Source organism: Martes martes, assembly GCF_963455335.1.
Source record: "Martes martes genome assembly, chromosome: 3".
Taxonomy (NCBI): Eukaryota; Metazoa; Chordata; class Mammalia; order Carnivora; family Mustelidae; genus Martes; species Martes martes.
Genome location: NC_137890.1, coordinates 109,172,090 through 110,159,869, shown reverse-complemented (window position 1 = coordinate 110,159,869; position 987,780 = coordinate 109,172,090). Strand labels below are relative to the sequence as shown.

General features: G+C 36.7%; 2 protein-coding genes, 1 long non-coding RNA gene and 1 pseudogene across 4 annotated transcripts; 1 reads left to right on the top strand and 3 right to left on the bottom strand.

Moving 5' to 3' along the window:
• Positions 1-19,938: 19,938 nt before the first annotated feature.
• On the bottom strand, positions 19,939-621,201 carry ARHGAP15 (Rho GTPase activating protein 15). The gene is made up of 14 exons (XM_080798365.1): positions 621,088-621,201; positions 592,900-593,078; positions 544,164-544,232; positions 530,880-530,941; positions 519,424-519,511; positions 499,080-499,169; positions 324,302-324,400; positions 322,927-323,056; positions 272,759-272,881; positions 244,110-244,208; positions 214,438-214,515; positions 148,480-148,614; positions 80,661-80,766; positions 19,939-21,102 (listed from the first exon to the last, which is right to left on the bottom strand). The coding sequence occupies exons 2-14, from the start codon at positions 593,062-593,064 to the stop codon at positions 20,919-20,921; spliced, it is 1,428 nt and encodes a 475-aa protein (XP_080654491.1). The 5' UTR covers positions 593,065-593,078; positions 621,088-621,201; the 3' UTR covers positions 19,939-20,918.
• LOC308339674 (large ribosomal subunit protein uL23-like) lies at positions 332,402-332,860 on the bottom strand (annotated as a pseudogene). Its single transcript has one exon. The product of its transcript is annotated as a large ribosomal subunit protein uL23-like (transcript).
• A 60,902-nt stretch (positions 621,202-682,103) lies between the features above and the next one.
• Positions 682,104-792,331, bottom strand: KYNU (kynureninase). Its single transcript, XM_080799321.1, has 14 exons — positions 792,143-792,331; positions 785,393-785,575; positions 765,225-765,345; positions 755,291-755,373; positions 746,181-746,242; positions 744,335-744,406; positions 743,100-743,174; positions 740,661-740,807; positions 723,150-723,248; positions 722,095-722,168; positions 692,403-692,455; positions 690,240-690,325; positions 683,961-684,191; positions 682,104-682,572 (listed from the first exon to the last, which is right to left on the bottom strand). The coding sequence occupies exons 2-14, from the start codon at positions 785,559-785,561 to the stop codon at positions 682,435-682,437; spliced, it is 1,410 nt and encodes a 469-aa protein (XP_080655447.1). The 5' UTR covers positions 785,562-785,575; positions 792,143-792,331; the 3' UTR covers positions 682,104-682,434.
• A 91,647-nt stretch (positions 792,332-883,978) lies between these two features.
• Positions 883,979-892,092, top strand: LOC308339853. Its single transcript, XR_013966565.1, has 4 exons — positions 883,979-884,209; positions 889,172-889,196; positions 890,316-890,384; positions 891,895-892,092. It is a non-coding gene; the product is annotated as an uncharacterized lncRNA (long non-coding RNA).
• The last annotated feature ends 95,688 nt before the right edge of the window (positions 892,093-987,780 follow it).

Here is a 987,780-nt window from a genome sequence, read left to right as displayed (position 1 = left end):
TCCTCATAATCATTTTCTCGCCTGATTTAATCCATAGATTCATCTGTAACCTTCCTGTCAACAGCAACTGCATCACCGTCAAAGTCTTAATTTAGTCATTCTCTGCCCACCATTTCCTATGTTTCAGCTCATTTGATGAATTACATTTAATTCAATTTTTAATAACCCCAGTTCGTGGCTCAGTTGGTTAAATGTCTGCCTTGGGCTCAGGTCAAGATCCCAGGGGCCTGGAATTGAGCCTGATCGGGCTCCCTGCTCAGCAGGAGCCTGTTTCCTCCCTCTCCCTCTCCCATCCCCCTCTCTTGTGCTCTCTGGCTCTCTCTCTATCAGATAAATAAATAAAATCTTAAAAACAAACAAACTAACTAACAAAACACCTGTTAACTGACCAAATAAATCCTCCTTTTTCTTTACCTTTACCCAGCTTAGGAACCCATTAGATATAAAGATCCTCTCTCAACTGGATTGCTCTAGTCTTCCGCCATCATACTAGGATGTCAAAATCAACCCTGATGCAAACCAAAGGTTCATCTTCCCCAATCTTTGTTTATTCATTCATTCACTTACTTATTCATTTGTTCAGCCAACACATTTTTTATGGATTATCCACTCTGCTCAGGACCAGAGATAGAGTAGAATGAATGAAACAAAGCTCCTCGCCTTAATGAATCTTACACTCAACACTATTGAATTTCTGGAAAGACTCCTTTTAACATTCTTTTAAAAACATTTTCCTTCATTCTTTCCTTGCTTAAAATATACAACATGCTCTCCCTACCCCCTAACTTCTAGCTGATGACTCTGTCTAGTAGTCATTGAGATAAATGGAAACAATTAGAGATAAACTTCCTTATGTTCCCACCACTCAACGTACAAACCCAACTGTATGTACCCCTATCTGCCTTCCTTCTTGTGAAAATGGAGGAAAATAATATATAATACTTGTATATTTATACACATGCACACTTATATGTATGCACATACACACGTGTGTACACACACACGTACTTTCTCCTGCTGCTTAATTTCTGCAGTTATTCTCCCCCTTGCATCACCAATTTCTTTTGCACACTGAGAGCTCTAATGAGCACACAGTCCCTTCCAGTGCTTCACGAGTCTGCTGCTTTTCAAAGCAAAATTTCTCTAAAACTTACTTACTCTACACTTTATTTGTCCATATCTTCACTTCCTGCTCATTTTATGTGCACTTCGATCTGGATCTCATCTTCTCCACTCCATTAAAATTATCTTTGTCATGAAACACATCCTTCTTTAATTTCCTTGACCCAAGATTTCCCATGGGTTCTGCTTACTTTTTTGGGTTGCTCTTTCTCAATCTTTTTTTTCAATAACTCCTTCTCCCTTATTCCTTCTGAATATTGGAGTCTCGTAGGATCTGTCTGGACCATTTATCTTCACCAGTCTTCTCTTGCTAAGTGACCTCGTCTAGTTCCATGACTTTATGTAATAATTAAATAATAATATTTATATCCCCGATATTAACTTTCTTCCATGAGGTCCAAACACTTACTGACTACTCGAGATGTCCCCTTGGATATGTATTGGCATCTAGTCATCTCAAACTAAATGTATTTAAAACAGAAGTCTTGATTTTCCCTTAACTAAGCTATATTCTTTCCCAGTGTTCCTCATTTCAACAAATGGAACGGACATCCAGCATCTTAGCTCTAGGAGTCTTCTTTGATTACTCCCTCTTCTTCATCCTATAGACTCTATTCACCAATGTGTCTCTCTGATTAAGTCTCCAAAACATATTTCAAATCTCTTCATTTTTTCCCATCCCCACTACCACCATCGTTGTCCAAGCCACCATTATCTCTTGTGGCTACTGGTTGAGTCCTCTGATAGGTCTCACAGCTTCTATTGTTATGCATCCTAATCTATTCCCTGCCCAGAGGCTAAAAGCACCAGTTAAATCTCCAAATCAGGTCACACAGCTGACTTGATGAGAATGATCCTAGGCTATAGTATCACTTAGACTAAAACCTGCTTTATAATTCTCCACAAAAGTTCATTCTTCCTCTTTGGCATCATTACATAATACTTGCTCCTTGTTTCATTACATTTCCACGACATTGCTGTCTTTTCTGTGTCATAAACAGGGTGAGTGAGCCAGTCTCTGTTTTTTGTTGCCTTTGTGTGGAAATCACATGTCACGTGTTGCCTCCTTCTCATTTATTCCCAAGACTTCCTTTCAACTCTAACCACTCCTCAGAGGAGCCTTCTTTGACCACCCCATCTAATGTAGATCTCTCACGACCACTCCTCTTACCTTTACAATATCATTGTCTTCATTTTCTGAGAGGAGTTATCACAAGCTGAGATTATTTTGTTTATTTATTTGATTGTATGTTCTCCATCTCTTCCAGTAGACTATAAGCTACTTGGGGGTAGGGTCTCTTCAACATTTGATTCAATTTCTTCTGTATTCTCATTACCTAAAATTGTGCCTGTCCCACGCAAGGCTTGAAATAAGTATATGTTGAATGAGTTAATGAATTATAATTAGTAATGCCCCTGCAGTACTCACAGGTAAAATGAGACATGCCTACAAGAGAGCAGAGAACAGAAGTAATTCTGGAATGCTTATTGCATGTCCCGAGGAGCCTGATGAAAAGTATTGGGTTTAATTTTTCCTTCTTTAAACAGAATTCTCTTGGTTTTAAAAATTAATTACTTTATAGCATTTATTATGAGTGAACTATATCTATAAGTACCCAGTACGATATGCCCGGATCTTAAAAACAAAAGTGAAAAAGTAAGTTTTAGAATGATACATAGAATGTCTTTGTACAAAAAATGCAAAACTACTTAATGCATGTATTGTTTATGTATGCAACTTATGTGGTAAAAGTAGAAAATATTGGCTTTTTGGAAGGAGCCATGACATATTCATTATAATGGTTACTTCTGAGATGGGAAGAAAATGGAATTCAAGCAGGAACAAAGGAGACTTCAGTTTTATCTGCAAAGTTTCATTTCTTTTATTTAAAAAGTCTGAAGCAAGTTTGACAAAGTGCTAACATTCTGCAGTTGGGTTGGTTGAGGCATGTTTATTATATTTTTCTTTATAATTACTGTACTTTAAACACTCAAAAAAAAAAAAAAACTTCACTAAGGGCATTATATACCTGTGGTCTGAGGGGAACTTAAGGAATTGATTCATAAAATATAATGTCCTTATATTTAAATCAGGGGTTAACTAATTCAATTTGGCATCTATCTTTATGATTCTTGGGTGGGCTCCCTTCTGGCCGGCGTCTGTGTTTTTGGGTCAGACTGAAGTGGTGCAGAATGTGAAAATAGGAGCGAAAACATCTGTGCACTAACGCAAATATTTCTCCTCTGTTCCTCTAGGGTTGGGGTTTTTTCTCCCCCCCTGACAAAAGGGGGCTGGAGAACCAACAAATGTCATTTATTGAGGACATACTATGTATTAGGGACTCTCTGTGCACTACCTCATCAAGGTTCATAGCAACTCTTCAAAGTGGATATTATCATCCCCGCTGTATAGGCGAGAAAACTAGGACTTTGGGGTAACTCTCAGGCCCTACAACCAGCAGATGACAGAGGTTCAAGGCAAAGCTAAGTTTATTTGACCCAAAGCTTGTGGATTTTCTATTCTGCAACTTTGCCTATGGCTCTTTGACCTCCTAATGCCATTTTAACTTCTCGATTTTTTAGTTCAGACTTTGCTTTGGATTTAAAAGCTGCCTTTCTTTTATTATTATATTTGGGCAATGATCTGTACCTTTCATAAAAGACATATTCATTTTTTAAAAAGATTTTATTTATTTATTTGGCAGACAGAGATCCCAAGTAGGCAGAGCAGCAGGCAGAGAGAGAAGGGGAAGTAGGCTCCCTGCTGAGCAGAAAGCCCGATGCAGAGCTTGACCCCAGGACCCTGAGATCATGACCTGAGCCGAAGTCAGAGGCTTTAACCCGGTGAGCCACCCAGGTGCCCTTAAAAGACATATTCAGATTTAACTGAGTTTCAACTCTAAGAGACTGGTAGTCATATTACTTAGTATGGAGTAGCCCCACTACAAACTGGAATTTTAGAGATGAAAAATAAGGTAAAAATAGAGTCAAAATTTTATTTTATTTACACACACACACACACACACACACACACACTTACATATGTGTAGCTATGTGTGTGTGTGTGTGTGTGTGCATGTGTGTCTTAAAAGGGCTTGGCAAAAGGTTTCAAGTGGAAGTGGGGAAAATACGGAGTACAAATAAGTCATATTAAGAAAGTACTCACAAAATTTTAGATTTGAGCTAACCAAGGATGAGCTTTGTGAAGTAGTCAAGATTTATTTTTCTTGGGATCTCTTTCACTTTTCTCTCCCCCAATGTGCCTAGAGTAGTGTTTTTGCCATAAATTTGTTGAGTGAGTGGCACACATTTTGACCGCCATTCCCCAGGTGGAGCCCTGCCCCTCACCTCACTCGTCTGCCTAACACTGGGTGTTTTATACTGGTCTGGGGTCCCAGAGCCCTCCCTCCAGTACCCTCCTAGGTACCACTTCCAGGATCTCCCACTGCACCACCATTCCCTTAAAGATGAATCAGCTTTATTGCTTCCTGGTCAGAAAGACAATCTGGACCACTATGTTAATTAATGTAAAATGACCAATATACTAACTGTAACAAGTATTACATTTTTATTTCAATAGATCTTTCTTATTTACCCCCACATGATGACAGCTTGTGAATTTCAGGCATAGTACCATAAAAATAAGGAAAATATTTTAGGGGAAATGATCTTCTATGTGTCTCAAAGCAGATATGTTGCTGCCTTTTCTCTCTTTTTGTGTTACAATTCTGGTATTCAGACCATCAGGTTGGATACTATCAGGATACTAAGAAATGTGTCAAATTGCTTTTTCTGGAAGTATGTAGATAGTATTTTGTCTTTCAGCGCTGATTTGGAATAGATGTTTCTGTAATGAAGGCAGATAAGGAACATAATTTAGAGATAAATAAAAATAGGCAAGAAAGGATTTTTTAAGTGTAGTTATGATATTGAAATTATAGGAAACATTTTTTAAGTTGAGAAATGAAAACTATGAACATGAATCAATGGAAAACTAAAAATGTATATTAACATAGATAGATGCATGTTTCCTCTCATTTACTGCTGAGACATTATTTTGTTCAATTCATTGGAATGTCATCCTGCAGGCTTTAAAACATACATGTTGTGGCCAGCATGACAGAATGATAACCACAGCCACTCTAACACTATGGGCTTTTTCGAAACCTTCCTTGGGATTTTGAAGAATTTAAAAGATAACAAAAAGTCAATTTCATGGATATAAAGGGCAGTCTAGAAGTCAGTTCGTGCTCACCTGGGAGAATGGATTTACTAGAAGTTTTAAATAACTCTTCTAAGGAGAAAGGAGAGATTAGATCATATGATGGAAAATTTCTGATATTAAAGACGTCTCCTTTGTGATCTCTCTTTTTTATTTTTTCATTGATATATCTGAGGGTTACCTCATGGTGGAGATTGCAGGAATATTCTCAGGACCCAGATTTACTTAGAAAGGTAAATAAGGGTCCTTTCTATTGCTAAGTAAGTGAAAATGGGTGGAATGATTAGTGAAAAGTCACTTTTATCTGATAGAGTTTTATTTTACTTTTAGTTTAACTTCTAGATATTATGAATAGTATAATGGTAGTTTTTGATGTATGTTTTTTATTTTTTTATTTTAAATTTAGAGTTGAAATGAGATGATGTCTGGAATTCACTTCAAAATACTCAGGCAAAAAAAGTGGCAGATAGCTGAAATAAAATTAGAAAAATGTTGGTCCTTGTTAAAACTAGGCAGTGAATATTTGGAGCTTTATTATACTATTCCATTTACTTTTGAATATGTGTATAATTTGCCTTCTGGATTCCTTAGAATTCTTCTATAAGAGTATTTCTTCATCATCTATTCAGTTATGCTAAAATACTATTCATATAAGAGGGTTAGATTCATATATATTACATACATTTGAATATCTATGTATTAATATAAATGCTTACTTTCTTTTTTTATACATCAATTTTCAGAATCATTGTTCTCTAAGTGTGCTTTTTTTGGTAAGCAATGAGGTTTTGTTTCTTCTGTTAGTATTATTACCTAGATTTTAAAAGCTATACTTGAGGGTGCCTGGGGTAGCTCACTTGGTTGAGCATCTGAGTCTTGGTTTTGGCTCAGGTCATGATCCCAGGGTCATGGCATCTAGCCCAGCATTGGTCTCAGTACTCAGCAAGGTGTCTGCTTGTTCCTCTGGCTTCTCCTCTGCTCCTTCCTTGGCTAGCACACGTACTCTCTTTCTAAAATAAATAGATAAAAAATCTTTAAAAACTATATTTGATATCTCCCAATCTATTGCGATTGTTGTACATTTTGGTGCTTATGTTTATCCCATCGTAGACTCCCAGTGGAAGTCTCTTCTGGTTGGCTCCTATGTCTTTTTGAGAAGATCGCATTAGTAGTCTTTAAACTTTCTTGTCTTTCCGAACAATGCGCTTCTCCAGAGTTATCCTGTGCATTTCCTGTCCCAAGACTTCAAATCTGCCATCTCTCCAAGAGCTCAGGGTATTTTAATCTAAGCACAGAAGGTGTCTGCCGCTCTAACTACATGTAAGAACCTGGAGAAGTCAAGTTACGTTGTACTAATACTGTTTAGCAGAGATTCAATGGCAGGGTTTCTTTGAATGAGCTGCTGCCAGACATCATCATTATTCATTCTTGTGGTTGGGGATGTAGCCATTCCTCTCACAGACACCACTTCTTATTACAGCAAGCCCGTGCCATCCAGCTATCTCTTTTGAATGTGCTCAGGACTTATTTTGGCTTGTGAATATTTATCCTGGTGGGTTCTGCATGTTTTATGTTCTGTGGGCTCCATCTTTGCCCTTTGAATATTTCCAGTGCCTGGCCTTGCCCACAGAACGACTGGCTTCCAAATTAAGACTTGACTCACCCTCTTCCACTCAGTGACTAACTTAGAGTCAAAATCAACCATCAACATCATTATCTTCATCAAATTTGTCTTGTTAGCTTTTTCTTGGCATTCATAATCTCACTTAATCCTCACCACAGTCCTATGAAGTGGGCCTTACTGACTCATTTTACAGGTGAGCACACTGAGGCTTAGGGAGGTTGATTAACTCCCTTTAGGAGCTAAGTCCCACAGGGGACTCTCTGAGCCCAAACCTGGTGCCTCTAACAACTCTTTAATGCTTCCTCGATTGCTCAGAAATGCCAGATCTACAAAGAGATATAGGACATGGTTTTTCTTCTCAAGGAGTTTATAATTCTAACTGAGGAAGATAGGATATTCACAGGAAAAAACATAAAACAAAAAACAAAAACAGAAACAAACATTAAGAAGCATCTGAAAAGACACCTGTAATGTTTCCCTTCCAATTCACTCCCCAGTGCTGTCAGATGAATTTTACTAAAACGTTTTTGCTCTTATTACCTCCCTGCTTAAAACTTCAGAGGTTCCCCACTGCCCACAGGATAAAGTCCAACTTGCTTGCTTAGCATTTCAGGGCTTCCAAAATTTGGCCCTTACCTATTTTTTCATGTGTGAAATTCCACTGTGAAGTTGGCTAGTGAGCCAGGTGTCTAAGCCAAAGGACACGTCTGGTGGTCTATGCCTTGTGTCCTAGAAATGTTATCATATAAGGGCATCTAAGTTTTACTTAATTCCACTTTTTTAAAAAAATTTATTTTTATTAGAGAGACAGAGATCACAAGCAGGCAGAGAGGCAGGCAGAGAGAGGGGAAGGGAAGCAGGCTCCCTGCTGAGCAGAGAGCCCAATGCGGGGCTCGATCCCAGGACCCTGAGACCATGACCTGAGCTGAAGGCAGAGGCTTAGCCCACTGAGCCACCCAGGCACCCCATTAATTCCACTTTTCTAAAAGGAAATCCACAAAAGATGCAAAGTCAATTATCCCTGTGACCGCTCCTTCACTGGAATTCTCTGCTGTGGTCAAACAGGTCTTATTCCCCCGGTGGATCTTTCCCTAGGAAATATGGGATTTTGTTCATGTTACACTCTTGCCTAATGCCTTCCTTCTTCACGTACCTTTCCATCATGAGCCATGGCCGTCTTGGAGTCTCTCCTGATCTCTCTAGGCCCTTGTTTAACATGATGTCATTTGAAATTCCTCAGATCTTATTACTTATGTCAATGACCATATATAGTTTTGTGTGTATATAGATATATGTATATCTATATACACATATATATATAGTAATTGAGCCTTTTCTAATTAAGACAGTAACAAATGCTCAAAGCAAAAACTTGGGGATATGCCAGGCAAGAAAAATGTAAGAAAATTAATTACTGATAATCTCACGCCCAAGGAAGATCACTGCTGACATTCTGGTGTGTGTGTGTATACATATTGCAGTATATGTAACAACAATGCCTTTATACTGTACCTGTGATTTGATAACCCGTTTTTTCTCTTAACAAAATTTCTCTTGTCAATAGTATTCAGATACAATAAATTTTAAAGTTTTCATAATACCTCATGTATAAATATTCCCTTGCTTAATTATTTAATTTTTATTACTACATATTTGTATTGTTTTTCTATTACATGTTGAAATAAATACGTTTTAGACTTCTTATCTTTTTTAATATTAGGGAACTATGAGAATTTGTCTACAGGTGGACATACCTGGTTCAAAAATACCTCTTAGCTCTATTCCCTTGGGCAATGATAAAAACCCCTCGAAAGCTTACATTCCTCACCTTCGAAATATTCATTACATTGCAGCTATATCACAGTCTTGTTACAGGATAATTGGTGCATGTGGGTTATTTTGATTTTTTTTTTTTTTTTTTGCTTCATGTCTTTGCACCGATGGTTAGATGGTAAATCCCTTAAGAACAAGGCTTTGTCTCATGGGGCTTGTGTTTGTTGTCCTCATGTCTGTCTCACTGCATTATACATCACTGGTGGTTAATAGCTATTTGCTGATAATTCTGTCAACAATGCCTCAATATTCCCCGAATGCTCACTGTGTCAAAAGTTACCCTTAGCAATAGGCCCATGCAAATCCAAAACTTTTCTTGAGGTCTAAAGACTTTAAACTTCTCTCTCCTCATCCAAATGCTTATTTTTGGTGATAATGTTAATTTTCTAACATTCCAGTTTTCCCCTGTATTCTTTGCATACAGTCATTACCATTTTTGTGGACGGGTCTGGTTAGTTACAGACTGCGGCTAAGTAGAAGGCTTTGGGAAGATCAATGCTACCCTCATGTGATGGTATTTCCAGGGCACCAATGCGTGGCACTGCAAAACCCATCTTTGGCTGAGGAGCCAGTTCAAAAGCCAGCTTCACAGCGGAATTTCACACATGCAAATGAACCATTGTGATCCTGGTCATGAAAATTCATGGAATAGTGGCTAGTTCAGTGTGGATGACCTGTCAATTTGGCAGCCAATCATTTAGTTAAACATCCAAATTACTGGCCAGTTACTCAGTCTAAAGCTAGTCTTCCTGCTTGTTACTGAGTTCTATGTAATCCTATTAAAAGCAATGGCATTCCCTTTGATTTGTGGCAGCTAATGGCGTAGAAGTACCATGCAGGCACAGGACATGTGTCTGGCACAGTTTAAATGTGAGCATTGTGAGAGTAGACTGTTTATATTACTATTGGATTTATTCTTAAAATACTAAACATCCTTCATTGAATAACAGGCACAGTATCTTAATTTCATGGATGCCCCCTAATTACTGTTTTCATCAATTTTAAATGGGAGTTCCTCTAAGGATTAAATCATTTTTTTTTTGATGTGTACTAATTGATTTTGTTGGATCTATATTTCACTCCTCGGACCAGCTTGTCCTGTCGGGCAGTCAGACAGAAAGCCCTGAAGACTCCTCAGGGGCTAGTAGAGCCTGGGAATCAGTTGAAAGTGACCCACCTGAGGTTTGATTCAGACATGGGATAATAGTATTCATTGGCCAGGAAATTAATCTAGAGTAGTAGTTCCAAATTGCAGACCTCCTTGAGAATATAATGGACACTTGAGGCTTCAATTCCAGAAAAACGCACCCACAACCTATCATGAAAGCTCCAAGAATTCACCAATTGGCCACAGCCCAGGAGTCCAGGAATTCATAAATCTTAGGTCAAAATTCTTGCTCTGTGTTTGAGTGTGGGGATCAGAAAGAAAGAGAGACAAAGAAGCATGGAGATAGAAAAAAGGCAAAAACAAAGAGGTACGCACAGAGAGAAACACAGAGGCAGAGGGAGATTAAGAGATGGGAAGTAGATATAAGTCAGTATAACATAATTTTTCAATGCTGTGCTCAATTACATTCTAAAAAACATGTGATGTTCATAATCCTGGGTTCTTCTGATGAATAGAGTCTTTCCTGTGACAGACACAACATACACCACACCTGAGGATTTTCGATGACGCTGAGAAACTCTGCAGGGACAAAGATTTCATTTTAAAGTCAGATACGTAGACTGTTTGAAGACACTATTTTAGGTTAAAGGATCTCTTGGCTTGTAAATGAAAAAGCCTATTGTGTATACGGAACACCATTGATAGAATAATTATCCTAAAAATACTACCGACTTGGAAGCCTCATGTCTTCTACGTTTCAAAAAGATATTACATATGCCATCATATTTTATTTTCTCAATAGCCCTGTTTGTTAGGTTGGGGGGGAAATTGCTATACGTATTTGAAATTTAAAGAAATCGAAACAGATGTGTATAGAGATTTTCCTGGAATCACAGATACTAAAAAAAGTAAACTTGAGAAACCAGATTCCCAGGTCTGATTCTAGGTTGAATCCATTTATTTCTGTCAATCGTGACATCCATATAACCAGCACAAATCCTTTTGCTTCCTTAAATGAAGTATATGAAGTGGAAACAGTGCTCTTAAAATGGGACTAAATAATAGAATTGTAGAAATTTAGAATGTAGGTGATTCTATAGATGAATAATAATCTGAGCTACTCAGGGTAAGAGGGGAGAACTGACCCAGAGGCTTAAAGGACTGAAGGAGGTCCTTTATCTGGTCCGTGTGGTGGACCTGCAGGGGAGACACCTAGAGTGTGATACGATAAGGACTTGCCCCCAGCAACTTGTTTTTGTTTTTTGTTTTTTTGTTTTTTTAAACAAGGGAGAAGTGGGATTTAAAAGCATCTGTTCTATGTCTTACATCATTTAGGTAGAATGGTTTGGCACCAATTTTGAAAAATGGGGGCACCTGGGTGGCTAAGTCGGTTAAGTGTCCACCTATGGCTTGGGTCATGGTCCCAGGGTCCTGGGATCGAGCCCCACATCCAGCTCCCTGCTCAGTGGGGAGTCTGCTTCCCCTTCTTCTCCCTCTGCTTCTGCCCCTCTCCCCCTGCTCATGTTCTCTCTCTCTCTCTGTCTCAAATAAATAAAAAAATCTTAGAAAAAAAAGAAAAAGGAAGTCAAATACAGTTCTGTTCTCAGACTATGTTTGGAAAGTTTAAAATTTTGAGGTATTTTTCTCAGAAATAGTTTTTATAAGGTAATGTATAGTTCCATACATTCTCTTGGCCTAAGAAACTTCATATGACTATAAGGAAATAGGACAGATTAATTGTTCTGCCTCTCAGGCTATCATAGATTCTTACGTTAGAGTAGGTAATATATATATCAAAGATGGGTATATGCTATGTACGTACACATCTACAGACACCCACATTCATGTGTATATATATATTCATGCATATATATGCGTTTATAAAAATATTAGGTCTCAGGGTTATTTAAACACTCCTCATTTATAACTTGCTTTTTGGGAATTATTTAGTTATGCAAGATATCACCATATTCAGTATTTTTTTTTAATAATAAACATGTCTAGTCAAAGAAGGCATTAATGAAGCAATTCCCCAAATAAAACAGTCCATGATATCTGAGTTGCAGCAGAGAGAGAGTGTGGTCTTTGTAGTCTAATCAAGATCACAAGACTTGTTTTGAGCGTCTGTCATCTTTAATTTTACGGCACTTCATTTCAGAGTCGGACTGCCAGGGTCACATGCAATTAAAACACAGGCAAGATTTGTCTTGTGAAATCTTAACATAAAAAGTAATGTGTTACTCCATTTTAACTTTTCTACTGAACTCTGTGAACTCACTAATTACTTTTCCCCCCTCTTGTCACCTTTTTGATATGACATGTATTTTATAGAGAAGATAGAAGTTTGGAATTTTTTTCTTACATCATGCGTATGATTGAGGATAACAAAATTAAACCAAGAGAAAAAAGGAATCCATTTTTCAGAAATACATTTTTTCTTTTCTTTCTTCCTTCCTTCCTTTTTTTTTTTTTTTTTTTTTTTTAAGAAATATCTGAGTACTCCAGCTTCGATTACAAAGAACCTCATAGATCACGTTCTAGGACGTAACTGTTAATCTGCTTAACTAGGGCAGGTAGAAGTGGAATAACAGACCACGGATTTCACAGAGGCCAGGAGAGTGAACCGGAGTTTAGTCTCCGGGTGCTGGCGAAGGGGCTTTTATGTGATTGGCTGTGAAAAGCCTTAAAAGCCTGCCTCGGCGCAGAATGTGGAGTGTGAGGAGGGTTGTTCCATCTTCGTGATCAGTAAATTGCATAGACCCTTATTAACCTTATTGATAAGGAGCTTAGGGAAGTCCCGTTCGGGCCGCAATATATTCTTTTTGTTCTCCTGCCTCTGCTTGCAGTCCCAGGCGCTCTGTCTGGACAGCCTTCGGGGGGGACCTTAAAATTCAGCAGGTCAGTGGCTGTGCCTCAAGTGAGAGCAAAGGATGGGTATGCGGAGCCGGCGTGTGCTTGGGGTCTCGGGGCCTGTGTCGCTGGTGCTCAGGACACCTGGAGAATGTTTGAAAATTTTGTGCTTAAAGAATCTTTTATATTGCTCCTCTTTCAATGCAGCTGGGGTCTGTAGGGATCTGGGGATTATTTTTGATACCTGTCGAAAAGAGTTAGTCGACACTGATTTTCCATCCCTCACTACTAATTAACCTTATTGTATACAGGAAACAGTCTATTTAATACCTGCATTCTTTCTGTAATGCCAAGTAAAGTGAAATCCAGTGTGAAATCTAGTTAGCGTTTGCCTTTTTGAAGTCATTTTTAAGTTTCCAGTTTTAGTGACTGTGACCTCAGAGCTGATAGCTAGAAAAATGGGAGCCTGAACCAATTTTGGTTTCAATTGTGTTCTTCACTCCTTCCAACTTAAAAGCTGCCTTTCACCTGGACTTTTGTGGAGACCGAGGAGGGGGTCATCCTGAGCCGGACCGTGGTTCCCCGGAGCCTTCCCCGCTGGCCTCGGGCGGCAGTTGCAGGCTTCCCGTCAGAGCCATAGGCTGGTCTCTAGTCCATTAACTCTTGTCTCCTCAGCAGCTCAAACCCCCTATCCCCTTGCTTTCAATCGGGGAGGCTCAAATTTGACACATCCTGGCAAAATTGTGCGGCGGCAATGCAGAGAGATGCTGAAGGAGAGGAAAGAGTCTGAGCCCAGGGTTAAAATGCTGAAGGAAATCCCATTGGTGGAATGTTTGCAAGGGAAAAAAAAGGTAGGGTCTAGCAATAAAGAGCAGAAATTAAACTGTGTAAAATGTCACCAAATGATGTGGAAAAATCCACACGTCCTCAAGTATGCTTCACAATATGGACTTAGAACACATTTTGCTGGTGATGTGAGAATGGTTAGTGCAAGTCCTGCTCTTCAAATGTGAGTGTGTGTGTGTGTCTCAAGCAAACCTGTCAGCTTAAACGGTGCCAGAGGAAAGTGAGGAGTTTTCAGGCCAATGCTTTGTATTTGCCAGATTTCTTGGCTTTTGAGATTTTCATATATTGGTCAGAAATCCTATGCTCTGTAGAATTTATCTCCCACATAAACCTTACGTTCAGCAGTGCAGGGAAGGCGAGTGGGAGACGCTGCTGCGTGTCACAGATGTCTGGACTTTTCCAGAACTGAAGCCAGGTCGTCAGAATTTGCTGGTAGACTTGCAAGAGTTAGGTTCGTGAATCTCACCGTCTCTCTGTCATTGAGCTATGGGATAGAAGGATTTCTAGGAGACTTAGACTGCAAGAGAGTTTGTTGGAGGAATATCTGTTTGATGACCTTTTATCAGTGGGCATAAGAATCAGGGCGAACTCCGGTGATTTGAGACGACATTTAACTTGCTGTGACTAGTTGGTAGGCAACCTGATGGCGGATCACGTTTGTATTTAGTGTGGCTTATGGTGTGGCCGTTTACCTTGGTCCACTCATCCAACAAGTGTAGACTGAGCAGCCACAATGGGCTCGCGTCACCTCTCTCTCCCTCACTGCTTTCCTGGCGGTCTCTTGATTGAATGGGGGAATGTTCTCTAGAACCCAGATGATTGCTGAAGAACTTTGTGCACCCGGCATGCTTCATTTCAAGTATAAGATAACAACACTCAGCTGGATAAGTCTATAAGGGATGAGTGCGTGCTGTGCGTGCATGTGTGTGTGTGTGTGTTTCTTTTGCCAGGTCTCTCACCAAGACAGCCAGACATTTTCATTTTGACAACACTACTACACAAAATTATCATCTTTTTGTACAAGACGTTCTCTGTATTCTCATCATTTGGATGATTCAGGATCACTCTCCGGCAGCAAGAGGCGCAGTGTATCTTAATGGCTGCCCCCCTTTCAATTATAGTTAAGAAGAAGACTGTGGGGGTCTCATGTTTTTCATCTTGCACAGGACCTCTACGGGCCAGACTGAATTTCAATACAATATTAGGCAGCATGATATCATGGATGATAAAACAACATCGACAAATACAGTCCAACACGAGACAAAATGATGGAACATAGAGTAGAAGCCACCCAAAAAGGCACTTCTATTTTTTGTTTTATTTTTTTATTTTTTCAACAGGTAGGTACTTTTAAAGAGGTGGGCAAGGACACTTCCATTCTGTCCCCCCTATAATGTGGTAAAATGGTAAGCACAATGTCCATAAAGCATACAGGAAGAGGAAATGGTGCGTGAATATTAAAAGTGTATTAGCAATAACATGAATGAGATTTTGCCATGACAACAAAGGTGCTCTGTATTTCTTTGGGGAAATTCAGAATTATCTTACTTGTTCTTTGGTGAAAATTAGTATGAAAGTGAAACTCTCTTCAGGTGTTGTAACAAGAGAGTGACCAGGTACCCACATAAGGCATATAAATACTTCGGGTGTTTATGTGCTTATATTTCTTCAGCTCCTTTTCTTAACGGAGTGAGCATATGGTATAGTAGTAGAGGCAGAGGCCTCTGGAGCCATATTATTGAGATTCAGATACTAACCTGACACTTACTAACTGCATGAAGTTGGGTAACTTCATTATTTTCCCCCTCAATTTCCTCAAGTAGAAATCACGGATAATATTAATACCTCACTCCATAGAGCTGTGAAGATTAAATAAAACTAAATATGTTTGTATATATGTAAAGTGCAGTTCCTGGCACATAACAAACCTTCCATAAATGTTAGTTCATCAAACTAGTCTCCCCAGATCTAATTTCACTTTGTGGTCCCTGGGGGTGGCCAGTGGAGCAATATTGCTCCAAAAGAAAGGAGGGAGAAATCAGAGCCAGGTGAGAGAGAAATGACCTTCTGATCATTCAGGAACCATGCCAGAAGCAGAAAGTGGTAGTGTGTGTACTTTATGTGACTTGGGTATGACTTGGTCAAAATATCTTAGGGTAGTTACTGTCAAATGACAAATCATTGTCGGAATACCAGAATCGCCCCCTACTCTGTAATTCAGCCAGAAATGGGCCTGCTTTAGGAATTCTGGGTAAGAACAAATGGTGATTTGCCCTTAGCAGCCATAATTAGGGTGAAGCTCAGAAGTTCAGTAGGATGATGCTCCATAATATTGATTATCATATCTGCTGTCACTGTCTGAACTCAAGACCTGCATTAGTAGTACTATGAAACAAGCTTCAGGTCTCAAAATTGACTATAGACTTAATCTACTACCTCTGGGTATGGCATTCAAGGCTTTTTAGCGTCTGATCCCAACCTTCTCATTATCTTTACTTTTTTATTTTAAAAAAATCATTTATTTATTTGACAGGGAGGGAGAGAGAGAGAGAAAGCACACATGAACAGGAGGAGCAGCAGCGAGAGAGGGAGAAGCAGGCTCCCCGCTGAGCAGGGAGCCTGACACGGGGCTCAATCCCAGCACCCTGGGATCATGACCTGAGCCGATGGCAGACGTTTAACCAACTAAGCCACCCAGGTGCTCTCATCTTTAGAAGTTCACAAAGCTAACTGTTAGTCAATAAGCCGGAGATCTATCATCCACATCCATTAGAAACAACTTAGGTTTTCATGCTGTGTTACCTGTTTTCATCTCCATCACATAATCCCGTTAGACAGTCCTAAGAGGCCAGATACGGCAATTATTCTATTTTATAGGTTGGAAAACTGAGACCCAGAGAGAGTAAATAATTTGCCCAGGACCTAAAAAGCAAGTCCTCCTATGTCTGCTCATCTCATTCTATCTCTATTTTTTTCATTTTCTTCTCTTACATGTTGCTCTGGCTCACTCACATATCTCCACCATTTGCTTCATGCCCCACCTATTTTCTGGAAAGCAGACTTTGCAACATTGGAAGGCTTAATATGGAATTTACAAAAATGGAGAACCGTGGGGTACATCTGCTCAGATGTGTTTTATGAGGTGCCCTTGAAAATCAGGTTTCATGTAAGTTCCTGAATTTCTGGCTTGTCAGGAAAGATCTGAAGGTCTGGCAACGCCGCGCCCACATTCCCACATACTCGGTGTCGGCTTGAGTTGAGAAGCGGACCCTTTTGGCCAGGGTTTGAACTCGAGTTTTCCCCAGCTGCTACCACTTCATCATGCCTTAAGCCTGCTCTTCTTGACTCATTTGTATTACCCGCCGGGCCCTAGTAACATTTGAGATCGCAACCCTTGGTTTAAAGAAAGAGAAGAAAAAATGCACCTATTTCTAAAGATAAGATGAAACATCTTAATTGAAGAACTTGTATGTGATTATTATGTTTGAAGAAAGTCTTTGTTGTTTGGTATTAAGATTCGAGTTTCCCAAGGAGAGTGTTGATATTGTTTTGGTTTTATTTTTTATTTTTGACAACAGAACAATTTGACCCAGAACTCTTAGCGACAGTCCTTTTGGATGAAAATCTTTACAGGGCCTTTTAATTAGGAATTGACAGGGTGATTAACTTATAATTCACAAAAATAAATGTGGAAAAGAGAAGTACAGGTCAATTTCTAGCTGTGTTAAACTGTAAGGACAGCAGCATTGGCAAGTGATTGTTCCTTTTTAACAGCTTTTCTAATTTTTCTTAATTGGATCCTTTGTTTTCTAATTGGATAGGGAGAACCATCATATGGCTTTCAATTACTAGCTGTGGCGGGGTGATCCTGTCATGTGGCACACGCTAAGTCAAATCACACTCTCAACATATAGGGTGAAATAAATACCATCTCCACAAAGTTTTTGTATTAGTGTGAAAGAGGGGCAATAGCCCACATCCTGGGTAGGTAAATCCATGCTGGAACGGGAGGTACCCAACTAGCTGGCTCTTCCAGGGAGACTGTTTTGGACTTGTGTTTCCATTCTCTAGACCAAGTTATCAGCTATAATATATTAAAATATTTAGTCATCATAATATAGAAATGCTCCTGAGGGCACAAGATTATATTGCATGATGGAGCATGTTAAAAAGTGTACACCCACATACATACATTCATACAAACACATACAGTAGAAAATGCTAGTGTTCTCGAGGTATTTGGTTTCTTGTGTCCACTGGTGAATTCAGAGATTCTTTTTTTAAGAAATAAAGTTTTTCTCTCACTTTCTTATTTTACAACTCTCGCTAGATCTCTTCTGCCTACTGCATGCATATTTTATCATGTCCTATATCTAACCCCAATATCATTCTCGAACTCCATCCTCCAAAGTTGCTAGGCATGTTCTTCATCCTGTCTTCACAGAGCTTCTCTGTTTACTTTGGAGATGGTGGCTCTTTTGTGACTCTGTTCATGCCATCCCTGCTGCCCAGTATGTCTTCTACATTTTTCTTTCGTTGATCTTATTTGACTGGTTAAAATTAGATGAAAAAGGTTACCTTCCCAGTGAAACTTCACCTGACTCACCCCAGGCACAATTTGTTACTTGGTTCTCCGTCAACCACCGAAATTTGTTAATGTTTCTGCACTAGCTTCTGCTTGTTCATTCATTCAGAATGCTTTTTGAGCATCTCTTCAGTATAGGTACCTAACCATGGGGTGACATAGTTATTAAGGTTGCTGAGGTCCCTGATCTTCTATTAATCTTTAGATGATTTTCTCTCTTACTGGACTATGGAACTTACAGAGGGTGGGAATTTTTCTCATTTACATTATTATATAGACTTGCACCTTAAATAAGGTGATTAAGAAGTGTTCATTTTTTTTTTTAATGTCTTCCTGATGAAGAATACTTACCAGTTTTACAAAATCTAACCCCTTGATGGGTCAACCTAGTATATCTACATTCTTGGCTTTTAAATTTGGAATAGTTGCTATTACCATAATTACTGCCTTTGGAATGTTCTGGGATCTAATGATCTTTTGGTGTAACCCTTTTTATGCCTTTGGTGTGTGCAAGTCAGATCCTCTGATGGGCGTTTTGCCTCAGTACTGTGGAATGGTCTTGTCCCCGAGAGGAAACCTAGTCTCTGATTAAACGCCCTTAGCAGGCAAGGAAGGGACACAGCTGGGGTTTGAATCAGGCTAAATCCCATCAGATGGAAAATGAAGAAGCTGGTGCTTTTGAAGATTATAAATCTGGAAAGCAGCAGAGATGAGGGGCTATGAGTTCCTGCTCAAAGCAGGTAGTGCCACTTCTCTTTGGCTATTAGTGCTGCTTCTTTCTGGCTGGTGCTCCCAGAATAACTTTAAAGATGGCCACGGGAAGGGGTATGATTTAAACGTGGGGACCATTAAATCCACTCTCCCCCTTCCAAAAAGGGAGGTAATTAAAACCTTGGAGGAGATGTAATTCAGAATATGGAATGCCATGGAAATGAGGAGGACTTGAACTAGAATGCAAGAGACTCTTTTTTCCTGTCTCTATGTTTTTCCGAAATGCATCAGTACAACTTTACATATAAGAGCTCAAGGCTGGCAAGCCTATTAGCTCCTCGTTACCAGTGACTTTAGTTCATGGGGTTCCACCTCATGTGACGTGCCTTGGCTTTGTGGTACGTGTATCTGTCCCACTTGATGAAACCTCTCTTCGGCATTTATTGTGGTTGCTTCTCTGTTCTTGGCCAGGAGCCGACTTACTGGTGCCATTGCCAAGATGAAAACATTCACGATGGGCAAGGTAGCTTCTTTCTCAGGCAGCTCCATGGATGCCGGAGCTGCCAGCACATCTGGCTGTCTCCTGAACAGACTCTCTCCCTGTACCATGTATCCTGTCTATGTAGACAGCCTATGTCTCTGAGCTCATTATTGCTTGAAGCGTTTGCTTTTGAATCCGTGCTTCACACATTTTATTTACATGCTTTATTTTTCATTTTATGACCAAATCGATAACTAGACTTACTCTTTATTGCCTTGGATTAATTTTATTTATTCCTTTTGAATTTGATTAAAAAGCTGTCAAACAAAAGTCTACATTTTTATCAGCAAAATACTTTCACAAAATTGGGTATGAGATGTCTTCAGCTAGAACATACTTTTCAAAAATAAAACAATATTTGGTATATTCTAGACAGTTACCCTTTTGTTTATCCATGATAACTGAAACTAACCATCAAATGGATAAAGCAATCCAAGTCTAGTCAAGTAATCCTTAGGGCATATGAAAAAAAGAGGCTTTTAAAAAAGTTCTTTCTAGATGGATTTAATGTAATTCACTAATAAAGCATCCTCAGAAGCATAATAAAAATTCTACATAAAATGACATAGCCAGGGCAGAGGAAGATATACAGTTTGATGAAGATTCAAAATGGATGCTAACATTAAAAATGAGTGGTCATGCAATTCCTGTATAATATAAAGATCAAAACTCCAAGGCACTAATTTTGTTTCTAATTTATAAGACAGTATGTTTATGGTACTGCAAATAGTGTGTGTGTGTGTATGTGTGTGTGTGTGTATTTGTGTGCATGTGTGTGTGTGTGTTTGTATATATATAAAATCTTCAGTGGCAAATGTTTTGAACTGTCATTTTTCTTCAGAAAAATTGGCATTCAACATGTTGTATTTGTAAATTTCACCATATAACATTGAGGATCACTGGGCTATATTTTATATTTGCACATGCAAAATTCCTGAAAGATGAAATATGTCTATTTTAGTGGAGAACCTGATTTTTTTTGTTCTATTTAAAAATGATTAATTTCTGACTTCTTTCTCCTTTTGTTTCTACTCATGTGCAAGTAGGAGTATGGGAACAGGCCCGAGGCAGCCAGGGTAGGGAGCGGGCTCACCTATGTGCACACATACCCATACTGACAAAACCCACACTCACACAATTACACATCTAATGCCTGGAAGCAGTTTTAAAGCTGTTTTTTTGGATATGTGCTGTGCTCAGCACATTATTTTATAGTGTGGAGCATGCACAGTGAATGCCTGGAAGTGCTAGAAGGAACAGCAATGAAGGGGTTAATGTAGAACACATATAGGCAAATATTGTCAACTATTTTATTCAAATGTTTGGAACTTAAACACAAAATTATCATTAAGTTTTCACAAAATGAGGCATCTGTCGCTTGAAAGGAAAAAAATATTTCAGAAATATGTTTACAGAAATGTAAAAATATTAGGCATCAAGACAGATGTGAACATATTCAGTCACTTGTCTTGTCTGTCAGTCTTCCTCTGAGCCGAAGATCTTATTGTACTCAGTTAGCATGAGCTCAGCTATCTGGTTTTGATATACCATATGTATTGCCATGTTCCCCATTTCATCTTCAGCTCTCAGAAGGGTGGGTCCAAATACAATTCCTAGACTTTGAGTGGACATGAGGTTCTTGGAGGCTTTGGCCACAATCCTGGAGAGGGGGATGAAAAGAGAAGATTCTATGAGTCTGAAGTAAAATTGTGGCTAATTTTGATTGATAAAATTCTGTGTTCTTGAATTCTTTTTCTTTTTTCAATTTCAATTTCAAGAAAGGAAATAAGGGCAGTGATTGGCTTTGGCAAAACAGAGAATGCAACACAGGCAAAACATTTTTCTAATTCTTGAAAAACAGCAACTTAGCCATGACATTTTAAAATCTATTTATGCTTCATTGTATGAAAATAGAACCTATGACTTTGGGGAGAAGGATTCATTACCTTGTCCAACTTTTTATCCCCATAGTACCTGGACATTGGGAGTGCTCAATAAATATGGAATGAAAGAATAAATAAACAGCAAAAATTACTGTGGAGAGTTAACAAGATTCAGCCTTTGAAAATGTTTATAATAAATGGAAGAAATAGATGAGACATGCCTAGAATATATAAGAATCCAAACACAATAAATAGAATAATATATGCATAGTTAAGGAAAAAAGTTGACATAGGCCCCCAAAATTAATAAGTTTTCAGTGATTGGAATGAGAAAAGTGTTTCTGACCAATGCTAACTGTATGATGTTTTGTAGAGAGGGTAGATTCCGAGATATTTAGTTGTATGGCAAAATTCTAAGTGTCTCCCTTCATTTTGGACATCCCTTCTAGCTCACACCTCAATAAAATGTTGGAATCCCATAGAATTTGCACAGGAAAATGGTCCCATTGGAATCAAAGACATGTTTGCTTGTGTGAGGACTATATGGGGAGTTGGAATACCAATGAAACATTAGGATGTTTTATTAATGGTAATGCCTTGCCTGCTTCAGTACAGGACTCTTGAAAGGAAGGTAAAGTCCCATCCTAGATATTGAGACTTTTAAACAATGATGTTTATTCTTACCATTGAAGCCTACTTCATTTTATACTTCATTAGGAAGGCAAGGTTTTAGCGATATTAAGGAAATAGGGTTAGCATCTGGAAGAACAGGGTGCTAAGAATTCTAAATTCTGCATTCCACCAGACATCCTCACCCAAGGGAACTATGAGTGTAGAGAATAATAGTGAGGCAAAGGAAATTTATTGCAAGGCCATGGGGTCTCCATCTCAGAGCCTACTGTGGAACATTGGAAATCTGGACTTGAGAGGACCCTTTGTTTGATCCTCTAACAGAAAGGGCAGGAAGACGTGCTTTATTTCCATATCTTCATGAACCCAGATCTCTGAAGGACCACTTCTGAGACCAAGAAGCCATGCCTTCTCTCTCTTGAATGAGAATGAGAAGGACCAAAACCATTGGTTTATGACCCTCCACAGCACAAGTTCATGGCCAGCAAATGCCCTTGACATAATCACTAAAAAAAAAAAAAAAAAAAAATCAAGTGTTGTTCTAAGACATGGTATTATCTCATTTAATCCCCATAATAATCCCACAAGGTGGCTTTTGTTATTCAGCCCATTTTACAGGTGAGAAGCCTGAGGCCGAGAGAGGTGAAGTGCCTGCTGTCACACAGAGCTGAGGTATAAACCCACGGAGTCTGATTCCAGTGCCTTTGGAAACATCATTGCTGTGGTGTGTGTGTGTTAGGACTCCTATCCTTAATTGCCAGGCTGGTTTTTGATTCTGCCACCTTCCTTCAGATTATAAAATCCTTCTATAGAAGGCCTGAATTTGTATACCTTACTGCAGAATTGTGATTAACAGCCTGATTCTAATAGATTATTGTGTGCAAAATGACTTTCAAATTTAGACTGAATATTCAAGATATCCTGCCTCCATTTTTCACTTTTTTCTGCTTTATAAGGAGAGCATTTGTGCCTATGAGCGTGGTTGACTTGGCTACATTCTGAAGGGGTTTTCATATTTTAGAGTGTCAATGAGTTATCAGAGACTTTGAGCTTACAGTTTCCTTTGGAATATAAGAAACTCTGTCACTTTGCTACTGCATTTACCAAAAGCCTATAGAATGATTTAAACTTTCTCTTAACCTGGAGTGGGGACAAACTGAGTGAGTGAGCCTTTGCTTCACTTTACTACACCTGTTTACCCCAATTTAAGATCTCTCTTGGGCTTTTCCCAGAGTTTCTTATTATACAAGTCATTAGTAATATTTATTGTGAAAGTAAAACAGTTTTCTCCTTTGATTTTAAAATAAGACCTTTTTATGATACTCATTCATTGACTCCATCACAATTAAAAAAAAAAAAACTCAAAGGCAAATATGGAAAGAAAACGTAACTGATCAATAGAGTACTTATTAGGTAAAAGTTGCCTTAACAACTTTATCCAGAGCTAGCAAAGATCTAAGTTGGTAAGATTTTTGTAGCACAGTGCAGGGCTCAAAGGTAATAGGACATGGAGAAGGTAGAAACAGAAACAAGAAAGTATGAAAGAAGGAAGGTTAATCACTGATGTAAGGCATCTTGGCCAACAGGGTAGAGGAAGATTAGGACCAGAGTCCAGGGAGACTGAAAAGGGAAAGTGACAATGTGAAGATTAATTGAGGATTGAAGATGTATTTTCCTATTCAGTAACAGCTGTAATTTCAGTTAGTAGCAGGAACAGTGAAGTTTGGCATAGTTGGGAGACAGAATTGTATCAAACCCACACAGGTGAGGCTAAAAATCAAGAGAGACCCAAGAGCAGACTGCTGGAGAGAGCGCCCCGGGGGCTGTCAGGAGGGTACAAGGGTAGAAGCTGGGAGAGGTCTGCATGTGGAGGAGCTTGGGTGAGGGGAGGAGGCACTCAGCTTTCCAGGGCATCCCAGAAAGTTAGAGCATATAGGACATGGGCCACGAGGGAGGCAAAAGAAAGCTGAAGTGTGGTTACACTAGTTTTCAGTTTTTCCCCAGAGTTCTTCATATTTTTCCTGCTCAGCCAAAGGCCTGGTCTTTGAATCCACAGTAGGATCAAATCTAGAGGAGAACACCAAGACTGAGTTTAAATAGAATGGAGAGTAGGAGGCTGGAACTGCCTGTCAGAATCCACCTCAGGGAAAGAGTTCTCTATCTTAGCCAGTGGGTTATGCAAGAGGACTCTTGTAATGGATTGCTGCCAATGCATCAGTTTCCTAAATTTCCTGTGGACAAATGTTCATTTTGTGCTTTTATGCATGTGTGAATGTGGAGCATTCATTCCATCTCAAACCTGCATCCTTTCTGTCCATTTCTCTGCACATTTTCTACTTGATTTTAATAAAACCAGCTTTAACTTATGAGTGCTTTAAAATAATCTTGTTATCAGTTGATTTTACTAAACAACACATAGTTTTTTGTATTCTTGTTATATTTATATTACCGCAGGTTGAATTTTCTTAACAGCTTGGAATTTTTTCCTAATTTTGGGAAATCGAGTTACTTGCAACAACTTTCAGAAAAATCAAATGTAGTCAAGAAAGTAAGTTAATAAGACATATGGAAGTGTATTAAATAGAATACATGCTTTCTGATTTACTGTTAAAGAATGTGTGCTTGTGTGTGTGCATATATACATATATACACACACATATGTATATATATATACATATATATATTTCATTGGCAATTATTTTTCTGAATATCAACCAACCAGTAGTTGGTACATTGAAATATTGAACAACTTTTCAGTTAGAAAAGATGCTGAGAATGAAGACAAATTTGGGGTAGAAATCACCATCTACCAAATTATATGATTCATATAAATAAGCAAAAACATTCTTATATCAAGGTTTAAGTTAGGTTAGATTCCTTTCTAGTAGTGGCTAACGAAGAATTCCCCCAAACTGGCATTACAAACTTCCTTACTGAAATGTGAACTTACCTATTCTCTACTTCAATAAACTGTTAAATAGTTAAATGGTTGGTTTAGGACCGCATAGGGAATCAACCACAATTTCAAAATACAGTTAGAATACTGTCCTGAAAAATTATTTAAATCTCAGAGGTTTTTTTGTTTGGTTGGTTTGTTTTGTTTTTACTTCAAATCAAAGGGTATCAAAAATCCCACTCTCACTGTGGGGACCAGCTGGATATTGAAAGTGCCATTATTTCTAAAGATTTGAGCTAGTAAACACATGTAGAGGAGAAACATAGGCTAGTGAAGGAAAGAAAAGCCATGCACGGAAAAAAAAAAATCCAGTCTAGTACCAAAGATGGAAAACTCTCAAAAACAACTAAGTTATACTTCCAGTAGCTTAAAATGCAGTTGAGTTGTATTTTTGGAAGAGAGGATCTGACTCAGTAACCATGTAGATTTTCACTATGGATCTGACGATATCTTTCACTAAAGTGAATTCTGCAAAACCCCCTTTCTGTGATACGATTTGCAAAGATAGGCATTACAGAGTAAAATGAGTTTTGGAGAAAATTGTATGCCATTTTTTCTTCTTCTTGGAAATTCACAATACACAGTAGCATAATAAAGGCTCTGAAAAGTCCTGAAGAAAAAATATCCCTGCCCATCTTTGTTTGACTCATGTCTTTTCTAGCTGACTTGGATGTCATAGATTCTCTTTCCCAAGAAGCATGTGTTAGGAAATGCTGGTCTAGCTTGCTCTGCTAAAGGCCTACCATGTAAGTTTGAAAATGTGATGGATTTTACCCTCCCATGCCACCTGGCTTTGAAACTCTGTAGCAGCTAACTCAAAGAGGTCAGATTGTGGTCATTTCTGGAAAGTTCCATCCCTCTGGTAGGGCTTAGATTTCATTAGGCCTTAAACTCCATGACAGTGTTGTAAATTTTGAGCTACGATTTAACCTGTTTTCAGCAACGAAATGAAAGAAACTCCCCTCGTATGGCAAAACAAAGACCAAAAGGCAAAAGAACACATCTGAATAAGAAAGGTGAGAGCAAAGACATGGTTGAAAGATTAATGTACAGTGAATTGATGGATGGGTAAGGAGGTGAGAAAACATTCAGACCTTATAACAATATTTGGGAATTCCTCTGCATGGTTGTTTACTCACCATTAATTTATTCCTAGAAATCCTTACAGCAGAGATTCTAAGCAACATGAAGAGCTCAAAGTCTAGTGACTGAATGCTTGACTAAAAGGAAAAAGACCCCAAACTGCACTCTTTTGAAAATGGCTACTTATTAATACTGCTTAGTTTAAAATAGCCTGACAAAAATAATTATGATTTTTAAAATTTGTTCAAGAAATAGCACTTGATTTACATTCACTGTAAAAGCAATTCTAATACTGTTAAGTAAAATTCAAGTTTATAAAATCTCGAAATGGGTAAGAATTCATTTTCTGGCAAGAGCTGAAAAAGTGATATACAGTTTACAGCACAAAAAGGAGAGGAAATGCCAGAGCTACTTTTTTTTGGGTCCAAATGGAAAGAGCAATGATCCATCAATTTAAGATTATTTTAGAAATAATCTATGATCCAGTGCTACAGATGTTGGACCCCAGACAAAAAAATCCTTGCAGCCTTCTGCTGGTAAGTTTTTTCCAAAAGTGAGCTGAATTGCTAACCCGAAGAAATTTCTTAGTTGCTTTAAATCACAACCAAATGACTCAGACTGAAAGAGAACTTTACTATAAAGCTCAAAATTAATGCTGAATTAAGAAGACCAAAGCATTTAATAATAGTTCAGCCCCAAACAAATATACAGATGCAAATGTTCTCTTAATGTGGTGCTTTGCTGTTACCATAGTGATTTGCAAAGGAAGTTGAAAGCCACATCATTGCCTGCAGGACAACTCTCAAGTTATTGGAGGTGTATTAGAAGTGCTCCTTTCCCTATCTCTGGAATACTGTTATTTTCCAACAAACATAACTTTAGGTTGGTTTAACTTCAACGGGGAAATTGTGGTGGTCAATGTTTTCTTGCCATCAGCTCACACCTGTCTTACAGAATACAGCTTAGGCTCTGACGGCGAAATGTTACTTGTGACTTTGACCATTTAAGTGAAGAGAAGCTGTTAAAAATAGAATACATTTTCAATGTACCTGACTTATGATTCCTATGCGCTACAACTATTTTGAGGGGATCCTTGCTAACCATAGCTTGCCTACCCTCAATTTGCACGAAGTATGCTGCTGTTTACAATGATCTTTTTTTTTTTTTTCCTGCCCTTATATGACTGGGTACTAGGAAGGAATTCAGTCTTCTCCCTCACAATCATGGCTGTACGTTAGAAAAAAAATTTCAAATATTGCGAAAGCAGAAGAACTTCCACAAATGTTTTTGTATTTAACACTAATGTGTGTTGACATGGTAATTCACTGGTAATTCAGCCATTTTTAGTATGTTAAGTTACAAATCAATTGGTTTAAACTAATTATAAAATCTTCAATTTTGTATTTAAATATTATATTATTATTTTCCAAAGCAAGTTAACCACTACCTTCTAAATGGGAATCATGGCTATATTCTGACATTTTTGTTTTTAAATAAACTTTAAAACCATGTGCATGAAAAAACAAACAAACAATCAAAACCATGTGCATGTAATTCTTTCAAAGCACATTATGGAAAAGGAGATTTATATAGCAGTTCCATATTCATAGTTGATATGGCCTTACTCTTTGCAATTAGTAAATTTCTTTTTACACTGACTTCAGCACAGAAGATTGAAATATTTTCAATTAGTTACTTGTTTCATACTCATTGATTGGACATTATAGGGAGGTCTCAAAGTATCTCTTAGATACTTTTTTTCCCCCTAGATCTTCTAGATAAAGATCTAAATATCTTTAAAGCAATATTCTGATTATCTAACAAGATAGGGGGACTTGATAAAGTAAAAAAAGAAAAATGAATAGCCCATGGGCTTCAAAATGACTTATTTCTAGGGGAATATGTATTCTAGAAGGTAACAATGCCATAGATAAAATGAGATATTATAGACAAAGTCCTTGCATAATAGGTCATATCAAAAAGGAACACTAATGGTAATTATCATTTGTTAAATATCTGTCACATGCTCATCACTGTGCTGCAAATCTATCACAATTTTCAATGGCGGATTTAATTTACTTTTTTCTGATTACAAAGTAACATATTCTATTAGAATTTGAAAAGTTTAGAAAAGTATAAAAAAGAAAAAACCCACCAGAAACCACAAGCAATAACTCAATGTAACTATTATCCATTCATAAAAATCTATTGAGTGCCTACTAAGTATCAGACACTGTTTTGGATGTCAGGGATAGTGCAGTGAGTAAAATAGATAAAATCTTTGCCCATATGAAGCTTAATCCAGTGGGAGAACCAGACAACATAATACACCAATTAATATATGATGTGATTTTAGCCACTGAAGTATAAGAAAAACTGAGAAGTAGTTCTTCCACTGATCTCAGCAACATTTTAAAAAAATCCTAGCCACCCAGAACTCACGTCCAGAGGTTTTTGTTTACTTAGTATGGGTGAGGCCATCTGCTTGCAGATAATGTAGTGCTCCTATAATTCTAATGAGCAGAGATAGTGGGAAATGGGACATGTAGTAGACAGGGTACATAGGGAGCGCCCTTGAAAGAAGGAACATTTGAGCTGAGACCTGCTTAGTTGCACATACTAGGGAGGGAGAATCCCAGGTAGGGAATAGTAGGTACAAAGCCTCAGTGAGGTTGTGCTTGGTGGTTCTACAAATAGAGAAGGGGATAGTGTGGCTGAAGACTGGGGAGTGAGGCAAAGGAGGTAGGAGATGCTGGAGCCTCATGGGCCTTGGCAAAAGTTCAGAATCTAATTCCAAGAGTGTGGGAATCCATGCTTGTGTTTTGAGTAGGAGAGTCACACTGCCAACATTTGGGTGATAGGAAGTATAAATAATTTATCTTCATAGGTATTTGAGAAGATCCTTTTTATATAATTTGTACCCAGAATTTTTCACTTCGATCATGAGCAATTTTCATGTCTTACATATGTAATACATACTATTTCCTTGTTACCTTATATGGGACAGAATGGTTGTACCATAGACCCTATGATTCCTTGGTATAAGTGAAATGGATATATAAAAACATGGTTCCATGTATTCTTCCTCCACATTTTAGAGTATTTCTTTAGGTGGTGGTTCCCAACCAGGGGCAATTTTGACCCCTTGCCATTCTCACCCCCAACATTTGGCAATGTTCAAGACATTTTTGATTGTCATGACTGGGTGGGGAGTTGCTACTGGCATCTAGTGGGTAGAGGCAAAGAAAATTCCTAAACATTCTATAATGCACAGGATAACCCTTCATCACAAAAAATTTTCCAGCCCAAAGTGTCAATAGTCCTGCTGTTGAGAAACCTTGCCTTATAGTAAAATAGTGGAAATGTAACGACTAGATCAGTGGTTCTCAAACTTTACCATTCTTGAGATTAATTTGGAAGCCATGTTAAAACACAGATGGCTGAGCTCCACCTCCAGATTTCTGATTCACCAAGTGTGGGGAGGGACTTGGGAATCTGCATTCCTTACAAGTTCCCAGATGATGATACTGCTACACCAGGGACCACACTTTGAGGACTCACACTAGATCATTAAGTTACAGCTCTTCTTTTCTTAAAATATGATAACATGTGGGAGGGCCTACTAGTCCTGTTAACATCATCATCATCTGGTACTACTCCTTTTAAAATAGTTGCCAATTGATAGGCATTTTTCAATGGTCTGTCATTCTTTGAACTTAGGATTCTTTGAATTTAGGAAATGCCTGTGAAGTTAAAGAAAAAACAAATAGCCATGTGGTGGGTATTCTCTTCCACGAATAGCTCTTCATATCTCCTGTTCCTTTTCTTATTAAGAGCATGTAATTTCGTTTGTTAGCTTAATCCATTTTACTCATCTTGTTTGACAAAACTAATGCATAGTCTTTGGAAAAAAAAGTCCTAATCAGGAATCTCTAGAGTAAAAAAGTTTAAAAAACCCTCCTGTTTTCTAGTCAAACTCCTTATTGATGACAGTAATTAATAGATGGATGTTCTTTCTGGATGTTTTTCTTTCTTTCTCTCTTTCTATCTACCTATGCATGTGTATGTATGTATGTATGTATGTATCTATCATCATTTATCATCTTTATACATGTGTATTTTTCTTTTTAAAAAGAATAAAATAAAAAATACATAATATGCTACAATTTGCTTTTTCCCCCTTAACTATATATCATGGGCATCTTTCCAAGTCAGTATATATAAAAATACCTCATCCTTTTTTAAAAGTTGCTACATTTCATAGTATGGAAATACCTTAATTGATTTAACCATTCCCATGCTGGTTGGATTTTAGGTTGCTTCCAATTCTTTGCCATTAGAGACAATGCCACAGTGAACATCCTTGGGTATATAGATTTGTAAGTTTTTCATGTATTGAGAAGCTTGATATTTCATTATTTTTGTTGTACTCCTATTCTCCAATTCTTTTCTTCTTTAATTTTATTTATTTACATTTTTGTGTGTGTAATCCTAGTACTATTTCTTTTGGAATTTCTATCATTGTTTTTGTTATTATAAAATTCACTCATTTAAAGAGATTAGATAAATACATAAATGTTTTCTCCTAGTTCTTAAAATGATTTTATTTTCAACCTACTCTAATCCATCTTAAATATATTTTAGTGTGTGAAATGTGATGGTAATCTAAATTTATTTTTTTTGTAAAAGCTAGCTAATTTCCCCCAATAATATTTGGTTGCATAAACTGCCCATTCTCCATTGATTTTTGATGTCACATTTTGAGGGCATTCTCTTTAGTCACAGACACACATACCTGAAATATCCTACTTTGCTGATGATCTCTGTGTATATTCTGAATGAACACTTTGTTGCTTAAATCATTTTAACTTTATTATGTATTTGGGATATCCCGCCTATATTTTTTTTTTTCTTTTTCAGATGGGAAACAAAATTTTCAGATGAAAAGAGTAAGCCTGATAAAGATTGAATAATTTGATCAAAGCCATGTAGGAAATGGTAGAGCATAGATTAAGATGCAGATTTTTATTACTCTGGGCTATGGATAGTCTTTCCACAAATAATTGAGAGTCAAGAATTTTAAGTTTGAAATCAAGGGGTTTCTTAATGGTGAGGCCTGGGGCCTGGGGAAGACGGGGAGAGAAGTGAGTTAGAGTCAACAAGAAGTCTTGTGAGACATATTATGATTTTTTAAATCACCTAATTCATATCCAAGGATGTATTTATAGAGTTGAGAAGGGTGTTTTAGGTGGAAGAAAACCAAATTAATCTGTATTACTTTTTTCTCCAGATGCACACAGTATTTTAAACATTTGAAAACATTTGTTTCTCGTTGTGAATGGAAATACACTATTGGCAAAATAAGTTGAGAGTTTCAGGTATGCTTTTGCTTAGGTGCTTTTAAAGTGGTTTTACCTATTCATATTTGATCATGCCAGCAGTGAAAGAAGTCTTAATTTTTATGCCTCCCAAGCTCTGCTGATTTAGCAGTAGCTACTGATAATGGTAGCTGGGAAGACATTGATTTGGGGTGAAAGGCTAGCAAATGTATTATATATTGGGATTATCTTTAGAAAGGAAAACATGTAAGACCATCATTATTCTCTACCTGAATTTATCCATTAAGGCAGTTAAGGAAACTAGTATGTTGAAGAAATATTTTATTCAGAATATTGGGAGTTGTGCGTGGACCAGCATTAATCAGGCCAACCAGAATAAGGCATCTAATTATGAAATATTAGTGGGAAATACAGAACTTAAATATTTGCCTTGTGATGTTAGATACAACTAAAAGGAATGCTATCAATATGCAAAGTCAGAATTCACCAGGCTTTTAGTTTTCCTTTTCACATAGGTGAGGAGAACAGTTATTTTACTTCCCACTAAGGACATCTGTATCAAACCTTCAGTAGTTTTCTTGAAAATTGTCTCCTTGCTTCAAAGATCCCAGAATAGCTTGAAAGAGAATGAGTATCGGGTATCATCATTCAATCTTCCATGCTTAATTTTACTTTCTGAGAAGAAAATCAGTTTTAGATACTTTTCACAGAAACTTGACTTTAGGAGAGACACTGCATGACCAGAGAGCACCAAGGTGACCGTGCTTACCAGTGGTGAGTGCAGGCACTGCAAGTGTTTGATTTGGAAGAGAGAATAGTTAGTGTAGTCATGACTGAATGCAGAAAGCCATGATGTGGAAGAAAAAGTCGACTTTCCTTTTGGAAATCCTTTTGGAAATCTAGTTGCTGGAAATTAGCCCAGATACCAACTTCACCTTCACATGCATAATTCAAGTTGTGAAAACAGACCAGGCTGCTTCAAAAGACTCATACTTATTACAGAAAATTTAGGAAAATGAAGACAAGTTGAAATAGAAAATGAAAATCCCTCATATTTCCACCCCTTAGATATCACTGCAATTAATGTTTGGTTTTGATGTTTCTGTAAGTGTATCAAAAAAATACTTTGAGCATCTGTCAAGGTTATTAAATATTCTGGTCATAAAAAGGCCATGAGTCCCCCTCAGGAGGTGTGTAGTGACGGTCAAATTCTTCTATTGGATGGTAAATTGCATGACATCTAAAATGTGGGTTGGGCTACCAGATTAAAACGAAAGAATGGACATTTTGGGAAAGTCAAACTATCATTTGAGATGAGGTAGGATAATATATAATAACTGAGGTTTCTTCCCCAACCTTCCTTGTTCTTCTCACCTTTCTCCAAGATTCCCCAATGCTGCTGAGTAGCAGTATTTTGAGCTCAACGGAGGGATGATGCAGCGGAAAAGCAGAGAACATGCTTTGGAGTTTTCAGGAGAGGACATGTGAATTCCAAAGACTGGATCTTTGAGTTGTCCGCAAGGACTCAGTATTGCAGCCATGGCCTAACCAGTAGATTGGAAGACAGATGAAGAGCCAGACTACTCTGCTGCCAGACAAGAAAGAGAGATTCTCTGGACTGGAAGAAGGAGAGTTAGAAAGAAAAGAGCTGAGACTCTGGTGAGGTCTCACAGGAGTGGTCCAGTCCTGAGCTTTCCTACTCCATTCCCTGAAAATACAAGCTATTAGAAGGTTTGAGGATTTTGAGATCATATGGGCTCAGATTCTTCTTGGGGGAAAACCTAGGGATAAGAAGGATTCCAAAGTTCTTCATGTTCAGTATATAGAATGAAATTCTATTCAGAAATAGAATGAAATTCCTGCATGGCAGATCTATGTAAAGGTGACATAAGATATCCTCATAGAATTCTCCCTGAACAGTGACTGAAGCCAGACCTGGAACTGGAAGTTGGGGGATGATGACAGAAAACCAGAAGAGAATGAAAATCAGCATGGACAGATGACAAGAGCCAGACAACTTTCTACCATGCTTATCTGCTTTATTATTTTTTTCCAGTAGAATGTAAACATCTTAAGCACCAGGATTTCATCTCTTTTTGTTTAGTACTGTATCCCTAGAGACAGGATTAGTATTAGTATTTGGCTCATAGTACTAGGTGGCCACCAAGTATTTATTGAAATACTGTATAAATGGGTGCTCTACATGGCCCCAACAATGCTTAGGCTATACACAGACTGCCAGAACTAGAAATGACCCAGAAAAATGTCTAGAAGACACTCTGAGTTGACTTAATCATTTAGAGGAATGTGCCTTGAAAAGGAAATTAGTTTTGATTATGGCACAACAATTACATTTCCCGTACACCTGAGTTTCATACCTACTCTGTGATGATGAGAACATGAAGGCAGAAATGAAGAGAGCGAGTATTTCTGGGAGCTTGTAAGAGGCCTGTAATTATACGGTGTGCCTTTCTTTCTTATGTACTATTGACAGTGAGCTTCCAACATGTACCCAGTTTGAACAAAACTAGAGAAATGAACTTAGAATAGAATTTAATTTTTATCTGGTTTATATTATGGATGTTAAAGATAATGATACCATCTAAAATCTCACCACCAAATTCCATTTTAGGTAAAATGCTCAATGTATCTGCAGAAATACAAATGCCCTCAAAATGTATATAATGCTTGGCTCAATGACAGAAACTATTTATTTTGCTTTTACACACATAAATTTATAACCTGTACTGTGGTAGAGAAATAAAGTGTGCCAGTTTCTACATATGTCCTTGTACATATGGATGTCATACCAACTCATGATTTTACTGTTCAGCTCAACCATTTGTAATCATGTGTTATAATAAATTCTATGAGCAGGATGAAGCATGTCATTTTTCAGGGATCATGATGGAGCACTATACTGGGCTTTATAAAAGGATCTCCTAGTCTCCAGACCGTTTATGGACCATTCCTGTATTTACCAATTTGACAATGATGGTGGCTGCTTTGAACACAGAGATGGGCCACTCAGATTCCCTGCATGGCTATAGGAAATAAGGTTAGCAGATGGCCTCTATTGTCTTCTTCAAGATTTACTTCAACTGCAGTGAGCCACCTTGCCCAAGGGTACTGACTGACCCACTGAAGATATAAAGTGGCCAATTCCTGTCACTATGGGGCAACACTGATGGGATGCAGGGATTCCAGAGCTCCCAGTGGAGCTGGCTGAGTTTTTGTTGGGTACACATCTCCATTCAACTTCTTCCATTCAATCCTTTTCCCACTATCTCCCTTCCACAGAGGTCAATCCCTAGTAAATACCATGTGAAACTCATTTCAGGCTCTCCCTGTAGAGAATATAACCTGTGACTATTGGTTCCAAAAGTGGTCCAAGAAGCACAAGATATGGATTTGGAGCCGGGTCACTTGCTGCCTGGCTGGCAACGAAGAGTCTGTCAGTGGTGGCAGCCAAGTGCAGTTGGGTCTTGGCACAGGGCGGCAGTCCGACTGTTGAAACTCTCACTGGTAGTGAATTGAGCTGTTATATCCATGAAGGAGAGACTAGGAGTTGGTGTAATGTATTAAGCATTTAAAAAGAATGGTGGGAGTTAGTGGATAGTAACCGCAAGACCAATGTGATTGAAAGGCTATTGCTAAGCACCATTGATACTCTACAAAAATGTTGTTTGCAGTTATAGGGATTTTACCTTGTAAATCAGGGTTGCCTGTAGGAATATCCATTATAGAACTAAGCTTTTGGATAACTATGAGGATGATAAAACACTGAAATAATAGAGGCTAGATGATAGGACTTAATTGCTACAAGCCAGGTTGATGCAGTTACAATAATAAGCAGCACAGCCCAGGAGCAGTCAAGAGGACCTGATTCAGAGAACAGGGGATCCCCAAGAACAAAATTAATAGGCAGTGCCCAAGGATGTGATTCAGCTTGTGTCACCGTATTAGGATGATATATCTAGTCATTGTTTGGGTCACTGCTGCTCCTGAGCACTTGGGGCTTCTTGCCCAGGGATCAACAGGCCAGAAGAATGACCATCCAGGCAGGGTTCATTAACCCTGTTCAAGTGGAGCAGTTTGGGTTGCTGTAATATAATGTAATATGCTGTAATATAATGGGGACAGGGAGAAATACGTGTGACATTCAGATGATCTATATGGGGTCTCCAAGTTCTCCGTCACCCAGTTGTGAGAGAGATGGTTAATGGATAGGGCAGTGATCCTTGAAAAGACATGGTGATCAGAGCTTGGGCCCCTCAGGGATGAAGGCCTGACTTGTTGCAGCAAGTCAGCCACCATGACCGGCAGAGGTGATAACTAAGGTTGAGGAGAACTAGAAAGGACCATGGAGGATGGAGACAATGAGTGTCAGTCATGGGCTAGGACCCCGCTGCAGCTGCTAGGCCTTTGGTTCATCTTACTACAGTTTCTTCTTCAAACGTTTCATCAGGAAGGGAGGCCTACTGGAGTCCTGAGGAACTGCCCCCAAAACACACACAAAGAATGGATGTATACAGCACAAGGTGTGCACTATGGTGGACATAAGATGTGCTGCCCAGGTGTCTCCTCAAGGAAGGACTATTGCTCCAGCTGCAGGGTTTAGCAGTGAACTTCAGTGGTCTGGCCGGCAAAATGTGCATCAGATAAAGACAGCCTAACCCCAAGGGAGTCTCAGAGATAGCCCATAGCCAATGACTGATCACAGTGGGAGTAAATGGGCCAGGCCATTTTGGTCCATCTGGAGACAACTCTGATGGACCCTAGATGCTCCAGAACTCCTGTGGGTTGGCTGGACTTTGTTGGGCCACATCAGAGTTTGACTTCTCTTTCTTCTCCATCTAGTTCCACCTCTTCCATTGGTGTTCAAAGATAACTGTCATCATGTGAAATCCAACCTGTGATTGTAGTCATGAGCTCTGGGGGATCAGAGAAGTTCTAGTAAAAAGAGAACTGCTTCAGAAAAGGAGACCTAAAATCTAGTTCAGAGTCTAGCTCTGACCAGCTCTGCATTCATGAATCATTCGCTTCCACTCCAAATTCCTGTTTTATCATCAACAAAACTCGGATAAAATCCACAAACTTCTGGTTATAAAATAAATCATGGAGGGGCACCTGGGTGGCTCAGTTGGTTAAGCATCTGCCTTCAGCTCAGGTTGTGATCCCAGGGTCCTGGGATTGAGTTCCACATCAGACTTTCTGCTCAGTAGGGAGCCTGCTTCTCCCTCCCTCCCTCCCTCTCTCTCTCTCTCTGTCTCTCATGAATAAATAAATAAATAAATAAATCATGGAGATAAAAAGTATAGCATAGGGCATATAGTCAATAATACTGTAGTTAACATTGTAGGAGAAACAAACAAACCTGGGATAAAGTCATCACACCCCGCATATAGTACTTCATTTCTTCCAGAATGTTCTGGTCATTCTAGAGCAGAGATTCTCAAGCCTGGCTGCATGTTACTGTCATGTGTGAGGCATTCAAAACCATATCAATGTCCAGGACTCACCCACAGACAATCTGTTGCATTTGGCCCGTAGTGAGGTCTGGGTAGGGTAAAAACTGTGTGTGCGATTATTTGTGTTTGGGATGAGAACTCCTGCTCTAGGGAGAACCTGGAATCTCAGAATCTTCAGTACTTATTCTCCATGTATTGACGATATGGTCTTAGATAGTCCTAACTAGTTCTCAGAGCTTCAGATTTCACTAGAAAGTGAGGTTAATGGTAAAACTAACCTCTGGGGTTGTTTTAAAGATTAAGTGAAAAGTGCATGCAAAACTTTTCTCAAATTATAGAAATTTTTGTCATATGTGATAACATTCGCTTCTGTCAGTTGTTAGTTTACAAACAAGGAAAGGGAAATTAGGACTCATTGGCTTTCTACTTTGGCTAGAGCTTTTGAAAGAGCAAAGAAATTGCATAGAGATCCTGATTTCATTACCTGGACTGAGGCCTAGGTCTCTGAGTTTCTAAAAAGCATCGTAGGCAAATCTGGCTGCAGTGTGGCCCCTAAATTTGCCTGTGACGCTTTTTAGAAACTCAAACATTTTTAAGACTTTTGACTAAATGACCTGTCTAAAGTTCACACAGTCAATTAAGTAAGAAAGTCAAGACTCAAATCTAGACCTTTCTATGCCTCTCTTGAGTTTTCTCTGCTGAGATTTCATTCTTGCACATACATCTTATCATAATATTATGTTAGTCATAAGCTATAATAATAGAGATAAGAGAGATTTTGAATTTAAAACATTGTATAACTATAACACGTTGTGGTTATTAAATATTAAAATAATTACTCCTATTCCATTAGAACTAAACCATGTGATTTGTGTGCTTTTAGTGACTAAAAGGTGAAACCCTATAGGTAACGTAAGATATGTTTAAGATTATGTGAACGAAGCCTAAATTAAACAAAGTGACACCAAGGCTGGAAGAATGTAAGCAAGCATAAAATGAAACATTTCAGTGAATTCAAAGTAGAGTAATGTACTGCAACTGTCCTGTTCCCCTATCTTGAGCACATTGACTTAATTTGGCATCACAAGGGAAGAGAACGGCATAAAGACAGAGAAAAGATAAATAGAGAAATGAAGATCATTTTAGTGTGATCATGACCAAGCCATTCGTATTTCTCATATAGCCTGGAAACAATCTCATACTTATTGGAAGATGTGACCTTTAAATGTTCCTCACTTGCAAAAAGACAAATATTCTAGAAGCCGGGTGTTAGCTTATGGAGTCATCTGTCCTGCCTGCTCTTCGATTGGAGGCTACTGCAGGGAGAGTGCAAATTGTAGATGAGCAAATGTGTTACTTATTCTTTTCATTTGCAGACTTAGGGTAAGCTTCCGTTGACAGTTCCCTGATTTCTTTAACACAGCAAATCTTTAATCAGTCCAGAAATGTTAAAATGTGATTTTTTACAGTGAATTGACCTGAGTTGAGTACTTGAGTTGAAATGTGTATTTTTCCCCCTCGAAAGCTGACTTGTAGGGGAAAAAAAATCAGATATTCTATGATATACTTTGCCTTAGTGACAAGATGTTTTTGGGGAAATCATCCAAGCTTGAAATAAAATCTTTATTGAAAGTAATTCTACATTCATGCCAGTCAGATACATTGTAGGATTAGACCAGATATCCCAGGGGAAAACTACAGTATATGCACCAGGCAGAGTTGATTATTTGGGCCTCCTGTCAGTTCTTAACTTCCTGACAATGGCTGAAGCATTCACGGCCGCTACAACTCTGTTTTCGTCTTTATTTTGAGAGAAAGTTAATATGCTTTACCTTAACTACGCCAAATGTACTGGAAAATAACCCAGTAATAAGACACACCCCGCCTACCGAGTGATATCTGTATGCAGAAAGCATTTAGTTGTGCATTTTAAGGACACAAATATGAGCAGCAAATGACTGAAAGATATTGTGATTATTTTTTCTACTTGAACTTTTAAATTTTTCTGGCAAAGCCTCCAGTGTGCTGTCTTAAAATCAATGTGTATATATAACCATGGAGGCAAGTAAATGACTTTTATTGTAAATTACCTCCAAGGGGCAGGGCAGCCTTCATCGTCATCATCATCATCATCATCATCATTATCATCATTATTATTGTAATACTAATTAGGTTATCAACGTTATTTGATGTTAAAAAGAAAGACACAGGTGTGTCAGGGAACATTTGCTTCAACTTAGAGAATCAACAACAGCTTAGGATGTCACTTTTGGAAAAATCATGGAATTTGGCGGGGCATAAGTAACACTGTAACTAAAGAAGAGAGAAAGGCATACCTTCAAATTCAGACTTATATTCTGATTCATTGTGAAAACAACACATCATTGTAGTTCTAGAGGCAAGGAAAAGACATGACTCCCAATGGATGTCTGATAATAACCACATTCATTTAAAAATTCAGAACTTAATTTTATAATTCTCATTTTTGGATTATATATTCTAAAATTCATTGTTGTCACATCATCAAAGAATGGAGCAAGAAGATGAAGTGGCCCATGACTCAAGTTTAAGGACAGAAATGATAGTCTAGTATCATGTTCCCCAAAATTATAACCTACTCCCCTAGACAAAGAAGTCTCAATGTGAAAAGATTATGTGTTCTGAGAACCTTATTTCCTACCTGAGCAATGCATTGGTTAAAAAAAGTTAAGTTAAAAATTAAGTTTAAGAAACTTTGCTTTTAAATTTAAAAAGGTCATAAATGTTCTTCAGTGGGTGATCGCATAAACAAATGGTTGGACATACAATGGAATATTATTCAGTGATGAAAAGGAAAGAGCTATCAAACCATGAAAAGATGTGAAGGAATCTTAAAGGCATATTACTAAGTGAAAGAGGCCAGTCTGAAAAGGCTGCATACTGTATGGTTCCAAGTATCTGGCACTCTGGAAAAAGCAGAACTCTTGAGACAGTAAAACGTCAGTGGTTATCAGGAGTCAGCAGGGAGGGAGGGAGAAGTAGGCAGAGCACAAAGGATTTTTAGGGCCACGAAACTATTCTGTATGATACCACAGTAGTGGATACATGTCATTATCTATGTCAAAATCTATGTAATCTACAACAGTATGAATGAACTGAAGGTAAACCATCGACTTTGGTTAGTAATAATGCATTGATATTGGCTCACCAATTTCAACAAATGTAGCACAATAATGCAAGATGTTAATAACAGGGGGAACTGTGTGTGTTTGTGCAGGGGGAGGACATGGGACTCTTTATAGTTTCTGCTCAGTTTTCTGTAAACCTAAATCTGTTCTGAAAAATAAAATCTATTAATTAAAAACAAGTAAAAGAAGAAAAAAGGTAATGACAGCAGATTGTATACACTCAGGGTCCAGAGGTCAATTTTCCCGCTCATCTATCCTTATGGCCATACACATCTGAATTGTTTTGCACTCTGTGTCATTCACCATATCCAAAATCATATTTAAGCCTGTTTCTGCTAGGGAGCCTTTAAAAATTGTATTCTGATCACTTCCTTATTTGCTTTCTTGGCATTTAAACATTCTGTATTACATTGTTGTTGACGTGTTTTATTTTTATCTCTAAGTTATTGCATGCACATATGTTTTATCTCCCTCAATTAGATTGCAGAATTTTTGACCTTAGGTGGTATGTCACCTTCAGCTTTACTCCTATTTTCATTTGCAGTAGAAAGTTTAGGCATTCTATGCCTTTTTATGATTATAAATAGTTTTACTTTATAGGTGACCGAAAAGTTATGATTTTTCCTCATCTGGATGCCTTTTTGCTCTAGCAGAAAGGGTGCTAACTTGAACAAAAATTAGGAACTCCCCCATATCTTTCTATCTACAGTTGCAGCAAGGCTGTCCACAGTCCTCTTAGCCTCTCTGAAGTCCAAGAGGGAAAGCCAAGTTCATCAGCTACGATGTTAAGTCTCTTTCCATGTCACTGCTCCTTCCCTTTCTAATTTGTCCTGTCTTCTCTTTTTTCACTTTCTTCGGAACAAATTACAGAGAATGACCAGAGAATATAATCTGGAAATACAACAATCGAATATAACATGTAGATGAGGTTTTTTTGGAAAAGGAAATTCAGTAAGTGCAAAACATCATCCTCGAGTGCACCATTTTCAAAGGTTTTATGAGGTAGTGTGAAATTACTTTAGGTTAAGGTGTCAAAAATAGAATGCAGGAATTATGAAGTTTGTGTTGGAGAGTCTTGCTTCCTGACAGATAATGTCTACATCACCCAAGTGAGAAAGAATCCATTTCTCTGACCTATAGAATTGCGTAGCAATCCAAGAGGCCTACTCACCCAGATTACCACAGAAACCTGGAGGAACAGGTGACTCCATGAGGAAGGTTTCATCTCATTAGAGTTCAACAGTTTACCTGCTTGGATGGAAGATCAGATTGTACAAAGAAACAGAAAGCCTGCCTTTCTCCCCTGACTCTGCTTTTTACCATGTGCAGGGTTTGAGGGATTCACTAAGCTTTCCTGAGTGTCAGGATCCCCTTTTGTAAATGTAGACAGTTGGGCTGGATGATTTCTAATCGCCTGTTCTCTAAATCCTATTGTTGAACAATGCAACCTTAAGAGAAAAAAAAGTTTAAGCCCTTTTTTCTTCCGCAAACTTGAAATAATTTGTAAGGAAAGTTGACAGGCTTGGAAACACATGGCAAGCATAGTCATCAATTGCAAAATAAGGGAACCCTGAAATGTTAGGGGTTTGTAGTAATATTTTACATTATGTGTGTATACTTCCACGTGTATGTTTATGCATACTTTATATGTTATGTAAAGGGTGTGTATCTTTACAATAAGATATACATTTATTTATTAAAATAAAGAATGAAACAAAAAGACAGGCACTAGGGATTTTTAAGAAAACAGACATGAGCCTCCTGTTCTCTTGGAAGCATAAGGGTGTGTCTGTACTCTGCGTTTTTGTTTTCATAACACCTATGAAAGAATGGTGGCTATGGACCAAGAGACTCGCTCTGGCAGAGGAGGTACACAGGTTTGCTTTACCTGGCTGATGCTAGCTGTCTGCTCTGCAGGGAAGGACCTTGAAATTGAAGCTGCAGCGGGAAAGGCCGTGTGACCAACAACAATGCGTACATTGGAGTTGGATGGAGAGTGGTAGCACAAGTGCCAGGAATGTGCCATTCAGTGGAAAAGTCATTTCCAAAGGAAATCAGATACATCTATAGAAGTAATACCAGGTATCCCTGGATGAGAAGAAATCTGGGAACTTGAGAGGTAAACTGCCTCTGGGGAATTTGAACCAAGTTACCCTTAAGTGGGTATAGAGAAAAAAGAGAGAGAGAGAGAAAATTAGAGCTGTCTAGAGGGGTCAAAGTAGACAAATAGTGAATTTAGAAATATATTAGAATTAGTTTTCAAAGGCAACTATTTGAAGGAGACTTAAAGAAATATATAAAAGAGATAATGATTTGGTGATTCTCCAGATTAACACATGCATACCTGCTTCGTTTAAAAAACAATAACAACAACAAAAAAACAAAAAAGGTTGTACAATATTGATGATATGGATTTTTAAAACCCAGTTCCCAATGGGTTTTACATTGTACATTATGGATGTACATTACCCCTCCACACTACCCCCATGTTCTGTTGACCTTATAATCATCAAAAGATCAAGCCTTTCTGTGGTTGTATGCACATATTGAAGACAGAGTCATAGAAAGGAAAAAATATAGTCTCCCAATGGTTAAAAAAAATCTACTAATGTCAGTTCTTAAGTGCTAATTTTATTAAATAGTGATAATAGAAAGAGAGAAGATATACAAGGCTGCTGAATAGAAGGGTGAACGGATTCTATTTATTTTGTGTTTATACATTTCTACTCTTGCATGGCGCCTCCTTGAAATGCCTTATCTGGAAGGATTACTAATATGACAACACTCCTGATTTATAGAAGCCCAATTAGGTTAAACAGTTTGATTCATTTCAACTGGATAAAAAAATCTCTTGTGGAATCTGAATTCTTCCTTTGCCACGAACACAAACTCACACTCATTATTACTTATGGTGCTTTTCTTTATGGATGAAGGGCTTCCCAGCCAAGTAGCAGTAGTCACCAGCTGATGACCATAAGGAAAGGCAAACACTGTCAGTAGAATAACATCCTTAGCCAAGTGTTTATGTTGGATACATATACAATACATAACTGTTCTTAACTAATGATACAAAGCCGGCCTCCCCAAGTTTCTCCCTTTGTATTATTTCTTGCCACCCATGTGTCGAGCAAGATTTTCTCAGGACCTAAGCCCCACCCTTAAAGTGAGTTCTGCTTTTTTGCAAGCTGGATTTATTCCTTCTAGCTTCCAAGTGAATATCATGCATCAAATAACTGTGAGTTAGTTATAAATACAATTGTGGTGATGTGACTGTTAATGTCGTTTCCAGAGGTGGTTAATTTATGTTTGGAGTATCTTAAACAAAGAAATGATCTGGATAATTTGGTATTTTTAAATGTTGTCCTTTATAATCTTTTCTTTATATTTTCTTTCTAAACCTATTGATTTATTATATTCTCAATGAGGATTTTTTTTTTCTTTTCCCCTGTAGGCAAGGAAAACATCTACATCTTCCTACTAAGAACTTTATTTTCTTTCTTCTTCTTGCTCCAACTTTCCTTGTTTTAAATTTTCTCTAACCTACAACCTGGAATTTTCTCTTCAGTTGGCTAAAATAATGTTTTACTGGGATTCTTCTGAGCAGATATTCGTTTGATAGGTTCAGCACCAAGCTGCAGAATCTGCCAGATTTCTGGGACGGCAGAGGGAGGCCTTGGACAGTGGGGGTGAAGTGAAGGCAGCTAGATCAGACAGAAGAGGGTGCAGTCCACAGTGTGGGGGTTATAAGAAGAGAGTCAATACAGGGATCCCAAGAAGCTAGGCAGCACAAGTTGATAAGGTAGTTTTTAAAAATCCCCATGGCCAGGAGATGAGCACTATTTGTGGGAAGAAAACAGTGATTGTTCAAGTCAATATGCCACCTTACTTATTTTTCCCGACAGAAGTCTTTTTTAAATTTTTTATTTCTTTTATTTTTTAAAGATTTTATTTATTTATTTGACAGAGAGAGACACAGCGAGAGAGAGGACGCAAGCAGGGGGACTAGGAGAGGGAAAGCAGGCTTCCCGCTGAGCAGGGAGCCCGATGCAGGGCTCGATTCCAGGACCCTGGGATCATGATCTGAGCCAAAGGCAGACGCTTAATGACTGAGCCACCCAGGTGCCCCCTGACAGAAGTCTTTTGAGATAGGTGCTATTATTATACGCATTTTCAAAGATGGGAAACTTGAGGCAGGCTGTCTAGTGTCACCAAAAAATGGTTGTGCCAAGATTTAAACCCATGTCATTTGGGTGCAGAATCTAACCTGTTCTTTTATTGTTGTCCCTCTGTCCTTCTCATACCTCATTGGATTTTGTATTTGTTGTTCTCTTCCCTCAGTTCTAGGTCTCTTTACTGCCCAGTCAGATAGCCCTTGTCTCCATACCCAGAGCTCTGAGCCAGCCTGTCCGCCTCCTTCCCCTAGTCCCAGCTCACTTAACCCCAGCCTGGGTAAGAGCCCCAGGCCCCTTGCTTTCCTGGCAGGAGAATAAAGACAGCTGGCAGTGAGAAAAGTCTGTGAAGGAGAATATGAGCACAGTCGTGGTTATGGCTTTGCTGTCTGAGAACTCCCTCTGTCAGGGAACTGCGTTGGCTTCCCACACTTGCTACATGGACAGATGTTTTCAATTATTATCACTGACAAGCCTCCAGGCCAGGTTATTTTCTGATTGGCTGTTCCTGGACTCAGAGGGGAATAAAGGAAACTGAGGCTAGGACACAAAACACCTCAGTCATCACTTTAATCATGTTTCTCCAAAGAAACTGGTTGAGTTGGACAGTTCACCCAGAATTGGAATCCTTTTGTAAACACAGAGTCAATTTCCTTTTAAACCTTTCTTTCATTCTGGTTTCATTTTTTCTGCCCTTAGTTCTTCTGACATTATAAGAGAGTGAGACAGTTGTCATTTCTTTACCAATTCGTTCCTTTTGTTGTTCTTCCAGAGTTTTGGGTACATAACCAGAATATAGTGGGAGTTGTGATTCAGTGAAATTTAACTTGATACTGAGAGACTTGGCATTGTGAAGTCCTCTGCAGAAATGACCTAGGTCTGCATGGAAGCACTGATAATGTCCAGTGTTTCCATCTGTGGTGAGCTGGGGATGTCGCCCCCTAGATCAGAAGCTATTTCCCATGTAAGTTTTTGCACTAAACACAGGGCTTGCCTGAAGCTGTTTGACATACTCCTCCTGCATTACTGGGACTATTGTCTGCCATTCTAGCTAATAATTTTATCAGCCTTAATTATCCCGATTTCCTTTCTTACCATCTCTGGTGTGTCCTAGGAAGAGCCAATGACCAGCTGATCCCTAAGGAGATCTTTGAGAAGCCTTGGCATGGTCGATAATAGAAAAGAATGTAGACACGGTTCTCACAAGTCACCCCGACTGACATCCCTCCCCTACTTTCTCCTTCAGTGGGAACAATTACATTTGGTACTACTCGGTCTCCAACATCTCACTGTTTATTCCTCCCTTCCTGTTTCTAGAAATTAAAAGGGAAAATTAGACCGTCAGGTGGATTAAGGCTTTTTAAATTCGTTTTTATTCCCCATTCTTTTTGTCATTTATCTGGTTAGAAAAAAATGTATTCAAGATGCTCCAGTGTTTCTGCATATTAGTTTTATGTTCTTTTGATGTCCTGAAATTAGGTTTGTGTGTGGTCCATCTTGCTCAAGACTCCAAACTGCCTTGTCTCTGAGGCCACGTTAAAAACAATCCCAGCAGACATGCGAGTCGCTAAATGTATTTGGTAAAACAGACAAAATCCATAGACAATCCTGAAGGCCTGTGTCTCTATTTTAATTTCCAAAAAATGTCTCCTTGACTTTCAAACTCAACTTTTTTTTTAAGCCCAAAGGTAAAATATTATAAGATGTTAATTCATCCTTTTCAAAAAAGGCACATGAGGGTTAAAACATATGCTTTCTTCTTCACTCAGGAAAAAAAAAATCATTCCAACCTTTTGGGGGGATCACATATAGCTCTCAAACAGCTGAAGCTAAAAACATCAAAGTTGGCATGACTTCAGTTATCATGGAATCAGGAAGATCAAGCCAAGTTTTTGAAGAAAATGGTTGAGCATTTTAAAAATAAAAGAAGTTAAAATGCTCTCTCTGAGCATGCTCAGTGGGAGATTTTTAAATATTTTCTTTAGGTTGGCTTTATTTTGCTCATCACTTTGGAAACATTTCAACAGAAGCTATCTAATTAGTCTTCATTAATATTGTTCACTAATGCCCCAGCCAAGGCCCACGTGTCTGTCACCTGTTAAGGTGGCTTTTTCACCCTGTCTGCCAAGGGACCACTACTGCTCAGGGTGGGTGAGCTCCCTTGGTCTCTTACCTCTCGTTGTCATTGTTCGGTTCAGTGACTTGGGGTAGTCTCAGTGTGGGAGGGGGGATGAATGATTGGGTGCTCATGTCGTTTCACAGAAATTCAGTACATGGAATAGAGCTGCTAGAGCCTTGCCGGTTTTCTTTTCTTTTCTGGATCATCCACAGTTTCACTATATCTCCCCAAAATGGGTAGGATGGTTTTGGTCTTTGAAAAACAAGAGGCAGCTGTAAATCAACTCTCAAGCACACAAATATGGTCCTCACACTGTAAACTGAGTAGATCGGGTGCTCGAGGTCTCCCAAGAGGATTTCGTTCTCTTTTAGGCATGAAACAGCTCATGCTGTACCACTAACCATTTGGGACCCACATTTATTTCACAATAAGACAGTAAACTGTCCCCGCTTGACCTGGGACGAGGTGAATTGAGAGACCCGGAGAATCGTTGATCTGGTACTTGGCATCACTATCATCTGACACTGTCTCAAGATGTAAATTTCTCAAGTGGTATCAACAACCTGGTGAGAATATTGCTTCTTATGGAGCCCTTTTACTAGTTTCAACACTGCAATTTCAAGAATTTTCTTTACTGGAGTTCACAGTGAAATCCTCCAGTAGCGTTTTTCAATTGAGGAGATATCTTGCATGTATAATAGCCCAAGGGAATTGCCTCGCTGCTGAGATTACCTCTCTACCTGTCTCAATAGCATTGAATCTATAAATTGTCAAGAGGTAGATTCTGACGTGACTGTTGTTCAGAATAGGCAGTTAGACAGTGATAGCCGGAAGAGTCAGTACAATACAGGGGTAGCCCAATAGCCGGTTCCAGGTCACTTTAGTTATATGAATCCACACCTAAGTTAAAAAGATACAATTATGCTTATTTCTAAAAAATATAAATATAAATATATATATACACACACACACACACACACACACACACAATTATGCTTAACGTATGGATTCAAGTATACTAGGAAAAAATATTTTAATAGCTGGCAACGGAATTCCTCTTAAGGGAGAAAAAGCATCTCCCCCCACCCCCTTCTTCCTTAACAAAATGTTTTGCTGGACCATTTTGATTGTGGGAAGAAAATGTTAGAACACACACAGAAAAAGATAACCAAATTCTCTTTCTAAAATATGAAATGAACTTAGGAAGTTTGTATACAAAAAGAAAGAATGTGAAAGAAGAGCTTTGGGGCAGAGTGACATGGTGGGAACTGGGAGGCCCAATGGAAAAGACAACCCATGAAAATTTTTTAGCGGTGAGGATGGCCAAAGTGCATTTTAGTAATGGGGATGCCCATCATTTAAGTTTAAATTTTGGATCATCTGCTAGGCTCGGTGTGATGTAATCTTTCCATCCTCCATGAAACTTCAGCAAACGTCTACCCAGTGCTATATCCTGGAGTGAGCTTTTCTAAAGCAAAGCAAAGGAACTGTCAAGGTCAGGGACCACTGGCAAGTGGTGAGACGTGCGTCAGTGCTGGGTTCAGCTGAAGGAGGAAATCAAGCCAGAAACAACCAGATGAAAGGTAAATCCTTTCTGAAAATCTGAAAGACACTGGGTTTCTAGTTTTATAAGGTTTGGAGGTCTGAACACATTTTATTTTAAGTTTGATAGGAATGATGATTGAGACTGACAAAGGAGATTTCCTAAGGATTCACAGTACCGTTGCTCGCCTGCTTCAGCTGTACCTGTTTCTTCAGAAGAGCCTATGGATCCTGCCAGGAGTGACTAATTCCGGCAAGCAGCAGGACTGAGCTGTATGCACCCAGTTCTCCCAGATGACACTTCTGCCTGTGGTTTTGATTCTTGGTTCTGCCTTTCATTTCTCCTTGAGGATCAGAGCTCAGCTCTGAACCCCAGACAGATTGCTGGGGAGCTCAACTTTCTCACCTAATTTTTGCCAGCTTCTTTTTGCTAAGGCTGCCGTCTCTTTCTGCTCAGAGGGAGAATGGCTGTCTTTGTCTGTCCCCAAACACAGGTCACAGAGACTTCCAAGGTAGAGTTGACCTGCTGCAGGGCTCTCTTCATCCCATCATGTGGATCAGTCTTTTCAGCTTGGAAACTATTAGTGACTTTCTATTGCCCGTTAGGCAAAAATCCCAGTTCCTTACTAAGACATATTAGCTCTCTTAGAACCTGGTTCTACCCTCTTTTTCTAGTTCCCCTCACCCCCATTCAATGTTCTCCATGAGCACTCACCAGAATATTCCTTTTTCTCCCAGGAGGTAAACCTAGCCATATTTCCTTAAAGTTGCTTGAACCAGGGGTGGAGCCTTGAATGGGACCAAACAGAGTGTCTTCCTTGGCACCTAAAGTCAGTGTGAAGAAGGATGGTCCAGTCTGTGCAAATGGCTGTTAACGTTAAGTTCTTTGCAGGGCATATAATTTGGATTGTGTAACTATTTCAATTTGTGGACTAAGAAAAAGAGACTAAAAAGAATGCTTTGGGGGGCGCCTGGGTGGCTCAGTGGGTTAAAGCCTCTGCTTTCAGCTCAGGTCATGATCCCAGGGTCCTGGGATCGAGCCCCGCATCGGGCTCTCTGCTCAGCAGGGAGCCTGCTTCCTCCTCTCTCTCTGCCTGCCTCTGCCTACTTGTGATCTCTGTCAGATAAATAAATAAAATCTTTTAAAAAAATTAAAAAAAAATAAAAAGAATGCTTTGGCTCATAAATCTTTTTCTTACCAAAAGTAATTATCAAACTTTAAATTGTTCTTTACACCAAAATATTAAGTTTATAATGGCTACAGAAGACATATTTAACGTAAATGGTGAAATCAGGGTGTGTGGGTGGCTTGGTCAGTTAAGTGTAGGACTCTTGAGCACGCCCTGAGTCAGGCTGCCAGATAAGTGGGGTGTCTGCTTCTCTCCCTGTTCTTCTCCATCTGCCCCTCCTCCTGCTAGTGCGTGCTCTCTCTCACTCTAAATAAATAAAATCTTTAAAAAAAAATAGTGAAATCAGCCAATATTTATGATGTTCCAATAGAGGCCTAGAGGTTATACAAATTTAAAGAATCGATCTGGTTCAGGTCAACTTTAACCAACAAGCCATCTTATTTATTACCGGTCTCTGCTGGGTGGCCAGTGAGTACTTGAGAAAAATCCAAACTTCTAACATGCAGTTGAAGATGGGAATATGCTTTTATAGCTTAGGACTCTTTAATACCTCACGGTATTAAAGTGAAAGACATACGCCTTCTGGATTTGACCAATTCTACGTGATAGCTTATTTTCTACTCTGGTCATAAAATTTTAACTGTCTGAGTCACAGACTGAACTACTTTAAATTCTCTTCTCAGAAGATGTGCATAAGAACGTTGTTAGATTTCACCCTTTAATGACTCTTATCTAAAACTTAACAGAGTCATTAATCCCTCCAAACCCCCAAATTGAAAATATATATGCTGCTAATACTTTCCATTTTTGTGGCAGTCTGATTTTGAGGCTTGCAAGACATTAAACAAATAAGTTTCAAAAATCTTCATGAGGTCACCATGAAGAGTACAAAGAATGTCTCCTTAATTTTATGCATTTGGACAGGTGAGTGTGGAAAGCATATTCTGATCTTTCAGGTTCTACCCAACGGATAGTGTCATTTCAGTGTGTGAGACAAGTTTCTATCTTCTTGTTCTCAGAAATGAACATATAACCCATTATTTAAGACTAGAGTTAGAAATGGATTTAGGGCAGCACCAAGTATTCATCCTTCATGTTCCATCATTTTTTACTCACATGGCTTTATTTTGCTCAATACAAAGTTGTGGCTATGGAAGGACAAAACTGATTCCAGAAGGCATGTTTAAAATTCTGGTTATACAGTTTAAAGCCTATCAGCTACAGAAGACTTTAAAAATACAAGTAAATATGCCAAATATGCCAAGTTTTCAAGGACTAGGGCCATACAAGAAGATGAGGAGAAGCAAAAGACGGCTGAAATACCATAGACGTTCTCTTGGCTGACTTCTACTTAGCCAGCTCTCTATTTCCTCTGCAAAATATACTGACCAATGCCCACAGTACACTGGATCTTCGTGGCTAGTTAATGACTCAACTGTGCGCATCTGTTCCCACTAGAAGGAAGTCCCAGGAGAGAGTCTCAAACAAGTTTATGCCAGTTGTACTTATTATTATAATTATGTAATTTAATTAAATATTATGTAAACTGATGAAATATGAGAGCCAAAAGGAAGAGAGTTGCTTTGGGAAGCACTTTCTTTGAAGAGAGGATAAATCTGACTCTATCTAAAATTATGAAAGGTTTTTCTCCAAAGATGGGGGTAGGTCTGGGTGAACTCTTAAGGTTTTTCCCACATCTATCATCATAGATATTTCTTGGGTCTCTTTTTTAAGATTTTTATTTTTAAGTCATCTCTACACCCAAGGTGGGGCTTGAACTTACAATCTCGAGATCAAGAGTCCCATGCTCCACTGACTAAGCCAGCCAGGCACCCCTATTTCTTGGGTTTTAATATTTTGCTTTCTCTTAGATTTAGTCCCTTATTCTATTTCATATGATCATAGTTTCCACCTACAATTTCCTGAATACTTATTATATGCCAGGCACTGTGTAAACAAATCTGTTTTATCTACATTATCTTACTCGATATACATAGTAATAACTATTAATTATTGAACAATTACCTTATGTGCTTGGCCTTATGCTGAACAGATCATCTATATTGTCCATTTAATTCTTACAATACACCTATTTTTAGAGATGCACATTGAAGCACAGAATGAATGAGAATTCTGTCTACATTAACACAACTAATGAGAAAAAGACCTGGGATTGAAACTCAGCTCTATTTAACTCCAAAGCCTTCTGTCTTTGTACTATAGCACATTACTTCCACATACAGACTCCTTAAGGAGCTGTCTTAGTTATTTTCGTAGCCTCAGTGCCTATTTCAGTACCTGTCTCACCATACAGACTCATTAGTGTTACATGGATGAAGGAATGCATGGATGGATGGATATTATTTCGGTTCTGCTTGATGGACCTCGATGTCAGTTTTCTAGAAAATGGGAATAAGAGATAGGAAACCTTCCTTATTCATAGACACCAGTGCTCCTTAAGCCTTCATTTACTTCTATTGATTGAAGTATTATGATAAGAGATAGGGTGTGATGCTTTGAAGATAAGAGATTGTAGCTATAATTTATGGACACATGAATTTTCTTTTCTTTCTACTCATTATTTTTTCTTGCTTGTGGTAAGACCACTGTTGGGGCAAACTATCTCTACCCCATTCCCAATCTCTGTGTTTTGAGTGGAGCTGACCTTGTCCTTGGCTCCAGAAATGGGCTTGTATCCCATGTCTGACTCATGAGAGTCCTGCATTCCTCTGCCACAGTGAATGGATTAGGAACAAATATGGAATAAACAAGGGATCCAAGCCAGGCCAAGGAGAATTATTCCTGGGAATTTTCTATTCCCACAACAAAAGAGAAATTTACTTGCCCCTGAGGATGCTAAGATGGCACGATACAATCCTGCTGCTACCATCTTGCTGCCAGGAGGAAAGATTTTAAGTGAAAATGAGGCTAACCAAGAGATTATCAGTTTAGAGTTGGAAAGAGGCAGATTCCTGGCAATTTTGGGCACTTGGATCTAGTCATATCCAAAGTCACAGCTAATCATTGAACTTTCAGTTAAGTAACCCAATGAATTCTCTTTTTTGCCTGAGCAGTTTGAGTTAGACTTTTGTTGTTTGTACCACTCTAAGCATGTCTCAAGTATCTATAGAAATCTAAGAGATGTTTTCATAATGTACATAACTGGGATCAAATGGATTGATCCAGAAACCATGGCTTGTAAATATTCAGGGGAGAAAGAGAAATCACATCTAAAGGAAAGCAAAACTAAACAAAATTATGCATAAATCTGAATCTAATATTTGGCTTTAATATCTTTGCCCTAGCTAGTGTTTAAATTTTGGGGCTTAGTAACACATTTTGCTCTTTGATTTAAAAGAAGACTCACTAACCTGCTAAGTAAAATAGCTTGATTGAGAGAGAATGCCTAACATTTCAGGATCTGTATTTTTTAGGGCTATTCAGAGAAAGTCAGAATATTGAGGAGGAATACCCCCCACCATGTTTTAAAATTAATTCTTTAATTCAAGACTTCTTCAAGCAGTATTTGCTTCCTAGTCACTTGCAGAACACACACTCGTGTATACATATCCATGCAGAAACAGAAATCCATTCAGGTACAATCTAACTTGCCATCAAGAACTGCTAAAATAGGACCTTTATCATCAGCACAGCACATCCCAAAATGTCTTTGTAAAATAAATCAAATTATATGAGTTAATTGATTCCAGGCAACATCAGCAAGTGCAGGTGGAGACCGAATAACAGGATGTGTATTAATGAAGTACTATTCATCAAAATTGACAATACCAACTCCTACTTGTTGTATTTGAAAGCTACCTGCAGCAGTTATAGATATATTTGCTGAATTTTAAAACACAGTTTTGAAAAGGAAGACAAAGGATGTAGTCACACATGGGATTTTCAGCTGTGGATTTTGGACAACTGATATTTAAACACTGAAAAGATACTCCTAAGATGCAATTTGACAAGCAATGCCAAAGATGCCAGTGGTAATTAATTAGCACTTAATTGAGACCACAGAACAACAGGACATAGGAATTGGTACCCAGTGCCATTTCCCCCTCAGGCTCCCTCTCGTGAGGGTCAGGAGTGTGGCTGTATGCTCAAAGTCAGTAAGTAAATTGGGAGAACACATTGACACTGGACATTTCATGATGGATCTCCTTCACCCTCTTGCTGCTGCCCCTGGCTATCTGTGCCGAGAAAAGGACTGTGATTGTTTGAAGGGGAAGTTAGTGTTCACGCACATCTAAACCAAGGTGAGCACCCCCTCCCACATCTAGACTAGTTAGGTTGGACACTTCATTTAAGACAAAGCTTATGAATCAAATATTAGCATAAATGAGGGTAAGCCAAGATAAAAACAAGTTAAATTTAGAATAAAGATGTATTTGAGTTTGTAGGCTTTGTTAGGTTATATTTAGTTTTTTGGGTTTTTTTTTGTAAAAATAAACTTAGATCAGGCTATTTTTTTCTAAAGAAAAATAGATCATAGATACTATAATTACAGTTTGACTTCTGTGATGACTGTCACAGACTTTGAAGATTTCCCAAGATATAAAACCTCTATCTTCATAGATAGGACTCTTTAACAAAGAGGAGCAAAAATTCTTGCTTTGTAACTCTATAGACTGAGGAAATGAAAAAACGGAAATAAATTCTTCTAGTCTCCGTCCGAATAAATCTAAAGGTAGTTTCCGACTGAAAATTTATGGTAGCTTGTCTTACAACACATGAGTTGGAGACATAGGTTTGTTAAACTTGCCACACTGTTTAATGAAAAATAAAGTCGCGGCAGCTTTAATTTTTCTATTTTAGAATTGAAATCAGTAACTGGAGGTACAGCTCACTGATGTCCCTAGAAATTGAAATCTGGGTTCTTGAGGATCAAGCCCTCAGTCCCCACAGATTATATTACTTTAGAAGGGCCTTCATTCTCCAAAATGGACTCAGATAAAGTACAAATGTCGTATATACATCTGGAAAAAGACTTCAGAGATCTGCTTTATTTGGTCACACACATGCCTGCAGTTAAAACAAATCAGATACCCATCCTTTCAGCACTCTTAAAAGGGCTTGACTCTGATTCTTTGGAGGCCCCTGAGAATTTGTCGTAGACAATAATACCCACTGACAAAGCAGAGGGCAATGACAATTTGGTAAGAAATACTCTCTCCCTTTTCCCAACTGATTCCCTTTCCATGGCTGGTTCACTGAATTAAGTTGGTTCCAATGAAGTGAGAGTCACCTTAATGTCCCTGCTGCTTACCACAGCTGGAGAAATCTGAACAAGTCCTTTCTTTATCAAAACTGAAGTATTGGGGCACCTGGGTGCCTCAGTGGTTTAAAGCCTGTCTTTGGCTCAGGTCGTGATCCCAGGGTCCTGGGATCAAGCCCCACATCGGGCTCTCTGCTCAGCGGGGAGCCTGCTTCCCCCCCCCCCACACCCGCCCCCGCCTGCCTCTCTGCCTACTTGTGATCTCTGTCAAATAAATAAATAAATAAATAAATAAAATCTTTAAAAACAAAACAAAAAAAACTTGAAGTATTTGTGGGATATGAGTGGAGCCGACCAGTGGTTCCCAGCCTCTGTTACCATTATGAAATACAACTGAAGGTGGCCTTGGTCATGAAATGTGCTTCTCTTTATTGTCTTGATATTAATTCACCAAGAAACTTCAAGAAAACCATATCTTTCAGTCTTAATCAGCCCTCATCTCTGTGTTTGAAAATATCAGTTTGCAAATCTCATGGTGTTTGAAGAAAAACTCATTTTAAAACTCAGATATTTGTACAGTTTATTGGGATTTTTAAAAATTCTATGAAAATCCCGTATCTCTTTCATTGGCCTCTAAACTCTTCTGATTTTAATACTGACAGGTTGTAGCTTTAAGTACCCTCCTGGAACTCCACACGTTTCAGATCTTCCCTGAAATACAACTTCATAATTATAGTCTTATGCTTGGCTGAAATGATACATGAGGCATGAGCCACCACTTCTATCCTCTCGGTAAACATTTCTGAACTTGTTCTGTAAATCTGAGCACCAATTTTTATTTTCTTAATTAATTTTATTATGTATTAAACTGATTTATACTTCCACTGTAGCAAATAAAAGCATTTACTGTATATAAAACATGCATTCAATATAAAAAAGTTAAAATACATTTAAAATGAGTAAGAAAACAAGAGCAGAGGGAAAATAAGGGGTGAGGTTAGTAGAATATTTAAGATGCATGAGCTAAAGTTCCAAATGCTTGCCAAGTTTGACTGGAGCCTTGCTTCATTCCCTGTGAGTCATATCACTTCCAGGTAGACTACCAGTGATCAAGTTCACTGCTAACTTCTGAAAACATTTCTGTTTTTCCTGTACTTTCTATGTGACCACATTCGTTCAGAGGCGTCAAGATTCAGAATTTCTCATTATTTTCATTTTTGCAAGTCAGGCTGGTACAGGGAACAGATTCCATATTAATTCACTTACTCATTCATCTATTCATGAAATTCACAAATATTTAGTGACTTTGATGCGCAGGTTACTCAGACAGGAGGCAGTTTTGCGTAGAAGCTCGGCATAGGATCTTTAGATTCAGGCACACCCGCATTCTAATACTGACCCCACCACTTTTTAGTTGGCAGATCTAGGAAAAGAAGTGGTGCCTCTGGATGCTAGATTTTGGCTACATCAGTTGAGCATACTGCCTATTTTACAAGGTTCCTAAACTGAGATAATGTATTTTGAATATCCAGCAAAGTATGGGACGTGTGGTTAGTGCTCAATAAATTGTGTCTGTTCATGCTAGGCATCCTGGAGGAATTAAAAAAGCACAAGTATAGCCTTTGGCTTATTGCATTCACTATGCTGTATGTAAGTGTCCAATTCACCTGGATGTCTGTTCGTAAGGAAGGCTATGAGTTGAGAGTTGGGAAGACCTCTTCAGATAGGGCCGGAGCTCTGATCAAGCAAACCTTAAAAATCTGGGCATTGAGTCAGATTCTTTGAAGAAGTGGTATAATCTGGGATGGGCAGCCAGCATGGAGAGGAACCTGGATAGGAGCAGAAGAGTGTGGGCCAACTGTTCCAGATGGGGATGCAGGCAGTACAGTGACATTGATGAGAAAATTCACTCGTCTGGGGGAGTGACACATTCAAGCATGGAAGTAATGATTAGAATTCCAGGTAAAGTTAAGAAGGGAAGGAAGCACTGGCAGTTTTATTGAAAGGGGACCTTTATGAGAAATTATCCTCTTTAGGGGCACCCGAGTGGCTTAGTCGGTTCAGCGTCTGCCTTCGGCTCAGGTCATGATCTCAGGGTCCGGGGATCAAACCCCACATCAGGCTCCCTGCTCAGCAGAGAGTCTGCCTCTCTCTCTCTCTCTCTGACCCTCCTCCCTGCTTGTTCATTTAAAAAAAAAAAAAAAGATAAAGATATTATCCTCTTTGGAAACTGCAAATCTAAGAATCCTAACTGCATTTAACTACCCAGAATAGCTGGCCAGTTGGAGCTCAAGTGCCTTCAAGGTGGCTCATTTCCTTTTTTTTCCCCCATCACTAAAGTAAACCTGTGCTATAGGACCTGAGAACTGGCCAGATGACCTGGGACTTTCCCAGGTTTGCTCATCTTTGAAATGAGAGGACTGAACAGTTTCCCTTTGGGTGCTGACATCTCGAAGACCTATAAAGCATTTCCCTATTGAAAGTGAGAATAAAGGTTAGAAGCTCACTATTGCTGCTGTACCTCGACTTGCCTTTTGGATGTCTTTGGTTAGATGCCTGCACACTGAATCATGAAAGAAAGAAAGAAAGAAAGGAAGAAAGGAAGAAAGAAAGAAAAAGAAAGAAAGAAAGAGAAAAAGGGTCTTTCTTCTTTTTTTTTTTAAGGAGCAGCCTAGGTGTTGATTGGACTGAAATTCCACAGAACTAAAAACAAAACCAACTCCTTCCCCCACCCCCCAAAACAAAAACCTTCCATATGCTCACTGTGAGGCCACTTTACTACTTCCTGATTTTAAACTCAACAGTTACATTTTTAAAGAGACATTGCACAGTGGAATACAAACACGTGAAATCTAAGTATGAACTTGGTAATAGAGCAGCTTGAGCCACGCCACACACTTTGGATTTTTGGATGTTGTTTTAATTTAGGGTAGTCAGGCACTTTTGACTTTTGAACTCCGTTTCTGGCTGGGCTGCTGGTACTTGGTGGGTTTCCGACATGAGCCCAGCAGCTTCTCAGTGGCTCTAGCTCACTCATTTTCAGAAGGCATTCCGTTCTCCTCTGCTTTGCAGCATGCTTCCTCTAAGGGGCTCAGGATGTTTAAGCCTCAGCACAGCTGGATAGACAAGGATATACAGTCTTTCCGCATTACCAACTTGCACGTTTTCCTCTAACAGAGGAAACATCCTTTTGTGACTTATGGATGATTATTGTGTGTATCTAGGCCCAACTTAAGCTCCCAGCTCTGGGGATCACACAGTACTGGCCAGCGTGGTGACCAGCACTAACCCCAAAGACGTAATAAACATCCTCCTTATTTTGGCTGCATTATGGCACCTCCTATTTCCTGAATTTCTACTTTATTATTTCCTCCATCATGTTGCTAATGATGGTCCTAGGTTTCCAACAATATCCTTAAAGTAGGTTTCTATACCTGATAGTCTTTACTTCTCACAGAACACCCCAAGTAACCTAACTTTTCTCTACCGCCCTGACTCCCTTGCCTCCTCTGATCTACTGAGTCTAATGAATGATCTCTATTTCTACTTTCCAGTGAGCCCCCCATGGTCCTACCCCATGTCCACAACCCCTTCCAGTTTATGATTTCTGCCTCCCATCATCACAAAAATTCCTGAACTCGTACTTCACCACCCCCCACCCCAACCCCCCCCCCCCCACCAAAAAATACCTTCGTTGGCTAAATTCAAGACTAGGGCAAGCTAGATTTCAACATATATTTTCTACAAATGCATTTGGTCATTTTGATTTAAAGCAATTGAAATCATTATTTCATTAGATTTTTAATTTGCATCTGGACTATCTCTGCTTTGTTGCCATCTGTCTTAGTTTAGAACTTCATTGAGGGAGCAAGATGTGTCAAATGCACTTTCAGACAGCTTGGAAGAGTATTATGAGAACTTGCTTCCTCATCTCACAAATATTTATTGAGAACCCACTATGTGTCAGACTCTGGACCAGCTTCTAGCCTTATAGGAATGGACAACACATATTCACCACCTCACAAGTCACGTAAAGCACTAGAAGTCTTTCAGTAGAAGGCAGAAATATGCAACGATGATAAGTCAGAAAACAAAAATGAGGTGGATCAGGCAACAGTCCTATTAGAAAATGTGGGTGGCCAGTGAAAGTTTCTCCAGGGCTTTTCAGCTTGATGAAAGACTGTATTAAATTGAATGTCAAGCAGATTTGACCCAGGAAATAATGACCATTGAACAATATGCAGAGCATGATTGATTTCCACTTCCTGCACTGCTTAATAACCCCTTTAAAGTGTTACTGTAGTTGCCCTTGATGAGGGCAATTCATTTCCATTTTCTGAATTTTAGGTCTAAAGCCATGTATTTGCTATCTTGCTTTTTTCTTGGTTTTGTTGTTGGTTCGTCAGAACAACACTCTACAAAAGCTTTTTGCTAAATTTCTTCAGCTATTCAAGTAGCAGGGTAACTCAGACAAGTTTCTCTTCCCTTTTCTCAAGGTAAGCATGCACATACAGACATCCACCTTCAGATTTTTTACTGGCATATCAAGGAGGGGGCGGATTTGAGCGTCATTTAAGTCTGCGAAACTGAGACCGTAGCTCTGTGGCTTTGACTGTACTTCCCAGTGCTGAGTAGACTGCTGGGATTCCACAAATAAATAATAAAAATAATAATGATTTTTAAAGCATTTGGAAATGCTGAGTTGAAAGGTGTGGTGTAAGTGCACTGTTTTATTGTGAAAGTGGTATCTCTCGCATTATCTGCTCTTAATGGAGGGCGGCAGTAATGGAGAGTGAGGCACTTACGCCTCTAGACCAGGGGTCCCTGAAGGCGGGGTGGAGCTTGGGCCAGCCCTGTGGTAACACTTACTGTACTCAGTAACTGCTTCCTTCCAGTCTAGCAAGAAGGTATGAGAAGAGTCATGTTGCTGTTGTTCCCCTAAACCTTCTAAACTCATCTTTGTTTCTTATCGATGGAGAAAGTGACTGACAATCGTACTGGAAAAACACCACAGATTTAAAAATATGAACTTAACTTTCAGTTTTGGTCTCAAATAAATACACATTTGGCGTGGGGCATGTCAGCCTCATGGATATAAATATCCTTGGTCTCTGTCATGGGCTGTATTATGTACTGCCCAACTCCCAAATCCATTTGTTGAAGCCCTAACTCCCCGTACCTCAGAATGTGTCTATATTTGGTGATTAAGTTAAAATGAGGCCGTTAGGTGGGCTCTTAGCCAATACGATTGCTATCTTTACAAGAAGAAGAAATTGGGACCAAAACCACCAGGTGTGTGTACCCACAGAGGAAAAGACCATGCAAGGACACAGTGAGAAGATGGCCATCTGCAGACCAAGAAGGGAGGTCTCAGGAGAAGCCAATCCCTGACACTGCGGTCTTGGACTTTTAGCCTCCGGAAGTGTGAGAAAATAAATTTCTATTGTTTAAGTCACCCAGACTGTGGTATTTTGTTAGAGCAGCCGTAGCAAGCTAATAGAGTCTGGGATTATCCAGATTTAGGATTCACACCGAACCATGCAGTACACTATAGAAAAAAGATATTTTTCATACAGTGTAGTCTGAATGCTTTCCCATCCAAGTCCATAATGTTAATTATAAAATGAGCATAACCTGTATTAAATTATGAATATGTTAACATATTGAATGGGGACAAGAAAAATAAGCACCAGATTTAGGCTACATAGGCACTTGAAGGTAGAGTAAAAAAATCTGGTTTCCTTGACCACATTGTCATAATATGCATATATAACAGTTTATTGAATCCAGGCTGTGTAGACAACCAGAAGAACTCTGGCTCCATACTGTCACAATGCATGCCCACAACAAAGACTCAGGGAGAACAGCCCCTTTCATTCGATCTCTCTAAGTATAACCAACACGAGAGCCGAAAACCTTACCTCTGACTGAAGTATATCTATGTATCCATGCGTAAGTGATTAACTGGGCTCCCTGGGCTCTGCTGCTGAAAATATTAATATATTCAAATCTCATTCTAGCTACTGCAAAAAACAGGACATCAGATCAATGCATTAGTATCCTTCTTAGACCAAAAAAAAAAAAAATCTGGAATTATTTTTTAAAGTTTCTTGTTCTTTGGGCTTCTGCTGATATATAGGTGATACACGGCCTAATAAGGTAAAGTGGCTGGAGTGTAGGGTCGACAGCCATCAAACACTGTTTATTTGTACTTGAAATACAGCACTCTACCTGAAAAACTGTGTGTGGAGGATTGGTCCTAGTATCCAAAGGCAGAATTTTTTTTTTTTTTAATTTCACTTTCTAGACATTTTGCCCGATGGAATCGAAATGGACTGTACCCAAATGGCCTCTCCTTGAAAGTAATGTGGCTTCCAACATGTCAGTCTCCTCACGTGTATGGACAGTGCGTCCTGGACACAAATACAACCTTGAAGGAGTTGGGAGGCAAAATTTTGCTAAGAACTGGCACGTCAAGTGGGAACCCGGAGAAGTGAAGGCAGTGATGAGAGGGGTCTTCTTGTGACTTCTCCCTTTAGATGATGGCTCTGCATTTCCAGGTTTCCAAGTTAAGATTATATATATAGATATATATATGTATAAACACATATACATATGTGTGTGTGTGTGTGTGTGTGTGTGTGTATTAGTCTCTGTACCATCCGTCTTTGCCTCTTTGCTATTGGCTGCCCTGAAGGCCTTTTATCAATGACAACAAACCAAGTAGGTGGTCTTCCACCTCTTTCTAACTGTAGGAAAAAAAAAAAAAAGTGACATAATTTTTCACAGCCTGAAATAATTGTGGAAGTACAGATACTGGTTAGGATCACTATGAATTATTAGTGGAAAAGTGGGTCTCAGAAGTACGTTACATGTGAAATATTTTTCGTCACTTGAACATGTGCCGTCCAGAGCTGGCCCTGTTCTAGCCGTCACAGGGAACAAACATTTCACATTCACAGATGCTCCCAATTTGGTGCGGTTTGGAGTGTAATTTAGATCAAACGTCTCCATGTAAATGAGTCAGGGTTTCTTAATTAGGTGCCTCTAAAGCAAAACCTTGGACCACATCAGTAGGTGTGGGTGTGGTGCCCACAATACTGGAATCTTTCCTATAGACCAGGCTCTTAGTATCATTCAAATAGAGCTTTTTTTTTTTTTTCGGTTGTTTTTTTTTTTTTTTTTTTTTCAGGCAATAATAAATCTGCAGATGGCATAGACAGAAAGACGCTACTTCAGAAGAGCTGTCTAAAAACACTGCCTCTTTGGCAAATGCCTTAAAGTAGGTCATTCTGCTGTGATTTAGCTTTTTCTTTAGATTTGATTGCCAGCTTTTTGTTCCCATTACAAGTAGGGTGCATTCCAGTCCACAGACTTGTTCTTAATTTTTCCAACTGGTATTTGTTTACTAGGATTTGCAGATCTTCATACGAAAATGGCCAATATCCTGTCACAGTGCTAATCATGCACTTGACCACAAAACGAAATGGATCCGGGTGATAATCTGGCAATGCTGAAATATTAAATGCCTTAAACACCCAGTCTCCCCACAGCACAACTGCGTTGATTTATATGGGTAGGTTTGTTGAAATAATTGTCCCATCTTTTATACATGTGAGAAGAAGAGGTGACAGGATGTAAATGGAAAACTTTTACAAGCCATATAGTGGTTTGTATAGATATTCAGGTTATCTGCTTTTATACTTGTCATTGTTTGTGTTTTTTATAGGGGGGAAAAATCATTGGGTCCCATTTCCCTATCGAGGCTTTGGGATTTACATGCAGAATCCCCTGCAGCATTAATGAGTCACCTGCATAAATCCCCTGGCAATCGATGGGCACATAGACCTTGTTTTGTTATATTAATTATTCCTCACAGAACCTTGACACTGACATTAAATGAGGCCTTAAAAAATCTTGATGAAGGTCTTAAGGTATCTTTTACTGTTCAAATATTAGCATTGCAAAAACTATGTCTAAGGCATTATTCATTTTGTGCTACCGCGGGGAAGGAGGGATGGAAATAAGGGCACAGGGAGTAAACTTTCTGGTCTTAACTCTTCATCGCCTAGAGGCCGGTTTTCCTAGGACAGGGTTATCATCCTCAAAGTGTGATAATGGTGAAAATAAATGTTAAGATCATAAAAAAAAAAAAAAAAAAAGAAAACCACAACTACTGAGTATGTTGTTTTCTCCAGATTGGTTTTGAATATGGTGTCTCCTCCACAGGCCAAGTTTTGTCTTGGCATGTTGGTGTTTTCAGGTGAATTCCAAAACGTCAGTTAAAAAGGAACAACAAAGTGAGCTCTGGAGTAGAGAGGAGGATTATTGGCGAGGTATGTTGCAAGATGGCCTGGTAAGTGTGTACTTCAGAAACAGACTGGGGAAACGATTTTGTGTGCAATTTTCCTTCCTACCCAGTAAACTTCTTTTACTTAGAAAACCCAGGGAGTATAAGGTTCTGATTAAGCAAATGCTCTGGTGAAAAACACTTACATTATATCATCATCTGTAGATTAGCAGTAATCAAACAACACAATTAATATTAAAATTACAATGGACATCAGTTGCCACCCTTTGATGATTCACAAGGAACTTCTGCATCTTGAAGTTCTCATTAGGAACTTGAGTTATCTCTGTGCTGGAGTGTGGTTATTAGATAAATGGGTGGTTATGAGAGATTTCTGACTGGTGGAATGACAGCTAATTGAAATTTGTTTGGATCTTTTTGGAGTGGAAGTTATTTGTTGAGTTATAGTATTTGATGATAATCTCTGGGTTTTTATAATGTTGATTATTCTGAATTAGCTATTTACTTTCTACTTTGCTTCCCTTCGCTGGTTAGTGATTCTTATTGAGCTTGTCCCTAAAGTGGTGTTTAATACTGTCCTCTGTTTTTAGGCTCTAAACTCTTTTGGTGAGTGCATCACTTACACAACTTGAAATACTAACCCTGAAACTCCGATTTACAAATCTACATCTTCCTTAATATCATAATTTCACTTACCCACCTGCTAAAATGATTCGTTAAATACTTTCTGTTGCACTAGCCTGTGCTAGTTACACAGGGCACTATCAACTCCAAGAAGAAATGATTCCTGCTCTCAAGAAATTAAAGTTAACCTATGCTGAGGGAAAGATTAATTACAATTTTACAACTGGCTGGGTAGAGCTGTCAGTGGTTGCAGGAGGAGCTTAGAGCAGGATGCCTTCATCTCTTCGGTGCTCTATGGCTTATAATGGGTTTATTTATTTATTTAAAATTATTTAAATTTATTTATTTATTTAAATTATTTATTTAAATTCATTTAAATGGGTTTATTTATTTATTTATTAACTCTGAAGGAAGTTGTTTGAGGTGTAGGTATCATAACCTCCTTTAACACAGAAGAGAAAACAGATACTCCGAGGAGCTCTTATCCAAGTGACACTATTCAAGAATTATCTTCAGGACATAAACTTGGGTTTTCTGATTCTTAATCCAGTGATCTTTCCACTCTCTTGGATTTAGTGCAAGATCAAGCGTCTGGGCTGAATATTGTGTTTGGATTTCCAAACCTGTCAAACTCTAAAATAGTATATAGAACTGGCTTTCACTTTCTTTATCTCATTTGATCACACACACACACACACACACACACACACACACATCCTAAGTTAGGTAAAGTGAAGAATTATTCCCATGCTGAAAATGACCGAACAGTGGCTGAGAAATAAAGCGACAGGCCTAAAGTTGTCCCCAAGTTAGGGACTGGAATTCATTTTTTCAGATTCTCTCAAACCATCAGAGGTGAATGCCTGAAACACTTTCCACCCACAAATAGCCATTTCCAATTAGATTCATGACTGGATAATTTAAATAGTTTTCCATTTTTTCTAGGATGTGTTTTCAGCATACTGATTCTTTTAAGATTTTATTTTTTTAAAGTAATCTCTACACCCAGCGTGGGGCTCGAACTTACAACCCTGTGACTGAGAGTTGCACGCTCTACTGAGTCAGCCAGGCACCCCCTGATTCCTTTAACATAGATATCTGTCTGTTCATGCCGTGCCTGCTCCCAGCTTTACAACTGGTTGTCCCTTTCTTTTCATTTGGAGCAAAAGACCAATTTCTCACAAAGGCCTTGTCAACGATGTGACTCCCTCCTCCTCCTCTCCCCACCTCCTCCAGGCTCCTGCCACACTGGCCTTCTTGCTTTTCTGTAGCTGGAAGACACCAAGTATTAAGTGTCCTCTCTGCCTGAATGCTTTGACTTCAAATATCTACCTCAGTAACTCCCCATCTTCTCTTAAATCTCACCTTCTCTCCAACAGACCTTAATTATTTCTGCGGACCACCCTCACACCCCTCTTGATTCTCCTCCTCTGCCCCACTTTTTTGAACTCCCTAGCACCCACCACTTTCTAATATGTGTAGGGTTTCCTTGTTCATTATACATATCTGTTTTATTTGTTTATATTACATGTCTTACATAAACTCAATGGGAGCAAAACAATTTCTGTTAAGTTTACTAACGTATCGTTAGTTCGTAGAACAGTACCTGGCACCTACTTTGTGCTCCATCAAAGTTGACCAGTTTCTACCAGTGACATCGTCATTCTCTTTAGTCTACTAATTGGACACCCTGACATTGACTTCAGTTCTTTCTGGTCATTCAGCCATTACATCAAACCTCTCACCAAGTACTCTTGACTTCCATGAAAGTCTGTCTAGGCATTGCACTCTTCCCACAGAGTTCCCCAGACAACACGGGAATAATTGCTCTCTGGTCATGGCAAGATAACGGTTCCATTTAACTGGCTTTGCTCTAGCCCCCTTCTTTAGCCCTCCCACCACCAAATCCATTTTCATATGACTGTTCAATAACTTTGAGATACTGAGATACTGCTCAATTTAAGATACTTAAAAAACAGAAGTCCTTCACCAGGTCCTCAATAACATGTCTTGGTTCCCAGTGGAATCTGAGACATGAAATTCCAACTTTTCTGCACATGTACCCATAACCGGGCTCCTCCCTGCACTCAAGTCTCCTCCTCCTTTGCTCCCTGTCCCTGTTAGCACAGGCTGCTCACAGCCACATCCTGGCTTCCCGGAGCCTTTCTCAAGCTGATCCACGGTACAAGCCCGTGTTTCCAAAATTCTACCCGTGTATCAAACCCAACTCGACCTCCACCTTTCATTGAAGACTTCTCAACTTCTTTAGTCTATTTCTCTCTATACCTACTGTTTAACAGTTAATTATTCTCTACTTTCTCTTTTTAAGTGCTTTGTCGCCTGTTAGATTCGTAGCTCTGCAAAGGTAGAACTTGATACTTTTTATTTGATTCTTTTTTTTATCTTCCTTGCTCTCCCCAGTGTAGTATGGAACACAAAGTAGACACTCCATAGATCCTGTTGATTCCTTGATGGATGCTTATATTCTTCTCCTTCTTGAATAAGTACTTTATCATGCTGGCTTTAGACAGCTGAGCATTTGAAATGATATATTTTGAATGATATCTTAAATTTATATATCTTTGGCAAGTAATAGCACTTTTGAGGCTATACTGATGGGCCATATATTAGGATAAATGTATATTTAAACTCCAGCCTTATCTAGTTTATAGCATGTTACAGCGTGTCTAAACGTAGGAACCCATACTCCTTTTACCAGGGATTAATTGGGTCTTGCTTTTTAAGAGTGTGTGTGTGTGTGTGTTTCCATACATCTAAAGTGAATTCTATCATTAAGAAGTCACAAAGTATGTAGATATTAGTATAAGAAGCACTTAGGAAATAACTAGATAAAGAATATAATCATTAATCCAACTAACAATTAAATCTTTTATGGTACATGCAGGCTTTAGCATGAAAGCCTCTGTAGTATGCAACAATAAATTAAGTTTGCATAATATAAGCTTAAATGGCCCATTCTTTGATGTTTTTCAGCAACTCTGATTCTATTTTACAAAGCTTTGAAGCAAGATTATCACTCCTTTCACTGTCCATTGGTCCAGCTTTGAAGGTCTGCATTTTGCTCTCTTGTCTTCTCTTGATTCATCTTGAAAGACCGTTTCGGTTCTTGGGAGGTCATCACAGACCTCTGCTGGCTGGTGTGTCTCTGCTACAGTGCTAACCAGGCAGTGGAAAATCCCACCACTGTTCAGGGTAGGTGTCTCCTTCACAGAACGTATTCAGGGATCAAACACCGTGCCTCCTCCCACCCCTCAGGAAGAGAAGTCTTATGAGTACATTTTAGGACTGGATTGGATTATTTACTATTTTGGACTCTCATGTTTCTTTTCTTTAGTTCCTGGGACACATGAAAATGAACTTGATTATTCTGGGTGTTCAACTCATCTGAAAGTCCTCTTTCTCTTCGCCCAGCCCCCGCTCTTTGGTTTAGGGAGAGCTCTTCCCTGTAAGAACGGCCTTCTGAAAGTGTGGTTCTTAGATCAGCAGTACCTGAGGACTTATTCTCTATGCAGAACCGCAGGCCCCATCCCAGATCCCCTGAATCAGAATCTACACTTTTAACAAGATTGCGAGGTGACAGGATTTGTAAGCACATTCAAGTTTAAGAAATCCTAACCTAGAACTTTCTGGAATGCTTAGGCTGCAGTAGTGCTGGCTGAGGAGGCTAGGAGGCTGAGGAGACTTCGCAGCCTTTGCAGCTCCCACTGCCCACCATGTGACCCACTCAAATGTCCCCTCTTTTTTTGAAGCCCCTTCCACTCTAGTACCTGAAAGCCTGTTTTAGTCAGAGAAAGGTGAGTTAGTCACATGGTACAAGCGCACCTGTGCCCACAGAGGGCGCCCTTTCCCCCCCAGCCAATTAGTTGACACCATTAAGCACTTCTGATGGAATCTGGGTTGTGAGAGGTGAGGCCTTTTGGATGGACTGCAGGATAACGGCCCTTACCACTTGTGGTCATTAAAGTTCCCGTGGTGCTTTTTGTGAGAGAAGGGATTGTTAACCTCCGTGTCCTGGCTGACTTCCAATCTGTGTAATTGCATGCAGTCTACCTAAGTCCGCTCTGTAGTTTCAATTAGGTAAAGTATTGTTCACTTCTTGCACTAAACTGCTGTGTTGTGTGGCTACAGACTGCTAATTAGCTGGTGTTTTTCAGGTGGCTGCGTTCGTGATGAACAAAACGTCTCTGTAGCCATCTCCTCCCTCCCCTGCTATCTCCACCTCCCGGGGTCCCGCGCACAACCACATGCCTGTTTTCTTGGATATTACCATTTCTTGGATACAAGTGCTTTGGTATCCAAAATTCCTAGAATGTGGCAACGAACGTTTCTTTCGTTTCCCTATGTAGCCACTTGCTTCTAGGCCCACCTAACCTATTACAGGGTGTTGGTGGGGGGAAAGTCTCGCAGAGAATAGCAAGAATGTGATAAGGGGCAAGTAAAATAGGCCTTCCTCAGCCAAGATGAAGGATAAATTCCTGTCATTGCCAGGGAAGTATGAATTACTTTAAGAGCTTGACACTCTAGGAATTGGTTATTTTCAGGGTGATATGAATGGAGAGTGAGGCCAGAGAGAAGAGGGCACACATTTTATTTTTCCCTTCTTGCTAGTTAGAAAAATATAGTGGGACATGTGAACTACCCATAAAATGCCTCACTATCTCTGTGGGGGATCTCCAACTCTAAACAGGAAACGTGGCCCTGGGAAAATGAATGGAATCCCCTTCCAGTAACACAAAGTTCAGTACCAGGGAAACACTTATGACCCTGGAACGGCAGTTGGAAGTGAAAAAGAAATGGAATAAGATGGGTGAGCAGGGAGCCAAGAGGAAGAGTCGTGCTCTCATTGGAGAAGAGTTGCGTTTTTAACGGTGGAATTTTTCTGGGATGTGAAATGATTGCTAATAAAAGGGAGGGGGGTTCAAATGGGGGAAAATCAGATTCAGGTAAAAGATCACTTTGTCTATCTTTTCACTAGGTGAGAAACTTTGTTCTGATGTCCAAACATAGAGACATAAATTAATTAGATAAACATTCTTTTATAGCAGAGATCATTTCTTTTTTTCCTTTCATATCCCAAACATGATGGGAAATCAAGGAATTAATTGATGACTGAAATGAATGAAGGAGTGAAAAAACTGATGAAGGGAAAATTATTTATTAAGAGGTGTATGCTGACTGTCAGTTCATGGAGAGCACGAAAAAAGGTGTTATTAGTGCCGGAGTGCCAGCACCTGTGTCTTGCCTACTCCTTGCTATGGCTCTGTCCCTGAGTGTTCTACTTGTCTCTTTGCAAGTGAGAAATAAAAGAACAGAGGTTTCCTCAAACAGATGGGTAGACTAACAGAATCCCTATAAAGACAGGCTGGTTTGCCAATCTCGTGAGAAGAGGAGGGGCTGGAGCCACAAAGTTGGGCGTGAGAGTGAGGTGAGGGAAGTGAGCTTTGCGGGGGCAGGGAGGGAGACATCACAGCTAAATAACTTCACAGCTTCTAGCGGCTGATTGTCATCCTGATAAAGTTGTTTTCATTTCCAGTTCCACGTCTTTCACGATAGTTCCTCGATATGTAACTATTGTGTGTCCTGAATAAATGGGAGATGGATGTAGGCAACAAAGCCTGAGAGTGAAGAGAGTTCTCAGAGTGAGGGGAATGGGAGGAAGAATTTAAGGATGATGATGATATAAGGGAGGAAAGGCACGGGGGAAAAAGGGGAAAATGTTAGAGAAAATAGCCTGGTTAAAAAGAATGTGAATATGATACAAGAGAAGAAATTACTGGAAGTGAGACACAGTCATCTCTACACAAGGGGCAATATTTAGGATAAAGTTTCTAAGTTCTGCATGACTTTCAACCTCCTTTGTGAACACTAACAAATTCACCTGAGGAAAAAATTATAGTCCCAAAAATGTCATTGAGGCCGAGGTAAAACAGACTTAAAAATTCTAATCTTAAATTTGAGCTCTACTGTCATATCAGTGGTTTCAAAGGAGATTTTCCCAAAGTCCTGATCCAAACAGCCCCTAAATTCATTTCCTTGTTCCCCAAGCACTCTCATCTCAGTTAAGCCCATGATTTCAGGTGTGTACCTCTTCAAAGTCAAGGGTATGTCGAGTCTGCCACTGGCCAGAGACCAATTATTATTAATGGCTGAGATTTCCTCCTGTCCACTGCTAAGTCCCATCTTTTCTGAGCCTAGGCAATACAGTCCTGAGATCAGAAATCTCATATATAATCTGCACTTTCTTCTTGCATGAGGGGGGGGAAAAAAAAACCAACAACATGGAAATGTGCAGCTACCCTGTGTTAACTATTCCTGGATGTCACCCTGCAGCTCTAATTTCTGCTTTCTCCTCTGCATTCTGGGTACTGCTGCTGGACTTGTCAGCACCTTGTCACGGCTTCCTCGTGCGTGGGCTATCATCGGACTCTGTGTTCTTAACAGTTATCCATAAAAAAAAAAAAAAACCCACAGAATCCTTCGCAAGTTAAAAAAAAAACAACAAAAAAAATATAGGTAAAAAAAAAAATGAAGCTACTTTAAAAAATTTGGTATCCTGAAGCAGGTGCTATTTGTAATGCTGCCGTGTTGCCTCATGTTTTCCAGTCCTGCGATGCTCTTTTGTTCATGGTGTGACAAGGATGTGGGGAGCCAACATGATTTAACTAAATAATACACAAATGTCAAGAATACTTTCATGTCTTGTGTACAGACCAGAATAAATTACTCCAATGGAATGTTTTGCTTTTCTTTTCAGGGAATGACCCCACAGTTTACAAGGAGCTATGCTGACAAGAAACGGCTAAGAAATATTATTTAGAGTCACCTCTTTGAATGTAGTATTAAATGGCTAAGGATTTCACTCAGGTTCAAAAGACAGAGGCCTGCAAAGGAAGTTGACAGGCAGGCAGCAACGAGAAACGCGTCTTGTCCTAGAGTTCGTATGGGCAGTGGGGAGAAAAAAAACAAGTCCGGTAAGAAATGAAAATGAGGGAACTGGTTCTCAGAATTAAAGGTGAACTGAAAGGAATTGGCAGCTGCCTGGACATGCCAGCCAGAGAGGCCACGGTCTCTGATACACGTGACAGACCGAGAGACAACTGCAAAGCTCCCCAAACAACTTGCCTGAAGGGCTTGCCAGGAAGCCAGATGCTGCTTCTGGAAGAATATCTTCCGTGGCTGGGCATCTGGGTTCATTGCTTTCCATTTAAAGAGGAGAAAGAAGGTGGTAAAAGGCAGAACCATCATTGCCTTTTAAAAGAACGTGCTTTTTCTAAGGGTGCGCGTGCGCGCGCGCACACACACACACACACACAGCATTAATGAATGTGGATTTGGAAATTGTTTTTAAAAAGAACCCCAGAAATCAAGTTTCCCTGGTGCTTTTTGGGTGGAAAGCAATGTGTTACAGGGAGAGAGGGAGAGAGGGAGGAAGAGGGGAAGGGGGGAGGGAAAGAGACAGAACAGACAGCCAGAAAACCCCTTATATAAATATGTCAATTTACTAATTAGTTAGGTAATTTTATTTAAAGAGCTGGGATTATAGTTGGTGTTCAATTAAGAAAAGGGAATTCGAGGGATAGGCCTGTGCCTCTATCATAGCTGGCTGGTCTTTCTCACTCTTTGTTTTACCATTCCTTCCTCCCTGGAAACACATTCGAGTATTGGTATTGGCAAGAAAGCAGAGTGTGGTCTAGTGGACTGGAAATCAGGTGACTTGAGGTCTGGTTGCTTTTTTTTTTCCTCCCTTCCACTTTGAAGTTTGCCGTGTCTGCTCCGTTAAACAGGGGAATCAAAATTTTTATATACTTCATAGCAGAGGGCAAACTTTTGTAACCAAGATAATTTTTGTTCATTTGCTTCACCTAGTGCTCAATAATTCCAGGCGGTAGGAAGTCAATAGTGGATCTGGAACCAACGATGGATAGGGTGGTTGGATTGGTAGGAGATGGGAGTGATAAAGATGCTTTAGTTTTGTGGTGGGAACAATGATAGAAGATATGAAATGAAGAAGTTTTTCTATCCCAAGATCTGTTACAAATCCCAGACGATTAAGAAATCGGCAGCACTGGAAACTCACCCTAGACTGCAGCCAATTAACCTCACAGACTCCCACCCTGACGGGTGCTCACGCATTCCCTGACCAAGGCTCCCTCAGCAGGGGAACCCTCTTTGACCACTCATTCATTGTACTCAGGGTCTCTTAACATGCAATCTTAATATTAATATTGCTTCTCTTGCAGTTACAGCTGCTTTTCTCTTCATCATGATGAAAAGGCAAATACCAGGTGAGGAGAGAGACACTTGAGAGGAACAGCTTACGAACTGATACTATCAAAATGGAATATTCCCTGGTTCTAGTCTGCACTTTACCAAGGTGCCAAGGTTCCAGTTGATCTTAACTGGAACCATTAATGGCTATTTGATTATTATCTTCTCGTTCAGTGAAGTCATGTGATCCCATTTATTCAACAGAAATGACTGAGGATCTATAACGTGTGGGACTCTGTACTAAGCTCTGCGAATATAGCAGGAATCCAGGTGACACAAATTGCTGCCCTCCTGGAAACTAGGATCTAATGGCAGAGGGAACCTGTTCAGTTCTTTATAATGCCCATCTTTATCAGTATTTTTCAGGACTTGATTATGCTATAGGATAACATTTTTTCCCTGCTCGGTTATTATATTTACTCCCGTGATTTCTCAGGAACCAAAGGGTGAACGATAGAACTATAGCAGAAATTACCAGAAATTCTGCCTGATGTCCTATTACTATGAGAAGTTACCAGGTCCCCTGTGTAGAAGTAATAATGTCAGCCACAAAATATAATGCCTCTGTTCTTGCCAAATTTTCTATCACCATGTGTGCCATTTTCAGACTCTTACCCAGCGTCTTCCTCTGACCACTCATTCAATGTTAGACAACCCCAGGGGACTGTTCTCAGCTCTCTTCTGGCTTCACACTGTCCCTTGGGGTTATTCATGACCTTACCCCATTCTGCCTCTAAATTGATGACTCCCAAATTCATACCTAGATCCCAATCACCTTCCCTGCATTTCCAACAGATATTATTTATCCTCAAATGGAATTCGCTAATGAAGTATCAAGAATCCCACATCGCATCCCCAAACTTTCAACTTCTTTCATGCCTCTAATTTTATGCTTTTCCTCTACATGAGTTGAGGGTCTCACCACTCAGCTAGCCCCAAACCTGGAAATCCTCCTTCTTCCTAACCTCTTGCATACCCTCGGTGAGCATATCCTACTGATTTCACCCCCTCTGTGCCTCTTGCATCCATCCCAGGTCCTCGTTCCTCCCATCACCTCTTTAGTCAGGCTCTCTAGCTTGTGCCCTCACAACTGGTTTCACTATCTCTAGTGTTGCCCTCCAACAGGCTATCCTTCACCCTTCCAAAGACTGTGATCTTTATAAATAGAAATCGCATCATCTTATCTCCCTGCTTCTGACCCTTCCATGATTTACCTAATGTCTAAAGAATGAATTTCACATTTCTCAACAAAGCCTGTGAGAGGTCTTTCCCAGGCTAGCTCTAGCTCACTGTATTCTGGGCTTAAGTTCTGTTACTTCTTTTATGCTTGCTAATCCTCTAACCATACCGGAGGATTCACTCTTTCTTCACCACACCATAGTTCTCCTCCTCCACATGTCTTTGTACCTGGTCTCTGCTTATAGCCGACCTGCTGTCGCCAAACTGACATCTTTACAGAGAGCCTGTGCCATCTCCTCTGGGAGGCATTCTTTGGTTTCTCTAGGCTAAATTCCAGCTTCTGCTTGGGGCTCTCAAAATGTCTTGCAATTTTACACCGTATTTATTGCAATTGTTGACTAATTTATCTATGCCAGGAGACCACAGGAGAACTGAGGGTAGGAGTCCTCCTTATGCCTCTAACATTGAGTTGAGGGACAAACATTTTCTGTAAAGGGTCAGATAGTAAATATTTTTGGCCTTGTGCAACTTGTCACAACTATTTAACTCTTGCCATTATAGCATGAAAACAGCCATTGGCAATATACAAATATGTGTGTGTGTGTTTCAATAATACTTTTTTAAAAAGATTTTATTTGTTTATTTGACACAGAGAGAGAGATCACAAGTAGGCAGAGAGGCAAGCAGAGGGAAAGGGGGAAGCAGGCTACCTGCTGAGCAGAGAGCGCGATGCAGGGCTCGATCCCAGGACCCTGGGACCATGACCTGAGCTGAAGGCAGGGGCTTTAACCCACTGAGCCACCCAGGCACCCCAATAATACTTTTTTAAATAAAAACAGGCAGCAAGCTGTATGTAGCTCAAGAGCAGGCCATACTTGGCCAACCTATGACCCAGTCCAGTACCTGGAATGTAGTAGGAACTCATTTAAGACTTTCTAAAGGAATAAACAGATAGGATTTCACAGCTGACAAACATTTTCGTAAGTGTGAATTTATTCAACCTATTTCACACATGACCGAAAGGGAGGGTTAAAGACATTAAAAGGTTTTCTTAATGTTGTAGTTTCTAAGGGCTGAGGTTGGGACTTGAGCCTAAGTCTTTTGATTCCAGACCCCTGGTTCTTTCCATTAGGTAGAAGGCCAAGTTTCATAGTGGAGAAGGATGGGACAACTTTAAAAATGTACCTCTCATAAGGGAAATACCCCCATGGGATGGACCACCACTAACTGCAGAGAACACAGTGACAAATGAGCAGTAGTCATTTTAAGTTTTGTTTTGTTTCCTATTATTCAGTGGCTAATGTTACCATTCAAATGTTAAATTAAAAGATCTAAAGTAATAATTTCACTGCTGTCTTAAAAACCTTATCTCCCAAAGCCTTCCTCCAAAACAAGGATCCACCACTGGAAGGATCATTGAACCTTAGTCCCCAGCTCACAAACCTTATAAATCCTGTGCCAAGATGTCTCCTAAGTAGATGACATTTTAATGATTACTACAGGGAGTTGGGAACTATTGCTTCATCCTCACGATCAGAGTAATTAATTTTCTTAACTACCAGGCCAAATTCTGCCACGGGAGTCCAGTTGAGATATTTCAGGCCCATAGGAAGTACATTAGCTCTTCAAAGTGATTAGGGTGCCATTTCAAATACACAAGCAAAGGAGCTATTAGGCTTCTGGCTTATTTCAAACGACTTGCAGCCCTTGTCCCTCAGGGGGGAAAAAAAAACACGGAAAAGAAAAAAGAGAGAAAAGAGAAAATAACAATTTGTACAGGTTCCTCATTTTCCAGTAAAAATACCCATGGCCTGCAAGTCGTTGGCTATCAGGTATTATGGTTGGGTGAGCGACCAAAGTGTACAGAAAAAGGGTGGAGTGCCAGAAGACAGCACAGAAAAACATAGCCTGCTCCAAAGCACACCACAGCTGAGCACTCGGAGGCCTTGATGGGAGGCAGAGAGCTTCACCAGCCATTGCTCTTGAAGACCAGAGAGAAGGGTAAGAGCTCATGGGCTTTCAAGTTCATTCCTTAGCCATGTGTCATTCACACCCCTCCCACCCCCCATATCAAAAGTGCTCACTGTGCCATTTTAAAGTCAGGGTGGTTGAATTATTTCCTTACATTTCTAGGTCATCATCATTGGAGTTGCTTCTGACATGCTCTTGTAGAATATTTTATTTAACACCCATGAAGACCACAGAGAGGCTTTAAATATCAGTTTACTCTCACAAAATAGCCACAGCCCAACAGTTTTGCCTTTCAACAAGGCATTCAACTGGCGTGCTTCCATGAGATTTGTCTATTCAGCCATATCATTCCTTCACCTTGGAATTCTATGAACAGCTGGGCGATTTTCTTAGCGTCAATGCAACAGGGAAGATTTTTTAGCTTTCTTTTCAACCTATTTTACAAAGCACAAGCCTCCGATAAGAATATTTATTTGCGTCCCAAGTCTGCAGCAAATATATTCTTCCAAAGCTATTTTTGAAAATCAGTGAATGGCATTAGTCACTTCTAACAGCCACCCATTTCTAAGACATTCTGACTTTCTCTGAACAACGCATCCCTACGTGGGAATTGAATGTTCTTTCATGTGCTCCCTCACTCAAAAATGTGAGATTGTTTTGGCTTCCAAAACTCATGCCACAAAGTTAGTCCGGCTAATGAGTTCAATTTAGCTTGGTGGGAATACTTTTTGTATTTATTTCTAAATTTTCTGCTGTACGTTTCATGTATGATTTTTTTTATCCTGGAAATAAAAATGTGGGGAAAGACTGCAGCCAGAGCTAGAGCACCTTACTCATGGTAATGGCAACTGGAAGGCCAGCACTTCAGAAGACCAGTGCTACATATCAGGTAGATAGATAGTTGATAGGATTCTAGGAGTGTTTACACAGGCTGTTGGAGGTACAGGATGAGGCCCTCCATGCTTCAATGTGTCTCACTTCCCAGGCTCCCACGAAGCCAGTGTGCTGTGCTGTCTGGCAGGAAATTCTCACTGTGAGAATCATTTGATAAGCAAGACTACAAGGCAAGAGATCTGTCTTTTAGGAAACTGCTGTAACAGGGGAGGCTCTGGGCAAGAAGCAGAGTAGACCTGTGCCCTATCTCCAAACTTCTCACACCGGCCTGAGAGTTGAGGTAGAGCAGATGACCTTAGCGAGCTACCACTTCGATGGTAAAAGTAGTGTGAACTGCGAGCCTGGGTCAAGATGCAGATCAGGTTGCTGGAGAGTTGGTCTGGGCATTTCACAAGGGATTGGGCATGGTGTGGAATGTCATATGGTTGGTCAAACAGGTGAAATTAGCCTCACTGGAACTAGAGGAAACTGAGTGAGTCAGGCCTGTGCTGGGACTCAGGTTTCAGAAAAAGATTCTGTGATGAAATAAAAAATTTTCTGGAAGCCAGGAAATTTGTCAACCCAGCTTCTATAATCCTTCCTACATTTATTTTACTAAAAAATTATCTTTTATTTCTTTCCCTATGAAAATGATACATGCTGATGTGTAATGTTTCTTTAGAACGCAGTAAGTGATAGGTGAGACTCTTTTTAAACACTATTCATTTACTCCTCACCAGAGAAATGGGTTCTATTATGATCTCCATTTTACAGATGAGAAAATGAAAGCTTAGAGGTGATTTGTTTGAAGTCATACCTTCCATAAGTGGCGGAGCCAAGACTCACATTCAGGTCTGCCTCACTCCAAACTACCCTCTTTACCTGTTTTCTTAACCTCAATATTGCCTTCTATCCCATTATTAGGAGAGCAGAAGCAACACATGGGGAAAAGCTCTCATAACTTAATGACTCTAAGAAAGAAATATTAACATCTCAACAAAAAATTTTAGTCTTTTCCAGACGTACAAGTTTCCTACATATTGAGTTATACTCTTTTTGAGTACATAAAAATTGTATCCCTGACTTTAACTCATCTCCAAATAAAGGAAAAAAAAAACATTATCTATGAACTACATTTCACTAAGCTGATATGATGTATCATGGTCTATATAACCTTCCTTATCACTGGACACTTAGATTGTTTCCAAGATTTTACCAGTGCAAATAGAACTGTCATAAGTAACTTTACCTGCATAAACTGCCTCCACATTACTTAAGATGACTGGCTCAAAAGATAGGAAGATTTAAAAGGTTTTTATTCTTGAGATATATTGCATATATGGCTTTCCCATCATGCCGGTTGGTACATCCTAACTAGCAGCATATAAAGGGTTTAATTCAATATATATCCGACAGAATGGGCTTCATCCTATTTGATTAGTTTTCAATAACCTCATCTTCCTCTTCCTCTATATTTTCATAAGAAAGAAAAGAAGGGTTCACCCTTCTACACAGTATCTCTTTTTGCATCATCATCATCATCATCATTATTATTATTACTATTGTCAGAGGAACTATTCTCACAACCAACCAGCATTGAAACCTGAGACGTAACTCCATGGCTGATTGGATATGGGGATAAAGAAATGAGAGAGATAAACATTGCATGGGATTTTCCTCTGAAAATTCTCAAGATTTAGGCCATGTCTTTCCATTTGATGTTCATCACTCTAATACAACCACAACTCCCATGTGGCCTCCTGGGTTCTTTTCTCCTTCTATCTTGTTCACCCTAGACTCTGTTGTTGGACTACTTCCATAAACACTGAGCACATCATACATGTGTCCCAGAGATAAAGTTTCAGTGGTTCTCTATTGCTTGTGTAACTCCTTTGCCTGGCTTTTTATCTCCAACTACTGCCCATCAGCAACTAAACCTTATCTTTCTAGATCCTCCTTCCTCATTAACTTCATCTTCACTTTGCCTCTCTGCCTTTCCAAAGAAGCAGGCTAAAGGAAAATGCACTTGACACACATTTTATAGAGATAGAACTTGCCATTTATGTGATGATTCAGAAGGTACTACAGGACCTTACAGTACTTATCACTGTAATGTCAATTTGTGAAAGTGGCTATTAATAAAGGTTTCTGGTTGATGGCATTTTGAGATGATAGCTTATTCTGAATTTCTGGTCTCATGTTATCACAGCAGAAGCATAGAACTTGACCTTGAGTTTGATCAAGAATGAAGACGCTGGACTCAGACTATTCTGAGTTGGGCAGCCATTGTGTAATCTTATGCTTAATGGATTCACAGCCCTTTAAAATTTCTGGCTTTTGCTGACAGGATGGGCATCCACCCTGTAGTCCAATTGGGCTGTATTAAGCTTTCTCAGTTGGTAGTTGCTCTGCTTTCAAGGGAATGTTTAATTCAGTGCTGTGCAAAAATGGAGTTCTCTTCTGTTGGCTACAGAGTACGTAGGTCAAGTGGAATTTCTGGCACTTCATTACATTCCCTGACCCTCACTAAACAAACTTCAAAATATATATATTTGCAACAACTTGAAATAAACACTACATACAAGTGTTGATGGTACATTTTCTGAAGAACTACCAAATGCATCAGGACTAAGGAAAACATTCTAATGATTCTTTCAAACATGAATATTTTTAAATTCCTATTAAACAATCTTCTTATTTAGTCTTCTCAGGCTTTCATGACATGCCACAATTGGCTGTTTATCAAAAAACGTAGCAAAAAATGATTAACAAGATATAATCATGTGCACACACTCGTGCATAATTAAACCCAGTTTATAAATCAGTGCAGGGCGGAATATGGTCACACCACTCCAGAAAGGTTGGTGACTAGCAAAGAACACTTTTCTCCTCATTTACAATGAAATATCGTGTAATGTGAATGCTGTGAAGGTGGTATAATAATGCAATGGCGTAGCCTGAAGGTGGACGATTCTCATCCTGCCAAGGTTTTTAATTGGATGGATTTTCATCTGTGTGTTTTATATTTTTCGAAGGAGGATTTAGCTGACTCTAAGTTTCTTCATTTTTATAGCTGTTCGTTCAGTTGGGGGAAAGAACAGGAATAATTGAGACCGAGTAATGGATATTTCTCAAGATCTCCAAGACTAGGTACTACATAGCATTAAAGAGTATACTTTTCCATTTGTTTTATGACTTTGTCCAGTTAAAGTTACTAGCATAAGCACTCCAGTATTTATTTGTAATTTGAAACCCCTTTCATGATATGTCTGGGTCCTCAGGGAAAAGAATTTACATTTGAGGAAAGCTTACCTTGTGCCAGGCATTTTATATGCATTATCTCATTTAATTCTCATGACCACAACGTATGATCGATATTATTTAATCTGATTTTACGTTCTTGAGATCATAAAAGGAGTATAGAACAGGGATTTGACTCTAGAGCTCCCTCTTTGTTTCCTTAAAGCTCAATCAAGTTCCTTTCACTAAGCCACACTGGGTTTCCCATTATAGCCAGTGTGTGGAGGTGATAATAAGGGACATTCTAGCAATAAGGGATGGTCTGAACTTTGGCACACATTCTCCTCTGGGGGAAATAAGAAAGAAACTAATATGACGGATTAGATTAAAGCATGTTCCCTAATGCAGTGACTGATTAAGCGAATTATGGACTACCTACACTACGGAATGCCATGTCATCATTAGTGAGAATCACGTAAGTCTGTCTAATAAAATGGAAGACTGTCTACGAGTTGCAAAATATTGCAGAACAATCAGTGCAGTATGAAAAAGTTGAACGCAGTAACAGTCATATATATATATATATATATATATATATATGTTTATATGTGTATACTCATAGACACAAAAATGTTTGTTACTTCTCCTCAGAAGGCTAAGAGTAACCAGTAGGCAAATTTCTCTTTTTAATCTATAAACACCACTATTTCTTAAATTTTTCGTGTGTACAATTACATGTATTAAATTCACAGTTAAAAAATCACATAATGGATTATTTCAGTAATCTGTAGGAATGACTTAACCCAAGGAACGGGTGATCAAGGAGGTTAAGTCTCACAAAAGCAAAACTGTCCAGTCTATTTGATACTCTATCCGGCTTCAACATTACTATAAGTATATGGTGAAAGCTAAAACTTCATCGCTTGTATTGCACTCTGCCTTATCTAAAGAAGGTGTTAACAGAGAGCAAATTAGTAACATTCATTTCAAAATTAATGCATCCAAAATGGAACTTTCCAGTCTCCTCTTCCTATTCAACCCATCTGTGTTGTACTACCATTTTTCACTTGCCTAAGCCCAAACCCTAAGGGGCATGCTTGATTTCACCTTTCCTTTTCCAACTGCATTCTGACCAGCAGCAGATCCAACCTGACCTGTCACCAATTAATCTCTTTAAGGACTCCATATAAGCTATCATTGCCTCTCGTTTGGACCACCATGGTTGCCACCTTACAGGTATATCTCCCTGCTTCCATTTTGGAATCCATTCTCCACATGGCCGCCAGAGTGACCTTTTACACTCCCTCAATTTAGCACTATTTATGGTTTGTAATTGTACTCAGAAAACCATTGAAATCTCTCAGTGAGGCCCTCAAGAACCTATGTGATCCGACACCAGTCAGTCTAACAGCTATGACCTTAACTCCTACCCCCACCAACCCTAGTTCATTAAGCTTTAGCCATCCTGGCATGCTTTCTGTTTTTCAAATACATCAAGTTCTGTGGACCCCTGGGCCTTTACATGTCTTGTTTTTTTCTGCCTTCATACTCTTGTCTTAACTTTTTACATGAATAGCACCTTATCAATCAGAATCAAAGTTTTACAAATGAGCAAACTGAACTTCAGATAGTGTAAGTAACTTATTTGTGGTCATAGCACTTTGTACATGATGAAGCTATGTTTTTCTCTCATGTCGGAATTATTTCATGCTCTTCCCTTATGCTAGATAACACAGTAAAGATGGTCCACCCTAGGGCTCTGGGTGAGGTTATGACAATGAATCAACAAATATCTACTCTTTGAAAAGACCATAAAAAATAACTTATTTTAGAAGTTCCTTTTGTAGGTTCTTCTTCTTACCTCTAGTGCATTCTCCAGCTTCTGTAAGAATACTTAGATTGGCTAAGGGGAAAATTTGAGATAGATGCCTTTGGAAAATCTTGTCTCAGAGGTTTGAAATTAAATACTTGCTTATGTAAGAAATGAGAATAGGACCCGACCAGAAACCCTTATAACTTACTTTGTTAGATGTCCAAACAAGATTTTCATGGTGTCACGATTTGGTGGAGGGAGTTTTTGCACAAGAGTCTTTATAGTTTGAATTCTTGTGTTGTAGTCTTGTTTTTCTGAAAAAAAAAAAAAAGGAAAAGGAAAAGAATGAGATTTCATAACTGCATGAAGGAATTTTCTTAGGAGAAGTTTGGACAAAGACTTAGCAACTTAAAGTCCTAGTCAGCAGCCAAAGAGAATAGGTATATTCAACATCATTATCATGAAGTTTCTTTATTTGAACTCTGATGTAGATCATAGCTATACAAAGGAGCAACAGTGTGGCTTTGACATAATCTTGTTAAGATCAGGTATTGGATCAGTTTAATAAATGCTTTACTATTTTATTTTATTTTAAATATTTTATTTATTTATTTGACAGACAGAGATCACAAGTAGGCAGAGAGGCAGGCAGAGAGAGAGGAGAAAGCAGGCTCTCCAAGGAGCGGAGAGCCCAATGCGGGGCTCGATCCCAGGACCCTGGGATCATGACCTGAGCCGAAGGCAGAGGCCTTAACCCACTGAGCCACCCAGGCACCCCTATGCTTTACTATTTTAAAAGATGGGGTAAGGTGAAGAATGGCTTTCCAAAGATGTCCTTGCCCTAATCTCTGAAACCTGTGAATATGTTGTCTTCTATGGCCAAAGGGACTTTGCTGATGTGATTCAATTAGGGACTCTGAAATGGGGAGATTATTCTGGATTATCTGAGTGGCACCAGTATAATCACAAAGGTGGTTAAAAGAAAAGAGAGAAAGATGATGTGGCAATGCAAACACAAGGATAAATGGCTATGTGATGAAAGGCCAGGGGCTAAGGAGTGAAGACAGCTTCTAGTAACCAGAAGAGGCAAGGAAGGAGAACCCCCAGAAGGAACACAGGGCTACAAATACCTCAATTTCTTCCCAGTGAAGATGGTTTCAGACTTTAGACCTCAGGAATGTAAGATAAAAAGTTCATGTGGTCTGAAGCCACTGAGTTTGTGATAATTCGTTACAGCAGCAATAGGAAACAAACCGATGAGGACACATAGTGTGATTCAATTACCAATATTCTATTGTTCACTTGATTTTGTGGAAGGGGAAATAATCTTTGTTATTACTATGTGTTGTCTTTTCTCCCTAACACATTTTGTTTTGGCTACGAAATAAAAAAGCACACACACACACAAAAACTGAAAGCATAATAACTAGTCATATGCATTTAAAAAAATAGGAAGTTGTTTAAAACTACATACCACATAGATTGCTTTCCCTCATTTTGTTTCTTTTTTCCTTTATAGGCATGGATGGCATAGTAAGAATTGATTTATTTAGCACCTAGAGAATTCATCTCACCATAATTTTAACCGGGACTTAGAACTATAATTATTTAATGAACTTAAAGACTTTATATACATTGACTTATGTACATTTCCTTTCTAGATTCTATCTCTGATCTCTAGCACAGAGCTTGTAGTGATCCTTAAGAGGTCACTTTTGGAAAAGACAATGTACGGTGGTAATACGTAAGGTACACACCCACCCAATATTCATTCTCTTCTTCCTTAGCAAGACAATACTTTGTTGAGGGGATGGCAATGTACTTGCCTAAAAGAGGTCATTTCCCAGCCTCCTTGGCAGCTGGAGTGACCATGTGACCACGTCTGGCCAAAAGGCCTTTGGTCAAAGTGATAGAAGGAACTTCTGGTGAGACCCTGAGCAGGGAGCTGATTTAGTTTGTAGCCATTTTACTCTGCTCCCCAGAATGTAGATGGAATGGTGTGCCATCCTTCTGGATGTGTAGTGGAACATACAACTAAAAGGAACGTCCCTGAATCTGTGGGGCAGTCAGACCAGTCCTGCCGTCTCTGTCTCTGAGTTTCTTTAACATAAGAAAACCAGCCAGAGTGTACTGAAGATGTTGAAAACAAGTCTCTTATACTAAAGCCTAATTCCTAATACAACATACTCCCCAAAGCCCAATTCATTATCACCTGTTACTAGGTATATAAACTTTACATAGCGGGGAAGAAAAAGTTAGTTCAGAAACTGGCAGTTTTAAAATACACTGTTGCAAAAGAAACTTTTAATAAGGAATTATAGGAAAATATCTTGCAAAAGATGGTATTTGGCTAAAGTGGAGTGGGGGGCAATCTTCCTAGTAGAACTCTGCCTTGGAAACTTTTCTTCTTCCTCCCAAAACCACAAAGGCCTATAAATAATGCCTCCCACAGTCAGAGCTTTCAAAATTGCAGTTATTCTTAGAAGCGTTCCAACAAAATATGGATTGGACAACTGCAAATGAAAGTGATGGGGGGTGGGGAGGAGAGAGAAATTAAAAAAAAAAAAAAGAGGAAAAGAAAAGAAAGAGAAAGGGAAAGAAAAGCCAGTTGCAACATCATAGCAGACAACAGATAAAATCTTTCTGTCAAAAGGGTAGAAAGCCCCTTTGTAGCTTAATGATGGTTAAGACAATGTGATGCTTCATATGACCAGTTGGATATTATGGGATATAACCAACTCGGGAAAATAAGTAATAACAACCCAATAAAGATGAGAGTGAAATTGGTATAGGATGTCCGGGGCAAAGTTTCTTAGGGCTATTTGGATACTTTGTATCTAGTCATCTGAAGCTAATACCCACACCACTGATTCTATGTAAATATATATATATATATATATATATATGTGTGTGTGTGTGTGTGTGTGTGTGTGTATATGCACACAAACACAAATACATATACACACATTTAAGTATGCACAAGGTGGATACATTCTGCATAGTTTGGCTTGATGTTACTAGTATAATTTACCCCAGGAGCTGGTGAACCACTTGGTTCAAACAATAAAGATGATGTTGGGAGAGGAGAGGAAACCTTTCCAATTTCACTGAAATCTCTTGCCAAAGTAATGATCAGATCAATGTCAAAGCCTCCAAAAAAGGGATCAGTTGACACTGGAGATTACAGTGATAGCAGTCATAAATTAAGTTTGAAAAACGGTAAGTGGAGAGTGGTCTAAACGGTTACATCCAGCAAACCTCAGTTTTAGGGAACGTATGACTCCGGTTTAAGAAAGGTTGGAGGTTGCTTAATTGGAAATATTTGAATTTGCAAATATTTTGAGCAGGAATTAAAACTTTAATATAGTTTGTTTAACCATTAGGTAAGAGAACTACGAACTTCCCTAGACAGAGTCCCTTTGCTCTCTTCTGTGTTGCATTGCACTTAGGACATTCTATTTATACAACATTTCACATGGTATTTCTATGGCTTGAATGCCTGTCAAGTTCTCCCATTTAGCTGGGAGTTTTTCTAGAAAGCTAGACAGCTCTTATCTTGGCATATAGCGGGTTAAGTGAAAGAATAAGGAATTAGTGAGCAAATGAAAGAAATGAACATGGATTGGAATACACAGACCTCAGTTTGAATTTTGTAACAGCTTTTTATTAGCTGTGTGGTCTGGGACAAGTTCTCATTTTCTTTGAGTAATATCTCAAAGTCCCGTTTTATGGATTAAACAAGATAGTATGTAACGTACCTAGCACAATGAACAGTGAAAAGTAAATACTCTATAAATATTCATCCCTTTCTCACCCTCACCTTTTTTGAGGCCCATGCTGGGTCTGGTTCACCTTTTATTTTCAGCAATGAGCATTCTGTCTGGTTGCAGTGACCATTCCAAATGTAGATGCTGATCCTGGAACTGAGCTGGTGCCCATGGGTGACAATCCAATTGCTATGGTAGCCTGACACTTCACAACACACTCGATACTTTGTGATCACCAGAAGCTGATGATCTGATTGGTGAGCAGTTCAGTTACATTTAAGAATCCTTATAAAAGTCTATGGGGGTTCCCATATCCGCTTATAAGAAACATTCTACATGAAGGCTCTTCTATAAGAATATTTTTTTCCTCTTTCTCTAGTTTCACACATACTTGAGAAATTGCACAATTGAATAGTGGTACACACAAGTCTGTGGCTAAGTTATATTTCAATACTGAAGGGGGAACTGAACAATGGTTCAGAGAAAGCTCAAAGATTATTAAGGAAGAGAAATTAACTTTCCTTACAACATAATCAGAACAAAATCTTTGAAAAGGTTATAGGAAAGCAGTGGTTTCCCATTCAAATCGATACCACACCCATTTTTCCATAGCTTATGAAATCAGGAAATCAGCACAAACACTTCTAAGAGGAGGGACATCTAAAAATACAATTGGTTACATTAAAATCGAAATGACACCTTTTCAGATATGGTTTATTGATGTGTCATATAAGGAATTGGAATCTGCATACATAATACAGGACTGGTTAATGAGCTAAGATTCATATACAGCTTACTAAAGATGTGTCAACTGTCTTCAATTGATTCACTGAGCATCTGAAAGACAGCATTTTTCTATTAATATTTCTCCTTCAGCATATGGTTTCTCATTATTGTGAAGTACTGAGAGTTTTGAGAAGACTTTGAGATATCTCTGACTTTTTTGCATTATGACCTGAAGGAGGGGGAGAAATTTTTCCTCATGGAGAATTAGAGAATCTCTTAGGAAAATTGTGAGACAAAATCATTCTAATAATAAGGAACTCCATAATTCTTCTCCCTTTCTCTCACGTTCACTCCTAACCTCATTCCCTGATGACTTATTTTTGTATCTACTCAATGCTTTCTAATACCTCTGTTTTAGCCCTCAACCCATATCCCAACCACCTTGCCAGTCTCTAAACAGTGAATATAACTTCAGCTCTAACTGCACACAAAACTCTTCCACAGTGCTTTCTTTCTTTCTTTTCTTTTCTTTTTTTTTTTTTTTTTTTTGCCACCCATCATTGGGTGGCAAAGAATGTCTATGCAAAAATACATATAATGCAGATGCATATCATTAAAAGAGTAAATGATCTTCCTACTGCCCATCGCTCACCCACTTGGCCCCATGTTCTGAAACCACACCAAGCTCTGTTGTAAATGAGCTTCTTCATAAACAACTCCAGGCTCCTTAGAGAAGTTACAGCTCTTACATGGTGTGAAATAGCCTTTAATGATATGATAAGGATATGGCTTTATAGTTTTGCCCTGATTCATGGTTTTAAGGACACATTTTTTAAAAAAATATATAGTTTATGGTAGTTACATTTACATTTGTCTGCATGAAATGTTGCTACTAAAACAAGGACATTTACAACCAAATGCCTTTTCTGCAAAGAGATAAGATAAAGTTATACAATGATGGAAAGAGTTCGGTGCAGTACAGTGCACTCTGGACCTGGTGATCCCTGACACTTTTCTGGCCTTACCATCCATGCATTTATTATTCTTAACTTATTTATAACCACATGTTAAGTCATATTCCAAAATTAGTTCTTCTTTGTTATATAGGTTCACCCAGAGGAAGAAAAGACAAAATTCTCGCAGTAGCCAATATATTGGTAGCACTACTCATTCTATTTATCTGTAATTCTTAAAGGACACTATACCCCTTTGTTTTAAAAAGGTCAGCAATATCTCAACTCTTCTGCTTCTGAATGTTATTCTGGGATGTATAATGCATCCTGTATGGAAAAAATAGTAGTCACTTATACTTTAAGGCCATGTTTGGAAGAAAGCAATTGAGTATTTATATTTTTTTGTATCATGAAAATTTCAGAATTTAGGGAGAGACTGCCCTGGCTTATAGGATAAATGAGTATCTTCAGATAACACTTTATTTTTTAGTGTACTCTACAACTGAATACAAGCCTTTGAGGATATGCCTTTAATTATAAAACTTGAGTTAGGTGTTGAGGAATCATCCAAGTCATGACAACTGCTTGATACATTTTTTTTTTTTTTTAATAACTTACATTCACTTTAGGGACAGAACAACTGGGGGCAAATTCAGGACTCATAAATCCATGCAAATAGACATATACTTCAAACTCTTATTTTAAAATATGAGAAGTGATACACCATGAAGGAGTCTGAAAGAACTAGGTGAGAATTCTTGTTCTGCTATATGATTTGGGGCAACATGTGATATGTTGCTTGAATTCTTGATGCTCTCCATGCCTTAAACCCCCCAAAAGCCCATACCAGTTCAAACTGAGAACAGAGGTATGTAGCTTGCAGGGCAGGAAAGACATGGTAGGAATTGCATCTACTTGACTCAGGTAAGGCCTCTTTCTTTAGCACGAATCATCAGAGAATTCAGAATAAATCACCTCACTGGCACACTTGTATTCGGTTTCTACTTCTAGGAGATATTAATATTTTGTCTGATTTTTGAATAAAGAAGGCTTTTAGGAAGAACTCTAAAGGTGAAATAACTCTCCATAGTTAATAAATGTCAGTAATAAAAATATTATGACCAATTGATTGCCATAAGACCATGGATTCCCTAATCTGTGAGGAAAGCTTCAGCATAATGGCGTGCATCATTTCTGGAGGCCATTTCTGATCATTGTGCAGGGGTGGGGGGAGGCAGGCCATCCAGAGCATGCTGCTGGGAACAAGCCTAATCTTGTTAAGTGCAACCGTGATTTCTTTCCACCTCTACTCCTACTCTCTGGCAGTGAATAATTAGAAAATCAAAAGAAAAAATACTAGTTCTTAAATAATTTTTTAGAGTGTTGAGCACATACATGTATACATGGTTGAAGATAAAATATTAATTAAGAGCTGTCTGCAACCTGTGGCAGATACAAGGTTGATCCCTGACTTCTGTCATTTGGCAACCCATGGGGGCAGATACAACACAAAATATGTCATTAGAGATATTTAAATTTAAGACATATCATAATATAGGTATCAATGAAGTTTATATGTTTCTCCTGACTGAAGGGATCCTTTAAGTTGATTGTTAAACTCAAAATGCTTCTGACGTGTTAACCCATTAAACAAAAAAAAATTCACAATAATTGAGAAATGTACTTAATATTAAATCAACAAATGTAAAAATTTATTTAATCATTTTCTGAAGGCCTTAGAATTATTCTTCTTAACTTCTTTATATATTCTTAACATTCCCCCAATACATTTAGGAAAGTAATAAAATAAAAATCCCCTTTTCTTTTTCATGTAACTGTATCCATGCTATTCTAGGGACTTCAGGGGCATTGACCTTACACTGAGGGAGGAATATTCTGGAAAAAGTATTCAAGCTTTAAGAGTAACTTTTTTATAAAGGGCATGATTGCTTTGGTGCAACCCTTTTCGGGATGAGTTATTTCCTAAAATTCACCAACCTAATACTGTCTCTTACACCCCTCTTCCTCGGTTTAGCAGCACTGCCCCTCTTTGTCTGAATTGAAGACTAAAGCAGTGGCTGACACCCCAATAGCAATCTTTACGGGAAAAGCGTGATTGCATTGTCCTCTCAAGAATTTCTTGTTTCCAAAGTAATTTTGGAGGTGTCATGGTGGCCAAGTATATTTCGGTAACTTACAAATGATACTAATTCATCCTCAGGCAATAGTCTGTGTTGAGAAAACAAAGCTCACTAGTTTATTTCTTTGAAATTCAGCTCTCTTGTGAGAATTTTCTTTAAACTATACTTATTCAAGTATATTTGCTTTTACAAGCTTAAAAAAAAACAACAACCCAGGAATTACCTTTTTGAGTCATTTGATGTCTTTCTAATCATAAATCAATAATCCTTTTCAAGTATTCAAGCAGCTACTTATATGAAACATTATCTTTGTATTTTTTTCATGAGGGTAGAAATCCTACAAATACTTTTTTAGATTTGAAGTTTTTAATATGTGTCTACATCCTTCCTTTGGTAGATAAATTAAATTTAAGGGGATTTAAAAAAATCTCACTTAAAAACAACTAAGACCTGTCACACAATTAAGTCAAATATGAACTGTCTTTGAGGTTAAATATACATACGTACATACATACATACATACACACATATATATATATATATTTTTTAAAGCATATCCATAACTATTCATTTTGAGCAAAAGACCTCTGAAGAGGAGATAGTAGTTAGTATGGTGAACTGTTTTTTTCCAGCCAGTCCATTTGACATGGCCACACAGTGACAGTGAGAACCATGGAGAGTTAATAGCACAAGGATCCAAATCCTTTAAGAAATGGGGAATAAAATAATTTTATGATTCAGCTTTTTTTTTTTTTTTTTAATTGTGAGACTATTGTAAAAGAAGAAAAACAGGCAACATGTGGTAACTTTAGTCAGCATTTCTGAACTGGGAATGATAAACACCTCTGCCTGGCTCTGGCATTTATCAGGACTGAGATATTATTACCACATAGAGTCACAGCATGGTTACTGTTATCATCGGAAAAAAGAGCCAGCTAATCTTAATGGTTTGTAAAGCCGTTACCTGCACTGGTCTGACATTTATCATGATCATTTTACCACATGGGTCCTACATAGCAAAGGTCTTTTATCTGGAAGGGACATCACTATGAATTATTATTTGCAGCTAGGTAGAAAATTGTATGTTGTAGATACCTTTTTTCATTATAAATCACATAGTCACATTTCACCATTTCCCCCAGAAAGCTGCTGAGCCCAGGTTTTTTTTTTTTTTTTTTTTTTGCCACAGTTTGCTTTGCTCTCCATCTCTCTCTCTTTCTCTCTTTCTCTTTATAGTTTCTTGAAAATATTAACTATTTTTTCATTAATATCCTAAGGATAATAAATTATCCTTAATATAATTTTTGAAGAACTATATATATGGTAGGTGAACATATGGACCTACTTTCATTGTAGTTAGGAGACTCTCCTCCACATTCTGTAAAGGGACTGCACTGTACTTTAGAAATTGAAGTTGATAAACTATCTACTTTTGTTGTTGTTTTTTGTTGTTGTTTTAATTGCTTATTCTCTTTTCCAACTCGGTGGCCAGACATTGCTGTTTCTGATCTTGTCAATAGAATACTTACCAGTAGATCAGATAAAATTACTGATGCTTGATTTGAAATACTTAAAACATGTATGCCATTTCTTGCTTGAAATCCTCAGCTTGGAAATGTGCTCTGTGCTCTCATTGAGAGTAAAATATACTTTTATTTTGTTGGATGGTGAGTTTTTTCCAGACTTTATTTTAGTAAGTTACAATGGAGTAGAAGTTTCCTCCAACAAATTTGTTTAAAAAGGATCTTAGGTTCTATCCTTGTCTGTGTCCTAATGATACACATTAATGTATTATATAGAAGAAATAAGGATATTAAAAGGTGCAATGTTTTAGAAACATGGGACCAAGTCAGTAAAGTGAAATGCATTAATTTGACAATGGAAAATTACAATGAAAAGCCCAAGTTGTTTACCATGGGGAAGAAATGAACAAATCCTCTCTTTTAAAAAGATTGAGACAACTAATCTTCTGAAAGAGATATTTATATATTTTCTTCTTTCTCGAGTGTTCCATTAGGAATAAACAAGCCAGAAATTCTGCACTTTTATAATGAAGAGGGAGGAGAATTCCTTGCCATTTTTGCATTTAGGAAGAAATGTGCAAGAAGAATGTGACAATTTAAGCAAATCAAGATTGTTTCAAATGGATCACAAACGGGACTTTGTGGGATATTTTATACTAGCATGTGAAGCAAACAGTAAATTTGAAAGGAGGATTTTCTCAATGGTCTAGTTCTGATGTGTTTTCCCATTTCTTTGTGTGTTTAAAAGAGGTTTGGATGTGGTGTTTTAATATTGCTTCTACTCTTTTGCAAATGAGTTCTGGAGAAATATTCGCACATGAAGGAAAGCCGATGTGCTGCAATGCTGACAGCAGCTGGGGGGATATGAATGAAGAAATCAGATTCCCAAGGCTGGATGTAGCAAAAATAAACACCTACATGCCATTAAAAAAATTCCCATTTTACATGTTTGTGGGTGTCAGTAGCAGACCACTGTCCCTTTGATAAAAACAATATATTTTTTTCCCTCAAGTCAGTCCATTCATAAAGGGATGGGACAAAAACTAGAAACTGATGTGCTGTATTTTGCAGGGATGTGCATTCGTTTGCTGTCCTGGTTACATTTGGTTACACATTAGTTTTTATATTATTACACATTTCTTCCAAAGGAAACAGTTTCTGTTTCGGGGACCTGTGAGACATGCTTGCATAAATTTGGGTGCGGCTTGCGGGAGGGGGGAGGTTGGAGAAGGTCATTTGCGAGATTAACCTGTACTTTTACTGCTCAAAATGAGTTGCACGCACTTTGGTTCAATCATCTCAAATTTCCTTGTAAAGGGGTGGTCCCATATTCCAACACACCGCCCTCCCAATCAGATAAAAGGCTACACTGATTTCAAACAAACAAACAACAAACCAGCTTTTTATTCTTCTATTTCAGAATGACTCTTTTGTTCTAGTTTAACATTTTCCTGCCACTATTGCCCCCCAAATACTGTAACCTGGGAGCGTTCACAATAATTAGCCAGGGGCTTCGCTGCTTGGATTTTCTCCTTTTCTGGGGGACTGGGTGAATTGTTGAGTGCTAATGAAAGTCGGAGACTTCTAGCAGTGGTTCGAGCCAGGCACAGCGCAGGCAGACGCTTTAAGCTTCCCACTGTGCTGCAGAGCAAGCCTCCCGCTGTTATGTTTACCATAGTTTTAATGTCTGTGAAAAAAATTCCTGATGCAACCGAATTAGGTTATGCCCTCTTGTTTATCTAACCCTACCCACCCCCATTTTGGCAGATTCCCGTTGCCCCTGCCTATGACAGAAAGCTCCTTCTCAACATTGTGGCCATCTTACCACCTCAGTTCTTGCCATGAGAGCCCAGCTGCTTTGCAGCCATGTCTGGAGGACCATATGCGGTCTATCTAGAAGTTTCCAGAGACTTACACACACCTTACTCTACTTACACCACCTAATAATGGACATCCTCCTTTCTGCTGCGTTAGAATTTCACCAGAGGTAATGTTAAAGCACCAAAATTAATCACTGGTTTGGACAAAACAAGCTTCAAAATGTAAACGTACTTGGTGAACTGCACTGTGCCTTTAAAGAAATCTATTGAAAGACCTCAGACAATCACTGCAAACTAAATAATGTGCTCTAAGAGGAAACAACCAATCTGTGATTTGAGTTGATTCATTCTTTGTCCTTTTCTTAAAAATGGTGATCTCAAAGAAAATGACCATTCCATTATATTGCAAATTGATGAATTCGCCAAGTGTGATGTACAGTGAAGTTTTTTAATGAATATTCATACAACTCTTTCAATCCATTAACAGGACTTAAGACAATGAGGATGCAACTCATTCCCATTTAGATAGTGGAGGGAAAGTGGAATTAATAGCACAAACAGCACTCGGAAAGTTTAACTTTAATGTATCAAACTCCAGGTGCCAGAGTTTGAGGAAAATAACCAATAATAGCCATTTTTTACATATTTGATGGGACTGATTATGCAATGTGCAACTCTAAATGGCTTATAGCACATTGTAGCATGGTTCCATCCCATTGGCTACAGTAGGGTGCAGGCAGATGGATGACAGTGACAGGGAGAGAAGTGCTTTTGCTTAGCCGTGCGTTAAGATGCCATCCAGAAGCTCTGTGCACTGCAGACACTTCATTAGGATGCCAGGATAATGGTAAACTACCACTCAGAGTGACACCCCATTTCCTGCTTACTGAGCGCTCCAACCTCGGCAGATGTCAACAATCTCACAGTGCTACAGAGCAGACCTAACTTTCCAGCCACTTTGACTCCAATTTTTTCCTCCTAACAGTGCCATACATTATGTGCAATATGTAACGGCAAACACCTCACCAAAAACAAAATCTGCCCAGTTCGTTATGACTGGAGTGCTTAATTTTTCTTTTTCTTTAAAAAGACGAGGTACAGTGAAGTTGGGTAAGAGAATACGTCCACTCGCTAATCTAACCTCAAAATTTCTTGCTATGATTTCCATTTGCTAATCAGTTCAAAGTGTTAATTGTGTGGTGAACTCTGATTAATAGTAGTTAAACTCTGAACACAGGGGATATGACTGTTTCTTTTAATTAATGGCCGTTCCAAAGGTAAGAGAATGTGGAATTCTTTTGTTAGAGATTTTAGACTCTGTTTCCGTGTGGTTCATAGTCGTCTGCCAAGAAAAGGCTGACTTGAGCATCTGGATGGTATTTCCTCTGCAAATGTATAACTTGAGGCCATTCGCACACCACCTTACCAGAAATTCAAGCCAATAGAAACTTTTTTTCCTATGGTGTAAAGTCCAAAAACCTTTTTATAAAGAACTAAGGTGTAATTTAGATAATGGAAAAAAATTCCCCACATGGAAAAATAAGATTTTAAAATCTATCGTTATGATAAATGATTGATTTACATTTTGTGATTCTAACCATCTTCTTAGAAGTTCAAAGGGACTTGCAAATGGCAGGACTAAAAATAAATATCCTCCTTTCAGACCTGTTACCATTTCCAGGTAAAGACACAAATGTAAAGAAGAAGTCATAGCAGAGGTCACACTCCAAGGGAGAATTTGAATGCAAACTTTCAATGTGATGTCCTCTAAAAAGAGGTGATGCAAATCTTGACTTTTGGTTTTTTAAAGTGGGATCTGGTTGGCAACATCTAACCACCTCTTGAAACCTGTCGCAAGCTATGTTTGAATACAAAGAAAATGGACTAGAATTCTTAAAATAAACAGGAACTGATGATCAACATGGTGTCAAAGAATTAAGAATAATTTCCTTCGAGACAGATTAAATTTAATTGGAAAATGCCAGTCCTGGGACCACCTCTGCTATGGGGCTATTGAACCAGAGAGGTTAACTTTCTGGAGACAGATAGGAAAAAAAAAAAAAAATTCTTACCTCTCTTCAACAGTCTAATTTCAAAATCAGTTTCAGGGTCTATGCCAGCCTAGAGCACTGAGTAGCACTCTTTCTCTTTCTCTCTCTCTTTTTTTTTAGTAGACTCCATGCCCAGCATGGAGCTCAGTGTAGGGCTTGAACTCACGACCCTGAGATCAAGACCCGAGCTGAGATCAGAGGTGGACGTTCAACCAACTGAGCCACCCATATCCGCACCCCCCGCCCCCAGCACTCTTTTCTTCAAAGCTAAAGCTATTGAATAGTATGAATGTTTTCCTTCTTCCTTTCTCACCAGTCCATTTCCCTTCTAACTATAGATTAGGGCTTCTTTTTCCCCTGTAACAATTTGGAGATAGCAGCTTTCATAAGAGAACTGAGGAGCTTGAGAGTGGAAGGAAGAAAGGATGCTTTGATAATGGCATAGATCACGATAGAAACTGCTGTCCCATGTGTAAAACATAGGAGGGATGGAGACTGGCAAGAAAACCTGTTAGGAATCAATTCTTGGAATTCTGATGTTTTATTTATGTATTTCACCTTTTAGAGTGTAGTGAGTTAAGGAATATAGTAGGAGGAAATTCCATATCAGGATGGCAGGGCCATAAGATACTCAATATGCTAGGTAAGATTTAATAAAATAGCTCTGATTATCAATTTGTCCTCTGAGTATAGTTCCAAGACAAGGATTTGATTCAAACTGAAACAGGGTATAAAAGACAATACGCACAAGTGTTGGTTACATTTCCACCTTTTGAGATGAGTAAACACAACAAAATGTACAACCATGCGTGACCTTTAAAAACACTCATTTCAGATAAGCGAACAGTGCTCAGAAGTGCAGAACTTTCACAATGTCCATGAGGCAAATAGGAAACCATTTAACATCTTCAATAGAATTTGAAACATCAAGAATTCTAACGAAAAGAAGTAGCAAGCCATAGGGAGAGAATAGGGTAAGATGGAAAGGTACTAGGATAAGATCATAAGGAGATAGATAGTGAGGAAAGAGTGCTAAAACTAAAAATGCAAAAGAACTTTTTTTAAATTGCAGAAAAATTAGGTCAGTGATACAGATAACAAAAGAGGAACGCTTCCCTAGTATGTGGAAACATAAAAATGATAGGGAAAAGACATGTTGGAAGTCAGAGAATTGAGACATTATCTATGATCTATAAGTATACTTGAGGGAGAAACCAGAACATTTGAAAAACATACAATAATCAAAGAAAAAAATTAAACAAAATTCTGTGCTTAAAAAACCGATCTCAGTCTTTAAAATGATGGCCAGATTCTAAGAAAACATTACTGAGTATAGACACTATCTTGATGGATTTTGGCAAAACTTTGAAGTGATAAAAATCAAGCATAATCCTACAAATATTCGAACAAAAAGAAGACAAAATAAGTAAACACCCAGGCTTTCCCAAGACTTATTTCCTTAAATTCTAAAATAAAACAAAGCAGTATCTCTGTTTACAGGGGGGAAAATTGTGGTCCCAAACTGTGTGCACACTCATGTTATCTTTTGCATGTTAAAACAACAGAAAGACATTCTTGTCCATGCAGAGATTTATAATAGCACAGCTTTCTTGAAAAGTTTACTGGAAGGCTTATGTAAGCCTACTGAGTGATGAATCAAAATCTGTAACTCGAAAATAGAGACATTATAAACAAAACTAAGTATCTATTTGGTTTGGACCCAAAACTCAGAAGGCACCATTTGATGATTTCTCTTTGGCTTCTATTTCATTCTTAGACCAAGAGTGGTCTTCTCTTCACAGTTCAGGTGAAAGCTCTGGGGACATAAGATGACCATTTAAAACAGTGACTGGTGCTATTGAGTTCTGGCATTTGCTAGCAGACACCATTATTGGAACACTGCATTAGAGAGTTACTAAACAAGACTTCTCTTCCTCTCTTAAAAATCAAAGCTTCGGAGAACAGCAGAATATTTACTCCCATTGCTAAGATTCTTTGGTAAACATGCTTTGTATCTATAGTAATTGTGTTGAAAAAACTGAGTTTGGGGACAGTTAAAGTGATAGAGACTGAAAAAAAATCAGGTAATAATAGGAATTGTATACGAATTTTCCTGTGTTATGTATGTTTTAAGAATTAAGTAGGCTAGTGAAAAAAATGCCAAGCAAATAGGTCAAAAGGAAATACCCCAAAATATGGTGATGAAATTTAGAGTGATTTTAATTTTCTTCTTTTTACTTTTCTGTTCAAGTTAGCCTCAAAAATGCCAAGCAAACAGGTTAAAAGGAAATACCCCAAAATACGGTGATGAAATTTAGAGTGATTTTAATTTTCTTCTTTTTACTTTTCTGTTGAAGTTAGCCTCAAAAACACCAAGCAAACAGGTCAAAAGGAAATACCCCAAAATACGGTGTTGAAATTTGGAGTGATCTTAATTTTCTTCTTTTTACTTTTCTGTTCTAGTTAGCCTCAATAAATATTTATTATTGTTATAATCTGTTAGAAGAGACAATTTAAAATACATTTGTACAACTGCTTAAATACCATATAATTATATATATCTTTATATCTTAATTAAAAAGGCTAGTAGAAAATATACCAATATACTAACCATAAGTTCTCTTTGAATAATAGGAGTAAGGATGATTTCAATCCAATTTTAAAACGCATTTTCCAAATTTTCTATAATGAGTGTATGCTATCTTGATAATAGAAATGATTCTCTGTGTTTGGTACAGATGATAACCTTTAGTTGTTCTATGGCACGGGAAAATACACTGCTTTTGCAGATGAAACCATTTCTAAGAAAATAATGTACTAGACTTTCCTGTAGGTATTTCTGTTGCAGTTGATCTTTTTCTTTGTGACTATGTTCCAGGATCAAGAAAGCAAAGTCAGAGAGTGACGCTTCCTTCTTATGGATGAAAATACTGAGTATAGGGTGCTTGCAGTGAGAGGATGGAAGACAGAGTACCACAGTTCATAGTACTATGCACTGGCAACCTGAAGAAAGATGGTTGATGCTGCAGGGCCTTGTATATAAATATATTTTAGTTCCAAATCTTAATTTCTAATTCTTCCTCAATCCACTCATTCCTTAGAATATGATATTGCTTATTGGACTGACCCTCTGAAGAGTGGAAAATAAAACCAACCTATCAACATAGCACTAGTTCAAGGGTGAGAATTCCTAGTAATATTTCTAAGTGAAAAAATAAGCTGATACTCATCCTATGCTGAAGCACACATTTAATTCCCACACCCTACCCCTTCAAGCCATGCAATTTATCTTCTCTTTTGGAAACTGTATTCATTAAAGCGTTCTCTATTTGCAAAGTCAAAGAATGAGGTAGTATCCAGCTAATATATATCCTTAAACTTTTGCCCCAATTTTTCTGTATATATTAGGTTCCCAGTTAATATCTGTTATGTTTTGATTGAATTATCCAGATAATTGATTGATTCAGTTCTTTGATTCACCTTAGGTCCACAGTGAGAAATTATACTTTCTAGATAGCATCACTAGTTAGGGCCAAATTCTTAGAAGCAGAAACACAAGGAACCAAAAATTAAATATTCTGATTGTGAAAGTTGCTGGACAAACAAAAATTAAGTTTTTTGGTTAAAATTTTACTCAAAATCGGTGTTAGATTTGTAAGGACCACTAATTTGGAACGGTAGGAAGCCAGTGTATCTGTAATATTTAAGAGGGCCCCCTAATGGTCAATCTTAGAAACGTCTTCTGATTCCTTCCTGCCTTCTTGATGACTAGACATACATATGCATGTGTAATTGACCATGTGACTTAAAGTGAGTTGGGACCGGTGCAAAGTCAACTCCCATCTTTGATTGAAACCATTTCAAAGTAAAGTATTTTCAAAAGAAATCATTTAGTTTTAAAGGATACAGAAAGACCATCTCCAACAAGTAGCTAGAAATGTAAGAATATGGAGAATGTTTTAAACAAAATTCAGCTAATAAGTAAATTTACACAGGTTGCAATGGGATTCCTTAAAGAGGCTGGAAGTGATTGCTATAGTAGGAGACTAGCGTTTTGCAAAGGCCATTCCGTTCTCTCTAAAACCAATTTTTGGCTGGATTTTAAGAAAGAATAAAGTTATCTTCTCCTATAATCAAGCAGTGACCCTTTTCACTGGTAGACATATTCCAGGACTTTAGAAATAAAAAATAAAATAATAATAAAGGATGCAAATGATATTCTTTTCTAGCTAACGTAATTTTTTTTTTAAAAGTAAACATCAGCTCCTCAAGGGAGATTTCGATTTGAAGACTGTTTATTATATCATTTGAATAGGACTAGACCTGGCCTTTTGACTTTGAACCACTACCAAATTTCAGGCTGTGAGGAAATTGTTCTACATTTCCTGACAAATTGAGTTAAGCAGACATTAAGTGGGCTTTAAGAAAACAAATGGCCATCTTTATCACAGGTGGACACTGATGGCTTAATGGGGCCTGGGCTGATTGTATCACTTCTAATGGCTTGACGGGAAGCATTAGGGTTTTTGCATAAAGAACTGGCATTGCGAACCCTGCTAACACAGACCTGTCAAGCGCTCTGTATCCCTTTGTGCACGGAAGCAGATGTTTGTATGTATACTATGAACTGGCATTAGAGCAAGCGACAGATGCCTGTATGAATGCCAGGTTTGTGAATTTTTACAGCAGGAGCATGTTCTGAGGAAGTGCAGCCCTGCCCTCTATCATAGGTAATTCCCAGTGGAACTTGCTAAATCCCAGCTATGTTTTCATTATTTGGCTTTCCTAGCAACTGGATGAATGTGTCTATCCTGAAAATGCAAGATGAGAGCCCTACCAAATTCTTACAGATTTGCAAATAGCTTGTCTGCGTTTTGAACTTGGACTTTTCCAGGCAGCGCTTTGCACTGTAATCGCAACCAACTTACTCAAAGGAGCGGGTGGTATTAGAGCTCTCTAATTAAAACTTACTTCAGTGTTTATCTGTCAGTCCTCCCCTATGGTCTCCCTACATTCCCACCCCCACCCCCCAGGAAACGTGAATTCCGGTTGTAGGTTTTTCTTTCCTGCAACATACAGAACTTATACTCTGGTTGTCTGTCAACAATAGAAACAGGTAGCTTGCAGTCCATTAAACAAACACAGTGCCCCCCTCACTTTTATTTGACATTTTATTTGGCTGTGACAAATGAGCAGCAGTTGGATTATAACATAATTTGTCTTGTCTTTATTACCAGCACAAAGGACACCATTCATTAATTATTCTGCCATTGCAGCTTAACACTGACTGGAAAGGTCCCTCTTCGGACAGATGGCGGGGACGATGTTATTTATATCAATCAGCCAAAATCCTCAACAAGGATTACTGTTCCTGAGACTACAATGATTTATTTCTTTTTACCTCACCCTCCCTCAACCCCTTCCGCTTTCAGAGATTTCTCTATAAAAACGAAATTTGATGGGAATCTTAAAGCAAAGCCATATTTAACCTGTTAGCTTGCAAAACAACATGCATGCTACATCAGTTTAACTGCATGACATTAGCTGCATATTTTTTAAACTGCTCGGGATTTTTGATCTTCCATTCTAGAGCAAAAGATTAACCGAAGGTCTCAGGGTAGCAAGTTCAGCAGAAGTTTGCCTCTTCTGTGACATTGTATTGCTGTGGCCCATGGGACACTCCCCCCCACCACCCCCAAAGGATATCGTGCTGTCAAGATTTTTTTTTTTTTTTTTTTTTTGTCTCTGCTGAGATGAGATGATCCATCTTATTTCAGAGTCCAGAAGACTTTCTGCAAGATCAGCTAGGATGTTTGGACAAAATAAAAACGACAACTAGAGCCAAAAAAGCAGAAGCACCCTTACCTCCTGTCTAAACGGGAGTTAAGTTAAAAGAGTGATCTGTGATTTCTCCTGGATCCGCATCTCTATGCAGAACCATGAGGTGGTTATTGGGGTGGCTATGTTGGGTGATTTACCTTGCTTGTTTTGTGTTGTTAACAATTCTGTCCGGTACATGCTGATCGAGCACTAATAAAAGACTAGACCGAACCCAGATGTGACATTCTTCTACACATTTTTCGATAGTGCTTCTGAGATGTGGCCATTTCTCCAATTAAAATCTTTAGGAGAAGAGGATGTGCAGAGAAATACAGATTATTGGGGCTAAGGCACTGAAAGTTTTTTTTAAGTTTTCTGTCTGAATATAATAAAGAAAATAATGCAGAAAGTTTTTTGTCTTCAGAAATTATTGGTATAACCTTGCTATCCTGATTAGTTTGCAAATATTAAAAGTCCCATCAAGACAAATATCAGCAACATGCAAATACCCTTGCAGGTTGTGATTAAGATTTTAAATGTATCCTTTTGCTTTTAGTTAATGAAAAACAAAGTCTTGGAGGATCTAAGTTGTAATTTATTAAACATGAAAGGCTCCTTGATGAAATATAGAAATGAGATATATTTTGCATTTCAAAGATTTAAGCTGACAACTTACTTGCATGCAAATAAGAGCAAGATTTGTAAAAATATTTGAAAAGAAATTATTCCTGAATGTACTTATTACAATAATGTGGCATGTAGATAAGAGAAACACACAGCATTAAAAGACATTCATTTCTCCAAAGTCTTAAAATTAGCTTCTTTCTGCCATTGTGTATTAATGTTCTTCTTCAGGAATGCAGCATATTAAAGAACTGAACAGAATTAGTAATAAATTTGTTAATTACAAATTTAAGCAACACAACTGTGTTGTTTTCCCAATATGTTTTTTTTTCAAAAGCAGAATTGCTAATGCATTTTAATCATTTATGTATAAACATTTGAGGATAAAATATTCTGAAGTTTATCAATTTCAAGAGCTGTTTATTTGCTAGCAAAATAGGCCATGTTATACAACATATATCTTATCATTTTTGCTCATCAAATCCCCATTTGCTGAATGCAAATTTTCCTGGTCTAAGTGCTCTTGCACCTCAATTTAAATGAATAATAGGATCGACTCTATTAAAATCAGTTTAAGGTTGCCATGGGTGACATATCAGTAGGGTTAAAATGAGAAAAAAAGGTCACAGAACCAGTCCTTACAACCTGTTTTTTATCATAATGAAGCATATGTAAGACTCAACGAAGGCTTAAGTAACAATATGTCACTTAGGCAATACTTCAGTTTGTGGGTCTTCTTAAAAAATCTTTTTTTAACCACAATGTATTCCAAACAAAATAAACGTGAAATTATAGTGCCATCAATAACTCCGAGAATGTATTCAGTTGCATTGAAAATTAGAGAGTAAGCTCTTATGCTATTACACAAGACTGACAGATTGTGGATTTGTAAAAATAACAGAGAGCTCCTCAAAAAAAGGAGGAGTAGGTACTTTTGCTGCAGTAAACCTCTTGCTACAAGGATCCGGCTAGGTGTTCTAGTCAAATCAACAAAGCATACAGAAACTACCCTGGAACATCTCATTTAAGAAAAGATTTGTGTCCTCTGCCAACCAGATTTAAAAGATTATTCATGTAGTTACTAGTAGCTATTAAAACACCAGCACCAGGCATGGCCGATATCCTGGAGCAAACCTTTGGGTCCTAGTTTCAGGCTCTTGAAAACTGAACAAGCAAGACTTGGGGTTGCTGGAATATATATGTGATTGTGTATATATACGCATCTTCATGTTTTAAAAGTCAATCCTATTTATTAAAGTCACACTCTCAATGCTGATTTTATATTATTTATGATTCTCATTTGGATTTCACAGAATCACATTTTTGTTACAAGTGTTATATTTCCTATCTTTTTTTAACCTGCAACAGAAGAAAAAAAATCTTCTTATTTGCTAAGGTTACAGTGTTAGTTTAATTTTCATAGAAGCGGTGGAATATTTTGAAGTGAGTAACATTTACCAAGTCATTAGTTTTATGCAAACTAGGAAGGAAGATGAAAGAAAAAAAATTATCAATTATTTATAGATTGTTAAAATGTATCTTAGTGCACTGCTACTGTATAGAAATGACAATTAGCCAAACTTACCTTCTTTAATTAATAATGCATACATTATGCTCTTTGGGCAACTAATCACCAGCTCTACAAATTTGTTTGACACTGTTGAAGATACCTATCACATGGGTTAAAAAAAGAACAATGCTATGCCAGCTGCAGCCAACTTTCAGCCTTCTAGCAATGCTTGAAATGCAGTAGCAGTTTCAGGGAGCAAAATGGTGGTCTTTCAGCTGCATGATACTCCGAATATGGCACTGAGCTGCAGAAGGCTGCCTGCCATGCCTTTGCCACCAAAGAAGGCACCTTTTATCTCACATGGGTTACTGAGCGGTGAAAACCCTCAATCCCTATCTCCTGTGTTAATTTCCGTTCTCTCTTACAGTGAGAAATTACTGAAGGTAATAAATTTGTTCTGTTGCCTTAAAGCTGTATTTATCATATTTTCCAAACAAAAATAGGAACATAGTTGGATAAAACGATGGACTCTGTGAAAGCCGAACTGTTACAGGGAATCGGGAATGAACGATCACCATGCTTACTACAGAAAATTCCAATCAAACCCATGACTGCAGCATTTTTGTTGCTATGACTCTCTGAAAATTTATTTTTAATAAGACAGAACCATCTATTGGTAATATATTTAGACAGGAAGGAAAAGTAAAAAAAAAATAATAACAATAATTGCCTGGCTCTGCATCTCCCCATACTTTAAGGATGGCAAATCCAGTCTCCTCATTTTACCCATAATTCTGAGGGCCATGGCAGTCACGGTAAGGTGCACACAGTCCACTACATGGACACAAAGGTCTAAGCAATCTGTTTCTCAGAGATACAAAAGCATAGTATCATATCGAGCAGTACACTCAAGTGGTCAACAGGCTTCCTGACACTGGGACCAGGTAGACACTTGGCTGTCACCCAGAGTCATACACACCACATCGAGGTAGCAGCTTGTAGCATTTGGAAGGAGAAATGAGACGGGTGTGTCTCTCTCACATATGGTGTTTAACAGACTACACTTCCCATTTGCTCCTCCGAAAGGTGTGCATTTTCAAGGGATAATGCCAAGTGTTCTTTGTGCTATGGTGTCTTTGCATTGAAAGGTGATGTGTCTGACACATTTTGGCAGGCTCCCGTGAAGAGCTTAACATTTTTCCACTGACTTTTACTAAGATTTAAGAGAATAAGATTGTACTTTATCAAAGGTAATAATTTGACTTTGGGGATGACAGGGTCACAGTTCTGTAGTGAAGAGAGAACATGGATTTTTATTGATGATATTCCTCACTCTCCTGTAAAATTTGTTTTGTTGCTTTAAAAAAAAATTTAAATATATACTGACTAGTAGATCTGCCACCTAAACAGGTTTATCATTTTAAGTAGATTCTGAATTAGAGCTTTGAAATGTGGGTATAGTAAAACTAGAATGTGTCTTTCTTGTGAAATTCTCTCCTCTTTTTCAGCAGCTTTAAATGAAATGCAGAATAAGAGTCAGAATAAATGCAGGGGACTTCTCTCGGAAGCCTGAGAGGAGAACCAATTCTATATGTAAACTGAAGGAAATCTTCATTTCTATCATGAACATTGGGTATTTCCCCACCCACCATTTAGAAGGATTTCTGTTAGTCTTTTGTGAAAGATTGCTCTCATTTATTTAACTCATGCCACATGGCTTAGCTTTATAACCAGTATAGGATTTCTAGAGATTAAAAAAAATCCATTTTGTATCTATGGAAATACGAATCTGGAATTTAAGCCATAATTGCTGCAAGTTTTCCACATTATAGTATAAAATTGCTGGATTTATTAATGCTGGGCATACTTCAACCACTCCATGTTTTGCCCTGGTCAATGGTTACCTGTCAAAATGTGGAACAATTTTTTAAAAATATTCTGTGCCACAGAGAAAAATAATGTGTGGATTTTTCCTGTGTTTTTGTTTGTTATAAGCAAAGTATTTGCAATAATTTATGGAAAGTCTTGGAATTATAAATATTAAGGCATTGCCAAATGATTTAACTATCCCTCCATGGCAAATTGTCTTTAAACACTACCATTTTTTTCTTTCTTTTTTTTTTTTTATCATTTACTTGTGGACCAGCAACACTTGCAGGCTCTTGCCCCTGGCCTTCTGTGAGAATGTTAGTTAGCAATGCTCATAAAAACTCAATTCATCAATGTGAACATAATTTGCTATGAACAGAAAGCTCACAAAAGGGTGAATTTGTCAGATAGACAGGTGGCCTGAGATCTCTCCCTGATACTGAATGATATGAATAATAGATTCTGGTAAATGTATGCCAAGACTTGAGCTGTAAACACAGCTGCCTCCGTTCCCTTCCAGAAAAACAGCTTCGAGGACGAAAGCACAGGAACCACGGTTCCACCTGAGGACCTAAGCTCATACATACATACACACGCGTGCGCGCATGCACGTGCACACACACACACACACACACAAGTGCGTGCACGCGCACACGCACACACACATGCACACCTCATTCAAGAAATAAACAACCTCCATAAAAGAGGACAGAGTTAGAGGAATCTTCACATTTTTCCCTCTCTATGCAAAAGACAGTTTACAGCTCTCTTGCGCAGGGGAGACGAGATAGAGAAGAGAAAGGAGAGAAAGGATATAGATTTTCCTAACGGTTCTGGTTCCATATTATTCAAATGTCTTATTTTATAAAATACACAAATCAACAGAGCTAATAAACTTTGCAATATTATAACTCCTGTTTTATAATGAATAAAAATAAGAGAGCAGCTTGGCTCTATGCAGAAGCACTGTGCTTGAAATCATTCTAGTAATTCATGGCTATTTGTCTTATGGGTTATTAAGTATTTATTAAGGTTCAAATGTAATGTAGCCTTTTCTCCAATTTACCCTGAACTTTAAAAATCTATTTTGCAAATTGTTTTCCAGGTAATGCACATACCCACTTACGAGTTGAATCTCAGGATTTAGAAGATTCTGATTGAGTGCACCACTTATATTTTTTTTAGTCTTTATAGATACTGCTGCATACATGTTAACCTATTCTGATAACATTTATGCTTGATGGTCAACGGGCAAAGACATTGGATGAGGCTTCCTTCGTATAGTAAAGTAGTGTTTCTTGAAGTAGCATACAATATTACCAGTGGTCAAGTAGGAAATTTAATGGTTAGGTACTTATTTCAATGAGTATTAGGAAAGTATAACACTTAAAATGTATGCTTTAATGGACATTAATACTTAGGATAAAGCTAAATATACTTAAGTATAAAAGTCATGACTTTCAGAAAAAAATATTTAACATTGATATTACTGAAAATATTACCAATAAAATTAGCATATAGATCAATGGAGTTTGGGAAAACTGACAACCTCATTTTAATCACCAAAATCACATCAAAAATCTTATCAGACATAATTGGAATAGTAAAGCCACAGAACATAGAACTGTGACATTTTTAGAGTTGAGTATACCCTGGAAACCATTCTGTCCTATTCTCTAATTTTGTGGATGTAAAAGCGAGGTGTTACAGAGGGGTTAAGTGAATGATCAAGCCATCAAGTTAGGGACAAAAATACAATGAAGAACCAGGGCTCCTCACAGGCTAGTGGTCTCTGTAGTTAGGAAAAAAGGAACAAACAAATATTGGTGTCATTTCCATTCAGTCACACTTGATTTCTAAAAGGAATGCTGAATGTTCTCCTCTATAAAAGGTTCCTTTTTCTTTATTGACAAGAGAATCCCTAGAACTTCTTACTAGTATTTACTTTGGCTTTCCCAGCGTGCATACAGTAAACACGAGTTCAATTTGGTGATTGGATAGCAAGGCTCTCTAACTGGAGAGTCACAATAGAGGCAACCATATTCTTCCCCTTTTGAATTTTCATAGGAGTTAATATCTCCTTCTCTTTTTTCACACCACTTTCTACTTCTTATTGTACATCAATTATACATTGTCTTTTCTCTAACAGCGTGGTAGAATCCTGCATGAAGAAACTAAACCCTCTTTATTTTTGATTTTTTAAAAAATTTCTTATCTCAGTTTCTTCATATGGTAAGTCCTCAATAACTTTATTATATGACAGCACAGATGAATTCAATTCTTCGGATCCCTATTAATATTGCCTGATCTCTGACTCTCTTATCTACAAAGTTATTTCATCTAGACCAATCAAATTCAGTCCATCAAATACTTAAAATCTTTACCAAGCTCCTGATCTAAATTGAATACTGTTAGGTACTATAAGTGACAGAGATAATAAACAGTTTTTAGCATTAGAACATACCAGCTAGGAGGGGTGATATGACATGGACAAAATTAAAATGCAAAGCACGGTAACGAAGTAAAAATTTCTATGAGGATTTGAAGAAAAATTGAGGTATCTGAAGGAATCCAGAAAAGCTGTATGAAAGTAGAGCTGAGGGTTCCAATAATCAGGGAGTTTTGTTTCATTTCCTAGTCCACAGTCAAAAGATAAATAAAGCAATATATATTCTCTAGTTTAACTATTGATTCTGTTATCCAAACTCATGATTTAGTTACCAAGTACACCAACAACGTGTTCCAAATTTTATGTTCACAACACAGAAATCTCCAGGCAGGCTCATCAGGTTAAATTTTCTATTCCATTTCCTCGCTTTAAGAGTTTGCCTAACTAACTGGTAGACTGGGTCTCCACCACTTTCAGAGGCTCTGAGTTAAGTTTCGAGTCATTGGCACCATCAGGATTAATGAAACGCTGAAGGAGATAACTACTGGAAGCATGAAGAATCAAAACAGGGTAACAACAGTGAAACAAGCCATTAGTGAGCTTTCAATTACTTTCCTTTTTGATTTTAGTTTAAGTATAGCTGAGGTAAAATTCATACAGTTAAATGCACAAATCTTAAGTGTACAATTTGATTAACTTTGACAAATGTAAGCACTCGTGTAACCAACAACTCAGTTGAATTAGGACGATGTATGGCATATTTTCTCACCCACCAAAACTTCCATCAGACACCTTTTCTGTCTTCATCTCTCTCATATGCAACTATTATACTCATTATAATAGATTTTGTCATAATAGATTAATTTTGTTTTTTCTTGAGCTTCATGTAAATGCAATCATGTAGGTATATACTCTTTTGTGTCTAAATTCTTTTCCTCAGGAAAATTCTTAAGATTCATTTTATTGTGTGCATTCTTTGTTCTTTTTAAATGCCAAATAGTATTCCATTATGTGATCTGCTGACAAATTTTTCTTTTGATGAACATATGAGTCATTTTGAAGTTTTGGCTGTGATAAAAACAAAGCTTGTAAATTCTTATATAAGTTTTTGTTGTTGTTGATTAATTTTTTTATTACTATTGGGTATATAAGTAGGAGTACAATTTTTGGGTTACAGACAGGAGTATGTTCAATTTTTAAGAAGCAGCCTAACATTTTTCTAAAATTATTGTGTCATTTTATACTCTCCTCTGTAATGTATAGGAGTTCTAGTTACTATTTTCACCAATATGTGGGATTATTAGTCTTCTTAATTTTAGCCATTCTGATGAGTTAAAGTTGTATTCCATTGTGGCTTTAATTTGCATTCCCCACGTGCCCTGATGATTAATGTCAATAAACTTTTCATATTTTCATATGTTCATTGACCACTTGCATGTCTTCTTTTGTGATGGTCTGTTTAAATCTTCCGTTAAAACTTTTTATAGAGTTGTGTGTTGTCTTCTTGATTTGTAAGATGCTTTTATATCCTACATATACATAAGGCCTTTGTCAGATATATGTGTTATAAGCATTTTTGTTCCAATTTGTTGCTTGCTTTCTGTTTTCTTTTTTTTTAAATTTAAATTTTAATTTTTTTAAAAGATTTTATTTATTTATTTGATAGAGAGAGAAAGATCACAAGTAGGTAGAGAGGCGGGCAGAGAGAGAGAGGGGGAAGCAGGCTCCCCACTGAGCAGAGAGTCTGATGCGGGACTCGATCCCAGGACCCCGAGATCATGACCTTAGCCGAAGGCAGAGGCTTAACCCACTGAGCCACCCAGGCGCCCCTGCTTTCTGTTTTCTTAATGGTGACCTTTTGTGAAGTCCAATACACATTTTTCCTTTAAGGTTATTGCTCTATATGTCTTGTCTAAAAGATCTTTGCCTAGGGGTGCCTGACTGGGTCCGTGGGTTGAGCATGTGACTCTTGATCTTGGGGTAGTGAGTTCAAGCTCCATATTGGGCATAGAGATTATTAAAAAAAAAAAAAAATCTTTGCCTACTTCCCAGGTCTTGAATGTATTCTACAATATGCAATATGTAGCTATGTAGACTTGCATGTTACCTTTAAGCCTATGGTCAATCTTTAATTTTGTGTATGTAATGTAGGAATCAAAGTTTTTTTTTTTTTTTTTCTCTTTAATCAACTGCTCTAGTGCTTTTTTTTTTTTTTTTAAAGATTTTATTTATTTGACAGACAGATCACAAGTAGGCAGAGAGGCAGGCAGAGAGAGAAGGGAGGAAGCAGGCTCCCTGCTGAGCAGAGAGCCCGATGCGGGGCTCGATCCCAGGACACTGGGATCATGACCTGAGCCGAAGGCAGAGGCTTTAACCCACTGAGCCACCCAGGCGCCCCAGCTCTAGTGCTATTTATTGAAAAGTTGAAAAGACTTTTCTTTCCTTCTTTCCCATTGATTTTTTTCTTCTTTTCAAGATTGTTCTGACTGTTCTTTTTTTTTTTTAAAGATTTTATTTATTTGACAGACAGAGATCACAAGTAGGCAGAGAGGCAGCAGGGAGAGAGCGGGGAAGCAGGCTCCCTGCTGAGCAGAGAGCTTGATGCGGGGCTCGATCCCAGGACCCTGAGATCACGACCTGAGCCGAAGGCAGAGGCTTAACCCACTGAGCCACCCAGGTGCCCTGTTTTGACTGTTCTATGCTGTTTTCATTTTCATATTTATTTTAGATTCAACATATCAATGTCTATAAAAATGCTTGTTTGAAATTTGATTTTGTTGAATGTGTTGATCAATTTGAGTAGAGCTGACTTCTTACCAATATTAAATCTTCTAATCCATGAGCATGGAATATTCCACTATTTCGGTCTTTCAAATTTTCTCTCAGCATTGTTTAGGAGTTTCCAATGTAATTTTTAATTTAAATTCTTAAAATTTCAATTTTTAATTGTTTGAAGCTTGCTTGCATACAGATATACAGTAGTTTTTCTTTATTGATCTTGATCCTATGGCTTTTACAATTTTGCATATTATTTCCAGCAATGTCTTTTATAGATTCCTTAGAATTTTCTATGCAAGTAATAATTGTGATCTGTGAGTTATTTTTTCAACTTTTTAAATTCTTATTGTACTGGCTAGAAAATTTTGTAGAAATTTGAATAGAAATAGCAGGACACTGAATTGATTTTTTTCAGCAGTTTAAGGATGCCTTACCTTTGTTTTTAGTGAGAAGTCAGTCCCAACTCATGTAGTTTCCATATATGAATAAATTATATTTTGATTTCTCTGAAACATTTTTATTTCCATCTTTGGCTTTAAGTTCAAATTCATTGTTTAGGGTTTTTGTTTTTCTTCCATATATTATACACTTAGGATTTGCTGAAATTTCTGGATTTATAAGTTGAAGTTTTTCATTAAATATGGGAAATTTAGGTAATTTCCCCCAAATATATATGTAAAATAGGTATCTGTAATAGATAATATCATTATATGCTTTAAGTTCACTAATGCTTTTTAAGTACCTATCTATTGATAAGCCTATTCAGTAAATTTCACTCCAGAAATTGCACTTTTCAGTTCTTGAACTTCCAATAGGTTCTTTTCTTTTCTTCCCATCACTTTCTTCTTCTTTTCTTTTCTGCATTTCTATGCTGAGGTTTTCAATCTGTTTACCAGTAAGGCCATGTTTTCCTTAAGTCTTTGAATGTATTTGTAATAGTTTTTTTAAAAATTATTATGTGCTAATTTTACTGTCATGGTCATCTTAAGTATTGTTTCTATTGTCTGCTTTTTTCTTGATTGTGAGCTGTAACTTTTGCTTCTTTACATCTCTAGCAATCTTCATTGTATCATGGTGATGATATGTTGTTCAGACCTCTTACATTTTGTCAAATTGCATAGTTGTTTAGAGTGGGAGGGCTGGTTCATTAGCAGGTATTCCATTATGGAGAGAAGCAAACACTGTCTTCCTGATATATATATTTTAAACTCAAATTTTCAGGAGTCAAAGTTTAGGAATGCAAAGTAACTTCTTGATATGCTTGTATTCAAATTAGAGCTTAACCAACTCTAAATTATGTGTTTTACCATTGCCCTTGGATATTGATACTGTAGGCAAAGCAAATTAATGTAAATATTGGTTTAACTTATTCTCAGACTGGACCATTAAACGGTACCATGACAAGTGGAAGAATACCCAATCTCGTAGGAAAAGTATTCTGCCTTATTGGCTTAGCATTTCCATCATTTCCTGAATCAATGAGGCTAAGTTGAGGTTCTATACACTTTTTACAAAAATGAACCAGTTCAAAAGTAAATAAATAAATAAATAAATAAAACCAGTTTAACACAAGTGCACTTTTTGGCTAAATTTTAAAATCAACTAATAATACTGAATGTATTATTGTAATATCTGTAGATGGGTCTTCTAACACATGTATGTAGGGGATTTGCCTACATTTATATCCATTAATTGTGGTAGTTCTTTTTTTTTTTTTTTTTGAGGATTTTATTTATTTGACAGAGAGAGGTCACAAGTAGGCAGAGAGGCAGGCAGAGAGAGAGGGGGAAGCAGGCTCCCTGCCTAGCAGAGAGCCTGATGCGGGACTCGATCCCAGGACCCTGAGATCATGACCTGAGCCGAAGGCAGAGGCTTAACCCACTGAGCCACCCAGGCACCCCTTGTGGTAGTTCTTCTAAAATGAAAATCTACTAATCTGTCTCAAATAATGGTCTTCATCTCCCTTTATTCAGGCAAAATAATATTTTTATTAGAGCAGGAATGTCATGGCCTAGTTTATAATTATTGATATATTAATAAAAATTATTAATGAGCTTTTCATATCATGAAGTACAAACTATTTGTCTATGGTATACATAAAACCTTATATAAACTTATATCATGGAGACCTGAGTAGGTCAATAATGATAATTCTCTTATCTTTAGCTAATGGTATAAGAGGAGAATGTCATCAGTCTGAAATCACACCAAACAATTGATATTAATTTACCCTCATAAATATTCTATATTATATTTAAGCAAATACATAAAGAAAATCAAACCATTCCAAATAAAGTACTGGAAGGCAGTTGAATATCCTGAATTATTAACTCTTTAAAGATTACATAGAGACGAGAATAAATGACAGACAACCTGATTTTGTGGAACTACCCACAGCCAAACAAACTGAAGGCATGGCTATATAATAATAATAATGGCTGACTATCGATAATTACCGAAGCAAATTATTTGACTTTTTTTTTTTTTTTTGGCCATCATTGTTTTAATGGGACACCTATAAAATTGTCATTTCTTTAAGTATCCCCAAATTTTGCTAGGACCCCCCTCTAGCATAATCTTATTTAAGATGTCCATAAATATGAAGTTCCTAAGTCAAATCAATAACCTTTTACTTTTGTAATTAAGGCCAAAATTATCTCCTAAATCAGGAATGATGCATTATATCCAACTGCTCTGATATGTCAAAAAGAGCCATTACTAATGACACATTCCAAGGCGCTACTCCTTTCAGTAGCCACTCAAGTAGAAGTACTCAGAAAACCACACATGTGTATCTAGAAGCCAATCTCCCACTGATATAAAGAAACTAGTTAATAAAGCCTAACTTTTGAGCTACTGAACCAAAATAATAGTTTCACAAAAAGACCCCTCAAAACAAAACCTAAAGGTACTTCTTCATTGCATGTATGAACATTGTTCATAGCAATGTTCAATTATTGTTCAACCAATAACATAGACTATTTTATTTAGCTTTCTCATACATCATTTTCTCAGTAGGCATGCTATTGACACATTGTTCTCAAAGAAAATATAGTTGTAGAAGGAAGGTAGTGTAGTTAAAGCCAGAAGAACTAATGAGTATTCCTGAGAATTATTTTCTAGTAATTTCTGCCAAAGGTTTTTTTTTTTTGGCCTGCACCTGATGTTTTACCCCAATTAACCCATTCTGTTTAGTGAGTCAGGTCAATTTATCTGCTGATTAAATAGAGATAATATGTTCATCTTTAGAAACCTGCAATATGCAAAAACAATTATTTTTTAAAATATATAAATAGTTTCATATATCATATTCCGTTTCTTTAGATTTCATTGATAGGACAGGGTCAGTCCTACTGCCTGAAGGGGATATGATATTGGAATAAGAGACACTGAAGAGTTTGGTAGGTGTAACTGTGGCACAGAAAGAAATAACAATTATAAGGTGAACTTGATGTGATCACTACCAGCAGCCGAATGGTGTAAATACTAGGAAGCCCATAAAGGGTTCTGGTCTCCAGTGACCTGTTGGATCCCTTACTATGTGCAAGTTGTTGAAACTATGAAATTTGTGGTATGCTGTTGTATAGAATAGGCAGGAGCAGGTGGAAGCACCCTCATGTATATCCTTGATTTTGTGTGTCCTTTGTACTGCCTTTCTGCTGGTCTGGTAGGCAGTATGACACAGAAAGAGAAAACTCAAACTGATGTTGTATCGTCAGTCTTACTAATCTTCAAACCCAGATTTTGTCATCTGTACTGATTCAACTTCCAATAGAAGATATGATAGATATCACACAGAATATATGTTGATACCAAGAAGAAATGCAGTAGCACTAGAAATACAGAGAAAGAGGTGAGGTCTTTGCACTATGACAGAGAAGAAAAAATAGATGACATAAATAAAGGGAGCTAGAATGTGGTGGGGGGCAGAGGCAGCATTTGCTCTAAGAAGCTTAAGAAGTAACAAGGGCCTTTTTAGGTGGAGCCTAATTCCTAGAGTTTTTAAGTCTCTTCTGTCCATCATGGAACACTGCGACCAGTGGGCTCAGTTCCTCCCTGGTGTCCAAGGTCTGCTCTGATCTTAAGTGGCAGTGGTCACTGAAGACACTCTGGACTGCATGCCCAACATATACTACCTAAATGGCATGTCACCTTTGCTTCCTGTCTTAGTTGAAATTTAATTTCATGTGATACATTGGACTTCCACTTGGTTCTTTTTTTTTTTTTAATATTTTATTATTTACTTTGCAGAGAGAGAGAGAGAGAGAGAGCAAGCTGAGGGGGGGCAGCAGAGAGAGAGGGAGAAGAAGGCTCCCCATGGAGCCTGACATGGGGCTTGATCCCAGGATCCTAGGATCATGACCTGAGCCAAAGGCAGATGCTTAACCAACTGAGCCATCCAGGCACCCCAACTTGGTTCTTTTTTTAGCCTGAATCTAAGTGTTGGTGATGAGATCAGACATATCCTGAGTTCCTCTAGTCACTAGAGCCCTGTGGTCCTCTTCCTGTCAGTTGTTTGTGTGAATTATAAAATGTAACCTAATCTTAGATTTGCCCTTCTGGCTTCATGTGATCTATGTCTGCTGATGGAGACTTGAAGCCCCACTGTTAGGGCACAAGAGGTTAAATCTTTGGATCATGGAATCAGAGAGACTTGGATTTAAATCTTGGGTCTGTAAATTACTAGTGGTGTAAACTTGACAAGACATTGGACAAATTACATAAATTTTTGAAGTCTTAGTTTCCTTATTTTTAAAAGGGTGAATGATAGGTGCCTCATCATGCTGTTTAAGTTATATTGACTTTATAGAAAGCCTTTAGCACAGTTGTGATGCATAGCTAGTGTTCAACAAATCATGGTTGTGCACTCACTAACTTTCTGGATTTCCAAGTGGTACCTACACTGTGTCTGTCTTCAAAAGTTTGACCCATGACATGGTAAGTTTAGTTTGTTCATTCATTTATTCATTCGACCTCCTGTGTTTCAGACATTATTCTAGGCCTTAATTGTAAGTCTGGTTTCTCTCATTGGGCCCCATCCTGGTACATGTAACATATTTATGTCCAACTATGCTCAAGATGAGAGACATAGGAGAGGCAGTGTAGTTTAGTGGATAAATAATCTGACTTTGACACCACACGACCTAGGTTTGAATGCCAGTACCTCTACTGAGGAAACAAGAATAACTTTTCTGTACTTCAATTTTTTTTTAGTCTGTAAAATAGAGATAACAATAGCATCTATCTGTTAGGATTGTTATAAAGCTTAAACTGACACTTAATTACTTAGATTAGTACTCGGTACATAATAAATGCTCAGTAAATGTTAGCTATAATTAAAATTTTAAGGTTTAAACTCAGGGATCTGAGGCATGATAGAAATGTAAATTTTCAACTTAGCTACTGATTCCAATATCCAAAAACAATTAAAATTTTGATGTTTCATAGAGGAGAGAAGACTATATTGGAAATTATATTTTATTCCTATATGAATTTAATGATTCTCTTGAAGAAGAGAAGTTCCACAGGGAACCACGTTTTGTGTTATGAACTTGAATGATTCCATGGCCTTCATTGCCTGTATCCTTGACTTTAAGGAATTTTCTATGTGTTCAGCTTCAAATAGGAAGTTGGAATTGTTCATCAAAGAATTGGAATAAGGGTGACTTGAACCACAAGTACATCAGAACTCTGGGCTCCTCTAAGACAAAAATAACTGGCAGATCAACAGTAGGAAAAGGAACAGGGTGACTTATTCAGAGCTAGATGCCCATGTAGACTGCACAAAAAGGAAGAGTCAGAATACAGACTTGTCAAACAGCAGATTGCGTCTGCAAACAAAGGACATAGTTTAAGGGCATGGGGTTTTAGAAAGGAATGCTGGTCTCTCATTTGTCTTTTCAGCTGGATCTGCATACATGGGTAGTATCACCACAATCAACGATGTCATCTTTGAATAGGGAGAAATAGAGACTCACACAGAGTTTGCACCAGGGAGATCCTACACACAGATGAACAATTCATTAGTCATTCAGAACGCAAAGCTGTTGCCAAATTTTGCTCTGTATGCTAAACACAATACAATGATTGAAAATAAAAAGAAAATAGAATCAAGGCAGTGAGGAAATCATTTAGGAGGCGATGGGAATGTCACATCAACATATTGTCAAGATTCAGATGAATATCTCCATAGTATTTTCTATCCTGTGAGATTTGAAAGTTAGCCTGCATATAGTTTTAACAATAGTGTTAACTATTCTCCATTAGGGCATTACTCAATCTACAAAACACACCTTAAATCCTTCCTGCTTCTCTTCAACGTTTTGTTCCTATTTGAACTTTTATCATGATTTATTTCAAATTATGATAAATTGCATTTTCTTGAAGATTAAATCAACACGCCTCTGTTGCGCATGTCTTTCCAAAGTAGTTATTGTCAGTAATCATATTTTCAGAATAAAATACATAGTCCTTAAGTGGGGCATCTCTTTTTTTTGCACCCTTGTACCCCTTCTCATCTCCTCCTACTTCTCTGTCTATTCATAGCTGACATTGACTACACATTTGTTGTTTCATTAATTTGTGCAAGAACAATGCAGGATTTCAAGTATCTATCACTTAAGCAATGTGATATCCTATTTAACATATGTGGTAGGCAGAATAATTGACTCCCAAAATGCCTATGTTCTAATCCCAGGAACTCAAGTGGATATTATCTTCATAGCAAAAAAGGCTTTGCAGATATGATTAAATTAAGGATCTTGTGATAAGGAGATTATCCTGGATTATCTGGGTGGGGCTTTTCTAATCACAAGGTTCCTTGAATACAAAGATTTCCTGGTTGTGGTCAGAGGGAGATGGTGAGTATGGAGATATTCTGAGAGATATAGACACCACTGTTTTGCTGATTCTGAAGGTGGGCCATGAGCCGGAGAATGTAGGAGGCTTTTAGAAGCTGGAAAAGGCCTGAAAATGAATTCTTCCCTAGAGTCTTTAGAAAGGGACACAGACCTTTCAAAACCTTGATTTTAACCTACTAAAACCTTCGTCAGACTTCTAAGCAAGCTACAGACCTGTAAGATAATAAGTGATTAAGTTTGTGGTAATTTTTTACAGCAGCAATAGAAAATGAACACAATGTAGGATGAGGTAAAATTAAAACACATCCCTATGTTATTTACCGGTCATCACAAACTCTCCTTGTTGCTACTATTTCTAGATAATAGGTCAGGGATTAGGTTTCTCTCAAGGAAACATATATGGTAGGTTTCTATCATGTTCTATCTCTGACAATTTGGTGCTTTCTTTTGGAATTTAGCATTCTTTTACTAAAATAAAAATAATTCCAGTGGAGACATATCATGTGTACAATTCATTAGAATTCAAGCAGATCTCTCTCTAAATGAGTGATTTCCTGATATCTTCCCCTAATAATTCAGAAGCTATGCATTTTAGGATTAATTCTTGTTCTCATAATTTTTTATAAAGTCCTCCCTTTTTTTCACATATCAGTCCTTGGTTCTATTAAATCACTAATTATGCCTCAACTTCTCAGCGTAAAGATCTCTTTTTTGGTTCTCTACACACTGCCCAGAAATATGGAACTTTGAAATCTGGTTGAAAGTAATGTCAGCAAAATCATCTTTTTCATAAAGGCAATTGAATGTCCCATTGGCTCTCCTAGAATTCTTGAAGAATGAATTACCAGCTGGAAAGGCACTGAAGAATTGAAGAATTATGCTGAAAGCAGAAGAAGGAGGGAGAAAGTACAAGGTATAATTTTTAAGAACAGAATCAAGGACATTTTGAGTAACAGGTTTTACACAGAAGATAGTTTGAATGTAGTAGTGATCACTAAGGACCCCATCATTTCAGACTATGGAGTTTGTAATTATTCTTGGCACACAGCAGCAAAAAATTTGGTTTGACTCAGATCTGTGGTATTTTGGAACCATAGACACAGACCATGTTAGTCTCTGCTGGCTCTTTCTAATGGTCTTCCATAAGAGGAAGAATACCCAGTTACTCCTTCAATTTCTCTTGACAACTATTCTAAGATGAAGATAGCATCAGTTAAACAGAGCACCAGAGAAATGAGCAGAAGCTTGTTGCTAAGAGAATGAAATTTCCAGAATATGACCACCAAAAATCTCTGGAATTATTGAAACGTGATATAAATGACAAGAAACAAATAAATCAGAAGTGTTCTCAACTTTCAAAAGGGATTTATTACCAAGTAAGTCTGACTAGGACAGACAATTACTTTAGATCTCCCAGGGTTCCTAGGGGTGAAGATGCTGCTGAAGGATATCCTTCACCATAGCTTCTTCCGTTGTCAACCATGGAAGACAATGGGTGAGATTTTCCCAGAAAGTACAATCAGATGCTGCCAGACTGGTTGACTCAGAAAATCACTCCACAGCCAGGGCAAGGAACTCACACTCTTCTTCCTCAGGAGACCATCACGTATTCTATGGAGCAAGACCTGCCGTCTGCTTTCCATGGTTCACATTTACAAATAGAAATGTTAGTTGTAGCTAACCCTTCTTTCCCTACTCTTCAATAATAAGTGCTCCGGTGGCCGATAGCTGTCTGTTAGTTAGAGAAGTTACATTATACCTGAGAAAGATATTATACCTGGTGCCAGATATGGCTGGTTGCTATATGAAGTTCTAAAGATCAGTGAGTGGCTTCAAACAGATACAAAAGCTTCCAAGGTAACAGAAGTGTGGCATATGAGTGTTGAGATAATGAGTTGGACTGGAGATACCCATTGACTGCCTACCTTGAGTTGATCCTCCTCTCCTTCTTCTAAACTGAATTGTATTGTACAGGGATCTATTTATGGCTCACCATTAGCAGATCCCAGTCCTTGATCCGGGATTCAACTTTGCTTAATCCAATGCAATGTACTTTTCCTGGCTTTGTTAAGAAATAGGTGTGTGATATAATTCAAATAAATTAGGTGAAAGGAAACAGTTGTTCACATTTCTGGCAAATGTGTCCCTCTATTTCTCACCAGAGATAACAGGAAAGACATGGTTTGTGTTGCTACTGGTGGTAAAATGAGGGTACAATCCTGCACAACGAGGGCGATTAGCATTAGGATGAAACCAGCCCTGTGCATGGCAACACAGCTTCTGAACGAGCCTGAGTCTGTGATTCCATCTTTGAATCCCTGTATCAACAAATCCTTTAATTTGGCCGATCTCCAGTAACCCTTTCTAGTGACATGAGCCAGTAGATTTTCTCATTGCTTTGAGCTGATTTTCCATCTATTGCAGCCAATATAATTCAGCTGACATAGTATTTGATAGTAATATAGGGATATTTAAGTTACTATAATTTATAGTAGAGAATAATTAGAGAATAAAGGCTTCTGAGCCAAATATACCTGAATTTCCACCCTGCTTTGTCCATTACTCCAATACATGTCTTCTCTGAACTCCGGTCTTTATGCTGGTACTAATTAACCTACCTATAAGATAGTTAGAGAGTAAATGTGATAAACCACATCAAATTCCTGTCATAAAGTTGATGCTCAAAAATTACACCCATTGTTTTAGTGGTCAGAGGGGGGAAGAATTGTTTAAGATCCCCTGATGAGAATTTCTGTATAGGAAGATGACTCAAGAGGCAAAAGACACTCTAAAAAAGGTAATTCTGAGAAGACAATTGCAAATGATTCTGATGAGAAAGGAAAGAAATAGTTTGCTAAAGGAACGGATGTGACTGCCCAGGGATATGTTCTATGAACTAAGATATTTCCCCCAAAAATACATATTGAAAGAGAGAAGTAAAGTCTTACAACCAAGAATGGGTATGTAAAAGAGAAGCTCCAAACTAATAGAATGGACTCAGAAGAGTGGAGGCACTGAAAGAAAATCAACTTAAAAAAAGATTCATAATTATGTCCACTGTCACAATAAGAAGAAATCCATGAGGCACATGTAGAGACTCGATGATGTTGGAGATGACAAAGACGAAATAAGATTGCTAGAAAACTGAACTGAGCAGCAAACAATATAATATGCACAATGTAGATGGGATGACCAAAGAGCAAAATAATAGTCTACCCATTTTTAAGGTAAATATTAGTTATAGGAATTTTAAATTATACTTTGAAACATTGCAGGCCATGTTGACTTGATTGCTACCTCATGATGAAAACTATTATAAAATAAGATATCAGATAAATTAGATTCCCATCAACCTGAATTAGTGATAAATTTCAGAGAGAAGTCTTGGCAGTACTGAAGGATAACTGTTCTTTATCCTGAGGTATGTGTTAGCAACATACTATTTTTCTATATAAGCATGGTATTCATGTTTACTTCAGGACACAGAAACTGCTTTTAAACAAACTTTGATCAACTTTAAATTCTAAAAATGTTTATTAGTGATTATGTTCATAGCTAATAATCACCCCAACACACACACACACACACACACACACACACACACACACACCAGAAAATATGTCCTAAGTTCTTGTCTGTCAGAAGTAAAAATCTAACGGTGGCTTTGGTTATCAAGGTTAAGCTCAGGTCTGACCCAGTTAAATCTGTTAGAGAGGAGGAGAAGGAATCTGACTCCATAGGCCAGGGGAGAACACTACTTTCCCACCAAGGAGGTCTTAGAAAATAATTCACCTTCAGGTGAACTGCTTTTAGAAAGTACTTTTCAGTTACCTGCCCCCAGAGTGAAGTTCAAAAGAAAAGGGAGTAGAATGTTCTCAGTCAAGATCTCTGGGCTGTGGTGTTTTCTACCACTAGAGAGTAGCTTGATTCTGAACATTATCACCTTCAGGAATAGGAAACAGTCATTTCTTTACCCAGACAAGCTTTTAATCTTGGAACGAGAGGCCTAGAAAGCTATTCTCACAGAAGGTTTTTCTTGCTTTTAAAAACACAATCAAATTGGTTCCAGTGGAGTGGAATATAAGGAAGTGCACCTTTTCTACTTCTACACAAGTAATTGGACTAGCCTAATTAGATTGCCCAAGTGTTTAGATACCATGGTGATGGGCACTTTATAAATACTGTATGTAGCTAAACTGGGAGCATCTCTTGTGACAATAATAGCCATCCAGTTAGCTCTGATAGGTTAGCAAGATAAAAGCCAAATGCTTTTGCTATATTCCATAATATTTATTGATAGTTATTTATGTTGACACTTTCAGCCATTTGTGGTGTCTTTTTACCCTAGAGCTGTGGGTTTTGTGGTCAAAGATGACTTCTGCAGACAAAGACATCATCTTGTATACAAGGTAAGCATCACTGTGGATTCCAACACAATAACTAAGAAAACTATTATAACTTATAAACAACTGCCATCCAGAAATCAAGCTGCATTTAATCAGTTCAGAATTAGAACATGCTTAAACCAGATCTGCAGTGAGTGAAAAACCACATATTGCATAGAAGTTAATGGTCCTTCGTCCAAGAAGAAAACCAAATGATATTCTCCAGTTGTTAAAATAAATCCAGAAAATAGCCATACTGAATGCTGAGTTGCTTGGCTTTTCTTCTCAAACTTTTTCCTGCTTCACCTCAATGAGAATGACTACAGGGAAAGACAATGAAACTGCTGATTTATATGAGCAGGAAGAAATGGATTCATATTTTCAATCTATGTACATACTGCTTCCAAGTTGGATGGTAAGTTATGATTTTTTTAAAGGTTTGGAAAATCTTTCATACCACTAGGCAGTGATATAGCATTGTTGAGCAATGATATATAAAAGATCCTAAAATCAACTCTTTACTAGGGGGAAGAAAGGGAAATTAACACTTTACAATGCCAGGCGTCATTACAGAAGTACATAGCTAATGTTATCAATGCTTACAATAACATTTACAATAACCCTATTATCTGGGTAACATGCCCATTTTAAAGATGAGAACATTGACACACTGAGCGTTGGTTGCTTGCCACCCAGTGTCTCACAGTATGAGGCAAGACCCACATATGAACCCAAGGTGGCCTGATTACAATGCCCATCATCTTCCCATAACATCATATTTTATTTTTGTTTGTTTGTTTGTTTGTTTTTTTGTTTCATATTTTATTTTTTTCTTTAAAATGTTTGCCCTAGGGAAATATGTTACGACCTTAACCATGAATTTTTACAGAATTCTTATCCTAAATTTTTATTGTGGTTTTGTCCTGAGACTTAGTTAACGAATTAATGAGAACATCATTGGATAATATTAAAATATAGATGGAGATAACACAAGAAGGTGGGAAGAAACCAGACTTAGAATAAAAACGCCTGAGTTCAAATCTTGAGTTTGACAGTTTTAACTTGTGACATCAGAAATGTCATTTAAACTCTGAGTTTTAAGTTATTATTTTTTTTAGTCTTAAGTTATTTATCCAAAAAAAAAAAAGTGTGCTTATAAAACTCATTCCCAGAGTGGGAAGCAAAATGAAGAGAGAGAAAGAGAGAGAGGGAGAGAGAGGGAGAGAGAGAGAGAGAGAGAGAGAGAAATTTTAAAATGCTCTTGGGAAGTAGGTGATATATTTTGGAATAATTCGTGTTGAAAAGACATAACTTCAAAATATTTTATACTTAATGGGTGTTTCACTTATTGGGAAATTGTTGTATGAATCCATTGTACCTACTTAGGTTGAATCAGTGCTATATAGATAATGAAATCTATATGTATATATGCTTTTCTCACCTTGTTTTGAAGTTAGCCATGGCAACTTCATTGAAAATGGTTTCAAGGAAAAAAAAATTAAAGTGCTGATTTATATAGATAACAACTGGGCACCTGTCTTTTTGAAATATGTAAAGGTTTCTCTTACTCCATTATTTTTAAATTTACTTAATGGCACATATTTAACAAATTACACAACTTACTGAGAATCTGTTCTGCTTCCTTTTTTTCTCTCATTCTCTACATCTAATTTCCCCTCATTCTCTTCTGTAAGTATTCAAACAAATTTTACAAATTCTATTCCCCAAATATTTCATAAATAAACAATGGCTCCTTAACTGTCTCCGCAGTCCCAGTTTTGCTTTGTCTACTAATTTCCATGCCCTAAATATAATGTCACGCTGCAAATCTCAATATGCCATGCAGTTATATAAAATCTTCAGTGGATTTGGCATTCCCTAAGGATAAAAGCCAGATTCCATAGTAAATCATAGAAAAACTTTCTAAATATGGTAAGTAACTATGTTAATTCATTTATAATGAGTTCAGAAAGTAACTTTTTTGAGCAACTACTATGTTCCAGGTACTATGCTCTGCTCTAGTGCTATGGGAGTAAATAAAACAGATGTTAAACAACTACTTTCCCCAAACTATATACAGAAAATTCATATAAGTATTATAAATGAGGGAAAGGACTAGGGTTAGGGGATGCTAACCCAGTATGGGAGAATACTTATTACTACCTGAGAATGTCTTATTTCTTACCTCCTTTATTTCACATTTCTCAAAGTCTAATCAGTTTCCTAAATAGTTGTATTCTCTTTGAGGCATCCTTCCTTTGTCCCTTAGAATGATCTTGAAAAAATCATGGAAGACACTACCTACTAAAATTAGGAATGAGAGAGGTGACATCACTATAGATTCTACAGACCCTAGAAGAAGAATAAGAAAACATTATGGAAAAATTTATTCCAATATACTTAACAAATTAGAGGAAATAGAGAAATTCCTTGAAAGATAAAATGTACCAACACTCACTGAAGAAAAAATAGATAACCTGAATAGTTCCGTATCTAGCAAAGAAGTTGAATTTTTAGTCGAAACTTTCTTGCAAAATTGAAGATAAAGAACATGTCTCAATTCATTCCATTAGGGCCAGCATTATCCTGATTGTGAACAACAAAACCATACAAATATATCACAAGGAGAAAAAACTTAAGGGATGATATCCTTCATGAACATAGATGTAAAAATTTAAGCATAAGATTGGGAAATGAAAGACAGTAATATATAAAAAGGTACTAGATCCTGATCAAGTGGGATTTGATCCAGGAATACAGGTTTGGTTTAGTTTTTGAAAAATCTATCTATGTAATTAATTATACTAACAGACTGAAGAAGAAAAACTATATGATCATCTGAATAAGTTCAGAAAAACTTTTGGCAAAATTCAACATTTGCTCTAACAAAAAGTCTTGGAACTATGGATAGAAGAGAAGGAAAAACCTACAGTTGGCATCACACTGAATGGTGAAAGAGTAAATAATTTCTATCTAAAGAAAGCAAAGAGACAAAGATGTCTACACTCATTGTTTCTATTTAACATTGTACTAGAAGTTTTAGTCAGTGTAGAAATAAAATGCATCCAGTAAGAAATAGAAAAGTAATACTGTTTTAGTTCAAAGATGACATAATCATATATGTGGAAAATTCAATGATGTGCCAAAAAACCATCAGAACCAATAATTTAGTATTGCAATGTTCCAGAATATAAAAACAAAACACAGCATCAATTGTATTTTGATACAGAAGCAATGAACAATCAGAAATTGAAATAAGAAATACTATTTTTAATAGTAATGAAAGTATTAAATACTCAAGGATAAATCTGACAAGAGACGTATAAAATATGTATAATGAAAATTGTAAAACACTGCTAAGAGAAATTAAAGATTTTTTTTAAAGACTATTTATTTGAGGGGGAGTTGGAGAGGAAGAAGCAGACTCCTTGCTGAGCAGGGAGCCCAATGCGAGGCTCAGTCCCACCTGAGCGGAAGGTAGACGGTTAACCAACTCAGCCACCCAGGTGCCTTTAAAGAAGATTTAAATAAATGACGAGATATAATATGTTCATTGGTTAGAAGACTCCATATTGTTAAAATATCAGTTCTTCCCCAATTGATCTATAGGTTCAATTCAAAGTCAATCAAAATCTCAGCAGGCCTTTTTTTTTGGAGGGGGTATAAATTGACAAGAGGATTCTAAAATTCATGTGGAAATGCCAAGGACCTACAACAGGGGCCAGAAAACTATAACCTGCACTACACTTCCAGCCTGTTACTTGCTTTAGCAAATAAAATTTTTTTTTTAAGATTTTATTTACTTACTTGACAGACAGAGATCACAAGTAGGCAGAGAGGCAAGCAGAGAGAGAGGGGGAAGCAGGCTCCCCACTGAGCAGAGAGCCCAACTCAGGGTTTGATCCCAGGACCCTGAGATCATGACCCTAGCCAAAGGCAGAGGCTTAACCCACTTAGCCACCCAGGTGCCCTGTAAATAAAGTTTTATTGAAACACAGCCATGTCCATTTGTTTAAATATTGCCTACAAGTCGAACACTTACAAAAGAGACTCTATGGCCTGCCAACGTTAAACTGTTATTCTCTGTCACTTTAGAGAAAAAAAATATGTACTATCCCCTAAATTAGAATAGTAAAAACAAGTTTGAAAAGAACAAAGCTGAAAGACTAACATTACCTGATCTTAAGACTTATTATAAATTTATAATACTAAAGAAAGTGTGGTCCTGGCACAAAGTTAGATAAGTAGATCTATGAATCAAAGTGAATAGTTTCAAAATAAATCTATCGTTATATGAACAACAGACTATTGACAAAGGTGAAAAGGCAACTGTGTGGAAAGGATAGTTTCAACAAAGATTGTTGGAAAAATTGGATATCTGCATGCAAAAAGGAGTGGATTCATACCTCTCAACTTTACACGAAAATGAATTCAAAATGGATCATTGATCTAATGCAAAGTCTAAAAGCATAACCCTTCTGAAAGATAACATAGGAGAAAATCTTTGTGACATGAGGTAAGGCAAAGATTTCTTAGATATGACACCAAAAACATCCATAAAACAAAATTATAGATTGAATTTCATCAAAACTAAGAGGTTTTTCTTCTTCTTCTTCTTTTTTTTTGATATTCATTAAAGAATGAACCGAGAAGACACAAAGAAGGAGAAAATATTTCCAAAGCATATCTGAGAGAAGGCTCATATCCAAAATATATAAATAAGCCTTGAAATTCTTATCATAAAACAAACAACCCAATAAAAAATGAGAAAAAATTTGATAATAGTCTTCACGAAAGAAGATATAATGATGGCCAATAAGCACATAAAAATATGCCCAACATTATTGGCATGCAAAAAAGGGAAATGAAAATAAAAACCACAAGGACATACTTCTACAAACCTATTAGGATGGCCAAAATTAAAAAGACTGGCCTCCTCAAGTGTCGATAAGGATGTGGAAAAATTGCAACTCTCACCCAGTGCTGGTGAGAATGAAAAATGGTATAGCTACTCTGAAATGCAGTTTGGCAGTTAACTATAAAGTTAGAAAGATATACTTTAGAGGGGTACCTGGTTGTCTTAGTCAGTAGAGCATGGAAATCTTGATCTCAGGGTTGTGGGTTTGAGCCCCATGTTGGATATAGAGATTACTTAAAAATGAAACCTTAAAGAAAAAGATATACATCCACCATCTGAACTAGTCATTCTAGTCCTAGATATTTACACAAGAGAAATGAAAGCATATGTCCATACAAAGACTTATACACAGATGTTCATAGCAGCTTCATCTGTAATAACCAAAAACTGGACAATCCCAATATCCACCAACCATACAGTAGAATACTACTCAGCAGTAAGAAGGAATAAACCCTCAATATACACAACTTTGAAAAATTATCAAGCAATTATTTGCATGAAATTAACAGACCAAAAAAAAGTACCTACTGTATAATTATACTTATATAGTGCTCCAGAAAATGCAAATTAATCTATAATGATGGAAATTAATCAATAATGATGGAAAGCAAATAATTTGTTATGGAGGAGGGGCCCCCTGGGTAGAGGGAGGAAATTCTAAAGGGGTATGGGGAAATTTTGGGGGTGAAAGATAAGCTCATGATTTGGATTATGGTGATGATTTCACACTGTATACAGAGGTCAAATTTTGTCAAACTTATCAAGTTGTATACTAAATTTGTACACCAAATTATACCTTAGTACAGCTGGAAAAAATCCATATGAATTGTTCCAATACTGAGCACCTTTATTTTTCATTACTATAGCTTTAATCACAAACATACAACAATAGCAACCAAACTTAATAGTACCCTGGTCTTCCTCTTGGTAAAACCAGGAAACATATATGGCAGTGAATCCATTTCATTTGAATTTTTCTGTTGGTGACAAGACAGAAGTAATTGATAGCTTTGTGTATTAAAAATCTACTTAGAGCATTGAGACATGGGATTTCCCTCCAAGAGTTCTCCAGGCCACCATGGAAAGTATCTCTAGTCTAGCAGAAATGGACAACATATGGGAATGTGCTGATCTGGGGAAAAACAAACCATGAGATGAGTGCCATGTAAACATACTCTGGAGTTAATTTTGAAGATAATATTTTTAAGGGTTTTGGTAATAAAATAATAACTAATTAGAATTCAAAACTTACATTATAGAGAGGCTGATTAACTGCTAGCATATAGATATGACTGATTAAGGCAAGAATTTAATTTTGTCACCAGTTCTATAGAAATCCTCATCAACACCAAATCAATTGTATTGGCAATCAGGATTTGCTACATAAAAAGATCTTTAGTTTTATCTTCCTTGAAACAAGGCAAGGGTGCTTTCCTGTTTCCTTCGTTTGACAATGCTCTTGAGCTAGACAATGCTTATCAAGTAGAGTACATAAGACTATGAGAAAGTCAGACAAAAACCCTAACTTAATTCACCAAGGAATTCCAAACATCTGAGGAAGGTAATGTAAGGAATAGCACCACAAAACCATAGAACTTTAGAGCAGGAAGAGATGGTTAGAGATTACTTTGTTCAATAACCTCAAATATGAAATGAGAGGACAGATGACTTGTTTGATGTAGTGAAGCTAATTCGAGCCTAAACGAAGAGAACTTAAATTACTTATGAACCTGCTCTGTTCTTGTTATCCATAGTACCATTCAATGTAGGTGACAAAAAGGACCTCCTGAAATTTTATCGTGTAATTTTGGGGAAAAAAAAAAAAAAGTCTGTATAGAAACATCATTGATTCCCTAGCCTAACAGACCCATGATTAGGGAACATTTTCAGAGTTGCTCCAGATATAAATTAGTTTCTGGTTTTTTGGGGTTTTTTTCCCTGTAAGTTACTGATTGAGTATTTAGGTTACTGAATAAATTTAAAAGAAGAGGGAAAAAGCCCAAACAAGTGAAACTGGGAAGTAAGCAATAATTTACAACCATGGAAAATATTTATTATTCCTATCTTAAAAAATTGTTTTGATCAAAGTGATTATTCTCAATTTATTCTGGCAGTCCCTGAAGTATGATGTACTTTATAGGAGTGGGTATTTCACTGCTATGATTCATGGTAGTTTTCCAGTTCCTTCTATCTGTAAAATGGGTATAACCTTGAATTCTAGTGTCCCAAAGTGACCACTTCTTCGAATGCCCAATTTGGTATTTCAACAGTATTGGTATGCATGCAGGATTTTGTCATTTTCATTTCCTTGTATTAAAGGGCACATGTTTATTTGATACCTTCCTTATTCAATGACTGTGGAAAACAGACTACATCTGCCGGCAAGCAAACATTGTTTCTTCTCTCCAGATGTCTGCTTTTTCTCCCAGAAGTTGGAGAGCATCGGACAAGCAATAACAGATGATGAACACATGCATAACTACAAATGGGCAAGCTGATTGTTTTCAAAATTGGTATAAACATTTGCTCTTGGGTTGAGATTTAGCCCATAGCAAATCTTTACATTTGTGTTATAAACTCTCAACTAAAAAAAAAATGTTTATAATGGAAGTGCTGACAATGTGAAAATTCAGTCATGGTCAGGAAAGCAGTTTTGTTTAAAAATGCCATTTTGCACTTCCGTATTTACTTCCTAACCAGTGACTGAGATGTCAATTTCTTCAAAGTTTTCTTTTCCAGTCCAAAGGAGAATTTGACAACTGTTTTGAAATGAACAAGATATCTGAATTCTAGCTGTTTGCTTCTTCAGCAAATACCAGTTAGAATACAAAACCACATTGCTGGTTCCTTAACTGGTGATGGTGATGAGGATGATGATGATGATGATGGAGAAGAATGAGTGAATGAATGAATGAATGAATGAATGAAACAGAAGAGAATTCAGCTTGTTGTTCAAGAACAGTTTTGCTTTTATGCAATATTTGAAAAAGAAGTGACAGGATTTATTAGGAAACGCTTCGCACGTTCTTACCTTGACTGCACCAAAACATGGTGAGTATGCTGACTACTTTATAAAGCAAGGTCAGAGAAATCCCTTGACTTGCTTATAAGTCACTTGGTGTGGGACTAAACGTATGGTTTTGACTGTGGGGTTGGTATTGCAGTATCCCTCCTATGTCTCCTTATGTTCATACAGACATGCCCCTATCTTACATAACTGAATTGCAAAGACTGTGCTACTGTTCATTCCCATAAAGGCAAAAAGGCATAAAAGTAAAAATCAGAAATAAAGATAAAGAAAGGTGCTAACAACACATCTTTACAAGCAAGGGTTTTTCTTTAGACAACCATGAGTGGGTGAAAATCACGCTAATGTTGTATTTGATTATAACCCATGGTGGGAACATCTACTATAACTTTGGATACAAGGGAGTTATTTTCATCTGAAAATTTAAAGCTATTATTTTTGACGATCTGGATTCTTACCTAGATTCTCACTTACTTAAAGGGGATTTGAAGTATTTTTATAGTAAAGGGAAAAAGGAAAAAAAAGATATCCCAAAGACTTGGTTGATGTGAGTAAGCAAAGACTCCTCTTGCCCACATCACCAGGTGGATCTGAGCAAATCCAGTCCTATTCTCTTTGGTTCAGACATGAGAAGAAGAACAATGCTTCTTGTCTTTGACATAAAAACACCCAGAAAATTTCTCTTTAAAATGTTAGTCTTTTGCAGGCAGATAAAAATATGCCAAAGTCTGAGTTCCCCTCAGTGGGCTACTAATACTTCGAACTTGCCCAATACTGTACTTGAACAATTAGGGCAATAATATAAAATTTTAGCATTTGTGTTTTCCTGCATTCAAGCACACCTAGGATTCTCTGTTCACAAATAACTCAAATTAATGCATGAAAGGGTGTTGCAGCTCCGATGTGGAAACTGAGTAACAAGTCATCCAAACATTAGGGCAGAATGTGGATTTCGCCTTTGTATTTTATTTGTAAGCCTCAAATTGTGTAAATGTTCAACCTTGCCCAAGGTTAAGAAGACTCCCACTGAGCTTATTAGTATATGTGGGGAACGATCTGGGTGGTGGAGTACCAATCCTCCGAGTGGATTGATATTCTGAGGATTAATACTCAGCTCTCTTGGGCTGCTAGATTTCTGGAACTATTTTGAAAAGAGTGTTATACACCATCAGAATATAATGAAAAGGGCATGTCTGTGAAAATATGGAATCCATTCTCATTTTCCATATTAATGAGAAAAATTAATTTATTTGGGACACCGAGACACTCAAATGAAAGGCATACCTTGAAAAAAATGGCACAATATAAACCTGAGATGGCTAGTTAATATGGCTAGTTATTTTGAATTTTTACTGCAATTAAACATTACATAAAAATGCTGCATATTTTTAAACTGAGTTAAAAGAGCTCTGATGGACAGAATAAGAGCAGAATTTAAGATAACTTTTTTTTCCCCAAATGAGATCTTTTGGCTTGTCCTCTTACAATTATTACTTGGGGTATTGGAATGTATTCTTTGTTTATAACTCAATGATTCCCAAAAAGGCAGCACTATAGCACCACATAAAATAACTATAATAATTTGTTGTAATTGAAGAAAAATATGTTTGTACAGAAATCACCCAACAACCACAGTTTTGGTGAATTCTTTCCATAATCATTCGATCAGTACTGTAATGTGAACAGATTCAAAATATACTTTCTAATAAGTGCTTGGCTTTTTTTTTTTTTTCTTAACTACATGGTGATATCCTAATTAACCATGCTCAATTGATTGCTTTCAAAATAAGAACTAAGAGCTCTCATCTAGTCAAGTGGAAGCCAATTCAACTCTTTTACACTACGGCAACGATACATCTCACACATACCCACACCCGCACACCCACCACATGTAGTGTATTAGTAATACTATATTCAGAGACTGCCAGTGTGAGTCGGGGTTGTAGCTTGATAGTCACATCTCTATGGATTTTTGTGTGTCACTTTTCTTTTAATACTAAGAGGAGTAAGTATGAATGTTCCCTTTCCATCGGTGGCTTGAAATTGCTTTTGGAATTTTTTTGTGTGATCATTTGACAAACTCTCACATTCAGGAAATGTGCTGTTTCACTTGGAAAAAAGCAAGAGTAAGTGGGAGGAAACGAACTCAAACTGGGCAGAAGGAAACTGACCATTTCGCCTCTTACCCCAATTGCCTCTCCCTTGTTTCTTTTCAAGTCAGAATTAAACACATTGAATTTGGGTTGATGCAACACTTAATCATTTGATTATGAGAATGTAGTAAGTAGCCAGAGAAACTTTGTGCATGGAGTTATTCAGCAGAAGGTAGGATTTTCAGATCCTCGTTACTGGGCATCACACGAACCCCGCTTCTCCAGGCGTGTGGATAAATGATGGCAGACGATATGATGCATAACTTAACGCTATACACAGACCTGAAAAACTCTTTTCAGCGCAAATAAATCTTCGCCCAGGCATTACACAACAGGAGTTTAAAATGTTACATGTAAATCATCCAGACTTAAGCTTCCTAGGAAACACAAACCATTCTCTGAGGACATATGAGACCAGAACTTCAGAAGATGCTGTCTCACTGTGGGCTGGCAGAAAACAGCAGCTCACGGACCACCTGGTGAGCAGTAATCAACAGTGCAGTGGCCCACTTTATAAAGGCGTCAGACAGTCTGTAAGCAAAAAGGCAGAGCTTCCAACTGAGACAGGCCCTGCCACTAGAAGTGGCTTCTAGTAAGAAGGAAAAAAACAAAGAAAGCCAGCTTTAATATATGCAACAGGTCTTAGATCACAAACTATTTATTTCTTTAGCATTTCACCTCCTTTTATACGGAGAACTCTGCCAAGAGTGTCATCTTGAAGCCTCATGAGCAGTGGAGGAGAATACCTTCACCCTTCCATGGCCTTTTGCATCTTCGCCTCAGTCTTGTCCATGTAACGTCTCACCCCATGACCGTTTCACCCGCTAGAGAGTGACTTCCATGAAGGTGACTCCATGTCCCGTTCATCCTACTGCCTCTAACTTTCAACAGGAGAGCCTGCTCAAGAAATCTCCATACACATTTGGTGAGAAAGTCATTCTATTCCAGTTCTTTTCTTTGCAATCTGGACAGACCCCTTTGAAATGTGTTTTAGTTTGTGTTCTGATGTAACAAATGGGAATAGTACAGCCTTAAACATTTCACAAAACATTAGCAGAAGAGAATATATTTGAAAATACGCCGCAAATATTTAAAAAAAAAAAAACATGTTTGCAAGGTGGGGGTTTGGGTATTTCTTGCAATATAAGCTGAATTGTCTAAATGATATAATTATTATATGATATACAATGGTGTGGGTGGATTTGACTTATTCTGACAGAAAAAAGCCCTTTGGTCTTATGCTAAAAATCATCAGAATTAATCTTATTAATTTGTATAATTTATATAAAACATTTGGTGATAAAAATAAAAAAGCAATTACTTGAGGAAGTACTGAAAATATTTCAATTTCCCTATAATTCTGACATTTATATCATCAAAAGTACCTCAGTGAGGGCCATACCTGCTGTGATAAGTAGAGAGGCTAAACCACATTTTGTCAATAGGAGCAACTTGCACAAACCGGGTGCACAAATAGAAAATAATAATGTTGAAGAAAGTGTAATTAATTAATTCAAGCTTCCAGATAAGATCACGGGATCCTGCTGACCCCACATGTTAATCAGTTGATTGATTAATTGCTACAATCATAATAATTATATGGTACAAATCTAAGTACACTTAATGATAGTGTAGACTCAGAGTTACAAGTTCTTTTCAATCTGCATATCTTTTCTCTTTCTTGAATCAAGAGTTGGTTTCATTTACTTTAAAGATACCTTTGGCTTGTAGAACTAGAAAGCTTATATCCAATTTAGCCAGGGTTCAATTTTGCTGGTCTAATTAACTTTTTGTGTTGTTGTTGTTATTTCTGAATGGTCTGTTGAAAGCTTAAAACAATCTCATCTATGAATAGGAATTTTGTATGATACATATTCATCAAAACTTATTACTCTTATTCCAGTTTTCGTCTTTTTTTTCCCCCTATAGACACACAATCAATATATCTCGTGGTATCTTCGATTTCGTCAACATTTTCATTCTGGTCACTCTCAACTTCTGATCAGCTCTTCAGTGTTTCAGTGGCCATATTCAACTGAGTGATTCCGGAAGAATTTCTCCAAGCACAAAGGTACCTTGAACTTTCTTGATCCTATGTCCATAAGAACACTATCAGGAAGAAAAACCAGTTCATTGATGAGTTGTGTTTGGTCCAGTCTTCTGTTTTACACAAAACAACTCATCATCATAGCTTCTTTGTTTCTAGGTTTGAAACCTGCTATGATTCTGTATCCAAGTTGTCATCAAACCCTTGCAACTTTTATTCATTTATTTTTGGTAATCTTTCTTATATATGCCTTCCTTTCTCCTTCCTTCCTTCCTTCCTTCCTTCCTTCCTTCCTTCCTTTCTCTCTTTCTTTCTCTCTTTCCTTCTTTCTATTTCCTACAAAGTAGTTGGAGATTTTTCAGCTGGTGAGCAGCATCTAACTACCAGGTGGTTCTTAAACTTTTGCATGCATTCAAAGAAACTGGAAGGCTTATAAAAACAGATTTCTGGGTTTCTCCCTAGAAACTCTTTTTTAGAAAGTCTGGAATGGGACCTCAGAATTTTTATGTTTAGTAAGATCCCAAGTGAGTCTTATGCTTCTGGTTTGCAGACCATACTTTGAGTAGTACTTATTCTATCACTTTTTAGTTTTTTTTTTTTTTTCCTGAAAATCTTCTGAGACTCTTGCTCCAGAAAATACATAGGCAAAAATACACATAAATTTGGCCAATCCTTTGGGCAGTGGATCATGAGTCTCTTGCATATCCAAAGATCTCAATTTCAGAATTTTGATATAGTATCATTTAATCACTTTACAGAGAGAAAAAACTGTAGGACACTTGCCCAAGGTCACATTTGATTGGTAGCTGAGTGTAATACCAGGACAACACAACAGGGTTTTCTGCCTCCAATCTCTTCTCTTCAACACATCTTGCCAATTATTACCAAAAAAGTTTTCTCTAAAACATCATTGCAGTTTTTTACTACTTTCCTCAAAAATATTTAGAGGGGTTTTTATTGCTGTAGATTAAATGTTAAATCCTTCTGTAGTATTGAATTCTCCACAATTAGTTTGTTAATTTATTGGTCAAGTATGTACTGAGTAGTGTTTCTGAGGAATGTACTGTATTAGGCAGGAGGATGCAGGATGAAATACGACAGTTGCCAGCCACAGCCTTTATGGGATTTACAGTGCTGGCTTACCGTATGTCCTCCCCTTATCTTCTGCTGTGACCTCCGAAATCTTTACTGTATTCTACTCAGATTCTTCCCTCACTCCAAAACAGCACCCTCATATAAGGGCTAACACCATAGCTAACCTTCTTTCCCTGGCTGGCCCTTGGAACTCCATATACACTGAAGGAACCTTCAGTGAAAGCAGTCCAACCACTGCACTTTTAGCTCTCCCTTCTGTAGAGCAGTGGTTGTCTTCATCGCTCACTGTGCCACTAGCTCACATATGGTTGCATCTTCCTCTCCAGTTCAGGGAATTTACCTCTTTAGTGTCTCCCTCAAGGACTGTACACCTTGGCTTGGTGTAAAGTCAGCATACTACGAGAAGGAATGCTCGCTGTCCTCCCACTTGGCTTTATGGAGGAGAAAAGACCGACATCGGTGGTTCCCAAGTCTGACCACATATCAGAATCACCCTAGGATTGTGTTTCCGTAAAAATTTCTGAACTCCGTCCCAGGCACAGTGAATTAAAATCTGTGACTTGGTCTAGGAATGTGTTTCCATGAAAGAGATTTGGGTAGAAAACGCATTTAGGATCCCTAGACTAACTGATTCTGAGAATCCTTACAACAATGTCAGCTCACCTTCTTCTTACGCTTTTGTTTTATTTTGTTTCCTATTTTCTTTCTTTCTTTCTCTTTCTCTTTCTTTCTTCCTTTCTCTTTTTCTTTCTCTCTCTCTCTCTTCCTTCCTTCCTACCATTACAACTGTACTTATCCTCAGTGCAGAAACTTGAAGAGTAAAGCAAAAGAAGACTAAACCCAGTGGCTGTATAAGCATTCACAGATAATGTCTGTTAATATTTGGAAAGACTTTTAGTCTTTTGTGTACTTACAAATATTTACATACACATTTAAAAATAGGTCCGTACTGTACACACTTGTGTTCTATTTTAATACTTATTGGCATTTTACTTGGAGAAGTAATGTTTCCTACAACACAATTTAACAAATGTATAATATTTCATTATATGAATGTGCTAAAATTTAAACTTCCCTAAGTTGGGACATATGTTAGTTTTACATTTTTCACCATTATAAATAAGATTTTGGAAAGCAAGTTTGCACACAGTCTTGTACATATCTGTGAAAATTCCCTAAGGTAAATTTCTAGATGTGTGACAGCCAATACAAAGGTGTACACATTTTCAAGCCTTTTGATACGTACAGCTAAAATGTCCTCCAAGAATGCTGTGGGAGTTCAAATTCTAAGTAGCCAATAATTCTTGCCTCATCATGACCTTGAGCTGGCATTTCCTCTATAGCCAGGTGTCTTTCTATCAGCTGTTCTCTGGAGACATCGTCAGCTTACACCCCTAGAGCAGAGCTCCCTGCGTGGACACTGCAGCTCTTGTTAAGGTCATTAAATCCGTGTCTCTCTCTCTTGTAGGTTCATCAATGTTAGAGAGTGGAGAAGTAAACTTTGATGAGATGTAACACAGAAGCTAAAAACCTGAGGCAGGAGAACGCTATTTTCTTGCATGATACCTTATCCTGGCCATCTGTTTAACAAATATCTGGTTCCAAATAGTGCCAATTAAAACTGATGGCAAATCTTAATAACTTCTACTTGTGAAAATCAGCAAGACCAACATTGTGCTACACGTGTCATTATCTGATGGCAGTTGAGGTACTTCCAGATTTTCCGCGGATACACAGAGTGTCTCTCTCTCTGTGCCTCTCTGTCTTTACTATCTCAGCACTAGTGATCCAGAACACCCACAGCTAACCAAGTATGCAGAATGCAGTGCTGCTCAGCCTTGGGAAATCCCAGATCTGGGGCCAAATCGTTTATAAATATAGCAATGAACCCTCTTGTGTCAAAACTGAGCACTGTTTAACAGAGCACATAGGAATGGCCTTCAGGATACTTTGCAGCTGGAGTTAGTCCACTGCGAGAGAATGGAAACTTCATGATGCTAGCTCTAATACCAGATCCTGGAAAGGCAATCTACTTGAATCTGCAAAGTAAACTAAAGGGAATGGCTGCTCACACATGGTTCCGATGCCACCGACATAAGAAACACAGCAACGGGAGCAGAGAATTAGGAATTGGGTGGCAGATGGAAAGGTCTGCGGGAAGTGTCCACCCAGCTTTGTTTGGCCCATATTCTAAAACAACTAGAATAAACACTTAGTGTCATAATTTATACGCATATCAGTACCAATAAATCAGAATCATGCAAACAGTCATGTTTATTATATTCTTGTTGCTTAATATTCATGACAGTAATTTATTTTTATAGTACAGTTTCACTGTTCTCTCCACCAGTGCTCTGCATTTAAGTCTGGCAAGTTGACTGAGCAGGAGTTCAGGTAACCCTTTGAAGACTGCAAAAGTTCACTAGGCTGATCAAGATACTTTATTGCTCATTTAATTTTCCCCTTCTTGTCTCATAAACTTTTTAACCACCGAGATGAACTCTGTAAATTATATAGCAATAGTACTTCGACATAGAGAAAATAGGAAGACCAGAGTCGGCATATTCTTCTAAAGGGAGCTGTATGACAGGTTTAAAAGACAGATAAGAGTATCTGAAGAACTGTAAGAAGTTAATCCTTACATTTACTACCAGCAAAATGGGTTAAACTAAGCAGTTTCCACCTGTCTTACTCACCTACTCACCAATGACCCTTTCCACCCCTTATGTCAACAGTCCACTGCTGTTCATTACTGTAGGTTGTTAAAGATGGAATTACAGGAAACCACTGCCACAAAGCACCTTATGTTTTTATATTGGCCTGGAACTGGCCCTACAGATGTGATTAAGGTGTGGTCCCTACCTCAAAGATGCTTAGGTCGGACTACAGGATGGAAAACAATATTGTATTCTTCCGTACCTAGACATGAGACAGCTTTGCTCAGTTTCGCACTTAAAAATTCAACAGAGATAATTTACAATTACCAGAGAAATTTACAATTAACAGAGAAAAGAATGACTAACATACAAACCTGGAAAATCACTTCTATAAAAAAAAATCCCAATTAATGATGCTCCCATGATCTGTGTAGCTTTCTGTATGTTTTCTCCATTACAACAAAGAGGTTAAATATGTTTTAACAAGAGGAACATCATCGAGAATGAGCAGACACAGTGTCAACTTTTAGCTATAGTTGGGCTTTTTCTGTCATGAACATGATGGGTTGAAATAATGAATTTAGTTTAGAGACTCAAAAATGAAGACATTTCTAGCCCCTGACATGGGTGGCAAGGCCAAGCCATACAGTAGTCCTCCCTTCCAATTAAATAACACCTATGATGAAAGTTACGAAAAATCTTATGATGTTATTTCTTAATTCACTTGCTAGAAAAGGTAGTGAGGACATAGTGCCTTTTTTCTACACACACTTTAAACATTCCCTTCTCTATCTGTTAGGTGTGTTTGTATTGCCCTGGTGCGTAGTTTCATATTTAAAAGTTTTTCTACTGACCCAGGCCCAAGGAATGAGTACCTGAAATGTTGCTGTGGATACAGAAAGCAATACAAAATTCTGTCACTTTTGTTTTAAATCATATGGTCTAGACAAACTCCTTTTTTCAAACAAGTGATGAGGGGCTTATCTGTGTATTAACACAACTCCATTAATGTGCCACATTTGTGATTCAAATTAGTTCTAAAATTGTCCAAAAAACTGACGAATTCCTCTTCGTAAATTTGGAATGCCCCTCTCTACAATTCTTCCTCCTGGCACAGTATTTGCAGTTGTTCCCCAAACGCCATAAGTTATCTCTCAATTCTCCACTGTCTCAAATGGCCTTCCAGACTGCACCACATGCTCTTGAAATGTATTCGAGGGCCTGAATGTGCAGAGAAAGCTCAGATCTGCGAATGTCAGAATGCTGAGAGGAAGGTTGAATGATAACACTGGAACATTTCTCATTAAACACTTAGGTTTGGGTCCCAGTTGCATTGTTATGTGACTCAGGTGAGCTAAGTTCTGTGCATGGGCAAAAGGTAAGATGTAAAGCAAAACACCCCTGTGCTGGAATCGTGAGGAGAGGAGCACAGTGGTCCAGGGTCGCACTCGCAGTTCCGCCTGAGAGTTTAAGAACACACCAACTTCAGATGAGAGAGACGTGGGTAAAAGTGACACCTGGGACCTGAAATTTAATTTCAGATTCCAATAATATAATTAAATAACATTAATAAAGAGCTAATTAAATTTTGTGTTGCAGTAATAGAAAGCTATTGCCAGAATAAAGGAGGGACGTTTATCCTGCATTGATAAAGTTATACATTTAAAGCCCTCCACTGAAGTCTGATTTATGTAATGGATCGAATGCTTTTTGCCCCCCCCTCCTTTACCCCCCAAAATGAATCTGTTGAGGCCCTAACTCCCAATGTGATGGTCTTTGGAAGTCAGACCTTTAGGAGACAATTAGGTTGAGATGAGATTATGAGGGTGGGCCCCACAATGGAATTAGTGTCTTTGTAAGAAGTGGAAGAGCCCAGAGCTTGCTGCATCTCCACGGTGTGAGCACACAGTGGGAAGGCAGCTCTGTGCAGGCCACGAAGAAGGCTTCCACCAGAACCCGGGGCTGGTTCCCTGAGCTCAGACTTCAGCCTCCAGAACTGTGAGAAATCAACTTCTGTTAAGGCACTCAGTCTATAGTATTTTGTTAGGGTAGCCTAAGCCCAACAAGACAATTTCTAAACTTAAGAGGACCGCACTCAGTTGAGGGTGATCTGAGTGATGAAGGGTCTGGAAACATTAATTCATGAGAACTATTGAAAGAACAGAGAAAGGAAGGTGAACACTGAACAGGGGTTGTGGTTTACATTTTAGGCCTTCTCAAATATTAAGACACTTAGAGAAAGAGGCTGTTTGGATTCTGATACTGACCAATGTGAGTTTCTAAGTTCCAGTCTAGCTGCTCTGTTTTTCTTTGTGGAGGGCTTTGGATCCTCTGCTCAGCTAACACTGCTCCATATTCATTCAGGGATCCAGCTCTCAGAAGTATTAAGCATTACAAATTCAAACATAACAGACAAGGGCTCTGAGGTCTTCCTGAGTCTAGTATTTGCTCACGATCATTCCATTGTTTTTCCTAAAAACTTTTTTTAGGAAAACTTTGTGCTCTTTTTAGAAAGAGCACAAAGAAATAGAAATATTCCCCCAAATTCTGAATGAGGTAATAGTTCCTTCTTAATATCCAGTTAGACATTGAGAGAATAATACACAAAAGTGTCAAAGAACAGTTTTACCACTGTGGTTAGGTAGGGACTTGGGGTAGAGCTCCAAAAATCATTGATTTCATCTGTTGGTAAGACAAGTATTTACTCTCCACCAGCAGGACAGATGGCAATAATTAGGTCTGCCCATCATGGCAATAATTAGGTCTGCCCATCCCTTACTTGGCAGAGGAATGGACTTGAGATCTCAAAAAGTCAACTTTTCACTGGCTGGACACTCAAAGTGAGACGAAAAGAGAAAGGGTCCGAGAGCTGACTGGTTAAACAATAATTAGGAACTCAAGGCCTCAGGCATTTGGCCTTTTGGAATTTCCAATTTCATGCAATAATAAAGATGTTGCATGAAATAAAATGGGGATGGGGACTGCACATTTAAATGGAAGAGTGCAAGTCAACAAAAGGAGGAAACTCTCATAAGTATCCAATATAATTTTTTTTTACAGTTGACGGATTTTAAAAAATCTACTCTTGCCTTCATCTTCCAAGCATATTACTTTTACTTTTAAAACCAGCACAGCTGCTTGTTTTCCATCAAAGTGTACCTATTTTCCATGTGTCTGTTTCCCAATGTGTAGGTAGAAATCACGTTAAGTCAATTGTTAGGGGAAAATTCCATTCTCCAAATGACACGGCAGTTCTCAGTGAGGTGATTCTGTATTCTGCAGTTCCAACACAAGCAGAACTCCCCAGGCAGCTAGAGGACTCCAGCAGCCAACATGTCTATAGTTTAACTTCACGACAAGGCAGAGTGAGTCAAGTGAAAAAATGCTATCTCTCAAGGAGCCGGCCATAGTCCTAGAAGTTATTTGAAAACAATTATTTTATGGACGGAGAGGTGGAGAACTAAAGAACAGGGGCTTGAGCAAATAAGGGCATGTGACTGTGTGTGAACAAGTTATGAGAAAATAAGGTAAACTTCAGGTCATGTTCGACAGCAGGTTTTGAAAATAGCTCACAGGAGGTTAATATGAAAGTTCCCTTAAGAGAATTGTAATTAATAATAATAATAATAATGATAATAATGCTACCTTTTTAAAGTTAGAATATCATAAATTGTGAGAGCTGAAAAATAAAAATAGAGTATTTCAGGTTTGTACAATGAGTATGTGTATACGCATGCATATGGGGAAGGATGACTTCTTGTTTAATGTGGTTTAGTTGATGACTTTTTAAATGGATCATTGGGAGAAAGATGTACAGGGCTACAAATATTTGCACAAGCTGGTGTATAGATTCCCCCGCCATCCCCTAAACTCTTCACCTACCAATGAGTTTATAATTTTCATAGGCTGAAATGCAGGGTATACTACCAGGCAGCTCATTTCCCACCTGGGAGAAGGCTTTACTTTGTAGTTGTCTCTTCTGGTGCCACTGTGAATGTCACAGATTTACTAATACTTAATAGAACCAAGGCAGTGTCAGGTTGGAGAAGCAGCTTGGCCTCTGGGTTACGATTAGGATGTATGTCCTGTAAAAAAATGTGACAGACTTCGGACAAATCATGTGGGGTTGGAAGCAGGAATGGCTGGCAGAACAAATAACAAATGTCATGAGATACAGAAAGTAGAAGTCCCTGGACTGTGAAGCAAGACAATATCTTGTAATATTATCTTAAACATGTTTGGTAGCCTTTGGAATTCTGGAAACAAACATTAAAGCCGAATCACGATGGTCATATGTGTCATGTAAGAAGCTTTCCTGGAGGCATGGAAAGATGTGGGAATGGACAGAAAGGTCACTTGAGAGTGTGGTCTTAAGAATAGCCTGATTGTACTCTAATTTAATAAGACTAGTGAACGTTCACTGAATACCACATACCAGGAAATCTGTAAGTAAGTGCTTTGCCGCGGTGAGCATTCCATTAAATTCTTTCAGTCCCCACAAGGAGATACTATTTTTTTACATCCATTTTATAGATGTGGAAGTTGAGGTGTGGAGGTTAATAATTTGCTCAAGGTCTGACAGGTAGTAAATAGTGGGGTCAGTATTTGAATAATGTGTTGGTACATGGGAGTGTGTCATGCAAGTAAAAACTTGAGCTTAGCTGATGAGAGTACACCTCACTGAGAAGTGAGCAATCTGGGACGTGCCACTGGTAGAGGAATTGGGCAAAGACCCTTAATGCACTGGTGGTGTTCAAAGAAGAGCCAGGACACCGTTGGGCTTGAATGAGATGGACAAGGCAAGAACAGTAAATAATGAAGTCTAAGAACTTGTGAGGTGCCAGAGCACGTAGGGATTTGAAGATCTTGCAAAGAATGTGGCTCTTCTTCGAAATGAGATGGTCAACCAGTGGCATTATTTAGCGCCTATTACTAGAAAGATACTGTATCGGGTGAAAGAGAGAGAGAGAGAAATAAAAAAACTTACTGGGGAATTAGAGGCAGTCGTTCTCCTTCTGGAGCTGTGGCCAGAGTCAGAGTGGGTGGTGGGTGGGCAGGCAGTTTTTCCCAAGACCCCTCAGTGGTGATCACAACGTGGTGTCAACCCGAGAGTGTGAAATGAGGCAGGAGCCTCAGTGTAGAATAAAAGGCCACAAACTCTCCATTTCATTAACAGCTATTGATGCAGTGAACCTGGTAACAGGCAATGAAAACCAGTCACTTAAATCTACCATTAGAGGAATGGCTTAAGGTAACTGTTTTCCACTAAGATATTGAGGAGAAATTCTGCATTTTGGTATATATTTTTTAAAAGCATGTCTGTTCTGTTGGAGCGGAGATGCTTAGGGAGCTGACTCATGAAGGCTGGCTGGCTGCTTGCTCAGTTTGAGAAGTTTAATGCTTTGAAAGTGACCCCTTAAGGATATGGAAGAAAGGAGCGCAAGTAAAAGGGAAGTTTTAAGGAAAAGCAAAAAGGCAAGCACCACATTTTCTAATGGAGCTGATATCTTACCACTCAATTAATTTCAGAGTCAAGGCCCAATTTGAGTTCTGAATCACCTTCTAGTTTTACTTATAAAGGACTTTTCATTAAGCCAAATTAAGTAGATGGAGGTCCAGTTGTTTATTATCTAGCACTAAACCATTCCTACAAAAAGACACCTGTGCAAGCCATTTGGCTCTAGTCAACTATTTTTTTACAATTTAATTATGAATATAATTAGAATGAGTTAAGAGACAAGCTAGGCATCAGCCATAAAACTTCTAGTTTGCAAAAACACACACACATACACGCACACTGATTAAAAAGCAACCACAACAAAAACCCCCGCCAAGTCTGTGAGAGTGTTAGCTTGTAGTGGAAATGTTAGTGGAAGGGGAGTACTTGTAAAATCTACCTTTATTTTAATTTCAAATTTCCTTGAAATGGCGCTGCAGAGAATATTTTTATACTCCATTATTTTTACATCTCTGGTTTCTTTAGGGTGACCCTTTAAACCCTGCTTTTTATTTTCTACAGTTTTAAGGCAATTTGTCACTATCATGGGTTCAATGTTTAGCAACTGTTTATAGTCAAGTGCCTTGCAAGCTCTGTTTCGTTTCTCCCAAAGAGTGTCATCACGGAGTTGATGATGCATCAGAAATAGTTGGACCAAAGGGCAAGATAAAGTCAAGAGTAAAGAAAATATTTGCAAATATACTTGACTGTCTTCCTTCCCCAATTACTTATCGAAGGCATACTTTAAAGGTAAAATGGCCTGATGACCATAGAGGGGGAAGAAAAAAAACATTAGAACTTTTGGCAATAGATAGATACTTTTGGCCATAAGGCAATAGATGCTTTTGGCCATAAGGCAATGCCTTTAATTTAAGTCATTTTTATATGAGGCTATTGTGACTGGTAGAGACACAGGAATATGAGTTGTATTTAAGGACTCGCATAGGGTTTGCTCTACCTTTGGTGACTAACAGCCTGTGTTTTGATGGTGTTCAGTCTTGTCGACACCATTTCTCACAATTTGTTTTACTGCTTAGTTAATCAATGTTTACAAACACTGAGCATTAAAAAATACATTGTCTTTAAATGTGTGTGTGACAACAGCTTTTAAATGGAAGACTTGTATGGAACACCACCATTTGTTTCATTTTACCACTGGCTTGCCTAATCTCTAAGTGTTATACCTGTATGTATCTATATAAGTATATGCATATACATAAAATAAGTGTGATATATAAAATAACCATTTTATAAATGATAACATATAAATATAAATGCTATATATTAAAAATGAGTAATATATATTTATATATAAACAAAAAGTTTACTTCAGAAGACTGGAAAAGATGACAAAGGTATTGATATTGGAACCAGAAGGTCATTTTGATCAAATAATTAGCATCGGTTGCCATCCCATGATGGTAAATACAGAGAGCATTGCTCAGGGGTGGAAGGAAATGTCATTATTTTTGCATACGGGGCAACTTCAGAAACTAAATAAACCAACAAATGCAAACTCACATGTTCTAGTGAGAGTACCAAAGAGCTGAGGTGAAGGTGCCTAAAGTAAAATAATCAGAAAGTCCTTAAATAAATGAGCTTTGATTCAGTCTTGAGTCAAATCTCTAAGCCTATCCCTCATAAATGATAAATAACACATCTCATAAGTAAACACATGAAGTAATTTCTTTTTACCCCCTTCTCACCTACTAATCAAGCTACAGTTTCAAGGTCATCTTGACTCTTGTGATCATCTGGATTTGAAAGGAGGCAGATGGAAACTACCAGACTAAGAGCTTCTGAGGCATGGAAGTGGAGCTGCTGCCATACTTGTGTAAGCTAGGAGAGGGAAAAGTATGTAGTAGGCAGAGAAACGGCTCCACAAGGAGGTCCCCACCTTAATTCCTAGAGCCTATGCCCATGTTACCTTACAGAGCAAAAGAGGTCTTCCAGATGTGATGGAGATAAGGACCTTGTGGTGGGAGAATGATACTAAATTACTCAGGTGGGGCCACTGTAATCACAAGGGTCCTCAAAAGAAGAAGAGGGAGGCAGAAGAGAGTCAGAAGGAGACGTGGCTATGGAAGAGGTCAGAGTAATGTGATTTAATGTGACTGCTGCCTGTGTAGGTGGTGGCCGGGGACCAATAGCTAAGGCATTCAGGCAGCCTCTAGGTGTTGGAAAAGACAAGGAAATGGGATTCTCCCCTAGAGCCTCCAGAAAGGAAACTGGCCAACCTGCGGACACTGCATCTAGCCCAGTGAGACCAGTGTCAGACTTCCGTTGTACAGAACTATCACATAAAAAATTACTATTATTTTTAGGCCACCAAGTTTGAGATAATATGTTACAGTAGCAATAGAAAACTCATGCACATGTCCTCAGGAGAGCAGGAAGGACTCCCTGGCTGAGCACCCTGAAGCAGTCTTGGCTTGTTGCCTGTTGTAATTCAATACAAGTGAAAACTACAAAAAAGAACACTAATAAAAGGTGAGCTTGAAATAGTTACTCAACTGCTTTCGGCTGGGTCACGATCCTGGAGTCCAGGGATCCAGTCTCGTATTGGCTCCCCGCTCAGTGGGGAGTCTGCTTCTCCCTCTGCCCCTCCCCCCTCTCATGTTCTTTCTCTCATTCTCTCTCTTTCAAATAAATAAAATCTTAAAACAAAAAGAGATAGTTACTCATATGAAATAGGAAAATAACCTTGTGTAGAGCTAAATACATTTCAAAAGGAAGGGGTGAACAATTGGTCATAAAAATAATAGGGTAAAGAGTTTAAAATATTCAGAGAGAATAACATTAAAGCATGGATGTTTTTAATGTTGAGTAGTAAATATTGCAACATTGTCCATCCTTGGAAAGTTCTACTTTATTTCTAACTTAAAACTCCATTATCAAAATTTCTGATCATTTAATTTAATTCTAACCTTGGTTAAGAAAAAAGAAAGAAAAAACTGGTTGTGGATTTATATAGGACATATAGGTCCTCTATAGGAAGATATATTTGCCAACAATAACAACAGGTATTTGCCAACAGCTAGTTAGTTATCTTTCAAGCAAGATTTCTTCTTAATGGTCCCCCAAAGGCAATGTATGATGACGAAAAGTATTTGTGTTTTAGAGTCTGGAATTGAAAGCTAAATCTAATCTTTTGAGCCATGTGAACTTGGGGAATATTTTATAACTCACTTTATTCCTCTAAAGAATTTATTTCTTTCAAGTCATTTATTGAGTACCTAACATAGAATAAGGAAGATGTTATCCTAGTTAATTCTCGTAGTAACATGATGAACTAGAAATTATTTTCCACAGGATCTTTCCACTTCTCTAATAGCCCCTGCTTTGTTATTTTGAGGGTTAAGTGAGATAATTGTAAAAAAAAAAAAAATGACAACATTTTTTTCTCCTCTCTTTCCCTATCCAGGGGACTTGGTAGTAATGCAGACATTAAATCATAAAAGACACTACTCGTCTCTATTCTTTGGATATGTAGAGTTACCAGAATGAAAAAGATAGGAGTAGAGGTAAGCTTAGTACATTTCCTAGGATTTAGATATACTGGAAATGTCCAGACCCCCGGCAGGACTTTAGTCCCGAGATTGCATCACAGATCATAAAACTCTATGGTCGTGTTTTTGTCTGAGTTCACATTTACAGTACTAATACTGCTTTCAGCACAAGTCATTTCCAGGGAATTAAGTCCTTGCAGTCAGTGGGTTAAATCCCCACGAAATAACCTGCGGTGACCCAGTTGCATTGACCTCAAATATAGAATTTCAGATCAATAGCTGCAGGACTTGGATTCCGAAATATAAAACAATCTCTGGTGTTTTTGTTACCCCAATGAGTGTTATCAGAAAGGGGATCGCTATGGCAATTACAGGTTCTTACATATTAATGTTTGTGTTTGGTCCAAAAAGAAACTATTTAAAAAAGTAAATGCCTTCTGTTCTTTTTTCCCGGAATGTGTAATGATGACTTTCAAACGTATAACAAGAATTCACAGTAATTCCAATGGCACAAGTGGTCATTAATTGCTTGTACATGAAATAGCATTTCCTCCTCAGAGGGCAAAGCATTCCAGTTGGAAGTAAAATTCCTTTTGGTCTATTCACTTTTAAACTATGTCATGAAAGGATAACAGATCTCTCAATCTCTCCCAAATAAAAACGTTAAGCCTAGGATTGGGGGTAATGAAAGAGAAAAGGGAAATAATGTTATAGTGACATGAACCGTAACATTGACTGACATGGTGTTTTCCTAGTGTCTGACCAAAGAGCAGAAACCACTTCAAGTATTTACACAAACAGAGGGAATTAATTCGATGCAGGGAACTGGTTACCCATGTGACGAAGAAGCTGAGAGCCCAGTAAGGAAGATTGAAGTAATGGAGAAACCAGCCCCTGCCAGACGCTACTACCAGGCTGGATGGGCAAAGAGGGAAGGGTCCGTGTCACTAGATGGCAGCTGGAACCAGAGCAGGCCTCTCTAGTCAAAGCTGAAGCCACGGAAAAGATGGACCCTCAGGTAGAGAAACCACCTGAGGCAGGTGGGTGGACAAGGGAGAGGGGGTGGAGGATAAACTATCAAACCAGCTGGTCTTTTCCTTGGGTCTCCCTCTGCTTGTGCTGGCAGCGCCTCCACTGGCTGTGCCAGCCGGAAGCCAGCCCTCAAGAGCACCTGTGAAATGTAGCTGGCGAGGGCCCACCCTCCTACGTTACAGAGCACAGAGCAAGAGGCAGAGATCAGATGGCCACGAGGCCCAGAGCCAGCACGGATGGACATCTTCCCCATGAATTTCCTTCACCCGGCTGGTTCCTTTTCAAAAGAAGGCCAAGACCTCACAGGCAGGTCTACTGAGCTTCTCACTGTGTAGATTTTATAGAAGGCAGTGAGCTACGATAAAACCCATCACCCCTTTGGGACTGGATATAGATGTCTTCATAGTTTTTGAAAGATTTTTTACTCGATTGGTACACATTGGGATAGAAGTACTACTCTGGTGGAGTTTTATCATTGCCAAAAAGGAGGTGGCCGTTCTCCCATAGGTTAAGGATATTTAAATAGGAACTACCACTTAGACTTGAGACTGGTTGAGTTTAGAACACCAGAACTGACTTCAAGATTCTGCCAGAAACACATGGGTTGGTACACATAATCTCTGTCCAACATTGTAACATATTTCTCCATCATACAACCATGTTGGTTAGTACAGTAAGTAATAATAGTAAGTATATTTTGTATAGTAAGAAATAATAGGTACTGTTTTTAGTTAGGTAAAGCAAGGTTGTTAGGTTGATTCTCCTTGCCTTAAACAATGAAGGAAACCCTTTCTCCTTGTTTTTATATTACATTCTCAGACAAAGCTCGGCTAAAGAAACACTGTTAGCATCTGCAAGGTATCCTACAGTTTTAAAGGACTTTCTTAAGCACTATCTCTTTCGTTTTTGCCATAACCCATTTTATAGGCGTTGCCAAAAACTCTGGCAATAGCTATCCGTCACGATAGCATGCCGTCTCTTCCATTCTGCCTTGTTCCATTTGGACTGTGCTTGCGTTTCTGAAATTCTGCTAAGCAGGGGTTGAGTCTACGAGAGTGCAGAGATGGTCCTACTCTTCATAGAAATTCAAAGGACATGCCCTCACGGGGGTTCTGAGGTCCTGCTTCCCCTCTCTCCCAAGCTAAGGGAATGGCTTGCCTTGAATCTTTAGAATCAGGCAAACTAAAGGAAGCTTAAATGATGGGTTTCTGTATCACAGCCCTCAAATCAGCATGTGTACTGGTATGTTTACAAATAACATAATCCTCACCTAAAAGTCTGGAGGCCGTGATGTGAAATCTGTATGACTTCTTTAAATATACACAATCAGAAATAGGTACCCAAATGCAAGTTCCCTGACTTCCTACCAGAACACTGTGCTAACATCGCAAGTCATCTTTCATGCTCGCCTACCAGGGTCCAAGACACGACATTCGAATAAGCTGTTATGGAAATGCATGCTTATTTATTATTTTCTTCATTTCTCGTTTTAAAAAGTGAAGCCTGGGAACCATAAAATACTGTTCTCCTTGAGAAGCAGGAAACTCATGAAATAAAAAGTCATGACCAGGGTTAAGAGGTCCAGCCTCACCTCAAGACCTATCGTTAGAGCACCTGTTACTATATATTCAACAAGAACAATGATGACAACAACAAAATCCGACATTGTGAGCGGACAGCAAGACAAAGACCTTAGGGAAATAAATTCTGCTATATTCCTCTTGATATCATTTGGTGGTCAGAACTTTAAACAAGTATGAAGACTTGTGAAATGGGAAACAGAATAAAGGGCATATTAAGGGTCTGTTCTCCAACATGGGCCCCCCCAAACTCCCACTCCCACTAATGGGAACACTGCACACACAGCCACTCCGTATCAGACCTCCTAAGTAGAGCATTTTTTTTTTTCTTGGAGATTTTTCTCATTTGGACTTTAATTAAGCTCCTGCCAGGCTTGCAAGCTTTTTAATTTTACCTTTCTTTCTTCTTCCTTTCTTTTTCCTCCTTGAATCAGCCTGCTTGCCAGGAAACTTTTTCTAAGCTGTCACAATTATAGTAAGTGTACCCTAAGATACTAAATTTAGATGTACTAGTAGTAGCTTCTGGAAGCATCAATAGCAAAAGTTTCCTTGCATGTCGAAAGATTTTTATTCATTCATTCATTCATTCACTCATTCATTTACTGATTTTTACTTAAGTGTGTGTGTTCTGAATGCAAAAACAATAGAAAAGGAAGCTTCCTGGAGTGAGTGTACAATGACTACTGGTTAGTATGTGATATAATTCAACCTCCCACAAAGTCACCAGTTTAACCAAAGAAAGCTGCCATTATCTAATTGAATATGACACCGTTCATAAGCAAACTGTAGCTATTTACTAGTATTGGGGGGTGAAGGGTAAGGGAACCCTGAGAAGGTGATGCCCAAGCCGATGATTTAACACCTCTAATGAAACAAAATCAGAGTCACTTAAGTTCTTTTTCAAGACCTTTTTGTACTCAAACTCCTTGAAACTCCAAAGGTAAGCACTGAGTTGGCAAAGGCCATCCCTTTAAAACAGATTCCAGAAGCTAATTTCATTTGAGGAGGGTTCATTGAAAACTGACCACTCTTAATAGGTTACCCTATTCTTTTTTTAAACCAAAAACCAAAAAAACAAAATACGAAAAGCAAACAAACAAAACAAAACTCAGATAATATTGCAGGGCCAGAAATAAAAATAAGCCATCAAAAACACAAAACGAAAATGGACCATGGGGAGCATTGGGGGGGCATTATCATCTCCGCCATTGCTATTCTTGTCATTCTTTGTTTACTTAACAACTCCACGCCACCAGGTTACTCCACCAAGCACTCCTGTCTGTGAGGTTACTTACTGATCGCTTCCACAAACCGCTCAAAGAAGCTGTAAGGGAAGAGTGGCTCAGGCAGCTCCCGGAAAAACATCTTCAGTGCTCCGGTGACAACGTGGATGTCCTCCCACTGGCTGTCGTCCAAATTCAGCTTCTCTTCTGGGAAAACACGAGGAGAAATGGAACAACTGGTTTTAATGAAACAATTACAAGACACTAATTATTATGTTAATGTTTGCCTACTATCATCAGCAACCGTTAACAGCCTTCTGCACCTAGAGGTTTGGTGCTGTGCGTGTTTTTTTTTTTTTTTTCTTTTCCCTTTTTCCGTAGGAAGGGAACATTTTCAATGGAATACCATCTGTAGGAATGCAGCTAACAAAAAAACAAGAGACACAAAGAGACAGTGCCATTGACACAGTATGTCAGATACATTTATTCCCATAATGCATCAGTATGAAAATTAGCATCACAGCTCAACATGATTCAAAGCTATTTGGTTTTGAGGCCGAGGGGCTAAGAGTTGCCAATGATGGCCGGCTCAAGGGACCGGCCTAAAGGCCTTGCTGAGCCAACAGGAGACATATGCTAAACATGGCAATAGAAAATGAGTTATTGCTTTACATGTGTTAGCCTTGCTATGTACAAGGGAATAATGGGTAACACTTTTTTGCTTTTTTTGCTGAATATAAAGTCAGCAAGGAATAGAATACTGAGTGAGAAAGGATATTAATTCCTTCTTACTGCTTCAAAAATATCTTTTTTTTTTTTTTTTTTTTTTTTTAGTTTTCATCTCAGCGAGGAAAATGTGCCCAGCAACAATATTAGACAGACCCCTGTTGGCCTACGGAGGCTATGCAAAGCTGTCAAAAATGATAACACACTAAAGACAAACCACAAGTGCTTACCAACTCCGCCTAGAAACAACAGACATGTTTGCTTGGGAAGCTTGACTGAGTTGAGACATTTAAATATTAAAGAACATAAATGCCAAAATGAAATTTTTAGAAGACATAAGGAGACGCTGGACAATTATTTTCTTCTTGTTCGCCCTCAAAAGGAAAGTCTGGAATCCTTCTCCCCCAAAAAGTGGATGTCGCAGGGTCTGAAAGGGACAGCTTTACATACTGCTAAAAGGAAGCAAAGCAGAAAAGCATTGAGGCTGATCCATAGTATTTGTCTTTGTAAGCTTGCAACGTGAAAGAGATGTTGAATTCTGGGCTACAAAAAAAAAAAAAACCAAAAAACTAAAGCTAATCATTTTTAATAACCTGGGAGGGGGTGGTTAAGTGAAAAGCCTAGTATCCTGGCCAGAACTTAACAGGTATTCGGTCAACTGGAATTTTGTTTCTCTCTCGATGTCTTGGGTTCGCATTCGCATGCCCCCTTGGTGTCAGTTTTATGAAGCAGAGGAAAATCTGCACCAAAAATGTGAGAAAAGCTGAGAATTGTCACTGTGGGGAATCTCGGCATGGGCTGCTTTGCTAATAGTGTTCATGTCCTTTTAAAATCTTAGCCGAAATCTTTATCAGATCTCTTTTTCTAAATGGACTATTATCTCCAGGACTGGTGAGTGACTGTTCCTGTTCAATAAGATGTTTGCAAAGAGAAGGAAAGAAGGTGGATCTGTTTATTTCCAATGGGCTATTTTCTTCTTCCCTTTCAGTCTTCGTTCTTACCTCAGTCATAACACGATAATATGATCCACAACAAAATCAGTGGAGGAGACCTTCTTTCTGCCCTGCAATCATCTTTGATTGATTGTATTTCAACAATTAGTCTTTTATTTGGCTACGTACTATTGAAATAGGCCGACAGCAACTTAGCAGGCTAGCTTTAAACAGTCAACTGTTAACAATAGCATCAAAAAGGGAGACCTGATGGGGTTTACTGTCACTTTAAAGAACGGGGTTTTCACATTGTTGAAATCTGTCAGATATTTTGAAATGTCCCTCTCACTATGGTGCCACACCCCCTGCGTGCCCTTATAATAAAATTGGTTTTACTCCTGATTAAATCATTTTCTCCCTACCCACTACCATACTTCTCATAATGGACCTGTGCGCTCTACAGCTGGTGTTCTTCCCATGGTACCAATTCTTACTTTATCTTTTAAGCACTTTGCTGCTAAGATCTCATGCAGAGTGCTTATGTTTTGTTAAGAGCTTCATTCTTAGAGAAATAGCTTAACACATGTTCTAAAAATGTTGTACAACTTATTGCTTAAAACACATTTAGAAAATGTATAAGTACTGTAGCTTTGGCACTGAACTTTAAGTGAAAACCCAAACACACACACACACACACACACACACGTGCTCTCACACACACAACTATCTTAACCAAATATTTATCAGAAAAGTCCAAGACAAAATGCCATTCTGGTGCACAGGTTCAAGATTGCCAAAGGAAAGTGTTCAGTAGATAAAAAAAAAGAGAATGGTTTTATCTGGAGCAAGAAAACAACAAGAACAAACAACTGCTTGACCATTGATATTTGTCCTCTCTGAATAAACATCAGTTAATTCAAGTGATTGTAAAAATGGGATAGTTCAATATGCATAACAAAGAAAATCTGCCATCAATAAATACCATTTGATGATATCCACTTGAAATGACATATAATAATAATAATGACTTATGTTACTTAAACCAGCATTCCTACTACGTGGTCTTCATTTAAAAAAAACAAAGCAAAACAATGTGTAGCCCTCTACAAGTAGCTTAAACAAATAGTATGACAAGCAGTTGGAAAGAATCTTTTGAAATATAAAATCCAATTTTTATATTAAGTTTTTTCCTAACAAACCAAGTTTAAGATTACTTGTCAGCTGGAGGGCTTTAAGGAGTATTTTCCAAGGCCATTGTGACTTATCTAAACATGCAGTTATGTCCATATACAAAATGAACTGACCATAATTGTTTCTTGGTTTTAACAGGTATCATTATAAACACATTTGTATTATTTGATAGACACTTTCTAACGAATCTGTTAGCAGTGGTGATGTCTTGTGCTTTTCCCTTTTTTCAATAGCATAGGATTTCTCAACAGTAAAGCACTATTAACATTTGGAATTAGATAATCCTTTGTTGTGCTGTGCTGCGGGGCTGTGCTGTGTATACTGAGGTGTATGAGCATCGCTGGTCCTAACCCATTAGATGCCAGTGGCACTTCTCAGTGGTGATGATGAAACATCCCCAGATATTGTCAACCATCTCCCGGTGGCGCAAAGTTATCCCCAACTGAGAACCACTATAACGAGCTGTAAGAATCTATAGAAGTTACTCAAAGAATATTGATTTTTGAACATTACCTGAGGTAGGCGAAGAACTACAAAACTAGATAACACTCACACTGAGATTTCCTTACTATGAACTTAAGAATTGGTCATTATAATGGACAAAATCAAAACCTTTTACAGAATAAAGTCCATGTGACCACATTCCAGGGTGCTTTGCAACAAAAACAGTAACCAACCGTAATGCTTACTCAATACTCGGGACTATGCTATACACTTTAGATTCATTATCCAAAGTAATGGTCTCAAGAAGAGCGTGAGGACCATACTATTGCTATCATCATCTCCATTTTACAGACAGGGAAAATGGTGCATGGGAGGTTAAGTAGCTCTTCCATCGCTGAAGAGTGATGAATCCAGAGTAAGAAGCCAGCAAACTCACCCACCCCTCAAAAGCACTATGTTCAGACTTGATCTTGGCTGACAGAAGCTTAAAGGGAAGAGGCAAGTTAAGTGGTCATTGCAAGGGGTAGTGGACTGACTATTACTTCAAGATAGGACTTTTACATTTTATCCCTAAATGTCTACTTGAGGCTACGCTTTTATCTGTAAACCAACTCTGATCTTTTGTAATTACTCATTCACAGGAGGAAGAGATTCTACTATAAACAGATATAAAGCAAACTGGCAAGAAAAAGGAACTGCATTAGGAAGGGGGCAGGGCGCGGAGCAAGCTGCCATGTGAAGATGTGGTAAAGAGGACATATGATAGAGTAGGAAAGAGATTATACAAAACACCAGGCCTGGATTCACCACTAATTCACCATATATCTGTTTACTTTCTTGTGGAATGAAGACAGGCAGAAGGATAGTTTTTGAAAACATCTGGAAAGCACAAGGAAACAAACATAGCCAAGATTCTACTATGACAAGAAAGGTCAATAAAGGCCAAAAAGGCAAAAAAAACATCAGGGATTAAGGCAATCAGCATCAACCATCCTGTTGTTTTAGGGGATTTACCTCAGTGTGATGTAGAGTGTCACATGACATCCATAGAAATGTGACATGCTGGAGTCCGATACTGGGAAGAAGACAGACTGAATCATGATATCTCACAATCCTTACTCTGTTAAACATGCTGATTTCTCCTGGTCCTCTAATTAGGTTTTCTTAAATTCACTTTGGTCATGGCTTTTGGCTTAAAGCACTTAAACAGAACTGAAGATATGTCAAGCTCTAGAATCCAAACACTATGTGACTTTCATGAGATCGCCAAGACATATCTACATGTTGTACCTCAATAAGGCCATCTTGAAATGTCCTTTCTTGCAGGGTCTTTTGTGTATTTTATTTATTTTAAGCAAAAACATCGATATCAAGCTACTTATATTTGAAAGAAAAAATAGATAATAACTATTAGGGACAATCTTTCTTAAAATGGAGAATTGAAAGATGGACCTTTGATAGCGACAGCGGATCCTGGTAATTTCCTCTGGAAATGGGCATGTTTATTAGCTCAAACGCCACTTTCCTCATACATTGCTCTATAGATTCGTAGAACCAGAAGTTACAAAATCTGCTCTGATTTTAACTAAACTCACTGCGCTGATTGAAATGTGACCGCAGATAACTTGAACTATCCAGAAGCAAGTAGTGACGTCAGAGTAGAGAGGTACATCTTTGTGTATTGAAGAGCAAGTGCGTGTTTACCTGGTAGTTTTTTCCAGGCACTTTCAAAGCTTCTTTCCAACTTTCTTTTACTGTTGTAATAAAAAGGAGGAAAAGACACCTCAACTTTCCCCAGGATGTGGGGAGAAGAGCTCGGATTTCATTAATATAGTGACAAGAACCTATTACATTGTAAAACTCTCATAAAGGATGTGGTATCTGCTTCCAGGGCAGATGACCATTTGGAAACCTTATCTGAAAGTCCTGCTGGGTACATGAAAGCCAGAGCCCGCATGAAAGAGATGCCAGAGGGACTACTGATCTGAAAAATAATAATACATTGGGCCATAAAACCAAACTGGAAGATTAGTTATTAAAGCGGATAAGACAAACTGCTTATTGATAAGGCCATAGCTGATTTTTAGTTTAACACTTTTTTAAAAAAAAGATTTTGTTTATTTATTTGACAGAGAGAGATCACAAGTAGGCAGAGAGGCAGGCAGAGGGGTTGGGGGCGGGGAAGTAGGCTCCCTGCTGAACAAAGAGCCCGATGCGGGGCTCGATCCTAGGACCCTGAGATTATGACCTGAGCCAAAAGCAGAGGCTTAACCCACTGAGCCACCCAGGCACCCCTGATTTTTAGTTTAACACTTAAAGGAGTAGATCAAAAGGAAGTTGGTTGAATCATTTGACTAGCTCAACCTTTCCTGTTGTTTTGGCCCCTTAAAGTGACAGTTCAGTGTGATTTCCAGTATATTAGAGAGCTTCCAATTTCTCAAACCCAGTGATATAAACCTTGTGTCAAAGTAGCATCCTTCCATGCTGCACTCACTCCAGCCCCTTTCTAGAGCATCTTGGGGCTAACATGAAACTTTGATGAGGACATTATTTTAGAAAACGTGACAAAACGGCCAGTTAATTTGTTAGTTCACTTGATTTGTGTTACATAAACATGGATGGAATACAGACAACATACTGGGGCTGTATTTTGTGCTTTTCAAAGCCAAACTGTTGAGGTTATTTTATATTCCTCAAAGGAGAGGGTTCCACCAAGTGCTCAGAAATATTATTCAAGTAAATATAGACTAAGTTCTAGACATTTTACATCTTACATCTGTTCCCTAGAATGAGACCCTGTTGACTTTGCAGACAAGCAAGAACAAACTCCAAGAATAAACATATCACCCCCAATAACGTGCAGTGTGACCTTTATGGGCTGAATTGTGTCACCCTCAATTCATACGTTGAAGTCCTTACACCCAGTAACTTAGCATGTGACTGTATTTGGAGATGGGTGTTTTAAAGAGGTAATTAAGGTAAAATGAAATCATATTGGGTGGGCCTTAACCCCATGTGACTGACATCCTTGTTCAAAGAGAAAATTAGGATATGGACATGTACTGAAGGGAAGACTGTGTGAAGAAACAGGAAGAAGACGACGGCCCTCTACAAGCCAAGCAGGGAGGCCTCAAAGGAAAGCAACCCTGCCAACACCTTGATCCTGGACTTCTTGCCTTCCTAAATACAAGCAAATAAATTTCTGTTGTTTGATCCCACCCAAATCCCAGTCTGTGGAACTTCGTTATGGCAGCCCTCAAAAATGAATATAATGGCCAAAAGTTTACGTTGAGAAAGATATCTAAACATTTTCTTAACACATGAGGTATGCCACACTTAGGAAATATAATAGATGACAGAAAGCTATTTAGACTATTCCAGATGAATAAAACATCTAGATTCAGAGAACAGGTTTGAAGCTGGAATTAGTTGGATAATAGCTTGCTTACTTAGACTCAACCCAACAATTTCAAATGATTTGCTCTAAGAATATGCAGGATGCTCTCTATCTTGGCCTCTAGACAAAGAATAAAATTATGATTGCCATTTTCTTACTCATTCTTTTTTTCCAGCTACTACTTCTAAAGTGCACATATTTCATTGCTGTTATAACCTCAGACACAAAATACTAGGGAACATTTAAAATGTTCCCAGGAAACACTCAATGCAAGCTAAATCAAATATCTATGGCCATGGTATCTATCAAAGAAGGAGGAAAATGGTTTTAAAAATGAAGCTTTGTATTCCAAAACCAAAGAGATTTGGTCCTTACAATTTATCATAGTAACTTCCAGGAAGCTATGAACAGGCCTACATTTAAAAATGGGTACTTTACTGTGAGAGAACATGGTTGGATCTGGGAGGTTTTGCCACTTGACCTACCAAATATAGTTTTTGTGGCCATCGTAATAAGAAAGAAGGAGGAACAAAGGAAATAACCAGAAACTCTCTAAGATACTAAAACGAAGAACAACAAAAAACAAGACAAAAAAGAACAAACTTTCATTTCTTAATGGGATGTTTTAGCATGCCATGTTGCCTTGCTTTCTATGTATTTCGTGTAGTATACACTACTTCCTTTGCAAATCACTTAGAAAGCCCAAGGCATGTAAATAATGTCACAGGCTAATATAAAATATCTTTAGTTACTCACTTTGAAGGAAGCAGAATAGCCTTCTACTATATCCAGCCTAGTTACTGGGTCAGGAATGAGAATGTCTTATTTTTATTTTCCCTCAGATTTCATTTGAATGTAAATAATGACATAATAAATAGGTACAACTGAAACTTGTAAAGCAAGCACCACAGATGGAAAGTATAACAAATGTGTCATTGCTTTGTGCATCTTTAATTTATAATGGCATACCATAAAACATCGCCCCTTCATCATAACTCCATGTATAATGCCACCTTACAAAATGATGTTATTGACATTATGCTTCTCTCCAGGTTTTTAGATATTTTTCGTCTAGGGATCTGAGGTAAGGTAGCCCTGTTCGGAGTCTAACAACACCGTCACCACTCACAAAAATGAATTGACTTTATTTGTGAGGATCATACATTTGAAAAAAGGATAGATTTCATGGTACCAATATATATTTCTTTAATTCCTTTCATACTCAGAGCTTCCAACACTGCTCTTATTTCCATTCAGTCAAAGGCTTTTTGTGCTCTGCAGACACCATACACAATGGTTCATTTTATTTGACCGTCTTCACCAAACAGATTCTGAATTTGTTTGAATTCCATGGATGATTTCATACATTACATATTCCAAAGGGTAGAGAATCCGTAGGATTACATTTCAACAAAGTCATTTTTGAGTTTCCTTCGTTATTGGCTCTAAATTTCAACACCATTGCTATTTGTTCCCTCAAAGTTATATTACATTTGTAAATATCAAGCAGGAAGTCAGGTCAAAAGATATCTCATAAAGATATCTAGGAAATAAATACAATTCAGTCCTATAAATGCCTATCTACAGATAACATTTCTATTGTAGGTATATGCACGTGCATCCATGTTATTCAAAGTGCTGGCTTCCTCACTGTCCGATGAGAACTGTCAGCTCTCCCTCCTAATTTTGTGTGAATTAAGTGAAGTAATGGATGTAAAGATTTAGTATAGGCTTGTTATAATGTTATTAGAAAATTTATTTGGACATTATCTTCTTGGTCGGCCAGACTTCGGCAAATGTTCCTAGAATCTAATATAATTTCTAGCTTTTATTATTCCCTTTACTATATGGTTGGTGTTTGTGGGGTTAGAAATGGTATCATTTAGCAGGAAGGACTGGGCTCTTTCCTAGTTTAGAAGTCTCCCGTCTGGAAATATTTCATCAGGAAAATAGAAATAAAAGGTAAAAAATTGGTAGACTAAGATGGTGCTACTCTCATTCATCAAAACCATTTTATTCCTAGATATCAATTAAAGGTAACAAAAATGAAGAGAATGTTTTGGCAATCACTGAAGATCATTTTCCCCCTAAATTATCTTGATTAATTGATTCATGGGAGTAGTTAAATAAATTTTCTATTTCGTATCACAAGAGCTGCCAGAGTTCTTCAAAAGCACATGAAATCAGAATTGGGAGATCTGTAAGTTTTACATAGACATAAACATAGACAGAATAGCTAGATCTCCATGCATCAGTTTCTTTGTGAAACCATTCACTAACACGATCTTCTTAATTCTGTATCTGTGCAATATTTTCAGTCCAGAATAGTGATATAGATTTTTTCATCAATCTATTATCGATAACTGGTTATTTTGTTTTTGTGAATGAAAAACTTTAGAGATTTTTTTTTTCCACCTCAAAATAGAGTCTGCCTGTCTGACTCCTCCAAGGTCCTCCAGCTTTCAAAGATATGGACCATAAAATCACCCTTGCATCCCTTTCTTCCATAACTTTGGAGAATCATAATTCATACAAATAATTCACAATGTGGGCTGTTTTTACTACAAAGGAGCTATAAAAAGTAGTTGATAAAAATTGTCAAAACACTTGATAACATACTTGAAAACCTACACTATTTAACATGAAGAGTGTGGTGCTTATTGCAATTTAAAAATTTTTTCTATTTTATTTTGAAAAGGTAAATGTATTCACACAATTAAAGATTTAAAATACATACTGCAAAAGTCTCTTTCTAGGCTATCCCTAGCTAGCCAGTTCACCTTCCCTAGAGAAAACCCATATTATCAATTTCCTATGTATCCTCTTAAAGCCTTTCTGTATACTCAAGCAATATTACCCTCCACCACCACTTAAAACATAAACAGCTATATAATCTATGTACTGTTCTGCATCTTGATTCTCTTCCCTTGACAATATATCATAGAGATAATTCAAAATCAGGACATAAAGAGCTTCCTTGTTCTTTTTTAAAAGCTGTATATTTAATTTTATGGATGTACAGTAATTTACTTAATCAATTTTCAATTGTCGAATATTTTGCATAGTACTAGTGTAAGTTATCTTGTTCTTAGACCATTTATATCTAAGTATAAGTATGTACTATGCGAACAGAACAAATTCTTAGACCGGGAGTTTCTAGATCAAACATTGTGTGTATATCTAAAATATTGATAGACCTTGCCAAATTGCCCTCATAGCTAATGCACCAATTTATGTTACCATCACAATATTTGAAGACTATGATTCATTGGGAATATGTATTCATTATTGCCTGCCACTTTTCTCAGATGTCTGTAAATTGTGCCTTTAATAGTATAGCTGAAAAAAATACTAAATGAAGAATAAAATGAGGAGAAGCATAGAGACTTAGACTAAGATTACACATAAAAACCTTGGTTAATGAAGTGAAAAAGTTTGAATCTTTAAATGACAATAACTGGTAAACAACTGATGTTTAACAAACGTATAACAAAAATAACTACAAATAAGAAAATAAGCCCCAATAACAATAACTATCTTCTGTAAAATGAAATCAGAGAGGGAGACAAACCGTAAGACACTCTTAATCATAGGAAACAAACTGAAGTTTAGTGGAGGTGTGGGGAGCAGGAGGATGGGGTAACTGGGTGATGGACATTAAAGAGGGCCCATGATGTAGTGAGCACTGGGTATTACATAAGACTGATAAATTACTGAACTCTACCTCTGAAACTAATAATACACTCTATGTTAATTAATTGAATTTAAATTAAAAAATAGTAAAAAAAAAAAAAAACCAGTAACTGTTTTCTGATGAAATAAGATAAGAAGAAACAGAAACAAAAGTTAAATAAAAAAACGGGTGGGTATGCCAAAAATAAATGAATGAATTGAATTCTACCATTTATGTCAATTTCAGCAGTTAGTAGTATAGAGTTAAACAAATTAAGTATTGATCAAGTTAATTAACATATTCATTCATTAAAACAATTTATGAGACACCTACTAGATGTCAATGCTGTGTTAAGTGCAAGAATGTAAGAAGAAAGGCAATTCTAAGGACAGAATGAGGATTGCAAGATGTTTCATAAATGGTATAAAAAATCTCTTGAAGTCCTGACAATTCTCAAGTTCTCCTTAACATCATTGCTAAGATTGTGCTATTTTTAGGGAAGAAGCTACCCCTTATAACTTTCTCTTTGCTTCAATACAAAGAAATGCTCAATTAGTTGCTTAATAAGTACTTCTTTAATAAAGGTCGTGATGATGATGATGATGATGATAGCTATGTAACCCTCCCAAGCCTAAGGGTTTTCTGCAGTTCTTCTTGTCGAAAGATAGGAAGACATCATTTGCTATGATCTCAGGTGACCTGTTAGTACTGAGACATATTTCCAAGTAGCCCAGGAAGTTCTGGCCTATAGGAACTTCTCTTTTAGAAAAGAGAATAGAGATGCACTTGGGTTAACCTCACCATACACCTTCTCTCGTTAGACTGCACACAAAACTCAGTAGAGGAAGCTGGAGTGATGGACATAGGAAGACGGAGTCTTCTGCGATGAGGTACTCTGCCCTTTGCTTCTCTTCCAGTCTAACACTAAACAAATCTGGCACTAACTCTCGGGTCTCTGCCTCTGTTTCCTGATGTTACTTAAATACCTATACTGATAATCTTGACTATGGCCTACATTCGGCTTCATTTCAGATCCTGCTTCCTATGTTTCTAATCCTCCCTGATAAAAAAATGCTGTCCCTCCTGGACACACCCTAAATAATTTAACTCTACTGGCTTAACCCAAAAGTTTCTTTGGTATCCCTCCTCCAAACAAGTTTGTTCATATTAATCTTTGTATTCCTAGTGCTTAGCCTGATGTCTCATGCCTGGTGAGCTCCCTTTTACTATTTATGGATAAAATCGTCTGATTTTAACCTCCTTGGATAGTAGAGGTTATTTCATGGCATAGCAATAATGGTGATAACAGCAGGTCTGCATACACACACGTATGCAGCACAATTTTGTGTTCTCTTTGTTTGTTTTCCTCTTTCAAAACACTTAGTACTGAAGATATGAGTAGGTTGTTCAGTCACTCATTCATTCATTTATCAAATATTCATTGAACTCCCATTTTCTCCTGGACATGTTGTAGCTGCTGGGATGAAACAATACATAATGAAGACCTGGTTCCTAAGCTTGAAGATCTTGCAGTATGTAGGGGAAAAATTACAATAGAACATGGAAAATGTTACTATATAACTTAGTGTGGATGGCTATGGGAACATAGAAGATGTGTGTCTTGTGTCCTCTGGAAGGTGGTCAAAGGAGACTTCCCAGATGAGGCATCACATAACAATTACCTCAGTTTATGAGCAGCCGTGTGGACAATGGCGGGGTAGAGGATGAGGGAGAGGAGGGGAAGAGGGTTATAAAGAACAAGAGAAGTAACAGTCATGCCAAGGTCTGAGGAACACTCATTTGTGGAACTACAAGTTGCTGGAGGGCACGGATATATAGGTTCCTTGTCTCAGATTGCTGAGGATGGAAAGGAAGAAACAGGCCAGAGCAAGAGGACCTTACAATTGAAGTGGACTGGATGACAGCAGCAGGACAGTGACATTCTAGCGAGGTGCTCCGGCAGGAATGAGTGGAATGGATCAGAGTGAGTGAACGCATGAGAGGTGGTGTGTCCAAGAGGCACCGGAGCAAGGAGCTCAGTTAAGAGGCTCCGTTGTGTTAAAATACAGCATATTCATTGGGGAAGAATTATTTAAAAGGAAGTCAGGAAATAAGAGACCCTCAGGTGCATTGATGAAGCTGTTACATAGGTGAGAAAGAAGTCTAGAAAACTGATGGTTAGGCATTAAAGTTCACAGACCAATTATCATGTATCACATTTATCATAGGTTCAGGGAAGTCAAAATATTCTATTTTCCTAAAGTTTAGAAAGACCTGCTGGTAGTTGGAAATGAGAATCCGTTTGGATTATCTGACCAGAGATAAGACTTCAATGGTGTTTCAATATCATGCACTACTTTACTGACTCTACAAAAGGGAATTACAATTAATTGGATTATGCTGGTCTCCACACGCTGATTGTAAGAAAAGAAAGTATGAAAGTGTAACTATTGCTAACAGGTCATATCTATCATCAACCAGGGGATTTGCTTTTTTACTTACCAATAAGATTAATTTCTTCTTTACAATCTTTCAATTTGAAGTCATTTTAATTATAGAGTTTAGAAAATTCAAAGGAAAAAGCAAACCTACTTTCAATGTATTATTAATAATTGGCCTCATTTTTTTTTCATCTTTATGATGGGGGAAAAAGAAATGGATGGCTTGTTTATTGTTTTCTAGAAGATGTCACTTACCTAAGATCCCTTTTTAGACTTTTTCAATTTTGATTTAATTGAAAAGTATTTTATACTGCATTCCTGTAAAGTATTAAGCCCAAGGCTATGTTTCTGGGATACATAAAGAAGTGGTCTCTATTTTCAGGGAACTTAATGTCTAAAAAAGGACTTAGGTCTGTGAACCCCAAACATTATATGGCTAAGTGGAGTATTAGATTAAAGAGATAAACTACTAGGTAATATAATACAGTTGAGCACTTCCCTGGCCCTATTGTGAGTGCTTCACATGTATTAATTCATTTTATCCTCACACCAACATATGCTATAGGAACTATTATTAGTTCAGTTTTAGTGACTGGAAAGTGAAGGTCCAGAGATTAAACAACTTGGCCAAGTTCACTCACGTATTTAGCTAGAGTCCAGTCCATCTGACTCCAAGCCTGAAAACTTAGTCACTCTGTCATCACAGAATATGGGCTGGTTCATTCTGACTGAGGTGGCAGGGGGAATTTCTCCAAGGCTATGACAGCAAGGGAGTCATAGAATGTTGATGACCAAGGTGGGGGAAAAAGCATGTTGTAGGCAAGGGTTCTATAAGTGCGATCCCAGGACTAGCCATCTCAGTATCACATTGGACATTATTAGAAATGCAAATTATCACATTACACCCCAGAGTTACTGAATCAGAATTTCTGGGGTGCAGCTGGCCATCTGTGATTTAACAAGTCTTTCAGGTGATTCTGATGCATGCTAATGTCTCAGAGTCAATGTTCTAGCAAACAGAGACGATATGGATAAAAGTTTGATTATTGGCAAGCAGCCTCTTGATGGGTAGTGCAAGGGTGGGTTTTGAAATGTGAGAACTCAGCTTGGAAGTTGGTGGAATCCCTTAACTGCCAGGCTGAGTGATTAAATGTTTAAACGTTCTCCCCTAGACAGGAGAGAACCACCAAAATTTGAATGGAGAATCATTCAGAGGATAGTTTATGGAGATGAGTCTTTTGGGAATATAATGACGCATTTGAGAGGTGAGAAAGTAGGAAGATGCAAACTAGTTATGAAGCTATTGTAGTAGTCCAAGGCATCAGGAAGGCCAGAACTAAGTGGTGTTTGTAGAAATGAAAAAAGAGGCTATGTGAGACCTTGAAACTTAATAAAGTAGTGGCAAAAAAAGGAAAAGAGAATCAAGTACAACTCTTATTTCTAGCTAAAAGGATGTTGATGTGCTGATGCAGCTGTCTTATGTCAGACACCTGAGAAAGAGTAGCTAGGGTTTTTTTCATTCATTCAATTTGTTTTTGGCAATAAGATGCCAGGGAGTTTGGTTTGAGTATGCTCTTGACATTTTCATGTGACACTGTCCGGTAGACATTTGAATATTTGACTACGAGCTTAGTAAAGGGAGGTAAAAATTGGATAGGTCAATTTGAGAATTAACCAATAGAAGTAAAAGTTTAATAATAACAACAATGATGACAAAAGCCATGAACTTAGCACCTGTCATGTGCTAATCACTGTGACAGGCAGTTTGGTTTGCCTTGTTTTTTTAAGATTTTATTTATTTATTTGAGACAGAGACTGACAGGAGAGAGAATGAAGGGGGAGGGGGGAGCAGGGAGCCTGATGTGGGGAGAGGGGATCCTAAGACAGGGAGAAGGGAGCCTGAGCCGGGCTCAATGCTGGGACTCCAGGATCATGACCTGAGCTGAAGGCAGAGGCTCAGGGTACCTGAGACACCCAGGTGTCCCACAACAGGCAGTTTGAACACATGATCTTACCTTCCATAGCAACAAAGCAAAGAAGTATTATCCATACTTAACATGTAAAGATCTAAGGACCAGAGAATTTAAATAATTTGCTCTAGTTCACACAGGAAGTTAATGCCACAGCTGCTTCTAACACTGTTGCCTCAGTCACAAACTATTTTGCTAGACTACCTAAAATAATAAGGGAGGAAAATGGTCATATAGAAATAGAAAGAGCAAGAAGTGAAGAGCGCCATTCAAATTTATGTCCTGAAAGTGAGAATATAATTATTTTTACACAGGGTTATAAACAAACAGCTCGGGGCACCTGGGTGGCTCAGTGGGTTAAGGCCTCTGCCTTCAGCTCAGGTCATGATCTCAGGGTTCTGGGATCGAGCCCCGCATCGGGCTCTCTGCTCAGCAGGGAGCCTGCTTCCTCCTCTCTCTCTGCCTGCCTCTCTGCCTACTTGTGATCTCTGTCTGTCAAATAAATAAATAAAAATAAATAAATAAATAAATTTTAAACAAACAGCTCCACACTATGATGTGAAAGAAATATCCAACCAACAACATGGATTCCTGTGTTAATGGCTGATCCCCAGTTATCAGCATCTATACAAATCAGCACATTTGACAAGGCAAATTCTACTGCAGTTTTGTCTGTAGAGGAGTTGCAGTAGTTTTAAGTATACTGAATAAGTCATACTTTGTGATTCAGGTCACCTCTGCTGAAGAACACCTATTAATGCAAATCCAATGCTCTTTGATGTGTTACCGGTTAGTAACAAAGACTATGGCATAAACTTTATAGGGCAAAATCCATGTAAAGTTGAGAGGAATGAAACACATGGAATGATAGGTGTTTTCCACGTTCAGTAGTTGTATCTCTACAAACAACAAGTCAATAGTTTGTAATCAAATTGGAAACTTGTTTGGTCAAGTACAGATAAACTGTCAGATTTATAACTCTCCATCTTAGTCTAAAATATTTAGGAGAACAGTACTAAATGATGAATGTTGGTTAAAGACATAAGATGGTTTTAGGAACATTATCTTCTGAAAATCTAGGTTACATTTCCTTTAATGAACAGAGTTATTTTTAGTGATAAAACAGCCATACGTTAATTTGAATGTGTGATAAGGCGCTTGAATAAATTTCCACAATACATATAATTTGCAGATTGTATTTATATACTGAACACACCTTTGTCATGTATTTTAAAGACTACGATTTCTTGGGGCTCCTGGGTGGTTCAGTCAGTTAAACATTCAACTCTTGATTTAGGCTCAGGTCATGATCTCAGGGTCCTAAGATGGAGACCCTAGTTGGGCTCTTTGTTCAGTGGGGAGTCTGCTGGAGATTCTCTCCGTCTCTCTCTCCCCCTCCCCCTGCTTGCATGCCCTGTCTCTCTAAAATAAATTTTAAAAATCTTAAAAAAAAAAATACTAAGATTTCTTTTTCCATTCATTAAGGACTCTATAATAGAGCACTTAATCTTAACTTTTCACTTCACTAAGACCCCGATCATCTGTTTCCCTTAAACTGGTGTACTTGCTATTCTCAAGTAAGAATTGCACACTATAACCTCTCTACTTTGGTTCTTGCTCCTTCTTGACCAACTTTAAAACTTATTCTTTCCTCCTACCCCATCCTACCAATTCTTTAAAGCCCAAAGGAAGTCTTCACATCTCCAGAAATCTTGCCTAGAGCCATCCACTTTTCCTTGATCTCACTCTGCTTTGAAAAGCTGAGTATTTATTGCCTCTAACTCTAGTTTGGGGATTAAGCATTGACAATCACGGCATTCTTGCACTGTGTCCTCCTGCCCTCTGCTCTCTTGCAGATACCTCCTATTGGCCCAATCTAGTTGGAAGCCTTTTGGCAAGGGGACCTTGGCGATGAATGCACACAGGTCAGATCCTGGGTACTAAACAAGATAGTGAAGACTGGAGAACAGATGGGGGCTGAGGGAACGGAGGAGAAAATAACGAGCATATCAATCCAAGCTAATGGATCTGGCTAATGGTCCGTCACTTGAAACATGGAAGTCCTACTGCCCAGAGAAATATTTCAGAATCTCAAAATAGTATAACTTGGTTTTGTAGAAACTTTATGGGTGGGGACAAAATCTTTTGTGTAAGGACATCCCTAACATCCTTAATCCCATAAAGAAACACATGTACATGCACTTATTTCAATGTATAATTATTGACATAAACACAGCTGCTCTCTATGTTAAAGGAACATTAAGCTCACAAAAGCATGGAAATTCCTACTTAGAGTGCCTACTCCATCCTTAACATGCCTTGTTGTGCCCAGATGCTACATGTATTTTTGTACCATTTAAAAGGTTGATGTACAAAAGCAAAAAGGTGGTAGAAAAATTAACTGGAGAAAGAACCAAGCCATACAGAATTGTCCTATTCTTACATTTTATTATGCTCTAATCTCCATAATGCTTAGGCACAATAAAACAAATTAAGAATTAAAGAAGAGATAATTTGTGGATTTTTGGATTTGGGGGCAGGAAAGCTACACATGTGAAGATACACAAGACACGTAAAGCCAAAACAGAAGAATACTGAAATTGTGTAGTTTATGTTAAACTTAAAATAAATAGAGATTTACACTTCCCTTTAGATCCAGAAATACACGAAAAGTTGCAAGGCAGCCCACAACAAAGCAATTGACAAGAAAGATAGCATCTGCTTTTCTGTCTATTCAAGCTGAAGTTTTTTCATTCTAAATGCAAGCAATGCTTCCCAAGTTAACATAATTAACTCATGACAATCCTGAAACATCATAATATAAGATACAGATGGAAATTCAAAGCTTTAAAAATGTCAGCTAACTGCATCAGGATTATCCCTTTTTTTAAAGTGAACAAACCATAATGCTAATTAAAACAGGTGTTTTTATTTCAAACCCCTTTGCATGTTATGAAATTACAACCAGGGTTATTTATTTATTAGTCTGCTGTGAAACATACATCTTAGAAAAAGGGGATCTGTGAAAACAACAAAGTAAAAAGATAAAAAGGATGACACTCAGCATTGCTTTCTGACACAATAGAGGACCAGTCCTTCAATTAGTTAGTAATTTCTGTGTGACTACTTGACAGAATTTACTAATTGTTCATCTTCCACTAACTATTGCTTTACATAATTAATTATATTCAAATAAAAACAACAAAGACATGTGGGCCAGTTGCCCTTTTGAGAATTTTTTTTTTAAACAAACTGGTTCTGCTTACTGACAATATTTCCAGTATGAAAAGATATTAATCTCACAAGAGAAAACATTGAAGTCTTAGCACACTCTTTCACCTTGCTTACAGAACGCGAACCCAGCCCCCCCAAACCTCCACCACCAAGGACACGACAACAAAAAAAAAAACCCTAAAGCTACAGACTGCTTTGCACAAATTTATCCTTGAAGCAATTCCTAACAGCTGAAGTCCTTTGAGTTGGGATCTTTCATATTAATTTAGCATTGCATAAAATTCAGAGTAACCCGTCCAGAGGTCAAGCATCATTCATCATTAGTTGAAGTGACATTTTCAACCCTTCATACTGCAGCTGCTAAGTTGGGGGGAAAAGGTATTCTTTGGGAGGAAAAAAACAAGACACAGAACACAATCCTTGCTCTATCCACAGAAGAGAAAACAAGGTGCCTCTATGTCAGCATGATAATATGCTTAAATTTGGTGATGTCATTTTTCCCTAACCCCAGAGTCACTAAGCACATGGCAGCTGCATTCCTCCACTTAGGAGTTCTAGTGGAGATCAGTATTAACCATTTTAGATGTAAATGAAGTCCTTTAGTGGGGTGGAGAACATAGCTTTGTGAGTTGAAATGATGATTTATATCCGAATCCTATCTTGTTTTTGAGAGATTGCAACTTGTTAACAAGGCTGTCCTTGTTCCTGTGGTATCCTCTGTGCATAAAAAATTCTGGGAAGCTGAGTGTGATCACTTTTGAAATTGCAAAACAGCATTCCAGGGCTGTGCAGCGAAAGCACTGGCCAAATTAGGACCTATGAAGCTTTGTAGTTCACAGTGAAAGATCATTCTCTTTCTTTCTTCTGCGGAATGCCTTCCTTTTTCTGAAACATTAAGGTCCAGACAGGAAACGGGAGTAATTAAACCGAAAAAGCAATCAGAAAAAAATAGATAGCTGCTATTTAACTGACGTAATTCACAGGGCTTTTGATAACGCATACATGTTTGCAAAATTATGAGATATCTCGTGGTTCTAAAATATCAGAATATCTGCTCCAGGAAGCAAATTTTCTCTGGCAAATATTCCCAGTCCAAAGACAAGTATTATGAAAAATACCAATAAAAGAAGTAAAATCTGGAGGTTTCTGCTAAGGCTTTAGTGATTCTTTGACTCTGTCCCTCATGGTAGAATTTTGAAAACACAGTAGAATTAAAAAAAAAAAAAAGACAGTAAAATTTTGGTGTTAATTCTCTTCCCCAGTTAGAGCAGTGTGACTGAAAGATATCTGTAGTAATTGCTTATGATGGGTAAGAAAACCATTTTCCAAATGTCGCAAAAATCAAAACTAAAAATGACTGACATTTCAGTGGGGAGAAGAAAGTAATTGCAAGGAATCCTCCGCATTGATGGCTTATATTTGAATTATGTATGTAGTTATAATTCTGTTGCATTTTGTCAAAATTCGTATAATTTAGTATTTTCATCTGAAATAACTTTCCTACTATTATTTAACCTTCTCATCCGCTATGTTTGGCCAAGATCACACCTGTTCAAAAGAGACGAGTGGAGTAAATAATGGCGTATGAATGAGGCAGGTGAGATCATAGGTCCTTTGGATCCTTACACATGTGGTCAGAGCTGGCAGTGATCCAATTTTTAGACTTGACCCTGAGGGAAATGTACACCTTTTACTTACATCAAAACCATATGGGATTTCTGGCATTGAAAACTTCTTTACAAAGTAGGCTTTAAGTTTGGATATGGATGTCTAATACACAAGCTAAGCAAAAGTAGAGGCTGTCTCTACACAGTGGTTCAAGAACTTTGCAAATTCTAAATACCTTTCCCATTTCACTGTTAACTAATTACCTGATACAGGCTAATCTGAGTAGCACACGAAGATCGAATTGGGTGTTAAAGAGGTAATTATCTTGATAGTTTAAAGAAATTATTTTTACTAAGCCAACTGAAGCAAAATATAATAAGAATTGTGTTTATATTATGCATGACAGATAAAACACTCTCACAATCAGTATCTCATTTAATAATCACAACAATCTGGGAAAAAGTTATTAGCTGGCATTCCTTGCGTTTTAGAGGACAGTCAATGGAAGTTCAGTGAGATAATGACAGGATCCTTATAAATAGGGGCACCAGAATTTGAACCAAATCTGAGTCAAACACCCTTTTTCTTGTACCATTATAGCATCATTGCTGCTATTTAAATCAGCTTTCCATTTTAATTGTCACGCTGTATCTAGGTTGAATTATAAAGGAAGCATCCAGGGATAAAAATAGTAACATCATTCAAATTCAAAGCACAAGTATTTTGAAAGACACTGATGAATGGTTTTAAGGTAGGTCTCAGTAACCTCCCTGAAGTCCGTCAGTTTCAGCGTCCTTACGTTAAATGCCCTGAATCTGCCTCATAGCAGTAGGTGATGGCATAACTGTTATTTTGGGATCATTTATCATTTTCTTCCTCAGGAACAGCCCTATTTCCAACCCTCGATTCCAAACACCTTAACACTTCTTAGAGTGCCTGGTTTCTGTGCAGTCGGGGAAGTTTTATATTCTTCCCTCAGGACTACTTCTTTACCTGGATGTACAGCTGAAAATGCAAATTAGATGCCAGTCCTACTAGAAGAGAATGCCAAGTGGAAAATGCTTTTCATGGGAGAGCCCAGCTATGGAGCGAAGGTGGAAAGAGCAGCAAGGAGCCAGGTCAGTACTCCTACTCCAGATCATGGCTCTGTTTCTTAATCTCTTAGTTTCGGTTGCTGGGTTGTTATGAGCATTTATTAAAGAAAATGTATCCAGAAACCATCTACAAAACTGCAAAATATTATGCTCTCGAGGCATTATCATTGGTCCAAATTTTTCCTCACCAGAATAGAGATGCTCAAGAGGGTAGAACATTTAGGAGAAATTACAGAGGAAGAACTTCCAGGATGTTCCATGTATTTGAGAATTAAAGTCATCTGAATGTCACTACGCAGTTGCAGCAAATTCAATTATGTATCTTTTCATTTTCGTAGGAGCCTATAACCTTTATGTATTGAATGAATCGCATCGTGGTCTTCAAGATCATGTTCTGGAGCCTCGTCTGGATGGATTTGTTAGGGGCCATCTCAGCTGCTACCTGGATGCAATACTTTCTCTGAAAAGGCATTTTGTATAAATAAATTCATATTGTCAAAATGCTAATGATCCAAATTTTGAATTTTGTAACCCCATGATGTTTAACTGAGCTAGCACGGGAACTCGATAGAGATTGGAAAGCTGAGCAGAGAGCGCTGTCAATGATAGCTGTCACCACTCTCCTGCTTCAGATGTTTGAAGAACAGAGGAGATGCACAGTCGTAGCCACATCTGTCCACACAATTCCATCCCAATTTTCTTTCAAGTGTCCATGATGCAACCTTGGAATATTTCAATCCTACATTCCGAGCTGAATTTTCAGTTAAAGGAACAAAAATGAGGAACAACGAGGCTCAAAAGGGTTGGTCTTTCCAACTGCTGGAACACAACACTGCATTTGAAACTATCTGTGGCTGTCTTCAGCCTAACCTTGAACGTCAAATCTTATAAGCAATGTAACCACTGCTTTGAGAGATTATTTTGTAGTCTAATGGATCTCATTGTCAGGAAATGGGTTTTGATAATCAGCCAAAATCAAGCTTTCCAGAAACAAGTTTTATTTGCGCATTTCCCTCCTTTAATATTTATGGCTAATGTAGATATTTCATTTATGGGCTTCTTTTTCGAAACTTTAAATTGGTAGATGCGGAAGGGAAGAAGACAAGTTTATTCTTTTTCTTTCAGAATTTTTTCCTTCTTATCTGCAGCAAACTCAACTGCTAATACGGATGACTACTTTTCCGCTGAGAAATGATAAATCTTTACAAGGAGAAGCAGCACAGATAGGTGGGAATATTTGAACAGTACCTTTGCAAGAGCTGCTGCTGGAAGTTTACCAAACAAACTAAATCTGTAAGAAGGCTACTTCAACAGCTTTAAGATTCTTTGTATTGCCATCATTCATTGGTAACTGGGGAGTTTTTACAGCCTTTCAAATCCTAGAGTCCTTTCAATCATTAGATGCCTTAAAGGGACAGAAGGCCTTAAAATGTGCTCCCGATCTCCCTAGTTGAACAAGATACATAGACAGAGGGGGGAAAAGTCAAACAACAATACAAAAAGCATTAATGCAAAAAACAGTGGGGTCTCTCCCTAATTTGACTTTCTCTACAGGTGGCCTGCAGCTGCGTGCAAACAGGTTACCCCCATCGCCTTCCCATGAGCATGACAACAAAGTGCTATCTGTATTCACAAGAATACATTTAGTGGCAAAGACTGATTTAGGTCTAAAAATAAGAAGAAAGCATTTTCCCTGCATAGCCTGAGGTGACTCTGTGTACCAGCAGAAGACAGTAGCACTCTTGTCTCCCTGGCTGTGCCTGAACATAAAGGAATCAGAAACCTACTTCACATGACTCAAGGAGGCCCAAGGCCAGCAAGGAGTTGATTCATTCTATTTACATCCGTGTGAGTGCCACTGACTACATAAGGCAGCTGGGCAGGCACAATCAATAAGAAATATTCTGTTTTCAATTGACTTCAAGGTGAAAAAAATATTTTATATGTATATATATGTGTGTATATATATATATATATATATGAAATTGATATGCCTTTTTAAATAAGTATTCTGTCAAGCTAGCCAACATGATGCTGATAGGTGAAATTAGGGAATGCCTATTTGGTTTGGCTTAAAAATAATTGATCAGATCGCCTTTACTAATCTCATTTAAGAAGAGACATACACCCTGCCCACGTGGTTACTTGGCGGTAAAAACAAGTGGAAGGAAAACCAGAAGAATGCTTACATTGGATGGATAACCTTCCTAAATTTAATATATAATTTGTGTATTAGTATTTATTTATTTATTTATTGTTAAAAGATTTATATATTTATTTTAGGGAGAGAAATGAGAGAGAGCAGGAGTGAGGCAGAGGGAGAGAGAATCTCAAGCAGACTTTACACTGAGTGTGGAGCTGAGGCAGAGTTCCGTCTCACCACCCTGAGATGATGATCTGAGCTGAAATCAAGAGTGGGACGCTTAACCCATTGAGCCATCTTGGTGCCCCTAATTTGTGGTCTAATATTTAAGTAATATATTTTGAAATGACTTTCTGATAACTTCACTTCTTGTAATTAACATTTACATGTGAGAAAGTTCAGCTTCTTTCTGGGAAATTCCTTCCCTCTCTCCCTCCTTCCTTCCTTCCTGCCTTCCTTACATTTCCGCTCTTATCTCTAAAGCATGTATTCATATTTTTCTTTCATGGAATCCCTTTCCCATTCATCAGGCTGATTTAGGAGCAAATCAGTAAGGGGTGCTCTCCCTACACTCACTCACACTGACAAAAAATTAAAAAAAAAAAAAAATCTGCCCCTCCTGTCTTCATTGGAACACAGTTGTACTTCCATTCCCAGCCGGGCAGATCTGCCCTGAGATATGTTTAATCCCTACTGACCTAAGAAGTGTGAATCTCAACTCTCCTTCTAAGTATAGGTCTTATGAATAATATATTTGTTGAATCGTTATACTCTAGAACTGTCTTCTTTTTAAACTTTTTTATAGCGGCATTTTCCTATCCTGTTAGCAAACCATACAATGTTACTTTTGTAATGTGTACATGACAACCATTTGCAAAAACTTTTCTCTACTTTGGATATCCAGATGGTTCCAATTTCTCTCCTTATTTTTCTTTAAACCTCCACCTATATTGTTTTATGAAGATGTATTATTTTTGAATACCTCATAATAACATACTTTTGCTGATGCATGCCAAAAAAAAAAAGAGACTAGCTGATTTGCCTTTAGAATTCAATAAAGAGGAAGAGAAGAATGGATTTAATAATGATTAATGAATGCCTTACTGTTTTATGTTATATGAAAAGAAAAAAAGAAAACCTGAAAAATACATCTTGTAAAGGGGTAGGATAAAGTGGCCAGTAGTCAATGTTCATTGCTAAGTGAAGGCACGTAAATGAGACTGGAGTAAGATTAACAAATCATTCCCAGGAAAGTCACAAGCAATTGAGTGGATATACAAAAGAAAAAATTCCAAGCAAGCTATATACTACTTTTCTTATTTTAAGTGAGACACACTTAATAGAATGCTGCTTGAAATAAGGCTTTTAAGAATTAGGAGGGAAAACTTCAAATCCTAATCATAAAAAATTTTCAATACCAGAGGAAGTAAAAATATTCAATTATATTCTCATGATCGGGATATGAAAGACAAATGGTTTACTGAGGAAAATTGAGAGTCTCCAATACACTTTGACAGAATAATCACGGAGTGCAGCTTTTAAATGGTCAAGCTTGTAGAAAGTCTGCCTCCTCCCTCTTGTGTTTGCAACTAGTGGTACTTGCTTGATTTCTGACTGATGCAAATTTTTAAAGTGTGTGAATACTAATTGTATCAGAGAAAACAGCATTTAGTTTTTAAGTTTCTTCTATTGCCTTTGACTACTTATCATGTCTCCTCTTAACTTCCCCAGCAAGAAACCTTCCAAGATTAAGAAAAGTAAAGCTTTCGAAGAGACACTAGTACAGGCTGTCAACAAAACATTATAAACACATGAAATCAAAACATATATAGAGACCACCACATTGTAAAATAAATATTAAAGGTATAAGGAGAAATTGAATCGGGTTTGGAGAATAAGTCAAGTAAGTTGTTGAAGTTCCTCCAAACTCCAATTCTGTTACTCAAACCTGAGAATGCTAATCCAGAGATTTTCATGGCCACTAATATTCTCTAGCCAAACTTTCAGAACTACTGTGTACTAGTATTGGGATGGGCAAACCGTGGCCCATGGGCCAAATTTACCTTATGGCATAGGTCACTTACTTTAGAAATAGATCATGTTTTTAATATGACCTGTTTCAAGATATGCCATTCATATAGGTGATATTTCTTAAAATACTATTTTAGCTGCATTTCATTAATTCTCAAAATGTTAACACTTTGGAATAAAAAGGAATATAATATAAAAAAATAAATGTACACCTATACAGGTGAATCTTTTACCCAAGATCACTTGTCAATTTGCCAAGAGCATCAAAAATATTGCATTAGTTGGCACAATTTACCTAACTACTCACAAACACTTTAAAGGTACTTCTTCTAGCAGTTGGTTTAATCTACTAAAGTAGATTAAAGTAGGACTCTAAGCTCCTTCAAGACGGTGGGCAATTTCAGACAGTCGTTAAATGAGATGAGGTTTATGAGAGCAATGTAAAACAGTGAAAAACTGTGTAAAGTGGTAGTTGTGATTGTGATCCTAGTGGTAGGAGCTGGTGTTTAATAAATATTTTTTGGATAGATTAAATGTTGGCTCCATTCTAAACTATGATTTTTAAGAGTTTTAACTGCTAAAAAGAATATCATGCTGATAAAGTGTCTATTACGGATATGAAAGTCTACTGAGTAACATGGAATATGAATACTCTTCTGGTTATGCAATGCTTGGAATTCCAAGTAGGAGTTTTACTCATGGAAGAAATACAGTATGTGGCCCTGTGACTAAAAGATAATAGGAACTATTGAAGATGGAGATTTTTCCACTTGGTCCTGGGCACGGAATCAAAATCTAAGTTTAACTCGGTGATATTTAAAAATGCATAACATGCAAAAGTCTGCAATCATTCTGTTTCTCAGCTAGTGAAAATAGAAGTCTACAGCATAGTATGTGTCAATTTTGAAAATATAGCCAAATCAGGCCGACAAGAAAAATCTTAGTAAATAACTTTATCCATGTGTTTAGTACCATCCATGACTCTATGCCAAATTCACTTCAAGTTCCCTTCTTCAGCAACTTCTTTTATAACATGTGCCTGCAGCTATTAACTATCTGAAGTGTTGATGAGGATAGGGAAGAAATGACTTTTCATGGTTATGTTTTAGGGGGACATTTGGAATTCAACAGTATGTGAGAGGACCAGCATCAGCTTGAAATAATCTGCTAAGAAAAACACCTGAATTCTAAGCAAACAGTTTAGCCACTTAAAAATCATTGAGGCAGATACACATGATAGGAAATAGCAAAATTAAAAAAAAAAAATCAGAGAAAAATGACCCATGTCTACCAGAGGCAATAGAAAGAACCTAAAATAGGTTAGACTGAAAATATATCATGAATTCTGTATGAAAATATCAGATATTTGATTTTGGATAGAAAATATCTTCTGGTCTCTAAGGTATATTTTTCTGGTTAGGTAATGATGCCTTTTTTTCGTTTCTTTATCATTTATTGTTTCTGATTGACAATTTTTAAGTTGTATTTTTGCTACGACAAAGGTCATTTTTTGCCCTCTTAAACAGGAAATATTCAAGTGGCTCATGCTCAAATTTATTTTTGAAAGAAATGTGCATTAATAGGAACTTACAGGTGTGCACGTTTCTCAAAGTATGCTGTTCTCTGCTGATAGAAAAATTACATAGGCTATCATTATGAGCGGCAACACCACTATTCAAATATCCATGTTTATTAAATGGTTTGTTGCTGCTCTTCCAAGTGGAAGCATTCTGTGAAACACAAATACATATTTTTCTTAATAGCTAACATTTCTTCCAGAACACATTGCTTATGTTCCTGTTTGCTGTTGTTTTGTTTTAAAGGAAGTGCGTAGATCTCTTTCTCTTGAAGACTCTCAAGTTTGATTTTCAACAGCGAGAAATATACCCCTACTTGTCTTATATTTCTTAAGAGTCCCGTCTTCCACAGGCTGGTCGTACGCTTTCTATCCTCAACAAAAATACACTAAAACTTCTTTTCTTTTCTTTTCTTTTCTTTTTTTTTTTTAAAGATTTTATTTATTTGTCAGAGAGAGAGAGTACACACAAGCAGGCAGAGAGGCAGGCAGAGAGAGAGGAGGAAGCAGGCTCCCTGCTGAGCAGAGAGCCTGATGCAGGGCTCGATCCCAAGACCCCAGGATCATGACCTGAGCCGAAGGCAGCGGCTTAACCAACTGAGCCACCCAGGCGTCCCTAAAACTTCTTTTCAAAGGGTAGAATGTTCATTGCTGTGCAGAAGATGCAGAGAGTGATACAGGAGACCTACAGGATGTGGGCCAATCTGATTGGGTGGCTCATCCAACCCAGCTCCTACTCTCTTCCTCCTCTCCCCTCCCCCCAACTCCAGCCACCTTCCCCTAGTGGTGGCTGTGTAACAAAGCACAGTGGCCTAGAAATTTTAACATGTGTATTTCACTTACTACAATCAAATCTTTACATCCCTCCAGAGTTAATGAAGACCTTGAAAGTCTTTACCTTTGTGCACTCTGCTGCCCACTTTATATACTATTTTTTTTAAAGCTTTTATTTATTTATTTGACAGACAGAGATCATAAGTAGGCAGAGAGGCAGTCGGGGGGGGGGGGAAGCAGGCCCCCTGCGGAGCAGAAAGCCCGATGTGGGGCTTGATCCCAGGACCCTGGGACCATGACCTGAGCCGAAGGCAGAAGCTTTAACCCACTGAGCCACCCAGGTGCCCCTTATATACTATTTTTGATCAAGATTTTATCCCTACTTTGATTTTTGCTTTACACTCCACAAATTTCTCTTTGCTTTATACAGTTTCTTTAGATTTGCCCATGAGTTTAGATGTTCTTTGCTAAACCTTTCTTGCATTTCAGGTATTTGTTCTGGGATAACTTAACTTTTCTCCTTGATTACATCCTTATAATATCTTTTCTAGAGATTCTATTGATATTAAACTCTCATATTTGTTTGAGAATGGGAAGTATTTGTTTTGTTTTTGCCATAGATCTTTAAAAACAGATATGCACTGTTAGTTTGAATGTTATTTTCTCATGCATGTAAATGCTACTTACTTATCAAATGTCTTTCTCCATCTTTCTGTGTTAATTTTGTGCCATTTTTTAAACTGTATACGTTTTGATTTTAAAGTCTCTCTTTCTCTCAAATTACATTTGAGAAGGGAATGATAGATAGGAGGGAATTATTGGGCTGATTAAATGCTCCTTCTTGTCAACCTGGTGACTAATATTTTAAGGGATCACTATGCTGGGTGGTTCCCTCCTGTTGTCTTCTAGAAGGGCCACATCAGAGCACTTCCTTATAAACTGGATTAAAAGTAGACTTTCTACCTACGTCTGCACCTGTATTAAGATCTATAGGCTTATATGTGTTATATATAAAATATACACCATAAATTAGAATTTTAACATAATCTTAGAAAAGAATGACAATTTTATACTTGCATCTCTTTATTATCATATTTTTTATTTAAACAAATTAACAGTGATAATAAGATAAGAGAAGCCATGGATTCTGCCATGTTTTCTGAATTGTAAATTAATTCTCAAAAATTCTTTTCCATTTCATATATTTATGTTTTCAGTATGGTTTAAAGATGTGTATCACTGTAAGGAGAAGGTAGTGGCTGGAGCGAGGGGTGGGGAGAGGAAAAGAAAAGGAGAGGTCAGGTTAAATTAGTGAGAAATGAAATTATAGTCAACTTTGAGATCATTTCAAATAGCATCCTTATGTATTATTAAAGATAATAAATGGTTTTAGTAGAATTCCTTAGAGGATCTGAGTTAATGCTTAGTTATGAGGGTTTTATAGTTAGAATACCACTTTTGTGAAGACAAACAGATACCTCTAAAAATAATTAAGAATGCGTAAGAATGTTCCTAGAATTTTGGATGTATTTTCTCTGAAGACTTTTTGCATAACAAACAGGTAAACAACCCATTCTATTTCAAGTATCTATGAATCATTAATTAGTGCAACCTAAATTATTTGGAAGGAGGATACAGAATATTCTAAAGCACTGGCTTAATGATTCTAAATGAAAATAACAGTTTTGGGTAAGGGTTAATACAAACGCTAGTTTCTGTGTAAGTAATTTATTTTCAGAAGTAATCATTTTAGGCATTTGGGTACATTTAGAAATAGTGGGTTTTATTCAAATAATTATTGTGCCTCTCTTCCAAATGATCTGATTCCCTCAACCCCATTTCTCTGGGGTTGTTATGATGTGATTTGAAAGTTTTAGCATTCTTCAAACTGTAAAAAATTAAAACAACAACAACGACAAAAACCCTTGCTTGTTTCTAACTTCGGTAGAAAGTTCTGTTTCACACAGGAAATGACAATATAGATTGAAAAGGCTCTGCTCAGATATCGCAATCTACATGCTTCTCTTCATATTGACTCAAGTTAAAAATTTGATTTTAATGTGCGTTAGACCATAGCATTTTTCTTTAGCAAACCGTATTTCCATTCTAGGGACTGTGCTTTAATTCCTGGTACGACCTAGATGCCATATAATCCTGGAGAGTAGAGTCAATGCGACATCTTCCTTTGGCACACAGTAGGCTTAGGCAAAAATTGAGATTGTCTCTCTTATTAAAGAAAATCAGAATGTTACCTTCACCTTAAATATCTTTCTGTACATAAAAAATAATGCTTGAAATCCCCAAATTAAGATTCAATCTTTGTTTAAGAGAGAAAACTTGGTTAGAGTAGAAATTCCCCTGGAAAAGACAATGTTTTTAACGATTCTTTATATCTCAATATTTGTGAGCATCACATAGTTTCTTGAGAGTGGGTTTTAGTTAAAATTTTTTTAAGATTTTATTAATTTATTTGATAGAGAGAGATCACAAGCAGGCAGAGAGGCAGGCAGAGAGAGGGGGAAGCAGTTTTCCTGCTGAGCAGAGAGCCTGATGCAGATCTGGATTCCAGGACCCTGAGATCATGACCTGAGCCTAAGGCAGAGGCTTAACCCACTCAGCCTCCCGGGCTCCCCAAGGGTGGGTTTTAGGGGAAAAAAAAAAAAAGGACAAGAGTGTATGGGAAATACACATCTTAGAGGCTTAAGGAGAGGACATTGCCAAGGAAAGACTACTGGGCAAAATGTTGAAGCAAATTTCTCCTTCATCACTATCTTATCAAGGGCTGCTTCAATATTTGCACACATACTCATTCATTCTATTAGCTTTAATTTGGAATCTACTATGTTCCAGGCAGTTGTAGGCCTTCGGGTGTACAAATGAACACAGTACATTTTCTGGTTTTAGGAATCTTATTCTAGTGGAGGAGCTAGAAACCAACAACCAATAAATAGAGTGACAAATGTGTAAGAGACGACTGTAAGAGATTCCACTAGAGGATTATGTAAAATAGAGGGACTCCGTTTATCCATAAACTATTTTTGGAGTTGGAATCTTTATTCAGAAGAATATGAGAAGACACTTATTTAGTATAGTGTACATTGAATCCAGTCAACCATTGCTGGCCTGACATTACCAGCTCTAAGAATGCGTCACTACATTTCTTCTCTGAAGACCTGGTGCCAGCAAAGCTTCAAATATTTTAATATCTGGTCAACTCAGCTGCTCTGACAGCAATTGATTTGCTGAATGTCAAATCTGTTCACTCCGGAATTTAATGGGTTTTAATAAGGTTGGGGATGGGATAAATCTAAATAATGTTTGAATAAGTATTTACCAATTTAACTTTTTATATTTTGGTTGAATAGGAGGCATTTATATCTCTAAATACAGATTTACATCATGGGCATGAAGGCAGCACCACTATTCATTTTATGGATTATAATATATCTTGACACAATCCAGGGAATTTGAAGGTAGACTCGACACTCCATCATTTGCTTGCGCAGTTGTGTCTTTTCCTAAAACTGAACAACTTAAGCAGGGGGTGATTATAGATGTTAACTTTGACGCTGCTGCCATTTGTCCCCTTATGTCATAACCTTAACATTATTTAAGCATATTTATGGAAGGGTTTCCTGATTGTTCAAAGCACAACCTAGAAAGTGAAATGTACGGGCTCGTAACATTTGTTCCATCAGCAATCAACGCAACAGCTTTTCTTCAAGAGGTAAATATTACATGTCATGTTCTATAGGGGAAAAAAGTAAGAACTGCTATGATATGATTTTTTATATTTTTTCCCTATTTTTCCTTTGTTGTAGAGGTTACATCAGAAATGAAATAGGCTGTGAATTTCTCTTTGTCCTTCATCAATCAAAGCTGATCAATTATAAGACCAGCAAAACTGGATCACAACTCCAAGCTACATGGTCCTATTACACTCATATTATTACTAAAAGCCACATCTATATTCCAAACTGGGATACTATAACCCCTTTGTCATTTTCCAATAAAAAGACCATACCAAATAGGCCGAGCACACCGTAATTAGCAGCTGGCAGAGAAAGCTGTAAATCTGTATGAGTTCTGAACGATTTGCTTACATTGTTGCTTTGTTGACAAATGATGCTGTACATGTTAATGTTCCTGAAATGTCCCCATTGCACCTGACGTGCCAATAAATGCCAGCCAGCTGTATGAATTATGGAAATAAGATTTTTGTTTATGAAGGTATCCCAGACATTTATTTTACAGCATTCCTCTCGACAGATTTAATGTCTGGAGTTACATTGAGAAGATATTTGCTACCTGACATAATGGATAATGGAAACTTTAAAGGCTCTTTTTTCCTCCTTTTAATGATGAGATTAATATATCTGCACACACACACACATGCACACACACATACATATATATATATATATACATATATATATATCTTAACATTTACCTTCTGACTTCATAATTTCCTCTTAATTTTTAAACACCACACATTCTTGCTCAAGAGTTAAATAAGATACCGATTTCTAATTAAGACTATTAGGGGTGAAAATGTAGAATTATATACTAGTAATTTTAATTTCCACTCCAGTCATTCTTTTAGTGTGTACTTAAATAGCATAAAAATATTTTGTATGAATTATATTATTTTGCATTTGTTGATCTATTAACTTTATTGTTGGTCTAAGAGAGTTTTAGTTGTGGGTATTTTATACGTTCCAAGAGTTAGTACTCAAATAAATATCTTTATCTCAATATACCTTAAAATAATAAAGTCTGTAACTAGAATCCCACAAACTTTGCCTCATTGCCTGCTACACCTTTGAAACCCTTGGTTCAGATAAGAGATTTAATTAATACAGTATTATTAAAGAGCTCTCACATGAGATAAAAATTACCTGATCTTACAATAATCATAAAATAACCACTGGTTCTGAATCCTATAAACATAGCAATAAAATAAATTAAGCCATACTGATGTAAAAGCTTTTTGTTCTCACAACAGAATGAAATTTATAATTCCCAGATGTGAATGCCAATCTTCTCAAGTTTTAATCTTCAAAACATTTGTGTGATAGAAGCTCCCTATTGCCTTTGAATTATTTACTTTTCCATAGGTCATAGGAGCCTAGAAGTATGATTTCTGGGCTCTAGTTATAATTTTGTTTTCTGCTTCAATGCTGAGAAATGGATCGAAATAGGACCTAAAACAGCTGATCATATGTGACCAATAAGATATTGAATTTGATCGCTGAAATCCAAATAATTTGCCATATCACAAGGCTCGTGATTTAGGAAAGAGGCCAATGAGTAGAGGTGATTTGGCCTTCTCTGAGTGACTGGCTGCATGATTTTTTTTTTTTTTTTTAACCTGGGTTAAGTTGTTTGGTTGATTTTTACATATATATAGGCCAATGTACTTTTTCCACAGAAATGTTTGATATACTTTCCACATAGTCTTCAAGATCTTCCTGCTACCTAAAGTCTAGAGCCACAGTGGGAAAAGGAAAAAAAAAAAAGCCTCTTTATGGAACTTTGAACAATGGCGCCTTAAGGATGATTAACACATAAATAGGGAGGAAAGTCAAATCACCTTTGTGACCAAAGGCAATTCCCCTCAAATATTTCTTTCCCCACAAAAGAATCCAGATGGCAAAAATGATGCTTAAATAAATGCTGGCTATGGCTCAATTCTTCTGGTTCACATAGGCTACAATAGACACATTTGTATATTAACCATTTCACAGATTTTTGTGCAAAGAGTAAGCTACATGTCCATAGGCCTATTGTGTTCAAAGAGTTAAGTCTCCAATTCCTGGCACGGCTGCTCTAGTCTGTATTTGCTCAAAGGAGGATTAAGGGTAATGTGTGGCAGAGGAACAATGTAAGGAGACCTGGACTATATCTCTCTTCAATATACCTGCACAACGGGAAGCACGGGGCTCCAGACCCCACTCTCCGTGTTCTCTCTCACGTGCATGGAATTCATTGAAACTAATGGGAAGGAAATTATAGTCGTCTCGCAGGTCTCCTAACTACAGGTTTCTGTGTGGATAAATTTAACTTGTCAAGGTTTCTTACAGAATGACACAACGAAAGTCAAATAGTCAACTAAGAATAGCAGAAAAATCTAAAAGTATTCAATTCCCCCATTTCGGTTAAATAAAACCAGATACATCATAGGCAAAGATCAGAGTTTGACTGGAGATTTTCCAAAATGATACTATAATTTTTTACTAAGTTGTGAAGTTAAACACACACCAAGTAATAAATATCTGGAAAAATAAAGGTAGTTCACTTAATTATATCAGTCTAATTTTTAAAAAATGAATTATTTATTAAAAATTTTTTTTCATATATTATCCTAAGAAATACTAGGATTCACTTTAGGAAAAAAAAATTAGAAGAGGAAATTATTGAATAGTATTAGACTATCATTCAGAATGAGCATATCATTCTGGAAATATATAACAATAAATAACATTTGAAATGGACAGATGGACTGTGCTGCTTTATTTGGGCAAAGTGGTAAAAGGAAGTTTCTTCAAACACAAATCTTTTCCAAAATAGTTACAAGACATTTTATCCCAGTAATACTTGCAGAATAATAATAAAAATAATAATAACCATTTACCTCATTTGCCTTTTATATCAGAACTTCATGAAGTAGGAAATATTAACTTTTTGGTTTGGAGGAAGCGAGTCTTGACAAGTTTTCATCTATTCAAAGCTGTGCCACTTTTACACAGCAAGGCTCAAATTTATCCCAAGGCACTGTGATTCCAGAACCCACGTTTTAAAGCACACATTATTTTGTGCCTAGAACTTAAACGTGCTGATTGTCACAATCTAATTTTGGGAGTTATTGCATGTATTTTGGAAACTTTATTGAAAACTGGAAAGCAAAGTCAAGTGGACTAGGGAAGAGGATCCTCTGAATGGAATAGAAGTTGGTGGGAAAGACTTACAGCAAATATACTTAATAAATTAATTGTACACAGTGATGTGAATGTGGTGTACCAAAGGGTGACTTTTGGAAATTTTTTTAAAAAATATTTTTTTAATTTATTTGACTGAGAGAGATCACAAGTAGGCAGAGAGGCAGGCAGAGAGAGAGAGATAGAGAGAGAGGAGAAAGCAGGCTCCCCGCTGAGCAGAGAGCCTGACACGGGGCTCAATCCCAGGACCCTGAGATCATGACCTGAGCCGAAGGCAGAGGCTTAACCCACTGAGCCACCCAGGCGCCCCTGGAAATTTATAAGAACATTTTTTTTCCCAGTTCCTGAATATACACAATATCCCAACCCCAGATAAGCATCACTAGGAGGACAGAGCCCTGGACTGGATGCCTAATTTTTATGAACAAATAGCTCATCAGTAGAACATATATTAAAAAATGAAAACTTGTATTCCCCAGATGAGATTTTCATCTGTAGTAGGTACTATGTCAAGGGAGAGAAAAGACTTATGTATTATCTACCAAGAATTAATTTTTGGGGCGCCTGGGTGGCTCAGTGGGTTAAAGCCTCTGCCTTCGGCTCAGGTCATGATCTCAGGGTTCTGGGATCGAGCCCCACATCGGGCTCTCTGCTCAGCAGGGAGCCTGCTTCCCCCCCTCTCTCTGCCTGCCTCTCTGCCTACTTGTGATCTCTGTCAAATAAATAAAATCTTTAAAAAAAAAAAAAAAAAAAGAATTAATTTTTGAAAGAGCAACAACGATACTCACCAACTCGGGAAGGAAAAAATGCCCCCTCTCCCAGAATTTTAGTGTCTCTGATTTCACTAGCTCCCAAAGCCTTCTGGACAAATACTATATCTTATTCATCTATATATTTTGTTGCCTTATTCTTGGGACATAATGACACTTCAATTTATGTTTATTGAAAGGACAGTGACTGCAGATTCAAGAAACCCACCCTAGACTTACGGAGAGAAAACTGAAGACATAGTGACTGAGAGCACATTGACTTTAGATTCCATCAGTCCCAGGTTCGTTTCTGGCTCTGTCCCATATGAGCTGTGGCCCTTGCACAAATTAACCTCACTAAGCTTTAGCTCCCTCATCGGCACAACTGAGGTGATAATGTCCAACACTTTGTGTTCTGTGATTATTAGATAAAATAATATGTGTGAAGCATACCATGGCATGTGGTACATGATAAATGTTCAATAAATGTTAAAGTTATAGTGGTGGAGATAGTCACAAAACAAATATTGGGAATGACTCAAACTTGTCATCTTAGGATAGTAAGAGCAGTTGACTTTTGTAGGCAGTGGAGTGTACACAAAAGGGGTGGATTTCTTGGAGCAGAGATAAACTGCTCTATTATTCCAGTCATTAGTGACCACTTAGGTGGAGATATATTTGTAAGCAATGAAAATCACCCTTCTAATGATATGTTGAAAGACGGAAACTAAATGATAGAAATGTATGTTTGAGAATAATTTGAGTGCAAGTGACATTTGAACTGCAAGTTCTCTGAGGAAGGAATGGGTAGAGAAAATGGCCCAGAGGTGTACTTTTTCAAGTCTAGGTCAATAGGTGAAATGAAGAAAAACCAGCAAAAGGGACCCTTAAGTCCTTTTTAAAGTCTTGACTCAGTGTCTTTAATCAGAAAGTAAGTAGAAAAGGCCATAGAAGATGACAGATAGTTGGGAAGGACAAACATGAATGTAACTCAAAGAGCATAGAGAACTTATCCAAGCCAGGAAGCAGATGAATTAAATTCAGCAGGAAAGAGCAGGTTCTAGAATCATTTATTGCTCCACACAGTGTAGTTGGTTTGTGGGAGAATTTCTGATGGGGTGCCTAATCTAACTGGCTTGAAATCTATATCATTCTCTTCTGCCCATAAAAGCAAACTGAGGTGCAATGGAATGTGACTTTTTATGGAAATCTTGACTTTTCTCCAATTTATTTAGAAAAGGTAAACTATTTGAAAACATAAGTACTTAGAGCAATTGAGATGGCTGCTCTAGAATGTCATAAAAGGTGAACAGCCAAATGGAGAGGCTGGCCAGTGGGTACTATTGGTATCCCAGAGCATCTGCCCAAAGAGGACTTTAAAACATCACTTACAACATAATGAACAGGGAGAATTTATTTTACTAGAACTTGTCTTAGGAGAAGAATTACATATGGTTCTTTGATACACTATTTCAGAAGGAAGAGAGGATCTAAAATCATAAGTGGTAACGCTTAAGTAGAAACAAGATATCATTCAATAGTCTTCTAAGGAGGGTGAGTAGAGTTGAAGGAAAGACTTCTGGTTTGTTGAATGGGGTTTGCAAGTGGAAGTGCTAACAATAGTAGACTTCTTTTTTGCTCTTCCATTATTCGATACTTGAATTTGTCTCTAAAAATATGTTTAATAAATATTTATATCATTTTAATGAAGTGATAAATTGTTGGCTTGCGCTAGAGGTCAATAATAAGTCTGATCAGCATGCAAGGTTATTAGCCCACCAAGGGTGTCCATATGTCTCCATTCAGTTCTGATGGAGGGGCTCGCATTCCAGAAACTGTTATAAAAGGGAAGAAGAAAGAAAGGGAAGTTTTATCCTTCATTTTGGGAAGGATAAAGTCAACTAAAGCAAAAAGGAAATTGAAAAAGGGTCTTCCTCCACTTATGATGGGTTAACCCGTCTAATACATCTAACCCGCCAAACATCATAGCTTAGCCTAGCCTAACTTAAACATGCCCAGAACACTGGCACTAGCCTACACTTTGGCAAACTCAACTAACACAAAGCCTATGTTATCATAACGGGCTGGATATCTCCTGTAGTTTATTGAATACTGTGCTTAAAGTAAAAAACAGTCTTATTTTATGGGTACAGAATGGTTGTTAGTGTATTGGTTTTTTAACCTCATGATTGCAGAGCTGACTGGGAGTGGTGGTTCACTGCTGCTGCCCTACATCAAGAAAGAAAATACAGCACATTGCTAGTCATAGAAAAGAACAAAATTCAAAAATCAAAGTACAGTCTCTACTAAATGCATATTGCTTTTGCTCCATTGTAAAGTCAAAAATTTGTAAGTGGAACCATTGACTGTAAGTTGGGACCATCTGTAATATATTTGAGTTGTTTAAATTAATTCATTAGAAAGGAAAGTTTTTTTCAGGAGTATTGGAAGATCAAAACAAAATGACACAAACTTTAGAAGTCCAGAGGAGCTGGGTTCTAGACTATTTCCTTTAAAAAGCATCTGAATTGAGTGTCTTGAAAGCACACCAAAAACAATAAAGACTGAAAAATAGGGAGCTATAACACCACGAGAAGCAAAAACCCTCAGTGGTCAATAAAACAAAAATAGCCATAGCCTCAAACCATAAACAGTCATGTGTACTGTGAAATGCTGTGGCATCTGTACCAAAATGAGGAGAGAATCTGAGCCAATACAAACTTCAGACATGGAAGAGGAAAGAGATTTCCTTAAAAGGGTCATAGTCTTGACAGTGATATCTGATTATTTGATTAGAGTATCAGGCCATGAGAATGGGTGCATCCTGTGAGTAGGAAAATATACTAGTAATTTTATGCCACAGAAAGTCAAGGAAGGGGGCATAGAAGGCAAGACTGTTTTATTGTTTACTCCCCAGACATCTAGCTTGGGAAGGGCTTCAGACATGAAGCTACATGAAGAAAAGATAAGAGACAGAAACTGCTAGATTCCAATATACAGAGCTGTGTTGCTGATAGTGATATAGATGATAGATAGATAGATAGATAGATAAACAGATAGATGATAGATAGATGATAATGGTCCTATTCAAGGATTAGTTGTCAGGAAAAGATAAGTAGGGATTATAGAAGCACCATAAGATCATTGATTAGACGAGAATAAAAGGAAAGAAGAATATAAATCACAAGAAATCACAAGAGGAATTATTCAAGAATTCTGATAAATAGCTTCAAAATATTATTTACATATAATGTATCAGAAAGTGTTTTTAAAAAGTGCTATAAATATTCAAAGCAAGTTGATAGAGCTCCAGGAAATAAGTGCAATTCAAAAAACCCAACCAACATCAAAGTAGAAGAAAAAGAATATATATATATATACACACATATATATATGCATGTGTATGTACATATATATAATGATATTATACAAAATGAAAAAGAAAAGATTAAAGACATAAAATACACCAATGAATAATTTTATATATATGGATATAGGTGACTTTAGTACAGAAGACAAGACTCTTAACGAAGATTAAAAGCAAGTGGAACAGAAGCAAAAACCAGAGATGTAATAGAAAAAGTTTTTGGCAATAGAAAAGGATTTAAATTTGCTTACTGAAAGGATATACTTACTTCCAGGAAAAATTGGTAAAGAACAATTCTTCTAACATATCCTAATAGAGCTACTGAAGTTTAAGGATAAAGAAAAAGCCATCTAGTTTTTAAAGCAGCACAGGTAAATCATATTACAAGGAACATTCACAGTAGCAGTCAGCACCAGATGAAAAGGTGTGCAAAATTCAGAGATATTCATTCAGAAAAGTTAGGGAAACCTGCTCATGACCCTTTCTTGGAAATGGAACTAGAAGATCAAATATAATAAACAGAAAATAAACATGAATATGTTTTGAAATTTTGAACATTGAACATGGAGAAAACTTGGCAAAATGAGTAGGTATGAGCTTTTTCTCCTCAGCATAGAACAGAGTCTCAACAACATTGGGGATAATGATTACAAATATCAATCTCAAGGATCATAAAATCCTAAATAAACTGGAAGATCATCTTGAAAGGAAGAATACCTGCACTAATTTCCTCATAGGCAAAGAACAAGATATTTGGTCAAAAATGGAAATAATTTTACGGGTTTCAATTTCTCATGTTTTTCTTAAGGTTATTTTTTAAGAACTGATATTTTTTCAAGGCAAATAGATATTTATTTGAAGTTTAACCATTCTTTCAAGTTCATTTAAATTTCTCTTTCTTCTTAAAATTCAATTAAAACCAGACATAAAACATTTTATTGATGAATAACCACTATGGCAGAATCATATTTTTTATCTGTGTGTTACATCAATAAATTTGGAAAGGGTCATCTAGAATGAGATTTATTAAATATTAATGTATTTATTTATGTATATATGTAGGTGTGTACTTATGGAATGTCTAAGTGACAATTTTTTTTCTTTGTCCCTTTTTATTGCTTGAGTTTTTGTAACAGTTATTTATTATCTTAATATAAAAAATAATATTTAAAAATACTCTTTTTATAGCAACACAGCTGCATAAGATCAAGGATGGGGTGATTTTATCATTCAGTATCAGTCAATACACAATTATACAGAAAAGTCATGGAGCTAAGCAAATCTCTGCATTCTTTGAGTTTTAATAATCTATGGAATGAGGAACCTTCTGTAGGTTTTATCTTGCGTTTGTCTAAATTTAGAAAGAACATTTTATATCTCAGGCTGATTTCTTAACACCCAGTATATTTCTGATCCATCTCCCTGTGCCTTTATCAATACACTTAGAAAATGTAAAATTGTTTTCAAAGCAAAAAGTAAAATACAAGCACAAATATATTTGTAAGCTATTCCAAAGTCACATATAAACTTTTTGGGACTATTTAAAAGTACAGATTTCACCGTCCAGCGGTTCTGATCTGATCACGTTTCATTTTCAGAATTATTCAAGTACATAGATTTAAAATCTTGCAACTTAGAATAAAAAGATGTATGATTTAGATTATTTATGTGGATAAAGGTGATTTTGCTGAATTATAGCTTGGCTTTAATTGACTTTGGTGGATATGCGCTACGTGTTTATATGGTGGGAATATAACTCTCTATCCAGATTTTATTACAATAGTGTTGCTATTCTCTTCTAGAGTTTTAAGTTTACCAGGATGAGGCAAACAAATATGATTGTGAATATTTACCTAGCTGATATCCAGAAGACTTGGAATCTATTGCTAATTCTTGGGAATCAGTATTGCTGCCTTTCATGAATCCTCTCGGGAGAGATTTATTCAAATACTTTGGGACATATACTCTCATGACACTCCTCAAATATCTGACTTCAATAGAATACACATGGAGCAGTTCAAAAAATGGTAATCGTGGCTGTTGGGTGATATTTTTCCATACTGCATTTATTTAACCCATCAGTTAATGGAGAAATTTCAGTTTTTAAAACTTCAAGTGTACCCAGAAAAATCCCACTTCATGTAAGTAAAAACTAAAATGTAGTTGAAATTATGAAGTTAAAATAATGAAGAATGACAGGAGGAACTAGTTTCCTTAACCAATAAAATGCCTAAAATTAGTAACAGACATTTTAACTAAGTAAATAAAATTAGTATTTTGTAGTTCCCAGTTCAAAAAAAGAAAAAAAAAATAACCCCGGGCAACTCTTATTCATAAATAGTTCCAAATATAAGAATTATTAGTTTATCTTTGCTCATAAGAGGTCTTCCAGTCTCACCTTTAGCTTGGTCTCCATGTTTAAATAAACTCAAACAAAATCTTGGAAATATCCCCAACAGAACTTAACTCCCTACATTAATTTTCGATTGTCTAAAATTGAGAAATGCTGATTTAAACAGATTCTGTTAAGTAAATCCATGCCACCTCCCTTTCTGACCTTTTCTTTTCTTTCTTTCTTTTTTTTTTTTTTTGATGAATGCAAATACCATCCATCATGAGTAACTTGACTTTCTATAAAAGTAACAGTTCATAAAAATCTGTGAAACTACTACTGGGAACAAACAAATTAAACAAATGACAATCTAATATAATAAAACTGCTGTTGTCCTCCTCTCGTGGAAGAATTGCTTCTTCTATGGGACTAATACATCTTGCAGAAACAATTTTAAATAATATGTAACATATGGATTCAGCTTTTATTATTCTTCTAAAAGAAGACAATTATATTTATGTGATAAACTGTTTAGTGTTAGTAGCATGATGTTTACATTACTGGCCACTTAAATAATGTTTGACATGCTCCTATGCCAATCAGCAGCCTGCTTCTCTTGAAAGCCCTCTTACAACTGAAGTCCCGTCTCTTTATAATGGCACTCGCGTGCCCTTCAGCAACACCAGGAGCGCAGCAAGCTTCTACACAAGACCAGCGAAGAAACGATTCTCTTGCAGTAGATAGGACCAACACACACGCGTCTCCTCTCCCTTTCTACACATCTTCCGTCTGAATTCTCCCCTATCCCTGAAGAGAAAGTTGGGACTTGACCTCAATCAGCGTTTGGTGGAATAAAAGGGAAGCAGCTTTTGTGAAAGGAGTCACCGAATTGCTGTTACTTGTGGGAAGTTTCTGAAGTATTATCCTCACCTTACTCATTGGCAAGCTGGTAGGAGACCTACATTATATAAATTTAAAAAAAATAACTTTGGAGGAGAAGAGAGACACCTGTAGACATCTGCTGAGTTGCCTTCCACAGTGCAGCGAAAAATGCTTCGTAAAAGCAGAAAGAAGTTTGTCTCCACATCTTTCAGTCTGACTGCCCCCCTCACTGACATAGGCATTTCTGAAGGAGAGAAATGAATTTCCAAATTGTCACTTTGGCTCACTCATCGGCTGCTGCTGTGTGTTTAGATAACACTTGTTAAAGAGTGATGGGGTTTGTTCTGCTGCCTTGGGCTTCTTTAACGAATGTCTTACAGAATATTGGTGGGGGGAGTATTTACCAATGCCCCTCCTCACTGCCCTACTGAGTGAGTTGAATAATTCTAATAATCAAAGGCACAGAGTCTGCATCTAGTTTGGAAATGAAGCCATGGGTAATTTTCAAACGTGGTGCCCTCAATATTTGATGAACTGTCACAGAAAAAGAAATTACCACAATTCAAAAATCCCATCCACTAACATACAGAGATCAGCATCTGTGGATGATTTCTTCTAACCCACTACCCTCAAATTTCCTTCCCGCACCCCCCCAGTAAAAACACCCCTTTGCCTCATGCTTCCAATTTAGTGCAATCATGCCTCTTACTGGCCATTGCTTTACAGGACACCAGCTGTCAAACACATAGATGCAAGGTACAGAGGTTTGAAATATAAAGCCTTATAATGTAAAAGACATGCACATCTTCTATCAAGTCCAATATTAGACTCTAGTGGGCCTGCTCAGCACAGAGAAACAGGGGCTCTACTGTATCAGAAACACTTGAAATGAAGGACCGCTAAATGGCAGTTATCACTTTCCAGTCTTTAGAAATGTAACCTAACTTAACCTAAACTAACCTAACCTAGTCTAACCTAATCTAGTGTCACTCAGGCAAGAAATGGCCCTGCTCCATATCTTCCAACCCCCTTGCCATCAATGAAGGAATTGAGAAAGCAGCTCCAATCCTAACACTGTTTTAAGGAATCGTTTTTGAAGAGGAGAGTTGGGCTTTTCCAACGATTCTGAGAATGTGATCTTGGGGGAGATGCCTAGGGGCCAGAAGGTGCCATTTTCGAAGTTGGAACTGCTGATTTCATGCACAAACTGCATTTTTCCTCTTAGCAAGGACTCATGTAAGACCCAGTTAACCACATCACTTCCGCACTAGTGCTCACGTAAGGTAGCAGAGGCAAGGGGAAGACAGGATACTTGCCCATAGGAATTCCGGCTCTTCAAGGGAGAAGGTGGGGAGAGCCAAATAAATAAGTAGATGACTACACCATATGGAATGCTATGATAAAAGCATGGATAAAAGGGAGGAAGTCCCAAGGAGGGAGGTAGAGGTCACCTCTGTCTGAGGGATTTAAGAACAGCTTCAGAAAGATGATGACATTTTCAGAATGAGCAGCGATTTGCAGGTGTTTGTGGGGCTATGAGGTGAGAGTGTATTTCAGGATGGGACAAGAAGGTGTGCAGGGGAGCACAGCTATGCTCTAGCAAGCATAGGAAGGTTCTGGATTGACACCATGAACACAGCTCTTCGTGAAGTAAAGTTACAGACAATTTTACAGTACATGGCTTTTTACCCTTTACAGTACATTGAGATAGATGTGGCTTGGTTCCTGCATCTTTTGGCTTTTCATGTGGACTAAATCATGGATCAACTATGCTTGAAAACACAGGTTCTTTTTAAGCATATCTGGGTAAATATCTAGCACATAGTAGGCATTCAATAAACATTAGTTATCATTATCATCATCATTATAAGGCAACCATTATGTCATGATTACTTCTCTGGGCACATTGAGGGCAGAAACTGTAGAATAAATATGATAATATCCATGAGGATCTAGATGGTTTTGTTTGCGGAGACAAGGCATAAGCGACATATATTAGTTGGAATTATGTAGCAATGTATATGCAGTGATACAAGAAATTAAAAACTGCATCAAGGTATTTTAATGCATTAATTATTATAACACACATTAAAATGTAAAAGGAAGCATAAGGAAATAAACTGAATTCATTAAAGGAATTTGAAACTTGAGTTTTGAGAAATGGGCTAAGCCAGGGAATATCAGGAAAACAAAAGACCCAGAACGCGGAATCTGTTGGCACCAGCAAGTCATGGAGGTGGAAATAAACATACCATTTTCTGAGTGTAACAATAATATTCGCTCCCAAGAGCATGAGATTCATGTTGGCCGTAGGTTGAAAATAATTGGATGTGGTCAGCTTCTGGAGAAAGTGATGAACTCTGGAGAAATTTATCTGGTTTTGGTACTAACAGAAACAGGAAATCTTTAAATTGTCTTTTCATTTTCTATTTAATTGCAATGGCACAAATCTCTGAACGAATTGACATATTGAATATTCTGAATTGGGACAATTTCTCTTACCGATCTATCTTTGGCCCCCCAATTAAGTCACTACTAAATGAAAACGAAATAGAAAAAAATTGCAAGAGTTTCTCCTCTAATTTTAGAATATGCCAAAAATTAGTCTGTTGGCCCTATTTTCAGATCATTGAAAATTTAAGCAAGATCAGAAATAAAAAGCTTTTTGTGAACTCCCAATGTTCTTTCTTAATAAAACAAACAAATGTTTTTCCAGTGCTGATAATGGAGGGAGAAGTTCTGTGTGGGGACAGCTGGGCAAAGCTCAAAATCTTAATTTTTTCTCACTTAAACCTGCACTCCACCAAAACATTTATTAACGAGAGATCAAGCTTCATGCTCTATTTAAAAAGTTGCCTTCTAACACAGGCCTCTCTTGACAAAAAATCTGGCTGATTTTCTTCATGTGGGGGTATGTCCTTTGAACAGTCTTTCTGGAAATGGAGATGGATCTGTGTCACTTCATTTATTCTGTCTGGGTGAGTTTCCCTCATGATCATGAACATACATTTCTGAGAATGCTGATCTGAGTTAAGGGCATAGTCTAGAACCATGGAATACAGGGCATCAGACTGACCCACACAGAGACTTGAAGTCCTGTATCCTAACTCAACTAACTAAATACTATCTGAATTTTGTCAAGGAAAAAAATAATAATTGAAGATCAGATTCAAACAGATTCAGATTTGCTGAGACAGTTAGTGTTTATGGTCTGAGTCAGCTACAGGTAGGTCCTCTTCCAGCTAACTTGTGTTTGAATGAGTTTGCCATTCGATAACAAATATTAATTGCAACATTACACCCTCTGATTGAACCATCCCTGAGAAGTCCATGTACTTAGATGCCTCCTATCATATTTTAAATGCTCTCTTAAATATTCAAATTATATAATTATGCCTAATTATGCAATACATTGTATTTGAATACAAAATCATAATACAGTTTTGGCTTCATTGTCATCTTACAGCATTTGCCTTATTATGCTGTGGCATTTTGAGTATTTTTGATCAAACAGTATAAATGGAACAGGTTTTGCATACTGAGCATCTTAAAACCCACTTTAAAGAGATTTACTATCAATGCACATTTTCTGTTCGGCTGGAAAAAATAAGAACTTTGTAGTGTGTATTATGAAATGTTAAATATTAATACTATTTAAAGTTAATGGTATGCCAGGGAAAATGGCTAATAATACATTATACAATTAAATGCCTATCATATTAGCTCATCTATTAACAAAATAAAATAGATTTAAACAGAAGGGTTCCGATTTGTATTTTTTTAGCAAGCGTTGCCCATGTGTAAAAGCTAAATTATTTATTCAGTTTCTAAACTGCTGGATGCATCGGTTTGCAGTTATTTGCATTATATTTGAATGCTTTGTCATGTGTTCTTGATACAACAAAAACAGTTTTTTTCTTTTTGTATGGAGGCATTTTCTTCTGCACAGATGCCACTGACAATGACCAAAAAAAAAAAAAAAAAAAAAATTCAACCAAAAAATACCTTTCTCCGTGTCTGAGAATCACTGAAGTTTTCTGGGCACCCTGCAGGCAACAAAGATCTCAACACTACTGTATCAGAACCTTTGCTAAAGTGCATTTGTTATCACATCTTAAACTGGTTCCCAGGTACATAGTTCTACATCATTGTCCTGACCTTTCCAATATTTATCTTTGCCGGTCCAAGGTTAACTACCTTCTATTTCATAATCTATGTTGCAATTTTATACATCTTGGTCCATGGATGCTTGTATACCCTCATGTGCTTGGCTTTAAGGATAGTTTTTCTTTTCTTTTCTTTTCAGTGTCAGTAGCTTAAAATACCTTGAAAGCATGTGGGTTTTGCTTCTAAAACATTTCAAAGATTATATATTAATAGAATGCTGAGCACATGTGAGGGCCCATGCTTGTGCTTGAGCAAGCTAACCAACTTAATTGGGAAGCAATTACCCCCTTCCTGAACCTCTCAATGACAGCACACTTTGTGTACATCATCTCCCAAACCAATTATTGTTATGTTAAGAAAAGGCCCCCAAACCCTATGAAATGAATTTACTTAAAGAGTTTGAAGCATGTTTGGGGACTGTTTGAAAGTAAGATCATTGCTAGAGTAATGCCTGACATCTCTTCCACACATCAGTCTCCATGGCCTGGGACTCATTGTTCTAACTGTTAAAATTCATTTAATCCTTTGAGAGAACGTTTTATTTCCAGACACAGTGTGCTAAGTTCTCATAGGGGAGCATCTTCCTTCTCATCTCCGTCTATGTGCCCTGGGTGGGACTCTACCTACACCTCCAAGTATGAGCATCTGACTTTCCTCTCAGTCAATCAGCTCATTCTATTCCCTCAGCCAGAGTGGTTGAGTCAGGAATATTGGTAATGACTCAACTTCGGTCATTAGTAGTCAAGCCTGTCGGAAAAGAGATTCCTGATGAATTAGAAACAAGGACCATGCTGAGTCAGTGATGTTGCAGTCATTTTACAGGATGTGAAGACTAAGAATGAAGTTAACATGGAGGATGGCAGAACTGAGAGATCAAGAGAAGCTAGGTCCTTTTTTTTTTTTTTTTTTTTTTAGGATTTTATTTATTTATTTGACAGAGATCACAAGCAGGCAGAGAGGTAGGCAGAGAGAGAGAGAGGAGAGAGCAGGCTCCCCACTGAGCAGAAAGCCTACGGGGGGCTCGATCCCAGGACCATGGGGTCATGACCTGAGCCAAAGGCAGAGGCTTTAACCCACTGAGCCACCCAGGCGCCCCGAGAAGCTAGGTCCTAATGAGGTTGTCTAGATCCCAGAATTTAGAGAAGCTTAAATCTTGTTGCTTTCTGAATTTTCCAGGTAAAGGGGGAAAAAAAAATCTAAAGACAATTTGGATTGGCTTTCTGTCTCTTGAAATCAAGAGTCCTAACTGATTTACTTATACTTTTTATTTACTATTTTGTTTCCTGGATGGTGCTGAGCTTTCCAGTCACTGCATTTTCGTATATCGAAAGACCAAATATGTCAATTGATGAGAAAGTCAACCTTTCTTTATATTCTGTGATGAAGGGTATTTTAGGTGATATAAGGAATGGACTGATAATATATTAAAAGCCCAGAGACAACTCGAATACGGAGATCTGGTGAAGATGGTGTGTTTCCTCTATTTTTTTTTTTTTTCAAAAAAAAACTTTTTTTCAAAATTTATCTTAATAAAAATAAATCTTTTCAATCTGAGCCCAGACTAAATGAAAGTAAAGTGGGAAGACTGTGGTTAGACAAATCATTTTAGTTTTTCTCTATTTCAAGGGATTTGTTTTTCTCTCAGTGAGATAGTTCTATGCACAGCTAGACAATACCTTTATGGACAGAAAGATGGTGTTTATGGTTATTGACTGAAGTCATTATCTGGAATGGGACATTTTTTAGAGAAGTTTATTTTAGACTTCCTATCATTCCAATGGGAATCAACTCAATAATATATGATTCACATAGTTAACAAGAGTTAACAAAAATAGTCTAATCATACCTTACACCAAGGGAAGGATTTAACAAGTGGATAAACAGGGCTAGTCTTGGTAAAATTGTTAAGCAAAATAACGGCTTTTTAAAATCTAACTCATTATTAGAGTCCATGTTTTTTTTTTTTTTTCTCTTAAACTTCCTAAGATTTCTTCTGAGTTTATCTTTGTTTAGAATATACTCCTTTCCTCTTCTGACTCTTTCAAGATTCCCTGTGCTTTGATGCAGTCCCTTGGAGGTATGCTAGGTTGTATGTTCTTCTTCCCGATAAACAGATTTGTGTTCATGGTATTTTCTTAATGTGGAGACCTCATGTGATACATTCTTTTTTTTTTTTTTTAAGACTTTATTTATTCATTAGAGAGAGAGAGAGAGAGCAAGTAAACAAGGAGGGTGAATCTGAAGCAGACTCCACACTGAGCCCAGAGCCTCATGCCAGCTCGGCCCACTTCCGAGAGACCATGACCGGATCCGGAACCAAGAGCCGAAGTTTAACCGACTGAGCCACCCAGGCACCCGTGATACTTCCATTCTAATCGTCAAATTTTGTTAATCTAATACCAGAAGCAGAAAATATGTGGCACACATATTGAGGCTTTCTCTTTCCCCCCAAATAGTGCCTATGCCATACCTCATTAATGGATGACAGAACTTGCTCTCACTTCTTTAGGACAATGTTTTAGTATCCGCCTTAACATAACTATCTAACCAGCTACCAGCAATCAACCATATTTAGTGTAAGAGGTGAAATGACTTGCCTTTCCTGCCTTAGCCAGATAAATTGATTCCCTAATTGTGGCGTTTCAGGCGTAGTGGAGTGACGGTGGGAAATTATTTTGTATGTAAAGAATCTCCTTCATCAGCACATAAGCACCCACCCACACTGCCATCAAATCAGATTTGTCCGTGAGTATTTTAAACATAGTTAAATAAGAGATATAGATTCGGGTGTTACTGAGCAGTGCTTTTTATATTGTCATTTGAATATGGATGTACTCGGTGACCTAAGTGAGTTTATGTTCCACCTCCTCCAGTTTAGATTATTTATAAAATAATTCAGGGCACTTCTTTGTCAAAATAACACATTCCATCTAGAGAAGGCTAAATCAAGTACTCCAGTCCCTGCTTCCTTTTCCTTCCCCCTTACCCCCCAGAATAAGATTATTCATACAGAAAACAAAATACAGGCACTATTAGAACGGTATCATCTCTTATTTACTTCACAAAACAGAATACGATACGGGTTGCTGTGAAATACAAATGAACTGTAATCCTCATCAGGTTTGGAAATAATGGATTCAGGCTAACATTTCCAGAAGAAATATGAAGGCAGTATTCTAAATTTCCTATTCTTTCCCAAATGAGTTTGCACAAAATGTGTCGCTAAGAAGAGTAATGTGCCCATCACATAGTGAAATTTCCCACTTGCAAAATGAAAATGAAAAGTCTGCATTTTAGGATGGCGTATTTAAACACATGCACCATGCTGTTTGTACAGTGGGGACAAGAAAGCTCCCCCTACTGGAGCATAAAAAAGCCTCATCTCTTTCCTGCACCCCATGGCTCCGTCATATGCAGGAAGGCACGGAAACATATAGTCTTCCCATTATCCCGCACAGAATCCTGGTTCTCTCATCAAAACATTACATTTTCCTCATTTCAGTTAATTAAAGGTTAGCTGGACATTTCGTCACTGCACCAGTCTCAGCTCTGTCTAGTTGAAATGGGGCATGCAAAGGTCTTGGTCCCAAAGACACTTTCACCCAAAACAAACGGTTTTACAATCCATGCCTCTGAAGAAGAAATTTGAAAAAGAAGTAAAAATCATCTTTGAAGTGTGTATCTATGTGTGCCTGGGTCTGATTTTCACAACACAGAAGTACACAGACTGGAAAAGTGAAACATGCATGGAAGAATTTTAATATATCTATATCTATATCTGTATCTATACCTATATCCATCTCCACATCTATATGTATGTATATAAGTATGTATATACAGGAAGAGAGAGAACACAGGTACACCCAGGTACACACTCCAAGGGTTATTTTCATATGTTTTATATATATCTTATACCTTATACCTATGTAAATAGATATAAGTAAGTATAGGTAAGGAATAACAAAGTTGTCACGTGATTAGTGAGTTGTTATTAATGGTTGGATATTAGCATTTATTGGCAAATCTCTAGACATATGAAACTCAATATATATCTATTTTACTCTATAAGCATAAAAAGCTAATGTGAATGTGAGAGGTTTAGAGATTTAGAGGCATAGCCAAATTAAAGATAAAAATAATTTTCCCATGCCAATATACGAGGCGATGTGTTTAATCAAGAGGGCAAAGGGGTTTCCACTGAAAAAGATTCTCATGAAAATTTTCTTCAGAAGAATTTCTAGGCTTTCATAATTGAAGCATTTGCTGTCTATGGAAAAAAAATCTGCAGTTAACTAAAGTTAAAGATATTTCTCCCAATTCTAGAAGGATGGAGGCATGGAGGAGGGGGACATTAAGCATGTTCCATGTATCTTTTCAGGGTTTTAATGTTACTCATATGAGACACTCTGGGGACTCTCCACTCTCCTCACAATCAGGTGGGCAGCCTTTATCAGCAGAGAGATAACAGACAATTGGAACAATCCATGCCTTTGAAACAGGTTCAATTATAGTTCACAACCATTTTCAAGATGAGCTTCATATTTTCATTCTTTTTCTTTTTTGAACTAAAAACTGGGGAGGGCAGCCCCTTCAGATTCAACAAATAAATCATGTACATGAACACCGCCTTTCTAGTCTCCCTCTATGTGCAGGGCAAGGCAAATGTTCTGCTTCTAGTGCAACGTTAGACTCTCAGTAATAAAGAAGCTCTCTGGGTTTTGGAAGCCACTTCTCAGAAATCTGAGGCATGACACTCATACTGTTTTGAAAACCTTACCCTGACTGAATTTTTGAGCAGATGATTCCAAACTCTAAGGCGTTTATGAGCTGAGGGGCAAGTCTGTGTGCGTGCATGTGGAACTGCACAAGGAGAGATGGTGCATTGAGGATGTTCTTTGCCCCTGTTCCTTGTATCCTTTTATATGTTCGGGTGTAACCATTTTCAGAAAATGGTGTTTTGGTACAGCCAGATAGTCCAGAGACCATCCTGGGCCAGGACCTCCGTTATGCACATTTTTAAGAAAATACAGTCACAGATTGAGAATAATCCAGACTCCCCCCCCCTCCTCTCCATCTTGACTTTATAAGACATAATAGAAGAGATGCAACTTTTTCTAGAAGGGGACAAAATATAATTATGATCTGCAGTGAATGGGGGAAATATACAAATAAGATTTGTCACTTGTTTCCAACAACTAGAACTGGGTTACCTCTTATAAAGGGAGAGTGCACCTCTACACCCACTATACTAGGTATGTTGGAACCCATAAAATTTCCAATTACTGCTTCAGAATTTATTGTGCACATATGGAAAATAATACTTGTAAAACAGAAAGGGGTTTGTGCCTTGTGCTGTCAATACTGTGAAGGATGGGGTGATTATAAAGCAAATTAACAATACTTTTAAATGTGCATTCACTTATCTTTCCAATTAAATCCTTGTTAAACAACTGCACAGACAGTAATGGCGCTTCTGCAAAGCACTGATCAAGACAGTTTTATTGTAATTTTTACTCTGCGACAATTAATCAAGTAGGCATTTTCTTTATTATTAAATTATTTAGTTAATAAATATTCTCAATTGGCTAACATATTTGTAGTTTACACATTATTTTTGATTTTCCTACAGTAGAACATATTTGGGAATACTTCCATTTTCTAGCAAAGGGACCATTAAGGCATGTGATTTTATAAATTTCTTCTCTTTACAAGAATAACTGTGAACAAGAGAAGTCCTTGAAACTTTAAACCATCCAAAAACCCTATTTCAACCATTTTATTTTGTAAGGGATGCAAACACATTGCTTTTAGCAGATAAGAAATGAGAGATTTTGCTTTAAGGCGTCTTTCTGTTGGGATAAGCAGGAAAATTAGCATATTAAAAGTTCATTAATACCAGTTACAGACTTTTGAGTCATGAAGCTGCACTGTAGTTAGCATTTTCTGTTCATATCCTAGTAAAGTGAATCCTACCTGAATGTTATTCTTCTATAAACACACAAGGTGGTATAAAGAAACAGATAAATGTAACTAGAAGTATTTTTTTCCACATTTGAATTTCCATTTTTGTAATTTGGAGATCTGAATTTAATGTAGCCAGTATACTTCACTTTTAAAGTGTTTTGATGGTGCTTCAAACATTCTTTTGCGTTTTGTATCTTTTAAAAATTTTTAATTACGAGGAATTCCTAGGAAACCAGATCGGTAGTGAGAGCAATGATCTCAGACACCTGGCTTTAGGACTTAGGAGGGCTGCATTAATTCAGAAGTAAGAATAAACATAGAAAAGATACGACATTTTCTTGAGCCATAAAAAGAAAATTTCAGGCAAGGCTAGCTTTATTTTTTTAATTATTTTTTTATTTTTTTAAAGATTTTATCCATTTATTTGACAGAGAGATCACAAGTAGGCAGAGAGGCAGGCAGAGAGAGAGAGAGGAGGAAGCGGGCTCCCTGCCGAGCAGAGAGCCCCTTGTGGGACTCGATCCCAGGACCCTGAAATCATGACCAGAGGCTTAACCCACTGAGCCACCCAGGCGCCCCAAGGCTAGCTTTATAGTTAGACCAGCGGTGCGATTTGAGCTGGATCAACACTACTTTTTGAAATGCCTGATGTACAAACTTGATATCCTCACTATTGTTCTGATTATAGGAGGTCCCTTACCTTATGCTTCTTGGGACTAGCAGAGAGCCTGACCTAGAACCTTCAGATTAACAGACTTGTCACCTTGGGAGCAGACTCTTGGCAGATGGGGATGGTGAAGTTCAGTGGGGGGCAAGAGAAAAGGGAGAGAGAGGGAAGGAATGGAGGGGGCTTTGGGTAGGAGTATGGAGAAATTGGGCTTATTAAAACTCGACTTCTTGAAGGAGTCAGGCATAAGGGTAGGGTGACCAGAGAGGCTTCTGAAGTACACTTTGATTGAGGACTGGGTCCAGTTTCTAGTCAGTTAGATCTCTGGGGCTAAAACATGCAATGGTGATTCCAAGGCATGTGTTTCTCCTGACCAAAATAACAAGGCCCCTAAGGCCTTTAAGGCACTTGGCACATGATGGGCATGATGGGGAATTCAGAGGTAACTATGAGGTACATCTCACCCTCCAGCATTCACAGTTGGGAAAGGGAGAGAGATTTGATGCAAAATAAATGAAAACAAGTATTAACCACAGGCCTAAAATGCTAGGGGAAGGGAGTAGAAAAGAAACTAATTCCTACTGAGATTTATTCCAGAAATCATGAGATTTGTCTTAAGGAGGTGAGTTCATCAGTCAGCAAGTCCAGTGATGGTATGCCTCTTGCTCAGAAAGACAGATATGTTGCTCCTTCTGTTGGAACCAATCAAACAGTAATGTACATACATATTCCAGTCTCTTTCACTGATGGGACTGTGAATCCCAACAGACTTAAGAGGAAGAGCAGAGAAAAGTAAGTGAATCCTTGATGGCTGTCAGAACACAGAAGGAACAGATTAATAAGAAGGGACAGCAGGGTACTCACTGAGGAAAAATGTAGCAGGGAGTGAGGAGGCCACAAAAAGACAAACAATCTGGAGGAATGTAAAATATGAGATGATATGGTGTAACACAGAGAAAGACTGTTATTTAAGCAAAATGATTCCAGTGGGCCCCTTAGAATCTTCCAGACATTATCTTGAGTAGACTATAGGATATCCTGCTCACCCTGAGTGCCTCAAAGATGGAGACCAGACATTGGAAGACCATAGCGAGACTTTCATTCCAGTTCTCTCTGGAGTACCAAGAGACACATATTGCCTTCTTGAAGGTACGCTGGATAAACGAATGCAACTTGCATCAATTCAGTTAAACTCATAGGGACTTTAATTCATCTGTGCAATGGATAGACTTCTTCTAAAGATCTAGTGAATCAGCATTTAGAAGTGTTTTGGAGAACTTGACATACCAACATTCTCTTGGTATGGTCTAAGGAGTAAACTCCATTCTCTTAAAGAAGATTAACCTAATGCCTCAAACCAATTCTTCTTTCAAAAGATATACGTGCTAATTTGTAGAAAATTAAAGAATAGTTTGTAAAAAAGAAGACAATAAAAATCACCAACACTTCTTAACATTTTATGCCGGTCTTGCCATTGTTTCAGAAACAGAGTTCAGCAATACACAGTAAAATAGTCCTTTCGAGACTGATCTCTAGCATGTACAAAATGCCTCACGTTCATGAGGCTTGAGGAAATGACTCAACCCTGGATCTAATCAATAAATTAATTAAAATGTGTCAAGATTCTATTGGGTGCAAGATATTCTTTGAGGTGAAGTAGGACAGATAGACTTAAAAAAAAATAAGCTCTCTTCTTTAGCAGTGTCCAGTGTGTTGAGGAGATATGATATGTACATGATTTAATGATATATGACACACCTATACAATAATAATAATATTAATGAAAATAATTACATGTGTTAATTACATATTAATATATATTAATTATGTAGTAATAATAATAAGTAATTATGGTGTATTGAGTAGTTGAAAGTGCAAGCATAGGATTTAAAAGAATTCCTATGGGTAGGGCTAATCCAGGGAAAATGTGAGAGACATTTAAATAATCCAAGAAGGATATAAGATTAACCCTTCATCAAATATTCTTTCCTTTAAAAAACAATATACCTCATTTGGTTACAATAGATGTATCCATTAGGATGATTGTGAGGGACACATTTCAATAGAACTTCCATTTCTATATGGTGTATCATTTTCCAGTATAATGTATTTATTATCTCATGTTGACTGACTCATCTCAAGAGAATGGATAGTCTTCCTTTAAAGATAAGAAAATTACTCTGGGAAGGGTAAGTGACTTCTTGGGCACAGTATCACAGTTAGTAAGGGGTCTTATGGAAACTGACCTGGGGTTTCTAGTGTTCTCATTGCACTTTGTTAAAAAAAAAAAAAAAAAAAAAAGGTTCAAAAGGCATGTGGAAAATGAGACAAATTGGAATATGGAGTTTATCTCATAGAAATTCATTACCATTATTATATCTTAATTGAACTGTTGTAACAGCTTCCTAACTGTTCTGCTTCTACTCTTGCCCTGTAAAATTTATTCTTCTCATAGCAGCCAGAATGATTTTTTAAAAAAACAAAATCCACATAAATAATATCAGATCATTTCCTGATTAACTGCCCCTCCCACTCTGCAGTGCCTTAGAATGAAAGACAAAACTTCTTATCTTGATTTACAAGGGCCTCACTGGACAAGCTTTGCCCATCTCTCTGACCTGTGTTCTGATCTCATACAAGCCTGCATTCCCTGGGACTAGTTTCCCGCTGCCTGCTTTGCTCTCCCCCAACATCTCCGCATGCCTCTCTCCTTACTATCAGATCAGGTTTCCACTCAGATGGCTCCTCTTCAAAGAGACCTTCCCAGACCATCCAATCTAAGGACATTTCCTCTTATCCTCATCAGTTATTCTCTCTTACATCACTATCTTGATTCTGGACATGACTTGTAAGGATCTCATATATTTGCTTATTATCAATCTCTTGACACAAAAGAACACTCCACCACAGCCTGATTCCCCAAGGTTCTTCTCAGTACCTAGAAGAGAGTGCATAGGAAGTTTTTTTTTCTTTTCTTTTCTTGTTTTTTAAAGATTTTAAAGATTTTAAAGACACAGTGAGAGAGGGAACACAAGCAGGCGGAGTGAGAGAGGGAGAAGCATGCTTCCTGCTGAGCAGGAGCTCAATGTGGCGCTTGATCCCAGGACCCTGGGATTATGACCTGAGCCAAAGGCAGACACTTAACTGAGCCACTCAGGTGCCCTTCATAGGAAGTTTCAACAAATAATTGTGAATGACTAAATCCCCATTTGAAGTTTTCCTTAGGCAGATTAAAGCTGTATTTTATTCTTTAAGCCAGTTTTGCTCCTTTCGTGATTCTTCTCATACACTTTGCAGTTTGTATTATTTTATTTGAATCATGGCAAGTCTAGGACAGTCACTTGCAATCTGAGCCCACGGTGTCCTTTATCAGACTGCTACGGATTTGGCAGAGCCTTGGCAACAAGCAATGACACTGAGAGGGATCACACTGTAAATTCACATAAGCAGTTGACAGTCCTTAGTGTGATCTTTGTACCACCTGGGATTGGGAGTCATCCATTGCTCACTCAGACAGTCTTTCTTGGCCTAAAGGGCCAGGATTTTAGGGCTGACTCAGGTCTCTCAGCTTGACAACCGCCTCTTCTTTTTTCCACGCCTCTCCTATGTGGTCCATGCTGAACAGTCAGATTGTGACTTCAGGTGGAGGTGGATATGGGGACAAGTATATATGGCTCATTGGACTGGTTACACAGAGACTCTCAAATTCTGAAGATTTTCATCTAACCATCACTGACCATCTAACATTATTCATTAATCATTCACTTATTGAATTCATTCATATTCAGCAAATATTTATTTAAAGGGAATTATCTGCCAGGTACCCTAAGAGCTGGGTGACCAAAATAGGTAACATCTTGCTCACGTAGAGGAGGAAGGGCGGCACCGAAGCCACAGACAAAGAAACAAGGCAGTTCCAGAGAAGATGTGTTTGGAAGCAAAGAAGATACTGGGATGGCAAGTGACCGGATGGGAAGGATGGAGGCCTGTGTTCCAGATGTCTTAGTCTTGCTGAGAAGAAGACTTGGATGTTGGAAAGAAAGTCTTGTCAGGGTCTGAAGGAAGCATATTTTAGGTAGACAGGAGCAAGTCAAGGTCCTGGTAAAGAAACGAACTCGATGGGGATGAGTAAGGAAACCCGGGTGGATAGAAACTAATGAGATGAAAGAGAGGGGCATGGGATCAGAGAGCTGGGAAGAAGGAAGAATCTGTGAAGACTGAAGATACTAGTATCTTCTTGTCAATTTACGCCACATAGATCACCAGTCTTTTTGACTATTGGGTTGAAATAACTATGGAAATACAGGCTCTATGTCACTGAGAATGCCATGTGTTGTATTTGTTGCTGTGGTTCCAGCATCCTGCATGTTACCTGGCACATGGTAAAAACTTTGGAAGTGTCTGTCAATGAATGAATGATGGAAAAGCGAAAATCATATTTTATGGAGCTCACCTCCAATCCTGATGTTCTGGGACCCTCAGAAAGGAAGAAAGCTGACAAGGATACCTGCATTTCTTTCCAGTGGGCCCATGAATACGAGGGCATAAAAGAGAATGGGTTTTGTCTAAGTCATTCAGATTTTCACTTGAGCATTACTTCAGTCCCCCACATTTGTAAATTTTGGACACTTTATCTTGAGGGTTTGCGTAGAAACCTGAAAAAAATCCTTCATAGCCTTGCACCTGTTACTTTTCCTTTTTAGAAGCAGCTTTGAGGTGATGAGAATACTTATTTTTCCATAGCACACTTTTGTTAGAAAATGCTTCTAAACTACATGGAACACTTGGAAAAGAGGTGCTAGATAAATAAATGTGAGTCACAGAAGCCAAAATTACCAGCAACATGGACTTCCTGTGTGAAAACAAAAACAAAGCATTCTTTCAAAATTCAAAAATTCAGTATATGGGGTTAATAAGAGCAATAGTTTCATTGCTATTAACCAATACAGATTTTCTGTCTACCTGGTCATGTCCAACATTTTGGAGAGCTGAGATGGCAAGCTGAGTTATATCACTGCTCCCAATTTCACTTTCGACTTGTCTAATTGCTAATATCATACTTTGTGAAGGAATAGTGAGCCGTATGTCCTCAAACTTTGTCATATGAAGGCAGAAAATGGGGATACAGGGTTCTTCCCTCTTCATTTCTGTCCCTTGATTTTTTTATCCAATCTAAAATTACATGCTTGTTTATAAGTGTTTGGGAGAAAATATAATGTAAAATATAGCTTGAGTTTTCTTTACTGAGATACCCAAGAAGTAGAACATAACACAACGTATCAATGAATATTGACATGGGGTTGGTTTGTATTGAAAGTTCATCAATTTATTATGCAGGAACAAATCTTTATTCAGTCCATATACAGTATCAAGCACTTTGCTATATTGGGGATACAGTGATGAATCAAACTTCCTACTACTCCTGATGAAGTCACAGGCAGTTAGGAGTTACTTATTAAAAGGACCCTTTAAGGGGCACCTGGGTGGCTCAGTCATTGGGCATCTGCCTTCGGCTCAGGCCATGATCCCCATGTCCTGGGATCGAGCCCTGCATTGGGCTCCCTGCTTGGCGAGAAGCCTGCTTCTCACTCTCCCTCTTCCTCTCTCTCTACCCCTCCCCCTGCTTGGGTTCCCTCTCTAGCTGTGTCTCTCACTGTCAAATAAATAAAATCTTTTTTTTTTTCAAATAAATAAATAAAATCTTAAAAAAAAAAAGGATCTTTAAATGAAGTTTTCTCTTATAAAAGGGTCCCATGGACTGGATACCAAGAAAGTATAGTATTATAATAAGAATAAGTGGTTTGGATTCTTTGATGTTAAAAAGAAGAACATGTCTCCCTGCCCCTTCCCCCTTGGTCAATTGAATCAAGCACTCAGCAATATATTCTTTGGAGTAAGTTTAAAATGGATTCACTGTCTGGCTTCAAAACATGTTAATATTGTAGCCTTAAAAAAGTTACTTAATCTTTCTGAACCACGATTTTCTTGTATGAAAAATGTGGATCATAAAGTTTATCTACCTTGCAAACTTTTATGAGTGTGAAAGCAAAGTCTAATTTTCCATTCCTGCTATGCAGTAGATTCTCAATTAAATGCTAGCTAGCATCAGTATCAGCAACATTCTGTTACATTTTAAAATATTATTTGTTCCTTAGCTCTTTAAAGCAAATCTTTAGGTAAAACATCTTTTTTTAAAAATTTACTCTAGAATCTATATTGGAAAAAGATTGTGGTTACAAAAAAAAATCTATGATTTTCATCATACTATTAACATACATGTTATGTCCATGGCATTTTTTAGTTATACTCCAACTTATGACTCAGAGTTCATAAAAAATAGTGAGTATGATTATGTCAATCAATACTCACAGAGAAAACCTCTCATCACCAGAAATTGTATCAAAAAAAGGAGTTCATAGTCTATTTCTGCCTTACTCAAATACAAACCCTTGTATGTTTTATGGCTTGTAGGTCATGTGGGGGATCACAGGGCTCGTGATGTACTTGACTCACTTGGGGAGTTTTTCTTTTAAAATACATGCATATAGATCCAACACCAGACTTTCTGCATCTGAATTTTTATGACTGGCCTCCAACATCTTTATTTTTAAAAGCTCTCAACTTGATTCTTGGGGAAGATAGACTTTACCATGATCCCTAATTATCCCCTGCTCCTTGTGTTTATGCCTTGTATTATCCCCTCCCCTGGTGTATGATGGGTAGGAACTGTGACTTGATTCTAACCTTCAGAAGGCGCCAAAGGTAATGAGGTATACCCTTTATGGTTATCTTATATAGGATTCTAACTTCTGCTTTAGATATTAGTTTCTCTCCCTTGCTGTTTTGATGGAACAAGCTGCCTATGGAGAGGTCCACAGGCCAGTAATGTTGAGGTCTTGAGTCCAACAAACTACAAAGAACTAAATCCTAATAATCATGTGAGCAGACCTGTCTCCAACTGAGCCTCCTGATGAGGACTCACCCCTGGCCAACATCTTGATAGTAACTTTATGTGGAATCCAGCTAATCCATGCCCAGCTTCTGGCCCACAAAGACTGGGAGATAATAAATATGTGTTGCTCTAAATAGTTAAGCTGGAAGTAATATTATTATGCAGCAGTAGATAACTAACACAGTCCTGAAATGTAGTCAGTGCCCACACCAGTGACACCAAGTAGAGTTAAGAGCAGAGGTAAACTTGGTATGTTTCCCCACTAATTTTTAATTTTTATTACTTAATTCTGTTGGTGATGATGATGATTTATAATGATGATCAATTGTTATAAATATCCTTGGGGGTTTCCTTGGGGATTGGCAGTTGCATAACTAACTGATTTAATTTCTGGGCCCAATGGTCAAGTCTGCATGAAAAGCCATAAATGAATTAAGACTTGAAATTTCAGTAGATTTTACTTACCCTCTCCCGTGAACATGGATGGGGCTATTCTTTTGGAATTGGTGAATTCCCAAAAGCCTATTGATAAAATAAAACTAAATTTCTCCTTTATGTTCAGGAACCCCCAAAGCCTATGAATTTGACTAGTGAAACAAATCATTGAATAGCAGGGATTCTCCAAAGCTTCCCCATACATGATATTTCTTCTTAGAAAAGGAATCTCAATATCATCAAAGAAAACTCAATCACATAGAAGCCCCAAACCATACTTGATTATTAATATTTAGTATTATGATTATATTAAGAAAACTAAGTTGTATTGTTCTGATTTCATCTAACATCTTAAAGTTCATACTTTATCACTTGACTGATTCAGAGTTTTTAAAGTCCTCCCATTTTCTTTCTCATTCCCATTTTGGAAATAAAAATTCTGAGATTCAAAGGAGTTAAAATTGTTTCCATCGGACTAACACATAGGTCAGAAGCAGAATCAAGAGGCAGTTCCATTGACTCCCACCCAGTGCTCTCTCTTCACTGGATGGTCTCTGCCTCTGTTTTCACCACAGCGTTAGGTAGGCTCCTTATCGCTTGACATGTAACAAAGTATAGAGTATAACTCACCATAAATGTATGATATAATTTTGCTTTACAATAAGTAGCCAGAATTTGTGCATTTTAGATGCTAGAAGTATTCATAAAGTTGTTATTAGAATATTGTGTAAAAACTGGGGCTCCTGGCTGGCTCAGTCAGTAGAGCATGTGACTCTTGATCTAGGGGTCATGAGTTTGAGCCTCACACTGGGTATAGAAATTACTTAAAAATAAAATCTTTTAGAAAAGGAATATTGTGTAAAAACTAAAGACTATAAAAATGTGTATGAATGGGAAGAGCTTATTGTTTTGGCTTCCCTTCAGCATTATTTACAAATGACAGTACATTTTCTTAAGCAGCTAGAAAGCAATAGGAGCTTTGCCATCGATAGTCTTTGAGCTCCCTGACTCAATGTAGCTGAAAAATGAGGTCTACGGAAGTTTACAAAACCTTGAATGATGTTAGAGTCTGGCCCTTTTATGATCAAGTGATCTTTTCGGCTTTAATGGGAAAAATAAATCATTGTTAAAAGATTATCTTGTCACATGCAAACCAAAAAGGTGCAATATCAATGATGCGACTTACCAAAAAACCGCCCTGCGGGATGGGGTAAAGCAAATAACAGTTTGTTTTGTTGTTGCTGTGGTTGGCAGTCAGAGTGAAATAGGCTTAAGAAAATACCTTGTTTTAAAAATAATAAGAAGGCACTATAAATGCACTTAATAGAAAAGTGAATGGACTTGATACAAGGGCTATTTTATAAGAACAGAACTGCCAGTTGCTCACATTCTTTCTCTTTCCTCTTTTATTCAATTTTTGATGCTGCAAATAATATGAAAAGCATGGGGGTAGCTCTAAAGTTAATGCTTTGCTTGGCATTGTGGCACAAACCTATATAAAAGTAGTTTAGATATAGTTGGTAACATGAAATTGTTTCTCTAATAGTTTATTTTCAATGGAGCTTATTCTTAGCATGTTCAAAATAAGCAAATTCATCTCTTTAAGCCAATGTTTAATTTGGATTATTATGCCAATAAGATCTGGGTGAATAAAGATATGCAAAGTGCAAGACTGTAAATTAATGGGAAAAAAAAAAACCCTCTCCCATTTAAAACAACACACACGCAAAATCATATGCACACACACACATACACACGCCCACACACCCACATACCCAATTAAGATTCTTGGCCACGTAGATTATAGCATTTATATATTTTGTTCCTCCGGGTGTGAAAAAGTGAAGGAGGGTGTCCCTAAGATTCTTCCTTTAAATTTTTTTCCTATATATGGAAAATATGTCTAAAATCCTGGTGGGAAGTAACTTCCTCCAGTTCAGAGAAATGGTTAGAGGGAATATTTGTTACTGTGTACTAAGAAACACCAGTCTGGAAAATTCCCACTCAGTTCTTGCCTCAGTGCTTCATAGTTCTACCATTGGCTCACAGGCTTGGGAAGCTTCAAAGATATTTTCCAAAAAGGATGCCAGTCTTTCTTGTCCCTTTTTTAAAGGGTGAAAGAGAACATCTAAGCAGTACCAAAGAGAGTCTGAACTGAATTTGGAGTTTGGGCAACAAGCCTAGATAGGCAGCTGAAACCAGAACGTTGATGTCAGAAGGAGGGGAACTCAACCTAATGGGATTTCCAAGACCCACTGTCAAAAGTTCTCAAGACAGTTAGGCAGCATCTCACTGCTGAAGTCGGTCCTTTGCAGAAGCACCCCCAAGCAAGAAAACCATCAGTCACAGATCATTCCGAAGAATCAACACAGTGTCACAGGCTGTTGACAGGTTGACATCTAAGGTCATGGACCAGTTTTCTTTGGGGGTTGCCCTCATAGAGTGGAAAAGTTGCATCAGCAAAATGTCACTGAAAGCTGTCACCAAATGCAGTAAACAAGGGAGAGCACTGCTTATTCATGCACCGATGGCCCAGGAAATCAAGAGTTCTCAATGACTGCTAAAGGCTGCAACAGGATATTGTATGAAAGTAGTTTCTCGGTCCAAACACAGATACATAAAGCCCTGCAGAGAATGGCAATGCCAGACTTCTTCATAACTGGGATGTTTGGCATTTTCCTCCACATTTTTCTTTCTTGACATATTTTAGCGAAACTGCTATGGCAGTACCTGTCACTTACGAAGACTGGAAAGCACGTGTAGACATGGAGTGACTACCAAGTGTGTATAGCATGAAAGACATACTCACTTTTGTAAGAAGGTAGTCAACAATTAAGGAACGGGAAATGTCCAACGGCAGCAGTGGCTTTCAGCAAATGCTCTGAGTCAGAGGGATGATGATCTGGTCCTTTTTCATTTACTTGAAATATGACCTCAGGATATTATTTAACATCTCTGAGCCTCAGTTTCCTCACCTTTAAAATGGGAACAATGATAGTGCCTACTCTATGGGAAGGTAGAAAGCACTAAATTAAATGATATAAGTAAAGCACTTAGGTACAGTGCCTGGCATATAGTAAGTTATGAAAATATGTTAGCTACTTTTACAATAATAATAATAATTATTATTATCATCATTACTAGTTATAATTAGAATGTGCTTTTCAAAAGTGATCACTTTGAATTTAACTCGTATATCATCTGATCTGGAAGTATAATGAGGGTATCCAATTCCTACTGATTTAGTGAGTCAAACAGAAAACCAAAACAAATTGAATCATTCAACTGGTGTATTTAGAATTGCTGATGATTATAGCATTCAAGAAAGTTAGTGAAATACATAAATTGCAATTGAACTGTTCTTGAAAATCCCCCAAATCAGTTTTCATTTGTCTAGCCTAATGGTGGGTAGGACTTGTTCATTTTTAAAATGTATATTTAGAACACACTAAAAGGATACATTGTGGAATGTGAACATGGAGGAGACAAAAGGTGTTAATACAAAGGGAGTATGCCAAAATCATGTATGTTCCATCTTTGAAAACAAACAAACAAACAAAAGAATGTATTGCATTCACATATCGCTTTATGCTTTTCATGGAGTTATCTATCACTCACTGCCACCTTTTTTTCATTGCACACACACAGGCACATGCATGAAGGGGAGGCTACAATTTACATAGTCAGCCTCTTTGTACCCAGCACTGATTCTCTTCTAAGTCAGCTCTGTTGTTCAAGACCAGTGTGCAGATGGAGGGGAAGGTATGGTGTTAGCACCAAAAATTATGGGTCCACTCCAGAGATTTCATTCAAAGGATAATCTGATTAGCAAAATTTGAGACAGGCTGGTGTAGGCATTCTTTTATCATTTAATTCAAAAAACTCCACAACACAACTTGGACGAGATCACCAGTATCAAAGGTCCTAATGTAGCATAATTTGTGTTGAGCATGCTGCACTGTGACAGTGCTATAAACCAGGGAGACAGTTTACTGACAATTCTGTGCTACCAGATACCAACTCAGGCCTCTGTCCAGCTTTACATTGTCAACTCTCGTGGAAACATGAGCAGTTACACAGCCTCACAGGATGGGGAAGTCTGGATTGCAAAAGATGAGATGGACAGATTTCATATTTTCATTGCAGATTTTTTTTTTTTTTGCCTTTTCAAACTGCTGAGCATAATTTTTTTTTTTTTTTAAAGGCAGGAAATGCAACTAGTGTTTGTTTCTAGCATGGCTTCTGTTTTGAGATTTCTTCTTTGTAGAAGAAATGTGTTGCCCAGCTGTCTAGAATCCCAATCAGGATATGGCTTCAGTATGAAATATATTAAAAGAACGATTTTAGCTGGTTATAAGCAGGAACGAAAATGAGGCTGGGCCTATTTTATCCAATTTTTCCTCATAGAGGGAGCATTCTGGTTCAGTCCAATAGGGCCAATATGAATAAATGAGGTAAAGCTGAATTCTGGGGTGTTTTGTTTTGTTTTGTTGTTATTTTGTTTGTTTGTTTTTGTTCCTCTTTTTGCCTTGGAAGGAGAGTTAATTGTGAAACATAAAGGTTCATATTAGCGAGCAAACAGAGCTGAGGAGATTCTCAGTTATAAAGATTCTCAGAAATAAAAATCATGTGTCCACTGGCCAGAAGTATTGCAGTCAACATTTAAAAGAGTGGTTCAACTCAAATTAAACTGTTGGAGGATTTAATGCTTCTCAGTATTAATATTTCTCCTATTTGCAACACACACACATTATTCAACAAATATTAATTAAAACCTCCCTTTATGCACACCCTAGGGCTACTCTTGGTTAATGGGGGAGGTGACAAAGAAGATCCCAGTCCTACCTTTTATGATGTACAGAGATTGTTTTGCAGAGACAGCTATTTCAACCAGTATTCTAACCTTAACCAACTTAAGATGTTTTAGTCTGCTTCCAGAACATTTCTTATTTTTTGTTTTTATTTTTTTAAATTCTTCATTTTTTAAAGAGAAGTTTCAGGTTTACAGGAAAACTGAATGGAAAAGATAGAGTTCCCATACACGACCACTACCCCGTACCTCAACACACAATTCCCCTATTTTTAGCATTTTTTATTAGTGCAGTGCATTTGTTACAATTGATGAAGCAATATTGATACATTATCATTAACTAAAGCCTATAGTTTACATTAAGTTTCACTCTCAGTGTTGTATATTACAGAGATTTGACAAATGTATACTGACATTTATCCACCATTATAATATCAAACAGAATAGTTCCCCAGCCCTAAAAATCCCCTGTGCTCATTGTTTCATTCCCATCCCCCCCTCCCCCGGATCCTTTGCTACCACTGATCTTTTATTGTCTCCATAGTTTTCCCATTTCCAGATTGTCATAGAATTGGAATAATGCCGTACAAAACCTTTTCAAGCTGCCTTCTTTCACTTAGCAATATGCCTTTAAGGGTTCTCCAAGTCTTTTGGTGACTTGATAGCTCATTTCTTTTTATCACTGAATAATATTCCATTATATAGATATGCTACAGTTTGTTTACCCATTTACCTATTGATGGACATCTTTGTGACTTTCAAGGGTTATCAATTATGAATAAAGCTGCTGGAAAGATTGGTGCACAGGTTTTTGTGTGAACACAAGTTCTGAAATCATTTGGGTCAACATCAAGGAGCACAACTGCTGGATAGTATGGTATGAATATGTTTTCACCCGAACCTACCAAACTATCTTTCAAGGTTCCCATACCATTCTGTATTTCAGCCAGCAGTGAATGCAAATTCCTGTTGCTCCACACCGTTGTCAACATTTGGTGCTGCTGGTGGCTTAGCTTTGGGCTATCCTAACAGATGTTTAGTAGTATTGCATTATTGTTTTAATTTGTAATTCTTTGATGATATACGTATTTCCTAATTTTTAATTTTCTTACTCACCTATTACATATTTTTCTAACATCTATGATTTTGACCTTTATGCTTTCATCATTCATTTATTCAATTATTTATCCATATGCAATCAGTGTCTATTATATGCCAGGAACAGTTTTTCAAAGCTAGGCTATTTTTCTTTCTTTTACCCTCTTGTTAGTCTTTTTTTCATTTTCAGTGTGTCATATTCCACTAATTATTTATTTCACATAAACTCTTAGTTGGTTTTTCTCTCTGGTCTATTGATCTCCAAGTAAACTGGCTATCTCTTACTTCTCTGGTGATAATTGTTTCATTTCTTCAAATTTCTCTTGCTCCCTTCAAAACTTTCATCATTATAGATTCATAATACAAACAGCACAGAGTCTGAAATATTGTTAGAGATGAAACTACTGAAAAAAATGAAGAGAAGAAATCACTTACCTTGGTTGACAATAAATCTTAACTTCTGTATTGTTGCCAGATTGCCACTGACTCGGTATATTCCATCAACATCTAGACCTGAAAATAAAAGGGCATGTTTTATATTTGCTCATAAAAGAACTGAGACGGTAAAAGAAAAAAAAAATTAAATGTGGGAAGGAAGGTAATAGTAAATCAACACCAAATATCCCTTCCTCATAGAGAAGACAAATTTCTCTAAACCAAGCAATCTTCAATAGTTCAATTTCAACAAACTAATCATAAAATTCAGTCACAGTCAATCATCAACAAATTTGAATCCAGTTGAATCATAGAAGAGTAAGAGATAGCATTGGATTTCACACTATAGTTAAGATTCAGTCCCAAGGAAAACACAGGAATTAAACTGGTGGTAGGTGGGAGAAGAACCTTCAGATATATATGATTGCCCCTTCCTGGACAGAAAACAACCTAAGTGATTTGTAGAATCTTCCTTCCTTTCTTCCCTCCTTCCCTCCCCAACTTCCTTTCCTATTCTATTCTATTCTATTCTATTCTATTCTATTCTATTCTATTCTATTCCATTCTATTCTATTCCATTCTACTCTGTCCCATCCTGTGCCATCCCATCCCATTCAGTTCCATTCCCTTTTTCTTATAATCCTATAGCATAACATGCATTGGTCAAACTATTTCAAATTACAGAAGAAAATTCTATTCCAGTTGTATGTAACTAGTTTGATAATCTCTGGGATATTACAGGTAATGGGGGTACTCTATTATGGAGGAATAATAAAGGAAAAAACCTTTGACAAAATGCTGAAATTAGTTTCAGAGTATTTTAAAACTAGTCATCTATAATTCAGAATAACATATCCTGGCAGTGGATTTGGATACTCAACCATTTGTTTTCCACACATTTATTTATAGCATCTAGTTATTTCCATGACCAAATTATCGAAAAATGAGGAAACAGGAAAATAGAAAGAGAAACACTTACTGAAACACTGTTATTGTCCTTAAGGTATGTGGATAACATAATTTTAATGTCAAGAGTGTATGTTCCTTGATGTGTCCAGGCCCTCAGAGAGCCCAGGGATAAGGCTACCACCCAACTATCTCAGCTGTTTCTCTTGGGAAATGGCATAGAACCATGATTAAACATTGTAATCCTCAGTCATAAGTATCAAATAAGATGGTAGAAATTATTGCCATAATATAATGGAATAAGGGCTTTGTAAAGCTCTTTACTGACATGAAATGATCTCTTTTATAGTAGGAACATTTCTGCCATCATGCAAAATATATCATCAATAGTTTAGGGTAGAATAACATAACTTGCAACATTGGCACTGATGATATAAGTCAAAACAATTATTCACTGTTTTTAATACTTTTTTAAAGAACATTTTTCAGTTTATAGCAAAATTGAAGGGAAGGTACAGAGATTTCCCATATGCTTCCTGTCCCTCACAGATGCATAGCCTCCCCAATTATCAGCACCACCCACTAGAGTGATACATTTTTACAATTGAGGAGCCTACACTGATACATCATAATCAATGTTTATTGTTGCATTATGGTTCATCTTGGTGTTGTACATTCTATGGTTTTGGACAAATGCATAATGACATATATCCATCATTATAGAATGATACAAAGTATTTCCCCTCTGCTATAAATCTCTCTGCCCACTTGTTCATCTTCATGATTTTTACCCTTCCATGTGAAAAACTGTAGAGAAATTTGGAATAATATCAATAAAAGGGAAGAGTTGTTAGCAAATGTATTAATTGGTTTGAGTTTTGTAGTTCTAAAATAATCTAACAATAAACCACTCTCTCTGTCCCTTCATGAGAATTATGAATTTGTGAGGAATTAAGATGCAGTTGGACACCTATGAGTGTGTGTGAGTGTCTAAGACACTCACACACACTCATAGGTGTGTGTGAAAATCACATATATTATTTCTTCCTAATGCACAAAATAGCTCCATTAATCAAAAGTTACCCCAGTGTGTTTGCTTTTAAGTACAATGTGCACTTGACAACTGAGATATAACAATAATCCTAATTAAAATTTTTTAACATTTAACTTCTAGTTTTATTAGTTTTTAGTATTTTGGTCTTCAGTTTATACAAGTATACCCAGAACTTTATAATATATTACTCATTGCTTTCCTTGCTTTGTCATTAGCTAGTGTTTAGTAGGTAGATTTAACCTGTAAAATTTTAAATAATATGATATATTTTAAAAATATTAAAACTTTCAAGTAATTATGTCCCTTTCAAAGTACTCCCTCTTGGGGTTATATTTAATTTTTTTTTGAACATGTAGTTATTAGGGAAAATATTTTGGGGAATTCTTTAAAATTACCTTCAGTGGCTCCTTATTATCTGCACAAAAATTTTTTCTGGTGGCAAGTTTGGGGCCTTTGGTAATAGTTTTGGAATTGGAATTAGACAAAGGTCATTCAAAACCATAATTGGTGAATAATGTCATCCTGCTTGCCACCACAAACAGACAAAATTTCACCAACTGAAAGTGGTCTGGTATTTTCCCATGAGTTATCAGTTTCTTTGAAAGAATTTAAGAAAAAGAATATTTTAGTAAATAGAAACGTTGATGTACTAGGCAGACCAACATTCCCCAAGTGAGAAATCTTCATAAGCTTTTTATAGAATTGGTTAAAGTAGCCCAATTTAAAATAACGATTCAAGGTGGAATGTTGCTTATAATCTATTACAATACAAACAAGAAAATTTACTATATAATTCTTTTCAGGATCAATTTTCGTTTTGCTAATTAGTTGGACCCTTATCAGAGGTCAATAGTAAATGATGTTACTTGAATGTCGATGAATTTTTGTTGTAAATAAGGACCTTACTTAAGTTTTACTTTATTTGCACAGCTCTTTATTTAAGGTAGAAAATCAAGCACACTTCTATTTTGAACCTGGGACTCTTTTCTAATTATTTTATATGTTACTGTAAATGCATATGTTGTCTAGAGTTGTAAACTGAATTTTAATTACTGAAATTACCCAGGGTCCACAATTTTTTTCCTTTTCTAGAAATTTAAAGTTACAACATAAGAAGTACCCCCCCTCTTGGTGTTTCAGAAATTTCAGTAGAAGGTTTTTTTTTTTTTTCTTTCTTTCTTTCTTTTTTTTTTTTAAGTTGGGTAATCAAAAACATTTGAAAGAGCAGTATGGGTTGGATATATTACGCTTGAGCAATTGGAAAACACTATACTGTTTAAACAAAGCGGCCTCATCCTAAATTAATAACCCAATTTTCTTCTGGGATAAAAGGAGGGAGGGCTGGGGATGGAGACAGGGAGTGTAACTCAGACCAGTGCCACCACTGTGGTTATAGAACTAAGTCACAGCAGAGAAACTGCTTTGTGGCTTAAGATAGAAACCAGAAAGTAAGAGGGAGTAAAGAAAAACATATTAGATGCAATTTGAATCTAACTTGACACAACTTCCAAGCCCTTTAAATTCAGAGATATCAACACCATATATCTTGTGAAGGATAACCGTCCCTGGAATTAGTGGCTCCTGCTTCAAACGGCTCATGCTCCCCTGCTATCATACTTTTTAAATTACATAAATAGAGTGAAAATGACAAAGTACATATTAAAAAGGAGGGTATTACATTTTGCAAAATAATCTGGAACATATCAGGGAATCTTAGCAGTGATAAATTATATAGGTACAGTCTTGAAGTTGATTAGTTTTCCCCCGAATGCCTCACAGAGTGGCAAACCCAAAGTCCTAGGAATTATGACCCAAATTGCAGTGATTCACGTGCCATCCTCTCTTTGCTCCAAGAACTTTGAAAGTTATGCCAAGCCAAACCAATGTAAATTGGTGGATTTGGACATCCTTTTCATGACCACATTATCCTTGCTGGATTGGAAACTACTTATTTTGGAAATATAATTAGACCTCGTATGATTTTTAAATGTGCAATGTCTTCAAGGTACCCACGTTGTGCTTTGGTGAAGTTTGGAGAAAAATCACTTTGAAAGGTACTTTTTTTCAAGAAAATACCATGACTGGATGCTGACAAGAACTTTTCTTGTTATGCTAAAAATACTTTGGGAACATGGTGAAACTGTCATTTTCCTTTTTTTTTTTTCAATCAAACTGGCACTAATGGCAGTAATGAAATATTCTCTGAAGAAATCCATGTTCACTGAAAGGTCATTTATTTGTTCATCATCAGTTGACCTTCTTAAGTTTCAAAATAGTGTTTACCATTGACAGAAATCACTGGGTATTGCTATAGGAGACTTACAGAAGTCTCTCTCCCCTACTCTACCCATCCCCCCACCTTTTCTTCTGAAGAAGCTTAGAGTAGGATAGGCACACAATTAGGAGTTATTAGACCAAATGGTGGTCTAAACCCAGTGGAAAGAATGCAACTGTCGTGAGTAATTCCCACTATGAATCTTAGACACTTTCCAAAAAGAAATCTAAGAGACCAGCACTGTTTCCAGAGTTGACTGGCTTATCTGCCAAAATACAGGCAGTTTTTAACAATGCAGATGAGCCTGTTAAAAATAGTTGCAAACTGTGTATTAGGTAGCATTTTTGGTAGCCTGAATGATGGGCAAACCACGAAAATGGAGAATTTGAGCCTGGTTGAGAGGTGTGCCCCCAAAGCTTGCTTGTTTTTCTGAACATAACAAAATGCATCTGAACTCCTGGAGTCTGAATTGTGGGCTGGGAATTTTGTGCAAACAGCCCCTCTCCTGAGATTTATGGCACTTCCTAATTCCTGGGAGGCCAGAGCTACCGCAAGAAGAGTCATTCTCGCAATTCTTTGGTCTTCTGGCTTTCCCCTCTGGCAAAAACCGATGAGCATGGGAACACCCAGAATACACCCAAAGAGCTGCACATTTCTTTCTTGGTCTTTCTGAAGGTCCTACTCAACTTCAGAGCTGAACGTGAGAGGAAGTTAGTGCGCCTTTCCGACCTATTCCTCCGCCCCTAAGTTGTCTCCAACCTTCTATCGCCAACTTATTTGTTCTCACACTTTAAATTCAATGACTGAGAGAATACGATATAATCTGAAACTCTAAATTTAATTCCTGCTCTATCTATCTCCATGGCGGGTATTTATGCTGCATCTATTTGCTGGCTTTCTTTGACTATTAATAACTTCTTGTGAGATGTCCATCCTTCAAGAACGATTAACTTAGGAAATAGTTGATGCAATTCTGATTGTCAAACAATAATATTTTTCTACATGTTAACTTTATGATTTTATAATAGCCATTATGAATAGATTTTTTTTTTCACTATAGAGGCAAATATACTTCTTGGGCAAAATTGAAAATCAAAGCACGCAAAATATACAAAACTATTATATCTACCCATTCTGCTATCCAAAGATAGTCATTGCTAACAACTCAGTTTTAGTTCTTTTTGTCATTACTCCTTTTGTGTTAATGTGTCATATTTCTGTTTATTAATTTAACTTTGAATGGTATTTATTGACTCCCTATTATAAAAGACAATGAGTCTAGTGCATAGTTTTTATGTAATCTCTCTGTACTGGCCTATTTCTATTTCTTAGATCAAATTACCACTGTGCTATAGAAAAATAAGAAACTTAGTGCATTTCCTCTTCCTTCCCCTTCTCTCCCTCATGGTTCCAATTTTATCCTTTATGTTATTGCTTATATTCTCAGAGTTTAGATTATTTTATTTTATTATCTATATTTTGTGACTTACCTATAATTCGGTATTAACTACCACTAAAAAAAAAGAAGAAGAAGAAGAGGAAGAGTAATTGGGTTCAACACTAAAAATTTGCTTCACAAAGTAGCTCTCCTGAAAGGCCTGATATGTACTCTTCTTTTGCAAGTTCCTTCATTTCCTCAAATTAAGCACTGCCCAAAAGAACTTTCTGCGATAATGGAAATGTTCCATCTACCTGTTCTATCTACGTGTCCAAACCAGTTGCCACTGGCCACATTTGGCTGACTACTGAGTGCTTGAAATGTGCCTAGTACAATTGAATTTTTGTTTTACTTAATTTAAAATAATGTAACTTCGTGACTACCAAATTGGATACTGCAGCTTGAGGTCACAGGGAACTAACTATTCATGTTCCACTATTACTTTCTCTTGGATTTCATAAACTTGGAGATTCATAAACTTTTACTTTTCTAACTTCAAAAAAAATCTTTCATTATTTTCTAGTATCTCTGCTGTTATGTCTTTTATTAAATTGATCATTGATGCTTTGTAGGTCAATTGCTTTTTCTTTCAAGATTTTTTTTAAAATTTTTCTCTTTAAACTTGTACAAGTAAAATTTTACTCTGATGTGTCTATATGTAGGCCCTTTGAATCAGAAAAGTTTTTTATATTATTTTCTTGATTGATCCTTTACTCTATTGTCTCTTTTCCATCTAAAACTACTTTAAGATGGATGCTGTTCCAATATCAGATTGTCCTTAAGATTGAAAGAGCAAATTAATTACAATATATGGTGGGTTGTGGGTATTTTTTGTTTGCCCACATCTCTTTTTTTCCTCCAATTGGCTTCAATCTTACATGGGCAGACTGAATGAGGGTTTCCTGTAGAATGAAGGGGTGAGTAAAGTAGGTTAGTAGTTCTTCAGTTACCAAGGGAGGAAGGACATTATTTTGGATAAGGAATACTTGAACTGTTTTGTTCCTGGGCAAAGCTCTCTAACTCTGTGTCTATTATATAGAAAGGACTTGAGTTACCTTATTCTCCAAGGCCTTCTTTCTTTCTTATCTCTCCTCTGTCTTTGTAGAACTTATTCTCAGGCTCCAGCAGCTGCTGCAGGTGATTGCTTGGTACAGGATACAGGGAGAGGAGCCCAGGTCTCCCAGATATTAGGTCCGATGTTTACTGAATTATTTATTTATTATTTATTATCCTCTTGCCAATTTCTACTCTTTTTATTTAATTCCAAGTTTGGATATTCTCTGGAACATCCCTGGAAAGAATTGTGCCTAATTACTGTGTCTGGGAATGGTGTTTCTTCTGGTCTAATTTCTCCACTTGTTTGATCCCATCTGCTTTCTGTCTTCCTGGAATTTCTATTTCTGGTTGGCTGGTGGCACCTTTTCTGTTTTCAGCACCATTATTATTTTTTTTTTCTTTTTCAGCATATCTTTTCTATTATTTCATCAGGATTTTTTAAGGAAGAAGAATCAGACTTTTTTTTTTTTTTTTTTAGTATGCCAGCTTGAATAGGGCTTTGCATTGTTTTTCGTAAAGATAGACTTTTTAAAGCTGAACACAAAAGTTTCATTAGATTGTGAAGATAACTGCTGTACAATAATTTTCTCTGTTGGCATATGGGATATAAATGACCTGGGATTACATTATGAACATTTGAAATAGTCATGTGTCTCTAATTCTAATGTGGGGAAAACATATTACTAAAGGGCCCGGGATAAGTATACCCCTCATTTTCTTTTATTTCTCCAACTCCTGTCCTTTTTCATATTTATTCTATATCACTTATGATTTCTCACAGGTTCCCTTATTACTGTGATTTATTTTTTTCCTCTTCCATTTGTTTCATGAGCCCTTTCTTTTACATTTTCATCTCATTTTGATATTTTTTCCTACCCCCCTTGTATCTCTGCTATAAAATCTTATAGGGACAATTGTCACAGTAAGTTTTTCTTTTTAATCTGATAAAACACCTACTTTCAATTAGTTTAATTTTGATTATTGAAGTATAGTTGACATGTAATGTTGTATTAGTTTCAGGTACCCCACATAGTGATTTGACAATTCTATACATTATCTTTAGCTTTCCTTCACTATATTTATTTGACTGATTTGGGTAATAGTCTTTTTTCAATGACTTATGTCTGAATGAAATGAGTTTTTCATCTACCAGACATTTTGTAGTAGATTCATAGGGAAAAGAAGAATTTTAGTCCTCTAAAGATATGAAAGAGATACATATTTGTTGCTAAATTTTTTAAAGAAACGTTAGGGTGAAAAAAGAGTTCACTAAGAGAAGGGTGCTTTTTATTTCTGAGAAAACTGTTTATGACCTGTGATGCTGATAAATGTGACATTATTTTATATTGTTTATATAGCTAGTGTTTTAAATAAGGACCAAATTCCAGATTTAAATTAATGTCTTGAAGCTAAAAGAGCACAGAGTAAATAATATATGGTACTAAGGACAAAATGTTATCAAACATAGAATTTTGGAGTAGAAGGAGAGATGTTGGTTTTTCTTCAAGGACTATTCATTGAACAATTATGTAGTTAGGATCATTATCAAATACTACTCTCCCATGTCTCCCTCCTTTACTCCCCGCCAAACTCACATCTGTTTAAGGTGTTACACTAGGAAATAATATTGTTAAGGATCCTAGACAGAAATAGTTACATATGTATTTATCATTCATTCACTCATTCATTTATTCATATTTGCTATTTGCCTAGGCTTGACCTCTTAATCAGTTTTGTTCTATTTGAGCATCTGAGAAGATAAACTAAAATTGGGAGAGGAAAAGGACAAAATATCCTGTGTTAAGAGCATTACTTCTTGTGTTTCTTGGTGGTCCTGTATTGTATCATTTATATCTTGAAAAGATGTATGGCACTAGTATTTGTGGATGGGAGTGGCAGATGGCTGACTTTCTTAACTTTTAAGTATTCATCTTAGTATTTTCGAAGATTTTGCATATGTATGTATGTATTTAGAGAGCACAAGCAGGGTGAGGGGCACAGGGAGAGAGAGACTCTCAAGCCAACCTGGAGCTGAGCTCAAAGCCCCACCTCCCACAACCCGAGACCATGACCTGAGCAGAAACCAAGAGTCTGGCACTCAACCAACTGAGCCACCAAGGTGCCCCTACTATTATTAAATATTATTATTATTATTATTATTCTTGTATAGAGTTACACTGTTAGAAAAGAACTGGAAAACCCTTTATTGAATTAGTTTCCCATATCTCTAGTTCCCTTTAAGTCGGACATTGGACACTTTGAGTGGTATAGGAGAATCACAACAAATTCTTTAAATGTTACCAGAGACACAAAAGCCATCCTCCTTAATATGCAAATCTCCTCAATGTGTGCTGTCCTCTGAATTTTAGAATTTTCTTAGAATTTTCTCTTAGAATTTTCTCCTTATATTTCTCCTTAGTTCTTATCATATATTTCACTAACTGTTTCAGAATTGGAGATGCTTATCCATACCATCAGAGTCCAGAAAAGTGACAGCAGTTTATAAAAAGTCCTGTGAAAATTCACATCAGTACTGAGGGCTAGATCCTGGTTTCCATTTGCTGTAATTCTTTTTATGTATTAGGCTTATTTTTGCATATAACCTCCATACATTTCATTCAGCTCATATTCCATTTAGACATACCACTGAGCCAATTACCTCTAAAATTATGCTTTTAAATGTACAGACTACTAATTGATAGGCAAATAAGGATAAAAACAAAAGGAAAAGAAGTTACATCATGCCAGTGTGATATGGGTGAAAGTCATTTGTATACCCTCCTTAAAACCTGAGTAAAACGAAATGAGAGCCTAAGGATGGCATCCCATGTGTGGCTCCTCATGTCTTAACGATGATCCTTCCATATCTGTCTAAACCCAGCCAAGAATTTGAGACCTAACAATATGAAGACTGTAGGATGGTAGACACAAATATGGTTTATAGAATTATATCAATGTTAGACTCATTCTGTAAGTATCTCAAGGTAAGAAGGATCTCCAAGAGACCTTGAATTTGCCTGTGAATAGGAAACCCAATGTCCTTGATTTGACAGGACAAAAGGTAATGAACTGAAATGACTTCTGCAAAGTGGAAAGTTAAGTACCTGGAAATAGTTTTTGATAAATTCTCTTACATCTTTCTTTCTTTCTTTCTTTCTTTCTTTCTTTCTTTCTTTTCTTTACTTTCTCTCTCTCTCTTTTCTTAGTCTTACAGATAAATATTGGCCAATGATTCTGATTATGATTAAGTGAGAGCTCTCATCTTGAGGAAAAACTTCATGTATCTGGAAGATATTAAAGTGGAAGGTTGTGTTTGGTTCATTGCATCTCATACTCTGAGTTTCTTTTATGTTTGAGTTTCATTGTTATTGTTCTGCAATGATCGTGCTGATGTAAATAAATCATTTTTTGGTATTGTGACTTGTTCAGAGTGTTTCTTTAAAATAAATAGGAGTAATAAGAACAGACTAATTTGGTCAGCCATTATCATCTGGTAGTTTGCAAGCAAATGCTTTAGCCTAAGGTGAATTTCAAACAGCCATGGGTGACCACTGCTGTGGGATAGGTAGAGCAGGCTTAATGAAAGAAAGCCAGCTTCCTGAAGATGCTATTGCTAAGGAAAGCTTGGCGCTTAGGAAGGAAATGATCTGTAGAGCATGCCCATGCACGCTTTTTCTTTCAAAAATTTTAGCAACAAACTTTCCATAAGTTAATGGCATACACTAAAAAGCTTACCAACACAAACAAGAAGAAAACACTGAAAAATGGTTCCTTTGGTGATGAAGTCATAAGAGTTACATAAAATCTAGCCTTTAATCCTATTATACTTGAAATAGATAATTTAAAATTCATATATTTGCTCTCATTCTTTTCAATCCCCCCACCTCTATTTTTTTTTTAAACATCTAAACAAAGTGACCTCATTGTTTTCCATTGGACTTTTTTAAAACATTGGCTGGGATGATTGAGATTCAGGAATGTGGGAAAATGGATTCCCAAACCACGTCCCTCCCCTTTCATTCTGAACTGTAATTTTTGGCTTGGCTTGAATCACAGTCATCGCATTTCAGCCTGAATCTCTCTGTAAAGTGATCTTTCTTAAACATTTCTCTCACTCATCAAGGGATCAGAAACAAAGCTGTTCTAGTCTTTCAGCAAAACACTTACAAGCAGCTTTTACTGAGAAGTTGCAAGAGCTAAATTTCCTCTAAAATTGTTTGAAAAGCGAACATTTTCAGTGCCTCGTTGTCCTTTTTGTGAATCTTGTCATCTGTATGCCATGAGCTCCAGCAGCTATTTTAATCTGTTTTTGTTTGCAATCCATTTGGTGTCCACCCAAGGAAATGCAGGTGATTCTAATTAACTTACTGCTGAAGATGTAGGAAAAAAATGTCTCAATTGTGTCGCACAGAATTATACACTTAAAACCTTTCTTCTATTATTTATAACATATTATTAATGAAAATGATTGTATGAATATGTTTACCACCTAATTCATTGCTGTTCACTTTTTTAAATCAATGAGGCTTACGGCACAGAAAAAAGCCACACACATACACAAGTACACAGACACAATACAGACCCCAAGACTGCCTGCCAACTTTTATTTAACAAGAGTAGCAACTTAAAAATAACATTATTTTTACTTTGTGCAACATAGTTTAATATCTGAAATAACCCTGTTCCAATAAAAACCTATTGAAATACTCTCAGCCTAACTCTGCCCTGAAGGTAAAAGTGATTAATTGAAAGATTTTGGCAGATCTCTGCTCACCACCAGGGCAGTTTAATTTAGAACACATTCAACCATTTCTCAGTGTCTCTGTGTTGGTGGAGCATAACTTTTGATCTTCTTTGGGGAGGTGCCTCTAATTCAGACCCTTTAGCTAGCCACTTCCTGGAGGGTTTTGATGGTTTGCTTCTGCTAAGCATTCAGGTGAGAAAGAACCCTTCTGGTTGCTGCTTCTAAAGTGGGGTAGGGAAGCAGAATTCCAGACACAAAGGCAAAATATACTATAAACGTGTTTGAGTATATCTACTATCAAAGTCCTATTTAGATCACGGACAAACTTGTGAGAAATTCTGGTGCCATTAGACTCCTCTCTAGTTAAAGAAGATGCTCCTGGTCATAAGACTAAAAAGACTAAACTTCCTTTTCTCAGGAAATATAAATAAGATTATCATTTTCTTTTTGTTAGTACAGGAGAGAGTATCATGTGGGTATTGTTAATACTTCTGCTAAACAGAGAGATGCGGCTAGCACACAATCCTCCCTTTTTGGCCAATGGACCTGTGCTAAATTGTCGTTCAACAGAGGGAAAGCAAAATTCCAATATATTCTGGATAGAAAGACCTTGAGTTGGTGAACTCCAACTTTGCATACCACTTAACACATTGACTAAGCACTTATTATACTGCAAAAGTGTAGTAGGCACTGGAGTTACAGCAATGAACAGAGTACACGGTCCAGATATTACAGAGCTATAGCGCTAGTATTGTTCTGAGGCACTAACGGTGAATCCTGCACAGAGATTGATGAGTTAGTAACAATGGCACTTGCAATCTCTAATATTTTCACACGTGCAACACATCTGAGCAATACACTCAGGTTAGTATGTGCTCTATAGCCAACTTCAGAAGGAAACAACATTATGATATATATTCAGTTTTCACATTATATCCTCAGTTATGCAAAATGTTATATATAATATATATATTATGCAATCCACTATATATAGCTATATGGTATATGTATTATATATACATTATACATTACACTACTAATAGTAATTATCTGTGTATGGTGGGATTATAAAAATGATTCCGGTTTTATTTATTATTTTATATATTTCTGACTATTTTGTATGTGTGCATATGTATACATATATGCATATGAAGACTTTGTATTTATTATAAACAAAAACAATAATGATATTTATTTCATTACCAAAATATCATGCCATAGATTACATTTCTTTGTTACATTATGGGTTTATGTTCCTATAAGCTCATTTGAAAAAGACTGAGAGATAAAACTACTGAGTATCCTTGAATGTTCTATTGCGTATCTCTAACTTATCTGAAACATGCTTTAAGACCCATGATATCAGATTCCAAATCTTTATGAGACACAGTAGAAATCTCAAAATTTAAGTATTTTACAAACTATTCTATTATTAGACAAATCACACCCAGGCCTGAAAATATAAATACAAGGTTTCTGAGACGGAGCCAAAAAGACATAATCACTTCCCCTAATTAGAAGCTCTAACTATCGCTGGACAGTATGTAGCACTGTCATTCATGATTGTAGGTCTTGTACGAAAAGAAATGCAGAGATAAAGACCCAAAGCTAGCATCGGGCTTGGCTTTTTAGCTTCAACCATCACTCCGTAAGAAGTGAGGTAACGCAAGTCCTTTTGGTAGTACAGGAGAGACCTACCTCCTCAGCTTCATTCTTTACTACTTGAGGGCTGTTAACCATCGAGTAAAGCATTGCACATACTCCAGGTACTCAAAACATTACTTGTTGACTTAAAAAAAGACATTCCAATACCAATTGTTCCCTTACTTAAACTCATCTAGCACTGGTATAATACAAACCAGATTTCCTGCTTCTGGAGGATTTTGTCACGTAAGTCTACATAAAACGTCTTATTGAACTATTTCTGTGTGTGTATGCATATTTAGCATCTATCATTTCTTTCTGATCTGTTGTTATAGAAAGAAGGTATATTAAACTAAGATGTGCTACATATGTTCATGTTCATTAATATAATATTTATTGAATGTCTATCCCATAGATGTAATTTTCTAAATGGTAAGAAGCCAAGTTACAAATATATCTCATGTTTTCCATTGTATGAAATTTAAATAGTGTCTCAATTTCCCCATTTTCCCTAAGGGCTGGCAGATTTTGAATCTTAAGAATTTTAGAAAATCCATGATAATTCACTCTAGCTGACTCTTGAAGTGCTGCAGAAGTTAGAAATGAAAAATGTCAATTTGGAGACCTGGACTTTATACCCATCGGTCCCCAAGGTTAGTCTTAACATTAATTACAGAGGCTATACTTACAGTATCTTTTCAGAAGTTTGGGGATAAAAGCTCTGTCCTAAAGTGACAATTTTTATACAATTTTGCTTATGTCTAAAATTGTGCAATTAGAATTTTATTCCTTTGTCTTCAAATCCCTTGGAAGGATTTCACATCAAACCTCACTGATCACGTGCACTTTAGTGCAGATTTATCTATTCGGTGTTGTCCTGACAGCAGATTTCAGCTACAAGGACAGAAAGTACAACAAGACTTCACTTGTGTAGGGTATGGGACAGGCAAAGATAGAGGATAAGAGAGCAAGCGTGATACACAACAGGAAAGAAACAGAAAGGGGAAGTGGGTGTCCTCTATTAGTTTCAAGTTAATCCAAGGTAGTTGTCACTATCCAAATGCTTACTCGGCCTGGATTTTCTATTTTCAGATATACCAGGATACAGGGAAATGGTAAGAAATACCTTACTGTATTTAAAGATATCGGAGAGGAAAGTACATTTTTCAGCCTGTCTAAACACATTTTATCCTTAAACATAATTTACCCTTATCATCATAATTTTCTATCATGTGAAAAGTGTAATAAATTATCTTTCTTCAGAGACAACTTATACAATGATTTTTTTCACGTAAGTGAGTATATAATGCTCTAAACTGAGTTTCAGAGCTGAGCTTATATAAATCCATGGGGGGATTTGTTCTACAGATTGAAACTTTGTGAAGACATACATTGTTTGTCCTTGGAATCAAGAGATCTCTGCAAATCAGGCCTTTCTTCTTTCGGCACCATGCCTGCAGAAAACGGTCTTGGAGACTCCTCCCACCGTGCCGTTCTTCTGCACCTGCGCTGTGTGTGAAGCTGCCTGTTTTAAGACCACTGGCTCCATCGAAAACCTCTCAACCCTGCAGTGACCTTAAGTCTCCCCAAGTAACTCAGCCTAAGACTCATCAGCAGGAGACAAACTGCCCTGAATGATGGCGGCTTCATGAGGTCCCAGATTCCCAGTCTACTCTCAAGTTTTCAAACAAACCCTAACAAAGACTATTAGACCAGAAACAAATGCACTTCTATTAATTCATGGCCATAATATCAAAAGAAAATAATGACCTTATTTTGCCCAAATTTAGAACAAAGTATGCTATAAGCAAAACCCTTAGAGAGGAGGAAGATACTAAGCTTGGGAACATAGCATGCCTTAAACAGGTGTCAGTATAACTCCTTTTACCTTTCTTTGCCTTATCAAAAAGAACAAAGCAGAATAAAACCCTTCTTCCCTGGTGCTTGGAAAAGACTCTAGTAGGAGACAAAGACATTTAATGCTAAATCGTTGGTATCTCTTAAAACAACCGTACTCAAGGTAACACTTGAAAGAGTTTTAAGGATGTCTGAACTTCAGGTTAAGGTATAAATGGTATTCCTGAGGCAGGTTTGCCAGGAGGAGTGTGTTGGAGGTCAGACACAGTGCTCAAGGGGACATTACAGAGTAATGTAACAATCTAGCAAAGAAAAAGAAGGGAGCAAATGAGAACCCAAACTACATCCTGAGCTGTCCTGGAGTTGTCCTTGTTCCTACCCCTGTTTTTCCCGTGTGACAAATTTCACTCACAGCTTTGTCATTGTCTTTTTATGGTTTCGGGATTTCAGTCTCCTTCCAACTTTAACTCAACTTATCAACATTAGTTATAATATCCTGTTATAAATATGGAACTCAAATTCACTATTTGAAAATGTTTAACAAATAAAAACCATTTCCTCTGCCCACCATGCCGTCAAATGGGACAAAGACAATAAATGATTCAGGATTTTGAGTAGAAAGTTCTATTTTCATTCTTATATGGCATGAATGTTAGAAATAGTAAACAAGAGGAGACTTCAAACACCTTTAAAGGAAAGTTATTGTTCATAAAACGGCATTTCTTTGCAATCTCCAACAGTTTTAGTGCAACAGATATACTATTTTTTTCTTTGTTTTGGTAATACAATTTGTGGCAGCTAATTATAAAAATATGAAATTTTGAGAGTTCTTTTCAACTCTCTTTTATACAAAATATTACCCTACTGATTTATCTACAGGGTTAAATGCAATATTATTTTAAATATTAGAGTTTCCCATATTTCATTCTGTAAAGACACAGGAAAATATGGCCAAACTATATTATTTTGACTTATGATCCTTGTTTTGGATCTATGGTGATTGTTTTTTGCACACGGCACTCTAATTGCTTCTACCCGCTCCTTAGGAATCCAAAGTGTTTCTAGAACTATTTCCAGCTAGGAAGAATTGACTTTTAACATTAGTTTAATTTCTATCCTAATAAATTTCCCCCTTATGTATCTTTTCTAGTAGTTTACCCAGTTAAAATATATATTCTGATCTTACCCATAAAAAGCTTGTGAAAAAAAAAGCCTTTCTGGTGGGAAAAGAATTTGAAGGGAAAACATGTACATACATATATCAGACCAAGAATTAAAAGATGAACATTATATGTGAGGAAACATTATAAGAAGGTTTCACTATATTAGTTTTTCCAAGTCAGTGTTCCAAGCCAGTCTTGGATTATGTGTGAAAAGTAAGAACTCCATACTGTAACAGGTGCTGGCAGGAAACTCCCATTAAAGCTTATGAAAGTTATGCCTGTAAAGTCCTGGCATCTGAGAAAATTCTCGCATAAGAATGCATTATGCATCAGATTTTTCTCACTAGAAAAACAATATGAGGCTGTGACTACTTAACAGTATTCCCAGTCACTATTTTGTTACCGTCATCTCTTGGTGATAACATCTTTGGTGACCTTGTGCTATATGTAAAGTATATATCAGCCTTCATCTCAACACTTGAGAACGTGCATTGCCTTCTATACATACCAATAGAGATGTTGGTCTACCATCTGTCCATCCTAATCAGAGCATAAACCTGAAAGGGTTTTTTGTTGTTTTTTTTTTTCCTCTAGAGTCGAGTCAATAGATTTATACTAATTGATCCATATTTCAAAGATTGGCTTTTCATGTGCAACATGGCAAATACTTCTGAAATTTTACTGGAGTTTGGAATAGTCTATGGAATATCAGGTAGTAAGTAACATAGGTTTTAAGTGTATAGTATTGGCTCATGTTGGAAAGTACTAGCATTGCATGTGGCACATAGTGGGTGTTTACTAAATGTAATCTTTGTTTTCCTTATGTAAATCACCCATATCTGTATGGCCACATCTTCAAAGACTAATGGTGTAATTCTTTCAACATAAACTTGCTCACTTTAGTGTTGACAAGTAAAACCTCTTCCTGTGATGAAGCTCACCTTTCTAGCCTATAAGTTCTAGAGGTTAAAATATTTCTTTTACTGACATTTGTCTATTGAATACAATTGAATAAAAAATCTCTTTATTCTATAAGTCTAAGTTTTATAAGGAATCTGATTTAAACCCAATGGGTAATTTGGATCTGAACCATTTATCAAATTAAAAACTAAGATAAAAACTTAGACAGTGGTGAATGTTAGACAAAGACAAAGGAAAATGGTTGTGAGTCTGTATATATTCAGATATATGTATCCATATCTAGGTTTGTAGCTTCACTATGGATTAAATGTTACCAGCTTGCACTTGTATTTGTATAAATAGTTTTAAATATGCTTTTCATGTATCAATAAATATATTTTTAGTAAAAAGCCCTCAGTTAGGGTAATATAGTTACCTTTCAGAACACACACACACACACACACACACACACACACACACCCCAGCACCAACCCAGCAATCTGCCAAATGTGGTTGCTATGAAAAAGGTTTTGCTTTAGGGCAATAGTAAACTAGCTCACCACCCTGCTGCCCTGTCCACTCCTCACCACATGGTTCTTTGCTCTATCCTGAACTTCCCCTCCTACAGTGAGAGAACATTTCTTCGGACTGTTTTATTGCCAATATATTTTTACTTTGAATGATGAAATGAAACAGGGGACTGGTTTCATTAGAAAGAGAGGTAAACAGAGCATTAATTAAATTTGCTGATGATACTAAATTGGGAGGAACTGTGGACATCTGTGAAGACAAAAGAATCATACAAATGGACTTAAGGAGTTTAGAAATATGAGCAGGAAATAATAAAAAGAGATTCAGCCTTAAATAATGCAAGCTAATACATTTGGGAAAAGATAATCAGAAACATGGCTATTCAGTGGATGGTAGATGCCTGGAAAGTGGTGATGGTGAAAGAGACCTAGGGGGTGATAATGGGAAAAATTATACACAAACTTACAGGGAAGTAGGCATGATGCCCAGAGGGTTACATATAAAAGAACCTAATTTTCTGAACCAGAAAGACGATAGTCCTACTCTTATGATACTGTTAGATCTCAAAAGCATCAAACTTGGCTATAGTTAGTTGAATCCCTCATGGTTCAGGTTCACGAAATAATTTAACCCAAGTGTTGAGAGACTGGTTTTACCCTATGAAGGATAAGAAAGTCTGTTTTGTCTGAAACCTGTCCTGAACACCAGAGTCATTGTTCTATTTCTGTCTTATCTTATCCTATTGTAGACTATTACTAATATGGTGTGTCACATAGATATAGATATGGATATAGATATTGATATGAGTGTAGATACATATTGGCCATGCTGCAAACAATAAAAAAAATGCTTACTTTCACTTTTAAGGTAGTTTCTCTTCCTTCTGGATAATATGACTTAAAATTATGCTTCAAGTGTTATCTAATCACTATCTCCCCTATCAATTCAATGAATCTTCAGCCTACAGGATTTGATTCCCTAAGGATAGATACATGGATAGATACATGGATAGATGGATGAAAAGGAATTTTGGATAATATCCATCTATTCATCCATTTAATAATATATCGTGAATTGAGCCTGTACCATATGCCAGCTTTGGTATGCTAAGCACTGATAAGACAGAACTGAACCAGACACAATCCCTAGACTCTTGGACTCATACTTTAGATAGAGAAACAGGTAAAGACACCAGCCCTCACAGCCCCATGCAATAAGGGCTATACTGGGGAGAGCAAAGCTGTCACTGGAACACTCCAGAAAGAAATCCTAATAATGTTCAAGAGACCATAGAGGGGTGGTTGAGGATATAAATCAGAGAATATTCCTTGAAGAAGGGGACTCCTGTGCGATGTACAAGAGGATGAATGTGAATTTGGCAGATGGATGGGCAAAGAGATGGTTCTTAGACAGCCCATGGGAAAATACCAACCTTCGGAAAAACTTGATGGTTGATATTCCTGGAACATAGGAAGCAGCTTATGAGAATGTGAAGCTGGACAATAGACAGAGGTCATATGCTTATGGGGATAATTAGGATGGAATTTTGTTTATCCTGATGGAAAAAAGAAACCTTTGGAGAGATATTTGAAGACGGCATAACACGATTCTATTCGTGTTCAAGAGGTATAATGTTGTCATGATTGAAAAGGTGGCCTGGACAGAAAACAGAACAAAGACAATGATATTAATTAGGAGGTTTTTCTCAAAAGAGATTACAGGGTTCTAATCAAACCCATAGCATATGAAAGGAAGAATCAAATTCAAGAGATAGCAAGAAAGGAGATATTATTAGACTTGGAGAATAATGCTCTGTGTAAATAGGGAGAACAGGAGAAAATATCCAACATATTTCTTCTTAGAAGAACAGAGGGGGAAAAAAAAGAAAGAAAAGAATGGGAAAAACAGGCCATGATGCCATTGACTCAGTTAAGGAATAAAGAAGGACGAATAAGTTTGTCAGGGAAAGTCAGAAACGCAGTTTGAAGAAGTTGAGTTTGAGATGCTGGAGGAAAATTCAAGAAGGCCTGTTCTTAGATCTCATCTCTGAGAAAGACATAGCTTGAGAAGTCATTCTGAAATAGGAACTTTGAAGTCATTGAAGAAATCATTGAAGGTTTTGGTATCATTGACATTACACTGAAAGAATGGCTAGAGAAATCCTGGAGTCAGGAATTAAATCCAGAGGAAAACACACATTTCTTATGCTGTCAAACTCTGGGCTAAGCACATGGACTCTAATATTATGCCATGCAATTTCAAATACAGGCCAACTGCTGATCTTTAAGATGAAAGGAAAGAAACCTTACTACAGTGATTATAATACTGTCTTCTAGGTGTTCTACCGCCCTGTGGGGACACTAAAGAGTTAAGTTAGCCCAAACAGTAAAAATGCAAAACATAACAAGAAAACCATCACTTGAAAGACAAGAAAGATAACAGTCCTTTTCTAATGGCACTTACATATTTAAAGTCTTTAGAGGGCTTTTCATGATGTCAGCAGAGTTTAACTTTTCTGTCATAAAGTAAATTTGGAGAAAATGAAATCAATATCCAATAGCAAAATCATTTAGAATTTAGAGTACTGGTAGCCTGTCTTCATTAGTTTTCAACTGATAAGTCTGTGTAGTTGACTATAAATATATTTGTGTGTATATGTATATATATATATATATATACACATACATATATATATATATATATACATACATATATATGTATATATATCTTATTTCAAATTCTTTGACAGACTCTTTCAACTCAAGAGATTATCATCAGGATAAAACTTTCCTCAGGTTTATGTAAAAAATAAACACTGAACCAAGAAGGTGAGATGCTCACAGGAAGTAAACTAACACAGAACAGAGGCAGCACGTTAGTCCAAGTCGGAATTAGAGGAAAAGTTACGGTGCTCTACTTTCTGTGTGGTTTTGAGACCCACGCCTACTCCTGACTATTCTGAGGCATGTCACTTGTAAGTCATAGTTGCCATTCAATTACTTGATTAAAAACAGCAGGCTATTGGTGCCGAAACAATGTCTAATGGGATATGACTTCCTCTGACGAAACGAGTAGAGAATGCGTATTCTATTAGCTGCTGCATGGTGCACTTAAATGTAGTCCCCCAAAACTGATGAACATAAAATATTTAAGGAAACATACCTTCAAATGTTTGGTGTAGCTGGGTATAGATAGAAAAGAATATCGTTTAGAACAACATAATATACTATTATCAGAATGGTTTACATGTTTAGAAAACAGATTGGGAAACCATGCAAATCATACAGTTGCCTTCAATCAACTGTTGGTCATTGACTTCTCTCTCTTTTTTTTTTTAAGGTTCAACCATATGCAGCTGTAACAATGATGTGCAACTTTCCACAAAGACTTAGGCAATGTTGAAAGTAATTTATCTATTAATTCGTTTATTGAGAATCCATTATGTGCCTGGTACTGTGAAAAGTTAAAAATAAATCCACGCTCTCTATAGGAAGTAACACAGGATGGAGTGAGGGTAACGTTTTGAATAGTTTTCTTCTGTAAGCTGTGCTTTCACTCTAAAACTCAGGACATTCTTATTATTAAATTAAAAATTGTGTGATTTTACATTTTGGGTCTGCAATCTACTATAAGCTCAAGAACTCTTCTGGCAATATCATTTTAGAGCTATTTTTGTTTTGCAGTTTTTCCTCTCAAAGTGTCCTGCTCCTGATTTTTTTGTTGTTGTTGTTGCCTGCACTAAAAATAGAAAGTGGCTTGAAAATTACAAAATTCGGCAAAAAGGTGGAAAACTAACAAAGAAAAGATTACTTGAACCCAAGAAACACACATTTCGAATTCCACAGACTGTAAGATAACCTTTCACAGAATTTAGAAGAATCTGTAAGACCTGCATCTTTTCAGGGGGATGAGTAAATTACTCTAGAACATTCTACAGAGGATGCCATGTTCAATTGTATGGACCTACTCAACTACTTCTGGAATCTGTATGTCTTTTTTAATATATATGTAGATCAGATCTTTTTTAATATATATGTAGATTAGTGCTTAAGTTGGCACACTTCACTTGAAAGTGTGAAAATTCCTTGGAAAAAGAAATTCCTAGACATTTTAAAAGGGAACATTATTTATTAGGAAACTCACAAAAGAGTATAATATTTTGTTCTCCTTCAGAGCTTTCTGAATTAATTAAAAATTTCTTAATTATCACAAAATTTTAATCCCTAGAGAAATGTTTATAAAAATATAATGTATAGATTCTCATTCAACCGATAAACAACAGATTATTTCACAAAAAACAGTGACGCTCTGCAAGAGCTTGATAATTTTTTGATAATTTATTTTTTTAATCAGTTGGTTCACATTATGCAACAAGAATTTTTTTTTAAATTCTATTTAAAGACTACAGATCCATTTTTGAATCCCAGGGCAACAAATATTTGAAAAAATCTCTGTCTACCTTTTTTTTTTTTTTTTTGCGCCTTTTTATTGAAAACCTGAAAGCTTTCCAAATGCATGTGATTTTTTTTTTTTTCAAATTTTGTAAACATTTGCTTCCAGGCTAAAACATCCTGCCAACTTTCAGCCAAGATTATTTTTATGGTTGAACTATTAGCTTCTGAATATGGGGGCTTATAATAGAAAAACTCCCAGACCCAGAACACTCATCATATAAATGACACCACTATAGGATATTTTGGACTATTACATCTTGACATGAGGAGGTGTTGCATTATTTAAATCCTCCATTCACACAATAAGAGACTAATTTCCTAGGGCATTAATTTTGGCTCTGTTTCCCTCCAACTGACTCAAAGGGAAAGTATGGTAAGAACCTAAACTTTAACATGTGGGTGGAACGGGGGTGGAGGTTAGAAATTAGACTCAGGCTTTATCTGGGAAGAGATATTATTTATTTTCATGCATTCTGGAAGCAAAAGTGTGGGAATATCCACTGACTGATTTGACCAGAGCCACATTTCTGGATACGTTAGATAGCCTTGCTGGTTATTGAACTGCACATTTATTCCTCCATTAACTTCTGTTATGTTTAAGCTCTCTTTCTGATAATAAGACTGTTGTGTACTGCTCGATGTAGACAGAATCCACGAAATGTCACTAATATGTACAGTGAGTTGATTCCTAACCATGTGTATACACAGAATTTGTGAACATTCAGGGTAAGCTTGCCATTCACCGCCGGATCAAACTTAAAAGTGTTTTCTTGAGTGGGAACACCTTTCTCTGAAACAAAGAAGCAGGTCTCAGGTAACCATAGTTGACTTGGTAACTGGCTCCATCACCGTCTTCTCTTCCTGAAGGGACCTCACAAGAGTGCCCTTTTATGCACATTTGTTTTCTTAATTGCAAAATGCAGCTTTTTTCTCTCTCTCCACCTTGTCATCTCTGATTTCTTTCAGTTGTCTTTTCCCAGTGTCTCTTTTATACTCTTGCTGGCTGCTTCCTGTTTACTCTTTTTTGATTTTTGTCTTCCCCTCTAGCCCTGAATGTGGCTTTCTTACAAACACAGAGGCCCCAGCAAGATTACCCCAAAGAGCCAATTCCAACTTGGACCCAGCACAACACTATAGCTGTCAGGAAGGTGGCTGTCGCTGGGATTGCACCAAAACAAAACAAAACGAAACAAAACACAAAACACAAAACACAAAACACAAAAACATGAAACTGGACTTAATTTTAACTCAGAAAGAAAACCTAAGGAGAATTCGCTGCTAACTTGCACAGAGCTTCTTTGAGGATCGGTTCTTTAGTAATTGCCTAACTGTGGATGCCTAACTTTAGGCATGAAAAGCAAGCACTTAAAAAAAAAAAAAAAAAAAAAAAGCAACACATAGGTCAGTGCTCTCAGAAACATTTTTGTCCAGTCCACAAATATTCTCTGGGGAAAAAGAAAAAGTGCTTATCTTGAGTTCTTGATTTTTTTTTTTTTGAGCATGTAATTTTTATCAGTTTGTTTTGTTTTTGTTACTTTTTTTTCACTCACTGCTTATAAAACTAGCAAGCAGAAGTCTCTCTGGAACAAGATAGAATCATAAAAGTTTTCAAGAATCTCGTCACAAACTAAACAGTACAAATTGCACATTCCTCATGGAAGTATCAGCCTTTCGTGCGTGCCTGGATCCAACCATAATAGATTATCCCAAAGTGGGAAAGAATGAACAGCACAGAATTAGCAGAACTGGGAGCAAAGCTTGTCTAGTGAAGGCAATTTGATCTGTACCTTAGGGGTCTGGATTCTCAGGCACTGGGAAAAGACTTTGTAAAGTTTTATTTTTGCAAGTGAGCACTTGCTAGGATCTCAAGAGACAGACGGGTGCACTGAATCGAGAATCAGGGAAGTTATATTCACAAGTATAATGCTTGGTATGTCTTAGCATAATAGCTATGCTGTAATCATGTCTGTTATTTGTATAATAAATACATAGATGTGCATACCTTACCTAATATGCAAATCTCACATATATATAACATAAATATCCATGGATTTAGTTTATGTATTTAAAGATCCATGTATTTATGTATATTCGATGTTCTGAATTTTTGGGAGTCAGATAAGTGTATCCCTAGGTTAGTATATAACTATACCTTCGTATAATATTAACAATTATGTCTAAACATTCCCCCATTGGAGAAATAGATTTCATTTACAATGCCATGGGCCTGTTGACGTGACATTCTCTCAAACTTCATGTAATAGCAGAGGAATTACCAAAAAGAAATAGTTAAGGTATAATAATAATTTTAGCCATTCTTTTTCCAAGTTGCTATAATCTACCCAAAGATAACTAATTGTTCAAAGTAAACATTCCACTCCGACCACAAAAGGAATCCATTACACAAACATATAATTCACAGTCATTTTTAGTGGGTTGTAAACAGTTTGGAATGAGCATAAAATGGGACAAAAATCAAAGTGAGCATTTTGAAATGAAAAAGTGTTTGCTACAAAAGGTCAGTCCCTTTGCTTGGCAAACTATGTAGAAAAGCCTGGGAAAATGCTGATCACACAAGCAATGAGGGAATTTTAAAGCCAACAGCCTCCTTGTTTCTTTAAACAGACATCGGAACCTATAACTGGATCCTGTCAAACAAACGACAGCAAAAAAAATATAACAGCTGCTAAGAAGTCAAGTTGAGAGATAAAGTTTTCGAGGCTAAGGACCTTCTCAGAAGTAGACTAAAGGTCTTTCTTAAATCTTTAAAGCAAGGTTATGGATCCCAGGGTGGCTTTTGGGCACCAAGTCAAAAATGTAACTTTGTGTATCATTCTTGTCATAGTATTTTGAGTTCCAGAAAAAAGAAAGAGGACAAACTTGTTGATTAGCATCTGCCGAGAGTAGCTTATAGCTGGAACCATCAAATTTGCAAGACACGATACCATTTATTTTTAATTGTGGTTAAAAAATTCCCACATAATATAAAGTTTACCATCTTAGCCATTTTTAAATGTATAGTTCGGTAGTGTTAAGTACATTCACATCATTTGTGACCCATCTCCAGGTGTTATTTTAATGCTGGTAAATAGTCTGGGGGCATACTGACTAGGACTGAGGCGAGGCGCATGGAAGAAGAATGTGTTGTTAAACCGTATTCCAAAGGATGAATGCCTGTCCAAACGAAATTAACCTTTTTAAAGAGTCCTATTCCCTTATAGACAAACATATATTAGGTACATTAAAAAATATATTTAGAATAGAAATATGCTTATTCATTTAGTTAACTCCATTATATATGAAAAAAGTCTTTGGTAAAGTTTGGTATTGTTATGCGGGAAAGGACTGTCTTTCAGATATCTCAAATGAAACGACTCCTTATATTGCATTGGTATGCTATGTGAGGAAAATAACCTGGGAGATAAGGTAAAATTAAACTTCTGCTCTCAGCAGAAGGCTGAAGCCAGACAAATATGTGTTTATTATTCAGGGTTGATCATGCCATTTAAAATATATTTAATTGTATATTTAGTATTAAGTAATATTTCATAATATATTTAGTATATTGGATATATTTAAGGTACACTTGATGATTTGCTGTGATTATTACAGTCAAGCTAATTACCTATCATCTCTTCCCATATCTACTAATTTGTGTGTGTGTGTGTGTGTGTGTGTGATGAGAGCACCTGCAATCCATTGTCTTAGAATAACTATAGTCATCATGCCTGTATATTAGATATCTAGATTCATTCATCCTATATAACTGCAATTTTGTGCCCTTTCTCCTTTTCGCCCCACTCGCTATTATGAGATTGTTTAAGCAAACAAACTCCCTTTACCTTAAATAAAAGAATATTATAAGGCTTATTTTCTCTTCTAGTACCTGTTCTTTTCTTTCATAACACCCATCATCGTTTGGTACTCAGTGAGTTGTCCTTTTGCTTAATGTTTATTTCCTCTAGATTCTCAACTGGCAGTGTGGAAACTGACACATGGGTAGGCACGAGAGACCTACTTGTTGCTGGAATACAACAAACTCTTCGTACGTGTTACACTATTCACCCAGGATTTACTGAGTGCTTCCAGTATGCCAGGTACTGTGTGGGGCTCTTCCCCAGAGACGCATCTTCCCAGAGTAGTCAGTCAGTTACACGCTTTACATGAAGGGAACTACAGGTTAAGGTCTTAATACCAACTGCACCAAGGGTAGACTAAATTCATGAAGTCACATCTCTTAAGCCCTTGTCTTCTGAGCAATACAGCTCACCTTACTTTTAAGTAAGCAATTTCTATACACTTTGGGGTCATCCTACGCTACACAAAGTCTTCTACAAAGCAGTGAAAGGTGGACTTCTCTGCTTAGGTCTACATACTCCCAGTATGTCACAATGCCTCCTTCTGCATGCTTGCTGCGTCAGACCTCAAAGAAAAGTACTGGATGACCTCAGGCTTTGGGTCACTTTATCAGATGTATTGAGCATTAGCTGAACAATGACTCGATATTTGCACGGAAACTGCTTTGGAAGAAAAAACGTAAGCCGAGTTTTCCTTTGGCTGCTTACGCTACTCACCCTCTACAACTGTAAAGGCAACACGAGCGTGAACGAACCCCTTGGAAGAGCTTTAAAGACTAACACGCTCCTTTATAGTTTCCCTCCAAGCTCTGTGTATGTTCTCTAGGCTGAGCAGACAAGGTCAGAAACCACAGAAATAACTTTAATCTGGTTATAATAGTCGGTGAGGGGGAGAATGCTCTGGTGGTTTAAGGGAAGAAAGGAAACCAAATCAAGATAAGGAAACACACTAAACAAGTGATTCGCTAAATTGGTTTACATTCAGCTCACTAATAGATTTTCTTCTAGGCATGTCTGTGAGATGTAAAATTTAAAATGTGACTAATATCACTTTACTAGGGTTGATTAAAGAATGCAACTATGCCAAGCACTGGGTAGATTTTCCCTGGTAGACTATAGGAGCATGAACAATTTGGTCTGTCAATTGCAAGCAAGTAAGACAAATAACTGAATGAATGAATGAGTCAATCAATCAATCAATCAATGAATCTGTGACTCAATGGTGAAATCTGCCTTCCTGATACTGTTTCATTTAAAATTAAGCATGTGAGAAGCATTAAAAAAATACAGTTACAATTTACAGATGATTCTTTTGTAAAGGGGGGGAAATAATCTTAAGAGAAAAAGAGAGAAAGGAAACAAATCTTTTTATAACACCCGGTGTCCTGCTATAGTGAAGTTTTGAGGCCATTTCCCTAAGACTGTTGAGAGTAAACACACACTTTTCATTAAATGTGTCTTTCCTATAACTGGTCCATAAGCATTTCCCATGACTCTGCAGTTGAATATCTTGGCTGGAGGAGGATCTGGCCATTAGAAGGAGGGCTCTAGATATGCTGAGTCCCAGCCGTGCTGAGAGACTTGGCACCTTTATATGCTACTTCCTAATACCAACCCCGGCACAAAATGTCATCGGAAGCCTGCATAAACATTGGACTTAGATTCACATAAATTATTTCTGTCCTAAGGTGCTTTCTGCCAGAATTTAGTAAAAACAACACTTTGAGTAAACAGAATTGGTGTATAAATGTGAGAATATTAACCCAGCAAAATGATCATAGAAAAATATAATCAAAAGTACACATTTGTAAATCTTGCCATGATGGGAGAGGTTTATCTTGTGCCTCTGAGTTTTTATTGAATATTTCCATAGAGTTCCTTTAAGCTGACACTGCCAAAGTGCTTTGAATTATCAGTTGCTTTGTGGAATTGTAAAGTCTTTGAGTTTCATTAAAATGCTTAGGAGTTATTTTAATAATCATATGTGCGATTAGCGCCTGTTTAGTGCTGGATCTACAAATTCATTTTAAGAGTAAACATCGGGACAATGAAATATAATGCAGATATGATTGCTGCTGTCAGCAAAAACATTGTCTTATTTTATTAAAAATCGCCAACAAAATGCCATGAACAGAAGATACAGTTTCTATTTATAGGTATTTCCTACTCTACAGTATTATGGTATCTGCTCACCACTAGGCTGTGTCTAGCAGCGTTTTCATTTTGTCTCTGGTATGTACGTAAATAGAGAGGTACAGAGTCCTTTTATTATATGTGCACACATCTTATTATGTACAGCTCCCCCAAAGTCCTATTCGGATATTTGCTCTAATATAATAGTGCTCACACCGTCGGTGCTGAGTATTAGTAAGTGGGTGAAGATTTCCTGAAAATGATGATAATTCAGCTATTGGCAATAATAACATTATAACATTCTCAGTGATCCATTTTGGCTTTAAGTACTTATTAAATAATATTTATTCCTAAATTATGAATTTATAAAATTAAATGAGATTGCAACATGCAATAAAAACGCACTTCTCTCTAAACTCCAAATGACTCCATTCCTCACAGATAGCTCTCCTTGTGTTCATTCTGCTTTTACTGTTTTCTGCCCTCTGTGAGCTCTCGACTCCTCTCTGATGTGTTGATATGCTTTCCCCCAAAGCCACCTCTCTTTATCTACTTTCCCTACCCACTCGTCCCTTTCTTGTTATTCTCTCATTCCCTACTGATATGGGAATAATAGGATCCCAGGGCTGTCCTTACAGTATAATTAAAGTATGAATTTCCAGGAGTTGGAAATTGCAGGCCATTTTTATTATGCTTCTATAATAAAGCCAGGTAACATTGAGAGAATTAAAATGGCTTTTTCCTAGTAGATAACTTGGTAAAGACTTTTTTCCCCTTGGTTCTATTGTTTTAAGAGACTGGGAGCTGAAAATGGGAATAGATTCACCAGTTCTTTTTCTGAAAACACCTCTATCTTTTACATGATATATATCCCCCTAGATCCTGGGAATATGTTGTAAACTTGTAACAGATGGTGATGAAGCTTCACATTTTTATACAATACATTTTTCGAGATTCTGCATCTACTGTATGTATCTTCCAGGGAAAATGACCTTGAATGAATGAAATCATAGTCTGAAGGAAAAACACCCCACAGATAGACCAGCAAAGAAATGATGAGTCAATTGGGTTTTGTCTTGTTCCCTGTGGTAAGATGAAATAATTTCTCATGAAAAACAGAAAGCTGAAAAATAGGATTCAAAGGTCGTCTTAACACTGGAGGTGCATCTGTTAATTGTTCCAGGAGAACCAGTCAGCCATATTCTATACTGAACAGAAACACATGGAAGACGGGATATCACTGTTTGCAAGTAGGAATGCTATTTGCTTCACTTGGGTAATGTTGGGGGCTTACCAAAAATTGTTCTGGCACAACATCTACCAGCATGAATGTTAGGAGGGTTCTAACACTGTGAGTGCTGATATTTTATGAATGTTTTATCACTGGCTTGAAAACAAGAAGTTTGCAATTGAATCAACAGCATGTCAGACAGACAAAATATTAAAAAAAAAAAAAAAGAACATTAGTGGGAATTACTGATGTCCCTATTGTAAAAACAAACTGAAGTTAATAAGAAACTTGATCCTCTTAACCGATTAACAAAAGTCAAGTTTTAATTGCATGGCTTCCCAGACAAATCAAGTGGCACCATTAACTTGAGCATTGGTTGTTTAGAGGGTGCGCTAATGGGGGGAAGTTGCTGCATATTCAGTTACCCACCTCTTTTTTCAACAGCTTCAATGCATTGCTTTACAAACCGTGGAACTGTGGAATTTTCACGTTCACACACTGTGTGCAGATGAGAGCCAAAAATTTGATCTGCAAAAGAAACAAAGATGAGCTTCATTAAAATCCAAGATTGCGTTGTTCTTTAATTTGATTCTGTTTCCATATCCACTGTGTGCTGAAATCTGTGTCTTGCATAGGAATCGATTTTTTTGCTTTAATTCCAAAGGGTCTACTGCAGAAATACAAAGGCCATAACACCCTCCTTTATGGAACAGGACTCTGGGCCCAGAGAAAGAAAATGAACACTCTGCCATCGATTAGGCCGGGATGACAGAGTAAGTTATAGTCTCTCTGGGCATAACTTTGTTGTTTATAAAATAATGACAACAAATTAAGAAAACTTCTACAAAGTCATTAGTCTTAATGAATTGGTGTCTTGAGTGTCTTAGAAGAAACTTGTTAATGATCACCAAAATTATAATTTTATATTTACAAGATTTGTTCAGAGGGTCAATGATCTTTGAAGAGGCAAGTTCCAGGAGATCTACTTTGAAGTGGATTTCTTAACATCTCTCCTGCCTTGAATGCCCTTCCTCTTCCCTCATCTAACTATCCCCTTTCCTTTATAGCTCAGCTCTGACCACACTTTATCCACAAACTCTTTTCTTCCTCTCTCGGTTTTGTGTCTCCTTTAACATCGGTTCTTTGGAATACCAGTTCCTCAGGATGTTGATAGGCAATTTGGGGAAAAAAGGCCTGTGATCAAAATGGTTTAGCAATGTTGGGTTAAACAAAGTTAAACAGGTTTCTTTCATGTGTATTTTTACAGCCTGTGACAGGCCCATCTGCGCTGGGAATCTCCACAAAGGCCTGGAGGACGCACGATTTCCCAAACTTATTTGAGTAAGATCCTTTTATTTCAAAGGGCATCACTCCAGACTAATGCTTCCGAGAACACACTCTGAAATCCTAGCTTAGTCTTCTCATTTGAAACACGATTTATACTACCTTGCATTGTGTACTTACATCTATGATATATGGAATGTATTTTCTCAAAGCAGATTTGGAGCGTCTATGTGCTCTATGTGTTTGCAGAGTCACCAGTGCTTAACATAGACTCTGGCCCACAGGATTCAGATATTTTTTGTTGCAGTAAATTATACATAACATAAAATTCACCATTGTAACTGTTTTTACATGAACAGTTCAGTGGCATTAAGGACATATACATTCTTGTGTAATCATCACCACCATTTCCAGATTTTTTAAAAACAGCATAGATGTTTATTACTGGTGGTGAATCAAATACTTGGTAAGTTCAAGGGCTTCCTGTCTTGCTCAAAGTGAACTCCAGTTCCCTATTGCAACTTCCAAGGTAATACATGACCTGCCCTTCCACCCATTAATTGATTTCATTTGCTCCCTGTCTCTTCTCTCCCCCTCATCACTTGCCTGTAGCCACTCTGTCCACATTACTGAGTCTTGTCTACGCCAAGCACACTTCTGCCTCAGGGACTTTGCACTTATTATGCGCTCTGCATGAAACTTGCACTAGGTCTCTTTTGTAGCCTTTAGTACCTACTTCTTTTCTAAAAATGGCCCCACTGCAATAGGAACTCTCCATGATACTTCCCTGTTTTACTTTCCTTAGAGCACTTATCTCTGCCTAGTATATTGGATTGATGTGCTTACTGATTAGTTTTCCCCTGCTTAGAATGCAAAACCCAGGAGAATAAAGACTGCACCTATTTCCTTCCTTACTGGGTCCCTAGTAAGTAGACAATGTTTGACATATACTAAAAGTTCAATATCACTTACTAAATGATTGACTTCAAGACACTGTCTTAATCATCAGTGGAGGTCTTCAATACATTAAAAAATATGTGTAGTACAAGTGGGGAGAAAAATAAAATGCAGCATAACAGAATGGTAAGTGAAATATTACAAAGGGGTAGTCAAAATGGGATGTGGTGAGACTTGAAGGAAGTCATGTTTTTCATCCATTTCTTAGAAAAGGTGATGGCTTTGAATTAAGGACAACCTGGCAGGGAGGAAAGTAATTAAAGCTAAAGCATGAATATATTTCAATATGAAAATGTACATTTTCATCTAAGAGACAGAAAGATGATAAGCCCAAACATAATGGAAATAATCACGGGTATTTGGTTTGAATACTTGGTCAAGTAACAAAGATATGTTCAAAAAAAGTGAGCCACCACTATAGGAAAATAAAATGACATAAACTATTATTTAAGAAAAATAGCCCACAACTTCAGATGGAATAATTTAAATTGGCTAGAAATTATAGTCTGGAAGGATTGCTATAAAGTATAAAAACATCTAATGGAAATTATTATTCAAATCAATTTCACAAATATTTATTGAACATGTGGCAGGACATCAGACCAGCCTTTGGTGCCCACAGAAGACTTTCCAGAGAAGAAACAAATCCTCAAGGAAAAGTAAGACCAGTGAAGAGATAAAAGAGGTGACAAAAGGCCATTTAGGGAATATGGAAGGAAAGTATACAAACACATCAGTGATGGGGAGAATGGTGGGAAGAATGAGATGTGCTGAGGGAAGCATTCACTCTTTCTTATTTACAGAAATCTTGATGTATTAAGCTTTAAAAGAAGATGAAGATAGTGTTATAAGAGTTTTAAATATTTAGTTAGGTAGGTTAAATTATTTGAAAGTGTGCAGACACCAGTGATATCTTATACATACACTATTCCCCTCCTGACTTCTTGTTTTTAGAGTCCATTCAGAGCCTGAAAATATTCTCTATTGACTTCTGCCTTCCTTGCCACTCTGGGTAATTAGATAGCTCTAACCAGTCAGATGTAAGGAGAAATGACTTGGGAAGCTACAAGAGATTTCTTTCTCTCTCTCTCTCTTTTACCAGATAAAAGAAGAGGGGTGTATGAAGGAAGTCTTTCTTTTTTCTTCCTGCTTTGAACATCACTGTGAAATCACATGATGCTTGGGGCTACTGCAGCAATCTTATCACCATGAGACAACAAGGTTGCAGACAAAAGCAAACAGGATTTAAAAAGGTCACAAAAAACCTGAGACCTCAATGACCTTGTTGAAATTCTAAACTTAAAACAATTATTTTTCCAGATTCCTACTATGTGAGATAATATGTCCTTTTAAACTAGGTATTCTATCCCCTACAGCCAAAATGTTCATAACCAATTGTGACTGATTGTGGAGAAGATTGAACACAGGGAGATTGGTTAAGAAGCTAATGTGATCACCTTGGAAGGTGTTATGAAGACCAGAATCAGGATAGAGTTGTGGTAAATGTAATCATTTTTCACGATTCTTCCCTCCTCTGAAGTAGATTTGTACATTCACCCCTTTTGCCATGTGACTGTGTGGTAAAACTCATTACAGTGGGTAACACTTATTTTTCCCATTTCACTGATGTTGGGCTTGGCTATAGACTTGTTTTGGACAATGTAGTGTGAATAAAAATGACAATGTATCAGTTCCAGATGGAGGCCTTAAAATGCATTACAGATTTCTACCCACCTGACTGCTTTCTGCTATTGCCAAGATAAGAACTTCCCTGGATAGATGCTGCCCTTTCAGCCTGGGATCCAGAATAAATACACATGGCACAGATTGAGGCAAATGCTCAGTTAGGAGACAAGACTAGTCAGACCTTACACTTAGAAAAGAGCTGTCCACTAAAACCTGCCCCAGGCTACTTGATCCATAGACATATGAGAAATAAATGCTTTGTGCTGTGTGTCACTAAGATTTTGTATTTGTTTGTTATGCAGTAGTAGCTTACTGATAAAGACGTTAACAGGAGTCCAGGTTGTTGGTGAACTAAGCTATGCTATGAGAGTGAAAACAAAGAGAATTGACAGGACACAGAAACTGAAACTGGTGAGCAAAAAAGAAAAAAAAAAAGATGAAAACAATTCTAAATTTACTAGGAATGTGGAATCTTGCATCAGTTTAGATTGACCCCAAGGAGGAGTCCCAAAGGAAATTTCTCTCCCTTTAAAATGAACTCATTGTGCTTTACCTAATATGATGGCAGTTTTTACTCTGTATTCTTTCCAGATCCATTTAATTCTATCAAATTCAACTCAGTGCATATTTCTTGAGCATCTGTCATGTGCTGGATATTGTAAAGAATACAAATATTGATTCACTTATTCAGTAACTATTTATTACATGCCCACTGTAAGCCAGATACTGTTCTCCAGCCAGAAAATGCAATGATGCATGAAGCATGATCTCCTATAGTCTGGGGAGGTGTTGGATAACTCTCACAAACATTTATAATATAATGTGATTAGTGCTATCTCAAGGCTATGTAATAATAGCAGTTAAGCTTCATTGTACTCTTACACTAAGCCAGGCATGGTTCAAAGTATTTTTATTTATTCTAACTTATTAAATCTTTACACCAAGCCTCAACTCTTTGGTAGTAGATACTATTAACCTGATTTTATGAGCGAGGGAATGGACCCCAAAATATTGAATCCTATGTAAAGTTACAAAGTATTAGGCTTTAGGGAAAGAAAAAAGACAAGAAGCTGACCTGTGACAATGGAAAAAAGGGGTGATTTTGTAGGATTTGTTAACTGGATGCAGAAGATGAGTCAACCCACCAGGGAGGACTTCCTAGTTTCTAGCTTGAGTAAAAGAGACTGACATGCAGAAGGAACCCTCAAAGTTTGCAGAAGAATAAAGAGACAGGTTATCAGGAATGTGGATAAGCATTTCAGATGCAGGAGAAGGATGGTGGGAGATAAAGGTGAAAAGTTCTCATTGAATTTTGACAATTCAGAGGCCATTGGTGACCATGAGGAAAAAAGTGAAAAGACCAAATGGACTCCTGGGTTAAGAAGTTTAGTGCTGGGAATTCACTAATTATAAAGGAAGATGGGACTTGAGTCCCATCTTGAGCTGGGTGGATAGGAGTGAATGTCAACTGCCAGATGTTCCGCCATAATGCCCTGGAGGGAAACGAGGTGTGCTACTGGCTACTTTTTGGTTCTAAAGTGGGAGATGGGGGAGGTGTATCACTGCCACTTACTACGTGGTTCATCCAAGCACAGGCAATACCTCATTGAGAAACTCCCCTCATGATTGCCAAGTGACCTAGTGAGAAAAGAGCCTAGATATATGATCAACATCGTTAGACAAAAGGGAGATGTTTGCTTTGACTAGTTACCAGAAAAGCCAAAACTTGTCTTCTTAATTCTAGCCTCTCTTTAAACTGGCTATACTAACCCAAGAAAGTATGGCTCTGGAATTAAGAATTTAGTCTCTGTGGTGAAGCTGATTAAATGCAAGACTGTAACTCAAGCCAAGGCAATGAAATTCTCCCTCACAATGATTAGAAGTGGGATACTACAGACTGAGGTAGTTAGCGCCTTAAATAGTAAATAGTAAGACTTAAATAGCAAGACTGCCTAGATTTACACACTGGATGCTAGGGGCAGCCATATGGGGAGATGGCTGTGTGCAATGGGTGACTCGGTCCAGGAACTAATTTGCAGAGAGAGGTGAATGAAGCAGACACACCCTAGGTCCTCACTTTCTGATGCCTAACTCCAGAGATCATCTATCTCTTCCATGAGGTGTCATGACATATAGCTCCCATTTTATTTGAATTTTTGAGTGAACTTCTGTTTATCGCAACCAAATAAACTTGACCAGAGCATAAACAAAGTATTGGCCAGAAGGTTTCTATTGCTCACAATAGAAAGTGCCAGCCTTGGTTAAACAGTGAGATCCACTGTCACAGATGACACTGGTTGGGAAAAGTATTGTGGATGTCTATTGCTTTTACTGGCCCTGCAACTATCCTCCTATTCTCTGGTAAGATCACTCTGATTTTCCTTAGGGGATGATGCCTTTCTCGTGTTGGCTGCCAATTGGTTTGAGTGGTGCTTACTCCACCACCTCTAGCTCCAGGGATGAACATGAATTTCCTCATGTTCAGACACAAACACATGGCCCAAGTTGATCTGGTGGAGAAATCCTAAGGCTTTTCCTAGTGCTACTGGGAAAGAGAAGCTTTATTTCTAAAGGAGTTGACTAACTATTGGGATATGAGTCTGAGCTTCTAGAAGTTATGTTGCCACCTTCTGGGAAAACGTACTGGAGAATTAAGCCAGCAGAGTAGAAAACAAGCTGAGTGATGAAGGAAGTAAAGATTTCATAGCATTTGTGCCCCTAGATCCAATCATGCCTGAAGCTATCCTTGTCCCTTGGACTTTTCAATTAAGCAGTCCAATAAATTCCATTCTTACTTTTGCAGTTTGGATAAGTTTCTATCAATTACAGGGAAAGGAATCTTGACTACAACACTAGCCTTCAACATAAAATGATGGATCATGTAACTTGGAGGAGATGATGATGCACAAGAAATGACTTTGCAAAGTAAAAAGTGTTATCTAATGAAAATAAATCATAGAGATTTAGCTAAAATGTCAATGTCAAATTTCAGGGCTGTGGTGGAATTGTCACCCATCTTTAAATTAGATACAATCCAGGGTTTGATACGAAGGAGGACCATTAAACTGCAGGAATGTGTTTGAAGCACAGAACTTTCTATCTTAAAATAGTATAAGGAAAGGGGGAGGGAGAGAGAAAGTATTCTGTTTTCTTGGCAAGCATCAATGAACTAGCTTTGCCCCCTTAACTTCCATGCCTGTTGTCCTGGCACAACACGAAGGATTGTTTCTGCTTTCCCCTTCCTTATGCTATTCCAAAAAAATGGAGCAGCCCAGAACCCCGAGCTCCAGACTCCCTACCTATATTCCCATCTGTGGGCTCACTGGTAATCCTTTATTCCTCTCTTAACAACTTTTTGTATTTAGAAAACACCTCTTGCTCGAGGTGCCAATATTTTTGGAATGCTCCACAAATGCCTATGGCCTTGGCTAGTGTGATCATTATGTCTTCCTTCTCCTGCTTCAGCGTTTATACCAGGGGTGGCAGGCAACACATTGGTTGGAGAAAATCCATTTTCAGCAATTTTTCTTTGAAAGCATCTTTTGGTGAGAAAAACAAATAGACCTTCCACATGACTGCACTTATAAATCATGTTGTTTACATAATGAATTAGAGTTTAACTAGGAAATGGTGGTTTTTAATCTTTAAGCTCTCAAACTTTTGACCGATTTAGTTAGTTCATCAGCATAACCAGGTTAAGTCTCCCAGATTACAAATTAGCTTCATTCTCCCTCATCTCTGCTATATATTTTTTGACAAATTATGGAAAGAACACCCTGTAATGGGATCTTTGTCAGTTAGATTCCAAATGAATCAAAACTATGAGGAAAACTACTCAATAGAGGCAGTTAAATGTTCAAATAATGTGACGGTGTTATCATCATTTACCCAGGAAGACAGTCTCCACATGCTTTTCAAAATGATTATTCTGCTTTCGGGACACAGGACTGCTGTTGCAGCTAGTCCAGTAAATTTTAAAAAGGAAAACAAAGCACCTAGAACTGCACATACATGAGGAACATAGAGGGGAACAGGAAACAATAATAACAAATTGAGGGGCTTAGATCCACCCATCCTTTTGGTCACGAGGTATATTTTTTTAGGGGTTGGGCTGCAAAAAAACCAAACCAAAACAAAACAGAAAACACTCGGGGTTTGTTTATTTATTTATTATCTTTTTATTTATTTTTAGAGAGAGTGCACGTGTGTGCCTGTGCACGCATGCGAAGTGGGAGAGAAGGGGCAGCGAAAGAGGGGGAGAGAATTTCAGGGAGGCTCCACACCCAGTGTAGAGCTTGATAGGGTTCAACCTCACAACCCTGAGATCATGACCTGAGCCAAAATCAAGAGTCCAATGCTCAACTGACTGAGCCACCTAGGCACCCTGCTACCGGGGGCTATCTTACACAAAGAATTTATTCAAATATTAAGGAATGACAGTGAGTGGGAATTCCAAGAACTTACTAGGAACTCAAAGTAATTTATTAATTACTCGAGGCTGGAGAATCAGTCTTGGAGATGTTTCAAACCAAAGGTCCCAAGGAAATCCACGAAATACGCTGCTGGGTCCAGAGTGTTATAATTCTGATGGTTGGGTCAGGCTTCTATTTACATTACCACTCCACCACCAGCATTGTTCTGATGACTTATACTCTTCAGTTGCTCAAGATGGGATGCCAGTTAGTTGAAATTATGTTAAAAATGGGGTTGGGATAAGAAAAAACATAGCCCTGGTGGCTTCAATAGTAGGTAGCCTGTACTTGAAATATTTCTCCCTCCACAATGCTACACACATAAGCACATCCTCTCCCAATAAGTTGCTAGAGGGGAGGGTGAGTGGATACTGAAGGGCAAAAGTAATATTTCCAACATGGGTAATTTCAGCAATTTAACCAAAATTTAGCTTTGATTTTAAACTATAATTAACATTTGGTTTTCTTTTCGAGAGTAGGTTTCTAGACCAAAACTTTCAGATTACTTATCAAAGAATCCTGTTTCTACTTTTCTCTTTTATATTTTCTCCACTTCCATCCTTATTACTTTTTCTTCTTCCTTAAAATACTCACCATGTAAGGCCTCATCTATAAATTTACTCCAGCTTTACTGATAATTTTTGGAGAAATGGGTGATTTAAGTAAGTACTATAATTTACAGATGGCTTATCTCTTGAACTAAGATTCAGAAAAACATGTTTAATGCTAAAACACTACTGAATTTAATCTGTATTAAGTGCTTCATAAGGTACTGTGTTATTTTACAATGCCTTCGGGCTTTGATTAAAAGTATCAGTTACTGCTTTTTGATACACAGACACCAAAAAACTGGGCTGATTCTCTGCTAAATCTCTAATATACACTGTGAGTGAAGTAAATTTCTCTCACTGCCTGTTTACTTGTTTTTTTTTTTTTCCTCTTAAGAGTCAAATACAGGAAAAAAAAGCATAATTATTTTAACTTTTAAGTAGTTTGGAATCTAAATAAATAGAAATTCTAAATATATACACTTTTGTGTATAGTTTCCCCCCACATGTTTATTCATACTTGTGTAGCTCATTAACCTAATAGATTTTAAAGTCCCTGGTGGATAATGATAATGTCTGTTCTGGAAGGACTGGCCTGGAGGAGATTTTACCCAGACTATGGAGAAGATATCCCCAAACAAGGGTAGGCTGTAGTCTGCAGCTTCCAATCAAGGTTGGACAGCTGGATGCAGGAGTAGTGTCTTGACACAAGCCGCCCAAAGGTGAAATTCAGAGACAGGCCCACTGTCACCCAGACAGAATGAAGGAGTTCTTCCCCACCTTCTCCTATTTCCTTTTCTTTCTTCTTTTTTCAGGTTTCAAGCTGTCCCCACCTTTCAAGATTTTACCCTCAAACCCAAACAGTACTTCATAGAAGTACTGTTTGGCTCCTTTTTCTTTTTTTTAAAGTGGGCTCCACACCCAGCTCCACACCCAACCCAATGTTGGGCTCAAACTCACAAACCCGGGATCAAGACCTGAGCTGAAATTAAGAGTAGGGCGCTCAACTGACTGAGCCACCCAGGCATCTTTGGCCTCTTCTTTTAAGCTTTAAACTCTCATGGAAATAGATCTCAACTAAATTTTGGTCCAGTTAACACAATGGACATTTTGGGGAGTCCACTAGCCAGAAATAAATTCATATCTTAAACAAGGAGTTTATTACCTCAAATGAAAACACGGAGTATGAGATTTTTCAATATTTGTCTACTCTGGGCAGCAACTTTATCCTATGCTTCTCCATCCTTTTGTTTACCCAAAGCAACACAACACACAAATATACAAATATACACATGTGGAGGGCATACTGCCCTCCACATGCGTGTGCACAGAATCACAAACAACAATACAGAGAGTAGTCTGACCAAGTGAATATGTCATGAATTTTTGTATTCATTCATCTTTTGTATCCATCCCTGAGTATTTTTCAATTTCTGCCAGGGATGGAAAAATGAATAGAACACTCTCTGCCCTCATACAGCTCTTTCTGGCTTCATACCGCTTAGATATAAATGGGAAAACAAACTCATAAACTCATTTATATGTAATATATGTATGATAATGTTCGATATTGATAGGTGCTATGAGAAAAGAAAGCAAGATAGGGAGATGGAGAGCCAGAGGGAGGTATTATTAAGGAAGACATTTCTGAGGCTATGCCATTGAGTGAAGATCAAAAGAAGTGAAGGTGTGAATTATGCCTATACACGGGGAGAGTGTTCAATCAGAGGAGCAGCCAGTGCATAAGACTGGGGAGTAAGCATGGTGCAGTCGGGGAGCAGTAAGGAAGCCTGTGTGGCTGGAGTGAGAAGACAAACAGTAGATGAAACTGAAAAGGTAGTCTGGGGACCAAAGCAGGTAGAACCTTGTAGGTCACAGAAAGGTCATCAGATAGTATTTTAAGTATGATTTTATTCTAAGTAATTGGCAATTATTGACCATGGGAATGAAATAATGTGACTGATGTTTTTAAATGGTCCCTCTAATTGCTGTGTGGAGACTATATTTAAGAGGGTCAAGAAAAGACACAGAGAGGCCAGTTAGGGGGTTAGTGACATAGGCAAGGTAACAGTGCTTAGAAAAGGCTGGTAACAATGGGAGTGACTAAATGTGGTTGAATTTGGAATATATTTTAAGGTGGTTTTGCTGACGAGAGCGGGAGAGAGAATAGAACAGGGGGTGACTCCAGCTGGCAGTTGGCAGTGGTATTTCCTGAGGTGAACATGCCAGAGCCAGGGAATCAAGGATTGGATTGTTCTAGATAAATGTGAGATGTCAACCAAACATCCCAGGATATGACAAATACACATTTGAACATGCAAGTTTGGAGTCTTGAGAGTCTGGAGCATGAGGCTGAAGTTTTAAGTTTAGAAAGCCTATAGATAGAACTTGAGGCACTGGACTATAATATTTCAGCCCTGGAGTATTTGAATAATGCCCAGTAGTCTGAGAAGAATGAAAAAGGGAGAGAAGTCGAAGAACATAACATAGGGTAACCCAATGCTGTGAGGCTGGTGAGAGGGAACAGGCCCATCAGAGGAGTGTCCATTGACATAAGAGCTTCCAGAAGAAGGAAGATGAAATTGTTAATAAAGAGTAATTGTAAAACCACTGAAAGATTTTGTGTCCTGCTTCCTTTCCTTTCTACCTCTTCCCAGGCAACAACTTCTCAGGAAGTAAAATTGAGTAAAATGGTCTTTAGTCTATAAGATACAGCTCATGGTCCAGCTAGAAGATAGTACAATAATCAAATGATGAAATTATAATTCATATTTTTATATATATACACATATATATATTTATAATTATAAAGAGAAGAGAGGACTAACTCAGGACAAAGAAGACAGGGATGGCTTTAGGGAGTTGGTAACTTTAAGCTGGAAGCATGAAAATTAGTAAGTTTACTAGGTAGAGGAAGCTGGAAAAGACTGTTCAAGGGGAAGGAAACAATACACAGTGAACAAGATAAATGTAATTTTTTCCTTTTGTACTTCCTTATTTGTTACTTATTTGAAAGAGCACACATGAGAGAGCACAAGCAGAGGGAGAGGCAGAGGGAGAGGGAGAAGCAGGCTCCCCACTGACCAGGGAGCATGATGTGGGGCTGGATCCCAGGACTCTGGGAACATGACCTGAGCCAAAGGCAGATGCTTAACTGACTGAGCCACCCAGGAGCTACTCTTCCTCTTGTATTTGTACTCTTTCTTTCTTTCTTTCTTTCTTTCTTTCTTTCTTTCTTTCTTTCTTTCCATTCTATCACATTCTCTTCTGGTTGCCAAATGAATACATAAATGAAAGAATGAGTAAGAGAAAACAATGCATACAAAAATATGATTTCTATCTAAAGACTGTGCCATGATCATTTAAATTGGAGGAAAATTTCATTTTATTTATTTCATTTTAGTTTGCTTTAGTGTATTTTGGAATTATTAACATGGCTAACTTTTGTTTAGCAAAGACTGATTATTTACATTTTGAGTTGGTGATATTTTTTGTTTTTGGTTTGCCTATCTTCATTACATTGGAGTTACAGAGGGTACTAGCAAAAGAAGAAGGGGATAAAATTCAAAGACATCAAGTTTTGCCTCCTTATCCCATATTGATATACACTTTATATTCTTAAAATAGAAAACCATCCATAAAATTCAATTGCTCAATCACATAACTTACTGAAGTTAAAGCTTTTTATCAATTTGGTTGTCTACTTACTTGACTTAGTAGGAACTTTACTCATATCTTCCTCAACTTACCATGGAGTTATGTCACAATAAACCCAATGCAAGTTGAAAATTCTATGCAAAAATGCATTTAATACACCCAACCTATTGAGCATTGTAGCCTCGCCCAGTCTATATTAAACATGCTAAAATGCTTACATTAGCTCACAGTTGGGCAAAGTCACCTAACACAAAGCCTATGTCATAATAAAGTGCTGAAGAGCTCATGTAAAGTGATCATATACTATACTAAAACTGGAAAACCGAATGGCTATATGGGTACAGTATGGTCGTAAGTGCATGGGTTCTTTACCATCATGATCCCGTGGCTGACTGGGAACTGCGACTCGCTGTCACTGCCCAATATCAAGAGAGTATCATACCACATATCACTAGCCCAGGAAAAAAGTCAAAGTTCAAAATCTGAAGCACAGGTTCCATGGAAGTCATATCACTTTTACACCATCATAAAGTTGGAAAATATTCAGTTGAACTACCTAAGTCAGGGACCGTCTGTGCTGTGAAATCAGTACTTTTATTTATTTGAATGACAGGTCTAGGGAGAAAACCTGATCCATAAAATTTATCCAGATAATTGATTGAATTAATTTTAAATGATTTCATTTACCTTGTCAGCCCAATGAATATAGACTAAAGCTAGAAATACCACTCAGTGACTGATACAAGTTAAGAGATTCTTTTAGGGTAGAGAAGGTGTGGCCATTTTGACTCACTCTGATTAAAAGTAAAATCTAGGAAAAACACTATACTTTTCCTAATATCAGCATAGATTTGTTAGAATCCCAGGTGGTAAGACTTCAATTGATTTGCATGCATGCAGAGTTCAATAAGAAAGATTCAAATTTAGTTGGAGTAAAACTGCTTAATGATTCCAAATATTACTTGTAATATATTAATATAACGGGTTTGAATACCTATAATGGAGTCTCTTTCATTTGGGTCTTAAGGGTGTTCTCACAGCCACTAATGCTGAGTGCTAGGTACACGCTCAAGTACCTGAGAGGAAAGCACTTTAGGTTAAAAGCACTTTCTCTCCTCAGCCTCGGGTTAAAAGCTATTTCAGGATTCTGTTAAAGGCATTCTTTGGTCCTCAGCTTCAGCTTAAAAGCAGCTTTGATGAAAAGTGCTTTGAGGCAGGTAAAGGATTTTATAATAAACCATATTAGGAGCCAGGGAATTGTGTGGTTCTGTGGAAGTGTTGGCCAGCTCCGTGGAGGTGTGGTGCGAGCTCTGCGCAGGTCTGCCTGTTCCCCATGGGCGGCTCTGAACAATGTGGTCCTCTGGTTATTCTATGCAAAGAAATTGAAAAAACATTTCCAGGAATGTAATTGGAGAGAGGGGGTTATGAGCGTAAATTAGTAGGCCATGATGCACATGTTTCCAAAACATTTTGTCTCTTTTGGGCTTCCAGTCAAATATAGTGCGTTTCTCTTTTTTAGCCCTTACTTTATTTTTTTTTTTCAGCCTTCCCTTTAGAAAGTGACTGTGCAACAACACTTCTAGAACACCTTATCCTGGCCCGAAGCTGCCCACGGAACTGAATAAATAGATATCTCACTGTGAGATACACTTTGTGTACTGCGCATTTTCTGGATTCATTGCACACTCTTTATATTACTTTTCTGGCTAACCAGACCTCCCATTGTCGGGGAAGGAGTCCACGTAAGGGTGGGATGGAATAGCTCAGTTGGGTTTGCCTACTGAATTAGTGCAATGATGTTCACCACCCAGACATCGAAACTGAAGTGTTGGTATTAGTGGGCGAAAAAACAGTGACTTAAGAGGAATTTTGAGCTTGCGGGTGTCAAGGGAAATTCAAGAGAGATGTCAAAATTATGCATGTATCCCAGCTAAGTCCCAGGGAGTAGATCTGATTTCTTCTGAGGAAAAGTTCTCACATGGACTAGAAAGAAGCCATTTTCTCACTTTGTGAGATTTAGCCTAAGAGCTGTTGCTTCAGGTCCTAGAACACCAGGTGAAACGTGCCAGTGGCTGAGAAGAGCAGTCTTCCCGTTTGCTCTGGAGACAGAGTGAGTCTAAAAATGCTGTGGGAACCCGAGCTTCAGAGTACTGTTCGGCATGTGGAAGGGTTTGTAGATTTGGAAGCTCTTGGACAGCACCAAGGAGGGGAGGAAGTCATGTCTCAGAAGATACTGGCTGCATGGTTGTGGTGAGATGCCTGCCTTGGGCAGTTTGTAGGTAATGAGGTATCAAATGCAATACTTTCCAGGTGCTCCCAGAAATAGCCAGGGAGACTTTAGAGAAGGGTAAAGTCCGAGTTGCTATGGCTATACAACTGGGAGTCACAACTTAGGATATTTGTGCCTTAATAATCTGTGTTATTTCATTCATATCCACAGGCTGCTGGGGCATGGCCCACTGTGGTTAAATAGGAAATAAGTAAAATCAGATAAAAAGCACTAAGATATTTTTCATTGGTTTTCCAAAGTGGGGACAAGTTTGCAGGGTATGGAAGTGCTTCTTTTTTTTAATATATAGAATATTTGTAAGCAGTGCTAAAGTGTCTAACTTGTAAGAAAGGAATCTCATCTTACACATCTGGGTCCAGTATGCAGCCCATTGTTTTCTGCATGGGACGTCCCCAGTAAATGTTTGTCAAATAAGTAAAAATGAATAATGAGCACTAAATGAATAATAAAATTGCCTATAAAATCAAGTACAAACTTCTGAGCCTGGCACGGCTCAAAATACCTGCCACAGACACTTCTCATCCAAACCTTTACCTTGCAGACAAAGCATGGTTCCCATGTTTTCCTACGATTGCGCACCTTGAACGTCTCAACCAGCTCTCCACATGTCCAAAGGCTCAGAGTCAAGACTCAGTTTAAAGAACACAGAATAAAGGAAACATGAATCCTTCTTACACTTTTCCCACTTGTAATTTCCCCAAATTCATGACTTCAATGTCCCTAAAGCATTTGACATTTGATATATTATGTTGTATTTGTTGTAATTTTATCTCCCTTACTCATTTTGTAGGCAACTCTGCTTTATGCATTTTTGTATCCTCTTAGAACATAGTGATTTAAAGAATATATATGAGTAGGTGATAGAAATAACAATCAAAGCATAAAAAAAGTAAGCATAGTGGTCCTTCATCCTTATTACTGGAGAGTGCATGTCAAGCTATAAGCACAATGTGAGGCAGACAGAATGCTCAAAATGTTGGCTTTACTAACACAATGCCACAAAAATCTCACCCTAATTGATCTGTTTTGCAATTTTCAGAATACCTACTCTGCATTCAGGAGAAATGCTTGCAATATGCCATGCCATAGTGAGAGTAGAATTAGGAGTAGAGTATGAGAATCAAGAGTTATTATTTGCCATGCTAATTGCTCTTTGTGTAGTATCAACAATCATAAGAGGTATTATCTGGAAAGTGTTAGGACAGAAAATTTCATTACCTTGTCCAAACCCTCAAAGCAAGTAAGTAGCAGAGCCAAGACTAGACTTCAGATCTACTTCAAAATTCAGTGATCTTTATGGCTTAATGACTGCAATACATTGTTTTCCTGAGTAAAATAGAATGCATATAGCTCTTTCAAATGGCAAGGGAGAGCTTGTCACCACCACCTTATCACTTCACACCATATGTATCCAGATCCAACAAAAAAATGGTCTTTCATATATTTCGTTATTGCAAGCATTCTTTATGTATTTAAACATATATAAAACTAGGTACAGTTTTCTGTTCAGGTATCTCTTTTTCTCGAGAAAGAGCTGCATTTCTTGTTAGATATTCTAGGAGTCTAGGATTCTAGGCTGGTGATAATGGGGGCAACAGGCTGGGAACCTTCTGTAGCAGAGGTTGCTTAGACCACTTCTAGTCTCCAGATTGTGCCAAATCGATTAGCAGAGACTCCTTCTAGCAGATCTCAGATGAGTGTCTATGATCCAGCTCGGTATGTGAAACTGAAACACCACACACATAACCATGCCAGCCTCTCAGACTCTTGACTGAGAGAATTGCATCTGGAAGACAGAAGTTTCCTTTGGGCTTTTGGTAGTGTTCATACTATAATAACTAATTGTAGAAACAGATGGCTTTGGGTTATCACAGGAAAGTGCTTTCCACTAAAACTTTACTCAGAAGTATTTAATATCATCTCCAAAATTCCTCAAATGCAATGAGTGTCCCATATCCCCAACTTTCTTAAATGGACTGTTTATTCCTCACCTTCTGGTACTGGACCAAGATCCAGTACTTGTTTTCCCCACTACCCATCTCCTGCCCAACAGTCCCTTCTGAGGCCATGACTCCCTGGCCAGGGCTTCTGCTTCCCATTCTGTCTTATAGAATGAGACAGCCATATCTACTACCAACACAGTGCCTGGTACGGGGGACTGCACCATTACACTTGGGATACTTCTCTTCCTATACTGCACAGCCACCACGGGAATGCTTTCTCCATATTACCATGGCATCTTGAGTTGGGCATAACTTCACACACAGATATGACTGTCTCTCCTTGTGTGTGATCAGCATTGTATTTCTAACCAATATTACTTTTCTTCAAGATTATTCATTCATACTATAAATATGTGATCTTTCTGGTTAAAGGGCATGCACACAAGTGTGTTCATGAATAAAGGGAACTTATGCTAGAGAATCTGAGATATCTGACATCATCGGGAATTCTGTTTTTGATGAAGAGAGGGCCTAACCTTGTTTTATTCGCCCTAAAATGTTTGACTTCTTCAACTGGTAATTATGTAAACATATTTATAGCCCAAACAGGCTCTTATTTCCTCTTTTGACATATTAATTGTTTCTAAAAACATTAAGTGAGGTCCTGTCAAATTCTTTACATAATATTGAACATTCTCCTATGCTAATTAATTTTTTTAATGGAAAAATTGTCACATGCTCAAGGTCCCAGTGCATTCGAAATGTGGAATGACAAAAGATGTAAACACAGTATTCTACTGTTCGGGAAATGAATGTATGAGATGGGGCAAATAATGATGGAGTCTGGGAAGGTAATGGCTTTTCTGAAATTTAGATTATCTGGAAACTCAAGATATTAAGATATCCTTAAGATATTCTTTTCAGCCCATCTGCTTTCTTATTTCTCAGCCTCTAGTCGCATGATAGATTTCCTTCATTGTGAGGTTAACTGAGGCCAGTCCTCTTCCCCCTCCATCCTTTCTTTTCCTGCTATGAGTTTGAGTTCCAAGTTCAAAGGGACAAGTTAGGAGTGATATATTCAAGTTAATGACCTTCACATGTGTTTAACTTGGATGACATCTTCTCTAAAATCTCCCTCCTGTCTAATATGGGTAGATAAGAAAATCATTAAAAAATTGGAGCTCAACAACTGTTGAAAGAGAATGAAATTTCTCTCTTTTGCTCTTACATTTCTGAGGGAACTGGATCTTATGAAAATGTCAATCCTTGTAGCAGCCTCTTAGCTGGCTATCCATGCAAGTTATCCATCACAGCACAAAGCATAATTCAATGGCCATATGCATCTCAGAAAGACATCAAATTGGGTAATTTTAAGATTTAGTCCAGGTACACAGGTTATAATCTGGGGTGAAATTTGAGCAATAAATATATAACACACTTTCCTACAAATATTGGCCAAATATATATGACTTATTTAGTTTTTCAATCAGAGCATCCTTTATATTTTGATTGTCTTACATGTCTGAACATACACATTGCTGGTATTATTGTCAAGTAAATCTCCAATTCCACAAATTGTCATTAGCACTAGGTGTTAGTTACATGTCTGCCATATGCAATTTTTAAAAAATAAATATATGAAATAGGTACCCAATATGTGGCTTTATTTTTCTTCAACAAACCCTAACTTAACTTTATTGATTTGGATTGATGTTTTCTATCAAGTATAGAAATCACTTTTAATATTTATAATGGAATATCAAAGGTAAAATGCTAGAGATCATTGAAAATGGGATGGAGTTAGGTCCTAGTATTAAGTAGGAAGGACACTGAACTCTTGGGAAAAATACAAGTTGGAGAAGGCATGTATAAACAGATATTTCTTTCTTATAAACTTCTTTAAGTTTCTCTGAATTCTTTTCTTTGTTGGGATTTTTCCCTAAGCTACTATTAAATTGTGAAAGTGCATTTTCATAAAACCTCTTTATATAAGTGTTGCTGATCTGAGGAGGGGAGAAAAGTTTCCTCATTTCTCTTTTGTGTTCTTTTTTTCCGGTGTGAGAAGAAAGTGTTCAGATCATCTTTTTAAATAATGAAAACAATAATAACTGTTCCTGGGAGAATAAGAAAGCAAAGCAGAGGCTTTGTTTGACTTATCTGTGATAAGGCACTTTGGAGCTCCGGTTTGTGTGAGTTGAAGAAAGAGATGTACACAACACTCCAACCCTTCTATTATGACAGTTTATGCTTCCCATACAGCTTATTTAACTCCGATGCCTGGGAAATAGACACAATTACCACCTTATGGAATGCTACTTAACTTTAAATGTTCCCTCCAGAATAGAAACCCACGTCATCAAAATTTGTCTGTTTCTCAGGAATTATTTCTTCGGAAGGCTTCTGCATACGCCTGTGCAATTTTAAAATTTAACCCAAGGTTGCTTAGAAATAACTATGATATAAAAAGAAAGAAAAAATTCCCACACTAAGGGAGTTTGTTCACAAGAGTTCCTATGAAAGAGCTGTGTCCTATGCCCATGTACACTATAATCATTCACTCTTTCAGCTGTTATCAATTTAAAACCAATGAAACTCCCACACTGAGTCCATTTGAGCAGTCAATTTTAATATCTCGAGGCATCTGTAGTTATTCTGAATTGGCTGCAAAAGCAGAACTAACAAGTTAAGCTCTAACCATAAGTCGACATCAGGCTGGTAAACCATACATCAAACACAGACAGTTAGTCAATACTCCAGTATGAAAAACCAACTAGCATTTTAAAGAAGAGCAACATATTCATAATATGTTTGGCAGTCTGGTTTGCATTGCTTCCTTGATGGCTGTGCATTTAACTTTCCAGTCAACAGGGAGCTCCTCGCACTGGCAAAGCAACATGTTTGAGGGCAAACCAGTCAGTCTTCTGATTTGTGGGTAATATTTCTAAATGAGAAAAAAAGGGATGGAAGAATGTGCCTTTTGTGAATAAGAATCTAGAGCGTGTCTTAATAGTTGCTTTTTATAAGAAAACTCTTTCAACCATATGTTCTGGATCTTTGCACACAGTCCCTACTTCAAATATTATGTCATTGTCAGGCCATGTGTCTCAATTTTGTGTTTGGAAAATATGGTTGCTTGAAATACCTCTTTCTGTCCCAGGAGTGACTCCATGACAGGGCTGTTGCCTCCCATAGAGAGAAGAAGACAATGAAGAAGGAGGAGTATTCAAACATGATCAAGGCAGTCATCGCTTCAATCAAATCATTTCCAAATTTCTGGGGCTGGGGGCCTTGGGCGAGGGGGAGTGAAGGGTGTTTACGACATATAGCTGCCTATTCCCAGAACTCTTTTTATGTACTTTTATTTTATCTTCAAAAAGAAAGGACATATTAAAGGGAAATATCTAAGGAGGAACAATGCTACATAAAGCTTTTGTTTTCAGATCTGTTGCCCCAGAAAATGCTTTGATAAAACATACTAACAGCAATACAGTCAATTTCAAAGAAAAGTTGGGAGACATACCTCTCCATAGTGTAATTTGACTAACACTGACAGACCACCAATTACGATTATCCAAAATTCAGATATGGTCTCTTGTTCTTCCCACAAAGGAAAATAGAAAATGCTGGAATAGCACTTCTGCAACACCGAGTTAGTTTCCTGATGACTAAACTTTACAGGGAGAACAGTTACGCTCTATTGTTGCTAGTCAGGTAGGGTAACAACTCAAAAGGGATAGTTTCATATGGAACAAAATTTGCCACCACCACCCCAATAACGTGACACAGTTCTTTTTTTCTTCTTTCTCTTAGGAACTTGTGGACTCTTGTTGATTTATAATAGACATGAATTTGAGGGGAAAGATTTACAGGCCGAACTGTCAGTGATACTAAAGGAAATAAAAGAGCAGTATCTTAATCTTAGGATATGTCAAAATGAATTGTTGATATTAATATTTCCTGGGCTTGTAAGAGTTCACACATCTGCTGAATGTGGACCCCGATGAGGAGATACTGGTTGTGAGAGATCTGATAGATTCTATCCTTAGAGACACATTCAACAAGCTCATAGTGTGGACTCAAATCCCAATAGTACCATGAGTGAGAAAGGACTGGGACCTCTTTTCTCAAGCACCACGGAAAATTCAATTTATCTCACTGCCCGTGAAGCATTTATTCATACATTTGTTCAAAGTATTAGCGTTTAGGTCACGATGAAATTCTGGTTTCCTCTCCCTCAATTATCTACCTCAACACAAAATGAAATCACCAGCTAGTACTTTGTGTGAGCAGGAGAATTATAAAAACTACAAAGGAGAAAGTGAATAAGCAGCACTGGCTTTGGATATAGTTTGTAGGGCCTATGGAGGCCCTGCAAAGCTAACAGGAGCTAAGCTGAAGAATCTTCCACTTCCTGGGAAGCCGGGTTTAAGGAGTCATGAGGGAACTCTGGGGTATGAGAACACCTGCTGGAGAACAGCAGGATATCAATAATAAATGCTAACCTTTAAAAAGGGGGATTCTTGTGAACACTGATGCCCCACATCTCTATCTTCTCTCAGGTGGTTTCATGGAAGGAAGATTTAAGATGTGATTAGAGGACTGAAATGGTCACAGACCCCCTCTCCAGAGGGCAGCAGCCTCCTGACACAAGAAGGAAATAGCACATTAGCTTGACTTTTGGTCGTCTGCAATGACTTGAGGATATGCTTTCGAGAACATATAAACTTTGGCTGGTGCAATGTCAGGGATGGAAGGGGGAGATTTTGTATCTTTTTTTATAATCTGTACACACACACACACACACACACACACACACACTTTGAGTTAAAACACAGAGTATGCCCAAAACATGGTATAGATCCCCTTTCTTATGAGAGAAAAGCCATCTGTATTTACTGGTTCCTTGTTGGTCCTCATGCTCTATTTCTTTTTATTTTACGGAAACGTGTCAGTCCTCAAAATGGAAGGCTTAAAGACAATATTTCAAACTGGCACCAGGATTAGGCACCAACCTTATAAGGTATGCCAAAACTCTGGGCAATCTTTTAAGGATAGATAGTCCATAGAATAAATGAAACCAGTATCTACTGCCATAGCAAGAATTAATATGGGTTTTAGAGACCACTGGCTAAAAACAAAATGCCAAAATGCTGGTTTTGAATCAATTAGGTCATATTCATTTGATATTCCCAGCACTTAGCAGGGCTATTATTAGGCATCCAGTCAGTTTTAGGGCTGAAGCCTGATACTATCTGGCATTTTCTCTTACTTGAAAAAATGGGAAAGATTTTGAGGGCTTGACTCAAAGGGAAAGAAATGTAATTTAAAGAAAGGAAAAAGGAGAATCATTATTATCATTATTATTATTATCATTAGCATTATTATGATACACAAATACCCAAAATATAGTATATTATATCAGGAAATTGTTGATAAAACCATTTTTTGGTTATATGTAAGTTTTTCAGTTATATGTAAGTCATCATCTCAAATATTATATTCTAACTAATGCCTGTGTAAAAGGTCTCTCTCCATAAGAAAGGAAGTTCTTGAACCACAGACAAACCAACTTATTAGTTTGGCTCATTCTTTTTCCCCTTACCTAATTCACTCCCATTTCTGGACCTCATTTTTCTCTTGTTGCTCCAAAGTTATTCTGCTTTTAATATCTCATAAGACCTGGATCATTTCCTCCCTGAATAACGAGCTTTTAAAAGACATGGGCTTAACCTGCTACCCAGGTGCACTTTTTTCTCAACATTTGCCATCTCTCATGGTGACCTGTATTTTATTATTGAACAAAAGATAGCTATGTGGTACTCTATTACCAACACATTTGCTCCCAAGAGCCTTTAAATAACACAAACTGCCTGGGAACTGTAAATGCAAAGGAACCAGGAAGCTTGTAGGCCAAGATAAAGAAGCTTAAGGTTGGCTATTAATTTTGGTTAATATTAAATCATGACATAGCTCACATGTAAGGATCACGGTTCAATTATGAACCGTAAAGAAGTTTAAAGAAAAGAAGATTTACAAGATATTTTTAAGCACATTAGTGCATATTGTGGAAGTTGTGGGAATATTTCAGGCCCAAGCAATGATAGACCCATGCCCTAGTATATAAATTCAAACACAATTATTCTCAGACTAACACTGATAAAGTGGTAAAATTGGAACGTATCTCTACCCAAAGGCATATTGTAGTGTTGCTCATAAATGTTTTGCTTAAATTAACAATGTGGCAGGTAGCTTACTCTGTCACACATTGGTTCTGACAAATCATTTTAAAAATACTTTTCTCTGAACTCAATGATTTTGCCATTCATAAAGATGACTGTTGAAAGTTTAGGGTTGATAACTTGTATCTGCAATTTGAATGGCAAATCTTTCTTTACTTCTCAATATAATTGACATATTTTATAAAAGTACTATAATTTCAAAGACATTATTTTCTCATGTAATGGAAACCTTAAACAATTAGTTGTGTCTGTGTGGGTAATTACTTAAACGTTCCAGCAATTAGATGACACTGTGTAAGTGGGTGTAGCTAGAAAAGAAAATTAGCTCATGCCCATTTATGTATAAAGAGTACCATGATGAAAATTACCAAAAAGATAAATATGAGCCAACCGTAAATTATCTATGCACTTGCCTTGAAGTAAGCAAGTTACTACTGCCTTTCCTTGACACTTGCCAGGATTGATTTCTCAAATTTTAAAGGAATACTTGAGAAAATGGTTTCCCAGGGCCATCTTGATCATAATTTGCTCCATTAACCCAAGTAAAAAAGGAAAGAAGAGGGAAAAAAGGGAAGAAACGGAAGGTGAAAAGAAAAAAAAGATGGAAGGAAGAAAATTGCCAAATAATTAAGATAAGCTGGGCACTGTGTAAAATTCTTCCATATTTCATCTTATTTAAATTTTACGATGTAAATTTTGTAGATGAAAAAGTCAGTGACCCAATATTAAGTTATAGAGCTGGTAAAAGGCAGAATCCAGCTTTAAACGTAACTTAGGAAAATTCTAAAGCTGCTATACTTTCAAACAAACTCAATCAGAAGCAAGGAGTCACAGACTAGAATACATAGACTGTTTCACTGAGAAGATTGACGTCCCTGATGACATAAAGGCCCAGACGCAAGGAAAAAATGAAACTCTGGGGGGAAAATAACCTGTATGAGACAGTCACCATTAAAAAAAATGGATCAAACTAAAAAATAGCTTGATTTAAGGAAGTGATGAAGCATAAGCTTTAAAAAACAAGAATATTATAAAGAGAGAGAGAGAGAAACAAACCTAGAAATAGATTCTTACCCATAGAGAACAAACTGATGGTTATCAGAGGAGTGGGGCTGGAGGGACGGGTGAAATAGGCAATGGAGATTAAGGAGGGCACTTGTGATAAGGACCGGGTGACGTATGGAGGGGCTGAATTTCTATATTGTACATGTGAAACTAATATAACACTGCATGTTAACTAATTGGAATTAAAATAAAAACTTAAAAAAATAAGAACATTATAATTTGTGTGGCCCATTAAGTCATAACATTGAACCCATGGATATGTCAGTCCAAATCTGGCACATGTCTTGGTCAGCGGGTCCATAATATTTACATGATCAATATAAAGTAAATTCGGTGCCTGTTTTTCTTCATGTTTAGATCCAGAATGTGGGGGGGAAGTGGGGGGGCATGACTGTGAGGGTGAAGCAGCATAAATATGCCAATGCAACTTTCAAATGTAAAAGAAAAGAGAGTCTTTTTCATCACAATCAAGGGGGATTTCTCTTTATAGATCACAGAGGTCATGATATTATAAGAACAGAGAATGAAGTCTGGTACTTGGAGCTGTAGTAAGCAACCTTATATGATTGTAATTGTACAAATGCTGTTTTTTTTATTTTTAACTTTCAGGATCAATCTATAAATGAGTCATAATTATAGAAATCTGTGAAATAATGAGTTCTTATAATGGAGAAATAAGAATTACAATAATAGCAAAGACAGAGGAGATGAGAAGGAAAACACACTAAACTTCCTGTCTTTCTTGTCTCGTCAATGGAGACCCTAAGTTTTTAGTTTTCCATGGTTACCAGAACAATAAGTACAGATTTAAGTATATTGGATATTCCAGAAAAAGCCACTGAAAAGAGCAAGATCTGGTCTACTTGACTGTGAGTATTTGGGGAGGAATAGGGCCAGGTAGATGAGGTCTGGTTTAACCGAGCCGAATTCATGTCTATTGTAAAAGAAATCTGAGATAACATCTAAGCTTGATAAGTCAAGACATTATGATTTTAAAGATAAGGTATATATTGACAAAAACCAACTGACCTCTACCCCAAATAACAGTAACAGAAGTTATGGAGTCAACCACCAGAACTACAAATAGAAATAGTGCCAAGTGGTGCCCCATAAGGAGCACCAACTGGGATGAGGCAGGAAAGCCCTGCTTTTCATCATAAAACCTGCAGCCATACTACTGAATCTTTACAGAGGTTGTTTGCTTCATAATATAGTGATTACAAAATAAAGCAATAAAGCATTACTTTCAATTTCTACTAATACCACCATTATGGTTTTATCCACATAAAGGAAGACGAAAGAAACTACCATCTAAACACAGTCCTCTCTAATTCTATCATTTTGACATAAGGAAATACTAGTTGCTCCAAAAACAAACAAACAAACAATTATTATCCTTTTTAGAAATTGCATTGCCGAGTGTTTTCTATTCTTGGATGTCAATGCTGCTATTCGGAAGATTATATAAGGTAGTTTGGCTGACACTTTATAAAGAGCTATTACTTCAGTTCCAAAACCAAGCAGAATATATGTTCAAACAAACTTACCACCCTAAAATGTACCTTCTTGCCTATCATTTACATATTCAACTGATTCGAGTTTTATTTCTGATGAGATGCTCAATGCAATAAACTCACATTTAAAAGGTACTTTCCACTCCCTTGGCAAATGTGAAATTTCTCCACTGGAGAAATGGAAGGCTTTTCGGAAGCCACCACTGCCACGGTGCAATGAAGGCTACACCCACCCGAGCTATTAATATTTCTTTCCATTGAGGGATCATCCATAATTATTGGCTTTCCCTTTTTGACATTATAATGTATCCTTCTCATTAGTCATATTAAAGAAAGTAGAAAATGCAGCCCCATCAAGGGACTGTTTCCAGATCTAGATCCCACCCAATGAAATCACATATTGGCCAGGTCTCCATGAATGCAAAACATAGATAATAGAAGGAAGAGTTTGTGTCTGAGTTCAGACTGTGTGATGTCGGGACAACTCTCTCTTCACATAAAGTGCTTTGTGGACATTGTTCTGCTGGCATTATGAAGCCAAGAAGGCACAACCCTTCCTGCTCCATTGTGGTTGCTCAATACAGGTTGGCTGAATTCAAAGCTCAGGCCTCTCAACCTGTTGGTAACATTACATCAAGAAGTAAGAAACCCTTTGAAAGGTGGGGACAGTCCTGCAGAGGCCCTCCCAGGTGTCAGGAAGCACACTTTTAAGACCCAAACTGTCACCATAGCTTTCTGAAACCTTGTTGTGAAGGACTTCATTCCAGATCTAACAGATAAGAGAGCTGAAAGAATTTGATACATATTCTCATGAGCAGGTACACTGAGGACAATTTTAAAGGCTGTTACCTCTCTGAGTAAGTCTTCTCCTTGAAAGAATGAAGGCATTTTACTTGGAGAGACCATTTAACCATTAATCATTCATTGACTTTTTATAATTTTTTATAACTGATCAAAAACACTGATTTCATTGCTTTTTCTAAGTCTTTGTGTTAAATACGCTATGACAAAAAGACTTAAAGTACTAAATTTGACTGGGCCTGTATTTTTAAAAATTGGTTTAATGCTTTTTACTCAGTGAAGAGAAAAAAATGTCAGTAAACGCTTTTAAAAAATTCGCAGTTAAAACTGAAACAAGCTCAAGAAGTGATTATATTTGCATAACTTGATCTGTATTTGGAAGAAAATTCCATTGAAGACAACAATGGAAGCTTATCAAATCAGAATTTCACATAGATTTTCCATAGCCCTACTAATGAATACTGACTCATTGGTCAGCTATGGTGGAAATTTAATGGAGCTCTAAGATAGGAAATGTACACATCGGAGAGTGTTCAGTGGTTCCATGACGTCAGTATGAAAACTACATGTGGCCTCCAGTCCCTCTCAGACCAGTGCTTCAGCACTGCTGTGGTGAATTCTTCTGCATTTTGACTGGGCCCAGACCCTGCTACTGAATTCAAAACCTTTTCATTTTGCTACATTCATGAAAAATGTGGACTTTATGTCAACTTGCGATTGTTTGGGCTACTAATTTGGTTTTCTGTTTTTGTTTTTTTTTTCCTAAGTGGCAGATAACTTGCAACAGAATCCTCTCAAAGGAAATGATAACTGATGGGGTGCATTCTCAGACAGAACTGAAGATACTGGTATCTTATTATATGAAGTTGGATCTCTAGAGGATCCAAGACTGTCGGTGACCCTGAAAAGGACATCTTTGGAGTAAAAGTCTGATTCAAAGCTGGTTGCTTGTTTTACCCCCAAATGCTTCCATTCTAAGAATTTTCCACCCTATTAGTGATATGTATGTTCATGCTTCATAAAATTTCTCTTTCCACAATTGGTTCAAAATGCCAGCTGATTCTTGTGATAAGTTCCCCTGTTTAAAAATGGACTGAGGGCGCCTGGGTGGCTCAGTTGGTTAAGCAACTGCCTTCAGCTCAGGTCATGGTCCCAGAGTCCTGGGATCGAGTCCCACATTGGGCTCCCAGCTCCATGGGGAGTCTGCTTCTCCCTCTGACCTCCCCTCTCGTGCTCCCTCTCACTCTGTCTGTCTCTCTCTCAAAATAAATAAATAAAAATCTTTAAAAATTAAAAAAATAAATAAAAATGGACTGAAATGGATAGGGGAGACAGTTATTATAACCTTTCTAAATAATTCTCATGCTACGTATTGCTGAAAATATTAAGATCTGTTTTGCCCTGTTCCTGAGACATGATCGGGTATTGAATCACCTTGTGACACCCATAAGGATCAATCTTTAAATTTTGTTCTCAGAATTTATTTTAGAAGGGTATTTTAGCTCATTTTCAAATTTCTTCTTGTATTCAATTTTCATATTTATTCTTATACTCAATTTTCAAAATATATCCATCAGTTAGAAAATTTAAAAAACAAGGAAAATAATGGGCTCAATGCATATGGTTTCTTGTTAGGAAAATAATACATTTTACCTTTATAATTTTTAAGTGATTTCCAGTTATAGAAATCTACTTTATCACTGGTTCTATGTATTCATTCATTCTTTCTCATCTCCTTGGCACCATAAGAGTAACAATAGTAGTAGCTAATAATAATAGCATTAAGAGCAGAGAACATTTATTGAATACTTATGTTCCAGAAACTCTATTAAATGCTTTACATGGATTAACTAGTATATTTCTCTCAATGGCCCTCTCAGTGGTGGGTATAAGTATCCCCATTTAGCAGATGAGATATCTGATCTTCAGAGAGATCATAACTTGTTCAATGTCAATGTGAATGGTTGGTAGCACCAAGGTCTGAGTTCTGATTAGGCTAGTGTCAGAGTCTGTTTTTCTATTGTGGTGGCTAGGGTAGTCTAGAATATTTTGTTCTTTACATCAGATACATTTGCAAAATACCTACTTATTTCCATTTAGATTGAGCTTTTAGTTCCCCAGCTCCCAAATCCATACATTTTCATGACTCAAGGTTGTCTTAGACCTTCTTCTTAGCACTCACTTCAGACTGTGAGTAGGGTGATCACGTAACTTTTTATCCAAATCAGGACACATCTGAGAGTGAAAAGGGCTGCTGTTATTAAGCATGCTGGGACAATAGATGTGCACCTGGATTGTCCAGGCACATGGTAACATGCGTTCATTCTAATGGGCCATTAGGATACCTTCTTCTGCCTCTTGGTGCAGAGCCCAGCTCCACTGAAAGCAAAACTGAGGTATTATTTTTCAATGACACTGTGCTGCAACCTTTACTTTCTCAGGATTAGTTTTCCAGACAACAGTTTTGTTTTGTTTTGTTTTTCCTTTGCTGTGGAGCAGAACATTCAATAAACAACCTAAAAAGAATAAAATATCCTAATATTTCTTTAGAGCTGAATAGCTATGGACACAGAGGCATATTCATTTATCACTGTTACAGTAAAAGTATAAAATGTCCTATACCTTTAATAAGTCCCTTTTCTTGCAGAGTTTTCAGCGAAGGTCTTCGGGTGATAAACTTCTTTAATCTGCTTTTAACTCGGTTTTTGTCGCTTGTATCAGAAGCACTATGATGCAGTCTGAACACTGGAGATTAAAAAAAAAAAAAGATTTTGGTAAATTTCTCCTTTATTATTATTACTTTATTCAAATATGAATAGAAAGCAGTAGTTATGGAACTACTGGAATTAACAGCTCAAGCCCTTCTGTTTAGACACAGCATATGAGTAAAAATTTGCCTGTATGAAGTTATTAGCTCTATTGCCACATGAATGTGCAATGAGAATGTGGTTAGTTCCATCCATTCACAATTTATTTTCACTTTCACTTGCTCACATTTAACATGATAATCTTTATCTGCGTAATTCCACTTATCTGCGTCTATATACAGAATAAGGGCCAAAGAAAATTCATCAAAATTAAAGGAAAAAACTCTTAGAATTATTCATTTCAGTTAATTATGATTCTATACAGCCTGTAGGTAATTCAGGCATTTTCAAACATCCTACAAGCCCAAATAATTTTGTCAATCTTCTTTTTTATGTTAAGGTGATTTCTTTTTCTGAAGTAGATATTTCTTATTTTTTTTTTAAATTGATGTGAAATCACCATCAGTTCTAGGTAAAATTCTGAAACAAATTTGCCTCAGATTTTTTCCATGTCTTCTTTGGTCCCCCACTCTCAGCTTTCTATCCTAAGCTCTATCTTCAAAGATAGGTGTATGTCAAATTCATATATTAACTGAATGTTTACTGATCATCAGGCTCCATGCTAAAGACTGTGAATTTCAGGATGAACATAACACTTAAGGTCTGGACCTTCATAAGTACAGAGTCTAAATACATTCAAAGTATCTTATTATTCATGATTGATAAGAATTCATTGTCTCTGTAAGAGAATAGATCTTGACTGGACCCTTCCCTGTCTTAACCCAATTGTTGACATACTGGGAGGATTGGGGGCACTTCCTTAGGTTCTTAGAGGCTCTTTTCCTCTCAAATCATATTTTAGAATAAATCAATTATTCAGTTAGGTTAATAATAGTGCATGTAAATTTTATTGAGACCCTACTACATGCTTGATACTTTCCTAAGCATTTAACATGATTTAACTTAATTCTACTGCAGTGTAAGCTCCCTGTGGGCAGGGATTTTTGTAAACTTTTGAGAGTACCAAGCCCTAACCACTAGACCACCAGGGATTTGTAAACTTTTGTAAATGTTCACTAATGTGTCTCCAATACCTCAAACACTGTTTAGCATGCAAATGTAAATGTTCACTCAATATTTGTTGAATCAATTCTCACAATGATACTTTGAAGTATGTAAAATAATTCTACCCATTTTAGAGATGAAGAAGCTGAGACAAAGAGTTTAAGTAACTTGTCCATGGTCAAGTTTGAATATGGTAACAGTCTAATAAGATTTTTATCTGGTATTGGGGCGCCTAGGTGGCTCAGTGGTTTAAGCCTCTGCCTTCGGCTCAGGTCATAATCTCAGGGTCCTGGGATCGAGCCCTGCATCGGGCTCTCTGCTCAGCAGGAGCCTGCTTCCCTCTCTCTCTGTCTGCCTCTCTGCCTAGCTCTGATTTCTCTCTGTCAAATAAATAAAATTTTAAAAAAAACACAAAAAACCAAGATTTTTATCTGGTATTCTAATTTATTGGAGTATTGGTGAAAGAATGAAAAGCGAAAAAAAAAATCAGAAGTTCCGTTACTCATTTAAAGTAGAATGGTTTCAATCAACTGTTTTTTAAAAATAGCTATGGGGTATGAAACATTTGCTAGGTTATCATTGTATGATAGCTAGACATGAGCCATCCTAACCGCTCCTGAGGATCTCAGAAGAAAAAAAGAGAAAGACAGGAGAGAGGTGCAACTGAAAGAAAATAAATTGCCTGAATTAGAGGACTTGAAGTCAAATGTTCCTTGTGGGGTCTCCAAGGAACCCACAGAAATGCTTATAGGAGAACGTTTGCTATAAAAGTCTACCTGGCCCAGATTGTGAGAAACCTTCTTCTGTCCCCAGCTCTGACCACAAAGTAATTGCAAACATGTTAGCAAGATGGGGATTTGGGGTAAAGTGAAAAGCAAAGGACAGAAGAGGAAAACATCTTGCCCTCCTCCCAGCTAGGTGAAGAGTGGAGTTTTATTTTAGTTTAATTTATTTATTTGAGAGAGAGAGAGACAGAGACAGTGAGAGAGAGAGAGAGAGCATGAGTGGGGAGGAGAGGATGAAGCAGGCTCCCCGCTGAGCAGGAGCTCAATGTTGGGCTCTAAACCACGATGCTGGGCTCATGACCTGAGCTGAAGGCAGACACTTAACTGACTGAGCCACGTAGGTACCTTGGAGTTAGTTTTAAATTAAGTTCTGAATTTTGTTTGTCACAAGGGATTAGACACTATTAAATACTGAATCGAGACAATACTTGCCAGTTAACTGGACCATAATATTTTCTATTACCTTAAAGTGGGGTTCTAAATCCTGGTACTATTGACATTTTAAGCCAGGCAATTCTTGTACAGGACAAGTAAGATGTTGAGAAGCTTTCAGGCTTCTGCTCACAATAGGCCAGTAGGACCCCCTCCTCATTGTGACAATCAAAAATGTCTCTAGACATTGCCAAATGTCTTCTTGGGGGGTGGGGGGGAAACTGCTCCCTGTTGAAAATACTGCCTTAAATTGAAGGGAAAAGTTACAGGATCTGTTTAAGTTCTCATTTACTGGTTGTGGAAGGTCTACTCATACACTGAGAAAATGTAAAGAAACAGTAAAAAGCAAAAAAAAAAAAAAAAAAGGAAAGAAAAGTATTATTTTAATAATATGTCTCTTTACAAATGGTGTATGTATATGTATATATATAGTGGGTGTATATAGTAAATAGTAAATAGTAAATATATTTATACTGCATTTATATATATAAAACATGCATATCTGATTGATGATCTATCTGATATTTATCTGCTATAATATATATATAGTATAAACAGTACAAAGTATATATAGTATGTGAGTATATATAGTATATAGTAAATAACATACAGACAGTATATATATTTACATGTTATATTTATATATTATATATAACATATATATCTGACCTATCATCTACCTCTATGTCTAACTGCTATCTATTTATTAAAGGAATTGGTTGTAAAAGTACAACCACTATCATGGGAGGAGGGTCAATGGGTCTGTCACTTGAAGAGGCTGGGAGCCACTGCTGTAGACCAGAGATTGCCAATTGTTGCTCCTGGCATACCAGTTCCATAGGATTAGAGTTACCGATGCCTTCCGCACTCAGGGTAATTGAGTAGAAACAACGCAGCCTGAGCCCCAGGGGCAGCTGTGGTTGGCTATGAGCAGTCCTACTCATTCAGTCTGGGGGGCTGTACAAATATTTTCCATGTGTATCTGAAGTTAAAATGAAGCGGCACTGGGGGCGCCTGGGTGGCTCAGTGGGTTAAAGCCTCTGCCTTCGGCTCAGGTCATGTTCTCAGGGTCCTGGGATCGAGCCCCACATCGGGCTCTCTGCTTTGCAGGGAGCCTGCTTCCCCCTCTCTCTCTGCCTGCCTCTCTGCCTACTTGTGATCTCTCTCTCTGTCAAATAAATAAATAAAATCTTAAAAAAAAAAAAATGAAGCAACACTGCTTTAGACCTGTGCTGTCCAACATGGTAGCCACCAGTCACCTGCAGCCCTTGGGTACTTGAAATGCAAGCTGTGCTACAGATTGAAATAATAATGTTTTGGATATTGTTGGTAAATAAATATATTATTAAAATTAATATATTATTGGAACATATTTCTTTTTTCTTTTTAAAATGTGGCTACCGGAAGATTTTTAAATGACACATGTGGCTCACATTATATTTCTGGACAGTGATATTAGATGATGAAAAAATAAACACAAATTGACTACCTAGTATATACATGGCAGTGCTGGATTCAATTGTTGTGGATAAAAATGTATATGGTCTATGTAATTATAATACAGCACGGTGTGAAGTACAAGACTTGGGAATCTTAGAAAAGGAACTGACTTCAGGTCATTTTGGAAAAACAGCAAGTGCCATTAGAACCCGTGCAAGCAACAAACGCTTTTATAGGACCATGAATATCAGGCATTAACTGATTCAAAACTGTATGATTGAAAGAGTCATTCTAAGCATCTTAATATACTGCACATATACTATGAATATGCTATCATATCCTATCAATTTTTATCTGAGTCTAGTCACTACAGTGACCACTAGTCTTACATCATTTGTTTCAAACGATAGCTCTATCAAAGCCCCATGGTCTGGGTTCTAGAATTGGAGACTGAAGAAACAAACACTTAACATCCTTCAGAAAAAAAAAAAAAAAAAATCTTTCTCAGGGTAATTTTGGCCTTAAGTCTCCTTTTGAAATAATATGGCCCAATCAATCTAAATTTTCACAGATTACCAATAGTAATATTTTCTATTTCTAGTCTCACCTCAAAATCTTGTCACTTTCCATGACAGAATGCCGAGAAATACAGAATCAAAGGAGGCATTTTTTACTGCCTTTTTAGAACTAGTTAAAATGATGTGATTAGAAAGTACATAGAGTATAAATGCAAGATTATGAAAATAATTATATAGTGAGTTATATTTTTCAGAATCCCTTAGGTACTCTGGTGATAGTATTCTTAATTTTATATATATATACATATGTATATATATATATATACACACACACATACACACAAATATATATTTTTATATAATGTATAATTTAAATATATAAAGTATAAAAGTATTTAAAATATAAAAATATATATTATATATAAACATAAAATGTATTTTTATATTTTTTATTTTGTATGTTTTGTATATTATTATATATTTATATAACTTACATATATAAAAATACATATTCAAACATATATGAATAAATGTATATTAAAGATATAGAAACATTTAATGGAAATATTTACATAATTGAATAAATATATATTTATATTATATGTTTATATATTTTATATATTTACCTTTATAATGTTCTATATAAAATATCTATAAGACACTTACAAAATCGATACAAAATATTTTATATATAAAATATAAAACTATACTGTTTTCAATACCACCATCTAGCTCTACATGTGAGACATATGTAAGGTACATTGTTTTTTCAAAGAACATGAACAAATATTTTTAAATGCTTTGTCTTGTTTCCTTCTCACAAACACTGAGAAAGTAGCAGGGTCTTGGGTGTGATCACACTGTTTTTAACATGGCCCAACTCTCCAAAGTTGCCTGTACTGATGACTTTCCTGGAGACAGACTAGAGTGTCCACTTCTATTTCCTGATGCTATAAATAATCATCCTCAGATGACAAGTCAAATTACAAGACCTTTGCCATCATTCATTCCACTCATTTTGTTCTGAGAAGAGTAATGCAGAAGTTAAAGGCAATAGATGACTATAATATATAGCATACTTTTTATTAAGCAAGTAACTTGAAAGCGCTATAAATACAAACTAAAAATGTAAAAAGCACATGTTTATAAAGTAAAGTCCATCATGGGGTCCCAGTAAACAGCAGTAAAAGTCTTTGAATATTGTGGTTTACAAATCTGATTTTAACAGCCAAACTTATAAAACAGTTTACGCTTTTCTGTTGTCAAGGGAGAAAAACTTGCCAAATTGTTCATTTTAAGTAAATACAACATCACCAATTAAGGAAGGCAAAATTTAAACACATGCCTATGATAATCAGGACATAGTTTGCTTCTGATTTCACTACTGATTTTAACAGAACAGTGTTCCTTCCATTTTCCCACAGCACCCAAGTGACCCCACACATACTTTTAGAAACTTGTAATCACACAGTGCAAATAAAAGGACACTTTACTGGAAAATACACAGTGTGGTACAATAATCCATCATTTATGAAAAATAGAATTCAGCCTTTTCTTTTTCCTCAGAGATTCAACTACTTTTTGAGGGTGAAGTTTACTGTAATTTAAAGATTTATGTTAAGCCAATGAGCAGTTTTTTCCCATTCCCATTTATACTTTTTATTCAAAAATGAAAAGAGACAAAAGCAATACAGGTTTAAATGCTAAAGCATTTAATCTGATTTACAGAGGAATCACTCTTAATTCTACATATTTTTATCTCCACAAAAAGTTAACCTGAATTGGATTAGTTTTCCAGGTATTCTAGAATTTACTTTTATTTCTTTTATGCTTTCCTCTCTTTTTCCCATTGATGGGTGATCTTTTCTTTCAAGCCCAAACAGAATATTTTTGAAAGCCCAAGAATTTTCAATAAAAATACACAATTTAAGTCTCAACACGCAGGCCAAAGGCATTAGCTTTGAGTACCATTCTTAACCCATTGAGAGATTTAATTGTTTTCCTTAAAGTTGCTCGCACCAAAGAATAGTTAGAATTGAGGGCTTTTTGGGGTTTGTTTTGTTTTGTTTTGTTTTGAGTGCAGTAGACACACAATTTTACATTTGTTTCAGGTATGTAACATAGTGATTCAACTTCTCTATATGTTATGCTATGCTCACCCCAAGGATTGAGGACTTTTTAAGATGATCTTCAATAAATAATGTGTATGAGAATAGGCATTAGCACAACACAAGTTTTACACTTGAAACAGCCACTGTGGCATTAAAACCGGCTCTAGGATGGGAAAACTTATTGTAATGAGTCTCCTTTGTATATTTATTTTTCAACTTTAGTAATGGGAGGGGGAATGAACACACTTTGGACGATGAACATTCACTACCATTCTATTAAGGGATGAGAACCACAAAAGAAAACCCTCAAATTTTTCCAGAATCCAGCAGTTTGGATAATATGATCCAGAATTGTGCATCTGCCAGAATTTTTCTTGCTGGGGACCTTGTTTTGAAATATCCCGTTTTCCTGCCAAACTGCTGTTTTCGTGGTATTCCCATGTTACACTTACATGCTGTTACTATTTTTTTTTTTTTTTAATTTGGAAATACTGGAGAGCTAACGTTTCAGAAATGTTGCTAAAGGAAATGCTATTACAAACAACTTTCGAGGCTACTTGTCACTTTTTTGGTGAGGTTTTATGTAGGGATCGACATTGGGTGTAGATAGAGAGTTGTGTTAGCCACAGAGAGCTCCAGATACTGCGAGTATAGGAGGATGTTCAGGGCAAAACTGGCAGCAGTTATAATTATCTTACCACACCGAAGTGTCCAGGGAGGGAGATCAAGAAAGAAATGACAAAATAAGGTCATATCAGGCTCTTAATCCCAACAGATTCCAAAACACTTCTCAAACCATCACATGGATTACATAACAAAGTTCTGAATTGTCTCCACTCGTATTTTCCAATTATGACCTTCGTGTACCAGAAATTGCCCTTGTTGTACCACTTTCTAAATTATAGAAACAAGAACGCTTTACCCAAAATTGATTGAAAAGAGAAATCAGGTTTTTAAAATCTCTTTTCAGCCTTCCTTCTAATTCCTTTACAGGGCATACAGGCTTGTGCTAATCCAGAAGGCTGTAATATATACTGCTTTGCCCTCTCCAGCATGTGGTTGGGAGCTTGCAAAACTTTGCACGTAACTCCCTGTGTCAGAGTGGACAGAGAGGGTGAGTTTGGGCTTAATAGACTGTTGGTCATTTAATATCTCTTTCACATGCTCGATGTAAATAGAAGTCATAATTTCAACCCCCAACTTGTAGCCTGAGAAACTAAATTATTGAAATTTAAGTGACTTACTTGAAACACAAATCACTATTAAATCTGGAAATAATTGGAAGAGGGAATGCAGAGCATTTTAACAGCAGCGCTTTGTTTTAACCACTTAATTCCCAAGTAGATATTGTAGGAATACAAAATAAGTGATCAGTTCGAAATAGAAGGGTAGGTGGATGCTATCTAACCAAGGATTCTTATTTATGTCATCTACCCATTTAAAGAGAAGTGAGAATTCATACAGTGAAAAACGTTGACTTTTAGACTAAATGATCTAGTTGAAGTGGTCAAATATAACTCTATTTTTCCATTTCCAGTGTCAATAAAGAGCTGACAGTTTATTGTCATGTCCCTGTCATTCAACCATATGTAAATTCCATGACTGTTTTTCTCAGTAATAAATGTATCCGTGTGTTCTGCTTTTAAGGCATTCATCTGTCTATGATATAAATCTTCATTGTCTTTCATGTATAAGCCTAATATTTTTATTTTGCTGATAACACACCTGCGGTGTGTCTAGGTTGATTTTGTATTCCTATAGTGTGAGTCAGGGCATTTTGTTTAAACTCTTTATAGCATTTAGTATAGCTTTGAATTACGTAACTTTCTTGATGATGACGATGATGCTAACTTCAATTCTGTAGTGCAAATATTGAGTAATATTACCACAGATGTAATTTGCCCTCAATTTTAAGTCTATCTGGTTTCTTTTTGTGAACAAGAATTGAAAAGATATTTGCTTTAAAGGTTATGAAAATACTACATAGTCCGGGAAAAAAGGAAAGAAGAAAGAGAAAATAGACCTAAATAGCAAAAACCTATAGTGTTTATAAGGACAAATGATGATAATTTTTTTCCTGAAATGGAATCAGATGTAGTATAAGATGTAAAGATTAAGATCATGAAGATATCTTCTATTGACTAGATATTTTCTCTTGTTTTCTTATGAGTCGATACAGTGTCAGTAAAACTTTCTCACTTATTCAAAACTTTGATAAATTCGTAAAGTAAGTGGTTACTGAGCTCACGCAGTAGCTGATTTTGAAAGTGAAATGACTAGAAAAAGAAAAAACAGTGACATAGGGCATTAATCCAGACAAAGGGCACCATGTAGTAGAAATATGTTTTCCATGAGAAAAGATTGTGTATTAAATACAGGAATGGGTTCTTTCCTGGTGACGGAAAATAGGCCACAGCCAAATCAAATGAGAAGAGCCCTACAGTTGAATGCAAATATCAGAGACAAAAAAACAAAACAAAACAAAAACAAAAACAATAGAGTTTGTAGGCATGACAATTCCATCCTAGAGGTAACAGCATGGCAAGATTCTAGGAAATTAACACTTAGAATTCTGTGGGGAAAAAAGCCAAGTTGGAGAGTGAAATTATATTCATATTTAAGAGTATTGGGCAATTTCAATGCTGATTTTACATACTGACTCAGATACTAGACCATGCTTAGCAGTATTTGAATTGGGTGGGTGGTATTTAAATCTTCCTTCCAGATAGACAGAAATAGAGAGAGCTACCACTACATATTGTGCATGTGTATTTGTTTGTACCTTTGTGAAAATGTATTCTCAGAGGGTATAGAGGAGAGTAACATATGACAGCTTTGAAGCTTTCTCTCTGATCTCTAAACTCCTGGCCCTATGTGTGATCAAGAATATGCAACAATCTATCCTGAATTTTTCAAACATAAACATTTGAGCTAGGACATAAAAAAATATATTTCACACATAGGTAGTTCGAGAAAAATTTTAAGATAAATCATCAGTATTTGAGAGAAAGTGGTGGTATTTATGTAGATTGTAGGAAAAGTTAAATTTGTATATATATAAGATATATATAATTTATAACTTTTATATATGACATATAAATAAATATATATTTACCTTTTCTTAAATCTAAATGTTGTAATATGGATAGTTTTACTCCTTTCAAAGCAGACTCAATTTCCAATTTAAATAGCCAATCTGATCATCCTAATACCACATGTGTTATTAATAATGACTGATGTTCTTAGACTACAGGCAACGTGACAAAAAAAAAGGTACCAAGTATGTTACATCTCATTTAATCCTCATAACCTTTCAGCATCATGGGTTCTCTTATTGTTGTCCATTCTACAGATCAGGCATCTGAGGTTCAGAGAGGTTGAGTCATGTAGCAAATAAGTGGCAGAGTCAAAATCAAACGCAGGGCTGCCTGAGTTCGAGCCCATGGGAACTCCTAACCTACCCCATTGGCTGCCTCTCCATCTGTTTGGCAATGCTGTCAAAGTCCTAAGGACATAGAAAAATGGCAATAGCCTCCCACTATAGTCAAGTACTTTAAATACTTCCAGCCGAAGGTCTTAAATTATCTGCTGTACTTAAACTGCTGGCTGAAATTATTCTAGGTGGTGTGCCTCACTATAGACCTAAAAGGGAAAATGAGTTGACTTCGGTGAGATTAGTGAATCACAGGACAGCAACAGAGTTGATGGCTGAATACTCTGTCGATTGCCAGTCAGAGCAGCTGAAGATGGCATCTGGGTTGCGCAGAGCCGTAACCACCGTGAACACAAATTGAGCTCTTCTGCTATTGGGCTGTAGGAAAATATGAGAATCACTTTCCATGCTCCAGGTGGCTGTGTATAGCAAGACAAGAATAAATAGAGAAGTAGAGATGCAGGGTGGGGATTGGGACTCCCTCTAAAGCAAATAGACTAGGGACCTAGCCAGGTCTCTTAATTTTTCAGTCCTTGACTCCTGTCATCACATAATCATTTTCAAAGACAGACAGACCTATACCTAGCCCACATTAGTATGAGCACATGCATTCTCATCTATAAACTCTTTAGCACGTCTCTCAGCCAAGTCAGGAAATTTCATTCTTTTCTCCGTATAACCACAGAGTCCGCTAGTTTTATTCCTGGTAGCTTCATAGGAGTAAAGCTTCAGGATCAGTATTTAGGGAGAAAGCAGATATGAGCCACTAATCTATGAACCTCCTTCCAACAGCTACTGCTGCTTCTTCCAAAAACAAACAGTAACCAAAAAAACATATATTCCTTTCTCTCTCATTCATTTCTTCTCTCTCTTTTGAATACTACAGTTTTTAGATATCCAATCTGAATCTCAACTCTTGTCTCCTAACAGAGGTCAGATCTTATTCAAGCAATGTAAGTTCTTTGTGTCCTATTTTCTCATCTGGTAAGTGGGGCTGATAATATCTACACCTTGTGCAAATTAAACGCCCCCATTATTTGCAAAACACCCAGCACAATATCTAGTGTATAATAAACATTCAATAACACTAACAATTATGAATAATGAGGTTATGAGAGATGTTTTCTATTATAGTCATGATTGTAATAATCAATAAGTGGACAGAAGAGGTGGTATGAAAAATACCCTCCTCATCCTCCATCCCAGTGTTTCTTATTTTTTCAACATGTACTGGGCATTTACTCTGTATCTGGTATTATTAGACTATAACCTTAGCTGTTGCATAAAGTAAATATATATTAATTTACAAAACATTAAATACATGTTAATATAGATACAATTTTCACTGCTATTTGACTCTCGGTTTTTAAAAAAAAAAGTACTTGTATTCAACCCCAAGAGTTTATCTGTGATTAATTTCTGCCAGGTAGAGTATATTTCAAGACTTTGAACATGTGTTGAAATCATTGGGTTTTGAAGAACCATCCATTAAAGACTTTCTGAACTGTGACAATGGATATTGACAGTGCTTGTCAGACTAAACCACTATTGATTGGCTCACATCATGTGTATAGCAAAACCAATTTCTTTCAAGTGCTTCTTCCTAACTGAAATACATTATTGAGCCTTCCTTTCTGTTTATTATAACACCCCAGCTCATCATATGTAACACATCCAGCAAAAAGGTTTCTCAATGAAGGAAGCAGCAAACTATAACACAGAGAGAAGTGAAGGCACTTAGCAAGCCAGATAGTCTTGTACTGTAAGAGGCTGTTCCTTTGGAAAATATCGATCCCTTGCAGAGTCTTGTTTTTATTTTACAATTTTCTTGAATATGGAAAGATCATGGACTAACAGAGCTTTGCTATTGTTTAATGATCCTGTGACTTTCATGGTTTCTACCCCTGAATGAAACTATTTTAAGTATTGTGCGTATGTTTAAGTTGTGGGAAAGAAAGTGCTGATGTTGGGTCACTGCTGCCCTGCCCACAAACACACACAACACTACACACACACATACATACACACACATACACCACCCCCCCAGGGATGTGACTTTTTCCAAACCTTAGAATGTTTTCTACAGTGAGCGATTTGGGCTAACTTTGGTCATATGCTATGTATTGTACAGTTTTATTATTAATTTGAATTTGCATTGTTCCATTCCTCCCAAGAGGGCACATTTCTTACTGAAATTATGCTTTTACATAACAAAGAGCAGTTCTCATAATACCCCAAGAGTGGGAAGAATTCCAGATTTATTTTTTTATTTGAAAATATTATTATTAAACAAAACCTAAATGACATACCTTCCACAAGTACTGACTGATCATATCTCGTGTTTTCTGCAGTGTCCTAGGAGCATTCCTGGGCCCAAAGAAACTTCAGTCCTAGTTTTTACTCCTTAAGAAGCTCATAGTTTACTGTATATAAATGCCTGGGGAAAGCAGGGTAATCCTAAATTCTTAGCATAATTCTCAGGGTATTCCTAAAATTGCCACCCCTCTGAAAAATGATCCTTCCAGCTCACATGAGTCACTCTGATGATAAAATGGGGGAGATTTTGGTTAACTCCACAAATGCTGAATTCAGTGTGGGATGGTGCTGCCAGTTTTTCCGTTTTTCCTAAGTGTGCCTGGAAATTATTATGATTATGATTATTATTATTTTTCTTTTGCTTAGAAGGGTGGTAAATGCTACATGAGGAAAATATGTCATTCTTCAAAGCCCCTTATTAAGCAACAGAGTTCCAAGTTTACTTGAAAATTCTAGATTAGGGTTTTTCCCAAGATAAGGATCCCTTTGAGTCCTGCCTCCTGCCCCACGCTATGGCCCAGGAGAATGGTTGCAGTCAGCACCCTGGGCCATGCCCTTCTTCTGGCTTTGCCCCTTGCCCATGGCCTTCTCGCTCCCACATTCCGCTGCTCTGAGACAGGCTCCTGGCCTCGGGTCCACTCTCTTGGCATTCTTCGCAGGGGTCACAATGTCCTGAAGAACAGTGAGTTGTCAGAGTGGCAGCCTCCCATGCTTTTTGTGAGCGAAAGATCAGGAAATGTCAGGACAGTCAGTGAGCCCCTCACAAAACAGTTTTCGTGGGACAGAACCTTCTATTAGGGGAATCATTTTGACATCAGCTTCTAGCTATTTGCGCCGTTCTGCATGCGAACCGCTGAGACCCTCCCCCACGAGAAGTGCCCTGGAAATGCACGGGGTATGCTGAGCAGATCTGAGGACACAGTATGTAGTCTACGGCTAAGTGTTCGGGGATAGTGGAGCAGTTTGTCCTCACAAATGCTGACAGACAGCTGCAGTTTGCAGCTGGCAGTGAGTTTATGCTCGCTAAACAAAGATCTAGCTGGAGCCCGGTGAGTACTTGGCTCTGTGGCAATAATCATAATTCATAACATACATTTCTAAAGAAGGGGAAAAAACAGGAAAAGACCCATAAAGGCGCATATCACCCTGACACTTGATGCGGTCAGGATTCGGGCGGCGTTATTTGTTGCCCGTTTTGAATCTCGCTGGGTCCTGTGTTGCGACGGTGGTCACTGCATGTGTGTCAAATGACACTGCTGTCTGCTTTCCAGCCACAGCTTCAGATGAACTCATCTTTCCGTTCAAAAATAGTGAAGGGAGATTTACTTTCTGTCAAGAACCACTTATTATCTCAAATCTTTATTTTTCTAAATGAGTTCGCTGTAATCAAATTGCCAAGCTTTTTCTTGCTTTTTGACCATCAGATAAGCCCATTCTTGGGCACAGTTCGTGTTGGAGTTCCAGAAACATGAAATATTAACTCCGGAGTGAACTAGAGAGAACACAGAGTCGATGCTCCTGACTTCTGTGATGAGGAAAAAGACACCCAAATTGTTTAAGCCACTTGCCTAAGGCCACATAGTAAGGAGCAGAAAGGTACAGATTCGATTCAAGTTTCTCAGCCACCATTTCTGGGTTTTTGTCAGCATATCCTTATGTCTCTCTAATCCCAGATTTATTTTGACTAGAAACACTGTCCCTACATCTACAAGATTGCTCCCGAGGAGCCAATATTGTTGCTGTAGGCGCCCACTACTGGCCTGGTTCTTCCAGTGACCAGGAATTTTCTCTTTGAATCTAAGTGAAATCATGTAATTGTTTTATTCTACATATTAAGAATTAGAGAGTTTTGAAGAGAATATGGAAATATATTTACATGTATATGCATAATTATGCTTAATAATAGGAAAAATACATGCCCCAAAGGAGAATTTACAGTAGCCTTTCTTTTGACATGTAGCAATGCTAAGTGTTTTGCTATTATCCTTTTCTTTAACTTTTGGTAACCTGAAATCTGTAATAGATTAATATTATTTGGGGTTTTAAGCCTTCCCTTTCCCTAAGGGGAGAAGATCCTGTTGCCAATTGCCAGGACACTCCTTCTGACACAGATGTCACTGAGGAGAGTGCTTTGCTGGATATCCTCCCCATGTGTTACGGCCTAAATTAGGAGGGGATAGAGAGGATTGAACTATGGATGGCAAAATGCATTTCACACAGTTCCAACTCCTCTGAAATTCGAACTTTTGGACTATTGAACAGGCCCAGATCTTGGTTTTCTTCAAGCATGTTTACTCTTGACAAAGTAGAACTTCTGGTCTTGGAGAAAAATGTCTTTGGGCTTTTAAGGTCTCCGAAAGCTTCTTGAGACACTAAGTACCTCTTACAAAAAATAACACTGTGATGATTTAAGACCGGAGGAACTGGAAATGAGTGGATTAAATGACCTTTAAAATACACATAGGTTTAAAACTGAAAGGAAAATGCACTTAGCAAAAAAGCATTTGGGATTTATTTCTAAAATCTGGTTGGAAACATTAAGCAAACTCAAAATGAGGCGACGCACACACATCCTCATTTTGACTTAAAGATCTACTTTAAATAACACAACAGATGTAGTCATCAGCATCTATTCCAACAGGGACACTATGGATGGTGTGAAAGGCATAGTAAGACTTGAGTAATAATAAGAACTACTGTCATTGTTATCCCTTAATCCTTCAAACTGTCAAAGCAGAACCAAGAGTAAAGGAGAAATATTCTAGCAGGATCTGACTCCCTCCCTGTTTTGTCAAACAGTTCAATTAGGAAATTTCCACCAGGAAATATTCCCTTAAATTAGTCATCAGAAAGCAAGTGTAGCTATTTTCATTCAATAGCATGAGAGAAAAAGAAAAAAGAAAAAAACACCTGTGGACTTTAGTCTGAAAACATTCCCGACAACACAAACAGGTGCTGGGTTATGTAATGGCTAAGAAAGCCGGGGTGGGGAGGGCGGGGGGGGGGTGGTTGGAACAGAGCCCTTGCTAAGGAAAACTGAACTTAATTGCTCCATTGTGAGGGAATGGCCAACGGAGAATTATGTGCTCTGGGTCACAAAGCGTTTTCGCAAAATATTTATTTTGCCAATATGTGGCTACATGAAATAAACTGCCATTGGGATACATACTGAAGTCAAGAATGAGGGTGGGGTGAGGCAGATCTCCATGGTATAGTTTGGAATTTAATGGTTCTCCCTATACTCTCATTGAGCCTGACACATAGTCGGAGGTCAGTTAAAAAAAAAAAAAAGTTTAATAATTGCATGGTGTCTGAGCAAAACGCATGGTAGAAAGCACACAGGCTTTTGTATGAGATCTTATCTTGAGTTCACAGACCCACCATTCAGAAAGTGTGACTTCATGGCCCTGAATTCCAATTTCCTCATCTGTATGATAGGGATATAAATATTTCAATTGCAATGTTGTAAGGATTAAACATTATGATGAAAAAGACCACGATGCTTTGTATGCATACAGGTAGGTTGTCATCTTTGTCCTTTTTCTCCCTTTCTTCCTCATCTTCATCATCCTTAACATCATTAATGGAAGTTACGGGTTGCACTGGACTCCATTAAGCTGAGTTAAATGGGCTTTGGGAGCTAACAATTAAAAATCACAATGCCTGTCTGTCTAAACAGAAAGAAGATATGGAAACTTGAAGAAATTTGGAGTATGTATATAAAAGTTATGTTAAGCCTATATTAACATTAGCTATCAATAAAGAGCTATGTCCATATGACATAGGAAGAGCCCTAGAAATTGTTGAGACACTTTTCACTTTTTCTTACACATTTGCACATTGCATACCAAATTCTCTAACTGCATGAGTATTTATTAATAGCAATTTTGTTGGAAATAAATGTGCCACAAATATAAATCCTTGCAGGTGAAGGTATGTTGTGGGTTACTACTACTACTTTTGCTAATAATAATAACTTTAAAAAAAGGTAATAAAAGTCTCTTATTTTGTACCTTACTTTAAGATTGAAATCTTGTGTCTAAACAAATAGAAATGGCAGGAGGTCTGCTTTGATAAATATGGCAACAGCATTACCTTATATCGTGGTAATTGTTATCAGAATCATGTCAGAAGTACATCCCATGCCAGGCAGCCTCAGGGCACACAAATGTGTCCTTTAATAATCACAGCTAAAACATCTTTTCTATATTAAAAAAAAATTAAAGACCCTTAACACTCGATTAATTGCTGATTGAATGTCAGTTCTGGAGAAAAATCTAAAGACCTGAGGAGCTGAATTATGAGTATGGGAATGGGCCAGGGGTGACGGAATAGGTTAGTAGGTAGAAGACCCTTTGCTTTGCTGCTGCAGTTCACAGGGCCATATCCACTACCTTCAAGCAAGATTAGCTCTGACCAGTAGAGCAAAAGAAAACTCAGAGTGTCTTCTTGATAAGCGTCCATACCATACCATGAGATGAAGACGATTGATCATATTTATTGTCGCTAGAAGTTGTATTTCAAATACACTGGCCTCACTTCTTCTTGAGCACATCCTAACTCAGGGCCTTTGCATATGCTGATGTGTGCATTCTTTAGATATCTACATATTCCTCCCTTCCTTAGGTCTTCTCCCAAATGTCACAGCTTCTCCCTCTCTATGCAAAATCATAAGCCTTCCCCACTTAGGTGTTCCCTCTCTCTCTCTCTTTTTTTAAAGTATCACTATCTCACCAATACATCTTTTACTTCTTTTTTGAAATCTCTCTTCCCCCCACTAGACTGTTAACACCATAAGAGCAGGATTTTTTCCTGTATCGTATTTACTTTTCAGAGATTCTAATCCCAGTATCTTGAACAGTGCTGGGTAAATGATAACTGCTCGGCATACATTTATTGAATGAATTCAAGAATACTCTGAAGTCCTTTTTTAGAAAAATAAAATCTCTAATTCCTTTCTTAGAACATTTTTAATGTGTAGATAAAACCCATGTTCCAGGAAAGTAAACTTTCACCTAATATTTTATAAAGAAGGAAAATTATAATTGTTATTATCATTGAAAGACTCCCTGAATCTACATCCACAACAGATCTGAGAAGAGAAACAGACCCTGGCTCCAGGTCCTTTTCTTTAAACCGTGAACATCTAGAAAAAGTTGTGGTATTCTTTCCTTATTTACCTATCTACAGACATGAGTATGAAATCACTCATATCCTTCCTATCTTATTTAAATAAGAAAAAGAGAACTAATATATAAAACCCATTGAGTATTTTTAAGAATACTTATAAATCCAAGGATATACTAAAATTATTCTAGAAGGTATTTATCAAGAGGAAGGTAAATGAGAGATGAAGGAAAAAAAATTGTAAAGGTGGAAAACTTGCATGGTGAAAAATAGTAAGGATGACAAGGATGATGAGGGTGATGAACGCAACTCTCAGTATCAATTTAAGAGAGAGAGAAAAAAAATTGATTGAGGAACAGGTGCTGAGGTTCCTGGGAAGGCTGATTCTAGCCTAGCATGGGGCTGAGATCGCAGACCCCTAAACCAGTACCATCCACATATGTAATTATAAATATTCTATAGCCATATCAAAAAAGAACCAGCAGGCATTAATTTTAATATTTTATTTAATCCAGTCTATCCAAAGTATTATCATTTCTCCATGCAATCGCTATAAAAATTATTAATGAGATATTTTAAATTCTTTTTCTTGTGCTAAGTCTTTGAAATCTGGTGTGTATGTCACACCTATAGCCAGTGCATCTCAATTCTGACTACCATTCTTAGAATGCTCAATCACCCCAGGTGGCTAGGGACGAGCACACTGGGCAGTGCAGTTCTAGAGGAAGCCTCTGGGTGTCATGTCTGAGCATAGGCATGTGTCTGTGTAGAGATGACTCCCTGGAGCCCAGGGGTGGGGCATCGCTGTCCTTGGTCTGGTGACCAGACTCAGAGAGAGCCTTATCTCAACAGTGGGCAAGGATGTGTCAGAAGAGAAAGCTTTCAACTGCAAAGCCATGTGCCGTGACAGATATCAGAGCCACCAAAATCAGAGACTTTTCTCTGATGTGAGTTGTATTTCCAATTCTTTCTCCACCTGGCTCTCTGTTAGCATCTCAGTAGGACTGTTTGTATGGGGATCCAGAGTGATTCATGACAGAAAATAATTAGGAAGAAAGCACAATGACTTTCACTGTATCGCAAGTTGCTAGAATGGGTCAAATGAGTTACACCGTATTCTTCCTTCTGCAATAATTAGACTTCTGAATTTTAGTATGCCTATTGTCAAGTGCTGCTCTGTTGTAGTATGCCCCCTATGAAACATGCTGGTCATCTCCCCAACTGGTTTTATACCCAAACACTAAAATAGATCTGAAAGGAATGGATGGTTTAAATATAGGTTTTCAGGGGCTAGGTGTTTTAAGTTTACAACCTGTGCTTCCTGTGATCAGGAGAGTTATAATAATTTCAAACTGGCAATGCTTATTGACCTTCTTATTAAGCAGAAGTAGCAGAAGTATATTTTTGAAAACTCATGACAAAGTACAAAATTTAAATTCTCACAAAGGGTCAGTTTCAGATGATGCATTTTAAAATAGGAAAGACTGGGTAGGCACTGTCTGGTTTACAGTGTATTCCTCAAACCATGGTTTTGGTCAGGGGAAAAAAGTTAGAGACACACACATTCAGACATATTATATACTTGACTACAGAATAAATTGGTTTTGTTCAATCTGAGGTTTGGTTTTGCTCTTAATTGCCATATATTTAGCTGACTTGACTGTACAATGATTTGAATAGACTACTGATTTTACTTGTATGCCATTTCCCAGTATGGGAATCAATTCACATAGTCTCAGCCAAAAATTATTCAAACTCAGAAGTGTATACTTTTACATCAAACACACACACTTTTACATCAAACACACACACACACACACACACACACATACAAACACACCACTCAGAAAGGAACCCATAGAATTCTATGGGCCAGGTGAGCTATATTGTGCCACAAACCCTAGCATTTAATAATAGGACAACCAATCCATCAGGACATTGAATAATTGAATACAAGCAAAGGGAATTCTGAGAAAGCAGACTGACTAATTGAATAATAATAGTATCTATTTCTAATAGGTTTATGAAACTCCAGAACCAGTTATCAAAACCAAAGCCATATTCACCTTGATTTTCAGCTGAAGCTTTCAGGACCAACTTTATTTTTCCTCCAAATGATTTTGTTCTTATTGAAAATAGTCATCAGATATCATTTTAAAATGTTCATCTTTAAAAGTCCCTAAAGAAAAGTTGAATATCAACAGAATTCTGCTTTAATTTCAAGAGCAAGATCATGTCTTAAATATGATAAGTCGGATGAAAATGTTGCTAGGAAAAAAAAGAAAAGTGGCTCCCATTCCCCTTGAAATTTTTAGTGTGCATATAAGTTCTTAAAATATAAACTATATAGCAATTGACACTGTGAAGCAATACATAATCAAACAAGACACTGTGAGGCAGATTGCAAACTTCCCTTGATCATGTTTCCCAGTTTTAAGAAAGCAAAGGTCTAATAAACATGAACTTGAACTACAATGAACATACTCAAATCATCCTTAAAAAATAGGTATTTACAACAACAAAGTAGTACTGTAATGGCAAAGATAGATGAACTAAGCTTAGATCTGTGTAATATAAAAAAGGAAACTGATTATATACTACAAATAATTTTGCTGTAATATGACAGCCTAATGACTTAAGTGCCCAATATCGTCATTATGGTTCTGAACCCCTTGTGCATTAGCAATAAAGACTCAATATAACTACTGGATAATTCATAGTTTTCCATGAAAATCTTGTTCTTCTTTTAAAAGAGTTGCATCTATAAGATCTGTAAACCTAAATGGAAAAAGTTAATAACTTGAATTGTGTATTATGTCTGTGATGTGATCTAAAGGTGTTCTCACCAAGTTTCTAACCAGTCTTTTTGGTGGAGGGAAACAACAGTTTTGGACATTTGGGTTTATTATAAGGCTTTACAATCAAGTAAGAAATGCCCATTTTGTTGTACTTATACATTAATTTATGGTGTATATAAATCCCTAAAGATTGTGTAGTCCAAAGCTAACTACTGCTACCTATGTGATCAATGCATTTTAATTTCATGGGAAAGAACAAATAACTGAAAGTCTATTTTACGTATTTAAAATGTTCTTCTTTACTGAATATTTGCCAGGCACATAGCTATTAGTTTGACCTTTTTGCCAGGCAAGGCAAATGAATGGTACAGAAGAGCTATCAAACAAAAGACTGCAGAAGAAATCATGGAACTGAACACTATGACGAGGCATTATTTCAAGTTTTCAGATCCATTTCCTTGGATCCCCAAGTCTTTATGTTTGCTAGAAATCTCTCCTCTCTCGTATTATAATACGAAGGAAAGCGGTGCTTAAAAGTGTAGCAAACGTAGGTGTTTTCAGGCCACGGAGACATGTATCACGAAGCTATTTTTCTAAGAGATGCTGAGAAACATGAGAAATTAAAGATGTTATTATCTTGTATTTGCTTCTTTTAACGTTTGTAAGGGAGCAGCTGTGCCCAATTCTTAGTGTAAAAGGAAAACCATATCAATTTTACTCATTTTTGCGTTTGGAATGACATGTGATGAGAAGTACTTTTGCCGTTACCGAACCGGGAGATGTGACAATAATTGTAATGGGTGTTGTTTCATCTACCTGCTAAACTGGTCCTCCTTGCTCAAAATATGGTGTTGTGGGGTGGCATCAACCATCTGGCATCACAGAATGAGAGTTTTACAAAGAAACTTCTTGGATGTCTAAAAATGACGTGAGGATAGACAAGCCCCTCAAGGGTGTCTGCACAGATGCAAATCACTTACATTTGCAAATGTGTGCACAAAAGAGAGGATGGAATTACTGAGCAAATGGCTCCCCTCAATTACCTGCTTTGTGCCTGAATATGCTTGATTTATGAGGATAGGACTAGGAGTCAGGAACTTGAAGAAGGAAACCAGAAGACAAAACCCATCACTTAAAATACTCCTTTCCACTAATACTCAAAACACAATGCATGAACCCTTGGACAAATATATATGCTGGATTTATACAACTAACTCTTTTCCCTCATAAGCTGAAATTGAAAAAAAAAATATTCAATTCAAGCTGTCTTTTCCATGAGTCTTGAGAAACTGCATTGTTTTGAAAAAAAAAATTGGCTCAATTTTCACAATTTAAAAAAAATGGATATGTAAAGAATAAGATTGTGCCCATAAAAGCCAATTGTTTCCAAACTGCACTGTATTGTTTGGCCCAAATAATTTGTCCTCCTATAGGCAAGTAGGGAACCATGACAGACTGAAAACACAATAGCCAATCAAAATAAAAGTTCTTCTCTGAAGTCACTTTATCATCCTGGGGATATTTGCTAGGACCCCAAACAACTCCACACCTGCCCTGCCCCAGCCAGCGTAACGAATGCAAACTACAGAGACAGTGACACAACAGAAACCATTTTTGGAATGAGGAGAAATAAAGAAAGAATTCCGTTTCTATGTGTGTCACCGCTGTTGGAGAATCTGGTTTGTTGACCTACAAACATGGCTGTCTGTTAAACAGAGTCCTCGAGAGAGACACAAGGCATCCAAGGCACGTGAAGGCTTTTCTGTCCTCTTTTGTGGAAGGAACTAGAGAGTAGATGTGAGTTTGGGCTTCTGAAAAGTGTCATACCTAACCACAAATGGAGATGGTGAAACTAATTAAAAATATCACTGTTGCTAATATAACAAAAGGTGGCCCTTAGTTAATTTTTATGTGCTGAGATGTCAAAGTAGTGATGAAAAGAAAAACATATTTATACTTTTTCTCACTTGCTTAGTGTCTAAAAGGTAATTATATTTTCAAACATTTTATGCTTTTATTATATGTAATATATCAGCATAGCATTCTGCTTAAAAAAAGTGTAAATGAGGATTTTAAAATACTGTGTCAGTCACACCCTAAAAACGCAGATTATCAACACAATGAGGAAGGACTCAGTGACTAGATTTCCTATACATTTAATAGCCCATATTCATCAGATCTGGAAGTAAAGATTATAGCAATTACCTATGATTCTAGGACTGTAGACTTCTTATTACCAAGACATGTGCTTTTCTCTGAGCTGGTCACCTTAGTATAAATAATGTGGGATTTTGGCCCAGCCCTGGAAATGAGAGCCAGCTGCAGAAACTAGTTTAAGACTGACCTTCGCACCCACTGTTCCTCCTTTCCTCCTTCTTCCCCCTCTCTTGTTTCCTGTGCTCATCTTGGATCTTTTGGCTAGTGCTTGTTAAAATGTATTTAAAAATGTTTATGGAAAGCCACAGAAGAAGAAAAATAGGAAGAGCGTTAAGGAGGAAAGAAATAGGGAAGAGAGAAAAATTACAGCAGTGTGTTAAAGAAGGGGCCAGCAGAAACATTTTGAGGGAACAATGGGAGAAAAGCTGTCCATCTCAAAATTTTGAAGGTAAAACATGTCCATTAACCTAAGGAACTATTTAAAAGAAAGGTTTTTAGAAAGTTGAAAAAAATAAAATTTGTTATAATAAATACTTGATTGTGGAAAGGATATCACTGCTTTAGAAGGGTGAAAAGGATTTTCTTACAAGGTAAAGGAAAATTATCCAATAAAAGATTTGAAGTTGATGTGGAAATCTAATCAATGGGATTTTGACATGATGAGTACCTATGGTAAAGGGAAAAAATTAGAAACTAAGACACATTGTGAGGGTGCAGCCCAGAATAGAAATCTCAAGAATTGCCATAGTTCTCCAGAAGAAACTTCTTGAGATGTTTTGACAATTAACAAGAAGCAATACCAGCCTTGATTATTTCATTTCCACTGTAACAGAAATTGTCTTGCTGAGAAATTGTCCTAGAAATTTGTTATTTACATTTAGAAATATAAATAACTTGTCTGGCAAGACCAAGCATAGCTTTCTAAACTTACATGAATATACAGAGAATTATTAAGGTAGTTATTTATTTTTGCTTTTTATGTTTGCCATAATGTTTGCTATATTAATAAAAATTCATTTTAGGTTATGCTAGTGTATGTCCTCAATCACTAATGCAATTTGTTCTGTTTACTCAAATTTAGAACTCCATTTTCTATAAAATTATTATAATTGCAGCTTTTTCTTTTTTTTACGATTTTATTTATTGTTGAGAGAGAGACAGAGAGCACACATACAAGCAACAGGGGCTGTGGAGGGAGAGGGAGAATCAGGCTCCCTGCTGAGCAGGGATCCTGACTCCAAAGTCAAGCCCAGGACCCTGAGATCATGACCTGAGCTGAAGGCAGACACTTAACCCACTGAGCCACCCAGGTGCCCCAATTTCAGCTTATTCTTTATTTCTATCAAATATACATCTAACTTAGTAGGTCACCATTAAGATAAATATAATTAAAGAAATTAACACTGACCTTGTTTTTCCTAACCTCAATTTAATAAATCTAAAGAGGTCATTTAACTTAGTCTTCTAGGAAAATAGCCTTTATTTCCAAGATCTAGAAGAAGTTCCAGCTAGTCTGGCCTTGGCTGTCATCAGTCTCACCCAATCAAAGCTAAATAAGTGGTTTTGATTAAAATGTAATTAAATTTATAGGCATTCCAAGAATTAGAAGTCACTTTATAAACTTGTTTTTTTGGAAAAAGGGTGAGACATACAGATGAAAGTAGAATTTCGCTGTTGAATGGAGATGTCTTGATGAACAGGACAGAGAAGTGTGTAAGTTTCTGCCAGGTCTCCCCATCACAGAATGAACTGCAGAGGAGGGGAGCTAATTCTAATTTTGCCCAACCACTTGACAGCTGTGTGACGTTGGGGAAATGTATGTGCCTGTGATGGCTTTTTAATGTGCCAGACTCACGAGGTTGAACTACAGACCCTAGTCATTCAATCACACACTAATCTAGGTGCTGCCATGAAGGGATTTGGCAGAGGAAATTAAAGTCTCTAATCAGTAGACTTTAAGTTAATCGGAAGTGAGCTCTTTAAAAGAGGGTTTTTGCCTTCCTTGAGGTCAGAGACTCCAAAGAGCCCCTGCCTGAAGATTTCCCGACTGATTTCCCCAGACTGCTTGCCCAATGGACTTCAAACTTGCTAAGCCAGCCCCCACAATTGCTCCTTGTTATCGCTCTCTCTAGCTATCTTTTTGGGCATCTGTCCATTCTCCTACTAATAGTGGTTCTGCTTCTTTGATTGAACCCTAACTTATACAGTACCTTTTTGGTCTAACTTTTGCCTCTTGTAAAAGTAGAAAGTTGGTTAGGTATAATCTCAGTTACTTTGCCACCTTCAGTGCATGGTACTGTGATTTGGGGCCTGCATTCTCTTACATGTGGGACATTTTTAAAGAAGGTAAGCTGATCTCTTTTGTTCACAATTATATCTCAGGTGCATAGAACAATATCTAACATATTGCATGAATGGATGGATGGATGGCTTGGACTCTGTTCTCCGTAAGTGTGTACTGGGAATGTGAAGTGTGTCAAACTTTCAATGAAGCTTTGTGTTTTTCTATCTTTGTCTTTGTGGGAGAATTAACAATCAGGAACTATCTTTTTTCTGCAGGCTTTTAAGCTCTTTAAGTGTTTTTTCAAAGTTAAAAACTTTAAGCTGTCATTTTTATAAAGAAAAACTTCCACCCCAAAACAAAATAATAATAATAATAATAACAACAGTAATGATAATAATAGTAATAGTAATAATAAAAACCCAAGCAAGCAACAAAAATCCCTGGCAGAATGGAGATGATGAGTCAGTCCCAGTCTATGTTTACACTTGACCACAACCATCTCTACATTTCATGTGCACCTGTGCATAGTCCATTTTTAATGGTGAACTTCCAGTCCTGTTGGAGCCGGTATCAATGCCCGTTTGTTCAATGTAGTAGGCTGACACCCCAAAGGGCAATTACATTTACAGGCGATTGCAGAAGCAGAATTAATTAGCATCTTTTTTATATATATTTCATTTTTCTCTATAGAAAAAGATACTCTAGGTCATGCTGAAGAAGAGGTGAGTAATAGTTCATTTTTTTTTTGTCAATTTAAAATTTTCCTGGAGAATTTCTTACATTTGTAGATAGATTCCATTACTTTAGTTTGCTTCCTCTTAATGATGGTGGAAAGAACACATTTCTCTAATGGTAACAAAAATAAATTCATGTTAGCTCTTATGCCTTCAGCCCAAATGAAGAAATGATACATATCTGTGTTCCCCTGGGGTTTCCTCTAAATTCAGGGAAATGAAGAGCTCACACTAAAATTCACTGACATACAGGTGTGCCAAAGTGAAAGGTGCTCTTACAGTACAAGCCAACTTTGAAGAAGACTCTCGAGGATTTTCATGGGAAGGTCTGCTTTGGCCTTCTAGGCTCACTGAGGTATTTTGAAATCTGAAGAAAGGGCTAATGTCTTCCTTCCAATGAAAGGGAAATTTTGCTGGCAAAAGGGGCCTCTCTCCCGGGGCTGCTGTTAGGTGTTTTATCTATGCTTTCTGTGTCTGTTCCTCTTGTCAAAGGTGGCAGACATCCTCCGTGAGCTGCCAGCCCTCCTGCCCCTGCAGTCTAGGGCCCTTGCCCTGAATGATGGCACAATGCAGAGAATCAACTGGAGCCATCTGCTCTGGATTCCTCTCCTAAGTGTCCTCTAAAATGGCAATATGTCAGCTTTCTCCTCATTCTCTCATGTCAGTCTTATCAATGAGAGGAGGAATCACCCGTATATGTTACTTAGAAAGGATCAAAGCTTGGGTAAAATCTTCCTAGAAAACTGTATCACTTCTTGGATTAAATACAACTGAGAGAAAAAAAAAAAAAGATAGTAAAGAGAATAACAATCCTGATGCAATTACCATATCAAAACAATAGATCACAGTTTTTGCTTCATATCTAAGGTCTGGTTAGTATACCATAAAGTTTATAATTCAACAGTGTTCAACTACTTTGTCTTCTAACCCTTTACATTCTGACTCTCTGATGAGAAATTATGTTTTCAGTGTCTAGATTTATATTTTTTCAGATATGCATCATTCGTGCTTTCATGCATGGAAAGGATAAAGGAAAATGAATAAAACTAGTAGCGTGTATTGTAGTCATTATGTGTATACATATATATACACACACATATGTATACATAATACATATGTATATATGTGATTCGTATATATAGTAGTCACATGTCTGAGCAGGTGAAATTTGAGGAAGAAAATTGAGGTGAACAGACCCAAGAGTTTCTAATCTGAGCAGAGAAGAGCCAAATGCTCATAAGCACGGTATAGCAAGCACTTTGTAATGTGCAATAAATAATGTGCAATAAATAATGTGCACCTTTTGGGGCACCTGGGTGGCTCAGTCAGTTAAGCATCTACCTTTGGCTCGGGTCATGATCTCAGGGTGCTGGGATCGAGCCCCACATCGGGCTCCCAGCTTAGCAGGGAGTCTGTATCTGCCTCTTCCCCTGCATGTGCTCTCTATCTCTCTGTATCTCTCAAATAAATAAATAAATTTTAAAAAATAATGTAAGCCTTCTGCAATAATGCCCTATTTTTAAAATTTCCTGAATTTAGAAACAAACATCTACTTATTGTGAAAAATTTAGAAGATACAAAAAGAACAGAATAAAACAATAAAATAAACCAAAGGTAATTTTATTACTTAGAGTTAACCACTGTTGCTGTTGCTATTTCTGTATATTTTTCTTTTATCTCATATATTCATTCACATATTTAACAGACATTTATGAGCCCTAACTTTGCACAGGGATATATCTCTGAACAAACAGATCAGGTCCTGCTTTCATACTTATCATTTAACGAGTTTTGGAGCCTGTTTTTCTTCCCCACACTTCACATTACGCCATGCATAATCATTGTGTGATTACATTTTTTAAAAGATTTTATTTATTTATTTATTTGATGACAGAGAGAGAGAGAGAGAAGGAACAAGCAGGGGGAGCAGCAGAGGGAGAGGGAGAAGCAGGCCTCCTGCTGAGTAAAGAGACTGACTTGGGACTCGATCCCAGGACCCCGGGATCATGACCTAAGCCGAAGGCAGATGCTTAACCAACTGAGACACCCAGGCGCCCCCGTGATTATTTTTTGAAGGCAGAAATGTTCATGGCTACATAATACACCATCACATGAAGCACCAGGCAGGACTTATTTAACAGGTGCCCACTGCTTGCAGGTGGATCATTGCAAATTTTTTCACTGTGCTCAATAGCACTTTAATTCAGACTTTTAGATTGTTGTTATTATTTCCTTTGAACAGACTTCCAGAACTGAAATGTAGTTTGAAGAGCACAAATTTTTAAGGCTGTTAGTACTCATTTCCAAATTGCTTCACAGAAAGCTTTTATATACAATAAAGATAGAATAGTTATATATAAACCTGCACACACATGCATATGCTTTTGTATCTGCATATTTCTGATGCAAGGAAGTATAATATTTGATGACAAGATACATGAAAAAAATGTAATGTTTTCTTCTTTTTAATTTTGTTTTTGTTTTTAAATGATAGATTTGAAATACTATGACTTATTCCATCTTTACAATTCAAGATGTTACAGGGCAGAATGCAGAAACAAGGCAAGTAAAGCATTCCCATTTAACTAGATGCATCATTTTGGCATTGTAATCTTATGCAAATGCCTTCACCCTTTGACTTGGATTGGATGCTGGCTAAAGCAAATCTTTGCAACTTGGGTCTTCTTCTATGGCTACTCAAGTCATCCTACTTCACTCCATTGTAGCTCTGAGACAGCGTTCACCATGACCTTCTTGATGTCTTCAAGTCTTACTCTGAGATCCCTTGTTAAGTCAGGAGACAGACTATTAAAAGTTGTCTGCCCTAAGCTAACCCAAGCTACCAGCAATCTTCAGAACTATTAAGTTAGTATATAAAAATATAAAACTGTGTCTCTGCACATTGAAATGATGTTGCTAGAATGGTTTACAGAGCATTAGTTCCTTGAGGCTAAGGAAGTTCTAGCCAATTGCTTCCATTAAGAAAAAAAAAAAAATAGTACGATACACTAACAAGATGAGAGGTGAGGTGGCCATAACCATCTTTTACCATTTTTTTAATTATTGACATATATTGGGGCTCCTGGGTGGCTCAGATGGTTGGGCGTCTGCCTTCCACTCAGGTCATGATCCTGGAGTCCTGGGATTGAGTTCCTCTTTGTGCTCCCTGCTCAGCAGGAAGTCTGCTTCCCCCTCTGCCCCTCACCCACTCATACTCTCTCTCTCTCTCTCTCGCTGTCTCTTGCTCTCTCTCACTCTCTCTCAAATAAATAAGTAAAATCTTAAAAAAAAAATATTTACATATATTATCTTAAACTGATCACAGACCAAGTATTACAACCGTCATTCTAAAAATTGTTCTGTGTTGTATTTAGTTGCTGTGAGATTCTAAAGCAACTGAGACTTGACTTCATAGCAATGAGTAATGGTTCATCCACAATGGAGAGGAAAACATTAGGAAGGAGGAAATAAATTTCCTTTCTCTTAAACTATTTATCAAACTGATATCTCTTAATGCTCTTACTTGACAAAATCCAGAGTTCTTAACAGATAGGAGGAGTCCATTTTCAACTGTTAAGGGCATGAAGAACTTTCAGACTATTTACTTTTTTTTTTTTTTTTAAGATTTTTTATTTATTTGTCACAGAGAGAGAGAGAGAGAGAGCAACCGAGCCAAGCAGAAGTGGCAGGCAGAGGAAGAAGCAGGCTTCCTGCTGAACAAGGAGTCAGATGTGGGACTGATCCCAGGACCCTGGGATCATGACCTGAGCTAAAGGCAGATGCTTAACTGAGTGAGCCACCCAGGTGTCCCTAGACCATTCTTTCTTATGGCCTATCATCACCAGTCTTTCAATAGGAATATCCTTCTCCTTTATTGTTTTCTGAACACACTGTTGGTAATGCTTGAAAAGTTTGTGTGCAGATCTCCAGAGCAGAGGCCCTTGAGAAACTTAGTAGAAAATCAGCACTGAAACTCTGGTCATGTTTGGTCCTTTCTGTGCAGACTCCTAGTGTTCGTGGTCGCTGTGCAGCAGTGGTGGCAACATACACTCTATTTCTTTAATTTTCAGCTCCTTGATTATCGGTGCATTTTAAGATTTTTTTCTTTGATTATTTGTGTGCTTTGTAATGGCATGAAAATTACCTATTCTTTAGGAAATTGTTATCCCTAATTGATATCACTAATCAGTAAGCTTGGGCAGATTTAAAATCAGAGGCAGAATTTGAAAGACAGTATTTAGATATTCCACTTTGTCCTTAGTTACTTTGGTTAATTTTTCCAAAATAACCTATTAGTTTCTCATCTATCAGAATAAAATTTTGTATACTATGTCTTAAAATTTACTTTCTTTTGTATCTGCTTCACATTTTAAATTTTAGTTAATTGTGCTTTATGTTCTTTTCAATTAGATTTTTCAGTTTTTATTTCATTCTTAATAAACTATTTTCCAAAGAACTACCTTTTAGTTCAATAATGATTTATTTTTTTTGTTTCCTAGTTGATTGTTTTTTCTCAATTTTATCACTTCTGTTTTCAGATTTCTTTTGTTATATTTAGTTATTTAAAAAGATGTTTGTTGAGTTTAATACAAACTCATTTTTATTTTCTTTTTAATATTAAAAATATATAATACTATGCATTTGCCTCTGAATATATCTTTGGTTGCATACTATTGAATTTAATATTTACTGGACTCTTCCTTAGGATAAAAGCAATTGAAGGAAATGTTATTTTAATTAACAGTAACTTGGGCATTTAAAAAAAAATCTTGTTATGAATTTCAATTTTTATTACATTTTATTATATCTTATCCGGATCACATTTCTTTATAATTTCTGCATTTGGGATTTTTCAAAAATGTCTGCAGTTTTAGTATGTGATTGATAATAATAAATACTATGTGAGATAACTGAAAACAATGTGCACTGTCTGTAGTTAGGGTACAAAGCTTGACATATACCTATGAGTCAATAATACAAATATGTAAAATATGTTTTTTACCTCCACCATAACTTAAGAATATCTCTTTAAGGTTAAATTTCATGTTCTAATACTAAATATTTGTACATATGTAGACTTTTGAAGAGGAACGGCTAAATGAAAGTAGTAACTTATTTAGGAAATTAAAAGAGTTTTAGAAAATATAATTAGAAAATAACAAAACTTCAGAATAAGTTCATAAAATAATATCACTAATTTTAAAAATCATACTACATTTTAAGATTTTGTTTTTACTTTTTATCTCACCATCTGTTAAATCAATAAATGTTAGAGTTTAATTTTTATTATTATATATTACTTTCTAAATCAACTTCCCTTGACACTTGTGCTTTTCCATCTGTCAATATGGCCCTTGAAATTTATTTTTGTATACTATATATACACACATACATGCATTTATATCTGTATAAAGATCTTTTTATCTTTCAAAACACATGTACAAAAATCATGTAACAATATAATTATTTATACATATTAACAAGTAAAACTTAAAGAAAGGCAAGAGAAACTAAAAACAAAATTGTACAAAGCTAAAAGATGCAACATGTGTTTTGTGTTAGGTTGCTTAAGTTATATTCTGGACTCCAAAACTAAAATATTTGTTTCCTCCTCTGTGAATGAATATAAAATTGTTCTTAATATATAAGGTATTTGAAAGATGAGAAATAAGAAAATACATGCTGTATGCTTAGAATAGCACATGACACATCTGCCATTTATACATTTTTTAATTAATATTGATGTTAATATGTGAAGATCAATTAAAAAATTTTCCCCTGTAGGAAGAGAATGCTTTAGCTTTTTGGAAGTGAATTTAGTCATATTACTTTATATCTTTGTTTACTTTATATCATTACTTAATGTATTTAATTTTAATGCATAAAACAATGGAAAATTCAAAATTATTATTTCATTTGTAATTATTCTCAATTTTTCTACAATCCCCAATTATTTTGTCACTCTGTGGTTTATATTTTTACCATTTTGTTTTTAAATTTATGTAAGTCATATGGACTGTTAAGTTTATTTGGCCTAATGGAAATCTCTAATATTAATAACTAACATTTCAAGACTACTCTATTCTAGACACCGTTCTAAACACTTTAAGGGAATAAGTGATTTTAGTCCTTACTGACAATCTATAAGAACATGCTACTCAAGGCACACAGATGGTACTGGCGGAGCCATGACTTACACCAAGACCATTTGGTTATAGCATCAACACTTTTCCTTACTATACTGCTGCTGGACAACCAGGTGAGCTACCCCAATCTGGTTGTGCAGGTGGATCTTGCTACCTAACAGTTTGAACTCTAGGTAATTTTTTAAAAATTTTATTTAATTAATTTATTTGACAGAGAGAGAGATCACAAGTAGGCAGAGAGGCAGGCAGAGAGAGGAAGGGAAGCAGGCTCCCCGCTGAGCAGAGAGCCCGATGTGGGGCTCGATCCCAGGACCCTGGGACCATGACCTGAGCTGAAGGCAGAGACTTTAACCCACTGAGCCACCCAGGCGCCCCTGAACTCTAGGTAATTTAACACCGTTTTTATTAATGGAAAGTAACAGATCCTTAGTCTTAGAATCAGCTAGGAAATGATTCCATCCTCTATAACACTGAGGATAAAAAATACAACAGAACTCAAGCTTGCAGCATTTTCATGTATTAAATCCCCTTAACTCCTGGTGGACCATGGTCTATGGTACTACTTAACCTACATAGATGAGAGTTTATCCTTAATGCGAATATAAAATTTCTGATAAATTCAGTGAGATATAAACTTCAGCAAAGTACTTTGCCAGAAGTATATTTAACTGGTCACTATTGTATTCATTTTGTTGATAAAATCAAGCAGGTATATTTTAAGAACATTTCATGTGGAAATTCATCTTTGAACTAAATCATCTTGGTAGAGAATAGGAAATATCTACTTAAAATGTGACCATAAACACTCTTTGTCAATGCAGAATTGATAACATCTGGAACCTATTTAACTTCCATGCTTCAAACAATGCACACAAAAGACAACTTCTCAATAAATTCCTATGATGTGAATGTGTGAACTGAATGGTTCTCCTACTAATCTAGCTTTTTAGATTTTATGTCATCTTTGCTTAGACCGCAAATAAAGATCCTAGCTTTTTAGAGATTATTTTGTCTTGCCTCTGTCCAGAGATATAGATCATCCTGATCTGTGTTAATCCATCTATATTATGAACATATTATAATACAGAGAAATTACTAATCCCTCTATATTAAGAACATAACACAAACATTGGGAAGAGTATGGTTCTAGGCAACTTATTTCTTCATTGACTTCTGAGTTGACTGGCTAATCCATTTGCCTGGGCCTGGTTCCCATTCTTTTATTCTCATGCTATCTAAGTCCTTTTCTTTTTTTGGGTTCAGTGGAAGAAAAGTAGAGCTTAAGAGTAGATGAGGAGCTTCACTCCACTGTTAGGATCTCCAAACAAACAATCCAATATAGAGTGTTTGCTGATCAGGCTGTTTTCCTAGCTGAATGAAGCACAATTTCTGGTTGTTTTAAGTATTAGATTCTGATTTTACCCCAGTACTCTTCCAAATGTATTTAAAAGATAAAAGTATCTGCATATGGTTGATTCATCCCTGATTTACAACAAACTTGACCCAATAGTGAAAAAATAGTGGAGGACTGAGTAGAAAAAAGAACTCTAACTAATTCCCAACTTTCTTGACAAGCCCTTAAAATAGCAGTTGTCTTTAGTATTTGAGCCTGAAGTCTAGGTATCAATTACTAACAAATAAGAGGCCTCAGGGCTTCTCAATGACAGTGATTACAAAGGAAGGCTTCTGGAACGTTCTTTCCACCCAACTTTGAAAGGATCAATTTGTTCCTTTTTTGTTTATTCCCTGTCAAAATGCTGATAAGTAATTTCTTTTCAGTTAAATTCCTGCAACTTCATTGAACTTTATAATTCCATATTCTAGTGCCAACATTGAACCCTCTCAATATGACTATCCAAGTTATGTAATTATACCAGTTAGCTGAGTTTTCTGCTGTCTTCTCACACTGAAGCATGTGTTCTATCAGATTTGGCATGAGGAGTCTGTCTCTAGAAACAAAGAAATTGACCCCATCTTCATTATTTCTTTTATGATTGGATAAATTTGTTTTCACTGAGTAACCCAATATGATATATTTGTGTCAATTGTGAATCAAGACTTTTATAAATGGAAACAAAAGAAGACAAACATCTGACTCAGTTCAGGAAGATTATAGTCTTCTGTAAGTCATTCAATACACTATTCGTTCCCCCAGAAATACAAGGGAATTTTTAAAAGTATGTTCATCTTTAAAGATTTCAATCATTTATCTCTAAAGTATCTTTTCTTAACCAAATTAGGAGGACCCTTCAAAATATGATGGCAGAAAACAAAATACTTGTACTAAAATTATTATTAACATTTATTGAGTACTTACATTATGCTAAGCACTGCTATAAATTTCATAATCTAATCTTACAGTTCCAAACAACTCAGTGAGATAGGTACTACTATTACTGATGTTTTCAAGATTATAAAACAGAATATAAGTGAGGTTAAGTCACATGTTCAAAGTTTATAGAACTAGTAGGTAGCAGAAACTTCAGCCTCACTCTAGAACCCAGAGTCTCGTGAAACAACGGTTATGACTCCAAGCGGTAGAGTCAAAGTGCTTGGTTTTGAATTCTAATTCTGTCAGTTCTTAGCTGTGTAATCTTGACCACTTTGATCAGCCTTCAGTGCCTCATTCACCCAACAGATGAAATGAGGGTGATCATAACACCTCTGTACCTGATAAGGTTATTGACAGGATTAAGGAAGGGAAGACATGTACATTCCTCAGAACACAGCCTACAGCCTGTTAAGTACTCCAAGACACTACCTATTTCTCTACCATGCTTCTGTAGCATGGGAGATGCAAGAGCTTTGTTCTTACAATATTGTTCATAAATTTCATCCCCGTGTAATGGTCCTTGGGTGAGAATCAAATCAATTTATCTTCATGCCAAATATTTTTATAATGGGAAAGCTTAGGTTTATTTTCAGTTTTACTATGTCATCCGAGTATTTTCTTATAATAATCACTAGTTAGGAATTAAGTTATAGAAAGGAATGATACCAGATTAGGAATCCACAGAACCTTTGTGAGAGGACTAATTGCATCTCCTTTTTGACTTTCCCTCCCACTCTCCCATGATCAAATAAGCCCTGCCACCTGAGGTTGCTAGGGTATTGAGAAAGCCCTCCAAAGGGGCCACAGTTGGGGACTTTTCCTAGAAGAGTGCACCTCAGCACACAGAGTGTTGCACATGCATCTTTTGCATACTTATCCTTAAACTGTTTATCTGGCGCATCGACAGGCAGCTGGTGGAACAAATAGGAAATCCTAGGAATCACATTCATTTTTAAAGTGTTAATGCACCCAATCCAAGAGACAGTAATGTGCTTCCATCCGTTAAGATCCCCTTTAATGTTTCGGATTGGAGGGCCATAATCTAAATGAAATGCATTATCCAACCTGGAAGGTATTCCACATCCTAAATATTTAATTGATTTCTCCATCAGGGGAAGATGAGCCTACACAATAAGCAGATCCTGTCTATATCTAAGTGTCCGATTAATAGTGCCTCTAATTTAGGGTAATTTAGGAGTTTACAACTTATAAAATGGCTATTTCTTCCACATTCCTCCCCAAGTACCAGGAGGATTGTGTCTGGATTAATTGCAAACAGCAGACAATCCTCTGTGTATAATGAAAACTCAGAGTCAGCATCATCCAGCCATGCACCTATAATTTGAGATCTCCTCTGAATATTTTTCACAAGGGGCTTCACATCCAAAGTAAATTGAAGTGGCAAAGGAGGAAAGTTCTAATTGTTGCATCTCCCTATTAAAAAAGTTTAACAAGTCAAGTTTATTCCTGCTGATTTTTACTTAGTTGGGTCTTAGCTAACTGAGTGAGGAAGATAAATCAAGCCACTTGCAGATTTTCCTAATGGTGCAAAGTTTGGCACCCTGAGGACTGTGGAAATGTCTATTACTACACTTGTAAAGAAGAGAAGTGGAACAAGACTGTGGGTGGCTGGATCCATATGAGTGATTTATTACTCCCGAATCTACTTAGTCATTTCCGGATAAGCACTTAAGTGCCAAAGTTTATGGTCATTTTCAGTTTAAGAAAAGAACAGGGCACATCTTAACATACAAAACAGACACACTATTTGGAGAAATCAGTATTTTTTTCTGAGTTTACTAGCAAACTGTAAAACTGGAGTTTATACACGGAAAGGTGTCATTGAACTCTAAATATGTTTACTTCTGATTTTATGAGGTCCTTTCAATTCTACTTACTTTTAGGGGAAAAATGATTGTTCTGTTAAATTTTATTTTGGGATTTGAGGTCTGAAACAAGATAAATTAAGAATCTAGTGGCATATCAGGCATATCATTTTTTAATGTTAAATTTTCCTTTGCCGTGGCTGTTTTTCTCTGTATTCTTGAAGAGCCACTTTGTGGATAGCTTAATTTTCGTTCAAATACAAATTAAATCAATTTTCTGGGGAAAAATAATCAGCATAGCTCCTGTTCTCCACAACAAAGAAAATACATTTGTAGACATATTCTGGAAATTTAAATCCCTCAATGCTCTTTTGAGCAAGTCCAAGGAGATTTGAAGACTGACATTTTGTACTTTGCTATTCCCGTGAGGCACATGTATGATCATCTTTACTGAGGTTTGTTCCCATCCCTGCTGAATTAATATGCATTTTCGTTAACTAATCTTGAAACAACAGGAATAAAGTTTATCCAGGTCTTTTATACCTCAGAGAACAAAACAAATACTACAAATCTTTAGAGAGAAAGGATATACAAAAGGGCTTGAGGTGAATATTTCAAAGCAAATACTCTTTAAATGATGTGCAAATTATTTCAGCTCTTGAGCATGATTTATGAAAGGGGATTAGCCCACTGAAATAAGAACCAAGTTTAAACTGTTGGGTTTCAAAGTCAAAGATGAGAAGTGGTTACAAGAAAAGAAAAGAGAAAGGCAGTAATAATTTAGAGGAGGGATTTGTTTTAGTTTTTCTCCTTAACTGACTCACCTTAAATTGTCACCAATTGTTGTTCTTAACTGCAGTAGAAAATATTGCATTTTTCCATAAAGTTAAGAGTGTAATAGTTAAGAAATGATACTAGAATTTCTATTTCAGCAGGAAGGTCTCTTCTAGCTGTGTAAAAAGTATAATCATAAACTGTGTCAAACAAAACTATTCAATCTGGAAAGGATAGCTCCTAAGAGCCTTGAGTCAGAGAACATTTTTTTTTCAGTTCTCAAGTCACATCTATAATAACACAACATAATAATTTCTGGTATTCTGATATGCTCTTTAAGTAACAGTTAAAAGCTTCTTCTAAGACTTATGAAAATGATTGCTTTTATGTAATTGTAAAGATTATTAAGTGAGCTCACTTCTTATGATTCTATAATGACCCGCTGTTCTGGAAGGTAAAGGAAATTTTAACGATCCCACTCATAGGTGATTAATATCTAACACTTCTTGACTAAAATTCTGGATTCTGTTCAATAAAAATGAGTTAAGCAAAAATTCTATGGGTTCTCCGCCAACCACTTCTGTGGAATCAGTTATGCCTAATTTAAAAAATAAGGCATGGAACCTCAGTAACAGACCCAGGTACTGACTAAGAAAAAAAAAAAAAAAAAAGATTAATCATTCTTATGTAAGATGTCCCAGAGTCATAAAGCTAAATAAGTGAAGTGAATCCAGGCAGGATTAAGATTTTGAGGAAAGTCTTCTCGATCTGTTTCATTGCCATCCAACACATTTTTAAGACTGGACTTTTCGTGGCAAATTTCTGAGGAAGGTTCTCACTTGGAAAAGGATTATCATTTGCCCATTTTGATTTTCATTTCCTAGAACAGATAAAGGCAGACCCAAGAAAACGAGGCTTTTGTTTCAAAAGACAGTCACTGTGAGCTCTTCTTGGTGAGTAAAGTCTTATACTATGAGAAGGACTAATCAGACTTTGTTTTGAATTTGTCCTTTATTTTTTGATAACTCAATGGTGAGCCTACTTTGGCTTTTGTTTTGCAACTCTTCGTACCAACTTCACTAAATTGCAGGCAGGTAGGCCTTGACTGTTTTGTCAGGCACAACAGATAAGCTTACCCTAGGAGTAAAACAGCTAAACCCTGGCTCATGCAGGATTACGACAAGTAACGCAAAAGACCAATGGGTAAAAATTAACTCAACTACCCAAGAACAACATAAAAATAAAAGGCATTTAAGCAATAAAATACTATTATTCTTGCATTTAGAAAAGTAATCAATAAACAAATCAATAAATAAATAAAGGAAGGAAGGCTATATATGAGATTGTATGTTTCCCCAAAAAGAGAGAAAGTCAAATGGAAAATAAAGGGTAAATAGCATTTCCGATGGACTTCGTCCATGAGTATGTCTAGGGAATTCATGGCTGACATCCAGGGGATTGTTTGGAGCTTGGCTTTCTTGGCTGTTTGTTTCAGTGAGGGTAGTTTATTCTTGGCTTAATTTTTGTTATTGTTGTTTTTGCTTGGCCACAGCCGTTCCCTTAGTTCATGACTTAGGTGTGGCACAGACAAAAGTTACAAGGAAAGTGTTTAATTATTGGTTCTCTCTCAGTCTGCAGTCACCATTTGAAAGCGATTGATGAGATTAAATAGTCACCACCTAAAATCATTGTCATGGCATGGCCACTATGATCATAACCATATGCAGAGTTATTTTACACAGAGATAGACTAGCTAGCTCTTCTATATGAGTAAGCCTTGTCCAAGTTTCAAAGGCCACTCTCTGGCCCTGAACTTGCAAAACGTACTTAGAGTGCTTCTCTATGTGCATGCGAATCAGCTGTTTAAATGCAGATTCTATTCAGTAGATGTCAGGTGGGGCATAAGATACTGTATTTCCTAATAAACTCCCTGATGATGTTGTTGCTGCTGCTAGTCCATGGACCTAAGTATCCCCATCTAGTAGGATTCTGAAAGAATGAAACTGGGGGCAAATTCTGCCGAACTCCTAGGCATCCTGATGTTTACCCCAAACCACAGATGCAGTGAGTGTTTGGACTCTGCCAATAATTCTCCCACTACGTGTCAAGAAAACCTATCAATATCCCTGCAGAAAGTCCTGGATCTTTCCCCTTCTCTATTCTCATTGCCTAGTTTTAGCTTGCATTATGTGACTTGGCCCACTGTAAGTTCCTAATTTATCTTCTTATCTCTTATCTTTCACTCTTCTTTGGTGCTACTTTTCTCTTTGCCATTCTCCACATTTCCACCAAAGTGATCACTTTGCATACCAGATCTGTTAATATCGCCTGCCTTCTGAAAAGTCTGTTGCTAGGCTCCTATTACTTACAGGATAAAATCCAAATTCCCTAGCACTTCATGCATGACCCCCTGCCAATGTTCCCTGTTCATTTCCAACCTGATCTCCAGTTGTTGCTCTAATGTTTTGTGCACTCCAGTCTCACTGATCTACTGCTGTTCTCCAACATGTTTTGATCTGTAGTTCTTTCTTTCCTGTCTAATATGTATGCATTTTATTTATTCTCTGCCATTTCTTTCTTCTCATTCTGAAAAACAAACTCCCAGAGTTTCACAGCAGTATTAAATTCCAGGTACCTTTTATTTCCCTTTATTGGCTGCCTTGTTTCCCTGGTTCTCTTCTCCCAGCCCTCCCCCATCTCCTCCTACCTGTGTTTCCAGGGATCAATTTCCAAAAATATTACATACACTCACATCCTTGTCTCAGGAACTGCTTCTTGAGGAACCAAAACTAAAACACCTATCAACAGGTCAGTGCCTCAGAGGATGCAGAGAGGGGAATCCTCTCACACTGTTGGTGGGAATTCAAGCTGGTGCAGCCACTCAGGAAAACAATATCGAGGTTTGTCAAAAAGTTGAAAATAGGAGCTACCCTATGACCCAGCAATTTCACTACTAGGTATTTACTTCAAGGATAAGAATGTAGTGATCCGAAGGGACACATGCACCTGAATGTTCATAGCAGCAATGCCCACAATAGCCAAACTGTGGAAGGAGCCCAGATGTCCATCAACAGATGAACAGATAAAGAAGATGTGGGATATATATACAATGGTATATTACTCTGCCATCAAAAAAGTGGAATCCTGCCATTTGCAATGATATGGATAGAACTAGAGGGTATTAGGCTAAGTGAAATATATCAATCAGAGAAAGATAATTATCATATGATTTCACTCATAGGTGGAATATAAGAAGAAAAACAGGGGATCATGGTGCAGGGAAAGAAAAATAAAATAAGATAAAAACAGAGAAGGAGGCAAACCATAAGAGACTCTTAACTATAGGAAACAAACTGAGGGTTGCTGGAGGGGAGAGGGAGTGTGGGGATTGGGTAACTGGGGGATGGGCATTAAGGATGGCAAAGGATGTAATGAGCACTGGGTATTATGTAAGATTGAGGAATCACTGAACTTACCTCTGAAATTAATAATATACTATATGTTAATTAATTGGATTTAAATCTTAGAAAAGAAATATAACTGCCAAGGGGCCTGGGCTGGTGAGGAAGAGGTCAGTGCCTCGCATGTCAAATTTTCTCTTTATTCCTCAGACATTAAATTTGCAATTGGTTTCTTCTCTTCATCTCATTCACTCAGTCATTTGTTCACTCATTCACTGAGACATTTAAAATATGGAACACCACTGTGTTTCAGACTCTGGTCTAAGTAATGGGGATGAGGAGTCATCATTATATGGAGGCGTATACCCTCAGGCACTTGTGGTCTCATAGGATAGAAAGATCCTGGCTTCAGCAAAAGACTGAAACCTTGCTCAGATAGAACTGCCTCTACTAGGTATCAAATTCCCTTAATTCAGATAGAGCAGACGTGGTGGGCATCTAGGCATGCTTGCCAGTTTTCTGATGGTGTATGTTTTAGTGAGACCAGACTTACAGCATCTTCCAGTTTGTTCCCTGTAAGTGACTCTATCTATATTCATGTGGTTTTGATATTCTTACTCTAGTAAAAATGCCACCTCTTTATCACCAGATGTGTTACGATGTTTGGCTCGATTCTAATATACATGTATACATGTATATATACACACACATATATATGTATGTATACATATAATACTAAAAGTAAACGAAATCTTTAATTGCTTTTAAGTGATCCATAAATCTCTGTCAAAGTTCTATTATTGCATCATTTTGCCATTTTATACAAGAATGGAAAAGGCAACTGACACTTGGTGAAGCTTAATCTCTAGAGAATGCCATAACATCAGGCTCACACATTCAGGAATGGCAAAACGGAATGTTTATTAGTCATAACACTTAAGGAATCCCTTAAGGAAACTAAAATAAAAGTATTATGATGCCATGAGTCAACAGAATGATGAAGATATTTAAAAATTGGGCCCTTGGTAAATTATGCATTTGTTTAATCTGAGTTTGCTGACTATTTAAATCAGTGGCAAAGCACATTCTTGCCGTATTTCTAAAAGAGAAGAATTGAGGGATTTATAGTACACAAACAAAAGCCATGATAATTTTGCTCAGAGTACACTCATTTGGAATCTAATATTTATATTACAACATAGATCAACAAAGTTTGGGATATATTCTAGATTTAGTATATACATTATCATTAGGTCTAATATATTTATTAGATCATATACAAATCATATACATATTTATATATTTATTTTATATTTATGTAAAAAGTATCCATTGTATTTATCTAGAAAGTCCTTTATGAGAAACTTAAGAAACTTGTCCAAGTCTTACCAAGTCTTTACCAAGAGGTAAGAATTATACTTAAATTTTGGGACTCTTAGACCCAAATTTCTAATACAATAACCATACAACCTTTGGAAAAGGTTACATATAATATTTTTATAAGCTTCTGTTTTTAGTCAGATTTTTATAAATAAACTGACCTTAAAGAAAATTTTTCTCGAGTCTCCTAAAATTTTCAAAAAAACAAAAATTTTCCAAACTACTCTTTTTTATTTTATTACTCCTTTTTTCTGATACCCTTAAGAGTTACTCCTTTTTTCTTGCATCCAATAGGGTCTTGCAAATTCTGTCAGAGTCCATAGAAGAGCCTAAAGAGTAAGAATGAACCAGAGTTTTCTCTTAAATAAAGTAGGGGCTAGAATACATAAGAGAAAGATGTTGAGAGGACAGTGACTTTAAGCAAAGGGATTAGGATTTCTCCTTTCCCCTCCTGCAAGGTCTTAGTCATTTTTATCCTCACCACAGAATAAAGCACTTATTTGTAGATGAGTTTGTTAGGCACAGTACATGTGACCTGCAGAAAACATATCATTGCTTTGAGATTTTAAAGTTCTAAGAGAAAACTGAAAGAGACATATAAATAGTGGCCTTAAAATGTCAAACCATTACAAGTAGTCAGGACAAGGAACCGTTTATTATTGTTCCTAAATAAGTTTCAGAAATTTCATCATGATTTTTAGCACGGAACAAGTAGTATGTTCATGTTGGTCATGTGAATATCCTCATTCATTTACTAACTAACTTAACACTATACATTTTTGAACAATCTCAAATATCATCAAGCCACTCTGCTAGTAGCAGATATAAAGGTAAATAAGACAGAATCCTTTCTAGAGTCTGGCAGTCTAGTGGGTAGACAAACAGACATTTGACACTGGCTTATTGTAACACACTTTGGTAATTACAATGATAATGATATGGACTGAACATTATAAGAAAACCAAGGAAGATCACCTAACTTATCACAGAAATTTTGGCAAGTTTTCAAGGGAATGTATGGCCTGAGCTGAGTCTTGAAGAATGTTAATTTAGGAAAGGAAGGCCTTGACTTCAAGGTAAGAGTCAGCAAAGACCAGTGTATGTCAGGGATTATAAGCACCATTTCTCTGGAATATAAATCATGGGCCAGAGGGTAGTGGGAAAAAACTGAAGAAGGGGACGCAGGTCATGAAGAGGTTTCTATTGAGGAACTTTGACTTGAATCCTTTCAATGCAGTAATTTGATTAGAAATTGCTCTTAACCTTTGACTTCAATTTTGGAGGACATCATCTCTAATGGCAAAATCCCAGTCCTTACATTTTCTATTTGGCCATAGTATCTCCCATTTGGCCTCTACTTTTTTAGGTCAATTAATTTTGTATACAAAAAGGATATATTGGGGCTCCTGGGTGGCTCAGTGGGTTAAAGCCTCTGCCTTCAGCTCAGGTCATGATCCCAGGGTCCTGGGATCGAGCCCCGCATCGGGCTCTCTGCTCAGCGGGGAGCCTGCTTCCCTTCCTCTCTCTCTGCCTGCCTCTCTGCCTACTTGTGATCTCTGTCTGTCAAATAAATGAATAAAATCTTTAAAAAAAAAAGGATATATTTATTTATATTAGGGAAATTGAGTAGCAAGAGTATGTGGCTTCAGGTCCTATTTAAATAATCAAGGAAAGATGAATTGACAGACTGATTTACCTTCCCCCAAGTCACCCCTGAGACATTTCTTGAAGGAAGCTAAGAGTCCTATTGTTACAGATCAAACTTTATTTAATTTGGATAGACACAGATGGTATTTTTGGATACATCTCACACTTTGGGTGAAAGCAACACCTGATTTTCCTTGCATGTATGTGGATTTTATGATGAGTAGTAAGAAACAAACTTATTTTCCAAGAAAATTTCAGATTATATAATTTTTCCCCCTAACCATGCCATTAGATCTATTTGGGACATCAAAATAAATGCATTAAAAAGCAAATTACTTTCCTTTAGGATTTTGAAGAAAATTAACATTGCTCCTATACTCCAGAAATAAAAAGGAGCAGACCCAATAAATTCTGTATACAAAAAGAGGCGACCATATGTGTTCAAAGAATGTTTTTTTTTTTTTTCCCCTGCACAGGGATTCATTATAAGAACACCTTAAATATCATGTTTAGCTAAGATAGTTTAAACTTGATATGACAGTAGTGAACAAATATACTTTAAAACTTTACAAGGAAATGTTAATATATACCCATTCTAGAGTCATAGAATAAATGGAGAGAAACTTTCAAAGGAGATCAAAGAGCACTTTTTATATTGTTTACAATCACAGTAGTGTATTAATGCTAAGGAAATATTGCTCAAGAATTAGACCAAAGAGCCCTTTTGATTTGGCCTATTATTGAAAGAAAGATGCCATCTGACCTAATGAAATCAGAAATTGATTAAATGCAGTTTATCTAAGGGGAAAAACGGTCATGGAGTTACTGCAAGGGTCAGGAAGAGATGGGGTGATCTAGTGCTTGAGTGCTGATAGGGTTAGATAGACTCTCAGAGTAGCTGATGTTACAAGATACATGACAACGGACACCCACAGTTCAGAGGGCAAGATCAACCCCTTAGATGGGAAAGAGGAGATTAATCAGAATATTCTTTGCTCAGCTTATAACTAGGTCCTCTTATCAAATGATTCATGGAGAAGTGAATGTTTTGAAGAAACTGTAATCTATGGGTCCCAGGAAAGCTGGGAATGCTGCTAAGTACCTTTGGAACACATGTCAGAAAATTTCTGTAGTCACACAATGCCTCAGTGAGACCCTGTAACCTTCATGAATAAAACCAGTTTGACAAAGTAATTTGGTTGCCTGATTGTCAAGTGTGAGTCTAATCTTTACTGCTTTTTTTCCCCCCGTAATGTTTAAATCCTCCTGTTTTAGCAACATAAATTTTCATTTAAATTTTTTCATTTTTCTTTAGTTACAGAAATATTCTGAAATAAAGAATTCCCTTGACCTGTGGAAAACAATCAAGAAAAGAACTGACATTCACCGTTCCTTTGATATTGTCAGTCTTATGACTATAGGAAAACAAAATAATTTTTGTTTTCACACTTTTCTTCAATAGTTTATTTTTCTCACATACATACTGACTGAAACTGGTGCCAAGATAGTAATATTGTTTTTAGGGGGAAAAATCAAGAATCAGATGATTGACCATCCTACCCAAATGGAAAACCTTTGTCCCTTTGACAACACAATAACCCATAATACTCTACATAAATATTATGACTTTTTTGTTGTTCCCAGGTAGGAGATTTTCTGTTTCTTCAGGGTTAGATACAATTTATTTGTGCAATTTTAAAGTCATTTTCATTTTCTTGGCAGATGGCTTATTTATCTTATTATTTTCATGCATTGGCAAGATTAGGCTGTTTCATACAAAATTCTTAAGAAGAATAAGAAACTTTAAAATATGTCTTTATATGGGTCTCCAGAACAGACATCACAATATGAGTTTCAAACAATTGCTAGTTACATATGCATCCAAGAAACTAGTATGACTTTTCCATTTTGGATAATAATAAACATCTTACAAATTTCTTTAATTACACTGCTATCAGAAAGGCCACAATAGTCACACACACACACACACACACACACACACACACTATATATATATATATATATATAGAGAGAGAGAGAGAGAGAGAGAGACACTTTTGGAGAAAAATTGGAAAATAAAGAGTTATTAGTGTTTTTTTAATTATCAAAGGAGGTCTTAATGTAATTCATAATCAGAAAATTTGATCCTTAGAAATTTTCAAGCCAGAATTAGAAAATACCTATATTCTCTTATCAAATTATAACCATGAGTAATACTTTGTGTGTACTCATTTTTAATTGTGAAACTCTTAATATATACAGAAAACAAGAGCATCATGATAACTCCTGTAGATACCACCTAGATTCGTCAAATATTAACATTTAGGACAATACCAGACTTAATCTGTCATTACACACATTACAAAGAGCATCTGCTCTTGCCAAGAACTCACTTCCTTGCCTGTGTTAAAAAATCTTTCTTCCCTTCATTCTCCCTTTTCCCCAGTATTTTATTCTGGCTTGGAGGCTCTGCATTCCCTCCTTGACACCACTGAGGATTTTCAGGGTCCAGGAGCCTCTTAGCCAAAGTCATTCTGTTCATTCTAATTGCTTTGGTGGGGTAGGTACAGGAGCAGGGGAGGAGGAAAAGGGAAACCAGATGGAAAGCAATGCTACTGGAAAGTCTTAGCTCTTAGGGCCAGAGGTGCAACAAACTCAGAACAAGCTGTTCCCTAAAAACAACATTCTAAGTGATTGCATAAGGTTCAAGCGTGCTTTTGTGGCTGGTACGTGGTTTCCTTATGAAAGTGTGCTGAGATCTAAGCAACCAGTTTACAATTGGATTTTGAGGACACAGTCTACTTACGTTGTGGATGACCAGTGTTGTAATTATTTAGATTAGTACAAAAAATAAGTGCCTCTCTATCAGACTTGTTTTCACTTGGCATGATCATGATCACTTCGCAGGCAAATTTTTAAACAAAGATATTATTAAGGGTTCACAGATATTTTCATTTTCTACATTGTATGAATATCTCACCCCATTTTTTTCATTCCTGTCTTTATCCCTGTAGCTCTGTACGTACACTCCTACTACATACATCACTAAGGGGAAATGAAATTGGGAAACGTGACCTAAATACTGTAAGGATTGCACCCAGAATACATTTGTTGTTTATGAAAAGTTCATTGAAAGACAGCTAGAAGAAAACTCATTTTCTTTCAGTTGTCTTACTGTTTGATCTTATTCTTTTTTATTTTATTCTTGGTCATTTGTCATTTTGGGGTGCTTATTTACAATTCTAAAAGTATCAGTCTCATATAAAAGTTACCCAAGGTCTCCATGCATGGGTTTCACAGTTTAGCACCTGATCAGCGCACAGTATACCACTTCTGAAGCATAACCCAAATACGAAAATATTTTTTTAAAAATGGAAAGTGCAAATGAGTGAAGTCACAAATTTTAGTTGTGTACCTTCAGGTATACCCGCTAATTAAAAAGAATGAATACATGAATGAATGAATAAACTAGAGCTGTGCCTAAAGGGATAGTGAAATGGTTAGATGCGGAATCCATTCCATCAACTGGAACTTCATGACCAGCTCTTCTGGGCATAAAAGAACCATGAGTATCTCTTGGCTCCCTTCTATTATTTCCTGGTGTGCTGCTCCCAAGAATGCCCTGGCTGCCATTTTCACCTGGGGACTCGCCAGGACAAAGACCAGCTGCTCTTATTTAGATTTTCGTAGCCATGACTCCCAAACCCAATTCTGGTTCTTTCCCCTTATTCTCTCTGTACTTGGGGAAAGGGTGTCAAGTACATGTGTCCGGCTCCATTCTTCCATTAGACATGACCCTAGGCTCATGCCCTGTTTTGGTACCTTCTGCTCAGGGACAGAGAGGATAATAATAAGAGCTCCTACTCATTGAGTGCCTGCTGGGAGCTAAGTATTTACATGTCTAATTTCAAATTCTCATGCTATCCTGCAAGGACATTATTAGACCCATTTTTACAGATCTACAAAGTAAAGTTCAGAAAAGTTAAGAAAACTCTCCAAGATTATTTGATACAGGATTTATATTTGGGCCTTTCCTCTTTGCCATCCGTGGAAGATACTTCTCTTTCCTTGGAAAAATATGCTAGCATTTTCTTTGATTGACTCTCCACTTTCCATTAACAATCCTCCCTGGAGAGCTGCTCTCCCACTCTCATCCCATGCTGGTGTCCTGAATTTCCCACAGTGATTTGGCCCTTACATTGAATTTTCTGGCTTCTTGTCTGTTAGACTCAGCTGATATCTTAAAATATCTGATTAGTCCTTAATAATGTTGGCAGATTAGAATCATATTTTAAAAAGGAAAGTATATTTAAGCACTTAACTTTCACAATTCACTCATTGAGAGTACATATTTTTTCCCATGTTACCCAGAGAAACTGGACAATGAAATGACCACCTGTTAGCTGCTAATGATGTTCACATGCCTTTAAAAAAAGTAATTCTGGCTTTATTTGTCTACAATCTTGGCGACAAAACTTATGGGAACATCAAGGGCACAGGAAGCCAAAGGCAGCAAACTGACAATAAAGTTTGTGCTTAGACTACTAATAAGGGAGGAGATACTGTGAATCTCTAATTCCACATAATTGTTTAATCTCAAGAGGGTAACATAAAACTGAATGCATGTTTTAAGAATCTAAGTTTGGGTGTTCAAATCTAGGACTGAGATCAGAGGGGGTTTCACACAGTATACTTCCTACTTGAAAAAATATTTTAAAAAGCATCAAATATAAAATATGCCAATCATTATTTCAAATGCATAGTCTAACTTGACATTGTGTGGGTGTGTCAATCATGACTTTCAAATGAAAAGCAACACATAAATATTGAACAAACTTAATTTAAAGTGATAGAGGGATATTAACAGTATCCTACATTGCAAAAAAATTACAAAGACTTAAAAAGGGATTACAACTATAAATACCCATCAAAATATAGAAATGAAGCATTTTCTAAAATTAGGGCTAACATTAAAGACTAAATGACCTCTTTATTTTAATAGTGACACCAAACTCCAGAGAAATTTGGTTTTAGTTCTTTTGCTAATATGTTTTGGGTCCCTATTTAAGTTCACTGATTTCTATGCAAGTCATTTTTAATGTAGCATTTCCATCCAAGTCCAAAGTTGATATAAATTAAGTTTACCTTTTATTTGTTCACTTCACTGTAGTGTAATGATTAAAAGCATAGGCTCTAATCTCAAATTGCACGGGTTTGAAACTTGTCTCTGTAACTTGTCTTTGTACAAATGGCCTTAATCTCCATGCCTCAGTTTTCTCATCTATAAAATAGGTTTAGTAGTAGTACCTGATTCGTTGGGTTAGTGGGAGGATTAGGTAAGTCAACACAAATGAGAACTTAGAATAATTCCTGGTGAAAAGAAAGTGTTCAATGGTTGCTGGCTATCATTATTTTTAAACTGCCAAGGAAAAGGTGAATACGAGGTCCCTAGAGAATTAGCTACATTTTAAAATGAATAGATAAATCATATGCCTCTTCCCTTGTCTCTAGGCAGGTTTGAATTTAAGTCCCAAATACACAAATAATTGTCTTTCCCAATCAAAAATAAATTCTAAAGAGGAGTAGCTGGTATTCTATCTGTAGGAACTTTTCCCCCCCTGTATCATCCTAAAACATTTCAAGTGACTATCCCTGAACACAGAATCCATTTGCTTCAACGTTTCTCAAACACTTTTACAAATCTTTATTTTCTCCTAAGCTTCAGTCCAGACGCATGTCAAGGTATCCTCCAAACCTCGACTAATCATTGCCTCATATATCCCATCACATACACACGACAAAATGGTCATATAATTAACATTAACATACTCACTTACATAACATTAACATACTCACAATTGAATTCTAATTCTAAAATCTTACCGTAAATTTGATTCCATATTATGTAAAGGGGAACGATGACCAGGAATTAAAGGGAAATATTCAAATGAGATAACTCCAAACTGTACCACCTTATGGAAAAATCTTTTTAAATGGCACTGCTAACTCTCCGCAAATAACTTAATTTACAAAACACCATACAGATTAAGACATTAACATGGATCATTTTAAACTCCAACCTAACACAACTGGCTAGCTAAATATGTTTCTAGCAGTTGTTGAAATTATGGTATGAGTTTTTGAATAATGACTTCATTTTGAAAGGGTGCTTCTACTCAGAGTTGTCATGCTATTTCTAGATTTTTAATATCCCAATAATTTATCTCTGTAAGATATATTATATATAAATAGCTTCTCTCTTCCTTGTCATATGCATGAGAGAGTGCACCTATGTTTATATATACATACATATATATGTGTGTTCCCTAATGCATACAAACTCATGCATATATACACACATAGTCATTTAGCACATGTACTCATGTATACATGTAGATATTCTGTTAGAAGCCCTTCTCTACTTATAGAGTTCTCTTTAATTCAAAAAACTAGAATGTAACTACACTGATCTTAGATCAGAGGGAGATGGCAGAAAAAATAGGGATTCAGAAGGCTGAGCGTAGGTGATCCAGGAAAGGTACTATAAATTTTGAGACTTTGGGAAGTTAGTTTTCTTTGATTTCAGAGACTCCCACTTTGATTTCAGAGATACCTTTCAGAAGGCCGAAACCCCCCAAACCGACTGTGAGATGTGTGACACGTTTTCATAATCTCCTTTTGTTGAGGAGGAAGCAGGCTGGGCAAGGTTGAGAGTTACACTCAAGATCACTATATGGTGAGATTGGTGCTTCTTACTCTAAACTCACTTCTTTCAGGATATTACAACTTGATGTGAGCTTGGAGAACATATAATTCGTAACCCACACATCTAAATCTTTCTGGTGGTCTGAAAGTGTGGAAAGTTGCATAGCCTCTTGGTTTAAGTTGTGCCAAACCGTGGCGGTCACTCATACATCTTTTAATGTATGGAAATCAAATAGTCAGCATACCAAGGTTTGGAGACGCTTGACATTTCCCACTTTCAATATCAATCACCAATCTGAACGCCATGGCTATTACTCAGAGATTCAGAGGTTTTCCGTAAGCAGAGACCATGACCTTGGAACAATTATTTTTCAAAAGGCCTTACCAACAATGACGCGAGCAAAGCACCCAGACTGCCCTCCAGTGTATGAATCCATGGCTAGGAAATGGCTACGAATCTTCCATGAGTAGTATGAGTTTGGCTCAAATCTTAATTTCCATGCATTTATATTTCATAAGCATTGCATTTAGACAAAGTTAAAATCAGCAAGTAAAAAAAAAAAAAAACTTACTTAAAGATTTTCTGTGCTCTGGTTTCTGTTCTTTTATATCATTATCGTAGTGACTTAGTAATTCAGTACTGGAAGATCTCTGGATTTTGAATAATTCCAGGTTTCTTGATGAGCCACTTGGATCCTTTGGCTGGAAATAACAAACAATTAGACTGAATAATTTTATAGGGAAGAAAGGATTCACGAAATAGCTTAGTGATCTATTTTGATGTTAATTTTAAAGGGAAGACTAACTAAGATAATTATTTTAGGACAGGTCCTCTTTGCTAAGCTCAATATTCAAATTTAATAATAGCTCTATGTATAAAAAACTTACTAAATGCTTTGCATTACCCCAAGCACTCCACTTGTATTAACTCAATTAATCATCACAGTAATCCTGTGAGGTAGATATCATCATTACCCCTGCTTTCCAGACAAGGAAACTGAAGCCAAAAGAGATAAGTAATTTGCCTAAGGCCACACAACTAGTAAGGAAGGAACCAGGATTCAAATTCAGACAGTTTGAGTCCAGAGTCCACTCTTAATGACAATAACAAACTCTGTGTGTGGGTGGGTAGATACGGGGTAAGCGCTCAAGCAAGCCTGGATAAGGGGACTATACAGTTGAAGGAGAAAAGTCAATTTGTTATTTTTTAAACTTTTAGTCCCAAAATGTTATAAAGGAAGACTGCAATTAAATAGAAATAAAATCACACAGAAAATGCAGTATTTTCGTATTGTATACATTATTAAAAGCAACTGAGAATAGTTATTTTTTCCTCAAGATTTTGCAAATATTAGTAATCCAAAAATTAAATGCTTGGTCTAGAATCAGTAAATAATGGTAGTTTTAAATAATTTGATTCTTTAAAAATATACTCCGAATGTATGGATTTTGGGTAATTTCTTGAAGTTTTAGATTCATAATTTTCATGGGAAGAACAATCTAACTTCACTGGAAGAACAGTGAAAATCAGTATAAAGGATTATTATTTACTGGTATTATAACAGTAAGTATGGGCTCAAATACTCTGATATTTATTTTCAAGAATATGTATTACAGACAACATAAACTGAAAATGTGAAAATTCAGTAGTCGTTAAGTGCTTGTGTGCTTTTTACAGCTTCTTGTAAATGAATGTCCATGTTATTTCGGGGAGGGGGAAATGAATGCACTGTATTTTTCATTTGAAAGAGAGAAATCAAATGACATTTAGCTCTAGGAATTACATCTGTTGAAACGGGTTTTTAGTGGACTTTATTTAAACTTAAAATTACTTAACATCTCTCGATCTATAGGATCCATTTAAATATGTGTGTTATATGCCTAAGCAACACAATTTAAGTGACAACATTTTAATTAATAAAGGTAACAGCCAAAACAAATACATACCAATCTGTCAATTGCATTTTTGATAGCGTGGAACCAATCCAATATGATGAAGTCAATATCTGACTGCAGAAGGAACTCATTTCCTGATACTGTTGTGATCTGAAAAAAAATTGACAGGTAAGCAAACCATATAAAATATAAGTCTTACATTAAAAAAAGGAGATATATATACATATATATCATATATGCATATGGTATATACATATATATGTGTATATATGTGTGTGTGTGTATTTGCATATATATAGTTTAAAAAACAAGACTTCAGTACAACAAAATATTTTCTTATATTCCAGTAATTGTCTTTCTGGGAACTGGAATACCAGGATCATTTTGAACTGCTCTCTATAAACTGTTTTTTCATGTCATAACAAATACATTATTGTTTTAATAATAGAACGATTAACTCAGAGTAGGACTCAAGCTGAATTGCTCCAACTCAAGGAGAAGCGAGTCAGGAAGTTCAGAACGATGCAGACAGTACCCACTTAAGTCAGAACCTCAGAAAAATGCACCCGGGTGTGTCAGAATTCATTCTGCACTTTTGGCTCTTTCCTGTTTGTCTTTTTCAAATCTAATAGTATCTCTATATTTGATTTCCTTTTATGGAGGGCTGTAAAACAGATTATTTACCAAAGAGACTAATGCAGACTTTTCCAAAAAGGTCATTCAAATGAATAACATTTGGCTATTTCTACTTTCCTATCATAAAGACCTATAGGAAAGTAATAAAGGACTAATTTCCCCACAAACGGAGCGTATTAGAATAAAACTTTATTTACATATTTGAACCTCTCACAGAGAGTATTTATCGAGTGAACATCCCCGTTCCAGACTCTCAGAGCTATTAAGTAGTTGGCAATATTTAACATGTAACTATACGTTTTTCATTATGGTGAATCTTTTCCTCTCCAGAATTGTAAGAGAAGAATGTGACCCTATAGAAACAGAGCGGTGCTCTTGATTTCACACATAAAAGGCTACTTAGAGACGAATTTGACTAGAGTGGGTGTGGACACGCTTTCTGTATTAGGCCATCCATCTGAACTTTGAAGATTCTCCCTTTGTATTGACTTTTTGTTTCAACAGGAAGATGAACATTGCGCGACTACTGTCTAAATCAAGCAAGGCTTCAAAGCTTTAGAAGACTGCCATTTCAAAATACTCAATCAGGGGCTAGTCACCTCTTCTCAGCCTTCCTTGCTCTAAATCGGAGGTGAACACTGAAATGTGCCCACAGGTTCAGAAAATCACAAGTCACTCTTCAGCATGTCTCTATAATTCTATCATTAAAGCGAGGATTATTATCCAAAATAGCTCAATCTGAAGGGTTCAGTGATTCTTATGGCAAAATTTAATGACAATGATCCTGGAGTTTTAAGGAAATTTTCTATTACATCCATACTTATATATTCACTCTTCATTTATTTTGAGAAAAAAATGATTCAGAGATACAACATCACTCCATCCTGTGACGCAACCATTGTTGAGTGAGATGTGTTCTCACGTCTTACAACTGTAAGAAGGGGAACTAAGTATATGCAATTATGAGAAGTGAAAGATTAGAAACTAAGAAGAATTTAATTATCCACATTATAATTTGACAGACTATGAGGGCCAATATCTCGTTCTTTTTTTTTTTTTCTTTAAGTAAAATTGCATGTAAGATTTGGGATGGCTCAAATAGCCTCCAAATAGTCCTCTGTCTTATTTATCTATTAAAAGACAGTTAAGCTGATGTTTGCCTAATTATCTGAACACCCTAGCAATGTTCTTTACTTACGTAAAGTTCCAAATATTTACTTTATAAAGTGTTGCCACAGAAATAGTAATCTAGAAATGTAAGGTCACTTGTAACTAACCCAAGAAAACCGGTAATGTCCCTGACCTCTACCTTCCTCCTAATCTAAATTTAAATATTTTGATTATGAATGTATTATATAACATCACAATTTGATAACATACACAAAGAAACACGAATTAGTCCAAACACAATGTACAATCTATTTTTCTGCCATTATAAATAAACCATTATTAAAATTATAAAAAACATTTCAAAGTACAAGCAACAAACATAATTAGATTTACTATATGCTGAGGGTTTAGGAAAGAGCTCACAGTTCAGTTTTCAATCTAGTAAATTCAAACAGTGATAAAATGTAAGTACTTCAGCCGTACATTCGCATTTTTGGTGCATGCTATGCAAGGAAAGGGAATCTTTTACAGCCAACACAACCAAAAACAAAACACATTTTAAAAGTTTCTTTATCCAGATATATTACTGCATTAATCGTACATAATCAGTGATCTATGAATTCATTTGAGGATGCAGGATCAGGGAGCTGTATGAATGCAATTCATTCAAAATATACTATCAGAAAGATACAGTTCACAGTCTCTCCTCTGTCTTCCCACTAATCTTTCCAGTTACTAGGCAGTCTGGAGAAGTCTGCTACTGCTCTCTACAGTTTAAATGCATCCACTTCTTAATTACAGTCAGTAATTGACTTTGTTCTGCTCTATCCCAGACGTTCACAGGAAAGCAGTTTCAAAGTCTTTGACTGCTCAAGTCCATTTAATTCAGGTTTCCATCCACATTTTACATTACCTCCTTAAGATTTTCTGATAAATGGTTTGCTGAATCATATTTGCAGTTTGAACAATCGAATTTTCAACACTCTTGGGGAAAAAAGACATCAGTAAAGACTGTTAGCTTTGACTAAACCTTTTGATTGAACAATTCCTGATGACAATCTAAAGTGATGTAAAACTAATAACAGGCATAAAACATCTGATATTAAGCCATGCTAATGTATTCTTGCAATATCATGTTTTGCTTAAGTGAGAAAAACTGGCTGGCGCGAGGTGGTTGAAGAAGGAACTTAGAGAAAGCACAACGGGTTTAGGCAAGAGTGGCTGGTCTCCATTTTGCTTTGAAGCCTACTTTAGACAAACATCTCTTGAAATCTGTCCTTGCCACCAACTCCTATTTTGAAGGGATATATCCTGGCACCAAAGCAGTCTTAGTGAAATGTGCTGGTGTTGTCAATAATGTCAATAATAGATATCTTTAATTACCTGTCTGGGGAAATTTTCCTCAAACTTTTCACACTCAATCAGGATGTGTCTGAATTCTTGCTGGTGTCACGTGGATGTCTAGGAAATCATATGAATGTACCCACTGAGCAAGATGAAGAATATTGGTATTATTTCAACAATAGTTTTCCTCTAGGCTAGGAACCTAGGGTCTGTGTCCATGTTGCGGTTCTTCTGAAGATGGAAGCAGGTTATCTCCCAGCTCCAAACTCCACCAATAAGCGGTGAGGAGAGAAGAAATGTGTTGCTCAGGCTTTAATTAACACAGGGAATATTGTTAGGCTAATTTAGACAACTTTGAAGAGTTCTCATGAGCGATGTCTATGTTTATTTAAGTATTGCCCTTTTCAGTATCATCAATTAAGCATTGCCCTTGTCTATATACAGTCTGGCATTTAGTCTTTCCATTGGTCATTTTTAATTTAAATGAAAAATAATATGTAGAATGGCATTAAACTATTAAAAATTTCTGTAATTTAGTTTACCAGAATAGAAACAAAAACTTTATAGAATTTCACATTTTTTCCTAATTATAAGAATAATTGTATCGTTTATGAAGAATTTGGAAAAAATAAAGATAGCAAAAAAGTAGATTAAAACTATTCATGACTCCACAAAGTAAACACTAGGGACATTTTAATTTAATTATTGCCAATCTTTATAAATAAAAACCAAATGTATATGACAATGATACGTGCACAACTTTATGCTATGGATAGATACCTTATCAGTTAAACATATTTGATGGCTTAGTATTATTGCTATTTCCATTCCAGTTGACCTCAAATGCATGTTGAGACTATCAAAGGTGCAAGAAATAATGAGTGATATGTGTTCTCCTCTTTGAGAGCAGCACTTTTCCTATCACAGAATAATTTCTGCAAATAATTCTTTGTTCAGGAGACTGAGCAGGGTGTCTTTGACCAAATATCCCTCTAGTCATCAAGGATTGATTAAGCATCCATTAAGTGTGAAGCACATTGCTAGAAACTAAGGATACACCCTCCCCAACACTCAAGAGCTCACAATCTGTTTGCGTTGATAGGACATACGCATATAAAGATAAATAACAATAGAAAATGGCTTATACCAAGTCCCAATGTGAATGTCACAGACAATGCTCACGTCAAGATTTCAGAGGATGGAGTAATTACTGCAGACACATTTACACCATGGAATTATACATAAACTGTTGGTCATGATACGTTATTCTTTAAAGGTTGATTGTATCAGAACTTTAGTATATTAAGGATGTGAATACTACCACTTGGTATGCAAAGTGATATCAGCTTTAATGATCTCAAAGCACATAATAAACATTCTTCAAATGCAGCTTCCCTCCACTATCATAAAGTAATTTTGCAAATGAAGAAAATGAAGCAAATGAGGAAAATGAGAATGCCATTCTATCAAATTGGCATCATTTTAAATGATAGAATTAAGAGATTACAAAGATCTTGATTTCTAGTTCACTAGTCCTCAGCAAACAATCTTACAGTCAAGGACTCTATGCATATGGGAAAAGGACTACGGTGAGTTGGTTTCAGTTGTGAAATCTGGAATGGAATGCAGATCTTAGAAAAAAGTCATTTGTTTCTTTACTGTTATGTAAAAGATAGCCCAATTTTAAAGGATCACCCAATAACCTTATTCAATTGTTTTCTTCTTCCATGCCTCCTGAAAAATAACCACTATCCTACTATGAAAAAAATATATCTAAAACAGGATTAGGGCATCCAAAAAAATCCCTTCAAATCTTAGAAAGGACTAAAACAATCCTATGTTTAATCTAAATATCATTCATATTTTGCTTATGATCAATCTTTGATTATGAACCAAATGAGAATTTATTCCATCTTAATGAAGCTGAAACTATATGTAGGAAATATGTAATAAAATATGCCAAATATTCAAACACTCCTAAAAAATGTTGAATGATATGGCTACAGTGATTCTACAAATAAGTGGATTACCCATTTAGGAGGAATGGAATTTAATTACTATTGTATTTGGAGACACTTTGGACTTCATGATGAAGTCATTATATTTGAATTAAATTAAGTAGCTATAAAAATTTATGTCAAAATATACTAAATTCATTTGAAGTGAATATAAATTATTTTTGAAGTTAATTTTGGCTCTATCTTTATTGAATTCTAACAGCATAAAATATAGGTATATATTTTGGCTGCATAATAGTGAGAGCTCAAGACCTAAAGCTGAAGAAATAATGCTTAAATGAAAACCCTCAGATTCACATTTTTTTCATCTTGCATCACACTCCACAAATATCCATTTGATATAGCTGATCAAATAAAGGTTGTCATGGTTATACTAATAGTTATATTACTTGGTCTCAAAGGTGTTTATGACCACCAAAGAAATTACATTATCAAGCTGCATGTCTATCTCAAATTACAGTCTGGTTTGAGTAACTCCTAACATTTTCCTTAACATGTTGAGCAAAGCTAACACGAAACTATGGGTAAAATATCAGTTAGAAGTAAAAGGTCTTCAATTTGTCTTCCCAAAAATGTTTCTTGTTAAAACATTTTGTGAGAAAGTATCTGCCTTGTGTTCCCAATGTTGCTAGATGTTAAGTAAATATATGCTGATTATAAAGGGGAAAAAGTTGCTTTGGCAACTCTCTTATTAAAATGCATTTGTAACCCCCATCTGTCATGAAAGTTTTGAAAAGTTTGTTTACTTTGGACAGCAGCCTTATCCAGGGTTACCCTAGCAAACAATGATAGCCGTCTTCAGAAGTTGTGTGAAGAACAAGCCACTAGGGATCCATTTTTGTTTTAATTGGCACACACAAACACTTTTCTGGTCTGTCAGGAAGATCAAGCTAATATGCATGGAGGGTGTTATATTCTTAGCTTTGGGGAGCAGTAAAGCTCCCTTTATTTAAGTAATTTAAATGATAGACTGCAAAAACTTTGCAAGTCAGAAAAATGTTTTATACTTTCTTAGGGAATATTTGTTTTAAGCAACGGAAAATGTTCTACATATCTAAAGATGTTGAACCTTATGTTATAATTACCCATTCTTTCTTCTGACTCCATGAAATATTCTTAAATCCACATGCTACTAAATCAGGCTAGCCACCAATGGATCCTGAATTTCCACAACTCCCCCTGTGTTAACAAATGTGTGTTCATTAGTTTCCAGATGTTTATTGGATATGTTTTCAATGTATTTGGGGTTGATTGATTTGCATGTACATTTATTGAAACCCTCAGTGGTATCATCATATCGAAAGAACCTGCCCACGTAAGCAATTTCTTATTTAATGGAAAGTAAACAAATGTTGGGCTACATACACAACAAATCTCAAGGGCATTCCAAAATCTAAGGTTTAAGGCCAATCTTTCAAGAAACAGTGCTTTTTAATTGAAATTGAGTTGTACCTTTGACACCCAAATAATTTGGTTCACGCAGATTTGTTCTGCATAATAAAACTGGCCCATAGCGAATAGTCACGTCTATATCACTTGTTCACTTTACCTTTCTATTTGTAAACGAAATACCCAAACCCCAAATTTATTTCAATCAAACAAACATTAGACAAAAACTCATGTGCATTCTTTTATCAGTAGGAAAATATTTTAAGTACTGAGAAACAGTCTTCTCAATATTCATGAAAGAATACTACCTAAGTAATTAGTAGAGAGTTTAGCAGTTTCCACAGTTTTGCAGTCAGCTACACCAAAACTTTTGCCTGTGGTGCTCATATGAAACACGACAGAAAAAGTGACTAATCGAAGCAGTTGGTGTATAAAGATACCAGCTTAGAGTTCTATTGCTGTTAACATTAATTTCTAAATTTGGGAGGAGTAGCTGCCTCCAGATAAGGTAATCATCCTAGGACTCATGTTTGCTGGTACCCAACACTCAATCAGCCACTGCCAATCACAGATCAGTGTTTAATCTGAGCTATGTTCACTGTGCAAAATTACACATTTAGTCCCATGGCATTTGGAAATCTGCAGCTCCCACTCTTTTCAAATTGGAATGATTTTCATTATGTCTGTTATTTATGTAATGCCTAATTTAAAAAAATTAACAACTCAAAAAGTGTAAATTTACAATCTCCGTTTCCCCAAAGTATACTAAATTATCATCTATCCTTCAATATTTTTTGACTCATGGATTAACATTGTATATGTGCTTATATTATAATGAAAATGTGTCATGAAAAATTTTTATGCATATAAATATCTGTACTACCATAATCTCCCACTTGGATTTAATAACAATATCTTTTGATTTCTCCCCCATCTCATCCATACTTTCTCTTCCAGCCCATATTTCATATTGCAGCCATTGTGATCTCTCTGAAATTTGGATCTAATCATCCTATTCCTCTGCTTGGTTACATTCTGAAACTCCCCACAGATGTTACATTGCCATGCAAGCTTTAATTCAGCTTACCAGACCCTGTGTTCTCTGCCACCTACCCACAGTGCAGCCCCCTGTTCTGTATTTCCTTTTGCGTCTCTATGATTCAGCCATATTTAATTTTTTCGTTACCAAGCTCTCCCATACTCATTTTCATTTCTGCCCTTAGAGTAGCTTTCCATTGCCCAGAACACTCTGATTCCTCTATCATATCATTCAGATCAATTTAGATGTCACCTTTTCAGAAAAGGTTCCCTGAAATAGATACACCTCCTAAGAGCTCCCATGATATATTGATCCTACTTTATTATAAGAAATATTGGTCTGCGTTACAATTATCTATTGATTTCTCTGTCCCCCCTACTACACTGTATTCACTCTGAAGCCAAGGGTAATTGTCTACCTACTGTGTGGCTGCATAACGCACACCTAAGAGGCATTAAGTAAATAATACATAGACAAGTACCATCTGCCTTCTACATTTCAGTGAATACATTATATGATAATGTTTGATATACCACAGTATATTTAACTCATCCTCCATTGTAAAAAAATTATGGTAAATAAATTTGGATTTAGATTTAGCAAGCTGGACTCAGTTTAGATGATCCCAATTTTGTTGGCAATATCCAAAGCATCATAGTCAGGGGCTGGGCAAACACAGGCATTTTTCTCTCCATCAGGCCTGATCAAGGTGTTACCCCTGGGCATGTCAGTGGCCTTCTTTACAACTGTTTGATCTGGTGCCTGTTGGCTTTGACATCCACAATGAACACAAGTGAGTTGCTGTCTTTTATTTTCTTCATGGCTGACTTGGTAGTAGGGAGAATTTGATGATGACATACTGGTCAAGTTTGTTTTCCCTAGGGGTTCTCTTCCAAGGATATTTGGGCTGCCTTTGAAGATGCAGTGTCTTGGACTCCTGGAAGTAGGTGACATGCAGATCTTTCTTTTGTGACTGGGGATGTCATTAAGTACCCTCTTCTAGACCTTCAAAGCCTTTGCTTTGGCTTTCGCCTTGGGAGGGGCAGGGGTTTCCTTCTTCACCTTCAGTGCCATCTTCATGAAAGGCATCCATTGTAATAACATTTTGAAGGTTGTAAGACCGTTGTGTTCTTTTAGGCAATGCAAGTAGTTTGTTTTGACATCTACTAATATCATGTTTCTCAGAGTAGAGTAAGCAATCCATTATGAAGATTGATAACCACAGTCTGAGGCTATATTTTCCCATCACTCAACAAGTCCCAGACTTTAGACAATAGCATTAAATTTGGAGGAGTCAGGAAGCACAAAGAGTGGGTCTATATTTCCATACATTTCTCTAGAATAGAATATTCTTGATTATATTACAAAGCCACCATGTGTTCTGCAAGGATAATCTACTACATCAACCAAGCATCTCACCCTATGTATGGACCTTTCTAACTAAGAGTTGATAATGTGGGAAACCAGATGTAAGTTTAAGATTTTTAAGAGTTAATACTTAGGTTAATGGGTCAAGTCTTTAGAGAACCTCAGTGATGCAAAGGTGCTCGTTGCTTGTCAATCAACAATGCAGCCATGAATTTCACTAAAACACTATTAACATTAATAAACAAGCAAACTGTGGGAGGACAAGTGGCACTAGTTATGTTACCAAGAATTTTATTTAAAAATATTAGCTAATTAAAGATACAGTGACTTACGCAGAAACGGGTATTGTCACCACAAGTTTATTACTTACACATTTCCCATTAATAAGTGCTGAGATTGCACAACAAGAATAAAAGATGTTGCAGTATGTAGCTCTATGCTATTGTAACATATTTGGCCATGATTATGAGTGTTTATAAAACATTCAAGAATTGTTCCATGTCTACTTACATTAATGAGAACACCTGTTAACTTTAGTGCTGTACAGACTTATTTGCATTAGATTCAGGTTTTTGCATACTGTACATCACTTTTTGAAACAATTAGATGCTTATAGAGAAATATAGCTGAGTGAAAAACAGCAGCTTGAATGCCTTCCGGCTCAAGACAATTCAACTCCAGGTTTCAGTGAAAAACAAAAATCTGCTGAATTACAATACTGACAGTTAGAAGTGAATGTAGGTGTATTTTATATACTTTTTTACATTCGGAGAACAGAAGATACATATTAAAACCTGCACTTTATTCCTCAAGAAAAATTAAGACAATTTCCAGACAAGGGTGCCAACCAGTAACAAACGACAATGTCACCACAAAGTGGATTCTTACCCAAGTAAGAAGAAAGAAGTCCACTTACAAAGTGGACTTCTTACCCACGAAAGATCTCTTTATCAGTCTCAGAAAGCTATATGATTTCCACAGGTGAAAATCTGCAGACCACTGCTCACCTGATATTGTTTACAATCATTGGCCACAGGGCCTTTTCCATGTGAGGACCGCACTGAAAGATGTGAAGGAGCTGAGGACACTCCCCCCCAAACCTCCACCGAGTCTGTCATTTCTGAGCTCCCAGTCACAGCATAACCCAAATGTACCCACTTAGAAAAGTACGATAATTTCCTTACATAAGCCAGTGAGTCTGCCTTATTCATTACTCAGAAAAAAAACCATCGTAACTTTTGTAGGTCTCACTCTATTGACACATCTGTCTGCCACTCCCCATAGGATATTAAAGCTTCTGCGATTTAAATATTTTCAGTTATTGAAAAGGGAGCACTCACACAAATCTGTGGATTCACAGCCTCTATTATCATCATTATATTTAAGAGGTGCAATATTTACATCAAAATGACTCAGTTGGTGATATATTCTAAAGATAAATGTGTATTTATGATCTGAAGAAGTGTGATTTATAACTACTTTGTCAGACATAAACAGAGTGCCTCTGTGCTGTTCTAGTAAATGCAGATTAGCCAGGGCACAAATGAACTCTTTTCATAGGATTAATTCTACCTTGACTTGGGAACTGAGGGAACTGAGAATTCCCCTTGGAGAATGCGCAGATCACAACAAGAATGGTATCTATTTCCTTCTGTACTGTCTCACTATATAGTCTGGGAAGAATAATTAATATTAGGTGAGGATTTGGGGATCATCTAGTGAATATTTTTAAAGATTTGCTTCTTTAGAGAGAAAGAGCAGCAGGGAGAGGCAGAGGGAGAGGGAGACTTAAGCAGACTCTGCACTGAGCATGGAGCCCCACACGGGGCTCAGTCTCATGATCCTGAGAGCATGACCTGAGCTTAAACCAAGAGTTGGGATGCTTAACCAACTGTGCCACCCAGGAGACCCTCAATTGGTGAATTTTTGTTGTCTGGATTCCAAATCTATGTAATTCAAGAATTTAATACTATAGTAAAACCTTACTTTTAGATCTCGAAAATTTTTTGAAATTATTTTTAACCAAGTACTTGACGATCTAGATTTTGCCCTCCATAAAATAGCATCGTTATTCATGAAGGATGATACATTAAGCAGATGTATAATTAGGAACTTCATAAATGAGAAGAAATTTCTCTTTTTTCATGAATTCTAGTTTTAAGTAAATTGAAAATTTTGAGATTTTTTTTTCTGAAAATATGCAGAAGTGATCATTCTGCCTATTGGAGAAATCCTTCACTGTTTATTCAAAAGGGTTATCTTTAAACAAACATGAAAAAAAATCTAGCATTTTAAAAACTACAGTTTAGTGACATATTATACATAATACAATGGTATATAAAATATAATTTGATGGTACTTAAAAAATACTTGTGATTATATGGTAGAAAAAAGAAAACACTTGTGATTATATGATAGACAATGACCTCTGACAGGTGAGCAAAGGACCGATATTTAAAGATACAAATGTAGTGATCTGAAGGGGCATGTGCACCCAAATGTTTACAGCAGCAATGTCCACAATAGGCAAACTATGGAAAGAGACTTGATGTACATCAACAGATGAAGGGATAAAGAAGATGTGGTGTGTGTATATGCATATACATTAACACATATATATTATATACATATATATACACATATAAACATATATATACATTTACACACACACACACACACACACACACACACACACACGCACACAATGGAATACTATGCAGCCATCAAAAATGAAATCTTACCATTTGCAATGATGTGGATAGAACTAGAAGGTATTATGCTAAGCAAAACAAGTTGATCAGAGAAAGAGAATTATCATATGATCTCACTGATATGAGGAGTTTGAGAGGCAGGGTGGGGAGTTATGGGGGAAAGGAGGGAAAATGAAACAAGATGGGCCTGGGGAGGGAGACAAACCATAAGAGACTCTTAATCTCAGGCAACAAACCGAGGGTTCCTGGAGATGGAGGTGGCAGAGATGGGGTATGGGTAATGGACACTGGGGAGGGTATGTGTTATGGTGATTGCTGTGAATTGTGTAAGACTGATGATTCACACACCTGTACCCTTGAAACAAATAATACATTATATGTTAATAAATAACAACAACAATAATAATAATGGAGACATTTGACATTTGCAATGACATACACATTATTCCATACTAAATATGTGCAACAACACTTAATACACTTAATCCTCCCACCCAGTCAAAGTAATATTTGTGTTAAAAATAGAACCCCTTAAAAATGTTGGACTTAAAAAAATATTGGTTGTATTTTTAGTGACTACATAAGGTGATTACATAATTTATTGCCTTAACTGTGACAATTTTGAAAGCAAAAGAGGTATTACTAATAGTTACACTAGGACAGTAAGTCTACTTGGGACCAATAGGGATACATTGGGACATATACAATATGGGATACATTGGGACACTATTTATCATACACAACAGTGGGGAGCAATTCAATAGCCATTGATATTATTATAGGGACCTAGTGAACTCCTACTAATGTCAAATTCTAGGAACTGTGAAGTATTCCAAAGTAAATTAGCTCTTTTGCTAACTCTTTGCTCTTAAGAAGCTTATAATCTAGTGTGACAAGTAACACCAACATGGGAAAACAATGAGAAACAATAATTATGATTCAACATGGAGCCTATGTACTCATTTTTAAGGAACAAACCACTGTTTCTCTATTAAACTAGAGTCCTCAAGGAAGGAGGTTGGAGAAGGTTTTTACAAGGACAAATGAGACTTAGTAGAAGAAAAGGAAGGGAGAGTGAAGGTGACAAGAGCAGTTTGTGCAGTTAGTGAGAGGCAGGAAAGAAGATAGTATCTCTAGAGGACGTTCAGGAGCTGTCCCTAAGTCCTCTTTGTAGATTCTTTTCCCTTTGCTCATCCTTAAATGGAGGAGCCCATCAGCATTCTTGATTTTTCTTACTTTGGGACACATTCCTGAGTGACATTACCAACTCCATTTTGCTTTAATCTGAGTAATAAACTGATAAAGCCTTAATTGATATCTCTAGTTCAGACATCTTTACTTACATAGTATCTATTTGGTATCTATTTCAGTGTAATCCACCATTATCCCTCGTCTGATCTCTCTACTGCTAGTTTGTGTTTTTACAAACCATTCTCCACATCCTCTTATTAGTGAATTCTTGATTTCCTCCTTGGAGAACTTTATAAGTAGATCCTCATATTCACTGGGACCTAAAGAATCAGACCCTACGAGTAGGGCCCCAGAATCTGTTTACAGAGCTCCACATGCAATTTGAAAGTTACTAGCTATTCTATACTTTGAGTAGATGATCTCCAAACCCATACCTGTCACATGTCATTTAAAAGTAACTGACTGAATTCCTGTTATCCTAAAGATAAACTTAAGTTCTTTAATATGGACCACCAAGTACTTGACTTTTCTCTCTCTCTCCAACCTTTTCTTTTCAAGTCCTCTACTTACTAACTACATAACTTTGAGCAAGTTATCTAGAATCATTGTGTCTCAGTATCATCACCTATAACCTGATGGAAATAATACCCCATAGGACCATTGTGAAGGCCATATGAGATATAATTTAGGAAAAGAATTTAGCACAGTACCGGGTACATAGTTAGTAACTTAAAATACTATGGTTATTGTTATTTGATTCTTTGGGTTCCTTGGATTTTTACAAACTTACTCTCTTCCTTCAGGAAACTAGCCAAATATTACCTACTCAGGAAAGGCTTTTCTAACCTCAGGATGTCAAAAAGAGTATCCCTCTGGTCATCCATACCTACTCCATCATGGCGTTTATCCCACTATTGAACTTATCAAATTTCTTGTCTGATATTTGCTACACTTTAAACTCCCTGATGACGAAGACAACGTGACCCCAGAAATTAGGGGTTCAACTGGAAGACCACAGGCCCTCAAGAAAGTGGTATAGAATGAATGGAAGCTCAGTTGACATAGGTTAATACTGCAGAGTTGTAGTATTCAGATAATAGAAGACCTTTAAATTTAGAAACCATGTTTGGTTTGTTCTGTTAAGCAAGAGGAGAGCAATGCTAGATCCCTGAGCAGATTTATCCATAGAGCCGGGCATCGGGTTAGAGGAGCAGAGACATTTGCTTAAAGCTGGAACTGTACTGCAACTTCCCTAATTGTCTGCATGAATCTGTCTCCCCAGGCTGTTCCCGGGCAACTCTTCTGAAAAGATGATACACCACTTCTGTCTGATGTAGAGTGCCTCTTCCATGGCCTCCTGGGTTTTCTGATTCTCAGCCTTTTTGCCCTTCTTTTTACACAGTTCAAGCCCCTTGTTTCCCTGCCTTCGATTTTAGATGCTACCTTCTGACACGTCCAGTATTTGGATTCAGATCTTTATCTCACCTCATGGTGGCTTGCCACAGATCTCAAGTCCTGATAAGTAAGAATACAGCCAGTTCTCCTTCGCTGAAGCTCAGTTCTGTAAGTGTATCCTTATCCTGTTTCTTGGCTTCTGATTTCCTAGTCTGGTGGCTTTCATAGTACACCAGACCCTCTCAGCTGGCAGGAGTCCTTTTGCCAGTATCCCTTTCAGGAACTGAGGCTCTGCTGAGCATCTCTCTGATTCTCTCTCCCTGCCCCCCTTCTTTAACTCCACCTTCCATCTGCCTCATCCACCTAAATTACTAGACACGTAACCAAACAATAATCCATACTTGCATTCAAGGCAGATGGTCATATGAGTATCTGAAAATGAGCCATCTCAGTGTATTCATTGATTATCAAATTGGCCTGTGAAATATTCTTGTTATTTCAGGTTGGAACTCTCACTCTTAACTCTAACAGCCTGGGCTGTATTCTGTCGTCTTGGTTTTTGTTTCTGTATTCTGTCCAGCAGACACACTTCCTTCCAATATTAGCAGTTTGACTTTTCCCTAGTACCTGTCTCAACTACAGTTTTTTGTCTGCTTCATCAACATGATTCTATTGCCATTAACTGGATTTTTCCTAAACCCAAGAAATAATCCTAATCCTTGAATAAATGATGTCTAAAGATCATCAATACAGGGAGTTGCTCCCCTAATTTTTGAGGCTCACTATGAATCATTGTGTGGTTTATTAGTCTCTAGGAACATGAGGAGCAGGGCATTAAACAGAATATTTTCCCATCATTACAACCAGTATCTGCCTTGTAATTTGTTACTCTTAGTGAATGGTTCATGGCATTGGATTTATATTTTCCTGAATTTTACCCATAAAGTTTTCTAAAAATGTTTGATTTAATTAGATTAAGTTTATATGTAGCTTGTGAATTTACCTGAAAACAGATGAGAGAGACATTAAGGGAACAGCTTATTTCAAAGTTAAAGAAGACACTGCCCTGGAGATAAAGTATCATGACGGCTTTCAAACTTTCTTGGCCAAGATCCTTGGTAAGAAATATATTTTACATTGCCAATTCATACCTCTTCCTTGACTCTCTCTCCCTCTCCTCCTCAGACATACTCAATTCTATCTATCTACCTATATCTATCCATCCATTCATCTATTATTCTATATATAATATTTAATACATATGCTATGAGTCTGTGTGTTTGTGTGCACACATGTATATATCTGTATATATCATATACTGGAATAAAACTTATGAAATAATGCTTCCCCTTACAATAGGTATATGAGATACTATATGCATTTCTATTCTAGTCCATTCTTCCTTTAACTGATTTCTAAAAAAAAAAAAAACAAAAAAAAACAACACTGGTCCCAACTCATTAAATTGATTTCTTCACCCACCAAAGGGTCTTAAATGCAATTTGAAAAACACTGGCCTACGGATCATGAAAGATGAAATAATCTTCAAGCTCTGCTCTTCAACTTTCTCCCTTCCACCCCTCTTTCTTTCTCTCTCTCTCCTGGTTTATAAGATGCTCCAAAATATCTCCATGTATAATTTAACAGTTGACTATTTAAACCTGTGGAAAGACTCCAGAATATCTGTCATGTTTTCAGCAATTAGGCCTGAGTGATCAGTAACCCTGTATAGGGGATTCTGTTCTGATAAGTCTTTTCCTGCCTTTTCAAAGTAGAATTAGAATATGGTTCTTTGGAATTTGGCTTAGACCCTGGCTTTTCTAAATATACCTTAAAGCAAGAGATTCTTTATAAAAGAAGAAACAAAAGTTGGGGGTAATGTGCTGTTTGGAATACATTTGAGATACCTCACCATGATCCGAAGAGAGAAAAACCAAATAAGTTAAAAGCCTGGCAAACTATCACAGGCAGAGAGGGCAGCTATTTGTTTTTAAGTCCCATGTATTGAAACAATGAGAACGCTCCACGCTTCATCCTGCAAGACCATGATACAAAGTCTGGGAGTAGTTATTAGCATGTGTCTGTGTGATGGGAGAGGGAAAGCTAAACATTTTAATAGTGTTGTGGCCTCTTCTTCTCAAGTTCCCATTAATGCAAATACAGCACATGTGGTTTAATTCCCAGGAGCCTTGTAGGACACAAATCACAGATGTGGAATAAACATTATCAGAGAATATGACTCCATGGTCTTCTCCTTGCCTTCAACAGATGCCCTCAGACTCCCATGATGTCAGACAGATACCTGATATGCTAACTTGAAGAAAATCACAGAAAGTGAGGGTTCTCAAAGGGCTCATGATGGCAAGATTTGAAGGTAGACTCCAAAGACTTCTTGGTAAATTATGGCCAAGGCTTGGACTACATCGAGGCTTTCAGAGAACACTCACTGCTGTGATAACAAAATATACCAAAATTTACTTATCCTTTATGCATCAAAATTACCAGAGATGTATGATGCTGCGTATGGAATATAGTGTTCTTATAATGTAACCCAGACAATATGATGGCAGAAGGCTGACAAAATGGAGCTGGTATAGTTCAGATATTCAATAAAATTTCCCCCAGCTATCCTGAATCTTCTATGTCATCTTCCACAAGACTACAGCTCGTGGTGACTGCTGCTCTGAGATCACACTCTTTTGCTTTTCTGTTTTCCATCCTCTCCCCATGACATTCTTTTCCAAAATTCTCAGGCTTAACAATGGAGTAAATTGAGTCTCTGCAATATAATTCATTATCATGACTATATTCTAAAAATGCCACTACATTTGAAAAACTTGGATAATTTCCTTATATACTGATGAACTGCATTACCCATAGGTGAGACTTCAGCATCTGTATGCTGACCTGACCTTAAAACTTATATTGACAATGTTGTCAATTGTCATGTAGTGCAATTCTAGGAGCATTAAGAAGGCTCTTTTGATGACAAACTAATTCCCTAGATCTGCTGTATCAGGACTGGAAATAGAATGATCAGGTTAGTCCTTTAGATGAAGCCTTTTAAACAGTTAAATGGAGGGATAATCTTTTTGTATCGTTATTTGTTCAGATATTGGTATAATATGTACATTGGAAAATGTATTACAATAAATTATATCTAATAAATACAGTTTATGAAAATGTTAAAAATAAGTAAAATTAGAAATATGAAAAATGAAAATTAAAACCTGCCTCTAATCACATTACTCAAGACAACCTTTTAATATTTAATGTACTTCTTTCTAGATTTTTGAATGTGGATGATACATACATTTTATATTAGCCATATATAGGTCAAATTAAATATACAATATTGTATTTTGTTTTTATTCTTAAATAACATTTTTAAAAATGTATTATTTATTTTTCTTAGAAGAGAGCCTTAGAGAGAATTACTACATCATAAATATACTTTTAGAAGGCTACTTAAATGCATTCCTAATTTCTTTTTAAAGACTGTTCTCAGTTGTGCTACCTCACAAAAATTTAGGAATGAGAGCATTTCAAATCATATTTTATCCTAAGTAATATAGTATTGTATGTATAATTAGCATTTTTTTCTTAGAATTCGATGGTATTCTTTTACATTTTTCAATTGTAGGATTTTAAAAATTTATTTAAAGAGTACTAAGTTTATTAAAACTTAGTCATAATTGCTACGAATATTGTCCCCAATTTATTTTGAAAGTCACTTCTAATGAAATTATTTCTATGTAAAGTGTTATTTTTAATTTTTACATTGTAAAATTTGGAATTGTTCTTTTGTGATTTTTCCAATTAATGTTTTATTTTTTTTAATGTTTTAATTCTTAGAAATTCCTAACCATCCAGATATCAGATCTCGACTTATATTTTTGCACTATTGTTATGATTTTTTAAACATTTGTATACTTAATTCTTCTTAAATATGTTTAGTTTTATGAGTACATAAGCATCTGCTATTCTAAAATTTTTTCCAAATAATATATTATAATGCACCATTCATTAATTAATTTTTTCTCTTCCTGTAGTTTTGTGATTCTCCTGTTATCATATAGATGCCATGGTCTTTTTGTGGGCTCTCTGTGTGTGATTTCTCCTTGACTTATATTATTTCAGCTTTTAATTATTCTTATTTTAGATTTTCCACTGTGCATGTTTCCACTGTTACTCCTTTTATGATTTTTTAAAACTCTTTCTAACACCAAAACTTATTTTTTTAAGATTTTATTTATTTAACAGAGAGAGTGAGGGAGAGAGAGAGTGCACAAGCAAGGGGGATGTTCAGAGGAGGAGGAAGAAGCAGATTCCCCACTGAGCAGGGAGCCCAGTATCCCAAGACCCCAGGATAATGACCTGAGCCCCAGGCAGACCATTAACCAACTGAGCCACCGAGGTGCCCAACTCTAAACCTTTTAAATAAACTTTAATTTTTTTTTCTCTTTCCCACAATATCCCATTGGGATTTTAATAGTATTGTACATTAATTTGGAAAAGATGCAAAATTTGCAAAGAGCAAGACTTTCTTTTCAGAAACCAAGAATGTCTCCCTATTTTAAGGTTTTGCATATATCTCTCAGTACATTTTTATAGTTTTACTCATATAGACACATGTAGTCTTAGGTATTAAAAACAAAATTTTGATAGGAGAATGGAGAGAAACTTGAGGTAATATGTATTTTAGAGAAAAAGGAAAACTATAACTCCAAAGAGAGAAAATGCTCAGAACAAGTAGATGGAGAACATTTTTTTGTGCTGCAGCATTTTAGCATGAGGCCAACAGTCTCTCTGCTGATGACCCCAGGGAGCCCCAGGCCACTCATTCCCCTGTTCTATTCATTGTCTGGCCCATGGTAAGCATTCCCCATAGACCACAGTCCATGTAAATAACTCTAAACTAACTAGTGGAATAATCTAATCCAGAACCATATTCATTTTCTGATAATAAATAATAAGATTATTAATAAACAAAATGTACCATTTCTACAGATCCGAGTTTCTTGTTCTCTGGTTCTTTTTCCCGAGTTTCTTGTTCTTTTTTTTTTTTTTTTAATTTTATTTATTTGTTTGACAGAGATCACAAGTAGGCAGAGAGGCAGAGAGAGAAGGAAGCAGGCTCCCCACTGAGCAGAGAGCCCGACGCGGGGCTCGATCCCAGGAGCCCGAGATCATGACCTGAGCCGAAGGCAGAGGCTTTAACCCACTGAGCCACCTAGGTGCCCCCCCCGGTTCCTTGTTCTTAATCAGGGTAGATAAAAATAAAACCCCTCCCCATCAGCAGCTGCAAAACATTCTTCTAATTTTGGACTAAAGTCTCTACCTCTCTCCAAAAATCTATTTCCTAAGATACTGTAAACTCTTCATACACAACCTCTTTAATAGTCATGTAGTATTTCATCATTTGGATGTATCTTATCCCATTTTCAAATTCTGGGAGTATGGTTCTAATTTCTTTTGTATCTTGATACTATCTGACAAAATAGGAGACTATGACTTCGAGTACAACTCCAGAATATAAAAGAGACAGTAGAGCTTGAGCAAATATAGCTCAAGTTCAAACACATGGGCCCTATAGATAACACTTTGTGCCCTGCCTCTCACAAACTCATGTGCTATCCAAAAAAAGAAAAAAGGACCTCAGAGTACAAGCAAATGGTAGAAATCACAAATTTGGGCAGTGGTGGCAGCTTGATGCCACACAGAGAACAAAAGGAAGCAAAATAAATGGACAACAATAACAAAAACAGGCAGGTTTAACAGAACAAGAGAGGACAGAGAACAGCAGGGCACAGACCAGACCAACTACAACAGAGACTAAGCCATGACTCTCCCCAGAATGTAAACTCTGTTACAGGCAGCGATTTTTGCTTCTGTATTCACCACAGGGTCCCCAGGACTTTGAATAAAGTTTGGCACAGAGTGAGCACTTAATAAGTATTTATTAAATTAATATATGAAAGACAAGGAAAGCAGAAACGATTTTCTCATTTGTCATGAGGCTAAGTAAGTGTCTCACGTCACTTAGCATCTTGCAAAAGATGAGGTGGCAGAGCAGATTCTTGAAGAGGTTACGGGAAGGAAGATGGAGATAAATGATAGGCAGGTGTAAGTACTTCCGTTTTCGTTGTTTCCTTTCACTCCCCCTTGAAGAAATGGGGGATCCGGAGCAAAATGAATTAAGTTATTGAGTATAATAGATGTTCTTTTTAAAGTTCTTTGCTTTATAGGAAGTGATGTGGACCCCCCTTGTAATTATCTCCCTTATACCTGCTACCTCAGTAGCTGTAGGCAATTAACCGTCTCTCATAAATAATCTCTTTTCCTGGCTTTTTCCAAATTCCATAAATCCTTCTCAGTCTTCTTTGCTATACCCCTAAACAATATTTTCTTAACTTAAAGTTTTATTTTATTGTAGTGTAACTACCGATATTTGTTTAAATTGCTCACATAAATCCAGTCCTTCCAAAAAGGAAACGTGAAGTGCTTCTAGCGATGGAGCCACAGCTGGCATGCCCCACCCAAAGACCTTCCACTGGAGTTTACAGAAAGTCTAAATGTCGTTAAACCACAAACTGGCAATTCTTATTCTCCTGGCCATAAGAGATTTTCAAAAATCAGTTTGGTTTTTAAAAACCCATTAAATGTCGATCACGGCTAGGAAGACCAGTGAGCTGATTTCTGAAAACTAAGTTAGGCTATTACTGGACATAATTTATCCACAACGATTACTGCCATCAGGAAGGGCTTGGGGTAGGGGCTCTTCATGAGTAATGTAAGTGCCACTTGCGCAAGAACAACTGTGTGTCCTCAAGGCAGTAGTGGGCTTGAGACTTCCTCACTGCTTCCTCCTTCCCCATGGTACTCAGAGACCCAAGAGATTGAGAGGAATATGCTTCCTTTGGGTCCAAATTCTTCTTTCATTCTAACCATTTACCAGTTGCCATCGCTGATATATATATTTTTTAACACGGTACCAGCAGATAAATAGTGATTCCCACAGTAGCAAACCATTCTTTCTAACCTTTGCTTAGTTTCCCCAGAACACCATTCCCTATATACCTCAATTTGTTTACTACCTACCTGTAGGTGTTTAATTTATTTGCTCTCTATTACAAAAACCAATGCTACAACGAACCCTTTGGACACATACCTATTTACACAACTGTAAGTGTGTATGATAGATTCTTCAAACTAGAAGAGCAGAATCAAAGATTATAGACAATGAATTTTTAATAAATTCTGCCAGATTCTACTCCAAAACTGCAATTATACTAATAATGGTCTTTCAAAACTGGACATTATGGATCTTCCAAATATTTATTGACCTGATGAGTGAAAATGGTGTCCCACTGAAGGCTGCAATTCTATGCCTCTTAGTGTTGGTAAACATTTTTTCCCATAAGCCTATTAACAATTTTAATTAATTTCTATTTTACAATTTCTTTCAATTTTTTCCCTCAGGTTGGCATGTTTCTTGTCATTTTTCTTCTTCTCTTAATCATTTGGAGGTGTTCTGTCTGTATCTGTCCTTGCAAATAAATTGTTTTCACCTGTCACTTTTCCTTTCCTTTCTTCATAGTGTCTTTAATCATATAGAGGATTTTAATTTTATATGTTCCTATATGTCAGGGGTTTTTTGGTCTTCTAAAAGTTTTTATTTCTATTGCCAGTATACTTTTGTTTTAAGCAGGTATTGAATTTTATTGCATTTTTTTTAACATTGAATAAGATAGCATTTGGTTTTTCTGTTTTAATGAATTATAGTAAGAAAGAACAAAAATAGATTTTTTTTTCATGTTGGAGATATTTAACTTTTGGGATTAGCATTTCATTTGGTTAATAAGATTTGATTGCTAATATTATATTTAGAAATTTTACCATCTTATTCATCATTATGATTTGCTTGTAGTTAGTTTTCTTTTTGGAGCTATCCCTGTTTGATTTTGTTTTTAGGTTATGCCAACCTCATAAAGTAAATTAGGAAGCTTTCCATATTTCTATGAGAAAGTATTTATGTAATATGACGATCACTTGGTATTTGAGTTTGGTGAAATGTATCTATCAAAAGTGTTTGTTCCTGATGTTTTTCCAGGTATAGATATTTTATTCCTTTAAAAAATTCTTCTATGATAAATTTCTATTCAGTGTTTCTATTTCTTGAATAAAATTTATAGATTCAAATTTGACTTAAAAATAATCCATTTTGAGGGTATGTGCCATGGTGAGGGCTGTGAAGTGTGTAAACCTGGTGATTCACAGACCTGTACCCCTGGGGCTAATAATACATTATATGTTAGTAAAAAATTAAAAAAAATTTAAAAAAATAAAAAAATAATCCATTTCATCTAGGTTTTCTGATTTACTTAACCAACTTTTATGCAAATTTATTTAAAAATAATTTCTTTTTGGGACGCCTGGGTGGCTCAGTTGGTTAAGCAGCTGCCTTCGGCTCAGGTCATGATCCCAGCATCCTGGGATCGAGTCCCACATCAGGCTCCTTGCTTGGCGGGGAGCCTGCTTCTCCCTCTGCCTCTGCCTGTGCTCGCTCTCTCTCTCTCCCCCTCTCTCTCTGAAAAATAAATAAATAAAATCTAAAAAAAAAAAAAAAAAATGTAAAAATAATTTCTTTTTTATAGTCATTTTCTTATTTCTAACACAATGTCTTTTCTCTCTCCTTGGTTATAATTGCCATTTTTACAAATTTATTGTTGTTTCTTTTAGAGAGAACAGCTTTTAATTTTATTGATAAAATCTGCTTCATTTGTGATTAGCTCCATCATTATTTTTTACTTTTATCTTTATAAGGTTCTCAATTACATTTTATTTGGGGTTATTTTGATTTTTTATGACAAATCTTTTATATCTTTGTTAAATTATTTATTTATATTTTTATTTCTAAATAAATGCATGAAGTTGATAAATATTTCTTTAAAAACTACTTGTATTCCACCATTATTTTTGTCATTAAACAAAAGTTTCAAGCAATGGTTGACTGGTTTCAGATCAAACTCTACCAGAGAAACACACACACACACACACTCACAACATTCATGTAACACTTCTCTTTGAAGAAACTGAACAGACAATAAGGCACAGAAAATTTATAAACCAAGATTATAAAAAAAAAAAATGGAAGCCCAGAGAGGTGTGCTTAGAATTTGGTCTCTTTCCTTCAGATATCCTTCAAGTAAAAGCTATGGATGGTATGCTGAGAAGTTCATCAGAGTTGGTAGTGATCTCACAGGGCTTGAGGAACTAAACTGGAGTTTAGGATCTCTTGGTGGAGAGGCTCTGTGTATTTCATTTGGAACCCCGAAGCACTGTGCCCAAGCACATTCAATGAGTCAGAATACTCCCGCCCTTACAAAAGCAGAAGCCCAGTACTGAATTAGCTTTACCTCTACTTGGATAAGGATGATCTGCAACTAGTCTAAAGCACCTGCCATAAATAAAAACTGAATCCCTTCTGAAAGAAAATATTATCCAGATTCTTAAATTATCTCTCTAACTTTTCATACACAATGTTCCACACTTGATTAAAAAGGTAGGTTTGCAATAGGTAAACGATTGACAACAAATAGAAAAAAAAATGAGAAAAATAGATTTATAATCAATCTAGATATTCCAGTTGTAAAACATCATATAATATATTCCAAAAAAATGAGACTGAGTTTTGGCAGAGAATTGGAAATAATTGACTGAATGAAATGAATTTTAGAACTGGCAATATAATAACTAAAATTAAGAGATTTCCAGCAGATTCAATATATAGAGAAAAATAGGGGTGCCTGGGTGGCTCAGTAGGTTAAAGCCTCTGCTTCGGCTCAGGTCATGATCCCAGGGTTCTGGGATCGAGCCCCGCATCGGGCTCTCTGCTCATCAGGGAGCCTGCTCCCCCCTCTCTCTCTGCCTGCCTGTGATCTCTGTCTGTCACATAAATAAATAAAATCTTAAAAAAAAATAGAGAGAGAAAAATGAAATGAAATTAGGTCGCAATAAAATATGCAGACTGAAACACAAAAAATGAAAGACTAGAAAATAGTGAGGAGATCATAAGATACAAGAAAAAGTCCATGATGTGGGGAGGGTATGTGCTATGGTGAGTGCTGTGAATTGTGTAAGATTGATGATTCACAGACCTGTACCCCTGAAACAAATAATACATTATTTGTTAATAAATAAATAAATAAGAAAAGAAGAGGAAGAAAAAAAAAGAAATGGTCTGTGAGATAGATAATAGGAGTCCCAGCAAAAGAGGAGAGAGAGAGAATGGGGAAAAACTATATTTAAAGATAGACAGAATTTTCCCAAACTGCTTAAACACATCAAGCCACAGATTCAAGAATCACTGTAAATCCAGAGCAGGATAATTACAAAGAAAGCCATCCACAGTATATCACAATCAAAAGCTGAAACCTAAAGAGCAAGAAAAAAATATCTTAGAAGCAACCAGGAAAAAAAAAAAAGTAGTATTAAGTGGCAATAATGAATTACCAGTTAATACTAGTAGGAAAATTTAATTCTTATTAGAATAATAAGAGAAAAACACATAAACAAGTTATAGCCAATGTGATAACTGTACTAAAGAGACAATGTCCATATATAGTAATCTGAAGTCTGGGGGTTTTGTTTTGTTTTGGTGAACAAGAAATTGACTAATTTATCATCTTCATAGAGCTGGTTAATGATTACCCTAAATACTTGTATTTGGACAAACATTTTCTGTTAAGTTTACTAAACACGGAACTAAAGGCTCTGGTTCTTAAAATATAAATCATGCCATGGTCTTTGAAATATATAATTTTTAAAGTTCTATAAATATATATATATATTTATATATAGATATATATAAATATAAATATAAAGGCTATAAATATAGCCTTTCCTACTATATTCACATTTTCATTATCACCATGATTGAAGATAACATGATCATATAAATCATTGTCATCAACAGAATCTAATCCTAACTTTAATTAACCCTTACTTCCTTCAGATTTTATTCAAATGTCACCTTTTCTAAGGCCTTCTCTGGCCACCCTAATGAAATTTCTAATTTCTGTTCTTGGCTTTAATTTTCTGACTGTCATAGCAACGTCATTATATTTGGCTTTATCTTATTGTTTGGCCTATTTCAGCCTCACCAAACTAGAATGTAAACCCCATGAGGGTGGACTTCTTTTCTGTTGATTATTTGCTGCATCTCGGCAGCCACCCTAATACTTGGCACATAGATGTACACCACGGCTTGGCATAAAGAAGATGTTCAATTATTTGTTGAATGAATAATCACACATTTCACTTGTTTTCCTCCCTCCAGATTGGGATGTTAGTATTCTACCAAGAATACTAGAAAATGCTGACATAGAAGAGGATGTATTGTAGTAGACGACCACATAGACTATGTCAATTAATGAATACATTTTTACATTAGTCCCAAAGATCAATTTTTGGCTATGGGCATATTTCCACATCAGTGGCTGATGAAATACCAGGTGTAGCCTCAGACTTACCAAAATACATAATAAAGTAGATTTTTCGTGTTACAAAGAACATTCCATTTTATAAGAGAATTCACCATGAGTTTAAGTGGTAAATTTTTATAATATATTTAAATTAGAATTTTATCAATGTCCGGGATTTATATATTATTTTCTAAAATAATGCATGTGAATACTAGTTTCAGAACGACTTTGAGTTGGGTTTTAAAAAATTATGATCTCAATTTCACTTACATTAAAAAATAAATATATAATAGGGGATATATAGGTGAATAATCATAATTCTTGTCTTCAAGGAGCTTATCTTATGATATAGAAATGATCTTAAAGCATGTAACATTTATGTGAAGCTCAACAAGTTTGATTAAATAAGTGGGTAAGCCCAGTTAAAGGACCATTGGAGATATTCCCTTATGAAATTAACGCTTCTAATATGACTGTGTCTCCACTTCTGTTTCTGACATAAATTAATAAGATTCTATTTGGCTAAAAAAAAAGATTCTCTCATTAGTGTCCCATCAAAAATAGCACCATTTGCCTCATTAAATTTAATGAGGTGGTTGTTGTTGTTGTTGTTTTTCCATTGGTAGGTGTGGGTGTGTGATATATGTGTCAATGTGTTAGACTTGTATCTTTGAAGAACATGCTTTACATAGACTAGCTATTCTCTGAACTAATGTTGCTTTACAGTAAGCTATTTCTAGAAGGTGGTGGCACCTTAATGGGTTTGGTAATACATCTTTCACTTTCATTCTGAAAAAAATGAAAAGTGTCAGAGACCAGTACCTTTTATATCAAATCCTCATAATTAAACAATGTTATTATCAGGATATTTTATATTATATGTAATACATGTAAGATACATACCTCAAACAAAGATTTAAAGGAAACAAATATATCCTCCTCTTCTATCAATAGTCCCAACTAAACAAAAAATCTCAAAATAATAAGAGGGTTGATTCAAGCCAGCAATATTCCTCACCAAATAGCAAGAATTTTTTTTCTTTTGAAAGGCTAATATATCATGTCATTATTATAGTGATCAAGTCTTCTGTTTTCAACTTATAAAAGTCAATATGATTGTTTTATACTTACATATAAACTAATCAAATGCTGCAAATACCGTCTGTATTTAAAGAGATCACTTCTTGTCTTTTTTTGTCATCTACAAAGTAGAGACTCTTAAACACACACATAATGTTGATGTGTTTAAAAAACATATGCAGTGTCTATGGAGTTTCTAATTCATTTGAACTTATCTTTGGCAAAAATGATTTGAAGATTAATTAGCATAATTAAGGGAAAAAAGAGATCGGAGAAATTAGGTGCTAGACAATCCTTAATCCAATCTCAGTTCTTAGATGGGATTAAACAATTTCTAAGAAGTAATAATATGGTCTCAAAAATAACTGCAAACTTAGATACCTGTAGCCTAAAGCTGGAAGAAACTTTAATAGTCTTCCCAGAGTTCTCAATAAAGAAGGAATAGAAGGAAAATCCAGAAATAGGAAAGTGCAGGAATTCAGTATGTGGATTGAAAATGAGGGAAGGAAGTAGGAGGGAGAAAAAGAAAGAGAGAGAGAGAGGGAGATTAAGATTGTCGAAGAAGGAATTTGCAGCTTCAGATTAAATACTTTGTTGTTTTGTTTTGTTTTGTTTTAATTTTTTTTTTTTTTTTTTTTGACAGAGATCACAAGTAGGCAGAGAGAGAGGAAGGGAAGCAGGCTCCCCACTGAGCAGAGAGCCCGATGCGGGGCTCAATCCCAGGACCCTGGAATCATGACCTGAGCCGAAAGCAGAGGCTTTAACCCACTGAGCCACCCAGGTGCCCCAATACTTTGGGTTTTAATACAGCCAATTCTATACTGAGGAGATTAATAAGCAGAGAGCATGGCATATGGGACTGTGCACAGACACTGCAACCCTTGTTCTCATTCCCTCAAAGAAATTGGGGGGATAAACAGATGAAAAATAAATAGAAGTCAGATTTGAAAATCCCACATCAGAAGAAAAATTCTTCCAGGGAACAGGAGAAAATGTCATCCATAAAAAGCTACACTCCCAGGGAAAAATATAGGAACTTGGACCTATTGGAACAAGGACATAAAAAGAAGCATAGATGATCAAAGAAAAATTGATTTAGAAAAAGCATAAAATGAGAATTTTCAAAGCTCAGAACAAGAATTGAGTGCTAAAATGGAAATTACTGGAGAAATTAAACCACAATAAATTCACAAGGAGTGGAATAGGTATAATGATATGTTGAAGAAAACATAAAAAAATGAGATCAGTTATTGGATGTAATATTGGAAAGATTTAATAAAGATGGTATATAGAACACAACCATTAATTCTACTTTCCTTCCATATTCCCCTCAAAGCAATAAAAGCCAATATCTATACGAAGACTATTCAAGTTACTTTGTATTCTAGTAGGAGGAGGGGAAGCATGCTGATCAGTATTTTGATGCCTTTGTATGTGAACATAAACTTGACTGGGTACTTGTGTAAAACTTTCATTTTTATCAAAGCCACAATGTTTCGTCCAATATTTTCTGAATATGAAAGTTGATATGAAGTCTGAAGCTAGCCTGTTTTTTGCTCTAACAAGTGACTTCATGTTTCGGAAGATCTACAGTACTTTTTTCTTTATCCATAAAGTCTGGTAATTCAGCAAAGGTATCTCTTAGTATTTAAATTCTATAACAAAATTTCTTGGGTGACTCATTCTATCTACTTGTAATTCAGGTTTCTCCCTATTTCAGTGTAATTTTCATCTGTCACATCTTTGGATATTTCTGTTCTTTTCCTGAAATTTCCTTTTTTCGAGTGCACCAGTAATGAGTACATAACATTTTCTATGTTGTTTTCTCATATCTATTGTCTTCTATAAGTAGAAATAAATGTGCCTCAGTTAATAAATTTTCTTATTAGTTAGTATTTGGTCATACCCTCCAAGGTTTGTAATCTAATGCTCATTTTTAAAGTTCATAATTCCAGTTTTATGTCTCTTTTAACCCAAATATTTTCAGAAAAGTGTGTTCTGTTTGTTCAGATGTTATTAATTTCAAGTCAAGAGATGCTTTTCAGCTATTTTGTTTGCTATTAATTTCTAATTATAGGACTTAATGGTTTAGAAACATGGCTTTTACATTTTAAAAGTAAATCTACCATATGGTCCAGGAATTCTACTTCTGGGTATATTTATGAAGGAAATAAAATCACTATCTTGAACTATTTGCACTCCCATGTTATCGCAACATTACTCACAATATGCAAAATATGGAACAAATTAAGTATCCATCAGTGGATAAATGGATAAAGAAAATGAGGTACATATTTACAATGGAATATTGTTCAGCCATAAAAAAGAAGGAAATCCTGCCATTTGTGACAACATGTATGAAACTTGAGGACATTATGCTAAGTGAAATAAATAAAATAGAGTTCCAAACAACCAATCTAAGCAGTTCAAAAATAAATTTTCAAGTGAGAAAGGTGTATGAAATAAGATACCTATCTTAATTAAGCTAAACAGTCTGAAAATTAGAATGACAGAAAAACATGAATATTGTAAACATGAAAATATAAAAATGTAAAATCTATAGATAATTTATGACCAAGTGGGAGGAAATGAAATCTTTCTCATTTTACATAAAAGGGAATTCAATTCTGCTTAAGTAAATAAAGCAAGTATTAATTTCATAGGGATAATTGCAAGCATAATGCATTCTCATAACAGTGGAAATAGAAAACACACAATGATAAAATACGATGAAGACCACAACGGAAAACAAACAGAAGCCAAAAGAACTTGCTAATACTTACTCATTTATTTTTCTATAAGGAAGTCTATCTTATATCATCAAATTTATTAAATGCACTTCCTAAAATACATTCTCTCATCACAAATTGGTATAAAATTCGTTGAAAGGATTTGTTTCTATTTCAAATTATTTGCCTAGAGATATTTTCTTTTTCTAAAATTTACCTTAACTTCCTAGAAATTATCTTCATACTTTTGAGTCATTATAAAGAGAAAAACCTATCTACAAATTGTGTTGAAATGGAAGTTATACATTTTGATACCATGAGTTTCATCTCAGGTGACCTTTAGGAAATTCCATATAGTGTATCCCAACAGACTATCTCTTGAGAAGTTAAGAGAACTTAAAGAGCTAATAACTTAAGATGTAAGAACAACAGGCATAAGTTTTTATCACTAAGTAATAATAAATTTCATTCATTTCAAGAGCGTAACTAAGGGTCTCCTTATTTACTTTTTCTTATTTTGCAAGCTTAATTCAATTCACCAGTTCTCATTAACTCTGTTGCCCAGTGAGGTATCCATCTTTCTTCAGTGGCTTTGTGCCAGATCTTCTCTTAGAACTATCCCTCACTTGTACCCACAAGGTAGGAACTCCAATAATGAATAAATCAATCATCACTTCATTGTTTATATTGTATTTAAGCTGAACAAAGTTTAAATGAAATATTATTAAGCTATTACAAATCTAGTGGAACTACATATGAAGTATTAGACATTTACTTGAAAATTACAAGTAAACCATGCTTTAGGAGATAAACATGATCCTAAAAATAATATATATTTTTCTATTAGATTAACTTAAGTGACATCCATCAAAATTTTTAGTCTATAATTTGATTTCTATAGCTGTCCCTCAACAGATCCATTCATATTCTAAATGTATCTCAGGGCTTCTATCAAATTTTATTTCTTCAATAAAAATTTCTTCCTTAAAATGTTTTTTCTGGATTTTCATAATTCTTCCAGTGCTACCATCATCTACTTCATCAATTTGTGTTTTTAATCATTTTTATTTTCTCCATCTCCTTTTTCCCCAATACATGATCATTTACAATGTTTCCTTCATCCCTGAATGTTCAGAAACATCAGTATAATCCATATTCTATTTACTTATGCCAAGCTTTGCCACTACGTTGACTCTGGAACCCACTTCCTTTCAATCCCTCTCTCTTAAGAATTTATTTATTTATTTGAGAGAGAGAGAGAGTGTCTGCATGTGCGCATCAGTAGGGGTGGGGGTGGGCAGAGACAGAAGCAGACTCCCCAATGAGCAGGGAGCCTGACTCCTGACATGGGCTTGATCTCAGGACCCTGGGACCATGACCTGAGCTGAAGGCAGATGCTTAACTATCTGATCCACCCAGGGGTCCCTCAATATATCTTTAATATCATGGATGCACCATGGTTCTTACCTTTTAAAAAATAACATTATAAGTATTCTTTAATTAAATTGGAGAAATTTCAATATTCTTTCACTTACAGAAATTTTGAGTAATAGGGCTCCTTTGTCTTTTTCTTAAAAAAAAAAAAAAAAAAAAACAAAAACCCAAAACGGGGGCACCTGGGTGGCTCAGTGGTTTGGGCCTCTGCCTTTGGCTCAGGTCATGGTCTTGGGAATCTGGGATAGGGTCCCACATCGGGCTTTCTGCTCAGCGGGGAGCCTGCTTCCCCCCACCCTCTGCCTGCCTCTCTGCCTACTTGTGATCTCTGTCTGTCAAATAAATAAATAAAATCTTAAAAGAAATTAAAAAAAAAAAAAACAGAACCAAAACCAAAACAAACCTTCATATCCCAGTATCACACACATGATCCTCACTGTGCTGTTCCCAAGTGGATATCTTATATATATAATTGTTATATAATACCTCTGGTGAAAAGTTTAAATCTCATTTATATCAGCTTTATATACTTACAGAAGAAATAAAATAATAACAACAATAAAAATAAATGAAAGATTTTATAATACAATTTGTTTTATAAAACTTGACAAAAATGGCACCTGAAGTTCCTCCCTCTCCCTTTCTCTCTCCCTTGCCCTCCCCTGGCCCCAATCCATGCATAGTCTACCTACCTCCTCTCCTTTCCCTGTTCTCTCTCTCTCCCTTGCTGTCTCTCCTTCTCCCTCTTACCACCTCCTTCCTCATCCCCTTCCCTCTTCCTCGGATATCTCCTGAACCTCAAGCTTTCCTTCTCTGGTCTGTGGTGGTATCTCACTCATATATTTCTTTCATTTCTGAGCATAACACCACTGTTATCATGGATTATGAAATTTCAGAAACAATTGAAGCGATTTGTTATATTTTATCTTAGGTATTTTTCTTCTTGTTTCTTCTTTGCTTCCTAGCAACAACATTTTTTTTTTTCTGAAAGCTGTACTATTTTGCATTTTTTTGCAAGCCTCACAATACTTAAGACTATCTCAGGGCTAATGATTAATAAGTTAAAATTGAGTTGACAGAGTTTGAAAATTACAAGAAATATATTAAGTCCCATGAAAGTGAGGCATGTGAACTAGAAGTGGTCAACAGTAAATAATCTTCAGGACTTTAAGGAAGATTGACACTGGCAAGTGGAATGTGGAGAGGAAGTAGTGTGTCCAGGTCTCCAAAGTGACACCAGACTAGAAATCAAACACTCTCTTTAGTTTCAAGACTAAGGAATGAAAATGTTCATCCTATCATAATTTTGATGAAAGACATGGTTTGAAAAGGATAAAAACTTATTTATTTACTTCCTTTAGAATACACCATGTTTATTTCAGTTACCAAACTTTCTTCATTTTAGCCAACACAATTTTAAATTAATTTATGGTCTGATATTCTTTTGTTCCCACATCTCTATACTTAAATAGCTTAGTATCTTACTAATTAATTTTGTTTAGGTTCTGCTTAAGACTCTTTTTATATTCTTGAAAACCTAGCTTAATATTTTTAATTATGCTAACAAAGCTGGGTAAGTTTAGGATGCATTATTCTATATGAAAATAATACCCATTGAGGCTGTTCTCCAGAAGTGTCTCTTAGCCAGGTAGAGTGCTAAAAGATAGATGGGAGCATTCTCTTCATTGAGGTCCCAAAGTGGACTTCAATTAAGAAAAATAATCAACTGATGTTTCTCTATCAGATACCAGAAAGCTTTGTGCAATGTTTCTAGACTTTTTCCTTCAATCAGCCCAACATGAGATTGTGTCACAAGCTGTGATTTTGTAAATCTTTTTTTAGTACCTATTGGGGCATCCTGTGAATTGTGGTCCCTTCATGTCTGCATCCTGGGGTAAATGCATACCGACCAAAAAGGATTGGACAATTTCACATCTCAAAATATCCCCACCGACCCCCCCTTCCAAGTCAGAAAATAAAATTAGCTCTGAGTTTTTATCCTGGGAAACCACATATTTTGGAAACATCAGAATTTTCAAATTCTCAAGACGGGTAAATCTTTTGTTTTCCCTGTCATTAATAAGCCATTTCCTTTTGTGAACTCCAAAAGCTAAAATCCTCACCAGCACCTTAGCTGTTTTCTATTTTTCCAGCTTTAGTTTGATCTGTAATAAAACAACAAAATCTCTCTCTCTGTTTCCCTTTCTCTCTCTTTAAGCCTAGATGGCCTGGCTAATAAGTCAGTCCTTTTGTTGGGGCCTATTAAACTTATCCTGTGTTTGGTTTTTTTTTTTTTTTTTTAATGTCATTGTAATAATATTATATGGCAGGCAAAAATATAATGATAAATGATAATTTGCCAAAAAGATTAAAAAAACACTGAGGTGTTACCTATCAAAAGTTCTCCTTCTGTCTGTGATGCAGCACAGATTGTGATCGTGACAGTAAATCTGGTGCTATTGTTAATGCCATGGCACTTGGGTTTTTGGCTTGCTTTAGTCCAATCTGTGACATGCTTGTGAATATCTTTCTTCTGTTCTGTCTGTATGGCATATGGATTTCTGGGATACAACGTCAGACCTATCCACATAACAAGTGTTCAGAGCACCTTATCATTTTAAAAAGCCAATTACTCAAAAAGACAAATGTGAAATGTTTCACATTTAATGATGAGCAAATCTGCAAAACAAATGCAATTTTGCTCCTTCTAAAAAGTTTAGTTTAACTGTAAATATTGCAATGGAGTCTTGCATGACACACACCACCGATAGAGAAAAGCTCATTTCATACATATTGTATATCATCACTGTCAATTACATCTGCACAGTATTTAAAATGAGGGTGGTATAAGTAATTAGAAATAAAGCAAATAGAATATTCTAAACTACACGGCTCTGAAATCACTGTAAAAATGTCACTGCTAACGTTGAACACTCTAAAAAAATATTTTGAAAGTCTCACCCAAAAAACTGAAAACTGCATATGTCTACAGAGGTAAAGGTCATTCATGAAACACTCAACAACAAAAAATACCAATTCATTTTTTAGAAATATTTGTCAATATGTAAAGAATGTTTTGTACATAAGTTCTCAGTTACTGTTGAATCAGTGGCTGTATGTAATATTCCCACATGGAATGATGTCCTTTCGAATACTTTAAAACAAAGGTTTAGTGAAAGATTTTATGGGGACATCTTGAGTGCTGAGATTTTATGCATGGGAAGTACAACTAACAAAATACAATAACATTGGTTTTGTAATTGATTTATATATTTAAACTTTTATATCCACTTATGATGGAGACAATAGGTATTTTAGAACTATAATCCCTACCCCTATCTATTTACTCCATCTAAGCAAACCAAAGACAAGACCAAAACCAAAAAACAAACAAACAAAAAAAAACCTTTCTCTTCAGCATCTCCCATTTAGGTTCTATAGATACAGTTGTCACATTTAAATGTCTTTACTATTTGTTTTTTCTTTTCTTTTCTTTCTTTCTTTTCTTTTTCTTTCTTTCTTTCTTCTTCTTTTTTTTTTTTTTTTTGTCTACACGTTCGTTAAACCTTCCTTTGAACTGTGAACACTGGTTACAGAATATTATATGACATGAGAAATGGAATGCACCTGGCACTGGTAATTTTAGAAGAAACTAATCTCGATATTTATAACATCATTTAGCAAGCGGAACAGTTTTACCAGGCTTGGAATGTGGAGAAATGAAAAGTTCACTTAGTTCTTGGACTTTCATTTTACATTGGAATTGAAATGTAGTCAAAGATCAGAAAGTCTCCAATCAGCTGTTGCAAAGCCCACATAGAAAAGTCTACTTGACTCCTCTGGTAGTTAATGATGGAGACTAGAAAACATCCCACAAGTCTGTCTTTTTGATTTCATGTCAACTATTTATTATCCAGGATAGAACCAAAGTAAAAAGAGCTGAACAATCGGTCCATCCATTAAAAATGGAGAGACAACAAGTATAGTCAATCACAATATTTTTCAAGGTATTTACTGAAAACAAGGGATTCACTTGGTACTAATTATTCTTGTCTTGGGAGTTCATTCCAGCTGCATGAATGTTTATCTTAGTTTGAAGTGAATTGATATAATGATGTACATGGCACTTGAATATTTTAATGTGATAGCAAATTTTCACCAGGTGGTCTCAGGGTATTTAATTGACATTGAAAACATAAGAATATGGGCTGTCTCAAAACTTTGCTGGAAAGATACAGGGTCTAGATAAACAAGTAAACAACTAATCATTCCTTTCTGCCTTTCTAAAGTAGATAGATTTTATCCTACTTACAAATAGAATAATGTGAGGTCCAAACTCCTAGAAAACCACCACCTTAATTTCCCATCCTTCTCTTTCAACCAGTTGACTGCTTTCTTCCCTTTGACTGAGCCTTAAACTCCTTAAACTGTGATGAAAGATGCAACCCATCCAAATTTCCATAGTCATGTTTAATTTCTAACACTTGGGACTTTAAACGTGTAACACTAAAATCTTTACACAACATTTATGTTAATGACTTGCATAGAAGCATTTACAGAGAAAAATAATAACGCTAATGGAGGTTTGTCAAGAAGAAACTGACTAACAGAACCTCCGAGGGGTATGACCTAGAGCAGAACCTGCGCCTCAGTTGACCTGAGGGTCTTCGGAACAAATCTTACTTGCCTGGAGTCAAGCTGCAACAGGTATTTGTTGACTAATCTGGTGCTTATTTCTATCATTCAGACAGGTGATAATCAAATCTCAAAATCACATTTTGAAACCGGAAGGGAACTCACAGAGCCTCTCTTCAAGGAGGTCTTTGTTTGACAGAAGAAAAGATTTAGATGCAGAAAGATTAAGGGGCTTTCCAGGGGGCACATTCCTAGAAAAACCCCAGGCAGACCTGGAGTCAGATGGTCTGGATTGGAGTCCTGGCTGCCTAACTTACTCTGTGAGTTACTTTAGGAAGGCTCTTAACTTTTTTAAGAGGCAATTTTCCCAGCTGTAAAAATCTGTGACACCTATTTCACAGAGATATTATAAATGAGATAATACATGGGAAAGCCCTGTAAACTATATTCCACAAATACATATAGGCCCTTTCCTCAACTCACCGGCAACTTAATTCCTAGTGCATTTATTGTTATCCACCTATCTGTCTGTCTGTCTATCTATCACGTATTTTCTGCCTTGTTTATCTTACAAGATATCAACCATTAAACAGCAAAGGAAACATTAGGGGATAAAATTCCAGCTTTTATAGATAGAAGCAAAGCTGCCAAGAAGGGCATTTTCTTGAGCCTCAATGTTCTTTGAGACTATCTGAAATGGTTTCCTCACAGCTTGTACCCACGTTCTTCCAAAAAATTTTTCTAAAAGGAAGAAAAATGTAGTAATGGAATAAGGAATAATTATGACCACTGCAAGCCTCCATAGTCAGTCTCCTCATAACATTAGTATGTGAAATGCTATCTGGGCAGTACCTGAGTCCATAAAGTGTCAGGTGGCCATTTGGCAAGAGAAAAAGGAAGGAATCAGATCAACATTTTATAAGTGGTTTGCATTTTTTTTTGCACCTGTTATTCTACCATTTCTTTCAGTTATATTTCAAAACACTGCAGTTGGGATCTCCTTGCCAACCTGAGATGTGGCATAAGCCTGGATAACAGAACAAAATGTGAGAAGGTCCTTCTGTCTTTAACGCCTGTTCACCAGTGAATCAGCCTCCAATTAATCTGTTTCTTCAGTAGGAGTTTAATAAAAGTCAAGCGCACACATGTTCAGACTTGTTTAGTATTGAAGCTGTGTTAACGTTATCTGTCTAGCCAGGTCAAAAAATCCTGTGTAATTAGATGCCAGAAACCATTTCAAAAAATTTAAGGATTTTTCTATTTATTACAAGCAATTGATTATCTGGATAGGGAAGTTTAAATTGAAAATGGAAGTGCAATGAGAGGGATGCTTCTCATTAAACATCACGAGGGGAAAGAAGTTTGTCTCCTGACCAAACTGCACATAAAACTCAATATATTAGGTTTGCTATTTTCTATTTGTTTATGAACCAGAAAATTCAGGATCATTCGGCAACTCTTATTTCCATTCCACTGTGTGGGTGATGATCGGAGTAGGTCATTTACATTCAATCATATACAGCATTATGCTTGGAGGAAGCTCTTAACCCAATCATCTATGCCTATGAACTGAGTGTGCTTCACTGTTTTCTGGAGAAAATCAACAATGCTGCACATGGAAATACAGGTCAGATGCATTTACGACAAGCCGAGTTAGCAACTACAAAAGCTCAGAGCTGAGAGCTTCCCAAACCCCAGCTAGGCAGCTCACTTTAAGCAATGGTAGGGACAATAAAACCCTGGAAAAGTCCATTCTCTTACAGTGTTTTGTTGAATGATATTTAATCCACACATGAGGATACATTAACTTTGCACGAGTCACAAAACAGTGTCACCCTAACCAGCACCTCTTGAGTCTACTGTGACGTCTAACAGTTCAGGCTGAGGAATACGAAATCTGATTCTTGCTCTTATGTCTACAGTGTGGAAAGATGAAATAAAGATGACTCATACATATGGGACTTTCCATACAACCCAAAACTTTTTAAAGGCAGGTTATTTAAGAAAGCACTGTTTAAGGCAGAAAGCAGACATTTCATGGAGTTAATGAGCATGGACTACAATCAACTTCCATCTAACAATTCAGAAAAATAATTTGTCACTATCCTTTTTTTTTGAGAACTTTTATAATCAATTCACTGAAGATATGAATCTGTCTGTACACATTCCAAATAATTACAAAGGAATTAATATTCCAAATGAAGATGAAACTTTGGGTGGTAGACCTCTTTGTTAGGAAAATTTCAAAATTAGTGGAAATTTACGACATCTAGCACCCTACCACGTCTAATGCATTGCAGAGTCCAGTTTTGCTTAAAGTGTTAGGATTTGCAGTGTTTTAAATTTTGTCACATCTTCTTACCCATGAAAAACAAATTAAACAGAAAATAGACTGCAAGTAAAAAGTCTGAGGGTCCTATTGTATTTTTTCTTTATTTTTAGTCAATAGTCAACAAAGTTCTAAGTTCCCAATATCTTTAAGATGTTAGTTACTTTCATAGAAGTATCCCTAATACATCAATTTTATTTTCCATTGAGGATGTGTGGAATTTAGTAGTTTTTAATAGCAATTAAAAGATCATATTAAAATAAGTACTGTTCCCACATTCATCATACAAACACTACAGCCAAAAACATATTTATCATTCTTATTTATCAGTGTTGTCCATATTTACCTTTGTCATCACTCTTATTTATCATTATTGTCCACATAAATCAGAAATGTCCACATCTGCTTCATTCACTGAGGTGAATGTCTAGGGTTTTATGTCATCTGACCCCCAGTCATACTGTCCTGCCAAAAAGTCTGTATCTACCTTCTTCCATGTATAGGTTATACTTGAGCTCAAAAAAAAAAAGTAGTCTGTTGGCCTTCTACTCTTTGCAGTTCTGGAAAGTTAGAAAGTTTCACGGAGGACCAGAACTCTATCTTCAAGGAAATGTCAAAGAAATCCCAGTGAGTCTCCCACCTCCTCCACTGTCTCTAATTTTGGGTGTGTCAGGATGTCTTACTACATCTTGTCATTTCTATTGTTAAATATGAAAAATTGTGAGATAATTCATATAAATATCCTTTACAAATTTCAAAGAACTTGCATCCATGAAAGAAATTATTATAATCACGATTGTTAATGCAGTTCAGGCGACTCCTAGGATATTGGATGTTAGGATCGTCATCTTCTGACTAAATATGCCATAATCACTTGGGTTTTGATGCACATTTAGCAGAGCAAAAAATACCCCAATAGATGGGTTGTGCTCAAGATTATTTTTATTTCCTGAGGAAAAAGTTCATGAAATCACTCAGGAAGCTACTAGTGATGCCAGCTTTGATTTTTTTAAAAAATGATTTTAATCACTTTTTATTTAGAATCTTTACATGGAGCATACTCTAAAAGCAATTGGCTCCTTTCAATTGGATCAGACCCTTTACAGGGCCTGTCATAACACAATTAAATTATATGTTACTCTAGTCACTAGGGACCACTTCAGTGGGGGACTTACTGCTTATGAAAGCCCATAACAGGTGATTCTGTATTCCTGATTCAAGCTGCCCATTCATTAACATTCCTTGATGTATTATTGAAAATGCATGGGTGCCTGGGTGGCTCAGTCATTTGCCTTCGGCTCAGGTTATGATCCCCGGGGTCCTGGGATCGAGCACAGCTTTGGACTCCGTGCTCAGCAGGAAGCCTGCTTCTCTCTCTGCCTCTGCCCCTGCTTGTGTTCTGTCTCTCTCTGTCAAATAAATAAAGTCTTTATTTAAAAAAAAAAAATGCACTCATGGCCCAGAGAACATCCTATGATTTGATGCATGACCTTCTGGTGATATCTCTTATAGTGTCTTTAGTCTGTTAAAATAGAAGAATGTGGGGCACCTGGGTGGCTCAATGGGTTAAAGCCTCTGCCTCTGGCTCAGGTCATGATCTCAGGGTCCTGGGATCAAGCCCCGTATCAGGCTCTCTGCTCAGCAGGGAGCCTGCTCCCCCCTCTCTCTCTGCCTGCTGCTCTGCCTACTTGTGATCTCTCTGTCAAGTAAAAAAATAAAATAAAATCTTTTTAAAAAAAGAAGAAGAATTTTCTGAAAGCATAGAGCTAATGGTAATATAAAGTTGAAGTTTTTTTTTTTTCATTGCCCTCGAACATAGCTGAGCAAAATAGACTCAGAAAATTGGAAACTAAATGTGCACCATTATTTCACCTCCTTTTTGATGACACCCTTAGTGAAGCTTCTTTGATTTATGATGAAATTTTAGAGAAGTAAAATTTACTCAGAAGCTGACAATGTCCATGGTGGAGTGATAAACACCAATAGTTCTAGCATTATCAGTTAATACAATATGAAGGGAGTGCTTGTGTCCCCTGGCACTTGTGCATTCTGATTCAGATTTTGATTAGCACTCACCCTCATCCTCACCCCACTAGGTGACTTGCTCTGCAGTGTGAATTCCCCTTGTTTCTGCTTGCTAAAACTATCAATGGCATCTCACTGCCATTAGGTAAAAATGAAACATGTTTAATGCAGCTGACAAGCACCTGAATTATCTGATTTCTGCCTACCTCAGAGCTTTATGTCTTACCATGCTTGATCCTCATTTCATTCTTTCCAGATCTTTTTGCTTCCTCAGACATGTTACACTCTCTCCTGACACAAGAATTTTGAACAAGATGCTCCTTGTGTATATCATTCCCTTAGCCTCTCTCTTTACTTGTGTATATCTACTCATTCTCCTGTTGCAAACTGAAAGATCTCTCCTTTAAGAGAGGCTTCCTTGATCCTCCACACTAGATAACGCTAAAGACAATCATTATGGGTGCCTGGGTGGCTCGGTCAGTTAACCCTATGACTCTTGATTTCGGCTCAGGTCATGACCTCAGAGTCTTGAGATCAGGCTCTGCGCTGGTCGTGGAGTCTGCTTAATATCCTTTCACTCCCTTTCCCTCTGCCCCTACCCTTCTTCTTCTCCAAAATAAATAAAAGATGAAGACAACCTTTAACCCTAAGTATGTCTTTTGCTTTTTATATAAGAAGGAGATCTTCTGGAGATAACCACTGGTGTGTTCCCATTGTACTTTTTACTTTTCCTGAACAGCACTCTGTGTTCTCTTAAGCGTCTGCCTTTCCATTTAAACCATATGTATCATGAGGGCAGGGACTATGTTTTGTTTATGGATGAATTCTTAGTTCTAGGTCAGTGTTGGTACGAGAAGAAATCAAAATTTATTGACCAGCAGAGTGATCCATCCCTCTTTCACCTCCTTGCCTGTTGAATACCTACACAGATCTTCAAGATCAAATGTCATGTCTACATTGTCCTCTCCCCCATAATCAGATTTAATCCTTCTTTAATATTCTTGCATAGTAATAGCTGCTTTTCAATACATTTCAAGATCCATTAATGTTAGCAATTATGCATCTAAAAATTATTACATTCTTCACATTGTATACTCTGGGTGTTTTGAGTTTATCTTATTCATATTTGCTTTTGTTGCTAAACTGCAGGAATTAGTAGGGGACCCAGACAGACCGCGTCTTTGAGGCGTGGCGTAACAATCTCTTTCTCTTGTTCTCAATCCCTCTCTGACTTCTTCCCTCTATCCTCCCTGAAAATTTTTGAACATGTTCACACTTAGTTTTTCTTGAAGATATGATATAAGATGGAGTCTTGGAATCTCTTATCTTCTCCTTTTCAAAATTTGTGGCAAGGAGAAACTTCTAACCAGTAAGCTGCCTCATTTCTCTCTGAAAATACATTTTACCACGTGATCTGGGACTTCCTAGTCTCTCAGTATAATAATAACAATTTCAAGATGTGAAATAAAATTCATATTAATGTGTATTGGATGATTCTTTATACTTTGGAGGTCCTTAAATAAGATTAAAAAAAAAAAGAGATGCCTGCTCCTGAGACATGGCTGCCATGACCTGGGAGTCCCTTTCCATATTTCCGTTTCTACTCTTTTGAGTAGATAGAAGACAGTGCATCTGAAGTTGGTGACTTGCAGAAGATATAAGGCAGCTGTGATGTTTAGTAGGGGTCCCTCAGAAGCCATGTTTACACTGTATATTTCACAAGTATTCTGGCCACAGTCTTCACTACTTTTCCAGGGCTCACAACTGTAGGTGTAGGATTTGTATTTTATAGTCTTAATTTTTTTCTCCAACTTGCCAACAAGGAAGAGAATGACTTGTATTCTACTTTTGGCTGTCACCTAGGACATCTCCGCAAGCTTCATAGGCTAGTATATTTATGGCTACTTTCATCTAGAAGAGTCTGTAAGTTTATATGGAATGATAATGAGGTTGTAGCTTGAAGTTGTAGGGAAGTTGTTAAGTGTTTGTCACATTGGATGAGCAAAGAAGTCCATTTGAAAAGCTCTAATTAAGTTGTCATAGTATGTACTGTGTGCTTACTTAGTGTGATCACTGCATATATGCATCAACAATTAATAACCTTGTTTTAGCAAAGGGTGAAGATTTTAGAAGAACATGTGTTAATTTTTGCTGTGTCCTAAACCACAGAAGCAGGTTTGACGTGACACTGGTGGGTCTCACCCTCTGGCACATAAGAATGCCGATGCCAGCAAAGGTTACTGAAAAACAATGTTCGCTCCATGGACACATTCAGCGGATTGTTCTTCCTCCAGTCAGACTGGCTTTACGGTAATAGCAATTTGAAGTGTTTCTTTCTGTTTCAATTACATTCCAACCGGGAAGACAGTCCTGTGAAAGACACCTCCCTTAATGGCTTCCCCCAAATTTCACTTTGCATTTCTTAAGTACCAATTAAGTAATAACATAAGATTTCTTGTAAATTATCTGGAGAGTTTTCTCAAAAGATAAATTATGGATAGATTGCATTCTTCTTAGTAATATTAATAATGATGCCTGCCTAGAGGATGAATCACAATTGGTGATATAAGTCCTAGCTCTTAGTGCATATAATGCAATACTGAAAATGTTAGTACCCGGACTATAACATTTGAAAATAATCGAAATCTTATAATCTAGGCAAAGCAGAAGAGAGACTAACTTTGGCTGTCTAGGTCTTTTGGGCTGTCTAGGCGTCACTTTTTTAAATTTTTTTTAAATTTCAGAAATCCAAAACTGAAAACAGGAACAGAGACCTTTAGAATGAAACATATATTAAATAATCTTTTTGGAAGTAAGTATATAAATGTTATAATTTATTTGGTAGAAAAGGGAGAAAAAAGCTAAGATGTGTCTGAAAAAAATCCTTTTTTTCATATTCATCTCAAATTTATATATATTTAACACATTCCCTATATTTTTAAGTTTGACTATGAGATTTTAAGCACATTTATCTGTCAAGATTTCTATCTTGGGACATGCATCTTCAATGAGTTAGCTTCAGAATATGACATTTTTCTCACTGAATACTGACAATTCTCAAATGATGACTTTTGTTGAAAACTAGACTAGTCACTCAGAGGTCAAAATCACATCAAGGAGCCACACATGCTGTACGGAAATTGTCCTATACCTCCAAAAGCCAAAACAACAAGAAACTCTCAGCAGGTTCATTAGTTTTCTATTTATGCTTCTTTAAAACCTCATCCATCTCTATTCCACTTGCTGATTTCATAGCATTACCTCAAGCTGCTGAAACAACCACATTCATCCAAAACTATCCAAAATAAATTTCATTTGTCTTCTGTAAGTAGAGTATATGTGCAAGTGTGACCCTGAACAAAAGGGTATATATTGAAGGGATACACTCATTATTTAAACTTGCCCTTCTGAGTGAAAGTTCACATGATATGGGTGGGACGTACCACTCAATAGAGTGTTTAATGTTGTAAACCTACCAATAATACACTGATTGACAAAGTATACAATAATTCTTCCAGAAAACACAATTGCAATATATATTTCTGAAAATAAAAAAGGTTGAAGATGTGGACCAGCTGGCAAAAGACTTGACAGGATAATATTCCAGTTTTTAAGTTTCCATATTTATATTCTATATTTTTTAATTTTTCTTTGGAATTATTGGAAAACAAAAGCTTCATCTCAGAGAATAAAAACAGTAGTATTTGGAAAAATACAATAGCAACTATTAGTGATTTCCCCATATGTTGTCACGAGAGCTACATAACGTAATGGATAGAAGTTACTTTGGAAACTGACCACTGAGAGCCTGATAAGTTTCTATGGGCCCCTGTTACCTAATTTATTCCTGTCACCTTTCTTCAAAGCCAGTGGACCTCTATTTTTCCCCCAGGAATCTCTTGGATAGCCTGTGTGTTAGTTTCTAATAATACATTCTTGTTTGTGACCTGAAGTACCGCAAGAATAACCTTTCCCAGGTTCCAATGACAACATGATAAATGTCTTGAATCTTTAGTAATTATTTTTGAAATGTGAATTAAGGCAATGTTTGCTCATGATTTCCCTTAAAAAAGAAAAAGAAAATATACAATTTCAGTTTACTGTTGTGCTGGAAAACCCTTGGGTCTTTTTTGGCTGCTTCAAATCTTCTTTCTCGGCGAGAGGGGTCTCCTATCCTTAAAGTGATGGTGGGCAGGAAATTCTGTAACCTCTGACAACCTTTTGGTCAAGAGTGGATCAGGGCCATGGGGTTGTGCTCACAAGGTGGCAAGAATGGGGATTAGTTGTAGTGTACCATTTGCTTTTGTAACTTTATAATTAGGAGTCAATTGAGTTAAGTGCTTGCTTAATAATTGGCCTCCAGACCGAAGGCAGGTTTCCCAAAACCAAGAAAATAAAAATCTGTATTGTATAGCATAGCATGTTTTAGAACAGGGTAGAAATCAGATCTCGCCTCACATAATGGCATTACTGTTTCTCTGTGGTGGCGTCTAACAAAGGTATCACACGGGCATGAACCAATGAAAGTAACATATTTCACTACAGTTAATTATCCTGATTTATCCCAAGAAACTAGGTTTTATTCTGTAATCTGTGAGGAAATCTGCTGTTCTAGCCCTAAATCCTTTCTTCAGCCAGGTGATTATCAAGTACATTTTTGTACAGGAGGGAATTAATGCCACATACGGCCTAAGCAGCTTTGACGGCAAAAAGGCCCGGACCTGTAATAACTTTTGTGCAGGGTATTGATTCCGAGAGCGTGAGGGAGCCCACAGTCCCAGGGGCTTCTGGGGGCTTTCTATGCCCTGCTTTACCTTTTGTGTTCTACCACACTTCTACCTCCACTGTGAACCCTCGCATTAACTCTCCACAGGGGACCCCAGGTAACTCTGTACTGGTGTTACCACAGGCTGAGTAAAACCGTAGGTAAAAAGCCGGTCCCACAATGAAATCTGATTTTCAAGCCAGCAACAATCAATACGGCTTTAAAATTTGATAACACGGAACTTTGGCAGAAAATAATCGAGGTTTGCTGTAAAAGGCTGAGGCACATTTTCTCCTGACTCCATGGTTTGTTCCTTCCCTGTAGGTTACTTCAGTAGGCATATTTAGTGTGCTTGTGTATGTATGCCCGGTGCCTGTGTGTGAGTGTGTGTCTGTGAGCATGTATTTGTGTGTTTGTGTGTGTGTGTGTGTGTGTTTCCAAGGCTGTACTTACAAATATCTATCTGAGGGTGAATCAGAAAGCTTTTGTTGGAACCAGTGAGCATACTAGGCTGAGGGCTGGGGGTAAAGAGGGAGAAGTGAAGGGAGGGGGAAGTAGAGAGGGGGGCACAGCATATCCTGCTCCATGAATTTATTCAAAAGCATTTCAATCTGCGTGCACATCTTCATCACTTCAGCGATAATTAAATCTCAGCATCACAGGTGATGTCCTCACACAGTCTCTTTCCCGGGTTCCCACTGGGCCAATGAAGCAGGCCTCCCTGTGAGGCCTGTTAGCACAGATCAGGTGGTAATGTGGAGGGACAGATGAGCTTTAGCTGACAGATGGCAAGATGACCTGGAAAACCTGCCCCCTTTTCTAGGATCAGGCAGCAGCTGACAGGTATTATTTCATAAAATAACGTCTAAAAGGAATCGCCAGGGTCTTCGCATTAATCTGAGGCTGCAACCAGCCATGTAACGTTTATGTCAGAACAAATCTGTCTCTATGCAGGAGAGGGAAAGTGGTTTTTGATGAAGTTGTTCATAAATTTTAATATAATATGCCTGATGGTGTCAGATATAGTCTCATATCTCTTTTATATTTAAAGGCTCTAGTGAAACATAGAAATATTCAATCTTCAACAAGCTACTTTTAAATAACTAAAAAGTTAACCAAGGATACCTTACTGCCTCTCTCTCCCTCTCTCTCTCTCTTTTTTTTTTTTTTTATATTTTCAATAAAGAACTGGTTCATCTGAGCTCCCTGTTTTTAAATGAAAATGATTTCAATGCCATGAAAAGCTCTTTGCCTGGGGTACCAAACAAAAGGAGTAAGGCTGTTGCAAAGTTGCTTTTATAGAAAACTTGCTTTCTGGAAAGGAGGAAACTTGCCCAAACCCACAAGTAAACAACAACGGCAGGAAGCCCCTGTCTTCTACATACATAAATAATATTTCACAACTTCTGGTGGAAAAAAATATCAACTACTAACTGGTTGGCAGAAATAACCCTTTCATTAAATGAGTTCTCCAGGCACCTGACATTTGAAAGTTTCAACCCAAATGAATATGCAGGGAATTCAACCACCTGGATGGGGTTTCGCTTTTTCTGCCCCATGTGTTATTCCCCCCAAAATGATGCAGTAAGCCGATGACTCAATTTGCATCTACTTACTAAATAGCAAACTTACCTAATTTTGCTCTACACACACACAGAGTCCAATATTTCAACATCAAACTTCTCAATCTGCCAGGGAAAAATGTTGACATCTTTCTATTTGATTGTTACGAAACAAGGAGAACCACTTATAGTGATTGTGTTAAAGGAGAGAACTTTTCCTCTTCTAGACCTTTTGTGGTATGAGATTGCTTCTCCAAGTACCTCTAAGGATAAGCATAAAGTGAATTCATGAACAGAACAGACGCACAAGTAACCTGGAGAGGTGTGTATTACAGAGATGGGACCATCTCCGCACACCTCATAATCACATTTTCACCTGCCCATCTGGTGCAGACCTGGGCTTATTAGTAAATGCACGAGATACAGAATCGTGCCATTTTTATGTTTCGAAAACATATACTGAACACAATTTGCAAAAACAAGTGATGCCTTTAAAAATAAAAGCAGGAAAATACGAATTTCAACATGTTCCTTTTAAAAACTGAAATGAGTGAGGCATATGGGAAAATGCTTCAATCTACTTAGATACTTGTAAAGGACTACCTAGACTGAACCTCTCTCTAAACTACTAGTTTACCAAATATAAAAAAATAATAATAATAATTTAATTTAAAAAGGTGAATTCTCCATTTGGCATGCCATAAAATAGAGGTTTAAAAGTATTCATGCAGATGTCTTTAGTTCATTATAACATGATCAAATTAAACCTTTAAAAAATTCCAAATGAATTTTATGAAAAATTTGATTGTTCTTAATCTACATTTAACATAGAATTAAATTACAAATTAACAAAATAAGTATCAAATTTAGATCTAATCATCATTTAAAAATACTCTTATCTGTAGCAATTAGGACTGATACTTAATTCTAAAAGTTGTGAGGAATTATTATACAATTATACATACATATCGCCTACATAAATTAAATTTCAAAAAACACATATTTCATATAGAGTCAAAGCTTTTCCTTGTCTAAGTATCAAAATTTGCTCTATTTCTTCCATAAACCTCTTTGTAAAACATTTAGAATTTCTATTTTTCATTTCTTTGGAGTAGAGTGCAAATTCTATGATACACACAAAATAAACGAAGTGCAAAATCCTCCTGTTTTTTGGGGTTTCTTTAAGATTTTCTTTTTCAACTTGTTACTGTTGTCTTGCCCATACCTAATTTGGAGTAATTTCTTTCAGCAACTCATTTATCAAGTCTTTCCAAAGCATTCACCTTTGGTGTTCATACAAACAATAGCTTCCTTTCTTTGAACATTCTTATGTCATCAGTTCATGTAATATTGAATTAAATCATATATTTCTATTGAATTAAATCATGTATTTCTATACATAAAAATGATATAACTAGTTTGGGGGGAAAAATGAAAACGTTCCTTTATAACAACTCCACTCAACTGTGAGGCACAAAATAATCCAGACATACCAGAAAGTGGAATATTAGCTGTGAGTATTTAGCTTAGTGTTGACTACAGTACATTTTAGAAAGAAAAGGGTAAGCTAATCTTTGAAGCATCTAAGTGAGGCTGTTGAAGAGATTTTCTGAATATCTATTTATTATTGTGTACGTGTGTGTGTGTGTGTTTATCCCTGTTCTTAGAAAAATCCGTGGCTGTTTTCTTGTCTATTCAATAACATCCCACCTGACAATGTGTATATTCTCACACCCCGTGATAAGGGTAGAGGCAAAAGAATTGGATGACAGTTAAGAATTCAACATTTTTTCTCTCACTTTTATAATAAGTATTACTAGGGTGTTTTTAATTTTTCCTACTTTGGAAACATTTAATATTGTGCTCTATTCTTTTTTATTAATGGCCTAGTGTTGTGCCTGCTTCACACCTGGTCATTAGTGAGGCACTAGCTATACGAGCTTAGGCTCATATGTGTTAGTTTTTTTCATCTAAAATGTGTGATAGTTTTTTCATCTAAAATATCAATGATAACAAAACATCAACTTATTTTATGAATTCTGTGAATTAATAAATGCAAAAAGCATGGATGTGGCCCATAGTGGGTGTTCAGTAATTGGCATTCATATTATCAATATTCTTGAAATTGAGTCACTATTCTTTTTAAGTATAAAGTCATCAAAGATAAGATCTGATGACAAATGTTAAGGAAATTCCTGAATTGAGACTCTTACATCCTGTTTAATTCTTTAAAAACCTTTGCTACCTGTTAGCAGTTGTTAGGAACATTTAAGTAAAAATTATGTTCACTCAAAATTCATGTGTTCCTAAATTACCTTAATTAAGTCAGTGAAATTCCTCTATTGCAAAAAGACATGTGTAATTCTTACGTTGTTTCTTTTGCAACTCATCTTTTCCTATTGATTAATGTTTTATAATTATTTCTGATTAAATATTATATTATATGGCAAGGTAGTGAGATTGTTATGTATGGACTTGTGTTCTGGAATAGATAAGCTCTGTGCAAAATTATAAGATGACTTGGCCATTTAGAACAGAGATAAATGTATGCACAAGATGTCTTTCCATAATATTTTTGTTTGTTTGTTTCCTGATGACCCTTTTTGGGCATATGGGGAGAGAAAAACAGTACAAAGGATCAACCCCAGTCTATTCCTTCTACGTATTTCGCTTTTTTGTTACCTGAAGAAAAGTCTATTTTTTTATAAGAGAACTTCTTGAACATGGGTCATCAGTAGGCATTGATTTTTTTTTCTTCCTTCTAATCCAAGACAATTGTGCTTTTTTTTTTCCTATAGGTTTTACAAAAAGTTCATTCCTCAACTGCAGAACAAACTCTAAGTTAAAAAAAAAACAAAAAAAACTTTTTGACATACTGCATGTTCTTCTGGGTCAGAGTGAATACACAGCACATTCAGCCATATCTATTTAGATTTTTAACAATTCTCTTCCTTGGAAAAACCCATGGCCATTTTTGGTCTACTTAATAATATCCCACTCTGTGTTGGTGGCTGAGCGGTTTCGGCTTGTAATACACCTCAAGAGGAATTCATCTGCATTTCCTCTCCTCATCGATAATGTGAATTACATCATGTATGTTGTAAGGAAACCATTCATTTTTTATGCTTGGCCATAAACTAGACCATGACAGTGATTAGAGTTGAATATGAACATTAAGAAGTCCCAAGAAACAATAGAGAGGAAGTATTTATTTATGTAGTTCAGAGCATTAACACTATGTTCCACTGTCAAAGAAGGCCGCTGGTGCTTAAGCTTCTATCTCCTCTGGACTCTGGACTCTTACCATTAATACAAACACTGATTGGAGAAAACCTAAAAAGGCTATATCAGTGTGTGCCTAAAGACATCTTCTAAACCAAAATTACTTTTGCTTGATTAATCAATCTATTTTATCTGCTGCAAATTAAGTGGCTTAGGTTTAGGAGAAATACAGGGCACTTCAAAACTATTCTGTGAGTTTGGTGTCTGAGAGTCAGAAAGTTATCTTGCAGGCTTGATAATGGTTACACTGAGTGTCCCATGATTTGAGAAAGGGAACTATTACTGTAATTCCACCTCCTTTAGAACAGAAAAAACACGGAGACACATCTTGAATACATTCAGGTAATTTTAGTAATCAGTGTGCATTTTGGTGAAATGCCTTCCAGTAGGAGTGTCCAAAAAATTAAAAAAAAAAAAAAAGCCATTTCAATGTCCATAGAAAAACTCTCAGCACATATGCCTTCACTTATAAGTTTAGCTATTATTTGGATAAAATAAAGTGAATTTTAACTTCAGTACTCTAAAAGTTGAGTGGCCTTAGCTCAACCGTGCTGAGTTACAGTTAGGTGACAGCAAACATTTTGGTTGACTCTTTTTTTTTTTTTTTTTTTAGCTGTATCTTCTCCACCAATCTATTTATCTTCTCTTCATAGATTGTGCATAAAACCTGATGCCCTCAATCATTGTGAATAACTGCATATGTCAATCTGAAATAGCCTTGGATCGGGGCAGAACTCCTCTTCTCTGTGTGGTTAGAAAACACATGCTGGACCTCTGTGAGCTCTCTTCCCTCACTGTGGTTTATATAAAAACCTCAGATTGGGAGATTTCTGAAGCAGCCATCAATTTTACATAGTGAATAATAAGAAGATTCTCTCCAGGTAAAATAAAATGGTAGACTAGAGCTTCTACCAAATGCCTTACAATATTGGCATTTGTAGAATGAAATAAAAAATCTCTTTTTCTATAAAGCCACATCTTCTTATTCAATTTGTCTATGGAATGGACATTAGGGTAAAAGTTTTCTTCTCTGAAGTGTTTTGAAGCTCTGTTCTTTTCTTTCTTTCTTTCCTTCTTTCTTTCTTTCTTTCCTTCTTCTTCTTCTTCTTCTTTTTTTTTTTCTTTTTTAATAATGGGATAAAGTACATCCAGATAGGTTAGGTTTAATTCTGTTTGGAGGCAACTGAGTGAAGGAGCAGTAGACCTTTCAAGGGACTTTCATGCCTTCCATTATGCTTACTTACAAATAAATCCAGATGATAGCGTACAACAGAAGTATGCTTCAAATACGGGTGATTCCTGAATGACGCCAGGAAAAGAGGCAGCTATTTTGGAATACCCAAACTCTTTTTCGAATTTTACTTATGCAGGTGGGTTATATTCCCCTACTATGTAGTTAGCAGCATTTTTTTTTTTTAAACTCTAAAACACATAGGCCTTTTTGCCTGAGTTAAATTTGTTTCCTTAGCTGGTAAAGCTTTTCCTTTCCATATGGTCAGGATAGCTAATTTAGTTTGTCTCTGAGGTGGCCAACATTATAGTGTGGTATCATAGAATATAAAAATAAAAGAAGGTATGAAAACCTTATTCTAAAAATGAAATAAAAACAGATGGGACATACGTTTCTAACGTATTTAATTTGCATCGTCTTTTTCTCCTTTTAAAGTTCTTGTGGACCAATCTTGCAAAAAGGCAAAACAAACCCTAAACACTCCAGTTCCATGCCAGCAAGCTGCCAGGCTGATCTTTTTATCTCCATCAACTCCATGAAAAATCAACGAAGAGAAAAAAAAAATCAAAACCTGTGTGTTTAAATGTCCTGAAATTTTTAAAATAAAATTCTAAAATAAAATTCGTAGACTATTTTTCACTTACATACTGTGCAACTATTTCCAAGTGGAAGCATAGTCATCTGCAAGGTTGAATTACCTCAGGGATCCTAATGATGACCTTTCTCTTACCACACGGGGACAGCAAGAACCTTCCTGGGTGACCCCAGAAGAGCACGCAGGTGGCCGTGAGTTTCAGTTTCCTCTCCATACTTTTCCTTTCTTTAAAGCTGCTATAAAGACTTCATCATTCACTCCAAGACACAGTCTCATACATCCTGCCCCTAGAATCCCGATTTCATCAGATTTGCCCACTGTAACTTGTTTAGTAACTCAGTGTGCAATATACCTTGTGGTCTTGTAGCAGCTACCATATGCAAATAAGACTAGGTCTGTGTGATGTCAAAGCAAATGAATTGGTAGGCAAAATAATTTAGACACATAATTGCTGGTTTTGTCTGAACAACTGGCTTAACTGTTTTTTTGTTTTTTGTTTTTTTTCCTACAGTTTCCTGAATCAACTTTTTTCCTCCCCTTTAAATCAAATCAACACACTGGAGAATTGCTTTAGAACTGCAAGGATTTGGCTCAATATAGAATACGTGGCAAATTATTTTGTATACTTTTCAAGTTTGGTATAATTCCTTTTTAAAGAGCACTTCTGTGAGAGATGGTTTGGATCTGCCATAGGGTTATAGTTGCACTATTAGAATAGAAGATTTTCAAATATAATTCTTTTCTGACAATAAAACATTTTAATTTTATTACTGACCTCAAGGATACTTTTTCTGCTGAAGGCTATCCATAGTTTTTAATTAAAGATGCATTCAAATAAAAATATTGCCAGATTACTGCTGTGTAAATGAGCCAAAATACCTGCTTGAGTAAAACATTTTATTTTCTTCAATTTTCCATAAGAAAATTTTTAAAAAGTTAATAGAGGTGGCAATGACAATCATAAATTATTTGTCATCAGAAGAAAACTTTGAGGACTTCTTAGGCAAATATTCTAATAGTTCTGGCTCAAAAAGCCTTTATCTATTTTAAATGTGTTCTTTTTTCTCTCCCTAGCATCATTCAAAAATGTTTAAAAAAAAAAAAACTTTATTGATTACTGGAACAAGGAAGTAAATTGTGGGCTGATAAGCTTCTTTGGTATCATCTGCAGCCTTGATACAAATGCAGGTAATACTTGAAGGAAGGAAAATTAAACCATGGCTGGAGTTACCCTCACTTGGTGATATTTTCTCACAATGCTGGATAGCTTAGTTTTTCTTTTCTCACTTTAGGATGTTTACCAAACAAATTTTATATAGTACATTAGAAAAATACTTATACTGGTTATAATCAGAACTGAAGACTTAAGCAAATGCTTTTTGGTCAGCATCTTGCGTCTGACTCCGTCTTTTCTATAGAAACCCTCAAACCGAGAGAGAGTAAGTGAGCAGCCACAGACAAGACAGCAGCCATGAGTAGTACTTGAAGCTCCCTGGACTCCTCCCAATTTCTGAAAGATGTCAATATTTCCTTTGCAAACGAGCATGAGGAGAATTCTGTTCTTAGTTGGTGTTACGAATTGAATGAGTTGCCCCTCCCCAGACATGTTGAAATAGCAATCCCTAGTACCTCAGAATATGACGTTATTTGGGAGAAGAATCTTTATAAAGGTAATCGAGTTAAAAGGAGGTTGTTAGGGCAGGTCCTGATCCACTATGACTGATATCCTTATCAAAAGTGGAAATTTGGACACAGAAACAGACACAAAGAGAAAACACTATGTGGGACCCACAGGGAGAGGGTCACGTGACAATGAAGGCAGAGGTTTGAGATACAGAGCTGGGAGTCAAGGGATGTCAGACTGTTAGCAATCCACTAGAAACCAGAAGAGGCAAAGAAGGATTCCTTCAGGTTTCAAAGGGACCATGGCCACAGTGACCCCTTGTTTTCTAACCTCTAGCCTCCAGAACTGTGCTTCATTAAGTTGCTGTTGTTTTAAGGCACCAGTTTGTGCTACTTTGTTTCAGCAGCCCTGGGAAACTAATACAGATGGTGAAACTAGTGCCCCTGGGGATAATCTCTCAGAGGAGAGGAGAGGAGAAGGAGAAGGGGAGGAGAGGAGAGGAGGGGAGGGGAGGGGAGGGGAGGGGAGGGGAGGGGAGGGGGAGGGGAAAGAGTTCTAAAGAAGTGAAGCATCCAAATGCAAATGGTCAGGAGTACTTTCAAAAAAAGTAAGGAAAAGATACCAAGAAAGGTACCAAAAAGGATGGATTGCTTATTTTGCTAAATTGAAAATCACCTCTCATTTGTATCTCTTCCTTTTAATGTTTTTTGTTTTTGTTTTTGTTTTTTTTAACCTAACCATCCAAACTTTTCAAAACAGGGCATGCACAATGAGAAAAGAATTAATTGTTAGGAAACACTGGCCCAGCTAAACCTGGTGAAGGGTGGGGTGACTGTGATATCATCCAATTTCAGGGAAAATTGTGGAAGAAAGCTAAAGGATGGTCAGAGTCTATGGTGAGCGGGTGTCTGTAAATCACTGTGTAAACACCCAGGAACCGCTCCCCCAAAGTCAAGAACCAGTCAAGCAGTACCAGCTGTAAAAATGGAAGTGTGCAGGAAGTGGAGGATTCCTCTAACAGCTGTTGGGGCCATTAAAAATGAAAAGTAAATCCAAACTGGCAATATAAGAGATTTATTTTTCTACATTAACCCTGACAGCAACTGCCAATTTTTTTTTCAGTCTTTTGCCACACAAGTACCTTTCAAGGGGCGTAAGAATCAGCGCCAACTGCAAAAGCAGCAATAGGTGGAAAAATTGGGATTAAGACAATTTAATATTGATGGCAAGCATCCAATAAGATGAGGGTAAAGAAAGGAACATGAGAAGTCAAAGCTGGCGGGAATGCATCAACTTTCCCCAGGAAAATAGAATCATCTGGGGAGACTGAAGTGTACCTTAAAATCACAGGAGAGCCAAACAATTCTCTATAAGTAATATCATACTTTGCAAAATAAGGAGCTTAAATGAAGATCTCACTATATTATGAAGTAGAATTTAAGTAAATGCAAACTACCACAAGTTTTGTTTTGTTTTCCCAAACTATAAGGACCAAGATGTCAGATCTTTTCATGCTCTAAACACAGAAGATATGGGGAAATACAGCTTCCCTTAATTTATGTCAAGGGCTATCCATTTGCTAGGCAAATTGTTAAGAGAGGCTGACTTTTTAACCATTCAGAGCTATACTTCTATTATAAATTGAATAATGTGTTAAATCTTCCATTCTATCTCCCCTTCTTTCCTTCATTATTTCCCAATTCTGTTTGTTAGCCCTGGTATAAAGTTTTCATCCCAGGATCATGAACCCACGCGTTTGTCTCTTTGTAAGTTAGAGTCTTAGAATTTAGAGATGGAAGGAATCCTGGAGATCATTTACTTTAATGACTTAATTTTATTTATACACAAAGAAGCAGTGAAACAATTTAACTAGAGAAAAGATAGAATTATGTGTATGAGCTTTGGCCATCAACAGCCTTGGATCAAATCTGCCTTTGCTACTTGCTCAATTATGTCTATCACATTTCTCATCACATCAATTTAATATATCATCCAAACAAGGACACTCTTGAGGGTAAAAAGAGGATGCAAATAAGTATACTGAGACAATGGGGATAAAGCGAGGCCATCCCTGAAAACTAGACTTACAGTCACCTGTATTGTCAAGATGCTATGGACATCACAGAGTAGGTGTGAAGATCAAATGAAACACTGTATGTAAATCACCCAGGCAGCAAATCAAGGTAGCTATTAAACAGTTGGCCCATGGTCAGTCTATATGTTTGTAACAAAGCCAGAAAAGGAAAACACAAAGTAACATTCTTTCCACTATACTACATTGTTACTTTAAACAGAGCAGATTAAGCAGGAGACTAATAAGAAGCAGAGTACTAACATATCATTATAATATATTAGTACTCCTTATTAATCGACTTAATCTGTTTTGCTTACACAATCACATGCATATTCAATTCTCCAATTACATTAGATCTGCTCAAAGGCCGTAATCAGAGGTCTGTGTATTTATCTTCATTCTTTCCTCTACCGTTTTGTTTTGCTTTGTTTTGTTTTTTCGCAAAGTACCTAGTATAAATTTGTGCATAAAGCAGGTCCTTACAAAAATGGGCAATTTTGTTCTTCTCGCTTTATTCCACTGCATATTTTTGAGGACTGCAAATGAGCACCCAGTTCTTGGCACCATGAATATCAGTTTAGTGGATGTGGACTAAGAACCTCTTTAAAGTGTACCTACCTATATTGACTTCCTTCACCTCTTTGAAAAACACAGAGCCATTCTGTTTCCCTACTCAAGCATTTTGAAGCGCACGTCTCTTCTCTAAGGAGGAAAATCTTGTCATTTGGACTCCTTGATCTTCAATTTAACTTTTATAAGAATTTTTGGTCATTCACTCCTCTCTAGAGTTGACAATATGTCTTTGCAGAAGACAAAACAAGGAAGAAAATAAGAAATTCAGATTTTTTTTTTTTTCAGGAAGCTAAAAAGAGAATTTTGTAAACCAGGCCACAGTGAAGCTGACTATACAATGGCTGGCAATGGCCTTGTTAATGATCAGTGTGAATCATTTCACTGTGGCTTCAACTGCAGCCTTGATCAGTACCAACAGGCAAAATGTGCGTTTAGAGGAGGATTTACTTATGGTGTGGTGCACACACTGAGTTCTCAATCCTCACTCTTACGTGTACTTTTGTTATGTGTATCAGAGACTTGTAGGCACATAGACAATCAATCTTCTCTGCTTTTAATCTGCATCTATTTGGAAATCAAAATTTCCAAAACAAGCCATCGAGGTTGCTATAACTTGGGAATTTTTGATATCTCCATTCTATTAAAAAACAAAACCAGATATCAACCAAGTCATGGTTCCAAGGTTCATTATGTATACCATCATATAGTGTGCCTATTCTCTTCAATATTTTAAATTATCCAACTTACAAACTGTAACATTTATCATTTATCTGCTCTATTTCTCCTGTGCAGTCAAATTTCAATACTTCCGAGATCGATTATCTTGTTTGTGAATATAATTCCAGTCCTTGACTTCATTCCCTCAAGCAACCTGACTCTAGGGCATTTCTTTCTCTTGAATCTCTGCTGGAGGGCAGCAGTGGAGGGAGAAGAAGATAAAACGCATCAATCAATGTTTCTACTTTTAGCAGAACTGGTAAAGGATGGTGTATAAGAAGATGTTGAAAAAACTAGCTAAAATGATACTTTTGAGTGATTTGAGGTTTTCATTGATTTTGAATATATCTTTTTCTCTAAGGCACTACAGATGACTATGGCTTTTTTATAAACTACCCCTGTTATCAGAGAGAGAAGTCAGAACAGAAAGGAAAATGAGTTTGATACACTGCATTACCATTTTGGATAGATAACTGGGAATTGACCTCAATATGCCACGAGGTAACATGGATACATAACATTAGCCTTAATACCAAACCAGATTTATAGAAAAGTATCTTTATTTCTTAAAGTTTTAGGAGTACTTTAATATCTGTTTAATAAACTGCTTAATATCTCGAGACTCAAGAGTGGCTTTGAACTTCCAATCACCCACAAATTATTTCTAAAAGATCTTAGAAATTGGGCTTTATGATCTCATTTTCGCATTAGTCACTATTATCAGATCACCTGCTTTGTTGAACTAAAACGTATCTCCTGAAGACACACATCCAAACCCACGGTTCAGGGGAATCTTCAACATTCTGATAAATCTTAGTACATAATGCTTGTTTGTTTTCCTTTCTGTATTTATCTCCAAGGCTATTTCTAAAGCTATAGTTATCTAGTCATTGGATATTATGATATAATGAGTATATTAAATTATTATTGTTTAACTGGAGATAATACTTTGGTATGTTTGTTGTGAAAGGAAAAGTTACCAGAAAGATTTAAAGTAGATATATAAAAGGCAATTTTTAAGGATTATTCCAGGAATTAGCCTTTGAGAAATGCACTGAGAAGACTGAAGTATGAAAGTACTAAAGTCATGATTGGAAGAGTTATGAAGCAAAGTCATAAGTGTGTATGTATTTACATATATATACATATGTGTTCTAACATATATTTATGTGTATACATATATGCCATTAATACCTTCCTAATTTATTGCTTTAAAATTAATGTAAAACCCCAACTCAAACCTCTTTGACATTCTAGTTGTAATATTAATTATCATAAAACTGTATAGCCATTAAATCATTTTTCAAAAAATATTTATTGATTTGGAAATTTCATACTCCAAATTTAGTGAAAGAAATCAGAAAAAATTATCTATAGGATCTTAATTTATAAGATAAAAATAGGTACCTAAAGAAAAAGGTAGAAAGGAAAAACACAACTTATTATGTAATATATTTAATAATGGATGCTTTGAAAACAGTTATTTGTACTTTTTTCCTCTGGTTTTTCCAAAGTAATCATGTGTTACAAAATAATATCTTTCTTAATCACAAAGAAAAATTACTGAAACTGTGTTAGCAATTTTTTGTTCTTGAAGTTTCTAGAGTTATTTTTTAAAGTATGTTAATTGGAACAAGAAACTAGAATAAATGATCACTAACATTTCTTCCTATATTAAATTCTGCTGTACTGTATACAACTTCATTAGTTAAATATTGGCTATACATTAAAAAAGTATTTATTCTTTATAGGATTACAATTTTATCCAAATGTTTTAAGACACAGTTTATTAAAATTATCCTCTCTTTGAAAATTTTATTAGATGTCAGGGAAAGTAGTCCATATATGCCATTTGTAAATGAAATCCAAAACTTGTACTTCCCCCATAAGAGAGCAGAATCTCATGTTAATGCCAAGCAAATGGGCTGGTATTCTTCAGTTTATGGCTTCCAGAGGAAAATATTTCAAAGGGATTATAGGAAAATATTTACCATTACCAACAATACAAAACACAGTATTCAGGGGTTGGCAATCTGACCTTAATGCATGTATGTGTAATCTAAAAAGCAAAGAAATAATGCTTTTCAAGAGTGGGAAAGTATGTTTTATTAAATTAGATTTTCAACATTTCAAAATATTCACCTAAGACTAAGATCGGTTACACCTTTTTTTATAAGCTCAAAAAAATACATAAAAAAGTGAGAGAGTTGTAGTGAGAAGAAAATTGGGAATAATTAAAATACTAAATTAAATTATTAAAATATTATCATAATGTTAATAGATTTCCTGTGGTATATCTTTTAAAAATAATCTAATTAAGATCAGATTTTCTAATGCTTAATATTAGCCTCCATGGTATATGTTCACTCCTGAATTTTTTTCTGTGTGTTCTAAGTCTTAACACATATATACTTGAAATTAATGAAAATAAATGCCCTTAGCCCATGGTCTAGAAAACCCCACTCACAGTCAAGGATTGTGATTTTAAGAACCTCATACATGCCAGACACAACAGGCCTCAATGAGTGAATTCCATTCAATGACGATTGATAGACTTGAACATTGTTCAGGAGGTACCATCAGGGACAAGCCACAAGCCATCCAAATGGCATAAAACCCAAATTTACAAATTTATATAGACTGCTCTGGGAATGAGGAATTTTGGTTAATTGATTTTCCTGATTAGCTTAAAGTGAATGAAAAGCTTTTTACTCTTCTGTCCCTGAACTTAAACTTATCTTCAAAATGCTTTAGTCCAACTCTCCAGTTTTAGCATTCTAAAGGGTTCATATTGGAATGGATCTACAATATGAAAAGTCATGCAGTACCTAGCAATCACGAATTTAAAGATCCGTTTCGATTGTACCCAATGGAAAATGTGGACGTTGCATATATCAGAAAGGAAAATGGGCGAATATGCACTTTAGGTCCTACCGAATGTGCGTTTGTTCTTTCTTTGCATAATAGACTTAAAACTGTGAACTTGTTCTGTTGTTATTTGCCAAGAGGTTTTCTTCAAAGCAGGGTTTGTGCTTTTCCAAAGAACTCCCAGCTCCAAGCACTCATCAACAAGAAAAATAAAATCCATTTAATCAATGTTTGGAGAAGTTGGGTTCTTAGTCGGCGTTTCACTGTTCTTGGCTTCCAGAATGAACTCTTTAGAGCCAGAGTGCTGATAGAAGTTTTCAGTAGGAACACTTAACCATGGCAGTGTTATCAGTGAGTTTGCTGTCTTTACCCAAAGTCTGCGCAATTTCCATTCTTTCCTAAAGAAACAGCATCTTCAACTTTCACAGGGCAGTCTAAAGTTTCATTTCTAAATCACTGGAGCTCCAGCGAGGTCATGTCTTTATGCATGTCACCACTGGATACTCTGGCACTGTTGTTCTAACACTGAGTGAGCTGCACAGTTTCCCCTCAGCATTCCACATGTGCAAGAGAGTATATTTTTCTTAGTTCCTAAGTGCTTGGCAGAACTCTGATTCCCAAGGTATTTGGGCTATGTTGTTCTGAATTTTCATCACCAATCAGATTACTTACTTTCAGACCATAAAAAGTCACAAAAAAGAATTTGGAAAACTCGTATTTAATAGGGCTCTAGGGAGGAATGACAGGATGAGAAGTGAAGAGAAGAGGAGAGGCCAATGACATTTCCAAACACCACTAGGTAGAGAGTTTTAATTCTAGCATAATGCTAATAATACAATTAATAGTAGTACACACATTTTAGTGTAACGATGCTGAACATTAGCCTTAAAGTTAAATAAGCATCTGGCTTTTAGAAAATATAAATTTTGTCATTTTATCAGTACTTGCCAGAAAATAATTTAGAATACATTGTAAGGTTTACATCTATGTGTATAAAACACATCTAGCCACGTTTCCTTTCTGTCTAACTTGTGGCTGTTCATTGCTTTATTTTACAAATTTGAATCCCTGGATGACTCCTCCTTGTAGTCAAGTTGTGATGGCCTTCATCTGTTGATCTTTGCTCCCTTTTAGTCATTAATTCTTTTGGTAAATATTCCTTAACAGTGTTAAATTCTGAGATTATGCAAATGGAGAAGGTATTGTACCTGTCCTAGAGAAGTCATTAATCTGGTGGGGGAGAACAGCTCTTTCAATAGGTAGCTACTCTGGCCACATGGTGGATTGATTCTCTCATGTGTAAGAGTTACTGTTCCAGTCCCAAACAGGATCATCTCCATAGAGGATCAGTCAGGGTTCATTGGGGGACGAGGGGTTGTTATGGAGAAAGGAATGGGATGGGAGGTTGGCGAGAGCAGGCATCTACTAATGGCGGCACTACGTAACATGTCACATTCCAATAACAACATCCCATAATCCACCTATAATATTTTTATAACCCATTTTTTAAAAGTAAGAAATGAGCAATATGTTCCCTTTTAGGAAATATGTTCTTTCTTACCCACTGGCTTTTATTTCACCCATTATAATGGATTTCAACAACTTAATTTGCAGTGCCCTTTGCCAACTGTTTGAGAAGTAACACAATTATAAACCCAGCTATATGTGATTAACAGGATAATTTTACCTCATAGATAGACAACATTTGGGATTTATTGTTATGGGACTATTTTTAAGAGCTAACCATGATTCTAATAACAGTTTAACCTCAGTAAAATAGTTCTGCAGCTTTGCTAGGTCTAAAGAATGTTTCATCTATTTGGGATTTCTTGTTCATGAATAAGTCAATTATTATTATGTTTTACTCTTTCATCAGGAGACATAGAACTTTATTAATGATAAAGTAAGCATGGTAAATCACTTTTTTAAAAGGAGAAAATATCTCAAACTAGGTGCTATGTATCATTTTTACTCCTTCTTCAATGCCAAACTCCAGTTGATGTGTTCATCATAGACTTTTCCTAGACTACCATCAAGAATGATTGATCTTTCCCCTTGTCATCTCATGTCACTCTATACATTTCTGTTATATTTTTATGAGAGGCAGCAAATAGGATGGTTAAGTGCATGAATTCTTGAAACACACTACCTGGTTTTGAATCCTGGTTCTGCCACTTTAGTATTTGTGTTCTTTCAAGCAAATTTTATCATCATTCTGTCCCAATTTCCTCATCTATAAAATAGGAGAATAGCAATACCTGACTAACAAGGTCTTGAAGATTAGATGAATAAGCATATAAAAGAAGTTATAAAGTTATCTGGCATATAAATAGTCCTGGGGAAGTATGTGCTACTTCTCTCTCTCTATCTCTCTCTCTTTATATCTATATATATGTCTATATATATATATAGATATATTTTTAATACAGTTGTTTGTTCAAGTGTGTAGCTCTCTCAGTAGGGTATGCTTTATTTAATACCAAGAGTACGTCATTTGTTTTTGTATACTAAACCTTTCAAACTCTCTTAAAAATGGTAGCCGTTTAATAAGTACCAACTGATATAATGTTGGGATTGAAGACTCTAAGGAAGCCCATGAATGAGCTTCAGGGATTCCACAACTTTAAATTCTTTTTTTTTTTTTTTTAAGATTTTAAAAATTTATTTGATAAAGAGAGAGAGATCATAAATAGAGAGAGAGGCAGGGAAAGAAGCAGTGCCCTGCTGAACAGAGAGCCCGATGCGGGCCTTGATCCCAGGACCCTGAGATCATGATCTGAGCTGAAGGGAGAGGGTTAACCCACTGAGCCACCCAGGTGCCCCAACAACTTGAAATTCTTTATGTGCATTTTTTTTTCTGAGACAAATATTCATACTCTTCATCAAATTCTTAATTAAACTATGTACAAAAGTTCTAAGAAAAGAATCTTCTAAACCATAACAACAATTAAAAAATTTCTGAGTGGGACGCCTGGGTGGCTCAGTTGGTTAGGTCGCTGCCTTTGGCTCAGGTCATGATCCCGGGGTCCTGGGACTGAGTCCCGCATCGGGCTCCTTGCTCAGCGGGGAGCCTGCTTCTCTTGCTGCCTCTGCCTGCCACTCTGCCTACTTGTGTGTACTCTCTCTCTGACAAATAAATAAATAAAATCTTTAAAAAAAAAATTCTGAGTCCATTTGGAATGTGTAATTTAAAAATTATATAAGAATTTACCAAAAACCCAAAGTAATGTGGTGTCTTCACTATTTCCTTTGTTCATCTTAATTTATCCATAAGCAATTTTTGAAATTCAAGTTTAATACACACACAAATACATATACCTGAATTAACTAAAAGCTGGGATGATATTGGTGAAACAATATTTAGTCCTTATTCTTGAAAGACTAATGGTATTTTTGTGAAAGTCAAAGGAATAAAATTAACTGTTTGGGCTAAGAAATAAACCATTAAGTCACTTCTGGATACATTCCTGGTAATAGGATGCACAAATTGAAAGCTTTCATTGAAAACTTCAGCTCTGGCAGTACACAGATAAATGATTGCTTTAGAGTAGCTCACCAGAAATATCGTAAAATAGTTGACCGAGTGTACCATTTGTTAAAATGCCATGTTTCAATCAAAGACAAATTTCTCAAAACAAGGATTTGAAGCCCTATCTTTCATAAATCTATTAGTCAAATTCCAACATTCACATTGAGCCTGCACTGTTCCTTGTACTGATTTTTAAGCTAGCTTTGGGAGAAAAAAAGAAAAAAAAAGAAAAATGGAATGTTGGGTTTAGTGCCTAAACTGCTACTAAACGAAACTAAATCTGTATTTATCTATGCTGAATGTATTTATTTCTTTTTAAAATTTTTATGTATTTATTTGAGAGAGCGAGAGAGCACAAGTAAGGAGAGCAGCAGAGAGAAAGGGAGAACCAGGCTCCCCAGTGAGCAGGGAGCCCAATGCAGGACTCAATCCCAGGATCCTGAGAGCAGTACCTGAGCTGAAGGCAGATGCTTAACCAACGGAGCCACCCAGGCACCCCTGAATGTACTAATTTCTATTGTATCCATGTGAGTGTTGTGGCGAGAGGGATTGGGAGGATATGCCAGCTTAGAATCTCATATAGAAACTCCAGAGATCACTGAATAATATACAAAACTCTTTCTTCACTGTTAGAGAAGAGATTCTCACCAAGTAATCCTCATTTGTTGTATGTCTTTCAGAAATTTACTTAATCAATGATTTTGTATTACTTTCTACATGTAATAACATTCTTTGTCCAAAGCAGACTAAAATAGGTTTCTATAGTACCAAAACACCACTACCACAAACAACAAACAACAAATAAATGAAAACATCTTCCTCCTCCTACCAATAACCGACTCTCCCAAATTAAGCAAAAGATATTATGCAAATATCCTGATAGTCACTTTGAGCCAAGATATTCAAAGGAGAAAAGAAGTAGCGATTAAGGAAACAAGGCCTCTTGTCTTGCATAATTGTTTGAAACATGGAAAAGCTAAAGATTGTACTTTTCTCATGGGTTTATAGGATGCCATAAAGGAGAAAAGAATAAATGAAAGAAAATGCAGCACTTGCTTCAAATATCACACAATGTCACTGGGGAGAGGAATGTGAAGTTGCTGTGGGTATGTACAAACCATGGACATGAGTAGAACATACCTACCTTCTTCATTCAAGAGATGCTTGTTAAGAGTTCAGAATTCCAGTTACATATTATAATTAATAGATCAATTAATTTTAGAAGTGATTCAAAAGATTTTTATCTTTCAATTGTGTAATTTTTTTCATAAATACCTGTATGCCACAGTAAATTTCTTATAGCATTTCATAAGTCATCACAACTAAATCAAATAATTTAAAAAACTATGTGTGTGTGTCTGTAATATAACCATTATGGCTTATGATAAAACAGGCTTATTGAAGTGAGCTGAATAAACAACAAAAAAAAAAAAACAATAAATAAATATATAAGAATCAGGGGTGCCTGGGTGGCTCAGTGGGTTAAGCCTCTGCCTTCAGCTCAGGTCATGATCTCAGGGTCCTGGGATCGAGCCCCGCATGGAGCTCTCTGCTCAGCAGGAAGCCTGCTTCCCCCTCTCTCTCTGCCTGCCCCTCTGCCTACTTATGATCTCTGTCTGTCAAATAAATAAATAAAATATTTTAAATATATATATATATATCAGAATCATATTTAATTAATGACCTTTAATTTTTTGTTGCGATATTAAAGAGGAAAACATGGGCTGAACACATTTCAGGACATCGATGTCTTTGCACAAGTCTTGTTTGTTGTTCAAGGCTCGTGTTATTATCCCTTGGGGTTCATATGGTTCATTTTTTGGTGCATAAAATAATGTAGCTCTTCTGCACCAAATAGGAATTCTTTTGTTTAACACCTATTCCCTATTTGCCTATTGCCTATTACTGCCCCCAAAATAAGAGTGCTACTGTGAGGGGCGCCTGAGTGGTTCACTGGGGTAAGTGTCTGACTCTTGGTTTTGGCTCCAGTCCTGAGATGGAGTCCACTTAGGACTCTATGTTCAGTGCAGAGTCAGCTTGAGATTCTCTCCCTCTTCCTTCCCCTGTGCCCCTCCCCTTGCTCAAGCTTGCTCTCTCTCTCTCTCTCTCTCTCTTTCTCTCTTAAAAAAAAAAAAAAGAGTGCTGCTACTTTCACATTATGACAGCATAGCCTAGTAGAACTGAGCATGAGCTTTAGAAGACTGATATGGATTCCAATCCAGGATTTACATTTGCAATCAGAGAAGTACCGGGCAAACTATATAACCTCTCTGACTTTTAATTTCTGGGAAATAAAGGAATAAAAAGTTACAACAACAATGGCAATAATAATAATAATAATAATAAGCCTTCTTTCTCCAAAAGGTTGTTGAATTTCATAAAATGGTCTTTGCAAAGAACCTTGTACAGTATTTTGTCCCCATGACTGTCTCAATATAGTATCACAATCATCATTTTGCTGGTAATAAACACAGCATGAATAAATAGTATATTATATTGATGGAACAAATACCTGCATTATTTACTGCAAATTCAACCAGCAATTACGCTAGAATTTCTACAAGTTTGAAGGAGAAATTTTTTGTTAAAGATTTTATTTATTTATTTGACAGACAGAGATCACAAGTAGGCAGAGAGGCAGGCGGAGAGAGGGGGGAGGGAAGCTGGCTCCCCGCTGAGCAGAGAGCCTGATGCGGGGCTCGATCCCAGGCCCCTGGGATCATGACCTGAGTTGAAGGCAGAGGCTTTAACCCACTGAGCCACCCAGGCGCCCCTTGAAGGAGAAATTTAACCAAGCTGAAGTCTCTTTAAAATAAAAATCTGTATATTCCATGACTATCTTCTTAAAATAATTATTTTTAATAAATTTAAAGATTTTTAAAAATTCATACTTGTAATTAAAGGCATTAAAATCCACCTTTAAGCTCAAAGGTTTGTCTGCTTTTGGTTCTTCTAAGAAAAAGTAGAGAATAAATTTTACATAATTTGCCATTTTAAGGAAATTGGCATAATATTTATGATATTTACAATCTTTCCCTGATGTGGTCTATAGTTCACAGAACCACAATTTAAAATAAAGAAGAGATAAAATATGATCAGTGAATACTATTTGAAGAACATAAGTATCACTGAATTAGATTATGGAAATGAGCTGAACAATATACTATGAACATAGTTATAAGATGCTTTCTAACATAGTATGCAAATGTGGAAATTGCATTTGATTTAGAACCAAATTCTGCCATTTTTAGAATTTACTACCATCAGTGTTCATTTTGCATGAATGTCTGTGCAATATTTTTTATTGTTTTTTTTGGGCTCCCTTGCTGCATGTTAGAAAGACTGGTTGTGTCACTATTCATTTATGCAATAAAGAAAGTATTAATCCAATATTTAGTTACTTTTATTTCTCCCATTGACTATATGTTTAAGTCAATCAACTTTTAATCATAATTAACTACCATCATAAGGTAGTTGTGAAGGAAATAGTCAATGGATACTGGACCATCTATCTGGATAAAATTGGACTTAATAGACAACCACTTTCAAGCTTTTATTCTTCTAATTTAAATTAAATAGGTCGTCCTGAATTCCACTGAAAAATGCTGTCTCCCTTACTTTCTGTTGTGCTTATGTCCAAGCATTCCCAAATTCTCTTGATTGAACCCTTAAATGACTCAGATGTTTTCTGATTATTCCTTCAGTTTCTGCCTCAGTTTGGGCCTACATTGTCTCTCAATGGTATTATTACTTTTTTACCACCCAAAGTTGCCATGGTACTTCCAAGCCCACAGTTTCTTCATCTGTACTCAAAAATCAAATCTGATTATGCCACTTCCCTGCTTATAATCTCCAATGACTCCCACGGAACCAAGGGATAATCTAAATTTCTTCATAAAACATACACTTATTTGTTTATTTCATTTCTTGCCACTCTTCCTGTTGAAGCTTATCTTTGAATTATAGCATAGTTTTATATCTCCAAAGAGTCCCTTCCCTTCATCTCCAGGTGGCAATGTGTGTATGATTCTTTAACACTCAGCTGAAATGTCATTTATTCTAGGAAGTCTTCTAAGATACTCTTCATATCTCTTTACTTCCATCTCATGCTAGTATAATTCTACTTAAACATACAATAGTTATCACATTGCACTGCAATATGGTACATTTTTATTTGCCTCATTAAGTTTCATGCTTTTCAAGGACTTCTCTAAAGAAAGTATATCTGGCTTTAAATGTTACTTAATATGCACATAAAAGCATAGAAAAGTATGAAGATTATATATATGTTGTATATAAAAAATATATGAGATGTATAAAAGATATACATATATAGGTACAAAAGATAGAGACATATAAAAGCTATGTATATGTATACATATTTCTTTTCAATTAAATACCTCAAAAGGTTATCACTTGATCATCCATTAAATACCTCAAAAGGCCTAAACATATCTCTCCTGAAATAAGTTATATGTTTAACATTTTGTTCATTCACTTTCCAATAAAATCTCCTTTCCTGACTTCTCTGGCCCATAAATTAGAATATCTATAGTCCTTTTAATTTTCAAAATTGTCTTCTAATTATTTATTTAGGTAAACCCTATAATATGGCTGTAAAGAAGGTGGCTGACAAATTGCAGTACAGCAAGTCTAAATCTATTTTTAGATGATCCAAAGTAATGCTGTTTGTGACAAACATACAGTGGTTTATTTTATACACCCTCCTAATAATACATGAAGCATGAATTACAGATATGAAGGCATATTAAAAAAGCAACAAAAATAATACACCAACACATATGAGAAAAGTGAAGTGAAATGGAGGTTGCAAAAAGAAATATATAAAGAAAAGACGCAGAGAGCAAATGGAAAGTCCTGAAAGATAAATTAACGTATGCCCAAAGGCAATGAATGCCACTTAGTAATAAATATACTGGAAATAAAAATGGAGCCAATTAGTATGAACAAGAAAATACAAAAATAATCAAGAATAAGGAATAGCAATATACAGGGTAAGTTGCATGAGATTCAAAACAGGATGGAGAAGATTATAAAATGAAGTGAAAGGGGTACAAAATGATAAGAAAGGAAAGGTGGCAAATGAAAGGAAAATTGGAACCAGGATAAAGATAAATAAAATGACATTTCTCAACAGTAGGAAAGGCAAGAGGTCAGACCCTTGAAAAGATGGAAGAGATAATTTATTGACAGCAAAGGTAGAGGAGCTGATAAAGCAAAATTAATTCTTTTTCTGCCTCAGTGTCCACAAACAGTGGAGAGGCTCACATGGCAAACACAGGCATACATTTCCCAAGAGATAGAAAAGAAATGCTGAAGGAAATTAAGATTGCTATGGAATGTCTAATCAACTGAAGTGTATTTCTTTTTCTATCATGTTTCATTTTATTTAAAAACAAAAGGTAAAACTAAACAATTTACTACCGCACATCGGCTACAATAAGCATTTTCAGCGCTGATGGATAGAGCCCCAAACCTGCCAGTTACATGACGAACATAAACGATATTTTGCAAAATATCTTTAAGAAAAATGCTGTGAACACCAGGACAGCAGAGTACAGTTAAAAGAAGTTGCTGAAGACAAAGAAATATCTAAGTCATGCTTTATATATTTTATTTTAAAATTCAGGAGGAATAAATAATTACATAACTGGTATTTTTTTTTAATTGGTTTCCTTTTCTTCAGATTTTAAATTTTGGTTTAAAGCTTATTTGAATTCAATTTCCAAACAACTATTTGAAGAATTAAGCTAAAAAAAAAGCAGACTAGATAATTCAATTCTTCAAAGAAAATGCACACACAAAAAATGACAACATGATTCTCAAATGCATAATTTTGGGGTATTTTAAGTTTATGATCAACCCTACCTACAACTCTGATCTTAACGTAAAAGGTTATTTTTCTTATGAGGCCTTTATCAAATAAGCACACTATTGTTATTATGGATTTGTGATCTTTATTTCTATTACATAGAAACTCAACTGCGATCTAAATTTTTTCACATATATATTCTTAAGTAGTTATAAAAAAACAATAGATTTTACATAGTTCGAAAACTATAAACATGTTAACTAGAAACTAAGAAAGCTCACATACTTATTACTGTCCTATCTAGTTGATGACAACAAAGTATTTATTTTGTTAGGCAGTTCTATACACACTTCTGTAGATTTTCCACAACGTAGATTATTTTTCAGTAGTTTTACATAAAAAAGAACTATTTAAAAAACTGATTCAACATGTATATACACAAGATTTATTGCTTGAAAAAATACCATATTAGATGCTGTAAGGATATAAAATTTGAATGGGAACTTGACGCATAAGGGAGAAAACATTTATCTGTGCAGCTATAATCAAGATAGAGACTGAAAACCACCATGAAAGAGGTTCAGATAAAATGCCAAAGGAATTTGAAAAACGGAGAGATTTATGACAATAAACCTTCCATTCAACTGGTCTTTTAAATTTTTTAGAATAAAGTGAGTCTGTATATTGAAGGATGGGTTAGACAGATGGAAATGAGGAATAAGGAACTTTCCAGAAGAAAAATCAAGAAGTCAAAACAAGGAGGTGATAAGGGAGCTAACATCTATTGTTTACAGCATGTCACAATGTTTTATACACCGCCCGCCCCTGATCCTTAGGTGATTTCTCCATTAAAGCCAAAACATAGTTGTGATTGTGACTTCACAGAGTAAGTTCTTTATAAAGTATGTAGGATTCTTCTTATTTTATAAGACAATTTAAAGTTAGAGATGTTTTAAAGTAGTGCCTGAGATCCTTGAAGTCCTAATTGAGGAGCCAAGATTTAATCTGAGGAAATTCTAGCTTTATAATTCGGGCTTTATCAATTTCTTCCTGGAGAATTCGTTAACAAACACATAAAAGATAAGGGTTAGAGTCAGGATGAATATGAAGGTTGGGTGCAGATCATGACAGAGAATCCCTACGTGCTTAAAAATGCACAATTGTGGCAATCTCCAGATGAGGTTATTAGCATTTTCCACACAGAAACTACCCACCAAAGAGAAAGACAAAGAAATCTGAATCAAAAATCTAGAGATTTTAATCTGGAAACTTCCAATCTGTCAAATTTCTCCAAGACTAACAGAACCATGGGACAAATACTTGGGATTCCTTTGGAAAGCATTTGCTGAGCACTCACTCTATCCTAATAGGGGCTCTGGCTGGCATCTTACTGACTTTATCCCTTAGGGGTGGGGTGGAACAAAAGCCAAAGGTGGAAACAGAAGCAGCCACAGATGAGACAAAATATAAGAGTTACGTGTCATAGGGTTTTAACGAAAATTAGATGATCAGTTGTCTTTCATATTACAGACAACTTGAGAACAACATTGCTTCTCCTTATTCTGACATGCCACATCCTCTGTGATAGAAGGGCGAGAGACTCCCACCATTAATTCCAACTCCCTTTCTTGCCCTCTGTGCCTCACTGGAATGAAACTAGTTATTTAAACTGGGTCACATATCTCATGATCTGTTACTCATACCTTGCTTACATTTTTCTTTCTGCTTGAAATGCTTTTTGTTTCCCTTCTTTCCTTCCTTCCTTCCTTCCTTCCTTCCTTCCTTCCTTCCTTCCTTCCTTCTTTTTCTTTCTTTCTTCTCCTCCTTCCTCTCTCCCTTCCTTGCTTCCTGTCTTCCCTCCTTCTCCCTCTTTCTCCTTCTTCTTCTCCTTCTTACTCCCTCCCTCTCCTCTTCTTCCTCCTTCTTTTTCCTCTTCTTTTCCTTTCTTCCTTCACTGTTTGAACATGTTAACTCTCTACACATACTTCTTGATATTGTATTTCATGACCCCTACTAGGCATTCATTGGATCATAATTTCTTCCTCATCTGAAGTTTCAGCATTTATTTGGTACTTATAATATGTGCATATAATTGCAACAGACATATGACAAACATTATGCTCATGTTTTATGTCTTTTATTAGACTTCAAATTTTTCAGAAAATAGTATTTCTTGAATAAATAAATGGTGTGTTGGAGGATTTCCCCTTCAAATGATCTCTAAACCATTTCTATGAGAAGACAAAATAATTTCCAAGTAAATGTTCAAGGAAGGAAAAAAAAAGAAATTTCTTTAATAACAGACAAGTCCCATTTCGTGATGAAGCTGGCATTTTGGTGAGTTTGAAGAAGACAGACAAAAGATATTGATTAACAAACAAACAAATAGAAATATATGATGGTAAGTATTATTCAGACTATTAAAATAATGCAATATAATAGCAAAGGACTAAGTGGTGACTTTTAGAAAGAGCAAGCCTTGGCAAAGAGATAAAATTTGAATGGCAGAAAGAAGGAAACTATACAAAGATCAAGAACAAGAATGTTCTACTCAGAGGAAACAGTAGGGTCACAACCCGTAGGAAAAAACTGAGTTATTATGTCCAAGAAAATGAAAGAACAGTGTGGCTGGAGCAAAGTGAGAAGAGAGAGATTGGGGTGAGATGGGACAGGATATTTCTAAGAAGCTGAATTATGCAGGATGTACTAAAATAGGAATTAGATATTAATGTTTTATTCTAGATATAATGAAAATTATTGTAAAGCTTTGACTAGATAAGTAGCATGATTTCATTTACATATTCAAAAGATCACTCTGGCTTCTGTTGAAGAATGGATGACAAGAGGGTTAGAACAGAAATATGGTGACCAACTAGAAGATTATTACAGTATTACAGGCAATGATGATGGCAGCTTGGATCCAGAATGTTTCAATGGAGATAGAAAAGGATAAATGCATTCAGGCTGTTTTGATGTAGGTCCAAGAGGTCACACTGGTGATTTAATTGGGTTGGGTTTCTATAGGAGTCCAGAATGAATCCTAGACTTTACATTGAACAACCAAGTGGTTGGAGTGGTATGTTTATCATGATGGGAAATACCAAGAGAGAAATAGATTTGAGTGGAAAGGAAAACATGTATTCCCATTTAGTATTGTTGCTTTAGGATATGTACAAACTATTCAAATGGAGACATCAAAGAGGCAGTTTAATATATTGGTCTGAAGATCTATGATCAACACCAGATGTAGAGATTGGAGTGTAGGCAGCATGTAGATAATAATTTCAAGCCACAGCACTGAATAAGATCAATTAGGCAACTGTAGACATTCAGGAGATAAAGGGGTTGAAGACCGAGCCCTGGGTAACTCTACAAGTAGGAGGTGGAGAGGAAGAGGCAGAAACCAAAGAGATGGAAGGAACATCCCTGAGAACCTGATGCCAAAGAAACCAACAGAAGAAGACATTTCAGGAACGGAGAGGTCAACTGTGTCTTTTGCCTTTTGCCACATAGTAGCCTGGGCCTTGGAGGTACAAAGAGGAATGTAATCTAATCCCTGAACTTAAAGTTTGTATTTAAATTAGGGAGACAGAGAAACAGACAATTTTGTTCTGATGCATAATTGTGACGGCTGAAGGTATTATGGAAGCATATTAGAAGAACATGCCCACCAAGAATTTGGAGAGTAATTAGGAATGGCCATTTGCAGAATGTATCATCTAAATGGAATATAGGAAAGAGTTTGATAAGAGAAAGATTAGAAGATGTGGCTATGTAGAAGGACATTCCTGGTAAACAGAATAGTTTTGAAAAACCAAAAAAGGAGAAAGTGCAAAGTTTGGTAAAACTTTCAGTGCAAAGGTATGCTTTTAGGATGGCTAGAACTTAGCTGCAGCATAGGATACACAAATAGAGATATAGATACAGAGAGAGATGATAGATATATAGATAGATGATAGACAAAAGATAGATAGATAGATAGATAGATAGATGGATAGATAATATGGATAGATAAGCAGGGGCCAAATCATGGAGAGCTTTGAAAGTTACAGTGACGAATTGGAACATCTTTCTAAAAGCTATGGGGATTCATGGAGAATTTACGAAAAGTAGATAAGGAGGAACACAATTTGCATTTTAGGATAATCTGACACGCAGCCAGCCCCAAAAGTATGGCTTAAAGAGTCAAGAAGGCTGATACAATTATTATTTAAGAACTTGTGTAGAAATTCAATCAAGAAATGATGAGTACCTGAACTAAGGAAAAGGAAGTAGATAGTTAAGTCCATGTATTTTGTAACAGATCATAAATAGTAAAGATATCCACTACTTATAATTAAAATAATGGGTAAGTTTGAGCCAGTAAATGGAGCCCCTTAATTTGGAACTTGGTCAGCAAAAACTGGTAAATAATTCCTGACAGATGGTAACACAGAATCTTCCATGACCATTAACATCAAGATCTCTGCTTTATGCTTTATCCAAGAGACACAACTTCTGACAACGTAGTCATTATAATTCTATAATAGGTCATTTGCCATAAAAGTACTATTCCCTTTTAAGGAAATATAGAAATCTCTCTTAGTTGATAATGTTTGTGATAATGTTGATGGATAATATAATAATTATTTGGAGGCTTTATATACCATATAAGAATTGTCATATGCCTCTTTTCAGCTTAATAGGTGACATATGAAAATGCTAACTAGAGATCAGAAGCCACCTCGAAGGATGTTAATAAATTGGCTTTTTAATTCAATCTGCAGTACATTTTTTGCTTGTGCTCACTTCTGCTTCTCACTTTCTCCCTAGTGTCTATAGATATAGCTCTTCTCTTTGCTCAATTCCAAGACCTTAGATTCCCCCCACTCCCTGGCGTGGAACTCATACATGGTACAGAGCAACACAAAATTTTGCTTGGAGGCTTATATTTGAAACATTTCCCATTGTTAATGTCTCAATTTAATTTGGCCAAAATATGCTTCAAATTGCATATCAAAAATTATGTGATAGAAGAGTTAAAACATAAAACATTAGGAACCCTTGTAAATGTTCCTCTTGTTAACTAGTGTCAAATATTGCCTAAATTATTTACTTGATAATTAATTACGTATGGCCCAGAGACATCACCTGTATTGCGCTACTCATTGGCACTCCGCTCTGTTATTTACCTCTTCAGATTGTCTCTCCAGCTTCACATAGTCACAGAATGTTTTGTAGATGATCGTATACTAGTCATCATTAGGAAAATACTCTAATTACATGGACAAGGAAATTGAGGTCCAGAGCTGCATATAGTCAGCAAGTGGCAGAGAAGGAATATAAACCTAGGTTTCCTGTTATCAAGTCCAATGTCTTTGTTTAAAACTCTTTAAAAAAAAAAAAAAGATTTTATTTATTTGTTTGAGAGAGAGAGACAGACAGAGATAGTGAACACAACCCAGGAGGAAAGGGACAAGCAGGCGGGGGCTCAATCCCAGGACCCTGGGATCATGAACTGAGCCGAAGGCAGATGCTTAACCCACTGAGCCACTCAGGCACCTCTGTTGGAAACTCTTGAAGGGAAGAACCATGTTTCATACTTCTTTGTTGTCTTCAGCTCTTAGTAAAACATCTTCCATCTCTTGTTTCTTTGTTGGTTTTTAAATTGTTGGTGCCCACAATGGTCTAGATTAATGTTTTGATATTAAGAGAAATGTGAAATTTACATCATTAAAAGCAAATTTTAAAGTTTTGTTACTTTCTGTTCATATCTGAAAACAGAAATCACATTGACTCAGTCACCTTCTCTCAAAAAAGAAAAAAATAAATAGATGTAAATATCACAAGACCTGTCTTTATCTTAGGTTTAGGGGTGAACTACTTTATGATGCCATTTTACAGGAAAATTTTCCTATTAAAATCATGAAATATTTGTTTGCTGTGAATATCATTATATACTTTAGAGTTTATTTTTTCAACATAGACTAAGATAAAATAAAAGTTTAAAAAGTCAATTATTATATGATAGCAACTATATATAATATTTATAAAATGTATTAATAGTGAAGGTTTTTGCTTTTACGTATCCTTTTGTAAATACTGGCCTAAACATATTGCATATCAAGACACATTTCTTAAATTCTAAGGTGAGGTGAAAAAAGATGTTTCTATATTTTTTAAAGTGTATCCCTTCATATCAGTTTTTGAAGAACATAGTATTACCAGAAAAGGACATATTGCGTGACAGAGGGCACTGGCCAGAAATGAATTCCAAAGAGATTCATGAAGAGAAGAAATTAAGATGTTTCCTAGGTATAAAGAAAGATATTAATACTTTTCAAAAAAAGGGGAGCAAAAGAGAAAAATGAAAATATTCATTCCAAAGTAGAGTGAGTGTTCAAGTTATTCCTACACATGCACACAGTGTTGGTGGCCCTCAACCAACTTGGGGAACGTAGGTGGTACAATGGGCAAATGACGGGCTCTATGACATTCGTTCTTGCTAACGAACTTCAATGCAAGTACACCTAAGAATGATTTGCAAGGAAAGGGTGCTGCCGAAGAGAATGAGGACCATGAAAATTCAGTGGAGACAACTAAGGAATTCCACTACGCCCACTAAGTAGACTGAAACATGTTTTTAAAAAATATTTGTGGTATAGCACAAGCCACAATCAAAAGATTTTGCTCATTCTTATATCAGATTATGATGTAGATTGTACATATTTAAGTAAATCTCACCCGGGTGGAGTACGTTGATATCTTATATATGTTTTGTTTTACATGAATTGCTCCATGATTTCAATTTACTAGATATGTATGCATTTTATCAGTTTTTTTTTTTTTACATTAAACAGATGGCAGTTACTATCCCTTTTATTATAAATGATTAGAATTTGGCTACCCACTCAATATTTTTATTTTGTCTTTCTGAGTCATAATGTCTGTGTTGATGATGAACCCCACTCACACATATAAAAACATACATATACATGCATAAGTATTATATATAGAGAAAATTAACTCTAATCATTTAATATTCTGCAAGAATAACTTATAGAGGAGCATATGTTAATATGCTTAATAAGACTTTGCAGAGCTATATATTTCCTTATAGAGGGAAAATATTTCATACATCCTATAAATACGCTGCATGTATGAAATATTTTCCTTCTATAAGGTCCAGGTTTGTAAGGGGGGGTAAAAAAGCCTTTTCCTATAAAACAAATGCTTCCTCTTTCTGTTTTTTTACTTTATATAGTCCCCTTCAATCACAAAAATATAATTCATTTTAAATGTATTTTTGCATAATGTCATATTAAATGTGGCTTTTCATTATTGGTTTTGATGATTTTTGAAGATTTTTGTATTTAGATGGCATACACATTTTCAATCATGTCTTAATTACTTTTAAAAATGCTGCACTGGCTTAGGGACAAGACAGATAACTTGTTAAGCATTTGAAATTTCTGAGCTGTTTTCTCAGTTCTGGCAGTCACTACCCAAGTCCAGATTGTAACCTCCTTTCTGCCTCCAAAGCCTGCCTTGGCTCCGTGTCCAGTGAGGGATTATGGATTTAGCAAGGAAGGTAAGTGTGACTACAAGCATTGGCTCACCATCTGCTCCCCAGCAGAGCATGGGCCAACCTGCATCGCCTGCGGCAAGACCAGGGCACTGTTCTCCAGCCAGCCCCTTTCCAACCTGGCTCAAGACACACATCACATTCAGTCAGATGATTAGGTCTAAGTAGTCCATATGTAACAGAATATTTTTCCTAAATACCAAAATGAAAACAAAATGAATGCCATTTTTTCATTCTCCTTACTCGATACATCAAGTTTTACACAAATAAATACTCTCTTAAGGTTTATGCAAATTCTAGAAAAATAAAACTATGCATTATTTAGCAGTTCTCCTATTTCAAGATCTAACAGACTTTATTCACAGCATGTTTTTCCCTAGTTTATGCTGGCCTTCTTTTCTGATTCGACTTTTTAATTCATCTTTTTAAATTATTCCTTTTTAAATCATTATCTTATGTGTCTTCATAGATTTTCATGTATTAATCTATTATTAATTTTTACTATACTCAACTTAATCTTAAATTGTTTAAAGCTCTTTTAAGAGTAAACACTCGCCTATGTTTTAAAGAGAGCTTGTACTTTAACATTTTGCACATTTGATCCAGTTACCTCACTCAAACTTAAGTGTCAAATAAATTATAATTTTATTATGGGCATTTTGGGCATAGAATAAGCAAGCATTGAACAGGAAAGTTAACCTTTGGGTTCAAGAATCAAGATTATTTTTCAGTTCTCAAGAACTGAGAGATTTCTAGGCACCTACATTAACACATTTTCTTTCTTTCTTGAATTTATCAATGATATGCTATTACACATTTTTGTATTTGTTTCAGGTCAAGTGCTTTAAAAAAAAAAAGATTTCCATAAATAGCAGAAAAACACGCAATTAGAAAGTAGCTTTCTGCTTCCTTTAGCCCTGTTGCTGATTTGAGCACACACAGTGAACATGAAAATAAGCTGAACAAACATCTCACCCTTTTTACTTAAACTGTTGTCTGCCTGACTGCTGAATGCACACACAGAAAACAATCTAAAATTGTATAACCCATAATACAGTATATTAAATTACAACATTGGTCAGTAATGGAAACTTATTCCCAGATATGAATTATTTACAGCCCATTTAAGTAATCCATATTCAGGTGTGGCAATGAAAAAAAGTGCAACATAAATCTTTAATGCTGACCGGTTGAGAGAGCAGAGCTGAGGATTACAGACATTTTAAAGAAAAAAACTAAACGAATTGATAGAGCCTGTTCAGTGGCTTACTGCACCAGCGTGCTAATAAATTGACGGATGGCATGTCAGGGGTAGGAGTTGAAATCCCAGCATTTCTAACTAAGGCGGGATCTAATATCAGACTACCAAAATAAGGAGTTTCTGAACCTGGTTGTCACAGGAAACAGCCTGTGCATCTTTTTGTGTATGCAAGTGTTCAAAATATCATATTTTAACGGGAAAATCCATGAAGGATTTCTTTTTTTAATTAACTCAGTAACTGCATTAGTAATTTCAGCAAGCCACATAGATTGTGTTGTAAAACAGAGAGGGTATATTAAAGGTAAGCTTTTCTTTTTTTTTTTTTCATGGAGTTGGGGCCAATGCCTTATTTTGGGGAATAAACTTAACAAAGAAATCCCTTTAATCCTATTTTACATTTCCATAGTATATAGAATGGAATTCATCAACCAACTTAAAGGGGGAAAAGAAGCAAACAACTTCTGGAGTGTTTCGCACCATTTTTTATACAAATTGTGCAAGTTGTTAGCTACTTCAGACTGAAGTACAAAAGATCATGGGCTGAGGGAGCCTTTCACAGTGCCATTTCTTTTGTTTCCTGGAGCAGTACCTATATTAATTCATCTTACAAAGATCATTGCTCAAGAACTAAATTTTGCATATATTAGAAAGCAGAATTAGCATTGCACTGTGTACAACATTCCATGCTAACTTCTCTCCAAGCAACCATTAAAGGTCATGTTTTGACGACTGAATGGCATGTCGGCACCTTGGTCCCCTGGAGAGGCATTCCCCAGGTACATGCAAAAGGTTATTAAATTACCTTCCAAGCAACACTATCTCTTCGGATGAAAATAATTACAGGCTTTTAGAGGCATCAGAATGCTTTCTTTCTTTCTTTCTTTCTTTTTTTTTTTTTTAAATAAGATGAAGATGCAGTACCTAATGACCATTTTTGTGTGTGACTCATATAGCCTGTCAGCGGTGACAGGACAAATGAGCGTAATGGCATAGCTTAAAGGGGAAAGGTTCATTTTAAATAGTGACAAATAATATTTAAATGGCATTGTTGGAGACCCATCATGCTTGTAAAATGTAGTTTGTATCTCTTCTTCATCCTTTAATTTCATCACTGTCAAATGGCATTAGCTGTTAACATCCAACATCAGGTGCAGATATAATTTTTAACTGTTAAATGTGCCCATAACCAAACATTATGTATCTTGATTTTTCCTTTTTTTTTTTTTTCCTGTAGTTGGGTAACTCACTCCATAATTCAAAAAAAATGTATCTAAGGGATTTGATTTTTTTAAAGATGACTTTACTAGACGGGTGAAAAATCATAGTTTTAAAATATAATTCCTTGAATGTTACTTCTTATTGTCAAGCTTCGAAAATGGAAATGATTTTAGGTTTAATGCAATTAGCAGATTGGGAGAGTATCATGAGCAAGATCACCAGATGCAGCAATTTGGTCAAAATAGTCACAGGCAAACCAATATAATGACACATATATTACGTATTCTTGGAGTAAGCTGAAGTATAAAATGGATTGTCTTTTAAAGCAGATAGATCACTTCAAAGCATGTAGAGAGGATGGAGTACATCCTTGCAGAGTGAGATTTTTCTCTTCTATATCTAGCTATGGAACTTGAACAAAGTTAACCAAAAGTCAATCCTATCTTTTAAATTTTCTTGAGATAATATGTGCCATAACGAAAATAAGTAACCGCTGGGATATCCTGTGCACAAAATTACAGTTCTAACTTTAAACTTTCATATAAAGCCTTCTAATTCTTAAATATTTTTACACAGCTTCATCACATTTATTGCTACTTTATTTTCAGATCACTTAAGCCAAAACTGGAGACAGTTTAGGTACCTTTGAGTTGTTAAAAGTTATAGCCAATTTTCTGAAAAATTATACCAGCTAAAAACACAACATTAAATATTTACCCTGTTGGATGTTAAAAAACGCTTACAATGAAAAATGTTCACATATTGACTATTCAAAATGGCCTTCACTTTGAAATTGTGAAATGGAAGGGATTGCAGATGTACAAGAATAAATATAAAAACAAATGAGTTGACTTGAAGTGTTGCCGGCTTTCATAAACATGCTACTGCAATAACATGTGACATTAATATTTAATTACAAAAGCACTGCTGCAAAATCTTTGAAATTAATGTTTTGCAAAATTAACATTCAGTGCACAGAAGCAAAGTCGTTCCAGGCGCGACTGTGATTAACAATGCCATTCACTTTACATATTATATTAATATATTATTCAAGCTACGAATTAACACCTCCTAATTTAAATAAGGTGCTACATATCATGATGAGCTAAAATGCTTTTCTTAAAATGGCCCGTCTGATTTTAAGCAATCTGTGTTTATCATTTAATATTTTGTTATTGAATACTGTTCTCCGTAAAACTCCTTCTACTTTAATTTCAAGCAGAGGAGACCTCATTAAACGGATGCCTTCCGTTTCTAGGATTGTTAAGCCATTTGAACCATATTTTGTTTGTTAGCTAAGCCAGCAGTGCTGAAATACTACTGTGTGTACGAGTGTGTTCTTAGGCAGCCATACTTTTCTTTCAAGGTTCTAAGGGATCCTTTCGAGCAATGTGCTTCTTTGCTTTCAACGAGACACTTGTTTGCACAAATAGCGCCACTATCATTGTGTCACAGATTTCTACGTTTTCACTCCCACTGAGGTAAGCGGAGCTCTTTGGGAGGAGGAGCTGCAGTTTCAAAACTCTGCCTCCTATGCTGAACCTCAGAGCTCACCAGTTTCCAATGAAAGTGTGAAGATGCCTGGAGATGATAGGAATTTCTCGTTTTAATCTATGAATGGAGGGTAATTGTCATTCCCTTTAGGAATTCATTTATCGGAAAGTACTTCAGAGAACCATTTAGGTTTTACTGAAGTCGGTCCCTACAAAGGGTTCTTATTTTAAGAACAATCATCCTAAAGCACATAGAATCATATTCTATGTGGAAAGCATCACTCTAGGGCCTTAAGTGCCTCCTCCATCATTACAACTGTGGGGCACCAGACTTCTAGGGACTTGGTTATTGTCATTCTTGAACTGAAAAACAACTACTGACATTCTAAGAAAATATTTTGCAATAAGAACCGATTACTAAGACACCTCAGAATAAGTTCAGTGTATCTAAAACAGTTTCTGAGTTACATGTCCTTAGTTTTTCAATCTATCAACACATATAATGAAACCAGGCTGTACCCATTTCATAATTTTAAATCCCTGGAATGGAAAGAAGCTTTTCATTGTTGGTTTTAAGTTGAAGACTCATAGGCAGTATTTCTAGATTTCTCTGCCACGTCATGATTCCTACTCAGGTTCTTCATTTCTATAACCGGATTTGAGATTCTCAAAAAATAGAAAAGTCTGTAGGAATGCAAAACTACCTTCATACCAAATACTGTGCAGTCTAAATATAGATGCAGAAACTAGTATGAGGCTAACCTATTAATCAACAGGGCTGATTAATACACTAGTGTACTTTCCTAGTTTGCTGAAAGAGCAGTGAAACTCTGTGGTTCAACCAGTTTCTCTTGAAGGCCTGGCCTCATCTTGCCCTTACCTTAATGCCAGTCATTTCTTGCTCAGGCACCTGCTAATTTCCTAAAAGGCACTGGCATATCTCTTCCTTTTCTGAAAAGAATGTTTCCTTAAATTATTTTATAGAGTTTTGTTCTGTTTCAATGTTTTGTGTCAGTTCAATAGTATGAGAAATCCTAAACTTGAAAATTTAGAGTATTTATTAAAGTAAAATTTGAACAAAATGGTCCTGATGTTAATAACGATGTCGTGGAAATTTCAAAGATTGTTTGTCCACTCCTTCAGAAGGATTTATATTCAACTGGGTAATGTATTTTAGGTATTCAATTGGCAGATTCAGAGAATGTGGAAGAAATTAGAAATTTTAAGATGACTCAGATTACTTACATGTAAGTAATCTGCCGATCCCGTTCATGAAACAAAAGAACAAAAAACAGAAAAAAAAGGGTTTTGAGTGAATTGGGTTCTGCAGAATATAATCTAAAGGGGAAAAGGATTCCATAATTATATAAATTTTTAAAAACGGAATTAGGCAAGAAAATGTTTTTATGCAGAACTTCTTACATTCTTTTTCAATGTTAATTTGTATTGTGACTCTCTATGAGGGTAATAATGCACACAAACTTCCTCAAATTTATTTGGCAATGGATAATTCTTCCATAAAGCATCATGGAGACAATGAGACATCTTTTAGGAAATACTACTCTAAAAAATAATGCTAATCATGAATGATTGAAATTAAACCCCAAATATTTAGGTGTTTTGAAGAGAACCACTTTTTGAAGATTATTATTGTATTTTAATGACTCTAGAAGGTAGGAAAAGGCAAATCTACTAAAGGTCTACTAAACCCTAAAAACGTAATTTTCTAGTAGTAACTTCTTGACGATGTTTATTCATTTATTTAGATGATGACAGTGTGTAAAGAAAGCTCCTTGAATAGATGTTTCCCAAACCATAAACTTCTTTGGAAAATATACCATAAAAGCCTGAAAATCATTAAATATGTTAAGATATTCTGGGCAATGGGGAAAACAAACCTTTAAAATCCTGTAAATACAATATGAATCAAAACCACAAAGTATTGTTATGATGATGGTTGGAAGGTAGGGACATTCCAAGTGAAGCTTTGTCTTAATTCTTGATGAATGATGTCAGTTTCTAACAATGTTGTCCAAGGTAATATGTTCTAAGAGATCCATAATTTGTGAATAAATCCATGTTATAACTGATGACCTGGTCCTATAAACACTTCTCTGATGGTTCATATATTTGGCTATTTTATAGGCAAAAATGTCATCATGAGATCCTATACCTCCAGGAATATCATATTCCTAATTCCATGCCACATTACAGCAAAATTCCAGGGCACCAAAGTAGTTCATTTTCTAAATGCCAATTAGCAATTAGTTCAATCTTATTGATGTAGACACAAGATTGAAAAATGGAGAATCTTCTGACATTAATCCTCCCACCACAAGTCTGCTGCTTAATTGCAAGCTGAAGTAATTACAAGGGCCCAAATTCGGGCCACCATCACAGTCAGCATGGACCCCCTCCCCCCAAGTTAAAAAACCCTTTCTTATAGAAGAAATGGACCTTAGTAACTGGTGCTTCTGACCACCTGGGGCAAGTTCTGTTCATCATAGCAAACGTACTTTGTCTAGTTAAGACTTTTGTTTATTGAAGGCAGAATTTACTTAGTGTTCTATCTAGAAATTCAGTAGTCTTACTTTCTACTTCTCTCTTCTTCCTCCTCTTCACTCTCCCTCCTTGTAGGTGAAAATCAGCTCTGAGGTAGCGGTTATTTGCTGGACAATTCCCTGATGATATTAAAGCACCCAATAAAAGGATATGACTTAGCAGAAACCTGTATGACAATGATCCTTCAAAGTAGTTTTCTTACTTGATGATTACTCGTGGCCATTTTAGACTAAGGCACCAACACAAAACTTTGGGAAATGGAACAATAGCCCTCTCATATGCTAAATAACAAGTAGAAATTCCTATTAATGCACGTACTTTTTGCAACTTTTATTGGCAAAAACAGCCTCTGCATACTTTATCCATTCTTAAACAGTTAACTATAATGGCTATGGCATGTCTACTGACCTGGATGTCTCCAAATTTCCTCTCACAGAGCCCCTGATGACATTGTGGGCACAACATAAACCACATACTTTCACATAGGCTTCAAATATATACTATCACATAATGGATATATTACTAAAGCTCAGGAAAATACACAAGGAGAGCAGTGACAGTTGACTAAATGTTTTATATTTTCTATTTGCTCCTTGAGGCCCATCACAAAACAAGTAATTTCATAAATTAGAAAAGTAAGTAGTAAAATAAAATATTGAATGAATTAGCATCTCCTAAGTGATTCTAACTTGTCTTTAATATAAAACTAGTTATGACCCATTTTTGAAGATACTAGCCTTACTTTTAAAAGGCAAACATTTTTCTTATGTTCGTTAGAGTGTAAAGTTCTACATGAAACGTCCTAACTATCACAGACTTTGAAACTCGGGCAAGTGCTAAAAGTCCCTGGTGTTTCAGCTGAGAATATGCATTAGGAGACACAGGCTGCCATATCAGTGAGTCAAAGATCTGTTGTATAGAAACATGCTAAAAATTAAGCTAATTATAACCACAAAAAAGCAGATTTCTTTTAAGTGGCTTTCACTTTTTGAGGGGGGAGGTAAATATTCTGACAATAAATGAATCTGTATTGTTTGTGTTGGCAAAGTATATTTTTGTGTGCCTCCTTTTTTGTACATCCCCCCTTGCAGGGGCATAAACAAAAAATTAAGAAAATAATAAAAAAAAACTAACCTAACTAATGACAAAATTATTATTGCTATCATCACAAGGAGGTATTCTGTAATGTGTTTATTTTAATGTGTTTTTTCAAAATGGCTTATTATATTTTAGTCTAACAATATTAACTACCACTAAAGTTTCAATTGAAATTGGACTCATACTACTCCTCTATAGATCTTAATATTTTATTAATCTGTGGAGATATCCTTCCAAGAAGCAAGAGAATAAGATGGCATAAATATATTACAACAGAAAAATTGAGGCCCAGAAGGGTAATGGATTTGCTCAAACATACAGGGTGATTTGCTAAGCCAAGGCTAGACTTCACACCACTTGATTCCAGATTCATTCACTGCTTTCCACTTGAACTCTGGAATTTACTGTGGGACAAGGAAAAACAACAATCCCTCCACATAGGGAAATCATGTCATCAAACCAGTACACATGGTGTTTATTATGCATCAAGAGATTTCCATAGAAGTCTAGTTCTCTAGATAAATAAAAACACTTCAGAAAAAAGGGGGATAGAATGCACCAATTGGCTGCAGAAGAGATATTTTTACAAAGTGGCCGTCACCCAATTTCAACACAAGAAACATTTTGGAAAATTACAAGCTGGATGACTACATCATTTACCATCTCTAAGAATGAAGAGAAATTAATGCATACTATTAATATATACCATTAAGAGACACACATTCATCCTAAGGAACTGGTCAGAATTACTGCTACTGAAGAGAAGACAGGAAATGAAGACTTCTTGGAGATAGTGGTAGACTTCCACGCCTCTTAAATAGACTTTGATGAATTGATCTTGTTTCAACAATAGTTGATGCTTTCAGCAGTTCCTTTTATCCTCTCACTGAGATCGATCTAAATTTCTGAGGAGTTCAGAATGAACACTTTTATTGGCTAGCTTTCCTAAATGTTGACTGGATGAACAAATAAAAAGGCAATCCTCAAGTTTCTTCTGAACAACTTCTAGCGGTGTCAAGCAAATCAAAATACAATGCCATAATGGTGGGAGCGTCCTACTAACTGCTTTTATAGAGATTTCTCCCTATAAAAGATACTTCACACGTGTTGTTCAGAATATGTTGAGAGTTATTTCATTCCTTCCAGTACCCAGATTTCTCTTACAGGCAAAGTTCTTTATAGTTTTACTACCTGGAGCCACGATTTTAGAAAAGTTATCTTCTAAGTGTTCCAATTTAAGAAGTTAGAGATTTTTTAAAAATATCCATGTAAACATCATAGTTAAGAAGTACTTTATATGGAACTGAATATTCTCTGATTTAATTTACTTTTCCCATTTCCTTATTTGGAAGACGATAGTAAATCTCCATACAAAAAGAATCTGGAATTTCTAGAATTTTCTGGAAGATCACAACTGAAAAGACAGGTAGTAGAAGGCATGGGAAAAGCTACCTTCTCTCAGATTGCATTGTGATTATTTAAAATCGCAAGTAACTCAGCTTATCCTCAAGTATAAGATGAAAAGGAGAAAGTTACATATGTAAACACGTACCTCGAGTACATTGTTCACACCTCCGGACCGAAACAAACACACATGGACATCCTTGTCAGTTCTAGCAATATGAATGATTTCATAAGCATTAATTGAGATGAGAATGACACTTCAAAAATCACTCTAACCTCTAATTATGGTTATAATGAAGCACCAGTTTAACACTATTCTTTTCTTCATTAAAAATTCAAAATAACAATTTTTCTGATCTTGAAAATAGATGAGTGCAATTTTTCAGTATTGAAAATTCTTGAAAGAGTTAAAATGTCATAAAAAATGACAAAGACACTTTCAAAAAATAATGTGGCTATCACAGTAGAACAGCATTTCGTAGAACTAGTGCACATTTGATGACTGTCAGAATTTACATAAGTTACTCTGCATGAATTAACTATGAGATATAAAATTCAACTGTGGCTTAAACACACACACACACAGACAGCAATTGTGACATTTTTAGGCACTGTGAAGATAACATCCAGGTAATGCCTAAATCATCCACATAGATAGGAACAAAATGGCTATGGCATATGACTTTAGAGTCCCAACGTGTTGTATGGGAAAGAAAAGGGGTTGTGTCAGGAGAAAGAGCTGAAACAAAATGGGTCCTTATCCAACAGTTTGCTTAGGTCTTTCTCATTGAAACAGATACTTGTCAATTTGGTGTCCGCCATAGCCATTTTAAAGAATTAGGGTCAGATTGGGCTCACACAAGAAAACCCGCAGGTATCAGAATCTCTTGAAATTATTAACGATTAGGAAAATCTAATCCTAATATTTAACATCTGTCCTATGAAATTTACCATTTATCTTCTGATCAAAATTTCGAATGGTGCCAAAAAGAAGAAGAAGAAGAAGAAGAAGAAGAAGAAGAAGAAGAAGAAGAAGAAGAAGAAGAAGAAGAAGAAGAAGAAGTCAAAAGGACTTGGTGGGGGTAGCTTTGTTTCTCTCCCAGAGCCTAAAAGTTATACTCAACTGCAGCACAAAGAGTAAAGAGGTTGTTATTCATATTAACTACATTTACATTCCTAACGTAACATCCAGAGAGCTAATAGTGGGGTTATTAACATAACAAACGTAAATGTTCTATATAAATAATACTGTTTCAGGCCAGCAACCGCTCATCTGACAGCATTTAGGCACAGGCTCAACATCTGTTTATGAACACTTTGCCTAATGATATCATCAGATATCATTAAGTGCGGCAGAATACAGCATAGAGGCAGGTGCAGCTGCCTTCACAACCCATCACAGAGAAAGAAAAGAGCTGCATTCCCCATCCGAAAACCCATCATTAGGACAATTTTCTTCGACAAACCAGCCCTGTGATTTCAATCTGTATATCACCTGTAATTGTAGTTTTTAGCAAGAAGCTGATTCTATACATTTAGCGACGAATCACGTTGATGGCCTGAATACTGGAAACACATTTGTGGTACCAGCTGCGGCAGCTTTTTTTAGAGCCTGTGTTAACAAAATACTGCTAACAAGGCAATGCTTGGAGTGCAGCTTTGTTTCTCTTTCTTGTTCATAGTGTTTAGATGTGCATAATTATGGAAATTAGCAATTGATTGCTTCTCAATAATAATTGATTACTGGTCACTGAACTCTTCTGTCGCACTTTACCGAAGGTGAGGACATGAGATAAGTGAATTCTTACCAGTTCCAACCATATATAAAGAAAGAGACCAGAAAGAACTCTCCATTTGTACATCAGTTTCCATGATAAACAGACCAAAGGGATAATAGAATATCCCAGAATCTAGTTTGCCCTGAAGCAAATTGTAGAGATCATAGCAAGCCTGCAGAATTCTCCCTGTGGACCATGTAAGAAACATACATCATTTTTATATATGTCAGTTGGTCTTTGATTTGAAAATATTTCTACCCATTTAATTTATCTCTTTCAGTCAGTTTTCTTAAATTGTACAATTTAAGGGTTATATCAAAAAAATGAATACCAATTTTCAACACCTCTCAAATTGAAACAAACTGACAAAATAATGTGAAGTCTCTTTTGCAAAGAGGTACAAATTCAGAAGCCTATCGTCTCAGACAGATAGCAAGCACTTCAAAATGACTCTCCTCTTTTTGATCTGCTGTATATCCATCAACATTTTGGTCTGTGCAGACTGACTTGTTTCGGTATAGCATAATGTAGGGAATGTTGCTGGATGCGGCAGCTAACATTTAAAGGAGAATGCAGTTATTTTTGGCTTAATCACTACTGTCAATTGGGACACAACATACCTAATTCAAATTTATCGCAGTACATGGAAGTCTCACAGACAATAAAGAATCCGTGGTGTTTGTTAAATGGGAAACACCGTGACTCATGGTGTTTCGAAGATGGGAAAAGCAGTAGGGAAAAAAAAATTAACTCTTTATTTTAGAAGAGTAATGAGCTTCCAAGTGTTAAATGATGTCCTCCCTGGTGTGTTTGTGAGAGAATACGTGTGTGTGTGAGTGTGTGCGTGTGTATGTTAATTTTTTACAGGACATGGCTCTATCGTGGCAGTCAACTTTACAACCCAATTCACAAAAAAAATGCAGCTTGGTTAAAGTTAGTATGCTCAATTTCAATAATGTTTTTATCCCCAAATGGGTAGCAGATTGTACAATCATGACTCAAAAAAATATGCAGAAGTTATAAGAATTAGGAAACAGTTTGAGAATAAAACTGAATTCCTCCTCTCTGCCCACAGAAGGCTTTCTCATATAATGAACAGGTGCAATTTCCAGAGATCTCTGTTAACTGAGATGGCAGAAGCCACTGTTTGTTGCTTTCCCCAGCAGCAACACAGGATAATATGATGATAAAGCTGTGATCAGAAACCAAAAAGCCACATCACATATATGTATAGTTCTACTCTTTCAGTACATCTCTCAAACACAAATTTATATTCTTACCCTCCTAGCTCTTTCTTAAATTGACATTTATGCACTGAATAACATCATTATGAATTTTTGCACTACTTTGTACCCAAAACCTGCAAAAAAAAAAAAAAAAAAAGATTTCAGGCAATGTGTGTGAGTCCATGTGCTTACGCCATTATGTTAGTGCCAAAAGGCGTTAAAAAAAATACAGACAGATTCCCTGTAATATATCTCTGGGTTTATTATCAGCATGACATTTTAATGTGTGTTATTAAAATTATATTTTAGGGGTTGGGGTGGGGTTCAGGTGGAAGAGTACTTTGGAATATTATAAAAAGTTGCACATAAAAATGATTTCGGTAACCTAGCGATGTCCTTGACACACTTTGGCACTCCAGAGTGTATCTGCTTAAAGAGACATATGGCTAGAATGGCAGAAGTCAGAATTTGAAGGGTATTAGTAAAACCATGTGGGGGAAGCTTGAACTGGCTTAGGCTAATTGTAGCTCTTCTCTGATTTCACATGCTCAAAACCCGTAAGATAATTTTAACTATTGAAAGTGTAATCTACATTTTTTGAGGTAGTTTTAAATGCCATTAACAGGAAATCAGATTGAAAGCAAATGTACTTGCTAATAAAGGCAGGTAACTTTCAGATGCTAACAGTGTAGGCTAAAAAATAAAAAAATAAACAGTATATGATCAACCCAAACCACTGAGCCGCAGGTGTGGTTTGTTGCTGTTGAACTGCATACTGTTGAAGGGAGAGAAACCTTCTGAGAAAATCAAGGATCAAATGGGAGTCTTGTCTTCTCAGCAAGGTTGTCCTGACCACGTAATAGCCTGGCAGCCTTCCTCGTTAGTTTTATTTTCATCAGAGCCCAGAAATTTCTTGTAGTTTACTTGTTTATTTGTTCATTGTATTTCTCCCTTCTCACTGAAGAGTGAGCTGTCTTACTGACTGTGTCTCACTGACTGGGGGGTCTTACTGATCTTCTTCACTCCTATCAGCCTGAAGCCTACTGCGTAAGATACATAAATGTGACATAAACAATGCCCTTCACGGGCCATGGTCTGTGTGACATTCTCAGTGTTTCCTTGGAATGGCAGGATTTACCAGCCCTGTATAAATTTCTAAACACTTTATGTCAAGTTTTCTACAAAATACTATTTTGTTCATGACAAATGAAAACTTTCACATGGTGTTCATGCTGGTTTATATAATCCAGCCAGAGAAATTTTATTTAATTAAGGAAAATTAGTTTAGCACTTCCTTAATATTTGCTGTACAACTTCACTGCCTAAATTTTTTCTTGAATAACTAATTTCATAATTAAAGTCTCAGGTCAAAAAATTGTTTTCGTATTAAGCGAATCCATATAACCTAAAAAATATTTGTAACATTTAGAGACAAATAGCAATTGTGAGATTACCTGTAATTTTTGTTCTTGGTAAAGATATTAACCATATCAGGCTTTGAAAGAAGAAGTGCCAAATTATCTATACTACTTCTTTACTTGGGGTTAAAGATGCAAACTTCTTCCCAAGAACCATCTGAGAAAATTATTTTTCATTTCAGATCTAATTCCCATAGTACTAGGACAGGTGAGAGAATGAGAAGTGTGTTGTTGGAAGGGATTTGGAACGAGTAATCATTCTGAATGCGTGCATATGAGAGATTCCTCAAAGCCTGCCTGGCAATCTGTTTTTTTATATAAGTTTGTTTTCATCTGTGGTGGGGAGCACTGATATTTAAATTTGCATTAACTACTTTCTATAATGAATAAGAAGTACATAGCTAAACTTGATTTGTAGCAAATCAATCTTGGCAGGCAGCAAAAAGTCAAAAAGTTGTTTTTGTTTTTAAAGTAGAAAGCTTCTGTTTGAGACAGTTAATGATTTTCAGAGAAGAGAGATTATTAACAGGAATAACCAAGAGTAGTGTAAAGATAGGAAAAGTTGAGGAGACAATGAGGGGCTTAGGGAAATTTCCCCCTTTTTAATGTTCTGAAAAATCAGGTGTAATCCTGTCCTCCTCATTAGAACTGCTCCATCATTCAGAGTTATTTACTTTCCCATTCTGTCAATATTTATAGTAAAGCTTGAAGAATCACCAAATTGAAAGATCTAAAGTAGTGTTGAGAAATCATTCATTAACTCAACAAATATTGAGTACCGATCCATTCTCCACGCTGCCAACAGAGTGATCTTTCAAGGGCAAATCTGATCTTTCCCTGCAGAAAATCCTTCAAAGATTATTCATTGCCTTAAAAATGAAATTCCAACTCCTGGCCATAACATGAAAGAATCTCAATAGTCCAGTCTCTAACTGTTTTCTAATCTTCTTTCAACCTTCCTCTCTCACCCTTCCTGACCACTCCACTCTTGGCTGAATACCCCTCAATGCCCATTGATTCTATTCTCTATCCCAGAATTGACATCTCCACATTCCGCAGTAAGTACTGTTCCTTCCTGCGTTAGCTTCTCTTCACATTGCTTTGTCTGCAAGGTGAACTCCTACCCATCCATCAAAATCCAGATCACATATAATTTCCCTATATAAATTTTAGCCAAAGCTAGGTTCCACTTGTGTTTCCATATCATTGTAAAAGTATACCATACTGCCAATCAATCTGTTTTCATTTACTCAGCAACTACCTATCAAGCTTCCATTATGTGCTGTGTGATGGGGACCTATCACTAAAGAAAATAGGTAAGATTTTCTAATCTCTTGAAACTTACCTTCAAGTTATAAACACAGAAAATAAATAAGACAAATAATTTATATAGTATATATCTTCATAGTATATATTATATAATATATTACATAATTTTTTGGTTAAATAGTGCTAAGTTCTTTTTTTCTTTTTAAGATTTTACTTATTTATTTGACACAGAGAGAGCCCAAGGAGGCAGAGAGGCAGGCAGAGAGAGAGGAGGGGGAAGCAGGCTCCGTGCTGAGCAGAGAGCCCGATGTGGGGCTGGATCCCAGGACCCTGGGATCATGACCTGAGCCGAGGGCAGAGGCTTAACCCACTGAGCCACCCAGGAACCCCATTAATAGTGCTAAGTTCTAACAGTAAAGATCGAAGCAAAGAAGATGTGTGGTATTGGAGGGGCGATTAATGTTGTTGATATTGTAGCCAGGGAAGGGATCACCAAATGAGAGATTTTGAGTCAAGATATGTACAAATCACATGTTCACAGTGTGTCCCCAGTAGTTTTCAATCTTATTCTTCTGAGGCTTTCTCACCTTTGTTTGCCTCATCCAGAACCCAGCATGGTTTCAGGCACATAGAAATAAGTGAATAGATGAAGTCTGGAATTTAGGAAGAAATAATTCTATGCAAACTTAAAGGTTGTCAGAGCAATGGGTGGAAGCCTATGATTTATTTCTGCCTCTTAGAACTTTAGTGCTAGACACAGACCCTGTGAGGCTTATAGCCTTTAAAATGCAATTACTTATACAATAACACTGAAGAATCATCTCGTGTCTGGAAGAATACCCTCTAAGTAGGCAAATTACTCTATCGCCATAGAAGGGAGAATGATCATGGCATATTCACATTAAAAATCCCTTTATTAAGGCTTTATTAATAGCATAAAAAATAAATCATCTTTCCAGTTCCAGGCACTTCTTTCTCCTATGAAATATTATACTGCTAAATGAGGATTATTTCCTTCCAAAGACTTTCCTGTCCTGTATTTCTTGACATACAAACTTCCCTTACAAGCAAACTATTTTTTTCCCACAAAACACTAGTAATGCCCATCATTTCCATGAAAAGCCCAGGAGCATCTGTTGATACTTGGGATATAGCTTTCAATTTTCACAGATCTCCAAATCATCATAATTGTCTATACTGTCGTTATGTACAATGGGTAAGATTCTGTTCTTAAATGAACATAGAGCTCACAATGCATCCTGTTGGAGCTGGGAAATATAAATTCAGAACTGTCCCCAATTCTGTCATAACACATGTGCATTGTGAAGGATTTGGGACAGGCCAAATAGAAAATTGGATTTATATTTACTTTTAATGATGAAAACTATTTTTTAAAGTTCAAAATAATGTAATTTTCAAGTTGCCAAACTGAAACAATTTACATTTTAAGACACTTATAAAGTAGATTGGTGAGAATTAAGGATAACCAGGATTTTGTTAAATTCTAAATTTTCCATAATTTTAATAACGTTTCTTATTACTCTGGTCATGGCAATTTGGAGCCATTGAATTCATTAAATAAGCAGAAGGGAGAACCAATAATTAATATGCCTTTGATTGGAAATTGAGGAGAGATATTCTATGCATTATTTAGCAATAGTGCAGAGTATAAGTGAGACATTATAGCTTATGTGCAAGGGGAAAATAGAATGATGTTGGCAAGGTAGCATTTGATGGAGAGGGATTCCTGGTTCCATTCCTTTCAAATGCACTCAATGCTTCAGACTAAGAATAACCACAACCAAGAAGGAAAAGAAAAGGCCATGAGGGATCAGAGGGTGAAGCGAAAGAGATTGATCATATATAATATCAAAGTAATTTCCCAAAAAATGTGTTAGTGTATTTGATGGAATTATTGATCATGGGGGGAGCTTCATGTATTGGCTACTGTTGCCAGAGACATATTAAGTCTGTTAGTTTTATCTGTAAAATTGTCATGATATAGATGGGCTTAAAAAAAAAAAATTTGTAAAGGGGCGCCTGGGTGGCTCAGTGGGTTAAAGCCTCTGCCTTCAGCTCAGGTCATGATCCCAGGGTCCTGGGATCGAGCCCCACATTGGGCTCTCTGCTCAGCAGGGAACTTGCTTCCCTTCCTCTCTCTCTGCCTGCCTCTCTGCCTACTTGTGATCTCTGTTTGTCAAATAAATAAATAAAATCTTAAAAAAAATATTTGTATGATGGTAGAAAATAATATACAAGATCCCCATTCAAATTCAGTAATGTCTTTTAAAAATGATTCTTCAGACATTTGATGGTTGGTTGCTATGTAGGCCTTTTTCTAAGATAATAAAAATGGAAAAAAAAATGTGACTTAGCTCCTCCTTTCAATAAAATCCCTAAAGAAGGGAAGCTAGAAAGGTAAATAAATACAAAAAAATGACAAAATTATAGAAACACAAAGGCAGTGTCAGTAGGTTCCTATGTCCGCAAACAAGAGAGGACGGCCCTATATTTAAAGGAAAACTATTGGTCAATGGTCAAAATTAAGTTTAAAGCAAGAACAGATGTCCCCCAAAGAGTGAAAGCATAAAACTACGTAAATTGACAAAGTTCAAAAATGTCAGTATTCTGGTTTCTTACTAGATCCATGTCTACATTTTTTATATTTATCATTTTTATTTTAACTTTTCTTTTTAGCATTGACAAGCCAAATGTCAGAAAGATAGGAAAGGAAAAATATTTTTTCAATGGTTCTCTTCTTCATTAAGCTCCCTCCTTCACCACACTGGCCACTAGAACCACATGCTTATGGTATTAATAGAGTAACAAAAACTTCCCACCAGCACTGTTTGCCTGCAGGAAAATGAGAGTATACATGCAAAGCACCCCTGTGCTTCATGCCACCATGGAGTGAATTCTCCAACTTAGAAGTTGCCAGATATAAGGTTAATAAATGATCACTTTGAACAATGCTGCTGTGTGCTGGTCCACCTCAGCATTCTCCTGGCCCTGTGGAAGAGTACAGATTTCTTTAAAAATTTTAAAAAAGAAAAAAAAAATCCCCTGGTAAAAATGGAGGGAGGGGAAGGATAATGTAATCTACAAGAGACAGTGTATACTAGGAAGACAGAAGTACCTCAAAAATCTCTTTCCACCATCAAACGTAATAACACCCATATCATAGGAGGAAAAAAAATCTCTTTCCAACTTTCTTCCACTACCTCACAGGGTGGGGTGTCCTCAAAATCACCCTACTCTCTCCAACAGAACCACTCCAAACCCTGATTTGAAACTCAGCACTTGTATATCTTCTTTCCTTTAGCTTCTCCCCCTCTTGCCTTGCTGGTTTATTCTTGGTCACTTTCATAAGTGGTTTCCAATCTGTCTTCATGTCTCTGTGGTTCTGCAGCTTGATCCCTATTTCAAGCAGAAAAACAAAAGTGTGGAAAGCCTACCCTTGCAGGTTTCTGCCCCAGGAACAAAAGACTTACTTCTTCAGAGGCAAGAAACAGAAGACCCATATTTTTCATCTCTGTCATATTTGGATTGTTTCCATAGTTAAGAAGAGTGAGTTTTAAACATGCTGATCGTAGTTTTCAAAGAGAAGGAAAGAACACAAGCATTGGGTTAGGTGACTCTGAGGCATTTAGAAATCAAGAACGGAAAAATGACTCATCTGAAAGAGGATCCCTGTTGATTCATGGACCATGTGAAAGCTGTGTGTGAGATGCCCAAAATACTCTACACAGAGAGTTTCACATGTTGAGACACAAGATAGCTTAAATAATCCAAATGCAAATTACAGTCAGGATGCTGAATACAATTGCTGGCTACATTTTAAAGTATATTATGGTATTTTATGTGAACACACATAACAGCATAGCTTGGGAATCTTAGCAACAGATCCTCAGTAGGTCAGGCCATGGACACCAAAGGAAAACAAGATGGAATCCAAGATCATTCGAACAGAAAGGTCTAGGTCTGGGTTTCACAAATGCTGACATGACAGAGATTTGAGACCTGCCTTTGTTTGGTGACCTTATTGTCTAATGGAATAATTCCAGACTTCTTTCTAGACATTCAAGATTCTCTGGAATATAACCCAATCTGGGCATAGCCAGGTACTTCTGACACCTTGTAGGTTTGCTTGATGTCAATGATAAGCAGTATCATTTATTCTTTCTGTAGTTCATCTTGCTATCTCTTTATATCTCTTTGCTTAGCTCCTGTATGTATCAAAATTTTCTTAACCCAACCATTAATTTATGAATAGTATCTGGCCTAGTACATCATCTAGTCCTTCCCTTTAGAAATGAAGGGCCAGAAGTAAAGATACTTGATCAAGGACACCCACCTGGGAAAGCTGGGCCTCTACCAGAGGTCACTAATCTCCCTATGCAACATTCCCTTTCCACAGCCACAGTGGAATAACAACGACCCCTTTCCTAGTCTTCATGTAAATATTACAAGTTAGCTTGACATTTAAGGAGCATAGCCAATAGACTCCAGTCTGACTATAATGAGCATTCAGTGAAAAAATGAATAGTTATCCCTGATAGGAGGCACATTACCTCATATCCGTTGTTTATTTCAGCCTCGGGTTTTGTTTTCTATTATCTAGCATGGTATGGTGGAAAGAAAACAGACTTGGAAACCCAGTGAACCCAGGGTTTTCATAACAACACAGTGAGGGAAGTCCTGTTATGCTAATTTTATAGGTAAATTGAGATTAAGGAAGTTCGACTAGCTTATAGTCCCTCAGCGAGTGAGTAACTGAAGCAGAATTTGAACCAGATATCTCGACTCCCTGGCATTTGTGCACTTTCTTTTCCTTGATAGAATGCTGAGTCAAAAGTCACACCCTAGTGTGAGGTTTCCCTTTTATTTATTTGTCACAAAAAGGCCAACTGGGTCAGCAAGAAGGTACTTAAATGGAACACATAAGACCATTACTCCAAAACTCTCTTTACTCCTATTAGCTAACAATTTGTCAATGTTAATTTTACAAAGCCTTCTTTGATCTCCTACTGCCTGCCAAGTAGCCACATGTAGGGACCAGATTCTACTGGTTGGGGAGATTCTGGATGCTTCTGACTCACAGTATTTCAATGTCAAATAGGCTGACATTAACCATTTCTAATCGCTGTGATCTTTTTTTTTTTTTAAGATTTTATTTATTTATTTGACAGACAGAGATCACAAGTAGGCAGAGAGGCAGGCAGAGAGAGAAGGAAGCAGGCTCCCTGCTGAGCAGAGAGCCTGATGCGGGGCTGGATCCCAGGACCCTGGGATCATGACCTGAGCCGAAGGCAGACGCTTAATGCACTGAGCCACCCAGGTGCCCCTCGCTGTGATCTTTTATTTTTCTCTCTGTCAGCCATCTTCCTAAGAATACAGAAGGCCACTGAATCCCACCCAAAGTAACCCTGAGTTGATAATACCAGTCCTTTTCTTCTCCCCACAGGTTAGAAGTTTATTGAGTACCATGAAACGTACAACTCTACATTTATTTTTATAGGCAGAATGCTGTTGTAATTAATCAATGGGATCTACAGGATTTGGGGGTTCAAACTACTCAGTGACTCACTACCTGGTACGACCTTGGATAAGTCATCTCTTCTACAGCCTCTTTTCTGTCTGTAAATAAGAGTAAAAATACTACTTTATGGAAGTGATTGTGAAGATAACATGACGGTAAATGCTCAGATTTATTGTTCACTATACATTGAGCACTCAAGCCTTGGTTATTATTTTTATTAGACACATAGAGGAACACTCGCAAGCTACAAGTGAAGGAAAGTGATGCCTTCGAAAATTTACATTTTAAGATGATTTTAAGATGTCTAACAATATTATAGCAAGAAGAAAACCCCTGGGATTTTAAAGTCAGAGAATTACTAAATAATTTCCAGCTGAGCAATTAATTTAACACTGTGTTTTTCTCTTCAAGTTAATTATCATAGGTCAATGGCATTCAACCTTCCAGTGTTTTGGTAGAATTTTGCTATCATATAAGCAGCACACCTTCCATTTTTTTTTTTAATATATATACTATTTGATATTTTGCCAGTCATTTTGTTGACCTGGAGTTATTTTGAAAATAAATCCTGTGATCCTGAAATATGAAAATCTAAAAGAAAACTCCATAAGGGGTGATTTACATTAGGTTAAATTCCTAAAAATCCCTGAATCTTAGATCAATGGCAGACAGAAAACTGTGTAGGCAAAAATCTATGAAACCCTAATGTAACTCACACTTTGACATATTCACCACAAGTAGCCTATAGAAACAACGCCACTTGTCACCTCAAAAAACAAGCCTTCATGGGCTGCATTGCCTTCAATCATTTCATGGCTTCCCATTGGTCTTCGGACGAATATTAACTCTTCAACTCAGCCTATAAGACTCTCTAAAATCGTGGTCTTCCCTCTCACCTCCCTCACTTCACATGCTACCACCTGCCTCCCCACTCCCTACCCTCCACCAGCTAGACCAGCCAGTAGACAGGTCTCTAGATATATCCCGCTCACTGTCTCCATAGAACTTCTGCACATACTCTTCCATCAGCCTGGCATTTCCCTCCTTCACCATGTAACTCCACCTTCTGCCCATCTCACATGAATGAGCCTGTCCATAGGAAGCCTCCTCTGGCCAGACTCACCAGATCAACCACCTGCATAGTTGTGCATGGCACCTTGGAGGTCTCTCTGATAACTTTATGGAGTGGTAGCTTCATACTGACTTAGGGAATGATTTGCTTGTCTTCCTTCTAACCTATAAACTACTTGGGCATAGGGATGTTGTCTGTGTTCACCACTGTTTCCCCCTGTGTCTAGCCAGGGCCTGGCAAGTAGTATGCTCTCAGTAAATATTATTGAATGATGAAAGAAAACCAAGAATTTAAAGAATTTTTTAAAGTAAAAAACCTTCTTTAAATACAAAATAAGTCAGTTAGCATGTTTGGTTCATGGGTGATTTTTCAATACTTAGAAGAGTGGTTTTCAATCTCTGTCTCACTGTGTTCCCAGGATTTTCTCTAAATTCCTGAGGGTTGAGTTGGTTTGTTTCCTGGGGCTTCTTATACCAATATCTCCACCAATCAAATGAAGTCATTTCCTCTTCACTGTGTTTTCTTTATTGCAGAAACCATAAGCAAAGGATTCAGAGGTTATGAATTATTTGAAAGTCAGTGATAGAGAATACAACCACATAATAACTAATTATTTTGTTTTTGTTTCTTAAAGATTTTAGAGAGAGAGCACGTGTGAGGGTGGAGTAGAAGGAGAGAGAGAGAGAGAGAATCTCCAGCAGACTCCTTGCTAAATACAGAGCCTGATGTGGGGCTGAATTCCACGATACTGAGACCATAACTTGAGCTAAACTCAAGAGTGAGGCACTTAACAGACTGAGACACCCAGGCGCCCTAATTATTTTGTTTTTAAATCCCGTAACAAGGGGAAATTGTCCTCGGTAAACTTTGTTAGCTGATATGATTTTTCACGTCTTTGAACTCTATTCCCAATGGGTAGCTGGAAAAAACAGGTATCCTCTATTGCTGGCTGTCTCTCCATCGTCTATCTCACCTCTCATATATGTAGGTCCTTTAGTGGTTCTTCCAGTGCCCAAAGGAAAGCGTCCAAGCCCACGGCATAACATTTAAAAGCTCTGCCGTTGTTTTCACTTGCCATTCCTGCTTCCTTCACCCCATGAGCTTTATATTTGGATCATGAACCACACCATGATTTTTTCCATGCCTGTGTACTTGCCATCCTATCTTCTTGAAATATATTTTCTCTGCCTAAATAATTCCTTCAATTCCTTCTTGAACCAGCTCAAATGTTACTATCTGCTTTTCCCAGTCTGAATAATTTACCCAACCCCTACCACACGCACCCATCGGACTCGATGGTTTCCAGTGCACCATAAGCCTTAACATACTGAATGATTCTTGTTTATTATTTTTTTGTGTGTCTGTCTTCCCTGCCTATGTATCTCCTTACATACAGATCCTGCATTTTTCAGTTTTGTGTCCCCAGGTCCTAGGTAACTTCTTGGCATAATAAATGTACATGAAACGAATAGAAGAAAAGTTCAAATCACTTTAAATGGTTCCTTGGCATTTAAACATTTAATATTTATGCTTTCAACTCATTGTGAGTTTCTCTAAAGTGTATGCTGTAGAGAAATTTGCTGAATCCTGAAAAAAATTATGCATGCAGGAAGACAACTGCCCAAATAAATGGTTTTAGCTGGTTAACGAGGTTAGTCAACCGCTCTGACTCAGCATCTAACAGTTTTGTCATTTTCATTTTAAATAGTATTTTATTACAACAGTTTTCAAGAGTATTTTAAATTCTTGTGAAATATACTGGGAATTCTATAAACTTTTTTAAGTTAGCAAGCCAAAGAACTAAGGAAAGTGATTTTCTCATCCTACAGCTAATCCGGGTTGGTGCTGGTATAGGTCAAGATCAGTATCTCTCAAAGTATGTTCCAAGACTCACTAGTCCCTTGAGATTTTGAACAAAAATGTTCATGACGAGATATGTTTGGGAACACAGCATTCCTGGCCCTGCATGGAGGTTTGTAGGGTACAACAGCATCTTAAGGTCCAGGAGAATTTCTTTAGTGAAAACGTCTATTTATCTTTATTTAGTTCAACATTTCAAACTCGTTTGATTGTGGAGCTCTATGAACATTATAAGAATTCGTGGTGGAAAAGCCAATCTGGATCATAAAATTCGCAACGCAATGCTTGCCTTTTAATTACAGTGGTGTGTGTACATACAAAGTAGAGGTCTGAAGCAATTATTTGGGATATCATTTTTACCTTGAAGAGTCTCCATAACTGAGAACACATTATTTTATATGCTTTTTTGCTTACTTTTTGTCTGAAATACAAAACTGCTTAATTGTCTCCTTCTCCATGATAGTTAATTAGGCATAAAACGAATTAATAACCTCTTTGAGATAGATGTTAATGGGGAAAAAAATCACATTATTTTTGACGTCACAGTTTCTTTTCTACACAATGATGAAATTTCAGCAATCTTTTCACTATAGCCATGCTACAGTAGCAGGTTACAGTATCTAATGCTGTAAAAGTTAGTTTAAAACTTAACCACCTAACGCTTTCCAGTCTTTAAGTTGACTGTGCATGTGTGCACACACACACAATCAAGAAGGCCGAAATGAAAATTTGTATTAGCTTGTAGGACAAATGCACGTTTTGGTCAAATGGACACAGACATGTATGCAGTGGTTGGCACCTAACAACCGATCCCTCTGTGAATCCTACGAGATTCAAATTAGAAAAAGAAGAAAAGTATAATAACTATTGTTTTTGGAAACTCAAGAAAATTTTTTTGTTGTTCTGAAAGGATTGATGTTTCTTATTTGCAATGCAAAATAAATTAGAGACAGACCAAAAAAAAAAAAAAAACAAGTCTTATTTTTACAAACCTAAGAAAAATTATAGAGATCTGTGGTTGTCAATTTACCAACAGATCTAAGTACATTTTCTAGATGAATCCAGCTCCTTCCCTTTCGGCGTAGTCCAGATACCACAAACATCCAGCAGAAGCTACAATGGGGCTACTGCTTGATAAGTAGCAAAAGATGCAAGTATCTGAACACTTAGGCTGTCACCTTAAAACAAACTGTCACCCATTTTTCTTCACACATTTGGAACCCAACCTATCAACCTTAACAAGTGTTGTTATCAAAAAAATTTTGGTGCCTTTGTTCTTTCCCTTTTGCAAGTAAATTACACTTTTAGGATTTATTAAGACAAGAAACAATTTTTGAATAGCAGGTCAAAACTCTCTACGGAAAAATTCTCATTACTTTCTAGCCTGGAGCAGTGTTTACCACCCAATGTATCCATCTTTTTCCTGTTTCTTCTATATCTATATTTCCCGAATCTTGTTTCTGTGCCTAATGCTATCACATTGCAGCAGTTTGTTCAAAGCAATACTCTTATTTTTGCTCTTAGCCGGTGCTATACAAACCCTGATCAATTATTGAAGTAGAAGCCCTGAAGTAACACAACCATTACTGCAGCAGGCGGATAAAAATGGAACACTTTCAGCTCCAGTATATTTACTTTTGAGTTTCAGCAAACAAACCAACAAGTTAAACTACCTTGTCTGTCACTTTGTTCGATGTATTAATATTTCTTGCTTCCTTCAAAGTCTTTTTTCTTCACAAGGCAAGTCTCTGAAAACTCCAGTTTCTTTTTGGAATTGTGATAACCTTAACATTCATGCAAAAGAGCCCAAAACTGGTTTAAATGAGTTAACATAGACATATCATGCCAAGAGCCGCTTGGTATTTTCTAAAGTTCGCCAATGTGTCGTCTTCATATGGTAATAACATTGCAAAGAGTCCATGATGATATTTAAAACAACAAACAGTATCACTGAAGAAAGTATTCATTAAAGCTTTGCAGAGGAGTCAAATTAGAGGTGGAGAAAATTTCTCATGAAGAGCAACCGCTAATCACACTTGGACTTTTTATCGTCTCTCTTCTGCTTACTTCATTATTCACAAAGGATTGCCCAAGATGTTGTAATTTTATTTTTTAAACCGATCCCTTATTTAATTATACAGAATATATCTGATCAGGTTGCCAGTGAAGGCTACAAGTATTCATCTTCTGATAATGCTAACTTGCATCTGCCGCCACAATATAATGGCATACTTTTTTTTTCTTTTTTTCATTTTAAATGTCTGTTCTGGGTTTTAAGGACTAAATGATAGTGAAGACAACTGGAAATGTTCCAAGGTTTTTATATGTACTGTGCAGTCGAAACCAAAATTAGTAGTTATACTCCAGAACTAATAATATTTGACATTTATTCTTATCATTGCCTGAAGTTTGTGGGGAGAATTCCAGCAAGTTTGTGGAAAGTAGCTAAGGACAATGTGAGAAATTGTTTTAAGGTGTTATGTATCCGCTCCACACTCTTGGCCCTTCTTTTCCAGCCAAACAAGTAAAAGCAATCTGCATAGCCTCTAAGAGCCAAAGGTGAGCACTTGCCTGAATTCACAAGTATGTCATCAAAGCCACTTGAAGCACTTTGATATTTGAATAGAAAAAGCAATGAATATAAAGGCCATGTACATTCGGGAGCTTTCATCATTTTGGATAGTTTATCTCAATGTCTTGTTATGAGGTGATGTTCATCTTTTCCCCATATACTCTTCATTTATGAATAGGCCTATTAGATGCAAGATAAAACACAAAATACCTCAACTGAAATATACAAGAGATATGGATCTTATCAAACTGTTTTTAAATATGAGAACATTTGTACCTCTAGCATTATGAAAGCTAGTAATATCTCGCCATCAAGACAACCAGATGAAGACTTTTTTTTTTCTTTATTCCAGGCTGCTGTTAGTGGGTAGGCAACAATGTCACATTATTATTAGTTCCTTTTACTTATTTAAAAGAGAAGAAATAATACATTTGTATGCCTAGTTCCTGGAACATCCATTTCTTTGTTTGAATTGACACTGTGATCTCAGCATGATATAAATCAGTAAGGAGGGGGTATAGTTTTATTTATAAACCAGGTTGACTGAAAGAGAGATGGGTCATTTATTGACACAAACATCTGCATTATTATACTTGGGGCTTCATGACAGACAGCTCATGAAAGGTAGCTTGTATGACAAGAAACATAATTTGAGAAAAGTGAAGAAAGGACCCTCTAGAAATGTATGCTTCGTGAAACTGTTCTTTATTTAACGTGGCTCTGGATCGCGGAAACAGACTGACTAAATTTATGAGGTGTGAGGCTATGTCTAATAATGATTAACATCAGAATCACAATTTAAACCTAAGGTCAGACTCAAAAAATGGAATTAACTCTTACTCTACTGCCAAAATATCCAGTTGTCTCCCTTCTTACACCAAGAGACTATCTTAGCCTTTCTACAGCGGCTACAACACTCCAGACTCTTTGCTCATGTAATTCTTAAGGGTATTTTTTGTTGTTATTGTTTTAGTATAAGTAATATTCCTCTCAGAAAGTTTAGCTTGATGACTGAGGATAGACATTGTTCAATAAACTTTGCTTCGATCTGACAGTTAAAAATTTCACTATTTACTTATTTGTTCATAATTTCATCTTTGAAGGAAAATCAAAAGCATTTTATTGAGTGATTACTATTCATTATGTGCTCTGCTGGATTTTGACAAAACAAAAATGCACAAGACACTGTTCCTATTCTGAGGAGTTGATAGGCTAGAAGTCAAGACAGACAAATTAAAGTACAAGCGTAGAAACAAATAGGTCCATGGTCCCCTAGTGGTGTAAGGAAGGTATGACTTTTTACAAAATGGAAGGGTTGGGAAGAGGAACAACAGGGAAGGTTTCACTAAGGGATCTTAAAGTCAGTCAGTGTACAACAGCCAATAATAGGGCATAATGAAAAATATATTGCTAAAATATAGATCCCATGGAGAAATATATGTTTAGTTGCTCCATATTAAATCATGTAGAAGACAGACAACTCTGCCTTGTGAACGGGTTTGTAGTTGGCAAAGCTCTTTCATATATATATATGATCCTCCTAGCAATCTCTACTGTAGTCATAATTTTCTTATGAAGCTGAAGTAAATGAATACATGAGCAGCTCAAAGATCCAACTCTAATTAAGGGCAGGATGAGTACATCAACTGACCTCTCACACCGAAGAAATGATATTCTTTAGGGAGAAAGTGACATTAGTTTAGTAGTAGTTACTTGAACAGCCTCAATAAGGAAAACTAAAAAGGGGATGTATATAATGTAGGCTACTTATGTTTAATGTGCAAATAAATGCTTTCCCTGTGGACATCCAAACTGATCTGGGGACATCGACACTTACCAGACATATGACTTTAGAAGTGGAAAATTACAACTCATCTTGTGTGTATTTATTGCCTACAGGAGTTTTCCAATATATCACTGATGGAGAAATAAAACCTTGAGGACAAATTGGATTAGAAAAAAATCATAATTCCATTTGGGTAATAGGTAGAAATTGCATAAACAGTGTAGTAATATCGTGCATATGCTACTACAAAACTCTGAAGGCATGATTCACTAGTTTTCTTTGTCCTTACATAATGTCCCCAAAAGCCTACAAAATATACTTTATTCAAATATAAAGTGACAGGGGCTTAGGAATCACAATGGTTAATTATGAAATACTTACACACTGAACACATTTCTGACTATGGATATGTCATATATTTGTCTCATACATTTATACTTGAGAATTTTATTTCTATGATGCAAATTTATTTTACATATTAAATTTTGATGGAGGAAATGGTAGCATAGTAGAAAGACATATTTAGAAAAATCCTCAAGCAGGGGCATTGAAATATTAACATGACACTACATTATTTATACTTTATAGATCTTGTAGGCCAGTTTTTACTTAAATTCTTCTCTTTTGCTTTCAACAAATAGACACTAAACTTTTAAGTTTAATGTCAACTTTCTTTCCCCCTCCCCGAAAATATTCTTAATTACCAGGCAATTTCCTTTAAAATATGTTTTCTCATAACCTTTTTAGAGTGGTTCCAAGACTATAGTGAAGATCGTGCAATTAAAACTCTAAAATAAAGATGTTGATGCTAAACTAGGCATGTCTTGTGTGTGTGTGCATGTACATAAATAATTTATGTATAAGACATATAATATATGGATATACATGTATATATATAATTTCATAAAAATTAACAAGTTTTGTAGTGTATTAGACATGACATTACGTATTGGTTTTCTATGACAGTGTGACAAATTGTCCCAACTTAGCAGTTCAAAACGAAATACTTTTTTTTTTTTAATTCACCATTTCCGTGGGTCAGAGCTCAGGCACAGGTCGGTTGAGTTCTCTATTCAGGATTGCACAGGTCATATCAAGGTGTCAGGTGGGATTGCTATCCTTTCTGAGGCTCAGAGATTCTTTTTCCAGTTTACGTGGTTGTTAGCAGAATTCACTTCCTTATGGTTACAGAACTCAGGCCCCTAGTTCCTAGAGACCACTCCTCTCCATACACAATTCATAACATAGCATAGCTGCCTGTTTCAACAAGGCCAGTAGATTTTCACTCACATCTAGAATCTCTTTTAAAGGGCTCACCTGTTTAAATGAGGCCCACCCACAATAATCTCCTTCTTGATTAAAGTCAATTGTTTTGAGATCTTAAGTATATGTGCAAAATCTGTTCATTATTGCCGTAAAACATAACGAAATCAAGGGAGTGACACCATCATCTTTGCCATATAATGTAACCTAGTCATGGTTGTAGGACCAGGGGGCAGAGATCATGGGAGCCCTCTTGAGAATTCATCTACCACACCTTATCAATCATATTAGAGTTATTACTGAAACCTTGGTGAGGGCAATGTTGTGTCATTCAGAAATCAAGGGCAATTTTAGAGTGAGCAAGTGTACAAAACACACATATAATTTGCTTTTACTTAAATATCATAGGGGAGAGAAGTCAGAAATGTATACACTCATAAATAATATTGGAAAACAATCTATAATTACATGTCAAATTGAGTGCCATGTACAATAACTCGGAAAACTTATCATTTGAAATGGCTTTAATTATTGGAGAGGCCCCATTAAAGAAGAGATTTAGCTTGGACCCTAAAAGATACAAAGGTTTGGCTGAGTTTACACGGACTAGAGCTTCAGCTTATAAAGCTATTCAGTATTCTTAGTAGCACACTGTAGAGCCAACCAGACAAGTTCAAATTCTAGCTCTATCATTAAGTAGCTGTGTGACTTCGGGTAAGGTATTTGAAGTCTCTGAACCTTCATTTCCTCACTTATAAAAATGGTAAAAACCCTTACTTCATTGATGTTAATCGAAAAATAGGAAACCAAATATTTGGATTGCTTATGCACAGGATAATAATAAGAATATAGTAACAAAAATCTTAAATTAAAAAAGGACCTTGAAAGCCATAAAATGCCATAAAAACGTAGATTGTGCAAATCCTAATTTCCCCAGTGATATTCTCTTCTTGGTTAAATATCTCTAATTTATTGCCTTATTGTATTCGATGTGATAAATGTGTAAGTGACTTTAAGACTGTCTTGAAGAAGGAAGTTTAAAAATAAGCAGACAAATAAATAAAATTAACTGAGAATCTTTATAACTTAATATCAAAAAAGTTAAAAAAAAGTGGACATTTCAGAGAACACGAAGGCCAGTGTGGGTGATATTTAGGAAAAGAATTTGTTTTATTCTCTTTTTTCTTTCTCATCATTCTCATTAGTGATTGTTTCTGGTGTTTAATAACTAGTAAATGTAATAAATTTTCATTGAATAAGTGCATTACATGTGGAAACCAGTGATTTAAACCTTAAAAGCGCAGCCAACATAAAAGAATTATATTATGAATATGTCCCTCAATGAATCACAGATATACCTCCCACTGAATTAAAGCTCAAAGTGTTTTTTTTCCCCTCATGTAAGTATTAAATAGTTCAAGTCCCCAAATAAAAGATTTAATATATCTAAGTGATTAACTTGGTTTATAGGCATCCAAAGTTTGAATTCATATTTTATATACTTGGCAAAGAAGAGCAACCAAAATGAAAACTAGATTTCATTCTTGAATTTAAAGCATATCTTCCACTTGATAATCATTATAAGTAAGGTGACAAGGGAGGACTCTGGGAATATTTATTGAATTGTGAAAGAAGAAACCTGACAAACAATATACTTAATCATTTTCCATTTATCATCATCACCCTGTGACAGAATATAAAAACAATTGTACTAAAATGAGGTGTTCTGTTGAGGATGGGGCTCTAGAGTATTAAAAAAAAAGATTTATATTTGAGTAAATAAAATTCTGCTAGAACCAGAATTGAAGAGTATTTGAAGAAAACACTGTGAACTATGGTAACTGATTACTCTTCATTTATAATGTCTGTTTCAAACTGTTTCGAACATACGGTCCAAGAAATTTTGAGTCAAGACAATACACAGCTAGGGAGAAATGCTAACTTTTAACTTAACCACATGTGAAATGAATTTTCAAAGTGTCTAGATAAACTGGAACTTGTATATATTTAGCTGGCTTTCTTCTTTGATAGTTATATCTCTGAACCATGTGAAAAGATGAGATTCATAAGAAATAATAAAACCTCGAGATTGACTAGTAAGTGTTCTCCAGCCACGACTTCTGACCTATTGTGCACATGCTGGAGAATGAATCTAATTTTGAATATTCATTATAATCTTGCTTTTTAAAAAAAAATACATTTTAATGTCACATAGAAACAAAAGCTGTTCACGGGCCACAGCCTAGTCACTTAGGTTTACCACAGAGTGATGAAAATTCATCAAAATGTCAAGAGATCTGTATTTACCAAGTTTGATGAAGAAAATCTGACAAATACTATTTAAGATAAGTGGCACTTTTTCCTAATTGTTTTCATATGGATGAAAGAAAATCAAGTGCCCTGTTACTTCGATGAAATGCTAAATTGCTTAAAAATTCATATTTACACAATGGACGGGCATACAAACTGAAAGTAAGATTATGGCTTCAAAACGAATGTACATATTTTCCCCAGCTAAGCTTGTACAATACTGGGGGGAAAAAAAAGTATCAGTGAATGTTTAAACCTGAACTAACAGATTCAGCTTTACCCTCCCTCGTTGCCTCACTAAAAGGCAGCACAAATAACTACTAGGTTACAAAGTAATAAGTATTTCTGCCATGCAGAATCTTAGACTTTGTTTGCTGTTGGAGGTCCATCAAAAGCAAACATAAATCATTTTAGCAGGTATTTTACCTCAGGAATTAAATATGTAAACACTGAAAGAAAGCCATAGACTATTTTCTGGGTGCACACAGATTGGGTTATAACTCCAAGGAAGAAAAAAATATGGTGGGAAAACACACTACCAGACAAACAAATACTAACCTTAGTGCTTGTTATAACCAAGGAAAGAAATGATCGTGTGCTAACCTGTGTTTTCCTGGAAGCTTTATGTGAGAGTGTGTTTTCTATGTGTGCACAGTACATTAATAATGCAATTTAAAATCAAAGTACTATAGTCTGAAATAATAAGTGATAGAGCTGAGATTTGAACCCCAGATATCTTTAAGGACGTAGCACATGGTTTTGGCCTCTCTTCCATGCTTAAATCTCTTCGTATAGTTTTTCCAAAGGAAAATATATATTTTCCAAAGGAAAATATAAAGCATTTTCAGGAAGTCTTAAAGATTTGAAATTTATTGATATACGGCCCATTGTCTGCATGTCTAGATTTTTTTTATTAGAAAATAAAACAGAAAATCATTTCTAAGACTCATTTCCAATCTTGAGATAAATTTCCTCACACGGGTGGACATTTCATTCCTGTCTAAGATGTTTGCTATTTTGCATGCTGAGCAAGAGTGATCATCAAATGCAAGTCAATTCCTATATTCATAGACTCTCTCTCAGCCATCTCAGGGCAATGTACATATCTAGCTTCATCAAATGTTAAAGATTTCGGAAGAAAGCTATTTTTATGACCCCATTCATTACCCAATTCCACTGTTTTTGGCAAGCATTCCATCATCTCAAAACAAAAATAATTCTCATATGTACCATAAACTTAGCTTATTTACATTCTCTGAACTAAAACACTTTATGGAGTGCAAGGAGGTACATTTAAAATTACACTGGAAAAACAGTCATCAAGCAGACGAATCCCAGGCAAACCAGGAAGTACAGTCAGGGGAGGGGCAAATTATTTCCAAAGTTAGCTGATATTCATTAATCTAAGATAGACAACAAACTGGCTAATAACTAGAGGTGTGAACATCAAAAGATAGGGAATTATTTTCATATTGTTGTGTACAGAAATGGGTTACTTATAATAACATGAAACCTCCACCTTAGTCATTTTTCCAGTTATCAGAACAAACATTTCACAAATGAATTCGTCCTCCTCAATGCCAATGTCATATACAAGCGTCAGGAAGCATAGGCAAAAAGTAAACAAACCATTCAGTGACAGCAATAATTAGTCTAGGTTTTGGGTCATTCTGTCCATAGTAATGCTGACCTTTAGTTTTTTCCATTAAGCAACTTTTTAAAATGGAAAGTTGCAAAACTTCTTTGATCCTCAAAATTCTAACTAAATGAAATCATTTAATTTTGTAATTATTTACTATTATTTACTAGGAATAATATTCTTAATCTATTACCGTATTATTGTGTTGTATTCCTATATTTAGTAGGAAGTCCATAATTGCATTTTCAGATTAAGTAATTGCTATTCTATCATTTCTGTACTATTCATTTTACAAGTTACCTAATGTGGGCTATAGAAAGTTACAGAGCGTATAACTTAGTCTTTGATTCATTAAACTTTCAGAGTTATGAATAAAAATAATACCTTAGGTAGAAAGTTTATTAGCTTCTCTCTGCTAATAAAGCAATCCCTTTTCACTTAAACAATGGATTTTTTTTGGCTGAAGAAACATAGCGTCTCCTAAGTGCTTCAGCCAGTTTGACAGAAACAAACTGCATGAGAGACCAGCCACCAAGAAAACCCAACCTTGGTACAGATCTGGAAGCCAAGAGGAGGGTGGGCATGGCACACAGGGGTTGAGCAGCCTGTCTGGAAACTTGCCCAGTGACATAGAAAGAAAGAGCAGTGCGCATGTGTAGGAGAGAAAATTTTTAGAAGAGTTTGGGGAAAATGAAAATGAGCTTATAAACACTAGCAAGAAAGAAAACAATGTCTTAGATGGAGTGATTGTAATTAAGCTTTTATCTACACTTAGAAGCCATCACTAAATTCCCTGTGACTCTAATGAGAAGACAACTATAGAGGATGTGTCTCTATGTCCAGTCTGTACTTCTTCCTTTGGGGAAACCCTCTTTCCCCCTCTCAGTTCATGGCGTCTGTCCTCTTGTCCATATGTGGGTCCCAACTCCAGGTCAGGAGAAAATGTATTTCTCTGCCCAGGTTTGTTGGTTCAGGGAAGGGCATGTGACCACAGCCAAGACAACGAGAAGCCCCCTGAAGACTTTTTGCCAGAAAGTTCGGGAAATAGGAAATCTCTCCTCAGCTGATTGCCTGAATGCTGAAGCACACATCCGTGTGAACACTCTATGAGAGAAAATCTGTTGAGAAATAATTCTAATGGACAACAAAAGAGGAGAGAGACAGATCAGTTCATTCCCTTTTTGTTCACACAAGTCTGAGTTGAGCTTTTATTACTTGCATCCTAAAGAGCTCTATACTTCCCACGAATTAATGTTGGAGAGAGACACTTAACCTGAATATGTGCTCATACACTCTGTACACACTTGAGCATTCTGGTCTGGGTGCTCCAAGGCCTTTTTCCTCTTATACAACATCTTCCTGCTGAGACCTTACCCTTCTCCACGAAAAAGGTCATGGGCTTCTAGAGCCAGGAATTCAGGGAGCCAGGGCTCTCCATTGTTCAGGGCTGTGGCTGTGCCTTCGACCTGCAGGGAGTGGGGGCTAATGGGCCCCATGCAAAGGTCCGTGCGGGGGAGACGGTCTGCACTGTGCACAAGCAAGCTAGTCTCACCAAGTACATCTGTTACTTGTCTGGAGTCTTGCTTCCTCTGCAGTATTATGACCTTCGAAAATTCCCTTTTGTTTAATGCTGTGCCCCATTCACCTTAGAAGCTTTAAACCCAACCCCCAGGAGCCTCACCCCGCTCCTTCCCCTTAAGAGATGGCCACTGTCAGATACAAAAGGATGTGAGGCTCCCCCTTTCTCAGCTCAGAGAATGTCCCCAGGCTTCCCTGCCTATTCTCACCTTGAACTTTGTTCTTGATCTTTTCTTCCAGAATAGCCTCTTGTTGATTAATCCCTGAATTCTGCTCAGCCTAGTCAAGATCCTAGGATCTGCCTTTCTTGTTTCTCAGGGATTACCCTCTAAGCTTGAAGCAAAGTGACTTCCAGGGTGTCTTTGCGACAGATCTCTGAGCCCTGCCCCAGTGCTGTGCTAGTCGCTGTCCATCTCTGGCGGAAAGTCCTGATGTGCAGCCTTCACTAATATCCAGAGCATGCACACTCCCACTGCAGGCCACTGTAAGCTAACATGGTGACATCAGGGGGTGTGGAGCTGGGGAGATGCTCCTGGTTGGCAATGTCCCCAGATCAAACCCACCATCATTGTGGTTCCTCCTTTATCGGGTAGAAGGTAGTATATGAGAAGAGGGAATTGCTATGGTTAAGGAATCCTAACCAGATTATTTATTTTATATTAGAAATTTCTAAGTTTTGGTTATCGCCTACACAGTTTTTTTGTTGTTTTTTTTTAAGATTTTATTTACTTATTTATTTACTTATTTGACAGACAGAGATCACAAGTAGGCAGAGAGAGAGAGAGGAGGAAGCTGGCTCCCCGCTGAGTAGAGAACACGATGTGGGGCTCGATCCCAGGACCCTGGGATCACGACCTGAGCCGAAGGCAGAGGCTTTAACCCACTGAGCCACCCAGGCGCCTACACAGTTTTAATCATCCTCCATTGGGTCCATCTTTCTCTGTACCTACCGAGAAGGGGATAATGATGAAACAGAAGAGAGATTTCATATTTGGTGCTGTAAAAATAAGTATGGTAATAATAACATTTATTACAATACATCTCTGAAAAAAATGGTAGATAAGTAAAAACGTTTATTTTCTATTGATGAAAAATAACAGGTTTTAGTCTATTAAAGGTGGCAGTTGAGCACCATTTGTGTTCCTACTGGACTCAGTGTCATCTATGTAGACTGCTTCTGTCATAGCCTTTTCCTCCTCTGGAAATGCTTGATTCCCAGTCAATTATATATTTAGCTACCCACCTGTTATTTATTATTTTTGTTTGTTTTGTTTACCGACAACCATAAGTGCATAGAACACGTAAAAGGCCCTATAAAGATGAGTTTTCTAACCCAATTAGGAATACAATAACTTGGGCACAGACAAATTGTGCAAAGAGATGGGAATATGTTTATAGAGCAGACTGGAAAAGAATTTCATTAAGTAGGAAAGAAGCACAGATAGCAGAGAGTAAGTGGTTTAGGGTGCATAGAATGTGGGATCAAGAATTTATGTTTTTACAAACATATTTTTAAATTACAAATTAATAGCTTTGGATAAAATAAACGTGGGACCCAATAAAGAAAAACTACTCCATTTGGTAAGAAGGGAGCAAAAGGGATTAAAAAGCACATAGAGAAATCAATACAAAAACATCAAAAAACATATCATAGCAAATAAATTGTGTGCCAGGAAATAAGACACTGAAGACATTATATGAAGTTGAATATTGTGAGGAAAAGAAAATAACTATACAAATACGTAGGAAGGGAAATTTGTGGATTAGAGAGACTAAGATAAAAATGTCCAGCTTACAGTTAAGTTTTAACACTAGGAGATATTTGTATAAAGACATTGACATCTGGGCATTTGCAAGTTTGTTGGTCAATGGTTTAAAAGTTTAATGCTAGGGTGCCTGGGTGGCTCAGTCGGTTAAGCATCCACCTTCAATTCAGGTCGTGATCTCAGGGTCCTAGGATCCAGTCCAGGGCAGGGCTCTGGGCTCAGAGGAGAGCTGGCTTCTCCCTCTGCCCCTTCCCCTCCTTGCTCTGTCTCTTGCTCTGTCTCTCATATAAATAAATAAATAAAATCTTTAAATAAATAAATAACTGTTCAGTGCATAATGCAAATTCAACAATGTTCATTTATTTGATAAGCAATTCTGAGAATTAACATTGTCAAGATACCATACAAGTTGTTGGCGGGGAAGAGGACAAGTGTTTATTAAGGTCCTCCTCCAACACGAAGACCAAGCCTTAATTTATATTTCGCCACTTAATAATCCTCACAATCTTTCAGGTTGATTTTAATATGCTCATTTTTGGTTAAGAAACCTGTTGTTAGAAAGAGGAAACAATGAAGAATGTATGTGGGATTTCCCATCCAGCAAACAAATAAAGGCACTTGGCAACATAGGAAAAACTCTTGTATTTTGTGTTGACTATTTGAAAAAAAAAAAAAAAAGAAAAGAAAAAAAGGCCCTTTATCTTGGGGGGGAGGGTTGAGATCACGGCTTCTTCTAAGAGGATAAGAACGAACTCCTATTTTTTGGTTTCTAATTGCCAGAACTACCACTGTAGAATGCAGCCTGCTGATTTGCGTTTTAAATCACCAGAAAATGATAATATCCTTATCTCAGGAAGAATTGTTTTCTACAGAGCTTAGATTAGTGCCCTTGGAGCTCTGATTGGGGGAAAGATTTGTGATATGTTTACGTGTGGTAATAGTGATAAAGATGGTGATGGTAGCAATTACTCCTACAGTATTTCTCGCTGTTACTGTTACGTGCTCTTCATCATTTAATGTATCATTGACTCATTTTAATACCTATTGTTCCCAAAGCCACTCCTTCAGCTAGGCTACCTGCCATGGACGACTTGGAATTTCCCAGCCAGCTGTCTGGCCCTGCAGCCTCTTCCGGAGCCAGTGCATCCTCCAAACGGTCTGCACGAATCCTCCCAAACCACTACTCTGAACACATGACTCTATTCTCAAAAAAGAAAAGAAAAGAAGTCCAGAGAATAAAGTACAAGTTCCTTGGTTTAGGTGGTGAAGTCACCATCAAGCGCTCACTGGTTATCTTTCTAACCATGGGTTCCACACGTACTTCTACAGTTTGATGAATAATGCTTCATCTATCTCAACTCTAAAGCTTGCCATTTATGCTTCTGAAAATGCCATTACCATAGGACCTATGTATCAAAATTATCTTTCTTCTACTTCCTGCCACTGAACTCATCTTTTAGCTCCTGAAGAATTTATTTTGTGTATGATATGCCTCCCTATTTCTATTCATTTATTTATTACTCAACTGTACTCTACGTCTCCAGAAGGTGTATCCTGCTTTATATATCATTCTTTACAGTGTACCCCAGTGACATATATTAGGTGTTCAATAGTTCTGATAATGATATAACGGCACAACTTTGAACATCTTAGAATACTAATTTCATTCAACTTTTACTCAAGAACTATTTCTTCTGCCTCTGTTATTTATGTGGCATATGTCTAATCACTGGTGGATGAGAAACATGGAAGTCCCTGCCTCCTGGATTTTATATTCCACTGTGAACATAGATAATTAAGTAGTTAATAATATTATATAATGCACTTACAGAGAGTGATAACAACCATGGAGAAAAGTGCAAGATACACATGGAGAGAGAAGGGGGTGGGTGGATGAGAAGTCTACTTTAAATGAAGTATTCAAGAAATTTTTTTAAGTTATTACCATTTGAACAGACACCATACGTACATATGCTGTAATTACAAAAGATAAATTTGGGAGGGGAAAAATGATCCAAAGGTCTCTAAAAAGTCACTGAGTTGGTGGGGTGCCTGGCTGGCTCAAATGGTATGGCAGGCAACTCTGGATTTCAGGGTCGTGAGTTTGAGCTCCACGATGGGGGCAGAGTTACTTTTAAAAATTAAAAATACTTGTTTTTAAAAAAGGTAAGAAGTCATGGAGTTTAACAACTTATGGGAACAAAAACTATAATAGGAGCAAATATGGAAGGAGGAAACCAATTAGAAAGTGATTTATTATAATCTAGGCTAAAAATAATGGTGGGATTCTGGCTATCTATTGAGGGTTGATGGTAGTATTATGTTACCCTTACAGTGAGTTTGCATATTTGGAAACAAATTGATCAGAAAATCTCATGTTATGGGCCATAATTACCAACCAGACTTAGGACTTGGACTCACATGAAAATTCAAATTAAAATCTCTGAAAACTATTAGATTTATTCTTTTTTTTTTTTTTTTCTTCCCAGCTGTAACTGTTTAGATTCTGCTGGACACAGTTAAATTCTGGTCATTTTGTATTGCTTGTATGTGTTCAAGTGTGGGATTGGGCACATAAAGTAGTGCTGAGGAAGTTCTCAAACTTTATTGTGCTTTCAAATTGCCTGAGAAGTTGTCAGAATGCAGCTCTGATTCAGTAGGTCTGGGGTGGCCTGGAATTCTGCGTTTCTAACAAATTCTGGGAGATGCTGATGATGCTGTCTGAAGACCACATTTAGTAGATGACTGCTTGATTGACTAAACTGGGAGGACAGACTTACCAGTTATAATTTTCCTTAAGTAATTATCCTATTTGGAGCAATTTGAATTGAAAATTTTTGATGTATACAAGTAGATATTTAATAGATAATTATTTCTGAGGGAGATTAAAGTGATTCAGGTATATATAACATGATTCAGATTGTCTCCTTTGTTAAAATTGTTGGAAAGAGTAGATTTAGTGGTGTTTTCAATAGTATGATTATTTCTATAATGGTTATTAGTATTTTTCTGTGACTGTCATTTTTAGCTAGGAGAAACCACAGGATGATAGTATTGTTGCTGTCCTTGTTCTTGTATCCTATACAGAAGCACCTGGGGAGCTTTTATAATATACAAACAGCTGCGTCCCACCCCTTGGCAAAACCGTAGGATTCTGGTTATCTGGGTTTCAAACATACTACCCTAGAAATTCTCATGTTTGGCTGTGTTAGAGAGTCATATATATATATATATAAATATAATAATAAAAATAAAATAAATAAATATAATAATAATAAAATAAATAAATAAATAAATAATATAAATGAATAAATAAATAAAATAAATAAATAAATAAAATAAAAATAAAATAAAATCTTAAATATATATACATGTGTATATATATACGTGTGTATATATATACACACGTATATATATATTTAAGATTTTATTTTATTTTTATTTATTATTTATATATTATTATATATATTAATATATATAATATATATTATTTATATACACGTATATATATATACACATATATATATATATTTAAGATTTTATTTTATTTATTTATTTTATTTGGCAGAGAGAGATCACAAGTAGGCAGAGAGGCAGGCAGAGAGAGAGGAGGAAGCAGGCTCCCTGCTGAGCAGAGAGCCCGATGCGGGGGCTCGATCCCAGGACCCTGAGATCATGACCTGAGCTGAAGGTGTGGCTTAACCCACTGAGCCACCCAGGTGCCCTGAGTCACATGTATATTTAAGTAAGGAAGACAAAGAATGTCTCCCGATTAGGGACAACTGACTCTCTTCAAGCATGCATGACTCTTTTTTCACCTCCCCCGCCATCCTTCAGGAACTCTCCGCCTCCGCTCAGGGGAATGCTCTTTTCTTCTTCTTCACATTACTGACTCCCAGAGGCCTCTTCTTGAGCCTTCCCTGTCTATCCTATCTAAAGTGGTCACCTGAGAGAATCTTACGTCATCATGCAGGTTTTTTTGTTGGTGTTTTTTTTATCTTTACAGCAATACTCAAATAAGGCGATTATCTTCATCACTATGTTCATTTATGTATTCTTTGCGCCTCCCCCTTTGGAAAGTAAACCCCATGTGGCCAGCCACTATTAATTGTTCCTCATCATCACAGCCTCATGTTTAACTCAGTGCCTGATATTTCATAAAGTTTTGCTAGATGAAGTCACTGAAATCTTTAGTTTTCCTCGTCTGGGTTACCAGCGTTTGTGTTTCTATGTGTGTGTTCTTTTTTCTCCTCGTTTTCACTGTCGTATCATTACCTGCCAGGTTTCACTTCCTTCCATCCATCCATCCATCCATCCATTGACCCATCCCTGCAATCATTTAACTTTGAGTTATTAAACTTCCACTGTGTACCATGTGTACCCATGACTGAAAAGACTAGAAAATTGATGATAAATAAGTCAGATACGGTCTTTGGCCTAGGAATATTGCAATCCTGTCATGGATAATAATTAAGGCAGAGCGGCAGGCAGAGGGAGAGGGAGAAGCAGACTCCCTGCTGAGCAGGGAGCCCGATGTGGGACTCGATCCCAGGACCCTGGGATCATGACCTGAGCCTAAGGCAGATGCTTAACCGACTGAGTCACCCAGGTGCCCCAGAACTGAATTTTCTAAATGAAGTTTACTTAATTTTTTTAAAAATATGTTTTATAAATAAGAGAGCAATATAGCACTTTAAGTTTTATATATATATATATATGTAAGCATTTAAAAATATGTATAAAGATATAAGTGGTGATTATTAATTAATGTCATCTGCTAGTTACATAAAACAAATATTTCCTTTTTAAATAAGTCTGATATGTTGAACATTTATTTGCTTAGAAAGTGACTAAGTAAAATATAATTGTTGCTACAGTAACTCTTTATAACAGATTAAAGAGTCACTGCCTGTTCAATCCTCTTTAAAGGACTGAACAGGGGCGCCTGGGTGGCTCAGTGGGTTAAAATCTCTGCCTTCAGCTCAGGTCATGATCTCAGGGTCCTGGGATCGAGACCCACATTGGGCTCTCTGCTTGGCGGGGAGCCTGCTTCCCCCTCTCACTCTGCCTGCCTCTCTGCCTACTTGTGATCTCTATCTGTCAAATAAATAAAAAAAAATCTTAAAAAAACATATTTTAAAGGACTGAACAGGCTCCCTAAAACGTGTGTGTACATGTGCGGGTGTGTACATAGGGTGTGTACATGTATACTTAGACACAAATAAAATACATGCATTGGCATTTTTCCATGGGAAAGTGATATAACTTCTTTAGACATTATACATAAGGAGTATATTAAAGTAGGACAGATCAGAGATAGTAGTTTTTCTAATTAATTAACTGATTTGTTAAAGTGTTTGACTGAGGACAGGTGAGTTGAAGTCCGTCATAATGTCATTCATCATCTTGAACAATTTCCATAAGAATTTCACATTGAGTATAAATCCCAAATAGTCTTGTCCGAGGTCATTTTCCTTTAACTGTTAAATCTTGCATAGTTTGCGTTATAATCTAAACCTAATTCATTCAAGTTGTTTTAGAGGTAGCAAGTGTATATCTAAAACTGTTTTCAGGAAAACTTGAGAGATTTCTGAACAAATTCTCTAGAGTCTTTTTTTACTCTCTTAAAGACCAGGAAGTTTAGTGTATTCCTGAGGCATCCTATTAACTGAAAATAAAAGTTGATTTCACTCCAGTTCTATACGAGTCACTCTTTTCCAAACTTTGAGCCCTGAGCAAATCCTGTAGGATAATGTGCTTTTGAACTTCACCAAGAACTTGAGTGGTGACGGAGGCCTTTCAACTTCACAGCTACGTCATAGCCATTTGCAGCGAAATAACTGTCTAGTTCTGATAAGAGTTAATTGTAAAGGTGAGTTATTTGGAAACTCTTTTCTAGCTTTAAATGTCATCTAGCATTTTTGGATGAGAAATGCAATTTTTTAATTAAAAATAAAATAAAATTCACGTATGTTAAAGTATTATAAAAGATTGGTTTCCTCCTTAGCAGAATGTAGGCTCTGGCAGAAATATGGTTTCAGGTGTGGGTGTAGGAGGGGAACCAAACTTGGATGAAACAGGATTTTATCTTCCTGGGGTGGGCTGCCAGTTAAATTTCTGCAAATAGCAATGTCATAAAGCATGGTTTTAGAGAAAGACCATGTGCTTTCTAGAGCAGCAATTGAGAGAAAAACAACAAAATTACAAGGAGGCTAAATGTGAAAAACAAGCTTTCTCCTCATCCACCTGAAGTCTTGCAAAATAAAAATGTATTTTAAAAAAATGTTCTTTGTACAGTAACTTTTCAAAAGCAGACTACAACAGCATGAATGTTAAAACTTCCAAGAGAGCCTGCTCGATGAACTCTATTATCTGGGTTCTAAGACATAAAGGTTAATTAAAGAAACGACAAGTTCTCTGCTTCCCTAACGTGGCTAAGGAAGACACATTAGCAAAGCCACACACAAAGCTGAACAGCAATTAGAGAGAATCAAAAAACAGACACACAAAATGGAACCTTTGGCAAACCTAAAGATAGACTCTACCTCAGCATCTGTCGTTATGTTACAAACATCGAAAAACCTTACGTTTCTGATTTTTGCTTCTTATTCCACCAACCTGCCCTCCCACACATATGCAGTCTTTGCCTCCACATTCCCCTGGAGCAGGTTTTGTGGGAAAATTGAAGTGAAAAAGTCACTGCAAAAGGAAATCATCAAAGGTGACAGAGGGAAATAGCCCTGTTGGAATAAGAAAGAACAATGTGGGGAGACTGAGAAAATCAGGATTTAGTGGAAAAGAGTAGTTTGTTTAGAGTTTGAAATATAAGAAGCAGGGGTGGGGGTAGGGCATTTGAGTTCTATATCCATAAACTTCCTGGCATTATGACATGGCTTTTCTTTTAGCAAACCACTCAGTGATCCTCTTGGTGCCTCACGTGAGTCGGTCACACTTCAAACTCCGCAGTTCAGCGAACTTCCTATTTATTTATTGTCTGCCTTCCATACGATGCCACCCAGGCTAAGTTTTTCTTTTTTTCCTCTTTCATCCTGTCAGTATTTTTTTTAACTCTCCTGAGTCATTTTTAACATACAGTTAGGAATTTTTCCAGCCACTTGAAAATTCTATACTCTTTTCCTGCCATTTAAAATACAGTAATACAGTAAATCACTGCAACTGGGAAGAAATTCTGACTTGATCAGTGCAACCATGGTGTAAAGTGTGATAGACAGAATTCAAAAACTAAGAGGACAGTCTCTAGTTTTCATATCTCATTCTTTACTTAAAGATAAGTTGTAGATTAACTGTCTTTAAATTAAGACATCTGAAATACATTTGTATATGTTTGGTATTACTAATTTTTTAACTATGACAATTTCACACAGAAACCCTTTTGTTGGAAACTGAATTTCTCGTGTAATAATTAGCTGTGGAATATTACCCCAAACAGGTGTCTGTAGCCTGTCAAAGTCAGAACAGGTGATTTAGAATTAGCGTATTAAAAGAACTGTGAATTAGCGAAGCAAAAACGTGTTAATTTCTTGTTCCATCTGTTAATATGAATTCACTGCCAAATATTTTACTTTGTAGAACTGTGCTGGGATTGGCAAGAACATACACTATAAAAAAAGTTTAAAGGCCTGAATGTTTAAAAATCATGACATACGTTACTGCAAAAATAACTTCTACATTTTGAGCATGCTTTTTTTCTTTTTTATCTTTGAAAAAAATAACTGCAGAGATTGCCATATAATATAGAAAGTTAACTAAAGAAAACATACGATCAAATGTTAGACCTTTAAAACAAAAATTGGAAGAAAATGTTATTCAAGAATGTTTGGTTATAAATGAAGACTAATTCTTCAGTGCTACTTCTCGGATGTATCTGAGAACTACTCTGAATTACTGGAAGATAGAAATATCTGCTGCTACCATGCAGCTTATATCCAATAATATCCTCTTATACAGAGATGCCATTCTAGAAAGAGAGATCATTTTTTTTCCTACCCAAATACTCTAATCTTTAAAAGATTATGGTGCAATTTAGGTCACTAAACCACAGTCTCTGTATAATACCTAAACCCATTGTTCATTAGCTTAGTTTTGCTTCTTCAACCAAATTTTCCCTGCATGGATAAAATCTGAATACATTATACCCTTAACTCCTCATGCATGTATGTAATTGTGTATGCCCGTGGTGGTGGTAGAGGGTGGAGTGTAGGAAAAGAGGAAAGACCCGTAGTAAAATGAAAAGAGATTTTTTACGTGTATCCCCATTCCGACACATAAAGGACTGGATCTGTAACTGGACACATTTTCATTCTGAAAACCTTGAGAGAATCTAGAGCTAATGAACTATTGAACCAGCTTACCATCTTTGTATTTCTTTTCTTTGTAGGCAGATCCATGGGAAAAGAAAGGAATTTGAAGTGAATTGAAATTTGTGAGCTTAGACATATGCTAAGAGTACAGTTAACTTGAGTTACTTTTTCCATGCTGCTGAATTGGGTCCTGAATGAGGCAGTTTTGTGACTTAAACAGATTTCACTAATTTTCCTTCCTTGCACATTTAAAAAACAAACCACACTCTCCCATATTGCTGTTTGGGTTTTAACGGAGCTAAGGCATGCACACCCAATTACTATAAGCACTTTAACTAAGGCTTAAAGATATGCAGCATGTTCTTAACTGCAAATGATATGATAGGTAGTGTCTTTCCTCTCTAGTTTTATGTCACATCCAAGAGATTAATCCTCTCATGAATCATCCATAATGACTAGAATAATTTGGGGGAACTGAATGAAATTTTTCAAATTATTTATATCATGAACTCACAAGAATATGAATGGTGGGTTATGCAAATACAAACCATGCTTACAAAAGCGAAATACAAAAAAGGGAGGGATGAAGGTTAAGTTTATATTTCTAAACCTGGACCTCTTTATATTGATACACCATGGCCTTGTTGCTTCATTGCTGAGCGATCTCTGTTACAGGTTATGAAACACATAAGGGAAACATTGTTTCTAACATTCGAATGAAAGAATAGTGATCTTTTGGATCGCTTAGAGCAAAATTACCAAATTCTTTAAAGAGGTGAGATGAGATTCCCTTATTCTATAAGGTTCATGATAATATTTTAAGAAAAAAAAATCCTTAAAAATACCCAGAGATTTTTTTTCTCCTGTATGAAACAAATAGACTGAGCGCAAGTTTTAGAATTCTTTCTTAACATGATCTCAGACAAAAGACAATACTCTATTTCCCATCATATTTAAGAAATATGGTGTTATTGTATAGGAATCGTTGATGAAATATTTCCAAAATTCTATATCATCAGCCTAAAAATTCATATAAAACTATGCAATACATAAAACATTTTATGGAGTTTTAAATTATACAGCACATTAAAGTTTTAGTTGACTTATCTGAAGACATTTTTGGTATGTAAATAAAAATGCAAGGAGAAGAACCTGTCAGAAAGTAAATAAAGTATGTAAATTAAATAAAAGGTAAGGCAGCTACACTTTTTATATAAATAACTGTGTTAACGGAGCTTTATGCATATTACAATATATTCAGATGCATAGCTTTTGCAAAAATAAATTCATTGCTCCTCTCCAAAGAATGGATTAAAACAATTTATTTTATAAAATTTGGATAGATAGGATAAGAAATGTAATAGCCATCCATGGAAAATAAATATAAAAATTATTCAAGCTCCATCTACTTTATGTTAGTAATGAGATGCACTTCATTCAAATTCCTTTCAATTGAAACAGTGCTGAGGAAGCAAAAACATGATTCTGTAGGAAATGATTTCTAATCTTCATGATAACATACCGATATAATACAATTATTTACAATTGACTAAGAGTTAATTTCAATAGTATAACATCTTTCTTGCAAAAATGTCAGCTTTTATTGATGAAACAAACTAAGAATAAAACATTTTTACTTGTAGTATTACAGTGTTGTTTTTCATTCTGTTAACCAAAACAACACAGTAATACTGTAAACAAAAAAAAAAAAAATCAGACTGCTTGTGTTTGCATGATTTTATCAAAAACTATAAGCAATGGAATGAAGTACATTAGCTGTAATTCCAGAAAACACTTGATTCTTTCAGACTCCAGTCAAGCTATACTCAAAATAAAAAGTGACCATTGGGCTAATTCTGTTAATTATCTTGTATGTCATGGGAGAACATAAAATTAATAATTGAAAATGATTGATCTCATATATTTAAGGTACAATAAAAGTAAATATGCAATAAAAGCTATCTATCTTCATACACACACACGTACACACATACACACACACATAAAACCAGTTCGTATACACCAATTTTTCTCAAATGGGGTCTAAACATTTCCAGACATTTTTAGTTGTCACAACTCTAGGAACAGTGCTACTGGTATCCAGTGGGTAGAAACCTGGGATGTTCCTAAATAGTCTACAATGCAGAGAAACAAAGAATCATCCATTCCAAAATACCATTGGACCTAGACTGAGAGACCCTGATGCATACCTATAGTTTCTGTTACCTGCCCTCTTTTCATTGAGAAATGCAAGGTATTTACACCAACCAACCCTTTTTAGCCACCAGACTGGTTAAATCAGACCACTCTCCTCATAGAGGAACAGGATTTGTTTTTAATCCTTATTTATGGAATGCGTACTCTGTGCCGGCTTTTCTTGCGGTCATACTTCCAGAACAAGTTGGCACTTGCCTAGTCCAATTTCTTCACTTAAAAATTGGAAAATAATTGTCCTGGTAGGTAAAGTGACTTGCCTGCATTTACCTTGACATGGCTGGGTTTGAGCTGAGTTTTCCTGACCCTGAGATCCATGGCAAATCTTTTGTACACTGAAATCTCTGCTCTCTGTTGAGTTGGGAATGGTCTCCATACATTTGTATTAAATGAATCCATTGATTTGCATTATGTATGTATTTTCCCATATATTAGCTAAAATTTCAACTTGCTTTGACTGCTTTGAATAGGATATTTCCAGTTAAATTTTAAGAAATGGAGGTAGGGCATGAAAGAAAAATGTTGATTTTACAGGAATATTTTTATTAGGTCACATTAACTGATCAAATCTTCCTTGAATTATATTTTAACATTACACTTTTTTTTTACTAAGGAAAATTATATTAACTACAAAAATGAAAATTTCCTTGGCAATGCTCTAACATACATAAAGAATAGTAGGAGATAATATTTTTCAGAATTAAAGTCAAGAAAAACTTTTCTTTCCTTAAAAGGAATTACTTTCCTACTAATTTGTTCTGGTTACCAGGAAAGTCAGAGCAAAATATACATTTCAGTAGTAGTAAAAATACTAGTTTCTAATGGTTAGTGTCTGTTTTTCTTATCCTTTCCATTGCTCTGATTTGCTATCTTTTAAAAAAAATACACATATATTTTGATGTATGAGTAAATAATTTAATTAAGTAGATACTGTCTCTATTTTCCTAGAAAGCCTACTGAGTATTGTCTTGGAACAATAATATTATAAGTGGTCTTAAAACTGAATAATTAGCATGCATCTCTTCTCCCATGATTTGCTCAATGATTTTGCCACTATTTCATTCCCTAGAATTTCATGATAGGTTAGCAGATAGGTTATCATATTCGTACTTAAAAGCACCTAGCATGTCAATGGCAGTATAAAGACTTGCAATTGTAATACTGACCCTAGCTCTTCTATGTGCTGGGCACTATGTTGTGTAGTGTGGGGGTGTGTGTGTGTGTGCGTGCACGCACGTGTGTGTGTGTGTTCTTTTTCTTATCATTAAGTCAATCCTGCAAACTGGATAAAATTATCTTCTTTTCACTGAAGAACTGGAAGCCTATAGAGTTGGTAACTTGCCTATGAACCAGTGAGCTAGTGGCAGACCTAGAATCCCACTCTAAATCTTGTCTGACTCTAAAACTCCTGCTTTTTTCACTTGTACTGGTAGTCTACTTAACACATGGGAAAAAAAAGAAAAATTTTAAGAGTATGACTCAATTCTAAGATAGAAGTTCAGGTATGATTTAATTCAATTTCTGGTATGGCTATTTTTATTGAATCTGTTGGGTAATAATTTATTTCATCCCTATTCTGGTTCTTTCTCAACTTTTCCCCACCCCACAGCTATGTCATAGATCTAACAACATAGTATATCATAGTATATCAACTGAAGGATCAGCACTTTGGTGGGATATTGGCAAAAGGGGTGGGGAAAGTGAGAGGAAAAAGACCATCCAAGGGTTACTCACACTAAGGAAAATAAATCCTTGTTCCTCCTAAAGAGGTGTTGGAATTAGAGAGAAGCCTGAGGTCAGAACCTGGAGTCCATTTACCCGGGCATACTTCTGATTGTCTCTAGATCAGTCACAACATACCAGTAAGGACTAATATATTTGAGTATTTTGTAGGTGCTAGACACTGTGCAAAGTGATTTACACATATTTTAATTCCTGATCCACATAACCACCCTGAGTTGTATGTTCACGTATTACTGTCAGTCCTATTTATCAGATGACATAATTGATGACACATAATGTGCCCATCATCAAATAGCCAATTTTGGCAGAGTCAAAATTGTTACACAGCTCTAACCCACTCTAAACCTCATGATCTGAACCCTTTGCTGTATTCCTCTTCTATATATATATGCACCTGATCCTATTTCTACCAATCTGAGTACTATAGTGATGACTAATCTCTTTAATACCTACCTATAAATCTTAGAAAGATTTTCTAGGTCTTTCTTACATTTTTGGTCAGTATAGTAAGGCATTTCTTACCTTAATATAGCATTTTTGTTTCAATAAAAGTAGCATGTCCCGATGTAAGAAATTCACAGTATGCCCAATAATGTTACTGAGATTGTTCCAATAGTTTTTAATGTAGAGATGGGGAACAGGTGTTTGCAAAAGTATTTAAAAAAAAAAAAAACTTAGTTAAAAATTCAATCTAGATGTATTCCACAAACTGTTTTTATAATGAAATAAATTATTTATAAGATACACAATACACTTATTTAGAAAATATCTTAAAGCATATAGTATCAACTAGATTTATTTGACTGGCATACTTTTGGCACTAAGTGATATTTATATATTTTAAATTACCCTTAATTTGTTTATAACAGTTGCTCAAATTCCATTTGTATAGAAGGACCATTTTTTCCCTAAAGCACTGATATTCTACCACTTGCTTCATATTAAAGATGTGTTTTCTCCCAAGAGCCCATTGACAATTAAAATATTATAAAAAGAAGGCTGGTTGCATCTCAAATCTGATACGTCTAAACAATTTGGGCTTTAAATTTTCATCATTATTATGCCCAACTTTGATTTTTGAGGTACTAAGTTTTTAAAGGTGTGGAAGGGCCAAGATTTGGCCATCTGTGACCCACAAAAATAACAATTTCATATTGTTCAAATAAGACTTAAATAATGATTCTGAAGTACCCATAAAACTCAATGAGCATTGCCTTAAGACTAACCATAATTTTAGTCTAATCTGCTTTATAAAGTTAAATGGATAAGCTAGAAAGAAGAAAGTGATCCTAGCATCTTATGAATGTGCATACTTACCTTGTAATTTCATACTTATTTACAAAGGAGCAGTTTTATTATATTTATCCTCAAGGATATAACCCATTATCTTTATCCTTACTGATTATGAAGTAAGGGTTAGATTATAAAACCACAAGAGTTTATTTGTGGTCAAGCTCATGATTTATTCAGCTGAATATTTTCTCTTTGATAAAAGGGTCATTTTTGTGAAAGGGCAGGACTAGTCTTCTTAGTTCAAATGAAAGGAATAGATACACATGTATAATAAAAAGGACTGGTATTTCACTACCTGAGAGAATTTAGTCATCTGCAAACTAGAGAATGCCTGATCTCCTTCTTCCAAGCAATTTTTGTCATAAAATCATAAAATAGAATTCTTTCCCACCTTCCATATTATCTGTGCCACTAAGTTAAATAAGTATTTTCACCAGAAATGCAGATTTTCAGCCCAGAATTTCACACCACATTGGACTGAAATTTTCAAAAAGAATATAAAGTGTCAGAATTATTTTTAGTCAGAGCAAGAAGTATTATTTATACCTTGCTATAGTTTTTTTTTATGTGAAAACTTAACAAAAAAATTTAACTTGGGGGGAAAAAATAAAATCTGAAAGTCAGTTTCATTAAAGGTCCTCTTTAATCATGTCTTGTTGGGACAAGTGTGGTAGTGCTGAACAATGACGTGGTGATACTTTAAGTATAGAATCACATAGAAGAAATGAGAAAGAGACTATGGCCATGGAATACCAGGAATGCTCTCAAAAGGGACCTGATGCTTATTATCTCAGGTGATCATTTCAACATGCCTATGTAGGAAAGGTTATTAGGTCTATTGGGCAGATGAAGAAACTGAGGATAGCAAAAGTAAAATGCATTCACGGTCATGCTCATAGTAAATAACTGAGTCTAGAATTAAGCACAATAGTATTTCAGAAACTGAGTTCTTGAGTTTTCAAACATCATCACTTTGGTCAACATTTGATTGGGTTAACCAAGTGGGATCATATTCACCATTTTAAAACCTTTAAAGAGCAGTCTATCTATCTAATCTATTGATCTATCTCCATTTGTGTGTGTGTGTGTGTGTGTATCCAAGTACATATACATAACCCATAATTCACTATAACATCATCTTAAGTCATATACAGTAGTTTGTTTATTTTTTTAATTTCACCATCTGAGTTACCTAATCATGAAAAACACTTGTATTTTTTACAAGTGTTTTACATCTTCATCCAAGGCCCATTAGCGTTTATTTTATTTATCTTATTTTAAAGATTTTATTTATTTATTTGACAGAGAGAGAGACAGCAAGAGGGAACGCAAGCAAGGGGAGTGGGAGAGGGACAATTCTAAGAAATTAAGTTTCTCAACTCAAGACAAAATGGGGACAGAAAATGTCACAGAATGACATTATAAAAAAGTGCCAGAATAGGACGAATTAGGAGGTGAAACTCTACAAAAATCTGAGAAAAATTTAACCTAGGATTCAATAATCTCCCACATTTTAATAAGCATCAAGAGCCATTCTACAATAACATGTAACTAATAGTATACTTGTATAATAAAAGGTCATCAAGAAAGCATTATGACAAATTATGTACATAAAAGCCATAGGAAAGTGTGATAAAAACTTAGCGTATTTCCATTCAAAAATGTTGGCTACTATAATCTTAGTTGCTGGGAAAATATAACTACATAAACAAATTTTTTGTAGTGTTGAGATTTTACTCTCCCTATCTCTGTGTCTTTCTCTCCATAGATTTGCATAAAGCATTTTGCATGCTGACTTTAATTAGTGCAATGTGTATTTTTCCCAATATTTCTTTTAATGGGTGCATTAATGAAATAAATATGTATTATTTCTAAATTATTTTTTAGATCTTGAGCTAGAACTTCAGAAAACTCAGTACTTACTTCTCATTATACCAAACTCAGTCTCAGCTCCTCTCTTTCTTGTTCTTGATTTAAAAAACAATGGAAGGAGGACTCAGGCTAGAAGTGTGAATGAACAGTAGCAGAATGGCAGAGGTAAGACAATAAGGACTTTAGAATCTATGAGAAGTATATTCAAAAACTTTCTTGCCACACACTAATTGTGTGACTCAGAGAAATTTACTTAACTTCGGTGACATTCAATCACCACCTCTGTAAAATAGCGACTAAAGTTCTCTGGAGGAAGTTTTGCCTGTTTAAATAAGATAATGAATGCAAAACAACTAGCACAGTATCTTACACTATTTATTTTTAAATTATTTTGACAACTTAAATTACTATATAGTTATGTTGATACTTACTTCCGAGTATTGAGATCTATATACTCTATTGCCAAATATGTGATGAGATTAAGGTCATGTATGTGGATTTTACTAATATATTCTCTGATTAAATCTTTACCTAAAAGTTGGATGAGACTGACTTATTAATAAGAACACTCAGTGTAGATTTGCTGAAGTGAGATTCAAATCAGTTTAATGATTAGTTTAAGTTTGAAAAGCACCAATATGTTTTGGAAAATAATTATTAGAAAATTTCTTTATGGCACTAATTTTCCATTCACATGAATGAGACTTAGGGAAGCTGCCATAATCATTTTATAATGATATAAGTGGAAATTCTCAGAGATGACGTTATAATGATAAGGTACAACAAAGTACTGTCAATACCATGGTGTGTTAAGAGGATAATGAAGAGTTTCAGTATTTGAAGATGCTAACTAGGAATTACAAGGATTTGAGGTAGAATCCTAACATTACCTTTATTTTTTAAGTTTTTTTAAATTAACATATAACATATTTGTTTCAAGGGTACAGGTCTGCGATTCATCAGTCTTGTATAATACCCAGTGCTCATTACAACAGGTAACATTACGTTTTTACTAATTCTTCCATATGGAAACACATAGGTGAGACTGAAGTACCAACATCGGTAGAGTAATACACATGTGGATGAGATATCAGAGGACAGGATGTGACCTAGAGCCAGAAGTGATCGAGAAGTGAAAAATAAATTGATAACTAGATATGTGCCAGGGAATATAGGAAACTCCCACTAAAGAGGATGATACTTGTTAGCCCAGTGCAATGTAATTTAGGAATTAAAATGGTAAATCTACAAAATGATATAAGAATGTAGGGGGGCGCCTGGGTGGCTCAGTGAGTTAAAGCCTCTGCCTTCGGCTCAGGTCATGGTCCCAGGGTCCTGGGATCGAGCCCCGCATCGGGCTCTCTGCTCAGCAGGGAGCCTGCTTCCCCCTCTCTCTCTGCCTGCCTCTCTCCTTACTTGTGATCTCTATCTGTCAAATAAATAAATTAAAAAAAAAAAAAAAAAGAATGTAGGAAAATGGCCAAAGCAAAAGGTCCAAACAAGGTGCTCTGTATTTGAGACTATGCAAAATCTACCTAAATCTAGGGCTCCCGGGGCACCTGGGTGGCTCAGTGGATTAAGCCTCTGCCTTCAGCTCAGGTCATGATGCCAGGGTCCTGGGATTGAGCCCCGCATCTGGCTCTCTGCTCAGCGGGGGGTCTGCTTCCTCCTCTTTGTCTGCCTCTCTGCCTACTTGTGACCTCTGTCTGTCAAATAAATAAATAAAATCTTTAAAAAAAAAAAAAATCTAGGGCTCCCGTGAGGAAGAATAAAAATTCCTGCGCCATTACTAGTTGTGTGACCTAGAATAATTATGTAACTTTTCTATGCCTCAATTTTCTCATTTGTTAAGGGGAGATCACAAAATGAGATAGCCTAGTAGATAGCCTAGTAATTGGCACCTGACACATTCCTGTGGATTTTTGTTTGTTTGTTATTTTTGCTTAACTGCATATAAATGAAATACTAAGACTCTGTGCTGGCTGTTCAGCCTAGCCTAGGATGAAGAACTTTATTTCAGCAATTGTAGTTTCCCTTAGTTGCCATGGTTTAGGAGATATGCAAACAGCTACACAGAGAATTTTCTTTTTCTTTCCTATAGTGCCTGTAAGTAAGACGGATGATATCTTTTCTCATGATGCTTCATGCACTCATCATAATAAGCCTGGAATAGAAGGATGTAACTGGAAAAGAGAGACAAGTCAACAGTGTTGCCTGAAAATGTTCTGAGTTGCTGCTGAAGACACAAATAACTCTTTCACACAGAGAGGTCAAAGAGGAATGATATAGAAATCATGCGAGGGAACTGAAGAAAGATCAGGATGACAGTATCACGAAAGCCACCAAGCAGAGTTATCAGGACAATATCTGCACTGTCGGCTGCTAAGGAAGGTGAAGACTTAGAGTCAACTACTGAATACGGTAGACTCAGTATGACTGTTCAGGTTCAAGGCCCTATCGATGGGATGTGATCATTAGCCAGTATGATCAATCATTTCCCAATTTTGTAATCTGTCCACTTAGTGCTAAAACTACCCTGGTTATCAATATAACTGATTTTATGAGGGTTTAAGTCCCCTCACTTGCCATGACTTACCTGTCAGACCTCCTGTTACAATAATAATGATAATAATTTTAATTTCAATTTAAACAGATGTGTCTGCTCACTCTTAGAAAAGGTTTCCCCAAAAGAAACAAGGGTATGTTTTTCTTTCTTTTTCACTTTGGACACTAGCTTTTCTAGTTATAATATAGTTCCTGCAATAGAAGAAACACGTACAAGCATATACACTAAAACAAAAGGCACATTCTGGGAAAATCAGAGCAAGAGAGGATCCCTACACCTCATAGGCCAAAAGGTTCTGAGGTTTAGACTGGATTTTCACTGAAGCCTAACTCTGGATCCAGAGACTTCTAGGAAACTATCTGACCAGATTGCTCCTACTTACGGAGATACTCTCCTGGTAAAAGTGCACAGAAGCAGTTTGGATTCTATTGTGCATTGGAAAGCTACTTCTAAATAATCATTCACCTTCCACATCACCCAGCAATATGCTTATGAAAGCTGTTTTCTTTCTTGTAACTACAGGTGTCAGATGCATCAAAAAAGCAGAAGTGCCCTTTCAGCTCTCCCCGGTGCCATTCCTTGTCAATGTCATGCTGCCTACAGCAGCAGCATAATAACTGAAGACAGCAGTGATGTCACTGGAAGTGCTCTGTGATTGACAAAGAAGAATGGGAATAGTCAGGGGTGGTTCCTCAGAGAATTCAGAACTCACTCGATGTCATCCAGGGGCTCATCCCCTGATTGGAAAGAGCGGTGAAGTGTTCTCTGTATGAAAAGGTGAAGATGAAAAGTGATGTAGGTACAGAAGAATGGTCAGTTACTCCAAAGTTACTTAGAAGCAGGACAGGCTGAACACTGAGAACTTGGTAAGGTTCTCTGTAACAAGCTCGGGGCCCCAGAAATGTAATGACGGTAAAGCACATTCCTTAACTCTCACACTTGTTGAAATGAGTAGAAGGTGGCATTTGTTTGGAAATCCCTCTCCAGTCTTTGTTCCCAGAACCCAGTATTCATTTTCCTGTGCCTACATACGTAGCTCTTCAGATAAACATTACTACTGCAACAAATCGTAGAGTGCCAGGCCTCACCAGATGGTTACATTGAATTAAAAATATATGCAAAAATAAGTTCTAAAGTGAAAATGGATAAAGATATAACTCTCACTAATTCCCAAAATTGCCTTCTATTACAGCCATGCTGCTACAAATACTGTCTTTATCCGCCCGGATCTTTGTTCCTATCATCTTTCTCCTTTGAAACCTTCTGTACTTCCTCTCTATTCATAAAAGGACCAGCTAAAGTCTCACATCCTTCATGAACAAGCTCTTGACAATCCATATGTAATAGTCCCACCCTTCCTGGAAATCTTACTGCCTGCCTTTTATTTGTCCTTTAATCATGACTGTCTTAGGCAATCGGTTTTAGAAATCTCTTTTCCTCTCAACAGAATCTAAATTCCTCTAGATTAGAGGTCAACTAAAAATTTTGCCCTCTGCCGAGCCCTCAGGATATGGACAAGGTAAGAAGAAGAAGAGTCTGCAGACTGGGATGAATCGCACACGATTATAAACTGTGTAGCCTAAGCCAAGTCTAATTAGAGAACGTTTCTTTCAGGAAGAAACAGTTCCTCCCAATTTTCTTCTTTCTTTTCAAATGACATTTTTCTTTCCTTCATGAGAGATATGATAGTCTCATGGAATTAGACCGCCTAGATTTAAATCCAGTTCCAGTTGATGGCTTTGGGGAATTTATTCACGCCCCCATACCTCAGTTTCCCCAACTGTAAAATGAACTTAATAAAAATAGTTGCCTTTCACATCACCCTGAGTATTAATTAAACTAACACCTATAAAGTGCTTAGGGCTATTATTTTGTTAGGATTACATTTCTTCTTATTAGCTTAGTATTCAATTATATTCCCCTCTGGTTTCTTTCTAAGTACAGCACAGTCCAACCAGCTGGAGACAAGTGACCCTAGGGTGCAGACCTTTAAGCTGGATGTTGGGGTGGGAGGAGAGAAGGCACTGACTCCTCAGTTACTGATTAGTGCACCAGCCCAGGATTCTTTGGGATAATCACTGATATTTCTGGACTGCCTAGGGCAGATGATGCTGACCACACCAAGTATGTGTGGTCTCCCTTCCACAGTACACATTTATGGCTGGGAAGTGGCTTCCCCCAGAGACCATATTCGCCAGACCTTTCCCTTTTGTTTTGAAACGGTGAGCCACGTTCTGGGCAATGAAACACAAGTAGAAGTGCTGTGTGTCCCTTCCAGTCCAAGTATGCCCCTCCTCTTCTTCATTCTCCTTTCCCTGGCTTGATGCAAATGCACACAGTGACCTCAGAAGCCACAAGTTCAAGACACTTGGTTCATCTGGTGGGAATTCTTTAGGAGTCCCTGATGTTCTGCCTGCAGGAAAGCAGGCTGCGATCACCAATGCCCATGCTAGACTTTACAAGAGTGAGCAGTAAAGTTCTATTCTGTTTGATCCATTATCTATTTTGGGGTTTCTTTGTTCCAGTAGCTAATGTTATCCCAACTAACCTGTTGCCCATCAATAAACTGGAGAGAAGTATACCCATCTTACCAAAAATTAATTATTAACTCATAAAGTATCAGAATTTCAGAAAGCACCAAGTAAATACAAGTGGTAATATCTTCCTACCTACTTGGTACGTACATTCTAAGAAAATTCTGTTAAACTTGCATCATAGCTCAGCAGGGCTTCCATAAACTTAAATGTTCTGGGTTCCAAAGTAAGTGATTTGCCGCAGACTGTCTTAGGTTCTTGAAAGGTGCTTACTAAGATTCAGGTTTAAGGGAAAGGAAGGCTTAGGGGGAGATGATGATTTTTCACCATGACAAACACCAAAGGAGTTTTAAGTAAAGAGATGAGCAAGGCTAGTTTACCATTGAGTTAAGTTCCCAGGGCTTTACTGAAATTTTGTCAAATGCACTTAAATGGTTTTAAAGTAAAGTGCTCCAAGTAAATATCCTTGATTTTTCTGTTGTCTCTTCTTTTTAAGTACACAATTTTTCAACTAAATAGGCCAAAAAAAAAAAAAAAAAGAAAGAAAGAAAGAAAGAGAAAGAAAAGACAAGAAAGAAAAGAAAGAAAGATAGATCTTTTCCTAGATAGATTTTCTTCTGTGTGTTTGGTATCTACCATCAAATAATACCTAAATTCAGGTGTGAATATGGACAGTCCATCACCACATTATCATTTTAACACATAGTATTTACAACACATATATCACGTTCCCTCCCAGAACACCCAGTTCAGCAGACCCATATCTGAGGCACTGTCATTCCCTGCCTTTCATCAGGTACTTCTGGGATTATGCATCATTCACAAAGCCTGCCATCTTTGATGCTCTGAGGTGGTTTAAAACTCTGAAATCAGCATTAATCTAACCTCTGACAAAATGAATATAAATCACACTTTTGTTGGTGGTAGATTTGTTTGAGGGTAACCATCAAGCAACCCCCCAACCCGTGCCACCAGAGCATCTACGGGTCCTAAGACAAGAATATAAATGGAGATATGCATGCTCTATGTGTAAATATTTTACAGTAGCATAACCAGCTAGGAAACTTCATAAAATCCTTTCCAAACTGTTTCATTTGTTGTGAGGACTACATAACTTCATACACACTGAATTTGGAGCCATATTTGGCACATAATGAGGACCCAATAAACGTTAGTTGTTAGTACTGTTTTGTTGCTGCTACTGATGATGATGATGACTTCCTCTCCTTGAGAGCATTACTTGATGAATAAATGACTCAGTGATTGATTATTGGGCCACAAGTCTTCTCTGAACCCCAGGTGCCCTCTTGATTAATGAAACAATGTCCGAGAGGATGGCATCAATATCACCAGATCCAAATGCATACCAAAGTGACTAGAACAAACAAAGGACTTGAGGCACTGGAGCATCCACAGGCATTAATTTTGTAATGACTTTAAAAATGAGAATTCTAAGATAATTTATTTAAATTTTACATTTATATTTATATAAGATAAGCTAAAGGAAATCTAAATGCTAAAAGAAAGGTTTGAATAAAAATACCAATTAAAATCACTAATTCTGCTACCATTGGATTAATACTTTGGCTTAGTAACGTTATCACTTAAAACTAATGGGGTCAATATCTATTTGTTGAAACAATCAACAATAGCTCCTAAATTATAGTTGTGTTTCCTAGCACTGCTAAAATTAATGGTCTTGTAAAATTCCTATTATAAGAATATATATTTCAAATACTGAAAACTCTGCCATAAATTATTTTACATAAATAATTATTTTAAAAAATCAATAAGACTACTTTAAAGTTTTGGAACTAAAAAAAGATTTTTTAAAAAACTTGTGTTAGGAGTAGTTTAAGAAAAAGTTATGCTTCTTTCTATTGTAATAATTTTTAAAAGGACTGCCTTTTCTATTAAATTTTTTAATTCAATTTTACAGGCTGTTACTCTATAAATAGAACTATCCATTTTAAATGGACAAGGTGAAGTATATAAATGACATTATTAGCATTGCTACTAACAAGTTTTGAACTATGCATATTTACACATAAATAAAACAAAAACCAAAGAGGATACCAATCTATGAATAGGAGGGGTGGCATCCCTATTATTTCCTTAGTTTAAGGTGTAAATGGATCAAAATAATTGAGTAGTATTGGCATCTTCCTGCATTATATATTGAAAAATGCACTGATGAGTAGTTAATTTAACTTAAAAAAAAACAGCAATCATACTTACACAGAAACCATAGATTTATCTTAACTCTGTCCTTTTACAATATTCTAACGTATGGGCTAGAAGCTAATGTTTCCTCAAATGTCCGATGAAATTGGTAAATCATTGCAAAGCCCAAGCAACTGTGTTTCAAAAGTAAGAACAGGATGTGCTTGTAGGACAGAAAAGCCAACTGTTATTTACACTTACTATTATTAATCTGGGGACACTTGGTTATAGTTGTTCATTAACACCACTGAGAAATGGACATTTCTTTGAGAAGTAGTTACACCTTTCCAAAAGTGTTTTGAAACTTCCCAGCTTCTAAAATATTTTTATCCCAAAATTTTAAAACCTGGTCTATTTACCTAAATGAATTTCTAGTTAACTTTGTCCAGTATCCAAATACAAGTCCTAAAGATATTGGATCCTTTACCAAGAAATTACTTTTTAATGATAATCTCAGCCCCAGCCTTGAGGACGGGGAAGTGGGCTTTGGTGCCATATCCAAGCAGGGAATGATAAAATGGGTAGATACACAGGGCAAAGGTTCAAACTAAATCAATTTGAATTCAGATCAATCCATCCTAATTAAAACTTTGAACTTACTGCCCATTAGCTGAGTGCTAACCTGCACCAGATCTCAACAAAAGAAGGTCTTATCCAGATCACCTGCCATCTTCCAGAGCACTCCCCCTGGTTTGCTATTGTGATTCTCTGAGGGAACCCACCAGATAATAAAGCACTGGATTTCTTTAGAATTAGGGAAAACACCATTACATGGTGTCACGGTTACTTTTATGTGTCAGTTTGACTGGCCACAGGGTGCTCTGATTAAACGTTGTTTCTGGGTGTGTCTGTGAAGGTCTTTCCAGATGAGATCAGCATTCGAATTGATAGACTCAGTAGATTGTCTTCAATGTGAGCGGGTATCATCTAATTCTTGAAGGGTATTTATAGAACAAAAAATGAAGGAAGGAGAAATTTGTCCCTTTTTTCCTGCCTCATTGATTTGACCTTATCTCATCCTCTGCCCTAGGACTGGAATTACACCAGCAGTTCCTCCTGACTTCTCAGGCTTTTAGACTAGGGTTGAATTATACCTTTAGTTTTCCTGGGTTTCACACTTTCAGGTGGCAAATCATAGGATCTTTTAGCCTTCATAATCATGTAAGCAATGCCTCATCATAAATCCCTATCTATCTATTTATCTATGTATTTCCTACTGGTTCTCTGGAGAACTCTGATTTACATATATATCATCCAAACAATTCTTTGAAAACAATCATTTGATTTTGAACTGCCATGCAAAAAATGCTTTGCTTTTCTGTCATAGCACTTAAAAAAATAAAACAAAACACATAGGGTTGCATGCCTATGTGTGTGTGTGCCTGTGTGTGTGTGTGTCTGCTGCGTCCATACAGATTTAAATATCTTAAGGACAGTGTGTCTTCACATCCATTATTGTCCCCGTATCTCCCAAAAATATTTAATCTGATACTTTACAAATTGTAAATCCTTAGCATATTTTTGAAAGAATTGAATTCAGTTAACCAATGGAATTGATATATTTTGGTATAAACTATCAAACCAAGTCAAAATCACTCAGGCTTTCTCTTTGCTCTTGTTGGTAATTCTCTACTTCTTCTGCCTAGACTTTGGGTGTTGCCTTGTGATCTGCCCAATGTTGCTTTCAGGCCACAGGACAGTATTACTTTTCCCCAGACTGATAATCTCATTAGCAAGTTTAGAATACCCTGTTGCTTTCTTCTCTCTGTCATTCAAGGCCTCCCAGAAATCTTTCATATTCTTCGATGATTTCTGCAGCTAACTGAAGTTATTCTTCTCTACCTGGTTACCTGCCACCGTCCTAGCCACCTTAATTACCTCTACAATAACCCGTGCATCTCCTTACTTCTAAATCCCTTTTCTTTCTTTAGTTTTACCCACTGGAGCCAGCTATTGCTAAAACTATTTATTTCTTAGATTTACCAGAATAGTTCACCCTCCACATTCTCAAAAAAGTCAAAGACTTTCTACATGTGTATCCATAATTCAAGCTGCCTCTTTTAATTAGTAAAGAGGTCACACACTGAAACTATATGGGGCAAAACACAAATCTCAGGTATATTTTATTTGATCCACATAATATTGTGCAAAATTTTAAAAATTATTTCCTAATGTTTCAAATCAAGAGAGTTCATGTAAAAATCCAGATTTTGGCTACTGAAAAACCAGAAGACTTGGCAATTCTGCTCCATTTTCCTGCATGTATCAATGATTTCAAAAGCAGCGGGCTTTTTTTTTTCCCCCCCAGATGGAACGATCAAACTCCAGTTTTGAAATTTCCCTATTTTCCTCAACACTTAAAACACATCATTCTATTTCTTTACTTTGCCATCTATTAGCATTTTAGTCTGTGTGGTTCCTACCTGAATATTTTCTGAGCGTACATCTCACCATGTAACTTTCATTTCTCAATGCTTAGGTCTTCTTTTTTATTAAATCTCAACCAAAACTCATTCTCACCGACCACTTTCTCGAAACCTTCTCCCTGACATGAATAGTTGATGGGAAACATCATGGGATTGTGATGCCTGAGCCCACTGGATAGATTGCTATCTTCCTTGAGTTTGGCTGTCACTTAATACTGATCACTTTGCACTCGGACAATTTCACAAATTATTCAAGTTAGTTGTAAACTTCTGTAAAATCAGACCCAAATTGTTTACTGTAATTATTTATTATTCATGGCTAAAATACTGAAAATGACAAGAGAATCTAATATACCTCCGTTCATGGAGGTATTCATTCAAAGCTTAACATGGGTGATTTTTTTTAAGAAATCACCTGGTCTAGGGTGTATGAAAGCCACTACATAAGAATTAAAAGGACAAGTAATAAGAATAAGGCATCACACTTTTGTTAAGAGGGGCTCGGCTTTCAGGTACATTTACTTGCCCTTTATGCAAATATCTCAGAACAAATGAGAACCTACAGAGGTTGAGTGTTGTAATTCCTGGGCACATCTGGGTGGGTTAAGAGGAAAGCAGCTTTGAATCTCTGCAATCTATGTCCTTCTTCCCGACCAGGGTTTTCAGCCCTGTAAACTGCTATCGTGTGTACTGCCTTCCACGAAGATTTAAAATTCATCAAACAGACAAAGTGTATATTTAATACTCACATGAGGGAATACAGAATGCCTTTCAATACATCAAACTCCTAAACCTTTTACATCCTTCATTTTTAAGCTACATGGATTTTGATTTGTACAATTTTAAAAATATTCTGAAGCCTAGTCAATCTAACAGTAAAAAGCACTGTTGCACAGTAAGAAATCAAGAAATACAATTCAGCAAACCTGGTATAGTTGGTCCCCAGGGAAGCTTTTTTCCAATTCGGTTTGTCATAGCCCAGATCCATCATGTCATGCTAGCCTAACTTACTACTACTGTCTTTCATTTTTTCCCCCTTTTTTGGCACACTCCAACTATTTTCTGTTAAACTAGTGCTGTCACAAGAAAACATATAAAAATGCTCTTTTGCAAACACTCTGTTTGGTTCTCTCCTGAACTCTCCGGAGCTACGGATCTCTCTCACTGTCTTCATCAGGGGTGAATGTTGACAGATCAGTGAACCTTACTGGTAGTCGTGACAGGCTTGATGCTGTTTTGTGCAAGGTAGAGGGGGGGAAAAAAACAAGATTAAAAAAAAAAAAAAAGGTTTCTGTGCCTTGCATCTAGGTCTGATTCAACAACAAAGGCTTATGTTCAGAGATGATTAGCTTAAAGACATTTCAGAGATTTCTGATTGTGGCAGCAGTTGGATTTCTTGCTGCTAGGTGAAATATGTACCGCCTTGAGAACAAAGGCGGCAGGCAACCTCTTCTGCTGAGACGGCACCTTTAATAATCCCATGTATTTATCAGCATTTGTGTCAAGATCTTAGGGATTTTGCCCTTCAGGTGAGGCTAAGAGTAGATGAAATGGTTAGGGTCTTAAACAGTCCTCTAAGATACCTGCAGAGAATTAAAAAAAAAAAAAAGTCCCAGGTATCCAGGAGGACGAGAAGAAAATATTCTTGTGGATGAAAATATACACAGTACAGAAAAATACCCCCAAGGTTTCTTTTTTCTTTTCTTTTTTTTTTTTTTTTTACCAGACTTTGTTTTAAAGTCTGTTTTGCCTGATGTAAGTACTGTTACTTCAGCTTTTTTTTCACATCGACTTGCAGGCTAAATGTTTCTTACTTTCTCTCTGCAGGTGTCTTTAGGTCTGCAGTGAGTCTCTTATAGGAAGAGTATAGATGGGTCTTGTTTTTTTTCTCCACTCTGTCACCCTATGTCTTTTGATGGGAGCCTTTAGCCTTTACTTTACATTCAAAGTAACTACTGATTGATATGTATTTTTTTTATTTTTTTATTTTAATAAACATATAATGTATTTTTATCCCCAGGGGTACAGGTCTGTGAATCGCCAGGTTTACACATTTTACAGCACTGATAGATATGTATTAAGTGACATTTTGTTACTTGTTTTGCGGCTGTTTTTGTAGTTCTTCTCTGATCCTTTCTTCTCTTGCTCTCTTTCGTGGTTTGCTGGTTTTCTTTTGTGATATATTTGGGTCTCTTACTCCTTATTTTTTGTGTATCTCTGACTGTTTTTCCATTTCTGGCTACCTTTCAATTTATATTTAACGTCCTCTGCATACAGCAGTCTATATTAGGCTGACCGTCACTTATTTTTGAACTCATTCTTTACTCCTCTCCCTTGCACATTTCAGATAGTTGGTATCATTTTTTATATCCTTTTATTTTGTGCATATCTTATTTTTCTTACTCTTGCGTATGGTTATGGTTTTGGTTTTCCACTCACAGAGTCTCCCTTAACACACTTCTTGTGGGGCCTCCAAGGTTTCTAAAGGGAAGAGTGAATAGCCTTTAGGTTATTCGTAAAGCCCATGGTAAGCTATTGCTTTTAAAAATTGCACAGTCTATATGTTGGCTAATTGAATTTGAATAATAAAAAACATATAAAATCATATAGCACTATTTTTTTCAAGTTTGAATCAGGTAAATCTAAAGAAGCATACCTTTTAAAAAAGTTTAAACTGAAAAAAAGGAGAAAAAATATTTTTTCCAAATAAAATGAACAAGCTCTGTATGTGCTGTTGCCATGGATTTTTCCTGAACAACCATTCTGCATATTGTATACGTGACTCCAAAGGAAACATGGTTGGCCTGCTGGGGGAGGTGTAGGATGAACACAAGACTGAACTGGACAGGCACACATGTGAGTGGTGCCCTCCCTGGGACCTCTGGCTTCGTGAGACCCTTTCTGTCACCATCCCAGGCAGATTCATGTACTATTGAGTCATGTGGCACTTTTTCCCACGTGGGCATGCACTGGGGTGGTTCATTGTGCTTCTCATCAGTGCAAAGTGTACTCACACAGTGTGTACAAGGACTATGAATGAATTCTAGAACCACCAGGGAATGCCAGGGACTTGAGAAGATAATCTTTCAAATAATGACTCTGATACGGTCTTCCCAAATTTGAAAGATCAGAAAGTCAGTTTGCAGAAATGGACACTAAGCATCCTTCTCTAGGCACGAGAGACAGCCTCCAAAACTAAGGTTTAGCCTCCCCTCGAGAGACACACAGAACAGAAGTCTCAGAGAATTCTTTAAACTTGATCAGAATTGCATGAAAGCCCCATGCTCTTGTCCTCTTTGTTTGGGGAGGGAGCTTTTAAGGACACATCTGGGATATCAGTTCTTCTCAGAGTGGCAAGCTGCTGTCCTAAACTACGATTTCAAGTCTACAATGAAATCAAGCCAAGACAAGATGGATCCGGAGAAAGGAAGAAAGTACTTGTCATAAGTCCAGATAACTAGATTAAGACTGACCTTTTCCAATATCTTTTAGGGTAGATTTTTCATTGAAATCAAAAGCAGATTTCCCTCCTAACAACTAGCAATCTTTCTGCCAGAGAAAATAAAAGGAAGCAGTAAATTTACTTCTATACGAATTCATTACATGTACACATATCTATGTGTGTACTCATATGCATACACATACGGATATAAACAGAATTTCACATTCTAGTTAAGCTATGCTCAGACAATGCGGGTAATACAACAAGGGTCAAATTAAAAAGAGAAACGCAAAAATTTGAAATGATCACGTTTACATTGCCCTCATCTATTATGTGTGTAAAGCAGATGGCAGAAGTAGAGATCTGAGCAAGGGTTGGTAGAGCTGATCGTGATCTCTTGGGGGAAAAAAGCTCTGGGTTGGGATTCAGAAAACCAGGGCTTAAGGCTTTAATTCTACCATTTTTTCCCCTACATGTGTGGTGATAAAGATGGTTATTCGTATCTATGAGACTCTTATCTCATCATTAAAAGTATAATAACACCACTTCCGTTGAAGGCTACTGTGCAGGTTAAATGTGGTACTGCACGTGGAAACACTGTTAACTCATATACACTTGGCAAATGTAAATGAGGAAGATTAAATCACAACACTGAGATTTTGTTCAAAAAAGTTATGGGATATTTGGAGAAGACATTTTTTTCTTTCACAATTTTGTGCATCATGAATTTTCATTTTAAATTTCAGGGGATTTTTAAGTTTTTGCTAAAGTCAACATTTAAAAATATTGTATGGATGCAAAATTATTTTATCTACACTTCAAGGGTATATATAATGGTTTGATGTTTCAGTTTTCATGTATAACTTAAGCCTTGTTCAAACACACTAAAGATAGAGTTTTATTAGGACTGGCGAGGATGATACCAACATATATTCATGGACTTATTCCATCTGTATGGAATATGTAGATCTTACTCTAAATATAGTCTTTCAGTGTTCTGAAATGCTTGTGCTTTGGAAATATGAAGTACAATAAACTGATACTATATTAACTTGGAAATTTAGTTTCTTGACTTAAAAAAATGTGCATCTTCTCACAAAATAATAGGTATTTTCTAATTTAAAAATTAATGCATACAAATCAATGACAACTCTGAAAAGCCCCTATACCATAGTATTTCACACAATGTATTTTCCACTTTTACCCTTAAGATGTTTCTAATCAAATCAATTTGCCACCTAATCTAGGTAAATAACAAAATATTATTTCTAAAGGACACACACAAAATGTAATTGGTATTATTTATTCAGCCACTCAGCTGATTTACAGTTATTATGGATTTTGCATTGGTAGGTTGAGTGTTTCTCTACATAATCTTAACCATGTCTTTGTATGCTTATGCTTTTCATTTCCTTTATGTTTAAAATATACTCTTTGCAGTATATTTTAAAAATATTGAATTAATTAAGCTTTCACAGTTATTTAATTTCCTCAGTCAGTATTGACCTTACAAGTAAAAACCCTCAAGTGTAGAAGTATTGAATCAAATTTTTAATTTTTTGTAAGTAACCACTGGATGAATTGATACATGTTTAATTTCATCTACACACATCTTTTTTTTATGTCTTAAGAGATCTTGTTATAGATTGCTTTATGTCATCAATATAGTGTATATTTTTTAATCAATCTCCAAAAGTCTAACATGAGAAGTCTGTAGAAATTTGTTTCCAAAAGTTGATTACAATAGCTCTGTTAAGATCAAATGTACATTATTTCTAAAAAAAAATTAAAAGAACAAAAGACTTAGAGACATGTGGACTTCATATTCACCGAAATCTACCAGTCTTTGGTTGGAAATTTGTCAACCCTAGAAGAAACTTGAAGGAAAAAGAAATATAATCTGCACCTTATTTTTGAAGAATCAGGATCACCTTTTGTAGTTCCTGGCTACTTGTATCATATGCTCAGTGGTTTAGAATGTGTGATTTTTAATTTCAGGTTTATGGGTTTCAGTTCAATGTCTATTATATCGCTGGCTAAATTAGTTTAGCTCATTTTTCTAGGGCATTGTACCACATGGCCCAAGGTCCTCTCACAGTTTCCTTTCACTTATATTTTTTTCCAGTTGCCTTCTAGCTCCATGTCTGTGTAATAGTCACAAACTGACAGCCCTTGAGATAGACATGCTCACGTACGAACTTCCTGTGGCTTCTACAGGGTTAAACTTTGTTTAACAGTTAACAGCATCTAAACATATCTGAAAGATTTCCTTGCAAAATCAAGACATGTTTTCCTTTGAAAAAGCAGGATCTGGAAAAGCTGGGCCTGACTTTCTATATGGTGACCATTAGGTGGCACCGAGTAGTAACAAGGGGCAAAGTCTCTCAGGACAAGGAGCTGGGGGTGAAGGGGGAGGGTGGCGCTACTCTAATCCCAAATTAACTCCTGGCTCTGGAATGTTTCTGAGTTGTTGCCATCCTTGTGCCCTGGTCGGAGATTCCAAGTATGAGTGATTGTAAACATGTCTCATCTCTTGAAAATTATAAAGGAATCTGGAGAAGGACATGGTTTGGGGTGAAACAGAGGATTCAGCATGTTTGTTTGGAAGAAGGTGTGAATCAAAGTAGAACTGTTCGGTGAACACTTGGAAATAAATGACTAGTGCTGCCACGAGAGGAAAGGATTGGTGATAGAGATTCTGGACTCATTCAAGTAAAAGCAGAGCTGAAGCTATGAAAATGGGTGAGTTTTCCGAAGGAGAAATTAGATAACCAGAAGAATGAGAGAGCAATAGCTGAACATGGGAAAATATTCACAATTATGAGGCAGAGAAAAAGGACTGAGAGAGGGAGATGGAAAGTTTGAAAAGAGTGAGTGATAACGTCTACCTTACTATTGGCTCAAATTTATTTGTGTATTTTATTGTGGGAGAGAGAGGTGTGTGTAAAATGAAAGGTAAGTTATGAAAAGTTTCATATAATTGCAAGTAGAAACAAAATGTTTGGATGTCTTGGAGTAACAAGAGCACAAAGCCCAGTCGGGTGCTTTGCCTAAATCCTCATTTGCAACAAAGACAATTAAGTGTCGGACACAATAGGGAGAAAACCAAAAACATTTTTGAGTCTGTAAGTACACACAATGAGATATCACTAGAATAAAAACACGCATTTTGCCTCTTTTGGGTAGACTTTTTTTTTTTTTTAATATCTAAACTGAATGTTCTGCCTTTCTTTAAATTTTTGACTGCAGATCGATCACCTTTGTTTTAAATATAGCACTTTATAAGTGATGGTGAGGGAGTTTCTTATTTGTCCCTTAAATTTTTTACTTTCTCATCTTGGCAGTTTCAGACAAGTGTACATCGAGGAAAGCGGTGAGAACAGAACAGTGTGAAATTATTGATCTCTTGCCTTGTGAAGTTTCACAAGTCCTTGCAAAAATTTACAAGCTTGCTTCAGGGCAAAATTTGATCATTTTGGACAGGGATTGAATATTTTGCCTTGAAAAATGTTAGCAAAAAATCTCCTGGGGGTGAAATCACAAATTGTCAAATCATTTGGGCCTAGAAAGTCATCAACTTTATGTGGTGAGTGGCAATTTATACTCTGTGCTTAGCTTTCATGGAAAACAATGACAAATTTAGAATCAATACTCCAAAATGATCTGCTCCCAACAAGAACTGATTGTTTTCACTGGATGGTATCGAAGGTTTGGCTACAGTGTAATACCAGGGGAGATCAGCAAGCGGCAGCACTGAATCATATGTCAAGCCAAGGAGGCAGAGGAACCAGGAAAAAGCCAAACTTCGAACTAGTGGTGGGGGGGGGGGGGCAAGGCTTTAAAGACTGATGTGAATCCAAATTTTGGTTCTGCTATTTATTAGGTATACGAAATCCGGCAGGTTATTAAACCTCTCTGAATCCTAGCTTTCTCATATTTAAAGTAAGGGGATTAGTATTTACCTGACAATGATGCAGGGCAATGACAGGCAGATACCTGCCTTGTGAATGGTATTCCTATTGTTATTTTATCATGATCAAAATCATTACTATTAAAGAAATAGGGGTTCTTCTACTGGAGGACAGGTTGAAAGTCTACCAACTTTTTGTCGGAAAATCAAAATTTACATATACCATAAATACTATGATTCATGAATTCAAAAATTTACTTAGGAGTACGAGAGGACTAGGAACACAATTTTAAAGAGAGAACTCTAAGAGTGGTTGCTAAAACTAAGAACTACTAAAAGAAAGAAGTCTTTCATGCAGTAGAGTGTAACCTCACAGGGTTGCATCTATCATAATTTCATTTAGTCTGAGAGTAAGGGAGTTACATACGCTTATGAATACTGGATCCATAGACAACTTTAAAAATATTTTTGGCTAGGTAACACTTGCACATAGTTCATCTATCAGAAAGCATTAAAAAAAGAATAAAGTAAGAAGGTTTTCTCTTTTATCTCGATATGGGGATTTAAAAAAATAGAAACTAGAAAATTTGAAGTCCATCACTAATGGCTAGCGAGAATCGTGGTGTTTGAAGCACAAGGTATGTTTAATAAAGTACATTTGTCCAGGGGTGTCTGATGGCCATTTTGTCATCTAATGAAATCATCCTTAAAAGCTGATCACTTTGAATCTGCAGCTTCAGTAGAGTGTTCAGAAAAGTGGGTCCGCAGGCCTGTTTCCTGTGGGCCCACATTTCATTTGGAAGAGCCATGATTCTGAGAGCTCTCTTTTCTTTCAAGTTCACTGCCATTTAGCTCCTGTTTCCACATAAGCAGTCTCAATGTCTCACAAGACATGTCTCTCTTTTTAAGCAAATACTGTTAATTGCAAAGAAATCCTAACAGTAGATGAAATATTGACCCACTACTAGGTTATAGACTAATATTCTTGATCTTGTCTTGCTGTTGGGACTTCCCATAGAAGAGACTTAATCTCAGATCTCAGCACTAGATCTCTTTATATTAGCATAGCTTAATGATATCTTGTGATTATTATTCTTCCTATATGTATTTTATGTATGAATAACCGAAACTAGAACTTGGTATTTTCTACATTTAAAATTCTCTTCCTTATATGTCTAGCTGAGTGGTCAACATGAAGAACTCTAGATATGGAGTGCCCTAGTTCTAAGCCTGGCCTTTCTCCCTTATTAATTCTATGATCTTAGGCAAGTGACCTGAACTCTCTGAGTCTTCTTTTTCTTGATCTATGAAATGGGCACAATCATTGTATCAGAGATGTTCCAAGGGTTAAATCAACTGACATAAGTAAAGCCCTTAGAGTTTGGTGTATGGTAAGTACAATATAAATTAACTCTACTACCTTTTTATTGCAAATATATCTACTAATGTTCTTTCTTCCAACAATAACAACAACAACAACAAAAGAGAGTTTCTTTTTATACTTGCATCTCCTTATATCAAAGACTACAAGTGTGGATACCTTCTTACATATTGTCCAATATTCATGTTTTCATGAAGCAGGAGATAGATATGAAGGACATATTTGATCTTCAATGCCTTCTCAAAACTGCTCAGTAAATCCTTGATCAAATCCTTAAAACTTAGCATTTTAGGTTAGTTTTGGCATCCCTCTCAGTAGTGACCGCTTCCAAAGAAGTCATTACAGACCCACAGTGCTTTTGGGGTAAATGAATCAGGCACCACCAGAGCCCATCACTGTAGCACTATAGGGAGAGGCATTTCCGCCTTCTGCCGCGCCAGCTCCATCTCCACACACTCTCATTTGTAGCTTTACCAAGGGTGGAGGAGTCTCTGATCAGGAGGGTCAGAGTCTAATACATGACTTAGGTTAAAGGGTGGTGTCACCAGTTCTTAAAAGCACTCCTTTCCATCCTCTCTTGTCTCGCCTCTTCGTCCTTCTCCAGTGTCTCCATGTGATTACAGGACCTGGACACAACCTGAGCCTTGATTTCCTTTTCTACTCCCTGCGGCCGGCAAGGAGGAGCAGCTTGGGCTCCCGCTCCTGGCAGTGTGCTCCCTCCGTCCTCCCTTGCTTCCCCTCCGGAGCCGCGCGCTTCATGGAGGCCGGCCGCTTAAGCGAGTGTGTTACTAGCTGCTGAGTAAAACCTGAGGCCTGTTTCTCTCTTTTCCCTTTAGAACTAGAAGTATGAGGAAAATAAGAAATGTTAAGTGTTTTCAAAGAGCCGATACATTTGAAAAACAGATCCAGATAAAATTCCGTAGGTAACCCTTTGCTCGGAAAGGAATCTTCTCCTGAGCTGTGAAGGATCGCAGACTGAACTTATTTCTAGGCAGAGGGAATGGTCCAAGGCTGTCGAAAGCTGATCTAGAGCGGACAGTGAAGTCCCCAGCGACAGCCACTTCCCAAGCTCTGTAGTAGACTCCTGGACTCATTTGCTTCCCACCCTTCTGTGGGAAAGTAGGTCAGCTCCATCTCTAATGAGCTTCTGTGCCCCTGACAGGATGCGGATTTGTCAACAGCGAGCCACAGTCGCAGTCATTAAAACACACAAGGACTTGCTAACTGAATTTTGTTCGAGTTAACAAAGGTGTTCAATGTCCAATAAAACAATGTAAAGGTCAAGCATAGCTAAACCTCTGTAAAAAGGAGTGGAAGAGAAACAAAGTGGGGAAATGCTCAGTGCATAACTAAAAAGTGAGGATTCTAGAAGAAAATGAGAGAGAGGGTTGTGTGACCTAAATAGGAAAACTTATTGCTTAAAAAAGATATTTAAATGTAAACTATTTCACAAGGTTTATATGAGAATGAATAAAGATTATGCTCTCAATTTGTCTTCTTTCTGATCTGACTTGGCCCATTTCTATTGTAAATGGGTGGGAGAGAGTTCTCTCCTCTCGCACAAAGCTGAACAACCTCTGGACAATTTGCTGTATTCCAAACAGGGCTCAGATGGGATTCACATACCCTGGGTTTGAGAACCCGTTCTAAACTGAGGAGTGAAGACACTTCTAGCCATAGAAGCTCCCAGGGAAGGAAAAATTCAGCAAGAATTGCCGGTGTTAGCAAGCGCTTCGTGGGAGAAATCAGGATTGAGTGTGACCTCAAAAACTGGCCCAGGTCACAGTCTTGAATGCAGCCCTGGGCTTGTTTTTGCACACGTGACCGGATTCTGGCATATAGACCAGTTTGCAAGGCAATGCTCTGAAATATTCAAAGAAACTCCAAAATCACAGGCTGTTCCCGTCATCGAAGGCAATACTTGACAATCTTTTCTTTAAGTGCAACTACTTGAGAACGAGAAGGGTCTCACATGATGAATTAAAATCCACCAAATTGGCACTTCAGCTGAATGAATAAGAGGAAAAAATTCTAAAAGTATGGACTGTCCATAAAAGAGACACTGCTTCATTCTTCCCTAGAAATAATAACATCTTTTACATATGCCACTTCTCTCTGAGGAGCTTTAAATACTTTATCTAATTAATCCTCCCAGCTTCCCAGAGAGGTAGATAGGGGGCAGGTATTATTATCTGAATTCAGCGGTTGTAGAAATTAAAGTGTCCTGATTAAGTGAGTTAGGTAGGAGGCGGCGTTTGCACTTAAATAAGTGGACTCTAAATTCTCTGCTATTTGAGTAAAAAGAGCACCTACAATGTATATTAAATCTGCCTTCTTTTAATCCATCCTACATGTAGTCTGGCCAAAAAGTCTTTAGTAGCTCTAGGTACAAAGAACAAAATATCTCAAAATGTGATTGTGAATTTAGCAGTGGTTTCTGGGCCAAGAGGCTAGAGGTTATTTTTATTAAACTATAAGAAAGAAGATTTCTTGTATTTTTAAATTGCTGTCATTGTCAATTTAGTATTTTTAAGCAGTTGAATGTGTGTTGTGAGTATCAGAATAGAAATATCTGAGGGACTATGGAACTTTCCAGTAGTGAAAGGAAGGAAATCTGCATTTGGGCCAGGTACGAAACACATAGGAGAAGAGATGATGCCAAGGATAGAGCCTAAAAGGGGACTAATTTAATAGGTAGTCTGTTCCCTACTCAAAAGTCACTTTCTTCTTTTTTGGTTGGTGGAACACCAGTTATGGCGGCTGCCAGTCCTCCTCCCTGGCTGTCTTAACACACCATTTCTCTCTCTCGTCACAGTGCAGGAGTGGGCATATAACTGGTTCTGTCCATGACACACACAGAGGTCATGGGGGAAAGGCTGCTTTGATCTTCAAGAGGTATAAGAAGTCGCCTAATCTGCTTAACCTCACCAGGTCTTCATGGGCATGAGTCAGGTAAGTTCACAAAGCGGATGTCAGGACAAGGAGAGGGAATGACTGCTCTCAATGACTGTGCCCTCACTAACTTACTGAATTAACCACTCCTGGAACTGTTGGATTTTGGTACTTACTTTCTGCACGAGTTACAATTTCTACATCATTTACCATAGGAATGTGGGGGTTTCTATACAGCCGAGATATCACTAATACAAACTAGAACACGTTGTTTTCAGAGTGATTTCTCTGTCATTACTCCCGATGCAGTCTCCGAGCTGCTGCTATCCCCAGTGTGGAAATACTGAGACAGCCAGCACGAGGTTTGAGAGATGCCAGAAATGCATAGAGTGTCCACATAAGTTTCCTCATGGAGTAGAAAAACATTCTACCTACTGTTCCCAAAATAAACCACATGGAGCACACTGGGCAGGAAAAGGGCCTACAGAAGCTGGCGAGAATGGAATGGAAAGACCTGGACGCAGAGGCAGAGAGTTTGAAGATATCATGGACCTAGAGAATAATCCAAAGATTATCTAGTTGATGAAAACGAGGGCTGTGTCCATAATGCACCGTGTAGGTCTGGTATGGCCAATTTCAAAGTTTACCTATAAGCAGATAAATTTAATAAACAAGACAGGATAGTATTATCTAGATATTTTCTTATTGTCTCACTGCTTCAAAGTTCCCTGAGACAGGGGCCTGAAGATGGCTAATAGCTTAAGGTTCAAAAATTCCACCTGTGCAAATACTCAGCCCATGCATGCAGCAGGAGCATACATAATTCTCAGATGAGAAAGGTACATTCTGAGTCCTGGTGTGAATTCCTGAATGTATCCACCTCATACTTACTTTTCAACAAGTCAACAAGCCATGTTTGCCAGTTACACTAAACAAATATGCAACAAATGATACATAATAAAACTGCTCATTTTTTCTTACTGAGGAGTATACAACAGATGAAAAATAAACTAGTTCATTTCTTGTTATTTGAAAAGCCAATGGTAAGAATGAATTCATTTCTACCCTTAGGTTCCCTGGGCATACTAGAAGGGAAAAAGGAAAGAAAGTTCAAAAGCGTCTAAGGCAGTATTTCAATAAACCCCAGGATCAAAACCCAAGCCACAATAATAACACACACAACACAAACAAACAAACTACAAAGAGCTTAAGAAACATGAAGCATCCAAGCAAGGAGACGAATGATAAGATGGTTTGGCTTAGCCTCCAGTGATGGAATTTCTAGCCACTCTCCCAGTGTTTGCTCATTTCCAATGTGCGCCTAATGCGGAGCCAGTGTTTCAGTGAGACATAAAATCATACTAAACAAAGAATAAACATGATTTTGGAGCATCCCTAGGCATGACACCATGTCAGATGCTGAAAGAAATTGGAAAGAAGAAAAAAAGAGAGGAAGGAAGGAAGGGAGGGAGGAAGTAGAGAAAGAGAGAAAGAGAGAGAGGAGAAAAGGAAGGGAAGGAAGGAAGAGGAGAGAGAGAGGAAGGAAGGAAGGAAGGAAGGAAGGAAGGAAGGAAAGAAAGAAGGCAGAAAGAATAGTAGTACCTGTGGTCGGTGCTTTCTAAAGGTGTAAAGTGTAATTAGAGAGAGGATGCATCGGCCTGTGGGGAAACGCATAAAAATGCCAGGTGGTAAGCAAAAAGTGTCTAACGAACAGGATTAACGATACTAATAATGTGAAAAGACAGCAAAGCTGGCATTCCAGAGGCAGGATTAAACAAGTGTTAATGGTATGGGCCCAAGAGGCAACCTGTGGGCTCAAACCTCAGCTTTGCCACAAGAGTTGCATAAAGTTGGACAAGTTTAACTAACACCGGTAAATTCCCTTTCTGCTTTTTAACCAGAAAACAGACCAACCTACAGACTTGGCGGCTTGGCTGTGAGGAGTAGAGATGATACGTGTGAAGTACTCAACAGTGTGGAGCCCTCAAGATAGTGTTTAGTAAAGGGTAATGAGATTAGGAATGGTGGGCAGAAAAAATGGTCTTCATTAAGAAGAGCTAATGCTTACTGAATGCTTTTGGCGTGGGATCCTACTGCCTAAGTTATCTCATTTAATTTCCACATCAACCCCTATAAGGCCATATGCAGGACCAAAGTCTAGAGGTGGGCAATGTCCACTCTGGCTCCAAGAATTCATTGTAAAGGACGCATAGGAGTTGAACCGGAAGACAGTCAATGTGTGATGGCAAGCTGGGCGGGGACCTGGTTCAACACTGGGAAATCAAACAAACAAGCAGTGGGGTAAGAGGGTTTTACCAGTGGTTTTAAAGAAGTCATGCATTATCACCAAACATACGCTGCAGCAAACGGTTAGATAAGAGGATGCTGAGTTCAAGCACCTGTGTCATAAGAAGTAGACCTGAAAGCTGCCTCACACAGGGCATCTCTCAGGCCGCTAACCTGAAGAGCTAGAAGCTTAGGGAAGATCTGCTCACTGGATCTTCTGAAGTAAGCAAGCAAATTAATAAATGGGCCTGTTTTCACATATACAAACTTAATGGAGCAGGGAGATGAATTCTGCTCATCAAATAATTATTTTGTTAATATGTCAATTTGAACAGTTTCTAAATTACCGTTTTCAAATTAATCGTCTAACCGCATCTCACCAAGGCCAAGGTCAACAACATGTGACGTAGAGGTCAGCACAACATGATATTGCATTCCCTTGCCCGTTGTGTCAATAGTTCAGGGAGGCATTGTCAGCCTGGGGGGCCCTGGGATCTCCTCCCCTTCCTCCAGCAGTTCAAGGCAGGAACTCCTATCTGCCGAAGGTTTGACAGCAGCCGCCTGAAGAAGTCCCATATTTCTTCTAAGTAGCCGCCCCCCCACCAGAAATTCAGCCTTTTCAGTGTGTGGGTGGTTTCTGCTTTTGTTTGTGGGTGGTTCTTTCATTGTGCAAAAGGGTTTCTTCAGTGTTTTCTTCTTGATTCAGGAATTACCAAGAGTGGTGGCCTGTTTCATTGTGACATTTTTCAGTTATACATTGTTACATTCCCAAAGCCAGTTAGGCAAGGTGTCCTGGGGAAATCAAAATTTATTATTGCCATTATGAAAGTCTGAAATTAAGACCACCTTGCAAAACAACTGAATTATAAATGTGGTATGTCGTCTTGTTACCCAATCAATTGGCCAGTAACACGAGGCGGTTATTAGATTGTGCCGTGCGAGGGTAACTTCCTCCTCCTAATGTGATGGAATTAATTCATACAACCTGATAACAAGGCCATTACAATGCGAACAATGGTTTGAAAGTGGCTTGCGTGGAACAGCCAGACACCATTGAACATTTCAGATCAAAGGTCTATTGAACAGAAAGAACAAATAGAATCAATTTCTTGAACTGTTTCTGCATTTCCAAACTTGCAACATTATACCACAGAATGTGACTTAATGAAGGACAGATGAGAAGACCAGAGAAAACTAGTTCTAATGCAACAATGAAAATTAATGTAGTACTTCGGATTTTTTTTTTCCCCTATGAAAACAAACTTGTTATTAAAGACAGCTTTGTATGGCTAAAATTCTGGACTTTGAAGCCAGCCAGGGCTTAGATAACTCATTTAGTTACAGATAACAAGGAGTAGAGAGATGCATTTGCCACTTTTCACCAAGGCTGCAAAGTTGCATGGTATAGAATTTATTTGTTTATAAACAGCAGAGTACTTAACGAAGTAAAGCGTTCATCTAACTGACATAGATAACAAAAGATGCATAGAACATTTTACATAAAATCTGAGATTAAAAGTTAAACAGTGATCATGATAAAATGCATAGTGACTATGTTGAAAAAACTACTTTTCTAAAAAGGTCATTTATACTAAAGGTTCTTCCTTAATAAAAATGTAATCTGAGAGTTGCTAGAATTCCAGAAAAAAAGTACAAAATATATTTATTCATTGAAAAAATTTAAACTCCTACAATGAGCCAGACTTTGTCCTAGGTTCTTTGGAATTACCAGGAAATAAGTTAGCAATAAATAGAGAGGAAATTATTAAGTGGATAAAATTTTATAGGAATAAAATATGGAAATGGGATGTTTAGAAATGATCAGCACTTAATAATAGATGAATGAATTAAATGTATTAAATTGAATTAAAACGAATTAAAAAGTAGTTTTAAAAATAACTAAGATGAGAAGAGAAAATTTATAAAGCTAAAGATTATACAAATAAAATATTAACCAGCATTTTGAAATATTTAATCTTTTTTTTTAAGATTTTACTTATTTATTCAACAGACAGAGATCACAAGTAGGCAGAGAGGCAGGCAGAGAGAGAGGGGGAAGCAGGCTCCCCGCCAAGCAGAGAGCCCGATGCAGGGCCCAATCCCAGGACCCTGAGACCATGACCCAAGCCAAAGGCAGAGGCCCAACCCACTGAGCCACCCAGGCACCCCGAAATATTTAATCATTTAAAAAAGTCATGTAATTTGCTGCCTTAGGACATGCATCATGAATTTTTATTTGTAATAATCTCACCTAATTAATAAGTAGCTCTTTTATACATTTATTATTAAGACTCAGTTATGGCAAAACTTTTATACTGTAAAATAAAGCAGTTATTAGCAATTACTACCAAATACAACCATCAAATAATCCAGAAATATGTATTAGGTTCTGTTTAGAATTTGTTGCCTTATTTTCATCTTTTTGGTTCATCATTTATTTTACAAAAGTATCCCAACCTAATTACTTTCATTATTGCAAGTCAATAACTTAAAGACAAAAGAATCAGTGTAGCAATATTTTAAGTGGAGATATTTAAAAATAACACTGGCTCTACAAATAGAGTGATCTTGTAGACAAAACAGAATAATTTCTTTAACCAAATCTATAAGTTAAAAAAGTCATTGAAAAAAAAAAGAAAAAAAAAGTCATTGAAACACACAAGAACAATGAAATGATACACAGCACAAAATCTAGACAAAGTACTTCAACACATGAAATAAAAACAATTGACATTATCTTTCCATTGTCAACTTTAAAAATCACAATGTGCAAAACAAAAAGAAATTACTTTAGATATGGCTAAGTTTAAATTTTTAAAAAAGTAGCCTATTAAAAGCCAGAATCAGGACTGCTCATGCATTTAAATATTAACACTTTTATATTTTATTTAAGTATATATTACAGAATATATTATAAAATTTATAAGTATTATAAAATATATATTTATATAAATATATTAATATTAGTACTTATCTTTAATTACTACTTTTCTACTGAAACACTCGTAAAAATACAAAAAAGAGCAAGTCTTGTAGTACTGGAAATTGAGGATGTTAGTCTGTCAGAGATTGGTAATAATTCTCTTTAAATACTTTACAGTTCATCTGGATTGAGATTAAATACTTTACAGTTCATCTGGATTGAGATTAGCGGTGAATTCTGAATCCAGAATGCTGGATCTTTTAAGCAGAATAATATAGAAAAGGAAAGGGTGGACATTAAGAAAATCCCTGCTGACTCTTCCCTAATATGGTTTGGCCTGCACTATTCCCTGTAAAGTCTTGTGATCGTCAGACCTGTGTCTCCTGAAAGGGAGCTGTTTCCTGGGGCCACGAGAACTATTCACATCCTTCTCCCACCCATCTCCTCCTTCCTGCCACCGTCAGTTTTGAGGGAGCCAAAAGATCTAGCACAAGATTTCACTAGAAGAGCAAAATCAACAATGACAGCAAATTAAAAGGAACTCACGAAATGGTTTATTGTTTTAGAGGATTAAAGATTTATGCCCACATTCGGGGAAAAAAGAACCAACAACTTTTTCTGAAATTCTTACAAATAAATCCATCTCCTTATAATTAGCAGAACATAGACAAGGATAACTGACATTGATTTCCCTTCAACTGAGAGGTGGGAGAGAGTGAATGTGTCAGCACTCAAGCAGAACTGAAGGTGTAAAAAACTATAAGAATAAGATATAAAAACCTGAGTCTTGTCAAGAGAGTCTGCAAGCTGGAAGAAGGGAACAAGGCTTAAAGAATACGGGGGACGATATCTGTGGAAAAAAAGTATTCTGAAAATGCAACCTGTAAGTATGTACCCTGGGTTACCTTTTTAGTAAGAAAAAAGTTGGAATTTATATGGCTGGAAATGGGAGATAAAGGGCTGCTTACACAGGGATGTGCAGATGGCTGCCAGAAGACAGAAAACACGGCAGCGAGACCCTAAGCAAGACACCAAAATTAAAATCTTCACTAGATGCAGGAAAGATCAGAACTTATATGCAACAAGTTCTATCAACAATGGAGAGAAACACCCTGTGATCTGGAATACAGAGAAATGAGACAAAGAGAGAAATTTTGACATAAAAATGATACATATGAAAAATAGATAGGAAGGGGCGATTTCACGGAAAGGATATACTGAAGATGAAAAAATACAACTTGATGGGATCATCAGTCACATGAAATTAATAAAAAGTGAGCTTTTGAGCTCAAACTCTTTTTGAATGTGCATTAAAATATTCTGAATGTGACTAGCAAAGTAGTGCAAAAATCAGTAAGTTTTTTTAAATTTCTAGAATAAAGATATGAACAGGGAGGTAAAATGGGTTATTTATAAAGAACAAAATCAGATTGTTTTATACTATACTAAAACCTGAAGACAATAGAGCAATACTGAGATAATTTTGAAAAAATAAAGCTAACAAAGAGATTTGCTCTTCCAGTAACTGTAATAAATTACGTGGTTACAATAATGAAAGCAGTAATATTGGGTGCAATGTCAAAGAAATTGAATTAGTATCTGAAATACACTTATTAATAAAAGAAGATAATGTATGATAAAAGATAAGCATCATAAAACCATAGAGAATGATGCATTAGTCACAAAAGTACATTATTGCTTGTTTGACTAGTTGGGTCACTCCATACCAAAATAAATTATGAATGAATTAAATAGCACCAATGGATCAAAATGTTAAATGTCTAAAAATATTGAAATCTTTTCAAAAATAGGCAATACAGGGCGCCTGGGTGGCTCAGTGGGTTAAAGCCTCTGCCTTCGGCTCAGGTCATGATCCCAGGGTCCTGGGATCGAGCCCCGCATCAGGCTCTCTGCTCAGCGGGGAGACTGCTTCCTCCTCTGCCTGTCTCTCTGTCTACTTGTGATCACTGTCTGTCAAATAAATAAATAAAAATCTTTACCAAAAAAAAAAAAAAAAGGCAATACAGATAAAAAGGAACTGATCTCAAGGTAGGTAAGGATTTTACTTTAAAACGTAAATGCAAAGGAAATCATATCCAAAGCAAAACAGAAATGTCTACACAACGTTGAAATCTGAGTTGGTCCTAATTTAGTCTTTAAATGCCATTTTTTTCCTACTTCACTCTTAAGGTAAATATTTGTTCTCTTCTTGGTATCTTCTACATTACTCGATGATAACATATCCATATTTTACTTTAATTAACTTGGTTGTCAAATGTACATTCGCATAGATTCAACAACCATCTCACTCATCTAATAATATGAAAACCAAGCTTGCCATTCTATTGCTAATTTAGAGGTCACTTATTTAATCACATTTTTGAATCTAGATTGTGAGATATAGAATATATGCACACACATATAACAAATACTATATATAGATTCACGCATACATATCTGCACTAAGAGTTTTTACCTGATTGGCATTACATTTGTTTGAAAGAAAAAAATTACTGGTTTGTACAAGATGCAAAAAAATCTTTTACTCCTTCTGTTCCAATTCACAGCCTTATACAAAACTATTTGCCATTCTTTTCTAACATAGGACTCATTTTGTTTTTTCACATTCTTGGGAATTCCAATCAGTTTAATTGTTTGACAGAATTTTCCTGCCTTTCCTCTGAAGGTGTAGATTTTTCAAGTGCCAGCAACACATACTAGAATATTTCCCAGGAGTGGCAGCTAATTGCAACTTGGTTTACTGGGACTTTTGTTTGAGGGCCTTTTTGTTTGTGTTTTATACCACTACACTCTACATTAGAAAAATAGGACTTAAAACTGATGCTTTCAAAGAAAAAAAAAACCCACTACACTCTGTAAAATTACTTTGCCTTGATGGCTACATACATAGAGTTGAATTGCAATCATTTTTCACTGACATTAGTTGGTACTTTTGCTAAAATTAAAGTAGTTTTTACTTGTTGTAACAATTCTAGAGCATTAAAAAATGAGGTTTATGCCTCATTCTAAAAATATAGATGGCTTTTTTTCCCAAGGAAAATGTGTTCTTTTTGCTATTGAACCATTTATATTGACGGCCCTCATCTCTTTTTCCATCTCATCTAATATTATCTCTTTACTATATACCCCAAAAGGATATCACTCATACAGCTGGAGAGGAAAACAATCATAATTTCCCATGCTAAATACGTATATTCCAGAAAACAATTGGTTTTTCAACAAAACCACTCTAAGGTATGTTTTCTCAGCAGATCATTTCCTGACAGTATAATAATATTGGGCACGACATGTACGCAACTTTATACCTTAACAGATGGTATCGAAATTTCTATAACTAGCACACACACTTATTTGATGATGTAAAACATATATTCATTGACCGTTGTAAAAAGGAATCACCTATTACCAGTCAGTTACTAAACGCAAGCATTTTCCTACCCTTACTTCAGTTTTGTCATCCTCTGAAAGCATTTCACTCTGAAAGTTGACCTTAAGTTCTCATAGCTCCTGTATCTGACTTGGGCTTAAATAATTCTGGATGGAAATTTTCTAAGTTCTCAACATTTCTGAACTAATTTTAAAAACATAAGAGTAGGGGGGCGCCTGGGTGGCTCAGTGGGTTAAAGCCTCTGCCTTCGGCTCCGGTCATGATCCCAGGGTCCTGGGATCAAGCCCCGCATGGGCTCTCTGCTCAGCGGGGAGCCTGCTTCCTCCTCTCTCTCTGCCTGCCTCTGCCTACTTGTGATCTCCATCTGTCAAATAAATAAATAAATCTTTAAAAAAACAAAACAAAACATAAGAGTAGGTATGCAGCTTGACATAAGTTTTGAAAAACTTGAATTCCAGTTTCACACTCAACAGTGTTTATTAAAGGAGCTGAATGGTTCTTTTAAATGAATCATTATGTTACCATCAATTACACGTACACAATAAATTATGTTAAATGTGCTTTTATCTCTGGAATGGCTTGATGAAATTTTGTTTCATTTAAATAACAACAACAACCCTTTATTCAGACTGAGCAGGTGGTATCAGGTGATTCGTGGAGGGATCTAGTTGTGCTAGGGTCTAGTACTGGTTAACTGTGTATATCACAACTCTCTCAGCGGGTAGGGGGCGGTTCTACATCTGTGCTTTGTTGACTCTGGACTCCTTTAGTCGCACGAAATGAAGACAGTCCTGACATATGTTAGGTAGGAGATTTAAAGGCCAGCATGTGGTTGGCCATACCTATTTCAGAGAGAGGCTATTCCCTCAACATGGAACTTGGAGTGAGGACAGTGTAGACCCCAACAGCAGAACTTTGTTCCTAAAGAGTAACTTACCCTATCTTGGCTAATAAAGGAAACATCAGTTTAATTATGGTAAATCAAAACGAGGATGATATTTTGTCCTTTGTATCCTTCCATTAAAATTTTCTTCATTAAATTATTATATCCCTTTTGTTCGAGAAATAAGAGTGAATACTGAGCAAAGTTTATGAAAAAAAAATGAAAGATAAGGATTTTGTCCATAAAGTGGAAACCCTATGTTAAATAATACAAATAGTCCCTCTAATATCTCTCCACCTCTGATAGAAATCATAGAAAATGATTACATTCTCAGAAATATTTCCCCTTTAATAAGTAAATTTAACAAATCCTATGGTAAGTGAACAAAGTAAGTAATAAACATGAATTAGCAATCACAGATCTATAACATTTCCAAATCGTATCTTTTGTAAAATGATCTAATTCCTTAAAATGGCAACTGCTGACCACATTCAGTATGCCCTATTTTGTGTTCCAGAAAAGTTAGTAGAATTCATCAATAGCAAGTAAGTATAATCCAAGTATTAGTTCCTTTCTTAGATCTTGTGTTTGAAAATATCTCAGCTACTTTCTCCAATCAAAGACATTTTCATGATTTGATTTGTATTACACTGGAAAAAATAATTTTGCTTGGCTTTAGAAGATAAAGTAACATGTGTTATCAAATGGCATTTTATATGGGGTGGGAAATTGATTTAAAATAAACTGTGAAAAAAATAAAATAAAATAAAATAAACTGTGAAACAAGGGACATAATAGGAATAAATGGGAAATAGTTGAGTGTTACTCAATTTCTTAAAAATAAATTAGACATATTTGAAAACTGACTTTTTCCAAGATTCTGGAGTTCTACTCAATACTGTGAAAAAGTAATAACTGAACACACAACTTCTAAAATAACTATGATAAAAGTATCATTTAAAACCTAGGCCTTGATGTAATTGAATAATTTTATCTCTGGTTTTTCATCAGTTTCTCTTCCTGAATTTAACCTAACACAGATTTAGAAATAATAATCCTTATTGAAATTTTAAAATTTAATTTAATTAAATAATTCAAATAAAATTTTAATCTAAGACATAGTAGTCATAGTATCATGCAGCTTTAATATGAATATACTATGCTTGTCTTTGGGTTTAATTATTTAAAAAAAAAACAAACAAACAAACTCCGGAAAGAAATGAATGAATTAAACATATTAAACATTTTTGAAATAAACACATTTTGGGAAGAAATAAAGAAACTAAAAATCATATTGATGAAGGCAGTTAAGGGAAATGCATGTTTACCATACACAGATAAATATCTTCTGAAAAGCCTCAGGAATAATAACAGCACTTTCTATGTGGACGTTTTTCAAGATTAAAGAAATTGTTAGAATCTTTAATTCTAAAATCCAAAGCGATGTGGTCTTTATGTTTTTCTTCACTAATGGTTTTTAACATGGAGGGTCATTTTCCACCTTTAGGAACATATAAAAAATTGTCATGTGCAATGAAAATATGACAAGAATCATTTTCTTAGGTCATTTGTAAGCTTTTCCATCAGCAGCACAGAAATCAAATTTCTTTTCTTTCTCCCAGAAAGTCTTGAGGTGCCAAAACTTTTTGGCTATATTTAGATTTCCCAACTGTAGCTCTATCTGCTTTTAGGTCTTAGAGCTCAGTTTTTAGGTTAGAACTTTTACAGTTCCTGGCCTAACAGTGACCTGTGACAACCCTGGATCCTGTTGGTCCAGACTATTTTAAAAACTAGTATAGACATAAAAACCCTCTGATTTTTTAAGAAGCCAAGAAAGATACTGTCTTGAAGACGCTGAACATGCTGTTCCATGAGCATTTGCTGTCATTTTTTCCCTTGTAACTTTTCAAGCCAAATTATGTTGCCTCCACCTAATGTTGCAAAAACTTTGGGTGAAAGCCCAAAGTGATTCTAAGACTCTGGTATGGTTCTGTGTAACCTGGCATCTTTCCTGGAAGTTAACTTTGTTAGGCATCTATTTCTATAAACAAACTATGTAATAGAAAAGACACATGACCAGATGAAATGCCACTACCTACATTGGCTCCACAAGCCTGTAAGGAGCCAGTGCTTGGTCATTAATCATTAGACACTGACACTGTGAACTGTGGTCCCATAACCTTTAAAAGGCCTTTTATACAGAGTTGAAATTGGCTTTCAACTGTGTCATCATTTTTCATGAAAATCAAGCTATTTAATTTTATTGGTAGACATATTACTTGTATTGATCAGCTATTGCTCTGTAACAAAGTAGGCCAAAATTTAATGGCTTAAACCAAGTATTTATTTTTTTACAGTCAGGAATCTGGGTCACACTTGGATATTCTCATATAACAATGCAACCACAAGTCCTCAATCTACAGTACCAGGCCATAAGCATATTTCTGGATGCCTTTTGTACACCAGGGTGGTTACCCATAACTTAGCAGTACCTGTGGCAAGTCCAGACTATGGGGGAACTCTTCTTGACTTGGGTCCTTATGACAGAAAATTTAGTGAAGAATTAGAGTATCACGTGCTATGGAGTTTGTGGCAAGGCCAAATATGTGTTTGTGGCAGGGTCAAATATGGGCTCCTGGGTTCTGAAGGCTGTACCTCCTCTAGTAAATAAATCATCACCTTTGTTAAGTCACTCCTGGACTATTATTGGGTTGGAATAGAGACTGAGCCCTTTATCATAGTATATCAAGTTACTATGTAACTTTAGCTTCCCATGATGAGTTGGGGAAGGCCAAATCCACAGAAATGTAGTTTTGGGCAGCAACCCATGGATGGAAATGCTGTATTCAGAATTTGGTCCAAGCAGGTCCAGGATGCCTACGTAAGTTTCATGAACATATGGCCGAAACTTCTATTTTATCTATCACTGTTTTACCAGAGCCTCCCGCTAAGACTCCACCTCTGGCTTCTTGGGGTTTTTCAAAGCCGGCTGATAAAAGATAAAAAACTGAAGCCTGATTCATGGGTGGCTCCAACATGCTGGAGGACATTAAAAAATGGACCGGAGGTACACCAAAGGCCTACTCTGGGGTCACCATGGAAGACAGTGGTGAAGAGAAATCCCCAGGAAGAAATAGAAGCAATAAACTTGAGTTGTAGAGAGGAGGGTAGCCTAAGGTAAGGATATAGACTGGTTTCTAGAAAGTGGAGAATGTTTTTGCTGGTCAGTCAGAGGCCTAGAACGAGATGGTCTGGAAGACTAGAGACAACCAAGTCTGGCAAACATCAGTAGACTCATGGGAGTGAGCACAGAGCACGCAGATCTTTGTGTTTCATCTTTAATGTCTTAATGTCTACCGGAGTGAGCCAGTGTACCGGGTGATTTAATCAAAGTTTCTTTCAACCTCTGTCTTTAGCAACTCAGAACTTGTGAAATGGGCTCATGATGAATGGAGTGGCCATGGTGGCAGAGATGGAGACTGTGCACTCATCCATACAGAATGCCAACCTTTCCCCAATACCGATGTAATTCCCACCACTTCTGCCTGCTCAGTCTTCTAGCAGCAGAGGCAGGCACTGAGCCCTTCAAGAAGACCAGCCAGGTGTGCCTAATAGCAAATTGACTACAACATACCTTTCCCACCCTTGGGAAACAGGGATTCATTCTCACTGGAATCGGCATCAGCTCTGCATATGGGTTTGCCTTGTCTGTCTATGATGCCTCTTCCTGCCCCAATAGTCTATAATTTTAAGAATGCCCAACTTTACAACAGATGATTATTCACAAAATTGTCTCAAACCAAGAAAGTGAAGCAAGTACAATGCTGGACACATGATCCTGGGATCCACTGGTCTTAGTAAATAACCCATTAGCAGACATAATCAACCTAATAAAATAATGACTCCAATTAAGATAGTAGCTTGGGGAAAGGACTATTTGATTGGGGTGCCATATTCCAAGCACAGTATAGATAGTGATATATATCTATCAGTATCTATATCACAGATATAGATACTGATAAATATCTGAAACATGTCCCAGTGTCCCCAGTAGCCAGACTACATGGATCTAAGGACCAAGAGGTAGAAGTAGGTGTTGCTCCTGCTAGTAACCCATTGGCAGCATCTACACTTCTAGGTTCTTCAACTTTGGATGAATTAAAAATTCTTGTTTGTGGGATGGGAGATAGATTTATTTCTACCAGGGATTAGTTATGGTATCACTGAACTTAAAGCTATAGCCACTGGTTGGTAACTATGGATACTAAAGATGTTCACCAGCAGGCAAAACAAATAGCTACTCTACTCAGGGATAATTGGCCCTAATTATAATGAGGAGGTCAGGCAACTTCTGCACAATGGGACCAGGAGAAATGATTGAGGAACTCAGGAGATTCACTGTTTTGTATCTAGGTGCTTCCAGGCATAGTGAAAGCATTGAACTTTCTAGTTCAGTGAACAGAGTCTGGCAATGTCAAAAAATTAAGAATTCAGGGCTGTCAGGTATGAAGGTCTGATTTAACTCATGAGGCAAACACAACTAACAGATCTGACTGATACTGAGAAAAATCTAGAATGAGTTGATGATGAACATCAAATATGGTCTCAGACACAGTTGCAGTAGAAGAATGTAGTTTTTCCACTAAAACTTTTTTTTTTTTTTTAATCAGCTTTCTTGTAGAAAATGGAACCCAGCCACCATCTTGAAGACTCTACTCTTGCCTTTACTGTGACACCACCTAGGCTTCAAATCCCTTTGTATTAACTACATCTTGCCTCAAGCATTGCTACTTATCTGCCACTTTCCCCCATGAATATTCAGAGTCAGAGGAGTAGAGCACATGAAGGAGTCTTCTCGGAATACCCATACATGTGCAACCTAAAAATCAAGAAGATTTATCCCATCCCAGAGGCAACCATCACCAAAGCGGTAAGAAGATGATGGACAAATGCTTGGTCCTGTCAATCCTTGGGTGGAAAATTCCGACAGGCATCCTAGCTACTCTGTGAGCAACTCAGTAATGGCCCTGCATTGTCTTTTCTTCTTTCTCCATTTCACCCTTGCCAGTCCCAAATTCCTGCTTTCTGGGATTACCTCCTAAATAAACTAGTTGCAACACGATTCCTAGTCTCCAACTTTGCTATGACAGGGAACCCAGCCTAGTCAGAGGTCATATATGGCAAAACTATTTGCCTAAAAAGAATTCAAAACTAGCTTCCTCTGAAAGGAAAAGGATCACCCCTCCATTGAGATACAGATGTCGCTGTCATAAAATCTAGCATAAACAAATACACCATCAAATGCCCTGCCATAAAATGTAACATCTAGCAATTACATACTAAAGGATTTAAGGTGACATCATTCATTATAGTATATGAATGATCCTCCTGACTAAATGGGAATTTAGCTATAAAAGGTGCCAAAAAAGCAAATTTTATTGGAACAAATATTAACAACTTACGACTGCAACCTGGGGCATCCTGATCAAAGCTACTATCTCTATTATGGAGCCATTAGAAACCACCATAGGGATGTATCCAAGTCGATTAGAAGAACAATTTACTAGAAATTTTATTCTTATAGATGAAAGGGACAGGGGCACCATCATTATGGATTTTACTTTCTTTGTAAGGTGTACTGTTGGTGCTGCTTTTTTATACCCTCTTCCTAAATAGAGACAGAGTAAGGGTAAGGAATTGAGCAATCTTCCCAGGAAAGATGAGCAATGTTCTTCCATGAGTCAAATGAAATGTGAGGAAGGAAACATTTTAAGTGGCAAAAGAAGCTAGTAACAAGGGTAATACCAAGTATGCATTCACAGTGAAAATCTTAACAGAGAAACTTAAAATAAAACCCACAGTCTAACGTTTAAAAATAGGCACTTAGCAAGTTTTCTTGCAGAGGGTAATAGTCATTTAATATTATAATTCTCTAAATTTAGTGCAATAGCTCTTTGTTATCTGACTTTCCTGAATCATAAGGGGATTAATGATATAGGCAAATATCCACTAGAAACTGAATATTAACTATATTAACTATTAGATATCATCCCTGAGTATCTGGGATTAAACTTCAACTCTCCTCTTGGGGCAATTTTAACTCATTATCTCCTATACTCTTCAGAGACCTGTGATCTGTACATATATCCACTTTAAGGATGAGAATTTTCACTATGTATAAGGAGACATCCTACAGTTATTAGAAACTTAAAATATATACTAAAAATACAAAGGTAAACTTATTGCTTCTAATTAAGAATGTGTTAACGCACCGTGCTCCAGAAACAGCAGAATTTCTTAAATTACATTTTAACTCCTTTGTTTCTGGTAAAACATGCACTTTAGCTGAAAAATATTTGCCATTTAATTTGTAAATCCATGAAGAAAGACAAATTCATAAGTCTCTAAAGTCATTAAAAATTAATCAGGTTTCTTTAATATAGCAGTTGGATGACTGGGAAGAAATCTGGAGTTCTGTGAAGTCCTATACATTTTTCTCTTTCGACATTGTAAATTATGTTATTTCCGAAGTCAAACTCAGTGAGTGGTCACAAAAAAATTCATGCTGGGATCCTGATAAGGAATTTATAGCATCTCATATACATTCTTACCTAAGCAATACAATGTATCTTTAGATTCAGTAAATATTCCTAATATTTGACTATATATTTATTTGCTAACAGACATGAGTGTCTATAAAATTAATCAGTCAATAACAGCCAAGGGTATATTCCTTAGATAAGCCGTATATTAATATACTTTATGTTCAGGACAAAAGATACACAAGTGAGCCATTGCCTTCCCTGAATCCTTCGTTCTATGACAGAGAGAGAGGACTGTCATCAGATGATTGATATTTAGGGCCAGGGGACTTCACGTCTATATTTTACCACATAAAGCCCTCCTTCGAATACCTCGCCAGAGCGCCCAGCCAAAATCAAACCAGTGAAGTCAGTGCTGAAACATGAACTCGCCACCAGATGGCAGCAATGCTTTTATGAATAATGCAGCATTCTGTGCAGTCCATCTAAGATTTCCTATGTTAATAATAGAACAATCCTTACTTTAGTAAAAGGACAGATTTGTTCATAATGAAGTCAGCCATTTTTTTCATGTCACTGATTATATTTTGTGGGGTCTATTTGCCTTCTAGTATTTGGGTCCCCCAAAATATTTATTTTCTTACACATTAAACATCAAAGTGCTGTTGAATTTCATTTTGATATTGTGGTAGAAAATGCCTGTGGCTTGAAACAAATATTTTCCTTTCTGATGGACAAATAACATCTGTGGTTGTAAATGTTCCAGTGTAGCTGTCAAAAGAGAAGGGTTTCACATAATTTCCTGCCACCCTCATTGGTACATCCTACACATCAAAAGAGTATGTTCGTAACCTCCCTTTCTACGAATTGATTTCAAATCTACCACAGATCTCAAATATCAGAAGCTTGTCTTCTACTTGACGATGGGTGTTTGAATTTTGAAAAATGAAGGTTTGCTTAAATTCAAGTTAAAAAAAGAAACACAAAAACTATCCAGTATAATGCCCCCGCCCCCGCCCCCAATCAGTGCTTCTTTCCCTTTTGGAGCCATTTGCAGCAAATTTGTTGATTTTGCCACTAAAGTTTTTGGTTTGCACATGTTCACCAAGGAAGTCAGGCTGGTAGAATTTCCCCAATGTTGGAAATAAAATGTTAGGCAAATTGGTGGGACTAAAGCCAAGAATCTAATAGTGCTCTTCTAAAACAGAAATCCATCTAAACCCTTGATGTGAATGTTCCTTTCTTGGTCTTTATCTGATCTGTTAATCTGAAAACAGTTCAAAGGGCTCCCTTCCTGATTTCTCCCCACCATCAGGCATTTTGTTTCATTGTTTCACTTAGGTCATCTCTCAACATCCTGTTTTGTTAAGATAAAATTTAGAGCAGCCTCCTCTCTCCTTCAAATACCAAGAATCTTTCACTCTTCTGCAGTGTTTTATATTTTTTGCTTTTGAATATTTATTTTCTACTAAATTTTTAGTAACACATTTAACTCATATATTGAGAGATTCTATGCATAGATTCTACAAGTGGCCTCTCCAATTCTGTGTGAGTGCTGGCATTTTTCTTTCATCTTAAACTTAGTGGGTTCCCCCCCCACCCCTTCATGTTCATTTCAAACCTTTGTTTATGGATGCTTGCTTTGTTATTTTCTTATACTCCTTTAAACATTGCTCTGAGGTTGGAGAGTTGTGCTCAACACTGCCCAAATTTTTCTCCTGCTCAGTGGCTTGTGGCATATAAACACTGTGAATATATATGTATTTTTTCTCTTGTCTTCAGATCCAGCCTCATTACCTTATGTTTCTAAAAACTGAACGGCATTGGCTATTTATCTGCCAGTGATCCTAGGCTATCCAAAAGCACTCAATTTTATTTTACCCTGTGTCATCCTTATGGACAAGCTGTAAAATGTGATACCATTTACTGGCCCCATCTATTATGTACCAGCTTTGGGGATTAAATTGTTCCTTCTTCTGGAAGAAGCCTGTTCGCTATTTAAAAAAAAAAAAAAAATCATACTCGGCATGAAATAAACATGGCTGCTCTCTTTTAAAAATATAAAATAAGAGTTTTGAAACATGCATGAAAAGGGGATCCAGTGGCTTGAATGTTGTCTTGCCAGTATCAATGTAATATTTTCTGCACTTTACAAGATGAAAGTCACAAATGGAGAAACCATTACACTTGGTGATTCTAATTTCTCTTGAAATTCCCAGCTGGCTATGTTTGCTTTTGCTCAGGTGAGCATGCATGGCCTGAAGTCCCAGGTTTGATCCTGTGTAGCTCATTTAACCACACTCTGCTTCTGTGGACATGAAGAACTACACTGTCAGCCCACACATGGCTAGTGGTACCTGTGTGGTGGTGCCCATCACACAGGTACTACGGACACCTCAAGGAACAGAGTATGTTCTGTGAAAGGAGGGGGTTTACATCATGTCAATCAATGAAGAACAGCATGTTGCATTAAGCCTTGTGTCAAATCAAAATCCGAAATTTATTCCAAAAGAACAGCTCTTATCTTTGAGCAGACAGACAGAACCAGCAATTCCGGGAGACAATGTGAAGTGAGCTAACCAGTGATCTAACCTCATTAGGTCACATGCATCCATTCTTCCACTAAAATGTTAGCAGGATAAGAAACCAAATTAACATTTTCTTTTTTTTCCTCTAAGTTTTTATTTATTTTGTTTTGGAGTCTTAAAATCTTGGTTCCCTTGGCTGATTCGTACTAAAACTTCCTACCATGGCTATTGTTAAGCTTTACTGCCATCCTGTTGCATTCAGCTTTGATACTAGTTAAAAAGGAAAAGAATGCAACAAGATCGCATCTTGTCCTTCAGTAGCGGGTGGAGTAAAAGAGCTATGCAAATGGGTAAATACCCTCATAGACTCCTAAGCTTCCTGGGATCATCAGGAAACACACGTTTGTTACTGTTGCCTTTAATAACATACTCAGTTTCTCCGTATCTTATTTGGATACTTGAGATTGTATTTTTTTTCAGAGAGCTTTATTCCTCAAAAACTGAACCTTCGAAAGGACACTGGTCCTCAAGTCACCTGGTCTGAACAAATAGGCATGTTCCTTCCTTGAAGGATGTACTCTCCATCCATCAACCTGATTCTGTTTTTCCTTGCATCAGTCAGGCTCACGAGTTCCTTAGGTCTCACCTTGGATTCTCACAGACAATTTTATTTCCTGCCCCCAGGCTCTTTCCTTTCCTGTGAATGTTAGACACCCCTGACATTAATATTCCTAAATCAAAGTCTCAATTATAAAATTATATCACTCCATTCATCAAAATTCTTCTCTGCAATCCCACTGGCAAAAGTGAAGGCAAAATCATAAAGATAATCATATATCTTTCCTTCAATAAGAAAATCATTATTGTCCCGATATCTCAGTGGGGGAATAAAGAGAGTTACCACTATCTCGCTTTCATTTTTGAGCAGAGTTGCTGCACTTGTCTCTAGGTCCCCTTTTGCAAGTTGCCATCAATAACTTGGTAGAGACTTTCAGGGCAAAATACTTAAAGTATTTACTGGCATAAGACATTAATTAATTGACTTCTATTGATTAGATATTACATTAATTACACTATTTATAAGAATAGAATATTCAAAAATCATTTCTGTAAGGTTTGAGGACACATATTCTTAGTTACAAAATAAATAAAAAGATTTTCACTCAGTGTATTAAATACTAGTCTATTGGTTAAATTCACAAGGCAGTACAAAGAAGAGAAGAGGAGCGGAAACCCTGAATTGTGTCTTACACATATCAATCTCTCCTGTCCAGATCCCCCCAAAATCTGCATCTGGAATTTCCCTCAAAGCTTTGTGAGAGGACAGGGTTAATAGATGAATAATAATACCTGGTTGCATTTATATTAAAATCGACCTTTTGGAGTTGCCTTCAAACACAGATTGCCTTAACATTAACACAGATGGGAGACAGGTGAGGGAACTGTTATCTCTTACTTCCTTGTTGTGAAAAACTCTAAGTTGGAGGAAGGGACCCTGCCCTGGGTTTTACATACAGTTAAAACTGACATAGCCAAACTGGAAGCCGTGTCCCCAGACTTGTGTGCTCTCCCCACTGCACCTTCTTAATAATAGATGAATACCTAATAGGTAGATAAAATGATTGGGGACAAGCTAGGAAGGAAAACAAAAACAAAACCAAAAAAGACTGTATTAGACATTAATGCTGCTCTTACTCTGGTTTATTTTTAATGCCATGCCTTTTAAGACACTGTGAGTAATTCTCTAAAGTGAAACCAGCTTTACTCGAAATCTAATGCATATATGAATGTGGAAGAATCATCCTTTTGCATTTAGTCTAACTACAAGCATTGAAAAATGAAAGAGAAAATTGGTAAAAGCTCAGATTTATTTTAAACCACCACTTTTAACAGAAGGAAATGGATAAAAGCAAAATACCAGTAGTTTTCCTCTTGGCTTAAAATGATATTTTCCAAGATGTTATTAAATTATCTTCGCATTAATAAACTTAAGGAGTACTTAAACATTTCAAGCTAAGACATACTCAGATCAGGAAGAGCAATCAAATTATGTTTAAATGTAAAGCATATCCATGGAAAATACTACATGAATATGTTTAATATACATTATAGCCAGAAGACCCCAACCAAAGTCAGAAAAGTAATACAAGTAATGATAAATCTACTCTGAGATTTGCTTTACTTTTAGGGACAGAACCTGTTCCCCTGAGATATATTTACATACTAAAAAGGGAATCTCAAATCCAGGAAATTCAGCCATGATTTTTGTCGAGGTTATAAATTGGTGCCAGGGAAAGAAAACAGACTTTCATCTAGTTGAGTCATTTAACTGCCTTTTTTCTGCCTTTCAAGCAGGCAATTGATATAGTTCTGACCAGCCATAATTCATTAATAGTAGAATTATCTTATTTAAAGCACATAATCTACAAATGAGTCTGCTGCATGCCCATGGGTAAAATTTTAAGTTTTATTTGAAAGGAAACTCAGGAAAACTGAGGCCTAGTCACTGTCTCACTGTGAGAAACAGTAAATCTTTAGGGTATAAATGACTTCACTATCTTAAATAATCATCTCCCATCATATAGGTTGCAATGAAAAGGACCAAGGAAACAGATAGTATGTTTCTTATTCTTTACCCCTGTTTATGAAAGGGAATAGAGTGGACATTCTGGAAATCATCTTGGAGGACAGAGCCTATATTGTGAACACAATATCCTAAGGTTCTCTGACAGTGAACTCTTTTTTCAGCTGACAGAATGCCAGCCTAGCCTTAGCAATAACCACTGAACGAGTTGAAAGGAGTCCAGTCCTTCGGTGCAATGACTACGGAGCAGTATGCCACATAGTCTCTTCCTTTGTGTTCTCTCTGAGGAGACAAAACTCATTTACAGAGTAAAGAACATGTATGCACTAAGCTAAACGGCCTGGGATGCCTTACAGTGCTTGGGACCGTCCTCTATTTAAAAGGGGGTAGCTCCTTGGAGGTGGCCAATGTTTTTGACATGGAGCATCTATGGATTTGGTCTTCATGTCATGAACTCCCTTCCCCTGACTTTGAAAAATATTTAACTTGGAGAGAGCCTTTTTTTTTGAAGGAAGGAAGGAAACCTGAGTGAAAATGTTGGAGTGCCTGGGTGGCTCAGGGGGTTAAGCCTCTGCCTTCCACTCAGGTCATGATCTCAGGGTCCTCGGATCGAACCCCACATCAGGCTCCCTGCTCAGCGGGGAGCCTGCTTCCCCCTCTTTCTCTGTCTGCCTCTCTGCCTACTCGTGATCTCTCTCTCTCTGTCAAATAAATTAAAAAAAAAATCTTTAAAAAAAAGAAAAGAAAAGAAAATGTTCCTTACACTTTGAAACAGGAAGATATTAATGGTTAGAAAAATTTACTTATTGTTTTAAATCCCCTTGCAGCCATTTGCTCAGTTGAACTCCCCCCTGAGCCGCTTTATAAATGCGGCCATATCCGCGAGGAAGGAGAAGGTGACGGGGCACCACATGTGTCACAGACGCCGCCCGACAATACTGCCATCCTGTAACACGGTTTTATTTAGTTATTACAACTATCTCTCTGTAAATGACATTTAGGATTATTTAAGATTATGTTGTAATCCTTTTAATCCTCAGTGCTTTAAATTTCAGGCTAAACACCAAAGAGCAAACTAGCACTTAGCAGGAATGTTTAAAACATGTGATTTGAACATAAATCTTTTTATTCACTCTTTCCCTGATGAAGACCTCGCGCTGCTCTCAAGTTAACTAAGAAAACTGGTACCACAGTTCATTACAAATCACGTGGTTGCTAAATGCTTTCTCAAGCTACATCAAACTTGTGATGGTCCTTGACAATTATGCTAAACGCAGAATTAAACGAAGGTTAGCAGCAATGAACATTTACTGATATAATTTAGAATTTGCGTGACCTTTTTACAAGTACAAAATGTCTCTCTGGGTTTGTGTGTATGCGTATGGAAATGGTCATTCTCTTTCCTAAGGCGAGCTGTTATACACCGGTATATACATGGACACACATACATTATATCACAGTCATACCTTTGAAACACATGTTAGGACTTGTCTATACATGCTTTATTATAGAAGCTGCTAATGACTTTTAAATATATATGTATTTTTAATATAATAATAATAATTTAATAATAAATGATATACATATATATCATTTATTATTAAGAAGTACCAATTAGGCCAAAGAGTTTTCTGTTATAAAACAAGCAGATGTTCTTGAATTCAGTCAGCAAGAATCATTCTGACTTACTGAGAGTTGCTGAATACCAAACCTTAAAACTGAATTAATACTGCCACTGTTATGTTACCATGGACCAATCAAGTAAGATTGAACCTACATCAAGGGTTTAGTAAAGCCTTCGACTATGAAGGATATTTGGGTTTTAATACAAAAAGAAAATGAACAACTCAAATGTCCCAATGGCATATACAAATGAACGAGACAAATGAAATCTTTCCATTGTGTGTGTGTGTGTCACAGATGTGTGCTTCCGAGTCTTCCAGGCACATAATTTTTTATTTGTTTTCCTATTCGTGTTAAGTTCGACTTCTCTACAGATGTTGTAATTAGGTGGCTTATAATTGCTAGTCCATCAACTTTTTAAAGACAGATTTCAAATTTTAAATTATTTCTAATTTTGCTCTTCTTTGATTTTTCTTGAACCAAAAATCTCAATAGTCATTTGCTATCTGTAATCTATAATTCATAGGCTGAGATTGAACACCAAGCCTAATTCAAACTTGGAATTTTAAAGCTATTTCTGATGTAGCACATGGTCTTTTTCAGTCAGGAAGAAACACTTCATTATTCTGCAGGTAATGAAACCCTTGTACACACACACTCAAACACCCAACAATGCCTTAATGCCATGTTTTTGAGATATAATCATGTTTATTCTGATCATTTGAGAGTTAGACCAGCTAATGTATCTAATCAAATATTGATGCAAGTCATCTAGATTTAGCTCTCTGGCAAATCCTTTCCTATGCTTTTTCGTTAACAGAACTATAAAAGCTATTTATATTGTTCCTCACAAAGGGTTTACCCTCGTAGTCTGTATCTATGGATACGTATTAGTAAATTTTACCCCAGCTCATGTGTTTGGGTAATAAAAAGATGTCAGCATGACAAGAAAACCATGATTCACTCCAAAAAGAACGAAGCAGGAAATAAAATCGGAATCTTTCTTTGGCTTTGTTATTCACATTGTCCTTATAATCACCTCTTTCCTGTTTCTCTACACTACAAAGGGACAAGACAAAAAGAGTTGAGGGGGATGTAAGAACACTAAGGTCCCATATACTGCTTTGGTACCTTACAAACAAAAGTAGCTAGCAGAACTACTCCAAAAAGCTACCAAAAGTGAGAATAGTTGGTTTCTTTTTGTTTTGTTTTAATATCTTGGGAAGTAGCTACTGTTTCATATTCAGAAATATGAAAAACAAGGAAAAATTATATCAGGAGGCAGTCATATAAGGAAAGGTCAATCTCATATTATTAATATATATTTTCATACATATCATCAATAAAAGTGGCTTAAATATATATCTGTGTAAATTATGTTCAAAGCCTTGTAAAATTAGGCATAAGCATTCTTCTTCCATATCTGCAGTTCTATATACATTGTATATATTCGACGGTCATCCTCATTTTTTATCTAACTTAACTTTTCAAAAGATCAACAGAGGAACTGAAAAAGGCTACCTTAGACCGACTCCAAAAGTTTCTATTGTCCAAGAATTATGTCAATGTCAAATTTTAACTTCTTTATTTTATGACATGGGGACAAGGATACTAAACTCATAATACATAATACAACACCACCACTTAACTCACCTAACCTAGTTCAGAACTATTCATACTGATCATCTAGGTTATCATAAAAGCTAGGAATATGACCTCTAATTTTTTTTTTTACTTATCACAGAATAACAAAAAGAATAAGAAATTGGGAGTCAGGCTGTATCACTCACTGGTTTACAATTCCTCTCTTCAAAACAAAATTTATTTTTCTTTTCTCGATTCTGTAAATTCAGATTCTAATCACTTTAGGCTGCTTTTAGTCCTTTGATTTCTAGGCAAGCATGTTTAGTTTTCTTTCTTTCTTTTTTTTCTTATATTTTTCTCTCTTTTGGTAAAGAGAAATAAATCTCCAGCACATAAAAAATGAATGCCTGAATAAAATAAGAATAGAACCAGAAAAGTAATTTATTCTAGAAATGTTAACGTGGGTCCACTTTATTTGGTAGACCTGGGTTAACATCGGAGAAATGCAGAACTTGGAAACCAGTTTTTTTCTCTACAGTGAGAGTTCAGATAGGAAATGTCACCTACCTACACTTCTGTAAGACCCAATATATTAATTTCACTGATGAATTTAAGAATGGAATTGACCTTTCTTCATGAGCAAAAATGGTCTTAGGCGGCATTTAATATAGTAATTATAATAATAATGTTCCTGGCTACTAAATGATATAAATTCTAAAATATACCTAGAAAATTACTGGTTACTTTGGAAATATAAAAGTACGTTAAATCTCACATAAAGAGAGAAAAAGATAAACCTCCATAATTTAAAGTTATTAATTGCCAAAGGGATCTTAGTAACATCATATATGAAATATTCAGTTTTCTCATTTCCTTTCTTTCAAGGATCTCATCTGGTTCTTTTCATTCAATGTAACATGATTGAAATTATTAATCATAGTTATTTTTTCCCAAAAATTAAATTATGCAATACAAAAATATCCAATTTCTATAGCTGTTCAGCTCTTTCCATCCCCTAAGTTACATAGGTAAATGTAATGTATGACTAGGGGTAGGAATGGAAATGGATGCAAAAAGTTTATATCTGAAAGTTCTACAATAAATCCATATAAGTCAAACACCCTAGGTCTGAACCCCAGCTATCAAATACAATGCAACATTCAATGACTTTCACTGTAGAATTAATCAAGATACAACATATATTTTCTATTTAGATAGCAATCAGTAACCAAGGAAAAGCCACAAAACAAACTAAAATTCAACAAAGAGGTGAAATCAGTTTTTCACAGTGACCTTCAAACAACTAGTTCATGCACATGAAACCATCACAACAAGGAAGTATATGTTGAGAGCTCAGATTTAGAAGTAATAGGAATAAATTTAATGTATGTAACATTCTTACCTGAAAGACATTCTTTCTGCTTGACTTTTCCTTGGCCCATTCAATGTGTGCTCCACACAAATCCACACTTTCTGGTTTTTGCCCAGTTTTCTGTAAACAAAATTGAAATAAGAATAAAAAGTATACATCATTGGTGATGCCTGTCAGGAAAAGTAAAAGTTTATTGAGTTAGCAGCTATACATACTTATAATATAAAACCTTTCTTTTTCTTTCTTTCTTTTTTTTTTTTTTTCAATTTCAAAGAGATATCTGCACCCTTGTGATCACTGTGGCATTGTTTACAACAGTCAAGACACATGGCAACAACCTAAGTGTTGACAGAGGAATGGATAAAGAAAATGACATGTAGATACAAACATAGATACAGATATAAATATCGATCCACATGGAAAAATTATTCAGCCATTAAAAAGAAGGAAATCCTGCTATCCGTGACAATATGGATGAAGTTTAAGGGTGTTAATGCTAAGGGAAGTCGGTCAGACAGAAAAAGACAAATACTGCATGATCTTACTTATATGTGAAATCTAAAAAAGTCAAACTCCTAGAAACAGAGATTGGTTACCAAGGGCTGGGGACATAAGGAGATGTTGGTTAAAGGTACAAACTTTTAGGGTGCGACTGGCTGGCTCAGTCTGTTAAGCATCCGACTCTTGGTTTCGGCTAAGGTCATGATCACGTGGTTGTGGAATGGAGCCCCACCTTGGACTCCGCACTCAGCATGGAGTCTGCTTGAGATTCTTTCTCTCCCTCTGTCTCTGCCCTTCCTCCCACTCATGCTATCTCTTTCTCAAAATAAATAAGATCTTTTTAAAAAAAGAGGTACAAACATTTAGTTTGAAAATGAGTACATTCTCAAGGTCAATTGCACAGCATGGTAACTATGGTTAACACTGCACTGTATCATTGAAAGTTGCTAGAGGAGTAGATTTTAAACATTCTCATCACACACACATACACACACACACACACACACACACACACAAATGCACACAAAGGTAACTATGTGATGTAGTAGATGTATAAACAAATATTAACATGGTAATCATTTTACAATACATACATACGTCAAGTCATCACTCAGTACACCTTAAACTTCTATAATGTTCTCATTTATATCTCCATAAACCTGAAAACAAGCTGCCAAATTTAATAAATATTTATTAGATGCCAACTGTGTACCATTTAGAAGTTCCTTTTTCAAACATCAAAAACTACACATGTATGTATATATTTTTATTCAATACATTTAATTTAGACCAAATGGATTATAGCATGTGCTTCCTTTTGCATGGCAAAATGTGGATATTACCTAAAGCTTCAGTATTTCCTAATAATTAATTAATGGGGGTATTATCTATATTTGTTTCTTCATATTTTATTTTATTTTTTAAAAGATTTTTATTTATTTATTTGAGAGAGAGAAAGCATAAGCAGGGAGAGGGAAAAGCAAGCTACCTGACAAAACTTGGATCCCAGGACCCTGGGATCATGACCTGAGCCAAAGGCAGATGCTTAACCGACTGAGCCACCCAGGCAGCCCGCTTCTTCATTTTAATTTGATTCAAATGTATCATATTTATATAAATTTAAATTTGAAGAACTCAATACATTAAACAAAAGCTCACTAGTTTGAGAAATTTCTTTATTTTCAAAGAAAGTAATGCCATGTTTCAAAGACTCCAACTATTTTCAGATGTTCTGAGCAACTCTCATTTTCTCTATAAATTCAGTATTTTTCTCAAACAATTTTCCATTGAACAATTTAAAATTTTAGTGTAAGAAGCTTGTAATATTTTAGATAATATTTTAACAGTAAACTTTAAAACATGAAATTATGGGGTCTCCTTGTGTTAAAAAACAAATAAATAAAACAATAAATTATGGAAGAACAGCAGAGATGATATAAGAAATCTGTTCACAATTGTTGACTCATAGCCAGTATAGCCAATTCAATCAGTTTAATAGAAATAGACTTTTTTTTTTTTCCCTGAAAGGCCAGAAATATGGTGGGTTTACAGTAAATTGTGAGGTTTGTTTTTTTGTTTTTTTGATTTTGTTTTTTGGGTTTTTTGTTTTGTTTTGTTTTGTTTTGTTTTTTGGCAACTCAATAAAATTTTCTTAAGAGGGGAAATATTGTAGAAGCCAAGCATAACTTCCTTTCAGGATAAATTCAGCTGGCAGGACAGTCATGGATAGCATATCTTTTCTCTGTTACCTGGTAGTAATCTCATGAGAAGCCAATCAAGACGAGAATGCCTCTTCCAGATGCTTCAGTCAGTGAAATATTTTTAAATATTTTTACAGTTTTACCCATTCTCTGCCCCCCAGGTGATGATCACTATCGTGGAAGATCTCAAAGCATGGTAATGATGTTCATTGTTGAATGATTTATGATGTAGAAAAATTAAAACAACCTGCTTCTTCTACAGTTAATTAGATTACAGGATACTCATAATAACAGAAATAATCATTAAGAGTATGTAACAAAAGAGATTATTTTCCCCGTATAATGCAGTCAGGGAAAAAAGACGGAATTATTTTCTAGAACAAGCACTTTTAATGTGCCAAGCATTTTTCTGTTTACAACTAGCAACTCACTTAATTCTTTTAACACTGTATGAGGTAAATACTATTATTATCACCATGTTATAGGTAATAATGTGCTAGAGTAATTAGGCATACTTTCCCCAGGTAACACAGGTAGAAAAGGAGGAGCCCGGATTAAATGAGGGCAGTGTCACTCCAAGGTCTGCTCCTAACCACTATGCAGTCCTTGAGAATTTAATATCCACTGTGATCACATTCATGTTAAAACATGTAACATTTTGGGAAAAGATATGATTTTCTTATTAGACATATTGGTCTTGTTTTTGTCCTTCTCTGTTAAACTCGATCTTCCCATTGGGCCTTTACACCACCTGTTTACCTGGAAAACCTCCCAGTCTTCACATGGTTGACTCCTTCTTATCCATCAGGTCCCAGATAAATGTCACCTTGTCAGAGGTCTTCTCTGACTGTCTTATATAAAAGAAAGCTGTCTTCTAGCTTACTCTTTCTCTATTTCACTACTTGTTTTAATTTCAACACAGCCTTCTTCCTAACTGAAATTAACATTTATATTTTTATATGCTGTCTGTTTTTCTCCCACTAAAATTAAGCTCCCTGAGCTGGGGCCTGGTTTGCCTTTTCCTCCACTATTTTTCCCAATGTATGGAACAGTGCCTGGCACAGAGTTGTTGTTCAATGAATATTTGCTGAATTCATAAATGAAGGAAAAATACCAAAATGCAACTAGCTTTTGTGCTTTGGAAGGAAGGTTTGGGCATCTAAAAATTCCCCACGTTGTAACAATTAAGATTTATATTTGGTTTAATTCTTAAGCAGTCTTTGCTTCAATATGGAAAAATGAAGAACAGTTTAATGGACTCATATGGATTGAACCCAGTATTTCACACAATCATTCAATAGACATTAACTGCACAATTACTATATGTCAATGTGTTAGCCACTGTGCTGGGCACTGGGACTCCAGAGGTAAGGAAGATACTCACTCTTCCTTTCAGAATCCTATACCAGCTTCAGACTCTATGTAATTTTCAGTAGACTTTTTCTTTATGGGGAAAAAGCAATCTAAGCTTTTCCAGAGTTCTCACCATCCGGCTCTGCCACACTCTTCTCATCAGCGTCGTACACTAAATCCCATGGCTTTGGTTCTGGCTTGGATTTATCTCAATCTGAACTCTACCCATCATTCAGTCACTTCCCATGATCCTGACCTTGACTCTGTACTCTTCATAAACCCACTGCTTCCCCTCCACTCCATTTCATTAATCTTCATTCTCCTCATCTAACAAATCCCATGTTCTGTGTTTTTATCACTCCCACCCTGTTATGTTTGCTTTTGAAGTGATTGGAATCACCAGGCCTTATATGCACCCCTCCAGGCCCTTACTGGTTTCACTTCCTTCCATAAACACGCCTATGTCCCCAACTCACCAACTACTTCAATGCTCCCCCATTTCTCACTCTTTGGCTCTCCCCCATGCAACGATCCACTCTACTCTTTCATCCACTTTTCCTTCTTCTATCATTTTCATCATATCCCCTAATTCTGGAGAAGTAACTTTTGACTACTCAGAGAAGTAACATTACAAATATGGCCACTTTCTTCTGCTGAGTTTTTAACTCTACTTAGGAAAAAAACAATGAAACGAAACAAACAAACAAATAAAAACATGGTAAAAACACTTAACATATCCATGAAATCATTGCCAGCACCAATGTCATCAACACTTAGCAAACTTTTTTGTGTGTTCCTAGTCACTTTCTGTTCTTCCTCACAACACCTCTCTTGCAAGCTTCACCCCATTCTAGCAGCCCATCAAATGGCATGCTCCTAATTTGCAGAGATCGTACAACCCTTGAGCTAGAACATTCACCATTCTTCCCAATTTCAGAGTCCCTGTCATCAAAATGAACAAATATACAAACACAAACTTTAATAAATCCCTCTCTGTCATGCTTTCTGAAGCTTTGTATCAATTTCTCATTTACTCCTTATAATAGTCTTGAGCAGTTGTTACCATCGCCTTCAACTTACAATGTGGAGAAACTCAAGCAGGGGGTGGTTAAGTGGTTACATACGTGGTTACATAAGCTCATGCACTTAATGCATGCCTGAGCAGAGATAGGAATTCACTGTCCTCCAACTCCAAGTCCCAAGTTCTTGATCATAACCTAATACATGACTCCTCTCCTCTCCATACCCAGCCTTTCCTCCTACTAGGTCACATGATGAGAATTAACATTTTCTATCCCTTCCTTGTAAGTGTCGTAATGTCCCATATTCTGTTCTGGCTCCTGGAAGTTTGGATCTGAGTCTGTGATTCGGGTCCACCTGTCTAATGAACTCCCATGCCTGGCATGACAGTGGTGTCTATGAACATCAAAATCTCCTGGCCCATTGTTGCCAGTGCATGGTCCCCTCCCAAAGCATGTCCTTTTCTGCCTCAGAGGAAGAGATGTTCCTCCTTCAGCCCATGGCTTTTCCACTCAGTTCTTAATTCTATCCAATCCTGTTCCTCATTTTCTGAGCTGTCCCTTTTCTCCTACATTTTCAACCTCCCTCTCCCAAACAGATTATATCCTTTAACCCACAGCCATGCTCAAGTCACTCTTGTTCAAAAAATATATATAAATATATGCAAGCATCAACCCTACAACCTTGCTTGTTCTCAATCTCGCCAATTTCTTTTCCATGATTGCCAGGATTCTTGAGTTCTCTGCAGTCACATCCTCTGGTTGCTCATGTTTTATTCTCTTTTCAACCCACTGCAGGCTTTTACTCCCTTTCTTAACTAATCTAAAAAATGTTTTAACCATGAAGGTCAACAAAAACAATCTGATGCCTTCTCTCCCATCATCCTTCTACTTGAAGTCCGGACTATTAGATTCTGCTCCTTTTCCTTAAAACTCTCTATCCCTCAGCTATGGAGACATTTTCTCTCTAAATTTTTATTTCACCTTTTATACTCTCCCTTCTCTGTTTCTTTCACTGACTTCTCTTCCTCTTCCCACTTTTTAGGTGTTGGTAATTGCTGGTTTACTCTTCTAGGTCATTATTTCTTATAGTTTATTGCTTCTAATGGGTTTGGTCTTGCTTCTGGTCTGATCCATCACTTGGGACATGTTGACCCTCAATTTCTCCTCTGGCCTCCAGCTCCTGCGAATGAGCCAAACTGTGTTTTCTAACTAACCACCATTAGGATGTAGCGCAGACACCTCAGTGAAATCACTGTCTTCTTAGACTTGCCCCCTTTTTTCTATTGCTTGTCTTGCTTAATCATCCCTTTCTCCACTTCATCTTCTCCACTTTCTTAATTCTTCTCTTTCCTTTACTGTTTACAAGAGAACAAGCAATGCGGAGCCTGAATCCCAGAACGAGCTCCATTTTCTTCATCTCATGACTGCAGCCTCGTTTAAGCTCTTCTTTTCTCTCATCTGGATTCTCTCACTGTTCCCTCTGGGACCACACAAAACAATTTCATTTTATTCTCTACATTTTGACTTTTTTCTCTAAAACACAAATCTTACCATATTTCTCATGGAAAACTTATTACCGACAGGATAATGCACAAAGCTCTCAGTAAGCTATACAGGCTCTTTTACATCACTCCCCAACCAGCCTTCTGAGTTCCCTCCATCCCCCATTCTTCTACAACCAACCATGCTAAATTCATGGCAGTTCCCATATGCACCATGCTCTCCCAATTCTATACATTGGATGCACCCTTTTAATCTGGAACACATTTATTTTTCTTTGACCCACTCCAGCTCATTTTGATGATATAATTCCAAAATAATCTCCATGAGGTGTTCCTTTAGTCTCTCCTTCCTACCATCTCCCCTATTCTAAAATCCATTTTGTTACAATTCTTTTTGTTATCCAATAGAGAAATACAGTGGAAAACTTCCAGATTCCTTATAAAATAAATAAAACATCTCAGGATAATAGTTCACAAAATGAGGTAATTTTAAAAAATGTAATTTAATAGTTTATAAAATTAAAACACAATATCCCCATTCATATTGATCTTTAATAGGAAATGACCTTAAGTCACAATCAGAGCAAATGATTGAATTTGGGATCAGAAGTATACCAGAAAAAAATTAAAGTGATTTGAGTAAAATTCAAGTAAATAAATATATAGCTTCAAGAAGAGAAAACTAAGGTATATTAATAGAGGACTATGTAAAAATGATCCTGCTCAGTAGTTCATTGTTACAAAGCTAAAGCAGAGAAATCTAGGCTTGAAGAACAATGCCAAGGACTCAGACTTATTAGAAGGAAAAATTTTCAGAATTTAAACATTGTTAAACATTGGAACAAGTTTTTCAGAAAAGTTGTTGAATTTATTTGGAAGACAGTCAAGATTTTATTCAAGAAGGCTGAAATTAAAGAATCCTTTAATAGAAAACATATTTCTGATTCTACAGCTATAAAACACAAGAGAAAGTCTGCTAATGAACTACATGATGCCAATGGATCATATTGTACATCATTATAAAAATATACTTTTTAAAAATTGACTAAATTTGGATTTAAATCTAAGAGTGTACTTATCATATCTCTTCCGGGGTAAACTTAAAATATAAATGACTGGCTTGAAAATACTTAAATAGAATTATTTAAAAGTTACTGCTTCTGGACAATAAAATATAAAAACCTGTTTGTTGGGGGCAATGTAAAGCCATTAAAAATTGATCCTGAGTCTTGTCCACTTCTGATTTTTATTATTCTTTTAGTTTATCTTTACTATTCTCCAATAATATTTGACAGGGCATCCTTTCTGTATTTTTCCAGAGAAAAATTAGATTAAAACTTAGAGTAAAACTTTAGATTAAACTTTAGGATTATGTTTTTCATTTTTTATGGGAAATTTGGGACTCTTTAACACACATTAAGAAAATAAGAAAGGCCAGATTCTCTTTTGCTTAATGGTATTTTCCATGAGGAAGATTGGACATATGTGTAGGTAACAAATCGCTGGACCACTCAGTATCTTACCCTTATCATTAGATGGGGTTACAAAAAAACAAAACAAAACAAGTCTCAGATTTGATGAAACAGGTTATTAGCTACCATTTTTTATTTTGGATTAATTGCTATTCCAGAATATAGACTCACATTGTCCTTATCAGTTTGAAACATAAAACACAAAATTTGTTTAGGGGAATTAACTTCTGTCACATAACTGGTTTTGATTTTGGAAAATCATTCATGGAGGAGGATAAAACTCACTTATAAATTCTCATTTGGGCAAAATGATTTAGGAAAGAGTGCTGAATGGATACCTGATCTTATTAATGTCTAAAGTATGGCCGCTGTCAACACAGAAGACGATACTTGGATTGTAAGATGTGGGTTTTATGTATATGAATATAAATGATGTTAATAATAACTGAAAGTGTTTCTACAGTGAAATTTCTCAGTATATACAAGACCAAATCAAACCGAGATTTTCAGAAAAGCAAACCTTTGTTGGAGATTTTGGGCACTAGAATGTTGTATGCTTGGTTTTTTTGTTTGTTTTTTGAGGAAAAAGTATCTTCTCCCTTTCAAGAAATGAACAGATATATTGCATTTCATTCTGAATCCAAATCTTGCCAGAATAAATACAATAGTTTCTATTTAGTCTACTTTTGTTGTATGCTGATACTGTCTCCATTTGCATTACATAAAAAGCTATTTAATTTTGCAAGGTGACTAGCTTGGACACATTTTCGGTGCCTCAGGTGTTCCCTCAGTCCTTACCTAGACTCTCATCCTGTCAGTCTACCACAGCTGTCCCTGCACATAACCAACCGGCTTGAACCCATTTGGTCCCACTTCTTGAGGATGGTCCGTCACCTTTCTGGAATTCGAGGCCCTCCCTCCTGGCTGCCAGAGTGCAGACGGGCTTTTGGGTCCTCATCTATTTCCAGATTTGTATAAATTACCAGTTTACAGGGTATAGAATCTGGCTTTCTGAGCAGCCATCCAAGAGTGTGCCCAGGATTCATCTGATATAGGCAGTGAAGACTCTGGGCAGTGAACCGTAGCCAAAAAGAAGCAAGAAATGAGAAGAAACATTACTCTCCTCCATCCCCCCTTCTCTCCCACAGACTGCCTCATGCTTTCTTCAAACAGCCTACCTGCAGCTTCCTTCTTTTTTTTTTTTTTTTTTTTTTTAAGATTTTATTTATTTGACAGACCACAAGTAGGCAGAGAGAGAGAGAGAGAGAGAGAGGGGAGGAAGCAGGCTCCCTGCTGAGCAGAGAGCCCAATGTGGGGCTTGATCCCAGGATCCTGAGATCATGACCTGAGCTGAAGGCAGAGGCTTTAATCCACTGAGCCACCCAGGTGCCCCCTGCAGCTTCCTTCTAAGTCAAGTGTTGCAGCGGCCCAGTGATTCTCTGTGTCTCTTTGAGGTTCACTGGAGAGTAGCAGCCTGCTTCATGACACAGCTCTCCACTATTCCCCCATCATTTCCTGCCTCACTTCCGTGTGCCTCACTCTCTAAATCATGCATTCATGCCTTCAAAAAAAAAGGGATGGGCACTAGATTCGGGCCTTGTTCTCTAGAGAACCCGGGCTGAGATCACTGATCCTTGTGGCAGAGATGAGTAGTGCTACACCACCATGTGTGTTGTCAAAGGGAAGCAGCTCACTAGCCAGGGACTCCATCTTTTCCCAGTCCCCCTTGCAACAACACGTGGCCATATTACCGCTGTCATCACTGGACTGAGAGCAAAAACAATGTGAGTCACTTCCGGGTTTACGGCTTTAAGGAGCATGCAGACCTTCTCATGTTCCCTCTACCTTTCTCTCGTCTGCCACTGGGAGTCTGTGGACCCAAAAGATGAGAAAAAGCACCACATAGCAGAAAACTGACCAGGAATACCTGTTTTGGACAGTGGTATGAGTAAGAAATGAGGTTCTGCAGAAATTTTTGATTGTATTTGGACAGCAGGAAGTGTTCCCCTACCTGAAGTCTTCATGTTAAGAAAAATGAAGACAGGGATTTTAAGTACACTGCCATTAGGTGGCAATTTGAACATCTGAATCCAATTCTATTGGGTTCCAATGACTTTTCTCTTAGCCACTATACTCTATTGCTCCATGTAGTAATAAAAACAATAATAACAAATGTAATTGGTATTTATCATTGCTATGTACCAGGCATGCTGTATCAGTATTCTCACATAATCTCACAATAACTGTCTGAGGTAAGTATTCCTATTAAACTCACACTGCAGTTGAAATATCCAAGGACTATAGGAACAAATAAAATGTGAACCTGTTAGGGTGCTTGGGTGGCTCAGTTAGTTAAGCATCTGCCTTCAGCTCAGGTCATGATCCCAGGACCCTGGGATCAAGCCCAGCATCTAACCCAACATCAGGCTCTCTGCTCAGCAGGGAGTCAGCTTCTCCCTCTCCCCTTCCCTTTGTTTGGGCTCTCTCTCTCTCTCTCTCAAATAAATAAATAAATGAAATCTTAAAATAAAATAAAATAAAATAAAATAAAATGGGAACCTGGGATTCTCAACCCGGGTGATCTGATTTATTCTACCTGATATGGTATACTGCTTCCCAGAGCATTTTACCTCAGTAGTGAACTGTTAAGAAAGACCGAATACATACATTCAGTTAATCTCAAAATGCACTGTGGAGTAAAAGTCCATTTTATCTTGGAGAAATGCAAACTCTAAATCAGATACATTACATTGACCAAAATGATAAACCACAGAGAGTCAAACTTCATAATTAAAATAGTTTTCTGAGAGAGCCTAAGGTGAGGTTTATTGGACAGTAAGCTATTATCCATTTATAAAGCATCCTATCAATTTCATAGATTTTTGTGGTTATTAAAAATTATGTAAGATACAGAATTTATTGTGGTTAATGGCTAAATCTTGAGAGAATTATAACCAGAGTACATGGCTTCATTTATAGTAATATTGATCACTTGATTTCATTTTTTTCCTTACAATGTTTATGCTAATAAAACACTAGAATTCAATTTCTTTTCTTTCTTTCTTTCTTCCCATCTCTACGCATCATCCTCCAGGTTTTGGACTATTATTTTTTTCTAATTTTTAAAGGTCCGATGAGGCCATATGACAGTACAGCCTGTGGCAATGCTAGAAACTGTCCCGATGTTAACCACGCTGACTTTGCCAGAGCACTATCATTAGGAGAATTAAAAGATTAAGCAGAAATTTAAGATGCCTTCATTAGGCTAAGTTTGGTAGATCTATTGTTTGCCCCTCCAATGTTTATGGTCTTTTTGAGCAGGGATCCAAATAAAGGCTCAATACTCACTTTACAAAGATAAAATAATTCCATATTCATTTTGCACAGAATACTCAATAATTCATGAATAGCTTTCTGATTGAAACTATTTTCATCTTTTTGCTAAATCACATCATTTTACTCCTATAACTAAGTTCATTTTGTTATTAAAGCCATACTACAGTAAATGAACATTAGATGTATTACATTATTTAATTAATGCTTGTGTTCATTATTTGCATTAGAAGTAAACAATATTAAAAAAGTAAACAAACTATTTTAATGAGGCCTTTTATATTACTCTTTTTTTGCTTTCAAGATTATGGCTGAATGAGTGGTTTGAAAAGGTTAATAGTTTATTAAATGCCTTGGAAAAGTTTTATCAAAAGAAAAATATGCCAGTGTTGTCCTCTGAATAAAAATTATCAGTACAATGTGAAGAGAAAACAATAAAAGTAGCCCTCTCCCCCCAAAAAAGAGTTACACAAGCAATGAGTATCTAGGGTCCATACTGAACATACTGGTTTCAGAACCATACAATTTGAGGGAGAAATATTGCCTAAAATGTTTATAATGCTTTTGAATTTATGTCAGACTAAGTTTATGTTAACTAGGATTCATGAGCATTGTGGGATAAATATAACAGAAATAGCTAACTGATGAGAGCAAGTTCCACTAGCTCTGAATTTTGATGGATGTGGAGACAAGAGAAATTTCTTAAACCACAAATAAACTTTCCATAGTGTGTTTATTTTAGTAGGCATGACACCTAACATATATTCTGGAATCACATGAAAAAAAGTCCAGGTTTGCTACTGGCTCTCACTGATGTGCTACTAGGCTCATGTTCTCTCAGATGAATTCGTTGCTTTCTTTGCACTAGGATGTCTTCAGAGAGAACCATATTGTGAATGGTCAAGGACATATGAGAATATTAAAGTATTTTCTGAGTGAGAAGATGACCTGTGATTCACTAAGTGCATTGGGCCATACTGATGACAACTTAGCAGTTTTGCCATTTTTTTTTGTCAATAGGAGCACAGGCCTCATGGCTCTCTTTTGTTTCACCAGACTTGTAGAAAATGTCTCTCAGACAATTTAAGAAACCCTTTCTTCTTTGTGTTAAAAGTAGAAAAAATATATATGTATCTTAATTCCTCAAAACAGTCTATGAAAACTCTGAATCTGCCCTAATTCAAGGATAGTTGGTATTGCTTGCAGAGGGCTCCAGAGTGTTTACAGAAAGCAATTATGTCTGCTCATAATCCTGTTCAAGCTCTTTCCTAAGGTGATTTCACATGGACTTTCCACCCAAACTGGAGTGTTTGCTTCCCTCATCTTATCTTGAGGTACATTCATCTACCAGTGAAAGGTTGCCTCAAAATACGTTGAGGAACAGCAAAGCAACTCATAGAAGAGATGCAAAATATTTTGGATGAAGGACATCTACCCTAGGCCTTAGGGAACTTCCAAGAATCATTTTCAAGACCAATGATTAGCACATAGTTCATGGGACAAGGCAAGATTTCAATACATACCTGTATAATAAATAAAAGATTTAATTTCCTACATTTTATCATTGGTTACTACCTTATTTCTACACAAAATGTCCTTTTCACCCCATTTCTGCCTCAAAATCCTATTCATCCTTCAAAAACATGCTCAACTGTCACTTCCTTGACATATATTTAGAATCTTTTCCAATTGGAAGCAATCTCTCTTTTCTGAGTTACTATAGAACTAACTCAAGCCTCTGTTCATGCCATTTTGGAGCAACTATCAATGTCTACTTTTTCACCACAATTACTGGATTATGGGCATACTTTTTGTTTCTAGACCCTCAAAGGAAAGATCTGAGCCTGATTCATTTTTGTATGTTTCATAACACCTAGCCTAGTGGCTTAAACATCAAGGACGCTCAGTGATTTTGCAGAATGAACAAGTAGAGAGACATATAGGTTGAGCATCACTTGGAAAAAGAGTTTCCCTGGGGAAGGATTAATTGTGGCTAGATCCATGGTTCCACACCATGTATATAATCACTTTAGTCAAGTATTGTTATAATAAGCCTACTTTTGATTCTGTCTCCTCTATCAGAAGACAAGCACCTTGAGAGCAGGGATTATAAATTATTCATCTGATATCTCTAGGGTTTAAAAACACATTGTGTGATACCTGTTAGGAATTGTTTATTATTTATAGAATAAATAAATGAATGAGTGCTCTAAGTTACAAAGCTTCTCTCCCATAAGGCAATCAATCATTTTTTAAACCAAGAATGCATATTTGTCACATCCCACGGCTAGAGTCAGGTTACAGTCCATATCAAGCAGAAGCTCTAAAATCACAGCACAGCAGGTACCGAGGTGGCAGATCGTACTGGAAAGTGCTGGAGCTGATTGAAATACTTCAGTGACACTAAAATAGACAAGTGTACCTGAGACGGCATGGGGTGTGAGTCCAGGCCTGTGAGTTTGGAGAAACCAAACTCTTATTTCTTTGGGACTTCTTTAAACAGATAAAGCAAATATGATGTAGCTGCCTTTGGAGGCAAAACTTGTTTCTCTTGGGCTAAATGAGATGAAGCCATGATCCTAGAAGAATCAACTTCCTCTCTTGCCTTTTTGCATGGTAGGCCTAGTCCTTTGAAGACATGTAACACCTGGGTCATACTCCTGTTCAGTACGTATTTATTAAAAAGAACAGCTACGATAGATTATTCTAGGGTGAAGATATCTGGAAAATACTGGCATGCCTTCTTAAAGATTTGCCCCTGGTAGCAAATCCCAGTCCTTGGTACACATCTCAAGCTTTTTTTTTTTTTTTTTTTTTTTTTTAATCTTATCTTCCAACCAAACTAAAAAAAAAAATCTCATTTCTCTTTTTAGCACACAGACCTTGCCCATTCTCAGTTTCATGTCATCGTTCATATTTTTTAATTCACTGGAATTCCCTGCCCATAAATCTCCACATATTGAAATTATAACCATCCTTCAAGGCCCAATTCAAATCTTTCACAGATGTGAGCTCTCCCTCCTTTAAATCTCAGAAAAACTCTTTTATGTTTCTTATTTCATCTCACCCTATTTTTTGGCAAAGATGCTATAAAGCAAAGACTATATCTTGATTATATCTCTATGCCTTATATGTAGCCCTAATGAGCAAGCTGTTCATTGTAGGATTTCAATACATATTCTTATGAAGTCTTTTCCTACCAAGGCTTATATAAATAGCACAAACTTGATTAACCAAATGCATATTTAAATGAAAGTGAGGTAGATTGTAAATGAGAAACTATGCTATTTAGATCAACTCTTCACTGAAAATAATGAAAAATGCTGGAAAAAATATTTCTTTTTAAAATTACCTTAAAAATATTGAAAGCCTATGAGATAGTGGGACCTGCTAAGGTAAATATTTTTGGGAAATGGGAATCTGAACTCAGAGAGGAAAGCTAAATATCAAATCAACATAACTGCTCTTTGCCTGAGGACATTTGTTTATACTATACAATTGAATTTTGGTCAATTGACTTCACAGAATAATGGAAAGGGGGCTGCCTGAGGTCTTATGAAAGAATAAAGGAGAACCAATATTAAACTCTTTCTCTTTCTATAAGTCATGGGATTATAAAGAAAACTGCCTTTGTAGATGAGCAATGTGAGAGATGAGAAAAAAATAAAAAGGAAGACTGGGGAATAATTCTGTCTCTGAAAAGTTGTATATGTTCCTATTATGTATACACAATTTGAGAGTTTTAAACTGGTAACTTAGATGAGCTAATCAATTACCAGGAGTGTGACCCTCTGAGAAAAATGCAAAATATTCTGGAGTAGGGCATATTTATTCCAGGCCTAAATGATTAGCACACAGTCAAAAATAACCAGACACACAAGGAAACAAAGCAACAGAGTGAGAAGCAACAGAAACAGACTGATGCAGACTTCAGATGCTATGTCACAAGACACAGAATATAAAACAACCACAGGCTTCTAATTTTAACAAAATAAAAGGGAATCTGGAAAATGTCTGCAGAAGACAACTATCACAAATGACACTATAAATTAAAAAAAAAAACTTTTAGAAATGAAAATCACAATAATTGAAATAAAGATGTTTATCACAAAGGGAGATTGAATTAAAGAATTACAAGATAAATCAAGAGAAATGGTTTGGAATGCAGTTCAGAAAGACAAAAAAACAAAAAAGATTTTAAAAGAATAAAATGTAGAGAATAGACTAAGAAGACAATGTGGGTTTAGCTAAAGAATTGGAAAAAAAAATAAGAGAAACTATAAAAGAAGATTCATTCGAAAAAGTATTAGCAAAATAAGTTAATAATAAGATAATTTTCTAAAATATATTAGTGACAGTTATAAACTATTTCAAGGCAACGATCCAGGCAGGAAGAATAAAACTGTGGGAAAACAAAGGTAATTATAAATATATTATGAGCATCCAGATAACAGTGATTGAACTAAGGTAAATTCTTGATCACAACAATAGATGACAGGAAACAGTGGAAAAACATTTTTGATGTGCTGAAAGAAAGTAACTGCCAACTAAAAATTCTGTATCCTGAAAGAATATATATATTTCCAGAATGAGGGAGAAATAGAGATATTTGAAACAAGTAAACACTGAGATAGGTTGTTACAGGAATTTCTTAGAATATACTTCAAACAAAAGAAAAAGGCCTTAGTAGAAAATGAAGAAAGATGTAAATAGCAAAGAACATGGCAAATATTAAATCAACACTGACTCTATTTCAAACAAAAAATACTGTTTGGTGATGTTAAAAAAAAAAAAAAGAAAGAATTACAATATCAGACAACAATAGCATCTATGCTGAGAAGAGGATACACGGATTAAAAATATTCTAAGGTAATCTTTTGGAAGAGGGTAAAGCATTTGATTAGCTTTAGGCTTTGGTAAGTATCGGTGTTGTAATGGTAAGCAAGCCAGTAACAAAATAGAAACAAATGACATCACTTAAACCAGTGTAAAAAAAAACATGGAAGAAAAAAATGAAAAGAAAAAGCATAACATATTTAAAGAAAGAGGCAAGAAATAAAAGAAGCATACACTGTGTTTCCATTTATATGAATTCAAACCAGAAGAAGTAAACTACATTTCTTAAAGGCTACAGACACAGGTGGGAAAATAATGAGCATTATAAAATAATGACTAAAATGCCTGAACTATGTGTCAAGGGAAGAAGCTGGATGATAAAGGGACAAATGGCAGGGAGTGAGATTTCTAGAAGGCTGACAGAGTCTTGATTTAGGGGGTGGTTGTGTAGGAGTTTGACTAATGACTTTTAAAATATACATATTTATTATACATTTTACTAAAAATGGTTTCAGCATTTTTTCCAATATTCAAATATTTAAAGTCAGTTACAAATCAGTATAGGGTTAAAAAAAAAAAAAGTGAGGAAATGAGCATCATTCTTTCTTTCCTAATCCAGGAAACCCTGGACACCAGTGGTTTTCAAACGCTCCTTCACACAGGAGGACCAGCCAGTCTTAACCAAACTTTCTCTGGTCCAAGTTGAAGTGAACAAAACAGAGACAACATATATAGACAAAGAAAGGGGGTAGTTTTCCATTTTGGTAAAGACTAATGCATTGCATTATGAGGTTTTATCGTATCTAGATTTGGGGTTGGGATATTCTATGATGCCCTTTCTGCTAGAAAGGGACAGGTAGTAAGCGGGAGGTTACCCTTGAATGTCCTACTGTAAGGGCCTATTAGCCAGAGAGGCCCCACCCGGGTTGAACAGCCATTTTATTGTTTATGCAGTAAAACTTAAATTGCCCCTGCTCCCCCCCCCACCCCCCAGGGGAACTTACTTAAAAGCAAGTCCGGGAAACCAGTCCCAGGTAACAAAGCCCAAATACAAGGGTGGGTCAGGTCAGGTGGAGATAACAGCCCGAAATCAGGGATGAGTCGGGTCAGGTGGAGACATCCAATCAGTAGAGCGTGCATACTGTCTCCCTAGCTACCAAGGAGTGTGGGCCCCGCCTTTTGGGCACCTTTTGGGCGCCAATTCTGACCAAGGTGATAGGCTAGTTCAAATAGCTACTATGGGGTAAATTGTAGTTCAATTGGCCACCCGTGTGGGACCTAGCATGACTGTGCAGCTTTCTCTGTGTGTTACAATCTCGTTGGCCACCTGTGTGTGGCCAGGCCCAACCACATGGCCTTTGCTCTATAAAAGTTAGCCTGTGAGGGAGGGAGGCGTCGCCTCTTTGCAAGAGACATCCCTGGCCGGTCAGTTTGATTCTCGATGCTTGGCGCGAAATAAAGCTTTGCTTGACCTTCGCTTTGTATCAGTCTCGTTCCTTTGACCATGGACCCAACACTACTAAAAACAAACAAACAAAACAGAATGAGTCAGCCCTCTTTTTCCTTGAATAGGTCACTGAGGACCCAAAGCCTATGAATCTCTCATTTACACACGCCAGTGAAATGATTCTGTGTCTAGTTCCGGGAGGGGGCTGCTTTTGATAGAAATCTGACTTGGGTGCACACCGAAAGAATTTCAGTGAGAAAGAAAGAGTCAGACATGGAATGTGGGATCAGGCACATCTTGTGACGTGCTGTGTTAAATGCGGAAGTCACAGAGTAGCAGCCAGTGGAAGAAGCTGAGGGCCCCAGGAAAGCATCTGTGGTCATGCAAGAGATACCATCTAGAGTTCCAGATGGAGGTGATGGCTTCACATTCAGAACTATTCAGTGCTTAGACCCAACACTTATGCTGCCTATGGATACATAGTTCTCTTTTTGGAGATCATATATGCTGGTATTCCTTGAATCAATGTGTTTTTCTCTTCTACACGTGTCTGCATCAGTTCAAGGACAAAATTAATATGCTGTAAAAATATGTTATAATTCTCTCATGCCCTGTATTAGATATTATAGGATATATTTATTTATTTGATAGAGTATTCAGACCATATTAATTTAACACTACTACTTATTTCTTCTTTTATTAACTAATTTCATTCTCTATTGATTCTCTTGGCAGATATCAGTATCCCCATTTTACAGATGAGGATTCTGAAGCTCAAAGAAGTTGAATAACTTTGTGGGGTCCTAAGCAGCAAAACTGGAAGGAAGTCCCCTGTGGTTGAACTTCAAAGCCCTGCTCCTAGCTACTTTGCTGCTTTGTCTTACCACTGCATTAACATCCAAAGATCATTCCTATAAAGATTAAAATGCCATTTACTCTTTAAACCACATTCTGTACTACTCAGTTTCTACTGACCCCTTGGAGGAAAGGACAGACTTCTTCCCAGAAGCACAATGAACAATACCAAGACATGTGTAAGGGGGTGCAAGGGAAATTCAGAAACTTGAGCATAAATCTCTTTCAAAATAAAACCACAGCATCTTTAATCAAGGCCTGGCAATCATGGTATCGTTTCTCTGAGACTGGAATTGGTAAATGTGGGCTATCCCACTAGGCCTTTAATACTTGGTTAGAAATGTATCCAAGAAGTTGACTAGCACGACAATTCATGCAGTACAAACACGAATCTGTAATTCTCTTCCCCATTACCACAAAACACAGTTAGTTCCTGCCCTGAATTCACTTTGAAGATGAGTGCCTGGGAGAAACCATAAGAGCATTGAAAACGGGGCCAGAAGTAATAAATAGGGACTGCCAAAAAACATTAACGAATTTCTTCTAAAAGTAAAATCTATTGTCAATTTACAACTCTGAAGGTTGAACTGGGGAAGGCAATTAGTGGGCTGACTTGAAAGGTTTGCCTATGATCTAGAAAAGAGCTTTCTTTCACCTGTATAAAGTTAAACAGCTGATAATTATATCTCCTGGTCCTGGGACGAGGAGATTAAAATAATAAAATAAAAATAAAGCAAATGCTTTAATTTGGAATCTAATCTCTCCCATTCTCCCAGAACATTCACATAAATGCTGCCCCAGTGGAATTCTTCTCACCCAGCAGGAGGAAGATCATCTTCTCAGCAGCCAAACTGGCCAGGCAAGTGACTTTTCCTCCCTTTTCTGACTCCCCTTTTAGAACTCATTCAAAGGGAAGACAAAGGACCCCTGAGTGGATGGGAGTTGTTTTGTGCCTGGCCCTTAGGGGTACTTTATTGTTCTTAAAAAGATTTTCCCAACCTTACTGTAGCCCCCAAATAAAAACAAAACAAAAAGCTAGAACAAATTTCTGAGACAGTTTAAATTAAAAATACAAAGGATTGAGATGTATTTTTAATTTATTTATAATTAGTTTACAGATTGGACCGCACCGAGACTCCAAAATCAGCAAGCCACTTGGGGATAAAGACTATTGCAATTATCAGGAACAAGCCAAATGCTACCTTTTGTTCTTCTATTTAAAAACAAACAAACAAACATCTCCTAGCAAACGATTTTCTATTTCCTATTTAAAGAGGATTACATAGCAAACAGGACTAGTGGCTGGAAAGCAAAGAACTTTCCGTCGTTTTATTACCTGCCAAATACAAATTAGTTCATTGTGGTTAACTCCTGCCAGGCGACCCCTCTCCCTGCCGCCCATCAGGCCTATGAGGTATGGCAGGTTGGTTCCTGCCGGCATCCTTCCTAATCAGGAGGCTGTCAGACATGCTGCCTGCCCACTGTCTCCTTCATGGCGTGGCAGCTCTGGGGCCTGGGCAGCAAGGTTTTGAGCTTGAGGTGCCCCAGTAACAAGCTCGGAATTGCTCTTACGTTCTGTCACTGTCAAATCTCTGTGTGCTGATGTGAGGCCCTCCTCCAGGTACGATAGAGAAACCCTACAAATTTCACTTTACGTAATAACTACAGGATACAGAAATTGTATTAGCTCCATTAGACGGAGTCAGAAATATTCAGAAAGGTTAGCTGGTTATAGTGAATGTCGCAGTTAGACTAAGATAAAAAATCACTTGGTTAACCTAGAGTGTTTCCTCATTGGTAACACCCTATATTAAGGTGCCATTTATAAACAGTTTATTATTATTTATTAATGTATGAAGCACTTTATAGCATGCTAGATAACAACTTAAATTCATGTATTAAAGATGCACGTACATGGTTTAATAGGATTTACGTCTTATAATATTCTTTAAAACAGCTTCCCATAGTCTCATCCGTTAAGCATTTATTACTAATGCATTTTATAACATACTTTATAATACATTATTTGAGCAAGTAGCTGCATTTAGCGATCATTTCATAAATAAGAATAAAGCATTTATAAATGGCACCTTAATTTAAAGTGTTACCTTCACATTACTAGATAGCTGCTCACCATTCATCTCATTCTGTGATTATTCTCCAAATGCACCACTTAATAAAACAGACACTAAGTTCTATTTTCCCTTCATCTGATTAAAAGTTTATTGAGTCATTTCCTCCATCTGCTTTCAGTCGTTGGTAGCTTGGAGGCTTTAGTGTGATTTCTGATGAAACCAAACTTTTAATTCAATAATAGTTCTGTGAAGATAAGAGTAGAAACAGAACTACCTACCATGTTAGACAGAGCCTGCTGCTTAGATTCTTTGTAAAATTCAAGTTTCCGGCTAGAAAGAACAATCCAGGAAGTAGACCAGTTTTTCCTTAGGAAAAGAAAAAAGAAAAAAACAAAAACAAAAAGTGTTATCGCTTGAAGAAATCATTCATAGATACTGTATCAGCAACATTTGGAATGAGTAGAGACTGTATTTTTAACTAGTCTTCATTAAAGTCTTTTCTTTATTAAAATCTATAGGTGGTATGGAATTTGGGTAATGATAAAGACTTTCTGTAATTTTTAAAAATCATGGCATTTATAGTAAACATTTCTCATTTGGAGATCCTCACAAAATCTTTTTCAAGTTCTAAAACTCCAATTTTTGTGTATCCATGTCCCTGACTTCAGAGTCTGTTTCCACGGAACGTCAAAAATAGCAAAGTAAAAACAGAAATCAGAATCCCTCCCTTCATTGTTACTTCTTTTCATTGTTCCAGTATATTTCAGAATCTGAAAAAAAAAAATATATATATATATATATATTTTTTTTTTTTTAGAGAAAGAGCAAAGGGAGAGGGAGAGAGAATTGTGAGCAGGCTGCATGGCCAGTGAGGAGCCCTACTTGGGGCTGGATCTTAGGACCCTGAGATCACGACCTGAGCCGAAATCAAACTTGGCACTTAAACAACTGAGCCACCTAGGCAGCCCCCTAATATATTTTTTTAATGTTGAACCTCACTAGAAATCAAAGAAATGCAAATAAAAACAGTGAAATTATTTTTCCCTCTTTGCCAATGTAATTGGCAGGAATTAGCAGAAATAATACCAAGGGTTACTGAAAGGGTGTAGAAATGGATTCTCCCGTACAATTTTGGTGGGAGAGTACACGAACACATCTTTCTGAAGTGAATTTGGCAATATGCTTCAAAAAAAAAAAATCTTTTAAAATGTGCTTGTCTTTTGACTAAACAAGTCCATTCCTATGAATTTAAGTTTATCCTAAAGTAGTCATCTCACAAGTTGTTAAGGCTGTGGGCACAAGAATGAAGTGCACCATTATTTCTTAATTGTGCACCTAAAATATATCTAAATATATCTAAAAAAAAAATCCTCAAAATGACAAAAAGCATTTCAGGCTTACAGAGGTACTCCTGAGTGCCTAGCACAGAGGAGTCACTACATACATATTCACTGAGTCAATGTTTGAACTCTAGGCATGGGGAAAAAGAGCTGGGTGTAACAACAGTTAAATCAGGTGATAAAAAAATCACAGCTTTTGATTTTCCTTTCTATTTCTTGGTGTTTATCAAGTTTCCTGCATTGAACAAGTATTACTTAAGCAATTTTTTTAAGATTTTTTTTTTTTTTTAAATTTGACAGACAAAGATCACAAATAGGCAGAGAGGCAGGCAGAGAGAGAGGAAGAAGCAGGCTCACTGCTGAGCAGAGAGCCCAATGCGGGGCTCGATCCCAGGACCCGAGATCATGACCTGAGCCGAAGGCAGAGGCTTTAACCCACTGAGCCACCCAGGCGCCCCTACTTAAGCAATTATACGTGTATATTTGTGTTGTAAAGGATGCCTGTTTGTGGGGGCACCGGGGTGGCTCAGTAATTAAGCATCTGTTTTTGGCTCAGGTCATGATCCCAGGTCCTGGGATCCAGTCCCACATCAGTCTCCCTGCTCAGCGGGAAGTCCACTTCTTCCTCTACCACTCCTTCTGTTTGTCTTCCCTCTCTCACTGTCCCTCTCTGTCAAATAAATAAAAAAATAAATCTTAAAAAAAAAAACAGAATGCCCTTTTGTAAGTCGCAAAACATTAAAGAGATTAATATACTCAAGTTTCTATCCATTATATCATACTGCTGCAGTGGGCTTTGGTTTAACAGTCCAAAATAACTGAATTCATCTTATAAAAGTGGTAGAAAAAGAAGTTTACAGAAAGACTTTATTCAGGTCACTAAAAACTTACACAAAAATATGTTTAAAATGACCATTGAAGATCTCTGTGTAGTTATTTCCACTTGCTTCTTAGAATCTTGGGGTTTGGTTGAAAGGACAGTTTTGATTCAGTAAAGTTAATATTTACAACAAGATTAGATTGCTCTTACATGCCCAAAGCTTTCTTAACCATGCACCACTGTGTTAAAAAAAACCCAACATGATAAACAGAAACAAAACAAACAATATGTATATTCCAACATACAAATATGAACATTATGTTCTTGGGCCCAATTGTCTTCTAATGAGGAGTCATTTTTTCTATCAAACAATGAAAAAGGTGGAAAAACAACAACACAGAAAGCCACATAGACCTTTCCCCTCTTTTCCCCTAGAGCCCACTTCTCCTTTTAGGCACCAGGAGCAGCAAAATGAATCAGAACAACCAGAGCCTTGTCTCTATGCAGGTCATAATATTAGCTGACACCAAATAGAGAAAAGAAAAACATTGGGAGGACTGCTGGTCTACCCTGGGCAGTGTTTATCTCCACCCCTTGTTTTGACAGTATGTGATCAGGGAATATGGAACACCCTCGGACTGATGGAACCCATATTTAACCTGCCTGTTATATTTCCCACTATATTTTTCATCTCCTGGCAGGGAGATACTATACCTTATTTGCTTCTAGTCTATAGCAAGCCCTGGATAAATGGCTCTGATTTGAATCTGTTTCAGATGTTGATCGTTTACAGAACGCATTGGCATTACTCTTCCCTTCCCTAAACTTGGAAATGGAACTGGTTAGAAATGAAGTTGCATGAAATTCAATTATCTCATGGTTCTTTGTTAGAACTTTGAACTGCTATGAAATGTTCCCTCATAGGTGAATGTGATGAACAAGTCAAAGAGGGGAAGAACTGCAGGTCTCAGAACCTTAGTAACATGAATCGCTCTGACACTCTACATGCAGTGCTATTTCATTTTGAATTTATAAATGACAATGTCTCTATGGTGTTAGGATAAAAGTGAAGATTTTCCAACTTGCTTAAAACAATTTTATTTCAAAAGGAAGAAATACTGCTATCAACTTTTTAGATGTCCTAATTTCATTTCAGTTCTTTCCATTCTTTTCAAAAATAAAAATTAACATAAATTATTTTGAGTACCTGCTAAAGTTTGATTGCCTAGTAGAAGTTTAGGTCCAGGGTGCCTGGTGGCTCAGTCGGTTAAGTGGCTGCCTTCTGCCCAGGTCATGATCCCAGGGTCCTGGGATCAAGCCCTGCATCAGGCTCCCTGCTCAGCGGGGATTCTGCCCCTCTTTCTCTCCCTGTGCTTCTTCCCCCACCGCTCCCCCGCTCATGTGCTTGCTCTCTCTCTCTCTCTCATTTTCTCTCTAATAAATAAATAAATAAATAAATAGTTTATTTTAAATTTTATTTATATTTATTTTGTTCTTTTATATTTATTATGTATTATATATTTATATGTATTTAATAAATATATATTTATTATTTTAATATTTTTATATTTATTTAGAAAATAAATTATTATTTTCTTTAAAGAAGGAGAACTTTAGGTCCACAAAAAAGATAATGAAGATACCAATATGTCCATTTACTAACACGGAAAATGAGGTTCCCAGAGTTAGGTAACTTACTTCAGGCCAGTCAGATTTAGAATCAAACCCAGTTTCTCTAACTCTGAAGCCTATAATCTGGTCACTAATTTATGCTGTCTTTTTTTAAGAATTAAGCATTACTATCTTGGTTCAGGAGATTGTCAATGTCAGATTTCACCACGGTTTTGGTTGAAATGCTCACATTATAAAAGCCAGTGTGTATAGTCTGTGACAAGGTAGAAGCCATGTAGGTTTCCATATAAACTACTTTACCTGATGTTAATTGGAAGGACAGAGCAAAGGCTCACCACTTCCAAACTCTCCACTTCCCTTAGAAGTTGCACTGATTTAAAGGAATCACGCAAAGCACCATTCAACTCCTCAGAAGAAGCTGGAAGTGGGGGGTGCTCCTAATGATGGTATGTCTCTTTTCTGTTGGGGAATTATTCTGGTCTGTGACGAGCAGACTCATCTGCAGTCAGTGAAGATCATACAACCAGGAAGGGAGTCAAAAGCTTATCATCTAAGAGTGGCTGAGAATTCACTACTGGGAACAACTTTTAACCTATGACTTAAGTTAGAACCTGACTCTGTGAATGATGTACTCTGGGCATTGGACCACTTGGCATCACAATATCTGTCTTGTTCATTCCGCATCCGCTGGGTTTGGCTTGTGCTGCCTGTAATTCTCAAGATATCAGTGGAAAAGCTTGGTCACCTTGTTACCGTAACTCAGGAGCCTCTTGGATGACATTGTCAGCTCTGGAGAGAGCTGTGAAAAGGGTCAATTGGCAAGGTTTTGCCCTGACTCAAACCTTTAACACTTTCTCTCTGCACCTGAATCCTTATAGGTGACTGCTGTCCGGTATATTGAGAGACAACTCAGGAAGTGAGTTACTCCTGCAAACTTTAAGGGCTTAGCCAGAACAGGTGGGTCTCAGAGTTTCTGAAGAGACTTCTAAAATAGACCTTTCAAGGACAAAACAGTTTTTAGAATGGAGAGAAAGTCCTACTGCCCTATCTCCTTCAAAGATACGGACATCATCGCAAACCTCTTTGAGCTTTTCCACTTCTGAGGATAGTGTCTGAAGTAGGTGCTCATTAAAGGTTTTTGAGCAAAAGAAGATATGGACTCTCGAATTTCATGTCACATCTCTAGATTTTTCCTGCTCTGTGTTTGCTACTCACTAACAAGCACTATAAAAGCACAAATCTCCTGTATTTCTCTTCTCTGTTCCTTAGTTCTCTAGGGTTTTGATATGTCATTGCTAGCATTAAAAAAACCCCACAACTATCTACTGCTTCTGGTTTAGTGTATTTTCTTCTATTTATAATTCTACCGGCAAACCTGAACTTTCTGCTGAGGTCTTTCTGACCTCTCAGATGTGTATCAGTGAGAGGAGCTATTGTGCACGCCTTGGTCCCCACTCCACGCTGGCGATTACACCTGGTATTTTGGACTTGTCAAGTAATTGAAATGCAAAGTCAGTCACCAGTAGCTATTGAACATACCACAGAACAATCAAAATTCCAAGGACTGAATATATAAAATCAAATAAGAAGACCTCACTGAATTTCCCTTTAACCCATGGGGACACAGGCAAGAAGCATGGAAGCACATGACACTGGGAGGTGGGTTTGAGACCTCATATTACAGACAAGCAAACTGAAGCTTAGTGAGTCTACATCCTACCCAAGGACATAGAACTCACAAATATGGGAGTCAAGCCAAGTCTCCCAGACCCTGAAGACCACATTCACACCTGTGTATCCACTGTCTTCAGAGCAGGGGTCATGCAGCTCTCCCTGAGTCATTTTGGGCATGTCTATGCAGAGCCTCATCATAGGCTCTGAGAAAGGAAGATAAAGAACTTTTGTCAAACAACCCCTTAAATGTCTTTCTTCTTGGAGCTGGGCCACTTCTTAGCCTGGCTTGGAATGTTGCAGGCCCAGCCCTACCTTCCCACGATGGCTAGCAGGTGAATTTATCCATTGGTGGGAGCCAATGAATAAATGTTTCACCAACTCATCGTCAAAACTGCATGGACATTTTTTTTTTTCTATTTTTCCACACAGAGGGAAAAACACAAACTATTGGATAGATTGAGGGCTAAGGAAGACACATAGATCAGGAAATATTCAACCTCAGTAAGTCAGAGGTGTTAGGAATAGGTAGACAGTCTCCCCACAAATTGATAGGTAACAGGTGAGGGATTGATATTGATACTAGTGATTGAATGCAGGGAACAGATTTCCACTCAAGAAATGCAAGTATTTATCTTATTTTTCTTTTGACAAAAAACAAAAACAAGTCACACTGAAGGTGGGAAAAGGTGCTTACTGCAATTGGAGGGGGAAGAACTAAATTTGAATGACAACTATTTGTATGTATGCAATTGGTGGGACATTGTATCCAAGTGAGACACTTCACAAAACTTTCCTAAAACAAATCCTCAGTTGTGGAGGCGGGAGGTGGGAGCTGGGGAAATCCCCCCAAACCCAAAAAAACACAGCCATCAGCCAGGCAGAAAACTCTTTGCATTCTATAAAATGGACACCGGGTGGCAGCACATAATAACAGCAACTTTGTAACTGCTTCTCTGAAGACCGCTTGATGGAAAACAGTTCTTAAAATATTCGTTACCATTATAAGCATTTGTTAGCTTGAGTTCAGGTTTCACACATTCACTTGTTTTATATCCTACACCCACCTCTCCTATGCTTCCTTTAGGTAATGACGGGTGGCCAACCAAAAGTCAGAGGAAACTACAGATGAGACAACTTCATAAATTTCAGACTGTCTTGGGCCACCAGCCTTTGTTATCGGACTTGATCACACTGGACTTGACATGATTCCCACAGCGGTGGGAGTGAAAGTGATTTACTCTAGTAAATCCTGACTGATTGTGCATAAAATCCCTTGGTCACTGTTAAGTGTTCTGACTCATTCTCAAACTGGTGGGTTAGGAAATTATTTCTTCTCTCTCATACTCCAAGTCTCTTGTAAATTACCACTGCTAAAAGTGGGCCGAAGAGACCCTGAGGTATAAATATACACATCTCTGTCAGTATTGCAAGAAATGTAAAATCTTGGTACATCCGAACAGCTATTAGATGTTGGGAATTATAACAGAGCATATGTTGGAAATCCTAAGACTAAAGCAAACTTCTACAACAGAGCTTCTGTATTCTGTACTATCCAAATCTTCCCTCCAGTCCTCACTACCGAGCAAAAAAGGAGAGAAAGATAATTCAGCCTGGGAGAATTTACTGGGTTCCTGAGCAGAAAGTGCTAAAGAAAAAAATAAGTTCACATTAGCAGGGTACTTTGGCATCATGTTCTAACGGAAGTCTCTTCTGAGAAACAGCTGTTCAAAAAAGAAAGGGAGGAAGGAAGGAAGGTAGGACGGATGAAATTCAGAAAAGAAAAACACGAGTCTCATTCTTCAGGCTCTGGGGTGAGAATGGGCGCTAGTAGACATAAACACTCTACCACCCTCACTCCTTTTCTTCCCGTACTCCTTTTCTGCTCATCTTTTCACCCCCAAGTACTTTCCATGCCCCCCAAGAGTAGAGCAGAGGGATAGCTAGATATGATCAGATGTACATAGCCACCAATGGGATGATGAAGGGACAGGCATGAAGTGAAAGTGACAGGCGTGGATGGAGACATAGTGTCCACGCCATCAGGTGCCTTTTGTAAATGAAAGTACTGAAAATAGCTTCTCACTGGGGTCTAACAGAGCTTCGGAGGGGCCTGGGCTACCCCCTTTTGGAGATGAAAGTCCCCAAATGAAGGAATTCCTAAACTAAAACATAGAAAAGTAAAACATATTTTCAATGTTAATAATTAAAAAAATTAAAAGTGAGTGCTGAATGTATTCAACTTCCAATCTCGTCTGCGTATCACGTGGTAATTTACAGAACACCATGTCAAGACAAGGCTAAACTTATGGCCCTTTATGTAAGACATGGCACATGAGTTCTCCTTCCTTTTACCCACTCTTGTTCATATTCAGAGAGAGAGGTCCAACTTTTCTTAGAGAGAAGGAAAAATATATAAATGAGGAAGGCTGAACAAAAAGGAAAAGGGGGGGAAGGAAGGAAGGAAAATAAAAACACAGTGCATGGTGGGGATAAGCTTTCATGGATTTTTGAATAGAAAACTTTATAGAGGGTAATAAAATAATGTTTTCTAAGTGATAATTAAGCCCTTGGTACTGTAAATGGTATGAAATAACAGGGCAGTTTTTGTGTCCCGGCCCTAAGAATCTTCTAGCAAGAGAGGAAAAACTAACCTACTGCCAACAGAGGACCGGGCTAAAATCGCGTACTAACTATACATACAATAAAGTTTGGGAGAAAAGAGGTTAATACCAGTGATCAATTTTCTTCATTTGTAAAATTGAAAGTGAAATAATAATACAGCCTACCTTAGAGTATCATTTCAGTATTACCGGTGGAGCATTTCACTAAGTACTTGACAGAATAAGCATTTAGTAATAGTGCTTATTAACTCATTAAAATGTATAACAGATATATAAAGTACCTTGATAAGTGGGCAAACAGCAATCAAAAGACATTTATATTAGAAATGCAAACTATTGCAACTATGGTATACTATTTAATACTTACTAAATTTTCTAGGGAATAAAAACGACACAATTTTTCAAGGTTATGATTAAACTGACCCTTTTGTTACTAGCTACAAAAGCATACCAACTCTTTGGACAAGCAATATGGCAATACATAACATTTAAAAATGCTTATGTGATTTAATCAAGTATTCCAGGCTCAGCATTTATCTTCAAAAAATAAAAGAAACATTGACAAACAATAGGAGTTTTGCTGCTATTATAACTATTTTAGTATAAATATATTTAGTATAAGACTGGAATCAACTTAAAATTCAAACAAAAGAGGAGTGTAGCAATGGTTTGGTATATTAGTGTCATCAAGCCGGTGGGATATTACATGTTATTAAACATGGCGACTATAGCTACAGCATTAAGTGTTTATTAAAAAAAAAACCAAAACAATAAAGAGTAAAATTACAGAACAATATGGACCAAAGTTAAAGGTTTTTGGTCACTGAGGACTTTCATCAGCAAGGTAAATAGACAATGAGATACTTGGAAAAGATATTTACAAAGTCCAAAGTTAACGAGGTATTACGACCTCTATGACATTAGGAGTTCTTTCAAAAATAAAGATTAATAGAAGATTAATAGAAGATTAATAGAAAATGGTCGAAGTTGACACCTAGGCAATTCTCAGAATGCAAAACCTGACCAACTCTAAGTGGCTGAAGTCATGCTCAGCTGAAATGCCAATGAGAGGAATAAAAATAAATGCAACCATCGACTTGCAAAACTGAGAGTTCTGTAATGCCATGTGACGAGATGGTGGTAGGACAAGCTCCCTTCTGCTTTGCAGGAGTGCGAACTCGTGTGCTCATTCAGGAGGAAGTTTGGCTGCAGGACTCAGTGGATTTATAAATGTGTATCTTACCACCAAGCAATTCTTCACTCCTGGATATACGTCCCAGAGACAACACCTAATGGCTGTGTAAGGAGAGATATATGTGTGGCTTATCGCAATGTTGTTTGGGGAAACGGAAGGAGTTAGGGACAAATAGGGGTCCACTGCTCAGAGATTAGGTAAAATTTGGTATATGTACCCAATGGCAAAATGGGCCCAGTTGGAGGAAGTGAACTCATTTTAAATATATAGATATTGACCCATGTCCAAACACTAACACTAAATAAAAGTAATAAGAAACAGAGTGAAGTTTATAACACAAAAAGGCATCTGGAATTTAGGACACATTCACATACTCAACAACTACACACTATTTGCTAGAATGCCACAGGTATAACCGCATCAGCATATGGAGAGTGAATTTGATGAACGTAACAGTCTACATACAGGGCACTAAAGTGAGGACTGGAGACTGTGGATAAAATAAAACCAGTTAAGGGTCTCACCCAGAATGATGATAATACAAAGCCACACACTGAACAGTAAAATCAACCCAATTCTGTGCCTGATGTTAAAAAAAAAAAAAAGTAAAATGTATATAGCTTTAAATGAAAAAATCTGAAAGAATGCATAATTATATGCAAACTGATTGAAATAATAATGAAATGCAGTACAAACTAATGTTTACATGAATTTAAACTCGAGCACAAAAATGATTTGCAAACTGATTAAAGTTACAACAAATGAAAAAAATACAAAATGGTATACACACTGGTTGAAACTGCCTAAAAATGTGTTCATGTGAGTTGGTTGGGGAAAGAGCCTTGTTCCGCTCTTCTGCTTTTTCTTGACACCACCCTCTAGGAAAAGATTTTATAAGGATGGTTTCTGGGCAAAACAGCTATGAAACCATTTTGGTGGGGCATCATCTTTATTTTCTGGAATTCCTTTCAGTATCTCCTCCTCTTCGACGCATGAGGCTTGAAGCTAACACCACAGCTCTCACCTCCTCTCTCCTACCAAGCCCCAGTGAAAGCTGAAGTGGTAACTTAAACAAGTCCTTGGGTCCTTTCCTGTCCCTCTTTAGACTTTATAAGAATGTAACTTGTAAGGTAAGAGGGGGGGTCTTCTCCTCTTGGGAAAAGTCATTGCTGCATCTTCAGTACTACTCCCTTGAATTGGTATAATTGAGAATGAGGTCCAAGGGAAAGGGGGACACTAGACTGGCTTAGCCAAAGTCAAAAAATCATCCTGTCGCCATTTCAGAGTCTGACTCCTTAAACCAGATTAACCACTGGTGTGGGGACCAGTCCCGTCTCTCCTGGACCCTTCCAGGGAGTGTGGCTGCAGAGTAACTATACAGAACCAGTGTAGAAGAGGGTTCAAGGCCCTGTTTATTATCCCAGAATAAAACCCAATATAAGCCAAAAATAGAACTTGTTCTTTAAAATTGAAATAGCTCAGGAGAATTATGGATGATTGTTTTCTCCAGTTTTACCTCCTTTAAATAAAAATATACATACTCCATTATAGACAGCAAACAAAAGCATACTTTATGGTCTATTGTTGGCCAGAGTGCCATTCCAGTAATGAATTACATTATACAATTAACAAGTGTCCCATTGTGTAGCTAATTAGTACTTTCATCCTTTATGGTTTTAACTGTTAATAATACAGTCGTAAGTAAATGCCTTGTCTCCCGATTTGAGCACCTTCTACATATCTTTGTAGCTTACATATCACCTAGCACAAAGCTAAGTACATAATAGTATGTATTTGAGAAATAGGAAACATTCTAAAATGGAAATGATTGTTTCTAAATAACCCATCCATAGAAAATGTCTAGCATCTTTCTCTACCTTTCTACCAACCTCAATTTTTCCTTTGAGGTTTTTCCCTGGTGCTGATGCACAGGAATTCTTATTTTCTTTTTCTAATTTCTCTTACCAACTCTGTGTCAATTTCACTTCCAAATGTGGCAATATTCAACTTTTTACCTGACAGATGATTTGTTTCCTTTGATTTTTCTCAAATGCTTTTTATCTGAGCAGGAAATGTATTTCAAATCCCCCAATCTTCAAAAATTATGCTCCCAGTGTATTGTAGGGAGATTTTTATATATTGCAAAATGATTAATCTGTTAATCTTAAAAATCAAGACCCATTATCTTATCTATTGGCATGCTTTTTAAGATTTCAGGTTCCAGGAGGACAAGAAGCACCTCATTTAATATTATGTGCAACAATATAGAATGTAGTGCTTTATTGGAAAACTGTAATTATATTAAAAATAATGTTGAGCATAGTAATAACAGAGGGAAATATACTAGTCATGTACCATAGGGCCTTCCTTTCTAAACAACAGCAGTGACACAAGTGGAGGAGTTGGAGAAACTATCATAGTTATGTAAAAGTGAATGGAAGAACTTGATTACCTTAGTTTCTTTCCACCATCTGCAATTTTAGCTTTCTGCAGATAACCTTCTTTTTCAACCATCTGCAAAAAGAATGCATACATTAAAATGGTGACAAACCCTTACGCATTATTATTTTGAATGAACCTATGCTTTCCAACAGTCATTGCAGTGGTGGAAGTTTCCAGTCATAGAAGCTCATTAATAATGCATATATAGCTTATGGGAAGTGCCTGCAAGATCAAAGTATTACAAGCCGTTAAATATCCAAAAGAAAGATTACAAAGAGTAATGTGAATGATTTGTTAGATGGTGATACACCTTTACTCACTTTTCCTCCTGGGCATTGAAGTCACTTGTGTACAAAACTGATTAAAAATGGCAAAACAAAAACAGATTTAATGTCTTCCTTAAGTTTACTGATCATCTTCAGAAAAGTTCTTTGTCCCTTCTAATCCTCACCACCTCATGCATCTGCTGAGGCCAGGAAGTGGAAAGAATTCATTAGAACCAAGTATCTGAGCCAGTTGAACCATGAAAGGGCATTTAAAACAGCGGCATTTCATGCATTTTGTTCAGTCACCAAGAACACTGTAGCAGCACTGTTCCATTATCCTCTTCCATAATGCGGGTTTGCTTTCTTTCCTCTTTGTATTTATTGGCTTTCGTTGCTAATACAGCCACAAGTTTCTTAAAGGAGATTCAACAATTTGTGATAACTTCACAGAGGTTTTTGTGGAGTTCTCAGCTAAATAAATGTACAATGCGAATTGTGATGAGTTGACTCCCAGCGAAGTCTTTGGTAGGTGTTTTCATTTCTGAGCACCCTATTGCCACTTTCCCGTCTTTCCCACATACCTGTCTCTCCAGTCCTTACCCTGTGTTCTATCTTTTCACTATAGATGAATTGCCCTCAATCTTCCACCTTACATTAACTGCTAAAAGCTTTTAGGAGTCACCTGCTTAAGGTCAAAGGACCACATTCCCTCAATTCTACCCTGTATGTTTCCCTCCAACTAATACTCCACTCCACCAGGTCTCCATCCCAGAACTCCTAAATACATTAAACCTACTTTAAAATTTAATTTGTCTGTCTATTGTTAGAGGGTCCTTCCAAGATTCCTCTGTAATCTCTTCTAGGTGCTCCTGTCCCAAATCCCCATTTTCATTCTGCCATTATCACTATCATAGCACTTACTCGGTCGTATCATAATTGTCCATTTAAAGTAGTGCCCCCTTATCTGCAGAGGATACCAAGACCCCAAGACCCCCAGTGGATGCCCAAAACCTTGGATAGTACCGAACCATATATATATACACTATGTTCTTTCCTACATATACATACCTGAGATAAAGTTTGATTTATAAATTAGACATAGTAAGAGATTAAAAACAGTAGCTAATAATAAACTGAAGTAATTATTATAACAATATAGGTGAATGTGGTCTCTATCTCTCAAAATATCCTGTTGCAGTATACTCACTCTTCTTCTTGCGAAGATGTGAGATGATAAAAGGCCTACATGAGGAGATGAAGTGAGGTGAATGATGTAGACATTGTGACATAGCGTTAAGCTACTATTGACCTTCCAATGACATGTTGGAAGGAGGATCGTCTGCTTCCGGAATGCTGTGGACCATAGGTAACTGAAATCGTGGAAAGTGAAATCGTAGATGAGGGGACTACTGTATGTGGCCGTACCTGCACCTGTACCGTGATTGTACCTTTTACACCCTGATTCCCAGCACCTTCAGTACTTGCTGACACCAATAAACACAATTATAAATATTGTTTAAACAAATTAGTAGATGCATGAGTGACCATTTTAAAGTTTTTAAAGATCTTTATAGAAAATGGAAAAAGCCAAAAAGCCCATCTGTCTATGAAAAGTGAAGGGAAGAGATGGTTGAGGATGAATGATTTTCCCAAACCACTAAAATTCCAACAGTTAATGAATTGGCTATTTACAAGACTCTGACGTGGGTGAGATCTTTTCTGGCTTGTTCATTGTTACATTCCTAATACATAGCACAGTATTTGCCTTTTAAAATATACTTAATGAGGGGCACCTGGGTGGCTCAGTGGGTTAAGCCTCTGCTTTCGGCTCAGGTCATGATCCCAGAGTCCTGGGATCGAGCCCCATATCTGGCTCTTTGCTCAGCGGGGAGCCTGCTTCCCTTCCTCTCTCTGCCCATCTCTCTGCCTGCTTGTGATCTCTGTCAAATAAATAAATAAAAATCTTTAAAAAAATATACTTAATGAACACATTTTTAATAAATAATGATGATATTAATAATGATCCCTAGCAAAGTTTTTCACATATCTACATTTCTAGAAAATTCTATTCCAGCATATTATCTACAGTCTAAAAGAGTCTACAGAGGTCTTTTGTATAATTTTTAGAATCATGATGTTCAATGATATATTTTTGTACTTGGATGCATCTATTTGTTTTTCCTTTTATTCTATGTATGTCGTCTTTTTTTTTTTTTCAGTGCCAAAAATTTTGTTTGTCTACCCCCTAAAACCTCTATAATAAGTTCAGTGTTTAACTATGGGCATCACTGGTTTCTACAAATGTTTGGAAGAAAGATGTTTTCAGTAGCAATTAGCATCACAGAGATGGTCCCTTTCTTTAGTAATGTATATTGAGAAATTTTGTTGTGTAACCATAGATGAAATTTATTGCTTTATTAAAGCATTCTCCTGATGACAATAAAATAGTTACCAAAAGTCTGAATTTTCTACTAAAAAGCTACAAACTTCTCAACCCATCATAAAAATCGATGCATAGTTCTCAACCAAGAGTATTGCCTTCTTCCCCCCAAAAAACTCACTAAAAGACCACTGGGTGGACATGTAGTGCGCAGAATGTATTACTGATGGACATTTCTTTAAAAAGGGAAGAGAAATGCAAAAGCAAAAAACTAATACTCTTTCAGGGAGAGACCAATACAAGCAAGCTTGAGATACATAAAAATTCTCTCTCCTCGAATCTATAAGAAATGTTTCTTCAGACGTGCTTGGACCTTTTCAGGATATTGAGATTAAGGCCAGGGACTGGATTTCTCATGTTAAGATGCTATTGTCATAGACAATAGAATCAGCATAGTTGTGTCTGCTCATTGTGACATCATTGTCATCAAACAGGTTGAGCCAGTTCCCATGGTCTTGGGTCAATCCATTAAAGTTCCAGCCACGGACACAGAGAGGCCCCAGAAAAAGGAAAGAGGAAGAGGTGAATAGCAAGTTAGTTTTCTTCTCCTGTGTCATCTTCCAAAGTCCAAGCTGCCTCTCGGGTCATTAGAAGTAGTGAACAGTCCTCCGATTGTGCACCCTTACTACACTTACAACTACCATGCATGTGTTTACATATCTACATCTACTGACAATGTAGCTATATACATGTACAATCACCACGTGTGTGTTCCCATTTCTGGGATCAGGTGTTCATTTCTCTATTGCCTCTTCTATACTTCATGTATCCTCATTCACTCTTTCAATGTATTTTCATTTAGTAACATCCCCTGCCCCTTAAATACCAGCTGTTCTGCTCACAATGGAACTGCAAAGATTAATAGGACTTTTTTAATCTTCTGGGGGCTTATATGCTTGTGAGTGTACATGCAAAATACTTGTGTTCTTCTCTTTTGAGGACTGTATACCTCTAGTCATCTCAGTGACTCAGACCAGCTTCTGCCCTGGAAAAGAAAATTCTAACCAGTCTCCCTACACTGAAAGCACAGCATTATTTTAAGTCCCCTGCTGGCAAGCAACAGTTCCATGAGGTAGATTTAATTACTTTATTATTTCTTGTCATAATGCTTTGAAATAACTCCCCATGTTTCAGACACTAGAAATCAGTTATTCTGGAAGGCTCATAAGAGCTGAAATAAGTATTAAAACAAGCAGAAGATTGCTATGTATTTTGTTTGTAGATTTATATATGGCTCTATATTAATTATTCTAATTATTTATTCCTTCTCTATGTTAATCCCATCGTTTGAAGGGATGATAATCTTTAAATTACAGTTGAGTATGCTGGTCATCTAAGGCTCAGATAGTCTTATCTCTAGTAATTTAGAAAATTATGTGTAGCTTTATGTCTAACTTTAGGATACTGTATGCCAAGTTCCAGGCCAACTTAAAGTTCTTTAAAGTACAGGAACTCCCTGAACTTTGTATACTTAAGAAATGTCAACCAATCTTTAGATGCTGAATCTGGCTTCTTGAGCTATTTGTCCAATGTCCCTTAGAAGCCCTATTAAATGTTAAGTGGCAGGGAAGATCAGCAATTTGTCCAGATTGGATGCCAGCCAGTCTGCTAACATTGAAGAAGTACTCAGCAGACACAACTGTGCTGAGATATAGATGAGAAGAATGAATGGCAGTGGGATACCCAGATAGTACCTGTTTATCAACCTAAGTTGGAGGCTATAGACAAGGCGGGAGTGCACAAGACAACCTTTGATTAATGGTAACAATTGTGGAAGAAAGACCAGCCTGTAACCGTAAGTACAGACACCGCAATTTATTATGTGAAGACTTCATGTTGTTCTCAGATAAAAGAAGTGGAATCAAAAAGAACAAGCTTTCATCTACACCAATCCACCACAAGAATTCTGTTAAAATGTATCTTTATGAATAGAAATGAACTGAATTGAAGACTTCCCCCAGATTTTGATGAGAAGGGATTGACCTTTTTTTTTTTTTTTTTCTGAGAAGGGATTGACTTTCAACACCAGAATCACAAAGCCCTATGCTTCACAATACTTTTCTGTTGATATATTTAAAGTTATTGTTCTTTTACTCTTTGTTCTGATTCTGTGTTCATGGGCAACCCTCTGACTCCTAATTCAGCTTCTGAGGTCCTTTGATGTACAACATGGGTGACTTAAGTAGTTAGTGTTAGTATATCTCTCATTATAAATTTATAAATCAGAGTTATTGTTTATATATCAGCCTCTTATAAATTCAGTTACTATGAGATAGTTCCAAGAGATCCTGACCATTGAGAAATGAAATCTTTCTAGATCCACAAAGCTGAGGCAGATGCCATCCCTGAACTGAAGTGAGCTTTTTAACGTAGCTCCCCTGTGAAACTTTCTGTATGACTGACTGCCCTTCCTCTCTGAGTACTCTGCATCATCTCTCTATAAGCACAACCCTGAGGCTATCATTTTCAAACAGATGTAGCACTTAATTATTTTCCTATTTATTTTTTTAAAAGATTTTATTTATTTATTTGACAGACAGAGATCACAAGTAGGCAGAGAGGCAGGCAGAGAGAGGGGGGAAGCAGGCTCCCCACTGAGCAGAGAGCCCCATGTGGGACTCGATCCCAGGACCCTGGAATCATGACCTGAGCTGAAGGCAGAGGCTTTAACCCGCTGAGCCACCCAGGCGCCCCAATTTACCTATTTAATAGTAAGGTACCTGCTATATTTTTTTCCTGAACTTTTTACAGATCACAGTACTTTGTTGACAATCTTGCTTGTTTGGATGATTTCTACTAAAAAACACACGTCTGGTTATATCATTTTACCCCCAGATGCTGCTTCTCTTTTTTCTTCAATCTCTTTTTTATTTTCTGCTATTCACAGAAATAGATATTTCTTCTTCTATTGGTTTTATTTTTTAATTTTTTTATCTTTTTAAATTACATTTATTTAAAGTGTACATGATGTTTTGATATACATAGTAAAATGATTATTACTCCAGTCAAGTTAATTAACATATCCATCTCCTCACATAGTTACTTTTTCAAATATTTCTTGTGGTGAGAGCACCTGAGATCTATTCCCTTAGCAAATTTCTAGGATACGCTGTAATATTAGTAACTATAATCACCACGCTGTATATATCCATCCTGAATATCTCCATTGGCTTTCCTTCTTGTGACATTGTCTTCAGTTGGACCACTCTCTTCTGTGGGATTCATTGCCTACATTTTTCTTCTCAGTCTCCAGTGATTTCTATACTGGCTGTAACTTTATTGCAACAACAGATCTACTGACCATGTTTATGGACTTGCAGTGGACACAATTCATTAAGAAGGGAAACGAAAGCAGAGGAGGCAAAATCACCTTAAAAATCCAGCTTATCTGTACATTGTATATAAAGCACAAATTTAAAAATAATTAGATGCTTAATTTTAGAGCTACTTTTCATATAGCTCAAGAATGAAATATGGTGTTTGGCCTAACATAAGTACACAATTTACTGTGTATGTACTTTTCAAGAGTGGTAAACCAAAATTCAAGTTGGATACAGTGCCTACATGAAAAGGAGAGCAGAAGAAAAGTGAAGGAAAATGATTGTCGTACACGAGCGGTGTCTGGAAAAAACAGCTAAGCATTCTCAGAGAGGCTGGTCTTGATTTCAGGTCTCAGAGTTAGGCATGGTTTGCCCATTGCAACTTATTTACGCCCATTAGTATATATGTTGTGCAAGGCTTGCATGGACATCCTGCCCTTCCCGCTTTCTTGGAGAATGAGAGAACATGTTGGGCTTTGGGGTTCTGCTGAATGTCTTGAACCGTTTTTCAAATGCTGGGTTTGGCAAAGCACATGTTATGTGTTGCCAAGTGCTTTTCCCCATCATTTTAAACCCCTGTGTATTTCAAGGGAAATTTTACCCACATGTCTCTGATTTATTTACCCCTAACTCATCAAAATGTCATCTTGAAAAAGCTGCTATTGGATGTTTAAGAACTCCCGTGGCTTTTTCCCTGAGCCTTTCATCTTGTAACCAGTGTGTTTCATTTGGCCTCCACCAAACAAGTCCAGGTTCTGTTTGGGAAACTGGCTGATGAGGGGGCTTTCCTGTGTCTCAAGAGTTTTCTTCAGCCTCCTGGAGGCTTTTCTCGTATCCCACCTCTTGTTGCTCATCCTCAGTTTCTTTCTTTTTCCCTAAGTTATATTTCTTTGTATCTTTGATTTAAATATGTTGCTCTGTCTTTGCCTGTCGTTGGAATTCAGAAAGGAATGGCCTTCCCAGTTCCTGTCTGGGCAATTTATTAGTGTAATTCAATTGTTTCGTTATAACCTAATTTTGTTCTAGGCAGTAAGGAAGAAAGCATTGCTCAATGTTAATAGCCTTTGTTGTTGTTGGTGTGTGTGTGTTCTTTTTCTCTACTTTAGACTTAAATGAAATTCAAATGTGGATGGGAGATGTTACTGTAACCTGTTTCTGTCTTTTAATGGCTTGTAATCTCCTTACCATCACCTCAAGACCCTTCATCATCTGAGCACTGCCTCCCTCTCCCTGCACCCCCAACCCATTTCCCTTGTTCACTACATTCAAGTCTAGTATGGCAGTCTTGTAGTTTTTTGTTGTTTGTTTGTTTGTTTTTAAAGATTTTATTTATTTATTTGAGGGAGAGAGCACAGACGGAGAGTGAGAAGGAGAAGCAGGCTCCCCGCTGAGCAGTGAGCCAGACACAGACTGATCCCAGATGCCTGGGATCATGACCTGAGCTGAAGGCAGATGCTCAACTGACTGAGCCACCCAGGTGACCCGGGAAGTCTTGTAGTTTTTTAAAAAATGGACTAATTTTGTTCTGACCTCCAGGTCTTTACATTTGCTGTTCCTCCTATTCACAACCTCTTCAAGTTCTTTGCTTGACAAACTGTGTGTCCTGCGATCTCAATTTAAATGCCCCTTTCAAAGAGTGCTTTTAAGACTCCTTAATCCAGGCTAGGTTAGCCCTTCCTTCATGGGAACTTATTTTTCTGCTGCCACAGCATGTTTTGTAATTTGCATTTAAAGAATGATGCCTTCCTTTACTTGTTTAATACTACTCTTCATTCCTAGGTTGAAGGAATGAAAGCTCCTCAAGAAAGGGACATGACTATCTAGTATGTCATTGCGTACCACAAACTTAGCATAGCGCCTAGCACAAGGATGGCCTCAGTAAATACAGAAATTAATAAAGACACTTCTGTTGGATGAAAGGAAGGGCACAGGAAACAACAACCAGGAGATGGTTTCTATTAGAGTTATTAAATTATATAACTTATTATTAACACACTACCAACTTGAAGGTCTGGGAGGATGTTATTTCAGAAAACCTAATTTTATCTTACTAAAGTCAAATATTGAAAGTCTGAAGAGCTTTTGGAAATTTTTTTTTTTTTTTTACTATTTAAGGAAAGCACAGCCTGATCAATAGAATTATTTCCCCCAAGTGGCTGTCCTTTGTTTTAAAATAAGAAAACACTGTATGCTTACAATGTCTTTCATCCTCAAAGCCCTCACAAGTATTAATTAATCCACAAAATGATATCTGGCTCCAAAAGGTAGAATCTGAGACTTAAGGTTTATCTGCAAAAGCCTGCTTTGCCCCCAAGCCATGGCAACTTCCTGAGCTCTGTCCTACAAATCCTCCTAGCTCAGGAGGCAGCAGATGATTCTCTAAAACCTGCCACAGGCTTTTGACTCCTGCAGGGTTATCCATAGACTGTCTCATACTCTTTTGATAAAAATAAAGATGATAAAAATTTAGCATGTTATAAACACAGTTATTTTTGTGGAGCATTTCTTTCAGGGAAAAAGGGAAAGTGCCCTGAAAATAATTAGGTATCATGAACAGTTACAACATGAAATACACAAGATTGGGAAACAAACGCATGTTAGTATACTTGACGTTTTTTGTGTAAAACCTTTGCTGCACTACAGCACTTGTTAAGCACCCATACGGATTCTCAGAAAATAATTTAGATCTCTTGCATTGATAGCATATGGATTTGTATACCATGTGGCATGAATGACGTCACCTGTCAGTGAACTGGGTGGTCTCTGCCATGAGATTTTAGACTCCAGCTAGAAATGTGTTTTTGCCAGTATTCAAAACAAATGCATTATGCTTCTTTTTAACCATGTTGATCATAATCTACTTCATTAAAGGGAGCATTGAGAGGTGAAGGCTGGCTACCGGAGAGTGATAGCATCTATTGGCGCACCGACCGTGGCAGATTCCACTTTTGTAAAGTGAATCATTTTTTCTCCAAGGGGTTAGATCTAATGAGATACTTTTGCCAGTTATGCTTAAAGCCAAGGCTTCTCATAATTTCTAGAAAATGTTCAGGGGAGCTCTGAAATAAAGGAAATGAGATTTATATAGCAAAAAGGGTCGGATATAAATAAGCTAAAAAATCCATATGGTAAAAATAATGAGTAATAACTCCAACTTAAAGAATTTTATTATTTTCTAAAATGTTTTAATGTATACTAGTGCATCTATAGTAGTTCATCCTGGTTGGTACTGTTAAGGGAAACTATTGTGAGATCCTCTGGCTGACTCCAGAAGCAACAGTGGGAAGGAAGGGGAGTAGTAGAGATGAAAATAAGGAACATACCAGAGTTGTGGGAACAAATATGTGCATCTAGGTAAAACTAATATAAGGTTAGATTAGTCAGACACAAAGAAAACTTCATGGGTTTTGGAAAAGAATTCAAGTCTTGGTGTGAATGGTAATGGATAACAAAAAGTTAATCGGGGGGGGGGGGTGCCTAGGTAGCTCAGTTGGTTAAGCAACTGACTCTTGATTCAGGCTCAGGTCATTATCTCAATGTCATGAGATCAAGCCACGTGTCAGGCTCTGAGCTGGGCATGGAACTTGCTTGTAATCTTTCTCTCCCCCTGCCCTTCCCCACCCAGCCCAGCAGGTTTCAGAGAATTTTTCTCATAGAGAACCTCTACAAATACCAGGCATATATTCATTAACATCTGAAACAACCATATGATTTTAATACACCTTTCATATCTTATTATTATATCAGCTGACAAACATGTCTTTTCTGAGCAAGTCCTATTGTCGAAAGCAATGTAAGGAGAAGTATGGTGTAATAAAGGAAATACAAGTCATGACCCTCTAACTTCTAAGCATTTACAGGGTAACCATGGAACAAGTATATTACCCATAAACTGAGGGTGAAAAATACAAAAGAGTGCCGAGATAAAGTAACTAATGGCCACAGAAAATCCAAGCACTCTGAGGGTAAGAGCCACATCTTAATCATTTACCATTCCTAGCTTGAGGGTGTGTATTTGGGAGTACATAATAAATAGGTAAATCAGGGACCATGAGAGACGTCTAGAGACTTGATGTCACAGAGAATAAGAGGCTACTGAGTGCTTTGACAAGGAAAAATGAAGTAATGAAGGTACAGTTTCCAGAAGACCAGTGTGGAATTGCTGAGCAGCATCAGTGGGAGGAGCCCAGTGGAGTCCAGGGACAGGTTGGGGGCTGCTGTCAGAAGCATTTGAAGGCCTGGACAAGGATGTCCACTTAACCACAAAGAAAAACATGGGCACCACACCCATAGCAGACAAACTTCTTTGGAAAATGGTGACTTGCTTGATGGGCCATAGGTAAAATAGAGGATCCAAGAAAACGTATTCTAAGCCTGGATACATGCTTGTTACAAAGAGAGGCTTGATGGAAAGGGAAACCAGTTTGGGAACAAGAGGATGATGGGTTCAATCTGGGAGAATTCACTTCTGCAATGACGAGGAGACACAGAAGAAAAAATGACTGACTAGCACTTCAAGAGATAGGATGAGATAATGCAGAGAAAGTGCACAAGTATAGATCTGTGTACTACAAATTTGCAAGTAAGAACAAAAGCCATTACCTGTTCCATTTGTACACTAATTTAACATACAGTTACTGAGTTCTTACCATGTTCTAACAAGTGTTATAGTCGTGGGAATGGACTTATGAATGTAGGAGATGGTACCCCTGTTCTCACAGAACATTCTAATGAAATAACAAACTAAAAGAAATTGTATTATGCCCAATGGTTGTGAGTTCCATGGGGAAACTTGATTTGGGGTATGAGAAAAGCAGTCTCCATGGAAATGGTGGGTTTCCTTGTTGGTTTATTTGTTTTTAGGGAAATTAGAAAAGACCTATCTTAAAAGGTGATATTTGAACAGAGGGTCAAAGTGAGTGAAGGAATGAGTCTTACAAGTTTCTGGGCACAAAATGAATTATTTTGTACCAGACAGAGGAAAGAGCAGGTGTAATGGCCCTGTAAGAGAAGTAAGGAGGTCAGCTTGGCTGGAGCAGAATGAACCAGGAGGAGAAGGGAAAGGTGAGGCCAGGGAGATAGCTGACACCTGTAAGGATCTGGTGAGGTGAGCCCTGCATGCGTGGATGTGGGACTCAGTCCCAGGACCCTGGGATCATGACCAGAGCTGAAGGCGGATGCTTAACTGACTGAGCCACCCAGGCATCCCAAGATGACTTTAAGAGTTTTGACTGAAGAACCCGGAAGAATGGAATTAGCATCTAGTGAAATGAAGAAAATTGAAAGAAGCAAGTTTGGGAGGAAATCATGATCAGTTTGGGATATGTTAAGTTTGAGATGAATGTTGCACATAGAAGTGAATATGCCAAAAACATACAACAACAGCTTTTAGAGCAGTGGTCCATGCTGGAGAAGTGGTTAGTGTAACACAATACATAAAACCAGAGCACTGAATGATGCTGTGTAGGGAATAAATATAAAGAGAAGTTAAGTTGAGTTACAAAATGAAGATGAACCAGCAAGGGTAATGAAAAACAGGGTGGCTATTTAATTCATTGGAAATCCATGAGAAAGTGGTTTACTCATGGTAGTCATATGAGGAAAATATTTCAAAGAGAGTTATCAATTGGGTTAAATTCTGAGGTCTAATGAGAAAACTGAGACTTTACCAATGGATTTAGCAGTATGGAAGCAACTGATGATCTTGATAGCCGATTAGTGATTGAGATAAAAACCTAAATGGGGGCGCCTGGGTGGCTCAGTGGTTTAAGCCTCTGCCTTCGGCTCAGGTCATGATCCCAGGGTCCTGGGATCGAGCCCCGCATCGGGCTCTCTGCTGGGCAGGGAACCTGCTTCCTCCTCTCTCTCTCTGCCTGCCTCTCTGCCTACTTGTGATCTCTGTCTGTCAAATAAATAAATAAAATCTTTAAAAAACAAAAACAAAAACAAAAACCTAAATGAAGTTGGTTCAAGAAATAAAGGAGGGGGGAAATTGACAACAATAAAAGCAGACAATCTTTGTAAAGAATTTTTATTCTAAAACAAAGAAAGTAATGGAACAATGCCTAGAGTGGAGATGGGGGATCTAGAACATGCAAAATGAAAGAAATCAAGAGAACTGAACTAGAAAAATAAGTATTTTTGTTGTTGAGCATGAGAAAGCCCAAAGATAATAGGGATGGAATAGTAGGGGAAAGAGAGGAGTAAAGTCATCTCAGTGCAGTATCCTATAAGCCAATGGAGCTGGAAGCATGTTGGTCAATGTGAATCCAGCAGGAAGAATAAGCATGGAGAAAAGGGGTGTTTATCAAAAAGGAGTCATTAATAGAAAGAAGTGTCAGAACATATCAGGAATCTTGGGCTTATATGTTTTTAGGATATCTCTAACGCTTCATTCACATTATTTACAATGTTTCAGGCATCTTTCTGGTCACTAAGATACAACAATAAGCAAAAATGGAAACAAAAAATCCCTGCTTTAGTGGGCTTAGAATCTACTGGTAAGGGATTGAACTTTTTCTTTTTTTTTTTTTTTTCAAGATTTATTCACTTATTTTAGAAAGAGAGAGAGAGCATGAGTGGGGGGGAGGGCAGAGGGAGAGGGAGAGAGAAACTCAAGCAGATTCACACTAAATGTGAAACCTAACACAGGGCTGGATCCCATGACCCTGAGATCATGACCCAAGCTGAAACCACAAGTTGGAGCCACCAAGGCACCCCAGGATCAAATTTTTTCTTAAAAAAATTTGTTAAAATTTGCAGTAGGCCCCAAATAATCTCTGCTTCCTATTTGTCACAGCCTTGTGCAGTTCCTTCTACTTGAGTATGGACTAGATTTAGTGACTTGATTCTGATCAAGAAGATGTGGAAAATTTGACGGGCTATCACTACCATGATTAGGTTACAAAAGATTTTGCCTTTAGTTTACATGCTTTGAAGAAGCAAGCTGCCATACTGGTGAAGCTAACGTGGCACAGTACTGAGAGAAGCCTCTGGACCACATTCCTGAAGCAACTGAACCCTCCAACAACCAGTAAAGCAGATCCTTCCCCAGTCAAACCTTCTGATGCAACCCCAATTCTGGCTTAAAGTTTGACTGCAATCTTTTGAGGGACTCTGAATTAGAGGACTCAGCTGAACCATGCCTAGATTCCTGATCCAAACAAACATGAGATAGTATTGTGTGTTGTTTTAAGTTGTTGAATTTGGGGATAATTTATTCTGTTGCAATAGATAAATAACACAGTATTGCAGGGAAATAAACTTACCAGTTGTTCCAATGGAGGAATGACATCTTTCAAGGCATGCTGTGAGTGATTCCTTCTGTGCCGGGATATCTGCAAAAATATTGGCATTAGATATTATTATATTATTTTTCTCCAAAAAAAAGCTATAAATGATTTTAAAGAGCATATTTTAATAAGAGTACACAGGTAAATAACCATATTAAGATTCATTCAAAAAATCAAAGTAGGTATAAAACAGAAAGTAAATGTCTTAGACATTAACTAACTTGAATAAAATGTGTACTCAAAGATTGCTGGCTGCAACAATATCTTCTATTCCATGTACTCTTCTTCCCATGTAACCTTAACACTCCTCTTATCAAGTGGTGGGGTTTATATTCTTTCATTTCAAACCTGGGCAGAGCTTTATGCCTGTTTCAGTCAAAAAGTATGATAGATGTGACACTCCATGACATAATATTAGAGCATAAAAATGTCATGTACTTCATCCCTGTTTTCTTAGAACCCTCACATTTGGAAAATATTCACCATGTTGGGATAAAGCCCAAATCATCTCACACAGAGAGATCACAGAGAGAGACCTCATAGGTTTTCTGGCTAAGAGACTAACTGAGGTTCTAACAGACAGCTAGTATCAACTGCCAATTGTACAAGTATAGATATTTTCTGATGGTTCCCTCTGCCGGCCATTGAGTCATCCCCAAGCTTCCAGTCCCAGTAGAAGCCTCAAACACTGTCTAGTAGAGACAAGCTGTTCCTGCTAAGTCCTATTTGAATTTTTGACTAGATTCTGTAAAACATAAACAAAAAATCATTGTTTTATACCTCTACATTTCAGGATGATTTGCTATGGAACAGAATATTTAATGTTGAAACACCTTGTGTTTATGATATGATGTGAGCTCAGCTTTTTCAGAGTCAATACTCTATGTTTCATGTCCTCTTCCACAAATATATTTACATACACAATAATCAATGGATTAGTGTTTTGGGAACAAAATTTTTAAAATGCCTATTATTGTCTCTGCCAAAGAAGCATCATAAGCTGATTCTATAATAAAACGAAAAGAGAAAAAGAAGGAATTTATAATGAAATATTGTATTGTTTGATAATTTAAAACAGAAGCTCTAATTAATAATAGTATTTTACTAAACAGGAATTTTCCAGTATTTTACACGAAGGGGGAAGAGGGTAAGGTGGAAGACATAGGAGGTAAGAAAAGAAAGAATGAGAGAGAAAGAAAGACTGTAGGTTGAGTGTGAGGTACTAAAGAATAAAGCAGGTCTGAAAACTGTCTAGAAAAGAACTTTGGATGCCCTTGACTCTGGTTACTGACACATGTAACTGACTGAAGGGATTAAATCAAATCCTTTTCAGGTTTTGAGAGAATTGTATTACCAAAGAAATGAGAAGCCTGGCCTCAAAAACCTGTGACTCTATACAACCCTTGAACCCCATATTTGCTTCACAAAACCGCATTGTGAAGGCAGTACAACCTCCAAGGGAGCCATTCTCTTCCAAGTTCACTTTCAATGTGGCCAGTGGGGGATGACGGGGAAGGAAGAGCCTCAAGAAAGGAGAGCCAGAAACCTTGGAGAACAATGGGCATGGGGAATTATCCTGGAAAAGAGAACCAGGAGAGCCAGGAATTGACTCTGCTGCGAGGGCAGAGGTCTCACAGGGCCTGCCCGGCAAGGCTTAATAATCATTTGGGTCAAGTGACGGTTGGTTCTATTTATTTCCTTTACAAATGACAGAGTGTTTGCAGTTATCAAGTTCTCTTTCTACCCTTGTCTATTGGATGTGATGGGAAAAACAGAAGAGAGAACTTGTTTTTCAAGTTCTAAACCTCTAACCCCCTGGAGAGAAATCGGTGTGGTGGAGAAAGTTATTTCTCTCCTGTTATTCTGCTATTGGAGTTTGATGTAGTAACTGCCTGGGACTTTGGGTCATCTTCTTTGGGAAGGCAGATAGATGTATGTCTAAATGTTGGAAGACAGGTGCAAACTGATCTATGGCGAAGGGATCGGGGGGACTGTGGCAGACCCTGATGCCTGGTCACCAAAATGTTGTCCTTTCTCCAGGGCATATACCTAGACTGCATTTCTCAGCCTGCCTTGCCTTTAGGAGTGGCCACATGGCTAGTTCAGACCGATGGGATACGAGCAGAATCAAGGAGAAGCTTTCCCCATTCAAAGCTATTAACCAGTTAGTGTTTCCCCTCTGCGTTCCCTCCTTCCTCGAGTACTGGCTAGGAGTGCACACCGAAAAAGGCCCTGCAGGAGGCTGGAGATGTGAGATGAAAGAAGACTCGGAATCACCATGTGCAGAAAAGCCAAACATAGGCCAGGAAAACGCATTTTGTTTTATTCAGTAAACTTTTTATTTTGGAATAATCTTATACTTAGAGAAAAGTTGTAGCAAGCACAGAGTTCCTACAGAAAATTTCCTTCTGACTGTTTTGTAATAAGAAATAAATTTCTATTTCTTGGAGCCATTGTGTATTTTAGAGAGTTTTATAGCTGCTAGCATTACCCTAAATAAAACAACCATAGTTGATCTTAATTCATGTTGAAATGAAGGCATATATATGTGTGTGTGTGTGTGTGTGTGTGTATTTTTATATATATATATTCACATATATATACTGGGTATTTAAACCTTTTAAGGAACTAGGGATTTATTTTGCACTGCTAGACATATGAAACTTACTTCTCTTAACTATTAGTTATTAAAATAGGCTTTACTATCTTCACTGAAAATTTAATATATATGTCTTACATTCAATTTACAAGAGTAGAAGAATTCTGGGATTTTTTTTTCTTGTTCCATTTCTTTGAAACTTGTTGGATTTTAAGTCTCGGGTTAAAAATCACTCTCCCAGCATATAAAATGCTTCAGGCTTTAAATGTTAGAGAAAGTAGTATCAAGTAATGTCTCCACAGCATTGATGAATAAGCACCTGGGCATTCACTTGTGTCCATCTTACCATCCCTTCTATGGCCAAACCATGCCTTCCTTTGTCTTATCATTACTAGATTTTGATGGGTATATTGGCCCTCTAGCCTTTAAATAGTCTCTTCTTGTCAGTATAGAAAGTTTTCCTATTAAGCAATGTTTTAAAATGCATTAGGTATGTATTACCAGAGGCACAACAGATGATTTTAACTTATAAATGTTTTCATTATCATTTACACAATCTAAAGGTTTAGCAGAAAAACTTAAAACACAAAGCCATTTGTTAGTGGTATGAATACATTCTCCATTAAAATAGAGTATAAATAATGTAAATAAGTAAGTATTACGTAGTGTGCAAGATGAGGGAAAAAGCCCACAAACATAGTAAGTGAATGACTGAAATTTGGGAAATAAATTTTTTAAAGATTTATTTATTTATTATTTATTTTAGAGAGAGAGAAGGAGAGCTCGTGCACGTATAGCTGTAGAGGGGAGGGGTGGAGGGGCAGAGGAAGAGAAAGTCTCAAGCAAGCTCCACACTAGAGCTGAGCCTGACTGGGGGTGTGGGGAGCTCCAGCTCACTACCCTGAGATCACTATCCAAGCCATAACCAAGAATTGGACATCCAACCGACTGCACTACTGAGGCAGCCCGGGGAAACAAATTTCAATGAGAAGAAATCAGAACAGAAATGACCAGTTACTGAGCACATGTTTATTTCACCCTTAAAGGGAACTATTGGGTCCATGGTATAAATAAAAATTTAAATTGAGAAATGGCACAGTGTTACTGTCTGTTAACATGTACTCAGTGCTTATTATTTGCCAGGCACTGTTCTAAGTATTTTGCATATATTAACATACTTAATTCTCACTACTTTTTCATAAATGTAGAAACACAGACACAGACAGTTTAAGTAACTTTGAAGATCCAGAGCCAGTAAAAGGCATGGGTGATTTTTTTTTTTTTAAAGATTTATCTACTTATTTATTTGACAGAGAGAGATCACAAGTAGGCAGAGAGGCAGGCAGAGAGAGAGGGGGAAGCAGGCTTCCAGCTGAGCAGAGAGCCCAATGCGGGGCTTGACCCTGAGATCATGACCTGAGCCGAAGGCAGAGGCTTTAACCCACTGAGCCACCCAGGAGCCCCAGCATGGGTGATATTTAATCAGAATCTAAGCCTTCAACTATTGTACTTTATTGTTTCACCAGCAATATAATGTATATGCACAATGGCAGTCATTACATTCTTGGGGAACTCAAAAGTCGAGATTATCTGCATTCATAAGGGGTTACTTCTAAGAAAGAAATTTGAGTCAAACTTATAAATTTGTACACATTTACATAGGAAACTAGAAATCAGGTTTCAAATCTGTTATGAATTATCTTAATTTTCCTTTAGGGAAAGTAATATTGCTGATTATTCCTAAATCAATAAGCTAGCCAATCTATCATGTTCAACCAGGTTATGGAGATGCAGGAAAAAAGAGAACTTTCATCACCTGTCTTTGCTTTAATGCTCTTCTCAGTTAAGCATTAGGCACAGAAATGTGTTATCATCCCAAATCAGATTACTCTGAGACTTATGATTTAGGAAATTCTGAATCCAAATTTGCTTAGTTGTGTTACATGGATATCAAGAAAATTTAAGATATATCAAGAGAGCTGTCTTTATGTGATTTACTTAATTGAAATAATAATTATAAAGAACACTTGAGGTCAATCAAAACTTCCTGAGGTAAGTTTGAAGGGAACAGAGGCTCTCCTAAGCCATATGTAGTATAAAATAACAGAAAATCTTACAGTATTTGTACATGCTTCTCTATCAATAGTTTATTAGTAGTATCTGAAAATTTTGCAGATTATTACAGGACACTTTCTTGAGAAACATTTCCGCTTAAGACATCAGATGTCTTTATGAACCATTTATTTAGCCAGTAAACATTGCATGTTGAGTACAGTTATATGCCAGTAATTTCTAATAGTAGATGTTAAAAATATACATGTTTGTTGTATTTGTTCATCTTACTAAATATCTCTAATACTAGTATTGCAAGAAGAGTACTTCATTTCTGGACAGTCCTAATTTTTCCTCAATGTATCTGATATTAAAAACCTATGCTTTACTCTACAAATTGCTTCTGGGTAAGTTTCAGAATGCTAGCAATCGTGGGCTCCATTGTTCAGTCTCAGGTCCTTTTCACTTTTCCAGCAATTCTTAACTAATCACTGAATTTGGAAAACTTGAATAGCAATAATAATATTAGCAATAGCTTGATACAGCATTATTTTGATACATTATTTTCTCTGTGAGTTACAGAATCATTTCTTCTGAGGAAGGTTAAAAACGTTTTTTACGACGTATGTTCGCTTTCTCTTTTGCTTCCAAATATTCTGAAATAGAATACACATCCTTCTTCTAAACATAAGTGGACATGTATGTATATCTACCACCTATTTATTTAAGTGTCCCACAGCCTGATTTTTTTGCTAGTTTGTACACTCTTAAATTATGATATTTTGGTTTCAATATGATTTTATAGTTCTCATTTGAGAATTTTATGAACTGGTAATTTTTAATTTACTTCCAGTATTTTGTAAAAAGAGACCTTAGCCATTTAAAGTGTATCTGGCCTATTTATTAAGAATGTTACTTCACAGTTTCTTTTGAGGGGGATATGGTTATGTCTTTACTGTTTTCTTATCACAGTGTTCTGTACCTTAAGAGATTTGAGCTTTAACAATAAATACGTGAGTTGTTGTTCTCTTCCTTCGAAGAGAAGGAAAAGTCAGCCCTCATCTTTTTGCAATGATGTCATCTTCCTCTTGATTTATTATGTTCAGTAAATGGGAATGATTTGTAGATATCATTGGGAAAAAAATAAACTTGAAATACAAATGACTTCTGCTTGGATTTTTTGGGAAATCAGTATCAGATGAATGTATCATTGAACTACTTTTAGATCAGATCTATGTGTTTCTCCTTCTTTGTTTCCACCTACCACTCTCTCCACTCCTCTGTCCCTTCTCAGGTATGTTAGCTTTATAATTGTGCAAAGCAAAGTTGGAAGCATGAAGTACTGAGAATGTGCAATGCATATTTTCCTTTAAATTCCTTTTTGTTCTTATTATACATCATAATTAAGTTTTCCAGATATATTTTCCTCCAAAAAGAAAAAAAACTAAAAAGTCATTTTTTTGAAGTGTTTTCATTTTTTTCCTCCATTTCTTTTTCATTTTAATCTATTTAAAGAACATGAAACTGATGGGTGGGACTAGTGCTTGGTACGAAGTAAAAATAACAGAATTTGGGCATATTATTTTCCTGGTATAGGAAGGTCTACTATGAAAGTTATACATAAACATGAAACATTCCACATAGCTCTGATTTTAAATAGATTACCATTTTTGATGAAAGTTTATATCTTGTGGCTTAGAGTCGAAATAAAAATCACTTGAATAAAAGCATTAGTTAGCTCCAGCATTTTCACAGACATGTACATTTTCTGAGGCATACCTCCCATTAGCAACCTCCCTGGATACTTGGATAAAAAGCAGAAATAAATCTGTAGTTAAGTTTAGTTTTTATGTTCATGGTATCTCAAAAGCTTCCCCCCCTCACTGGGGGGTGTACCCAATTTTTATGTTCAAATCTTCATTTGTTTTGCCAAATTTGTTTTCTTAAAGCTATGACAACCAGAAATTAAGAAAAGTTGGTGAAACTTTGATTTTTTTATTTTTGGGGGGAATGTGGAAACATGGCCAATATTTCTTGTACTCACAACAGTTTGGTTGTTTAGATATAATAAGCATCGACCTAAAAGATGGCTGTGTTTTTTAAATCATGTGTATGTGGTAGGTAACTGCTTTTGTTGGGAAAAAAAGAAAGTTAGTATGTGAGGATATTATTTCACCATGCATTTAATCTTCTATTTTTATCTATCTGTGGACACATGTCAGTTCACACATGTAAAATCATAATTATTCATCCACTAACTATGTATTTTTCATAAACCTCCATAGAAGGTAATGACATTCACCACAGAGAAACCAAATTCTTCTTTTTTGCTCCTTATTGAGGTACCACAGGTATACTGATTCACTGTTAAGATCACCTTCCCCCTCTGCCTATGATATCATTCAGTTACCATAGTGGACATCAATAAGCAAATGCCCCCTTTTTTTCTTTGTTTGGCTCTTCCATAAGCCTTTTTGGCTATAAATAGTCAGAAATCTGACACTCTGCTTTATCTCTATCATCTCCTGCAGAAAATTAAAGGGAAGGATTCAAAAACCTTCTGGAGGACATATTAATGTTTTTCAGCATTTTTTTTTTTTTAATTTGTTGAATAGTCCTTGGTCAACATCTGGGTCCTCAGTGATGCTCACCAGACTTCAATCCTGAGCTAAGTCTAGTTGAGTTAAATTCAGCTTTAACCACATTTTCTTATCTCCCAGATAGCCAAAGAGAAGCAATTGCTGGAATGGTTTAACTTCTTAATATTCCTCCCTGGCTTTATTTAGTCCCAAACACATGTGTTCCTCCAAGAAGAAAACCAAACTGCCTCACACCTTCTTGCTTAAATAAAAATTAGTTATATACCATGCACATGGCCTCATTTATTGCTACATACTGTTTCCTTTAGTTCTTTCATTTCTTTTTTCATGCTTTCGGTAGAATGTTCCTCTCCAAGAATTTTCTCAGTTGAGAAGTGTCATTCATACAGTCCTTAGACGCACTACTATTTTAGCCTTTTTGAACATGCTCTTGAGATAAAAACTACCAGAACCAAGAAACACAGCCATACCTGCATAACATAATTTTCTACATTTTTCCAGGCAAAGTACTTTTATATATTGTCTTAGTTTATAGTTTACTTTTTTTCTCTGCATGTTCCTTCGTATTTAGACATGAATTTCCAAATTGATATAATGAGAAACTGTGCGCTAAAATAGACACATAAACATTTTATTCTACTCAAAATACTATTATTGGTATTAAATCTAAAGCATTATATACTTTGTTAGAGCCATAGCTAAAGTTACTATTGCCAGCAAATAATACACCTTGCTTACTACCTCCTTTACCCTCTGTAACAGTTACTACTCTGTTGATTAAAAAAAAAAAAAAAAGAGGAATAGAACACTTGGGCCAAACTGACATTTTCTCCACAACTGCAAGTCACATGTAATCTTTTAAATAAAAAGATTCGAGACAGCAGAAAACAATACCAAGAAAACTATCTCATAAACACCTCAAAACAAAGCAAACTAGTAAATGAACAATTATTGAGGCCCCCGAATGGTCAAAACAGTCCATCTATTTTAGTCAGATTAAACAAATCATGGTCAAATCACCATTTGACTATGATGGGCAGAAGCAACCTATATCTAGTTTTACAATGTTTAACTGTCTAAAAACTAAACAAATTAGAATCAGGTTTTATTTTCAGTCTCAAATATAAGTCTTTCATTGCCCCGACATGCTTAAGTTGAAATACCGAGTTTACTTTTTACTTTTTCAGGTATATGTTCAATCACTGAAGAAGAAATTCTGTCATTTGGAAAGTAATCCACCATATGTCATGTTTAATCCATGATATGTAAAGTTTGACAAAGATATTTACCCACGGTTTGATTTCTATAGTCTGCTGACACGTTTCCTCAGACATCATTATTTCTTAGTGCTAAGCTGGACATGCACTAACTCACTGAAAATGCTCTGCCTGTGTGGAAAGGTCACTTCTACAAGCATTGTGGGAGGCAAGGCTTTTAATGACTATGCCACTCTTTCAAGATTTAACAGATTTTTGGTCAAATATCTAAAATATGCACATGAAGGCGCTTGCCGGCTTTAGTCCATATCTAATAATTGTATCTTTCCAGTTTCCTTTCTTTATGTATTCTTTGAGGTTTTCAGAGACCCCAAACTCACCTTCTGCTGCCGAAAAAAGCAGATTTAGTTCTGAAGGTTAATCCAACTCAGCAGGATTGAAGGATGGCACTTTTCCTTGGTCGTAAGTATGTTGGCTCAGGCCAGACAGCTGTTAGGACATTCTCCTCTGGGAATCGTGCCCTCAACACCCACCGTTGATGCACATACATGGTCTACTGGCTGCCGACTTCCGTGCCCATCTGCTCAGATGGCATGATGCCCACTCACAAGTTGGCTGGATCCTTGCCCTTAGTGTGTAGATGCCAGGCAATGATGGGTTTAGATGGGCAGCCTGCATAATACTACAAGTGACAATTTTTTTCTTTCTCCCTCTACCATATCTGTCCGCGGTGCCTTCTCTGAAAGTGAAACTCACGTTTCTCCACCTTTGCTTTTACCTGTGGACACCCATGGCCTTCCGCAGGTAGGGGTCCAAACGGACCCGACCTGCCACCCACTGTAAGATGAAAGAGAGGAGAGAATCCACAGAGCCCCACATGACAAGTTCTAACACTGAAATGGGTTGGATTGTGAAAATTCCGACCACCTGGAGTCTGTCAGAAGAAATTTAGCATGGGTGTAAGTACAGCAGACCCCTCTCTCGCAGATAGCAATGGCACCAGGAAATAGTTTAAGTTAGAGCCCCTCTTGCCTGTCACAGCCCCAGCACAGATCACTTGCCTCGCGCCTCGCGTTGAAAGGCACATACAATAGTAAATGAAATAAATCAGGCAAAAAGAACAAGCCTAACGGGAACACGATTTATATGCTCAGTGGGGGCAACGGGGCAAGCTATGATATTCAGACCTCAAAAATAACCCTGACTGGAGGTCCTAATGGAAAGAGAAAGAAACAAAAATAGCATCTCTCTTTCCGATCTACAGCAAACCCGTAGAGAGGAATAGATTGGCATAGGAGGTTGTGACTTTAATGATCCAAAGCATATGAATGCTTGTTAGCAGACAGCAGACAGACATAAGTAAGAACAACAGTCATGGCTGCATCTGCATATTCTGGCCTCTGGCGCTCAAACCAATCAGGCAGCATTGGAGAGCAGCGCCCGAAGGTATGTTAAAGCCGAGCTTTCCTTGTGTGTTTATTTAAGGGTGATTGAATTCAGGGTGTTGTCAGTCTGCCTTGGAGAATGGTTATCCAATGTGTAGGCATGATCTTTCTCCCTGAATATGCTCTGTTGACTGAGTTAGTTATGTGTGACTACTTGCCCTGTCCTAGTCTTTATGCAGTGCCAAAATCCTCCAGTCCAAGTTCCAAAGGAACAGGGCCTAAAAACTTTTGGCTCCAGAATCAAATTAGGCTTCTCTGCTTCCCAAGCCAGAAATGCATAAATACCCAATGGCCAAAACCAAAGAATTTGACATTGTGGAATGAATAGAGCTGTCATATACCACTAAAGTGTGGAAATATCTACTGTTTGAAGTCAAGACTGGTTCAACATCTTCAGTAATCAGAACAGACTTCTTTGGACACCTTCATGGGTTAGTCTGGCTTTTGAGTGAGAATGTTTCTGGCAAGCTACTCATTCCAGATATCAGAAATGCAAGAACATACGGTTTATAAGAGAAAATCTGCCATTTTTTGGTATCAAAAAAATTCTCAAAGGCAGCACATTTTCATAAAAGACAAATCCCTCATCCTGTTTTCCTGATTGACCTTCAAGTTAGCACCACTTGTTTAGATGTAGATACTTTAAAAAGAACTAATCAAAGAAGAGGTAAGTTGGTATACTTTGAAAAAAAAAAATGTTTACGTGAAACTCAATTTGGAATTATCTGGGGGAAATTTCTCGTGAAAATAGACAAAGAATAGGTATAATCATCCAAGACTCCTCAATCTGATTACTATGCTATAACTGTCAGAGTTCCCAGAGCAAATCATTTTCCTCATGATTTATCACGCCTTGAGGGTGTAACAGTAAGAATTACATACTACTAACTTATTGAAAATGAAGAAAAGCAGATGTCCTGTCTATGGAATCTTGAGGGTAAGGATCATGTTTTACTCAACTTTAAATTCACCGAATTTAGCATAGTATGGAATACATATTACGGGATCGCCCATTTCACACTTCATATTGCCTCTCTTTATACATGTGACCTATTATTTCATTCCATTCACCCAAAACTTCAATAGCCTATAATGTCTTGTTTTAAAGTTATCTTGTTGGAAACATATTCATCATTCTTTTCAAAAGTCAGTGGTCCTTTCCAGATAAGCTCTTATAATATCTCATAGGGGATTTGTCATCTTTCCTTACTGAAATCAGGTCAAATTTTCAAAATGATCCCCTCATTAGACTAAAATTGAAATAACTGATACTGGATAATAGTTGGATAATAGTTTCCTGATCTATGTAGTATATATGATGCTTGAGGATTAGTTTCCTCTTCTACAGGGAGAAACTGAGAAGTTGCATAGCTATAAGTAGGTGTAGATATAGGTAGATGGATATAGTTTTGCTTTTAAAGAGGATCACATAATTATGTAGATATATATTATGTAGATTATTATTCTGAACGTTTCTATGTTCTGTTATCACTTACCTTCTGGGTAAATTACTTTATTTCCTGGTGCCTCTATTCCCTCAACTGCAAAATATTGCATAGCATAGTACTTATTCCGTATAGGATTACATTAGAAATTTTAAAAAATGAATACATATACAGTTTCAACCCTGTGGTAAGTCCTCATCATTATAATCTCCTCTATACCAATTGTATCATTCCTTTCCTAGTAGTCCTTCTGGTAAATGGATCATATTAAGCTAATGTACTAATAACATTTTCAATGATTCTAGAAACTCTTCCAAAACAACTTATTTCTTGGGGTGTCTGGGTGGCACAGTCAGTTAAGCATCTGGTTCTTGGTTTCAGCTCAGATCGTGATCTCAGGACTGTGAAATTGAGCCCCAAGTTAGGCTCAGTGCTCAGCATGGAGTCTATTGTGGATTCCCTCTCTCTCTGCCTCTCCCACTCGTGTGCTCTCTCTCTCTCTAGAATAAATAAATCCTTCCCAAAAAAGTGATTTGTTTCTCTACTTTAAGAAATTCCATCCATTTCCTTCTAGGATACATTGAAAGCATTTTGTTAGAAAAACCTTTAAATGCTCACAGAGATGGGGCCATACTGGGCATACACACCAGGAGGTGACAGCCTTGGTGTCATTTTAGAATTCTTACTGCAATCCCACCTCTGGCCCTCAACAAATCATGTCCCACAAGCAAAATGTATCATCTCTTCCCATGATTCCAAAGAGTCTCACTCCATCACAGCATCTCAAAGTCCAAAGTCTCATCATCTAAATGTAAATTCCGATCTCCCATTGCTCAAAGACCAAAAATCAAGTCACCTAAATCCAGTTTTGAAGGAAGTTGAACTTGACTGAGATCAACCATTAAGAAAGAAGGCAGGAACCAAATAATTTGGTTCTACAGCTAGTGGTCTTTATTTTATTTTGTTTAAAGATTTTACTTACTTATTTGAGAGAGAGTGTGTGAGAGAGAGGACGAGCAGGAGGAGGCTGAAAGGGAGAAGGAGAAGCAGCTTCCCAGCTGAACAGGAAGCCCAAGTGGAGCTCATCCCAGGACCCTGGGATCATGACCTGAGCTGAAGGCAGACACTTCACTGACTGAGCCACCCAGGCTCCCCTATAGCTAGTGATGTTTAACAAGTACTGTGCAGTATCCATGCTATGAAGTAGTTATGATTATTGCCTTCGTTGCATAGATCATAAATCCAAGGAGAGTGAGAAAAGACTGTAAATTAGTAAGAATGAGAAGCTGTTGCTTAACCCAGATTCATCTCATTCAAAAACTCATGCATTCTGACTCCCAAGTTTTTAAATGCTGAAGCTACTGGACCTTGATATAGATGCTCAACAAATGCTTGTTTTTGCACTATTTTCAGATTAAAATATGCAGTAATATTTACCACATTTTCCCTCAATTATTTTATACCTAAGTTCCTATTTTCTATATTCATCATATTTCAGATAAGGAATCTTTATAATCCTCTTAAACATTATCTGAGAAGAAATAATGATAGCCATGTTTGGGATATGAGGAAGATGAGTAGACTAAAGGTGTATCCACTTTACTACTATATCCATTTAAAAATAGTACTACAGATTTGTATTTGGTGAATCCTAGAACTGGGAAATGACTATCTGTTCTAGGTGCCATACCATACGATACGGTATCATACCATACCATACCATAAAGATTCCAGGATGGATTTCTAGTTGAAAGTGATGGATTGACCACACACATTAATCTCCCCTGTTCACTAAAATCAGAGTAAAAGAAAAAAAAATGTATTTATAACAAATGAGAGAGTGAGCAAAAGTGGGTGATAGATCTCAAAAAGTTTTGGGGAGATAAAATGTATATGAAAATGTAATTACTTTGTATAATGAAAGAAGATTCAGCCTCAGTGTTTCCAGACATGGAAGATCGGTAGTAATGACAAAATGTTCATAGCCATCACTTGGAAGCATCCATGAAAGACAAAGTCAAGATTGTCTATAACAGTCATCATCCACAAAAGCTGGGCTCCCAGGCTCACTCACTTATTGCATATAGCCAGATGACTGTTCCCAGATCTGCATAACAGAGACATTAAACAAGACACCTTCAAGAGTCTTGACTCAGGGCCACCTGGCATCACAGAGGGCAGACAGGACTGTGGGACTATGAACCAGGGGATTAAATTTACCTACTAAGCAGTGGGACACTTTCCCTCTATTCTCAACCATTCTCCCAGAAATCCCAGAAACAAAAATGTATCCCTTCATCTAGAAGACTTGAGGAGTTTTCTCTTAAAGAGAAAATGGCTTCAAAGTTCCCCAGATACTGAAATTTGGATATCCTCAATGAAAAACCTCTTTGTGGGGCACCAGGGTGGCTCAATTAGTTGAGCATCTGCTTTCAGCTCAGGTTATGATCTTGTGATCTCAAGATGGAGACCCACATTGAGATCCCTGCCCAGTGGGGAGTCTGTTTCTCCCTCTCCCTCGGCGCCTACCCCCTTCTTGTGCTATCTCTCTCTCACCTGCTCTCTAAAATAAGTAAGTAAAATCTTAAAAAAAAAAAAAAGAAACAAAAACAAAAAGCCTCTTTTGCATGTTCTATGCATTCTACAGAGAAGCTCGTCAGTCAACAAGCCCAGCACTTCAACTCCAAACATACAGACAGCATTTTTTCTATTTTTTATTTTTCACTTTTTATTTTTTTATTATGTTCAGTTAGTCACTATATAGTGCATCATTAGTTTTTAATGTAGTGTTCAATGATTCATTAGTTACATGTAATACCCAACGCACATCGTAATACCCACCATTTGCATTGACATGAATGGAATTACGGGGGATTATGGGAAGTGAAGTAAGTCAAACAGAGAAAGACAGTTATCATATGGTTTCACTCATATGTGGAACATAATCATTAGCACAGAGGTTCATAAGGGAAGGGAGGGAAATCTGAAGGGGAAGAAATCAGAGAGGGAGACGAACCATGAGAGACTATGGACCCTGGGAAAAAAAATGAGGGTTTCAAAGGAGAATGAGGTGGGGGGAGGTGGTAGCAGGGTGATGGGTATTAAGGAGGGCACGTGTTGTGATGTACTGACAGCAATTTTAAAATACGAATATGTAGGCATGGGTCACAAGAAATTGATTATTATTTGATTATTATCATATATAACATAATATTTATATACTATACTTAAAAATAATAATTATATCATATATAGTGTATTATATAATACTATATGATAGTATTATATAATACTACATATATAGTATAGTATTATAGTATTACAGTATTATATAATACTATATAATACACTATATATTATATTTTATAATTGGTAGATTATATACTTCTTTATTGAGCACTATGTATATAAAATGCACTGTTCTAACTGCTGAATAAAATAACCTCTGCTTTAAAATCATTGAGGAAAGTCCCAAGATGGAAAAGGAATATCAAAATGAGCAAATATAAAATGGAACTCAAAATAGGCAGAAATAATACCAAGGAAAGAAAGGAAAAAAATGCTTAAAAATGTTATTGATAATAATAGCAAGAAATAAGAAAACATATAAGATTCATAAAAACAGGATGAATAATAAAGAAAGGCATTGGAAAATTAAAAACATAAATAAATATATTTAATTAACACAGTTTTGGAGAATAAGAATAATAAATGTGTCAGGGAACAGAAAAAACAGAGAGATGAATTATAAAAAAGAAGAAATAAAATAATTTAGGATGTTCAGCATCTACCTTATAGAAAAGTTTAAAAAAAAATGAAATACATCATAAAAACTTTTAAAACAAAGTACAACAGAATGTCCCAGAATTTTATGACATAGCCTTCTGATTGAAAGAGCCTACCAAGTGTCCAGTGTAATAAATTAAGTATGTCACACAATTATAAAGAAGTAAGAAGAGAGAGAGAAAGATCAGGGATCACATACAAACAAATGGGAATCAGAATGGTGTTGGACTTTTCAAAAACTGACCAGAGGCTAGATGAATGCTTTCAAAGTTTAAGGAGAAAATATTATCAACTCAGAATCATGTAGCCTGTTAAACTTCCAATCAAAAGTCAGAATTTAATAAGAACATCTCCAGATATAGGAAAACTCAAAGCATTTGTTTCCACTACATTCTTTTTGGGAAACTACTGAGGAAAATACTTTAGCAACATGATGGATTTGACCAAGGGAAAAAGTGATTGGAAATAAGACGTACAGACATAGGAACATCGCAAGGAGAAGCCACATGTTCACAGATGTGTATCAGGGAAGCAGAGTCTTCAGTCCAAGTTGAAGGAAGAAGACGGATACCAATAGGAAGAAGACTTTTAAAAAAAGAAAAAGGGGAAATATATTATTTCATGTTTCAGTGTTTGAGAAAAAGATTGGTAAGAGTCTGACAGATTGCTGACTTCTTTGGGAAAATTAGCTATAGATATGATGAAATGTGAACGAATTAAATTAAGGCAATCATTGACTCCACAAAAGAAAGTTGAATCCAGAGGAATGATAGTTATATAATAATTCTTGGCTCAACAACAAATACTTAGAAAAACACAACAATGGCAGCTAGTAATTGAAACAAAAAAATGTGATATAACTATAATTGAAAAAATTGAGGGAAGGGAAGATGTGGCATATAAGAAAGTTTAGATTAAACTATAACAGAAAATCAATATACAATACCTACAATAGATAAACCAGGAAAAATCAGTATATACACAGTACTGCAAAGTATGAAAGTTAATGTAAAAAAGAAAAAATAACCATTAAAAAAACTAAAACTGCTGAAGGTTTGTTGCCTCTAGGAAGTGGGATTAATGAGGAAAAGAGAAGCCAGAGGAATGCTAAATTTAGTCAAAACTTTGGTAGACTAATGTCTTAAGTTCATGTATAACTTTGATAAGGAATAACAGCCAATTACAAGCTAAGTGTGATGTATCATTTAAAAAAAAAAATTCTTCAAATAGTTTTTCGAGAGAGAGAGAAGGCAATTACACCTAATTGGATAAATGCCCAACTAGGGCCCTCAGCAATCAATGTACACCACAAAAAAATGTCCCACTGGGCTACCAGATCCCAAATACAAGTTAAATATGAAAAGAATTGTAAATATGATTCAGCATAAAATAATTGTTACAAAAAGAACAATGGTAACAACCAGCAGATTCAAGCCCTGCATTCACCATTAATCTGTGTGATTTAGGGCAAGTTATTTAACCTTTCTATATCTCAGTTTCCTAATCTACAAAATACAGCATATCTTATACCTCATAGCGTTAGGGGATGATTCAATGGGTTAATACTGCAAACATGTTTATAAGAGCACCTGGTACATAGTAAATGCTCAATGAATGTTAGCTACTATTATTGTTGTCAAAAGAACTCCTGAATTTTGAACCCAAACATAAGTCTTCTGAAAATAGAGGTGTCACCCTTTGAGCTCTCTAGGGTTTCCACCTGACAACTCATTCTCTAATGCACCCACTAAGGGCACAGGAACAGTCAGGGCCAAAGGAGGAGGCAAGGAGAAGTGGGGACCCTAGCCCCTCTCCTCCCTCTGGCCCGGCTTCCTTTTGTCCTGTGAAGGCATTTTACCCACACCAATGTGCCTTGCCAAACCAACAGCCAAAGAATAAGATGCTTTAGGTTTGCATTTAGCACCATATTAGAAACATCCGTGCTATTATTTAACATGACATTTGTCTTTCTGAACATTAAGTGGAAAGGGCTGGGAAATAATCTCTTGGTCATTATTAGTGGGTGAGGTGCAACTAGTTCCCTGATTCTTTGCCATCCACAGAAAGCTTTTCATATTTGTGCCCTTTACAGAAATCTGCAAAGAAAAAGAGAAAGCCCCGTCACTCCTCACCTACTCAAAACCTTTTCATTTCCAAATCAAGGGAAGCTGCCAAAATTGTATTAATTTTTAAAAAATAACTCGCTCGGTAATGCTCCCCTTGGATGAATAAAGAGGGAGTCTAATTCCGAGCCCATTTTTTATCCTCCATTGTGTACACACCACAATGTACGAGTTAGCTCATTAGTGCTCTCGGCAAGGGCCATCATTTTTAAATGATCAAAGTGTTTGTTTGGGGAGAAATCAGTCACATAGAGTAATGGTTCCCAAACTGTGATCCTGAGCATTTAGGGGAGAGTCCTCTGTGGTTCATTTAGGAGATATTTTAAGGGAAATGTGAAGGCTAATAAAATATAGGACCAAGTGGGAATAGTTTAAAGATAAAGGGACATAGAATGGTCATTATATTGATTTGGGGACAGGGATCTGAAATCAGTGGCAGTTCAAAAATGAGAAATAAGAAATGTAAATCATTGTATATAAAACAGATGCAAAATAATCTTAGGAATTGATGCTTTGGGTCACATGCTAAAAGGAAATTTTTATAATAGAGACAAATTTTGTAATATAACTCTTAAAATGAAACCTATATATGGCTCAACTTTAAAACAGAATGCTTTAACTTAATAATATTTCAAATAAAATTTCTCATAAAGCAAAAGGCAAATTCTTGCTCCTTATAAGTAGGGATGATTTAAATAGAGATTGCTAAGTTTTAATCATTAAATAAAGAAAATATGTTTTTGTTCATATTTCATATTCTCAAGTTTCCCTGGTAATTTGTGGCTTTACCACTGATTTGATTTTCCTCATCTAGCCACAGTGAAAGACACACCCAAATCAAGCAGCAATAAAAAAGGAAAAGTTGAGTTATTTTTGAAATTTTGACCACAAGTCCTACAGAAACTTTAATGGCAGATTTCCTGAAGGAATGTAAAAAGTATTTATTAAATATCCTTTACAGGAGTTTGGTTGAAGTTTGCTAGACCTGTTGCAGGAACCTATGGGATGTTAATTTGGGGGTCCCTGTTGAAAGAAAAAAAGGAATAAGATGGGGATTTGGAAGGTTCTTGGTGAAGCAAATGAATTTGGGGTTGGAAAAAATTTTTAAATATATATTTCATACCTTTCTTATAAATTTGGAATAGAATACTTTTTTTTAATGTTATGAAACATCACTTAAAATTTCTGCTTCATGATTTGTAAAGTCCTTATGAAACTGATAAAGGCTAAACAGATTTCCTACAACAGCAATTAATAATGGGGATTTATAGTGAGTGCATGGGGAAGAAGGCAAAACTCATCATAACCACAAAAGAAGGATATCTCTAGAGAAAGAATCTCAACTCTTTCTGGGACTCCAAACATACCTGTAGAAAACACACTGTCAGGGACAACTGCTAATTTGCTGTGATTTATAGGCCTCTGGCTGTACTCCTAGGAAATATTATATAATCTTAAAGAAGAGCATATTTTGAAAACACCTTCCATGTAATTATGACCTTGATCAAAAATCAAAGAAAGAACCAAAAGCTTAAAGCAAGGAAAAAATCCAAAAGAAAGTTCAAAGTATATGAGTTTCAATCTGCATTTGTAGTTCAAAGTAATGGAGCAAAGAAAGCTTCACTAAGGATAAAGTAAATTAAAAAGAGAAGAAATGTATTTTTATTTTAAGGTAGAGACTACACGTAGTTCAGGCTAATAACCCCAAAGAATAGCATAGTACTTGGTATCTGGCCGGTATGGGATAGATTTTTTAAAATTGAATATTAAAATATCAATAGAAATATTTCATTCTATTTCTCAAAATGATTTCATATATATTATCCCATTTCATAAAAGCAGCAGTATTGTACAATGTGAAAGAAATTGTTACATCCATTTGAAACATAAGGAAATTGAGCTACAGTTCAGATGAGCATTTTTGGGGTAATTTCTATAGCAAAACATTGTGTTGAGTCCTGCAGAGGCCAGGTAGAAATACTATTATAATAAATATATCTCTTTTTTACTTACATTCAAAATGTCATGTGATCCACAAAATCAGCCTCTTGAAGAGGTATCATTGATTACTAAACTGAGGTGCAAAGATATTAAGTAACTCCCTATTAGCCAGCTGGTCATCTGATCCTCTACCGAATCACACAATGCTTCTTTGAGGCCACACAGAGCAGAATCTTCTGCTCTCTTTCCATTGGACTATTCCATCCCAAAATGTCAGGGTGGCGTATAGATTTGCATATAGCTCAAGAAAATAGTCCAGCCTGGGACGTCTGGGTGGCTCAGTCGGTTGAGCGGCTGCCTTTGGCTCAGGTCATGATCCCCTGGGATCGAGTCCCACATTGGGTTACCTGCTCGGTGGGGAGTCTGCTTCTCCCTCTCCCTGTGCCTGCCACTCTGCCTATTTGTGCTTTCTCTCTGTCAAATAAATAAATAAACTCTTAAAAAAAAAGAAAAAGAAAAAAAAAATAGTCCCCCTTTATTCAGGTCAAAACCGTCAGCAGAATTCCTAAGTAAGCAACACAGCTAAGTAAGTTTGCCCAGTTTGCTCTCCCTTCACCGGCCACGCAGCGCTGTCCAATACTTTGAGGTCATATTTATACAGATAGACTTTCAGTTGATGCTAAAGGCACTTGTCCTTCAGACTTTCTCCTCACCAAAAATCTTGCCTCCTCTTTAGTGTACGCAACCCTTCAGCCTGTCGAATGCTATTCTTTGCAACTCAGCTCACAGGGTATCCTTCAAAATACAAGCGAGCGGAGCGGAGCAACAAGCGACATCAACGGCCATGTCATTTTGGGTTACGTGTTTCTGTCCTCTCTTCATGAAACTGCGCTGCCGGAACGCTGACCTCCCCAGCTGCCATCAAGTGCCATGGGCTACTAGTCAAAGAAAAAGCGAGAGCGCTGAAGAGCAAAGGCAGTCACGGCAGAGAAGCTCCTGCCTGGCCTGATCTTACATTCCTGTCTTTTCCCCTGCCATGCCAGCTTGATGATGTACAAAGACTACCTTTTTATGGGATTCCAACTGTAAACTTCAATTTAAGGACAGTGTCTCTTTCTTTTAGTAAATTTTGCTTCAAGGAAACAAACGTACACCATGACAGCATTTTATCTTCAGCTTTAAAAAAAAAAAAAAAAAAAAGGTGGGGGATACAATCTAAAACAGAAATCTACAGACCGTTTAAGAGTGCCCTTTTCTCATACTCAGACCGGAACTGTGTGACCCTTTTAGTAGCTTTATGCTTATTTCCCCTTCATGTGTTCCTGTTTCCTATCTGATCCCTTTTAGACACTTAATATACTTGATTATTTTTTCAAAGATATGTTTATTATCAGTACAAAGAAAAACAGTAGTCTTTGCTGGTGCCCAGCAAAGTCATTTCCATTTTCCTCATTGATCACTGCTGCCTTTACAAAGAGGAAACATGGCTTAAGCCAAAAGAGAAGAACTTAAGTCTCTGTAATTCTAATAACATGGACCCCTTCAAGCTGATAATAATTAATCATTGGTTATGAATAAATAATTCATTCATTATGAAGAAATCACAGTATCTGACAATACCCAACAACTCTGCTGACTTTTTCTTATCTTTGCTTATCTTAGATTCTGAAGACCAGCTCTTCTAACAGCTCTAGAGCCAGTCCTCACAGGAGTTAAGTAGATGTCAGCCCCACTGTCTTGAGAGGGTTACTATTCAGTAAGCCTCTCAAGACCCAGAGTTGCTGAGCAACCACCCTAAGTCTCTGTTCTAATGTTAGGCCTAAATCTGAGGAACTCTTGTGGCCCTTCCCTATGCTCTTTCCCTGCCTTTAGTATTGATTTAATCTTTAAGATGGATCCCTCATCCTTGACAGCTAGTCCTTGGAACCCTGCTTCTCCCCTCTAAGGGAGAGTGCCTTCTCTGAACCCCAAACGGTTTCTGAAGGGCTGCCTGTCCTAAGATCTTGTTCATTCTCTTTCCTGAGACTACATCAGCATCCCTGTTACCTAGTGGAGGCCCTGCTACATATGCACAGATCTCTTAGCACAGAACAGCTTCTCATCCCAATCCTGTGTGACCTTGTTTCTGCCAAGTGTTTGAACCAACTGGTAAACATGATTGCTTAAAATGTCTTTGAGTTTCTTTTACTCTTAAACATTTGTCTTTCCAGAACCAGTCCCTGAAAATGTATTAATTTTCAGCCCTGCAGAAATTGAACTTTTCTGGTGAACAGCAGCAACAGAGAAAATAAGCCCCTACAAAGTTTATAAAGCCATGTGGAAAACAACATTTTCAATCTGCAATAACTTGATATTTTCTTCTCTCTCCCCCAACCTCTCTCTCAGTCTCTGTCTTCCTCTGCCTCTGTCCATCTGTCTCTTTCTCTCTCACACACATTCCACTCAGGGAAAGGTTTTTCAGAGAAAGTATTTAAAAAGTATAGAATTTCTTGTACCAAAACCAATAAGATACCTAGGAATAAACCTAACCAAAGAGGTAAAAGATCTGTACTATGAAAACTATAGAACATTTATAAAAGAAATTGAAGATGGCACAAAGAAATGGAAAAATATTCCATGCTCACGGATTGAAAGAACAAACATTGTTAAAGTGTCTATACTACCCAAAGAAATCTACCCATTTAAAGCAATGGCTATCAAAATACCACCAATTTTCATAGAGCTAGAGCAAATAATCCTAAAATTTGTAAGGAACCACAAAAGATCCTGAATAGCCAAAGCAATTCTGGAAAAGAAAAGAAAAGAAAAGCTGAAGGCATCAAAATTTGTAATTTGAAGCTATATTACGAAGCTATATTCATTAAGACAGTATGGTACTGGCACAAAAATGAGCACATAGATTAATGGAACAGATTAGAAAAACCAGAAAGACCTGTAACTATATAGTCAACTCATCTTTGACAAACCAGGAAAGAATTTTCAATAGGAAAAAAACAGTCTCTTCAACAAATGGTTTTGGGAACCCAGCAACATGTAGAATGAAACTAGACACTTTTTTTATATCATACACAAAAATAAATTCAAAACTGATGAAACACCTAAATATGAAACAGGAAACCATCAAAATCCTAGAGAACACAGGCAGTAAACTCTTTCAACTCTTTCTTCCTAGATGAGTTGCCAGAGGCAAGGGAAACAAAAGCAAAAATGAACTACTGGGACTTAATTAAGATAAAAAGCTTCTGCACAGTGAAGGAAACAGTCAACAAAACTAAAAGGCAGCTTAAAGATTGAGGGAAGATACTAGGAACTGACATATCTAATGAAGGGTTAGCATCCAAAATCTATAAAGAACTTGTCAAACTCAACACTCAAAAAACAAATAATCCAGTTAAGAAATGAACAGAAGATGAATAGACATTTTTCCAAAGAAGACATCCAGATGGTTAATAGGCACATGAAAATGTGCTCAACAACATTTATCATCAGGGAAATACAAATCAAACCCACAATGAGCTATCTATTACCTCATACCTGACAGAATGGCTAAAATTAACAACACAGAACACAACAGATTTTGGCAAGGATGGGGAGAAAGGAGAACTCTCTTCCACTGTTGGTGGGAATGCAAACTGGTGCAGCCATTCTGGAAAACAGTATGGAGGTTCCTCAAAAAGTTAAAAATAGAAATGCCCTATGACCCAGCAATTGCACTACTAGGTATTTACCCAAAGGATAGAAAAATATAGATTTGAAGGGTACATGCACCCCCAATGTTCATAGTAGCATTATCAACAATAGCTAAACTATGGAAAGAGCCCAAATGTCCATGGACTGATAAATGGATAAAGAAGAGATGGTATATATGTATACTACCTCTTCTTTATCCATTTATCAGTCCATGGACATTTGGGCTCTTTTAGCTATATGTATATATAATGGAATATTACTTAGCCATCAAAAAGAATGAAATCTTGTCATTTGTGAGGGAATGGATGGAGCTAGGGTGTATTATGCTAAGCAAAATAAGTCAGAGAAAGACAAATACCATAGGATTGAACTCATATGTAGAATTTAAGAAACAAAACAGATGAACATATGGAAAGGAGTGGGGGGAAGAGAAAGAGGGAAGCAAACCATGAGACTCTTAACTATAGAAAACAAACTGATGTAGGGAGGTGGGTGGGAAGTGGGCTAAATGGGTGATGGATGTTAAGGAGGGCGCTTATTATGATGAGCACTGGGTGTCATATGTAAGTAATGACTCACTAAATTCTATTCCTGAAACCAATATTACACTATATGTTAACTAACTAGAATTTAAATAAAAAATTGGAAATAAAAAGTATAGATTTTCTATGACATACGTTTACATTTTCTATTTTTTTTTTTAAGATTTGTTTATTTACTTGAGGGAGGGGCAGAGGAAGAGGGAGAGAGAAAATCCTCAAGCAGACTCTGCAGTGAGTGGGGAGCCCAACATGGAGCTCTATCTCATGACCCTGAGATCATGACCTGAGCCAAACCATGAGTCTGATGCTCAACTGACTGAACCACTCAGACACTCCAACCTTCCTAGCTTCTTAATGCAAGCTGACATTGCATGCTGTTGTGTTACTGGTTTCATAGGATGAATTTCAAAACGGAGGCTGGGCCATAAAAATGACTCTTAGCTTTTATGGTTGTTGTGGTTGTTGTTGCTAGTTTAGCTTAAGCCTGTAAGCTTTGGCACCTGGTGAATAGTAGAAGTCAGATTTTGATTCATAAGACAGCAATTGAGTTCAAGAATCTGAATTTTTTTAAAATTCCCCCAAGTGATAAGGCAAATTTTGTAATCACTGCACTGGGAATGGTGATGATTTCCTTGGGTGCCCTACATAATGATATGCAACCTAGCATAAGGAATCAGAAGACATTTCTCCTTCCACATAAGAGGAAGACCTAAGACTCTACTTCAAGGATTTTGGTATCAGCCTCTGGACACTCCAATGTCATTGTCAAAATAAACAAGTAAATAAATTGGTGGTCTCAGATTAGGATTGAAAAGCAATGTTGAGTAATACCACAGATGGAAAACATATTCCAGAATGAAAGAACAAAGGCCCCAAAACCCTTGTTTTTAGTCCTGAATAACTGTTCGGGTTTCCCTTGCTTGTAAAAAAGAGATAACGATAAAAGCATATGAAGACAATACTGGAAATATCAAGAAAGGCAACTGGTAATGCCCCATCAAATTAAAGGGACTACTCCACCTACTGGTGAGATCAAACTAAAGCTGATGAATCCAATGCCCCATCTAATTAAGGGGACTACTCCACCTACTGGTGAGATCAAACTAAAGCTGATGAATCCATTGCATACTTCTAGTTGACTGTAAATGAGGATAAATCTCAAATAGATTAAAAAACAGGAAAAACTCCTGGCTGACAGCATCACTCACACAATGGCATGTGCATCCTCATTCAAGGCCCACATCAATTGCTCTGTAACCTTAGGTTAGTTACCATGCTACTAAAATCCAGCATTAAGGCCCACAAATTAAGTGAGACCATGTATATAAAACACTGATGTCTAGCTCAGTGGATATAATCTTTGTTTCTTCTTCCCTACTCTTCAAAAGAAATCCTTCTTTGGGCAATGGAGAAAATCACAGCAACCTTGCCTAGTATCCAGCATCAGTAGATTCATGCCCATGGGAGAAAGAGAAGATAATCATGAGAAATCCTAAGACAGTGTAGGGTACCAACTAAGAACACAACATGAATAAACCAAATACTTAGTAATGTAAATAATATGAATTTATGAAAATAACTTTTTTTGAAATAAGAAAAATGTATTGATATGAGAGACATCATGTTATATTTTTGCAAATGTCTTTAATGTCTGGCTTAATAGATGATAGCATGAATCTCACATCTGCTTCTTCACTTAATCTATTGTGATGTCACATGTCCCATAGGCTCTGGAAGACTTCATTGTATATTTATGTAAGAATAAGAGTTTAAAAAGCAAATAATATTTTAGAATTATTGTGGAAATGGATTTGACTTCTGATGCCCCTGAAAGGCAAGGAACCCCCAAGGATGCCTAGATCAACTTTTGAGAACCATTGATGGAGAACTTTGCCTGTTGGATCTATATGCATAAGTATATGAATGAATGAACAAATGAACATACTATAGAAAGTAAAAAGTAGAAAATACAAAAGCCCCTTTCTTTTATCAAATTTTGTAGTGAATATTCTTTATGTTCTGTGTCCTGAAGGCAATCCCTCTTTGATGACAGTAGGGACAGCCATTCCTAATCCAGTGAAATGATATTGGTGGGTACTGTCCAAAACACAACCTGGCCTTTTAAGTCCTTATCTGCCACCCAACCACTCTAAGCATATGAACTGTCAACTCTTACCCTTTTTTGAGAAAGACTGTGTGTTCTGGAGGAAAAAGAAATCCGTAATTAGGCAGAGGCAGGGCACAGAGCATTTCTAAATGTCAATTATATGTCCAATTTTATTTTCCCAGGTGTCCATAAGATCTCCTGTTCCATATGTTCTTCTTCTTTTTTTTTTTTTTAAGATTTTATTTATTTGACAGACAGAGATCACAAGCAGGCAGAGAGGCAGGCAAGAGGGGGAAGCATGCTCCCTGCCAAGCAGAGAGCCCGATGGGGGGCTTGATCCCGGCACCCTGGGATCATAACCTGAGCCGAAGGCAGAGGCCTTAACCCACTGAGCCACCCAGGTGCCCCCATATGTTCTTCTTAAACAGGACACTGGCACTCCTGTTATTAAGAATCTATATTCTCTTGGGGTGGCCGGGTGGCTCAGTTGGTTATGCTCTTGATTTTAGCTCAGGTCATGATCTCAAGGTCATGAGATCAAGCTCCAAGTCGGGCTTTGTGCTGGGCATGGAGCCTGCTTAAGATTCTCTCTCTCCTCTGTCTGGCCGTGCCCACTTGTATGTGTTCTTGCACGCTCTCTTTCTCTCAGTCTCTCTCAAATAAAAAAAAGAAGAGGAAGAAGAAAGAAAGCAGTAGAAGAATCTATATTTCCTTCTCTTGAATTTAGCAAGCCTCTAACTACCACAGAAGTGACAGTATATAACTCCCAAAACTAGTACATAAAAGATCATACAAATTCCATCTAGTCCTCTTGAAATATTAGCTCTTTGAACCCAGTTACTATGCCATGAAGACACTGAATGAGGTCATAGAAGGCCCACGTGGAAGGAATAGAGTCCCCCACCCTTACCTCTCAGCTCCAGTTGGGCTTCCAGTAAATACAACATTGGCTTCCCAGTTATGTGAGTAAGCCAGTTTGGAAGTAAATCCTCCAGGTCTGAGTGAGGTTGCCCCAGCCAATGAGATGAACCTTCCCTACCGAGTCCTGCCCAAATTGAAGAGTTGTGAGTTAAATTAACATTTGGGGATGGTCTATTATGCAACCATAGATAACTAACATATGCTATGGGAGCCAATTCTCTTCTTCTTTTCTAGTTAAATTAGTTAATATTGGGTTTCTACATTTGCAACTAAAAGAGACCTGACCAGTATAAGATGATTTTTTTTTTTTAAGATTTCATTTACTTATTTGACAGATGGAGATCACAGAGAGGCAGGCAGAAAGAGAGGAGGAAGCAGGCTCCCTGCTGAGCAGAGAGCCCGATGCGGGGCTCGATCCCAGGACCCTGGGATCATGACCTGAGCAGAGGGCAGAGGCTTTAACCCACTGAGCCACCCAGGTGCCCCTATAAGATGATTTTTATGTAGATTTTCCTATTGTTAGTTAGTTGTCACTATTTAATATTAAGTGAGAGAGAAGACAGGAGAAAGGAGATTTCCTTTGCTATCATCTAATAATTTTAACCAGCTGCCCAAAGCCCAGACTTGTTTTGGATAGATAATGATTAATTTATTAATAGCTTATGTCCTGCATACGAGTATCAGTTCCACCCTATCTTTGAATAATAAGAACAAATTTTCTAAATTAACAAACAATAGATCTATTTTTTTAAAGATTTTGTTTATTTATTTGAAAGAGAGTATGAGTGGGGGTGTGGTGTGGGGAGGGACAGAGGGAGATAGAGAAGAGAAAGAAAAGCAGACTCCCTGCTCAGCAGGGAGCCAGAATGGGGCTGTATCCCAGGACCCTGAGAGTATAGATGTATATTCTTATTGAGTAATTTCCTTAATTGCTTCTGAAAACTACAACCAAAACTTTAAGGGGAAAACCATTTTTTTGTTGTATAGGTGAATAATAGAATAGTTTCCTTCATCATTGCCCACTTAACATTTTCCATCAATATAAAACAGTCTTTGTGAATCCTTCAACTGTGACAAAATCATCCTGAAGTATTTTGCTTAAGGGAATGAGGTCATCTCTCTTTCTCACATGATCAGTTGGTGATGTGGGAGAACATTTCAAGATATAGGAACCCAACTGTGTTCAAGCTTAACAGTGCAGTGATTGCCTTGAAACTTCCCAACATTAAAAAAAAAGTTTTCTTTAGGTGGTTATATATGTTTTATTTTTAATGTACCATAAAACATTAATTTTTAAGTTATTATATATTATAGTATTCAATTTTATCATTATTATACAAATAGTTGTCTATTCTGATTCTTTGATTTGAATTTGGCTTTTTCTTTTTCCTTTGAAACTACATCTGGCATTAGGTCAGGTTTTCAAGAGGATCATCATTTATAGCCCTAAAGATACTAGAGGTTTACAGTAGTTAGTCTCCCTGAAAATATCTCACTAATTTCTAAGTTCAAGGAAGAAGCCTTAAAAGAGTTGTAGTGGCTCATGAAGTTGACTTTAAAGTGCATTAGCCACCCCAAGATCTGTAGTTGAAAATAACGTTGGTGGGGATAATTTTTCTTCCCTCCGTCTATGCAGAAGTCTGCTTGCTATCCTTGGAGACATCAGCATTTCCATTTTTCAGGCATTTGTCTCCTAAGGGGAGAAACACCAATGGAAGCAGATCATTATCACAAGGATCTCTGCCAACCACAGGCCTTAAAAGGCTATCTGGTCATTTTCCGTCCCAGCCTTCTTTTCTTCCAGTCTTTCCTCCCTGCATATCTGCCAGTTACTTTCGCCAATTGTTTCCTGTCCCAAAACCTACCTTTTGATCTGTGATGGGCCTTAACTTACTACTGGTTAATACTTTTCAAATTAGTCTTCTGTGGATATTTTAATAGCATTGAGCACTGGTAATACTTGTGCTCTTCCTTATTTCTTCCATTCAGGTCAGTCTAGAGGTTTCCCAAGGCTCTTAGTTCTTTGGTTTAGGAGCCCTTGAGATGCATTAAAGAGCTAATGACCCATGAACATTCAGTCTTGATGTTTTTTAACCCTCTCTGGTTTTCTTTCCATATATGTTTAAGTCTACCATTACAGAGTGTCCATTTTCAAATTATGCATCTGCAGGTTCCCAGGGAAAATTAAGAGTCTACAATATGAAGTTGATTTAAAACTTGGATATGAAAAGTCTCCATAGTGTTGTTACTTTTTTAGCAGTCAAGTGAATAACACTAATATGTCTAATTAATACCTAAAGAGATTTTTTCCCATCTGATCAATTACAAAAATATCATTAATATTTTTTCAGGATACATTGTGTTTATATAGGGGATTCATTATAGAATCATTATTCTACTTTTTCCAGGGGGAGATGTGAATATGAAAGAACCATCAAGTAGTTCCTCTGTCCCTCCAGACATGGGGGAGCCTACAATGATTAATGTGTACCAATTCTTTTAACAGATAAATCAAATAGGCACTCTAAAGTGCTTCCTACTTTCTCTCATTTCAACTGAATTTATAACACTTCAGTTCCTATAGAAAGATTTAAAAATAGTTAAAAATCAGAATATTTAAAAGAACCCATAGGCAAACAGTCTTTGTGTGACCTAGAAAACAAATAGAGTGTGTAGGACAAAAATTACTTGACAAAAACAAACAAACAAAAAGATAATTTCTGTAAAAAAAAAAAAAAGTCTCTTTAAATCATTTTGTTTGTTTGTTTGTTTTTTTTAAAAAAAGCTTTGTTAGTGTTTGCCAATTATGGATGGAAAAGATGTTGAATATAGCACTTTCAAAAATGATGATCAAAGTCTTTTCATTCAGCTTTTTGTGACTATTAAAGCTGCTCATTTGGTGGAGACAATCATTAGTGCCTTAATGTGAAACAAAAGCTTCAGGACAAGAACTTCTGGTTGAAGATCAATATGAAAGATATCATTTCAGTTACAGCCTTAATAATTGTAACCGTGGGGAGTCTGGCAGAGTTGGTTTTATGAATTAATATAATATAGAATCCACCAGGTACAAATAGAGAGTACAAATAAAGGAGAGTTGCTGGTAGTGACTACACTGGGAATATTTGGATGAGAGGGAATTGTTTGATAAATGCGAGTTGACTCAAAGTGGGCTCTGGGACAGCTAGCACAAACACATCTTCCAAGGAGAGAATGCATATCTTGAGGGCCAAGTTGAGAAAGGCATTCAACCGAGGAGAATAAAACTGGAAAAGACCTCTTGAAAAACGATTAATTTTACACATTCCATTATCTTATAATGTTCCTTGTGGGATTTTTTTTGTTTCTTTAAGTGGGTAAAATCAAACATATGGCTGACATTTTCACGTGATTTGCTGTTGAGGTACAGTAATACACTTGGACAGAAGTTACAAACAACTTAGTTCAGAGACTGTTACCAACCTACCAAAGAAATAATATGCCATTAACCTTTTCTGATTAATAGAGCTTATCATTTTATCCTGGGGCAAACTGTAAATGAAAAATAAAGTTCAAAAATATATCTACTCAATTTACTCAAGACAAAATTAAAGTATTTTTTTCAGTTTTGTGGATTATCTTTATTATCTGTGTGTAGCTTGTTTCTTCATCTTTACCTTGATGTTTGCCCTTTGATTCTATCTTTGAACATTTATTTTGCATGTTGAAGCCAGTTATCATTTTCCAGACATTTTTACTTTTTCTTATTCCTTGTGATGTTGCAATGAGAGATTGCTTCTCTTGAACTAGAGTCTGATACCTTTTCTGGGAGTTAAAAGTGCAAAATAAATTTTGAGTTTTCTTCTACCAAGAGCAGAAAAATAACATTTAAAACGTGTAAAGATCTCGAATAATTGCTTAGATTTTATTCAAATGTATAAGGATAAACATTACTTATATATGGATGTATATTCATATATGACTATAAATTGCTACACATGAAACAAACAATGTGCCTGTTACTATTATATCTTTAGGTCATAATACCAAAATTTAGATCTACTCACTAGTTTCACCTAATTTCTAATTCCTATGAAATATTTCTGCCTTCAAAGAAACTGAATCTCTAAGCACTTAAGTAAAATATGTGTATTTATTTAGTTTTCTCAGGCATCACTTTTTTCTTAAAATCCATGGACAACCCTTGGTTCATACTCCCCTTTTTAGTCACTCCTTAAATTTCTTTGCAGACTTAAACTGCAGATTTGGGCCTCCTTTTATGCCTACCATTTGTCCTAATTGGATCTCAGCTATTTCTGTAGCATTAAATGTCATCTGTTTATTGTTGGCATCAAAATTCTATCTCCAAGGAATACCTATTTCTTAAGCTCCAAACTCATATAATTCATTATGCCCTTGATGCTTTGACTTTGATATGTCACTGAAATCTCAAACTTGCCACAATCAAATCTAATTATTTGACTAAATCTAATCACTTTGTCAAATCCATATCCTTCTTGGTTCTTCCCACCTCAGTGATTGGCACTATCCTCAATCCATTTTCTCCATCTAGAAGAAAATCTTCTTCTACCCAGAAGCCTTTCTACTTCCTTGCCACCCACAATCAACCCATCTGCAAGGTTTTTCAGTTCTATGCTCAAAATATTCTTTAACTTGTTTTCTTCCATATATCTTTATTCAATCAATCTAGCACAAGCTACCATGATCTATTGGGTCAAGAATAGTTTGGACTCCTTAATAGTATTCACCCTTTTCCCCCCCTTCTTTTCCTAACTTATTCTCCACCAAGCAGAGAGACTCATCTGCTCAGAAGATTCAGTGGCCTACACTTGTGCATCAAGTAGTAAAATCTAAACTCCTCAACGTACAATTGAGGAATGTCCCCATGCCCGCTTCACTCTTAATCCACTCTACCATTTAACTCTGATCTTTTACTAGCCTCATCTCTATCTGATATTATTGTGTTTATAGCAGTGAACTCTTTTGATTAAATATTACTTTTCCTATTCTTCTTTGAAGCAAATGTTTTGAAAAACGAGATAGAAGCAGAAATCACTGAATTGACTTTCCAGGAAAGCTATTTAAAAGAGGGTAGTTTCAGCTGGCACAGGACTTTTGCCTTTTGCTTGTCTTTCCTGCCTGGAATCCATGCAGTTGAAATGCTAAAGGTAAAGCAGCCATCTGCTGGCCGTAAGAAGATCAGCAACAGGAAATAACCCACATTGTAAATACAGTGAGGGAAAGGGAAAAGAAGCCCGTGTCTTTGATATCTTGATGAGTAAGCACTACAACTGTTGGGAGGTTACTACCTCTGGATTATTGTTACACAAAAAATTAAGACTGTTATTTATGTATGCATTTACTTACTGATATGTCCACTTTTTTGTTACCTCAGGCCAAATGAATTCTCCATTGGTTACAAAAGCTCATGTGACCATTTCTAAACTGAATTCATTATCCAGAGGGGTGGCTGAATTCCCTTCCAGGAGTTAGGTTCGGCTTGAGGGCAGTTTGTTTGATAGCCGCCATTCTCCATCAAATTATTTTAGTCAACAAACTGTTTAGTTTTGCTAGATACAGGTAGGATCATCTCCAGCTTTCCCTGTCTTATTTATCCTCTGGGACAATGGACTGATTATATTTATGTATATAAAATTAGGTCCCGACACTGCCCTTTTACTAGTGCTCCTGGTGTAACTCCAGCTCTGTCTTCAGCAACATGCTTGTTACTATAGTTCCCAGGACGCCTTATCCCATTGCCTGTCCCCTACTATCATTACTAGGGAGTTTTCTGGGAGTTTTAGTTTCTGTGTGGCTATAATATGATGAGAATGGATAAAGGGCAACAGAATTCTGTTTCAGAAAACAATGGCTGTGCAATAGAGGGATTCTTGCCTGATTTTTGGTTGGCACACGAGCCATCTCTGAATTAAAAGACAGGCAGTTGAAGACATGAGCCTCTTTTATCCTTAATGGATACAGTGGTGACTTTATTGTTCATGAAACAAAGTGTAGATGGACTAATGGGGTTTCCTTCCCTCAGTTCAATCCCTTCATTCTTATAATTATGATATCCCTAGCTTCTAATTTTTTCTTACTCTTGTATTTTTGCCCCTCCTGTGTCTTTAGAGATGCTTTGCTCAGAAAGTACAAGAGAAGGCATTATATGCTATTAGTCACATAATATTTTAAACTTTTAAAAGTTTAAATAACTTTTAAAGTATATATATGTATATGTATACATCTCTATGTATATGTACATATATGTATGTGTGTGTATATATATAACTTTTCAGCCAGATTCTGTCGAGGTTAGACATAATGTCTATAATGTCTGCCTTTAAGGAGTTTTCACTTTAATAGGAGATATGCAATGTTAAAATACAAAAAGTTGAACAACAATAGTAAAGGTTAATAAGTTTTCAAAATAAATTATAAAGAAATATACTAAAGCCGTGCATAATGAATAATTACATAATTAATCAAATGGATAATTGCTATATGAGTTCAGATGAGGGAAAGGTCAGCCAGATAAAAATACTGGGTAGGAGATTGAGTTTTAATTGGTTCTTTAAAGTTCAATTGAATTTATTTGGCATAAAAGAGAATACGCATCTGATTCCTACTTGGTCTCTGGGCCAGATTGAACATAACAGAATCTCAGTATTGGACCTACAAGATAGGGTTTCAGGGTTAAGATCTATACAGGCTGTTGCTCAGAACAGCCAAAGGTTGCACTTTGGTATCAGGCATTCTTGGAATCACATCTCTGTTTCATTTGTTGGTATGAAGGTTTAATATGATCTTCACCGTTATAGCGCTTAGCCCCGTGTCAAGTACGTAGTAGATGCTCCCAAATGGCAAGCATCGGTATTATTGGAAGGTAAAAGCTAACTAGAGTCATAGCTGAGGATGGAACCTCACAGGCATTACCAGATATCAGAGAAGATTTGTCTCAGAATCAGGAGCTTAAATAAGTCAATAGGTTGAGTAGGAAGAGCTCTAGTGGTTCGAATCAAAATGGTTCAGAATAAGGTGACTCTTGAGAGCCTGTTTACTGAAAGGTGATGACCCAAAGGCAGAGGGGCACAGAGCAGCCCAAAGCTACAAAGCCAGACCTGCCCATAGGACTTCATACAAATGAGAAGCTTAATTCTAACTAATTTTCTATAGGCTTTGAACAATTCCTAGGTGCCCGGGTATCAGACCTAGCATTTTATATATGTTGTTTTCTTTAATCTTTGTTTTTCTATAGGTAACTGATGTCTTTATTAATTTAAACGTATGTGTAAGAGTGCCCAAAAAGAAATTTGCCCAAAGTAACATAGTAAATAAGAGGCAGAGCCAGGATTGTCCTCGAGGCCTGCCCAGATCTGCTTCATGTTCATAATCAGATTCCTATTCGCTCCCACGGAGTGGCAAAACACTCCGAAGTTAACCGTCATGTAGATTTCCTTGACAGCATGATTCATGCCTGGCTTACGTTACCTAAAAATAATTCTAATCCTGGCTAGAGTCAAATATCACTGGTCAAAATACTGAACATGTAAAACTCATAACTAACAAATAGGGGCATTACAACCTCTTCATGACACTAGCCACTGACTGTTCTGATTAAACCTGGAGGTGCCACTCCAGGGACGGAGGCTTGCCACATCTCCCCATGACTGAGTCTTTGATTTGTCATTGGAAATATGTGTGCCCCAGGGGCACTAATTAGTGTCTGTGGGAATCAGCAAAGGATAAAGTTTTCTGAAATTTCACTTATGTGGATAAGCACCTGAACATATGAAAGAACCATTGCTTCCTATTTCAAAACCTATTCCCACCTTGAAGAGGCAACATGGAAAGTCATACTCAAAGGAGGCATGAATTTTACAGTTATCTAAATGACAACTCAGCTTCTTTTTATCCTTCATGGGCAAGGGAGGAAGGCTGGAATACATGGGCTCCAGCTGTAATTGCTAACTCACATGTCAGATAGGTGACATGGCCCAGTGGAGGGATTCTAGTCCAACTGCTCTGAACTAGAGGGCACTTGTCCCATCCAGATGGGTCAACAGCTACTCACTTCTAGCCGTTCCTGCCTGCTCATTGGGAGGCCAGCCTGGTAAAGCCAGACTTTCTGATTTCTTTTGAGAGAATGTCACATATATAAATTCTTATGTGAAAGCTCACAATGTTAAAATGTCAGCTCAGTTAAAGGGAAGGAAGGTGAATGCAGCATGTGGGCCAAGTAAAACAGGTCTTTAGGTTGAATTAAGCATACAAGACGCAAATCCAGAGATCTCTGGGAGCACTTTGATGTTTGTTTCAAAGATAATTTTCCTTCCTCGTGTGAACCTAATCTCTCTCCATAAGGGCACACAGCTTCTGAGCTGGTAAAGCACATGCTTCAGAAAAAGAATGTTTGGTTATAGGGAGCAGAGTTGAGACAGTGGAATTCATTTTTATGTATGTTTCAGTTCTTATGGGATGTTACAGATCCACTGAAAAAGAAATATAAATTCTAACAAAGTTTAAAAGTCTTCAAATTAAGTTTAATTAGTAGGAATGTAAAGTAAACGGTAAGTAATAAGATGACTAGCTAAATCTAAGTTGATTTAAATTTTGTATAATACTGTGGACTGTTAAATAGCATCATTTCTCACTTTTAAGGTCCTGGTACGATTCTTTTTTATAAGATTTAGAAGCGCACTGCTTCACTTAAATACAAAGTAGCTTCTCATCAAGTTTTCAGAACAATTTAACAAAACCCACAAAAGTTAAATCATAGATAACCCAGAATAAACAGAATATTTATAACTTGGTGACAAGAGAACGCCATTTCCATAGATAATCACAGTTATTTTTTAGTGTTGTATAAAAGGCAGCAAGATGTTTGTTAATTTATAATAATGTAAGAGTCTAAAATTGAAATTAAACCCAAATGAGAAAATCTGAATAAGAAAATTCATATTTAGCTATATAACAGAATGTTTTTACACTGTCAGTGAAATGTGGTAGGGACTACATTTCCAAATGTATGACTAACAATTGTCATCTTCTGAATTTCCAAATTTATAACTAACAATTGTCATCTTCTGACTTGCCTCAGTATGCTCTCACTCTTGAATAGGCCAATCAATGAAATAACTTTAACGTTACAAACTGAAATGCCAAGCAGGTATTCAAGGCCAAACAGGTAACATAAATTAATGAAGACACAACTCCAACTACAGGATTTTAAGGTCAAACTTTTAAAAACATCATCCCAGCCAAACAAAATAAACTGCTTGTGGACAAAACTGGGTCAGCTGCTTGTCTGTAACCCCTGCATTCGACTCATCCTTAGTACAGTACGTCAATAGTGTATACGAAGTCAATATTGTCCTTAAACAGGTCCTTGAAGCACAGGCAGAAGGAAGCTTTCAGAGTTCAAGTCGGTGAACATGGAAAGCATGGATCTTCCAAGACTGACTTCAGTTAAGCAGGAGCTGGGGAACTCAGATTTAGAAAGGACAGCCTGGGCAGAGAGAAGCTTATATTCACAGTCAAAAGGTACAAAAGAATTCTCTTCGATGCATCCAGAGCTTAATCCCTGCTTCCTTGTCCCTTCTCTTAGCAAGATCGCTACCTAGTTAAGCACACGTATGAGAAATAAGGAAATGTGAGGTCTGGATAGAGCCTATTCTGTGGATGAGTAAATAATCAGAAAGATCTAAGAATCACCTTGCCTTAGGGGGACCTAAGTCTTTAAACTGGTTAACTGATTATTTCATTTCACTACCTGGATATTACTGTATTTTCCCCTAATATGTCTATTTGAAGAAATGACTCTTCAAAGGATGTTTTTCTTTCTTTCTTTCTTTTTTTTTCCTAAGCAAAGTAAGCCTGAAAATAATTCATATTTCAACGGAGCCTATGTTCTCCAGTCTTTGTTTCATGGTCTGTGTTATCAACCTTTGTTCTAGTACAAGTACACAGTAGTGTCATGTCTGGCAATGTGTTTTAAGAGCTATAATGGAATGTTCCCCTTAGACAGAAACAGTGCTAATGATGGACTGCTTACGCAGCTTTGTAAATTAGATCATCCCTTCCAACCCCACAAAATTCCACAAATCATAGCTACTTGGAGGACAATGTTCAGCAAGAGCCCCACAGCAAAGGTCACAATAAATTTTTTTTGAAAGTCAAGAACTTGGTGAACATTTTGAAAGCTCTATGAAAGTCTAAATTGGGTCTGTGTTCGATTTTCATGTTGAATGCATAAAGAGCCATAGATGTTAAGTAAACATACTAACATTTTAATTTTTATTCACAAAGATTATTTTGACTCCAATAAAAAAGCGTATCATTAAAGTTCATTAAGAAATGAAAGGGGGAATAAGAACAAAGGATGAATGAAAGAGATCTTCTTTTTTAACCAGATAAAAATACTTGCATCTTGACTTGTTACCAAAGAAAGTACTTTAACAACTTTTGTATGTCACAGTAGTTAAGACACAACAAATTGGTCAAATTATGCAAAATAGAGAGGTGCCTGGGTGGCTCAGTTGGTTAAGCATCAGGTCATGATCAAGTCAGAAGGGGAGCTCCCTGATCACCTGGGAGCCTGCTTCTCCCTCTCCCTCTTCCCTTAACCCCTGTTTGTTCTCTCTCTCTCTCTCTCTCTCTCAAAAAATAAATAAATAAAAATCTTAAAACACACACACACACACACACACATAAAGTATGCAAAACAGAGTGTAAAGTAGGTTAGAATTAGGTAGGAGTCCCACAAACCCAAAATTTTAAAAAAGGTAACTCATTTGAGATTTATAATCCACAGGAATATATCTACCAAAAGTGACAGTAAAGGTCTCTTAGATCACAGGCCCAGTTTTAAATACTGTAGACAATCTTTGTGAGAAGATGTAAGACACATGACACTAATACTAGTGTTGAGGGTGAGGAGGTGTGGGGACAAAGTGAGCAAGTGAGTGGACTGAGCTGAGGCTACTACCCAGGATAAGGACACTACCTCATTTCAATGTATCCTCCAAGGGACACCTGGGTGGCTCAGTCCTTAAGCGTCTGCCTTTGGCTCAGGTCATGATCCCACCATCCTGGGATCAAGTCGGGTTCCCTGCTCAGTAGGAAGCTTGCTTCTCCCTCTTCCACTCCCCCTGCCTGTATTCCTTCTCTCACTATTTCTCTCTAAGAAATAAATAAAATCTTTGAAAAAAAAAAAAAAGTATCCTCCAAGACTCTCTGTTTTGTACCCTCAGTGGGCAAAGCAGTCTCTGACATACAGTAGGTACCAATAAATATCTATTGAATAAATGAAATAAGGGACTACTGAATGAATGAATGAATGAATGAACGTTGTTCACCGGCTTGCCCCCTTTCCATGGGAATTTTGAAGGCAAGGTTGGGATGATGACAACTCTGTGAGCAGGAAATTATTAATTCAGGAACCTTATGACACACCATTCGAGTAACAACCCCAGGATTTTTGTTATATGAGATAGAGGACACTGGGGTAAAAATGACCATTCTAATATTCCCTTAAATATGGGCTTTATTGCCCAAAATGTGTTGTAAATGAGAATTACAAGGATGTCACATTAATAATCTGTGTGAAAGTAAAAGCTAATTCATTAGTGTTTTCAAGACAAGAAAGAAAATGTCTTCTTTCTTTCTTTTTCTTTTTCTTTTTTAAACTATGATATTAAAAGCAGGGAGGTTAAGGATAGCACATCCAGGAATGTAAACTTCTTTCCTGTCTATTTGATCATGTGTTATTGGCATTAACACTGTCAATAATTCATGGTAAAACAGGAAGTTGCCATGAAAGGTTACCCATTGTCAGGCTATGATCAATAGGGAAGACCACAGCGGGTGATGTATTATCAAGTATCAGCCAATTCACTTTATCCCAGATTTTAAAAACGGGACTAGTTGCACTCAGTTTGTCTAACCTGAGCTAAGCTTATTTGTTCATTATCTTTTCATTGCTGGTTATAGACTATGCCTTGAATGCATTTTATTTAAGTACAGAATATCATTCCAGCTATTTAATTCCTGCAATCTGGCTCTGGGGCTCCAGAATTCGTCCCCAGATTTTGATGATGGTGTTTATATCTGAGCAAACAAAACTGTCACTTTGTTTTCCTATCTTCCTATATTGGGTCACTTTGTGCTACATGATATGATCTATGACAATTCAATGCAAGGAGACACATGTCCCTTCTCATTGGAAATACTGAAACTACAGTTTCCTTTTAGCCCGTGGGAAAGAAAACAAGTCAGGTGACCGAAAGTCACGGAGGAAAGTTAGTGTCATCACTATTCCTCTTCTACCACAGAAATAATATGTGATCGTGAGGCAAGAATAGCACTGATTTCTTCATGAAGGAATAGAAAGACAACGGTACTTTGGTTGTTTCCGTTTTGGCTCTTATAAAAGGGCACTGACATAAAAATAAGGCCATCACTTCTGAACGCTTTCAAACACATTCTCAATCTAATACCATCTTGGAATCTTGGAGGCAGTGTTCAGTTATTGAAATCACTTCCTAAGGGATAAATAAAAATGAAACATTAGTAGCCATTTGGCTTCTTGTTTGATTTAGGAAGTAAAACCACCTGATTTATTTCCTTTTGATTTTCACAGTCAGACCTTTAGAATATTTTGATACTTAAACACTTGAATTTGGTTTTGCTTCATTTTATTTTTTTAAATTTCACCCAAACACTGGTATATGAAATAACTCAAACATAATTGGGGTGACAAGGTTAGCCAGTGTAATTCTTCTTATCAAAGGCATTTGCATGTGGAAAATGTACCATATCATGGTAACTACAGTGGCCACCAGAAACAACATGCTGGTGCTGCTCGAGGAAGAAAAAATGTGGAATGCAGCAATAATAATAACAATAATGATAATAATAGGAAGAGGAAAACAATAAAATAACTCTGATTTTCCTCTGTTGTTTTTTTTTTCTCACCTTTCCCCAAAGATTCTATTCTTGTTTTTTGAGTACACGATTTCTCTTTTGCTTTTGCACATCCTTAAACCGGTTTGACAAATGATAACCATACATTCTATCACAACTCAAACCCCAATATCTTCCCCCAATAAACTTATTGCCTGTGCATTGGAAGTGAATGGGAATCATAAAAATCCATCACCTCAAAGGAGAAGCATATGAGATTGTATGTAAAGAAGATGGCATCATTCCTAGAAAAGCGCCACATCACTGTACATTTGCTAATTACTTGCAACAAGCATTAATGTAAAAAATAATGCATTTTCCTTATATGGTATTGTTTGGAGATGGTTCTGCTTATCAGTTTTTAATATGCTCTTTGAAAACTGACACGTACTTTACCCACATCTCTTTAGTAACACAGGGATTCAAAGGCTGGATAAAATACTTTCATGCCTCTCAACACAAACCTGAGAGGGTAATTAAACAGATGGTAACAATAAACCGAATCTGAACACATCAGGGAGGGGAGTCCCTTATTAGAAGCCTTACACAGTGAAGGGAGGGGGACACGCCACTCTGGGGGAAGCGCCTTAGCAGCCAACACCTTTATGTCTGCCCTGACCTCAGAGGAAGAAGTTTATCAACCATCTAGGGGTGGGTGTCCTATCACCTGAGAGAGGGCACCCAAGAGGTCTTTTGTCTGCTCTGAGGGGCAGGAATGCAAAGGACTCTAAAGGAATGCAATGGTCCTCAGGACTGCCTTCAAAGATGTGGTTTTAGACACAGCAAGCATTACTGTAAATCCACCATACGTCCCCCCTTACACACACACACACACACACACACACACAAACACACGCAGACACATGCACATCAAAATCTTCTAAGTTGGAGGACTTATGCTTGAAACACAAACCCATTTTCTTCTACAGGAGGCCCAAAATGAGATATTACAGACTTCTGTGATGACCCAGGTACTCTGAATATTTTCATCCTCACTCTTAGCAGCAGAATGTGTTCCAACTTATTCTATCCTTGAAACATAATGGAATTCTACTTATTTCTCAGATCTTCATATTGTCCGTTCGTCCTGAGTTAAATTTACAAAAGAGGGGTCTTGAAGCGGTTTGATATTTCAGCTTGTAAATGTATGCATGTGGTTATTTTTCCTAGAATATAAAAATAAGCTTAAATATATAAATATTTTATACATCTCTCTGTATATCTACATCTATAGCTATAGAGATATAGAGATATGCATATATATACTATATACGTATATATGTATAATAGATGTATATGTGTGTGAGCTTAAATATATAAATATTTTATACATCTCTCTGTATATCTACATCTATAGCTATAGAGATATAGAGATATGCATATATACTATATATGTATATATGTATAATAGATGTATATGTGTGTGAGCTTAAATATATAAATATTTTATGCATCTTTCTCTGTATATCTACATCTACATCTATATCTATATATCTGTAGAGATAGAGAGATGTGTCTATGTATTATACACATATATATGTATAAAAGACTTATATGTGTGTGCCTGTGCACACAGAGAGAAAGTATCCACTATATGCAAGAATGGATCTTGTTGCTGTGGAGGTTTACAATGTTATTGTGCGATCACACAGGCAAAGATGCTATTTTGCCATTACATAAGGCATTTACAACCTAGGAGATAATCAAATCAGTGTTTGTTCTTCTTCTGTTTCTCAACCTGCTTCAGTTCTCTGCTGCAGTTGGCAAGTGCTTTGGGTGCCATTTATGAGAAACATTCAGCATCAATACAACAATGATTTAGCTCAACTAGGGGCTCGCAAGCAAAGGACAGTGTTCAACATACGGTGTTTTTGATTAACCAAGGTTATAATAATGATCTATTAAAGGACATCTTTGAAAACCAAGACAAATATTAAAAGGGGAAAATTATAAAGTGTAGACAAATGTAAATCACGGGACAAGCATCGTTTTGCAGCTTGCACATTACCTCTTTGTAAGCGCATATCGGAACTCTGTCTGATGTTAGCCTTGGGATTTTGATACTTAGTAAGTATAAGAACTGTTCCCATCTTCTGATACAGTTATACCTAAAATGACACCTATCCACTTAGGACTTTGCCCCCAAAATCTCCTAATAATATTGACTATGGTTCCAAAGTTATGTCACGAGGGAAGAGTATAATATGAATTAAGTAAGAGGTGCTGCAAATAATTTAGCGGAATAGCGTAGTTGCTGCCACACAGAGTATTAGGTAACCTTTTTTTAATTAGAATGTACACTTTTAGATTACTGATTATGAACATCAGGGGACCCGAGATTTTGATTCATCAGTAATTCTCCTTTATGTCTACACTAAGATGTAAAAATGAGACCTCTGGCTCTAACGTGGTATTTCAGAGCCTTTCCATGCTGCTACAGAAGCTGTTTTACCTGTAATCTCTAGTACTGCTCTGCCCCCTTGTGCTGCGACAGTGAACTCAACAGAGGAAGAGTTTGCCTTCATCTTTGTACATGAACTATAGAAAAACCCCACTGTCACTTCTCACTTTTCTGGCAAGTTCAAGGTCAGTGTCTAGCTATTTTCAGCTCATCTCTTCTTGATCCATGCAGAGAAATGACAAGGTAACGTGATTCGGGGTCAGCTGTATTACAGGAACCGTTACATAAACGGAGAAAGTGAAAATCAATCCTAGCTGACAGTGACTTCGGGATAATCAACGCTCACTGGATGCCTCTGTCAGCTCGCCTGCATCAAACACCGTGTGACTTCTGTCAGATCATTTTAATAAAACTATATTCTCACTTTCAGCAACCTAAGTAAATATTTCACTTGAGCTGAATTTTTTAGACTATGTCAGCCTTCTGGATTTGTAAATCGTGCCAATAATTCCTTGAAAAATTTCACGGGCAATACCTATTATCCTGAGGTCTGTTACCAACCTGAGAGGGAAGGTACTTCTGCAAAATAAGCCCTCCTTTTTGAGTGATCTGTGAGAGCTTTCCTGCAGACTGTTGCATCTGCTGCATTAAACTCCACACCTTTGCCCAAGTCACCCTCAGCCCCAACTCCTCTCTCCTCCTTGGGAGCACTACCCCTGAATCCATCATTTCTCAGTGAGAGACCAGGTTTCTTTTTCCTCCTTAGACGTTCGTCACTGCTTTCCTTTTATCTCTGCATTTTCTGCGGGGACATTTCCCTTAATACAGAATTGGAGGCGCAGCATTTAACAAGATGTTCCGAGTTCGTGGCATTCCTGCTGACAGCACCTGATATGACCGTTCAGGGAAGGAGCTGCTTTGTCCCACCCACCTTGTGCTCCCTTGAAACTGTGAGGCACCGCAGTCCTCCACTGAAGTACAATTTACCATAATATTAGTTGTCAGTAAATTCAAAGACGGAACTCCTAAAGCTATAAAATGGATTAGAAGCAATTTAAAAAAGAATTAACAAACTAGAGTAAGAGTATACTGTCAACAAACAAATGCTCCATCATAGGACTGTAATTTGGAATTTTAATTACCCCTCTGCTTCTGTAACAAAACAATGTCTGAACTGGCAGCGATTTGAATCTCTCACAGGTCATTGAGCATTCTAGTTAATTACTCTATGAATAGCCTGTTTTTCTCCCCTCTGGAAACACGTTTCTAATGGCAGTCAAGGTCTGACAAATGTGTCATCTACATAATTAGCTAGGAAGCAACACAAAACATTAAACATGCTTTGTGCCGACAACTATCAAAACATTTCATTTGTTGTCAATTATTCATTACTTTGTAGGTTCTGAAGGGGTTGTTATTATGGAAATAAGTCCAGATGCTAACAAGGTTAGAGTTTTGGATTCAAATTAGTAATCAGAGGACTAACTTTTAAAAAAATGTATCTCATGTACATTCAGCGCCATGTTCAATCAGTAGGAGATTATAAACAAATTTAGCTATGCTCAAGTTAAAATGAAAACGACGCAGCCACGAACGTGAATTCAAGAGCCTCCGCTCATTCTCTGAAGCGCAGACTCGCCCCTGTCGTTGCAAACTTTCCGAGCCTTTGGCAAGTCCAGTGTGTGCTGGTAAATGACAGGTGAACATTGCACTGCATGAGCTGACATGCGAAAGCAAGGACAAGGCAGGAAATCCCAACCCCCCACCCCCACCCACGAGCGCAGATCACGTAAAAGTCAAAATTCTAGCTAATAAACTTTTGAGTCTGTCACCAGCACACTGGTCACCTCAGGTAACCCTTGGATTTCATGAGTATTTTTTTTTCTATTTCTGAAATCCGGTTTTTTCTATTACTGCTTTAGTATTGTATATAAAGACAAGTATTGTCTTGAAAGCAGCGCTCCTGATGTATATAGAGGATATAAAAAGATTTCTCAACAAAATTGACCTCTCAGTGGCAAAGAAAATTGCAGTGGAAGACGCATTATTGCGTAGTCATATCTGAGGTTTGGATCTACGGAGAGGCTCACTCCACTGTCCTCTAACTTTCCCTTATAAACCAAAATGGCTTACAAATGTCATCCACAATAGTCCAATAAAGATTAGGAACAAAACACTGTCCTTACACTGATGAGATAAGAAAGATTTAACTGCAGAATGCAGTGTACAAGAACAGTTCATAAGGCTTGTTCTCGAATGAGAAAAATAGAATTCAAATTATATTTGTGTGTGGCTAGAATTTAATTGAGATGATCAGTTTATTTTCTACATAATGTTTGATCAGATGCCTGTACTACAGAGCTAGATAAAAAGAAAAGGGGGAAAAAAAACAAAAGCATTCTATCAGGAGAAATCAAGAAGACCCGTTATCTACAGAGTGTGCAAAATATGTCAGGAAATAATTCTACCCTGAGTGCTGAGAATGCTCAGTTAATAAAAAAAGATCAGCCACTCGCTAAGAGAAAATAATTGTCTGTATCTATATTTTTCAAAGCAAAAAGGCATCCACATCTTACACTAAATAGGACACATTAAAATAAGCTTTAATAATCTTTATGCAGAAGGAAACTAATCCATTTTCAGATCATACGATCCACAGCAATAAAAGGAAATCATCAAACTAAAAACAATTTTAGAAATGGCTGCAGACTCTCATTTAATTAACATGCAACAGATCATATATTTATGAGGAAGTCAAAATATTTAGGAAGCCTATAATCCTGTAAGCCTTAATGTGGTATAAAAACAACAAATAAATGCAAAGTGTTACTGTTATACATGCCTGCCTGATCAATGGTTTTCACATATTGATCTATAAATGGAGTTGACAGTCTGTGTTGGCTGCACATTTTCCAAGCAGCGCTATTTTTGCAGAAAACCAATACGGGCAATTACCTTTGTTTGAGATGCCAAGTCTTATCAATTCAATGTGATTTAGTGTCATTTTAATTAAATATCAGGATCCACTTCAGGACCATTTATACAAACAAAGCCTCAAACCTAACTATAAGCGTGATTTGAAGTAAACATGGACAAGTCCTACAGTCTCATAATATTTCTCAAAAACTCTGCTAAACAGAAGGCTTATATTTTTAGTAGCAATTTTTATGTCTGCCTTTTTGGCTAGCCACAACTTTGGCAAGTATCCTATAATCACAGAAGTAAGAAACAAAAGAAAATTGTTTCCTCTTTTTCTTTATAATATATTAAAAAAGAAAAATGAACATGCGCAGTCTGTTAATGGAAGCAGAAGGAGTCGTGTACGTTAGCATTTAGGAATGGCTCAACCTAAGTCCTTATCCTAACAGTAATAAGAAGATATTCCCCTGTCCACGAGGGCCATGAATAAAGGATTGCACTTCTGTGGAGTTTACAAGAAGGAAGTGGTGAATATTCATACATGTGGCTGCTTAAGACACCAGCATTAAATGCCGAAACTGCTCCTGTCTGCAAATCCTATGTCTGCAATTTTCCTGATTTGGGCTATTTAAACTCTTCATTAATATCTATTCTAAACTGTCTAGTAGGCTGGAGCTTCCCTCTTATAAATAGCATCAAAGCCACATTAAACCTTCCCCAGTAGCTATTTGCTGGATTGTACATTAGCCTTTCAGCCCTTAAAGAGGCACACTTGACTTGCCCCCCATTTACGCTCCCGAAGCCGTCTGCTTCTATGTTTCGCACATTCGGGCAAATAAGCAGTCCACCTTTAAGAGGTCTCACTCCGGTGCTCAGGTTGAGACAACAAATCACTGAGACCAAAGAGCGTTCCTTCCCTACCAAGCGGAGGTCTCCAGATCTCTCTTACAGAGAGGCAATTTGGCTAACCGCTTCCTTCCGTGCCCAAGCTTCCCACCTCTCCAACATTGGCCAGGTAGCAAAGTGGCCTTATTAACTACATAAACATGATCATTGGGTGTTTAAAGAAAACGGCGCATACTGCCAGGGAAATACTAATGGAGAATTAATACCTGCTTTACTGAAATGCTTCCATGCAGCCCTTGGGTAATGAAAACTTCAAAGTAATAAGTAAATTCACCTGCGTTTGCATAGCACAGGGTCGAATAAATGTTTCTCCTGGCAGTTCAGACTGCTCCTCTGTTTAAGATACCAAGAACATAGGTTCTTCTGACATATCCAGGAAAGTTTTATATGGTGTTCCAAGTTCACAGTCCTGTTAGCAGTATTTTTAATTGAACGCAATAATAAGGAGGATTTTATGCATTAATGACAAAATCATACAATTGATTAGACCCGAGAACCTTTTATCATTTTCTGTAACAAGTTAAATTGTTGCAAATACAGTATCAGATTCTTACGTTATATACTCCAATAAGTCCATATTAGATTTGCATAACAGTTATGCCAGGGGACACGTAGTATATATGTGCCATGTATATGAAATATAACGCAAAACAGATATACATATATATATATGTATATGTCTTGAAGTAGTCCTAATTTCAGATTAATTTCAGATTAAATGTAAGTGTACAGATTAAATGTAAGTGTCTCTGTTACAACAAGCCATGCCACGTGTGATAGGTGCACACATTTTAGAATACACCTCCTCCTGCCTCTCCTAAGTTCAAGATCTCCCCCCTTGACCTCACCCCAACCTCCAACTTCTGAAAAATCAAGTTCTTAGTTTAGCTTGAGCAGATATCTTTAACAGGCTTGTTTGAATAAATATGCCAAAATACTTTACATTCTGTCAGTATCTAGTCAGAAAATTGTGCATGGAAAAAAGAGATGAAAAGAACCGAGACAGAAAGAAAATTAGTGCTGTGGCAGGCTTTCAGTACAGTAGCTCTGAGCCAAGTTTTCTCGGTGAAATGACATATCCTCACTAAAATACCCCTTTTATATAATTATGCACTGAGTACACATAACCAAAAGTAACTTTTATTTTTGTTCCTTATCGAGGAATACATATTGCCCAGGCTAAGAATGCGGAAACAAAAGCTGGGATAATTATAGCTAATTTAACTTTGGAAAACTCTTCTCTAGCAGTCCAGCATATAACCCCCCAAACTAAAGTTATGTAACAAGGTAATATCAACAATGAGAAACTGCATGATAAAATCCTGCCCAAAAGTGAAAAATGCTAATTTTGTCTCATTTAGCAGCTGGATACAGAAATGCTCATTAGTTTTAAGAGGGTTAATCCTTTTAACTTTTGCATATTGATATGCCAATTATGCCTAATTGTACAAGAGGCATCAGTCAAGGTAATAGTGCATAAACACATGAAAGTTATTAAGTACATCCCAACATGTAATAAAGTAGGTGTTAATTGGTAGCTGAGTTCTGCGGGCTATTGAGGTGGATAATTCATTGAGAGATGGATCACTTGTAATTTCTCTCCATAATTCCTTTTGCAGTCTCATGCTGTGATGTTTTCATGCTTGTCAAAAACAACTGCGGCATAGTGCCTTTTGTTAAACACAGCCAATAAAATATGTTAGGCATCATTAAATATACTTAACTTTTAAACTTTTTCAAAGGTACAGTTCTTACTGATAATACATTACAGAGATTCCAATAATTTACTCTAACCACCGTCTCAAGTTCATAGTTGAGGAACATTTTAGCTGGTTTAAAGGCAGAGTCAGGCAGGCAGTGCTGTGCCTCCCAGCAGACAATACTTTTAAACGGGAGAATAAAGAAAGAAAAACACATCTCTCTCGGGACCTTATCTCAGGATGGAGCTCCCACCCCTGACCTATAATCACTGGCTTCCTTGTGCTGAATTTGTCTATAATACCTGAAGAAAGCATGCTTAAAACTATGTATTTCTCAAGCTCTTGAGATGGTGGTGGGTTAATTTCACACTTGAAATTCGAGTGAAAACAGGGAATAAATATAATCGGTGACATGCAACTCAGCAAGTTTATCTCATTTAATAACTCAGTTAGGGAGCTGAATATTTCATAGGCCCCTACGATATTAACAGAACACTCAATTAATAGCTCACATGGTTCTGTGGAGTGACTGGGACTCACAGTCTGTCCCCAGCTAACCTATTTCCCGCTCTCGCTCTCACTGCGAGAAACAAAATAGATCTGGGGTCCAAAAGAGTGGCTAACATTGCATAAATAATTTTGTAACATCCTATGGCCTCAGCTGCAAGTTACCACCATTATGGAAGAAAATTAACCAGAGGAGACTCATCGTAATCAGTGTGTTTAGTGGCTCAGGATGCGTGCAGGGGCAGGGACACAATTGGCAGTAGAGTTCATCTCTAACTATTTTATTTCAAATCTTCCTAATGACACATTATCGAGACAAAATGGCTTCCTCTCCAAACCTTCCATCGCCACACCATTTAAGCTCATTCCAAATCAAATCGTAATTCCAATATTATATATTGTTGGGAGATTTTAAGAAAGAGATTTTCACATTTTTTTTTTGAAGATTCCACCCCCCCCCCTCATTTCATTCTTAGCTAATTTTAGCCTCTGGCTTTTCAAAGTGATGTACTGTATTTGGAAGTACAAACGCCACATGCTAGCATAACCTCATTATTTTTATAACACTGAAGCATGATAGTGGAGGCCCTTAAAATGAGTCAAAGGTGCTCTTCAGTCTAGCTCCAAATCCACTTTATCACTCTGGATTAAGCCCAGCTCCTCTCTTGCAACTGGGGATATTATTATGACTATAAGTAGGCAAGATAAAATGCATTACAAAAACAGTTTTCTCATGCACATTAGGAAAACAAATAAAACAAAGCTAATTAGTTTTTTGTTGTTGTTTGTTTTTTACTTTTTTAACAAAAGTCTGTATCACAGAACATGGGGGCTTGGGGTATTGGACTTACGGGTTCAATGACCTTCCCAGCATCGGTGAGGATCATGGATTTACTTTGGCTCAGCCTGTCGTGGTGGCTGTTGGCATTTTTGATTCTCATTTGCACAGCTCCGGTGCCTTGACGGGTGGAATTCAGTGTTTCCACAGAGGTATCAGAATTCATAGATTTCTGCATATTATAGCGTTATCCTGGTAAAATATGAAAGCATTGTGTTATTCTAAATATATTTTTTCCAAGAAAAACTTGGTGGGGTGCAGTTTCCTGTTCATCACTAAGGTACAGAAATGAAACAAACCATCTCCACCTCTCTGAATAGTGCAGAAGGTAATTACTCTGTAGTTGTTTTTATCAACTGGAGCCTCTGTATGTGGACACTACTATACCTGCCAGAGGACTTCCAAGTTCATAGCCAGCACAGCCACACTTGTGTGGTTCCCAATTCCATTAGGGGATTTCTAATGGCAACACGATATTCTTCCTTATGTAGAAATGCCAATTAACTATCTTCAGGGTACATGCTGTTTGCATTCACAACGTTACCGAACTTTTACCCACCCCATCCCACCTCACCCCTATACGCTACCCCCCCTTCATCTTTTTTTAGTGACCAAAAACCTACATGGACGAGATTGTATTTAAGTGAGAAGAATTGGCTTTAGGGCACACTAAGCTGGTCCCACTGACCATGAAATATGTTGGCTTGGCCTTCTTTGCATGGTGTTCAGTCCTAGCCCTGACCCTCACTCACAATACCCAAGAAGGGCAATTAAAGGTCCTTTGTCTGCTGCCATCAGCCAACTAAACTAGTTTCAGTAGCTTTGATGGACATAATGTTGATGAAGACTATGAAAAAAGAGAAAATCAAAACCATCTATTTATTGATGTTTCCTTTAAGTCTGATTTAGGCAGGAAAATTCAGGGCAGGCACATGCTAAAGGAATAGCAGTGAGGAAACAATAATTTGGAAAAGCAAATGAAGAGAACTAAACCGTGGCAACATCCATGGGTGGACTGGGAGGGCTTTGGTTGCTTCCCCAAATCCATAATCCTTTTTAATGGCCCCTCTCCACAAGCCCCTCTGAGGAGCATATCATGTCATTTAAAAGAGAACATGTGCAATGCAAATACAACTTCTAAGCTTCTAGAAACAGACCCCCTTCTGGCGTGTCTCACCTATAGACATTACAGAGCTGGTCTGGGCACATGTGTCCACACTAGAAAAAAATTGTCATCAATCACAAGCCAAGATAATCCAAGGGAAGGATTGTATTCTAGGGAGCTAACTGTATTGGTACCCCTATAGCTGTTGGACAGACAATGGGGTTAGCTAGCATCTTGGTAATGTTCAAGCTCAGGGAACTCTAAGAAGGTCAGAAAAGAATGAAAACATTTTAATAGGAGACAAAGTGTTACTTCATAATTGATACCAGTAAGGCAATGGAGTGATAATTTAGCAAAGAAGTTAATATTTGTTGAGCATTTACTATTGACCAGGCAATACAGTCAGTGATTCAATTCTTGCGAAACTCCCATAAGATAGGCATTCAACTCATACCTTTCTAGAAAAGAAAAATAAAGTTCAGAGAGACTAATAGTTTTCCCAAGAATAATGGACAGAAGAAGAGGAGGACCTGTATTTTGTTCCAAAAAAAGACCCATCCTGGTAAACAGATACGTTCTAGTTAATCTATACTATGAAATATTCCTCAGCAATAAAAAGAATAGACTATTGATGGTTGCAACCACAGGGATGAATTGCAAATTCCTGAATAAAAGAGGCCAGGCCAAAAGAAAGTACCTATGGAGTGCTTATGATTTCATTTATATAATATTCTAGGAAATGCAAGCCAGTATTTAATTATAGAAAGCTGATCTGTGATTGCCTAAAGATAGCATGAAGGGAAAAATGGATTATGGTAAATACGAGGAAACTTTTAGGTGATGGTTATGTTTGTTAGCTTGACTGTGGTGATGGTTTAACAATTGTATGCATGTATTTAAAAATGATCAAATTCTATAAGTACTTGTGCTATTGTACTTCAGTTATATCTCATAAAGACATTTATGGGAAAGTTGTTTTAAAAATTCCTTAGCTAAATTAATTAAATTGACTTAAGTTTCTTAATTCTTTATTTTGTTCATACTTCCATTTTTATGCTTCTGTATGAGTGATATATTATAAAAACTCATGTAGTTGAGAATAAAAGAGCTATTTCAATAAGACTGGAAATAAAAATTTGAAGTAATAAAAAAAGAAAATCTCATCTCCACTATTCCATAGGAATATAATAACAGTTGCTTTGATAAGAAGGATTTTAAAATGAATAAAATTTGGCTACTAATATAGACATAGGGAATCTTACCTCTACTTCTAACTTGAATAAGATGTAGAGTATTATACAGATAACTGTTAAAAAAAAAAAGTAAATGCATTTTCCATATATCTGAGTATAGGCCAATAAGCTTTTGGTTTTATTCTGTATATTATTATTATTATTATTATTATTATTATTAAAGCTATTAATTTTCATAGCCAATCAGAAAGTAAACACAATAACAAAGTGAATCTATGAATCTTTGATATTTTTGAGGATGCTACTATTAAAATCATGAGTTTTTCAGAATAAATTATACTAAAATCTGTATGGAACCACAAAATACCCTGAATAGCCAAACCAATCTTGAGAGAGAAAAACAAAGCTGGAGGTATTACAATTCCAGATTTCAAAATGTACTACAAAGCTGTAGTAATCAAAACACTATGTTACTGGGAAAAAATAGGCACATAGGTCAGTAGAACAGGATAGAAAGCCCAGAAATAAGGCTGTGATTATATGGTCAACTAATCTATGACAAAGGAAGCAAGAATAGACAATGGGAAAAGGACGGTTTCTTCAATAAAAGGTGCCGGGAAAACTGAACAGCTCCATATAAAAGAATAAAACTGTCCCACTTTCTAACACCATACACAAAAATAAACTGAAAATGGGTTAAAGACATAAATGTGAGACCTGAAGCCATAAAAATCCTAGAAGGGTACACAAGTAGTAATTTTTCTGATACTGACTGTAGCAACATTTTTCTAGATATTTTTCTTCAGGAAAGGGAAACAAAAGCAAAAATAAACTATTGGGACTGCATCAAAATCAAAAGCTTCTGCACAACAAAAGAAACCATCAACAAAACTAGAAGGCAACCTATGGAATGGGAGAATAATATTTGCCAGTGACATACTTGATAAAGGGTTAGTATCCAAAATTTATAAAGAACACATACAACTTAACACCAAAAAAAAAAAAATACAAACAATCCAATTCAAAAATAGGCACAGGACCTGAATGAACATTTCTCCAAATAAGACATACAGATGGCCAACAGACCATGAGCATGAAAACAAGCTCAACATCGCTAATCAGGGAAATGAAAATCCAAACCACAATGAGATATAACCTCACACCTGTGAGAATGGCTAAAGTCAATAACACAAGAAGTAGTAAGGGTTGGTGAGTATACAGACAAAAAGGAACCCTCATACACTGTTGGTGGATACTGGTACAGTTACTGTGAAAACAGTATGGGATTTCCTCAAAAAAATTAAAAATAGAAACACTATATGATCCGATAATTATACTACTGGGTATTTATCCAAAGAAAGCAAAAACACTAAATCAGAAAGATATATGTAACCTTATGTTTATTGCAGCATTATTTATAATAGCCAAGATACAGAAGCAACCTAAATGTCCATTGATAGATAAGAAAAATGTGGTGTGTATATATATATATATATATATATATATATATATATATATGCAATGGAATACTATGCAGCCAAAAAAGACTGAGATCATTACATTTGCAACAACGTGGATGCATCTAGAGGGTATTATGCTAAGTGGAATAAGTCAGATTGAGAAAGACAAATACCATATGTTTTTACTCATACATGAAGTCTAAAAAAAGCTAAACACAAGAAAATGGATAAATAACAACAAAAAGCAAAATAAGACCTATAAATAGATAGAACAAATTGATGGTTAACAGAGGGAATGCGGGTGGGGAGATGGGCAAAATGGGCGAAGGGGAGTAGAAGGTACAGGCTTCCAGTTATGGAATGAGTAAGTCATGGAATAAAAGGCACGAGAAAATGAATATAGCCAATAATATTGTAATAAAGTTGTTTGGTGACAGATGGTAGTTATACTTGTCATGATCACAGTATAATGTAGAATCTTGTCAAATCACTATGGTGTACACCTGAAACTAACATAACATTTTGTGTAAACTATACTTGAAATTTAAATTTTTAAAAAGTTAAAAATTGGGCACATGGGTGGCTCAGTTGGTTAGGCAACTGCCTTCAGCTCAGGTCATGATTCTAGAGTCCCAGGATCGAGTCCCACATCAGGCTTTCTGCTCAGCAGGGAGCCTGCTTCCCCCTCTCTCTCTTCCTGCCTCTCCACCTACTTGTGATCTCTCAGGGTCAATTAAATAAATAAAATCTTAAAAAAAAAGAAAAGAAATATCTGGGTTCTCTTCTGAGTGCATATAAGCCTTGATCTTTCAAACTCAAAAGATGGTGTGTTTGTTATGTTGGTAAGGGAAATCACTTAGGCTAAAGCCACTATCTTCTGACCAAGAGCATGAAGCCACTGTATTTACATAGCCTGGCCACATGCCATTTATAGAACATGTTGCTTCCTCAGAGTTTGCACAAATTTCAAAGTCAAATCAACATTTGCATTCTTGTAATGATTTCACAATCAACTCGTTATTTGCCTAGTGATGAGTTACTGTCAAAAGGCCGGATTACTTAGAACACCTCTCATCTGGCTTCCCCACCTATTTTGTTGGGGATAGGCTGAAGAAAAAACTTCCAGAATCTTCCTTTTACAGACATTTTTGTTAGGCTGACTTCTCCCCTACTATAATATTAAGGTGATTTCTCTCCCCATGCTTTCTCTCCTCTCACCATTACTTCCTTTCCCCATCTTCACATTTTGTTGATACCTCAAAGACACTCTAGTTTTTCTCTTTATTCAATTTCCCTTGTATTTTGTGTTCTATGATGGCATTCACTCAATACTATTTCATAATTGTTCTTGTATTTCCTAAAATTGGTAGTTTCTAACTTCGCAGAGCACTATGACACAAAATCTCTGAGAAGAATAGATATGACACAAAACCTCCTCTTAAAGATTTTCACCAGCAGAAAATAAATGATCCATTCAACATTTATGGAGAGTCTCCTAAGTGGCATATACTATATCAGAGGCTGGTGATTTTCTTTTTTTTTTTTTTTCTTTCTTTCTTTTTTATTTTTTTAAATCAGGTGCCTTACAGGTTGGTGAGGATGGTGGAGAAACAAATCAATAATTAAAGGAGAATAGAGTTGTGTCCAGGTGGGGAGAGGAGCAATGGCATCAAACTCGGGTGGAAGTGGGAGGTGGAGAGAAAGTCTGCAAAGTTGGGGCTGATGCTAAGTCAGGACAGGCGAGGCATTTCAAAGGGCTCAGCAATGCAAAAGTATGCAAAGAACTGTGAGATGACAATGTGGATAGTGAAATGTACCATCAAGGAAAAACATAGCACCAAGAAAGCTCAAGGAAAAGAGAAATGATGGCTTTCGTGAAGAAAACAGCATTTAACCTCAGTGTGAGTGAGTCTGTCCTCTTGCGAGCCTCTTGAGGGGGGTGAAGGACTGACTGAGAGCCCCTTCCTTCTAACCCAGCCAGGACTGTAAGGGGCTGGTATTCTAGATGCTCTGAGGGAGCGATGAAGGAAGAGGGGTTTCCTTGGCATAATACACAAAGGTGTCATATTGATAAAATGAGCATAAGACAGAGGGGTGCAGGACCTGCGGGTGGCCCCTGCCCGCAAAACCCAGGGATGTGCAAGAGGAAGGAGAGAAGACAGAGGAGGAAGGAAATCTAAGGGGCTGAAATGACAGCTGTACTAATGGCTGTGGAACTTTTAACTGTTGCAGTTGAGGGTTTGGAGATGATTTCTTTCCATCTGTCCTGCTAGGAGCCTCATACAAGGTGGAGAAGGCCATTCTAGGCAAAATTTTTTGAATTGCATTTGGATTCCACTTATAACCCTATCTCTTCACCCTCTTTCAACTTCTCATTTTCTCCTTGCCGGTATCCCACTACTCTGTTGTTCCTCTAGCAGACACTCTATGATCCTTCTCATTTTGGGCTGCCAAAGCCCCCCACTGCAGCACCTACTCAGGTCCCATCTCATCCAAAGAGTCAGCACTTCTGAAATTCCACCATCCATTCTTCCTTACGTCTGTCCTTTAAACATCTGTCCTCTCGGTGAATCACTAAGATGTAGATGGGAGGGAAATACTTAAACTAATTCCCATAAGGGCATCAATGATTGGTCAGACTTCCCCTTAACTCTCAGGGGAGCATTTACCTGCATCTCAGAATCTCTGGAAACTCTTCTGACTATATGGGAGAAATATCTTGCAACAGAAGAGCCACGGTCAGTCTACTCCATGTCTGATCTTAAGTGAATTCCAAGGGAAGCAGCATTTGTGATCAGGGACAGGACACTGGCATTACATTCTAGTAAAGGGTGTTTCCTGGAGTTGTGCCATGTGAGGGCCCTGCCATGGTGGTCTTGTTTCTGAGTGTTTATGGAAGAAGGTCCTAGGGGAACAAACTCCATTATGAAGGCTGCCCAACCTAGAGGCAAACCCTCACATCCCAGGGAGCAGCATGACTTGGCTCCCAGCATCAGGGAGTGGATGTGCTTGCAGGAACGTATGCATCAGTTTCACAAGGCGCTAGTCAGAAAGGCAGGGAAGACCTGCAATTTGTGAGTTTTTCTGTGTTATTATTCCAGGAACATTCACGGGCCTTTGGAATCATTCTGTTGTTCCATCCTGGTTTTCTTCCCTCATTGACCCTCAACTTTCTCTATTTCAAAGAGCAAATTGTAAAATCAATAATATTTGTCTCTGCTTACTTATATCCCACTTAGTGACATCAAACATTTTGCTAACTACAAGTTATATTAAGTTTCATGTGATCTAGATGCTTATTCAGTATTCCCCTTGTTCTTCCTATAACATATCATCTACTCATTATGATTATCATAATCATCATTATTATCAAAATTTATTAGAGAAAACAGTGTTGCCTGATGCATTTACATTCTTGCGGGAGGCACAGAGAGCCGTGGTGAATGACTAATGAAAATATTGAAGAATTAGTCCGTTTTGCCTGTGTCTAAAATATCCATTGATTTCACAAAACTCTCCAAATAAATATCCCTGAGTGAGAAATTAAAATGTAAATCACTTAGGACTGGCTTCACAATTTCTCTAGACTTCCTGATTTTATTTGTACCAAGCGAAGAGCGAAAGGAGCTTGTGATATTGCACTAGTTCCACTTTCAATACTGCTTTAAAAACAGGAAACTGTGATGAGAATGCAGTTTGCAAGAGCCACGCAAAGCGGCTCCGTTCAGCAAACAAGGTTCCGTGGTATCTGGGTCTGATTCTCCCACTCCCACTGCCGAAACCCAGAGAGGAGCGGATGTGATAACTCGTCTAATCGTAAATTTCATAGCTGCTCTGTCAATTATTTGTTGCACTCTGTTAATTACACCAAGGCTCAGCAGCTTGCCCTTTTGAGTTAGAAAGTGTACTTTTGACATCTCTTTCCCATCAGTAGCATTAAAAATAAAAGTGCATGAAGAATTATTTGGGCGAGGAGAAACTGAAAAGGCACGATGATACCCTCTCCGTGCTGCAGAGCAGAGCAAAGCGAAGCTCGGCCAGGCCGAGTGTCCTCCCCACCGCGCCACAGCCCGGTCAAAGCAGCTCCAGGACAGAACCCACGTCCCGCGTCACCAAATGTCCTTGTTTTAGTCATAGGCCCCCCGAGCCAACTGGAAACCATGTATGGAAATAGAAGATAGCAAGAATTCTGAAGGAAATCTGACAGAGATCGGGGATATCATATGATCATCATAGAGCTATATTCGGTATATGTCATGTACATCTTTCAATTTAACTGTTTGGAAATCTTCCTGTGCTTCCTCACAAAACGATAGAGACTTAGCAAATGTTTACTGAATATATAAATGGAATACAAATATAGGAAATCCCTAACGCCAGTGTACATAGCCTAGCAAAACCAGTTGGAAAATGTCTTTGATCAAGTCCATTTCTGATTCAAAAAAATATATCTAGGGGCGCCTGGGTGGCTCAGTGGTTTAAGCCGCTGCCTTCGGCTCAGGTCATGATCTCAGGGTCCTGGGATCGAGTCCCACATCGGGCTCTCTGCTTGGCAGGGAGCCTGCTTCCCTCTCTCACTCTCTCTGCCTACCTCTCTGCCTACTTGTGATCTCTCTCTCTCTGTCAAATAAAATAAAAAAAAAAAAAATCAAAAAAATATATCTATAACTCACTCTGGCCAGCGTTTCTAAGATCCAATGAACTCTGGTTATTGCATGATAAGTTGGGGCAGGAAAAAAAAAAAAGCAATGTTTTACAGGCCTTCTGAGGCCCATCCCTGGAGAATAATAGGAATTTTTAAAAATATAAAGAATACCTTATTTTCATTTCAGAATAAGCCTTTTTTTTCTTTCTTATAAATTAAATGAGTACGTTTAATGACCATCTTAAAATTTAACGGGGTTATTCGTTCTGACAATAGAGAATGTCTTCTTTGACTTTCAAATTCCTTTAGATGCTTCATATTATTTTTCCAAATAGAAGGACTCTCTTGCCTGATGTGGATCACCACTGAAGATGTTGTGAGAACTGTCACAGAAGTAAGCTCTGAGTGTGTCCCCAGGGAATTCCCATCCAATGAGTGGTAGCCTCAATTTTCACCACGTGGCAAGTGAGCTATCTGGTCACCCCAACCACCAAGAGCTATGGTGCCCTCAACACACAGGAGCCCTCTGTGGCAGCATGACTCCATTCCTTTCCCAGAATGTGTGGGAAGTGCTATTTCTCCAGGTCTGTTAAGGAGTTCAAGGAAACTCCACAGACAAATATTACTTCTGTGAGAAATTCATTTCTATCCCCTGGAAGGATTTTATGTTGATCTGTGGTAGAGCACGGTCTGTTTGTTCCCCTGTGGAAATGACTTGTGGCCGTGGTAGCTCCAGTAATGTGTGGCACAACCTTTGTGCTACACTTTCCTGACAGGTCAGTAATTAACTTGCATCGCAATTGTTTGTCGTCTCCACCACAGCAGCCATTTACTAAAATAACATTTTAATTTCAGTTTCCTTCCAGTTCACTTTCTTTTTCTTTTTTCCCTGTGGCTTCTACATCTCTATTAAGTCTAATTTCCCCAGACCACTTCCATACGCGGAGAGAGTGCAATAAAACTCAGTTTCAAAAATGTCAAATATAATGAGAAAAGAACATCATAGTAAAGGAATTTGACCATAGCCACCCCATTGGGTAACATTGTCTTTGACTGGGCAGGTGTTATATATAGGAAATGTGGTAATAAGGCTTTGCGTTTATTTAACTTAACTTAATCAGGGAATCAGAGTGATATTCTGCATTTACTGACAAAATCTGGCAAGTCAGCTGCATGGATAAACTGTAATACAGTTATTGTCATTACCCGTGGGCATTCAAATGGTGAATATGACAAGTAAAATACATTTTTTTAAAAGTAGAATAAGTCCCAGACAAAATTGTGTGACAGGCAACTTTGATCTTTTTTTAGATCATGGTATCTTGTTGCCATCTCTCATCCCCTGGGGACCTTAGCCTTCTAGTCTCCGTCTTATTGGAAGCAAAGCAACCGATTTACATTTCAAGTATTTATTGAGCCTTTACCTGAAAAATAGACTTATTAGGTCCCTCATTTTCTACAACAATTATTGAAAACCCCAGGCACAGACATAAGCACATTTGCCTACTGTGGATTCTGGTTAAGAGTGCGATGGAAGATGGGACTGAGGAAAATCTTAAGGCGAAGGTCACATTTGACCTTGACGTTGTGTAAAAATAAGATCCAAAAGGCAGAGAAAGGATATCAAGGGCAACACAGGCTGAGATCACCAGATTTAAGGAAAACAGGAGTGAATATCCACAACAAATAGTGGCAGATGGGAAGCAGGAAAGTGAGGGAAAGATAGTTGTTAGATGAGGAGAATCTTGCCATTTCTAGTAAAGAATCTGGCTGTTGTCTTATAGAGCCCAGGGAACCTCTGATGATTCGTTTCAGGCAAAATGCCCCTCAAAGGATTTGGTGAAGAGACACCCAGAGAATTGGATCCCTAGCCACTGCAGAACGGTAGCATTCTCATGGGATGCTTCTTAATGAACTTCAAATCAGAATAAATAGCATAGCATCTATTTGTAAACACTGATCTTATGATAAGAGCACCGGAGAAGTGATCTGGGAAAAAAATACTCCAGAACTTCAGGAACCACCTTTTGAACCTCCAGGTGCATGTTTAATGCTTCCAGTCACCAATTAAATGAAGAGAGAGAGGTGGAAACTTCATAGGAAGGACACAATGAAGCCTTTAAGGAAGAGCTAGCTATCAAAGGGTACAATTCTATTACTGAGGACAAAGAAGAAAAATGAAGTGAAGATTAGTAGAACTGCTTCTGAATTTCCCTCCAGTGATCAGGTAAGTAGTACAAAATTGAAAAGCAAATAGGAATAAAATGCCTGTGCTATTGTAATTATGTTTAGGCAGCATAAGAAATTTTATGAAATGGCAATCTCCTGATACACAGGAGAACCACAAGGGGCATAAGTAATGCAATCCTCCCTCTGTTTCCTCTGTCAGTTTTGACCTAATCTAGCAAGAAATGCTGAGCCATTTTCCGCCTCTTGCGTACAAGTATCAATTAAGGGAAAACAGGGTGACTATCTTAGGGCACTGGATGATGAAATGTCACTTAAGGAGAAAACATTGGCTGTAGAACAAGTTGCTCAGCAGTCACAGTATGAGGAAACACTGACAAAACAAGCAGTCTCAGAAACTTTCTGGGACAGGGCCGGTTCTCTGATCTTTGTTGGGGGAGTACCAAGGGCAAAAAGTACATTTCAACCTGTGATTGCTCGTTTCCTGGGATGTCATGTTTCATAGCATTTGCTTCCTAAAGGATGTGACTCAGTTGCAAAGCCCTTTCATCAAGCTGATTAAATCTAATCACGCACTGATTGTAATACACCGGGATCCCTCTAGCTCTATCTTGGCCAGCCCAGGTTAAAATATGGAGAAGCTGTATATTGCATAATTAGAGTTTGACAGTAATTAACAGGAGTCAGTAATTGACAGTAGTCAAATATGGCTGACATTTGTTTTATTTAGCAAATTTGTTATTGTATCCGATTAGTCTTTCCCTAATGCTCCTGTCTTCAAAGTCTGAATTGATTGGATTGGATTTCAGTGCCAAGAGGACACGTCTGAAAATGGGACAGTAATGTCATTGTCCACTGTTGTGACAATGACACCATTAAAATAAAATATTTCAGTAAATTTCCTTTAATGCATTTAAAAAATTAGTTTCTCGCTCAGTAATGTATGCATAAAATACATTTTAAATAGTTTGTGTGTGTGCGTATGCCTATGCTTTTGTACAAAGCACAACGAATTGTCACAAACTGAACACACTCGTGTAACCACACCCAAACTGAGAAACTCGACAGTGTTAGCATTCCAGACACCCCTGAAGCCCCCTTCCAGTCACACTCTCCACCCACACCACTAAAAATAATCATTATTCTGTCTTCTTAGTTTTTCCTATTTTTAAAATTAATCTAAATGGAAAACCTAGAGTATGTATTTTTTATTAATGAGTTTATTTCACTCAAACATTTATTTGTGTGGCTGATTGCTATGTAATATGCTTCTGTGAAGTGCTTATAAAAAACTTTTGTTAGTTCTTCTTTTAGGTTCTTTGTCCTTTCTGATTTGTGAAAGTTATTTTTATATTCTGGATACAAGCCATTTTTAAATACATATGTCACAATAATGATCTTTTCTCACTTGTGGGTTACCTTTTACTCTCTTAATAGAACATTTTCATCAATAGACATTCTTAATTTTAATATTGTCCAATTTATCATTTATTTCCTTTTAAGATTAGTGATTTTCTTTTGTCCTCTTAAGAAATCCTTGCCTGATCCAAGACCACAAAGACTATTCCTGTATTTTCCTCTAAAAAGATTTGTTTCAACTTTTATTTTTAGAAACGTGATTCTTGTGGAAATAATTCCTGTGTTTGCTGTAAGATAGGGTATCTTTCTATAGCGATAATTCATAAATATTTCATATGCATATATGAAATATATATAGATATATGTATTTCCTCTAATTGGAAAGAGCAGCCATCTCTCATGGTTTATTGAAGTGAGAAAGGACCAAGATCTGGCTCTTCATCAGAAGTAAACAGATACTGGAGAGCTCTCCTATCCACAAACATTGACAAGAGATGCAGTTGTGTCCGATAATCACATATATCAAGAAACACTGGCAATTGGGGTTCAAGCTGAATAGAAAGATCTACCCGACAGGTAAGAAAAAACCACCACTGGTTATCTGAGAAGGGCAGTACTCAGAAGTTCAGATTTGCAGACTGTTATCAACTAGGAGGTTTGTTATTAAGTGTCAGAGGGCCGTTACTGGATATTTGGTCAGACCTGTCTCAATTATCCAGAAGGAAGACTGGCAGTAGAGATATTCTTTTATATAAAGGAAAAACCCTACCAAGAGGATGAGGCCATGAATGACCGGGTTACCAGCAGAAGAAGCTGTGGTTGAAGACGAAACAAATGTCTAATGAGGAAGGGCATGACTTGCTGAAGGACTGGGACTGGTAAACAAGGGGAGACACACCCCACGTAGGCATCGCAAGTGCAGACCAATGCCATGATCGCTTGTTATAAATTTAACATTGAACTCACCAAACTCCTTTCCACTGGAATTAGCTAAAGACTACCTGCATTAAGCTAAGATTTCTCCCAGGAGTTAGGGTCAGAAATAACTTCAGTCGAAAAGGAACAAATTGCTTTCTAGATAGGAGTAAGAAAGCTATGGATCCGCCATTCTCAAGCGTCAATATGAGAAGCTTCATAAACACACAGATTTTACTGCACATTCCAAAGACTCCCGTCCAGCAACACCAAAGAGGAGTCTGAGAAACTACATGTTTGCCCTTCACCCCAGTGACTGAGATGCACGCTGAACTTTGCTGACAAACAAGTCTCTAGAATTACATAAAGCTCTTCTTTTTTTTTATTTTATATCTGCTTTGTTCTAAAATTATGACTAATTACTACAGTATCTTCTTATTTTTAAACCCCATTGCTACTCAGGTCATATTTGCAAATATTGTTGTTCTGACTAAGTTTTCTGGAAATGCATTTCACTTTGGAATTTGTTGATGGTTGGGGAAGGGATATTGATCATAGTTGGGAAAAGTGAGAAGAGAAGTGACTACGTGGCTAGGTAGGTAGATACTGAAAAATGAATTCTTTTATATAAAGGAAAAACCCAATAGGATCATACTACAAGTAATCTGGGTCTATTGTGAGTGTTTCATCATGAGTGCTTTTTTTTTTAATGTTTATATCATGAACTTGATAAGTGTGAATAAAACAACATCAGTTTAAACCTTTGGAAAACATTTCTCTTGCTTGTAAAACCTCAAAGGATGTTTGGTGTGAGAACAAACAAATTCCACAAAATTTTGTTGTTTTCATTCAAACTTAATCTGAAATCTTTGGGCAGTGAGGCTTCCTCTCATGAAGCCAAGAATATCAAAATGGCAAAAAATATTTACTAGTTCACAGTATTTAAATTGAAAGTTTTTGATTGAGCTTTTAAATTCTTGCCTTTGAACATCCTTTAATATGCCAAGTGTATTTATTTTGCAAAATGTATCTTTTCCTTTCTAGGCTGAAAAAACTCTTTTGATGCCTTAATTTCTTGAAGCACTTCAGGTGCATTATCAGGAATCTCCACCCAGGAGTTATTAGGGGCTGAAGCTCCGATTTAAACAAAGGGTGCTTCTCTTTCCTCAAAGTGGAATTCAAGGACCTCACCCCAGGAGGGAAAAGGGAGAGGGGATGGTTAGATACATTATCTATCCAGCTAGGTTCCAGTTAAGTGAGTGTTATTATAATTTGAGGTAGTATAACCAAATATCTATCTTAATTTAGGCTCCTCACAAAGCAAAATACAGAATCTGGGCTTGGCTGCATTGAAGTCAAAAGGAAATGCATAAAAAATCTGGAATTTTAAAATGGCTATCAAGATCACCTATTTTATTTAAAAATCATTCAACAGTAATTTTTATTTTCCTTCTGTCCTCCCTTTATTTGCTTACATTCTTTGTCTTATCTACTTCTGAGGCTTAGTGATGCCGATCTATTCACAACTTGTATGATGAAATGGGTTACACAGTCACACCCATCCCACATTTCCTCATCTAGCACTCTGTGGATTTCACATGTGCATGTGTGTGCATGTGAGTGTGTACATGTGTTTAAACTGTTGTTTAGATTATCTTCACTACCTAAGATATATACATCTCTTCGATCTCCCCTACAACAATGCACCCGTGCAAGTGTCCATATTCTGGTCCATATCTTATATCACATGACTTTGAAAATACCAGGCAAATTAAGGATGACTCTACCTGCTATTACTTAGAAAAGTTAACTTTTGGAGCCATCTTGTAATGATTAAAAAATGCTTTGAGGAGGGGCGCCTGGGTGGCTCAGTGGGTTAAAGCCTCTGCCTTCGGCTCAGGTCATGATCCAGGGTCCTGGGATTGAGACCTGCATTGGGCTCTCTGCTCAGCAGGGAGCCTGTTTCCCCCTCTCTTTCTGCCTGCCTCTCTGCCTACTTGTGATTTGCGTCTGTCAAATAAATAAATAAAATCTTTTTTAAAAAAATGCCTTGAGGAACATTAGCAATAGAACAACATCGGTTCTTTCAAGTTAGGAAAAGGAACCTACTCATGGAAGTTAGACAAATGAAACAAGAGCCTCAATGAAAAGTCTATACAAAAATGGAATTTTTTTGGTAGAATAATCAAATGTGTTGGTGAGTCTCTGAGCCTTTACTAAGATTTATCCTGTATACGGAAGTTATCCGGAGGAGTCTAGTTCTTTCTAATCATGACACTCTGCTCCTGCTTTCTTAGGAGTAGCTATAAATTCAAGAAGAGGTGGAAAACTGGCAGACTGCCAACCAAATTCAACCCACAGACATATGTTGTTGGGCCTGAACAATGTTTTAGAATGTTTTGAATCAGTTTCCAATAGAAAAATGAGGATTTGTATTTTAAAAAAAGAGAAACATGTGCAGATCTGTGTGTCTTCCCTTGAAAAATCAGAAGACGTAGAAAAATGGTCAAGGATGTATGGTAACAGTCATCTGGCTGTGGGGGGAGGGGCAGCTTCTACATCCTGTAAACAGGGCAAGTTCTCTCGGATACAGCAGTTTCTGCTGCAGGTTAAATCAGTATAATTTTCTATATCTCATTTTTCCACCCATGCTGGTGGGATTAGAAATGGGGGATAAAACCAAGAGACTGTACCTGTACCACTGGTTTAGAAAGAGGTTCCTCAGAGACTAGTATTATTTCTTCTATTTGTATAACTTTTTCAGCATGATCTCATATTACCAGGAGTCGGGTACTCTGCTGTGCTCTTTGCTACTGCCAAGCAAGTTGCCCTTTTCTCCCCTCCCTGTTCTCACCTCCTTTATTGTTCCTACTACATTTTAGCAGATAATTATATCCTGACTTCTATTGTGTTCTGTTCTCTATTTGAGTTATGTGTTTCTTCTGACCAAACTGGCTGTGAGTTCTTTAAAATCACTGTATTTGTCAGCATGGCTCTGTACTGTATAGAGAGCATTACAGGCACCTGGTGTCTGCCTGAAACCCCCCAGTACCATGAACATTTCCAACAAGTTCAGGTTGGCTACCATGTTAGAATGGTTGTGATTTCCAGTCCCAAGTGTCACTGGATTCTTTTTTTTCTTTCCTACTTCTCCACATCAAAATATGCCACACGGACCTAGGATACAGTGCACCACAGTCAGGGGAAGTCAGAACAATTACTGCATGTCGCCCCCCACCTTCCCTGCCTCAAATCATCCTCTCCACCCACCTGCCATGCTGACCAGTCTATAGTCCTCCTTTCAAGCTGATTTCTCACTCTGGAAACTATGGCCCACTTACTAATCCCCCTTCTTAAAGCTAGACTTCTACCCTAAAGCCTTCTGGTCTATAGGATATAGAGTCAGTTCTCCAAGGACAACACCATTGTCACTGAGCATTTGGTCTGTCACTTCCCACTGCCACACTGCTCTCATTATAATCCAATATGCTGACACCGACTGCTTTCAGAATTAAGACTGAGATCTATGAAGTCATTCAACCTCCACACATCGTATCCCGAGCAGGATTCCCCAAGGAAAAAAACAAAACACTTCTAACTCTTCTCTAACTGAGTCAGCAAACTAGACTCTGGACCTTCCAAATTTCTTTCTTATTTTTCCTTTTTTTTTTCAGAATCACTTTACTAGGATCCCAGGATATCTGCCTCATGAACCATTTATGTCACCACCTTGCCACTCTAGGAAAAATCTTATATAAACTGAAAATGCATGAGGAGAATTCTACTTTTTGTCTCTCTCCTTATCTGTAGTTTTTCTTTGCTTCACTTTAATTTCAAGTCCAAGAGTCAATGGTTCTCTACCACTTTTGAAATTGCGCTGTGTGGGGACACCTGGGTGGCTCAGTTGGTTAAGCAGCTGCCTTTGGCTCAGGTTATGATCCCAGGACACTGGGAGAGAGTCTGCTTCTCTCTCTGCCTGCTGTTCCCTCTGCTTGTGCTCCCTGTCTCTCTCTCTGACAAATAAGTAAGTACAATCTTTAAAAAATAAAAAATAAAATAAATAAACTGCTCTGTGTGGACAACCCTCTCAGGTCCCCTCTCTTCAGGAGCTTGGTACTACTGCCCAATAAACTTTGCTTTGATGCCTGAATAAATAATAAATAAATAAATAAATAAATAGCCTGTGTGATGGATTAATTCTTCAAAACTAAAGGGTATCTTCAGTGGGGACACATCTTGAACTGTTTGAAGGAAAATTTCCATATCAACCAAAAATTGGTAAATAAACAAGAGAAGAGACTTCTTTCTCCTCCTCCACATGGCCATACTATATTCTCCCACGCAGCTGTATTGAGGAAATGAAACTAATCGCAAGAAATTGCTCTTGATGGGTTTCATAATGTTATCATAATACTTAGAATTGAAATAAACCAGAATTATCCTGCCATGATTTTTATATCATAATGAAGGAAAAATATGATCATCATTTGATTCTAGGCAACCTGATAAAACAGTTACTATTATACAGCTACTATTCACACTACATTTAACCTTTTTTAAAGCAATGATTTTCTGCTACAAACTAGGCAAAGTTCTTTACACGTGTTATTTTCTTTTTTATCTTGTGAGGAAACTCCCTATTTTATAGATGAGGGAACTCAGTCTTCAAGAGATTAAGTAACTCACACAAAATACCATGGATTGTATCTAGCAAGTGGTGGAGCCCAGAGATCTCAGACAGGCATCAAATGCCAGGTTGTGGGACCACTCATTCTCTTCTCTCCATCCAATCAATTGACCAGATTCTGTTCCAGAACCTTTTTTTTTTTTTTTTTTTTTTTATCCCTTACAGTGATAATAAGGTATTTAGAGCACAGGCTCAGAAACCAGAAAACACTTAGGAAAAATATGTTCTTGACATGTCCTGAAACAATTCAATTTTTCTATATTTCATTGTCTTCTTCTATTAAATCTATGAAAATCTCCTGCTTTTCTTACTAGCTTGCTGAGTGATCACATAAAATAATGTATATAAAACCACTTTTAAAACTCTAAATAGAATATAAATGTATTAATTAACTTGAACCCAACCATCACCCTGAAGACATAAAGTGAATCTGAAAGAGGCAAAGTAAAGGAGTAAGAGACACAGGAGTATGAAAGCAAGTAAGACCCCTTTGGCTGTAGTCTAGACAAGACTTAATGGATGACCAAGTTAATAACTGTGACAATAAGTGAAATGGAGAGAAGGAAATGGATGCCCCTAAAACATGGCAACTGATTGGATGTGTATGGAACAAGCAGCGTACAGGGGTCCACAGAGATTCCAAGCTTACTTGTTTAGGTAATTTCAGGAATAGGGACATCTTAACTCAAGTTAGCAGGAGAAAGAGAAGGATTCTGTAGGGAGATTAGGGGCTAACTTGCTGCATATCCAGTTTGCACTGCTGTTGGGATTCCATGGAATGGCATCAAGGGACAACTAAAAATGAGGAACAGCATTGGGAGAAAGGCCAAGGGCAAAGATAGAACTTGAAGGACTATCTTTGAGGAATTTTATTTGTATATTTATTTACTCATTCATTCAATTTCAAGCCAGGTAATGGGAAAATATTTAAATGTTCTGGCAACCACATTACAGGAGAAAAATGAAGTGGATGAAATTAACTTTAATAATATATTTTATTTAATTCAATATTTTAAAATTTTATAACTTCAACATATAATCAATGTAAAAATGTTACCATTCTTTTTATTTGTACTGAGTTTTCAAAATATGGTTGTTTTACACTCACTTTAGACAAGGCACATTTCAAATACTGAATATCTATTTGTAGCTAGTTGCTTTCATAATCAGCTACCAGATCTAAGAAAGTATTCGGGGGATTTGCAGGCTGAGGAGAGACATAGGTCTACAGTAAAAAGAAAAGAGAAATAGAAAAGGCACCTGCAATGTGACAGAAGCAGAGGCAAAAAATGTTTTCTTCCTCACATGTTGTATAACATCTTTACAGAAGGCAATATACGCAGCAAACAAGAAACAGGTTTTCCACAGATGGTATCGTTTTAGACAGAAAACAAAGCAGGATCATTTTAGACCCTTTCAGACCTTAGGGCCTCAGGAATGAAGTCCAGCATTTCTTAACTGCTGACACTTAATTGGCTTAGAAGTTGTTAGCATGGCAGAGTGAAAATAACATGGATTTTGTCTACTTGTGGATTTAACCCAAATATGCCTCTAAATCATGACATACTCTACCACACTGCCTTGTAAATTTGGGCACTTAGCCACTTACCTTTAACTGCCTTATCTTTAAAATGGACGTACTAACTTCTTTACATGATTTTTGTGGCTATCAGATACTATTAGGTAGGCAAAACACCTAATATATAACATACTATCGTAATCATAGCTATGGTGATCATTGTTTACAATGTCACTCTAATGTATATTGATGAATGTCTCACGCTACTGTAAGCATCTTGAGAATGAGAAAATATTGTCTATATTTTGTAACACCATAGTACCTAACACAGTGTTGGAGACACCACTGGGGTAATCAACACTCATTTTTCTCCTGTATTCCACTTAAGACAGCCATCCATGCATGAATAGGTAACATTATATGGAAACTCAGATTACTTGATTTTCTACTGCCTTTAGCAGAAAGATGAATTGCTCAGGGGCACCTGGGTGGCTCAGATGGTTAAGTATCTGCCTTCAGCTCAGGTCATGATCTCCAGGTCCTGGGATCCAGCCCCACAGAGCGGGGTGGGGTGGGTGAGGGGAGGGGGGTGTAGGGGGTCCCAGCTCAACAGGGAGACTGTTTCTCCCTTTCTCTCTGCCTTTCCCCCTCGTTGTGTGTGATGTTTCTCTTTCTCTCTCTAATGAATAAATAAAACCTTAAAAAAAAAAAGAGTTCCATTGCTCTGACTGTAGCCCTTACATTATAATATAAAACTAATGCAGAAAGATAAATTAGCAGACACAAAATTTCCCCTTGACTCAGCACCCAATTTCCTGAGTATTCAACCTTTCAGAGCTCTTTTAAGTAGATATCTCATTTGAGTCTAAGTTCAACATTATACCAGTAGAGACTAGAACAAAAAGTTCTCTCTGTGTTTAAGAAATTAATTTACAGTAAACATAAAATTAATGGTTTTAGTGAAATAGTTTAAAATTTAAATGCTTGAAGATGATTGGTGTTTTCCATCAGTTTATGGCAGTATGTTTTCAGACGGTGGGTCATTTCTTCTGCGTTTCAGAAAGGCACTATAGCATATAATGAATTCAGTCTTCCAATCCAACCTTTCATCACTGCAAGGTTACTCAAAACATACCCATCATTTGTCATTTGTTTGAATTAGCTTCTCTTTCTAGCTTCTCTTTTCCTAAATTTATACTATTTTTTTTCAGACCCAGAAGAAGTCACAAATCTCCAGAAAGCCTTTTTGACTCTACAGTCCAGAGTCAACTTTTATATCATTTATTTTTTCACTAATCAAATATTCATTGAGTGTTTATCATCTGCCTACCATGTTCTACTTTCTAGATGTTCAATGGCAAATAAACAGACAAGGTCAATATGCTCATAGACGATTCAGTTTAAGTTGAAAATAGCCACCAAGCAAGTAGACAAAAAATAATAATAATAATTCCCTATATCCAAAATGCTATTTAGAAAAATGAAAGCAAAGTAATGAGAAAGAGAGAGCCTTGCAAGTCATTAAAGGAGATTGAATTAATTTGAAATAAAATAGAAAGTCATTTAGATTTTTTTTTTTTTTTTAACTGGGAAAGTTATAGGATTTAAGTCTTAAGAAGGTCACTCTGGCTACTTCTTAGGAAATAAGTATGGTATGAAATGTAGAAGCAAGAAGATGAGTCAAGAAGATTCTGTAGTGTCAGTGGTAGAAGTGGTAAAAGGTAACTGGATTTGGGATAATTCAGTTTATATTTTACCCCTTGCTTAATGTCTGATTCATTCCTCCTAAGAGGAAAGCTGTTAAAGAAAAGCCCAAGATATACAATCAACATTTATAAATACAAAAATATATGAATAAAGTAAACCAGTTCACATAAGTAATAAAAAATTATTTTTAAGTAAAAATAAAAAATAAATAATATATAAAATGTAACATAGAAATGATTATTGTATTGATTAAATGTCTTTTTTTCCTGTATTATTTCCTCTGGCAATATTTTCAATGTTTGTGAGACTTACAGTATTCTTGCCCATGGAGTGTACTTAATAGTCAATGATACCACAGAAAAACATCTCTAGGGTTGGAAAAAAAACAAAACAAAACAAAACAAACAAACAAACAAAAACCCTGAGTGGAAGGTTCTGGAATGTTCTAGAAGTTGCCACCTCTCCAACATTCTTGAGGGCATTGAAACGTGTGCAAACCAAAATTATTCCATGTTTTATATGATTTCTCTCTCACTTAAAAGTAGAAAGTGAATTGATGAGTATAGTTTTATCTAAAATTGTGATGTTACTACATGCCACAGATTGTATTCATTTAACAGTTTTTTTTTTTTAGGAAAAATCATTATACCAACTAACAAACAAATATTTGACAAAAAATAACGAACCTTGAGTCTGAAAAAAATATGTAACTTTTCAAAAGCCGCTGTTGAGAAAAGTTAAGTAAACAGGATAATGGGATCTAAATAAAAATTTTATAGGCTCTGCTTATTGCTGATGAATTGAATGTGGTCTGGAGTAGGAAATGTGTGGGTAAGAGTATAACTGAAAGTAATTCACAGATAGATGAATGGTGGTGCCATTAACTGAGATGGATGAAAATAGGGAAGAAGCGAGTTGGGTTGGGGGCAAGCAGGCAATAAGTAAGAGATTAGTTTTGAACATAATCATTTTGCTATCTCAATGAGACATTCAAGTGACATTCAAGTGAAGATGATGAGTAGGTAGTTGTGTTTATAGTTATAATGCTAAGAAAAAGTTCTGATCTCGAGATATAACTAGAATACAGATCATATTTAAACTCATGGCATGGTAAGACATTTGCCTGGGAATAAACTTAGAAGACAAGAGCCAAGGCTAAAAAGATAGAAATCTGAAGACTGAGTGCAAGGCATTCCAATATTTAGAGTTGAATGATGAGGAAGATTTATCAAAGGAGACAGAGAAAGAGCATCCAGTTAGTTTGGTGAAAAACTGAAAGAACGAAATATCCGGGAGTCAAATGAAGGGAGAGGTTCAAGAGGGCAGGAATGTTCAATTGCAGCTCACATAGTAGATAATATAAAGACATGTAAATGACCATTGGATTTTGCAAAATGAGTCTGAGACTCTGAGAATAAAATGTCCTGTGATATTTCCATAGCACTGCATTTATACATATAGATTTATGCTTAAATTCTTGTGTTTGTGCACTAAATTACCTAAAAAGTTTTCATTGGCTAGATAGCACATTGATTCTTTGTGTCCCCAATAATTTCTAGCACAACACAGTGTACTTAGAGTTCAAAATTATTTACGGAATTGAATTGAATTGGGCTGATGCCCACCAAAAGAAAAAATCAATTTTAAACCCGCAATAGTAGTATGTGTAATTGACAAGGTCCATTTTAAAAATAAGATTTTCTGCTTATTCTTTGGCTCATCAGATGAGCTTTCCTACAATGTTAGAGGAGACTGGAACCATGAAGTGTATATTTCCTCACTTTGCCTCCTCAATGCCTCTTTCTATCCCATCATCCACATACACACTCATTAAAGTGCTCTCCTTTCAGGTTCAGGTTAACTTATCTGGTAACTTATCTACTTGAACTCATGATGACAGGCAACTGTCTTTAGTCTCTGAGACCTCGTCAGCTTTCTGGATATATTGCCTTTGTTTCCTTCATTTCCATTCCTTTTCTCTTCTCCTTCACTTCAACATTCATGTTTCATCCCTTTTCTAACTACTACCTATTTCAAGACTTAAAAAAAGAGTATTTTACATAGGCTATCCCCAATTTCTTACTTCTCTGACATCTCCCTCTAAGGTTTGAACTTCATTAATGCTTTTGGTCCTTAATTTAAAAACTGAGAAAGGATACATTATCTTATTAAGAAAAGTAAGTAGGGGCACTTGGGTGGCTGGGTTGGGCAAGTGTCCAACCCTTGGTTTCAGCTCAGGTCATGATCGCAGGGTCCTGAGATCGAGTCGAGCCCCAAGCCAAACATAGAGCTTGCTTGTCCCTCTCCCTCTACTCCTCCCTCTCATTCTCTTTCTCTCTCTCTCTCATAAATAAATAAAATCTTCTAAAAAAAGAAGAAAAGCAAGCATATCTTTAATCTTTTAAAAGTAAGCTCAATCTCAATCATAATGACAGAAATACCAATAAAATTACATTGAGATACAATTTCTACCCATTAGCAAAACCTGAAAAGTTTGGCAACACAATCCATTGGAAAAGTTACAGAGCTTCTACCAGCATTCTAGATTATAAACCAAGAGACAAATTATTTTGTCTCTTGGCTTATAAGTAAATAGTATCTCTGGAAGTTCATCCCAAGGATATATTTGAAAACACACACAATTTCATTAACACATTCATTACATTAGGAAAAATTGAAGACACCCATGACTCTTTTAATAAAATCTGATACATCCACGCAGTGGAATACTAAGAGAGAGAAAAAATTGAACAGTTTCTCATTTTTACTATGGAAATATCTCTAAGATATTATTAAAAGGAAAAAAAAGCAAAGTGGAGAGGTGTGTATAATATGCTACCTTTAATATAATAAAGGAGGATATATGCACTTACATTATATATAAGTATATGCAACTGTGAAAGATTAAAGAAAAACTATGAAAAGTGGTTCCCTACTGGATTAAAGGGGGTGGATAGAGGTACATAGAAATGGGAATGGAAGAAAGATTATTTTCTATAATTTTTATATTTAGGTTTTGATTTTGAACCTCTTGCCGCATCACCTATTCTTAAATTCAAAACAAAACAAAGAACAAAAATATGTCCATAAAATTAAAGAAAAATCATTATAACCACAGCCTGTCTAAGGACCTCAAGGCACCTGGGGAGGGGAACCAGCGCTTGACCATACAGGAATATCTACCTTCTCTGACTGCAACCATTTCTGCAAACTGCCCTGAGGAGTATGCCGCCAGCAGGGAGATCTATGCAAGAAGCAAATAAATGCGGATGCTGGCTAGCCCATCATCCAAATGAGGACTTCCAATTACGTAGTTCCCCTGCTTAACACTACTATTGTTACTTACAACCTTTCATCATAATCTGCTCAGCAGGTCTACTCTCTTAGGATTTCAAACGGTCTTTCTGGCCTTATCTCCTACTACTGTATTTGTAGCTACCAAAACTAGTCAACTCATTTTTCCTTGGAAATTCTCTGACTTTTGTATCTGGACGTATCCCCTTTCTGTTCCCTGGAATGTTTCTCAAATCCCAAATCCTAGCTGTCTCTGAAAACTACTACAAATCTTTCCTCCCAAACTGTCCTGATTTCTCTGATAGGATATAATCAAGTGATATAACACCTGGAAATTCTCTAATTTATTGCCTGGCACATAACTGGAATACAAATGTTTCATGAGTTTCTGAATCCTCATATGGTATTGGACAAATTTCACTTGTATTATAATAATTATTAATGTAACAATCATAATAGATTATGAACTCCTAGAAGAAAAATGTTGAGACAGGTGTTCATCTATGAGGTAGCTCTTGAAAAATACTTTAAAATTCAGTTTAATTAAAACACTTGCTTCATTCAAACCTACCTTTAAACTGATACTGTATTTCTGTCTGATTATAAAGTTCAGAGAATTTGAATACGCACTGTTTTTAAGTGTGACTATATGAAGCTGCGTAGTAGAGTTCTGTGGCTTTTACCTATAAGAAATAAAGCCACTTTTCTTCTGGGGAAAGCATTTAAGTTTCTGTGTGGAGGCACCTCCGTTCAGCAAAAAGTACATGTGTTGCAGGCTTAGGAGGCCCCTCCATGCTAGAGAAGACCTGTGACCCAATCCAGTCACTCATGGTGCTAGTGTCTTAGGGTCAATGATGAGCTCTACCATGGTCATGTGACAAAATTCTGTCCAATCAGATCTCAATCTGAGACATTCACAGTGGTGATAGGGGAAAGCCAAATTTCTGCAACACATCTGAAAGGGTCAAATGTACCCTTTCAGATGTAAATGTAATGTAATGTAATGTAATGTAATGTAATGTAATGTAAATGTAAACCTAACACTTTCTAGTCAATTCTGTGAACTTCTGTCAGAGAGGGCTTATAGCACATTGGAAAAAGAAAAAGAAAAAGAAAAAAGATCTGAGTAATGAAGAAAATACAACCCAATCAACAATCCTGTGTGAGCTCCTAGATTCTACCATGCCTGAATTTGCTTTCCTTGGGTTTTAAAGTTATACAAATTAATGACTATCTCTATTGCCTAAACTAATTTCAACTCATTTTCCATCATTTGAAAAAAAAAAAAAGGCATTTTGCCAACTCTAAACTGAAATTTAGAATACTTGTAAATATATTTTAAAGTCTAGCTCTATAACATGTATTATTGTTCAGTGCAAAAAAAATATGCTTCTGGTACCCAAAGATTTAAATTCAGAATATTAAATTATTTTTAAAATGCATATATATTAACCAATGGATTATTTAAGTATTTTCTAAGTGTATGTGAATATGAAAATAGTGTTAAGGCATAGTGCAATTAATTTTCATCCTCTACAAGAATGGTGTATATTTTATTCAGGAATATCTTAGAGAAATGAATACATCTCTATGGACCCTTCATATAAGACACACTGTGTTTAAATACCATAGCAGGACCAATGGTTAACAAAACACTCTTCCTGCCCCCAAATATCCCCCACCCTCCATCTATTTGCCATGGTATCATTCTCTTCACCTGAATGAAGTCTTCAACATGTAGCTGTCCCTTTGGATCTGTCTCCTGAATGACCTTATTAAAATTATACCAGGGAGGGGAGGCCTGGCTAAGAAGTAAAAAGAAACAAAGCTCTGTAGCTTTCTCCTGTGAGCATGGATTATTTTTATCAGATGCTCTAAGTGCTGGGAAATAGGATGAGTAAATTTTAAGGACAACTGAAGTGGATGGAAGGAGCCAAGTGGGGTCTGTCCTTCTAGGTACCAAGGCTGTGAGATTCTAAATTAGGGACAGAGCAGGCCGTTCCAAATCAAAGCATTCAAAAAGAATAAAGGAGGACTATCAATGAAAAAAATTCTCCTTTCTGAATTTTGCTGAATGCTGGCCCCAAGTGGAAAAGCATGATATACTTTTCATAAATCAGTTTTGAAATTACTTTCCAAATAAGATTCTCTGCATTGTTTCATTTCACCAAAATTTGTTTATTTATTCACCTAAAATGTGTAAAGGTATAGTAACCTATAGTAATACCTCATTTGTACTTGACTCTCTTTAGGATTCAGTCTGTATGTTCAAATGATAATGCATTACTTGTTTTTACAAACAATTCTGAGAGTATCTCAGTTTATATGTCCATCAGTGCTAATTGTTGCTCTTTATAAATCCATATTGAGCTACGTAATTCATTCTTAGTTTTACACATACTTCATAAGATATTTATATTTTAATTTGACAGTTTCTTCAAGAAACAATCATTTAACAAGGAATTTGGCTTTTAAAAATATGAAATGGTTTAAAAAACTGCAGTGGACATTTTTTCAGTGCCAAATGTTTATGTGGATAGTCACTCTTGGTAATGCATAAGGACTACATATGTTTATTCATGTGATGTTCTTTTATAATAAAATGAAAGTAATAACATATCAACCAAAACTATCTGAATTATACAGCTTCTGTAGATGCAGAGGTTCAGAATCACAATATTGAAGACAGATTTAAATAATGCTTTCCATTGTGTGGAAATGTAACCAATTGAAAAACTAATCAGAATATCAGAGCAAATACATATTACCAGGGTCTCCCTACCCTCTAACAATAAAACACGTATTGAACACCAAGTCCTAATCTCTATTTGTGTGTGTGTGTGTGAGCCTTTTAATAGTCAACAAGTAGCTAGCCTCAGTATTGACAACTGAAGAGGTCTTAAAATAGAGTGTACTAGTATACCGAATAATTTCCTACTAAATTGACCATATCAAAAAACATTTATATGTGTCTTTCAATAAAAGATAATACAAGAAAAGAATTGTTGTCACTTATCAACCCTGTAACCATTTTTTAATAACACAAAAAATCGGTGTTGTGGAGCCATCATTCCCCCATTCAACAGCACAATAAAAATAATACTAGGGAAGAGTGGATCATATCTGGAGTTCTTATTAAAATTCTTTCAAAAATATACATTCAGATTTATTTTAAGTATTTGTCTCTGAGATTAGTAGTGCTTTATATTTTTTGTTCATATGTTATGGAACACAAAGACATTTTGTAAAAGCAAGAAGTCAATATAAAAGAAAAGTTCTCATTGCTTTGTGGTTAACTAATCTTTTTCATTTCTAAGGTTATTATTTTGGAAAATCTCAAAGAAGGAAAATTATATAATTATATAAATACCAAAAATATAGCTTTAATTTGCCCCGTCTCCCAAAAGTAACCTTTGATAAAATCAGCTATGTCTTTTTAATTTAATAGAGAGTTTTGCTTATGAAATAGAAACTTTGCCCCCCTTCACCCTATATTTCAAATACAATTTAAGAAAAAAATTAAAATATTCAAGTGTCATAACAGAGAGCTTTCTTTTGCATTTTAAAACTTTCCTCCCTTTTAATAGCTCTTTAATAAACTACACATTTACTAAACTACACTTTTTCAAGGGTTTCTAATGTTAACATAATACAACACTTTATAGTAGCTCTTACACATTGCAATTCAGGTATTGTTTCTTATTATTACAAAGTGCCTTTTTATCTTTCATTATCTGAATTCTGAATAGTACACATTTTTGTAAAAAGGTGCCACTTAAATGACAGTTTGTAAAACTACCAGTTAGAGATGCAAAGTCCCATATTTTCTCTAGTAGTTATTTTTGAAAGTACTTTCAAACTCAAACTATGCCTCAGTCTGTCTTTAACATTTTAGTATAAAATCTTAGCAAAGATCCTAGTGTAATATCTGTTAAAGGACTTTTGAATTTGACAGTTGCAAATATGAAAAGAATAATGTTTCTACACCGAAGGAAACAAAGAGATGTTTTAATCACAGGTGAAACTACATTTCTGTAGAAATATTTGTATGTTCACACAAAAGCGTAGGACACCGCCAAACATTTCCAAGTTTAAATTTTCTATTCAATATAAGGTTAAAATTTACTTACCTTTTCTCGGTGTTCACTTGTTATTGAAACTGCCATCAACTTCCAACTGTTAATGACTCTTTCAACAAAAACGGAAAACAGTAAAGTCAAGTCACATGTCGTAAGAGTAGGCCTACATTGGATGCTGCTTAATTTCAGTACTGGAGGGAAAAAAAAACCCAGGGGGTGGGGGTGAGCACAAAAACTTTAAAATAAAACCACTTCCTGCGTAGATACGGTTAACCACACACATCACATCATTACTCGATTTGAAGAAATTGCCTTGTATAGTCAAGAATATTGTTATTTTTCAATGTGCTTTTCAATTTTCAAACATTACTACATTTATATAGGTTTCATCAATTCTGGTTTAATGGGGGGAAATGCGTGGTTAAAAATATAGCAGGGGGAGGAGCAGGCGGGGAAGCACTCAGGGAACTTCCTCTTTCTCTGCCTTCTAGCAAGAACTCAAAACCTAAGTCTCTAAGGTCCTCTGTCGGTGTGGGCATGCCCACATACCATTGGGAAGCTCTGCTTACTGACTTGAGAAGCCAAGAAGCCACTTGCAATTCAGAGCTGACACTTCTGTCTCGCTCGTGGATGGACCGGCTAAGAGGTGCTCCACTTCCTGAGTCTAAGGTCTTGGGAAGGTTGCTAATGAACTTGAGAGCTGGCAGCAGCCCAGGGCCCTGATGCCACCTGGAGGAAAGCAGGGTGCTTATATAGCCCATGTTCTGACCCTTACTCTGGTGGTGGCTTTCACACTGGGGTGGCAGTTTCCTAAGCAGTCCTGAATCAGCTGACCAGATTTGCTCTAGCCGAATGATTTTTTCTGTGGCCTGATTTCAGAAGAAAAATAAAATAAAGGATGCAAAGGGTAACATTATTTGGCAAGCTGCTATGTGCTCATCTGGTTCAGACTTTAACTAGTCCAGGACATATTTTGGGTGGGGGGGAGCTCTCAAAAACAACAATGGCTTGTGCATTTTTATTGAACCATGGAGTTCAAGAAATAAGCTCCTGGATGTCCAGGCTTGGCTGGTTTTGTGAGATTTGCAGGAGTTTCACAAAAGGAAAAGCTCCCCTTCCAAATATATGAGAAAGTTAAATCACAATCTCTTGTCATACAAACCAATTAGACTAGAAAACTGTATAATAGCTCTCAGTGGTGTGGAATGTTTGGCACATATAAAGACAATCATTAAAATTTTTTTTTTTTTTAGTTTATATAGCCCAAGTGAAAGATGACATGTCCCTTGCAAGTTAATCTACTTTCTCCAGGACTTTCCTTTTCAAAATTATTTTTCAGATTGACCCAAGATCTATTGATTATCATTCTGGGATGCACCTTTTTAAGTGTGTAGAGCCCTGAAGGTTTGTACTCAGTACTGTCCTTAATACTGAGGAAAAACTGGAAAGAACATGATATTGAAAGTGAGGAAATCAAAATTCGGGCCTCAGTTCTGACACTCTATTTATTTAACCTTGGCCAAGCCACTTACGTTCAGATTCAGGTTATTTTTGATATAACGGAACACACAAATGAAAACCATCTATCTGCCAGAATAAAAGCGTTGGTCCCCAAAATTAGGGGCTTCCCAGTGAAATCTGAAACTGGCTTTCGTACACACAGAGGCCAAGGAGAGACCAAAGAGGCAACCCCTCCAGATTGGAAGGTTGGAGGTTTAATAAGCCAGGAAACTCACATACAAGGCTGGTCTTGGGCCATCACAGGACAAGTAGATCTCTGCACCAAAATCTCAAGTTTATGTAGAGGCCTTACCTGGGTTCCTCTCATAAACCCTCCGGATTGTCTCATCAATGCATTGCTCTCTCAAAACTGTATCCTTGGGACGCCTGGGTGGCTTAGTGGGTTGAGGCCTCTGCCTTCGGCTCAGGTCGTGATCCCAGGGTTCTGGGATCGAGTCCCACATTGGGGTCTCTGCTCGGTGGTGAGCCTGCTTCCCCCTCTCTCTCTCTGCCTGCCTCTCTGCCTCCTTGTGATCTCTGTCTGTCAAATAAATAAATAAAATCTTAAAACAAAACAAAACTGTATCCTTGAAGAGGCTCCCACTGTGCGAACTATGGGAACTGTGGGCAGCATGTACATTTCGAGGACAGAGGAGGGGATGAGGAGCCTCTGATTGCCTAGGTGTGGCTCATGGGTCAACTTGTGGTCAAGTCCTCTCGATGACCTCCTCTGACATTCTTTTTCTCTGCACTGGCTCTTAAAATCTTTTATGTCCCTCCCTTTTATAATGAGTGCTGAGTGGTCAACAAAAAGTTTTACTAGCTGGGAGCTGGCTAATCGGGTGTCTGGCTGGCTGCATAGGAAGCAGATACCACAGCAACAATAGAGAAACATACAAGAGAAGACATAGGTTAAGATAATGATTTTTAAAATATGTAACTTTTAATTTTTTTTTTTTTTTTAATTGAGAGCCCCATGCTTTAAAACCACTGATTTCAGTTCCTAGGCTGGGGTTCAGATCACTCAGAATGTTCTCTCATGTGTTTTTTTTTTTTTTCAGATTTTATTTATTTATTCGACAGACAGAGACACAGCGAGGGTGGGGACACAAACAGGGGGAACATGAGAGGGAGAAGCAAGCTTCCCGCCGAGCACAGAGCCTGAGGCGGAGCTCGATCCCAGGACCCTGGGATCATGACTTGAGCCAAACGGAGACACTTAACGACTGAGCCACCCAGGCACCCCAGTTCTCTGGTAGTTTTATGTAATTTAATAAAGAAGATACATCAGCAGACTCAACAGGTATGAACATATGCTTTGGAGAATGGCACAAGGGCCTCCTCTTGAGGCAATAGTGATGCTCTAGGTCATCTGATTTGGGAGGAGAACTTTTCTCCCTGGAGACATTTCAGGGTTCAGTAGAGACAGGTTCTGCTGGCTGTCATTTAAGACTTGCTGGGCAGATTTAGTAGGGGCTTCTATGTGTCCTACAATGTCCTGCAGACCCATGGAGGGGGCAAAGGCTGTGGCCAAGGGATTGATTCAATGGAAAACAAAATGTGCCTTGAGGGGAAGATTGGCCATTTTTGTTACCATGGGGTGCATTCTCCCCTGTATCCAGGAAAACCCCAGAGGGTAGTGGCCCAACCACTAGATGGAAGCCACGGCCAGAGGTTTGTGCCACATCACCACTGGGTCTTATTCAGGGCTACCCAATAAATACCTGAGAGGCCATGCCAGTCAGTGCCAAACCAGTCACACTATTCTTTGATATGATGGAATGACTCGAGTTTCTGTGATACAGATTCTTTATCTCTCATGTGTTGGGGTTGTTCTGTTTAGCGTGATTTTTCTGTACCCAGCTTAGGAGTTCCTTGGTGCTCAAATGTCCATAACCCAGGATGAGACACACAGACCCATCCCAATCTGGACACAGTCACCCATGACTCTATCAGTGGTGTTTTCAGGGTCCTTTTGGTCAGCAGTGTGATGGGTTGCCTGCATAGTTTGATTAACCAGAAAAGAATATCCATGCCTACCATTATCGATAGTTTGTGCCACAGGCAAGGTTTTTGGATCAGTATTGTTAAGATCACATAACTTAAGAGCACTATGGGATGCCTGGGTGGCTCAGTCTGTTAAGCGTCTGCCTTCACTTAGGTCATGATCCCAGGGTCCTGGGATCAAGTCACGAATCAGGATCCTTGCTCAGCAGGGAGCCTGCTTCTCCCTCTCCCTCTGCCACTCCCCCTGCTTGTGCCCTCTCTCTCTCTGACAAATAAATAAATAAAATCTTTAAAAACAAACAAACAAAAGACACAAAACAACAACAAAAAAAGAACACTAGTCTTAGCTTGTTCTCCCTTAATGTATTGCTTTAAGGCTTTTCAGGCGTCTCCCTGGAGCAGCGATATCTACCACGGCAATCCTGACAAGCTAGAACAGAGGCAGCTGCCCACGTGCCCAACAGCTGGGTTGATTCCTTTGGCAGGTAGATGAGTGGGCCCACTATACAAAGGCATTTCTATCAGGTGTCCATATCAAGATTAGACACTGTACAAACAGGAGAAGTTTAAGGTTGAAAAAGACATATTTGGTAAGAATTTGTATGGGAAGGGCTTCCCCTCCTATACGAACTATACTTGTGGCCTGATCCTTAGCTGTTAATGTGGCTGCAGCTTTAGAAATATGACCTAATTGTACATATCACACATGTTGGTCTGGGCATGCAGCATGGTCAGGTATAAGGAGGTGGACTGGAGGCAGGATGTGCAAGACCACGACTCCCACCTTCTCCCCTCTTTTAATGGTGCATATTCCAATCCAAGTATAATGCATTTTTGTAGGTCTGACTTATAGCAGGATGATAGGATCCTAGTGGAGACTAAGTAGTTACCCTTCACCTAGGAATATGAAGTAACTCACCTATCCCAGTAGGATGTTCTATTGTACATTTCCAGAAGTAATGCCTTTTCCAGGTGTGATGGGTCCTCGTGTTCTTAGCAACATAACACACTGATAATATGGTGAGAGTCAGGGCAATAGCTGTCTCCTGTGACTTCCATACCAATGACATTCAGTGTCTCAACAGGGGTCCCTAGTCCGGCATTTGGGCAACAGAATTTACTCGTTAATCATTTAAATGTATTAAAGCCTGGGACAATATTTTAGGCCATTTGGCTGAGGCAGTTTACTTGTTAGTAATTTAATCTGTTGCTTTAATATTCCGTTTTTCCTTTCTATCAATCCTGATGCTTGCTGGTTATAGAGGATGAAACTTCCATTCAATGTCATGGTCCTTTGCCCCATCGTACATATCATGACTATTAACATGTGACCTCTGATTGTTGTTTAGTTGACGAGGGTCTCCATACATAGTACCCAGCTTCTCTGATCCCCTAATAGTGGAAGCACAGTTTACGCAAAAACAGGAAAGCTTGGGTTAGTCCAGACTCGTAACCATATAAACTAAGGCATAATTAGAACGCTCACTAAAAGGGCAGAGATGGGGCCCCTGGGTGGCGCAGTGGATTAAAGCCTCTGCCTTTGGCTCAGGTCGTGATTCCAGGGTCCTGGTATCAAGACCCGCATCGGGCTCTCTGCTCAGCAGGGAGCCTGCTTCCCCCCTCTCTCTGCCTGCCTCTCTGCCTACTTGTGATCTCTGTCTGTCAAATAAATAAAATAAATAAAATGTTTAAAAAGGCAGAGACCAATATTACTGACTTGCCCGTTGGGAATTCTGGCCTATGGTCCCTGACTCCTTTGGAACATTCTTCAGCACAGTTTAGATCACACAGTGCATGCTGTCAGTGTATTCTAAGGGCAATCGGGTATCCTTGGCAATAGTCATCCCACCTAGGTGCTGCAGTGCCTGTCTTTCTTGCATCCAATCTATTTTATCTACTGAAGAGTTCATTGTTAGGGCTTGTGCCTGAGCTAGGGCCTCAGCTTCCTCATTGCCACAAGGTGTTGGTGCCTTATGATCCCAGATGTGGAAGACAGCAGGGGATCCCTCAGCCCCTTGCAGGTGAACTCAAATGCCTTTCCATATATCTTGACCCCACAGGGTTTAACCATGATCACCTATTCCTTGGCTTTCCACTGTTCAAGTCATGGGGTTAATCTCTTTAGAACAGCCCAAATGCCAGTGCAAAGGATTAACAACCAGGGTTCATAAAGAGAATGCCAAGCAAACCATCTGTTTAGTCCCCTGTTTCCAGGCATCTGTATACCAGGCATCAGTGGGAATTTCCCCTGCTCCCTCTCTGCAGGCCTCAGGACCTGGCATAGGAATAGGGTGGGGGCATTTAAAGAATCTGCATATTCTACAGGACCTAGTAGCACTCACATTTTTAGAGACAGTGGGCTGGTGGACAGGACACTCCTCTGCCACAAATAGGTTTGCCACTCAGTCAACTGGGGGAGTTGAGCCCTGGTAGATCTGGATTGATTGAACATATTCTCAACCCACACTTGGTAGGAAGGGAAGTTGTTAGCATAATATATTGTTCCTTCATGAGAGGCTCTACCTGGAGGAGCACTGTGTACACTGTTAGGACCTATAGTTCTATAGGTTCTATTGTTCTATTGTTCTATAGGTCTATAGGTCTATAGGTCTATAGTTCTATAACTTATAGTTCTATAGGTTCTATTGTTCTATAGGTCTATAGTTCTATAGTTCTATAGGTTCTATATAAGGGATCTTTCTGATCCCTTCCAGATCTGGGATAAAAACCCTAGAGGCACTGTCTCCTTCTGTCGTCTCTGCCAGAATGCCCAACCCATACCTTCCAGAGTCACGGATACATCTAATTTAAATGGTAGCCCTGGGCAGAGCTTTACTCCACTTCTCTAGTATTTTTTGGTCTTAGCAAAGGCAACTTGCTGCTCTGATTCCTAGTCCCACATGTTTCCTTTCTTTACCAGGTGGTGTAAGGAACAGAGGCACTGTGCCAGGCAAGGTACAAAAGTCCTCCAAATTCCCAAAATCCCTACAAGATTTGTATCTCTTTTACGCTCCTAGGGGTTGGATAAGTCTGCATCTTATCATAGCTTCTAGGACAATTCACATCTTACCCAACAATATGATTCCCCAAAACTTTGTGGTGGTGCCTGTGCCTTGAATTTTCTGTTGGTTCAGTACCTATCTTGTCCCTTGCAGATGTTCCAACAAAATCTACAAAGTACCCTGTAGGAGAGACAAGTCTTCACATGTTAATGTTATATTATCAATGTAATGGACCCATTTCACTGAGGTAGGGAAGGAAAATAGAAAGGTCTATTACCATCAGCTGACAATCTGTTGGCTATGCATGTAGCCTTGGGGAAGCACTTGAAAGGTTCTTTGGTGCCCATGTGAGGGCAAATTAATCTTGCGACTCAGCAGCCAGGAATGTACTGGAAAAAGAATTTGCTAAGCCTAGCACAGCATGAAACACTTCTAGGACCATGAACAAGGTATCCTGGGTGGTAGCAACGGTGGGTACAGTGGAATGGATTGGGGAGGGGGGGGTTAGAATTACCTTGTTTAATTCTCAGTAGTCAACCATCATCTGCCATGATGCTATCCATCTGGCATTTTTAACAGCCACACTGGGCTGTTGAAGGCATTATGGGTAGGGCATACAATACCCACTCAGTGCATGCATTCTTAGATAGTTTCTTATTTTCTTATGCCTCCTCTCCCAACGTACTGAGGCAATTTATATTGTTTGACAGTTACCATTCTTCACAGGGGTGATAGATTTTCTCATTCCCAGTTGGCATGTCCCTTCAATCCTGGTTTGATTACTCTAACCTAAAGGCAGAATTCACTAATAGAATTTGCAGGGTTTAAGCTTGTAGGAGATCAGTGCCCAACATGTTCTCTGTATTGAAGAGATAAAAGCTCCACATTCTCATGGGGGAGAATGCCTAATTTGTAATGTCAAAAGGATCTTCATCTTCTGTAACTGTTAATAGTTACAGGGGGGCAGAAAACTTAGCGGGTTACCATGTGTTAGAGTACATTTGGCTCCAGTATCCGCCACAACCATCACCCCTTATTTATTTTGAGGGATCAATGAATAATGAGATCAACATGAGGCTTCCCTTCACCTCCAGTAGCCTTTATCTGGAGGCAATCTTGGCCTGCCTCCCATACCTGGAGCATGGGGACACCCATCCTGAACAGGGATGTACCCCTAAGGCCTCTATTGGAGCAAACAGGACATCAGGAATGGTAGGGACAGATGGGGCAGGTCTGAACTGTTGTTTAGGTTTTCCGGCTTTCCACTGGCTGACCAACACAGTGTTAGATTGGCAGTCTATCATTTGAGGAAGGGTTCCAGAAGCCAGAAGATCAAACCACATTTGTTTCTGGGTTACTTTTATTTGGACCCCTTACAGCTGATTGGGACAACTTTTTGGCTTTCTGAGCTCCCTGTTGTCTTAGGTCTTTCCCATAGCCTGTACCAATTCTTGGAATTTGTTAAGTTGCCTCTGGATCAGCAATGGATTGCCCAACATTGTAAATGTTTTCTCTTGTGCTAGGCTATCATGGTATGGGACCATGGATATCCACTCATATCATGGTATGGGACATTGATATCCATGGTCCCATACCAGGTGCTGGGGCAGACTAGAGTATCTCAGCTTTTGTTCCCACAGTGAATGTGGTCTGATCAGGGCCTTAGACACGGGCATAGATGGCCTGTCTAATTTCCAACTCCCTGAGAATTTTTTGTACCTTCTTTATAGGTTTCCAGGATCCCATGTGCCCAGGGGATGTTCTCTCATTGGGCCCAGCCTCCCTTCAGACTAGAATAATCCAATCTATAAGTGAATAACTTCAATCTTCCTAGCACCTTGCAGGTGCCAGATGACAGCATGCATGGTGATGTTGTTCATTCTGTTTGCCCTCTGCCCTGTCCAGGAAATTCCATGGCACCCTGTATCCCTTAGTAGCACTGTGCCTGGACACTTTCCCTGACGTTTTGTTGGAACTTGGCAGCTATATCAGTAAGATCAGTGGACATGTATTCTCTCATCAGGAATATTTCCTAAATTGGAGGCTACCCCACTAGCTGGGATGGCTGTTGCTGTGCCTTTGTTTTCCTTTGTATTAGGGGTCAGAGGGCAAGGGGTATTTCCTCTGTTTCATTGTCAATCACAACATCCTCCTCTTCAATCTTTTCATTTTTCCCAAGGATTCCACCCCTTAGCATCCCAATCAGGCTTTGTCACAAGTGTTTGGACTTTAACAATGGCAGCTTATGCCCTCCTAGCTTTGCAAAGATGGCATGCTGAGGTCTCCAGATGATTGTCCTACTCTCCCACCTTGTCTGCCAGCCCCAGAGCCAGAACAGCGGACAACCACACAACCTTCTCTAACCTCAGCTCTTCTTCCAGCTCTCTAACTTGGGCTTCAGCCTCTAGCTGGGCATCAGCAGCCAGCCAAGTTACCCACAGTACAGGCCAGACTGCTATGGCAGCCATGCATTTCCTTCTTTGCCACAATGCATTATGTGCAATTCCCCCAACAAACACATTAAAATGGCTGGCACTCTAGGGGGTATCCCTGGCTGGCAATCCACAGGCATCTGATGGCCAGATCAGGATGGCCTCTTTCTCTCTGGATGCCTCTTTCTCCCTGGATGCCTCTTTTCCATCTCCTTGTTGGCCCAACAACATTGGTTTTAAACTGGGGAGTTCCCGGGTAAAATCTGAATCTGGTCCCAGTGAGTAGAGGGTGGGGAGAGGTGGAAGAAAGAAGCAGGGCCCTCCAGGTGGTAGGTGGCAGGTTTAATAAGCAAGGGAACTTAGATATAAGGCTTACCAAGGGAGGCCAAAAAAAGATGAGTGGATCTCCACACGGTCTCACCAGAATCCTAGGAGTTTATATACAGGCCTTCACTGAGTTTAGTTACATATACTGTCCAGATGGTCTCAATAACACCTTACTCTCTCAAACAGCATCCTTAAAAATGTCTCTCATTGCAGGAACGGTGAATAAAGTGCACATTCCAAGGACAAGGGAAGGAGCAAGGAGCCTCCCATTGCTCAGGTTCAAAGTGGGAGTCAACCAGGGGCCACATCTTCTTGATGACCTCCTTCAACAAGAATAGGTGCATGGATTTTAAATATTTCATAAATGATGAAGACACGCAGACAAGTACATAAGAATGACCTGGGAAATGCTGATGCCTCCTAAGAAGCATCAGAAAAATTTAGCACCATCCTATGTGGTTTAAGCTTTTGTAAATCCATGTCAGTCTCAGAAACCTAGAAAAGTAAAATTACTTGGGCTTTTCCTTTTATATAGGCAATAATATCAGATATTTGAATAGGAAAAAATATGAAATATCATATTGCCCTTATGGGGAATAAGTAAATAAAAATACCTACATGAAGTTATACATTTTTGATATTTATTTTTGATTAGGAACAAGTAGACATTAAACAGAAACAAAAACACCTTTTTGTATAAAATGGGAGTGAGCAACTTAGGCAGTGATACACTTCAGTTTGGTCTCTAGAAGGAGACAAACTTATTTAATTATGACTGTGACTTAGGTTCTAGTTTAAGGCTTTGACACTTGCGGCTTAAAGTGTTCACTCTTTCTAATCTAATATTTTTTTAAATTAATTTATTTATTTTAATAAACATATAATGTATTTTTAGCCCCAGGGGTACAGGTCTGTGAATCACCAGGTTTATACATCTCACAGCACTCATCATAGCACATACCCTCCCCAATGTCCATTTCCCCACCACCCTCTCCCGTCCCCCCTCCCCCCAGCGACCCTCAGTCTGTTTTTTGAGATAGAGTCTTTTTTATGGTTTGTCTCCCTCCCAATCCCATCTTCTTTCATTTTTTCTTTTCCTACCCCCCCAACCCCCCCATTGCATCTCCTCTTTCTCATATTCTAATCTAGTATTTTTGACAGCTTCCTATACAAATTGTATCAAGAACTTTCCTTTTCTTTTTTCCTCACAACTTTATGAACTGAGCAATATTATTATGCTGTTTTTTTAAATGAGCAAACTGTTGGGGTGCCTGGGTGGCTCAGTTGATTAAGCATCTGCCTTTGGCTCAGGTCATGATCCCAGGATCCTGAGATCAGGCCCCAGATAGGGCTCCCTGTTCATCAAGGAATCTGCTTCTCAGCTTGTGCCAACTTGTGCCAGCTTGTGTTCCCTGTCACTAGCTCTGTCTCTCTCTCTCTCAAATAAATAAATCAACGAACGAATGAATTATTATAAATCAATAAATAAATAAAAATGAGGAAACTGGGTTAAATTTTTGCCCCAATTAGTAAGAAGTTGAGCCAGGATTCAAACCCAGAATCTTCAACTCCATACCCCTTTTTCTAAATTACTAGCTATCTCTTAACTAATTGCTATGCAGCACAACTCAAACTGAATAATAGTAAGGAAAAGTTTCACACCTGCTATTTCTTTTAGCTTCTAAACTAACAGAAATAATAGACTTAGAAGGTTAGTCTTTCTTGTGAATCATACTAAAATCAGATTTCTCTCAAAAGTTCTTTGAACTTCAAATTTTTATTGAAAAAAACTAAAAGAATGGTAGGATAAAATGGAAATACATTATGTTCATAGATAAGAATACGAGTAGTATAAATGTATCAATCTGTCCAATTCAATCAACAAATATATTCAATAAAACCCCAATTATAATTGCAGCTAATTTTTTAAAGAACACGACAAGGCTTTTCCAGAATTTTCGTAAGAAAAAAATGTCTAAAAATATCTAAGTTCATTTTGAAACAGAAGAGCAAAGACTGATGATTTCCCCTGTCAGATATTGTACCATAGGTTTAAAAAAACATAGGATTATTAAAAAATCACAGGATTATTAAAAACCATAGGGTTTTAAAAAACCATACAATTATTAAAACCATAGTATTAAAAAACATTTTGGTGCTAGCCCAGGAGCAACTCAGAAAAAGATTGAATTTATTTGAGAACTTGATATGTAACAAAGATAACATCAAAGGTAAACATGAAGGAACAGATCAATTAGTAGATAGTGTTGACAAGAGATAATCACTAAAGGAAAATAGAGCTGGGCACTTACATTAGATCACATCCAAAGGTAGGTCCAGCCACATTAAAATCTATATTTGAATGCTGATATAGTAAAATGAAGGAAAATAATTTTTGCAATAAAGGAATTTTCTTTTTCTTTTTCTTTTAAGTTTATTTATTTATTTATTTATTTGTTTACATAATCTCTGTACCCAATGTAGGGGCTCAAACTCATGACCCCGAGGTCAAGGGTTGTATGATTTTCTGACTGAGACAGCCAAGTGCCCTTAAAGGAACTTTCTTAAGTAGCATCCCTAAATTAAAAAAAGAAAAGGAAAAAGGAGGGAAAATATATGGATTTGACTATACAATAATAAAGAATTTCTTTTAATCATGAAATAGCATTGACAAATTTATAGAAAAATAACAGACTAGTAGAAAATACCTAGCTTGACAAAAGATTTGTGCAAACCAATAGGAAAACAATAGAAAACATAACTGGAAATAAGAAAACAATTTAAATAAATAATTCATGAAAATATCTGACCAGTATGTAAGAGATCCACATAGTGTGACTTCTTGAGGGAGAGATGGAATCAGAGTTCTTGTCCTTTCCTTTTTAGATAGGAAAATAGTAGAGTGTGTGTATGCCATTCGGGGATCCTAAAGAATCTTATAGGAGGAAAAACTGGTGATGCCAAATAGAAAAATAAGTACTGTAGGAGGCTGTCCTCAAGCGAAGGAGCAGAAATCGGTTCAAGCAGTGGTACTGGCCTCCGCCTTAGAAGGACACATGGGCAATTCATTCATTGTAACGGGAATAAAGCCAGAGCACATGGGCAAGGTGCAAATACACAGGTAGGTACAGTACCTGGTGTTGGTGGAAACTCTCTTCTGATTGCAATAATGTTGTCAGTAAAGTAGGAAGAAAGGAATGATGACTAGAATGAGCAGATATGGGGCAAAGAGAGGTTTTAGGAGAGAGATTCTGGGTTGGAGAATAGATGTACAGCTCCATACCCTGTGTTTTTCCAGAAACATCAGAACCATCTGTTCCAAATTATACCCTGGAACTTGGACTAGGAGCATTTCAGAGACATTCATAAAGGCCTGAGCTGCTCCCCTGAGGACCACTGGGAAAAACGGGGAATCCTGTATAGTTTCAAGGGTTAAAAGTTGTGTGTATACTTTGGGGACAAAGTGTGATGGAAATTTAATTTCTCACCAGAGAAAGTGGTTGAGGACAAGACCAGATTTAGATTACTTATGAGAAATGAAAGAAATATGACATTTCTTTCAACCAAGTGTTACATGATTATAGAAAAAAAAAATAAGTGTACTCATTCTCCCAGTTACTCATCTGCTCAACAAATATATACAGAGCAATTACTAAATTCATGGCACCAAGCTCCAGGGACATAATTTCTCAGAGATTTTTTTTTTTAATTTCTTTTCAGCATAACAGAATTCATTGTTTATGCACCACACCCAGTGCTCCACGCAATACGTGCCCTCCATAATACCCACCACCTGGCTCCCCCAACCTCCCACCCCCCCCGCTCCTTCAAAACCCTCAGAATGTTTTTGAGAGTCCATAGTCTCTCATGGTTCATCTCCCCTTCCAGTTTCCCTCAACTCCCTTCTCCTCTCCATCTCTCTATGTCCTCCATGTTATTTGTTATGCTCCACAAATAAGTGAAACCATATGATAATTGACTCTCTGTTTGACTTATTTCACTCAGCATAATGTCTTCCAGTCCCGTCCATGTTGATACAAAAGTTGGGTATTCATCCTTTCTGATGGAGGCATAATGCTCCATAGTGTATATGGACCACATCTTCCTTATCCATTTGTCCGTTGAAGGGCATCTTGGTTCTTTCCACAGTTTGGCGACCGTGGCCATTGCTGCTATAAACATTGGGGTACAGATGTCCCTTCTTTTCACTACATCTGTATCTTTGGGGTAAATACCCAGTAGTACAATTGCAGTGTCAAAGGGAAGCTCTATTTTTAATTTCTTAAGGATTTCTCAGAGATTTTCAATGTCATTCAGTGGTGTGAGATAGACAATAAACAAATAAGGATACGAAACACATTAATAAATAATATATCCAAGAGTAAGAGCTATAGAAAAAGTAAAGCAAAATCAGCAAATAGTTAAGTATATACAACTCCTTAAAAAAATAATCTAAGATATGTGTTAGATATGCAATGCCTTGAGGGGGAAGAGAAGATGGATGAGAAGATTTGTTTTGTTTTGTTTTGCAGATGGGAGAATAATAGCTTGATTCTATGCTGATTGGGGTAATTCAATAAAAAGGGAAAATTTATTGTTACAAAAGGGATGCTGGCTGAAGCAACGACCTTGAGTAGGTAAAAGAAAAGGTTTGGGCTTGGCATCAAGTCATAAATAATTCACAGAAACAGGAGAAAAAGGCGGGCAACCAGATGAATCTGGATGGGAATGGGGTTCCCAGTACTGACATTCCCGACATGATGACTTTTGATGCAAAACATTAAAAAGGTCAAAGAGGGAGCTGGAGATATATATAGAGAGATATATCTTTATCTCTCTATATATCTGAACAGTGGTCCAGGCAGAAGAAAGAGGAAACACAAAATTAGAGCATGCTTGGCAACTTGAATAATAACAAAAAGACACGTGTGCCTAGAAAGCAGACAGTGGGGGTGAGATTATGCAGGGCACTGGATGCCAAGTAAGAACAATAGTTTTTATGCATTGTGCACGTAAGTGTGCTAGGTGGCAAGAATTTAGAGACAAGTCTTTAGAGACAAGTCTTCACCTCCCTCTGTCTCCTTTACCTCTGTCAAGGCACTGTCCTCACATCTTGGTTTATTCTTTCCATCTTATACATTTTGATATTGTAGCAGGGATAAAGCTGTCTTTGTTTTACTGACTTAAGCAGCCACAAGGAGAAGTTTTAAGGCTCCTTTCTCACAAGTGTACTTCAGGACCCCCAGTGTTCTGGGTATCTGCACCTCGCCAGGTCCCAGGAGAACAGACCTTACCCCCCAGCCTCTATTTTGGGAGCTCCTGAGTATATCACTCTAATGAAAGAAGGTGAAAAGGAAACAAGTAACTGACAAAGCATTACCGTTCATACTAGAGGAGTATGTGCAAGCTGTACTGGAAAGACTTCTTGTTCTAATAATACTTCCTACTGAGCTGATAGCACTCCATCGTATCACTGCAAACATTTGGAAATGCAAGAAAAACTATGAATTAAAAATATTAAATATGTAACTAAGCATCCCAGAAAAGAAAGTGAACACATGGAAAGACAGGACTAAAAAGGAAATCCGAAGCTAAAGGAGAAAAACTGCAGGCTGCTGCTAAGGCAGACTGGGGAGACATGTAGTCTTTGGGGTCAGAGATTTTCCTGCTCATTGAGCAAATGAAGAGACATTACTGGGCTGGTCCAAAGCTGGGATGTAGAACTGATTCTTGCTTAAAGATAAAACCCAAGAATGGCTATGACCACCACAGAAGAGACATTAAAGTAGATAAAAACAAGAAAGTTGGGCAACACTAGGGCTCTATGTGGGGAAAGAAAGAGTCTTTTGTGAGAAATGGAAAATTAATTCATGTCGAAGATCCAGACGCATAATATCTTCTCCAATACTGAAAACTCTAAGTCTATAAATCCATGTAAATCTGCTTTTAGACCAGTGAAACCGGGTGGCCTTTGGAAAAAGCAAACGCAAAACTGCTGTGTAGCAACTACTTTCTCAATCCACAGAGCATGGGAGTCCAGCCCCATCCACACATTTTCATTCCCTGTCTAAGGTACTTTCACAATGAGCATGACACTGCAGATGAAGACAGATCGACTTTTTTTTTTTTTAAGATTTTATTTATTTATTTGACAAAAAGAGACAAGAGAGGGAACATAAACAGGGGGAATAGGAGAGGGAGAATCGGGCTTCCCATTGAGCAGGGAGCCCAATATAGGGCTCAATCCCAGGACCCTGGGATCATGACCTGAGCCAAAGGCAGATGCTTAACAACTGAGCCACCCAGGAGCTCCAGAAGGATTAACTTTTAGGCAGAAGTTAGCATTAAAAAAAAAAAAAAAAGACGAATAGAAATTCTTCAGAATTTAAATTTATAGGATATCTGAAAATAATCTACAAAATGAGGATATTTAAGTTGAATACAAAGATTAGAACTAAAACAGATTCCAAATCTTGCCATTTGCAATGACGTGGATGGAACGAGAGGGTTTTATGCTGAGCGAAATAAGTCAATCAGAGAAAGACAAATATCATATGATATCCCTGATATGAGGAATCTGAGAGGCAGCATGGGGGGTTTGTGGGGTAGGGAAGGAAAAAATGAAACAAGATGGGATTGGGAGGGAGACAAACCATAAGAAACTCTTAATCTCACAAAACATACTGAGGGTTGCTGCGGGGAGGAAGGGTATGGAGACGGTGGTTGGGTTATGGACATTGGGGAGGGTATGTGATATAGTGAATGCTGTGAAGTGTGTAAGCCTGATGATTCACAGACCTGTACCCTTGGGGCAAATAATACATTGTATGTTAATAAAAATAATTAATTAAAAAAAGAAATAAAACATTCCATCAGAAACACCAGAGCTCCATAAAAATGGCATATTTTTATAGGAATCAAATACAAAATTTTAAAAATACATATTAAGGACTCACGTTCTTGATTACCAGAGATTTTTCTAACAGTAGGTAGATGACCCTCTTCCCACAGGTATACCTATATTGGGCCATGAATTTGAATATAATTCCTACACTACAATGCTTTCTAGCTGAAATATTCTGCCATTACATGGTTTTTCTTGATAACATCTAAGCACATCATTATAAATCAAAGGTTGTTCATTCACATGATTCTTTTTCACATGTAACTATCAGCGATTAGTTTTGATCAACCATTGGATATTCTTGAGTTCTTAATAAAAAATACAACCTAAAAAATAATTTACTTCAAGTAAATTTTTCATTCTTGAAATACTTTAGAAAGATCATTTGCATCATCATGGATAGTATACGCTTTATTTTTCTAGCTAAAAAATAACCAGAACTTTGAATTAGTGGGGCTATAATTTTTATTGTTCTTCTTTGCTTTATTTCCTTTCTGTGGAAATGAATTAGAAACCAAAGATTACTTTTTTATACTTCTGAAAAGAATTTTGTCTTATAAAATATATCAGAAGTATTTCACATCATTAAAAATGAAATAACCTGAAAATGTATGCCTACTTTCTAATGAGTAGATGACAAATACTGAAATTTTAATAGCATTGTAAGTGGCAAGGTTTTCTTCAAATTTCTAAAAGTAAAGCACATGTAAAATGTCTAACAAATTACACAATTTATGCCAATTGTGTTGTAATAAATGCCAATTATTCTGAACTCTTCACCAAAAAAATGTGGTTTTCCATTACTTCCTCTCAAGCAAAATTTGGTACTAAGACAAAAAAAATAGTAAGATTAAAAATTCAAAGGAAATATTAAAATCAATGATGGGTGAAGAAAGAAGATAGAATTAAAGAAAACTCCTAGGAGATGGCAAAAGTGCTGGAAAAAAAAAAAAAAAAGCAAAATATCAAAGAATGAATAAGGGACAGAGTAAGGTTAGAATGCATCTTTAAGGAAGGAGTTCCAGAGTCTAGAGAGCAAAATGGAGTCTCTCATGTCAAGCAAGAGCCAGTGTCCAGCAATGATGCAAGCAATTAAGTTTTGCAGCTAATAGATAACGCCCAGACCAATGTCAACTGACTCCCCAGAACTGATAATGAGCAGAACCAGAGGAGGTCTGCAGAGCCCCCAAACTGATGAAATCCCTTTAAAATGATTTTGGCAACAAGCCGTCTGACTCTTCAGATAAGATCTATGTCTGACCACGTAATAAAGGCACCGCAATTGCCGCCAAGGCTCTGTCTAATGGATTTCTGAACAGAATCGAGACCCTTCACTGGCTGAACTCCAGAAGCAGTGAGTGCCAAGAGCTGACCCCAACCAGACCAATGCCTTACCCCAACTGCACGCCCGAGTCTGGCTTCGCGTTTCGATCGTTCACTCCCTGCGCCCTTCTGTTGTCTTGTTCGCTGTGTGGCCTGGCTTGGGTCCTGCTTTGTGTGCTGTGGAAAAAGCCAAGTTTAACCCCATGGTAAATTGTCTTTGAGTTTAGATCCTGAACTTGCTTTATAGTTGTGATTTAACTTTGCTTGATGTTTTAAATAAAATTGGCATTGTGGAAAGACACACAACTTTTGTGTGCCCCTTCATGGAGTGCTTCTGACACAGAGGAAGGGGATAGAGAAGTTGAGGGAGAGTATCATATAAAGAGATGAAGCCTAAGAATTTCCTTAACTTGATAAAAGATTTGAAGATGTGATGGAAATACATAGAAAAGAAGATGGTGAACTGGGGTGAAAGGCAGATTCAGGAATGACTTCCATAAACGCAGACTTTTCTGAGCGGAGTTTTATAGAAACGAGTCGGTGAGTTAATCAGTACAACCTTGTGTGCACATGCACAAAGGTATTGACTGATGAAGGCGTGCCCTCTAGTCTGGTAAATACGGTAACTAAACAATCCCGTATTCACCAATAGAAAAGGACTGTATTCTCTCTGGTTAGCTGGCAGCTGTCTTATCAGCACATACACTTTATTTGGCCAACTGCATATTAAACTATGGCCTTCCTATTTTCCAAAGACCCATATTACAGATGGAAAGTATAAGTAATTGATGATACAGTCCAACAAGTGATGAGCTGGGGGAGACTCCGATAAGCTTGCAAAAGCCACATGTGCACATACTATCTCGACCCTACTTCAGTGACATTGCGTTGGTAGCTTCAAGTAGGCTGTGATGGAACTACGTACACCACAAAACCCGGAAAATGCTACGGGCTTGGGGCTTTGGTTTTCAGAGTTGGTTATTAAATAATTTATCACCTATCACTGAAACTACTCTCTGCCGGCGGAATGAAGTAATATACCTTGAAGTGACAATACAAAGTTTAAACTTAAAAAATTATTTCCCTAACTAACAATGAAATTAAAGAAAATAAACACAAGTTACATAACCTATCAGGAATAGAGTTTGGGTTTTTATTTCAAGATTTTAGATTACAATTAATCCCTACTGTGATTCATGCTGAAACATAATAGAAGCATTTCCATCTTGTTAGGTTCTATACTGTTGTGGAGTCTGTGAAAGGACATGATAATGAGGCTGAAGAGCCTTGTTTTTGTTCACCAGAAGAAATGAAAATGATTAGGACATGGAGAAAATTATAAATAGCTCAAAACTGCTAGACTTGGCAAACACCACAATGATATATTTTCCTCTAAAACAGTGACAAGAAGAAGAAACAAAAGTAATTAATTGAAATAATTTAAAATCTCTCTTAAAACACATATGATGAACATGCCTGATAGTTTTCCCAAAAACCTATGTCTTTACAAGTTTTCATGGGATTTATAAACGTGTGTGTCTTATAAACTGGCCAAGATACTTCTGTTTACTTCGTTCAAGAATAACTCAGCTGAGCAGAGTTTAAAAAGATCATGTGGAAGAATGATTTGTGCCAGTAATATTTCGGGCTAAAGAAAAGGCCTGTTATGAGCTAGTGGCAAAACGGTGCAGGAATGCCAGCTGAAATTGCTATCCTTTCTGCATCTTCTATGGGTCCCCTGTTTCTGGCCTTCTTTGAGCCAGCGGCATCAACAGCTTTGTTCTCGAGTAGCTTCTCAAGGATTTTGTATAACAAACAGCCGTGGAAGATGTAGTGTCATTCCCTGGAGCAGAGAGAAGTTTGTTCATTGCTCAGGATAATCAAGATTTGTCTCCCTTTGGGGCAAAGTTTGGTTGAGCAGGTTTGCCCTTAGACATAATTGGGGTTTGCTAATTTCAAGGTCTCTCTGCTCTGATGCACAAACCCACTGTGTGCACTTTCTCCACCTGAGCCCATCTCCTCTACATTGCTGCAATGGGACCTGAGGACCAAGGGAAACTGATATGGGCATGAAGCCCATGCTACCTGTGATGTCCTTTGTCTCTGGCCCAGGAATCTTCCGTCTTCTGCCACCATTTATGAAACGGCAGCACACTAAGTTGTAAGTAGTACAAAATCTCAGACTCCACAGTTGTTGACATGTCCAGTCCTTCCAGTTTTGACTCCTCTTACTGGCATTGTTTATTGTTTCAGTCACTCATCACTTTATCCTTTCCTCCTTCTTTCTACTCTACATGACCTTATTTCTCATTGTTCTTTATTTCCTTGACCTGACCTCATCCTCAGCATATAAACACAACAACTAGTACAGAACTTAGCACATGATATATATGCACTCAGTGAACCAGTGCATTTAAAACTTTCCATCTCTAAAGAGCGTTTCTCTCTTGGTTTATCATTGACAATTTGAATTAGATGTGCATAATGTTAGTTAATTCAGTTTTGAGTTTTAATTGTTAATTTCCTTTTAAATTGTAGGATATTGAATCACTGTAGCAATTTTATGAACTATATTTTATTTTTTTAAGAGTTTGCTGCACCATTTCCTTCTTTCTAGGGGGATTTTTTTTCTCTGTCTCTTCCTTTTGATGTACAGGGCCATTTAAGTCCTCCATGAATTTCTGGAAAACTAAAACCCCAAATCTAAGCCTGTTGAACCTCTTGTCACACAAGTATTTGAAAGAATGATACTTAAGGGAAATAGAAAATGACACTTTTTCCCTCATCTTTTGAAGACGAAATGATCCAGCCCCCCCCTTCAATTCTACCAAAAGAGATCCCCAGCTCATTTTCCTTAGCAAGAGCTTTAAAGTGTAAAAAACTCATCAAACATCTTTTCCTCTGAGACAATGTCATCTGAGTTCAAAGGATGTACACAGCTCTGCAAAACTGCTGTCTTGTTTCAGTGATAAGGCCTTGGCTTTCATTTTATGTTTGATTCCAAGAAAATCAAATCTGTTTTTATGTACACTATGACTATAACTAAATCAGGAAATTAGGAGAAATAATCTATTTCTGCAGACAGCTGGGGGGAAAAGTTTCCAGTTAAGAAAAAAGTCCTATAATGATTCTTCAGCTAGGTTACATTTTCACTCTCAAGATAATGTTCAGTTATTAAAACTGAAAACATATATTTATCCTTACACACAATGGACAAAACTTATACTGTTGCTTTGGAGGGAAAAAATACTCTCTACTTCCAATGGTTAGCTCTTTGGAAAACCTTTACTGGCTAACTAGAAGTTTGAGGGCAGTGCTTGTTTGTTCGCTGGTTTTTCCCCAAATCTAGTCACAACTTCTCTACCATAATGATTAGGAATATGGGTGTGTATGTGTGTAAAAATTTCGGTGTCCATCCAATGACCTACTGAATGAGTGTTTCTGGGTATGGAACACAGAAAGTATTTACTTTTAAATGCAATTTGATCTCAGCATATCGTGACCCATTCAACATTGTAATAATATAATGCTTGAGTTAAAATCTATTAATTTTCTTACATACTCAAAATTAATCTGCAGAGATTATGAAGTAAACTATATCTCAAAAATACTTGGAAGATGAAGAATTATTAACTGCTTCACTCAAATTTGGTTATCAACATTCAACTATGAAAATGGAGCAGATTACTTCTTCCAAAGAGAAGATGTAGTTGCATATACTTTTTCTCTTCAAGTTCATATATATTTTGGGTAAACTAAAAATATTAGAATAATTAAAAATTTAAAAGTAAAACAATTCACCAAAATGATATATTAGGAGTAACTTTATTTTAGATGAAAGATTGTGTTCATTTTTAACCCCAACTATCATATTATACAAATATTTAGAAAAATTCACTCTGTATATATCCTGATTAATTATAAGTAGATAATTTCAGAATGAATGAGATGGATTCCTTGATGTCTCAGGAAAATTTTCCCACTCCTTTCAGAGAACTTTACTAAAACTCTTTTAGTATCTGATGGAGCATGACCAGGCAGAGAGCAAAGTGAAGAAAATGTTGAAAAATAACTTGATTACTTCTCTTACTCTAATGCCTTTCGATCTCATTTATAGATTCATATAAATTTTGTGAACATTCTAATAAATAAATTGATGCTAGCAATACTCAAAAAGTCAATTTAACTCTGAACAATATTTAAAAACTTAAGAATCTACCAGTGTTAATTAATGAGTTCTTCTAATGTTATATCATTCTTATATTTTAGTTCATAGTAAGGAGAGCATTACCAGCAAATTGTAAGTTACAGATGAACAATTTTCATATATCTTATTGGCCACTACTGACCAAAAGAAAAAGGTTTATAAATGTGATCTTTTCACCGGGCACATTGTCAGCAAAAAAGAAAATTGGTATTTTGTTACTTTGGAAAAAGGGGGAAATGGCCATTAGATAAACCATTGTTTCTTATCTCTAAAATCAGAGTCTAAGATCTTGTAAAATAATTAATACAATTATTTTTATTTTATACTGTACAGATCACAAAATCTAGTAAGACACAAAAATCTAGCATGATACTACAGCTTCAGCTATAAACAATGAAGCAAATCTTACATAATTAATGAAAAATAGTACTGTGTGTCTAGAATTTATATGTGTGTGTGTGTGTGTGTAGACACATAAATATACGAGCATGTATCAAGAAATCCAAGGAAGTAACATATTAATGTGAGTGATCTACGGGTAAGTCCCCAACTAGGCCAGGGTTTAGTTTGAGATCATGTTATCCTAAATGCTCACTTTTATTATTAAATTGAAGGGGAGCCATCAAAGGTTTGTTATACCACTTTTGTTAACAAATATCATTCTGGTGAATGGATTGCTGCTACTTTTATTATTCCATTTAATTCAGGAAAATACTCCTTGAGATATTGGCTTGTGCAGGTCAATGTCAGAGAGTGAGGAAATGCTACTAATATGGGGAGACACAACTGAATTCTCTAGTCTGTAGAATTACATATGGGCATCCTTCGTCATCGGTAGACATCTGTCCAAACTCAAACTTGTCAAGTTGCTTCCACCACTTGGGTTAAACTTTCCTATTTGGCTTTACTGATTAACTGGTATCTCCATCTTTTTTCCTTCTTGTTATATTTATTTGTACAGTAAAATACCTCTGAGTGAAGATAAATGGGATCCAAACAAAAATAAATCACACAAAACCTAGGACCCAATTATTATGAGGTGAATGAAATGACAGGGACTATCCTGTCAATCCAGCCAGCTAGAAGTTCTGAGACCCATTTACCTACAGAATCCAAATCAGTGTCATGTTCATCTGTGATCTGGTGTCACCTCATGGCACTTGTTCACTTTAGCTTACGTATAGATGGGGACTATTCTGGGTTCTGCCGCAGCCTGGGATTTCCTCAATAGAAGTAATAAATTCAGAAATCTCAGTTACATGGTTTTTATGGTTAGTTAGCTAGGCTGGGTTAGTTCCATCAGCCAAATCTGATGAGATTTGGGCAGAAAATTACTGTAAATGGAGAACACACCCCATCTCCTGAGTCAGTGTTGCCTCTGCTTGCCGTCTGCCCCCCCTCCCCAAAGATGAAAGCTTCCTAATGAAAGGTTGAATGGTGGAGGACCAATATCATTCTTTTTATATCTGATTCTGATTTATTGCAACATTTTACTATATTTAAAATATATTTTTCTGGGGTGCCTCGGTGGCTCAGCTGGTTAAGCTTCTGCCTTCCAGTCAGGTCATGATCCCAGGTTCCTAGGATGGAGCCTCATGGCATCGGGCTTTCTGCTAAGTTGGAAGTCTGCTTCTCCCTCTCCCTTTGCTCCCATCACCCCCCGCCCCCCCCACACTTATGTTCTTTCTCGTTCTCTCACCCTCTCTCGAATACATAAATACAATCTTTTAAAAAAACATTTCTTATTTTCCGGTGTACAGCTTGTTTGAGATTATGTTTCAGGTAATTTACTTCTTAAGTTGTCCCAGAGACAATGAAGAGATAATCAAAATATTTAAACAAGGATATTCAAAATATTTAAATAGTGGTAAGTCAGGGTGCCTAGATGGCTCAGTCGTTAAGCATCTGCCTTCAGCTCAGGTCATGATCCCAGGATCCTGGAATCGAGCCCCACATCAGGCTCCCTGCTCAGCGGGAAAGTGCTTCTCCCTCTCCCACGCCCCCTGCTTGTGTTCCCTCTCTCACTGTGTCTCTGTCAAATAAAATCTTTAAATAAATAAATAGTGGTAAGTCATACATATTGACCAGATGACTATTGGCATTAATAGATAGTCCTCATAAGAAGCAGATCTAGACTTGTACTTAAACTGGCTGGGTGTCAGCCGTGCTCAAAGGCAATGCTTTAGATGCAAACTTACAGATCAACACAGGGTCAACACCTTATTCTTCAAGCTCTCTTCTGGAATTTCAATGTCCCTGAGTTAAGGAAACTCTGATCTGAATGGTCCCAGGGTATTAGCAGCTATAGTCATGATCAAAAATTATTACTGGGGGGGCGCCTGGGTGGCTCAATGGGTTAAGCCTCTGCCTTTGGCTCAGGTCATGATCTCAGGGTCCTGGGATCGAGCCCCGCATCGAGCTCTCTGCTCAGCGGGAGGCCTGCTTCCTCCTCTCTCTCTGCCTGCCTCTCTGCCTACTCTCTCTCTGTCAAATAAAGTAAAAAAAAAAAAAAAAAAAAAAATTATTACTGGGAAATTTCAAATTTTATGAAGAATTACAGGAAATCAAAAGACTTTTGGGCTTATTTTCCTTTGTTTTATGTTTTTATATATAATTTAATTAACTTGTATTACAAAACTAGTGTGGTCTCTCCTTTTCTTTTCACTAGAATTCCAACTATATTGTAAACTAAGCAGGCTTTAGCTGACCCATCTGACAAGTTTCAAACAACCACATTACAAATAGATCTTTAAGAGAAAAGTTGGTGACCTCATTTATTTTAAGAGTAAGGAGGTCCTTTCAACCCTACTGAAGAATTAGTATCTTTGACCATTCACATATTAATATGAATGACCTTAGGGTGCTTCTTCTTTAAATACAATTGAGACTAACGAAGCCCCTGCCTTGAAGAGACCCACACTTTAGAGGGCCGTACTCTGGTTCTCTTCCAGCAGTCCTCCTCTCCATGAGTGAGGGGTCCACAGACTAGATTCCCATACCCAGATGGAGTCCTATCGCCAGACATCTAGACATCTACAGAGACTGAAGATTTGGGAACTTTCTGCCCAAAGAGCATTTAGCCTTCTTCTAGGCCCTACTTTCGTCTTTCCAAAAGTTGGCCATACTGCCAGGCCTCAGGCTTGACTAAGGAAAAGCCATTTGGGAGAAAGGTTGGATGAAGCTAGACAAGCATCCCAGTGAAGTCCCTCCAGCTGAGGGAGGAAGCCTAGAGTAGGAAGAGAGAGCTTGGTTCAAACTGAAGACCAAGGTCAGGGGGTTGGCGTGCACTCTCATTGCAGAGTGGAGTCCAAGGGGCACAAAAATTCAAGCCTTGAATCTAGTTTTCCAGGTCATTCTAAAGGAATGCGCATCAAGGTAGGAAGATAGAACTTGGTATTATTTAATAGTTTATTAATAATTTGTTTCATAAGTTTCAAGTATTAAGTATTAAGTTGTATATATATACACATACAGGTCCCTATTTGTACCCCCGCTCTGGGGTCTGCAAACTTTAGGGACAGATCTAAGAGGGAATAAGGAAAAGGAGTATTCTTCTGGTGCTGAGCACAGAGGTCAAGGAGGTATTTCAGTGGAAGGACTGGAAACATAAAGGCCTGTGCCCCACAGCTGACAGACAGAGGAGAGTGTCTAGAACCTACGAATTTGGTTCAAAACGTGATATGAACATACCACAGGGATAGTTTTCTTTGTAACGGTTTCCTAGATCTGTGATACCAGATATCACCTTGTGCATTTGGGCACAGAAAGGCAACTCCTTTGATGTGTTTTCATACGGTTCTTCATCGTCTTCTTTCTTGCCATCTTAGCCCCACTCAATTGGGGGCAACATCTACTCCTATGTATGCATCAAGGTAGGAATCTTCCTGATCTGCTTTTTTAAAGAAAGAACCTCAAGAAGGAGAAGTTGGAAAATGGATATTTGAATTACAATAAACTGAGACACATTAATTGATTACAATTAATCAGTCAATTTGACGAAGCTTGACCAAATTCAATTCAAAAGATAAAATGCATCAAACAAAGCTCTCCTTAATTCAGACAGAAATCTAAAACTGTTAAAGGGAATCAGATAGGAACAGATGAAATAAAACCACAATATTTTCTTTTCTTTTTTTTTTTTTTAAAGATTTTGTTTATTTATTTGACAGACAGAGATGACAAGTAGGCAGAGAGGCAGGCAGAGAGAGAGGGGGAAGCAGGCTCCCTGCTGAGCAGAGAGCCCGATGTGGGGCTCAATCCCAGGATCCTGGGATCATGATCTGAGCCGAAGGCAGAGGCTTTAACCCATTGAGCTACCCAGGTGCCCCAAAACAACAATATTTTCTAAAAATAGCTACTAATCAATTAAGTTTATGTGCATATAGGTTATGTCATTGTATGTTATAAAACTCTTTTTTTCTTAATTGTAAATTCATTCCCAAGATCCAAAAGACATTGGTGATTTCCTCAATAGCCTACAACATAAGAAGACATTGACTGGGTGCACACACTGAGCAGTCAAGTCAATCTCACCTTCCTTTAGAGCCCAGATGACATAGGACGTCTGAGTAGTTAAAAAGCGTCAGGAAGGAAACAAACAAGGCTTTAGAGTTTAAACAGATTCCACTAGTGTTGAAAATATCAGGTGTTTTTTTTCCTGACTCCGGCGCTTCATTCATAGTGTGCTAGGATCCTTTCAAGAAGAAATATCTAATGATGTTCTTCCTATTGGCCTAGAAACTGATATCTGGGGGTTTTCTGACTGCACCAAATTTAGTGTTAGTACAGAACATAATTTTTTTAAAAGGTTTTATTTATTTATTTGAGAGAGAGACACACACAGCAAGAGAGGGAACACAAGAAGGGGGAGTGGGAGAGGGAGAAACAGACTTCCTGACTTAGGGAGCCAGATGTGGGGCGTGATCCCAGGCCCCTGGGATCACGACCTGAGCCAAAGATAGATGCTTTACTACTGAGCCACCCAGGCACCTCCAAAATATAACTTTTATAATATATAATTAATTTTTTTTCATATCATTCCATTCTTAAAAAAAGGTATTGACTTACTAGGAATGTCAACTTGCTTTGGTAACTGGCTAAAGAAAATCCCCATTAAAAAGAGGTCTTTCTGCAATTTCAAATGGGAGCTGTTGTCATGTTCATTTTACTCATTATAATCCTTTATAAATATTTCCTATTATGTGTGTTATTTTGTGTGCTCTGAATTATGCTAGTGTTTTGTGTTTTCATTTATTCCGTTTACTTTGCATCTCATCCCACTGTGTATTGAGGTCTTGAAAAACTTTTGATGCCACATTGGTAGAAATGTAGTGTCTTCGTCAAGAAATGAAAGTGTTGTATGTATAAATCAGCCACTGCAAAATATATTAGCCATGTTTAATGAAATTTTAAATGCGAGATCTGTTTTGTACTTTTAGCCTCTGCATATTGTTTGATTCATTACTTAAAACTGAATACAAAGACAAAAAGAATTTCGAAATGCATACCTCGGAGTATTTAACAAGTACTCAGCTCTTGATGTAAATGTCAGAGAAAAAAGAATAAGATCTGATGAAATCTCTATTGGTGAAATACGGAATTGTTGCTGAATAGAATTATAAATGCCACTGAGATAATGTTTCATCCTGAAGCAAAGTAATTGTGATGCCATCTACTTGCTATGTGAATTTTGGCTCAATAGTTATAAAATACTGCTCTAGAAGTAATTTAGGAAGGTGGGACCACAATGTAACTGTCCAGTTCACTCTCATGTCACAATGTCTTAGGTTAGAAATTGTCCAGGAAATAATACGTTTTAGCCATTGCAGTCTTTTTTTTTCTCCTAGCAAATTATAGCACCATAAGTTTTCATTTTCTCCAATGTCTTTTCTGCTATAATAATGGCTTGAGGATTTAAATCCTGTGCTGTTATTGTGACTTCAAAGTCTTAAAACTGCAATTGAATGAGGCAGTTCATCTGTCATTATTCAAATATGAAGCAATTATGATGAAATAAAGATAAAATTCCATTGAGAAATACTCCAATCAATTTTCACTTATATTTAACTAGAAACATAAAACGATGCTTAGAAGAGTAAGTTTAGGTAATAAAATCAAAGAATAAAAAAGCATGAATTACTGATCTATAACTGAGTCATTTGTGGAGGTTTCAGAGAGTGTAAATAAAATGTGTCACCAATATTGAGTGAAAGTTTGGGGCATGATAGAAACAAAAACAAACAAAAGCAAAAAACAAACAAAACAAAACAAAAAACCCACCTAATACTTACCTGGCCAAAACAGTGTCTAGACCTGTGTTAGCCACCAGAATTCTTGAAGAATACTTATGTCTTTAATAATTTTATCCAATCTAGACAATATAAAATTCAATGAATTTATGCAACTTTCTGTTGTTTAAGATGTTAAATGCAGTGAAAGACATGTGCCACAATATCAAACAAATGAACTTTTTATTTTTTTTTAACTTTTTATTCTGATTGAGCATTTTATATTCCTTCACTTGTCCCAGCTTTACTGTTTGAGGACTCTGTTATCTTATCTTTAAGATTCTCTATTTTTTTATCTAAATTTGAGTGCCCCACTTGTTTAGTCAAATTACTCCATCCAATTGAATGCTCAGCTACATTCTAAAAAGAGCTAGAAGTAAAATATACAGCATTATGTCACACAAGTATTGTATAAATGTTTTTCATTAACTGTTCTTCCATTAATTTAGTACACATTTACTACAAACATTTCTCCATTACGTTCTCATGCTGTTCAAACTCCTACAAGCATAATATTCTACTTTTAGTTAGCATGATTTATTTTCTTGTTTTTTGCCTTTCATGTGTAATTTCTAAAATAGAAAAGACCTAGTAAAAATCTGTGTGTCAGTTACCTGACATTTCCTACATTAAATCAATAATAAATATGATGAATAAGTTTAATATTTCAGGTAAACAAGCATTCTATGATTGCCTACTCTATTCCAGATCTCTGTCCCATACTTAGTACATGAGGACAAATACAATGGGGGTAAAAACCAAGAAGTACAAAGCTTCCATGGACATGGGGAAAAAAAGAGTACGTAGTTTGACTATGAGAATATTTAGATAGCTCATGTAAGCCTGCTATAGGAGGTAAGGACGACACCCATTAGCAAGGGTTTTGTTGGTAAGACTTAACTGAGACTTGAGGGAGGAGTGGAATGTTGCTGGAGACCAGGCATGAGAAATGTTTTCTCAACAGAAAATAGCAAATATCACAAAGCACGAGAAAACTTGGCTAATTCTGGCCAAAGAGCAGTTTGGAGGAAAAGGTGAATGTGAAATACGATGCTTAAAAGGTTATCAGAGCCACATATGTATTCTGTCCCCAGATTCCTAGAAATAGTGACAACATAAAAAAGGGATTCAACCAGAACATATTTTCCCATTAAAAGATATTTTTGGCTGTAACATAGAGAACTCAAAGTGTAAGTTATGATCCCAAACAGAGAAATATGTAAAGGTCCATTTTCATTAATCCAAGGCAAAAGAAAGAAAGAAAGAAAGAAAGGAAAAGAAATACTGACTGAACTATGATTCTGACAGTGGAAATGGGGGGGAAAAAAAAAGAAAGAACAAATTCTAGGAGTGGTAGGAAGTAATGTAAATAAAATTTGGTGATTGATTTTATGTGGGAGCTTCAGGGAAGGGGACAGTCAACACATGACCATCTGGCTTGGGCAAACGTATGGCTGGAAGGTCATCGAGATGGAGGTTCACAGAGCGTGCAGGAGAAAAAGCAGGAACAAGGTTTATATGGGGCAGTGGGGGAAACAGTGAGTTTAATGTCAACCATATTGTGAATGAGATATTAGCAAAGTTCCACCGTAGACTTGTTTTAAAAGAATGGAGAAGTATCACAGGACAGCTCTGAGGACCCTCTGTGTGATTAAAAAGCCCTTAGGTGCTTAGAGGGTGAGGCGTGCCTAAAAGGAGGGGCAGGAGGCCATTGAAATCAATTTGGTCTATTTTTCATTCCTTCCAATGACTGGCCAGGTCTGAAAAGTATTACATTTAAATCGATTTTGTTAAAGAATACAGGAACCTGGTTAAAAGGGTTCTACTAAGAATGTTCAGCATTGTGGTAGCAAATACCTTCAACAAGAAACAGCTTTCAGTACTCACTTCATGAACAAAAGAAATGTTCTTTCCCTTTATAGCTGAAATCAGACACAGTAGGCCCCCAAATCTGGGCCTGACGCTTACTTGATTTTTATCCTTTGACAAGTTTCTTAACTTCTTTAGTGTCTCTATAGCAATGATAATAGCAATAATACAACTGATCGTGGCGGGTTGTTGAATGAAAGAAGTATGTGTAAATGCCAAATGTAGAACTGAACTAAAAAAAAAAAAAAAAAAATCTTTAAAGGGTTCACTCCCCACTACCCCAGTAAAATGTCTCCTCTGGGTTCAGTACTAAATAATATAAATCAGTGTTCCTTTGTTGTTGTTTGAACTATTTGCCCAAGTCATTCATCGCTGCTTTTATAACACTTACCAGGCATATGGTGTCATGCTCCACCAAGGAATTGAAACAATGTAAAACATACTCCCTGTCTTGGAACAGCTTAATATACACTTGGTAATATAAGCTCAGCAAAGATGAAACAGTCCAACAGCAATAAAAGGGCTTTTGTGGCAGTAAAAGGAAAAGGATGGTGTAAGAAAGAGTGGACCCCCTTTGCAAGGAGATTCTAGATGGTCTAGTTTACACCGATCATCCTTTCCTGGTTGCCTAGGGCACTTACCAAGCTCTGAAGCCAGTGCTCATATAGAAGAGAGGTTAAAAGAGCTGCCCTTGGAGGCTGTCATATCTGGCTTTAAATTCTGCTCCACCTGTATTAGCAACGTAACTGCGGCCATAACCAGATGTTAGAACTTAGGCTCCCAAAGCCCTGGTTCCGAAGCAGATATTAGTATTACCAAACACGTAGCATTGTTTAGAGGTTTCAGTGGGTTAATATAAAGATCCTATTGTGGTATCTGAACTGCAGTGAGAACACAGTAAAGGCTAGTTAGTGGTTGTGGTGAACAAACAAACAAACAAACAAAATAGCACCACTAATTCTATTACAAAGAAATTTCCAAATACCCAATTTAGTATTCAAACGAATCTGTGCGTTGGACATTATTATTCTTATTGATCCAGAAAAACTACAGGGACCTCATGAAAACTGTTTTATTTATTTATTTATTTTTTCCTTTTGCTGCTTCTATTCTTGCTAGGACCTATACCTCACCTTACACACACCTCATAGAACAGATAATGTATATCCTTCCTGTAAAGGTGAAGGACTTGATGATTTCTTGGAGTCTTCTAGCACCACAGATAACATCTGAGGCGTGAGTGATGGGGCGGGGCTGAGTTGCCGTGAATGGTTTCCAAGACCACCAGTTCTTCAAGACCTCAGGCTCCAGGGCGTAAGTGACTCTTGGAGAAACCTAAACACTTGTCTTTGTTCCTGGATGCACTGACCACGGTTCTCAGTAAAAACCTCAGACCCCGGGGCACCTGGGTGGCTCAGTGGGTTAAAGCCTCTGCCTTCTGCTCAGGTCATGATCCCAGGGTCCTGGGATCGAGCCCCGCGTCAGGCTCTCTGCTCAGCAGGGAGCTTGCTTCCTCCTCTCTCTCTCTCTCTCTCTCTCTCTCTCTCTCTCTCTGCCTGCCTCTCTGCCTACCTGTGATCTCTGTCAAATAAATAAAGTCTTAAAAAAAAAAAAAAAAAAACCTCAGACCCCAGGCTAAGATGAGGCTCACTCTTCCTTCCTTTCCAAGTCTCCCAGACACTGTATCTGCACTCTCTCGATGTCTTAATAAACGTTTGATTTCTATCCTGCACAAAGCCAAGGACCCTCTTAGCTGATCCTGTGGGACCCTCCTTTGGTTCCTTGGACTCAGCCAGCCTGCATTATTGCCTTATGAGGAAAATAAGGCTTGATGGCACTGTTTTCAGAGATGAGAGGCAAAAAGTTCAAGAGCTGAGGAGAAAAGATAGTCATAGATGACCTTGGAATTTATGACTGAATAATAATAATACATGATGATATCATTTTCATATCTGCTAAATTATATGATACTAAGATAATGTGAAAATCCTTTCAGCTCATGGATATTCAGACATAGAATGGAGACACCAATTACCATAGAAAGAAATGCAAAATCTAATTGAGTTTAATTCCTCAGTGAGGATTACAGATTTTTGTTTCAAAATTAGATAATTATATGACTCAAATCTAAGTCCACCCATTCTAAGTTAGGAAGGCTCTTTGGATTCTACATATACACTTGGGAAGTCATTCAGAATCCCAGATAAGAATCCATTGCTACCTTATCAATATATTCTGGTCTCCAAGAACCAGAAAAACGAAAGGCAATTCCAAAAATTTCGTGGGAAGATAATCCCCCAAGCTGTGCTGAGTGTCATAATTGTTTCATTATGTGTAGCTTTTTTTTTTTTTTTAGAACGAGAGTGTGAGCACAGTGCAGGGGTGGCAGAGGGAAAGGGAGAGAATCTTAAGCAGGCTCCATGCTCAGTACAGAGCCCTGAGCAGGAGCGGGATCTCCGGACCCTGAGATGATCGCCTGAATAGAAACCAAGAGTCAGAGGCTTACCCCACTGAGCCACCCAGGCACCACTAACATTTCTTTTTTTTAAAAACCTGCTTTAGATTTTTAAAAACCTGATCTAGATTTAGAATTAAGTATTAAAATATTTAAGAGAATCACATCTATGATATTAATATTTTGTTATCATTGTTAAGCCAACTATTCATACTTGGTATTTTAAGTATCTGAAATGTTCTGAAGAATTTAGCATATTAGAATAATAATAACTTAATATAATGATGATAATAGCATATTAGAATAATTTAGTATATTAGAATAATAGGTGAGGTTTGTAGCTCCAGTTTAAAACTTGCTATCATGAAATCTATTCCAACTTGGAATCTTAACTTGCGATCTCAGTAAGTTTATATACTGTATTAGAACATCTACAGGCATAGGTTTATTCTACTTTTAAATTTAATTTACTAAATTTTTTAATAATTATGTAAGTACTTAAAAATTTTTCAGACAATATAAATATTTAATAAGTAAAATCAAGTGTTAAATTCCCAACTGTAGTTTAAAATGTTAGAATATTGTGCTTATAAATGAGACCAAATACCAATAATATACTTCATATTTGAAAAAGACTTTTGTCTTAAAAATTTAGTTATATGCACTGATCAAATTTTATTTCCAAATTGCTATAAGTCCTAAATTGGACAATTTTGAATTTTCTCTCTCTCTCTTTCTCTCTCTCTCTCTCTCTCTCTCTCTCTCTCACACACACACACACACACACACACAAACACACACACACAAAGTGGTAAGATACTCTTTTAGACTCTAAGCAAAGAAGAAAGATAAAAGATGTCTGGTGAAAGATCGTTGAACTCTTAGCTATCATTCAGCTGAATGGGATGACAACTGGTTTCCCAGAAGAGGTCTTAATACCATTAAAAGTTTATCTGAAAATTGCTTAAGCAGTTTATCAGGAATGCTAATTTCTTCCCAGAAGGCTGTTGTGAATTAAAAGGTCTGTCCTAGACCAGGTTAGGGACAATTTTTTTCTTTATAAATCTTTTAAATTATTAAACTTACTAAATTTTGTGTACTTATATATAAAAATTTTTTTGTGTGTGAGCTGACTCTAGTAGTTACGAAAGAACTGCATTTTTTCCTTTTCCTTTTCTTTCAACAAAAGCAATTCAGACCAGACTTCTAGTTACTCCTAAAACTACCTTTAAGGACATTGCCCACCCCAAAATGACACACAATTTTCAAGCAAGATGAGCTATTTGCACAGATTTCTGAATATGTGTGTGTGTGTGCACAATATATATTTGTACATAGGTATACTCTCTACCCAGGCTCATTAGATTTAAGAAACCATTCAGCAAAAGGGGGGAGGGGGTCAGTGTGATTACTGACAGGTGGTAGAGATGGAAGCAAAGTGTTTCAGGGTGAAAGGGAGCAGGAACTCCACAGGGCAGCAAAGTAGAAGTAGGAGGAGAGAAAGGGCAATGGTCAGAAACCACATGGGATAGGCAATTTAACTGATGAGAGAACAAAGGTAAAAGAAACACAGATAAAACTAAATTTCCTTACAGTTTGCAGCCCATTGATAAATACCTGAGAAAGACAAAATATGACGTTCCTCAAGAACTCACAACTGCCTGAATGTTCACGGCTTCTCTCGAGGTAAAAAGCAACCTTAGCTTAACAATAGTCAAACTTCCAGGATCCTATAAGTCTTGCTTAACATATGAAAATCCTTTTGGAAATTTCTTTTATCTCTACTCTTCCCAGTTTAAAAGTATATAATCAATTGCTCCTCACAATCCCAGTGCAGCTCTTTCTGCCCACAGGTCCTGTCACTGTACTTTAATAAAAACACATTTTTTTGCACTGAAAATATCTAAAGGATTCTTTCTTGACCTTTTGCCCCAGGCCCACATCACATAATGACTCTTAAAGCTGCCCGTGCCCTAATCCCTAGAAACCATAAATATATGTTACCTTACATGGCACAAACGGACTTTGCAGGTATGATGGAGTTCAAGGACCTGGAGATGGGGAAATTATCCTGGATTATCCAGGTGCACCCAATTACGTGGCTCTTTAAAACCTGTGACGCTTTCCTGGCTATGGTCAGAGATCTGGAGCCACCAATGATCAGAGAGAGATGTGATGTTTCTGGCTTTGAAGATGGAAGCAGGCTCCATGAGCCAGGAACGCAGCCAGCCTCCACAAAGCGGAAGAGGCAAGAAAATAGATTCTCCAGAAATGAATGCAACCTTACCAACATTCTGATACCAGCCCAGGGAGACTTGTGTGGGCCTTCTAACCTACATACTGTAAGATAGTAAGTGAGTGTTGTTTTAAGCCACTACATTTGTAGTCATTTGTTACCGCAGGAATAGAAAACTAATACACCAACCTAGGGATGAACTTGAAGAAAACTAAGGCTCACTGAGGAGGTGGTGAATCACAGTGATAGAAACCCATAGCAATTTGGAGGAAGGACCACAGTTTGGGGAAGGACCTGCAGTCAGTTCTCATCTAAGCGACATCCCAGAGATTGGAGAATGGTGGTTGATAATTTTTTCCCCTTGGCTGGCTGCTTATTAAAGATCTGAGAAGACTCTTTCATGTTTCTGCTGCTGGCAGATCCTTAAAATATGTGACAAGCACCTGATTCTCCACTTAGTGGAAAAGGTTGTGTCTGGATACAACAGGCAAGCAGGCAGCCAAAGATGCTGAATAAGGTACACAAGCAAAATGAGGCCTTGGAACCCAGTGAACCCAGGCTAGCCTTGCTCTTGAAGGATGACTTGGTATTTCAAGGGCAGGAAAGGACTTTTTTTTTTTTTTAATATATATTTTTTAAATTTTATTTATTTATTTGACAGTCAGAGATCACAAGTAGGCAGAGAGACAGGCAGAGAGAGAGGGGGAAGCAGGTTCTCCACGGAGCAGAGAGCCTGATGCGGGGCTCGATCCCAGGACCCTGGGATCATGACCGGAGCCGAAGGCAGAGGCTTTAACCCACTGAGCCACCCAGGCACCCCAGGAAATGACTTTTAAAAATTTTATTTTCAGTATTATTAATTAGCAAAATCTAAAAAGCACGTAGCTATGGAGGAGGAAGCAATATTCCAGTTAAAGAAGATAAACTACTCCTGTGAGCATATCAGGTAGAGGGGCTAAGGGAAAAGGCACGTTCTTTGGATTTTTAATATTAATTACATTAATTGATAATCTATTATTATCAACATGGTGAGATTGCTTCCTTTCCCCTAACTCCCCGCTCCTAAGTTAGCTTCAAAACTTGCTGTGCTAGCAAAAAAACAAAAACAAAAAAAAAACAAAGCTATCCAACTGAGGGAACATTGACTTAGAGAATCAAGGGTCAAGGGCATCCTGTTACTCACTATCTCCCCCTGCCACAGGTTGCAGAAAGTTGGGACTAGGTTAATATCCACTATCTTGGATGGCCGAATGTTCGAATTATTGTTTCCTTCTTTTCAAAGTTAGCATGCGAGCACTGGAAGAAGGTATGAAGAGAACACAGCCAGCGCTCCACAAGTGGGACCGCCTCTTCCTAGCTGAGATGGATTTCGTGCAAAAGGTTGCTCGCATACTTCCTGCAAATCAATGACTAGATCCTGGTTGCAATTCTATGTTTCCCATATTTAAACAAGCGTGTAGTGACTGAAGCCAGAGAATCCTCTGAAGTACTCTTCTGTGTTCTCACAGGAGACAACCAGGTTTATGACGCTGCCGCAGCAGCTAACAGAATCATCCGCAAACCCCACTGAAAGGGATTGTTAGCATTTGAGAATTGTGGAATCCTCAGGGTAACACGGTGGAGGGGAGAGAGGGGGAAGAAATGGGCAGAGAGTGGGAACTTAAGGGCTCTCGAGCTCGACTGTGTTGGTTCTGAGTTTCTATATCTGTCAGTTGTGGGGCTGTAAGATGTAAGGGCTCCAGTAACCCCAAACCAACCACAAATCTACAAGCCCTCTCCTTTTTTAATAAGTCCATTGTGAGTAGCTTTTCCTCTATTATTAGAAAACAGGATGCTTTGGTTGATCTCCAGATAAAGCACCTAGACTGTATTTGGGGGGGGAAATGTTATTAAGAAAATAATCTTATCTTTAAACACTGGAAACCCATGCACCATGGTACATGCTTGTGTCCTGAGGGGCATCTGAGAAATGAGTCGGAATTTGTATCAACCTTGTCATGCTCACCTGGGTCCTCGACTCATTCAGTGGAATGGATTGCTGCATAGGTCACCCACACAATTTAGGCTAGCCTTTATTTTTAATCTTTTTTGACTGGGCACGTTTAGTTGAGTTTTTGAAAGTGAAAGCTGTTGTCTGCAGCATGCCACCGCACTTGGATGATGCCATTTCCTTCTCAATTCACTTACTCCTCTCCTTAAAGACAACCCATGAAGTTGGGACATCTGAGGATTTCTCTCTTTCTTTCTTTCTTTTTTTTTTTTTAAGATTTATTTATTTATTTGAGAAAGAGAGTGCAGGGGGAGGGGCAGGGAGAGAGGAGGAGAGAGAATCCTCAAGTGACTCCCCACTCAGGGCAGAGCCCAATGCAGGCTCAAAGTGGGGCTCAGTCCCAGTCCCAGGACCCTGAGACCATGACCTGAGCAGAAATCAAGAGTCAGATGCTTAACCAAATGAGCCACCAGGTGCCCCAGGACTTCGGTGTATTTCTAACAACTAAAAAGAAGACAAAGTCTTTTTTTTTTTCTTTTTTAAAGATTTTATTTATTTATTTGACAGAGAGAGAAAGAGAGAGAGATCACAAGTAGGCAGAGAGGCAAGCAGAGAGAGAGGGGGAAGCAGGCTCCCCGCTGAGCAGAGAGCCTGATGTGGGGCTCAATCTCAGAACCTTAAGATCATGACCTGAGCTGAAGGCAGAGGCTTAACCCACTGAGCCAACCAGGCACCCAAAAAGGAGAAAAAGTCTTCACTAATCCTCTTAGTTGGGATTACATCCCTCCTTTCTCTTTATGTGCATAAAATGTAGTAAATATGCCTGTATTTAGTTCGTTCTTAAGTAGATTTAATGATACTGATGTATATTTCTGGTTCTTGGGTTTTGGGGGGGGGGCAGGAGTGATGTTTTTTCTATTTTAATATCAATTAAAGTGTTGGATATAGTGCATTTTAGGACTTAAAATTTTTTTAAATTCTGAATTAGAATTTTAATGATGGCTTAATTAAACCATTCCCTAAGAGTTGTGCATTTGAGTTGATTCCAGTTTTTTACCTTTATAAATAATATTTGGAAAAGCCTTATGAAAATGTCTGCATTCAACTGTTGTCCCCATTTTACAGATGGGGTAATTAAGGTGCAGAGACTGAGTAACTTGACCATGGTCATACGCTTGTAAGTGATAGAACTGAAAAATTAAACCCAGCAGACTAACTCCTGAAATGACATGTTTAACTCTGTATCACAGTGGCTCACACCCCTTTATTTGAAAGTTTTGGGTCCACAGTGATTTAGAATTTAGAATTTTTCTGGGTTTACAAATACATGCATCATATAATAAATATTTAATAGTCCCAGTGGGGTCTAGGATAGCACCACTAAGTGCATTAACATAACTCTAGCAAAATATGTGAATAATCACACTAAATATAATATATAAAAGCAATAAATAGCCTTATGTAAGTTTGCATCAAATGAGTTTGAACCAGATCAGGTTTTGCCATCAAATGAGTTAAAAATGCCTTTGGGGGTACCTGGGTGACTCAGTCCCCTAAGAGTCTGCCTTCTGCTCAGGTCATGATCCCAGTGTCCTGGGATTGAGTCCTGCCTCATTGGGCTCCCTGCTCAGTGGGGAGCCTCCTCCCTCGGCCTCTGCCCCTGCTTGTCCTCACTTGCTCTCTCTCTGTCCAATAAATAAAGAAAATCTTAAAAAAAGAAAGAAAGAAAGAAAAAAAGAAAAGAAAGAAAAAAAGGGGGGGAAGAATACCTTTAATTATCAAATTAGACTACCCTCCCATCCTTACCCCCAGCTTCTTCTTTGAGCTTCAGAGACCGAGATAAATTAAGAGTAGGGAGTGACGATTTTATACTTTTGCATAATTGAGTACTAATGTTTAAATTCTTACTCTCTTACTCTACCCCCAAATTGTAAGTTATGTGGCAAATTAAGGCTTTTGATCTCTTCTCCGTGCAGTCCATGACAATGGGATTGTCCCAATTATACTGATTATGCTTTGCTGTTTAACAGATCACCCTCAAATTTAGAAACATCAATACGCCCATGAATTTTGGGTCCAGAATTTGGTTAGGGCGTGGCTTAGTGACTCTTCTACTTTGTGTGACATCGACTGAGGATATTCAGTTGTATTCAGCTGGCAAATGAACTGGTCTAGAGTAGCTAAGATTTCTTCACTCACATATCTGCATTTTGGAAGAGATCACTAGATGATTGGGTTCAGTGGCTTCTGCTGAGAGGAGTGCCTGAGTGCTGTCTAGAGCACGACACTGTGAAGTTAGTGGGCCTCATGGCAGTCAGCTTCCCCTTGAGAGAATGTTCCAAGAGATGAGTATAAATAGCAAGGCTTCTACAACAGTTACAAAAGGCACCCACCCTATTGGTCAAGCAAATCACTAAAGTCAGCTCAGATTCAAGAAGAGAATTAGATTCCACTTCTTGGTTGGAATAGCAGCCAAGAACTCTTAGCCACCCTTAATCTAGTATAGTTGTTTAAGAAAAAGAAAAGGAAAAATAGATGATCATTTTTTAGCAGTTAGTTATTAAACCTTAATGTTTCCATTTTTACTTTATTCTTTATTACTGGGGTTGAACATTACATTAAATATTTATTGATCATTGTAATAGTGGCTGTGTGTGTATTGTCTATTCATGTTCTTTGCTTTTTTCCCTTACTGATTTATAAGGGGTCAACATAGTTTTGATATCTTTAGGAATCTTTTATGCTTATATATTGCATATAGCTAGGGATGCACTAAAAGGAACTCAGACTAAATCATTTTCAGAGAAATTTAAAGTTATGGAATAGATTTGATCTTATTTAATCTCCAACTATGTGGGAAATTATTTGAAGCTTAGTGATATAAACACAAATAAAAGACATGAGACACACAGTAGACACATACACAGAGTTATAAGACTATATGATTAAGTGATTAGAGAAGAGAAAATTTCTATTTCTTGAAGACCATATGCTAGATCTCTTTCATATGCTATATTAATCCACTTACTCAAAATAATTTAAAGATAGAAGAAAAGTAGGAGATGTTGGGAGGGAAGTGTTACCATTTGTGGGTTGTCTGTGGAGCCAGCCCTTTGACAATTGGCTTGTGGGTGGTAGAGTATTTGATCTTCACAGCAACCCTACAGAGTAGAAACTAGATGATTTACTCTTCTGACCTACAATGTTATAAATTAGAAGGTCACAATGTTATAAATGATAAAATTAAAGAAGAAATTCACATTTAGTATCCTTTCGCCTTCCCTACAATGCCTCCCTGATATTCTCCCTGCAAAACCATCCTGCCACTAATTGATCTCTATTTTGAAATCTCATTTAAGTTACTATAGAGGATATTTAAAAGATACTTCTTAGTACCACGCTAATATCTATTCTCACTCACGGACATATGATAAACATGTAGCAGTAGATACCTAAGAAAATGATGAAGAGTTTCAAAAATTTGGTTTGTAGGTATCATAAAAAATAATGTCATTAATACAAAAATAAAAAAAAAAAAGGAAGTAAGAAAGGATAAAAAGGTAGGGCAAGCATTTTAACAAGAGATAAAATTTTCTAGTGAAAATGCTTTCTGTAATAATCCAATACATTTCTCTCACTGCCACACACTTACTAAATAATATGTAAAATACTGACACCTAATGTTAACTTTTTGTATTATAATTTCAGAAAATTTTTCAGTATCCTAAAATAAAATTTAGGAAGTTGCTGAAGAATTAAGGTTAAACAACAACAAAAAAATCATATAGTTTATGGAAATAAAGTTATTTGATAGTGTGGTGTATTAACAGGATATTATTCCTGAAAATTAAAGGTAGAAAAAGCAGCTTGTTTACATCTAGGATTTAGAATAAAAGCGAGGACATGTAATTGAATCGAAGATTAGTGGCAGGAGTATATTACTGATGACACTTCACTTTAATGTGAACTACACTTTAATGCAGGGGTCAGTAAAACTGTTTCAGTAAAGGACTAGAGAGTACACATTTTAGACTCTGAGGATGGTAAGGTCTTTGTCACAGCCACGCAGCTCTGAAAACACTCATAGATACCATATGAACAAGTGAGCATGGCTAAGTCCTCCCTCCCCTCCAAAAAAATTTGGCAATGAAATTTGATTTTCATGTAATTATCAAATATCATGAAATATTATTTTTTAACCATTTGAAAATATAAAAGCCATTGCTAGTTTGTTGGATAAACAAAAAGAGATGCTGGACCGGTTTTGGCCCACAGGCCATCATTTGCTGACCTTGTTGTAATGACTTTTAGTTGAACGGTCAACGTAGGACAAAATGGAGAACAATGTCCCTTCGGGAAGAGAACTGATTAAATGAAAGGAACATTCAAAGACTGAACAGCTATTTCAGTTCATGTGATTACCACTAACTTCAGACCGACGTTGCCCAGCCCGCTATTTTATATTAACTGAACTAGCTACAGGAGCACCAAAACTAGTTTTAAGAAAACACTTGCAAATTAATGTATTCTTTTGTTTCATTGAGCTTTATATTTCTCAAACTGAAAAGGACCTTAAGAAACTTAGGAAAACTTTTTGAACTTTTAAGTAGAAAATCTTGCCTATTAATATGTTTCTCAAAAACTTTTAAAGCTTATTTCCACATGGAGCCCTTTAACTCCCCACCGACCCTTCCCTTCCTTTAGAATACTCTTTCCCAGACCCTCTGTTTCCTATTTCTTATCCTCCAGGTCTCATTTAACCATCGCCTCCTCCGTGGGTCTTTCCTTGACCTTCCTATCAGTAAAAGTGTCCCTTGACAGTCTCCCTTTATGCACTCTGTTCTTCTTCTCTATAGCCCTTACCAAAACTCATTTAATATAGGCAATGCGTTCCCATTATGCCTATCTCCCCCTGGACTCGGAGCTCCGTTGAGCTGGGATGAAGGCATCTTTTTTTGCTTTTCATTCTATTTTTCAGCCAGCAGAGGGCAGTGTTTCTAGCCCGGGGGTGGGGGCGGGTGGGGGGGTCAGTTAGTGTTTCTGAAGAATTGAGTATGTAAATCCCATGAAATCAGATTAGCTTTGGTGGAAATGCAGTGATGTGGGTCCTGCACCACCTTCTGCTCTGGTGTTGTCCTTCCCTCAGTGCTTTTAAGGAAACTGTAGAACTACATTTTAGGATGAGAAAACTAAACTCTGACCAATCAATATCTATCATGTAGTTACTTAAATATCCTTAAAAATTATGTTTGTTGCCTCTGCCTTCCACTCAGGTCACGATCCCAGCGTCCTGGGATCGAGCCCCACATCGGGCTCTCTACTAGGCAGGGAGTCTGCTTCCCTTCCTCTCTCTCTGCCTGCTTGTGATCTCTCTCTCTCTGTCAAATAAATAAATAAAATCATTAAAAAAATATATATGGTTTTTTTTTTTTCCTTTTTGGGAGGTAGAGTCTGGAATACTTAGTATAATTAAGACTATAATAAGTACATAAAGATGACAGTTGACAAAGAATAAATAACAGGGAAGTAGCAAGATGATTTTTTTTAATTTTTTAAAATTTTTTTAATATTTTTATTTTAATAAACATATAATGTATTTTTATCCCCAGGGGTACAGGTCTGTGAATCGTCAGGTTTACACATTTCGCAGCAGTCATCATAGCCCATACCCTCCCCAATGGCAAGATGATTTTTTTTAAAGACTTATTTATTTACTTATTATTTGTCTGAGAGAGAGAGCGAGAGAGAGCCAGTGCAATAGCAAAGGGGAGAGACAGAGGGAGAAGCAGGCCTCCTACTGAGCAAGGAGCCCAATGCAGGACTCGATTCCAGGACCCTGGGATCATGACCTGAGGCAGAGGTAGATGCCCAACTGACTGAGCCACTCAGGCACCTGCAAGATAACTTTAAGACAGAAAAGCAACTACTGGATATCACCGACCTGTGATGTTAGGTCTCATGCTAGAATCCCAGAGCTCATAAAATACTTCTTTGTTTATTTTCCTGAGAAGTGAATGGAGTAAGTAGTAATTTATCTTAATTCATATTTGAGAAAATGCATGTACAAAGTTAGTATTTTATGAGTTTACCACACACGTTGTGAAAGGTGAATAATTAAAATAAACCAAAGTATCCGTGTGCTCTGAGAAAAGGAAAGATTATACACTTGTTAAATATGTGAACTCCAGAGCCAGACTGACAGTTTTGGATTCTGACTCTTCTACTTTCTAGCTTTTTGATCTTGGAAATATTACTTAATCTCTTCCGCTTTATGTATAATATGAACACAGTGAAGTATTTATCTCACAGGATTGTAATAGAGGTTAAATGAAAAGTGTTTAGACAACTGTCTGGCACACATTAAGCAAACAATTAAGTAAAGTCATTATGGAGCTAGTATTTATCATTATACCTGTTAAACAAAACAATGGTACTTACTAGAGAAACGCTTGAAATTTTTAACCTCTAAGAACTCAATTGAAATAATTAAAAAAGGAACAAAAGCAACTCTTGGTTGCAACAAGAGTTTGTTTTCATTCATGCAATTTTAATTGTTTCAAAATGTTCTCCACATCTCAGAGTTCCATCATCAGTCCTAAATATCATCCATTCATTCATTTAATATGCTAAGCACTGTGTTAAACTTTTTAGGATATGAAGATGAATCAGCCATGATTCAATAGTCACAGGATTCAAATTACAATAGAGTGTAATAAAAGCATTAATAAAGGTATAGCCAAGGGCATAAACCAAGTGCATTTCCTTGTGGGCAAAGGAAATTAATATTAATTAACATCATATTAATATTATATATTTTATATATTATATTATTTATTGTATTTTATATATTATACATTAATTAATATAAATTAATGAAAGTATAAACAAGTGCATAAACCAAGTGCATTTCTTTGCAGACAAAGAAAAATTTCTACTGAGCTGTGAAAGTTAGTTGAAGTTAAGTAAAAGAGGTTTGCTTGGGTGGTTCAGTGGGTTAAGCGTCTGACTTTAGCTCAGGTCATGATCTTGGCTCCTGGATGGAGCCACTTCTGGTCTCCCTGCTCAGCAGGGAGCCTGCTTGTCCCTCTTCCTCTGCCCCTCCCACTCTCCCTGATTGTGCTCTCTCTCTCTCTCTCTGTGTCAAATAAATAAATAAAATCTTTAAAAGAAAAAAAGAGAGAGAGAGAGAGAAAACGATGGAGGCAATCACTGGTCCATAACAATTCTCAGTTGGCATAGGCCACCAGTCCTCTATCAGGGCTCAGTTCTATTCCTTCAGGTGGTCCTCTCTAGTTCTTGGCTTCACTTTCTGTTCTCTTGATTCCACATTCTGAGTCTTAACTTCTTTTCCACAAGAAACAGACCCTGTTTGAAGCTTAGTAGCTTTCTCAACCTGCATCCTGCTTTCATAAGTTATCTATGGCTGTGTTTCAAATTACCTAAAAAATTAGTGGCTTGAAACTAAACATTTATCATCGTATAATTTCTGTGGCTCAGAAAATCAGTAACAGCTTAGCCGGATGCTCCAAACCAGGATTGCTCACACCACAGCAATCAATGTGTTTGCTGAGGCTGCAGTCATCTTAAGGTTTGGTCAGGGGGATCCTCTTCCAACCTCACTAAAGGGTTGTTGGCAGGATTCAGTGCACATGAGAGAGCACAAGCTGGGGGCAGGCAGCAGGCAGAAGGAGAAGCAGACTCCCTGTTGAGCAGGGAGCTCCATATAGGACTTGATCCCAAGACCCTGGGATCATGACCTGAGCCAAAGGCAGATGTTTAACCAACTGAACTACCTAAGCATCCAAAACTATTTTCATTTTGAACTGTCTTTGTTTTGCTTTCTTTAAGTCTGACTGATTTTTTTTTTAGAAAGTGTAGGGTTTTTTGTTTTTGTTTTTGTTTTTTTTTGGTATCAAATTGTAATCCAGTCCAGTAAATAGAATCATATAATCCACTCCATTAGCTAAAACACCCAGAGAGGCTACATTCCATATTTGGCTAAGAGTTAGAATGCTGTCAAAAACACTGTTAAGATCATAGAAGTGATTTTGTCTTGCTGAGAGGTCTGGAAAATCTCAGTAAAAGGTTTTACAGCTGTACCTGTCATCTATTTTGAGTCTCAGATTATGTTTAATAGAAGGATTTGATATTTACCACTAGGTTTGAGAATCTTTTTCAAGATGGAGAAGTCTGTAATTGAGAAACAATTTTATTTCCCAACCCTGGAAGTCTTGGAAGTGTTGGGTTGAACAGTAGTTCTTTCTGTAGTTCATGTCTCTAGATCTGATTCTTTATCATATGAGAAAACAACAACAACAAAAAAATTAAAACTGTCAACACTTTTAACATTCTGTCTGGAAACTTTAGCTAAATATACCGATGAATTAGATATTTTTTCTACCTTTCATGTTACCTCACAGCAACTAGTTTACCAAATATGGTACCTCTAACTAAAATGGGTCAGCTTTTTTCAAGCCTCCAATGTCAATGTATTCACTATACTTCCAACTTCCATTAAGAGTCTTTTTCTTTTTTAAGAAAAAAATTTAAAATTTATTTGAGAGAGAGACAGATAGTGACAGAGATAGCGAGAGAGAGAGCACAAGCGGGGAGGAGAGAGAGAAGCAGGCTCCCGCTGACCAGGGAGCCTGACGTAGGCCTTGATCCCAGGACGCTGGGATCATGATCTGAACTGAAGGCAGATGCGCAGCTGACTGAGCCACCCAAGCACTGCTTCCATTAAGAGTTTTAAAACCCTCTAGCTCTGATTACTTCCTGATCCTACCTAAAGCCAATACCAGATGTTTTAAGTTTTTGTTATATTAGCATCTCACTTCTAGGTAATAATTTTTGTTTGAATAATCTATAACTGGGTAACTACCTACTTCAGAATTAGTGGTTTAAAACAATAACAGTTTATTACATTTCAAAACTCTGTGAGTTGTCTAGGTGATTCTTCTGCTTAATATGATATGAGTTGAAGTATTGGGACAAGATAAAAATCCAAAATGGTCTTGCTTATGTGGCTGGTAATTGGTGCTGGCTACATGCTAGAGCTCAGTTTACGAGGTTGGCTAGCACCTCAGTTCACATCCATGTAGAACTCTCCATTGGATTGCTTGGGTTTCTACAGAATCTGGTAGCTGGCTTCAAAGAGAAACATCCAAAGTGGCAGAAATGGAAGCTGAAGAACTCTTAAAATGAAACTTTGGAGGTTACATGTCACTTCTACTACATTCTATTGCTCAAAGCCAGTTATAGCACAAAGCCATTTTTCTGTGTGGGAAGAGAGGTCACAGGATCCCAAACACCAGGTGGCTTGGTTCATTAAGGACCATCTTTGGAATCCAGCTCACACAGAAACGTATTGCCCATAAGTGTGAAGTATGAATGTAAAGATGTAAAGCAGTGAGAATAAGAGTCTAGGATCCTACCCCAGGCAGGGTAGTTTACTGCCCAAACTAAACCATTCATAAGGGGGTGGAGAGAACACAGACAGGGCCATTAGGAGTGTTATCAGTTGACTGAGAAATTAAAGGAGTTGGGAGAATCCTATGAGAAATTTTAAGTTTTTGCTAGAGTCATTTTAATACAGTGACCTCATTTAACAAATAGGAGGTGAAATGGCTTAACTGGATATTTAAACCAATGTAGACTTCCCTCTTGATGTTCTGAATGCTCTCACTCTTTATTGTTTAAAGGTTCCCTTTTCTGTGAATCATCATCTGCCCCACCAGCACTAATAAGACTTGGTAGTAAAGGCATATTGAGCTACAACTTACCGTGCAGTGTAGAAGAATGTTAACCATGATCTCCCACTGCAGTGAACTCATTCTCCTCAGCATCTGAACAACTAGAATCTGCTATTCCCAACTTTATAGACAATGTATCATTATTTAATTCCACAGAGGTCTCAGAAATCTACAATTCTCCGTTACAACTAAATCAAGAATTCAAAATGTCCTTCTATCATTGCAGAAGAAACTTTAACTTGAGGAGGCTAAAAAACTTGTTTCAACAGAACTTACTCACAAGGACACGTCGTACATATATTCTTGTCTACCTGGAGCCCGGAGGAGGGAAACCCAAGTCTTGACATTGAGAAAACTGAGACAGACAAATAGATGGTTTTTGCTTCAACCATGAGTCAGAAATCTACTGATCGTCCCCCAAGAATTAGGCCAAGAATTCTCTTTCCTGGCAAAGTTATGACCAGGTAATTTTTGGCCAGTACCAGAGCAGAGATTTATGCCCTGAAGAATGTATGTATATTCTGACTAAACAGAATCCTCATTAAACCTACCAGAGAGTTTTAAATAGTGCCTAATACCATTTATGTGTGTGGAGACTACAATAGATCATCGACGATACTTGGATGGGCAACTGCATGTGGAGACCCCCCAACCCAAAACGCGGTTTTCCCAATTCACATGTGTTGCCTACAATTCCAAACATGGCTCAGTTTACTCCCTTATTGCTATCCAACTCCCAACAAACTCTAGAGCTACAGAAGCTTTAATTCTAACAGTGAGATCCACATCCTCAGTTTCATTACTCTCATTACTCACCCCTGTCCCCTTTTAGATTCTTCCAGAACAGAACCACATGATCATTCTAAGAAGTGGTGTGTTGGTAAATGTTCAAGAGGCAGCAATCAGAGTATACTTCCAGAATGAATGTTAGTGTATTATTTATTTACAACAATGTATAAGCAGCAGGTGGGAAAAACAAAGAATTAACTCATTCCTCAATGATGTAGGACATTTTGCTAAAACAACATAGTTTCTGAACACTGAAAGCACATTCCTCAGTTTTTTTCTTATCCACATTGTAGAAGCTACAGATATAATATACTTACAAGTTATATCTATGTTATCATTATTTTCTCAGGTCTAGAAAAAAGTACAATAAAATCAAAACCTGATTTGCAGTGTTTGCCAATTCCCCTAGTGTAAATACTGCCACCATAGCTGACTTCAACCTACCAAGTAATGTTTATGCATGAAGAATTGGAAAGAGACATCTATGCCATTATATAATTTTTCTACTATTCAGATACAATAGATATAAATAAACTCAAAAATATAGAATTAGGGACGCCTGGGTGGCTCAGTTGGTTAAGCAGCTGCCTTCGGCTCAGGTCATGATCCCAGCGTCCTGGGATCGAGTCCCACATCGGGCTCCTTGCTTGTCAGGGAGCCTGCTTCTCCCTCTGCCTCTGCCTGTGCTCGCTCACTCTCCCTCTCTCTCTCTGACAAATAAATAAATAAAATCTTAAAAAAAAAAAAAAAAAAAAAAAAATATAGAATTAGTAAAATGACTAGGAAGTAATGTTTTGAATATTTATTACCACATTTCTAAACAAGCCTTTGATTTTGGAATAAATATAGATGCACAAGAAGTTGTCAAGAGGCAACAGGGAGGCCTGGTGCATGTTTCACCTACCTTTTTCCAATGTTGACTTGTTGCATAATTATAGTACAATAATAAACTAGGAAATTGACACTGACATAATCCATAAAGCTTATTCACATTTCACCAGTTACTAATATACATTCTCCACTGTGTGTATGTGTGTGTAGATCTATGCAATTTTATCACACCTGCAGCATCATGTAACCATCACAAAATCAGGACATAGGACTCCTCTATCACCACAAGACTACCTCATATCAACCCTTTCTAACAACTTCTCTCTTGATTCTTAATCCTTAACCTCTGGCATCTACTAATCTGTTCTCTATATCTATAGATTTGGTATTTCAAGAATGTTAAGAATGTTATATAAGTTGAAATCACAGTAGGTAACTTTTTGAGACTTTTTTTTACTCAACATAATTAATGCCCTTATGCTCTGCCCAAGTTGCTGCAAGTATCAATGGTTTGTTTTTTTGTTATTTTTAAATTTTATTTTACTTTGAATATTTTATTTATTTATTTGTGTGTGTGTGTGTGTGAGAGAGAGAGAGAGGGAGCATGAGAGGAGAGGGGTCAGTGGGAGGAACAGACTCCCTGCTGAGCAGGGAGCCCGATGCAGGACTCGATCCCAGGACTCTAGGATCATGACCTGAGCCAAAGGCAGTCGCCCAACCAACCAAGCCACCCAGGTGCCCCATTTTTTTTATATTTAAGAGTAGTATTGCATGGTATGAATGAAGCACAGTTTGCTTCACCACTCATCTGTTTAAAGACATTTGGGTGTTTACAGTTTTTATCTATTATGAATAAAGTTGTTATGAATATCTGTATATATGTTTTTGCATTAAAATTTTTTGCATTAAAATTTGCATTAAAATCCAATTCTCTGTCATACATTCCCCAAAGTACCATTACTGGGTTGTTGTAAGCACATTTTTAGTTTTAGAAGAAACTGCTAAACTATTTCGCAGAGTGCATATACCATTTTATGTTATAACCAGCACTGTATAGGTGATTCGGTTTCTCTGCATCCTTACCAGAATTTGGTATTATCACTATTTTTTTTTAACTTTTGCCATTCTGTACACATTTTTACATTAACATAGGCTAACCAGCTTAGGCCTTCAATATATAGTGAATTTTTAAAAGTACTTACTGTATGCAGGATTCAATATTAAAAAAATGATTCTCTATTAAATTCCTAAAAATTGTAAATAAAGTGAATTAAATTTTCTTTATGGCAAATGTTTCAAAGGGAATGCAGTAGACCTTCCATTCTTCCTTCCTTTCTTACAGTATTATTTCCAACTTTCTTCATTTTCTCTCGTGTAAAGAAAGTATGAATATGATTTTAAAATCTTTCTTAAGCTGTACATAACAAATAGCTAACTACAATATGAGTCAGATGAACAGAAGTCTATGAAGGTAATTTTTTCATTATCATATAGTTTTCCTATATCCCAACTTAGTACTTACTAGAAATGTCTTGAAATGCTGTCATGTCTGGTGGCAATGACTGAATTAAGCTTTGTCCTTTGGATAACTTATTCTCTTTTTCAGTCATCACACACACATATCCACAAACTTACTGACTTCACTTTTTTTTTCATAAAATTCAAAATTTCCAGGGTACACCTAGATTTGCAGAGATAAATAGGTCTCAGTGTGATTCTTCCTTGAGTTTCTGATATTCAGAGGAAAAAACCCTTCTATGTCTGCACTAGATGCATGATGTTGTACACTGTCATCCGAGAGCTCTCTTCTTTTCCAGATTATGTACTGAAATACATCAAGGGAAGAGCCGGTTTCTATTTATATGACACCATTCTTCCTCGACTTGCTCAAGCCTGGATTACAGTATGTTGTCTAGCTTCTCCAGAAATCTTCCTTTTTCATTTACAATAATAAAAATTCAATTTTTTGTCCACATGTTTAAAATGTTTTAAAGCTGCCATTCACTAACAGCCTTAGTTTAGTTACACACAAACTGTTTGAATGCCATCAGAACTTCTTAAGCTACAGCTTTCTCCCTAATTATGAGCCATACATTATTGTCTATATCATCTGTCAAATAAACAGCCTTTGTGCTTGCCAAAAGAATATCTGGAGGTGCTCTTATTTATATTGTATGTTGAAAATATAAACAAAAACACAAGCATGGTTTACTGCATGTTACAATTAATAAACCACCACAACCCAAACATTACCTGCTTTTTCTCCATGTGACAGCATCTCTTTAAGCACAGTTGATTTTTCAGAAAAATTTGTATCCTTAACCTCTGCTAGTGAGAAATAAAAATACTGTATGTTAAACAGTTAGGGATTTATGTTAAAATATTTTGAGAATTTAGTATTTTCTTAATTTTTTTGGCTTTTTTTTTTTTTTTTTTTTTACTTTGACAGAGAGAGAGATCACAAGTAGGCAGAGAGGCAGACAGAGAGAGAGAGAGGCAGAAGCAAGCAGAGAGACAGATGCAGGACTCAATCCCAGGACCCCAAGATTATGACCCCAGCTGAAGGCAGAGGTTTAACCCACTGAGCCACCCAGGTGCCCCTTTGTTTGCTTTTTCAAAAAAAAACTATTTATTTAGTTGAGAGAGAGAGAACACACAGGTGGGAGGGAGAGGTTGGGGGAGAGAGACAGAATTCCAAGTAGACTCTCCACCAAGCTCAGAGCTGGATGTGGGGCTGGATCTCATGACTCTAATATCATGACCTGAGCCGATATCAGGAGTCGGAACGCTTAACCTACTGAGTCACCCAGATGCCCCTAGGATTTTCTTAAAAATAAGTTGAAACATAAAGGGCATGGCTGCTACCATATGAGCATATTGAAAGCTGGTATAGGACTAACTAAGCAGAACGGAAGAAATATTAGCCTAAGTATTAACTAGGCTTCAGACAAACAATTTTCAGTTTGAAATCGATTTTACTGTCTTCATTTGTTTCAGTGAATGAGATTCTGATTTTCTAAAAGTCTATTTTTAATTCCTATCCTAGGCGATATGTTTATATTCTGATAATTACAATGGACACAAATTAATCTTTCATAATTAAGTATAATTAGTGAAATACTCTTGTCTTTGTATTCAATAATAAGAAACACACTGTAGTAGGTAAAGACAGCTTTTTTTTCATTAATCTTTGGTTTTTAACACAATGATTCTTTCCTGATTACTTTCTATGTATTGCACAATGTCTTATGCTTTCTTTTTAATTTTTTATTAAAGTAATTCATGTAAATAACTGACAGTTGCTTAGTACTGCCTGTCCTAGTAATGTGTGCCCCATATTATTTAAATGATGTCATGTATTTAACCAGTTAATCTGCAGGACAACTCTATGAAGTAGTACTATTATTATCTGATTTTACAAACAGAAATGAAAGCATTGAGCATTGAAGTCACCAGATTACACGAATGGTAGGTATAGAACCAATATTTGACCCTGGTAGTTTGGTTTCAGAGTCAGTGAACTTCATTCTTACAGTGTACTTCTTTGCATATTTTGACATTTATGCCCAAAATAGTAGCCTCCTGACCCAACCACACCTCCCTTTAATTCCTGCTAACCTAGACTTGATGGCTTTTGACTACTTTGGCTGTTTCTACTTCTATTTAGCTCCATATTTTTAAATAATATGAATTTATTGCCTTTCTGTATCTTCTGTATTTTCAACATTATTTTTTTCTTACTCCAGAAATTGAGGATTTAGTTATTATAGATCTCCTTCTCTCCATGCCTACAACCTCATAGACACAAATATATTTTCTCCTCACTCACCCTCTAAATATGGTACAATCATGATTTAGGTTACAGCAATATTGTTTGCATGTTTACAATTGCATAAATATTATTTACAGCTGGTATTGTGAATATATGACAGAATAGGAACATATGTTAAAAAATACTGAGAAAGTAACATTTTTGTAATATGAAATTTAGACATAGAGGATATATCTTTTAACTATTCAGTTTACTCTGATAATGTTTCTTTTATTGTACAATCATTTTTTTACAGTTAGTAATGCCTTCTTTTAAATTTGCTCAATATTGTCACCGTACTAACTTGAATCTTCAAATTAGTTCTAATAAAATTTAAAACTCTTCTCAGAAGAGTGAACTACAACAAACATTAGGTATTTCATCAGTTTGTGGTGGCAAAGGGAGAGAGAGAGAATGAGAGAGAGAGAGACCCATCCTTCCCCTGGGGCTCTCTGAGCATTTGCTCTAGTCCCATATAGTTCCTCTCTATGGCTGATGAACTATTGTTGTCCTGGGACTTCTCTTCATGATCATTTTGGGAATCTTGCCATTTTTTGTGTTTTTTTTTTTCTTTTCTCCTTTTTATGACTCAGCCTTTCTCAGTAAATACTGAGAAATAATATATGGAAAGAAAACATCCCAAGACCTTGTCTACCTGAAAATATCTTTACTCTACCTTCACATTTATTGATAATATGGTATCATTATAGTTGATATTTGGGCTTGGAAATTGAAAATAATTTGTCTTCTGAATCTTAAAAACATTCTTCATTATTCTCTTTCACATTTGGTGATTAGAGTCCCTATATTATTGTGATTGTTGATATTTCTAACATAATTTAATTTTCTCTGTAAAGTTTTAGAATATTCTTTTTATCCCTAATGTCTTACTTTTTTCTTGTGATGCAATTTATATTAAAAAATACATTTATTATGCTTAATACTCAATGAGTCTGTTTATTCTGAAGGTATATCTTTGTTTGGGGTGAGTTCTTGAAGAGTTTCTTTTTTTTCCACACAATTTCCTCCTTTCTATTTCATCTGTTCTCTCATTTTTAACTACTCTTAAACAAGCATTGACCTCTTGTATTAATTATGTAATTGTATAGATTGTTTGTTCTGCTTTTGAGATAATTCCTCAATTTTATATTCCAGAATTTCCTTTGAATTTTTAATTTCTGATTTATTTTTAATTTTCAAGAGCTTTTCCCTGCTCCCTGTTTTCTCTACGTGTATAGCTCACTTGTTCCATAGTTTTTTTCTTTTCTCTTGGAAGGTATTAATTATAACTTTCCCCACTTTTTCCTCTTTCTTTTCTTTTTCCATTGTATTATTTGTTTTCTGTTTGTTCTTTTGGATTCTATCCTGCATTTTAAATGTTATTGTCGAATGTGTGGTGATACTTTGTGTTCATTCATTTTTAAAACTGGAACTCTAAAAACCAGGTGCAAGCATTTTGTGCAGGGGCAGAACTTTTTGATTGGTGGGCAGCATTGTACCACAATGAGACCCAATACAAGGATTTGTAGCTCTTATCGATTGGACTGGATAGTTTTCCCAGAGGTGTCTATTATAATCATCTCCCTCAGGCGGGCTAGAAGAATGGTGGGTATGATCCTGGGTGCATGCATAATTTCTTGGGAGCCAAGTGGGGGAAGTAAATTGGGACTTTTCCCACTTAAAATACAAAATCTTGCTGAATCACTCCATTTTCAGACAAATGGTTCATCCATCTCTTCAGCTGTCCTCATGTCCCTAAGCCCAGAACTATAGTAGTTCATCCTCTCTAGAAGTAAACTCTCGCCTTTGTGGGTGTGGGAAAGATGCAATATTCTGATTGCACAGGTTGGACGAAAGGATCTGGGGTCCAACAGCGAATTTTACAGACTTTCAACCACCTGTTTCCCATCCCACATGCACCTGGCCTTCAGAAATAACTGTTACCTCCAATTAGTATCCATTTCAATGGTTCTTTGACCTGAGTCAGATCGCTACTCTTTCCTATCCTTCTCTGTCACACAAGGAATTATGTTTTAGGTTCCTGCTGCCAGTCTCCTCTACCTTCCAGCTTTGAAAGTGTGTTGACACTGGTCCCTTATCAGTTGGAGGGTCTTTCTATGCTTATGCCACTTATATTCATTTACTATTATTTTCGTGAGATAGGTATGTAGTATTACCCAGAAATAGAGATTAGTACACTTAGTTTTGTTCCCTTATATGATTGTAACTTACACAACTTTTCCAAAGGAAGTACTTGAAAACAGTTTTCTTGTCTTATTTTACAGTTTTACATTTTATCTTTAAAGAACTTGAGATTTTCTAATAAATAATCACACGTGTACTAGCAGAAGTACCAAAACTGATCACATGTGTCAGCTTTGACTGAACTGAAATCCATTTGAAAAAATATCCTTTAAACTTTAACATGCTTTTCTTCAAATCTAAGTATTGTTGAGAGAAGGAAATATAAGAAAAAGATAACAAATATATATAGTGTATAAAAATATATGTAGCAAGTTTGTTATGAAATAAGTTAATATGGCCATCAATACAACCAAGTAACAGTTATAAAATAGCAATATTATTTAGAATTCAGTGAAAAAATGTGACATTTGGAGTCAGTTACCAATTTCAAACAGTCTGGTTCTGTTGTTGCCTCCTAAAAAAAGACTGTCTGTGATTCTCTCTTTCTGTTCTTTTTTTTCCTCTTAATTGCCATTTTTTCCTAGACCAGCTGTAGCATCTATGTCCTGACTTTGATCCAACTACTTACTTTAACCCATAGAGAAAATGTCTCCCATAGACTCTGCATATATCACTGCAATGTCTCCATTCTTGACAAGCTTGCTGTTTTAACACAATAGAATGCAAGGAGAACTGCATAAAGTGAAACTCTCACAAACGGGGAAAGAGAAAATTAAGACCTCTGTTTAGTAAATATTGGCACAAAAATGCAGTACTTTTCACCTAAAATACTATTGTGAATATATGTGATTGAGATTTCAACAGAGACCCAGGAATTCTTTGTTAGTTGATTTGTCTTTGTGAGAAGTCATGCTTTAGAGTATTATTATTTATGATAATGGAAATCATTCTCAAGTTTGTTTCTGGGTAGGGCACTGGAAGAGGGCTTTTGAGTCGCTTAGAGACAAAGGAAGATGCAGTGTGATAATAACAGTGGTGGCCTCAAGGTAAAAATGGGTATCATATTTGACTTGTTATAACTGTACACTTCTCATTAATTACCTGCTTATAAGAGCCAAAATCTATGTTCAACACAGTGGTAAGTACCAAGTGACATACCAAAATAAAATAAAATAAAACAAGACACAAAATATTAACCAAGTTTTATTAAGATAGGGAGAAAAGATATATACAAATATAATGTAAGATATGTTCCTTTCAAAATCCATCATAAGAAAATTACAGATAAATTTTTTTGACATGTGGAGACAGAAGGGATTGTTTCCATCCTAGAATATGGGTGGAAAACATTATATACATGATTTTGTTAAAATCATGACTTTTGAGGAAGGTGTCTTGGATTCTTATCTAAGCCATCAAAATTTATTCTTTATTTTTCAAGTATTAACAAAAGTAGAGAGAATCTTGAAATACTTCAGAATTATCAAGATTTTGTCATACTTTTTCTTTTTCCTTCCTTCCCAACCATTTTTTCTTCCTGTGGTGAGAAGGGTAACGGCCCCCAAGGAGGTCCATGTCTTAATAACCAGAAGATGTGAATATTTTTCATTATATATCAGAGGAGAATCATGACTGTAGGTGAAATTAAGATCAATCTATTGGCTTTCACAGAGATAAACCTGGATTATCCAGTTGGGCCCAATGTAATAACAAAAGCTCTTGAAAGTGGAAGAGGGAGGCTATTAGACTATGAAAAAAGAAGTGTCAGAGAGATACAACATTGCTGGCTTTGAAGATGGAGATCAGAACCAAGAAATATTGGCAACTTCTAGAAGCTGAAAAAGGCAAGGAAATGGGAATTTCCCCTAATGTCTCCAGAAAGGAATCCTGCCAAAACCTTGAGTTTGATCTAGTGAGACATATGCTGACACTGTAACCTGCAGAACTGTAAGATAATGTGGGTGGATTAAGTGTGTGGTAACTTATTTGTTAGCATTCTTATTGGGGGGAGGGGAGGCAGAGGAATTTCAAAGCCAACTCCAGACTTTGTATCATTTCATTCCCATGTGCTGGGTGTATCTATTTAAAAATATTCATATCTTCTTATATCCTAAGTAGCTGTCATAGCTAACAAGTTGAATAAAATTCTTCCCTGTTAGTGTGTCCTCAATTCTCTCAGCAATGCATTTTTATTGGTACTATACTAGTGCTATCACTATACACACAAGAACTATCACACTGCCTTTAAATGTTTATTTTATTTTATTTTATTTTTATTTTTATTTTATTTTATTTGAGAAGGAGTGAGAGAGAGGGCATGAGAAGGGAGGGGGGTCAGAGGGAGCAACAAATTTCCTGATGAGCAGGGAGCCCAATGCAGAACTCGATCCTGGGGTCATGACCTGAGCCAAAGGTAGACTTTCAGCCTACTGAGCCACCCAGGTCGCCTCACATTACCTTTGAAACACAGTAATTGGACTTACTACTCCTAGTGAGATGGTCTTTGAATCAAGATCCAAAGAAAATCCACAAATTGCGTTTACTAATGTCTCTTTGGTTTCACTACATGAGAACAGTCCATTCTCCTTCACCTCTTCCATATTTATGCCATTGACTTGTTAAGGAAACCCAGTGAGCTGCCATGTAGCATCCCCCACATTTGCTTCTTTGTGGGGCCATTTAATTTCTCTATGCCCCATAGTTTTTTTACACTGGAAAATAGCCCTAAGAGTTTGACTGGATCCAATTTCATCAATTCCCGAGACTACTGTGCAAGTGATGCTGCCTCCTTCATGTTGCACCACATCAAGGACATAGTTACTCTCTAATTTTAAATACAATTTCTCTTAAAATTTATATTTCCTAACTCTGCCAACTGAAAATCCTGGAAACTATGATTAACTCGATTATAATGAGCACTCTTACTGTTTAGATTATGGTTTCTAAATATCATTTTCTTCCAAAAGCAACACATATTCTTAGAGAAATAAGTGAAGTCAGGTTTGAGATAGGAAATATACGAGGTGAGCATACATCTTCTCACATCAAAAGCAATAAATATAAAAAAAATTAAGGTAATATCAAAAGGACTCAGGAGCTGAAATTAGAAGAATCAGAAATTAGAAAACTGGAGCATTGATAAAAATAATTGGAATAAACTAAAACACATCATAAATGTTTAAATGCATTAGTCCATAATACTCCTCTTTATAAATGTCTTGCTGAGATTAAAATATATCACTAGGGGGCAGAAAATGAATTTTAGCTTTTAAGAACACATAATATAAATGCTAATGACCCACACAAGCATCAAACCCATCATCTCAGTTATAGGATGCCTTAATTCAGTGATGTTCAATGTTGTGCTTTACAATATGATGCTTTCAGGGTGTTTGCAGTTTTCTTAAGGTGATGCAAAAACCCATTTACTTAAAAATCAGTGCTCTAACAATTTCAGTTTACAGAACAAAAGCAGAACACAATTTGAATGTGAACTCACACAGTTTTGACCTCAAGGAGAAAGTTAGCTAGCAGAAAATATCTGTAGAAAAAGTTTCTTTAATTGGAAATTTAGTTATTGCCCCCACACCCAGCCTTTCCCCCAGTCAGTTTTGTATGGTAAGTATACTTCAGTGTTACACAGACAGCTCTATGTATTACAATAGCTCCCAAGGGCATCACTCTAAAAGAATTGCATTTATATAAATGTGCATGAACTATTAAAAAGGCACAATTCATTTTCTACTAGGAAAATAGGAAGTGCCTAATATTTGTTTCTAGTCATAAAACATGACAGTTTAACATATTTGGGGGGTTAGATACTGGAAAACAAAAGTAAAAATCAATGGCCAGAAAAAGCCTTTTAAAATGAGATGGCATGAAAGTAAGAAATTCTAAGGACCCCAAAATAAAATAAAAGCAGGAACCTGGGAAGTAAAAATATGGTTTTCATCTTAAGAGTTTCTGCCATATCCTGGAGTCATTGAGCTTCAGTGCTGGTAACTAAATGAGACATTGAACAAGCTCAGGACCAGCCAACTAAGTAAACTGATCCAAGAGTCCTACATAATGTTGGCAACCAAAGACTATGTAAAAGAACAGCAAGAAAAATTAGTATCTTCAGAGAATTTGCAACTCTAAATTGGCCCTTGTAAGGATTAACACATCCAGTCTCATACTATCCATGTGATCTGAAAACACTGAAAACAAAAATTTTAGGGGTGCCTGGGTGACACAGTTAAGCATCCGACTTGTTTTTGGCTCAGATTGTGACCTTAGGGTCATGAGATGGAGCCCCACATCAGCTCTGCCCCCAGCAGGGAGTCAGCTAAAGTTTCTCCCTCCCTCGCTCACCCCCTCCCCCCTCCAATAAATAATCTTAAAAAAATTTAAGTGTTTTTGTGTTAGAAATGACCCTGAGTGACTTGCAGAAGCAAAAATGAGTATCTTTAGAAAGACATACTTTAACCCAGTTCTCAAAGAATTCCAAGGAGTTGGGGGGGCCCGGTCAATAAAATGAGTGGTTTAAAGTTAGCCAAAAAAAAAGAAAGAAAAAAGAAAAAAGAAAAGTTAACAAGTAGAATACACACAAGAAAATAAGCATTATTTGTGAAAACCAACAGAAACAACTGAAATTTACCGTATGCTAGATATAGAATATAAAAGGCTTATGGTTATTAACACTAGATGAAAGAAATTCTCAGATTGGCTTTCCTAGAAATAGAGCTTAGGCTGGGATTTGTATTAATATAGTTTTCTTTAAAAAGATTTGAGAGTGAGTGGAAGGAGGGGCAGAGAGGGAATTTCCAAGCAGACTCTCCAGTGAGCACGGAACCACACATGGGGCTCAATCCCAGACCTGCGAGATCGTGACCTAAGTGGAAACCAAGAGTCTGACACTTAACCGACGGAGCCACCAAGGCGCCCCTGGATTATTATGTTTTATTGAAGGGGAGCTCATCAGGAAAAACTTCAGACAAGTTCCCAGACAACATGGGAAAAAAAAAGAGCAAGGGTAAAACTCAGGTAAAATTCTAGTGTTGGCTCAATCCACAGATTAAGGGCGGTTTCTGAAGCATAAACCGCAGTGCACGTATATGTCTTCATTATGTTCCTCCTACTTCTGTGGAAGTTATACATTCATTCTGTTATTTCAGTAATCACCCTATTTTAGCCGGCATACATGACAAAAGCGATCAGCAGCTACTATTGGCAAGGATCAAGAGAACTCTCATTTCCTACTGGTTAGAATGGAAACCGGTCCAACCTCTTGGGAAACGAGTTTAATGTTGCACTGTGAAGTTGAACATGTGTGTGTCCTATGACCTGACATTTTCAGAGTTATATATCCTAGGCAAACATTTGAACCTGTGTACCAAGAATGTTAAAAGCAGCATTGTTGCAATGTTAAAAATATTTGGAACAACTAAATGTTCATTAGTAGTGGAAAAATGAGTAACTCCAAAAATAAATACTAAATTAGTAACTCCAATTATATACCAGAACACTGAGCAGCAATGAAAATGGGTACAAAGCTGTATGTAACAAATGGGTAAATCTCAAAAACTTGGTTTTGAGTAAAAGAAGCAGAATATATACAATTATATTTACACAAAGTTCACACACAAACAGTATTGGCTAATGTATTTTTATGGGTACATACATAGATATAAACCTTCAATGAAAGTAAGGGAATGATTAACACAAAATATTATTTGATGGTTATCTCTGGATTTGGGGAGGAAAGGGAATATAAGCAGGGAAAAAGGGCATTTCTAATACTCTGCTTCCTAGCCTGTGTGATGAGGACATAGTACTGATTATTCTTTGAATAATTTGTATACATAATTTGATGTGATTTTAATGTGATTAGCAAGAATTTTTTTTTTTAATTTTTTGCACGGTATTTAAGAACTTGAAACTTACAATCACCTTCATACACCCATACTTGGCCATCTAAGTAATACCCTTGAGATTTTTCTCTTAGAGTATCATCTGTTTTTCTTTCATAAAACCTATAGTTTGTAATCATATATTTACTTGGGTGTTTGTATGTTTTATTACCTCTTTCTCCCACTAAGCTGCATGTTTCCTGAGAACAGAAACCATGTCTGTTTTGCTTACTCCTGTGAGATTCAAAACGATTTCTTCTCTGTAAAGTTGTGCAGGGTCAAATAAGAGAACATATGAATAGATCAGCACTATACATGGTACATGGTGAGTACTCAATACATTTATCACCATAGGTGCTGATATCACTGCCAGTTCTGCATCTTTTTATTTAACTCTAGTGGTTGTCTAAGTTAATTTCATTCAAATTTGTTCATCAGGGATACTAATTATGTTGTAGTCATTCCTTCTTCCTGCCCAGGTATATGAATGTAGACTACTTTGCCAATTCATGAATAGTAGCTGTAGCAACAACAGCTGAGAACCAGGAAAGACCTATAGGGTTGAGTGTGACTGTAGTTTTCCTAGTGGAAAGAATGGCCTATAGATTCGGGTCAGAGGCTGAGAGATGAAGCACTCATTTGCTAATTCTAATTCTCAGTCGCAAGTATCTCAGGATGACTTGTTTCACGATTGCAGAGACAGGTACCATGGACAGACTTCTATCAGTACAAGTCCCCATTAAAAAAATAAGGAATTACGGTACTATCAAATAAAGGGACAACTTTGTAAAATGGATTAGGACCCAAGAGTTAGCTGGGAAATAAATGTAATAAGTCTCAACCAACACTTGCTGTAATAAGATAAAATGAATAATAAATAATAGTAGAGCATAGACCAATAATTTATGACACTTCTGCTTTTTCTATAGATGCCTCTTTTTAAAAATCATCTATTCACTGTGAGAAGCATGCTAATGCCAGGGATGGTAACATGACAGAATGGTCAGTGGCAAATGTAAGAATTGTTGACTAAAAACTGAAAAATAAATTCTTTCACAGATGTTAAAATATGATACAATTTGTATATTAAAATCAATAAATAAGGTATAAACACATATAAATACTAGTCTCTGATATTAAATATATTTCTTAGTGTGGGCTGTGGCCAAAATATTTGAAAGCTACTGTCTTAGAAAATATATTTTTTCTTCCTTAGAGTTGGATGGAATATTGCAAAATCATGTATGTATCAGACTGTGAAATTATAGTGACTATAAGAAACTCTTTGGTAAATTAAAACTAAAGTTGACACAAAAGAACTGCACATATATTATGAAGTTGTCAAATTATAAATTAAATCAACATAAAACATTCACTGACCACAAAATATGACAGCTAAGATTGTGTACGTAATACTTAGACCAGTAAAACTTTGATCCACCAAGCATGAAGAAATTGGACAGACATGTGGATTCCTCAGAATCACAGCCTCTTGGAAAAAATATATGAGATTTTTCTGTAAAGTATATAATTCATTGCCAAGTATGTGTAATTAGTTTTGGAAAACTTCTAATCATTAAAATTGGAAAATCATAATAAAATAACCATAGAAACTTTCAGTAACACTTGCTGAAGTTGTTCTAGAAAATGCTGCTATTTTTGATTTCTGCAGAGTCAAGTGCAGAAGCGAGTAGACTGATAAACTTATGAACATCATGAAAAGAGTTGTAGAGAGGAACTGGAGCCACTCGGATGCCATTTGGTTCTCGCTTGTCACACTGTGGGGGGGGGGTAGGAAATAAAGTCACAATAATGTTATCATTACTCACATGATGAAAAATTTACATGCAAGATAAACTTACATAAAGCAATCATGCTGATTTCCCTAAAACTTAATATATAAACTTTTTTTTTTTTTTACTTGTAGTAAAGCATGTTTCTGTGTTATTGGAAACTCTCCTCTTAATAATAGCTAAAATATGAATATCATGTGTATCCAAAAGTTTTCCTGAAATCTACTCAGCAATCATCTTGAAGTGTTCAGTAAGTCATGGATATAATTTACTGGTGGGGAGACTCTGGAGAGACTAGAACCCTTGGGCGAATTTAAATGAAGGAGAACTTCCCGGGATGTGGAGAGTTTTAGTCAATGGTCTTTACATTGGATCCTTTAATCTCTTATCACATGGGTAAGGAGTTGGCGCTATCTCTGAAACGTCACAAAGTGGACCCAAATAATTTGGTCTAAACTGAAGATCGCTATGACTCATCTTCAAAAAATACCCACTGTGAGTTAGTACACTCAATATTCGGTTTATGTGCTCTGGACCATTTAATTCTCACAAATACTTTTGGAGGCATTTTTGCCCCCAAAATGCAGATGCGAAAACTCAAACCAGTAGAGGTGAATTAACTTTCCTGGAGCACACAGCTTACAAATGGTAAAACTTGACTTGGAACACCGAGATACGGATCCGTGCCTCTGGAATCTGAGATACCCTCTCTTGAGGAGTGCCAGGACCACAGGAGCGGAGCAATTCCTAAACTACGCTGTCCCTGGAGATAGATACATGACCACCATTTCTCCTGAAATGACCCTACTAATGCTTATTTTCTTCAAGAGACTAAACAGATCATTAAGGACCTCAGGGTATTAAAAAAAAATTATTTCCTACAATGTTAACACCCCTGAGATGGGTCTGCAGTTCTTTTTTGACTAAAATACAAGGTTGAAATGACTCGGCTCAAACAAACAGCTAAATAAGACTGACTTCTTTTCTTCCTCCCCACTATGTTATGTTATTTAATTCTGCGTAATCAATAAACATACATATCTGGGCTTTCACTGGTAAAAACTAGTGAAAACATGTCCTAATTGATTATAATGAAACATTTTTTTTCGGCTCAAACTGTAATGAAAAGAATGAATAAATTATAGAAGACGGGTTCCTATATTCAAAATTTGTGGTTTCTTCCCTTTTATCAGAAATGACAGAGCTCTACGCCTTCAATTAGCACAGTGATGAATATTTAGTTGGCAATCTATCCTCATTGACTGACCGATGTGAAATAACATGCAACAGTAAATTAACCAAAGAACCCAAATTTTATCCCCAACATGCAACCCAGAGAGAAAACCGGGTAGCAAAGCAAGAGATATACTTACAACCACTCCTCGTTTTTCTAGTTCTTGGAAAACACATTTTATTGGAACAGAAAACGTTAGTGTAAGCTGACATCCGCGATCCTCTATGCCGGCTGGAGTAATTATGTCCACAAATGGTTTCTTGGTATCTGCTTTATCTTTGTTATAATAATGCTTGATCAAGTATTCCAGATAACCAGTGAGCAAAATAGATTTTCTCCTCAATGCTTTCATAGTTGCTTGCTTAAAGATCTACAGAATAAGAAGTGATCTGATTAACAGTGTCTTGTTGACGTACAACGAAGCAAAAATTAACTGAGAACCATGTTAAAAAAGGAAATGCCCACTTTCGACCTTTCCAAAAACATCCCATTTTAGATAATCCTTCGTAAAAACATGTCCTCTTTTAAATGCTTGGCCACTGAAAGCCGAATACAAAGTTGCTGTGACAGGAAAAACCAGACAAATGTCATTTAAACAATACTTGCAAAAGAAGAAGAAGAAAAATAAGTTAGGATAACATTCTTTTAGAGTTATTTTAAATCAACTTAGTATAATTAATGTAAGTAAAACATAACTTAACAAATGCATTTAAAGATCATGAAATTCAAACCTTTTCCTCACAACCATTTTACTTAATCACAATCAAGAAGACTTTTTTTTCTATTCTGATAGTTTTTTGATCCACACAGTATAATAAGGGCTAAACACGCTTGTACATACGAAAGGCAGTGTGACCTAGATTACTTTTAATTGTTCTACCAATTCCTGAATCTCCCCAGCTAACAGTAAGGAAATAAGCAGTTAAATAATAAAACAAGTATTGTCAGACAGGGAAGCAAGTAATGTTAGATAATATATATGTTAGTACTGAGGCTGTTAGGCTCACGTTTCTGTGTGTGTGTTTCTGTCTCTCTTCCCTCCCTCCCTCTCACTCTTTCCTTTTATCTTTCCTTCTTCTTTCATCACTTTTCCCCCTGCTAAACTCCAGCACTGGTGTGAACACACTGCCATTTGCTGCCTGAGGTGTCTTATATTAAGATGAGTGACAAGTGCACACAGTAACTGTTGTTGGAACATTAGAGGTCAAAACAGACATGCTCTTCTAGCTTATCTCTTAAGGTCAAGCAGAGTTTAAAAATATATCCTACATATAAGAACTGAATGAACTTCAAACAGCGTGATGCACTGGCATGTCACTTAATATCCCTTTTCTGTATCATGTTATGTCACAGAGCAAAGACAGGGTCGTTCAGTGACATCTAGACTTTATGAAGCTTGGGAAAATAGTTATTTCTGTATATGCATGGGGCATGTGTGAGCAGGCATTCTAATAGAACTCAAACCATCTGGGCAAAGATTTCCTTGATCTATATCGCACGGAAGCTGCAGATTTGGCTGAGGGAGACAAAGGGATTTGTATCGAAGGTAACAGTATCCAAGGAAGATGGGAGAAACAGGACAGAATGGCATCGGTCTCTGTCCTCAACCACACATCACAGACTGTGGAAGCAGGTTGAGTTGTGTAGATCTCAGAAGGTATCTGGGATGGGCAGTACAAGGAGGTAACCCGAGTCACTCAGGTAGCCCGAGCTACACGGCATCTGACAGGAGCCATCTCTTCACTGGCTGCTGTAAAACAAAATGTGAGTGGATCTGGCACAAGGCGGACTCAAGGGAACACAGCCAACTTTTGGATCAAGAGAGCCTGATTCAAGAATCAATTCTCACAGAGGGCAGGAGCAGGGAGAATCAAAGGATGACCCACCAGTGGGTTTGTTGGCAGGATAGGAATAAAAGAATAGGAGAGGAATTTTTCCAAGCTTCTGTTTGGAGATTAATAGTAATTCAAGGAACATTTGATTTATAAATAATTCTGAAAAATTTTCTGGTTCTGCTATAAGCCCCGTAAGATACAGGTAGGAGCAATGTGTGAAGTACTATTTTTAATGATATTTCATTTGTATTCTTAGGTTAGTAAGACTTTGGGGAATATTACTTAAGTTTATAGGTTTTTTTAAAGGAGATTTTGTTCTTGCAGATTTCTCTGATAGCTAGAAACCCATTTTTTTTATGACAAGTAGTCCCAAATTTAACATACCATTACTCTTTGATAATAAAATAACTTTTAAATATGAAACCATTTTCCATCATTAAACCACAGTAAGGGCAGCTGCATTGTGAGGCACTCTTAAAATCCTGCAGAGGGTGTAAAGGTCTGTTCTGAGAACTCACATAAAAATATTAAAAGGGGGTGGTGGTGGCTGGGTGGCTCAGTTGGTTAAGCACCTGCCTTTAACTTGGGTCATGATCCTGGAATCCACTCCCATATCCAGCTCCCTGCTCAGCGGGGAGTCTGTTTCTCCCTCTGCCCCTCCCAACTCTCCTAGGCACGCGTGCGCTCTCTCTCTCATTCTCTCTTTCAAATAAATAAATTAAATATTTTTAAAAAATATTAAGAGGGGATAACAGGAGTTAACTGAAGAATACAATAAATTTCTTTTTCATGTCTCATTATTTCTATGCTTTCTGTACTGAGAAAGAATTTTTTTTTAATTAGAAAAACTGAAAAGTGTAGTTTGAAAATATTCAGCTTATAACAACTTTTGGCAGAGTTTCAACTACATGGGTTATTTTTCTTACTAAGAAAAATGAATACAAAGCTAAAAAAGTTAGAGAAGTTTAAATGGGAAAAAATAAGTATAGTATGATGTTTTCTACTGTCACATTTTTTTCTCTTAAATTCTTAAAATTGGCCGCCTAATCACTTTCTGAGGAATCACACAGTACGCTTCTTCTTACTTGCTGTATATTTTAATTGAATGCTCCAATTTTGTACTTTGAAGCTATTTATTTCATTATAAATTCATATACTGAAAGAGTCTAAAAATCGTCTACCTATCACTGAATACGAGTATGGCCCTTCAAAATACAACAGATATATTTTTTATTCCAAGTTAGCAGTTGGAAGACCGAGATTTCTGAAGTAATTTTCTATAAATATCTTCATTTTAAAAATGAGACAAATGAACTCAAGAGTACATGTAGTCAAGTGACACTTGTCACCTAAGGTCACACTTAGTGTCCCAATGAAGGCTACAGTATGCCACCTGGTTCCTACCCTAGATTCCCTTGATCCACATTTTTATTATATATCAAATTTGTACCATATTTGTACCATACATATTTCTATTTGTACTATATAAATATGTGGTATAGGGGCGGCTGGGTGGCTCAGTGGGTTAAAGCCTCTGCCTTTGGCTCAGGTCATGATCCCAGGGTCCGGGGATCGAACCCCGCATCGGGCTCTCTGCTCAGCAGGGAGCCTGCTTCCTCCTCTCTCTCTGCCTGCCTCTGCCTACTTGTGATATCTGTGTATCAAATAAATAAATAAAATCTTTAAAGAAAAAAAATGTGGTATAAATAGCCAATAATATAAGGAAAAAGACAGCTTGAAAATGATTATAAGGTGCTATTTTTCATACTATCATTCAACTGAATGCACAAGTAATTATAAACAAAATAGTATTAATATTTTAAAAGATCATATTGTCAAACTGGTATCAATCATATCCATGTGCACTGATTCTTAGGTTTAGAATCTCTCCTCCAGTTGATTTCTGACTATGCTGAATATTTTTTGAAAGACAAGTAGCTACAACAAGGAAAGGCACTTTGATTCATGCATCTATTTCTCATTTATTTGAATTTTAATTACCTGTCTCTTATAATGCTATAATGTAAACAAGGGCAGGAACAACATAATGGCAGCCCTCATGCTTACTCATGTGGCATCTAGGGAGTAGAACGTTTTAGTGCTTAAGTAAAGAAAGTAAAGAGATGCATTGTTTTGTCATTTCAGAATTTTGCAATTTATAATGGGGAGGAAGAATTTCAAAAAACACTTTTTTCAACACAATGCTGTATTAGTTAAAAATAATTTTGGTTAGAATGGAGCCCAGTAGCAAATAAGTAAGGTATTTCTAAGAGGCTCAAGAGAAATACTTCAGTGATAAGATGCTCCAGAGAAGTACAATTCCACTTCTTGTTGGGTTTAGAGTGTTTTTGCTAAGTTTAAGTGTTAAAGAAAGAAAATAAATCAATCTTCAGCTTCCATCTGGAAACAAAAACTTTGTCCAGGTGACTGTAATACAGTGTGATGTGGCGGTAAACATTTCTGTGCTTTTTATCATTCAAGCCTAGCCTGGAGAACCAGTGGTAGAAAAACTGAAAATGTGACGTCTTTTTCATGGCAGAAGGGGTAAATACTTGAAACCAGTCCATTGCAGAAACATAACTAAAGTTGGAGTGTCTAAAATTTCTAGATCTGGCTGAGAACTCATTTGCAAAGTAAGGAAAATCAGACCAAATAACTTTAAGTACTAGTACTTCCTAAGGTACACCTTGGTGCTTTTCATACTGAAACTTATTTTCTTCCTGATACAAACTTGCAAAGTGAGCAAAATTTCATTTCATTTTAAAACATTTAACAGAAGTGTTGCTCTGAATAGATACTATAAAAACAATTCAAATATCATTATCTGACTTGCTAAGCAGATTCCCTCACTGCTCCCCCCCAAAAAATTAAAAAAATTAAAAAAATTTTTTTCACTGGCTGAGAAAATCTTGTTACTGGGTCTATTTTCAATTAAAAAAAAAAAAACAAAACAACAGCCAAAAAAGCATAAACAACACAAGCTCCATCTAGTGGTCACACTGAGAAGGTGCTTTTTAAACTGGGATGAAGTGAAATGAGTTAATTACCACTGTGTAGTGGTGAGGTTGTATTTAAAAAAAAAAAAAAAAACCAAACAAAAAAACAAAAAAACTTGACACTGCCACCCAGTGGCCAAAATGAGAAACTGCTTTGCGTGGTCACAAAATCCTAGAATTCAGGTTTAGAAAAGATCTTCGAAGTCTATCCAGTCATTCATTCCGAAATACTCCACAACAGGATTTCCTAAAATATCACAAACTAGATGATTTTAAAACACTTTAAATTTAAAAAGTCAAATTCTCTTTTGAATAGCCATATATTTAAAATCTGTTAGAAATGCATATTTACAAAAAACCCCTACATATCTACCTAAAATATATTTTACTCTATGTATGTATATAAAAATATATTTACTTAACATATGTATTAATATTAATTATATTGCATATAATTATTTAATATGTATTTACTTAAATAAATTAGTCTCATACTGAAATTAATTAATATACAAATAACTAAGTTACATAGATACACGTATGAATATTAATATAAACATAAATGGACAGGTAGAGTAGGTAAGTATCTATCCATATAAATAGGTAGAAAGGTAGATAAGCACATCTAGCAAACCAAGTTGATTCCTTGGATATTATTGATTAGGATAAAACTAATTTTAACTATAAGTATGAATTTACTAAAAAATCTATACTGAGGCAGTAATAGTAGAGATTATATAAGAATATAATGCCACAGACACTCCAGTTTTAAAAAAAATCAACTTAACCTCATGAGACAACCTTACTCAATCTTTGGCTTACTTTGGAAGGTTTCTATTTTTTTCCTTAAGTATATAGTTTTGTGACATGGCACTTTGTGACATGGCACTTTGTGACATGACACTTTTCACTGACTCCCAGAACCAGCAGAGTCCCCAGTAATCACAACAATGTCCGGCACATAATACTTTAATAGATAAACACTGAATAAGTAAATTAATGAAGAATTAAATATTGCATGGTTATTTTGTAATAGAGAGACCATGAGAAGATTGAACAATTTATTTAAGTTCATACAAATTCTAAGTGGAACTAAAAATATGTATTCCCTGGCTCAGTTCCAAAACATTTATCAAGTGCCAACATTTACTATGTGCCAAGCACAGTGCTGAGGCTGGGGATAGAAATAAAATATTGCAATTAACCCACATTCACTGTCCTGAAGGACAACACTGGCCTTTGATCACTGTTTATACACAGTGCACATTAATTTTGCTGTTTAGCAGAGACGGTCCTATGACAGGTCACAGTCAAGTAAAGACATTGGTAAAGATGTGCAAAGTTGAAGGGGTGCCTGGGTGGCTCAGTGGGTTAAGGCCTCTGCCTTCGGCTCGGGTCATGATCCCAGGGTCTTGGGATCGAGCCCCGAATTGGGAGCTGTGCTCAGCAGGGAACCTGATTCCTCCTCTCTCTCTCTGCCTGCCTCTCTGCCTACTTGTGATCTCTCTCTCTGTCAAATAAATAAATAAGTAAATAAATCTTAAAAAAAAAAATAAGATGTGCGAAGTTTAAGCGTAGATCACTTACCTCTAAACTAGCATGTAAAGAGCAGACCAACAAAATGGGAGGGTTTGAAATTCGAAATCCACTGACCCCAGGGATTAACTGTAGTTCTGAAAAATGAACATCATGTCATTTTTTTATAGAATGTATCTTTAAAAATGTCCTCTGTGGGTTTTTTTTTTTTTAATGACACTGAGGTAGTAGAGAGAAAGAGTAATATTTAAAACTTTTTATTACTAAGCTTTTTGAGGTATTTAAAAGAAACTCCATGGACCTAAAATAGTGGCATACTTCTCCTTCACCTGCAATGTCTGTCTTCCCTGTTCCCATTTTCGTAGCAGCCTACCAAATCCTAGAGCTCTTAGACCATAAAAATGATCTTTTGTATTCTGAACCACATCCTCTGTCCACTTCCAAATCAGCATTCCTTATTCTGCCCATGCTTTGCTTTTTCTACTAGAAAACCATGTCAGTGAGAGAAAAACATCAAGATTTTAATGGTTTGTAATCGTAATGCCATCCAAAGGCAGATATATGAATGAAATGACCTAGGAAGGTGAATTTTAGCACTAAGATTATTAGGTCATCTTCTACTAGGGGAGGACAAAGGCTTTTAAAAAAATGATTTAAGGGGCGCCCGGGTGGCTCAATGGGTTAAGCCTCTGCCTTCGGCTCCAGTCGGGGTCTCAGGGTCCTGGGATTGAGCCCCATGTCGGGCTCTCTGCCGGGCAGGGAGCCTGCTTCCCCCTCTCTCTCTGCCTGCTGCTCTGCCTACTTGTGATCTCTCTCTCTGTCAAATAAATAAATAAAATCTTTTTAAAAAATGATTTAAGTATGATATATTTAAAAGGTAAATTAATAACAGATATTATCCTAATTAGAATCAATTAGATTGGATAGTAGCCAATCAAATGCAGTAGAGTTAAGATTGCTAGTTGGAGAATGAATTAAAGCTAAGACTGACTTAAAGAGCATTAGAACGTATTCTAGGTCTTTAGAGACGCATCTAATCCAGGGCTAAATAAACTATGTCCTGGGGACCAAATCTGGCCCTCGACTTGTTTTTCAAATAAAGTTTCATTGGAACATAGCCACATTCACTCATTTATATCTATGACCATGTTAGAAGCACAATGGCAGAACTGAGTATTTGCCAGAGAGACAGCATAGCTACAAAAGGTTAAAAGATCTCATCTTTGGCCCTTCAGAGAGAGACTTTGCCCACTCCTGATACAGTCCAATTCTCTCATTTACAGATAAGAAAACCCATCACAAAAGATTTAAGTAACTGGCATAACCACAGAGCTAATTATTCCAGCAGCCAGGATAAAATACAGGTTTCTTGACTTGAATGAAAGAGCCCGACTTAATCATTTGTATCTTGATTTTTGCAAATGTGAATTTATTTAAAATAGTTAATTCAGGTTGGTAGCAGTCTGAAGGGTCAAATTGAACTGAAACTCTCAAAACATTTAGGAAGCTTTCTGTCTCCGACATGACTGAAGAATAGAATCAGTCACTCAGGAAAAAGTAGGGCAGCGTGGCAGCACGCCGCACATGGTGTACTTTTATTTCTACCTGCTGGGGTTCAACTGCTATTGTTTGGTGTGTGGCAAAAGCCACAAAAGGAAAAACTGACAAAAGAGAGCTAAAAACGAACATTTATTCGATAGCACTATTATGTACGTGCTACTTGGTTTACAACTTTGAACCTGTCTCACTCTCCCATCAGACCCCGACAGACACAGATTTTATTATTCACATTAGATACGCGAGAAGGAAAACAAAAAACCAAAGATGATGTAATTTGTGCAGCATCACAAAACGATTAAGCAGCAAAGTGGGATTCACACCTGTCTCTCCGGGTCTGATTACAAGCAAAACATTCCTTTCTGTCTTCACTGCTTGATGTTTTGGGTCCTCAGGATTGATGAGATCTCAGTCCTGCACATTACATTTCCCTTCCACTTATCTCCCTACAAAGGGATAGACTCAAATTCATGCTAAAATCTACAAACACTTAGTCTTACACTCTGGAAATGTCATTTCTTATTTTAAGAATTCTCAGTGGCATTTTCAAAGTGCACTCTCCATGAGGCATGTACATTACATATCATATGAAGACAGATGAAAATTGAAATAAAGGTAAAATGAAATGACTTGGGAAGTGAAACTGAATACACTTACTGTTATCCATCTTAAATCGGGTGCTGAGTTCATGGCCAAACCATCCCACTAACCTAAAACATAAATAACAACATCAGATATTTTGATCTACAAAAATAACTGCAATTAACACAGGAATCTGGGGCCTGCATACCAAAACCATTTGTGATGCGAGTCATCAAATATTTAAGCATATACATGTTAGATGATATCATAAGGCAATTAATATTTATAACCTTATCAAGAATGAGGATAAAAATCAATTTTATTCTTATTACTAGTTATATTATTTTTGTGATGTTAAATCATCTGAAAATCTGTACTTAAGGATCTTTTTATTATTTAAAATGAACAAAATGTTGACCTTTTATTTCGATTTTAAAACGAATATGTAAGGTAAAAAAAAAAAGCAATTAGTGCAATAATATATTTTTCACAATAGGCTCCTTAATGAGAAATGGTGTTAGAATAACCTATATAAGTGTGCAAAAATTTTTGAATAACTTTCTAAGGAAATTGATTCATGTCATATTTTAGTGAGATTAATAAATAAATAGCATGAAGTCATATAAATGTGTGTGTGTGTGCATATTAGAGGAAAAGAATTATAACTTAAAGAAAAATATAAAATTTGAGAAATAGTAACTCAATATTTCTGGTACTATGTTCTGTCTAAAGAAATTTTTGGCTTTAATGTTGCCAAAATAAAAAATTCAAAGGCACTTTGTTAGAATTGGGCAAAATATTTTTCAGTTTATGTAGAATATATGAGTGAAAATAATAAATTTTGAAACAGAAGACTCTAATGGTGAGTGTGTTGTATCTAATACTATTAGCATGCTCTAAGAGTAATGAAATTAATGTGTACAGGACCAGTGAATGAAGCATCAAGGAGGCCAGTGGAACATGACAGAAAATATAAAAACAAGGGTGCCTGGGTGGCTCGGTCAGTTAAGACTCCTGGCTGAGGTCATGATTTGGGGATTATGAGATTAAGCCCTTGGTTGGGTTTTACTCTTAGTGCAGAGTCGGCTTGAGCTTCTCTGCCTCTCCCGCTGTCTCTGCCCCTCTCCCTGCTCGTATGTGCTCTCTCATGCTCTCCAATAAATATATAAAATCTTTTTTAAAAAATGAAAAAATATAAGAGCAGTTCTCAGATCCTGTAACAATTTAGTAAGTTATGACTGTCACATTGCAAAAAATGCAAGGGTAAAGAAAAGATATTCACATGTTTATATGGTTTTGAAAAGAAAAATTTCTGACTATAAAATCAAAAGGAAATACAGAGGCAAATATCGATAGACCTAAATATTTAAAATACTATGTTGAAAAGACAGACACAAAAAACAAACCAATGATGGGGAGAAGATTGCTACTTGGCACCTCTGAGTTTTCACCCAGTTTTTCATCAGAGAAGGGGCAATGCCTCTGAAGCTACCCAGCCATTATAAAAGGAGAAATGTAAATATCCCACAAATTCAGAAAAAAAAGGCTCAATCTTAGTAATAATTTTTAAAATGTGAAGTATCATAAAAATGAGACCAAAAAAAAAAATGAGACCATACTTCATGTATCAAATTGGCAAAATCATTAAAAAAAAATGAGGCCTATTTTCATCAAAGATTCAAAGAAAAAGAAATGAGACCTTTGTCTTTTTTTTTTCTTTTTTTGAGATTTTATTTATTTATTTGTCAGGGAGAGAGGGCATAAGCAAGGGGGAGGGAGAAACAGACTCCCTGCTAAACAGGGAGCCAGACATGCGATTCAATCCCAGGACCTTGGGATCATGACCTGAGCTGAAGGCAGAGGCTTCACCGACTGAGCCACTCAAGAGTCTCATGAGTACTTTGTCTAATCATGAGAATAATAAGTAAAAAAACCTATCAAGAGTACAGTTTGAGAATTTGTATGAAAAATATGTGTAATTTCCTGTCCCAGGACTTTTACTCTTTCCAATTTATTCAAAAGACTATTTGGATTACAGTATTCAGAGTACCTTAAGATTTATGTACTAGGACACGAGTACAATACTATTTACAACGTCAATAGCTGATAAAATGAATTATACTACTTTCATACAATGGAATACTACTGAAGCCATTATAAAAATCCTATTTAAAAGAATATATATTCAAAAAGGATAAAATGGAGATCACAATATTTAGAATATTATTCCAATTTTAGAATAAAAATATGAAAAAGCCAATAAAACATAACGCATTTATATTTAACTCTGGTCAAAATGTTAAAATCTTTTATTTGTTTTATTCTTATCTATATCAGAATTTTCTAGAGAGCATGTATTGTTGTTGCATCAGAAAAAAATCTATAATTAAAATTTTATAACCCATATTCATTAGTTCAAACTTTAATTCTAAAAATTAGCTTATTTTGTACACTCTGAATATATATATATACATACATATATATTTCTATATATACATATACACATACATATATTTTTCTATATATATAAATTTTATATCTAGAATTAGTTAGCAAAAGTTGATTATAGATAACTAATGCTTTTACCCTTTAAAGTATCACATGGTTTCCCTTTTCTTGAAGGGAAAGATTCATAGCCTATTAGTCCAAGCATAACTTCCAAACCTTAGTTTTAGTGTTTCTTTTCTCATTTCAAGTGATTCATTCTCAAAACCTATCAAACACCCCTCCCCACCTGCCCCAAGACCACAGTTTCTCTGGCTGAAATGCTTACATGGGTAGAAACTGTGTAGGAGCAATGGAAGAAAAGAATCAGGGCAGAGTAGCGGAAGTCCAAGTGATGTAACACTTGAGGAGGTTCCAGGAAATTTCCAGGAAGTTCCTCTACTTTCTGAAGAGAAGGCCAAATTTTCTTATTTTAATTTCAAAAGCTACCCCCTTGATAAAATCCTAAGTAAAATACAGGGGTGAGCAGGATCATTTTCAGAATGGACGCTCCATTAAAAAAGAAAAGACATTTTTATATCAAGAAACAAGAGGAGCCCTAACAGTTGGAAGTAATCAGAGAATGAGATAGCTGAAAGGCTACCCTGTCCCTTTCCCCTTCCAGTTCAGGTGTCTCCCCAGATTGCTGATCCAAGAAAATTCAACTCATTCAGTGAAGACCCCTGAAAGAGAGAACTGGGTACTGCAGTCACAAAGATTTACAAGAAAAATGTAAAAGTAGAGAAATCTACACACACACACACACACACACACACACACACACACACACAAACATTCACCAGGAAAAGGTTGCCAGAAAGCTGATGGAACATAAAAAGCAAGGAGTTAGGTAAATTAAGCAACAGAAACTTAATGAAGTAACATTTCATACAACGCAAAACTACCCAGTAGAAATGCAGGAATAGGACTGATACAGCTTGACAGCAGGAGGGGTGAACACAAGCTTGCAGAAATCAAGAAAAAATCAGGAAAGAAAAATAAAACACATAAAAGAAATAAAGAGTTTGGGAAGAATGCAAGGAAGTTAGGAAACTAGAAAAGACACCAGGGTCAGAGGACAGCTAGGAGAAAAAATAAACCAAGGGAAAAAAAAAAAAAAAGAAGAAAGAAAAAAGATTTAAAAGAGTCAAGAGAGAATGTTATAATAGGCAAAGATGTTGTGTCATAACCAAAATGAATTTCCAAAGACAAGCAAAAAAATAAAAAAACACAAAAAACTTTTTAAAAAGTTGTAATTCAATACGACTGAATAAAAAATGACTTGAATCAGGTATATTGAAAAAAATGCAACACTGAGTGAATTGGGGAGGATTAATCAAGAGTGGTTTTATTTATTTTATTTAAAGTTTGTTAAGGTTATTGGATTTTAAACATGAAGGAAAAAAATGGGATTCCAGGCAAAAATGGTGAGGACAGAATAAAGGAAAAAAAAAATTAGATTTGTCTCAAATTTATCAAATGCAACCATTCAATGAAGAGGATAATGTAAAAATATCTATATAAAATCCCCCACCATAGAAAATAACACAATGCATGAATATTATGTGTGGATAAGCCAAATTGTATAAAGATTACTGGTGTTGATCAAGCAAGAGATCAGCTAGTATTTTACCATGAATTCTTTTCTTCTCTGTTTTGATTTTTTGTTTCAAATTTTTATTTCAATTCCAGTAAGTTAACATATAATGTGATACGGGTTTCAGGAGTAGAATTTAGTGGTTCATCACATATATGTAACACCCAGTGTTCATTATAACAAGGGCACTCCTTAATGCCCATCACCCCTTAATGCCTACTACCCTCAATTTGTTCTCTATTGCTGAGTCTTTTACGGTTGCTTCCCTCTTTTTTTTCCTTCCCATATGTTCATCTGCTTTGTTTCTTAAATTCCACATATGAGTGAAATCATATGGCATTTGTCTTTCTCAGACTGACATATTTTGTTTAGTATAATACACTCTAGTTCCATCTACGTTGTTGCAAATGGTTAAGAGTTGATTCTTTTTGATGGCTGAGTAATATTCCATACATTCATATACATACACAGACACACACCACATCTTTATCCACTCATCACTCAACAGACATCTGGGCTCCTCCCATAGTTTGGCTATTGTTAATAATGCTGCTATAAACATCGGAGGGCATGTGCCTCTTTGATCCCATGAATTCTTCATAAAAACCTACATGAGGGTAAAGTTAAGTCAGCCAAGAGATGTCTGAGGACATTATGACAAAAGGTATGTGGTGACTATCAAATGCATTTAATTATAGGACTAGGATTAAAGAAATGTAGAAATGAAGGTGACAAAACATAATGAAAGAGAATGTTGTATGACAATGTGAAAGCGGGTAACTGGCGAGATGGGGGTAATAAAGTAATTTCATTGATCATCTATACTTAAACTTGATAAATCAAATAACAGAAGTATAATCAGATCTAAGAATATCACTAAATATCAAGAAAGTCAAAACAGACTAAGCCATGGGCTGACAGGAATTTGGGCAGAAAGAAAGGACACCTGCTAAATCTTTTATTGCTTGTGGAAGGGAACTAATAGAAGAAAACAGGAAAATTACAATTTTTTTTTTTAAAGATTTTATTTATTTATTTGACAGACAGATCACAAGCAGACAGAGAGGCAGGCAGAGAGAGAAGGGAGGAAGCAGGCTCCCCGCTGAGCAGAGAGCCCGATGCGGGGCTCGATCCCAGGACGCCGGGATCACGACCTGAGCCGAAGGCAGCGGCTTTAACCCACTGAGCCACCCAGGCGCCCCGAAAATTACAATTTTTAACTAAAATATGAACACTGGGGAGGGTATGCACTATGGTGAGTGCTGTGACTTGTAAGACTGATGAATCACAGACCAGCACTCTTGAAACAAATAATACACTGTATGTTAATTAATTTAAAAGATCTCTAAAAATATAAAATATCAGAACTATTTGCTGAAAAGCAATGAACAAAAAAGCAAAACATATCTCGTGTTCCAAGACTAAGAAGATCTAAAAACAGAAAAAATGACACTGAATGGCACTGAATTAAGACCAGACACAGCCATCAAACAATAAATCAAAGAGAATCTGTTTAAATGAGTGATTCAGAAAAAAAAAAAAAAAAAAACACTAAAAGTGTGAGCACAGATGTAAGTGGCAAATGCAAAAATAAAGCATGGGTGGATGCAATCTTTGCATCAGACAAGATGAAATTCAGACCAAAAAGAATTAAATGGTTTGAAGGGTGTTTTATAATGCTGATGAATATAATCACAATAAGACAAAACAATTATGAATTTCTATTTAAAAGATAAATCAAGTAAACAAAATGTCAAGTAAGAGGTAAACCTAATGTTGAATGCTTATCCCTGAAATAAAGATTGTAGCTTTCTGAAAAGTGCTCATAAAATACTGACTAAAATTAACTACAAAATAATGTAATATTTCCAAAGTGGATATATTGCTGGCTATGTCTTCTGATTACAATCCAATAAAATTAGCAATTGTTAAGAAACCATTAAAAAAAAAAAAGCCAAGAAGACTCAATTACTTGGTAAGTTAAAAATTACTCAATTACTTGGGAAGTCATCTCAAATTATTTTTATGATCAAACTGAAATGGTAGAATTTCTTTAAAAATAATGAAAACACTATAGATCAGTATCTTTGGGTATTGCTAGAATAGTGCATAGAGAAAAATTCACAGCTTTAGATGTCAGATCAATAGAAAACAGTTTTTAAATGAAAACAAATAAATCAATAATAAGACTAAAAAGTCACATAGAAGAAGATAAACTGAAATAAAGCTATAATACACAATGAATAAAGATAAAAGCTGGAATTATTGGTTAGAAAACATAAAGTAAGTTACAATGATATATAAATAAAAAATCCGTTTTTGTGAGAGTGAAAGATATCAATGAATTGAGAAAACACAAGACAAGTGTAGCTATAAAAAATAAAACATTACGGGGAGGAATAAACACAAAATAGGGAAAAGAAAGAGCATCAAAATAGACTGCTAAAATCAGCTTGATTTTATTTCATCTTTTTTTTTTTAAGATTTATTTATTTATTTGATGGAAAGTGAGACAGGGAGGGCAACAGAGAGCGAGCATGAGCAGGGGAAGAGCAGAGGGAGGAGGCTCCCCGCTGAGCAAGAGCCCAAACATGCTCTTGATCCAAGAACACCAGGATCATGACCTGAGTGGAAGGTAGATGCTTAACTGACCAAACCATCCAGGCACCCATAAAGTCAGTGTTAAGCCTAAAATTAAAATGGATAATTTTCTAGGTGAATTTATTTATCCCAACTAATTCCAGCAAAGAAAAAAATATCAAAGCCTGTAGGTTTTAATAAAAGAAATAAAGAAACCTCTCAAATACCTAAAATTCCTAAAAGAAGGTGATCACACAGGGAAATTCTGCCACTTTTCAGAGTAAATAATTCCAAGGTTATTTAAACTACTTCAGAGCATAAAAAACAGAACAAATAGCAAAAAAGAAAGAAAGAAAGAAAGAAGGAAAGAAAGAAGGAAAGAAAGAAGGAAAGAAAAAAAGGAAGGAAGGAAGGAAGGAAGGAAGGAAGGAAGGAAGAAAGAAGTATAGGAAAAAGTCACACTTTTTTGGGAACAAACATAACATTAATATCAAACCACGTCAGAACTGCATACATTAAAAAAAAAGCACAAGCCAATCTGACTTAAGAATATTAATACAAAAATCATAAACAGATTCAAACACATTAAAATAATGTGTTATGAAGAGTGCAGTTTATTTAAGAAATGCAAAAACAGTTTTATATTAGCAAATTTATTAATATACAATTTATTATATTAATAAAGCTAAAAAGACAATCATAGGATCATCTCTATAGACCCTAAAAGATATTTTCAAAATTCTGCAACTGCTGTTAATTAAAAGAAAATTAAAATGAAACAAAATAGTAGTAAGACAACATTTATTGCAATGAAATATATTTTTGTCAGCCTAAAAGTCAAATAACACTTAATGGAGAGCACTAAACATGCTTTCAATTAATACAAAGATTTTGCTGGGACGCCTGGGTGGCGTCTGGCCTTCAGCTCAGGTCATGATCTCAAGGTTCTGGGATCTGCATTGGGTTCCCCGCTCAGTGGGGAGTCTGTTTCTCCCTCTCCCTCTGATCTTCCCTCCCTTTTCTGTCAAATAAATAAATAAAATTTTTACAGTAAAAAATCCTCCTCTTTCTCTCAAATAAATAAAATCTTTACAATAAAAATTACTAAGACTTTGTAGTTATAAAAACTGGAAATGAGTAAGTAAAGTATGACTACTTTCAAATTATAGGATTTTGTACCAGTATAAACAAAAATATTATTTAGTATGATAGTTTGGCACAAAATTAATATGAGAAATAAATATCCAAAATTTAAAATGGCAACAAATGAATACAGTACCAAGAAATGTTCCAGACCTACACAAGGTAAAGTTTAAAACACTCTTGAATCTGAACAAGAAAGATTTGAATAATATTCCACAAAAAGAAAAAAAAAATTAATGCTCCTCAAGTTAATGTGCAGATTTAGATGATCCCAGCAAAAAACACAAAAGATTTTATTTTATTTTTTAACTGGATACTAGATAAGCCAATGGTAATGCTATATGGAAAAAAAAAGCATAGTAAGAAAATCAATGAAGTCGAATATTTCTATAAAATATTACTACATTACAAAACTTCAGAATAAAAACAACATGGTACTGTGTTAACAAATCAATTAATATACAATTTGCTACATTTAAAAAGCTAAAGAGAAAGTCATAGGATTATATCCATAGACTAATGAATCATAAGAGAAAATTCTATCAAACAACAATCTGTTTAAAAAAAAATCATTTGTGGGGCGCCTGGGTGGCTCAGTGGGTTAAAGCCTCTGCCTTCGGCTCGGGTCGTGATCCCGGGGTCCTGGGATCGAGCCCCGCATCGGGCTCTCTGCTCAGCAGGGAGCCTGCTTCCCCCCCTCTCTGCCTGCCTCTCTGCCTACTTGTGATATCTCTCTCTCTCTGTCAAATAAATAAATAAAATCTTTAAAAAAAAAATCATTTGTAACTCATGTCACAAGGTTAGTTGATCCTCTTAGTATAAAAATATGTAGAGACCAATAATATAAAAAATAACCCAAGAAAAACGACGAGAAGATCTGAATTGATCACATAGAAAAGGAAAATGCCTCTTAAATGTTAAAAATACCTCTCCATTTACTAAAGATAAGAAAAATACAAATTAAAACTACACTGAGATACCACTGTTCGCCTCTTAGATAGACTAAAATTTAAAACAGATTATACATTCTCCTGGTATTAACATGGGTGATGGGTAACTCATGTATTATTGTAGGGTGTAAACTGATGCACCCCCCCCCGGAGAATGAATGAATAACAGCCATAGAAGTTACAAATACATATACCCTCCAACCTAACAAATTCACTTCTGGGAATTTATTCACCAGAACTTGTACAGGTATGAGGTGAATAATGCAATAGTCACAGCATCCTTTTTAGCAACAGCTGAAGATTGAAAAGAACCTAAAATTCCTTCAATATTAGGTTGGTTTCATAAATCATGGTAAATCTATGTAATAAAATGTCATGTAATTGTTAAATTAAAAGTGAACAAGGAAGACTTCCATGTCCTGAAACGGGAACGATTATAAGCGACATGAAACAAACAGAAGGTGTAGAATAGAATCTAGAGTCTCTTCTGTGTGTACTGAATACTTGCTGATTTTTATTTTTCTCCCCCAACTAGAACGTAAGCTGATCAGATCAGGGACTTGCCTCTCACTACTTGTAGATGAGTGTATGGAAGGAGGGTGATGTGATGTGTGATTAAGCAGTCAGTAAGTGAAGCACTGATTAAGGCAGCTGAACCAGCGTGGTGACGGTCAGGGAGACTTTGCAGAGGAAGCTGAGTAGAAGAAAGAATATTTTGGCAAAAGAGGAAGGACTCTTCCAGATGGTCAAAGTAGCATGTGCAAGACCAGAGCTATGAGAGGACAAGGTTCTTTGGGAGTCGAGTGACTTTCCAAAGGCAGACTACTCCACGTTATACAATAGACAATTATCCCCACCATTTGAGATGTAACCATAATGTACTGAAGAGGTATTATCTGAAATTTATTCAACATTTTAAAAACTTGCTTTTCTTTCCACTTTCAAAATCCCTCATTTAAAAACAGGAACCAAACTGTAAAAGGATCATTATCTGAAGTTATTATTTCTAGTGGTTAGAATACAAGGCAGAACTTTCTCAAATCTAATGTAAATATTAGCTCACACAACAACAGTTTGAACTCCACTCACAGGATAAACTGAGAGAAAATAAATTTTATGATACAATTGTTTATATGAAATTCTGAAGTTTATCGTAATGGATATTTACTTCGAGAAGCATTAAGCATTGATTTAAAAGACTTTTATAACAAAATACCTGAGATTTTTCTCAGAATGATTATGAAATCTATACACACTGAGAAAAGCCTCAACTTACGTTGTACAGTAGAAGAAAATAATAACTTAATAATCCTATTAAATATAAGGAGGTTATTTCTCTAAATGATGTATTCACATACTGAAAGATGTATCAATGACACAACAGAATTTTAATTATGGCTGCAGCTGAGATTTTGCCTCAGTTGTGAAAAACATATTTCAACTGAAATAATCATTAACTGTGATATTTCACATGATGGTAATGAACTTCATATTATACCGGCATAGATGCCCGCTTTTATTTTTAAAAGCCTCAGGACAAGCTTTATTTTTATTTTTATTTTTATTTTTTAATTTTTTTTTCAAGCTTTATTTTTAAAAGTTCACTTGCCAGGAGCACCTGGCTGGCTCAGTCGGTTGAGGGGCTGACTTTCGATTTTGGCTCAGGTCATGATCTCAGTCAGGGTCATGGGATCAAGGTGCAAGGCAGGCTCCCCGCTTGAGATTCTCCTCCTCCCTCACCTGCTGCCCCTCCTGACCTCTGTGCTGGCCTGTGCTCTCTGTGTCTCAAATAAATAAATAAATCTTTTTAAAAAATTCACTTGCAAAATATTTCAATACAGTAAGTTTTGAGAGCACAGTATATTCCACAACAGGTTGGCATTTAGACTTACAGCTGAATGACAGATTTTGTTTGAATGGTCTAAAGAGAAGAAGTAAAGGGGACAGGATATATTTCACAATGCAGAAAATAAGAAAGGCAATGCCTCAGTTTTCACAAGACCATTTATGTGGCATTACACTAAATTCAATTCAAGCCACTGAGTTTAGTTCAGAGTCCACTGATGAATTTCTCATTGTCTGAAGTTGACATTCTTTCTAAACGACACTATTCACTATTACTAAAATCTGAATTTCCAATTTTATATGATCTATTCCAGTACATCCCAAAATGTCTTTTTTTGAAGGGACATATTTTAAATGGTCTCATTTATGTGCTCAAAAATCTATGATTATATTTCAGTGATCCTACATACTGCCAATTTTTATCTCATAAACAAAACAAAATAAAGAAAACGGTGGGGGGAACCTCCTTAGGAAGTAAGAAGGAATATTCTACACGTATGTAAATGAACAAATACCTAAACTTACATTTAATATGTCACTGTGCCTCGGGGAACATGAGAAAGTTTAAGAGTGTCAAGAGGATAGTGTTCTTTAGTCACTGGTCACAAAATCTCTAGCATCGGAAAACTGGTCAGATTTTCAGCTGCACACACTGACGCTGTGAATCATCATCTCATACCAATTCATTCTGTCCGGCTCACTGAGTCCGGCATGATGTCCCCAATAGGTGGTGTGTCCTCCACCCCTAGCACACACAGACTATGTGGGCTCATTTCCTCCCACCTCCACTGTCCACTCTTATTTTTTCTTTTTGTACTATGCCGTTCAATCTTAAATGAATTGATTTTTTTTTAAAGATTATTTATTTACTTGTTCCCTCTCTCACTGTGTCTCTGTCACATAAATAAGATCTTCTAAAAAATTAAAATAGTTATTTACCCACCAAAATTTATGACCTGATAATACTTACATATGTAACTTTAAAGAATTATCAAATTTCTGATGTTAACTATAATCAATAATAAAATTAAAAGTATACTTACCAAAGTTCTGAAATTTTTTGTTTTCAGATTTATTTATTTGAGAGAGTGAGCAAGTGAGAGAGAGCATGAGTAGGTGGGGAGGGGCAGTGGGAGAGGGAGAAGCAAGCTCTCTGCTGAGCAGAGATCCAGATATGGGGCTCAATCCCAGGACCCTGAGATCATGGCTTGAGCCGAAGGCAGACACTTAACCGACTGAGCTACCCAGGTGCCCCCTGAAATGTTTTTAGTTAAATATCAGAATCAGAACCTATCTTAATTCGAGCACATGATTGAGCTATATTAGTGAGTTAAATAGACCGGGAAAGCAAAACCACTATATAAAGCAGTTGTTTATGTGAGGTCCTTATGTTTTCTGTGATGTGTATTTATTGAAAGCCCATTCTTTTAGCAGTATAGAATTGTCGTAGGTACTGAGGGGACTCACTCTCACTGAGGCTCAGATTATATTTGCAGAAAAAGCAGGAATTAGGGAAGAAGTTCTAGTCTGAATGAGTTAGAACCATTTACCATCCTTTAGAACAGAGGCACTATTTCATTTTTTTTTTTTTTTACCATTTGAAAGGTAAGAAAAATGCCAGTTTGTTAGAGAATGATTTCTTCTGTAGTTACGTATCAAAAAATAACATATTGCACAAAATTCTTTCTATGGAAACATTCAGAATTTACCTCTTTGCGTTTTCGTTTTTAAAAATCTGAAGGCAAATATAGTGTCTATGAGACAGGTCATGAAAGTTAAGGGCAACATGTCTTTTTTCCAGTCCTTTTCAATGGGATCAAAATAAAAATTGGAAGAACTTTTCAATATGTTTTTCCTATTTAGGAACTTTTTTTTCATTCTTGTGGTTTGCTAAAGGACTAGGTATTGTCATTTCTGTTTGTGGAGTGATATTAAAAATTCAAGAGCATGAGTTATGATGGTTGTTGGGAGTATCTGAAAGCAACATCAAAGACCCAGTGTGCGAACATGGTATCACAGGAAGAATGATAGGTTGTGCTTGCAAGTACTGTTGACATGTTCATAACCTAAATGTGAAAGAAACAAGTGACAAGGGAAAAATGTGTTCTTCTTAGGGGAAAAAAAAAAAAAAACAACAAAACTGATTCCGTAACTGAGGTCAGGGCATCATGTTTGACACTCTATTTACTGAATCTATAAAAAGCATTTTAACTTTATATCCGAAAGAGTTCAAAAAGGATATTATGATTGTTTCTAAGTGGTCTGTCTCATTACTTAATGATGATATACTTCTTTTGCATTTGCTTACTGAAGAAATTATATTTTGCTATGTAAGGGCTTAGTATAAAGGGAACCAGCCTCTAGACCCCATTGGAGATTCTAACTGTTCCCCATTCATCACCCTTGGCCCTGGCACCCACATCACTCCTGAGTGGAAGTTATATAAGCCCACACTACCTTTCAGAGTGGTGTAGCTCACCAAATTATTGGTTTTTATGCCAACAGGAAATCTTATTCAAAAGACATGGTTTAGCCGAGTTTTGCACAACAAACTTTTAACAAAAAAGGACCAAACCAAGACATGTTGGCTGGGAAATGGGCATGACAGTTTCATGTCATTTCACTTAATCTTTGCAATAACACTCTGAGGTAGGTATTATTTCCACACTTCCTTTTGAGAAAAGGAAGGCTTACAGAGGTTGAGTGATTACCCAAAGGAACATAACTAAGTAAGCCCATATCCTGCTCAGTATATATAAGCAGGAACCCTGACCCAAAGCAAGAACCTGTGGTTGAGATGGCATCAGCAGAGGGAAGTTGAAGAACAGGGTTCAGAGTATCTTAACAAGCCAATAGGCAAGTAGAAGCTGAGACACCCAGAGCAGGAGCTAAAATAGACCTGGGTAATGTCAACGGTTTAATGAAGTTAGAGTAAAGTTGACACTTACTTTTGTGAGTTTACTTCTACATTTCTGCTCCTAATTAAATTACTTTTCTTTTTTGAAGCTTATTAGAATCAACCAATGTATCTATCTATCTATCTATCTATCTTTAAATCTTTTCAGCATTCCTCCGGCCCCATCCACCCACCCAACACCCACAGGAGCCCCCCTCCAGGGAGGAGGGACAGCAAGTTTTTCTATATTTCATTTATTAATTCTTCACATGTAGTTAATGAGACACTTTGCTAGAAGGTACAGACAAGAGACAGTACAGTGAGCTAGAACAGAAATGGTCCTTGTCCATAGAGTTTAAAATCTACTGGGCCTGGCTGGGGGTGGGAACTAATTAAGTAGGTATTAATTCAACAAAAGGGTGGGTGGGTTCCCCCCATCCCTGCCTCCTGGTGTTCATGCCTTGTATCACCCCTTCCCTTGTAGCTGTGGGTGGACCTGTGAGTCTTCATAGAGAAGCAAGCATCCAGGGGACATACTGAGATGGGACAAATTGACAGAAGGAAAATGGACTGGAACCTAGATGTCTAATATAACCAACAGCTGAAGAAGACAGAGTTGCCAACATATTCCATTAGGAGTGAGATATTGAGTGGACTGAAACCCTGAAAGAAATGAAACCGTAGGCTCGGGAAGGTAAGTTCAGTTTCATCAACTTGAATTTTGAAGTTATTAAATGAAGGAAAGGAGAGTAAGAGAAGCAAAAGAAAAGAAAGTAACAGCTCTTCATAGAGGCTCTTCATAATTCCCCAACAATTAGTAGTAAATGGGATCAAAGTACACCAGAATAGGGAGATAATAATGTAACTTTCTACATAACACGACACTACAGTCTGATTATGGATGTGACAGTTATGTCAATAACTTCAGTGATCCAAGCCGTTACTTGAAGAAAATATTCATCAAAACAATTCCACAAATTGTAAATACAAACTCTCTTAGTTTTATGCCATGTAGCCATAAAAAAATGGCAGGTAGAGACATTCCACGTAGTATGTGCATTAAAGTCCTGAGGCCATTAGTTGTGAACTGTTTCAAACCATCACTGATTTTTCATATGCTGCTTTTCTTCCTTAGCATCTTTATTCTGATACAAAGTATTAATAATTACCATGTTCTTTTAATAATGGGGGTATCTATTTTTAATCTTAATTAAATTCTAAATGTTAGTTCTTGGGAAAATGATTGCAACTGTCTAAAATTAATTGCTGTACACTTTCACTTGATAAAAAGAAATTTAATCCTTCAAATGGGATATTACAATAAAAGAATGACATCTTTCTTATTAAAACTTATTTTTACCCATAACCCCTTGTGAAGTAAGAAAGTATTGAGATTTCTTCTTTAATGTCTGACATTTTTCAGGTTATTCAATATTTTCATGAAAAACAACATCAGTGATATGGTTGTTTTTTTTTTTTTTTAAGATTTTATTTATTTTTTCGACAAAGAGAGATCACAGGTAGGCAGAGAGGCAGACAGAGAGAGAGAGGAGGAAGCAGGCTCCCCGCCAAGGAGAGAGCCCAGATGCGGGGCTTGATCCTAGGACCTTGGGATCATGACCTGAGCCAAAGGCAGAGGCTTTAACCCTCTGAGCCACCCAGGGGTCCCAACATCAATGATATGTTTTTAATAGAAGAGCCTATGCTACTGTAACTCTTACCCTACTAACTAGATTAAACTTTTGAAAAAAATTGTTAATTTAAATAAAATGATAGAATTCTATTTACCAAAATAATATGTATGAGATAAAGTCTTTCCCCCATATTATCTTCCATTTGAACAATGTGAGCAATGTGAATCCAGGTGACTGACTCCTCAACTAGTCTTGTAAAAATGGTCCAACAAGGGGCACCTGGGTGGCTCAGTCAGTTAAGGATCTACCTTCAGCTCAGGTCATGATCCCAGGGTCCTGGGATGGAGCCCCATGTTGGGACTCTCTGGTCAGCAGGGAGCCTGCTACCCCCTCTCCCTCTTCTGTTCTCCCTGCTTGCTGCTCTCTCTCTTTCTGTCAAATAAATAAATAAATAAATAAAATCTAAAAATAATAATAATAATAATAAAAAGTAAACACTTACAAATGGTCCAACAAGTTTAACTTAGGGATGCATGTGTTTCTCCTGATTCAAGTTCCTATAATTGTTTAATATTGTTTGTAATTGTTTAATACTTTTTTTTAAAAGATTTTATTTATTTATTTGACAGAGATCACAAGTAGCCAGAGAGGGAGGCAGAGAGATAGAGGGAGAAGCAGGCTCCCCACCTAGCAGAGAGCCCAATGCAGGGCTCCATTCCAGGACCCCAGGACCACGACCTGAGCCAAAGGCGGAGGCCCAATGCACTGAGCCACCCAGGCGCCCCAATTGTTTACTACTTTTGAAAGCAACAGAAACAAATGTTAACTGAGCTTTCATTACGAGCCACTGCTCTAAGCAATTGCTTGATTTTTATAAAATAATCTTATGATTTAGATACTATCATTATCCTCACTATACAGATGAGGATACTGAGGTTTCAAGACTCTTGATAAATAGTCTAAAATAACACAAGTGTTAGTTGTTGAAACATAAATGTACATTTAGACCCTTATGATCAAGAATATTCACAAGCAAATGCAAAAATCACCTGGGAGATATATATATATATATATATATATCTTATATATATATAATTAATTATATATATAAATATATATATAATTATATATATAATTAATTATATATATATAAGATATATATATATATATATTTTAAAAAGATTTTATCTATGTGACAGAGATCACAAGCAGGCAGAGAGGCAGGCAGAGAGTGAGAGAGGAAGGGAATCAGGCTCCCCGCCGAGCAGAGAGCCCGACGCGGGGCTCGATCCCAGGACCCTGAGATCATGACCTGAGCCAAAGGCAGAGGCCTTAACCCACTGAGCCACCCAGGCGCCCCTGGGGTATATTTTTTTTAATCAATCAGAGATTCTATAAAAGCAGTTATCCCCCAGATTACTTAAAAAATGCACTTAGGTTTCTGAGTTGTCAGAAATACACAATATTTTTCTTGAAAACTTTTCTACATATTTTTTTTTTACTTTCTCTTTTTTAATAATCTCTGTAATCAATTCCTCTTCTTCAAAGAGCACTGACTGAGGCATCTAATTTAGTAAACTTGGAAAAGCATATTGTTCGTATATCGCACCTTGAATTCTTTATAGACGGAATGGGGATTGTTTATAGTCAAATAAAGAAATGGTGATTTAAAAAAATTCATTCAAGCACAAAATACATCACGAAAAATCTAAGGGAAAGTTAAATTCATTTTAAGACCCCACCATATGGAGCATAGGAAAGACAAAATAAAATACAAAAGGAATGTAATCTAAATGAAATATTGGCATGAATTCTATAAAGCAAATATTCCAAAGCTAATGAAGTAAAATTAAAAACCATTAAATTAGTTTATAAGTAGCTATTATCATGTCAAGCTCATAAATCATTTCTACAAACTGAAATATGAACAATAACAATTAAGATGCAATCTCATTGCACTTGGACTAGAAATTTTAATCTTTTGCCACCAAAAACTAAAAATCAAGCAGGGAGTTCATTTACTTAGAATACATTAACAGAATTCTAAGAGAAGGTTTTGGAAGAGGTCTGATAAATAATAAAAAATAAAGGTTTTAATATGCTTTGTGTTCTTTGAACATCATAAATTTCCTAAAAGGAGTTTCAAATAGGTATTATCAAATGGAAAGCATCGCTTATTATAAAAACATCTTTGAGGCATGATATTCAAATTCAGTAAGAGCAGACCACCAGGGATCCACTGAATATGATTTTGGATGCTAAGAGTTATGAAATGAAATACCCAACTCTCCTTGATCTCCTTAGCAAGACTTTAATGGCAGAATCTCCAGTATGAATCCCTGAATATTTCATGCACTGAATTAATTTAACTTATTCCACAAACCCCTTACCTCTCCTTATCCTGTATCTCACCAAAACAACTTTTCCCACTCTCCTTAATCTACGTTAAAAATGCAGTTCATCACTAGAGCAATTCAGCAAATGAGAAAATTGCATCACAATCTGTTCTAAATAGTACATTTCCACAAAAGACGGCTTACATAATGTCCTTTAATTTGACAATTGATTACCATACATTTAATAATTTTAGTCTGTGTTTAAGAATATAAACCTGACTGAAGTTTTTTTTTTCCTCTTCTTTTTCCTCTTTCTCATCCTCTTCCCCTCCCCCTCCCCCTCCTTCTTCGTTCAGTCCCTTTCTCTTCCATCCCTATCCTTCCTCTTTCTTTCTCTCAGTCAAAGTCATAACTAAAAACTAAATACAATAGTCTTACTGCTTTCATGGCCTCAAAACACGTTTTGAATCAAATTGTTAGAGCATGGCTAAAAAAACATGGAATATTTGGGGTACAGCATAATTGTTTATTCTTAGAAATCTGTAACAGCAACTGGGGATAAATTTGAACGCCTGTCGTCTCATATCGTAATGCCCTGTATAACCTAAGCTCAAGTAAAAGTATATCACCTAAGATCCTCATCAAATAATGATGTTTTGCAGAATCAAAAAGTTCTGCAAAAGTTGTTTTATTCAGAAGTAATGAGAAATTTATTCATTCAAATAGCTTTTATATATTCTTAATTTTCATAATAAAATTTTGGCAGCTGAACTTTAAAAAATATGCATATAGTAGTCCTTTATACTTGAGAAAAGGAAAGAGATGAGGTTATAGTCAAGTTTGTTACAAATCTGTCTGGACTTACCTCTGCTTTACTGCATCCACCTACCACAAAAGGGTGGATGAGGATAAAGGTCACTGAAGTCATCAATATAGTTGACGACACACATATTTCCATCAAACTGGTTTCAGTTTCTAACTTATCCCTAGAGGCAGTCCACCGTATTCTGATGCTTCATTTTTATTGTCTGACAATCAGAGTTTAAAAGCCAGAAGAAATCTTAGCAGATGCCCCATGCCTAATTATTTTTCCCCACAAGGAGAGCTGAAGAGACCTGAATTTGTCAACTTGTCCCATGTGAACAGCCAACGGCTTCCGTCTGTCTTTAAGATAAGAATTGAAATTCCTTATTTGGAACGCAAGGAACTCCATCTTCTGGTCTCCGACTGGGATCCAGGTAAAACCACCCTGCCTTGAACACTCTACCACTGCCTGTTCCCCTCCAGTCTCAGTAAGACTTGGGAGAATTTCTGCAGTCAGCTCAAGTATCCCCTCCTCAACAAAGGTTTCTCCAATCTCTCCTTCCTTTTGCTGGTCACATAGAAAGGACAGTAGGAGCTCATTCATATCTGTATACCCTTTGAACTGGGTACTGTTTTGCCTACAGTAGATCTCAAGAAATGCTTTTTTAGCTGATAAACGAAATAACTACATGACATTTAATTAATGATTTAGCATCCTTCTGCCCAAACATCCAATTAATCCTTCCCCTCTAACCACAAACTTTTTCTATGTCCTGTTGACTCAACTTTCTAATAACTTTTGACTCTATCCTGCTTTTTTCATCCCATTAGCCATGACCATATTTTAGGTAGAGAGCAGCTCACTTCTGTATGACTGCAGACATCCTTTAACTGACATATATGTTTCTGTTCTTGACCTCTTTCAGAGTGCTGCCATCTTTTATAATAGATCCTTAATCCGTACAACTTCTCATCACCTCCTCTGCTACTCTCCTGCTTTGAACTGTGATCCCCTGCCTGCTTTCTGTAATGGCTCCCCAGCTGGTCTTCCAAAGTCTACCCTTACTGTGTGTCCTATAGCCTATTCCCAACAAAGCCACCAGAGGGATCATTTTGCAAGTTGCTGTGTCAAGTCCTATTTCTGGCCAAATGGGAATGGAGCCCGTGTCTTCATATAACCTTGTTTAAGGGCCTACATTTTCTGGACCCCTCTATCTCTCTAATTTCATTTACTAATCTCCAGTTGGCTCAGTCTATTGCAGCCATGCTAGCCACTTTGCTATTCCTCAAATATTCAAGACACATTCATGTCTGAGAGCTTTTACGCTTAGATACTCCCTCTGCCTGGAACTGTCTTCACCAGATAGCTGCTTGACCCAAACCCCACCTCCTTCACCTCTTTATCCAGATTTTATTTTCCCAGTGTGGGCTTTCTTGAACGCCTTTTAAATACGCCATGTTGCCAAGGACTCCACGGATAGTGTTCTCATATCTTCTTTTCCCTCCTGTTTTTCCACGTGTCTAAAGGACTTACCAACTTCAAACACATTAAATAATTTTCCCCTTATTATAGGTATGGTTTGTCTTCTCTTGATGGAATATATATGAGGACAAGCATCTTTGTTTTGTTTGCCCATATATCCCACTTTAAAAATTGCCTGGAATATGTATAAATATATGATGCTCAATAAATATTTATTTAATGACTGTGAAGTTACTACAGGGGCGTTATACAATTGTAAGTCAAAATTCTTCCACAATATTCACTGAAAATACTAACTTCTTTTTATGAACAATCATAGATTTGGGAGGGGGGCGCTCTTCATTTTGGTTGTTCCAAGCTCTATTCACCTAGTATCAGCCGAAGTTGTTTCTCCCAGCCCCCACTGACAGTATCTTCTAGCTAATCAAAGCACCTTAGATGACCAAACACAAACGAGGAAGGGTTTGAATGTACTGAAACTCTGCCTTCAGGGTGGATCCATTGGGTAGGATTTAGGCCTGGTTGCCAGGTACCCAATCTCCCAATCACATTCCCAGGCCGCTCCTCACATCAGCACATTAACACTGCAGAACCACACTGCAGAGTGAGAAGAAAGGCTTGGACACAGAAGCTACAACTGCTGTAGTTCAAGGAGATACTGGAATCCAGACATAACAGTAATTCAGGTACATATAAGGAAGGTGGAGCTGGTGCATAAGAATAAGGATAAGAGAAAGCAGTAGAGTAAGAGATTTAAAACAAAACAAAACAAAAAACAACTGAGAAAAAAAGCAAGAAGGGTGTAATTCCAGGCAGTGGGTGACCAACACATTCGGAGGAAAAGTAAAAGCATAGCTAAGTGACAGAAGAAGATTCGAAGGTGTTAGTGACAAACAAAAATCTCAAAAACTGACAAAATAGGTTGCTTAGCTCGTAAATTGTACATTCATCCCTTGATGCCAGCAATTAGTTGCCAAGAATGACTATTAAAAGGCTCGACATGTCCACAATATTAGGTAAAATATTACCAACTCACTCTAGGTTAGTAGAAAAGATCTTTATCAAATCTTATTTTCTAAAAAAACATTCATCTGTTCACAATTGCTCTGCACTTTCTAAGTTTACTGATTTAATGCTGCTCTGGAAAATAGTATGAGAAGGTATCACGAAACTCAATTTCTTTTCCTCCTCTCATTTGCTCGCTCATCTGTAAATACTGTTTGGAGTGCTTCACTTGGTTCTGTTACATATTCATTACATCTTCAAATCTAACTCAACAGGAGGTTTGTTCCAGTATGTCCAGAGATCTAAGAGTATGACAAGTGTAGTTATAAAATAAAAAAGCACTTCCTGATATCATGAGTTTTGGTTAATGAAAATTATTTCCTAAAGTTTTGGAATAACATGGTATCCTTAAAAGAGCTAAGTCAATTATGTTCCTGGTAGGAAAGCTTTATTAAGAAATAAATCCTTTGAAAATTTTCTGTATGTACTTTCTGGAAATATATTATTATCTTGAAAGACTGGTTTATAATCCTTGGAGGTAATATTGATGTTAGAAGCACAAAAACAGAGAGATGTCTGAATTTAGGACTTCTGAAAGGACCAGTTGCAATGTTGATTAAAATACTCATGAAGGATTTTTTAAATTGTCTGTAGCTAGTTTTCCTGGATATATTTGGTCTTTGTAGAAGCATATGGAAATGCATATTTAATTTGACAGTATTTTGAAAATCATGCCCCCTTCAGAATAACTTGTGAAGTAGAAATGCTTCCATATGCTAGAAGATGGTTTGTCTATTATGCTAAGAGTAAAGAAAGACATATATATATTCAACAACAAAATTTTAAAAAGTATTTTTTGGGGCACTGCAGATTAAGAAAGTAAAGAAAGATCATAAGGACAATGTCAGTCTATCACTTCTTGGCCTTTTGGCTAAGATCAAGTGTAGGACAATGTTACTCTAATCAAAAATTTTAAAATTAATTTATAATCAATTTTTAAGCTCTCACATTGAACACATCAAGATGAATTCTCACAAGGATCACAGGGTCCTTAAAAAAAATAAATAAGGTCATTTTCTGCATAAGTTTCCATGGCTTGTACCAAACTTGTACCAAATCTTCTGAGATCTTGACCAAAGCTGATTGGAGCAGAGATGAGAGCAAGGCATACTCTCTAGACATGGACAGATCATGACAAAGAGAGAGACCTCAACTCTAGAGAAAATGATCATTTCTTCCCAATCAAATCTTCTCCTTTGGCATCGAGAAAACACAAGTAAACAAAGAAAAAAAGAAAACCCATCACATGAGCTCAGACCTTTGTTTGGAACAATATATGACAAGAGTTCTTGTCATCTGTGAAGTTACCAGCCGTCTTGGAAGTACCTGGACCCAATGGGTCTGTGTGTAACGACCAAGTTCCCCGCACTGCCCCGCACAGCAGGTTATCACTGTAGCATGGCTCTTTTGGCAAATCTTCAAGAGCAAGAGAGCTACATGTATGTTTCTCAATTAAGAACAGATAAAAGTTTAGCAACAGTTCTTCATAGTTAATATTAAACAACAACAAAAAACCCTGCAGATTCCAAAGTTCACTTCAGGGGCAAAACTTGCAGTGATTAAAACAAGAGCTGAAGCTCTTTGACAAGTTTTAGTTTTGGTGTCTGAAAGGTTCATTGACCTCATATATCTTCAGAGACACTAGACTGCAATTTTAGAAGAGAAAATAAATTTTAAGATTTCAAAGGGCTCCAATTTCCCCAAATTAATGATTATGTTATCATTATCTGAGAAGAATGATTTGCAAGGAACAATGGCTTTAATGTATCTTTTTATACAGATAATTACTATTTTGGCTTTCCTTTAGAACCAGGATTACTTTATCCCCTGAGCTGAAAAAAATGAGATTATTTACTGAACTTATTTCTAATCATGATCACACCTCACAATATAAATGTTATTTTTATGATCACAGCTTAAATTCACAACACAGAAAAACCACCTAGATAATTTTGCATAGTATAAATTGTCAAGCCCAGAAGATGAGGGATCCTTTTAGAGTTACTAATCTAAAATGGTTTCTGAATGAAGATACGTGTAGGTTGTATGTCATGATTCCATAGATGAGTTTTCCTCAATCAATGTATCATCTCTTGGACTCCTCACAGTGAGGATTTGGGGACTAGGACTTAGTATAACCTAATCCATGAGCGTGTCTTTGAAATTAGGTATGAGCATGAAACAAGCTCGATTTCCCCACTGTTTATAATTTCTAAAATACTGTAGAACAGGAATATAGAGCAATTTTATGATAATAAGCAAACTTTTAAATGTTAAGCCAATGACTCAGATTCCATAAAAATTCTAGTAAAAAGTATAAGGAGGAAATGATCACCTGATATATCCCTTTAAGAAATGTCATTTAAGTAATTGTTCTTTATATTTTCTTAAATATGAAACTAACCAAGTGAAGTCTTTCTCATAGGCAACAATTTCAGCTTTCAAAGTAACAGAGAGTAAATTTATTTGCTTAGTTAACACAGCATTCCATTTAGCAGAGGATTTGTAACTAAATTTCCCCCCACCTTACTCAAGCTTTTCCAAAGCACTTGAGTTAGACATTAATCCCTCCACTGCTCCTATGCAATGTCTGATAAGTCTCCCAGCAATTTTTTTTAAAATTTTTAAAACCATTTCTTTTTTTTTTTTTAAGATTTTATTTATTTATTTGACAGCTAGAGATCACAAGTAGGCAGAGAGGCAGGCAGAGAGAGAGAGGAGGTAGCAGGCTCCCCGCTGAGCAGCAGAGAGCCCGATGTGGGGCTCCATCCCAGGACTCCGGGATCATGACCTGAGCCGAAGGCAGAGGCTTCAGCCCACTGAGCCACCCAGGCGCCCCAGCAATTTTTTTTTTTTAAAGATTTTAATTTATTTGACAGAGAGATAGGGAGAGCAGAAACACAGGCAGGGGGAGAGGGAGAGGAAGAAGCAGGTCTCCCCCCAAGCAGGGAGCCCGACGAGGGGCTTGATCCCACATGACCTGAGCCGCAGGCAGACGCCTGACTGAGTCACCCAGGTGCCCCTCACTTAGCAATTAAGAAGCTGCCTATGGCACATATTCTAACCTTATGTTACCTGTCATTTAAATCATTCATTCAGTTACTAAAATAATTTCTCCAAGTGGATTATAAATTAAAATCATAGCAATATCTTATATTTACTTCCACCTGTGAAAGCTACTTGCACAAAAATATGTGTTGGTTACATCTGTTCATGTCTTCTTAATTGACTCAGGATCATTCTCTTTACATGACAAAGAAACGAGTACCTTAGAAAGGACACTTGTGTTGGAGTAAGATAAAATGGAAGTTTTACCATGTTTAATCCCTGCAATTAGAGAGATATATGGGTATACTGGAACTCTTCATTATTTGATGACCAATGGGAAAAGGCCATTTAAAATAAAATTCACTTTAAGCCAATAACCGTATTTTATAGTAATCAATGGGAAAAATTAAATTTGATTGAGACACTCTCAAAAAATAAGTTTAAAATTATATAAAAATTAGGGGCCCCTGGGTGACTCAGTCAGTTGAACAACAGCCTTCGGCTCCAGTTATGATCCTGGGATTGAGCGCTGCGTCGGGCTCCCTGCTCAGCAGAGCCTGCTTCTCCCTCTCCCCCGCTCATGCTCTCACTCTTGCTCATTGTCTCTCTTTTAAATAAATAAATAAATACTTTAAAAAATTGTATAAAAACTAACTTATAATTTGATAAACTCAAAGTATAATGTGCTAATTGTTAGGAAGAAAAAATAATAAAAGTGTTCATTTTTGGTGTATTTTTAAAAAATATTGAGATAGAAAAATACAAACTTTCATATTACATCTAACTTTTTTGGCATGACCACAGAAATGATCACTTCTATAAAAATTTTTGAAGCATTCAGCATTTCCTTTTAATCCCTGATATTCAAGTCATTTGCTTTTGAAGTACCGTGTCTAATTTCCTCTACTTCATCTGTTACTGGTTCTAACTCTGACAGATTCTCACTGTCCATAGTTTTTTGATTCAGCAGTTCTTCAGTATCACTTGCACCAGGAAATTTTGAATCTCTTGAAACATTTTACTTTACAGTCCATTTTCATTATGTTTTCATTGTGTTATCTGATATTTATAACATTCTATAATCAGCAAAAGACCAAAACTTTTTACAATAATTCATAGATATAGATGAAGGGAAAATTTCCTATTATGAAAATCTTTGCTTTCCGACATTACCATGTATCTTTGGGAACTGGTTTAATGCTTTGATAATCAGAGAATCTTGTAATCTGAAATCAGATTAAAGTAAGAGCTAAAAAGCAAGCAAGTGGCAAAGCTGTGTCTTCTACAAATGCCTACTGTTGAAATCGTGTGTGGATGAGGTATTTCTGGGCTCGGGGACCAAGGGTTGAGGCATTGAGAGAATCAGTGAAAAAGTGAAAGAGCAAACTTTGTAAAATATAGTAGAGTCATCACATAAATTGGAGCAGAAGCAGAAGAAAATGGCACAATGGAAGCTTAGGGCTGTGGGAGGGAAACATCAATGACAAAGGAGATGGCCAAGGATACCTAACATGGCTGAGAAGTCAAAAAGTCGTGGCTAAGAAGTGATCCATGTTAGTACTAAAAACTGAATGTAAGGAACAGACTAAATGGGTAGAACAGATACCCTGGAAGGCGGAGGTCAAATCTGAACTAGAGATTCTGTCAAAACGCTGAGAAATCTATAGATATTGGCCTATCACATTTTACAGGATCTGGAGACATGAATTTACATACTTTGCTGGTGTCACCTACACTTTCTTATTCTCTAGGCTTTAACAAGGAGACCTTATGCAGGTACTAGACAAGGATGTGATAAGTAGTTAATTCCAAAAGGATCACTAAGAAACCAAAACAAGGTTTAAATCATAGGTTAAGTTTTGGATGATGGCATTCTTCAACACTGCCTGGAAAAGTATGTAGAATCAATGTATCAAGTCAGCATTCCCCAGAACAAATGTGCATTAGATGGTCTCCCCTTGTAACATTAATCGTCCAGTTGGGCCAAGCATGGCATATTTCTTCATGCCTCTTTTTATCCTTTCTTAGACGTTCCTGAATATTGTTTGGCATGTCTTCTTCTTCTTCTTTTTTTTAAGTTGCCAAATAAAAATAGTAATAACTTACATCTCTGACTTCTAAAATTTGCCTTAACTATGCACTGAGGTTGTCCAGCCTCTTTGGCTAGTTCTTTTTAACATTCAAATGACTTTTTAAAATAAAGGAGATGACTCAAGCCCTTAATAAAGCCTTAAAAATGACATCTCTATTTATAGGCCTCAATCAAACACCTCTAGCTGACTATGGAAATGTACTGGCGTGATTTAAAATTCTAGCATTTTCATCAAAATTATCAGTATGCTCCATTCTTGGTCACTTAAAAAGGGCAAAAAAAAAAAAAATCCCAGGGGAAACGGACATTTCAAGGGATCTATACATTGGAGTATTTGAAGGTTTGTTATGCCAGCATGGAAAGTGAAGAACAGCCATTGCCTAGTACGCATGGTTTGAATGGATGGGGTAAAAAATAAGCGACAGAAGGAATCTTAGTAGCGCATATGATCCACTCCTGCTCTTATTCTAGTTTCTCAAAAGAAAAAAAAGATGTGTTATGTGTGGTGGGGGGTATTGAACTGCAGTCTATGGACTCTTACAGAACAATCACTTTATGAGATTCAGATATTTTTGAACCCCACAAAATCAAAAAGTATTGATCTAAAGTATACCAGGAAAGTCAACATTTATGAAGTAAAAAAGGAAATCAAAGTATTTAAGTCCTTTTTTTTAGTGACACATTTCTGGTCCTCAAATGCCTACAATTAAAAATATCTCCCTTTATATCTCAGAATGATTATTATTAATTTTATAGACCGAGTTGCAGTCAGCCCTGAAGGGGGAAAAAAAAAAGTAGCATTTACTCACAACCCGTTCTAATTTAGAGTAATTCTTAGCTACAGACAATGTTTAGAATATGACACTGGAATGAGAAAAGGTAGTGATAAACTAGGACAAGGTCAAATGCTAGTTGAGAAAAACAGCTTGAGTTATGATGCTTAATGCAGTGGATTGACTATGGACTGTACTCTTTCTCTTTATTGGCAAAAGGTTCTTGGAAAAAGTCTTAGGTCATCCTTTTGAACAATGGCCAAAATGCCTATTTAAACAAAAAAAAAAAAAAAAGAAGAAGAAGAAGAAGTAGTGAAATTCTTGGTACAGATGTAATTTACCAGTTGCTAATAGAAACATAAGAAATACTTCAAAGTTATACACTGAATACTAAACTTTAGAATGCAGGGCTACATATCCTGGGATCCACTCTCTACACCTGGTGGGTCAGTCGCTTCCATAATGCCCTTCTTCACCACCCTTGATGAACATTTTTGCATTCTGTTTAATCACAAACTTAGACTGCCCCCAATCTTAACTTTGACCTTCATCCTGGTTTCATTTATTTATTGAAGGCTTTGACTACACAATATTGCACTATGAATATGTAGTCAAATAACATAAAAAACCTAATTTAAATATATAAAATTAAAACTTCTTGAGAAAGAATAAACGACTGGATAATGAAATGTCATTTGTATACTATTTATTTGCAATAACATGCTTAGCCACTAGATGTCACCCTTTAAAAAAGCAACAGCGTTTACTCCACAAAGTTTGTTACATTAATAGCAGTTACATCCCACTATTGGGTAGAAGTTGGCTCCACTGGAATTAATTACTTGGGCATGATAGAAAAAGAAGCTTTAACAACAAACACACACCACCAGCTGGGGTTTTCTGTAGAGAGGGCTTCATGAGTCAAGCCTGATTTGAGTCTTGTCAGTCTCCAAAGCCAGAGAGTTAAAATGCGACAACAGATAATAACATATAATTCTCAAAAAATTTAAAAGCAAGGCTCTTGTACAAAGAGCTCATTCAACTTATTAATGAATGAGGAACCAAGAAGATGGTAAGCCCTGTACAAGAGAGAATTTCTGGAATGGAGACTTACACAATCAGTTTCTCAAAGGTCTGCTGAAATGAACTTGGTTATGGATGTAAAACTGTTTAATGTCTTCAAAGTCACAAACCATAACCTCTGAGGTTGTGTTTTCTACTTAAGAGAAATGATCTCTACTATGTCTACTAGTCCAAAGTCTACTAGTTAACATCCAGTGAAGCAACAAACAATTTAGCTTCCATGAAGGACCACAAATAATGCTTAAACCACTGTGCTTAGCACTTTACATGTGCATTATCCTGTTTTAGTCTCAGAATCATTGCCTATGAGGTAGATGTTGGTATGACCTGTATATAAAGGCTACAACACCGAGAGATCAAGGAACATTCTTCAGGGTATAGACGAGCGAGTGATCAAGGAGTAATATGAAGTTGTTCCGTCTATATAGTCTTTCTCCTGGGACCAAAGATTTAACACATACAGTGTTCTAGAGGATGTCGGGATTCTGCCCACTACAACCCCTCCCCCTCTCCTGTTCCTCATCCACGAAGGGTAAATAGTGATAAAAGAACTCTCAAATGCAACAGACATTATCTCTAAGATTGGAATTTAACTGCTGATCCTTACATTCTTGAGAATTTATGTAGATTATGTACATATCCCCCAACTACTCCACCAGCTTGTCTTTGGGTTGATGTAATATGTCAGATCCTTTATTCCAACTTAAACAAGAGGAGAGTGGGAAATGTGAGTAGTGAGGCTTATCCAAAGGAAGAAATATCCTATATACTGTCTACATGGCAAACAATTATGCTAGGTAAAACACCATCAGCAGGGGTTGCTAAAAATGAGAAAGAGACCTTTTAAGATAGGCATGGCACTCCTATAACACAGTAATGCTTTATGCTCTTTTCAGAGAATTTGGGACATGGGGAGAAATGTAATGTACTGACAGTGTATTTGTGGAAGATGTCTTCCTGCCAAAATACCTGTCTAAAGAAAATGCTCTATTTAATTTTAAAACTTTTTAAAATCTTGAAGAAATTTTCAACATGATTAAATGATCTGTAGCAAATTATCTTAAATTTCTTGGATTTATATGTGTAAAACCTCAGAAATGTGAGGTGCTAGAAGTTTTATTACTAATTCAGCTTCAATTCTTGTCAAGATTATACCACTCAGCCAGTGGCTGAAAAGATTCAGAAAACTAATCAAACATTATTATATTACCTATTATGAGTCTAGACAGTCTTCATCACACACACTCTGACACAACAACTATGAAAGGAGCTTTTTGCAGAATATTATTTCTGTATCTCCATACCGGATAAAAACAAACGTACAAGTTCCCCAGTCAAATAAAAATGTATGTCTGTGTTAATAGATCACATTTGCATTTATACTTGCTCTAAAAAAATGAAAAAGTTATATAAAGTAGAAAAGTATTGCTTTTCATACAGTCAGCCTGTGTTGTTCGGTGTTCAGCTTCTTCAGTTTTCATGGATTATAAAATCTTTTAGGACAGAAGATAATCCTTACAAGGCTATCGTATAATGTTTCTAGCTTTAAAGGTAGATGTAATTTTAATAATAACATACCACATTTAAGGCTCGATTAGGCATAGCTCTGGTTGCCTTTGATTTATTCATCAATGTGAGGAATCTGAAATTTTCTGAAGTCTAATTTTTGAACAAAAATAAGTCGTCTCTTTGCATTAAACCATCTGCTCCACATGATTACAGTGACTCATTTTTAGCATTGAAGCTTCCCTTTTTGTGATTAAATTTCTGTTCAACCAACTGGACTCTTTGAAAAGCATTTATTTCTGATAAAGTGCATCATTGTTACTAGAGTAATAATTATAATCAATCCAGATTCTTACTGGATACCACCTTAATGAACTCATATAAATTTAGCATATTATTAATGCAAATTAATTTATTCATCACCGAAGAATGTAAAGATGGTACTCACGCAGGTTTAACTGTATGGGCATGCTTTTCATGGACAAAGGCACCAGCAAGACCTCCTGCTCCTGAGTTTAAATACTGGATTGAAAAGAAATTAAATTGTATGACAGAAATAAATAATGAAATCATTTGATTTTTTTTGTTACGAAACCAACTTTTGACCAGCTCAAAATGTATGATTATTTGAGCTTTTATAAAAAAACAGAATTTTGCATCACCTTATTCAAAGAAAAAAAAATAAACATAGCATTATCAATTGAGAATAAATACCTATTACTTACCTGGCCAAATTTTGCCAATTAATAGATACAGTTCCAATGAAGTCTATCTAATTAAATTTGTTTATTCATTTCAATTATTTTGTCACAAAATATTTAAATAATAGAAAAGCATATTTTAAAAACACTAAGTTAAAATAAAATTGGTTTCAGGGGCACCCAGGTGGCTCAGTCATTAAGTGTCTGCCTTTGGCTCAGGCCATGATCCCAAGGTCCTGGGATGGAGCCCCACATCCTGCTTCCTGTTTGGTGGGAAGCTTGCTTCTTCCTCTCCCACTCCCCCTACTTGTGTTCCCTCTTCACTGTCTCTCTCTGTCAAATAAGTAAATAAAATCTTAAAAAATAAAAAAATAAAAAAATGAAATTGGCTTCATTTCCATGATTCCTGTCAATTGTCTTCAGATGTCAGTAACAAGTTGATTCCATAGTAATTATCTTTACATAGTAGAAATTTCACAACATTATTAACAAAAAACTAAGAACCTAATCAATTTGAATTAAGTTCTAAATGTGGAGTTCCCCCCACCCTATCTCCTGACTTCTATAGCAACCAGGTAATTGAAAGAATAAGTCCTCTACAGTGGATGAAAATACCTGATTTTAATTAATTATTATACTACTGTATCATATGACTTTGTAATGAACTAAAATTAGAAAAAGCAGTAATGAAAGCAATGGAGGAAGTAACTCAAATGGTTAAAACTGGCCACTGAGCCAGTATTTCATTTAGATCAATGTCAATGTGTGATAAAAGGATGTAAATATATTAAGTAATTTGTACCTTGTAGGAGCACCAGCAGGCAAAATCAACTCCCCAGTCATGTAAGTGGAGTTCAACATTTCCAACTGCATGTGCTAGATCAAAGCCAACGAAACACCCCTGGGGAAGGACATAAGAACAAGTTTTAAATCTGCTTAATGATTAGAAATAGTAAGAATAAATATCTCTAAGAAAATCTGACAAACGATTGTACTATAACTATAGTTTATTCTTTGGTGCAGTGGTTCACAATGTCTGAACCACAAAACACTGGGCATTTCCAAGATCCTTTTAGGTCGAAATAGTTTTCGTAATATGAAGACACTTTCCACCTTCATCACTGTGTTGACATTTGCACTGATAATGCAAAAGCAGTTATGGGAAAACTGCTGGCAGGTTAGTACAAATCAAGGCAGCAGCATCAAATTACACTAGCAGTTACTGCAGGTCAAGACCATTTAGTTGCAGGGGGAAATAAGACAGTTTCACTTAAAGATCTCCTTGAAAGGCTGTAAAAATGATTAATTTGTTTTAGATCTCAATGCCTTAATTCTCGTATGTTTAAGGTTTAATATGGGAGTATGCATAAAACATTTGACCACATTCTGAAGTAAGACAGTTGCCTCAAAATAATGTACTCATGCAATTATTTGAGTTGCAAGCTGAACTAGCCACTTTTACTTCACAGAGAATGATTTTTTGCATCAAAAAACAACTGAAAGACAAACAACAGTAACTCACACTTGGCTGTTTGACAGACATTCTTCTGAAAATGAATGAAATGAGTCCGTCAATTCAAGGAAAACAACTCAGTCTTTGTTGCCAATGGAAAAAAAAAGTAGTTTCCAAGAGAAATTAGGTTTTTGAAAATTTGTATCCACTTTTATGAGGATGACCATTTCCCAATATTTAAAGATATTTCTGATGAGTTTAGTAGTAATACATAATTTTTAAAACAATATATAATGAACTATGTAGATATTTGGAAAAAATGAGCTAATGTTTTTTCAAATAACCAATGTTTGATGTTACATATCACACATGGATAGAAGATCTATTCAGAGTGCAAAACTAACCAATGGATTTTAATGTAACAAAGTACAGAAAGCTCAGTAATTTGGTTTCACATTGCCTATCACTTGTCAAATTCTGGTACAGTATCAAACAATATTCATGATAAACAGTGAAGCCAATAGAATACTTCCGCTTTTTCTGACTATCGGCATGAGGACTAATTTTCTTCATGCTTCATGAAGAAAAAAAAAGGAGGAAGAGATTGAATACAGAAGCAGATAAAGAAAGCCAGCTGTCTTCTATTAAGCCAAACAATAAAGAGATTTCCCAAATATACAACTTTCTTTTTGTTTTAGAAAATATGGCTTTGTTTCCCTAACAGCATATTATTTAATATGTAATGTGCTTGTAATTGTTGCTCTAAATAAATGAATAAACATATTTACCTACAAATATAGTAAATATATATAAACACAGTATCAAAACCTCTTTGAGGTCCTCAGCGATTTTTAAGTGTGTAGAAAGGTTTTTGTTACTAAAAAGTTTGAGAATCATCTCTGCTTTAGTGTAGCCTACTTACCTGATGAATAGTAGTTTTCGGTTATCACTAAGCCCACATCATGCTCACATTTAATTAATTCAAGTATATACAAACTAGGGTAAATTGCCCTAATGGTTCCCATTCTTGTATCCTAGTTCTTTTGCCATGTAATTTTTCAGTTCTTCCCACTGTGGACAAGATACAGTTCTCTGCCCTTGGGATTAGCCAGGTGATGTATTGTGACCAATGGAATGTTAGCCCATCTAATACAAGCAGAGATTCCGAGGGACTTGAGTGATTAGATAAGGCTCCATCTCTCCTGCCCTCTGCCATCTCCGTAACAAGCACAGGCTTAGCCAACCTTTTGGCTCAGATGGAAGATGAAAGAAAAGGGGATCAAAGTCACCCACACCTGAGCTCAGCTTGGATCAGCTAGTCTCCCCGCCTCCCCTAGTTGGCCAGAGATGCATGACTGAGTTCAGTCAAGAGCGGCAGATCTCTGCGACTAAGTATTGCCTAGATGAGATGACACAAAGATGACCAAATAAAAATGCTGTTGATGACTCTACACTGTGTTCTCCCTACATACTGACTTGAGACACTAACAGGTTCTTACTGACTCTTAGTTCTTCACTTGTTTACATGATCCAAATGTTTTGTGTATCTGCCTAGTAGAATTCAATTTTAGAAACTAAGCCTCTGTCTCCATTAAGTTCCCAGAAGGACAACCTGAAGCAATAGATTTTATTACCCAAATTGTACCAAGTAGTAACTTTTCACTTAAGTGGCTTACCATTAAAACCTCTAACTTTCTGTGAACCAAAATGTTAAAAGTTTTACTTAGAAATATAGTGACTTATTCCATATTAAGACAATTTTGTACTTAAACATGAATTTTTTAAAAAATCCCTGATCAATAAATGGGGTGATAGTTCACCCTGCAAAAATGTTTTACCTGTGAGCTTTTCTATTTTTAGCTTACTAAGTGCATATACAGTTACATTTTCAAAACTTTACATTTCCTCCAAGTTTGAAGAAACATGCATATTGATTGAAATTGTTGAAGTAAATAATTGCAGAGGGACCAATTTTAGATTGTTCTAATACCTCTTAAGAATAACTAACCTCAAACTGCTATTACAGGTACTTTCCGTGCATAGAGGGATGCAAACTATGACCTGTTTTTAATGAATGAAGTTGTATTTGAACAAAACTAGTTTCATTTGTTTAAATATCATCTATGACAACTTTTGAGTAATTTGTTTCAACAGAGACCATAATGGGTCACAAAATTAAAAATATTTACTATCTTGCTCATTACAGAAAAGATTTGATGATCCTTAAACTACAACATTAGTCTCATAAAGAAAACACAGTATACTGAAGAGTCAATTAAAAACCTTACTCCTTATGATGTGGACAGAGCTAGTTATCTCATAGAAGAAAGAGTTCTTACCAGTACAAGAATCTGATTTTGTGGGGTTTTTTGGGGGTGGGGGGTGGGGAATGAATTCATACTTCGTTTCTCACAGAAAAAAATGAGCAATACAGGTCATAAAAATAAAACAGATGCTCTGTGCTAACGTAAGTTTTGAGAGTGACAGGAAAGAATCTATCAAGATTTAGAGATCAAGATCTGGGTTTGCAAACTAATGTTTGGGTTCAATAAACACACACAGAGATTTGTTTCTATTTTCACATACATTTTAATATTGAAATTCAACTTAGAAGAAAATAGATTTCCAAATTAAAATCTTTTTTTCTTGCCATCATTACTAATAAAGGCAATGACGTTTGTTTTTTCCATTTTTCCCATTTTTATCTGTTCTTAAAACTCAACTTAGAAAACTTAAGGAATAGAAAAGGAAGCATTTTTATTTTGTTATCCATTACTTGTAAAGAATGGCGCAATGAAGAAGCCATTTAACTTCAACCTACCATATCTCATTATCACAAGTCCTGTAGTCACATCAGTGGTACCCCATTAAAAAAAAACACTGGGAGCTCTTACTGTATGTTTTAATGTATGTACAATTCTTTCCCCATGGATGGCAGAAACATAAATTATTAAAATGTAACTGTTTTGAGGAAAGGACCAGAAGATACAAACTTGAATGAGACCACCATGAAGTGATTTTACGAAAGTTTCACTAGATGGCAGCATCTTAAAAATAACGGAAACACAAACACTTCTCCAAAACCTCTCTGCAGCCATCCAGTTAATATTTTCATTATTTTACCTCTTTAAGAGTAGGTAGAAAAACAATATGAATAGGCGGAAACAGAAACTCCACGTCTGAGTGCCTACTTTATGCAATTTTTAAAATAAAAATCAAATATTTTTCAGTAAACTTGTATTAAAATCATCCACAAGAGCTCACAATCATACTGACACAACCAAGTACAAGCACAGCAGTGGTCGGCCACCACGTTGCCTCACTTTGTAGTCAATCTCCAGACCACTGCGGTAATCTAACCATTATGAACACTTCCAGCCTGCCTCCCTCCAATGAACTTGCTAATTCGCACTTTTGACTAAGACTCCTTACGTCCCTTCAAAGAACCCCATTAGCTTCAGAATGTAACGCACTTTCCTTAGTACCTGGTCCTTTACAGTTTTCTTGTCTCAGGTGCCCCTTACCTACCTCCCTTTATTTGCAAAAACCTTTCTCTGTCTGAGGGTATTCTTTCCCTCCTCACTTTGTATGGGTATCTCAGGTTTTGATTATAAGATAACTTCTAGGGGCACTTGGGTGGCTCAATCCTTAAGCCTCTGCCTGCAGCTCAGGTCATGATCCCAGAGTCCTGTCCTGGAATTGAGCCACATCCACTCCCTGCTGGGAGGGAAGCCTGCTTCTCCCTCTCCTACTCCCCCTGCTTGTGTTCCCTCTCTCACTGTCTCTCTCTCTGTCAAATAAATAAAATCTTTTAAAAAAATAAAAATAAGAAATTAAAAAAAGATAACTTCTATGAAAGATTCCTTTGTCAAACTCTCCCTTCTATCTTATCAATAGCTGTTTGCATAGATCTCTTGTAGCAATTTTCCAATCTTATTGTCTTCTACTTTTACATGATATTGACTTAAATAATTGCTGAATATAAATAAGTAAATGAATTTAAAAAGGTCATATAATTGTCAATAAATATTCTCTAAACTGATGATTAATTTTAAAGATTATCATTTGAAGCCCTTTCTTCCTGTTGCAATTTTATGGTATAAGCAATTTATTCAGACTTGGCATCTTTTATTTATTTATTTATTTATTTGACAGATAGAGAGATCACAAGTAGGCAGAGAGGCAGGCAGGGAGAGAGAGAGGAGGAAGCAGGCTCCCTGCTGAGCAGAGATCCCGATGCGGGGCTTGATCCCGATGCGGGGCTTGATCCCAGGACCCTGAGATCACGACCTGAGCCGAAGGCAGAGGCTTAACATACTGAGCCACCCAGGCACTCCTGGTCTTGGCATCTTTTAAAACGAAGTTTCCTGGACAGTTAACAGTAGTCAAAAATATGTTCAAAAGCCCTCTCGATAAAACAAGGAATATCATGTGTTTTTTCCCTTGCCATCTTCTCTAGCATAATACGAACATTTTTCTAACCACTGGAATAACACACACAGCCTGTGCATATTATTCTTCTATTTTAATAGATTTTTATTATATCTATTTATTATTAAATCTTAATAGATTTTTATTATATTCTATTTTAATAGATTTTTATTATATATATTTATAATATTTCTTAATAGATTTTTATTATATTCTATTTTAATAGATTTTTATTATATATATTTACAATATTTATTATATTATATTATATTATATTATATTTATTATATTATTATTATATTATATTATGGATTTCCATGTGAAGGGGTAGCTTACTGTCTCTCAACTTTGATTCATTATTTATTAAAATGAAACATGGAATAATACACATTAATTTTTTTACTGATAACTATTCATGCAGACTGACTTTAGACTGACATTATTAGTTTGTTCTTCACCAAAAAAAAAAAAAAATCCCATAAATTATGAAGACCATCAATAAGTAGAAGACTTGGTGTGAAAAGGTTAATTATATAAGATAAGGTATTTGTGGGTGTACACAGAGCTGACAGTTAGCAGCTATCATTGGTGTGCTCATATAATTGCTAGGTAATAAAATACTAAAGGTGAGCAAAGAACATTTGTCCTGAGCCACTTGATTAATCACCCATGGTTGTAGGTCCCATGACCTCTGGGAGATGCCTGCAGGAGATGCTTGCCAGCTAGCCTGTGGCCATTCATACATACCAGCCTCTGCATGTTCCCTATAGAGTGCATATCCAAACACCAGTGGATGCCCTTGGCAGTGGCACTGGCATCATGATGGGTAAACTGCAGATGCCTGTGAGTTCCTTTGAGGCTAGTAATGTATACTAGTAATGAGAATGTGACCTTCCCATGGCTGTTTGTAGGAACTACAGCTTTCACACCATATCAGTCGGTCTTTAAATATTGTGAGTATATAAAATCCATAGGAAACAAAGAACTACAGTGCTGTATCTGGACAATGTTACCTTAAAATGAAAAACTGATGGGAAACTTTAAGGCAAGTGAAAAAAGAAAAAGTTATAGGAGCATGTGTGTGAGTGAGTGAATGTGTATGTGTGTTTGTGTGTGTTGGTCAACCCTATAGAGATGGTAGGAACAAACAGTGGATTAACAGTAATAGGTGAGCCAGTTAGCTCTGATCTTGGCATTCCCCAAAGAAGTTCAAAATTAGGGAGGAAGGTGGGAACAAAGAGGAAGATGAAAGCTGGTAGGTTTTCTTGACATAGTCTTGAAGCACTGAAATTTTCCAAAATTCATAGAAGTGCTGTGATTCAAAAGCACACATAGATGCTAAGTTAAAATCATCATCATTATCATCATAATACTCAGTAAAGATCTCTGTAAGAGGTGCCTCACTATCTCTGTAAATATTTCAGAGTGAATTTTTATTCTGAAAGTCTTTCATCCAGCCTAAATTTATTAGGCTCTTCAAATATCCTTCTCATTTCTTTTCATACGAAAGGGTTCAGAACATATGTCCCCAAATTGTGCCACACTGGCATGTGGATTATTTTGAGCCAAAGGCAAGCAAACTCTGCAGGCTTAAATTTTTACCCCTCTCTTCACCACCTAGGAGAATCTAAATTGGGGGTCTTTCTCAGAATAGGAGTTATTACCAGAGATAAATCTTACCTGAATGACCCATCAGTATGTCAGCGCAAACATTTAAACATCATCAAACATATGTTCACATTGCACTGTGAATTGCCTACTCCCCTTTGAAGCTCCAGGCCTCTATCCAGTTCCTTAGTTATGGATGGCATATATACCTCACTTTACTTTTCTCTTTGAACCTCTCATGCATGTAAGGTTCCCATATGTACAAAATCAAATCTGATTTTCTGTTAGCCTGTCTCACGTCAATTTTATTGTTAGACCAGCGAAAAGAATCTTTTGAGGGTAGAGGAAATTTCCCTCCCCAAAGTACCAATTATTACTCACATTTGTGTAGAGCACTATTGTAGACACTTAAGATTCATCCTTTTAGCTAGACTTTCTTGAAGTGGATATTGATGCAACTGACAAATCTGGAGATGAGAAATAGGCGGTAGGGAACATTGAAGCACTTTGTTAATGAAATTTAAGAATAATGTGTTAGTTAAGAAGATAGAAGACAGAGCCAACAGCTATGTGGAGAGAAAGAGTAAAGGATTTAGGACAGAGAAAAGGCAAAAAGATCTTGAGACTCTAAAGTGTTGTGTAATTTGCAGGTGAAAATGTCTTACTATAACAAAGAGTGCGCTTTCAAGAGTGAATTTCGGCTATTTCTTATACTGGAAGAAAACCAGCAATTGTCATCTCTATTTATTGTCACAAATAAGTATAAAACTGAAGCGAAAAAACAAAACAAATTGAGTAGTACTGTTCTCTTCTGGAGTCTTTCTCCAGCTGGCAAGGACCTCACACAAAATAGTTTGTTTGACTTATTTCAGATACTCAAGATGGGAAAAATAGCTCAAGGTAATTTTTCAAGCTTAATGTAGTTCATTTAATATTTAATGATTTAATGGAGCAGTCTGCATGTCCTAAGTGTGTCAAAGAATAGAAATGGAATTTTTAAAAGAACTCAAAATTTACAAAACATGTTTTGATTTTTTAGAACACCTATCCATTATAAATAACTCTTACAAATTTTCTGATTCTATTTAAATGGGGATACAGTTATGCTTTTTATGTAGTATGCGATCCATAAAATTCACCTGATCAATTCTTGTTGACGTGCATGAATTATTCATTCACTGACCAAACAGGTGCATATTTAAAGGTAAGTGATTATATGCAAAGCACTAGCATGTGTCTGTGAAGTTTATAGGGTCCACTCTCAAAAAGTCATTGAGCACTCTGCTGATGTAAGCTTCAGAAATAATTATAAGATAGTCCAAAAGCTGGCTGATAATACATTTTCCTTCATGTTACAAAAATACAACAAAAAGACAGATTTCGCCTGACACAGAGGAGCAAGAAAATCTTGATGATGAAGATCAAGGGCCACACACTCATTTCTCCATAGGAGTTAGTCGAGACGTACGTGAGATGGGCCATAAGAAGTACTCCATTTTATCCTTTCTTGTAATATAAGCATCAATATGTATGCCAGCTGTCACTGCTTCGGCTCCAGGTACAGGCAGGAGTTGTGTGAAGAACTCAAATCCCATTACATGGGAAGCACCATCAGCCAACCTTGCCACTCATTCTACAGGAATGATGACCCGGTATTGTCAACCTTCTAATTTTTTAGAAGATACCTGAAACTAGGAATTTTTAAGTAAAACCTTTTTTATTTTTCATTGTTGGCATGTGATAATTTTATCTTAAATATACCATGTTTGCGTTTAGAAAGACGGCTAGACAAAGTAAATCTCTAGGACAGGCTGTAACCTGTGAAGTGCGCAGTGGTTAGGCTGGAGGAACAGAATCTTCCCATGTGGGGATTCTAAGAGGAGGGGAGGTTAAGAACAAAGGCCATGAAGACAGGAAGTATGCCATCTGGGTAGGAAACAGGAAACATTTGGTTTTGCTGAAACGAGTTATGTGAAGTAGAGCAAAAGCGAAAATACTGATAATTTAGGTATATGCAAAATCATAAAGGCTCAAGTGATTTGGATTTTATTTCACAAATGATAGAAGAACAGTGGTCATCATGTGGGACAACCATGAGGCAGGGCATCTAATAGGAGATACACAGATCTAATCACAGCATTACCAGATACAGGCAGTTGACTTTTTGAATGTGTGACATTTAATCAACATTTACTTATCTTTTTATCTACCTCTCTTGTTAAAGTGAATTTAAAGCAGCTCTTTAATTTAACCATCATAAGGTAATACCTATACTGAGAGCCCCATTTAGATGTAAAATGAAAGCACAATTTTTCATATGTTCTAGTCATTACTGTGTCAATTTCCATGGCAAATTTCTCAACTAGATTTACTCATATATTTAAATTTACATACATACTTGATAATATTGCAAAGGAGTCTATAGGATAATTGCTGAAGACATCATTCTTAAATTTCTTCTCTTGAAGCTTATTTTTATACACAGTGTGACAGTCACCTTATTTGTTCACCACCTTACTTAAGATAATTTGCTAAGAAAATCAGCATTTTTCTCTTGACCTCAACTAAGTTTGATATTCCTAATCTTGTTTGAACAAATAATTTAACTGATTAAAGAAGAGGATCATGAAAGAGGACATTAAGAGAAATCTTTCACATTTTATTTGGGATTTTTTTTTCTTTTTCTGCTTCAGGATATTTTGAAATTCTACTTTCATTGCCATGAGGCACGAAACTGACTTTCCATTTCTTACGGTAGTTAGTGAATACATTAGAACTAGTCTATATATTTCATGTTGGAACACTTCCATTTTTTCAGTTAACAAAGACTTCCATTACCCTTCCTTTGACTAATCAAGTGGTATGAAAAATGGGATACTGGAGAAAGTAGCCTGGGTCGTAGAGGACTGAAATATTCTATAAAATGCATATCACCTACAGGATAAGAAAAAAAAAACCAAAAACCTAAGTGCAGTATTTCATTTGGGGGCTGTAGGTTTGAATGAAACTAGATCTGGAAAAATAGTTACATACTGTGGCCCTGATGAGAGTGGTTAGTGAAGCAACAATCATGACTGGCCATGGCGAGGCTTGCTTTTGCCAGGTCAGTGATTCTAAAGTAACATGAGTCCAAAAATTCCTCTTTTATTAAGAATTCATCAGTCTTTCTCACACAGTCTATCTAATGAAAATCTTGAATTAAATAAAATATCTGATGAAAATTTCTTAAAAACAGCTCAAAAGTTTTAGATTCTTGGGTACTGATCCTTACCAACGTACTTTGACTTATTGATTCCAGGATCCAACCTGGAGGAATTTAAGACTGCAGATAGAGTTTACTGTATGTTTTTTAACAGAATAACCCTTCATTATCCTCAAAGTAAAGGATGTTTAGTTGATGGGGCGTTTCGCCTAAATTCTAGGTCATTTTCTTTCCTTTTTCTCTATCTCTGTGTCTGTATCTACACCCATCGCCTCTCTATTACCCTTGGATTCTATGAACAGCTAAATCTGGGTGAAACCGCAGGAGCTCAATGTAGATGCTTAATTTCTGATGTTTATATAAAACCTGTCTTGATGGAGATAATAAAGTTAAATAAAAATGACTTCCATGAGAGTGCAGAAAAAATAGTTCATGTGGTATGAGATAAATCTGTTATCTGGTACCCCATGCGGAACTGTATCATGAGAGAGATTTTTCAAATTCTTGCACAGCAACGGCAACTGCCTCTTAACTTCTGCCCATTTTTATCCCATTCTTGTCGGCAGAAAATTTCTTTTAAAAATAAAAACAAAATGCAGTTTCTTTACTATCTCAAAGCTTTCAGTGGCTCTCTGTGGGTCTTTAGGGAAAAGCTCAAGACTAAGTAAGCTTAGGAAGCCCTTCTTACCTTTGTCTGCCTTAGAGATTCCTTTCTTGTCATACCTTTCCTAAAGTTATACATTCTTTCTACAATCAAATCATACTAAAATATTTGCTTTCTTGTAATCCAATCAATTTTTTAAAGCTGTCTAGAATGGCCCTACCACACAGCTAGGCACCTGGAGGAGATTTTACCTGTTTAACTCCTACCCATAATTCTAGAATTGGCTCAAGTCTCTTCTTCTCTAAAAAGGTCACTTTGACATTCCAGGCTAAACTAGGTGTTCTTATTTGGACCTCCATTGTTTTAATGTACTAAAATATTTACTGATAAAAAGAATGAAAGAAAGATCCAAATGCATGTCTCATTCTACTATAAAAAGTATGGAGACAAAGATTCTTTTTATGCACTGATGAGAAGATCCTATTGGGTGAAATGGCAGTGACTTTAATAGAATAACTGTACTCATTACAATTTCTAGTATATATTTCTTAATATTGAAAATTCTCATATCAACCTTTTGGAAAACATTAATTTTTACACATTAAAAATTCATACAATATGCCAATTTATACTATAGTTACATACAAACATATTTGGTACTAATTTTTCCCAGCTGATCCATTGCTCAAGTCCCATGCAAGTGTTCTTCGTTGTTGTTTTTTAATATTTTTTAAAGAGAGAGAGCATATGAGTGGTGGGGACAGGCAAAGGGAAAGGGGGAAGTAGGCTCCCTGCTGAGGAAGAAGGGAGCCTGATGCAGGGCTCCATCCCAGGACTCTGGGATTATGTCCTGAGCCAAAGGCAGACGTTTAACTGACTGAGCCACCCAGGAACTCCTTGTATTGTTGATATTATTCTATTGTTATCGTCCTTTACAGAGCTGACTCCCAATATCCAATACTAGAAACATCTCAGCCAAACTTTCTGTAGACTTTTGATGCTTGATCAATCATTTATTTGTCCTCTCCAGGTGTCTCCAAATTATTTTTAACAAGAATTTAGTCCTTCCCTAAAGATAAATGGGTGGTTTGGTGAGGTGACCATTTACATGTAAAGTGTTGTTGAGATACTTCAGATTTTACTAAATGATGTTAAACTACAATGTCTTTTTTTATAATGTGTTTTTACTTATATTCCTTCTTTTGTCTTACATAGTCTGCCTTTTTATTCAAATTGTTGGGGCTATAATTGTGATTATTATTTATTTATTTATTTATTTTTTTGTGATTATTATTTATTAATAATTTAGGCAGTTTATGGTTGGGTCTAAGAGATGCTTGTACTAATAGTGAAGAATGACACAAGGTAGAAGCTAATAAAACAAAACACAAGTTTGCAAAATTCAGTCTTTTATATCATTTGCATTTTAATGTTCAGTAGGCTACAAGACAACTAACATGCCAGCATGCATATAGGTACAGTAAAATGATGTAAAAAATGTTTAAGGGGGTCACTGATTAAATCAATATTTATTTGTCACTCACTGTCTGCCAGCCCCAGCAAGTTCCAGTGAGTTGTAAACCATTTTATATGGCATTGAAGAAGGAATGTAGAGTATAACCAGTTGGCACTGCATTCTTTTATCAAAATTTTTATTAGTCCATTACCCAACCTTTTAAAAGTTCAATCTAACTCTTGAGTTTTAGCCATGCTATTCAGATTATCATTTTTTTAAAAATATATTTTAGTATGGAAGTATCCAGTGAGAGTGTTTAGTTTATAATTCTGTATGTTTCACTTTCTGCCTAAGGATCAATTACTTCTTTTTCTGGTAGATTGGATATTCCAATATGTCTTTTTCTCATATATTGGTTAAGTGCTAACATTTACTGTTACTTACAATGCACTAAATACTAAATGTTTTAGGAATAGTATCTTGTTTAATTCTCCTAGAAAACAAGTACCCTTACCTTCCCCAGTTATTGGTGGAGAAATAAAGTCATATCAGTAAGTGAATTAAGCCAAAGTATGCTAGAAACTAAGGAAAGGGACATGGACTCAAGACCAGGTCTGACTCGGTCTCCACTATCTAAACTTTTTATTAAGGCAAATGCTACACTACACCTCAAAGTAAGTATCCTGCTCTATCAGCAAGACAAAACATCTGAGTTCCAGGTGCAGCAAAACTAGTAGCTATTATTCTTGAGTACACAAATATACTTCATTTCACAGAAATGTCCATGTGTTAGTCAAAGGAATATGAGTGAAAATAAATTTTTCCATGGTTAAGTCAATGCCTTTAAGAAGTTAGCATGCCCCTTCACATCCTTTTACCCCATTGTTTTGGCTGAATCAGACAAAGGATCCAGGGTATGAAAGCCACAGGACACAATCCTGAGTGATTGAAAACCTGGTATCATTTCATGGGAGAAAGCTGATTCCTGGCTGCTGCATGAACAATAAATAAACGTCTATCACAATGAAAGCATTTATAGCTTTACTTGTTAGTTACCAAGACCTAATCTACCTAATAACACCAAGAGTTTCCACTGAAAACAATTTCTTTTTTTTTTAAATAATTTCTATTTGTTACCTACTTCTTATCTTAATCCAAGCTGAGACATTATAATTTATGGGGAGTCTATTCATTTCTCCAGATGACCCAGAGATTTTCCTATTATTCTCTCCCTTTATATTTCCTTATGCTGTCTAATCAATTTCCTGTGACTCATTTTCAAATGTTTTGTGAAATGAGGTGGAAAATAAAATATAAAGCAAGAAAGAAATAAAGGAGGAAGGGAAAAAAAAGGAGAAAAAGTTAGGAAGGGATGGAAGAGGAAAGAGGCAGCAAGTTAAAAACAATGATGTCCCTTTGGGGGTGAAAATGGGAAATGTAATAAATACTGTGGGTTGGTTAAACAAACCCTTCTTCTTAGCCTGTCTCTACTATAATACCATAAAGGTTAAGAATTTCTTTACTCATGCTCTTTTGAAGCTACCACTTCAGAAGGCAATGAATCATAAGCAGGAATCTGCTAGCTTTTTCTGGGAATAATTTTGCACTTTGGATGAAAGGGACAGATGAAGCTGCACTGCTACTTCTCTCTCCTTCCTTCTGTCTTAAATAGAATCATGATATCTGGATTTGGGACAACTGTCTTGTGACCACGATGTGAGAAGCCTGAGAAAAAAACAAGAGAACCCAAGAGATGCCACTCAGACATTACTCAACTGCTCATTGCATCCCAGCAACCTCCTAACTCAAATCTTTCATGGCGAGTAAAAGAAATCCCCAACTTTTGCCCAATTTCTCACTGGGATTTTGTTTTTAAAGCTTAGAAACGTCATTAATTAATTCAGGAACATTAAAGAAAAGACAAACCCTGAGAAGGTGGAATTAAAAAGTGACTGGTTGAGAAGGCAAAGAGGAGGAAAATGTCAGAATTGAGTCTAAAGGTCCAGAAGGGTGGTGGCATGAAACATTAGGGTCATTTTAGGGGAAACAAAACTAGAGCTTACTGATTTCAGAGTGGATGTAGGATTTCCAGGTAGACTAGGGAGATGAGCACAAATAATCATTTTCGAGTGTGGGAGTACCCTGTAGCTTTCACTTGGCAACAAGAGTGGAATCTTAGAAGTGGTTAAAATCTCTAGGGATAATAATTCAAAGGACAATGAGGAGCAACTATAGTAAGTGTGTGTAGAAAAGAAGAAATGATTAGTAGGAACAACTAATAGAATGAAAACTTTAGAAATAGGGAAGTGAGACAGATTTCCGAAATAGAGGTTGGTCAATAATATAAAATAAAGTAAATGGCTTCAAAGACAAAAAATGAAAATGTATCTTCAAACTGACATCTCTTTTCATATGCTGGCCTTCCCTTATAACTTGACACTATGTTTAATTTTCCTTGGCCTGCCCTACTTGCTACCATCTCAGGCCTTCTCATTTAAGAAAAGCCTCAGCATCTGAAATTCATATATGAATCAAAACTGTTCTTTCAATTAATTAATTTTTCTTTTTAAATGATTACTGGAAATCTTGTATTTTTTTCTATGCTTCAAAATCCACTTCTATACCATCTATAGCCAAGTAATGACAGAAAACCGAATGCAAATTGGGCAAGACATTTGAACAAGTATTTCTTAAAAGAAGACACTCAGAAGGCAAAAAACACATTTGAAAAATCCCAACCTCATCAATAGTCAGGGGTAGTGCAAATTAAAACTACAATGCATTACGATTACAAACTAATCAGATTGACTATCGGTGAAGATGTGGAGCGACAGATGCTCCCATACATGCTGATGGGAGTATATACCAAATTGGTATAACCCTTTGGAAAGTCAGTACTATTGATTAGGATTAGACATATTATACCTATTTCCAAGACTTCCAATCCTAAGTATGTATGTAACAGAAACTGGTGTGAATGTTTACCTAATGTCTGAGAATATTCAGAGTCGTGCTTACTACAGTAGCCCTCAAATGGAAATAAACGCCAAATACCTATCCTGATCATAATGGAAAACAAAAATGAATTGTGATCGATTTCATACACTGAAACAATACACTGAAATGAAAAAAAAATGAAACTACTGCTACCAAAAACCCCCACAAAACTACTGCTACATACTACATGAAAGAATCTCAGAAACGTAATAATGAGCCAGTAAGACAGACACAAAGATACATATTAACACATTTATAGATGGACAAAGCTAATATATATGGCTAGAGGAAGGAGTGGTACCTTTGGAGGGGAGGTAACAGTATTTTAGAGAAGGCACAATTGAGGATTCTGAGCAGCATAAATGTTCTAGAAGTTTCTTAATATGGGTGATGGCTATAAGGGTTCAAAATAATTCATCAAGCCACTTATTTATGATTTGTACTCCTTTTGGTATAATACGTACATTTCTTTAGTTAATATATTTTTTCAAAATTCCTGTCCCCACTTCCCTTTTACATGATTATGAAATAAACAACTATTCTTGTTGACTTTCCTTGCTCCTTCTCAGTATCATTTTGGTTCCTGCCATACTTCATTTCCAGAAACTTTTTTTATTATCTTATTTAGCAATTTCTAACAGTGATTTTTAATGCCTTTTTTTCCCTAGAATTTACTGTTTTTTGATTGACACCTTTAATTTTTCTTTCTCTAGCTTTATCTGCACAGACCACCCAAGAGAGCTATGTAAGTCTACAGTTTAAAATCACTTCTCTCAACCTTCCGTTGGGAATGGGAGAAACTGTCTAGCCAGAGTATAAATGAGCATTAGAATAATTTTGATAATGGTTAAATTGAAGTCTACTCAATCCCAATTTCACTCCCATAGTATCCATCACTTCTGTGCAGTTACACTGAGATGGAACCGCTCATTCTTACCTTCATCTGACTGAAGGCTTAATCAGAGTATCACATGGTAGGCATTTATTATACTTTTTAAGTAAAAGCAAGCCTGAAAAATGCTGAAAGAATGTTTTAGCAAAGTACTTAGGAATGAGAATTACATACAGCACCTAGGTAAACAAATTTATTTTGCTTTTCAACTGGCAATAAAATGTCTATCTGAGCCACTTTCCATAGCTTCATATTTGTTGCGGACAGTGCAAGGTGCAAAGGAGCCTTCATGGAACAGCAGAATGTGTGCAACACAGCACATATTTTACAGTCTTCCTTCTCAGCACTGAATTCATGAAGTGGGTCCAGCTATCCCAAATTAACACTCGTGAGAAGAGGCTTAGAAAAGTCAAGTAACTTGCCCGAGATCATATAACAATTCAATGACCTAGCCAAGATTTAGACCTCAAACCGTGATTCCAAAACCCGTGGTCTGTCTTCTATCTTCCTGTCTCATTTCAATGAAGGTTAATGAGACATGCATGTATACTAAGGGGATCAGGGACTGCTGATTACTTGCATAACATTTTAAAATATAATTTTTTATTGACCTCCCTTTATTTTGGTGTTTAACATTTAATGCCCAAATTAAGAAGACATTATCTTTATATCTTTTGTAATGCACCACTTTCACACTTATCCATCAAACCAGTTAGAAGTCATGGCTGGAAATTCCTAGAGACTGCTGATAACGGTGCTAAATTTCTCTTCATTAGTTCTATTCATTAGCTTCAATAACTGAATATATTAACGAGACCTCACACATATATTAATCCCGTAACTTATTAATGTTCAGAACAAAATTCCATTGTCACCTTTTTAAATGCAAAATTTCATTGTTGAATCAAACAGAACTGATATTTAAGGATTTTAAATACAAATTATAGCTGCCGAATATTATTCCTCTAATTTCTTTTTTTTAGGCAAACAAAAACTAAAAGTACTTTTTTTTTTTTTACAAACATACATAAAGAGACACAATTTCAAAATAGTAAACGATGTTATGTGTGACTTGGAAAAATGTAGGAAGAAACTCTCATTATTGGCAGGATCATAATTTCTCAAGAGTCTTAAGAACAAAGTGGCCTTTTAAAAGTACACTGTGTCAAATGCGATCTATTGTTAACTTTTATTCTGCATCTCCCTTTCTTCAAGCACCTAAGTTTAAGTGAGAACTGAACTACATTTCGAATGAGTACGACAAAGTCCCAGAGTTATGCTTCTAAAAGTCCTGGCATATGCAGTTATTATCCGAAGTATTCTGTCTCATGCCTGCTGAAGGACTAACTCAGTACCAATGACATCACCTTGTAGGAAGCTCACCTGTCTTGCTGATTAGAGGCAAACTTTGGGACAGCAGATGGTAATGAAGAAGTGAGACAACAGAAGTGACCAAAAAGAGGTTTAAATAAATAGAGATCCCTAAAGCAAAAGAGTACGGATTTTTTTTTTTTTTTAATGCAAGGCTTCCTTTAAAAAAAAAAAAAAAAACTCTTTAAATAACTCTACACAGACACACACACAAAGGTTATTTCACTAGAAGCGCAGTAAGACTACTCCTCAGTAGAGTGATGTTGGGGCAAGGTGAGATGGGGAAATGGTGTGCATACCTTTGCTTGTCCGGCTTTTGTGATGGCAGGTATATTAAAGAGCTGTCCAGTGTAAAAATGCAGCCCACTGAACAGGATCACTGCAATCGAGTCTCCTTCCTTCTCAATTACTTCAAGAATATCCTCTGTTCTCAGTGTTTCTTCCCCCTAAAGTTGAGTCAGGCACAAGTTACACCCAATCCACAATAACAAATTTGTCACGTCATATTTCCCAATCTAAAATTCACCTTGAGTTCTTGCTCACATAAGAACAATCAAAGAAAAGGGTTTTTTTCCAATTAATGGTCTTCAAAAGTCTGGCGAGAGAGCAGCATTTCAGCATGCCTTTTGTTATTATAAGAAATGATAACAAAATAGTAAAAAAAAATACTGTCTTTGCAAAACCCTACTTGCTTTATTCTTTAGTTTTTCAATTAATCTTTACTCTTTGCATGCCTACAAATTGTTTTCTCCTTATTCCCATCCAATAAAATACCAGGAAGTATGAGAAGCCCCTGAAATATTAAATGGTAAAATTTTCTTGGAAATTATTACTCCATCACATTATGTTTTCCAGGATAAAAAAACACATACCTTTCACCTGAGTATAACCTAACCAAGAGTAAACTCTCCTCCACACCGATCTAAAAATCAAGCTCCAAAAATGAAGGGAAATATCAGTAAAACTCAGTATTATCATGGTTAATTTTTCCACTTCTCCCCAGCTAAGACTAAATGATTGGTTACTCAGTGGAAATTCTGAGTGAATTTAAACTTGGTCTTGCAAACAACTAGAGCAAAAAGAAATCAGCTAGACACAAAGTTTCTCCTTGTATCTTAATCATCCTTATCCATTTACAAAGTTTTTATAAATTTTCTCCAGTGCTAAATCTGACATAATTTTTGAGGTCAAAGCATCACTTACTCCATTAATATTTGGAGGAAGCTCATTAAAGTATTCATAAATTTTCCTTCAGTTATTTTTAATTTTTGGCAATTCTATTTATCAAGTACGGTATCTCATGTTAGGCACATATTTATCACAAATATAGCACGTACTTTAGTTTCTACTAGAAGTCTGGAACTTATTTACAAAATTGAAATCTATAAAAATAGTACCGATACTGTAATCTTTAAATTACTAGCTGATACGTATTTTATATGTAAAGAGAAGGATCTCAGTAATTCTAAGACAAATTCCAAGTAAAAATGGTAACATGGCAATCCAAAACTCTTTTTTTTCCTTAAAAGAAATCTAAAATGGTTTGTCCACCATAATTTCAAAGAGCAGAAGATGAAGTACTATATATACTAATTACTTATTTAAAGAATCAGTATAAAGCAAAAAAGAAATGTACAGCTTAATGGTAGAATATGGTTCTCTCTGATGCTGACCTGCTCTAATCTAGTAATGCTAAAGAATGGTCTCAAGATTTATGATTAAATCATGAGGTTCCATAACACTTACCTCTTTCAACATTAGAACTTCTGATAAATTAGTGGCTATCTTCATTTTTGCTAGAAATTATCAATTTATATATGACACATGAAATAGATACCCTGTCACAGGCATGAGAACTTTCTATCCCATTAATTGACTGCATGTTGGCAAATAGAACTAAATGGAGTAGATTTTAATTTCTCAAAGTATTCCGGGTTGAAAGAAATAATTGTTCAAACATTGGCTTAACAGCCTGGGAGCATCATTCGTGAAGCCTACAATTTATTCTGTGTGGATCTCTTGGTGCCAAATTACACAAGCTGCAGGGTTGGTATGTCAAAGTCTGTACAACTTGGCCTTACATCTCTATTAATGGAAAGTGCACAGTTATTTTAGATCTTGAACATATGTCAACCCTGATTAGGTGCTTCCTTTGTTACCTGTTTAAATATGAAGGAATTCCAGAGAGATAAGGTAACTTTCTTGAAGTCCCTTACCCAGTTAGTTGCTGAGCCTGGGATTTCTGTGGGGTCTAATAGCCAGGCCAGAAAGCCCAAGCTCTTTCTGCTACACTGCACCTCTTTCTATACCCCCACCCCATCCAAGCACAAAGGAAAATATTTGATACTTAGATTAAAAAGAGATATAAAATATAGGCATCATTCAATTTCAACAAATATCATTTTAAAGGTATCCAAAGGCAATGGTATTTGAAATTGAACATGATATATGCAATTTGCCATCCCTTTCCATCCCACTAAAGAATATGGCAAACTCCAGTGGTATTCACAGGAAAATAGTTTGCTTATGACTACCCCTCGAAAAATGAAAATACATATACTTCCAAGTTAATTCTCCATTTTAAGCAAAATGAGCTAGCAGTAATAGAAGTATACGTCTTTTATACGTTCTTGAAAGTTCCATTAAAGTAATGGGGATAATAAACTTCTGAGGAAAATGAAGAAAAAAATCAATACTAATAGAAACAGAATGAATATTTATTTCTCTTTCTCATATACCTCTCTTGGCTTTATAATCCTCATACTTTTCTCAATGTTAAGTCCACGAAGTTGAAGCTGTGACTCAATAGCATACTGGAAAAGAAGAATGATTTATTAAATCAAGTCCAATGCACAGAAGTACATTGAAATAACTCTGAAAGAGATAATAAAATAACAATAAAAGCATATTATTGTATTAAATCTAAGGTCAAGGTTAAAAGTGACTGAAAAGAATACACCAGAAAAGAACTGCTTAATTTAATTTATATGCAGGAATCAGAACATTCCTTGAAACACTATATCTTAGAAATGGATGGAAGCACAGGGGCCATCTAGGCTTTAGGGAGTTCTAAGAGATTTGTAGAAGATATTAAATCTCCTAATTTAAGTAAAAACTGGAGTTTACAAAATAACCAGAGTGAGTAGTGTGGACTTGTTACATTTGAACTAGCTTATAGGAAGGGCTTACCCCAAAAAGAGGAAGCTAGTGAAAGGAAAGAACATCAGAAAGTTCCCTTCACTAACAGTACAAGATATGAACGGGAACATGAAATTTAGGGACCCTGAATTCTTTCTCAACATCAGGGTTTTGATGCTTTTCAGTAAAGTAATGGCTATTGATTTGGACACAATTAAATGATGTAGATTTTAACGGTTAACAGTGATAATACAAAGACAGAAATCAAATTTCTCTCTAACACTAAAAGTGAAATATGCAATTTTATCCATGTCTATGTCTGGAATGATCAAGTTTCTTAAAGAAGCAAGACAATGAATCGCAAGAAATATTTTTAATCCTTAATCAATGTTTTTTTTTTCGATAATAAAGCACCAATAATTATGCTAGCATGCTATGGACAAATTAAAGTTTTATTCTTATTCTGTATAGCTAAAGGGTTAAGCACTAGGGTATGTATTGATTTGATTTCATAAAGTAAAACAGCAACAAGAATTAATAAAACATTTATAACTGCACTTGATTTAAACCAGCGGCCCGCTCAATGTTTTTAAAAAGACTAATAAATCAATGCTCCCATTCAATCCTTTCCTCCCCTAACACATGTTTTACTTGGACAAAAAAAATAAAGCTACAATCTATATTTTAAAAACACCTAATCAAAAGCATTTGACAGATCTTTTTATTGTAAGGTTACTTGGAAAAAGACTAGAGAATAAACTGTTCAACACAGGCAAATGGTGTGCTCCTCTAGGAAGAATAGAAAGAATATAAATATAATTGGAAGAATCCTTACATGATCTGAAGGGAAGGCTTTGGCTTCCAGAAGAATTTTATGCCGTTTTGGTGTAGGCTTAAAAAAGGATAACTGCAACGAAATGGATTTATTGAGAAAACCATTAATGTACAATTTACATATTTGTTCAGTTTATACCATACTTTCATTTTATAATCCTGGCATTTTAAAAGCCTGACTCAACGACACATCTAGATGTCTGTCAAGGGTTCCTTTCCCAAATAGCTTTATTTCTAGTGAATTATGAAATAAAAGAAGGTCCTGGCTCATTATATTTATCAATAGAAAAGCAAATTTCGGAGACTACATGAGATAAAAACAAATTCTTAAACTTTACTTAAATTTTAATTGAAAAATTATCTTTCCAATGCCTTTAATGGTAATTTCTCTATTGTAAGACTGAATACCATGTTCTATATAAATTTTATTTTATTTATGGTGATTTATCTTATGCTACCGATTTGGTTTCTGGTACATAATATTTCCACTGCCTTATTACTTTATGGGATTTTATTTTAGGTCTAACTGTAAGGGCCTCAGCCCTAACATGAAACATTTGACATTTCTAGAGGCACCAGGGAGAAATAGCTCATTTGTTCAAGGGAGCCCTTCCTTTTCCCCCACAGTTCCTAGAGAATAAACACTGTCTGCCAACAGTAACAATGAAATGATCGCTACTGTTGACTTAGTGCTGATCACTGGCCAACGTGCTGGAGCAATTTTCACATATTACCACATTTCACCCTTTTATATAGGTAGCAGGTAGGTATTTTTTTTTTTTTTAAGATTTTATTTATTCATTTGACAGAGAGAGAGATCACAAGTAGGCAGGCAGAGAGAGGGGGAAGCAGGATCCCTGCTGAGCAGATAGCCTGATGTGGGGCTCGAACCCAGGACTCTGAGATCAGGACTTGAGCTGAAGGCAGAGGATTAACCTACTGAGCCACCCAGGGGCACCTCAGGTAGGTATTTTTGTCTTCATTTTCATAACGGAGAAAATGAAGACGTAGAAATCACCAAAACTGTGTCCAAAGTCAGATGTGAAGTAACTTAGCTAGGAATCAAACCGCGAGGTGTCTGAACTTAAAACTATGCTATTTACCATCATGTTTAAAATACTGTGTGAACGTGTTCCTTTAGGGATATTTAACAATCATTTCTTCATTTTTATTAAAATAAAATATTAATATATTCATTGTGTGCTTTGGTCACATAGACATGTTTCCAAAAACTCACTTAAAAATGAAATAAAATTTTTTCAAAGCCTCAAGCGGTTACTATAGACACCATATTCCAAATCAAGTATATATTTGACATTTTAAGGTATACATATTTATTAAGTACTTAGGAAGTAGGAAGCACTTGAAATACAGTAACTCTTTTAAGGTATTAGATCCCTTTTCTCCAATTTCATTCTATTTTCTAAATCTTTTTTAACCTATTCCCCCCAAATTTGTCTATAAAAATATAACTGATCCAGAATCCAACCCTGCTGAAGTCCAGCATACTGGCAAACTATCTTTCCGAAAAGCTCAGTGTCTGCTGGCATTTGTACATCATTTTGTGTGCTGGCAAGCAGTTTTGCTTTTAACCCACTGTGACTTTTATTCCTTGTATTCCGAGATAAGAACTGTTCATTATTCTAACTCTCTTTGCAAGAGTCAACTCTCCCATGATTATGAAGAAGCCCTTCCATCATAGTCCAGCATTTCCTGGTAAAAATGAAAATAACCTCACAACTTATTTTTAAATAAGTAAACCACCAGATGCTCATGAATTAAAGATAGAAAAATGTCAGATTCTACAAATGAGTGTATACTAAACATTGGTGGGAAAGGATACTTACCAGTAGAAGATGTAAATTAACAGTCAAACCATTCATTAGGGCAATTTCGTTCTCATTGGCTCCTGCGAAGTAAACACATCATAATTTAGATTTTTCTATTAGTGCTGAAGTTCCTTGGAAAAACAAAGTAGTGAGGCTTCACTCCTTCATCCTTAATGCTTTTAGAGATAAGGACATATTTGAAGTGTCATACAAAGAAATGGAAGTTTTCTCACTTGACTCATTTTATCAAACGATATCTGGACTCAGATGCACACAGCTAGCTAAAATCATATTTTCTTTTTGATATAGTAAATAATAGCAACAAAATAATGACGCATTTGCTTTTTCCTGTAAAATAAAAATGATTTATCCTATTATCAGGTAGTTTGCCAAATTCCCATAGAGTACATTTTTGTGGTAAATGTATCTCAAAAGAAAGCAGGGCCAATCCCATTTTTAAAGCTAGTTGTTTCTAATATTCAATTAAAACGCACCTTTAATAAGAGAGCTAGTTTGCCAAACATACTTCACTGTTATTACAGTGAGATATATAATCGTTTGTAAGACAAAAGAGCTAGAAAGCAAAACACAAAGACCTAAATAGCTCTGGGATTTATTCATACACACTGAGATGCAAGATAATTAATACAGATAGGTATTATCTGATGGGGAACACATACAAAATTAAGATATCCACTACACAATCGTAATCTGATCTAATTCTTAGTACTGAGGGCTTGCATACTAGAAATAGACCCAAAGACAAAGCATACACTGGATACTTAAGAACTCAGAGTTTAATAACAATAATACTTTCATGTTTTTAGTTCTTACAATGTCTCGTAAAAGCATTTAGACCTGTATAATAGGAAAATCTCTTCAACTATCACTGAGAAAAATGGGTTTTGTGCCATTGTTTGTAAAACTGTGTGAGGTGTTAGGGAAAATGTGTAATACAAGTCCTATATTTCATATCCAAAGAGATAATTCTCTTAAGAGTTCTATTTTAGGGGCGCCTGGGTGGCTCAGTGGGTTAAGCCTCTGCCTTCTGCTCAGGTCATGATCCCAGAGTCCTGGGATGGAGCCCCACATCGGGCTCTCTGCTCAGCAGGTAGCCTGCTTCCTCCTCTCTCTCTGCCTACTTGTGATCTCTGTCAAATAAATAAACAAAATTAAAAAAAAAAAAGAGTTCTATTTTAGAGGAAGAGACAGGAAGTAAAATGATTAATCTAATATACAGGTAGATTTCAGGGTAAGTCCACTTGAGGGCAGGCCACTGCAGATAAGTGTATAATTTAGGAATTTCTATTTCAACATAGCCATCTAGTCGAGAAAATCTTCGGGCTGCATTTAACAGATGGATTTCTCCATTTGATGTGCAATATTGGTAAACAATCAGTTAGAGGCTGTATCTCTGGTCCTTGCAAGGTGAACAGTGTCTGAAGTCAAGGCACAGTGAGACCAAGCTTGTTCTACATTCCTAGCACTAAATAAACTTTGTCCTAGACATACAAGAGATAGGAATATGATAACCTTATGTTGCATACGGTGGCATATGTCTTCTCCTACAATATGAAAATCTTTTGGAAACATGTAGAAGAAATGCTGCCAGCTTTACTATATTTATTTCTTTGCACTATGGTATGAATTTATCCTGTTATCTCTAAAACGAAGCATTATCTAAGGTATCTAATCTAATATCATTCTTAAATCCGTTAGCTCTCCACATGCGTCTTTTCTGAGAACCACTTATTCCAAAAAATATTTTGGCAGAGAAAGTGAAAGGAGAAAAGGAAGGAAAACCAACTTTATAAAGAGAGCAGAATTCATAGAAAGAGAAGCACTTGAAGGAACGTAATGAGAAGAAAGAAGAATTCATACGTGAGTTACTCCAAAATGAAAACAAAGAACTCAGAGAGGTAGGAAGGGAAGGAAACTTTGTAATGAAGGCTAGACATCCTGTTTTTTGCTTTACAACTGCAATCTGACTCAAATAATTGCACATTCCTTGAAAATTTTAGTCCTCCAAACGATACACTGTTCATTTTGGATCAAAGAATGTAATGAACCAGATGTGGTAGGCTCAATTAATGGAGATATACACTTGACCCTGTGCTACCTACTCCCTCACTTTCAGTGGCATACTAACACTCAGATCAATTCTTTGTAAATAATCCCTCACTGACTTGAATAATTTGTCTGCCACCATGCACAAAAATGATCTCATCTTAGAACACTCCAAATTCAACCAAGCACTTCACGAAATGCTCGCCTCACTTGCAACTGAACTTTGTGAAGGAGACGGTCAGTCTATTTAATGTGTGTGCATATGTACACAGGTCTATCTGAGGACGATGCAAATATTAAAGTTTCAGAACATTAACGCAAATGTTTATTTCAAATATAACCTACAGACACTAAAGAATCAAGGGTTCCTAACACCAAAATACCACCCATCAAACTGATTTTTAGTATATTTTTAAAGGCAAATTTTTCTATTTGACCTATCTCTTTTTGTACAAATTGCATTTCTGAAACCAAGAGCTGTTCTTGTAAGAGATTTCAGTATCGTCAGCATCCCATAAGAAAATAAAAAAGAAATTAAGCAAACAAATTCTTCCAAGTTACTTTCCTTTGTTCTTTTTCTTTTACTTTTTCCTAAGAGGTGTTTTTTTTTGTTTTTTTTGTTTTTTGTTTTTTTTTTTTTTAATTACTGTTGAAACATTGAGAACTATAAGCATTGCAGGGCAAAAATTTTTAAAAACTTCCTGAAAGCTTATCAGGATTTGAAGAGTCTTTACTTTAGAAGATCATCTACAATTCACTGCAGTAAATGTCAAGATTTGAATCACTTCATCTAAGATGGGTATGAGCCAGGGTTCTCATCTGTAGAGTGCCTTCCTGCTTGTTTATTTATTGAACAGAATTTTTTGCTTTACCAGAAGGTGTGACTTAGTTAAATACAAGCAGGGCCTTCTTACCTCAATACCTGGCATGTGGATGTTTATTGAGTCATTACTATGTGCCAAGACTTCTAAATACGTTACTTGTATTTTTTTCACATCTTCTTCACAGCCACACAATAACTTATCTACTTTAATTGTCCATATTTATCACCTCAAGTCTCATAGATAGGAAGTAAGACAAAAGCTTGACTCTCTCTTAGGGAAAAAAAAAAAAGATTAAAACCTTTGTTCCAGATTATACTGGGAACTGTTGTCTACATTATCCACTCCCTGTAAATCAAATATAGGAGGCCCATGTTCATTACCAATATTCCTCTGAATCTAATTTTAATTTAATTTCAAAAATTTTGCCAAGAGATGACAGGGCCCCAAGCTGCTTAGTGTTCAGTAAGGGGATTCATGATGATCTCCGAACCACCATCCATGTTCTGTCTAACTGATTAAGCAGATGCAAACGTTATTGTGGATTTGCTTATAAGGTTTGTAATCAGGCTAAATCTGAGAACTTTCCACTCTTTCAAGTTGTAAATTCCTGTGGCCTCCAGAGGTGGCTAGTGCATGAAGTTTTGTTAACTGGAGACAGCTTCTAGGGATTATTGCTTCTCGGAGGGTCAACCCCAAGTTTCATAAAGCAAATTTATGACCACATTACAACATTTTTATAAGCTGAAATGCATGTATCTAGCCCTTTATGATTTTTATGTACCCAGGGAGAAGTAGGCTTAATAATAATACTAATAACATTCTTCAGCAATTCTATTTCTAGCATCTTGATAATATGACATTAATTATAAGGGAAACTTATTCCATGTTTTGCAGAATTGTTGGCGCTATATAAAATGTTTTATTAACAGTTTTCTTTCTCATCTGAAATTGAAATTATTTTCTACATCTATGAAAAAATACAATTGCTCATTGTCTCCTCCTCCTCTCTATCCAGTCTATCAATTTGTACACACAGTAATTTTTATTATCCTCCTGTTACTTGTTTTTGGGAAATTTTATGGTGAAATAAAGACTGTGGCTTTGAGAACCTGGAAGAGTCGATCATCGCCCCAAATGTACAAAGTGTCTGTTTGCTCATGACACATCTGTGTAGCTTGCAGGTAGCAAAAATAAATTTGACTTCTGCTGGTTTTTACAGTACTTGCCACACAATTATTTTAATTACTTCATGATTTATGCAGCCTCCACTTCCAAGCAGGATTTGAGGTTATTTGGGTTACAAACTGAGGAAGAATGATGAAAAAAAGCAAAAGAGTACAAGGTATGCAGATGAGAAACAGAAACTTTGCTACATTTAATTCAATCAAATTTTCTCAAAATTTCCTAGTGATCCAGGCAAAAAGGGAAACTGGTGGGATCTGCAACAAATAAGATAATCTAAACACAAATATATTTAAAAACACTTTCTAAAAAATAATCTATTCCTAATAAAACAAATAGGGTGAACTTCTCATTTTTCATCTTAAGAATCATTTCTTGGGTGCCTGGGTGGCTCAGTTGGTTAAGCGACTGCCTTCAGCTCAGGTCATGATCCTGGAGTCCCGGGCTCGAGTCCCACATCAGGCTCCCTGCTCGGCAAGGAGTCTGCTTCTCCCTCTGACCCTCCCTCTTCTCATGCTCTCTCTCTCTCAAACAAATAAATAAAATCTTAAAAAAAAAAAAAAAGAAGAAAGAAAGAATCATTTCTCTAATATACACAATTTACAAAGTAAAGAAACTTGAGAGATAATAGTTACTAAGTACCAAGTTTTTAAAATATTGTTTCTAATACACTTTGTAGAGGGTCAATTCACATTCCTTTGTTCAACAAAAAAATAATAGAAATATTTCTTCTGATAAAACGTGAATTGGAAAGAACAAAACAGACATTTAATAAACTCAGAATTAAACTAAAAATTACCTTTGTTCACTGACAACATTTCAAATAAAATATTGTAATATGTATGTCATAAATGACTTGAGACTTTGGAAAGACTACCTTAAATAACTTATATGTTATATATGCTTATTGTTACTTATGATACATAATAATTATGATATATGTAATAAATAAAATACATATTGTTTCTTGAGCTTCATTTCTATGAAAGTGACTGTGTTTATTTCAATAAGGAATTGTTATCTTTTGTAGCTCGTATCATTAGGGTCAAATGTCTGTAATTTAATTAATACAACATTCAGGACAAAACCATAAAAAATAAAGTTTGTCCCATATGTATGATAATTTTGTATGGTATTTCAAAGACATGGAAAAGTCCCCAAAGCTAGAGTTAATAAATATATATTTTTAATAAGTTGAATCCTTTTATTTTTCTGAATAAATTTGACTAGTGGGTTTTTTTCCCCCATCTTTCTTAGTAATTATAATGAGAGATGCCTCATTTGAAATTTCAGTGATGTATTTGCTGGGCAAATAAAATACTTGCATATTTAATAAGTTTCACTAGAGCTATAAAGTTTTAAATGGTCAAAGGAAATCTTTTTGTAGGGTTTACTAGCTTCATAAATAAATCTCACCTTCCCACTTCCCTGGCCTGTATATAAACATCCTTAACTCCCTTTTTAGAGGATGATAAATATTAAGCATAAAATAACAGGATTAGAATGCAGTTTATGTTATGAAAGCAAACCTAGTAAGGAAAAAAACAAAACAAAACAAAACCCACAGCTAAACTGAACATATATGCTCAGGTCAAATTAATCCAGGTTTGTTTCGGGTCTTTTACATGTTAGACATTTGAATGCATATAATTAGCTTCTAGAAAATGAACACAAATGGAAGCATTACTCAACAACTATTTAACAACACACCCTTAAATACAATCCAGGATTACTTAGGTGGTAGTTTGCTCCAACAGAATATACACAATCCTCTAGTGTATATAATATAATATAATATAATATAATATAATATAATATAATACTAACACCCGATCAAGTGCTGTTCCCAAGAACCTGACTAGCCTGGTAGGAGATGCCAGGTTCTCACCTTCACTTGCCTAACTGACCTCCACTCTGGCCTTGGGTCCCAGCCTTAGGCATTCAGAGCTGTGCAGATTCACCCTGGGGCTCCTTGAGAGGGTCTGGCTTCAGGCTCTGTGCACACAGCCTGGCTTCATGTGCTGCCCTGAAAAGACTGTGCTTCCAGGCTTCCAACTGCTCTTTTCCTTATCAATGGCAGCATTTCTGGTAGAAATTTCTATTGATTTTTTTTAAATTAATTAATTAATTTTTTTTTTAGTGTTGCTGTATGTTTTTTACTCTAATGTTTTTCTATCATCTCCATGTGTTTGGAATAGAAGTGATCACTTTGGTTTGTACTTAAATCTGTTATTTTAAACTAGGAGTCAATATTCTGATCCTATAATATAACCACATAAAACAGAAATGTATATAGCGTAATGGTTACTCAGTATAGCTATTAGGAAACAGAACTTACTTTTTCTTACAACACTTCTATTTTCTTTTTCAACTTCTTGACCGGGTAATATATTCTTATGGTTCATAAACTAAAAATGGATTTTCCTTAGAAGTCTGGTAATTTGGGCTGTATCACACACGAGTGCGTTTTTCCACTGTGATTGTGGTGGGGTTTGTTGTGAGGGGACCCCACTGAGCCATTGTACGGGGAAAACTTTAGAATGTTTAGGTTGGGGCCCCTGGGTGGCTCAGTGGGTTAAAGCCTCTGCCTTTGGCTCAGGTCCTGATCCCAGGGTCCTGGGATCGAGCCCCGCATGGGGCTCTCTGCTCAGTAGGGAGACTGTTTCCCTTCCTCCCTCTCTCTGCCTGCCTCTCTGCCTACTTCTCTCTGTCTGTCAAATCAATAAATAAAATCTTAAAAAAAAAAAAAATCTTTAGGTTGTCCAAACGTCACAGAGAAACTGTTCCAGTTTCCTGCATAGATACTGGATACACAATTAGAACAGAAGTGGATAAACATTTATTTTAATTCTTTTGTTTTCACCAAGGAATATGTTATAGACTAAACTGTGTCCTGCTGAAATTCGTATGTTCAAATCCCAACCCCCGATGCGACTGTATTTGGAGACAGGCCCTAGAGGAGGCAATAAGGGTTAAATGAAGTTTTAAGGGTGAGAGGTCTTAATCCAACAGGACTGGTGTCTTTGTAAGAAGAGAGACACCACAGTTCTCTTTGTCTCTGAGTGTGAACGGAGGAAAGGCCAGGTGAAGACACAGAAAGCAACCATGTACAACCCAGGAACAGTGTCCAACCACTAAACAACCCCTGGATCTCTGACTTCTGGCCTCCATCCAGAACTGTGAACAAACGTCTGTTGTGGAAACCACCCAGTCTGTAGTATTTGGTTATGACAGCCTGAGCAGACTAATATGGTACACATATCCTCCCTTGGGAGTCTTCATCTCCCTTCTCCAGGGACTCACCCAGTCATCTCGGGAGAAGGATTCACCTGGCAGCATAAAACAGGCAAAGGGAGCTGGCATTCTAACTGAATTTTAAACAGACTTTCAACACATCTCTCTTTTTTATTCCTATTTTACTCCCACTTCTAGAGACGCTTATTGTAATTTCCAGACTTTTGAAGGTTCTGCGGTGTAAAGTGGGTGGCTTTCTGTTTTCTTTCCATTGGGAGATAAAGATTTGGTTTACTTTTTTTTTTCCCCCCGCAAAAGCAGTTACCACTTATCCACTTGTTATCAAACTCCCAAATGCTCCCATCATCTACTTTGCTCTATTTGTTCTTTGGGATTTATGCTTTTTATTTTTAAATATTTTTTTTAAATTCCAGTAAGAGTTGTTTAGTGAGAGTTCAGGGGAAAAAAAATATAGAGTACTTAAATGCTTATGTTCAGTCCCTCCACCATTCCCTCTTTTGAAGCACTAATGCCAATGATTTTTTTTTAATTTCTCTGTATTATATGATTATATGTATATATTAATTTTACATTTTGGGGGCTATCTTCCTGTATGGGAGTCCCATGAGGATATCTCATGGGATAAAGACGATGAGGCTTCTTACTATTTTATCTACTCACCATTTTATCCTCAGGGCCTACACCACAAGTCCTGACACACAGCAGAAGTTCAAAAGTCATTTCTGAATAAACAAGGTATTTCTCAGGTTTTCATGGTTTGTCAATTACTGTAATTCTTTCTGGATGTAAGTCCTACTGTCCCCACTCTAATTCCACTTTCTCCCAGCTCACGTTGATTATTGTCTTCTGACCAAGATGCAATTGGGATGAAGCAATAAAGGAGTGAGGTTTGAAAAAGCATTATGAAAGTTGGGATTTCCCAAAGTCCTCTAAACAGACCCCACTCCAACTGCTGAAATATCGTTAATTTTTTTCAATACCCTGAATATCATGTAAGATTTCAAGCAAACCTCAATATTCAACCCAATTAAGTTACTTTTTTTTAATGTTAACACGTTTACCATCTAAAACTATCTTAAGTACTACCTAGAGTATATATAACTCACTTTAGAAAACACATTACAAACCAAAGAATATCAAAAACCATATTATTTCCAACAATTCTCAGCTTAATTTTAGAATTAGTCACTGTGGATTAAATTGAAATGAGCCAAAACCTGATTGGTGTTTTAGGATTTTAGCACGTAAAGGTTAGTGTTTATCATATAATGAAATGTTATAAAATTCATTTAAGTTGATTTTTAAGAAAACAGTTTGGGGTGCCTGGGTGGCTCAGTGGGTTAGGCCTCTGCCTTCGGCTTGGGTCATGATCTCAGGGTCCTGGGATCAGCCTTCGTGGGGCTCTCTGCTCAGTGGGGAGCCTGCTTCCCAACCACTCTCTGCCTGCCTCTCTGCCTACTTGTGATCTCTGTCAAATATATAAATAAAAAATCCTAAAAAAAAATCAGTTTATTTATAAATAAATACAATACATGTGCTCTTTATTGGGGAGTACATATTAGTTTTAAAATATGCAAGAAAACATAATTAAATATTTTATTTTTGTGCCAAATAACCCAGTTATGTTCCCTATAGCCTTCAAGTCTCAATTAACAGTATGTTCATTCTTTCTTTACTGTTACAGGTAAAAATAGAAAACCAGGATATTCTTCAATAAGATTTTTGACTTTATAATCCAGGTTTATATCTAAATGATAATGCTTTTATGATTCCTTTGGGAAAAAACCTTTTTGTACTTACCTACAATGTCATTCATAAGGCCTACAATAGTCTCATCTCCTGTAATCCAAGGACGTTTTCCTAGGTCATGACCATAAGCTCCCCTGAAATTGAAAAGGGGCATAAACTCTATTAGGTTTGTTTGTATGTGTGTGTGTATGTGTGCGTGTGTGTGTGTGTGTGTGTGTGTGTGTGTGTAATTTTTCATACATCAGCATCAGCAACTAGACATTTCTAAATGAGTCTTTGTAATGTTTTAGTAATTACATAAAATCATGCTTCTTTAGAACCAAAAGTAATACTTAAGGATTCTACCTTTTTAACTTGTCATTGCTTAATTTCTCTAATTTTCTTTTTGTTGGAGGGTAACAGAGACTGCCTACTTCTTTATTTTTCTTTTTCTCTATTTTAGAACCTAAGATGTTATTTTTTTTTCTTTATTTTGAAAATTAAGACTCTTGGAACATTATACTTGCATACCTGTAGCACACAGTAGTATCTATAGTAAAATATGGCTACTATTCTTTGAGGCTAGAAATTAAAATGCTTATAAATTCAGTTTTTAAATATAGTTATAATCTGTACACCAAATCAAAGTGTATAAAATGTGACTGTATTTGTGATGACATTTTAAGTAGACAAACTTGGCAATAATCAAAGTCAACATTACATCTTTACCTATTTTCTGGCAATTTCATCTACAATATTCTAGCTCAATATTATTATTCTAGTAAGTATCCCGGCAGGCATAAATGGCAAAACACAGAATAGGTAAGAGAACTTCCATTCTCAATAAGTTTTCATTAAATGAGGAAGGAAATACATTTGAAATATAGAAGAAGAAACTGAAACAAAGAATCAAGGTGGGAGGGACTAAATGTGCGGGGGCACACTTGTGGCAGGAAGCCCAGAATTAATTCTTAATTCCCTAGGAATTAAAAAACTCCCTAAAGTTGGAGAAAGGAATGAGCCTGTATTTTCTGCATAGTGCAAACTGTGCTTTAATCTATACTCTGAAATTCAGTAAGCTGGCAGGAGTGAGTGGTAAACTTGCTCTCAGAGGTGAAGGGTAGCAGAATGTCACCCCAAAATATGTCACTGTGGTAGACTGATTATCTTGAGTTATAGGCACTTGAAAAACAGCAAGTGCAGTGAGAGGGTCTCTCTGAACTCCCCTAACTGCTTGAAGAGAGATTTTTCAAAAGGAACTCAGTAGCCATAAAATCACCTCCCCAGGAGTTTCATCAACCAGGGAAGATTGAGTCTTGTCATAGGAGAAGAGACCAGAAGTCAACACCACGCTCAGACTGGCTTTGTCACAACCTATCCTATCTTTTATCTATTCTTCTAAGGGCTCTGTCACCTTTCCTAAAAATCACATGTTTTCCCCTAAGTGGCCTACATCCACTTCTCCTTTCCTTATTCAGATAGGATTTAAGCCTGAATTCTAAGTCATCACTGGGGGGGAGGGTGGGGGTCCTTTCTCCCCCATGTTTTGTCTCCCATGTTGTAAGGGCCTATTCAGCCAGAGAGGCCCCACCCCAGTTGAACTGCCATTTTGTTGTTTATTCAGTAAAACTTAAATTGACCTTGCCCCCTGCAGGGGAACTTACTTAAAAGCAAGTCCAGGAAACCAGTCCCAGGTAATGGCCCAAATACAAGGGTGGGTCAGGTCAGGCAGAGACATTCAATCAGTGGGGGCGCATACTGTCTCCTAGCTACCAACGTGGTGGGCTGGGTTGCATAGCTACTATGGGGTGAATTGTAATTCAATTAGCCACCTGTGTGTGGCCAGGCCCACATGGCCTTTGCTGTATAAAAGTTAGTCTGGAAAGCAGGGAGGGGCGCGCTCTCTGTAAGAGATTCTTGATGCTTGGCGCGAAATAAAGCTTTGCTTGACCTTCGCTTTGTATCAGTCTCGCTCCTTTAATCACAGACCCATTATTGGGGGACCCAACAATGTGTACAAGAGCTATGCATCCTAATAACTTGTGCGGTTTTTTTCCCTCCTGCTAAGCTGTCTTTTATTACAAGGGTCTCAGCTAAGAACTCAGAAGGGTCTGGTCTGGGGAAAATAATTTTCTCTCCCCAAGAGAGTAGTGGGGTAATAAGACGACTGGAGCTCTGTTTTTACCCTTTGTTGATTTTCATGATGTGAATATCCCCTGTGGTCCATTTCCTGGCATTAACTAAAATCCTCAATATTTAATGACTGGCTTTCATTGCTGGTGTGAGCCAATTCCAGGTCACCACTGGTTATGAGACTACATGTATTATAAGCTGATAAAGCTGGTGAAAGTAAAGGGGTGGCAATATGTACCTGAAAGGATGAATGTGAAAAATAAGTAAGATTACATGTAAAAGAGATCGGCCCATAGCACCCCTTTCTGACTCTGCCCTATTGTAAATCTACAGCATGGGCATGTGGGGTACAATGCAATTTTTAAACTAATATTTTGATTACCATATAAACTGAGATGAAGGAAAAGGACTCTCTCTGTGAATAAGCAGAGACTATAAGAACTAAGGAGGAAGAGAAGGGCAATTGCCAGTGATTATTATTCATATTACTATTGGATAGCCTGCAGCTTGCCTCTTTCTTGACTTCCAATATAAATGCTAAAGACAAAAATCATTATCATTAAATGGTAGTTAAAGGCAGATACTTGGACCCTTTTTTATTTTAATCACACAGAGCTCCTGGCCTTGCTGATAGCACAATACATCTTATTACATTTAGGTAGTAAAATTCTATGTTCTGCCTCAGAGAATTTATGTCTCAGACTAGCAGGCCACCTACTTCTCACTCTGGTAGACACCATGGTAATAATCTTTAAGAGTATGTGTCTTCCTGCAATTCTGGCATCGCCCCCCACCTTTAAAATATCACACACACACACACAGTCTGCTTCTTTCCTTTTTGTCAGTCTACTAAGCCTAGGGTAGTGAAATGTATTTAGGAAGTTAGGAAGTTGTTACCCCAATAAACTCCAACTAAAGTGGCCTGTCTTTATAAGGCCTTGATGTAGATTACAGTGCAGTTTTAAACATAGGTATCAGAGTTAAGAAAGATGACATTGCTCTCATTCACAACTGCCCAATATACTTGCAACGTAGTTGCAAACTTCTTTTCCAGTGCTGCAAAGGAAAAGAGCCTGGCAGGCAGTTCCCTCATGGCTGTGGCATTAATCATTCCCCCAAGTGGGGTGTTCTCTGAGATATCTAGGGAGTGCTATCTGCTCACGAAATTAGATTTCAGGATGTAAAATCAAATTAGGAAGTTAATAGAGGATCCTCTTTGAAAGAGGACTCTGCTTTAACCATCCTACAAAATAAGTAGTAGCCAGGCTTTTAAAAGCTTCTTCCTCCCTGCTCCCCCCACCCCATAAGGAAACAAATAAGACATCACACAATCCTTAAGACCACCACTTTTTTTTTTTTTTTAAATCTGTGACCCAATTGGTGATTAGCCACCTACATTTTCCTACATCTCTAGATGCAGGAAAATCTTTGTTTAACATGTCATACTTTCTTATTCATACCGAAGGGCGGTGCAGCAAAATTTGCCTCTTTAGCATAAAGATTATCTTGAGCTGAAGGCATCTGAAAAACAGTGCATGTAGGGATAACCTTCCTCAGAACTTCCCCATCTGCCTAAAGACAGGTCCTCCATATAAGGGCCTGCTTAGCCAGAGGGAGCCATTTTGTTGTTTATGCAGTGAACTTAGATTGACACTGCCCCCTCCCACCCCCCCCAGGAACTTACTTAGAAACAAGTCTGGGAAACCAGTAGAATGTGACTGACCAGTCCCTGATAATGGAGCCCATATACCAGGACGTGTCAGGTCAGGGGGAGGTAACAGAGCCCAGAATACAGGGATGAGTCAAGCTGGGTGGAGACATCCAATCAGGAAAGCACCTCCCTAACCACCCAAGAATGTGGGCCCTGCCTATTGGGCACCAATTCTGACCAGAGTGATAGGCTAGTTCAAATAGCTACTACGGGGTGAATTGTAATTCAGTTGGTCACCTGTGTGTGGCCAGGCTTGACCACATGGCCTTTGCTCTATAAAAGTTAGTCTGTGAGGCAGGGAGGGGTCGCCTCTTTGCAAGAGACAGCCCTGGCCGGTCAGTTTGATTCTCGATGCTTGGCGCGAAATAAAGCTTTGCTTGACCTTCGCTTTGTATCAGTCTCGCTGATGGACCCAACACTCCAAAAGAACTCAACTACCATCAATCCCTCCCTCAGCAATTTTGTCAACCACAAAAGATTGACTCCGGTCCTCGGAGAGGAGCCCAGAGTCGAGACCACACCCAGAAGATTTTGTCACAAACCATCACATCTCCTATCTATTCTTCTAAGTGCCTTTCATCCTTTCTAAAAATCATTTATTCTCTTCTTAAAGTGGCCTATATCCTCCTCCCCTACCCCTATCAAGATGACATGTAAGTTTTCAAATCTCATGGATTTCTTTTTTTTGGTAATCACTCCCCCCCAACCCAGGAAGCCCTCATGCTCATATTAATAATTAATAAGTAGTAATTATTAATTCCTGTTAATCTATGTCTTGTCAGTTTATTTTATAGGTCAGTTGTTGAATTGGGGCGGTAGAGGGAGCATTTTTTCTCCCCAGAATACACTTTTTTTTTTAAAGGAAAACATGAACTGAATGAGACTGCAGTGTCTCAAGAGCATGCCTGACCACACACAAACTGCCGTCCAAGTCAGTCACTGCCCTCTAACCACGCAGTTAGTTCCTAATATGTAATTCAGTGGGCTGTTTTCTTATTAAGTAAGCCTACCTAAAGTCACGCAGGGCTTAGAAGCATCCCTATAAAGACACAACTGGGTCAAGTTTTTGCTCCTATGAAAAGAAAGAAAACCATTTATCAAATAGATAAGACAACGCAGAAGACCTAAAATATTGTGGTTGTATCTTAGGGACATAATATACATTTCTCAACTTAACAATGTGCTCTTCAGAATGGATGTATCTTCCTCTTCTAGCCCATCTTTCCCACTGTGATTATTAGTCCATGTTATTTTTCTTTAAATAATATGGGCCACTAATAAATCCTTAATATATAAATATGTAGTATTAAATGTTCTAAAAAAATTCTGGCAAACTCACAGACCCCTATTAATGCTATTTCTTACCGTTATAAACTCATTTGGCTGGTAATTAACTATTATATATCAAATGAGTCAAATCACCATGAAATTTTTCTATTTCAGAATGTCAAAAATATCGAAATATTATTATTGCACAAATTTAATTCTTCCAAGTGAAGTAATCTACTTAAGAAATCATACAGTTGCAAGATAACAATAATAAGCATTTGAAAACTCATAGAAGTGCTTTATTTTCATTGCTTTGTCTTAAATAAATTAAAAAGTTTTAGAAGAAATCATTAAGCGCCCAAAATATTTCTAAGTATGCCTCTGTTCTTGACTTTCCTCTTGCATAAGTAATCAAAGTTGGTAGCTGTATGAATTATAAAATCAGGCTACCCTATGGTCAGTGACAGTTTATTTTGTAGATAAGTAGGTAGTATGGCTGTGATAGGACATAAAAGATAGAGACAAGGACATTAACAGCCATGAGCCAAGTGGTATTTCTTACCTTATACGGCTTCGATGGCCAGTCAGACTTGTTATCAATATCCCAGAAAAATATCTCACTTAGCCAAAGGACCCTCTGATTTTTATGTTACGGTCAAGATTATAAATTTCTAGTTTTTTTTTTTTTTTCCTGTTAAGCAACTAATTTCAGTTTGCATTAGTGTATTTAGTAACTGTGTAGCTCTCTTTGACTCAGTCCTTCTCGAAATCTTCCACTGGTCAAGAAGAGAGAAAGGCACTGGCCTGATTTGGTTATCAACTAAGAGGTATGGCAGACATGGGGCTGGAGAAGGTGAAGAGGACAGGTAATCAGGAAAACTCACCACAATAATGGGAGGCTGGATCTAGAGGCAAACCAAACATGTGTGAGGATATTTAGCACAAAAACAAAATCAATATTCAGAAAGGGAAGTCAAGGGACCAACAGCCCTTCCACAGTGGCAAGATTATTACTTTAAACTAAAAGCATGTGAGCGGCCAGCGGCCTAAGAAAGAAACACTCCTCAACTTAAGGAGACTCTTCTGAAAATACAGCTACCATTAGCCCACTCACAGATGGAAAGTGACTCAACACCAGGAGGTGCAAATTCAGATGCCACCCATCTTCTCCCTCTCGGGGAGCTTCCAGCCAGGAAAGAGACGCCCATTATTATCAGAATGAAAAGACCCGATAGAACTTTCTATACTTCCTACTGAAGCCCTAAAACTGCCTCCTTTGGTTAAACTGGTATATAAACCTTTTCTTTAGTGATTGAGTGAATCATTTTTTTGTAGAGTACTTTCGCATGCCCCTGAAAGAAACTTGGGTTAGCTATCTCTTATCGACGAATCCACAGGCCCTCAATGAATAGGATGTAAACTGATAGAGGAAGTTTTCCTCCCAACAGAACCTTAGCTGGAAAAGGCCAAAGAAAAATTTTAAGTTAACTATTTAGGACCAAAGAAATAATGAACAAACACTTTTGAGATAAAAAATGGACAGTGAGATAGAACAACATGATTTTGACCTTGCCCCTCAACCACCACTGACATCAACAGGGAGACAGGGGGTGTGACACTGACTGGGCCCACCACCACTGAAAGCAAGAAGACTAAATAAAACTAAGCAAAGACAAAATAAAACTAACTAGAAGCTCCCTGATCTTTTTCTCAGAGTCTTTTCAATGTAGTTTACACTGCCTGAAGCATTAATATGTACCTCTTTACTGAATCATCTGTCTAATGAAAAATCAGTAGAAGGTATTAAGATTCTCTAATTTTCTATTGTCACAAGGTAAAATATAAAATTGGAAGTTAACAACAATAGAAGGGTGTTATGACAGAGAGGCACTTTCCTGGAATATAACTTTAAAGTCTCGAAAATAATCAACCAGTCTAATAAAGCAGGGTAATCACAAAGAGATGAATAAGATAGCAGGGCAGCATCTTTTTTAAATGCCTAAAGGATAAAAATGCACAGCCTTGCTGAATGAATATCCAAAAGGCAAGGACACACTCTAAAGTTCAAATTCAATCTAATTCTCTGCTCTCTTTTATATTAAGGCCAAAAATGAATATTAACCATTTTTATTAAGTATGACCCTCATTTTTTAAATACTAAAACCTGCTAGTGCAAAATGCTTCCAAATGTGGTGATATTTATTTTTCAATTTATGCATACAAGTTATGCAGATACAGTTATAACAGGCTTAATAAATTATATAAACCTCTATGATTTTTGCATTGAGGTACAAATTTATATTCTTAACCACTGAAATTAAGAACTTTGCAGTGTAATCTAATGCCTGTGGTAGTGATCATTAGCACAGTCAGTGTAAAATAAACTTTAAAAAGAGGTACTGTTCCCAATATGAAAGACCAGAGGCATGAAAACTGAAGAAAGAAGACATTTGGAGTTTGAATAAGAGCCAAATGTCTTGGTCAGAGTTCTTATCTAACTTAGTTTCATTTTCCTGCATTCATTTTTTTCTGACCTTTGGGTTTGGCTTCCTCCTTGTGTCTATTTTCAGATTTTAATATTCAAGATATATTTTTAAACTATTTCTACTCATTTTAGTATTTTTCCTTTTTTTAAAAATTCAAGCAAAATGAACATACAGAGTTCACCTGTTTCAGGTATACAGTATAGTGATGCAACAGTTCTATGCATTACTCCATACTCATCATGTAGTGTACTCTTAATCCCCTCCACCTTTTTTGCCCATCCCCTACCACCTCCCCTCTGGTAGCCATCAGTGTGTTGTTCTCTTTAGTCGAGACTTTTTTTTTTTTTTGCCTCCTTTTTTTCTCTTTGTCCGTTTGTTTTGTTTCTTAAGTTCCAGAAATGAGTGGAATCATGGTATTTGTCTTCCTCTGACTGACTTATTTTACTTAGCATTACGCTATCTAGATCCATCCATGTTGCTGCAGATGGCAAGATTTCATTCCTTTTTATGGCTGAGTAATACATGTGCATATATATATATATATATATATATATATATACACCCCACATCTTCTCTATTGATCTGTTGATGGACACGTGGGTTGCTTCTGTATCTTGGCTATTGTACAAAATGCTGCAATAAACACAGGCGTGCATACACCTTTTTGAATTAGTGCTTTTGTTTTGTTTGGGCAAGTATCCAAGAGTGGAACTGCTAGATCACATGGTAGTTCTATTTTTAAATTTTTGAGGATTGTACATACTGTTTTCCACAGAGGCTGCATCAGTTTGCATTCCCACCATCAGTTACACAGTGGTCCTTTCTCTCCACATTCTTGCCAACACTTGTTATTTCTTGCATTTTTTATTTTAGCCACTCTGATAGGTATGAGGTAATCTCTCACTGTGGTTTTGATGTGCATTTCCTTGATGATTAGGGATGTTGAGCACGTTTTCATGTGTCTTATTTTTAATATTTTAAATTAAAATAATTAATTTTTAATAGTTAAAAGTTTTTCTTAAATATTTCTAGTTCCAGCTTTATTAGTAACTACTGAGGAAGGATAAAAGCACATAAAATTAAGTTATTTTCCTAAAGGGATTTATAATATGGTTGAGAATATGAAGCTAATGAAAACAGATACCTCTAAACTGCCTATCCCCCAGCAGTGACTATTAATACAATGGGCAGCTGGGGAGAGACCATCAGCAGGGTTGAAAAGGTTGGGATTAGGGACGGTCTGCAGGCATACAGAGAAGCAGGGAATGTGGGGCATTTCTTAGGTGGAACAGTAAAGGTGAACAGAAGTGATGGAAGAAAAAAAGGATTTAAGATTTCAGATTCTTGCGTGGTTGGAGCAAACCTGTTTAGCTAAGCCCAAATAGAGCATCTTCTCAATAAACACATTCAGTTTGGGGAGGGCAGGTGGTACCTTCTGCTCCACTAACCTTTTTCTCCCCCTCAACTATTTTAATTTTCTTATTTATAAAAATTGGTGTCATGAAGTTTGGCAAGAACAACTCATGAAAACATTGAATTAAATTCTAAATCTTAACTCCTTTATTAGCCACTAAAAAGAATAAAATGATTATGTATGATTTAAATGTATCAACTTGGGGGAGGGACCTATTTTTTCTAATACTTTGAAAGTTTTACTCTTGAATCTGTCACTAACTTATGTCATCAATAAAATGGGAACACACTGAACGACATGACTCCTAAGGTTCCTCTATGTCCTAAACTTCTAGGAGCCTACTGTACTCCTTCCCAAATAACAGATAACCTAGTGTGATTTTTAAAGTTATTAATGATTTGAAGGGATACATGCAAACTGTTTATAGCAGCATTTATCAACAGTAACCAATTAGGGAAAGAGCCCAAATGTCCATCGACTGATGAATGGATAAGGAAGATGTGATGTGTATGTGTGTATGTGTGTGTGTGTGTGTGTGTGTATTACGCAATGGAATATTACCCAGCCATCAAAAGGAATGAAATCTTGCCTTTTGAAATGATGTGGTTGGAACTAAAGAGTATTATGCTAAGTGAAATAATCACTCAGAGAAATACCATATAATTTCATTCATATGTGGAATTTAAGAAACAAAACAAATGGACATTGGAGGAAAAAAAGAGAAGCAAACCAAGAAACAGACTCTTAACTACAGAGAACAAACTGAGGGTTGTTGGAGGGGAAGTGGGTGGGGGATGGGGTAACATTGTGATGGGGATTAGGGAGGGCAATTTTTGTGATGAGCACTGGGTGCTGATGAACCACTAAATTCTACTCCAGAAACCAATATTGCACAGCATGTTAAAAAACTGGAATTAAAATAAAAATTTGGAGGAAAAAAAAATAAAGTTCTTGTAGGAGATGTCAAATGATAGATTTTGAAATAATACTTACATTTTGGCCCACTTATCTAGTTCTTCTTCCAGATATGTTTTAACCATTTTTGGTTGAAGGCCAAGAGAATTTCCCAAGAAATAGATGGCGTTTTCATCTTTATTCACTAAAGATAAATCAACTGAAACAGAAAGAAATGAAAAAAGTGTTTATTCAATTAATTAACCTCTTTCATTTGGCATTGCTAATCCAGTACAACTAATTAATATAACTAACACCAATATGGATAATAAATAACTTATAATTCCTCCCAAGGATAACATCAAGATTTCAGAAAAATAATCTTTCACACTTGTATTTAAAAATTTTTATTTACAGAGACTTTTGTTGAGATCTCTTACTTATTGTGTGCCGACAAGAAATCTAAATTAGCAACTATTCCTAATCACAAACAAACGAAGGTAACAGAAAAAAGTCAGAAATGGAATTTTTATAGGAAGTTTATCATCAGCCCGTCTAGTCATACCAGAAGGTTACCAGAGTCCAGGCACATTCTAAACCTCTGTAATAAATGGTGTTGTAGATAAGGCAAATAAAAAATATCTAAGTGAGTATTTACATATCTGAAGTAGATATATTGGATTTTTTTCACTCTATATCTCTATACACATAATACTAATACACATACACAGGTAGATTGTTCTCTGTATCTATGTCTTATTCTAATAAATCAGAATTTTGGTGATTTGTCTATCTTACAACTCTCTGTTGACAACAACAAATGCAGTTTTATTAGCAAATCAATCCATGTTTGAAGATGAAACATGTTCCGTGCATGTCAGCCCCATCAATGACCCAGCATGAGGAGCCAATCACCCAGATTCTGCTCCCATTTTCTTGTCTTGTTCCTTCACTGCTGACAGCTTTTACAGACAAATACATAGTGGGATGCTTGTATTTAGAAAGACATTTTTAAAGTATGTTCAGTATGAAAGAAAAGCAGAATTGTAAACTAAATTATCTTGTCCCTTGCCAGACAAAGTATGGCTCCCCATCTCCTTTCACTACATTTCTCTAACTTGGTTAAGTTGTTTGTTTAAAAAGTCTCAAAGCCCATCAAATGGTATTATGTGAGAATTCAATTGGCATTATGTAATGTGACAGAACAGAGTAACCAGAAAATGTATTTTATAAACTCCACAAGAATAAAGAGAGAGCTTACCACTCTCCACCTTAGTCCCACTGGATCTGTGTAACATGAAAGATAAGCAGCCCTGGCTTGTCTCATGCCAGAAAAATGGTTAAGTTAAGTTATTAAAAGCTGTTCTTGTCAGTGTTGGGGGTGCAGGGCTGCACACACTAAACCAAAATATAGCACCTTGACCTACTGAGTATTAAGCTGAGGGAATTTGAGAAACTGCATGTGTAAGAAAGACTTTCCCACCATTCCCCAGGAAGCAGGTCATAAAACCCTCATGTGAGAGGTGCCCTCCCTACACGTCTCCATCTCCAAGACACTGAGAGGAAGGCAAGAAAATAGGCCTTAACTGTTTCCCCCAGTTTACCACACTCAGTTCATATCCTTTGTTATCTTGTCACATTTTTCCCATTAACGTCAACTCTTCATCAAACCTAGCATTAAAAATTCAGGTGTAATTGCTTGTTTGGGTCTTCATTTCCTTTTGAAGTCTCCCCTCTCATGTAAAACTCGTATTTTAAAATAAAAATTATATGCTTTTATCTTGTTAATTTGTCTTTTGTTACAGGCTTTGGCCTAGCACTTAGAAAGGTAGAGACAAAGTCTTCCTTCCTTCCCTAGAGCGGAGTAGCCTGTTAACAGAAAACAAGGAAGAGGCCTCCAAGGGTTGAAGGAAAAGCACGTGAACCAAGTTAATGCAACTGCTTTCCATAGGACTGAGAGACTCAAAGAATATATCCTCTCCAGCTGGCTCCACTGAAGATCCCAGGCCTGCCAAAAGTGGCTTTGCAGGTGTGTTTGGGGACGAGGTAAGGTAAGAGACTGGTGGGAAGGAGAGGCGGCTGCCGGGGAAGCCACCTGCCCTCTAATGGCCATAGAGGCTCGGGAAAGGGGGACCAAAAGAGTTCATCTTTACCTCACAAACCTCGTCCTTGGATACCAACACACCCCCAAATATTTGCAGACCCCTAGGAAGAGAGAAGGGAAATCCCTAAATAAAGGGATGAAAATTTTCCATCCGATCTGGTAGGTGTCTAATTTGATTCCATTTTTTAAAAATGCAAAACTATACCATTTGTATACCTCCAGTGTGGGGCTGCAAATTATACTCGTTATTGTATATTTTAACTGATGTCACATGACTCAGATTTGAACTAAGTTATTTAAGTAAGTATAGTAACCCAGACCATTAGGAGGATATTAATGTCTTTTTAACTGTACAAATAAAAGATCCTCCTTCTCCTAGTGATCCCTCCTTCCTCCTAACTCTAAGAAACATTGGGAACTAGTTTATTTTACTGTTGGATTCTGTAGAATAAATTACGAATTCACCTGCCCTTCAAACAAGTTTTACTTAAGACACATTCACCTACCTGTGTGCTATCTCCTATAGGTCCTACACTTGTAGGTAGCACCTCTCTCTCTCTCTCTCTCTCTCTCTCTTAGAACTGCAGTAATGGTTGTTTTCTTGGGAGAAAAGGGAGCCAACTCCCCACTGAGCAGGGATCCTAATGCCAGGCTCAGTCCCAGGACCCTGGGATCTTGATCTAAGCAGAAGGCAGACCCTTAACTGACTGAGCCACCTAGGCGCCCCAGAACATTCTGTCTTTTGACAACTTCTTTAAAGCATGTTGAGGATTTGATGTTCTGCCAAAATATGTATTTTAGTAATGATGGCATTCATAGTTCTCTTAAGTAGGAGTTGCCAATTTGCACATAATCTTTTGAAATTTCTCAATATTCCTTTTGGTTTTCTCTCTTACTTCAATGGCCTTTTCACAAAGGACTTTAGGAGCTTACTGTACTCTCTCCCTTTTCAAAATAAACTTCTGTTTTATTAACACATGTCATTTTGGTGGGTCCCAAATTCTGGTTAAGTCATAATGCCTCAGGACTATAACTCCCCACCCACCAAATTCTCCTCTTTTAGTGTCTCTGTTTCTTTTTTTCAGGAAGATCTTTCTCCCATTAGAGTCGGCTGCATCCTGTTTTAGGGATGAAAATGTAGAAGTGTCTCAGTGCCTTCCTCTTGTTCCACACTGTCCTAGTCTACTACTCTGAGAATCAAACACTGAGAGGTGTCATGACTGATGTCCCCTGTGATTTTTGTGTCCAGACCAGATCATTTGCTACGTATGCTCATTTTGTCCCCTTGTAGGCAGTATCCCTAAGCAGTGACCTTTTCTAGTCAGGACAAGGCAAGCTTTTTCTGTAATGAGCCAGAAAGTAAATACTCGTGGGCCATACAATCTGTTCCAATGACCCATTCCTGTCACTAAAACATAAAAATATATACACAAATAAATGTGACTGTCCTCTCACAGAACGTTATTACAAAAAATGTTTTCTGATCATGGTTTTAATGGTCATTCTCCAAATTCTAGTACAGATTGGGCATGTTGAAAGAGTGTGTGATGAATTTCCGTTACAGTCAAGTCTCCATCTTCTGTAAATACTCTTTGAGCCAGAAATATCTGCTTCCTGTTGAGACACAGAAACTGAAGGGACCCACAGAAAAAGCCATTTTTTTTTCCCTTTTGCTCCAGCTTGTTATTGCTAGGACCTGCACCCCCATCCCACTCTACACATGCCTTGTAACGCAAATAGCACAGGTCCTCCTTAAAGGACAAAGACATAATGCTAACTTTGGAGTCTTCAAGCACAGTGGTTAACATTAATGTTCTCCAAGACCATGGACTCCAAACACCTTGACACCAAGGACCCTGGCTTCAGGGAATGAGTGCCTTATGAAAAGGACACCTGGACCCTGTCTGTCCTTTTTCTATTTTCTTGGATGCTTAAGTTCACATGCACCAGACCACAATACCCAATAAAAATCCCACACTCAAAGCAAAAACAAGACTCATGCTCTTTTCCTTCCTGAGTCTCCGGGATGCGCTGTCCACATTTCTCTCATTTATTACGTATCTTCAGTAAACTCTTTTACTTCCTGCTAGCTCATGTTTGATTTCCATCCTACATGAAGTCAAGACCCTCTTGGCTAGTCCCTTTCTTGGGGTCCTCCAACAGACCTGCATGGATCACTGTTATAAATCCTTTGTATCAGTTTCCTAGGGCTTCTGTAACAAAATCCCAGAAACTGAATGGTTAAACAATAGAAATGTATTATCTCCATAGTGCTGGAAACTAGAATTCCAAATTTAGGTGTTGGCAATTTGCCCATCTGAAGGCTATGAGGGGTGGGTCCTAGGTTTCTCAACATGACATGTCAATGCCTCCATTCATGTTCACACGTGTTCTCCACACATGATGTCTATATACTTTTCTGTCTGTCTCTTTAGTTCTCTATCTTATATAGTTCACATCCTATTAGGGCTCACCCTAATGACCTCAGTTAACCTTGAGTAAGGGACAGGTGGGGTTAGGTAGGGAGAAACAGATAGGGGGCTATGGGTCAGGCTCACAGAAATCCCAAAAATGTGAAGGTGGGGGAAACCAGAAATAGGGGAACAAACTGGTCCTAGGCCTGTGAGGTTTGTTTTTTTTTTATGATAATCACCTGTGACCAACAAAGAATAACCAGATTCTCTAGGAGGTAAGCCATAGAAGGCATTACCACTAGTCTTTGTTCAATGGTGATATCAAAAGATTATGTTAAAAGGATTCTATTTATTTATTTGACAGAGAGAGACACAGCAGAGATGGAACACAAGCAGGGGGTGTGGGGGAGGGAGAAGGGACTCAATCCCTGGACCCCAGGATCATAACCTGAGCCAAAGGTAGACACCCAATGGCTGAGCCATCCAGGTGCCCCACCTTAAAAGGATTTAAGTTCACTGGTTAGCTTTCTATAAAAGACTGACCCTAAAGGCCCTCAAGGCAACCCTGCTGGGATCCCTCTCACTCTTGAGAGCTTTTTCTGTATCTTTACTCAATAAGCTTCTATGGCTTTACCCAGCTTTACCCACTCTCCTTTGTCTGCAAGATTCATTCTTGGAGTCCGTCGGACCAGAACCTAGCTCTCCCACTTCCCACTTCAAAAGACTCCATTCTCCAAATTAGGTCACATTCTGTGGTACTAAGTGTTAGAACGTCAACATATTCTCTTTTAGGAGACACAGTTCAACTCACGACATCCTCCTTAAAGGTACATCTGGTTAAAACAGGCCTCACTTACCTCAGTCAGGCATTAAGTCAACAGTTGATGGCCATTTGTCTGAGAGTCTCCTTTTTTCTTAAAGGTTGCTGTTCTAGAGCTCATGATTCTGGAAATCACTTGATTGCTTCTGAGTAACATTTTACAGCAGCAAAAGTGTCCATCACTCTAGACCTTATGTTCTTACTCTTTTAGAGTAAGATGAACCCAGGAACAGTTTCATTTTTGCTTCTTAAATATAAATCAAAATTTCAACATCACTTCAGATTTAAAGTTTCTCCTATCCTCAGCTCAGGGCTGATCTAATTTAAAAAGTTTGAAACAAAGGAATATGTCTATTGTAGTTTTTTTTTTTTTTTTTTTTCCCTTGTTCCTGACTGTTATTACCTTTAATCCCTCCAGTGGAGTGAGGAAAAAAAAAATAGACTCAGGAAAACATTAATCTGGCTTTGGTGCCGTTATATTATTAGTAGCTCTTTCCCTTAGAACATACTTTTTGTGGGTCCTTTACAAATTCTTTCTCACTGGAGTCCTGTGCACTCTAGCTATTAACTTTGATCCTACCCGCTACCACTACCTCCCACCTCTTGACGTCATGTGTCAAGATTCTTTCTGCTGATGTTACCATAAATCTTTTCCCAGGTAGGGTCTTCTTGTAGTGATTTAAATTCTGCTACTTTTCAGTGGGGCTCACTTAACTGAAAAGAAATATACCCCCTTAATATAGTAATTGATGGTATGCTCATGAAGCTCCTTTAAATTTTGAGTTTTAACTATTCTAAAGTCTTCAGTAAAGTTGCCTTCCACAAATAAATATACTTTCCATGTTGGGAGCATCCAATTAATGCTATCAAATTTGGCCAAATATTAATCCAAGTGCAACTACATTGTTGGATCCCAGTACCAGCTGTTTTCTTTTAAAGAGATAAGCTCTTATTTATTTTAAAATTATGCATATGTGGGTATAATACTTTTTAAACTAGTTATGATAATCTACTCATGAAATGATAGTTTAAAACATAGATATATAAAAATAGAAACTCATGATCTTTTATGTACTAGTTTATCATAACAGGAGCTTTGTAAAAATAGAGTGCCTAGGCTTGACTCAGAGACTCCAATTTCACTGGTCTGGTCTGGGGCCAAGATAGATCCTTTTAAAATCTTTCCAAATAATTCCGTATATTGCCACATTTCAGAAGACCTGGCACAAGCCCCCTTCTTAAAAACAAACCAAAACCAAAACTGAGATTTCTCAAGTTTAACTGAATTACTGAAGGTCACAGAAAATACCTTTCTTTTAACTTAATATAGCAACTGGTTATTATAATTTACAATTTAATTATACCATTTAAGGTATTTTAAGACTCAGGAATAAAACACATGTGAAATCATTCAAAAGCTAGGTTAGCAGAGTAATTTAAAGTAATTCTATTTTTTTCCTTATTATATATAAAGAGAAAAAATCTAGAAGTAATCCTCTAGTTTGACTGAAATACAAAGCTAAATCCCAAGGATTTTAAAAATGACTTATTTATGTAAAGAGTATTTTCTAAAATCAACTATTTGTTTTTTATTTTTCTTTATTTTTTTAGAGATTTTTATTTTGAGAGAGAGGAGAAGGGGAGGGACCCAGACTCAGAGGAAGAGCAGGCGAAGCAGGCTCTCTGTTGAGCAAGGAGCCCATTTTGGGACTCGATCTCAGGACTCTGAGATCACAATCTGAGCCAAAAGCAGACACTTGATTGACTGAGCCACCCAAGTGCCCCTCTTTTAGAAGATTTATTTGAGAGAAAGAGCACTGATGCACAAGCAGGGAAGAGAGGCAGAGGGAGACAGACTAGCAGACTCTCCACCTAGTGGGGAACCCCACCTGGGGCTGGATCCCAGGACCCTGAGATCATGATTTGAGCCAAAGGCAGATGCCTGATAAACTGAACCAACCAGGCACCCCTCTAAAATAAACATTTTGTGAGAAGGACGTCAAGTGTTAATGGTTTTGCTTATAAGGTAGCAGTGTATATCTTTCTCATGTATGCCAAGGGGGTACTATGTGCACATAAACCAACATTAAATGGGAGTGTCAATATGTGAAACAAATCTAAATATTTCCTTTCAGGGGGCACCTACGTGGCCCAGTTGGTTAAGTGTCTGCCTTTGGCTCAGGTCCTGGGACCCAGCCCCATATCTGGCTCCCTGCTCAGTGGGGAGTCTGTTTCTTTATTCCTCCCCATGCTTGTACTCTCTCTCCTTCACTCTCAAATAGATAAGTAAAATATTTACAAATAAATACATAAGTAAGGATTTCCTTTCAGCATTGCAAATTCCTTTAGTTCATTCTATATAATTTTTGTTATCAGATTATTAGATATTTATTCATTAGAATAAGATAAGTTTGCTAACATATTCACCTTTAACTTAAAAAATAAATTTCCTTTTTATTTAAATATATTACTTTTAATTGATGTTTTTCTTTTAAACAAGAAAATTCCATATCCTGCCTGTTTCACTTCAGAAGTGGCTAAAATTTTAACATACTATTACTGTCCATTTGATAAATCTGAGCTAAGTTTTTTGTTTATTATTTTAAAAAAGAAATTTTGTTCTCAAATTTAAATCAAAGAAGAAAGGAAAAATTTTTTTTTTTTTTTTTTTTTTTTTTTTAGAGATTTTTTATTTATTTGACAGAGCAAGATCACAAGTAGGCAGAGAGGCAGGCAGAGAGAGAGGAGGGAAGCAGGCTCCCTGCTGAGCAGAGAGGCCGATGTGGGGCTCGATCCCGGGACTCTGAGATCATGACCTGAGCCAAAGGCAGAGGCTTAACCCACTGAGCCACCCAGGCGCCCCGAAAGGAAAAATTTTAAGTAGATCCTCCTTGAAGATATACAATGTTTTCACAGATTGGTGAACATGAAATTGTTGATGATTGTATTATAATCAGTAATGGAAAGCATAGAAACTCAAGCTGTGTTTGTTTATGTTTTGATTATTTGGAACTCTGGTAATGCCAAGAAGATTTTAAGCAGATAATATGAATTTATTGGTTAAAAACTGTCTAACTGTAAAGTTGTCTCAATCTAAATACTTGTGGTACTATTATGGTGGCTTTTGGTTGTTGTTATTCTTGTTGGCAATATTGAACTGAATCTTGGCAATTTGGAATACTGGTTAACTGGGATTGATGCTTAAGTCTATAAATCTCTGAGACGATAGTCCTCTGAGGAACTAGGTCAAAATTTTATAAATAAACAAATAATCTCTAGGGGCACCTAGGTGGTTTCAGTGGGTCTTGATTTTGACTCAGGGTCTTGGGATCAAGCCCTGCATTGGTTTCTGTGCTTGGCATGGAGTCTGCCTGAGATTCTCTCCCTCTGCCCTTTCCTCCAATCATGCACATGCTCCCTCTTAGTCTCTTTCTCTCAAATAAAGAAATAAATCTTTAAAAAATAAACAAACATAATCTCCAGATACAAACCAATGGGAGCCAAGGCTTAATCACTTTTATTATATGACACATAGAGTACTGCATTTCAAAATTCCCAAGGACCAGTTCTGGTTCTGGTCATCAGAATGAAAAGCTAGTTTGCTAACATAATCTTTAAAAAAAAAAAGAAAGAAAAGTTTTAAAATAAATGTTCTTTCTTTTAAGTATAGTTTAAATGTTTTTTTCTTGAACCACAGAAAAGCAGTTATTGCCTTCTACACTACTTAGAGAAATCTAAGAACCAGTTTGTCTTGGAGTACATTCTGACACACTGAACATAACTAAAACGAACTGAGTAGCATTTTAGAATTTGAGGAGTTTGAAAAATAAATGATTGTAAGTATACCAGGCAGAAGAAAACGAGCATTTGAAAAACCACCGAACTGGCATTGAGTTTCTTGTATTTTCCTTCTACTTCTGAGGAAGCTCTCAGGGCTTGTTTTCAAAGAGGGCCAGAAACTCCAAACCATGGAGTGAGTGTGAGCTCTAAAAACTCTAAGGGAAGCCCACTATCCCTATTTCTGGTCAGAGTTGTAGAGAGAATCACTAAGGAGCTGAGAGAAAGAGTGTGGGAGAGAAATCTTGTTGGTGTTTCCTTTACTCTTTCATTTTTCTGTTCTCATTCATGGTCACCATTAGTCGACCCTGTGACAGTGGTGGCAGTTATAGTGACAGTGGCTGCACAGGCACCCAAATCATGGAGATTGGAAACCCTTTTCTCTAGCCAGAGGAGGAATGGTTCTAAGAATGTTGGATTAACTCTAGTTGTTTGGTTCTCTCTGTCCTCTTGCTTCTGGGCACCAGAGGCAAGCATAGTCATAGGAAGTACACTAAAAAAAAAAAAAAAAAAAAAAAAAAAAAAGTAAGTGAAAGTCTCAGTTTTCTAGCCAGAGGAAAATGAAGATGGGTCCCTAGGAGCAGGAAATTGTTAGGTCTACTGAGAGCTTAAGAAAATGATCATATAAAGTTGTATATGAACTTCTGAGCTTACCCCTGCCTGAATGGATCTAACTCTGAACAATATTATTAACAAAATTGTCAGAACTGACCCTAGATCTTAAATTGGTGATTGTCATACACCCAGGACAGATCCAAGTAACATTGGAACCACCATCCACAGAAGGGGGATAGGAACTTGCAAACACCTTATCTGGGTAGATTGCTTGCTAAAGCAAACCAAAGGAAACAAGAAATATCAACATTCATGATTCTATTTAAAAAGACAAAGACTTATAAGGTAATATAAAAATGTCTAGAATCTAAATTTATTCAACATAAGAACCAGAACAATCTCAACCTATCTTAATAGAAAAGAAAATCAATGGACATCAACCCCAAAACAACAGAGATATTAGAATTATTGAAGACTATAAGGTAGCTATTGTAATTATAATCCAAGATGTAAGGAAAGATACTTTGAAGTGAATATAAACTATTTAAAACAAACAAACAAACAAACTGAAAGATAGTTTCAGCAGAGAGGTAAAGTATTTTAAAAAGAAATAAACTGGAACTTCAGAACTACAAAATACAATAAATGAAGATGAGGAATTCCAAAGGAAAGACACCTGAGCAAATGGCAATGACAAAGGAAAGAGTCAATGAACTTATAGGCAGGTCAATAGAAATTACCCAATTTATACATCAGGGAAAAAAAAAGAAATTTAAGAAAATGAACACTGTCTCAAGGATATTTAAGCCAATACCCAAGGATATATTTGTATTATTAAGACATTGTAAGGAACGGGAGAAAGAATGAGATGCAAAAAAAAGTTTTAGGAAATAATGATTGAAAACGCCTTAAACTGGTCAAAAATGAAAACGTATACACTTAAAAATCTCAGTGAACTCCAAATAAATGCATGCCCAGACACATTATAATCAAATTGCTGAGAATTAAAGACTAAGAAAAAGTCTTTAAAGAAGCCAAAGAAAAATAGCCCTTTGGTTATTGGGGACCAATAATTCTAATGACTAGGAGTTTCTCATCAAATACCATGGAGGACATAAATAAATAAAATCTTCAAAAATCAAAAACAAACAAACACTATGAAGGACAAAAACCAATGGAACAAAATGTTTAAGTGACTGAAAGGGAGGCATCTGGGTGGCTCAGTCAGTCAAGTGTTGGGACTCTTGATTTTGGCTCAGATCGTAATCTCAGGGTTGTTAGATCAAGCCCTGTGTTGGGCTCTGGACTGAGCATGGAATCTTAAGATTCCCTTCCCCTCTGTACCACACCCTCTTCCTACCTCCATGCTCTAGCTTTCTCTCTAAAAGAAAAAAAAAAAAAAAAAAGAAAAGAAAAGAAATAGTAAAGGAAGCTCTTTAGGACGAAAGGAGATAATACTGGAGAGAAATCTGGACTTTAGGAATGAAGGAAGAATAACAGATATATAGTAAATATCTAGGTAAATGTAAAAGACTATTTTTTCTTCTTTAATATCTTAAAATATACATTAATATACAGTTTTAAATTTTGAAAAGAATACAATGATAACATTATCTGATTAGGTTTTTAGTGTGTGGAGATGTAATATATATGACGACTATGAAGTTAAAAAAATGATGGTAAAGAGAACTATATGATTAGACACTGGTAAGTTTTTTACATCCTCTTTTACATGATAAAATATTTCTAAATCAACTAAAAAGTTTTTAATATACATTTAGTATATACTAATTATGATTAACATAACATACATATCATGTAAACTTTATATTATGTGTATTTTAATCTCTAGAGCAATCATTAATGCAAACAAAAATTACACAAAGAAATTATAATCCAAAATTCATTATATAACTTAATGTGATATCCAAAAAAATCATATGATCAAAGCAAAAGCAAGAAAGGCAGGAAGAAAAAAATGAGAAAGTGATGAACAGAAAACAAATAATAAAATGGTAGATCTAAATTTAAACTTACACTAAAACATAAAGAGTCTGAAACACACCATTTAAAATTTATTGCCAGAATGAACTAAGAAAAGAGACCTTACTATATTCTGCCTATAGTCTATTTTTCAATTGTAATGATATAGATAGGTTAAAAATTAAAAGGTGTAAAAAGATATGCCAAGAAAACACTGATGAAAATGAACCTAGATCAGTGTATTTATAACAGATAAAGTAGACTGCAGAGAAAACAAATTACCAGGGATAAAGTAAAACATTACATAATGAAAATGTATCAGTTCAACAAGAAGATATAACAGTCTCAAATGTGAATGCATTGAACAAGGGAGTTATTTCTCCCAGTTAATGGTTTATTCAATGAATAATGATTTCAGGTTTATTCAGTGAGTACTTAAAATATTTCTTGAATCTCTTTTTTCACTTCCAAAGCATTTACTTGGATTTTTACAGTTCCTTTTGGATTTCTGCAAAAATATTTTCATCATTTCCTTAATTCTATTTGTGCTCTCTTCAATATGATTGTACTTTGTTGATGAAGTGTATTACTAATATTAATATACAATTTCATGGCTCCAAGCTGAAGTATTTTCATAGCTATGTATAAACGCAGAAATTTCAAAAATTACATCAGCGGGGGAAAAAATAAACCATGTGCATGTGCACGCACGTGCATACACACACACACACACACACACACACACACACAACTTTCTAATTCTTCAGCGACTATACTTTTGTTTGCTGTGTCTTTGCAAATGCTGTTCTCTCTGCGGGATAAGACCTCACTGGCCACCTCTACCCTAGGGTCTGCCTAGATGGCTTCCACTCACACACACAGAAATACTACAGTCCCTGCTTTCAGGGAGCAAATAGTCTAATACAAAAGGAAAGACAATATGACAAGTCCATGAAATTGCAGAATACAAGTGCAATGAGAAGTTCAGTGTATCAACAAAATTAAACTTTTAACTGAGAAATGCCCTTATTTGTTGTCCTTATAGAAATAAAATATATGTCGGGGTGCCTGGGTAGCTCAGTGGGCTAAAGCCTCTGCTTTCAGCTCAGGTCATGATCCCAGGGTCCTGGGATCGAGCCCGCGTCGGGCTCTCTGCTCAGCCGGGAGGCTGCTTCCCTTCCTCTCTCTCTCTGCCTGCCTCTCTGCCTGCTTGTGATCTCTGTCTGTCAAGTAAATAAATAAACTCTTAAAAAAAAAAGAAATAAAATATATGTCATTATTAAAGTCACATAGTCATAAATATACATCTTCTTAAAACTGGATAAAGCCTTTACTTAACATGCTAGCTTCCATTAAATAAAGGATTCCAGTTTATGCTGAAAAGCATACTCTTTCACATTTTGTTCACTGATACCTCATACTTGTCACTAACTCCTAAGCCTAACAATAGGTGAACTGAAGAGGCTCTATTATTTTACACAGAACCCCTGGAGACAAACTCCAGCATGGCAGTTTTCTATGTCAATTTTGTCTAACAGGATAATATCACAGAGTCACAGTAATAGTAGATCTTATTTGGATAGCATTCAATTTAACTTATTAAAGTTGGCTGACAATTTACTCATCTTTCCCAGGTATGTGATAAAACGGAAAGGGAATATTTGAGTATGAAAAGAACAGTGATGAGAATACTGTTGAATTAACTTTCTAGGCCCAAGATGGAGCTGCTTCTGCCTAGTCTGGCACATCAGCAAACTGAAACTTAGGTAACTTTCCTGCTCCTGTTATGTTCTGCATGACCAGAAAAGCAGAAGGTACTGTCAGCCAACAGTTGAATGCCAAGCCAATGGTGAACTCTATACTTATTTCCTTATTCCTTCTTCCCTCAAGCAAGTCTGAGTATGGCCATGGCCAATTAGATTATTTTCTACTTCTTCCTTCTTTGTTCTTTACTTTTTGTCCTATAAAAGCTTATTCCCTCCCACCCCATTTTGCAGTTCCTTGGACCCTAGGGAACAGAAATTGCCAGCTTTATGAAGTGATAAAGTTTGTATCATCTAAATTGTTTTCTTTAACCATTTAAAAAAAAAAAAAAACTTCTTGTGTAAAGACATTCTCAAGTACAATTTACTTGTAAGGACGTTCTCTGATTTAATGATCTTCTATATAAAACAAAGCAAGTTTGGTAGATGACCGGCCACTTGGGTATGGGGGTGGAAAAGGGGAGTAAAGAATTGAGTTTGTGATGATGGTCATCAAACTACACACACTTATAGAATTGTGCACTTAAAATGATAAATGATGTAAGTCAGAAAAAGACATACTGTATGGTATCACTTATATATGGATGTAAGGGCCTACTTAGCCAGAGCGACTCCATCTCGGTTAAACAGCCATTTTGTTGTTTGTGCAGTAAAACTTAAACTGACCCTGCCCCTCCCGCCCCGAAGAATTTACTTAAAAGCAAGTCTGTGAAACCGGTAAAATATGGTCGACCAGTCCTTGATAACAGAGCCCAAATACAAGGACAGGTCAGGTCAGATGGAGATAACAGAGCCCAGAATGCAAGGACGAGTCAAGCCAGGTGGAGACATCCAATCAGTAAAGCACACATACTATCTTCCTAACCACCAAAGAATGTAAACCCCACCTTTTGGGCACCAAACTTGGGTGCCAATTCTGACCAGAGTGATAGGCTAGTTCAAACAGCTACTGTAGGGTAAATTGTAATTCAATTGGCCACCCGAGTGTGACCTAACATGACTATGCAACTTTCTCTGTGTGTTACAATCTCATTGGCCACCTATATGTGGCCAGGCTCAACCACATGGCCTTTGCTCTATAAAAGCTAGTCTGTGAGGCTGGGGGTCTTCTCTCTCTCCGTAAGAGACAGCCCCAACCGGTCAGTTTGATTCTCAATACTGGCGTGAAATAAAGCTTTGCTTGACTTTCACTTTGTATCAATCTCACTCCTTTGATAATGGACCCCATCAGTGGAATCAAATAAATGATGAATGATTGAATGACTGACTAACTGGCTAAATGAATGAATGAACACATAAACTGAACTCAGAGACAGAGAACAGATTAGTGTTGGTTGCCACAGGTGCGGAGTGAGAGGTAGGCAAAAGAGGTCAAAGTAGTCAAAAGTTACAAACTCTCAGTTTTAAGATAAATAATCCTGGAGTTATTTTGTAGAGCATAAAACAAAATGGCTTCTATGGTATGGTAAATCACAACTCGGTAATTTTTTTTTTTTAAATTAAGCTCTATGCCCAGTGTGAGGCTAGAGCTCGTGATCCCAAGATCAAGAGTCACTTATTCTACGACTGAGCAAATGGCCAAGGAGTTTACTAAAACAAATTTCAAACACTGATCCAAGATATGCAAATTCAAACAAGGAAAGAAAAACTTTTGATTATCAAATGAGTAAAGATGTCAGTGAGACACTTTTTTATTTCTGGGAGAAATATAAATATAAATGGAAGGCAATTTGGACTTTGATAGGTAGGTCATAAAGAAGGCAGACGATCATAGGGGAAGAGGGGAAAAAAGTGAAACAAGATGAAACCAGAGAGAGAGACAAACCATAGGAGACTCTTACTCTTAGGAAACAAACTGAGGGTTGCTGGAGTGGGGTAGGGGGGTGAGGGGATGGGGTAACTGGGTGATGGACATTGGGGAGGGTACATGTTATAATGAGCACTGGGTATAAGACTGATGAATCACAGACCTGTGCCCCTGAAACAAATAATGCATTATATGTTAATTAATTGAATTTGAATTAAAAATAATAGAAAAATAAAATAAAAACCAAACAACAACAACAAACTTCACCTTGTATCTCTGCCAAACCAGTATAACTTATGGAACTATCCAATATTCTCTCAGAGATTTAGAAACAAAGATATTCCAAACAGGAATAATTTCAAGGAATTTAAACAAGTCCTTTCCAATATTTATGTCTTGCATGTTCCTTCCTTTCTTCCTTCCTTTTTCTCTGTGCATGCAAGTATGCGTGTGTGCGTGTGTTTGTTATTTTGGGGGTATGGTCTTTAGAATAATGTTGAATATATAAGTGCAATACCAGGGTGCCTGGGTGGCTCAGTTGGTTGAGCACCTGCCTTCAGCTCAGGTCATGATCCTGGGGTCCCAGGATCCAGTCCCGCGTCAGGCTCTTTGCTCAGAGAAGAGTCTGCTTCTCTCTCTGACCCTTCCCCTCCTCATGCTCTCTCTCTCTCTCTCTCTCTCTCATAAATAAAATCTTTAAAAAATAAGTGCAATACCAGCTGAGTAAAAATAATTTTGACCCTTTTCTCTAGCAATATCTCAAAAACTATCTAAGAGTTGGGGGGGAACTTATTTTGATAAAACTTTCTCTTAGAAACCCTGAGCAAACATTGTATTTATTGGCAGAATACCAGAAAAACCCCAGGTTGTACCTACGGCCTTTCCTTGGAATTTTTTAAGCCTATACTGGGAGTCATGATCCTTTCATTTGTTCAAAATTGTTTATTTATGCTCTTTGTTTTTCATTATTCAGAGTTACTAAAGAACATCTTGTTCACAGTGTTATGCAAATTAATTTGAGAGGCAGTATCATTTTTAGATGTTCTTGGAAGGTTTTATTAAGAAGGGAAGTACTAGTGTTTTGATGGATTCTTTGGGACCAGAGGAAGTTTGCACACCATCTGCCTCTGAGTCTGGTGAGCTTTGTTCCCTGGGCTCATCTTCGCTTCCCCGATCTCGAGGCTCACTTCCTTACGTCCTTCTTGTTTCTGCTCAGGTGTCATCTCATCAAGGTTTCCTGATGAACACTATTTGCACCCAGGCAGTCCTCAGGACACTAAAGAGCACCACCTGGAGTAGGGTATTTTTTACACTGTTTCAAGTTTATTTATTTTCTGTCTCCTTATACTAGAATACAAACTCAGGGATGTGACAACTTTGCTCTTTAGTTCACTGACAAACTGTTCTGAGAATAGCGTCTTGAACAGAGTAAGTGCTTAATAAATACATGTTGAAAGAATGAACACTTGGCAAGTAACAAGCACCTAGAGGGAGTATAGTGGGCATAAGAATTAATGGATTCATCTCTCTGTGGTACCATCCGAAGCGATCTAGAACAGATGAGTGGGGTCCCCTCAGAGTCTATGATTTAGTAATTCTGGTTTGGGACCCAAAAACCTGCACATTCTAGTAAATTCCCTGGTGATCCTCTTTGGGCTGGTCAGGAACCCACAGACTTTGACAAAAACAAATTTAGAAGGACTTTGGGGGTTAATGAAGTCAAATTTTTATATCATTCAAAACTATTTTTTGAACAAATTATTTAGATTCTTTATTGAATCAATTCATTTTCGTTCTCTTTACATTTCTTTAGGAATCAGGAATTTATCCTGGATGGTAATTTTTATGCTATTTCCTATTGAATATCTAGTTAAAACAAATGTTATAACCATAATCAGGATTCTAGAATCAACTCAGTCTAATGTAGTGATTATATATATATAATACATATAATGCTATCTTTACCTGGGTTCTGATTAAATTATCTCAAAGGTTAGTAGAAGAGTCCTATATTGAGCCAGTATTAAAAATCTCTATTGGTGGGGCACCTGGGTGGCTCGTGGGGTTAAGAAACTGCCTTCGGCTCGAGTCATGATCTCAGGGTCCTGGGATCAAGCCCCATGTCGGGCTCTCTGCTTGGCAGAGAGCCTACTTCCCCCTCTGTCTCTGCCTGCCTTTCTGCCTACTTGTGATCTCTCTCTGTCAAATAAATAAATAAAATCCTAAAAAGAAGAAAGAAAAAAAAATCTCTTTTGGGGATGCCTGGCTGGCTCAGCTGGTTGAGTGTCTGCCCTCGGCTCAGGTCATCATCTCGGAGTCCTGGGATCAAGTCCCACATCAGGCTCCTTGCTCAGCAGGGAGCCTGCTTCTCCCTCTGCCTGCCTCTCTCCCTGCTTGTGCTCTCTCTCTCTGACAAGTAAATAAATAAAATCTTTAAAATCAATCAATCAATCAGTCAGTCAATCTCTGTATTGAAGTTAAAAGTCCATTACATTAAAGGGGCAAGGAAACTAACATTATGGACCTATCTTAGGCTCACTTAACATAATCTCATTTTCATGCTGGGAAAGTCCCTACACATTTTGGAGCAGCTTTTGTCTTTTCCACATGGAGGAACACTGGCTGAGAGGCTACTTGCTTCTTTTTTCTTTTTTTTTTTTTTTATGTTTTATTTCTTTTCAGCGTAACAGTATTCATTGTTTTTTCACCACACCCAGGGCTCCATGCAATCCGTGCCCACCACCTGGTTCCCCCAACCTCCCACCCCCCGCCCCTTCAAAACCCTCAGGTTGTTTTTCAGAGTCCATAGGCTACTTGCTTCTTAAACTCGCCCAGTTAGTTAAAAGTTAGAGCAGGCAGTCACAGCAATCTCAGACCACCGTGCCCCTCCCAGGACAAAGTTTTGTTCATTGGGTTTTGAACCCACCGTGCTGGAAGAGATGGATAGAAAGCAAAGTTCCAAGGCACAAGAGGACTGTGGAAAGGTAACTAATACATATTTTGTTGCAACAAAACTGACTCAGCATGAGGTTGAAGTCATGTTAGTCAAGGAGTCTTAGGTTCAGTAACAGAGTTAAGTGATACATTCAAACAGGGTTTTAATTTTTCATGTACCCCTTCATTTCAATACTTGAAATTCAGGGCTGAGCTCTACCTCAAATCTGATGTCATAATATAGAAGAAAGTCACCTTAAGAGAAGACAGACAGACAAGACAACTGGAAATTCCTAATGCATCACTTCTCATGTGCAGGAAGTAGTCCTTGCTCATAAATGTGTATCTAGATGTGGCCATTATTTAGCTTCTTCTTCCAAGAGAGCCCAAGATACAGCCACCCTAGACCACTGGCCACATTCTCTCCATACCCCCCAAATGCTGCTGTCATGTTTTTTCTTTTCTCTGTGATACCAACATCTGTCCTCATGGGATAGGTTTTGTTAGTAGTTTTGTTTGCTTACTTTGCTATGTCTGCTTTTCCTATCACTCATTAAAAGGAATAAAACAATTCTTTCTAAATCTTGAGGAAATTAAAACTTTCAATAAATGTCATAAAGTTCTAGAACCCTAATTCTTGATTTATAGTTCTTGGTGCCTGTTGAGAAGCCACCTAAAGTTTTGTGGCCCTTTAGGCTTCTGCCATGTCTTCCATGTAGGAACCCATCAAATCTCCCAAGCAGCACATGGGCTGGAGGGCACATCAGGGCAGGGTCACCAGAGCAGACTTGTCTCAGGTGGGGCATGGGGATTTCTGGGGACTTCCCCTGTGTGCCATACATCACCAGGCAAACTTCTCTCACATCACTGAAAGAATATCCCTAGATTTACCTTTCTCATTTTTCACACACAAAATTCTTTTTAATCCCTTAAGATTTAAAACCAAGTTCCCTTTCATTCCAGATTCTAGAAAGACCTCGATTTTTTTTCTGTGATGTCAGTTCCCTTCACTCACCCCATTTTATTAGGTCCTAGAACTGTCATTATATCAGTGTCTACCTCAATTAATATTAAGCAACTTTAAACTGGATACAGAGCTTTCTCTTATTTTATCCTTCCATAATTTCACAGGGCGCCTTCCTGGGTTACATAATAACATACATGCCAAACAGGACAACTATGTGACCCAATCTCATTCTAAAATCATATTAGCTGATGCTTTTGGATTATGAGTATCCAAAATTATATCTGCCTCATTTAACCTAAAGAAAACTGAAAGTTAAACTGGATTATAAAGTATCTGAAAATAATTTTGGTGGATGAATTCTATTCAACCTGGTAGTCTTTTCTACTGATGTAAAATGGAGCAAAGTCAGATATTTAGAAAAGCTGCTTTTTTATATTTGTGCTATTTTTTAAAATAGGACATCCCCCAAACTAAGAACAGAGTCAGCTTACTGTATTATTTAAAAGAAAAAAAATGCAGTATTGCATTTCTTAGTAATTGATTGTTTCTTTTCTTTTTCTTTCTTTTTTTGGGGGGGAGGGGACAAGTCATATACATGCCATCTTTATAGCATGCGAAGATGGTTATTCACATAACATCTTCTTAATATACTCAAATTCCAAAATAATATTTCCTCTAAGACAAATATCGTATTATCATAAACTAGGCACCACAAAATAAGAGATATTCTAATACTGTATTGAAAGGAAATTGTTTTGAGCTCTAAGTGCTTAGAGAACAAGTAAATGAGTCTGCCTATAATTTTCAATCAGTCACTCTATTGTTCACAGAAGTAGATGACAGTATAAAAACCCTGTAAGTATTTTATTCAGAAGAAGAAAAGGAACATAAAGAATCTGAGGCTTAGGTAGGCTGACAGGTTGATTTAGTAGCACCAGGAACTTGCTGTTTTTCAGACATAATTACAATAGCTCTATTATGTAACAGAACAATGATTTCAAGGATTTATGATAAACACACGCAATAGCAAAAATAAATTAATAAATTAATTAAGAAAAATAAAATCCCTTTCAGTGTTCTTACCTGCAGGTAGATCCTGCATTTTGGGGATATGAAAATGCTCCTTGAAGTGCCTCAGCTTATCTTCCTCATCAAGGTGGAGGGCGACCCTCTCATCTGTCGGGTGACATCCAAGTTCAGATGCAATACGTTGCACTGTGTCAGTTGGTAACTCAAGAGATGAAGGCTCCATTACAAGTTGTTTCTCTAAAAATGAAAATAAACAATTAAAAATAATTTAGCCACCATCATTTTTTTTCTGTAGAAAATTAGCCAAACCTTTTGTCTTAAATAAGATTCTCATCTTCCCAACCTCAGAAATAATATAATTAATCAAACAGCATTAAACCTCATGCTTGAGTTTTTCTCATGTACGAAATAAAGAAAATGATAGTAACTTGGGGATGTTGAAAGACATTTAGGTAATAGTGCTGAGGACAGAGTAAGGGCTTAATAAATGTTAGCTCTTTCCATTCTTATTTCCTGGAAAAGGGCCCAAATTAGTGACTTTCAAACATATATAAGTTCATCACCTTTTCCTCTAAATGTCTTACTGGGGATAATAGTAAAGATGCTTTTGTAAAAGTGTAGAGAAACAGTACCCCACCTAGCTTATCCTTCTTCCTATCCCACTTTTGTTATTTTACTCCCAGTGGTTCTTGGATCACTGTTTTAAAATTAGGTACACAGGGATGCCTGGGTGGCTCAGTCGGTTAAGTCACTGCCTTCAGCTCAGGTCATGATCCCAGGGTCCTGGAATCGAGTCCCGCATCGGGCTCCTTGCTCGGCGGGGAGCCTGCTTCTCTCTCTGCCTCTGCCTACCACTCTGCCTGCTTGTGCTCTCTCTCTCTCTGATAAATAAATAAAATCTTTAAAAAAAAATAATAAAATTGGGTACACATATACAACAGAACCATAACAAATTCTTTATTGTGAATGAAAACAATATTGATAAAAAAGGTAACTTTACCTTAAATAATGTTAATACTTTTTGCTATATGAGGAGCAAAGAGCTTTTCCGGCTACCGATAAAGAGAAACTTCTCTTTCAAAAACTATATATTCCAGGAGCACCTGGGTGGCTCAGTTGGTTGGGTCTCTGACTTCGGCTCAAGTCATGATCCCATGGTCCTGGGATCGAGCCTCCCAGCAGGCTCCCTGCTCAGTGGAATCTGCTTCTCTTCCTTCTCTGCTCCTACTCCCTGCCTTGTGCATACCCTCTCTCACTCACTGTTTCAAATAAATACATAAAATCTTTAAAAAAATCTATGTATTTTCCATCTTAGAACAAAGCAGGACCCTGTGACATTTTCTGAAAACTACATTTTGCTCTGTTTAATCATTTAAAATTTCTCACAATTTTGGAAAGAAAGGTTAATTTTCTGGAGGGGAAAAAGTAACAATAGAAAATTAACTACATATTCTTAAACTTTATCCAAACTTTCTTTATACTGATTTATTTATATTTCCCAAAATTTTAGTTTTTTTGAAATTGAGCAAGAACAGTATCAAGAGGAAAAAATTTCTCAGGTAGCGTGATTTACAAATTTATACTTTTGTGGCTCTACTCATGCATTCCTCCATTCATTTCTCTTTCTACAAGCACTTGTGGAACACCAACCACATCTCTAAGCACTGATGAAACAGCACTGTGAAAGATGGTACATAAGTAATCCATTTGTAGAGCTTACTTTTTAGTGAAAAATGAAAATTTATAATTAAATAATGTAATTTCAGAGAGTTTCAAGAGCTATGAATTAAAAAAGCAAAGTCATGGGATGGAGAGTCACTAGAGTATGGAATGATTTCCTTAGAGAGAGGGTGAAGTGCATCTCTCTGAGGCAGGGATCTACATGCGTATCTGATTCATGTTATGGAATTGAACATGTGAAGACCAGGAACTGAAGATGACAGAAAGTACAAAGATCCTGTGGTGGGGATAGGCTGGCCTGTTCAGTTAATGCAGTATGGAAATTAGGGGAGAAGGAGACACTATAAGGTAAAAAAAGGCAGGGCCAGAAGTTAATTATGAAGAACTCTGAAGCCAGTAAGGGGTTTGGATATTTTTCTAAGTTTAATAGGAAACTGTTGGAGAGTCCTGAGTAGAAAAGTGACAGGGCATAATTCTGCACGAAATAAAAATCACTTTTTCTGCTTTCTGATGAGTCGGAAGGAGTTGGAAAAGAGAGGCAGATTCAGGCTATTTTAGTATTTTGGGGGAAAATGATGGTGGATTAAATGTGATGAGGAGAAAAGCAGAGAAGTGTGGGGATCCATTACATATTTTAGAGAAAAGGCAGATAGATTTTTCCCTAGTGAGGATCTCAGCGAACATGTTAAAAGTGGTGCAGTAAGAAACACCTAGGAAAGAAAAATTCTGAGGAGGGAAATCCAAGTTCTATTTAGGACATACGAAGTCTGAGGTAAAAATAACAAACTGGCTACTGGACCTTTGGGTCTGTAGCTCAGAAGAAAATTAGATCACAAGATATAAGCTTGATTATTTTTCAACTCACAGACTATACTTAAAGCTTAGAAATCCTAAGAACTACCTAAAACTAACAGAGATGAGCCTCTTAAATCTCAAATCAATCATCTGTCTTCTACTCACCATCTTCTTCTCTCCTACCCCAACCAACACACCCAGTGTTAGGCAATGAAGTGTTGCATGTCTGAATGTTGTACCATGCCGGGAAAACAAGCACACTTCCTACTCTACAAGCTGGAATTCTTCTGCTTGTTTATTTGACATGTTCCTTTCTCAATTGCCAGGGATCTCCCCTCATAAGCTTGCTGTTCTATGTATTCTCAAACAGGATACTGAGTTTGATTTGAGCTTGTTTTTAGCTTTGATAATGGCTTCTGATTGCTCCAATCCATGCTTTTGTGCAAAAGTTAATTATTTCAATATTGGTGTCGACAGTTCTTTCAATATCTGACCATACTTACTTATTAGTCTTTTTCACAAAATTTATCTCTGCGGTTTTTTCCCCCAGGTCATTCCCTTTGCCTAAAATGTTCGACTCCCCTTTCTACATACTCACATCCCTAGTCACCTTCAAAGTTCAAACACTATTTTTTCCCCTCCCACGAGGCCTGTCATGTTGTCTCAACTCAAAGTAGTTTTTCCTCCCCTGGATACCTGTAACACTTAAGAGCACACCTTAATTCATAAGTAATGTATCCTGTCAGATACTGTATTTACTTAGATGCCTCTACGGTTGGGAAAGCTGAAATATGTTTCATACCTACAATCTGATTCTGCATAGGTTCCCACCTCTTGCCTTCTGATGAAATAACCTGCTTTCTGAATAGAGATGACACTGTCTCCACCACTTGGCATTATCAATTTCCTGGTCACAACTGACTAGACCCTTTCTAGACACTTGACTCACTGGAAACAATGCATTGTTTTGTCAATGGTCTGTGATGCTTTAGCCAAACAGTCATGATGGTGTTTAGCTGAGCATCTAATAAATTCTTTCAGGAACCTGAGCCAGGAGATAGTTAGTTATTCAGTTGGAAACAGGAGCAACAATTTTTTAAAACTGTAGAAAGCAGTGTAAGACAGTTGGGTCTAGAAGGAGTATTGTCATGAGTGACTCATTTTTTAAAAGTCAAACAGAATCACTGACTGTTAAAATATGAAGTGATTTCAGAAGCAATTATGAATTGAATTAGTTATGCAACGGCAGGGAATGGGACAGCTCTATCTCCTGAAAGGCGAAGGACAAACCAGTCTGGAGAGTCACTGAATCCTTCCACACAACAAACTATGTGTAAGGCCTGGAAGGTCACCTAGAGAATTGGCTGTCCTGAGTATCCCATGAGCTGTTTTCTGCCTATCAAGTGTGTTTTTACTATAAACACATTATTCACAGTGGCTTGATGGAGCTGCTGATCTACCCTACCGGAACTACATATGTTCTCCCTGGAGGCCTAAATGCTGTTTAATTCCATCCCTGAGCAGTGGCCTTTAGGTAGAGTGTTCTCTTAAAACAGCAATTTAATAAGAATGCACAAAATAGCTTGAATTATTTCACATGATTAATGACTATTCATAAAGGGATGCCCTTCTTACTCCAACCATATGAAATTAATTAGAGAAACATTTTCAGTGACACTAAGAATCAAGAGATCTTGCCTTATATTTAGGAATTTTATTGAGGAGTCAGAACTTTGAGGATTCACTGGGCTTGACTGTAAATTCTGAACAGGTTACCTAAGTATACAGGTTAATTTGCTACCATCATATTCCCAGTAAAATCCAACTTTCTTTGTTTAAAAAAGATATTCGGGGGCACCTGGGTGGCTCAGCTGGTTAAGCAACTGCCTTCTGCTCAGGTCAGGATCCCAGAATCCTAGGATCCAGTCCTGTGTCTGGCTCTCCACTCAGCGGGGAGTTGGCTTCCTCCTCTGACTCTTCCCCGTCTCCTGCTTATACTCTCTCTCTCTCAAATAAATAAAATCTTTAAAATAAATAAAATAAAATAAAATAAAGATACTCATATTAATCATTAGTATTTTTATATCTGTTTCTTATTTAATCCTCCTAACAATCTTGAGGGATCAGAGTAATTTTCTTCTACTTCCAGACTAACCTCTGGACTCAACAGATTAGAAACAAAAACGTTAAGAGAAGGATAATAGAGTCCACCGTTTGGGACAGCACATCACTTGAGGAACGGGGTCAAGCCAGGCTTGTCTTTGGCATGGCACATGAGTAGAATGCACAGAACAGAACTCCTCCCCGTCCTGTTTTATTTTTCCTTTGATCTTACTTTAGGATTTTTTTAAAAATATTTCTTTGGCTCATTCTCTTTTTTCGCTAACCTCATTCATTTTTTGTCAGCCTTGTACTCCATCTGCAAAATACAGCAGGCAATGAATCTAACTACTGTTTCAATCTTTCCAATCTAGTCCCAGCCAGGCAGAGGTTAAAGAGGCTGGCCTCACTTCTGGGCCTCTTACAGCCCAGATGTCACAACCTCACCGGCACAGATACTGAAATACGTGCTGAGGAAACAGGCTTTCGGAGAGAACACCCATGGTTTCACCTGCCAAAATACACTGCCAATGCCAGAAATGAAGGCAATCCTCAGTGACCACAATACCGGATTGCCCTCACTCCAAGGAAGTAATTTATTAACTCAGAATCATTTGGGGCTTCATTCTGCACTCACCCTCCCAGCCAAGGCAATTAATGCTTCACAAGTCAAACTTTTATGCCTCCTGTAGGTTTACCATTTGCAAATAAATGGACACGATCTTGCTCTGAAATAAGAAAAATCAATCCAAGTTTAAAAAAAACTCCAAAATTTATATTCCACATGTTTAATTTTGGTTTTATTAAGAAGGTGCCTGGTTGGCTCAGTGGGTTAGGGCCTCTGTCTTTAGCTCAGGTCATGTTCCCAGGGTCCTGGGATCTAGCCCTGCATCGGGCTCTCTGCTCAGCAGGGAGCCTGCTTCCCACTCTCTCTGTCTGCCTATTTTGTGATCTCTGTCAAATAAATAAAATCTTAAAAAAAAAAAGAGTACATTTATTAAGAAGGTGGGCATATACACACATTTGTTTTTAAGCAAGTCCTCTAAGTTTTCTGTGCTGCAATGTTACGTAAAACTAATTTAAGTTCTACTTCCTTCAGATGTTCGTGATTAAGATCAAATGAAATGAATTAGGTAGATTCCTTTATAAAGAGATGAAAGATATGCCCATACTGTCTTTCAAATGTTAGACCTTGTGATGGAAATTGCCATTTTACCTTCAATTTAGCTTTTTAAATTTTGTAAGTTGTGTTGTCAATGTTATTAGGCAGTATGACATTAAAGCTAAAACTTTTATAAAAAATTGGTTTTCATGGAATCATGGAATTGAGGATCTTCTAGTCACCTCTGCGTCTAAGGTTAAATAGTTAAATAAATGACCATGACTACGCAGGGGTTAATCTTTACACAGTTTCAGGTTTAGTGCCAAAATGAGCAAATTACACACGAGTTCAAAGTTTAGAACCTGGCAAAGCAAATTAGAAAGAAAAGTGCAAAGCTTTTCAGTGAGAAAGAAAGAAAATGCTATTTAAATACACATGCACAGAGCAGTACTCTTTAAATGTATCATTGTTCACTGTCGACACTGCATATGTCATGTTCAGCATCACATTAATAAGATCAACGCATTTGCTATAATGTTACTACCTAAAAAACACCCCACCCTCCTCAAAACAAAAGCAGGAAAGAAAAAGAACTTTTTTTAGCTATGTAATAAAAGTGTTATCAACTCTCCTTTCTTAGGCAAATATTTCATAAAATGAAAGGGGAAGAAACCTTGTTCATGAAATAGACATTTTTCACTTCTCCAAATAAGTACTGAATATGACTCAGAGCACCATAAGACAAATGGGATTTCCAGAAAACATAGGACCTAATACGTATTAAAAGACCTGAATTATCTAATCTTACCATTTAAACTCAACTACAGAATTAACTTCAATTAATCAAATGTAATCACCTTTTACTAAATGAATTGCACAGTACTACTGACGGCAATACACTGGTGAAGATCTCTATTTCACCCAACATTTTAAAGTGTGGGAGTTTGTGCATTAGAGGATTGTGCCATTTCTATAAAGATAATTTGGAGAAATAAAAAAAGAAGAAATTGGCAAAAGAAACCTCTAAAACATTGTAACAAAGGTTCTAGCTGAGAGAATTTTCTTTTGGAAAAATCAGTGACTATATATCTACGTCCAGAGTGTATTATCAGCGTCTCTGTGCTTACCAGCTAGGATTCCGACGATGGGGTCCACAGTTCCCAGTCTCCTATTAAAAAGAAGAAGAAGAAGGAAAAAAAAAAATCTCTCAAGTTTTCCTGGAAAACTTGCAGGTCAGAACTCAGGGTGAGAAATTCAGGGGACTTCTGCTGAGATTCTACCCTGTGGTCAATTTTTGAGCTAACTTTAGCTCCTCCCCTCTTTCTAAACTGATAGTGAACTCCAATCACTGCCAAACACACAGCAAAATGCTCCTCTTACTCTTTCAAACAGGTGGTGCTTCTTTACCGTGCGGTACCCTAAGCAGCTCTGCCCTTCAGACTCTGCCTTCCAACACTTGGAACTTTGGGAACGAGAGCAATATCCTATGAAGATCCCACCAACTACATACAGTATCCTTGTTTGTGTGTGAGCTGAACCAATGAGTTTGCCCAACAGCTTAGTTTCTGAAATTTGCATTTCTTCTTGCTTTGGGCTCTGGAATGCTCTAAGGAATACAGAGAAGTTCTTTCACAATTCCAGGAATAAGGTAAACTTGGATTTTGAGGCTAAGCCATGTGGTCACATGCATTGTGAGTTTCTAGTCTATAGGCAGTTAGACATTTAACAGATGAACATTTTAGTCAGCAGTTTTCATATAGGTTCTCAATTCTAGAATATACTTTATTGCTCAACAGGTACATTTTAAAAACTTCTAGATTATCAATCTAGTCATTTAATAAGACAATCAAGGAAGAAAGAGTTTGAAGATAAAGTGGAAATAGCCTGGAAAACTTTATAAATGTAAATTATCCCCTTAAGCCTTCCTGTCTATTGTTCCACCTCTGTTATCTCTTTATGCTTATCCCTGAGCTTAGGTCTTTGGGTAAATACCCTTTTAGGTATAAAATCAAAGAGAAAAGAGTTTCAGAGATCTAAAGATAGAGACTGGTTTGCAAAAACATGGATGGATCTAGAAAATATAATGCAAAGTAAAATGACCAGTCAGAGAAAGACAAATACTCATATGTGCAATTTAAGAAACAAATAAGGGTGCCTAGGTGGCTCGGTCAGTTAAGCTTCCGACTCTTGGTTTTGGCTTTGGTCATGATCCCAGGGGCATGAGATGGAGCCCTGTGTTGGGCTCTGCATTGGGCAGATTCTCTCCTTCTCTCTGCTTCTGAACCCCCCAACCTCACCTCCCCATCAAATGCACACTATCTCTAAAAAAAAAAAAAAAAAAAGGAAGAAAAAAAAGAGACAAACCAAAAACACATTTTTTTAAAAAGTAGACTCCACACCCAGTATGGAGCTCAGCACAGGACTTGAACTCTAAACCCTGAGATCAAGACCTGAGCTGAGATCAAGAGTTGGATGCTTAATGACTGAGCCACCCAGGCACCCCCAAAGCACTCTTAACTGTAGAGAACAAACTGATGGTTAGTGGGTGGGTGGGGGGCATGGATGGAATAAGTGCAGGGGATTAAAAGAGCTCACTTATCATGATGAGCAGAATTGCTGAATCACTCTATTGTACACCTGAAACCAAGATAACACTATATGTTCACTCTACTGAGATTAAAATCTTTAAAAATGAAAAAAAAAAATAAAAAGATATATACTGGGCCTGAATAATTGAATCCCTTTGGTATGCATGCCTATGCCTTTTTGAGCATCCAGAACATACTAAGTAAAGCATTATTTGATTGAATCATCTCTACCATGTGTCCACTGTATAACTCAGTATAATTTACCTACCCTCTTTGAAGCTCAGTATCCCATCTATCAAACGGACCTGAAATTGCCTTTCTAACAAAATTACTAAAATATAAAGCAAAGCATTTTAGAAAGCTAGAGTAACAAGACACATATGTTAGTAAATGACACATTCTTTTTTTCTCCTTACATTAATCAGACAAAAAGTATTACCCTCCAGTCTCCAAAAGAGGGGGATAAAACACATGAAATTAATTTAATACAAGTAATTGCACAAAGAAAAGAAAATATATTTCATTTCCTCAATCCTACTTTTATAGTAATCCTACAAACTGAGTAGTGTATCCTTATTTTATTAAGGAATAAGGATAATTATATAAGGATTTTATTAAGGATATTAACTTTGAATCTGGTCTGGGTGTCTCAAAATTTCCACTTTTTTTTTTCCTGTTTTATTTCTTGGGCTTAAGAACTTTTGGAAGATTTGACCAATTCCAATATCCAGGAAGTGAGCCTGGCCTGGAGTATGTGTTGTTTTTGGTGAAGAATCAACTACTGACTGTGGATACAGAGATAGAAATAGAGCTACAGACTGACCTATCAAGGTCTTATTTTCATATTGCTTTTTCTAAAATCTTCTGATGGTAGTGTTAGAAACCATTCCATCTGAATATTAATCAGCCCGATGATAAGATCCCCTAACTTTCCCCATAAGGGGAAAGTGATCATGTCTGAAACAATCCTTTCTTTTCTTTTGCTGGAAACTTTCTAGCCCCTCTCTCCTTCCTATAAAAACTCCATTTTGTATAACCCCTAAAGATCCCCCCTACTTGCAAGATGAGATGCTGCCCAATTCATGAGTCCTTTAATAAATCTAATCAGATCTTCAAACTTCCTCTGTTGAATTTTGCTTCTTTAACACCACTGTTAAGGAACTTGCTTAGAGCTCTAAGCTACTTTCTTGTCACTTGTGTTTTGTCAATCTCTTTTTTAATTTGTTACCTTCTGCTAAAAACCAAAATTCAACTAAGTAAATTTTAAAGATCTTACCGGCTTTATTCAACAGTTCATGAATCAGGCTGCACCCAACCTAGCAGAAAGAAAGGAGCTCCCAGGAGCTGTACAAAATGACAGATGCATAGGAAGAAAGAAGCTGGAACAAAGATGTTACACTAGATTAAAAAGGCGTATTAGTTATGACAGGGTCACTTTCCCTTAGGGCATGGCTTGGGTTTTCAGGTGGATTATTTAATTACTGCTGATCAGATAATTCCTGATTGAATGGTTTAAGATTCCATTTGGGATGGGGGGGAGCCAAAACTATAATTAAATCTCCATTTGGTTTGGGGTTAGTGTAAGTGACTACATTATGGATCTAGTCTCTTGTTTTTAACACTTCATTCATTTAAAAAAAAAAAAAGGTATTAAGCATATTCTTTGCAACAGGCACAAAGCTAAATGCCAGAAATATCCTGCCCTAAAAATATAAAGGAATTGTGAAATAGCAAACTATGGAAGGAGTGATGAAAACAAGGTTCACTGAAGGGCCAGACATAGAGGGAAAAGAAAATAGATTGAGCTTCCATTTCTTCTTTTTTGGAAAGAAGAAGAAATATGTTGTTGCCAGGAAAAACGGTTGTATTAATTCGGTTGTCTTATTAATTTCCATATATATCCTCTTGCCTACAGCACAGTAAATATCTAGAAGGTAGAGGCTTTGATTTTACCCTCCTTAGCACCTTTTCCATAAAATACAGCTAAATAAATATCTGTTTAATTAGTTACTTTTTTTCAAAAATGTTTCAGTTTCTCCGCCAAAATTGATGATTAGGGATATGAGGAAAATTCTTTTCTTCCTACAGGTTAGTAAAGGACAAGTAGGGCTAGGTAGGGAGAAACAGATAGGGGGCTCCATGACCAGGCTCACAAAAATCCCCAAAATGTGGAAATGTAAGGAAACCAGAGATAAGGGAACAAACCAGACCACCTTGCCCTCAGCATGTGTGTGTGTGTGGGTGAGGGGGTGAGGGGGTGAGGGGAGTGTCTTTTTTACGATAATGACCTGTGCCTAAAAATGATGTCAGCCATTAAGGATGTAATCACCAGTCTTTACTCAAACCAAGATATCACAAGAATGATAAGGCCACAAGCTCCCTGGTCAGTTCTAAATGAAAGACTGTCCCTGGAGGCCCATGTTGGCCACCTTGTCAGGAACCCCTCACTCCTGAGAGCTTTTTGTTTGTATCCTTGCTTAATAAACTTCTGTGGCTTTATTCACTCTCCTTTGTCTGCAGGATTCATCCTTGGACTCCGTGAGGCAAGAACCTAGCTCTCCCACTTCGGGGGTAATCCTTAAATTTTCCTTATTTTTCAGGGCTTATTTACTATAGCTAAACCAGTGCCAGGCAAATAGTGGACTTCTACAGGGGTTTACTGTATTATTTACCAAATTAAAGTCAGTGCGGCAAATTGTTTCTGTAAGAATCCTAGGCTACACATCCAACTATGACACTCTAATGCTAAGTGTTCCATGAGTAGAAATGGGTGATGAGACTGAACACAGAGCTGCTTGGTGGCCAATCCAGGTCCTATTATTAGTAAGTGTTCTGAGAAATGAAAGAAGACCTCAACCTCATGGACCACATTGGGAAAAAACTGATAAAAGCCTGCAATCACAAATTTAGGCGTTGAAGGATAGCAGAATGCACTCCTCCAAAATGTGACCACAGGAATTCAGAACTTGCCACCACAACATATGTCACTGTGGTATATTGGTTATCTTGAGCTCTAGGAACTTAAACAGGATCTCTCCGAACTCCCCTATCTGCCTGAGGACAGATCCTTCAAAAAGGATTCAGTTATCAGTCCCTTCACTGGGACTTTCCTCAACCCTGGAAGATGGGCTCTTGTCTCAGGGAGGGGACTAGAAGTCCACACCACACCCAGACCAACTTGGTCACTATCGTATCTCTTACCTACACTTCTAAGGGCCCATTCATCTTTCCTGATAGACCTTCACTCCCCTTTAAGAGGCCTACATCTCTTTTCCCCTTTTCCTTTTAAGATGGTATTTAAGTCTGAATCCAAGCCATCTATGGGAGTTACTCACTTTTCCCTGGGTACCTCCCAAGTACACCTGAGGTATTCATGTTAATAAACTTGTTTTTCTCTTGTTAATCTGTCTTTTATTATAGGGGTCCCAAAGATGAACCCAGAAGGATAGAGGAAGAATTATTTTTTCCTTCTCTTTAGGATACAGAAACTCTCTAACTAATCTATCTTGTAAGTTAAATAACAATGTTTTAGGACCTCAATCATCACGTCTGCAGAGGGAGATATAATGAGTCGTTATTGGGACTCTCCTTTCCTGGATGTTTTAAGTGTAACAAAATACCCTGAGAGGAACATGTTAGCTTCCTTCTGTCTTATCCCTTCGGCCTCTCTTCTTCCCCCACCCCACCACCCTGCCCACCGAAACATCCTTTGCCCTTCCTCGTGGGGGTAACCAATATAACATAACATAATCTTTTTTAAAACCCCTGTCAGGATGTTCTTACCAAGTAATTTCTTTTCTTTTTTTTTTTTTTTTTTTTGGATTTATTTGACAGAGAGAGATCACAAGTAGGCAGAGAGGCAGGCAGAGAGAGAGGAAGGGAAGCAGGCTCCCCGCTGAGCAGAGAGCCCCATGCGGGGCTCGATCCCAGGACCCTGGGACCATGACCTGAGCAGAAGGCAAAGGCTTTAACCCACTGAGCCACCCAGGTGCCCTTCTGATCAAGTAATTTCTATTCTGAAGCCAAGGAAGGCAGAATCCCATTTATAGGGGAGAGAAAAATATAAAGAACAGAACGCACACACTGAAGACTCTCCTCCGCTCTTCTCTCTCCCTCTCCTTCCCTCCCTTTACCTCTCCTTCTCTCCCCCCTTCCTTCTGCCTTCATTTGCCTTCCCTCCCCCGTCTTATTCCCTCCCCCTTTCTCTCCTGTTACAGGATTTCTTTTCCTTTGTGATTCTTGGTCAGGCCACTTCCAAGAATGAAGAGGTGGGCCAGACAGAGTGAGGGGAGCCAAGGGAGGTTTACTGAGTGAGAGTAAAGCAAAGTTTAGAGTACAAAGCTCCCAAACAGGGAGGGGATCTGAGAGGGTTGATGATTTGGTATTTAGATCTAGGGGTTTTTATGGGTTTGTTGGCGGGCTGTTTTTATTTATTTATTATTATTTTTAAAGATTTTATTTATTTATTTATTTGACAGAGAGAGACACACAGCCAGGGAGGAAACACAAGCAGGCAAAATGGGAGAGGGAGAAGCAGGCTTCCTGGTGGAGCAAGGGAGCCAACGAAGCGCTCAACTTGAGCATAAGGCAGACAGGCTGTTTTTAATCTGATTATGCCTCCATCCAATGCCCTGTCATCCAACCAGGTTTTTGACACATGGGAAAGGATGGAGGCTCCTTCCAGGGTGATGTAAAATCCCTTTAACAGTGGTTTTCTCTTGGGGTGGGGGTGGGGGTGGGGGGCAGTCCCAGACTACCTTTCTTCCAAAATATCCTTCCGCACTCTTCTTCCCCCAGCCCCTCCCCCTTGCCTTCTCATTGTCTCCTTCTTCCCTCTCCTCCCTACTTCGCCTACCCCTCCTCTCTTTTCTTCTCCCCCTCCCCCACCCCAACTTCCATAGCAAAGAAAGCAAAACAAATTAATGTGCGAATAAATCACGAAGCTATATACAAATAATCTATTTTCTCCTTCCTGTGAGGTATATATTCTATTAGAAAAATTTCCCAGTAAGGGGCAGGGACTTTCCCAACCTCTATACATAGTATTATAAGCAAATGCCATTTTGCCAGTTGGTGATTAAAATACATTTAGAAACGAAAATTCCTGTAACCTATTTACTTTTTCCTACATCCAATTTCATTGTTAAATTCACAGAGGTATTTAAGGCAATCTATATGTTATCTCCCGGCAAGGGAATTTTAATAGTTTCTATTAATACGTGTTTGCATGTCAATTTGCCCAGATGTCTGATTATTTACATGAAGAACTGTAATTAACAAATAATTTAGTTTTTTCTCTGTATTTAAATAAGAAGCAAATTATAAGTATCAGAGCTAGGTATAGACAGTTTTCACACAATCCAGGCTCGCTGGTGGGTTATTTGATACTTTATGCAGCTAATTAATTAGATCTACTTGGTTTGATTATGTATGATATATAAAATATGTTAAATTTTTGAAGATTTAATAAATCTTTGAAGATTTATCAATTTACCATATCTTATTGATTTGATATTTAAAATTTTTATTTTGAAATAATTTTACTCCTGTAGAAAAGTTGCAAAAATACTACAAAGAATTTTGTATATCCTTTACCAAGTTTCACCAATTTCACATTTTGACACATTTGGTTTTTCTTTCTCATGAATATACCCATACACTCCCAATACACATAATGCGTGTCTTTTCTTGAAACATTTAAGACTACATTGAAATATCATATCCCCTTATCCCTAAAACTTCCTAAGTGTGACTTTCAAAGAACAAGGATATTCATTTACATAACCTCACTATAGTTATCAATACCAGGATATTCAACATTAATATCATACTATTATCTAGTAAACAAATCTTATTCAATTTTTTTTTCCACTTGGGCATAAGAATGTCCCTTGTAACTGTCTCTTGAAGTGCAGCATCAAATCCAAGATTATGCAGTGAATTTAACTGCCTTGTCTCTCTTAAACAGTTTTGTGTTTTTCTGTTTTTTTGTTTTTTTTTTTTTTTGGCCTGTCCTTATATCATTTTTCTTTTTCATTTTTTTGGTGTTTGTTTGTATGTGACAAAAACACATAACATAAACTTTATCATCCTAACCTATTTTAAATGCACAGTTCAGTAATGTTAAGTATATCATGTTGTTGTTGAACCATTCTCCAAAACTTCTTCATCTTATAATCTTTAAACTGTATACTAATTGAACAACTCCCCTTTCCACCTCCCCACAAGCACCTGACCATCACCGTTCTACTTCCTGTTATGATTTTGACTATTTCAGATACCTCATATGAGTGGAATCATACAGTATTCTTTTTTGACTGGCTTATTTTATGTACCATAATGTCCTAAAGGTTCATCTATGCTGTAACATGTGATAGGATTTCCTTTTTTTTGTATGGCTGAATAATATTCTATTGTATGTCTACATTATATTTTGTTTATCCACTCATCTACTGATGGATATTGGGTTGTTTCCACCTTTAACTATTGTGAATATGCTATTATAAACGTGGAGTGTGAATATTTCTTCAACACTCTGCTTTTAGTTCTTTTGGATATATACCCACAAATGGGATTGTTGGATCATGCAGTAGTTCTATTTCTAATTTCTTGGGGAACCTCCATTTTTATGAGTATTTCTCTAATGATTAGTGATGTTGAGCATCTTTCCATAGGCTTGTTGATTGTCTTTGTCATATAAAATACTAATACTTTTGAAGTGCAGAAAATAGTTATGCTATAGAAAATTCCTCAATTTAAGATTATCTGCTGTTTCCACATGATTTGACCTAGGTTCTGAATTTTTGGCAAGAATGCTTCATTAGTGACATTAAGACCTTTTCAGGAATCTCATTAGGAAGCACACAAGGTTAGTTTTTCCCATCATTGGGATAATCTAGTTGCTCAAATTGTCCCTCATTAGCCAGTGGGAGCTCCTTCAACGTGGTTCTTATGTCCTTCTGACATGTCCCCATCATTTTGTTTTTGAGCACTTGCTTACTTTGTAGCATAAGATGTTCCAGGCTAATCTTGGATTTTTCCAGCATCAGCCCTGCAATCAGCCATTCCTCCAAGGGGCTTGGGTTCTTTTTATAGAGGAAAATCAAGAAAACAAATCTTGTCTCTAGATAAGCTTATTGCGACCAGGTATCAATGCCTCCAGGCACACAGTACTGAAAAAGTTACTTTCTAACTTTTCCCCATTCAGGGTGGTTTTATTACATCTATAAAATACAGTTCAATTTATTGTTTTGGTTTGTTTTAAATTTTAGGATTTGGGATGCCTGGGTGGCTCAGTGGGTTAAGCCCCTGCCTTCAGCTTGGGTCACAATCCCAGGGTCCTGGAATGGATCCCTGCATCAGGCTCTCTGCTCAGTGGGGGTCCTGCTTCCCCCTCTCTCTCTCTGCCTGTCTCTCTGCCTACTTGTGATCTCTCTCTCTGTCAAATAAAAGAATAAAATATTTAAAATAAATAAATAAATAAATTGTAGGATTTGCCCAATCCTTACTGTTTTAACTTTCTTTTTTAATGCTTAAAATATTATTTTAACATTTTAATATTTAAATTTAATTTAATAATTAAAATGAAAATACTATTTTAATATCTAAATATGTGAATATGTATGTAAGTAATATAATGTATAATGTAATTTATACATATATAAATATGTATATATAATAAATAAATATGTGTATGTGTTTATGTATACAAGTATATGTATCTTCAACACAAGAGAATGCTTACCTTATTCCTTAAATATGAAGTGATCTATCCAGTTTTTCAAAGGACAAACACCTGAAGTGTTTCAGCTGGACACTACCGTTTCCTCTGAATGAGGCAAAAAAAGTCGAAGTGGTGACCAGAAAATGATTTCATATCTTTAGGGGATTGAGGCAAATTTTTGCCCTCTCAATACTCTGAGCACAGAGGCAAAAGGTCAAACAAATGCTACAAATTTACTCTTAAACAGCTCATTCTGTAAAGTTAGTGTAGCTAAATTGGGATGGAGCAGTTAGAAAGCAAAATTTGTATACCATTTTAAAATGGTAACTATGTTAAGATTCTCGCTGGTGGATATCAGCCCTTTATCTGTAACGTCATTTGTGAATATCTTCTCCCATTCCGTGGGTTGCCTCTTTGTTTTGTAGACTATTTCCTTTGCTGTACAGAAGCTTTTGATCTTGATGAAGTCCCAAAAGTTCATTTTCCCTTTTGTTCCCTTTGCCTTTGGAGACATACCTTGAAAGAAGTTGCTGTGGCCGATGTCGAAGAGGTTACTGTTTATGTTCTCCTCTAGGATTTTGATAGATTCCTGCCTCGCTTTGAGGTCTTTTATCCATTTCGAGTTTATCTTTGTGTATGATGTAAGAGAATGGTCTAGTAAAGAACTCCTTAAACTCAACACATACAAAACAGATAATCACGTCAAAAAATGGGCTGAAGACAGGAACAGACACTTCTCCAATGAAGACACACAAATGGCTAACAGACACATGAAAAAATGTTCATCATCATTAGCAGTCAGGGAGATTCAGATCAAAACCACATTGAGATACCACCTTACACCAGTTAGAATGGCCAAAATTAACAAGACAGTAAACAAGAAGTGTTGGAGAGGATGTGGAGAAAGGGAACTCTCTCACACTGTTGGTGGGAATGGAAGTTGGTGCTGCCACTTTGGAAAACAGTGTGGAAATTCCTTAAGAAATTAAAAATAGAGCTTCCCTATGACCCAGCAATTGCACTACTGGGTATTTACCCCAAAGATACAGAAGTAGTGAAAAGAAGGGCCATCTATACCCCAATGTTCATAGCAGCAATGGCCACAGTCACCAAACTGTAGAAAGAGCCAAGATGCCCTTCAATAGATGAATGGATAAAGAAGATATGGTCCATATATACAATGGAGTATTATGCCCCAATCAGAAAGGATGAATAGCCAAATTTTATATCAACATGGATGGGACTGGAATAGATTATGCTGAGTGAAATAAGTCAAGCGAAGAGAGTCAAGTATCATATGGTTTCACTTACTTGTGGAACATGAGGAATAACACGGAGGACATTAGGAGATGAACAGGAGAACTGAGTTGGGGGAAATTGGTGGGGGAGACAAACCATGAGAGACTGTGGACTCTGAGAAACAAACTGAGGGTTTCAGAAGGGAGGGGGGTGGGGGTTGGGTGAGCCTGGTGGTGGGCATTATGGAGGGCACGTATTGCATGGAGCACTGGGTGTGGTGCATAAACAATGAATTTTGGAACACTGAAAAGGAATATAATAAAATAAAATGGAAAAAAAAAGAAAGGAAAAGAAAAAAAAAAGATTCTTGCCAGTGGAAAGTATTGGGCAAGTAGAAAAAAAATGGCAAGAGGGACAAAGAAGCCTGGTGATTATGTCTGTTATTGTCCTTCATTGTAGGCCTTTTTCTACCTAAAATGCCAGCCCAAATTCTTGTGTCCATGTTACACTTGGTGGAAATAAAATACTAGATTTGGTGCTTAGCACAGCGTGATTTGATTGGGTAAAGAGACAGTCTCTAGTGGAATGAGATAGTCTATAAAATCAAATAAATTTGTAGAAGTAAGAACTTAGGAAAGAGGTGATAAGTATATTCTTCTTAGCCCACCACACACACACTTAATCTTGGAGCAAGGGAAGGCCTCCTCAGGTTTCATTGACATTTAAAGGAACATGGTAAATCATTTGGCATCTGGGTGGCTTTTCAGGAAGTTTAGATTTTATCTCAGGCTGTACACTTGAACCTCACTGCTTTTGGTTCTTAGAGAATTTAACTCTTAGAGAACTCCAATTTGACTTTCTGCTTTCATGTGAATTGGGGGAGGAGGAAGTTAAAAAAGCAGAAGCATGAATTTTACTTTATATATATTCTACTTCAAATCAAATGTGATTCTGCTTTGAGAAATCATAGAAGAAATATTCAGGTCTCAGTTGTTGAAAAAATATGCAGAATGGTGCTACTCTTTGCTTTGGGTACTAGGGAGAATAAAATCAACGTTTTGCTCTACCTTTATGTCCTTGTGGGACCTTTGGTTTGCATCGTGTTCTAACTTCCTTCTGTATTTACTGTGCAATAATTTATTCATTGCATTGATCAGTTTACTTATTTATTTTTTAATCTTGTATGGTCTATTATATTATATTTTATTTTTTTTAAAGATTATTTATTTTTTTTATTTGACAGGGAGAGAAATCACAAGTAGGCAGAGAGGCAGGCAGATAGAAAGGGAGACGCAGTCTCCCTGCTGAGCAGAGAGCCCGATGTGGGGCTCGATCCCAGGACCCTGGGATCATGACCTGAGCCGAAGGCAGAGGCTTAACCCACTGAGCCACCCAGGTGCCCCTGGTCTATTATATTTTAACACATACTATAAATTTCTCAACACCGGTTAAATGGTAATAATAAATAAATAAACAAATAAATAGATAGATAATTGTGATTCTTGCTCCCATACAAATTCCTCCTCTCTCACTTTGGCTACCCCTTGATAGCTATTCCATAATCTACTTACTCCGGACCTGTTGCCTTGACACAGTATTCTCTAGAATATTTGTTTAAAATATTCTCCTTTATGATGCCTCATTTTAAGAAGAATTTGAAAAGCATTTGAAAATGTCAGATCTTCATAGCCTTCTCTGTGTTGATTAGAGCACCCCAAGCTATTCTACATGACAAGAGGGTTTCTTGGTCTAGATATTGTGGGATCCAAATCAACCAGGGAGTAGTTTGTAGAGTAGCTACATCTCTTACACAATTTACATAGGACCTACCTCCATTAAGAAAGTTTATATTTTGTTTGACTTATAACTTTCAATTAGCTGACACAGAACAAACATAATTCCTTGTCATTATTATTAATTACTAATTCGCCCCCTATAAGACCTCTGTATCTTTACTGTGGTTGCAAGAATGAACTTTTGGACTCACTGCCTAACACAGGATGAATGCAATAGTAGGTTAATGTTTTACTAACACCATAGGTAGCTAAGTAGGAGAACCTAAAATTTAAATAAAAAGACACTAATACAGAGCAAAAATCATCAGCAGGAAGAAATATGAAGGAGGAATTATTTCCTAATTTTCTTTTACCTGTGTGACTATGAAAATGACAGAATCATCATCCTATTGGTGCTTTACAGAAAGCATTAAGCCCTCACTTTGACCAACTACTCTCTATTCATTCCTTCCATCCCATTTCCACCATCACTGCCTGTCATGACTTACAAAGGGCTCTTTATGACTTGGCCTGACTTGGGGTTCTAGTTTTGGCCCCTTTTCCCAAGGCACATTAATGGCCAGCCATGCTAAACTTACTATGAAAATTTGACTGCCCCAACTCTCTCATCCACCTCTGTTTTTCCCCTTATACAGTTACTTCCTTCTGTTTGAAATGTTCTTTTCTCTCTTGATTGTACTTTCCCAAAAACTGCCTCAAGCTTTTCTCTTAAACTCTGTGGCCTTCATTTATACTCCAGTCAGATTTTACTGTCTATTTCATAATGATTCCCATGATATTTTAACTGACTGATTATGTTCCGAGAGAATTAAAGCCTTTGTCGCTCAGAAGCCTAACAGGTACCCAAGATCTAGGGGATTTATCTACCCAGTGTGGTCCAATTCTTTTAGTAGTTGTTGAAGCAATAAATCAGCATGGCTTAGAGTGTAGGTCCAAGAGACAAAGGTTTTTTTGTGTTGTGAGATGATTTAGCTAGATCTTCTTGTGTGTAAAGTCAATTGCTGTTGCACTTCCCTCTATACCACTGACTGTGACTTCTTATGACAATGGCTGATCTATGTACTCTCTCTTCCTGTCTTACGTTTCTTTCCAATACTTAGAGTGGAATGGAGTTTAGAGATTGCTCCTCAGTCTATCAGGTTGTCCAGAATTACTGCTCCGGATAAGATATTCTTTATTGTTTCCCATAGAACTATGACGCCTGCCTTGGGAGAACTCCATCTAGGGCTAACATGAGATATATGAGTGTACTTACTGCACCCAGACTTCTAAGGTCTGCAATGTTACTGTATTCAACAGCTATTCTTCATAATCTCTGGTTTAGAATTATAGCTATTACCTGTTTTTTTAAAGAAAGTTTTCATCTCTATTTTCTAAGAAGTGTTCTCTTGACTTTAAAAAGAAGAGCAGAATAATAATGCCTTTTTTTTTTTTTTTTGAGAGAGAGAAAGAGAGAGTGAGTGTGTGCACACACATGCATGCAGGAGGAAGGGGCAGGAAAGGGAGAGAGAGTCTTCCGCAAGGTCCACAAGTAGTATGGAGTCCTACATGGGACTTGATTCCCCTAATTCTGAGATCATGACCTGAGCCGAAATCACGAGTCCAGCACTTAACTGACTGAGCCACCCAGGCACGCCTAGTAATGCCATTAATGTGTCTCATTAACTGCAAGCTATCCTTAAGTCTCACTTCCACTTCTACTCATTCCTGAGTCTTGTCTTGGGCAAAGCTCTAATGATCTGCCAATTAGGAAAATCCAAACTGCCTTCTCTGCTGACAGCCTCTACATTGACTGCTCTTGTTCCTAGCATTTCTTTTACACTGCAAATCTCTGTTTAAGCTCTGTCCTCATTCTCCTTTACCTCTTCTCTTCCCGTCTCATAGCCTTTCCTTTTGTTACTCCTCCAAATATATCTCTTCACTCATGGTTTATGAGATGTGACTAGTGCGTCTATTACTACTGCTTCTTGCATTCTACATCTTGATTATGATACAATCACAGCACAATACAATAAAAGGTACACTTCCTATTACATTTCTGAGACTTGAACATATTGGCATATGGGTTACAGAATGGCGTGTTATCTGGTAAGAGCTTCTTTTTTTTTTTTTTTTAAAGATTTTATTTATTTATTTGACACAGAGAGAGAGAAAGATCACAAGTAGGAAGAGAGGCTGGCAGAGAGAGGAGGAAGCAGGCTCCCCGCTGAGCAGAGAGCCCGATGTGGGGCTGGATCCCAGGACCCTGGGACCATGACCTGAGCTGAAGGCAGAGGCTTTAACCTGCTGAGCCACCCAGGCGCCCCTGGTAAGAGCTTCTTAATAATCCAAATGCCATAAAAGTACAGCTATATTGCTCATTGAATTACGTAAGAGGGTCAGCTCAGTTTGGAAAGCTTGAACATATGCATAGTCCCTAAGTCTATAACACTCTGTAATTTACTTGATTAAGTAATTGAAATTTACTGATTAATATAATAAAAGTCAATAGCTGGCCTGAAAGTTTTCAAAAAAAGTAGTTATTTCATATATACATGTGATCTAGCAGATCTCCAGAGAACGTGATTATAATTAGATTAATCAAAGTATTCTGAAAGTACATCCTGTGGAATTAGGAAGAGGTAATGATAATTTTGCTTAGGAAAGTCAAAGAAGATTCCAGAGAAAAGTCTATATGCACATGAAGCCACATCCTTTCTCCCTTGCCTGTGGCTGTCTCTGCTAATGGAATTCACATTTTACTGTTTTCCTCTGTGCCTAGATGTCATCTTTCATCTGCTTAACAGAGTACTCCAGTAGCTAATTTGAAGGGATGAACTATTTTTATCAATCTAGGCTAAACATACACAATTTAGGACAGCATGCATCTTATACAGATCTGATTTAGATACGTGAGTATAAAATGCTCCCCAGACCTCCTTGCTGGTAAGGAATCTGGCCAAGAACAGAGGTATTGATCGAAAGAGCCAAGAAAAGACATAAGGGTGGGAATTTATCAAATACTAGCAGTTTACTTTATTATCATTTCCTGAGAACTTCTGAAATATTTTCAATGTTTGGAGAATTTGTTTAGTAACTAAAAGGAAACGTTTCTACTGAGAGAAAACTTTATGCACATATAAGAACATTCCAATTGACCCATTGTTTTCCTTATCTCTGTTTGCCAGTATCTGTAATACAAATTTTAGAAAACACATTTTGCCTCATGACTTTATGAATGATTCTATTTCCTATCAAGACATTCTGGTGTATTTTATTCTTTCCCTTTTAGGTTTCTTCTTTTTCATAAAGAGATCAGATACAACTTAGACTTTATATTACATGATATCTTTTTCAAAATATTTTTACATGTTGGATGATAAACCCACACTAGGGGCAAGAGTAATGGTGATGAAAGTGTTGCAGTTTTGAAAATACAAATATATGGATCCAATGGATAAAACTGTGCCCAAATGAAGAGATGTGGGTCTCTCTGGCATCAGCAGGTCAGGTGCTTACTGTGGAAAGGCAGGTCAGCTTGAAGGGCAGAGTCCACTGCTCACACAGGCTGGAGTGCCCAGCTAATGTGAGTTCAAGTGCAGAGTAATAGCTTCTGATTTCCCAGCTGCATCTCCTCCATCTGTCACTATAGTCTACATTCTAAACTTCCTGTGCCTAGCTTGAGACTTTGGTCCTGGATTAAATATGATACAGAAGAAATCATTCAATTTATAGATTAAAATTAAATTTAAAACTAAGTTTATATGTTTATCTAGGTACAACAAAAGTATTAGCTTAATTTGAAAAAAACTTAATAGATAACCAGTATGCATTGAATTCTTGCCAAATGTAAATGCTGTACTAGTGTTTTACATGTATTTTCTCATTGAAACTTTAGAGGAAAAAAAGGAGCTAGAGGTACTATTACTATTTCTACTTTCTGAAAGAGGGAATTGAAATAAAAGTATAATAGATTCAGCTAACAGAAAAGTAACAAACTAGATAAAGATTAATATCAAGGATATTTAAGGAATTCCTCAAGAAAAAAGAGGGGTGCCTGGGTGGCTCAGTGGGTTAAGCCACTGCCTTTGGCTCAGGTCATGATCCCGGAGTCCTGGGATCGAATTTCGCATTGGGCTCTCAGCTCCGCGAGGAGTCTGATCTCCCTCTGACCTTCTCCCCTCTCATACTCTCACTCACTCTCTCTCTCTCAAAAAAAAAATCTTAAAAAAAAAAAAGACAGAAAACGCAATTTTTAAAAATGGGCAAGGGATTAAAATATATAAATTCACAAAGAGAGAACCTGAAAAGTACATATATTTTCAAAGAGTACATATCTCTTTTTGTGTTTATATATAAATAAAAAGTATATTTATATATCTTATAAATATATATTTTATATATAATAGATTATATACATTTATATGATATATTAGTATATCATATATGATTTTTATATATTTATATTATAAGTATATTATATATAAATATAAAAGTATATTTTTATAAATATAAAATTTTTATATATAACACTTTCAGATTCAGAGAAGTGCACACTGAAGTCATGCTAATATACATTTATATATCAATCATACTGATAGAAATTAAAAATTTCAGATGACATCCACAGTTGGAGGGAATGAGGAAAAGTAGAAAGTCCTTGACATTTTGGTTTAGTAAAGCCAATAAAGAGAACGTCCTGTAATTTATTGAAATTAAACAGAAATTCACTCTGTGAATTATCAATTCCACTCCTGGGTATAGATCTGTATTGTTTTTCCCAGTTCAGATATTTGATCTAACTCACCAGACCCAAAATATATACCCACTTAAGGTTTTTATTTAGCAAATGCAAGCAAACATCAGAGATCTCAGAGATACCCACAGTATGAACTCCTGTGGGCCTAATCTCTGTGCTCTGGTAGTGGATTGATTCTCTGACTTGAGCTGCCAAGACCTGCATGAAGGATTTATCTTTGGGAGAGCTCCCTCCGAAAGCTTTCAGTGGTTTGGTAAGTAGTCAAGTCAGGTTTATCCAAATGCTTAGGCCAGTGGCAAACTATCAGTAAAGAAGCTAACCTTGCATGTTGTCAGGGGAGTTTCAAACCCTAAACAAAAGATTAGAGATTCCACTGCCCTTACCTTGGCTAAGTCAAAAACGAGACATCCAAGCATCCCCAGGGGTAAAGATATATCTCTCCCCATCCAGCTGAAAATTAGGTCTATTTCCTGCAGAAATGCTCCTACACTGATAGAAAGAAAGATGTGCCAATGTCCATCTGTGGCATGCTTTGGAGGGCAAGGATTTAGAAATGCTGTCAAGGAAAAGAAATTAAAGAAAATGTGTGATACACGTATGATGGAATAAACTAACAGTAGAAAGAATAAGATTTGCCTACATCAACATAGATAGATATCAAAAATGAAATGTTCAGTAAAAGCCAGAATCCTAAAATTTCCCTGATATGTATTACATAACAAGATGTATTGCCTAATGCAGTTTATGAGCATAAAACACACCAAAATAGGCTATATATTATTCAAAAATCCAAAGTAATGTAAATAAGTAACAGATAGTGGTTTGGGAAGAATGTAAATTATGAACAAAAGAATAGATGCTTATAGTGGAATGGAATTGGGATTAGGCCTTTCAAAGGGAATAAAATAAAGTGTGTGTATGTATAAAAGAGAAGATTTCCATGTAATATAGGCCCCCAATTAATAATAGAGAATATACTAAAAGAGAAAACAAAATAATCATGGCTGGTGTAATAAGAAATGAAAAATATTTCTGCAGATAGGAAAAAGATAAAACAAAAAAAGAGGGGGCATCTAAGTGGCTCAGTCAGTTATATGTTCCACCCTTGATTTCAGCTTAGGTCACGATCTCAGGGCCCTGAGATCAAGCCCTGAGTCAGGTTCTGCTCTGAGTGTGGGTCCTGCTTGAGATTCTCTCTCTCAACCGCTGCCTCTCCCTATGCTTACGCTCTCACTCTCTCTCCTTCTCTCTCATAAATAAATAAACAAACAAATAAATAAATAAATATCAGGAAGATGGAAAGAAAGAAGGAAGGAAGAGAGGGAGGAGGGAGGGAGGAGGGAAGGAGCGAGGGAGGAAGGAAGAAAGGAACAAAGGAACAAAGAAACAGTGAGTAGTGCTGAAGTTATGGACATACAAGACTCCGGACCTGGGTGAAGCAAAGAGATGGACAAGTTCGGCTCCTGTAGAGACAGAAGTGCCCCTTACAAGCTAGATTAACAGAACTAAGATTGCTGCTTTGGGAAATGGAGGCGGTGGTTGCAAATAATTTGTTCTTTCTGCTGGAAACTTGTTATTTTTTTATTTTTTAAATTTCAGAATACAGAAGTTCTGCCAAAGCATCCAGGATGGATGTGTGTGTGTGTGTGTGTGTGTGTGTGTGTGTGTATGTGTACATATTGCATAAGTGTGGGAAATTGTCTGCCATTTCAGTAGTTACAGTCTCTCCCCAACCTCTTTCATTTTCTTTTTCTTTAACTTCTATATTTCACATGGCAGACTTCCTGGATACACATTACAAGCCCCTTGTCAATTTCTGTGCATTTTTACCATTTTAAGATTATGGGACACCAGCCTAGTTTTAATAATCACCATGTACTTCTTCAGTTCTTCTGATTTTTAAATTAGAGAATTATATATTTTAGAAACTGAAAGCCTTATTGTTAAAGAATTGAATTCATCTCCAGTTCCCTTTTTGTTTCTATAACAGTCGTCATTGGTTTCCTCCAGATTCAATTTCAAAGCTAAATTCAAATTCAAGTCCAAATTTAAATTCACTAAAAGAACTTACCTATTTGGTGTTTTTTCATCGCTCTTCTGGTGTCTAGGTGCTGAATTCCCTTGAGCATTTGTCTACTCCTAGCTTTGCCTTTATAATTCAGATCACGTTATCGTGGTAACTTGAGGAATGTAAGTGGCAGGAAGTGCTTCGATGCCCACAACTGGGCATTGGTGACGGGGGAGCTGGCAGTGTCTGCCCTTTGCTGAAGTTCCATCAAGATGCCTTCAACTTCATAGTCTCTGTCATTGAAAAATTTGCTCTTCTCCAACATGCAGATTAGAGAGTGTCTAATTCCAACATTCCAACATTTCTCCCAAGACCAGGGAACTCTGAGGACCAGACACTTGTTCAGATACCAGCCTTCTCAGCAGGCCATGCGTTGATTCTCCAGGATCTTCGGTATTGATTTCTCATCCCAGAACTCTCCACACTTGGTCCAGAGACATCTGTCCAGCTAAGAGAAGGTAAACTTTCTGTGTGCATTTTCTTTTCTTTCTTTTTTTCCCCCCAGATTCCAGTTTGGGGTTGGGTTTGGAGAGCAGGGGTTCTGCTTTTCTGTCCTCATGTGGGGAAACTTCAGCATGAGTTACTGTTTTGCTTCAACTACTTCCTAGTTTTCTGTGTTTCAGAACTGCTTATCTGTGGAAAAGATGCATTCCGTTGGGCTCACCCATGTGGTAAGCTTATCAGGACAGGGCCTGCCTCAGAAGGTCTCTAGGCCTATGATTTTATTAGAAGAGTAGATGTGATGCATTACAGAGGGAAAGGAGCCCATGCCACCACACTTCAAACCAGCTTTGCATAGTATTAGAGCAGCAATTCAGAACCCAGAGTTTAGATAGTACTATGCATAATTATGCTTACCTTCATTGCCTCCCTACCCAGCAGTCTGAGACCTTAGCAGTCTACTCAGCAGTGTTTCATTCAGGAGCAATATTTGAGGATATAACTGAAATTAAGAAGGTAGGATGGTAGAAACATGCATTCTGTAATCACTATTTTCAGACTCTCTTTTGAGTTATCACATTTTTACTTGATTTTTGTGGAGTTCAAGCTCTTTTACAACAATACTAATACATGGTGTTTCTGTTTTTTGTAGTTATGCTGCCCTGATGAATTCAACTATTTTTTTGCTCATCATGGCATAAAGAGACAATTCTGGTATCTCCATTTCCAGATGTATCGTTCTTTTTTCTCCCAAGTCCCTTAGGTTCATTACAAAGGAGGTATTGAAAATATAACCAGTGAAAAAGTACACCATCATGCTTCATTTATCTTCTTCAGAAATAGTTTCAGAAAAAGAACGCATACCATTCTACAGCACGTCTCTGTAATTACAGATGCTCACTGTGATCCCAAATTATGCTTTAACTTCAAACTGAGATTGAAGTCAACTTGTTCTTATACAGTTGGGCTTCCTCTTTATTACAAAGTTGTTCATGTAAATGTTCATGTAAATGTTTCTGTTATATTGGCCAGTAGTTTCAAAGAAGGCCTCTTCAGCATTTATTATATATAATGTCCACACTATTCTTAATGATGATAATTGTAAGTAGTCCTATAGAAAAGTCTTGATTACTACATCACAACTTGAAATTGTTCAGATATGTGCTCTATATAGTAAAGCCTTTTCAGGAGTATTTTATCTTCTAAAATTCATTATTTAAAGATTATTTGTCTTGAGAACTCATCTTGAATTCTTTGCTCCATTTCCAATTTTGCTTTTTCCTGTACTACTCAAAACATACTTAAACACATCTACAGATAAAATTATAGTAACCCTGCATAAAATTGTATAAAGAAAGAAATCACATATAGACACAGAAAAAGTCCAGCTATAGTTTATATAAATCTGTTCCTTAAAAGTCAGATTTGTTGCAAACATTGTGGAACATTTCATGGGCTCTCATTAGAGGTGGAAAATGAGTTTCACAACTCAGGAAAATAAAGCACAAATAAATAATCCTTTGGCATCAGTATTCAATATAGTATTTTCTCTTTAAAGAAAACAATTTACATTTAAAATACATAAGCATCAGATGCACATGCAGAGACATAACTGCACCTGCTTTGTACCCTGAAGAAATGGACTGCATTGTCTTCTAATCTGTATTACAATCTATTATCTAGCTCCTGCATGAAAACTATTTGAGCAGTGTTGTTTTAAAAATTTAACTACTGTAATAGAGCTCAAGCAAATGATAGATCTTCAACTCAATATTCAGAGTATGGCTCTCTACCAGTGATAGAAATTGATCATTCTAAATCTCCAAAGTCAGAACATATTCAGGAGATAAAAGCCTTAATTTAGCTTTTAAAGAGACATATTTTATTCTGACCAGACAATAATTCTCTGGCATTCTTTGGACACCTATTATGTGCAGAATGTCAACAGACCATCCATAAGAAACATGATGTTAAAGCTGTCTTAATTGCTGAAATTTTTTTCAACACATTTCATTCTTTGTCCCTTGAATTGTTGCCCTAATGCTGAGTAAATCATGGCATTTCCAATGGCTGAACAGATGGTCTTCTGTTACTTCAGGCTCTATCTTGGTGATAGCTTCTCTGAAGTGAAATCTCCTCACTATTTCCAGAATATGCCACCTTTTCTGTCTTCAGCTTCTCTGATACTTTGGTTCCTGCTTCATACAATACCTTTCATGTTTGTTCCAGAAATCTTGCTACAGAAGTCCTACCAAAAAAAATTTTCCTTAAACATGTCAGGCCTAATGATTCCACAAGACCTTCATATTTAACTCTTTTTAATGTCACCATTTGCTCTTAAAAATTAAGAATTTAATAAACTGGGAATTTTGGAATATTGAGATAAATATTTAGAAATACTAGAATAAATATTTAATCTCCAAGTCAGGAGATCTAAGGCAAGGCCTATGTCATCCCCTGCTTTTATGACCAGCATGGACTGTAGTAGGAGCACCATGCATCAATGTTGACTGATTAATTGACTCTTTCTTCTATTTGTCATGCTATCTGTCATTCCTATTTCACTCCCTGCACAGGGGTTCACTACGTTTGTTGCTGCTATCCATCTTTAGAGCTATACCGTATGCGGAGGTTGGATGCACAAAGGATTTTTTCAGCATTGTATAGCTAGCACTCAAGGCTCTTATACTGAATATTATGTCTAGGCATGGAATGAAATTACATAGCCATAAAGATTTGTTGAGGGATCCACAGGATTTTGGAATTAAATGACTCAGGGAAGGAAAAATATCTTCCTCTACCCGTCTTGGGTTTTCCTACTGATGGCTCATAAATTAGACTGGCCAAAGACAGATTAATAAGAGGAGAAAAAAACAGAAGTCTATTAAAAGGTTCAGAAGTCCATGTGGCATTTGAAAGTACCCAGAGATGAGTAACTCAAAGATTTGGTTAGAATTGGGCTTGTGTAATATCTTAACAAAGAAATAATAAATTTTTAGAAAAGTGACAGGACAAGAGAAAAGAACCTTAAGTCTCAAGGGGCAGCCAATTGTGGAAAGGCAAATATATGGGAAAATAATGACAGATCAAAACTAGTTAGTAAAGCTTGTTCTGTGGATTCCTTGGGTGCTGGACAGGCTGATAGAGTTGAAACTTATCTCCACTAGGGGTATCTGGTTGGCACAGTTGGTTCAGTATCCAACTCCTGGTTTTGGTTCAGGGTCTTGATCTCAGGGTCATGATCTTAGGGTCAAGAGATCAAGCCACACATCAAGCTCTGTGCTCAGCATGGAGTCTGCTTATGATTCTCTCCCCCTCTCCTCCTGCCCCTCCTGCTCAGGCTTTACCTCCATCTCTAAAATAAAGAAATCTTTAAAGTTGTCTCCACTGATTAACTTTTGTCCTTTCTGGTAGAGAGGAGAGGAGGAAGAGCTTATAAATTTAAGTCCCGCTTTTAGAGAAATGCCTGCTTGGTGGAGGGGTTGACTTTTCTTGCATATGCTTCTTCTCAGTTGTCTTCAGCTCAAAATAATCCTTATGCCAAAGTGGCATATTTTGCTTTGGCATATTCTGCCTTCCTACGCTGATTAAGAACTATGCCTGGAGCATCTACCTATAAGACACAGTTTAAAGTATCCAAGTTTCTAACATTGAGATAATTCAAAGGTAAGAAATTAAAAAATCAACATAGGGGCACCTGGGTGGCTCAGTAGTTAAGCATCTGCCTTTAGCTCAGTCATGATGTAAGGGTCATGGGATTGAGTCCCACATCGGGCTCCATGCTCAGCGGGGACTCTTCTTCTCCCTCTCCCTCTGCCTCTCCCCCCAGCTTGTGCTCTCTCTCTGTCAGATAAATAAATAACAAAATCTCTTAAAAAATAAATAAAATTAAAAATAAATACATAAATCAACCTAGATAAGTGGCATATAGGCTTTTATTTTTTTCTGCTTAGATTGACTCTATTCACAAAATCATCCAAGAGAAGTTTAAAAAAACCATTTCTCGCATTTCAGAAGACTGCTGCCCTACAGAAAGATCATACACACTGGAATATTCAAGTTGGAAAAAGAAGAGCTAAGATTTCAGAAGCGGTTGGAGGGAATTAACAAGAAAATGTTAAGAACTATTTGAGTTATAACAAGAATCTTGAGTCAAGAGGGAGATGCACAGGCAACACATCCAATCAGACCATCAGAAAAAATATGGCCAATGAATTCCATTTGTTCTTTACTAATAAAAAAAAAAGTGTGGGTGTTGTAGTTTGTGGTTTATAAATATTTAGAGTAATATACGTAGCTGTCTTAGCAGATATGGTTTCATGTATTTTCTACATTTTCTTTATACAATATTTTAAAAACACTTCAGGATTTTGCTGTCTATAGAATGTCCTGATTCTGTCTGGACACTGATCTTCTATTAGGTTCATATTCTGGTAAACAAAGCAGGAAAAAAAACACGAAAGCCACAGACTATACAGAACGCTCTCTTCAAGATAATTAGCTTTTCCTCAGTATGCTACAAGTGCTACTGTGCTGAGATGACAAATGTGATATGAAAGTAAACCGAGGTGTGCCTGGGCGGCTCAGTCATTAGGCGTCTGCCTTTGGCTGAGGTCATGACCCCGGGGGCCCGGAATCTAGCCCTGCACTGGACTCCCTGCTCGGTGGGAAGCCTGCTTCTCCTTCTCCCACTCCCCCTGCTTGTGTTCCCTCTCTCGCTGTGTCTCTCTCTTCCAAATAATAAATAAAATCTTTTAAGAAAGAAAGAAAGAAAGAAAGAGAGAGAGAGGAAACCCAAATTATGGTATCCAATAACTTCAGTGACGTCTACAGTCTTAAAACCATCTCCTATTAGTTAACAACTGAACTATCTCTTTCAATCAGATTTACCTTTTAACTGTGCGAAATATCCCTCCTCTCTTCTTACACGTGCAACGCCCTCCCCAAACAGACACAGATGCCATGCTGTCATGCTCTTTCTGTGCTATCTGTTTCTGTTCTCCTTGGGTGACTTCTTTCTTCTCAGGCCATCCATATCCTGACCATCCTTTGGAAGTTGTGTGTGACACCCACTTGACAATACTGATGCCTCTTTTCTCTAATTCTCTTTATTGTTGTCAGTCAATTACATCAAACACAGTCAAGCAGATGAATATAGGACACACTCAGTCAACTTTATGATGATTTATTTCTCTGCAGATGGCATCGTAAAAGTAAGAGTCCATGCATATGAGTCAAAAGTATGATACTTGCTACACTGAGTCAGTTGGGTTCTGCCCCTATCAGAATCCTGTCATTTAGCAGGACACCAAAGAGACTCATGGTTGTACTTGATGATGACCTCAGATGTCAAAAGAAAAAAAAAGCTCCGAAACCATTAGCATTTCCCTTGAAAACCTATATGGAGTTGTTGTTAGTGCATTTTTAAGAAATTTATGATGCTATTTGTTTCAAACTTGTATAATCGTTTGAATTATGAGAAGGGCAAATACGTGGGAAATCATGAAATGGGGAAACCTCTTCATAGGTATCCTCCTTCATTCTCTGTCTCCTGCTTCAATTTATACTGTGTTCCCACACTCTTGCCTTTCCAATTATGTATGAAACCTAAATAGTTTACACACATGTTCACACACACACACACACACACTACTCATAGCCAGGAAGAAAATTTCAATGTGCTCAAGTCGTATTGTGTTTCTACAGGTATGTACACTATACGGGAAAAGGCAAACACCAACATCTTTGCTGAAATTGGCAAATAGTGTTACCAAATCTAGTCTCCATTTTTAAGTCAATGGCAAAATGAGGGGGAAAAGATCAGAACTAAATATACATAGAAAGTTTTTCATTATTTTCTTCCATGTTTGGTCAAACATGGCTTTTCCATGATTATGCCAAGCCAACAAATTCTCCCAGATCCACTGATGACTTAAAATACACACACACACGCACACACACACATATAAATAGTGATCCATGACAGGTAAATAGTGAGTGTTTTTATAAATCATAGATATCTCAGAATAGATTTATAAATTTTACTTTTTTAACACAAGCTTAGAAATTCTACCTGAAGCAAACTTACGTATTACAAAATATTTTAAATTTAATCCAGTGGGGTACGGGTAGGTGGAGGAAGCATTTATAACAGGTATTTGCATTTTTTATTAACATATAATGTATTATTTGTTTCAGGAGCACAGGTCTGTGAATCATCAGTCTTACGTAATTCACAGCACTCATCATAGCACACATCCTCCTCAGAGTCCATAACCCAGCCACCCTATCCCTTGCCCCACAGCCCCCAGCAACCCTGTTTTTTTTTTTCCCCTGAGATTAAGAGTCTCTTATGGTTTGTCTCCCTCCCAATTCCATCTTGTTTTATCCCCCCCACCCCCCATGACCCCCCTTCCTGCCTCTCAAATTCCTCATATCAGGGAGATCATATGATAATTGTCTTCCTCTGATTGACTTATTTCGCTTAACATAATACCTTCTAGTTCCATCCATGTCATTGCAAATGGCAAGATTTTGGGTCTTTTGATGGCTGCATAGTATTCCTGTGTGTGTGTGTGTGTGTGTGTGTGTGTGTGTGTACCTATATATACCTGCTATAAACATTCAGATACACATGCCCCTGATCACTACATTTGTATCTTTAGGGTAAATACCCAGTAGTGCAATTGCTGGGTTGTAGGGTAGCTCTATTTTCAACTTTCTGAGGAAACACTATACTGCTTTCCAGAGTGGCTACACCAGCTTGCATTCTCACCACAGTATAGGAGGGTTCCCTTTTCTCCACATCCTCGCCGACATCTGTTGTTTCCTAATTGTTAATTTTAGCCTTTCTGACTGGTGTGAGGTGGTATCTCACTGTGGTTTTGATTTGTATTTCCCTGATGTCGAGTGATGTTGAGCACTGTTTCATCTGTCTGTTGGCCATTTGGGTGTCTTTGAAGAAACGTTGGTTCATGCCTTCTGCCCATTTCTTGATTGGATTATTTGTTCTTTGGGTGTTGAGTTTGGTAAGTTCTTTATGAATTTTTGATAGAAGTCCTTTACTGATAAGTCATTTGCAAATATCTTCTCCCATTCTGTCAGTTGTCTTTTGATTTTGTTGACTGTTTCCATTGCTGGGCCAAAGCTCTTGATCTTGATGAAGCCCCGATAGTTTATTTTTGCCCTTGCTTCCCTTGCCTTTGGTGATGTTTCTAGGAAGAATTTGCTGTGGCTGAGTTAAGGTGGTTGCTGCCTGTGTTCTTATCAAGGATTTTGATGAATTCTTGTCTCACATTGAGGTCTTTGATCCATTTTGAGTCTATTTTTGTGTGTGATATAAGGAAATGGTCGTTTCATTTTTCTGCATGTGGCTATCCAATTTTCCCAACACCATTTGTTGAAAAGACTGTCTTTTTCCCATTTTTACATTCTTTCCTGCTTTGTCAAAGATTAGTTTACCATAGAGTTGAGGGTCCATTTTTGGGCTCTCTATTTTGCACCATTGATATATATGTCTGTTTTTGTGCCAGGACCATATTGTCCTGATGATTACAGCTTTTTAATAAAGCTTGAAGTCTAAAACTGTGATGCCACCAACTTTGATTTTCTTTTCAACATTCCTCTGGCTATTTGGGGTCTTTTCTGGTTCCATGTACATATTAGGATTATTTGTTCCACTTTGAAAAAAAAATTGATGGTATTTTGATAAGGACTGCATTAAATGTGTAGATTGCTTTGGGTAGCACAGACATTTTCACAATATTTGTTCTTCCAATCCATGAGCATGGAACATTTTTCCATTTCTTTGTGCCTTCCTCAGTTTCTTTCATGAGTAGTTCATAGTTTTCTGAATAAAAATTCTTTGCCTCTTTGTTTAGGTTTATTCCTAGGTATCTTATGGTTTTGGGTGTAACTGTAAGTAGGATCAAGTTCTTAATTTCTCTTCCTTCTGTCTTGCTGTTGGTGTATAGAAATGCAACTGATATCTATGCATTGATTTTATATCCTGACGCTTGACTGAATTCCTGTATGAGTTCTAGCAGTTTTGGAGTGGAGTCTTTTGCATTTTCCACATAAAGTATTGTATCATCTGCAAAGAGTGAGAGTTTGACTTCTTTGCTGATTCAGATGCCTTCTGTTTCTTTTTGTTGTCTGATTGCTGAGGCTAGGACTTCTAGTACTATGTTGAATAGCAGTGGTGATAGTGGTTATCCCTGCCATGTTCCTGACCTTAGGGGAAAAACTCTCAGTTTTTCCCCATTGAAAATGATATTCACTGTGGGTTTTTCATAGATGACCTTGATAATATTGAGGTATGTACCCTCTATCCCTACACTGTGAAGAGTTTTGATCTAGAAAGGATGCTGTACTTTGCCAAATGCTTTTTCAGCGTCTATTAAGGGTATCATATGGTTTTTGTTCTTTCTTTTATTAACGCATTGCATCACATTGACTGATTTGCAGATGTTGAACCAACCTTGCAGCCCAGGAATAAATCCCACTTGTTTGTGGTGAATAATCCTTTTAATGTACTATTGGATCCTACTGGCTAGTTTTTTGGTGGGATTTTTTGCGTCTGTGTTCATCAAGGATATTGGTCTGTAATTCTCCTTTTTGATGGGGTCTTTGTTGGGTTTGGGGATCAAGGTGATGCTGGCCTCATAAAATGAGTTTGGAAGTTTTCCTTCCATTTCTATCTTTTGGAACAGTTTCAGGAGAATAGGTATTATTTCTTCCTTAAATGTTTGTTAGAGAATTCTGCTGGGAAGCCATCTGGCCCTGGGCTCTTGTTTGTAGGGAGATTTTTGATGACTGCTTCAATCTCCTTCCTGGTTATGGGTCTGTTCAGGTTTTCTATTCCTTCCTGGTTCAGTTGTGGTAGTTTATAGATCCTAGGAATGCATTCATTTGTTCCAGACTATCAAATTTGCTGGCATATAGTTGTTCATAATATGTTCTTATAATTGTTTGTATTTCTTTGGTATGGTTGTGATCTCTCCTCTTTCATTCATGATTTTATTTATTTGGGTCCTTTCTCTTTTCTTTTTGATAAGTCTGGCCAGGGGTTTATCAATCTATTAATTGTTTCAAAGGGTCAGCCCCTAGTTTCATTGATTTTTTTTTTTTTTTTTACTGTTCTTTTGATTTCTATCTCATTGATTTCTGCTCTGATCTTTATTATTTCTTCTCCTGCTGGGTTTAGGTTTTCTTTGATGTTCTTCCTCCAGCTCCTTTAGGTGTAGGGTTAGGTTGTGTATGTGAGACCTTTCTTGTTTCTTGAGAAAGGCTTGTATTGCTATATGCTTTCCTCTCAGGACCGCCTTTTTTGTGTCCCAAAATTTTTGAACACTTGTGTTTTCGTTTTCATTTGTGTCCATGAATTTTTTTAAATTCTTATTTAATTTCCTGGTTGACCCATTCACCATTTAGCAGAATGCTCTTTGACCTCCATGTATTTGAGTTCTTTCCAACTTTCTTCTTGTAATTGAGTTCTAACTCCAGAGCCTTGTGGTCTGAAAATATGCAGGGAATGATCCCTTTTGGTACTGGTTAAGACCTGATTTGTAACCCAAGATGTGATCTATTCCAGAGAATGTTCCATCTGCACTAGAGAAGAGTGTGTATTCTGTTGCTTTGTGTTGGAATGTTCTGCATATATCTGTGATGTCCATCTGGTCCAGTGTGTCATTTGAAGACTTTATTTCCTTGTTGATCTTTTGCTTAGATGATCTGTCCACTTCAGTGAGGGCGGTGTTAAAGTCCCCTACTATTATTGTATTATTGTCTATGTGTTTCTTTGATTTTGTAATTAAGTGGTTTATATAGTTGGCTGCTCCCATGTTAGGGGCATAGATATTTAAAATTGTTAGATCTTCTTGTTGGACAGACCCTTTGGGTATGATATAGTGTCCTTCTTCATCTCTTATTAGTCTTTGGCTTAAAATCTAATTGATATGATATGAGAGTTGCCATCCCAGCTTTCTTTTGATGTCCATTAGCATGGTAAATTGTTTTCCACCCCCTCACTTTAATTCTGGAAGTATCCTTGGGTCCAAAATGAGTTTCTTATAGACAGCATATTGATGGGTATTTTTTTTTTTTTTACCCATTCTGATACCTTGTGTCTTTTGATTGGGGCATTTAGCCCATTTACATTCAGGGTAACTGTTGAAAAAATGACTTTAGTGCCATTGTATTGCCTGTAAGGTGACTGTTACTGTATATTGTCTCTGTTCCTTTCTGGTCTACTACTTTTAGGCTCTCTCATTGCTTAGAGGTCCCCTTTCAATATTTCCTATAGGGCTGGTTTGGTGTTTGCAAATTCTTTTAATTTTTGTTTGTCCTGGAAGATTTTTATCTCTCCTTCTATTTTCAATGGCAGCTTAGCAGGATGTAGTATTCTTACCTGCATATTTTTCTCACTTAGTGCTCTGGATATATCAGGCCAGTTCTTTCTGTCCTGCCAGGTCTCTGTGGATAAGTCTGCTGCCAGTCTGATATTTCTACCATGTATGTTACAGACTTCTTGTCCCAAGCTGCTTTCAGGATTTTCTCTTTGTAACTGAGACTTGTAAGTTTTACTATTAGATGACAGGGTGTGGACCTATTTTTATTGATTTTGAGGGGGTGTTCTCTGTGCCTCCTGGATTTTGATGCTTGTTCCTTTTGCCATATCTACTATAATTCACTCCAATATACCTTCTGCCCCTCTCTCTCTTTCTTATTCTTCTGGAATCCCAATTATTCTAATATTTTTTTGTCTTATGGTATCACGTATCTTTTGAATTCTCCCCTCGTGGTCCAGTAGTTGTTTGTCTCTCTTTTGCTCAGCTTTTTTATTCTCCCTCATTTGGTCTTCTATATCACTAATTCTCTCTTCTGCCTCATTTACCCTAGCAGTAAGAGTCTTCATTTTTTGTTGCACCTCATTAATAGCTTTTTTGATTTAAACTTGGTTAGATTTTAGTTCTTTTATTTCTCTATAAAGGGATTTTATTTCTCCAGAAAAGGATTCTCTTGTGTCTTCTATGCTTTTTTTTGAGCCCAGTGAGTACCTTGATAATCATCATTCTGAACTCCAGTTCTGACATATTACTTGTGTCCATATCGATTAGGTCCCTAGCCATCAGTACTGCCTCTTCTCCTTTTTTGTTTTGTCATAAGTTTTTCTGCTTTGTCATTTTATCCAGATAAGAAAAGATGAATGAGAGAACAAAATATTAAAAGGGTAGCAACAACCCCAGACAGATATACACTAACCAAATCAGCAGAGACCCATAACTGTGGGCAGAAGAAAGGAGAAAAAAAAGAAAAAAAGAATATATTAATATATTTGACTGGTCAATAGAGCAGAATGACACATTTGATTTTTTGGTGTATTATGGTCTGTTAGAAGAAACTACCTTCCAAAATTTTAAAGAAAGAAAAACTTATATATATATATATATATATATATATATACAACAAAAAAAAGGTAAACATGATGAAGAGATGGAATATGACCATAAAGATGAAAATTTAAAAAGATTCTAAAAAAGGAATTGATAAATATTTGGTTTAAAAAAAAAAAAAAAAGAGGAAAACTGTGATCAGGCTGGAGACCAGAACAAAGCCATGTGCTAGATTTAGGGTATATTTTGATGTATTAGAAGAAACTGTATCCCAAAAGTTTAAAGAAAGAAAAACATATAAATATCCAAAAAATAAGGTTAAATACAATGAAGGGATAGAATATGACTATAACAATGAAAATTTAAAAAGGTTTTTTAAAAAGGTATTGATAAGATAAAATAGTTAAAAATTGTTAAAGTGAGAAAGAGGAAAAATTTTAAAAAAACAGAATAAGAAAAAATAAAATAAAAAAATTTGTTTGAAAGACTAAAAGAATCATGGGGAAAAAGCCATGAATTCCATGTGTTGCATTACCTTAGCTCTGGAGTTCTGCATTCTCATTAATTAATGAACTCGGTCTTGGCTGGATGTTCTTGCTGATCTTCTGGGGGAGGGGCATGTTGTCATGATTCTTAAATGTCATTGCCTGAGGTCGAATTGCATTGCCCTTTCCAGGGCCTGGCTAAACAATCTGCTCATGTTTGTTCTTGTGGTAGCTTTTGTTCCCTGAATGCTTTCTGTACAGCTTTGGATGATGGGAATGATGTTGGCGGCCTCCCAATCTCTGGCTCTGTGGGAGCTCAGAGGTCAGGGTCCCACTCCTCAGTGCACCCTCAGAGAAAAGCAGTCAATCACTCCCACTTCCCTGGTGTCCAGCTGCACTCCAAGCTCACCAAGCCTGTGACAGAGCATTTCTGTCTCTGGCACATGGCTCCATTTGGGATCTCCAAAGCCAGCAGATTCCTGCAGTGCACTCCCATGCCTCTCCTTCCAGAGTAGGAAGGAGGGGTTTTCTCTGGATCTGCCACTTGTGGGGTCTGTGCTGGAAGAGCAGTGGCCCAACTGTGCCTCGGATCATGGTTTAAGGTAACCCTGAGGTGAGAGCCTACTCCTCGGCTCCATGTCTACAGCTGGCTTCTCCACTGCAATGCCTGGGAGCTCTGCCACACTCAGACACCCCTGGTCTTTTTGTGGCCCCATAGGTCCTGAGACCACACTGTCCCCATGAGGGCTCCACCCCCCACTTAGCCTTTGGTGATGTCCCTAAGTGGAGCAGACTTCTAAGAGTTCTGATTTTTGTGCTCTGCTGCTCTACCACTTGCCAGGAGCTGGCTCTACTCCCTGTGGTCTCTCTTCCTGTATATTGCCTCAGATTCACCTCTCTGCAAGTCCTACTTTCCAGAAAGTGGTTGCTTTTCTGTTCCTAGAATTGATGTTATTCTTTTCTTCTATCTCCTGTTGAGTTTGTAGGTGTTCAGAATGGTTTGATAACTATCTAGCTGAATTCCTGGGACCTGATGATATTTAGGTCTCCTACTCCTCTACCATCTTGCTCCAGGTATGTGTATTTCAATCATTGATTTAAGTACTCAGGAAATTCTCTGAATAAGAGTGGAGTAGGCTTTCACTGCATAAGGACATTTTTTTTTTTTTCTAATTTAAGAAAGACAAAAACAGGTAAGCCAATTTATAAAAGTTCAGGTTGACTTTAGTAGAAATGCTGGTGTCATTTTAAAGAAAAAAAATAGATTATCCACAAAATCAAACTTAGCATTAAACAGACTGAAAATATTAAAGAGATGAATGAGTGTAAATATAAAGAATAGCATAGCAAAATTCTGTAGATCTCATCAAGTAGAAAAATCAGTCCAGTCAGAAACTAACTGCATTAAATTAGACAAGCATATGTAGAAATGCATTCAAAAACTATAAAGTTTACAATAGAAAAATATAAGGGTCAATAGCAAAGTGCATAAATGCTAAATTAATATTTAATTAACCACAAGGGTCAGCAAGATTTGTATATCTTATATCAGGGAGAAAGGTGCAGCAAATTTTTCATATAATTATATTTATTCAATTAGATGTTCTGAAATTATGTCCTATTCATCAAAATGTTGGTGCTAATGGATAATTGCAATTTAAATGACCTTTACAGGAAAAATAGGTTTTTTTTTTAATTTTTTTTTAAGGTTTTATTTATTCATTTAACAGAAGGGCAAGTACAAGCAGGGAGAGCAGCAGGCAGAGTGGAAGGGAGAAGCAAGCTCTCTGCTGAGCCAGGAGCCAGATGTGGGACTCGATCCCAGGACCCCAGGATCATGACCTGAGTTGAAGGCAGCCACTTAACGAACTGAGCCACCCAGGCGTTCCTACAGGAAATATAGTTTTAAATGGAAACTTGGTGTTACTCTGAAATTTTCTCATGAAATTTTAATCAATCAAAATATGGGAGAAAAACTACCTAGAACATTGTTTCAGTGTTCCACTTTATTGGTTTGTGTAGATCTGAGCTAAAGGTACCCATAACACATGAATGATTGTCATGGAACCTGTCAGGAAGCTCAAATGCGATAGTGGTAGTAAATCCACATTAAACACTACAAAATTTGGTTGCATACCAATCAGCTTCACATAGACTTAGAGTTGATCCTGCATTTAAAGAGGTGACTAAAAATACATTAACAATATATTGCACTTAAGTATGTTTGAATCACAAGTTTTATTACCCTCTTTGTGAGCTGGCTACTAGGAACTCAGGGACCCCAATTCCAGCCCTCAGGATAACTAATGATGGCAGTTTTCTTATATCTACTTGCTGAAGCTGTCTCACTAAGATAAATGACTTAGCCAATTGCAGATAAAAATGTTTTCCATCAGAAATAGGCTGTGACACTACAATGGAAAACAAGCTCAACCTGACTTTATGAATGGTAAAAATTTCCTTGCCAGAATGTGCAACGGTAGATGATATTGTTAATATTGATTTCTATCCATTCAAGGGTAACCATGTCAACAAGATCAATTCTTTTAGTCACATCTGTTGTTGTAGGATAAAAAATATCTACTAACTGCCAAAACTGAATTTAATACCACATCGTGGTTTAAATTTTAACTTTAGCCCATCAGATTTTAGTTTTTTAGGGAGAGTAAGAAGTGAAATATTGATGATTTTTACCCATTGCAATCTGCCAGGGTTAATGTGCAATTTCACCAAAAAGGATTGAAGTAAACCAAGATTTAGGATTATTTCCATAGAAAGTGATATCTTTGGACTGGAGTAACTGTCGTTAATTTTTTTCCTCTACACCCTAGAGAATTTAGGTTAGTTGTGAAGAAATGAACACATTTTAGACAAAAATTAATAATAGTATTAAAAAATTGTACTTGCAATGCTCATGAATAAAATTTTGACTTTTAAAGCATGAAAAGCAAGACATATATATAGATTATAATGGTAATTCAACACACTATCTTTTTATTACTATTTCTCACTGAAAAATTTAATAGGGAAAAGAAAAGTACTCATGACAAAAATATTTTTCTCACTAGTGCAAGTCTTCTATTCACAGCAAGGATATTTTTAAAAGCATAAAGTGAATCAAATTATGAATCAAATTGTGTTACTTAGAAACATGAAAACTTCTAGTGAAGTACAGGTCAACAAGAAAGAAACGTGAAACTCTTCCCATGGTAAACGCAGCAGTACATGGTTTAGTCTTAAATTGTCTGTCTGTCTTTCTTTCTTTTTTCCTCCCTTTTTAAGAGATTATTTTATTTTCTCTCTCTCTCTCTCTCTCTGACAAATAAATAAAACCTTAAAAAAAAAAAATGGATGCCTGGGTGGTTCAATCAGTTAAACATCTGCTTTCAGCTTAGGTCATGATCCCAGAGTCCTGGGATCCAGTCCCACATTAGTCTCCTTGCTCAGCGGGAAGTCTGCTTCCCCCTCTGCCTGCTTCTCCCCCTGCTTGTGTGTTCCTTCTCTCTCTCTCTCTGACAAATAAATAAACAAAATCTTAAAAAAAAAAAAAACTTAAAAAAAAAGATTTTACTTATTTATTTATTTGTTTGACAGAGAGAGAGAGAGAGCGAGTGAGTGAGCACAAGCAGGTGGAGAGGTAGGCAGAGGGACAGGGAGAAGCAGGCTCCCCCCTGAGCAGACTATTCCAATGTGGGACTCAATTTCAGGACCCTGGCATCATGACCTGAGCCAAAGGAAGACACTTACCAAACTGAGCCACCCAAGCGACTTCAGATACCTTTCTGACTTCAACTCACATCACAGTTCTCTCTTCTCTGTGATTTCCTCCATGTCTTGGCCTTCATTCCATTCTGCAAACCTGCTCAGTTTGCTCATCTTGTCTTTCATACTTGTTTTCTCTCTTCCTGAAAAACTTTTCTTTCTAGTCTTCTCAGAGTGTGTGCAATCTCTCCATTCTGGCCTCCATTCAGAAGTTATCTCCCTGTTTGCCTTGACCAAAAAAGCAAGGTCCTCATGCTTGCAACATCCTAAATTTTCATTGCATTAGCATGTTCTGAAATGATTCAGTTTGTGTATTTGTTTACAAGTATTACAATTAGGTCAGTAATATTGTCTTTCTTTTTCAAAGCCAGATGCATAGTATATAATAAGTATATGTTGAGTTGATGGATGAATGTTGACTCATATCAGAATATTTTTAAAATACCTACATTTGGTCATATAAATTATTCCTCCAGTGTGTTTTTTTTCACATTATTTTCTCATACTCTAATAAAAATATAATTAATCAATCAAAACTACTTATGTGTAGAAATTGCACGAGACTTCTCTAGGAGAAAGAAGGAGAAGGAAGATTAAATAGGTCTTCTTAAGAGTGCTTTAGGAAACACAAATACAAGTTATTTTTAGAATTCATCCAATATTATTCATGTTGAAGTGATCAAATTTTTTATCTGTTCATTTGCTCACTCCTTTACTTACATATTCCTTGATTTAATAAATAATTAGTGTGTTCCTGCTATGTGTAAGATACTATTTATAGTGCTTGAGATTCTTCAGACAAGAAAACTCTGGTCTTGTAGAACTTAACGGTTTGGTGGGAATGAATAATAAACCTGGTAAATAAAAGACACAGGAATTCAGAAGGAAAGTAAAACTCTGGAAAAATACAGTAGGTAGGGGATGAATGAGGCCAGTGAGCTACTCTTGTTATTTATTGCTATTGTATCAGCACAGTACCATGATGTATGCTTTGCTAATGTTCGGAATCCATATTATTTTCAAAAGATTCATCCCATACACACATGCCAAATTTGCCATTTTCATTACCCATTTAATTATTTTTATTACTGCCACTTTAGTTTTGTGGTAGTGAAATTATTTGGTTTTTGACTAGCATTTTCTTTCTTTCTTTTTTTTTTTTTAAGGTTTTATTTATTTATTTGTCAGAGAGAGTGAGCGAGCACAGGCAGACAGAATGGCAGGCAGAGGCAGAGGGAGAAGCAGCCTCCCTGCCGAGCAAGGAGCCTGATATGGGACTCAATCCCAGGACGCTGGGATTGTGACCTCAGCCGAAGGCAGCCTCTTAACCAACTGAGCCACCCAGGCGTCCCCTTGACTAGCATTTTCGACACTTATCCAGCTTCTGCACTTTTCAGACATAATGAGATCCTCAAAAACAAGATCGTACCCAGAAAATATACCATTGCTGGACAAACTGCACAATGACAAAAAGATACCTACCACACCATCAATAATGTCACAATTCTGTTGTTGTTCTGTGCTGTTCCCTGTTACTTTTATAAAACTTAGAGCAAATCATAATAATATCCCGTTTTTACTATTTTTTCCCTAACAGCATATTTTTAGCTTCAGAAGACAAGCTCAGTTTTTAAAACAATTTTTGCTTATTTGTTTTTGTGTACCAATGCCCTTGGGCAATTAAAGCAATTTTTGGAAAAAAAAATTAATGAATGCATCTGCAAAAGTTTGTGATGTGCCATAATGTAGCCAACCATTGCTCTACGGAAGAACTAAATTGTCCGTTAACCCAAATGCGGATGATTTAGATAAAGAAAGTAAATATTCATCTTTGCAATATCAGACTGTGTTCATTTGATTTAGGGAGAACTTTATATGTGTGCTGACTTTGTTGCTGTTTTTTGACTGGATGAGAAGGCAGAAGGAGACAGACGGTAGAAATGTTTCTTTTCTTTAGAATACTTAGAATGGATTAAACTACATTAAACTGTATTGTTAGATTGCAGAGATCAGAGATTTTATTGAAAATGACTCAGAGGAAAATGCAGATTCTGGGACAAAATAAGAAAATGGGAATGAAGAGACAAGCTTTTGGTGGGAGAACTTTTCTCTCTGGACCTCATAAAAATTTAACTGAGAAGAGAATGTTCCACAACTTTTCTGATCATGAGAGGCAAACTGACCTTGCTACTTGCAAGCAAATTGTCAGTTAGAATACTACACTGTTAGGGGATCCTTGAGGGTAATCCTGGGCTAGTGAACTCTGAAATAAACCACATGGATCAGCAGTTGTAATTAGCTGCTGATTGTATCCCCCTTTGTTAACTATGAATTTTCAGTTAATTTTTTTTAAAATTGTGATTCAGTCATAACCCTGTAGAAAGAAATTTAGGGTAGAACCTATTTAACTCTTGTACCAAAATGGTAACATGGAATTCTGTGCCTTCCTCACTCCCACATGCTTTCAAATTTATTGCTGCAGTGGGCCAAAGGATATGGGGGCCTGGAGAGGGACCAGGAAGGTGAGGCTGCCATGCAGGTTGGTGTCCAATACTGCTGTTTACAACAGTGGCAGCTATAGCAAGAGACAGAAGAGTAAATTAATGTCTATTGAGTGCTTACTCTGCTCTAATATAATGTACCAATTCATTTAATTATCCCAATAATATGAGGTAGTACTATTCTTAACATGCCAGTCATGAATGGAGAGGGACTATGGCTGAGTCATCATAATGTTGATATTAATAGCTAATACACATTTACATGGATTCTCATTAGTTGATCATGACCATCATACTCTCTATTGGTGAGGGTTCTTTGGGAGAGCTTAGAGGCAAGGGTAGACCAGAACAGAAAATCATGGAAAGAGCTTCTATTAATCACTAAGACTTGGATTATCTATGTGGATTAGAACATCAGTTTTCCAAAAGGTTAAGAAGTCCAAAGGACTGTGTCTTAGTTGTTAAATACCCTGTACCCCTATTCTCCTTTGTGAACTGCTTGGAAGAATAATTATTAACACATGACTGATAACTATTAAGTTATTGTGAAATTATTTCCCCAGCATAAATTATCTCTTAGCTCACAGGGCCTTCCCGAGAAGTATGTACCTTGCTGCAATTCACCCTGAGTCTAAGAATGGCCCATTTTTAGCCGTTACCACATAGCAAAACCAAAAATAAATTACTGAGGACACTTGAGCCTCAGGAGTTCCTCTCTATCCTCTCTCCTTTCTTAAATTGATTTAAGAGAGAAAGAGAGAGAGAGACTATTTCACTTTTATATTGAAACTCTAGTGTTAAAACTGGGCTACGTAAATCTATTTTCTATAGAGTATTTGTAGATAAAAGAGGAAGAATGAAAGAGAATGATAGTGACAAAAAGGGTTCACTATCTGGAACCATGACTGCAGAGGCTAGATAACTGAGCTAGGATACAATGTAGTTGGAGGGATGATTCTGACTGACTTTACTATTGACTTCAGTTGTTACTGTCCAACGGATTTGGCAGTGATCTCTACTGATTATTAAGGTGGCTTCGTATACAGAGTCGACTAAGCTTTAGTGATGTTTTGGTATACATCCATAAATCCATCTATTTATTTTCATTCTTTTGGTATTTCATTAGGGAAAAAATGTGTTTATTTTCTGCATGTGATTAACTGCCTTAACCCCTTCATAAGCAATTTCAAAATAAAAGTATTTATTTCTGAAAGGTATAAATATCACCCTGTAGGCACTAAAATGGGAATCTCAAGGGATCTTCTAAGGTTATTGGGGTAAAGACCTAATGGAGCAGATAATTCATAAACAAACCAGGATAAAATATGAAGTGCAAAGCTCAAGTTGATATATCTATTGTGAAGCATTTTCTTTGGAACTTAATTCTCCAAACATAAAATATTATAGAGATTTTTAAGGACAGATGATATATATACATTAAGAATGTGAAGTATTATCTAATTATTTAGGTTTTGATCTTGATAGCTTTTTTTCATTGAGTTGTTAAGGGCTCTGCTTTATTTTATTTTATTCTAATTAATTAATTTATTTATTTATTTATTTTTTAGTGCTCTCCTTTTTTCTCTCAGATATCTTAGGCTAGTGCACCAACAGTCAAACCTATTCAAGGTCCTACTCTACTCCCCTAGAGATCCTGGCATCATGTCTACAAGCATAACATATGGTGGACTTAAATATATTTCATCTGCTATTCCTTATTTCTTTTGTTAGCATATGCTATGCTTACGGTATTTCTATGTGGGAAATAGATAACCTAAACAGCTGGGCAGCACTAAGAGCTGTGGATACAGAACTGAATACTTAGTTGATACCTTCCGTCATGAACACAAGTTTCTTACCTGGACATGGAATTTAAAAAAGAGAAGAAAGCAAAAAGTTTTTTTTAAAAAACAGGGGGGTGAGGGGAATGCACACTATGCACAAAGGAGCTAAAAATATGTTTTATTTTTTCCAGTCAATATTTTCACAAATAATTCCACCTATGATAATTGTCATGTACATAAGAAGTCTACTTGCTTCCAGGGGAATAGTTCTTCAAAGCTCTCTCATTAGGAGTCCTGAGTACTGGAGGGGAGAATCTCCACTGTGCTGACATTTGCCCTGTCTCTTGTTCTGGCCCCAAGGAGAAAGGCCATCATTCTTTAGGCTTCTTTACAGAACCTGGGAAATTCCAGACCTTGCAAATTTCCTTATCCTCAGAATTCTTAATTTTCCTGTAATGGTTAAATGCACATTACCTCTTTTGATTTTATTACAAGCTCTTTGAGACTCACTGTATCTTCTACTTTGTTGTATATACTATAAAACAATTGAGATTTTTTACAACTAGCAAATGAACATGTATTAACTGTTGATTCAAACTCATGTCTCATAAACTTGTAAAAGGGAGTTTTCTATTTGTGTAATTTTATTTGTACAACTTGAACAAATAATTCACACTTTAAATGGTTTCAAATGTGTTTTTCAATCAATCAATGAATATTTACTGAAAGGTTTGTATGTACTCGGTAAGGCACTGGATGAATGATAATAGGGTTGAGCAAATCCTTGGAATCTAGTTTTATCCCATAGAAAACATTTCTCCCTATATTTATTCCAATCTTGAGATGACTCTCCTTTTTGTGTCAAATGTGACATTTTTGTAATGTGTTTTCAGATAATCTTTTAATATTGTAACACTTTTTTTTAGAGATTTTATTTATTTATGTGACAGAGGGACACGAAGCAAGAGAGGAAACACAAGCATGAGCAGTGGGAGTGGGAGAAGCAGGCTTCCCGCTGAGCAGGGAGCCCAATGCGGGGCTCAGTCCCAAGACCCTAGGATCATGACCTGAGCAGAAGGCAGACTCTTAACAACTGAGCCACCCAGGCGCCCCAATACTGTACCACTTTTTAAAAATGAGGTAAAATAATAAAAAAATTTTGAAAACAAGAATAATAAATGGTGCTTTGTCTTACAATATTGTAAAATATGTTTGTAAAGTTGAGATGTTATATACTACATTTAACTATTTAATTTGGTTACCAAGTGAATATCGAGTGAAATTTAGTGACTAATACAATATGTAATTTAATGAATAGTCAGTAAGAAGTACTATTGTAAACATTAATGGGTATATCAATTAATCAGGGCAAAATGCCTGGATCCAGGTGTTTGCATGCATGTGGGTATGTGCATGTGGGATAATTCACATATATTCATATATTCATACATGTATAACTTGGGTATTTCATAAAATTGACCTCTTAAACATATAGAGAAAGAAGATTACTTATCATATACAGCAATGGCTTGCCTCTATTTAGGAAATCATAAATTCCCTTTTCACCACATAAATCAAAATAAATTCTAGATGTAGTTAATATACATTTCAATGAAATTTTAAGATGATTTTAAAAATTGAATGCATCTTAGGGTAGGGAAATACTTTCCAAGTAATCAAGGGGGGGGGCCTAAAGAAAAAAGACAGATTTATCACATAAAATTGAAAGTATTAATATGGAAAAGTTAAAATAAAAGTCAAGAACTTTTGGGGTAGCTGGGTGGCTCAGTGGGTTAAAGCCTTTGCCTTCGGCTCAGGTCATGATCCCAGTGTCCTGGGATCGAGCCCCACATTAGGCTCTCTGCTCAGCATGGAGCCTGCTTCCTCCTCTCTCTCTCTGCCTGCCTCTCTGCCTACTTGTGATCTCTCGCTGTTAAATAAATAAAATCTTTAAAAAAAAAAAAAGTCAAGAACTTTTAAAACTCATACCACACATGTAAGGAAGATCTAGTAATCTTACTGTAAAATGAGTATGTAAAGTATTTTGGAGATCCATTACACTTGAGAACAAATGCACCACCAAATATTATTTGCTTCATTTGCATAGAAGGAGATGAAAACACACAAAGCAAACTTAGTCTAAATATTGATAAAAATAAAGTAACTTCGGGGCACTTGAGTGGCTCAGTGGGTTAAAGCCTCTGCCTTCGGCTCAGGTCATGATCCCAGGGTCCTGGGATCGAGCCCCGCATCAGGCTCTCTGCTCTGCAGGGAGCCTGCTTCCTCCTTTCTCTCTGCCTTTCTCTCTGCCTACTTGTGATCTCTGTCTGTCAAATAAATAAATAAATAAAAATCTTAAAAAAAAAAAAAATAAAGTAACTTCATGTTTGTGAATCATTTATTTTAGACTATCAAAACTTGCTAAATACATAAAAAGCAATTTGAATTTAGTAAAAAAATTACATCTGTATAAATAGAAGAGTGGTTGAGAATACGCACAAAGATAGTTCACAAATGTTGAACTGTAATTAATAAATATAGTAAAAGAAGTTCAATTTATCTTGTAATCAAAATGAGGTATCATATTTCCACCAAATTGACAAAAATATTGAAAACCAACAATATCCTGTTTGGAAAGGATGTGACAAAACATTGGCACTCTTGTGTGAGACTGTATTTGATTATTTTTAAATTAACTCCATCTTAGAGTATTTGACAACAATGACATAAAACCTTAAAAATGTACATATTTTTCAAATCAGAAATTTCACTTTCTGAGTATGAAGTCGTCAAAATATAATCAAAGAAATGCACAAAACACCTCTCCCAGGTGCTCAAGAACACCTTAGTCATAGCCATATTTTAGAAACAACTTTTGGGGCACCTGGGTGGCTCCTTCAGTTAACTGACTGGATCCTTCCCCAGCAGAGAGTCTGATTCTCTCTCTCTCTCTCTCCTCTGCTCCTCCCCACTGCTCATTCTCTCTCTCTCTTTCTCTCAAATAAATAAAATCTTAAAAAAAAAAAAAAAAGAAACAACCTTTAATGTCTTCCATATGGGATGTTTAAATGTACTAACCATATGTACTAACCAAATGTACTAACCACTAACCATAACAGTATTGGTGCATATGTGCTGATTTGGAAACTGGTTTACAACAACTATTAAGTGAAAAGCAAAACAAAATTTGGTTAAGAATGGTTTCAGGTTCTAATAAATGCTCATTTGGAGCACTGGTTCTAGGGTGAAAGCAGATCTCTTTAGTAGATCTCATGGAACACCGTAGAATGTGGCCCAAATCCAGCGTTTTCTTTGTTTATCTTCTTCTCGTGGGCTGGAATATTCTCATTAGGTCCTGGTGTAGGTGACTTCGCAGATGTTGTAATTGTATTCTCCCCTTCCCTGCATAGCTAAATCCTACTTATTTTTTCCTTTACTTTCCCTGATTCTTTTTATATGATTTTGCTCTGTGATTTATCACGATACCAACTGAGAGGGAAAAGTGAAAAAACAGTGTATAGAAACAAGGAATAACCAGAGAGGACAGAATTACACAATAAAATCAGGGAGGAGTTTTCTGAGAAGGTTACAGTTAGCTCAACCACAGGGATGAGAAGAAATCAACCAGTAAGAGTCAGAGAACAGTGTTTCAGCCAGAGGTGAGAGGGTAGCAAACATAAAGGGCCCAGGCACCAAGGGTCTTGTACTGTTTATAGTGTCTGGGGGACATGTGGTCATGTAGCCCTAGAAATGACACAACAGTGACTCTAGGTGAACTAGGGGAGATAAGCAAGGGTCAGATTATGCAGCCCTTTTAGATCAAGAGTAGGTATCTGAATTTGTTCAAAGTATAGTGGGAAGCCATTACCGGATTTTTTGGTGGGTGGGGTGTTGACTTGATTTGATTTATGTTTTTAGAGATTGCTCCAGTAAACTTAGTTCTAGCTATGAAGTCTTTGAAAACACTATGACAAACTATGCAAAGCAGAGAGGGGCAGCTGGGTGGCTCAGTGGGTTAAAGCCTCTGCCTTCAGCTCAGGTCATGATCTCAGGATCCTGGGATCAAGCCCTGCATTGGGCTCTCTGCTCAGCGGGGAGTCTGCTTCCTCTTCTCTCTCTCTCTGCCTGCCTCTCTGCCTACTTTTGATCTCTGTCAAATAAATAAATAAAATCTTAAAAAAATTAAAAAATTTAAAAAAAGAAAGCACTGGAGAACAAGTAAGGTTGGGTTGTAAGGCTCCCATCCTTACGACAAGGGAAGCAAACATGGTGTGACTAGAGTATGTGGGGTGTTTTCTTCAAACGTTATTTTCCATTTTCAGCTCATGGGAATGAGCAGCAGAAATTGGCCAATTTTTTTTGTTGTTTTTTGTTTTTTGTCTTTTTTTAGTTTTTAAAGATTTTATTTGTTTATTTGACAGAGAGAGAGATCACAAGTAGACGGAGCAGCAGGGAGAGAGAAGGGGGAAGCAGGCTCCCTGCTGAGCAGAGAACCTGGTGCAGGGCTCCATCCCAGGACATTGAGACCATGACCCGAGCCAAAGGCAGAGGCTTAACCCACTGAGCCACCCAGGTGCCCCGAAAATGACCAATTTTACAGAGATGAGTTTGGTCCTAAGAAAATGGATGAGACATAAGGCAGAAAACTCCTGGAGGAAGGCGAATTCATAAAAGTGAGTACATAAAGCTGCACGAAAATTTCTCAAGCATTTGGCTGACCCCCAAGGTATGCCCGTGTAGAGCAACTTGGAAGACTGGCTACAAGACCGGTGGAAGACTGGCTACAAGCCAAACGGGTTGGCAGGGATTTCCAGGTACATTGACATTTAGATTCTCCCAAGATGGAGGGGCCTCGTTAAACTCCAGGCACTTCCAGCTGAGACCCCAGAAGGGCGATGCCTAGCATAAGACTCTGTGGCAGAAGCATAGCCAGAGGACTGTGGTCTGGGAGTAGGGACAAATTGAAATATCCTCTTAGAAATAGATTTCATGAAGGATAGAGACTCAGAACCTTTAGGAAGGAGGAAGTTGGATTAGATAAATTGATGGGATTGACTGAGTAAAACCTCAAATTTGATTTCCCTAATAGGAACATTCAAGTTTCATAAAGAAAAATAAAGATGTATTTCTTTTTCATAAAGAAAAATAAAGACGTATTTCTTTTTCAAAAAGAAAAATAAATATTGTTTATTTTTCATGAAGAAAAATAAACAATATTCTTGGCTATCTCTGAAGTGTATACTCTGATCTTAGCTTGGAATGAAACCTTGGAAGGATTTTCTTGCAGAACTAGTATATTGTCCCTGGTGAATTTACTCAATACTATTCTGGATTTGAGGTGTGTATTAGTCAGTGTTAGCTAGAGAAACAGAAACAATAGAATGTGTGTATACAGAGGAGGTTTATTATAAAGAATCAGCTCATGTGATTATGGGAGCTGGCAAGTCCAAAATTGCAGTATAGACCAGGAGGCCGGATTCCCAGAAGAGGTTATGGTACAGATGAAGTCCAAGGGTATTCAGCTGAAGAATTCCCTCTTGCTGGGGAGGCCAGTCGTTTTGTTCTCTTCAGGCCTTCGCTTGACTGAATGAGGCCTAACCACATTATGGAGAGCAATGTGCTTTACTGGAAGTTCACCTATTTAAACGTAAATCTCATCCCAAAATACCCTCCATGTTGACGTAAAGCTAATGATCACAAGGTATAATGTGAACAAAATGCAAAGATGTTAAGTGTTTAATGCAACGAGTTTTGACAAGTACATGCTCTTAGGTGATCGGATTACAACTGGTAATATTTCCATCACCATAGAATGTTTTTTCCTGCACCCTTCATTTAATCTCTCCCCATGCCAGCCAATCTCAATTTGATTTCTAGTCATCAATTTTTTCAGGTCTATGGCTCTGTATAAATAGAACTTTAAATAACTGGTTTTTTTTTTGTTTGTTTGTTTTTCTTTTTGCTTATCATGGTTTCTTTGAGACTCCTTCTCACTCTTATGTACCTCGATTGTGTTTTTATTTTTATTTCTGACCAGTGTTCCCTATGTAAATATCCACAGTTTATCCATTCGCCTTGTAGTTTGTTTCCAATTTTTAGTATTATAAATAAAACTGTATAAGCATTCTTGTACAAGTATTTTGGGGACCGTAGGTTTTGATTTCTCCTGGGAAAATATTTAGGAGTGGATTTGCTGAATCACAGGGTAGATATATTTAAGCTTCATAGTGAAATGCCAAATAGTTTTCCAAGCGATGGTACCAGTTCCCTTTCTCCAGGAATACATGGAAGTTCCAGTGGTTGTGCCTGCCGATATGTAGTATTCTCATTCCTTTTAATTTCAGTCATTCTAGTGAAGTGACTTCTTGATGTGGCTTTACTTGCATTTCCACGATGAGTAATAACGTGGAACACCTATTACGTGTTTATTGATCAGCTGCATATTCTTTGGGGAAGTGTCTGGTAGTCTTTTGCCCATTTTTTGTGTGCTTGTCTTTATATTATTGAGCTTTAGAGATTTTTAAAATATGTATTCTAGAAACAAATTCTTTATCACATTTACGTATTGCAAACATAAGTATCCAAGTCTGTGTTTTACTTTTTCATTTTTTAATGATTTCTTTTGATGAGCATGTTCTCTTTTCTCACGGTGGGTCTTACTTACCTTTTCTGTTACTGTTGGTCCTCTTTATGCTCTGTGTTCTGTAGAAGTATTTGTTTACCCTCTACCACAAAGATGTTCTTCTCTTTTATTCCACAAGTGTTACATCTTTAGCTTTTATATTCCATCTATCACTCACCTTGCACTATTTTCTTCATAGCTTTATTGAAGCATAATTGAGATACATTAAACTGCACATATTGTGTAAGAAGCCACAAATGGCATCTCAAGGGAGTCTCAGTCTAATGGAAATTCTATTATTCCGTTTTCTCAGAGTTCTAAGTATACATTTTCAACCTGCCATGCATTTTTTAATTCCACTAGTTTGATGTATACTTTCAAGTCCTTAAGCACTATTTTATTTGGTCTTTTATCCCCAGCCTTTGAGTGAGGCAAAGTGGTTTCATCCCATTCTACCTGTTAAGCCACAGATAAGTTAGGGCCAAGGTTGCTATGAGGGCCACGTTGCTTTTCAAAGATTCTATTTCTTTTTCTTTATAATTCTGGTTTTAAAATATATCTATATCTATCTACCTAAAACATAAAATTAATCCTTGTGACCGTTGGTAAGTGTATAGTTCATTGCCATTAAATATATTCACATTGTTGTACAATCACTACTACCCATCTCCAGCATTTTTCATCAACCCAAAATGAAACTCTGTACCCATTAAACAATAACTCATCATTCCTTTCTCCCTGGTAACTACTCTCCTACTTTCTGTTTCTATGAATTTCTCAATTGAATAATTTTTTATGTATCATGTGAGATAGAAGGGAAGGCTCAATTTTTCCCCCATATGAATACTTACTTATTTGAGCTCCTCCCACCTTGCCAGTTTTTACTAAAAAGTGCCCATTGGGATTTTGGTTGCTATAGCATTGACTCTGTAGGCTAGTTTGAGGTTAATTGAAAAGCATTGAGACATGATCTATAAACGGGGCAAATCTGTTATCTAGTTCTTCTCTAATTTTTCTCTGTAGGTTTTTGCATTTTTCTATGCAGGCAATAGCACTATGCACTTCTCTCATTAAATTAATTCTTTATTTTTGTTCTCTGACAATATTCTATATGGTATTTTTTAAATTTCATTTTTGGTTGCTTATTTCCAGGCAACTTTAAATCTTCAAATAAGCCTCCTTTAAGTACAAGGTAAAGCATAGTTGAGGATATTGGGAAACCATATCTTATATACATGTCTAGCACTTGAAAATCATTTTCTGGCCTATTTGGAGTAGTTATAATATGTTATTGTTGTTGTTTTTAATGTGGAAAGAGAGAATGCAGAAATTAGATGGTATTTCTAGAGTAATGTGTTACCTAGAAACAGGGCCAAAAAGAATCCGGAGTTGCTGCCACCCTGTCCTGGGTTCTCATGGGTGACAGTTATGAAAATGTCACTTTAAGTAATACCAATAAAACTGGCAACAGAGACGTGGTATTTATTTGCAGATGGAAAGGACTGAAGTCTTTTCAATTATACTTATAAAGAGGTACAATACTTCCTATTAAAAATATTCATAATACTTAAAGGTCGTTCTGACAGAAGGTTCTTGGTTAAACACAGAAATGCATTCCCAGGCCCATTATCACCAGAGGCTCTATCATCAGTGGTTTTTTGTTCGAGAGAACACTTTGAAACCTCTTTTACAAGGATTGTAAAAAAAAAAAAAATATGGGATTGGTTAATTGTGTGCTACTTGACCTTATTCATGTTGCTATTTCTAAAATTCTTGGTGAAAAAATAATTTAAGTACCTTAAATGATTTATCAACATCTCTTGTTTATTAAATGAATCACAATATTTTATAATTTATAGTTAATGATGTATAACCCTAAAGAAATTTTGCTTTCTGCTGTCTCCATAAACCTTCCATAGGCGCTAGATCTTTAATCCCAGATTTTGGCCAGTTCTAATGTGTTCCTGTACAATGGAAATAGTTTTATAGCCTCTTTGAATTAAAAAAAAAATCTCAAATATGAAAATAGTCCAATTCTATTTAAGAATGAAAACTAATTTTAATTTCACATAAAATCTTTACTCACCATCCCAGCTGTGATCTATTTTGGCAAGACATGAGGAGGGAAGGCATGGCTAGCTTCCCCATCTGGCCTTCCACATCCCTTCTTGCTGGGCTGGCTGAAAGTAGTTTCTGGTTCTAGAGGTAGGATCCAAGGGGAGGAAGATGTGTGCAGAAAATGTAGAAAAGGGAAGAACGGACGTTCTTACTACTTGGTACACTTGTAAAATAGCATCTCATTTTCTGAGATTTGCAGATATTTAATACCACCTTTCTCTTCTGAATATGTTTGTCTTTTTCTGAGAATCCTGGATATCGTGCAATCTCCTTCGATATAGGTGACTGCATCTCCATGCAGATTAATATGAAGACCTTCAATATCTGTTCTTTAGTTTCCCTCTGCTCCACTCCATTACCTTCTAACAGCTGTCTTCCCTAAGATCTAAGCCAATCTCACTATAAGGAAGCACATTTACAGGTTGTGGGAATTAAACACAAGCACATCTTTGAGGGGCCATTATTCAGTTTACCACACATATCAAATTCATTTTAAGACAATTGCAGAACAATTGTCTTAACAAGTGGCTATTTTATCTGCATATATGCCTTATCTCTATTTTTTTCTGATTAATAATATTCTGATACTTATGTTAATACTGCTGTTCATTTATTAAAATATGTATTTATTACAAGAAAGTTTTATCATCTAAAGGTAAAGATATGAATTCCTTCTGAAGCTTATTTTTTTTAATAAGGAACTCTTTTTTTAAAATATTTTATTTATTTATTTGACAGAGATAGAGAGCACAAGTAGGCAGAGTGGCAGGCAGAGGCAAAGGGAGAAGGGCTCCCCTCTGGGCAAGGAGCCCAATGTGGGACTCGATCCCAGGACCCTAGGATCATGACCTGAGCGGAGGACACTGGTTTAACAGACTGAGCTGCACAGGCACTTCTGCAGATTATTTTTTAATAAACTTACACTCAAATATGTTTAGCTAATGTGAAATATTGTAAGGCAAATGAATAATAATTTAAAAAACAATCCATCTGGGTCAAAGGAATCATCTACACTGAAAGTTTTGAGCCAATTTGCTTTGTGTTGAAGATACAATGTGTTATTTTACTTAGAATAACAAAGGAAGATATATTGGAGGTCTCCTTTTTCAATTTAAGATCTGTTTATGGTAATAGCTAGTATATCTTGGTATTTTCTCAAATATAGATCAGTTTACATCCTCTCAAGTCAGCTGGTTGAGACTTAGGACTATTAGGAATAGCTAGAACAATGGTTTTTACCAACCACATTCCATTGTAACAAAGTTTTCTATAACTGACAAAGTCATATCATGTAAGATAATAATTATGGCACGGTAGTTCTTTATAGTCCCATGGTCAAGATCTGGGATCTAGAGTTGGAAAGATCTGTGTTTAAAGTTCTTTAATCTGAGGAAATTCTCTTTATTTCTTGTGAGGTAGTAGAAGATATATAACAAGGGATACTAAGAGCACTAAGACCATCTCTTGCAAGCAGTGGTAGCAAATTAATCGAACCCAAGCAGAGGGTCATAGGAATATCCAACTTGTGGCCAAATCTCACAGAAGCTGTGGGTAACCTGGGAATTACTGCTTGTGATTGGCATCTGAAGTGGGGTGGGATCAGTTTTGTGGGCTGGATGCTGTCTCTAGGTAGATACTCTCAGACCTACGTTAAATTGTAGGATGCTCAATGGGAGTCATGGAAAATTGCTTGGTGTATGGAAAGACTTACACACATTTGGTGACCAAAAGTGTCAGTAGTGTTCTGTGTAAAAGTAAAGTAGAAACACACAGATAGCAAACTGTAGGTTTTTACAATTCACCTCTCCATATTGGCTCTCCTAGACTAAAATATTACTTATTTAACTGGGCTTTTTTTGAGATTAAATGAGGTAATATGTGTAGAATACTGAGTGCTTTAGTGATGCATAGTTGCACTAGTGCTTAGTAAGCAGTAGTTAGGACATAAAAATGTTAATTGTTGTTAGTATTATTATTATGGCCCAAATAGTTTAAACTTTTAGAGAAAGAGACAGGAAAGAGAGCATTCAACTTTTGTTAAATCATTTAGATGGTGCTTAGACTGCTAATATTCATCTCTGCAGAAGTAATCTTAGAACTTGAGATGATGCTAAATTTTGAAATTTCTAAAAATTAACTCACAGGCCTTCTTTAATGTGCCCTCTGCATCAGATTGCTTAATCAGGGACAAAATCATAAAAAAATAGTTGTTTGATAATTTAAAAATTTGATCAATTCTATAACTGTGATTAAGTACATATCCAGAAGTGAAATATACTTACCCAGTGTTTACTGTTAAAACAAAAACAAAACAAACCTAAAAATAAGAAAAATAAACTTCAAAGACTAAGTTTCTCTAATGTCCATTAGAGAACACATGTATATTAGAATCTTAGAGTACACATGTATATTATTTATTCACTGATTTTTAAAAAATCATTTAGCTTAAGGTCAAATGTGTACTGCAGACACAATTGCATATAAGATTATTAACAATTATTCCATAAATGGATGATACAGAGATCTAAACCTAAATTAAAAAGTTAAACAGCAACTTGTTTAAACTAAATTGTTTAGAACATAGATTAGCAATTTTTGGTTAATAACTAAAACACATATTCCAAATTTAAGCAAAAGGCAGCAGAACTATAAGGCAGTAAAAAAACTTCTGAAAGTTTATAACGGAAACACATAACCATAGCAATTCAAAAGAAAACAGAGTAATTTAAGTTTCAGTAAGTATGATATAAAAATTACTCTCAAAATTCTTCTTAAAGCCATCATCAAATTGTTCCATGTCATAGAAAATATGACATTAAAATTTTTCTTAAATCATTTCAGGATGTGATGAAAGCAAGAAAAACTGGAGAATAAAAGAAATATTAAGTTTGATTTTCTTAACCCTTGCCTTATCCTTTACACTGAAAACCCCCTTCCCTGTCTATCACAGACTTGCCCCCAAATAAGCACATCTATTAAACAAGTGTCTGTGAAAATATGGGGTAAGGATCATGCTATCTTTAATCTCATTCTCAATGATACATTGTGTTTATACAGTACTTGTTATTTTGCTCAGAGATCTTTCCAAACACTTAATTTTTCACTCATTCCACACATTTTTATTAAAAACTTCCTGTAGTTCATACACTTCCTAGAAGAAAAAGAAGCCTGACCAGTCTTTTGCTCTCATAGAGATTATGGTTTGGGTAAGGAAAAGGACCATGAAAAAAAAGCAACAATGCAGTAATAAAATGCTAATCTAATAATGTAGAAGCAGATGGCAGAGCGTGACTGGGATGTTATTTTATACTTATTATGTTGTAGAGAAAAAACTTGACTAGCAGTATCTATGTCATTGTAATAATTTTATTTTTCTATCATCAAAGAAACAAATGGAGACTTTTTTGTTTTTTGTTTCTAAGATTGTATTTATTTGTCAGAGAGAGAGAGAGAGCACAAGCAGGGGGAGCAGCAGGCAGAGGGAGAAGCAGATTCCTTGCTGAGCAGGAAGCCCATTGTGAGACTCGATCCCAAGACCCTGAGATGATGACCTGAACTGAAGACAGACCCTAACCTAACTCCTGAGCCACCCAGGAGTCCCTTTTGTTTTGTTTTGGTCTTTTAAAAGGATCATCTGGACTCTGGTCCCTGAAGAGAGAACTTCACTCACTTAAGAGTTGATGCCAAATTTGAGCTTTTTTTAGATACTTAATTTTAGGAGTTGCTATTTTGAATCACATTGACATATTTTTGATAAAAGAATTACTCTAAATACGTCCCACGTGGATTATTGTTTTGTATATAAGAAGCCAGGGCAAAAAAAAAAAAAAAAAATCATAAAAAGATTTGAGGTGCTAAGTGAATTTTTACAATTACTTCTGACAGATCATTTATTTCCTAAACTAATTGTTTCCATGTTTGCATTAGTGACTGGGAAAAATAAAGCAAAATTTTATATTTACCACCATATGTCTCCCAATGAGTTAGTGTCATAAATAGACCTCTGATTGCCTACTGCATCACAGTTTCTTAAGTTAACTTGATCTTGCTTCTGATAAGAAGCCATCACTGTGTTTCAGAGAGGCGGAGTTGGGGGGATGGGTGAGCCCAGTGATGGGTATTAAGGAAGGTACTTATTGCATGGAGCTCTGGGTGTTACATGCAAACAATGAATCGTGGAACACTACATCAAAACCTAGTGATGTACTGCTGTATGGTGATGAACGTAACATAATAAAATTAAAAAAAAATAAACCATCACTGTGAAGTGTAGACTGTAATTCTTTGACTGTAAGGTACATAGTTACCTTTAATAAAGATGATGCCAATTAAACTGTAACTCAATGCTCATTGTCACTTAGACTCATATTTTATACTTTTATACTAAAAGAGCTCTTTTAAATTAAAGTAAACATAGAGTTTTATCTTTTATCAATATAATGCATTCATAGAAGTAAAGAACATTCTAAGTAAATTGGTTGAGTTGTTTCTGAAATTTTTACAATCAGACTGCAAGTTTTCTGAGAAATTTTTCAATTCAGTCATTAATGCCATCTTCAAGAGTACTGAGGAGATAGCATTTCTTAAAATCTTTCACAGAAAAATTAAAATCCTTCAGTAATGAGCTCCTAAGAGAATGTCACAATTATGAAAATATAGCTTAATTAAAAAAACCATGTCAGGATTTATTTTTTAAAGATTTATGTATGTATTTGAGAGAGAGAGAGAGAGCATGCACGCGAGCAGGGGAGGGGAAATTCAAGTAGATTCCATGCTGAGTGTGGAGCCCCACATGGGTCTCAACCTCATTACTCTGAGATCATGACTTGAGCTGAAATCAAGAGTCCTATGCTTAACCAGTTGAGCCACCAGACACCCCTATGTCAGGAACTTTTGCTAAACATTGTCTTTTCTGATGGAGTCAAAGAGTTTAAAAAAAAAAATACTCTGGTATTATCTGTGGGCTTTCCTACAAGCCACTGCCATCCTTCTGCAAGTTTTCATCAGGCATTTTGATGGTTGCCATGCACAGGTAATGCCAGCTATGCCCCAGCTGCAACTAGGCTGATTCTGCTTTAAGACATTATTTGTTTCAATACATATCCATTGCAAAGATGTTAAAATGTGAAAAAAAAAATCAGCATGTCATGATTAATGACACAGAGTAATAAAGTGAGCCTATTCAAGTATCACTGGTTCAATAGGAACAAAGTAAAAATTTCAGTAAGCTTGTTTTTCTTCTTGTTCTAGAGGTTAAATTAGCCTATTGTTTGTATCTAAAATATCAAATTGCTAATTTGTCCTAATACACTCACATTCTCTGAATAAAATCTACTTGTAAAATATATGTCTTCCCTATCCTTTTTTCCCCCCAAGTTCAGTGAAAGCTCTAGAAAATAAAATTCTCAGTAGCAACTGCTATAGCTAACTACCTTTCAATCTGGGATGAACTTCCTTAGCAAAAGAAGCTTTGTCTCACTTGTTCTTTGCTAAAGCCTTTGAAGCAGGAAAAGATAAACAAGTGATCTGCGGTGAATGGAAATGAAACAGAAAGCAACTGAATTTGGTAAGACTGCTTCCTTGTGCTGTAACCCTCAGGAAGATGTATGTGAAAAGAGGTCAGCCATAGCCAACTTCAAGTTTGTACACAGAGCTCCTCTTCTGCTACTTGCTCCTTCCTGCTTAGTGCGTCAAAGTAAATATCCATGGAAGGTATCATCTGTGCCTTTGTTCCCCTTTCTCTTCCAAGCTAAATAGTAGATAGGTACAACAGGTCTTAGTAACGTGTATTTTTCCATCATCATCTTGACAATTGAAGGCAGGTAGATGCTGATGCATAGATGGCCTTAGAAAATGTTACAGAGTAAACTGACTTGCTGGCTGCTAAGAAACTCCCCACAAAATCTAATCTTTTTCTCTTCATTACAATCTACATTCATGATCATACCTGTGCACTGATAGTTGTGCAATCTTACAGAGAAAGAGATACTAGCCACACTCAGAAGAAAAGATATATTAATGAGAATTTTTATTATTAATTTGCAATAAGAATTAGAGCAGTCATATATTAAGAAATATATAACTCAGTTTTATCATGTTCAACACAGCCTCTTATTATCCATACAAATTTGCTCCTTCTACAGTCTTATCCGCTTCAGCTAATCATCACTGGATATTTATAACTTAAGGCAAAAGCCGTGGATTCATCTCTGCCCTGGTTCTGTGGAACTTTACAACAATCCTACAGCAAATTCTGTGGACTCTACATTCAAAACACATCTAGAATTGGACACTTTCCTTCCATTTCCCTGTTATCACACCATTCCAGATCACCGTCTTCTCTTGCCTGGACTATTGTAGTAACTCCCTGAAAAGTCTCATCTCATTGTTTCTGCCTTTGCTGTTTATTAGTGTATTCTCAACACAGCACCCAGAAAAATCCTATTAAGATCTCCTTTTCTTGAAACTCACCAACTTCTTCCCAACTAACAGTCAGATTCAAAATCTTTAGGACTACCTACAACAATCTAATGATCCTGTTGTCTACCTCTCATTCCCAATTACTCCTGTCTCAAATTTTGTGACCCTCTTTTTGTTCTAATTTTCTCCATATAACTTGCTATCATATAACATCTTTATATATAACACTACTAGATAAGTGCCACAGGACAAGCATTATGGTCTGTTTTGTTGACTATTATGGCCCTGTTATGTAGAACAGTGACTGGCACGTGGTAGACATTCACCAAAGTCATTTATTCTGTCAAAGTAAACATATTCTTTCCTTGGAGATAAATACCAAAACTATAAGATACAAGGTGAATATAGACTCAAAGAAAGAATTATTTGTATTATGTGTTATGTGTTATGATTTCCATGAAGATATAATATATATTATATTTAGAGTACCAGGTTGAGTGTGTGATTCAACCTTCCACTTCCCTAAAAATGCCTCTTATTCAATGTTATTTTGGCTTAATTTTTAATTATTCAAGTAATATATTATTGCATTAGTCTCTTCATAGGAACATTCCATTTGAAGCTTACATCTCTTGATCACCATCCTTCTGTCTTCCCCTCCTTGCTGGACCTTCATGGTATCCTTCTAGCAGAAACCCAAAAGTCTGTTTATATATCCAAATACACGAACAAAAAATATGTTTTTGGTGCAGGTTTTTTTTTTTTTCCAAAGATTTTATTTATTTATTTGACAGACAGAGAGGAAGGCAGAGAGGAAGGCAGAGAGAGAGGAGGAAGCAGGCTCCCTGCGGAGCAGAGAGCCCGATGCGGGGCTTGATCCCAGGACCCTGGGATCATGACCTGAGCCGAAGGCAGAGGCTTTAACCCACTGAGCCACTCAGGTGCCCCAGGTTTTTATTTTTATATAAACAATACTACAGTGTACATATTTTCCAGATTGCTTTTCTTTTTCTTTTTTTTTTTAAGGATTTTATTTATTTATTTGACAGACAGAGATTACAAGTAGGCAGAGAGGCAGGCAGAGAGAGAGAGAGAGAGGAGAAAGCAGGCTCCCCACTGAGCAGAGAGCCTGACGTGGGGCTTGATCCCAGGACCCTGGGATCATGACCTGAGCTGAAGGCAGAGGCTTTAACCCACTGAGCCACCCAGGCGCCCCCAGATTGCTTTTCTTGCTCAAATATGTTTTCAACCTGTCTGTGCTAACTAGAGGTCTAGTTAAGTCCTTATAGCTACTATATATTATTCTATCAGATAAACAAACTAGATTTAACTATTTTCCTGTTTGGGGAGCTGTGGTCATTTTAGGGTTTGGTTTTGTTTTGTTTTTAGATTTTATTTATTTGACAGACAGAAATCACAAGTAGGCAGAGAGGCAGGCAGAGGGAGAGGAGGAAGCAGGCTCCCTGCTGAGCAGAGAGCCTGATGCGGGGCTCGATCCCAGGACCCTGGGATCATGACCTGAGCCAAAAGCAGAGGCTTTAACCCACTGAGCCACCCAGGCGCCCCTCATTTTAAGTTTTAATTTTTGGAAATAGTTTTTCATCAAGTGCTTTAGTTCATCTCCACACACACATGTGAATTTGTTTTTTCTATCTTAGTTACTTAGTTACTCAATTGCTGAGTCACAGTGTACGTGCATTGTCCATGTTAACAGATTTGCCAAATTCTTCTCCAAAATTGCTCTACTGCCTTATACTGTCCCATCAGGAAAGAAAAAAAATAACATTTCCTTACAATATGTCAATGCATTATTGTCATGGTCATATTGTTTTTGCATATTTTTCTAATCTGATGAGTGATAAAATATTTATTCTATAAACTGAAATTGCTATAATTACAACTGAGAATTACTAAATTTGTATATATGTATATATAAATCATCTGAGTTTCCTCTTCTATAGATTGGTTATTTATATTCTTTGCTGATTTTGCATTTCACTTTTATTTTTATGTTTTATCAATTATATGTAATATGTTTCATCCTCTATAGTGTATCCTTCAAGATTATTTTCCCCTTTATCCAAACATTTAAATTATATTTATCAGTCTTTTCTTTTGACACATGCATGTGTGGTAAAACCTATTTTGTAATGAAAGATATGATAACAAAAAGTCAGGGTAGGGATAAAATCAAGTAGGAGGAGCACAGGGGTATAAAATGTTCTAGTTGTTATGCTGTTGATCGGTTCAGAAGTTGTTTTTTTAATGTGTGTTTGGTGTGTGTGTGTATTAAATATTACATAGCATTTTCTTAAAACCTCACTGTCTTCACACTCTTGCATTTCACTGCAGTTTTCAGTGTTTGAAGTACCTTCTAATTCTCACTGTTTTCTTCATGAGCCTTAATGCGATCATAAAATAATATCCAGTCTTCTTTATATTTTTTTTTCGCTATCTCCAGTGTGAGAACATTCTTATCTCTGTGTTGTCTTCTGTGTGACACTGACAGTAATGTGTTTTATTTCCCTCTATTATTCCCAGAAAAAAAATATATTTTTGTCTTTCTTTCTATGATTTCTTTTAACAGTTGACAGTTGAAAAAAAAAAAAAACCAGAAACAAAAAAAACAGAGAAGCATAGGTAAGTGAACTGCAGTGGAAAGATTTTGAACAGGAATCACGTAAGTTATTTTGTGCTTTATGAGTATTTAACACAGGTGAAAAGATCAGTTCTTCCTACCCTTAGAAGGTTTGCATTTCCACAGATATAAAATGAGTCTTGTCTCTCCCATTTCTGTTTTCATTCTGCTACTAAGTGCTTGGGAACTGTATGTGTGACTTCTGCTTGGCCCTAGGTCACTTAAATCTGTTTCTTTAAGGCAAGGTAAATGTTCTCAGACTGTAATCTCTTGAAGGACAAAGGGCATATCTTGCAGTTTTCTTTGTTCAGTGCCTGGACTGTATTATGGTGGTGAAAATTTTCTGAATCCTACCACTTCAGAGTAAATAGTGGTTATTAAGTCACCGGAAGTTTCTCGTCTCCTTTTGTTGTAATGTACCCAGATACAAAGGCTTCTATTCGTATTTTTACTGGAAAATAGTCTGCACAGGTAATGCTTTTAAATCTCATTGCTACCTTTATGAATTTAATAATAACAGAGCATGTAAGGATGTCAGAGGAAAGGCTTTATGAATGTCAAATAGCTTTATCCAACATTTATGAACTATATTGTGTTGAAATTCCCATGGAGTTATTTAGCCATCAAACAACCCTAAGGACAATATTTATACTATTTTCAAATCCAAAACACAATATAAGATAAATTCAAATACTTTACTTTTTATGAGGAGCCATATAAATAAAATGTTTTTCTATGTCCTTGAAACTGATCCATAAGAGAAAAAAATTATAAATATGTTTTTTGTGTGTTCTAATTTATGACTTTTTTGGATATATTGGGTTATATATACAATTAAATATATATATTATTGTGTATATATTACATTATATGTTACACATTATATAGATAATATAGATTATATATTATATAGATAATATATAGATAGATAATATATATGTACACATGTGTATATATAATAAATATTATGATGCTATATCATATATACTTAATATCTATATTATATATATTATATAAACACAATAATATGTATAATTGTATATGTAACCCAATATATCCAGAAAAGTCATAAATTAGGACACAGCAAAAACATAGTTCTAATTTTTTTCTCATGCAGATCAGTTTAATAATATTATATATATTATAATGCTATATATACACATAATTATATATATAATTATACACACACACACACACAGACATAAGCCCTACTAATATTTTACTATAATTGTCAGAAGACCAAAGGACTTCATTGATCACCCTACCTAAAACAGCCCATGGCAGTATATTATAGATTTATTTATTTATATTTTGAAGGCTGTCCACACCTCTAGAATGAGAACAGAAACCTTTATTTGGTTTGCTGCCACATCACCTATACCTGAAACAGTTATAAATGAATGAATGAATGAAGGATAATAAATTTTTAGTTTAAATGCAGTACAGTGTATTTTTTTTAAGAAATGCTATATCTTAAAGATGTTGGCTAAGTCTATTAGTTATTTTCAGTGTTGTGCAAGTTCTGAAAAATTAATCACATTTTCATTTTTTCAGACCTCTATGTGAAACCACCAGATTATATAGCAGGTCACAATAGGTCAGAATGCTCAGGTTAGGGTTACACAGATATTGATTGCAGGAATTACCTATGTCAGCAATTACATACAGAAAAGTCAAAACGGTAGGAAAGGCTAAAATATGGTAGAAATCTATGACATTAGTAGTGTCTGCTTATCAACCAATTGCAAAATCTCAATGGCTAATGACAGCTTTTATTCTCATGCTTAGAGGCCTATGGATTGACAAGGGCGACTCAACCTCATGTTGCAGGTCCATTGTATGTTAGGATGGTTCTGTTCTATGCATGTTCCCTCTGAGACCAGAAAGGCACAAGCCAACTGGGGCATGATGTTCTTCTGGTGGTAGTCAGGAGCTTCCCAATGGGCTTCAGAAATAGGTGGATGTCCCATAAGGCCAAGGCTTTACTTTTTTTTTTTTAATTGATTTATTTATTTGAGAGAGAGAGAGAGTGGAAGGGTGGGGGAAGGTGCAGAGGGAGAGTATCTTCAAGCAGATTTTCTGCTGAGCATGGAATCCTATGTGGGGTTGATCCCACAACCCATGAGATCAAAACCAAGATTTAGATGGTCAACTGACTGAGTCACCTGGGAACCCCAGGGCTCACTTCTTTAGTGCTGTTAGTTATGTCACATCTCATAGGTCAAAAGAAATCACATAGCCATACCCAACTTCTACAGAGCAGAGAAATATATTCCTAATGCATCAAGGCTGGGGAGAATAAATTTTGTTGAAAAATATCACAATCTACTTCAAGAATCTTTGGCAAACAAATGCCTAATAAACCCAAGGCAAACACTTTCTTCTGTTATCTCATAGACTAGACCAGAGCTGACTGACTAAACCAGATTCTTCTGGGAAGTGTTGTTCAGTCATGTCTCCCATCCCCAATTATATTGAAGGATTTACCATGTGTGAGACTATATCGGTCAGAGTTCAGTTAGGGATACAGATCAACTGTAGTAATTCAGAAGAGATTTAATCTGGAGAATTTATTACATAAATGTTGGATGGATATGAAGAACAAAAGAGAAAAGCATGACTTAATATTGAGAAGTTGAAAAAAAAGATACGATACTCAAAAGTCCTTGTACTATGCCTGTTGCTGTTCTTTTGGAACCTGTCGTACTTGTTTTAGTTTCAATTCAACCAAGACTGACACTGAAAAGGCAGCTGCCTTTGACAGATTGCTTAAGTCCAATATCACCCCCCATATCTCTAGCAATTTTCAATAACTACCAAATCAAAGGCCCCAGAAGCAAAATCTTCCTCCCACTTTCTGATTTCTTGTTTGGGTTCCCAATGATAAGAATGCCTTGAAAAGCCAAATATCAAAGTGACCTGACAAATATAATGTGCTGACTCCAAGACTCCTAAAGTATATAGCAGAGCCAAGAAGGGTGGACTTCGGAGGCCAACAGCAAATAAGCAAATTATTGACAGTAAGGACTGTTCCTCCTTGGCTGGAGGAAGATGGGGAACTTCTTTAGGAACATAAGGAGAAGAGAGGGAAGTGCCAAAATATGAAAATGATGGGACAACATTTGTTGCCCTACCATCTAGTTGGACAAGATCTGATCTCTATTTAAAAACAAAACAAAACAAAACAAACAAACAGTCCTGCCTCAAGCTATAAGTTGAAAAAATTCAGTTAATGTGCTGCACTATGCGGTCCTGGGAATGAGCCTTGGGTTTTCAGAGTCCACATGATACTGTGCTTGAAATATCCTGCTCACAGAGATTTCAAGCACTGGCAACCAGTCCCAGGATAGATACGACTCAACGCCTAGAAAAGAGTGCCAGGATAGAAAAAACTATACTAAAAAGGTTGTGACACTTGCAAGATACCACCAACCTTCATATTCTTTACAAGAACAGATTGAGAAAACGGATTCTAGAAGGATGAATTTCTTGCTTAAATCGATGAAAGGTTAAAGCCAATGGCATGGATCTTTAATGTGGTATAGTGCTGCAATGGCCTGATGAAATCTGAGAGAATTTACACAACTATAGACCTTAAGAAATGGGATGAAACTAGTCCATCTAATCTAAACTTAAATTTATTATGACCCGCAGATGGAAATATATTTTATGGTGGGTTATATATACACAAATACACACATGCACTGTAAAAAAATAAGAAGTTTCATGAAACAACACTTAACCCTAACTATGTGGTGCACTTTGATATTTTCTATGTATCTATTTTATACTATTTCAATTTGTGAAAGATTGCTGGCTCAGATCCATTTAATTGATTTCATGACTACAAATGGGAGTTTAACAGTCCTTTTAAAGTCTGAAAAACACTGTTCATGCTTAATTATCATCTTTTGGTTAAGAAAACTCAGATTCTTGGGGCACCTGGGTGGCTCAGTGGGTTAAAGCCTCTGCCTTCAGCTCAGGTCATGATCTCAGGGTCCTGGGATCAAGCCCTGCATCAGGCTCTCTGCTCAGTGGGGAGCCTGCTTTCTCCTCTCTCTCTCCCTGCCTCTCTGACTACTTGTGATCTCTGTCTGTCAAATAAATAAATAAAATCTTAAAAAAAAAAAAAAAAGAAGAAAAGAAAACTCAGATTCTTGGGGCACCTGGGTGGCTCAGTAGGTTAAGCTTCTGACTCTTGATTTTGGCTCAGGTCATGATTTCTGGGTCGTGAGGTTAGCCGTGTCAGGTTTCCCACTCAGCAGGAAATGTGCTTGAGATTCTCACTCTCCCTTGACCCCTTTCCCCTCTCAGCACATGCATTTTCTCTTTCTCTCTCTCATATAAATAAATCTTAACAAAACAAAACAAAACACAGATTCACTTTGAGTAATAACACTACTAATTTCCTAATGTTCTTTACACACACAGTTGCGTCATACTGCTTTCCGTCATAAAGTCCTGAGGGAGTGAGGCAATAGCTAGTTAAATTGTATTCAACCATACAGGATTTTTTATCTATGCTCTTAGCAAATGTTTCACAATGATTACAATTTATTTATTTGAACCACACTGCTTCATGGGTTTATCTTATCTCCCCAATGAAATTGTTAGCTCTTTGAGGAAAGAACCATCTCCAATATTTCTCTTTATCTTCTATAGCAGTAACATGATTCTAAGCAAAGAATTCTAGGATTCAATAAAGGCATCTTTAATTGAATAATAGAAAAAGAATTACAAAAGCTAGTTTTAAATTCATATGCTTCTGAAAGATAGCTGACAGGTGATAGTTGTGTCACCCTTTCAAAAATAAAATAGAATCATAGAGTTTTCTCAATAACATGGAAAACTTAACATTTCATTTCTCTGTTCAGTACAAAGTGTTGGCACAGTCACTCAAAATATTCTGAGTTTGGAGTCCATTAACATTTGCAAAAAAACCTCTTTAGATTTATAAGAACAGAATTTGGAATAGGCAAGACTTGAGACAGTATAACCAGCTCGCATTTTCTCAGACTGGTAGAGTCCTGGTATACATTAAGAGCTTAATAGTTGTCTGATACTCGTATTCTGTTAAAGTGTTTGGATTCCATGAAGAAAACAAACAGGTAGGCTTATCTTATATGAAAAGGGAAGAAAATCTCCACAGAGACTTTCAATTCTGCCTTTCTATCAAATAAAATTTTTATGGCTTTGGCATAAATCCTTGAAAAGCTGGGATTTTAATAGAAATGCCTATGTAGTTTTAAATATAGCACCCCTGGGCTATTCTTGTATTACAGGAAAATTCAATGTCCTTCATAGCAACCAAATATTGGAGATATCGATGGTGGTGCTCCATTCAATGTTTAGCTATTTGACAATCTTTCTTTTGATAGGAAATGTATTTGTCAGAGTTTACATTTGTCAAGTACTGAATAATTTAAAAAACTGCTATAATCATTTCAAACTTCTGTACTTAAAAGTATTACTTATGCAAATGTAAGCTTTAAAGTGCATAGATGTGGGGAGATATATTTATTACCCATGAACTGTAATTCTTCATATGCTGTCAGCATAACATAGTACAAAGAATACTACACCATGAGAAAGAAAATGTGATTGTTAGAACTAAAATTGACATTCACTATATGTGAGATATTGGTAAGTCACTTCATCAGTTTAGGTCTCAGTATTCTGTCAGGAAAATGGGAACAATAATGAACAATAATCACATTTTTTTTAAAGATTTTATTTATTTGACAGACAGATCACAAGTAGGCAGAGAGGCAGGCAGAGAGAGAGAGAGAGGAGGAAGCAGGCTCCCCGCTGAGCAGAGAGCCTGATGCGGGGCTCGATCCCAGGACCTGGAGATCGTGACCTGAGCTGAAGGCAGAGCCTTAACCCACTGAGCCACCCAGGTGCCCCACAATAATCACATTCTTAAGGGGTTACTGTGCAATCAAATGAGACAGAAGTGGGAAGTGATTTTTAAGCAAAGAAAGTGGCTTAGCAATGTTAAGTATATATATTTTTTACATGTATATTCTTATTGTAAAATATACAACCATTGTATATGTAAATATTACCATATAATATAAAGAAAGAAATATTATAATAATAGGGGTTACTAATTATGAAAAACACCTATAAATTCTATAAATACTATTTCATTTTTATATAATCATTCTTCTTTTCCTAGATATTTATTTTATTTAAAAAAATTTTTTTGTAAGATTTAGGGGTACCTGGGTGGCTCATATAGTAAAGTGACAGCCTTTGGTTCAGGTCATGATCCTGTAGTCCCAAGATCGAGTCCCGCATTGGGCTCCCTGCTCGGCTGGGAGTGTGCTTCTCCCTCTGACCCTCTCCCCTCTCGTGCTCTCTCTCTCTCAAGTAAATAGATAAAATCTTAAATTTTTTTCAAGATTTTATCTATTTACTTGAGAGACAGAGAGTGTGTGTGCCTGAGCAGGGGAGAAGGGCAGAGGGAGAAGCAGGGAGCCTGATGTGGGGCTTGATCCCAGGACCCCAAGATCATGACCTGAGCTGAAGACAGATGCTTAATCAGCTGAGCCCCCAGATGCCCCTTCTGAGATATTTAAACAACATCTTTTTTATTATTATCATGAACAACTTTGTACACAAGTGTATATATGTGTATGTGTGTGGGAATATATATGTGTCTGAATATACACAGACACACACATAATTATTTAAGAAAATACTTGAAGTGAGGCACCTGGGTGGCTCAGTTGGTTAAGGATCCAACCCTTGATTTTGGCTCAGGTCATGATCTCAGGGTGGTGAGATCAAGCCCCACATCAGTGTGGCATCTGCTTTTCCCTCTCCCTTTGCTCCTCCCCCAAGATCTCTCTCTCTCAAATAAACAAATAAAAACTTAGGGGGAAAAAAAAAAGGAAGAATCCCATGCTCTTCTGTCTGGGCCAGCCAGGTGCTCCAGAACTGTTTGTTTTATTTCTATGAAAAATTGTTTGTTCTATTTCCACTGAAATTTGGATAGGGATTTCATTACATCTCTAGATTATTTTGGGTAGTATGGATATTTTAGCAATATTAATTCTTCTACTCCATGAGCACTAAATATCTCTCCACTTTTTTGTGTATTTTTCAATTTCTTTCATCAATGTCTTACAGTTTTTAATGTACAGGTCTTTCACCTCTTGCCAAATTTATTCCAGGTATTTAATTCAACTTTCTGGTTTTAACCATTTTACTTTAGTTTTGTAAAATGTTGTATTTGAGGGCAGCTAGCTGAAGGGTGCAAGAAAATACTACACACTGTATTTGAAGCTTTTATGTAAATAATTTATTTAAAAAGTCAATAATTGAAAAATTCCTAATTATTGTTTCATGTACGTGTACCACATTGGAGAGTATTATAATTGATAATGACTGGCAGTAGTTAATTCCAACAAGACAGAAATCTTTCTACCACTCTATCTCTAACACTTAGGATATTTTCTTGAATGGAGTGTGTGCTCAACAAATGCTTGCTAAAAGAGTAAATTAACGCCAAAATTTTATCAGGTAGGTACACCTGAAATAAGCAGGCTAATTACACAATATTGGAATTTCAGATTGTTTCTAATGTATGCTAGTATAAATGTTGTCAATGAAAAGAGCATTTTCATTCTGTACTATCAATCTCCATCCCTCATGGTTTTGATATATTTTTCTTAAGAACCTATTCTCAAGATTGAGATGAGTGGGTTAAAAATATATAACTTTATTTGGAGCTTAAAGTTGCTTTAAGTTGATGAATTGTTTTCTAAAATTCTTGTATCAATTTACTTTCCTTAAATTGTCTAATTTACTGTAACAATTTTACTGAAACTGGCTCATTCTCCATTTCATCCTTGAATTCATATTCTATACCTGAACCTTACCTTGCATCTGCTACTCAGTTATTCCCTCAATCCTTACCCAAATTTGAATCTGTTTTCAGCACAATAGATCATGCTTGAAAATGCAATGAGGAGCTCTAGCATGAGAGTTACTTTGCTTTGCATGTGCCTATGCTTATGCATATCACATATGTGGCATAAATTAGACAGATAATGGTGAAATCCCTTTATGAAGTGAATTTTAAGAATATTTCCATTGAACTGTTTGTTAACCAACTTACTTTGTGTCTTCAACTACTTAGTGCTGTTAACATACAAATTCAAATTTAAAAAATCCTGAGTAAGTTTTTTTTTTTTTTTTTTTTTATTTTTTTATTTTTATTTATTTTTTTTTTTAATTTTTTTATTTTAATAAACATATAATGTATTTTTATCCCCAGGGGTACAGGTCTGTGAATCGTCTGGTTTACACATTTCACAGCACTCATCATAGCCCATACCCTCCCCAATGTCCATTTCCCCACCACCCTCTCCCGTCCCCCTTCCCCCCCGCAACCCTCAGTCTGTTTCTTGAGATTGAGTCTTTTATGGTTTGTCTTCCTCCCAATCCCATCTTTTCATTTTTTTTTTTCCTACCTCCCCCCAAACCCCCCCACCTTGCATCTCCACTTCCTCATATCAAAGAGATCATATGATAGTTATATTTCTCCGATTGACTTATTTCGCTAAGCATGATACCCTCTAGTTCCATCCACGTCATCGCAAATGGCAAGATTTCATGTCTTTTGATGGCTGCATAGTATTCCATTGTGTATATATACCACATCTTCTTTAGCCATTCATCTGTTGATGGACATCTAGGCGCTTTCCACAGTTTGGCTATTGTGGACATTGCTGCTATAAACATTCGGGTGCACGTGCCCCTTCGGAGCACCACGTTTGTATCTTTAGGATATATACCCAGGAGTGCAATTGCTGGGTCGTAGGGTAGCTCTATTTTCAGTTTTTTGAGGAACCTCCACACTGTTTTCCAGAGTGGTTGCACCAGCTTGCATTCCCACCAACAGTGTAGGAGGGTTCCCCTCTCTCCGCATCCTCGCCAGCATCTGTCATTTCTTGACTTGTTAATTTTAGCCATTCTGACTGGTGTGAGGTGGTATCTCATTGTGGTTTTGATTTGTATTTCCCTGATGCCAAGTGATGTGGAGCATTTTTTCATGTGTCTGTTGGCCATCTGGATGTCTTCCTTGCAGAAATGTCTTTTCATGTCCTCTGCCCATTTCTTGACTGGATTATTTGTTCTTTGGGTATTGAGTTTGATAAGCTCTTTATAGATTTTGGATACGAGCCCTTTATCTGATATGTCGTTTGCAAATATCTTCTCCCATTCTGTCAGTTGTCTTTTGGTTTTGTTAACTGTTTCTTTTGCTGTGCAAAAGCTTTTGATCTTGATGAAATCCCAATAGTTCATTTTTGCCCTTGCTTCTGTTGCCTTTGGCGATGTTCCTAGGAAGAAGTTGCTGCGGTGGAGGTCAAAGAGGTTGCTGCCTGCATTGTCCTCAAGGATTTTGATAGATTCCTTTCGCACATTGAGGTCCTTCATCCACTTTGAGTCTATTTTCGTGTTTGGTGTAAGGAAATAGTCCAATTTCATTTTTCTGCATGTGGCTGTCCAATTTTCCCAGCACCATTTGTTGAAGAGGCTGTCTTTTTTCCATTGGATATTCTTTCCTGCTTTGTCAAAGATTAGTTGACCATAGAGTTGAGGGTCTATTTCTGGGCTCTCTATTCTGTTCCATTGGTCTATATGTCTGTTTTTGTGCCAGTACCATACTGTCTTGATTATGACAGCTTTGTAATAGAGCTTGAAGTCTGGAATTGTGATACCACCGACTTTGGCTTTCTTTTTCAATATTCCTTTGGCTATTCGAGGTCTTTTCTGGTTCCATATAAATTTTAGGATTATTTGTTCTATTTCTTTAAAAAAAGTGGATGGGATTTTGATAGGGATTGCATTAAATGTGTAGATTGCTTTAGGTAGAATAGACATTTTCACAATATTTGTTCTTCCAATCCATGAGCATGGAATATTTTTCCATTTCTTTGTGTCTTCCTCAATTTCTTTCATGAGTACTTTATAGTTTTCTGAGTATAGATTCTTTGCCTCTTTGGTTAGATTTATTCCTAGGTATCTTATGGTTTTGGGTACGATTGTAAATGGGACTGACTCCTCAATTGCTCTTTCTTCTGTCTTGTTGTTAGTGTAGAGAAATGCGACTGATTTCTGTGCATTGACTTTATATCCTGACACTTTACTGAATTCCTGTATAAGTTCTAGCAGTTTTGGAGTGGAGCCTTTTGGGTTTTCCACATATAGTATCATATCATCTGCAAAGAGTGATAGTTTGACTTCTTCTTTGCCGATTTGGATGCCTTTAATTTCTTTTTGTTGTCTGATTGCTGAGGCTAGGACTTCTAGTACTATGTTGAACAGCAGTGGTGATAACGGACATCCCTGCCGTGTTCCTGACCTTAGCGGAAAAGCTTTCAGTTTTTCTCCATTGAGAATGATATTTGCGGTGGGTTTTTCATAGATGGCTTTGATAATATTGAGGTATGTGCCTTCTATCCCTACACTTTGAAGAGTTTTAATCAGGAAGGGGTGCTGCACTTTGTCAAACGCTTTTTCAGCATCTATTGAGAGTATCATATGGTTCTTACTCTTTCTTTTATTAATGTATTGTATCACATTGATGGATTTGCGGATGTTGAACCAACCTTGCAGCCCTGGAATAAATCCCACTTGGTCGTGGTGAATAATCCTTTTAATGTACTGTTGGATCCTATTGGCCAGTATTTTGGTGAGAATTTTCGCATCTGTGTTCATCAAGGATATTGGTCTGTAATTCTCTTTTTTGGTGGGATCCTTGTCTGGTTTTGGGATCAAGGTGATGCTGGCCTCATAGAATGAGTTTGGAAGTTTTCCTTCCATTTCTATTTTTTGGAACAGTTTCAGGAGAATAGGAATTAATTCTTCTTTAAATGTTTGGTAGAATTCCCCTGGGAAGCCGTCTGGTCCTGGACTTTTGTTTGTTTGGAGATTTTTGATGACTGTTTCAATCTCCTTACTGGTTATGGGTCTGTTCAGGTTATCTATTTCTTCCTGGTTCAGTTGTGGTAGTTTATACATCTCTAGAAATGTATCCATTTCTTCCAGGTTGTCAAATTTGTTGCCATAGAGTTGCTCGTAGTATGTTCTTATAATTGTTTGTATTTCTTTGGTGTTGGTTGTGATCTCTCCTCTTTCATTCATGATTTTATTTATTTGCGTCCTTTCTCTTTTCTTTTTGATAAGTCTGGCCAGGGGCTTATCAATCTTATTAATTCTTTCAAAGAACCAGCTCCTAGTTTTGTTGATTTGTTCTATTGTTTTTTTAGTTTCTATTTCATTGATTTCTGCTCTGATCTTTATGATTTCTCTTCTCCTGCTGGGTTTAGGCTTTCTTTGTTGTTCTCTCTCCAGCTCCTTTAGGTGTAGGGTTAGGTTGTGTATTTGAGACCTTTCTTGTTTCTTGAGAAAGGCTTGCACTGCTATATATTTTCCTCTCAGGACTGCCTTTGTTGTGTCCCACAGATTTTGAACTGTTGTGTTTTCATTATCATTTGTTTCCATGAATTTTTTCAATTCTTCTTTAATTTCCTGGTTGACCCATTCATTTTTTAGAAGGATGCTGTTTAGTCTCCATGTATTTGCGTTCTTTCCAAATTTCCTCTTGTGATTGAGTTCGAGCTTCAGAGCATTGTGGTCTGAAAATATGCAGGGAATGATCTCGATCTTTTGGTACCGATTGAGACCTGATTTATGACCCAGGATGTGGTCTATTCTGGAGAATGTTCCATGTGCACTAGAGAAGAATGTATATTCTGTTGCTTTGGGATGGAATGTTCTGAATAGATCTGTGATGTCCATCTGGTCCAGTGTGTCATTTAAGGCCTTTATTTCCTTGTTGATCTTTTGCTTAGATGATCTGTCCATTTCAGTGAGGGGAGTGTTAAAGTCCCCTGCTATTATTGTATTACTGTCGATGTATTTCTTTGATTTTGTTATTAATTGGTTTATATAGTTGGCTGCTCCCATGTTAGGGGCATAGATATTTAAGATTGTTAGATCTTCTTGTTGGACAGACCCTTTGAGTATGATATAGTGTCCTTCCTCATCTCTTATTATAGTCTTTGGCTTAAAATCTAATTGATCTGATATAAGGATTGCCACCCCAGCTTTCTTCTGATGTCCATTAGCATGGTACATTGTTTTCCACCCCCTCACTTTAAATCTGGAGGTGTCTTCGGGTCTAAAATGAGTTTCTTGTAGGCAGCATATGGATGGGTTTTGTTTTTTTATCCATTCTGATACCCTGTGTCTTTTGATTGGGGCATTTAGCCCATTAACATTCAGGGTAACTATTGAGAGATATGAATTTAGTGCCATTGTATTGCCTGTAAGGTGATTGTTACTGTATATTGTTTCTGTTTCTTTCTGATCTACTACTTTTAGGGTCTCTCTTTGCTTAGAGGACCCCTTTCAATATTTCCTGTAGAGCTGGTTTGGTGTTTGCAAATTCTTTCAGCTTTTGTTTGTCCTGGAAGCTCTTTATCTCTCCTTCTATTTTCAATGATAGCCTAGCCGGATATAGTATTCTTGGCTGCATGTTTTTCTCGTTTAGTGCTCTGAATATATCATGCCAGTTCTTTCTGGCCTGCCAGGTCTCTGTGGATAGGTCCGCTGCCAATCTAATGTTTTTACCCTTGTATGTTACAGACTTCTTTTCCCGGGCTGCTTTCAGGATTTTCTCTTTGTCGCTAAGACTTGTAAATTTTACTATCAGGTGACGAGGTGTGGACCTATTTTTATTGATTTTGAGGGGCGTTCTTAGCATCTCCTGGATTTTGATGTTTGTTCCCTTTGCTATATTAGGGAAATTCTCTCCAATAATTGTCTCCAATATACCTTCTGCTCCCCTCTCTCTTTCTTCTTCTTCTGGAATCCCAATTATTCTAATGTTGTGTCGTCTTATGGTGTCACTTATCTCTCGAATCCTCTTCTCATGTTCCAGTAGTTGTTTGTCTCTCTTTTGCTCAGCTTCTTTATTCTCTGTCATTTGGTCTTCTATGTCACTAATTCTTTCTTCTGCCTCATTTATCCTGGCAGTGAGAGCTTCCATTTTTGATTGCACCTCATGAATAGCTTTTTTGATTTCAACTTGGTTAGATTTTAGTTCTTTTATTTCTCCAGAAAGGGCTTTTATCTCTCCGGAGAGGGTTTCTCTAATATCTTCTATGCCTTTTTCGAGCCCGGCTAGAACCTTGAGAATTGTCATTCTGAACTCTAGATCTGTCATGCTACCTATGTCTGTATTGATTAGGTCTCCAGCCTTCGGTACGGCCTCTTGTTCTTTTTTTTGAGGTGAGTTTTTCCGCCTTGTCATTTTGTCCAGGTAGGATTTGCTTTCTCCTGCTGTGGAATTCCGCTGTTCTTGGTGACTGAAGTTGGTTTTGGATCGGTTTCTTGTTGATCTTCTGGGGGAGGGGCCTGTTGTTGTGATTCTCAAGTGTCCTTGCCGCAGGCGGAATTGCACCGCCCTTGCCAGGGGCCGGGCTAAGGAATCCGCTCGGGTTTGCTTTCGGGAGCTTTTGTTCCCTGAGCGCTTTCCGTAGAGTTCCGGAGGACGGGAATGAAGATGGCGGCCTCCCAATCTCTCGGCCCGGAGGAGCCGAGAGCTTGGGGTTCCGCTCCTCAGTGCGCTCTCAGAGCAAAGCGCCCAACAGTCCCGCCTCCCTGGCTTGCGGTCGCGCCTCGAGGAAAGCAGTCAATTGTTGGAGCTGGAGAAAAGCGCCGGGTCGCTTTTGTCTCTGTGGCCTCCGGCCGCGCTCCGAGCCCACCCAGCCTGCGACCGGCACAAGGTAACCCCGGGCTTAGAGCTCACTCCTCGGCTTTGTCGCTATAGCCGGCTTCCCTGCTCCAATACCTGCGAGCTCTGCGGCACTCAGACACCCCCAGTCCTTCTGTGACCCTGCGGGTCCTGGGGTTATGCTGACCCCGCCTGGGTTTCCCCCCAGTTTAGCCTCTGGAGCGATGTCTCCCACTGGAGCCGACTTTTAAAAGTCCCGATTTTGTGCTCCGTCGCTCCGCCGCTTGCCGGGTGCCGGCCCCTCCCCCCGGGGTCTATCTTCCCGTCGCTTTGGATTCACTTCTCCGCAGGTCCTACCTTTCAGAAAGTGATCGATTTTCTGTTTCTGGGATTGTTGCTCTTCTTCTCTTCGATTTCCCGTTGGATTTGTAGGTGTTCACAATGGTTAGATAAGCTATCTAGCTGATCTCCTGCTACCCGATGTCGTCTCAGCCTGCTACTTCTCCGCCATCTTGACTCCTCCTTCTCCTGAGTAAGTTTTGAGGATAAATGCTATTAATACCATTCACTGAAAGGTAGAGGCATTTTATTTTTTATTTTTTACTTTTTTGGCATTTTATTTTTTAGATAATTCACAAACTGTCACCTAGATTAAGGTAACATTGTTCTTTTCAATATTTGGTCAATTTTCTACATTGTCTCATCTGGAAATTAGATTTTTTTATACCATTTAACATATCACCTGTGCCAAATAAATTGCTCTATAAATCATTGCTTTAAGATTTTTAGCATCCTTAGAAAGGAACTGGTGTATATTTGAATATTTTAATTTTAAAACCAGATCATAATATTTTAAAAGCAGTTATACTAACTTTTACTTCCTATTAAAACCATTCTAAATTGAATATGACTTTTACTTGAATCACAGAAACCTCTAATTGTTGAGACTTCATTAACTCCAGGAGAAAAAATTACTGGAAATAGTATTTAACTTTCCTGTGTCATGACCCTGCAGTATCTAAGGTGACTTTTTGTGACTAGGACATTTCAATTAGTAGCTTCAAGTGATAGATGTGCATACCAAAAGGAATTTCCTAGTAATGTATATTAATCTAGAATGCATTTAAGAGTTAAAGTTGATTCATTTTCCAGTAACATTGTGTAAGCGCCACCTTTACAAAAATTCATTTACTTTGTTTTAATGGTATTTTATAAAAAGTAAATTTTAAAATGTAGTTTTTAGCATAGTCTGTGGTAGATATGCCATTTCTCTTTCTCTTTCTCTCCTCCTCCTCCCCCTCTTATTCCTCCTCCTCCTCCTCCTTCATCTTTCTTCTTCTTCTTCTTCTTTGTTTAAAAGATATTTAAGGAACACTTGACTATTTGGAGAGCAATCATAGAACCGGTGAAAATTAAGCTCATTAAACCATAGCTCCTGATTTAGCAGCAATCTATACAGGCAGGACATACTCATTTAATGATGATAATGTGCCTAATGTAAGTTTACTCACTGTAATCCCAATATATGTGCAATGTTTAATATTACAAAATGAGACAAAAACTCACAAATTATTATAAGTCATGCTAATTATCTGCTCATTTTTAGCAAAGCAGTGATTTCAGTCTTTTAATCAATTGTCTCAATTGGTTAATGTAGGTAATTTCTTGACACAGACTAACTCAGAAAGCTAGTGTCTCAAAATATGCATTATTAGTCCTAAGAAATATTAAGCTAGAATGGCTGCATAAGCATAATGAATCAATATTAAATCTATCATTTACTATTATTAATATTATTATTAAAACAGTATCTCAAAACTTTGTCCCATTTGATGATGTCATGTTAGTTGTCATTTTTTTTCTGATGGTAAAATGAAATATTAATTCTTAACAGAATGACAACATGGTTTGAAAACAGTTTAGTTAGAATATATAAATATAAATACATGTTAGCACATAAAAAATTTTTCCTTTCCAGATTTGCCAATACAAAAAAAATTCTTTTAAATACCAAAAGACTCAGGGCACCTGGGTAGCACAGTAGGTTAGGCATCTGGTTTTGGCTCAGGCCATGATCTCAGGGTTGTCAGATCAAGCCCCACGCAGGGCTCCATGCTGAGTGTGGAGTCTGCTTAAGTTTCTTCCTACCCCCACTCTCTCCCGTTCTCGAATAAATAATTAAATCTCTAAGAAAATAAAAATAAATAATAAATAAAATAAAAATGCTTAAAAACTTAAGCATTTAGTTGTTCTATGAATTGAACTTTAAAGTAGCTCAGGACAACATGTCTCACTGCCAAGTTATATTTAATCTGTTTGGAGTGAATAGTTTCATATTTTTAGATAAATGGGATTATAAGAATTTTAAATTGCTCCTGCCTTATGTAAAATATGAATAACTCTACATTAGAGAAATATTGAGAGGGAAATTGATGAGTCTCTTGCAAGGGGTTCCAAGTTTCTTGGAACAAAATCTTCACATATAATAATACATTTTGGGTAATATAAAAATCATTGAGCATGAATTGTGGCATAGAAGATGTGATGTTGTTAGAGTATTTTAATCTTAATCTATATTCTTTTGACCTGATTTGAGGATTTTGTTTATTCCTTTTCCCATAAGAATTCCAGGTCTCTTAATAATCATTGCCAGTCAGTGCATTAGGATGAACTATAAGCTAGTCTCCCTTCTTTTTTTTTTTAATTGTTTCAAAAGAAAGTCTTTTACTATACAATTCACTGAAAAATAATTCAGTTTATGATCTGTGACATTGTGATAAATTCTTTAGTTAACTGATGAGGAATTTAACCTCCTCTATTCTGCTGTTTGAAAAAATTAGATTGTACTTAAATTGCTTCAGAAAGTGAAACTCTCAGTAGGAGGCCTGTTTGAGATGCATGGGATTATTGTTGCAGGAATTAGAGTTCTCAGAGATGTTGCCTGATGGAATCATTGCCTATCTTCGAAAAGGACTACAGAATTTGGTTGAGAGTCTTTTTCTGAAAGAGTTGGTAAAGTGGCTGAGAAAATCTTACAAATATTCTCACACATCTTCAGAGGGGCAAGCAATACTTTTCATATATGTTAGGCTTATTTTTTTTTTAATAAACATATAATGTATTTTTATCCCCAGGGGTACAGGTCTGTGAATCACCAGGTTTACACATTTCACAGCACTCATCATAGCACATACCCTCCCCAATGTCCATTTCCCCACCACCCTCTCCCATCCCTCCTCCCCCCAGCAACCCTCAGTCTGTTTCTTGAGATTGAGTCTTTTATGGTTTGTCTCCCTCCCAATCCCATCTTTTCATTTTTTCTTTTCTTACCTCCCCCAACCCCCCCACATTGCATCTCCACTTCCTCATATCAAAGAGATCATATGATAGTTATCTTTCTCCGATTGACTTATTTCACTAAGCATGATAACCTCTAGTTCCTTCCACTTCGTCGCAAATGGCAAGATTTCATGTCTTTTGATGGCTGCATAGTATTCCATTGTGTATATATACCACATCTTCTTTAGCCATTCATCTGTTGATGGACATCTAGGCTTTTTCCACAGTTTGGCTATTGTGGACATTGCTGCTATAAACATTCAGGTGCACATGCCCCTTCGGAGCACCACGTTTGTATCTTTAGGATATATACCCAGTAGTGCAATTGCTGGGTCATAGGGTAGCTCTATTTTCAGTTTTTTGAGGAAACTCCACACTGTTTTCCAGAGTGGTTGCACCAGCTTGCATTCCCACCAGCAGTGTAGGAGGGTTCCCCTCTCTCCGCATCCTCGCCAGCATCTGTCATTTCCTGACTTGTTAATTTTAGCCATTCTGACTGGTGTGAGGTGGTATCTCATTGTGGTTTTGATTTGTATTTCCCTGATGCCGAGTGACGTGGAGCATTTTTTCATGTGTGTGTTGGCCATCTGGATGTCTTCTTTGCAGAAATGTCTGTTCATGTCCTCTGCCCATTTCTTGACTGGATTATTTGTTCTTTGGGTGTTGAGTTTGCTAAGCTCTTTATAGATTTTGGATACTAGCCCTTTATCTGATATGTCGTTTGCAAATATCTTCTCCCATTCTGTCAGTTGTCTTTTGGTTTTGTTAACTGTTTCCTTTGCTGTGCAAAAGCTTTTGATCTTGATGAAATCCCAATAGTTCATTTTTGCCCTTGCTTCTGTTGCCTTTGGCGATGTTCCTAGGAAGAAGTTGCTGCGGTTGAGGTCAAAGAGGTTGCTGCCTGCGTTCTCCTCAAGGATTTTGATGGATTCCTTTCTCACATTGAGGTCCTTCATCCATTTTGAGTCTATTTTCGTGTTTGGTGTAAGGAAATAGTCCAATTTCATTTTTCTGCATGTGGCTGTCCAATTTTCCCAGCACCATTTGTTGAAGAGGCTGTCTTTTTTCCATTGGATATTCTTTCCTGCTTTGTCGAAGATTAGTTGACCATAGAGTTGAGGGTCTATTTCTGGGCTCTCTATTCTGTTCCATTGGTCTATATGTCTGTTTTTGTGCCAGTACCATACTGTCTTGATGATGACAGCTTTGTAATAGAGCTTGAAGTCCAGAATTGTGATGCCACCGACTTTGGCTTTCTTTTTCAATATTCCTTTGGCTATTCAAGGTTTTTTCTGGTTCCATATAAATTTTAGGATTATTTGTTCTATTTCTTTAAAAAAAAAACGGATGGGATTTTGATAGGGATTGCATTAAATGTGTAGATTGCTTTAGGTAGAATAGACATTTTCACAATATTTGTTCTTCCAATTCATGAGCATGGAATATTTTTCCATTTCTTTGTGTCTTCCTCAATTTCTTTCATGAGTACTTTATAGTTTTCTGAGTGTAGATTCTTTGCCTCTTTGGTTAGATTTATTCCTAGGTATCTCATGGGTTTGGGTGCAATTGTAAATGGGACTGACTCCTCAATTTCTCTTTCTTCTGTCTTGTTGTTAGTGTAAAGAAATGCGACTGATTCTGTGCATTGACATTATATCCTGACACTTTACTGAATTCCTGTATAAGTTCTAGCAGTTTTGGAGTGGAGCCTTTTGGGTTTTCCACATATAGTATCATATCATCTGCAAAGAGTGATAGTTTGACTTCTTCTTTGCCAATTTGGATGCCTTTAATTTCTTTTTGTTGTCTGATTGCTGAGGCTAGGACTTCTAGTACTTTGGTGAATAGCAGTGGTGATAATGGACATCCCTGCCATGTTTCTGACCTTAGCGGAAAAGCTATCAGTTTTTCTCCATTGAGAATGATATTTGCGGTGGGTTTTTCATAGACGGCTTTGATAATATAAGGTATGTGCCTTCTATCCTTACACTTTGAAGAGTTTCAATCAGGAAGGGATGCTGCACTTTGTCAAATGCTTTTTCCGCATCTATTGAGAGTAGCATATGGTTCTTACTCTTTCTTTTATTAATGTATTGTATCACATTGATGGATTTGCAGATGTTGAACCAACCTTGCAGCCCTGGAATAAATCCCACTTGGTCGTGGTGAATAATCCTTTTAATGCACTGTTGGATCCTATTGGCCAGTATTTTGGTGAGAATTTTCGCATCTGTGTTCATCAAGGATATTGGTCTGTAATTCTGTTTTTTGGTGGAATCCTTGTCTGGTTTTGGGATCAAGGTGATGCTGGTCTCATAGAATGAGTTTGGAAGTTTTCCTTCCATTTCTATTTTTTGGAGCAGTTTCAGGAGAATAGGAATTAATTCTTCTTTAAATGTTTGGTAGAATTCCCCTGGGAAGCCGTCTGGTCCTGGACTTTTGTTTGTTTGGAGATTTTTGATGACTGTTTCAATCTCCTTACTGGTTATGGGTCTGTTCAGGTTTTCTATTTCTTCCTGGTTCAGTTGTGGTAGTTTATATGTCTCTAGAAATGTATCCATTTCTTCCAGATTGTCAAATTTGTTGGTGTAGAGTTGCTCGTAGTATGTTCTTATAATTGTTTGTATTTCTTTGGTGTTGGTTGTGATCCCTCCTCTTTCATTCATGATTTTATTTATTTTCATCCTTTCTCTTTTCTTTTTGATAAGTCTGGCCAGGGGTTTGTCAATCTTATTAATTCTTTCAAAGAACCAGCTCCTAGTTTTGTTGATTTGTTCTATTGTTTTTTTAGTTTCTATTTCATTGATTTCTGCTCTGATCTTTATGATTTCTCTTCTCATAGTTTAGAGAGTTTAGGGTTTAGGCTTGTTGTTCTCTCTCCAGCTCCTTTAGGTGTAGGGTTAGGTTGTGTATTTGAGACCTTTCTTGTTTCTTGAGAAAGGCTTGCACCACTATATATTTTCCTCTCAGGACTGCCTTTGTTGTGTCCCACAGATTTTGAACCGTTGTGTTTTCATTATCATTTGTTTCCATGATTTTTTTCAATTCTTCTTTAATTTCCTGGTTGACCCATTCATTTTTTAGAAGGATACTGTTTAGTCTTCATGTATTTGTGTTCTTTCCAAATTTCCTCTTGTGATTGAGTTCTAGCTTCAGAGCATTGTGGTCTGAGAATATGCAGGGAATGATCTCAATCTTTTGGTACCGATTGAGACCTGATTTATGACCCAGGATGTGGTCTATTCTGGAGAATGTTCCATGTGCACTAGAGAAGAATGTATATTCTGTTGCTTTGGGATGGAATGCTCTGAATATATCTGTGATGTCCATCTGGTCCAGTGTGTCATTTAAGGCCTTTACTTCCTTGTTGATCTTTTGCTTAGATGATCTGTCCATTTCAGTGAGGGGAGTGTTAAAGTCCCCTGCTATTATTGTATTACTGTCAATGTATTTCTTTGATTTTGTTATTAATTGGTTTATATAGTTGGCTGCTCCCATGTTAGGGGCATAGATATTTAAGATTGTTAGGTCTTCTTGTTGGGCAGACCCTTTGAGTATGATATAGTGTCCTTCCTCATCTCTTATTATAGTCTTTGGCTTAAAATCGAATTGATCTGATATAAGAATTGCCACCCCAGCTTTCTTCTGATGTCCATTAGCATGGTACATTGTTTTCCACTCCCTCACTTTAAATCTGGAGGTGTCTTCGGGTCTAAAATGAGTTGCTTGTAGGCAGCATATTGGTGGGTTTTGTTTTTTTATCCATTCTGATACCCTATGTCTTTTGATTGGGGCATTTAGCCCATTAACATTCAGGGTAACTATTGAGAGATATAAATTTATTGCCATTGTATTGCCTGTAAGGTGACTGTTACTGTATATTGTCTCTGTTTCTTTCTGATCTACTACTTTTAGGGTCTCTCTTTGCTTAGAGGACTCCTTTCAATATTTCCTGTAGAGCTGGTTTGGTGTTTGCACATTCTTTCAGCTTTTGTTTGTCCTGGAAGCTCTTTATCTCTCCTTCTATTTTCAAGGATAGCCTAGCCGGATATAGTATTCTTGGCTGCATGTTTTTCTCATTTAGTGCTCTGAATATATCATGCCAGTTCTTTCTGGCCTGCCAGGTCTCTATGGATTGGCAGGTCCACTGCCAATCTAATGATTTTACCCTTGTATGTAACAGACTTCCTTTCCCAGGCTGCTCTCAGGATTTTCTCTTTGTCGCTAAGACTTGTAAATTTTACTATCAGGTGACGAGGTGTGGACCTATTTTTATTGATTTTGAGGGGCGTTCTTAGCATCTCCTGGATTTTGATGTTTGTTCCCTTTGCCATATTAGGAAAATTCTCTTCAGTAATTGTCTCCAATATACCTTCTGCTCCCCTCTCTCTTTCTTCTTCTTCTGGAATCCCAATTATTCTAATGTTGTGTCGTCTTATGGCGTCGCTTATCTCTCGAATTCTCTCCTCGTGGTCCAGTATTTGTCTCTCTTTTGCTCAGCTTCTTTATTCTCTGTCATTTGGTCTTCTATGTCACTAATTCTTTCTTCTGCCTCATTTATCCTAGCAGTGAGAGCTTCCATTTTTAATTGCACCTCATTAATAGCTTTTTTGATTTCAACTTGGTTAGATTTTAGTTCTTTTATTTCTCCAGAAAGGGCTTTTATCTCTCCAGAGAGGATTTCTCTAATATCTTCTATGCCTTTTTCGAGCCCGGCTAGAACCTTGAGAATTGTGATTCTGAACTCTAGATCTGTCATGTTACCAATGTCCATATTGATTAGGTATCCAGCCTTCGGTACGGCCTCTTGTTCTTTTTTTGAGGTGAGTTTTTACGCCTTTTCATTTTGTCCAGATAAGATTTGCTTTCTCCTGCTGTGGAATTCCGCTGTTCTTGGTGACTGAAGTTGGTTTTGTATTGGTTTCTTTTTGATCTTCTGGGGGAGGGGCCTGTTGTAGTGATTCTCAAGTGTCTTTGCTGCAGGCAGAATTGCACCGCCCTTGCCAGGGGCCGGGCTATGTAATCCGCTCGGGTTTTCTTTCGGGAGCTTTTGTTCCCTGAGCACTTTCCATAGAGTTCCAGAGGACGGGAATGAAGATGGCAGCCTCCCAATCTCTCGGCCCGGAGGAGCCGAGAGCTTGGGGTTCCACTCCTCAGCACGCCCTCAGAGAAAAGTGCCCAACCACCCCGCCTCCCTGGCCTGCGGTCGCGCCTGGAGGAAAACAGTCAATTGCTGGAACCTGGAGAAAAACGCCTGGTCGCTTCCGTCTCCGTGGCCTCCGGCCGTGCTCTGAGTCCACCCAGCCTGCGACCGGCACAAGGTAACCCCGGGCTGAGAGCTCACTCCTCAGCTTTGTCGCTGTAGCCGGCTTCCCTGCTCTAATACCTGCAAGCTCTGCAGCACTCAGACACCCCCGGTCCTTCTGTGACCCTGCGGGACCTGGGGTTATGCTGACCCTGCCTGGGTTTCCCCCCGGTTTAGCCTCTGGTGCGATGTCTCCCAGTGGAGCAGACTTTTAAAAGTCCTGATTTTGTGCTCCATTGCTCCGCCACTTGCCAGGAGCCGGCCCCTCCCCCCCGGGGTCTATCTTCCCATCGCTTTGGATTCACTTCTCTGCAGGTTCTACCTTTCAGAAAGTGATCAATTTTCTGTTTCTAGAATTGTTGCTCTTCTTCTCTTTGATTTCCCGTTGGATTTGTAGGTGTTCACAATGGTTAGATAAGCTTTCTAGCTGATCTCCTGCTACCCAATGTCCTCTCAGCCTGCTACTTCTCTGCCATCTTGACTCCTCCTCCGCTAGTCTCCCTTTTATAGGCAAATTTACTCCATAACTTTTTGTTGTTGTTGGAAATAACAATGAATAAACATGGCACAATTGGCTTAAATAGCAAAGTACCTTTCTAACTTGCATAACTAGAAAACTTGAGGTGGCATTTTTCTCAGATAATGCTTAAGTTTGACTTAATAATGTTCCCTAGCACAAAGCTTCTTTCTGGATTTCTGCATTGCCTTTAATGCTATTGCAGTCATCTTAGGATTTTTTCCCTTCATGATATAAATATAGCTTCTAGCCACTCAAAGGACTGTATGTTTCCTTCTTCGTACAGTAGCCTCAGAAATTCTTGGAAAACTGCAAGATGATTGAATCATCTTGGGGCAAGTTCCTATCCCAAACCTATCATTTTAATGAATAGAATGTACTGATTGCCTGAAAGTAGGTCACATGTCCTAGCCTGGCACCATGGTGTCATAGATTATGGATCATGGACAACATAGATTGCCAAATGGAAATCGGGGCCTGTTGTGAGGGTTGAATTCACACACATATATATATATTCTTATTTTATTATTTTAATAACATTAATATTTAATTTTTTATATTATCTGATGGTTTACTTTTTTTTAAGATTTTATTTATTTATTTGATAGACAGAAATTACAAGTAGTCAGAGAGGCAGGCAGAGAGAGAGGAGGAAGCAGTCTCCCCACTGAGCAGAGAGCCAGATGCAGGGCTGGTTCCCAGGACCCTGAGACCATGACCTGAGCTGAAGGCAGAGGCTTTAACCCACTGAGCCACCCAGGTGCCCCTGGTGGTTTACTTTTAAATTGGTGATCCTCAATTTTTTAATCTTTTCATATTGGAATGTGAGTGTTATGAGAGATATTGCCTCATTCATCAAGACTATTTTGTGCACCAGTTTATTTTCTGCATCCGGAATAGTACCTGGTATACAGCAGGTATGACAAACATTTGCAGAAAGAACAAGTATGTTGTCTCTGAATGGGTTTTATTCTCTCTTGTACTCTTTTGCAAGCATGGGCATGAACTTTCCCTTAGTCTTCCACTGAGGATGCTGAAAATTAAAATATAATAGAAACAAACCTTGCATTGCAATTTACAATTAGTATTAGATATGTTAGCTCAAGTACCACCTAAACTAGCCTTACTATTAGGACCTTCCTAACAGAAATGGCTTCTGTTTAGTGTCTAGCCTGAATCTCTGTGGTGATGGTCAATTCCTCTGCCCCCTCATACTTAAAGGGGTATTTTTGAGCATGACAATCCTACTACCCAGAGTAGAACAAACTATATCTTTTTTTTTTTTTTCCAAAAAATAAAAACCCTGATGAATTTTTGCCCCAATTTCACCTGTTCCCAGGGTGGTTGTCATGAGCATTTCTACTTCTTTTTAGGAAGATTCTACCTCCAAACACAGAGGTGTGGTGGCCTGATGACTTCAAAAAAACAACTTCTTGAAAACAGTAGCCGTGCCTCACCCACTTTCCTCTCAAGCAAATTACTTGTCTTGAATAATAATAAGTGGGACATCAGCAGTTCAGTGCAATCGTCCATTGTTTAGCTAAGCCTAATTCATTTCCAATATACAGTTTCTCTTCAAGCCCAAGTTAATTGGGCTTTCCCATTTTTAAGTCCTATAAGGTCTCTATCACTCATGCCTTGTGGCTATTGTTTTCATAAGGATACCCCCCAGGGCTTGCCATAATTGTCAGAGACAGCACATTCTAAATCCATATTGGAAAAAAAAAAAAATTCCTCCAAGGGAAGCACAATCTGCAGATATGCAAGTCTACTGCAATGTAGCCAGCCTCTACATTTTCTTACAAAGCCAGTGCATCCCTTGGAGTCACATCTCTGCTTTACATCTTCAAAATTAAAAAGCACATTTTCTGTGCATGGTTTTCCAGAAACAATGAAATAGCCTCCCTGGAAGTAGAATATAAGTCTTGAACAATTGGAAGGGAGAAAATATCCTGCCTACTTCAAAAGCCCAGGTTTTTTAAGCTTAGTTTTTATTTGTTTGCTCCCCAGGCCTCTCAAGTTTGTATCTACTAGCTTCAGATTTCAAAAAATAATGGCATGAATGGGGCATCTGTGTGGGTCAGTTGGTTAAGCGACTGCCTTCTGCTGGGCTCAGGTCATGATCCCAGGGTCCTGGAATCAAGCCCTGCATCAGGCTCTGTGCTCAGCAGAGAGCCTGCTTCTCCCTCTCCCTCTGCTTGCTGCTCTGCCTACTTGTACTCTCTCTCTGTCAAGTAAATAAAGCCTTTAAAAAAATAATAATGATGGCAAAGTTTGTGTCTAAGCCAGAATGAAATACCTGGTATGCCCATCCTCCACAGACATCTCTACCAGTAGAAGATCAACTTCAAGCCCTTATTAAGCTTTTCCAGGGATCGCACCACTTTTTCTATCCCCTAACTTGTTCATATGCTGTCATCAGCTTGTTATGCCACCTGGGGAGGGAGTGTGGGAAAACCTCTATGAGATTATCATGCCAGCATGAGGTTGCCAAAGGTAATACAGGTCCAAGCAAAACTGGTTAATAAAAATTTTACAAAATCACAGAATCTATCTTACTTTTCTTCAATAAGAGAAACCACATCACAGTTTTAGCTTTCATTATCTTCTTCCAAACTTATAAACTAATCACATTTGAAAGAGTGACAGGAATTACCGGGTTCTCAGGTCAGGAAGAAAGAGTATCTCATGCATATCAAAATGATTTTGGATACTGATTGGCCTAATGTGAAGAATTTATGCAAATATCCAAGAGTTGTTCCTTGTACTCCCTGATAAACTTTAGCTTCTCCAGAGGAAATTCAGATGTTCCTCCACTTGTAAACTATGAGGACAGCTCTCCTCTAGGGAATATAGAGTTGTTAATGCTGGGCCTGATATAATTTGGTGGTTAAACATGGAGACAGATTTAAGAATAGCTTTTTTCAGGCTTTTAATGATAAAGGCCAAATACTTGAACTTCAAGTTTGCTAACCTTTAAGGCCAAAGGTGTTGAGAGAGAAGAGCCCATATTAATGGCTTAATGGAGAATAGTGGAGACATCTGAAAAAAGGAATTTATCTTAGTAGCACTTTAATGAAGTGAGAATTTGGCAAAAGGGACTGAAAGGCTGACAAGTCAAAGGTTGAGGTGGTAATGTACTGGATGTCTCTTGAGTTACTGGGACTTCAGTTCAGATGATTTAGTAAAAGATATACTTAAGGCCATTATGGATAGAGCACTCAAAGGTGTCATTATCTCAATCTTCTCAACTCAACAATTTCAATACTTCTTGAAATTGTTATTTCCTCTCACTTCTTATTGCCTTTGTCCTGACTACTTGCATAGACTATTACTGTATTAGCTTCTGAATTAGCATCCTACATACCATTGTTCTTTGCCATGGTCCAACTTAACACAGAATTATTTTTCTAAAACACAAAAGCTTAAAGTCATACATGGCTGATGAGAATGTAAATTGCTTCCATTTAATGGAATACTATGAAGCACTATCAATCAAAATTAAAAATCCACATACCACTTAACTAAGCAATTTCACTTTTAAGAATTCATCTTATAGCTATCTTCACCCATGTAAAATAATGAATGTGTAGAAATATGCAGTGTATGCAGCAGATAGAGAAAGTTCAGGAAAAACAGTAAAAGACTAGTTAAATCAATTGTGTTACATTAACACAATGGAATTTATGTAGCCATTAAAATGAAAGGAACAGATCCATATGTACAAAAATGTGCTGTCTGCAAGATTTACTTATGTGGGAAGAATAAATAAGGTATAGAATACTGTACAGGGAAAAATATAAACAAAAATGGAAGAATAAACAACAACATGTTCATAGCAATTACTTCCCAGAAGAGGATTGGAAATGAAAAAGTATGAGAAAGATCTACTTGTCATTATAAATATTTTTTTTCAGAAACTAAACTTTCTACTGTAATGATCATTAAAACAACTGCTTTTTTTAAAAGTATATAAAGGTTTTCAATAATCTCTTGGATAATCTTCAAAATTGTTAATATCATATACATATATGTGCTATACCTAATATAATAAAATTAGTATTATTTTACATATGTATGATGTCATAGATATCTATAATGCTACATGTACCTATAAAGTTCTATTATGTCATAATACCATATTGATATATGTCATAATATATCATATATATCATAATATATAGATATCAATATGATATTTTATATATATATATATATTTTTCTATTTATCTATCTAGTCACAGTGGTGGGTAAGAACATTTACATTGTCAATTACTATTGAAAAAAAAAATGTGGACAAATTTCCACCAATAGGGCTTTCTTAATTTCCTGCAGGTCATGTAGATGGTAAGTTTGGGGGCCTTTGTTATAAATTAGTTCTGTGTGCTTCTGAAGATTCACTTCAAATGGAACTTCAGGAAAACATGTTCTACATGGAGCTAGGGGCCAAAAACATAATGTACCTTTAAAAACAAATAGTTGTAATATAGTATATGTACAGAAAATTGATCAAACCATAAACACAGAGCTCAGTAAGTATCACTATGCTTACCAAATTCATTTAACCACAAGCACACATACACACATAACTAAAAATAGAACATAACTGGAACAAAGAAGTGCCACTTCCTAGTCATTAGGAAGAGAACTACCTTCTCTGCCTTCTAGCACCATGTTTTAAAACTTTGTATAACTAGAATTATATAGTACAATTTCTGTTTGGCATATTTCATTTAACACATGTTGGTAAGATTCATCCATTTAGTCATGTGTAGCAGTGGCTCATTAATTCTTGTTAATGCTTAACATTCTACTGTATGAATATAGTACACTATTTATTTTGCTAGTAACAGACATCTGAGCAATTTCAGGTTTGGAGCTATTATGAATAGTGCTGCCACGAGTGTTTCCATATATATTCTTTGGTCCAACTATGTAAGCATTTCTACTGGACAGATTAGCATTCTATTGGATATATACAAACTACTGCATCATAGAACAAACATATATTCTGCTTTATTAGATACTGTCAGTTTTTGTAGTGGTAGTACCTCCTTACTAATAGACTATGAGAGTTACCACTACTTTTTGTCCTCATCAACAGGACAAATGGATATGTTCAATGGATTTGTTATTTCTTCTTATTTTGTGACTCTGTGGTTACACACATGATTTAGTTATGTTTTCTTGAGATTTGTTTTCTTTATGGCATGTACTTTTTTTCTCTAATGGTTGTTAAAAACTAAACCCCATAGGTAATCACTTGTGTTAAGGCCCCACGTCAGCAAACCAAGACTCACTGCAGTTTTATCCTCTTTAGGAATGTGACCTTTAACCAGTCAACGTGGACCTTCCTGGTCAGCACTAGAGGGTAATTTACTAATAGGCCCATTCCATTCCCATTAAGAAGGCAACCTTGCCTAAAACAATGCATTCTTTGCTATTAATTTCCTTTTTTTCCGTTCCCTCCCTGCCTTTAAAAAAACTTTTTCTTCCCTGAGACTCAATAGAGCTTTCTGTTTGCCGGATTGGATGCTGATCAATTCATGAATCATTGAATAAAGCCAATTTGATTTTTAAAATTTAGTTGAATGGATTTTGTTTCTTAACATAATGCTCTTGAGTTAAAATCTACTTTGTATGATATTAATGTAACCATTGGTTTACTTTTGGCTAATGTTTTTATATATGATTATATCATTTTATAGTCAACTTTCCTGTGTCTTCTTGAACTTATCTCTTGTGAGCAGCACAGAGTTAGGCTTGTGTCTTTTTTTTTTCATTCAGATTGATACTCATTTGCTCATTGGAGTATTTAGACCACTTACATTCAATGCAATTCTGGTAAATTCAGGTTTTAATGTACAAACTTACTCTGTTTTCTGTTTGCCTAACTGTTTTTCCCCCCATCTTCCTTTATTTAGATTAGTAATCCTTGATTTAGGGTTTTACCTTTATATTTGGCCAGTAGTTTGATTATAATATGCCTAGATGTTACTTTTTTCTTTTTGTTCTTGTTTATAGTTTTTTAAGATTCTGAGGGGTTTTTAAAATCATATTTGAGATATGAGGCATTATTTACTCAGTTTTTATATACTATAAGATCTGCAAAATGAATAACCATCTTATCATTCCATAATGTTTATGTTAATATTTAACTGAACTTTTAAATGAATAACACTTATAATTTAATATCCATTAATTAGTAAAAATAATCCTAAGAAGGAAAACCATTTGCATTTATTTTATGTATATTTATTGAACATTTACTATTAATAATAATGTGTTAGGTCTCAATTTTAAAAATAAGCAAAGGATTTGAACAGATATTTCTCCGAAGAACATACACAAATGGCAAATAAGTATGCAAAAGATGTCTAACATCATTAGTTCTAGGGGAATAAGATCAAAATGACAAGGAGATACCTATTCACAACATTAGATTGGCTAAAATAAGTTAGACAAGTAATGTGGAGAAATAGGAATCCTCATACATTCCTGGCTGGATTTTAAAATGTTATAGCCTCCTTGGAAAACCATTTAGCAATTCACTGAAATGTTAAGCATAAAGTTAACATGTGAGTCAGCAATTCCACTCCTAGGTAATATACCCAAGAGAATTAAAAACAAGCGTTCCAACAAGAAACTCTACACAAATGTCTATATCCAAATTATTCATAATAACAGAGAGGAGAAGCAACTGGAATGCCCATCCACTAATGAATTTGATTAAAAAACAAACATGGTATATTCATACAAAGGAATATGATTCAGTTATTAAAAGAAATGAAGCACTAGTACATGCTGCAATATTGTTAAACCCTGAGAACATCCGCTTTTGTTTTTATAATGGAATTGTATGATTCCCTATATTTGAAAACTCCAGAATAGAGAAGTCTCTGTAGAAACAGAAAGTAAGTCTATGTTCTTGTGTGTGAGGTAGAATTGATGGGGAGAGTTGTTGAATAGAGAGTTACTACTAGGACATACAGATTTTCTTTTTGGGTAATAAAATGTTTTAAAATTAGATTGTGCTAAAGGTTAAACAACTCTGGGGCGCCTGGGCGGCTCAGTGGGTTAAGGCCTCTGCCTTCGGCTCAGGTCATGATCCCAGAGTCCTGGGATCGAGCCCCGCATCGGGCGCTCTGCTCAGCAGAGAGCCTGCTTCTCCCTCTCTCTGCCTACTTGTGATCTCTGTCTGTCAAATAAATAAAAAATCTTAAAAAAAAAAAAAAGGTTAAACAACTCTGAATACACTATACAACTACTTTATTGTACACTTTTAATGAGTCAAATTTTTAGGATATGAATTATCTCAGTAAAGTTGTTAAGGACAAAAATAATAGTAATAATGACAAGATCACATGTATTAATAATATGAATTTTGTTAAAGAAATTTAAAAGCACGTATTTTCTTAAAATATTTCCACTAATTGCTTCTCTGACCTCTTTAGCTAATATTTTTATCAATGAGTTTGAAACCTGTCTCCATTTGATACAATTGTCTATTAATTCAATAAAACAGATAACTAAGGAAAGCATTTTGCTCAAAATAAATCAAGAAAACTTCTCACCATTATTTTTCAAGATTAAAAAGCTCATTCAAACTACACCGTTTGAAGAAAAAATATACTATGATTTGTTATAACTTTAAGAAACCTTTGAAAAATTATGTATTATTTTTCATTTAGTCTTTTAATGACTAGTTTATAAAGAGTAATATAAGAATGGTCATATAGGGACGCCTGGCTGGCTCAGTTGGTTAAGTCGCTGCCTTCGGCTCAGGTCATGATCCCAGGGTACTGGGATCAAGTCCTGCATCGGGCTCCTTGCTCAGTGGGGAGCCTGCTTCTTTCTCTGCCTCTGCCTGCTGCTCTGCCTGCTTGTGTTCTCTCTCTCTCTCTCTTTCTGAAAAATAAATAAATAAAATCTTAAAAAAAAAAGAATAGTCATATAAATTGAACACATCATATTTACTGGGAGCTATAGAAATATTCTTTCTATGGTAACTAATAAAGTACTTATATATTTGTGAAGTGAAATGTGCTGGTGATTCCATGAAGACTTAAAAATAATTAGATTTTAATTTTAATTTTGTCTATCTCATAAATTTACTTTCTATGTAAATTGTAGTTTAAAAAAATTGTGACATATTTGGGATGACCATAACCTTTTTTTTTTCTCAAAAATTACATGTCACGTGTTGGCTTTTCTTTTTGTTTCCTTTCTTCATCCTTCCTTCCTTCCTTTCTTTTCTTTTTTTTTAATTCCATGTACGAGTGATACCATGAAGTATTTGTCTGTTTAGTTTATTTTACTTAGCATAATGACCTCAAGTTCCATCCATGTTGTTATAAACTGCAGGATTTATTTCTTTCTCATGGCTGAATAATTTTCCATTTTTGTATTGTGTCATTGAAATTTTCTAAAGTAGAACTTAAATGTTCCTAAATAGATAAAATAAGTGTGGTGATGGATATATTAATTAACTAAATAGGAGGAATACTTTCACAATGTGTCTATATTTCAAATCATCATGATAATTACTTTAGACATCTTACAATTTTATTTGTCAACTATACTTTAATAAAGCTAAAAAATTATGCACCAATTCTTAGTCTTATCTCTAGATACTACTTGTCTATTATAATACTTCTTCAATAAACCCATGTATATATATTTTTGCCCTTCTACTTCCTTGAATTCCATGACCCCCACCATACCACCACCTGACATGTACACAAAACCATAATTTTTTTAAAATATCATTTTTTTAAATTTACATATAGCATATTAGTGTAAGAGGTAGAGTTCAGTGACTCATCAGCTATATGGATGTAACACCCATTGGTCATTACAGCACATGCCCTCCTTAGTGCCCATCACCCAGTTGCCCCATCCCTCCACCCCTCCAGCATCCCTCAGTTTATTTCCCATGATTAATAGTTTCTTGTGGTGTGTTCCCCTCTATCTTGTCTTGTTTTATTTTTTCCCTCTCTCTCCCTATGCTCCTTTGTTTCATTTCTTAAATTCCATATATGAGTAAAACCATATGGTAATTGTGTTTCCCTGATTTGACTTATTTCACTTAGCATAACACCCTCTACTTTCATCCACCTCGTCACAGATGGCAAGTTTTCTCTTTCCTTCTTTCTTTCTTTCTTGATGGCTGAGTAATATTCACAATATATATACTACATCTTCTTTATCCATACATCTGTGGATAGACACCTGGGCTCTTTCCATAGTTAGGCTATTGTGGACATTGCTGCTATAAACATTCGGGTGCAGGTGATCCTTCGGATCACTATTTTTGTACTTTTGGGGTAAATGCTGGGTCATAGGGTAGCTCTATTTTTAACATTTTGAGGACCCTCCATACTGTTTTCCAGAGTAGCTGTACCACCTTGCATTCCCACCACCAGTGTAATAGGGTTCCCCTTTCTTTGCATCTTTGCCAACATCTGTCACAAAACCACAATTTTATGTTTCTTTTCCCACCCAGAATACAAGTGCTCAGAAACAGGATAAATAATTAATAAATTAAATAAAACAACTAAAAGAAGATAAACAGTCTCAAAATGTAGCATAGAGGAAAAAAGAAAAAGGAACAAGGGAAATCATGTAACATGTTTTTAAGAAATTATTATGGAATAAATTGAACTATTTGAAATATTTAGTTTTCTATTAAAAATCAAGGAAAGGAAAGTAATTATGATACTTTCATAATGATTTCTACTTAAATAAGGATTAAATTAGTGGATGATGTAGAGGCAAATACTAAGGATATTAGAGAGGAAGAAAAAATTCTGACTGATTAAATAAAGGATATGACACTGTTGAAGATTTGTAAGGTTATGCCATATTTCAAATCTGGTTGTTTCCTTTAATTTCAGTATGCAGGGCATATAATCCTGACAAATAAAACAAGGATCAAAAATCACTTTCACAAGCACATGCATGATAAATAATAAATATTGTAAATGATTATCAAAAGGTTTGATGTCAATACAAAAGATACACCCACTTATAAAGTTCTCTGATCTACTGACAACTCTTTCAGAAATTTGGAGATCTACTCCATTCCTAGCAGCATAAGATTCCATAATAACCTAATTTCTTACCACAATATATTCATTGCCTATTCTCATCTGCAACTACTTGATAGACTGTCATATTGTTATAAAATATTGATGGCTACCTCAAGAAAATTATCTACATATTACTCATAAGCTAACAATAGGTTAGCAAAAATTTATATGATTTTTTAAAAAAATGTATTTAATGTGTTTAAATCTAAGATATTTTGTAATTGCCATAAATTTTTTGAAATGATAATAAATAACTCAAATAAGCTAAAATCTACTTTCAATTATTAGGTCTAACAAAATAAAGCTAGTATCCATTTCAATAAACTATATATGAGAGTCTTATGACTAATATTTATTGAATCCATGATATTCTAATAGCTGATTTGTTGACATAATGGGTACTTTTTTCACAATTGACATTTTCATTATTAAAGTATAAAAGCAACTTGAGCAGAAAGTATAATGTAGACTATTGGTAAATTCATTTAAATTTAATCTCAAACATTTAAATGAAAATTTGTAAATGTGGTTAGGTTAGTTGCTATAGCATACATCTCTCAGTTAAGAGATTTAACTAATCCACTTTTGGTTTATCTTTCTTTACTGGAAGTGTTGGAAAACTAAAAGTTAACTTTCCCATCCACCACTGAAGGAAAGCCAAGCCATGCCTGTGCAAAATTCACTAGCACGAATATAAATGCAACAAAGCCAAGGAAGAGTGGGGAAGAGAGAATCCACATGGATCCTGGCATATTGGGCTTCTTCAGCTCTAAGCTGCCTCTTCTCAAAATTTCACGTTATGTGAAATAAACTAATTTTACAAGTTGTTATTTATCATGTTTTTGGTTATTTGAAGTCAAATGCCCTATGGAATAGTAAAGCTACTATGCATTTTTAAAATAATATATACCAACTTAAATATTATTAAAATGTACACTTTTTCACAGATTTGTCACTGTCACAAATTGAGATCAGAATGGTTAAACAATCTGCCTAAATTAATGTGGCCAGAAAAATGACAGGCTGGATTTCTGCCCACAATTATGATCAGTCCTTGTTCTTTCCATGACATTCCCACTTCCTCTGACTCTTGTTAATTCAGAACAGGTTTAAAAATTGTTGTTTTCCTCTCCTTCTGCCAGTAGCCAAAATAATATTTTAAATATATTTACTTGTCTGTTTGTTGTGCTTTACACTCTTATTTTGAAAGAAAATAAAAACATTTTCCCATAAATAATTATATTTTAATGTGCTAGCTTCCCACACTAACCTCTCCTGTGAAGACTGATGGTGGGATGAATTTAACAGGGGAGGGAAAATACATATCATGGCCTAAGCTCAAAGAGAAATCTCTGATGAGAGCCATGTCTTCTAGTATATAGGTTTCCACCAAATAGTCCCTCATTCTATGCCTATTTGGTGAGCACTGGTAACATGTTGGATGTTGTGCTATATCCTGGGGATATATACAAAGCAGGGATTCTTCTTTGGAGGTGCTTATAGTGTACCTTTTTACTCATGAACAGTAGCATGAAAAGATCAAAACGTCTAGAAAAGTTTTTGTATCTTATGCTCTTACAGTGGCTCCTACTCGAGCATTGCATGGTAGGTAAAATCTAATCCAATTCTTCCCTCCCAGCTCTCCATGGAGCTGTGTCTAATCAAAGGAAGACATGCCTGTTAAGAAGATGTTGCCAACCCATGTGCCTGCCTGCATCCTACTAGAAGGAGTGCCATTCCTTAATTTATAAAGACCAAGAAAGTAGTAGGATCATTGGTATATCAGCACATGGAAAGGACACCCATCTTTTTCTGGCTGGTCAAGGAGGCTTACTTCAAGTCATGGTTAAGCACCTCATCTTTCCAGACAGTAAGTGTTCTTTGTTCTTTGATCAAAAGGATAAAGAGCTGTCCAGAATAAGAGACATATATATGTGGCAATACAATAAAATATGTACAAGCAAACTGAAATCAGGAAACTGAGTGTAGGACACGGGATGGTGAAAAGGCTGCAAATATATGCAGGAATAAGATCTTGAAGGCCTCATGTCCCATAGCTAGAATGTTATGAATGTATGGTTTATACTCTAATGAAAGGATAGATAAGCATACCATAAGTTAGGCATTTACTCATAAGGGGAATGACCTTATATATTTTAATTTATTGAATCAGAGTATCACCTCAAAGATGAAGAAAACAATAGTGATACAGAAAAGAAAGTTTCTGTTTTCAAAATGAAACTGTAATTTATCATTTTGATATTGTAAAATAAAATGGATCACAATTTGGAAAGAACTGCAGAGCTCAAGTAATCAATAATTTTTCAAATTTTTAATGCATGATGCACATTCATGCATAGGTAAAATCTATTTAATGTGCAATGTAGTCTAATAAATTTTAAAGTAGCAGAGCATATAAAGTTTATTGATGATATTTGAATTTTTACAGTGCAATATACCTTTAAGAAATCACCACATGTTGAGTTTTGGTGTAGCATCAAAGAGTATCCACAATTATCTGAAAAGACTATTACAATACTCCTCTAACTCTTAATCTCATAAAACAAGCTGAGGGTTGCTGGGGGAGAGGGTTTGTGGAGAGGGTGGTTGGGTTATGGACATTGGGGAGGGTATGTGCTATGGTGAGTGCTGTGAAGTGGGTAAACCTGGCGATTCACAGACCTGTACCCCTGTGGCTAATAATACATTATATGTTAATAAAAATAATTAATAAAGAAATAAAATACTCCTCTGATTTCCAATTATGCATCAGTGTGAGGCAGTATTTTTTTGAGATACATCAATCAATACAAGATTTAGTACAACATTGAAAGTCAAAATGTATGAAAATCTAGTTGCCTTCTGTTATCGGATGCAAAAAGAGATTTGCAAAAATGCAAAATACTTTTTCTATTTTCACTAACTTTTCTGTATCTTGGAAAATAGTTTTTTTTTTCCATAAAAAATGTTATGCAAAAAAAATGTTATGTAGTGAAATTATCACTGTTTTTAAATGAATAAACAAATATTTTTAAACTTTCTCAGTTTTAACTACCTATTGAGTAATATTGATAGATATAATCAGCATGAACAAAGTCCTTGAGTCCCTCAATTTATTTTGACAGATTTATGGAGGTATTACTGGTCTATAATGATCTGAACATATAAATAAGTACAATTTGAGCAATTTGACATAAGCATCATCACAATTAAGGTAACACACATACTCATCACCATAAAAGACTCCTCATTCCCCTTTGTAATCCTTTCATCCCTTTCCAGGTCTGCTTTTTGTCAATCTATATTAATTCTTTTCTGTCATCTGCTGTGTATTAAACCAGCTCTAATGTCTTAAGCAAGACATTGTTTTGATATCTATGAGTCTCAGAACAAAAATAATAATTTCAGCTCTCGCATCAGAGATTCTGTAAAGATCAGCTGAGGCAGTATTATTTCTGTTTCTTTCTTTCTTTTTTTTTTTTTTAGGATTTATTTATTTATTTGAGACTGAGTCACCTAGGAGCCCTGAGGCAATATTATTTTTATTTTAATCTTTTGATAACTGGGAACTGTCACCAATTATAACTGTCAAATACTCAGATGGCATATACATGGATGAAGTTTAGAATCAGGGAATTACAGAATTGTTTTATAGTGAAGGTCAGTTAACTCTGGACCATAAAGATTATCTTGTCCATTGGGCTTTCTTTTGATATTATAGATAAAACTAAACCATTTCAGCTGTAAGATTAAATGACCTCAATATTTCAAATTATTGTTACAAAAACCAGAAGAGAATCAAATCACTATTACAAAATTTGAAAGGAAAGAATAACAATATCTGTCTTTACTAGTTAGGATAAAGATCAGGAAAAAGTGATATATAGCATCTTTGGAGAGATAATTCTCGTGTTTTTGTTGATTATGACAAGCTCAGCATGATTCAATGCTCTGATCATGCCACTGAAAATATTATCATAACATAGCATTAAATTGTGTTAATCAAAGTCTCATATCCAGATGAAGAAAGTTATTCATCTCATCTACTATGCGGTTCACACTTGGAATAATTTCTCTAATACTGTACATCACAATGTAAAACCGGCATTGGCGAATTAGCATGTGTTCACAACAGCGAGGTGTCTGAAAACTCTGGCACATTAAGGGAGATGAAAGGAACTGGGGGATTTTAGGCTAGAGATAAAAAAGACTTAGGAGAGCCGTAATAGATGCTTTTAAATATTTGAGTAGCTATTCTATTGGAGAAAGAATAAATTATATGTATTTTATATAACTTTCAGACGTCATTGGTATGCATTTATTAAAGTTTTAGTGAAGCAGTTGGAACTTCTTGGAGAGGAAGATCCTTGAAACGATGGATGATCTGCCGTGATAGACTAGGTAGACAGATTACACAGTGAGATCACCCATATTTGAAACCTTTGAGCAGCAGCTAATTCATTGTCTGTATCGGGTGTTTGGTTAGCACATGGGTTTGACAGCATCCGTAATTTGAAAAGGAAATTTAGGAAAAAAGTTAAAATGCAAAATGATAAAGTTAGTCATCTGCTACATTTACATGAGCAACTGTCCATTAATATTATATGAAGAAATATGGGGACATGTAGGCCTAAAGCAGGGCTATAATGGGATTCTTACCGAAGAATCTAAACAAATCTGAGACATCTGTTCAATATAGGCTCCATATAGGATGCTACCTAATTTACTTGATGACAGCATTTTGAGGGACTTTGAATATAAAGATAGATAAATAACTTTAGATTCAGAGTTAGTGATGAATAAATCATTTGAGGAAGATGCAGACATGGAAAGAAAAAGATCAACACTCACAGAAAGAGGTAACAAGAAAAGCTGAGTCCTAAAAGTGGCAAAGGAACTGAGGTACAAACCCCTTTATATAATAAGAGAATTAAAAAATTGGATCACAGGATCTTCTGTTAGATCCCCATGTTAGATATGATGTCCTAAGTAATAATTTGCAATTTCAGTTTTCAGTAGCAGCTGTGCAGTCATTGAAATATTTTTCTTCATTTTACCCTCTTGAGTTACTTAATACTAATCCTGAAGTGACCTGAGGTTTTCTCTATTATATGCAATCTAAGAAATCCTTTAGTATATATTTTTATGTACAAATGCTTAAATTGAGATATGTGGAATGGGATTTGCTAGGGGTCTAAGAAAAGGAAACGTAAGATCCAGGCTTTAACGGATGCATGAATAAAAACTTTTTTTTTTTTTTCTGAACGTCTTCTAACTCTATGACTCCCCACTCAACATTTTGTTCTCAACAAGTAGTTTTGTTATAGTTAGACCTTCTGTGAAAAATTACTCCTTAACAATTTATTTACAAATGCTGCCCATGAACTACTTATATTGGAATCACCAAGGATATTTGTTGAAAATACATATTCCTATGGTTAATACCATTGAACCAGATTCTATGGAATCCTAATCTCTGGAGGTAAGTCCTAGGAATCTGCATTTTAAGCAGTATGACTTTTATGCACATGAAATTTGAGAACAACTGCCTTATGTAGAAAGAACTTGCTGACCACTCAGTATGAACTTGTTCTAGCTTCTACCAAGTAATGTTGATCCCTGAGTCCTAGTCCCTTTGTCTGGTGGTAGGTCACATGGGGGTTTCCTACCATGAATGTCTGGATTCTCTGTCTCCTGTTTCCTGGTTGCTGTTGTTGTGTAGTATTTCATCATTTGTCTGGCCAATTCTTTACATTCCAATCCTTCTGGTTTATATATTCAGAGAGGTTTCATTTTTCCTGTTTGTGTCCTGAAGTCACCTCTAGGATGGCCAGTATCCCCAGGCATCACAGCCATCTGATCTCTTTAACCAAAAAGAGACCTGCTTGGGTAAAGGCCAATTGAAAGAAACATTAGGAACATTTTTTAACTTTTTTTTTTTTAAGATTTTATTTATTCATATGACAGAGATCACAAGTAGGCAGAGGCAGGCAGAGAGAGAGGGGAAAGCAGGCTCCCTGCTGAGCAGAGAGCCTGATGCGGGGCTCGATCCCAGGACCTGGAGACCATGACCTGAGCTGAAGGCAGAGACTTAACCCACTGAGCCACCCAGGCGCCCTAAGGAACATTTTTTAACTTTCAGTTTCTAGGAAGTTCTGAATATTTTCAATGGCTAGCCATTGATAAAAGCTATGCAAGAAAGGTAAATGATAAAGCCAAAATCCATGTAGCTTTTTGACTTGGTTGTATACAGCTCAAATCAGAGATTTGCAGTTTTGAACAGGGATAGATATAATATTCTTCTCCTAGGTTCAGTATCTAGTTCTTTCACACAATTATGTAATTTATCACTAATGCAAAAGGCTCTGTTTTTACACTGAAAACAGAGAGAGGTCCTTTATGAACATGAATGGTAAAATGGAAACATTTCAAAGTTATGAATAACTAATCAAAGTGGAGGCTATCTTGACATTTTATAAATCCTACAGAATGTCAAAGAACATTTAGTTTTCAAGTTAGATTTCAGAGTAGGTTGGAAGAGTTACTTATTTCCCATAAGTGCTATCATGTTTAAAGATTTTACTGTTATTTCTTTTAACTCAGGGAGGAAAAATATGAAAAATTTATTTTCAAATTGCTTCTAGTTCATCAAATTAAAGCAAACATGCTGTGAGAAATGTAAAACATTGTTTTTTACAGGTTAGATTCCTGATTGTCCTGAGAAAGGAGTAGGAACTACAGTAAAGACTTCTCTAGGGCAATCAAATGAACTCATTTGCTAAGAATATATTCATTCTTTGAAGAAAAATATTAATGTCTTTTCTTTCTGTAGTGAGTTCAACGGTCAAGTCACAAAGGTGAATAAGACATGTTTCCTGTCCTGGGCAATTGACCAGTACCTTGAAAATATTAAGAAGGCCAACAGTGGTAATACAAATGAATAAATGAAAGGATTAAGGTTTTTGTTTTCATTTGTTTTGTTCTAGTTCTGTGGGGAATGAATCAGAGGATAGAGGCACACTGGCTGGAATAAGGAGGTAGTTTTGTTGGGTACTTTAGATAGTTTAGATAGTACTATTTGTATCTTTCACTCCCCAGCCATCTTAAGAAGTAGGTATCAACACCCTTTCTTTACAGATGAGTGAACACATTTGGAGAGATTAAGTCATTTGCCAAAGGCAGTTTTCAAGTTCCCATTGTAGGTCACATGGCATTTCTCTGATCTCTAAATACTGGAGTATTTCTCTTCTCCATATATACTATTCCCTACGTCAGCTTTTCTCACTTTTCATGGCTTTAAATATCATGCCATGATTGTTGACTACAGTCTTCTCTGTTCTTCATACTCAAGTATCCGACTGCCTGAATGACATTTACACTTGGGTGTATAATAGGCACTTAAACTTCATATATTCAAAATTGAACTTCCGATATCTCTCATATCTCAAACCACCTCCTTCTGTCCTTATTTGATTAAATATTAACTCCATCTTTCTCATTTTCCAGTCCCCAAACTTTGAGTGGTTTTGATTTCCTTTTTTTGTAAAGCCTATATTCAAACTCTTTTGTCTCCTCAACATGTATCTAGATTTTGAACACTTATCAACATCTTTTTTCTCTGAGGTTTCTTTTACCCTTTGAAGAGGCTTTCCTAGATCAATCCGTCTGTCTATCTATCTGTCTATCTATCTAATCTATCATCTATCTATCTATCTATCTATCTATCATCTGTCTTCGTATTCAGGGAAGTTTCCTGCATATGTGACCTGTACAATCTCAAAGGGTCCCAAGTTCAGAAGGACCTATGTTTGGTTTAATGTTCTGGTGTCACCATCTTGAAATTCATCAAAATTTTATCTTTGGACTTGTGTTTTGTAAGTGAAGTCCAGTGGGACAATGAAACATCCATATCAGCAGAGAAGATAAGTACTATATCTATGTTTGCTGCTAATCCTTGTCACCCCATTCACATATAGGTTTTGTGATATCCCATGAGTACAGAATTCTGTTGGAATCACAACGCATGAAGTTCAATAAGACTTAAAGTAAGTACAGAAGAAGGATGTTATGTCTATGACTCTTTAAGTGGGACTGCTGACAGCCTTGAGAGGCCACATTTTAATTTGTTTTTAGTACAGAAGGAAGGTAACAGTGTTCAAAGAAACATGAACAGCTAAAGACTCCTAACATATTCTTTCTTAGTCTTGTCACTTCCCTCTATTAGCCAACCACTTATGAAAATGATAACATTGAGAAAAAAATTGAAAATATTGGGGCAACCCATAGCTCTTTTGCCTTTTAACAGTGACTTATTAATGAGCAAACTGAATTTAGAGAGTATTAATTGAATATACCTGTATCAAAAAGTAAAATAAAGCCAGTTGAGTTACTGTGTGACCTTTCCACCATTATGGTAAGAACAACATACACATGTATGTCCCAATCATGAAATATGAACTGGGTAATTTCAGGAATTCCACATATTTATTAAATGCTGTTATTTGCACTTAAAACTGACTTTGTGCAACACAAAGATGAACAGTAATAGTGCTGTTTTCCTTGCTTTTTAAATGAGTCCCTGCATTTCCATTTTGCACTAGACATTACAAATTACATAGTGGGCATTGATAACCATATCTGTGTTTGTATATATTATATGCTATAATATATAAACAATCATTTAAACTAAATGTATAATAAATAAAATTCAATAATTGATATATATCAATACTATAAATGCATATCCAATATGTAAACATACACATGCACACACACGCACACACACACACACGCACACACACCTATCTTCCTTCATTGCCATGTTGTAGTCCTGACCCTGTGTTGTGTGAATATACTGTGGTACGTTTATCCATTCCTCTTGTTGATGGACATTTGGGTTGTTTCTAGTTTTTGACTATAAAACAGAAGTTCTCTATAACATTCATGTACAATTCTTTTGTAAACACAATTTTTTTTCTTTGATAAAAATCTAGTAGTTGAATTGTTCAGACATAGGGTAGATACATGTTTACATTCATAATAAACCTTCAAACAGGTCTCTAAACCAGTAGTACTATTTTACACTCCCGTGAGCCATGTATGTGGAATGGTCAGTTACTCCAGATAGTTGCAAACATTTAATAGTATCAGTATTTTATATCCTGGCAATTTTAGTGGGTAACAAATGTCATCATTTTATGGTTTAATGTGCATTTTCCTGATGTCTATGGAACACATTGACATTTGTAAATCTTCTATATGGTATATCTTTATGACTTTCATCATTTTTGATTAGATTGTTCTCTTATTGGGATAGATTTGTAAAAGTTCCTCACATATGCTGCATAAAAATTATTGGTCAGATATATGTATTATGAATATTTTCTTTCTGTCTGGTTTATTGATTGAGTGTTGGCTATGTGAAAAGTCTTTAAGCATTGTGAGATGAATGATTCCACATTTTTTCCCTCAACAAGCATACAATCACTAGCGCTAATGTGAAGGCCTGCTGGACATTTTTTAGGTAAATTAGTAAATATTTTTTTGTTTGTTTAGGAGAATGGACACCTTGTAAAAGCTGTCTCGAGTTCTGAACATTAACACAATTCTAGATTGTGTTTAATGCTTGCAACTGTGACCGAGCTTTTGACTTCCGATTTTCACATTTTGACTTCCGATTTTCACTATTTTGGAGTTCACATCAAAAAATTTAAAGCTTCTTATCTCATAATAAATTTTGTATCCATTACATGCAATATTTCTGTAGTTTTCGTTTATTTATTTGCATAGTGATGAACCTGTATACATTGGAATCTCTTGACATCTGCCAAAGACAAGTGCATGTTGGTTTCTAAACTTAGGATACAAACTAAAACAAATAAAATTTTACATTGAATTTATTTATTTACCTCAGAGATGACAGATTAAGTAAGGACCATAGGTACTGAAGTCTAGCTACCAATGAAAGAATATACTTCACAGTTACTCATGGTGGTCTGCTTTTTCTTTCCTGGGAATTGTATGATTTTTACTGGCAGTAATACTAAGAAGATGCTTTGTTTCCCAGGATGGATGGTTATCTGAGTAATAGAAAAAAGGTATTTTTAATCCCATCTAAAAAATTATGTTAGTTGTTCCATTCAAACTGGTTTTTAAACAAGATTTCAAAAGTGATAGTCAAAAGTCCTCATATGAACAAAAAAGCATTCCCTTTTAACCACGGGGGAAATAAATAAATTATGCCATTCAGTGAAGTGTGAACCTAGAATGTAATTATTAGCATTACCATTTAAATGGCAACTTTCTTGGATATTTTACTGGAAATTTATCTCAACAAAAATAGTCAACATGACCTTGAATAGCCAAAGGAATATTGAAAAAGAAAGCCAAAGTCGGTGGCATCACAATTCCAGACTTCAAGCTCTATTACAAAGTTGTCATCATCAAGACAGTATGGTACTGGCACAAAAACAGACATATAGATCAATGGAACAGAATAGAGAGCCCAGAAATAGACCCTCAACTCTATGGTCAACTAATCTTCGACAAAGCAGGAAGGAATGTCCAATGGAAAAAAGACAGCCTCTTCAACAAATGGTGCTGGGAGAATTGGACAGCCACATGCAGAAAAATGAAATTGGACTATTTCCTTACACCAAACACGAAAATAGACTCAAAATGGATGAAGGACCTCAATGTGAGAAAGGAATCCATCAAAATCCTTGAGGAGAACGCAGGCAGCAACCTCTTCAACCTCAACCGCAGCAACTTCTTCCTAGGAACATCGCCAGAGGCAACAGAAGCAAGGGCAAAAATGAACTATTGGGATTTCATCAAGATCAAAAGCTTTTGCACAGCAAAGGAAACAGTTAACAAAACCAAAAGACAACTGACAGAATGGGAGAAGATATTTGCAAACGACATATCAGATAAAGGGCTAGTATCCAAAATCTATAAAGAGCTTAGCAAACTCAACACCCAAAGAACAAATAATCCAGTCAAGAAATGGGCAGAGGACATGAACAGACATTTCTGCAAAGAAGACATCCAGATGGCCAACACACACATGAAAAAATGCTCCACATCACTCGGCATCAGGGAAATACAAATCATATGATCTCTTTGATGTGAGGAAGTGGAGATGCAATGTGGGGGGGTTGGGGGGAGGTAGGAAAAGAAAAAATGAAAGAAGATGGGATTGGGAGGGAGACAAACCATAAAAGACTCAATCTCAAAAAACAGACTGAGGGTTGCTGGGGGGTGGGGGGACAGGAGAGGGTGGTGGCATATGGACATTGGGGAGGGTATGTGCTATGGTGAGTGCTGTGAAATGTGTAAACCTGGCGATTCACAGACCTGTACCCCTGGGGATAAAAATACATTATATGTTTATTAAAATAAAAAATAATAAAATAATAAAAAAATAATAATAATAAAATAGTCAACATGACTTCTGATTATAGGTTATTAAATGTGTCTATTATACCTGCATGCTTATTTTCATTAAATAGGTCACACAGCTTCTAATTTTGTATCTGCAAAAAGTATCTAGAAATGGACGGTTATATTTTATATTTGAGATATCTAAGTAAGATATGTTTATTTCCCTCAGGAATCACATTTTATCTCTCTTGTTACTTATTTATTTTTTACCAAAGTTTCATTTTAAGAAACTCTATGCATGCTTGATCAATACTGACTTTGTATTAGGATGTCATAGTGAAAAGTTTGAGCTCTAGATTCAAACACTGGGCTCAAATTTGACTTGGCCATCTCTTTGCTTTATACCCTGGGCAAGATTTAACTTCTCTATACCTCAGTTCTTTATCTCTAAAACAGGGATATTGAATATAGTTATCTTGTAGGAATATTTTGAGGTCAAATAAGTTAATTTTAAATGCACAAACACACTAAATTAGTTTGTGTATATGTGCATGTATGTTTATAATGAATTAAAAGATGGTTTAAAAATCCATTCACCTGAAGTAAAAAAAGATTACTGAATACCCTTGGGCTGAAGGAGAAATTGGAACTGCCATTATCTTATACTTAGAATTTAACATAATGAAAATTTATGTTTTATAAGCAAGGGAAAAAGGCAAACCTGATCAGAGATTTGGCAAAGAAGATCAGCATTGGTTCACAAAGAAGTGCCATTGACTTAAAAGAATATGAAAATGCTCTCAAATTCACAATTAGTCAAAGAAAGCCAAATATCACTAAAATATTTCTTTACACTTTTAGTAAGTAAAAACTAGAAAATTAGATAAAAACAACATTGACAAGGATGTAAATGATAAATTTTAAAAATCTTTTCTTATGATGGGGACATAAGCTGGAGCAACCATTTTGGAAAGTAATCTGTCTATATTTAATGAGCCTAGATATGTGTTTTCTAATATACATCCTAAAGAAATTCTTGTACAGTACAACAAATGTCCATGTTGAAAATAATAATAGGAGAAATAAATAAATAAATAATGTGTTATTGTGGGCACTATGAAATATTGAGTATTAGTGAAAAACAACAAAAATTGTGCATGCAGTATCCAATGCTTTTAGGACCTTTTGAGAGCCAGAGTTACTGATGTCCCTGTTAAGGGAAAGGTCTACAAATGCCAAAGAAAAAGCCTCTCCATGAGTAAAGAGGGTAAATCTGGTCGAGTAGTCTGATAGAGCTGTACCTAAATTTGATCAATTCACTGGGTATGGAAGCTATTCTTATCCCTGGGTATTTTTGTCACTGTGTAAGGGCTATTTTGATTTCATCCTTTCCTGGCTTTGAGGAAAATGGACAAACATTGCTGTGCAATAAAAAACTGAAGCTCCGCTGGGAATATTAACACGAAGCAATCTTGGCAGAATTTTTACACTGAAGGAATGAAAACCCACCTTGACTAACAAGGTTGTCATTTCTGCATGGCCAAGATGCATCCTGGAGAATCTTTGGATTGAATCAAATCCAGGAACACTGGAGAACAGTTCAGTTTGAGTGCACTAAGCAAAACTAGAGGACACACTAACGCTTCAGTGCTTTCTTTTTAAAAAATAAAATAAAAAAAAGGTAAATGCTTTCATAAATACCATAAGCAGATGTTGCAAAGAGCAGCAGATCCTAGTAATTAAATAAGAAATAGACTCCATTTCCTCTCCACCTACCTTTGAACTTTTTAACTGACCATTTCTGTTTCTGACAATGACCAACAGAATGTTTAGAACTAAATTTATAGGTCATCTACTGCCAATGTATAGATCAATTTTGCTCATTAATTTAGCTTATTTTTGACATGATTTTATCTAATTATTTTAGATCATCTTCCAACTTTAAAAAATCCACTTGAAAATTTTAATATCTTCTTTTATTTCTATTTACTTCTCCCCAAGTCATCTTAAATCTTATCTAGAATAAGGCAGAGCATAGTAAAACATGAAAATAAATAATCCAATTAGGATCTAAATAAGAAAATTTAAAACTACTTTAAGAATTGCCTGCTACCAAGGAAACAAAAGCAAAATGAAATTTTGGGACTTCAACAAGATCAAGAGCTTCTGCGCGGCAAAGGAAACAGTCAACAAAACAAAGAGGCAACCCACGGAATGGGAGAAGATATTTGCAAATGACACTACAGACAAAGGGCTGATATCCAAGATCTATAAAGAACTCCTCAAACTCAACACACACAAAACAGATAATCATGTCAAAAAATGGGCAGAAGACATGAACAGATACTTCTCCAATGAAGACATACATATGGCCAACAGACACATGAAAAATGTTCATCATCACTAGCCATCAGGGAGATTCAAATCAAAACCACATTGCGATACCACCTTATATCAGTTAGAATGGCCAAAATTAAAAAGACAGGAAACAACATGTGTTGGAGAGGATGTGGAGAAAGGGGAACCTTTTTACACTGTTGGTGGGAATGCAAGTTGGTGCAGCCACTTTGGAAACAGTGTGGAGATTCCTTAAGAAATTAAAAATAGAGCTTCCCTATGACCCTGCAACTGCATTACTGGGTATTTACCCCAAAGATACAGATGTAGTGAAAAGAAGGGCCATCTGTACCCCAATGTTCATAGCAGCAATGGCCACAGTTGCCAAACCATGGAAAGAATCAAGATGTCCTTCAATGGACGAATGGATAAAGAAGATGTGGTCCATATATACTATGGAGTATTATGCCTCCATTAGAAAGGATGAATACCCAACTTTTGTATCAACATGGATGAGACTGGAAGAGATTTTGCTGAGTGAAATAAGTCAAGTAGTCAATTATCAGATGGTTTTGCTTATTTATGGAGCATAAGGAATAACATGGATGACATAGGGAGATGGAGAGGAGAAGGGAATTGGGGGAAATTCAAAGGAGAGATGAACCATGAGAGACTGTGGACTCTGAGGAACTGAGGGTTTTGGAGGGGAGGTGGGTGGGAGGTTGGGTGAGCCTGGTGGTGGGTATTAAGGAGGGCACGTATTGCATGGAGCACTGGGTGTGGTGCATAAACAATGAATTCTGGAACACTGAAAAGAAATTAAAAAATAAATAAAATTTTTTAAAAAATTGACTGCCACCAGTTATAGAATGAATAAGTCAAAAAATGCTAGCTACCTCTGTGTTGTGCATGGCATGGAGTACAGAGCTATTGAATCACTATTTGTACACCTGAAATTAAAGTAATATTGTGCCAACTATACTTCAATAAAAAAAAAGAATTTATAACAGAGAGGACTTACTCTAAGGAATTGATTGTTTGGGGGATGGGGATGCAGACAGAATGGGGAGGTAATGGATATTAACAATAGTAGGAAGTCATTACTACCTGTAGTTTGTCAATACAAAGGGAGGAGGACAATGTTTAAGTGTAGAGGTCAGTACTGTATGACAGAGGCTGGAATTCATTAGGGCTTTCTGGTGGGAGCTGTTGGAGGAATAGCTGAGGCAAGGGAAAGGGAGATATACTCTGGCTTCTCCTGATCCCTCATTAATAGAACACAGTTAATCTAGGAAATGCAGGCTGTGAAAAGAGCAGAAGTCAGGAAGGGCAAGAAATAGATGTGAGGGCAAACAAACCAAGATCATCTTGACATTTGACAAAAACCCCTTCAATAGTTCTATGAATTATTCTTTTTGCATTTCTCTCTTAGATATAAACAAGTAACAATGAAAAAAACGTCCCTGACATCGGATATACTCCATGAAGAGTTCCCTCCATATTTGACCTAGTATCTGGTATCTATAGACTGCCTTCACTGAGGAAAAATAAATCATAAAAGATCATAAAAGATTTCTTTTATAAAAACATCAGTCCTATTGGATTAGGGCCCCACTCTTACAACATCGTTTAACCTTAATTACCTCATTAGAGGTCCCATCTCCAAATACTGTCATATTAGCAGTTAGGACACCAACATAGGAATATCAGGGGAACACAATTCAGTCCACAATAGCATTCATATTACTGTGACTTAGCAGTGACTGTAGGCCCTCTGGTAAAGAATCTATGCCAAGGGAGAGAATGTGCATCTAACTAGGCTTGACTCAGCAATAAGATGGAGAACCAGAGAGGATGAATCATCCTGGTTATACCATGTTGGCCTTACCAACCCACCTCGATTAGTTAACAGCTAGTCTTGGGTATTTACCCTGGAGAAAAAAGCCAATTTATTTATAAAATCAAAATAAACTTGAACAGCTCCAGGGCCAAGCAATTCTATTGTGAAACATGTACAGAAGAGCCACAGAGGAAAAGAGAAGTTGTGCCCTTACCAATTTACAGCAGGGCATCTCAGGAGGCCTGAACTGGGCACTCATTGGTGATGGCATCAATGTTTTGGGTAGCAGTGTTCAAAAATCCAGTAGAGAATGGCCCAGGGAGGGATAGTAGAAAGAGTAGTTGCTTGAGGGTAGCTGTGGCAACAGTCTTGATACAGCAGCAGGTAGGTGGTTTGGGCAGTATTTTTGGCCCAGTAGCTTTCAGGTGACATGAGCTCACCCAAAGTCACACAGATATGAACTGGATGGATTTGTGGGTATCACACTACCGAGAACCATAAAGGATCTGAGAGCTGACACTGTTTCTCAGTTAATAAGTTAGGTCATCACAGTTTTGTGAAGGCTGGCAGAAGACCTGGGACTCATGCGTGGGAAACAAAGGACTTCATTACTCTGGGCACTGCAGTCACCATGAGCTTTGAGGTCACATCCTTTCCCCTTTTCCCCTTAAATACCACAGGGGGTGGCCCAGATGTGGGCGTGCAGGGAGTGGCTTTGTGTCGCAGCCGAGTACTCCTGGCTTAGCAACCCCAATCTTTTCAAGGGAGCTCCTAGCCAACCTGTCCAACCTTTGTACTGAAGGGAGACATTGTTTTGATTATTCTGATCAGGAAACAAATCTCTCACCACTCTAGAAGGAGACACTATCTTCCAATTCCCTTTGCTATACTAAGGTCCTTGATAAGAAAGCCTCTAGCATAGATGTCAAGGCCTTTTGCTCAGGAGACACATACTATGGAGAGTTATCTCCCAAAAGGCATGACACCTCAAGGTTGGTTGTGAGGGGCCAGAGGGGCTGGGGATATTAGTATCTTTTCACTTGTATCTGTAAGCTTAAGACTACCACGTAATACTTACAAAGGTGGCCGTGCAATGCAGTTTTTAAATTTTTCATTTCCTTGGATTAACACTAATTTTTCTTCTCTTAACATGGAATCAGTTCTGAATATAAAATATAAAATAAATCTAAATAGTAATCTATGGAGGAAAGTGAGCAAATAAATGGACAAATTAATGCAGCATGTTCTTTTTGCCCTTTGAACAATTAATATGCCTAGTCACTGAAGAGACTGGGCAATCAGACGTGACAGTTTGTAGAGAAATTTCAAGTAGGAGATGAATTTTCTAGCACTTAATCCTTTGCTTTTTCTTGAAAGTGCTGGTCAGGGAAGGAAAGCTTTGGTAGTGGTAGCAGAGCCCTTTTTAAAAAGTACATCCGGGACTGCAGAGACTGGTAAGGAAGACTGAGTGTGAAGCTTCCACGGGCCTTTGAGATGTCAATGATGGGCAGTAAATCCCCCTCTGAGAAAGGTGGCTGTTTTATTTGTGGGGGGGAAAAAGGTAAAAAGGAAAATAACCACTTCAAAATATCTTTGGTTATAAACAGGAGCAAGTTATGAATTGGTTCAAATCGGTGATTGGCAAAAATGTCTAAGCCTGCTAATGATTCTTTTTTTTTTTTTCTTTAAGCAAAATGATTCATTTGGATTTTGGAGGGATTAGGAAGACACAAATTTGGGGATCCTGGAAATGGGAACCAAGAATAAGGAGAGCTGGAATTTCTGGCTTGAGAATCAATTAGGAGGTTGGGGCTACATGGAGAGGACTTCTAGGAAGTCCTCTGAAGATACAGGTAAGGGATAGGAAAAATAATACTGCACAGCATTCATTTTTTTTAAAGTGAGGTTCATTGAAGTATAATTTACATTTAGCAAAAATCCTTCTTTTTAGTTCTATAGTTCTATGAATTTTGATAAATATCTGTGGTCAAGTAAACATCACCACAAAGTATCTGACATTTCACTCCATAAACTTTCATGTCCCTTTATGGTCTATTCCCTTCCCCTACCCCAGCAACCACTGATCTGTTTCTGTCCCTATAGTTTTGGCTTTTATATTTCTGTAGAGTTTTGCCTATGATATAAGTTGGACCATACGTTTTGAGTCTGGCTTTTTTTACTTAACATCATGCATTTGAGTTCATCAGTGTGGCTCTCTGTGTTCATAGTTCATTACTCTATGTGTAGCATTGACTATTTGGTTGTTTTCTGTTTCATGCTGTGATTCTTCTTACCAACTTCCCACCCCATCCCCCAAATCTTAAATAAGTTTTATTAACTTATACATTTTGTTTTAGCCTTGTGATTGTCCTGCCTTGGAGAACTTTTGTTCATGTGTTCTGGTTATAGAACATAGCATGGTAGGAGATGGTCACCTAGTTGCTGGGGAAAGAAATTTGCAGCGAGGGAGGTTAAGAATGTAGTCATCTGTATTCCCCTTTCTAGCTCATCTTTATGAATTTTCAAGACAGGATTCTATTTCCTGCAACAACGCCAGATCCAGTTTGAATCATTTTATGTAGACCTTAAAGCAAAGAGTAATTTTAGTGGCTTCTTTGGTTATAGATGCAATTGGAGGTTTCTTAACATTGAAATATAATATCCCAAATCAAGTCCAAAGCATGACATTAATCTCTGTCCTATGCAAAGAGATACAGACAGAACGGTATTGTCTAGATTTTACTTCTCCTTTTGTTTACTAACATTAAAACATGGCCATCATATTCCTAAGCAAATGCAATAATAAATGACAGTTCGGAATAAATTTTATTTTATTTTATATTCTTTATATTCTTTTTATTTTATGTTTTATGTACTTCAGAACTTGTTATAGAAAATCTTTTTTTAACTTACATATGAAATTTAATAAAAGGAAAAGGAATATATACTAAGATTTCTAGAAATTTAGGGAAAAAATGAAAAATAATGAGAAACTTATTCAAGTGATTTTATAAATTATCTTGTTCATCTCATAAGTTTGACATCATTTCATGTTAGGTAAAAGAAAAATACATATATATTGTACTAAAAACACATATAAACCCCTCTGCCTACTTTTGCTCTCTTTGTCAAATAAATAAATAAAATCTTAAAAAAAATGGAACTCCTAATTTTGATGTTTTAATTTTTAAAATGAGTTATAAAAAAAACTAACCTCTGATTACAGAGTCAATACTTTGTTTCTTTTTTTTTTTAAGATTTTATTTATTTATTTGACAGACAGAGATCACAAGTAGGCAGAAAGGCAGGCAGAGAGAGAAGGGTAAGCTGGCTACCCGCTGAGCAGAGAGCCCCATGTGGGACTTGATCCCAGGACCCCGAGACCATGACCTGAGCCTAAGGCAGAGGCTTTAACCCACTGAGCCACCCCGGCACCACAGAGTCAATACTTTGTAAATTGTTTGAAATGAATAAGATTTTTCTACAATGACAAATGTTTCTATCATTTTAGAATATTCTAAAATAAGATCATACTATTGATAAAACTACCAGAAACAAAGAGTTAATTCCTTCACTGAAGTGTGCCCAACAAAAATTAAAATTACAGCAATCACTCATGGTAACATTGATCACTTAAAGTTGCAAAGGAACTTTGTCTTTATATTTACATTTGATTAAAAAATAAAACTCCACTCCCCAGATGCCACTTTTTTTCCTTTTAAACCAGAATGACATATTGATTTAGGTGCTTAATTTTTAAAACATTTTCTTCTTGAGAAATTAGTCTTCTGTCAGCTTCTCCACTGTACATAGTTGGAATGTATAGTATTCTACCTAAGAGACTTAGCTTTTGTCTTTTATTGTGTGGTCTTCAGCTGTGAGAAAAACTGCTGCTTGCTTTTCTTTGCAATCATTTCTTTCCAAGTAATCCCTTTTCTGTATCTTCCTAATACTGAGTAAGCATTATATTTCTACAGTATTTTTTCAAACTATTTTATGTTTTGCTACATTGATTTTCTCTAAAGGCCATATAATATACTCATTAACTGTGTGCTATTCTTTGTTCCACATGGCAGGCCAGACTCAGTTTAGGTAGAGGATATACTTTAAGATGCTCTTTCCAAAGCAGGCCTGCATTTTCTTTGATTCTGCTATACTGTTTCACCCAGGTTTCAAGTGACAATGAGTCATTTTCTATTTGTTTTGTTCAGGATTCTAAGGGTACATAGCAGTGGAGGTAAATTTCCAAAGGGAGGTCAAGACTTTAACCATCTTCTATGAATATTTCTAAATAAACATTGTAGATATTTATTAAAAAGTTGGCTGATTTTCAAAAAACACTTTCCCAAGAAGAACCTGGATCATTTTATACATATCATTGATTTAATCAATGAGCACCTCAATGATTATCCCCAGTTTACAGATGAGCATACTAAACCTGAAAGAAGTTAATATCACACAAAGTTGGAACAGTTAAGAATTAGCAGATTCTGGATTCATCCATGTAAACTGCTTTGAACCTGTATTCTTAAACACTGGGCAACACTGATTCCCCATATAGTATGAATGGTGAAGATGAATCACTTTTCTACAAGAATCATCACTTAAAAAGTGAAAAAGGCAAACAACACACACTAATATTTTAACCACACACGCACACACAAAAAAGATTCCGTTGTATAACTTTTTTTTTTTTTTTTGCCTTTTTTTTTTTTTTTCGTACTTCTGCTGATCTTGGCATTTTGACATTTTTGGTCACCATTTTTTATTTGCTGACTTTTCATGACTAAATTTAGAGTTACTGTATATCATCACCCCATGGGATTCCTGGTGGGAATTTCCTGCTTCATTCATTGTTAACTTGTCCTGTGTACCTGAAATCTAATGCTAAACCCATGGGCAGCTCATGTAGAGCTCTCTAGTTAGGGCATCTCAGACCCTGTATCCATGGCTTGTCAGGGAAACACTGAAATACCTCTCCTTTTATGCCACCTTGTTGGTGCATTTTAAGACTTAAAAGATGGGGGGGGAGCCCGTCTTGATTTATTTTTAGTGTTTTCAGTACATAGTTGTGTCTTGTTTTCTTGGTGGTCACTCAGGATAATTTAACATACATTATGTGACTTAGAGTCTACTGGTATTGATGTTTTATCACTGCAAGTGAAGTGTAGAAATTGTACTTCCATTTAGATTCCTTTACCTTCCCTACTTTTATAATATCATAGACTTTGTTGTTTCTTCTACATATATTAAACAGCACATCAAATAGTATAATTTTTCCTTTAATCATCAAATATGTATTAAGACTCATCAGAAGGATAGTTTGTTTTATTCAGCCTTATTTTCACCCATTCCAGAGGTTTTTTTTTTTTTTTTTCCTTTCTGAAAGAGTGAAACTTCTGTGATAGTTTCCTTACCGTTTATAGACATTCTGTTTAGTCATTTTTAAATGATTTGCTAGTGACAAATTCTCTTTGGTTTCCTTCATCTGAGAATGTCTTCATCCTGAAGGATATTTTCATCAGATGCAGAATTTGCAGTTATTTTTGTTCAGCACTTGAAAAATGTTGTGCCACTCTTTTCTGGCCTTTATGGTTTCGGATGAGAAATCCTCTGTCATTTGAATTGGTGTTCTTAAATAAGCAGTGCATCATTTCTCTCTGCTGCTATCAAGATATTTTCTTGCCTTTAGTTTTCAGAGGTTAGATTATGATGTGTCTTGCCCTGGATTTCTTTGGGTTTATCTTATTTGGAGTTTGCTCAACACAACTGCACACAGAGAAACACACACATATATACATCTATGTGTACTCACATATCTCCTTGAAAAGGAAGACCACAGTTCAAGGGTACTGAGTTTAAAGACATTGTGGGCTTAATTTTCAATCTTTGTAAGTCATACAATTGAATAAACTCCAGTAAATCAATGGCCTGTAAATTCAAAACTAGTCCAAGCTGAAAATAATAACTGCATATGTACTGCTTCTGGATCACAAATGATTCTTTAAGCATACAATTAAACTCTAATATAGATTTTACAAACAAGTTTTAAAGAAGTTGAGAAAATTTATCTGCAAATGAGTATTTGATCTGACACTAGTATTATAGTGTTGTAACTTTAAAAAATAATCTAGAGAATTTCTTAAGAAAGGATATCTTTTGGAATGAGTCAAATTTATTTTTTGAAACTGCTTTCAAAACAAAATTGAAAAGCAATACTTTTATATGTAGTTGACTGAATTTTTAGGTCTGTATATTCAAATGTAAAAAATGAGAAGTTTCTTTATATGTCCAATAGGACTTCACTTAGTTTTTGTACAGCATTTCCTCTATTTGTAGAAAAATAATCTACTGATTCAAAAGAAACTCATGGCCTCTAGTGTTTTCTTGATAACTATTTAATCAGTTCCGTAACTTTGAACTTCACCTTTCCTACTATTTTTGCCAGATGGTAGTCTAAACTCAAGGTCAGGTGATAAATGACACACAGAAGAGAGTAAAGGAAGAGAATATGAAGATGGGATTATTTACAGAGTGTGGGTAAATTTAAGGAGTATCAATAGGGAATGATGAATCACTCAGGGATTTGGAGAGGGAAAAGTTGTTACTATCCCTATACCTAAAGAAACAATAGGAAAGTCAATACCTGGAACCCACTGAAAATGAACAGTCATATCTCATGGAAAAGACTTTGGTCATAGCCAAAGTCTGTCTTGTGAAGAACAGATATAGTGAGATGAGTTATGGAGGGAGGAAGTGGAGAATATAATTAAATACCTTGACCTATACTTCTCTCTCTCTCTCTCTCAACTCTTATCGGTGCTTTTTATTGTCCAAATCCAAGGATGAGCCAAATGGCAACAGAGCCCAAATGAGACGGTCAATACAAGTAAGCCTCTAGGTCCAAGGCAATGCAGAATAGAACAGATCTGGAGAGAGAAATGAGAAATTTCAGTCAAGGGCTCACATATTATTCTCATCTAGAAGAAAAATATCTCTTCCTCACATCAACAAACATCTTCTTGGCTTCTACTATGGTGTATGATTCCCACTGATTTTTAATCATAACCTATTCCATTGTTCAAATTTTGGGTCCTGTGCCTTTGGGTCCTATCACTGTGAATATTTAGACTTCCTGAACCTTCCTCATATCAAATATACAGCCTTTAGACATCTCTCTGCTCTTCTTGGGAAGGAGGTGGAGGAACGTTCTTGTGATTCTCTGAGTGCAGGAAAATTTGGGGGGCAGTAGAGATCTCTATATGCTTGTTCATACTCTGACATTTATTCTTGGAACTTTCTTCTTGCAGGCTCCAGTATAAGAAACTAAGACCTCAGTCTTTCAGTTAGTCTCCCTCAAACTATTGGTATTTGGTCAACTACTCCTGACCTTAGCAGGCATCTTGGGGAGTAAAAACCAGTGAGGAAGGGTCAGGTCACATTTTGTGGACTTCAAAGTTACCTAATTTGCTCTCACAGTTCTCTTCTCCCTTTGAACTATGTGCCTTTGTTTACTTTGTAACCAGAAATTACTCTTATACCGTCTACCACCATTAATTTTTTTTTCATTTTTGTTTATGGTATAAATGATGTGCTTTGATTTTTGGAGAAAACACAAAAGTAGGAAACTGTGATGAAACACTGAAATGTTTTTCAGTGAAACCTGGGTGATAAAGTCAGTTGAGTGCCAGGCTCTTGGTTCTGGCTCAGTTCATGATCTAAGGGTTGCAAGATGGAGGCCCACGTCAGGCTCCACACTCAGCATGGAATCTGGTTGAGATTTTGTCTCCTTCTCCCTCTGCCCCTCCCCCTGTTTGTATGTTCTCTTGCTCTTTTACATAAATAATTCCTAAAAAAAAAAAAAAAAAAAAAAAACCACAGTTTTTTCAAACAGTTTAGCTATTCAAATCTAAAAGTGCCTCATTTTAAGACTATAGGATGAGCTATGAGTTTTTAAAACAGTCTCTCAAGAAGGTCAGCTGGTTGTTTTGCTTTCACTTGTGTCCCCTACCTCCCAAACCCCATCTACACATGCAATGGATGCCATTAAGTTAATAGGTAGATCCAGGTGGTAAGAAAAAAAACTGGAAAGAAAATCAAATCTGTTATCATTCCACAATATTGCTGTGCCATATAGGTTTACTTTGGCAACTTTTACCCTTAGAAATGCAGAATGGTATACAGATTAAAATCTACAGTGTCGAAAGTGCTTAAAGTGATGTGACTATTTTTCTAAGAAATGATTCTGTAATAATGGAAGCAATTTAAGTACATCACCACTTTACTTGTACACCAGTATTGTACCTTTAAAAATGAATTAATAATAGTATCTGCATACATCTTCTGAATAAACATTATGAAAATATTCCTGTACTACATAAAATCTTCTCAACACAATAGGTTCAGTAGAGACTTTGGAATACTACAAAAAATAATGTTTTTATAGTTTCATCTCTCTTGAAATCAATTTTACATTTTACCTTGCTTTAAAGTGATTGTATAGAGAAATAAGTCAGGAATTATAGATTATTGGACCACAGTAATAGAAACATAAGTTACAACTGTGTTTGTGAAAACTATTCTCAGAGAATTTAAATGTTCTATTGAAATTACTTTTCTCAGCAAGATAAAGAAGAGAAGGTCAAAGCATATTTACATTCTGATGCCCATAGGAGCAAAGTGAACACAGTGTACTGTGGTAAACAGGACCATATAGGGCAAGGTTTCTTATAATTACACTATCCACTTTCTGTTCCTTGTTACCTTGACTACAGATCATCTTCCTAAAATTATTAATTAATTAAGTAAAAAGAGTCTCAAAAAATTTAACAAGTTGATTGCTAGTCTTTCAAATGTTACTACTTAAGTCCCCAAAATGTGTTTGTAATGGTTTGACTACTACAAATATGAACTATTTCAAATACCATAGTTTAAATGTTAAGTATTTAAACTATGTGAATTATGAAATATATTAGTTCATCTAAATCATATCTATGAAAGGATTTACCAGCTTTCTGCCAATTATTCAACAATATTCATGTAGCAGGGTGTTTCCTCTTGAATAGAAAATATTTTGACTATTTTTTTGCTATAGTATATGAAAATAATATCCCCTCTTTCATATTTGACCTAATTTATTCAAACACAATTCAATGATTGATTTTCTTTTGGCAATAATTGAGAGAGCTTCTTCAAATTGATGCACTAAGCTATACTTAGTTGAAACTCCACTCCCCTTCTCCCAAAATTACCAATAAAGCAACAAATCAGACAACTAGAAAAAACAAAGACACAATTGCCCACTGTATAAACAACCATCTAAAATAATGGTTAAATAAATAAGCAGTAATATCATGATATTCTCCAAATCCTAAGTAAGAAACAATGCCATTCTTAAAGCTAAGTCATTTGGAGAGATTTGAGCTTTCTAAAAATCGGTTCTATATAAATATAGATGATAGATATAGAAATCTATCTATAAAGATAGATTTAGAAACAAGTGTTTTTTATGTTTATTTGTATGTATCTAACCTCAGGGTTTTACTGAGTGATTTCATTTCCGTAACAACTTTGAAGTGACAAAGTTATAGTGGTGGAAAACACAACAGTGATTGTCAGACATTAGAGGTGGAAAAAGGAAATGGTTATGAAAGAGTAATATGGTAATATAAAGGAGGTTTTCTGTGTGTGTGTGTGTGTGTGTGTGTGTGTGGTAACGGAACAGTCTCTATCCTCAGTATGGTTTTGTTAGTCAAATCCATATATGTGACAAACTTTCACAGAACCATTCTCCTTACTCAGTGTTCACACATGCAGGAGTATATGCAAAACTTGAGAAATTCCAATAAAGGTTTGTAATTGAGTTAATAGTATTGTCCCAATGTCAATTTTCTTTTTGACAATGTACTATGGTTATATAAGGTATTATCACTGAACAAAGTCAGAGGAAGAATACAGGGGAAATCTCTGCACTATTTTTGCAATACCTTGTGAGTCAAACTCTTTCACAATAAAAAGTTAATTTACAGGGGTGCCTGGGTGGCTCAGTGGGTTAAAGCCTCTGCCTTTGGCTCAGGTCATGATCCCAGGGTCCTGGGATCGAGCCCCGCATCAGGCTCTCTGCTCAGCAGGGAACCTGCTTCCTCCTCTCTCTCTGCCTGCCTCTCTGCCTACTTGTGATCTCTATCTGTCAAATAGATAAATAAAATCTTTAAAAAATAAATAAATAAAAAAGTTAATTTATAAAATTGACCTAGGAGTGACAGAGAATTTTGAATGAGAAGAATGGTCATATAAAAGTTATTATAGTAGTATCCTATGTATAAAAGTTAAGTAGAGAACAGGTAGATATAAAATGGACCCAAATCAAACTTCTAGAGAAATGACTGAGACAAAAATGAAAATGAGATAAAAAATACAATGCATTTTGTAATTGTACTATGATCATGTAAGAGAGTATCTTTAGTTTATGAAATTACTAGTTTGAAATTATTTTAAAAATTTTTAAAAGAGATGGGATGCTTGGGTGGCTCAGTCAGGTAAGCATCTGTCCTTGCTTCAGGTCATGATCCCAGAGTCCTGGGACTGAGCTCCACATGTGGCTCCTTACTTAGAGGGGAGCCTGCTTCTCCCTCTCCTTCTGTGCTCTCTCTCAAATAAATAAATAAAAATCTTTAAATAAAAAAAGAAACAAAACAAAACAAAGACAAAAACAAAAACAAACATTTTTAAAAGAGAAAGAAAGTGGGCCTAAAATTAGTGCATGATTTCTCTGGTCAAAGGCTACTCAGTATTCTTGCCAGACACTGTCTTGAAGTATCTCCCTTTCTTTTTCCTTTTTAAAATTTAATTAGGTTCCTTCTCTTACATTAGATGACTTACTTTATCTCAGTTTATATTTTCACTGAGAAGACATGAATCCATATACAAACTGAAGTTTTTCAAGTTGTCATCTCCCTCTTAATACAAGATGAGAATAATAGAAATATGCTGGCTTCGTATATTCTATATTACTTATTCAAATGAATGATCTAAGAATTTTTAGTAATTTATTGGATTGCTGATCTCCTGATAAGCTTGTCTGATACTATAAAGTCTGAAAAACTGTTTCTGAACCCTGAGTAGAGATTGGGTATTGGTGGCAAGGAACTGTATGACTTCATGACAGCACTCTCGTAGAAAATGTTAACAAATACGACCCACATGATGGGGTACTTCAACAGAAACCTCATAGTACATTAGCCTTTCAGTAGATTTGCTTTAAGGACAATTAAATTCAAGATGTGGTTTCATTTTATGCCGCATTTTGAATAAAATGTTATTTATAAGGTTTGTTTTTTGTTTTTTTAAAATCATGGCCATTAAAGGGAATAGAATTTGACTGTAAATAAGTTCCTTTAAAAATCACACAGTGTGGGGTGCCTGGGTGGCTCAGTGGGTTAAGCCTCTGCCTTCAACACAGGTCATGATCCCAGGGTCCTGGGATCGAGACCTGCATTGGACTTTCTGCTCACCAGGGAGCCTGCTTTCCCCTCTCTCTCTGCCTGCCTCTCTATCTACTTGTGATTTCTGCCTGTCAAATAAATAAATAAAATCTTTAAAAAATCACACAGTGTATTTCAGGCACTATTCTAAAATTTTATATTCATTATCTTGTTTAGTTGAATTAATTCTTCCAACAGTGATATTCTTGGCCATAATGCAGTTGAAGAATCTGAGGCTAGAAACACAAAAGTAATTTGGTCCAATTCACACAGCTAATAAAGGGAAAAACTGGGATTTAATCCATGGTCTGTCTGACCAGAAACTCTGCTATTATTGCATATACCCATGCTTCTGTATTCCGTCTGAATGAACAGTTCATTTGGATGTTTCATAGGCAACTCAGACTCAACCAGTAGTGTTGTTCAGGAAATGCTGCTGAATCCTAAATAAAATCTTCAAAACTGAAGTTGTTGAGCATTTTCACTAAATAACAATCCATCTCATATTCCCTAATTCTGATGAAAGCACTGTCAACTTTCTTTTTTTTTTAATTTTAATTTTTTTAAATTTCTTTTCAGTGTTCCAGAATTCATTGTTTATGCACCACACCCAGTGCTCCATGCAATATGTGCCCTCCTTAATACCCACCACCAGGCTCACCCAACTTCCCCCCACCCCAAAACCCTCAGTTTGTTTCTCAGAGTCTACAGTTTCTCATGGTTCATCTCCCCCTCCAATTTCCCCCAACTTCCTTCTTCTGTCCATCTCCCCATGTCCTCTGTGTTATTCCTTATGCTCCACAAACAAGTGAAACCATATGATAATTGACTCTGCTTGACTTATTTCACTCAGCATAATCTCCTCCAGTCCTGTACATGTTGATACAAAAGTTGGGTATTCATCCTTTCTGATGGAGGCATAATACTCCATAGTATATATGGACCAGATCTTCTTTATCCATTCATCCATTGAAGGGCATTTTGGTTCCTTCCACAGTTTGGCAACTGTGGCCATTGCTGCTATGAACATTGGGGTACAGATGGCCCTTCTTTTCATTACATCTGTATCTTTGGGGTAAATACCCAGTAATGCAATTGCAGGGTCATAGGAAAGCTCTATTTTTAATTTCTTAAGGAATCTCCACACTGTTCTCCAAAGTGGCTGCACCAACTTGCATTCCCACCAACAGTGTAAAAAGGTTCCCCTTTCTCCACCTCTTCTCCAACACATGTTGTTTCCTGTCTTTTTAATTTTGGCCATTCTAACTGATATAAGGTGGTATCTCAATGTGGTTTTGATCTGAATCTCCCTGATGGCTAGTGATGATGAACATTTTTTCATGTGTCTGTTAGACATTTGTGTGTCTTCATTGGAGAAGTGTCTGTTCATGTCTTCTGCCCATTTTTTGACATGATTATCTGTTTTATGTGTGTTGAGTTTGAGGAGTTCTTAATAGATCTTGGATATCAGCCCTTTGTCTGTAATGTTATTTGTGAATATCTTCTCCCATTCCGTGGGTTGCCTCTTTGTTTTGTTGACTGTTTCCTCATAGTCAACTTTCTAGTCACACTAGTGAAATGTAGCAGGTCATTAGCTTTGATTTGCTTTGTTTTTTTTCCTTGGAACCTCTATGCAATCCGTGCTATCTTCTATGGATTCTGCTTAATTGGTAGCTCTTTTATTTTGTGCTTTCTTTCTTTCCAAACCTTTCATTTTCTATCATTCTGTGATTTCTGTTTACCTTGCTTTTTCCATGTCTCCCAGTATTCCTATTTTCTGTGGTTTTTTTTCCGGACCGATTGAGTGTTATTTATGGTCAGACTTCCTTTCCACCAAACAAATATCCATAGACTCATTCTACTAGTCCGGAAACAACAGAATTTATGTCTTACTTTAGTGGTTACTGCTAAAATGTAATATGCATACTTAGATTTAGGAAACTCAGAAACCATACAAGGGTCTTAGAAAATTTATTTTCAGTTGCTTCTCTTTTACATGTTCTTGATGTCTTGCTATTTTCCTTTGTTTATAATTTTCTCTGTTTTTTTAATTACACTCCATATTAGTCATCAAAGTATTGTTGTTGTTTTATACTCTCAACCCTCATTTAGATTTGCTCATATTTGCAATTTTCTTGTTTACCATTCCTTTTGTCTTTCTTTCCAAAGTGTCTTCTGAAAAACAGCCATTTGAATTGCTTCAAGGTGGATCTGTGCTGCCTTTCTATTTTTGTTTGCTGTTGTTTTGTCTCATTTCTAATGAAAGTTCCATGAGGTATGTATGTGGCAGGCAGTCTCTAGGTGATCTCTGCCTCCTGGTATTTACCCCCTTATGTAATCTCCTCCCCTTGAATATGGACTGTACCTAATGTATCTCTCTTCTAACAAATAATACAGTTAGGATGATGGGATATCACTTCCAAAATTAGATTTACCAAAAGTATGTGGCTTCCATCCTGTCACCTTTTCCTTTGTCTCTTCATTGCTCGCTCTAATGAAAGTCAGCTGCCAAGTTTTGAGTTACCCCAAGCAGAGGATCATACAGCAAGGAAGTGAGAGAGACATGCAGTCATTGAAGAACAGAGACCCTCAATCCAGCAGCCTGAAAAAAAGTCCTATTGACACCAAGTAAGTGAACAAGTCATAGTGTCCACTACAACTTCATTAATAACCTATCTAGAATATCTTTTGAACTCCCATACCACTTTATGCATTTCTTTTTTATGAAACTTCTCACTTTCAATCATGCATTAGATTTGTATGATGCACATATCTTAGATCTCTTAGTAGATTCTAAGCTCCTTTAAGGTCAAGATTTATTTATTAATTTGTACAAAAACATTTACGCAATACAAATAAAAATATATAAATGTTTATAGAATACTTGCATGTTCTTAATACTACTAGAACAAAAATTTTAAAAAGAAAAGGTAAAGAAGGAAACTAAGAAAATTAAGAATGAAAAACAGGTAGAGTGAAAACAAGAGCAAAGCCAATAATCCCAGATAATTGTCTATAATGGGGGATGGGACTCCAGTTCTTATGTTACCTGGTTGGTGGGGGCTACATTCTATATAGATCTGTATGAAAGATACAGAATATTAGGGAAAGTTAATTAATCAATTAAAAACTGTCACTATTTACTCTTTATCAGACATTGCATTAATCATGCAATATTAATTAATTGATTAATTTATTTATTTTAATCATGCAATATTTAGAATACCTTTTTCATTGAAGAATCCACTATTTAATGGAGGAGGTAGAAAAGTAAAAAACTGAAGGTCGCCAGGGGGAGGGGGGAGAGAGAGGGTGGTGGGGTTATGGACATTGGAGAGGGTATGTGCTATGGTGAGTGCTGTGAAGTGTGTAAACCTGGCGATTCACATCGGGTGCCTGGGTGGCTCAGTGGGTTAAAGCCTCTGCCTTCGGCTCAGGTCATGATCCCAGGGTCCTGGGATTGAGTCCCACATCGGGCTCTCTGCTCCGCGGGGAGCCTGCTTCCTCCTCTCTCTCTCTCTGCCTGCCTCTCTGCCTACTTGCGATCTCTGTCTGTCAAATAAATAAATAAAATCTTTAAAAAAAAAACAAAACAAAAACTTGGCGATTCACAGACCTGTACCCCTGGGGCAAATAATACATTATATATTTATAAAAAAATAAAAAGAAATAAAAAAAATAAAAGTAAAAAAATCATTATATGCACTGTGATTTATAATTATAGAGTCACTGGATTCAAAGAAGGCATTAACAACACATAGTAGGATCCGAAGAGTTGAGATTTATAGAAGGCTGCCAAAATTAATTTATTTATCCAGGTGAAGAAAGGAAATAAGGAGAAAGAATAAGAAATTGTATCACAAGCAGAGGAAATAGCAAATGTGAGAGCACAAAGCCATAGGAGACTAAATTCTTAGAGCTCTTATCATGTTACATGGCCACATGAGAAAACAGCCTATGCTCGGGTTATAATGAGCAATGAGAATTAAGTGGTAAGATTGAATGTCATCAAGGACAGCATATAGCAGACACACTAAAGAGTTTGGACTTTATTCTGATGATTATTGAGGCCACTGAAATAAAAAGTTAGGTCAATCACCTAAATTCTTGCTACTTAACAGTGTGATCCATGGAACGGCAGCAACAGTATCACCTGAGAAATTGTTAGAAACGAAGAACCCTGGGCCCCACCCCAGACCTATGAATCAGAATCCAGTTTGCAAAGCATGGATCACAATGCTTTGTGACTCCTAGATTTTGCAGACACTATTTGTGCCTACCTAACCATAATTTCTGCCCTATCGCTCTGGCTAATGAGAGCCCAGTTTCCTTTAGGTTGAGTCAAAATTTGTCTGAATCTACCTTGATGTTCTCATTCCCTTTGCTAGTAAGTAATTTAAGGTAAGCATATAATCTAGTCTAGCCAATGAGATGTGAAGGATGTACTGGGTATATATGTATGAGAAAATGTTCCCTGATCTTAAAGAAGCACTTTTTCTACTTTTAGATGACAAGGTGATGTCTGCAACAGCTTTACCCATAAAAGGTGTGAGCTGAAGGATCAAGGTGACATTCTGAAGTCGAATGAGCAGAAAGTTTCACAGAGTCTACGTCCTTGATGATATTGCTGAGCTGGTGAATTAACAACAATCTAGGAGCCAACTTACCCTTGGACTCCTGTGATGAGATAACAGATACCTTCACTGTTTAAGCCCTATTGTCCATAGTGTCTTTTACCAAAATGTCTTTTTTCAATTTCAGCCAAATCATCCTAACTGATAAAAATTCTAACTGATATAAGGTCAGGTTGCTATCTCAATCATTTCTACCAAAACCTCATTCCTTTCCTTGTGCCTTTAGAAATTCTCAAAAAATGGCTGGAGGTGGCATAAACATGTTTCCAAAATGACTATCTGTGATTTCTGGTTTTGTCTTTTTTTACCTCTGAATCCCAGGGCATTAATATGTCTGTTAGTTCTGCTAGTGGTCCTATGCATTTATCTCTGGCTATATCCATCACCATTCAGAGTTACAATTTTTTCCTGTCATGAGAACTTTTAAGATTTACTCCCTTAGCAACTTTCAAATATACAATACAGTATTATTAACTATAGTGACCATGCTGTACATTACATCCCCAATGTACATCCCTGTACCTTACATATAAAACTTGAAGTTTGAAAAGGCTTATTTCTTTAAGTGTTTGACTAATAAAAGGATATACCTAGCTTTAAAGATCCTGAGATTCATACTGACATAATTACATAGGGTTTCACTACAAGGCTTTCATCCTTACATGGTGCATAGATAAGTTTGAGGGTGGGGCACATAGCTGGATTTAGTGGACTCAAGTTTGGCTTCTCCCCACATCTCAAAAAATAGCTAAGAGATATTAGCAAACACTTGCCCCTGCTGTTGGATATAGTCTACATTGGTAAACTCAATCTTTTCTTTGAGATTTTCTCTCTGGGTCCCAGCTGGTACTTCCTAAAATCAGGTTACTATGTGTTCTTCTCCATTAGACATGACTGCATAGATCTGGATTTTTACTGGGGTCTGTGTTCAAGTTCTCTCTTGTGAAGACTCCATGTCCCAGCAGCTCAGGGGGTGTTGTTTGACTCCTGCTTGTGTGCTCGGGTGTTATATACCCAAGGGCTATTTAATACCATGAACAGAGTTGCTGTCATTGTGAACAAGCAAGGAATTAGCCAGGTAATCAAAAGATTTAAACAATACAGAAAAAAATAATAAATCTGTGCTTTAGATATATTGCTATAGTATCAGCTTAGAGGACAGAATAAATATAAAGACTGGAGGCAGAGGGACCAGGTGGATTACTGTCATAATCCTGGTGAGAAATAATGAGAGCTTGAATTAAAGCTAGGGCTTTAGAAGACACAGCAGAGAGAGCCAACATGAAAGAAATTTTTATTGTCAAATTAAATATTGGGCATGAGGAAAAGGAAAAAAATCCAGAATGCTCCCAGATTTCAGTGTGATTTATATAAATTTGCTCTCTGTTTACCTCTTGTCTCCAGAAAGTTATGTTTAATTAAGAGATGGCACTGGTTTAGGTTACTGTATAGAGATGAAGTTGACCTCAGTAACCCAATGTGCACTTTTAAGACCAAAGGAAAATACAGCCATGCTAAGGGGATCATTTTAGGCCCTAAATAAAATGATGCAATGAAACTAAATAAGCATAATGCATTTTGTCTGCCCTTTCTACTCTGTTTGGCTCTTCAGGGAATATTTATTTGTGAAGTAATGTTAACACATATTATGCTGCAAGTGTTTACTTCTAACACATACTTATGTCCTCTTAACCTATACCATAATGGGAGAAGAGAAAAGGTTGTGGAAGCAATGAAAGTATACAGAATTTGTTTGCAAGGCTCATGTGAATTTTACAAGCCAAGTAGATTGTCCATAGATATGAGGGTCTAAAAATATTTCAAAACTATTTCAGTATGGGATAGTTTGGGGTTTCACAAATGAGCCAGAGTAAGTTTTCACAGGTAAAAAGAGTTTCGTTTCTTTCTTACAGCTGTGCACTAAAGCAAACAATTATGTCAGTAGGAAAATAAAAAAGGGTGTAGAAATTTCAGATCTACCAGATGCTGATAAAATTGATTGGTATTTGTATGCTCACCTCCAGATGCCTATCGTAATGGTGTTATAGCTAGTGTTCAGCCCATTTCTTAAAGAAAAAAAAAAAAATACTAATCTAAGTGTTGATGGGGCTCACTGTTTATACTTCCTCTAGAATAACTTAATCTTCAAAAAATAAATCATAGTGCTTTCTCAAATCAGGACGTGAGAAATATTTTTTGCCAGTGAATGGAAATTAAAAGCTGATTGAATTTTGATAATTACTCCCTCACTCTCAACTTGTACTGATAGCACCCTTCATAACGTGTGAAAAAGATTTTTAGTTTCAGAGTAGATCATCTCATTCTTCCCTCAGCTACGACAGGTTTACCAAGTGAGCTTGTTATTATTTCTCTTTGCATCATGACACTTTGATGTAATCATTCCTAAAATGCGATTGTCTGAGGTGAATCTGAAAGAGATTTTGTAAAATGTTTTTGAATTTGACCCTTTGGGGCTGGAAGCTTGTTTTGTCATTCTTATCATTCAACAATGGATCAATCTCTTTGAAAGCAACAATGCATATCATGTACAATGTACTTGTTGTATTTGTGAGAGTCATTAAAATTCTGCCCTTTGAACTGTGATATTCCCAAACACATGTAGTGTTAATGCTTTACATTCAATAAATTCTGTGAACTTTACCTTATATAATGTTATTATTTATGTACATTTTCCATTTTCAGAAATGTGCCATTCTTTGCTTTCCACATTGCTTGTCAGGATTTTAGAGGGCAGTCAAGAATCTACTTGGACTTATTCTAGCAGTGAGAAGGAAACTTCCCTAAAGGGAGACCCGAAGCTTTACTCTCCATTGAGTAAATCCCTGTGGAGTGAGAAATGGTGATTGGCAGTAGCTGACCAGGATGTCTTGAATTTTTCAGTCACTATTTCCTGAATACACAGATTCCTTTAGCTGAGTGCAAAAGACTGAGTATTTCATAAATGCCAAAGGTACCGGTCATAGCGGGAACTGGCTTTTGAGAAATAGCTTACCCCTAGAGAAAGCAAGGAAAGCATATCACGCGCTTACCATTTGTGAAAATGCACCTTTTGAATTCTGTGTTGCTAGATCTCTGTTTCTGGACATTTTGCTGGTAGCTGCCCTATTGCCCTTCAGTATCCCAAGTGAGAAAAGAAAGAAAGGAAGTTTTTCTCTCTCTTATTAGCACATTAGTTATATTCAGTGTTGTGCTGCTGGGTTTTATAGCTGTCTTGGGCAGCCACACATCAGCCTTCAGTGACCAGAACTAACAAGAGGAACCCCGGGGTGGCTGTTAGGATCCCCACCTTCCTTCTGCTACTCATGCTAGGAAGGTGCTGGCCCAAAACCACAATCCCATGGGAAGATTCTCCCTTAAAACCATCCAAAAGAGTAGTGCTATTCTTACCGCTCTTCAAACCAAGGTTGAACCAATGACTCCGTATTTATTGTAGAAGTGCATTCATTCACCTTTGGTTGTGGTTCATAACTTCTGTGCACATGAATAAATGTTGTGCTCTTGGTTCAAAGAGTAACCAGATCTTAAAGGTAAAAGTATAAATTAAGATGTGTCAGGAAGTATTGGATTTTTTCTGAAATCTAAATGAGATCATAAATAACAGATGAAATGCAATGGCTTAGAACTTAAGGGTAAATGACTGTATAGAGATCTGAATTTCCAATTAGATTCAGATAAGCATGTCAAAATTTGGTCCATCAGTGTATTCAAAACTGTGGTCAGCCTTGCTCTGGGTCAATTCTACCACTTCGGTAACTGTCCACGTTGTGTATGTGTGTCTGTGCGCATGCATGCGTAAGTATGGGGATGCGTGCGTGTGTGCATGTGTGTGTGAGTCTCTTTTATGGCTAAATTGCTGGCAGAAAGGATAATAGTCTGTTATGGATCAACCTGACAGCCCAAAATCTAAAATACAAGCTTCTTTGTTATGCTGATGGTGAGTAAGGGAGCTGTGGGCTAGGCAGGGGGAGATAGGCAGGGGACTAGGGGGTCAGGCTCACAGAAATCCCCCAGACACTGAGATGTAAGGAAGCCAGAGATAAGAGAACAGACCAGACTAGGCATGTGGGGGGTGTGTGTGTGTGTCTTTTTTTTATGACAGTCACCTGTGAAAAACAAAGAATAACTGGACACTAAAAAAGAAGTAAGCTTTTAAAGATATAATCACCAGTTCTTACTACAGTCAAGGTATCACAAGAATGATAAGGCCACAGGCTCGCTGGTCAGTTCTAAATAAAAGACTGTCAGCGGAGGCCCACATTGGCCACCTTGTCGAGATCGCACTCACTCCCGAGAGCTTTTTACTGTATCCTTGCATAATAAAACTCTATCACTTCACTCACTCTTCTTTGTCCATGAGCTTCATTTTTTGACCTGTGAGACAAGAACCTCACTCTCTGGCTTCATTTTGGTGCCAAAACCTGAGAACACTGCCACCAAAGTGTGAGTAAAAATGGACTCTTTTCTTTCTGAGGAGATGGCTCTCCCTTGGAAAACCTCTTCTTTTAATAAACAACAAAACTCGGCACCTGTTGGCCAATTAAAGGCAAATAGCGTGGCCGCTGGTCTTAAGTCTCAAATGACAGGCTTCCGGACAAAAGTTTGGTCAATCCCCCTTCCTCAAAAGAAGAGTATGTTGGCCTAACCCTACCCAGTTCTCCTTCTGTTCATCGGCTTTTCTTAAAATTCCTTTTCCTACTTCAGGGATGTTGCTTGTAGTGGGCCCTTTCAATCTCTGGTGATCAGTATGCCCTTTTCATCAGAGATTCACTGCAGGAAGAATGTTGCCATGTACATATAAGACTTTTTCAAAAGTATCTTTCCCGGGGTGCCTGGGTGGCTCAGTGGGTTAGGTGTCTGCCTTCGGCTCAGGTCATGATCCCAGAGTCCTAGGATCAAGCCCCGCATCAGGCTCTCTGCTCAGCGGGGAGCCTGCTTAAAAAAAAAAAAAAAAAAGTATCTTTCCTGAGAACTTAGTTCAGGAGGAGAATCTTTTCCTCATTTTTGTTGCCTGGTAACACATATGATTTTTCTCTTAGGCACAATTTGGGTTTAAACACGGCCAAGAATTAAAACCCAAATTATTGGTAAGCAGGATTAGAACTATCTCTTTATATGACAAGTTGGAGGCAGCCCCATGTTTCCTAGGCATTTACTCCCTTTGGAATACTTAGGGGATTAAGGAGGAAATTAAAAACACCCAGCCAGGGGCACCTGAGTGGCTCAGTTGGTTAAGCTACTGCCTTCGGCTCAGGTCATGATCCCAGAGTCTCAGGATCGAGTCCCGCATCGGACTCCCAGCTCCATGGGGAGTCTGCTTCTCCCCCTGACCTTCTCCCCTCTCATGCTCTCTCTCACTCTCTCTATCAAATAAATAAAATCTTAAAAAAAAAAATTAAAAAAAAAAAACAAAAAAAAAAACACCCAGCCAATTTCTCAATTGATTGTATTAGTGGCTGGGACTTTAATGGATCCTATAGTTGAGGCTTTCTTGTTCCAACAACAAAAATATGAAATTATGATGATGCTAAATCTCAGGGGTTTGTACCCCTCAACAGAGCCATGCTTACAAATGGCACCTCAAGTATATGGGCAGGAAAAGTGCTCAAGGGGTAAAGTGAGGAAGCATAATTGAAATTGGCTTATAATTGGCCTGACTGATCAGGCATCATAGAACTAAGAATACAAGTGAATTTATTTGACCAAATAATGAGAGCTCAATCAAGAGAGTGCTGAAGAATGAGATCATTAAAAGGATCCCCTGCTTTGTTTAAGGTTCATCTGAGGAGTGCACATAAGTACTGGCAGGCAATCCAGCACTCTGAACCTGCCTTTTGGTTACCATTGGTGACCTTGGGATCTCCAAGACACATGAAAGGATAGAGACCAGCCCTGGGGGGTCACACCTGGGGAAGCATCATTCATAAGCAGCACATGCCTCCCACTGAGAGACCCTAGCTGTTTCATTCACATTCTTAGCCTTTTAAAAAGAATATTAAAGTTTAAACTATTAACCTTGCTAAGCCCCTTATGACTAGGCCAGACTTTTTTTGGAACTCCAGAGGAGACAAGGAGGGTCAGAGGATGGACGGGTGAGAGTGGCTACTCCCACCGGCCTGAGCCCTTCTCAACCCAAGATATTAGGCCACTCTTTCACCTTGGGTAGGAAACCATGGGACATCTTGGTTCACAGGGGAAAGCTGATCTGTAGGGACACCTTCTTATTTACCTCTCTATAACAGGTACAGGGTAACTCCTACTGGGATCTCAAGATGGGAAACAAACGATTCTCCATAGGGACTCCTCTGGACTGGGTACTGGAAAACTGGGTAATTTGCCCTTGTAAAACTTTTCTAGTGTTTTCCATAGGTTAAACATGGTGGTCCTTCTAGGCTAGGTAAAATAAGGTGTGACCTCTGTGGCAAGGCAGGGTCTCTTCAGTTCCCAAGGACTCTCCCTTGGGGTGCCTTTGAACCCACTGAGAACAATTTGGATTGCAAATCTAGGAAAGGACTGAGCTCCTGTAACACTTTCTGCAAGGCCTCAGTGGGATCTATCAGGTCTCTCCTGCAGGAAATAGGGTGAATAGACAGAGGTACCCTAGGTCCATCCACACTTTCAGGGCTCTCAATCAGGACCCAGACCGAAGGGCCTCTTGCAGAACATGTTTGGTGGTAACCAGACCAGTAAACTCCCTCATGACCTATTGGATAATTATTCAAACAAGACTCCTCCAAAAAAACTCAGGTTGCTAGAGGAAACACAGGCCATCCCTAGCAAAGGGGACATTGACTCCCACTCTCTCTCTCTGTTCCTCCTACTAAGATATGGGGGCTTTGGCCTCATTTATTTCCCAGATAAAAGGCTATAATTGGAGACAACTGTGGTTAGTCTACCTCAGGTAGGGGACTTAAAGAAAAATTCTCAAGCAGGTACTGAAACTCTCTTGGTTTTGGGAAAGTCCCCTGTCTTCTCCAGCCTGACATGGACTAATTCCACTTATTAGTGGAAGAACATGGTGTTTGCTCATCTGTCCAAGTGGATGAGCTTTAGAACCAGAAAATTTTTACTTCCACCTTCTGACTGCACTTTACCTCTTTTGTCCACAGCCCTTCCCTCCCCTCCCCCCACCTCCCCCCCCCTCCCTGCCCCGTTTCTGCACCACCTCAGGTGTGGTCTGTATACACTGCTCACTTCAGTTTTCCCCACCAGTGTTTCAGGTAAAAATGACAATGGGGATAAAACCGGTTGACTTTTAAAAGTGGACCTAGATGAGACATTTAAACTAACTTATTATCTAACTAACTTATCACTATTTAAATTAACAAGTTTGTTGGTTTAAGTAAGATAGACATGTCTTTAAAATTATCAGCATTAAATATAAAACTTTTATTCTATCAAGATTTGCTAAAGGTCAAGTAAGCTTATGTTACCTCTGTTGCAATTTGTTAGCAAAAAGATGACTTAAAATGATGGTTAATTGTCTGTCTCAAAGTTTTCATGGGTAATTGTTAAGATAGCCTTCAAAGTCTTTGATAACCTGAAACTTTAGAGTTCTGCTTGGATGATAAGTAGGATTCAATTCATTAGACATCTAGGTTAAACATGGTAGGTTTACAAATGTGATAGAGTGCTAAAGCATTGATTATTGGATGTAGGTTTGTGCTTTCAACTTCTTATTTCAGAGAAACTAAGGATATTTAAATCTGTTGGTAAACATGTTTTGTGCTTAATTGATTCATAAATTTACCATCTAAAGAATTCTGGTGTTCACAATTGGTTACTACTTAATTTGCACTGGAGACTAATATTTCTAAGAGTTAAAATTCTGCTAAATGTTTAAGACTTCTTCTTCTTTTTTTTTTAAAGATTTTATTTATTTATTTGACAGACAGAGATTACAAGTAGGCAGAGAGGCAGGCAGAGATAGAGAGGAGGAAGCAGGCTCCTTGCCAAGCAGAAAGCCTGATGCAGGGCTTGATCCCAGGACCCTGGGTTCATGACCTGAGCCGAAGGCAGAGGCTTTAACCCACTGAGCCACCCAGGTGCCCTAAGACTTTTTCTTTAAGAAGAAAAATTATTAAATTTTGTTACTACCTACAGCCCATTGGCAAGTCCTTGAAACAGGAAGTGACATTCCTCTAAGGACTCAACTGCCTCATTGTTGATACTTTGCTAAAGGCAAAAGGCAATCCTAGTTGAACCCCTATCCTCAGGGTCCTATAAACCTTCTTTAACATATACAAATTCTTTTGGAAACTTCCTTTATCTCTAAGCCACCCAAGATATGATTGGCAATCATTCCCTAAGCATATGACCCACCAATATACATCTGAAGGATCTCATGGCTAAGGTTTTATTAAACGGTAAAAAATTATTTTCTTCCAACAATAGATAGCTCCCTGAAGGTCCTGAAGACCTTACTTCCAAAATTTCTTAAAGACTTAAACTATCTTTAACCCCCTCCCAACTTGAAAGCATATAATGGGCCACTCCTTGTGACCCCATTGCAGTTCTTTCTGCCCACAGCTCCTTCCCCACACTTTAATAAAACCATTTTTTTCCACCAAAAACATCGCAAGAATTCTTTCTTGGTCATTGTCTTTGAACTCTAATGTCTTTCCTACATCAGACCGATGGAAATAAAGGAAGCAAAGCTATATTTTAAAAGATGACCCAAGAAATGGGAATAGCTTTTTGGAGAAAAATGTTTAGGACAAAATCTAAACATAAAGGAAAGTTGTAAGTTTATTGTAGGGAAATCTTTGGAAAGGAATTTTACATGTAGTCAGGAAGGACTAAGATTAAAATGAAGGGATTTTAAAAATACAGGGTATAAGATTGAAATTCTGCTTTTCTTTCTGTTCAAAAGACAAAGTTTTCTTGAATTATTGGTCTGCTCTTGATAAGAAAATGTGAACAAAGTTTATTGCTCTTTTCATTGTCTGCCCAGAAAAAAAACAGTTTCTGTTTTGCCTTTAACAGGTCTTTGATCATTTAAATAAAACTTCTCGATGATAAAGAAGCTAAGTTTTGCTAACAACTATATAGTACTATATATTTGCCTTTGGAATCTCTTATTGTCACCTTGGTTCAACAAATTAAGTTTTGTAATAATCTGTAATCCTACTTAGGATGTACTTTAAATCTTTCTATGGTTTTAACAAACTCCCCAAGATTTAAATTGTAAATGAAGTCTCTTGGCCTCATTAGGCCATTTTATTTCATATGTTAAGTTACTCCAGAAGCACTGTTAAATACAAATAATAAGCCTAAGGGTACATTTGGGTAAGTGCTATGACTATTCTAGAGATGATATGCAACTCCTAAGGTTTTATTATGTTTTAATATAAGGTTATCACTTGATATTTTGATCACTGAAGTGTTATGTGTCACAGAAATAACCTGATTTCTTTGTCAGCTATATTGTAAACTCTCAATCATCAGATCTTTTAACCATATCCATTCTAAGTTTTTATTGTTTATAATTGTTCTTATTCTCTTGCAAAATGAGTTTCATTTTCAAGGAGGTTCATAAGGAGGACTTTAGGAAAAATACAGGTTTTTGAGATGTTTAAAATCAAACTGAAATGGATAAAATTTCCAAAAGTAACTAAACTTGCATTCAAATTAAACAAGAATAGCAACACAGGAATAAAGAAACTAAAAAGATGATTATAGTTTTGTGCCTCTTGTTTGAAGTACTGCTGGTTCTCCAATGTTTGCTCTCTCAGATTAAGGAAACTTTCTCTTAAGATATCTAGGATTTAGGAAAGTGTGATAAAGTATTCATTTGTAAACAAATTGAAGCATTTAATTTTTCTCTCTACCTGAATCTTCTGAAATTCAAAAGGTCTCAGTAAGTATTCTTTCTTCCATTGCAGTCATAGTCATTTGCATAAGTTCAGTAAGAATCTGTTCTCCTTGTAACAGGACACCATTGGAAACATGGGTTGTTTACCAAGGCTTTGACTGGAATGTCATATTGGAGAGACAAGCATAGACTCCGATATGACCAGACGACTTTGAGGAACCAATGCTGACTTTATAAAACATGGAGCCATCAAGTCATTGGAAATGTTGGCCTGATACCTTGTTTACAGAGTTCCCAGCAGCCTCACCAGGTGAGTAAGGAATGTCTCTTCCTGGAAGGTGCAGGAACCTCAGGATACTTAGGGGACCTCCTGAAGAGGAATCTACCCAAATCTACAGGAATTGCAGGCATGTCTGATGGCAAGTACTTGGCTTGGCTTCTGGAGAGTCTCCTAAGAGTTCAACCTAGAGATTCCTTGTAAAAGATCCAGCAAAGCAGATTCTAAAAAAAAAAAAAAAAAAAAAAAAAAAAAAAAAAAAAAAAAATCTATATGATCTATCATTATTCTTGCAGAGCTTATGTAAATAATTAGGCCAAGTTTATTAAAACTGGACTTGTTTCACAAATAAATTAGTCCTGATTTGGCTACTTCTGATTAAAAATGAGGGTTAGTATAGAGAGAAAAATTATGTTTCAATAACATACTTTGCAGATGTTAAATTTTAGTTTTGATTGTCTTTCAATCAAACAACTTTGCCTAAGCTAGACAACTTGAGGTAAACTTCAGAGACATTGCCACAATAGCTCATGTATAGGCAATCTTCTTGCTTATTATCCTGTGGGGATAATAATAGGACTCCATGGGCATATGATTATTTAAACAGCTGGAAAGAAAAAAGGGGACTGATTGCCAACAACTATATAACTCAACTAGCACCTTGACCAGTTCTGTGTGGCTGGGATGACAAAATCATTTCTTTAAAGCCAGAGCATACTCCCAGTACATGGGGTTAACTATAGACTCATGGAGATAATGGATGACTTCACTTTCTTTACAATTGGATTGGATGATGTACTTAGGGATTCTCTTATCTCCTGAGACAAATCTTCCCCCTCTTGCCAGTGATTCCTTATAATTAGGATATTGTTAAGGTTGGACCTCAAACAGAGGGCTTCTTTCTTGATGGTTTTATTCCTTAGTCATATTTATCCTAGAAGCCACCCCTATTGAGGTACAATTGCAAACAAAGGTTTTAGCCAAGCATGCAACAGCCCTCTTGGTAAAAGGAGCCTCAAAGCTCCCTATCAGACTTCCAGGACTTTATTAGGACTGCAACATAAAATAAGCAAAGCAGTATGCTTGCTCAGTAGGACTTTGAGGAGATTTCCCCAGCACTAGATCCACCCACTCAAGAAATTAAGTGAAGTCAGAGAAGGACTTCTTGAAAACGGCACCACTACTGATTGTACTGCTGCACCACTTGGGGAGTAAGGAATTTCCTCACACGTGTTATTTTAACATTACAATGTTTTAACAGTTAACTCCCGCAAGGTGTCCCAATTAATGGGGGACATTTGTGATCAATTAAATAAGATCAAGATAAGCACTGATCTATTTGACAGAATTGGTAATTGGGGATCTTATCTAAGGCATGTGATCACAATTTGGGGCCTAACACCTGTTTTATGTTTACCCCTTTGCAGGTGCTGATGCATGTACCATTTGCTATCCATCATGAACCCCTGGAGCCATACCACAGGCCCCTGAATGACCTCTGCATAGATTCTAACTGCTGCACCTCCTGGTGCCCCATTTCAGCAGGAAGCAGCTAGAGCCAGTTACCATTGCATTCCCTATGGGCAGTTAGGGTTAGTATTTCACAGGGAGGAATACGTAAGGAATAGGCACTAACTAGATAGGGAGAGATAGGTAGGGGACTAGGGGATCAGGCTCACAGAAATCCCCAAAATGCTGAGGTATAAGAAAACCAGAGATAAGTGAACAAACCAGGCCACCTTGCCCTAGGCGTGTGTGTATGGGGGCGGGGAAGGAGGAGGTGTCTTTTTTTTAGGATAGTCACCTATGGCCAACAAAGAATAATCAGACCTTAAAGAAGAAGCCATTAAAGATGTTATCACCAGTCCTTACTCCAGCCAAGACATCATAAGAATGATAAGGCCACAAGTTCCGTGGTCAGTTCTAAATAAAAGACTGTCAGTGGAGGCCCACATTGACAGCCCTGTTAAGACCCCTCTCACCCCAAGAGCATTTTTCTGTATCATTGCTTAATAAAAAACTTTGCTTTACTCACTCTCCTCTGTCTGCAAGATTCATTCTTGAAACAAAAACTCTCCCACTTCAATGGTACATCACATAACTGTGAGTTGTCCCCACTTCCGTTCAGTTAAAATATTGGAAATAGAGACCTGAGATTCTCCACTAGGAATTAACAGAAAAGCAATGTATAATTAACCAAACCATGGGGCAAAGCCTCAAAATCAGAATATCTAAGACATAAAAATTGATTAAAGAAACCATTTAGATAAAAAAAAAAAAGTGACAAGACTTCCACTTTAGAAACAAATGCAAATAACTACACAAACACTGTTAGATGGTAAATACGATAGTGATGTCCACACTCCAATCCCTGAAACCTGTGAATAGGTTATTTCCTATGGCAAACATGGCTTTAAGATTTGATGATGAATGCAGACCCTGAGATTGGGAGATTATTTTGCATTATTTTGCATTATGGGCCCAATCTTATGAATCCTTAAAAGTGGAGACTTCTTTTGGGTGCGTACGAAGATGATGAGGAAAGAAGGACAGATTCATAGCATAAATAGCCCTGGACCGCTGCTGATGGATTTGAAGATGGAGGAAGGGGGCTACCAGCCACAGAATTCAGGTGGAATCTAGAAGCTGTGAAAGGCTGCCAGCCGACAGCCGGCAAGCAAATTGGGATTTCAGAACTACGACTGCAAGAACTTGAATTGTGCCAAGGCCCAGGTAATCTAGGAAATGGATTCAAATTTTAGAGCCTCCAGAAAGAAATGGAGTTCTGCTGCCTCCTTGACCTAGTTCCAGTGAGTTCCAGGTTGGACTTCCATCAGGCAGAACTGTAAACTGATAAATTTGTATTATTTAAGTCGCTGAGTTTGCTGCCATTTGTTGCAGCCGCGAAAGGAAACTCTTAACACTGTTGTACAGACCAGACATCTACCTATCTCATCCCTCTATCTTAATACTGTATGTATCATCGATGGTGGGTCTTGCAGTTTGAAACTTCGCAGTCCGGCACCACAGGTGTGCCTTGGAAATTTCTTTGCAGCAAGCCCTGGAGGAAAGGAGGCAGCAAGCAATTGGGCCTCCAGGCACTCCCTGCATTTCAAACACAGTAATTCTCCTCTCACATGTCATTTGAATAACGGACAATTCTGCTCAAGAAAAAGTTAAAGCCACTGTTTTACTGCATTTTTTAATCTATCTTATTAAATGAGTAAAAACAGCAAATGAAAGTATTGGCTTTAATGATGAGGATTACAGTTCTCTTAACCTAAATTTGAGGTGAAAGTTGAAATTCATTAGGAGAGTCAAAAGTGGAGAATATTTTGACCCAAATAGATGCTCATTAGACTTAAGCCTGTCAACTGTGTGTTCACTTGTGAAGGGAAAGAACAAAGTAAGAAATGTATGAAATGCTTGAAATATAACAGCAAAGATCACATCTAAAATGTGATATGCAATTAGAGATTTTACATTTTAAGCTTCTGGGAAGGGCCCTCCTTCTTTAAAACCTGCAAGCCATATTATTTAGAAAGTTAAGTCAAACACATTTTCAGCATAATAATATATACACAAGAGGGTGCTTCCATTGAAAGAGAGGTTTTCAGGAAAGCAGTAAAAAGACAGCAGTTAGAAAAACCAACAATGGCAGCATGTCTAAGCCTCGGGGAGGAGAGAATGTGCTCTGGGCTTCAAGTAATCATGCAGTCTTTGCAACAAGTCTGTCTTATTTGGGAAAGATATAAATCAGGTCCTTACGACTCAATGGTACTATTGCTTTATACTCCAAGAACCATCTTTCTGATAATAATCAGCCTTTATATGTAAGGTATGCCTGCAGCAATTGGAAATGCTGATCAGTATCTGATAAACTAAATGGTCATATTTCTCATTATAAATAGATAACTTCTCTTTCTTTTTCTCTCTCAAGAGCAAAAAAAGACAAATACATGGGTAGATATACACAAATATATAGGATATGGATAGTTATAGACATGTATATAGATAATTATATAGATATGGATATAAATATGTAGATAAATACAGATATATCCATAAATAACTTATATATCAGTCTCTAGGTCTTTCTCAAGTAGAATATCATGTGAGATTTAGGTCCTGTTGCCTTAGGCATCCACTGAAGGTTATGAATTTATCTTTTCACCTATGCATTTAAATAGAACTCACTGAAGAAAACAGTCACTCAAAATATTTCCTATGTTCTGTGGTTCAAGGAACCTACTTGAGAAACTGCAATTAAGATGATTGATTAGCATAAGTTTCCTTGCCACCTACATACTTCAAATTTCCTGGTCTGCACACTTGTGAACCATTTCTGTGTGTTGATTTATGTTATCTCTACCATTAAATATTATATCCTCAATGTCACGTACTTTCTTTTCCCCAAGTTCTGTATATTTTTCCTCCTTTCTAAAATCCTAAAAATCCAACGGACAAATATTATTAATTAAGCAAAATTATCCTCTGATTATCAAACCTCATTGTGTATGCCCAGTGTGCCTGGCCTGGTGCTAGATGCTAGTGAAGAAAGGTAAGTATATTTACTCTCTTAAGAACTAGCTACAGAGCTTCCTTGACCTGTCATGGAGTTACATCCTGATAAACCCATCAAAAAATTTAAAATAATGTAAGTAAAAAATGCATTTACTACACCTAACCTATTGAACAACCACAGCTTAGCCCAACCTACCAGAAATGTGCTCAGAACACTTGCGTTAGCCAACGGTTGGGAAAAAAATCATCTAACACAAAGCCTATTTTATAATGAAGTATTAAATATCTCAAATGATTTATTGAATACTCTAATGAAAATGAAAACAAAATGATTCTCCAGGTACAGACTGGTTGCTTACCCTCGTGATCAGGTGGTTGACTGGCTGCTGTCGCTCCCTGCTGCTGCCCAGCAACACGGGAAAGCATCCTAACGAGTACCACTAGTCTGGCAAAAGATCAAAATTCAGACTTCGAAGTATGATTTCTACTGGATGCATATCACTTTCACACCATCATAAAGTCAAAATGTCAAAAAAGTCAAAACTTTCACACCATCATAAAGCCAGGGACCATCTGTAGTGGGTTCAGTAACTAGTCTTGGCATTGTTGCCTTATTTTTATTTTATTCACAATTTCTTAATATCATTAAAGACTTGTTTCTTTTTATAGTAGAAAACAAACCAAAAAATATAAAATATATTCTTAGTCATACATTATGTGGCATATTATTATTAAAAACCATTACAAAATGATGTCAAACATTAACTGAAGTGAAATTTAACTCTCTTAAGTTGCTTTGAATTTTGACTAATTTAATGGGTCATATCAAGCATGCATTTAATCATCCAAATTTTTTCTGCCAAGACCCAGTTGTCAAAATGTGGTGAATCTATCATCTATTTCTTTATATTGTTTGTCCAGAATCCTAAGCATGTCTGGGGTTTAGACGTGTCAGCATTAGAATGCTTAATTCTCTAAATAACTCTCTAGAAATGTAACAAGCAACCTTAAAATTACACTGATAAGGACCTTTTGTTCTCAAAACTTTGCATATAGAAAAATAAAGGCTTATAAACCTGGGTTCTAAAGTGCAAAACCACTTGAAGATTATTGTAATTCATCAGAACAGACTAATCTTTGATTTCTTATTTTAGCATGTTATATAATTTAGTTGAAGACCACAAAAGAGCTTTGTTTAATTTTAAAAACAAGGATTTTCTTTTTGTTTTGTTGATTTATTTTATGTGAATGCATTATGGTTATTTTGTTCCAATGCCTCAAGGGGAAAATAGTATTTGAAGTTATATCGCATTCTAAATGCACGTTGTAGCATGCTCAGAAACAGTGACTGGTATGTACAGACAGTGACGTAGGCAGATCTTAACATGGTATAGAGGGGCAGATGGATGGCTCAGTCGGTTAAGCATCTGCCTTTGGCTCAGGTCATGATTCCAGTGTCCTGGCCCCACATCAGGCTCCAAAAAAAAAAAAAAAAAAAGATGGTACTGAGAGAAAAGAAAATTAAAATCACACAAAAATACATATAAGAATGTATATAAATACAAAGAATTATTTTTTATTTTTAAAGATTTAATTCATTTATCAGAGAAGAGAGAGGGAGTACAAACACAAGGGGGGGTGTGGAAGGGGGAGACACAGCAGGCAGAGGCCCCACTAAGCAGGGAGCTTGATGTGGGACTCCATCCCAGGACTCTGGGATCATGACCTGAGCCAAAGGCAGACGTTTACTGACTGAACCACCCAGGTATCCCTAAAAAGATAGATGTAAAAAAAAATAAATAGGGGATATTATAGCTCTATCTATTTATCTATCTATCATCCATCTATTTACCTCCCTCCCTCCCTCCCTAACATGTTAAAACGGTTGCCATCTTTGGTGGGTAGAAAAATGGGAGTAGGGAATTGGGACAAAAGAGAATCAAAATTAAAATAAAACAAAAGAGAAATCGCTGAGATCAATGTGAGTCAAAAAAGGAGGCATATGGTTAATACAACTCTGTTTCTGAGGTCTAGAAAAACAAGTACATAAAGAATAAAAAATAAACAAGACAATAAGTCCCTAATTTTTAAGAAACATAAATTTTACCACAGTTAATTTTGGTGTGTTATCTACGGCATAATCGATGCAAACAGTGACAGCTAGAACATTGAAACATACCTCAGCTTCTTCCATTTTCCTCAGAAATGCAGTTATACTCAATAATTTTATGGTGTTCAGAGACACCCAACACTTGGTAAGTGCAAGAAGTGAGAGTGTTTAGAAACGTATAAAAATGTGACATAATATAATAAAAATAGCACATTTAACATGTCATTTTATTTCATTTTTCTAGTAATTTACTTTATTATAGGTTTACTTTTTTCTTTCTTTTCTTTTCTTTCTTTCTTTTTTTTTTTTTTTTTTGAGTATCTGTCTACAGTGATTTGGGATTAAAAAGAAAATAGTAACACTGGTCTTTTACTATACATAGTTTGAGAAGCACTGATCTGTAGTTATCCTCTTGTCTTACGTAATTTTTATCAGGTTCTTCTACATCCTTACAACTTCCTCTTAGAGTGTATAGAACTTACACTATTCTCCATGTTATTGTATGGAGCACTGATGTCTACAAAAGTGAATTTCAGGACTTTTAAGAATTGCAATGAGTGAATGACATTTCATCATATGAAAACATTACCACTTAGTAATTCTTTCTTATTGAACATTTAAATTGTTCATTTCATTCTCTGTTATAAGTACTGTAAAAATGAGCATAGCTGTGTATAATCTTTTTTCACAAACCCATAATGATTTCTTTTTATTTTTTAAAAAACTTTATTTATGTATTTATTTGAGAGAGAGAGAGAGAGGCAGCATGAGCCAGGGGGAAGGGAGAGGGAGAAGCTGACTTCCTGCTGAGCAGCGAGCCTGATGCGGTGCTCCATACTAGGACCCTGGGATCATGACGTGAGCAGAAGGCAGACACTTAACCAGAGCTGCCCAGGTGCCCCAATTATTTCTTAAAGACAATTTTTTTTTTAAGATTTTATTATTTATTTGACAGACAGAGATCACAAGTAGGCAGAGCAGCAGGCAGAGAGAGACAGGAGGAAGCAGGCTCCCTGCGGAGCAGAGAGCCTGATGGGGGGTGGGGGGGCTGGATCCCAGGACCCTGGGATTATGACCAGAGCGGAAGGCAGAGGCTTTAACCCACTGAGCCACCCAGGCGCCCCAAAGGCAAATTTTTAAAAGTGAAATTAGGTCTTTGGAAATCCAGATATTTCTCCCTGAAACAACTTTACTAGTTTGTCATCTCTCAAGCAGTGCTCATACGTGGTATTAATTTTCCCTTTTACTTGTCTGCTTTTTCCTGATTATGCATATTTTACCAATTTGCGTGTCATCCTTGCACAGGGGCCATCCTAATCTTCTCTGTATCGTTCCAATTTTAGTATATGTGCTGCCGAAGCGAGCACTATGCATATTTTACCAAATAAATAATTAGGCAAAACATTTATAGTCTGATAAATGTCTCACTGTTTTATAGACTGATTCTTTGAATGCAATTTTAAGTATCTTCAAATGTTCATTAGTCTTTGTGATTGCACATGTCAGTAAATGTACCTGTCCTGCTCAGAGTCTCTGCAAATAGCCAACAAATTGTATTATTATTTCCAAATACTAAACTTGTCCTGGAGCCAGTCAAATAATTAGTGGTTCACCAGAATCTTTACTGAGAACCTAGACATATATTAGAAAATAGAGTCAACCATAGTTGCCCCTTGAACCAAAAGGTGATGAAATTTTACTTGAAGTGGTCATTTTGAGGGACTATAAAAATGACCACACAGGCTGTGACTGTGTAAAACAATTTTAATAATCCATGGGAAAATTATCATTGTTCTGTGGGCTTTAAAATTTGTTGTCAAAACATTAAAAGTTTTCTTACTGTTGGTTAAAATGTATGGATATATGAAAAATTAGTGAAACTAACACAGATGTAGTATGCTATAATTTAAAACATTAGAGACATTGCAAATTAAAATGTTTTATTTCTTTATTTAAAAAAAGCTTATCTTGGGTCACCTGGGTGTCTCAGTTGGTTAAGTGTCTGCCTTCGGCTCAGTTCATATCTCAGGGTCCTGGGATCAAGTCCTGGTCAGGTTCTCTGCCCAGCGGGGTAGTCTGCTTCTCCTTCTCCCTCTTCCCCTCTCCCCACTCACGCACACACGCGCACGTGTTCTTTCTCTCTCTCTCTAATAAATAAATAAATAAAATCTCAAAAAAAAATCTCATGAGTTGTTTGAACAACTTTCTTTCCTTCTCTTCATGTTACTTACCATATGAAGTGAACATCTTTTCTATGCTCTGGAGAATTATCTTACTCCTTTCAAAGTTTGGTCAGTTTCCAACATTTTACTCTTTATACTTCAATGCTATGATGTATCTTTGAGAGTTCCTTTAATGCAGTTTTTTGATGGCATCACTTCCCCTGAGACATCTTCACCCTTTCCATCACAACTGCTTTACTCATTTATTTTAACAAGTTCACCCTCTGAGTGGTGCCAGTGTCAACCTTCCCACACTCAGCTTTTTCTTATAACTCCATTTACATTTGATTCAAATTTCACTTCCAATGTTATCCTCCTTTTCTTCTTTTCTTTTCTTCTCTTCTCTTTTGTTTTCTTTTTTCCTTCCTTCCTTCCTTCCCTTCCCTCCCCCCTCTCTCTTTCCTTCCTTCCTTCCTTCCTTCCTTCCTTCCTTCCTTTCTTTCTTTCTTTCCTTCTTCTTTTCCTTTCTTCTCTGGCATTTGATCTTGTTGACCAATCTCTCTTTCAATTATCCATTTTGTAAAATATCATCTGGATTTACTACAGCAAGACAAGGAGTCAATATAATTACATACCTTGCTGTTTGCATGTGGACTTGTTAACTGATGCTCAGAAATCTATCGCCAACAGACTTTGAAGCAAGTAGCACAGTTGGTAGTGATCATGATGCACGTTAATTATTTACTCAGTGATCTGTGGACTGAAGAGCTAGTAATGAAGTTTGTAGTAGTCTGTAATTACTCACAATACTGTAACTGAAACTTAAACTGTATTGTTGGGGGACTGTGGTTACTTAACTAAGTCATCGTTACTGAATTTTACGCATTCAGAGCCATGTAAGGAATGCCTGTATTAATCTATTAAGACATATTACCTTGACCAATGCTGAGTTCTAGAGACACTGTGTGTGAATTAGGAAAAGGTACCAACAAACTCCCACAGATGCAATCCTGCCAGGCAACATGCGAGCAAAGAGAGCGTCATGCAGAGCTCCACCCACATAGCTGTAAGTTTCAGCACCAGTTGTGACTCTATTCGTAACTACTTCCTAAGAGCCACTGTATCCATCCCGTTAGTATTCCTTCATTTCTGCACAGTGGCCAGGGAACAGTGGCCCCATCTTCAGGCCAATCCTTGCTAGGGTGCTCCAACCTCAAATGTGCATGTCACCTGTATGTCAGCTCGATAGACTAATAACTGCCTGTGGCTTTTTGCTTGACTTGAAACCTTAAAATAGCTACTGGTCAAGGATTAAAATCTTGGAATCACTGCTGTTTAATATGACTGAAAGGCTTGGTAGGGAGAACTTTTATTTAAAGAAAAGAACCTTGAAGGAGTCTTGACGTAAACTAGACCAGAGTAGAGCTTATACACTGAGTTTCACTCATCTCAAATCCCTCTATCTAGCTGTTTCTCCTGAATTGAATAGTGGTCTTTTCCTATTTATCCAGAATGAGCCTGCTACATAGGAAAGAGTGAATGGAACTAGTTGCTTTATTGCTCTAAAAATTGTTTAGATAACACAGCATCCTTTTCCTGAGAATTCACAAAAGTAATTTCTCTCTGATCTTAGTATCAGAGACGATGATACTTTTCCTAAACAACTCTTTGTTTGTTCTTGCTAACTTATTTATTCATCATGTTTCTTACTTCACCTTAATTACTGGACTTAATTTCATGTGAATTAATTAATTTAGGGTCAAATGTGGGGTCAAATATTCCTCATCCAACAAATAGATAGAATGCCTCAGTGAGCTTTTCATGCATTAATGCCACATTAATTTGACCCCAGCTTTCCTTGTGTTATTTTCCTTTAACCTACTTTTCTTAATCCTTAATTTTATTCATACTTGTATCCCATTACATGCATACACACCTACACATATATCTCAAAATCTTTCAGACAAGGTGGGGTACAAATAAATGAATGGATAGAAAGACTGATTTCGTAAAGTATCTTAAGTCACAAAAAAAGGCACTTGTATTTAAAACTTTCATATTCGAGTTTGTCATAGGTCCATCTGGTCAACAAATTTTGTGAGGAATATAGGATTTAAAAAATCTTCATTAATTTAGGATATAAGGATGTTCATTGATTTGTTTATGTAAGTATCAAGAGTGAGTTTGTGAGGAAAGTAAAAATTACAGTTGTACCAGATTAGTGTGCAAAGAACCACATTGTTTTCTGAACAAGTCAAACCACCTTAGTAACCCATTTAGTTAGCCTTTATTTCTTTATACTGAGGTCACAATTAACTTTCAGTGCACGCAAGACACAATTCAAGGGCGTAATACAGTTTTGCTTGTTTTATTTCGGTAACTAAAGACTTGCAAACAACTTAAAACCTGTATCTTTATAAATACCATGCAAGATGAATATTACATAACTGCAACATCAGAAATAGAATTGTGGATGTTGTCAGGAATGACTAAGGACACAAAGCTGGAATTAATAGGAGTTGATCGATTAGGACAACATGAGATTTGGATACCAAGACAATAATGAAGAATTAAAAATGCGTTTTCTTTCACCATTTACAATGAGATAAAGTACTTAAGAATGCACAAAAAGAAAGAAGCACATTACGTGGGCAGAAGGCCGTATCTTTATGTAACTAGTTTATATTACTCTTTCCCATTATGGTATTTATTGCACAAAAGATATGTTCTAGAAAGTTTGCTTTTTCAAATAGCAGGTAGTATTTTACTTCTAATATAAAGCCTTTAGAGACTGCTGTCCTTTCTTTAGCTATATTTTACATTGAAGAAGTGACTGAAAAATTAATTTCATATGAAATTTTTAACTCGGACTTTATTTAAACTGCTTACTTACATGGTGTAAGTGCAAAATAACCAAACTGTTTTTGAGGAAAAAAAAAAAAACCTTGAAAATAAATTTCTGCCAGCTCCTATTGATTACCTTTGTGAACTATTACTGTAAACACTAACAGATAGTCATTTGCCTAGAACATTCTTTGCAGAACTTTACCACATGTCCTTCTGAATAATTTTTAACCTTACTTTAGGGACAGCTTTATGTAATGTAAAAAAGAGCATATGCAATATTATTTTCAGGAAGGAATAAAGACTGATTTTTTAGCATTTGGTTTTAAAGTAGGCTATATCTTTTTTTTTTAAGATTTTATTTATCTGAGAGAGAGTAAGAGCTAGGGAGAGAGAGAGAGAGCACACACAGAGGGAGAGGGAGAGAGAGAAGCAGACTCCCCAATGAGCAGGGAGTCCTACATGGGACTCGATCCCATGACCGTGGGATCATGACCTGAGCTGAAAGCAGACATTTAACCAACTGAGCCACCCAGGTGTCCCTGAAATAAACTATATCTTATTTTGATCATAAAATCTGGGCATACTAATCTTAGAGAATTTATGAAATGCAAAGAAATTTGACAAAGGGGGGGATCCTGAAATTCCCATTACCCAAATAAAATTACTAATTATATTTTGCTATATTTTCTTTCAGAAAGACATACAATAATATTTTTCTGATTTTAAGAGTTGTATGGTTTTATTGTATAAATAGAAAAATACATGAAGATATCAATGAAAATATAAATCAGCATTCAGAATAACTATACAGATTTCTGGTGTTTTGTCTCAGTTTTTTTTTTTTTAATTAATTTATTTAATTGAGAGAGAGAGAGAGAACATGAGCAAGAAGGGTGAAAGGAGTGAGGAAGAGAATTTTGAGCAAACTCCACACTGTGCAGAGCCTGATTCAGGGATTGATCTCATGCCCCTGAGATCATGACCTGGCCAAAACCAAGAGTCAGACGTTTAACCAGCTGAGCCACCCAGGTGCCCCACGTCTTTTTAGTGTGTTTGATTTATAATCTTGGTTCTTCTATTTATCAAATGTTAATCACATAGTTTATGAAATTTCATATTCTGATATTAGATAGCGTGATTATAGCAAATATTAGTTTTCATTGTTAACTACTAACCCATTGTATGGATAAATCATAATTAGCACATCTATTCCCTTTTACTTGATATGTCATTTGTTTCCCTTTCTTCTTAGAATTTAGTAAAATGTTATAGTCAATATCCTTTTGTATAAAGCATGCCCATAGTTTATTGTGTGGTAGGAATCAGTGGTGGCTGGGGGAGGGGGTTGTATCTCCTTAGAATAAACTGTCAAGGAATTGTTAGGACAGAGGCTATGAATAGTTTTCAGATCTCAATATAGATTTATAAATTGTTAAATTCCAAATGTAATATGTCTATGAATAAATTCTATGATAAACTAACATTTGAAGGAAATCATTTTCCAGTAAATGGTGAACTAGGTGACTCTGAGCACCTCCTATCAGAGGCACCTGAAAAGTTGGACCAAAAATCATCCTAATACACTGAGGTCTTCATCTAATAATAAGGGAGAGAATGAGCCACTTTTTCAGGGCATTTTCAATCATACCAGATAGCGCTGCAGATAACAGGGGTCAGAATCCTGGACCACCAAGAGCAAGAACCATGTCTGAGAACTAGAACACCACTACCACCTTTCTACTGAAAAATTGTGCCAACCCTCAGGACACATGAAGGAAATATCTATCATTCAGGAAAGTCACTGAGTTGGAAAGATGCAAGTTAATATTAAGTGATTGCTGAAGATAGCAACACTAGGGCAACCTCCTTGCTCTGCATTTGGTGGGCTAGCACATGCTTCTGCTTGGCAAAAGAAAACAAACTCATTTTTGAAAGAATATGGAAATATCTTAGTACTCAAATTATTTCTGAAGATAATAGTTCAAAGAAACAAAGATAATAAAGCAAATAGAATGAAAATGCACAAACCAGAATTAGTAGAACGACACTTAACAGAAGTTGATTGGGACAAAGTCTGGTTATGGGAATTGTTGGATATAAACTGTAATATAATTATGCCCCCTGTGTTCAGGGAAATAAAAATGAATTTGAAATTTAGAGAAAGGAACTGGAAACTATAAATAGTGATACTGCATATATGAATAAGAATCAACTAGAAATTATGGAACTTAAAAATATAATGACTAAAACCAAGAAGACAATGAATGATTTTAATAGCAAGTTAGACACGGCAGAGCTAGAAGGAAGCAAAGAGAGCCAGAATATAGAAATAAAGAAGGGGTAAGAGAGGATACACTGAGAAAGTCTAATACCTTTTATCAGAAATTTTAGAAAAAAAAAAGAACAAAAATGGACCACCAAGAAATTTGTGATGAGGTAATGGCTGAGAATTTCCAATAACTGATGAAAAAAATAAAATATAAAATATTAAAAGCAGCCAGAGATTAACCTCAAAGGCGAGATCAAGTGGTTCCTAAATAACATCAGTGGTCACAGGATGGTAGAGCATCTTCAGGATGCTAAAGGGTACAATTGCCAAACTTAATTTCTCCACTGTGGATAACACTTTTAAGAATGAAGGTAGCATAGGGGCGCCTGGGTGGCTCAGTGGGTTAAGCCTCTGCCTTCCACTCAGGTCATGATCTCAAGGTCCTGGGATAGAGCCCCGCATCAGGCTCTCTGCTCAGCGGGGAGCCTGCTTCCCCCTCTCTCTCTGCCTTCCTCTCTGCCTACTTGTGATCTTTCTCTTTCTGTCAAATAAATAAATAAAATCTTAAAAAAAAATGAAGGTAGCATAAAAACATCTGCATTCAAAGAGTAAACAATTTACTACCTCTGCGCAAACCTAAAAAGGAAACTATAAGAACTGTTCTTCAAGTAGGAAAAAAAAATTATTCTGAGGGAATCTAGGAGATGAAGCAAGGAAAAAAAAAACAAATAATTTGAATCTGGGAATAATTCTAAATGAATCATGATAATATAGAGTGATTATAAAATTATTCTGGGATTTAGAGCATATAATATTAACATATATAAAGTATTAGTTAAGAAGCCAATAAATGGACTTACAACATGCTCAAGTACACACATAGTTCAAGAGGAGGATAATGTGTGTGGGAAAGTATAGTCTCAGGGTTTAACAGGAAGATTAAGAGCAGTATTTAAAATAATGAAGTACATATATTTAACGGAAACCATTTAGCTAGAGGTCCACCAGTTAAGTGATTTGGTCTGAGAGCAAAACAATATAAATTTGATGATAAATGCAATGCAGGGTTCTGCAGACAATGTTCATTTTAACTACATAAGAATGACTTTAAATCAGCACTTACTTTGATATTAGTTTATCATGGAAAAAAAAAGTTCAATGAGTCATGAATCCATGGAAATAAACAAATAAAGATCTTTCTCTCCATTAAAATAGAGTTTCACTTTTTACTATCACCACAGGGTATGTAGGGCCATCTTGGTAGAAAAATTATGAAAAAAAAAAAAAGGAAAAAGGGAATGGAACCACAATTTACTCCTATTATTCTACCATGTTGTATGGAATTAAGAAATGTGGAAAGAAGAAAAAATAAATCTGAAACCAACAGCCATTATCTCATAAGGGCTTTAGACAGATCTTTGACCTGATTATTCACACATCAGAAAAACAATGATGAAATTTAAAAACTGTCCACAAGAGTAATAATGCTTTATGTCACAAGACTAATATTCTTGTGTAATAAGAAGCACATTAAGTACACGAAGAGAGCTAACACTCCTAACACATATAATTATAAAGAAGCACTGTGAAGAGTGAAAGGGGGTAAGAGTGACTTCAAATTAGTTTGTTTTTAAGTATTTTTCTTATTAATTTGCAAGAAGGAAACTTACACATTTACATCAGGATTAGGCTGGAGATCATAACAACTCTTAAGTGCTATTTTATTTTTATAAATGTGTAAAACACTTAAAATATCAAAACCAAATGCTGCATATTTTAACAAGTAAAAGGAGAGCTATCAATAATTTATGATATTACACCACATAATAAGAAATGAATGTTTTGTGTTCTTTAAATACAATTCCACAAACATGTAATTGAATGGCTTTTATCTCTGTGCTAATAAATTTTGAATTCATTAGAACATGATTTGAGTCGAATTTTAGTGAAGAAATGTTGATGAAAACACTTAGAGGACTATTTGGTCCCAAACTAAAAACTTGAACACTTACAGATATTAATTAGTTAATAGATTCTACGTAAAGGGGCATGCATAGTTTGCACCTATTTGCTGTTTATGTTTATCTCAAGGGCCTACCTGGAACACATAGCATACACCTAATATATATTCTTAGCATATATGTGCTTGTTGAATACATGAAAATGACTGAGTATAAGTAAAAATAAAGCATGATTTTAAAAAATCCTCATTTGTCAATAGTGTAACTTTATTTTTTGAAATTTGAGGAAATCTATGGATTTGACCCCAGAAAAAAGAAAATAGATAATTTGTATTTCAAAACCTGTACCTTTCAGATGCAATTTTAAGAGGGTAGCCCATAATGAGATAACTCAGGACTTCATGGAATCCATGGAATACCAAAAATCTTAGTGAAGCCACAAAAATATTTAAAATTGAAAAGTACCAGGGCCAGATTTTAATGTATTTTAAACGTTTCAATCTCATACTCTTTTTTCTTTTATTTTTTGATATTTCTAATTTATTAGACTTTAGTTCTTGTTTGTTGAAAGTTTTCCTTTCTACTTTGCCGACGTGATGGCCAATGATTGTGTCTTCATGCATGCCGCATGCCGTCTGTGTGTTATGCTGGATGTATATTGTGTGAGTACATGCACAACTTTTGGACATAAACAGTTTTCCAAAATCATGGTGCCCTGGCTTATGTAGGCATTAGGTTCTATACACAGTGAATAAGATAAAGAATCACACTTGATCAAATAAACCACCCTTAAATCTCTAGGACTTTGACTTTTGGAAGGTCAAGGTAAAAAAAAAAATACTAAGTTTTCAACAAAGACTTATTCAGCATTTATGCTTGGTGTCAGGTACAATTCAAGATGCTGGAAATACAAAATAGCAAAAACCCTTAATTTCAGGAAGCTTACATTTTAATATGTGAGGCAGGCAATAAACATGATAACTTTGTTTTTCAGCTTTTCCTACCACTAAGGAAAGAGCAAGAGGGTAAATAAAGGAAACTCTGTTTCTTTTCTTCCTTCTCTCTGCCTATCTCCTTCTGTCAAATCCAGGTTCTTTTCAACTCTGGAATTATAGAGTCTTAGATACAGTAGTTCTTTTGATTTCTAGATTCTGACAAGCTCAAACTACCTTGAACACCCTTATTAAATGGATATATCTTATCCGCAAAGTGTTTGAGGCACAGGCTAAAATACATGGTATATTTTGAGACTATAGGGAAGGAAAATTCATTTAGCTGAGTGAGTGAGTCTAGCAGATCGTATGCACATCTTGGTGTAGATTTTATTTTACTTTATTGTTTCATTTTATTCTATTTTATTTTTACCAATGAGCTCCTTTTTTGGATTTTATCTTTTTTGGATTTTATCCTCTATTTCTTCCTGGTATCATTCCATAGAGGTTTTGTATCTTCTGCCTTAAAGATTTCCATTCCTTGAGGTCTGCATCATTGTCAAGTTTTTGATTACACCTTATTTATTAACACTGCAGTCTGGCCTTTTCACTTCTCTGAACAGCAAGCCATCTTTCCCCAATGTTCCATTCTTGAGCATCTCCTATTTTCTCTAATCCATTTCCAGGCAATACCACGACTTCAATTTTTACTTCTTTGTCAGTGGGTATTATCCAAATCTTCAGTGATTCTCTCTCTCAGGATCCAGCACCATAATTCTAGCTATCTTTTGCAGACGTGTATCTACAGGTACTCTGTGTACTTAAATCCAAAGTATCTAAAGATGAACATATTATCTTCCTCTCCACAGCTGCCACTTTTCCTGTGTCCCTCTATTTTATTAAAATTAAAACTATCTTTCAGAATTAAAGTTTTAAAGTCATTCTTCATGTTTCCTTTCTAGTCCTTTGCATTAAATCATTAATTACCATTGCTTAAAATCTGTGCAATCTTTTTTTTTTTCTTTCTTCCTTCTTTCTTTTCCCTTTCTTTTCCTTTTCTTTTACTTTCTTCTCTTTCCTGCATCGGAGTGAGATGTATGGTCACATATGTTGTGCACTGCACAACTCCAGGTCTTCTATTTATATATTCAATGTTGGGAATGGCATTCTCTAGAGGTGTGTAGAATCATCTCCCTAAAGCATTTCACTGGCCTCTAATCAAAGAACAGAATATAAGAGAGTAAGTAGAAAGTACATAGTTCGAAATCTGATAATCAAGAAAATTATCCCTGTAGGGTGATCCCTATGGCAAGATGTTGAACATCTCTGGAACTCAAATTTTATCTTCCCTAAGAATAATTGTGAAGTATGCAGTTTTTGAAAAGCATAGCTCTAAGTTAAGAGGAAATGCTACTTGTGTGTGACAATGGGGAATTCTGGGTACCAATGAGCAGAATAAAGGTCTCAGGCACCCAATAAAATAATAAGCCAAGAAAAGAAAGGCGACATAAGAATGTGCAAGGACATCAAATGTGAATCTTTCCCACATCAAAACTTGCCTGCATTGGACTGGATAATACATTGAAATTGGTAAATAAATATAAATATGGAAGATTCATAATATGCTATCATTCCTCAACCTTGTTCACTTTGTAGTGAACACTCAAAAGGAAACAAAGACACTGGAAAGAAAACATGATCAGTTTAATGCTTCATGTTTTTAACTCTTCTCCCCACCCACATGATAAATATAACCTCTGTTAAGGTAGGTGGTAAGGTGGAATTGATAGTGACAAGAGAATTTGGTGCTAAAGCATGGTGTTCATAAGTTTTCAATTCATCTAACTCTGTCACTGAAATTATTAACTAATTTGTATGGAAAACAGTTAATTCTGTCAAATTTGTAGAAGTTACAATGAAGAGACTTTTTTTTTTTTTTAAGACTTTATTTATGTATTTGGCAGACAGAGATCACAAGTAGGCAGAGAGGCAGGCAGAGAGAGATGGGGGGCGGGGAAGCAGGCCCCCTCCTGAGCAGAGAGCCTGATGCCAGTCTCGATCCCAGGATCCTGAGATCATGGCCCGAGCCAAAGGCAGAGGCTTAACCCACTGAGCCACCCAGGCGCCCAATGAAGAGACTTTCTTAAGATCATGATCTTTCTCCAACAAATTGAGCTAGCACTCAACAGTATCTTGTGATAATTAAAATCGTTGCTCTTATAGATAAACTTGATCTTCAAAATCTCCCAAATTTTATTCCTCAACTTTATACGAGTTAAAATGGTTTTAAACAATGCAATTAAATCACTTGTTGAAAAAGAAAATAAAATAGAAGGTAAATATATTATTTTAAAGATTGTGTCAGCTTCTCAAAAGATTTTGTTTTGATTATAATGGATTTTTATTTGGAAGAAAAATAATGTCTTGAATGATTCAGAGAGATCTAATCATTTTCTTTTGAGAATAAAACAAATTAAAATATATTTTTAAAATATTCATACTCCTGGAAATAATATTAAGGGCTTAAAATACATTTTTGTATTAAAATAAAAAGGATTGAAATTAACATTTAACTTTAAACAAATATTTGCTCACTATTCTGCTTTCCCTGTCAACAATGAAATATATTTTAGCTAAATGTTGTTTTCGATTTAGGAAGAAAATGGAAGAATGCTTTAATTTCTCATTAACTACAACATTAATCAGTGGTTAATTGTAATTATTTAGCCTGTAGAAAAAGTGAAAGTAGAATTAGTATCTGACTACAAGTCAAATAAACTTTGTCTTTCTTATTGATTTAAGCATTTTTAAGACAGATATTCAATAAGGTTTGCTTAGCAAAATTTTGGCAGTGCTTGGTCAATGTGTTGAATAATAATTTAAGTCAGTTACTATGTCAAATTCTATTTATTTCCATGTTAACTTGTAAACATTAATATTCTTTATTAATATAGGACAACATTAGATATGTTTTTCCCCAATATCATTTTATAATTGCAATTAAGCATTTCAAGTAGTTATAGAATATATTAACTTGCTTTGTGAATTTCAAGTTTGACTTGAAATCAGTTATTTTTCTATTTTTTAATATATCTCCTTTTGTTTTATTTAGAACAATTTAGAATGATATAAATTCTCTCTACAGGCTTCTCCAGTGCTATCAATATGTCTAGCTAATTCTTAACATGTTATTAAAGACACAAATACTGAATCTTATCAGTTTTGACTCCTCTTTTGCATTTGTGGAGTATCCTTTTGTTTATAATACAGGAGAGAAAATTGAAGACCTAACCTTGTCTCAACAGAATGTCAGGAAATAAATAAAAACCTCATTTCAAAATGTGAAAATGCTAATAACGTGCCATGTCCAGTTTCTTAGTTTAGGAAAGCATGGTGGTTCTAGGGTCTCATCCTTTTCCTAATAACTATACTCAGAGACTCTTTATAGTCTCTTCTTAATAGAAATTGCTCATTGAAGAGGCATACCTAAATTTGGCATTCTTTAGCTTCCCTTTCATCAGTGTCTAAGTTATCCACATTTTCTAAATCTTATGCTAACCGACCTCTGCAGGCAAATGCTAAATGTTATTAACCTCCAACAAATTGGATTCCTGATGAATCCATGTTCTTTTTTTGAAATAGTGTCAGTAAGTCATCACAGTGCCCCAGTTGGAGTCCCAGAAGCGGCTCTGAGAAAGAGCTCAGGCTACTCAGTCTATGCATTTGATGATCTTGAGGCCATCTTTTAGTGGTTTATGAAATAATTACAAACATTACAATGCCATTTTCTTTCTATTCAATAAATATTTGTTCAGTATGAGTTGAGGCTGGTACTATGCTTGGATCTGTTGGCTCTAAAAAGACAGGTATAGCCACAGTATTGCTTTATTGTTCAGTAAATTGAAGCTGGAGTGTTTTTACAGAAGTAAATTTCACTTTTCTGTACCTACCTCACATTGGGGGTACTAGACATGACTAGACATCATTTAATCGTCCTATAACTTCAGCTAATAATGAGCCAGGGAATTTTAATATAATCTATTAATTTTCATTTTATTTTTCAGATGTCTTTCTTACTTTCCTGCCTATGTGTGTCCTTATTCTGTGAGAACATAGACAACTTTTAGATTGCAAGGCAGAAATGTTGACATTTCCGTACACATAGAAGAGAACTCCATTCAGTCTTTTGTTTTCTATAACCTAGGCATGTATTGGAACACATGGTTAAGAAAAGGTGGCTGCTCCAAGCTTTGGACTAACAACAATAAAGACCTGCTCTGCAATACCTTACAAAGTACCAAATGTAGCTCTGAGCAGCCCCACATACAGGGCTTGTCTCTTGGTTTTCGCCTCTCTTGACTTTCAGAAGATTTCTAATTGTTCCCTCCCTTATTAACTCTTATTATTATTTGTCTGATGACCATTATATGCTGCCCTACCTTCTTAGAGCTCCTGAGCAAAGAGTTGGTCTGGATACCCAGTCAGCCATTTGCAGAGCTGAAGTCACCTCCTGCAGTTAACAAGCCCTCATCTGAGAGGCTCCTCACCCTTATATGCCCTCTCTGAGCTTTTTTTTTTTTTTAATATTTTATTTATTTATTTGACAGAGAGAAATCACAAGTAGGCAGAGAGGCAGGCAGAGAGAGGGGGAAGCAGGCTCCCTGCCGAGCAGAGAGCCCGATGTAGGGCTCGATCCTACAACTCTAGGATCATGACCTGAGCCAAAGACAGAGGCTTTAACCCACTGAGCCACCCAGGCGCCCCTCTCTGAGCTTTATATTTGAAGAGCAACAAGACCCTCCATACTTCCTCTCTTGCCATTAGTATTTGTCATAGCAGTGTTGACAACGAAAAAGCAGTCCTCTTCAGAATTGCGATTTTTAGCAAAGTTTTTATAAAACTTCCAGTTTCCAGTCATTCCCCCCCCCTTTTTTTCTTTTTCTTTCATTAGTCTGTGTTTCTTCAATTGGTGGTATTTTAGCTTTCAAGTGTAGAACAGCATGGTATGACTGGATGAAAGGTAATAAAATGTCTTAACTGCAACATCAGCTATAGGAGGGAAGAAAGAGAATAAGAGACTTTGGAAAGAAAAATGAGTTTGTGAAGTATGCTACCACAGAGAAAAATTACAGAAAAAACAGAATTTTTAAAGACTTTCCAGATGGGGACACACCTAGGAGGGAATGGATTGAGGATCTATGGGGGGACATTTAAGGAAATATAAGAAATACAGGACTGTCTAGGCATTAGGAATGGGTGGGAGTAGGCATTGGATTCAGAAATTATGGTTTTTAGGAAGAGGAATTTACATGTCAGGGTTCAAATGAGGGTTGAGGGCTGAACTGTACACATCACCAAAGGGCATTATTATGCAATGCTATTTATACAGGCATGCATGAACAAAGCTGTGAGAAAATTCACTTTCTTTCTTTCTTTTCTTTTCTTTTCTTTCTTTCTTTTTTTTTTTTTTTTTTTGAGATTTTATCTGTCTGTCAGAGAGAAAGAGTGAGCACAAGTAGGATGAATGGCAGGCTGAGGCGAAAGCATGCTCTCCACTGAACAGGGAGCCTGATGTGGGACTTGATCCCAGCACCCTGGGATCATGACCTGAGCCAAAGGCAGAGGCTGCCTTTGACATCTCCAAAATTCACTTTAATAAGGAAAATCTATATTAGGTATAATTAATTTTTAAAATTACTTCTTAGTTATTAGTTTTAGAAGGAATGCTATACAAATTACCACAAACTGGGTGCTTTACAAAAATAGAAATTTATTCCCTCACATTTCTGGAGGCTGTAAGTCCAAAATCAAGGTGTCAGCAAGAACATGCTCCATTTAAAGGTTCTAGGGAAGAAGGCTTTATTTCCTCTTTCTACTTTCTGGTGGCATTCCATGCCTTGGAGTTGCATCATTCCAATCTCTCCCTCCATCTTCAAATGGGCTTCTTCCCTCTGTTTCTCCATCTCCTGTCCTATTACAAGGACATTGCACATTGGACTTGGGCCCAACCTAATCCAGTATGACCTCCTTTTAGTTCAGTCATATTTGCAAAGATCCCATTTCCAAAAATGGTCATAGTCTGAGGTTTTAGTTGAGTATGGCGTTTTGAAGGGCACCACTCAACCTACTCTAGGTACAAGTGTTACATTAGTATCAGTAGTTAAGTATGCATATTGTTACATTTGCCATACTGCCTTTGTTATTTTATTTTAATTCTCTCCTATATTCACATGCCTGGTCTTAGTCTATCTCTTCTATCAGTTAAGGATTGGATTCAATTACCCATTCAACAAGCATTTATTTTGTGTCTGGAAGGTGCTCCACACTTCACTAGACCCTTAGGATGTAACATTGAATAAAACACAATAAATGAAAAAACAGAACATAATGGGATAGCCAAGTTTCTAAATATGCAGCAATCATAAGTTGAAGTTTTTACTGGCTATATTATATTAGAAGTAATACGTTCCAAGTATAGGAAACAGCATGATAGAAAATGACAGCTTTGAAATAGCGTGGTGAGTTTTGATAACAAAGGAATACAAAGAAAGTTTTGGTGAGAAGTGAAGATAGGGAGGAATTCAACGCCAAATCATGCCAATCTTCTATAGCTTCCTAGACAAGCTGACCATAATTCTTTTGATATTAAGGAGTCACTGAAGGGTTTTAAACTGGTTGAGTAAGATAAGATAAAAGGATTTAACAGGGATTTCAATTTTTTTTCACTTGCTTCATATTTCTACGAAATAAATTATTATTGTCAACTAACTTTTAGGTTTGCTCATTTTAATTTTATGTGGTATTTTATGTTGCTTATTTCTAATAGGGTTGATGAGTCTGCTAACCACCACTTTCACTCCATAGCTAACTATCCACTAGAGTAAATTAAAAAGATTTGATTGTTACATGTGGCTTTCTAATTGGAATTACTTAACTGAAATTGTCTTTGTGATATTCAGTGTCACATGGACATCCTTCACTGATAGCAGAAGTCATAGGATTTCCCTGAATCTTTATTCAAGGCTGTGGGAAGTGTAACCATCCTAATTCCTATCCCCAAAATTATACTGTTGGGCCAATTTTATTTTATTTTATTTTAAAGATTTATTTCTTAGAGAGAGAGAGAGCGAGCGAGAGCGCCCACACACATGTACGTGCAAGTGGGTGCAGGGGGAAGGGGTAGAGGGAGTGAGAAACCCAAGCAGACTCCTTGCACTGAGCTTGAGCCCTACCTGGGACTTGATCTCAAGACCCTGAGATAAAGACCTGAGCCAAAACCAAGACTCCAGCACTTAACCGACTGTACCACCCAGATGCCCCTATTTGGTCAATTCTAAAGTAAAAACAAAGTTGTTTTTTTTTTTTTTTTCCTGATCCCATAACATGATACCATCTTATTCAAAGTATCAATTATACACACACACACACACACACACACACACGCACACACACACTTCTTTGGTCACTGTTTTTTAACTGCCTCACTCTGGTAAACCTCTTTGCAGAAGCTGGCCTTAAGGAACAGTAGGATCTTTCCTGTTGGCTATAGATGATAAGAGCACTTCAGGTCAGTCATTCATGGAATACTGTCAACAGACCCCCAAACAGGGAATGAAGCCCTAGAAGGCATCAACCAAGAATTAATGTGAAGGTATTTTGAGAGAGAAACACACAAAAGAGGAAAGGCACAGAGATGAATTTTCCAAGGTGGCTGGAAGCCCACAGGTTGTTGATAGTGGCAAAACATGACCTTGGAGAGTCATGCAGTTGTGGGAATACTATATACACAGAAATTAAGAACTGTCTCAGAAATACAGATTTCCATAACAGCAATCCCATTGGCCAGGAATCCAGAGATGCGCCTCTCTTTCAACTGACTCCAAAGTAATAAATAATGTTAAGACCTTTCTGAAGCCAGTAGGAAAGTATAACAAGCAATAATTACTATTTTAATACATAACAAAGGCATTCAAATAGCACTAAATTGAAAAGTATTTTGTTTGTAGATGATAGAAGTTTTCTACGAGACAATAATCTTTGGCTAAGAAACTATAAATATATGCTTCCGAGAGAAAATGACTTCAGACTGAGGGACTGCAGGTAGGATAAACAGTCATTCTATACCCATACATTCAGGATAAACAGAGCCTGAATCATTGGTAGGAATCAGACCATGACTGGATGGAGAAACACAACACTAGACTGGGTTCCAGAGAATAATAAAGACCAAGTTCATATTCTTTACAGAAATGGTCTTGGCCCAGTAAGTTTCTCTTTTTCTGCCTTATTTTTGCTATGTTACAGTAAGAATTTACAGCCTAAGATCTAGACTTGAAGTAATTTAATCTGATGCAATAAAATGGGTGGTTTACTATTTAATTGTGATAATACAGAATTTGTGGATATGTAGGAAGTAAAATATTTTCTAAAAAATGAACACTTTAAATTATATGAATACTTAAAAATGGATAAGGAAGAATTTTTTGTCTACTGTTTAAAACATCAAGCTTTTTTTTAAACATCTGTGGGAAATACTGAAATATGGATATGTAGGCTGAAAGAAATCCAATCAATATGGACCTTAGTGTGTGAGTTGGAATGTCACCCTCAAAGCTTAATTATGCAAAGACATTTCTTAAATGAACAATTTCTGTGTAATAGTCATTGGCATATATAAGCTCACAGTCTCAGAATTTGCTGATAAAAAAAATAAAAACAAAACATTATATATCACAGAACCAAATCTGAGCTCATTTCATAGAAATTCTCTTGGTCTAATATTGTATAAAGGATTTGATACATTACAAACTCAGGTGGGCTTCTTGGGGGCATATATGCTTTCACAATTTTTCTGATCTTAATTCCAGATTGTCCTTAAAATCCACTTCTACAGCATTGTGTAGCGTCATAAAATAAGAAAATCCTGAAAAAAATCCACAATTTTGGAATTATGTCAAAAGGACATAGGAGCCAATGGAAAGAGCTCTCAATGGTGACAGCTGTAACAATTTGAATAACAAAATTAATAATTATTGGACTATAACCTAAGTATAAAATAAATATCCATGGGTTTATGCTGACATGGATAAATGATTGATTAAATAAATGAATGGGGGAGGACAAATAGACTTTGCAGAAGAATACCAAATAATTTATAGAGATACACTATCTTCAAAAAGGTGGAGCATAACTCCCTACACCTTAAGTCTGGGCTCAGCATAATGACTTTCCCTTCCCCTCTGCCCCTCCTCTTCTCTCTCTCTCAGAAATAATAATAATAATGATGATAATAATAATAATAACAATGTATCAATATTGGCACATGAATTGTAACAAATGTACCATATTAATATAAGACATTAAGAACAAGGGAAACCGGGTATAGAGTATATGGGAACTCTCTGTACTATCTTCGCAATGTTTTAATCTAAGAGCATTCTAAAATTGAAAGCTTGTTCATTCTGATATGGTGACACTTCAGCAGAGTTTTCTTGATGCCCAACCCCAGTAGAGAATGTGAAGCAGGCCTGGCTCAACTGAGCGTTGCCTCTCATATAAACAGAAATTGTTTCAGAGATGGACATAGCATTTATATTACCTCAATCAGAGCAAATCCTGAAGTGTTTTCTGGAGGGACTAAAAAAAGAGGTATTTTTATGTTTCTTCTCTTCTGCCAGATGAGCTGTGTGCATGAAGGCCACCACAAAGGCAGTATCTGACTTAGGACAGAATGAACAAATGAGCTGAGATTTGCAGAGTGAACTGCTTATTCTTATTCACATTTTTTGAGCTCCTGGATCTAGTCGATTAATTTTTAAAATAACTGACTTTTGTTCTTTTCTACTAATATGAGCCAGCACGATCCTATTTTTGCTTAAGCCAGTTCAAGTTGTAACCCTGGCAATCAATTATTCTAATTCTGACTGATATAATGTATTTGAGATAGAGAAGATAATTATCAGGGGGAGTAACAGAGTTTCTAACAGGGTTCTCTCCTTGGGAGACTCTCTTTGCATACCTTGAACTATGGGCCTAGTGGCACAGAGTGACAATACAGTCTATTGAAGAGAGCTGTCTGATTTATTCTCAACATTTGTATGAAATACGGCTGTTCTATTTAATGAGGCAGTTAGGTATTTTCCTATAGTAAATTAGTTAATTGAAGACAATATGGTACATATGTTCATTCATTATTATTACTTTTTAATGAATGCTTGAGTGCCTATATGTGAAGAGTTAGCAACAGTGAACAAAACAGACAACATCTCTGATTTCATTTTAATAGGAAAAATTAGGCCCTACACAAAAACCAACATACAAAAAAACAAAAACAAAAAAAAAACAAGTGGGTGTATTTTTATCAGTGAAGTAGTAATAAGTACCATGGAGTAAATAGAGGATAGAGAAGACCAGAAGAGGAAGGAGGGAGCGAAGGGATATTACGGAGAAGGAATATTATGGTTGTTGGGAATAGTGCAATGGTCATGAGTGGGATACGACAGATAAGGTGATTAATTGTATGAGTCAAATTGGTTAGGTAACAGTGCCCAGATATTTGATCAAATGTTATTCTGGATGTATCTGTGAAGATGCTTTTGGATGAGAGTAACCTTTAAGTCAGTGGACTTTGAGTAAAACATATTACCCCCATAATGTGGGCGGACCTCAGCCAATGGGTCGAAAGCCTTAATAGAACAAAGACTGACCTCCCCAGAAAAAGGGAATTCTGCCAACAGATCTCCTTTGAACTTAAACTGCAACTGTTCCCTGGGTCTCCAGCCTGCTAATCTACCCTGAAGATTTTTTATTTGCATCTCCACAGCTGTGTGACCTAATTCTTATATACATTTGTTTATATATTTTTGGATTTTTAGTGAATTCAAGAAAGCAATGAGCTCAGAGTGGTTTGGGCAGAGGGAATGAGGGGAGAGAGAATGATAGGATATGATGTCAGCATTATTAGCTTTGCCTCGCAGTGAGACATTTTTATTTGTAGGGTGGAGTGAGTTATTCAGCAAATTGACAATCATTAATTCCACTAACAGTTTCCAATCCCCTGAGCTCAGTATTGTTATTTCCTAGAATGGTCTTCACATGCTGTATCTTTACATGATAAAGTGCACATATCATTTCTACCTTATAAAAGTCTCCAATTAAGTTCTGCCTCCAACAACGATAAAAACCACAGACTAATATGTCAAATAAAAATAAAGTAAAAGAAAGTTGATTATTTAGTGTTTTATAAAAAACAAAACAAAGTCCCTAATACCCCACCCCTGCTCTCTCCTGATAAGTATTTCAATAAATTTTCATTTCCTCTGTTACTTCCTGGAAGTGGGAAAATATACCCTAAGAAATTAAAATATGAAATATTTCTAAATTCAACCGGTTCTCACAATTGAATCTTAAAATGAAGCTTCCAAAATTCTGATTTTTTTTTTTTAAAGATTTTATTTATTTGTCAGAGAGAGAGAGAGCGAGCGCACAGGCAGAGTGGCAGAGGGAGAAGCAGGCTCCCCGCAGAGCAAGGAGCCCAATGTGGGACTTGATCCCAGGACGCCGGGATCATGACCCGAGCCGAAGGCAGCCGCTTAACCAACTGAGCCACCCAGGCGTCCCCAAAATTCTGATTTTTGGATTGACCTAAGAGTTCCAATATTTTCTAAGTCATATGAATTGTGACATACAGTGTTGCTTTTAGCAAGAAAGTCCTCTACAAAACATAACCACACACCCCCACAACTGCTAAATAATTCTGGTCTTCCTATATTTCCATATATTTTTCATGAATTCTAGCTCTGATTCCTAATAACTGTATTTTATCCTTTTCATTTTTGATTTTAGGTACAAAGCTAATGACATTTTGTTAATTTGAAAAAAGAACCCTTTATTGTGTCTAATCTACTGGGTCTCACTTTTGTCATCAGATTTCAAAGCTCCCTTCTTCTTCCATAAGAAGTTGAACAATAACAAGAAATCTTTGATATGATTAGCAGACATATCTAGGCCATCATATAGGGTGGAATTCAAGAGAAATAAAATAGCTTTTAAGAAGCATACTTCTACTTATAGATTCAAACTAATGTTTTCCTCTAAGTGGCCACCTTTGGAGGCGTCATTTACTTATTCCAATGACACTGTTATTATTCAAAATATGTTTTAAAATCTTTTTTGTTTTGTTTTCTTTTCATTCAGCTTTAGGACCCGTTTATGAGTCACCTAAGAAAATTATTTGTCTCTGTTTGTATTATTCACTTAATAAACACTTATATATGCTAAACTGATGCAGGCATTGTCCTAAGACAATGTCCTTCTAAATGTTCCTTTACTTGATCCTTATACCAACCTCATGAAGCAGATAATATGATCATTCTAATTTTGTCAATAAGGAAACTGAAGTACCACCCAATATTATACACTTCAGAATTTAGGAAGTTAAAAACTTTGGAATAATGAAAAAAAATAAAGAATTTAGGAAGTTAGAGAACTCAAAGCCCTCATAGTACCTGCTTATTCACTACATCATGTTACCTCTCTCATCTAACTTTTATTTCAAAATTATCAACCACATTTTTCACAAAGTATAAAATACCTCTAAAGGTTATTTTTGTCTTTAATATAAAGCGGCTTCTTCGATGGCTCTTTGGAGATAAATTGAGGAACCTGAAGCAAAACAAGAACCTGAGTCATGAAAGAGTAAATCATTTATACACTTACTAAGGAAGGAAAATGCAAAAATTTCTGCTAGGAAAAGTTTTCTGCTTATCCTTTTGCTAATCAGAAGAACTGATATGGACATAGTCTTCTTTCCTTTAATGTCTAGTGAATTGAGGTTTTACTGAGGCAAATGTAGTATCAATTCTCTTAGCCACCAATTCAAAGCTATCATTCTTGAGTTTAAGATGTGCTACGTCAGCACTATGTTGACTTTCACTAACTCGGTCAGACCATTACTCAGTTGATCTTGATGAATCTCTACCAGTGCGATGATTTTGATGAGCTATAAATCAGCCTTGATGTCTTTTTGTTCCCTTATATTTGTCTTGGTAGACTGTAGAAATAAGTTAGCTGAAAAATTTTGTCCAAATATATATTCAAATAATGTCAAAAAAATTGTGTGTGTTTGTCTGTGTATAGTATTATGATTTCTATTCTTTTATTCTTCTACATACTGTCATCAAAGATCTAACTCAAAGAAAACATTGAACGACTCTAAATTTCTTATGGTTCTATGTTCATAGGCCTAAATTTAAATTTTAATTGCTTTTCATAGAAAAACTTATTTCTCATGGGGGGAATCATTTAAGTGAAATTCTTATAAAGTTGTTTGCTTCACCATTAGATGTAACCTCCATCAGCGTAATGATTATGTTTGTTTCATTCACCATCATACTCATCAACTAATACAATGCCTGGTACCTAATAGTAGGTGTTCAATAAATATTTATTGAGTGAATAAAGATTTCATTCTTACGGTTATAATTAAGATCCTTTTCTAGCTTGGCAGGAGTAATTCATATCCTCAAAATGCTCTTGTAATATTTCAGGAATAGACTCGAGTGGCCTCAGTGTTAGAGAAATAAGTGATTTGGAATGCCAAGATTAATCCCACTATCTTGTGTTTTTATAAAATTTTAACCTATTCTGGCTGTAGTATATACACCCTTGTTATGTGCAGCAACATCCATAAGAATAGAAAAATAGATTTTGTTGCTTCCGCTTTTACAGATTATACAATAGATTCAGGCAGTTTGAGACACTGGCTCAAGGGTCACACTCTGAAGTCAAAAACCTAAGCAAGGATTTGAGCTTCTTCCCACAGAGTTCAGAAGGGTGTAAATCTGCCCCAAGAGCATAAATTATTTAATGACCTAGATTCATCTTCTTGCATCCAAAATGAGGCTACTATATTTGCATCTTTGTGACTGCTGAGGAGAGAGAAAACTCACGGCAGCTGGCAAGAAGGGCAAGCAAATTAATCAGTTTATAAAATGTTTATAAACTCACAAAAATTTCTGGCGTCCTCAGTCTGATTCCGCTCCTACTAATTCTACATATGGTTTCTTGCAGAGCTTAGATCTGATGGTCAGTACAGATTTATTTTGTTTATTTATGTTTTAGATATCTTGAGGTGTGAAACATATTGAGTATCTCAAAAAGCTGGTTATCAAAATCAATGGTACTTGTGAAGTGCATTATGAAAAGGCTAATTATAATTTATTATGAAGCCTCCCTACATCTATTGTGCATAAAGTAATGTGCTCTTCACAGCAGGCCCTCGTTTCATTAACCTTTTCATAGAAGCTGTGATCTCATTCAGAAATCTTATTTCTGAATTATGTGCTCATACCACACACCGATTCCTTCATACCTAGGTCGGAGTGGGGAGGGCCAATGTGCAGCTGCGGATTGATTTTGCAGGTTTGCATCGCTAAAGGAGGTAGGGAAAGGTGACAGAAAAGGTAGTCATTTCACTAATAAAGCTAATAACACTTCTTTTCAGGGCATTATTTTCTACTTTCTCTTCTTTATTGTTCCCTTCATTCCAAAAAATGACATTTTAGAAGGAAAAAAAATCACGATAAATGAAAAAGAGTGACACACAGTGATACCGTAATGAAGGTCAATAGTGATGTGTGTTTAGAGGGGAAAGAAGATGACCACAAGGGTTCCTGTCACTTTCTGTCTCTCCCACTCTCTTTCCTTCAGTTCCTTTCTCCAGGTAGTGAGTTCATTCTTTTGATAATTTTTTTAAAAAGATTTTATTTGTTTATTTGAGACACAGAGAGAAAGAGAGAGCGCTTGAGAAGGGGGAGGGCCAGAGGGAGAAGCAGACTCCCTTTTAAACAGGGAGCCTGATGTGGTGTTGGCTGTTGGGACTCCTGGACATGACCTGAACCAAAGGCAGAAGCTTAACAGACTGAGCCACTCAGGGACCCCTCCCTTGATAATTTAAAGACAATGAAAATGACATTTCCATTATTACTCTATTTTGGGTACAAATGCTTCCTCTATCCAACACCCCATCTTGTTGGAAAAGCCAGAAAATTCCTGATTCCTTCGTATTTTTTCTTAAACAAACAAAACAAAGCAAAAACACATTGCAAACTAAAGGTATGATCTTTTTGTGCACTTTCAGACAAGGAACTCAAGATAGCCTCTGAAGTCTTATAATCTCTTTCTCTGTTTTAAATGCCTTTAGCTTTTTATAATCTTCATGGAGGCAGTAAATGCAATGAATGCTGAGTCTGTCAAGTTATCAGCTCTTACGGCCCACTGACCCTTGCTGCTGGTGTCATTTCAGTTCCTCATGTAAATTAGCTCTTCCACAGAATCTAAAACCCATGGGTAGGTGTCAGGGAGCAAGAATTTCCTGACTTTTCAAGGTCCTTCTACCTGGAATATGAATCAAGCTGACATGAGACAGATTAATAGAAGAAAATCAAATTTAATTTCATACATAGATGAGGAAGCCACACAGACATGCAAATTCCAATAACAGGTCACTTGAAAGTATATATGTCATTATGAACTAAGGACAAGGGGTGGGGCTCTAGGACTTCAAAGGGAAGAAATTCAATTTAGAGGAAGATGAAAAAGAACGAATGCTTGGCAAACAAATGTTTGCTGGGTGACTCTGAAAAATTGGGACATAGAGAACTTTGACCAAACAGCACTTGCTATGTTTCTCTCTGTCTATAGTACCTAGTTCATGTCCTAGTGTATTTACCTTTATGGTAGTAGCTCTCTTGGAGCAGGTTCTCTATCTACATTCTTTTTGGCAGTTGTGGGGGTAAAGAGGTTTTCCTAAATCTGCTGGGTTTTGATTGCTTTTTACCTCAAATTTATCTTCATGCCAAAATGGCCTATCTTGGGGCCTACGATGGGTAAAAAAATAATCTCCGGGCTACTATTTATTTTTTTAGATTCAAGTCAGCCAGACTCTTGATCTTACTTAGACGCTAACATGGCAGGACTAAGAACAGGACTTTTCATTGACTATGGCCAGGATTTTGCTTTATGCTACATTTCCAATTGTTGCAACCCTGTTGTATCAGCATATAATTGGGCTGTTCCTCAGTCCTTTGGGTAATATTCAAGCTCTACTGAACCCAAATCCTTCATTCTCCTATCCTTTATTTTCCAGGGAAATAGGTTCTTTTTTGTTCCTCCTCTTTGTGGTGGAGTCTTCCCTACTGGCTTTCAGATCTCTCTGAAGCCAACTGCCTAGTAAACTCCTTAAACAGAATCCTCTTGGAGGATAAGTGCCTATTTTCCATAGACTTTCCCGAATATTCTAACCCACCTGTTTCCCAGCTCTTGTCATTATTGATGGGGCCATTCTCTTTCCAACCAAGTCTTAGTCAAAATTAATATACATAATATAGGCAATCCATTTGCATAAATGTTTAAAGCATACTTTAAAGTCAAATAATTCTATATCTGATGTAGGCATTAACTATGAGCAGTTTTGAAATTATCCGAAAACAAGTCACATTTGTTTGAATAAGTACACACTTAATTTAGGCAATATACATCTTCATATTCTTTCATAAAATTTTTAGAAAACCATTACAAAAGATATTACAGTGAAATCTGAATTCTGTTGCTAACCACAAAAGTGCCCTGGCTTAATAAATCATGAAGAGAATCAATGAGGCTTGCATTGAATGCCTGAAAGAAGGCTGCAATCATTCATAGGGAGTAACTTTGGATGATTACTAAGTTTTCTAAAGTAGTCGAGACTGCAGAAAACCATAAATGCTTTGTCCAACAATTATCACTATCTCATATACCACTGGAGCCGTTTTGAAAGTATTTCCAATAAATCCACAAATGCCTTGACTGGAACTTACATGGACTATTTCTGCAGATCTCTATTGTAACTCTCAGTTACAGAGGTTGCTGTCTGAATGGAATAATAATGTTCTTTTGTCAAGATGATAAATATTTGTTTATAATTGTAGATCTTTTGATCAAATGTTTCTAGTCAAGAGAAAAACAACAAGAGGAATGCTGCTGCTATGCAGAACAATGTAATGACATAGAAATATGACAGAATCACAAAACTGATTTAGTGTAGACTATGGATGATTAAGGAGCAGCCATTTAGAGGCTTAATTGAGTTAATTTCTCTCCTTCATAGCCAAGAAAATACATTTCTTGAATATGTTGTTCTATGTACCACACACTGTACTCGATCCTAGAGGAAAATAAAGATGAATAGATTTGATCTCTATTTCCAGATTACTTCAAATACAGCGAGAGATCATGATGAATAAGCAAGAATACAGTAACGTGAGTATGGCTGAAAAGAAGGTGTTTTCACATAGCCATTCACATGGCTAATTTACACTTCTCACCATTAACGTAGAGGTTGTGCCTGAGTTTCCAAAGAAACTATTTATTGAGGTATTAAATACACAACAGCTATTCTTGAAGAGGACTTCCCACCTTTTTGAAGAGAAAAATGCACAATATATAATCCCTAAGGGGGTGGAAGCTGCTTAAGTGACAGGCCTCTATCTTAACCTAAGCATAGCCAGGGATAGAGAAGGTCTTCACTAACTTTCTGGTGACTGAACAAACCTAAAATAATTATAAAACCTATATGAGAACCTATTTTTCATGTGGTATGGCCTGGGTTCTTAAACTCTGAATATATAAAAGTCAGTGATATGTTTAGAGAAAGAAAATGTTAGAAAGAGTTAGCAGAGAGAAGCTATTAGTTATAGATGAGAGTCGATGTGTTGTGTAATTAAATCATGGATATCTAGGCCAGTAATAATTTTAATGATTGATGGATTCACAAGGGCAAATTTTTTTGCAGTATGTGTCTACTGTCAAATCAAGTGGATGATATGTGAAAATGTATTTACTGGAGTACATTGTTGAGAGTCAGCCTGTACCTCCAATCCTTTCCTAAAAATAGCTTATCCTGCAATGTGTTTCAATACATGAGAATGTTTGGCCTTAGTTCATGGTATCCAGAGTATTAAAGAGTGAAGGCATCTGTATCTGCTCCCAATGGCAACACTACTTCATTTACATAGTTCTCTGAATCATTTTCACATCTCTCTTCACACACCATGGGTAAGAATGCAAGTGCTGAGTATTCTCTGAAGTCAATGGAAATCTGTTATTAGGTTAGCTTGATATGAGTGTTGCAAAAAATTAGAATTTTTTCCTTATGACTAAGGACCAAGAAAAACAGATGGTTGGGTGAGGAATGCGGAGGTTGTCGGATAAAGCTCTTGGCAACAAGATTTGGTGCTAACATAATATATTCAGTCAATTGGAGCATCTTGATGATACCAAATATAGAAAAGAAAGATGCTTCTGGTTGTCTTTGTAACTTATGTGATGATTGAAAGAAAACTGGCTTAATGTGGACCCAGCAGTATTTGCTTATTTGGAACAAAGGTCACATTTCTAATGTAACCCATCATCTGACTTCTACAAGTAAGTAATAATTTTTCACTTTTAAGCCAAAAGAATTGTTAAAAATTAATCTATGATCAAATTAAAAATATCAATTTTACATATAGATAGAGAAAAGGAGATAGATGTAGAGCTCATGTCCAAAAACAATTTGTATTGTTACATGATAACAATGATAACCAATTTTAAGTTCGGAAAAGGCCTTCCTAATCCAATTGGGGAATCTAATACAATATACAACAAAGCAGTTATCCTTGCATATAATCCTTACCGTATTCCAGTACAGAGTGGGCAATCTATGGTGCTATTTATGGAACTAGAGCAAGCTTTAATGGCACTGACCTGCTCTAGGCCCCTCTTTAATTTCTTTTCCTCTCCCTTTCATTGGCCTATAGGCAGCCTGTCTATATCTTCTCTATATCTGTCTTTCTTTTCATAATTGTATTGTATGATTATATTCCCTTTCTTTACTCTTTAAATTTATTTTGCTTAATATCTTGACAGACACATCCACAGACATTTTTAGTGATTAATACCTTGTCTTTGGAACTAACACATTTGGTGTCTCTCAACATTTGGGACAGTAGATGTTGTCTTAGAATAAAATTAGTCATTCTATTATATTTTCTGATAAGCAATTAGGAAAGACTGGAAAACAGGCAGCTTTATTTAGGGGCGTATATGATTGAGTGTCTGGAATAGAGAGACATGGGACATAAAAGACAAGAGAAGCAAATCATCTTTTCCACACTGGTTTTTATATAGTTGTGAGAAGAGGATCCATATGCTAGATATGAAGATACCACAGGATCTTGAAAAAAACTTGGAGTAAGAAAAATAAACCTAGTAACACAGACCTAAAATAAACTTCATTCCTTTTCCTTACTGACTATCTTAGTCCAGTCACAGCTACTGTAAACCTGTATCCACCCCCCCAAATGAATATAATGGTGCAATTCTTTAAGATGGTTGAGGAGCTGAAATTAATTCATATAAAGAATCCATCAAAGGATTGAAATAATTATTGTGTTTATTTTTATACTTCCCCATACATAGTTATTGACTATGACTATGACATAGTTATTAACTCTGAGATATGACTGTCTCAGAACAGCTGAGATAAATGACAGTAGTATGACCCCTCTGATGAAGGTCAGATGCTTTTTTTAATGATTTCCCTTATTCTTTCATGTTTTCAGTATATGCTTGATATATTAACATAACAACTTCAGAAGTTATTGCTAGGTTTCTTTTTATCTTTAAATTCTTTCTTTCTTTCTTTCTTTCTTTCTTTCTTTCTTTCTTTCTTTCTTTCTTTTTTTTCTTTCTTTCTTTTTAAGGGAGAGAGAACATGAGCTGGGGGAGATGCAGAGGAAGAAGCAGACTCCCTGCTGAGCAGAGAGCCCTATGCGGGGTTCCATCCCAGGACCCTGAGATCATGACCTGAGCCAAAGGCAGACCCTTAACCGACTGAGCCACCCAGGTTCCCCCTTTCTTAAAAATTTTTATTTAAATTCCAGTTAGTTAACATATAGTGTAATATTAGTTTCAGGTGTACAATATAGTGATACAACAGGTTTGGTTTAATACAACAGGTACATCACCCAGGCCTCATCATGGCAAGTGCCCTCCTTAATCCCTATCACCTATTTCATACATTCCCTTTAACTTTGGCAAGTTTGATATATATATATATATATTTTTTTTTTTTACTTTAAACTTTTTATGTGCCTAAAATTCTGAGCATTTGGGTACTAAGATATAAAGCAGTTTCAGAAAATTATTCCACTAAACCAGTATGTACCTCTGAGACTTTATTTCTGTAGTTACTATAAAGAAATAATAGTACCCTCCTTCTTGCATAGTGATTCATAATATGCCAATATCCTTATAGAAATACAATTGATTAGAAGATATTTTATCGGGGCGCCTGAGAGGCTCAGTGGGTTGAGCTGCTGCCTTTGGCTCAGGTCATGATCCTGGGTCCTGGGATCGAGTCCCGCATCAAGCTCCTTGCTTGATGGGGAGCCTTCTTCTCTCTCTGCCTCTGCCTGTCACTTTGCCTGCTTGTGTGCGCGCTCTCGCTCTCTCTCTCTCTGATAAATAAATAGGTAAAATCTTGAAAAAAAAAAAAAGAAGATATTTTATCTACAGTTTTCCAGGAAAAGGTTGGAAGAAAGGGCAGATCATGCAAGGTCCCAGGGTTTTTGAGTGGAGAATGCAAGACACAAACTCAATACTTCATTAGCTGTTTTCTATACTGCATGACTTTCTTATTGTTAGGACTTCGGTAATTCTCTTTGTAGATAAATAACTCTTCCGGATTAGCAGGCTGGTAGAATGAAACTTACATGTTTGCTTCTAGAATTTAACCAAATATTCTTAGATTTCAGCACATTCCTTTACAAATAAGTTAGAAGAAAATAAGACTTCATCTACACTAAAACAACTCTTCCTGTATGCTTTCTCCACATGAAAGGGAAATTGTTTGAAAATCAATAGAATGCTAATTTCATACTATTCATAGCTTGCCTTGCATTTTGATTAGGAAATAGTCTTTACAGCACTTTCTTGAAACCAGAATTATTTTTCATATGAGAGGAACAATTTGCTTTATTTTAAAACATCATTAAAACAAACAAAGTTCTGGGGCACCTGGGTGGCTCAGTTGGTTAAATGCCTGCCTTCAACTCTGGATTCTGGGATCCAGCCCCAAGAGGGCTCCTTGCTCAGTGGGGAGTCTGCTTTTCCCTCTGTATCCCACCCCTCCATGCTCTCTCTTTCTCTCTCAAATAAGTTAATAAAAATCTTTTTTAAAAACTTCCTTTATAAAAAAAAAACAAAAAAAAACAAACTTCCTTTATTAGTCACTTTTAAAAATTCCTTAAGGTATGCTGCTATTTGAGAATAGTAAAATTTGGTATCAATATCAACCTACATAAATTTCTCCTAATTTTTAAAAGCTCCATTTATTGGGGCGCCTGGGTGGCTCAGTGGTTTAAGCCGCTGCCTTCGGCTCAGGTCATGATCTCAGGGTCCTGGGATTGAGTCCTGCATCGGGCTCTCTGCTTGGCGGGGAGCCTGCTTCCCTCTCTCACTCTCTCTGCCTGCCTCTCTGCCTACTTGTGATCTCTCTCTCTCTGTCAAATAAAATAAATAAAATCTTTAAAAAAAAATAAAAAATAAAAGCTCCATTTATTTTCATTCAATTTCTGATATTCTTTTCAAAAGGTAACTAAAAATTCACTAGTTTTTTTCTATGTGTAAAATATTACAAAAATTTGTCTTTCACTCCTGTTAACACAAAAGCTCCAAAGCTGGCCATCAAAGTAAAAAGATTTTTAGGGTAATTTTATTTTGTCATTATTTTTCCTGCAGCACTAATAGAACTTTCTAAGTAAGAGAAAAGATATTTGGTGTGTCACAAAGTAGATTTTTTTTTTTTTTAAGATTTTTTTTTTTTTTTTTTTTTTAATTTGACAGACAGAGATCACAAGCAGGCAAAGAGGCAGGCAGAGAGAGAGGAGAAAGCAGGCTCTCCATGGAGCAGAGAGCCCGATGCGGGGCTCGATCCCAGGACCCTGGAATCATGACCTAAGCCGAAGGCAGAGGCTTTAACCCACTGAGCCACCCAGACGCCCCACAAAGTAGATTTTTGAATACTGTGTAAGTATATTGTGTAGGTTGTTAGCAGTTGGCTGATCCAATCTCCTCCTTTTCAAAATGAACTTGTAGAATACGTTTCACAAGTGTAGGTAGGTATTCCTAAGCCAATTCACTCATCATGGGAAATGACCTTAAGGGCATTTAAAATCCTACAAAATGTATGAGCTTCCAAAATATCATAAAGAATACTCATTTAACTTTTGTTTGGAGATATCTATGGTTCTCATTACTTCAAATAAAGCCATTCTCATTTGCTGGATATGAAAAAGCACCCTATTTCCTTATTTCTCTACTGTTTAGGGAGGTTTTTCCTATATTGACCTGAAATGTATCTCCCTGTAATTCCAGTTTATTCTTTCCTATCTCATGTATAGAGCTATACAGATTAAGTTTTACTCTGTTTCTACATGACATTGCTCCAAATATCAAATACTAAATACACAGATTTCAAAATTCTTCCTAAAGTATAACAGCCAGAACAGAACATATTACTGTGTATTACCTAACAAGAGCGATGTGTAATGGAATTAATATTTCCTACGGGCTATGAATATGTATTAGGTCATTGTTCCCCAGCCATGCTACTCTACTGGTCAAAACTGGGTAAATTAACAACTACACTACTCTTCGTTCTGGTCAGTTATTATGTGTCAGGTACTATGTTAAACAGTTTGGTTTATTTATATAACAACCATCTTAGTTGGGTATTTTTTTCATGTGACTCAGACAAGAAAACCCATGTTTTGCCCAAGGCTGTATAGCTACCAAGCTTGTCAAAGCTCATATACTTAGCCACTAGACAAAACTGTGTTTCTAAAGAAAAATCCCGCGACTCTGTCACAGGATCGGTGGGCTCAGACTGCCAGTGACAGTGATTTCCTCTGAAGACTAGACCTGTGCCTTGGCTTTGGGCGAGACTCCTTGTACCTGATTTCCAAACCTGATTCATCTTCTCTCCTAATAATTGTGACTTATGCTAGAGCATTTGGGAAAAAGTGGTTTCTTCTAATCAGCTATTTTTAGGGTAACCTTTCTATTGGTTTTGTTTGTTTGATCAGCCAGAATTAGATTCCGTTGTTTATCCTCAAGACTGACACACTCATCTGAAGGATGTTATGCCACTATGGAATCTCGTGCTGTGATCAAGATGTGTTACATTACGGCACTTTTCTTATCTTCCTATTGGTAATCTTATGAAACACAAGGTTAAATTTAGTTTGTTGCATGAAAACTCCACTCTTTTCTAAGTGCTTACCAACTCTCTGTTGAATAAATCATCTATAATTTTTCTGGAGATTACAATAACAACAAAATCCATTTTAGTGTATTTAATATGTCACTGACCCATTCTGAAAATTATGAAAACACTTAGCCACTCCCAGCCCCTTCTGTTGGTGAAAACTGAAATAATATCAGTGATATTTTATGTATGAGGTTATGGTATTTTGATGCCAAAAACCAGTTGTTGATACTAAAAATTTACTTTTTTTTCATATTGTTTTAGAGAAGAAAACAATGAACAATTGTGCAATTAGTATATCTGACAATACCCTATCAACATTTTCTCTGACGATGACTCATTATCTCTTATATTCACTGTCCACACAATTATCATTCCCACTCTTATAACACTGGTCTTGTTTATCCTCATCTCCCTTCTCTTCCTGTGTTGTCAATCCTATATCTAAACAAAAGGCCTGGATAAAGTCTAGTCTTCAACACAACCCTTACCACCTACATTAATAATTGACTTCCCTTATTTCTAGTAATCCTAATTCGTATCATACTACTTCACACTGGACTTCAAACTGGGGAATATGGTTCTCTTGTTATATCAAATGCCTCACACTCTAATTAGAGTGCAAGTACTTTGAAAAGAAGAAACTATTGCTTGATTTCCTTGTATTACTTTTGTACTTATTTCTCTGTGGGAACTTACAGAATCCCTAATCTTACATATTAGCCCTCTATTTCTTTAGGCTGCTTGGTTGGGACTTTTTCCTGAAGAAGCTAAAAACTTATCCTAGTCATATAAATTCAGTGTCTGTAAATTGACTTGCTTCAATATACTTTTTGACTACAGTAGTTCTAGAAACTGTTTCTTTTTCTTCTTTTTTTCTTTATGACATAGGACTGCTTATTTTTGATACATTTTGAGAAAAAAATTTTTGGTTTGTGTTTAGATGGTGTCATGAAGACCTTTCAGATTGTCTGCCAAGCTAACAGTGGGGGTCCTGGCACTGTGGGTGATAGCTGTGAGTGACTTTATTTTCCTGGACATAGCTATGTGCAATCAGTTTAGACACCTGGATCGAGCAGAAATTTTGAACTGAGAATTCAGAGATACTAGTCAAATTGGGCTCTTTTCTGAACTGAAACTTCCAAACTACAAAGCAGTTGGGCAAACATGTTTTTCCCATGTAAAGGAAGAGCAGAAAAGATGTCACTGAGACTAGAAACTAAAATTCTCAGAATGATTCAGATTTGAAAGAGGGAAGAGGGAGAGAAGGAGGGGGATAAAATGAATGAGAATAACCAGAGAGACTACAGAAGAACTGCCTTAATTCCTGATGCCTTTTTAGTCCTCTCCCCTGAAGGCCTGCATCTCTACCTTTTCCTGAGGTTTGTGAGCTACAGTTTTAGTTTTACCCTACATTTCTTAGTTTATGTAAAGTTAACTTGAGTAGGTTCCTGTTACTTGAAAACTCAAGAAACTTAGCCTAGACATGCAGCCATGGATATGAAAAGGGAAAAAAAAATCAAAGTTAAAGGGAGATAATTTAATAGGGTTAGACTAATAATATTAGGGTCATAACTTATTTGATTTGGAAAATTTTTCAGTCTGATTCTTAAAACAAGGGGCCACAGAACTTACCCTCTTCAGCAGTTGATGGTGGAACATGGAAGTGATTGTCCACAGACACAAAGTTAGGAGGGATATGCTTGAGGATCATAGTGGTGCACAAGGACAGTGTTCTTAAATTCAAAAGGCAGTTAACATTCTGTAAAGTGAAAAGTAAGCGAGGGACTGTGTTATATTTAATTGGAATTAAAACAGCACTTAGAATGTAAATCCTGAACAACCCAGAGCCTAGAAATTATTTTCATTTATATATAGGTTAGATATAATACAGTGCACTGATTCAATTCACCCCCTGCCATTCCAAGAGAGATCCCTCTGGCTCTTGAAAAATACAAGATGTTGAGCTAATCAAAGAGATAATCCAGACTGAACCAATAGAGAACACTTCGTTAGCCTGGTTAAGAATTTTGCTTGTTTCTTAGTGAGACATAATTATATGTCACTTCCAATATTACACTGCACAGAATTAGTAGTATTTCAGAATTTAAGTTGTTAACTGCATGGCTGATACTCTATAGCAAGAAGATAGCCTTTCTCACAAAATTATTTTGTGTTTTTATATATGAGGTTTTTCTTTTTTTTTTTTTCTTTTTCAAATGCATCCAAGAAAAATGAGTTGTCTAGGTGCATTCAGCACATAATTTCCTTTTAGACTGTTTATCCTAGGAAGGCATACATAACAGTAAGTAGTAGTCTTCATTAGACATTATTCCTATTGACTGCTTGATACTACATATATAAACCTTTTCTGCCTTCACTGTCAGGACACCAAGGGGAGTATGAAAGTCAAAAAGTTCAAGCTAATGCTCTGATAGCCCTAGAGAAAAATTTTGAAAATTTTTGAAAATTTTTTGAAAATACCAAAAACTAGGATACAAACCAATTACACTTGCAAATGTGTTTCACCATTTTCAAATGTATAATACTTTTGAGTATTAAAATATAGTTACCTGTGTGGTTTTGCTCTTCCATAATCTGAAGGCAATAGTTGTTTCCCATTATTGCATCACTGTTAGAATGCTTGAGGTTATTCACAGCCCTATGGCATTGCTCAGTCTGCACACAGGAATATCACTGCAGTTCACAACTGATGGCAGGAATTAGGCCTTATTCCATTTTTTACACCCATCCAGTCCATCCAAGTTGATTAGAGACTCTGATTCTGATGATAAACGATTTCTTTTAAACTTTCTGCAGACTTCATTACAGTTAATATTACCCAAAGCATCAGTCTTTTTTAGAAGGTTGGTGAGGGCAGAAACGAGTAAAGAGTAAGACCTATTTTTTCCCCCAACTTCTTTTGGATAAACAAAATTATCGTACCTGAACATGTGATAGGTGATGGAATGGTATTTCAAGTATAGAGGTGAGAGAACTGCTAAATGAGAGAAGATTAAATGAGAAGAATGGAATGCAGAACCATTAGAGGAGACCAGGCCAGTAAGGTGCAAAAGGGAGATGGAAGAATGTCATTGGAATATTTCTCATTTTAGAAAGACAGGGAAGGGATTGGAGGGGAGGAGCAAGATGGCAGAGGAGTAGGAGACCTAAATATTGTTGGGTCCTAGGAGTTCAGCTAGTTATCAAGACATTCTGAATACCTACAAACTCAACAGGCGACTGAAGAGAAGAAGAGCAGCAATTCTAGGAACAGAAAACCGACCACTTTCTGGAAGGTAAAACATGCAGAGATGTGAATCCAAGGCAACATATGGGAAGAGAGACCCCGGGGGGAGAGGCTGGCAAGTGGCAAATCAGAACTTTTAGAAGTCTGCTCCACTGAGGATGATGCTCCAGAGGCTAAGTAGGGGCTGGAGTCTTCGCAGGGACAGTGTGGTCTCAGGACCTGCAGGGTCCCAAAAAGACCAGGGGTGCCTGAATGTGGCAGAACTCCTAGGTTTCAGAGCGGGGAAGCCACCTGAAGAGACGGAGCCGAGGAGAGGGCTCTCAGCTCAGGGTTACCTTAAACCATGATCCGAGGTACAGTCAGGTCACTGCTCTTCCAGCAGGGACCCTATAAGTGGCAGATCCAGGGAGACCTCCTTCTTTCTCTGCAGGAATCTACTGGGTTTAGAGACTCCAAATGGGGCCCTGTGCCAGAGATACAAATGCTCCATCACAGGTTGGGTGAGCTCAGAGCATGGCTGGAAACCAGGGAGATGGGAGTGATTGACTGCTTTTCTCTGAGGTCGCACTGAGGAGTGGGGCTCTGAGCTCTTGGCTTCTCCCTACTGGAGATTGGGAGACTACCATTTTGATTCTCCTCCTCCAAAGCTCTATGGAAAGCATTCAGGGAACAAAAGCTATGGAGAGCAACCCTAGCAGATTACTTAGTCTAGCCCCTGGCAAGGGTGGTGCTATTCTGCCTGGGGCAAAGATATTTGAGAATCACTGCAATAGGCCACTCCACCATAAGATTAGCAAGAACATCCAGCCAAGACTAAGTTCACCGATCAGTTAGAAATGCAGAATTCTGGAGCTAGGGGACTGCAATGCGTAGAATTCATGGCTTTTCTCTGATTATCCTTTAGTCTTTCAAAGTTAAATTTTTTTAATTTTATTTTTTTCTTATTCTATTTTTAAAAATGTTTCCTCTTTCCTATTTTAAACTTTTTAAACTATTTTATCAATATCTTTTTTAAAAACGTTTTTTAATTTTCATTGTCATAGTCTATACTATCCCTTCATTGTATTTAAGGTTTTTTTTTGTATACATACAGGTTTTTCTTTCTTTAAAATTTTGGGATACAGTTTCTTCTAACAGCTCAAAATATAACCTAAATCTAGTGCATGGTTTTGTTCTAGTCTCCAGTCTGATCACATTCTTTCCTCTTTTTCTTTTTCTTTTCTTTCTTTTTTCAATCAACTTCTTATCAATTCCTTTTTTAGGATCTTTTTTAATTCTCTTTTTTACAGTCATATCCCATCCCTTCATTGTGTTTACCTTTATTTCTGTATATATATATTTTTTTTTCTTTAAAATTTTGAAAGGCAGAATCTTCTAACAAACCAAAATACACCCAAAATCAAGTGTGGCTCTGTTCTATTCACCAATCTAATACATGTATATATATTAGATTGGTGAATATATGTGTATATGTATTTTCCCCCCACCTTTCTTCACCCCCAATTTCAGGTCTCTTCTGATTTGGTTAGGTATATTTTTCTGGGGTCATTGGTACCCTTTCAATATTTTGTTCTCTCATTCACCTATTCTTATCTGGATAAAACAACAAGGTGCAAAAAGCTCACCTCAAAAAAAAAAAAAAAGAATAAGATGCAGTACTGACAGCTAGGGACTTAATCAATAAGGACATTAGTAAGATGTCAGAACTAGAATTCAGAATGATGATTATCAAGGTGCCAGCTGGGCTTGAAAAAAGCATGGAAGATACTAGGGATTCCCTTTCTGGAGAAATAAAAGAACTAAAATCCAACCAAGTTGAAATCAAAAAAGCTATTAATGAAGTGCAATAAAAAATGAAGACTCTTACTGCTAGGATAAATGAGGCAGAAGAGAGAATTAGTGATATAGAAGACCAAATGATGGAGAATAAAGAAGCTGAGCAAAAGAGAGATAAACAACTATGGACCATGAGGGGAAATTCAAAAGATGAGTGGTACCAGAAGACAAAAAAAATGTTAGAATAATTGGGATTCCAGAAGAAGAAGAAAGCCAGAGAGAGGCAGAAGGTATATTGGAATGAATTATAGTAGAAAATATTCCTAATATGGCAAAGGGAACAAGCATCAAATCCAGGAGGTACAGAAAACCCCCCTCAAAATCAATAAAAATAGATCCACAACCCTTCATCTAATAGTAAAACTTACAAGTCTCAGTAACAAAAAGAAAATCCTGAAAGCAGCTTGGAGCAAGAAGTCTGTAACATACAATGGTAGAAATATTAGATTGGCAGCAGACTTATCCACAGACTTGGCAGGCCAGAAAGAATTGGCATAATATATTCAGAGCACTAAATGAGAAAAATATGCAGCCAAGAATACCACATCCTGCTAAGCTGCCATTGAAAATAGAAGGAGAGATAAAAATCTTCCAGGACAAACAAAAATTAAAAGAATTTGCAAACACCAAACCAGCCCTATAAGAAATATTGAAAGGGGACCTCTAAGCAATGAGGGAGCCTTAAAGTAGTAGACCAGAAAGGAACAGAGACAATATACAGTAACAGTCAACTTACAGGCAATACAATGGCACTAAAGTCATTTTTTCAACAGTTACCCTGAATGTAAATGGGCTAAATGCCCCAATCAAAAGACATAGGGTATCAGAATGGATAAAAAAACAAAACCCATCAATATGCTGTCTAAAAGAAACTCATTTTGGACCCAAGGACACCTCCAGAATTAAACTGAGGGGATGGAAAACAATTTACCATACTAATGGATATCAAAAGAAACCTGGGGTAGCAATCCTTATATCAGCTAAATTAGATTTCAAGCCAAAGACTATAATAAGAGATGAGGAAGGACACTGTATCATACTTAAAGGGTCTGTCCAACAAGAAGATCTAACAATTTTAAATATCTATACCCCTAATATGGGAGCAGCCAACTATATAAACCACTTAATTACAAAATCAAAGAAACACATAGACAATAATACAATAATAGTAGGGGACTTTAACACCCTCCTCACTGAAATGGACAGATCATCTATGCAAAAGATCAACAAGGAAATAAAGGCCTTAAATGACACACTGGACCAGATGGACATCACAGATGTACTCAGAACATTCTATCCCAAAGCAACAGAATACACATTCTTCTCTAGAGCACATGGAACATTCTCAGAATAGATCACATCCTGGGTCACAAATCAGGTCTCAAATGGTACCAAAAGATTGGAATAATTCCCTGTATATTTTCAGACTACAATGCTCTGAAGCTAGAACTCAATCACAAGGGGAAAGTTGGAAAGAACTCAAACACATGGAGGCTAAAGAGCATCCTGCTAAAGAATGAATGGGTCAATCAGGTAATTAAAGAAGAATTGAAAAAATTCATGGAAACAAATGAACATGAAAACACAACTGTTCAAAATCTGTGGGACACAGCAAAGGCGGTTCTGAGAGTAAAGTATATAGCAATACAAGCTTTCTCAAGAAACAAGAAAGATCTCAAGTACACAACCTAGGACTATGCCTAAATGAGCTGCAGAAAGAACAACAAAGAAAGCCTAAACCCAGCAGGAGAAGAGAAATCATAACAATCAGAGCAGAAATCAATGAAATAGAAACCAAAGAACAGTAGAACAAATCAACGAAATTAGGAGCTGGTTCTTTGAAACAATTAGTAATATTGATGAACCCCTGCCCAGACTTATCCAAAAGAAAAGAGAAAGGACCCAAATAAATAAAATCATGAATGAAAGAGGAGAGATCACAACCAACACCAAAGAAATACAAACAATTATAAGAACATATTATGAACAACTATATGCCGGCAAATTTGACAATCTGGAAGAAATGGATGTCTTCCTAGAGACGTATAAACTACCACAACTGAACCAGGAAGAAATAGAAAACCTGAACAGACCCATCACAAGGAAGGAGATTGAAGAAGTCATCAAAAATCTCCCTACAAACAAGAGCCCAGGGCCAGACGGCTTTCCAGGGAAATTCCACCAAATGTTTAAAGAAGAATTAGTACCTATTCTCCTGGAACTGTTCCAAATAATAGAAATGGAAGGAAAACTTCCAAACTCATTTTATGAGGCCAGCATCACCTTGATCCCCAAACCAGACAAGGATCCCATCAAAAAAGAGAATTACAGGCCAATATCCTTGATGAACACAGATGCAAAAATTTTCACCAAAATACTTGCAAATAGGATCCCACAGTACATTAAAAAGATTATTCACCATGACCAAGTGGGATTTATTCCAGGGCTGGAAGTTTGGTTCAACATCTGCATATCAATCAATGTGATACAAGACATTAATAAAAGAAAGAACAGGAACTATATGATACTCTGAACAGATGCTGAAAGAGCATCTGACAAAGTACAGCATCCTTTCCTGATCAAAACTCTTAAAAGTGTAGGGATAGAGGGTACATACCTCAATATCATCAAAGCCATCTAAGAAAAACCCACCACGAATATTCTCAATGGAGAAAAACTGACAGCTTTTCTCCTAAGGTCAGGAACATGGCAGGGCTGTCAACTATCATCACTGCTATTCAACATAGGACTAGAAGTCCTAGCCTCAGCAATCAGACAACAAAAAGAAATAAAATGTATCTGAATTGGCAAAGAAGTCAAACTCACTCTTTGCAGATGATATATTTTATGTGGAAAACCCAAAAGAGGGGCACCTGGGTGGCTCAGTGTGTTAAAGCCTCTGCCTTCGGCTCAGGTCATGATCCCAGGGTCCTGGGATCGAGCCCCGCATCAGGCTCTCTGCTTAGCAGGGAGCCTGCTTCCCTTCCTCTCTCTGCCTGCCTCTCTGCCTACTTGTGATCTCTGTCAAATAAATAAGTAAAATCTTTAAAAAAAAAAAGAAAAGAAAACCCAAAAGACTCCACTCTAAATCTGCTAGAACTTGTACAGGAATTCAGTAAAGTGTCAGGATATAAAATCAATGCACAGAGATCATCTGTATTTCTATACACAACAGCAATATAGAAGAAAGAGTAACTAAGGAATCAATCCCATTTACAATTGTACCTAAAACCATAAGATACCTAGGAATAAACCTAACCAAAGAGGCAAAGAATCTGTACTCAGAAAACTATAAAGTACTCATGAAAGAAATTGAGGAAGACACAAAGAAGTGGAAAAGAGTTCCATGCTCATGGACTAGAAGAACAAATATTGTGAAAATGTCTATGCTACCTAAAGCAATCTACATGTTTAATGCAATCCCTATCAAAATATCATCAAAGAAATGGAACAAAAAATCCTAAAATTTATATGGAACCAGAAAAGACCCTGAATAGCAGAGGAATGTTGAAAATAAAACCAATGTTAGTGGCATCACAATTCCAGACTTCAAGCTCTATTACAAAGCTGTCATCATCAAGACAGTATGCTACTGGCACAAAAACAGACATATAGATCAATGGAACAGAATAGAGAGCCCAGAAATGGACTTTCAACTCTATGGTCAACTAATCTTCGACAAAGCAGGAAAGAATGTTCAATGGAAAAAAAGACAGTCTCTTCAACAAATGGTGTTGGGAAAATTGGACAGCCACATGCAGAACAATGAAACTGGACCATTTCTTTACACCACACACAAAAATAGACTCAAAATGGATGAAAGACCTCAATGTGAGACAGGAATCCATCAAAATGCTTGAGAACATGGACAGCAACCTCTTTGACCTCATCTGCACAACTTCTTCCTAGAAACATTGCCAAAGGCAAAGGAAGCAAGGGAAGAAATGAGCTATTGGGACTTCATGAAGGTCAGACACTCTGGCTCAGCAAAGGAAACAGTTAACAAAACCAAAAGACAACTGACAGAATGGGAGAAGATATTTGCAAATGACTTATCAGATAAAGGGCTAGTATCCAAAATCAATAAAGAAGTTACCAAAGTCAACACCCAAAGAACAAATAATCCAATCAAGAAATGGGCAGAGGACATGAACAGATATTTCTGTAAAGAAGACATTCAAGGGGTGCCTGGGTGACTCAGAGGGATAAGCCTCTGCCTTTAGCTCAGGTCATGGTCTCAGGGTCCTGGGATTGAGCCCTGCATCAGGCTCTCTGCTCAGTGGGAGGCCTGCTTTCCCTTTCTCTCTGCCTGTCCCTCTGCCTACTTGTAATCTCTCTCTCTGTCAAATAAATAAATAAAATCTTAAAAAAAAAAAGAAGAAGACATTCAAATGGCCAACAGACAGATGAAACAGTGCTCAACATCACTTGACATCAGGGAAATACAAATCAAAACCACAGTGAAGATACCACTTCACATCAGTCAGAATGGCTAAAATTAACAAGTCAGGAAATGACAGATGTTGGTGAGGATGTGGAGAAAGGGGAACTGTCATACATTGTTGGTGGGAATGCAAGCTGTTGTAGCCACTCTGGAAAACAGCATGAAGATTCCTCAAAAAGATGAAACTAGAGCCGCCCCATAACCCAGCAATCACACTACTGGGCATTTACCCTAAACATAAAATGTACTGATTTGAAGGGGCATGTGCACCCAAATGTTTATAGCAGCAATGTCCACAATAACCAAACTATGGAAAGAACCTAGATGTCCATCCACAGATGAATGGATAAAGAAGATGTGTTTTATATATATAATGGAATATTATGCAGCTACCAAAAAACCTGAAACCTTGCCATTTGCAATGAGGTGGATGGAACTACAGGGTGTTGTGCTAACCAAAATAAGTCAACCAGAGAAGTTTAATTATCATATGATCTCTCTGATATGAGGAATTTGAATGGCAGGAATTCAAAATGAATTTGAGGGCTGTGGGGGAGGGGAGGGAAAAAATGAAACAAGATGGGACCAGGGAGGGAGACAAACCAAAAGAGACTCTTAATCTCACAAAACAAACTGAGGGTTGCTGGAGGAGAGGGGGGTAGAAGGGGTGGGGTGGCTGGTTTATGGACATTGGGGAGGGTATGTGCTATGGTAAGTGCTACAAATTGTGTAAGACTGATGATTCACAGACCTGTACCTCTGAAGCAAATAATACATTATATGTTAATTAAAAAAATAAAAGAAAAAATAAAAGGACAGGGAAGGATTCTAAGCCTTAAGCTAAGTATTTGAAACATAATTAGCACTAAATCATCATTTGATGAATAAATGAAAAAATGAGAAATGTAAAAAGATACATGTATGAATGTACTTTTAGGGTATTTTCAGCTGAAAGAAGTATCTAAGCACTGAATTTCACCAATGTTGAATAACAAACATTTGCATGGAAACTGAACACAGTATTAACAATGAAACGTAGAATGATACTTTTTAGCTATTAATTTATCTTTTATAAATTTTATGTTAATTCATCTTTCTTGTTTATCTGCTGTTTTTCAAGGCAACATTTTAACGTTGTGAGATTATGTAAATGAAAAAACAGTCCTTAACCTGGAAGAAATTTCCATTCTGAAGAGATTATATAATTGTATATAAATGATAGAGGGTGGTAATCAAAAAAAGGGTGGCTGGTCAGAAATGAACTGAGAAATACGTACACAGTGAAGTAGCTAAAGTTGTACTATAAACAGACTTATTTTTTAAGCTTTTACATTAACCTTTGAATTTTTCTATTATAAAAGTAGTATGGAATTATTAAATAAATTTTTCATAAAATGGACAATGTAACCAGAGAAAAAATTTCCCCATACCTTGTTCAACCCATAGATATTAACACACATGTATACTGACTTCTAGAATATGCACAATTAGCAGGATTACCACAGAAAACAGCAAAACACTTCTAAGAGCCAAAACATTTAGTAACTTGTACTAAAGAATTAGTAAAACAGAAACAACCATAAAAAAGATATCTCATAAACATATTTAATGCTATAGGGAAATCCAGACAATAAATGCATATGATACTTCCGGTTTCATACATTTATATCAACATTTGTATTTCTATCTATCTATATATATTATCTATGTATCTATCTCCATCTATCTACCTATCAGTGGAGAGTCAACACAACACAAAAAAATAACTTACTAGAAGTAAAAAAACATGCTTCTAAACAAACATTTCAAAGAACAAATAAAAAGGAAAGATTATCACTGTTGAGATTTGAATTGGTGGTCTGGGAAATCAAGTAGAATACCTCAAAACACAGAGCAAAAATATAAAGAGATAAAAATCATGAAGTGGAAGTAAAGAGGCAAAGAATACAGGTACAAAAGACATAAGGTATGAATAATAGAGGTTTCCAAAGGAGAAAAAGAAACAGATGGAAGAAAAACAGTAACTCAACCAAGAAAGAAGGAAATTCCCCTGGTGTGAAGAAATACTTGAGTCTGCAAATTACTGTAGTTCACTGATTTCCAGACAGCATGGGTGGGACACAGAACTAGGTATATCCTGGAAAAATTCCTGAACTCCAAGGTTAAAAAAAATCTTACAGTCTGCCACATAGAAGACTCAAGTTATAAGCAAAGGAACATAATCTTTCCTCAGTGACCTGAGATATTGCAAGATAATATAGATTCTTGAGACAAATGGACTTCAACCCAAGAATCTTCTACCCAGCTAAGAGAGCTTTCACATAGCTGTGAAATGTTGGAAAATACATAAGACTTCATAACATGTATTATCCTCATATTTAGTATTCAAGCAAAACTCTTAGTAAACATCAAATGAACCAGATCAGTGATCTCAATGAGAGGAAGAGAAGAAAAATAATGCAGTGGTGAATGGTGGTCAAAGATACAATAACTAAAAATATATGATCAGTTCAAGTTATGGCTTCTTAAAGTAGAAGAAACAAACTTTTTTAAGAAACTGAAAGTACTAAATAATCACAGCAAACTGCTGAGTGGGGATGGAGTAGAGAAATAAAGTACTTCTCAGAGTTTTGTCTCTTGGTGGGGATATAAGGAAATGGAAGTATTTTCAAAGTCTTATTCTCTTCGTGGTAGGGAAAGAGTGTAAGAAGAAAGAGAGCTGATGTGAATAAATAGTTGGTGGTTTTTATACAGTGATCGAGAATATGTGTTTGGTCAGGAGTGTTAGTCAAAAGAAATGAAATCATCATTGGAAAGCAGCCACGCCAAGCATGTTTCATTGTTAGAGCAAGTGTGAATAGGCAATATCTATGTCGAATGGAGAGTCCTACCTATCCTCCTGCATTATTGCATTTCTATTTTTAAAAGGGAGGAGAAAATCAAATCTGAACTCCGATTCAACCTAAGAGAAATCTTGTGGAGTTATTTTTGGTTATGTCCTAAGAAATATCTGTTAAGGCATTTCTTAGAGTTTTCTGTCCCTTACTTCCTTTAAAAATCTCACTGAAAATAAATTATTTCTTTACCATCCTATATATACTATTTAAATAAAAGACAGAAAATTTAATAACAAAGCATCTAAATTTATTTTCAAAAATGAGATCCTAAGCAAGTATCTCACTCTTCAGATAGGAAAGGATCACTTAAGTCCTCTCTCTAGTAGAAAAGAAAGAATGCTTATGCCTCATCATTTTCACAATGAAACAAGGAAAATTTAAAAAAAAATTCTGAAAAGGAATTTGAATCTAATCTATTTGATGGAAATATAACTGTGTGTATAGATTTGATTTAATTAAATAATTATTAATTCAACAGATTCTTTGAATGCTGATTATGTACATCTCATTGTGATTGTTAAAGGAGAAATAGAGATGAAGGACATAATCCTGCCCTTTCAGGAATTTACAGACAAGTTGACAGTCACACACACACACACACACACACACACACACACACACACTCTATAAAATAGGTGCCAGAAACAGTGGTGGCTAAGGGGAAACTTTTTTATAAGTAGGTTAGGAAAGTTTTCAGAGAAGAAGTGCTACTTGGAGAGAAGTATGGAGAGGAATATTCCGTGGAGTCTATAGTGGAAGGGCACCTGTGAAACAGAAATATGAAGCTGTTACTGTGTATGGTGGTAGTACGGAATGCAACAGAGAAGCTTAGATGAGATGTTGTGGGGGAGGTACGGATGTGGCTCCAGCCTGCAGGTAGATGGTGAGGGTTTGCACTTACTCCTGTAGGCAACAGAGAGCCATTGACAAGCAATGATTAAGACCCTCTCTATTTAGACCTCTGATTTAGTCCCAGATTCTAAATTGTTGATGAGCTACTGTGGTGTTGTTAGGTCTGAACCTTAAAGTAACTCTTTCTGACAAAACATTTTAGTAGTATAGGTTTTACCCAACATAAAGTAATGGATTAAACTAAGTTAAAAATCTGAACTGTGCAGTTTGATATTGTTCTAATAAAAAGTTTTCCAAAAACATAATACACTTTCTAGTAGTAGTGCATTCTTAATTTGCAAGAGTCTTTTTTATTTCTGAGAAAAATGCCAACAGGAAGGGAAACATATATGACATAGTTTATTTCATCAGTCTAGAGCCAAAGTATTTATACATCTTAATAGCTCTAAAATCAGGATGTTTTATAATCAATATCAATTTACAACTTTAATTCCAGATTTTGTTTTTTTCAGCAAGATATAAAATAACGCATTCTCTCCAATTTAGTAGAGTTGTTATTTTCAGTGAGTAACCTTGATGTACTTAGCCTCCACAATCATGAGCAAAATTTTTGTTCAAGTATAATCTCTGAAATTTGGCTGGAGAGAGTAGAGTCTGCTGTTAATACTTCTGCAAGTCTGATTTCTTACATTTTTGCAAACAGAATAACTGTATATTCTTCAAATGTGCTAACTAAAACTTTAGAAAGACTCTTACTTTTTAAATATTTGATAATTTAACAGAAAAACATAAAATTGAATCAAAACATTGAATTCTTAAAATTGAGCATGGGAATAAAACTACATGAGGGAGAAATGTATAAGCAAATATAATACTTTTAACCTAATTTTTAATCCATAAATCTTGAATTTAATCTGGTAAATTCTAATATTAATATATGACAAATTCAAAATGTTCAAAGTGCTAGTACCTACTGTGTAGAAGAAATCTAACAAATAATTGCAAACTTGCAAGTTATTAATATCCTTTAGCTGCAAATTTCACTGCATATTCATACCTCATGAATTGATAATGATTCATCAGTTTGCAAATGTCTCACTTTTTGTGTAAAGAGTATTTGTCAAAGGGGTTAGGAAATAAGAAGCAATATGATAAAACTAGTTTAAATATTTCAGTAGAATTAAAATAAGCCCAAAGTTAACATTTAAATTTGCATGCATGAAAATCATTGTTGTTTGAGGATTTTTACAACTTTTTTCTTCTGCTGAAAACACATATTGGCTGACATATCAGATATATATTTTATAAAATATTTGATTATTCTGTTTGATGTCCTGAAAGCTTTAAAGTTTGCCTTTTTTCTTCAACTTACATCTCTTTTAAAGAAAATAACTGTGATCCTCCTATCTCTGTAGGGAAATTGGCAATGAAGTGCAAATCTGAACTTCTGAAAATGCTTCTCACCCTAGAAGCGTTATCACAAGTAACTCCCTCCAGGGAGTTCATAAAAGGTGACAGAAACCACTGAAGAGATTATAGATTAGTAAAATAGTACTCGTTATCTGTACATGTGCTCAATATTAAACCATTCTATACTAAGACTATCACTGTTGTTTCATTTCATAATAAATCAATGATGAAGCAATGACTCTCTCCAAAGAAGAAGCCCGTGGCTCTAAGAATTTTGGAACTGAGAGATTCCTTCACCATAATATTCCCTTCCTATTCATTTACATTGAAGGGGGATATTTTTGAACTGGTTTAAGAAGAAATGCAACTCAATTAGTGTATACCGTAGAGTTAGGCATGTAATAGGTGCTCAGCAATTACTGGTAGGATCAGGTAACTTATTAACTCACTTCTGTTTGAAATATCTCTAGCTTATTTTATCTCAACATAATCATTACCAAAAAAGAGCCGTAATTTTTTGTGATTATTTTCACTACAGGTTTTTTAAGCATAGTATAAATAACCACAATGTCATATCAACTTTTTACTTTAATTTGTGTGTTATATGACCACTCTTCATAACTTTTCTGTATTTTGCAATGCATGCTACAATGTAGGTAATTTTTTTTTTTTAAAGATTTCATTTATTCACCTGACAGAGAGAGTGAGATCACAAGTAGGCAGAGAGGCAGGCAGAGAGAGGGAACAAGCAGGCTCCCCGCTAAGCAGAGAGCCCAACGTGGGGCCCGACCCCAGGACCCCGAGACCATGACCCGAGCTGAAGGCAGAGGCCCAACCCACTGAGCCACCCAGGCGCCCCAGGTAATATTATTTTTAAAGAGAGGTATTTTTTTAAAGATACAAAGGAAAGGGTGAATATGATAGAAACACTGTTGGTTTCTTATCTATTACCTGCTCCCTCCATTTCTTTTTCCATATTAGAATATGAGTTTTAGTTTTATAGTACCTGGCTATAACAATTACCTAATTCAGGTATTTATCTGATGACCATGCATTTTAGGTTAGGGATTATGACTGGGCTAAATCCACAATGCAAACATGCATTGGATTTACCTAGGGGACTTGTTAAGACACAAATTGCTGGGTCCCACCCTCAGATTCTTCTAATTCAGTTGGTTTGAGATGGGATCTGAGAGCTTGCATTTTTAACTAGTTCCTAAATGATGCTGATGTTGCTGGTTCAGGGAATATAATTTAAGAACCATTAGTCTAACCAAATAATAAGTACTTCCTAGTGCCATACACATAGATAGTAAACACCTGAATATTCATACATACGGTTGATGACCATTGTTCATTTTAATTAGTAATATTCTGTTCTGATAGGTGATTATGCTATACTGACTGTTGAATATTTAAATATCACTCCAAATAATTCATCTTGTTTTTCCTTTATTGGCTTAGAAAGGTATAGGAGATCTGATTCTGGCCAAAAGTATTAAGAGCTCTACTGGAAACTTCTGAAAATTTCTTTCTTGTTTTTGGGGAAAAAAATGCATCTGAATAAAGAGACTTGTCTGGATTTGGATATTGTCTTCTATCTGCACGTGACACCTGAAAATATGGTAGCTCTCTTTGGATAAAAAAGAGAGTAATTAGAGGATAAGCCAATCATTGAAAAAGGCTGACCAGAGACATGGAAAGAACCTGGGACCTTAATGGTATTGCTGACAGGTCCATTTTGGAGGTCCACACAATCTTCATAATTTTTGTTCTACGAGATTACATGTGTTAGTTTTTAGGCTGCGTTTCATAGGTTTTTCTTTTCCTTGCAGCCAAAGCATCCTGCTAAAGAGGAAAATTCATATGTATAATACGTTAAAAAGTACTACATCTCTTAATTGGAAGGCAAGATGTTGACAGAAGAAAACAGGAAGGTAATCATTAATTAGTTTAAATTCATTAGCTTAAAATAATTTTACATGTGTTCAATAGGAAACAAAAATTCTAGTTAATGATTGCAATTTGTGTGATTTATTTTAATTTCTTTAGATTTAAAAAAATTAACAATGTTAACAAATGTTGCCATTGTCTTTTTGATGGAAACCAGGTCGAGTTTGTAAAGTAGCAGTTATTATTTACATCAGAGATTTTTACTTGTCAAAAAACATTCTTTACTGCTGATTACTTTGGAGTAAGATGAATTTAGGAAAATAAATATTTCCTTTTGAGCAAAGTATTGACTTTTCATAATTTGAATAAAAATTCAATAGATATAATTGCAACTTTTAAAATATTGCTCTCGGGCTACTTTTTACTAGAAACCAAACTCTCTCCTTTTTCCCTGTTACCATTCATGTATGGTTTTGATATTTCTAGGCAGGAGACATTAGTTTTTGCCTGTCATTAAAAAGTGATCATGAGAAAATTAAAGAATAGATGTAGCACTTAGCTGGAAACAATGAGACTTCTAGGGAATAGGGAACTAGTAAGCCCAATTAGTTGACACAGAGTACCAAAACCTCCGAATTTTACCCAGAATAGCAATAACATCCCCACTGTGTCCTCTTGAGTTCATAACTAGTTGAAATACAGTCATGGATCAAACATTTAGGGATCAGACATATTTACATTTACTGCTAGTTAGGTTGATGGAAGAACATGATTTTGGATCATTGTGGGAAAAGCGAGCTAACCCCCATATTTACCAGATTGATCTACTCAGTTATTGACCCACCGGGATGACCACATCCTGCCCTGAAGCAACAAGCAAAATGCAACCTCTTCACAGGAAGGCAAATATAAAAAAGGATACAAAATAAAAGGAAATTAAATTTGTTCTGCCGAAGTCATTAATCAAATAAGACATTCCTCCGTGGGGCAGAATGAGTGAGGGTACAATGCAGCTGGAAATGTTTCCTCTATTACTTTTCCACCTGGGCAGTAGAGTAAAATTTTGCTCTCCTCTATACTTACAGGAGGAGTAATGAATGAGTGCCCTTCCCCCATACACTTACTCAATACTTTATACTTCCTTCTCTCTCCCTAGACTTTAACAATTAGGTTTGTAGTCAAGCAAACATGGCTGGCCCACCAGGGGAAGAGACCAGAAATTGGTTAGGCTTCCCCACGGTTCCTAGGTTTGCTCCTTTTGTTTTGTTTTGTATTTTGGGGGGAGACACTAGCCATCAGTTTACCTCTAATCATGAGAAAATTTTAAAATAGGTCATAAAATAATATTAATATATTTAACTCCAAGACCCAAACGGTGTCCTTTATTAATTCTCCTCTCAAAATGTGTCCAAATAGTGACAGGAGTCCAGTTCTGTGCAACAGAACTCAACAGAGGTTATGCAGCACAGATGCCAACCACAGAGAGATTCTTATGATTTGAATTATATTCTGAGAAAGGAATTTAATACCCAAATGAAATCTCCATTCCTCGTAAGTGAAAGTATGATCAATGTCCAGAGTAATTTATTACAGATTTAAAAAAAAAATTAAAGTTTGAAAAAAAATCCCCAATTTCTTATTCTGCTCTCTCTTAGCCAGAATAGTTTTTTTTTTTTTTTTTTTTTTTAAACCTGGGTATATTTGGGGTCCTTTCAGCAGCAACAACCTAGGCTCTCTTTAAAAGCTCTGGATATGGTTTCTTTAGCACTTTCAAAATTTGAACTAAGGCAATACAAACTCACATTCCTTAATTTTTAGAGTATTAACAGTATTAACTCTTTTAACTGGATATACAAATGCATGGTACAAGCTCCCATCATAGATTTTAGAAATGTAAGTAACTTTCCAGTTACTAAAGTCTTGTCCGAGGCAAAAATACTCTACCTAGAAATCAGTACTTCATCACATAGAGCAGATAATGCTCCTCCTGCTGAAAACCACAGGAGAGCCTCAACAGTATCTGTGGGAAGAAGCAAACTCTTCTAGGTCATGGCCTCATTGGTCAGCCTACCATTGTTGTCCAAAGATAGCAAATTGTGAACTAAAACCCAGTGGGGAAGAAATACCTCATGAGACTATAACAGAACATTTGCTTTATTTAAGTTTCCTTGTGGGAAAGCTTATCTTTGTATAATGTACCTGCTCTGTGGGTGTAGCTGCTGGGACATTTCTGACTTTCTGTTGAAAGTTGAGAGGGTTGTAATTTGGCAACCATAGCTAGCAGGACTTACTTGACATATTCTCCTTCATATTTAACCTATTGAAAATTTCTCACGGTCCATTTTCCTGTCAGTTCTGAGTATCTGGTACTCGGGGCTGCGCTCAGTCACTTGTCTCCTCACTGAGGTCTTGCCTTTCTTTTTTGGTTTTATAACATTGATCCCCATGCATTTTTTTCATACATAATAGGAACTAAAATAATTCCCCCCTTTTCTTATCATATCTTCACCAGGAGTGGACTGAGGCACATCTCTGATATTCCTTACCTCACCCCAGCCTTGTCCTATAACATTATAACCTTTCTTCTGAGAAAAAAAAAATAACCTTCTCTTTCTGATATTTCTATCATTCCCCCATTGCTCCCTCTCTGAGAGTTGTATTGAAATGTATTTTTAAAACCAATCCCGTTGCACTTACATTCCAGCACACTTGCTTGATAGAGATTGAGATTTTCAAACACCCACTTATGTAATTGCTTTATTTATCTTTGAGCCTGTAATAATTCCATTAAGCTATTTCCTTCCTCCATCAAAGAACACTGAGTATTTTCAGAGAATTTTTTGTCTCCCTGTATTTTTATTCTCAGTACTCTGAGTATTTTAAAGTCAATGGTCTTTAAAATGGGATGGGTGAACCCCTGGAGCTACATAGAAATCTTCCCAGGGGCATACTTTTCTGCCTTCTCAACTTTCATGTATTCTTTTCCCTAGTGAGTTCATAGTAGTCCTTCCACTTTACAAAGGGGAGAAGATTTCTTATCCTGAATTTTGCAGTTATGCTCTGTTCTGGAAGTAAAAATGAGAGATCCTAACCATGAGACAACTAAAACAATATTTTTTGGAGAAAACTTTTAATGATGATTGAAAGTTCCGTAAATCTACATTAGTGTTTTAAGAATTCAGTATCTTTTACATAACGCATTACTTAGAAATGTTAGAAATATTAGATATTGAAATGGGAAGATTTGTTGAGATATTCTAAATTGGATGCTTCACATAGTATGAACGGTAAAATTGATGGCAGTTTTCATTTAGGGACTTCATGAATTCCATGGTCCATATATATGCAAAAATCTGGTAAGATCAAAGCAAAGACAACATTGGTTTAAAAATTATTAATGTAAAAATGATTTGCATTGTCTTTGATTATAAAAATTATTTTCAGTTATTTTAATACTTGGTCACAAGGATGGCTCTTTGACAGAAACTTCTAACAGAAGAAACTGTACTGCTTATGATATTGGTTATTTTAAATAAAATCAGAACATTTTTCAAGGACCATCAAATATTCCAAGTTATGTTTGAGAAAACTGACAGACAGATATTTTGTATGATTCCACCAGATTCAGTGAATGTGTTATAATCAGATATTTTAAATTGTTTTATCAAAACATATCATGAAACGGTCATTCTATTTATAATCATATTATCATTTTATCATTTAAATGATTAACAAAAAGTCTTAAAATGTGTACATCTTTAAAAAAATAGTATAGATCTGTCTTTTTTCATTAAATACATACAAACGGTTTGGTTGTGATATCTTAATGGTTATTTCTGTGTTGGTTCTTATTTTTTTAACATGGTTCTTATTTATTACTAATAAAAGTTGTACCCCAGCAGTCAACACAGTTATGCACTGTCATTTACCCAACAAACACAGTGTCTATTATATTCTTCATTTCAGGGGGGGAAATATATATATATATATATATATATATATATATATATATGTGTGTGTGTGTGTGTGTGTGTGTATACACACACACATTTTTGGTACTAAAAACTAAATTATAGGAAACAGAATGTTGGATTATTTATGTTTTTCAACTTATCATGAAAAAGTCTAATTATTTTAGACACTATTAATTTTAATCTTGATTTAGCTAATTTTAGCAATGTATGTCAGAAATTGGATTCCATAATTTATATATCATTTTCACACTTCCCTAAATCATATTAACACATTTACTTATATTAGAAAATAATATTAGATTCTTTGTATAATTAAATTAATTCTGATTGGCTGGTTAACTTGATAATGGTTAATTTTGATAATTAAGGTAGGTGGGGCTCAGGTTCAATGAATGAGATGACCCTTATTTGTGGTATTAGGATTCTGATAAAAGTATACTTTGAGAAAAAAATAAAACTATTTATTATGTTTATTTTTTTATAAAATGTGTTGAAATGAAATTTAGACAGCCTCACAACTTTGAAATGTAATTGATTAACAAAGTTCTCAAAGCAAAAGAGAAAGAAAAAAACAAAGAAGAAAAAATATGTGAATAGAATCAACTAAACAGGATGTTACTTGATAAATTTATTTTAATGCTTCAATGGCATATTTTCCAGTGAGTTAGGATAAATCTTTCAAGACAGGTTACCTAGCTATTTTTACAAGTAATGGCATTTCTGATTCTCTAGTTTCAGTAAAATTAAAGGGGAAAGTAATCAATTTGTCAGATAATATACCATTAATAATGACAATCATAGATGCCTATGTGAATTTTGGTATGCATCTCAGAAGAGAATTGAGTTACTACTAAATAAAAAAACAAAACAAAAACAACAAACTTCCACAAAGCAAAACAATACTTTGCATTTGTTAATACAACCTCTTTTTTTTAGCGTGTACATTAGTAACAATAAACTATAAAAATGGAACTTACGCTAACTCCTTAAATCCTGCTTTTTTTATTTAGACACAAATGAGTCATCTGTGTATACGAAACTACTTAAAATTGTAAGTTACAATTATCCCAATAAAAGATTTATCTAAAATTACAAGTTACAATTATCCCAATTAAAGATTTACCTAAAATTACAAGTTATAATTATCCCAATAAAAGATTTAATACTTTTTAATAAGGTTTAAAGAGTAACTGCTAAATTTTACATTTCTATTGTTTTGATCAATTCAAGTAAATAGTTATAAGAATAATTTAATTAAAAATTGTAAACTTAGAGCCTATGGCAAAGAGAAATTTTTCAATTAAAAAATTTAGCTATATGTATATTTTTGTTGATACTGGGAATGCAATGGATAGCAAACAAGAGTCTTTTAAGCATGAAAATATGTATATTGAATAAAATTATATGGCAGGAATTGAATGGGAATACAAGTTCAAAGAAAAAAGAAATGGTGTAAAATTTTTCATTTTTAAAATCAAGCTTATTTATTTTACATTTTTTTAAAGATGATAGGTATTAAGTCATCACAGTACTATGGTACTAGATTTCATTGATTCTTGTTAAACAAGGTTATTTTATTTTAAAATGTTAGTTCCTACAATATTACTGAAACTATGATCTTCACAACTAGTTTAACCAATAAACAGATTCTAACTATCAATCTAAAGTTTTATTTGAGGGTACATAGTTCTCAAAATTCTTTTGGACATACCAGGGCAAAAATAAAAAAAAAAATGAAGACCACTGTTTTATATAATAATACCCCCATTTCCTTTCATACGTTCACTAGTAAATTTTTTCTCTGATTCCTGAATGAAGCCATAGACTGAGTCCTTGAAATCTAAAGTTATTGCCAATCCTTGTGCACTTAATAAATATGGAACTAACTTGAGATCACATATAGAGTATGACTCCTAAAGCTGTGGATGAGATACGTAATTCTAAGAGGTTAATTTCTCCACAGTTCTTTTTACTGATCCTGATAACAGCTCTAAACATTACATAAACAGAATTTGGACAGCTGATATAGTGCTGATTAACTAAGCCTGGCATGGAGTACCATATTGCTCTGTAATTTAGCTACTTTGGCAAGTTAAGTTCCAGGGCTGTAGGTCTGACTGAGAAATACAATAAAAGTAGCTGAAAATTACTCCATTCACTGATGCCTATAAGACTTTAATATAAGAAATTTTAACTAAAACTTTAAGACTCCATTCTGTGTAACTTAATATTGGCCTCAGGGGTGTTTATTTTGGTATGTGTAAGAATCAAGTGAAGACCAATTGAAGACATCCATCTCTTCTCCCCTTATTAGGATGAAGCCCCTCTAGGGCCATTTTCTATTTATTAACCAATGCCCCTGGGTCTACAATGATAGTCACTCATTTGTAGACAAAATTTCCATAAACTGCAATGACCCACTGAGACAATCCCATGTCAGCTGTACTAATTTAGGTGAAAACCTAAAGCAACCCACATGACTTCTCCATAAACTGATGTCCACTTGTTATTGTGGTTATCAAGAGCCAGTCTTTGTCTATTTCCCAAGGTCCTAGACAAAGACCAAGTTGCTTTGGTTTTAGAACACTAATAAGTACACTTTTTTTTCCCTGAATTTAAGTGACAATTTATAGAAGGCAAATAGAATTCAAAATGTCAGCTGCAATATTAACAAAGTTGACTGAAGAGTAGGTCTTTAAATCTGCATTGAGAAGAACATGCTAACACCATGCATCTCTCTGTAGTCTAAATACTAGAAGAGTCCACTCTTAGTACCAGACGAGAATTGCCATGTATCTGACATTGATAAAAGAGAGAAAACGAGTCTTCAGTATTTTCATATTTTTAATTAATTCCATCAATGAGAAGCATAGAGATACTCATGCCACTGGCAATCAGATTCTTACTTCTTTTCTGGGAACTGTAAATATTAGGGAAAAAGATAGATG

What these genes read in the sequence shown, in the direction of transcription:
- KYNU (XM_080799321.1), bottom strand. Translation starts at nt 785,561, where the DNA reads ATGGAGCCTTCATCTCTTGAGTTACCAACTGACACAGTGCAACGTATT. An exon ending in CTTTACATGCTAGTTTAGAG is followed by an intron (nt 684,192 to 690,239) that starts GTAAGTGATCTA and finishes CTTATTCTGTAG; the next exon opens with ATCTTTAAGCAAGCAACTAT. An exon ending in TAGAAAAACGAGGAGTGGTT is followed by an intron (nt 682,573 to 683,960) that starts GTAAGTATATCT and finishes CCCCCCCCACAG; the next exon opens with TGTGACAAGCGAGAACCAAA.
- ARHGAP15 (XM_080798365.1), bottom strand. Translation starts at nt 593,064, where the DNA reads ATGCAGAAATCTATGAATTCTGATACCTCTGTGGAAACACTGAATTCC. An exon ending in AGAGCACAGAAAATCTTTAA is followed by an intron (nt 272,882 to 322,926) that starts GTAAGTTTTTTT and finishes TTTAATCTCCAG; the next exon opens with TGTTCAGACTGCATCATAGT. An exon ending in GCGGTTTGTGGAAGCGATCA is followed by an intron (nt 80,767 to 148,479) that starts GTAAGTAACCTC and finishes TTTTTTTTTCAG; the next exon opens with AAAAACAAGACTACAACACA.